The 1,074,597-nt window shown below is 37.7% G+C and overlaps 2 protein-coding genes across 2 annotated transcripts in view; both read left to right on the top strand.

Annotated features, from left to right (window-relative positions):
* Nucleotides 1-99,686: 99,686 nt before the first annotated feature.
* On the top strand, nucleotides 99,687-652,586 carry FRMPD4 (FERM and PDZ domain containing 4; the record flags this gene model as incomplete). Its single annotated transcript, XM_053707589.1, has 16 exons — nucleotides 99,687-99,799; nucleotides 291,067-291,227; nucleotides 313,353-313,455; nucleotides 476,308-476,353; nucleotides 496,404-496,508; nucleotides 509,068-509,175; nucleotides 515,262-515,393; nucleotides 516,156-516,275; nucleotides 531,260-531,396; nucleotides 547,401-547,527; nucleotides 555,451-555,540; nucleotides 557,785-557,967; nucleotides 569,460-569,598; nucleotides 569,788-570,849; nucleotides 571,118-572,371; nucleotides 651,238-652,586. Coding segments are annotated over 16 exons (5,229 nt in total), but the record flags the coding sequence as incomplete, so codon positions are not given.
* Nucleotides 652,587-1,039,413: 386,827 nt separating this feature from the next.
* PRPS2 (phosphoribosyl pyrophosphate synthetase 2) overlaps nucleotides 1,039,414-1,074,597 on the top strand; it is a 386,813-nt gene continuing 351,629 nt past the window's right edge. Inside the window, exon 1 of the mRNA XM_053707587.1 lies at nucleotides 1,039,414-1,039,747. Within this exon, the coding sequence (XP_053563562.1) occupies nucleotides 1,039,626-1,039,747 (122 nt within the window). The 5' untranslated portion in view covers nucleotides 1,039,414-1,039,625. The remainder of the gene's footprint in view (nucleotides 1,039,748-1,074,597) is intronic.

Raw genomic sequence — 1,074,597 nt, 5'->3', positions numbered from 1 at the left:
GGGGCGAATAGCTGTCCCATGTCTCTGGAGATAAAAGCTGTTCTGAAACAGAAAAACGTTATGACTCAAAAGATATTCAATTGCCCTTAATATGAAAATTTTAGTTGGGGATGTAAAATTAGTGTTCTGTTCCAAAAAATGTTCTATTGCTTCCATTCCCTTCTCATGTTGTATAGTAGTATACAGTGAGGAGACATTTGCTGTAATAAATCTATATGTGGATTTCCATTTTAGATTTTGAATTTTATTTAAAAGGGCAGTGGTATCCTGTATGTAACTTGGCAAATCCCTAACTGCGCTCCATAGAGGATGAGGATTCAGACACACCTGTATCAAGGCATTTTAAGGCACTACATAATGCAGATACATCTGCTCTCATCTTACAGGGGAAAGATTTTGTCCCACAATGGAGGAGAGGAGGTGATAGGGAGAAAACCCTTGATAAGAGGGACGTTATGTGGATGTTCAATTTACAGACCACACATCCTGAAGGCCTTAACATAAGAAGGGACTTAGACTTATTTATTAAATAATAAGTATCCTGTTTTTTGTTAAATTATTTCATGTTTAAGCATTTTCTAATTATAGGCATGTCTCTTGTCATGGGCTCATACTTGTAGCAAATATGTTTTATTTTCAACACTAATTTGCGTTGAATAGAGTCAATTTCTTTAATTATTCTTAATTTTAAATATTTTTTTTTATAAATAAATATAAATTATTATGTATCCACTTAATTTGTTGTTTTGGAGACTTAGTTTCTTGTCATAGGCTCTTTTTTTGCATATTACAGTACAAACTGTTTAAATAAGGATGCTACAATTTATTAGTCGAAATCAAATCTAAACAGGAGAAAGGGCCCTGATTATATATATACACAAACTTTTCCAACCAAGAGAAAATAACTATTAATTCTGTCTAAGAGATATTTTTCTAAAGGTATAGTAATATAACATCAAATATGAATTAATATGTTTATTTAAAACATCATTTTATGTATCTGAAATAAAAAAGGTTTCTTGTCATAGGCTCCCTTACTGAATGACAAAATACAAGTTAATAAAATTTGTGATATCACTTTAAGGATTTTAGAAATAAAAGGAGCACAGAACAGGTGCATCAATTAGCAGTGACCAAGTGCGTGAAGCACGAAACGTTTGCTGTTTTTTGCACCTGTTCTTTAACTTGTTTTTGCACTATTGTGCTTACCACTTTTTATTCATTTTTGTATGTTTTTAACTGGATTGGAATAAAGATTGAATTTTTTATACATTTTTGGGCTTGGAGCGCTTATTTTTCCCAACATTGGATGAACTGTCACTTTTTGTGTGTGTGCAGACGCACTGGGAACATTTGTTTGCCGCCCAAGGATAATATCTACATATCTACATTATATCCTACATATACCCTCACTCCATCAGTGCCTATTACAATTTCAGATTTATTACTACATACCCCAGGGGCGCTCCGTTGAGCAGGTTTGTTTGCATCTCAAAGTTATATCTCAGGTGTTAGAAAAAAAAGGCTTGCAAAGGACTTTAACATAGAGATACATACATACACATGTCTAAATATGTATATGTATGTGTACATGTATATATACAGTATATGCAATATTAATTTTTAATAAAGTGTTTAACTGTGTATTTACTGTAAATATGGGAATATGTTTTAAATATGTTTTAAATTGTAATTCCTATATCTATATATCTATAACTATATACATAATTATTTATATCTACAGGCATAGATATATATTTCACCAAACAAACGTCATATATATATAAAAATATGTAGTTAAAAATAACTAGAAAATATTTTGCTATGTGAAGAACATTGGAATGTAAAATATTAATATTTTGTCGGTTTAGCACAGTTGAGTAAACATGATTGGGTTTGCTCGATTTGTTGGGTGTTAGTTTTTTTCCCCCTTTTGTGCTCTATTGAAGTCTATGGGGTAGGTTTATCATAGTGCGAGCGGACATAATACGATGTAGCGTATCATGTCAGCTGCACATCGATAAATGACAGCAGCATACGCTGTCGGCATTTATCATTGTACCAGCAGTTCTTGTGAACTGCTTGTGCAATGCCACCCCCTGCAGATTTGCGGCCAATCAGCCGCTAGCAGGAGGTGTCAATCCCCCCGATTGTATTCGATTGGGTTGACTTCTGTCCATGGCCTCAGAGCAGGCGGACAAGTCATGGAGCAGAGGTCTTTAGACCGCTGCTTCATAACTTCTGTTTCTGGCGAGCCTGAAGGATCGCACAGAAACAGGGGCATCAATCTCCATACAGAGCTTGATAAGTTGGCCCCTATGGTTGCGATATTCCAAATTTTTGTGTGCGTCGAGTCAACACTTGTAATACGTGCCCTACCCAACAAAAAAGCTTACTTCTAGCTGAGTTAACGCATAAGAAGAAGTGATAAATAGTGCTCCACTTGTAATCTAGCCCTAATTTAGCTACTAATTTTTTTGGCTGGGCCTTAACTACATTACAGAAAATAAAAGCACATAAAATGCCCACAACATGTTTGTAGCAACTAACTAGCTTCCTCTCAGTAGTTTGTTACTGGTCCTGAGCCTACATAGGTATGCTTCTTAACAAAGGATACCAAGGGAACAAACTAAAAATGATAACAGAAGTAAACTGAAAAGAATCTTAAAATTGCATATCCTGAATCTGAAAGTTTAACATTGACTGTGATCAAATATCCAATATCCACACACACTTCACACATCTGTACCCTCCATCAGTGCAGATTATAGAAAGCAATTGTATGTGCTACATAAAATAGCTTTTAAATTCTTTTGGCTTTGGTAAATTAGCATTGCAACTCTTATCTTTGTAGTAACAACTTATACTATATTTTGTTTGATATAAAAATGTAATTTTTAATAAAAGAGAACTAAAGCCTAACATCATGGGTTGTTCTAATGCTGATATAACCAGAGCTCAGCAATAGAAGCTAAATTAGCCTTATCAAAAGAGAACCAGAAGGCTCAAATTTTAAAAATACAAATCTTCATGTACTTCACAGTTTATCCATTTACCACTTGTAAGGCTAAACACTGTAGGAATCAAAAAAGAAGTATGTCAAAGATGATTATGTCTTTCTTAACCCCTTAAGGACCAGCGACGTACCCTGTATGTCACTGGCCTTTTTTTGGGACTTGATTGTTTTATAGCGCGGTCTTGCCACCAGCGTTGAGACTGCTCTATTCAACAAAGCCTGCTGGAGGGAGTAGATTAATAGTGTGTTCTTGCTAGACTTGTGCTATTATGTCCTGAAAAAACCCTTAACGACCAGTGACATACAGAGTACATTGTGGTCATTAAGGGGTTAAAACTGTAGATCTATTTTTTTATCTGAACACTGGAACATGTTTCAAGTAATATGTTTCACGTATTATATTTGTATAATCAGAACATATACTTTGAAATACTTGAGGTCAATCTCGGGAAAAAATGATCTCCTGGTTTATTCTTCACAAGTTTCTTATTCCCTGTGATGAACATTTGCCCAGAAGGGAAGTTTACTGTTGATTAACATCTCCTTAACCAGAATATCATCCAATAGGAGCAGTGGGTTAACAGTTCACAATTTGCAGTAGTGCAGTGTCCAACACAGAGGAGCTCTATTGAACTATAAATGATTACTCTGTTGCTACACCTTACAATTGTACTACCCTTTAGGTTGCACTCAAAAATCGCAAGAAGTTACAACTCAGCCTTTTGTTATTCCTATGTCAATAAAATGCCTTTGCTATCTTAGATTGAAATAGTTTTTTTTATTATTGTTGTACAGTATTAACAATACATAGGTCATTTCGGTGGAAAAGACAGTAGACAAATTTCAAACAAATACAAGCCATTTAACAGTCTCTAATGGTCCACCGCTTCCTCCTTTTTAATAACTTCTGTTAGTCGCTCTTTACCATGTGTCATCAATCAAAGCTCCTATTGAAGCCAACAATTATTTATTAAATTTTCCGTATCTAAACATATGTAACAATCAACATATTTAACTAATGTAACCCCTATGCCAGTCAACTGCACAAATCACATTAATAAATTAACAATAAACATTTCTTAACAGATCATCGTACCTTATGAACCTTCAGAGCACACCTTCCAATCCCTCCCATCTTCTCCTATACTCACATCTTTGTCTCCCTCTGTCTCTTCTGTTATCTTATCCTTATACTTCTCATTTAGAATCCAATAGAACCAAACTTGGTTGAAGATTTCAACTGTATCCTGTATGTAAGCAGCTGTCTGACACATGTCAAACATGTTCCTAATCCTTCCAAGTATTTCCCCCCTCTCTGGCACTCCTAGTTTCCAGTGTTTTGCTATAGATGTGCGGGTCACTGTACATAATATTCTAATTAACTTATTTATTGGTGTGTTAAACCTCAAGTCATCAACATTCAATAATGCCTGCATAGGTGTCAATATAACTTGATCCTCTAGTATGGTGGTTAACATCCTAGACAGGTCGAGCCAAACCCTCTGAACATTTGGGCATTCCCACCACATATGAAAATATGTACCTAATTGTGTGCAACCTCTATAACACTGTGTGGTGCCTCCCTTGACCATATGCGCTGTTTTTAGAGGGGTCAAATACCAGTGAAAAGTTGTCTTTATATTGTTTTCCCTCAGATCCGCTCCCAATAAGCCTCTAGCTGAGTTTAAAAAAATCTGGTTCCATGTTGTTAAATCAAATGTTCTCTCTAAGTCTGCTTCCCATCGAAGAATGATAGGAGATTTTGTTGTTGTGTGTGATTCTTGGATGTATAAATATAAATGTGATACCGCACTTTTCTGTCTAAGCTCTGCGCTGCACAATCTCTCAAAGATGGTTGTGCCTTTGGTCTCTATTCCAAACCTGAGATATGATGTGACAGCCGAAGCTATCTGTAAATATAAAAACCAGGGAAGGTGTATCATTCCAAGTTTATCCTGGAGCTGTTGATACGTTTTAATTTTCTTGTTGACCAAGAAGTCTGCTATTCTATATAAATCTTTGTGTGCCCATTTATCTATGAGGCGACTAGATTCTTTGGAAACTATATATTTTATGGGTCTTATTAAAGAATTAGCCGGTAAAAATGCATATTTTTGTTGTATATTTCTAACTGTTTGATCGTCGTCTTGGTAATTAGATTCTCAAAGATCTTAGGTCTCTCATCAGTATTTTTACCCCATAGTATATCTCCTGGGTCATTGTAGCCCCCTACAAGTGCTTCTAATTTAGGCCATAGTATGTCCTCCTGTTTTCTCCCTAAGAGAGAGTTTTGGGCCAGCCTAGCTGCTGAATAATAGTCCTTCAGATTTGGGAGTCCCACTCCCCCCAACTGTCTATGTCTAGTGAGTGTGTCGTGAGGTATCCTTGCGTGTCGAGACCCTCTAAGATATTTATTAAGGTCTGTTTGGAGAGCTTTCAGGTCAGATTTATCTATGTTTATGGGTAGGGTACGAAATAAATACAGGAGTCTCGGGAGTACCGTCATCTTAATTGACGAGAGCCTCCCATACCAGGAGAAGTTATAACTCTTCCATTTCTGCAAATCAGCTCTAATCGACTTAAACATGGGTATATAGTTAGCTTTATATAGGTGAGAAGAGTGTGTCGTTAGCCTTATCCCCAAATATTTCAGATCATTTTTCACCCAGTCAAAATCAAAATTTGTTTCAATCAATTTGATAGTTTGCTTTGGTAAGTTTAATGGGAGTGCCTCGCATTTGTCTAGATTCAATTTGTATCCTGAAACGTCCGAAAATTGTTGTATGATGTCATATATGTTTGGGAGAGAAATGAGTGGTTTTGTTACTGTCAGCAGCACATTGTCCGCAAACAGTGCAATCTTGTGTTGGGATTGTTGTATTTGCATGCCAGTGATGATTGGGGAGTTTCTTATGTTTGCAGCTAATGGCTCAATGCAAAGCGCAAAAAGGAGGGGTGAGAGTGGGCAACCCTGTCTTGTGCCATTGAGAATTTTAAAAGTAGCAGATGGATGTCCTATTGCCCTGATATATGCTGATGGTGCTGAATATAAGCTTTTCATTGCTCTCATGAATGACCCCGTAAATCCCATCTTTATCAGCACCGTGTTCATGTATACCCAGTCCACTCTATCGAACGCCTTCTCCGCATCCAATGACAGGATCAGAGAAGGCGTCCGCTCGCGCTGTAAATAGTCTATAACCGTAATCATTCGTCTGATGTTGTCTGGAGCCTCCCTGTTTTTTACAAAGCCAACCTGATCTGGGTGTATGATAGAGGGTAAGATGTGTTTCAGGTGATTGGCAAGAATTTTGGTCAAGATTTTCATATCCTGGTTTATTAAAGATATGGGTCTATAATTTGAGCACAGCGAAGCATTTCTACCTTTTTTGGGAATTACAATTATCTTGGCTTGTAGGAGGTCAGCGGGTATAGGCTGGCCCTCCAATACATGGTTGGCAAATTTAACTATGTGGGGAGTCAATAACTGTTTAAAAAGCCTATAGTATTCCCCCGGGAATCCATCCGGTCCCGGGGCTTTGCCTGGTTTGAGCTCTTTTATGGCCAACACCACTTCAGCATGTGTAACAGCTGAGTTTAATTGGTCTTGATCTTCCTCAGTCAATTGTGGTAGCTTTGCAGAGTTCAAAAAACTCTCAAGAATAGTCTGTGTTTGGGTGCTGTCTTGGACTTTTCCCCATCATATAGCTTTTTATAGTAATCTGCAAAAGTGTTCACAATTTCTTGTGGGTGAGATGTGGTATTGCCTGATGTGCTCTGTATATGTGGAATGGACATTGACTGATACTCCTCTCTAATTTTTTTAGCTAAGTACCTATCAGGCTTATTTGCATAAATAAAATAATTAGCTTTAAGTCTCTGGGCTGCCCTAATTGAATTGTCGTTTAATAATGTTAGTAGATCTGCCTTCTTTTGGTTTAGGGAGTTCAATATAATTTGGGAGCCAGTCTGTTTATGTTCCTTTTCTAAAAGGTTAATTTCTTGTTGAAGCTGCAGATAGCGAGTGTTAGCCTGTTTTTTATAATTTGTTTTTTCTTTTATTAATAGTCCTCTGAAAACTGATTTGTGGGCTGCCCACACCGAGATAGGGTTTGCTGTGGAGTCTGTATTGATTCTCCAGTAGTCACTCATGTCTTTTAGTAATCTGTCTTTTGTGTTAGGGTGTTTCAGGCAGGTCGGGTCAAAAGTCCATGTTTTGGTTCTGTTTGGATCCATAAGGGATCCCAGGAGTAGCTGTGTAATAGAATGGTCCGACCAAACACAGGTATGTATGTGTGCCGCGCGTAATGTAGGTTGCAATATTTGACTTGTGAAAACATAATCAATTTTTGTGTAGCATTTATGCGCTGAGGAGTAGTAGGTTGTATCAGTAGTATCTCTGTATAATGTGACCCATGTATCTTGTAACCCATGTGGCCGGAGTAGCTCACCGACTTTTTTAGCTATGCTTTGTAGTCTCATTTTCTTTTTTGAAATGTTCCCTGTCGTCGCCCTCCCCAGTGCTACAAGGTCTATATTGAAATCCCCCGCCAATATGATTCTCGATCTGGACCAGTTGATGAGCAAATTAGTTATACATCTAAAGAATGGTTCTTGTTGCTCATTGGGTGCATAGATATTGCATAGGAGTACTTCAGTCCCCTGTATATTACCCCTCACCATTATATAGCGGCCCTCACTATCTTTCACTGTGTCCTTGTGTTCAAAACCCAAGGACGAGCGAATCAGTATAGAGACTCCCCTAGTTTTAGTGTTAGCGGTAGAATGAAAGTGCTGTGAATATTCTTTGGACCAATATTTGGGTATTTGTGTTTTCAGAAAGTGAGTCTTCTGTAAAAATAAAATATTTGCTCTAAGCTTTCTATATTGTATTAGTGCAGTCCTCCGTTTTATGTCTGAATTAAGGCCTCTCACATTATGTGAAATCAAGTTAACTCCAGGAAAGTGTAGTATTTCAGCCATAGCAATGTTTTAGTAAAGTAGTGCATACATTAGTATATAACCATCTCTTTTCATTATTTAAATAACCTGGAGTGTCAGATTCTGTGCTATTCTGTAGGTCTAATCTTACAGTCCCTGTATTTTTAACCTCGGTGTAGCTCCACAAAAAGATGTTAACTAAGATGCAGTTGACTCGGCACAAAACAAACCAATTAAATAACATAACAAAACCTACATATTCCTGTAAAAAAAACAGTAAAAACAACACAAAATATCCCTAATTTGCATTGGTATAACATATAATCAGTGATACCTTGTAGCTCATTGTAAGGTTCTGTTCTTACACTCCCCTTCTCTCTCCCTGTCACACCCACTACCAACTGATTCGCTGTCTTCCCTTTAAGTCAGGTGCTCACCTTGCACTCAGTGCTTAGTATTGTAGTTTCCACTACCTGACTGGATTACAAACCAATTGTCTCTATAAGCTGAAATTTGCCATTGAGGATTCTTTATTAACATTTTAAAACAACTACCTCTCTTACTGCCTAAAAGGACTTCCAACTTTAGGTGTTCATCTACTAGGAACGGTATTTGTAAAATTCAGAGATTACCAACAAACCGTTTCTCTCATTCACCTGCAGTCCTAAATTTCCAGCAGCAGATTTCACACAGGCTAATATCGCTGCAACCGCCTCCACGCTAGACTGACGTCACAGCCCAAACAGCTCCGGCGTTTGTAGTCAGCGTGTATCCGCACTGACTTCTCTGCAACTCCGCAGCATTTCTACAGCCTCAAAGGAAGAGAAGGTAGTAAAACTTTCTTACCGTATTTTTGCACCACTATTGACTGTTTCTCCTACTTTGTGTTCAGCCTTCAGTTAAAGGAAATTATTACAAAATAGCGCTTCTGTCATTTAACAACTCGCTTGACTTTAACTAATACCAGCATATATTAACCACGCTGCCAACTGTGTTACAACTACTTTTGATACATCTGCTGTTTGTGCATTCGCAACAAATATTACTCACTTCTGCTTGTGCTAATGGACTAAGCTATTTTCTGATTATATCTCTTTATGGTATTTATCAGTTATTTCATATATTCAATATAACACCGTTTCTATACCTGTATGAATTATTTCCTGAGCAACACCACAAGACTTTAAGAACTCTTTCCTTCAATAAAGAGTTTAGACAGTCTTGTGTTACAAACACTAAATTTGGCTTCAACACTGCAGTTGTGTTCCACAAATTTGATTTAATCCTTATATAATACTAAGCCTGAGAAAACTATGGAACCAGCAGATTTACGCCAGATTGTATATAATCTTACCCAAAAGGTTGATCAGCTCTCACAAGGCCTACATGAATTACAGGTTGAAAATACTGCTCTAAGGAATGTTATAAAAGACTCTATTGCTTTAAAGGGGAATCAGCATGACAACTCTATTGAACCTCAAGTTTCACTTCCTGACCTTTTCTCTGGGAATAGAAAAGCCTATAGGCAATTTAAAAATGCTTGTCAACTTCTTTTTTCTATGAGACCTAGAACATACCCCACTGACAGAGTTAAAGTTTTGACAACCATTTCTTTTCTCAGAGGTGATCCAAGAAACTGGGCGGATAAATTCATTGAAACCCAGGACCCAATTTTAGCCTCTCTTGACGATTTCTTCACTTCAATGGATGAAATGTATCTAGACACAGATATACAGCTTACTGCTGAGATGAGTTTAAGGAGTCTTAAGCAAGGGAAGAGACCTGTGGAGGAGTATATCACCGACTTCAAACAGTACTCCACAGACGCTCATTGGACCCCTGTTGCACTCCGAAACCAATTCCGTTTAGGATTATCAGAAACATTAAAAGATGAATTTGCCCGAATTGAGTTACCTCAGACCCTTGATACTTTCATGAAGATGGCTATTCAAATTGATCGCCGCTTACGCGAAAGAAAGGCTGAAAAATATTCCACTGACTTGAAACCTAAAACTTCTTTTCATGTCGCTACAACCACCTCTTCTTCAACATCTAAATCTCAAGCAGAACCTATGGAAATTGGGTTTTTTAGAGGTCCTTTGTCTTTTGAAGAAAAACAACGTAGACGTGTTAAAAACTTGTGCATGTACTGCGCTAGTTCCTCCCATACTGTCCAGGACTGTTCAATACTATTAAAAAATAAGAAAAGTAAGTCCAACAACTTATTTACTTCTCTTCATTCTCCATCGCAATCCACTTATTGTACTTTGTCTGTCTCCTTACAGCTACAACAAAGTCATCTGAAGATTGATGATGCTATTATCGATTCGGGGGCATCTGGGAATTATATTGACCAAGATTTCTGCTCTATGAAGAATATACCACTCATCAAGAAAAAGACTCCTATACCTATTAGAGTCATAGATGGGTCACTTATGTTTTCAGGTCCAATTACACATGAGACCATCCCTATTATAACTGTTATTTATGGACATACTGAAATGTTATCATTTGACGTTCTTCCCTCGCCCCATTTCCCTTTGGTTTTGGGTTTGAAGTGGTTACAACTTCATAACCCTGATATTATTTGGTCTCCTTTTCAAATAAAGTTTTCTTCAGATTATTGCAGAAATACATGTTTTCCTTGTCCTTTATTGATAAATTCAACTATTCACTCTGACAGTTTACCTCCTCAATATTTAGAGTTTCAAGATGTCTTCAGTAAGACCGAAGCAGAGAATTTACCACCACACAGGGTTTATGATTGCCCTATCGATCTTCAACCTGGAGCTAGGATACCCTTTGGTCATCTTTACCCATTAAGCAATCCTGAACTTGAACATCTCAAATTGTATCTTGAAGAGAACTTGAAAAAAGGCTTTATTAGGCCCTCCACTTCTCCAGCTGGAGCTGGTTTCTTCTTTGTGCGTAACAAAGATGCTAGTCTGAGGCCAATTATTGACTATCGTGAACTGAATAAGTGCACTATCAAAAACCGATACCCCCTGCCTTTGATTCCCGAAATGATTGAGAGGCTATCTGATGCTACTATATTCACCAAGCTTGACTTAAGAGGGGCGTATAATCTCATCCGAATAAAGGAGGGTCACGAATGGTTGACAGCATTTAGGACCAGGTACGGCTTATTTGAATATCTTGTAATGCCTTTCGGCCTTTGCAACGCCCCTGCCACCTTCCAACATTTTATAAATGATGTGTTTCGTGATCTCCTTGACGTATGTCTAGTTATTTATTTGGATGATATCCTCATATACTCAAGAACTATGGATGAACATGTCAAACACGTCCGACAGGTGCTTGCTCGTCTAAGAGCACATAAACTTTACGCTAAATTGGAAAAATGTAAATTCCACACAACAGAAGTTTCATTCTTGGGTTATGATATTTCACCATCCGGAATCCAAATGCAAAAGCAGAAAGTTGACACTGTTTTGAATTGGCCTGAACCTAAGTCCAGAAAAGAACTACAACGTTTCCTTGGTTTCGCCAATTACTACAGGAAATTTATTAAGGGTTTTTCTAAAATAGTAAAGCCTCTTACAATATTAACCGGTTCTTCCAGTTCTTTCTTATGGGGTTCTGATGCTAAACATGCATTCCAACACTTAAAGTCTAGGTTCACTTCTGCACCTATCCTCCAATTTCCTAATCCTTCTTATCAGTATACCCTAGAAGTAGACTCCTCGGATTATGCAATCGGAGCTGTACTTTCACAACAAAAATCTTTATCCGAACCACTTCATCCTATTTCTTACTTCTCCAAACTTATGTCACCTGCCGAACGTAATTACGCCATTGGAGATAAGGAATTACTGGCAATCCGACGATCTCTTGAACATTGGAGACACCTTCTAGAGGGCACAGTCTTACCAATTGTTATCTTCACAGATCATAAGAATCTACAATATTTACAATCTAACAAAACCCTTTCTGCTAGACAGGTTCGCTGGAGTTTATATTTTGATCGTTTTAACTTCACCATTATTTACAGACCAGCAAATAAAAATGCTAAAGCAGACGCCCTATCACGTCTTCCTATTCGTCCAACTGAGTCTCCCATCAGGAAAGATATTGTTTCTCCCCAATGTTTTATTGGTTTCACTTCTACTATATTATCTGAATTAAAAAACTTCTGTAAAAAAAAACCTATACCTCCTGAACCAAATCTTCTCAAGATTCATGGCCTGTATTTCCAAGGTGAGAAATTGTATGTACCTGATGGCTTAAGAACACAGATTATACAGAGCTGCCATGATACTCCTTTAGCTGGTCATCCTGGGCTTTTAAGGACTCTTGATCTGGTTAGTCGTACTTATTGGTGGCCTCAAATGAAATCAACTATAGCTGAATATATTACCACTTGCAGGGATTGTGTCACTTCTAAACCTGATCGGAGACCTCCTTTTGGATTACTTATGCCTCTACCAGTTTCCAACAAACCATGGCATCATATCTCAATGGATTTCATTGTTGAATTACCACCCTCAAAAAAACAAACCACTATACTTGTTGTCATTGATTTATTCACAAAGATGGCTCATTTCATACCGTTTCATAAGCTTCCTACTTCTTCAGAGACTGCTTTTTTGTTCATTGATCATATTGTAAAGTTACATGGCATTCCCTCTATATTAACAACTGACCGAGGGACACAATTCACCTCCAAATTCTGGCTTAAATTATGTGAGATCACTAAGATGGAACATCGTTTTACCACAGCCTACCATCCCCAGACTAATGGGCAATCTGAGAGGTTGAATCAATGGCTCGAACATTATCTTCGGTGTTACTGTTCTTATCATCAGGCTGATTGGATTAATTACCTCTCAATGGCAGAATTTGCTTACAATAACTCAATCAACAAAAGGGCTATCTCTGCTATGAGAGCAGGATAGTCCAAAAAGAATGCTTGTTTGCACTTGAATTAAATTATTTAGTTTAGTTCGGTCGGTTACTGGAACTTGAGACAAAAAAATATGCCCAATTTTAAAATATAACCTTTATTAGTTGATTTCATAAAAAAGACAGCATGAAGTATGTGTGTATGCTGCCCTTCGAAATGTTAAAAACACTCTCTCTGTTGCAATTATTTAATGCTTAGCCATCACAGTATCTAATATATAGGATACTTAGTAATTCAATTATAAGACCTTGGTAGTGTTACGGGTGTAAATAACGGTTAATCTTCCCTGTGGCTATATAGCCTTATATATGGCCAATCTATTAGATTACCACAAAAGGATATTGGTATTTTATATACCCAATACAATTGAATACTGAGGTCTTAGTAGGTAAATTTGCTCTCAAGTTATGACAAATTGAAATATGTGTATCACAACTCAGGAATTTGGATTATTTATTGCTTAAATCAAGGTTCTAGTAAGATGTGTCTAAACAAGAAAACTGAACCCACTACTCATGAGTTTAAGCTTCACATAACTGAATATTGATCTATGTATATATCACTTATTCATATGAGTTATCACTTAGTGGGTTACTGCAGTATACAACTAAAACTATGTTACTTAGTTGTCTTGTAATTCGGTCAAGTTTGTATTAGTTTCTATGTAATAATCCGTCTACAATTATGAGGGGGGTCACCAAGCATGTACTAGTTTTAATTGGCTATAGTCTGCATTTACTGATACTGTACGCTAACGTATTTAGTAATAGTCATTCAACATTATAATAAAATATGTAAAGTTCAACAAGCTCACAAAATCTGTGCCAAATATATACTTGTATTATTCTTAATTAATCAAGCTATTATTCCAGTGTGAAATATTGTATCTTGTCACACTGCCTGTGTTTAAGTTTTGCTGCAGCGTTACAGACTGTCAGCTTCTAGTAGCAAACCCAAAATATCTAGTATAATGCCATATACTAAGTACAAAGTATCAGATTTCAAGTATATTGCTATTCTCTCCCCCTCTGTAATATATATTTCGTGTTGCTGCCCAATTATTAGCTAGAAACTTAATAAATCTTATTTAAGCTGTTATACCAAAGTTAGCATTAAGCTCCAAAGACCTGAAAGTTACCCAATTATTTACGCTAAAGAGAGCACCAGGATGTACCTGCTTGTGACTATAAACAGCCACAAATTACTAAGTATGGTTTTTTAAGTAATAATTTTTAAGCTAAAGTAACATATATAGTTTTCCAACAGAGAGGCAATTAAAAAACGAGGACCCCTGACGCAGCGTTTCACTTAACGCATCCTCAGAGGGGTAACCCGGGCCGGCATACTTCCGGAAATATATAGGCTTCGTATGTCCCACCTTTCACCTCTGATAGGTTGGGGATTGCTATTTTCATTGGTAGAGCCTACGTCAATCACTGGATAGTTGACGTCATTTTCGTTACTACGGAGACAACGTGTAAACAACACGGTTGTTATGTTACATATGAATAACTACGGAATGTAAAGTAAAGCATGATAAAATTACTGAATAGTTTTTCACTTGCTTATATTTTAAGAATTTGTTACCTTGTATATTCATTTTTACAGGCGCACATAGTTGTAAATGCGAGGAGGAAATAAAAAATTATTTCCGTAAGGTTATAGGAATAATGTACAAATAAATTCCATATGTTTAAAATTTGACAATATACACAATATATGAAGTGGAATCATAAGTGTATTATGATGTGACATGGAAATAAGGTGAATGCTAACAAAGTGTTGAACCCGCTATTGTTGGATGAAAAGGAAAAAATATTTTAAATGAATATTCGCTCATGTGAAATAAATTGTAGTGGCAGGTTATGTGATTCAAGAGCCATCAAGACATTGGCTGAAAACAGTGTATGGTAAATAAATTGTGATGCTTAATAATGTGAAGAGGTGCTATAATATACGCATATGTTGAACATTATACTTTATAAACTAAAAAGGGATTGAGATGCTTAAAGTGAAGCTAAATAGAAACTTGTACTGCATAAAAAAAGGGGGAACAATTGCAAAAAGGGGGTGAGTGAAACTAGGAGAGTGATGAAGTGATATTATCTAGTCATTGTGAGCATTGTACTTATTACTTACAAGAAATTATAATGCTTAAAGTGGAACTATATTGACTCTACTTAAAAGAGGGAATGGGTGCAAGAGGGGTATGTGAAAGAAAATAAAAAAATGGTGAGGTTATAATTAGTTATATGATATTTGAATATGTGTTAAGTATATTATACCATAAATGTTTGACTATATGGTATGTAAATCTGTATTAAGTAATTTATTCCAAATATACATGATAGTTATTGTTATCATTAAGTCCATGGGGTTTGACACTATTCAGTAGGTGTATCCATTTACACTCCATTTTGAGTAGTGTTTGTTCTAAGTTGCCTCCTCTAATGCCTAAAGTTGCCTTTTGCAGTACTGAAAATTTCAGCAATGAATCATTGCTGTTGTGTTTATGATAGAAGTGCCTAGCAACACTAGTTATCTGTTTATCTTTCTCAATGTCTTTACGGGCGTTTCTAATATTTCTGCTATGTTCCATGATTCGTGTCCTTATTTGTCGTGTCGTCATTCCGACATAGAACAGCTTACATGGACACTGGAGGACATAGACAACACCTGTTGTAGTACAGGAGAAATGATCAGATAATATATGTTTGTTTGCATATTTATCATCAATGTCCTTAATTTTCCACACCTTGGGACATGTATTACACGTTCCACATGGGAACATCCCTTTCGATTGGCAGGCTCTTTTAGGCTTATGGATGTAGTGACTAGTGACCAGTGTGTCTTTAAGATTTTTTGGTCTTTTATATCCAATTGAGACTCTATCCCCGATCTGGGTTGCAAGTAGGGGATCATTTTTTAAGATATGCCAGTGGTCATTTATTATAGTTGTTATCTGTTTTATTTGAGGGTTGTATGTTGTAATTAGTCTTGGTTTATTGTCCTGCTTTTTCTGACGTGGTTGAAGGAGTTTTTGTCTATCTTGCTGTAAGGCCTGTATTCTGGCTTTTTTAATTGACCTTTTACTATAGCCTCTGTCTTGAAGCCTGTTGGAGAGTTTGGATGCTTCCTGTTTGAATACATTTAAATCAGAGCAATTCCTTCTCAACCTAGTAAATTCTCCTTTTGGGATGGCCTTAAGAGTACAGGGGGCATGGGCACTAGTATGATACAGCAGAGTGTTAGTGGCTGTTTTTTTTCGATATATAGTAGTGCTTACTCTTCCTTCTGGATCAACTTGTATTTGTAAGTCTAAGAAGTTGACCTGTTCTTGACTGTATTCATATGTGAGTTTAATGTTAAGTTTGTTATTATTTAAAACATTCATAAATTCACATAGTATTGATTCAGGGCCATCCCAAATAAACAGTATATCATCTATATACCGAATCCAACAAGGGATAAACTGTGTATATCTATCGTTGTCACTAGTGAAGACTGTTAGGTTCTCCCACCATCCTAGGAATAGGTTTGCGTACGTAGGTGCACAGGCTGTACCCATTGCGGTACCCTGTGTTTGTAAGAAAAAGCGATCTTTAAATGTAAAGTAATTGTGGTGTAGTACAAAATGTAATAATTCTTTAATAAACTGATTGTGTTCTTGATTGTCATTCACATTTGTGCTTAAGTAATAGGAAATTGCTTGTTCACCCAGATGATGTTTGATATTGGTGTACAATGATTCCACATCGGCTGTTATGATAAAGGAGTTAGGAGATAGTATCATGTTGTTTAATTTTTGCAATACCTCCATAGTGTCCTTAACATATGAAGGTAGTGTGTATAAATACTCTCTCAGTCGTTGGTCGATGTATTGACTCGGTTTTTCAGTGAGACTGCCGTTGCCTGACACTATGGGTCGGCCTGGTGGTTTGTGGATATTTTTATGTATCTTGGGGATCATGTAGAATGTGGCCGTAGTTGGATATTGTTGAGATAGAAATTGTTTCTCAGTATTGTTAATGATTTTATCCTTATAAGCCTTATCTATGATCTTATTGTATTTTTCACTGTACATATCAGTAGGATTGCCAAAAAGTTTTTTATAGCAGAGTTTATTATCCAGTTGTTTAGTGGCTTCTTCAAGATACATGTTCTTCTCCCATAGAACTATATTACCACCTTTATCAGATTGCTTTATGATGGTATCATGCCATGTGTGGATTTCTTTTAATGCTTTTTGTTCTTGTTTTGTAAGATTAGGGTTTATCTTGAGATCAGGCAATTTTTCTATTTTATCACAAACCATTTCATTGAACACTTGGATCTGTGGAGATAGATTGCCAGGAGGAATATACTTTGATTTATTTTTTATTTGTTTTCTCCAATCAGTTTCTGGGGTAGTGATTTCTGAATTGTCATTTAACAAGTCTTGTAAGTCTTGCAACGCTAATTGATCTGTCATAGTCCAATCATCTCCAAGTTCTTTTTTGGCATATAGTTTTTTCAACAGTAGCTTCCTAGTATATAGATTAATATCTTTAACAACTTCAAATTTGTTTAATTTATTTGTTGGACAAAAACTAAGACCTTTAGACAGGACAGAGATGTGGGTTTGATCTAGAACGTGGTCAGTTAAGTTTATTATTTTTAAGTGCCCATCCTGATCTTTGAGAATGGGCTTGGTTGTCTCCTTCTTGTCTCTCTTTGAGGGGTGGTTGATGGTTTGCGCTTGTTGGGTCTTGAATCTGGTACCCTGTTGCTGCCTGGTATTGTGCGCTGCCTGTCCGTTGTAATTCCTAAAAAAGAGGAGGGGCTAGTAGATGTTGAAGGAGCTGATGGGTCATTAGGGGTTAAGGCCTGTGTTTGTAACCTGGTGTATACCCTTGGCTGAATGTTCATTTCACTATTAATGCTTTCTATAGATGTGTCAGAGTCAGATATATCAGTTTCACTGTCGTTTTGTAATGTTGTATTTTGATACTGATTGTTATTTCTTGAGCGAGTGTTGTATCTTTTCTGCCATTTGTACACTCTTTTATTTAGATAATCTGTTTGATCTCTTTGATATTTCTGTTTTTTTGTTTGGATGAGTTCATTTTCCAATTTGTCCAGTTCAGATTGGTATTGAGTGTAGAGATTTGTGAATTTTTCTAAATTTTCAAAGTTTTTTAGATTATCATTGTAAGTTTTTATTTCTGCTTCTAAGGAAGCAACTTCATCTTCGTCTGCTTCTATTAGTATTTGTATTAGTGTGAATGAACAGGTTGTCAGTGCCTTTTCCCATCTTTCTATGTGTTCTGGTTTTTTTAAATCAAACCCAGGAAACATCTTTATACGTAATCCTCTAGGGATCATTTTATCTTGTAGGTATTTTTGAAAAAAATGTAAGTTCCACCATCTCTTTGTATGTTTGTATAGTGTTTTGTGTGACTGGCATAAAATGTCATTGATCTGATCCTCCCCTACATTTTGAGGTGGTTCATTTGATGTGTTGAAAATAGAATTAAGATCTTGCAATCTTTTTTGTTGTCTTAGAAGTAAGTCATTCTGTAAACTCATAGTGATAGTTCTCAGTAATAGGTTCTTAAGAAAACCTAGTATAAACACTAGGTATACGTACTAACGTGATAAGGAAAAGTTTGAACCTTTATTTGTGAGGTTTCAAAGAGTATTCTGCCTAAGTGTTTTGTTTCTTAACTTTTAATTTTTGCTTTCAGTAATGCAGTTTTAGATTAATATCTGAACACTTAGGAAGCAGTGCATAAGCATAGGGAAAACTTTATTTACAACAAAAGGGCTATCTCTGCTATGAGAGCAGGATAGTCCAAAAAGAATGCTTGTTTGCACTGGATAGTTGACGTCAACTATCCAGTGATTGACGTAGGCTCTACCAATGAAAATAGCAATCCCCAACCTATCAGAGGTGAAAGGTGGGACATACGAAGCCTATATATTTCCGGAAGTATGCCGGCCCGGGTTACCCCTCTGAGGATGCGTTAAGTGAAACGCTGCGTCAGGGGTCCTCGTTTTTTAATTGCCTCTCTGTTGGAAAACTATATATGTTACTTTAGCTTAAAAATTATTACTTAAAAAACCATACTTAGTAATTTGTGGCTGTTTATAGTCACAAGCAGGTACATCCTGGTGCTCTCTTTAGCGTAAATAATTGGGTAACTTTCAGGTCTTTGGAGCTTAATGCTAACTTTGGTATAACAGCTTAAATAAGATTTATTAAGTTTCTAGCTAATAATTGGGCAGCAACACGAAATATATATTACAGAGGGGGAGAGAATAGCAATATACTTGAAATCTGATACTTTGTACTTAGTATATGGCATTATACTAGATATTTTGGGTTTGCTACTAGAAGCTGACAGTCTGTAACGCTGCAGCAAAACTTAAACACAGGCAGTGTGACAAGATACAATATTTCACACTGGAATAATAGCTTGATTAATTAAGAATAATACAAGTATATATTTGGCACAGATTTTGTGAGCTTGTTGAACTTTACATATTTTATTATAATGTTGAATGACTATTACTAAATACGTTAGCGTACAGTATCAGTAAATGCAGACTATAGCCAATTAAAACTAGTACATGCTTGGTGACCCCCCTCATAATTGTAGACGGATTATTACATAGAAACTAATACAAACTTGACCGAATTACAAGACAACTAAGTAACATAGTTTTAGTTGTATACTGCAGTAACCCACTAAGTGATAACTCATATGAATAAGTGATATATACATAGATCAATATTCAGTTATGTGAAGCTTAAACTCATGAGTAGTGGGTTCAGTTTTCTTGTTTAGACACATCTTACTAGAACCTTGATTTAAGCAATAAATAATCCAAATTCCTGAGTTGTGATACACATATTTCAATTTGTCATAACTTGAGAGCAAATTTACCTACTAAGACCTCAGTATTCAATTGTATTGGGTATATAAAATACCAATATCCTTTTGTGGTAATCTAATAGATTGGCCATATATAAGGCTATATAGCCACAGGGAAGATTAACCGTTATTTACACCCGTAACACTACCAAGGTCTTATAATTGAATTACTAAGTATCCTATATATTAGATACTGTGATGGCTAAGCATTAAATAATTGCAACAGAGAGAGTGTTTTTAACATTTCGAAGGGCAGCATACACACATACTTCATGCTGTCTTTTTTATGAAATCAACTAATAAAGGTTATATTTTAAAATTGGGCATATTTTTTTGTCTCAAGTTCCAGTAACCGACCGAACTAAACTAAATAATTTAATTCAAGTGCAAACAAGCATTCTTTTTGGACTATCCTGCTCTCATAGCAGAGATAGCCCTTTTGTTGTAAATAAAGTTTTCCCTATGCTTATGCACTGCTTCCTAAGTGTTCAGATATTAATCTAAAACTGCATTACTGAAAGCAAAAATTAAAAGTTAAGAAACAAAACACTTAGGCAGAATACTCTTTGAAACCTCACAAATAAAGGTTCAAACTTTTCCTTATCACGTTAATAACTCAATCAACTCTTCTATCAAGATGACCCCCTTCTTTGCTAACTATGCATATCATCCTAAATTTTCTTTCTTACCTTCTACTTCATCAGATTCTCCCCTACTTGATGATTTGCACAATTCATTACAGGAGAACTTCAAAATCATTCATGAAAACATCCTTGAAGCTCAAAAGTCTCAAAAACACTTTTATGACCTCAGAAGACGTAAAGCTCCTGACTACAAAATTGGAGATTTGGTTTGGCTTTCTACAAAGAATTTGAAATTACAAATCCCTTCTAAGAAAATGGCCAGTCTGTTTATTGGACCTTTTCCTATACAGAAAGTCATTAATGCCAATGCTGTCAGACTAGAGCTTCCCAGCTCTCTAAGGATACATCCCACTTTTCACGTTTCCTTGTTGAAACCTTACGTCCGCACTAGGAATGACCAAGTCCTTCTACCTCCTTCAAATATAGCTTCAGATGGTAAAGAATACGAGGTTGAAACCATATTGGACTCTAGAATTTCCAAAGGTGTACTTCAGTATTTGGTGAGATGGAAAGATTATTCTGCAGAGGAAGATTCTTGGGAACCTCTTTCTAATATTAATTCTCCACGACTTCTGTCGTTGTTCCATCGTCGCCATCCTGACCGACCTCGACCTTTCGCTGTGGAACAGCTTCCTTGACGAGGGGGTTCTGTAAGGTTCTGTTCTTACACTCCCCTTCTCTCTCCCTGTCACACCCACTACCAACTGATTCGCTGTCTTCCCTTTAAGTCAGGTGCTCACCTTGCACTCAGTGCTTAGTATTGTAGTTTCCACTACCTGACTGGATTACAAACCAATTGTCTCTATAAGCTGAAATTTGCCATTGAGGATTCTTTATTAACATTTTAAAACAACTACCTCTCTTACTGCCTAAAAGGACTTCCAACTTAAGGTGTTCATCTACTAGGAACGGTATTTGTAAAATTCAGAGATTACCAACAAACCGTTTCTCTCATTCACCTGCAGTCCTAAATTTCCAGCAGCAGATTTCACACAGGCTAATATCGCTGCAACCGCCTCCACGCTAGACTGACGTCACAGCCCAAACAGCTCCGGCGTTTGTAGTCAGCGTGTATCCGCACTGACTTCTCTGCAACTCCGCAGCATTTCTACAGCCTCAAAGGAAGAGAAGGTAGTAAAACTTTCTTACCGTATTTTTGCACCACTATTGACTGTTTCTCCTACTTTGTGTTCAGCCTTCAGTTAAAGGAAATTATTACAAAATAGCGCTTCTGTCATTTAACAACTCGCTTGACTTTAACTAATACCAGCATATATTAACCACGCTGCCAACTGTGTTACAACTACTTTTGATACATCTGCTGTTTGTGCATTCGCAACAAATATTACTCACTTCTGCTTGTGCTAATGGACTAAGCTATTTTCTGATTATATCTCTTTATGGTATTTATCAGTTATTTCATATATTCAATATAACACCGTTTCTATACCTGTATGAATTATTTCCTGAGCAACACCACAAGACTTTAAGAACTCTTTCCTTCAATAAAGAGTTTAGACAGTCTTGTGTTACAAACACTAAATTTGGCTTCAACACTGCAGTTGTGTTCCACAAATTTGATTTAATCCTTATACTCATAATATTACCTTAGTTTACCATAGGTGGTAATGAGTGAAGAATAACGAAATTGAAGAGCAGTGTTAGGTTAACAAAATAATCTATGTATATAGAATATGTTCTAATGGTTTCAGCTCATTGTCTATGACAGTCTAAGTGTATTGCATATAGTTTCCAAAATACATCCCTGATAGTGTTTAGAAAAGAGTCTCACCAATCTCCCAAATTCGATCTGTTACCAGTAAAGTTCCAGTCAGATAAGGTATCATGTCTTGGATCGTTTATTATTCACTTTTATCCAACTGGATCTCTTGAGAGGATGTGTTAAGTTTTGTGTCCCTCTCTTCTCCCCGAGATCGGGGTCAGGCGGTATGTCTGGTGTTTCGATACCTAGGGTCCTACAAGCCCCAGGAATCTCCTGTATTGTCTTGATTGAAGTTATCTTACCATCTTTAAGTATGTTAAGGGCAAATGGAAAGCCCCAGCGATATGTGATCTGGCATTTTCTGAGCAATGAGGTTAATGGTCGAAGTTTGCTTCATCGCTGCAGTGTTTTCACACACAGATCCTGAAAAAATTGCACCACGTTCCCCTGGTATTTAAACGTAGGGTTCTTCCGAGATGCATTCAAGATTTTCTCTTTATCAAGAAACCTGAGGAATTTGATGATCACATCCCTTGGTGGCATATCTTTCTGCGGTCTGGCACTGAGTGCTCTGTGGGCCCTCTCGATATGGTATTCTGTGTCATCTGTAGCCACTGATATAGCTTTGAAGAGGCCTTGCAAATAAGACAAAAGGTCAGCTGGTCCAATCGATTCTGGTATACCCTTTATACGGAGATTCGACCTCCTAGTGCGATTCTCAATGTCCTCCATTTTGTCTTGGAGGTCATCTATTTGTTTTTGCCGGAGGGAGATTGTCTGCGACATGACAGCTACATTTTCCTCAATATCTTCCTTGTCATTTTCTAGGGCTTCCACCCTGTTTCCCATTTCAAGCATCTCATTTTTGATATCTGCTAGGCTGCTAGTCACTGTGGTATGAAGACTATCAATTTTATCCCAGAGTTTTTCAAAATTTGATGCAATGTCCTGCTTTGACACTAGCATGCTGAGGTCGGCTTTGGTTACCAGTGTTTGATCGTCTATAGGCTTGCTTTGTTCAGATTCTAAGTCAGAATCCTCTTCTGCCTCCATTGTGGTAGTTTCTAGCTGTTTATGAGCTGCATTGGATCTAAGAAATGTATCCATAGATGTAAGCTTATTGAGTTTGTCAGTTTTCTGAAACCTTCTGGTAGACATTGTGAACCAGGCCAGGAGTGCAGGTTGTCTCAATCGTTTCTGTGCAGATTGATTAATATATATATTTTTTGTACCCTCAGATATTCTTACCAAGAGACAGTGTCCCGCTTATTGTATCATGATTACATTTGTGGCTCAGTTCTTCTCAGTGGGGTTTATCATAACTGCCAGCGGTGTTACTGTTCAGGTTTTTCAATGATTGTTTACTTTCTGCTGATGTGTGTAGTTCCTGCAGCTTGCTTTATATATCATCACTACCATATCTGCACAGTCTGTAATCTTTTCATTGAGGTATTATAGCCATGGTTGTGTGCAAAATTAAAAATAGCAGTCTCAATGATCACCAAAGACTAAGCTTGCCAGCCTGAGAGATGTTTATGTGCGTATCTTGGCGCTCTTTCTGTAACCCTTCACCATTATTGTTTTGTGTCCCCCACTTGTGGTTTGTGTTCTCTGTAAACCCGGTTACCTCTTGTATGGGCTTTGCATCTTGGTATCATATCGATCGATGTAGTTGGAACCATTAACAGTCACTCCTGTTCTGCTCCGAGAGAGATTTTAGTTAGCTGCGCGTGGCCTCCAAGATGGCGTTCGCTGTATATATTCGTTCCGTGCAAGAGTTCTATCAGGCAGTTTTCTTCCCTTTTTCTTGGAGATTTTCCTCTCAGGACTGTAGCTGGGAACTGTGCCACCAACCGCAGTGCCTTCTTAGCCTCTTGGTATGTAGCTGTACGGCATTATCCACCTATTTTGCTGTATCACATACCGGAGCTCAGCTCTCACACATCCATCCGTGTGTGCTGCTAGGCTCCGCCCCTCCTGCCTTTGCTATCTTAAAGGGACAGTATACTATAAAATTGTTTTTCCCTTAATGTGTTTCCAATTACTTTTATTACCAGCTGCAGAATATAAAATGTATGAGAATTTGCTTTTTATGGTTTATTTGTGTTTATTATATGAATTAGCTGATGTTGTGTTTTGAAGCCACAACCTAATAAAATTGGTTGAGTTTTCAGGTATAATCAGATCTCATTACTTTATCACATTGTGTACTTATACCTGCTTCTTTATCTTATATCTGTCCATAAACCATTCACCAATACTTGTAGAGAACAATTGGAAATTACCATTGTATTACCTTATCTCTTCTATAACCCCCTGGGAGTGTAATTTCTTCTGTTTACTGTGTTTACTCAGCTTATCTATAGCTTGGCCTTTAAAATTGTGTTTCCCTTAATGTGTTTCCAATTACTTTTTTTACCAGCTCCAGAGTATAAAATGTATGAGAATTTGCTTTTTAAGGCTTATTTGTGTATATGAAGTAGCTGATTTTGTGTTTTGAAGCCACAACCTAATAAAATGGGTTGAGCTTGTAGATATAATCAGAGCTCATTTTTTTTATCACATTGTGTACTTATACCTGCTTCTTTATCTTATATCTGTCTGTAAACCAATCACCAATACTTGGAGAGAACAATGGAAAATTAACATTTTATGACCTTATCTATTCTATAACCCACTGGGAGTATAATTTATTCTACCGACTGTGTTTACACAGCTTGGCCTTGAGATCAAAAACTTTCAGAATAGGTGGGGAAACCACAGGCTAAATCAACTATTTCAAATGCCAATATAATGGTAATGGAAATACTTGAAAACTATTTAATACACTCCAGCAGATAAAGTGGATCATTTGGAACAAATTAAAGGGGAGAAAATGTTTGAGTAAACTGTCCCTTTAACTAGCAATACAAACAATTAACAGCAGACAGAAATTGGCAAATCAGTTGTGAGCTAGACGTACATCTTTTATGTTTAATAAAATTAGGCAATGCTTGAGTATTTACAATACTGTGGAACATTTTTCTAGAATTGCTGCTTAACCTGCTGTTCTTTGGCTTAACAACCTTATAAATCATTATTTGTCCTATTGCTTCCTGCTTGCCTACCTAAATGTCTATTTGTTGTCTATAATCCCATAGGTGATATTTCATCTGGAGTTAACATGTATATATATTTAATATGGCCTCATAAAATAAGTTTGATCACACTTTTTTTTCCCCATGCTTAGCAGCATACTAGTAACATATATAAAGGAAAAAAGATATCTCACAACAGCACTCTTAGTCCAATATTTTTACTAGGTAGACAGAGTTAACAACCTCAATAAGCTACCAACTGTGCAAAATTTATACAACACTAGATGTGGAATAATGCATACAAGCAGGTATGTACAGTCAAATACCTGTCAATATCACATAATAACAAAAGAAAAAAGAAAGTGGAAAATATAAAGGAAAAAACACACATTAAATTACAGCGTGATTTTGCAGCAAGCTCATAGTAAGCAGCACAAATTTGTAATACTTATCGTTGGCCAACGTAGCTGCTGTCCATGCAATGTAGGTGATAACCGGAAGCGGTTAACTGTGAGTATGCCCGCTTATTTGTAATCCAAGATGTGTGGTTTCTCAAGCCTGTAGCTCGACCACTTGTATAGTGTGAGATCCTGGTGATCCTGGAAGGAGCTCCTTAATACATGCTCACTGCCAAAGACCGGGTAAACCCAGTACACGCAAGCCGTGTCACAGACTAGAGTCGTGATCCTGACACTCTCTCCTTCTACCCCCTCCTCACTTCCTGCTTGAACGGAAACCGTCACACAAGTAAATCCTCCTGGAATGCTGCTTGAGCCGCTGTGTGTGTTCTTCTTAGAAGAGCTCAAAGTTAGACTGAGCATATGCCGACGTACGTTTCACCAGTAATTAGGCTTCATCCGGGCAACTGTATAGAGAAGTATAGTAGTGTCCTCTTTTAAGGCCATACTGTGTGCTACCGCCTCCTGAAACAAGGCCGGTGAATATTAATTAGCAGCATACTAGCATTGCATTTCTATAATACCAGGTATACTTACATTTTTTCATACAGATAATACTTCCATTATTGAATGATTTAATAAGAAATAGAAGTATATTTCCCATGTTTCTCTTCATATTTCCATGTTTCTCACTTCATATTTCCATGTTTCCCACTGTCAACAACTAAATGCCTAAATGCTTAATGTATATATTTTCAGAAGAAACACTTGCATATTGCCCAATAAATACTTATTTAAATCATATTCCACTATATTGCAATATATTCATACACATACTGTAGTTGCTTATCAGAAACCTCAGTATAGATAGCAGAACGCACTGTGATATATTCATAAAGATATTGAGAACAATCTTCCACAACTGTTTGCATGTTTTTTGATATCAGAAGATCAGATAGTTTTAGTATACAATTTGCAGTAAAGCTCTGTAGTACTTTATTATTATAGCTACACAAGCTGTCAGGTTTGATGTCTAATATATTGCATTGTTACCACAGGACTCAGCATTTCATGATAAGTAAAATAGGATAGGGCTCCTGTAAATAGTTTATGAGTAAGGAGATTGCTTGCAGGTTATCACCTATCTATCAAATAACATGTTGTTGTAAAGAAGTGCATGATACTATAATTTAGTCTAGACACTTGTTTAAAATAAAAACAATAACTATCAAATAAAGCACAAATGCAATGCTCTTTATGTGCACTTAATATACTTAAAAGCACATAGCATACAATAGATTATAATACATTAGAATAATACATTAGAATAAAAACAATTTCATACATGATACTACATTTTGAATTATGTTACACCTACTATTGTATATGAAGTCTAAAAACTAAAAACTCAATTAACACATACTCTATTCTTATTAAAATGTTAAATTACATCAATCAGCCTGAAGAGGAATACTAGATTAAATAATTTAAAGGGACATGAAAGTCAAAATTACATTTTCTTGTTTTAGATTTGCAATTTTAAGAACTATTAAGTTTACCCCTATCATCAGATTTACTTAATTCTCTTGGTATCCTTTGTTAAAAAGCATACCTAGCTCAGCAACAGCAATGCACTACTGGGAGCTAGCTGGTGATTGGTGGGTAGATTCATATTCAAGCAATAGTGCATTTTGTATGCACCTTTCATTATACTTTTTAGATGAAACATATTAATTTTTTTCTTAATAACACAGGGACTTTTATCTTTCTTTTTGCATTGCATGTGTGAAACACTTACAGATTCATAGACCAAACAAATATAACAAAGTAGAAAAAAATATTCAATTTTAATTTTATTAATGCTCTGTAAAACTACAGATTTTTTTTTTAACATATTTTAATTTAGTTTTTCATTATAATCATTGTTTTTTTATTTGCACATTTTTAATCTTTGCAGCTATAGTCAGTAATAAAGCAAGAGAGATCTTAATATGTGCTATTTATGGCAACTTTTTTGCAGGGAAAATAGGTAAACTGGGTTTGAGTTTACATTGCTGTTTTCAAGAAGTAATTTAGAATTTAGAAGAGTATGTAACTTTGCAAAAATACGGCGAGACTCGATCTTACCGCAAATCCCCTTACGTCAATTGCATATCCAATTTTTTTAATGGGATTTTCCTAACGCCGGTATTACGAGTCTTGGAAGAAGTGAGCGGTACAGCCTCTCCTGTCAAGACTCCTACCGCATTTAAAAGTCAGTAGTTAAGAGTTTTATGGGCTAACGCCGTAACATAAAACTCTTAACTAAAGTGATAAAAAGTACACTAACACCCATAAACTACTTATTAACCCCTAAACCGAGCCCCCCCCCCCCCACACACACACATCGCAAACACTTAAATAAAGTTTTTAACCCCTAATCTGCTGACCGGACATTGCCACCACTTAAATAAATATATTAACCCCTAAACTGCCGCACTCCTGCCTCGCAAACACTAGTTAAATTTTATTAACCCCTAATCTGCGGTCCCTAACATCGCCGACACTATATTACATTTATTAACCCCTAAACCTAAGTCTAACCCTAAGTCTAACCCCCCCTAACTTAAATATAATTTAAATAAAACTAAATAAAATTACTACAATTAACTAAATTATTCCTATTTAAAACTAAATACCTATAAAATAAACCCTAAGCTAGCTACAATATAACTAATAGTTACATTGTAGCTATCTTAGGGTTTATTTTTATTTTACAGGCAAGTTTGTATTTATTTTAACTAGGTACAATAGTTATTAAATAGTTATTAACTATTTAATAACTACCTAGCTAAAATAAATACAAAAGTACCTGTAAAATAAATCCTAACCTAAATTACAATTACACCTAACACTACACTATCATTAAATTAATTACCAAAATTAAAATAAATTACCTACAATTAAATAAAATAGACTAAAGTACGAAAGAAAAAAAAAACTAAATTACAGAAAAAAAAACAATTACAAGCATTTTAAACTAATTACACCTAATCTAATCCCCCTAATAAAATAAAAAAGCCCCCCAAAATAAAAAAAACTCCCTACCCTATACTAAATTACAAATAGCCCTTAAAAGGGCTTTTTGCGGGGCATTGCCTCAAAGTAATCAGCTCTTTTACCTGTAAAAAAAAAATACAATACCCCACCCAACATTGAAACCCACCACCCACACACCCAACCCTACTCTAAAACCCACCCAATCCCACCTTAATAAAACCTAACACTAACCCCTTGAAGATCACCCTACCTTGAGACGTCTTCACCCAGCCGGGCAGAAGAGGACCTCCAGAGGGGCAGAAGTCTTCATCCAGGCGGCATCTTCTATCTTCATCCATCCGGAGCGGAGTGGGTCCATCTTGAAGCCAGCCGACGCAGAGCATCCATCCAGACCGACGACTACACGATGAATGACGGTTCCTTTAAATGACGTCATCCAAGATGGCGTCCTTTGAATTCTGATTGGCTGATAGGATTCTATCAGCCAATCAGAATTAAGGTAGGAAAAATCCTATTGGCTGATGCAATCAGCAAATAGGATTGAAGTTCAATATTATCAGCCAATCAGAATTCAAGGGACGCCATCTTGGATGACGTCATTTAAAGGAACCGTCATTTGTTGTGTAGTCGTCGGTCTGGATGGATGGATGCTCCACGTCGGCTGGCTTCAAGATGGACCCGCTCCGCTCCAGATGGATGAAGATAGAAGATGCCGCCTGGATGAAGACTTCTGCCCCTCTGGAGGACCACTTGTGCCCGGCTGGGTGAAGACGTCTCACGGTAGGGTGATCTTCAAGGGGTTAGTGTTAGGTTTTATAAGGGGGGATTGGGTGGGTTTTAGAGTAGGGTTGGGTGTGTGGGTGGTGGGTTTTAATGTTGGAAGGGTATTGTATTTATTTTTTTTACAGGTAAAAGAGCTGATTACTTTGGGGCAATGCCCTGCAAAAAGCCCTTTTAAGGGCCATTTGTAATTTAGTATAGGGTAGGGAGTTTTTTTTTTATTTTGGGGGCTTTTTTATTTTATTAGGGGGATTAGATTAGGTGTAATTAGTTTAAAATTCTTGTAATTATTTTTTTTTTCTGTAAATTTTGTTTCCGTACTTTAATTTATTTTATTTAATTGTAGGCAATTGTAGGTAATTTATTTTAATTTAGGTAATTAATTTAATGATAGTGTAGTGTTAGGTGTAATTGTAATTTAGGTTAGGATTTATTTTACAGGTAAATGTGTCTTCATTTTAAGTAGGTAGTTATTAAATAGTTATCAACTATTTAATAACTATTGTACCTAGTTAAAATAAATACAAAGTAGCCTGTAAAATAAAAATAAACCCTAAGCTAGCTACAATGTAACTATTAGTTATATTTTAGCTAGCTTAGGGTTTATTTTATAGGTAAGTATTTAGTTTTAAATAGGAATCATTTATTTAATTGTAGTAATTTTATTTATAAATATTATATTTAAATTAGGGGGGTTAGACTTAGGGTTAGACTTAGGTTTAGGGGTTAATAACTTTATTATAGTGGTGGCGACGTTGGGGGCGGCAGATTAGGGGTTAATAAATATAATGTAGGTGTCGGCGATGTTGGGGGCAGCAGATTAGGGGTTCATAAGTATAATGTAGGTGGCGGTGGTGTACGGAGCAGCAGATTAGGGGTTAATAATATAATGCAGGTGGCGGCGGTGTCCGGAGCGGTAGATTTGGGGTTAATAAGTGTAAGATTAGGGGTGTTTAGACTTGGGTTTATGTTAGGGTGTTAGGTGTAGACATAAATTTGATTTCCCCATAGGAATCAATGGGGCTGCGTTAGAAGCTGAACGCTGCTTTTTTGCAGGTGTTAGTTTTTTTTCCAGCCAAATCAGCCCAATTGATTCCTATGGGGAAATTTTTCACAAGAAATTTAGCCAGTTTACCGCTACCGTAAGCAGCTCTGGTATTGAGGTGAGATGTGGAGCTAAATTCTGCTCTACGCTCACCTTTTTGCGGCTAACGCCGGGTTTAAAAGAACCTGTAATACCAGCGTTACTTTAGGGGAGCGGTGAACTGAAAATAAGCATTAGCAACGCACCCCTGTTACCACAAAACTCGTAATCTCGGTGATAGCATTTTATAAACCATTTAAAATTATATATATATATTCACATTCACGTTTACAGGACTTACTCACGTTTACTCCAGACTGGCCCCCATCTTGTGGAATTCCCTGCCTCGCTCCATAAGACTCTCCCCTAGTTTTTACAGCTTCAAGCACTCCCTAAAAACTCTACTATTCAGGGATGCATACAACCAACACTAACCTTCCCTAACGCCATTGCTTTCCCCTTGAACCCCTTAAAATGTAAGCCTATGGGCCCAGCTGTTTACAGATTGCTTCATAAGAGCCGACTACAACAGTGAGACTCTCGGCAGGGCCCTCTACCCACTTGACCCCTACAAAAGCTATCCTGTACACCGACTATGTTTACAGCGCTGCAGAATCTGTTGGTGCTCTACAAATACCTGATAATAATAATAATATATATATATATATTTATACACACACACACGCACATATATACAAACACACACACACACAAATATATTTAACAACACTCTTTCATTTATTTATTTATTTATTTATATGATTGCATTCAATGTGTGTGTTTTACGTGCTCAAAAGTTTTTACACATTTGGTAATATTAGTTGTAAAGGGCATTTTGACCCTTTATGCCTAGTAAAGGAATATGAAGACTCGAATTCACTGACAACCATGTACACGTCATATGTCTTTAATGGGCACAAAATAAACTGCATGCAAATTATCATTTCTCAGGCTCCAGTAGACCTCAATTGAAGTTGAAAAACAATTGTCTGCTGTAATTTGAGTGCCAAATGAAAATGTAAAGTGTCAGATGGTATTAATTATTTTTGCAGAGTGCATTGTGATTGGCCACTTAGCATGTATATCAGACTGTTAGTTGTATAATTACATCCAGACATTGGGCTATTTATTATCTGATATGACAGATGAACATACTTTTCTTTCGGTAAGTTCTCAATAGTGATTTATAGACTATTATTTAATGTATTATTCTTTTACATACTTAAGGGATGTGTATAGATAGTATTGGTCACATGAGAGTGACTAAAAATGATTATCAATCACACATGTGTGTTTTAGCTCTTTGTTGGAATGTTGCTCTTAATGATACTATTATGTCAGACGAACCAGACATAATTCAATGGCCAAGAAACAAGTTGCTTGTGTGTTTATCAATAAATCAGTGTTTTTAACACACATTGTGCCTTCTTTTTATACATAAACCAAAAAATAAAAAGGTGGCAGGAGCAGGATTTACTAAAACTGTATTTTCAGTCTAGATGGGAAATTATGAGATCACAAAATGTGCTTATAGCATTTGGGAGTGCTCCCCACTACTGTTCAATGTGGTGCTCTCTCTTTTATGAATGTTTTTCAATAAATGTAACTGTCCACTAGGAAATCTATCCAGACAACAGTGAACGTTAAGACTAATTGGCCTTAAAAGGATAGTAAAGTCAAAATTAAACTGGCATGATTCAGATAGGGCATGCCATTTTAAGACATTTTTAATTTCACTTAGATTTTCAAATGCACTTTGTTCTCTTGGTATTCACTGTTGAAAAATAATATGTACATATCTTAAACTAGTAGGAGATAGCTGGTGATTGGTGCCTGCACACATTTGTCTCATGATTGACTTACTTTATGTGTTCAGCTAGCTCTCAGCAGTGCAAAGTTGCTCCTTCAGCAAAGGATATGAAGGGATTGAAGAAGATTTGATAATAGAAAATTGTTTAAAATATGTTCTATCTGAATACTGAAAGGAAAAAAATGGGTTTTATGTCCCTTTAAATTGTCATGAGGTCTTTCTCTCTGGTGGTTTTTAGATACTTTGTGTGCACCCCCTTTCCTCCCATGTTCCCTTTGTCTAGTGCTGTGATGAAGTAGTTATCTTGTTTATATTTGAAATACATAATAGCATTTTTTTCCTACATTCTTTTAGAATTGCTGTGCCTTTAAGTGTATATTTTTCAGGAGCTGGAGTTAGAGGGACTGGCTATCTGAGCAAGAGTAGTGTTTCAATGTGTGTTCACTGATTTTGTACAGCATATGTATATATGCTCCCAAGAGAGTAATCATTTTTTCGATAATGTATATTACAAAATATTTTCTTTTTGTGCGGAGCTTAGCCACGCAGGCCGATGGCAGCATTCTGAGAGAGCTCCTGAGCCCCGTGGCACAAAAAATGTGTAATAATAGCATATAGGACCTCCATCACTACCAACACCCGCAATATAGGGGCAGAATAAAGACCATAATTGGCGACTTTGGCAATGTTGCACTGAGTTAGGGGGCCAAGAAGATACCGTATGGTCTGCAGCCTAGTCGGGACACTACGGAGCATAATAGCAGGTATACACTCCCTGCTTGGGACGGAGCTGTCGGCAAATTAGACCGCAACAGGCAGAGCACCCTCACGACAGGTCCTATTATCAGAAAATAGCAGACAACTAAGAACGCAGCCGCAAGGCTATAACGGAACAGACAGGTGCTGGGCAGCCTGGGGAATAAAATGTGGCCCACAGTAATAAGCTTGAATAGCACAGTGCAGAATGGTGTGCTACGAGCAGCGGACCAGGTCTGTGAAAATACTGTACTCACAAAACAGTGGTGATAAGCAGAGAAAGTAGCTATCAGCCACGTGGACAGCCTAGAAGTGGATAAATATCCATATAAACAACTGCTCAGATACATCCTGATAGCAAGGTACATTTAAGTCCTGATTAAGGTGGAATAATCAAGTCCTCAATTCTGAACCCCAAACCAGGGATAATATATTTTTCAAAATAATCTACCATTAACCCAGGGATATACAATTGTTTTTTTTTTATTTTATTTTTACAAGCAGGAAGATCAAGCCTACCTTAACATTGTATAAGATACCCTGCCCCCAGTAAAGCGATAAATCCTATTGGGCTTTTACTTGCAGAGTACCACACTGCACTATTGCCTGGTAACTTTCCCATTGATCCACCCAGCACAGGAAAAGGCAGTTATAATATATTTTCCTTCACAACCTCCCTGGGCAGGCACCACATTGACTGCTTTAATACCTTTAACACATTTTGGGAAGCCCAACAAGAAGCAGGTCAGGGGAGAGAAAGGCAATATTAGCAGAACAGTAGCCCACTATTTAAAGCCAAAGGAAATCCAGGGCCCCACACCCACAGGACAAACTACAAGTGACCAACAGATAACAATGGCGGAAGCCCATAATGCTGACACTCTACCTCCAAATTACGTAACCAAAGAGGACCTCAGTCACTTATCGTCTAAAGAGGACATAAAGGTAGTAATGCATGAAGTATGTACATTATACAAAGAGCTTCATAAAGATATATCCTCACTGAAAGACAGGATCACTGTGGTCGAGGGTGATCACACATCAACCTCCACTAACTTAACACAGCTTACCAACAAAGTGACCTCTCAAGATAGCATAATTCAGTCCCTAAACGACAAAATAGAGGATTTGGATAATCGTAGCCGCCGCAATGATTTGCGAGTAAGGGGTGTCCCTGAGTCGGTCTCCACCACTGCAATAGAGGGGTACCTCCAAAGCTTATTCAGAACCATCAAAGGGACTCCAAGCTCAGCGGACATTCCAATTGAAAGAGCGCACATGGCGCTGCGGCCCAGGCCACCTCCTAAAGCCCCGTCATGTGATATTATTCTCAAGCTGCTTAATTTTCAAGACAAAGAGGAGATCTTAAATAACTCCAGAGCTAAACAGACTCTTCAATATGCAGGCATTACAATACAAATTTTTAGTGACTTGAGCCCAGTGACTCTGCAGAAGCGCAGAGCATTATCACATATCACCTCTATACTGCAAGCCCACAAGATACCATACAGATGGGGTTTTTTCGGTGGCTATTATAGCCTCAAAGGACAATACGAATGTGATTTATCGCACAGAGGAAGAAATTCCGCAATTTTGCCGAGAACTTTCAATTGACGTACCACAGTCTCCAACTTTCTCAAACAACGACTCCCAGCTGAGACCGACATTGGAAGATTCAGAAAGGCCCACAAAGGGCATATCTTCATTCCCTCAGGTCGCTTGCTTACTTAATGACCACCAACAGAAGGTAAAGTAACTGAGAATGCTTATGGATGGTGAACTTGGGCTATTACCACCAAGTACATGCACACCCACCGGGACAACATTGAGACACTATTGTTATTGAGAGGGTCAGGTAAGGTCAACCAGAGGGTTGATGGACCATCTGAATACTTTGCAAGACCTGGAGGCTGACAGGTGATATTACATAGAACTAAGACTCAAGTCTTATTTTTTCTTTTTTTTTTATGTACCCAACACTGGCCCTATGGTTTTAAAGACTGCAGTGCTGAGTGCTTAGATAAAGACACTTTGACATAGGGCATCTTACCGGGTTATTAGAGTCATACACTGGACTGTTTTCTGGAATAACTCTGTAATATTTCAGATACCAGATCTGATACAACATTTAATCAAGACAGATATAGTATTAATAGAATATGTCTTGTTGTCCTTGGACTAGCGGGTTGGGTTTATGGTAATTAACAAATGGATGTCATGAACTGAACATTGATGTTAATGTTTAACCTGTTATAGTTTGAGTTGTTATATGCCTTCTGTTTCAATCCCTCCTCTCACTTTCCCATGTACCTATTTACAATGTCGCTATACACAAAAGTTGCGGAGTAAAATACTAACAAACCCAAATTCCCTATATGCTACACATAGAGAATAGGGTTCAACTCTACCTCTAAAAAAACTTCAAAACACAGATATATGACACACATGTGCTAAGGGGACACATCCCCACTGACACTTTTGTCTCTACTTCTTCTTCACCTGGTATACCACTGAGTATTTCTACTCTACCACTCCCATGGTATACTATACTCATTCCCCCCTTTCACTAATACAAAACTTTAGATAGCAACTGGATATTAGTACCCCTCCTACATCTTATTAACCTGAACATTGAACACAGGTAACGCCCCCATCCTTCCTACACCCTCACATCTCTGTGTTACCCAAACCAGGCAAACCAGCCAATAACCCAAGCAATTTTTGCCCAATCTCTTTATTGAATACGGATGTAAAAATTTTAGCAAAAACATTGGCCAATAGGCTAAATAAAATCCTCCCAAAACTAATATCCATTGACCAGGTGGGCTTCGTCTCTGGACGTGAGGCCAAAGACAACACCATTAGAATACAACACATTATCAATTTCGCTAAACATAACTTACTCCCCCTCTCACTCTTTTCAACAGACACCGAGAAGGCCTTTGATAGGGTGGATTGGCTCTATCTTAGGCAAGTAATGACCAAGATGAACTTTGGCGAACCATTTTTACGCATGGTCTTTTCGCTGTACTTCAATCCGAATACAAGGGTGAGGGTTAACGGCGTCCTATCTGATACATTTGTTATAACTAACGGAACCCGACAGGGATGCCCACTATCCCCTTTACTGTTTGACCTCTCATTCAAAGCCCTAGCCCAAAAAATACGTCTCAATGAAGGGATCACCGGAATAAAAACAGGCAATTTAGATAATAAATTCATCATGTATGCAGACAACATACTTTTTACACTATCCCACATTGACACCTCAATCCCAGAACTGTTAATGGAATTACAAAAATATGGCCAAGTTTCCAACTTTCATCTTAACCTATCAAAGTCAGAACTACTTAACATTTCATCTCCACCACAGCTCGTTAATCACCTAGTCACAAAATTCCATATTACAATAGCTACATCAAAACTCAAATAACTAGGTATCTATCTTACAGACAATACCAAGAATTTATTCTCATACAACTACGCTCACCTGAAAAATGAGATCTCCAGAGATCTTAACTCTTGGAACAACAAACCTTTATCATGGCTGGGCAGGATAGGAATTATTAACATGAATATTCTACCTGGCTTATTATACCTATTCCAGATCTTGCCCATCCCTACGCCTATAAAATTCATCCCACAATTACAATCACTTATAGATAGCTTCATAGGACGTGGAAAGAGAAACAGGGTGAGGAGACAGACTATGTGCCAGCCCAGGGGGAGGGGAAGACTGGGAGTCCCCAATCTGGCTCTCTTTAGGAAAGCTATTGCCTTGTAACAAATAATAGATTGGAGCCACAATTCAGATCAGTAGGCCTGGGTAAAGTTAGACAACTATATACTGAAAAGGGGCAATGTAGCGAGTTTGGCCTGGATGGAACCCAGAAAGTGACCAGACACAATATTTTACTACCCAACCATATCGGAAACCTTTAGGGAGTGGGACACGATTACAGCCACAAATCCTCAAATCTCTTCCATTTACTCACCACTACTTCCTATTAGAGAGAATCCGGATTTACCTATATGTAGCACACATACCCTTAACAGACCGAAGTCCAGTTTAAGAGATGGTATATTGCATTCTGTAATTGAACAAGGTAACATAATGACACTAGAGAAACTACAACTCTGGGATAAGACACTTTTTCCTAACTGGCTCTCCCGATCCCAACTCATACATTTTATTTTAACACACAAATCTAAATGACACCGCAAACAAACCCCCTTCGAAAAATTATGCACACAGTGGTCGCCACCTAGGCACACAGTTTCTCTCTTATACAAATCACTACTACTCACAGACGAACAAACGCTGCCAACATATGTATGGGCTTGGCACACAGAGACTAGCTTGACTTTGGAGCCAAAGGTGTGGAACAGGTCTTTTTAGCACACGATTAAGGCCTCATCATCTGCCACGATGCAAGAAGTACACTTTAAACTCATAAGTCGATGGTACCTGACCCCTGCCAGGCTACACAAAACTGCCCCACACATAACTGACAGATGCTGGAGAGGATGTGGATAAAGGGGCACTATGCACCACATCTGGTGGACATGTCCTATTCTCACAAACTACTGGAAAGCAGTATTTAATGCCATGTCTACAGTCCTTGACACTACCATAACGCTGAATTTCAACGCTCTCTTGTTCCTAGAAATATGTAAACTGCAGAGTGACATTAAAACCTCACTTCTCCTCATAATGATTAACAGCGCTAAAAAACTAATTCCTAGACGCTGGAAGACTAGCATTCCCCTTCACTACCAGAATGGCACACACAAACCTCTGACTTGCTGGGACTAGAACGCTTCCACTATTTAAAATCTGACAGGCTGGAGATCCACCAAGATATGCTGGATCTGTGGGGCGGTCTTAAATTCTAAACGAGATTTGTCTTGGTAATACCAGCTCAGGCATTACTCATACTATCTTCCCAAAATGTGTAGCACTCCTTTCCCCCCATTAATCCTTTCTAGATAACCCATTATGTCCAACCCTTCCTCCCCTCTCTATCTTCTGTTCCCCTCCCCCCCTTATTCAATGACATAAAGGAAGAGACTCAACTGGGACATATGACACACTGATACACCGCACTATCAATATGTATTTGCTTCCCTTTCTCCATATGTCAAATGCCTGTGTTGATAGAGCTATGATTTACATATGATTCTAGTTATTAAATAAGAAATGGGGTGCTGTCAATTGCTTAACCTGTATCATACAGTTGAATGTTATAACTGTATTTACATGATCCCACATGTCTTTTTTTCTTTATTTCTGTATGTTTGTGAAAATCAATAAAAACTGTTGTAAAAAAAATTAAAATAAATAAAAATGTTTTCTTTTCAAAACCTAAATGCACTGTTGCATACTTAAACTGATAAATCCTCTTAAAGGGATACTATACCCATTTTTTCATTTCATGATTCAGATAGAGCATGAGATTTTAAGCACCTTTCTAATTTACTACTATTATCAAATTTTCTTTGTTCTCATGCTATCTTGATTTGAAAAAACAGTACTGTAAGCTTTAGAGCTAGACCATTTTTTTGTTCAGCACATGGGTAGCACTTGCTGATTTGTGGCTAAATGTAGCAAACCAATCAGCAGCTCTACCAAGGTGCTGAACTAAAAAATGGGCTGGCTCCTAACCTTTTATTACTGCTTTTTCAAATCAAGATAACATGAGAACAAAAAAAAATTGATAATAGGAGTAAATTAGAAAGTTGCTTAAAATTGCATGCTCTATCTGAATCATGAAAGAAAAAATGAGGGGTTAGTATCCCTTTAATGATTACCTATTTGAAGTTTCTTTATATAGTTTATAAAACCTTTAAAATGTATGTGGTCTTTCATTTCAATTTGTTGGACATCCCAGTTCTCCTCTAAAACTCTGCTGATAATCTACCTATCTAGACTTCTTTTTTTACTAAATTGCTTTTCCTTTCAAGCAACTTTATGTAAGATATTACAGCATTTTCATGTAAAAATAAAAGGCAGTTGAATATTTGCTCTATACTTTAGTATTAATTCTCTCTAGACAGGCAAGATAATAATTTACATTCTTATTAAGTAGAATTCTTTCTTTACAATTCTTTAAGATAGGTCATTTTTAGAGCAAGCAATAACACACTGTGTACTAGTATTTGGCAGTTTTTTATTTACATTTCTATGTTTTTAACTTGTGTGGGATATATACTAGGCAAGTACTGTATTTCCTCTAACAGAAGAAAAATGGCACAGAACTCTTATAACTCAATGTATTTTTACCGGCAAAGTGTTACTATGGAAAGAATATATGTAGTATCTAAATATTTTGCTATTTTAAAAGAAATCTATTAATATTTTATTATGATGTATTATGATGTTAAATATACTTAGAAATCCTGCACCTTTTCAAGGGATTCGTGAAATATTCTGCTTTAAGGTTAAATTATATGATTGACAGTAAATGTTACTGCTGTAATGTAACCCTTGTATCTACTGGGAATAAAAAGATTTTTTAATGAAAAGCATTCAACGTTACAAAGCGCTACAATGTTTACATACCGCATAATAATTCCACATAAGAAACTATTCCACATACAAAAATTAAAGGGGTAATATTTTCTACTATTTATATGCTAAAGCCTAGTGTATAAACAGAAACAAATGCATAAGTCAATGTCCTGTGGATTTAAAAAAAAATTACATATCAAAAGCATTTGCCAGAACTTTGCAACTTAGAGCTACTAAATAGAGAAATATGGCTGCACTTCAGATTAATAATGTAAAAACAGAAATTAAAAAAAAAAAAAATAGCACACTAATATGAGAGTGTTTTTTCACATATTTGTGTGCTATTTTTCATTTAAATTTTTTTGTTACTAAACTTTATTTTTATTTTTTAAATCCAGTGTGCAACTGTCGTTTCTTATCAATTGAAATCCAGGCTGTAACCGGTATAATATGTAGGCTCTATAGAATTACATACGGCTAGATTACAAGTTTTGCGGTAACAGGGGTGCAGTGCTAACGAGCCTTTTTTTTAACGCTACCTTAAGACAACGCTGGTATTCCAGGTTTTTTTCAACTCGGCGTTAGCCACAAAAAAGTGAGCGTAGAGCAGAATTTAGCTCCACATCTCACTGTAATACCAGCGCTGTTTATGGTAGCGGTAAGCTGGCTAAATGTTCTCGTGCATGATTTCCCCATAGGACACCTGCAAAAAATCAGCGTTCAGCTCCTAACACAGCCCCATTGTTTACTATGGGGAAAGGAATTTTATGTCTACAACTAACACCCTAACATGAACCCCGAGCCTAAACACCCCTATAAATCAGCCAATAGATGGCAATCAGCCAATAGAATTGAGCTCGCATTCTATTGGCTGATTGGAACAGCCAATAGAATGCGAGCTCAGTCCTATTGGCTGATTGGATCAACCAATAGGATTGAACTTCAATCCTATTGGCTGATTGCATCAGCCAATAGGATTTTTCCTACCTTAATTCCGATTAGCTGATAGGATTCTATCAGCCAATCGAAATTGAAGGAAAGCCATCTTGGATGACGTCACTTAAAGGAACCTTCATTCTTCAGTCGCCGCCGGATGGAAGAGGATGCGCCGCGTCGGATGTCTTCAAGATGGACCCGCTCCGCTCCGGATGGAAGAAAATAGAAGATGCCGCCTGGATGAATACTTCTGCCGGTCTGGATGTCCTCTTCTGGCCAGATCGGATGAACACTTCTGCCCCTCTGGAGGTCCACTTGTGCCCGGCTGGGTGAAGACGGCTCAAGGTAGGGAGATCTTCAAGGGGGTAGTGTTAGGTTTTATTAAGGGGGGATTGGTGGGTTTTAGAGTAGTGTTGGGTGTGTGGGTGGTGGGTTTTAATGTTGGGGGGGTATTGTATATTTCTTTACAGGTAAAAGAGCTGATTTCTTTGTGACAATGCCCCGCAAAAGGCCCTTTTAAGGGCTATTTGTAATTTAGTATAGGATAGGGATTTTTTTTATTTTGGGGGGCATTTTTATTTTATGAGGGGGATTAGAGTAGGTGTAATTAGTTTAAAACTTTTGTAATTATTTTTTATTTTCTGTAATTTAGTGTTTGTTGTTTTTTGTACTTTATTTTATTTTATTTTATTGTATTTAATTGTAGGTAGTTTAGGTAATTAATTTTATTATAGTGTCGTGTTAGGTGTAATTGTAACTTAGGTTAGGTTTTATTTTACAGGTACTTTTGTATTTATTTTAGCTAGGTAGTTATTAAATAGTTAATAACTATTTAATAACTATTGTACCTAGTTAAAATAAATACAAAGTTGCCTGTAAAATAAAAATAAACCCTAAGATAGCTACAATGTATTAGTTATATTGTAGCTAGCTTAGGGTTTATTTTATAGGTAAGTATTTAGTTTTAAATAGGAATTATTTATTTAATTGTAGTAATTCTATTTCGTTTTAAGTAAATTATATTTAAGTGGGGGGGTTAGACTTAGGGTTAGACTAAGGTTTAGGGGTTAATACATTTAATATAGTAGCAGCGACGTTGGTGCGGCAGATAAGGGGTTAATAAATGTAGATAGGTGTTGGCGATGTTAGGGACAGCATATTAGGGGTTAATAAAATGTAGCTAGTGTTTGCGAGGTGGGAGTGCGGCGGTTTAAGGTTTAATATATTTATTAAAGTGGCGGCGATGTCCGGTCTGCAGATTAGGGGTTAAATAATTTATTAAAGTGTTTGAGATGTGCGGGGGGCCTCGGTTTAGGGGTTAATAGGTAGTTTATGGGTGTTAGTGTACTTTGTAGCACTTTAGTTAAGAGTTTTATGTTACGGCGTTAGCCCATAAAGCTCTTAACTACTGACTTTTAAATGCGGTATTAGTCTTGACAGGAGAGGGTGTACCACTCACTTCTTCCAAGACTCGTAATACCAGCGGGCGTTAAAAAGCAGCGTTGGGACCTCTCAACGCTGCTTTTTAAGGCTAACGCAAGACTCTTAATCTAGCCGATAGTGTTTGGAACATTTTTTACTTCCTTGATAACCTTTATCCCCAATTTAGCTATAAACGCATAACTGCGTTTTTTTTTTTGTTTTTTGTTTTTTAAAGACCAAATAAAATTCACAAAATGTTTTGATGAACCAACTCCTTAGAAAACAAAATAACAATAAAAACTTTCTAATTGGCTATTTCTGTTAGCAAACATTTCAGAATAATTGATCTAAAGATATGAAATTATATTAAATAAAATTGTTTTTTTATACATTATGTTAAAACCCAAATATTCTTAAAAACCTATTTGCCTAAACTCAGTTTCCACAAATATGTTTCTCTTACATTGTGTTAGCACAAGATTTCAAATTTGAATTGCAATTTTCTTCAGAGCTAATTGTCAGATATCATAGCTTTTTCATATGTCACATCTGTTAATCAAACTTTTATTCATGTAATTATAAAAGAAAGTGGAACAAAAGGTATAGAATTTTATCTTTGCTTACAGGCATATTTTAAAATATCACTGTGAAAAGTAAAATACTTTATATATCAACCATAAAAGTAATATGCTAAAAGCAGAAAAAAAATCCAGAAAATTAAATGTTCAGATGTGCATTAAAATAATGATATATTTATATGTACAGGAATTTTTAAAGGTCAGATGAAGCATAGATCATTTAGGTAGTTGCCATGCAAACTATGATACATAGGCATGCAAACAATATTTAAAATAAGAATAGTAGATATAAACTTTGTAGGTAATAATTTTAAATTTAGCTTTTATTTGTTAATTGAAATTGGAACAAATTTTTTTATTTTTTGCATAATCTTTAAATGTAATTATTAGAAGTAACAAACACTGCTGCATTGTGTCACTGGTGGATTCTATTTGAAGTTACTAAGGACCTGTCACCTGATGATCTAAGATCTTGAAAAAGGCTGAAACGCGTAGAAGGGTACTGCTCTAGTTTGCTAATTGGTAAGCCTTATTTCATCGTAGGGCTAATTTGTGATTTGCTATGTTGCATTATGTTTATTTTCTTTCCACAATTTTTTTTTCACTAAGATTTTATGGACGATACCATACACATCATTTTTTTCATTTTCATCCAATTTTTTATATTTTTTATATTTTTTCATTTTTTCTATTTCTTTGGGATATATATTGGGAATTCCATCTGGAAATCTCACGTCATAACGAGGGACAAATATTGTGCACACTGGCCCTTATTGCCAGTTTTGGGACACTTTAATGTTAGACTTTCATTATTATAATTGTTATATTTCATAATATCTTAACTGATAGAGTTCCCTGCTTTATTTGTTTTAGATAATACATTTTAATATGTTGCAATAGAATTAAGTTTCTATTTCTATTTTATATCTTTTTCCACTTAAGAATTTTTGGCACTCCCTCTATCTGAACTATTGCAAATTTTGGAAGTTTTTCAGAATTTTTTGTGAGCTTGTGGATTTATATGTGTAGGCACTGTAATTACTAACTATAACATATCTCTGAAAACCTTCTACTATAAGTTTCTTTGACATTCAGTAACTCACGTCTCAGTTTTGTGTGTGCTGATCATGGCATTAGTTTTGCCTTTATTTTGGAACTGTAATAGTTAATTAAATTGATAGTAAATAAATAGTTTTTTAATCTGCCTGTACAAGCTAGTGATATCCTGATTTAAACTGCTATAATATTTTTTTGTTTTGCTACATACTTTAATTAAAAGCATCCTTTTATTCTCCTATTGTGTTTTGATTCTCCCTCCTCCTTTTCCTTTTCTTTAGGGTAGTAACATATAGAGCTTTCCCAGCCCACTCCATATATTGCTGCCGGTAATTATTATTATTATCAGGTATTTATAAAGCTCCAGCAGATTACGCAGCACTATACAAGTAATAATAAAACATTACAGGGATGCATTACATACACAAACAAACAAGTACAGTATTTGGGTACATTACAGATTTAGGTGCAATAATTGAGTTATACAAAAGGAGAGGAATGCCCTGCCCTTGAGCACAATCAGTAGTAGTTCACTTTAAATACAAAGTGACCTGCGGGTAGAAAGGCTCTCAAGCTTACAATCTAAAGAAGAGGGAATGGACACAGAAGGTAATAGAGAAGGGAAGTAAGTCTGATATAAGGCAGTGTAAACTGAGAGTGAGTGAAGTGTGTGGCGAGCAAATGAGGGTTGGGAAAGTGTAACAGAATATGGTAAAGTGTCAGTGCAGAGGCTACGAGTGTAAAGTAGTGTCTCTAACATGGTTAATTAGTGACAGATGCACCTAATTGCTGTGTTAGAGGTGTTTATATATTAAGGTAAACAACATGGTGGGTGGTGGAGGGAGGATTGGAGGGCAAGTGCTTGCAGAGGAGTTGGGATACTGCTGTTGGTGTGTGAGTTTGAAAGTTGCTAGCAGAGGAGCTGGGCTACTGCTGTTAGTGTGTGAGCTTGAAAGTTGCTAGCAGAGGAGCTGGGATACTGCTGTTAGTGTGTGAGCTTGAAAGTTGCTAGCAGAGGAGCTGGGATACTGCTGTAAGTGTGTGAGCTTGAAAGTTGCTAGCAGAGGAGCTGAGACACTGCTGTTAGTGTGTGAGCTGTAAGAAAGAGAGTAATGTGCACTCCCAAGAGGATTCAAGTTAATGGTGAATCAGAACACAAGTGCCGATTCCCTGTTTACAGCTATGTTAAAGGGAGTTTCCTTTGTGTACCAGCAGTAAGCTTATTGGCGTTTAGAAAGTGCGCATACACTACTCTCACTGTGCAGTGCTACTAGGAAAACTATTGGATGAGCATATCAAAAGTCAGAGAATAAAATAAACTCTCACAAGGTGGGCTAGAGGGGGAAAATAAGTATGTGTTTAAATATGTAATTTACATAAGTCACGTTAAGAAAAAAAAAAAAAATCAATTGCTGTCAATCTTTTTCTTGAATACAATGTGTTGGACTATTGCTTTAATCTATGTGTCAGAAAACTCAAAAAGGGCAACAAATATAAGCATGATTAAGAGAAGAGGATGTACAATTAGTGTTATTTTCAGCACAGGAACAGTTAAAGGTTATAACTGAGGTCAATGGTTTCTTTCTGAACCAACACAAAATTCTGCATTAATTAATTCATTTTTGCAATGTTAGTTATAGAAGGTAGAAAACCAGTCTATGTGAAAGTAATCTATATGTTGGTGAAAGTAATTTGTAATGTGATGGCATTAAAAATGTAATTGCATCTGATTAGCATTAAATGTACAATTCCAACCTAAGAAAATCTTTTAATAAGCTAATCTTAGGTGAAAAAAAATCTTGGTTTAGAAATGGTTTAGATTTTTTTCTGCAGACAGTATAGCTTTGCTTAACAAAACACTTTTTGTTTTTTTACTCAAGGTGGTTAGCATGTTTCCCCCAAGCTGCCTATTAAATAGAGGCATTGTTGATTTATTGGTCTTGCAGAAGTTCTCCAGAAATTCCATTAAGGACCAACTAGATGCAATTTCTCAATAATTATTGCTTTTTTAGAAAGAATCATGCTACATTATCACTGAATTGTTTTATAAAGCTCTTATAATATTTTCACACTATTCAAAAATTGCTGTACTTATGGGATTGTGTTTCTTGTATGGGAGAGTAAATAATGCATGAAAGGGATACTGAACCCAAATTTTTTTATGATTCAGATAGAGCATGAAATGTTAAGAAACTTTCTAATTTACTCCTATTATCAATTTTTTTCATTCTCTATCTATCTTTATTTTAAAATTATGAATGCAAATCTTAGCAGCCAGCCCATTTTAGGTTCAGCACCATGGATAGCACTTGCTTATTGGTAGCTTACATTTATCCACCAATAAGTAAGGATAACTCAGGTTCTTAACCAAAAATGGGCCGGCTCCTGTGCATTCCTGCTTTTTAAATAAGATGGCAAGAGAACAAAGAAACATTGATAATAGGAGTAAATTAGAAAGTTGCTTAAAATTGCATGCTCTATCGGAATCAAAAACGAAAAAATGTGGGTTTAGTGTCCCTTTAAGCTGCTAAATCATTCCTAAATCAGAGGGGAAAAAAGATGCTGATTTTTTTTTACTAATTAATCGTCTTTTTAATTTATTTTTTATTTTAAAGTTATTTTTTCTTCATAGTTACATTCTATTCTATGTATCAAGCCCCTTATGCAGCCTTATGCAGCTGATTCCACGCAAGCCTTCAGTCTCGCCGGAAACAGGAGTTAAGAAGCAGCGGTCTTAAGACTGCTGCTCCTTAACTCGTCCGCCACCTCTGAGGCTGCGGGCAGCAATTAGCCCGATCAGAAACGATCAGGTTGATTGACACCCCTGCTAGCGGCCGATTGTCCGTGAATGTGCAAGGGGTGGCATTTCACTAGAAATGCTTGTGCAATGATAAATGCAGACAACATATGCTGTCTGCATTTATTGATGTGCAGCGGACATGTCTTTAAATTTCCTAAGGAAAATCAAACATTTATAGCACGTAAAGGAATGGCTATTCTCTGTGCAGTCAAAGAACAAGAACATAGTCCAGCAAACACTATATAGTAGGATGCACAAGCTGTAGCAGGGTACTGCACAAACCCTGAAGTAACATCCAAAATATCAAAAGAACAGCAGCACTCCAATTCAGTAATTAATTACCAATTTATTGCAGCATCAGCAAGAAAACCGCGGTTGTCTTGCTGATGCTGCAATAAATTGGTTATTATTTACTGGATTGGAGTGCTGCTATTCTTTTGATATTTTGGATATTCTCTGTGCAGGTCAGGCCATATGAGATTTTCACCATTTAGGGTCTGATGATCTAAAGCTCCCTGGGCTGGCGAGATTAATAAAGAATGCTCGCCAGTCCTTCTATTTCCTTGGTGGAATCATCTAAAGCCACTTTTCACCCTAAAAACAATATAAGGGACATATGGAAAGTGCACAATAACGTGTTTTTTAAACATCATACTAAACAAATAATTTAACCATTCACACAAAAATAAGCAGGGAAAAATTGTATTGTTAAGGTGCTTTAAAAATAGTAACACAATTCTTCACCAAAAATCGTTTTTTAGCAAAAACTTAAAATACGTATGAATATTACACAGGAATAAATCATATTAAATATGCAGATTGTAAATCATAATTTTAGTACACTGGATGTGCAAACATCCCTTAGAAATTCGTATTTATAAGTACAAAATACAAAGCGTAATTGTTTTTTTTTGTAAAATGAGTTGAACATGTGTGTTTCATGGGCTTATATGAAATTGTCCCCCTAATCCCAGCATAATTCTGTAAAGATTTTCGCACTACAGATCTCACAGTTTTTTTCTCACCTACTAAAAGGTGGCCAACTTTTCTTAAAACACTTCAAATACTTAATACCCTAAAAATCTTTAAAAGAAATTTTCAAAGTACAATGGTTAAAAAAAGTGCATCACGTTTAATACATAATAATATTTAATAATACAATGATTAAACCACTGGTGGGTAAAAGATCTATAAATATTCAAATAGCATACAATTGTTTAAAAAGTACATTTAAAAATTGGCAATTACATAGATTCTAATATTAGACTGCCCCTTAGTTTTGTAGTACCGGTAATAATTTGTAGTAATTTTTTTTAACCATTGTACTTTGAAAATTATTTTAAAGATTTTTATATGATCTTTGAATGAGATTGTGACTGATTTGGTGTAACAGCTTTTAGTACTCATTTTAACCATTTGAGATATTGGGATATATCTCATCAAAGAGCTTTTGCAATTCACCTGGGTATATTTTATTTGTTGTATATTTGTGCACCATGGCACAGGCAAGCTGGAACAGGAAAGGGTCTTCCTCAAACTGTTGCCTCAAAGGTTGAAGCACCCAATTGTCTAAAATGTCTGGTATCTTGAGGCAATAAGGTGACCTTTCACTGGAAGGGCATGGCCCAAACCCCAAATAACAGCCCCAAACCGTTATGCCTCCTCCACCAAACTTTGTAGTAAGCACTATTAATTCTGATAGGCATCATTCTCCTGGCATGTACTACACCTAGATTCTTTTGCCAGATAGTGAAGCATGATTCATAACTCCAAAGATCAGACTCGCTCTGTAAGTTTGCGTTGTCTACCACTTCATGGTTAGGCTGTTGCTATTCCTAGAGACTTCCCCTTCACAGTAATAACACAGTTAACTGGGGTAGATTTAGTAGGGCAGAAATGTCATGAACTGACTTGTGACAAAGGTGGCATTCTATGACAGTGTCATATTTAAAGTCACTGAGTTCTTAAGTAAAACTAATTGTACTATCAATGTTTGACTATGGAGATTTCATTGCTATGTGCTGGATTGTATGCTCCTTTTAGCAATGAATGTTGCGGAAACACCTGAACTCAATAATTAGTAGGGGGGTTTGTATATTGTTGGCCATATTATGTCTTAAGCCATCTTGCAGTAGTGTTTTCAACAATATTTATAGCAAGGTGTTTAAAGCAACATTGTTTATAGCAATGTGTTTATGTGTGTGTGTGTGTGCGCGTGTGTTTGTGTGCGCATATGTTTAACTGCCATCTCATGTTGGATGGTTCTCCATAATTTAAAATATATCTTAAAAAGGAAGATATCTTCATATATTTTTACCAAAGCTTACCCTATTACCACTTTTCATATCAAAGTCAGGGATACTGTAAAATACCCAGTAAACATAAAAAGATACATTCTTTACTTTGTCATTTCACTGTCCAAACTCTTATTCTGGCCCTTATCTTCTACTTTCTGTACTACAGTAACTACTTTTTAGTTGTCCTACATCTAATCATTCTGCCCTGCAAATGATCCTGCTTGAGTCATCCTCTTCTCTTTCAAATCTCTCCCATGTTTGCCTTCTGACAACCCTCTTCTGATGTCTTATTAAGTCACATAAACCAGATTAAAAGTAGAGCATTATTTAACGCTCTAATTGATAGTAAACTGTTTTTGCTTGGGCGCTAACCCGGCGCGCATAAAAATCTGAACATAGAATATCTTGCAATAACCTATTCCCTCATAGAAGCCAATAGAGCAAAAAAAGTGGGGAAAACTAACACCCTACTTGTGCGCAAACCTGATCACATTCTCAAGTGCGCTAACCCGATATATAAATACTGTAAGTATTTCACATTCCATTGTTCTTCACATAGAAGAATATGTTCTATTTATTCATAAATACACACACATATATATATATATATATATATATATATATATATATATATATATATATATATGAATAAGAATATAAATATATATATATATATATATATATATATATATACTGTATATCTCTGATGATATTTTGATAAAATATATATCTATACCTATACAACAACATTTAAAATTAGGGGAGGTAAAATGTGTTCCCACAGCTTATAAGCTTAGCTAGGGTTAGTGCAGTGATTCATAACCATCCTAAGACAGACTGTTTCGTGTTTATTGCCACTCATCACCTGGGAGAAGGTTTGAATCACTGCTGGGTGAAGTTGATTTCTGGGCAAAATACAACAACATTGAAAATTAGGGGGAGGTAAAAAGTGAGTTTAAAATCCTCCACTACGCACAAAATATTGAGAAAATAACTCATTGTGTAGTTCATTAACAAATCTAGACAGGCCAGAAGGCTTGTTTCCCACAGAAAACCTCTGAATTGAAGTACTTGACCTCAGACTTGAAGTAAAAAGGTGTGTCATTGTGAACATCATTTGCATATCTTACCCAGAATCCTTTGCTACATTGGAAACAATGTAATTCAGAGGTTTTCTGTGGGAAAAACAAGCCTTCTGGCCTGTCTAGATTTGTTAATGAACTACACAATGAGTTATTTTCTCTATATATCTATACATATATACATTATTATATATAGGTATATATATTATATATAGGTATAGATATATACATAGGAATATCTATTTAGAAATACTTAGAACATATTCCCCTTTGTGCAGAACATTGGAATGGGAAATCATTACAGTAAATACATAGCTAAAACTTTTATTAAATATACATTTTGCATAAATATAATTTTTCATGTTTTCATCTACTGAACTATCAAAGGGCTCCAATGTTCTTCTATATATGTCTATAATACATATGTATTTATGTGTTTATATGTGTATATATGTCTGTAAATACATATATATTGAGATATAAATAAATACATATGTACATATATATATAAATATATATCCATCTTTAGACATGTATATGTATATATGTCTATGTTAAAGCCCTTTGCCTGCTTTTTTTTGTAACACCTGAGACCTCATATCTTTGAGCCCTTATATCTTTTTTGTGCAATATTTTTTTATAGAATTTTATTATATGGTGTTATTATAATTGTAACTGTATTTGTTTGTTTTTCCTCTTTATATTTATAATCAAATGATTCTTTATATTTCATCTCACCTCTTAAGTTTTGCTCAGAAATGTCTCCTCTACGCCACTTGCCACAGAATAATTTAAAATTATTGTCCCTGTGATTCTGAAATATGCATATTTTGGTTGTTAAGTCCTTCTATAACAGCATTTAAATCACATCGGAAACTATTTTGTTTACAAAACTCAAATTGAAGTAGTTCTATTTGGCACTTAAACACAATAGAAGCCATAGAGATGCACTTACCTAGTCAACCTTAAGTGCCTAAATTGTGTCTGCCCCTTTTTATATGTATATACTTTATAATCCAAATAAATAATATTCACAGTCTGATAGCTGCCAAAGTAGTTGTTACTCTGCATTTTATTATAACACGAATTTAATAGTGAATGCCTATTCATGGTATTTATATCAAGCAATAAACTTCAACTTGTAGTATGATTCATCAATAGTAGAATAAATATAAATTAGAATAGATGAAGTTAAAATAGCTGGCTGTAAAAACTACCTGCTGCGATAGCCTTCTATTGCTCAGTAACTTATATTTAATTTTAAATATAAAAACTGGCACTGACGTTTTAGGTGATAAATGCATTGAAAATATCTTTCATCTTAATTGGCTTTGCCTTAATGCCAATGTTTTAGCTTGACTGTAAATCGAAAGCTTTTTTTTTTCTTGCATTCATAAACTGTGTGTTTGCATTATCCTCATTAGCAAAATTAATAAATAAAATAATGACAGCACCATAAACCTTAAAATAAATAAGATTGAGACCAAAATCACACCTAACATACGTCTAGATTACGAGTTTTGAGTTAGAAGCTATGCGGTGCTAACAAGCAGTTTTCTCTCACCGCTCACTTACATACAGCGCTGGTATTATGAGTTTTCAGAAACCCGTTGTTAAAAGGCAAGAAGTGAGCGTTGAGCAAAATTTTGCTCCAAATCTCACTCCAATACCAGCGCTGCTTAAGTCAGCGGTGAGCTGGTGTAACGTGCTCGTGCGCGATTTCCCCATAGGAATCATCGGGGAGAGCCAGCTGAAAAAAAGTCTAACACCTGCAAAAAAGCAGCGTAAAACTCAGTAACGCAGCCCCATTTGATTCCTATGGGGAAATAAAAGTTATGTTTACACCTAACACCCTAACATGAACCCGAGTCTAAACACCCCTAATTTTACACTTATTAACCCCTAATCTGCTGCCCTCGACATCGCCAACACCTACATTTATATTTAACCCCTAATCTGCCACTCCGGACACCGCCGCCACCTACATTTATTTATGAACCCCTAATCTGCTGCCCCCAACATCGCCGACACCTACATTATATTTATTAACCCCTAATCTGCCTTCCCCAATGTTGCCGCAACCTACCTACACTTTTTATCCCCTAATCTGATATCCCCAACGTCGCCGCCACTATATTAAATTTATTTACCCCTAAACATAAGTCTAACCCTAAACCTAGAACCCACTAACTTAAAATAATTTAAATAAATCTAAATAAATATTCCTATCATTAACTACATTATTCCTATTTAAAACTAAATACTTACTTATAAAATAAACCCTAAGCTAGCTACAATATAACTAATAGTTACATTGTAGCTATCTTAGGGTTTATTTTTATTTTACAGGCAAGTTTGTATTTATTTTAACTAGGTAGAATAGTTACTAAATAGCTATTAAATATTTAATAACTACCTGGCTAAAATAAATACAAAAGTACCTGTAAAATAAAACCTAACCTAAGTTACACTAACACCTAACACTACAATATATTAAATAAATTAACTAAATGTAATACAATTACCTAAATTAAATTAAATTAGCAAAACTACAAAAAAAGCAAACACTAAATTACAGAAAATAATAAACAAATTACAGATATTTAAATTATTTACACCTAATCTAATAGCCCTATTAAAATAAAAAAGGTCCCCCAAAATAAAAAAATACCCTAGTCTAAACTACCAATAGCCCTTAAAGGGCCTTTTTGCGGGGCAATGCCCCAAAATAATCAACTCTTTTACCTGTAACAAAAAAATACAAACACCCCCCCAACATTAAAACCCAACCCCCAAATAAAATACTATCTAAAAAAAACTAAGCTCCCCATTGCCCTGAAAAGGGCATTTGGATGGGCATTGCCCTTACAAGGGCAGTTAGCTCTTTTGCCGCCCAAACCCTAACCTAGAAATAAAACCCACCCAATACACCCTTAAAAAAACCTAACACTAACCCCCTGAAGATCGACTTACCGGGAGACATGTTCATCCAAGGGTCAAAGTCCTCAACGAAGTTGGGAGAAGTCTTCATCCAAGCCGGGCGACGTGGTCCTCCAGAAAGGCAGAAGTCTTCATCCAGATGGCATCTTCTATCTTCATCCATCCGGCGCGGACCGGGTCCATCTTCAAGACATCCGACGCGGAGCATCTTCTTCATCCGACGACTAAAGCTGAATGAAGTTACCTTTAAGTGATGTCATCCAAGATGGCGTCCCTTAGATTCCGATTGGCTGATAGAATTCTATCAGCCAATCGGAATTAAGGTAGAAAAATCCTATTGGCTGATGCAATCAGCCAATAGGATTGAAATTCAATCCTATTGGCTGATCCAATCAGCCAATAGGATTGAGCTCGCATTCTATTGGCTGTTCCAATTAGGGGGGTTGTTTGTAAAAAATTTTACAGGTAAAAGAGCTGATTACTTTGGGGCAATGCCCCGCAAAAGGCCCTTTTAAGGGCTATTGGTAGTTTAGTTTAGGCTAGGGTTTTTTTTTATTTTGGGGGGCTTTTTTATTTTAATAGGGCTATTAGATTAGGTGTAATTAGTTTAAATATCTGTAATTTGTTTATTATTTTCTGTAATTTAGTGGGGGTTTTTGTACTTTAGCTAATTTAATTTAATTTAGGTAATTGCATTTAATTTAGTTAATTTATTTAATAATTTTGTAGTGTTAGGTGTTAGTGTAACTTAGGTTAGGTTTTATTTTACAGTTTGTATTTATTTTAGCTAGGTAGGTATTAAATAGTTAATAGCTATTTAGTAACTATTCTACCTAGTTAAAATAAATACAAACTTGCCTATAAAATAAAAATAAACCCTAAGATAGCTACAATGTAACTATTAGTTATATTGTAGCTAGCTTAGGGTTTATTTTATAGGTAAGTATTTAGTTTTAAATAGGAATAATGTAGTTACTGATAGGAATATTTATTTAGATTTATTTACATTATATTTAAGTTAGTGGGTTTAGGGTTAGACTTAGGTTTAGGGGTTAATAACTTTTAAATAGTGGTGGCGACGTTGGGGGCGGCAGATTAGGGGTTAAAAAGTGTAGGTAGGTTGCGGTGACATTGGGGAAGGCAGATTAGGGGTTAATAAATATAATGTAGGTGTCTGCGATGTTAGGGGCAGCAGATTAGGGGTTCATAAATATAATGTAGGTGGCGGCGGTGTCCGGAGCGGCAGATTAGGGGTTAAAATTTTTATTATAGTATTTGCAATGCGGGAGGGCCTAGGTTTAGGGGTTAATAGGTAGTTTATGGGTGTTAGTGTACTTTTTAACGCTTTAGTTATGAGTTTTATGTTATGGCGTTGTACCATAAAACTCTTAACTACTGACTTTTAAATGCGTTAGGACTCTTGATGGGGTAGGGTGTACCGATCACTTTTTTGGCCTCCCAGGACAGACTCGTAATACCAGCGCTATGGAAGTCCCATAGAAAAAGACTTTACAAAGTTTACGTAGGTTTTTTTGCGGTAAGGCCAAAGAATTTTGCAGTGACCCTAAACCTTCAAGACTCATAATACCAAAGGTAGTGAAAAAGCAGCATTAGGACCTCTTAACGCTGCTTTTTTACCCTAACGCACAACTCGTAATCTAGCCTATAGACACTGTAAATAAACTCTAAAAAAATTCTAGCACATATATATCAGTATACCATCAATGTAAAAGACAAAAATAGCTTTATGTGAGATCATTTAAAACCTGTAACATGGTAAATATTGCAATAAATATACAACAATCCCCAAACCATTCATATGCACATAAAAAACACACATATCAAGAAACAAGTCAAGTGACAACATGTAGAAAGCACAGTTTTCTTATGCAGTCCCATATCCAGTATAAGGTGCCAACATATGTACTGTAAATCAGTCAAATTATAGTCTTGTGTTCAAACATATATAATGCTTCCATAAATAATGACCCTATCTATTTAACATTATACACATTATGATGAATCTTGATAAGATCAGATTCTATTGTTTACTAATAGTGATGTCGTGAATAGTTCGCCGGCGAATAGTTCCCGGTGAACACATGCGATGTTCGGTTCGCCCCTATTCTTTATCATTGAGTAAACTTTGACCCTGTACCTAACAGTCAGAAGACACATTACAGCCAATCATCAGCAGACCCTCCCACCTCCTGGACAGCATCCATTTTAGATTCATTTGGAAGCTGCATTCTTAGTGAGAGGAGGGACAGTGTAGCTGCTGCTGATTTAATAGGGAAATCGATAGCTAGGCTAGTGTATTCGGTGTCCACTACAGTCCTGAAGGACTCATCTGATCTCTGCTGTAAGGACAGCACCTCAAAAAAGCCCTTTTTAGGGCTAGAACATCAGTCTGCTTTTTTTTTTTTTTTTCCTGTGTAATCTAATTGCAGTTGCCTGCCTGCCAGCGTGTGTGTCAGGCACACAGCATATACTGTGCCCACTTGCCCAGTGCCACCACTCATATCTGGTGTAACAGTAGTGTACATTTAAAAAAAACAACACTTTTTTGACTGTGAAATAATAGCAGACAGCTGCCAGTACCCAAGATGGCCGCCAATAAGGCAGATGGGGAGGGTTAGAGAGCTGTTTTGGGGGGGATCAGGGAGGTTGGGGGCTAAGGTGGGATGCTACACCACAGCATATATAAATATGCTAAAAAAAAATTAAAAAATTAAAAACCTTTTATTTTAGTACTGGCAGACTTTCTGCCAGTACTTAAGTTGGTGGGGACAATTGTGGGGTGGGGGAGGGAAGGGAGCTGTTTGGGAAGGATCAGGGGGTCTGATGTGTCAGGTGGGAGGCTGATCTCTACACTAAAGCTAAAATTAACCCTGCAAGCTCCCTACAAACTACCTAATTAACCCCTTCACTGCTAGACATAATACAACGTGTGATGCGCAGCAGCATTTAGCGGCCTTCTAATTACAGAAAGCAACACCAAAGTCATATATGTTGGCTATTTCTGAACAAAGGGGATCCCAGAGAAGCATTACAACCTTTGTGCCATAATTGCACAAGCTGTTTGTAAATAATTTCAGTGAGAACCCTAAAATTGCGAAAAAATTTAATTTTTTTTTAAATTTGATCGCATTTGGGGGTGAAATGGTGGCATGAAATATACAAAATGGGCCTAGATCCTTACTTTGGGAGTGTCTACTACACTTAAGCTAAAATGAACTCTACAAGCTCCCTACATGCTCCCTAATTAACCCTTCACTGCTGGGCATAAAACACGTGTGGTGCGCAGTGGCATTTAGCAGCCTTCTAATTACCAAAAAGCAACGCCAAAGCCATATAAGTCTGCTATTTCTGAACAAAGGGGATCCCAGAGAAGCATTTACAACCATTTATGCCATAATTGCATAAGTTGTTTGTAAATAATTTCCTGTGAGAAACCTAAAGTTTTGAAAAAGTGAACAATTTTTTTTTTTATCGCATTTGGCGGTGAAATGGTGGTATTAAATATACCAAAAATGGGCCTAGATCAATACTTTGGGTTGTCTACTACACTACACTTAAGCTAAAATTAACTCTACAAGCTGCCTACATGCTCCCTAATTAACCCCTTCACTGCTGGGCATAAAACATGTGTGGTGCGCAGTGGCATTTAGCAGCCTTCTAATTACCAAAAAGCAACGCCAAAGCCATATAAGTCTGGTATAATGCATGTCTTGGCACACAGTGTTGGGGCAAGGGGTCCATCTTGACCATTGATACCTGGTCTGCAAAGCATGGTCAGGGCAGGTATAATCACCTACACTGCGCACTGTGAATCGGCGTAACCTTACACTACCTGATCGATACAACATCATACCGATGTTTTAAAGCACGTTATCCAAACAATTAAGGAATGTTAGGTGATTTATGCCCTTTATGGATTAAAACCAGACTCTGCATCAACTATGCTAATTTTCCATGGGAGTTTTTGCCATGGATCCCCCTCCGGCATGCCACAGTCCAGGTGTTAGTCCCTTGAAACATCTTTTCCATCACTATTGTGGCCAGAAAGAGTCCCTCGTGGGTTTTAAAATTCACCTGCCTATTGAAGTCTATGGCGGTTAGCCCCGGTTCGCCGGTTCGCAAACTTTTACGGAAGTTCACGTTCGCCGTTCGCGAACACCAAATTTTTATGTTCGCGACATCACTATTTACTAATTCTATATAGACGTTCTTAATATGGTACAAATTTATCACAAATCAAATTGTATAAATAACTTGTCCTCATATTCAATTTTTCTTCAAACTGGCCACAAATAAGTTAGCCTATGTCAGAACTACAGTTTCTACTTTGGGCCTGTATTTTCAATTAAGTCTTTCTAAAGTATTTGTTTTTTATTGTTCCTAAGAGGAAATACTCTACTTGTCAACTTAGAAATGATGCAATTATTGAAGAGGTAATACAATTTTGAATCATTGGGCATTTAATACATTGCACAGGGGTGTACTTACTTCTTGTTGTCCTACTCTCAATGCAACAAAAGTCAATACACCTTCATCACTGACACAACAATTTGGAAAAACTGTACAACAGTAATTTCTATGTTCTGTATGATTGAGCCCCTAGCAGCCCCCGTACATTAGAGATAGAAAGACATAAAAAATGCTGTTTCATGTAAAAATATCTCAAAAAGATCCCTAATTAATCTTCTTTCTTTCTGTTTACAAATCATTTCATAAAGAAAAAATATGCTCATCAAGAACAGACTGAATGGTGACAGACACCCCTGGCACTAAACCCTGCAACAGGAGGAAATGTGCCCCATGCCAACACATTAGTACTCAAACCAGACAGCACATCAAAAGCAAACAATCATAAAATAATTATATACCTGCAAATCCAGAAATGTAATATATCTAATTCAGTGCAAAAGTGCCCTCATATGAAATATATAGGTCAAACAAAACAAACCACTACACAAAAGGATGAATCATCATAGACGACTGCATACACCAACCAGATACAGGAACCCTAGTGGGTAAACACTTCTTTCAACCTTGACACCCTGTTAAGGATTGAAAAGTACTAATCTTAAAGGTAAATTTTAAATATAACTTTGATTGAAGGACATGGGAATTACAATATATCCAATATTTTTAACATCCAGGATTTCTGGCTTGAATCAAGACTCTGGCTTTATGACACACTATGGGGAGGTGCAAAACTATAAAATATCCAAGACATCCAATTACCTGGAAACTTTATTTTTATTTATTTATTTATTATTATTATTATTATTATTATTATTATTATTATTATTATTATTATTATTATTATATGTACAAGACAAATAAGCCTCTCCTTTTCAGACAGCTTTTATCTGAAGAAGAGACCTGTGAGGTCTTTAAAGCTTATGGAATAAAAAAACTTTATTTTGTCAGTCTCTTTAAAAAGTATCGCAATCTACTAAAGGAACATTAAAAAAATAAAAGACACTGCCCGGTTGATGGGGGATGCTGTACATGGACGTGCAATGTCCATGTTAAACAAAATACTGTTTATAATAATACTGAAGTATTATTGTATCCTATAAATATGATTTAATACTGCCCAATAAAGGTCTAATTAAGCGATCAAAAATTGTTATAGGCTGAAATATTAAAGGGACACTGAACCCAAATTTTTTCTTTCATGGTTCAGATAGAGCATGCAATTTTAAGCAACTTTCTAATTTACTCCTATTATAACATTTTATTCATTCTCTTGGAATCTTTATTTGAAATGCAAGAATGTAAGTTTAGATGCCGGCCCATTTCTGTTGAACAAACTGGGTTGTTCTTGCTGATTGGTGGATAAATTCACCCACAAAAAAGTGCTGTCCAGTGTACTAAACCAAAAATATAGCTTAGATGCCTTCTTTTTCAAATAAAGACAGCAAGAGAACTAAGAAAAATTGATGATAGGAGTAAATTAGAAAGTCGCTTAAAATTGCATGCTCTATCTGAATCACAAAAGAAAAAAAATTAGGTACAGTGTCCCTTTAACTCTGGTGTTCATGCAAAAGAGAGTCTTTATCTGCTTGCAACATTGTTGACACAACAGTACCAAGAACATTGCTGATGTAGACAAATTGAAACTGTTCCGATGTAGACAAATTGAAACCACGCGATTGTGCACACGATCGTGAGATTTCAATTATTGGATCGTGTTTGGGGGGCATCCGTACATCCCTAGGAACGCCCACCAGACTGCGATCAAATCCTGTAAGCACAGAAGGCTTCAGGACAGCCATTGGCTATGACGTTCTATTCCGTCATAACGGCTCTAAAGCCCAGTGTAATTATGACGGAATAGAATGGCATAACGGCATTAAAAGGTTAATAGCACTATCCATATAGCAACATTTATTCACTGGATAGCACAGGGTGCAATGTCATTGCTTATATTACAAATGCTGAGTTGTGTGGTGTTGTATTTATCTATCAATCCATCTTTCTTATAAATATGTGTATTTCTATAATATATGGACAGATGTTTAATAAAGGTTTTTATATATATATATATATATATATATATATACTGTATATACAGTATATATATGTGTGTGTTGAAAAGAGGCATATGTGATACATGAACATGTTTTTAAATTCTCTTTCATTCATGGCTAGTGATGTCGTGAACCTAAAATTTTGCGTTCGCAGGAACGGCGAACGCGAACTTCCGCAACTGTTCGCGAACAGGCGAACCGGGCGAAACCGCCATAGACTTCAATAGGCAGGCGAATTTTAAAAACCCACAGGGACTCTTTCTGGCCACAATAGTGATGGAAAAGTTGTTTCAAAGGGTACTAACACCTGGACTGTGGCATGCCGGAGGGGGGATCCATGGCAAAACTCCCATGGAAAATTACATAGTTGATACATAGTCTGGTTTTAATCCATAAAGGGCATAAATCACCTAACATTCCTAAATTGTTTGGAATAACGTGCTTTAAAACATCAGGTATGATGTTGTATCAATCAGGTAGTGTAAGGGCTACGCCCGCTTCACAGTGACAGACCAAACTCCCCGTTTAATGGGACAGTCTACACCAGAATTTTTTATTGTTTTAAAACATAGATAATCCCTTTATTATTATTAGTGTGAAGGAAACTGACTGCTATTATTTAACACAGTCAAAAAAGTGTTTTTTTTTTTTAAATCTACACTACTGTTACGCCAGATATGAGTTGCACTGGGGTGACACTGTGCCCTGGCAGGCAGGCACTGAAACGCACACGTGTGAAGGAAACTGACTGCTATTATTTAACACAGTCAAAAAAGTGTTGTTTTTTTTAAATCTACACTACTGCTACACCAGATATGAGTTGCACTGGGGTGACACTGTGCCCTGGCAGGCAGGCACTGAAACGCACACGTGTGAAGGAAACTGACTGCTATTATTTAACACAGTCAAAAAAGTGTTGTTTTTTTTTAAATCTACACTACTGTTACACCAGATATGAGTTGCACTGGGTGACACTTTGCCCTGGCAGGCAGGCACTGAAACGCACATGTGTGAAGGAAACTGACTGCTATTATTTAACCCAGTCAAAAAAGTGTTGTTGTTTTTTTTTAAATCTACACTACTGTTACACCAGATATGAGTTGAACTGGGGCGACACTGTGCCCTGGCAGGCAGGCCCTGAAACGCACACGTGTGAAGGAAAGTGACTGCTATTATTTAACACAGTCAAAAAAGTGTTGTTTTTTTTTTTAAATCTACACTACTGTTACACCAGATATGAGTTGAACTGGGGTGACACTGTGCCCTGGCAGGCAGGCACTGAAACGCACACGTGTGAAGGAAAGTGACTGCTATTATTTAACACAGTCAAAAAAGTGTTGTTTTTTTTAAATCTACACTACTGTTACACCAGATATGAGTTGCACTGGGGTGACACTGTGCCCTGGCAGGCAGGCACTGAAACGCACACGTGTGAAGGAAAGTGACTGCTATTATTTAACACAGTCAAAAAAAGTGTTGTTTTTTTTAAATCTACACTACTATTACACGAGATATGAGTGGTGGCACTGGGCAAGTGGGCACAGTATACGCTGTGAGCCTGACACACACGCTGGCAGGCAGGCAACTGCAATTAGATTACACGGGAAAAAAAAAAAAAAAAAAAAAGCAGACTGATGTTCTAGCCCTAAAAAGGGCTTTTTGGGGTGCTGTCCTTACAGCAGAGATCAGATGAGTCCTTCAGGACTGTAGTGGACACTGAATACACTAGCCTAGCTATCGATTTCACTATTAAATCAGCAGCAGCTACACTGTCCCTCCTCTCACTAAGAATGCAGCTTCCAAATGAATCTAAAATGGATGCTGTCCAGGAGATAGGAGGGTCTGGGAGGGAGGGTCTGCTGCTGATTGGCTGGAATGTGTCTTCTGACTGTGAGGTACAGGGTCAAAGTATTACTCAATGATGACGAATAGGGGGCGGATCGAACATCGCATATGTTCGCCCGCCGCGGCGAACGCGAACAATCTATGTTCGCCGGGAACTATTTGCCGGCGAACTATTTGCAAAATCACTATTCATGGCAACTACATAAACAACCTCCAGATACACCAGATATTACAGCCTGACTGTACACTGATTGATAGTGTTAGTATATTGCTCTGTGTTTTGCTTCTAATGAGCAGGTGATCTTTTTCAGCTATGTTGATAATGCATACAAATTCATCATATGATGGTTCAACACTGATCCCCACCAATTCTGCACATTGCGCACTCATTTCGTATCACAATTAAATTCCAGAGAAATGTATTGTCAAATCTGGATTAGTTTCAAAATACTGATCATAGTATTTGCAGAAAGTTTTGTGATGATATGTTTTTCTGACATATACAGTATTTTGCACTTATTTACTATATAAAAATATTTTATTTTATATTTCATTTGACTTTTTCATAGATTTGTTGTATAACCTCTTTTAGTAATATTTTTTTACATAGTTTTTTTAAGGCAGTCCCATTATTAAATATTTGTTTCCATCAAGCTGCAAAGTTTAGGGTATTTTGCATAAAAAATATGCATTTTTTAAAAGATCTTCTGTTGGTTCTTTAATTGGAATGGCTTAGTTTTCACCCATTAATCTCTTTGAATATTTAGAATTTTGCAGATTGCTTATTATGTATGAAGAATGAGGCCTCACTGAGTGACAACATTTATCCAAGCTTGCCATGGTGACCTCTACAGACTAAAGAAATGTTAGAAATATTAATTAGGAAAACAAGTAGATACTGGGGCATATTTATCAAGCTCTGTATGAAGCTTGATGCCCCGTGTTTTCTGGCAAGCCTTGAGGCTCGCCGGAAACACAAGTTATGAAGCAGCGGTCTAAAGACCACTGCTCCATAACCTGTCAGCCTGCTCTGAGGCGGTGGACAGACACTGCCAGAAATCGAATACGATCGGGTGGATTGACAACCCCTTGCTAGCGGCCGATTGGCCGTGAATATGCAGGGGGTGGCATTGCACCAACAGTTCACAAGAACTGCAGGTGCAATGATAAATGCCGAGAGTGTATGCTGTCTGCATTTATCGATGTGCAGCGGACAGGATCCGCAATATCAGATCATCTCCGCTCGCACAATGATAATTCAGCCCCACTGTCTCTATTAAATACATTTCACAACTAAAAAAGAAAATAGTTTTCAATACAAACAAAAAGTCATGAGTTCAAGAACAAAAAGGTTCTTTGCAGCAATGATGCACCAAGGTAGTAAGAAAATACACAACAACAAGGACTTGTATAGGATGCAAATATAGCAAAGGCTCCTAAACATCTGATCTCAAAAATCAACTATTTGCTGTAGAAAAAGGGGACTGGTTACAACAATGGTTAAAACAATGCTCAGTGTTGAAGACAACTGATATATGGTTCATAATTCTGGATAAGTCTTATTCTGAATATACCTGGCGTAATTCTCTAGCCAATTGTTATAAAAATAATCAAGGATAATAATTAAGTGTTAGAAGGGTCACTGTTCAGGGAATGCTGTGCAGTTAATGATATTCCAGTGTGATGTGTGCGTTAATTTACCTTTTCGTTTTTTTTTTACTAGTGATCTGCTATTCATAACTGAACATAAATATCTAAGATTTAAAAAAAAAAAAAATCTTAATGACATAGCATTTCAAATTTGATAAAGTGCAATTAAATGGGGGGTTGTCCGAGAAGTGGCCAAGATGGCTGCTTTTTTAGTGGCTGAACACTGGAGCTGATAAATCCTCTGTTCACCGCTCATCAGATATGCAATCCAAGCCTAATTCAAAGCAATTCTATTAAGCTTAAAACTTGATGTGCAGACTACTGTAACTTCAGCCAGGAAGAACTGAAAGGATGTGAGATGCAGCAGAGGCCATATAAAAGCTTAGAACTTCATCTACCCCCTCCCAACATTCCTGGTGATCCGGGATAAACAGCTGTCTATGCTGAGTTACCTTAATATTTGGAACTATACTTTAGTGTATATACTTATATAATAAATTTTCAATAACCTGATGCAAGAAAGAGGGTTACTAGAAGTGCAATCCTGGAGTTACAATCAGTGTACCGTCCAATGTAGTTATACAAATCATGAAGGCTACTACTCTTTTAGAAGAAATACATTTTCTTCTCAACTGATAGCAAGAGGCCTTCACAGTGTCCATTAAAAGCAGTGTTTAACCCCTCTTCCGATACTTCATCTCCAGAGGTTACCCTGAGTATCTCTTCCAGTGGAGCAACATGATTGCAGCAATGCCTTAGGGTCCCAGCACTCACCGACAAACTGTGCCTCCGGTTATTTAGTTACCATTGGAAGACAAATAGATGCAATTGGAGCTTTGACATTTTCAAGATATAATAAGCCAAGCGTTCCTCAACATAAATGAGATGGAGACTACTGATGTGAAGCGTAACATAGGAGACTTGAGGGGAACTTTGTGCAATGAGGAGGAGTGTTCTAACCTGTGGGTCATGGGGTACAGAGATCTCATCAATGCAGCTGGAGACACATTTACTAGGACATATCGATGGAGGCTGATGGCTATATTTTTTTGTTGATACCTGGAGTCAGTGTGTAAAGCTGCGTATGCACTTAGTTTATACAGGATACCAGTGGGACATTTATATATGTATTAGGTAAACTGGAGTGGGTTAGAGATACGGACTGGTTATAGTGCTGGGTGGTTTCTGAAACCCTACTTTAAATAACCACTAAACTTTGATTGCTCTTCTTAGCTGGTGTTTTATGAAGGATTCATTTTTCATTGCTTAGATTTGTGGACATTTGATCTGAACTTACACAGATTCCTGCATGCAATTGAAACCTTTGATTTTATTTGTCACTCTTTTTGTGTTAGTCATTTTTTTTTTCTTTAATGTACTTACCCTAAATAACCCTAGCTGTGACAAATTGTAGAATTCAATAACTATTGTGTGGGTGCAGTTTAGCAATAATGTATTACAGATAGAGCTAGAAGGAATTAACTTTTAAAGGGTCTGTTAATTAATGTTGTTTTGCTTAATTCACATTTTTCTAACTGCCTTCCACATGTTTGCAATCATTCTATATAAATCTGTTAACAGGCTCTCTTATTTCATAAAATGTTAAATTTTTAATGTCCAGATCAGCCCATTCTGTGTTATTTATACATTGAATTGACTGTAATAGTGACATACTAGAGTCTCAGGAGGTGACTACCTATATATATATATATATATATATATATATATATATAATCTAGTCACCAGTAATAGCCCACTTCCTAGTCTAACTCTGTGTATTTATACTACTATGCCATCTTGTGGACACACCCTAAGACATTTGATATCATCTTTTAGGAGCTAGTATTCCCTTTAGAGTCTTAAAGGAATAGTCTCGTCAAAATTCAACTTTCACGATTCAGATAAAACATGTAATTTTAAAGCAACTTTCTAATTTATTTCTATTATCCATTTTTCTTTGATATCTTGGTATCTTTTTTTAATGTAAGCTTAGGAGCCAGCCTATTTTTGGTTCAGCACCTTGGTAGTGCTAGCTGATTAGTGGCTACATTTGTACACCAATCAGAAAGTGCTACCAGGTGCTGAACCAAAAATGGTCTGGCTCCTATGCTTACATTCTTGCTTTTTCAAATAAAGATACCAATAGAACAAAAATTGATAATATGAGTAAATTAGAAAGCTGCTTAAAATATCCTGCTCTATCTGAATCAATTAAGTTTAATTTTGACTAGACTAATCCTTTAAGTCTAATATCCAAGTAACACAATTTGTTGATTGTTCACTGGTGTAATGCTCACCTCACCTTTATATTATGCTCTTTTGACACAAACATAGCCCTGTATATTATAGTCAAAGACGTCTGGGGCAGTCTTAATTGCCATTTAAAATTGATATTTATTTAGTGATATGAAGCATTTTTGTTTTAACTTGAGCTTTGACAGTTCATTTTTTGTAACAACCTCATACCTTTTGCAGTCTATATCCTTCGATTTTATTTGATTGCTCTCCCTTTATCTTAATGCTAGTGCGTAGGTACTGAGCTATTAGCTACATTATATAATTTGTGGGATATCAATATCCTGATATTGATAGATTTATTGGCCCATATTTATCAAGCGCCGTACGGAGCTTGAAGGGCCGTGTTTCTGGCAAGTCTTCAGACTCGCCAGAAACACAAGTTATGAAGCTGCTCTGAGCAGGCGGACAGGAATCGCCGGAAATCAACCCGATCGAATATGATCGGGTTGATTGACACCTCCCTGCTGGAGGCCGATTGGCCGCGAGTCAGCAGGGGGCGGCGTTGCACCAGCAGCTCTTGTGAGCTGCTGGTGCAATGTTAAATGTGGAGAACGTATTGTTCTCCGCATTTAGCGAGGTCTTGCGGACCTGATCATCACTGTCGGATCAGGTCCGCAAGACCTTTGATAAATTGGTACCATTGTATCTAGGTCCATGAGTGGTCCATTGTGTGTTGTTCCCCTGCAATTCCCTCTTATTACTAATATGATGTGGTTGGAGGTCCAGGAGAGGCCACTGGTTATAGTAAGGGATATATTTCCCATTTCTTTTAATATTCTATTACAGAGTTAATTTAAATGATAATAATAAAAGTGTGGTCTATTATATTCTATGCTATTTCATAGCATAGAATATAAGTGTTCATATATTTTGTTGTTTTGTTACTTGATACTATTTTCCAGGTTTGAAACAGACAGTGTACTTTCTATTGTATATACTTAGTGTAGAACATTTTAAACATTTTCTTTCATTTTTTTTATGATATGATTTTGTTTATATTATTTTATATTGACCTTTAAAAAAGTGAAATTTAAAGGGTATAAACTTTTCTTCAGGGTCTCAGATAGAGCGGGTAATTTTAAACAGATTTCTAATGTACTTCTATGATCAATGTTTCTTCATTCTCTTTGTATCTTTTGTTGAAAAGCAGGGATGTAATGCTTAGACGCCGGCCCATTTCTGGAACAGTTTTGCAAGAATGTTATCCATTTGCAAGAACGCTAAGTGATAGCACTATTTCCTGCCATTTAGTGCTCCAGACATCAACCTAGATGTTTCTTCAACAAAGAATATCATGGGAATTAAGTAAATTGATTATCACAAAATACAATTTTTGAGTTTCATATCCCTTTAAGTCAATTAATATTTAACTTTAAAGATTTTTGCAATTTATTAGCTTTTTGATGGAAGCAAATATGCATGTATTACTGAATTAGAAAAAGTCTTTTATGGATATAGCCCCTATTACATTTCTAGGTTTGTATATATTGATATTATTTTACACATATATGCTTACTAAAATAACACTTTTCAATTCTTTTCAATGAGGCAAAAACCTACTTCCACATGATTTAAAATAATTAATTTTAGCAGCTTGAATATTTTTCCAACTGTTCTGATAAATGAAAAAATATATATGTTTTAGGCTAAATGTGTTTTTCAAAATTGCTAAGTAACAAAAAAAGCATTTAGAACAAGCAAAAACAAAAGATTCTGATACAAAATAGTTACAAAAAAACTGCTCTTTTACTAATCAAATCGAGTAGTGTGTGACATATGGACATTACCAAAATAGATTTTCTCCTGGGGCTGTGGATGTCCATCATGACTTGTGTCGGTGGCATAAAGACACAGAAGTAACATTTTAGTGCTGCAATTTGTTTTTGTGGGGGAGGAACATTGTTCTGAATGTTCTGTCATATGCACAAAAGAATCAAGGGCAGTGGAGTTTTGCTCCAATTAAATAGATGCTTTTGTAAACTGTATGTGGCTTTATTGATAATTGGAATACATTGCATGCTTGCAGAAATTATATAATGAAAATGTATATTTGGTTACAATATTTTGAAATAAAAATAAAGCATGATGTAACATCAAAATGTTTGTACTTCTCCTTGTCATTGACAAATGCAGCTAATTAAAAAGATAAAGGAAACTATGATGAGAGTAGAAATCATGTTGGGATTTTGTTTTTCAATACTGTACCCTACTAAGGGCAGCATTCAGATGCATAATTATTGATAGATTCTTCCATTATCAGATGTGAAGATAATTTATTGAACAGAATGTCATATAATCGAAATATGATGCAGCTACATTATTCCTTCTTGGCAAGATAGGCACAACTTCTCTTGTGCTTTAATATTGAACAAACCTAGCTTTACAAGGCCAGAATACGCTGAAAACTGGGTGGATTGCCGTCTTCTAAAACAGACACATTTGTACATCCCTTTTCTCATTATTTTTTTGTTTGTTTGTCTACACTCTCTCTGGTAATCACCATGTGAGGTTTATATGAAATACCACTTTATCAGGTCAAATTTTAACTATAATAATAATTTTAACTCATGTTTTATATTTTGTTTAAAAAGGAAAATGCATAATTTGTATGGGCAACCCCAAAGAAACAGTAAAGATTACCAAAATCTAAAATTAGTTTCCACATAAAGGCAATCACTTACTATGGGTTAAAATGTAGTCCAAATAATCTGTAATTGTTGCTCTATACATGTCACAGCCAACCCTAATAAAAATTTGATGTAGGCAAAATGTAATATTACATATGTATATATAAAACAACAACTTTAATTATTTCTAAGAGAAAAGTTATAATTCTGACATTTGTGAGATTCCTTTCCAGCAATGAAAAGTAAAATACATCTTTTATCAAAGGTCATTCTCTCCATCTTGTGCATCACTAATTGCCTGAGGAAATACTGAATCTGCCAAAAATAATGCATAATTTAGATACGCCATTTAAAAATTTAGTTTACAGATTTCTTCAAGTGATAATATAAATAAGAGTACAGAACTACATTTAATGAAAGCAGTGTAAACCTATGGAAAATCATAGTAAAACATTAAAAAAAATTGATGGTTACCCATAAATTCAATTATCTGGCCACCAATTTGTGAGCTTTTTTATTTTTATGTTTTTATATTACACAGAGGGCTGTTCAGCCAAAGAGAAACTGAATTATCTACATTATTTAAGATAGTTGTTGCATGCTCCTGCACTTCTGCTAGTGAGGCAAATGTCTTTCTTTACCGTATTGTGGGAAGGTAGTAATAAGGGTTAATTGCAGTTGGAGAGGCTAGTGTCAGTCATTTGAAATGTTTAAAGGGACATTGAACACTTTGAGATTGTAATTAATATAAAATTATAAATTGTATATAATAAAACAACTCTGCAATATACTTTCATTATTTATTTTGTCCTCTTTGCCTGTAATTCCATTCTGAAATTGTGAGCTTTTCAGTTCCTGTTAAAAATGGAAGTGCAGAACACTGTTAAATCCAGCACAACCATTGGCTGCACACTCTAGTGACCTATTTATAACTGACCCTAATTGGCCACAGCAGAGAAGGTAACACAAGTTACCACATGGCAGCTCATAGACACTAAAACTTTACACTTATTTTGTCACTTTTTAACCAACTAATGAAACTTTAAAAAATACATCTACATGTTAGTCATGGACTAATCTTTTCTTTGAATGCATCATTCTATCTAGCATGTATTTAGTGTTTAATGTCACTTTAAGGTAATTGTTGTTAGGCATATTGGAGCTGCACCATTTTAGGTTATTTGTGGTGCACGGGGGGGGGGTAGCTTAAACTTTGATGGATCATTAACACATGATATGAGACAGGTCTTTTACTGTGAATATTATGTTTTGTTTAACAAAAAAAAGATTTTTATGATAGCTTAAATTAGTTGTTTAACTGAATTTAAGAGACACTTAAAAATTGTTTAGTGGAACCCTCAGTCACAGGATACTGTCTCTATTATCTTATAGTTGCTTCCACAGAAAATTATAGCAAGCCTATTTATTGTGCCTATCAGCTTCTTACAAAACCTTAGTATTGAACCCATTGACTAAGTAGGGTAGGAGGCAAATGTATGGTAAACAATACCTGTATCAATAGATGCTACAAGCAATAGAAGGTATAGAGATTGGGTAGTTGATGTTTCACTTGTCAGCTTCACAGGTGATCAGCTATCATATTATATAGGTTTAGTCTAATTAATAACAGAGTAACTGGAACAAAAAATATACAGCAATGTGATTCTTCATATTACATTCAGTCCAGAAAATTGCAAACAATGTAGCTTAATATCTATGTACTGCAAGTGGGGCTATGATACCCAGTGCCAGCCAACTAAGATTTGCCTCTTTATTTGAGCCAATTATTTTTTACTTACATTTCTTTATTTTGCTACAATTTTATTACATTTGGAATTTCATTACATACAGGAGATTGTAGAAGATATGTTTATTATTAAACGGATATTTACATGCATTAGTTAGGTTTTTTGACTATTTAACATTTGATTTTATAGTTTTTTTGGGTGGTTTTCTTATTTTAATTAAAGCCCATTCTCATTACTTTTTTTGTGGAAAAATGACCTAACAGCTGGATAATATAATATATTTAATACGCTTGTTGTAGATGACATGTTTAAATCTTTAGCAGATATCTAATTTTTGCAATTTTATTTTGATTATGCACTTGTTTGGTTGTCAACATTTCCTTTTGTTTGCTTGTTCTACACAGAGGTTGTGTTTTTCTATTTTGTGCAAATTCTTCTGTCCATTCAACGGTATTGTACATAATTCATAAGAAACCCTTAATAATAATAATAATAACAATAATAACAATAATAATAATAATAATAATAATAATAATAATACAAAATATTGATTATATTCTCACATTGAAAAAATTGCATTCCATGACACAATTGTTATTTTAGCATTTTGATTATATATATTTGTAAAAAATACATTTATTTTCTTTATAATAAGGCACCAGAGGCTGTTTTATTCAATTTTGATTTCAAATTCCATGTTAAACTGTAGAGCTTTATGAGCTATAAAGTAAGTCAAGCTTTTCATAGCTACTTCAAAATCAAAATTGTTTAAACCTTATTAATATATAGGTACAAACCCCTTTATTCAAACTGTTTAGGACTGGAAAAAGTTTGGATTTTGAAATATTTGTATATTTGCTTCAGTAAAATGGGGAGGGGATGGGACGAAGTGTAAACAACATCTTATGTCATGTAGGCAATATTTACATGTCATAATATAGCTTATACATGCATCCTAAGTGTATGTTTATATCATTTTTAATATTTTTGTATACATAGTTCTATATGAGAGGCAGCACAGTACTGTAATCAGAAAGGTAACATAGACCAGCATTTGCATTTTAGAACACAAAAACTAAACTTGTGACTTACTAGCGGGCTGCGGGGACAATGGGAGATTTTATTATTATTATTTTTTTAACTATTTAAAGAAAAAGTCTGGATTTCTGAATTTTCCCAGATTTGTTTCTGTACTAGAAATTAAATATAGGCTAATAATGTGGCAAATCACTTACAAATCATACATGTTAGCCAAATACATTTTTTTTATAAATAATTACTGAATCTTTGCCAAGAAAAAAAAACATTTTTTTTAAAAGCAACAATTCAAAATTCTAATATTAACATCGGTATGTTGTTTTTTATTGATTTTGGGAGCTAATATTCAAATATATTGATCTAATGTTACATTTAATATTTGTCATTACTCTTCCATTAACCCTTTTACTCTAGCAAGCAGTAAACAGATTGACTTCAGTTTTACTAATGTGAAACCATAATATACATATTTACTTTGGCTTCAATACCCAAATCCCTCTAAACAATCTTAGTATTCAGTACATTGTCTGTCTGCCTCCTTCAGACAATAATTCCCTTGCAGCCCTTTATCTTTCACATGTCTGGCAGTAACACAACCTTCGTATACTGTTCCATTTTAGTATCTTTCCTTCAAATCCTCTTCTGTACCTAAATCATGCAGTGTACAAAACTTTATTTTTGTATCTTCTGTATTCTTAGACATATATATATATATATATATATATATATATATATATATATATATATATATATATATATATATATATATATATATATATATACACTTTTATCCTTGAATGATTGACCTTGCATTGCATATGGAAACATACAAATTGTGATTTTTTTTTATCTGAATGTATTTCATGTTGAAATACATTTCTAACTGAAGTCTGAAGTGAAGTGCCATTGATATATTTAAAATATTCTGAAATATTAAATATTTGACAAGGAATTTGCCATACTAGCCACTTTTACCATATTGACTAACAATCTATAAAACTAAAACAATTTGGAACACCACTGACAATTATTCTTCAAAGTTTGAATGTTTTTTTAATGCCACAAATAGAATGCTAAATGGATGTTCTAATTATCTGTTTCATTGTCATCTAATTATTTTTTCCCCCTATCAACCTTAATTAGATATACTGATTTTACATAGCATGAACCTAATATTATTTTAGTATGCATATTCAGATAAATCATATTATGCCTAAAAAAGCGTAAATATGCATATCAGTTTGTATTACCAATGTCATTCAGAACACAGCAATTTTGACTTATTCTGAAAGGCTTCATTTCTAATTGAATAAGTGAAGAATAATGTATTGCACATTTTGAGACACATATTGTAATTTTCTTCTATGAAAAATGAAGATAATTCTTTCATCCATCTCTTTTGCTCTGTAACTCATATTGAAAAAAAAAGACAGACAGAACTGTTCTATTTCCATCACATGTAGGATTAATATGATGTTTTATTTCTGTGTATAGAATTGTATGTTACATGTTGTATTTGCATGGTACTCATTTTACTATTGTTAAAGTCACTGCAAAGTCAAAATTAAACTTTCATAATTCAGGTAGCAGATTAAGCTTTAAACAACTTTTTAATTTACTTTTATTATCCAATTTGCTTCAGTCTCTTGGTATCCATTGTTGAAAGGTATATCTAGGTGGGCCCAAGAGCAGGGAGCAACCTTCTGATATATATATATATATATATATATATATATATATATATATATATATATATATATGCAGCTCTTTCATCAAGGATCTAAAGAGAATAATAGAAGTAAATTGGAAAGCTGTTTAAAATTGTTTGCTCTTTCTGGAATCATAAAATAATTTTTTTGTTTTTCATAACGCTTTACATACACACAAAGGGCTCCATTTATCAAGCTGTTAGTTCAGCTTGGCGCCCTTATAGCACAGGCTTAAAGGGACAGTCTACTCCAGAATTGCTATTGTTTAAAAAAATAGCTAATCTCTTTATTACCCATTCCCCAGTTTCACATAACCAACACATTTATATTAATACACTTTTTTACCTATGTGATTACTGTGTATCTAAACCTCTGCAGACTGCCCCTTATCTCAGTTCTTTTGACAGACTTGCATTTTAGCTTATAAGTGCTGACTCATTAATAACTTAACAGGAGTGTGCACAATGCTTTGTATATGACACATAAACTTGCTGTGAAAAACTGACAAAATGTGTATAAGTGGCACCCTTCAAAGGCTTAGACATTAGCATATGAGCCTACCTATGTTAAACTTTCAACTAAGAATACCAAAGGAACAAATCGCATTTGATGATAAAAGAAAATTGGAAATTGGAAAGATGTCTGAAATTGCATGCCCTTTCTGAATCGTGAAAGTTGAATTTTTACTAAACTGTCCTTTTAATTATGCAAGCCTACAAACAATGTGTTATAAAGCTGTCGTAATAAAAGATGTTTGTTCCTAATCTCTCTAATACCAAGGGGTCGATCCGATAAAAATCGTCGCCCGCAAAAGCTGGCGAAGCCAATATTTGCGCGGGTTTGGTATCCTATATACGGCGTAACCTAGAAGTTACGCGCGTATATTTCTGCCGTCGCCAGTAGTTTTTTGGGCCATAGGCAGGTATACCAAACCCGCGCAGTTTGGTATCCAATATACAGCGTAAGGACTTACGTGGCGAAAATGGAGAAATCTTACTCCATTTTCACCTCGCCACAAAAAGCAGCCGTAAGAAGCCTTACGCTGACTATTGGAGCCCCGTAACTCTCTAAACTAGCTGCTAAATAAACCTAACACCTAACGCATGCGCAATGTCTATCTAACTGTCAACCGCGATCTGCTAAATAAAACCTAACCCCTAACGCATGCGCAATGTCTATCTACCTGTCAACCGCGATCCCGCCGCCGCAATCCCTAATAAAGTATTTAACCCCTAAACCGCCGCCATCTACATAAACTAACCCCCTACTGTGAGCCCCTAAAACCGCCACCATCTACCTGATCTATCCCCTAATCTGACCCCTTACACCGCCGCCAGTTATATTAATATTATTAACCCCTAATCTAATATCCATAAAGTAATAAACTCTATTACCAGCCCTTAAAAGGGCCTTTTGCGGGGCTTTGCCCCAAAGTTAACAGCTCTTTTGCCCTATAACCTGCCCTCCCTACACCGCCACACCTATATTAATGGTATTAACCCCTAATATAAGCCCCTTACACCGCCGCCATCTATATTAAAATTATTAACCCCTAATTTAATCTACCTACCCCGCCGCCAGCTATATTATCTATATTAACCCTAAGTATATTATAGTTAATATAGTTATTACATTATATATATTAACTATATTAACCCTAATTATATTAGGGTTAATATAGTTAATATAGTTACTATAGTATTTATATTAACTATATTAACTCTATCTAACCCTAACACCCCTAACTAAATTCTTATTAAATAAATCTAATTTATATTATAAACTAAAATATTCCTATTTAAATCTAAATACTTACCTATAAAATAAACCCTAAGATAGCTACAATATAATTAATAATTACATTGTAGCTATGTTAGGGTTTATATTTATTTTACAGGTAAATTGTTAATTATTTAAACTAGGTATAATAGCTATTAAATAGTTATTACCTATTTAATAGCTACCTAGTTAAAATAATTACCCAATTACCTGTAAAATAAATCCTAACCTAAGTTACAAATACACCTACACTATCAATAAATTAAATAAACTACAAATATCTATCTAAAAATACAATTAAATAAACTAAACTAAATTACAAAAAAACCAAACACTAAATTACAAAAATAAAAAAAAGATTACAAGATTTTTAAGCTAATTACACCTATTCTAAGCCCCCTAATAAAATAATAAAGCCCCCCCAAAATAAAAAAATTTCCCTACCCTATTCTAAATTAAAAAAAAGTTCAAAGCTCTTTTACCTTACCAGCCCTTAAAAGGGCCTTTTGTGGGGGCATGCCCCAAAGAAAACTGCTCTTTTGCCTGAAAAAAAAACACAATACCACCCCCCAACATTACAACCCACCACCCACATACCCCTAATCTAACCCAAACCCCCCTTAAATAAACCTAACACTACCCCCCTGAAGATCTCCCTACCTTGTATTCACCCCGCCGGGCAGAACTCTTCATCCGATCCGGGCGATGTCCAATCAAGCGGCAAAGAAGAATTCTTCATCCCGGTGATGTCTTTCTCCAAGCGGCAGCAAAGTCTTCTTCCATCGGGCAGCATCTTCCATCAAGCGGCATCTTCAATTTTCATTCTTCGCTCCTCCAACGTGGAGCATCCATCCCAGCCGACGACTGAACGACGAATGAGGTACCTTTAAATGACGTCATCCAAGATGGCGTCCGTCGAATTCCGATTGGCTGATAGGATTCTATCAGCCAATCGGAATTAAGGTAGAAAAATCTGATTGGCTGATTGAATCAGCCAATCAGATTCAAGTTCAATCTGATTGGCTGATTGGTTCAGCTAATCGGATTGAACTTGAATCTGATTGGCTGATTCAATCAGCCAATCAGATTTTTCTACCTTAATTCCGATTGGCTGATAGAATCCTATCAGCCAACCGGAATTCGACGGACACCATCTTGGATGACGTCATTTAAAGGTACCTCATTCATCGTTCAGTCGTCGGCCGGGATGGATGCTCCGCGTTGGAGGAGCGAAGAATGAAGATTGAAGATGCCGCTTGATGGAAGATGCTGCCCGATGGAAGAAGACTTTGCTGCCGCTTGGAGAAAGACATCACCGGGATGAAGAATTCTTCTTTGCCGCTTGATTGGACATCGCCCGGATCGGATGAAGAGTTCTGCCCGGCGGGGTGAATACAAGGTAGGGAGATCTTCAGGGGGGTAGTGTTAGGTTTATTTAAGGGGGGTTTGGGTTAGATTAGGGGTATGTGGGTGGTGGGTTGTAATGTTGGGGGGTGGTATTGTGGGTTTTTTTCAGGCAAAAGAGCAGTTTTCTTTGGGGCATGCCCCCACAAAAGGCCCTTTTAAGGGCTGGTAAGGTAAAAGAGCTTTGAACTTTTTTTTTAATTTAGAATAGGGAAGGGAATTTTTTTTATTTTGGGGGGCTTTATTATTTTATTAGGGGGCTTAGAATAGGTGTAATTAGCTTAAAAATCTTGTAATCTTTTTTTTATTTTTTGTAATTTAGTGTTGGGTTTTTTTTGTAATTTAGTTTAGTTTATTTAATTGTATTTTTAGATAGATATTTGTAGTTTATTTAATTTATTGATAGTGTAGGTGTATTTGTAACTTAGGTTAGGATTTATTTTACAGGTAATTGGGTAATCATTTTAAATAGGTAGCTATTAAATATTTCATAACTATTTAATAGCTATTATACCTAGTTAAAATAATTAACAATTTACCTGTAAAATAAATATAAACCCTAACACAGCTACAGTGTAATTATTAATTATATTGTAGCTATCTTAGGGTTTATTTTATAGGTAAGTATTTAGATTTAAATAGGAATATTTTAATTAATAATATTAATATTAGATTTATTTTAATAAGAGTTTAGTTAGGATGTTAGAGCTAGATAGGGTTATTATACTTAATATATATATATATATATATATATATATATATATATATATAATATAATAACGATATTAACTATATTAACCCTAATATAATTAGGGTTAATATAGTTAATATATATAATATAATAACTATATTAACTATATTAACCCAAATATAATTAGGGTTAATATAGTTAATATAGCTGGCGGCGGTGTAGGGGGATTAGATTAGGGGTTAATACATTTATTATAGGTGGCCGCGGTGTAGGGGGATGTAGTTTGTAGGCAAAAGAGCAGTTTACTTTGTGACAAAGCCCCGCCAAAAGCCCTTTTAAGGGCTGGCAAAAGAGCTGAATTCTTTGGGGCATGCCCCGCAAAAAGCCCTTTTAAGGGCTGGCAAAAGAGCTGTTACTTTGGGGCAATGCCACGCAAAAAGCCCTTTTCAGGGCTATTTGTAGGGTTAGACTTAGGTTTAGTGGTAGGGATAGTTTAGTATTTTAGGGGTTAAATAATTTAATATAGATGGCGGCGGGGTAGGGGGATTAGATTAGGGGTTAATAATTTTAAAATAAATAGCGGCGAGGTAGGGGCTCACTTTAGGGGGTAGGTAAGGTAGATGGCAGCGGTGTTAGGGGCTCACTTTAGGGGGTTATAGATTTAATATAGCTGGCGGCGGTTTAGGGGTTAACAACTTTATTAGGTAGCGGTGGGCTCCGGGAGCGGCGGTTTAGGGGTTAATACATATTTTATTGTTAGGCTAGTGAGGGGGGATAGCGGATAGAGGGTTAGACGTGTCGGGCTATGTTAGGGAGGCGTGTTAGACGTGTCGGGCTATGTTAGGGAGGCGTGTTAGACAGTGCGGGTGATTTAGACTTTAGTCAGATTTTGTAGGCGCCGGCAGTTTCTAACGTGGCGCAAGTCACTGGCGACGCCAGAAATTTGTACTTGCGCAGATTTCTGGACATCGCTGGTTTATCCGGCTTACGGCACGTTAGCATCTGCCGGCGCCGTATATGGGATAGCTCGAGTTGCGAGCTGAAACTGCGGGCGACGCAGGTTCCCTCGCTTGCGCCACAAACTACGATCTATATCGGATCGCGCCCCTAATACCTGGGGGAATTAAATCATCCAGAACTCATTTGTCCAGAATGATTGACAAGCCCTGCTTTTGCGCAATTTGTTACGCAAGAGTAGGGGGTGGAGCTGCATTTATCATTTCCTTGTGTAATAATAAATGGGGGCTACCCAATTGACCTAAAAATCATAGCTGGGAGCCTTGTATAGAGCCCAAAATGTTCACAAACCTATATGTAGTCATTGACAACGTTATTTCTGAATCTATGGCATTTGAAACAAGGACATATAATTTGTGCATAATAAATTGTTACATTTCTAGGTCTCTGTTGAGTAAAAGTTGCTAAAAATTGTGAGGGGCTTTGGATTCTTAAAGAAATACAATAAAGAAATGCCTGTTTATAATGTGATGTGTTTTAAAATGATGTTACCCTGAGTTATAAAGAAGTTAGCTTCTTTCTCCAATATGTAGGAAGTAAAATTGACAACTTTTTATTATTATAAGAATGATAAATATATAACCAATTTTGAATATTTTTAAAAAAATAATAATTATAAATTGATTGCGGGTGTTTACCAGGCACATGCAGTTGTTGTTTTTTTCCTACAGGAGGGCAACAAAATTAAATAATCCAAAAAAAATAATTGTCAGTGGCAACATATACAGCAGGAAAGAGTTGTTGTACACATGAGCTGCACATAATTTTTAACATGGTGGTTCATTGGTATCAAAAAGAGACACAAGTGTGTGCTTATGCTTAAATATTTTTTTTTTCATTTTGTTCCACTAACACAACTAGTGAACTGATTAAATTCTTTTTTCCAAAGTTATTCAACAGATCCAACAATTTATATTTATATGGGTTGAGGTTGAAGAGTCTGTGTATGTTATGTGTGTGTGTGTGTATTTCTATGTTTGTGTGTGTGTTTGTGTATGTATGTGTGTGTTTGTATTTGTGTATATGTGTCTGGGTTTGTGTATGTTATTTGTGTATGTATGTATGTTTGTGTGTTTCTTGAATGTGTCTGTGTGTGAATGCGTCTGTGTGTGTTTGCATGCATCTGTGTGTGCATGCATCTGTGTGTGTGTGTGCATGCGTCTATATGTGAATGTGTCTGTGTGTGTTTGCATGCATCTGTGTGTGTGCATGCGTCTGTGTGTGTGCATACATCTGTGTGTGTGCATGCATCTGTGTGTGTGCGTGTGTGCATGCGTCTCTGTGTGCGCATGCATCTGTGTGTGTGTGTGCATACGTCTGTGTGCATGTGTTCATGTGTGTGTGTGTGCATGCGCCTGTGTGTGCCTGCATGGCTATCTACATATATTTCTATAAAACCAGTCAAAATATTTTAAGATTAAATTTAAATTTCTTCCTTTCTGAGCACTTTCTGGAATTATTTTTGGATTAAAGTGATTCAATTAAATTCCTGCTCTGACTCATCATTAATTATATTCTTTACCTTGAGTATGTACTGTAACTCTTGCCAGAGATTACCTGTGTATAGGACATTGTTATATTGAAAAATGTGAACATTTAGTATTGCCTTTGATTGGCCATAGCAAAGAAAACAAAAATAACAAATGACATCAATTTTGATGTACTTTTGGCAATGTAATTGTTATTTGCTGATTTATGCTATGGAAAAAAATACTTTTAATGTTGCTGAAAGGTAGTTTGAATTTGCATGTATTGCTTATTACATTGTCTATGAGCCTTTCCTAAACATTGTTAGATTTGACTTAATTGATTGACTAAAAATCATGGCAAATAATGCAAAAGTATTAATGTGACTACATTATCATTATCTTTGCAGTATTCCTGCACCATGGATACTGTTACTGTGGTAAGATAACTACAGTGGCATTTCCATGGAAACATTTTTCCCTTGCCTGACATACTCAGTATTAAAATGTGGATGGGTACCAAAAAGTTTCATTGTTTACAGAAATCTTTATCAACTACAGTCCCCAAAAAGTCCTAAAAGGCATGATTTTAAGTATTTCCTTTATTAGGCTGTTTACTAGATCAGTCTTTGGGAAATCTTTGAACCCTTTAAAACAACAGCTAACATACCCTGTATGTCACTTGTAGTTTGCGGATTAAGAGGATAAATCTGGTCTCTTATGGGTCGTTAAGAACTGCATTTAGCTAACCCTGGTTTATTGTTAAAAGGACAGGAATCACGATTTTTTTTCTTTCATGATTTACATAGAACATGCAATTTTAAATAGCTTTCCAAATTACTTTTATTGTCTAATTTGCTTCATTCTCTTGATATCATTTGTTGAAATCATATCTTAATAGGCTCCATAGCTGCTGATTGGTGGCTGCACATACTGTAGATGCCTCTTGCGATTGGCTCACCAATGTGCATTGCTATTTCTTCAACTAAGGATATCTGAAGAATGAAGCAAATTAAATAGAAGACAATTGGAATGTTGTTATTATTATTATTTTATTATTATTTATTTATAAAGCGCCAACTGATTCCGCAGTGCTGTCCATGGGTAACCAAGATAAAAGGACAGTAAAATATGAGACACCAGACAAAATTTAACAAACAAATACAGGGGGAATTGGGAGCCCTGTTCCCGTTGGAACTTACAATCTAAATGGGTAGGAGGGTGAGAAACAGGAGGTGGAGACTGCAAAGGTGGGAATGATGTTAGTGTGGAGTTAGATGAGGGCAACTATTATGGCAAGTGGAATTCATTGGGGGAAGGTACTGAGAGGGGTGTGGGGGGTGACCGGGGGCGGAGATGGAAGGTTGCAGTCTTGTGGTGGGATGTTACTTTGGTTGTTTAAAAACGGTTGTTTAAAACAGTATTCTCAGAGGCTTAACTAGAAACCACAGGGCCCAGGTGCAAGGATCTAAGAAGGGCTCCCAACCCACCCCCCCCCAAAAAAAAAAAAATGTGAATTTGATACATATCTTTATTTATTTATTTTTTAACATTTAACACAAAAAAGTGTGAATGCCGGTTAGATGGCTGGCCTGACCCTATTCACCCCAGTATTTAATATAGTGACCACAGTAGTCTGTGACATGGTCCAGCCCCCCGTACTGTATATAATGGTACTGTATAGTGACACTGTTTACCCCCTGCCCCCCCCCCCATGCTGGACAAGGTCTGTAATCTGCTGGTTCCACAAACATACACACACACACACACACATACATGCATGCATAAATAAACACACAGTCACTGAAGAGATATATATATATATATACCTATGTATCCGATAGGCCCTATATATGTGCCTTATTACTATTACTGTATTACTGCATGCAATTATGGGGTTAAATATTTCTGCTAAACTATAAAATACAGTATATTATATTCATTTGTTACTGTAATTTCCCAATATCATAAGCTTCTGAATTTCCTGTGCACGTGTATTGCAACATAATTTGTTCTACTAACAACCACATTGCTACTAACATAGACAGGGGTGATGGGCATAAGAATTACTGCTGAATACATTATAAAGAAATGTCATACACCCATATATGGCAGAATCACTTCTCCTTTGTGTAAATCTGTGAAAAGTATAACTGTTTTGTCTTGCTGATAATAAAACCAGAATTGCCAAGCATCCATATTGTCTCTGTCTGTCATTTGGCGATTCTCCAGGATCCTGTCTTTGGAGATTGGTATATTAGCTCTCAGTCAGGGAGTCACTCCGGCCGGAGGAAAAATAGTTACCCCTACAGTCACATATATACATACACACATACACACACACACATAAACACCAATGGGTAAAACAGAAACACTAACCTCCGTAATCAGAGACAGAGACACTAGTGAAGCATCATGTCACACTCACATGATATCAGTGCAGGCAGCGGCAGGTCAACGTTTTTTATTTAAAAAAAAAAATGGAAAAAAAAGCAGGTTTTTTCTTTTCTGAAGCTGCCCCTCCCCTTTGGGGGCCCGGTCGCAGTTGCAACCTGGGTATTCTCTATCTAAATCATGAAAGAAAAATTTTGGGTTTCAATCCCCTTTAACATATATTTTGTGCATGCCCCACGCTCCATGGAGAAGATGAAAAGCAAATTCTAAAACATCTTATCATAATTCTTAAAATCAAACAGGGGATTTGGGCAACTTGCAGCATTTTGAAAACCTACTTTACATACTTAGCTTTTTGGCCTTCCTACAGAGCATGCAGCAAGCAAATTATTTTTACATAAAAGCAAGAGGTCTTTTTAAATGGACAAAGAACATCGTATAATCACAAGAAATGTCTGTTGTCTTGCTATGGAATAACAAGTCTAAACATTTTTTAATTGTGGATTGTGCCATTCAAAAACTTTACAATCTAGCTTGCAAGACAACAATATATACTATGAATGTGTCAGAAAGCAATGAATAACTTGCTTAATTAGTTGTTATGTGCAATGAATTATCTGGCTTCAGAGCCAACAATTGTCCTAAAGAAGGCTGTTGAGAGGACATTGTAAGAATTGTTCACATTGCAAATCTTCTCAGTCACATTTCATAGAATCTGTGGACAGTTCTGCCAGTCTGCCAAAAGCATTAAAGTACAACATAAGCTGCAAAATCAAAACTGCCTTACTAAACACTGGCCAAAAGAGAGAATTTGTTACCCAATGGAATTTAATATGCCATATGCTGCAGCAACACATCAATAAATAATGATTCAAAATGTTGAAACAAGGAGTTGACCCACTTAAGGACAAAAATCTCTACAACAAAGCTGACCATTTTGCAATAGCATTTGAGGAAACGACTTTAATGATAACAACCAATAATATATAACAATCTATATTTCAAAATAAAATGCGATCCAGGCTTTCCTTGAAGATCCATTTAAAAAAGCTGAATCTAGTTTTAAGGTCAACAACCTTTGTAATAGCAGTTTTCTAAGATAAGATGATTCATGACAAAACCATAAGCCAAAAATGGAAAAATTATTATAGAAAAAAAAATTGTTAAAGGAACAGTAAACAACTTGTGATTTGTATATAAAGGACCAGATTACAATTAGAGCAGTATTTAACGCTCCCGATCATGTGCAAACTCTGCTAAAAGTATCCTTTTTGCGTGCGTTAGGAAACACTCTTTTTACAAGTTAAAAGTATAAAAAATTAGAGCGCTAACCTGATGCGCGCAAAAAGCCAAAGTCAGGATATCATGTGAGTTAACGTATCCTCCCATAGAAGTCAATGGAGCAAAATAAACCTGATCGCATATTCTTAACCGGCATGAAATTATGAATATTTCAGATTCCAATGTTCTTCACATAGAAGCATATATTCAATGTATTCATAAATTCATATTTCTACACATACCTGATTTATAAATACTAAATACACAGAACATATTCTGCTGTGGACAGAACATTGGAATGTCAAATATTTATAGTAATTACACACTGTAACACTTTATTAAATATAAATATTGCATGAATATGCTTTTACATGTTTTCATCTACTCAAAGGGATACTAAACCCTATTTTATTTTTTTTCATGATTCAGATCATTTTAATTTTAAGAAACTTTATAATTTATTCCTATTATATATTTTTTTTGTTCTCTTGCTATATTTGAAAAAGCAGGAATCTAAGCTAAGGAGCCAGCCTATTTTTTGTTCAGAACCCTGGATAGAGCTTGCTGATTGGTGTCTACATTTAACCACCAATCAGCAAGCGCAACCCAGGTGCTGAACCAAAAATGGGCTGGCTCCTAAGCTTACATTCTTGTTTTTCAAATAAAGATAGAAAAAGAATTAATAAAAATTGATAATAGGAATAAATTAGAAAGTTGCTTAAAATTGCATGCTCTATCTGAATCATGAAATAAAAAAATTGGGTTTAGTATCGCTTTAACTGCAAAGGGCTCCAATGCACTTCTATATACTGTATGTCTATATATGTATACATATGTATTTATGTGTTTATATGTGTATAGATATCTCTGTAAATACATATATACACATATAAATACATAAATACATATGTACACACATATAAACATATGTATGTATCTCTATGTTAAAGCCCTTTGCCTGCCTCTTTTTTTTAACACCTGAGAAATCACATCTTTGAGCTGTTATAACTTTTTTGTGCAATTGTTTTTTAAAGGGAAAGTTTAATAAAAAATGTTTCTCCTTTAATTTGCTCCCAATGATCCACTTTACCTGCTGGAGTGTATTAAATTGTTTACAAGTATTTCCTCCACCCTTATTTCAGCATTTGAAATAGATGATTTAGCCTGTGGTATCTCCACCTATTCTGAAAGTTTCTGACCTTAGGTCCAAGCTATAGATGAGCTGTGTATACACAGCCAGCAGAAGAAATTACACTCCCAGTGGGATATAGAGATAAGGTAATACAATGTTAATTTGCCATTGTTCTCTCCAAGTATTGGTGATTGGTTTACGGACAGATACAAAATAAGAAGCATGTATATGTACACAATGTGATAAAGTAATTAAATCCGATTATACCTACAAGCGTAACCCATTTTATTAGGTTGTGGCTTCAAAACACCAAATCAACCAGAACTCTGAAGATGCTCTATCAATTGCGCTCATACGATTGTGTTTACTTTCAACTTTTTAATATGAGCGTTACAACCAACGTGCGCAAACAGACAAGATAAAACCCTCTTCGTTCGCGTGTAACTGTTAGCGCGCCACTTGTAATCTGGCCCAAAATGTTTAGTTATGTACAATAAAATAACTTTACAATATACTTTCATTATTCATTTTCCCCTGTAACTTAAATTGCACCCTGTTAACTTCTCAAGGCCAACGCTGCTATATGTCTGTTCCTAGTTGGCTTTATGAGATAACAACTTCTAAACAATGCACTATATACTAACATTATAGCCGGGGCTAGCAATGTTGTCTAACGACTAAAGCCCAGATTGGCTCCTCCAAATAAGGCAAATGGTTCGGTGGAGTTTGGCTTTTGATAAATAATTGCAATAAAAATTATGTTAATGTATTTCTAAAATGTTAAGACTTGGCTGATATGTTATATCATATAGCAGCACAACAGAATTGTCTTGTAATTACAAGGTATTTACTGCCCCTTTAAGATACATTTTTTACATTCTCAAACTAATCCATAACAATTTGAGTGATGTATGTGCTCACAAAAAAAGTACAAGAAAATAAAATTGTTCCAAAAAATTAAACTTTATATCACTCTTTATTGAGGACAATTACACTATGATAAAATAGACATGTGCCTTAATTTCATTACAAATTCATATTCTTACCACAAATACAGATATTCGTTTCATTTTCACAAACTAATTTAGAGACAATGAATATATACTAACAAAATGTGTTATAATTTGTTTCCTTTAAATTTACTTTAAAGGGACAGTCTAGGCCAAAATAAAAATTCATGATTCAGATAGAACATGTAATTTTAAACAATTTTCCAATTTACTTTTATCACCAATTTTGCTTTGTTCTCTTGGTATTCTTAGTTGAAAGCTTAACCTAGGAGGTTCATTTGCTAATTTCTTAGAACTTGAAGCCCACCTCTTTCAGATTGCATTTTAACAGTTTTTCACCACTAGAGGGTGTTAGTTCACGTATTTCATATAGATAACACTGTGCTTGTGCACGAGAAGCTATCTGGGAGCAGGCACTGATTGGTTAGACTGCAAGTCTGTCAAAAGAACTGAAAAAAGGGGCAGTTTGCAGAGGCTTAGATACAAGATAATCACAGAGGTTAAAAGTATATTATTATAACTGTGTTGGTTATGCAAAACTGGGAAATGGGTAATAAAGGGATTATCTATCTTTTAAAACAATAACAATTCTGGTGTAGACTGTCCCTTTAAAATGTAAAATACTTACCTTTAGCGTCCTCAGGAGTTATCCCGACCCTTCTTCACAACGCTTAGGGCTGTGCTAATAAGAGGCTTAAAACTGTGGATCTCAGAGCCTGCGCTAAATAGTATTTACATTAGTTTTATCGAAAATGAATGTAAATGTTACTGAATATTCATTATTCGTTTTTTCTGTAAACTAAATGAATACTGAATAGTGCAGCAAAAGAATATTCTTAAAAACTAAATGTTCAAAATAGCTGTTAGGAATAATTAGTTCAACACAAATTATTTGCTGCTGTACAACTCTAATAAACATAACATCGCAAATTAAAGGACAATAAGGACATTATAGACATGTCACAGACAGTGACATCAATCTCAACTGCATCTGTGAGGAAAAATGGAAGAAAATGCACAAAAATTCTACTGAACATCATGATCATGACCCAGCAATGAAAAATATAATTGTCCTACTGTACTAGCATTCATTACTAACACTGGACTAAAACACTGTGCACTAGCAAAAAACAACTTAAAAGAAACACTCCACTGAAATATAAACAGAATACAAGTTTGTAGTGATTGAATTGTGATAACAAGATCATAGGGCAATATCCCATCAGTTTGTGATTGGCTGAATTATATCACTAAACTTGCTTAATTTTATATAGAATTGAGTTATGAATGCTTATTTATGTACAGAGGCAAGTGGCACTTTGTGCCCATAAAAAAACAAGTTTACAATGTAATTTTGCATTCATTTATCACTGAATAAGAAACACTGAAGGTTTATAGGTCGTTCTGTAGACCACATTTTTGTAAGAAAGTAATTAATGGACATTTAGATTACATTTATAATACTTAATCCTCTGAGATGGAAAAAAAATGTCTTTGTCATTACTTAACAGAAAATAATTTATCACCAAAATTTATTTTGCTAATGTAGATTCATTCAATCATTGAGCATCTGAAAAATGCAGTTTTATAATATATAATATAAAACAGTTTCAAATGATATTAAACAGGGCTTAGAACATAAAGCTAAATATAAATATTTAATTATATCACTCTTAAATGATCTGTAAGCTCTCTCTAAGCTGTTGCATGCACAAATCATTTGATCCTATTTTAAACTTGATTTGTTTTTTTCACATACTAAAATATTATTGCAAAACTATGATAACAGGATATTCTACTTTAATCTTCTTCAAAATTGATATACATTTATTGAAGTGTAATAGAGTTTGTAGGTCTTAATAAACTGTTTGTAAAGAGATATGTTTTATGCTCAATAATATGCAAATTAGTAGTGAGATTAATTGTTTTTTTAAGAACACTCTACTAGGAAGCCACAATCAGATTAAAATAAAAGATAATACTTTTTTTTTCCTTTCTGTGAAAAAGCTGTCCAAGAAGCAGCCCTTGAACCAAATGCAGCCTTACAGAATGTTTTGTGGCTATGAGAACACAGACGAAAGGCCTAATGATCAAAAACTCGCTGCCATGGAAAGAAATGAAACAAAATCTTTGGGATTTTTTTAGGCCTTATATTGTAATTTAAGAGTTTTTCCTTTACATACAGAACCCTGTATATTGAGATAAACATCTCAAAATGTAAATTTTAAGTGACCTCACTGTACTGAGAAGACTTCATAGTTAATCTCACCTGAATGGGGAGCGTTAGACCACCAGGCCCTAAGAGCTCTCTTATAAAAAGGTCTCTGATTTTGTGGGATTATCAAAGAAATATTGCAATTACTATGAAGCCCCTGATGACATTTTCTAAATGCAGTTTTTACCTTGACAACAGTGTGTCTCGCAAAATATGTGGAGATAAATCTATTACAATATGGCTCACAAAAAAATCAGAATCTAAAAATAACAAGAAACAAATAAATTAAATACTTAAAAATAAAAAAGGCACAGTTAAAAGAGTCATGAGAGACACAAAATGTATAAAATTATTATTACCAGGGATAGGCAAGGTGTCCGTACATGGACACTGGTGTCTGTGACTAGCCCTTGCAGTGTCCGCCGCAACATTAGTATATATTTTCTTTCAGATTAAATAATAGGAATAAAAAAAAAATGTAGTGTGAATAAATTTAGTGACTTACTGAGTGAAATACTGGATGTGTATCTGCATCTGTATAATAACACCCAGCTCTATACAAAGGCACAGTAGTGACACTGGCACATGCGTATAGCCAAACAAGGGCTGGTTGTAGGGTCAGTGGTATCTGCATCAGTATAAGAACACCCAGCGCTATATAATGACACAGTAGTAACACTGGCACATGGGTATAGCCAGAGGAGGGCTGGTTATAGAATCAGTGGTATTTGCATCAGTATAATAACACCAAACACTATACAAAAGACACAGTAGTGACACTAGCTCATGGGTATAGCCAAACAAGGGCTGGTTATATGATCAGTGATATCTGCATCAGTATAATAACACCACACTATAAAATAATGTTTTTAATTTCAAATGTACCTTAGTGTCCTTCACGAAGTTCTGTACTTTGGAAAATGTCTGCCACAGCCTTTGTCTGTGCCTATCCCTGATTATTACACTGTTTGGAAAAGTCTATATTTGGATTTATTGCTTCAAAATTTGACAGACATTTAAATAGTTACAACAGAAGTAAACACCTAAAATGACTATAGTTTACATTTTAGTATTATGAAACTAAACAAGTTAATCAAAAGATATGACATGTCTTTGGACGCACAATACTGGCAAACTTTGTTCTCCCTACAGGCCAGGAAAAAAATATTTCTGGTTTAGTAACATGTTTCTAGCCAACAGTTATCTAATATATTTTAGCAACTAACAGTGACAGTCTTTAAAAATGCAACACACTCAGTATATAGGGAAAATCATAATTATTTAATGATTTCATACTCTATAAGCTTTATTTGCTAAATATTTCACATCTCTTTACTTTTATTTTAAATAAGAAATAAACTGTTTTGTATCACATATAATTTTTAATGTGAAGAGTACTGTGGAGAATTTATGTCTAGTTGCATAATTTGAATATATATATGCTTACTAATAGTTTTATTCAGTTCAGTATTTTTGAGATTTTATTTTAGAATATGAACAGTAAATTATGGATGAACTGAGTATAGTTTCTAGTACATTTAGGGCTATATTATAAATGGAGCACAAAATATTGCTTTTGCGAATACGATATTTGGGCTCCACTGAGTAATATCAGTGCACGCAAATGTGTGTTGGTATTACAAGTTATGTGGAATGCGAAGCACTTCCATAGGTTCCAATAGGAGCCTCATTCTCATGCCATCAGATATGGCATGAGAACCAACGCAGCGAAGGGGGTAAGTCGCACAGTGATGGGCAGCAGATTGTAAATATATATCTATATGAATACATACATATATATTTATGTGTTAATATGTGTATATACACATATTAACACATAAATATATATGTATATAAGCATATACTTATATATTTACAGGGAACACATAGTTCCCATAGACCGCTATGTAAAGGCACTTGTCAGTACAGTTTTTTTCTAACACCTCATACCCGCCAACTTTAACCCCTCATAACTCCTTTTTGGCATGCGATAAATTAGTGATCCACAGCGAGGAGATCATATTTTAAGGGGTAGCAAGCTTAGTATTGATTTAAAACATAACTTTTATTACAAATTTTAATTGTTAAAATACAATGTGTGAAATTAAAAACACAAATAAGATTCAAAGATGCATTATCAGAATGCTATTTCTGCACTGCAGGTGGTCAGGGGGTAACTATAGAAAGGTATCTACTCTAGTATAATTTGTCAGAACCAAGTAAATTTAGGATAAAGTGCTCATCAGCATAGGACCTTTCATAGTTGGAATATTGCGGTGTTAAAGAGTACCTATAGCCACTGAGAATCTCTATGTCTGTTGTTAAATAGTGGCACTCTAGTATAGATGGCAAGTATGTAAGCAATACTATATCAAACCAACTTGCCGATAAGATCTGATGTTAACCTATGTGGCGTAGATATTTACCAGCAAAAGGTTAATAAGTAAATGTAATTATTGGACAAAATTTTCCAATAGGTGTAAAATGATTAACAATAGGCGTGTCACCTGAAATAACGAGTAATGTGTGTAAAGCCTACAAAAAACATCAGACTGGTAAACAATGATTCATTTTAATTTAAATTATCCCACTATTACTATTAAGATAATTTTGTGAATCCACCTTTTATTAGTTTGATATTGGTACTCTGCCTTTATGATAGTGTTGTATAATATTCTGATTATCACAGTTAGGTGGTCCTAGCTGGGCGTTAAATTTAATTTCCGTTATTTAAATTGCTGTGTGCAGTTATGCAGCACAAACCTGTTGGGTCTAAATATTTTAATCAAAATATCTCATAGACATTACTGCAGAAATGTTGCACACACCACAAACAATCGAGTATGTATCGCTATTAGTTAATGTGCAGCATTATACACCAATGAAGTATTAAAGGGACATTCCACCCACATTTTTTCTTTTATGATTTAGCAAGAGAATGCAATTTTAAACATCTTTCTAATTTACTTATATTATCTAATTTGTTTTATTCTCTTGATATTCTTTGATGAAAAGCATATCTAGATATGCTCACTAGCTGCTGATTGGTTGCTGCACATAGAAGCCTTGTGTGATTGGCTCACCATGTGCATTGCTTTTTCTTCAACTAAGGATATTTAAAAAATGAAGCAAAATAAATAATGGAAGTAAATTGTAATGTTGTTTAAATTTCTATTCTCTATCTGAATCATGAAAGAAAGATTTTGGGTTTAGTGGCCCTTTAAGAGCTGATGAACTAAATAAATATGTCATAGCTTACTGAGGTATTGCTATTATATATCTTTCTCAATATTATCAGGTATCTAGGGGTTGATTCCAATTATATTTATATGGAAATTGAAATTGCATTAATACAGCCAAAGATCTTTATTAGTTAACTCTTAGACTCCCAGTGTGTCATACATGTTTTTGTTTAATTGTTACACCATAAATGCTGACACAAAAGAATAAGTATTGCACTTAGTTAACATGGAACACTATATACGCTCACAGCATGTCAAGAGAAGATGGAGTAAATAAATAAATCGGTCTGTACTTGTTCCGGTATTATTATTGTGCGTCTCTCATAGTATTGTCTATGGCTATGAATGCCTGCATGTATATAAGCAGGCACAGACCCGATAATTATTAAGGTTGTTTTGTATTCACACAATAAAAATATGGGTGTGATGAAATCCTTTATATACTTTTGCCCTAAGAGTCAGTTAGTTCCACCATTACATAGTTTAATACAACATAACTGCCTTAATTACTTTGGCTATGTAGTGACATATATTAGTATACAGTCCACTTTATGTTTATGGTTCCACCTTTAAATAGTTGGATGCAGCATAACTGCCATAATTGTATTTGTCTATTTAGTGAAATGTATTCACGTACAGGTTCACAGAGTGCTAGTTTTAAGGAGATATTTCTTAATAATTGTTGGCATCAAATCTTATTGCTAAATTTAAAAAGTTACGTTGTTGTACATTCAACAACCCTCCCATGACATGTTTTGCTGTGTAAGTTACGGCTTTCTCAAAAAAGGTTCCTTATGCCTGATATAGGTTGTAAATCATTATCTTACAGAAATATTTTACCTTCATTTTATTTCAATAAGAAAGCACGTGTCTTGACAGGAACTTGTTACAAATTAATATAAAGCAATCTGTGGTTCCCTTTAATGAATTCTAATAAGGACAAGTCATTCATTGCCCTTCTACCTCCTATATTTTTGTAAATTGTGTATTTTAGTGGATGAGCCAGTGTGTTACAACCCTTGCTGCTGTAATGTTTGTGGGATACTCCTCTATTAGACCGAACTCAGCCAGTAGTCTTGTTGTCCCGGCGACGACCCGGAATGATAGGGAATATCCCAGAGCAGAGAAAGTTAGTAAGATGAGGAATGCGGCACTCACCCCAGGCAGGACAGTCCACAGTGGCAACGGCACAGCAGTCCAAGGACAAACCTTTAGAAAGGTCAGGCAGGCAGGGTTTGGCAACAGCAAAGCAGTCCAAGGGCACACCACTAGAATGGTCAGGCAGGCAGGATTTGGCAACAGAAAAGCAGTCCAAGGGCACACCACTAGAATGGTCAGGCAGGCAGGATTTGGCAACAGTAAAGCAGTCCAAGGGCACACCACTAGAATGGTCAGTCAGGCAGGTAGGATTTGACAACAGTAAAACTGTCCAAGGGCACACCACTAGAATGGTCAGGCAGGCAGGATTTGGCAACAGTATATCAGTCCAGCAATTTAGGGGTTAAAGGCAGAGTAGTCAGGCAAGCAGAGTTCAGAAACAAAAAAGGCAATCAGAGAATAAACAATCTATCACACCCAGGAGCACACAAGGTAACACCTATACTTGGGCAGTGATAGATCGACAAGAAGGCATTTAAATAGGTGCAGGATTCGCTCCCAGGCATCAGGACCGGAATGAGAGAGAGAGGAGCGTGTGGCGATGACGTCAGCACCACACACCTCCGGACCCGACACAGCTCCTGGCAACGAGCATGGTAGGAGACGCCGCACCCTAGCAACGGCTAGAGCGGCGTGACAGATGCCATCCAAGAGGGTTAAATTATTTGGAATACTTATATACCCAGTTATATTAACCTAATTCATTTTACAACAAGAAATGCAAGTAATAAATGGTTATAGATGAAGTCAGATGAATCTTAACCAAGTCACTTAAAGAAAAAGAACATTTTTTGAAGTAGAATTGATTCAGAATAAATCGCACAGACAAAACATTTAAAATACAATAATTAAGATGCCTAGATAGCTTATAATGCATTTACTCTGTTTGTTACATAAGACAGCTATCTGTGAAGCACTGGTTAACTTATGAGATTCCAGCAGCTTTCCTGTTGCTAAGTAATACAATTTAAGGTTTCCAATTAAACCCTCTGAGAATGGAAATATTGTCTTTTCTAAATCTGTTCATGAGACACAGTGATAATTAAAGTGTAATAGTAAAACTACTGAGCAAAACAGAACAGCTCTCATAGAAGCTCAATCTAGCACAAATTTATTAAGGTATATTTGCATCAAGCTAAAGACAAAATCTAGCTATCTAATGATCTATTTGAATATATGAATGATATCAACCATCAGATAGGTGTTATTTTTTTCTTGCATTAAAGGGACATTAAACACTTTGAGATGATAATATAAAATGATAAATTGTATATAATAAAACAACTCTGCAATATACTTTCATTATTTATTTTGTCTCTTTGCCTGTAATTCCATTCTGAAATTGTGAGCTTTTCAGTTCCTGTTAGAAATGGAAGTGCAGAACACTGTTAAATCCAGCACAACCATTGGCTGCACACTCTATTGACCTATTTATAACTGACTCTAATTGGCCACAGCAGAGAAGGTAACACAAGTTACAACATGGCAGCTCCCAGTGACCCCTATATTATATTTATTAACTCCTAATCTGCCCCCCCCCCAACGTCGCCGCTACCTAACTACACTTATTAACCCCTAATCTGCTGACCGGACCTCGCCGCCACAATAATAAATGTATTAACCCCTAAACCTCCACACTCCCGCCTCAAAAACCCTATAATAAATAGTATTAACCCCTAATCTGCCCCCCAATGTTGCCGCTACCTACCTACAATTATTAACCCCTAATCTGCTGACCGGACCTCACCGCTACTATAATAAATGTATTAACCCCTAAAGCTAAGTCTAACCCTAACACTAACACCCCCTAAGTTAAATATAATTTTATTCTAACGAAATAAAATAATTCTTATTAAATAAATTATTCCTATTTAAAGCTAAATACTTACCTGTAAAATAAACCCCTAATATAGCTACAATATAAATAATAATTATATTGTAGCTATAATTATATTGTAGCTATTTTAGGATTTATATTTATTTTACAGGCAACTTTGTATTTATTTTTAAGCGACGTCGAGGGAGCAGCAGATTAGGGGTTAAAAAAAATATGCAGGGGTCAGCGATAGCGGGGGCGGCAGATTAGGGGTTAATAAGTGTAAGGCTAGGGGTGTTTAGACTCGGGGTACATGTTAGGGTGTTAGGTGCAGACTTAGGAAGTGTTTCCCCATAGGAAACAATGGGGCTGCGTTAGGAGCTGAACGCTGCTTTTTTGCAGGTGTTTTTTTTCAGCCCAAACTGCCCAATTGTTTCCTATGGGGGAATCGTGCACGAGTACGTTTTTGAAGCTGGCCGCGTCCGTAAGCACCGCTGGTATTTAGTGGCGGTAAATATGCCTGTACGCTCCCTTTTTGGAGCCTAACGCAGCCCTTCTGTGAACTCTAAATACCAGCGGTATTTAAAAGGTGCGGGGGAAAAAAAGCATGCGTAGCTAACGCACCCCTTTGGCCGCAGAACTCTAAATCTAGTCTTTTATACGGTAAAGCTGACATGACACAAATGCACAGCCAGTATTAATCTGCACTTCATTAATTGAAAACTCACGGTCATATAAGTCTTTGGTTGGATCTAACTGCACTTTTATTTTTGTCAGTCTCTTTTGGAAGCATTTGGTACCTCCTCCATCAGGCAACTAGTGCCCATAGTTGGTTTTCCCGTTTTTATGGCTTTTTATATGTTTGCTATGGTTTTCTATACTGAACATAGATCTGGCTTTTGTTGATTCCCATTAAATTTGGAACTTTAAAAGTACTAAAAAGCTTTAAGATACAGTTTGTGATGTCACTACATAAGTTGGATAAATGATACAATTGTAAATAGGTGCTTTGTAAGTTATGTCAGGCCAGACTCAAAAGAACAACAGCTTGAAACAATCACCTAGAAATAATGCTCATGCATTAATGTGGTTACCAAAATAATATGTTATTGTCTATGGGATTGATGGTTGACGGTTTAATAACTTTGAATAATAATTCATACCTATGCTTTGACATAAAATGAAACCCAAACAAAAGGTTAATAAATTTAGGTGCATGTATTGGGCATTATAATACTTATTTAAATTAGTTTTATCTTTGAAAGAGAGGGATCAATATTATTGTATGCCTATATTATAAATAAAAATTACATCATTAAGCTTATAATTTACAGGTAGGGTAATGAGCCTGTAAAGAAAATTGAAATGGAAAATTGAAATTGAAATGGAAATAAAATACAATAAAAAAGATACAATTGAAAGATTGAACAAAACTTGAATGGAAATAGACATATTAAGGTCCATTTATTAAGCTCTGGATGGAGCTTGAGGGCCCGTGTTTCTGGCGAGCCTGCAGGCTCGTCAGAAACACCAGTTATGAAGCAGACAGACATCGCCGCAATTTAACCCGATCGAGTACGATCGTTGATTGACACTCCCTTGCTGGGGGCTGATTGGCCGTGAATCTGCAGGGGGCGGCGTTGCACCAGCAGCTCACAAGAGCTGCTGGTGCAATGCTGAATACGGAGAGCGTATTGCTCTCTGCATTCAGCGAGGTCTCTTGGACCTGATCTGCACTGTTGGATCAGGTCCGACAGACCTTTGTTAAATAGGCCCCATTATGTATACTGAAAGTCAACTTTATTATTGCTTGAAAGAGCAAGAAATAAAAATAACATTCTACACTAAAAAGTCTGCTAAATGATTGTATTTTTGAATGCACCATAATATACAGTTACATTGCAAATAAACATTATAATCAAGCACCCACTAGTGTATACATAAATACTAGTGCTAGTGCAGAACTGTTTGAATCACTACAATATTTAATTGTATCCCTGGAATGTTATTTTGGTGTACAGATCTATGAACTGCTTTGTTGATTCCTTCCACTTACTGTTAAAGCCTTTAGAGTTGTTTTGTGATTTTTGGCTTTGAGATTCTTTGAACAGGTTTTGTGTGCTTTACTTACTTATGATATAGTTCAAAAAACCTACATTTCTCTATACTGAAGTAATGTGTCATCCAACAAAATTTAGATATCTAATTTATTGTCACGCCAATGCTCAGGTTGAGGAAATCTATTCATTTGTTACAATCTTTTTATATATTGATAATGTATAAATGTACTAAAATAGCCTAAACTTTGCAAAACAGTAACATCATTTGATTTTTTATCTAAATATTTATTTGCAATTTTAGCAGAAAATGTGAATAGTGTCTATAGCAATGTATCATTAGGATAGAAATGGAATCGTATAGACATAAATATTTAGTCATACATTCTTCTAGAGGCAATAATTATATAGATAGATGATAGATAGATGATAGATAGATAGATAGATAGATAGATAGATAAATAGATACATTATATATACATATCTATAGTTTTGAATAATGAAATGGCAGATTAATTCACCTAGGCCTAGATTTAGAGTTCGGCGGTAGCCGTCAAAACCAGCGTTAGAGGCTCCTAACGCTGGTTTTGGCCGCCCGCTGGTATTTGGAGTCAGTGATTAAAGGGTCTAACGCTCACTTTACAGCCGCGACTTTTCCATACCGCAGATCCCCCTACGCCATTTGCGTAGCCTATCTTTTCAATGGGATCTTTCTAACGCTGGTATTTAGAGTCGTTTCTGCAGTGAGCGTTAGAGCTCTAACGACAAGATTCCAGCCGCCTGAAAATAGCAGGAGTTAAGAGCTTTCTGGCTAACGCCGGTTCATAAAGCTCTTAACTACTGTACCCTAAACTACACTAACACCCATAAACTACCTATGTACCCCTAAACCGAGGTCCCCCCACATCGCCGCCACTCGATTAAAATTTTTAACCCCTAATCTGCCGACCGCCACCTACGTTATACTTATGTACCCCTAATCTGCTGCCCCTAACCCCGCCGACCCCTATATTATATTTATTAACCCCTAACTTGCCCCACACAACGTCGCCGCAAGCTACTTAAAATAATTAACCCCTAATCTTCCGACCGCAAATCGCCGCCACCTACGTTATCCCTATGTACCCCTAATCTTCTGCCCCTAACATCGCCGACCCCTATGTTATATTTATTAACCCCTAATCTGCCCCCCACAACGTCGCTGACACCTGCCTACACTTATTAACCCCTAATCTGCCGAGCGGACCTGAGCGCTACTATAATAAAGTTATTAACCCCTAATCCGCCTCACTAACCCTATCATAAATAGTATTAACCCCTAATCTGCCCTCCCTAACATCGCCGACACCTACCTTCAATTATTAACCCCTAATCTGCCGACCGGAGCTCACCGCTATTCTAATAAATGTATTAACCCCTAAAGCTAAGTCTAACCCTAACACTAACACCCCCCTAAGTTAAATATAATTTTTATCTAACGAAATAAATTAACTCTTATTAAATAAATGATTCCTATTTAAAGCTAAATACTTACCTGTAAAATAAATCCTAATATAGCTACAATATAAATTATAATTATATTATAGCTATTTTAGGATTAATATTTATTTTACAGGTAACTTTGTATTTATTTTAACCAGGTACAATAGCTATTAAATAGTTAAGAACTATTTAATAGTTACCTAGTTAAAATAATTACAAATTTACCTGTAAAATAAATCCTAACCTAAGTTATAATTAAACCTAACACTACCCTATCAATAAAATAATTAAATAAACTACCTACAATTACCTACAATTAACCTAACACTACACTATCAATAAATTAATTAAACACAATTGCTACAAATAAATACAATTAAATAAACTATCTAAAGTACAAAAAATAAAAAAGAACTAAGTTACAGAAAATAAAAAAATATTTACAAACATAAGAAAAATATTACAACAATTTTAAACTAATTACACCTACTCTAAGCCCCCTAATAAAATAACAAAGACCCCCAAAATAAAAAATTCCCTACCCTATTCTAAAATACAAAAATTACAAGCTCTTTTACCTTACCAGCCCTGAACAGGGCCCTTTGCGGGGCATGCCCCAAGAATTTCAGCTCTTTTGCCTGTAAAAAAAAACATACAATACCCCCCCCCCAACATTACAACCCACCACCCACATACCCCTAATCTAACCCAAACCCCCCTTAAATAAACCTAACACTAAGCCCCTGATGATCTTCCTACCTTGTCTTCACCATGCCAGGTTCACCGATCCGTCCTGGCTCCAAGATCTTCATCCAACCCAAGCGGGGGTTGGCGATCCATAATCCGGTGCTCCAAAGTCTTCCTCCTATCCGGCAAGAAGAGGACATCCGGACCGGCAAACATCTTCTCCAAGCGGCATCTTCTATGTTCTTCCATCCGATGACGACCGGCTCCATCTTGAAGACCTCCAGCGCGGATCCATCCTCTTCTTCCGACGACTAGTCGACGAATGACGGTTCCTTTAAGGGACGTCATCCAAGATGGCGTCCCTCGAATTCCGATTGGCTGATAGGATTCTATCAGCCAATCGGAATTAAGGTAGGAATTTTCTGATTGGCTGATGGAATCAGCCAATCAGAATCAAGTTCAATCCGATTGGCTGATCCAATCAGCCAATCAGATTGAGCTCGCATTCTATTGGCTGTTCCGATCAGCCAATACAATGCGAGCTCAATCTGATTGGCTGATTGGATCAGCCAATCGGATTGAACTTGATTCTGATTGGCTGATTCCATCAGCCAATCAGAAAATTCCTACCTTAATTCCGATTGGCTGATAGAATCCTATCAGCCAATCGGAATTCGAGGGACGCCATCTTGGATGACGTCCCTTAAAGGAACCGTCATTCGTCGTCTAGTCGTCGGAAGAAGAGGATGGATCCGCGCTGGAGGTCTTCAAGATGGAGCCGGTCGTCATCGGATGGAAGAACATAGAAGATGCCGCTTGGAGAAGATGTTTGCCGGTCCGGATGTCCTCTTCTTGCCGGATAGGAGGAAGACTTTGGAGCACCGGATTATGGATCGCCAACCCCCGCTTGGGTTGGATGAAGATCTTGGAGCCAGGACGGATCGGTGAACCTGGCATTGTGAAGACAAGGTAGGAAGATCATCAGGGGCTTAGTGTTAGGTTTATTTAAGGGGGGTTTGGGTTAGATTAGGGGTATGTGGGTGGTGGGTTGTAATGTTGGGGGGGGGGTATTGTATGTTTTCTTTTACAGGCAAAAGAGCTGAAATTCTTGGGGCATGCCCCGCAAAGGGCCCTGTTCAGGGCTGGTAAGGTAAAAGAGCTTGTAATTTTTGTATTTTAGAATAGGGTAGGGAATTTTTTATTTTGGGGGTCTTTGTTATTTTATTAGGGGGCTTAGAGTAGGTGTAATTAGTTTAAAATTGTTGTAATATTTTTCTTATGTTTGTAAATATTTTTTTATTTTCTGTAACTTAGTTCTTTTTTATTTTTTGTACTTTAGATAGTTTATTTAATTGTATTTATTTGTAGCAATTGTGTTTAATTAATTTATTGATAGTGTAGTGTTAGGTTAATTGTAGGTAATTGTAGGTAGTTTATTTAATTATTTTATTGATAGGGTAGTGTTAGGTTTAATTATAACTTAGGTTAGGATTTATTTTACAGGTAAATTTGTTATTATTTTAACTAGGTAACTATTAAATAGTTCTTAACTATTTAATAGCTATTGTACCTGGTTAAAATAAATACAAAGTTACCTGTAAAATAAATATTAATCCTAAAATAGCTATAATATAAATGTAATTTATATTGTAGCTATATTAGGATTTATTTTACAGGTAAGTATTTAGCTTTAAATAGGAATCATTTATTTAATAAGAGTTAATTTATTTCGTTAGATAAAAATTATTTTTAACTTAGGGGGGTGTTAGTGTTAGGGTTAGACTTAGCTTTAGGGGTTAATACATTTATTAGAATAGCGGTGAGCTCCGGTCGGCAGATTAGGGGTTAATAATTGAAGGTAGGTGTCGGCGATGTTAGGGAGGGCAGATTAGGGGTTAATACTATTTATGATAGGGTTAGTGAGGCGGATTAGGGGTTAATAACTTTATTATAGTAGCGCTCAGGTCCGGTCGGCAGATTAGGGGTTAATAAGTGTAGGTAGGTGTCGGCGATGTTGTGGGGGGCAGATTAGGGGTTAATAAATATAACATAGGGGTCGGCGATGTTAGGGCAGCAGATTAGGGGTACATAGGGATAACGTAGGTGGCGGCGGTTTACGGAGCGGCAGATTAGGGGTTAAAAGTGTAATGCAGGGGTCAGCGATAGCGGGGGCGGAAGATTAGGGGTTAATAAGTGTAAGGCTAGGGGTGTTTAGACTCGGGGTACATGTTAGAGTGTTAGGTGCAGACGTAGGAAGTGTTTTCCCATAGGAAACAATGGGGCTGCGTTAGGAGCTGAACGCTGCTTTTTTGCAGGTGTTAGGTTTTTTTTCAGCTCAAACAGCCCCATTGTTTCCTATGGGAGAATCGTGCACGAGCACGTTTTTGAGGCCGGCCGCGTCCGTAAGCAACTCTGGTATCGAGAGTTGTATTTGCGGTAAAAATGCTCTACGCTCCTTTTTTGGAGCCTAACGCAGCATTTGTTTGAACTCTCGATACCAGAGTTAAATTTATGGTGCGGCCAGAAAAAAACCCGCGGAGCGTTAACAGCCCTTTTACCGCCAAACTCCAAATCTAGCCGCTAGTGTATTATATCTACATTTATTGTATTTACATTTATTTGTCTATACTATATTTTCAATATTTAATTTTATCTTACAGTCATAGGACAAAAGCATCAGGGTGGCCTCCACAAACAGGAACCTGGAGTTTGCCCCAGGGACCACCTTATGGATGGGAGATGGCGACAAACAGAGATGGGAGAGACTTCTTCATCAGGTAAAAAATGAGATCTAATGACTTTTTCACACTATAGATACAAAGACAAAATCTCTGATCATTGAATCATAGGGCTGTTAAAAGACTATTGAAGTCAAAATTAATCTTTCACGATAAAGATAAACGGTATAATTTTATGAACAATCAAAAATATATTTCTGTTGTTAAATCCAGCACTTTGCTCTCCTTTGTTGAAAATAAGTTCCTTTCCACAAAGGCATATTGAGGTAGGCTCAAGAGCATGCACATCCCTAGAGCACTATAGGGAACCACTGTTTGCAACAATATTTGTAGTAATTTTATATATAGAGTGCATAAGACATGCTCACACTCCTGAGCCTACTTTAGTATGCTTTTATAGAAAGACTTTTCCACAAAATAAAGAGGTAATTTTATAATAGAAGAAAAATAAATAAATCACTGTACACCAGTGGTCTCAAAGTACCAGCCCCGGGGGCCATATGCGGCCCTGGAGATAGTTTAATCTGGTCCTCCCTTGTTTATCAGGTAAATCATTAATTGGGCAGGTAATTTTTAAGGTTCCAAGAGGTGTAACTAGTTGATGTTCTATTCAGGAACTCACATGCCCTGTTTGTATAAATGCCCTTGTTATGCTGTTATATAGTGCCAGTATGATAAAGTATACTTTAACTGGCATTCACAAGATATAGATGATTGTGTATGTCTATTGTGGGATACAAAACCCACATTGTGCTTCTACTTGGGTAAATGTCACTTCCAGTTCCTAGTATATCCAGTTCCAAAGCACTCACTCTGTTAAGCACCCCCCACAGGTGAAAAATAAGTTGACAGTGGCCCCCAGATGCATTAAGCTTGATACCCCTGCTGTACTCTATCTGAATAATAAAAGTATATATTTGAATTCCATGCCACTTTAAGAAAAGAGTACCCTATATAAATCATGAAGCACCTTATATAAGTCCCAAAGCAGAGAATAATATATTTAACCATGTGTATGGCATATGTGTATTTTATAAAAGTGCTATTGATAACCCATTAATTTAAGCATCTATAAATACGGAGAAGCTGTTATTGTTGCAATTATTTTTGAAAATGTATTTAAAATGGAAAGAACAGAGATTGATAGGAAACTATAGGCCTTGATTTTTCAGTCTTTTAGAGAAGCTTTTCTCATGGTTTCTGCATAGTGCTTTGGCTTAATAGTCTAGAGTGAGAAAGTTACTACTCTACTCGGTGTTAAATATAGGCAGAAATGGTATACTTCTTGCTCATTTTCTGCAGTGTATTTCTAGTTCATGACTAGTAGACATCTCTTTTAGAATCTGTTTTTATACTCAGATTTTGTAAACCAATACCATAACAACAGATTTTCTAATATTATACAACATAGACTTATTACATAGAAACGTTACATTGAAACTCCTAAACATTGGTATTCTAATTCTAAAGAAGAAAATTTCTTGCACTAGATTTTTATTTTCATGATTTTTATTGAAAATCCGTTTTAGCAATTTTTTGTATAGCATATCTGTTAACTATATTGATTATTTTGGCAATTAATCTCTAGTATGCTATTCATATTTGGACAAACACAGTAATTTTAAATGTTGATATAGAAAACATATGACACCTTTAAATAAGAAACATTCACATATGAAATATCAGCAAAATGCTTTTTTATGATTATTACACTCATAATAACACAATCTAAAAAAATTATTTAAACAAATATTGCACACAAAAGTCACAAAGATATCAGGTCTCAGGTTTTAGGGAAAAAAAGGCAGGCAAAGGGCTTTAACATTGAGATACATATATATGCATGTCTAAAGATGTATATGTATGTGTGTGTATACATATCAATACCTATATATAATCATGTAGATATATAGATATCAATATATTTTGTACCAAAAAAACATCAGATATATGTAGAAATATGTATTTATAAATAAATAAAACATATGCTGTTATGTGAAGAACATTGGGATGTGAAATAATAATATTTTTATGTCGGGTTAGCGCTAGGGATGGGCGAATGTTTCGCAACATTCGAAAAACGGCACAAATTTTAACACATTCGTTCGTTCGAATTGAATTTCGAATGTATACATAACATTCTAACATTCGATTTTCGACTGTTCGGTTTCGAAATTTATGATTACATTCGAAAATATTCTTTTCGAAAAATTCGAATTTAGATTGTAATAGTATTTCTAATGCTTTTTCTTTAAATGTAATATTCGAATTATGCAATATTCTATATAGAAACATTTCAGAATGATATATTTGTATCTATTGTGTATCAATTTACTAGATTCCCTCCCTACCACATGAACTAATGAACTTCTGAATAGTATTTGTTAAATAGAATGTTAAATTCGAAATTTCGAATGTGGACATTCGATATAATTATAAACATTCGAATTCGAAAGTGACATTCGAAAACTGTAAATAACATTCGATTATAGAATTTTTAAGAATATTCGTTCTTATCAACATTCGGATTTATAATTTGAATTTCGGTAATAACATTCGTTCTACATTCGAAATTCGAAAATTTACACATTCGCCCATCCCTAGTTAGCGCACATGAGAATATACGATTGGGTTCGCGTGAGAGTGTGGTGTTAGGTTTTTTCCCTACTTTCTTTTCTCCATTTACTTTTATGGGGAATATGTGAACTCACACGCAAAATTCTAACTTCAGCTTTTTACACTTGTCGGGTTAGCGCAAGAGCAATAACAGTTTACTTTCTAACACAGAAAAAAACATTTTTTCCACATACAGACAGGATCTTTTATACAAAATTAATGTAGTTAAAATGTATGTACTTTTTCTGTTCATGGAGATTTACAGATGTTTTCTTTTTTCCTTTCTTTCTTTATTCCAATTATATATTATTTGCCTTTTGAGCAGAAGTTCACCTTTTTTCTGATTTCTTTTTCTAACTGTATATGTGTTTCTGGATTAAGCTATATTGCAAAAAATATGTGGTTTTGATAATATATATTATGGGCCAGATTACAGGTAGTGGGCTAAATAGTTTTTCGCTCACACTCTTACACTGCTAAAAGCTACAGTTTAACACGGGAAAAGTTAGTGCGCAAGCAAAACCAGATGCACATTTAATTCAACACTTCGGACATCGCATTTTCTTCTCCCCATAGACTTCAATGGAGCATGCAAATAAAAAAATATAAAAATAACACTTATCGCTCGCACACTAACCCGACACTGCATTAGATCTACAGAGCTAAAGCCGAAGGGTTTATATTCCAGTGTTCTTCACATAGAGGAAAATGTTCTTTTTATTTTAAAATATTTATTTATATATATATATATATATATATATATATATATATATATATATATATATATATATATATGATTATTTTGTTAAATATTTATCTATACCTATATAAATATATACAGGTATAGAACTATATATATATATATATATACAGATATATTGAGAAATAAATATTTAGAAATACACATAACATTTTCTTCTAAATTAAGAACATTGGAATGTTAAATATTTAAATTACATGTTTTAAAGTATTTGATTAGAAAGGGCTCCAATGTACGTGTATATATACAGGAGCAAAGGATGCACTCTCAGGTCTTTTTCAATCCAAGTATACAATACTTTATTGTGTAACGTTTTCGGGGCTCTGGTCCCCTTCGTCAGCATACAATAGTGACAAACCAAACATCTTTTGTAGTGTGAGTGTTAAAACAAATTAAACCAACCTGTTTATCCCCAGTAGCGCCAAATTTTCCGTGTGTGGAACGCATACTGCGTTCCACTGTTAGAGCCAAAACCGGAAGTTCAATTGCGTCACTTCCGGTCTAAGCCGATATGTTAGAAATACATAATAAGTGCAATAAACAGACTTAACTCAGGTACCAACTACAAACATTGCAAATGTATCACAACATAAATATGTGGCTAACTCTGCTGATTGAACCCCACGCCATCAATTACAAATGGTTACCATAGAAACTAGTAACGTTTTGGAAGCGTAGGGGCCACAGGAAAAAATTTAAGTAAAAGCATCATTACTTATATTCAAATGCAAAGTGCACAAAACATAGTGTATCACAAAGTGACATAAAAAAGGTGACTCTAAACAAATTATACTCTGTATGGAATACAAAAGATAAGGGTTGTAGCCCAGAGACCAGTTCTTTTTATGCAGTTGTAAACTAGTCAACTAGATCACAAAGTGCCAGATCCCTTATGTATGTCCTATAACGGACCTATTGATACCTAACTATGTCATCAGGCTTTAACTTAAAACTAGTAAATGTTAACATGACAAACAAATGGAATTTTTAAAAAAATAACGGAAAGGCTATATCGTAACAGTATTATACTGTAAAATATCTGTGTAATAACAGGAGATCTATCCAAATGCCAGTGACCCATCTTATTTAAAAACCCCAAATGGTTAAATGAAATGGGATAACCTCAATTTCAGAACTGGATTTGTATTTAGATCTGCTGTCAGTAATCCATGTATCACTCTTAGATGAAAATGCTTGTACAAAAAATAAGCACAACGCTTATACATCCATACTCAGACAAAAGGTTTTTCAAATGAAGATTTTTCAAACTTTACATTCTTAGATGCTAACTTTTGCTGCCCTCAATGCGTTCCCATATTCATAATAACATCAACAGACCACTAAGGGCCATAGGTGTGAGTATAAGTACACACCCACAGTGTCCCAAATCATAAATGTCCTGGGGTTTGCCTTCTGGTGGCATAGAATACAAAAATACAAGAATACCTTCCGATAGTGTGAAGAAAGAGTGACAACCACCAGGAGGCCAGACTTCCACACAGGGAGAGGGATACCAGATGTTTCCAATCCTGTGTGCTGTGAGCATAATGTGAACGGACACCCACATAAGGGGGATATCTATACCCAATGCAAACACAGAGTCTCAGCTCCCCAGGGAGGCACTCCCAGTATGTATCACACTAATCAGACATATAAAAGACCCTTAAAGTCTGGGGTTGTATTCAAACCACCAGGATAAATGGTTCCCAACCGATAAATCCATTGTGCCTCACACTTAAGTAGTAGCTTGTTACGGTCACCACCTCTCTCCAAAACTGGAATGTGATCAATTAAAATGTATCGGATGGAGGAGATGAAGTGGCCTTTCTTGGCACAATGCCTCGCCACTGGTTGGTCCAAATCCCCGCGTTGTAAAGCAGTTCTAATTGTCAGTGATTGGCCATACGTTCCCGTAATGTTCCTGAGGTCAGAACACGGGCAGAATAATAGATATACTACGTGTGTAGTAGTACACAAAATGGAGTGTCTGATGGCAAAAACACGGTTTGTGTATGGGTGGTGGTATGTTTTGGTGTTAATTAAGCCGTTGCATGTTGTACACCCTAGGCAGCGGTAAGAACCTCTGATGTTGCTCCTTGTGCCTGTAGAATACGTTTGTTTTGGATCTGTTTTGATCAATAAGTCTTTGAGGTTGGTGACCCTCTTGTACCCTACCATTAGTTGTAGGTATATATATATATATATATATATATATATATATATATATATATATATATATATATATATAATGTGTATGTGTGTGTGAGTAAATGAATATATATATACATATATGTGTGTGTTTGTGTTTATATGTTTATGTATGTATATACATATTTAAACATATTCACATACACATGTGTATATATATATATATATATATATATATATATATATATATATATATATATATATATATATATACAGTATATATATATATATATGAAAAAATGCAAGGTGGATTTGCGCTCATATCACAAAAAACATCTGCCAAAATGTGAGGAATTTTCATCCATTACTGGATTTATAACAAATGTGTACTTTAATGCTGTGACATTTTGAAGCCAAGCCGCGCCTTCTTCAGACCAACCAAATCAAATGCAAAAACAAACAAAATCATATACCATCATAGACCCCACCCCAATACAGAAAATACCATAGTGATTGTATATACAAAAATAAGTGAATAAACATATAAAATGTGCACATAAATAATACAATAATGTGTACATCATGATTAATTGTGTATAATACAATCATATATACCTCCTATATATAAATGTGTTGTTTGATCAACTGTTGGATCTGATACTAGAGAGAGTTCAGCTACTAAAGGGACAGTCTAGTCTAAAATAAACTTTCATGATTCAGATAAAGAATGTAATTTTAAACAATTTACATTTATCACCAATTTTGCTTTGTTCTCTTAGAATTCTTAATTGAAAGCTAAACCTAGGAGGTTGAATGCTAATTTCTAAGCCCTTGAAGGTCGCCTCTTCTCTCAGGGTATTTTGGCAGTTTTTCACCACTAGAGGGTGTAAGTTCATGTGTGTCAAATAGGTAACACTGTGCTCACGCACGTTGAGTTTCTGTAAGCTATCTCTGATAAATGGCTAAAATGGATGTCTGTCAAAAGAACTGAAATAAGGGGGCAGTTTGCAGAGGCTTAGATACAAGGTAATCACAGAGGTAAAAAGTGTATTTATATAACTGTGTTGGTTATGCAAAGCTAGGGAATGGGTAATAAAGGGATATCTTTTTTCACAATACAAATTCTGGTGTAGACTGCCCCTTAAGTTTGGTTTCATTGATCTCTTAGCCCTAGCTCCTGCAATGCATCAGTTACACTAAGTTACATTTGAATCTCCATTTCTAAAAAATGTCTGCGTTTGCCACATTTGATTCAGAAGTTGTCTATAATTTTCAGTATAAAATGTAAAAGAAATATAGTAATAGGCAGATGAAAGTGGATGTGATTGTATCTTATAATTACTTACTTAAAGAATAATTCTACATCTACTGGACAAAACCTGTGTATATGATTTGATTCGAGTTCACTGGTTTATAATCTCAGCTGGTGCACCAGCTGACTAACCACTAGCAATGAATTATGTATAATTTGCTACATTTTCATATTATGATGAATGTGAAACAACTCTAAATGATAGGTATCCTTTATAATTTACCAACATTTTGTTGAATGGATTTTAATGTTTTCCTGCTATGAAAAATTCAAAAAGAAAACAAACAGCAATAAGAACCTTCTGTTTCTCTTTAGAGTGCATACATTTAAATATTAAAATGACAAGCACTGTAAATGTTCACTTGGTTGGAAACATTCCTATCTTTTTTTTTAATTCAAATTTGAAAGACTAAAGACAAAGATATTCAAATGAGTGCCTATAGCATTAGAAAGCCTTAGCTTTAGTGATAAACATGCAGAAGAGAATATTTTGTAATAGAGCAAATGTTAGAGGTTTTAATTGGGCTTATTTTTTAATTTCTGCATTGTTATTCTCAATTTTCATTATGTGTCTATTTTTTTAAATTGATGGTAAAACATTAAAATTTGACAAATCTAGAACATACTTGTCATAAGTGTTCTATGTTTTTTTCTGAATATCTTTCCCTAATAATTCAAATGAAAGGTGAGTAAACTGGTGTTGCTTATTTAAAGTGACATTAAACTCTTCTTTGTTTCTGTAAAAAAAATGTGCTTTTCCCACACTCCCTAGAGAGAAACAAAATTCTAATTCTGTAACCTAACTTTTCATGTTGAGGCAAATCAAATAGCTGGGTTTGGCAGTTTGCAGCATTTTGAAAACCTAGGTTACATGCTTTGCTTTTGGCCTATCTAGTGTCCTAAGCATGATTATTTACACAAAAACAAGAAGTGTTTAATGTCCTTTTGACAATTACCACTCAAGTCAAGTTGTTGCATTCAGTTCTTATGTTAATATTGAACTAAATATAAACAATACATGAAATCAGGCACCACAAAATGATTTTAAATCAAAAGTGGCTAATTATATTGAGAACAGTAAAAACTTGTAAACAAATAGCACAGCAAAGAGTAAAAAAAATGAAACATTTTAAATGAACAATGGTATATTACATTAATAAAAGTATAAGACCAAAAAATATACAGTGTGCATTTCATTTTTTCTACCTAAGGTTGTCAAGCTTCAGCATCAGTTAAAGAAAACCGTGTTATAATAAATTGTGAAATTACATGAGTTTAATGATTTTAAATGTGAATAGTCCAATTTCCATCTGTCAGTAAGGTGACAGGGTTAAAAATGCATTAATAGTGAAGTGTGAAGGTAGTTATAGAGATTCATTTCCTAGATATTTGATTATCTACCCCACTTGTAATTTGGATATTACAGATTACCATCATTCTTTAATGGTGTTTATTTCTATTGTCTAGAAAAAGCTGTGCAAAATCATTGTTCTCAATGGGGTTTTTTTTTTGTCTGTCTTAACAATCAACAGATTTAGGCAAATATACAAATACAAATATACAAAAACCTCTATGTAAGAAAGATTTTTATAAACTTTTTGCAGAACAGATCAGAAGCAAATTGTAAGCAGTCAATGAGAAAGAGGAACGTCATAAAAAATAAACAAATTATTGTATATGAATGCCTTGGGTCTTTGAATGTAGTTTGTTGACCAATAGTTTGTGAAATAAGCATACAACACTTTTTCAAATCCCAACTGATGTACCCGGTGATGTACAGTAGAAAAACAAATTTTTATATACATTCATTATTTAAAGGGACAGTTTACTGAAAAATGTTCTCCTTTTTAATTTGTTCCCAATGATCCACTTTACCTGCTGGAGTGTATTAAATTGTTTACAAGTATTTTCAGTACCCTTATATTGGCATTTGAAATAGTTTATTTAGCCTGTGGTATACCCACCCATCCTGAAAGTTTTTGACCTCAAGGCCAAGCTGTGTTAACACAGCCAGTAGAATAAATTACACTCCCAGTGGGTTATAGAAGAGATACGTTAATAAAATGTTAATTTTCCATTGCTCTCTATAAGTATCAGTGATTGGTTTATGGACAGACATAAGATAAAGAAACAGTTATATGTACACAATGTGATAAAGTAATGAGATCTGATTATACCTACAAGCTCAACCCATTTTATTAGGCTGTGGCTTCAAAACACAAAATCAGCTAATTCATATACACAAATAGGTCTTAAAAAGGCAAATCTCATACATTTTATACTCTGCAGCTGGTAAAAAAAAGTAATTAGAAACACACTAAGGGAAAAACAATTTTATAGTATACTGTCCCTTTAATTTGCTCCCTTTCCGGTAATTTTAGTCTGAAAATTGTGTTTTTTTCCAATTCCTATTAGATTTGGAAGGATGTACTCTAGGCATCAGAAACCTAACCCTGCTGCATACTACAAAATGATTGTTTGATCACTGTAGTAGTCCACTTATATTTCTTCCTTATTGGCAGAGGTGGTAAGATAAGAGGCTTTAACTTTTTCAGGACATTAAATGCCGGGCTTTAAAGACGTTGGGATGGCAAGGGTCATCCTAATGTGTGCGGCTCCCTGCTCCCTTCCTTGTTAAAACATCCCCAGGATGCCAATCAGCGCTGTTTGAGTGTCGTGATCACAGTGACGCTCGTGTTGTTTATGATTTGAAATTGGACTTCCATCCTGAAAGGGTTAAAAAGTCATATTTCTGGACTTTAAAACAATGCACATTTTGCTTGTTTTTAAGTGTAGTATTTTATTTCTGATGTATTAACATTAAAGTCTCCTAACTAGCTTAATAACATGTGAAATTAATCCTTTCCTATAATTTTAGTTTTTTATAATCTAAACACAATTTCAATCATAAATAAACAATCTAATTTTAATATTTTATTTGTGTGCATATTTTCAAATGGTATTCACTGTATGACCCAAGCATGAGTTGATTGAAAGTCAAGGAAAAAAAGAAAGAAAGAAAAATGTGGGAAACCAAGATATGCCATATAAAAATGATCAAAATCATTTTTCAAGAGCTCAGAGGTCTTGAAAAAAGCTTGAAGAAATATACTGGTGGTAAAGGTGTTTTTGACAGGCCGAAAAGGTTGTTTAGTCATTGTTTCATTGTAAAATATCTGACAAGTTAAATGAACACCTAGGCGTCCTGTATGGCTGATGAAATTATCAGGAAGAGCAGTCACCTGACCCACCTATCACTGGCCATATTTTGCTTGGGAGCTTCGAAGCTTCTATCTCTCGGACAAGATTTTACCTATGTATTTAACTGTTTTGCTGAGGTTCATCTAATAGGTATACAGGGTCAGTAGTGCAGCAAATGCATGCTCTAATTAATTAGGACATGTACTTTTTGTGTTGGAATTTCCCTTAAGCACATTAAATAGAAAAGCTATTTTTCTGAAGCACTGGAATGGCTTTAAATCTGATGATAGTGTACATCTCTTCAAACAGGATGGAAGGTTTATCCTTAATATTTATAAATATATTTACTATATTCAATATAGCTTTTATAACTTATTCTAATAAGGCTTGCTTTATTGTAAAGGGTTAATAAATGACAAGAGTGTTTTGCTTTCACCTTCTGCAGTATACAGTGTCTTACATTATACTTCCTTAGCTTTGTTTTCTTGATACAATGGGGCCGATTTATCAATGTCTGTCTGACATGATACACTGTAGCGTATCATGTCCGACAGAAATAGCTGAATGCCGACAGCATACGCTCTCTGCATTTAACATTGCACAAGCGGTTCACCAGAACTGCTTGTTCAATGCTGCCCCCTGCAGATACGCGGCCACTAGCAGGGGGTGTCAATCAGCCCGATCATATAGACTGGGCGGATTGCAGACCACAGCCTCAGAGGCAGCAGACCAGTTATGGTGCAGCGGTCTTAAAGGGACAGTAAACTTATAAAATAATGTTATATAATGCTGCACATAGCATAACATTAGCTTAGCGGTAGGTGGCAAAAACACAAGCATTGCGAGATATTTAAAATTAAACTTGGTTTATCAGCTCTCCGCTCCAGGATCTTCTGAGCGGGACTTGAATTTTAAAAGCGCTTCACAGGCGCACTGTCTAATCACAGAATGCCCGATCGAGCCATTGAAATTAATGTAGCTCACTTCCGCTCTGGCTTGGTAGCGGGAGCGAGCTACATTCATTTCAAAGGCTCAGTCGGGCGTGCTGTGATTAGACAGCGTGCCTGTGAATCGCTTTTAAAATTCAAGTCCCGCTCAGAAGATCCTGGAGCGGAGAGCTGATAAACCAAGTTTAATTTTAAATATCTCGCAATGCTTGTGTTTTTGCCACCTGCCGCTAAGATAATGTTATATAATGCTGCACTATGTGCAGCATTATATAACATTATTTTATAAGTTTACTGTCCCTTTAAGACTGCTATTTCCGGCAAGCCTGAAGCCTGAATTTTGGAGGAGAGGAGAAAAGGGAAAATGTACACACAGATTGTTCCACTGGCATCTGGTCTTAAATAGTCTGCATAATCTTAAGATAGATTCATTAGTCCAGGACAAAACTGTAAACATCTAGCAGAACTGATCATTTGAATACCTTTCCAAGAAAAAATGCTCTATTTGCATTAATTTGTCTGTTTTACATATAGAGAAGATATGTCTGTAGTGATTAAAAAATAACTCTTCACCTTTCTTTGACACTGGCAATTAGATTACATACACAAACCATAAAGGATTTTTGTTGAGATATACAAATTTACTACTTACTACTTGCGAATCTGTCTGCTTGCAGGGTTGGTAAATTTTCCTCTAGGTTTCTGCCTTGTAGCATTATATAAATCCTTCTATATGGCTAAACATTATCCTGCAATCTCCACTTGTGATATTTCACCACACAGCTAAAATGTATCATTTCACAAGATGATTCTTGTGCAATGTCATCCCCTGGTCTGGCGCAACCAATTGCGCTAGAGCAGGGTATGTCAATCTCCACAAAAGAGCAAATGTCAGGGTGATTGATCTCGCCACTTCTGAGGAGGGCGAAAAGGAAAAAAGAAACTGTTTCTATTTCTTAAATATGTGGCAGCAGGCTCACTGATGCGAACCTGTTTCACATTTACCCCTTAAAAGTATTTGCCTAGTAGTAGTAAACCATTTGTGCCCTTCTGTTAGTAACAAAATTATTTGCAATATTTTTTAAACATTGATTTTATACTCACAGTTGATTTATAATTATCCAAATAATAATTACAAGACATGTCTGTTGTGTTGCTGTAGAATTACATATAAGTCAAGATTTCTAAACAAATGACATCCTTTTTACTACAATAATTTTTCAATGGCCAGACTCTGCCCACCATTTGCATAATCTGGGCTTTAGCCCACAGAAAACAAGGCTAGCCACTCACATAAAGTGCATTGTTTTGCAGTTATTATCTGATTAATAAAGTTAGGGGCAGATATGTAGCAGAGTTAGTCTTGAGAAGTCAGCAGGATACATTACAAGTTCTGAGAATCAGTCATTGCATTTCAGAGCTAAATTACATGAAAGGGGCAAAATCTATACTATAATCGCGTTTGTAACGCGTCCGTCGCCATCACCAGTTGCCCACGCATCCTCAAAGGAATATTGGCTGCACGCACAGCCAAAAGAATCCACCTGAATGCAGCAAAACTGAGGTGGATTCTTTCACCACCCTGCCATTTTCGGAATCCACCTGGATGCAGCGTAGGCAAACACAAAGCCTTAAAAAAAAAACACTCAACCGCCAACCCCCCACATCGCAATAAACCTAATTAACCTATTAACTCCTAAACCGACAAACACCCACATCGCAATCAACCTAATTAACCTATTAACCTCTAAACTGCCAAATCCCCCACAACGCAAATAACTAATTTAAATACTAAGCCCCCTAACCTAGCACCCCCTAAATTAACCCCAATTACAACTAATTTACAATTAAAATTAAAAAAAACTAACATCCCCAAAATAAAAACACCACCTAATCTAAACTACCAATAACCCTTAAAAGGTCCTTTTGTACGGCTAAGCCGTACAACAGCTCTTTTACCGCTAAAAATACTAAGTCCCCCCAAAACAGTAAAAAAAAACACCCACCAAACCCCCAAGAATAAAAAAACAACACTAAAAAAATTGAAACTTTCCATTGCCCCTAATGGGGTATTTGTATGGGCATTGCCCTTAATTCAGCTCTTTTACTGCCCTTTAAAGGGCAATCAGCTCTTTTTCAAGCCCAAAAAAGCCCTAATCTAAAAAAAAATAATCAGCCAATAAATTAAAATAAAAAAGCCTAAACCTAAGCCCCAAATAGGTACTCACAGATCCTGAAGTCCGGCGGAGAAGGTCTTCTTCTAGGCGGCTCCATCATCTTCTATCTTCATCCGGAGCGAAGGCGGCGTGGAATGGAGGTGCGGAACATGCCTGCATCCTCAGCGGCGGTCCTCATTTCTATTGACTGAAATTTTGAAATCAGCCAATAGGGTGAGAGCTACTGAAATCTTACTGGCTGATTTGAACAGCCAATAGGATTTCAGTAGCTCTAATCCTATTGGATTGTGGTACCTTGCATTCAATCTTTAGTGTATGACGGATATTGGATGAAGAGGAACCTCCATGCTGCTGAGGATTGCCACTGCCGAGGACCCCCACCATTGAGAACCGCCGCTGATGATCCACGCATCAGGGCGGACTGCTCCTCACCTCTGCTCCACGTCACTGGTGAGGACCGCCGCTGAGGATCCACAGCTCTGCATCTCCACTCCACGCCGCCTTCGCTCCAAGTGAAGATAGAAGATGATGGAGCCGCCTGGAAGAAGACCTTTTCCGCCGGACTTCAGGAACGGGGAGTACCTATTGGGGCTTAGTGTTAGGATTTTTTTTTTTTTTTTTTTTTTTTTTTTTAAGATTAGATATTTAATGGGCTGGAATTGAGTCGATTGCCCTTTTAAGGGCAGTAAGCAAGCTGAATGCCCTTTTAAGAGCAATGCCCATATAAATGCCCCTTTAGTTGCAATGGGTAGTTTATTTATTTTTTTAGGTTTCTTTATTTTGGGGGGTTTGATGGGTGGGGATGTTTTATTGTTAGGGATAATTGGTAAATTGTTCAGGTAAAAGATCTGCTTAACTTAGGGCAATGCCCTACAAATGGTCTTTTAAGGGCTATTGGTAGTTTAGTATTAGATTAGGGGCTGTTCTTATTTTGGAGGGGGATTTTTTGTTTTTATAGGGGTACTAGTTTAGGTTTAAATTTTTCATTTTGGATAGCTTTGTTTATTTTTTTCTGTAATTTTACATGTTTTATTTTTTTGTAATTTTAGCTTTGGGGGTTGTAGTTGTTTTCTTAAATAGACTGCCCTCTGGGCAGGCTTATCGCCTAGTATATAATAACCGGGTTTGGTTGTGTGGGTGGTGGGTTTCACTGTTGGGGGGGTTGTTTGTATTTTTTATACAGGTAAAAGAGCTGATTTCTTTGGGGTAATGCCCCGCAAAAGGCCCTTTTAAGGGCTATTGGCAGTTTAGTTTTAGGCTAGGGTTTTTTTTTTATTTTGGGGGGGCTTTTTTTTGATAGGGCTATTAGATTAGGTGTAATTAGTTTAAATATTTGATAATATCTTTTTTTATTTTGTGTAATTTAGTGATTTTTTTTTTGTAATTTAGTTAATTGTATTTAATTAATGTAATTGATTTAATTGTAGTGTAATATTAGGTGTTAGTGTAAGACAGGTTAGGTTTTATTTTACATGTAAATTTGTATTTATTTTAACTAGGTAGTTAGTAAATAGTTAATAACTAGTTAAAATAAATATAAACTTAGCTGTGAAATAAAAATAAAACCTAAGATAGCTACAATATAACTATTAGTTATATTGTAGCGAGCTTAGGGTTTATTTTATAGGTAAGTATTTAAGTATTTAGTTTTAAATAGGAATTATTTAGGTATTAATTGTCATTTTTATTTAGATTTATTTTAATTATGTTAAAGTTAGTGGTGTTAGGGTTAGGGTTACTTTAGGGTTAGGCTTAGACTTAGGGTTAGGTTTAGGTGTTAATAACTTTAGTATAGTGGCGGCGACGTTGGGGGCAGCAGATTAGGGGTAGATAAGTGTAATATAGGTAGCGACAACATTGGGGGCAGCAGATTAGGGTTTAATAAGTGTAGGTGGGTGGTGGCGATGTCGGGGGTAGCAGATTAGGGGTTAATAAGTGTAATGTAGATATCGGCGATGTCGGGGGCAGCAGATTAGGGGTTAATAAGTGTAGTGTAGGTGTCGGCGATGTCGGGGGCAGCAGATTAGGGGTGTTTAGACTCGGGTTTATGTTAGGCTTTTAGGTGTAAACATAAATTTTCTTTCCCCTTAGGAATCAATGGAGCTGCGTTACGGAACTTTACAATCCTTTATTGCAGGTGTTAGGCTTTTTTTAGCCGGCTCTCCCAATTGATGTCTATGCGGGAATCCTGCATGAGCACGTAAAACCAGCTCAAAGCAGTGCTGGTATCTGTGTGCGGTATGGAGCTCAACGCTGCCATATTGCCTGCAAACGCCGGGTTTTTGCAAACCTGTAATAGCAGCGCTATTAAAGGTGAGCAGTGGAAATAACTTGCAAATTATTACCGAGCCACTCATAACACAAAATGGCCTCCAGTTATCAAGCCGTCAACCTCAAATACGCTGGAATTCCGCAGCATATTTGTGGCGAGACTGATTTTGTGACGTAAGCTTCGATCCGCCGGACTCAGTCCGACACAGATCGATTCTTACGTCACTCCAGATGTTCCAAATGCAATTTTGGCATAATCTGACTACTTTTGCCAGTTATCAAATGACTACCAGGTATGCTCTGCACTTTTCAGGCCCAGCGTACCTGGTTTTCAATCCGCCGCGGAGGATCCAATAGGAATCAATGGGAGTCTGACCATAGCAAAAGTTCATGTTCGTTGCTGCCCGACATCCCATTGATTCCTATGGGAAACGCCTGCACCTAACACCCTAACATGTACCCCGAGTCTAAACACCCCTAATCTGCCCTCCTACACCGCCGCTACCTATATTAAACATGCTAACCCCTAAACCGCCGCTCCCGGAGCCCACCGCCACTCTAATAAACTGATTAACCCCTAAACCGCTGCTCCCAGACCCCGCCGCCACCTATATTAAACTTATTAACCCCTAATCTGCCCCCCTACACCATTGCCACCTATAATACATTTATTAACCCCTATCCTGCCCACCTATACCGCCGCCATCTATATTAAACTAATTAACCCCTAAACATAAGTCTAACACTAACCCTAACACCCCCCTAACTTAAATATTATTTTAATAAATCTAAATAAAATTACTATTATTAACTAAATTAATCCTATTTAAAACTAAATACTTACCTATAAAATAAACCCTAATATAGCTACAATATAACTAATAATTATATTGTAACTATTTTAGAATTTATTTTTATTTTACAGGCAAATTTCAATTTATTTTAACTAGGCACAATAGCTATTAAATAGTTATTAACTATTTAATAGCTACCTAGTTAAAATAAAGACAAATTTACCTGTAAAATAAAAACCAACCTAAGTTACAATTACACCTAACACTACACTATAATTAAATAAATTATTCCTATTTAAAACTAAATACGTACCTGTAAAATAAACCCTAAGATAGCTACAATGTAATTAATAATTACATTGTAGCTATTTTAGGATTTATATTTATTTTACAGGTAACTTTGTATTTATTTTAACTAGGTAGAATAGTTATTAAATAGTTATTAACTATTTAATAACTACCTAGCTAAAAGAAATACAAAATTACCTGTAAAATAAATCCTAACCTAAGTTACAATTAAACCTAACACTACACTATCATTAAATAAATTAAATTAATTAACTACAAATACCTACAATTAAATAAACTAACTAAAGTACAAAAAATTAAAAAAACTAAGTTACAAAAAATAAAAAAATATTACGAGATTTTTAAGCTAATTACACCTAATCTAAGCCCCCTAATAAAATAACAAAGCCCCCCAAAATAAAAAAATGCCCTACCCTATTCTAAATTACGAAACTTAACAGCTCTATTACATTACCAGCCCTTAAAATGGCTTTTTGCGGGGCATGCCCCAAATTATTCAGCTCTTTTGCATGTTAAAAAAAATACAACCCCCCAACATTAAAACCCACCACCCACATACCCCTACTCTAACCCACCCAATCCCCCCTTAAAAAAACCTAACACTAACCCCCTGAAGATCATCCTACCTTTAGCCGTCTTCAGCCAGCCGACCACTGATGGAACAGAAGAGGACATCCGCAGTGGCCGAAGTCATCATCCAAGGGGCGCTGAAGAGGTCTTCCGTCCGATAGAAGTCTTCATCCATGCGGCGTTACCTGTAAAATAAATATAAATCCTAAAATAGCTACAATGTAATTATTAATTACATTGTAGCTATCTTAGGGTTTATTTTACAGGTAAGTATTTAGTTTTAAATAGGAATAATTTAGTTAATAACTATTTAAAAGCTATTGTGCCTAGTTAAAATAAATTGAAATTTGCCTGTAATATAAAAATAAATCCTAAAATAGCTACAATATAATTATTAGTAATATTGTAGCTATATTAGGGTTCATTTTATAGGTAAGTATTTAGTTTTAAATAGGAATAACTAATTTAATAAGAGTAATATTTATTTAGATTTATTTAATTAATATTTAAGTTAGGGGGGTGTTAGGGTAAGACTTAGGTTTAGGGGTTAATAATTTTATTATAGGTTGCGGCGGTATAGGGGGGCAGGATAGGGGTTAATAAATTTATTATAGGTGGCGACGGTGTAGGGAGGGCAGATTAGGGGTTAATAAATTTAATATAGGTGGTGGCGGAGTCCGGGAGCAGCGGTTTAGGGGTTAAACAATTTATTTAGTTGCGGCGGGGTATGGGATCGGCAGGATAGGGGTTTATAAATTTATTATAGGTGGCGGCGGTATAGGGGGGGCAGGATAGGGGTTAATAGGTATTATGTAGGTGGTGGCGGGGTCCGGGTGCGGCGGTTTAGGGGTTAATCAGTATATTAGAGTGGCATGGGCTTCCGGGAGCGGCGGTTTAGGGGTTAATACATTTATTATAGTTGCGGCGGGGTCTAGGAGCGGCGGTTTAGGGGTTAATAACTTTATTTAGTTGCGGGGGGCTCCGGGGGTGCCAATATAGGGGGTAGAACAGTGTAGTTTAGTGTGGGTGCTTAGTGACAGCTTATCAATAAAGCCGAAGAGCAACGAGATCGGATGAGTGATAACTATCACAGTCTGCTGCTCATCGCCCCGTATTTGGTGCGTGGCTTTTTGACAGCTTTTTTGATAACTTTGGCGAGCATATTCAGGTCCGCGGCGGCGATGTGAGGCGAGCTTAGGCGGGCGTATTGGGGCCGGCGAAGGCAGATAAGTAGACACGTTGATAACTAGAGGCCATAGTGTTTATTGCCCCTTTATAGGGATACTCAACCCAAATTTTTTTTTCATTTGCGATTCAGATACTGCATGCAATTTTAAGCAACTTTCTATTATCCTATTATCATGTTTTCTTCGTTCTCTTGCTATCTTTATTTGAATAGCAGGAATCTAAGCTTAGGTGCTGGCCTATTTTTGGTTGAGCACCTGTGTAGCTTAAAATTGCATGCTCTATCTGAGTCATTAAAGAAAAAATGTGGGTTTAATATACCATTAAGTGTGTTTTTACAGAACTCAAATAGTAAGTTGCACTGATGTGATATTAGCACAATGCATTTGTACCTGCTATGGGATAAAAATATTTGAAATAGAGCTACAATTAGCTATGTAAATTTCCCCATTTCCCTTCTTACAGTGTTTTTACAGTCTCAACAAGTAGGAAGATCAAATTGTACTGACATGATATTGGTTCCAATAAAAATTGTACTTGTCCCATGCTTTCTTAAAGGGATACTGAACCCATTTTTTACTTGCTACCAATCAGAGAGCGCTACCCATGTGCTGAACCAAAGAAAGCAAAATTGTTGATAAGAGTAAATTGGAAAGTTGTTTAAAATTACATGCCCTATTTGAAAAATGAAAGTTTTTTTTGGATTTGACTGTCCCTTTAAAATTGCATGCTGTGTCTGAATCATGAAAGAAAAAAGTTGGGTTCAGTATCCCTTTAAGAGGCCAAAAAGCAAATTCTCTACCCTGGGCAAACTGCAGCAAATTGCCTGAACCTGTGACATATTGAGCTCAATATACCAAGCTGCAATAGCAGCTTTGGAGCCCCAGCATTTCAGGCTCGTTTAGAGTATACTACTGCCCGTGAGACTGGGCGGACGAGAATGATGACAGTATACCTCATTTGTCTGTCTATTTTTAAATTGAGCCCACTAAACCGTGAGGAAGGGCGGACGACAATGATGACAGTATACCTCATTTGCCTGTCTGTTGTTAAATTGAGCCCACTAAATCTACAGGGAGTGCAGAATTATTAGGCAAATGAGTATTTTGACCACATCATCCTCTTTATGCATGTTGTCTTACTCCAAGCTGTATAGGCTCGAAAGTCTACTACCAATTAAGCATATTAGGTGATGTGCATCTCTGTAATGAGAAGGGGTGTGGTCTAATGACATCAACACCCTATATCAGGTGTGCATAATTATTAGGCAACTTCCTTTCCTTTGGCAAAATGGGTCAAAAGAAGGACTTGACAGGCTCAGAAAAGTCAAAAATAGTGAGATATCTTGCAGAGGGATGCAGCACTCTTAAAATTGCAAAGCTTCTGAAGCGTGATCATCGAACAATCAAGCGTTTCATTCAAAATAGTCAACAGGGTCGCAAGAAGCGTGTGGAAAAACCAAGGCGCAAAATAACTGCCCATGAACTGAGAAAAGTCAAGCGTGCAGCTGCCAAGATGCCACTTGCCACCAGTTTGGCCATATTTCAGAGTTGCAACATCACTGGAGTGCCCAAAAGTACAAGGTGTGCAATACTCAGAGACATGGCCAAGGTAAGAAAGGCTGAAAGACGACCACCACTGAACAAGACACACAAGCTGAAACGTCAAGACTGGGCCAAGAAATATCTCAAGACTGATTTTTCTAAGGTTTTATGGACTGATGAAAGGAGAGTGAGTCTTGATGGGCCAGATGGATGGGCCCGTGGCTGGAATGGTAAAGGGCAGAGAGCTCCAGTCCGACTCAGACGCCAGCAAGGTGGAGGTGGAGTACTGGTTTGGGCTGGTATCATCAAAGATGAGCTTGTGGGGCCTTTTCCGGTTGAGGATGGAGTCAAGTTCAACTCCCAGTCCTACTGCCAGTTTCTGGAAGACACCTTCTTCAAGCAGTGCTACAGGAAGAAGTCTGCATCCTTCAAGAAAAACATGATTTTCATGCAGGACAATGCTCCATCACACGCGTCCAAGTACTCCACAGCGTGGCTGGCAAGAAAGGGTATAAAAGAAGAAAATCTAATGACATGGCTTCTTTGTTCACCTGATCTGAACCCCATTGAGAACCTGTGGTCCATCATCAAATGTGAGATTTACAAGGAGGGAAAACAGTACACCTCTCTGAACAGTGTCTGGGAGGCTGTGGTTGCTGCTGCACGCAATGTTGATGGTGAACAGATCAAAACACTGACAGAATCCATGGATGGCAGGCTTTTGAGTGTCCTTGCAAAGAAAGGTGGCTATATTGGTCACTGATTTGTTTTTGTTTTGTTTTTGAATGTCAGAAATGTATATTTGTGAATGTTGAGATGTTATATTGGTTTCACTGGTAAAAATAAACAATTGAAATGGGTATATATTTGTTTTTTGTTAAGTTGCCTAATAATTATGCACAGTAATAGTCATCTGCACACACAGATATCCCCCTAAAATAGATATAACTAAAAACAAACTAAAATCTACTTCCAAAACTATTCAGCTTTGATATTAATGAGTTTTTTGGGTTCATTGAGAACATGGTTGTTGTTCAATAATAAAATTAATCCTCAAAAATACAACTTGCCTAATAATTCTGCACTCCCTGTATTGATTGCTGCCAATTAGGACAAACTCTAATTATTTGGTTATTTTTTTTTTTTGCTGTGGTCTAATAAATAACTATATAGTATATGAAATGTCCAAAACAAAAAGGATATGAGAAAAACACTAAAGTAAAAAAAACAATTTTAGTTTGTTGTGGTGTTAGGCATATATGCTCTTAAGGGGAACTCTTTCTATGCTGACGCGTTTTGCACATGCACACATGTGCTTCCTTGCAATAAATGAAGCTGGTGCGGGAAATCTATATCATACTTTACGTAGTTTCAGCCTCTGTACAACACTTGTTGCAATCTTATTTTTTACAACTTAAGCATGCAAAATAATCAATGTATTTTACAATGATGATTCATTTTCCTCAATACATTTATAGTAAATTCAGTTTTGAGGTTTATCCCATAAAATAGTTTGAAGACAAAACTGCAGAAATCCCTTATACACAATAGGTTACTAGCATTAGCTTGATAGTATTGATACTGCTTATGGAGAGAAAACATGCAACAATATGTTAAATTATTTGAAGTAAAGATACATTTGTGTATACAAATTTAGCAGTGTCACTTAAAGGGTCTATTATAGAAACTTTTAAACATAGAATTTGACAGTAGATAAGAACCAAAAAGGCCTATTAAGCCTACCCATATTATATGTTATGTTTTTCTTAGGATAGCCTTATGCATGTCCCAGACATTTTGAATTCCTTTACAGTCTTTGTGTTTCCCACCTCAAATAGAAGCTTACTCCATGAACCCACCACCGTTTCTGTAAAAAAATTATTCCTCACATTTCTCCCGAATCTGCTACCTTCAAACTTATGATTGTGACCCCTTGTTTTAGCATTTGTTTTTTGTGGATAATGCTTTCAGCTTCAACTTTATATATATTTGAAGCTTTCTATCATGTCACCTCTTTCCCTTTTCTCCTCTAAACTATACATATTTAGGTCATAGGGACTTTCTTTGTACGTTTTAGACTGTGTACCCTTTTAGTAGCCCTCCTTGGACGGTTTTTAGTTTATTTATATCTTTCTAAAGATATGGTATACAGAACTGTAAACAATATTCCAGATGAGGCCTAACTAATGATCTGTAAATTAGAATAAGAATCTTGCTATTTTTATGACTAATACCTCTCCCAATGCAACCAAGTATTCGACTACCCTTACTGGCGACATTGCTGCATTGTGTACCAAATTTTCAATCACCTGAAATAATAATTACCAAGTTCCATTCCTCTTTAGTTACAGTCAGTAATGAACCACTGAGACTATAATTGGCCTTTTGGTTTTTGGATCTAATATGCATCATTTTGCTCTTGGTAATATTACATTTCAGATCTCATTTATTTGCCCAGTCCTCCAGTTTTTTAATATCACTGTTCATTCGATCAACCTTTCCAGGAACTTAACTCTGTTATAATTTTTTGTATTGTCATCAAAGCAAACATTCCCGTGAAGCCCACTTCCAATATCACTGATGAACATGTTAAACTAAACAGGACCAAAAACTGATCTTTGGGGAACACCAATAGTAACTGATTCCTCATTTTAATGTACTCTATTAATTGAAACTATCTGCATTCTATCCTTAAAGGGACAGTCTATTCAAAATTAAACTTTTATGATTCAGACATGCAATTTTAAACAACTTTCCACTGATTGGCTAAACTGCATGTCCATCAAAAGCACTGAGATAAGGGGGCAGTCTGCAGAGGCTTAGATACAAGGTAATCACAGAGGTAAAACATATATTAATATAACTGTGTTGGTTATGCAAAACTGGTTTATGGGTAATAAAGGGATTATCTATCATTTTAAACAATAACAATTCTGGTGTAGACTGTCCCTTTAAGCCAGCATTCTAGCCACTTAACAATCTTATCATCTACTCAAAGGCAATACATTTTGTGAATAAGTTTGTTGTGTGGCACAGTGTCAAAGTCTAGATATACAACATCTACAGCTCCTCCATGGTCTATTAATTTAGTTACATGGTCAAATTAATTAGATGTCTCACATGATCTTCCAGCAATGAAACCATGCTGTCCTTTGTCTTCTAAGTGGTTTGTCTGAAGTTAAAGTGAATGTAAAGTCAAGATAACTGCTTAACATCATTTTAAAGATTGAACAAAATAAGACTAAGTTTAATTCATCGATTCCTATATAAATGAGTACTTCAGATTTCTAATACCTTATAATGATTAAATTTTTACCGCCGTTCCGTCGCCCGCAGTAATCTAATTTTTCATCATCGATGATGAATATTAAAGTTTCTAATCCACAATGCCCCCCCCCCCCCGGGTGCTCAGCCGCCTATACAAATATGCCCATGGATTACAGAGTGCATGCGCTATACAATTGGAATAATTGGATGCTAATTTCAGTAGATATGCGTGTTCATGAGCCGCACATGCTCTGTTTCAACCAGCATGATCCATGCCTGAAAGTAAGAGAAGAGACAGCTGCTATGAACCGTGAGCGGAAAGTGGTGCATGCTCATATTCATTCACTCGTGGGAGCACGCTTCAGAGCTACGTATAGAGCGGGTGGGACCGCTCTATACGTCACACATCAAAAAGAGGAAGTAGCAATTGGAAGGAGTTGGTCACAAAACTGTATGGATTATAAAACATGTATAAAATAATAATGGATCGTTTTTTTAAAACATATATCTTAGCGACTATGTTTATGGAGACACTATTCCAAAGCAGTTGACCATACATTCACTTTAAGACACAAGTCTTTCCTTTAAAAGAGTTCCCATTAATTTCCCTGCAATTAAAGTCAAATTGACTGGCATATAGTTAGCAGAATCTTCCCTACTACCCTTTTGATGAAGACGGACTACATTGGCAATTTTCCAGTCTTTTGGAACAACTCCTGTTTACAGTGACTGATTAAATAAATCAGCGAATGGAGTAGTTATCGTGGATCAAAGTTCTCTTAGAAACCTTGGTGAATATTATCTGTACCCACAGACTTATTTACTTTTATTTTATATAACCTCTTCCTCTGTAAAAAAGTACTACTCACTAATTCAATTCAAGTAACAACCCTTAATATAATCTCACTAATATCTTTACAATTGTTGTAAAGACTAAACAAAAGTAGTCATTTAGACAGTTTGCTATTTGTTTATCTCCATCCATTACTATATCATCAATCTTGAGTCTCACTATACCTCCAATACTTTTTCTCTTTTCCCTGATTCATCTAAAGAAGTTTTTGTCAAAATTTGTAAATGTATATTATGGGTGAAATAATTGGAATTTACTATTTCCATTTAGTCCAAAGAAGGTGTAAAGATGAAAATGGTATCACACACAGTATTTGCTTAGTGAATAAAATAAATAATAGTTTACTGGTAAAGTTTACTCATAGAATATCACAGTACCACATAAAATATGTAAAATCATTTAATGCAATTTTCCCACATAATAATAAAATATTCATTTGAAAAATAGTTGTAAGATGGGAGGAAATTAATCTTTTTAAAAACCACTTAGCAAATTAAATAATGAAACTCTACATATACCGTATTTATGTGAATAAGTTATAGAGGCAGTAATGGTATCCATCTATGTAATTAATATAAATAAATTAGAATAAAATGTTTACTTTGTACACTATAGATTTAGTAACCTCACTCTCCATAAATCAAAGTATACGTGTTTATTAACCCATTAGTATTTCTCATACCAGTTTGAATGATAGTTGCAATCGAGGTGCAACATTGCATTAGAAGTGTGAAACACTATTTTATTTTAGGTCTTTTCTAGAGATCAAGCTATGAATCAGGAACAATCACACTATAAAAAATAATAATAAATTAGAATGTAAAAAACCCTTTCTGTTTAATTACACAAGCTCAGAAATCTACAAGGTTACCTTTTCCCTAACTAACATGCAATGGTTATATCACATTAAACATAGTAACAAATTAATGTAATAATTAAATATCCTGCCAAACATTTACTAAACTGTATTTAACTTTGATATAGTACCTTATTTTCTAAAATCAGATAATTTGAAAATGCTAAATAAATTATATTAAACAAACACACAATAAATACATGTGATATTTATAGTATAGCACACAACACCTTAATTACAATACATTTGAAATTTCACCAAGACACACACTTTATATTATTTAGAGATGTGCATTAGTTTTGTTACAAATGCACCTTAGTAATAAAAAAATGAATATAATAACAAAATTTTAAGAAAACAAATATAATTACTGATAAAATGTTATTTGTTCCAGTCTGATTTATATGAACTTTGTGATTAGATGTGTTATAGGTTGTAAAAAGGATTATGGTTGGTTATAACTACACATGTAGTTATTAATACCTTTATAACTTAATTAACATAAATATTATGTTTTCAATTATTTAATTATCAAACTCTATCTATCTAAATACTATCTGAGATCTGTAAGAACATTCTAAGAGGGGGCATTGGGAAATTTTATATAGATACATTTAGCTCTCTTACAAGTAGCATCATATCAGTAAATTTAATCTTTCTATTTGAGAATCATAAAAAAATGCTTCAAAATGTTCAATACTATCAAAGCACCCTGTTACGGATGTAGTTTGGAGATTCCATTCAAGATTGGATCCATAAGACTTTTCTATGACGCTTCTACAGAGACAGTGGCAAAGAGGGATTGATCCATATGTGGATGTTTTTGATTGTGTGCTTTTAAAGATTTGAATCTTGTAAGTGCACCTTAAGCAGATGTGTATTTAATACATTTACACCACTTGAATCGTGGATGCATTTGAGTATTATGTTTTGTAAAATATATAATAACATTTTACTGTAACTATTTAACATTCCAAAATCATTTATATAGTGGAAAATGTTCTTTGTATTATAAATAGATATTCCTTTATACATTATATTTTTATATCGCTATACTTGTATATATTCATATCAATATATTGGTATAGATATATATTTTACATTAAGATTATTACATATATATATATATATATATATATATGTATGTATATATATATATATATATATATATATATATATATATATATATATATATATATATATATATATATATATATATATATATATACAGAATATATAATTTTTTAATTTTTTAATTGTATGTGAAGAACATTAGAATGTAAAATATGCGTAAAGGGTTATATCAGATGAAGAATTAGTTACCATAAAGCACATGATGTAAATATTAAATATTAAAAAATATTTTAATAATAATTTTAAATAATTGTGATAGAGCTAATGGGATTGATAATGGAATCTATGTTTCCCCACAAATAACACAATGTTCTTGATGGAATTGAAAATGTACTATATTAATTGTGTTTCATGGGCCGGCAATCCACTCCACAATTTGGCTATGGCAAAGAACTGCAGGTGAGGAACCCAGTTCAGGTTTTCCCTACAAGCTAAGGCTTTCTCACCTGCAGCTAATTAAGGTCAATTAACTCCTGTTAAATAGTGTGTGCTGAGGCTGTTAGTTAGAACCTGTATGTGAAAGACAGAGGATATAGAGTTATGCTGCTGTCTAGAGGTTCTAGTCCTATAAAGTTTGAAATCTGTTTTGTAATTTTGCAGTTGTGTGGAAAAGCTACACAACTTTAGTTAGAGAAACTTTATTCTGTTTAGTAAGCGCCATTGTGCAAGGATTTTTTTTTTGTTCTTTTGTTTATGTTAAAACTGTATTCCTGCAAATTGTCTGTGAATAAACAGGCCAAAGCTTTTACATCTAATCCAGTGTGTTTGAAGTGTTTCTATGCTGTGAAGACTGTGGGGCTGATTTATCAAGGGCTATATGGCCCCTGATGCCCCTATTTCTACACGAACCTTCAGGCTTGCCGGAAACAGCAGTTATGAAGCAGCGGTCTTAAAACCGCTGCTCCTCAACTGGTCCGCAGCCTCTGAGGCTACAGACATCAATCCGCCCGATCATGTACGAGCAGGTTGATTGACACCCCCTGCTAGTGGCCGATTGGCCGTGAATCTGCAGGGGGTGGCATTGCACAAGCAGTTCACTAGACCTGCTTGTGCAATATTAAATGCCGACAGCGTATCATGTCTGCCAGACTTTGATTAATCGGCCCCTGAGTGTGAAAGATGTTTCTGGGACAAAATACCCAAAGAGAGGGGTACATTTGTCACATATATATATATATATATATATATATATATATATATATATATATATATATATATATATATATTGTATATATATATATATATATATATTCTATTGATTTTTTATGATATTTTAGTCCATCTATAATAAATCTTTACTTTATTCATTTTTTTCAATACAGTGTATTTTATATTTAACAAATAAATAATGCACCTTAAGGCTTGCACGGAAAAAGATGCATTGGGATCGATTGACGCTTTGATCAATCGGCCCCAATGTGTCTAATTTTACAGATGCCAGTTTAAAAAGATTCCAAAATCTAAACTGGTCCAAAGCTACTTAGATTAAGGATGTTCTACCTGTATATGGATTTTTATAATACTATGTATATTCATTTTTGGGAAATTAATACATACCCTCCTAATTATACATTCAAAAGAATGAAAAATATTTTGCAATATTTAGCACCATTATTAATGGTGCATTATTTGAAATAATTTTGTAATTTCTTAAGTTTTGTAGCTTGCTGAATTAATACAATTATTATTATGAGTAATACTTATAGTAGTATTAATCATAATTATTATTATTATTACTATTACTGCTGAAAAGTTTTAAACAAATAAACCAAAGTATTTGGCAATAATTGCACTTCTTGTATAAAAATATGCATGGGTCTCACTGTTGTACTCTTTTCCCATAATATCTAAAATGCAGTTAGATTTATTTATATCAGTTTTTCGGATCTATTCCATCCACTCAACATGTTGTTTTGCTCGAGTCAACTTCTCTGCCCACATACAAACCCATCAAAACATCCTAAGACAGATTGGCTATTATAATTTATATGTAATGTTGATCTTATTTTTTCAGTTTGCATTTAAAAATACATTTGCTGGCATTATGTATGAGTTTTATGCCAGTATATTTCTCAGAAGCATGTGGGAAAAAACATTTTGAAGTTGGCTAAATTTCTTATGCGCCATTTGTATAATAGAATTTGTTTTCTACCTACCTATCACCTATCTATCTATCTATCTATCTATCTATCTATCTATCTATCTATCTATCTATCTATCTATCTATCTATCTATCTACAGTGGGTATTGAAAGAATCACCCCCCCCCTTGAAAATAATCGAATTTTGTTACTTTGTAGCCTGAAATAAAGACAGACACAGTTTTTGTTTATCCAATTGTAATTACTCAGTGCAACTTATAACATCCAAGTGAAAGAAAATAAAGACAATTCAAAAACAGAATCACTGAGTTGCAAAAAGGATCACCCCCTTGTGTCAATATTTTGTTGAACCACCTTTTGCTTTAAATACAGCCTTTAGTCAGTTGGGATATGTCTCTACTAACTTTACACATCTAGACTGTGCAATATTTGCCCACTCTTCTTTGCAGAACTGCTCCATTTCCATTACATTTGATGGTGACCGTTTGTGGACTGCAGTCTTCAAGTCATGCCACAGATATTCCATGGGGTTTAAGTCTGGGCTCTGACTAGGCCATGCAAGGGCATTCACCTTTTTCTCCTTCAACCACTGTGTGCTCATTTTGCTTTGTGCTTTGTGTCATTGTCATGTTGGAAGGTAAACCTTCTTACCATTGACAACTTCCTGGCAGAGGGCAGCAGATTTTCCTCAAGAATTTTATGGTATTTTGCCCCATCCATTATTCCTTCTATCCTGACAAGTGCTCCAGTGCCTGCTGCAGAGAAACACCCCCATGACAGGATATTATCACCTCCATGCTTTACTGTAGTTATGGTGTTATTTGGATGGTGAGCTGTATTAGATTTGCTCCAGACAATATTGTCTGCTTTGCCTGCACCCTGGCAGATGATTAATTAAGTGAGAGTGCACTTCCTAGCTGAATCTATATACATATATACGCATATACTGTATATATGTATACAGGCATACCTAATTTTATTGTGCTTCGCTTTATTGCGCTTCACAGATATTGCTCTTTTTACAAGTTGAAGGTTTGTGGCAACCCTGTGTCGAGCATAAACACAAATAAACATATATATATATATATATATATATATATATATATATATATATATATATATATATATATATATGTATATATATATATATATATATATGTATATATATATATATATATATATATATATATATACACATATAAACACATAGATACACATGAATACACATATATACACACCTACAGCAAAAAGATTATGACCCCCTGAAGGCTCAGATGATGATTAGCATTTCTTAGCAATAAAATATTTTTTTAATTAAGATATGTACATTGTTTTTTTTAGACATAATGCTATTGCACACTTATTGAGACTATAGACTTTAGTATAGTGTAAATATAACTTTTACAGTATATACACTGGGAAACTAAATAATTAGTGTTACTCACTTTATTGCTATATTCGCTTTATTGCGGTGGTCTGGAACCAAATCTGCAATATATCTGAGGTGAGGTACACCTGTATAAATGTATGAACACTATTTATTTTAAGAAATACTTAAAAGACCATTGTTCTTAACTTAGAAGAAAACTTTATTTTTATTTGTAAATAAACATAATAAATATATACACACACAGTATATATCAGGGATGTGCCATTTGTAATGAAAAATGTATAACAGAGCTAAATGAATATTCAAATAAGTGCATCAATGATATTTAAAGAAAACAAAAAAATACTGACAGCAGAAACTGGGATCTAAGCCTCCTATTAGTGCATCCCGGGGCTTTTAGAAGAAGGATCAGGGTTAGCGCAGCTCTAGTGTGCTAGAGGTGAGTATAATGCTACAGGTGAACTTTTTAAAATGTATTAAAGGAACATTTATTTAGTTTAACAAAAATGAATGTAAATGTTTAACGAATATTTAGTATCTGTTTTGTTTAACAAAACAAATACCAAATACTGCAGCCAACAAATATTCAGAAAAAACAAATTTCCCCCCAATATTCATTACAAAAGATTCAGATGAACCGAATTTTTCGCTGCTGCACAAGTCTAATATATATAGTAGTATAGTATATATAAAGTTTGAGCGAAAGCCATAACTGGGTTTTCTAGCACACCGTTTAGAAGTCTATGGGGAAAGGGAGTTAGTGCAGCCATTTTATCTGACCTCCAGATGATAGCGCGCCTGAGGTTTTCGCTCGATAACTTTTTACTTTCAATGTCCAATATGAGAGCAAGAATAGAAGCACTATTAATTTAAAGGGACATGAAACCCACATTTTTTTCTTTCCTGATTTACAGAGAGCATGCAATTTTAAATAACTTTCTAATTTACTTCTATTATCCAATTTGTTTTATTCTCTTGATATTCTTCGCTGAAAAGCATATCTAGATGTGCTAAGTAGCTGCTGATTGGTTGCTGCACTTAGACGTCTCGTGTGATTGGCTCACCCATGTGCATTGCTTTTTCTTCAACTAAGGATATCTAAAAAATGAAGCAAAATAAATAATAGAAGTAAATTGTAATGTTGTTTACATTTGTATTCTCTATCTGAATCATGAAAGAAAAATTTTGGGTTTAGTGTCCCTTTAACTTGAGGGTTGTTAACACTCAGTAGTGCTAATATTTTACATTCCACTTGTAATCTAGCCCACAATGTGATAAAGAACAATTAACAAAGAAATGCATCCCATGTAATTGAACAGCATTTGAAAAAAAATAATATTCTGCTCGTTTTATTAAATTGTAAAATAAATATTTTTTGTTAATCACTATAGTGAAGTTCTATAGAGTTTGAAAGCTAAAGTGTTTGCTTCAATGAACTATTAAATGTATGGGAAAACTGAAGTTGAGTCCCTCAGAATAGTGACAGTGCCTGAAAAATCTTGTGAACAGGCATGAGTGGAAGTGATTGTTACAGAATAGAGGAGTTCTGAGATGAGTATAGATGTGTATAGATGTGTTTTTTGCCTTTATTCACACGCTTGTTGGAATGATGTGTATTCTAAGGGATTCATAATATACAATTATACAAGGATCGATAATCCCCAAAGAGGTGTGCTTGTGTGCAACAATAACAGTTCAGACAGATCCAAAAGAGTCAGGCTGCACTACCAAAAAGATGATCCAGGGTGGACTCCTACAGACGATAAAGACAAAAAAGAGAGGCACCAAACATAGAGCAGTATCATATGGGATATGCAGAGGCACAACAGTTAGTCCTCCCCCAAGTTCACAAACTACTCACAGATGGAGTGGCACAGAGTGCCAATGGTAGCAGGCCGGGACTGTTATGGGTCACCCGACAGACACGCTGGAGCTGTTGACGTCACAGGGACTCTTCCAATTAGTGTGTCGGTTCCTCCAGAGCACCCGCAGCACAATCTTGTTAGAAAGTCGATGTAGATGGCTATATTAGTTGGCTGACTTCCAGCCGTGGTACAAAACAGAACAACGCCCGACCTCTGTGAGTAGTCTGTGAGTAGTTTGTGATCTTGGGGGGAGGGCTAACTGTTGTGCCTCTGCATATCCCATAAGATACTGCTTTATGTTTGGCGCCTCTCTTTTTTGTCTTTATAATATACAATTGTATGTCCCTGTCCAGATTCTGAAATTCCCACTGTACATAAATATAAAATGTCTTACCTATAGTAGCTCAACATTTTTTAACAATAAATAATAAGTGAATACATAGCAAGATGATCCTGTAAAGTCAATTTATTTAGAAAAAGCTAAGAATGAGATAATTCACACACTGCTGAGCTTGCATAGTCTAAAAATAACACTTTTTGAGTGCAGTGGAACAGTGAGGTGCTCTATATGAAGATAATGACATTCTTTACAGAAATGAAGTGATGCTTCAATAAGCCATATTCAATGTCACCCCTGAAACACAGCAAAAAAAATATTATCATACTATTGTAAACAATTTTGACGCATTGAATTCCGAATAGAATTGCAGTAAAAGCATACTCCTTAATCTTATTTTGTTTTAACACATTTATGTGTCCATTCATTGCCTCATATCTGCCCAAATTTTCTAACAAACATTGTGTAACAATAAGCCAGCTTTTACCCTTTTAGCTCCAAAAATGTCACCTTGTACATGAACCTGGTACCGATCTCAAACCCTAGCATCTCATTTTATATGCACTGTGGATGCACTAGCCTGTCAGTCAAGTACTTGCTGGGTACATATGCATCAATCTGAGGCCTTGTGGGCTACAGAGGCAAGCAAAAGGTGCCAGGGTTAGATATAAAAAAATGTATCTCAATAATAATTGGTAAAAATAAAGTTCTGTTAATAGTGCATCTAGCAGAGACCAAAGTTACCTCACAAACCAGTACTGACTATTATCTGAGTCTACAGACATGTTCACTTGTTTTTTATAGTAATGATAAAACGGGTCCCTTTATAAAAAGATGTTTTAACTACTATATCCTTCAGAGTAGCATCATTAAGTGCCAAACCCATTTGCCCACATTACAAAGACATACCTTAAAAAACTATGAAGTAAGTATTCTATTCTCCTCTAATAAGTTACCATTATTCTATTATTCCTGCTAATTGATAAATTGAGAAACAAGGTTTTGTTACCTTAATATTTTCACTGACTATGTATTGTGTATTCTGTCTTTACACTGGCATTTCTAATGAACTGTTTGGACTTAGATTTTTCATATTTCCTTTAACCTATATTTTTTTGTTTGAAGAATTTGCAACTTCTCTTAAAGAGACAGTCTACACCAGATTTTTTATTGTTTTAAAAGATAGATAATCCCTTTACTGCCCATTCCCTAGTTTTGCGCAACCAACACAGTTGTATAAATACACTTTTTACCTCTGTGATTACCTTGTATCTTAGCCTTTGCAAACTGCCCCTTATTTCAGTCCTTTTGACATCTATTTTAGCCAAACAGAGCTGGCGCACCTGAACTCCACATGCATAAGCACAGTGTTATCTATATGACACACATGAACTAACACCCTCTAGTGGTGAAAAACTGACAAAATGCCCTGAGAGAATAGGACTTAGAAATTATCATATGAACCTCCTAGGTTTAACTTTTAATTAAGAATACCAAAAGAACAAAGCAAAATTGGTAATAAAAGTAAATTGGAAAAATAATTAAAATGACATTCTCTATCTGAATCATGAAAGTTTATTTTGGACTAGACTGTCCCTTTAACAACCAGATTGGTTTCCTTTTTCTTTTACTTTATAACATTTCTAATATGGTGTGCTTTTTTCTTATTTTCCTATTTTGCACAATAATTTATGTAAGTTAAATCACTTTTCTTAATATACAGAACTTTTTCTTTTTTGTGTGTCAGCAGAAAGTATTAAAAGGTTACAATTAATACTTAGATGCATTGTGATTGAAAGGGGAGGGAATACATAGGGAGATCATATTTGGATTTGATGGCCAACATATCACTCACAACATTTTAATTGAAGTCTATTTTTTTATAAATAACCACAGAACAATACTAATTCATACCCCATTCTTTGCTCTGTTTTACTTAAAGGGATATGAAACCCCAGAAAAAATTTAAAACATTTTGCAATTTACTTCTATTATAAAATTTGAATCTTCCCATTGTATTCTTTGCTGAACGGATACCTAGGTAGGTGTCTGGAGCACTACTAAGCAGGAAATAGTGCTGCAATCTAGGGCTATTGCAAATGAATACCATTCTTGAAATACTGCTGCCATAACATACTTCAGGCACGCTGCATTCCTGATTTTCAAAAAAAAGATACAAAGGGGCCAATTTATCAATGTCTGGCGGACATTATACGCTGTATCGTATTATGTTCGCCAGACATCGCTGAATGCCAACTGCATATGCTATCGGCATTTAACATTGCACAAGCAGTTCTGGTGAACTGCTTGTGTAATGCCGCCCGTGCAGATTTGTGGCCAATCGGCCGCTAGCAGGGGGTGTCAATCAGCCCAATCGAATGCAATCGGGTGGATTGATATCCGCAGCCTAAGAGGCAGCAGACCAGTTAAGGAGAAGCAGTCTTAAGACCGCTACTTCTTAACTCCTGTTTCCGGCGAGCCTGAAGGCTCACGTGGAAACAGAAGCATTGGGGCCAATATGGACCTTGTTAAATCGGCCCCAAAGAGAACAAAGAAAATTTGAAAACAGAAGTAAATTAGAAATTAGTTTAAAATTGCATGCTCTATCTGAACCATGAATAAAATAGGTTTCATGTCTCTTTAAGTTCAAGAGTTTATTTTGCAGATCTTATTCAGTAAATAATTCTACTAAATAAGCAGAAGAAAAGAAAATATTTTTAATAGATTGAATGATTTGGCCATGTTTAAGAAAATATTTTAAGCATTATTATGGGTTAGATTATAAGTGGCACAAAAATGTTAGTGTATGCTCGATATTAAAATATCATACCCACACTAACTTGCAATTATATTACAAGTTTAAAGTAAACATGACTGCGCTAGTCCAAATTAAATTTGCACTTGTCAGGTTAGCGTGACTAAAGTCTTCAGGAAAAGGGTTAGGACTAAATTAAAGGGACACTCAGGTTAAATTAAATTTTCATGATTCAGATATATCATGTCATTTTAAACAACTTTCCAATTTACTTCCATTAAAAAAATGTGCACAGTCTTTTATATTTACAATTTTTGAGTCACCAGATCCTGCTGAGCATGTGCAAGAATTTGCAGACTATACGTATATGCATTTGTGATTGGCTGATTGCTATCACATGGTACAAGGGGAGTGGAAATATACATAACTTTGAAATTTGTTATAACAAAAATCTACAACTCATTTGACGTTCAGACTAAGTGCTATTGCATTGTCTTGTTGTCTTGCATTAAGGGACACCAAACACAGTATACATACATTCAAATAAAGTGTTACACTCAAATATACACTATCTAATATATATATATATATATATATATATATATATATATATATATATATATATATATATATATATATATATATATATATATATATATACAGTTGTGCTCATAAGTTTACATACTTTAGCAGAATTTATGATTTCTTGTCCATTTTTCAGAGAATATGAATAATAACACAAAAACTTTTCTTTCACTCATGGTTAGTGTTTGGCTGAAGCCATTTATTATCAATCAACTGTGTTTACTCTTTTTAAATCATAATGACAACAGAAACTACCCAAATGACTACTCCAAAGTTTACATACCCTGGTGATTTTGACACAAAGGGGTTTGAATGGCTATTAAAGGTAACCATTCTCACTTGTGATCTGTTTGCTTGTAATTAGTGTGTGTGTGTATAAAGGTCAATGAGTTTCTGGACTCCCGACAGACCCTTGCATCTTTCATCCAGTGCTGCACTGATGTTTCCGGATTCTGAGTCATGGGGAAAGAAAAAGAATTGTCAAAGGATATGTGGGAAAAAGGTAGTTGAACTGTATAAAGCAGGAAAGGGATATAAAAAGATATCCAAGGAATTGAGAATGCAAATCAGCAGTGTTCAAACTCTAATCAAGAAGTGGAAAATGAGGGGTTCTGTTTGATAATATACTGCATTCATCTTGCCATCAATTCTGACCAAATGTCCTGTGCCTTTGTAGCTCACACATCCCCATCCACCTCCATGTTTCACAGTAGGAATGGTGTACCTTTCATCATAGGCCTTGTTGACTCCTCTCCAAATGTAGTGTTTATGGTTGTGGCCAAAAAGCTCAATTTTGGTCTTTTTACTCCAAACTTCTTTGTGCCAGAAGGTTTAAGGCTTGTCTCTGTGCTGTTTGGTGTATTGTAAGCGGGATACTTTGTGGCATTTGCATAGTAATGGCTTTCTTCTGGCAACTCAACCACGCAGCCCATCTTTCTTCAAGTGCCTCCTTATGGTGCATCTTGAAACAGCCACACCACATGTCCTGTATTTCACCTGTTATTTGTGGGTTTGTCTTTGCTTCCCGAACAATTTTCCTGGCAGTTGTGGCTGAAATTTTAGTTGGTCTACCTGACCGTGGTTTGGTTTTAACAGAACCGCTCATTTTCCACTTCTTGATTTGCATTCTCAATTCCTTGGATATCTTTTTATATCCCTTTCCTTTTTTATACAGTTCAACTACCTTTTCCCACAGATCCTTTGAAAATTCTTTTGCTTTATTATTATTTAATATTTACATATCCCGCCTTAAGATAATTATTCATATGCGCTAATCTGACAGAACTACAGTGTGAAACCTCAATCGTGCTATGCCTCTTTTACATTCCAATGTTCCTCACATAGAATTTTTTTTTTATTTTAAAATATATATTTCTATAAATATCTGATAATTTTAATGTAAAATGTATGATATATATCTATACATATATATATATATATATATATATATATATATATATATATATATATATATATATATATATATATATATATATATATTTACAGGTATAGTTATAAACAGATATAAATAGGAAAATCAACTTAAACATAGAAAAAACATTTTCCCTACATAAAGAACATTGGACTGTAAAATATTTACAGTAAATATGCAATCTAGTCCTTAGTGTTTAATTGCTAAAATATAATATTTATGTATGAAGAGAGTGTGTTTCAAGTCCCTATAAATCCAAGAATTCAGTACTCAATAAATGCAATATTTTAGTTTTAACATTATGTATTTTTCATTGTGTTTTAATGGGCAAGATAATAAATATCTCTATGCGTAGAATGTACTGAACAATTAATTAAACAATAACATCTCTAGACTATATTGAGAGCAATGCAGTGTTGGTTCAAGAAATAACATTTTGGTCAATGAACAGCAAACTGGAGACTAAGTCAAGGGGAGTAAATGGATGTGGAGTTTTTGGTGTTTCATGAACAGAGCTGAGCAGTCCAGTGACATGGTTAGGTAGCTCAGGGGGGTTAGCATAGCTAAGCATGATTGGACAGTGGTAGGGAGGGGCAATTTTCATCTTCATCCCTCAGCCCAATGGGAACATAAGAAAATTATTTTGAAGCTTTTGTACTGCCATAAACCCCATAGAACCATAACTAAATGAGTGAGTTTGATGAAGCCTTAAGTATAAGCAATTCTGTAAATGGATCATAGTATGAAAAATAAAAAGTATAAGCAAACTTTTGGATATCTGCTTGTAATACAGCTTTCTTTCACCTAATTGTTACTTCTCATATATAGATTTGTGAGGATCAGCAACAACACAAGTTTTAAGTTTCACACTTGACTTTGTCTTTTATACATTTCCAATTAGATGTTCCTATATTTTTCAAGGTGAACTTTATTCTTTTCTTCCTTAAAGTGATTGGCAACGTTTAAGGAATCAGTGCCCGGTATCTAAAAATAATCTTAAAAACAGGGACACTAATTCCTTAAACTTTACAATTACGCTTCTTTATAAAATTATTTACCTTTGCTTTATTGAAAACAGACCACTGATCCTCCCCCCACATCTCCTACTGTACTGATTAGATTAATGACCAACCTGGCTTCCTCCAATCATTGTGTGCCCCATGAGATGAACGCCAAAGGGCAACACAACGATTTGAGGAAGTTGGATTCATCATCGATCAGCTCAGTACAGTAGAAGATACGGGCTCATGATCGCTAGTATGTTTTCCATAACGCAAAGGTAAGTATTTTTTAAAAAAAAGTCGTTGTAAAGTTTGATGAATTAAAGTGCCCCTGTTTTTAAGATTATTTTTAGATACAGCGCCCTAATTCCTTAAACTATACAATAACTTTAACTTGTTTTTCTGTAATGAGTTATGAAACCCAAAATTTTTCTTTGATGGTTCAGATACAGCAAGCAATTTTAAACAACTTTCTAATTTATTTCTATTATCAATTTTTCTTTGTTCTCTTGTTATCCTGTATTAAAAAGCAGGGAAATAAGCTTAAGAGCCTGCCCATATTTGCAGCACTATATGGCCGCAGTTTTGCAAGAATGTAATTCATTTGCAAGAGCATTAGATGACAGCACTATTTCCTGCTATGGAATGGTCCAGACACCTACCTAGTTATCTCTTCAATAAAGAATATCATGGAAATGAAAAAACATTGTATAATAGAAGTAAATTGGAAACTTTTTTTTAAAATGTTATGCTCTTAATCACAAAAGAAAATGTTTGGGTTTCATATCCCTATAATATGGTATCTATAAGGTTAACTATCCAATCAGATATATGGTCATGTTTATAGGATGTGAATTTCCCTCCTAATTAGAATGGAGGACTTTTTATACTGGTTATGTATTGGTCATGCAGTATAAGATATGTTTATGTATATTTTCAGTTCACTGTGATTATAAGATAGGAATAATGATTTTATTACACTCTAAAATGATGTTTTGATCTGAATTTAACTTTATTTCATGTAATGAATGCGCCTCTATTAATCACTATATTTAATTATATGTAAAATTAAAAAAAACATTTTAAAAACAAAATAACGGAGGATAAAACCTCAATTGACATTAAAAAGTTATTTTAAAAGGCTCTCTATTTATCCTCATTGTTCACTGTGGCATGTACTTAAATAAAAAAAAGGAAAATGAGAGCATTTATTAAATCAAGATTCAAGAAAATGTAATATTGAATTGCAATCACTTGCTGAGTCTTTTGAGTGAATACTAAGCAAAATGTGATGTAATATATCTTTTTTAAATAATAATAATTATTATTATTACTACTATTTTTATAATCACAATTCTCTCATTTATTGTTTATGTATCTTATTCACATCACTAAAACTTTGGATCATTATGTTAGGGTAAAATTTGCAAAAAGACAAATACAAAAATGAAGAAGGGGTAGAGGCCCTGCCCAATACATTGCAATCTGATGTAGGCCACCTTGTAAAAAATTGGCACAGTGCAAGTGGCTTTCTAGTTTACTACATTTTTTTTTTCAACCATTATACACAATTTGCTTCATGTTTTGAGACAATCTTGCAAGCATAGCAACTATCAGCTGAGGTAAAGGACTTAATGAATACACTGAGAGATTCAAGCAAACTTCAAACACTCCCAAGGAACCCTTTTATTCTGTTCACTTACTGACACTGCAAAAATCATTTTAAATGCAAGAAATAGTAATAAATGTTGTTGATTTAATCGTATATATTCCTAAGCTAATGGATATGCACAAAATACAACATGTGGAACATGACATAAATAAACAGGTCTTGCTCTTCTTGCTGTATATTTTGTAGCATTTGTCTTTTTGTTTGTTACAGAGAAATACAGGGAATATCGTTTAGTATTATAGCGATTGCATTCCAACACTAGAAAATATACATTATCCTTGCATATTTTAAGTGACCTTGTACTCTCAGATCTCTCTGTTAGTTATTTCAGGCTAAAAGAAATTTAATGAATCTTGGTCGTAGTGCTTTGTTAGATGTATAGAGGTTTTTAGAGATAAATTCTTTGTATAAATAGATACTGGAAAAACAATTAAAGAATTTAAAAAACAGACTCTCAGATGAAAATTGTATGAGACTTTTTTTGATACATGGTTTAACGTTTTAATAATATTTGCTTTACTAAAATACTTTATTACTTTATGTGTTAAATTAATTCAACATAAATTTAATTCCAAAGTAAAATTGTATCTGTTGTCTCCTAGTCTAGAAATAGAAGGCTGGACATGCTAATTGTGGGGTTATTAATATTGATTGTGCAGCACTTATGGAGCAAGTCATTTTAAATGGATAGGAAAATGCAGTTCAGAGCATAATACAAGGCACAAAAATGAAGCATGTTTAAGACTACCAAATGTTTAAGACTACTAACAGTTTAAAGGGACTTTATACACTAGATGTTTCTTTGTGTAAATGTTTTGTAAATGATCCATTTATATATCCTATACATTTTTTTTTTAAATGTATAGTTTTGCTTATTTTTAAATTACATTGCGCTAATTTTCAAACGCCTAACCAAGCCCCAAAGTTTAAGGAGAATACTGATGTATACCTACTCCAGCTTGCTCCTGTTTGTGTAAAGAGCCTTTTCATATGAAGAGGAAAGGAGGGGGGGAAATTGGTGTATACTGTTCCATTAAGTTATTGTTTTCTTATTGTGTGTTTCCCTTCATGCCAGAAAAATACTCCCTATCTGCCATTTGCACGCTCAATGTTAACATTGAAATATGATATGAATTAATTGAATATTTAAATGTACAAGATACAATGGGTGTTTATAAAAATGAAGAAAGATATTTTTAATGTTTTCAATATTGAAGCAATATAGGACATAAAAGCCTTCACCTACACAATTATCTTTTTGGGATAACTTCCCATTGGTCAATACTCACAGTGAGACATTATGGCTGGCAAAGGTCTATGATGTATAAGAGGCCTGTCTCATTTTAGCAACAAACTTTCATCTTCAGGAACCAACATAAAACAATATGGATAAAAGCTGACAGCCATATATTGTTTATATATTATTCCTGTTTAAATTACATTTTTTAATGTTGAACAACTTTGAAAAACAAAAGTAATTTGTAGCTATTACTAGTGACTACAAAACTGCCAAATTTCAATTAAATTGGTCATGACGTTTTTAAGTTATTAAATGTAGAAAAAAGTGCTGTTTTTCAGAAAAAAATCCATTGATTTATCATTTGGATATTTAGAAGGTACTACATTCGATGTGGTTGAGTGTATTTTCATGAAACTTATCATGCTGATAGCTTTTGTCTTAATCTAATGACCTTAGGTAATTTGTAGAAAATAAATTTCATAATTTTTAAGTTATTTCATTCAAATTATCTTTTATTTTGAAGCAGTGCAGGTTATAGGTCTCCACCTGATGCTCAGTAGGGTGTTCATCTTCAGTACTTTATCAATCTAGCTGCAGTGCAGGGGTCTGTCAGCAGGGGGAGCCTATTACTGTGTTCCCTTATCCAGGCTAATAATGGCCCCATTCTAAAGAAAAACAAAAAACAACAACTTTACAGCATGAAGAGAAATAGTTCAGACTTCACATGTGCAGAACTCACTTATTTAAGAAAAAATAACAGACTCTAGAAGTACCAGAGAGATGAGAGCTGCTTTCCATAGAAAATAATGAAGCTCTCTAGGCTACAGAATCTCACAAATGGGGAGTGAAGTAAACAGAGGAGTACTTGGCACTGATACACATTCTCAGTTTGCATCAAATACAAATTAAACTGTTTTCTTTACAGTTTAACTTCTAATTTCTGAAACTGACAGGCCTATTTCACATAGGCAAAATACAAAGTGTTGTGGAATTTATAAAGGCTACACATAAATTGTTATACAGAGAAGAATCCTAATTTGTTATATTTACATAGAAACATTGAAAGGGCAATTAGAATTTGCAAAATCACAATCCTAAATACACGGTTTTATGCAAAATCTAAATGCATTAAGCACAAAATAGAAAGAGTAAAGCATAAATAAATCAATGCAATGTTTTGTGATCCCAGGACATACTTGAAAACGAGAGAAATCTCAATGTATCCTTCCTGGTAAAATATTTTATAAATAAATAAATGTAATAAAACTTAAAGTATAAGAAATAAGGTCTAAAGTTAATTAAAATACATAGAATTACGTGTAAATGCATCAACACTTTCATTAAATTGGGTAGAGATGTTTCCTCACTGTATTCTGTGTCTGATTGAGCCTGCACAGACAGTGTTCTTGAGATCCCAGGTTGCTTCTAACCTGTGTCATTTGTTTAACATTTTTTTTTAGCTGTGCAAATATAGTTAAGATCTACGCATGCACAGTTGCACTTCAAAGCTGAATCTGATTCTAGTTACACGCACGGGAGCGTGCTCTCAGTAAGTTACATAGGGTGAACAGTGAGTCTCTGACTGGCTGAAAGAGCTGTCAGTCAAATCACAGAATAGGAAAATCTGTGACACAGGCTGAATTGAAGCAGGTAACAGAGCCTCAAAAACACTGTGTTTTATCGAAGATAAATTAGATTTGAAATAAAATAAGCACATTGATATGCTTAACATTACTAGAGGTTTCAATATATTAAAAGTTAGTGAGGTGAACTTACCATCACTTTAACGAAATCCCAAAGGCGTCTGGTCTCTGTAGCACTCCTGAAGTAGGATAGAAGCCTGTCTGTATATCTGTCACCTCTCTCGTTTGCGTTTGTCTCTTGTATATTCTCATTCAAATTTATAGTAAATCAGCTCCCAACAGATATTATTAAAAACAATTTGTAAATTGAATTTGTTTTTGTTTTATGCAGTTTTTTATACTATGAAATAGTAATTTTGTACCCTATTTGGTTTTGTTGAACTAAGAAATGAAATACTAATACTTCTTCCGAGCTCCCAACCATCATGGATATTGAGGAATCGTCATGGGTTGGAAGCTCTGCCTGCTGTGCTTCCAACAGTTTTCCCTATCCTGCTCACCAGAGTGAAAATAGGGACTACCCTGGCTCTGCTCATAGCTGGGTAACTTCAATATACCCTGATCATGAGCTCCACTCACAAAACACAGTTTGCCACTGCCCACAAGTACCCCCCCCCCCTCACTTCCCTGTCCTAGAAAACCTTCTGAAGTGGAAAGCCTACTACTAATAATAATAATAATAATAATAATAATAATAATAATAATAATAATAATAATAATAACAATAATAATAATAATAATAATAATAATAATAATAACAAAAAATCAGGAGTTATAAAAATCAAACAAAAAAAATAAACATATTAAAGAACAAATAAAATTGAGCAATGAGCAATACTGATTTTACCTTGAAGCAAACTAAAAAAAACAACCTTCAGTTTAAAATAGTGATACACATATTTCTTATGGCCAATCTTGACTTCCTTAGGGGTAGCTAAAATATTACCCTATTAAATCATCACATCCTCTAAAAGTCACACATATTGGGTTTACTGCTGCTTTTTTTGTATTTAAATATTGAATATTACATGTAAAATTACATGAAAATGGAAATAACATATACTTCTATTTAATAATAAAATGTTTTTTTAATATGGCTGATCAGTTCATTAGGCCTATTGTGGTTCAGTGTGACACTTAAGATGAAATGCTAGTTTGATTAATTATAAACCACTTACATTATCCTAAAGAGTTCCATATGGTTACTTCCTTAGTGGTATAATAGACATATATCACTCTACACACTTATATGTCTTGTAGTTAATTGAAAGGTTATAAGTTTGTCAATGCTTCATGGTCTAAGTTGGGATCGTTATCAGTAAGTGTGAAATACATTTTGTTTTATTGTGTTTCCCTATTTTTCTGCTAAACTGTATAAGGATGACCTCATTTGTAACACTCTTAGCAATACTGACCTGTCATACATTGATTCATGCATGAGGAATCACAATCATATTATCACAGATGTTTCAAAGCAGCGTAATAAATCAGACTTCATTACATACGGAATGCACTAGATGACTGCATACAGTTAGATAGCAGGATGATTGAATGTCACATTTTAAATTAAATTAATAAGATACTATTTTTGTCTGCCTGGAAAAAAATATTACATTGTTGTTTTTTTGAAAATCATCCCATCATCATACTGATGGCAAGATTACAAGTGGAGTGCTAAATATCAAATGCATGCCAGCGATATTAGCGATCTATTTTGTAATACCAGCGCATGATAATATGCGCTGGTATTACAAGTTAATTGCAATGCTAACGCGAACTTGCGTTCATATTGCTGGGAAGCATTGCACTCACAAGAGCACGCTCCCATAGGCCTCTATGTGAGCCTTGTTCTAATGCTGTCACGGACTGTATCAGAACCTCGTGCAGTGAAGGGGGTAAGTATCGCAGCAATGGGCAGCATTTTTAAATTTATATGTTTATGAATATATACATATATATTTATGTGTTAATATGGTTAATATGTGTATATGTAGATTTTTCAGTGCCATTTTTTTGCTAACACCTCACTCCCACCAACTTTAAAGCCCCAAAACTTCCTAGTGTAGGTTTTTTATAAAGCATTTGGGGCACTTTTAGAAAATTAACCAGCAATCTAATCTCTGGTTGAGAGCTAATTGCTACAGCAAGCTTACAGTAGCCCATTTGCGGGAGCGCAATAATTTAGCACAACACTTGTAATCTAGCCCTGTATGTTAGAATACTCAAGAAATTATAGAAATGTAAATAACAAGACACTAATTTAATTGGTGTAGAGGGTTTATTTGCCATTTGATCCTGCACCTAACAGATTTGGAAAACATATTAAAGTGAGAATGTAACTGGAGAGAAAGTTTTCTACTAATCCTCCGCTATTTTAAAGAACATTTTATGTAGCTTTGTTACTGAAGCTCACATGTTTTTATAAAGATACAATGGGAAAGACTATACTATTTTTTTAAACATCTAGTAAACACTAGAATTGCATATTTTTGAATAATATATAAAGATAGACATAAAAATATGTCCATATGTACTTACACACGTATCTCTTAAATAACATTTATACATTGCTTTTATGATTTTGTTAAGTTATTATTTCTAATTCAATATTGGATATAACTCTTAAAGGGATAGTAAAATCCAAATTAAACTTCCATGATTCAGATAGGGCACGCAATTTTAAACAACTTTCTAATTTACTTTTATCTTACAATTTGCTTTATTTTCTTGGTATTCTTAGTTGAAAACTAAACCTAGGTAGGCTCTTATGCTAATTTCTAAACCCTTGAAGGCTGCCTCTTATCTGAATCCATTTGACAGATTTTCACAGCTAGAGGGCGTTGGTTCATGTGTTTTATATAAATAATATTGCGCCCATGCACATGGAGATATTTAAGAGTCAACACTAATTGCCTTAGATACAAGGTAATTACAGAGGTAAACATTATATTTCTATAACAGTGTTGGTTATGCAAAACTGGGGAATGTTAAATAAAGAGATTATCTAGCTTTTTAAACAATAACATTTTTGGTGTTTACTATCCCTTTAAATAAAATCTTGTCAAATAATGTTTGGTTAACACACCTAAATGTTTTCAGTCAGGGAATCTGTCTGCCCACATTCACGGAGAGAGAGGCAGCATCCACTGGAAAAATGTAACATTGCACAAACAATCACTTGTGCAAAATGTGTGGGCAAGCCAGCACCACAAGTGTTCTGAAGCTGCATCCATAACTGGAGCCCTTAAAATACATAAATGGGAGAGCTGACAATAAGACCAAATAGCTACACACTAAGGCTAATCACCAACTTATTATATGTTTCAACATACACTGGTCCTAGCTTGTCCTGCATCTTTCTTTGGCCCTGATGATTGAAAGTGCAATGAGGCGGCAAAATATTTAAAAGGGATTGTGATAGGGGGAATCTTATCACTCATAATTACTGTGTAAACACTTATGTTTGAATTAGTCAGCAGTGAAGGAGTTAACTCTCTGGCATCACCACTCGTTAGTGCAACGACGTTCAGCCCACTTTTTTAGAATATATTGACAGACTAACAGATTGTGAGCCTGGTGAAGCCAAAAAAACGTAATTTTTTTGTCGTTCTGTCAATGTTTTAAATATAGGGGCCCTATATAATAGAATAAGACTTTCTGGCATTATAAACAATTCCTAGGACAATATAATGGACACCCGAGCTTGGGAGGAGAGGTTAAACCTTTCAGCAAATATGTGAGATTGTGGATAACCTTAAGAAACTAGAGATCTTGGAAGAATTTAAAATCGTGGAAGAAGCAGAATTTTTATAACATTTGATAAGAACTGAGAACTTTTCACTTTGCACTTTAAGAATTCTGACACTTAGATCTCACCTTTTTTGCCCTTTAATCCCTGGCACTGCAGTGTATCATTATCCCTTTTTGGGCACTGTGTGTTATTGTATGATTACTTTTTCTAGAGTTATTTCTGAATGTTGCTATTACTTCACTCTCACATCCGAGTACCTTCTAAATATCAGTCATGTTTTCTATATGCACTTAATTATTGACCTATTATAGTTTATATACAGTAAATTGTTCTGTTTACTGTTAACAGGGTTGTTTTTTTGCATTAATGTTTTTCTGCTCCTGAACCTACTTAAACATGCTTTTAAACAAAGGCTACCAAGAAAACAAAGTGCATTTCCATACAGGAATAAATTGAAAAGTCTTTTAAAATGAGATGCTCTATATGACCAATCATATATTGTGGCCTTTTAAGCACTTAAAGGGACACTGTAGCCAAATATTTATTTCATGATGCAGATAGAGCATGCAATTTTAATTAACTTTCTAATTTACTCTTATTATCAATTTTTCTTTGTTCTCTTGCTATCTTTATTTTAAAAGCAGGAATGTAAATCTTAGCAACCAGCCCATTTTAGGTTTAGCACCATGGATTATTATTATTATCGGTTATTTGTAGAGCGCCAACAGATTCCGCAGCGCTATATGGATAGCACTTGCTTATTGGAGGCTTACATTTACCCACCAATAAGCAAGAATAACCCAGGTTCTCAACCAAAAACGGGCCGGCTCCTATGCATCCCATTCCTGCTTTTTAAATAAAGATAGCAAGAGAAGAAATAAAAATTGATAATATTAGTAAATTAGAAAGATGCCTAAAATGGCATGCTCTATCTGAAACATGAAAGAAAAAATTGAGGTTAAGTGTCCCTTTAAGTTATCTTTTTTCATTAATTTAAAAACGTTTACGGTTTAATTTGCATAGTTTCTCTCCAAATAATTATAAATAAGAAATAAGATATTACTTATCCTACTGGCGCAATGAGGGTTTGAACCAAAACCCCTGATTTGGTTACTATTAAAAAATCATTAATGTTCAAAGTTTTTTAAAAAGTCACAAAATACAGGAAAAGAATAGTAATGCATATTTACAGACTACTAAACATGATTATCTCAATTAATATGTTTTCTTGATATTTTACACATGATCATAAATATTATAATAATTTAAATTTGGCACATTATATATTTGTAATTCAAAAACAAATCTACAAACTTCTTTTAAAAGATTATAGAAGCTCATACCTGTATGAAATTTCAAAGTAAACTGCTTAGTAGTTTCAGAAGTGCGTGTGACAAATTTTCTGATCACTCAGTAGTAAAAAATAAAATCTGTTATTTATTCAAGACTTACTGAACCAGTTCAAGTGCTGTTTCTGTATTGAGAAAAAAGATGCATGTTTGCAATATTTTTCCATTAGCAAAAATGCATGAGGGCCTGGACTACATCTTCTCAGAGTGTCAACAATGGCTTAAATGACACAAATCAGGTATTTACTAACACAATACACACCAATGCCATCTCTAATCACACATATCATTTGTGCATATGCCACTAAAGCACTAACACATTTTACTAGAAACATTTTTGCTAATGGAAGTATATTTAAAAAATGATTCCATTTAAAACTGAAATGCATTTAAGCACATTTCAATTTTGACCTTTCTGTCCGTTTAACCCTCAACTGCCAGAGATGAATATTGCACATTACACAGAAGCCACCATTAGCAGTGAAGGGTTTAAAGGGACAGTCTAGTCCAAATTAAACTTTATGATTCAGATAGGGCATGCAATTTTAAACAACTTTCCAATTTACTTTTATCATCAAATTTGCTTTGATCCCTTTGTGGTATTTTTGAAAAGCTAAGCCTAGCTAGGCTCAAACTGTTTTCTAATCCGCTGAAAACCGCCTCTTAGCTCAGTGCATTTTGAAAGTTTTTCCCAGTTAGACAGTACTAGTTCATGTGTGTCATATAGATAAATTTGTGCTCACTCCCGTGGAGTTATTTAGGCGTATGCACTGATTGGCTAAACTGCATGTCTGTCAAAAGCACTGAGATAAGGGGGCAATCTGCAGAGGCTTAGATACAAGGTAATCACAGGTAAAACATATATTAATATAACTTTGCTGGTTATGCAAAACTGGTGAATGGGTAACAAAGGGATTATCTATCTTTTTAAACAATAAAAATGCTGGTGTAGACTCTCCCTTTAATTTTGATAGATAAAAATATACAAGGAATGGATAGAACATCATTTACATTTTTTAGAGGCCAGATATTCCTTTTTACAGTGTATGGAGTAAGTTAATAAGCTACTGATTTTATTACATTCCTGGTACTTTAATATTATTCTGGCAGTTTGTTTAATATTTGTTTCCAATTATTATCATCTTTGGGTTACAGTTTCATTGAGAATATGAAATATAACATTTGTCATCTTATAGATTACATTTTCATGGGAGATGTTTATAGACTTTACATTGCTGAAATATAACAATTCATAGGGACAGACAAGTAGGGGAGCTAACTGATGAATGATTATTGTAGTCAGAGAGATAATTATACCCAGAATTCAGCTATCCAACAACCAAGCACAAAGCTTATAGATTAGATATTTTTAGAAGAAAAAAATGAATGAAGACATTTCAAATCAATTTAATTGAGATTCTTTACAAAAGTTTCTTGAATTCTTTTTTGATAATCACACAAAAATTCTAATTGAATAAATGATTTGCATGCTCAGTATTCAGTACATTGCATATTAAAGTTTAAAAATGAATAGATTTTCATTTTATGAGAAAGCTTGAGATCCAGATAAGTATCTCAAGAGAAATGGTACTTAATGGAACATTTTTGTGCTTTAAAAAAAAAAAAAAAAGCAATTTGTTATTCTTCCTTTTAATGATGTGTTTAGCCCTTGCAAAGGGCTGAAACAGACAGTTAAACCTGGGCACCAGGCATGTTCTGTGCAGCAATTGGTGGATAGGTATATATGCTGTTCCTATTGGTTCACTGTATCCTTACCAGGATCAGCACTGCATTGTGCATGGGTGCATACGTTTAGCTATGAGGTTATTAACACATATTAAAAAAGGAACATTCATTTAAAAATAACAATGATGATAATAATTGTAATAGTAATAATAATAATAATACTCTAATGAGTGTATTTTATTTTAAACTAGAATATGCAAAATCTGTTCAAATAAACACAAACTAACACAAAAACTGAATTATTTAAACAATATGAGTTTCATATCTGTTCTTCTATTTGGACGAGTATGATGGAAAAAAACACATAATTTATTTTAGTATTTTCCCCTTCATAATGATTAATCTGCCAAACTAAATTATATAACACTTTATGACATTTTGCCACATTAAAGAAAATGTATCCAAGAGAAGCATGTATTTTATGTCTCAGATTTTCTTTGAAAAATAATTTGTTTATAAGAAAAACAATCTCCTTGGAGAGTCACTGGCGGAATATTAATGTGATTCATGCTGATTACATCACTGGATTTTTAGAAGTACTAATGGTTATCTGAATAATAGAAAGACATATTTAACATTAATGGAAGTCATAATCTCATCAGTTTGATTTGTGAATTTTAAATTATATTGCTCTCAGCTCTACAAGAGACCCTATCAGTTCCATCTAAGCATCAGAATGGTAAAGTGACTCTTAAAGGGAAAAACAAGAGGGCTGATGAGTCAAAAACCCAGGTAGCTATTAAATAATCACTTTGGCAGCTGCCTGGCAGAAATATATGCATATGGGACATAACCACAGCAGTATAGGGCAAGTACTACTGACCCCAACCATCTCGGAAACTGTTGGATTGTCTGTCCACTTTCACACTTGCAATGTCTATAGCCAAAGTAAAGGTCCTGTTTTTTTAGGGACTGCCCAAGCACCATCCAGTACATTACCCTGACCAGCCATACCCATACATGACTACGACCATCCCTCCCATTGCAGCTCCATCCACAAAACACTGGTGGCTCACTACCAACAAATCATTTCACCTCCTTATCCATGAAAACCTCTGGGAAATGTTTCAGAGATATGATCTTATTTGTCTCCCCCAAATACCTAGAGGAACATTGAAAGGGAAGAACCCACCTATGTTCCATTAAAGATTCGAGCATGTGCCCACAGCCTGAGACCATAATAAGTATAGTGTACACGCATTCATTTCTTAAATTTTGTAAATTAATATAAAAATTCTTACAAGAAATATGTTTTAATAGTTTGTTTCTTTTCTTTAACTAATTATTCCATAAAAAATATAAAATTAATATTATGGTCTGGGACACTTAGCTCTGTAGACTGAGGTTAGCAATGAGCAGGGGGCGCATTTTAAAACGTAAATCTGTGTATAGCACCTTACAATCGCTTTGTATTTTGTACTTATGAATAATATAAATTAAAAGTAAATACAAATTTCAGTGTGTTTTTTGCACATCCAGTGAACTTAAACTATGATTTACGCTGTGCATATTTAATACAATTTATTTTTGTGTAATTTACATAAAAATTTAACATTTTTGATAAAATATGATTTTTGGTGAAGAATTTTGTTACGATTTTTGATGCAACTTAACAATACAATGTTGTCCTGTGTATTTTTGTGTGAATGGTTCGATTTTTTTTGTTTTGTAATGTATTTAAAATACAAGTTTTATTGGGCACTTTTGGAATGTATGAATCTCCTCCCCATACGAAAATGCAGTATATGGCCCTTAGCGAGATACCCTGTTTTTATGGTCATTCCACTAGGGAAATAGAAGTACTGGCGAGCATTCTTTAATAATCTCTCCAGCCTAGAGACCATTAGATCATTGGGCCCTATATATAAGCATTCTATGTGGTATTTCTAGTAATACTAATAGTATTTTAGTAATGTGTGTTATCTGCTGAGAAAATGTCATATAATTTTTGGAGATAAAAATAAAAAAACACACTGATGAACAAGTGAAAAGTCAGAAAAAATAGCTTCAGGTCATGTGTGAGAAATGTGTCAGTAGAGAAAGTATTAAATATATATATTATATTAAAATTCTCATCATCATCATATTTGTAAATTTTAATAATACATACAAATTATATCAAATGAGTAAAACAACTAAAACTGTATGAACAATATAAAACCCGTTACTTATTGTTTTCTTTTTCATTAATTTAAAAAGTAGTTTGTCAAAATTGAGTTTGTCTCTATAATTCCCATGTTGGTTTAATAAATACAGTTACGAGTAATTTTATTGCACCTTTATCGTGTTTTGTTAATATATATATTTCTTTGCAGGTATCTGAAGGTTATTACAAATTACTCAATGTATCTGAAAAGTTTTTTCTTTGTTAAATATCCCAGGTTCCTTTCAGTCATCTGTCTCTCTATCTCCTGAAGGACATATCACTGTCATAAATGGATAACATTTTATGGGTCTCTTTGGGAGTAGAATGTCTGAGAGTCTACTGAAATATAGATAGACATTGACCTCTGGCTCATGTCCATGAATATTCCTGCTAGCCTTTTAAAACATTCAGCAGGTCTAAACTCCGACAAGAATGTGTGCTAGTAAAATGTTTTTAAATCCTTTTTACTCATGTAAATGTGCAAGATTATTTTCTACATAATTATTTGTTTTTGGGCTTTTATTATTATACTTATCTATATCTACATTGTTGGATAAACATATATTGCATAGTGATAATTTGTTATAAGAATAGGAATATCCATTATCAATAAATCATATATATTTTTTTTTTTTAACCAAGAAGTAAACAATATATATAGTACATATCAATTTCTACAGTTTTTTAATTACAATTTTAATTATCACGGTGTCTGCTTATTTGTTAGTCAATAAATAAAGTTATGGGTCTAACACTGCTGTTGTGCTCAATTAAAAGGGACATGGAATCAATTTTTGCTTCACATGGGTAATTTAAAATGCATTACAGTTTTTGTATTTTGAAAAATGTATGTGCATGTGCTTACTAAAATGTCTTTTTGTAATTAACTTTGTTGACGTTTGCTCATGTTAAGTAACAGGGATGCAGGGTTTTCTTTAGTAACCAGTTTTCTACTATTAATTGGGTGTAAAAGTGATTGTAAACTTTCTCATTTTTAAAGTCAAATCCGGAAAGTTAGTGATATTTTAGATGGAATTTAATTGTAATGAAGATGCACTATAACTTACTTTTTAATATAGATATGAAATTCAAATACCCTGCGATACAAAACTCAATTTTTCTATGAGCTAAAGGTTTCAATTGTTCTCCAATCAAAAATGCCATTTGGGGAAAGCACTGATTAAACAAAATTTAAACCTTTAGCTCACAGAAAATTAACTTTGGAAGTGGGCAGCAACTTTAACCTTTTATTCATACAAACATTTTAAGTATATTTGAATGTTGCTCTTTCATATGCATTATAGAATTATTCAATAAAATCCCCCTTTAAAGGGGCATGAAACCTAAAATGTTTCTTCATGATTCAGATAGAAAATACAATTTTAAACAACATTCCAATTTACATCTGTTAGATAATTTGCTTCATTCTTTGTTGAAGAAATAGCAATGCACATGGATGAACCGTTCACACGAGGTATCTTTGTGCAGCCACATACAACATAGCAATAGCTGCTGAGCCTATTTAGACATGCTTTTCAACAAAGGATATAGAGAGAACAAAGCAAATTAGATCATGGAAGTCAATTGAAAGTTGTTTGAAATTACATGCTCTTTGGGTTTCATGTCCCTTTAAATAAAAACCCTATCACATTAAAATATTAGTTATTCCTATTTATTTATAAAATAAATAATTCATAGAAAACTTCAGTGGCAAGTAAAAACAAAATTGCATTTTTGTATAATAAGAAAAAGAAAACATTACATTTGAGGCAATTATAATATGCTGAAATTTGGAAGTTTATACAAAAACATACTAAATGTTAAAAAAAAATATGTTTTTAAACTTGTTTGATGCAGTAAGCTATATGTGGCAGGTTTACATGCTTATAAGTCAGAATCACATCATTTGTTCTTTGCAAATTTAGGGTGTGATGGCCAAATACTTGCCAGAGTGGAGAGAAATCACTCAAAATCTTTGGGAGCTTTTTTTTGGCATTATATGGTAACGTAGGTGTCTCCACTTCACACCCAGACATCTGCTTAGCTAGAAAAAAACTCTCCCAAGCTAAAATCTGCCTTTCTAGATGCTTTGAAAAGCCTTGTAGCGTTGGTAGGAGGAGAGTGTTAGATCATCAGACTTATAGTCCCTTTTCCTTTTCCTGGGGCTGCCTGTTGGGCAGTCATGATCCAAAGCATCAATTTAAGTAACTTTCCTTTTATAGTAACATAATGCATAAAATGTATTTTAGCATTATCAGAAATGTTAATTAAATTTAATAATAACTGGGCTAATTGATTTCATGGTATCTTATTACAGTTTATTTGATCTAATAGATATGCTTTCTTGCTTCATATTCTGTTTCAATTAAATGTAAAACATTTTGCTGGTAATATGAGCTAATACTATAATCACTGTTTATAAAAGTGTTATGGTGTTTAAAGTGTAAGAAATTTATATGAGAGTAGCAATGAAATAGTAAGTGAAGGCTTTTAAAGTGGTTTCTTTTTGGCTTTGAATAATATTAAAATGCATGATCATAACCGAGACGATTACAGCACAAAATATTGCAGAATAAAATGTATTTATTGGTTGAGTGCATAGCTGAAGTGAACTGTAAAATAGAGTTACCGGCTCCTTTACCATATTGTATTTGGTTTTAATATATGTGTCAAGAAAACAAAGATGAGATTTGTTTAGTTTGTTTTTTACAAGTAAAAAGGAGGGGTAAGCTTTAAGTACAGTATGTCATTTTTGTGTGAATTTGTATTTAACATTACTTCTAAAAATTATTGCATTGTCAGATTTCAGTCTTGGGGAAGTTATTGTCTTTATTTTGCTTTATTTACAGTGCACTAACAAATTACACAGTGCTGAGAAATGTAAGCACACATTTGGGGAACCATGTGTATCCTTCTAACTGTGGGGGGGGGGGCACCATTGGTGCAGCAGGTGCAGTGACACCAGGGACCAAGTGCTGGATGGGCCAGTCTTTACATAGTGCAGAATGTGTACAATCTTAATGCAGGGAAATCTTTTAAAGGTACAGGTTGCAGGTCCATCTTATCTATCTATCTATTGATCAATCAATCTATCAATCTATCTATCCTCAAAGTCATTATATAGAGCAGTATATATATATTTTTACTATTGCTTACTATTGAGTTATCTTTGGGGGGGCCCATAAAAATTGCACCAGGGCCCACTGTTGAGTAAGTCCGATACTGCTTCTAACCTGTGCTGTAACTTTGGAGTTTGTTGTTATCTGGTGATATTATTTGCTGAGGTTTTTAAAAATTGCACCTGTTGAAGTAACCAGTAGAGCATTTGAAAAAGATAGCAAAAAGAAAATGATCCTAGAACTGCATGCAATAACACTTGCAGAATATCACTTAGTACAGCGTATATCGAGGGGTTTGAGAATGTCAACTTGCCCTACCCTCTTTGCAGACTGCAAGGATTTTTGTGAGAAATTTGAAAGTATTTTAAACAAGTGCTCCTTTTATATTATTATGTGGACAGTGGAGTATGCCAAAAAGAAAGAAAGAAATATAAGGAAACAGACATAAGGAACAGCTGATTCAACACGTACCATTGGATGAATATAGTAAACTGGTGACTGAGGATGAAAAGTCTGTACAGGATTACAGAAAGCAATTAGAGAGCCGCAAAAGATCTAAGTTAATTTGTAATGAACATTATTATTCATCTGGGATGATCTATAGGTGGCTCCAGAAGACAATTTAACATGGCTTACCCAACACTAAAGGCAGAGATCAGAGAAGAAGGGGTAGGAAACGCCGTGCTCATGAAGATAATAGCGGCAATAGTGGATCAGAATCCTCGGCCAGTTTTTTAATTGAGGATTTGGACACAGAGTACATCGCACTGGGCGGGAGCATCACAAGAGGCGCTTACCATATGATGTCACAGCAGGAGCGACAGAGAGATTGACGGGCATGAGGATCTTACCACGGCTACTACTAACACTAACAGAGGTGACTGCCGATACGCCAGAAGACAACGCCAGGTACGATCAGGAATCTACAGCTGAGATGGAGATGATTGATGTGGGCACTCCAACTGGTAAGATTGACAGGGGACTTCCCAAAAATCCACAAGAGCATGGTAAATCCTCCTGGACGCCCCATTATAGTGGGCATTAATTCACTTAATGAACCCCTGTCAGATCTCATGGACACATATCTACAAACTTTAGTCAATAAATTACCCAGTTACATTAAAGACACTACTGACTTATTGTAAAAATTAAATAAAATTGAATGGAAACCAAGTTATAGGTTTCTGGTAGCTTCCCTATATACATCGATATCTCAAAAACAAGGTCTTAAAGCGATAGAATTTGTACTAGAAAATCAAAGTAACTATGATGAGAGTACTAAACAGTTTATTATGTATTCAATTGAATACTTACCAACACATAATTTTTTTATGTTCGAGGGGGGCTTCTATCTCCAGAGACGTGGAACCGCTATGGGGGCCAAGTTTGCCCCTTGTTACGCCAATCTCTTTATGGGATGGTGGGAGCGGTTCCACATCTTTGGAGATGGCAACCCCCTAAGAAACAACATTATTCTATACGCTAGGTTCATAGATGACCTGATTTTCATCATTGATAGTGATGAACAAAAACTGGAAAATTTCTGTGACTATTTCAATATGAACCAATGTGGCATTAAAGGGACACTGTACCCCAAAAAATTCTTTTGTGATTCAGATAGAGCATGCAATTTTAAGCAACTTTCTAATTTATTCCTATTATCAATTTTTCTTTGTTCTCTTGCTATCTTTATATGAAAAAGAAGGCATCTAAGCTTTTTTCTTGGTTCAGCACTCTGGACAGCAGTTTTTGATTGGTGGATGAATTTATCCACCAATCAGAAAGGACAACCTAGGTTGTTCACCAAAAATGGGCCGGCATCTAAACTTACATTCTTGCATTTCACATAAAGATACCAAGAGAATAAAGAACATTTGATAATAGGAGTAAATTAGAAAGTTGCTTAAAATTGCATGCTCTATCTGAATCAGGAAAGAACATTTTTGGGTACAGTGTCCCTTTAAGTTTATAGGAGAACAAAGTATAAATCAAATATGCTTTTTGGATATAATTATTTCAGTGAGTGATACATCAGGCTCAGTTGAAACAAACCTATATAGGAAACCGACATCAGGAAACACCATTCTTGAATTTAATTCAAGTCATCCGAGACATACAATATACGGTATACCTAAGGGACAATACATTCGAGCTAAACGAAATTGTTCTAAAGCTGAAGATTACAACAAACAAGCTGACATCATAACAGAAAGGCTAATAAATAGAGGCTATGATATCAATATCCTTAAAAAAGCACGCACTGAGGTTGATGCAATACTGAGAGAAACATTACTGATATACAAAGACAAACATAAGAGATATCACAACACCGCCATAAAGCGCAAGCCAAAATTTATTACAACATATAGCATGGAGTACATGGAAATTTGTAATATTATAAAACGTAATATTCCTATATTACACACAGATCCAGGACTAAAGGAGATTGTAAAAGAGGGCTGTGATTATATCTCTAGAAAAGGGAAAACGATTGGAAATCATGTGTCACCGTCAGACTTCAAAAAGGTCTGGTAATACTTGTTGGTTAAGACAACGAAAAGGTTTTTTTTAAATGCAGGGAAAAAATCTGCAAGACCTGTGATCATGTAATAGAGGGTGACACATTTGTTTCAACCTCTACAAATAAAATACATAAAATAAACTTCTACATTAACTGCAATACAACACATGTAGTTTACTTGTTAACCTGTAGGGGGTGCCAAAAGCAATATAAAGGAAAAACTAAAAGATCCCTCAAGGATAGGTTTCTAGCACATGTAAGATCCATTGAGGATCCTGACTCTTATACCCCCATTGCACAGCATTTCAGAAACAATTATAATTCTGATGCTAACTTATTATCTGTCCAAGCTATTGATCACGTCCCAAAGTGGAGGAGATGGGGAGATAGAGAGGAGACTCTAGATCTAAGAGAGGTTTTTTGTATTTTTACAGCAAATACCTCTATCCCCTATGGTCTAAATTTCAGGAGAGATATTGACCTATGTGTCTAAATTCACACTGACTTCTTTTTGTTTCTTTTTATTTTTTAGTTCATTCCCTTTAATAATTTATCAAATGGACATAAAGTTATAAGAAAGTAATTGTTATAAAGGGTAGTATTATGAAATATAACTTAGGTTATTATTAATAATTGACAGTGTGTAGCATTGTTGAGGGTAGTTGTTTCCACATACATAGTTATGTAATATACAACATAACTGTAATATAATGTACAAACAGAAAGTAGATATGAGAATAAATGAATAAAGGAATACATTTATTATATACAACGTCACATTTGTAACCTAGTTCATACTGAATTGCTTATTTGATTAATTTAGCAATAAGGACAAATATAATAGAGTATATGTACCTTTAAGAAAATCCCTATTTAAGGACAGAGGAGTCTGGGTATCCTGTAAGCAGTGAACAAGTGCTGTCCAAGCACGAAACATGTCTGCTGCAGGATCCCAGCAGTCCTTATTCACTGAGTAATAGTAGTTATAGCTGTGTCAGTGTGGAAACTCTGTACTACGCTATTGCCTGTTTTTATCTTTGATTACTTTTGGATTAATAAAGCTCCTTGACTTTTTATCCGGGAAGTGCCTGAGTCTTCTATGTTACTTTATATATATATATATATATATATATATATATATATATATATATATATATATATATATATATATATATATATATATATATATTATATATATGTGTGTGCGTGTATATATATATATATATATATATATGTGTGTGTGTGTATGTATGTGTTTGTGTGTATATAAATATGTGTGCATGAGTATGTGTAAATATGTATGTGGGTGTAAATCTGTATGTGTAATGTGTGAATGTATGTGAAAATATGTATGTGTGAGTATGTATGCATGTGTATTTGTGTGTAGGTACATTTTGTTACCTGCTATGTTGAACAGAGCCACCACTTTGGCACATTGTCATGCAGAAATATATATTACACATAGAACATTTTGTTAAGCGGCAGAGTATATCAGATTTCTTTTTTTTTTTTTGGGGGGGGGGGGCGGCAAAATGTGTCTTTGCCTGTGTAGCAAAAATCCTAGCACCGGCCCTGGATATAACATATTACCACACAGGCTGTTAACGTTGAAATAATCACAGAACAGTTTAAGGAGTCTTCGATTGAAAAGAATCCAATACGGCCTGTATTATATGTACTCCCAAAAATCTATAAGGATGAGAATTATCCACCTGCTCGCCCCATAGTAGCAGGGGTTAACTTTGTCTTCTCTACGATATCTATTTTCCTGAATAAGGTATTACAGCCCCACCTTACTTAATCATCCTCATATTTGAGGGATATCAAAGATTTCTTGGCTAAATTAAAAAATACCGGACATATTGGTGGTAAATGTTAGTTATACACATTAGATGTAACTAATTTTTACACCTCAATCAAACATACTAGTGGAATTACAGCAGTGACTAATATTCTTCAAACGGATAGTAATTATGGAGAGAAGGAAATACAATTTTTGGTTGACTTATTGTCTCTGATTCTCTACCAAAATTACTTTATGTTTCAAGACCAATTTTTCATGCAAAGACAAGGGACAGCCATGGGCTCCAATGTCACTATAACCTATGCCAATATCTTTATGGAAAGTGTCGAAGCAAAAATTTGTTTATCCACACAAGCTATTTCTTCGCTATGGCACTGCCTGGTGAAGATTCATCAACAATATTTTTGGCATATGGTTGGGCGACGTTGGAAGCCTATTGGAATGCGTACAAGACCTTAACTCAGCTGTTATTGACCTTAAGTTCACCCTTAACAGAGTGAGATAGGAGTTCAGTTCTTAGACACTTATGTATATATGGAAAATGGAATTTTAAAAACAGATTTACACATTAAAACCACTAACAAAAATAAGGTTTTACAATACAATAGCTCCCACTCAACTAATACACTAAGGGAAATACCAAGGAGTCAGTTTATGCAGGTTAAAAGAATTGTTACTAATGAAGATAAATGTAATCAAAGATTGAATGAAATGGCCTTAAGATTTATTGCAAGAGGATACCCTGAAAAAATGAATTAAGGAACAGTTACAATCTGTAAAAAGTGAAAACAAAATGGAAAGGATCATGATGGTATTATTCAGAAAGAAAAAAGCAAAAGGGATATTTGTAACCCAATGTAACAACTTTTGCCCTAAAATTACAAAAAATCTTAATAAATATTGGTACATTTTGAAAGAATGCAACCCTGATATTGAAAGTTTTCAGGAGAGGCCTATGACAGTGTCACGGATACCAGACGGCTAAGGCAATCCTCCACCCCACTACAACTTCACCCCTGTTGTTTCTCAATGGTTTTGAGCTCCTCAGAGCAACCACCATCTCTGGAGACTGTTTGTTTGCTTTGTTTTGGCTTCTTTTTGTGTTCAGAGAAGAGTTAGTTTATGACCAGGAAAACCCTCCTAGACTGGCCGGGCTCCTGGAACTCCCGGTCAGCCACCTCACAATGGACACCCGCCTAACCCCCCTCTCAGGCTGGCCAGGCTCCTGGAACTCCCAGTCGGGCACAGGACAGCAGAACACCCGCTAACTTTAACCCAGGTCGCTCCAGCAACCATGTGCCCCAGAGTTACGCTCTTTTGGGGATTAGTAGCCCCTGGGGAGTACAAGGTGTGGGGGAATTGCCGAAGGGGAGCTCCTTTGGGAACTGGGGGTTTTGGACACCCCTAACCCCATAATTTAGGTATTGAGATTATGTGGGGCTGTGGCTCCTATGGAGGTGCTGTGCTGTCTGGAGGGGCGGGAATGGCGGGAAAATTGTGGGATTGTCCTTTTTCTTATCAAGATAAGCTGTCTGTATAAAAGGAGTGTGTGTTTTCAATAAAATCATTTCCTCTTTAACCTGAAAGCTAGTGTGTCTAGTTATTTAGGTGAGCTCCAGCTAAAATCACTTTCCTGAGCTACATAGCAGCCTGTTTCAGGCAGAGGAAGGACACGCTGGAAGAGCTACCTAGTCTGGGTAGCTGGAGTCATCCACAGGGTGGGACCCTGAGTACTGGTGCTGTCAGGCATCAGAGGTGGCCACAGGCTTTGGTCACTTGCCAGCTACATAGCTGCAGTCAGCAGGGAGGAAGCAGGACCCCTTTTGGCGGAGCTACCCAGTCGGGGTAGCCGGGGGTATCCGTCACAGACAGCTTATAAGAAAAACAAAAGTCGACATGATGGTACATGCTGACATAGGTAGCAATAGATTAAGTAAACAGACAACAATTGGGCTAAATAAAAGTGGATGTTATCCATGCTTACATTGTAGTCATTGTAGCTCCATGATTAAAGGGGAACATTTTTTCCACACAATCACAGAGTTTTGCAGTAACAGGGGTGCGTTGCTATCGAGCATTTTTTTTTCAACGTTCCCTTAAGACAACGTGGGTACTACAGGCTTTTTTAAACCTGGCTTTTTTAAACCTGGCGTTAGCCGCAAAAAGGTGAGTTTAGAGCAAAATTTAGCTACACATCTCACCTCAAAACAGGTCAGGCAGGCGGCAGCTGCAGCAGAGAGACACGCACCACTCACAGCAGTCACAGCACTGAACACTGCGATAGAACAACAGGTGAGGTAGGTTGCGTTTTTGTTAAACAATAATTTGCTGGTCTGGCAAGCCTGGCAATGATCATTGATCTTATCTATGTATGTTAAATTAGGCTAGCAAGCCTACACAGCAGCTGCAGCAGGTGACTACAGGCGTTCGCAGAGGCTGCCTGACATTTTGGGGGGCTGCTGTGAGTGACAGTCAGAGACACCACCAGAGAGTGTGGTAACAGGTTGGATGAGCATCAATTCGGGGGAGGTGGGAGCCGTTGCAGAGTCTGATGAATTAAGCTGAATCTGATCATTTTTGTACAGAGTTAGTATAAATGATCATTACTAACTAAACAGATTGTTTAGTTAGTGATGATCATTTATACTTACAAAGCCTACAGTGTCAGTCTACAAGTACCGCGGCGCGCAGGGAACTGAGCGTGTTAGTGTCCATATGATGTCAGTCCTCCTGCCTGCTGTAAAACTGACATGCTGTGCTGAGCAGATGGCTACTAGCAACACTGCAGCTTTACCAGTGTTTGTAGCATGCCATCAGTTCAGGGCCAGGCTTCTCAAAAAATGTGCTGATGCTTTTCTTCCCTTGTTCAGTGCAGAGAGCTGTCAGTTACAGTGAGACAGCACAGTACTACCGGGTCCTAGCAGACAGGAGTGCCATGAGATAGCTCTTGAAGCTCAGTCCCTGCATCCAGCGTGAGTGTTTTTTCCCTGCCTAACACAGAGCTGTCTCAGATCTCTCCCATCTCCCATCCAGCTGAGTTTGAAATCGACATCTCTCTTGTTGACTCCTCCTCTTCACTCTGCCTATCCAGAAGATAGACACAAAATCTGGAGTAGAGCCTGGTAAGAATCACTTTGACACTTTCACATATAAGGGGATAGCAGGCTTTAATATGCACTATGCTTTTAATGTAGGTATTGCATTTTGCTTCTTTATTGGCTTGGGGAATGCCCCCTTTCCCCCCACACCCCTACCACCTGTTATCTACTGTGTGTTGCCTTTATTTATTATTTCTGTTTTGTGAAGTGAAGCAGCTGAACACTCCCAGATCCATATGCAGACACTAATGAGCTTTTCAAGCTGTGTCTCCTAGTTCTACATATAAGAGAGTTCTGTAGGTGCTATGTTGACTGTGATGAAAAGGGTTAACTAGAGGTGCTGTGTTTAAAGGTTTCACTTGAGAGTTATCCTTGTGGTGCTATGTATAAAGTAAAGTCCTAGAGGTGATATATAATAAAAGGATGTCTTTCAGATGCTGTGTGTGTATATATATATTTATATATATATATATATATATACACACTTATTTTGTATCATTATAACTTACTGTCTATATTAAAAAAATACCTGATAGGACTACATTCTATTTTTAAACAGTCATATTATTATTATACATATTCCTTAGTGTTTTGCTTCTGTATTTTCTTAAATGTAAAACTTGAAAGGGGTCAGAGTTGTTATACCTCTGCCACTAGGTTGTACTTGCCCCCCCAGACCAAACTTTTCCAGTCCCCCTATATATATATATATATATATATATATATATATATATATATATATATATATATATACTGTGTGTATGTATATATATATATATATATATATATATATATATATATATATATATATATATATATATATATATGTGTGTATGCTGTGTAGTATGTCTGCATGTACTGTATGTGAATACTGTGTAGTGTGTTGTGTGCCTGCATGTATGTGAATGCTGTGTAGCATGTGTGTTGTGTATGTTGTGTGGCTGCATGTATGTGCATAAGAAATAGTGAGCGGGGGGGGGGGGTAGTGGGCCTTTTTGCCCAAAAATGCCCGGGCCTTTTTTTGGTCCCAGTCCGGCCCTGACCATAAGATAGCTACAATATAACTAATACTTAAATTTGTATCTATCTTAGCGTTTATATTTATTTATACCTGTAAAATAAATCCTAACCTAAATTACAATTACACTTAACACTACACTATCATTAAATTAATTACCTAAACTAACTACAATTAAATACAATTAAATTAAATAAACTAAAGTACAAAAAACAAACAAACACTAAATTACAGAAAATAAAAAAATAATTACAAGAATTTTAAACTAATTACACATAATCTAATCCCCCTAATAAAATAAAAAAGCCAACCAAAATAATAAAATTCCCTACCCTATACTAAATTACAAATAGCCATTAAAAGGGCTTTTTGTGGGGCATTGCCCCAAAGTAATCAGCTCTTTTACCTGTAAAAAAAAAATACAATACCATACAATAACATTAAAACCCAACATCCACACACCCAACCCTACTCTAAAACCCACAGAATCCCCCCTTAATAAAACCTAACACTACCCCCTTGAACATCACCCTACCTTGAGCCGTCTTCACCCAGCCGGGCACAAGTGGTCCTCCAGAGGGGCAGAAGTCTTCATCCGATCTGGGCAGAAGAGGACCTCCAGACGAGCAGAAGTCTTCATCCAGGTGGCATCTTCTATCTTCATCCATCCGGAGCGGAGCGGGTCCATCTTGAAGCCAGCCGATGTGGAGCATCCTCTTCTTCTAACGACTCTCGAAGAATGAAGGTTCCTTTAAATGATGTCATCCAAGATGGCGTCCCTTGAATTCCGATTGGCTGATAGGTTTCTTTCAGCCAATCGGAATTAAGGTAGAAAGAATCCTATTGGCTGATCCAATCAGCCAATAGAATTGAGCTTGCATTCTATTGGCTGATTGGAACAGCCAATAGAATGCAAGCTCAATCCTATTGGCTGATTGGATCAGCCAATAGGATTGAATTTCAATCCTATTGGCTGATTGGATCAGCCAATAGGATTTTTTCTACCTTAATTCCGATTGGCTGATAGAATCCTATCAGCCAATCGGAATTCAATGAACACCATCTTGGATGATGTCATTTAAAGGAACCTTCATTCGTCGGGAGTCGTTGGAAGAAGAGGATGCTCCGCGTCGGCTGGCTTCAAGATGGACCCGATCCGCTCCGGATGGATGAAGATAGAAGATGCTGCCTGGACGAAGACTTCTGCTCTTCTGGAGGTCCTCTTCTGCCCGGATCGGATGAAGACTTCTGCCCCTCTGGAGGACCACTTGTGTCTGGCTGGGTGAAGAAGGCTCAAGGCAGAGTGATCTTCAAGGGGGTAGTGTTAGGTTTTATTAAGGGGGTATTAGGTGGGTTTTAAAATAGGGTTGGGTGTGTGGGTGGTGGGTTTTAATGTTGGGGGGTATTGTATTTTTTTTTACAGGTAAAAGAGCTGATTACTTTGGGGCAATGCCCTGCAAAAAGCCCTTTTAAGGGCTTTTTGTAATTTAGTATAGGGTAGGGAATTTTATTATTTTGGGGGGCTTTTTTATTTTATTAGGGGGATTATATTAGGTGCTATTAGTTTAAAATTCTTGTAATAATTTTTTATTTTCTGTAATTTAGTGTTTTTTTTTTTGTTTAATTTATTTAATTTAATTGTATTTAATTGTAGTTAGTTTAGGTAATTAATTTAATGATAGTGTAGTGTTAGGTGTAATTGTAATTTAGGTTAGGATTTATTTTACAGGTATATTTGTATTTATTTTAACTAGGAAGTTATTAAATAGTTAATAACTATTTAATAACTATTGTACCTAGTTAAAATAAATACAAAGTTGCCTGTAAAATAAATATAAACCCTAAGATAGATACAAATGTAAGTATTAGTTATATTGTAGCTATCGTATGGTTTATTTTACAGGTAAGTATTTAGTTTTAAATAGGAATAATTTATTTAATTGTAGTAATTTAATTTCATTTTATTTAAATTATATTTAAGTTAGGGGGTGTTAGACTTTAGTTTTTGACAGTTAGATACTGCTAGTTCATGTGTGTCATATAGATATCATTGTGCTCATTCCTCTGGCTAAGCACTGATTGACTATAATGCATGTCTGTCAAAATAGATAAGGGTCAGTCTGCAGAGGCTTAGATAAAAGGTAATCACATTATTTCAAAGCTGACAAGGTTGCTCCAATTTTTAATTTTTATATTTCACTTTTTTTTTTTTTTTGCTTATGTTAGAATGGACTATTTTATTGAGGGTGGTTTTTTTTTTTTTTTTTGCTGTAATTTTTTTGTTCTGTAAAGTTTTGAAGCTGTTTTCACGATGCCAGCATCCGTCACAGTTGAATTTCTACATGCCAAGAAAAGAACAGTTATGAGAAGGTAAATGTTGTTCATAATTGAGAGTCACGTGCAAGTCACAGATGTTGTAAGGGGCAAATACAAATCCCTTTGAATTACAATTTTTGAGTTGTAATGTTGTGACAAGTTTTTCAGCAAGATATTAGTTTCATAAACTAACCTTATTCAAAAACTTCTCCCCCACACTTGCACAATATCCTGCCCTGACTTTTCTACAACCCACTATAACAATAATCTCTCCTCTGCACTAGACACTCTTGCTTCTCCCCAACTATGCAAAACCACATGTTGTCTGTTCCAGCCCTGGCACTCTCGGCTAACACGCTACCTACAAAAATGCTCCCACACTGCTGAATGAAGCAACCTTCCAACACAAGCCTGCAATCTTCCATCTCCACCCCGGTCACAACCACTGCTACTCTGCATCTTCACCCCAACCACTAAGAATAACGTGTTTCCTTATAGTCTTCAACTCAACTCTCTACCTGCCCACTTGACCCCATCCCTTCACATCTAATACATTCACTGTCTTCCACGCTTATTCCAGCTCTTACTCAGATATTCAACCTATCCGTTTTCTACCGGTTCATTCCCATCTTTTTACATACATGCAAAGGTCACCATGATCCTCAAAAAACTCTCCCTCTACCCCAATTCTCCTGCAAACTACCGCCCATATCACTGCTTCCGCTAGTTTCAAAACTTGACCGTATAACCCACTTCCTATCCTCCAACTCCTTGCTTGGCCCTCTTAAATCTAGCTTCCATCCCCACCACTCAACTGAGACTGCTTTCACCAAGGTTACTAACAAACTTCTTTCTGCTAAAACCAACGGCCACTGCTCTATACATATCTTGCTTGATCTCTCTGCTGCCTTTGGCACTGTTGACCATCCCCTCCTTCTACAGACTCTAAGCTCTCTTGGTCTCTGTGACACTGTCCTCTCTTGGATCCACTCATCTCTCTAACAAGTCCTTTTCTATCTCATTTGCTGGAAACTCCTCCTCTTCACTTCCTCTGTCTGTTGGAGTACCTCAAGGCTCTGTCCTGGGTCCTCTATTCTTCTCTATTTATACTTCTTCACTGAATAAACTTATCAACAGCTATGGCTTCAAATATTACCTCTTTGCTGATGATACTCAGATCTTCTTCTCCACCCCTGCTCTCCCTCCTTCTGTCCATTCTCACATTAGTGACTGCTTATCCGGCATTTCTTCCTGGATGGCCTCTCACCACCTAAAAATTAACATGTCCAAGACTGAGCTCCTTCTAATCACCCCTCCAATTCTACTTTGTTTCTAACTTTTCTATCACTGTTGGTAGAATTACTTTCTCCCCATCACCCCAAGTCCGCTGCCTTGAAGTTACACTTGAATCTTAGGGGTAGATTTAACAAGTGCTGGGAGCACCATCTTAGACCATAGTAGACAATCAGTGTATAAATGAGGCCATGTCAGTGTTTCATAATATATAAAGAATATATGTTGTGTAATTCGGTTGCATATTAATTTATTTATTGATATTCATAAATTATTGATGCCTAACATTAACATATGTATATATAATACGTTCATTATTAGTTACCTTCAATAATGTATATATATAATACGTTCATTATTCATTATTAGTTACCTTCAAATAGTGGACAGACATGATTCGCTGCCGGCATTTAACATTGCACAAGCATTTCTGGTGCAATGCCGCCCCCTGCACATTCACAGCCAACTAGCAGGGGGTGTCAATCATCCCAATCCCATCAGATCGGGATGATTGCAGTCTGCCACCTAAATGGTGGCGAAGAAGTTAAGGAGCAGTATGACCGCTTCTTCTTTACTTCAGTTTCAGTCAATCCTGAAACTTAGGTGCGTATAAAGCAGCATCCGCTGCTTGTTAAATCTACACCTAATTCTGTCCTTCATACCCCACATCCAATTGCTTTCTTCATCCTGCCACAACCATCAACACAATGGCCTCTATTTATCAAGCTGTCAACCGCAAATATGCTGGAATTCTGCAGCGTATTTGTGGCGAGGCTGATTCGCTGTAGTTATAAAGCCCTACAGCCCGGCAAAAGTAGAATTTAGTGACGTAACATACGATCCGCCGGACTCAGTCCGACACAGATCGATGGTTACGTCACTACAGATAGTCCGAACGCAAGTTCGGCACAATCTGACTACTTTTGCTAGTTATCAAAGAGCTGGCAGGTACGCTCGCCACTATTCTGGGCCAGCGTACCTGGTTTTCAATCCGCCGCCCTGGAGGCGGGGGATCCCATAGGAATCAATGGGAGTCTGACAGCAGCGAGAGCTCATGTTCGCTAGTGCCCGATATCCCATTGATTTCTATGGGAAGTGTCTGCACCTAATACCCTAACATGTACCCCGAGTCTAAACACCCCTAATCTGCCTCCCCCCTACACCGCCGTCACCTACTTTATACTTATTAACCCCTAAACCGCCACTCCCAGACCCCGCTGCAACTAAATAAAATGTTTAACCCCTAAACCGCCGCTCCCGGACCCCGCCGCAACTATAATAAATATGAATCCCTAAACTGCCACTTCCGGACCCTGCCACCACCTACATTATACCTATTAACCCCTAATCTGCTGCCCCCTATACCGCCGCCACCTACATAAAGTTATTAACCCCTATCCTGCCGATCCCGGACCCCACAGCAAATAAATAAATTGTTTAACCCCTAAACTACTGCACCCGGAGCCCTCCGCCACCTACATTACATTTATTAACCCCTATCCTGCCCCCCTACACCGCCGCCACCTACAGTACATTGATTAACCCCTAATCTACCCCCCTACACCGCCTCCAATATATTAAATGAATTAACCCCAAAACCTAAGTCTACACCTAACCCTAACACCACCCTAACTTAAATATTATTTAAATTATTCTAAAGAAATATTCCTATAATTAAATAAATTAATCCTATTTAAAACTAAATACTTACCTATAAAATAAACCCTAAGATAGCTCCAATATAATTAATAATTACATTGTGGCTATTTTAGAGTTTATTTTTATTTTACAGGCAACTTTGTATTTATTTTAACTAGGTACAATAGCTATTAAATAGTTAATAACTAGTTAATAGCTACCTAGTTAAAATAATTACAAATTTACCTGTAAAATAAATCCTAACCTAAGTTACAAACCTAACACTACACTATCAATAAATTAATTAAATAAATTAACTACAATTATATAAATTAAAATGCAATTAAATAAACTAAACTATATTACAAAAACAAACACTAAATTACAAAAAAATATTACAAGAAGTTTAATCTAATTACACCTAATCTAAGACCACTAATAAAATAAAAAAGGCCCCCAAAATAATAAAATTCCCTATCCTAAACTAAATTACAAATAGCCCTTAAAAGGGCCTTTTCGGGGCATTGCCCCAAAGTAATCAGCTCTTTTACCAGCCCTTAAAAGGGCCTTTTGTGGGGCATTGCCCCAAAGTAATCAGCTCTTTTACCTGTAAAAAAAATAAATACAATACCCCCCCAACATTACAACCCACCACCCACACACTCCTACTCTAAAACCCACTCAATCCCCCCTTAAATAAACCTAACACTACCCTCTTGAATATCTCCCTACCTTGAGCCATCTTCACCCAGCCAGGCCGAACACTTCATCCGATCCGGGCACAAGTGGTCCTCCAGCCAGGCAGAAGTCTTCATCCGATCGGGGCAGAAGAGGTCCTCCATCCAGCAGAAGTCTTCATCTAAGCGGCATCTTCTATCTTCATCCTTCCAGCGATGATTGGCTCCATCTTGAAGACCTCAGGCGTGGAGCATCCTTCCAGCACGACGGACTAACGACGAATGACGGTTCCTTTAAATGACGTCATCCAAGATGACGTCCCTCGAATTCCGATTGGCTGATAGGATTCTATCAGCCAATCGGAATTAAGGTAGGAAAAATCCGATTGGCTGATGTAATCAGCCAATCGTATTGAAGTTCAATCCGATTGGCTGATTGGATCAGCCAATAGAATGCAACGTCAATTCTATTGGCTGATCAAACGAACACTAGATGTATCAGTTGTCTGTGTGATTCGATACTTGCTCTCTATCGACCGGCAAATCTGTAAAAGCCCAAGCCTCACCTTTGTTTTCTTAATGCAGACACATCACTCAACAAAAGCAACATAGGTGTGCTTTGCAAAGTTTATAGTTACTTGATTGTTGGCATCTTCACTTGCACACTTTACATGAGGTCCGTCGGGAGAGCACAAACAATTTTTGCAGCGTTGTAGCTAAGTTCGTCAACTCATGGCTGTGACGTCAGCAGTGACTCCTCATGATGCGTTTCGCCCTTCCCACTGAAGGATAATACCGGGGCCTCATCAGATGTTTACACTAGAGGCTTAGCTTACTCCTTTATTCAGTTTATTCTTCAAAGTCACGCCTCTAATCAACGGAGTGTTTAACTGTTACTCAAAGCTTGACTGCTTTGAATTATATCATGCAATGTGTATGATGGCTGGAACTGATTGCTTAATACTTATTTCACCAATTTTAAAACTGCAGTATCTGCTATTTAAATATATACACACATTTATTTACAAAATTAATTACAGCCTAGAAAACTAAATCTAAGCAACTTCATTTGATAAATGATGCTATGACATTTAATAAAATTGTATCAACTTGCTACACTTCCTAAATTAAAGTTAGATAGGGGTCTAACTGTCGCTATAATTTTTAAACGTTGAGAGCATAAATTCATTTTCTCTCTTTTTATCTTGATATTTCTTGTTTCTATCAACATCTATATTTTAGAACATTTTAAAACATTAAATCACCATTCCTTTTGTATTGTGTTATGGACTAATGTTATATATCCTATCACAAATTCAATGCATTTTTGATTAAAGGGATAGTAAGCTTCTCTTAAGGAAACATCCAAAAATTCAAGTTCAAACTATATTTCAACTAGAATCTTATTTTACTCCTCCATACTAAACATATGCACATAAGAAGTGAATTTAATATTACTTTCATCTATGTTCTATCGTTTGTTGAAAGATCAACATTCTGATATCTATAAAAAGCTAGATAATTCTACTTTTTCATTTAAACCCACAGGACTGAGAGTATTTAATCTATAGATCCATCTTAATTCATGTTGTAAGATGATCTTATCAAGGTTGCCTCCTCGCCTATTGATTTTTAACTGTTCTATGCCCATCACCTGTAATTTTCCATGGTCCGAATTGTGACAAGATTGAAAATGTCTAGCAACGGGACTGTCTTTTTCATTGTTTTTAATGTCATCTCTGTGCTCATGTATCCTGTTCTTTAGTTTTCTTGTTGTTTTACCAACATAGAACTTTGAACACAGGCAATTTAGTAAGTAGATCACATTTTTTTGAGGTACATGATATTCTATCTCTAACATAATTGACTTTTTTACTTGTTGGTGTACAAAAACTAGTCCCGCTCTTAACATATACACAGTAAACACAATGATCACAGGGTACAGACCCTACTTGATTACGTGCTGACACTAGCCAATTTGTAGTTGACCCTCTTTTGTATTCACTGTGTACCAGTCTGTCCCTCAAATTCGGTGCTCTTTTTGCAGTCAATAATGGATATTGAGATATACATCTTGTTAGGGATGCATCACTAGATAAGATATGCCAGTGTGTATTTAGAATAGTTCGTAGTTTATTCCAATGTGAGTTATATGGTGTTACCAACCTGACATAGCTTTCAGCCTCTGAGGCCTCTTTCCTGCCATACAGGAGGTAATTTCTAGCTGTGTGTCGGGCTCCAACCCATGCTTTCTTGACTTGTCTTTTTGAGTAACCCTTAGAGATGAACCTCTCAGCTATCTCTTTAGCTTGGTTCTCAAAAGACTCTGGAGATAAGCAGCATCTCTTTAATCTCAAGAATTGTCCAACTGGGACCCCTTTTTTCTGAGATTGCAGATGATGACTCTGAGCATGTAACAAGCTATTAGTAGCTGTTTTTTTGCAGTGAACTTCAGTATGTACTTTATTGCCAACTTTAGATATATTCAAATCCAAAAAGGTAGCAACATTCTTGCTTACATTAAATGTAAGAAATAAATTTAAATAATTTGTGTTCAATATATTAACAAACTCAGTGACTGATTGTTCATCGCCATTCCATAGGACGAATATATCGTCCACAAATTGTAGCTATAAAGCTACATGTTTCTCAATCCATGCAGATAAATCATTAAAGACTATCTTATTCTCCCAATATCCTAAGTGAAGGCACGCATAAGTGGGTGCACAAGTTGCGTGGGTGCACAAGTTGTACCCATAGCAGTACCCCGAAGTTGTCTGTATAGCTTGCCATCAAAGCAAAATATATTATTTTTGAGAATAAACTCCAAAAATGTAAGTACTAAAGTGGTATTTTCACTGTTCTCAATTCCTCTTAATTCCAAAAAATATTTTGCTGCACTAAGTCCTGTTGTGTGGGGAATAGAGGAATAAAGAGATTCCACATCCATAGTTACCAATAGCATGTCTGTATCAACAACGATTTTATCCAGCTTTTTCAAAACATCCCCTGTGTCACGAACATAAGATGTCAGTGACTCAAGGAAGGGACATAAAAAATAATCAACATATTTGCTTATGCTTTAAGTGGGACCTCCAATGCCCGATATGATCGGGCGTCCAGGTTTTTTTTTAAGATTCTTGTGCACCTTTGGGATGCAGTAAAAAGAAGATAGAACATATATTTATTATAGTGGCGGCAGGATCCGGGAGCAGCGGTTTAGGGGTTCATATATTTATTATAGTTGCGGAGGGGTACGGGAGCGGCGGTTTAGGGGGTAATAACTTTATTTAGGTGCAGTGTGCTCCCGAAGCGGCGGTTTAGGAGAACTGTATAGTATAGTGTGGGTGCTTAGTGACAGGCTAGCAAGAAAGCTGCGAAGAAGCCAATGAGCAGCGATATCGATGACTGTTAGTTAATAACAGTCCGCTGCTCATCGCACCGTACTTGGTGCACGGCTTCTTGACAGCTTTTTTGATAACTTTGGCGAACGTATTCAGGTCCGCTGTGGCGATGTTAGGCGAGCTTAGGTGAGCGTATTGGGGCCGTCGAATGCAGGTAAGTAGATGGCTTGATACATAGGGGCCAATATCTCCAAAATTCATACATTTCTGAGCGCTGACACTAGTAAGCAGCTAATCCACGCCCTAGAAATTTCCCAATTGCAATAACCTTCTCACTGGCCTTCCTCTCTTCCGCCTCTTCCCCCTTCAATCCATCCTAAATGCCTCTGCTATGCTAATCCACCATTCCTGATGCTCTGTATCTGCTGCACTTCTCAGCGAGTCCCTTGACTGGCTCCCGATTCACAGCAGAATTAAATTAAAAATGCTCACCCTGACCTACAAAGCCCTTACCAACACTGCCCCCCCACCTGTCCTCACTAATTAACAAATATTCTCCAGCCCGCGTCCTAAGATCCAACAATGACCTGCTCCTTACATCTTCTACCATCACCATCTCCTATGCTAGACAGCAGGACTTCTCTTGTGCGGCACCAACCCTCTGGAACGCACTTTCTCACGCTGTCAGACTTTCCCCAAGTCTGTCTGACTTTAAACGATCCCTAAAGACCTTTCTGTTCAGGGAACCCTATCACCAAACTAATTCCACTTGCCTAATAGTTGCTCTCATCTAACTTCGCACTACCATCATTCTCACCTATGCCGTCCCCACCCTACTACCCTTCTAGATTGTAAGTTCCCACAGGAATGGGGCCCTCATTATTCTCTTGTATTTGCTTGATACATTTTGTATCATTGTTGTACTTTATCTTTGTACCCATGGACAGCACTGAGGAATTTGTTGGCGCTTTATAAATAAATAATAATAATAATAATAAACAAATAGTATTAAACCTAAGTCATTGAGAGTATTTTTTTTTTTTTAAATTTGTAAACATATTGTTCTTTTGTATATTAGAAGTACACACAATTATGTCTTCACATAGGTCTTTATTAGGTAAAATGATGTGCTAGGTTCTGATGTCTATAAATGCTAACATAGCACAATGGAAATACTATAGCATTCAGTTTTCATAAGTAAAAACAAATGATCAAGTTTGTTACAAATATTTAAAATGTAAGGTGTCCAGCATTATGTTGCTACATTCAAAAATCATATGCATTTGAACATCATCTAATATTGAATGGAAAAGACATAAAAGACCAAAATAAATGATTCAGACAGAGCAAACATTTTAGCATTAAAGTATGTTAAATTAATGTTATATAAATTGACCCTTAAACTATAAGCATACATTTGAGAAATGCAGAAAGAAGGCATTTTTTCCCAACAAAGAATCTGTCCTTCAAAAATTAAAAACATCATACACTGCAACCAAAGAAATATTTGACTGCAACATCCTTTAAAATGGCGATATCTTTTTATATGAAAGTATTTAGAGTGAACCTGCACACTCTTTAACAGATAGCAATCATATAATAATAATGAATAATGCAATAGCTTACTTAATTGATAATAAATTAACTTCATTAAATGTTAGTTTGCTCTATGAAAGTATACATAAATGTAAAAATTCACTTTTGTGAGGAAAACAAACACAAATTAGGGTGGAAAATACCAGCTGGGAATGATATTTATCATTTTAAGTTTATTTCTGTAATGAGATACTTTAACCCCTTAATGACCGCAGCACTTTTCCATTTTCTGTCCGTTTGGGACCAAGGCTATTTTTACATTTTTGCGGTGTTTGTGTTTAGCTGTAATTTTCCTCTTACTCATTTACTGTACCCACACATATTATATACCGTTTTTCTCGCCATTAAATGGGCTTTCTAAAGATACCATTATTTTTATCATATCTTATAATTTACTCTAATTTTTTTTATAAAATATGAGGAAAAAATGGAAAAAAACACACTTTTTCTAACTTTGACCCCCAAAATCTGTTACACATCTACAACCACCAAAAAAATCCCATGCTAAATAGTTTCTAAATTTTGTTCTGAGTTTAGAAATACCCAATGTTTACATGTTCTTTGCTTTTTTTGCAAGTTATAGGTCCATAAATACAAGTAGCACTTTGCTATTTCCAAACCACTTTTTTTCAAAATTAGCGCTAGTTACATTGGGACACTGATATCTTTCAGGAATCCCTGAATATCCATTGACATGTATATATTTTTTTTTAGAAGACATCCCAAAGTATTGATCTAGGCCCATTTTGGTATATTTCATGCCACCATTTCACCGCCAAATGCGATCAAATAAAAAAAATTGTTCACTTTTTCACAAATTTTTTCACAAACTTTAGGTTTCTCACTGAAATTATTTACAAACAACTTGTGCAATTATGGCATAAATGGTTGTAAATTCTTCTCTGGGATCCCCTTTGTTCAGAAATAGCAGACATATATGGCTTTGGCGTTGCTTTTTGGTAATTAGAAGGCTGCTAAATGCCACTGCGCACCACACGTGTTTTATGCCCAGCAGTGAAGGGGTTAATTAGGGAGCATGTAGGGAGCTTGTATGGTTAATTTTAGCTTTAGTGTAGTATAGTAGACAACCCCAAGTATTGATCTAGGCCCATTTTGGTATATTTCATGCCACCATTTCACCACCATATGCGATCAAATTTAAAAAAACGTTAAATTTTTCACAATTTTAGGTTTCTCACTGAAATTATTTACAAACAGCTTATGCAATTATGGCACAAATGGTTGTAAATGCTTTTCTGGGATCCCCTTTGTTCAGAAATAGCAGACATATATGACTTTGGCGTTGCTTTTTGGTAATTAGAAGGCCGCTAAATGCTGCTGCGCATCACACGTATATTATGGCTAGCAGTGAAGGGGTTAATTAGGTAGTTTGTAGGGAGCTTGCAGGGTTAATTTTAGCTTTAGTGTAGAGATCAGCCTCCCACCTGACACATTAGACCCCCTGATCCCTCCCAAACAGCTCCCTTCCCTCCCCCACCCCACAATTGTCCCCGCCATCTTAAGTACTGGCAGAAAGTCTGCCAGTACTAAAATAAAAGGTTTTTTTAATTTGTTCTTTTTTTTTATAGCATATTTACATATGCTGCTTTGTAGAATCCCCCCTTAGCCCCCAACCTCCCTGATCCACCCCCAAAACAGCTCTCTTACCCTCCCCCTCTGCATTATTGGGGGCCATCTTGGGTACTGGCAGCTGTCTGCCAGTACCCAGTTTCAAGAAAAAAACGTTTTTTTTTAAAACAAAAATAGAAATTCTGTAGTGTAGATTCACCCCCCCTAACAGACAAACCCCAACACCTTAATTGATTAATAAATAAAAAAACTTTTATTCCCTTTTTTATGCTTTTTTTTTTTACTTTTTTCTGTAGTGTAGCGGTTCCCACCCGCTCCCTCCCCGTGCACGCGCCCGCCCCCGCCCTTCCGTGCACGCGCGCGCGTCAGTGCGCGCCCCCGATCGCCCACGCCCACGATCCCGCCCCTCCTGCTCGTCGCCAAGGCCATTGATGGCCACCACCCGCCTCCCACCAGCCTCCCACCCACCAACGCGGTAAGCCAACAATCTCCGGTGCAGAGAGGGCCACAGAGTGGCTCTCTCTGCACCGGATGGCTTAAAAATGTTATTGCAGGATGCCTCGATATCGAGGCATCACTGCAATAACCGGAAAGCAGCTGGAAGCGAGCAGGATCGCTTCCAGCTGCTTTCCAGACCGAGGACGTGCAGGGTACGTTCTCAGGCATTAACTGCCTTTTTTCTGAGGACGTACCCTGCACGTCCTCAGTCATTAAGGGGTTAAAACTGGGTGACATCTGCATGGCCGAGTTTAAAGTATGCATTTTATAGCTTAATGAATGACATCTATTATACAAATAAAATTATTTTAATTTCTTTCATTGTGGCTGGAAAATGTATTACTTTATTTCATCATGTGACCTACTAGACTTAGATATATCATTAGTGAAATTGTACATTGGGGAAACAAAGTGAAAACTGAATAATTTAATATTCACCAATTTATGTCAAGATTTAGCAGGATGGTGAACCCTTGCTTAAATTAATAGTTCCATATTGTATTCACTTTAGCTTCAAGAGCAAAAGTTCCCATATAACAGACTATATATATATATATGTCTTTACACGCTTAGGGAGCAATACAAAGTCTGTTCAGAGGGTCAGAAGTTCTGTTTATTGGAATATAATTGGCTGAACCGAATGTAATTTCCTGAAGTACCAGCAAAATCACTCATCAAGGAAAAAATACAATAGAATACAGAGGAAACTAAAGCTTTATTTTTTACAATATTATTTTCTAAAACAGATTGCGCTAAGAACTAAATTAGATAAAACCTGAGTTTATTTGTACGCATTTACAGTTTCTAGGTATATGAAAGTTACTTGTAAAATAGTAAATTTGATCACAAGAAATGCATTTATGAATTATATTATTAGCCACAGCTCTGAGGATTCACTAACCCGACAAACGTTAACTTAAACAGCACTCAAGCGTTTGCATTTACTTTTAACTTGTAATAGCAGCTCAATTTAACCTGTGCTTCCACTCATAATCTGGCCCATAATAAGCAATCACCTAGATTACGAGTTTTGGGTTCGTGTTTTAACGCTGAAAAAATGGTAATTTCAGCATTAAAACAGCACCGCAGCCATTACAAGTCTTGTCTGTATAGCTGTACCGAAAGTCTTTTAGCCTGTAACGCAACGTCAGTCCCGCACATGTAAAAATTACATTTTTTTATGGGACTTCCATAGCGCTGCCATTACGAGTTTTGCGTTGAGGCTAAAAAGCTTCCATTCCAGCCTATACCGTCAAGATCCGTTTCGCAATCTAAAAGCAGTAGTTATGAGTTTTACGCTACAAAACTGTAACATAAAACTCATAACTAAACTGCTACAAAGTACATTAAACACCCATAAACTACCAATTAATCCCTAAACCGAGGCCCTCCCGCATCACGAATACTTTATTAAAGTTATTAACCCCTAATCTGCCACTCCCGACATTGCCGCCACTAATAAAATGTATTAACCCCTATTCCGACACTCCCCAACATTGCCGCCACTATACTAAAGTTATTAACCCCTATACCGCTGCTTGTTAGAACCTGCAGTCGTAGGGGGTCGAAGGCTGGCGAAAGCCTTTGATAAATCAACCCCAATTGAATTGGTTTGTACCTGCTAATCCTCCCTAGCTGATAAGGGCAACTGCCTCTGCTTTATTGATTGAGACGCACATGACTCTGTAAGTGTGACAACTGTGAAAAGGAACTGTGTAAAAAAATTTTTTTTTTAAAAAAACAGTTGAGTACAATATCCCTTTAACATTATTTGTTAATATCACTATTAGCTTATTCAGTTTTATTCTTCCATGGTGTGTGATCTGTAAGGGAATCTTTGTCCAGTAAAAGCTCATCTAGAGTAAGCATTCCTGCCTTGATTTACTGAACATGACTTTACTATGCTCATTGCTTACATACTTTTTCAATAGGCTTTGATGGTGCAAATAGCTCATTTTTTTATACAAGATTTATCTTCACCATGGTTTAAATCATTACCCTTGTGTGATGCCTGGGTGGGGTTTTGTGCTTCACTCTTTCACTGTTATTGACAAAACTGGAGGTCCACACAAAAATGCAGTATAATAATAGCAATGTTTATTGTGCACAAACTACAATAATATTAATCAGTAATCAGTTTAGCTTCGGAATATTGCAGATATGACAGGTATATTCTCCAACTAGGAGTAAAGCTATATTGGATTTAGTGCTATCAAACAATACAGATATAATATAAAACATAGAAGTCAAAGAACATTTGGGTAACAGTGATCATAACATGGTCACATTTGAAATCTCTATTCATAAGCAGTGTCTTAAAGGTTTAACTAAGACTTTTAATTTTAAGAAAGCAAAATTCAACCATTCAAGGAGATCATTGATAAACATAAATTGGGACAAAGTATTATCTAATAAAAATACAGAGGATAAATGGATAACATTTAAAACTTTGTTAAAGGGACATTGAACTCAAAATTGTTCTTTCGTGATTCAGATAGAGCAGTGTTTTTCAACCAGTGTGCCGTGGCACACTAGTGTGCTGTGAGAGATCCTCAGGTGTGCCGCGGCAGATTGACAACAGTGCGGGGGTGTCCCTCTTTCAAATTTTGAAATATTGGGAGGAATGTGCCAGGCTCATCAGGCATCATTTATAACCATGACATTGACATTCATTCACAGACAATCATTATGATTGTTTGTAAAAGAATATCAATATGTCATGTATAGTTTGTAGGAGGCATGGCATGACAGCACAGTACAGTGTGTGTGTATATATATATATATATTTTTTTTTTTTTTGCATGTATATATATATATATATATGTGTGTTGGAAAAAGAGTTGAATAGGGTATGTTCTAATAGCACTTGCAGAAGATGTTCCTCATAAGCAAGTGGAGGGGAGAGAAACAAAAATGGGAATGTCCCCAGATGAGTGTTGAATAATTTGAGATCAAAATAAGTGATATTAAATGCTCACCTGTTAGATCACAGGGATCAGTGATCAGCGACGAGTAGATACTAGTGGTGTGTGTAGACACCAGACATGAACACCACATATGATGGAGACAGAAGTATATGCACCAAGAATATATATATATAAATTGTATGTGAATATATTTGAGATGGTGTGTATAGAGGTAATTATAAATATTCAGAACCGGGAGGCAAACAAATAGTTACCGTGGAAACGGAGGATACTTGTGGGAATCTCCTGTTCTTACCACACTGTATTTGTGGACAGAGGGTAAAAGTGAAGGAAGTTCCTATTTAATATGAGCTGATAACCAGGAACAAAATAAAAAATATATAGATATAAAAATGTATATGCATATATGATTCAAAAGGTAGGGAAAAATACATGAGTCCAAAAATAAAATATATTAAAAACAAATTTTATTATTATTGATATTAAAATAGAAATATAAAAATATAAAAATGGTGTTATACTGGTATAGTGGATGTGATACGAGAGACTGTTTACAAAAAGGGTAAAACCGTAAACGGTAAAGGTGTAAAAATATAATAAAAAATGTAAGTAGCCAAGTGGCACGACAAAATATATGGTTTTATATGCTCCACTCTGCAGATAGACTACTTTGAACTGCCGCGGCACAGCCAGGCTTCATGCTATTTAAAGGCAACCAGGATGCTAACAGATCCATTAGCCTCTGATGAAGTGAGCTGATACGCTCACGAAACGCGTAAGGCACGTGACGCACGTTCGTGACGTCACATCCGGAATTCCGATTTACCCGCTGAGGTTGTTCACAAGCTGCTCCGTGCAGCGATATTCCTCTCAGCTATTTTTGATTCTTTGGAAACCAGCAGCGCTACCACTGCACAGCACTATTCAAAACTAAGTAAATTGCCATCTGCACGCTCCCATATATTTTGTCGTGCCACTTTGCTACTTACATTTTTTATTATATTTTTACACCTTTACCGTTTACGGTTTTAACCTCTTTGTAAACATATCCACTATACCAGTATAACACCTTTTTTATATTTTTATATTTCTATTTTAATATCAATAATAATAAAATTTGTTTTTAATATATTTTATTTTTGGGCTCATGTATTTTTCCCTACCTTTTGAATCATATATGCATATACATTTTTATATCTATATATTTTTTATTTTGTTCCTGGTTATCAGCTCATATTAAATAGGAACTTCCTTCACTTTTACCCTCTGTCCACAAATACAGTGTGGTAAGAACAGGAGATTCCCACAAGTATCCTCCGTTTTCACGGTAACTATTTGTTTGCCTCCCGGTTCTGAATATTTATAATTACCTCTATACACACCATCTCAAATATATTCACATACAATTTATATATATATATTCTTGGTGCATATACTTCTGTCTCCATCATATGTGGTGTTCGTGCCTGGTGTCTACACACACCACTAGTATCTACTCGTCGCTGATCGCTGATCCCTGTGATCTAACAGGTGAGCATTTAATATCACTTATTTTGATCTCAAATTATTCAACACTCATCTGGGGACATTCCCATTTTTGTTTCTCTCCCCTCCACTTGCTTATGAGGAACATCTTCTGCAAGCGCTATTAGAACATACCTGTCAACTCTTTTCCCAATTTTAGTCTCACGAAGGAGGAATGAGACACCACTAATAGCAGCAGGCATTGGACATTTTCATAGAGCATTTTATTGCACAACAACTTCTGCTCAAAATTTTGGCGCAACTACCTACTACCCCCTCTCTTCATATATATATATATATATATATATATATATATATATATATATATATATATATATCCTGTATTAGGCTACAATGTGTAATTTTGTAAAATTTTGGGATGGTGGTGTGCTGCAGGATTTTTTAATGTAAAAAAGTGTGCCACGGCAAAAAGAATGTTGCAAATCACTGAGATAGAGCATGCAATTTTAAGCAACTTTCTAATTTACTCCTATTATCAAATTCTCTTGATTCTCTTGGTATCTTTATTTGAAATGCAAGAATGTAAGCTAGCCCATTTTTGGTGAACACACTGTGTTGTTCTTGCTGATTGGTGGATACATTCACCCACAAATAAACAAGTGCTTTCCATGGTTCTGAACCAAAAAAAATAGCTTAGATGCCTTCTTTTTCAAATAAAGAAATCAAGAGAACGAAGAAAAATTGATAATAGGAGTAAATTAGAAAGTTGCTTACATTTGCATGCTCTATCTGAATCATGAAAGAAAAAAATTGGGTTCAGTGTCCCTTTAAATAAATATACATATCAACAAATACCAAATGGTTATAAAAAATAAAAATAAAAAATCCAAGCCAATGTGGCTAAACCAATATGTGTTAAGAGAAATTAGGAAAAAAATGTAGGGCATTTAAATTAGTACATAGTAAATAGTACAGACTCAACACACCATATTTATAAGGACTGTAACAAAGCATGCAAAAAAGGAATCAAATTAGCCAAAATTGTAAATGAAAAATGAATTGCACAGGATTCTAATCTAACCCTAAAAGGTTATTTAAGTACATAAAATCTAAGAAGGACAATATAGGTACATTAAAATGCATAGAGGGTAGCATGGTTAACAGTGACAGGGAGAAGGCTGAGGTACTAAACTAGTTTTTTTTCCTTTAGTATACACAAGAGAGGAACAGAGATGATCCAGGAAGCTATAGACCAGTTAGTCTGACATCAATAGTGGGGAAGATATTTGAAGGGATTATAAGGGATTATATTGATGAGCACATTCAGTTAAACAAGATTATGAGTTCAAATCAGCATTGTTTTACGAGAAATAGATAATGTCAAACTAATCTAATTAGATTCTATGAGGAAGTAAGTAAAAGTATAGATAAAGGGGAATCAGTTGATGTGATATACTTAGATTTTGCAAAGGCATTTGATACAGTGCCACATGAGAGATTAATGCACACAATTAAGGGACTGGGAATAGCTGAAAATGTTAGCTCATGGATAAATAACTGGATAAAAGATAGGGAGCAACGAGTAGTAGTGAACGGATCATACTCAGTTTGGACAAAGGTAATCAGTGGAGTCCCCTAGGGATCAGTACTGGGTCCTGTTCTTTTTAATATCCTTATAAATGACTTGGAGCAAGGATTAAATAGCAGCATCTCTATTTTTGCAGATAAGTTAAGTAAGGTCATTAGTTCAGAGCAGGTTGAACTTTTGTTACAAAGTAATCTGCAAAAATTAGAAGTATGGGAAGGTAAATGGAAAATGAGATTTAATACAGGAAAATGCAAAGTTCTACATTTTGGAAGTAAAAATAAACAGGCAACGTATTATTTAAATGGGACAAGACTTAGCCAAACAGAGGAGGAAAGGGATTTGGGAGTAGTAAAACATAACAAGCTAAAGATTAGTGCCGAACGCAGGGCAGCCGCTACAAAGGCTAATAAGATACTAGCATGTATTAAAAGAGGCATTGATTCAAGGGAGGAAAGCATAATTCTGTCACTATATAAATCCCTGGTAAGACCTCACTTTGAGTATAGAGTTCAGTTCTGGGGATTGATAGCAAAAAAAAAAGATATTGCAGAACTAGAAAAAAGCTAAGAAAAGCTAATAAGGGGAATGGAGAATTTAAGTTAGAGGGAAGCTAGCCAAACTGGGTCTGTTTTCTTTAGAAAAAAGGCGCTTGAGAGGTGACATGATTACTTTATATCTATATATTCAAGGCCCATATACAGAGATCAAGAGAATAGAGAGACACACTCACTGAGACAGAACAATAGCTAGAAAAACTTCCGTGCTTGTCCACAAGGCCAGTGCCACTCAGGGTGCAGTCTCTTTTTGCACACTATGCCTTTTCACAGAGAAAAAATATCCTGTAGCATATCAGTCTGATCCTGCCCAATGACAGTCCAGCACCGAAATACCAGGCAATTCTTCTCTGAACAAGACAAACAACAAACCCCAGACGTACGTTTCGGCCTCTCTTGGGCCTCGTCAGTGAGGTGCAGTTGCATATCTCTAGGGCATGTGTGCAAGGAGTCCAACGTCTGGTTTCCCCCTTTTACTCTTAGGGAGACCTAAGAGTAATTTACATAAAATCAAGAGAATAGAGAGACGCACTCACTGAGACAGAACAATAGCTAGAAAAACTTCCGTGCTTGTCCACAAGGCCAGTGCCACTCAGGGTGCAGTCTCTTTTTGCACACTATGCCTTTTCACAGAGAAAAAATATCCTGTAGCATATCAGTCTGATCCTGCCCAATGACAGTCCAGCACCGAAATACCAGGCAATTCTTCTCTGAACAAGACAAACAACAAACCCCAGACGTACGTTTCGGCCTCTCTTGGGCCTCGTCAGTGAGGTGCAGTTGCATATCTCTAGGGCATGTGTGCAAGGAGTCCAACGTCTGGTTTCCCCCTTTTACTCTTAGGGAGACCTAAGAGTAATTTACATAAAATCAAGAGAATAGAGAGACGCACTCACTGAGACAGAACAATAGCTAGAAAAACTTCCGTGCTTGTCCACAAGGCCAGTGCCACTCAGGGTGCAGTCTCTTTTTGCACACTATGCCTTTTCACAGAGAAAAAATATCCTGTAGCATATCAGTCTGATCCTGCCCAATGACAGTCCAGCACCGAAATACCAGGCAATTCTTCTCTGAACAAGACAAACAACAAACCCCAGACGTACGTTTCGGCCTCTCTTGGGCCTCGTCAGTGAGGTGCAGTTGCATATCTCTAGGGCATGTGTGCAAGGAGTCCAACGTCTGGTTTCCCCCTTTTACTCTTAGGGAGACCTAAGAGTAATTTACATAAAATCAAGAGAATAGAGAGACGCACTCACTGAGACAGAACAATAGCTAGAAAAACTTCCGTGCTTGTCCACAAGGCCAGTGCCACTCAGGGTGCAGTCTCTTTTTGCACACTATGCCTTTTCACAGAGAAAAAATATCCTGTAGCATATCAGTCTGATCCTGCCCAATGACAGTCCAGCACCGAAATACCAGGCAATTCTTCTCTGAACAAGACAAACAACAAACCCCAGACGTACGTTTCGGCCTCTCTTGGGCCTCGTCAGTGAGGTGCAGTTGCATATCTCTAGGGCATGTGTGCAAGGAGTCCAACGTCTGGTTTCCCCCTTTTACTGTTAGGGAGACCTAAGAGTAATTTACATAAAATCAAGAGAATAGAGAGACGCACTCACTGAGACAGAACAATAGCTAGAAAAACTTCCGTGCTTGTCCACAAGGCCAGTGCCACTCAGGGTGCAGTCTCTTTTTGCACACTATGCCTTTTCACAGAGAAAAAATATCCTGTAGCATATCAGTCTGATCCTGCCCAATGACAGTCCAGCACCGAAATACCAGGCAATTCTTCTCTGAACAAGACAAACAACAAACCCCAGACGTACGTTTCGGCCTCTCTTGGGCCTCGTCAGTGAGGTGCAGTTGCATATCTCTAGGGCATGTGTGCAAGGAGTCCAACGTCTGGTTTCCCCCTTTTACTCTTAGGGAGACCTAAGAGTAATTTACATAAAATCAAGAGAATAGAGAGACGCACTCACTGAGACAGAACAATAGCTAGAAAAACTTCCGTGCTTGTCCACAAGGCCAGTGCCACTCAGGGTGCAGTCTCTTTTTGCACATTATGCCTATGCAGGATCAGACTGATATGCTACAGGATATTTTTTCTCTGTGAAGGGGCATAGTGTGCTAAAAGAGTATGCACCCTGAGTGACACACTATAATAAAATGAACAGGCACGGAAGTTTTTCCAGCTTTTGTTCTGTCTCAGCTGAGTGCATCTCTCTCTCTCTTTTTATTTTCCATATACAGAGATGGCAGAAGCTCTGTTTATTCCAAGAAAATTGTTTGTGACAAGAGGTACCAATTTAAGGTTTGAGGAAAGGAGATTTAATCTCCTGCAACTGATTTTTTTTTCACTGTAAGATCAATAAAATTGTGGAATTTATTACCAAAGGAGGTAGTGAATGCCAATAGCCTAGATACATTTAAAAATTGTTTGGATATATTTCTGTCTAGAAACAAAATTCATGGATATGATTGCTAGTATTAAATGGGTCACCTGTTAGTGGGATTATTTAAGCTTAACTGGAGCTTTTTGTAAGTATTTTAGATTTGTATACTATGTCACCAAATTCAGCCACAGGTATTCACCTTAATCCCTCAGTGAGAAAATAATCACCCTCTAGGATACCCAAATAGCTAAACTTCTCAATACAAAATTTGGAAGTGCAGTCAAGTAGCTGGAAACATGTAAAATCATATTTATGCAATATTCATATTTAATAAATTGTTTAACTTTGCTTGTACTGTAAATATTTCACATTTCAAAGTTCTTCACATAAGGGAATGTGTTCTAAGTATTTTTAAATAGATATTCATAAAACCAAAAAATATCACATATATATATATATATATATATATATATATATATATATATATATATATATATATATATATATATATATATACTGTATATATATATATATATATATATATACACTGTATTTATTAATAAATATAACATATTATTCTATGTGAAGAACATTAGAATGTAAAATATTTATATTTTAGGTTGGGTTAGTGCACTTGATTAAACAGCATTGGGTTTGCGTGCATAGGGTTTTTCACCACTTATTGCATTCCATCAAATACGTTAATGCAGTTGTGATATTCTATGTCCGGCTTTTTGTGCTCGACTCGTAATCTAGCCCATAGCAGTTTTTGAGTTTCCCTTACTGTGGTCTTTCCTCTTTCTTAGGATCAAGTGAAAGCTTCATAAAATTAATGACATCCATTTTTAGACTGTTAAAATACCAGGGTCTTTAGGCATGGGTAAATATAACTTCCCCTTCACAAAATCCACTGATGCTTTACACCATTTTTACTCTATGCTCTGGCTCAATCTGCCTAATGGATATCAGGCACACTGAGTGCACTATACTGCATTTAACCCAGTTGTGTGAGTAACATATGCAGAAGAATTTTAACTCATTTGTGCCAGTAACACACAAAATGTTGATTAGATCCATGTGTGCCATTAATCTAATGAGCAGTGATTTAACTGGTTTGTGCTAATAACACATATGCCAGTGATTGAATTGTTTTGTGTTAATACTACAGATAACTAATTAACCACCTTTATGCCAGTAACACACACATCAAATATCTTAGTAAATGGAGTACATTAATCAGAGGGGGCTGTTACTAGTGGTGTTCATCAGGGGTCAGTTTTGGGGCCTGTTTGGTTTAACATATTTATCTGTGATATCAGCAAAGGGCTAAAGGGGAAAGGTATGTCTGTTTGCAGATGATACAACAATTTGCAACAGAGTGGATGTTCCAGGGGGGGGTAGACAAACTGAGAAGTTATATACAACAATTGTAGGATTGGACAAATGACTAAGATCTAATGTTTAACACAGCAAAGTGTAAAATTATGCATTTAGGGAAGAAAAATACAAATGTTAATTACAGACTCAATGACACTTTACTGGCTGTTACAAATGAGGAACAGGACTTGGGAATTTTTATTTAAGATTATTTAAAACTTAGTAAACAATGTAGTACTGTAGTGAGTAAGGCCAGCAGAATGCTTAGATGTATTGGTAGAGGTATTTGCAGCAGAAATAGTAAGGTTCTTATGCCCATTTATAGATCATTAGGCCTCATCTTGAGTATTGTGTACAGTGCTGGAGGCCATATCTTCAGAAGGATATTAACAAACTTGAATCTGTGCAAAGGAGGGCTACCAAAATGGATAGGCTCAATGACCTAAATATATATAGCTTAGAGGAGAGGAGGGAAAGAGGTGATATGATAGCAACGTTCAAGTATGTTAAAGGGCTTAGTAAAACTGAGGCTGTGGGTATTGTACATAAAATTAAAAATTCAAGAACAAGGGGCCATGTTTTCAAGCTAAAGGGTAGTAGATTCAGAAGTAATTTGAGGAAGCACTTCTTTACAGAAAGAGTGATTGATTTATGGAATAAACTTCCTCAAGAGGTAGTAGCAACAAACACTGTGGGGGACTTTAAAAATACATGGGACAAGCATAAGGCTATCCTATGAACTAGATAAGTTTATACTTTTAGGTAATATCGGGCAGACTTGCTAGGCCTATGGCTCTTATCTGCGGTCAATATCTATGTTTCTATATAGAACGCATTTTACAACACTGGTTTATGTTTTAGTTACAAAAACCTATGTATTTATTTTTTTAAACAGCTGTTTTCTGTTGCAAGACTGACAGTTTGCATGCAGCAATGCATGAAGAACGACAGTGGAAGTATTGCATCACTGTGGTGGTTGATTCGCACTGATCAGATGTATTTGTGTCAAATCATATGATGTTTCTTAGTACTGGAGCTTTTAACACATGATGCTTTGCTGTAGGCGAAAAACTAAAGCTGACAGTTTTGTGCCATAAGAGTTCAAGGAAATGAGTTGCTTGGATGACAATAATAAGAAAAGCTAAATTTAAAGCATATGGATTTGAAAGACGGAGGTATAGACTCTTTCTGTGTAATAGCTCAATGTTTGATTTCGTTATGGTGGCGTAAGGAATAAGTGCAAATGCTGTCAAATGTTTTGCAAAAGGATTTGGAAATCTGTTTATCTGTTTCATTTTAGCCCTTCTTTGTTTTCCATTAATAAGGTAAGCAGTAAAGTTTTTATGCTGAATGCAATTAAAGTCATTGCTTTATTCTTTTTTAGTGTATTGAATTACCATTTGTTTAACATTTTAGAGGAAAGCTAACTGCACAAATTGAATAGCTTATTATCTCATTTGACTTCAAGAACACAGTTTTATTGAAAAGAGCGCAGAAATAGTAGTGACCTTCTGAACAGGCATATTGTGCCGGCACCAATAGATTAACTAATTTGTGGTTCTTGATCTTGTTCATTATTGAAGAGAGTAAAATGCACTATTGTTTCCAAGGTAAAATTTTGATTCAAACTTCAGAAGAATTAAAGAATAGTTAAGGATATTAAAGTAAAGCACTTTAAAAAGATCTAAGTAATACAATTTGCTTTATTACTACAATAGAAAAACAAAGAGAACAGCAAAATAAAACACACCCATGAACTCATACACATTGCCTGTATAAACTATTTTTTTTACATCATAATTATGGTAATGTAAATAAATGAAATAATTGTTATATGTTTTTTTTTTATTATTTATTTCTGGGGGGGTGGGGGGTGAGTAATGGTCTCTCAAATATTTTGAGCAATGTGCACAAAAATGTGCCCTGTGCAATTTTTGGCCAAGTGACTAAAATGTGTGCGCAAACTTGAAAATATTGTAAAGGTAATAATGTGCATACAGAAACACACACATAAAGCAACACACTAATTTTAATACATAAGTCAATTTGCTCTCTCTCTTCTTCTCTCTATATATTTCACTGTTCTTTTTCCTCTTTCTTCATTCTCCTTCTTTTCCCAATTTCCAATCAACCTCACCTCTCGCTCCCTCCTTTTTTTACCCCCTCCATTCTCCATTTTTTATTTCTACACACAGAAAGACTCACTCACACATTCACTCACATAAACACACAGACAGAAACACTGATTCACATTAACACACACAGACAGAAACACACAGACAGAAACACCTGCAATAACAGAGCATAAAGCAAAGTTTATGGTGGAAAATAATGTACGTTTACACCTAACACCCTAACATAAACCCTGAGTCTAAACACCCCTAATCTGCTGCCCCCAACATTGCCGCCACCGACATTACTGTTATTAACACCTACAGGCCCATTTATCAAGCTCCGTATGGAACTTGAAGGGCCGTGTTTCTGGCGAGTCTTCAGACTCGCCAGAAACACAAGTTATGAAGCAGCGGTCTAAAGACCGCTGCTTCATAACCCTGTCCGCCTGCTCTGAGCAGGCGGACAGGAACCGCCGGAAATCAACCCGATCGAATACGATCGGGTTGATTGACAGCTCCCTGCTGGCGGCCGATTGGCCGCGAGTCAGCAGGGGGCGGCGTTGCACCAGCAGCTCTTGTGAGCTGCTGGTGCAATGTTAAATGTGGAGAGCGTATTGCTCTCCGCATTTAGCGAGGTCTTGCGGACCTGATCCGCAGTGTCGGATCAGGTCCGCAAGCCCTTTGATAAATGGGCCCCTTAATCTGCTGCCCCCAACATCGTCACCACCTACATTGCTGTTATTAACCCCAATCTGCTGCCCCCAACATCGCCGCCACCTATATTACTGTTTTTAACCCCTAATCTGCTGCCCCCAACATCGCCGCCACCTACATTACTGTTATTAACCCCTAATCTGCTGCCCCCAACATCACCGCCACCTACATACACTTATTAACCCCAATCTGCTGTCCCTAATATCGCCGCAACCTACATTACTGTTACTAACCCCTAATCTGCCACCCCCAATCTTGTCGCCACCTAACTACACTTATTAACCCCTAATCTGCTGCCCCCAATGTCGCCGCCACTATACTAAAGTTATTTTTTTGGGGGCAGCAGATTAGGGGTTAATAATATTTAACTAGTGTTTGTGATGCAGGAGTGCAGCGGTTTAGGGGTTAATATGTTTATTATAGTGGTGGCGATGTCCGGAACGGCAGATTAGGGGTTAATAATTTCATTTTAGTGTTTGCAATGTGGGAGGGCCTCAGTTTTGGGGTTAATAGGTAGTTTTTGGGTGTTAGTGAATTTTGTAACACTTTAGTTATGAGTTTTATGGTACAGCTTTGTAATGTAAAACTCATAATTACTGACTTTCAGGTAGCAGTACAGATCTTGTAGTTATAGGCTGTACCACTCACTTTTTGGCCGGACAGGCAAACTCGTAATACCGGCGCTATGGAAGTCCCATTGAAAAAGGACTTTTTAAAAAGTGCGGTACTTACGTTGCGTGACGACCAAAAAGGTGTGCGGTACAGCTATACCTACAACACCTGTAATACCAGCGGTAGTGAAAAAGAGCCATAACGATGCTTTTTCACTCGTAACGCACAACTCGTAATCTAGCTGAGTATTAGCACAGAGGCACTAGCACTTCTCTCTCCATGCTAAGGCAGTATAGCGCCACAGACAGGTATTTGGGAGGTGTATGTGTGTAATACTGACTATATAAACTCTGAATACTAATGGATTCCAAACAATGAATTGAACTCCTTGACACCCATAAAGCTGAAACATTCAAAATAGCAGCTATATAACACCTATATATGGGTTAACACTAGGCTTTAAAAGCCCTCAGTGCTTATGCCTGATAAAAGGGCAGATTTTCAGTTTTCCAACACAGAAAAGATAAATTGTCTTTCACACTATTTCTGTGACAGAGCCCTTTATACCATCCTGATGGATCATGTTACACATTTTATTCTATATTCTCACAGTTTATGAGCCACTGTAAAAGTATTGTCACATTAATGAAGTCTAATGTCCACATCAGTCATTCACCTTTACACACGCATGACAAGATTTCCATCTATATTATCAATGCATGTAATCACTGAAATTAGAGCATTCATCTGACAATATAAATGCCAGTTATTTAGCAACCTATGGATTAATCCATTGTGCGGAATGTGCATTAGTTTAAATTCATGGGGAAGCAAGGGAGGTTAGATGTCTTCCAGGAGCTACTGCTTACAGGGATAAGAATCATATTTTGGGAATCGTTAAGAGAGCAAGAAACAAAAGTGAGTTAGATGTGATTGTTCATTTAGGAACAAATGATCTGGCTAGTAATGATGTCGCTCCTTTTCAGAAAGACTTTTGTGACCTAGGCAATCATTTAGAGCATTGGCTTAAAATGTATAATTTTGTACTATTTTAATTCTTTGTTAAAAGGATATGAAACCCATTTTTTTATTTTGTTATTCAGATAAAGTATATACTTTAAAACAACTTTCCATTTTGCTTCTAATGTCATATTTGCTTCATTTTGATAATACCCATTGTTGAAGAGCAGCAATGCCTTGATGGGAGTTAGCTGAACACATCAGGTGAGCCAATGACAAATTGAATTTATGTACAGCCACCAATAAGCAGCTAGTTCCCAGTAGTGGATGGCTGCTCCGTTGCCTACCTAGGTATGATCTTCAACAAATGATATCAATGGAGAACAACACAAATTAGATAATGGAAGTAAATTGTAAAATTGTTTCAAATTGCATGCTCTATTTGAATAATGACATTTTAATTTTTACTTTACGGTCTCTTTAAATACGTGGAGCAGGGAAAGAGCATTTGGTTTTATTGGCCATTATAGCTTAGTTTGGCAAGATACTAGGTTATATAAGAGAGATGGTTTGCATTTGGATGTTAAAGGAGCATAGTGCCCGGGAGAGGAGTTAAAATGCTTTATCAGAAGTAATTTAAACTAGTATTGGGGTAGCATTAAAGGGATACTCAAGTCAAAACTTTCATGATTCAGATAGAGCTGGTAATTTTAACCGTTAAACTTTCCAATTTACTTCTGTTAACAAAATGTGCACATTATTTTTATATTTGCACTTTTTGAGTCACCTGCTCCTACTGAGCATATATGTATATGCATTTGTGATTTGCTGATTGCTGTCACATGATACACACTGTCCGTTGGTCCGCTGTCATAAGATTGCTGCTCCTTAACTTCTCCACCACCTTTTAGATGGCGGACTGAAATCATCCCGATCCAATACAATATACCATTTTACAGATCGCTAGTTAGGCCCCATCTTGAGTATTTTGTGTGCAGTTCTCCAGAAGGATATAAACAAACTGGAATTTGTGCAAAGGAGGGCTACTAAAATGGTACATGGTCTAAAACATTAAACTTACCAGGAGAGGCTCAATGAGCTAAATAGGTATAGCTTAGAGGAGAGAAGGAAAATAGGTCACATGATTATAAATGTCAAGTATATTAGGCGGCTTAGTAAAGCTGACGATTTTTCATGATAAGAAAAATTCAAGAATAAGGGGTCATGATTTTGAAGTTAAAGGGTAGTAGATTCAGGAGTAATTTGCGGAAGCTCTTCTTTACAGAAAGGGTGATTGATTCATGGAGTAAGAGGTGGTAATGACAAACACTGTGGCGGACTTCAAGAATCCTTGGGACAAGCTTAAGGCTGTCCTATGAACTAGATTAATTAATACTTTTTGGAAATATTGGTCAGACTTGTTGGGCCTATGGTTCTTATCTGCTGTCAAAATCTAATAATAAGAATGCAACTCATGCAATGTATTGTGTGTGTGAGTGTAATATGATGTCATAGTGTGTGGCCCTTTGCACACCTGTGTCTTCCATCCTGTACCTGACTCCACGGGCCCTATAAAGGACTGTTCCTGATGATACATGTGGTATTTAAGAACAAGTCCAGTCATCAAGTTAAATGTTTTAAATACAAAATACCTGTATTAGTCTTAAAGTGCTGATTGATTTGATTAAAAATGTAAACTTGGTGACTGGACTCATTTATAATTTGCAATATTTATAAAGTGGCAACCCTAATCATGCCAAAAATCAGCTCCTCTAAGTAAAAAAAACATGCATAGTTCATCCCTAGGTACAGATTATAGGTTGCCGGACGATTTAAGCAGTGACAGATGTATGCGCACTTGACACTCCAGCATTTGCTCAGCAGCTAATGTGCACAATAATAATCATAGAACCCGTGATAACTCTTAATAGAAACATGTAAAATATGTAGACATGTGCGGTTCGTTTCGGCCGAATTTAGTTTTCGGACAAATTTTGTCCAATTCGGTGATTCGAATGTATCCGAATTTCTGAATCGGCAACATAACTAAAATCAGCCAATAGGAATGAGAACTGCTTAAATCCTATTGGCTGTTCAAATCAGCCAATAGGATTTAAGCAGCTCTAATTCCTATTGGTTGATTTTAATTTTTCAGCCAATAGGAATGCAACGGTACCCCAATATAAAAGGGGTACCTTGCATTGAATCCTCAGTGTGCGGCAGACGATCGCATGAAAAGGGCCTCCACGTCAGACCGATGGACCTCCACCTGGACCTCTGTCTGGACCTCCACCTGGACTTCCACCTCTGTGCATTGATCGCTCCGCCCCCGCAGGGATGAAGAAGATGCCGGTCCCCTGATGGATAAAGATGGAGTCACCTGGATGAAGATGCTTTGCCGCTGGGATGAAGATCTTTCACCGGACTGCAGTATCATTTAGTACTAATTTTGGGGTTAGTGTTAGTTTTTTTTTTGTTTTTTGGGGGTGTTTTTTTTTTTTTTAGAGTAGGGCTTTTAATGGGCCGAAAAAGAGCTTAATGCCCTTTTAAGGGCAGTAAAAGAGCTGAATGCCCCTTTAAGGGCAATGCCCATATAAATGCCCTTTTTAGGGCAATGGGTAGATTAGTTTTTTTTTAGTTAGGTTTTTTTTATTTTGTGGGTTTGAGGGGGTGGGGTTTATAATGTTAGGGGGTGTTTGTTTTAATTTTTTAGCAAAAGAGCTGTTTAACTTTAGGGCAATGCCCTACAAAAGGCCCTTTTAAGTGCTATTGGTAGTTTATTATAGATTAGGGATTTTTTATTTTGGGGTGTTTTTTTAAAATGGGGTATTAGAATAAGAATATTTTTTTTTTAAATATTTATTTTTAAATTCACAGGTGATACAAATAAAAGTGTTACAAAACATATAGCTTCAAACATGTTGTGTTATGTTCAATTCTATGTCCATGAAACACTAAATCAGTTCTTGATAATAAGTCTGTTCACTCTGAATTGTCCATTTTCAATAACAAAAAACAAAAAAGAAAGAAATAAGGAAACAAAAACTTAACAAAACAACACTAGATCTATATGCAAAGGAGTAAAAAGCTTAATATTTCACCAGTTCAGTTATGTGTCAAAATAGCATATATCTTGTGAGATTCATTGGGTTGGGAAGGGAGAAAAGGGATGGGAAGGAAGGGAATGGGGGGGGGGCGTGGAGGCGAGGTCATAACTCTTTTCAGGGTTTCTGTTAGTGAAATAAAATGAGATGGGGTACCTTCACATTATACTAGAATATTGTGGGAGACTTCGTAAATTGTGAAGCAACTCGTGTTGTGTGTCTTCCCATATGAATTTGATGTCATGAAAAAATGTTAGATTGTTGGATCTAAAATAACTATATTCTTCCATTACAAGGGTGTTTTCCATATGTTTGAGCCTTTTGTTAAAAGTGGGACATAATTGGGACTTCCAAGCCTTAGCGATCAATTCAATTGAATTAATCTGAGTCTTAGTTTACAATTGCATGTAGGTAAAATGTTAAGGAGTGCTGTCATCGGTTTTAAGTGAAATGTTCATTTCGGCCTATTAAGCTTGTTATAACATTTTGTATAGTTTCCCAGAAAGCTTTCAGTTTGGGGCAGTCCCACCAAATGTGCATTAATGTGCCTTTTTTTCCGCACCCCTCCAGCACATATCTGAGGAATTTGGGAAGATGCTGTTTAATCTGGTCGGGGTAAGATACCACCTTGTAAGGAGTTTGAAGTTGGTTTCTAGGAATTTGGTGGATGAGGAAGACCTCCTCATGTTATTTAAAATTGTGTGTCCACTCTGTATCCTTAAGTATCTTGCCCATGTCTCTGTGCTATCTATCTATGTATCACCCACACAATAAAGAAGCAGTGCTTACCCGTCTTCTTGCAGACAATGCCACACAGCGTTGTTTCGGCGTTTCTTCGGCGTGTACACACTCGTGCCCCCCCCTTCACCGCTGACGTCAGAATCCAGGAGCCATACAGGAGGAGTCTCCGCCCAGGACGTCCAACAAGCAGCAGTCAACACAAGAACAGTTAGTACGGCTGCACCGGATAAACAGACGAAAGATCTTCAAAGTATGGTAAAAAAAAGGATTTATTGGGCAAAAGCATAAAACCAAAAATATACTGACATAGTCACAAACAAGTTGAAAAAGACTCACTTCCGGACCGGAGTGAGTGGAAAGTAGCAAAAAAGAAACAGTATACACGTTTCGTGCGGGACTACCGCACTTGATCACTACATATCTAACATATCCTAATGCTACTCTTAAATAGCCACAAACAATCTAATTAGCACAGCTTCCTGTTAACTCTTAAGTGGCTAATGCTAAGACCTGACACACAAAAATTAATAAGCTATACCTTAATAGCAGAAATGTGATAAACATTCTAAACACAATTTTAAACACAATTTTAAACACAATTTTAAACACAATTTTATTTTAAAGAGGGTATTATTAGCTAGTCACATAAATGCAAGAGTGAAAACCACACAAGCATTTATGTTAAGGCAGAGACAATACTAGCGGATACTTCAAAGTTAACATAAATTAAATTAATTAGTTAAACAAATAAATTCACATCTGCTTCAATATTTAATCCCTCTGGTGATCTAGTTTGTAGATAAAAGATCCACTTCACTTCTTTCTTACATAGGGCATAATCCCTATCACCACCTCTTTTTGTCCAGGGTACATGATCAATAGCTTGAAAGAGAGCCAATGAGGAATCCCCATTATGCTCAAATTTAAAATGCGAAGCTACCGATGTGAACACATCAGGGTCATCAATGTCCCTGAGATGTTCAAGGGCCCTATCTTTGAGAGCCCTCTTTGTTTTTCCTGTATATTGTTTTTTGCACCCCCCACAGGTAAGGAGGTACACAACATGTGTGGACTTACAAGAAAGAGAAAACCTGATGTCATACTCTTTGTTGGTGACACTTGATTTAAAAGTGTTCCCTTCAATGACATAATTACACGTTTTACAAATTCTCGCCCTACATTTGTGGAACCCTATTCTCCTTCGAAGCCAGGTCCCAGATTTTTTTCTCTGGTAACATGGAAGGCGCAACCAAATTGCCAATGGTTTTGGCACGTCTGGAAACACATTGTACCCCATCTGAAATTACTTTACTGAGAATCGGGTCATTCTCAAGTATTGGGAGACATTCCCTAATGATATTACTAATATTTTTAAATTCCAAACTGAAAGGGGTACTGAAAATGACTTTATTAGACTGATCCCTCTTCTTTTGTTTTTTATGTTTTTTGTAGGTAAGTAAAGAATTACGGGGGATGTTATCAACCATTGTTTTAGTACTGTTTAGAAGTTTTTCTGAATAACCCCTAGCCATCAAACGTGTTTTAAGAATTTCACTTTGTTTTTGATATAGTGTCTCTTTAGAACAAATACGCTTTGTGCGTATATATTGGCCTTTGGGGATAGCTTTTAAAACATGTGGAGGATGACATGACCTAAAGTTGAGAATGGTGTTACCCCCAGTGGGTTTTCTATGAACGTCAGTAATTATTAGACCCTGATCTGGTTCAATCGATAATTCAATATCCAAAAAATTGATGTTGGACTCACTGTACGTCCCTACAAACTTCAAATTAAAATCATTAAGATTTAAATAATCGAAGAAGGAACAAATAGACTGTACATCTCCATCCCACACCAACAGGAGGTCATCGATATAACGACCAAAATATACAATTCTAGGCTTGAAGGGGTTACTATCTGCAAAGACGTGTAACAGTTCCCACCAACCCATATAAAGGTTGGCGTACGATGGGGCAAACTTTGCCCCCATCGCTGTTCCACGCCTCTGCAGATAGTAAGTACCCTCAAACAAAAAATAATTGTGTGTTAGCAAGAATTCGATTGTGATAGACAAAAAATGCTTAACATCTTCTGAATATTGTGATTGTTTGTCTAAAACACCAGAAATAGCTTCTAACCCCCTGCGGTGTGGAATGGAGGTGTACAGTGAAGCCACGTCAATAGTTACAAATTTATTTGTTTAACTAATTAATTTAATTTATGTTAACTTTGAAGTATCCGCTAGTATTGTCTCTGCCTTAACATAAATGCTTGTGTGGTTTTCACTCTTGCATTTATGTGACTAGCTAATAATACCCTCTTTAAAATAAAATTGTGTTTAAAATTGTGTTTAAAATTGTGTTTAGAATGTTTATCACATTTCTGCTATTAAGGTATAGCTTATTCATTTTTGTGTGTCAGGTCTTAACATTAGCCACTTAAGAGTTAACAGGAAGCTGTGCTAATTAGATTGTTTGTGGCTATTTAAGAGTAGCATTAGGATATGTTAGATATGTAGTGATCAAGTGCGGTAGTCCTGCACGATACGCGTATACTGTTTCTTTTTTGCTACTTTCCACTCACTCCGGTCCGGGAGTGAGTCTTTTTCCATTTGTTCGTGACTATGTCAGTATATTTTTGGTTTTATGCTTTTGCCCAATAAATCTTTTTTTTACCATACTTTGAAGATCTTTCGTCTGTTTATCCGGTGCAGCCGTACTAACTGTTCTTGTATCTATCTATTTAGTCTGGGTGGTTAGGATTTTGAGCTGTCATTAATATTTTTCTGGCCCAAGATAGGGTATGTTGAGCAGGGAGCTCCATAAAGCATATCCGTTTGAAAGGAGTTGGGTTTCTTGTTAGTGCCTCTCTATAGGGGTGTGTGTTAATGAAATAGTGTATCTGACTATATTTAAACCATTTTGAAAAGGCCCCTCCCAATACGTCTGTAAGGTCTTGTCTTTCTTTTAGTTTACCTTCTCTAAGCAATGTATAAATCGGTATTGTATATCCCATTTCCCATTTGTTTGGATTAATTAATTCAAGTTCAATACCCCCTTGGAGTTCAGTGTTAAAATATCCTTATACTTTCTCACAATAGTATCCCATAACTTAAAGAGATGTGAATGTGTGGGGTATGCTTTTATCCACGGCGGTCTAGTTTGTTTCGCTACCCAACACAAAGCACCAGGTAATGGAGTATGTAATAAGTGAGAATCCATTGGGATCCATGCTTTTGTGTCACTGTTTCTGTGCCAATCAATAATCCTTTGTAGACAGGTAGCTTGATAGTAGGTTTCTATGTTGGGTAATCCTAACCCACTTTCTCTGACTGGTACATAGTCAGTTTCTTTACTCTATGTTTTATGGTTCCCCACATGAATGAGTTTAATGTCTTTTGTGTTTGTAGAATGAAAGAGTGTGGTAGGGAGATTGGAGCTGCCTAATTGCGTATAAGAGTCTGGGGAGGATATTCATTTTCAAGATTTGTAATCTACCCCACCAGGAGAATGGCCAGTCTCTCCAGGACTGTAGATCCTTATTTCCTTATTGATCGTTTGGAGTAGATTAGTAAAATTTAAATCTAGAAGTGTTTTTGGATGCGGAGTAAGAAATATCCCGAGGTATTTTATCGCTTTAGGTTGATCTTTAAATGGGCAAGATTGTAAAAGGCATTGGAATTCCGCTTTTAGAAGGGAAATGTTTAATATTTAAGATTTTTGTTCGTTTATCAAAAAGTTGGAAAGGCTGCCAAATTGTGTCAGCTCCTTTAGTACTGCCGGTATTGAAGTTTTGGGGGAAGAAAGGGTGAAAAGGACATCATCGGCATATAAAGAGAGCTTGTATTCTAAAGGTCCTACATTTATTCCTAAGATTTGTGAGTTAGATCTAATTATTTGGGCTTATATCTCCATGCTGATAATAAATAAAATGGGAGAGGGGGAAGCCCTGTCTCGTGCCATTATGGATCGAGAAGGGTTTAGATAGCATACTATTAACTCAGACTTTCACTGTGTGCATTATATATAACTTTGGATTCTATGGATATTTTTTTCTTCTATTCCTACTCTTTTTAGGGTGGCAAATAAAAACTTCCAATTTAGTCGGTCAAATGCATTTTCGGCATTGGTTGAGATTATTACTTTGACGGATACCCCGGCTACCCCGACTGGGTAGCTCCGCCTAACGGGTCCTTCTTCCTCCCTGGTGACTCCAGCTATGTAGCCAAAGAAAATGATTCTAGCAGGAGCCCACCTAAATGACTAGACAAACTAGCATTCAGGTGAAGTAGAACTGCTTTATTTCACAGAAAACACAGCTTTTATACATTTCCAACAGAAAAGGGGGGAAGTTATAACAAATATTATACAATGAGACAAACATCAGACAATGGTTAGTTAAACAAGATTCTAGTCACAAAAGGACAATGGATGACTCACACAATAGCAGAAATACACATAACTGCAGGAGGTCTCAGCATTCTATTATCTAATCACAAAAGGACAATGGATGACTCATACAATAACAGAAAGGCACATAACAGCAGGAGGTCTCAGCATTTGATTGCTTTGTGTAATCTCCTGCTCTGTGTCTCACACCTAGACTGAATGTACAGACACATAACAGCAGGAGGTTGCAATAATCTTGAACATTCTGAGTCGTGGGGGGGGTTGGGACAGGCAATACTGAATAGGGCTGTCACCTTATACTCCAACCAAAAAAGGGGGATAAGAGTTCAACCCCTGCAGCCCAGTATCCATGACAGTGAGGTTGTAGGGGGGTGGGAGTTTAACCCTTGCAGCCCGGTATCCATGACAATTCTCAGTTTTAGTAAATTTTGGATGGTCTATTAACTGAAGTTTTCTAATTGTATTGTCTCTGGCTTCCCTATCAGGCACAAAGCCTGCTTGATCTGAATGGATGACTTGAGGTAAAATTCTATTGAGATGTTTGCTAATATTTAGGTGTAGATTTTCAAATCCGTATTTAACAAATTGATAGGCCTATAGTTGCTCTTGAGTTTAGGGGATTTACCTGGCTTGGGTATGACTGATACATGAGCTTCCAGACATTCAGGTGGGAGTTGGACAGTTTGATCTATTTGTGTATAGATTGCTAGAAGTTGTGGGACTAACCTGTCTCTATATAATTTATAATATTTGTTAGAGAAACCATCTGGGGCCGGGCTTTTGTTCAAAGGTAGATCATTTATAGCTTTTTGTATCTCTTGTGATGGGTTCCTCTAAGGCTTCCATATCACTTATTTATTTAATGTCTTGTCCTGGGAGATCATATAGTTCCCCATAATAATTCTTAAAGGATTTAGCTATTAATTTGGATTTTGAGGCTTCCTGTCCTTGAGAGTCTGTTATATTGAAAATATAGTTATTTAAAGAGTTGCGTTTCAATGCTCTAGTGAGCAAAGTTCTTGCTTTGTTGCCCCATGATGATTTTTGTTAAGGTAAAGAGCTTTTTTGCAAGCTTCTTTATGTAAATGTTCACTTAGAAGTTCTCTCGATTTACTTTTATCTTTCTGTAAGTTTTGTATGAATGTTTTATATTTTGCTGTTATTCTACGTTTGTGGATAGCCTTCTGTTTCAGCTGGATGCCCCTAATTACCGCTTTATGTGCCAGCCAAGTTATTGGGGCTTTGACTGAAGTGTTGGAATTTAGATGAAAATATTCTGAGATGGCATTTTGGATCTGTTCCTTATTAATGGGGTTATGTAACATTGATTTATCTAGTCTCCAGAAGAATGGGAGAAGGGGGGTTGAGGGCCATGCTAATTTAATTGATACCAAGGAGTGATCTGAACAAGATATTGTTGAAAAGTAGGAATCTGTTATCAGGGGTAAATTACTATGGTCTATAAACCAATAGTCAATGCCTGAATAAGAATGGGCAGGATTCGAGTAAAATTAATAATTGCATGTTGTGGGGTGTATTGTACGCCATATAGTCATAAGGGTGAGACTTCTTAGGGTGTTCGCAATTTAGTTTCTTGTGCTAGGTGAAGCTTAACTACGTCCTTGGGAGCAATTAAAGGTCGAGCACAGGGCTACATTGAGGTCTCCTCCTAATAATAAGGTTCCCTTCTTTACTTCTAACACTTTATTATATACTCTCTTCAAAAACTGTGCTTGACCTGTGTTCGGGGCATAAATGTTAGCAAATGTGACTAGTCTATTAAATAATAAACCCACTAAAATGAGAAATCTACCCTCTCTATCTACATGTTTTTCTAAAAGTTGAAATTGTGTGTGCCTATCTAGTAAAATGCCAACCCCTTTTTTTTTTTCTTTTTGGTGTGGGAGTGGAGAAAAGATGCGGAGAAGTAGGTTCTTTGTTAATAAGAAAATGGGTCTCCTGTATAAATATAATGTTAGCTCTCTCTTTCCGGAACCAATTTAGTGCAATTTAGCACTTAGTGGGGGAGTTTAATCCTTTAAAGTTTTGGGAGACCAGTATTAAATCTTTAATTGATGTACCCATTAGAGTGAATGTTGGTGTAACCGCTTACCCTTTGGGTCCATAAGTCATCGAAAGTGCATACCTTGTATGATTCTTTTATATTCTATCAAACCTGTTATTAACATAGGGTGTGTGGAAGCCTCGCCTCCATCCAGGAAGAAGTATGGGAAAGTGGGATAGGGAATCATAAGCATATATAATGACTTGTGAACCTTCAAATCACAATGAAGAGAGATAAACATATTAATGATCTGGATATAACATGTAAACCATTTAACAAACAAAATAACATAAGATAACCTAAACAAAAATGTCCCTCTAACTGTCTCCAATTTGGAGAGGTGGATCTTGAGCTTGATGTCTCAACCAAAAAGGGGTTAGATTGCACCTAGGGAGAAAAATACATTTTTTAGCATTGATCATTGATTGATATCTGAGTTTTCGAAACACCTGAGAACATCTGAGTCTAGCTTAATTAACAAAAACAGAGTTGTGACTCACCATCTAAGGAGAGAGTGAAAATTATACACAAGGCAATACCTTACACATTTTATAGTTAGCATTGGCGATAGCTTGATCGCTGAATTTTCAGACCACCTGAAAGCAGACAAACACTGCCCAATATACAACAACAGAGCTATGGCTCAACAAACCAGTATAAAAGGATAGTCCTGTTTTGAGGATTTTTCCTGAGGAGACCTGCAGAGGCAGCTCTCACTACCATAGTTTCTTATAAGGTGAAACTGTAAGTGGATCACTGTCTCGTTAAATCAGCCTTAGTCAAGATTGGTCGTTACAGTTTGCTTAGTAAGTGGAGTGTCTCTTGCTCTTTTCTTAGCTGCTTTTATCCAATGCAAGTGTTCGGGTCCTGGTTGACTGGCTGTCCCATATGGGTTCACATCTTTGGAAGTGTCCAAGGAGGGTAGTGATGGGGTGGGGATGACCAATAGGTGACAGAAATTTTCTAGGTCATCTGGGGAGCGGTAAGTCACCATCTTGTTATTCTTCATCACTTTCACACAGAAAGGGAATCCCCACCTGTAGTTAAGGCCTTGATCCCGTAGATGTTGAGTGAAAAATCTCACTTCTTTTCAGTTTTATAACGTGAGTAGACTGAGGTCTGCAAAAAATTGTAATTTGACATCATCAATTTTAAAGGATTGTTGTACCCTTGCCGCAGTCATGATCTTTTCCTTATCAGAGTATTTGTGGCTAGGCATGGGCCTCAATGCCCTATGAGCCCTATCAATGTCTATGTCTGGTAATTGTTGGTCATTCATTAGTTGTTTGAATATTTTTTTAATAAAAGGTTGGAGGTTGTCAGGTGATATGTGTTCAGAAATACCCCTTATGCGTAAGTTTTGTCTCCTGCCCCTCTTATCCAGATCTTACAGTTTTGATTGTAGAAATTCAATTTGAGACTCTTGGGTTTTGACTTTCCTTGTTAGTAAGTCATTGTTTGATGAGTATTTGTCAGTTTGCTCCTCTAAATATGATACCCTGCCTCCCAGCTCAGCTACATCCTTTTTAATCTCCGATATGCCTTTCCGCAGCATCTGAAAAAAGGCAGTGAGATCAGCTTTAGTTGGTAATTCTTTAAAGAACGTATTTGTCCTGCTGTTAGATGGTTGAGATGACTTAGTTCCTTTATCTGGCTTGAGAGACTTTCTAGTTGTCATGGTAAAGAGGGTTTTGCAGTATTATCTGGAAGAAAATAAAGTGCTGAAATAAAGTATCCATCAGATTTTTTATTATTCTGGGATGCAGTGATCTTGTTTATCCAGGGTCACAGCTCAACACTGCTATGCACAATGACCAGGTTATACACTGTCCCCAAAAAATACCCTTCACATGGGTCACAGGGATTTCCCTATATGATACAGACTTTAATATCCTTATTAAAGCCTGTATCATATAGTTAAAGTGCTTGTCTCATATAGATTTCAGTCCCCGCCTGGTGGGCTTTGCATTCAGATGTCTTCTTATTTATATATTTATTTATTTATTTTTATTTAGCTGTTTGTTGTTCTCCACCTCTTGCCTGTGATTGCAAAAGTTATGATGGTGGTTTTATAAAGCTGTTAGTTGTAAGAGCCTCTTTTAGTGGTTTAGACTCCTGTAGTATTTGACACTCTGTGGTGTTATTGTGCGATTTAGAAAGTCGCTTACCTCCTCAAGATGACAGCCCACTGAGATAAGGTAGATTCTTCAGTGTCAAGGTGTTTTCCCTGTGCCCATCTATGTGATTATTGCTCGTTGGTGATCCGACATCCACTCTTTGTGAAATGAGTTATGCCCTGGGCCTCTGCTGCATTAGGAAGCTACGCAGCACAGGGTTTCCCGGGCAGAGCAGCAGGGGTGCGATTAATTAAAGTGAAAATCCGCTTTATTTTAGCTCCATTCTCAGGTTGTTGCCGTTTTGAGGTCCTCATATGTTTAGGTGTACCATCCTCTGGTTCTAGTGGTTCTAATCCCTGTGAGACCAATATAAATCCCCTGTGGTGCAAGAATAGATACGGAGCATTAAGTGCAAGCGTCCATTTCAAGCTATGGTCAGCTACTCCCCCCTAGAATAGGAATAATTTTTATTATTTTGAATAATTTTGTTTGTTATTTAATGTAATGGAATTTTTTTATGTTTGGGGTGTTTTTTTCTTTTTCTCTTGTTAAGTGTATCCAGTCCACGGATCATTCATTACTTATGGGATATTCTCCTTCCCAACAGGAAGTTGCAAGAGGATCACCCACAGCAGAGCTGCTATATAGCTCCTCCCCTAACTGCCATATCCAGTCATTCTCTTGCAACCCTCAACAAAGATGGAGGTCGTAAGAGGAGAGTGGTGTTTTATACTTAGTTTATTTCTTCAATCAAAAGTTTGTTATTTTTAAATGGTACCGGAGTGTGCTGTTTATCTCAGGCAGTATTTAGAAGAAGAATCTGCCTGCATTTTCTATGATCTTAGCAGAAGTAACTAAGATCCATGGCTGTTCTCACATATTCTGAGGAGTGAGGTAACTTCAGAGAGGGAATGGCGTGCAGGTTTTCCTGCAATAAGGTATGTGCAGTTAATATTTTTCTAGGGATGGAATTTGCTAGAAAATGCTGCTTATACCGGATTAATGTAAGTAAAGCCTTAAATGCAGTGATAGCTACTGGTATCAGGCTTATTAATAGAGAGGCATACTCTTATAAAAATGTAATATAAAATGTTTGCTGGCATGTTAATAGTTTTTATATATGTTTGGTGACAAAACTTATTGGGGCCTAGTTTTTTCCACATGGCTGGTTTGATTTCTGCCTAGAGACAGTTTCCTGAAGCTTTCCACTGTTGCAATATGAGTGGGAAGGGCCTATTTTAGTGCTTTTCTGTGCAGATAAAAATACTGACAGAGACATTCAGCTTCCCTCTGCATGATACAGGACATCTCTGAAGGGCTCAAAAGGCTTCAAAGTTGTGTTTGAGGAGGGTAACAATCACAGTAGACTGTGGCAGTTGTTGTGACTGTGTTTAAAAAACGTTTTTGTCATTTATTATTCTGTTTTTGTTATTAAGGGGTTAATCATCCATTTGCAAGTGGGTGCAATGCTCTGCTGACTTGTTTTGAAATTTGTTTCTCTTAAAGGCACAGTAACGTTTTTTATATTGCTTGTTAACTTGCTTTAAAGTGTTTTCCAAGCTTGCTAGTCTCATTGCTAGTCTGTACAAACATGTCTGAAACAGAGGATACTTGTTCATTATGTTTAAAAGCCATGGTGGAGCCCCATAGGAGAATGTGTACTAAATGTATTGATTTCACCTTAAACAGTAAAGATCAGTCTTTATCTATAAAAGAATTTTCACCAGAGGGGTCTGTCGAGGGGAAAGTTATGCCGACTAACTCTCCCCACGTGTCGGACCCTTCGCCTCCCGCTCAAGGGACGCACGCTAATATGGCACCAAGTACATCAGGGACGCCCATAGCGATTACTTTGCAGGACATGGCTGCAATCATGAATAATACCCTGTCAGAGGTATTATCCAGATTACCTGAATTGAGAGGCAAGCGCGATAGCTCTGGGGTTAGACGAGATACAGAGCGCGTAGATGCTGTAAGAGCCATGTCTGATACTGCGTCACAATATGCAGAACCTGAGCACAGAGAGCTTCAGTCTGTGGGTGACGTCTCTGATTCGGGGAGACCTGATTCAGAGATTTCTAATTTTAAATTTAAGCTTGAGAACCTCCGTGTATTGCTTGGGGAGGTATTAGCTGCTCTGAATGACTGTGACACAATTGCAGAACCAGAGAAATTGTGTAGGCTGGATAAATACTATGCAGTGCCGGTGAGTACTGATGTTTTTCCAATACCTAAAAGGCTTACAGAAATTATTAGTAAGGAGTGGGATAGGCCCGGTGTGCCCTTTTCCCCACCTCCTATATTTAGAAAAATGTTTCCAATAGATGCCACTACACGGGACTTATGGCAGACTGTCCCTAAGGTGGAGGGAGCAGTTTCTACTAGCAAAGGGTACCACTATCCCGGTTGAGGACAGTTGTGCTTTTTCAGATCCAATGGATAAAAAATTAGAGGGTTACCTTAAGAAAATGTTTATTCAACAAGGTTTTAATTTACAGCCCCTTGCATGCATTGCGCCTGTCACTGCTGCCGTGGCATTCTGGTTTGAGGCCCTGGAAGAGGCCATCCATACAGCTCCATTGACTGAAATTGTTGACAAGCTTAGAACTCTTAAGCTAGCTAACTCATTTGTTTCTGATGCCATTGTTCATTTGACTAAACTAACGGCTAAGAATTCCGGATTCGCCATCCAGGCGCGTAGGGCGCTATGGCTCAAATCCTGGTCAGCTGATGTGACTTCAAAGTCTAAATTACTCAACATTCCTTTCAAGGGGCAGACCTTATTCGGGCCTGGTTTGAAAGAAATTATTGCTGACATTACTGGAGGTAAGGGTCATACCCTTCCTCAGGACAGGGCCAAATCAAAGGCCAAACAGTCTAATTTTCGTGCCTTTCGAACTTCCAAGGCAGGTGCAGCATCAACTTCCTCCGCTTCAAGACAAGAGGGAACTTTTGCTCAATCTAAGCAGGCCTGGAAACCTAACCAGTCCTGGAACAAAGGCAAGCAGGCCAGAAAGCCTGCTGCTGCCTCTAAGACAGCATGAAGGAACGGCCCCCTATCCGGCGACGGATCTAGTAGGGGGCAGACTTTTTCTCTTCGCCCAGGCGTGGGCAAAAGATGTTCAGGATCCCTGGGCGTTGGAGATCATATCTCAGGGATATCTTCTGGACTTCAAAGCTTCCCCTCCACAAGGGAGATTTCATCTTTCAAGGTTATCTGCAAATCAGATAAAGAAAGAGGCATTCCTACGCTGTGTGCAAGACCTCCTAGTAATGGGAGTGATCCATCCAGTTCCGCGGACGGAACAAGGACAGGGTTTTTATTCAAATCTGTTTGTGGTTCCCAAAAAAGAGGGAACCTTCAGACCAATTTTGGATCTAAAGATCTTAAACAAATTCCTCAGAGTTCCAAACTATTCGGACCATCCTACCCATGATCCAAGAGGGTCAGTACATGACCACAGTGGACTTAAAGGATGCCTACCTTCACATACCGATTCACAAAGATCATCATCGGTTCCTAAGGTTTGCCTTTCTAGACAGGCATTACCAATTTGTAGCTCTTCCCTTTGGGTTGGCTACAGCCCCGAGAATCTTTACGAAGGTTCTGGGCTCACTTCTGGCGGTTCTAAGACCACGAGGCATAGCGGTGGCTCCGTATCTAGATGACATCCTGATACAGGCGTCAAGCTTTCAAATTGCCAAGTCTCATACAGAGATAGTTCTGGTATTTCTGAGATCGCACGGGTGGAAAGTGAACGAGGAAAAGAGTTCTCTATCCCCACTCTCAAGAGTCTCCTTCTTAGGGACTCTTATAGATTCTGTAGAGATGAAAATTTACCTGACGGAGTCCAGGTTATCAAAGCTTCTAAATGCTTGCCGTATTCTTCAATCCATTCCGCTCCCTTCGGTGGCTCAGTGTATGGAGGTGATCGGCTTAATGGTAGCGGCAATGGACATAGTGCCATTTGCGCGCCTACATCTCAGACCGCTGCAATTATGCATGCTAAGTCAGTGGAATGGGGATTACACAGATTTGTCCCCTCTGCTAAATCTGGATCAAGAGACCAGAGATTCTCTTCTCTGGTGGTTGTCTTGGGTCCACCTGTCCGAGGGTATGACCTTTCGCAGGCCAGATTGGACAATTGTAACAACAGATGCCAGCCTTCTAGGTTGGGGTGCAGTCTGGAACTCCCTGAAGGCACAGGGATCGTGGACTCAGGAGGAGAAACTCCTTCCAATAAATATTCTGGAGTTAAGAGCAATATTCAATGCTCTTCTGGCTTGGCCTCAGTTAGCAACACCGAGGTTCATCAGATTTCAGTCGGACAATATCACGACTGTTGCTTACATCAACCATCAAGGGGGAACCAGGAGTTCCCTAGCAATGTTAGAAGTCTCAAAAATAATTCGCTGGGCAGAGACTCACTCTTGCCACCTGTCAGCAATCCATATCCCAGGCGTGGAGAACTGGGAGGCGGATTTTCTAAGTCGTAAGACTTTTCACCCGGGGGAGTGGGAACTCCATCCGGAGGTGTTTGCTCAGTTGATTCATCGTTGGGGCAAACCAGAGTTGGATCTCATGGCGTCTCGCCAGAACGCCAAGCTTCCTTGTTACGGATCCAGGTCCAGGGACCCAGAAGCGACGCTGATAGATGCTCTAGCAGCGCCTTGGTTCTTCAACCTGGCTTATGTGTTTCCACCGTTTCCTCTGCTCCCTCGACTGATTGCCAATATCAAACAGGAGAGAGCATCGGTGATTCTAATAGCGCCTGCGTGGCCACACAGGACCTGGTATGCAGACCTAGTGGACATGTCATCCTTTCCACCATGGACTCTGCCTCTAAGACAGGACCTTCTAATACAAGGTCCTTTCAATCATCCAAATCTAATTTCTCTGAGACTGACTGCATGGAGATTGAACGCTTGATTCTATCAAAGCGTGGCTTCTCCGAGTCAGTCATTGATACCTTAATAAAGGCACGAAAGCCTGTTACCAGGAAAATCTATCACAAGATATGGCGTACATATCTTTACTGGTGTGAATCCAAGAATTACTCATGGAGTAAGGTTAGGATTCCTAGGATATTGTCCTTTCTCCAAGAGGGTTTGGACAAAGGATTATCAGCTAGTTCCTTAAAGGGACAGATTTCTGCTCTGTCTATTCTTTTGCACAAGCGTCTGGCAGAAGTTCCAGACGTCAAGGCATTTTGTCAGGCTTTGGTTAGAATTAAGCCTGTGTTTAAACCTGTTGCTCCCCCATGGAGCTTAAACTTGGTTCTTAAAGTTCTTCAAGGAGTTCCGTTTGAACCCCTTCATTCCATTGATATTAAGCTTTTATCTTGGAAAGTTCTGTTTTTGATGGCTATTTCCTCGGCTCGGAGAGTCTCTGAGCTATCTGCCTTACAATGTGATTCTCCTTATCTGATTTTTCATGCAGATAAGGTAGTTCTGCGTACCAAACCTGGGTTTTTACCTAAGGTGGTTTCTAACAAGAATATCAATCAAGAGATTGTTGTTCCATCATTGTGTCCTAATCCTTCTTCAAAGAAGGAACGTCTTTTACATAATCTGGACATAGTCCGTGCCTTGAAGTTTTACTTACAAGCTACTAAAGATTTTCGTCAAACATCTTCCCTGTTTGTCGTTTATTCTGGACAGAGGAGAGGTCAAAAAGCTTCGGCAACCTCTCTTTCCTTTTAGCTTCGGAGTATTATACGCCTAGCCTATGAGACTGCTGGACAGCAGCCCCCTGAAAGGATTACAGCTCATTCTACTAGAGCTGTGGCTTCCACCTGGGCCTTTAAAAATGAGGCCTCTGTTGAACAGATTTGCAAGGCCGCGACTTGGTCTTCGCTTCACACTTTTTCAAAATTTTACAAATTTGATACTTTTGCTTCTTCAGAGGCTGTTTTTGGGAGAAAGGTTCTTCAGGCAGTGGTTCCTTCCGCTTAATCCCTACCTTGTCCCTCCCATCATCCGTGTACTTTAGCTTTGGTATTGGTATCCCATAAGTAATGGATGATCCGTGGACTGGATACACTACAAGAGAAATAAATTTATCAGGTAAGAATAAATTATGTTTTTTTCGATTAGGCTATTTTATTTTTAATGCACCGACAAAGAGCTGAATGCCCATTTAAGGGCAATGCCCATATAAATGTCCTTTTTGGGGCAATGGGTATATTAGGTTTATTTTTATTTTGTGGGTTTGGGGGGGGGTTGTAATGTTACGGGGCATTTGTTTTTATGTTTTTGCAAAACTGCTGTTAAAGGGACATTAAACACAATTTTTTTCTTTCATTAAAAAAGAACTATTAACTATTTAATAACTTCCTAGTTAAAATAAATACAAATATACCTAAACTAACTACAATTAAATACAATTAAATTAAATAAACTAAAGTACAAAAAAACAAACACTAAATTACAGAAAATAAAAAAATAATTACAAGAATTTTAAACTAATTACACCTAATCTAACCCCCCCTAATAAAATATAAAAGCCCTGGGCGTGTCCAAGCTACAGCCATGTTCAGACGCTATTTGCAATGGCTCCTAAGGAATGGTAAATAACTCATGGTCTATCGCACAATAACTTAGCCATCCTAGTTTGATATACTAACTGTCCGACTGTGGTAATCACTAGGTGTCGGATGATACTACTATTTCTGTGTTTTGACCTTTGGAAGACCCTTGCTGACTAGAGACGCACTCACAGGTCTGAATCATTTTTCTAACACCACCACCCCCGGTCTAATACCTGGCCGGGTGAATCTATCTTTTCGGGGTTTCATAATGGAGGAGCCTTTTGTATACTTAAATTACTGGAGGAGCTGGAGAGCAAAGTGGAAGGAAGTTTTATTGATCTTCAGTCAGCTATTAGGTCTGTAAGGGATCAAGATGGCGTCCGGCAGCTGATATGTTACAGCCGTGACATTCCGGAACAAACTAAGAACCTATTGCCTGAAACAGAATCTTTAATGTCGCTGGAGGAGAACTATGGTAGAGATCCGAGCTGTTTTACAGACACCAGTGCAGTGCGCAATACCGAATCCCAGTGTGTTCCTGCCCTAATGTCCTGCACCAAATTAGTTGTGAGGAAGAATTGGGGAATTTCCTTGTCTGACAGGCGAAGTCCACAGTACTCGATCCCCCCCATCCAGTATCCCTGCGAAGTAAAAAGCCTAACCCATCTGCATCTGAGCCCAAGTAAGGGAGGGCTGAAATGTAAGTCCCATGCAGCTAAGAGTCCTATAGACGTGGAGGTAATAGTTTTGATGACTGAACTTTCCCTTATGTATGCACCGGGTGTCACATTTGCAAACATTGAATTCAAGACTGGACTAGTACACTCTTGTAAACTGTGTTTCTCATCTGAAGGTACAGTCTCCTATAATTTGGCCAGATCATCTTTAGATCCGGAGTGGGCTAAAGGAACTTTGTAACTCACTTTACAGGACCTCTCTCCATATACCTGAGCCTAAGAGACTGCATGTACATTAGACCCTTTCTTATGTTTATCAATTTTGTGCTATAAGCTATTGTTTGTTTAGAATATAGTTAGTCATATAAAGTTGCTAGGCTTAGACACTATCTGACTATTTGAAGCTTGCTCTATTCGACACTGTCTTGACATTGATAGTTTATGTATGGGGATATAGATTTTACTGTATATTACTATTGAGGTGTAGCATTATGAGCTTTATATAAGCTAGTTTTAACTAGCTAACACCAGAATTTATATTATTCACTATACTGTAAATATTGCCTATACTACCCTTTTGTCATCTGCGTTTTAGAAGCTTAGTTCCCATGTACACTTTTATATCCAATATTTAAGCATAGATTGCTATGACGTAGTTAGGTTATGGCACACGGAATCTTTGTGAGAACCAAACTAAGGCGGTTTGTCCTAGATCATGCCTAAACTGCTTTGATGTGAACTGATATCGTACTAGACAGCTGATTTCTATACCATTACTTATACATAAGTAGTCTCTTACTCTAGTTATTTGCTAATGGGAGGCTTAGACTATTTAATACTGTCCTATTGCTATAAGATCTTAACCGATTGTAATAATAGATCATCATGATGCTACCTGGGTATAGTATAGGGACTCCATATGAAATCCTATTTGATGTTCCTAGCTTCAGAACTTGTTTAACCAGCCGGACTCTGAATGACTATTATACCTGAGGCCCATCCCCTATATTCCTGCATGAATGTGGATAGCTCCTTATTTTAGATACTAAGATTAGACTATATGCCACTGTCTAACCCACAGGAGATTATGTCAGAGAATACAGTTTTCATATCACCTAAGGGGCTGAGGTATTAGTATTATTTTGGTCAGACTTAATGATAGTTTGTTGTGATGCCGACAGGCTGTATTATACTGACTATCTGAATTCTCAAATAACTTCTTTTGTCAGTCATAATGCTATATTTGTCCATTTCATTAAGCCTCAAGTTGCAGATTTAGAACATTAGTATAAGTTCTAAACCCTTGAAGGCAATAAATCTGTCTGCTCTATTAGATGGTCTGATACAGTTATAGCATATGTTGATACTGGCCTATGTACCATATACATAGTGTCCCTAGGGAAATATAGTGCAGCCTGACCCATTTGATCCTTATAAGTTTCCAGTTTTAAGTTTTAGGGCTTCTTGGTTTGCTTTATAACCCCCCACTCTCCTTATCCTTATTCCCCTTCGGGTAGTAGGGCATTGCTAGACCTTTAAGTATTCTATATATTTGTGTATATTTGCGTGGCTCCTCCTCCACTAGCCTTCACTAAATTCCTACCTTAATTTAACTCTTAGCATTATCATACAATATGCTAGTTGCTATCCCTCAAGTTACTAATCCCTCGATAACTATTCCCTCTCCCCTTGTAGCGGTGCTTACCTGCTGATAACCTTTCCCTTCCCCTCTCTCATTCACTTTACAAAATTGTACAAGACTTTTAACCTTAATGGGTTGCGTAGATAGTTAGTATATATACTTATTTCACTTTGTAAAGGAGTGATCCTAACTACTTTCTTAGTCACTGTAAATAATTATTCCAGACCCTTAGTTATCTTCGTCATGAAACAATTATAAAATAAAATAAAAAAATAAATAAAAAAGCCCCCCAAAATAATAAAATTCCTTACCCTATACTAAATTACAAATAGCCCTTAAAAGGGCTTTTTGCGGGGCATTGCCCCAAAGTAATCAGCTCTTTTATCTGTAAAAAATCTTCATCCGATCCGGGCAGAAGATGACCTCCAGATGGGCAGAAGTCTTTATCTAGGCGGCATCTTCTATCTTCATCCATCCGGAGCGGAGCGGGTCCATCTTGAAGCCAGCCGATACAGAGCATCCTCTTCTTCCGACAACTCCCTGCGAATGAAGGTTCCTTTAAATGACGTCATCCAAGATGACGTGCCTTGAATTCCGATTGGCTGATAGGATTCTATCAGCCAATCTGTTAGGATTCAACTGATGAAAGACAGTTGTTTGGATCTGCAACTGCGAAACTGTTATAAAATGTCTCAGTGGAGCTGAGATTTATCTTATCAGGAAGACAACCAGCTAGCTCACAGTGAATTTTTGGTAAGATACAGTTGAGGTATATTCAGGTATGAACCTGGTTATGATCTCAGAAATAAATCAGAAGAATGTCTCTCTCTGGCCTAGATTTGGAGTTTTGTCGGTAACGACCCGAAAAACTAACGCCTGCTTTTTTCTGGACGCACCATAAAAATAACTCTGGTATCGAGAGTCCACATAAAGGCTGCGTTAGGCTCCAAAAAAGGAGCGTAGAGCACTTTTAACGCAGCTTCAACTCTCGATGCCAGAGTTGCTTACGGACGCGGCCAGCCTCAAAAACGTGCTCGTGCACGATTCCCCCATAGGAAACAATGGGGCTGTTTGAGCTGAAAAAAAAACCAAACACCTGCAAAAAAGCCGCGTTCAGCTCCTAACGCAGCCCCATTGTTTCCTATGGGGAAACACTTCCTACGTCTGCACCTAACACTCTAACATGTACCCCGAGTCTAAACACCCCTAACCTTACACTTATTAACCCCTATTCTGCCGCCCCCGCTATCGCTGACCCCTGCATATTATTATTAACCCCTAATCTGCCGCTCCATAAACCGCCACTACTTACATTATCCCTATGTACCCCTAATCTGCTGCCCTAACATCGCCGACCCCTATATTATATTTATTAACCCCTAATCTGCCCCCCACAACGTCGCCTCCACCTGCCTACACTTATTAACCCCTAATCTGCCGACCGGACCTGAGCGCTACTATAATAAAGTTATTAACCCCTAATCCGCCTCACTAACCCTATCATAAATAGTATTAACCCCTAATCTGCCCTCCCTAACATCGCCGACACCTAACTTCAATTATTAACCCCTAATCTGCCGACCGAATCTCGCCGCTATTCTAATAAATGTATTAACCCCTAAAGCTAAGTCTAACCCTAATACTAACACCCCCCTAAGTTAAATATAATTTAAATCTAACGAAATTAATTAACTCTTATTAAATAAATTATTCCTATTTAAAGCTAAATACTTACCTGTAAAATAAATCCTAATATAGCTACAATATAAATTATAATTATATTATAGCTATTTTAGGATTTATATTTATTTTACAGGTAACTTTGTATTTATTTTAACCAGGTACAATAGCTATTAAATAGTTAAGAACTATTTAATAGCTAAAATAGTTAAAATAATTACAAATTTACCTGTAAAAGAAATCCTAACCTAAGTTACAAATAAACCTAACACTAGACTATCAATAAATTAATTAAATAAAGTACCTACAATTACCTACAATTAACCTAACACTACACTATCAATAAATTAATTAAATACAATTGCTACAAATAAATACAATTAAATAAACTAGCTAAAGTACAAAAAATAAAAAAGAACTAAGTTACAAAAAATAAAAAAATATTTACAAACATAAAAAAAATATTACAACAATTTTAAACTAATTACACCTACTCTAAGCCCCCTAATAAAATAACAAAGACCCCCAAAATAAAAAAAATGCCCTACCCTATTCTAAATTTAAAAAGTTCAAAGCTCTTTTACCTTACCAGCCCTGAACAGGGCCCTTTGCGGGGCATGCCCCAAGAAATTCAGCTCTTTTGCCTGTAAAAAAAAACATACAATACCCCCCCCAACATTACAACCCACCACCCACATACCCCTAATCTAACCCAAACCCCCCTTAAATAAACCTAACACTAAGCCCCTGAAGATCATCCTACCTTGTCTTCACCATACCAGGTTCACCGATCGGTCCAGAAGAGCTCCTCCGATGTCCTGATCCAAGCCCAAGCGGGGGGCTGAAGAGGTCCATGATCCGGCTGAAGTCTTCATCCAAGCGGGCCAGAAGAGGTCTTCCATCCGATTGAAGTCTTCATCCAAGCGGCATCCATCCGGAGCGAAGCGGCAGCATCCTGAAGACCTCCACCGCGGAACATCCATCCTGGCCGACGACTGAATGACGAATGACGGTTCCTTTAAATGACGTCATCCAAGATGGCGTCCCTCGAATTCCGATTGGCTGATAGGATTCTATCAGCCAATCGGAATTAAGGTAGGAATATTCTGATTGGCTGATGGAATCAGCCAATCAGAATCAAGTTCAATCCGATTGGCTGATCCAATCAGCCAATCAGATTGAGCTTGCATTCTATTGGCTGATCGGAACAGCCAATAGAATGCGAGCTCAATCTGATTGGCTGATCGGATCAGCCAATCGGATTGAACTTGATTCTGATTGGCTGATTCCATCAGCCAATCAGAATATTCCTACCTTAATTGCGATTGGCTGATAGAATCCTATCAGCCAATCGGAATTCGAGTGACGCCATCTTGGATGACGTCATTTAAAGGAACCGTCATTCGTCGTTCAGTCGTCGGCCAGGATGGATGTTCCGCGGTGGAGGTCTTCAGGATGCTGCCGCTTCGCTCCGGATGGATGCCGCTTGGATGAAGACTTCAATCGGATGGAAGACCTCTTCTGGCCCGCTTGGATGAAGACTTCAGCCGGATCATGGACCTCTTCAGCCCCCCGCTTGGGCTTGGATCAGGACATCGGAGGAGCTCTTCTGGACCGATCGGTGAACCTGGTATGGTGAAGACAAGGTAGGATGATCTTCAGGGGATTAGTGTTAGGTTTATTTAAGGGGGGTTTGGGTTAGATTAGGGGTATGTGGGTGGTGGGTTGTAAATGTTGGGGGGGGTATTGTATGGTTTTTTTTACAGGCAAAAGAGCTGAATTTCTTGGGGCATGCCCCGCAAAGGGCCCTGTTCAGGGATAGTAAGGTAAAAGAGCTTTGAACTTTTTAAATTTAGAATAGGGTAGGGCATTTTTTTATTTTGAGGGGCTTTGTTATTTTATTAGGGGGCTTAGAGTAGGTGTAATTAGTTTAAAATTGTTGTAATATTTTTCTTATGTTTGTAAATATTTTTTTATTTTTTGTAACTTAGTTCTTTTTTATTTGTTGTACTTTAGCTAGTTTATTTAATTGTATTTATTTGTAGCAATTGTATTTAATTAATTTATTGATAGTGTAGTGTTAGGTTAATTGTAGGTAATTGTAGGTAGTTTATTTAATTAATTTATTGATAGTTTAGTGTTAGGTTTATTTGTAACTTAGGTTAGGATTTCTTTTACAGGTAAATTTGTAATTATTTTAACTATTTAATAGCTATTGTACCTGGTTAAAATAAATACAAAGTTACCTGTAAAATAAATATAAATCCTAAAATAGCTATAATATAATTATAATTTATATTGTAGCTATATTAGGATTTATTTTACAGGTAAGTATTTAGCTTTAAATAGGAATAATTTATTTAATAAGAGTTAATTAATTTCGTTAGATTTAAATTATATTTAACTTAGGGGGGTGTTAGTATTAGGGTTAGACTTAGCTTTAGGGGTTAATACATTTATTAGAATAGCGGCGAGATTCGGTCGGCAGATTAGGGGTTAATAATTGAAGTTAGGTGTCGGCGATGTTAGGGAGGGCAGATTAGGGGTTAATACTATTTATGATAGGGTTAGTGAGGCGGATTAGGGGTTAATAACTTTATTATAGTAGCGCTCAGGTCCGGTCGGCAGATTAGGGGTTAATAAGTGTAGGCAGGTGGAGGCGACGTTGTGGGGGGCAGATTAGGGGTTAATAAATATAATATAGGGGTCGGCGGTGTTAGGGGCAGCAAATTAGGGGTACATAAGGATAACGTAGGTGGCGGCGCTTTGCGGTCGGCAGATTAGGGGTTAATAAGTGTAGGCAGGTGGAGGCGACGTTGAGGGGGGCAAATTAGGGGTTAATAAATATAATATAGGGGTCGGCGGTGTTAGGGGCAGCAGATTAGGGGTACATAAGGATAACGTAGGTGGCGGTCGGCAGATTAGGGGTTAAAAAAGTTTTTTGGAGTGTCGGCGATGTGGGGGGACCTCAGTTTAGGGGTACATAGGTAGTTTATGGGTGTTAGTGTACTTTAGAGCACAGTAGTTAAGAGCTTTATAAACCGGCGTTAGCCCAGAAAGCTCTTAACTACTGACTTTTTTCCTGTGGCTGGAGTTTTGTCGTTAGATGTCTAACGCTCACTTCAGAAACGACTCTAAATACCGGAGTTAGAAAAATCCAATTGAAAAGATAGGATACGCAATTTATGTAAGGGGATCTGCGGTATGGAAAAGTCGCGGCTGGAAAGTGAGCGTTAGACCCTATTTTGAGTGACTCCAAATACCGGCGGTAGCCTAAAACCAGCGTTAGGTTCCTCTAACGCTGGTTTTCACGGCTAACGCCAAACTCTAAATCTAGGCCTCTATGAGGAAGATCTATATATATAATTAAGCAGGCAGTCCTGATTAACTGAACAGTGTCTCTTGTTATCATATACCAGGTGAGTAGCAACAGTGAAGCAATGCAATCAGGTAAGAGACAGAGCGGCTGTATGGAAACTGGAACTCAATTACAGGTTGTTATTCCTTAGAGCCTTTAATGTAATTAGTCAGCGGCAGACTTAGTTACAGTGACTGTGACAAACAAAAGTGCAGAGGTTTGGTATTGTAGCACAACTGTTTCCTTTGAGAGGAGATGATTGCTGCAGCTTGTGGGAGTCAGCATGAAGTGGGTATCAGTCTCCCAGTTTGTAAAGATCCTGTGCTGCAGGCAGTTTAATGATTGGAAAGTTGCCTATTGTTTAGGATGCTTGAAATATCTCAGTAGATAAAGGAGATTAGAACAGTAATTTGTAATCCAAAATAGCTTAGGATAAAGCAGAGAGAGAAACTATGTTACTCCTATAACACTCAATAACTAAGCACTTGTCTAAGGTTAGATGACAGGTGATATAGAGTAGGTAGGTTGGTCTAATTAATAAAGGTGGTATTGGAAGTTATTCACACAAGTCAGTTTAAGGTGGAATACCTGACACAATCGGAATTAAGGTAGGAAAAAATCCTATTGGCTGATCCAATCAGCCAATAGAATTGAGCTTGCATTCTATTGGCTGATTGGAACAGCCACTTTAGTTAAGAGTTTTATGTTACGGCGTTAGCCCATAAAACTCTTAACTACTGACTTTTAAATGTGGTAGGAGTCTTAACAGGAGAGGCTGTACCGCTCATTTCTTCCAAGACTTGTAATACCGGCGTTAGGCAAGTCCCATTGAAAAGATAGGATATGCAATTTACATAAGGGGATTTGTGGTAAACTCGAGTCACGGAAGAAAAGTGAGCGGTACACCTGCACCTGCCAGACTCGTAATACCAGCGGGCATTAAAAAGCAGCGTTGGGACCTCTCAACGCTGCTTTTTAAGGGTAACGCAAGACTCATAATCTCGCCGATAGTATGTTAGGTGCACACACAAACATAATTGAAAGGGAGCTCTATAAATTCAGACCTAAGAGAATTGATAACTTTTTTGGTAATGGCAGTGTTTTAATCTAAAAATTATAAATTAGACATTAATGTATATACTTTTGTTTATTGTTAACACTGTATCAATGTTATAAATAAAAAATGATTTAAAATATTTTTAACGCAATTTTTTCATTAACAGTTTTACAAAACACTTTATAATAACGCATGACAAAAACAAACCCTTATTTGTGGAATGTTTTTAGTGAAGAACTGCTAGGTAGTGATGGTGATACATTATTTTATAATGGACCTGATTGCAAATGGTGCACTAAATAAATTATTTTCTCACTCACAAAGGCTAGATTATGAATTGGGCTCATATTTGCGCTTCTGCAAATCTGTAACCTGCACTCAGTTTTGTTATATCCGTGCATGCTACTGATTTTGAGATTACGGGTTGGGAGCACAAATATGGCTCCCTTGCAATCGCATCCTCATGTTTAACATTGCGCACAATCGCAGATTATTTTTACCCCTAGACTTGAATGTAGTCCTTACATGCTGACAGTCTCACAGTAACAGCTTGCGTAACCCTGATTGCAACAACACAGCAATACATATTTATACAAATGTATACACATATATTTATGTGTTTATATGTGTATATATGTATGAATATACATATATACACATATAAATACATAAATATATATGTATACATTTGTATACATATATATTGAAAAATATATATCTATACTATAATTGCATTTGTAACGCGTCCGTTGCCAGTTGCGCACACATCCTCAAAGGAATGTTGGCTGGATGCAGCGTAGGCAAACGAAGCCTTAAATAAAAAACCATGCAACCGCCCGCACAAAACAACGAAAAAACATGTAACCACCCGCAACAAATAAAAAAACCTAATCTCCCGCACGAAGTATAACAAAAAAACTAACCTCCCGCACAAAGTATTAACAAATACAGAAACTGCCAACATCGCAAAATAATAAAGTAAATAACCCATAATTTGCATATAACATAATTAAAATATTAACCCCTAAACTGCCAACCCCCCATATCACATTAAACCTAATTAACCTATTAACCCCTAAACAGACAAACCCCAACATCGCAATAAACCTAATTAACCTATTATCTCTTAAACTGCCAACACCCCACATCGCAATAAACCTAATTTACCTATTAACTCCTAAACCGCCAAACCCCCACATCCCAATAAACCTAATTAACCTATTAACTCCTAAACCACCAACCCCCCACAACTCAAATAACTAATTTAATTACTAAGCCCCCTAACATAACACCCCCTAAATTAATTCCAGTACTAAATCATACTTAAATAAAACCTTACATTAAATTACAAAAAAAATAATCTTAAATTAGAAAAAATAAAAAACTCTAAAATTACAGAAAAAAATAAACAAACAAAATTATTAAAAAAAATAAAAAAATAATCCCTATGAAAATAAAAAAGCCCCCCCCCATAATTTAATACTAAACTAGCAATAGCCCTTAAAAGGGCCTTTTGTATGGCATTGCCCTAAGTTAAACCGCTCTTTTACTTTAAAAAATGAATAATTACCCCCTAACTGTAAATCCCCCACCCACCAAACCCACCAAATAAAAAAAACTAACATAAAAAAAAACCTTAACTACCCATTGTCCCTAAAGGCCTCCACGCTGCTGAGGATCGCTGCCGCTGAGAACCGCTGCTGAGGACCGCAGCTCAGAATCCACGCATTGGGGAAGACCGCTCTGCGCCGCCTTTGCTCTGGATGAAAATAGATGATGGAGCCGCCTGGAAGAAGACCTTCTCCGCCGGACTTCAGGAATGGTGAGTACCTATTTGGGGCTTAGTTTTAGGATTTTTTTTTTAAGATTAGGGATTTTATGGGCTGTAAAAGAGCTGATTGCCCTTTTAAGGGCAGTAAAAGAGCTGAACGCTCTTTTAATGACAATGCACATACAAATGCCCCTTTAGGGGCAATAGATAGCTTAGGTTTTTTGAGTGTTAGTTTTTTTTATTTTTTTAAGGGCTATTGGTAGTTTAGTATTAGATTAGGGGGTGTTTTTATTTTGGGGGGATATTTAATTTTTATAGGGGTATTAGTTTAGGTTTAAATTTTTAATTTTGGATAGCTTTGTTTATTTTTTTATTTGCTTATTTTTTTCTGTTATTTTACTTTTTTAATTTTTTTTAATCTTTATCTTGGGGGTTTGTACTTCTTAAACATAGACTGCCCTTTTGGCAGGCTTATCGCCTAGTATGTTAGTAAAGTTGTTCCAATGTTAAAGCAGTTTCAGCCCTTTTTTCTTTTCTAACACCTGACATCTCTTAACTTTGACCCCTTATAACTTGCAATATTATTATTAAATCATTTTTATTAGACAATGTTAATAAGTGTTACTGTACTGTACATTGTATTTTTATGACACTTTTTAGGTTTGCACTATGGTTAACACTCAAACCTGTCCACTCAATATTGCCATCAGCAATGTTAAGGAAGTTATGATTGCACATTCCACTTTTGTGCAAACCCGCACACTGCTCTTGCACAACCAATAGATTAAGTCTAGAGGCCGTCAATCATCCCAGTGGGATCAGCCTGTGGTAACAGACTAGGAAGCCCCTTTAACTTCAACGGCTCCAACAATACTTTTGCAGCTTCATAAATTAAGCCCACAAACATAACTCACACACATGGCTATAGCTATTAACCTACAGTTTACTTTCTATCTCAAAATAAAGGTTAAAATTTGGACTTACAAGGTTAAGGTAGAAATCAGAGTTGTAATACAGATTTCTATTGAGGAAGGATAGATAGACCTTATAGATCATAATTCCGATTACTTATGACTTCAAATATATTAACAAGAGTGTGAGATAAATCATTATATATACTTAACAATAAACAATTTTCTTGTTGCTCATATGAGAACCTTTTTTTGCTATAGCCTGGTACAAACCATTGATTAAAAAGTAGCATAACATTCCAACATGATTTCATAAAGTAGTAATAAAAGAGCTTATTTTCTTATGTGTGATTATAAGGAACTTAACACTTTATAATTAATATGATTATCAATATAAGGGGAGAATTCAAAAGTATCAAACCTTAAGTTTGTGTCTATGTGGCCAATAGAGTCAACATACTTATTTTGAATAAAGAGGTAATTCATCAATATATTACTAATTCTTGTATTATTATTTAATTTACATTTGAACCTACTGTACATGATTAAAGGGACATAATACTTATATGCTTGATGCAGTATAACTGTATAAAGCTGACAGGAAAATATCACCTGAGCATCTCTATGTAAAAAAGTAAGATATTTTACCTCACAATTTCCTCAGCTCAGCAGAGTAAGTACTGTGCAAAAAGTTATACTCAGCTGCAGGTAAAAAATAAAAATAAATGAACAGCAGCCAATCAGCATCAGCAGTGCTGAGGTCATGAACTCTTACTGTGATCTCATGAGATTTCACTTAGCTCTCATGAGATTTCATTGTAAACTTCCTTACACTGAATAGGGAAATAAAAAGAGGGTGCACGAAAGCTCGCTCCTTCTGCTGTCCCGGGACAGACATACTGATTTGTTGCTTAGAAGTCCTTTACAATGGGATGTGGCTACTGAGAAACTTTTGAGGTAAAATATCTTTCTTTTTTACATAGAGATGTTCAAGTGATATTTTCTTGTCAGCTTTTTACAGCTATACTGCATCACTTTCAAGTGTTTAAACATTTGGGTATTATGGCCCTTTAATGATATAGCCCATGGAGTCTAATTATACATATGCTAGGATTAGCAGGTAGGTACATGGAAAGTGAAAATAAAAATGATGGTATTTATAAAATAAACTTGAAAGTTAAGGATTAAAGGGATACTAAACCCATTTTTTTTTTCTTTCATGATTCAGATAGAGCATGCAATTTTAAGCATCTTTCTAATTTACTCCTATTATCAATTTTTCTTTGTTCTCTTGCTATCTTTATTTGAAAAAGAAGGCATCTAAGCTAAGGAGCCAGGCAATTTTGGGTTCAGAATACTGAACAGCACTTATTTATTGGTGCTGTCCAATCAGCAAGGACAACCCATGTTGTGAATCAAAAATGGGCTGGCATCTAAACTTACATTCTTGCTTTTCAAATAAAGATAGCACAAGAATGAAGAAAAAATGATAATAGGAGTAAATTAGAAAGTTGCTTAAAATTGCATGCTTTATCTGAATCATGAAAGAAAAAAATTTGGGTTCAGTGTCCCTTTAAGTAATAGAGTTATTTGAAGGTAACAGGAATAAAGAACGTATTACATAAACATATGTTCTTTATAAATTATGAAACATTGACATGGCCTCATTTATACACTGATTGTCTACTATGGTCTAAGGTGGTCTTGGTCATTTTATTTAACTCCACCCAAAAACTGTTTGGGTTTAGCTATTAGATCATGCAGGTCTCTGTAGTTTTTTAATGATTGATTAACATAAAAAGATGCAGATAACAATAATGTTTTATCATTTACCTTACCGAATAGATATATATTAAAAGGTTATCCTATGACTAAGCGCCACTAGGGGCGCAAAACACGTCAGGACAGCCTTCCTTTTACTCCTGCATATATATGGATCTTTTAACTTTTGCCTAATAACATTTTTAAATTCCCCCTCTGAGTGCTCAGACCATTGTTTTTTTATATATTAAAAGGTTGCTGCTGAGTATCTAAATAGTTTGTTGTTTTATTCCATGTCTCTAAGCTCTTTTAAATAGCTGAAGACAATAACCAAATACTATTATAGGACATAAAAGTGCAAAAATGAAATGCTCTAATTATGGGCGCCATGTACTAAGGTGTCAACATTTTCGCACAGACCATATCGAATTAACCCGCCGGCATTCGCACCATGCAGATAGAACTTTGTTACATGAATGTACTAAAAACCAAGCTGTAAAATTTTGCGTCTATTGTGTCTCGAAGACAATCGGATTATTGATAACTTTGAAGCTTCGTTCGGCATGAAAGAGCAAAGTCACTAAGCAGTCTGCAACCTAATTGGTTTAGTTCTTCACCCACGTGACCATCTAGCTGGCTGCTGACATGTATAAGAATGTGCATTTTCCCAGAAATCTTAGAATATTGTTTATTTACTTTGCGGTATTCACTTTGAGAAGATGGCTTGCTCCGGAGATTCAGCTACTTCTAAGAAGACTCGCAACCCTAATTTCTCTCATCAACAGAATGTTGTACTTGTTGATCTAGTACTCGAATATTATGACAATATTTATGGTAGTCGAGTCAACCAAACCCCTGATGCTCGTAAGAAGTTTATTTGGGAAGAAATTAGTGACGCTGTGAGTGCTCAAGGACCAACTAAAAAAAGATATCGACTCCTGCAAAAAAAGGTTCAACAATATCAATCGTAAAAGTGTCTCCATCTTCATTCAGTGATCCAAAAACCAATAATGAAACAATTGTAGTCTAGTCCTTTGACTTAAGTACTTCAACCTGGCGTCAGGTTGATACCACCTATAGTTTTCTATTGTATTCGCTACCTAAATGGTCGTGAAGCAAATCACGCAAAGTTACAGTGAAAGTTGGAGTCGGGCGGGTTACTTGTAACATTCATAATTTCCGATTAAAGAGAATTTATGTGCGATTGAACATATAGTAAGTGGAAAAAGGCTTAGGAACAATCAGTTGCGTAAAATTACGATAGCTGATGAAAAATAATGTTTTTTCTATTCGATCGCAGATTGGTAACTACGAGATGCAGATCGTGAGCGAATTTTGATGCGGAAATACAGACGAACGGTCACTTCGATGCTTAGTACATGGCGCCCTATGTGTTTAATCCATAAACATGTGGCATTGCACTACTGGGACCTAGTTAAATGCATCTGATAAGCCAAATGACAAAAAGCATATCTGTGTAGCCATCAACCACCAGCTAGCTTTCAGTAGCACATTGCTGATCCTGAGCCTATCTAGGTATTCTTTTCAACAAAGGATACCACAAGAACAAAGTAAAATTGATAATATATGTCAATTAAAAAGGCTCTTAAAACTGCATACCACCATGAAAATTTAATTTTGACTTTCATATCCCTTAAAGTGTCATATATTCAGAGCCAGTTGGGAAGAAACAGTAAAAATAAATAAATACATAATAATTTTTTTGTTGTTAGTTTGGGTAACATGATCTTATGTAAAAGCAAACACTAAATCAATCATTTTGATTTCTGAAGTGCAACAGTAAATGAGTCTCTTTATGCTATTTTGTTTGTTTGAGTTAGCTGCATTGCTCTCTTGAGGCTTTTCAAAGTGAATCTGTCAGTTTATAGCCGGGAAGATTTGCATGATTAGGATATTTGCTCATATTGACTATGCAAAAATATTACATCTTTTAGGGCTTTATGGCCTATGAAAGCCAAGGTGTCTTTCAGTACCAGATGGCGTCTTACAGCAAGAGAAAAAAAAATGCATCCCAACACAAAACCTGTTCTACTTTTTTATCACAGTATAAAGAGGATTCTGCACAAGTGTTTTGCATGTATTGTAATCAGAGGTTTAGGTAATAAAGTAGAATCTCCTAATAATAACTATTGTAAGGATGCACAAAATATAATGCAGCTTTGACCAGACAGTAAATCAGGGATAGGCACAGACAAAGGCTGTGACTGACATTTTCCAAAGTACAAATCTTAGTGAAGGACACCAAGGTACATTTGAAATTTAAAAAAAATATTTTATAGTGCTGGGTGTTATTATACTGATGCAGATACCACTGATCCTATAAACAGCCCTCCTCTGGCTATAGACGTGTGCCAGTGTCACTACTGTGTCATTATATAGTGCTGGGTGTTATTATACTGATGCAGATACCACTGATCCTATAACAAGTCCTCCTCTGGCTATACCCATGAGCCAGTGTCACTACTGTGTCATTATATAGTGCTGGGTGTTATTATACTGATGCAGATACCACTGATCCTATAACCTGCCCTCCTCTGGCTATACCCATGTGCCAGTGTTACTAATGTGTCTTTATATAGTGTTGGGTGTTATTATACTGATGCAGATACCACTGATTCTATAACCAGCCCTCCTCTGTCTATACCCATGTGCCACTGTCACTACTGTGTTATTATATAGTGCTGGGTGTTATTATACTGATGCAGATACCATTGATCCTATAACCAGCCCTCCTCTGGCTATACCCATGTGCCAGTGTTACTACTCTGTCATTATATAGTGCTGGGTGTTATTATACTGATGCATATACCACTGATTCTATAACCAGCCCTCCTCTGGCTATACCCATGTGCCAGTGTCACTACTGTGGGCTCCATGTACTAAGCAGTCAGCGAGCTACCCGCAACAAATCTCGCGTCAAAATTCGCAAACTGATATGTACAAAGCCGTCAATTATGTTAAAACTCGCATCTTTAAAATTGCGAGCGTACTTATCCGCCAAACCTCGCTACCGCTCCATTTTTCACTGTAATTAGACACATTTGACCACCAACTCGCCAAAAACGAATGTATTAAAAAATCTATTTGTCCGCTCGCTACAATTTCCGCTCCCACCTCGTTATTTTTGCCTCGCCACCTTTTAGGTGGCGGGCAAGGTACAAAACAATAGGAAAGTCAATCTAGACGCCAGTCTAGACATATATAAAAGGCAGTAATATCAGCATTGTACTTACAGCATAACTGGCGTCTAATTTGTCTCTCATTTCCATGTACATAAATTGCGCCCAATTTGTCGACTGTAATTAAAGAGTAATCTATTTAAATTTGTATTGTATAGTTGTCAATCTTTATAATTATTTTTATATTAATATTTATATATTATCAGAGCCAGATGAAGCCATATCCAAATTGTAAATAAATATTACAAAAATAACGCTCTGTTATCACTCTTCAAAAAATTTTGAACAATAATAAAGTTGTTTAGATAAGTTGAACTTTTATAGGAGCAAAATTCTATTCCCGCGACTACTATGATGTTCGTGACACCTTGCATGTCACGTGTTAATAATTGGCCAGACAATTCAACTGAAAGTTAAGTACATCAGCTTAGTCGCGGCGAGCGAGGCGTCAAATTTATCAACAATCCGCAACTGCTCGCGGCGGGCTAGACTTGTCTATTTATTGGGGGAATATTAGTACATAGCGACAGCGGACACCATTTCGCCCGCGGCGAGTAACGGCGAGTTTATCCGCGTCTACAATGACGGATGAATTGACTGCTTAGTACATGGAGCCCTGTGTCATTATATAGTGCTTGGTGTTGTTATACTGATGCAGATACCACAGTCCCTCTAACCAGCCCTTGTCTGGCTATACGCATGTGCCAGTGTCACTAATGTGTCTTTGTATAGAGCCGATTATTATTATACAGATGCAGATACACATCCAGTATTTCACTCAGGCTTTATTTATTCCATAACTTATCATCCAATATCACTAGCAGTCTCTTGACAAGCCACTAACTTTATTCACACTACATGTTTTTTTATTCCTATTATTTAATCAGAAAGAAAAATATACTAAGGATGTGGCGGACACTGCAAGGGCTAATCACAGACACCAGAGTCTGTGTAAGGACACCTTGCCTATCCCTACAGTAAATGCCTTTCTGGTTTTAAGATGCCCTTTGCTTGCACTAAGCTATTATTTCTATGTAAGACAAGCTATATATAGACACAACTATACAGTGCAGTACAACTGTAATGTAATAATTCTGTGAATTATAAAGTGTACAAGCAACCTTACTACAAGTTGTCTAGTTGAAATGTGTTTGTGTAGTATCTAAGAGGTGTAATTTAGGCTTATAAATTAGTGTTACCGATTAAAAAAATAGAAGTCATGGGAAATTTAAGTATTAAGTATTGATGAAGCAGATTCTTGATTTCATGTAGATTTGCTTATAAACCAAAACATTAAACGTAACTACAGATGCATAAAATAAATACATAGCTGATATTTCACATTTATATTTATATTTTGATTTGAGGTTAATATCCAAGTAATACATCTAGCAATTTGAAAGGAAGAACACAGAAAATGAAAATATCCTATTATCGGAAGGGTCAATATGCAATGTTGTAACATTTTGATGTGCAGTTTATTACCTTTCAGCTTTGTAACTTCCATGACAGCAATTAATACAATTATGTATTCATTGTTCAATCCTACAGCAATTATATAGCTATTCCAGTCCTCCGCATAAAGATTTCCTGTCTTATACTTGTTTGAAATCTTGATTCTACATTTAAACTGGAGATATCCACATCTCCTATACTATGCACAAGAGTCATACAATATGATTACCCACAAAATAATAAATACTGTATGTTATATTTGTAAAAAAATATTTTATATGTGCAACAGAAATGTATAATTTTTCCCAGGAGTCCTTGGTCTGGATTCCAATCCACTTGAATGACTATCCAGCATTTATCGGATAGCTTCTTGTGAGCTTTTGAATCTTGGTTCTTTCCAATCCATTTACTAACCTTACAACAATAACCTACTTAGCTTTTTTTCTAATAAATTTGGCCCAAATAAATACTTCTAGTGTGCTTTTACTAATGATACATTTCTGGTGCATCTCTAGTACAAGCGTAAATAAACCAGCATGCTTGTTTAAAGGGACAGTAAACCTAGCATTTTTCTTTAAATATTTCTAAATGCCACACGTAAATATAACAACCTAGCTGTATATCACCATTGCAAACATTGTAGATCTTTATTGAAATCTTAACGAAACTCACTTTCATGTTCTGAACTCTGGCCGCACAATGCCGGTAATGTATTATTATTTTTTAAGCTGCATCTTCCTAACCTATCCCCTATGAATCGACCAAGCAGCTCTTTAAAGTGTCAAGGGCGCACGTTTCTTGATTGAGAGGCTTGTTGGAGACATACTGGGCATGTGCAATATCAAGCTCCACAGGAATGCTAGCATTATGCTCTAGTGCAGGTATTGCGCATGCGCAGTTTAAATTTACGGCGAGAATCACTTGCCTGGAAATAGACTGTGAATGCGCAAAAAATGGGAGTTACTAGGGGCGTGATTAGCTCTTCCCATGGGATGGACTGTGAGCTTAGATTACACTCCCACTGCAGGATCGTCTCGATGGGCAGCGAGATTGCATTTATATAACAAACGTTTTGGATTATTTGAAATATATATAACTTTATTTTTACAAATGTGATTAAAATTATTTTTATCTGTTTGATTTAGATTTCAGTCTAACTATATGTGAGCCATAACACACCTTCATTTACTGACACTTTAATTAGAAATGGGAAATTTATTTATACTATGAAATTTGTACACACGTTGCGTGCACTCATTTGAGTGTTCACTTATGTAACTCTTTTACTGTATCCAAAGTATGTTTGATTTGCTTTACTATATTACATATACTAGTGAAGTAATCCTATATCACAAAACATAGCATTGTTTTTTACTTTCATTGTGCTTTGTTGCATAAAATAATATATCTTATTTTTTCTCTCATATTGCTACACTTATATTTTCTAAACTATGGATAGTACAGTTGAATTAAAAAGATACCACAGGGATATATTAAGGTTTGAAACAAGAAAAGCAATATACCAATAGTTTATTTATTTTAGCAATTTGGCCACAACTATTACATTTTCTTTTCTAAATAAAGATCCCACAAAGAAAAAAAACAAAAAAAAAACTTTAGTCTAAAAATGCTAAAGTTTATCTATACCTGTAAGCAATTTTCCTCCAAAAGGATTACACTTTTTAAAGGATAGTTTGTTAATATAACAATTAAGACAAAAGGGAGGATTTCTCAATTTTTTATTTGATGGTGATAAAATGGTAATTTTTTTTAGTTTGATTTGAACCAGGAAGTTTTGAGATACAATATTTATGGTATTTAGAGGAACCCTAGTAAAAAAGGATGATCATTCTGAAGTAATCGATGACTACAGACTAGTCATCAGAAGCCATCCTGAAGTATGCTCACAGGAAAAAATATTTAAACGAGATGAGTCATTCACTGGCTGCTCATGCATGCAAGTAATCAGTAAGGTAATCTGCTAATCGTTCTTAAGTCATCACCCAGATTTTTTTTTTATATGTATATTTATTTTATTGAGGACAACATATTAAATGCGTTTACATCACAGTATTCAATCATGTTAAATAGTCACATCATATGTGGTATTTTGACACATACTTATTGGAATCGTTTTTGTCCTCTTATTCTGTCAAGGTCACTCTTGGACCTATGGTATTTCAAAAGTTTGAGTATAGGGGGCCGATTTATCAAAGCTTCAACTGATAATGCACTGCAAGTCCTCATCAAATTAGACGCAAAGTTGATCTGCCATAGTTAACAAAACGTCAAGATTGTCAAATGTTGAAATGTGTGACATAATATACGCTTCCGCAATATCAATCCAACGCAGATCGATGCTTGCGTCATTCCAGATGTTTCAAATTTATCAAACATTCAACAGGTAAGCTTGCATCTATTTCGCTGCAGCATGCCTATCGTTCAAACCGCCACCCTTGAGGCCGCAAATACAATAGAAATCAACGGGAGTCTGAAAACACAGAAAGGTTATGTTTGAGAATGAAGCATATTACATAATAAAAGTACTTATGGATTATTTTACATCTTTGTCTCTCATTACAAAGCAAGGGGACAATATTATTGCTTCAAATTTGGTGCACTAGTATATATAGGGATACAAATTAAATACATTACATAATATAGCTAACTTCCTTTTTTGGATAAATCTATTTGCATTATGTTTGACGCATGTAATACAAGTCCCACTCTCCACTTCGCCCCTTATTTGACGCAACATTTTTCACACCAAATTTGACGCAAACTCCTAAACAACCCACAAACTAGTGAAGTTTTACACCACTTTTGATTGGGATATGCATAATCACATGATCTGATTGAAATATATATTTTATACTATTACTAACTAATCAAATTGCTTGATACTTGTGTCATTGATCACTCATCAGAATTTGTATGTGCCATTTGTTACATTGTGTATTATACTTTGAAAGTATTTATATGTGAAATTAGTATTAAAGTTAAACATCGATGATGACATTAGGACACACAGTGGAATATTCGAGTCAATGATTTTAAAAATCAAATGATGTTTCATTCAAGCGCTGATGAATCTGATTTAGCAGAAATAAAAATCACCTTATTACTGTCATGTTATTTTCAGTGTTCTTCTTCCTTCTCTTGAATTTCAGTTTCATTAAGAAATATCATGTTATATGCCAGCCCATTTTAAAACACCTGTGTAGGGGTGGTGTTTAATACTAGACTGCAATCAGGAGGGGTTACACAGGGGCCGAGAGAAAACTGGCCCAGCTCTTAAAATATCCATTGATTGCAAATAAATACATATCATACCCTGATTACATTTTATATTCACAATTATTCTTGCCCAGAATAATAATACATTTACACTATATACATATAGTGGTATAAATAAACACAGCTATATGAAAGACAACATTGTTTAGAACAAAAAAAACCATATGAAAATATGTTTGCAAAAGATTTCTGACATAACACACACATATATACAAGTATGTGCAAATATATATGTACAGATTCTAGCATTAATATTCATTTAAAAAAAAAAACATGAAATAGGCATATTATGATTTCTATATGCAAAACAGAATGAGAAGCAGTCTGCCAGGAACGAAAAGCAGCATCAATAGCTTGTTCTATGGCCCGGTTGCCACCTGGTAGTAGCTTCTTATGGTAGTAGCATATTCTTATGGTAGTAGAATATTATGATTTCTATAAATACACATACACATTCATTTATGTGAAAATATCATATATTAGTTTTTTGTATAACAAATTCATAGAAAATAACTATCTATGAGATACTATAGTTTGTTAATGTATAAATCTAGCTATTTCTTGGACATTAACAGATGGAAAATAAAAGATTAGCTTTAGAGAAATTTGCTTGTTCATGGACAGTAATGAAATGGTATAAAATAAAGTTGGAAAAAACTTAATATCCTCTACATCGATGATTCTTATTTAGCAACAGTCCGATGCTCATCACTCCGTACTTGGTGCGCATGTTTTTGACAGACTTTTTAATAAATTAGGGCGTCATAGGTAGATTCGTTTTAGTGGTTATAGGGTCATTGATGTTTGTCAGTGATTGGCAATTGGGCAATAATGTATTGTGAACAAGCTATCCTCCTTTTAAATTTACCAGCATAGGCATAGCCTTAAAATCTGTGGGAAAGGTGACCGTAAAATGGTGACTTTGTCCCTTCATCTGGTTAGAGTATCTTAAGTCTATGTCAGCATATGGTACCACTGCGAGGCTCGAGTCCCATATAGGATCGAGTGGCGTAGTGTGGATTTCTTCATACTTTGTACGATCCGGGGCGCCTTCCGGACTGACAATGTGAAGTAGGGACCATGATGTCTCTGAGGCTATGACCTCCTGGAGGTGCCCCTCAAGCCCCCAGGATGGTTGTCCCAGATCCAAATACTGACATGGACAATCTTGCAATTTCAGTGTGACCTTGCCTCAGTGGTATATTACGCAGGATCCCCCACTTACCAGTGTAGACGAGCATTTTAGCGGAGTCCATTCTTTTCAGCTGGTTACAATTTGGTATCAATGTAGGCTTCGTTAGAGATTGAAGGTTAAGGTATTCCCACATCGGAGGAAACGGTATTAAGGGATGTTATACTGCTTTAGTGTTGCTCCCACAGGCACTCTTTATTGTCTTGTAGATGGCGATCGGCTTTGACTGTGGAGATTTTGTTGCTGGCATGTTATGTGGCTGTGAGAAGTTACCAGTTACTGTTGCATAAAGCTGGTCGGTCTCAACAATCTTTAAAGCTGGGTCAGGCTTGTCAGTTATAGGCTTTTGTTTTCTTGCTTCTTCAGATTTGGTGTTTTCAAACCTATCTATAAGGAGTTGTAGATCGCGTTCTGATATCACCTTGTCTACAAGGTTTTGCAACATAATTTCCAGCTTGTCAAATTGCGAGTCCATTTTGTTAGGAAGATCGTTGACCCACGTGGCAAAATTTGAGTGCAACATTTTCCTCAATAGTATGGTTATGCCATGCAGATATTTGTACCAGCTCTAGCAAATGATAAATGTTGTAAGAGGTCTAGACTGTTATATCAGTTGCAGTATATAGTCAGTTCTGGTAGAATACCCCGGGTGACCGGGGGGGGGGGATGCTGCCTGCGAGATTACTGCCACTGCAGGCCTCAGTTGTCTTGTTCTGCCTCCGGGGTCATTAACACAGAAACGTGTTGAAGCTTATTTTGCAAATAAGTACAAATTCAATCATTTAGTTGATGTATGCTATGGTTTAAGAGTAATAATCGGCAGGTTATTACCATCTCTCCCGGAGCTTCAGAAAGGTGCAACCGCTCAGAGTCGCTGCTTGGACACGCCCCCTATCACCCAGAATTTTTAACCTTATCTGATGACTTTACAAGCCTCATGATTTCGGATGATGTGCAATTGACAGAAGTAGTTTGATGATCAAATGATTCCAGGATTGTCTCTAAAGTATTCATGTTTGTCTTATGAATGAAATGCATAAATAGTAATAGAGGCCTGCACTTTATTTTTATGCAGTTAAATAGTAAGATACTCTGAAATAAATACTTATTTTTATCAAGAGGCTTTTTTTTAAAATGAATGAATTAATTTATTTATTTAAATAGTATAGGTGTTGTGAACAATACAGAAGCACCCCTGCTATAGTACATTATAGTTCAGTAAATTAACTTCCTACCTGAACTTTAAGGACAAGTCTTGAGATAATTATTTTATTGTAAATACAACCCTATTATTATTATTTAATGATGATGATGATTATTATTATTATAGGTACCAGCATCAATATAATTATGTTGTTATCCTTTTTTGCTTCTCAGGTCACACTAATATCTGTTATTTTTTTATTTTAAAGCACACTTTCCGTTTGGCTTAAAATAAAGACATTATAGCCAGTGGCAAAAAGTTTGATAAGAAAAATATTTTACTAATCTGACTCTTGTTATTCTTATCATTGGTTCTAGCCAATGTATAAATAGTAGACGCCATTTATTTTTGAAAAATTATTTTGTGATGAAAAAACAAATGTTATGTCAGGCAAAAAGTGCATACAAATCTCTATCTATTTATCTATATATCTGTCTGTCTGTCCATCTATCTATCAGCTATCTGTCTAATATAATTTAATGTTGTGATATCTATATGAGGATGACTTCAAAAGTATACATATTTCCTTAGAAATTCTGGTGGATTCTTTCTCTTTTCTTTTGAAATATCCTGCATTTTCATTAAGGATACATTATGTTTATGTCATCTGTATTTTCCTGTAATGGATTGCATGAAGCTTTGTACATATTTCAAAACAGCAGGGAATTTTGTACCACGGAATTGTTTGCAAATGAATACCAGGGGAGAGACCTAGTAAGACAATTGTTGTTGCCATATGTTCTGTCTGACTGGTAAATCATTTCAGAATTTTTTTAAGCCTTTTATTTTACTGCTCCATGGATTATTTAGTACAGGTAGAAATGTATCACAGTGGCCTAACTGCAACAGGAGCCACTAGGTCTGAGAGTCAGCAGTAGAAAGGCCTCACAGAGGCCTGAATACAGTTATGTTTCTCCAACCTGCAAGCTATAGTTTCTGAAAAATAGACTGTAGGCAACTGGCACTATTAAAGTCCTTCTGTTAGAATAAAATTCAAATAGAATAGCTGAATTTTTAATGATTCATTTTTGTTTCTGTCTACTCACCTCTAATTTATTTTATCTAACACTTTAATTCTAACATATAACACTATTGACCAGAGTGACCATTTGCATGTTATACAGTTACAATAAAATAAAAAAATAAAAACAAAATACTTAGTTTAAAGTAAATACAGCTTTTGCTTTAATAAATGCTAATTTACATTATTTGTTTTTCTTTCTCATCAGGAAACAGCTACCAGGGTTAAAGCTGTCACTTCTTTGCAACATAAATAACCTCATAGTTCAGCTCAGAGGCATCTTGTAGGGCAAATAAACTTTTATGGCTCTAGGCCAGTGATAGCTATATGGGTCATTCCTGGGATTCTGTAATATTTTAGTCCTCCAGAGTTTTTAAAGTGGTGGTTCACCAAAATTAAATGTTAAAAGCTTTTTAAAAAACCTTGATATGTCTGTTATAATGAATAAATTATTGCATTCAAATAATTATTATAATAAATAATGTATTATTTCTATCTTATACCAAGCATTTTGTCAAGTCCATGAGGCACTTCACTGAATTTATATTTTATACTTTTTATAATTAATAAAATGTTCAATGCATCTATATTTTTTGGCAACAATGTAAGTATTTATTTGGGTTTCTTTCCTGTGGAAAAAAAATAATTTTAAAAATAAATGCAGGATATTTTATAAAAACCAGGCTATAAAGTTATGTCCCTCAGTCTGGACTCAACCCCATCACACCAACCATTCTCCACCCATAATAAGTTAAACTCCACCCATATGTGACATCATTGACCGGAAGTGACATCATTCGGTTCTCTTCTACAGTGTGGTTCCGAAGAAGGTAAGCAATATCATACTTTTATTAATATATTTGAGGCACTTTATAGACAGGGAGGGTATTGTCAAGCTTAACCACTCAACCCCATCACATAAAATTATGGTAAAAAATGATCACTTTTAACATTTTTCTTTTAATCAATAAATATATAAAATATAGTTATTTCATTGCTGCCATGCAGTCTTTCTTTTTTACACCTCATGAGGAGCAGTGGCCATTTTGAGCAAAAAAAACCACAACCCTGTCACACTAAACTCCATCACGTATGCCATTGTTTTGGGGTTTTAAACTTGTGACAAGGTTGAGTTATTAACCACATTTATAAATAAATAAATGTAAAACATATGAAATGGTCATGGTTTCAGTAAATATATACTTACTGAAATCATGACAACTCATATTTTTGTTATAAATAGAGTATTTGTTCTATATCAAACAGCAATACGCCTACTATCATGAGCTAAAAAAAAGACATGGCAATGGATGAGGCATTGATCCACATAGATTTTTCAGAGAACTATGTCTGTAAATATGCATCAGAGATCCAAGCTGTTCACTTCGGGGCCTCACACAAGCAGGCCACTCTATATACTTGGGTAATGCATGTAGGGCAACAGGAGCCCATGTGCTTCACCACAGTCTCCCCTTCCAAACACAAAGGCCCTTCTGCTACATGAAAATATCTTGATCCAGTGCTAGACTACCTTCAGGCTACTCATCCACAAGTTTCTCTCCTGCATTTTATTAGTGATAACCCTTGCATCAACAAACGTGGATTTAAAGCTGGCACATGGAACTATTTTGAGTCAATCCATGGGAAAGGGAACACTGATGGTGTGGGAGGAACATTAAAGAGAACAGCAGACATGTTGGTGGCTAAAGGCCATGACATCCAAGATGCAAAGCAGCTGTTTGAACTCCTCAGACAAACAAACACTTTAGTGGGGTGGAACAGTTTCTTGTGGAAGGTGCTTATGTTGAACGTGCAGTAGGGATGATGCACAAGCCTATAAAAGTGTAATGCTTGACACTGGTTGGTTGTGAGGAATGCAACTGCAGAACTACAATAATGCAGTAATGTAACTTTAAATGGTAAATGTATCACTTAGACTGAGAAACTAGTATTAGGGAAGTAGTATGATAGGTCTTAAGTGAATTGGAAAATTAAGTGGTGGAAAATTATGGAGATAAAGTCTCCTAATAAGTTTGTTTATACTGAGAGTGCAGGCTGATTGAGACTGTTTGTTAACAATATTCAGAGAGGGTTTGGTAGCCAGTGGCCGTATTCCAGACTACAGATGTACTGTCTGTGCAGACTGTTTGCATCAGTTGCTTGCAATCTTCTGAGAGGATTTGTTAGCCTGTGGCCGTAATCCTGACTCCTGGTAGGAGCCTTGGGGGGCAGAGTTGAAGCCCGGTGGAGAGAACGGCTTGTTTTAGTGATCAGAGTTTTCCTATGATTCGTTAAGGGGGTGGAGCTTAAATCCGGTGTTCACAGCAGGTTGAATTTGCGGTCTTTGATCAGGAATGGCACCAGAGGGGACTTTGAGTAGAAGAGCAAATTAACTCCTTCACGGAAGATTGTAAGTTTACCTCATTGGTGAGTGCAGCTCTCCATAGTTGTGTGAAACTGTCAGCTGTTTTACAGGTGAGGACGAAGTGCAGATTCACTGAAATCAAATGCGGCACTGTGAAACAGTTAGACTGGTAGTAACTGGATTATCTGTAGATTGTGCAGCATATCCCTCTGAGTTACTCTGCAGCTGCAGGAAGCTTGTTTAACAAGTCCGTTTAGGAGGTTATCCAGGCTTTGCAGTAAAGAATAATTTGGCAGCTAGGAGGTTAGTTACTCCATGAGAGTTCAGATAGATGACAGCTACAACAAAAGTTTAGATAGGTGAACGAATCACTGGTTGTAGCAGGTAGATTACTAGAAATGACAGAGCTCAGTGTTGCTGTTAGAGATCAGCTCTACTAACAAATTACCTGAATGTGGGTGTATACAAAATATATAGGCAGAGTGGGAAGGGCTTGAACGAGAGAGGATCCTGATAAAAAACAGTTCCCTCTTCAATGAGAATACACCAGGTCAAGAGGTCATCACCCTTGCTCCAGGTGAGCTGATATGTCATGATGTAAGCTGCTTTTGTTCAACAAAGAAAGACCTAAACTGTACATGTTTTAACACACAGCACTTCAGTTTTGGTCAGAACATCCCAATGCCTACATAACCAACAGACAACACACAACCCATGGAAGTGGAGAAATGGGGAAATCCAGATGTTCTTGGACAGTGGTGCATACTGAGATATGATGATGACCTGTACCCAGGCATCATCCTTGACACAGATGAAAGTGTTTAAGTCAAGTGTATGCATTGTGCTGGAACAAACAGATTTTTTTAGCTTTCTCGTGATGATATCCACTATTGCCAATTTGATAAAGTCCTTGAGATGATTCCAGCACTGCAGCATGTGACATTTAGCCATGTAGAGGTTCTGAAAGGGATTTGGGCCTGACCTGCTTATGTCAAGATAATGGATTAGATTTAGTGTCATACAGTTATTCTTTCAATTTATGAAAATGTGAATAAAGTAACCATTTTAAAATCTTTCACCTAGATTACGAGTTCTGCGTTAGCCTTAAAAAGCAGCGTTAAGGGGTCCTTACGCTGCTTTTTAACTCCTGCTGGTATTACGAGTCAGGCAGGAAAGGGTCTACCGCTCACTTTTCTTCCGCGACTTTTGGCTACCGCAAATCCCCTTACGTCAATTGCGTATCCTATCTTTTTAATGGGATTTGCCTAATGCTGGTATTACAAGTCTTGGAGAAAGTGAGCGGGAGAGCCTCTACCTCCAAGACTCCTACCACATTTAAAAGTCAGTAGTTAAGAGTTTTATGGGCTAACGCTGGAACATAAAGCTCTTAACTACAGTGCTACAAAGTACACTAACACCCATAAACTACCTATGAACCCCTAAACCGAGGCCCCCCACATCGCAAACACTATAATAACATTTTTTAACCCCTAATCTGCCGACCAGACATCGCCGCCACCTACATTATACCTATGAACCCCTAATCTGCTGCCCCTAACATCGCCGACACCTACATTATGTTTATTAACCCCTAATCTGCCACCCCCAACGTCGCTGCCACCTACCTACACTTATTAACCCCTAATCTGCCAACCGGACATCGCCGCCACTATAATAAATGTATTAACCCCTAAACCGCTGCAATCCCACCTCGCAAACACTATAATAAACTGTATTAACCCCTAATCTGCCCCCCCAACATCGCCGCCACCTACCTACAATTATTAACCCCTAATCTGCCGCCCCCAATATCGCCGCTACTATAATAAAGTTATTAACCCCTAAACCTAAATCTAACCCTAACACCCCCCTAAGTTAAATATAATTTAAATAAAACAAAATAAATTTACTAGAATTAAATAAATTATTCCTATTTAAAAATAAATACTTACCTATAAATAAACCATAAGATAGCTACAATATAACTAATAGTTACATTGTAGATATTTTAGGATTTATATTTAGTTTACAGGCAACTTTGTATTTATTTTATCTAGGTACAATAGCTATTAAATAGTTAATAACTATTTAATAGCTACCTAGTTAAAATAATTACAAAATTACCTGTAAAATAAATCAAAACCTAAGTTACAAATACACCTAACACTACACTATCAATAAAATAATTAAATAAATTAACTACAATGATCTAAACTAAAATAGAATTAAATTAACTAAACTATATTACAAAAAAAACAAACACTAAATTACAAAAAAAAAACAATATTACAAGAATTTTAATCTAATTACACCTAATCTAAGCCCCCTAATAAAATAGAAAAGCCCCCCAAAATAATAAAATTCCCTACCCTATACTAAATTACAAAAATAATCCGCTCTTTTACCAGCCCTTAAAGGGCTTTTTGCGGGACATTGCCCCAAAGTAATCAGCTCTTTTACCTGTAAAATAAAATACAAGACCCCCCTACATTACAACCCACCACCCACACACCCCTACTCTAAAACCCACCTGATCCCCCCTTAAAAAAACCTAACACTACCCCATTGAAGATCACCCTACCTGGAGCCGTGTTCACCCAGCCGGGCAGCGATGGGCCAGAAGTGGACATCCGGAGCGGCAGAAGTCTTCATCCGATCGGGGCAGAACAGGTCCTCCATCCAGCAGAAGTCTTCATCCATGCGGCATCTTCTATCTTCATCCATCCGACGCGGAGCTGGTCCATCTTCAAGACATCCGACGCGGAGCATCCTCTTCTTCTAATGATGAATCAAGTTTCCTTTAAATTACGTCATCCAAGATGGCGTCCCTCGAATTTCCGATTGGCTGATAGGATTCTATCAGCCAATCGGAAATTAAGGTAGGAAAAATCCGATTGGCTGATGTTCAATCCAATTGGCTGATTGGATCAGCCAATGGAATGCAAGGTCAATTCTATTGGCTGATCCATTCAATTCTATTGGCTTTTTTAATTTTATTAGGGGTCTTAGATTAGGTGTAATTAGATTAAAATTCTTGTAATATTTTTTTATTTTTTGTAATTTAGTGTTTGTTTGTTTTTGTAATATAGTTTAGTTAATTTAATTGTATTTTAGTTTAGATCATTGTAGCTAATTTATTTAATTATTTTATTGATAGTGTAGTGTTAGGTGTATTTGTAACTTAGGTTAGGATTTATTTTACAGGTAATTTTGTAATTATTTTAACTAGGTACCTATTAAATAGTTATTAACTATTTAATAGCTATTGTACCTAGTTAAAATAAATACAAAGTTGCCTGTAAAATAAATATAAATCCTAAAATAGCTACAATGTAACTATTAGTCATATTGTAGCTATCTTATGGTTTATTTTATAGGTAAGTATTTATTTCTCTTGTAAGGTGTATCCAGTCCACGGATCATCCATTACTTGTGGGATATTCTCATTCCCAACAGGAAGTTGCAAGAGGACACCCACAGCAGAGCTGTAATATAGCTCCTCCCCTAACTGTCATAGCCAGTCATTCTCTTGCAACTCTCAACAAGCTAGGATGTTGTAGGAGAGAGTGGTTAAATATAGTTAGTTTATTTTCTTCAATCAAAAGTTTGTTATTTTTAAATAGTACTGGAGTTGTGCTATTTTATCTCAGGCAGTAAATAGAAGAAGAATCTGCCTGAGGTTTCTATGATCTTAGCAGGTTGTAACTAAGATCCATTGCTATTCTCACATATGTCTGAGGGGATTACACAGATGAGGTAACTTCAGCGAGAGAATGGCGTGCAGTTTATTCTGCTATCAGGTATGTGCAGTTATAATTTTTTCTAGAGATGGAAAACACTAGAAAATGCTGCTGATACCGGATTAATGTAAGTTAAGCCTGAATACAGTGATTTAATAATGACTGGTATCATGCTTACTCCCAGGGGTAATACCCTTATGATATTGCAATATAAACGTTTGCTGGCATGTTTAATCGTTTTTATATATGCATTGGTGATAAAACTTTATTGGGGCCTAGTTTTTTTCCACATGGCTGGCTTAAATTTTGACTAGAAACAGTTTTACTGAGGCTTTCTACTGTTATAGTATAAAAGTTACAGTTGGTGCAGTTAAAAATACAAACTGTGACATCCAGCTTCCCTCAGGAGTCCCCTGTATGCTATAGGACATCTCTAAAGGGCTCAAAGGCTTTCCAAAGTCGTTTATTGGGGAAGGTAGGACCACAGCTTGCTGTGGCAGTTGGTTGTGACTGTTAAAAAAAAAAGTCTATTTCGTTTTTTTGATCCGTTTTTTGAACTAAGGGGTTAATCATCCATTTGCAAGTGGATGCAATGCTCTGCTAGCCTATTACATACACTGTAAAAATTTTGTTTGATTTACTGCATTTTTTCACTGTTTTTCAAATTCTGACAAAATTTGTTTCTCTTAAAGGCACAGTACCGTTTTTTATATTTGCTTGTTAACTTGATTTAAAGTGTTTTCCAAGCTTGCTAGTCTCATTGCTAGTCTGTATAAACATGTCTGACATAGAAGAAACTCCTTGTTCATTATGTTTAAAAGCCATGGTGGAACCCCCTCTTAGAATGTGTACCAAATGTACCGATTTCATTTTATGCAATAAAGATCATATTCTGTTTTTAAAAAAAATTATCACCAGAGGAATCTGACGAGGGGAAAGTTATGCCGACTAACTCTCCCCACGTGTCAGACCCTTTGACTCCCGCCCAAGGGACTCATGCTCAAATGGCTCCAAGTACATCTAGGGCGCCCATAGCGTTTACTTTACAAGACATGGCGGCAGTCATGGATAATACACTGTCAGCGGTATTAGCCAGACGACCTGAACTTAGAGGTTTGCAAGATAGCTCTGGGGTGAGACAAAATGCAGAGCATATTGACGCTTTAAGAATCATGTCTGATACTGCCTCACAATATGCAGAAGCTGAGGAAGGAGAGCTTCAGTCAGTGGGTGATGTTAATGACTCAGGAAAGATACCTGATTCTAATATTTCTACATTTAAATTTAAGCTTGAACACCTCCGCGTGTTACTTAGGGAGGTTTTAGTTGCTCTGAATGACTATGATACCATTGCAGTGCCAGAGAAATTTTGTAGACTGGATAAATGCTTTGCAGTGCCGGTGTGTACTGATGTTTTTCCAATACCTAAAAGGTTTACAGAAATTATTAATAAGGAATGGGATAGACCAGGTGTGCCGTTCTCTTCCCCTCCTATTTTTAGAAAAATGTTTTCCAATAGACGCCACCACACGGGACTTATGGCAGACAGTCCCTAAGGTGGAGGGAGCAGTTTCTACTCTAGCAAAGCGTACTACTATCCCTGTCGAGGACAGTTGTGCTTTTTTAGAGCCAATGGATAAAAAATTAGAAGGTTACCTTAAGAAAATATTTATTCAACAAGGTTTTATCCTACAGCCCATTGCATGCATTGCCCCTGTCACTGCTGCTGTGGCGTACTGGTTTGAGTCTCTGGAAGAGGCTTTACAGGTAGAGACTCCATTGGATGACATACTTGGCAAACTTAGAGCACTTAAGCTAGCCAATTATTTTATTTCTGATGCCATTGTTCATTTGAATAAACTAACGGCTAAGAATTCTGGTTTTGCTATACAGGCGCGCAGAGCGCTATGGCTTAAATCATGGTCAGCTGACGTGACTTTAAAATCTAAGCTACTTAACATTCCCTTCAAGGGGCAGACAGGTCCAAATCTAGGGCCAAACAGTCTAATTTTCGTGCCTTTCAAAACTTCAAGGCAGGTGCGGCATCAACTTCCTCTAATAATAAACAAGAGGGAACTTTTGCTCAATCAAAGACGGTCTGGAGACCAAACCAGACCTGGAAAAAAGGCAAGCAGGTCAAAAAGCCTGCTGCTGCCTCTAAGACAGCATGAAGGAACGACCCCCTATCCGGTCACGGATCTAGTAGGGGGCAGACTTTCACTCTTCGCCCAGGTGTGGGCAAGAGATGTTCAGGATCCCTGGGCGTTGGAAATTATATCCCAGGGATATCTTCTGGACTTCAAAGCTTCCCCCCCAAAAGGGAGATTTCACCTTTCACAATTATCTGCAAACCAGATAAAGAGTGATGCATTCTTACACTGTGTACGAGACCTCCTAGTTATGGGAGTGATCCATCCAGTTCCAAAGGAGAAACAGGAACAGGGTTTTTACTCAAATCTGTTTGTGGTTCCCAAAAAAGAGGGAACCTTCAGACCGATTTTGGATCTAAAGATCTTAAACAAATTCCGTCGTTCAAGATGGAAACTATTTGTACCATCCTACCACTGATCCAGGAGGGTCAATATATGACTACAGTGGATCTAAAGGATGCTTATCTTCACATTCCGATACACAAAGATCATCATCGGTTTCTCAGGTTTGCCTTTCAAGACAGGCATTACCAGTTGTAGCTCTTCCCTTTGGATTAGCTACAGCCCCAAGAATCTTTACAAAGGTTCTAGGGTCGCTTTTGGTGGTCCTAAGGCCGCGGGGCATAGCAGTAGCCCCTTATTTAGACGACATCCTGATACAGGCGTCAAACTTCCAAATTGCCAAGTCTCATACGGACGTAGTACTGGCATTTCTGAGGTCGCATGGGTGGAAAGTGAATGAGGAAAAGTGTTCTCTATCCACACTCACAAGAGTTTCCTTTCTAGGGACTCTGATAGATTCTGTAGAAATGAAAATTTACCTTGACGGAGTCCAGGTTATCAAAGCTTCTAAATTCCTGTCGGGTTCTTCATTCCATTCCGCGCCCTTTGGTGGCTCAGTGTATGGAAGTAATCGGCTTAATGGTAGCGGCAATGGACATAGTGCCGTTTGCATGCTTACATCTCAGACCGCTGCAACTATGCAGGCTCAGTCAGTGGAGCGGGGATTACACAGATTTGGCCCCTCAACTGAATCTGGACCAAGAGACCAGGGATCCTCTTCCCTGGTGGCTATCTCGGGTCCATCTGTCCAAAGGTATGACCTTCGCAGGCCAGATTGGACTATTGTAACAACAAATGCCAGCCTTCTAGGTTGGGGTGCAGTCTGGAACTCCCTGAAGGCTCAGGGATCGTGGACTCAGGAGGAGTCTCTCCTTCCAATAAATATTCTGGAACTAAGAGCGATATTCAAGGCTCTTCAGGTTTGGCCTCAGTTAGCAACTCTGAGGTACATCAGATTTCAGTCGGTCAACATCACGACTGTAGCTTACATCAACCATCGAGGGGGAACAAGAAGTTCCCTAGAGATGTTAGAAGTTTCAAAAATAATTCACTGGGCAGAGATTCACTCTTGCCACCTATCAGCTATCCATATCCCAGGTGTAGAGCACTGGGAGGCGGATTTTCTAAGTCGTCAGACTTTTCATCCGGGAGAGTGGGAACTCCATCCGGAGGTATTTGCACAACTGATTCTCCGTTGGGGCAAACCAGAACTGGATCTCATGGCTTCTCGCCAGAACGCCAAGCTTCCATGTTACGGATCCAGGTCCAGGGATCCCAAGGCGACACTGATAGATACTCTAGCAGCGCCCTGGTCTTTCAACCTGGCTTATGTGTTTCCACCGTTTCCTCTGCTCCCTCGACTGATTGCCAAGATCAAGCAGGAGAGAGCATCAGTGATTCTGATAGCACCTGCGTGGCCACGCAGGACCTGGTATGCAGATCTAGTGGACATGTCATCCTTTCCACCACGGTCTCTGCCTCTGAGACAGGACCTTCTACTTCAGGTTCCTTTCAACCATCCAAATCTAATTTCTCTGAGGCTGACTGACTGGAGATTGAATGCTTGATTTTATCAAAGCGTGGCTTCTCCGAGTCAGTTATTGATACCTTAATACAGGCACGAAAGCCTGTCACCAGGAAAATTTACCATAAGGTATGGCGTAGATATCTTTATTGCTGTGAATCCAAGGGTTACTCATGGAGTAAGGTCAGGATTCCTAGGATTTTATCTTGTCTCCAAGAAGGTTTGGAAAAAGGATTGTCAGCTAGTTTCTTAAAGGGACAGATTTTTGCTCTGTCTATTCTTTTGCACTAGCGTCTGGCAGATGTTCTAGACGTTCAGGCATTTTGTCAGGCTTTAGTTTGAATCAAGCCTGTGTTTAAACCTGTTGCTCCACCATGGAGCTTAAACTTGGTTCTTAAGGTTCTTCAAGGAGTTCCGTTTGAACCTCTTTATTCCATAGATATCAAACTTTTATCTTGGAAAGTTCTTTTTTTTTGGTAGCTATTTCCTCGGCTTTTAGAGTCTCTGAGCTATCTGCCTTACAATGTGTTTCTCCTTATCTGATTTTTCAAATGGATAAGGTAGTCCTGCGTACCAAACCTGGGTTCTTACCTAAGGTGGTATCTAACAAGAATATCAATCAAGAGATTGTGGTTCCATCCTTGTGTTACACAATCTGGACGTGGTCTGTGCTTTAAAGTTTTACTTACAAGCTACTAAAGATTTTTGTCAAACATCTGCTTTGTTTGTTGTCTACTCTGGACAGAGGAGAGGTCAAAAGGCTTTGGCAACCTCTTTTTCTTTTTGGCTAAGAAGCTTAATCCGCTTAGCCTATGAGACTGCTGGACAGCAGCCTCCTGAAAGGATTACAGCTCATTCCACTAGAGCTGTGGCTTCCACTTGGGCCTTTAAAAATGAGGCTTCTGTTGAACAGATTTGCAAGGCGGCGACTTGGTCTTCGCTTCATACTTTTTCAAAATTTTACAAATTTGATACTTTTGCTTCTTCGGAGGCTATATTTGGGAGAAAGGTTTTACAGGCAGTGGTTCCTTCCATTTAAGTTCCTGCCTTGTCCCTCCCTTCATCCGTGTACTTTAGCTTTGGTATTGGTATCCCACAAGTAATGGATGATCCGTGGACTGGATACACCTTACAAGAGAAAACACAATTTATGCTTACCTGATAAATTTATTTCTCTTGTGGTGTATCCAGTCCACGGCCCGCCCTGTCATTTTAAGGCAGGTAATTTTTAAATTTAATCTACAGTAACCACTACACCCTATGGTTCCTCCTTTCTCGGCTTGTTTTCGGTCGAATGACTGGCTATGACAGTTAGGGGAGGAGCTATATTACAGCTCTGCTGTGGGTGTCCTCTTGCAACTTCCTGTTGGGAATGAGAATATCCCACAAGTAATGGATGATCCGTGGACTGGATACACCACAAGAGAAATAAATTTATCAGGTAAGCATAAATTGTGTTTTTTAAATAGGAATAATTTATTTAATTATAGTAAATTTATTTTGTTTTATTTAAATTATATTTAATTTAGGGGGGTGTTAGGGTTAGACTTAGGTTTAGGGGTTAATAACTTTATTATAGTAACGGCGACGTTGGGGGCGGCAGATTAGGGGTTAATAATTTTAGGTAGGTGGTGGCGATGTTGGGGGGGCAGATTAGGGGTTAATACAATTTATTATAGTGTTTGCAAGGCGGGATTGCAGCGGGTTAGGGGTTAATACATTTATTATAGTGGCGGCGATGTCCGGTCGGCACATTAGGGGTTAATAAGTGTAGGTAGGTGGCAGCGACGTTTGGGGCGGCAGATTAGGGGTTAATAAATATAATATAGGTGTCGGCAATGTTGGGGGCAGCAGATTAGGGGTTCATAGGGATAATGTAGGTGGCGGCGGTGTCCGGAGCGGCAGATTAGGGGTTAATAGTATAATGCAGGTGTCAGCGATAGCGGGGGCGGCAGATTAGGGGTTAATAAGTGTAAGGTTAGGGGTATTTAGACTCTGTGTTCATGTTAGGGCGTTGTCATGTTTGAGGGATCTTTTAGTGAATTTACCTATGCCTATTGAGTGAGAGGTTCTGTTCAGTAATGTGCGTGGTAAAAATAAATTGTGTTTTAAATACTCTGTGCAGTTTGGTTAATAATCAGCTAGATTACGAGATTTGCGTTATGAGTGAAAAAGCTTCATAACACTGCTTTTTCACTACAGCTGTCCCGCACACTTTTTTGGCCGTCACGCAACGTAACTACCGCACCTTTCAAAAAGTCCTTTTTCAATGGGACTTCCAAAGTGCCGGTATTACGAGTTTGCCTGTCCAGCCAAAAAGTGAGCAATATAGCCTATAACTACAAGATCCGTACCGTTACCTGAAAGTCAGTAGTTATGAGTTTTACGTTTCAAAGCTGTACCATAAAACTCATAACTAAAGTGTTACAAAGTACACTAACACCCATAAACTACCTATTAACCCCTAAACCAAGGCCCTCCCGAATCGCAAACACTAAAATAAAATTATTAACCACTAATCTGCAGCTCCGGATATCACTGCCACTATAATAAACATATTAACCCCTAAACCGATGTACGCCCGCATCACAAACACTAGTTAAAAATTAATAACCCCTAATCTGCTGCCCCCAAAATCTCCGCCACCTAACTACACTTATTAACCCCTAATCTGCTGCCCTCAATGTCGCCGCAACTATACTAAAGTTATTAACCCCTAAACCTAACCCTAAGTCTAACCTTAACACACACTAACTTTAACATAATTAAATAATTCCAAATAAAAATTACAATTAATACCTAAATTATTCCTATTTAAAACTAAATAAATACTTACCTGTAAAATAAAACCTAAGCTAGCTACAATATAACTAATAGTTATATTGTATCTAGCTTATGTTTTATTTCACATGTAAGTTTGTATTTATTTTTACTAGGTAGATTAGTTATTAAATAGTTATTAACTATTTACTAACTACCTAGTTAAAATAAATGCAAATGTAGCCATAAAATAAAACCTAACCTGTCTTACATTACATTAATCAAATACAATTAACTGAATTACAAAAAAAATAAACACTAAATTACACAAAATAATTAAGAAATTATCAAATATTTAAACTAATTACACCTAATCTAATAGCCCTATCAAAATAAAAAAGCCCCCCCAAAATAATAAAACCCCTAGCCTACACTAAACTGCCAATAGCCCTTAAAAGGGCCTTTTGCGGGGCATTGTCCCAAAGAAATCAGCTCTTTTACCTGTAAAAAAAAATACAAACAACCCCCCAACAGTAAAACCCACCACCCACACAACTAACCCCCCAAATAATATCCTATCTAAATAAACCTAAGCTCCCCATTGCCCTGAAAAGGGCATTTGGATTGGAATTGCCCTTAAAAGGGCATTTAGCTCTTTTACATTGCCCAAACCCTAATCTAAAAATAAAACCTACACAATAAACCCTTAATAAAACCTAACACTAACCCCCGAAGATCCACTTACAGTTTTTGAAGACCGGACATCCATCCTCATCCAGCTAGGAGAAGTCTTAATCCAAGCGGCAAGAAGTCCTCAACGAAGCCGGGAGAAGTCTTCATCCAAGCAGCAAGAAGTCGTCCTCCAGGCGGGCAGAAGTCTTCATCCAGACGGCATCTTCTATCTTCATCCTTCCGACGTGGAGCAGCTCCATCTTCAAGACATCCGGGGCGGAGCATCGGAAGGCTGAAGATAGAAGATGCCGTCTGGATGAAGACTTCTGCCCACCTGGAGGATGACTTCTTGCCACTCAGATAAAGATTTCTTCCGGCTTCGTTGAGGACTTCTTGCCGCTTGGATGAAGACTTCTCCGGCTGGATGAGGATGGATGTCCAGTCTTCAAAAACTGTATGTCGATCTTCGGGGGTTAGTGTTAGGTTTTATTAAGGGTTTATTGGGTGGGTTTTATTTTTAGCTTAGGGTTTGGGCAATGTAATAAGGCTAAATGCCCTTTTAAGGGCAATGCCCATACAAATGCCCTTTTCAGGGCAATGGGGAGCTTAGGTTTATTTAGATAGGATAGGGCAAAAGGCCCTTTTAAGGGCTATTGGCAGTTTAGTTTAGACTAGGGATTTTTATTTTGGGGGGACTTTTTTTATTTTGATAGGGCTATTAGATTAGGAGTAAATCATTTTTATTTTTGATAATTTCTTTTTTTTATTTTGTGTAATTTAGTGTTTATTATTTTTTGTAATTTAGATAAATGTATTTTTTTAATTTAATTTTATTGTAATGTTAGGTGTTAGTGTGAGGCAGGCTAGGTTTTATTTTACAGGTAAAATTGTATTTATTTTAACTAGGTAATTAGTAAATAGTTAATAACTATTTACTAACTAGTCTACCTAGTTAAAATAAATACAAACTTAGCTGGGAAATAAAAATACAACCTAAGCTAGATACAATATAACTATTAGTTATATTGTAGTTAGCTTAGGGTTTATTTTACAGGTAAGTATTTAGTTTTAAATAGGAATTATTATTATTATTATGACTTAGGTTAGATTTAGGGTTATATTTAGGGGTTAATATATTTATTTAGTGTTAGTGATGTGGGAGGCCAGAGGTTTAGGGGTTAATAACTATAGTATAGTGGCGGTGGCGACATTGGGGGAGGCAGATTGGGGTTATTAAATTTATGTAGGTGACGGAGACATTGGGGTGGCAAATTCGGGGTTAATATCTGTAATGTATGTGGCGGCGATGTTAGGGGCAGCAGATTAGGGGTTAATAACTGTAATGTAGGTGGCGGCGATGTTAGGGGCAGCAGATTAGGGGTTAATAACATTATGTAGTTGGCGGTGATGTTAGGGGCAGCAGATTAGGGGTGTTTAGACTCTGGGTTTATGTTAGGATGTTAGGTTTAAACATAAATTTTCTTTCCCTATAGACTTTAATAGGGCTGCAATACAGAGCTTTACGCTCCGTTATTGCAGGTGTTAGGCTATTTCTATGGGAAAATCATGCACGAGCACGTCAAAGCAGCTCAAAACAGTACTGGTATTTGTGTGCGGCATGGAGCTCAACGCAGCCATATCGCCCGCAAATGCTGGGTTTTTGCAAACCTGTGATAGCAGCACTATTAAAGGTGAGCGGTGACAATAACTTGCAAGTTAGTAGCGAGCCACTCATAACGCAAAACTCGTAATCTTGCCGAAAGTTCATATTAATCAAAATATGACTAATGTCATTATTACATGGTTGCCTAAAGTGGAATACTGTGTTTTAGTTGAGTCTTGGGGGAAATTTCATAATAATTAAAATTTAAGGTGATGTCTGTGTCCCTTCAACCCTGTTACAGTCCTCAACCCTATTACACTATTCTCAGCCCCATCACATTAATAATTATTTTGGGGGGAAAATAGGGAAGGGAATTAGAAATGAAAGCATGTCTTGCTGAATACATCTGACATGTTAAGGGCTAGCACAATAAAGTTGTGATTTTAGTTAAACATCTAAATTGATTAAATGTTTTCAAAAATAAGGAGACCACAGGCACATAATTTGTTTATTTGAACTTTCATACATAAAAATGTGGATTATCATAAATGTTACATATGTAAGTATAAATTTGTTATGAGGGATACATGAGCAGTAGGTAGATGTTTGTTTTATAATAAGTTTTGTGTAAAATTATTTTTAAACCATTACAATTTTGTCCGTTACTAGGTTAAGAATAAAAGTTGTCCAGATCTGAAAAAAATGGAAAATAATAAAATAGCTGTATTGCCTGAGGTGCAAAAATTTGATTTGTTAAAAGTTTGATGTGTGCCTAATTATGTGGGATAGTTAGATATTTAATCAAATTAAGTTAAAAAAAAGAATTCCAAGTGAAAATATTACTGAATCCTAGGAATGACCCATATCATGTAAAGTTATACAGTTATGTATGCAGGATTATTGGCTGAGAATTTGAATAAGAAGGATCTTCTTGAAATATTTGGATTAATACCTAATAATTACAGTGCCTACCTATATATTAAGGCAGTGCTGTTAATACTTTCAGTCCCCTATATCATCAGTCTCCCATCAGTCTTGCAATAGTTGTCTTTGTGGTTTAATTTATTATTATTAAGTGAAATACATTCATAATTGTTTTTTTAAACAGACTAAAACATGTATTTTGTCTCACTTCTCCCAGAACCCTATCGTTACTGATGGGTAAATGATAAGTTTAAATATATATAGATGTCTGAGGTGGTAGATTCTTCCCCTTACTTACCCCTCCACTTGTTGCTTGAGTCTGTTAAAGGGACAGTCTACTCCAGAAGTTTTATTGTTTAAAAAGATAGATAATCCCTTTATTATTCATTCCCCAGTTTTGCATAACCAACATGTTTATATTAATATACCTTTTACCTCTGTGATTACCTCACCTGAAACAGAAATTATGAAGCAGCGGTCTACAGACCGCTGCTCAGTAACTTGTCCGCCTGCTCTGAGGCAGCGGACAGAAATCAACCCGATTGAATACGATCTGGTTGATTGACACCCCCTGCTAGTGGCCAATTGGCCGCCAATCTGCAGGAGGTGGTATTGCACAAGCAGTTCACAAGAACTGCTGATGCAGTGATAAATGCTGACAGCATATGCTGTCGGCATTTATCGATGTGCAGCAAATATGATACGCTACATAGTATCATGTCCGCTCGCACTTTGATAAATATACCCCCTTGTATCTAAACCTCTGCAGACTGCCCCCTTATTTCAGTTCTTTTGACAGACTTGTATTTTAGCAATCAGTGCTGACTTCTAGGTAACTCCACGGGCGTGAGCACAATGTTATCTACATGGCACACATGAACTAACACCATCTAGCTGTGGAAAAAACTGTCAAATGCATTCAGATAAGAGGCTGCCTGCAAGGGATTAGAAATTAGCAAATGAGCCTACCTAGGTTTAGCTTTTAACTAAGAATACTAAGGCCTAGATTTAGAGTTTGTCGTTAGCCGTGAAAACCAGCGTTAGAGGCTCCTAACGCTGGTTTTAGGCTACCGCCGGTATTTGGAGTCACTCAAAATAGGGTCTAACGCTCACTTTCCAGCCGCGACTTTTCCATACCGCAGATCCCCTTACGTCAATTGCGTATCCTATCTTTTCAATGGGATTTCTCTAACTCCGGTATTTAGAGTCGTTTCTGAAGTGAGCGTTAGACATCTAACGACAAAACTCCAGCCGCAGGAAAAAAGTCAGTAGTTAAGAGCTTTCTGGGCTAACGCCGGTTTATAAAGCTCTTAACTACTGTGCTCTAAAGTACACTAACACCCATAAACTACCTATGTACCCCTAAACCGAGGTCCCCCCACATCGCCGACACTCGAAAAAAAATGTTTAACCCCTAATCTGCCGACCGCCACCTACGTTATCCTTATGTACCCCTAATCTGCTGCCCCTAAGACCGCCGACCCCTGTATTATATTTATTAACCCCTAATCTGCCCCCCTCAACGTCGCCTCCACCTGCCTACACTTATTAACCCCTAATCTGCCGACCGCAAAGCGCCGCCACCTACGTTATCCTTACGTACCCCTAATCTGCTGCCCCTAACACCGCCAACCCCTATATTATATTTATTAACCCCTAATCTGCCCCCCACAACGTCGCCTCCACCTGCCTACACTTCTTAACCCCTAATCTGCCGACCGGACCTGAACGCTACTATAATAAAGTTATTAACCCCTAATCCGCCTCACTAACCCTATCATAAATAGTATTAACCCCTAATCTGCCCTCCCTAACATCGCCGACACCTAACTTCAATTATTAACCCCTAATCTGCCGACCGAATCTCGCCGCTATTCTAATAAATGTATTAAGCCCTAAAGCTAAGTCTAACCCTAATACTAACACACCCCTAAGTTAAATATAATTTAAATCTAACGAAATTAATTATCTCTTATTAAATAAATTATTCCTATTTAAAGCTAAATACTTACCTGTAAAATAAATCCTAATATAGCTACAATATATATTATAATTATATTATAGCTATTTTAGGATTAATATTTATTTTACAGGCAACTTTGTATTTATTTTAACCAGGTACAATAGCTATTAAATAGTTAAGAACTATTTAATAGCTAAAATAGTTAAAATAATTACAAATTTACCTGTAAAATAAATCCTAACCTAAGTTACAAATAAACCTAACACTACACTATCAATAAATAAATTAAATAAACTACCTACAATTACCTACAATTAACCTAACACTACACTATCAATAAATTAATTAAATACAATTGCTACAAAGAAATACAATTAAATAAACTAGCTAAAGTACAAAAAATAAAAAAGAACTAAGTTACAAAAAATAAAAAAATATTTACAAACATTAGAAATATATTACAACAATTTTAAACTAATTACACCTACTCTAAGCCCCCTAATAAAATAACAAAGCCCCCCAAAATAAAAAAATGCCCTACCCTATTCTAAATTACTAAAGTTCAAAGCTCTTTTACCTTACCAGCCCTGAACAGGGCCCTTTGCGGGGCATGCCCCAAGAAATTCAGCTCTTTTGCCTGTAAAAAAAACATACAATACCCCCCCAACATTACAACCCACCACCCACATACCCCTAATCTAACCCAAACCCCCCTTAAATAAACCTAACACTAAGCCCCTGAAGATCATCCTACCTTGTCTTCACCATACCAGGTTCACCGATGGGTCCAGAAGAGCGCCTCCGATGTCCTGATCCAAGCCCAAGCGGGGGGCTGAAGAGGTCCATGATCCGTCTTCCATGATCGGAACAGCCAATAGAATGCGAGCTCAATCTGATTGGCTGATCGGATCAGCCAATCGGATTGAACTTGATTCTGATTGGCTGTTTCCATCAGCCAATCAGAATATTCCTACTTTAATTCCGATTGGCTGATAGAATCCTATCAGCCAATCGGAATTCGAGAGACGCCATCTTGGATGACGTCATTTAAAGGAACCGCCATTCGTCGTTCAGTCGTCGGCCAGGATGGATGTTCCGCGGTGGAGGTCTTCAGGATGCTGCCGCTTCGCTCCGGATGGATGCCGCTTGGATGAAGACTTCAATCGGATGGAAGACCTCTTCTGGCCCACTTGGATGAAGACTTCAGCCGGATCATGGACCTCTTCAGCCCCCCGCTTGGGCTTGGATCAGGACATCGGAGGAGCTCTTCTGGACCGATCGGTGAACCTGGTATGGTGAAGACAAGGTAGGATGATCTTCAGGGGCTTAGTGTTAGGTTTATTTAAGGGGGGTTTGGGTTAGATTAGGGGTATGTGGGTGGTGGGTTGTAATGTTGGGGGGGGTATTGTATGTTTTTTTTACAGGCAAAAGAGCTGAATTTCTTGGGGCATGCCCCGCAAAGGGCCCTGTTCAGGGCTGGTAAGGTAAAAGAGCTTTGAACTTTAGTAATTTAGAATAGGGTAGGGCATTTTTTTATTTTGGGGGGCTTTGTTATTTTATTAGGGGGCTTAGAGTAGGTGTAATTAGTTTAAAATTGTTGTAATATATTTCTATTTGTAAATATTTTTTTATTTTTTGTAACTTAGTTCTTTTTTATTTTTTGTACTTTAGCTAGTTTATTTAATTGTATTTCTTTGTAGCAATTGTATTTAATTAATTTATTGATAGTGTAGTGTTAGGTTAATTGTAGGTAATTGTAGGTACTTTATTTAATTAATTTATTGATAGTCTAGTGTTAGGTTTATTTGTAACTTAGGTTAGGATTTCTTTTACAGGTAAATTTGTAATTATTTTAACTATTTTAGCTATTAAATAGTTCTTAACTATTTAATAGCTATTGTACCTGGTTAAAATAAATACAAAGTTACCTGTAAAATAAATATAAATCCTAAAATAGCTATAATATAATTATAATTTATATTGTAGCTATATTAGGATTTATTTTACAGGTAAGTATTTAGCTTTAAATAGGAATAATTTATTTAATAAGAGATAATTAATTTTGTTAGATTTAAATTATATTTAACTTAGGGGGGTGTTAGTATTAGGGTTAGACTTAGCTTTAGGGGTTAATACATTTATTAGAATAGCGGTGAGCTCCAGTCGGCAGATTAGGGGTTAATGTTTGAAGTTAGGTGTCGGCGATGTTAGGGAGGGCAGATTAGGGGTTAATACTATTTATGATAGGGTTAGTGAGGCGGATTAGGTGTTAATAACTTTATTATAGTAGCGCTCAGGTCCGGTCGGCAGATTTGGGGTTAATAAGTGTAGGCAGGTGGAGGCGACGTTGTGGGGGGCAGATTAGGGGTTAATAAATATAATATAGGGGTCGGCGGTGTTAGGGGCAGCAGATTAGGGGTACATAGGGATAATGTAAGTAGCGGCGGTTTACGGAGCGGCAGATTAGGGGTTAATAATAATATGCAGGGGTCAGCGATAGCGGGGGCGGCAGATTAGGGGTTTATAAGTGTAAGGTTAGGGGTGTTTAGACTCAGGGTACATGTTAGGGTGTTAGGTGCAGACGTAGGAAGGGTTACCGCATAGCAAACAATGGGGCTGCGTTAGGAGCTGAACGCGGCTTTTTTGCAGGTGTTTGTTTTTTTTTCAGCTCAAACAGCCCCATTGTTTCCTATGGGAGAATCGTGCACGAGCACGTTTTTGAGGCTGGCCGCGTCCGTAAGCAACTCTGGTATCGAGAGTTGAAGCTGCGTTAAAAATGCTCTACGCTCCTTTTTTGGAGCCTAACGCAGCCTTTATGTGGACTCTCGATACCAGAGTTATTTTTATGGTGCGGCCAGAAAAAAGCCGGCGTTAGTTTTTCGGGTCGTTACCGACAAAACTCCAAATCTAGGCCTAAGAGAACAAAGCAAATTTGATTATAAAAGTTATTTGGAAAGTTGTTTAAAATTGCATGCCCTTTCTGAATCAAAGCTTAATTTTGACTAGACTGTCACTTTAAGTTTCTTTCTATTTATTGTATGGTAGACTGAGCTGGAGCTCTCTTTCAGCACAAGTACATGTGCAAAGAAAGCATTGAACCCAGTACAGAATATTCACTACTGTTAGAGTGATGAGGTTCCTGCCTGTGATCTTACAGTTCTCCCAAAATACAGGCCCCACAATTATCCCTGGAACTCCGTCAGTTTGTTTATGGGCTGTGGCTAACTCTCAGATGGTTACCCTTGCCCAGTCTGGTCCAGCATTTCTTGTCAACTGTATTTTACTGTACCATCTGCATATCCAGATTGCCCAGTCTTGCTCTGAAATACACAATGGAAATTAAGTTATGTTTCTCTTGTTTGTGATAATTTCCCTTAATGTATTTCCAATACCAGCAGCATAGTATTCAAGGAACAGTTTACCCAAAAACTTTCTCTGCTTTAACTTGTTCCCAATGATCCATTTTACCTGCTGGAGTGCATTTAATTGTTTACAAATAAGACCTTAACCTTTGTATGGGCATTTTAAATAGCTGGTTTAGCCTGTAGTATCTCTACCTATACTGAAAGTCTATATACCTAGGTATAGGCTGTTGAGGAACTATGTACAAATAGCCAGCAGAAGAAATTATGCTCACAGTGGGAGGAGAAAGAGATAAAGCTCAAAAATTTTAATTTTCAATTGTTCTTTCTAAGTATTGTATAGAAAACGATAAGAAAGGGAAGCACTTGAGTGATAATTAAACGAGATCTGATCACACTGCAAGCTTAGCCTATTTTGATGGACTGAGGTTTCAAAGAGCAAATCCAGCAATTTATTTTGAAAAAAGAAGCATAAATGAGCAATTGCTCATACTTTTTATATGCTGCAGCTGGTATAACAGGTCATGGGGAACACATTCAGGGAAAAACTATTTTACAGTGAACTGCCCTGTTAGGGCTCCTTTTTAGGGCTAGATACACCTTATCACTAGTTAGTATGCTGAACTTCAGATGGTATAGGAAGGTTACGTAGAGGAGGCAATAGGGAACAGCTATTGAAACAAAAAGAGTCCCTTTGGATTCATAAGCTGTACGATATGGTACCCATAGGTCTAAATAGGGAGTTAGATTATACTGTGTTTCTTTAAATATGAAGATAGCTCCATGCAGCTCTAGTCTGATATAGGTATATTTTAACTTGTTTGCACTTTAGAATGATTCATTATAATTATTTTTGTTTTGATATATGTAAATAAATTGTTCTTCAGTTTTGATGCACTAGATTATAATGTCAGTCAGATGGCGCTATATTAATGTGAATTGTATGGTTATATGAAGGGTTAAGTTTTATATCTGGCACCAACCATAAATGGACAGTGCACACCTGTATAGCTTAAGCATGGTTAAGGGAATGGCTACCGAAACGTTGCTTATGTTTGTACTGAGAATAAACTTCTACATTTCTCAATAAGTTTTGGTGCTGTGGATCTTTACATTTGGATACTAGAGAGGATAGCAGTCTCCTCTGCCCCACTGGCATCAAATATTACAGGAATAAGGTGCTGTTTGTGAATTTGTTGGTGCCAGATATATAGTTTACATCACATAAATTGTAAATTGACACAGAAGGTCTTCATACACGCCTCCATATTGCAACATAATCAGTGGAAAGTTACAACGTTTGAGTCATAAGGCTGTTCATGTAAAAGATCTGGAAACTGTAATGCTCTGACCTTGTTATACAGATAAGACAGTATGTAGTGAGACCATGTTTATGCTAGCAGGTTCTTAGCTAAGCTTAGCAACAAGATAAAGATGTTGTTCTCTAATAGCAAATGTCAGGAGACTGCGTTTCACAGCATAACATCAGGTCAGTATTATTTCAAAATGTCTGAATAGATACAAAATAAAGGAGTAGAGACATGTTGGAACTAGGTTGGTTATACATTCTTGCATGTCCCTTTAAAGGGACACTCAAGTCAAAATTAAATTTCCATGATATAGATAGAGTTGCAAGCTTAAACAAAACCAATTTACTTCCATTATCAAAATGTGTTTATCCTTTTCATGCACAATTTCTGAGGCACTAGCTCTTACTGAACAAGTTTGAGAGTTTAGCGTATATACAGTATCCCACAAAAGTGAGTACACCCCTCACATTTTTGTAAATATTTTATTATATCTTTTCATGTGACAACATTGAAGAAATTACACTTTGCTACAATGTAAAGTAGTGAGTGTACAGCCTGTATAACAGTGTAAATTTGTTGTCCCCTCAAAATAACTCAGTACACAGCCATTGATGTCTAAACCGTTGGCAACAAAAGTGAGTACACCCCTAAGTGGAAATGTCCAAATTGGGTCCAATAAGCCATTTTCCCTCCCCGGTGTCATGTGACTCATTAGTGTTACAAGGTTGCAGGTGTGAATGGGAAGCAGGTGTGTTAAGTTTGTTGTTATCGCTCTCACACTCTCTCATACTGGTCACTGGAAGTTCAACATGGCACCTCATGGCAAAGAACTCTCTGAGGATCTGAAAAAAAGAATTGTTGCTCTACATAAAGATGGCCTAGGCTATAAGAAGTTTGCCAAGACCCTGGAACTGAGCTGCAGCAAGGTGGGCAAGACCATACAGCAGTTTCACAGGACAGGTTCCACTCAGAACAGGCCTCGCCATGATAGACCAAAGAAGTTGATTGCACATGCTCAGCGTCATTTCCAGAGGTTGTCTTTGGGAAATAGACGTATAAGCTGCCAGCATTACTGCAGAGGTTGAAAGGTGGGGGGTCAGCCTGTCAGTGCTTAGACCATACGCCGTACACTACATCAAATTGGTCTGCATTGCTGTCGTCCCAGAAGGAAGCCTCTTCTAAAGATGATGCACAAGAAAGCCCGCAAAAAAATTGCTGAAGACAAGCAGACTAAGGACATGGATTACTGGAACCATGTACTGTGGTCCGATGAGACCAAGATAAACAAATCTGGTTCATATGGTGTCAAGCGTGTGTGGCGGCAACTAGATCAGGAGTACAAAGACAAGTGTGTCTTACCTACAGTCAAGCATGGTGGTGGGAGTGTCATAGTCTGAGCCTGCATGAGTGCTGCCGGCACTGGGGAGCTACAGTTTATTGAGGCAACCATGAATGCCAACATGTACTGTGACATACTGAAGCAGAGCATGATCCCCTCCCTTTGGAAACTGGGCCACATGGCAGTATTCCAACATGATAATGACCCCAAACACACCTCCAAGACGACCACTGCCTTACTTAAGAAGCTGAGGGTAAAGATGATGGACTGGCCAAGCATGTCTCCAGACCTAAACCCTATTAAGCATCTGTGGAGCATCCTCAAATGGAAGGTGGGGGAGCGCAAGGTCTCTAACATCCACCAGCTCCGTGATGTCGCCATGGCGGAGTGGAAAAGGACTCCAGTGGAAACCTGTGAAGCTCTGGTGAACTCCATACCCAAGAGGGTTAAGGCAGTGCTGGAAAATAATGGTGGCCACACAAAATATTGACACTTTGAGCCCAATTTGGACATTTCCACTTAGGGGTATACTCACTTTTGTTGCCAAAGGTTTAGATATTAATGGCTGTGTGTTGAGTTATTTTGAGGGGACAGCAAATTTACACTGTTAAACAGGCTGTACACTCACTACTTTACATTGTAGCAAAGTGTAATTTCTTCAGTGTTGTCACATGAAAAGATATAATAAAATATTTACAAAAATGTGAGGGGTGTACTCACTTTTGTGGGATATTGTATATACTTATATGCATTTAGTGATTGGCTAATGGCTGTCACGTGATATAGGGGGCAAGCCAAATCAATTGAACTGAATATTGTCAAATAAAAAATCTACTATTTGTTTGAAATTCAAAGTAAGTGTTATCACATTGTCTTTTTATTATGCAGTTGTTGATTATGCAGTTTTACTGCATTCAATGGTCATTTAATGTATGAACAATTATTTATTTAGATTTATACCTTATCTTCAATAAATAACATGATTTCACCATTGCACACTTTTTTTATTGTTTAAATCTTACATGGTTCAGGTCTGATGACTTCATTTACAATGAAAATGGGACTTTTTACATATATCCTTTGTGCATATATACACATTTTATTTTTCAGTTTGTCACTATGTTATTTTGTGTATTAACAGGTTATCTCTATAGTATATTGCTTTTTTGTTTAGATTTATGTTTGGAATTTAAATAGATAGTTTTTGTTCATTAAACTCACCCATTGTTTTCAAGTTCATGGCTATTCAAATTGACTGAACCTGCAGAAAGAGCAGACCTAATTTCTATAGCTCTCTATATACACAAAGGACAGTACATAGGTGTTCTCACTACTCACTTGTTTTAAAGGTGGTGGTTTCAATGAACAAACCCAGCTACAGTATGTCACCTACAGGAATAGAGTAAAAGGAGCAATTTTCAATAATGCAACTCGTATACAATAAGTACATTGGCCCTTTTGGTGGTTCAGGCTAGTCAGTTGAATTTTTTATGAAAAGAAGATATGTGATCTCCCTTGTATATTTTCAGTAAATTCTATCCCTTTTTCTAAGCATTTATTTATTGGCATGTATAAATCTGTGTTTCTCATATGCAACTACAATTAAAAAGTGGTATGCAAATAGTGCCGCTCTCTAAACTAATAAAAGCATATATATACATATAATCTCCTTACACCAAATGTATTCTCGCTATTGCCCATTTTTGGCTTATTGGATTCAACACCTCTAGGCCCTTGAGAACTCCTCGAAAGGGCATTTTGGACATCTTTAATACTATTTCAAGACTATTTGCTAACAGTCTTATCTTGCACATATCTCAAACACTGAAATGGCCACAGGTGACATTCTAGAGGTTTATTAACATACATTGTAGGAATTTATTTAACCCCTTAATGACCGAGGACGTGCAGGGTACGTCCTCAAAAAAAAGGCAGTTAATGCCTGAGGACGTACCCTGCACGTCCTCGGTGTGGAAAGCAGCTGGAAGCGATCTTGCTCGCTTCCAGCTGCTTTCCGGTTATTGCAGTGATGCCTCGATATGGAGGCATCCTGCAATAACCTTACACGGCCATCCGATGCAGAGAGAGCCACTCTGTGGCCCTCTCTGCACCGGACATCGATGGCCGGTATCTTTGGTGGGTGGGAGCCGACTTGGGAGGCGGGTGGGCGGCCATCGGTGTTCCCTGTGTCGTCAAGGGGGGCGGGATCGGGGGCGGGCCGTTAGGGGGCGCGCACGGGCGCGCGCGCGTGCACGGAGGGTGGCGGGCGGGCGCGTGCACGGGGCGGGAGCGGGTGGGAACCGCTACACTATGGAAAAATTTTTTGGTAACAAATGGCCAAATCTTGTTTGTGCAAAAGCACAAAAAGAGATCATGGAGGGGTGGGGGGTTGGTTTTGTGTGGGGGGAAGCTACACTGCAGAAAAATTTAATAAAAACTAAAAAAAAACCATTTTTTCTGCTAAACTGGGTACTGGCAGACAGCTGCCAGTACCCAAAATGGCGCAGATTAAGTTAGAGTGGGAGGGTTATAGAGCTGTTTGGGGGGGATCAGTGAGGTTGGTGGCTAAGGGGGGGATAGTACACAGCAGCATATGTAAATATGCTTTTAAAAAAAAAAAAAAAAAAAAAACATAGCTTTTATTTTAGTACTGGCAGACTTTCTGCCAGTACTTAAGATGGCGGGGACAATTGTGGAGTGGGGGAGGGAAGAGAGCTGTTTGGGAGGGATCAGGGGGTCTGATGTTTCAGGTGGGAGGCTGAGCTCTACACTAAATGTGATATTAACCCTGCAAGCTCCCTACAAGCTACCTAATTAACCCCTTCACTGCTAGCCATAATACACGTGTGATGCGCAGCGGCATTTAGCGGCCTTCTAAATACCAAAAAGCAACGCCAAAGCCATATATGTCTGCTATTTCTGAACAAAGGGGATCCCAGAGAAGCATTTACAACCATTTGTGCCATAACTGCACAAGCTGTTTGTAAATGATTTCAGTGAGAAACCTAAAATTGTGAAAAATTTAACGTTTTTTTTTAATTTGATCGCATTTGGCGGTGAAATGGTGGCATGAAATATACCAAAATGGGCCTAGATCAATACTTGGGGTTGTCTACTACACTACACTAAAGCTAAAATTACCCCAAAAAGCTCCCTACATGCTCCCTAATTAACCCCTTCACTGCTGGGCATAATACACGTGTGGTGCGCAGTGGCATTTAGTGGCATTCTAATTACCAAAAAGCAACACCAAAGCCATATAAGTCTGCTATTTCTGAACAAAGGGGATCCCAGAGAAGAATTTACAACCATTTATGCCATAATTGCACAAGCTGTTTGTAAATAATTTCAGTGAGAAACCTAAAGTTTGTGAAAAAATTTGTGAAAAAGTGAACAATTTTTTTTGTTTTAACGCATTTGGCGGTGAAATGGTGGCATGAAATATACCAAAATGGGCCTAGATCAATACTTTGGGTTGTCTACTAAAAAAAAATATATACATGTCAATGGATATTCAGAGATTCCTGAAAGATATCAGGGTTCTAATGTAACTAGCGCTAATTTTGAAAAAAAGGGGTTTGGAAATAGCAAAGTGCTACTTGTATTTATGGCCCTATAACTTGCAAAAAAAGTAAAGAACATGTAAACATTGGGTATTTCTAAACTCAGGACAAAATTTAGAAACTATTTAGCATAGGTGTTTTTTGGTGGTTGTAGATATGTAACAGATTTTGGGGGTCAAAGTTAGAAAAAGTGTATTTTTTTTCAATTTTTCCTCATATTTTATAATTTTTTTTATAGTAAATTATAAGATATGATGAAAATAATGGTATCTTTAGAAAGTCCATTTAATGGCGAGAAAAACGGTATATAATATGTGTGGGTACAGTAAATGAGTAAGAGGAAAATTACAGCTAAACACAAACACTGCAAAAATGTAAAAATAGCCTTGGTCCCAAACGGACAGAAAATGGAAAAGTGCTGCGGTCATTAAGGGGTTAAGCTCCCTTCATTTCTACAGGGAACAGGGCACACATTTACATACGTAAAGCTTCATCTCTATATGTTTATGTGTTGACTACATGAAAATATGATCAGCTAAGGCCCAATATTTCTGTGAAAATCTGAACAATAACATATCAAACCCTAGAAAGTTTTGGAAAGTCATAAATAATTTACAAACTCCACCAATCCACTCCCAACCCTCCACTGTCAATGTGGACAACCAAACCCTGCAACTTCCCTTAGAAGTAGCAAATGCTTTTAACAATTATTTTCTCAAATGCTCCACCACCCTGATTGACAAACTAATAAATGACACACATCCTGAAACTACAAATGTGGATCAGGCTCCACTAAATCAGCAAAGACCCAATATACAGAAGTTCAATTTTAGTCCTGTACCCATCAATGTCATTAAGAAACACCTTAATAATCTAAAAATTTAAAACCAGTCTGGACCTGATCAAATCCCAGCAATGCTGTTGAAGCTCAGTACGCCGGCAATTGCTAAACCTGTCACAACCATAATTAATGAATCCTTGGTGTCTGGTTACATACCCAAACTTTGGAAGACTGCAAAAGTAGTGCCTATCCATAAAAGTGGGGAGATAACCTTTGGTTTTTAACTACCGTCCAATATCATGGCTCCCAGTATTGTCAAAAATCTTAGAAAAATGTGTCCATACGTATTACCAACAATCTAACTATCTGACCCCTGTTCAATCAGGTTTTCGCCCGAATCACTCCACTACAACTGCCCTCCTAAAAGTTTGCAACAACATCCAAATTGGCATGGAACAAGGAGACCTAACTGGAGCTATTTTCCTTGATTTTACAAAGGTCTTTGACACAGTAGACCATGACATTCTACTGCTCAAATTAAAAAACTCAGGTATTGTTGATTGTCCACTAATCTGGTTTTGATCATATGTATTGGATTGATCACAATAAGTCTCCATTTTTGACAGCGACTCCCTCCCTCTCCCAGTCACATGTGGTGTTACCCAAGGTTCCATTCTCAGCCCCCTACTATTCACATTATTTATAAGTGATCTGCCTAATGTCTGCAAATCCTCAACTGTACACATGTATGCAGATGACACAGTAATCTATGTAAACAAATCCGATCGGCCGCAGCTTGAAGCAGTGCTCAAAGACCAGTTCACAGAGGTAGAAAAGTGGATCTCAAAAAACAAACTCTTCCTAAACACTGAAAAAATTGTAAAATGATCTTTGGAACGGGACCTAAATTACACAAACTACAAAATTCCCATCTATGCATCAAAACAAAAATCAAAATGCACACTGATCGCAGTCCACTCTTTCAAATACTTTGGTATGTTGTTAGACTCCAATCTATCTTTTGGCCTCCACATAGGAAAACTTGCATCTAAACCTTATCCAAAACTAGGTGCCCTGTACAGAAACAAATCCTGCCTCAGCCCTACAGAAAAGGAAAAGATTGTACAGCAAATGCTGATGCCAATCATGGATTATGGGGATGTAGTATATGCACCTGCACCACAAACTCACCTTAATAAACATAATACATTGTAGAACTCGTTCTGACACTTTGTGCTACAATGTAATTATAGGATCCACCATTGTGACATGCTAAAAGAGCTAAACTGGCTGTCGCTGGAATCCAGACGCACCCTCCATCTTTCCAGCCTTGTGTTTTATTAAATTTTCATGATTCAGATACAGCATGTCATTTTAAACAACTTTCCAATTTACTTCCATTAAAAAAAATGTGCACAGTCTTATATTTACACTTTTTTGAGTCACCAGCTCCTACTGAGCATGTGCAAGAACTCAGACTATACATATATGCATTTGTGATTGGCTGATTGCTATCACATGGTACAGGGGGAGTGGAAATATACATAACTTTGAAATGTGTTAGAAAAGAATCTACTACTCATCTGAAATTCAGAGTAAATGCTATTGTATTGTCTTGTTATCTTGCATTTGTTGATTATGCAAATCTACTGTGTTTACTGGTCCTTTAAGAGCTTTTCTGGGAAGCTCCCACCCTACCTGAGCAGAATGCTCTCCCCGGCTATTCCCACCTCTTATAACCTCTGATCCAGTACCAGCACATTATTTAGCTTGCCTCAATACAAAAAGAAAGTGACTCGATCCTCCTTATCCTACAGAGCACCACAATTATGGAACAACCTCCCGCACACTTTCAAATCTTCCCCAAGCCTAATATCCTTTAAGAGATCCCTCTCTACATAAACATCTACATTCTCAAAACAGAATTCACCAGTCCTGGTTGATTATATATTTTCTACCTGTTCTATGTTAAATGTTGCATATATTGTATATTATTATTGTTTTTCTATTGTATTGTATCAATGCAATGTTTTGTGGACCCAGGATATACTTAAAATCGAGAGAAATCTCAATGTATCCTTCCTGGTAAAATATTTTATAAATAAATAATTGTATAAATAAATAAATTAATTAGGCGAACTGTAGGAAATGTCCGCTCAGAACACCATCATCTATAAATGACGTGATTTTATATTGAATTTTTTATATTTAATTGTAAGTCTCAGTCGCACAAAAGTGTGACTATGAGTTTCTATGTAAGACACATAATATATTTTTCTTTTTTTTTGACAGACCTTCATAAAAACTGTAGCTGCCTTGCTACTTTGTATCTGTACCCGTAAATGAGATCATACCTTTGTAAAAAAAATTCTTAAAGGGGATGCGCCTCCATGCACTATAATACCAAACTCACGAGAGAGTCTTTCAGAGTGCCTGCTCTTAAATTAGTGAACTTGTTAGAAAGCAAAAATAATTTTCAGGAGCAAATCACTAATATATTGTGATAAAGGCCTAAATGTTGTGTATGGCTGCATACAATCATGTCATCACTTGGCAAAGCTAAAGTCTTCATCTACAAAAAGATAGAGATCACCTATTTGTATAGAAACATTGAGCGAAATGTAAAGTACAGAGGAACAAATTAAAACAACCTATATTATTGTAAATGTAAGCAAAATGTATGGTTTATTGAAGTTCACTCCTTATAATAGCCTGAGATTCACTAACCTTATCTTCATTGTTTAAGAGAATCAGCGATTATTGGATTTCAGGCATTTGGCTGGTGACAATGTGCTTTTAATGAAAACATTTTGTGCTATATTATATTGTTTTATATTATATTATTCTACAATTAGATATTATGGGCCCCAAGTATTAACCGGCATGCAGACAAGCTTCTCAACTTGAGAAGTTGCCTGCACGCTTTGCTGCATACAGGCAGCGAATCTGTTTGTCCGTGGACCCATATGTATAGTTACACACTCCGATGAGTGTGTTATACCCACCACTTCTCTCGTGTGGCCAATTGAGTGAGATAAGGATCTGATAATCACTCCGAGTGAGCGAGTTTGGGTGCTTTCTCTTTGCAACCTAAGCGGTGGTGAAAGGGACAAGAAGCAGCGGTCTAATGACTGCTGCTTCTTACATTTGAGGGAAGCAGGCCTACATGTACGAACCTGCCCCACAAGGGGTCCGGATCAGCTTATGATGCTTCATATTTGGAGCCCTAGATTATGGTATATTATATTATATTGCTTTCATATATGTATAATTTAACTAAATGATAAGACACAGGTTTTAGGTGTAATACAAAAGCGAGCCATATTTCTATCTGAGCTTGTCATTTTCAGGATGTTTGCCGGTTTTGTAAGCTTTTAAGGAAAATAAAACGTTTTAGTTAACAGGACCTAAAGGCAATAAACCATTAGCATATAAATTGCAAATGTCTCCTGTAGTTTTCCCCAGATGTTTAATTTGATTTGCCATCTTGTTGAATGGTTCATTTGATTTCTGTGGTAGTTATTTTATTCATTTAATTAAAAATAAGAACTGTATCCTTGCATTTTCCTATCTTTAAAAATAAAACCTTCAATAATTATGGCTGCACATTAATTATGGCTGCACATTTTGGATCAGATTCCATTTTCAAATGTCTCTAAATTTGGATAAGATTAGCAAAGTTTCCTGAAATTTGACATATGGGTTCATGACTGCAACACTAAAGTGAATTTAAAATTAACAGGTCACAAAATTTGTAAGAATTTGTCCATTATCCAAACCTATCCTTATGAAGTCTTTCCTTGGACAATGTTTCCTCTCTAACTACCATTCTATCTCTACTCTATGTTATGTCTTTAGTCTTGTAAACAATGTATATAAAATCCTATCACATATTCCTATATAAAATGCTTTGACTGATCCTATGCAAGCTAGCTTTCATTCCCAACACTGCACAGAAACTGCAATAATCAAGATGACAAATGAAATGAGTCAATTTATAAGGGCATTTTTCCCTGCTAATCCCACTCAATATAGTTGATGATTTTAGCATAATTAAACAAGGTGTTGTAGCTGATTACATGCATCTTAAAAGTACATTTAATTTGAAATACTGTAGAAGAATTAACTCTTCCAATGTCCCTTTATGTGGTGCAGGGATTTACGTTATGGGACAAGATTACATATGCAACATCACCCGCAAAAACCAGCGACACCAGTTTTTATGCGGTTTTGGAATCACATATACATGCCACATATAAATGCACCCGTAAATAACCCGTTGCCCCCAATTTTTACTCCCATAAGCTAACATAAAACCGTGTTGCAAATTGGTATCACATATTCAGCGCCTATTGAACAGCCAATAGGATTTCAGTAGCTCTCATCCTATTGGCTGATTTGAATTCGAAGACTAAAATAAGCCAATAAGAATGCAAGGTACCCCATACTTAAACGCGTACCTTGAAAGAGGATCTCCACGCTCCATAGCTCCGCGGTTGCCGGTCTTCAATTCCGCCGTCGCCTGTCTTCAGTTCCGCAGTCACTGGTCTTCAGTTCCGTGCCGGCTTGTTCCTGGAAAAAGATAGAAGATATCGCCGTTTGGAAGAAGACTTTACCGCCGGACTTCAGGAACCTTTAGTACCTATCTGGGGGTTAGACAGGCTCTTTTTTTTTATTTTTTGGGGGATTTGTTTTGTTTTTCGTTTAGGGATTTAATGGGCCTTTGAAAAAGAGCAGAATGCCCATTTAAGAGCAATGCCCATACAAATGCCCCTTTAGGGGCAATGGGTAGTTTAGGATATTTTAGTGTTAGTTTTTTTTTTATTTTGGGGGTTTTGGTGGGTGGGGGATTTTACTGTTAGATGGGAAACTTGATATTTTTTAAGGTAAAAGAGCTTTTAAATTAGGGCAATGCCCTACAAAAGGCCATTAAGGGTTATGGGTAGTTTAGCATTAGATTAGGGGATGTTTTTATTTGGGTGGGGGTTTTTTATTTTCATAGGGATAAGGTTTAATTTTTTTATTTTTGATCATTTGGTTTATTATTTTATGTAATGTTAGAATTTTAATTTTTTTGTAATCTTAGATTAATTTAATTTTATCTTATTTTTTATAATAAGGTAATGCTAGTTTTTTTATTTTAATTGTTTGTAACTTAGTATTTTTTAATTTAGGTAATTGGGGTTAATTTAGGGGGTGTTAGGTTAGAGGGTTTAGTTATTTAATTAGTTATTTTCATTGTGGGTGTTTGGTGGTTTAGGGGTTAATAGTTTTATTAGGATTATTGGGTTGTGTGGGTTTGGCAGTTTAGGGGTTAATAATTTGATTAGGATTATTTAGTTGTGTGGGTTTGGCGCATTAGGGGTTAATAGATTTATAAGGTTTGTTGCAGTGTGGGTTAATAGCGGATTAGGGGTTAATAGTTTTAATAGGTACTTTGCAATGTGGGTTAATAGCAGATTAGGGGTTAATAGTTTTAATAGGGAATTTGTGATGTGGGTGAATGACGGATTAGGGGTTAATACATTTATTAGGTAGTTTGTGATGTTGGGATTTGCGAATTTAGGAGTTAATACTTTTATTAGGTAGATTGTGATGTAGGCGAATGGCGTATTAGGGGTTAATAGTTTAATTAGGCATATTGCATTGTGGGGGGTTGTCGGTTTAGGGGCTAATACTTTTATTATTAGTTCCGATGTGGGTTTGATGGCAGATATAGGGGTTTGACGTGTTGGGTTTATTTTTGGGAGGCAGGTTAGACTTTTACGGAAGATTTTACTTTTTTTTATTTTTTAAGCGCTGGCAGTTTCTAAAGTGCCGTTAAGGCACTGGCGACTCCAGAAATTTGTATTTACGCACATTTCTGGACATCGCTAGTTTATCCGACTTACGGCACTTTATGAACTGCCGGCAGGGTTTATGTATATCCTGATGTGCGAGGTGAAATTACGGGCAGCGCGGGTTTCAGCAGTTGCGCTGAGGCCTGCGCCGCATATGTTATCTAGACCATGAATTCCACAAACAGACAGGAAGCTAATTGTTTACCTGCAGATGTACTATGTCCCAAGAATTTCAAGGAGTGATAGATATAGATAGATAGATAGATAGATAGATAGATAGATAGATAGATAGATAGAGATATATAGATAGATCATGTAACTAACTTCTGCAGTGCATATTTATACAATCTACAGAATAGGTTCAAGTACACTTGTAAAAAATATTAAACCCGGGGACTTCCGGGCAGCGGCCATGTTCAGTCGAATAGCTGTGTGCTGCTACAGCTTTTCTTTGATAATCTTTAAAACTTACCTTCCAGCAATTCAATCCATGTAACTAACTACAAGCATTGCTTTATACTTTGGAAGCCACAACTTTTTATGCCTACAGGTATTAGAATCGCTGCTGGCATCAGCGCCTGGAGCCGTTATAAGATCTCGGCCCTTTACTATACCCCCCGGCGGGAAGCCCTCGGCCCTGCCGTTAGGATGCACTAAATGTGCTTTACTGAGAACTTATTTTATCTAATCTGCCTGAATACAGATCTATCTAAAAGACCATGAAGTGCGCTGTTGATATTTTAAAGGACCTGAAACATATGTTAATGGAACACCACGCTGCCTTTGAGTCTATTGTGTTTGCAGCATTCAAGCCTAAGGACAATTATGTACCGGTGTCGCATGTAGCCACCCACATTGAGCCTGTTCTACTGGGCATGCCGAATGATAACATACTGGGAGCTCATCGATCCATCCACACACAGAATAGCAGCGTGAGAGGAACGGAAATCAGCGCCATGTTGCCCGCATTAATAAATGGGAAAACAGCTGATGGACAGTTCGTAGCAGCTATGAATACTGCTGCTGTATCAAGGAATACACACAGAGATGTACCGAGCAGCCAGCAAAATTCTTCATCGAGCCACTCAGCTGAATTATGTGCACCCAAAGGATTCCCGATTGCACGCTATTTCCAAGATCACAGGGAGGCATGGCTACGAATGATCTTGCCTTTAAGTTTATCTCTCCCTAAGGTATTGTTGCGATTTCAACGGACAATAAGCATCGCATTGCTTGCTTTGGGGAACTATTTGCCCATATCACCGGCTGGAATAGGATAGACACAGATCACATTTTGTGGGACTTTCAAGCAGTTTGAGTATTTGTTTGTTTTTATCTCTTACTGATTCCCTATCGTGTTAGAGAACTTTGACTCAAGTTTAGTTCATACTGATTAAACATTTATCTGCCTCTTTCGTATTGTTTTAATATTATCCCATGGGGACATGCCTACATCTTGTATATAGCCCAACTTTTTTAATGTCAATGGCAACGAACTTCTGTGAATTTTGTTCTGCTTATGTTCTAGAGTACAGGTCAAATTTTGAGCCCTTCTATTATTCCTAGAGCTCCAGCTTAGCATTGTGCACGGATGCGTGTTTCCTGTGGCCGAGGCAGCACAGTGTCTATTTATTTTGAATAAGGAGCCAGTTGCTGGAGCTGTGAGAAATAGCCTTTATACTTTAATTAGTTTAAAGCGTGCACCTACAAGCTTTACCCCTTCTATAGATAACCCCTAAGGTGCATTACCGTGATACTGCCTGCTACTAACCCTGAGCTGTAGCATAAATGTACTACCTTGTAGAAAGCGATTCAGTCTCCTCTTTGCTGGTGGCAGATGAGTTTCTCATATCCTCAAATTGATATACATACTTAGTTGGGCTCCTTCAATGTTACCTATAACTCTTTTATATGGCTTTTTTAACTCTTGTAGTTAATTTTTCTATTATAAGTGCCCACTCATTTCATATTAAGTGCTAACAGAGCTCTCACTTTTTTTTGTTTGTTTTTTGTAGCTACATTTCAGGTAGAGTTTTATATAATTTCTTTAATTACATGTTGTAAATTATCTCTTTTGTTGACAGTCCTTAAGGTGTATCATCGTGATAATGAATGCAGCTAATCTTGTACTGTAGCATAATTGCAATAACCTGTGGAAAGCTATTTAACCTCTTCCTTGATGGTGGCAGATGAGTTTCTCATAACATAAATGTAATACACATATTTGGTTGGGCTCTTTAAATGCTACCTATGAATCTTTTAGAAACCTTTTGGCTCCTGTAGTTAATTTTCTTGTTATAAGCAATCACCCACTTCATATTAAACATTAACAGGTCTATTCCTTCTCTGTAACCACATTTCAGGCAGAGTTCTATATACAACTTCTCTAATAATACGTTGCAATGTTACCTTGTATAGTTGTTTAATATTATATTATAAAAAGGAGGTTTGTCAGGTGAGATCCATGAGTGATCTCCTATATTTCTTAGAGCCTTCTCTATATTTTGTGTTTTATATGGGGTCCAAAAGTGGCCCCTTGTGTTCAGTGTAAGGCTCAAAAATTGTATGGCATGTATATTGTATGTTATACTCTGATATTGTTTTACAACTTTTATTTATGTTGGTCTTAATAAGCTTGTATGCCTTCTTCCAAGCCTCAATAAAATAAAATAAAATAATAATAAAAAAAAAAATTAAACCCTGCCATTGAAACAGTAAACATACAGCACATGGCTTGCAAAGGCAGCTGTATTAATACTAAGCACCCCTATAGTGGAACTCTTCATTTATCTTTATTTAAAGTTACCTTTATTTAAATATTTATTTAACTGATTGAAAATGTGGTTTCTTAAGTTAACATGGTAATAGATGGGAGTTCATAGTTTAGCTTTGTGATATCTATAAATAATACAGTTGCAAAACATGTCTTTGTATAACTGATGATGACAGACAGACAGATAGGTAGATAGATATAAACTGACTTAAAGGGATACTAAACACTATCGCCTAGATTTAGAGTTCTGCGTTAGCCGTCAAAAGCGTTAAGGGGTCCTAAGGCTGCTTTTTACCGCCCGCTGGTATTTAGAGTCAGTCAGGAAAGGGTCTAACGCTCACTTTCCAGCCGCGACTTTTCCATACCGCAGATCCCCTTACGCCAATTGCGTATCCTATCTTTTCAATGGGATCTTCCTAACGCTCGTATTTAGAGTCTTGGCTGAAGTGAGCGATAGAGCCTCTACCGACAAGACTCCAGCCGCAGAAAAAAGTCAGTAGTTAAGAGCTTTATGGGCTAACGCCGGTTTATAAAGCTCTTAACTACTGTGCTCTAAAGTACACTAACACACATAAACTACCTATGTACCCCTAAACCGAGGCCCCCCCCACATCACCGCCACTCTAATAAAAATGTTTAACCCCTAATCTGCCGACCGCACACCGCCGCCACCTACATTATCCCTATGTACCCCTAATCTGCTGCCCCTAACATCGCCGACACCTACATAATATTTGTTAACCCCTAATCTGCCCCCCCCCATGTCGCCGCTACCTTACCTACACTTATTAACCCCTAATCTGCCGACCGGACCTCGCCGCCACTATAATAAATGTATTAACCCCTAAAGCTAAGTCTAACCCTAACACCCCCCTAAATTAAATATAATTTTTATCTAACGAAATAAATTATTTCTTATTAAAAAAATGAATCCTATTTAAAGCTAAATACTTACCTGTAAAATAAAACCTAATATAGCTACAATATAAATAATAATTAGATTATAGCTATTTTAGGATTTATATTTATTTTACAGGCAACTGTGTATTTATTTTAACTAGGTACAATAGCTATTAAATAGTTATTTACTATTTAATAGCTACCTAGTTAAAATAATTACAAAATTACCTGTAAAATAAATCCTAACCTAAGTTACAATTAAACCTAACACTACACTATCAATAAATTAATTAACTAAACTACCTACAATTACCTACAATTAAATCAACTAAACTAAATTACAAAAAAAAACACACTAAATTACAAAAAAAAAGATTACAAGAATTTTAAACTAATTACACCTACTCTAAGCCCCCTAAAAAAATAACAAAGCCCCCCAAAATAAAAAAATGCCCTACCCTATTCTAAAATAAAAAGTTAACAGCTCTATTACCTTACCAGCCCTTAAAAGGGCTTTTTGTGGGGCATGCCCCAAAGAAATCAGCTCTTTTGCCTGTAAAAAAAAACATACAATACCCCCCCAACATTACAACCTACCACCCACATAGCCCTAATCTAACCCACCCAAACCCCCTTAAAAAACCTAACACTAAGCCCCTGAAGATCTTCCTACCTTGTCTTCACAAAGCCGGGTACCATCTGATCCGTCCAGAAGAGGGTCCGAAGTCTACATCCTATCTGGTCAGAAGAGGTCCTCCAGAGGGTCCGAAGTCTTCATCCTATCCGGCCAGAAGAGGTCCTCCAGAGGGTCCGAAGTTTTCATCCAGGCGGCATCTTCTATCTTCTTCCATCCGGAGCGGAGCGGGTCCATCTTGAAGCAGCCGGCGCGCATCCATCCTCTTCTTCCGCCGTCCTAACATTGAATGAAGGTTCCTTTAAATGACGTTATCCAAGATGGCGTCCCTCGAATTCCGATTGGCTGATAGGATTCTATCAGCCAATCGGAATTAAGGTAGGAAAAATCTGATTGGCTGATTCAATCAGCCAATCAGATTCAAGTTCAATCGGATTGGCTGATCCAATCAGCCAATCAGATTGAGCTCGTATTCTATTGGCTGATCGGAACAGCCAATAGAATGCGAGCTCAATCTGATTGGCATTTTTTTATTTTGGGGGGCTTTGTTATTTTTTTTAGGGGGCTTAGAGTAGGTGTAATTAGTTTAAAATTCTTGTAATCTTTTTTTTTTGTAATTTAGTGTTTGTTTGTTTTTGTAATTTAGTTTAGTTGATTTAATTGTAGGTAATTGTAGTTAATTAATTTATTGATAGTGTAGGTTTAATTGTAACTTAGGTTAGGATTTATTTTACAGGTAATTTTGTAATTATTTTAACTAGGTAGCTATTAAATAGTAAATAACTATTTAATAGCTATTGTACCTAGTTAAAATAAATACAAAGTTGCCTGTAAAATAAATATAAATCCTAAAATAGCTACAATATAATTATTCATTATATTGTAGCTATATTAGGGTTTATTTTACAGGTAAGTATTTAGCTTTAAATAGGATTATTTTTTTTTAATAAGAAATCATTTATTTCGTTAGAATAAAATTATATTTAATTTAGGGGGGTGTTAGGGTTAGGGTGAGACTTAGCTTTAGGTGTTAATACATTTATTAGAGTAGCGGCAAGGTCCGGTCGGCAGATTTGGGGTTAATACTTGAAGTTAGGTGTCGCAGATGTTAGGGAGGGCAGATTAGGGGTTAATACTATTTATTATAGGGTTTGCGAGGCGGGAGTGCTGCGGTTTAGGGGTTAATACATTTATTATAGTGGCGGCAAGGTCCGGTCAGCAGATTAGGGGTTAATAAGTGTAGGTAAGGTAGCAGCCGATTAGGGGTTAATAAATATAATATAGGGGTCGGCGATGTTGTGGGCAGCAGATTAGGGGTTCATAGCTATAATGTAGGTTGCGGCGGTGTCCGGAGCGGCAGATTAGGGATTAATAATAAAATGCGGCGATAGTGGGGGCGGCAGATTAGGGGTTAATAAGTGTAAGGTTAGGGGTCTTTAGACTCGGGGTACATGTTAGAGTGTTAGGTGCAGACTTAGAAACTGTTTCCCCATAGGAAACAATGGGGCTGCGTTAGGAGCTGAACGCTGCTTTTTTGCAGGTGTTAGGTTTTCTTTCAGCCCAAACTGCCCCATTGTTTCCTATGGGGGAATCGTGCATGAGCACGTTTTTCCAGCTAGCCGCTACCATAAGCAATGCTGCTATTGAGAGTTGAAGTGGAGTTAAATATGCCTGTACGCTCCCTTTTTGGAGCCTAACACAGCCCTTCAGAGAACTCTCAATACCAGCGTTATTTAAAAGGTGCGGGGAAAAAAAAACACGCGTAGCTAACGCACCCCTTTGGTCGCAAAACTCTAAATCTAGGCGAATTTTTTTCCTTCATGATTCAGAGCATGCAATTTTAAGCAACTTTCTAATTTACTTCTATTAATTTTTCTTCGTTCTCTTGCTATATTTACTTAAAAAGCAGTAATGTAAAGCTGAGGAGCAAGCCCATTTTAGGTTTAGCACCCTGGATAGCGCTTTCTGATTGGTGGCTACATTTAGCAAACCAATAAGCAAGCGTAATCCAGGTTCTGAACCAAAAAATGATCCAGCTCCTAAACTTTACATTCCTGCTTTTTAAATAGAGATAGCAAGAGAACGAAGAAAAATTGATAATAGGAATACATTATAAAGTTGCTTACATTTGCATGCTCTATCTGAATCATGAAATTGGGTTTAGCATCCCCTTTAATAGAGAATAGATAGTTATGACTTACTACCTTACCACATACTTATGTAATTGTCATAGTATTCTTATTTATTCCAGTTTATTTAAATTTTCCAAATAACTGTAATAGTATAGTTCACAATGTCAGTTTTCTGTTTTGAACATATGCAACAGTATCCAGGCTTGTTGAAACCCCTGTTATGATTTGTATTGATTTGTTTGTGCTTCATCTACAGAAAGCAATTACATTCTGAGAAATGTGTACTAATATATAAATTTCCACAAGCAAACCAGAAATACATAAAACAACATATAGGTTTCTTAGCTGAAATGTATTGACGATTTCCATGTAGAGCTAAGTTGCAAGTGGATTAGTTTCCCCAGCAGAGTTTTGCTTAATTTCTCACATCAGAAAACCTTCATGTCTGACAGGCTTGTTAGCAAATGTAGAGAACATGTCAATTAATCAATGGACAAGAAATGACAAATTATTTACGCAAAGTGCATTTTTGCTATATATTTAAAATTAATATATTCTTAAATAGTTTGTTAAATACATTTTATGATATGTTTTGATATGCAGTATATTTTGCTTACTAGCTAACAGTTGAGTTGTATTGGTAACTCATATTAGGATATGATATAATCTATTTAAATGTTGTAAAAATCTATGATAATGAACTTTGGGGGGAGGGGATATAAGTTTCATGTAAATTACAACAAGGAAAAATAAAATGTGAAAATACTTTAAAACTATTCTTGTTGTTTTTACTACACTCAACATTTTATTGAAAACCTTAAAATTCTGAATTTAAATTTTCAGTGTATCAAAAGAAAACAAATATCAGTTGCACATAGATACATACATAGATAGAGCAACTGTGTTTTTAATTATTTTATCTGGACAGTACCTTCTGCTTTAGGATTTCTAAATATGCAGTTATTTTTTTATACTGAGGTAGTAAAGCTATAAACAGAACAACCTTATTTTAGCCGTTCTGAATAACATAATAATAAACTTTCATTTACGTAAAAACAAAATTATCTGCTTTCAACTCACAGTTCCCATACACAAGCAGAGATGGTTCAAGACCATCACATCCGAGGGTACACAATGTTGAAGACAAAACTAAATATCAAGGTTGTTGGAGGTACAGAGGTACAAAACTCCCCTTTTTCTACTTTTAATATGAATGAGTATCTAGAGCTGCCTCTGATTCCTAAACACTAAAATATATATGAATGAAAATACCCATAGGATTTATTAAACAATGGTTTAAGCAAATTTCACAAAATTGATTTAGCTATAAACAGCATCTGTGTTCCATAGCTTCTAGCTCTCATAGCCAAGTGGGCACACATTCAAAAATATGCCACAAATCTAAGACTGGTGTCCTGTTATTTCTTTGTATTGAGCATCATTATGCTGATAAAAGATATGTGTAGTTAAGGTAATACATAATGTTGTGGTGAGGAAAATGTTTTACTTCCAAAGATATTGGGACAGAAGCAGTGGAGAGAATTACATTGAAGTAAAGCTTGTTTATACTAACAGGGAAGCTGGATTATTTCTGCTTGAATTTTGATCAAAACGAAGTCCTTGCAGGAGGTGGAATTATGTACCAGTTCAAATCCCAAATCAGCTCAGCTTTAAAAAAAAAAAAAAAAAAAAAAGCAGTTTGATATATAAGGCCCTTATTAAGCAGAATAAACAAAATTCTGAAGATGTGCAAATCCTATTACCTTAACTTCTTGGTTACCAATACAAGCCGTAACATATTGTGTAGCAATGCATTGACATTTAATTGTTGTGTAGATTCCTATCCCATAAGCCTTTTCTTGTATAGGTGAAAAAAAATATATATCTTTTTTTTTAAGTTTCAAGAAACATGCACTAATCATTTTTTTCTATCATGTATACAAAATAGAAGTATTTAAACTTTAAAAATATTATTTTTTTAATAAAAAAAAAGGTTGATAAAAAGCTATTTAATGTTAAGGTGAAACAAACAGGAAGTGCATAGATTATGTGACCTGGAAATCTACTGCTCACACACTGACAGAAAAAAATATTGTTTATTCAGCATAGGGATAAATGTTTTTTTTAAAAGCAACGGTCTGTAATATGCTTGAAACATTCTATTTGATAGAAGAGACACAGTTTTTGAATACCATGTTCCTTTAAAGGGACATTAAACACTAAATAAATGTTAGATAGAATGATGCATTCAAAGAATAGATTAGTTTGACAAAATAAATTTAAAGTTTTAGTGTCTATAAAACGATGGAAGCTGCCATGTTGTAACTTAGGTTACCTTCCCTGCTGTAACCAATAAGGGACAGTTATAAATAGGTAACTAGAGTGTGCAGCCAATGGCCATGTGTAATCTAAAAGTGTTCTGCACTTCCATTTCTAACAGGAACTGAAAAGCTCACACTTCAGAATGGAATTACAGAAAAGGGGACAAAATAAATAATAGAAGTATATTGCAGAGGTTTTTAATTTATACAGTTTATCATTGTATATTACAATCTAAAACTGTTTAATGTCCCTTTAATGTATTTTATTTGTATTACTTCATATAATGTTTTTTGCTATATAATCCTACTTGAAAACATAATTTTTTAAACAAAATTTTCTATTGCTTTTTAAAATCCATTAGAAACATGTTTGTTTGAATTTGTTAAAGGCACATGTAACCCAAATGTTTGTCTCATGATTCAAATAGAGCATGCAATTTTAAGCAACTTTCCAATTGACGTCTATTAAAAAAATGTGCTCTGTTCTCTTTGTATCCTTTGTTGAAAGATCAGCAATGGACTACTGGGAGCTAGCTGAACCCATTGGAAAGCCAATGACAAGAGACAAGAGTATATGTGCAGCCACCAATAAGCAGTTAGCTCCCAGTAGTGCTTTGCTGCTTATGAGTCTACCTAGGTATGGTTTTCAATAAAGGATAGAAAGAGAGAGCAGCAAATTTGATAACAGAAGTACATTACAAGTTGTTTAAAATGACATGCTCTAACTGAATCATGAAAACAAAATTAGGTTTCAGATCACTTTAAGCTGCAAAAGGAAAAGTATGAGATACACCTAAAACATCTGATTTTCTTAAATAATTTTGGTGAAATATACTTGCAAAAATTGCACCCTTTTTGTTGGGTTTGAGTAAGTTTTTTGAGACCTACATTCAAAATATATATGGGCGATGTTACAGAAAAAATTATTGATTTAAAGTGCTGGTAAATTTCCGACTTTAAAACTTGCAATTAAAAATATATTAGTGTACGTGCAAAATCCTACATCTTCTGTTACTCTGGCCCCCCTTTCATTTCCTCTTTTGGCTGGTTAGTGACATAGAAAACGGTCCAACTCATTTTCTACATAGGCTTCTTAGGGCTGGAGTTCCAGATTGTCATATGACACACACACTGATTGGGTGTTCATTGAAATTGTCATAAAAAAAGAGTTCATCCCAGTGGGCTTGATTAACATTGTAATTCAAAAGGAATTATAATAACTTAAACCCCTTTCAAACCAATTACCACAACTGTTCTACCTGGTTTCTTCTTTTACAAATAACATTAATTTAAAGCCAAAAATAAAGTTTGTTTTTTACAACCTTATCATTAAGCAGATGGCTTACACTAAAATCTCACGGTACTGCAAGATAATGGATTTCTATTATATGCTTAACTGAGTAGGTTCATTCTAAACTATAATTTTATATTTTAGAAAAAAATATAGGAACAAAAAGAGCATTTCTACCATGGTTCTTTAAAGGTATAGTAAAGTAAAAACTAAGCTTTTATGATTCAGATAGAGCATGTCATTTTTAACAACTTTCAATTTTACTTCTATAATGTAATTAGCTTCATTCTCTTGGTGTGCTTTGTTGAAAATCAATGCACTACTGAGTTCTAGCTGCTGATTGGTGGCTGCACATATATGCTTTTTTGTCATTGGCTTGCCTGATGTGTTCAGCTAGCTGCCAATAGTGCCTTCCTGCTCCTTCAACAAAGAACACCAAGACAATGAAGCAAATTTATTAATAGAAGTAAATTGGAAAGTTCCTTACAATTGCATGCTCTATCGGAATCATGAAAGAAAATTTTAGCTTTCTTGTCCCTTAAAGTTTGCTTGAATTTTTAAATATTTAAATATTTAAACTTTAACTCCTTAAAACTGCTTAATGCATTTATGTTTTAAAAAATTAAAGAGGCTACATTTTATTTAATTAAAAAAGGAACCTTACACTTTGGGGGCAATTGGGGCACATTTCTAAAATTGAAATTGGTTAATTTGCGGAGCGCTAATTTCTACCACAAGCTTGCAGTAGCATTGAACAGCCACTTGTAATGGCTGGTTATTTATTGTGCGCCAATAATTTGCTCATTTACGGGCGCGCAATAAATTAGTGCTACACTTGTAATCTAGCCCTTAGTTTTTCATTAAAAATAAGAACTACATTATAACATAGATGATTGGTTAATAGTGCTAATAGCTTTAAAGAGTTTTATGAAATTGCCACATGAACTAAAGGAACTGAATATAGAGCGTTTGGGCAAACACAACAGTGCTGCATTATGTATTTATTTTAGCTAGTGATTGTTATTTCCTCTGGGTTTTGTGCAGAGGAAGAAAAGATGTTGGACGTCTCTGTGAAGGTTTCTGTGTTTTAATTAGTTTTAATCTATCTTTCTTTTACCATCCCAGACCATTTCTCCTAATTATGTCACCATGTGCTTTAACTTCAAGCTATGTTGCTTCTGGGAAAAATGCATTTAAGTAATTACCATTTTCTTATATTCAGAATGTTAAACATATACTTACAAGGCATGTGTGATTCAACAGATCAGTTAATAGTATAAAAACTGAGATAGGAAGAGTCTGAAACACAATTATAAAAAAAACCTAAACAAATATAATCATGTAAAAAATAGGTCATGTACAGTATATTACAGTCCAGTAGAACTCTATCCAAAAAATACCTATTTTTTTTCTTTTTATAATTGTAGAAATGTATTTAAGTTCTAAGTGGAACTAAATATTTTTTCTGTCAGTTTACGCTCATCTATACACTAATCTATTATTATTATCATTATTATTATCAGTTATTTGTAGAGTGCCAACAGATTCAGCAGCCATAACCTATCCTCTTAGTTTTGTTCATTTTCTTCACCCTCTAATTGTGCCTTTTTCTGTGGTGTACTTCCTATATTTTGTAAAAATTTCAACATTTTTAACCATCGTAGGAAGGGAATGGATGGTTTACTGTAAGAAATCCGGGTCAGGGTAATGCTACCTTAGCTAATCGAGTAAATAGAGGTGCGCCAAATGTAGTGATTAAATAACAAGATAAAATAAATTGTTACAAATTGATAATCAATTTCAACCAATACAAGTAAAAAATGCAATAACGCAATAACGCAATAAGTTAAGGATTGTGGCTCTGTATAAAATAAAAAAAAATCATCAATAATAAGTGAATGATTCGTGACTCTATATGAAATAACAAAATTGATCAAATCTCAAAAAAAGTTCAATAAGTATACAAAAAATTCATTAATCCAAAATCAATCCAAAAGTGTCCAAATTCCAAAGTGCCCAAATTTTATCAAAGTGTCAATCTTGAAGAAAATATTATGGAAAATACGTGAGAATTTACTTGAAAGTTTGCTTGAATATTTCTGTGTTTCTTATGAAAGACAATCTAACGGCGGGGCAGCTCGCTTCAAAAAATCAGAATCAGCACATCATTCTAGATAGGAACAAACAAAGAGGCGCCCAATAGTGTAATAACGTAATAACCAGTAGTGAAGCAGTATATGAGTACACCTATATACGCACAAAGCAGGTTGCACATCCAGTGCAATACTCAGCAGACCGAGGCTTCAGAGTCACTCGGCTGACTCAGTCTCCCCTAGGAGAGGCAACAGACCCAGCTGACAAGTGGTTTTCTCCAAAGTGTTTCCCGCACCAGTCCAAGAGAACCAGAATAATGAGGTCCAGATATCCAAGGATCATCAAGCAAGGTGTCGGTAAAAAATGTATTTATTAAAAACAATTTAAAACATCAAACAAGCACAGCAACGCGTTTCTCAGCGATAGTAACGTTTCATCAGGCTGTATCGCTCATACCTCACCTTGCACTATATAAACAGTCAGTATCCAATGAAAATTCCTGGAAATGACACACCCCTCTCCACCCCCAATCTATTGGTTTACTCATCTTATACTAGTGTCTAGCAACAGGCTATTGGTAGTATAGTTATCGGTCATAATCTTAAAAGGCCCATGGTTTATCACTATTATTGCCAGACAAGAGTAGAAGAAAAAAAATAGACCAATCATATATTAATAATTCATAGTACTGTGAATCAACCCGTCAATGTGGTACAACACAATTGTATAATTACAACACTAGTGTAATGAAATAAAAAACATATAAAGTATAAGATACATATGAAGTATATAGTACCAGTTGTAATATCTATAATGCTTAGAGATATCCAATGAGATATCCAATAATATATTACCAAATGCTAACGATGTATAAAGCAATATTGTTGACACTTCTATTGGGTCACTGAACCGACTCCCAGAAACACCCACCACCAATGACGTCAATAAAAGAATAAAGACATCCTAAACATGAAGATTTACCTCCCCCTATCTAGCAGGCTATTGTGATGGGGTTCTGGGGTCGGTAAGGGGAGCCAATCACACAAAAATGTGTCTACGACTAGATCATCCAACAACCAATGTCAAATTTATTACACATCATAATAACGAAAATTCGACATAACATAAAATAAAAAGTCTCCAATACAGACATTATGAATAGCATAAATACAAATATCCAATTGGGGAATTAGGATGTGTATTGGGCCAAATAATACACGTAAAACCCCATAGGATCAGACATCCATCCAACTTGGGCGCCAATGGGTGCATCTCTAAATTCATCTACGATCAGCAACAATTATATCACCAAAAATAAATAATCATAAAACAATCATAAATCATAAAGCAAGATCACACACAAATGAAAATTAAATAATAAGAATTTTAGAGTCAATAGATAAACAAACAGTTCCCTCAGGGTCTCATACATTTTACCTTACCTTAAGGCCTGAAGTATATAACTTCCATCTCAGGGACAAACATGCACCTGATAACTATGTCTTAGAGACTGGCAAAACCAAATCTTTGAAGAATGAGACACATCTGGCCTGTGGCTCCGGTGTGTCTCATTCTTCAAAGATTTGGTTTTGAAATTTCCGATATTATGATGTGTAATAAATTTGACATTGGTTGTTGGATGATCTAGTCGTAGACACATTTTTGTGGGATTGGCTCCCCTTACCGACCCCAGAACCCCATCGCAATAGCCTGCTAGATAGGTGGAGGTTAATCTTCACGTTTAGGATGTCTTTATTCTTTTATTGACGTCATTGGCGATGGGTGTGTCTGGGAGTCGGTTCAGTGACCCAATAGAATTGTCAACAATATTGTATTATACATCATTAGCATTTGGTAATATATTATTGGATATCTCATTGCATACAGTGGGGAAAAAAAGTATTTAGTCAGCCACCAATTGTGCAAGTTCTCCCACTTAAGAAGATGAGAGAGGTCTGTAATTTTTATCATAGGTATACCTCAACTATGAGAGACAAAATGTGGAAACAAATCACATTGTCTGATTTGGAAAGAATTTATTTGCAAATTATGGTGGAAAATAAGTATTTTGTCAATATCAAAAGTTCATCTCAATACTTTGTTATATATCCTTTGTTGGCAATGACAGAGGTCAAACATTTTCTGTAAGTCTTAACAAGGTTGTCACACACTGTTGCTGGTATGTTGGCCCATTCCTGAATGCAGATCTCCTCTAGAGCAGTGATGTTTTGGGGCTGTCGCTGGGCAACACAGACTTTCAACTCCCTCCAAAGGTTTTCTATGGGGTTGAGATCTGGAGACTGGCTAAGCCACTCCAGAACCTTGAAATGCTTCTTCTTTGTTGCCCGGCTGGTGTGTTTGGGATCATTGTCATGCTGAAAGACCCAGTCACGTTACATTTTCAATGCCCTTGCTGATGGAAGGAGGTTTGCACTCAAAATCTCACGATACATGGCCCCATTCATTCTTTCATGTACACAGATCAGTCATCCTGTTCCCTTTGCAGAGAAACAGCCCTAAAGCATGATGTTGCCACCCCCATGCTTCACAGTAAGTATGGTGTTCACTCTCCTCCAAACACGACAAGTTGTGTTTCTACCAAACAGTTCTACTTTGGTTTCATCTGACCATATGACATTCTCCCAATCCGCTTCTGAATCATCCAAATGCTCTCTAGCATACTTCAGACGGGCCCTGACATATACTGGCTTAAGCAGGGGGACACGTCTGGCACTGCAGGATCTGAGTCCCTGGCGGCGTAGTGTGTTACTGATGGTAGCCTTTGTTACGTTGGTCCCAGCTCTCTGCAGGTCATTCACTAGGTCCCCCCGTGTGGTTCTGGGATGTTTGCTCACCATTCTTGTGATCATTTTGACCCCACGGGGTGAGATCTTGCGTGGAGCCCCAGATTGAGGGAGATTATCAGTGGTCTTGTATTTCTTCCATTTTCTAATTATTGCTCCCACAGTTGATTTCTTCACACCAAGCTGCTTGCCTATTGCAGATTCAGTCTTCCCAGCCTGATGCAGGTCTACAATTTTGTTTCTGGTGTCCTTCGACAGCTCTTTGGTCTTCACCATAGTGGAGTTTGGAGTATGACTGTTTGAGGTTGTGGACAGGTGTCTTTTATACTGATAACAAGTTCAAACAGGTGCCATTAATACAAGTGAGTGGAGGACAGAGGAGTCTCTTAAAGAAGAAGATTCAGGTCTGTGAGAGTCAGAAATCTTGCTTGTTTGTAGGTGACCAAATACTTATTTTCCACCATAATCTGCAAATAAATTATTTCCAAATCAGACAATGTGATTGCCTGGATTTGTTTCCACATTTTGTCTCTCATAGTTGAGGTATACCTATCATGAAAATTACAGGCCTCTCTCATCTTCTTAAGTGGGAGAATTTGCACAATTGGTGGCTGACTAAATACTTTTTTGCCTCATTGCCATTTTGCCATTGTATCTCTAAGCATTACAGTGGCGTAGCGTGGGTTGTCAGCGCCCAGGGCAAGGCAAGTATTGCGCCCCCCCAACCCCATTTTAGATATGCTGCTTCTTCTTATATTTGGGACAAACCAAGCAAAGACCCAAGCCTAATAGAACACATAAAGCAAGGGACACTGTCTCCTCTCCCACAAAATGCTCCCTTAACCATCTTTACTGGATAACTAACAGTTATTGCTGATGCTACCCATATCCCCAAAATATGTACCTTGTCATAAGCAGCTGCTAATCAGTAGCGCCTTACAAACAAAGCCAAGAAAACAATATATTGGCAATACAAGAGGGATTGGGTGAAGCCTGCAAGCATTATGTGCTATCCCTCAGTGATTAAACCCTGTCTGCAGCTCTCCAGAGCTTGGCAAATATATACAATATTAAATTTTAAGATTTATTCTCGTTTTACACATGGGGGAAAGCTCCCCTTAACCCCCATCTGGTGGTGACATGTCCTGATCTGTAAAACTTCATGGTACAAATACTGCAGACCACAGGGTGCACCCACCCCCACATAGCAGCAACCCATATTGTATATGTGGTGCAATTGGTTTTTGGTAAGTCGTTAAAAAGAGGAAAAGGAGACACACAGGTTGGCAGCTGTTACATAAGGTTGTCCCTGCTGGGCAGACTGTCTTTTGGGTGCCAATGACATATAAAAGTGGGGTATATATTCTACCTTAATATATATAACAATTGTAAGTAATCAATATAAAAGGGGCATGGGACAGACAACCCAGCATTACATACATATATGGGGGGAGGGTGTATGGTATTTAGGGGGGTGCTGTTAAATTTATTTACTAACACAAATTATAGTTATTTTTTTTACTTTAAATGCAGTAAGGGTGGGTTTAATGTATATAAAAAAGGCAATGAGCACCCACACCCTAAAAATCGGTAACAGTCCACACCTCAGGAGTCCAGCAAGAAATAGATTCAAGATGGTGAATTCATAGGACTTCTATGATAGGAGACAAACACAGTGAAATGCCTGGTGAGCAGCACAATCCTGGTGCCAGACAGCACACAAATCCCTAAATCTACTTCTGCCCTGGGAAGATCATGAAGGGGAAAAATCAAATACAAGAAACAAGGTTTTATTTTTGTCAACTGTCACAAATACAATTTTTTTGTGCAAGGACAAGATGGCGTAAGTTGTAATCAGAATCCGGTCAAACATGAAAGTATGGTCTCTGATCACCCCACCATCCCACTAACTAGGTAACTGGGGTTAACAGAAAGGCGGAGCCCAGCCATGCTGCCACCAGTGCCACGGGTTTGAAAGAGATTTATTGCACTTTTTAAGGATTCCTCCCCCCCACCTCTGCTTAGAGATCCTTAAAAAGTGCCCCGGCAATGCATGGCATTCTGGCTCTGGGTCCTTTGTTGGAAGGGAACTTAATTGTTGGGTAATAATAGAACCGTAATTAAGCTGCATTTTGCATGTTGCTAGTATCAGGCAAAAACAGGGCTATAAGTAAGTCTGGTCCTGACACCTTACCTTAGTCGCGGCGCGCTAGACAATCTGACTCTGCTGCTCTTCTTCATCTTCTTCCCTCCTGACCTGCGCGCTGGGAATAGGACGGACGAAGTTACGTAGCAGGTAATGGTCCGGATAACACTTCAGTTCACACTTCACAGTAACTTCAAGTTCCTCAGTCTCTCGAGACATCAAAATCTGCGACCCGACAGAATGTGCGACCGTGACATCACCACATTCCTGACGGGTCGCAGAACAGAGTTGGGCACCTGTCAGAATTTTTAGCCTCCCTTCTTCTCTTTGCTAAGTTGAGGCTGGAAGCGCCCCTCAGAATTATGCGCCCGGGGCAACCGCCCCTGTGGCCCCCCCCCACGCTACGCCACTGGGAGGGTGTATAGTATTTAGGGGGGTGCTGTTAAATTTATTTACTAACACAAATTATAGTTATTTTTTTTACTTTAAATGCAGTAAGGGTGGGTTTAATGTATATAAAAAAGGCAATGAGCACCCACACCCTAAAAATCGGTAACAGTCCACACCTCAGGAGTCCAGCAAGAAATAGATTCAAGATGGTGAATTCATAGGACTTCTATGATAGGAGACAAACACAGTGAAATGCCTGGTGAGCAGCACAATCCTGGTGCCAGACAGCACACAAATCCCTAAATCTACTTCTGCCCTGGGAAGATCATGAAGGGGAAAAATCAAATACAAGAAACAAGGTTTTATTTTTGTCAACTGTCACAAATACAATTTTTTTGTGCAAGGACAAGATGGCGTAAGTTGTAATCAGAATCCGGTCAAACATGAAAGTATGGTCTCTGATCACCCCACCATCCCACTAACTAGGTAACTGAGGTTAACAGAAAGGCGGAGCCCAGCCATGCTGCCACCAGTGCCACGGGTTTGAAAGAGATTTATTGCACTTTTTAAGGATTTCTTCCCCCCACCTCTGCTTAGAGATCCTTAAAAAGTGCCCCGGCAATGCATGGCATTCTGGCTCTGGGTCCTTTGTTGGAAGGGAACTTAATTGTTGGGTAATAATAGAACCGTAATTAAGCTGCATTTTGCATGTTGCTAGTATCAGGCAAAAACAGGGCTATAAGTAAGTCTGGTCCTGACACCTTACCTTAGTCGCGGCGCGCTAGACAATCTGACTCTGCTGCTCTTCTTCATCTTCTTCCCTCCTGACCTGCGCGCTGGGAATAGGACGGACGAAGTTACGTAGCAGGTAATGGTCCGGATAACACTTCAGTTCACACTTCACAGTAACTTCAAGTTCCTCAGTCTCTCGAGACATCAAAATCTGCGACCCGACAGAATGTGCGACCGTGACATCACCACATTCCTGACGGGTCGCAGAACAGAGTTGGGCACCTGTCAGAATTTTTAGCCTCCCTTCTTCTCTTTGCTAAGTTGAGGCTGGAAGCGCCCCTCAGAATTATGCGCCCGGGGCAACCGCCCCTGTGGCCCCCCCCACGCTACGCCACTGAAGCATTATAGATATTAGGACTGGTACTATATACTTCATATGTGTCTTATACTTTATATGTTTTTTTATTTCATTACACTAGTATTGTAATTATACAATTGTGTTGTACCACATTGTCGGGTCGATTCACAGTACTATGAATTAATAATATATGACTGGCCTATTTTTTTTCTCTCTACTCTTGTCTGGCAATAATAGTGATAAACTACGGGCCCTTTAAGATTATGGCCGATAACTATATTACAAATAGACTGTTGCTAGACACTAATATAAGATGAGTAAACCAATAGATTGCGGGTGGAGAGGGGTGTATAATTTCCAGGGATTTTCATTGCATACTGACTGTTTATATAGTACAAGGTGAGGCATGAGTGATACAGCCTGATGAAACGGCTCTATCGCTGAGAAACGAGTTGCTGTGCTTGTTTGATGTTTTAAATTGTTTTTAATAAATACATTTTTTACCGACATCTTGCTTGATGATCCTTAGATATCTGGACCTCATTATTCTGGTTCTCTTGGACTGGTGCGGGAAACACTTTGGAGAAAAACGCTTCTCAGCTGGGTCTGTTGCCTCTTCTAGGGGAGACTGAATCAGCTGAGCGGCTCTGAAGCCTCGGTCTGCTGAGTATTGCACTGGATGTGCAACCTGCTTTGTGAGTATATAGGTGTACTCATATACTGCTTCACTACTGGTTATTACGTTATTACACTAATGGGCGCCTCTATGTTTGTTCCTATCTAGGATGATGTGCTAATGCTACCTTAGGTGGAGCTAGGTATGAATTTAGGCAGAGATGGCAGGAAGTGGGTAGTCCATGAGGCATGTGTAGACAGTCCTCAGCAAACCAGGACTTTTGAATGGTCCTGGGGACCTGTGAAAGGAACAGCGGGTAGAGCTTACTAACTGTGTTAATTTTACAAAATTTGAGATGGCTTGGATCTCTGTAGGGTAGTAGGGTCCTACTATATTTTGTTATTTTTTTTTGTTTAATTTGCATTGATATTGACCCATAATGTATCCCTACATAGAGGTGTACAAACTTGTTGCTTTTCAACTAAAACATATGACCAGTACTAATAATAATAATACAAAAACTATGCAGGTCCACTTGTTGGAACTGAATTTTATTATAGGAGATCATCTTAAAAGGACAGTCTATTCCAGAATGTTTATTGTTTAAAATAAAGATAGATAATTCCTTTATTATCCATTCCTCAGTTTTGCATAACCAACACGGTTATATTAATATACTTTTACCTCTGTGATTACCTTGTATCTAAGTCTCTGCAGACTGCCCCCTTATCTCATTTTTTTGACAGACTTGCGGTTTAGCCAGTCAGTGCCCTCTCATAAGTAACTCCACGGCGTGAACACAATGTCATCTATATGGCACACATGAGATAAAGCCCTCTAGCTGGGAAAAACTGTCAAATGCATTGAGATAAGGGTGGCCTTAAAGGGCTTAGATCTTAGCATATGAACCTACCTAGGTTGGCTTTCAACTAAGAATACCAAGAGAACAAAGCAATTTTGATGATAAAAGTGAATTGGAAAATTGTTTAACATTGCATGCCCTATCTAAATCCTGAAAGTTTAATTTAAAAAAAAACTGTCCCTTTATCCCCTTAACGACTGAGGACGTGCAGGGTACGTCCTCAAAAAAAAGGCAGTTAACGCCTGAGGACGTACCCTGCACGACCTCAGTGTGGAAAGCAGCTGGAAGCGATCCTGCTCGCTTCCAGCTGCTTTCCGGTTATTGCAGTGATGCCTCGATATGGAGTCATCCTGCAATAAACTTTTTAAGCCATCCGGTGCAGAGAGAGCCACTCTGTGGCCCTCTCTGCACCGGAGATCGGTGGCTTTCTGCGTTGGTGGGTGGGAGCCTGACCGGGAGGTGGGTGGCGGCCATCGATGGCCCTGGTGATGTGAAGGGGGGCGGGATCGTGGGCGGGGTTGGCTGGGGGCGCGCACGGGCGCGCGCACGTGCACGGGAGGGTGGGGGCGGGCGCATGCACAGGGAGGGAGCGGGTGGGAACCGCTACACTACAGAAAATTATGTAATAAATAATGTAAAATAAATGTCTAAAATGTTAAAAAAAAAAACGATCAGCAAGGTGGTGGGGGTTTGTCTGTGTGTGTGTGGGGGGGGGGAAGCTACGCTACAGAAAAAACAAAAAACAAAAAAAAGCACTTTTTATTGCAAACTGGGTACTGGCAGACAGCTGCCAGTACCCAAGATGGCCCCCAATAAGGCTGAGGGGAGGGTTAGAGAGCGGTTTTGGGGGGGATCAGGGAGGTTGGGGGCTAAGGGGGGGATCCTACACAGTAGCATATTTTTTTTTTTAAAACCCTTTTATTTTAGTACTGGCAGACTTTCTGCCAGTACTTAAGATGGCGGGGACAATTGTGGGGTGGGGGAGGGAAGGGAGCTGTTTGGGAGGGATCAGGGGGTGGGATGTGTCAGATGGGAGGCTGATCTCTACACTAAAGCTAAAATTAACCCTGCAAGCTCCCTACAAACTCCCTAATTAACCCCTTCACTGCTAGCTATAATACATGTGTGAGGCGCAGCAGAATTTAGCGGCCTTCTAATTACCAGAAAGCAACGCCAAAGTCATATATGTCTGCTATTTCTGAACAAAGGGGATCCCAGACAAGCATTTACAACCATTTGTGCCATAATTGCACAAGCTGTTTGTAAATGATTTCAGTGAGAAACCTAAAATTGTGAAAAATTTAACGTTTTTTTTAATTTGATCGCATTTGGCGGTGAAATGGTGGCATGAAATATACCAAAATGTGCCTAGATCAATACTTGGGGTTGTCTACTACACTACACTAAAGCTAAAATTAACCCTACAAGCTCCCTAAAAGCTCCCTAATTAACCCCTTAACTGCTGGGCATAATACACTTGTGGTGCGCAGTGGCATTTAGCGGCCTTCTAATTACCAAAAAGCAACGCCAAAGCCACATATGTCTGCTATTTCTGAACAAAGGGGATCCCAGAGAAAAATTTACAACCATTTATGCCATAATTGCACAAGTTGTTTGTAAATAATTTCAGTGAGAAACCGAAAGTTTGTGAAAAAATTTGTGAAAAAGTGAACGATTTTTTGTATTTGATCGCATTTGGCGGTGAAATGGTGGTATGAAATATACCAAAATTGGCCTAGATCAATACTTTGGGATGTCTACTAAAAAATATATATATATATATACATGGCAAGGGATATTCAGGGATTCCTGAAAGATATTAGTGTTCTAATGTAACTAGCGCTAATTTTGGAAAAAAATGGTTTGGAAATAGCAAAGTGCTATTTGTGTTTATGGCCCTATAACTTGCACAGAACATGTAAACATTGGGTATTTCTAAACTCAGGACAAAATTTAGAAACTATTTAGCATGGGTGTTTTTTGGTGGTTTTAGATATGTAACAGATTTTGGGGGTCAAAGTTAGAAAAAGTGTGTTTTTTTCCATTTTTCCTCATATTTTATCATTTTTTTTATAGTAAATTATAAGATATGATGAAAATAATGGTATCTTTAGAAAGTCCATTTAATGGCGAGAAAAACGGTATATAATATGTGTGGGTACAGTAAATGAGTAAGAAGAAAATTACAGCTAAACACAAACACCGCAAAAATGTAAAAATAGCCTTGGTCCCAAACGGACAGAAAATGGAAAAGTGCTGTGGTCATTAAGGGGTTAAAACAATATCATATTTTTCTATAGAGTTCATTTACTTTGTGCTTTATTTAAATATTTATATAGGGTGTTTTTTTTGGGGGGGTGTCTCAATTTGAATAAGGGTCATAATGGGGACAATAAAGTCCTAAATCACATTAATTAATTAATTAATTAATTAATTAATTAATTAATTAAAGAATTACTTAGGTACAGTATAAAATCATTTTAATTAAATCAATTATTTAATTAGATGAATGCTTAAAGACTCTAGACAAAATGTATGGTAAAATGCAAAATAAAAGGGTATATAGCAGATATCATAGAAATGGATAGTTTTATTCCAGTCTGTTAGCAATTTGCAGTAGAGGTTCAGAGAACTGAGGTTAAAAGCACATTTTATTAGTAGGAAAATACTAAATCAACTGCTTTAAAGGCAGTAAGATAGTTGAGCCTTGACTGTATACCAGGTCCATTGCAAACACAGCAAGACAGATACTAACAAGCAAAAGACAATTCTCTTCTCTTACTAAAAATACTGAGTATCCGTACTACAGACCAACAACAGTCTGTTGTTATAATATGAAAAATGTTATTGCCATGTATATCTAAGAACAAGGCTGGACCCCATCAATCTGTCAAGAATGTTGGTTTGCTTTGAATGCCGGGGTCTGTATAAAATGTAAATTCCTTACTGGTTATTGAGTACATACTACTGTTCGACCAATAAATGTTGTTTTTATCTTAAAGGGACAGACAAGTCAAAAGCAAAGTTTAATGATTCAAATAGAGCACACAATTTTAAACACTTTCCAATTCAAATGCATGATCTAAATATGCACCGTCTTTTTATATGCACACTTTCTGAGTCACCAGCTCCTACTGAGCATGTGCAAGATTTACAGGATATATGTATATACATTTTGTGGTTGGCTGATGGTTGTCACATGATGTGTTAGGAAGGAAAATGTACCTAACTGACATTTGTCAGAAAATAATCTACTACTCATTTGAAATTCAAACTAAGTGCTTTTATTTTGTCTTTTTACTATACATTTATTGATTCTGCAATTCTACTGTGTTAAGTGGTCCTTTAAGTTCCATCATGTGCCATGTGCATTAATGTTGACTAAACTGATGTTAGTGATCATTTATTTGCTTCTACCTGTGCTTTAAGGCTACACACAGTTATTTCCTTGAGAAACTATTGTACACATCAAGTGGAACTTTTATCTTTTTATTGATCCATATTGCATAACATATAAAACACTGTGTTCAATGTATTTGTTTACAGAACTATAAATATGCTAACATGTGTATCCTTATACAATTGTATCCTTGTAGCCTATATATAATGATATAATTATTATTTTTTTTAGTCACTTGACGCAAACAGCAGCATATGAGGATATACGGATTGATAGCTGCCAAATCAACCCTCCAACACCACGGAACGTGGAGATGAGGAGAGATCCTGTGCTGGGTTTTGGTTTTGTTGCTGGAAGTGAAAAACCTGTGGTTGTTCGTTCAGTAACACCAGGTAAACTTTAATATCCTTTAAACATTTTTGGTACAATTTGGTGCTATTTTTGCTATTTTGCTAAAAGTATAAATGCAAAACGCAAAGCCATATGTTAAATATACACACACAAGAGCAAATCATTATATTAATATACGTGCATACTTATACCTGCCTATATGCATGCATGTATGCACACACACATATTTGCACCCAAAAAAAAACACATGGCAGCATTGACACAAAAATATAAATACATATGTATACATTGAAAAAAAAAAAAATCCTTGGCTCTCCTGCTCTAACATAACTACTGTGGCCTCTCTGTCTTATGGCGCCTGCACTTCAGTCACACTTCCAGACTAGGAGACAGACAAAGAGGGGGAGTAGGAATTCTTCTGTCTCCATGATGTACCTTTGACTGCATTCCTACACCCCTACTCTTTCTTTCTCATCTTTTGAAGTTAACGCTTTCAGTCTCTTCTCCCCATGTAGCTCTCCGTGTTGCTGTTATCTATTGGCTCCCTGGCCCAGCATCAAAATTTCTAGACTACTTTGAAGCCTGGCTTCCACACTTACTCTCTTATAATGTCCATCTCTCATCTTAGGGGACTTCAGCATACCCGTTGACAATACTAACATGTCTTCTGCCTCTAAACTTCTATCTCTTACCATCTCTTTTTTCCTGTCCCAGTGGACAACAGTTCCAACCCACTGTGAATGCATCTTAATTGATCTGGTCTTCACCAATGTCTGTGATATTTCACCTTTCTTTATTACTCTACCTGCTGCATCCTTGCCAGCACCAAAAACTGGAAAAACTTACAGGAATTTAAATAAATTGGATTTTGCAGACTTTAATGCTCAACTGAATCCTCTACTCTCCAATATTTAATCCCTCTCTTGCCTAGACCTTGAGGCCTCACAGTATAATTTGGCACTAAAATCAAAGCTGCACTATGCAATGTTCACCGTACCTCATGCAGTTGACAGCAACCATGGCACACCAAACAGACCAATATCTTCCGCAATGTTCATGGACTGCTGATTTCCTGCATTATAAATGTATCCTCAAGTCATACAACTCTGTTCTCAGTCTGGCCAAACAAGTCTATTATTCCTTGTGTTAACTCATGCATCCAACCCCAGAAGGCTGTTCTAAACCTTTAACTCTCCATTTCTTATGCCTGCACCTCCACCCACTATCAAACTTACTGCTCAGATTATTGCTGATCACTTAAAAAAATCAACACAATTAGAAAAGGCATCTACCCCTCACACCTCTAAAAACCCATCCCCCTACCCACCCCCTTCTTTTAACAAAACTTTCTGCTACTTTCCTTCTGTAACAGAGGTAGAAGTCTCCATATTAGTATATTCAACTCATCTCACAACCACTTGACCCTATTCCTTCATGACTTCTTCCCTCTCTCTATGTTTCACTAAACCCTGCCCTAACTCATCTCTTTAACTAGTCTCTCACCGCTGGCACATTTCCTGATATATTCAAGCATGCATCAATCACACCAATCCTAAACCTAAAAAAGCCCTTGTTGACCCCTCCACCCCTTCTAACTATTGGCCAACACCCTTACTTCCCTTTTGCTTCCAAATTAATTGAACGACTGTTCTATAATCACCTAACTCAATTTCTCTCAACTAACTCCTTAATTGATCCACTACAATCTGGTATCTGTCCTAAACACTCAACAGAAACTGCTCTCAGTAAAGTAACAAATGATCTGTTATCAGCTTCTTATTAATTCTTCTAGACCTAGCTGCTGCTTGCAACACAGTTGACCATCCTCATCCTACATTAATTTGGCATCTAAGACACAGCCCTCTTCTGGTATGCTTTATATCTCTCAAACCGCTCATTTTTTAGTTTCCTTCAACAGCATATCCTCTGATCCTTAGCCTCTCTCTGCCTTGGGTCCTTTGCTTTTCTATCTCTATACATCCGCCCTTGGGAAACTTATATCCTCTTTTGGGATCCAGTACCACCATATACTGATGATACCCAAATCTATATTTTCTCTCCTATATTCAATATTAAAATTGTTTACTTTCTCAGTATTTCTATTCAACCAAAAAAAAAACACACAAAAAAAAACTATTTTTGATGTTCTATGGAGACATTTTAATTCCATAAAAATACTGGTCCAATTTTCTACTTTGTACAGTGAATAAAAGGCAATATTTGTAGTTGCCATGGAATGGCTAATGAAAGGTCTTGTTATGTGTCACTTAGCAGTTTCACAATACTGAAATATCTCTAGTATTTTAAGTCCTTAATGCTCAATTGTTGTGTTATGTTTGGAACCACTGCTCTGAGGAGTAAATATTACTTCTTCAAATTGCATTATTTGAATTATATTCTGAATTTTGAAAACAGTTCTATATTCCCCACAGATGAATATAAAGGGACAGTCAAGCCAAAAAAAACTTTCATGATTCAAATAGGTCATGTAATTTTAAACAACTATCCAGTTTACTTTTATCACCAATTTTGCATTTTTCTCTTGGTATTTTTAGTTTAAAGCTAAACCTAGGAGGTTCATATGCTAATTTCTTAGACCTTGAAGGCCGCCTCTAATCTAAATGAATTTTGACAGTTTTTCACCACTAGAGGGCGTTAGTTCATGTGTTTCATATAGTTAACATTGAGTTCATGCACGTGAATTTACAGAGGAGTGAGCACTGATTGGCTAAAATGCAAGTCTGTCAAAAAAACTGAAATAAGGGGGCAGTCTGCAGAGGCTTAGATACAAGGTAATCACAGAGGTAAAACGTGTATTATTATAACAGTGTTGGTTATGCAAAACTGGGGAATGGATAATTGAGGGATTATCTATCTTTTAAAACAACAAAAATTCTGGTGTTGACTGTCTATTTAAATTGTTTAATACAGTTCCATTTCATTTTCATTTTTAAATGCAGTTTTCTTTTCCCTAGGAAATAATATCAATTGAAAATATGTTTCTCGTTCTAGTCATTTCTCTATTTAATACAGTTCACAATTAATTGTAGAATAATTTCAATTTAGAAAAGTTTTTTATTTTACATTCACCATGACAAGAAAAAGTGAAGTCTATGCCAGTCAAAGTAGATAAAGGTCAATTCACATTCAGTCCCTCCCACCCCTCTTTGCCACTAATCTCTGACATACATTTCACTGTATGAACACAGCTTTTTCAAGCAGAATGAGCTGCCCTTCTTTCCAACATTTTATAGTCAGTTATTGTTCCTTATTGGTTGGCTAATCAAAGTCCATTAGCCAATAGAATCTGAGTCAGTGTGGGACTTCTATATATAAATAACAAATGCGATTTTTAAGAGCACATTATAAGTATATAAAAAAACGATGTATATACGACACTATGCTTAAAAACAGTAAGGATTACATAATTAATTCAAATATGGTTAATGACGATGTTTGAATTATTGAAACTCTATATAAAAGTAAGAGATACTAATAAATTCCTTTAAAAAAATTATAACAAATATATAATACTCCTCTGGATTTAATACTTTTCTTATGTCAAGTAAATTAGAAAAAAATCGTAATTACTTCTTTTTAGATACTTGCTTGTAATGCATTTATTGAGCAGCAGTGCGTTAAACAGATTTGGAAAAAAGTTGATGGTGTTTGTTATTATTTAAATATAAAAATACTGTAACTAATTACACAACAAAAATAATTGAGGACTTCATATATAATTATATAAATTCAGGTGCTGTATAAAAACTGTTACAGATTGTTTCTATTGCTTGATATCATACAATTTGGAACAATAAAAATGGTCAAGGATACAGACATAGCTATCAATAGAGAGCTTATCAACTAATGCATATCAGGCAAATAAAGCGCAACTGAAATAAGACGTGTGACATAAATGTGATAAAGTAATGAACGTGACAAGTGATAAAGTATACTTAAAATAAACTAAATGCTTATAAAAGTTCATATAAGGATATGTATGTTCTTCTACAATCTTCACGCTTCTATTTTCTTTTGGTCCTCATATGAAAAGAAAGAAAGAAATGCCACATAGCGTAATTCTGTAACCTTTTCAAATGTAGAATGCGTGTGTACAAGTGCTTACTCACATGGGATGGAGCTATAGCCAAGCTCAGGTTTATGCGCACACCCAATGTTATACTGTTGGGTAAACAGTTGCTTGAACCGGATATTTGAATAAAATGGATTTATTAAAATATAAGTATAAAAAGCGCCACAAGAGCTGCAGAGACCACCAAATACAATCGGATTGGCAATACAATCAAGTAATTGCTCAAATTGAGCTTATATACAATGCTAGAGACCGTGGTAAGGAGTGCAGAAACTTAACCACACAACCTCCCCCTTAAGAGTCCAGCATATGTTGCTCTCCTCACTGGTGTGCAGATTCTTGGAAGGACGCCAAAGAACAAGAAACAATGTATCCGACGTACGTTTCGCAAAAGAGCTTTTTCAAGGAAATAAAGCACAGATTCATTATTCAAGCATTTTTTATTCATTTTTAAAATTAGCGTATGACAGTACTTGTTTTATTACAATACTGTGCAATGATGATGTCAACTATACAATATTATATCAATTATAGATAAAGAAAAACAAGTCTGGTTGACCATGCAGAGTAAGTAAATGCCAAAACTGACCAGAGCTGAAAGTGTATAGAGGTGCAACACTTGACACACATATTGCCGCGGTGACTGAGGCAGCAGTCACCATACATTTTGACTTTTAATGAATTTCAGTATGTTGAAGACAAAGATAAGAGGTTTTTACTGTTAGTTTTATTTCAACTGTTTCCAATTATAAAAAAAAATGGCTTTTTTTCATTGTTGCTAATTAATTTTTTCTTCTATTCATAATATGTAACCTCTATAAGTGAAATCTTGAGACGTGGTATTCTGTTGCATACACTATATGTGTGTTATATAACTTGCTAAGAACATAAAGGTGATCTACTCCACATTTTTTCTACAATCAATGTGCATTCAGGAAAGTCACAAAACTTTCAGTCTTTTTGTTGTATTGGTCACTTAATTTATGGTCCCTTCTCATTACTTACATTCAATTTTCATTGAGCAGAGTCTTGCCCTGCTTCTGCAATATAGAAGTTTGTTGGAAACATACCAGATAGACAGATAGATTGATAGATAGATATAGATAGATAGATAGATAGATAGATAGATGCAGTCTAATTATAGTGTATTGAATACCCTTTCACTTTGATCAGATACTCAATATTGTGAAATGCAATGGCACTTTGCAAATGCATTATAAAAACAATGGCATTCTTGCTTTCTTCTTCATAATCCATAGGGGTCGATTTATGAAGCAGCGGATGCTGCTTCTGACCCACTCCGCTTCAGGTCCGCCTGAAGAGGAAGTTAAGATGCCAGGGTCGCCGTATGCATTTATTGATGTCCGTCTGCACTTTAGTAAATCGGCCTCATAATTTGAAATAATATAAGTATATATCTTCCACAATTAAAATGTCACACTTGTGTCCAGGATTAATCCCTGGTCTCCTATATTGTAGCTTTTCCGGTTTATCCTCAGAGCCACTAAAGGGCTCTAGCTTGGACCGATATTTGGAAACTTTCTGGCTCTCTGGGGTCAATTTATCAAGGGCCGAATGGCCCCTGATTGCCCTATTTCCATGCGAGCCTTCAGGCTTCCTGGAAAGAACAGTAATAAAGCAGCAGTCTTAAGACCGCTGCTTCTTAACTGGTCCACTGACTCTGAGGCTGTGGACATCAATCCGTCCGATCCTATATAATTGGGTTGATTGAAAACTCCTGCTACGAATCTGCAGGGGGGGCGATATTGCACAAGCAGTTCACCAGAACTGCTTGTGCAATGTTAAATGCTGACAGCGTATGCTGTCGGCATTCAGCGATGTCTGGCGGACATGCTACGCTACAGCGATGTCTGGCGATGTCTGGCGTACCATGTCCACCAGACATTGGTAAATCGGCCCCTCTGGCTTCACCTGCCTGGCAGCTGTAGTTGTATTTGTAAACATCATTGATTATTTAAGCCTTCCCTAGCCACTCCCTACCTTGACATTGAGACTACAAACATATAGCTAATATAGACTACTGCAATTAAAGCCTTACTGATTTTCTAGGCCTCCGTAAAGGTACAGTACACCTAATTGCAGTAGGGACAACAATTACTCTTTTAGACAAACACCTATCATGACAGGTGCAGGTAATTCTTTTTGAATTATGCCCTTAAAAATTAGTCTGAAATCAGAGAGGGACGTCCTTTGTACCCTGTTATTTTTATTTGTTTAACTGAACCTTTTGGAGAAATTGAGAAAGGATAAGCTGATAAAGAGTGTGGAAGAATTAGGAAAGAGAAACCAGATTCTATATAGTGACAGTGAGGTTTGGAAATGGGAAGTATTCTTTTGTAAACGTGGTTTGTATAGTGAGTTCTGCAACTTTGGTATATCTGTAAAAATCGTGTTATTTAGCAGTTTCACAGTTTGAAAACTATTAAAATCTTGTTTTAGAAAATTAGATACATTTTGGCCACTTTCTTTTTACTGAAATTACTACCCTTTAGTGTTTTTTAATTTAATTTTATTTTTAATAAAAAAATAAGGTTTTCTTAATGAATAAAAAATATTTGTAACATATTAAAAGTTTAAAAATCATAATTAATCAAATACCGAGTATAGCCATATACAAAAACACCAACACAGACTCCATCAACCCCTTTAACCCATTTGAGATTTCAGTAATCTGTATCCATTATCGGCGGTTCCTAGTGCTATTGTTGGGAAATTGAGATAAAATTTTGTGTGTATTAACAATCTTGTCTCTGTTTGGAAAGATTGTCATCACTTTGATAAAGAAAAAAAAACATAATGTTCATTCCAATATTTAGGAAAGATTAAATCAACACCATAACTGTAAAAAAATGCATCTACATATTATTCTACAACTTATCTTTGCATTATGTCTAGCATGTATTTACTGTTTTAAAATCCCTTTGGTGGCTTTTGTTAAATTAGTGCTCTTAAAGGATAGTGAAGATATACTGTATATATATATATATATACTCTGTGACTCAGTGTACTATAAACATCAAAACTATATGCAATTTTCTTGATATTATGTTAGTATCACTTATTGTCATGATCTCATAATCAGAATTAAACCTTATAAATTAACAAATTCTAAAGCTAATGAGGAGCTTACATTTTACAACATATCATGTATAAATAATAAAACTTTTTTTTTTAGATTGTACATTGCAATAACAAATTCATTGTTAAATGGAATGTTAAATTATTCTGACAATTAAAGGGACATAATACTCATATGCTAAATCACTTGAAACTGATGCAGTATAACTGTAAAAAGCTGACAGGAAAATATCACCTGAGTATCTCTATGTAAAAAAGGAAGATATTTTACCTCACAATTTCCTCAGCTCAGCAGAGTAAGTTCTGTGTAAAAAGTTATACTCGGCTGCTCCCAGCTGCAGGTAAAAAAATGAAGAAATGAACAGCAGCCAATCAGCATCAGCAGTGCTGAGGTCATGAACTCTTACTGTGATCTCATGAGATTTCACTTAACTCTCATGAGATATCATAGTAAGCTTCCTTTACCTGATTGGTGAAATAATATGAGAGTGCACGATGCTAGTCCCTTCAGATGTCCCAGGACAAACACACTAAAATGCTGCTTAGAAATCCTTTACAATGGGAGGTGGCTACTGAGGAACTTTTGAGGTAAAATATCTTTCTTTTTTACATAGAGATGTTCAGGTGATATTTTCTAATCAGCTTTTTACAGCTATGCTGCATCAATTTCAAGTGTTTAAACATTTGGGTATTATGGCCCTTTAAGTAGCTGGCTACTTCCTGTCTGTGTATAGACCGTGTATATTACATGGTCCTTGGCCTTAAATGGAGAATTGACACCTCTTGCTTTTGTGCAAAAAATATGCTCACCCCATTCTCATTCAAGAGGTTAAAAAGCAAAATCTGCAACCCAGGTTTCAAAAAGCTTGACTTTTTAACCCCTTAATGACCACAGCACTTTTCCATTTTCTGTCCATTTGGGACCAAGGCTATTTTTACATTTTTGCAGTGTTTGTGTTTAGCTTTAATTTTCCTCTTACTCTTTTACTGTACCCACACATATTATATACCGTTTTTCTCGCCATTAAATGGACTTTCTAAAGATACCATTATTTTCATCATATCTTATCATTTACTATAAAAGAAAATATAAAATATGAGGAAAAAATGGAAAAAAACACACTTTTTCTAACTTTGTCCCCCAAAATCTGTTACACATCTACAACCACCAAAAAAAACCCATGCTAAATAATTTCTAAATTTTGTCCAGAGTTTAGAAATGCCCAATGTTTGCACGTTCTTTGCTTTTTTTTGCAAGTTATAGGGCAATAAATATAAGTAGCACTTTGCTATTTCCAAACCACTTTTTTTCAAAATGAGCGCTAGTTACATTGGAACCCTGATATCTGTCAGGAATACCTGAATATCCCTTGACATGTATATATTTTTTTTTAGAAGACATCCCAAAGTATTGATCTAGGCCCATTTTGGTATATTTCATGCCACCATTTCACCGACAAATGCGATCAAATAAAAAAAATTGTTCACTTTTTCACAAATGTTTTCACAAACTTTAGGATTCTCACTGAAATTATTTACAAACAGCTTGTGCAATTATGGCATAAATGGTTGTAAATTTTTCTCTGGAATCCCCTTTGTTCAGAAATAGCAGACATATATGGCTTTGACGTTGCTTTTTGGTAATTAGAAGGCCGCTAAATGCCACTGCGCACCATGCATGTATTATGCACAGCAGGGAAGGGGTTAATAAGGGAGCATGTAGGGAGCTTTTTGGGGTAATTTTAGCTTTAGTGTAGTGTAGTAGACAACCCAAAGTATTGATCTACGCCCATTTTGGTATATTTCATGCCACCATTTCACCGCCAAATGCGATCAAATAAAGAAAAACGTTAAATTTTTCAAAATTTTAGATTTCTCACTGAAATCATTTACAAACATTTTGTGCAATTATGGCACAAATGGTTGTAAATGCTTCTCTGGGGTCTCCTTTGTTCAAAAATAGCAGACATATATGGATTTGGTGTTGCTTTTTGGTAATTAGAAGGCCGCTAAATGCCACTGCGCACAACACGTGAATTATGCCCAGCAATGAAGGGGTTAATTAGGTAGCTTGTATGGAGTTTGCAGGGTTAATTTTAGCTTTAGTGTAGAGATCAGCTTCCCACCTGACACATCAGACCCCCTGATCCCTCCCAAAGAGCTCTCTTTCCTCCCCCACCCCAAAAATTGTCCCCGCCATCTTAAGTACTGGCAGAAAGTCTGCCAGTACTAAAATAAAAGGTATCCTTTTTTTATATATAGCATATTTACATATGCTGCTGTGTAAGATTCCCCCCTTAGCCCCCAACCTCCCTGATCCCCCCCAATACAGCTCTCTAACCCTCCCCCTCTGCCTTATTGGGGGCCATCTTGGGTACTGGCAGCTGTCTGCCAGTACCCAGTTTGCATGTAAAAATGTCTATTTTTTTTTTTATTTTTATTTTTTCTGCTGTGTAGCTTCCCCCCCCCCCCAAGACTAATCCCCCACCCCCTCCCAGATCCCTTAGATCACTTTATTCAGGGATTTTATCCCTCCTTTCTCCCCATAATAAAAAAGCCCTTTCTGTAGTGTAAGTGGTTCCCACCCGCTCCCTCCCCGTGCACGCGCCCGCCCACCACCCCCCGTGCACGCGCGCGCGCCCGTGCGCGCCCCCGGCGATACCGCCCCCGATCCCGCCCCCCTCTTTTACCAAGAAGCCATCGATGGCCGCCCACCCACCTCCCACTTCAGCTCCCACCCACCAACGAATGCGGCCATCGATGTCCGGTGCAGAGAGGGCCACAGAGTGGCTCTCTCTGCACCGGAGGGGTAAAAAATGTTATTGCAGGATGCCTCAATATCGAGGCATCCTGCAATAACCGGAAAACAGCTGGAAGTGATCAGGATCGCTTCCAGCTGCTTTCCACACTGAGGACGTGCAGGGTACGTTCTCAGGCATTAACTGCCTTTTTTCTGAGGACGTACCCTGCACGTCCTCAGTCGTTAAGGGGTTAAACTATTTTTTTGCATCTCTAAGGAGTATGAAAAACAAAATTGGGTCAATTTCTAATCTTTTTGATTTTTATTAAATTTTTTCAATATCAATAAATGGAGAAAAACTTTTTTTTTTTTATTGTTAGGAAAGCAATCAGGTTTTTTTCTAGTTCAAAAACAGTCAATCAGGGTAACTGCCAAACGATTCTATTATCATTTTCCAAGCACTGTGAAGTACCTACAATAGCTGTCCATCACTGAAAACCAATATGGGTTAATAGAGAGTACCTGTGTGAGTTTTGCAACTGGATAGAGTAGTGTTTATGAAAAAACTTAAAGGGATAATAAACACACATTTTTTCTTTCATGATTCAGATACAGTGTGCAATTTTAAGCAACTTTCTAATTTATTCCTATTATACATTTTTCTTCCTTCTCTTGCTATCTTTATTTCAAAAGCAAGAATGTAAAGCTTAGTAGCCAGCCCATTTGTGGTTGAGCACCTAGGTTGCGCTTGCTGATTGGTGTCTAAATGTAGCCACCAATCAGCAAGCACTATCCAGGTTTCTGAACCAAAATGGACTGGTTCCTTAGCTTAGATTCCTGCTTTTTCAAATAAAAATAGCAAGAGGACAAAGAAAATGTAATAGGAGTAAATTAGAAAGTTGCTTAAAATTGCATGCTCTATCTGAATCACGAAAGAAAAAAATTGGGTTTAGTGTCCCTTTAATGTCATTTGTATATGAGCAGGAAGGGTATACTTGGCATGTTGTATCAATTATGTTTTTAAAACTTTTAGGGCTAGATTATGAGTGTAAACACGATTGCAAGGTCATGATGCTCCTTAAGCTCAAATTCATATTACAAGTGAAGCGCTTTAAAAATTACCGCAAATTAGTTTGCATGAACTCGCTGTAATTTAAGCTCTGCATATTTTCCTAGGGGGAGTGTAAAGCACTAAGTAGCACTTGTATTAAAAAGTTGAGAGTAATGCGATTGTGCAAGCGCAATCACATTTACCGATCAAACTTTTTACGCAAACTTAAAGTTCCATAAAGAGTTTGTCTAGGTGAAATAGTTACAATAAAAATGCTATTAGCCCTTAAACCGCCACCCCCCATCGCAAACAACCTAAATAAACTATTAACCCCTAAACCTTCAATCCCCACATCGCAAACTACCTAAATAAACTATTAACCACTAAACCGTTAGCCCCCCACATTGCAAACACTAAACTACACTATTAACCCATAAACCACCAGCCCTAAACAGAAAAGAAATAAACTATCATCTAAAAAACTCCACTTACCCCTCTAACATTACACCTCACAAAATGAAAAAAACCTATGTAAAAAAAAAAAACTAAATCACTAAGTGCCCTGAAAAGGGCATTTGGATAGGCATTTTTGCTGCCCAAAAAAAATAAAAACCATAATCTATAAAAAAAAAAAAACAACCCCAAAAAAAACCCCTAACACTAACCCCAAAGTTGGTACTCACCTATGATGATGGCGGCAGCGCATCATCTTCATCTCGGCAGCGCTCTATCTTCATCCATTTTCATCCCGGTGGTCCATCTTCTAACTTCATTCTGGTAGTGGTGGCTGTGACTGCGGCAGTGACGTTGATCCTCCTCTTTAGAACTTCAATATGGAGCTCCTTTACATGCGGTCTCCAGCTGCACACTGAATAGTGAATGTGAGGTACCCCTTTTATATTGGGGTACACATGCATTCCTATTGGCTGATTTGAATCTTCAAATTAAAATCAGTCAATAGAATGATAGATTTTTTTCTTTCCTGTCTAAATGTAGTAACCAATCAGTAAGCACTACCAAGGTTCTGAACCAAAAAAATGGGCAGGCTCCTAAGCTTACTTTCTTGGTTTTTCAAATAAAGAGTACAAAGAAAATTTGATATTAGGAGTAAATTAGAAAGTTGCTTAAAATTGAATCATGAAAGTTTAATTTTGACTAGACTATCCCTTTAATAGAATTAAATCTAAACATTTAAATACTCCAAAGGTTTATTTAACATTTAATTATTGTGCTAAATTATGTTAAAACAAATTAGCCAATATGCAGATTTGCTCACATTTAAAGTAGTAGATACAAATACAAATTGGATTGTGTTCTTTATACTTCTCTTTTCCTCTTATGGTTAATATTATAATGCAGAACATGACGATCAGTGGCATAGTTATAATTCTGCACTTCATTTAAGATGCCTTTTACTTGGTAAATATTTTCAGTAGAACTAGAGATATAAGGTTCCTATGTAGCATAATAAAATAACAATACTGGTTGGACAGGCAAAGTAATTAAAAACTGAGATATTTTATAATGCCATACTTATGAAATCTTAATATTCTATTAAGATTAGCCAGTGATTTTAATGTCACTTTTACTACATTACATAGATTGTAGGCGGCTTTAACGATTTTAAATGTAACTATTCAACACTGAATTTTCTCACCAGTCTTTTATGCTATTGTGACATTCATTTAAAACTCTTGAAATAATGGGAATTTATTATCAAAAAATAGAAAGCACTCCACAGAGAATAAGTACCAAGAATACAATTTAAATGACTCCACAGAACAGTTTTATTATGCCGTTGAACTTAATATAGGATTTTTACTTACAGCACTGAGCAATGTCACATTTATGTGAAAGTAGGGAATATGCCATGTGCCGTCCCCTCTACTTGGTGACTTCAGGTCAAGGACTTATTTGAAAAGATACTTGATTCCAAACATGACACTATGAGATAGGCAAGACTATCTACATCCAGTTACATTATTTTAATATATTAGTGTTCTAATCTTAAAGGGACATTCTGGTCAAAATTGAAATACACATAGTTGAAATATATCTTTGAATAGAAACATATTTCCAATATATGTATTGGCAAAATTGGTTCTAGTAAAAGTTATTACTGTTTTAGTGTTAGTATTTTGCTCTGCATGTGAAGCATAACTACATATTCTCAGTGCACCAGCATTTTAAATACTGCAGCTGCTCAGAGCACTAGTGGGACTTGTATCATGTCAGCAATTAAGAAATTGAGTCATTAGGCTCTCCTGGCAAGAGCATATTTAAATACACTTTTGAAACAGCTATAGCCTTTATTTGAAGCATTTTTTATAATACATGTACGTATATTACAAAAATGCTTCTTTTCAAAACTGGAATGAATCCAAGTGGATTTCAATTTTGGCTGGAATGTTCCTTTAAATCACTGACATACAGACATATTTTGGGATTATATATTTATCATATTTTTTATTGTAAAATATTTTTCAGACACTGCATATTTATGTTGATTTTTTGACTACTTTTTAAATGATCCACTAGAAATAAAGATTACAACTAGGCATGTACATTTGGCTTTCATTTATATAAAATAAAGGGACATTATACACCAAAATTATTATAGGCTATTTAAATGAAGCATTAAAGGAACAGTCTAGTCCAACATAAACTTTCATGATTCAGATAGAGAATGTAATTTTAAACAATTTTCCAATTTACTTTTATCAGCAATTTTGCTTTGTTCTCTTGGTATTCTTAGTTCAAAGCTAAACCTAGGAGGTTCATATGCTAATTTCTAAGCCCTTGAAGGCCGCCTCTTCTCTCAGGGCATTTTGACAGTTTTTCCCCACTAGAGGGTGTTAGTTCACGTTTATCATATAGATAACACTGTGCCCACGCACGTGGAGTTCCAGCGAGCAAGCTCCGATTGGCTAAAATGGATGTCTGTCAAAAGAACTGAAATAAGGGGGCAGTTTGCAGAGGCTTAGATACAGGGTAATCATAGAGGTAAATAGATAAAGAGGTAAATAGATAAAGTGTATTTATATAACTGTGTTGGTAATGCAAAACTAAGGAATGGGTAATAAAGGAATTATCTATCTTGTCAAACCATAAAAATTCTGGTGTAGACTGTCCCTTTAAGTGTAGATAAACTTTGCAATTGACATGTATTACCTATTTTGCCGTTAACTCTCCTCAAAATGGGAAAAACTATGCAGGGTGTTTCACTGAATATGTATACTTAAAGGGCCACTAAACCCCAATTTTTTCTTTCATGATTCAGATAGAGAATACAATTTTAAACAACATTCCAATTCACGTCCATTATCTAATTTGCTGCAATCTTTAGATATCCTTTGTTAAAGAAATAGCAATGCACATTGGTGAGCCAATCACATGAGGCATCTATGTGCAGCCACCAATCAGAAGCTACTGTGCCTATATAGATATGCTTTTTAGGAAAGAATATCAAGAGAATGAAGCAAATAAGATAATATAAGTAAATTAGAAAGTTGTTTAAAATGGTATTCTCTATCTGAATCATGAAAGAAAAAAAAAATGTGTTTAATTGTCCTTTAAGTATTATACTCTAATCACTGAGCTATTATTTTCCCCTCACTCCCTAACTGCCTACAGACAGGAAGTAACTAACTGACATGGCCAAATTCAGAGCCAAATTCCACTACATGCAGCGATATTAGGCCTTGTCTAATCAGAACTATATATACAATAGATATATATATAGTTACAATATCTCCTTAATTTCATCAGACTAGGTAATACTGCTTACTAACCAATGCTCAAATGAGAGGCAAGGACCAACTTCTGTATGTGTGATTGTATCTTGTAAAACAGTACTGCATATAACAATTTATATTGTTATTATCTTATTCAATTCCCTGTATGTATTGTATATACCCACAATGTTAACATCTTCCAAATAATTGGCTTGGCCCTAAAATGACTGCATTAATATGCTGCCAAAATCTCTGTTTTCTGTGTTAATTATACTAAAAGTCTCTCTTTGGTATGTGAATTGTGTCCCTGCATTCATCTGCTGCCAAACTCTCTGTTTTCTGTGTTAATTGTACTCAAAGTCTCTCTTTAGTATGTGAATTGTGTCCCTGCATTCATCTGCTGCCAAAATCTCTGTTTTCTGTGTTAATTGTACTCAAAATCTCTCTTTAGTATGTGAATTGTGTCCCTGCATTCATCTGCTGCCAAAATCTCTGTTTTCTGTGTTAATTGTACTCAAAGTCTCTCTTTAGTATGTGAATTGTGTCCCTGCGTTCATCTGCTTCCAAAATCTCTGTTATTTTTACTTATCTCACCCTGAATCAAACCTTCCCAATTGGCCTTTTGACTGTCTTTGATCATGTTATTACCTACTTTATTGGAATCAGCTGAATGCTGTGGTCTATACATTTAACACTGCTATGGAGATAGCAATGCAAGGGGTTAGCAAAGCAAGTTAGATAGCAATAGTGTAACATCATATGCTCACATCTCTTAAGTTAACATTTATAAGTGAGACATTAACAAATGGGCAATAGAATAGATTGAACTTGAATCTGATTGGCTGATTCAATCAGCCAATCAGATTTTTCTACCTTAATTCCGATTGGCTGATAGAATCCTATCAGCCAATCGGAATTCGGCGGACGCCATCTTGGATGACGTCATTTAAAGTAACCTCATTCGTCGGGAAGTCGTCGTGCCGGATGGATGCTCCGCGGCGGAGGAGCGAACAAAGAAGATTGAAGATGCCGATTTGCTTGAAGACATCGCCGATGGAAGAAGACTCTCTGCCGCTTGCTTCAAGACATCGCCCGGATGGAAGAAGACTTCACTGCCGCTTGCTGGAAGACATCGCCCGGATCGGATGAGGAGTTCTGCCCGGCGGGGTGAATACAAGGTAGGGAGATCTTCAGGGGGGGTAGTGTTAGGTTTATTTAAGGGGGGTTTAGGTTAGATTAGGGGTATGTGGGTGGTGGGTTGTAATGTTGGGGGGTGGTATTGTGTTTTTTTTTTGCAGGCAAAAGAGCAGTTTTCTTTGGGGCATGCCCCCACAAAAGGCCCTTTTAAGGGCTGGTAAGGTAAAAGAGCTTTGAACTTTTTTTTTATTTAGAATAGGGTAGGGAATTTTTTTTATTTTGGGGTTTATTATTTTATTAGGGGGCTTAGAATAGGTGTAATTAGCTTAAAAATCTTGTAATCTTTTTTTTATTTTTTGTAATTTAGTGGGGTTTTTTTTGTAATGTAGTTTAGTTTATTCAATTGTATTTTTAGATAGATATTTGTAGTTTATTTAATTTATTGATAGTGTAGGTGTATTTGTAACTTAGGTTAGGATTTATTTTACAGGTAATTGGGTAATTATTTTAACTAGGTAGCTATTAAATAGGTAATAACTATTTAATAGCTATTATACCTAGTTAAAATAATTAACAATTTACCTGTAAAATAAATATAAACCCTAACATAGCTATAATGTAATTATTAATTACATTGTAGCTATCTTAGGGTTTATTTTATAGGTAAGTATTTAGATTTAAATAGGAATATTTTAATTAATAATATTAATATTAGATTTATTTTAATTTTTAATAAGAGTTTAGTTAGGATGTTAGAGTTAGATAGGGTTATTATACTTAATATATATATAATATAATAACGATATTAACTATATGAACCCTAATATAATTAGGGTTAATATAGTTAATATAGCTGGCGGCGGTGTAGGGGGATTAGATTAGGGGTTAATACATTTATTATAGGTGGCCGCGGTGTAGGGGATGTAGATTGTAGGCAAAAGAGCAGTTTACTTTGTGACAAAGCCCCACCAAAAGCCCTTTTAAGGGCTGGCAAAAGAGCTGTTACTTTGGGGCATGCCCCGCAAAAAGCCCTTTTAAGGGCTGGCAAAAGAGCTGTTACTTTGGGGCAATGCCACGCAAAAAGCCCTTTTCAGGGCTATTTGTAGGATTAGACTTAGGTTTAGTGGTAGGGATAGTTTAGTATTTTAGGGGTTAAATAATTTAATATAGATGGCGGCGGGGTAGGGGGATTAGATTAGGGGTTAATAATTTTAAAATAGATAGCGGCAGGGTAGGGGCTCACTTTAGGGGGTAGGTAAGGTAGATGGCGGTGGTGTTAGGGGCTCACTTTAGGGGGTTATAGATTTAGTATAGCTGGCGGCGGTTTAGGGGTTAATAACTTTATTAGGTTGCGGCGGGCTCCGGGAGCGGCTGTTTAGTGGTTAATACATATTTTATTGTTAGGCTAGTGAGGGGGGATAGCGGATAGAGGGATAGACGTGTCGGGCTATGTTAGGGAGGCGTGTTAGACATGTCGGGCTATGTTAGGGAGGCGTGTTAGACAGTGCGGGTGATTTAGACTTTAGTCAGCTTTTGTAGGCGCCGGCAGTTTCTAACGTGCCGCAAGTCACTGGCGACGCCAGAAATTTGTACTTGCGCAGATTTCTGGACATCGCTGGTTTATCAGACTTACGGCACGTTAGCATCTGACGGCGACATATATGGGATAGCTCGAGTTGCGAGCTGAAACTGCGGGTGACGCGGGTTCCCTCGCTTGCGCCGCAAACTACGATCTATATCGGATTGCGCCCTATAGGAATCCTAATTTGGACACTCTGGACACTAAAGAGGACAATCACTTCTTAGAGGAAATTTATTTTATTATAATCACATTGTATATTACTGTGAACATTACTTATTTTTGTTTTATTTGTTTATCATTTACTTCTAAGGATAGCTGTATGGCAATTGTTTACTGTTTCTATTGTTTTTAACCATTGTTTTCATCTGTCTAGGGTACCCTATTAATAAATGTAATTTATGCATTTCTTTTGATATTGTAACACCTTTGTTAATTTTATATTATAGTATATTGTAGTATATATAGATACTTAAAGCCGTTTGGCGCTCCCTCCTATCATATACATCTATTTCTTTTCAGTTTTTAGTGATCTCTTTTTGGGAGCTTGTATCTTGCTAAATGTTGGCGCTCTATATATAATCAGTTCATCTTAATCTCATTCCTCTTGCATCTATAAACGCCACCCCCTTCACTTGTGCACTCTGGAACTCTCGCTCTGAAACAAGCTCACTTCTATCCATGATCTCTTTATCTCCCACTCTCTTAACCTTCTGGCTCTTACAGAAACCTGGCTCTCTGCTTCAGACACAGCATCCACTGCTGCACTGTCACATGGGGGTCTCCATTTCAGCCACACTCCTAGGTCTGGCAATAGACAAGGAAGTGGTGTTGGTATTTTACTTTCCTCTCATTGCACCTTTCAACAAATACAGCCCTTCTCTTCCCTCACATTTTCTTCATTTGAAGCACACATGATTCATTTATTTTCTCCCCCCTGTATACGTGTTGCAGTCACATACTGCCCCCTGGCTCCCCAACGCAATTTTTAGATCACTTTGCTGCCTGGCTTCCTTATTTTCTTTCCTCAGACACCCCTGCCCTCATTCTTGGTGACTTCAACATCCCTCTTGACAATCCCACTGCCTCCTCTGCAAAACAACTTCTTCAACTCACTTCCTCTTTCTGCCTGTCACAATGGACTGACTCTCCCACTCACAAAGATGGTCAATCCCTTGATCTGATTTTCAGCTATCGATGCACTATCTCAGATTTCACAAACTCCCCTTTTCCTCTTTCTGACCATCATCTCCTAACTTGCAACATGACTTCCCTCCCTACAACCCTCCCCTTCCTCTACCCCTTACACCAAACTTCACTGAAGCACTAAGTCATTAGATCAGCAACATCTTGCTAGCTCTATTGAACCTCTCCTCACTTCCATCACCTGCTTTTCCTGCCCTGACCAATCTATCTGCCTCTATAACTCCACCCTTACATTGGTCATTGACACTCTGGCGCCTCCTACCATAGCTTAGAAACCACACTCTCATCCTCAGTCTTGGCATACTCCTCTAACACGGTATCTACGCAGATGTTCCCATACTGCTGAGTGACACAGGAGGAAATCTCGGAATTCAGCTGACTTTCCTCACTACAAGTTCATCCTGAACTCCTACCATTCTGCCCTTAATCTTTATAAGCAACAATACTTCTCTAATCTCATCTTTACTCTTTCCTCTAACCTCTGTTTTCCACTTTCAATACTCTTCTCTGCCCACCCCCACCTCCTAATACAACTTCTCTCTCAGCTCAAGAATTTTCCAGCCACTTCAATAACAAAATTGACTCCATCAGAAATGAAATCACCTCTCAACTTACTTCTCCCACCCTCTCAAAAGTTCACAATCATTCAAAACCCAATTACCCTTAAATTTAGCTCTTTTGCCCCTGTTATCGAGGAAGACATTTCTGCCCTTATACTGTTCTCCCACCTCACTACCTGTCCCCTCTACCCTATCCCCTCACTGCTACTCCTATCCCTCTCTTCTACCCTCACCCCCATACTCACACACATTTTCAACCTCTCCCTCGGCATTGGTATATTTTCCTCATCTCTAAAACATGCACTGGTCCCACCTATCCTCCAAAAACCTTCCCTCAATCCAACCTCCCCATCCAAATACTGTCCTATTTCCCTACTCCCTCTTGCCTCAAAGCTCCTTGAAAAGCTAGTATATGCATGTCTATCCCCTTTCCTTATACTATACTCTCTTCTTGACCCACTGCAATCTGGATTTCGTCCCCATCACTCCACAGAGACAGAAATTGTTAATGTTACCAATGACCTACTTACAGCAAAAATCCAAAGGCCACTTCTCTCTGCTTACCCTCCTTGATCTGTCTGCAGCCTTTGACACTGTTGACCACCCTCTTTTGCTCCAAACCCTCCAATCCTTCGGCATCTGCGACACAGCTTTCTTGTGGTTCTCTTCCTATCTATCTAACCGTACCTTTAGTATAGCCTTCTCTGGAGCATCCTCTGCCCCGTTACCTCTTTCTGTTGGTGTACCTCAAGGCTCTGTCCTCAGTTCCCTTCTCTTTTCAATCTATACATCATCATTAGGTTCCTTAATAAAGTCCCAATGGGTTTCAATATCATTTGTATGCTGACAACACCCAAATCTACCTTTCTGCACCAGACCTACCTCCTTCCTTACTAACCCGTGTCACTAACTGTCTTTCTCAAATCTTATCTTGGATGTCCTCTCACTACCTTAAGATAAATCTCTCCAAAACTGAACTACTTATTTTTCTCCCTTCTTCCAAAATCTCCACCCCCCCCCATTTTCTATAACTGTTGATAATTCCATCATTACCCCTACCCCGCATGCCTGATGTCTTGGGGTCACACTTGACTCAGACCTTTCCTTCACGCCTCACATTCAGTTCTTGGCTAAAGTCTGCCACTTCCACCTTAAAAACATCTCTAAAATTAGACATTTCCTTACACAAGACACAACTAAGATTTTAATTCAGTCTGTCATCCTTTCCCATCTCAACTACTGCAACTCCATCCTCTCTGGTCTATCTAGCTGCTACCTAGCTCCTTTAGAATCCATAATGAATGCCTCTGCTAGGCTCATCTTCCTTACACGTCACTCTTCATCTGCTGCACCTCTCTGCCAATCCCTTCACTGGCTTCCTCTTGGCTCCAGGATTAAACACAAAATCCTCATGCTGACATATAAAGCCCTCAACTGCACTGCTCCACACTAAATTTCAGACCTTGCCTCCAGATACTCTCCCTCCCGTCCCCTTCGCTCTGCTCACAATATCCTACTCTCCTCCTCTCTTGTTACTTCCTCACATTCCTGTTTACAGGACTTCTCCAGACTGGCCCCCATCCTGTGGAACTCCCTGCCTCGCTCCACAAGACTCTCCCCTAGTTTTAACAGCATCAATCGCTCCCTAAAGACTCTACTATTCAGGGATGCATACAACCAACACTAACCTTTCTTAACTCCTATCGCTTTCCCCTTGAACCCCTTAGAATGTAAGTCTATGAGCCCAGCTGTTTGTAGATCGCCTTCATAAGAGCCGACTACAAAAGTGCAACTCTCGGCAGTGCCCTCTACCCATTTTATCCCTATAAATGTTATCCTGTATACCAACTATGTTTATAATGCTGCAGAATCTGTATGCGCTCTACAAATACCTGTTAATAATAATAATAAAAATAATAAAATTATGCATAAGCCAGACCTTAATTAATAATGTTACTGTTGCATATTTTAACAACAAATTGGCAATAATTACATCTAAATTCAATGTAAGTTCAGAGCTTAAACATCTTTAAAAATTAAACAACTTTTAAAATCAATATAACATTTTTTAAAGGTTAGTTACTAAGAATGGCATCAAAGCATATGTATCTACTCCAGAATTGTTCTTGTTTAAAAAGATAGATATTCCCTTTACTACTCATTCCCCAGTTTTGCATAACCAACACAGTTATATTAATAGACGTTTTACCTGTGTGATTACATTGTATCTACATCTCTGCAGACTGCCCCCTTATTTCAGTTCTTTTGACAGACCTCCATTTTAGTGACTCATAAATAGCTCCATGGGAGTGAGCACTTTGTTATTTCTCTATGGCACACATGAACTAGCTATGAAAAACTGTCAAAATGCACTGAGATAAGAGGTGGCCTTCAAGGGCACATAAATTAGCATATCAATAAAGAATATTAGCTTTCAATAAAGAATACCAAGAGAACAAAGCAAATTTCATGATAAAAGTAAATGGGAAAGTTGTTTAAAATTGCATGCCCTATCTGAATCATGAAAGTTTCATTTTGACTAGACTGTTTCTTTAAATTCAAATGTTTTTTGCTTATGCCAAAAAACATTAGAATATCATATCTTTAAAGTTTCATATCTCCAAAACTAAAAGCACATCTTTTGTTTTATAGAATAAAACTAAGGATAATTCAGACTACATCAGTTATCATGGTATTTAATGTAATAGGTTTGGATGCAGCTTTCTCTAAAACATTCTCTCCATTAATGATTTCAGTGATTTGAATGACAAGATAATCTTCCAAATATCAGCTAAATTAATATATAAAAAGATAATATAATAAATGTGGCCTCATTTGGAAGATGTTTTTTATTATATCATTGTAGTATTTAATAGCTTTGTTAAAATATTTAGAAAAAAAAAAATCATTTTAACATGCATATTGCAATATCCTTCTAACTTTGGCTTTGCTATCCTCTGTCTGCAGGTGGACCATCTGAAGGAAAATTATTCCCTGGAGATCAAATAATTATGATAAATGATGAACCAGTCAGCAGTGCTCCAAGGGAGCGAGTGATTGACCTTGTCAGGTACGTGATATGTTTCCTCTTTTTATTCATTGAGGCAGAAAAAAGTGTTAAGCCTTTGTCAACCACTGATGAAACATTTTATGGCTACAGAAAACTCTGTTTTCTTCCACATTTATTTACTTGCTGAAAATACAAAGCATAAAGATATGGGTTATTCAGTGCAGATATTATTACGCCTATTTCAGTTTTGTAATAGTGATAATGTGTAGTTATGTTTTTAACCGACCACATAAAAAAGTAAAATCAAAATGCACTCAACCACAAATATGATGCACTTGTGAAATACTTGATAAGTACATGGATAAAGTATATACTAATTTCCTAAAATAATATGTTTAATATAAACGTAGCTTTATGGTCCCATGGTTGTCACCATATTTCATTTTTTATTTCTATTTTATATATAGGTACAGTGTACTGTAAATTGTTCGATCCCTTAATGTGTTTAAAATGATCAATTTTACCTGCTGGACTGTATACAATTGTTTACAAATATATCCTTTACCTTTGTCTTTTGAAATATTTGATTTTGCTTGTTGAATTCCTGCATGTACTAAAAAGTTCAATACTGCAGTAATGGCCCAAGAAAGGCTATGTAAACGAGATACAGCAGAATATATCACATGCATATACGTCAGCTACCTATAGGAAAAAAAAAACTTTACTTCATTCTGATTTGATTGACTTTAGTATTTATAACGTAAAATGTATTTAAGAAACAGTCCTGTAACAATTGATGTATACCAAATCTATTCCCCTCTATTCCAACTCATTAGATTTTAGTCATGGCAAAACTTTGTATTCAGTTCCAGACTTTGTTGTTTTCTTTTCCATGAGATTTTCTGTGAGATTACAATACATTAGACTTTTAGAAAAGAGACATTTGTTTTTAAAATAAATACAAATATGGTAAATTATTTGTTAATACTGGTTCAAAACAATATAATGAAAACATTGACAATGTAGTAAAATAATTTGGTAATACAGTATAGTTTAAAAAAATCTGTTCATTAAAATGCCATTAAACCCAACAAATTTCCTTCATGATTCAGATAGAGAATACAATTTTAAGCAACATTCCAATTTACTGCTATTACCTAATTTGCCACAATCTTTAGATATCCTTTGTTAAAGAAATATCAATGCACATTGGTGAGCCAATCACATGAGGCATCTATGTACAGCCACCTATCAGAAGCTACTGAGCCTATCTAGATATGCTTTTCAGGAAAGAATATCAAGAGAATGAAGCAAATTAGATAATAGAAGTAAATTAAAAAGTTGTTTAAAATGGTATTCTCTATCTGAATCATGAAAGAAAAAATGTGGGTTTAATGTCCCTTTAAGTGTTTTTCAGTATCCCTGTGAAAAAAATTTTAATTTAGAATGTGATTGCTTATTTGAAATATTAAAATAATATCATAAACTGTATGGGGCCGATTTATCAAATGCCAGGGGGACATGATTCGCTGTTGGCATTTATCATTACACAAACATTTCTGGTGAAATGCTTGTGCAGTGCCGCCCCCTGCACATTAGTGGCCAATCAGCTGCTAGCAGGGGGATTCAATCATCCCAATCGTATCTGATCTGGATGATTGCAGTCCACAACCTTTTAGTTAATTAGCAGAGGTCTTATGACCACTGCTTCTTAACTTATGCTTCTAGCAAGCCGGAAACATCGCAGGTAGAAAGCAGCATCCGCTGCTTAATAAATCTACCCATATGAATTGATACCATTATATATAGCATCATATCTTTCTATCAGCTAGTGCAATTTTTTATCTAGATATTGTCATACTGTGTTACAATAATTGGATCTATAGAAAAGTTCTTAAAGGGACAGTCAACACCAGAATTTTTGTTGTTTAAAAGGAAAGATAATCCCTTTATTACCCATTCCCCAGTTTTGCATAACCAACACTGTTATAGAAATACAATTTTTACCTCTTTAATTACCTTGTATCTATGCCTCTACAAACTGCCCCCTTATTTCAGTTCTTTTGACAGACTTGCATTTTAGCCAATTAGTGCTCACTCCAGGGTAACTTTACATGCATGAGCTTAATGTTATCTATATGAAACACATGAACTAATGCCCTCTAGTGGTCAAAATGCATTCAGATTAGAAAATCTACTTGAAAATGTTTATTGTTTGAAAAGATAGATAATCCCTTTATTATCCATTCCCCAGTTCCATAACCAACACTTTTATTTTAACCCCTTAACCCAAAAATGGAGTAGCTCTTTGTCATGCAATATGAAACCCTTCGTACCACATAACATAAATCTTCATTGCAGTTTCAGGAAGCTCCAGTAGTCTTGGCTGTCAAGTAACAGCCAAAAGCTGCTATTCCTGAGTTGCAGGCATCTGTCTTAATATGATAATGGAGCACAATTACAGATTAATTGCATATATACAGATGAACTTTTTTACAAATATGGATTTATTCAATACCAGAGATCTTCTACTTTCAGACACACAAAAATCAATAGATTCAGAATCATCCGCTAAATTGAATCTATTTAAATCATTGTCTGAATTAGAAGAAATACTGATAAAAGAAATAAAACAAAAACTAGAACTTAATTTTATGAACAGATATATTGAACTGAATATGGTACCTAGAGGACTTAGATTGAAGAAGAATTGCACATTTGAATTAGAAGATGATCATGCCAAAGAGTGGTAAAGTATTTTAGAAAAACATCTTCTGACCTAATGAAAGTAATAATAAAAGCGAGAACTAGATCACTAGGACAGTTAGCAGAAAAAGTTGAGAAATTTAAAGAGATATTAAAACCATACACTGAAGATAACCTATTTAAACCAAAACAGACAGAAATCATAAAAAATATGAAAGAACTAAGTGAGAATATAAATAAAGACAAATTAAATAAAATGGAAAGAGATGAGGATGATTACAAACACATCAATTTAAGTTGTAAAATGATAGAAACTATACGACGGATTCACACAACGCATTAGAAAGAAATGGAATAAGTGAACCCTCTCACTTGTAATATGAAACACACCCGAGAGAGGAACATTATGATAACACAAATAATTCACATCTTCTTTTTAAAAAAGAAAACAAAAAGACACAACAAACTGAATGGAAAAATCCAAACAGCCACTTTAGAAACCATAATCAGAAATATCAAACACAAAATGAGAGAGATAGGACTCCAATCAGAGACAGGAGACCATATAATAGAAATTATAATAAAAATTATGATTATAATTATGATTACAATAGAAATAATCATTATTACAACATAGATAGACAAAATGAAAATTGGAGAAATAGAAGATTTGAAAGAGATGATAATTATCATAATTATCAAGACTTTCATCCTAATCATCATAATCAGTATAATAATCCCCCAAATGACTACACAAATAGACATAATAATACTGAAACTCATAATAGAGGATGGTTTAGGGACACCAGAAGATTTCAAAATAAGAATAAATACTTGGTAAACAACTCACCAAGATTTAATAAAGAAGTCTAAGTAAAAAACAGATTTGAACCACTGACACACTTGGATAACACAAAAGATAAGGATTTTTTAGGGTTAGGTCACGATAAACAAGATACATCAAAATGACTACATTCAGAGAATCAAAAACGAAAACAAAGGTTAGAGGGTGCAGAGTAAGAGGAAGAAAAAGACCACAAGCGTTCAGTAGTAAATAATGAAATAAAAAATGCAAATAGTTACAATGTTATCTTTAACCTGAGCAATAAGGAATTAAATGAGGAGCAAAAGGGAGTTTTGAATAAAGGCCTCACGTTTGCCCCTACTTGTAGAATGAATACATTCGATACATTAATAAATGTTAACCAATTTGTAAGAAAACTGGCTCTAAAAAGATATTTCCAAAAGACTCCAATAGAGAAACAAATTCCATGAGATAATACATCCATTAAGAAAGATTTTGTACACACTATATTAAAACCAAAATCACATTTCACATGTCCAAAAATGTGTACTAAGCAAGAAAATAAGTCAAAATTTGACTAAAAGAGAAAAAGATATTTTAAGCGAACTTAAGGCTGATACATCAATTACTATCAAACACGTAGATAAGGGTGGAGGCATCGTCCTCTTAAATACTGATGACTATATTATAGAAGCCAACAGACTACTAATGGATAAAGATACGTACAAAAAACTGAGTAAAGATCAGGTGAAATCCCAAATAATAAATTTCTCAAAAATAATAGCAAATGCTCAATCTATGGGTATTATTAATAATGATGAATATAAATTTATTAATATTGTACACCCTAGGACCCCAATTTTCTACTATTTACCCAAAATCCATAAGAGTCTGACTACACCTCCAGGCTGTCCCATAATATCAGGCATAGGTTCATTAACTTATTAACTAATTAACTTAACAATATGTGGACCAATTTTTGCAATGTTATGTCCAAACTCTACCTTCGTACCTAAAAGACAGATTTTCTAAATTCCTTGGAGAATATTAAATGGAATACTAAATTCATCACTATATACAAATATAAATCATCAATTAGGCTTGAAAGCAGTTAAACATTTTTTGGATAACAATTATAAGATGAGTAAATAACAGATTACATTCATTTTAGACTGTATCTCATTTATCCTCCACAATAATTATTTTGATATTAATGGTGAATTATTTTTGCAGTTATTTCTGAAAGAGAGGAGAAGAGAGCAGACTCAAGTGTAGAGTAGTAATCCTTTAATACGTGCGCGCGCACAAAAAGTGGCAACTCACAAGATAAATAAATAAAAACAGCATAGAACACAATGTGTTATGGTTATAGATAACTTATCCTACAAAACACCGGCTCAGCAAGCAGCTCCAGATACACTCCCACACTCTTGGACTGATGTCAAGGATACCCGGTCCGGGTTAGTAGCAATATTTTCAAAGTCCGTTTGGGTTCCGTAGATTCTATGTGCTGATATAGTGAAGCAGGCTGTAATGGCCCAGAGGAATTGGAAAAAGACACAAACTGTAAATTAGTACATTGATCCTCGGCACACAAACCGATAGATTCCCAACTGCAGAGCGGGATCTACGGCGGCCTCACAGGATTAGAAAAAGGGGCGGTTCTCTACGCGTTTTATTCCGACACAACGGGACTTTCTCAAGAGTAATTATTCAAGGTACTGCAGTGCTCTCTATAAATGATGTGAAAACACACACTCCCACTTGTCGGACCAATCCTTTAAGAGATACAAGCTTGATACAATCATAGGGAGTATGGCGTAACCTTGAAATCGTTTAAAATGGGAAATGTATATTACATAAAATCAATAGAATATTCCACTTAAAATGAATATGTTGAATACATGAATCATATACATATGTAAATAGTTAAAATACATAAAATACAATAATTAATAAAACCAATCAATAAAAAAAACCATAATATATACTGCCACATATTTATAAAACATTAAAATATTTTTTTTTTCTTATTAAATATTAACCAATACATTTCATAAAAAAAGCCTGTATATCTAATTAGATATACAGGCTTTTTTATGAAATGTATTGGTTAATATTTAATAATAAAAAATATATATATTTTAATTGCTGCCATACTCCCTATGATTGTATCAAACGTGTATCTCTTAAAGGACAGATTTCATTGGACCGACAAGTGGGAGTGTGTGTTTTCACATCATTTATAGAAAGCACCTTGAATAATTACTCTTGAGAAAGTCCCGCTGTGTCGGGACGAAACGCATAGAGACCCACCCCTTTTTCTGATCCTGTGAGGCCGCCGTAGATCCCGGTCTGCAGTTGGGAATCTATCGGTTTGTGTGCCGAGGATCAACGTACTAATTTACCGTTTGTGTCTTTTTCCAATTCCGCTGGGCCATTACAGCCTGCTTCACTATATCAGCACACAGAATCTACGGAACCCAAACGGACTTTGAAAATATCGCTACTAACCGGGACCGGGTATCCTTGACATCAGCCCAGGAGTGTGGGAGTGTATCTGGAGCTGCTTGCTGAGCCGGTGTTTTGTGGGATAAGTTACATCTATAACCATAACACATTGTGTTCTATGCTGTTTTTATTTATTTATCTTGTGAGTTGACACTTTTTGTGTGTGTGCACGTATTAAAGGATTACTCCTCTACACTTCAGTCTGCGCTCTTCTCCTCTCTTTCAGAATTTTTTCGCTACAGGGTCTGTGGAATCACCTTTATAAGAGGAGCTGTCGGACTTTCCTTATGGATATATATACATATTATATATATATATTTGTCTGTGAATATCGGATTACATAGGATCTGTTTTTGTTTTTAGAGTATATTTCCATTTATTGTATATATATTGGGGGATTTGTATTTGTTACAATATATTATATTAATATATATCAAGAGACATCAATATATACATTATATATGTTCTATATCAATATCTCACATTAACATATAGATTCAGGATTAGCGCTACTTGGTGTATTTATTTACACTGTTTCTGTGTTTATATTGTCTTTTTGCAATTAAAAGGTATGGCTATGGGCACAAGGTTTGCGCCCAGCTATGCGAATATTTTCATGGGATTATTTGAAGATGAAAACATTATCAATTCCCCATGGGACGCAAACCTTGTGCTCTATAGACGCTACATCAATGACATCTTCCTAATTTTGAATGACGATGTAGAATTGTTAGAATTATTTCTTGAGGATATAAATAATAACACCTGGGGCCTAGATTTCACCCATGAACAAAGTAGAGAAAGTATAAGTTTTTTAAATGTAAAACTTGAAATAGTTAACAATGAAATTATAACTTTTTTTAAACATGTTGATGCAAATAATTATATACACTGGGAAAGCTGCCACCTCGAAAGATGGGTGGAAAATATCCCCAAGGGTCAATTCCTCAGAATTAGTAAAATTTGCACTCAATTTAGTGACTATGAGAAACAGGCAGAAATTCTAGAAAGGGAATTTAAAGACAGAGGTTATAAAATGGAAAAAGTACAAGAAACTATGCAAATAACACTGATAGGGCTGATCTACTCAAATATAAGAACAAACGATCAACAAATTATACCAAAGACATACAGAAAATGGGCCAGCTTTTATCACTAACTATAGCGAAGATCACAAGCTGGTAAAGAGAATCTTGAAAAAACACTGGCACATCATACTGAAAGATCCACTTCTAAGTGACCAGATAGGCGATTACCCTAGGACTATATTTAAAAAGGCTAGAAACCTTAAATCTATTCTTGCACCAAGTCAATTTAAAACAAATAAACAGAAAGATAGAGACCTAAGAGGTAACACAATAAAAGGTTTCTTCCCCTGCCATGATTGCAAGGCCTGCAAACACAGCAATAGAACAAAAACAGTTAAGGCAACAAAAAGTACATACGAACATACTATTAGGCAAAATATTAGATGTCAGGATAAAAATGTGATTTACATTACACAATGTTTGTGCAATTTGCAGTACCTAGGCGAAACCAGCCGCACATTAAGAGAAAGGATAAGAGAACATCTTTGGAATATTACATGGGGTAAGAAGAAACATCTTCTATCAAAACACGTTTAAGAAGTACATAATCAGAAATCAGATAGTTTCAAATTATGGGGAAATAAGAAACTCAAAAAAAATAGAGGTGAAATCCTAGAAAAAGACCTTCTACTTAGAGAGACTAAATTATGTTTTAAATTCAACACATTAACACCGATAGCTCTTAATGCCCAATTAGAGCTCAATCCTTTTATTTAATATTCTTTGCTTTTTTCTAAAATAATAACTGTTATCCTATTAATAACGTATGTGATGTAAGATTTGTGAGGTCATTTAGTAGATCCACAAAAAAAACCTTCACAATGTATTATCTAAAGATATATATATATATATATATATATATATATATATATATATATATATATATATATATATATATATATATATATATATATATATATATATATATATATATATCCACTATCGTATATTCGAAATGTGCCTTTAACTTTTACATTTTTGGTTCTATAAGAATATGTGAATATATTGATCACCTCTGTATATTCGGTACACATCAATAGATCATGAGAAACTTATAATACGATTTGTACAATCATATTTAGATATGAGTTCATTATCGAAATCCAATATTTGAATATAGTTTACATGATCTAACACATAAATTTGCCCTTAAAGATATCAAACCAGATAGGACGCAGCAATAATTATTTTTTATGTTTTATCTTTTAATTCTGTCAGATATAATGTAGGGTATGTTTGTAAACTAAACCTATTTTATCATAAAAGATCTGATAGGAAATTTGCATTATTTTCTGCACAATTGTGTCTAAATAAGAGTTTACTATTGAACTGCTAAACCAAAATACAAACCTCCAATGGACACCACCCATCATTAACTCCCCCTCAAGGGATTCAAATCAGATGAAAGGGGAAGACTCATGAGATGTATAAAGGATTCTGTCATCAGACCAAACAGACATGCAACTTGATAAAGGCATTGTACTAATGCCGAAATGCGTAGAAGCAGTTTTACCCTCTTTGGTTTTATTTTGCAGTTGTTTTACTCCTCTTGTGAAGTGCACTTCACTTTTTACTTTGCCAAACTCTGTGATACAATTGGTTCTGTGTACAGCTACAGCTTGCTAAGAACCCAAAGGACGGCTGCAGATTAGAAAAGACTGACACTCATTGACCCGTTGCCCGGATAGGCCAGCCGGCTGAACGCGTAAGCAAGTCACATGACCAAGACACCTCAACACGCCAGCTAAACAGATCTGCCAGATGAGAGGGAGATCGGTCGTAAGGAAAAGAAGGAGCGACAAAAAAATCCCCAGACGTTCACTTGATCATTCTTAAGCGGCTAGTCGTGTGTGAAGACGGAGCATATTCCACTTAAGCCGAAGCTGTGCCAAACCTGATGTCGGGTAGGAGTACTGTCTATACTTTTGTCATTATCAAACATACGGAACTTTGTATCGGAACTCTGTATCAGTGTTCAGGTTCTTTTTTTGGAGTCTATATTTTTGATACTTTTGTGCCAAAATTCATGTGTCACTATTTAATTTTTTCTGACACGGTGTTCATTATTTATTTATTAATCATTTATCTATTATTTTGAGTGCTGTGGCCACAGCTGATTTTATTCATTGTTGTCCATCTTGAATTTGGTCTAGTAAAATATTTATATATCACATTATACTTTATTATTATTTTCAAATTATTATTTTAGTTGAGCATTTGGTTAGGATCTATATATCTAACTTCCGACTTCATCTCATAGTAATTTTGTGTACCATAGATTTGGTATAGTATTATTCATGTACTATATTTAGATTAGTAAATCCTACAATATCTTATAACTGGTTTTGCCTCTAGAAAACCTTAGCTTCTTTAGCGCTTCCCAATACATTTTCCTTATCCCATATGAAGGCAGTTACCAGCCTTTAATGCTATATACACTGCAAGCCATAAATATGCTCTCAGTTACATGGACTCCTGTTCAGAATCTCTTAAATCCTTCCTACCCAAGCACCAACTTGCCCCTTCAGTACTTTAAGCATTGATTACAATTGAGTTCTTAAGTAAAGAGTTGGAAAATGTTTGCCCTGGTTTTTTTGCCTAGGGAAAGTGCCACAGATCTGGTGGCCATATTATTCCATGCATATTTAACAAATGTTTGTCCATTTTTTAATGGAGCTGTGAATATTTAAGCGTTGATTTTCCTTATAAAATAGCTGTTCTCTTAAGAATAAAGTTCCCTATTAAATGCAGTTCATACAACCAAATATTAGAGTACAATAGTATACTTCCATTTGCTTGTAGCCTGAGGCAGAAAACATTTCTTTTATAGTTACAGACAAAAGCTACTCATTTCATCACAGCCTTGTTTTCTCTGGTGGACTCTAAAAAAATCAATGTGGTAGGTATGCTGCTGACTTGCTATACACTTTAATAAATAAAAATAGTATTTGTTTGAGAATATTACAAATCTGATTTGCTGAAACTGTAGCTTGGAGTTCCAACATGAATTTTTAATGTTTTAATATATGAGAAAGGAATATTTCTACTGTTACCAAAAATAGAATAATAAAAACAACACAAGCCGCAAATGAACAAGGTGCTAGAGTAGATGTAAAACATCAAGAAACAATCAACTTCATTATTCTGTTTTTCAAAGAATTTAATCAAAATATTTATTGCTTAGTTTTTTACAAAATGAAATACACCTTAAACTGATTCATAAAGAGAACAACCAAAGCAAAGCTGACTTCATAGATTACTTTTGATGTCATGTTTCAATCTTGTCAAGTCTTTTTATTAAAATCTGTCTCTTTCCTGCCTCCATTTAAGATCAAGCAGCTGACTCTATTTTATAACAACAGACCAGCAAACATGGGCCAATGAGCACAGAGAAGCCAGCTTCTTTTGAGTCATAAATGGTTTTGTGCGAGGTAGAAAAATGAAAATAAATAAAAATGAAAATAAATAAAAATAAATAAATTATACGAAAATAAATAGATTTTAAAAAATTCATGAATTAAACTCCTGCTCATTTTTATAAGTCTATGCAATGCCGTGAGGCTGTACTTTTAAGTTGACCTTTACTTTAAATTACAAAAAATACAAAACTCAAAAATTACAGAAAAAAATAAACAAAATTATCAAAAATTAAAAAATTAAACCTTATGCCTATGAAAATAAAAAAGCCCCCCAACATAAAAACACCTCCTAATCTAAACTAAACTAAACTAAACTACCAATAGCCCTTAAAGCCGTTCCAGCCCATTAAATCCCTAATCTTAAAAATAAAAAAAAATCCTAAAACTAAGCACCAAATAGGTATTCACCATTCCTGAAGTCCGGCGGAGAAGGTCTTCTTCCAGGCGGCTCCATCATCTTCAATCTTCATCCGTAACAAAGGCAGCACAGAGCGAAGGTGCGAAGCTGGCTTCCCCTGAAGCGTGGATCCTCAGCGGCGGTCCTCAATGGTGGCGGTCCTCGGCGGTCATCGGTGGCATGGAGGCTCCACTTCATGCGATCGTCTATCACACACTGAAGATTGAATGCAAGGTACCCCATATTTATTGGGGTGCCTTGCATTCCTATTGGCTACATTTTTTAAATCAGCCAATAGGATGAGAACTACTGAAATCGTATTGGCTGATTTGAACAGCCTATAGGATTTCAGTAGCTGACTAAAAAGAAACTTCACAGGAGTGAGCACAATGGGCTAGATTACAAGTGGAGCTCTAAATATCGCTTACTAGGAAGAATTTCGCTCCCGAAAGTGCACTTACATAGGCTTCTATGGGATCCTCGTTCTGATGCCTTTACAGCATCAGAAACTCACGCATCAAAGGGGGTAAGGGGTGCAGCTATGGGCAGCATTTTAAAATATATATGTACATGATTTTATATATATATATATTTATGTGATAATATGTGTATATACACATATTAACATATAAATATATATGTATATGGGGGCGGAGTTATCCAGCAACCTAGCCGGACGTGCCTGCTCATAGCTCCGTCTAAAAAACTCACAAATATAGCTTTAAAATACAGCTTTTTGCCACCAAAGCCGCCCATAGCTGGTGGGACACAGGGTAACATAGCCAGGAATACCCCAGAACTCTTAAATCAATAAAACGTGAGCAGAGACTTGGAGGATACGGTCATTTTAGAACCCGAGGACAAGGGATGGTAACACCCTCCCCACCATATCCTCACCTCATAGCTTTATGGAGTATTAAGAAACACCATCATCTGCCCCCTTGTGGGCATGACACCCAGCAGACCTGTGGAGGTACGGAGAGGAGGAGCGCTGGAGCTAGAACAGCTATCTTCGTCCACGTGGGCAGGCAGCAGAGCGGACACCAGTTAACGCAGCTTACCGGAACCTGTGCCGATGGTGTAGGAAGCTTAGTCAGACAGAGATGGTCACACAGCTGGATCCTAAGGTAGGAGTGGAGTGGGGTGACGGATCCTTTGCTGCCTCTGATTTTGGCACAAATCACCATTGATCCCGGCGCATAAGTGAGCGCTCCGCCTACCTCAACAAGCGCTTCGGCGCTGGGCCTCTGCTATGGGCCCACCACAAGGCCGCTCAGCCCTGCATAGTCAGAAGAGCTAAGTTTTGGTATTAGGCAAGACTAAAAGGGATCGGTGCCCCTAATAACTTGCTGGACCCAGCAGATCCCCTGTTGCAATCCACACACACGCTTGGGCAGCAGAGAGAGGGGAGGGCCAAAAGACTGGTATTCCAAGTGATGGCACCTAATCATTGTTTGGGCTCCCCTCAGCACAGCAGCATATAGGGAATCCCCACAACTGATTAAAAGGGGCATAAATGGCAATAAGGGTCTGAGCAAGCCACCAACTTCTAGCTCTGCATGAGTGTCTAGGGCCCGTGTCAGCCAGCTTGGGGGACCACATTTGAGAAGAGGGTGTGGGTTTCTCCTGGTAAATCAATACACAGAGGCCAGGGGAGACAATAAAAAAAGGAAAACCATCATAATTGTCTTGCACTCACTATCTATATCCTGTGTCCCTTCCAAGCAGTGCCCAGAGGTGTTGCCAGGTGCTAGGCCACCCCTATTGCTTATCTCTAAATACACCTGGAGACCACTAAGTACCTACTTTGAACCAGCTATGACCTGCATGGACACGTCCCCTTGAGAGAGTCCTTTTTACATGCTTCTTGCAGAGATGCCCTTTTTTCTCTAGGTACCCTGACTCACCTCATAATGTGAGTTACACCTAAAGGTCTGAACCCCGCCAGTCCAACAACATATCACAACATACTTGGACCAGACAAGATTGCTCCAATAATAAAGCTTCTACTATAAAATTATCATGTCGCATGCATTCAAGAGAAAACAGAAGTCCTACACCGGCCCTAAGTGGAAAGTAGCGGATCACTTCCACCACTCTGACAGAACAGCCGACACGGGCTCAGATGAGGAGGACTCAGATGTTTGAAATCTGTCAGATGCCCATATCAGCACCACCTTGTCACAACAGGTGTCCCATCTTCCATAAGCTTACAGCATGTCCAACAACATGATGGACTCAAATTGCTACAAGCTTCTCGTCATGAATCCCTTTCAAAGAAATTTGACAGATTGGATGCTGACTTGAAAAGAGATATTGGTATGATTGGAGAGCACACAGATGTGTTAGAACGTAAACAAGAAGACCTAATGATAGACCATACTAATCTCCTAAGTTATTCACAGAACTTAGCGGGCCAACTGTCAGACCTGGTGATGAAGCTGGCCGACCTGGAGGATAGGTTGCACCGCAACAATATCCGGATAAAAGGGGTCCCGGAAACAGTTCTACCCCAAGATCTTGACCACTACTTGCAAGACCTCTTCCGGTCTATTCTAGGCCCTGCCCTAAAGGAAGAAGCCCTCATAGATAGAGTCCATCAGGCACTGAGACCACGATCTGCTGATGAAGGGAAGCCGAGAGATGTCATCGCCCAGGTCCACTACTATACCTTTCGTAAAAAGCTGCTCAGAGCCTTGGCTAAAGATAAGGTTTTGCCAGATAAGTTCGCTGATCTTCAAATCTACCCAGACCTCTCACCTCATACGCTGCAATTGTGTAGACACTACCAACCATTTACGAGAATAATGAGGGACAAGGGTCTGAAGTACAGATAGGAGTTCCCAGTGAGGCTCTTTATTACAAGAGAAAGGCAGCAATATGTAGCCTCCACGCCCGAGCAAGCAAGGGAACTGCTACAGAAATGGGATTATTTGCCCAGAGATGCAGATGACAGCTCCACAAGTTGCACTGCACCCTGTGACCTGCGAGCATCAGCACCAGAGTGGAGATCCTTATCGCAGAGGCCTACTTCTGCAACAAAGAAAGTACCGGTACCAGTGGGCCTTAACCCGGCTCAAACAGAATAGAGACTCTGACTGAACTCTTATTGTATTTCCATCCAGAGGTTAAAGAGTTAGCCATAGTGAACATCTCTGGAAACCCTAACAGCCCAAATGATCGAGGATGGGTGAGAACTTTTATTAAAAAAATAATAATAATAAAAAAAAATGTGTAATGCCTGATATGTCTAAATACTAGATAGGGGCTTAGTTAACTTGATATAGAATAACGAATCACTTCCAGATGTCTTTATTTTAGTATATTTCTATTTAATAGATGTATATTTAGTGACAGTTATTTGCTAGTGATGCGCTGGGAGTTAGCTGACTTCCCCCCTCCTCTCCACTGGCGACACATAGAGGGTACGTTAAGACCTAACATAGCCTGGACTTTCCATGCTTTAGCAGGAGGGATGGGGGGGAGATAACAATCAGCAAGCTTGATATACCCTGACATAGTGCTATAAAGTACTCAGCGCCCCTGAAGATTAGGGGATAACTCTAGTATCTAGAACTGTATGAGTGAAATGTTTACTAATTATTTCTACTTGAATTAAAAGTGAATTAAATGATGTTTTCTTAACAACATTTTTCCTATTGTATTAGGTGATTTTAGAGAGTTGGTTGGCTCCCCCCCCACACTCATAACCGGTGACCAGTAAAAAGCAGCTTGCGTCATAATGTGTTCCGGACTCCCAATGCAACGCTTGTGGGGATGGGGGGGAGTCTGAGGTCAACCAACTTAGTTCTCATCAGCTTATCGTTGCCGCGACTATTATCAAGCTGATTTAATATGCCAAGGAGGGATTGTTGAGTAATATCTCTATTTATGTTAGCAATCTTGTCTACTGTTTATTTTTTTTGTTGAACTGTTATTATGTTAAAGTATGCTACATTCATATTTTATGTGACTGGTGGGAGGTAAGGCATTTGCTAACCTCCCCCCCAACTAGTTAGTTGTGTTCTCCTGGGTCAATCCCTGTGAGATTACTCAATGTGAAAGTGTGAATTTATAACTTTTATTTAGCCTCTAAGACTCCTGTGACACTCTTCTGCAATGACAAGTAGGTCCGCTGTCCTTCGCACCAACTTAACTTTAGAAGACAGACTGCTCCTGAACAGTCCTTAATAAGCCCTTCCCCCTTCCCTCCCTCTCACCTCGAGACATGGCTCCAATTAGAATAACAACCCTTAATACTCAAGGACTGAACTCCCCCACAAAGTGTAGCCTCCTATCAAGGTTCCTCCTGACCCACAAAATTCACTTGATGTTCCTTCAGGAAACACATTGGACAGGGGGTTCCCGGTTTTTCAAGAGCTCCTCATACTATCCAGTCTGTGAAATGGCCTCAAATCTGGAGGAAAAGAAAAGAGGGGTAGCCATAGTAATTAGTAGAGATTTAAAATATGCAGTGGAATATATTGAAAAAGATGAGGAAGGCCGCTTTCTCATAATTGTATGTACACTGAACGATGTTCTATTTACACTAGTTACCGTCTACACCCCCAACACCCAACAACTACCTTTTCTGTGCAAACTCCTAAGACGCATTGACCAACTTAAAAGGGGGCATTTAATAATTGGGGGAGACTTTAACTTAGTATGGGACCCGATGCTTGACAAACAATATGCTTCAAAACCACAAACTGACAGGAACATATTCTCTACCTCTAATGCCTTTTGCAAGCTAATATTCCAGCACAACCTATACGATGTGTGGAGATGCTTATCCTCAATGAAGAGGGATTTCACACATTACTCTAAGGCCCATAACTCCTACTTACAAATAGATTACTTGCTATGTGACCCATGGATGCTAGACAGCTTCAGTGACTCCAACATCAAGACATGCATCTGGTCAGAACATGATATGATCTGTACTGACCTCTCCCTACTGCAGTCACTGACCACTCAACCCTCTTGGAAGCTCTCTGAGCAGTGTATGTCAGAAACTAAAATCCCTGAACTTGTAGAGACCATACAAGAATTTCTGGAACACAACGATATAGGGAACGCGAGCATAGACATAGTCTGGGCGGCCCTTAAGGCATACCTTAGAGGGTACTTCATAAAAAAAAGCATAATCTCGTAAAACGGCGAGATCTTTTTTAGCTAAACTGTATGGAGAGCTCTGCACACTTGAGACAACAAATAAGATGAACCCTAGGCCACTAATAGCCCAACAGTTAGGACTAATCAGGGAGGAAATCTCTAGACGCGAAATCCTGAGAGTGCACCTCCATAAGCTGCGACAAACATATTACTATAAGGGTAACAGCGGATAAGTTACTTGCGAACAAGCTTCGCAAACACATGCAGCAACAGCAGATCGCCTTAATTAAAACACCTAGCGGTAAGGTCCACTCACCAAAAGAGATAGATGAAGCAGAATACTACACTTCCCTGTACAATTTGGAAGACTCAGAGGAAACTACTAAAGCAAGCCCCGATGCTATTCAGGAGTTTTTGGAGGGACTTGATTTGCCCACCCTGTCCCCTAAAGCTAGAACTGAACTTGAGGGCTCATTTACATTAGAATATATTAAAACTGCGATCGGAAACCTTACACCCCATAAAGCCCCGGGACCAGATGGGTTCACAGTTACCTTTTGTTAGAGCCTAGTCTCAATCATTTCCCTGGTTTTATGTAGCTGACAGGGGACACTTTATCCCTGAGTATCTTGAGGCAAACATTATCACCATACCCAAAGGAGGGAAAGACCCATCGCTTTGTTCAAGCTACAGGCCAATCTCTCTCATAAACGTAGATGCTAAGATCTATGCAAAAGTCTTGGCTGCCAGTTTAGGGAGACATTTACCGTCGATTATTCACCTAGATCAAGTGGAATTTATCTTAGGTAGACAAGGGTCTGACAATACTCGCCGCCTCTTGAATATATTTACGGAAGTGGCTGGACATCTAGGAGTTTCCTTATCCCATATGAAATCCATAACTATACAGGAAAATTATGATGTACTCCTGAAGGAGATTAAATCAACGCTTAGCACCAAGAGATATGATGAAATATCTTGGCTGGGTAGAGTGGCTGCCCTCAAAATGATGATCCTTCCCAAGCTCACTTACCTATTTAGATGTATCCCAATACCGATCCCGGCAACTTTGATCCACAAATTCCAGGCATTATTCAATGCATATGTTTGGAACAACAAAAGGCCCCGGGTTGCAGCACATATTATCCAGTCCCCTATAGAGAAAGGGGGGATAGGGCTACTGAGCGTGAAACTATATTATGAGGCTGCGATGATAACCCATGTGACCACGTGGGGACCTGATCTACCGCCCACTAAATGGAGGGACTTGGTGCAGGGGTCTCTTCCGGCATATATCGGGTTGGCGGACCTGCTCTGGCTTCCCCCATCAACAATCTAAAGTGCACATAGCTAATGATAAAGTGAGAGGCTGCCAAGTAATCTGGTTCAAGTTAAGACATAATAAATTCAATGCTCCCCACCCCTCCCCCATGCACTCTATCAATGGACTACTTCAGGGACTGCCAGACATGCACATCCATACATACAGACTGACATAACCTGCCTCAAAGAATTCTACTCTAACAACCAACTACGCCCCCCCTCTCAGACATGCTCACCCTCCCTGCACTAACCCCTAAATTTCAGTTTGACTTGACGCGACTAAGAACCTTGATGAAATCATGGGGCTTCCTGAACAACAGTCTCCATACTTTTACCTCCTGGGAGACGAGATGGGCAACTAACTTACAGCTCTACAAACCACTTTCTACACATTATAGATGCCTCATAGAGGGATTAAAGGGACATGCCACCCACATTTTTTCTTTTATGATTTAGAAAGAGAATGCAATTTTAAACATCTTTCTAATTTACTTATATTATCTAATTTGTTTTATTCTCTTGATATTCTTTGATGAAAAGCATATCTAGATATGCTCACTAGCTGCTGATTGGTTGCTGAACATAGAAGCATCGTGTGATTGGCTCACCATGTGCATTGGTTTTTCTTCAACTAAGGATATTTTAAAAATGAAGCAAAATAAATAATGGAAGTAAATTGTAATGTTGTTTAAATTTCTATTCTCTATCTGAATCATGAAAGAAAGATTTTAGGTTTTGTGGCCCTTTAATTCCTCTCAAAATGGTTCACATGGATGCTTGGGAGAAAGAGCTGCAGTTAGCATTTTCACCAGAAGACTGGACTGACGCGATTAGTCACACTAAAAAAAAACTTCATTGTGTCACGCTGTACGAACTATATTTCAAGATCATAACCAGGTGGCATTTGTCACCCACAAAACTGCAGAAACTTTTTCCCGATCATTCTCCTATGTACTGGAGGGGATGCAGAGAACTGGGAACCCCCCTGCATACCTGGTGGTCCTGTCCAAAACTAGATGGATATTGGTCCAAAGTGGGATCAATCTGTAAAGATTTAGGCCTCCTGGAGAAGTTGACCCCAGCTTTGGGGGTGCTTCACCTGGGAATAGGGAAATCCCCCAAACCCAAGCAGAGTCTTTTACTGTATGTTATCACCTCAGCTAAATTGCTAATCGCAAGGAACTGGAAAAAGGTTCATACCCCCAACAGCCTAGGTGTAATAGACTGTGTGAACTATATCAAATCCATGGAAGACTATGTCTTCAGAGTACGACGGCAAATAAACGACTTTTGCCTTATATAGGAACCTTGGGAGTCCCTTATGGCTAGTAGAAGAACATGAGCTAATGAGTATATTCAATCTGATGAACTGCGGATTTATAGGGATCCCTCTGTCTTTTTCCCCCCATTGCCCCCCACCCCAAGTCTGACCCTCAATACCCCCTTGCCCTCCCCCTCCTCTCAAACCTGGTGCGAAGGACAAGTGAAGTGACATATTGATTGAGTAAATACCTTAAAGTTGAGGGAAGCCTTAAGCTTCCCCCAAGCAAAGTCATGAAGGCCTGCCTAGCAGGAGTAACTTGGAAGGCTATGTTACTGTAATTAAGGCTGTATTTTCAAATGTTTTTCCTATTTAAGGGGGGGGGGGGGGAAGCCTCTGTAAAAACGAGGTAGCAAGATTTGTTATGCTTCTCTTTACTGTTTTCTTCTTCATATATTGTCTATTTATGTTTACATGGAACAAGTATAACAGAATGTATAAGCTGTATTGTGCAATGCTGACCTCAATAAAAACTTAAAATAAAAAATATTAATATATGTATATAAGCATATATATATATATATATATATATATATATATATATATATATATATATATATATATATATATATATATATATATATATATATTTTTACATTGTGGTCCATGGGAACACATAGTTCACATAGATCGCAATAGAAAGGCACTTTTCAGTGCCGTTTTATTTTCTAACACCCCACTCCCACCAACCTTAAAGCTCCAAAACTGTCTAGTGCAGTTGTTTTTAATTTAAAAAAAATGCTACTTGGTTAATTATTGCGCTCCCGCAAACAGGCACATTTGACCATTTGCGGGAGAGCAATAATTTAGAGCTCCATTTGTAATCTAGCCCAATGAACTAGCACTTTCTACCTGCGAAAAACTGTCAACATGCATAAGAGATAAGAGTCGGCCTTTAACGGCTTAGAAATTAGTTTGATTCTACCTCGCTTTAGCTTTCAATAAAGCATACCAAGAGAACAAAGCATATTTTATAGTAAAAGTAAATCGGAAAGTTATATCTGAATCATAAAAGTTTAATTTTGACTTGACTGTCCCTTTAAAAAATGTTTTAATTAATTTAATAATTTAATGTATCTTTATTTGGTGACCTACATAACTCCTATGTCTTTCTCTTTAGAGGTGACCACAGGTAAGGAGTGTAGGTATTAAACCTAACTTTTATAGTGTAACTTACCATAGCAACAAACATGTTATGGCACGATTTTGAGAAATTCGCTGTCAGATGTAAGTGATAACACAACGTTTAACTTACACCTACACGAAAAGACCAACTGCACATATTGCGCTAAATATTTCAATGGACACCCAGTACTAAAATATAGCCGTAAACTACTTTTAGCTGTCGACTAAATTACAACGCCATTTTTGACGACTCAATGGAAACGACCCTCATTTAAAGAGCACAAGGAAATCTTATTTCAAGACCAGAGAATCATTATATTCTAGAACTTCTTTTCTGATTCTAGCAGTGCGGAATCTGTTGGTGCTCTACTAATAACCGATAATAATAATAATTTATGTAGCAGCAGAAGTGAAAAAACATATTCCGATACATTTTAAACATATATACTATAAACCACCCATAAATTAATTGTATTCAAATCATCAAGCTCCGTCAGCCAGTTAGTAATTGTATCTATAAACTAAATATACATTGAACATAACTCTTCTTTCTATGCTGCTTCTCATAGGATAGTATTCTGTTTTTGCTGCTTATTAAAAGCCAGATTACAAGTGGAGCTGTTTTTAACACTCCTGCTCATGCGCTAATTCTGCAAGAAGTAAGCTATTTGCACGCATTGGGAAGCACTCGTATTACAAGCTGAAAGTAAAAGGTTTTCGCTTACATGCTAACCTGATGCACACAAAAAGCCGAAGTTAGAATATCATCATTGCGTTAACGTATCCCCCTAAAGAAGTCAATGGAGCAAAAAAGTGGGAAAAAACTTAACACCCTAGTCACATGTAAACCCAATTGCATATTCTCAATTGCACTAACTCAACATGAAAATCTTAATATTTTACATTGCAATGTCTTCACATAGCAGAATATGTTCTATTTATTAATAAATACATATTTCTGCATATGTCTGATGGTATTTTGGTACAATATATCTATACCTATATATAAATGATTATACAGTGGGGCAAAAAAGTATTTAGTCAGCCACCAATTGTGCAAGTTCTCCCACTTAAGAAGATGAGAGAGGCCTGCAATTTTCATCATAGGTATACCTCAACTATGAGAGACAAAATGTGGAAAGAAATCCAGACAATCACATTGTCTGATTTGGAAATAATTTATTTGCAAATTATGTTGGAAAATAAGTATTTGGTCAATATCAAAAGTTCATCTCAATACTTTGTTATATATCCTTTGTTGGCAATGACAGAGGTCAAACGTTTTCTGTCTTCACAAGGTTGTCACACACTGTTGCTGGTATGTTGGCCCATTCCTGCATGCAGATCTCCTCTAGAGCAGTGATGTTTTGGGGCTGTCGCTGGGCAACACAAACTTTCAACTCCCTCCAAAGGTTTTCTATAGGGTTGAGATCTGGAGACTGGCTAGGCCACTCCAGGACCTTGAAATGCTTCTTACGAAGACACTCCTTCGTTGCCCGGGTGGTGTGTTTGGGATCATTGTCATGCTGAAAGACCCAGCCATGTTTCATCTTCAATGCCCTTGCTGATGGAAGGAGGTTTGCACTCAAAATCTCACGATACATGGTCCCATTCATTATTTCATGTACATGGATAAGTCATCCTGTACCCTTTGCAGAGAAACAGCCCCAAAGCATGATGTTGCCACCCCCATGCTTCACAGTAGGTATGGTGTTCTTTGGTTGCAACTCAGCATTCTCTCTCCTCCAAACACGAGTTGTGTTTCTACCAAACAGTTCTATTTTGGTTTCATCTGACCATATGACATTCTCCCAATCTGCTTCTGGATCATCCAAATGCTCTCTAGCATACTTCAGATGGGCCCAGATATGTACTGGCTTAATCAGGGGGACACGTCTGGCACTGCAGGATCTGAGTCCCTGGCGGCGTAGTGTGTTACTGATGGTAGCCTTTGTTACGTTGGTCCCAGCTCTCTGCAGGTCATTCACTAGGTCCCCCCGTGTGGTTCTAGGGTGTTTGCTCACTGTTCTTGTGATCATTTTGACCCCACGGGGTGAGATCTTGCGTGGAGCCCCAAATCAAGGGAGATTATCAGTGGTCTTGTATGTCTTCCATTTCCTAATTATTGCTCCCACAGTTGATTTCTTCACAGCAAGCTGCTTGCCTATTGCAGATTCAGTCTTCCCAGCCTGATGCATGTCTACAATTTTGTTTCTGGTGTCCTTCGACAGCTCTTTGGTCTTCACCATAGTCGAGTTTGGAGTGTGACTGTTTGAGGTTGTGTGCAGGTGTCTTTTATACTGATAACAAGTTCAAACAGGTGCCATTTATACAGGTAATGAGTGGAGTACAGATGAGCCTCTTAAAGAAGAAGATACAGGTCTGTTAGAGCCAGAAATCTTGCTTGTTTGTAGGTGACCAAATACTTGTTTTCCACCATAATATGCAAATAAATTATTTCCAAATCAGACAATGTGATTGTCTGGATTTGTTTCCACATTTTGTCTCTCATAGTTGAGGTATACCTATGATGAAAATTGCAGGCCTCTCTCATCTTCTTAAGTGGGAGAACTTGCACAATTGGTGGCTGACTAAATACTTTTTTGCCCCACTGTATATAGGTATAGATATATACAGATTTATATAGGAATATATATTTAAAAATACCTTGAACATAATCTGCTATGTGCAGAACATTGGAATGTTAAATATTTACAGGTAATACACAAACACTTTATTAAATATGAATATTGCATAAATATGATTTTACATGTGTTCATCTATTTGACTGCAAAGGTTTCCAATACACACACACATATATATATATATATATATATATATATATATATATATATATATATATATATATATATATATATATATATATATGCATTTATGTGTTTATATATGTATATATGTCTGTAAAAACAAATATACACATATAAATACATAAATACATATGTACACACATATAAACGTATATATATATATATATATATATATATATATATATATATATATATATATATATATATATATATATACAGTATATAGACTCGCCGGGAAACAGCAGTTATAAAGCAACGGTCTCAAGACCGCTGCTCCTTAACTGGTCCGCCGCCTCTGAGCGGCAGACAGCAATCAACCCGATCATATACGATCGGGTTGATTGACACCCCCTGTTAGCGGCTGATTGGCCACAAATCTGCAGGGGGCAGCATTGCACAAGCAGTTCGCTAGAACTGCTTGTGCAATGCTGAATGCGAACAGCGTATGCTGTCGGCATTCAGCGATGTTTGTTGGACATGATACGATACAGCGTATCATGTCGGACAGACATTGATAAATCGTTAATCTGTTCAAGACGCCAACACAGTGTATCTAAAGGGCCTACACAGTGTATCTAAAAAGGTACAAAAACATAATAAATTGAGGGGCACTCAGTCCAACAAAAGAAAATCAAATGTGGGCATAATATAAACATTTTTCTTTATTTTGATCATTTAAGCCTGCTATAACTATTTTACAACTCACCAGCTGCCGGTGTTATGGTCTCATCACTCCCTGAGTCCTCCATGTACTCCCACCACTTATTTTGCTCCATCCAACACTACCTAGAGAGAGTTCTCATATGGAACCCATTCTCACAATGACTTCTCTTCCCACTCTCACTAGGGGATGGGTGTGCACTCTGCCTGCTATTCCTGCAGCCCAGTGCATAATATACCGTATTTTTCGCTCCATAAGACGCACCTGACCATAAGACGCACCTAGTTTTTAGAGGAGGAAAACAAGAAAAAGAAATATTCTGAAGAGAGCTTGTGTGTGATTGAGAGTGTGTGATGAGTATGTGTGTGTGTGTGAGAGAGAGCTTGTGTGTGATTGAGAGTGTGTGATAAAAGTATATGTGTGTGTGTTAGTGTGTGTGTGAGAGAGCTTGTGTGTGATTGAGAGTGTGTGATATGCCCCATGTAAAAACTAACATTTATGGCACCCTCATCCTTTCCAAATTGGGGTCCAGTTGATTACATTATATATAAAAAAAAACAGAAGAAAAATACCAAAGCCTGTTTTTTCTTTTTTAAAACATTTTATATGGATGGTATTTCTTGTCAAATGTATACATACAGGAAATACTAAATCAGTACCACAATACATTCAGACATTGCCAGTATATACTACTAATGTGTACTGAATATTTTGATAAGCACTTTCAAAAAGTTTGAATAAACTGAGCTACTAACACAGCCCTAAAATAAAAGATAAACTAAGCACTCAGGTCACAGAGGTTACGGTTTACAGCTCAGCAAAGACTGATAACATAAATGACAGAGGTGGAAACTAAGAAGTATGCAGAAAATAAATACCGGTATATGCTCCTTTGGTTTTTCTTTAGTACATATATTACCCACAATTAGACAGCTTGACCTGACCTGTGCATTCCTTAAGTAAGCAGCCTTTATTCTTATTGCCAGAGAATAACATTATACTCACCCTGCACAACGTCGTTCCCGCTCACACATTTCACAAGCAGCACTGTCTGCAGCACATGATGGATCACATGACCAAAATAACGTCAGAAAGCTAAAGGGGTCGGGGAGACACTTTCTCTACATAGGACTTCTCATAAACAAATTCAAATACCCACTGATAAGCAAGCTGCTGCATGTGCCACTTTCTCTTGTAAATGGTCTTTTAGCTCCGGCAGTGCTTTCACTCACCAAGCTGTGCGCTCTTCAGAATGAAATGTTCAGCTGCACTTCTAAAAAAACTGCTGTGCGTAATAAAAAGATGTAACCATTGTACATATAAATAAAATGAATCACTGTGGGTGGTGCTAAGGGAACCTCCGAAGTCTCAGAGTCAGTGGGCGGAGCCAAAGGTAATCGGCAGTCCACACATTCGCTCCATAAGACGCACAGACATTTCCCCTTACTTTTGAGGGGGGAAAAAGTGCGTCTTATGGAGCGAAAAATACGGTAACTAAAACATTTTACTTTAGCCTCATGCAACAATCATGCTAATTACATGATAGATGCTGAATGCAAAAATAATTTGTTTTGCCCAGTCAGAGGACCCCTCTTATCTGTGGACTCCCGGGCAAGGATTGCCACCACTCATGTTAACTTATTTTCCTTAAATTAATCAGTAATAAGATAAATAGCTTTTCATAAAACTTCTAGGTGAGCTGCATATTCAACTGAATCTTCTTGGTAGCTGCTCTATACTTTGCATAGCAAAACTAAAGTCACAGTATGTGTGTTGTGTGCGAGGGGACTTGCTGTCTCATAGGCAACTGCAATCCTACCTTGAGGGAGTGTTGCAAGCACTGAGGGATATTTACGGTCAGGGCCAGCCTGGCCACCAAAGAAAAGCCACTTCTTGGTGTAACCATTGTGTGATGGTGCCTGAGGAGGGCAGTACTACAGCAACCCGCTCCGGCCCACTGGGTATTTGCCCTTTATGCACGATGCTCAATCCGGGCCTGAGTGAAATGTCTACTTTTGGGGTCTTAGCAGTCACATTTTGATGGTTGCAAGGTCATGGAGGATTTATGTTAAGCTTAGTTTATGAATTATTCCCTTATGTGCCCTGTTTAACCTAACCATAATATAGCACTGCACTGTTGCCAACATTCTAAATTATTTGCCATTTCAAAGGCCCATAAAGCCCATTTTGATGTGTGTCATTAAAATGGTAAACATGCACATATGCAAATATTATTATGAAATCTTCAGTTTCCTTTTTATCAGAGAATGTGCATGAGCAAAATAATTTGTATTCTATTTGTAAGTGTAATATCTCCAGTTATGTAAACAAAAATGACATTTTAAAACAAACCTAAGGCAAGCAATCTGCCTTTTTCTCCATACCAGATTTTTGAAAAATTGATTTAATAGATTTTATTGTAGGTCTGAACAGAATTTCTTATCCTAAATTATTATAAATGTATGTGTACATTTTTAAGGCATATAAATCTCTCATCCACTTGAGCACAATTTGGAACACATGGAAAATGATAGCTGTAAAATCTTTCAGTAGTGGTTGCTATACAGATGAAGACACATTTTAATCAATTTAGATAATGTAAGATGCATTATATTATTCACATCATGTTGTCAGGAGCCCTGACCCAACACTGAGTCTCTGACCGCTCTCCTGGCTGCCGTTGCGGTGAAGACAGTGATCATCTCGGCGTCCTAAGTGGAGAGACGCCAAGACCAGTCTGTTAGCAGCAGCAGCTGCAATTCTCTAGGTGTAGGCGGCCGCAAGCTGCCTAGATTTAAAGGGCCAGTAACTGATTATTGGAACTCCCACCTGAAAGGCACTGGTGTGGGAGTTCCTATAAAAGGCTACTCAGTGCTTCACTCTGCACTGAGTTATTGCCTTGGAAGGTGCTTTCCTGGTTCCTGCTTCTCTGCTTTATTCAAAGACCCCTGTTGTATGCTTCTACTACTGTTGAGACCAAAGACCTCTGCTGACATACTTGGGTATGCTATACTACCACTGGGACCTAAGACCCCTGCTGTAATACTGATGTATGCTTCTGCTACTGCTGAGACCAAAGACCTCTGTTGACATACTTGGGTATGCTATACTGCCGCTGAGACCAAAGACCCCTGTTGTAATACTGATGTATGCTTCTGCTGAGACCACAGACCTCTGCTGACAAACTTGGGTATGCTATACTACCGCTGGGACCAAAGACCCCTTTTGTAATACTGATGTATGCTTCTGCTTCTGCTGAGACCAAAGACCTCTGCTGACAAAGGCCTCGCTTCCATTGAGTCGTAATTCAGTTTGCGTGCACTCGCAAACCGTTAAATATGCTGTCGAAAGCAATAGCGTTTAACGACTGTTTCCAATGGCGCGTTATACCTCAATATCGGCTGCCGGACTTCGGCTGCCGAAAAGATTTTCGCGTCCCATAGAAAGTAATAGAAGCCGTTAATCGATAAATTATACCAGGTTTCCATTGAAAGCGCTAACCGTTAATACACTGTCGGAGGCTGTCGATACATTGAGAAATATTACCCCCAGCTCAACTAGGTGTAAAGGAGGAAAAAAGAGCTTTTTTAGGCCTGTTTCTCATTGAAATAGCAAATCACAAAACAATTATGAGTGTTTCAATGTACAAATAACATTATATATGCTACATTTATTGGTCCTATGTATAGGAATATTTGCACCCATGTTGTCATAGAAATTTCAATATGTATGTGCATATAAAAATATATGCAAGCACCACAATTATGGAACGACCTCCCGCACACTTTCAAACCTTCCCCATGCCTAATATCCTTTAAGAGATCCCTCTCTACATATCTCAAAACAGAATGCACCTGTCATTGTTGATTATATATTTCCTACCGGTTCTATGTTAAATTTTTGTGCATATATGGTGTATTATTATATTTTTTTATTTTATTGTACCCATTGTATCAATGCAATGTTTTGTGGACCCAGGACATACTTGAAAACCATAGAAATCTCAATGTATCTTTCCTGGTAAAATATTATAAAAATAAATAAAATATCTACCTATTCAAAATGAAACCTTTGCCCAGGGATGCTATATATAATCTCAATACATATAGAAAAATAATTCAAACGAAATAAGTTGTTTATCATGAAGATGATTTTTATTATTACAGATTTACCCTCATTCAAATGTAATTTTCAATGTGAAAATCATATTTATTCAATACAAAACGATGACACATTAAAGTTATAATGTGTCATAGTACTAATATTTATAAAATATATGTAATGTCATGTCTGCTAAAGCAGATAATACATTTGCAATATTTAGACTATTAACCAAAATACATAAGTGCTTAATATTACATACTTCAAGAGATATGAAGTATTGTCTTTAACATGGAGTTATTGAAACATTTTAAAAGTGCATTGTGCATTGGTCCCAGGGAGAGTCTGTGTCTGTTCATATGATGTCAATTAAAATGTATTAATCACCTCTATATCATGGCAATCACATATATGTTGTATATACATCAGTGCATAAATATCCTAAAGATACATTTATCTAATTATTCTAAATATTGAATAATAATCTTGACAAAAAGGAGTGCATTAGTCATGATAGGTATTAGTCATGATAGGTATATATTTCAGATATTACATTCCACATAGGACTATAAGAATGAATGCAAGGTATTTGGCCATATCAACAGGAAGGAGTATTTACTTTTCAACTCTTCTATAACTGTATAACCCTTATTAGCTTCATCTGAAGGAGCAAACAACATATGCTTGTGGAATATAAATCATAACATTTACACATGTCACGTTGACTTATGTTAGATAGCATATACTGTATAAATTTCAGACACGTATCCCCAAGTATTCTTAAACGGCATAATATGATATCCTCAATAAAAGGACACATAAATTTATCAACAATGTACACCTGCATATTAATTGACATCATGTGAAATAAAAATGAATAAAGCTGTTCATTTTTAGCAGATAAACAGCTATTAGAATAATATTAAAGGGACATTCTAGTGAAAATGTAAATGCACATAGATGAATTACATCTTTGAATAGAAACATATTTACAATATACATGTATTAGCAAAAATGCTTCTATTAAAAGTTATAACTGTTTTAGTGGTAACATTTTTCTATGCAAGTGCATGTGAAGCATAACTAGATATTCTCAGTTCACCAGCATTTTAAGTCCTGCAGCTGTTTAGAGCACCAGTGGGGGTTGTATTACATCAGCAATTAACAAATTGAGTCATTACCAGATGGTACAAGCACCTTAGGCTCTCTGAGCAAGTGTTGTATTTAAAATGCTGGTGCACGCTACATACTTAGATACAGATTTGAAACAGCTATAGCTTTTATTAGAAGCATTTTTGCTAATACATTTATACTACAAAAATGCTTCTATTCAAATCTGAAACGTATCCATGTGTATTCCAATTTTGGCTGGAATATCCCTTTAAGATATATGTTCAAATTTGGATTAGAAAAATGGATGCATATTTATGAGATGAAAATCGCACTTAAAAAAGTGCTTTAGTGCAAAAATTAGATATGATATATCTTGGGTTTAAAAAAAAGAATATTAATTAATTCTTGCGGCGGGATTTTGCCTTTGGAGGAGAGGTACTTAGGGGGGCAGTGTGGCGTCTTGTGCGACGCCCACCAGCTGAATGTGAGGCTAATAACCGCGATTCAGGGTCCTGCAGGGAGATGACAGAGGATGCAAGGGAGGATGGAGTTTGGGGCCTATCCGCGAGCCTCTCCACTGCCTCTGCCAGGCGGACGAGTGAGGCATTATGGATGTCCATTTGGCTCTGTATCCTTCTCAAATCCTGCTGCTGCTGGAGCCTGGACAGCCTAAGCTCTCTATGTATGAGCCTCAGTAGATCATCCTGCTGGGACTGTGCCGGACCCTGTTGTACATTTGGTGTCTCAGGAACTAATAATTGGCTGGTTCCAGGGCTGTCTCTCCGTATTGGTGACTGTGAGGTTGTCTGTGATGGCACTGTTGGCAATACATTGGTGGGTGCAGTGGGTGGTGGTGTGGATTCCTGTTGTGCCATAGGAGTGGGAGGCATATAGTACAGATGATGCAGATCTGTATGCTGCTGTGGTGGGTGCATCATCTGCTGCTGAGGATAATGATGTCGTGGTGGGTGCATCATCTGTTGCTGAGGAGGATGTTGTGGTGGGTGCATCATCTGCTGCTGAGGAGGATGTTGTGGTGGGTGCATCATCTGCTGCTGAGGAGGATGTTGTGGGGGGTGCATCATCTGCTGCGGTGGGTGCAGCTGTGGGGGCTGTGCCATTTGTTGCTGCGAAGTATGCATGAACTGCCATTGTTGAGGAGGATGAGTCTGCTGGGGTTCAGAACCCAAAACATGAAATGTTGTCTCCGAAGTAGATGGAGAAGGGCATGATACATCCTCCACCTCATATGCCCTAGGCTGCTGCATATCATCTTCTAAGAGGCTGATATAGGAGGTAGTGTCACCATAGATATCCTCATCCTCCTCAGTGAATGTAGGAACATCCTGCTGTGGTGTTGGTGCAGCTTCATACTCCTCCTGTTCGGAACCTACAAATAAATATACGGTATGTTTACATTATCTATCTAATAGAATATATTACTTTGTAGCATAACAATACAGACTATTATATTCCATATTTATGTGTATATATGTACACACACACACATACACACACACACACACACAGATGGGGGTGGAGGTGAGCGCCAAAAAAGGCTGAGGTAGGGAATGGGGACACCTGTTAGACTGATAGAGCGGTGTCCACAATGTAGGTTCTCTTGTTGACGTTGGTGGAATCGATGTACAAATAGTATAATAACTATAAATTAGTTGTAAACTTTAAGAATGTATATCAATGTTTAATCCACACAAAAATGTTAAAATATCTCAGATCTACTTAAAAACATACACAGTCCTAAAAATAGAAATAAAAATAACAATCATATAAAATCATGGATCCATGTTACAATAAAATAAATGCAAAAAATGTGAATGCACAATAAAAACCTTTTTGCAATAATTGATCTTATAGACCAAGTATCCTAATTAGGCCACGTGTCCTAATTGGAGTAGTTTATTTAGAAACAGTCCAGATGGTGGTAAATGTTCTTATGGTTATATTTGTCCAATTAAATCACAATATGGCAAAAAAAAAAAAAAATTAGTGTCTCTGTCCGTGACCAATTCTGAAATAATTCCAAAGCAGTGTGTGTCCTGTGCCTGAAATGGTGAGAAAATGGAAAATCCAAAAATGTGTGATCACTTAATGTGAAAAAAATGTAGAAAAAATGTAGAAAAAATGTAGAAAAAATGTGTAACCTTGCAAAAAATGTGAGAATCCTCCAGTTTATGTGGCAAAAAGTGAGTATTCAAGGTGATTAAATAAGTGTCCAATGTGATATAGTGATTTCTGTGCAATGAAGTTGTAGCTCAGTATGATCCAATCAAAAACCAAATAACATTGTGCAAAAACCTGTAAAGAAAACAAACAATACTATAATATATACAAACTGTTAAGTGGGTATATCAGTATTATGCTTACTCAAATCAGTCGACGCGTTTCGGCCATGTACTCCTGGCCTTTATCAAGACTAACATTGTGAGTAAGCTGAGAGAATTTATAGGAGCTGTTGCTAATGTTTGGGCGCCAAAAAGCTAGTAGGCCACGCCCCCTTCCGGTTAGGTGCATTGTGGGTATGGGCAAAAGTTTAGTTTTAAAATGTACTCTTAAAAGATCAAAATATTAATTTATGAGTCTTAACTATTATTGTGTTCTTGGGGCCATTTCAATTTGGGCTATTTGCTTTGTCTATGTGCCCTTAGTTGGCATCCTAAGTATGATAAATTTGTATTCCACCTACACTTCCGGTTTCGCTAGTGTTTGTCATGTTTACTTCCGGTTTTTCTAATGTTGGCTCATATCCTGTGGGTTAGTGATGCTATCATACTTCGATAGCTATCTATTTAGGTATTGACCTAACTCCCTTTGTATATCATATGGCGACTACTTTATCTTTTAGCTAAAGCTGCCTTTACTTTCATTCTTTCTCTTTATTACCTCTGTTCGGCACATATTTATACTTCCGGTTAGCGCATATTAGCACTTCCGGTTTCGCTATGTCATAGCACTTCCGGTTTCTGTTGTTTTCCGGTATCGTGATTGTCTAATACTTCCGGTTTCGATAGGTTACACTACCACACAGAGACTAATGTGAGAATAAATCTAAGCTGCCTATTAATAAGTGCTGGATATATGGCGGTATGTTTGGGTACATGAGTGAATATTGTGATGTAACCAAATCCAAGTACCTATGGTATAGTTTGTGTTACCATACTCAGACTCGAGTAAATTAGTAAAACAATTTTAAATTATTTAAAATAATTTAAAATAAAATAATATAAGATAATTAAAATATTAAAATAATCTAAATAATCCAAAATACAGTTCACCAAAAATACAATAAAAATACAACCGGGTTACATGGAATAAGATAAAATAAAATGAAATCAGGATAACACTGATACTAATAGAATGCCATATGGAACTGGCTATACAATGAATACCTCCTAAAATCAGAGTGACAGTAGTACAAATAACTGCTCAAGCTCATATTTCAACAGAATGCCAAATCAAAAATGGTTTCAAATTGCTTAAAATATGTTCAAACTTCTTAAAATACCCCAAACTTTTCTAAAAGCTTTTAGAATATTTTTAAAATACAAAATCCCAGAATTATTATAATCCTCATTGTATTAGTATTTAAAATTAATATTATAATTAAAACTTTAAACATAACATGATTGTAAAACCAGATAGGACCATATAATGTAGACACTAGATGGGGCCAATGTGTGGGATGCTTCAATAATGGGAGAGGACTGGGAAGACAGTGGAGGTCTCTTTTCTATTACGCACATAGGTAAGTAAACCCGTCTTATAGAAGGGAATCCATGCTATCAGTATACCTACACTTGTCAGGTGGAAAAGACCTGATAGGATCTATGTTTCTGGGTGAGGTGGATAGAAGTGAGCTGTGATTTGATGGAGCATAGGTGACTCTATTAATCAATGATTAAACTCTATTTTGTGAGGCTGAATAAGTGCGAGAGGTCTTCCCTATTATTCAGACCCTTTGGGTACAAACTGTTCAGTGAGAAAATCCATTTGGACTCGTGTAAGAGTAATTTTTCTTCGTGGTTACCCCCTCTCCAATTTTTTCTCACTATTTCTATTCCACAGAATTTCATATCTCTGATGTTTCCTCCATGTTTTATTGTAAAGTGTTTGTATAGTGCTGTATCTATTCTTTTTTTCTCTATACATAGTATGTGCTCCCTCATTCTGTCTTTCAATTGTCTGGAAGTTTGTCCTACATATTGTAATTTGCATGGACATTCAATAAGATATATGACATTATGGTCTCCACATCTTATTAGATCGTTGATCATAAATTTTTCCTTCATATGTGCAGATGAGAATGAGGTTGTTTTCCAGCCATTTCTGCACGCTTTACAATTCGGGAAAACTGGAAAACAACCTCATTCTCATCTGCACATATGAAGGAAAAATTTATGATCAACGATCTAATAAGATGTGGAGACCATAATGTCATATATCTTATTGAATGTCCATGCAAATTACAATATGTAGGACAAACTTCCAGACAATTGAAAGACAGAATGAGGGAGCACATACTATGTATAGAGAAAAAAAGAATAGATACAGCACTATACAAACACTTTACAATAAAACATGGAGGAAACATCAGAGATATGAAATTCTGTGGAATAGAAATAGTGAGAAAAAATTGGAGAGGGGGTAACCACGAACAAAAATTACTCTTACACGAGTCCAAATGGATTTTCTCACTGAACAGTTTGTACCCAAAGGGTCTGAATAATAGGGAAGACCTCTCGCACTTATTCAGCCTCACAAAATAGAGTTTAATCATTGATTAATAGAGTCACCTATGCTCCATCAAATCACAGCTCACTTCTATCCACCTCACCCAGAAACATAGATCCTATCAGGTCTTTTCCACCTGACAAGTGTAGGTATACTGATAGCATGGATTCCCTTCTATAAGACGGGTTTACTTACCTATGTGCGTAATAGAAAAGAGACCTCCACTGTCTTCCCAGTCCTCTCCCATTATTGAAGCATCCCACACATTGGCCCCATCTAGTGTCTACATTATATGGTCCTATCTGGTTTTACAATCATGTTATGTTTAAAGTTTTAATTATAATATTAATTTTAAATACTAATACAATGAGGATTATAATAATTCTGGGATTTTGTATTTTAAAAATATTCTAAAAGCTTTTAGAAAAGTTTGGGGTATTTTAAGAAGTTTGAACATATTTTAAGCAATTTGAAACCATTTTTGATTTGGCATTCTGTTGAAATATGAGCTTGAGCAGTTATTTGTACTACTGTCACTCTGATTTTAGGAGGTATTCATTGTATAGCCAGTTCCATATGGCATTCTATTAGTATCAGTGTTATCCTGATTTCATTTTATTTTATCTTATTCCATGTAACCCGGTTGTATTTTTATTGTATTTTTGGTGAACTGTATTTTGGATTATTTAGATTATTTTAATATTTTAATTATCTTATATTATTTTATTTTAAATTATTTTAAATAATTTAAAATTGTTTTACTAATTTACTCGAGTCTGAGTATGGTAACACAAACTATACCATAGGTACTTGGATTTGGTTACATCACAATATTCACTCATGTACCCAAACATACCGCCATATATCCAGCACTTATTAATAGGCAGCTTAGATTTATTCTCACATTAGTCTCTGTGTGGTAGTGTAACCTATCGAAACCGGAAGTATTAGACAATCACGATACCGGAAAACAACAGAAACCGGAAGTGCTATGACATAGCGAAACCGGAAGTGCTAATATGCGCTAACCGGAAGTATAAATATGTGCCGAACAGAGGTAATAAAGAGAAAGAATGAAAGTAAAGGCAGCTTTAGCTAAAAGATAAAGTAGTCGCCATATGATATACAAAGGGAGTTAGGTCAATACCTAAATAGATAGCTATCGAAGTATGATAGCATCACTAACCCACAGGATATGAGCCAACATTAGAAAAACCGGAAGTAAACATGACAAACACTAGCGAAACCGGAAGTGTAGGTGGAATACAAATTTATCATACTTAGGATGCCAACTAAGGGCACATAGACAAAGCAAATAGCCCAAATTGAAATGGCCCCAAGAACACAATAATAGTTAAGACTCATAAATTAATATTTTGATCTTTTAAGAGTACATTTTAAAACTAAACTTTTGCCCATACCCACAATGCACCTAACCGGAAGGGGGCGTGGCCTACTAGCTTTTTGGCGCCCAAACATTAGCAACAGCTCCTATAAATTCTCTCAGCTTACTCACAATGTTAGTCTTGATAAAGGCCAGGAGTACATGGCCGAAACGCGTCGACTGATTTGAGTAAGCATAATACTGATATACCCACTTAACAGTTTGTATATATTATAGTATTGTTTGTTTTCTTTACAGGTTTTTGCACAATGTTATTTGGTTTTTGATTGGATCATACTGAGCTACAACTTCATTGCACAGAAATCACTATATCACATTGGACACTTTTTTAATCACCTTGAATACTCACTTTTTGCCACATAAACTGGAGGATTCTCACATTTTTTGCAAGGTTACACATTTTTTCTACATTTTTTCTACATTTTTTCTACATTTTTTTCACATTAAGTGATCACACATTTTTGGATTTTCCATTTTCTCACCATTTCAGGCACAGGACACACACTGCTTTGGAATTATTTCAGAATTGGTCACGGACAGAGACACTAATTTTTTTTTGCCATATTGTGATTTAATTGGACAAATATAACCATAAGAACATTTACCACCATCTGGACTGTTTCTAAATAAACTACTCCAATTAGGACACGTGGCCTAATTAGGATACTTGGTCTATAAGATCAATTATTGCAAAAAGGTTTTTATTGTGCATTCCCATTTTTTGCATTTATTTTATTGTAACATGGATCCATGATTTTATATGATTGTTATTTTTATTTCTATTTTTAGGACTGTGTATGTTTTTAAGTAGATCTGAGATATTTTAACATTTTTGTGTGGATTAAACATTGATATACATTCTTAAAGTTTACAACTAATTTATAGTTATTATACTATTTGTACATCGATTCCACCAACGTCAACAAGAGAACCTACATTGTGGACACCGCTCTATCAGTCTAACAGGTGTCCCCATTCCCTACCTCAGCCTTTTTTGGCGCTCACCTCCACCCCCATCTATTTTCTACTTTCATATTGGGTACACTAGGGACCCGCTGAGGAGAGCCAGAGGTATTTCATATCCCCTTTCCCTTCTGTTATCTGCGCAGGATATACACTTTTATCGTTTCACACACACACACACAGACACACACATACACACACACATACACATACACACACATACACACACACACACACACATACACACACACATACACCTACACATACACATACACACACATACACACACACACACACACACATACATACATATAGTGTGTTTGGGATAAAATCAAAGCATATATGACCATAACTGAGGAATCTTTATAGACTGTGTCTTAAAGGAACATTGTTAAAGGGACACTGTACCCAAATATTTTCTTTTGTTCAGATAGAGCATGCAATTTTATTCAACTTTCGGATTTACTCCTATTTTCAAATGTTCTTTATTCTCTTGGTATCTTTATTTGAAATGCAAGAATGTAAGTTTAGATGGTGGCCCATTTTTGGTGAACAACCTAGGTTGTCCTTGCTGATTGGTGGATAAATGCATCCACCAATCAAAAACTGCTGTCCAGAGTTCTGAACCTAGAAAAAAAGCTTACATGTCTTATTTTTCATGTAAAGATAGCAAGAGAATGAAGAGAAATTCATAATAGGAGTAAATTAGAAAGTTGCTTAAAATTGCATGCTGTATCTGAATCACAAAATAAATATTTTGGGTACAGTGTCCCTTTAAGGACAATGACACATGATTTATATGAAATGCTTAATATTCTTGGATATTATATTATCAATATTCTTGCTTGTCGGAGCAGATATACAATACAGAGTGCTTGCTGAACATATTAAATACAACTATGTAAATTTAGATTCATAGCTAAACACAGATGGGTATTTATGATATACAACATATATACATCACATATATGGTTATATTTAATATTGAATATTCACCTTCATACACCTCTTCAGGTGGCACAGAGGTGTCCATTGTCCCCTTACATCCGTAAACAGATTCATCAGAGATGACATTGGACAGCATCTCCTCCCATGACCTTAGGTGTATTCTCTTGCTAGGACCACCACCTGTCCCACGTGCATATTTGGCCTGCTGTGCCAGCTTAGCTTTGGTTTCCCTCCTGCAGTCATGATAGCGGTGTTTAATGCTGGCAGTAGAACGATTACGTCCTAAGCAGCTGACTGCCACTCGAATCTCCTCCCACAGCTTATTCCGGACAGCCGGCCTCAGGTTAGGGTTCTCCAGCTGAGCTGCCCTCTCCAAGTATGCCTCAACAAGAGCCTCCTTTTCCTCCTCAGAGTACCTCTCCTCTCTTAGCCTGCCCTTCACACCTGAAGGGCCAGCAGACACAGACTCTCCCTCCTGTGACTGGGGACCAGCCCTCTCTACCTCCTCTGTCCCTGCAGGCTGTGACAGGCTACCACCAGCCCCACCCCCAGTTGCCACAGTCTGCCCCACTTTCCCTTTTCTTTTTGTGCCTAGCTGAGGCTGACTCCTCCTCACTCCTCCCACCTCCATTCCTCTTCCACCCTCTCTCCTTCCCTCCTCTGCCAGGGTTTGAGGAAGGACAAATCCTCCACCCAAACCTCGGCCCCTATTCCTGCCCATACTACTCCCTACTTCCCCCCTCCCTCTATCCACCCTCACCACTGCCCTCCCCCTAGCCACCCCCTTCCCAACTCCACTAGGCCTATCCATCCCTTTCTCCTTCCTCCCTAACTCTAACCTAACACTAAAGTCCCTAGCTTACCTAACTACACTAATTCACCTAACTAAACCCTAAATTAAATAGCCCCAAAACTAACTACCTAACCTATCTAGACCCTAACTATCTCTATTCTATATCCCTCAAAATAAAAATAAAATGTGGGGGTGAAAATAAACAAAGGGATGTAAATGAAAAAGGAAAAACTAAGGAGGATTAGAACAAAATTATAGAAAAATAATAAGGGATGCAAATGAAGAAAGGGGTGAGCTATATAGTCAAATGAAACAAAAAATATGGGATGTTAAAAAAAAAAAAATAGGATGGGCAAAATGTATATATAAAAAAACAAGTTATATAGTGAGGAAGGGAAGGGTAGTCAAAGGGGGGATGGGAAGTGGAATAAGGGGATTAATGAAAGGAGTAATAAAGGAAGATGGGGATATGGGGGTTAATGAAAAAAAAAATGTGAATGTGTTTGTATCAAATAAAAGTGTGTATGTGTGTGTGTGTGTATTTGTGTGTATAAACTAATGTGTGTTAATTAACTAATGTATGGATGTGTGTGTGTGTTCCTAATATTATATGAGGCCTACAATAAGAATATATGAAAATCAAATATCAAAATCTCCACTAACTCTCAAACAACTCTCAAAAACCCAAAACTCCTACCAACGCAACTAGCTCCCGTGTCTTTCTCTCTAGAGGCGATCACAGGTAAAGAGCGCAGGCGCAAACCGTTATTCTTATAGACAGAGGTCGGGTTACCATGGCAATGCACTTGTTATGGCGCGCTTTTCGACAAATCCGACATCGGTTGGCAACGCAAACTTACGTACGGCCGAAAAGAGCGACTGCGCGCAACACGCTAATCTTTTCAATGGAAACCTGGTACTAAAATGGAGCCGTTAATTACTTTTAGCTGTCGTCCGCTTCGGTAGCTTACGGCTCCATTTTTAACGACTCAATGGAAGCGAGGCCATACTTGGGTATGCTTATACTGCAGCTGAGACCAAAGATCCTTGTTATATGCTTATTCTACAACTATCTTGTGCCTATTCTCATATGCTATCTTATTCCTGGACATTTCACAAAATATCTTACTAACAGTACTCGCAGAGTTCTGTGCTTGTTGAGAGACTTGTACCTACTTTTAACTAATATTCAATAAAGAATTGAACACAAGGATACTGTAATAGCACTCTACAGACTCTATGTGTACTTCTTATAGGAGAACTGTTTGGTCAATTAATTTAAAATATCATTCTTTATTAGAACAAATTTAAAAATGGGTATGATTAAAACTAAAGTGTTAGCAGCAAATGAATAGTAGTTTAATATCTGACTACTTAGGGGTCGGGCTGAGAATTTAATTATTGTCAGCACTGGGAAGGTGTATTGGTGTTCACAGGTTGGATAACATAGTAATAGGGATTACCTATCCAAGACTGATATTAACATGATAACTGTATAGAATTGCACTGAGAAAATGATGTTTGCAATTCCCTAAGTGCTCAGGAGCTCAGATAGTATCAATAACACCTATAGGTTCTAATAATGGGGTAAATCATTCTCTATTGTCGTTTGTGAAACAATATCAGTTATAAATCGATATCTATTGCATATGCTAACTGATGATAACTAGCCTATGAACTAATAATGCACTAGGATGAAACTGGTAGATCCGTAATCACTGGCTAAATATATGGTAAGAGAACTGGATACTAGGAATTACCCAACCTAATTAATATAGATATGACAACTGATATATATTATTTATTAGTGGTATCAGTAGTACACTGAAAAAGTTATTGATGCAAACTCCCTTTATTATAAGAAGCTCCAGTAATACCAGTGTCAAATTTGGAAATTCTCAATATTAGGATAAAATGTTCTCTAGTATAATTTGTTGAATAACATTAAATATATATTGATATGAAATAAGGATATTGATTGGTAATAGCTAACCATAGATACAATAGTGCACTAAAATGAACCTGATAGATCCACCATTACTTGGCTAGTATTATATATATCAGTATGTTTGGTGTAAACTTGATTTATTAGCGTGTTGGTCCAATTTTATTCTAAGTCTCAAAGTATCTTGGAACTTATGGTACTTAAGACAATACCAATTATTTAAATAATTCAACCACCACTCCAAAGGTGAATTTATCAAATTGTATCCTCTTTACAATTCAGGTATGGAGCTTATTGATAGTAGGTAAATCTAATGATTATGCTTAATAGCTTGCCCCAGTCTCATTGCTCTCGTAAAGACACTTGATATAAATAGCTGAGTCAAAAACACACGCTTAGATATTTAAATTAAATCTAATGTGTGCAAGTAAAGGAACCAACTAATGTTATAAGGCACTTGTATTGTAAGTATTACAGTATTTGTCTTCTTGTTGGTCCTGTAGAGCAACAATAGCAAATTTCAGCGTGTGTTTGGGGAGCTGACAGCTGTTAGCATAATAGAGACTGTGTAGGCTCATACATAAATACTAAAAACAGCTCAGTACAATTACAACCCAAGAAGGCACCAACGCTAATTACAACTAGAGGTCTATTATTAGGCCTAGGCACAGCTCCCGTTCACCCAGTTCATTGCAGCTAACAAGTTTATTTAAAAAGGTTTAGTATAGAGCTCCCATCTCCCATATATATTCATATATATATATATATATATATATATATATATATATATATATATATATATATATGAAAAAGAAGAGGTGAAGAAGCGCACAAGAAGGCACCCCTACTGAAGCCTGTAGGAACAGATGCTTGGAAAAATAAGATGCAAATAAACCACTCACGTGATTCAACCTCAATTGGTATGAGGTATCAATAGGGCCTGTGTTATAGCTGTTGTCTCCTTAAAAGATCCTTTTCTAGTTGTTGTCTCCTTGGAAATTCCTTTTATGGTTTCCAGTGAATGTCCCTGTACTCCTGGCTGTGTCGAAATCGTCTCTGAAGTGTCAGGATAAATGAGTGGAACTGATTCCACTACAGAACTCAGGGGCCAGGCAGAATAAGGGGAGTGCAAATATATGTATTTAAACAAAATATTTATTAGTGCCGTTATAAACAAGTGAAGACATACATAACATAAAATAAAAAGCCACACACATTCAGTGGCTAGTAAAATGCAGCTGTAACAGGTATGGCAACAGTCTAACAGTGAGAACTGTCATCCAACCGTTATATCGCTGCTAAGTGTAAAAGTATATAGATACAATTGCAAACCCTCTCCCAGCTAGATACCAGCTTACCCCCGATCACACAACCAGGTGTGTGATACGGAGAGCTAGAGTGTATCAGCGTCTAGGAGAAGCGGGTGCTACGTGTGGCGGGGGGCGGAGCCTTACGCGTTTCGCAACGCTATTGGTTGCTTCGTCAGAGGTAGGGGCCGCCCCCCTCCCATTCTGTCTTTAATAGCGTTGTTAGGCTCAATTGGTCCATAACAAGGAGCTGCCGTCGCCATATTTGTTAAGGGCATCTCAGTGTATGTATTACATACACGGATGCGCTTAAAATGTAAAAGTATTAATTTCAGATTTAAACCTGAAAAAAGAGTCATGTTTAGTTGTATCAAACTAAAATTAATGCATTAATTAGTGCATATGAGGAGCAAGTTCTAGCAGGTCTGTGACTATGTACTTAACCTATTTTATTATTAATTAAGCTCGAATATATATATATATATATACACATATATACACATATATACACATATATATACACACACACACACACAAGGAATGCTGCTAGATCTATGTCCCTATTTAGCCCATTTGGTTCAAGAGTATTTAATGAAAATATCCAAAAAGTTTCTCTTTTTCTCAGTTCTAGTAGTCTACTGCCACCTCTCTTGTTGGTATTAATTTGTTCTATTGCTTTAATGTAGAAATCATTTTTGTTTTTATTGTGTTTTTGGCTGAAGTGTTGGATCAAGAGATTATTTAATGTGCCCGCTTCAATATTTTTCATGTGTTCCAAACATCTGGTTTTAAGATTTCTTTTAGTGCGTCCTATGTACCTCAGAGGGTTGTCACAGGTACACTCCAACATGTAGACTACATAGTCAGATTTGCAATTTAGTAGTTTCTTTATTGGAAATTTTTCTACATTTTCTGTTTTAATAGCAAATTTATTAAATTGTTTCGAGTGGTGTGTGTGTTCGCAGCAAACACAATTCTTTCTAAAACACTTATGAAAGCCTTGTAACACAGAGGTGGTTAAATTATTTTTTTCACTCGTAGATTTTTTATTTTTGCTTCTGATAACACTGGGTGCAAGCTGTGACTTTAGATTTTGTTTTTTTCTGTAGATGACATCTGGGTTATTTCCAATTACATCTTTTAACAGCGGATCTTTTTGTAATATCCCCCAATGTTTGTTTAAGATGTGTTTAATTTTCCAGTGGCCATCATTGAATGTGGTGACAAATTTGACTCTGCTTTTACTTTTAGTTCTTGTATTAGCAGAAGTTTTTATATTATGAATTAGGGATTGTCTGTCCAGAGTTTTAGCTCTTTCGTATGCCTTATCAACAATTTTGTCTGGATATTTCTTTTCCTTAAACTTTTGTTTCAAAATTTTTGCTTCCTTCTCAAAGGTCTCAGTCTCTGTACAGTTTCTTTTTAACCGCTGAAATTGACCATAAGGTATGTTCTCTATCCACTTAGGATGGTGAGTGCTTCTCGCATCCAGATAGCCATTGGTATCTGTTGATTTGCGAAACAGACTGCTCTTTACAGTACCATCCAAAGTGGACAGAGTAACATCCAAAAAGTCAATTTGATGTTCATTAATGGTTTCTGTAAATTTCAGATTCATGTGATAATTGTTAAGTTGTTCCAGAAAGTCTTTCCAATCACATACATCACCATCCCATACTATTAGGATATCATCTATAAATCTCTGCCATAGTTTGATCTGACCATATTTATATCCTATATCTTCATAGATCATATCATTTTCAAAGGCTCCCATATAAAGGTTGGCAAAGTTTGGCGCAAATTTTGTGCCCATTGCCGTGCCAGTCTTTTGTAAGTAGAAGTTTTCTTCAAAGAGGAAATAATTGTTTTCTAGAACAAACTTTATGGAGTCTAGAACAAATTTCTTTTGGTCATTAGCCATTTGATCTGCCTTTTCAAGAAAATACTTGGTGGCGAGTATACCCTGTTCGTGGGGGATCGAGGTATACAGGGCTGTTACGTCTAAGGTCGCCCATTTATAGGAAGATTTCCATTCGAAATCTCCAATTGTCTGTAACAGGTGTGGAGTATCTCTGAGGTATGACCTTAGCTGTACTACCATGGGTTTGAGGAATATATCTACATATTCCGAGAGTCTAGAAGTAAGGGAATCGATACCCGAGATTATAGGTCTACCCGGGGGCTTGTCTAGGTTTTTGTGAATCTTGGGTAGATAATAATATATAGCTATTTTAGGTTCTTGATTAGCTAGATATCTCCATTCTCTTATATCTAGAACTTTTTCTCTAAGACCACAATTTATATGTTCCATATAATTTGCTAATAGAAAATTTGTAGGGTCATTTTTCTCTAGACACCTGTAGGTTACCGGGTCTGAGAGTTGTCTATAGGTTTCATCTAGATAGTCCTTTCTGTTTAGAAGGACTATTCCACCATCTCTGTCTGCCTCCCTTATTATAATTTCTTCATTGTCAACTAGTGTTTTTAGAACCTCTTTTTCTGTTATACTTAGATTATATTTTTTAACTTTATAATCTTTACATAGAGCGGAACATTCCTGAATTATCATGTCTTTAAATTGTGTTATATGTTCTCCTTGTGATTGGACAGGGAAAAAGATCGATTTAGGCCTCAGACCACTATTTATTATTTTTGCCTCTTCCAAATTGATATTTGTTTCATTATCAAAACTACTGTTAGAGGTATTTCCCATTGTGTTTGGCTGAGTATAATTTTCGTTTTCGAGGTCCATTAGGGCTTCAAGAGTATCTTTATCCGATTGTGTAAGAACTTTTGATTCCCTATTTTTCTTATATTTTTCATAATGTCTTATTAACGTTACTTTTCTTATGAATTTATTTACATCTACAAAAAGTTCAAAAGGATTGGGTTTTTTTAGTAGGTGCAAAGGAAAGGCCTCTTTTTAAGAGTTCCATTTCTTTTAGATTTAGATTTTGTGTAGATAGATTAAATATTTTAATCGTATCATTACTATCATCTTTTATAATGGTCTCATTTCTCTTCTTCTTTTTAGATTGTATAATTCTTCCTGCTCTGCATCCTCTTCGTTTTCTAGATGTCTTTTTCCCTTTCTTGAATCGCTGGAGAAGTCTGTTTGTCTCCACTCTAGATTTGTGTGCGAGGGTCCTGCTCTTTCTATGATAGTAATGATACGATTAAAATATTTAATCTATCTACACACAATCTAAATCTAAAAGAAATGGAACTCTTAAAAAGAGGCCTTTCCTTTGCACCTACTAAAAAAACCCAATCCTTTTGAACTTTTTGTAGATGTAAATAAATTCATAAGAAAAGTAACGTTAATAAGACATTATGAAAAAGATAAGAAAAATAGGGAATCAAATGTTCTTACACAATCGGATAAAGATACTCTAGAAGCCCTAATGGACCTCGAAAACGAAAATTATACTCAGCCAAACACAATGGGAAATACCTCTAACAGTAGTTTTGATAATGAAACAAATATCAATTTGGAAGAGGCAAAAATAATAAACAGTGGTCTGAGGCCTAAATCGATCTTTTTCCCTGTCCAATCACAAGGAAAACATATAACACAATTTAAAGACATGATAATTCAGGAATGTTCCGCTCTATGTAAAGATTATAAAGTTAAAAAATATAATCTAAGTATAACAGAAAAAGAGGTTCTAAAAACACTAGTTGACAATGAAGAAATTATAATAAGGGAGGCAGACAAAGGTGGTGGAATAGTCCTTCTAAACAGAAAGGACTATCTAGATGAAACCTATAGACAACTCTCAGACCCGGTAACCTACAGGTGTCTAGAGAAAAATGACCCTACAAATTTTCTATTAGCAAATTATATGGAACATATAAATTGTGGTCTTAGAGAAAAAGTTCTAGATATAAGAGAATGGAAATATCTAGCTAATCAAGAACCTAAAATAGCTATATATTATTATCTACCCAAGATTCACAAAAACCTAGACAAGCCCCCGGGTAGACCTATAATCTCGGGTATCGATTCCCTTACTTCTAGACTCTCGGAATATGTAGATATATTCCTCAAACCCATGGTAGTACAGCTAAGGTCATACCTCAGAGATACTCCACACCTGTTACAGACAATTGGAGATTTCGAATGGAAATCTTCCTATAAATGGGCGACCTTAGACGTAACAGCCCTGTATACCTCGATCCCCCACGAACAGGGTATACTCGCCACCAAGTATTTTCTTGAAAAGGCAGATCAAATGGCTAATGACCAAAAGAAATTTGTTCTAGACTCCATAAAGTTTGTTCTAGAAAACAATTATTTCCTCTTTGAAGAAAACTTCTACTTACAAAAGACTGGCACGGCAATGGGCACAAAATTTGCGCCAAACTTTGCCAACCTTTATATGGGAGACTTTGAAAATGATATGATCTATGAAGATATAGGATATAAATATGGTCAGATCAAACTATGGCAGAGATTTATAGATGATATCCTAATAGTATGGGATGGTGATGTATGTCATTGGAAAGACTTTGTGGAACAACTTAACAATAATCACATGAATCTGAAATTTACAGAAACCATTAATGAACATCAAATTGACTTTTTGGATTTCAATATTCCCTGTGTTTTCTGAATGTTTAGCAAGGAAATCTCTTTCAAATTTCTTTTTCTTTTTTAATTTCAAATCTCTTTCCAATTTGTTCATTCTTTCCCTAATTTCACTATCTAATTTATCATAGTAAGGGTCTCCTTTGAAGGGTAAAATTTGGGATTCTAGTTTTTTTAGTTCTGTTGTTACTCTTTCTAGATTAGCTTCTCTAAATTTAATAATAATTTTCATTAATATATCAAAATATATGCCAAAATTCAAATTGGACATAGGACCTGAGTTAGAGTTAGAATTATCCCCAGCAGCAGACATATTAAACAGTATCAACACTCCTCAATGAGTGGTATTGTACAGTAAGAAAAATAGGAACAAAAAAGGGGGATAATCTGCGCTTAGGAATATTGTAGCTGGACTTTCAACAATGTACCAGGACAAAAGATATATACCCAAATAATAAGTGTAGGTACCAGGGATAGGCACGAACCAAGGCTGTGGCGGACATTTTCCAAAGTAAAGACCTTAGTGAAGGACACCAAGATACATTTCAAATTAAAAACATACTTATATAGTGCTGAATGTTATTATACTGATACAGATACCACTGATCCTATAACCAGTCCTCCTCTGGCTATACCCATGTGCCAGTGTCACTTCTGTGTCTTTGTATTGTGCTGGGTCTTATTATACAGATGCAGATACACATCCAGTATTTCACTGAGACTTTATTTTTTTTCCATAACTTAAAACCCAATATCGTCAGCAGTCTCTTGACAAGCCACTAACTTTATTCACACAACATATTCTCCCTTTCGTATTATTTAATCAGAAAGAAAAGGTATACTAAGGTTGTGAATAACAACCTTAGTATATCTTTTCTTTCTAATTAAATACTACTTATAATAAACCTCAGGTGCTGGTTAAAGGGCTTTACCTTTGCATATAAAGCTCCAGGGACACAGTGGCAGCTTGCTTCTTGAATCTTCCCTCTCTCTCTCAGTCTCACTCAGAGTCATTTTCCCGGTACTAAGCGGCATCACATGGGTGTGGCCCCAACCCTGCGAAAAGTGGCGCTGTGTGTGTCAAGGAGAAGTCAGGACTAGCATTCATCTGTCTTATTCCTCCCTTACTGCAGCAAAATGGGTGGCGGACACTGCAAGAGCCACTCACGGACACCAGTGTCCGTGTACGGACACCTTGCCTATCCCTGGTAGGTACAGCTGTATGTAATTTCAAATACAGAATATCAGTGTATAATTGTCTGTGTGTGCACTGCACAATATATATATTAGTTAATGAACAATTAAACACAGTCCTGAATTACTCACATAGATGGTGTATATATATATGTATACAATAGTATCACTAAGATACATGCATAGTCCAGCTAGCCGATAGTAATTAGAATTGGCTATAGATAATATAGTCAGTTATGGACTTATATGTAAACAGTTCCCTTGTGCCAATAAATCTTTGCTGCTTCGTCTGGTGGTGAGGAGTATCCTCTTTGGGCAAGGGGATTCTCCCCGTGGATTTCTGAAAAAGAAGAGGTGAAGAAGCGCACAAGAAGGCACCCCTAGTGAAGCCTGTAGGAACAGATGCTTGGAAAAATAAGATGCAAATAAACCACTCACGTGATTCAACCTCAATTGGTATGAGGTATCAATAGGGCCTGTGTTATAGCTGTTGTCTCCTTAAAAGATCCTTTTCTAATTGTTGTCTCCTTGGAAATTCCTTTTCTGGTTTCCAGTGAATGTCCCTGTACTCCTGGCTGTGTCGAAATCGTCTCTGAAGTGTCAGGATAAATGAGTGGAACTGATTCCACTACAGAACTCAGGGGCCAGGCAGAATAAGGGGAGTGCAAATATATGTATTTAAACAAAATATTTATTAGTGCCGTTATAAACAAGTGAAGACATACATAACATAAAATAAAAAGCCACACACATTCAGTGGCTAGTAAAATGCAGCTGTAACAGGTATGGCAACAGTCTAACAGTGAGAACTGTCATCCAACCGTTATATCGCTGCTAAGTGTAAAAGTATATAGATACAATTGCAAACCCTCTCCCAGCTAGTTACCAGCTTACCCCCGATCACACAACCAGGTGTGTGATACGGAGAGCTAGAGTGTATCAGCGTCTAGGAGAAGCGGGTGCTACGTGTGGCGTATGTTATGTATGTCTTCACTTGTTTATAACGGCACTAATAAATATTTTGTTTAAATACATATATTTGAACTCCCCTTATTCTGCCTGGCCCCTGAGTTCTGTAGTGGTTTATTTGCATCTTATTTTTCCAAGCATCTGTTCCTACAGGCTTCACTAGGGGTGCCTTCTTGTGCGCTTCTTCACCTCTTCTTTTTCAGAAATCCACGGGGAGAATCCCCTTGCCCAAAGAGGATACTCCTCACCACCAGACGAAGCAGCAAAGATTTATTGGCACAAGGGAACTGTTTACATATAAGTCCATAACTGACTATATTATCTACAGCCAATTCTAATTACTATCGGCTAGCTGGACTATGCATGTATCTTAGTGATACTATTGTATACATATATATATACACTATCTATGTGAGTAATTCAGGACTGTGTTTAATTGTTCATTAACTAATATATATATTGTGCAGTGCACACACAGACAATTATACACTGATATTCTGTATTTGAAATTACATACAGCTGTACCTACACTTATTATTTGGGTATATATCTTTTGTCCTGGTACATTGTTGAAAGTCCAGCTACAATATTCCTAAGCGCAGATTATCCCCCTTTTTTGTTCCTATTTTTCTTACTGTACAATACCACTCATTGAGGAGTGTTGATACTGTTTAATATGTCTGCTGCTGGGGATAATTCTAACTCTAACTCAGGTCCTATGTCCAATTTGAATTTTGGCATATATTTTGATCCAAATTTAAAGAAAAGAACCCTTTCTACAGATATACAGATTATAGAAGGAAATGATGGGCAAGTAACTCTAACTAATCCTAGAGAACTTTTCAGACAAGTTGAAAAACTTAGCAAGATACAAATTAAGAACTGGTGTGATATTATTGGGTTAGAGACATATTTAAAAGCAGGAATTATACCCAAAGGTTTAACACTAACAAAAACACCTATATTTAATAGTACGGATATTGAGTTATTGTCCGAATGGGAATCCACTCTAGAAGAAAGCTCCACGAAGTTAATGAAAATTATTATTAAATTTAGAGAAGCTAATCTAGAAAGAGTAACAACAGAACTAAAAAAACTAGAATCCCAAATTTTACCCTTCAAAGGAGACCCTTACTATGATAAATTAGATAGTGAAATTAGGGAAAGAATGAACAAATTGGAAAGAGATTTGAAATTTAAAAAGAAAAAGAAATTTGAAAGAGATTTCCTTGCTAAACATTCAGAAAATACAGGGAATATTGGAATAGAAACCGATATACCCAACACTCCTGTTACTCCAGGAATTAGCAACAGTCACACTAACAACAGTGATAACTATGCAAACACTCTTCTGAATAAAGGGGGTCCAAAAGAGAGGAGATATTCCTCATCTACCACTCCAAATATTAGATTTCAATTTCCTAATAAACACAAGAATAAGAATAAAAACATCAACAAACCAAATGATAATAAAAGTAATTATCATATCACTAATAAACAGGATACTCCTAAAGGAAAATACTATAATCACACCTATAGAGAACCTAACCCCTACGAGCAGATTAAACCTAACAATCACCAAGCCCCAAGAGGTAGATTTATGAGGGGCAGTAGAGGGAAAAATCATGGTAATAGGGGTAATTATACAAAACAGCCTGAGAGAAGCTATGTGTATAAAGATTTTAGAGATAATAGAAATACAACTAACGAAACATGGAATCTAGGAGAAAACTCATATGATAGAAACACACAACAGACAAGGGATTTTCACGACAGACACCTCAGGGACGAACCCAGAATACAATATGGGGAAAGAATAGAAAGAGCAGGACCCTCGCACACAAATCTAGAGTGGAGACAAACAGACTTCTCCAGCGATTCAAGAAAGGGAAAAAGACATCTAGAAAACTAAGAGGATGCAGAGCAGGATGAATTATACAATCTAAAAAGAAGAAGAGAAATGAGACCATTATAAAAGATGATAGTAATGATACGATTAAAATATTTAATCTATCTACACACAATCTAAATCTAAAAGAAATGGAACTCTTAAAAAGAGGCCTTTCCTTTGCACCTACTAAAAAAAACCAATCCTTTTGAACTTTTTGTAGATGTAAATAAATTCATAAGAAAAGTAACGTTAATAAGACATTATCAGGCCCATTTATCAAAGGGCTTGCGGACCTGATCCGACACTGCAGATCAGGTCCGCAAGACCTCGCTAAATGCGGAGAGCAATATGCTCTCCGCATTTAACATTGCACCAGCAGCTCACAAGAGCTGCTGGTGCAACGCCGCCCCCTGCTGACTCGCGGCCAATCGGCCGCCAGCAGGGAGCTGTCAATCAACCCGATCGTATTCGATCGGGTTGATGTCCGGCGATTCCTGTCCGCCTGTTCAGAGCAGGCGGACAGGGTTATGGAGCAGCGGTCTTTAGACCGCTGCTTCATAAGTTGTGTTTCTGGCGAGTCTGAAGACTCGCCAGAAACACGGCCCTTCAAGCTCCGTACGGAGCTTGATAAATGGGCCTGTATGAAAAAGATAAGAAAATAGGGAATCAAATGTTCTCACACAATCGGATAAAGATACTCTAGAAGCCCTAATGGACCTCGAAAACGAAAATTATACTCAGCCAAACACAATGGGAAATACCTCTAACAGTAGTTTTGATAATGAAACAAATATCAATTTGGAAGAGGCAAAAATAATAAACAGTGGTCTGAGGCCTAAATCGATCTTTTTCCCTGTCCAATCACAAGGAAAACATATAACACTATTTAAAGACATGATAATTCAGGAATGTTCCGCTCTATGTAAAGATTATAAAGTTAAAAAATATAATCTAAGTATAACAGAAAAAGAGGTTCTAAAAACACTAGTTGACAATGAAGAAATTATAATAAGGGAGGCAGACAAAGGTGGTGGAATAGTCCTTCTAAACAGAAAGGACTATCTAGATGAAACCTATAGACAAGTCTCAGACCCAGTAACCTACAGGTGTCTAGAGAAAAATGACCCTACAAATTTTCTATTAGCAAATTATATGGAACATATAAATTGTGGTCTTAGAGAAAAAGTTCTAGATATAAGAGAATGGAAATATCTAGCTAATCAAGAACCTAAAATAGCTATATATGGGGGGCGGAGCCAGCCGCCAAAGCAACAAGACGTGCTTCACTGAGCTCCTGATGGCAGAACTTTAAAATATATATTTCTGGCATTATACAAACCAAAATAACCGACATCTTGATCTTGGTATAACACTAAGACATGGTTTCTATTTTCTGGAGTACAGAGGAAAACGTGATGGTCATTTGACAGACACAAAGACCCCTCAATCAGCTAAAACCGTGGCTGGGACTGCGACACTAGAACCAGATACTCATTAGACGGACTAACCCACTCTCCGGCTTCCCACCTAGCTGGGTAACAGTATCTCTCCGATATCCTCAAAATGGAGGAGTGTTCAGTATACCTTATCTCTCTGCTGCAGGGACTAAGTGGTAAAGCCGATAGACATTATCAAAGATTACGGTCTGTCATTTCAAATATGCGTACCCAAGATGGCGTCTTCCCCTCAACCTCCCATGATGCTCGTGTAATAATCAAGATAGAAGACTCCTCGCCTGATCTGCATTTTCAACAACGCACACAAGCAGGGCAACCCAGACGAGTCTCAACGAGCATTCCACACGAGAAAGTGAGCTATGACCCGACGCAGTCACATTATGACGACCTGTCCTATATGGGGGATGCAATACCGGAGCCAAAGGGAACCTCCATGACCGCTACCAGGCACCACCTCCGGATCTTTTTCTCTCCCCACCTACGCTCCCAAATAGTGCTAACATCTCAAGCTGACAGTCTCGATGAGAACATGACATACCTCTTGGCACTGCCTTCATTAAAATTACCGAACATGAGAGCAGTGGAGTATGTAGGGGATCCTTTTGCAGATCCGGATGAACCTTTACCATGCAAGCAGCCTAGCCCCTCCGTCCTTACAAGGGAGCAGCTGAGCCTTCTGGAAGGCCCCCCTGATCCTAAGATGGTGAGATTTGCCTTGAGTGTCCTCGCTGTCTCATGGGCAGGCTCTCCTCTATTGCAGCACTTGTTAGAAGAGACTACCGTCTACCGTATGACAGACATTTCCCAGGTGTTCTGTCCCAGTGGAGTGGGATAGAGACATGAAAGATTCCCACAGCTAAAGTAGCTAAAGTAGCAGAATAAGACTACAACTTAAAATACCCTTAACTTGCAAAGCTATTGCAGTTTACTACCTCTCTGCACTGTTCTATTCCCTACAGACTAACATTGATAGTGTCTTGTTTTCAATGTTTACTAAGCTGTTAGTTCATTCTAGATTTAAAAACCTCAATGTTTTATCTGTTGATTTGGCGCTACATTAACGTTGCATAGGAGACTAGTTAGGTAGATGCAGCTTAGCCACAGTATATCTTACCTCACATAACTTTAACCCTTATAATTAATGCAGCGTTTTTCAGTGAATGGATTGTAGCAGCATCGATGGTACTAGGGTTGTGGATGTGTAATAGGTACTGAGACATTTGGGATCAGAGTTTTAGTGGTTATATATGCACAAATAATAATCCAGCGCTTTAGACATACACTAATATTTGGTACCTATTTAGGATTACCATTGCTCACAGTCTCCCTCCAACTCCACACCTCCCCTGTATACTATAGTATCCGTCTCCTCTATGTTTAGGTATTTGAACAATCTTACCTGATAAAATATCTAGATTGTGGTTAAGCTCCTCGTTATATTAAGCCCTATTAAATACTAGAGCAACGAGAGGGACAGGTAAGCTAATCATCTATGTCTCAAACTATTTAAAATGTTTCTGTACCTATCATATTTTACCCGTTACGCCTACCTTTATTCACAGTCATGTATAGATAATGTTAGTTGAAGGGTTTCTTAAAATTATTATTATCTCAGACCCGTGTCATATACCACAGTCCCTAGGTATTTAACCCCTTTGTCTTGGGCCTCCTATATTGGTATGACTAGGCACTATGTTATTCTACTTAAATGTTTGGCCCCTGTGCAACTCATACACCAGTTTATGCAGCTGTGAATATGTTATAAATTACCCGCCCTTGATATCCTATATGTCTTATGTCCATCTATCATATTACCTCTATTATAAGATATTGGCCCTGGATGTTATAGTGCTCTCTATGAGCATTTAACCCTTATAATCTACGAATTACCTAACCTTTCCCCAAGGTACTAGAAAGTGGGTAGAGTTAACTTGCATTCTATTCTTCACTTGAGTGTATTCATTGTCTATGGGACTTATTGGCAGGGCGTTGCAGTGTTGCAGTGTTACTCTTTTCTAGTGACAAGCCTGTTATATTAAATATCTGATCATTATATCTAAGAGTGACAGTTCTCTTGCTCAGAGGTTCAAAGGCTAAGCTAAGATATAGATATAGTTTTTTTTTTTTTTTTTTTTTTTTCATTAGCCTGCAAAGCTGTGTATATGTTTAGGCGTCAATGGGTACACTTAATGTATTTAACATTCTATGCTCCTTTATTATATTTATGTTCCTAGGATGTGGCATTGCTTATGTTGAGCTTTATACTAATACTAAATTTCTTGTCTCTGGTGGGCCCCTCCCCTCCCTTTCCTGCCGGTACTGGTTGCTTGCGGGTCATACCCCTATGCCTTTCTCCCACATCGCCTATAGCTGGTAATTTCCTAGGAGAGGGGCTCACCGGGAAATCTCTTATGTCCCATATATACTAATGTCCCCCTCCCCACTAAATAATGCTGGGAATTACCCCTACTCATTTTATAGAGAGTCAATCCGTAATCTTGGTCATGGCGCCGTTGTATCATGTGTTTAATTCTACTCTAGTCTTCATATCCCGTGTGCTAAGATTCATTTTGGTATATAAAGCATTGTCTCCAGGTCATAATGAGACTAATGAAAGCACACCATTTTATCCCTTTAATTAAGTATTCTAATTTATACTCTGTCTAGATATTTTCAGGAGTTTACTTGGCAGTTAAAACTAAAGCTCACATAGGGTCCTGATCACAGTTAATTCAAGATTGACATCCTGACTGGCTCCGCCCTCCACTCCCCCCCCCTATTATATTTCGAGCGGCTCTTGCCCGCTGCATCCCTCCCCCCCCTTTTTAAACTATAAAGCTAATCCCTCCCTGGCCCTAATTGTATCTGAGTGGACGCTTCAATTTCCCTACTATATGGCCCAGAGAGGACTATTTTTGTTGTATTGTTATTACTTTCATCATAAAACTGAAGTCTTATTGTAATCTGCCCAAATTCTATAATATTACGTGTGCTGTTTGGATACATTATACTCTTACTGTATGGTTTTGTTTCTAACACTTATCCAATAATATTGTAATTGCACTTCTCTGTAAATGCTTTGGGGCATAACCTTGGTTGTATCTGTTTATGACTTCAATAAAAAATATTTAAATCATAAAAAAAAAATAGCTATATATTATTATCTACCCAAGATTCACAAAAACCTAGACAGGCCCCCGGGTAGACCTATAATCTCGGGTATCGATTCCCTTACTTCTAGACTCTCGGAATATGTAGATATATTCCTCAAACCCATGGTAGTACAGTTAAGGCCATACCTCAGAGATACTCCACACCTGTTACAGACAATTGGAGATTTCGAATTGAAATCTTCCTATAAATGGGCGACCTTAGACGTAACAGCCCTGTATACCTCGATCCCCCACGAACAGGGTATACTTGCCACCAAGTATTTTCTTGAAAAGGCAGATCAAATGGCTAATGACCAAAAGAAATTTGTTCTAGACTCCATAAAGTTTGTTCTAGAAAACAATTAATTGCTCTTTGAAGAAAACTTCTACTTACAAAAGACTGGCACGGCAATGGGCACAAAATTTGCGCCAAACTTTGCCAACCTTTATATGGGAGCCTTTGAAAATGATATGATCTATGAAGATATAGGATATAAATATGGTCAGATCAAACTATGGCAGAGATTTATAGATGATATTCTAATAGTATGGGATGGTGATGTATGTGATTGGAAAGACTTTGTGGAACAACTTAACAATAATCACATGAATCTGAAATTTACAGAAACCATTAATGAACATCAAATTGACTTTTTGGATGTTACTCTGTCCACTTTGGATGGTACTGTAAAGAGCAGTCTGTTTCGCAAATCAACAGATACCAATGGCTATCTGGATGCGAGAAGCGCTCACCATCCTAAGTGGATAGAGAACATACCTTATGGTCAATTTCAGCGGTTAAAAAGAAACTGTACAGAGACTGAGACCTTTGAGAAGGAAGCAAAAATTTTGAAACAAAAGTTTAAGGAAAAGAAATATCCAGACAAAATTGTTGATAAGGCATACGAAAGAGCTAAAACTCTGGACAGACAATCCCTAATTCATAATATAAAAACTTCTACTAATACAAGAACTAAAAGTAAAAGCAGAGTCAAATTTGTCACCACATTCAATGATGGCCACTGGAAAATTAAACACATCTTAAACAAACATTGGGGGATATTACAAAAAGATCCGCTGTTTAAAGATGTAATTGGAAATAACCCAGATGTCATCTACAGAAAAAAACAAAATCTAAAGTCACAGCTTGCACCCAGTGTTATCAGAAGCAAAAATAAAAAATCTACGAGCGAAAAAAATAATTTAACCACCTCTGTGTTACAAGGCTTTCATAAGTGTTTTAGAAAGAATTGTGTTTGCTGCGAACACACACACCACTCGAAACAATTTAATAAATTTGCTATTAAAACAGAAAATGTAGAAAAATTTCCAATAAAGAAACTACTAAATTGCAAATCTGACTATGTAGTCTACATGTTGGAGTGTAACTGTGACAACCCTCTGAGGTACATAGGACGCACTAAAAGAAATCTTAAAACCAGATGTTTGGAACACATGAAAAATATTGAAGCGGGCACATTAAATACTCCCTTGATCCAACACTTCAGCCAAAAACACAATAAAAACAAAAATGATTTCTACATTAAAGCAATAGAACAAATTAATACCAACAAGAGAGGTGGCAGTAGACTACTAGAACTGAGAAAAAGAGAAACTTTTTTGGATATTTTCATTAAATACTCTTGAACCAAATGGGCTAAATAGGGACATAGATCTAGCAGCATTCCTTTGAATCACAAACAGATATAACTTATACTGACAATGTGTGTGTGTGTGTATATATATGTGTATATATGTGTATATATGTGTATATACATATATATATATATTCGAGCTTAATTAATAATAAAATAGGTTAAGTACATAGTCACAGACCTGCTAGAACTTGCTCCTCATATGCACTAAACCTAATAATGTTTTTTGGTAACCCCTGCAAATACGAGTGAGAAACACAGATGTATCATTTCTTCACTCCTGGTATTTTATCACTAGTAATACATCTTTTGCCTCATTATTGTAAGAAAGAAGTACTGGGATTCTATGAGTACATTCATCAGAATTTATGCTCTGTATTATACAGATTAACCACAACTATTGCGGTTAGAGCCCATTATTGTAAATGATGGTATAGGTCTTATTTGCTGTATGTATAAAAGCTTTTGTATGTCTAAATTGAATGAAAATCGAATACGCTATATACAGAGAGTAAGGACTATATACACAATGACATAATAAATGTATACCTAATTGGATGATAACGTTGGACAGATAGGCTATAGAATGAGTTACATGCATTTTATACTGTGCCAAATGTTTCCTTAACTTTCAATACTAAATGTGCATTTATATGTTGCCCTAATTTATATGTTGCCCTAATTTATTTTATTTTATTTCATTTATTTTATGTACATTTATGGATGACTATTTTTAACATTTTATCTTGGATTAATTTTAGTTTGATACAACTAAACATGGCTCTTTTTTCAGGTTTAAATCTGAAATTAATACTTTTACATTTTAAGCGCATCCATGTATGTAATACATACACTGAGATGCCCTTAACAAATATGGCGACGGCAGCTCCTTGTTACGGACCAATTGAGCCTAACAACGCCATTAAAGACAGAATGGGAGGGGGGCGGCCCCTACCTCTAACGAAGCAACCAATAGCGTTGCGAAACGCGTAAGGCTCCGCCCCCCGCCACACGTAGCACCCGCTTCTCCTAGATGCTGATACACTCTAGCTCTCCGTATCACACACCTGGTTGTGTGATCGGGGGTAAGCTGGTATCTAGCTGGGAGAGGGTTTGCAATTGTATCTATATACTTTTACACTTAGCAGCGATATAACGGTTGGATGACAGTTCTCACTGTTAGACTGTTGCCATACCTGTTACAGCTGCATTTTACTAGCCACTGAATGTGTGTGGCTTTTTATTTTATGTTATGTATGTCTTCACTTGTTTATAACGGCACTAATAAATATTTTGTTTAAATACATATATTTGCACTCCCCTTATTCTGCCTGGCCCCTGAGTTCTGTAGTGGAATCAGTTCCACTCATTTATCCTGACACTTCAGAGACGATTTCGACATAGCCAGGAGTACAGGGACATTCACTGGAAACCAGAAAAGGAATTTCCAAGGAGACAACAATTAGAAAAGGATCTTTTAAGGAGACAACAGCTATAACACAGGCCCTATTGATACCTCATACCAATTGAGGTTGAATCACGTGAGTGGTTTATTTGCATCTAATTTTTCCAAGCATCTGTTCCTACAGGCTTCACTAGGGGTGCCTTCTTGTGCGCTTCTTCACCTCTTCTTTTTCAGAAATCCACGGGGAGAATCCCCTTGCCCAAAGAGGATACTCCTCACCACCAGACGAAGCAGCAAAGATTTATTGGCACAAGGGAACTGTTTACATATAAGTCCATAACTGACTATATTATCTACAGCCAATTCTAATTACTATTGGCTAGCTGGACTATGCATGTATCTTAGTGATACTATTGTATACATATATATATACACTATGTGAGTAATTCAGGACTGTGTTTAATTGTTCATTAACTAATATATATATTGTGCAGTGCACACACAGACAATTATACACTGATATTCTGTATTTGAAATTACATACAGCTGTACCTACACTTATTATTTGGGTATATATCTTTTGTCCTGGTACATTGTTGAAAGTCCAGCTACAATATTCCTAAGCGCAGATTATCCCCCCCTTTTTGTTCATATATATATATATATATATATATATATATATATATATATATATGTGTGTGTACATATGTATTTATGTGTGTATATTTGTCTGTAATCTTTGTGCCCTTATAACTTTTTTGTGCAATTTTTAAAAAAATATTATTTAAAATATTTTTATTAGATAGGGCTATTATAAGTGTAACTGTATTTTTTATGTGTTTTGTGACACTTTTTGGTTTCGCGAAACAGTTAACCAGAGCTCTAAGGACACACTATCCTGATGCACATTAAATTTAATTCCGCTCAAGCGATTGCATTCACTTTCAACTTGTAGTACGAGCGTTACACACGTCACGCACAAACAGCCGCGATAAACTCGGTATCGCTCATGCGTAACTGTTAGCGCGCCACTCGTAATCTGGCCCTAAGAATTTAAAGAGACATAAGGTTTAAAAAGTATATTATGCATGTAAAAGAGCAACAATGTCTCTTTAACATCATACATTTTATACTTTTTTATTCGCTCAATTATTAAATTTAGCTGAAAAAAAGACAAGACAATAAAGTAAGTAAATTTGACACTTGGGGGTAGATTTATCAATGTGCGGACAGACATGATCCGCTGTAGCGTATCATGTCCACTGCACATCGATAAATGCCGACAGCATACATTGTTGGCATTTATCATTGAACAAGCATTTCTAGGGAAATGCTTGTGCAATGCAGCCCCCTGCACATTTGTGGCCAATTGGCCACTAGCAGGGGGTGTTAATCAACCAGATCATATCTGATCAGGCTGATTGTTGTCCGCCGCCTCAGAGATGGCGGACGAGTTAAGGAACAGCGGTCTAAAGAGCCTGAAAGTATGGGGGTAGTTAGCAGCATCCACTGCTTGATAAATCTACCCCTTGTAATCACTGCCCTTTATATAGTAAAAAAACATATCCCTTTGAACTATTATCCTTGAAGATCTAATTTTTGTGTTATTATATAGATTTCATTCATTAAAAGAGAGGTATCTAAATCTGGTGAATTGGATCTGCAGGCTAATGTAAGAACTGGAAAGGTTTATCTCACTAGAAAGTTTTTAATTGTTAAGTATTTAAACATGAAGTCTGACATTTGTGAAATAAATAAGAAGTCATAATATTTTGATATGCAGCCTTTGGTTGGTAATTTGTTGATGGACACGAGGACAGCTGGAATAGCAGTTTATCTTCATTCATTTATACATACTTATCATAGGAACAGCTGCTGCAACTCCTTAAAGCGTTTATAGTAAAAAAAAAAAAAAAGACAGCTTGTTTCCAAACATTTTATTTGCATATGTAATTTCTGGTTACCCATTACTGATGAAGACTGAATTAAAATGAAAGCCAATTATATTTTATATAGTATACTTAAAAATGCAGTGAGATATATACAAATCATAACCTTACAGTTATAAAATAATATCCATGAGTTAAAGCACTTGAACGTGATGCAGCATAACTGTAAAGAAGCTGACAAGAAAATATCACCTGAACATCTCTATGTAAAAAAGGAAGATATTTTGCCTCAAAATTTCCTCAGTAGCCACTCTCCTTGTAAAGGGATTTTTAACCAGCAGATCTGACAAATTTCAAACATAGTTCAATTTGAATTCCCCCTGCATTAGCCATGTGACAGCCATCAGCCAATAGCAAAATGCATATATGTGTATACTGGGAATTCTTGAACATGCTCAGTATCAGCTGGTGCCTCTGAAAGTGTGCATATAACAAGATTGTGCACATTTTTTATCATGAAAGTAAATTAGAAAGCTGTTTACAATTATGTGCTCGATCTGAATCATGAAAGTTTAGTTTCCACTGAAAGTTAAATCTCATTTTTAAACGATGATACTTTTGCATAAATTAACTATGATTATCTTAATTTATGTAATGAATTAAAAGAAAATAAACTACAGTCACACATATTAGGCAGGCATCAAAACTGAATTAATCATTTGTCATGTTTTACTTTTGCTTTAGCTCTAAATCTCTTGCTTCTATAATTTGTAGAGGTGAAACTGGGAGCACCTGGCACTGTGCCAGTAGGGGTGTGGTCAGGGGCCGTGGTCATGGGGGCGTGGCAATTGCTGACCGGAACTAATTTAAAAAAAAACTCACAAATGCATCATTGAATCTCTTTAAAAATAGGCTCTGACTGGAATAGAAGGTATCAATAAGTGGCACTAGATCATTCAGTTATATGAAAGTAGTTAGGGTTGAAAAAGTCAGAAGTTAAAGCAGAAACTGCTCAGAGATGGTGAGGATATGGCTATGCAAATTAGTATTTCTATAGGGAGTGCAGAATTATTAGGCAAATGAGTATTTTGACCACATCATCCTCTTTATGCATGTTGTCTTACTCCAAGCTGTATAGGCTCGAAAGTCTACTACCAATTAAGCATATTAGGTGATGTGCATCTCTGTAATGAGAAGGGGTTTGGTCTAATGACATCAACACCCTATATCAGGTGTGCATAATTATTAGGCAACTTCCTTTCCTTTGGCAAAATGGGTCAAAAGAAGGACTTGACAGGCTCAGAAAAGTAAAAAATAGTGAGATATCTTGCAGAGGGATGCAGCACTCTTAAAATTGCAAAGCTTCTGAAGCTTGATCATCGAACAATCAAGCGTTTCATTCAAAATAGTCAACAGGGTCGCAAGAAGCGTGTGGAAAAACCAAGGCGCAAAATAACTGCCCATGAACTGAGAAAAGTCAAGCGTGCAGCTGCCAAGATGCAACTTGCCACCAGTTTGGCCATATTTCAGAGCTGCAACATCACTGGAGTGCCCAAAAGCACAAGGTGTGCAATACTCAGAGACATGGCCAAGGTACACCTTCTTCAAGCAGTGGTACAGGAAGAAGTCTGCATCCTTCAAGAAAAGCATGATTTTCATGCAGGACAATGCTCCATCACACGCGTCCAAGTACTCCACAGCGTGGCTGGCAAGAAAGGGTATAAAAGAAGAACATCTAATGACATGGCCTCCTTGTTCACCTGATCTGAAACCCATTGAGAACCTGTGGTCCATCATCAAATGTGAGATTTACAAGGAGGGAAAACAGTACACCTCTCTGAATTGTGCCTGGGAGGCTGTGGTTGCTGCTGCACGCAATGTTGATGGTGAACAGATCAAAACACTGACAGAATCCATGGATGGCAGGCTTTTGAGTGTCCTTGCAAAGAAAGGTGGCTATATTGGTCACTGATTTGTTTTTGTTTTGTTTTTGAATGTCAGAAATGTATATTTGTGAATGTTGAGATGTTATATTGGTTTCACTGGTAAAAATAAATAATTGAAATGGGTATACATTTGTTTTTTGTTAAGTTGTCTAATAATTATGCACAGTAATAGTCACCTGCACACACAGATATCCCCCTAAAATAGCTAAAAACTAAAAACTACTTCCAAAAATATTCAGCTTTGATATTAATGAGTTTTTTGGGTTCATTGAGAACATGGTTGTTGTTCAATAATAAAATTAATCCTCAAAAATACAACTTGCCTAATAATTCTGCACTCCCTGTACATATATAGTGAAATTATTTTATATTGAACAATAAACATGTTGACATCTGTGTTCACAGTGTTAATTATCATTAGGATGACCAATGCAACAGCATGGTGCACATAAGGAGACATATAAAGGCCCTGCAATTGTACAGGGATGGAGGTAGGTACTGTAATATGGAAGCATTAAACTGCTGGTCTGTGTTCATGAACAGATTTTAGTAATAAAAATGAATGAACAGTCAGTAGTTGAAGAGCAGGGGCAGAATGCTCATTGATGGGAGGCTACTGCTTGACCAGTCTGGGGCATAACTAAATAAACCCTAGGCCTCATAGCAAAATATAGAAACCAAGCTCATCCTTTACACCCTTCCCTTTTATTTTTCCCCCATATAAAAAGAGTAGTCATTTGAACTGTTGCACTTGAATGCTTCATTTGGGGGGACAACAACAGCTATTTTTTTAAATCTCTACTAAAGCTCTCTGCATCTGCTGTATAATAGAAAGAGAAGAGACCAAATAAATATGTCTAATCCTGCTTTCTAGAGCTTTGGGAGGGCTAAAAACTACATTCCTTGCATCCTAATCAATAAGTCTATAGTAACTATGTCATTTGTGTTTAATGGTTGTGGTTGGGATGTCAGTGCTTGTCTAGTGATGGGAGGTTAGAGTAAAAGCAGTCGGTAGTGAACTATAACTATTCATGTAGTATTCATGACCCAAACAGTGAAAAGATTTCACAATTTATTGATGGGAGTTGGAGACTGTACCAGTAAAATAAGAGAGACTAGTTTTAGGAAAATAAGTGACGTAATTGTTGCTCCCATAACTAAATACCAGTACTGGATAATACTACACCAAGATCCCAGTTGGTTGCATTTATTATTGCTTACATTTAAAAAATATTCTTATAGTCTATTTTAAAAAACAAGGATATAGAAGGGTACCTTTCATTAATTCACCAGGGATGAAGAATAAGGGGGATAAGTACTTTGTCTAAAACAAGTAAATATACCACTTGACTGGATAATTAACCATTATGAACATGTTCCTTGATTTAATTACACTGTCTTAAAATATTGAGGGCTACATTTACACAAGTAGGAAGTTGTTTAAAAGTTTGGTATAGCAATTGCCTGTGAATTATACCAGAAAACATTTAGATGTGTTTAACAGAATATATTTTTGCCAATAATAAGCATTTAATTCACTGAGCAGATTTCCTGTGTATCATCCTGTGTTATAGCATCCATAGTATTATCAATTAGCTATTCAATCAGGTCCTATCTTGTCATAAGATGCCCATACATAATTTTATGCATTGCCAAAGAGTACGAATTTGGTAATTACATTTCAAGGTTGGTGTCTACTTTACTGCTGTGCAAAAATTAGGCCCCGGCTACCACAACAACTTTTGGTTATCTATACTACAATGCAAACTCTTTGGCTAGTTTTCTACAACTAAATGCATTACATTGATCTAGTTTAAGAATTGAATTTCAAATTAAATGATGCAGACAACAACCTTAGGCTCCATTATCTTTTGGGGTCCCTTTTCTGGCTAGGCACGTGATACAACATCATAATGCATTATGTGTACTGTAAACATCTGCCAGTCCAACTAAAAAAATATTCTTAATGACTTTTAGGCATTTGGTCAGAAGATGTACAAAATATTATTTAGTTTTAATTGTGAGGGTGCATTTTAGTGGTGTCATAATTAGCACAAGTGCTTTTGAATGTTCAAGAGAACATTGTTGTACAATATATCTTTTACCTAAACTGTTTGTTAAGACATTCTGAGGATCTCTTGCTGAAAAAATATGTCACATACTTCAATAACACCTGGAGAAAAATCAATTGGATTTCCTATTGTACGGGTTTCAATCAGCTTATTTCTATTTTGTTTGTTTGTTTGTTTTTTGTTGCTTTTTTTTTTTTTTTTTTTACTTTTTACTTATTACTATTAAAGCAAAGGAAATGTTGCTGAAGCTGACATTAAAAATAATTGGCATAGCAAGTATCATAATGTTTAGACTTGAAATTATATTAAAAACTGAGGATTTGTTTTCTAGATTATTTGCAATTGTGGAGTCACACCGTGATCTTAACCTTTTATGGCTTTATATTCTGAATTAAATATATACATTTAATTAATGCAACATTTATGAATTGTGCATTTTAATTTATCCAGTGATTAATGTCCCTTTATTGCGGACCATTTCCCAACTCTCATAAGGTCAATTTAGCTGAGTGCATGAACACTATTCTGGTTGCTTAGTTACAGATTTTGCATTCCAAAAAATGTAAAATGTATGTCAATTTCAGCATGCCAACAAAAATAGCTATATTAAAAAATAAAGATATTTTTATACACATTAGGCTAGATTACAAGTGGAGCATTATTTAGTGCTCCCGCTCAAGTGCTATTATTTTTTTGTAAAATATATATCTATACCTAATATATATATATATATATATATATATATATATATATATGACTATCTATTTAAAAATAGATAGAACATGTTCCCCTATGTGAAATATTTACAGTACACACACAGTAAAACAAATTAATAAATATTAAAATGTATAATTAATTTTCTTTCTTTTTTTTAAGGTAATTGGAAGAGCTTCAAAGTATATATACATATGAATATATGTGTATACATGTGCTTATTTGTGTTTATATGTGTATATATGTATGGATATACATATATACACATATGTACACATATATAGAAATGTATATATACATACATACATACACATGCATATGTATGTATACATTTGACATGTTACATCATAGCCGGAGGACTTAATTATAGCTGACATTATTACTTTCCGAGTAGACCTTATGTGTTTTTTTGCCTGTGTGTTTCTGGAAACTTTGGAGGACAATAGAAACTTCTGTATGATGTGCACACTATGGGCTAGATTACAAGTGCAGCACAAATGTTGGCTTATTGCTCGTATTACGAGTTGAAAGTAAACGTGATTGCTTGAGGACAATCGTGATTTACGCTAGAATATGTGATCGGGTTTGCACAAGACTGGGATGTTTTTTTCCTTTAACTTCTATGGGAGAATACGAGAATGCACAAGTGGTATTATGAGTTTAGCTTAGTATAGTTTTGCGCTCATTGGTATAGCATAAGACTGAAAACAGTTTACTTTCAACTCATAATATGAGCGCAACCCAACAAGCTCGGAAAGCATACTTCTAGCGCAGTTAATGCTCAAGCGGGAGCGTTAACTAGTGCTCCACTTGTAATCTGGCTCTCTATAAATTTGTCATTTTTAGCAGGCAAGGTTACCAATAAATATAATAAATCTTTAGGGCTCTTCTGAGTTGGCTTCTCCTAAAAAGCGAGTCCTTCTTTCATCTTCAATCAGACAAAGTCACAGCGATGGCATATATAAATCACCAAATTCAAAATAAAGACTTCTTCATAATTTGAATTTATTTAGGGCTTTACAATTTTACCTGTAGGAATTTTAGACAATTCTCTAATTTGTTCATTCATTTATCGGATCCATGTACAGGCCAGAGTGCCTAAGCTGTTACTTTAGTTTCTTGGCTAAAACTCCTGATTCACAAGGCTTATTTGGAGGCGGGAAAGTATCCCCCAAAGCGCATTGCAGCCCATTCTATTAGATTAGTTTCCTCTTCCTGAGCATTTAAAAATTATGCTTCTGTAGAAAAAATTTGCAAGGCAGCAACATGGTCATCCCTACATACTTTTACTAAATTCTGCCATTTTAAGTTTTTGCTTCTTCTGAAGTCATCCAGGCAGCAGTGTCTGGCAAATTGGTGCCTACCTTTTAAAAAAAAATGTTTATCCCACCCAAAATTACTTGTGGACTCCACTGCTTGGGTATTAGTTTCCATGTGTAATGGATTGCGGCCTCTCACTACCTTATGAAAGAAAATACAATTTATGCTAAACTAATACATTTCTTTCTTTCATGGTGGTGAGAGTCCACGAACACCACTCAATTTTATTAATATTTTAAAAGAAAATCTTTTTGAACTTCTATTTTTCCATGCTTTGTCCTTTCCTACCTCTTTTGCTGTTTCTCGTTGCTTGGCTATATGTCAGTCTGGCATAACAGTGAGGTGGGAGGAATGAAGTGCTCTTGGAAGTTTTGGGAATCTTGCCTCCTCCTAGTGACTAGGAGTTGAATTCCATGAGTAATGGATCGTGGACTCTCAACACCCCAAAAGAAACAAATTTATCAGATAAGCATAAATTTTGATTTTTTAAGTTAATAAGGTATATTGAAGTCCATTTTTAAAGGGACAGTCTACTTAAAATTTTTTATTGTTTAAGAAGATAGATACCACCTTTATTACCCACTCCCCAGTTTTGCATAAGCAACACTTCTGTGATTAACTTGTTTCTAAGCCTCTGCAGACTTTCCCCTTATCTCAGTTCTTTTGACAGACTTGCATTTTAGCCAATCAGTGCTGCTTCATAGATAACTACATGGGAGTGAGCACAGTGTTATCTATATGGCACAAATGAACTGTTTAACTGTGGAAAAACTCTCAAAATGCACTGAGATAAGGCTTAAAAATCAGTTTGAGTCTACCTAGGTTTAGCTTTCAATAAAGAATACCAAGGGGTAGATTTATCAAAGCTTCAACCGATAATACGCTGGAATCCTGTGTCAAATTCGTTGCAAGATTGATCCGCCGTAGTTAGCAAAGCGTCAAGATCATCAAATGTTGAAATGTGTGACGTAATATACGCTCCCGCGATATCAATCTGATGAAGATGCTCGCGACAATTCCGATGCAGCATACCTATCGTTCAAACTGCCACCCTTGAGGCCACAAATGCCATAGAAATCAATGGGAGTCTAAAAAAACAGAAAGGTTATGTTCGACGCTGCAAGATAATTAAGCATATTAGATAATAAAAGTAAATTAGAAACTTTATTAAACTTGTATACTCTTTCTAAATCAAACAATATTATTGCTCCAAATTTGGTGCAAAGTATTACTCCAAATTTGGTGCACTAGTAGATATAGGGATAAAATTTAAATAAATATATTACTACTTAAAAAAATTGCTTCAAACTTGGTGCGAAATATTGCTCCAAACTTGGTGCACTAGTAGATATAGAGATAAAAATTAAATACATAACATAATATAGCTAACTTCCTTTTTTTTTTTTATATATATAAATCTATATGCACCATGTTTAAGTCCCACTCACCACTTCGCACCAAATGTGACGCAACACTTTTCGCACCAAATTTGACGCAATACTCCTGAACAACCCACAAACTAGTGACATTTTCCACCACTTTTGATGCATAATAACATGATTTATGACATTTGATTTAAATTTACATTTTCTAACATCACTAATGAATACAATTTCTCGATACTTCTGTCATTGATCACTCATCAGAACTTATAAGCGCAATTTGTTACATTGTGTATTATACTTTGAAAGTATGTATATGTGAAATTAGTATTAAAGTTAAACATTGATGATGACATTAGGACACACAGTATAATATTTTAGACAATGATTTTAAAATTTGAATTATGTTTCATTCAATATAATCTTAAACTGATAGCTCAAAGGGATAGTTTACCTAACATTAAATTGTCATGATTGAGATACAGCAGAAATTAAAATCACCTCTTTAATGTCATGCTATTTTCAGTGTTTTTCTTCCTTCTCTTGAATTTAATTTTCATGAAGAAATGTCATCTTATATGCCAGCCCATTTTATAACACCTGTGTAGGGGTGGTGTTTAAAACTAGACTGCAATCAGGAGGGGTTACATAGGCACAGAGAGAAAACTGGCCCAGCTCTTACAATATCCATTGATTGCAAATAAATACATATGATACCCTGATTACGTTATATTCGCAATTATTCCTGCTCAGAACAATAATAAATTTACACTATATACATATAGTGGTATTAATAAACACAGAGATATGAAAGACAACATTGTTTAGAACAAAAAAGGAATTTAGGGACGTGTAAATATGTTTGCAAAAGATTTCTGACATATACACGTATACTGTATATATATATATATATATATATATATATATATATATATATATATACACACAAGTATGTGCAAAGATATATGTACAAATTCTAGCATTAATAATGATTTTAAAAAACAAAAAAACATGAGATAGGCATATCATGATTTCTAGAAATACAAATACACATTAATTTATGTGGACATATCATATATCAGTTATTTGTATAACAAATACATAGAAAAATACTTTCTAAGATATATTATTGTTTGTTCAGGTATAAATCTAGCTATTTCTTGGACATTAACAAATGAAAAATAAAAGATTAGCTTTAGAGAAATGTGCTTGTTCATGGACAATAATGAAATGGTATAAATAAAGTTGGAAAAAAACAGAATATCCACAACATCAATGACTCTTATTTATCAACAGTACGTTGCTCATCTCCCCGTACTTGATGTGTGTTTTTTTGACAGACTTTTTAGTAAATAAGGCCGTCGTATGTAGATTTGCGGTAGCGATGTCTGGCGAGCGTATTGACTCCAGCAAATGCGTCGAGATTGACGCAATAATAAATAGGCCCCCAAGAGAGCACCACAAATCTGATGATAAGGGTTCATTTGAAAGTTGTTGCATGCCTTATGGAAAATTGCATGCCTTATCTGAATCCTGAAAGTTTAATTTTAACTTGACTGTCCCTTTAATTATGCATTGTATTGTAAATAAATTAGCAAAATGTACAGGGTTTGTTCCTTCAGCACAACCCATAAATACATCCAAGAAAAATATTTTTCTCTTGTTAAGTGTATCCAGTCCACGGATCATCCATTACTTATGGAATATATTCTCCTTCCCAACAGGAAGCTGCAAGAGTCCACCCACAGCAAAGCTGCTATATAGCTCCTCCCCTAACTGCCATATTCAGTCATTCTCTTGCAAGCCTCAACATAGATAGGAGGTCGTGAGAGTCTGTGGTGCTTTCTACTTAGTTTATTCTTCAATCAAAAGTTTGTTATTTTTAAATGGCACCGGAGTGTGCTGTTTATCTCAGGCAGTATTTGGAAGAAGAATCTGCCTGCGTTTTTCTATGATCTTAGCAGACGTAACTAAGATCCATTTGCTGTTCTCACACATTCTGAGGAGTGAGGTACTTCAGAGGGGGAATAGCGTGCAGGTTTTCCTGCAGATAAGGTATGTGCAGTAAAATATTTTTCTAGGAATGGAATTGACTAAGAAAATACTGCTGATACCGAAGTAATGTAAGTAAAGCCTTAAATGCAGCGATAGCGACTGGTATCAGGCTTATTAATAGAGATACATACTCTTATAAAAATGTGTTTTAAAACGTTTGCTGGCATGTTTAATCGTTTTTTAACGTACATTGGTGATAACACTGTAATGTTGGTATAGCCTTAAATGCAGTAAAAGCGACTGGTATCAGGCTTAATAATAGAGATACATACTCTTGTAAAAATGTGTTTTAAAACGTTTGCTGGCATGTTTAATCGTTTTTTAACATATGTTTGGTGATAAAACTTATTGGGGCCTAAGTTTTTTCCACATGGCTGGCTTAAATTTTGCATAGAAACAGTTAACTGAAGCTTCCCACTGTTGGCTGTGGCAGTTTGTTGTGTCTGTTTTTAAAAACGTCTATGTCGTTTTTTTTATCTGTTTTTTGCATTAAGGGGTTAATCATCCATTTGCAAGTGGGTGCAATGCTCTGTTACCTTATTACATGTACTCTAAAAATTTCGTTTGTTTTACTGCCTTTTTTTCACTGTTTTTCAAATTTTGACAAAATTTGTTTCTCTTAAAGGCACAGTAACGTTTTATATATTTGCTTGTTAACTTGATTTAAAGTGTTTTCCAAGCTTACTAGTCTCATTATTAGTCTGTTCTAACATGTCTAACATAGAGGAAGCTCTGTGTTCATTATGTTTTAAAGCCATGGTGGAACCCCATCTTAGAATGTGTACCAGATGTACCGATTTCATGTTAAACAGATCATTTTTTGTCTTTAAAAACATTATCACCAGAGGATTCTGTCGTGGGGGTAGTTATGCCGACTAACTCTCCCCACGTGTCAGACCTTTTGACTCCCGCTTTAGGGACTCACGCTCAAATGGCGCCAAGTACATCAAGGGCACCCATAGCGTTTCTTTTACCAGGGGATTCTGTCGAGGGGAAAGTTATGCCGACTAACTCTCCCCACGTGTCAGACCCTTCGACTCCCGCTTCAGGGACTCACGCTCAAATGGCGCCAAGTACATCAAGGGCGCCCATAGCGTTTATTTTACAAGACATGGCAAAGGTGGTGAATAATATTCTGGCAGCAGTATTAGTCAGACTACCTGAAATTAAAGGAAAGCAGTTAGCTCTGGGGGTAGATACAGAGCATACAGACGCTTTAAGAACCATGTATGATACTACCTCACAATATGCTTAGTCTGTGGGTGATTATTTTTTTTTGACTCAGGGAAGATGATTTAACCTGATTCTGATATTTCTACATTTAAAATTTATGCTTGAGAACCTCCACTTGTTGCTCAGGGAGGCTTTGGCTGCTCTGAATGAATGTGTACAATCGCAGGGCCAGAGAAATTGTGTAGACTGGATAAATAATATGCAGTGCCGGTGTGTACTGATGTTTTTCCAATACCTAAAGAGGTTTACTAAAAATATTTTAATAAGGAATGGGATAGACCAGGTGTGCCGTTCTCTTCCCCTCCTATTTTTTAGAAGAATGTTTTCTAATAGTTACCACCACACGGGACTTCTGGCAGACAGTTCCTAAGGTGGAGAGAAGAGTTTCTACTCTAGCTAAGCGTACCACTACCTCTGACGAGGACAGTTGTGCTTTTTAGATCCAATGGATAAAAAATGTTTATTCAACAGGGTTTTATCCTGCAGCCCCTTGCATACATTGCTTCTGTCACTGCTGCTGCAGCGTTCTGGGTTGAGTCTCTTGATGAGGCTTTACAGTTAAGCGACTCCATTGGATGAATATATTTGACAAGCTTATGCTAGCCAATTCCTTTGTTTTCTGATGCCTTGTTCATTTGACTAGACTAACGGCTAAGAATTCTGTTTTTTACTATACTGGCGCGCAGAGCGCTATGGCTTATATCATGGTCAGCTGTCGTGACTTTAATAAATAAGCTACTTAACTTCCCTTCAAGGGGCAGACCCTATTCGGGCCTGGTTTGAAGGAGATTATTGCTTATATCACTGGAGGAAAAGGTCATGCCCTTCCTCAGGATAGGTCCAAATCAAGGGCAAAAAAAAAAAAAAAGTCTAATTTTCGTGCCTTTTAAAAACTTCAGGGCAGGTGTGGCATCCTCTTCCTCTAAGGCAAAACAAGAGGGAATTTTTGCTCAGTCCAAGGCGGTCTGGAGACAATCGGACCTGGAACAAAGATAAGCAGGCCAAGGAGCCTGCTGCTGCCTCTAAGGCAGCATGAAGGAACGGACCCCTATCCGGTAACGGATCCTATAGGGGGCAGACTTTCATTCTTCGCCCAGGCGTGGGCAAGAGATGCCCAGGATCCCTAGGCATTGGAATTTATATCCCAGAGATATCTTCTGGATTTCAAAGATTCCCCCCCCCAAAAAAAGGGGAGATTTCGCCTTTCACAATTATCTGCAAACCAGATAAAGAAGGAGGCATTCTTACATTGTGTACGAGATCCATCCAGTTCCAAGAGAGGAACAGGGACAGAGTTTTTACTCAAATCTGTTTGTGGTTCCCAAGGAGAGGGAACCTTCAGACCTATTTTGGATCTAAAGATCTTAAACAAATTCCTCAGAATTCCGTCATTTAAGATGGAAACTATTCGTACCATCTTAACTATGATCCAGGAGAGTCAATAGAGGACTACAATGGATTTGAAGGATGCTTATCCTCACATTGTGATGCATAAAGATCACCATCGTTTTTCAAGTTTGCCTTTCTAGACAGGCATTACCAGTTTGTAGCTCTTTCCTTTGGGATATCTACAGCCCCAAGAATCTTTATGGAGGTTCTGGGGTCGATTTGGCGGTCCTTAGACCGCGGGGCATAGAAGTGGCCCCTTATTTAGACGACATCCTGATACAGGCGTCAAACATCCAAATTGCCCAGTCTCATACGGACGTAGTACTGGCATTTCTGAGATCACATGGGTGGAAAGTGAACAAGGAAAGAGTTCTCTATCCCCAATCTCAAGGGTTTCCCTCCTAGGGACTCTGATAGATTCTGTAGAAATGAAATTTTACCTGACGGAGTCCAGGTTGTCAAAGTTTCTAAATTTCTGCCGTGTTTTTTCATCCCATCCGCGCCCTTCAGTGGCTCAGTACATGAATGAAATCGGCTTAATGGTAGCGGCAAGGGACATAGTACCGTTTGCACGTCTACATTTCAGACCGCTGCAACTATGCATGCTCAGTCAGAGGAACGGGGATTACACAGATTTGTCCCCCTGTTAAACCTGGACCAAGAGACCAGAGATTCTCTTCTCTGGTGACTATGTCGGGTCCATCTGTCCAAGGGTATGACCTTCCGCAGGTCAGATGGGACAATTGTTACAATAGATGCCAGCCTTTTAGGTTGGGATGCAGTCTGGAACTCCCTGAAGGCTCAGGGATAGTGGACTTAGGAGGAGATCCTCCCTCTAATAAATATTCTGGAACTGGGAGTGATATTCCATGCTCTTCAGACTTGGCCTCAGTTAGCAACTCTGAGGTACATCATACTCAGTCGGACAATATACACGACTGTGGCTTACATCAGCCATCAAGGGGGAACAGAAGTTCCCTAGCGATGTTAGAAGTCTTACAATAATTCACTGGACAGAGACTCACTCTTGTCTATCAGCTATCCATATCCCAGGTGTTGAGAACTGGGAGGTGGATTTTCTAAGTCGTCAGACTTTTCTTCCGGGGGAGTGGGATTTCCTCCGGAGGTCAAGACCAAGCAGGAGAGGGCTTTGGTGTTTTTGACAGCGCCTGCGTAGCCACGCAGGACCTGGTATGCAGATCTGGTGGACATGTCATCCTTTCCATCACGGTCTCTGCTTCTGAGACAGGTCCCTCTACCTCAGGGTCCTTTCAACCATCTAAATAGAATCAATCTGAGATGGACTGCCTGGAGACTGAACGCTTGATGTTATCAAAGCATGGCTTCTCCGAGTCAGTCATTGATACCTTAATACAGACATGAAAGCCTGTCTCTAGGAAAATTGAACATAGATATGGTGTAAATATCTGATTGTTATGAATCCAAGGGTTACTCATGGAGTAAAGTCTGGATTCCCAGGATATTATCTTTTCTCCAAGATGTTTTTGAGAAAAGGATTGTCAGCTAATTCCTTAAAAGGGGACAGATTTTTACTCTGTCTATTTTTTTGCACAAGCGTCTGGCAGGTATTCTAGACGTTCAGGCATTTGGTCAGGCTTTGGTTAGATCCAAGCCTGTGTTTAAAACTGTTGCTCCACCATGGAGCTTAAACCTGATTCTTAAGGTTCTTCAAGAAGTTCCGTTTGAACCTTTTTTGTTCCATAGATATCAATCTTTATCTTGGAAAGTTCCTTTTGGGTAGCTAATTCCTCGACTCGTAGAGTCTCCAAGTTATCTGTGTTACAATGTGATTCTCCTTATCTGGTCCTTCGTACGGATAAGGTAGTCCTGCGTACCAACCTGGGTTTTTTCCTAAGGTGGTATCTAACAAGTACATCACTCAAGAGATAGTTGTTCCATGCTTGTATCCTAATCCTTCCTCAAAGAAGGAACGTCTATTACACAATATTGGACGTGGTTTGTGCTTTAAAGTTTTACTTACAAGCTACTACAGTTTTCATCAAACGTTCACCTTGTTTGTTGTCTATTCTGGACAGAGGAGAGGTCAAAAGACTTCAGCAGCCTCTCTGTCTTTTTGGTTAAAAAGCATAATTCATTTAGCTTATGAGACTGCTGGACAACAGCCTCCTGAAGGGATTACAGCTCATTCTACTAGAGCTGTGGTTTTCACTTGGGCCTTTTTTAAATGTGGCTTCTGTTGAACAGATTTACAAGACGGAGTCTTGGTCTGCGCTTCATACTTTTCAAATTTAACAAATTTGATACCTTGCTTCTTCGGAGGCTATTTTTGGGAGAAAGGGTTTTTTACAGGCAGTGGTAACTCCCGTTTAAGTACCTGCCTTGTCCCTCCCATCATCCGTGTACTTTAGCTTTGGTATTGGTATTCCATAAGTAATGGATGATCCGTGGACTGGATACACTTAACAAGAGAAAACATAATTTATGCTTACCTGATAAATTTATTTCTCTTGTAGTGTATCCAGTCCACGGCCCGCCCTGTCACTTTAAGGCAGGTAATTTTTTTCATTTGAACTACAGTCACCACTGCACCCTATGGTTTTTCCTTTCTCTGCATGTTTTCGGTCGAATGACTGAATATGGCAGTTAGGGGAGGAGCTATATAGCAGCTTTGCTGTGGGTGGACTCTTGCAGCTTCCTGTTGGGAAGGAGAATATATTCCATAAGTAATGGATGATCCGTGGACTGGATACACTACAAGAGAAATAAATTTATCAGGTAAGCATAAATTATGTTTTTTAGTTTGTTCATCATAACTCTCTTGCTGGGGCCAAATAGGGCCAGATATAAATAAGCTTATGCGCTGCCATTATGCAATCATTGTGTAGCATGTTACAAGGTAAGGGGGACTGCAACAGTATGTATTCCAGCCTCTCTCAGAATGAGTAATAAAAGCTCAGTTTGCAAGGGTAAATAGTGTGAGAAGAGGACACAATAATATTGAATGTATACTGCATATTGTTTAATTATTAGGCTTAAAGTGACATAAAACAAAATGTTTCTTTCATGATTCAGATAGAATATACAATTTTAAACAACTTTTGAATTTACTTCTATTTTACATTTTCTTCATTATCTTATCCTTTGTTTCAGGAGCAGCAATGCACTACTGTGAACTAGCTGAACACATCAGGTGAGCCAATGACAACAGGCATATAACTGCAGCCACCAATCACCAGCTACCTCCTAGTAGTACGTTGCTGCTCCAGAGCCTACCTAGGTATACTTTAACAAAGCATACCAAGAGAATGAAGCAAATTAGATAACAGAAGTAAATTAGAAAAATGTAATAATCTGTCTGAATCATGAAAGAAACATTTTGGGATTTTTATCTCTTTAATAAAATTTTGTATGGGGGTCTGTGTTTCATGCCCCTTTAAAGGGACAGTCTACAATAGAATTGTTATTGTTTTAAAAGATAGATAATCCCTTTATTACCCATTCCCCAGTTTTGCAGAACCATCACAGTTATATTAATATACTTATTAACAATCAGCTAGATTACGAGTTTTGTGGAAAGAGCGGTGCAGTACTAACTTGCAAGTTATTGTCACCGCTCACTTACCTACAGCACTGGTATTACAGGTTTACAAAAACCCGGCGGCAAGAAGTGAGCGTAGAGCAAAATTGAGCTCCATACCGCACTCCAATACCAGCGCTGCTGAAAGATGCAGTGAGCTGGTTTTACGTGCTTGTGCACGATTTCCCTATAGACATCAATGGGGAGAGCTGGCTTAAAAAAAGCCTAACACCTGCAAAAAAGCAGCGTAAAGCTCCGTAGCGCAGCCCCATTGATTCCTATGGGAAACAAAATGTATGTTTACACCTAACACCCTAACATGAACCCCGAGTCTAAACACCCCTAATCTTACACTTATTAACCCCTAATCTGCCTCCCCCGCCATCGCAGACACCTACATTATACTTATTAACCCCTAATCTGCCGCTCTGGACATCGCTGCCACTATAAAAAACATATTAACCCCTAAACTGTCGCACTCCCGCATCGCAAACACTAGTTAAATATTATTAACCCCGAATCTGCCACCCCTAACATCGCCACCACCTACCTTAATTTATTAACCCCTAATCTGCCGCCCCCAACGTCGCCACCACTATACTAAATTTATTAATCCCTAAACCTAAGTCTAACCCTTACCCTAACACCCCCTAATTTAAATATAATTAAAATAAATCTAAATAAAAATTGCTATCATTACCTAAATAATTCCTATTTAAAACTAAATACTTACCTATAAAATAAACACTTAGGCCTAGATTTAGAGTTTGGCGGTAGCCGTGAAAACCAGCGTTAGAGGCTCCTAACGCTGGTTTTAGGCTACCGCCGGTATTTGGAGTCAGTCAGGAAAGGGTCAAACGCTCACTTTTCAGCCGCGACTTTTCCATACCGCAGATCCCCTTACGTCAATTGCGTATCCTATCTTTTCAATGGGTTCTTTCTAACTCCGGTATTTAGAGTCGTGTCTGAAGTGAGCGTTAGAATTCTAACGACAAAACTCCAGCCGCAGAAAAAAGTCAGTAGTTAAGAGCTTTCTGGGCTAACGCTGGTTTATAAAGCTCTTAACTAGTGTGCTCTAAAGTACACTAACACCCATAAACTACCTATGTACCCCCTAAACCAAGGTCCCCCCACATCGCCGCCACTCGATTGTTTTAACCCCTAATCTGCCGACCGCCACCTACGTTATACTTATGTACCCCTAATCTGCTGCCCCTAACACCGCCGACCCCTATATTTATTAACCCCTAACCTGCCCCCCACAACGTCGCCGCCAGCTACCTACAATAATTAACCCCTAATCTGCCGACCGCAAAGAGCCGCCACCTACATTATAGCTATGTACCCCTAATTTGCTGCCCCTAACACCGCCGACCCCTATATTATATTTATTAACCCCTAATCTGCCCCCCTCAATGTCGCCTACACTTATTAACCCCAAATCTGCCGAGCGGATCTCACCGCTACTATAATAAAGTTATTAACCCCTAATCCGCCTCACTCCCGCCTCAATAACCCTATAATAAATAGTATTAACCCCTAATCTGCCCTCCCTAACATCGCCGACACCTAACTTCAATTATTAACCCCTAATCTGCCGACTGAATCTCGCCGCTATTCTAATAAATGGATTAACCCCTAAAGCTAAGTCTAACCCTAACACTAAATGTAATTTAAATCTAACGAAATTAATTATTTCTTATTAAATAAATTATTCCTATTTAAAGCTAAATACTTACCTGTAAAATAAACCCTAATATAGCTACAATATAAATTATAATTATATTATAGCTATTTTAGGATTTATATTTATTTTACAGGTAACTTTGTATTTATTTTAACCAGGTACAATAGCTATTAAATAGTTAAGAACTATTTAATAGCTAAAATAGTTAAAATAATTACAAAATGACCTGTAAAATAAATCCTAACCTAAGTTGCAATTAAACCTAACACTACACTATCAATAAATTAATTAAATAAAATACCTACAATTACCTACAATTAAACCTAACACTACACTATCAATAAATTAATTAAATACAATATCTACAAATAAATACAATTAAATAAACTAACTAAAGTACAAAAAAATAAAGAACTAAGTTACAAAAAATAAAAAAATATTTACAAACATCAGAAAAATATTACAACAATTTTAAACTAATTACACCTACTCTAAGCCCCTTAATAAAATAACAAAGACCCCCAAAATAAAAAAATGCCCTACCCTATTCTAAATTACTAAAGTTCAAAGCTCTTTTACCTTACCCTTTGAGGGGCATGCCCCAAAGAATTCAGCTCTTTTGCCTGTAAAAAAAACATACAATACCCCCCCCAACATTACAACCCACCACCCACATACCCCTAATCTAACCCAAACCCCCCTTAAATAAACCTAACACTAAGCCCCTGAAGATCTTCCTACCTTGTCTTCATCATGCCAGGTATCACCGATCGTTCCAGGCTCCGAAATCTTCATCTAAGCCCAAGCGGGGGCTAGACATCCATCATCCGACGGCTGAAGAAGTCCAGAAGAGGCTCCAAAGTCTTCATCCTATCCGGGAAGAAGAGTAGATCCGGACCGGCAACCATCTTCTTCCAAGCGGCATCTTCTATCTTCATCCGATGAGGACCGGCTCCATCTTGAAGACCTCCACCGTGGACCCATCTTCTTCTTCCGACGACTTCCCGACGAATGACGGTTCCTTTAAGGGACGTCATCCAAGATGGCGTCCCTTGAATTCCGATTGGCTGATAGGATTCTATCAGCCAATCGGAATTAAGGTAGGAAAATTCTGATTGGCTGATGGAATCAGCCAATCAGAATAAAGTTCAATCCGATTGGCTGATCCGATCAGCCAATCGGATTGAACTTGATTCTGATTGGCTGATTCCATCAGCCAATCAGAATTTTCCTACCTTAATTTCCGATTGGCTGATAGAATCCTATCAGCCAATCGGAATTCGAGGGACGCCATCTTGGATGACGTCCCTTAAAGGAACCGTCATTCGTCGGGAAGTCGTCGGAGAAGAAGGATGGATCCGCGATGGAGGTCTTCAAGATGGAGCCGGTCCTCATCGGATGAAGATAGAAGATGCCGCTTGGAAGAAGATGGTTGCCGGTCCGGATCTACTCTTCTTCCCGGATAGGATGAAGACTTTGGACCCTCTTCTGGACTTCTTCAGCCGTCGGATGATGGATGTCTAGCCCCCGCTTGGGCTTGGATGAACATTTCGGAGCCTGGAACGATCGGTGATACCTGGCATGGTGAAGACAAGGTAGGAAGATCTTCAGGGGCTTAGTGTTAGGTTTATTTAAGGGGGGTTTGGGTTAGATTAGGGGTATGTGGGTGGTGGGTTGTAATGTTGGGGGGGGTATTGTATGTTTTTTTTTACAGGCAAAAGAGCTGAATTCTTTGGGGCATGCCCCGCAAAGGGCCCTATTCAGGGCTGGTAAGGTAAAAGAGCTTTGAATTTTTGTAATTTACAATAGGGTAGGGCATTTTTTTATTTTGGGGGTCTTTATTATTTTATTAGGGGGCTTAGAGTAGGTGTAATTAGTTTAAAATTGTTGTAATATTTTTCTAATGTTTGTAAATATTTTTTTTATTTTTTGTAACTTAGTTCTTTTTTATTTTTTGTACTTTAGTTAGTTTATTTAATTGTATTTATTTGTAGATATTGTATTTAATTAATTTATTGATAGTGTAGTGTTAGGTTTAATTGTAGGTAATTGTAGGTATTGTATTTAATTAATTTATTGATAGTGTAGTGTTAGGTTTAATTGTAACTTAGGTTAGGATTTATTTTACAGGTCATTTTGTAATTATTTTAACTATTTTAGCTATTAAATAGTTATTAGGTATTGTACCTGGTTAAAATAAATACAAAGTTGCCTGTAAAATAAATATAAATCCTAAAATAGCTATAATATAAAACATAATTTATTTAAGAACTTACCTGATAAATTCATTTCTTTCATATTAGCAAGAGTCCATGAGCTAGTGACGTATGGGATATACATTCCTACCAGGAGGGGCAAAGTTTCCCAAACCTCAAAATGCCTATAAATACACCCCTCACCACACCCACAAATCAGTTTAACGAATAGCCAAGAAGTGGGGTGATAAGAAAAAAGTGCGAAAGCATAAAAAACAAGGAATTGGAATAATTGTGCTTTATACAAAAAAATCATAACCACCACAAAAAAGGGTGGGCCTCATGGACTCTTGCTAATATGAAAGAAATGAATTTATCAGGTAAGTTCTTACATAAATTATGTTTTCTTTCATGTAATTAGCAAGAGTCCATGAGCTAGTGACGTATGGGATAATGACTACCCAAGATGTGGATCTTCCACGCAAGAGTCACTAGAGAGGGAGGGATAAAATAAAGACACCCAATTCCGATGAAAAATAATCCACACCCAAAATAAAGTTTAAATCTTATAATGAAGAAAACTGAAATTATAAGCAGAAGAATCAAACTGAAACAGCTGCCTGAAGTATTTTTCTACCAAAAACTGCTTCAGAAGAAGAATACACATCAAAATGGTAGAATTTAGTAAAAAGTATGCAAAGAAGACCAAGTTGCTGCTTTGCAAATCTGATCAATCGAAGCTTCATTCCTAAACGCCCAGGAAGTAGAAACTGACCTAGTAGAATGAGCTGTAATCCTTTGAGGCGGAGATTTTCCCGACTCGACATAAGCATGATGAATTAAAGATTTCAACCAAGATGCCAAAGAAATGGCAGAGGCCTTCTGACCTTTCCTAGAACCGGAAAAGATAACAAATAGACTAGAAGTCTTTCGGAAATTCTTAGTAGCTTCAACATAATATTTCAAAGCTCTAACTACATCCAAAGAATGCAATGATCTCTCCTTAGAATTCTTAGGATTAGGACATAATGAAGGAACCACAAGTTCTCTACTAATGTTGTTAGAATTCACAACCTTAGTAAAAATTTAAAAGAAGTTCGCAACACCGCCTTATCCTGATGGAAAATCAGAAAAGGAGATTCACAAGAAAGAGCAGATAATTCAGAAACTCTTCTAGCAGAAGAGATGGCCAAAAGAAAACAAAACTTTCCAAGAAAGTAATTTAATGTCCAGTAAATGCATAGGTTCAAACGGAAGAGCTTGAAGAGCCCCCAGAACCGAATTCAAACTCCAAGGAGGAGAAATTGACTTAATAACAGGTTTTATACGAACCAAAGCTTGTACAAAACAATGAATATCAGGAAGAATAGCAATCCTTCTGTGAAAAAGAACAGAAAGAGCAGAGATTTGTCCTTTCAAGGAACTTGCAGACAAACCTTTATCCAAACCATCCTGAAGAAACTGAAAAATTCTCGGAATTCTAAAAGAATGCCAGGAAAAATGATGAGAAAGACACCAAGAAATGTAAGTCTTCCAGACTCGATAATATATCTTCCTAGATACAGATCTACGAGCCTGTAACATAGTATTAATCACAGAGTCAGAGAAACCTCTTTGACTAAGAATCAATCGTTCAATCTCCCTACCTTTAAATTTAAGGATTTGAGATCCTGATGGTAAAAAAAGGACCTTGTGGCAGAAGGTCTGATCTTAACGGAAGAGTCCACGGTTGGCAAGAAGCCATGCGGACAAGATCCGTATACCAAAACCTGTGAGACCATGCTGGAGCCACCAGCAGAAAAAACGAGCATTCCTTCAGAAACTTGGAGATTACTCTTGGAAGAAGAACTAGAGGCGGAAAGATATAGGCAGGATGATACTTCCAAGGAAGTGACAATGCATCCACTGCTTCCGCCTGAGGATCCCTGGATCTGGACAGATACCTGGGAAGTTTCTTGTTTAGATGAGAAGCCATCAGATCTATTTCTGGAAGTCCCCACATTTGAACAATCTGAAGAAACACCTCTGGGTGAAGCGACCACTCGCCCGGATGTAACGTTTGGCGACTGAGATAATCCGCTTTCCAATTGTCAATACCTGGGATATGAACCGCAGAGATTAGACAGGAGCTGGATTCCGCCCATACCAGTATTCGAGATACTTCTTTCATAGCCAGAGGACTGTGAGTCCCTCCTTGATGATTGATATATGCCACAGTTGTGACATTGTCTGTCTGAAAACAAATGAATGATTCTCTCTTTAGAAGAGGCCATGACTGAAGAGCTTCTGAAAATTGCACGGAGTTCCAAAATATTGATTGGTAATCTCACCTCCTGAGATTTCCCAAACCCCTTGTGCTGTCAGAAACCCCCATACAGCTCCCCAACCTGTCAGACTTGCATCTGTTGAGATCACAGTCCAGGTTGGAAGAAAAAAAGAAGCCCCCTGAACTAAACGATGGTGGTCTGTACCACGTCAGAGGGTGTCGAACAATCAGTTTTAAAGATATTAAATGAGATATCTTTGTATAATCCCGGCACCACAGGTTCAGCATACAGAACTGAAGAGGTCGCATGTGAAAATGAGCAAAGGGGAACACGTCCAATGCAGCAGTCATAAGAACCTAGAATTTCCATGCATAAGGCTACCGAAGGGAATGATTGAGACTGAAGGTTTCGATAAGTTGAAACCAATTTCAGACGTCTCCTGTCCAACAGAGTCATGGACACTGAATCTATCCGGAAATCTAAAAAAGGTTACTCTTGTCTGAGGAATCAACAAACTTTTTGGTTAATTGACCCTCCAACCATGTTCTTGAAGAAACAACACTCATAAAAAGCTGGAAAAGATCTTTCCATTGAAAATGAGCAAAGGGAATTGAATCCAATGCTGTTAAAACTTCTATGCATATATAGCAACTGAAGGAAATAATAGAGACTAAAGGTACCAACAGACGGAACCCAATACAAATTGTCCCTTGTCTGATAGAGACAAAGATAGTGACATAAACCATCTGGAAACCTAAGCAAAAGGTGACCCTTGTGTGAGGAATCAAGAGCTTTTGAAAAAAGATCCTCTAACTATGTCCTGAAGAGCAAGTGAAACATATGAGAATCCGCATCCTCAGGAAATAATCTGAATGAAAACAGAAAAATGAAGAATACACATTTATTGTATCTAAAGAAAACAAATAATGCTGTCAATGACCACAAAAAGGCAGAATAGTTTGAATAAAACTCCAAAACCCAGTTCCTAGAAAAGGAACTGGAATAAAACCCCAGAAGATTCCAGGTCTGAGCAGCGCTTGAACCCCATGGGTACCCAGCCATGCCTCAACAGTATCCAAAATATATAGGACAGAAACACACTGAAAGAAAGTGTTAGCCTTACTGGAATAAAATCAAAGAAATTTGGACAAAATAGAACCAAATATATTTCAAAGAAGTCTTAACCTGCCACTTACTAGCCAAGCTGGAATACAGCACGTGCATCGCAACATTAGGGAGCTAATTTCGAACCCCAATTAAAAACATGTTACTTGTGAAAGAACTCAGGATTCGTTCCTTAATAAGAACAACCAAACTAGTATAAGCTTAAAGTTTTAGTCTTAGAACTCAATCTTGAAGCCCATAGTAACAGTTAAGAATTGAATCCAATTATAATTGATTATCTTAGAACAAAAGAAATATGGATTTTCTTTTTTTTTTTTTTTTTTTTTTAAATCACAGAATTCTTCTAGCTAAAATAGCTAAAGACATAGATTAACCCTCATTTGCGAATATATTCAATAAAATGAAGACACAAATGAAATCATTAGCATGATAGTCCAGTTTAAAGGACCAGTCAAAACAGAGGACTTGCAAAATGCAAAACAACAAGACAAATGCAACGGCACCTAGTCTAGTAAATGTTGTCCCTTAACAATGCTAAAATAAATCATGATCTGATACTTGATCTTAAAGTAAACAGAAAAAAATGAAGCAATTGCAATATCACAGGACCAAGAAAAAGTACCTGAAACTAAATAATTTTCCAAAAATAAGATACAACTATATAAAGGAAAATAAATACTATTTTGCTTTAAAAACAATAGCATAATTAGTAGGAGTAGAGATAGCTCCAATAAATTGGAGAACCCTCCAAATTGAATTTAACTGCTGACAAAGAATATAGTTTAAAAATAAAAGAAAATTCTCAGCCTATTCCATTCACTAGTATGGGGAATTGGAAAGAAAACCTCTGAAATCACAGAAGAAATAAAAAGGCAGAAATAGTGTCAGCTAGTCTTAAAGAAATAGTTACCTTAATATCCAAAATAATCAACACCTCTTCAACAAAGAACAAATGTACTTTAATAATAAAAAAATTATATAAAAAAGTAGATTTGTTAGTGTCAATATCTGATGAAGAGAATTTCTGAAAGAGAAAAAAACATCATCAGAGAAGGATAAATCAGTATGTTGTTGGTCATTTGAAACTTCAATAATTAAAAAAGAAGTGAAAAAGACCTAAAAATCGTATTAGAAGGCATTAAGTCAGACATAGGGCGCCATGTACTAAGGCGTCAATTTTTTCGCACAGACCGTATCGAAATAACCCGCCGGCATTCGCACCATGCGGATGGCACTTCATTACATGAATGTACTAAAAACCAAGCCGTAAAATTTCGCGTCTATTGTGTGTCGAAGACAATCGGATTATTGATAACTTTGAAGCTTCGTTCGGCGCGAAAGAGCAAAGTTAAGAAGCAGTCTGCGACCTGATTGGTTTAGTTCTTTACCCACGTGACGATCTAGGTGTCATAATCGCCAGACAAGCGGCAACGTCTGGCTGCTGACATGTATAAGAATGTGCATTTTCCCAGAAATCTTAGAATATTGTTTATTTACTTTTCGGTATTCACTTTGACAAGACAGCTTGGAATCTCTGGATAATCTCTCGATCAGAAATGCTTTCCAAACCCATACGTGGAAGGAAAACTCTAGGGACTCTAATTCTTCTACCTCTCCTTCTTTGCAAGTTGTCAACCGGTGCCTGTATAGCCCTTCTTCCTCGTAATTGAATTAATCAGAAAAGAAACATGTGTAAAAGTGTCTCCATCTTCATTCAGTGATCCAAAAACCAATAATGCTACAATAGTAGTCTAGTCCTTTCACTTAAGTACTTCTACCTGGCGTCAGGTTGATACCCCCTATAGTTTTCTATTGTATTTACTACCTAAATGGTCGCGAAGCAAATCACGCGAAGTTACAGTGAAAGTTGGAGCGGGCGGATTAGTTGTAACATTCATAATTTCCGATTACAGCGAATTTACGTGCGATCGAACATGTAGTAAGTGGAAAAAGGCTTCGGAACGATGAGTTGAGTAAAATTACGATCGCTGATGAAAATAGTGGTTTTTCGAGCAGATCGCAGATTGGTACATACGAGAAGCAGATCGTGATCGAATTTTGACGCGGAAATACAGACGGACGGTCACTTCGAAGCTTAGTACATGGCGCCCATAGCCTTAATCAGAAAAAATATTTCTTATAAATCTTCTAAACATTTCTTGCACTTAAGAATGGAAATGTATAAAGCATAAATACTAATGGAATCTGCATGTAAAAGTATATCATAATAACTTATTACAAACCATAGCTAAAGATAAACATTTATAACATTTAAAATAAATGAACTTAGCTTTGGTAGAACTGAAACTCAGTTAAGCATTTTTCCAGAAGTGGCTTCTGACTCAGGGACAAACGGAGACATCTTGCAATATGTAATAGAAAAAACAACATATAAAACAAAATTGATCAAATTCCTTAAATGACAGTTTCAGGAAAGGGAAAAAATGCCAGTGAACAAGCTTCTAGCAACCAGAAGCAATAAATAATGAGACTTAAATAATGTGGAGACAATAGTGACACCCATATTTTTTAGCGCCAAAAAAGACGCCCACATTATTTGGCGCCTAAATGCTTTTGGCGCCAAAAATGACGCCACATCCGGAACGCCGACACTTTTGGCGCAAAAAAACGTCAAAAAAATGACGCAACTTCCGGCGACACGTATGACGCCGGAAACAGAAAAAAAATTTGCGCCAAAAAAGTCTGCGCCAAGAATGACGCAATAAAATGAAGCATTTTCAGCCCCCGCGAGCCTAATAGCCCACAGGGAAAAAGTCAAATTTTAAGGTAAGAAAAAAATTGATTAATTCATATGCATTATCCCAAATATGAAACTGACTGTCTGAAATAAGGAACGTTGAACATCCTGAGTCAAGGCAAATAAATGTTAGAACACATATATTTAGAACTTTATATAAAAGTGCCCAACCATAGCTTAGAGTGTCACAGAAAATAAGACTTACTTACCTCAGGACACTCATCTACAAGTAGTAGAAAGCCAAACCAGTACTGAAACGAGAATCAGTAGAGGTAATGGTATATATAAGAGTATATCGTCGATCTGAAAAGGGAGGTAAGAGATGAATCTCTACGACCGATAACAGAGAACCTATGAAATAGACCCCGTAGAAGGAGATCATTGAATTCAAATAGGCAATACTCTCCTCACATCCCTCTGACATTCACTGCATGCTGAGAGGAAAACCGGGCTCCAACCTGCTGTGGAGCGCATATCAACGTAGAATCTAGCACAAACTTACTTCACCACCTCCATAGGAGGCAAAGTTTGTAAAAGAGATGACTGCGTTCTGTATAGAAACAAAAAAAGAAGAGGCGCTCTGGTGCAGATGATCCTTGGCTACAAATGATTCTAAACTAACAGTTCAGAGTAATACTCACAAAGATGTTTGCACATGCAGTGCAATAACAGGTGAGCCGAAGCTTCAGAGCCGCTCGGCTGACTCGCTAGAGGGTGAAATCAGCTGTTCACTGGGTAATCACTTCACCAACGATGTGGGGAAAAAAGATACCTATGACATAAAATATAGATACCGCCCTTGGTGCAGATTATCCCAGGCACAGAATGCACATACAACAGATGTCGAGAAGTTATACTCACAAACGGAGTTGCACAAGCAGTGCAATATCAGGCGTGCCGAATCTTAAAGAGCCGTTCGGCTGACTCCCTGAGGCCTGTACAGCTGCTCCTGGATCGTTGGAGGAGTGGTGGAAAATAAAGGTGGATATGCCGATAGAGGTTGATCCAAGCAAGGGATCAATAAGGCAAATAGAACAATTCACCAGCAAGGTAGACAAAATAAAAGTATTTATTAAAAATATAAAAATTACTTAGCAACGCGTTTCTCGGCTAACATGCCGTTTCATCAGGCTACATAATTCTAAGAGCTACCTTGCTGACTTAAAAGGACTGACAGGACCAATCAAAACCCTGAAAATTCACACACCTCCCTTGCTCAGGTGTACTATCTGATTACAGGGTGTCGCCCTGAGATACATAGCACTTTTGTTAAAAATGAATACAATTTATACAAACTTCAAAAAAATCTTTCTATATATACAAGGGCAATTTAACATGAATCGATAGCAAGTTTTAATCTCAATAATTGTAACAATAATATTTAGATATTTCAGTCTTACAAACAATATAACAATATAAAAGAAATATGATATAATAATCAGATATTTATAAATATAATAGATGAATTCTCAGTAATAAATTTATAATAAACATATAAATCATATAATAACAAATTATAAATAAATACAAGAATAAATACTAAAAAAATATATAATTACTAAAAATATATATAAAGCCATATAATCAATCATATTACTACATCTAATGGTCGGATTAGAACTCACGACCTAGTGGCTGGGAAACCATCAACCCAGCCACTAGGCTATAAGCGGGCTTCTGATGCAAGTGTTCATAGTGTACTGAATGTATCTTGACAATGCTGTGACTGGTGCAAGTGGTGCATTATACAAAATAAACGTGTGTGTGAAAAAAGGTGTATAAATGTGATGTACTTGTGCCTAACAGATAGTGGTATTTACCTTTATAGTGATGTACATATAAGGAAAGCAATGATGTACCATTATGTGATGGATTGCTATGTGTGGCCATAGCAGATATGTGTGACATGTTGGTTAACATACTAGTGTGATGGCTAAAAATAAAATAAGAATTGACTAAAAGCCAATATTGGAAGGGGATACTAGTAATTATTATAGTGCTAATATGTTAATAATTTGCTAAAAAGATATTATGAATGATTATTAAGAATACTTGATGTATTCATATGACATATTTACTATGTTAATGTATTCTTAATGTGACAGTATTAAGCCACTATATATAATGTGATATATATTAGTATTAAACATTGACTAGATTGGATCTCCCGACCTCATAGTATAAATATCTAACAAGCTAACCGCTAGGCCATGACTGCCTGTGTGCAAAGAGTGGTCAAATAGTTAAAATACTAATGTGGTGCCTAAATATAAATATTGACTGATAGCCAATATCAAAGTGCTAATGTATTAAAAGATTTTTAACTAAAAAGATATTGTGGGTGAATATTAAGAATGCTCCGTTTACTCGTGTGACATGTTTGATATGCTAAATATATTCCTGATATAGCAAAATTGTGCATCTATATTGTTAATTTAAAAGATAAAAAATTAAAAAAAAAAAAAAAATATATAAATAAAATTTAGTATAAATTAATACTAATAAACAATAATGGCCAGATTTGAACTCCTGACCTAATAATATAAAGACTATCAACCTAACCACTAGGCCACAACTGCATGTGTACCAAGATTGGTCGAATTTTCTTATAATCAGCTGTATATGGTCTATTAAGATTATTCATATGCTAATTCAATACTATATTATTACATAAGATAGGGGTAATTTTGATAGGCAGAGAGAGATTATATAACAGCTTTATACTTTTAGTTAATAAATATAATCTAGAGGGCTGCCAAATCTACATTAATCTAAAAGGCTGCCAGATCTACATTAAGGTTAAGTCCTAATGGGTGTAAAGTTTTTAGTTTATGAATCCAAAAAGTCTCTCTCTGCCTAAGCCTCAAAAATCTATTATATGTATGGGATGGTATAATTTCTTCTATGGGTATTATAGTGTAACAATTGGGGTTCCCTTTGTGATTTTTATGGCAGTGTTTAATAACACTGTGTGATTTCTTGTTTTTTAAAAACACTACAATAATGCTCTGACCACCTATGGCTCAATCGTCTAATAGTTCGGCCGATATATTGAATCCCACAAACACAAGAGATAAGATAAACTACATATTTTGAAGCACAAGTCATTCTACTTTTGATCTTGTAAGTTTTTTTGTCTACAAAGGATTGAAACACATGAGTACCATGTCCTATGTGATCACACATTTTACATCTGGATGCTCTACATTTGTATATTCCTCTGCCCTTTATTTGGGAATTCAAATTTCTTCTATTCTTAGATTTATGATTTTCTTGTTTGGCCTTGTGTTTTACTACTTTACTAGGTGCCAAAATATTTTTAAGATCTGCCCAAAATCCACAAGGATACTGTCAACCCTCCGGGCAGACCAATAATAGCGGGCATAGGTAGTCTCACTGAGAATGTATCAGCTTATATAGATTACTTCCTTCAAAAGTATGTAATTAACTTGGAATCATATATTAGAGATTCTATGGATCTATTGGATAAATTAAGATGTATACCGATCACTAATGACTATATATGGATTACTTGTGACGTGGAGGCTTTATACTCCAATATTCCTCATGATTTGGGTGTGAACGCTATATCAGCTTATTTAGAAGAAGACCAATATATCCCCCCATTACAAAAACAATTTATATTACAACTTATATTATTTGTTTTACAGCACAATTATTTTTTATTTTTAGATGAATATTATTTGCAGATAAAAGGAACCGCCATGGGCACCAGGTTCGCCCCGAGTTTCGCTAATCTATATATGGGGAGCTTTGAAAATAGTTACATCTACCAATCGGAATTTGGGGCGAACCTGGTGTTCTATGGTAGGTTCATAGACGATTTAATTTTCATTTGGAATGGCACTCAAGATAGAGCTTTAGAATTTGTAGACCACCTGAACCTCAATAACAGAGGATTGAAATTTACTAGTTGTATACATAAGGAGAGTGTGGTTTTCTTAGATTTATCCCTGCGTTTTAATAATTTGGGTGGAATAGATAGTTCAACCCATTTCAAAACTGTTGATAGCAACAGCTATCTAGATTTTAGAAGTAATCACCACTATCCTTGGAAAAAGAATGTCCCATACGGACAATTTAAACGGATAAGGCGCAATTGTAGCCTAATATCGGATTATGATAAGCAGAGTACGACGCTCAAAGAGAGATTCATGGAAAAGCATTATCCAACAGACCTTATTAATTCTAGTTATCAAAGAGCTAGAAATGAAAATAGAGAGACATACTTTAACAAAAACCATAATATCCAACGGGGAGATGATAAACCTATTGAAATAAGATTTATTACACAGTATAACTGTAATTATAAACATATAAGTGAAATTTTCCAAAAACATTGGAGAATCCTGAAAAGAGACCCTATTTTAAAGGATCTAATTGGAGATACTCCCTCCATTGTGTATAGAAAGGCCCCAAATCTTAAAAATATTTTGGCACCTAGTAAAGTAGTAAAACACAAGGCCAAACAAGAAAATCATAAATCTAAGAATAGAAGAAATTTGAATTCCCAAATAAAGGGCAGAGGAATATACAAATGTAGAGCATCCAGATGTAAAATGTGTGATCACATAGGACATGGTACTCATGTGTTTCAATCCTTTGTAGACAAAAAAACTTACAAGATCAAAAGTAGAATGACTTGTGCTTCAAAATATGTAGTTTATCTTATCTCTTGTGTTTGTGGGATTCAATATATCGGCCGAACTATTAGACGATTGAGCCATAGGTGGTCAGAGCATTATTGTAGTGTTTTAAAAAACAAGAAATCACACAGTGTTATTAAACACTGCCATAAAAATCACAAAGGGAACCCCAATTGTTACACTATAATACCCATAGAAGAAATTATACCATCCCATACATATAATAGATTTTTGAGGCTTAGGCAGAGAGAGACTTTTTGGATTCATAAACTAAAAACTTTACACCCATTAGGACTTAACCTTAATGTAGATCTGGCAGCCTTTTAGATTAATGTAGATTTGGCAGCCCTCTAGATTATATTTATTAACTAAAAGTATAAAGCTGTTATATAATCTCTCTCTGCCTATCAAAATTACCCCTATCTTATGTAATAATATAGTATTGAATTAGCATATGAATAATCTTAATAGACCATATACAGCTGATTATAAGAAAATTCGACCAATCTTGCTACACATGCAGTTGTGGCCTAGTGGTTAGGTTGATAGTCTTTATATTATTAGGTCAGGAGTTCAAATCTGGCCATTATTGTTTATTAGTATTAATTTATACTAAATTTTATTTATATATTTTTTTTTTTTTTTTAATTTTTTATCTTTTAAATTAACAATATAGATGCACAATTTTGCTATATCAGGAATATATTTAGCATATCAAACATGTCACACGAGTAAACGGAGCATTCTTAATATTCACCCACAATATCTTTTTAGTTAAAAATCTTTTAATACATTAGCACTTTGATATTGGCTATCAGTCAATATTTATATTTAGGCACCACATTAGTATTTTAACTATTTGACCACTCTTTGCACACAGGCAGTCATGGCCTAGCGGTTAGCTTGTTAGATATTTATACTATGAGGTCGGGAGATCCAATCTAGTCAATGTTTAATACTAATATATATCACATTATATATAGTGGCTTAATACTGTCACATTAAGAATACATTAACATAGTAAATATGTCATATGAATACATCAAGTATTCTTAATAATCATTCATAATATCTTTTTAGCAAATTATTAACATATTAGCACTATAATAATTACTAGTATCCCCTTCCAATATTGGCTTTTAGTCAATTCTTATTTTATTTTTAGCCATCACACTAGTATGTTAACCAACATGTCACACATATCTGCTATGGCCACACATAGCAATCCATCACATAATGGTACATCATTGCTTTCCTTATATGTACATCACTATAAAGGTAAATACCACTATCTGTTAGGCACAAGTACATCACATTTATACACCTTTTTTCACACACACGTTTATTTTGTATAATGCACCACTTGCACCAGTCACAGCATTGTCAAGATACATTCAGTACACTATGAACACTTGCATCAGAAGCCCGCTTATAGCCTAGTGGCTGGGTTGATGGTTTCCCAGCCACTAGGTCGTGAGTTCTAATCCGACCATTAGATGTAGTAATATGATTGATTATATGGCTTTATATATATTTTTAGTAATTATATATTTTTTTAGTATTTATTCTTGTATTTATTTATAATTTGTTATTATATGATTTATATGTTTATTATAAATTTATTACTGAGAATTCATCTATTATATTTATAAATATCTGATTATTATATCATATTTCTTTTATATTGTTATATTGTTTGTAAGACTGAAATATCTAAATATTATTGTTACAATTATTGAGATTAAAACTTGCTATCGATTCATGTTAAATTGCCCTTGTATATATAGAAAGATTTTTTTGAAGTTTGTATAAATTGTATTCATTTTTAACAAAAGTGCTATGTATCTCAGGGCGACACCCTGTAATCAGATAGTACACCTGAGCAAGGGAGGTGTGTGAATTTTCAGGGTTTTGATTGGTCCTGTCAGTCCTTTTAAGTCAGCAAGGTAGCTCTTAGAATTATGTAGCCTGATGAAACGGCATGTTAGCCGAGAAACGCGTTGCTAAGTAATTTTTATATTTTTAATAAATACTTTTATTTTGTCTACCTTGCTGGTGAATTGTTCTATTTGCCTTATTGATCCCTTGCTTGGATCAACCTCTATCGGCATATCCACCTTTATTTTCCACCACTCCTCCAACGATCCAGGAGCAGCTGTACAGGCCTCAGGGAGTCAGCCGAACGGCTCTTTAAGATTCGGCACGCCTGATATTGCACTGCTTGTGCAACTCCGTTTGTGAGTATAACTTCTCGACATCTGTTGTATGTGCATTCTGTGCCTGGGATAATCTGCACCAAGGGCGGTATCTATATTTTATGTCATAGGTATCTTTTTTCCCCACATCGTTGGTGAAGTGATTACCCAGTGAACAGCTGATTTCACCCTCTAGCGAGTCAGCCGAGCGGCTCTGAAGCTTCGGCTCACCTGTTATTGCACTGCATGTGCAAACATCTTTGTGAGTATTACTCTGAACTGTTAGTTTAGAATCATTTGTAGCCAAGGATCATCTGCACCAGAGCGCCTCTTCTTTTTTTGTTTCTATACAGAACGCAGTCATCTCTTTTTCAACATCTTTGGAGAGAGCAGCTATCGTTTGGGACATCATTTCCAGATTGGACATCACTCTATATTGGGACTTTCACTTGCATCTATGGATGTATATTTCCTAACCATATGACTGTGGTGACTATTGTTATGTATTTGTATTTATAATTATACAGTTCATATTGTTTATTTTTTGTAAGATATAAAACTTAGGATCTATCCATATTATCACTTTTTTGAAATAGCATAAATTAGGCGCACCTTATTTCTGGACACACTACTTAGATATAGTAGAGCCCCATTGTTTTTGTTAAAGTTTGTAAAACTGATTTGTGGGTGTGGTGAGGGGTGTATTTATAGGCATTTTGAGGTTTGGGAAACTTTGCCCCTCCTGGTAGGAATGTATATCCCATACGTCACTAGCTCATAGACTCTTGCTAATTACATGAAAGAAATATAATTTATATTGTAGCTATATTAGGATTTATTTTACAGGTAAGTATTTAGCTTTAAATAGGAATAATTTATTTAATAAGAGTTAATTAATTTTGTTAGATTTAAATTATATTTAACTTAGGGGGGTGTTAGGGTTAGACTTAGCTTTAGGGGTTAATACATTTATTAGAATAGCGGTGAGCTCCAGTCGGCAGATTAGGGGTTAATGTTTGAAGTTAGGTGTCGGCGATGTTTGGGAGGGCAGATTAGGGGTTAATACTATTTATTATAGGGTTAGTGAGGCGGATTAGGGGTTAATAACTTTATTATAATAGCGGTGCAGTCCGGTCGGCAGATTAGGGGTTAATAAGTGTAGGCAGGTGGAGGCGACGTTGTGGGGGGCAGATTAGGGGTTAATAAATATAATATAGGGGTCGGCGATGTTAGGGCAGCAGATTAGGGGTACATAGGGATAATGTAAGTAGCGGCGGTTTACGGAGCGGCAGATTAGGGGTTAATAATAATATGCAGGGGTCAGCGATAGCGGGGGCGGCAGATTAGGGGTTAATAAGTGTAAGGTTAGGGGTGTTTAGACTCGGGGTACATGTTAGAGTGTTAGGTGCAGACGTAGGAAGTGTTTCCCCATAGCAAACAATGGGGCTGCGTTAGGAGCTGAACGCGGCTTTTTTGCAGGTGTTAGGGTTTTTTTCAGCTCAAACAGCCCCATTGTTTTCTATGGGGGAATCGTGCACGAGCACGTTTTTGAAGCTGGCCGCTTCCGTAAGCAACTCTGGTATCGAGAGTTGCAGTGGCGGTAAATATGCTCTACGCAATTGAAAAAGAGCTAAATGCCCTTTTAAGGGTAATGCCCATTGAAATGCCCTTTTCAGGGCAATGGGGAGCTTAGTTTTTTTAGTTAGAATTTTATTTGTGAGTGTTGGTTGTGTGGGTGGTGGGTTTTACTGTTAGGAGGGTGTTTGTATTTTTTTTACAGGGAAAAGAGCTGATTTCTTTGGGGCAATGCCCCGCAAAAGGCCCTTTTAAGGGCTATTGGTAGTTTTGTTTAGGCTAGGGTTTTTTTTATTTTGGGGGGGCTTTTTTATTTTGATAGGGCTATTAGATTAGGTGTAATTAGTTTAAATATCTGATTATGTATTTTTTTATTTTGTGTAATTTAGTGTTGTTTTTTTTGTAACTTAGGTAATTGTATTCAATTTAGGTAATTTATTTAATTGTAGGTGTTAGTGTAAGACAGGTTAGGTTACAGGTAAATTTGTATTTATTTTAGCTAGGTAGTTAGTAAATAGTCAATAACTATTTACTAACTAGTCTACCTAGTTAAAATAAATACAAACTTGCCTGTGAAATAAAAATAAACCATAAGCTAGATACAATGTAACTATTAGTTATATTGTAGCTAGCTTAGGGTTTATTTTATAGGTAAGTATTTAGTTTTAAATAGGAATTATTTAGGTAATGATAGCAATTTTTATTTAGATTTATTTTAATTATATTTAAGTTAGGGGTTGTTAGGGTTAGGGTTAGACATACGGTAGGTTTAGGGGTTAATAAATTTAGTATAGTGGCGGCGACGTTGGGGGTGGCAGATTAGGGGTTAATAAATGAAGGTAGGTGGCGGCGATGTTAGGGGCGGCAGATTCGGGGTTAATAATATTGAACTAGTGTTTGCGATGCAGGAGTGCGGCGGTTTAGGGTTAATATGTTTATTATAGTGGTGGTGATGTCGGGAGCGGCAGATTAGGGGTTAATAATTTTATTTTAGTGTTTGTGATGCGGGAGGGCCTCGGTTCAGGGGTTAATAGGTAGTTTATGGGTGTTAGTGTACTTTTTAACACTTTAGTTATGATTTTTATGCTACAGCTTTGTAGCACAAAACTCATTACTACTGACTTTAGATTGTGTTACGAATGTTGCGTGATAGGCTGTACTGCTCACTTTTTGGCCTCCCAGAAAAAGCTTGTAATATTGGCGCTATGGAAGTCCCATTGAAAAAAGACTTTACACAAATTGCTTAAGTTAATTTGCGTTAAGGCCAAAAAAGTGTGCGGTGCCCCTAAACCTGCAAGACTCGTAATACCAGCGGTAGTGAAAAAGCAGCGTTATGAGCCTTAACGCTGCTTTTTCACTCATACCGCAAAACTCATAATCTAGCCATCTGTGATCACCTTGTATCTAAGCATCTTCTAACAGCCCCCTGATCACATGACTTTTTATTTATTATCAATTGACTTGCATTTTAGCCAATTAGTGCTGTGTTGTTCTGACTCTTAAATAATTCCACGAGTGTGAGCACAATGTTTTCAGTATGGCCCACATGAACTAGCAGTCTCCTGTTGTGAAAAGCAAATAAAAAAGTATGAGATAAGAGGTTGTCTGTACAGGCTTACAAACAGGCAGAAATTTAGAGGTTTAAATTTTATAAAGTATATTAATACAACAATGTTGGTTGTGCAAAGCTGCGGAATGGGTAGTAAAGGCATATCTAACATTTTAAACAATAACAATTTTAGTGTAGATTGTCCCTTTATTTCTGGATAAATCTCCTTTCATTTTCTTTAAATGCATGATTTGTGTAAGAGATGGGCATGTCAGTTACAGCATACAGTCAGTTTTTTTTGTTCTCTGAAAAAGTGAGGAAAGTGAACGGTAGTCTGATTTATATGCAAATGGGTGATTTAAACTGGCATGTCAATATTTTAAGTACATCAAGCTCTGTAAAACCCAGCAAACCGTTTACAATGTGCTTAATTCATGTACAAAGCTATAAAAATGAAAAAATCAGCAGGATCATAGATGAGGGGAAGAAATTTACCATCTGCTCAAATACCACACGGGGTAATATCATCAAGTGGTCTGCTGCTAAGCAAAGCATAGACTAGTTATTCATGTATTAGTCACAATGTTCTCCATGATTCTATTAATAAGTCTCAAACCATTCCTTGTTAAACTAGAAAAAAATCAATCTTGAAGTATGAGATATGACTTGTGATTTCTGTCACTGTTCCTCTTGCTTGTTTCCTAGGCTCATGCTTGAAAATGTAATCATCGATTATTTGCTAATGTATCTACAAAGCATGTCATGTTCATTAGTTCTTTTAAGGTCCTGACAGTTGTATTCATTTTTTCCCATCAAATTTATTGTGATTACTTACAGGTTTTCAGTCATGGCAAAACCAGTATGAAGCTGTCTTCTCTGTCTTTCTAGCTTAAAGGGACATTTAACTTAAAGGACCAGTCAGCCCTGTAGATTTGCATAATCAACAAATGCATGATAAGAAGACAATGCAATAGCACTTAGTCTGAACTTCAAATGAGTAGTAGATTTTTGTTAAATAAATTGCAAAGTTATGTCTATTTCCACTCCCCCTGTATCATGTGACAGCCATCAGCCAATCACAAATGCATATACGTATATGCTGTGAATTCTTGCACATGCTCAGTAGGAGTTGGTGACTCAAAAAGTGTAAATATAAAAAGACTGTGCACATTTTGTTAATGGAAGTAAATTAGAAAGTTGCTTAAAATTGCATGCTGTATCTGAATCATGAAGTTTAATTTTGACTTGAGTGTCCCTTTAAATTGTAATTCCCCCAATTTCAGTAAAGGCATCTTCATAGCCGGGCTTTGAAATGGGATCCCACCTTTGTGACCACAAATATGAAAACAATTCACAACAGTGCAGTTTCCAGTTTTTGTAGCTGCATTATTTAAATCCTGACTACGAGGGCGCAATCCAATTTGAAAGCCCGGTCACAAAGGCTCAATCCCATTGGCACAAAATTTTTGTGGCTATATTATTACAATTTGCAATTTGCAATTACACTTGCATATTTTACAGGGTGAGAACTTTTAAAATATTGTTTTAAAACATGAACCAAGTTATGCCCACTTGCTTCTAATAAAAACCCATAGTGCTCTTCTTGGTTTCAGTATATCTTGCCAAACAGGAAAACAGTGCTTTTTTAATCAATAATAGAAAATAATGGAGAAATCAAAACAATGCTTTTAAAATATCAAGTGTCAATAAAATCACTGAGTAAACATGCCTAGTATACCCATCATTCCTTTATACAAATGGCATTCACATGTTAACCAGTGATCAGGATGGATTTGAATTACAATTACAGATTAATCTCACACATGTAAATTAAAATTTTCTTTAGAAACTGTTTAAATTAGTTAATTCAAAAGAACTGTATGTTAACCATAAGAGGTGTGAAGGGGTCATTGTATGTGTCAGTTTCAGATGAATTCCCAATTTCACAACCCAAAAGCCGTTTTCTGCAATATTTCTGTTGCACAGCTGTGGGCTTTTTGCAGCCAATCCATTTTGGATTCTGATCACCTAAAAAACCTGCTTCCATAGGCCTAGATTTGGAGTTCGGCGGTAGCCGTCAAAACCAGCGTTAGAGGCTCCTAACGCTGGTTTTGGCCGCCCGCTGGTATTTGGAGTCAGTGATTAAAGGGTCTAACGCTCACTTTTCAGCCGCGACTTTTCCATACCGCAGATCCCCCTACGCCATTTGCATAGCCTATATTTTCAATGGGATCTTTCTAACGCCGGTATTTAGAGTCGTTTCTGAAGTGAGCGTTAGAGCTCTAACGACAAAATTCCAGCCGCCTGAAAATAGCAGGAGTTAAGAGCTTTCTGGCTAACGCCGGTTCATAAAGCTCTTAACTACTGTACCCTAAAGTACACTAACACCCATAAACTACCTATGTACCCCTAAACCGAGCTCCCCCCATATCGCCGCCACTCGATTAAAATTTTTAACCCCTAATCTGCCGACCGCCACCTACGTTATACTTATGTACCCCTAATCTGCTGCCCCTAACCCCGCCGACCCCTGTATTATATTTATTAACCCCTAACCTGCCCCCCACAACATCGCCGCCAGCTACTTAAAATAATTAACCCCTAATCTTCCGACCGCAAAGCGCCGCCACCTACGTTATCCCTATGTACCCCTAATCTGCTACCCCTAACACCGCCGACCCCTATATTATATTTATTAACCCCTAATCTGCCCCCCACAACGTCGCCGACACCTGCCTACACTTATTAACCCCTAATCTGCCGAGCGGACCTCACCGCTACTATAATAAAGTTATTAACCCCTAATCCGCCTCACTAACCCTATCATAAATAGTATTAACCCCTAATCTGCCCTCCCTAACATCGCCGACACCTACCTTCAATTATTAACCCCTAATCTTCCGATCGGAGCTCACCGCTATTCTAATAAATGGATTAACCCCTAAAGCTAAGTCTAACACTAACACTAACACCCCCCTAACTTAAATATAATTTACATCTAACGAAATAAATTAACTCTTATTAAATAACTTATTCCTATTTAAAGCTAAATACTTACCTGTAAAGTAAATCCTAATATAGCTACAATATAAATTATAATTATATTATAGCTATTTTAGGATTAATATTTATTTTACAGGCAACTTTGTAATTATTTTAACCAGGTACAATAGCTATTAAATAGTTAAGAACTATTTAATAGTTACCTAGTTAAAATAATAACAAATTTACCTGTAAAATAAATCCTAACCTAAGATATAATTAAACCTAACACTACCCTATCAATAAAATAATTAAATAAACTACCTACAATTACCTACAATTAACCTAACACTACACTATCAATAAATTAATTAAACACAATTCCTATAAATAAATACAATTAAATAAACTAGCTAAAGTACAAAAAATAAAAAAGAACTAAGTTACAGAAAATAAAAAAATATTTACAAACATAAGAAAAATATTACAACAATTTTAAACTAATTACACCTACTCTAAGCCCAATAATAAAATAACAAAGCCCCCCAAAATAAAAAATTCCCTACCCTATTCTAAATTAAAAAAGTTACAAGCTCTTTTACCTTACCAGCCCTGAACAGGGCCCTTTGCGGGGCATGCCCCAAGAAGTTCAGCTCTTTTGCCTGTAAAAAAAAACATACAACACCCCCCCCCCAACATTACAACCCACCACCCACATACCCCTAATCTAACCCAAACCCCCCTTAAATAAACCTAACACTAATCCCCTGAAGATCTTCCTACCTTGTCTTCACCATCCAGGTATCACCGATCCGTCCTGGCTCCAAGATCTTCATCCAACCCAAGCGGGGGTTGGCGATCCATAATCCGGTGCTGAAGAGGTCCAGAAGAGGCTCCAAAGTCTTCCTCCTATCCGGCAAGAAGAGGACATCCGGACCGGCAAACATCTTCTCCAAGCGGCATCTTCGATCTTCTTCCATCCGGAGCGAAGCGGCAGGATCCTGAAGACCTCCAGCGCGGAACATCCATCCGGACCGACGACTGAACGACGAATGACTGTTCCTTTAAGGGACGTCATCCAAGATGGCGTCCCTCGAATTCCGATTGGCTGATAGGATTCTATCAGCCAATCGGAATTAAGGTAGGAATTTTCTGATTGGCTGATGGAATCAGCCAATCAGAATCTAGTTCAATCCGATTGGCCGATCCAATCAGCCAATCAGATTGAGCTCGCATTCTATTGGCTGATCGGAACAGCCAATAGAATGCGAGCTCAATCTGATTGGCTGATTGGATCAGCAAATCGGATTGAACTTGATTCTGATTGGCTGATTCCATCAGCCAATCAGAAAATTCCTACCTTAATTCCGATTGGCTGATAGAATCCTATCAGCCAATCGGAATTCGAGGGACGCCATCTTGGATGACGTCCCTTAAAGGAACAGTCATTCGTCGTTCAGTCGTCGGTCCGGATGGATGTTCCGCGCTGGAGGTCTTCAGGATCCTGCCGCTTCGCTCCGGATGGAAGAAGATCGAAGATGCCGCTTGGAGAAGATGTTTGCCGGTCCGGATGTCCTCTTCTTGCCGGATAGGAGGAAGACTTTGGAGCCTCTTCTGGACCTCTTCAGCACCGGATTATGGATCGCCAACCCCCGCTTGGGTTGGATGAAGATCTTGGAGCCAGGACGGATCGGTGATACCTGGATGGTGAAGACAAGGTAGGAAGATCTTCAGGGGATTAGTGTTAGGTTTATTTAAGGGGGGTTTGGGTTAGATTAGGGGTATGTGGGTGGTGGGTTGTAATGTTGGGGGGGGGGGGTATTGTATGTTTTTTTTTACAGGCAAAAGAGCTGAACTTCTTGGGGCATGCCCCGCAAAGGGCCCTGTTCAGGGCTGGTAAGGTAAAAGCTTGTAACTTATTTAATTTAGAATAGGGTAGGGAATTTTTTATTTTGGGGGTCTTTGTTATTTTATTAGGGGGCTTAGAGTAGGTGTAATTAGTTTAAAATTGTTGTAATATTTTTCTTATGTTTGTAAATATTTTTTTATTTTCTGTAACTTAGTTCTTTTTTATTTTTTGTACTTTAGCTAGTTTATTTAATTGTATTTATTTGTAGGAATTGTGTTTAATTAATTTATTGATAGTGTAGTGTTAGGTTAATTGTAGGTAATTGTAGGTAGTTTATTTAATTATTTTATTGATAGGGTAGTGTTAGGTTTAATTATATCTTAGGTTAGGATTTATTTTACAGGTAAATTTGTTATTATTTTAACTAGGTAACTATTAAATAGTTCTTAACTATTTAATAGCTATTGTACCTGGTTAAAATAAATACCAAGTTGCCTGTAAAATAAATATTAATCCTAAAATAGCTATAATATAATTATAATTTATATTGTAGCTATATTAGGATTTATTTTACAGGTAAGTATTTAGCTTTAAATAGGAATCATTTATTTAATAAGAGTTAATTTATTTCGTTAGATAAAAATTATATTTAACTTAGGGGGGTGTTAGGGTTAGACTTAGCTTTAGGGGTTAATCCATTTATTAGAATAGCGGTGAGCTCCGATCGGAAGATTAGGGGTTAATAATTGAAGGTAGGTGTCGGCGATGTTAGGGAGGGCAGATTAGGGGTTAATACTATTTATGATAGGGTTAGTGAGGCGGGTTAGGGGTTAATAACTTTATTATAGTAGCGGTGCGGTCCGCTCGGCAGATTAGGGGTTAATAAGTGTAGGCAGGTGTCGGCGACGTTGAGGGGGGCAGATTAGGGGTTAATAAATATAATATAGGGGTCGGTGATGTTAGGGCAGCAGATTAGGGGTACATAGGGATAACGTAGGTTGCGGCGGTTTACGGAGCGGCAGATTAGGGGTTAAAAAAAATATGCAGGGGTCAGCGATAGCGGGGTCGGCAGATTAGGGGTTAATAAGTGTAAGGTTAGGGGTGTTTAGACTCGGGGTACATGTTAGAGTGTTAGGTGCAGACGTAGGAAGTGTTTCCCCATAGGAAACAATGGGGCTGCGTTAGGAGCTGAACGCTGCTTTTTTGCAGGTGTTAGGTTTTTTTTCAGCTCAAACAGCACCATTGTTTCCTATGGGGGAATCGTGCACGAGCACGTTTTTGAGGCTGGCCGCGTCCGTAAGCAACTCTGGTATCGAGAGTTGCATTTGCGGTAAAAATGCTCTACGCTCCTTTTTTGGAGCCTAACGCAGCATTTGATTAAACTCTCGATACCAGAGTTAATTTTATGGTGCGGCCAGAAAAAAGCCCGCGGAGCGTTAACAGCCCTTTTACCGCCGAACTCCAAATCTAGGCCATAGATATTAATGATATAGCTTAGGGAGAATGGGGGGATTTTTGGCATTTAAGCCAAGTGTAGAATTATACACTCAGAGAATAGAATAAATTAGATTTATTCTATCCATAGATATTAAACCTGAAAGAAAGTTCTCTGGAGCTGCTATCTGAAAGACTGTGATCAACATGTTGGTTGGTTAACACACACACACATATATATATATATATATATATATATATATATATATATATATACAGTATATACAGTAGTGAAGAAAAGGGATGCACTCGCCAGGATTTTCAAAGTTACCATTTAATGTAACGTTTCGGGGTGTTACCCCCTTCGTCAGAAAAACAAGCAATCCTCGTGGGGTTTTCCCATTGTTTTCATTGTTTTGTTAACCAGTTCTGTGCAATGTCCTGCATGCCTTCTGCTCTATGGTTCTTTCATGCATATGTGGGATTTGGTGTTCACTATATAGTTTCTGTGTTTATATGATTAGATAGTCACGCACAGTGGTGGTCTACATCTGTTGTATGCTAATTGTGGGAATAGCATCACAGGTGATGACCTGAAACTGTATCACTTAGGGTAGTTTAAAACATTTGGTTTGTAACAGGTTGTGGATTGTTATTTTGTATTGTCTGATGAAGGGGGTAACACCCCAAAACGTTACATTAAATGGTAACTTTGAAAATCCTGGCGAGTGCATCCCTTTTCTTCACTACTATCAATACTATGGAAGCACCCTGGGTGGATGAAATGTTAACCGTGAGTGCTGGCCTGCCTGCTGTTTATATATATATATATATATATATATATATATATATATATATATATATATATATATATATATATATACATATATATATATATATATATATATATATATATATATATATTTATATATATATATATTTATATATATATAGTTGTGGTCATAAGTTTACATAACATCACAGAATTTATGATTTCTTGGCCATTGTTCAGAGAATATGAATGATAACACAAAAACTTTTCTTTCACTCATGGTTAGTGTTTGGCTGAAGCCATTTATTATCAATTAACTGTGTTTACTCTTTTTAAATCATAATGACAACAGAAACTACCCAAATTATTAAACTACTTAACTAGTCTCTAGCACAGATTACATACATCCATATTGCGTAAGGAAGGAGAGGCTATGTGCCGTTCAGTTCCCCTCCCTTTGCGCAACCCAGTGGCGCTTATGCTTATGTCTCTAGTTGTTGGCCCATATATTGCTCCCAATAGAGGCTGCGCTATAAGCAACTGCTGCCTCATGATCCCAGCCTCAGTCAGCCATCAGCAGCCGCGTGACGTCATCAAGGAGGTCTAGGCATTGGGAGGCGCAGAGTGAGAGCACGGCACGCAGTCATGTGTGTGTTGAACCATTGAGGTCGACTGGTCCTCATGAGGACTCTGAGCCCTGGTTTCAGCCCTTAGCCATGTGCCCGCCATTGGATCTTGGTGGTTACCGGAATACCGGCAACGTACAGCACCAGGCAGCTGAGCTTGCTGGTTAGGTAGGTCAGGGTGGGTCAGCAGGTGACAGTGCCTGCCTGCCCGGATTCCAGGACCAGGTGGAATAATTAGAATACTCAGTAAAGTTTAAACTCCAATTTTTTAATTTTTGTTAATTTGCAGATTTATATATACTCTCTTGCCCCCCCCCCCCCCCGAGCTGGTACATGCATATTCAAGTATTCAATGCTAGAATATGCAAGCACCAGTGGGAGGGGGGGGCGGCGAGGACAAGAGGGTATATATAAATCTGCAAATGAACGATAATTTGAGTTTAAACTTAAGTCATATAAAACGATAGGCATGTTGTCCTAAACTTGCAGTGATTGCTAATAAAGTTTTAAAGCATGAAATAACTTAATAAAATAGATTCCTGGAGCATGCAACTTTAAAATTAGTAGATGGATGGACAAGTCAAGTGTTGAACATTATCCCTTAACCTAGCCCAGATATGCCTTAGGAATAGAATTAGTTGATTTGTTAAGTTTTTACATATTTCAAACTATTTACTTGATCTCAGCAACAAGCAAAACTACATATTTATCTTCCTATTGGCAGGACCAGTGGAATCTATGTATCCTTTATTGGAACTATTCTTTCCAATAAGGCCTCAGTTGCTCAGAATATGGTTGTGACAAGCACATAAGCCCAGCTATTATGTTCCACTTCCTTCCTTTACCCCAACATGGAATATGGATGAGTATGACCTTAGTAAGTTAATCATTCTCAAGTAGATCAATCCAAAACTAGTCTTCCTTTCAAACACATTGCTAGTTCTAAGCACTGTTCATTTTGTGATTGCCTTTCTACTAATAGGTTTTTGGGGGTTTCTGCCTGGAACATTGCACCGCACCCAATATGTTATCCATAGTATTAAATTCAGCTGAGTGATTAGAATTCTATTCAATACATTTTCAGTATCAACCAAGAAACACCATTGGATGTTCCCAGAAGTACTTACTGTTCCTCCTGAACTTTACCAGGCAGTGGCACAATTGTCTTTAAATCGGAAAGTGCACATTTTGTATGGTTTTATGGTACTGTATATTACAACTTGTGTTTTTCTTCCTGGTTGTAATGCTGTACAGACTCAGAGAGGTCAAATGAAGAATCTTTCATGATCACAAGAATATCATGAAATACTATAGTATTGAAGCATTTGTTTAACACTTGGTGGCCTCAACTATATCAGGTTTTTCATCTATTTTTTATCTGTTCTTGCTAATGCATTAGCTATGTTGTCACTGGGAACTAAATATACATAACAGCAGCTATGGTCACATTGCATATACTCATGCCTGGCCATACATTATGTACACATTATTCACTCTTCTTACAGTAAAATGTTTTGGTTATTATTTTTTTAATGTATTTCCTGCATTCTTTAAAGGTACAGTCTACTAAGAATTGTTATCATTTAAAAAGATAGATATTCCATTTCCCAGTTTTGCATAACCAACCAACACGGTTATAGTAATACACTTTTTGCCTCTGTGATTACCTTGTATCTAATCCTCTGCAGACTGCCTCCTTATCTCAGTTATATTAATACAACTTTGCCCCCTTATCTCAGTTCTTTTGACAGACTTGTATTTTAGCCAATCAGTGCTGCCTCATAAATAACTCCACAGGAGTGAGCAAAATGTTATTTATATGCACACATGAACTAGTGCTGTCTTGCTGTTAAAACTGTCAAAATGCACCTAGATACGAGGCAGCCTTCAAGGTCTTGGAAATTAGCATATGAGCCTATCTAGGTTTAGCTTTCAACAAAGAATACCAAGAGAAAAAAGCAGATTTGATGATAAAAGAAAATTGGAAAGTTGCTTAAGATTACATGCCCTATCTGAATCATGAAAGTTTAATTTTGACTAGACTGTCTCTTTAGGTACAGGTACAGTGGGGCAAAAAAAGTATTTAGTCAGCCACCAATTGTGCAAGTTCTCCCACTTATGAAGATGAGAGAGGCCTGTAATTTTCATCATAGGTATACCTCAACTATGAGAGACAAAATTTGCAAACAAATCCAGACAATCACATTGTCTGATTTGGAAAGAATTTATTTGCATATTATGGTGGAAAATAAGTATTTGGTCTCCTACAAACAAGCAAGATTTCTGGCTCTAACAGACCTGTATCTTCTTCTTTAAGAGGCTCATCTGTCCTCCACTCATTACCTGTATTAATGGCACCTGTTTGAACTTGTTATCAGTATAAAAGACACCTGCCCACAACCTCAAACAGTCACACTCCAAACTCGACTATGGTGAAGACCAAAGAGCTGTCGAAGGACACCAGAAACAAAATTGTAGACCTGCACCAGGCTGGGAAGACTGAATCTGCAATAGGCAAGCAGATTGCTGTGAAGAAATCAACTGTGGGAGCAATAATTAGAAAATGGAAGACATACAAGACCACTGATAATCTCCCTTGATTTGGGGCTCCACGCAAGATCTCACCCCGTGGGGTCAAAATGGTCACAAGAACAGTGAGCAAACATCCCAGAACCACACGGGGGGACCTAGTGAATGACCTGCAGAGAGCTGGGACCAACGTAACAAAGGCTACCATAAGTAACACACTATGCCTCCAGGGACTCAGATCCTGCAGTGCCAGACGTGTCCCCCTGCTTAAGCCAGTACATGTCCGGGCCCATCTGAAGTATGCTAGAGAGCATTTGGATGATCCAGAAGCAGATTGGGAGAATGTCATATGGTCAGATGAAACCAAAATAGAACTGTTTAGTAGAAACACAACTCATTGTGTTTGGAGGAGAGAGAATGCTGAGTTGCAACCAAAGAACACCATACCTACTGTGAAGCATGGGGGTGGCAACATCATGCTTTGGGGCTGTTTCTCTGCAAAGGGAACAGGATGACTTATCCGTGTACATGAAAGAATGAATGGGGCCATGTATTGTGAGATTTTGAGTGCAAACCTCCTTCCATCAGCAAGGGCATTGAAAAGGAAACATGGCTGGGTCTTTCAGCATGACAATGATCCCAAACACACCGCCCGGGCAACGAAGGAGTGGCTTCGTAAGAAGCATTTCAAGGTCCTGGAGTGGCCTAGCCAGTCTCCAGATCTCAACCCTATAGAAAACCTTTGGAGGGAGTTGAAAGTTTGTGTTGCCCAGCGACAGCCCCGAAACATCACTGTTCTAGAGGAGATCTGCATGCAGGAATGGGCCAACATACCAGCAACAGTGTGTGACAACCTTGTGAAGACTTACAGAAAACGTTTGACCTCTGTCATTGCCAACAAAGGATATATAACAAAGTATTGAGATGAACTTTTGATATTGACCAAATACTTATTTTCCACCATAATTTGCAAATAAATTCTTTCCAAATCAGACAATGTGATTGTCTGGATTTGTTTCCACATTTTGTCTCTCATAGTTGAGGTATACCTATGATGAAAATTGCAGGCCTCTCTCATCTTCTTAAGTGGGAGAACTTGCACAATTGGTGGCTGACTAAATACTTTTTTGCCCCACTGTATAAATTCAGCTTTTACAATAATAAAAAAAATTGTATGAGAGTGTGTGTGCATATGTATGAGAGTGTGTGTGCATCTGTATGAGGGTGTGTGTGCATCTGTATGAGAGTGTGTGTGTGCATCTGTATGAGTGTGTGTGTGCATCTGTATGAGAGTGTGTGTGCATCTGTATGAGAGTGTGTGAGCATCCGGCTTTTCCTTCTCCAAATAAGGCAAATGGTGTGTGAAGTTTGACTACTGGAGAATAGCTGCTGTAAAAAGGATGCTAATTTGTTTTAAAAATTAAAGAGCATTGAACACAACATTTTTCTTTCATGTTTCAGATAAAACATACAATATTAAAGACTTTTACATTTTACTTCTGTTATCTAATTTGCTTTTTCCTTTAAGTATCCTTTGAAAAGCATACCTAGCTAGGCTAAGGAGCAGCAATGCACTACTGGGAGCAGCTGGTGATTGGTGGTTACACATATATGCCTCTTGTCATTGGCTCATTTAATATGTTCATTTAGCACCCAGTTGTGCATTGCTGCATATCCTTCTAGGGTAATAAGAGAATGAAGCAAATTTATTATTAGCAATAAATTGGACCTGCAGCCTGCCAATTTTATCGTAAATTTAAGATGCCTCTGTCAGGTTCATATATGTGTTTCTCGGGTGTATCATACCCAATGCCTCACCAGCCTCTGACCTCACCGCACGTCACTGCCGCACACTTTAGAAACTTCCCCAAGCCTAATATCCTTGAAGAGATCCGTCTCTGCATATTTCAAAACAGAATGCACCTGTCATGGTTGATTATATATTTCCTACCTGTTCTATGTTAAATTTTGCATATATTATGCATTAATATTGTTTTTGTATTTTATTGTACCCTATATGTTTTATTGTACCCTATATGTTTTATGGACCCAGGACATACTTGAAAACGAGAGAAATCTCAATGTATCCTTCCTGGTAAAATATGTTATAAATAAATAAATATATAAGTGTACTGGAGCCCTTTGCAGTTAAGTAGATGAAAACATGTAAAATCATATTTATGCAACACTCATATTTCATAAAGTGTTAAAACTGTGTATTTACTTTAAATATTTCACATTCCAATGTTCTGCAGATAGGGCAATATGTTCTAAATATTTTTAAATATATATTCCTATATATATATCTGCACATCTCTATAACTATATATAATCATGTATATATATATATATATATATATATATATATATATATATATACTGTATAGGTATAAGTATATATATTTGCAAAATAACATCAGATATACTGTATATATAAATATGTATTTATGAATACATAGAACATATTCTTCTATGTGAAGAAGATTGGAATGTGAAATATTCATATTTTCACGTCGGCTTAGCACAGAATATACGATTGCGTTTGCATGTGAGTAGGGTGTTTATTTTCCTTTTTTGCTCCAATGACTTCTATGGGGAAATAGGCTATTGCCAGCAATTTTCCATGTTCGGCTTTTTACACTCATTGGGTTAGAGCACAAGTGAAAAACAGTTTACTTTCATCCTGTAATATGAGCGCAACCAACGTACACAAAATGCTTAATTCTAGCGCAGTTAATGCGTGTGTGGGAGCGTTAAATAGCACTCCACTTGTAATCTGGCCCAATGTATTTTAAATCCCTTTAAGTAGGAGTAGAAATAACCTTATATATGTCAAATTATTAGTTATTATTTTAAAATGCCCAAATCAAACATAAACATCAAATCTGCAGTGCTTACATGGGAAATATATATTTTAGTTTTTTATGTGTCTATTCAGGTTGGACATAATATAATATTAAATTTCACCATATTGATAACTTTATACTATAAATGTTACCAAGAGCCTATTTTAGAAAATAGATGCTTTTTAAACTATTCTTCCTCCTTAATTTTTTTATTATTTCAAACAAAGTTATGCCATTTGTTTGCTACCTATATTAAAATGTATAATATATTTGCATAGCCATAGATTGTTTTTTTATAAAACACATGGATTAATATGAAAGGTAAAAAGTGTATTTTTGTTGAATTGTAACTTCTTTATATCAATTTTGTCCAAGACTGTAACTATGAACTATCTGCAGAATTGTAGTCAAGAGGTCACAGCAAAAACTATTTGACCTTCGAGTGGAAGATTATAGTTGTTCATCACTTGTGACCCTGTGGACTCTTCAAAGCATCTAAAATAACAACCTAAAAATTGGAAAATAAGATAAGAAACAGTTTTTACTTCTGTTCACATGAAACACAAAAATAATTTGATTTCTCAGGGGATATAGCTATGTTGCAATGATTTTCTTCAACAAGCAGAGGGACATTTTAACTAGAATAATATTTAACATGGTTAATGCTCCGTCCGTATTCATGTACCAATTCAATTTTTTACATATTGGTAATTGCAAAAAAATATATATATTTAGTTTTCTTTTACTACTTTTCCCATAATATATTTTGCATTATTAATTATTTGTATAATTTAGAATTTCTTTCAATATAAATTAAAATGTTATATCCTTTTCCTTGACAATTTATTTAAAGGGATAGAAAGGTCAAAACTGAAATGCGTGTGGGTACATTTAAATGTTAACATATTTTAATGTTCAATAGAAGCATTTTTTGCAATATATTTCTCTTAGCGAAAATCACTTGGAAGGCTTCATGTGCTATGACTGCCCTGTGCGCCAGTATTGAAGCACCACACCTTCTCAGAGAGTCAGCAGTGGTTTGTATGACACAAATTAAATCTTCACTGATGCAACACACACGACCACCGCCAACATTATGAGCAAGTATGGTGTTTGAATCCTGATGCTCTACTCATGTGTGATATATGTGCGTAAACCACTGATACAGTAATAACTTTTACTATAAGCATTTTTGCTAATAGAAATATATTGCACCCATGCACAAATCAATTTTGGCCTTTATATCAATTTAAGCCATCAAAGGGACATTGTAATGTAAAATTGTATCCTCTTCAATATTTCCCAAATGATCAATTTTTACCTGCTGTAGTATATTATATATTGTACAAACAGCTAATTTGCCTTTTTTTATTTGAAATAGTTGCTTTTCTTTGTTGAAATCTTACTAGAATGGCATTTTCATTAATGCTGTATTAGATTTAGAAAATCTATATAAAAAATAAGCAGATGAAGAAATGATCCTCCCAGTGGAGGTGGGAGAGAGAAAGAGCCCAGCCCAATGTAAAGGGTGTTCCTGCAGCAATGTTGAATACAATAAACTCTTATCAGCTGCTTTCTTGAGTACTTTTTCCTTTTTATATACATATATATATTTTTTTTTTTTCTCAAAGCTTATAATCTATTCCTATAGAGTGGCAAGGTAAAATGGTTTACATGTTCAGATATATATAGAAAAAATAAAACCAAAATATCTTATTTGTATCCCACCATGTGCTGTGGTAGCTGCATGATTTATCCTTTAGACATATAAAATAAATGGTACTTATATGGAAACTATTGAAGATCTTTTGAAGGTAATTTGGTCTCACAGTGAGTCTGAATGAATACCAAAGATAATTTTTACAGAATATATAGATAAAGAAATGCAACTGCATAAATAATGAATGGTTTAACAATAGTTAACTGTGGTTATTCTAGCAAGCCCATTTGATTCAGTAATTAGTAAGTTGAAGCTGCCTTATACTACCCATGTACTGGTGAGAAAAGCTTGTCCATCAAAATTCAATACTAAGAGAAGTAGAATTGTGCTAGAGAAAAAACATAAAAAGACACACTGCCATGTACCATGCTATGAGAGGCACAAAGTAACATTGCCCATGCATCAAAATGCCTTATCCCTTCAGATCATTACAATGGTGGCATCATCAAGCTTTTCATCAGCCGTGACTGAGCATCTTGTTCAATGTTATGAATGGATGGAACAAAATCTCATTCCTTCTTACTAGCATGTTCTAAAGAGCAAATTTACATACAAAACCAAAATGTTATAGACAACAAAAGGAACATTTATTTTTAGGAGCTTTTAGCCCATTTGGGTCCTTAGGTATTTTTATTAAATGTCAACATTTATTCTGTCTGATGGTAGAGGATCCTAATCACTGAGAAATATTTTCATCATTATAGGAAATCTGTTTATATTATCTAAGGACAACATTCCAAGGAAAAGTATATGATATTGTATAGTAAATAATTCAATGTAGTCCCTTATCTGTACCCTATTATGCTCTAAAGCAGGGGTATCAAACTCATTGTATCTGGGGGGCCACTAGCCAAGTGTTCATCCCCTATGGGGGCCACTTGAACAGAGAGAATGCTTTGGAACTGGATATACTAGGAACTGGAAATGTGACATTTACCCAAGTAGTAGTGCATGGCAGGAGCTGTAGTCCACAATAGACACAGAGTATGTTTATCTTCTTAGAGCCAAGTGAAGTGATCATTCTGGAGCTGAATGAAAAGTGACCAAGCAGTGCATAATGGGAGTCTTCACTGGACAATGCAATGTTTCACTTTATTATTATTTCGTGTTTGTCTATTTAGAACATTAGCTTATTACACCTCAAATTAATAATTTACCTAATAAGCAAGGGAGGGCCAGATTACACTATCTTGAGGACTGCATTTGGCCCCAGGGCCTGTACTTTGAGACCACTGCTCTAGAGCCTGGTTACATCTACTTATTCAAATGACAGTTAAAAAAATGTGAGCTATTTAGATTATCTTAACCTATTGAAATAACCATTTTATAAAGTAAAGTTAAATGATAACTTGTGATGGAAAATCATGTAAAACCTGTAGATAAGTAATTTAATGTTTACAGCAAAATACTGTAAAGTATAATTCATTCAAATGTTAAGTCAATTTTACTCAACTATTGGGGCACTTTGGTAATATAGCAGTGCTTAGTATGAATCACAACATTTGAGGTGTACTTAAACATCTCTCACTAACTGCTGTAAGTTAGGCTACTATAAAAACACACAACAGAAGCATTAATTTTAAAAATGGATACTGTTGTGATGCATAATGTTCTGGAAAATGACAGTGACAAAGCCAGTGGGATGTACTGTGTCACTGTAACAGACTTAGGGTCCCATGTACTAAGCAGTCAATGGGCTGTCCGTGTGTTTTTTCTCATCAATATATGCACATGGATAGAAAATCGTATGTACAAAGTAGTCAACTATGCCAAAACCTGCAATTTAAAACTTGCGAGCGAACTTCTCCGCAACTCCTCGATCCCACACTTTGCTGAAAAAGGCATTGTTCGACACCAAACTCGCAATAGCCCAAAGTTACTAATAAATCAATTTATCCGCTTGATACTTATTTTGCGTCAACCTCATGGATTTTGCCTTGGCCCCTTTTAGGCGATGATCATAGTACAAAACAGTACAAGAAAGACACCTATCACTAGCCATATAAAGGTTCAACCTATCTATTTAGCAAACAGACACACATAATGCTTTGCAGGATTGTTAGGAGTATAGCTATTAAAGCAGAGTTAAGCAAATCCTGGATTTAGATAAGCTTGAACAACAAACCTCACTTTCAGGTCTATGAATGCGGCAGTGTGCTAAGCCAAAACAAGTTTGACCATTCAAACCTATGTGTGTTTTATCACATTATTGTCGATGGATTTTTTCCTTTTCAATGGAATAAAGTATTTTTGGATGTTTTAAAGTTTGCTGCATTTAGATACCTTATTTTCTTTACCTTTGAACCTATCTATTTACTTACATTATTGATTGAGTCAGCCATGGAGACACTGCTTTATTTGTTTATTATCCATATGATGCAAATCAAGGGTAGAAGGCAGAATCGAGAAGCAGATGTAGACAATCCATTAGGATGAAGGAGAATGCATGTATTCCTTCCATGGTTTGGTCTAATACGACAAACAAGTAAATAGTCATAAGAATCAAGAATAATATCAATTAGAACCACGTTCTGCTGGTGAGAAAAATGTGAGTTCTTTGATTTTGTAGGTTGTGATTCAGATCCAGAAGAAGGCATCATGGTGAAGTATAGGTTTCAATAAATCATGCAGCTACCAAAGTTTATCAACAATTTGGATATAAATATAAAATCAGCATAAAAGTTATAATTTTATATGAGCTGACTTCTATTCCCAAGAATATTATGATGTCTGGGACACCTTGCATGTCACGTGGCAATTATTGGCCTTACAATTCTCCAGACAGATTAGTACATTAGATTAATAGCAGAAAGAGAGGCATTAAAGTTATCATTCATCCACCAATGTTCGCGGTAGTTTAGACACAACATTTTCTGAGGTGTTTTTTAGTACATAAGGGTAGCAGACTTCATTTCTCTTACTGCAAGTTAAAGCAAGAATATCCACATCTTAAATGGCAAGGAAATTGACGGTTTATTATATGGAGCCCATAAATGTGTTTGTTCCAGCCATAAGAGCTAGGCCAAAGAGATGCAGAATGAGAGGGGTGCAGCCAGTAGCAGTGGGTGGGCTAACGTAACAGAGAGGTTTTTATAAGGTTTATAAACTGTCTAGATAACACACTGTAGTGAACACTCTCTCTCTTTGTTTTCATGTTACTAGATTTTTAATTTTTACTGCTTTGTTTTGTATAAATTATTAAGGTCTGATTAACATTTTACTTATTTGTAATTGTATAAACTCAGCTGACTATTTTCAATTTAGTTCATATGATATAAAAATATATGTGCATTTGGTTTATTAATACATTTAGAGAGAATTAGTTATTTGCTGTAAGTATTCTTTATAGAGATGTTAAACACTAATTAAATCATTGATAAAATGATGTATTCATAGAAGATATTAGCCTGAGAATACTATATACATGTATTTTTTTTACATTACATTAGTTTTTTAAATATTAAAAAAATAAAGATAATATTCTAATGTCCATAAAGCAGTGGGCTCCTCCTTATTGTAACTTAGGTTTCTTTTTTTACTAAGGCCAATTAAGGACAGTTATAAATGGCTTAATAGATTGTGTAACCAATGGCTGTGTGGATTACAACTGTGTCTTTACTTCCACTTTTAACTGGAATGTGCGAGGCCCATAATATTCAGAATTAAATTACAGAAAAAAGTAAAAAATAAATAATGAAAGTATTTTGCAAAGTTGTTTTACTACGTGCAATTAAACAGTTGATATTAATAGCTCAAAGCTCTTAATGTCCCTTTAATTTTTGGAGGCATATTTGGATTTGGACTTTTAAAAGACTCAAGAAGAATTCTGGAGGCCATTTAGGAGCATTGTTATTGAGAATATATTATTCAATATATTATATAATTTATTGTGTATACTTTTCTCTTTACTTAAATACTACATTATTTAGTTGCACTTATTTGTAATATTTTTGTCACCTATAGTAAAGTTGCAATGAACATGGGTTTTAAGTAAATATATACTTACTCCAGGACCAAGCTAGTGAGAAATAGCATAGTATCTATTTTACATTATGCTTTTCCACACATGATATGATAACTTATAATGCACTCACCTTTTAGAAATGTTTAAATACTCATTATACAGAAATACTGTATGTAACTGAGGTACATTTGCTCATTCAAAGGGTGTCTCTTACAATGGACTTGAATGACATAGAAATTGTATTTTTACAAATGTAAGAAATGAGAGCCTATGTTTGTCAAGGTAAAGACATCTTATCTACAATGAAGTGCTATCATTAAGTACACCATGCATCAGATACTTTTCCATGCCGGATGGAACAGTCTGTATAACCAAATGATTTATATTTAATAACCAGTAGCTATACTTTCGGACGTTTGTTCAATGCAAAGCTATAATTGAAACATCAAGTATAACAGTAAGCATAATGATATCATGACTCAAATAGAACTACATCAATATATTAGAAACAAACATTCATATTAACAACACACAACTATTGAAGATAATATTAGTGACCCTCCTAATATACAGCTGACATAAAATGTTAAAATATGTTAAATGCACTTATAATGGGCTAGATCTGGCCTGTAGTTAGTAAAAAATGTGAGTGTGTTGTGTTTCATTATTGGATACATTGAGTATGAACATCTGATTTTTTTTTATAGGTAACACTATTACATCCTCTTAAATGGCTGGTGGCTGAGTCAGACCTCTGTGTATGTCAAAGGATTGTCAAGAAAAAATCATTATTGAAGGAAATCAATTTCTTTATTAGTGATATAACTTATCTGCACTCTGTTAAATCACATAATTAATTCTCTACTTGGGACTTTCTAAAGAATTATAGAAGTATAGAGCCTGCTGGTGAACAGGCAGACAGATCGTTGATAGATATTTGATAGATAGATAGATAGATAGATAGATAGATAGATAGATAGATAGATAGATAGATAGATAGATAGATAGATAGATAGATAGGACCCCATTTATGAAAGCTCAGACAGACCAGTTGCCCACATTTACCATTGTACAAGCATATCTGACTAGGAGGATTTAACTCTGAGGTGGCTGTGAGTGGTTAAAGGGATTCTAAACCCAATTTTTTCTTTCATGATTCAGATAGAACATGTAATTTTAAGCAACTTTAGAATGTACTCCTATTTTCAATGTTTCTTTGTTCTCTTGCTATCTTTATTTAAAAAGCTAAGGAGCTGGCCCATTTTTTATTCAGCACACTGGATAGCGCTTGATGATTGGTGAGTACATTTAGCCACCAATCAGCAAGTGCAACCAAGTTGCTGAACCAAAAATGGGCCGGCTCCCGATCTTAGATTCCTGCTTTTTCAAATAAAGATATCAAGAGAATGAAGAAAAATTGATAATAGGAGTAAATTAGAAAGTTGATAAAATAACATGCTCTATCTGAATCATGAAAGAAAACTTTTGGGTTTATTATTCCTTTAAGTAGTGCGAACCTACACCACTGGGGCTCCAAAGCTGTATCTGCAGCTTTATAAATGGAGCCCATAGATAGATAGTTTATATGATTTTGGCTGTGTGGAAAAACAATTCCTGTCTGTGTTAAAATTGTTTGAAATGCATTTACCAAATTGATATATGAGTTCTATAAACTTTTGGCATGTACGTCTAAGAGTATAATACACTTAGAAAATTATAAAATTTAATAGTCTACTATAATTAGCAACAAACCTAAGCGTATGTATAATTAATTCAAACTGCACTATGCAGGTTTTATAATTTCACCTTAAATATGTTCCTGGGAATTCATTTAGCGTGTGCATGCATTATGAAAAAAATGTGCTATTTCTAAATATTACACAATTTTTGCAGGTAATTAGCATACTGTCTTTTTTTTACTATGTTTGAATGTTTTAAGGAGGATTTTATCCATAAATTATCGTTGTTAGGATAGAGCCTTTAACTGAATCTTCCCCCTAAACACAGAATTACAGAAATTATTTTTTAAATCCCTTTTATTAATATATGATGCATAAAGTTGAATGAATCCCCTCACATTAAATTATAAAAAAAAATTATATTAAAAAGGTAACAGAACAATATAAAAAATTAGGCACTGCACTAACTATGGGGTTGATCACAATCATGCTTTTGCTTCCAGGAAATGACAATTTCTGAGCATCAGACAGTATTTTCAGTGTGTTTTTCCAATGATCACAATCTTAAAGTGTACCACTAATACCCTTTAAGCTTTTAATTGTTACCTCCCAAAAATATCACACAATCATTATCTGCATTGTTACTTTCCTGACTTACAAACCCAACAATCAAATGCATGATATAAAGAACAAACTAAATTACAATTTGGAAGGTTGAATGGTCACATCACAGGGCCTGTATGTTGATTTATCTATTTTTATTTGTGTGTAGTTAGGCTTAAAGGTGAGGTGATATGTGTGTAGGTCTTTTTATCAGATTTGAATAGGGTCATTATAAGTATAGTGGGCTTTTGTGTTTGTTGTTTTACAGATTTTGTTATTTGTATTAATGTAAAAGTGCTTATTATTAATGTTTTACCTTAAATTAATTTAGCAGGAATCATTTCCATCTGTTTGGTGATGCTGTTCTCTAATGTCATCCAATATGGCCGGGGGGATATCAGTGTATTTTTTGCAAGTGCAAAAGCACTGTTCTATTCTCATACTTTTTGGGGTACTCATTAATATTTTGGAAAGTGTTGTTTGGGGGTTTATCAAGTCTTTTAGCTGTGGAATGCAACACGTGAAAATGGCGCGGAAAATGTGTAATTAAAAGGATATGACACAGTGCTCTTTTAGTAAAAAAGAATATGTTAAATCAAAGTAAACCTAAAAATAAACAGATTGTGTTAAAACAACAAAAAACAACTTCCTTGTTTTCTTGTAAAATGAGAAACCAGCTCCGCTAAGTACTTTTCTATTTTTACTTTTGTTTGTTCTTTACCACATCTTCTGATCAGCACTTCAATGTAATAAGGTGCACACAAATAATCCCAAAAAAGAGGGTATTATTTTAGGTGGCACCAAAACACTAAGAAGAAAGTAATATTTATATATATATATATATATATATATATATATATATATATATATACAGGTGGCCCTCGTTTTACAACGGTTCAATTTACACCGTTTCAGAATAACAACCTTTTTTTCCAGTCATGTGACTGCTATTGAAAAGCATTGAGAAGCAGTGCATTTATTAAAATAGCCAGTAGGTGGAGCTGTCCGCTTGTGTTGCAGCAAAGCCAAGCAATCTGAAATTAATCAGTTTAACCAGACCTGAACTATCGAGCAGATTTCATAGGAACAAGATCTTTCTGTCTATAAATCAGTCCAGATTGGAATGCATAGAAAGAACTGTTTGCAGAAAAACGCAAGTGAAGTCTGTGTTGTGTGATTAGTTTATTAGGTTTATAATGCTGTTTAGCAAATGTTTTTGTTCATTTAACTTAGTTTAATTATATATTCTGTGTTGTGTGATTATTTTATTAGGTTTCTAATGCTGTTTAGCATTTAAAGTCTTCATTTCAAAGCTTTAAAAATAATGTATTAGGTGTTACTTATGACAATTTTGAGAGGGGCCTGGAACCTATCTCCCTCACTCCCATTGACTTACATTATAAACTGGGTTTCAATTTACAACAGTTTCGATTTACAACCATTCCTTCTGGAACCTAACCCCGGCGTAAACTGAGGGCTACCTGTATATATATATATAATGTAGATACACTAATAGCCTCAACTCACAAGTGTAGACTGGTGCTAATAAGACAGACTGCACTCACAGTCCCCAGCTATCTGCACTCTGGTCTCCAAAACATCATCAATTCTAGAAAACATGACGTACAAAGGGGCACCACATACCATAATCTTGTCTTTATTCAGATAACTGCACAAATATTGTCTACTCACACGTATGTTGGCACCAAGGATGAAATGGTGCAAATAAAGCAGGCTGGCACTCAACGTCAAGAGTTAAAAAAATATTCACACAAATCTTCATCATGTGTCAGCCAAAAAAAATACTTTTTTTTTTTTTTTTTCAAGTACTTTATCATGATCATTTCATCCTTTGTGCCAACATACTTGTGAGTTGACTATATTTGTGCAGTTATATTTATCTGTATAAAGACAATATGACGCTATGTGGCGCTAGAGTGTAGTTAGCTGTGAGGGCAGGCTGTCTTATTATCACCAGTCTACTCTTTGGTGATACTGTTAGTGTATCTACATTAATTTGTAACAATACAAGATTACACTTTGTGGAGCCCCTTTGGTTTCAATGATTTCAACGTAATGACCACCACTGTAAATAATGTTAGCATGAATCAGAAAATCTGAATATTAAAAAAATGGACAATTATTTTCAGTAGTAGCATATTCGTAGAATTTCCTTTTGGAAGATTTTGTATTTTTACATAATTATTTTTTGCTTCTTTATCATCCTGTCATATAATGTTTGCATCAAAAGTCCTCTTTGATAGAAACGGATTGTAGTTACTGCATGCATCTTCTAGCGAGCACTTAGAAAAAAAGCTCTACCTTTGCCTTAATGTACGGACCACATCCCTTGTGGGGCTGTGACATGAAATAATGGACACTGCACAAATTAAGTTAAACAAAGAAATGATAAATAATACATATTGTAATAACTCACCACTTAATGCTTATTATTACAACAATGAGTATTGAGTGTTTAAGAGCTGATAATGAAAACAAAATGCTGCAGATAAATAATAAAATGACTGTGATAGTATTCACTAGAGGTGTGTACGGGCCAAAAATTTGGTTCGGCCGAATCTTTCATTACAAATATTCAAAACATTTTGTATTTTGAATATTTGTTGCTTGTGCTATTCGGTTGTTCGATTTGTTTTACACAAACAAATAATGACCATTCGTGGAACATTTACATTCTCCTTTAGTGCAGGCCCTTGAAACCACCGTGCTAAGTCTATGAAGAAGAGCACAGGATTAGTGCGGCTCTCCAGCACTGTCAGGGTACAGGTGAATGACATATATATATAGGGGACACAGTTATTATAAGCGAAATAGCTACCCTTTCTTCTCCACATGCAAAATACTCATTTTGTATTCTGAGGTGAAATTGGACCTGTTGAGAAATATTGGAAGCTGAATATCGATTTGGTTATTTTTTGTGAAGTATAAGAGGTTGCTAAATATAGGTAATATTTAAAACAAACATCCATTGTTGCTGTAGTTAGCAGATTTAAAGGAATAATTTGTATTTTAACCTTGTATTTCATAGCCTGTGTATTTTAAAACTAATCCTTAGTGCTAAGTAATTTATCTTTGCAAATATATATATATTTTAGAATTGGTCTTAACTTTAAGTAACTAAGAATTTATTTCAGTTTAGATAAATTGGCATAGGAGTTTGGTTGTTGGCACAAATAATATATATAATTTCTGATGTTTTAAATTGGAATTATATAAAATAAATTGTGGCTATATAGCTGATTGTACTGCTTGAATGTTAGTGGCTCAGATTCTGATATCTTATTGTGGTATTCTAAATGCAACTCTGATTTGAGAGACTATTGTGAATAAGGCAACTTTTATGATCTTTGCATATCATATTATAATAGTTTAAACATGTAAAGTATTGATTCATATCTGGTTTCCTACAAATATATTTCAATGTGTCTATAAATTTTAACTAATATAAAGAATTTAGAAATTTACATTAATTTTATTGTCTTGGTACATGCATTTTATTGGGGTTTTATTTTAAAAAATAATTATTAAATAGATTGTTTTATAACCTGGCCATATACTGGCATATTATTTGGAGGCACTTTGCTATAGATATTATTAATATTTATCACATTGATATAATGTATTTGTAGTAAATAGGGATTATTATTGAAGAAAAGAGAAAAATATTAAAATATATATATTTTTTTTAAATATTGATTTTCATATTTCAAAATTAATATTCATATTTTTGAAAATATTTTTTTTCTCTCTTATTGGCCAACATTGTATTAGCGTTTTAATTTAACTAAATACTAAGCCAATATAATAATGTCTATATCCAGAGGTGAATCTTTAGAATATGTACATAGCGTTGAAATTTGTTGCCCGACAATACCCCTTACTCAAGGCAATATTCTTAAGATGGACATTATAGGCCACATTAAAGAGAGGTTTAATATTGCGGGTGAATTAAGTGATTATATGGATATGATTCAAATTAAGGCTAAAAATATTGCTATTGATGATGAAAGGTGGAATGAAAAAAGAGAATTATTCCAAGAATTATTAAAAATTATTCAATGCAAAATTCTCAAAAAAACGTGACGAACTAATACTAAAATCTTGGCCCCTTGTTATATGCATTGTTGACAAAATGTCGCTTTACCTCATAGAAAAGGAATTGCAAATACAGGTGCTAGAAAATAGCATTCGCTCTTCACGCAAATGCGAAGAGAATTTAAATATAGCCGAACATAAAATTGATGAGTTTGCCCAAGGCATAGCCACTTTAGATAAACATAACTTAAATTTACTATAAAAAATACAAGAGTTAAATAAACAGCTCGCACAAAGCCAGAGAGAATTAAGTGATTTAAAAAAGGTCATATCGCCATAATGAAAACCCCTCTATTAGCAGTGAGAATAATGCAGATAATTCTAACTCTCTTAGAGAATGCATCAGGGATGAAATGCAGAAATTTAGGGAAGAATGTAGACTAAGGACCCCTGTTGAGTCCAAAGTCAATTTCCCAAATAGACAGTCACCTCATGATATAAATTCAGGGAGCTGCTATAACTCAGCTGATGAGGGGGGGGCTCTAGTAGTGAGTCAGAGGACGGAGCCAGATACCCAAATAGCCCACATAATAATAATGTATGTAGGGGGTCTCCCCATAGTAAAAGGGAAAATAGGGAACACTACAACCCCAAAGATAAGGCTCCTAGGAAATCCCAAGATACTTCTAATAAGGTATATGACACCCCTAAAATAATTACTTTCTTAAAGGATACAGTACCTAAGTTCTCCAACAAAGGGACAAATTCTATAACTGACCACTTAGAGACCTTTGAAAATGCTTTATCCATTATGAATATTAAAAGTGAGCAGTCAAAAATTGACTTTCTGCCCTGGGTATTTGAAGGTAAATATCACAAATTCTTTGTTTCACTAAAGGATATGAATATTAATTCCTGGAATGAGACAAAACGAAAGTGCAGAAAAGAATTCAGGCAATATCGCACTAAAACTGTAGCGAAAATAGCCGTTTTGGTTTAAAATGTAGTGCAAACCAAAGCCCTATAGAATTCCTTTCTGTACTGAAATATGCATATAGTATGGCTGAAGATTATCCCATATTTGAATGCCTAGAATTTGTGAATGTACTTTTTCGAAGCATTGCCCGCGCACATCAATCATTAATTTAGCTAGAGATTTTGATGAGCACTGCTCATTAGACTGGCTGATCAAAGAGAGTACAAAGATATACTCTATTCAGCAGTCTGGTGAACAGGGGGCTAAAAGGGAATAAAACCCAGTCCCAAAATTGTGGCAGAAACAATGGTGTCACCTAGCCCCCTCAATTTGGAGTCTAAAAAGAAGACCTATGCGGAGGTGGCCCGAGAAAACAGGCCATCCCCAAAAAGTTTTAACTCTGCCCCTCCCCCAACACAGGCTGAGGCACAGAGAGACTATACCCAAAATGGGGGGCATACCCAGGTAAAGAATTATTCCCAAAGAGAAGAATACCCACAAGATAATAAGTATCCCTGCAAAGGTAGATACAATAAGTGGCGAAAATACTCTCAGGGTAACCAGACACCCCAAGTAAATAGTGCTCTGCAAGATACTAATGCTGAACAAGTTGAACCCCAAAGACAACCACATCAAAATAGGAGAAATAGCTATGATTCTGGGGGATCCCAAAGATCTAGGAATCAATACCCTGGGACATCAAAAAATCGGTCCATGGGTAATGATAGCTTGTCCATTCAAGTGGGCCAACTCAACACACAAGTTAGTCAATTATGTACACTATGTACCAATATGAGTCAAGCTTTTATGGCCCAGCAACCTAACAATCCTTTTTTTAGGGGTACAACCAGTGGACAGCAGTGGGCCACAGGCACTGTCATAAATACTGCAGTATCACCTGAAAGGGAGGGCAGAGATATACAAAATAAAATGATAAATGTCAAAAATGGTACTAATCATGTTCTCTCCCCACAGACCGGAAACAGACAATTTAGCTGTGATGACAAGGAACCTCAGTCTGGAAAATATAACCAATCTCTTCCTTTGCAGCATTCTCTTAACCTTATTTCCACAGATGCAATACACAAGAACCCAATCAGCCCTATTATAGAGGACATGAGTAGTAAGAACAAAGTTTCTTCTGCATCAGGTAACACGGCGGATTCAGGTAACACGTGGAGAAGCCCACAAGTGTGTAATCATGCCAATTTCATGTGTGAAATGGTAGAAACTGCAGGGAGATATGTATTAGCTGAGCTGCAGGATTCAGTCTCCAACCCTATAATGGGATTAATTGATACTGGATCTCAGGCAACTATTTTATCCCACAGGTACTACACAGCTAAATGAGCTAACACCTCACAAAACTAAAATTAAAGGATTTGATGGTTCTCTAATAGCAGTTGGGGGTGACTCTCTAAAAGTCTTCGGTACTGCATGGTTAAAATTTAAACTGGGGAACAGGGTCATAAGACACCCTGTCATTATAGTGGATCTGCCAACTGATCGTTTAATTATTGGTAGTGATCTCCTGAAGCGATTAAGCACCATAATTGATTGCATAAATAATGTAATTTGGTCACAAGTTAAAAGGCCTATTAATTATGAGAAAGCCGGTATATCTCGCACCCGACATAACTGTCATGTGGCGGAAGAGAAGCCAGATGCTGTGGAGATTAATTTCAGGAATAACTCTGTACCTGAAATCACTATTTTACAAATAGATGATCAGACTCCTTTAAGTGGCTCTGATGGTAATACTTTTAAAATTTCGCCTGGAAAGATAGCGAATATTTCCTTATACGGCGATGTATTAACCATATCTCTCCACAAGCAGGATCATAAAATCCCTAAGGGGGTAGGCCACACTTAATACCTCACAGGAATTGAGAGAGTTAAAGAGGATCTATTTATCCCTATACAAGTGCATGACCTTGGGAAAACCAAATATGCAAAATTGAACTTAAAACGTGAAGCTAGCTATATAAGCGAAGGCTTGTTAGCACAGATAGCTGAACCTAAAGTGATTAAATATCTTTCTCCCCAATACCACTGTGTCAACGGCCTGGATGATAGGTTTGAAAGCTATAACATCACAGCTAAGTGTTTATTATCTATATCTATAGGTAATAAATCAGCGAAGCACCTGTTTTTAGTTTTAAATACTCCCCAAATATACGTTGCCAATTATCTCTTACATAGATATGCCATACAAATAGATCTGATTAATGCTTGCCTCTGGAGCAGGTTAAAGGGGACCCTGAAGTATTTCAGGATAAAAATGCAACCCTGAAATCAAACCAGCAATTGCCATATGCTGTGAATATGCAGGCGTCTAACAATGTTATAATTCCTGCTGGGACTGATAAATTCCTTTTACCCTTACAGGTAAAGAGAGGTCAGAAATTAAAAACTTCTGAAACACTAATTTGCCTCTCCCATAGAATAAAAAATCTGGGTATCACAATGACCTATACTCCTTTGGTAAATATTGGAACTATTCCAATATATGTTATTGTGTATAACATGACCCCACAGGATATAACCTTATCCAAGGGAACTACCATAGGATATGCGCTGGAATCAAGTTATTACACTTTTGGATTCCAGAATAATGTAATTGAGCTAATACCTGAAGGATACTTAACTGAAGAACAATTAATAGAACAATCCTTTGTGTCTATGCCAGAGGGACTATTTACAATTCAGTCTATTTATCCCTTCAGCTCAGAGGAAGTCATCTGTAAAATTGAAGAATAGTGATGTTGCGAACATAAAAATTTGGGTTCGCGAACGGCGAACTTCCAAAAAAGTTCGCAAACGGGCGAACCAGGCGAACCGCCATAGACTTCAATAGGCAGGCGAATTTTAAAACCCACAGGGATTCTTTCTGGCCACAATAGTGATGGAAAAGTTGTTTCAAGGGGACCATGCCGGAGGGGGATCCATGGCAAAACTCCCATGGAAAATTACATAGTTGATGCAGAGTCTGGTTTTAATCCATAAAGGGCATAAATCACCTAACATTCCTAAATTGTTTGGAATGACGTGCTTTAAAACATCAGGTATGATGTTGTATCGATCAGGTAGTGTAAGGGTTACGCCTGCTTCACAGTGACAGACGCGCGCATGTGCACGGGAGGAGGCGGGTGTGTGCACGGGGAGGGAGCGGGTGGGAACCGCTACACTACAGAAAAAATGTTTTTATAAGTGGGAGAAAGGGGTGCAAAATATTTAGTACTTGGAAATCTAAGTGATCTGGGAGCGGGTGGGGATTGGTCTTGGGGGGGGGGAAGCTACACTACAGAAAAATGAAGTAAAAATAAAAAAAAAACATTTTATTTGCAAACTGGGTACTGGCAGACAGCTGCCAGTACCCAATATGGCCCCCAATAAGGCAAAGGGGGAGGGTTAGGAAGCTGTTTTGGGGGGATCAGGGAGGTTGGGGGCTAAGGGGGGATCCTACACAACAGCATATATAAATATGCTAAAAAAAATACATATTAAAAAAAAACATACCTTTTATTTTAGTACTGGCAGACTTTCTGCCAGTACTTAAGATGGTGGGGACAATTGTGGGGTGGGGGAGGGAAGAGAGCTCTTTGGGAGGGATCAGGGGGTCTGATGTGTCAGGTGGGAAGCTGATCTCTACACTAAAGCTAAAATTAACCCTGCAAGCTCCCTACAAGCTACCTAATTAACCCCTTCACTGCTGGGCATAATTCATGTGTTGTGCGCAGTTGCATTTAGTGGCCTTCTAACTACCAAAAAGCAACGCCAAAGCCATATATGTCTGCTATTTCTGAACAAAGGGGATGCCAGAGAAGCATTTACAACCATTTCTGCCATAATTGCACAAGCTGTTTGTAAATAATTTCAGTGAGAAACCTAAAGTTTGTGAAAAAGTTGACTATTTTTTTTAATTTGATCGCGTTTGGCGGTGAAATGGGGTTGTCTATTACACTACACTAAAGCTAAAATTAACCCTACAAGCTCCCTCATTAACCCCTGCACTGCTGAGCATAATACACATGTGGTGCGCAGCGGCATTTAGCGGCCTTCTAATTACCAAAAAGCAATGCCAAAGCCATATATGTCTGCTATTTCTGAAAAAAGGGATCCCAGAGAAGCATTTACAACCATTTGTGCCATAATTGCACAAAATCTTTGTAAATGATTTCAGTGAGAAACCTAAAATTTTGAAAAATGTAACGTTCTTTTTTATTTGATCGCATTTGGCGGTGAAATGGTGGCATGAAATATACCAAGATGGGCCTAGATCAATACTTTGGGTTGTCTACTACACTACACTAAAGCTAAAATTACCCCAAAAAGCTCCCTACATGCTCCCTAATTAACCCCTTCACTGCTGGACATAATACACGTGTGGTGCGCAGTGGCATTTAGCGGCCTTCTAATTATCAAAAAGCAACATCAAAGCCATATATGTCTGCTATTTCTGAACAAAGGGGATCCCAGAGAAAAATGTACAACCATTTATGCCATAATTGCACAAGCTATTTGTAAATAATTTCAGTGAGAAACCTAAAGTTTGTGAAAAATTTGTGAAAAAGTGAACAATTTTTTTTATTTGATCGCATTTGGTGGTGAAATGGTGGCATGAAATAGACCAAAATGGGCCTAGATCAATACTTTGGGATGTCTTCTAAAAAAATATATATACATGTCAATGGCTATTCAGGGATTCCTGACAGATATCAGCGTTCCAATGTAACTAGCGCTAATTTTGGGAAAAAAATGGTTTGGTAATAGCAAAGTGCTACTTGTATGTATGGCCCTATAACTTGCAAAAAAAGCAAAGAACATGTAAACATTGGGTATTTCTAAACTCAGGACAAAATTTAGAAACTATTTTGCATGGGTGTTTTTTGGTGGTTGTAGATGAGTAACAGAATTTGGGGGTCAAAGTTTTTTTCCATTTGTTCTAAATTACAGCTAAACACAAACACCGCAGAAATGTAAAAATAGCCCTGGTCCCAATTGGACAGAAAATGGAAAAGTGCTGTGGTCATTAAGGGGTTAATGTACACTACTGTTACACCAGATATGAGTTGCACTGGTGTGACACTGGAGGAAACTGACTGCTATTATTTCACAGTCAAAAAAGTGTTGTTTTTTTTAAATGTACACTACTGTTACAACAGATATGAGTGGTGGCACTGGGCAAGTGGGCACAGTATACGCTGTGAGCCTGACACACACGCTGGCAGGCAGGCAACTGCAATTAGATTACACAGGGAAAAAAAAGCAGACTGATGTTCTAGCCCTAAAAGGGCTTTTTTGGGTGCTGTCCTTACAGATGAGTCCTTCAGGACTGTAGTGGACACTGAATACACTAGCCTAGCTATTGATTTCCCTATTAAATCAGCAGCAGCTACACTGTCCCTCCTCTCACTAAGAATGCAGCTTCCAAATGAATCTAAAATGGATGCTGTCCAGGAGGTAGGAGGGTCTGGGAGGGAGGGTCTGCTGCTGATTGGCTGGAATGTGTCTGCTGACTGTGAGGTACAGGGTCAAAGTTTTACTCAATGATGATGGATAGGGGGCGGATCGAACATTGCATATGTTCGCCCGCAGTGGCGAACGCGAACATGCTATGTTCGCCAGGAACTATTCGCCGCCAAACTATTCATGACATCACTATTGAAGAAGCCTCCCTGGAGTTTGATCAGCCGATCAAACAGCAAGAATACCCCAATACCCAGAGTAGTGGGGGCAATGTAAGTTATAATCAAGGGGACCTCACCTCTAGATTGGAAGAAGCCTATGAAATAGGACAGCCTGAAAGCTTTCCAGGATTTCAGCAAATAGTCGAAGAGCAAATATCTTAAGCTAATGGCTGTTCCAGTGATGATGAACGCCTACGGGAACTCCTGATGGAGTACAAGGATAATTTTGCTAGGGATTCTTATGACTGTGGGATTACAGACTTGTACATTGCAAGAATACAAACAGATCCCAATGCACCACCTGTGTTTGTTAAACAATACAGACTTCCTTTAGCCTCATATGATTCTCTTGCAGAAATCATAAGGAACCTGGAAGAAAGAGGCATTATCAGACAGGTGCACAGCTCTTATAACAATCCTATTCTAGGTGTTCTTAAGCCCAATGGACAATGGCGTTTGTGTGCTGATTTAAGACAGCTAAACAAACGAGTGTACATGTATGACTGGCCTGTGCCATATATTGACGAGTACCTAGCTATAATAAATTCTAAAAACCCAACTTACTTAAAAGAATTGAGATCATTCCTGGGTATGATGAATTATTCTCGCAAATTCATTGATAATTATGCAGAATTAGCTAAACCATTACTACTTCTTCTAAAGAAGGATGTTAAATGGTACTTGAGTGAGAAAACTCACTCAAGCACCTTGCTTAGCGTACCCCGAAGGTGGTAAACCTTTCTTTTTAGAGACAGATTACACAGATATAAGCATGAGTGCTGTTTTATACCAAAAGCATGATAATATAAGCAAAGTCATTGCTTATTCGAGCAAAACTCTATCCCCAGTAGAAATAAAATTTAGTGATTGGGAAAAAGCCCTCTTATCTACTGTATGGTCTCCACAAACTTTCCGCAGCTATATACAGGGCAAGAAAATTACTGTAGAAACGGCCAACCAGCCTTTTCTATATCTGCAAAGCAAGAGAATAAGAGATGGGAATTTGTCTAATAGCCACATAACAGCTTGGACTCTTTCCTTACAAGGCTGGCCTTTAGAAATTCACTACAAGCAGAATAAAAAGAATCCAGTCACACAGGAGCTTGCTGAGCTCCACGACTGTACTGCTAAGGATCCTGGGGAAGAATTATCAGAAGATGATTTCCTGGAGGAACAATTGCCTTAAAAAAAAATGTACAATGAGGATCATTGTCAAACATTACCTTGGATATATGTTGATGGTTGCTCTTACCATTCCAGTATTGATAATGAGCGCAGACTAGTCACTTGCATTGGTATAACTTGGGCAAATGGATTCCCAAATATATCTATAGGTTTCAACATTGGAACAAGATCCAGTCAAGTTGCAGAACTCACTGCTGTTCTAAAAACCATTGAAATGGCTACTGAACAAAATATTCATGAATTTGTGATCATTACTGACTCAAATTACGTGCATGACAGTTTTGTTGAATACCTGCCAAGTTGGAAAAGGAATAGCATGCAGAAAAGTAACAACAAACCAGTCAAGCGTGGCAAGTTGTTATGCGAGACTGATAATCTGGTGGTATCCAATGATTTAACCATACACTGGAAAAAGACAAAGGGTCATTCCAGGGTTCTAGGTCCTGGTAAGGAAGGTAATGATCTTGCGGATTCATTAACCAAACAAGGAGCCATAACTGGAGAATTACTTAATATCGACCACTTAATGGGTTCAATTCAGGTAGAATCCATTACCAGAAACCAGGATAAACAGAGTAAGCCTAACCTGGTACAATGGAGTCAGAATTCTCCTAGTGAGGACCTGACCACTAGTCAAAAAGAAGACCCCATTGTAGGCATCTTTTACAAACACATAGAAGATCCTGAAAGCAACCCAATCTCAAAAATGATTGTATTGGAAAGGAAGATCTTAGAATCTTAATGAAGTCCAGATCACAATTCAAGTTACAGGATGGTTTGTTAACTAGAACTTCCAAAACTGGCATCCAGCAATGAGTGGTACCTACAAAGTTCAGAGGTCTAATGCTTCAACATGCCCATGATGCTCCCACATCTGGCCATCATGGCGCCAAATTAACGTATGAAATATTGCGCGATTACGCCTTTTGGCCACACATGTTGAAAGATGTTCAAACTTACTGTCAAGGTTGTCTAATCTGTCGACAGTTCCAACCCACTGCGCCAACGCATAGAGCGCCATTGCAGAAAAGGGGGATAGTAATGCCATGGTCAGATATACAAATTGATTTTATTGGTCCAGTAACAAGGTCATCAAGAGGTAACAAATACTACTTCACTAAATGGGTAGAGTGCATCAGTGCACCTAACAATAGTGCTGAAACATGTGCAGCATTGCTTATCAACCACGTGTTTTCCAGATTTGGTTTACCCTAGCGAAGTGATGAGCAAAATGTGTAAAATACTAGGGGTTAAAAGAAAGCTCCATATTGCATATAGAGCTGCCTCAAGTGGTAGTGTAGAGTGTTACAACCAGTCTATTGTGAAAATCCTCAAGAAGTTTGTGAGTGAAATGGGTAAAGACTGGGATGTGAAACTACCTCTAGTCCTAATGGCATTAAGAGCAACTCCAAGTAGTGCTACCAAGATGTCACCTTTTGAACTGATGACTGGTAGAAGAATGGTTCTACCTCAGCATCTACTGTACCGTATATCAGACCAGAACTTGATAAACGCTGCCAATACACATCAATATGTGGAAAACCTAAGAAAGCACCTGCAATATGCCTTTGCATTTGCTCAAAGAAACTTGAAAAAGGCCGCAACTGCCACTAAAACCTATTATGATCTCAAAACGTCCATAAAACAATATGAAATAAATGATAATGTTTATCTTTATATCTTTGGAAGAGATCAGGTTAAGGAGAAGAAATTTCTTCCATCATGGAAGGGTCCTTTTGTCATCACTTACAAAATATCTCCATTTGCCTATAAAATTAGGATACCCAGAAATGATACTTTTATGGATAAGTGGGTCCACATTAATCAGTTGTGAGCTTGCCATTCTAGATCCCAACTACAAGTCATAGAAGGAGAATGAAGTGTCATAACCCCAAATGCACTAAAGAAATATTATAGTTTAAAGATGCCTAGCAAATGAGCATAGGGGATCAAAATAACGGACTCTCTTCATAGAAGACTGTCTATAATGCATACTGTCAACATACTCACCAAATACCACTGACTTCAAGCCAATTCAAATGCATGTGTCCTACATCTATTTAAAATTGGAAAGGGCAATTATGTCAGGGTACAGGTAAATGATATATATATATATATATATATATATATATATATATATATAGAGAGAGAGAGAGAGTAGAATAGAAAACAGCACTCTCTGGACTTAAATTCAAACAGATAGTTTAATAGGTAACGTTTCAGGGAATGCTCCCCTTCATCAGACCAACAACATACAAGTGAAGCCAACATTTAAACATACATAGACCCCTCCCCCTTGTGAAAAACCGCCAAAAATGGTTGTCATAGCAACCAGACATACAGTGTATAGTAAATACAAAAAGTCAAACAATATATACATCACTGAACCCCAAAACTAAATAATCCTTATAGCTGGGCAGTTATAAACAGAGTTATAATAAAGCTAAACACATGCCTTCTCAAAGCCAATATTACTATAAGGAACATAAGATAAACCATGGAGCATACCTGAGAAACAGGCTGTGTGGGCCTATTTAGTGCAGCACAATAAGTAAATATTCATAGAGAATTGGCAGCACTATACAGAGTAATAGGGTAATCGAGAAATGTATTACAAAACAGTGCATCCAACCCCATATCACTATTATCAAAAATAATTCAGGCTCAATAAGCATAATTTGTTATACAACATTTGTACAAAAAGTTAGAAGAATAGATCATTGCAGTGTTCTCTGTCTAAAGTACCTTCAGGGATCCTATATAACGCGTATAACGGATGCCATAGCAATCAAAATAAAATGTATACACAATCCTAACAGCTATAAATCTCCATATGTGCAAATACTAAGTAGCGATAGTGGAGATTGCCATACCTAATCACAACAGTAGCAAAGCTGAGGCATCGCTTGAGGCAGAGTTGTAAGCCAGCCACTACAGAATGTTACAGTCTGCACCGTATCCCTCACAATTAAAGACAAGCAGGGTGATAATAGCAACGTTTCAAGACCTCTGTCCCGAAAGAAAGGGACAGAGGTCCCGAAACATTGCTGTTTTCACCCTGCTTGTCTTTATAATAAAAGTAGAATGGAAAGGTGTATCCTGCGCAAAAAACAGAGAGGGAAGGGGATAGGGGATACTCCTCTAGCTCTCCTCTGTGGGTACCCTAGTGGACCCTGCAATTTAACAGTAGATAGGGGGTAGAGGGGAGTGCCAAAATAGGCTGAGGAAGGGGACTGGGGGGACTATGAATCTACAATACTGAAATACAATAATAAAAGTATTAAAAACCTAAAATTTATTAACAGTAGTGTTAAAATATATAAATGAGGTCCTCACAAAAAAAAAATTAATAAAAGGCAATCCATGGATCCATGTTACAATAGTCAACAATAAAAAACAGTAGAAAAGCACATAAAAACAAAGGATGAAAGAGTGGCCTGCAGTGCCGACCCTATAAGATGAATGGATGTTAGTATGCTCAGTTTGCACAGTGAGTAGTCCTGAGGTAACTAATAGTTCATATATGTCCAAACACGTTGTAGAAAATGTTGAAAAATTTTGAAAAAAGTTGAAAAAATCCAAAGCAATAGTGAATGTTCAGTGTCCTATCCTGTGTCCAAAAAATGTGAATAATCAGTGTCCTATCCTGTGTCCAAAAAAATATAAAATATGTGATGAAAAAAAGTGATGAATAAGATGATATGTAGTGATACAAAAATTCCAAAATAGTGATGAACTGTTCCAAAAAGCTTGAACAACTTTAAAAACTTAAAAAACTGTGGAAAACATATTTGATTGTTGAGTGTCTATCAATCCAAAACCATAAAGTGGTTACAGTGCAATAGAAAAGTGGTTGGATGTAAAACATACAAAAATACGAATATAAAAACCTGAAAAAAAGAACAAACAATACTATAACATATACAAACTGTTAAGTGCATATATCAGTATTTGGCTTACTCAAATCAGTCTACGCGTTTCGGCCTTCTACTCCTGGCCTTTATCAAGACTGGTGTTATGAGCAAGCTTTACAGAATTTATAATAAATGTGGCTGATGTTTGGGCGCCAAAAACGTATAGGCCACGCCCCTTTCCTGTTGAAATGTATTGTGGGTATGGGCAAGAGTTCCACTGACCATATATCATCAAAAAAAATGTTTTGATACTTACATCTATTAAAATGTTCTGTCTGTATTCCCTGAGACTGTTCATATAACCTACTTTACCAAACTGTTTATAAATAATCTATGATTGGTTAGTAGGCTTTCTTTACTTTACATATGTGTATTTGTTTCCGTTTATATTTTATTTGTTTACTTCCGGTTTTTATTCTCTTTTCTATTTTCCATTTTCTCAAACTCTTCCAATTTAAATTTATTGACATCAGATAAATTCTTTACTGCTGTGTAAGGATAAGGCAATCATACCTATGTAATTCCTATTATTTAGTCTTGTTTGTCTACGGATATTTAACTGACTTTGTTTACTCTTTTGTATTCCGGTTTCGCTATTTTAGCTTCCGGTTTCGCTATTCCAACTTCCGGTTTCGGAGCTTACAGGTGGGAGTGTTTACTAGATGCTTTTGTTTATCTTTCTGACTTCCGGTTTCGCTATTTTAGCTTCCGGTTTCACTATTTCAACTTCCGGTTTCGGAGCATACAGATGGGAGTGTTTACTAGATGTTTTTGTTTACCTTTCTGACTTCCGGTATCGCTATTTCTAGCGCTTCCTTAGTTCCCTACTTTGTGTTGTACTAAATACACTGCTTGCTACCATTTTGAGTATGGATTCTGAGTCCCGGGCTAAATATGTTAATACAAAGATGACAGTAAAAACAGTGCGGAAATAGTGCCAATTTTAAAAGACACTTATATACCACCCTTAACAAATAAAATACACTTAACAAATGAACCTAGCCATAATCACTGGGTCTTGATTAGTAACAATATTGGTCTAAGAATACATTTTGAAATCATGATAAAGATCATAATAAAAAATCTCAATATAAAATCCTCACTATAAAATTCCAGTTTAAGATCATAGTCTATTGAAAATAAAAGTATTTTAAAATAGTCCATTTAAAAATACAGTTTTAAATCACAATGTATAAAATCACATTGGAGATCACCCTACAAGACCATAAAATACAAAATATACAAAATATATAAAAAATATAATAAATATATTAAAATTGTTTCAAAATATTTTTAAAAGACACATTATGAAAAACACAGTATGAAACATGATCGTATATACACTGTTTTATTTGATAAAACCTGAGAGAGCAGGTGACATCACCTCAAATGATAAGGGAAATGATGACGATGGGGAGATTGTGATTAAATGCTGGACTTCTACTAATAACTTAAGAATGGAGGATAGAATGTCTGTAGAAATGTATCTAGAGCGCCAAAGAGAGAAACTTGATGTGCTGTATAGGTTATCTTATCAGACAAAATAATGATAATACATGCAAAAATTGATAGAATGGGAGCTTAATCATTGGAGTGGGTACCCAATGATCAAAGTGAGATATGGGAAGGAATGCAACTTGTATATCACTATTGGCTACTAAATGTGCCTTATTTCGTAAGATTAAATAGATGAGAGAGGTCTTCTTTGTTATTTAAGCCCTTAGGATAAAGACAGTTTAGGGAAAAAATCCATTTTGATTCTTGTAAAAGTAATTTATGTTCATGATTCCCTCCTCTCCAATTTTTTCTCACTATTTCTATTCCGCAGAATTTCATATCCCTGATATTTCCTCCATGTTTTGTGGTAAAGTGTTTGTATAGTGCTGTTTCTATGCTCTTTTTCTCTATACATAGTATGTGCTCTCTCATTCTATCTTTCAATTGTCTGGAAGTTTGTCCTATGTACTGTAATTTACATGGACATTCAATGAGGTATATAACATTCTGATCACCACATCTTATCAAGTTATTAATCATAAATTTTTCTTTAGTATGTGCAGATGAGAATGAAGTTGTTTTCCAGCCATTTTTGCACGCTTTACAGTTCGGACATGGAAAGAAGCCTTTTATTCTCTTGTTACATTGATCCACCACAGCACCTATTTTCTGTTTGCGGACACTCGGAGCCAGTCTGTTCTTTAAATTACTTGTCTTTCTGTAAACTAATTTTGGATGTGGCATTAATTTTTCTCCCAAGATGTCATCGTCCTTCAAAAGTCTCCAGTGCTTTCTAAAGATTCTTTCTAAAATATGTTTATTCTCACAGTATTCTGTGATAAAAGGAACATTAATGATGTCATCTGATAATGCTGTCTTCTCTCTAGTTTTATATTTTAAGAGGGTTTTTCTATCAGTGGCCTTAACTTCTTAAATTTTTTCTTCTAATAGTGTCTCATTATATCCTCTCTCTATAAATCTTTGTTTTAACACCTGTGTTTGTTCTTCCCACTTTATTGGATCCGAACAATTCTTTTTTATTCTCAATAGTTGACCCTTGGGAATATTCTCCTTCCAGATTTAGTGATGGCAGCTTTCATTGTGAATGTAATTGTTGCAATCAACCTCCTTAAAGAAGGTCGAAGTTTCAAATTTTCCATTTCTTGTTTCTATTTTAAGGTCCAGAAAATGTATAGACTTTTTGTTACATTCATAGGTGAATCTCAGGTTCTTCGTATTCCTATTCATGACTTCGATGGTATAATGTAAGTCCTCTGCAGAGCCTTTCCAAATCAGGAAAATGTCATCAATGTATCTTACATAGAGGATCAGGTCCGCGCTAGCCGGGCAGGACTCCCAAAAAATTTGCTCCCACTGCCCCATATAAAGATTAGCGTAGCTAGGCGCGAACCTGGTCCCCATTGCTGTCCCACACTGTTGGTGGTAAAACTTCTTGTCATGGTTAAAATAATTATGGGTTAAAATGTAATGTATACTATTTAAAACAAAAGTGCATTGTGCTTCAGGGATACATGGGTCTTTTGAAAGAAAAAACTTTACAGCTTCAATACCTCCTTCATGCGGTATACTTGTATAGAGCGAAACTACATCACAGGTTGCCATGATGAAAGACTCTTCCCATTTAAGGTTTTCAAATATTGTCAAAATTTGTGTAGAATCCCTCAAATAGGATGGAAGGTTCGTAACCTGTTTTTGAAGGATTTTGTCTACATATTCTGACAAGTTACTTGATATTGACCCAATTCCCGATATAATCGGTCTCCCTGGGGGCTTTGTTACCGACTTATGTATCTTCGGGAGTTTAAAACACTGGAGTTATAGGGTATTTCACCATTAAATAATTGTATTCTTTCTGGTTAAGTATCCCCAGTGTTTTAGCTTTTGTGGTCAAATCCTCCAAATCCTTTGTAAATTTAACTATTGGGTCGCTGAGTAACTTCTTGTATGTTTTTGAATCACTTAAAATTCTATTGCACTCTTCCATCACCACGATTGCTCCGCCTTTATCGGCGGGTTTAATAATTAGATTATAATCTTTTTCAAGTCTTCTAATAGTATTCATCTGAGATCTGGATAGATTGTGTTTCACCTTCTTGAGTTTATTCTGACTTAATTCTCTGATGTCATTACATACATTTGTCTCAAAGGTTTCAATCGCACACCCTTTATTTCCCACCGGGTAAAAGGTGGATTTCGGTCTCAGATCTGTATGTAAAAATTGATTGTTATTGGTTGGGGCAATATAGTTGCGTTCAATTGGACGATTTCAGGAAATACCGTTTGAGTGTTAGTTTCCTCACAAATTTCTTCGTACTAATAAACGCCTGGAATTTATTCAGGCAATTAGTAGGCGCAAAGCTTAGACCATGAGACAAGATGGATTCTTCTTGTATGGTTAGTTCTCTCGAACTTAGATTGTATATACCATTAGTCACCTTTTTTGTGACTATTGGGTCAGTCTGCGATGTGTGAGGAACCTCTTTACGTGTGCACTCTTCGTGCTGCAACTCCTTTCGCTTTATTTTCTTTGTTTTTATACCGCTTCTTTTTCCTCTACGGGTCTTCTTTTTTGTTGGGTAGCATTTTCCTGGTCCTCCGAATCTGTGTTTTTCCTCTTTCTCTGTGTTTTTTCTTTTACTCTTGGTGGTAAGGGGTTTCCCCCTAAAAAAGATGAATCTGAGGTAGAGGCTGGGTTGTTAGTTACTTCTGTAGTATAGGTCACTTTATCATGTCTTTCTTGTAGTTTTGAACCTTTGTTGTAGTTCCTTTGTGGTGTTAAATCTTGCACCCTTGATTTTCTTCTTTCTTTGTCATGATATTGGTCTCTTTGTTCGACGTTCTCATAATGTCCTCCTTTTCTGTTCGTACTATAGTCAGTACTTCTATGTCGATAGTTATGGCGAAAGTAGCCTCTAGGTTCTCTTTGGTCAGAATCTCTTCTCCTGTAGTCAAACACATCATCTCTATCTTCCAGGTGAGGAAACCTTCTGTCTTCTCCATACCTCGTTTGGAATCTGGGTCTATCAGATTCTCTATCTTCATATTGGTAATCCTTCACTTGATATGGTGTATGTGGGTGTCTTTTGTAGTGATACGGTCGGTTATCGGGGTTCCAATAATGGTTGAAGTTACGTTGATTCTCGTGATTTTGATAATGCCTGTTGTTATTTCTCCTCTGGTAAGTGTGGTTACGGCCGTATGTGTTCTGATGATAATTACATTCATTATATTGTCGAATCGGCCTGTCCCATACTTCACGATTACGGTAATGAAATTGTGCATTATACGAGTCTTTCCTTCTCTTGTATTGGTTCGACTCTTGATGTTTATTATAGTTGTTTGATTGTTTCCTACCGTGTCTTACTACATTCCATCCATCTCCTGTTTCTTTATCCGAGATGCTTACAGCTTTCTGTAGAGTGGTTTCTCCATGTTTTTCACTCTGGGATGATGTGTCTAACTGGACTTCAGTGGGGTCGGTTCTTTTAATGTTCTCCAATTCTCTATTTAGTTTTTTCATTTTCTTTGCAATGATATCTTCCCTCACTTTAGTGACCTTCTTGAACATTAAATTCTTTCTTTCTGTAATTTCTTTTTCTTCTACCTCTGTGACCTCAATATTATTTAGCATTGTTTCGTCATCTTTAATGTCTAAGTCTAATTTGGTTAGGAGGGAACTCCTATAATCAATAATGAGTTTAATCAAATTCCTAGACGCCTCCAAGAGTATGTTTATCCATTTGTCTACATATAATGGATCTGATATTGGGAAAGCACAATCTTTATGTATGTTCAGACCTCGGGGGATGAGGTCTAGTTCTAAGCATTTTTTCAAAAACGAAATCTCTGCCTTATATTTTACTTCGGAGACTAAAGATTTCTCTAAATTTCTAAATAACGAAGTAATATCTAATCTGTCTGGATCTATATCAGATGAATTGTCCATGTCAGTATGGATATCTAGACTTATTTCTCTCCTTAATATATGTAGATCTTCCATAATGTACTATAGTCTAAGTGGTGTGGAGTCTGTTTTTGCTGCTGGGTGTACTAACTAGGAAAAGAAATAATAGAATGGAAAGGTGTATCCTGCGCAAAAAACAGAGAGGGAAGGGGACAGGGGATACTCCTCTAGCTCTCCTCTGTGGGTACCCTAGTGGACCCGGCAATTTAACAGTAGATAGGGGGTAGAGGGGAGCGCCAAAATAGGCTGAGGAAGGGGACTGGGGGGACTATGAATCTACAATACTGAAATACAATAATAAAAGTATTAAAAACCTAAAATTTATTAACAGTAGTGTTAAAATATATAAATGAGGTCCTCACAAAGAAAAAATTAATAAAAGGCAATCCATGGATCCATGTTACAATAGTCAACAATAAAAAACAGTAGAAAAGCACATAAAAACAAAGGATGAAAGAGTGGCCTGCAGTGCCGACCCTATAAGATGAATGGATGTTAGTATGCTCAGATTGCACAGTGCTGAGGTAACTAATTGTTCATATATGTCCAAACACGTTGTAGAAAATGTTGAAAAATGTTGAAAAAAGTTGAAAAAATCCAAAGCAATAGTGAATGTTCAGTGTCCTATCCTGTGTCCAAAAAATGTGAATAATCAGTGTCCTATCCTGTGTCCAAAAAAATATAAAATATGTGATGAAAAAAAGTGATGAATAAGATGATATGTAGTGATACAAAAATTCCAAAATAGTGATGAACTGTTCCAAAAAGCTTGAACAACTTTAAAAACTTAAAAAACTGTGGAAAACATATTTGATTGTTGAGTGTCTATCAATCCAAAACCATAAAGTGGTTACAGTGCAATAGAAAAGTGGTTGGATGTAAAACATACAAAAATATGAATATAAAAACCTGAAAAAAAGAACAAACAATACTATAACATATACAAACTGTTAAGTGCATATATCAGTATTTGGCTTACTCAAATCAGTCGACGCGTTTCGGCCTTCTACTCCTGGCCTTTATCAAGACTGGTGTTATGAGCAAGCTTTACAGAATTTATAATAAATGTGGCTGATGTTTGGGCGCCAAAAACATATAGGCCACGCCCCTTTCCTGCTGAAATGTATTGTGGGTATGGGCAAGAGTTCCACTGACCATATATCATCAAAAAAATTTTTTTGATACTTACATCTATTAAAATGTTCTGTCTGTATTCCCTGAGACTGTTCATATAACCTACTTTACCAAACTGTTTATAAATAATCTATGATTGGTTAGTAGGCTTTCTTTACTTTACATTGGTGTGTTGGGTTAATAAACTATGCGCTGTGGGGGTAAAAGCTAGGGAGTCTCGAAGAAGTAATCTCACAAACTTCAAAGTGGGGGTAAAATCTGGATTGGATGAGACTCTTAAGCGCTTGTGCTTAATTACCCAATAAGGAAAGATAGTCTTACTATGTAGTTGGATTCAATGAGATCTATTTATTTTTAGAATTATAAATACATACAATAAAATTTAAAACAATAGAAATTGATTCTTAAAACAAATCTAACTGGTTGGCCAACCATACAGTGTGAATAAAATGATATAATATGTTTTCCAATCCCTGTTACTTAGTGTGTTATACAAACATATCTGTATATTTGAATTTTTGAATTTTGGTTTAATTGCAGATATTTTTTATGGATTTGATATAGTGGACTTGTGAAGAAGTATGGTATCCACAAAGAATATTCGCAATATTAATTCTTAATTACCATATTTACCATATTCGTTTGTTTAAAGCTAAACATACATAATTAAAATAGCGTCAATGGTATCAACAATATAATTAAAATAGCGTCAATGGTATCAACAATAGTAACAAATAATAAAAGTGAAACAAAAATAAAGTGATACAGTAAAAATCGTATAAGTTATGAAAGATAAAGTCTTTCTGCCGTGATCGTTAGAGTAATTGTTAATTGCTTTTTGTTAAAAGCGCTGTTGTTAAGTCCTCCGTGGGGATAGTATGTGCGGGCGTGCTGCAACACGTTTTTATCTAATTGCTATATATATTGCGATTATAAGTCACTGTTAAGTAGTTTTGGTTATCTGTCCTTCACATTAACTTCCTTAGTTGGTGTAGGTATAATAAATCTTACCCGTTGTTTCTTTTGGGATACTTTGTTTCTGGTCTAGTTTCTTTTTGTACCCAATTCAATCTTTACTGTGATGAATGTGGATCGGAAGCCGGGATAGCCGCTGCCGGTGTTGTAGTGGTTTCAGTATGTCGAGTTGGTTTGTCTCTGCGATTACACACACTTGAAGAAGTAGATGCTGGGGTATTGTGGTAGTGTGCTTTAACCGTTAATCCTTTTGTCAGATGGCTGGGCTTTTTGCCTGGTTCAGGTTTTCAAAACCTCTTGAATTGTTGCGAATGTGTTCTGTTTAGATCCGTACTCTATTTGTTTCAGAGTATCCGATCTGCAGGTGTCCACAGGTTTCTTTAGGCCCAATTATTAGGTAAGTAACAACTGAAATACCTTACCTAATAATTGGGCCTAAAGAAACCTGTGGACACCTGCAGATCGGATACTCTGAAACAAATAGAGTACGGATCTAAACAGAACACATTCGCAACAATTCAAGAGGTTTTGAAAACCTGAACCAGGCAAAAAGCCCAGCCATCTGACAAAAGGATTAACGGTTAAAGCACACTACCACAATACCCCAGCATCTACTTCTTCAAGTGTGTGTAATCGCAGAGACAAACCAACTCGACATACTGAAACCACTACAACACCGGCAGCGGCTATCCCGGCTTCCGATCCACATTCATCACAGTAAAGATTGAATTGGGTACAAAAAGAAACTAGACCAGAAACAAAGTATCCCAAAAGAAACAACGGGTAAGATTTATTATACCTACACCAACTAAGGAAGTTAATGTGAAGGACAGATAACCAAAACTACTTAACAGTGACTTATAATCGCAATATATATAGCAATTAGATAAAAACGTGTTGCAGCACGCCCGCACATACTATCCCCACGGAGGACTTAACAACAGCGCTTTTAACAAAAAGCAATTAACAATTACTCTAACGATCACGGCAGAAAGACTTTATCTTTCATAACTTATACGATTTTTACTGTATCACTTTATTTTTGTTTCACTTTTATTATTTGTTACTATTGTTGATACCATTGACGCTATTTTAATTATATTGTTGATACCATTGACGCTATTTTAATTATGTATGTTTAGCTTTAAACAAACGAATATGGTAAATATGGTAATTAAGAATTAATATTGCGAATATTCTTTGTGGATACCATACTTCTTCACAAGTCCACTATATCAAATCCATAAAAAATATCTGCAATTAAACCAAAATTCAAAAATTCAAATATACAGATATGTTTGTATAACACACTAAGTAACAGGGATTGGAAAACATATTATATCATTTTATTCACACTGTATGGTTGGCCAACCAGTTAGATTTGTTTTAAGAATCAATTTCTATTGTTTTAAATTTTATTGTATGTATTTATAATTCTAAAAATAAATAGATCTCATTGAATCCAACTACATAGTAAGACTATCTTTCCTTATTGGGTAATTAAGCACAAGCGCTTAAGAGTCTCATCCAATCCAGATTTCTTTACTTTACATATGTGTATTTGTTTCCGTTTATATTTTATTTGTTTACTTCCGGTTTTTATTCTCTTTTCTATTTTCCATTTTCTCAAACTCTTCCAATTCTTTACTGCTGTGTAAGGATAAGGCAATCATACCTATGTAATTCCTATTATTTAGTCTTGTTTGTCTACGGATATTTAACTGACTTTGTTTACTCTTTTGTATTCCGGTTTCGCTATTTTAGCTTCCGGTTTCGCTATTCCAACTTCCGGTTTCGGAGCTTACAGGTGGGATTATTAGATTATTTATAAACAGTTTGGTAAAGTAGGTTATATGAACAGTCTCAGGGAATACAGACAGAACATTTTAATAGATGTAAGTATCAAAAAAAAATTTTTTTGATGATATATGGTCAGTGGAACTCTTGCCCATACCCACAATACATTTCAACAGGAAAGGGGCGTGGCCTATACATTTTTGGCGCCCAAACATCAGCCACATTTATTATAAATTCTGTAAAGCTTGCTCATAACACCAGTCTTGATAAAGGCCAGGAGTAGAAGGCCGAAACGCGTCGACTGATTTGAGTAAGCCAAATACTGATATATGCACTTAACAGTTTGTATATGTTATAGTATTGTTTGTTCTTTTTTTCAGGTTTTTATATTCGTATTTTTGTATGTTTTACATCCAACCACTTTTCTATTGCACTATAACCACTTTATGGTTTTGGATTGATAGACACTCAACAATCAAATATGTTTTCTACAGTTTTTTAAGTTTTTAAAGTTGTTCAAGCTTTTTGGAACAGTTCATCACTATTTTTGTATCACTACATATCATCTTATTCATCACTTTTTTTCATCACATATTTTATATTTTTTGGACACAGGATAGGACACTGATTATTCACATTTTTTTGACACAGGATAGGACACTGAACATTCACTATTGCTTTGGATTTTTTCAACTTTTTTCAACTTTTTTCAACATTTTTCAACATTTTCTACAACGTGTTTGGACATATATGAACTATTAGTTACCTCAGGACTACTCACTGTGCAATCTGAGCATACTAACATCCATTCATCTTATAGGGTCGGCACTGCAGGCCACTCTTTCATCCTTTGTTTTTATGTGCTTTTCTACTGTTTTTTATTGTTGACTATTGTAACATGGATCCATGGATTGCCTTTTATTAATTTTTTTTTTTGTGAGGACCTCATTTATATATTTTAACACTACTGTTAATAAATTTTAGGTTTTTAATACTTTTATTATTTTATTTCAGTATTGTAGATTCATAGTCCCCCCAGTCCCCTTCCTCAGCCTATTTTGGCGCTCCCCTCTACCCCCTATCTACTTTATAATAAAAGTATTATGCTGTCACTCCTTGCTGTTTTTTTAATTATCTTTAATAAAATGCCTTGTTTAAGATGATAATACTATAGGAATGAGTGAGGCTATTATTTTATGTGAGTGTCTATTGTTTTATGTGAGTGGCTATTGTTTTATGTGAGTGGCTATTTGGAATGTTTTTACTCACTTTGAGCAGGATTCACCAATGCTCAGTTTAGTAGGTGTTATTAATGTGCACAGACAAATCACAACTATTTCTGTACCTATTGAGCAAAGTAATATGTTTAAGGTGAACAGTTACAATAGAAGACCTCATTTTCAGAAGCTTTAAATATGTACATTGGTTCATCATATTAGTATTCTAGTTTATGCACATGCATTTAATATTTCCTCACTGTATTTCCGAGAACTAAACTGTTCATAAAATCGATTTATGAAAAGGAAATTGTATAGCATGTTTCAAATACTGAATACAACTGAAAACCTCAAAGGGTCTGAACAATTGTCTTCAACTGAACATTTGCTTTCTGCTACAGCTGAAAAATAGCTTGTCAATATATTGAATTCAGTTTGAAATTTTTTCATTTTAAATAGTGCTCCATTCTGTGTATGATGTCACTAACATTTAACCCTCAATCCTTAAATAACTGACCAGGGAAACGTGGATGCAGACACTGTATAATATTAAAAAAGGTTGGGGTGGTCAAACTTTTAAGCACGATATCGCTAGCGCAACCTTTATTTATTATTATTATTATTATTATTATTATTATTCTTTATTTATAAAGCGCCAACAGATTTCTGCAGCGCTGCCCATGGGTACAAGGATAACAGTACAGTGGAGAAACAATACGATAAGACACAAAATTTTACAGACAAATACAGGGGGAGTTGAGGGCCCTGTTCCCGTGGGAACTTACAATTTATTTATGCTAGAATTCTTACCGCGATCTCAGACCTGTGGTTAGCTGTTTTCCGAAATTAAAACGTTGCACAAAACACTTCAAAAATACATTACAAAGTACAGTTACACTCATAATAACACTGTCTAATAAAAATAATTCCCAAAATATATTGCATTAAAAAGTTATAAAGGCTCAAAGATATGAGATCTCGGGTGTTAGAAAAAAAAAGCAGCCAAAGTGCTTTAACATTGAGATACATACATATATATATATATATATCTAAAGATGTATATGTATATATATATATATATATATATATATATATATATATATATATATATATATATATATATATATATATATATATATATATATATATACCCTGTATATATATATATATATACATACTGTATGTATTAATGTATTATTATGTGTATATATGGATTTACAGACATACATACACATATAAATACATTAATATTTATGTATATATATTTTGCATGTCGGGTATGCACATATTACATTATGTGATAATTTTTGCGCATATTACAGTATGTGATCATGTTTGTGCATATTACAGTATGCAATCGGGTATGCGCATATTACAGTATGTGATCATTTTTGCGCATATTACAGTATGCGATAATGTTTGCACATATTACAGTATGCGTTCGGGTATGAGAATATTACAGTATGTGATCATTTTTGCGCATATTACAGTATGCAATCATGTTTACGCATATTACAGTATGCAAGCGGGTATGCGCATATTACATAAAAACATGTTAAAGAACATTGGAATATCAACTATTCATATTTTCATGTTGGGTTAGAGCTATTGCGAATTTGTTATGGTGTTTGCACGAGAGAGTGGGTTTTTTTCAACTTTTTTTTCCCCAATAACTTCTATGGGGAATGCAAAAACGTGATCAAGATTTTCGAATTTCAACTTTTAGCGTGATTTGGGTTACCGCTAGCGAAAAATATGTTTTTTTGCAACTTGTAATATGAGAGAATCCCGACTAGCGCAAAAACCTTAACTCTAGCGGAGTTTTAACACCACTTGTAATTTAGCCCTAGGTATTTTTGTTTAGAAATATATTGGACTATAAAATCTGAGACAGACTGCTCAGTAGATTATTTGTTGTTGGTACCTTTTCAATTTTCTATAAAAATATGTTGGAAAAAAAGCAGAAAATGCAACAATTTAAAATGTTGATGGCGATTATTATGATTTAACATTGATTATTTAGCACTAAGTACTAGTTTCAGTGTGTTTACGATACAATAATAAGGACTTTGGGGCCAATTTATCATGGCCCGAATGGGGCCATATACACCTGTTTCTGAGCGAGCCTTCAAGCTCGCCAGAAACAGGAGTTAAGAAGCAGCGGTCTTAAGATCACTGCTCCTTAACTCGTCCGCCTGCTCTGAGGCAGTGGACAGCAATCCGCCCAATCACATACCATAAGGTTGATTGACACCCCCTGCTATCAGCCGATTGGCCGCAAATGTGCAGGGGGCAGCATTGCACTGTGCAATGATAAATGCCGACAGCGTATGCTGTCGGCATTTATCGATGTGCGGCAGACATGATCGCTACAGCGGATCATGTCCGTTCGCACTTTCATAAATCGGCCCTTATGTGTTTACATAGATAAATAAGATAAATAATAAATATTAATAAATAAGATCATGAGGTCTGCAAGCTCAGCCAATTTGATTTGTAGTTTCAATTGGCAGATGTAGCTATTTCACATAAAAAAGAAAACATAAACGGATAATTATCATACATTTTAACTCTGCAGCTGGTATAGCAAGTTACTGGAAATCAGTTTAATTTCAACCTTCAGAGTTAGAGAACCAACTTAAAGGCAATGGGACAAGTAAAATCTGCTTGTTTTGCTTTCTGGTCAATTCAGAAAAAAAAGATTTCAAACATTTAATGATGTTTTGTATATATAAAAAAGTCAATTTAACTGTAGAAAATTTGGGGCTAGATCGCTCCCACTCGAATGTTAACATCGCTAGCCGGAGGCTTTGCACTCACATTACAAGTTGAAAGTAAAAAGTTTGTGAAAACCCAACGTCCGCAAACAGTTGAACTTGGAATACCGCAAAAGAGTTAACGTATTCTCCAATAGACTTCTATAGAGTGGGAAACTTGAAAAAACACTAACTCCAATACTCGCGTGCGTTTATTCAAGTGCGCTAAAAAACTCAACATGAAATATGAATATCTCCCATTCTAATGTTCTTTACATAGAAGAATATGTTCTACCCCAGATGTAATCGTCCCAGACATATACAAAACACGGAAGCGGACTAAATTCTCATATATATGTATATATATGTATATATATGTATAGATGTATAAAGAATAGTTACAGTACATTCATAGTAAACACATTATAAAATATGACAAAAAATACTTTTTCTTATTTATATATTTTCTTATATATTATATATATATTTTATATATATATATATATATATATACACAGTGTATATAAATATATACTGTATTGTACATATATACAAATAAAAACATAAATACACATATATGCACATACTGTATATACATATGATACAAATACATACACATATTTAGACATGCATATTGTATTTAGATATGTATATAGTATATATATATATATATATATATATATATATATATATATATATATATATATATATATATTAGTGTAAAACTTTATTTTGAGGTATTTATGTTGTATTTGGTGCAACTTTTTATTTATCCTTAACCCTTCATGCAAGGTTTTCAGTCACGCTAACCTTATGAGAACAAATTTAGTTTGCACTTGTGTGGTCGCATTTACTTTCAACTTGTAATATGCACACAAGTTGCAATATAGTGCCCGTGCTAACGATAGCGCACAACTTTTTATCTAGCTCAGAATACTTTAGGGATTTCTAGAAGCCACTGAATTGCAAGAATTACATACAGCATTTATCTTGGCCTTTGATTACTGTTTCTCAGACTTATAATTATTGAATTGTTAAAGAGCAATTCAACAAACATAAAAAGTCACCAACTGTTTTTAATAAACTTTGCTACTCTGGATGTTGCACTTTAAAAGTCTAAGCTGAAGTTAGTGTTTGAGACCAGTCTGGTTTAGTATAGCATATCCTAAAATAGAGTGCTAGATTACAAGTAGAGAGCTAAATTATTGCGCTCCCAATTCACTTGTAATACCAGCGCACATAATCGTGCACTGGTATAACAAAGTGAAGCGGAAATATCGATTGCTTGCATATCTAATACTTAAAGTGATGGTAAATCCTGGGATTTTTTAAATACTAGAATTTACTAGTGCTACAAATAAAAGGGACTTTCAGTCAAGAAGTATAAAATACTTCATGCTGAGAGATCCTTTATTTGCTTGCAGCATATGCGGTGCTGAGTGCTTCAGGCTGCCCATGGGAGAATGTTTTTTTGTGATGTTAGCCAATAGTGTGCTAGCCATATAGCATAATGCCAACTGGGCCGCATGGTTATTGGTTAATGGGGGAAACTTCACATCATTTAAAAAATAGTGTTTTGCTGTGGGAGACCTGAGGTGCTGAGCACGCCATACACTGCAGACAAATAAAGAAACTTTCTTAATGACGTATTTAATACTTCATGACTGTAAGTCCCCTTTATTTGTGGCACTGGTAAATACTAGCATTTCAAAATCACTTTAATTAATACAATTTTATTAAGACATACCATGATCACATTTGTATAAGCTTATTATTTGCTAAATATAGACACAGTACAGTATATGTATGTATGTATATATATATATATATATATATATATATATATTAAATGCCCATAAATGTTGAAGTCAAAAGAACAGATGCCCTAAAGCATGCTGTGTGTGTTTAGTATTCCCGTGAAATATAACAGAACCTTTTTGGAGAGTAGCTAATTGATGGTACAACATCATTAAACAAAGTTTAACAGAGTTATACCCAACACTGGTAAAGAAAAAATATTTTAAAGCAAATATAGATCAAAATATGCTACAAAAAAAAATGTTCCTTTTTATTTTTGAAAAGTGCTCATCTGCAGCTATAGGGCGTGATCAAATATACGGCGCTGGTTTCGGAGCAAGTGTGGGAACCTGTGCCGTCCGTAATTTCACCTCACACATCGGGGTATTACATATACTGTGCCATTAGATGCTAAACTGGCGTAAGTAGGACAAACTGGCGATCTTCCGAAATGTGCGCAAATACACATTTTAGTCATCGCAAGTAACTTACGCAAGTAACTTGATGCAAATTAGGCTAACACTCGTAAAAATGAACCCCGACTTCATATAAAAATGCGACACGTAATTACGCTATTCAAAATTCATATATAAACCCATGCGCAGCAGGCATTTTCATCAGTGTGTTTGGATGGTTCATTGAGCTACAGCACACTACAGAGGAGTGGAGGATTAGTCAGAGTAGAGAGAGAGGCGCAAACAGAGGAGTTAGTTAGGTCGCATTGTTGGTTGTTTAAGCTTGTACACTTACACATATTTTTACATATTGCACACATATTGCATACATACATATACAAAATACACAATACTTTTTTTTTCTAACACCTTACACATTTTATTTGAATTTTACAATGTGATAGGTTGAGTATTTGGTTGTGATTGTATGTGATTGAACTGGGAGTGAGTGTGAGTGTGTGTAGTGTGATTTAGTGTGACGATGGCAGGGAGAGGTAGGGCAGAGGGGAGGAGGGGAGAGGAGTGGCAAGGAGAGGAGTATTGTAGAGGACAGGAGGAGCAGTGGGGTCCCCGTCAAGTGGAGTGGGGAGAGGGCCAGAGACCAGGCACATCAAGAAGAGGGACAGAGGATGCACATGGGGACAGAAGGGGGGAGGAGGGAGAGGATAGGGAGGAACCCACACCAGGGACATCACAGGGAGCAAGCCAGGTGTACATGGAGGATGAGAGGCTGAGATGTCCAAACTTCTCATTTGATGAAAATGTTGCCCTAGTCCAGGCCATCATGGACAATAACAGTGCCCTCATGGGGCAGGAGAAGGGCAAAGGCAGTGCTAAAAGGTGAAAAACGGCATGGTTGGTGGTAGAGGATACCGTCAACAGTGTGGCCCCACAGAGGAGGACTGTTGAGGGCCTTAAAAAGTGGTGGAATGACTGCAAGAGGCGGGTGAAAGAAAAGATGGGGCAGGAAGCTATGCACCAGAGGGGAACAGGCGGTTGTCCATCCCTGGACATAGAATATAACACCTGGCAGGAGATGATACGCAGGTCCCTGAGTATCACAGCATTCCGTGGACTTCCAGGGGCTTTTGAATCAGGGGCTGCAACCACAGAACGTCATGCTGGTGAGTAACATCCCACACACCAGTATTATATGTATTTGAGATATAACATCCTTTAATATCACACATTCATGTACACAATGAGGAGCATGGTATTTGGCCTACTAACAAAAACATCTAAAATTATATTTGACATTAATGCTACTTAACACAATGCAATTCATGATATGAGGTGGAATAGTGCAATACTAACATGTCTCAGAGTAACACAGGCCACAAGCCACATGTAGAGTCTTCAGTAAATGGACACTATAGCCATCACAATACTTTTAGCTCAATAAAGCAGGTTCTGTGCCTACATCAGGCTAAAGTAAATTGTGTGACCATAGTGTCACTTAAAGAACACATTTTTTCCATCATTGACATGAACACATAACTATTGTATGAAACACATACCTGTATACTGCGCATATTAAAATCCCTCATAGCACAAATCACAATGTGCACATGCATGTTATAGAGTTTGACATGAGAATCAGTAAAGGCTCTAGCATGTATCAATGTACATTGTATGCCCACATGGACATATATCTGACTGTACTAATCCCTCTCATAATTTGATTCCTCCACAGAACCTCCTCTCACAAGGATACAAACAGGCATGCTGCCACCACCACCACCACCACCACCTCCAGTCACAGGCATGCAGCCACCACCACCACCACCAGTCACAGGCATGCAGCCACCACCACCACCACCAGTCTTCAGGCAACCACATGAACAGTATGCTCCCAGGCATGAGCAGGGTTGGGTTGCTTCAGTTGAGGACCCGGGAGTGATGCCACCATCATTGCCATATGACCCCTGGCAAGATTCCTGGCCAGATGAATATTCTTCTTTTGGCTTTGAGGGGGAGCCAAGACAGCCAAAAAGGGTCCATGTATTTACCCCCCCCCCCCAACACAATCTCAGGGCAGTCATGGCTTTTACCCACAGACTATGTCACAAGAAGTGCCAACTGGACAGGCTGAGTGGTCACACACTGGTCATCAGTGGGACTATCAATCCACCCTGAGAGCTCCACCATCCTCATCACTTGGGAGAGCTCCACCATCCTCATCACTTGGGAGAGCTCCACCATCTGCAGATGAAAATATAGCTGAAAGTACTCAAGCACCAGCAGATGCAGCTGAACCTGTCCCAACAGAACCAGCAGATGCAGCTGAACCTGTCCCAACAGAACCAGCAGATGCAGCTGAACCTGTCCCAACAGAACCAGCAGATGCAGCTGAACCTGTCCCAAAAGAACCAGCAGATGCAGCTGAACCTGTCCCACCAGAACCAGCAGATTCAGCTGAACTTGCACCTCAAGCAACTAGAAGCCCTGCTGCTCAAGAGCCTGTGGATGCATTGTATTCTCCCCTGGGTGAGGAATACATTGCACTCCAGAGGACACTCATAACAAGCTCTGAGAGCAGACAAAGAGGCCAAGAGAGGTTCCATAGGAGCCAAGAGAGGTTCTTCAGGAGCCAAGAGAGGTTACACAAATGTAGCATAGAGCTGCAGAGGGACATGGCAGCATCATTAAGTGGAAGTGTTCAAAACCAGTCACAGATTATGTGAATTCTGTCTGATATGCAGATGCAGATGGACAATAGATGGCGAGAAAAAAATCAACTCTTGGGTGTGTTGGTTGAGCACTTTACACACTAGCAGGACACTGCCTCCAGCCTATCATCTGTGGCCAGCACACCAGCAGAAACATCAGAATCTTCTCAAACCAGGAGAACAAGGCAATCCACTACAGTCACCTCAGCTCCCTCATCTAAGAAGCCAAAAAAGAAATACATATTCTTATAGTTCACCATAAATCTTGTCCTCTGTTATTTACCATATAATTGTCATCCACATCCATGTGAGGGGTGTTTTATTACACTAATATTGTTAAAACATATAATAAGACCTGTGTGGAAATGGCAAAAAAAAAGGTAATATTATCCTGTTTATGACATATTCTTGTACTATAACTCACATCCACAATAGTTGTTTATGAAGGGTACATATAGTAATATTCACTTCTAAGATGTAAATCAATGTATCTCACATCCAATATAAATTGACACATTGGTATATATAGTAGTGATGTTACTGATAGGGTGGGCATTATCAGGTGTTTTAAGTCTGCAGGTGAGACCTGAGAGGTTGTGGTGTCTGTGATTGGTTTGACACAATTGCAAAGAGGCAGCCTTCAAGAAGGTCTTAGAAATTATCATATGAGCCATCCTAGGTTTTGCTTTCAACTAAGAATACCAAGAGAACAAAGCAAGTGTTATAATTAAATCTGAAAGTAGTTTGAAATAGCATGCCCTATTTAAAAGAAGAAGGTTTTCTTTGGACTTGACTATCCCTTTATATATTTTGGCATCAGTGCCAAGATGTGTTAGCATTAGAATAAATTACACTCCAGTGGGTTCTAAGGAGATGAAGGTAATACAATTTAAAGTAAATAAGCAAGTATATGTCCACAATGTGATAAAGTACCTACAAGCTCAATCCATTTGATTATGTTGTGGCTTCAAACTATTTCAAATACACAAATAGACCTTAAAAAAACAATATCATAGTATACTGTCCCTTTAACCTTGAGATGGCGCTTAAATGTATTTGTTTGTTAAGGCTTCCAGGGAGTTACGTTGCTTTTTTAGTCAGTGCAAGGGTTGCTGCGCTTGCAATATGTGGCGAGATGAGAATGGAGTAGATTTTCAGAATTCTGCGCACGTAAGTCCTTACGCTGCATATTTGATACCAAATTGCGCGTCTGTTCTATGTTAGTCAATGGCTAAAAAAAATAGGTCCGAAGGGTAAAATATACGCGCGTAACTTGTATGCTACGCCGTATATGTAATACCAAAATCACGTAAAATCTGGCAACGGAGCATTTTGCGGCCGACGCTGCATATGTAATGGAGGCCATACTGTATGTATAGCTGATGTAGCTATTGGAGTTTATGTTTTAGTATATTTTTAAGTAATAATATCCACCGACTTTTGTAAAGCAAATATGTTTTCCTTTTATATTTCACTTCATGTGGTCGTAATAATCATCATTGAGTTAAAAGTCTTGTGTTCCATACTTTTTTACCTTAATGAAAGACATTTAAGTGTGAAAGAAGATTTACTTAGCTTAGTTACTTTAAGCCAGCAGAATATTCTGATCTTATATTTTCCACAATGTTAAAGATATTGTACGAATGTTTCATACTGATTATTTGGTTCAAAAGAGATGCACAATACATTAGTAAACCTCTCTGTCAAAGTCAGTGAAAGATTTGCATAATCCTGAACTGTGACAATTTCCAAAATGTTTATGATGTCAAAGCTTAAAATCAAATGTATTTAAACTGTATGTGTTATAACAGGAGATCAAATAGAATTGAATACTGCTATAAACAACTAACTGTGGTAAACAATAAAATTTAATACACATTTTTACACAAATCATTTTTTTTTTCAAGGAGATATTGGCAACCAGCGTCCATGATAACAAAAACATTATTTCATAGGCTGTTTAATATCCATTCGAAAACTTGATAGAAAATTATCATACATTATATTATTTCTCCTACGGGTGATATAATTTGACTGTCAGTGGCCACCATATTAATCAGAATATGCTATGTGAAAACTTAAAGAGACAGTAAAGTCATAATTATACATTCATGATTTAGACAGAGCATAACATTTTAAACAACTTTCCAATTTACTTCTATTGTTTAATTTGTTTACATCTCTTGTTATCCTTTGCTGAACGTTTTATCTAGGTAAGCTCAGGAGCAGCAAAGAACCTAGGTTCTAGCTGCGGATTGGTGGCTGCATATATATACCAATTGTTATTGGCTCGCCCATGTGTAAATAATTAAACAAATTTGATAATAGAAGTAAACTAGAAAGTTGTTTAAAATAGTTTTTTCTACCTAAATAATTAAATAAAACTTTTGTGTTTCATGCCCCTTTAAGTCACCCGTATGTAAAAAATTAAGAAATATGATTTTCTCCGAATTTTCAATAGGGTTTTGCATAATTATGTGGGAATAAAATATATATATGACAAGCTAGAGTCAAACACGGGTGTCATCACAACCTTGTCAATATATTTGGTCGTTATTGCATTTTGAACTTGGATATTGTCAGCATAGATTTTGAGTGATCACATAAAAGTTGCTGGTGCAGATAAAAGGCCAGTTTTCTACAGATAACTACATGAAAACATATTTTCCATTGTTAAGTTCTTGATATCAGTATTAAAAAATGAAATGCAAGCAGAAATTACAAACACAATGGCCATTTTGTAGGTTTATATATAACAGAGTTATTTTGATTGATACCATTTTACAGTGTGTAATGTTATTAATAAGTAACGTGTGAAATTAACATCTTGTGTTCTAAACCCATACAGCGAGATTACGAGTTTTGGGGTAACAGGGGTGCGGTGCTAACGAGCAGTTTCAGCTCACCGCTCACCTACAGACAACGCTGGTATTACGTTTTTTTTTCAACCCGGCGTTAGCCTCTAAAAAGTGAGCAATGAGCAAAATTTAGCTCCACATCTCACTGTAATACCAGCGCTGCTTACGGTAGCGGTGAGCTGGCTAAACGTGCTCGTGCATGATTTCCCCATATGAATCAAATGGGCTGATTCGGCTGAAAAAAAACCTAACACATGCAAAAAAGCAGCGTTCAGCTCCTAATGCAGCCCCATTGATTCCTATGGGGAAAGTAAAGTTATGTCTACACCTAACACCCTAACATGAACCCCGAGTCTAAACACCCCTAATCTTACACTTATTAACCCTTAATCTGCCGCCCCCGAGATCGCCAACACCTGCATTATACTTATGAACCCCTAATCTGCTGCCCACAACATCGCCAAACCCTACGTTATATTTATTAACCCCTAATCTGCCGCCCCAACGTTGCCACCACCTACCTACACTTATTAACCCCTAATCTGCCACCCCCAACGTCACCGCCACTATAATAAATATATTTACCCCTAAACCTAAGCCTAACCCTAACCCCCCCTAATTTAAATATAATTTAAAATAATCTAAATAAAATTACTACAATTAAATTAATTATTCCGATTTAAAACTAAATACTAAATACATATAAAATAAACCCTAAGCTAGCTACAATATAACTAACAGTTACATTGTAGCTAGCTTAGGGTTTATTTTTATTTTACAGGCAACTTTGTATTTATTTTAACTAGGTACAATAGTTATTAAATAGTTATTAACTATTTAATAACTACCTAGTTAAAATAAGTACAAATTTACCTGTAAAATAAACCCTAACCTAAGTTACAATTACACCAAACACTACACTATAATTAAATTAATTACCTAAACTAACTACAATTAAATACAATTAAATTAAATAAACTAAAGTATTAAAAAAAGAACACTAAAATACAAAAAATAATAAAATAATTACAAGAATTTTAAACTAATTACACCTAATCTAATCCCCCTAATAAAATAAAAAAGCCCCCCAAAATAAAAAAAGCTCTACCCTACACTAAATTAAAAGGGCCATTTGCGGGGCATTGCCCCAAAGTAATCAGCTTTTTTACCTGTAAAAAAAAATACAATACCCCCCCCCCAACATTACAACCTACCACCCACACACCCAACCCTACTCTAAAACCCACCCAATCCCCCCTTAATAAAACCTAACACTACCCCCTTGAAGATCACTCTACCTTGTGACGTCTTCACCCAACCGGCAGAAGTGGTCCTCCAGAGGGGCAGAAGTTTTCATCCGATCCGGGCAGAAGAGGACCTCCAGACGGGCAGAAGTCTTAAAAATGTAACTAGTGTTTGCGAGGCGGGAGTGCTGCGGTTTAGGGGTTAATATATTTATTAAAGTGGCGGCGAGTGTCCGGTTGGCAGATTAGGGGTTAAAAAATGTATTTAAGTGTTTGCGATGTGGGGGGGGGGGTTTGGTTTAGGGGTTAATAGCTAGTTTATGGGTTTTAGTGTACTTTTTAGCACTTTAGTTAAGAGTTTTATGTTACGGCGTTAGCCCATAAAACTCTTAACTACTGACTTTTAAATGCGGTAGGAGTCTTGACAGGAGAGGGTGTACCACTCACTTCTTTCAAGACTCATAATATCGGTGCTAGGAAAATCCCATTGAAAAGACAGGATACTCAATTGATGTAAGGGAATACGCGGTGTGCTCAAGTCACGGAAGAAAAGTGAGCGGGACACCTGTACCTGCCAGACTCATATTTCCAGTGTTAAGAAAAAAGCAGCATTGGGACCTCTCAACGCTGCTTTTTAAGGCTAACGCAAGACTCGTAATCTAGCCGTTAGTGTTTAAACAGAGGCGTTATGGGTATAGTGGACATGTGTGTTGGATGGTTTGTTAATATTAATACAACTATAAAAGTGCAGATTAATCCTATTTTTATTCTTAATTGATTGAGTAGAAAGCATTTTTTTACTCACGATTCTGGCTTTGAATCAAGAACTGTGCAGTAAATGAATAACTCGCAGGAGAGAGTAGCTGCAACTTCTTATATCTACATAGCAGGATTTTAAAAAGTCACACACTGTACATTGTCAAAGCACATAAAATTGCAAGATTTGCACCATTGAAACAAAGGAGCTTCTTCAATCTTTTCAAAAGTTTACATTCTTGGGGGCCGATTTATCAAGCTTCTTTATAGAGCTTGATGCCTCTGTTTCTATGCAAGCCTTCAGGCTCGCCAGAAACAGAAGTTATGAAGCAGCGGACTAAAGACCTCTGCTCTGTAACTTGTCCGCCTGCTCTGAGGCCGCGAAAAGAAATCAACCCGATCGAATACGATCGTGTTGATTGACACCCCCTGCTAGCAGCCGATTGGCTGCGAAACCGCAGGGCGCGGCATTGCACAAGCAGTTCACAAGAAATGCTGGTGCAATGATAAATGCCAACAGCGTATCCTATCATGTCAGCTCGTACTATATTAAATATACCCCTTGGTGTACAAAGAGGTGTTACTGGGCAGGATAGTGTAATTAGTTATTTGAGGGGGAAAAGAAGCATTTTTAAGAATTTTTTTTTTTTTCATGCATTTTTGGTCTTCCTTTTGGGGGAAAAATCTGTACTGTTTATTTGCAATGCTAAAAAACAACACAAAATGCCAAAGAATAAGATATTTGCAATGTAAAAAAAAGAAGTACATTTCTCAATACAAGTGATTAAATTACACTACAAAAATGTGACTAGTGACTAAAAAATAAGTCTATGTAGTTGTGTAATTACAGGGACATGAAACCCATACTTTCTCTTGTGTGGGTCAGATAGAGCATACAGTTTTAAACAACTTTTGAATTTACTTATTTTATTTTATTTGCTTCTTGGTATCTTTTGTTGAAAAGTAAACCGAGGTAGACTCAGTTGCTGGGAGCTAGCTGCTTATTGGTAGCTGCACATATATGCCTCTTGTAATTGGATAACCAATGTGTTCAGCTAGTTCCCAGTACTGCATTGATGCTCCTTTAAGAAAGCATTGCAAGAGAATGAAGCAAAAATGATAATAGAGGTAAATTGGAAAGTTGTTTACAAATGTATGCTCTGTCTGAATCATGAAAGAACAATTCTGAGTTTTATGTTTCTTTAATCCTTTTCACTAAACAAAAATAACTTTTTTTAGAAATACTTATATTATCATTTTATTAAAGCATTTGTATATATGACGTCTGTGCTCTGGATTTTTTAAAAAAAATAATTTGTATTATGGTTTACATAAAAATAACAATGCAAAATTACAGAATCCAGAACTAATAGTATTAGGGCCTTTTCTTCCCTGAAATACACTGAGTCTCCAAAGCCGGACAGATAGCTCAGCATACTAAGGCTCTGTGGCTGAGCTCTGTAGCAATCCAAGGGTTGCAGGTTCCATCCCCAGCGAGATCCTCTAAGCCTTTCATCCTTCCAAGGTTGATAAAATGAGCAGCGCCTTGAGACCCTTACGGGTGATTAGCTGCGCTTTACAAGTACCCAATACATACATATTTAATTTAATACGTCTCTGTTCAAGCAGCAAGGATAGTTGTTGTTGTTACAATCACTCCGGTACATGTATCAAACTATTTGCTAAAGAAATCTTAACTCAAGAGAAATGTTTGGATGATGATTCTGTTATTAATATGAGTAATTCCAAGTTTTTCATGTTCAATTCCATTTCTGCTCCTTGAAATAAACAGATGTTTGCATTTGTGCCAGTTATCAAGCAGAGATCAGTTAAATATGTCAAGTTCAGAAAGTTAAATAAAATAAAATGATAGAATTAGTGAAAGAAAATCAAGTTTGTGAAAGAAAGAACTGGTTGTCTGTGGGCTTCCCCTATATTAAGGTATGTGTTCAGTGTGTTAGTTTCTAGATTGTGTTTGTTTTGTATCCTCAATTTATCTTTCCAAACAATCCATTCCTCTCAAATGTTAATGTATTATGCTCTATTGTCTATTAGAGTAGAAGTGACATCAGCTATCTGGTGATAATAGTTGATTTTGTTCAAGATCATGTCGAAATGTGATATTTCAGTTTTCCAAAATGTTGCAATATTAGTTTTAACTGCTGTACAGATTATGCCCACTAATGTTAGTGATGTTTTAGATATGTGAACTGTAGTAGTGCAAGTTCCATAGTGAGTGGATTTGTTTATTGAATATTTCCCTTAACAGTTTAGAAGTTGTATCTCAAATTCACTTAACTTTTGAGCATGACCAGCACATATGGGTATATAATCCTTCTTCTTTACATCTTCTATAGCAATATTTATGTGAGTTATTTTCCATATCTGGTTGCTTATTCTTAAACCTACTGGGATGTAAATACCACCTATATGTTGCTGTAATATACATTTTTTTTTCTTAGGTTTGCACTATTGGTGAAGGACAAGCTCCTTCTAAGCAGTTCAGCCCATTCCATATTCTCTTTGTAAAATGTCCTTCTTCTTTCCATTTATGTATGGATTTCAGTTTGTCTGGTGTATGCCTTGAATAAAAGCTGTTATATAATTCTGCTACTGCTCCTTTCATTCTGTTAGAAGATAGGCATAGTGTCTCAAATGTGGGTTTAATCTGTGTCTGCTTTTTCTTATTTCATTAGCCCTTGAAATTAATTGTAAGTAATGGAACCAGGAGTTTTAAAGAAAAGGAGGAGTATCCTAATACTGTTCAAAAGTGAGGATTTTGGGTGCTTGATATGTCTGCAAAACGATAAAGGCCTTTGTTAGGTCATATGCTATTAACTGTGTTCCTAATTTCAGGTGACAGGGTGATTAAGGGTGTGGCTGGCGTGATCCTTGATAACAAATTCAATTTCACTGTCAGGGTATCCGATAGTATGAATGTGTATCCGATTGTGATATAGGTCATCCAATTTCGTAACCTATCTTTTTCAAGGTCCAAAGTAGTTTATATATTGGGGAGAGTCCGTGCTTTGGATTTTAATAACTTTTTGTGTATAAGAAATCAATGGCAATTAAGGATTTTTTTTTCCATAATTTTTTATTTTTATTTTTTACAATTAAAATTACACATTTAAAATCAATTCACATAAAAACAAGGCTTTTTGTCACTCAGGGTTGCTTGACTGCTAAACTATAGCAATTCAAAGGTGATCAGAGCAACACTCCACCATACGCAATCTCTCCAATGCCGGTTGACTTTAAAGGGACAGTATACACCAATTTTCATATAACTGCATGTAATAGACACTGCTCTAGAGAATAATAGGCACAGATACTGATCTAATCCAGTATAAAACCTTTTAAAAACTGACTCATAAAATCCGAGTTTAGCACTGTTAATGAGGTGAGGCAGGGACAACCAGTGAAAGGGACTGAGAAAGCAGGAAGAGCAGACCCTTCCCCACCTCCCCTGCACATTAGAAGCAGGATTCTGTAGACTTGGGTCTACATCTGATACTTTGGGGCTTGGTTAGGAATCTGAAAATCAGCACAATGTTATAAAAAATAAGCAAAATTATACATTGTTAAAAAAAACACTCCCAGATGGGCTATATAAACGGGTCATCAACAAAGCATTTATGCAAAAAAAACATTTTGGAAGGTGAGATCCTGAATTGCCACAGAAGTAATTTTTACAAAAAGTGCTTAAAATCCATTGATGATTTTAGAGGGGATATCTATCAAGCCGTCAACTTTGTAGAATTCAACTGCACCAATACGCTTGCCTAACATCGCGGCCACGGACCTGAATACTATCTCCATATTTATAAAAAAAGCCGTCAAAAAGCCACGCACCAAGTACGGGGCGATGAGCATCGGACTGTTGTTAACTAACAGTCATCGATCTTGCGTCTATTCAACGTTTTACCAACTTTATTTATACCTTGTCACTAAACTCCGCCACTATACTAAAATGTTTAACCCCTATCCCGCCGCTCCCGGACCCCACCGCCACCTAAATAAATGTATTAACCCCTATCCCGCCGCTCCCGGACCCCGCCGCCACCTAAATAAATGTATTAACCCCTATCCCGCCGCTCCTGGACCCTGCCGCCACCTAAATAAATGTATTAACACCTATCCCGCCACTCTTGGACCCCGCCGCCACCTAAATAAATGTATTAACCCCTATCCCGCCGCTTCCGGACCCCGCCGCAACCTAAATAAAGTTAATAACCCCTATCCCACCGCTCCCGGACCCCGTCGCCACATAAATAAATGTATTAACCCCTATCCCACCGCTCCTGGACCCCGCCGCCACCTAAATAAAGTTATTAACCCTTATACTGCCGCTTCTGGACCCTACCTCCACCTAAATAAATGTATTAACCCCTATCCTGCCGCTCCCGGACCCCGCCGCAACCTAAATAAACTTATTAACCCCTATCCCGCCACTCCCCGCCACCGCCGCCACTAAATAAATGTATTAACCCTAAACCTCTGACCTCCCACATCACTACCACTAACTAAACCTATTAACCCCTAAACCGCCAGCCCCCCACATCGCCACAAACTAAATTAAGCTATTAACCTCTAAACCTAACAAGCTGCTAACTTTAAATTAAAATTACAACATCCCTATCTTAAAATAATTTTAAACTTACCTGTAGAATTAAAATAAACTATTATTAAACTATTAATTAACCTACCCTAACTATTATACTACACTTAAATTAAACTACCAATTAAATTAACTAAATTACAATATAAAAAAAAAACCTAAACCTACTCAAATTATTTAAATATACTATTTAACGTTATTAAAAATGACTAAATTACACACAAAAATAAACGCTAAGTTGCAAAAAATTAAAAACACCCCCCAACAGTAAAACCCACCACCCCCACAACCAACCCCCGCAAATAAAAACCCTATCTTAAATAATGTAAGCTCCCCATTGCCCTGAAAAGGGCATTTGTATGGGAATTGCCCTTAAAAGGGCATTTAGCTTTTTTACTGCCCAGACCCTACTCTTAAAATAAAACTCAACCAAAAAACCCTTAAATAAACCTAACACTAACCCCCGACGATCCACTTACAGTTATTGAAGTCCCGCTTGAAGGATCCATCTAGCCGGTAAGAAGTCTTCATTGGGGCGGCAAGAAGTCTTCATCCAGGCGGCCTCTTCCATCTTCATCTAGTCGGCAAAGTCTTCATCCAGACGACATCTTCTATCTTCATCCATCCGGCGTGGAGCGAGTCCATCCTGAAGACATCAGGCACGGAGCTGCTCTTCAATACGGTCGCCGCTGTAAACTGGAACTTGAATGCAAGTTACATCATCCAAGATGGCGTACCTTGCATTCCTATAGGCTGAAAGCTTTCATTCAGCCAATAGGATTAGAGCTGCTAAAATCCTATTGGCTGTTCCAATCAGTTAATAGGATTTGAGCAGCTCTTATCCTATTATCTGTTCCAATCAGCCAATATGATGAGTGCTCAATCCTATTGGCTGATTGGAACAGCCAATAGGATTTTAGCAGCTCTAATCCTGTTGGCTGATAGGAACCTTTTAGCCAATAGGAATGCAAGGGGCGCCATCTTGGATGACGTCACTTGCATTCAAGTTCCAGTTTACAGCGGCGACTGTATTGAAAAGGTTCTCCGCACCGGATGTCTTCAGGATAGACCCGCTCTGCGCCAGATGGATGAAGATAGAAGATGCCATCTGGATGAAGACTTCGCCGGCTGGATGAAGATGGAAGAAGCTGCCCGGATGAAGACTTTTTGCCACCCAGATGAAGACTTCTTGATGGCTGGATGGATCCTTCAAGCAGGACTTCAATAACTGTAAGTGAATCGTCGGGGGTTAGTGTTAGGTTTATTAAAGGGTTTTTTGGGTGGGTTTTATTTTTAGAGTAGGGTTTGGGCAGTAAAAGAACTAAATGCCTTTTTAAGTGCAATGCCCATGCAAATGCCCTTTTCAGGGCAATGGGAGCTTAGGTTATTTTAGATAGGGTTTTTATTTGGGGGGGGGGTTGGTTGTGGGGGGTGTTTGTATTTTTTTTTTACAGGTAAAAGAGCTGATTTCTTTGGGGCAATGTCCAACAAAAGGCCCTTTTAAGGGCCATTGGTAGGTTATTGTAGGCTAGGTTTTTTTTTATTTTGGGGGGGCTTTTTTATTTTGATAGGACTATTAGATTAGGTGTAATTCTTTTTTATTTTTGATAATGTGGTTTGTTTGTTTTTCGTAATTTAGTGTTTTTTATTTTTTGTAACTTAGCGTTTATTTTTTTGGATAATTTAGCAATTTTTAATAAGGTTAAATAGTAAATTTAAATAATTTGAGTAGGGTTAGGATTTTTTAATATGTAATTTAGTTAATTTAATTGGTAGTTTAATTTAAGTGTAGTATAATAGGTTAGGTGAATTAATAGTTTAAAAATAGTTTATTTAAATTCTACAGGTTTCCGGCGATGTCTGTCCGCCTGCTCAGAGCAGGCGGGCAGGTTATGGAGCAGTGGTCTTTGTGACCACTGCTTCATAACTGCTGTTTCTGGTGAGCCTGCAGGCTCGCCAGAAACACGGGCATCAAGCTCCATTCGAAGCTTGATAGATAGGCCCCAGGAGTGAAATGTAAATGTTGATGAATTAAAGTGCCCCTGTTTTTAATCAAATTTTTAAAAACCAAGCACTTTAGCATCAAAATTTACATTCACTTTAATGATTTTCTACATTAAATTACCTTCCATGGCCATTTTTGTAGCTAAATCAATTAAAGGGCCATGATACCCAAATGTTGAAACACTTGAAAGTGATGCAGCATAGCTATAAAAAGCTGACTAGAAAATATCACCTGAGCATCTCTATGTAAAAAAGAAAGATATTTTACCTCAAAAATTCCTCAGTAGCCACATCCCATTGTTAAGGACTTCTAAGCAGCAAATCAGTATGTCTGTCCCGGGACAGGCAAAGGAGCGAGCTTTGTGCACTCTCATCTTATTTCCCTATTCAGTTTAAGGAAGTTTACTATGAAATATCATGAGAGTTAAGTGAAATCTCATGAGATCACAATAAAAGAGTTCATGACCTCAGCACTGTTGATGCTGATTGGCTGCTGTTCATTTCTTCATTTATTTATTTTTTACCTGCAGCTGAGCAGCAGCTGAAGTATAACTTTTTACACAGAACTTACTCTGGTGAGCTGAGGAAATTGAGAAGTAAAATATCTTCCTTTTTTACATAGAGATGCTCAGGTGATATTTTCCTGTCATCTTTTTACAGTTATACTGCATCAGATTCAAGGGATTTAGCATACAAGTATTATGTCCCTTTAATACATTTTCCCTAAATTATTGGAATCAACCTCTTCGCTTGGAATAATTTACCAAATTAAACTTGCTTTTTTATGGGAACAATACTGAAATTTTCTGACCAGCATTTGAATTTATAAGGGATGCATTTTTTATTTTTTCTTACAAAAATGTGCCATAAATGAAGAGAAATATTCAACTTTTTAAATGTGTTGTATCTCTATAAACATCTGCAGAAATTTTAATGTGGGGCCTGGGGGTTGAAAATAAATGTCCCAAACATAGTAGTATAAGTGAATATATATGCAGTAGCAGAGAGTTGAGCAACAGAATATTTAAAAAATTGTGTCTTTGGCATCAAAAGAGTGTTTATGCTTACATACAAGGCTCCATGTACTAAGCAGCCTATGCTGCGTTTGAGCCCTTGTGGAGCAGGTTCCCACATGTGAGCTTCACGCAATCTAAGAAGCAGCAGTCATCAGACCACTGCTTATTACACTCTCCGCCACCTCTGAGGTAGTGGATTGAAATCACCCTGAAACATTTGCTCCGGGTGATTGACAAGCCCTTCCCTTGCATGATTGGTCGTGCAAACGAAGGGGGTTGAATTGCACACTCAAGCAAGTGTAATGGTACATGCAAACAGCAGATGTTCAGGGTCCACTGCCCATTTGATGTAAAGCCATGCAGAAAGGTTCTCACGCTGAGAACCTTGTGCGCATGACACTTAGTTCATGAGACCCGTAACGTGCATAATTTTTAAAGGGAAGCATTTTTCCCCACTTGCTTCCCCATATGTCTATTTCTATAAAGGATCTACATAACTGCTTTGCCATATTTGACACCAGATATGGTTTAAAAATATATTATGGTTTGTAATGCTACATTTTGTAAAACTTTTTGACACCAAAATTGTTCTATATATCTATATACTCTCTATCTATCTATCTATCTATCTATCTATCTATCTATCTATCATAAAGTGAGTATTAATATAACTTTTAAATATTTTGCTTATTTTAGCACGATACTCAGTTGTTGTTTTTTATTTTATTGGATTGTTTTATCAACTTAAAAATATTCAAACAGTAATTGATTATATTTGTTTCATTCTTTCAGAAGCTGTAAAGAATCTATTATCCTTACCGTTGTGCAACCATACCCTGTAAGTATAATGGTTTTACCTTTTTGGCATGACATAATCTGAATTCATAATTGTTTTATGATGTGTTGATGATTATGTTGAAATGATATGGAGCTATTTACAAAAATAAATACAAATTTGAATAAAACTATATATTTTTTGTATATTTAGTAATACAAATCAAAATCATAATCATGTAGAATAGTTTGCAATGTATTTGTTAATATAAATATTTGCTTGGACAGAAACCTTTTTGAACCAGTGTGTCATAAACTTATAAGGACTTGACAAAACATAATGAATATCTGGTCTTGTAATATAAAAATGTTGTCAAAGATCTAAAACAAATAGTAGCTATTGAATTTTATGGTGCTATATAAATAAATGATAACTATAATAATAACAAATGTATCAAACATGTAAAGGTAATCCATCCAATATTCTTGTTGTTTTTTATAGCAAATTGGGCTCACGTGCAATGGGCTTAATTTAACAAGCAGTGAAAGCTGCTTTAGAGACACTGCTTCTTTACCTTTTTACCCCATGTGAAGTAGTAGAGTTAAAATATCCCATACTCATTTGTTCAGGGTGATTGACAGACCCTGCTCTTGTGTCATTGGTTGTGAAAGAGCATGGGGCAGAGTTACACATAAACAGGTCCCATTGTTGAGAAGCTTGTCTGTCTGTGATTTAAAGGGACGCTGTACACCAATTTTCATAAAACTGCAGGTAATATACACTACTATAAAGAAGAATATGTACATATACTGTTCTAAAAATCCAGTATAAAACTTTTCAAAAACATACCTAGAAGGTCCCAGTTTAGCACTGTTGATGAGGTTAGGCTGGGACACCCAATGAAAGGGTATTGGAAAGCAGAAAGAGCAGAATTCAAAATTGTTTTATGATGTGTTGATGATTATGTTGAAATCATATGGAGCTATTTACAAATTCCCTGCATATGAAAAGAAACAAACAACAGCAGAAGGAATATGTAATAATTGCGTCTACATCTGATATTTGGAGCTTGTTTAGGAGTCTATGTTATTAACAAATAAGCAATACTATACATTGTTAAACACTCACAGATGGGCTATATAAATGGATCAACCACAAAAAAATGTATGCAAAGAAAAATCTAGTGTACAATGTCCCTAAAATAAATGGGACCCAATGTGTTAAATGCCTCTGGGAATATTGTCAGGTTTTTAAAAGACTATGCAGTGTGCCACAACAGTTTGTTTATTCCTATTTAGTGGTCATAAAATAAAACCAATTAATAAAACCAATTCTTATTACCAGTACTATCAGGTTTGGTTTTCTTTTTAGCTTTATAATCATAACTTCTTCAGCTTTAATCCAGCTCTGAGATAAATAGCATAATATAATAACCCACTGGCACAAGCAGCATCACCTTCTGCGTAACCTTCGATTTATTAATTAAAACAGAGTATACAATAAAAGCAATGTATACAAATGAAAACACTGTTACAATTAAAACAGGGCTCTATCGTCACTCCAGGCTATAGCACAAACAAGAGGGATCATATGGACCTAGGTAGACATGTAACATTACACCTCCATATGAGTGTTCTACTCCGTGTCCCTTCTTAATTGCAGGTGTGCCGCCTCACCCTTCTTGGTGACCAGCCCCAATAACTAACTAACAGATATGAATTTTACTTAAGAGCAATCTCAAGAGAAATCTCACACAAAATGTGATTTCAACAGGAAAAAAATAAAAGTTTTCTAATGGATTTGAACACTGGTGGTGAGGGGTTTAAATGGGTATTATATGACAAGTTGATGCAGTGTTGATGGAAAATAAAAAACTGAAAATTATCTTTGTGCATTCTGTGGTTATCTCAGTTGCTCTGTACTGAAATCTCTCATGCAGCTTCCAAAGTAAAAGCAGAGTCTACCTCTCTCTACCATTTTCCACCCACTGCCCCTCCATGAATCCACCCTCTCCTTTCATTCTCCACTCACAGTATACATCTAGCAAATGTTTGGAAGTATTTAAACAACATGTTACCAACTTGTTAATAAACACACGCATCAGACGAGAACAGAGAAATGAATTAAAGGGACAGTCTAGGCCAAAATAAACTTTCATGATTCAGATAGAGCATGTAATTTGAAACAATTTTCCAATTTACTTTTATCACCAATTTTGCTTTGTTCTCTTGGTATTCTTAGTTGAAAGCTTAACCTAGGAGGTTCATATGCTAATTTCTTAGACCTTGAAGCCCACCTCTTTCAGATTGCATTTTAACAGTTTTTCACCACTCGAGGGTGTTAGTTCACGTATTTCCTATAGATAACACTGTGCTCATGCACGAGAAGTTATCTGGGAGCAGGCACTGATTGGCTAGACTGCAAGTCTGTCAAAAGAACTGAAAAAAGGGGCAGTTTGCAGAGGCTTAGATACAAGATAATCACAGAGGTTAAAAGTATATTATTATAACTGTGTTGGTTATGCAAAACTGGGAAATGGGTAATAAAAGGATTATCTATCTTTTAAAACAATAAAAATTCTGGTGAAGAATGTCCCTTTAAGACTTAAGTGCCCCTGTTTCTAAAGACCGCTGCTCCATAACTTGTCCGCTGCCTCTGAGGCTGTGGTCTTCAATCCGCCCAATCGTATACAATCAGGCTGATTGACACCCCCTGCTAGCGGCCGATTGGCCACGAATCTGCAGGGGGCAGCATTGCACAAGCAGTTCACCAGAACTGCTTGTGCAATGATAAATGCCGAAAGCATAAGCTGTCCGCTCGCACTTTGGTAAATTGGCCCCTATGAAGGCAATATTTAAAATTGTGATACTATGTACATCTATATGAAACAATTTAATATAATTAAGAATCACATAACAGTATTGTATAAGATAGTTTAAGGATATTTTAATAACGTAACTAAAAATAAATCAGCAAAATGCATAATAGAATTACTTCATTTGAAGATGTTTCCTAATTAATTTGAGACATATATCAGTAATTTGTGGTTGAATTATTGTACTCTTTGAAATGTATCAAGGATCTTCATAATATATTTATAAATTATGTAGAATGCAGTGATAGGGGTAAATTGAATGCATAATTCTCCTAGTGCTTTTTTAAATCTCATATCTAGGCACTCAACACTCTTGCACATCACATGCAAATATTTAATGATGCTTTATAAACCTCTTCAATACTAATAAACCACTGAGAGCTGGATTCAACAAAATGAGCTATTACATAAAACTTTATTGAGACTCTCAAAATGAAAAACATGTTTACTGCTTTAGAATAGCTTGAAATTACTTATCAGCCACTTCCATCCATTTAAAAGACAAATTTCTATATACCTTTGAATGTATTTAGCATACCTTAATGCTTGCAATAATTTGGAATCTTAACTGTTAGGATTAACATGAGGTTAGCAAAAATAGATTTAGTAAAAATCTTTCTAACAGCAAGACATTTTCTTTCTTTTTCAATTCTTTATTTAACTATCATGTACCATACAAATTATTACATTTCACAAGACAAGAAAAGAAAAAATCTTTATTTATACATGCAGAGAACAAAAAACAAAATAACAAATTATATACCTATTGGGTATATGTGGCCTAAATAGCAAATTGAAATTACATCAAGCAAATGAGGCAACAAAACCCATAAATAAAAGGCTTTATCATCTGTATTAAAATATTTTTTCTACAGTCATAATATATTTCCCATGTTTTCACTTTCACTTTAGATGTCTCTTGTCTATTAGCCAAGGCATAATATAACATCATCAATTGTTGAAGGACCTGATGACTTAAAGGGCCACTAAACCCAAAATCTTTCTTTCATGATTCAGATAGAGAATATAAATTTAAACAACATTACAATTTACTTCCATAATTTATTTTGCTTCATTTTTTAAATATCCTTATTTGAAGAAAAAGCAATGCACATGGTGAGCCAATCACATGATGCTTCTATGTGCAGCAACCAATCAGCAGCTAGTGAGCATATCTAAATATGCTTTTAATCAAAGAATATCAAGAGAATAAAACAAATTAGATAATATAAGTAAATTAGAAAGATGTTTAAAATTGCATTCTCTTTCGAAATCATAAAAGAAAAAATGTGGCTGGAATGTCCCTTTAAACTATTTATAGAGGACACTAAGAATACCCAAAGATGTAATAAAAGCTAGCAAAATAAAAGTTGTCAAAAACAATTTAAAATGTTAACAACTTGAATCTCAATTTAGAAAAATACATTGCCTCATTTCCAAAATAATATTTTTGTTAACATTTTATTTTGTAAACTAGTTTTTTGTGGCAGTACCAGAAGAGGTGTAAAGATAAGGGTTTTCTTTAAAATACTTTATACATCTATGATTACGTTGTTTATTATTTTTTTCAATTATTTAGAGGGTTAAATAATCATTATGTAGTATTCATATTTGGGATTCTCTCAAGGCAAATGGCAAAGTCCCTTTTTCATTACCCTATACTTTTCAGTATGAGTCAATTGGGCCTATTTATTAAGGTGCAAGCCAACATGGTCCGATATAGCGGATCATGTCTGCTGCATATCGATAAATGCCAACAGCATAGGCTATCGGCATTTATCATTGCACAAGCAGTTTTTGTAAACTGCTTGTGCAATGTTGCCCCCTGCAGATTTGTGGCCAGTCAACCGCTAGCAGGGGGTGTCAATCAACCCTGATCGTATAGGATCGGGCGGATTGATGTCCACGGCCTCAGTGCAGGTGGACAAGTTATGAAACAGCGGTCTATAGACATCTGCTTCATAACTACTGTTTCCGGCGAGCTTGATAATTCGGCCCCAATATCTACATTGAAATCTAACACCATTTTCTTTAAAGGGACAGACTACTTTAAAATGTTTATTGTTAAAAAATATAATCACTTTATTACCCATTCCCCAGCTTTGCATAACCAACACACTTATATTAATATACTTTTACCTCTGTTATTACCTTGAATCTAAGCCTCTGCAGACTGCCTTTTATCTCAGTGCAATTAACAGACTTGCATTTTAGCCAATCCATGCTGACTCATAAATAACTTGACAGGAGTGAGCACAATATTATCTATATGAACTAGTACTGTCTAACTGTAAAAAAATGTCATAATGCACTGAGATAAGAGGCAGTTCAGTGGCTTAGAAATTAGCATATGATCCTACCTCGGCTTAGCTTTCAAAAAAGAATACTAAGATAAAAAAGCAAATATGATGATAAAAGTAAATTGGAAAGTTGTTTAAAATTGCATGCCCTATCTGAATCATGAATTTTAATTTTGACTAGGCTGTCCCGTTAACCAAAATATTTGTGTTCAGTATGTCCCATTAATGTTCTTAAAAATGTGTTATATGGTATAAATCTGCTTTAAATCCATAACAACATGCCCTATCTGAATCATGAAAGTTTATTTTTTACTGGACTGTCCTTTTAAAGGGATATGAAAGACATGATTAAACTTTCATGGTGCAGACAGAGCACGCAATGTAAAAGAATCTTTTTAATTTACTCTGTTAAAAACCATACCTAGGTAGATTCAGGAGCAGTGGTGCACTGCTGAAGTCAGTTGATGATTGTAGACTCATATGTCTCCTGTCATTAGATCACCAGATGTATTCAGCTAGGTACCAGTAATGCATAGCTGCCCTGGAACCAACTTGAACTTTGTGGTTAAAAACATATTAGGCATAAATATATGCAAGCAATTGTTTGCACTTATTATGCCCCTTTAATGTTGTTGAAACTGATGTGCCTAAAAACCTTTATTAATCAAATGTACTGAGCATTGTAATATTGAATTATCATGGTTAAAGTTGCAGACTTACAATGCTGTTGAGTGTTATTTTGTTTAAAGTAGAATTTTTTTAGTATTTTACACAGTTCCTTTCAATTTTCAGTTTTGAGTCTGTTTAAACAATTGAGAGTTGATTGGTCCATAAAAAAGATGCTCAGACAGATTTCTCCCCATGTCCCATGGCTCATTATAGCAGAACACAGCAATTGGCCTATTAACTGATTTTCAATAGAGTTTCTCACTTGTTAGCTACAAAATGTTTCTGATAATCTGTCTATCTGTGACAATATTTTTTCTTCAGTGGCAGCTAAGGTTTTCCCATTGTCCAGGACCATTTATATCACTGTACTCTCAGAAACTATTTGACATTGTAAAATAATATTCTAGATTTTGCAATATAGAAGGATTTATATTTAGCATTTAATTCTTTACTAAATTCCAACAGCAAGAAAAAAAAATACACAAAAAAAGTACAAACAAAAATCAATATCACGCAACAAAAAGACTACAATAAGATATCTTCCTCTTTTGTTTGATTTGCACCTTTTCTAAGGAAAATAAAAACTTCAGAAATTCATAAATTGAATAACCCAAGCAGGAACCAATGAATTTTAGGCATGAACAAAATTATGTGTTACAGTTTTAACCCGATCAGATATAAATAACAATAGGATATCAGTACAGGTATTTGTGGAAGAAGCAAGTTCTATGGCTCCTTTGAGTCTGAGTTGCTCTGGTTCCCTTGTCACTAAAGAACATTTGTAACAGAAAAAAAGAATCTGTCTTGGAGGGGAGACTAAAAAAGAATCTGTCTTGGAGGGGAGACTAAAAAAGAATCTGTCTTGGAGGGGAGACTAAAAAAGAATCTGTCTTGGAGGGGAGAATAAAAAAGAATCTGTCTTGGAGGGGAGACTAAAAAAGAATCTGTCTTGGAGGGGAGACAAAAAAGAATCTGTCTTGGAGGGGAGACTAAAAAAGAATCTGTCTTGGAGGGGAGACTAAAAAAGAATCTGTCTTGGAGGGGAGAATAAAAAAGAATCTGTCTTGGAGGGGAGACTAAAAAAGAATCTGTCTTGGAGGAGAGACTAAAAAAGAATCTGTCTTGGAGGAGAGACTAAAAAAGAATCTGTCTTGGAGGAGAGACTTGATAAGCTGCACAGTCAGAAACTGGAATTCAGATTCTTAGAAATCTGTAGAACAATGACTCACATTTGATGAGAATCGGTGTATGGTGGTTGAGTCTCCAAACAAAGAAATTGTAGAATATGGAGGAGAAGACTGAGAGATTGTTAAGGTCTAGTTATGGTAGTGATAGGAGAAGCTCTGGCTCTTTTAGTTCAGGACCTGGCGATAAGAGATCCCTGTTGCGTTTTGTAGAAGAAATGAGTTTGACAATAAACAGATTGGAATTTTCACTAACATATGGTGAAGTATCAGTAGTGTTTTAGACACTAGGATTTACAGTTTGATTTATATACAAAGGAAACAGATAGGAGTATTTAATAGCTTTCATTCAAGAACATTTGTAGAATTACCCCCTCTAAGTTAGTGTGGGTTTAAAGAATAGGGAGTGATTAATCTTGCCTGAATAAAGGGCAATTTGACATGGTTAAAGGAACAAAAATGTATACATAGGGGTTACCCACAACAATTAATAAGGAAATATTTGGATAATCTGGATTTAAAACTGGCTAAACATGAGACGGCCAATATCAGTACAACCCATATAGTGATAGCATTGCTAATATCTTAAAGGGACATTATAAACTAGATTTTTCTTTGCATAAATGTTTTGTAGATTATCCATTTATATAGCCCATACATTTTTTTTTATTTGTTTTTTAAAATGGATAGTTTTGCTTATTTTTAAATAACATTGCTCTGATTTTCAGACTCCTAACCAAGCCCCAAAGTTTTAGGAGAATACCAACGTATACCTACTCCAGTTTGCTTCTGTTTGTGTAAAGGGTCTTTTCATATGCAAAGGAAGGAGGAGGGGGAGTGTCTAATAATTCCCACTTGCAGTGGGTGTTCCAGTAATCTTTTAAACAGAGCTAAACTGGAAGCTTCTAAGTAAGTTTTTAAACTGTTTTATACTGGATTTTTATATCAGTATATGTGCATATTATTCTTTATAGCAATGTCTATTACATGCAGTTGTATGAAAATTGGTGTATACTGTCCCTTTAAAAAAAACTTTGGCACACATCCTGAGGGAATGAGATGAAAAAATAGATGTATTCAAAAATCATAATTTCATAGAGAAAGGGAACAAAATTAGTCAGTTAATATGGCATGTTATTAATCATATACAACGACAGAGGAGTGGAGGTAAATTTACTGAAACAAAGGCAGATGTACTGTAGACATGAACACTGTGATACTAAAGAAGTTATAGGTACAGTATGCTGAACTTTCTATTTTTCTGTAAATACATCTAAAAATGTGTATAAAGGCATGAATAGGTTTTTTCAAGTATATATATATATATATATATATATATATATATATATATATATATATGTATATACCCTTGAGGAAAATTAAAGATACATACATTGGTAATATGTAATAGTTGCTTAAAAGTATAAAAAAATTGGGTTTCATATCCCTTTAATATAAAAGGAATGTTGTATTTTTAAACGAGTGGGGGGGAATTGTAAATGATTAAAGGGAAGCAAACAGTATAGACATCTTCAGAATTATTAAGGGCAATTGAGCCCAAAACATTGCTATACTTATCTATGTGGCTATGATTTAATAATGGAGTTATTTTAAGTAACAGGGGCCGCGAACATAGCTCAGGACCTAGTGGGAATGACACTCTCTGAGACTGGGTGGCCTGGTGTTGTAAGACAGGAATTGACATTGGGCAGTGAGTAAAATGTTTGGCTGGGGAATTAATGCCTGAATCTCCCTGCCTTGTAAAAAAAAGGGCTGAAAAACATGCCTTATAGAAAATGGAACACGATCCATGGAGTTAAAGACAGAGGCATAGCTTTTACCTGCTTGATAAAGGAACCTTACCCAGACATGGCCTATCCCTACTACCTCCTTGTCAAAAATATATCCACATTAGGATCAAAAACAGAGGTGAGGGCATTATACATTCAGTTTACTGTAATCCTGAACAGCCACTGCTGGAGGAATAGGATTGAGTGAGCTGAAGTGTTTACTCAAAAGAGAAAGGGTGATTAATGTGCTTATGTTTAAATAAAGTGAACCTATTATAATCGAAAATTTATTTTGGTTGAAAATGACCAATTATGATAGAAAAGTGTCCCAGCAAAGACTCATAATCAGGGGCGAAACTACAGGGGGTGCAGAGGATCGCAGGTGCGACTGGGCCCCTGAGGGTGGGGGCCCAGCTTTAAAAAAAAAAAAAAAAAAAAAAATTTATATATTTTTTTTTTAAATAAAAAACTTGAACCTACCACTGCCTGCACTGATATCATGTGAGTGTGACATGACTACAGGGGTTAGTGTTTCTGTTTTACCCATTGGTGTTTATGTGTGTGTGTATGGTGTGTATGTATGTGACTGTGTGTGTATTTATGCATGTATGTATGTGTGTTTGTGTATGTTTGTGGAACCAGCAAATTAGAGACCGTGTTACTACAGCATGGGGGGGCAGGGGGTAAACAGTGTCACTATACAGTACCACTATATACAGCATGGGGGGTGGACCATGTCACTGACTACTGTGGTCACTTTATAAAGTACTGGGCGGGTAGGGTCAGGCCAGCCATCTCACCGGCAGATTACAGACTGTGTCACTAACTTACTATATACAGTACTGGGGGGTTAAATAGTGTCACTATATATATACAGTAATAGGGGGCAGACCATCTCACAGACTGTGGGCACAGGGTACCTCCTTTTGCAGACATGTAATCTGATTCACATTTTTATCTGTGTTAAATGAAAAAAAAAAAAAGTATTAAATTCACTTTTTTTTGGAGGGGGGAGGGGTGGTGGGGGGGGGCCCTTCTTAGATTCTTGCACCTGGGCCCTGTGGTTTCTAGTTACGCCTCTGCTCATAATGAAGGATTTGACTCCGTAGAAGAGTTAGGCTAACTGTGTCAATATTTGTAAGAACAGGAGTTTCTTTTGCCCCTTTTAGGCTCTACAAAAGATTTTATGTTCTCTAAGAAAACAATAAAAATGATAAATTCATTTCTTTCATATTAGCAAGAGTCCATGAGCTAGTGACGTATGGGATATACATTCCTACCAGGAGGGGCAAAGTTTCCCAAACCTCAAAATGCCTATAAATACACCCCTCACCACACCCACAAATCAGTTTAACGCATAGCCAAGAAGTGGGGTGATAAGAAAAAAGTGCGAAAGCATAAAAAATAAGGAATTGGAATAATTGTGCTTTATACAAAAAAATCATAACCACCACAAAAAGGGTGGGCCTCATGGACTCTTGCTAATATGAAAGAAATGAATTTATCAGGTAAGTTCTTACATAAATTTTGTTTTCTTTCATGTAATTAGCAAGAGTCCATGAGCTAGTGACGTATGGGATAATGACTACCCAAGATGTGGATCTTCCACGCAAGAGTCACTAGAGAGGGAGGGATAAAATAAAGACAGCCAATTCCGCTGAAAATAATCCACACCCAAAATAAAGTTTAAATCTTATAATGAAAAAAACTGAAATTATAAGCAGAAGAATCAAACTGAAACAGCTGCCTGAAGTACTTTTCTACCAAAAACTGCTTCAGAAGAAGTAAACACATCAAAATGGTAGAATTTAGTAAAAGTATGCAAAGAAGACCAAGTTGCTGCTTTACAAATCTGATCAACCGAAGCTTCATTCCTAAACGCCCAGGAAGTAGAAACTGACCTAGTAGAATGAGCTGTAATCCTTTGAGGTGGAGTTTTACCCGACTCGACATAAGCATGATGAATTAAAGATTTCAACCAAGATGCCAAAGAAATGTCAGAGGCCTTCTGACCTTTCCTAGAACCGGAAAAGATAACAAATAGACTAGAAGTCTTTCGGAAATTCTTAGAAGCTTCAACATAATATTTCAAAGCTCTAACTACATCCAAAGAATGCAATGATCTCTCCTTAGAATTCTTAGGATTAGGACATAATGAAGGAACCATAATTTCTCTACTAATGTTGTTAGAATTCACAACCTTAGGTAAAAATTTAAAAGAAGTTCGCAACACCGCCTTATCCTGATGAAAAATCAGAAAAGGAGATTCACAAGAAAGAGCAGATAATTCAGAAACTCTTCTAGCAGAAGAGATGGCCAAAAGAAACAAAACTTTCCAAGAAAGTAATTTAATGTCCAATGAATGCATAGGTTCAAACGGAGGAGCTTGAAGAGCCCCCAGAACCAAATTCAAACTCCAAGGAGGAGAAATTGACTTAATGACAGGTTTTATAAGAACCAAAGCTTGTACAAAACAATGAATATCAGGAAGATTAGCAATCTTTCTGTGAAAAAGAACAGAAAGAGCAGAGATTTGTCCTTTCAAGGAACTTGCAGACAAACCTTTATCCAAACCATCCTGAAGAAACTGTAAAATTCTCGGAATTCTAAAAGAATGCCAGGAAAAATAATGAGAAAGACACCAAGAAATGTAAGTCTTCCAGACTCGATAATATATCTTCCTAGATACAGATTTACAAGCCTGTAACATAGTATTAATCACAGAGTCAGAGAAACCTCTTTGACTAAGAATCAAGCGTTCAATCTCCATACCTTTAAATTTAAGGATTTGAGATCCTGATGGAAAAAAGGACCTTGCGACAGAAGGTCTGGTCTTAACGGAAGAGTCCACGGTTGGCAAGAAGCCATCCGGACAAGATCCGTATACCAAAACCTGTGGGGCCATGCTGGAGCCACCAGCAGAACAAACAAGCATTCCTTCAGAATCTTGGAGATTACTCTTGGAAGAAGAACTAGAGGCGGAAAGATATAGGCAGGATGATACTTCCAAGGAAGTGACAATGCATCCACTGCTTCTGTTTGAGGATCCCTGGATCTGGACAGATACCTGGGAAGTTTCTTGTTTAGATGAGAAGCCATCAGATCTATTTCTGGAAGTCCCCACATTTGAACAATCTGAAGAAATACTTCTGGGTGAAGAGACCATTCGCCCGGATGTAACGTTTGGCGACTGAGATAATCCGCTTCCCAATTGTCTATACCTGGGATATGAACCACAGAAACTAGACAGGAGCTGGATTCTGCCCATACCAGTATTCGAGATACTTCTTTCATAGCCAGAGGACTGTGAGTCCCTCCTTGATGATTGATGTATGCCACAGTTGTGACATTGTCTGTCTGAAAACAAATGAACGATTCTCTCTTTAGAAGAGGCCATGACTGAAGAGCTCTGAAAATTGCACGGAGTTCCAAAATATTGATTGGTAATCTCACCTCCTGCGTTTCCCAATCCCCTTGTGCTGTCAGAGACCCCCAAACAGCTCTCCAACCTGTCAGACTTGCATCTGTTGAAATTACAGTCCAGGTCGGAAGAACAAAAGAAGCCCCCTGAACTAAACGATGGTGATCTGTCCACCACGTCAGAGAGTGTCGTACAATTGGTTTTAAAGATATTAATTGAGATATCTTTGTGTAATCCCTGCACCACTGGTTCAGCATACAGAGCTGAAGAGGTCGCATGTGAAAACGAGCAAAGGGGATCGCGTCCGATGCAGCAGTCATAAGACCTAGAGTTTCCATGCATAAGGCTACCGAAGGGAATGATTGTGATTGAAGGTTTCGACAAGCTGAGATCAATTTTAGACGTCTCTTGTCTGTCAGAGACAGAGTCATGGACACTGAATCTATCTGGAAACCTAAAAAGGTTACCCTTGTCTGAGGAATCAATTAACTTTTCGGTAAATTGATCCTCCAACCATGATCTTGAAGAAACAACACAAGTCGATTTGTATGAGATTCTGCTAAATGTGAAGACTGAGCAAGTACCAAGATATCGTCCAAATAAGGAAATACCACAATACCCTGTTCTCTGATTACAGACAGAAGGGCACCGAGAACCTTTGTAAAAATTCTTGGAGCTGTTGCTAGGCCAAACGGCAGAGCCACAAGCTGGTAATGCTTGTCTAGGAAAGAGAATCTCAGAAACTGATAGTGATCTGGATGAATCGGAATATGCAGATATGCATCCTGTAAATCTATTGTGGACATATAATGCCCTTGCTGAACAAAAGGCAGGATAGTCCTTATAGTTACCATTTTGAATGTTGGTATCCTTACATAACGATTCAATATTTTTAGATCCAGAACTGGTCTGAAGGAATTCTCCTTCTTTGGTACAATGAAGAGATTTGAATAAAACCCCAGCCCCTGTTCCAGAACTGGAACTGGCATAATTACTCCAGCCAACTCTAGATCTGAAACACATTTCAGAAATGCTTGAGCCTTCGCTGGATTTACTGGGACACGGGAAAGAAAAAATCTCTTTGCAGGAGGCTTTATCTTGAAGCCAATTCTGTACCCTTCTGAAACAATGTTTTGAATCCAAAGATTGTGAATTGAATTGATCCAAATTTCTTTGAAAAATCGTAATCTGCCCCCTACCAGCTGGGCTGGAATGAGGGCCGCACCTTCATGTGGACTTGGGAGCTGGCTTTGGTTTTCTAAAAGGCTTGGATTTATTCCAGACTGGAGATGGTTTCCAAACTGATACCGCTCCTGTGGGTGAAGGATCAGGCTTTTGTTCCTTATTGTGACGAAAGGAACAAGAAACGATTATTAGACCTAAATTTACCTTTAGATTTTTTATCCTGTGGTAAAAAAGTTCCTTTCCCTCCAGTAACAGTTGAGATAATAGAATCCAACTGAGAACCTATTAATTTATTACCCTGGAAAGAAAGGGAAAGCAAAGTTGACTTAGAAGACACATCAGCATTCCAAGTTTTAAGCCATAAAGCTCTTCTAGCTAAAATAGCTAGAGACATATACCTGACATCAACTCTAATGATATCAAAGATGGCATCATAAATAAAGTTATTAGCATGTTGAAGAAGATTAACAATGCTATGAGAATTATGATCTGTTACTTGTTGCGCTAAAGCTTCTAACCAAAAAGTTGAAGCTGCAGCAACATCCGCTAAAGATATAGCAGGTCAAGAAGATTACCTGAACATAAGTAAGCTTTTCTTAGAAAGGATTCAATTTTCCTATCTAAAGGATCCTTAAAGGAAGTACTATCTGCCATAGGAATAGTAGTACGTTTAGCAAGAGTAGAGACAGCCCCATCAACTTTAGGGATTTTGTCCCAAAATTCTAATCTGTCAGATGGCACAGGATATAATTGCTTAAAACGTTTAGAAGGAGTAAATTAATTACCCAAATTATTCCATTCCCTGGAGATTACTTCAGAAATAGCATCAGGGACAGGAAAAACTTCTGGAATAACTACAGGAGATTTAAAAACCTTATTTAAACGTTTAGATTTAGTATCAAGAGGACCAGACTCCTCTATTTCTAATGCAATTAAGACTTCTTTAAGTAAAGAACGAATAAATTCCATTTTGAATAAATATGAAGATTATCAGCATCAACCTCTGAGACAGAATCCTCTGAACCAGAGGAACCATTATCAGAATCAGAATGATGATGTTCATTTAAAAATTCATCTGAAAAATTAGAAGTTTTAAAAGACCTTTTACGTTTACTAGAAGGAGGAATAACAGACATAGCCTTCTTAATGGATTTAGAAACAAAATCTCTTATGTTAACAGGAACACTCTGAGTATTAGATGTTGACGGAACAGCAACAGGTAATGTAACATTATTAAAGGAAATATTATCTGCATTAACAAGTTTGTCATGACATTCATTACAAACAACAGCTGGAGGAACAGATACCACAAGTTTACAGCAGATACACTTAACTTTGGTAGATCCAGCACCAGGCAGCGTTTTTCCAGAAGTATCTTCTGACTCAGTGTCAATCTGGGACATCTTGCAATATGTAATAGAAAAAACAACATATAAAGCAAAATTGATCAAATTCCTTAAATGACAGTTTCAGGAATGGGAAAAAATGCCAGTGAACAAGCTTCTAGCAACCAGAAGCAATAAATAATGAGACTTAAATAATGTGGAGACAATAGTGACGCCCATATTTTTTAGCGCCAAAAAAGACGCCCACATTATTTGGCGCCTAAATGCTTTTGGCGGCAAAAATGACGCCACATCCGGCGACACGTATGACGCCGGAAACAGAAAAAAAAATTTGCGCCAAAAAAGTCCGCTCCAAGAATGACGCAATAAAATAAAGCATTTTCAGCCCCCGCGAGCCTAACAGCCCACAGGGAAAAAAGTCAAATTTTAAGGTAAGAAAAAAATTGATTTATTCATATGCATTATCCCAAATATGAAACTGACTATCTGAAATAAGGAACGTTGAACATCCTGAGTCAAGGCAAATAAATGTTTGAATACATATATTTAGAACTTTATATAAAAATGCCCAACCATAGCTTAGAGTGTCACAGAAAATAAGACTTACTTACCCCAGGACACTCATCTACATGTAGTAGAAAGCCAAACCAGTACTGAAACGAGAATCAGTAGAGGTAATGGTATATATAAGAGTATATCGTCGATCTGAAATGGGAGGTAAGAGATGAATCTCTACGACCGATAACAGAGAACCTATGAAATAGACCCCGTAGAAGGAGATCATTGAATTCAAATAGGCAATACTCTCCTCACATCCCTCTGACATTCACTGCACGCTGAGAGGAAAACCGGGCTCCAACCTGCTGCGGAGCGCATATCAACGTAGAATCTATCACAAACTTACTTCACCACCTCCATAGGAGGCAAAGTTTGTAAAACTGATTTGTGGGTGTGGTGATGGGTGTATTTATAGGCATTTTGAGGTTTGGGAAACTTTGCCCCTCCTGGTAGGAATGTATATCCCATACGTCACTAGCTCATGGACTCTTGCTAATTACATGAAATAAATTTTATTTTATTTAGAAGAAGGGAATTCTAAAGAAAATTATTAGTAGGGAATGAATAAAAATGCCATTTACATGTTCATGGCTGAGGTACAGATTCTGAATCAGAAGCCTCAGAGGTGCTAGCAGTAGCATGTTTATCTTGAGAACTTTGGCCAGTTGCTATTTCAATAGAGGTGCTGACAAACTTAAATAATCTCTCTTTTCTAGAAGCATTGGGGCCAGCCATAATGACAGTCTATATAATATATTAACAACATAACAATATAATACCAACACTATAGTGGTAACTCTTAATAGTTGGTATGAAAAAGAGGGTAGTCACAGCACCCTAATAAAAGGCTTAGTGCTGCAGTTCCATACACAGGAGTGTTATGAATATTATCATTATTATTTGTATTATTATTATTTCAGTAGTGTACCTGCAAAGTGTATTATGTGTTTAGACACAATAAATATTATGGAACCTCTATATCATTCTGACAATGTAACTCATTATATATATAATAGCGGTTACCAACTTTGCAGGGGCAATGTGTGCAATTTAATAGCACTCTGAATTATATCATTTGCAAAGGATAATATATATAAAACCTGAATCCTTTTAGTTCTGATTTGTCTATTAATTAAACTGAGACCAGATCAATAAGCAAACTTAGTTTATTAAAAGAATTATTAGAAATAATAAGCAATATTTGAATAAAGCAAATCAATAAGCATACGTCATTAAAGGATTTAATGATTATCAGGTTAAAACTAATGAAAACAATGACTAAATTATTTTACTTGCAGTAGCTTGCATGTATAATAGAGAAACAGAAAATGTTGTTATTTAAAGTCTCAGCATAGCTGGCAAGAATCAGGTAAACTAATAATCCTGGAAGACCATAAGAAAATGATATTAATACAAGAGTCCTGATTGACCCAGTGTTATTGTCAACAGAAAAGACCAGGTTAACAGGAATTACCAAACAAAATATTTGTGACTATAAAGGGCAAACCAGAATTGATTAACTCACCTGATTCAATAATACAATTTTCAATATAAATGTAAAGAGCATAAATCATATTATTAAAACTGTTTCATATAGGTTTCTTTCATACTTATCAACATTGTGGGATCCTTCACTGGGGTTCAGTGTAAATAGAGCCTCTTAGGTTACCCCTGGACCCTCTCTTACCATTATCCTGACTTGTCTATCTGGTCAGCTTAGCCTCCCATCTCCTCTGGATAGGGTGTGGTCATCATGCATGCTCAGTGTGGCCCCTTGTGCCGTCTGCTTGTGTTCCCCTGTCCCTTTTGTGGGTGAGTGTGTATTTTATGGAAAGTGCTTAACTCCACCCCAACTGATAAGGTTAGGTTCACATAATTGATTGGCTAACACTAATTACAGATTAATTAACATTTTTGTTAATAAGCTAAGATTTATCAGTTAGAATATTTTTCCCTCGGAAGATGGCACTCGTCACTAAGCTATAACAGACAAATATGCATTTTGTAAATATATTCTGAAAAACAAGTCAGTGGCCCATATTTATCAAGGTCTGGCGGACCTGGTCCGACACTGCGGATCAGGTCCGTCAGACCTCGCTGAATACGGCAAGCAATACGCTCGCCGTATTCAGCATTGCACCAGCAGCTCACAAGAGCTGCTGGTGCAACGCCGCCCCCTGCAGACTCACGGCCAATCGGTCGCCAGCACGGGATGTCAATCAACCCGATCGTACTCGATTGGGTTGATTTCCGGTGATGTCTGTCCGCCTGCTCAGAGCAGGCGGACAGGTTATGGAGCAGTGGTCTTTGTAACCACTGCTTCATAACTGCTGTTTCTGGGGAGCCTCTATTTGACCATTAACCAAGGTTGAACCCCACTAATGTTTATAGAAAAAGAGACTTACTGGAACCATGTATGACAAACATGGGGATATTTGTGGATATTTATACCAGTAATATAATGATAGGAATCGTGCAGTTATGTCAGGGACCTTGAATATCATAGTAACTAAACATAAATTATTTTGATAAAGTACAAAAACTTCACAGTAAGCAATTATATACTGACAAGCAGCACTAGCTAATAGCTACATATTAATACTGAAAAATAATATATATGTGTATGTGTACCTGAATATATAAGTAAATACACATGATCAATTGTACCCCTATATTATATAGTACAGACATATGTGATTAATATGCAATATCAAAATGGTGAATTATACTGGACAATTGTCCTGACAGGAGTGCTAGAAATTAGAATTCAATTTGCTACAGAATTGTAAGGAAATGATAGCAAAACACAAATTTTACTTAGGAGCGCTCAAAGCTTAAGGTAAAGATGACTAAGATTTTCTTTAGCACTATTCAGTGCAGACTTCACAAACGTTATCACAGATTTTTAGCTATACCGGTTTATAGTATTAAGACCTGGATTAGTCTTCGATAAAGTCCCAATACAATTCTGTATTATGCAGAAGGTACTTAGCAAAAGTACAAGTAACAATAATAAAGGTTAATCTGGCTGCATTTAGCAAAACAACATCAACGTGTTTCTCCCTACATGAGGGCTTTTTCTTGAAAGAGAAACGCCAAAAAGCCCTCACGTAGGGAGAAACGCGTTGATGTTGTTTTGCTAAATGCAGCCAGATTAACCTTTATTATTGTTACTTGTACTTTTGCTAAGTACCTTCTGCCTAATACAGAATTTTATTGGGACTTTATCGAAGACTAATCCAGGTCTTAATACTATAAACCAGTATAGTTAAAAACCTGTGATAAGGTTTGTAAAGTCCACACTGAATAGTGCTAAAGAAAATCTTAAGTTCAGGCAGAATTTCATCAGGGACACTTCTAAGGATTTTCCAGTATCCAGCGTGCAACTGCCTTAAGAGCGGATAACTTTCTCTCCTAAACTGAGAGCAGACAAGTGGATCAGCTAAAGTGTTCAAATGTGACACCATCCAATAGGATCAGAGCAACTTGACAGATCTGATGCACGTGACCTAACGGATAGAGGCGCAAGATACACAGAGGTCATAACGGCTAGTAAGTCTGATTCTGTTCCTGTGTTTACTATACACTCCAATAGCCAGGTACTGTGTTATTTATTTTAGCATTTGAATATTTCTACGCAACCCACTAATATGTGGTCTGGATTATAACTACTTTCTGGAACTGTATTACTATTCATCTGGAAACATGTGGCAATTATTTATCACTTTGTTTTTACTATCGGAGACGTCCGATCGATATTTTTTATCGAATCTGTTGCTACTTTTATTATATTTATGTATACTGCCTTGGTATTCTCTGTTAGGTTGTAATACATTTTTAATTACCCATTTTGGCTATTTTTAGAATCATGTATTCTGAAGTCCGGCGAGGAAGGTCTTCTTCCAGGCGGTTCCTATTTGGGGCTTAGTCTTAAACTTTATTTTTTATTTTTTTGAGAATGTAAAGGGCAGTAAAAGAGCGGAATGCCCCTTTAAGGGCAATGCCCATACAAATGCCCCTTTAGGGGCAGTGGGCAGTTTAGGTTTTTTTTAGTGTTAGGTTTTTTTTATTTTGGGGGGTATGGTGGGTGGGGGGTTTACTGTTAGGGGGTAATTGGTCATTTGTTTTGGTAAAAGAGCTGTTTAATTTAGGGCAATGCTCTACAACAGCCCTTTAAGGGCTATTGGTAGTTTAGTATTAGATTAGGGGTGTTTTAATATCTGGGGGGATTTTTTATAGGGTTATTAGTTTAGGTTTACATTTTTTATTTTGGATAGCTTTGTTTATTTTTTTCTGTAATTTGACATTTTTTTATTTTGTGTAATTTTAGCTTTGGGGATTGTAGTTTATTTTTTAAATAGACTGCTCTCTGGGCAGGCTTATCGCCTAGTATTTTATAAAGGAAAGATGAAATCATGTAAATAATATCACTATCTCTACTGCTGGGAAAGCAGCAAAGCAAAGAGGAAGATGATTCAGGGCAGTCTTCCTTTGTAACAAGATTGTTGACTGGCTCATCTTTGTAACTTTTTTTTTTGCTTTGCTGCTATTGGGATTCACTAAAGAAATGAAAGGAGACTATGCAGCCTCCTGCTCTGCAATATAATTATTATGTTCAGGAAATGATTTCTAAAACAACTATAATAGTAATAAATCAATCAATCAATATACTAGTGTGTTAAAGATAAGCATATTTTACTTTTTTATCAGCTTAATAAATATGATTTACTTTTGTAGTTCATTATCCTCATTTCTTTTTGTTTGTTTTTTCCTGCTTTTTTATAGTCTCCTAAATCAGCATTTATTAGTGCTGCAAAAAAAGCAAGGTTGAAGTCCAACCCGGTGAAGGTTCGATTCTCAGAAGAAGTGATTATCAATGGCCAGGTTTCCGTAAGTAAAAAAAAAAAGTGTTTGTACAGAATTAGAAAATTCATAAATGTTATGGTTAATTTATTTATAATTATAAATATATCCATTTGCATAGTCAGAGGACAAAGCCGTATTCTATAATATGGCCGTCAGGGTTACTAGGTACACTCACACATATACTTGCAAATACAAACAGCCAAAAAATGAAGGATAGGACGTTATTAAAATTATATATGAAGGTACATTATCTGGAACGCAATATGTCTTTTCCTCAGCCTCAGAGAAGGATTCATTTGCCTATCTGCATTGTTTTAGTATGGCATGATATTTGACAATAAATGGTTATGAAAGATTATTACTAAATGTTATTTTCTTTTAATAAATCAATGTCTTTTTACAACATTATGACACTTTGATGTTAAACTTACAGTTTTCCCTGTTTGAAATATAGCAGGCTATAGAGGACAGTAATGATGCATTAATAATGTCATTGGCAGTGATCCTTATCCATCATTGGTTAACTGCCTCATCCTGTCACAAGTCATTTCAGCTTTGACACCTTTAGCAATGCTAGAAGATATTATGCCCCCGTGAATCAGTCATATTAAATGAATAGGAGTATGGGCCTTCAACCACTTTAGTACCAAGAAGATTAGGCCTTTTTGTATCCCATGAGGCCAGTAATATGTTTAACATTTTGCTGTAAAACTTTTTTTAGAATTTTATAGATTTGCTGTGACATATATATATATATATATATATATATATATATATATATATATATATATATATATATATATATATATATATACTAGTAAACTACACTAGTATATTTATTTATATTTAATATACTGTATGCAAAAAATATATTATCATAAGTATTTTTAAACTGCACATACATATGTATGCATACACACACATATATAGATATATATACATACACACATAGAAATATACACATATACTGTATATATATAGATACACATTTAAACCCTTCCCAGTCAAACACTGTGCCACATACCATATCCCTTTAAAAGACTTTTTAAACATTAATTTCCATAATAAACTTATATTTTCCATTTAATATGTATATGTGTGTAATACTTTATTTTAATATGTTTTAAATGTGTTTTATTACACTTTTATTCTAGCCCTAAAACGTCACTTCAGGTCTCAAGTTGACAAACTATTTTAGTGCTGTTATGTTTTGCACAACACATAACTCACACTTTTTAATATGAGGGATGTTTAGCAAGGCCATGTTATCGACTGAAAGTATAGGGTGTGCTAAAGAGATGTTGGCCGCACTTAGCATTCTCTGATCATTCATTTATACCACTGACTTGTAATACCAGATTGTGCGCTAGTCTGAGGGAGGGCCTGCAATATTGACAGCAAACCTTGAGCTATCAATAGAGCGCCACTTGTAATCTGGCCCAGAATAGCCTGCCCCATATAAAATGTGTATTCTCTAAAAGAGCAAACCAAAAACAACAAGATTAACTACAGAAAAGTGTAAGCTTTCAAATGTTTGCTGAAATGTCTTACACTGGATTCTTATAAAAATATATAGGACAGTTAAAGCAAAATGAAACTTTTATGATTCAGATAGATCATGCACTTTTAAATAATAAGTATATATATATATATATATATATATATATATTTATTTTTTTTTGAGAAACAGCACCATACAACCTGAGGCACGAGATCTGTAGTTTGCCAGCTACAAGTTGCCTTGTATACAATAATAGAATTCAGCCTGAAATAGAACTATGCAAAATCCTTTATTGGTCCGAAAACATGGGTTTAAAAGACAACGTTTCGGGTTACTACTTAACCCTTAGTCATGTCACTAGAAACACATATGCACAGGTTCTATTTATACACTGTTTGAGGGCAAAGTTTTGATTTCTTCCAATACCATGACTCCATCTGGTTCTCAGAAAGTATTATTACATCTAATAAATACATATTATCTTAAAAGGAAGTTTAAATTTCCCTATATCAACAGCAATGTCAGTCTATATGTTTAAAAATTACATTAGATCAGATGAATTAAGGCACTGTATTTATACCAAAAGACAGAAAAGGGGGGGGGGGTAAAAATAAATTTACAAACATTATGTTCAATCAAAATCCCTATTAAGACCTTTCGGATGCAATGTATCTAATTTATAACTCCAAAACATCCCCCTCTTTTAATTTGAAGATTAAGAATTATTATCTAGGTAGTAAATATATTTTATTTACTATGGATGTGGCTAGTCTCCACACCTCTAGTAAGCACACTAGTGGTGTCTCAGCTGTTCAAAATACTTTGAGAACAGATGGACCATATACAGAGGAACAGATACAATTCTTCCTGGATTTGGTAAAGATAATTCTATACCACAACTATATTTTATTCTTGGATGCCTTTTATTTGCAGAAACAGGGAAACAGCCTCCAATGTCACCCCTACATATGCCATTTTTTTATGAACACCTTTGAGGAATACTTTGTGTATTCCCATCCCCTTTTTATCCTCTATGGTGCCTTCTGGTGGTGCCTTCTGGTGGAGGTTCATAGATTATATTTTTGGCATATAGCTTGGCAATGTTGGCAGCCTATTGCAATTTGTTAAAGATCTTAATAATTCAGTTAATGGGTTGAAAATCACTGTCACATATAGTGAACATAGTGTTCATTTTTTGGATACTTTAGTCTACAAAGAAAATGGAGAACTTAAATCAGATTTATTTGTGAAACCCACTGATAAAAATAACTTATTCAAATATGGTAGTTGCCATACACAGAGTATTTTTAAGGCACTTCCAAGAAGTCAGTTTAAAAGAATTAAAATAATAGTTGTAGATGAAAAAGGTGCAAAAAACTATTACAACTAATGGCTGATAAATTTGGAGAGAGTACTCGGAACAATTAGTCTAGGCAGAAATGGAGAAAGTATTAAAAGAGAGAGAGGCACATAATAAATCAGATAAAACCAGACAGGGGGACAGATTAAAATGTATCTCCATTTAAAAGATAATGCAAATCCAGGATGGGGTGTTTCCCCTGTCTTGCATGTAGAAACTGTAATTCAATGAGTAAAGGTGATGTATTTTATCATACAATGTTGGGCAACAAATTCAGAATTAAAGACCATCTAACATGCAGGTCGAGTTTTGCAGTGTATTTAATGAAATGCCCATGGGGATTGGTCTAAATAGGTGAGATGACCAGAGAGATAAGAGAAAGGATTAACAAGCCCTAATAAATCTAATATTAGGTATAGGAATAAAGTTGCACCTGTGTCCTTACACTTCCTGACAATGGGACATAGTATAAGTCAACTAAGGTTACAAGTAAAAGAAAGGGTTAACAAATCAAGGAGGAGGGGCAAAGAAAATCTCTTAAAAAGAGGGAGATGTTTTGGATTTATAAATTAGATACTTTGCCTCCTAAAGGTCTTAATAGGGATTTTGATTGGACATTATTTTTGTAAATTTACTTTTCTTTTTCTCCCCTCTTCCATTTCTTTCTTTTGGTATATAATACAGTGCCTTAATTCATCTGATCTAATGTAATTTTTAAACATATAGACTGATATAATACTGTGCCATAGTGAAATGAACATGTCCTTTCAAGAGAATGATATGTAATTATTAGATGTAATAATACTTTTTGAGCACCAGATGGAGTCATGTTATTGGAGGAATCAAAACAGTGAAACTGAGGGCTACCTGTATAAAAAAAATCTGTGTATATGTGTTTTTAATGACATGACTAAGGGTTAAGTGGTAACCCAAAACATTGTTTAAACCCATGTTGTGGGACCAATAAAGGATTTTGCATGTTTCTACTTCAGGCTGGGATCTATTATTGTACACATGCACTGTTAAATATCTTTCCAATTTACTTAAATTATCCAAATGATTAATATCAGTGTATTCTTAAATATATATATAGAGAAGAATTGCCAAACACTATGCAATGTAGTCAATTTAGAAAAGAAAATCACCTTAATACATCATAAATAATATAAAATGCCCACAAATCTCTAAGGCAATACAAATGTTCGGTATCTAAATATTATAAAACCATGCAGTTAATTATAGAATACCTGTTAAGTGACTTCAGTAAGAAAAGTAATGACAGTCAGAACAGAGCCTCATCTGTTCAAGACTTTTCTTTGGTTTATCTGAGTCATAACAACATCTAGATGCTGTTAATTTGTGAATCACACAACTGTTATAAAATCTACTGTGTTTTGATAGGAAGCAAAGTCTTGCAGACTATTAGCCTTTGTTCTACTGACGCTTAAAGGAAGAGAAAACTCCTACGGACTTTCAGCAGCAGCAGAGGAGAAATGTATCCATAAAATAAATGGAAAATGTTTAACCCTTTTACAGTGTTAGTGGTTGCTCAAAAACAGAACAATAAAATCATTAGATTACAGTTATTAAAATGTTTACTTCTAAATGTTCAGTCTATTACATTTGAAACCTGTGATACAAGAAAAATTACTAAACACTATCATTACTGCAAATATTAAACAGATTTTTATTAATGATCGTGTTTCCATTTGTCACAATCTATGTATCCACTGTTTTGGCCATATTTGCTGCTCAAGACATTGGGGCTGAATGATCATGCTGTGAATGTAGCAGTTTCTGCGTGAGCCTTCAGGCTCGCCGGAAACAAAGATTAAGAAGCAACGGTCATAAGACTGTTGCTCGTTAACTCATCCCCCACCTCTGAGGTGGCGGGTAGCAATCATCCCAATCAGATACGATCGGAATAATTGACACCCCCTGCTAGCTGCCGATTGGCTGTGAATGTGCAGGGGGTGGCATTGCACAAGCATTTCACATAAAGTGCTAGTGCAATGATAAATGCCAAAAGCGTATGTTGTCGGCATTTATCGATGACGGGCGAGCGGATCATGCCCGCCCGACACTTGATAAATCAGCCCATATATCCTCTATTTTAAAGACTGCTATCCGCAAAGCTATCAACTAATTACCTAAGATACAGAATGTGACTAAAACATACATAAATTATCACCTAGATTACAAGTTTTGCGCTAAACAAATAGTTGCAATATTTCACCCTCCATAGTGCTGCCATTACGAGTTACTGAAAAGCCTCCTTGTGCGTGCGATATGGTGGAGTTAGGCTCCATACCGCACAAAATCCAAGGGCTGCTTTGACGTGCTTGTGCACACTTTCCCCCATAGACATCAATGGGGAGAGAGTGTTAGAAAAAAACACTTGAAGTGCAGAATGAAAATTCTCTGTAACGCAACACCATTGATGTCTATGGGGGAAAAAAAGTTAAGTTTAAAACTACATCCCTAACATAAACCCCAAGTCTAAACACCCCTAATATGCCGCTCCCGACATCGGCGACACTAATAAAAGTTATTAACCCTTATTCCGCCGCTTCCTGACATCACTCCCCTATAATAAAGTTATTAACCCTTATTCCGCCACTCCTGAAACTATAATAAAGTTATTAACCCTTAAACCTCCGGCCTTCCACATCTCCGCAACTAAATAAACATATTAACCCCTAAACCTCCGGCCTCCCACATCTCCACAACTAAATAAACCTATTAACACCTAAACCTCCGGTCTCCCACATCTCCGCCACTAAATAAACCTATTAACCCCTAAACCGCCGGCCCCCCACATCGCAAAAAAAAACTAAATAAACCTATTAACCGCTAAACCGCGGGCCCCCCACATCGCAAAAAACTAAGTTAAACTATTAACCCCTAAACCTAATACCCTCTAACTTTAAATTAAAATATAACTGTATTTAAATAAATAAAAACTTACCTGTGAAATAGAAATAAACATAACATTAAACTATAAATGAACCTAACCTCACTATTCTAATAAAATAAAAAATACTACCAATTAAAAAATCTAAATTTCAAATTAAAAAAAAAAACTAACACTACGAGAAAAATTAAAAAATAAAAAATTACAAAAAATAATAAACGAAATTATCAAAAATAAAAACAATTACACCTAATCTAATAGCCCTATAAAAATAAAAAGTCCCCCCAAAACAAAAACACCTCCTAGCCTATAATAAACTACCAATAGCCCTTAAAAAGGCCTTTTGTAGGGCATTGCCCTAAGTTAAATAGCTGTTACCTGTAAAAAAAATACAAAGTCCCCCCAACAGTAAAACCCACCACCCAACCAACCCCCAAAATAAAAAAAACCTAACTCTAAAAAAAAAACTAAGCTACCCAGTGCCCCTAAAGGGCATTTAGCTATTTTTCAAAAGCCCAAACCCTAATCTGAAAAAAAAAAAAAAAAAAAAAAAAAAACCCTAACACTAACCCCAGAATATCTACTCACGGTTGCTGAAGTCCAGACATCCAGGTGGCGAGAAGTCTTCATTCAGGCGACGACATCTTCATCCATCTAGGGTGCGTCTACTATCTTCATCCCGGCGGCGCAGAGCGGCAAAGACATCCAGCACGGAGCATCCTCTTCATACAGTCCCCGCCGTACACTGAAGCTTCAATGCAAGGTAGCCGTTTCAAAATGGCTTACCTTGCATTCCTATTGGCTGATTTGTTTCTTCAAATTCAAATCAGCCCATAGAATGAGAGCTTCTAAAATCCTATTGGCTGTTCAAAACAGCCAATAGGATGAGAGCCACTGAAATACTATTGGCTGATTTGAACAGCCAATAGGATTTTAGAAGCTCTCATCCTATTGGCTGATTTGAATTTTAAGAATCAAATCAGCCAATAGGAATGCAAGGTACGCCATTTTGAAAAGGCTACCTTGCATTGAAGCTTCAGTGTATGGCCGTATGAAGAAGACACTCCGGGCTGGATGTCTTCGCCCGCTCCACGCCGCCTGGATGTAGATAGAAGATGCCCCCACGATGGATGAAGATGTCACCGCTTGGATGAAGACTTCTAACTGCCTGGATGTCCGGACTTCAGCAACCGTGAGTAGATATTCTGGGGCTAATTTTAGGTATTTATTTTATTTTTTGGGGTTGTTTTTTTGCCTTAAGTTAAACAGCTCTTTTACCTGTAAAAAAATACAAAGTCCCCCCCAACAGTAAAACCCACCACCCAACCAACCCCCCAAAATAAAAAAACCTAACTCTAAAAAAACCCTAAGCTACCTATTGCCCCTAAAGGGTCATTTGTATGGGCATTGCCCTTAAAAGGGCATTCAACTCTTTTTCATAGCCCTTAAAAGGGCATTTAGCTCTTTTTCAAAAGCCCAAACCCTAATCTAAAAAAACACCCCCAAAAATATAAATATACCTAACACTAACCCCAGAATATCTACTCAAGGTTCCTGAAGTCCAGACATCCAGGCGGCGAGAAGTCTTCATCCAGGTGACAACATCTTCATCTATCGCGGAGGTGTCTTCTATCTTCATCCCGGCCGCGCAGAGCAGCAAAGACATCTAGCGTGGAGCGTCCTCTTCATACGGTCCCCGCCGTACACTGAAGCTTCAATGCAAGGTAGCCGTTTCAAAATGGCTTACCTTGCATTACTATTGGCTGATTTGATTCTTCAAATTCACATCAGCCAATAGAATGAGAGCTTCTAAAATCCTATTGGCTGTTCAAAACAGCCAATAGGATGAGAGCTACTGAAATCCTATTGGCTAACTTAAAGTTAGGGGGTGTTAGGTTTAGGGGCTAATAGGTTTATTTAGTGGCAGAGATGTGGGAGGCTGGAGGTTTAGGGGTTAATAGGTTTATTTAGTTGCGGAGATGTGGAAGAGCGACGGAATAGGGGTTAATAGCTTTATTTTAGTGTTGGCGATGTAGGGGAGCGGCGGAATATGGGTTAATAAATTTATTATAGTGGTGGTGATGCCGGGGAGCGATGGAATAGGGGTTAATAATCTTTATTAGTATTGGCGATGTCGGGAGCGGCAGATTAGAGGGTTAATAAATTTATTTAATAATCGCGATGGGCAGCAGATTGTGGGTTCATAGGTTTAACATAGTGTCCGTGATGTGGGAGGGTGGCGGTTTAGGGGTTAATAGGTAGTTTATGGGTGTTAGTGTACTTTAGTTATGAGTTTTGTGAAACATTTTTGTGGAGCAAAACTCATAACTACTGCTGTCAGATGGTGGTATGGATCGTGTCAGTATAGGCTGTAAGGCAAGCTTTTTAGCCTCACCGCACAACCTGTAAAACCAGTGCTATGAAAATCCCATGAAAAAACATATTTTTTTTAGTGTGAAATGGACATTGCATTACAGGCTAAAATTCTTGCGGTATAGCAATAACGACACGACTCACAATAGCTGCGTTGCTGCCATTACACTGAAATTGACATTTTTTCAGCGTTAAAAGCCGTAACACAAAACTTGTAATCTACCTGTACGTAACTTGTTTGATGAATACTTATATCCTCCTCTATTTATACTTAATTCCTACAATCTGTTCTCGACCAAGACATGTTCAATTTGTAAAAGTCTTTCCCTTCTCCCCTTTAGCTCATTCTTATTCTTTGTGGTCAAGTCGGCCTTTCATGTTATTTTTTCTCTGTCTCTTCCTTGGTTTTTCTGTCATATATAAATTGAGCTATAATCCACTGTTGGTAGTAAAAAAGCAAGAGAAAAAGATAAATCTGGTCTCTTAAAAGGCCAAGATTTCACCCCACCCCCATAGGCAGTAAGATCTATTTTCCTTTGCAGTTTATATTTACCAAAAAATGCTTCTGCTGCACCTGTTGTTTTAAGCTGCTCAACATAGCATTGTTCCATTCCATGCCCAAAATAGTTCTTTGAAATTGCTAACAAAGGAATGCCAAAAAAAAAAACTTATATTAGCATTTTATTTTTTAAGACAATGCCCTAAAACTGATACAGCTATGAGGTTTGGTTTTATTTGGCTTTAAATGGTTTGACAGACGACCAGATAATTATATGTGACATTCTTATAATTGCATTTTTGTGAGTGCCAGTCATTATTTTAATATAATATCCAATTTAATTTTTCAACAAAAAAACAAAAATTTAATGTAAAGTGTGATTTATATGTTGACGCTCTATTGTCATGGAGAATCGACTATGCATGCATAATTGTTAAAATAATAAAATGCCATATTTATTGCCAGCAATTTGTCATAATACGCAGTAATAATAACGGTATTGTGAAACTAAAAAGTTTATGGTATAGCTCTTCCACAATTTTAAAAAAAAATATTTTCTATGGTAAATAATTATATGTTTTTTATTGCAATCTGAATTTAACAATCTCTGCATGGTTATACAAACATATCAGCCATTTATAAGTATGGGACATAGACACAGTAAACTAATAAAGAATTAATAATATTTACCTATACTAACACTAGATGTCTAGAACTGTGCCTGTGTGAAGGTGAAAGCACATTTATGCCACTTATGCTTTTTGAATTATAAAAAAGCAGTCCATGCAGGGGTATTGTAGAAGGAAATAATTTGCATAAAATATAACAAAAATTCTTAAAATATCTGGTTCCATTTTTTTCCTTTTATACATTAGCCAATGTTATTTAACAATAAAAAAATCACCATCACCTCTGTTAGAGATAATATCATATCTTGAAAACTTAAAGGGACATGCTACCCATATGATATTCATATAAATCATTTAAAAATGAAGCAAAACTCTAAAAAGCTGAAAAGAAAAGAAAACATCACATGATCATCTCTTTGTATAAAAAGGAAGATTATTTCACCTCAAAATTTCTTCAGTTCACCAGAGTAAGTGCTCTGTTATCCAAAGCTACTTACTGCTATCTGCATTGTGAATAAAACAACAACCAGATACAGTATATATATATATATATATATATATATATATATATATATATATATATACAGTACAGATTTGAGAGTTATGAAGTAGAATTAATTAGTAGTTGCAACCCTGTTGTTGATCAGTCATATCTCAATTTAACCAAGAATTTATTTTTAATTCATGACTTGTAAGCTCTAATGAAAACAGGATATTGGGGGAGAAGAACTAATATATATATATATATATATATATATATATATATATATATATATATATATATATATATATATATATATATAAATGAGACTTAAAGGGACATAATACTCATATGCTAAATCACTTGAAACTGATGCAGTATAACTGTAAAAAGCTGACAGGAAAATATCACCTGAGCATCTCTATGTAAAAAATGAAGATATTTTACCTCACAACTTCCTCAGCTCAGCAGAGTAAGTTCTGTGTAAAAAGTTATACTTCAGCTATTGCTCAGCTGCAGGTAAAAAAAAAATAATGAAGAAATGAACTGCAGCCAATCAGCAGTGCTGAGGTCATGAACTCTTTTACTGTGATCTCATAAGATTTCACTTAACTCTCATGAGATTTCATAGTAAACTTCCTGAAACTGAATAGGGAAATAAGATGAGTGTGCACGTAAGCTCACTCCCTTAGCTGTCCAGGGACAGACATACTGATTTTCTGCTTTAGAAGTCCTTTACAATGGGATGTGGCTACTGAGGAATTTTTGAGGTAAAATATCTTTCTTTTTTACATAGAGCTGTTCAGGTGATATTTTCTAGTCAGCTTTTTACAGCTATGCTGCATCACTTTCAAGTGTTTCAACATTTGGGTATCATGGCCCTTTAACAGAAGATTGCCAATAATTGTAGTTTCTCAGGTCATTCCAGTGATCATGGATAAGACAGCTATTTTTTTTAGGCAAATTTCTACAATATTTTTTTTTTTGCATGATGCAAAGTCCAGCTATTGCTTCCTCTGAGAACTCGATTCATTTACAGTTTCATACATTTTCATAGTATAGACTTTTCATGAGCTAATCTAACAGTACAGTTTTACCTAGGCGATAAAATTATTGATCAGCAATCTTAAATAAAATGTTAAGTACATATTTCATAATCAATCGTTAGTGAAATATTGAGCTATTAGTTTATAAGTAGTCTCAATGTCTTTTTAAATTATAAGATATAAAAATTAAATAAATCAATATTATAAATACAGAGAGATAATAATACTGTATTCCGACTAAAACAAGCATTTCAGTTACTATTATAGATAGAACTAGAAAGAATATGGCTAAAATAAAAGGAATACTAAACCCAAATTGTTTTCTTTCATGATTCAGATAGAGCATGCCATTTTAGGCAGCTTTCTAATTTACTCCTATTATACATTTTTCTTCTTTTTCTTGCTATCTTTATTTAATAAGCAGGAATGTAAAGCTTAGGTGCCAGACCATTTTTCAGCACCCTGGATAGTGCTTGCTTATTGGGGGCTACATTTAGCCACCAATAAGCAAGAGTAACCCAGGCTCTGAACCAAAAATGGGCTGGCTCCTAAGCTTTACATTCTTTCTTTTTAAATAAAGATAGCATGAGAATGAAGAAAAAATTGATATTTTTAAGCAACTTTCTAATTTACTCCTATTATCAAATTGTCTTCATTCTCTTGGTATCTTTATATGAAATGCAAGAATGTAAGTTTAGATTTTTGGTGAACAACCTGGGTTGTTCTTTCTGCTTGGTGAATAAATTCATCTACCAATAAACAAGTGCTTTCCATGGTCTGAACCAAAAAAATAGCTTAGATGCCTTCTTTTTCAAATAAAGAAAGCAAGTGAACGAAGAAAAATTGATAATAGGAGTAAATTAGAAAGTTGCTTAAAATTGCATGCTCTATCTGAATCACGAAAGAAAAAATTTGGGTTCAGTGTCCCTTTAAGTAGATGAAAACATGAAAAAACATATTTATGCAATATTCATATTTATTTTGTTATACTGTGAATTTACTGTAAATATTTCACATTGCTTTGTTCTGCACATAGCAGAATATGATCTATGTATAATTTAGTAGATATTCCAATTTATATGTATCTGTATATATCTATAGCTATATATAATTATATATTTATATATATATATATATATATATATATATATATATATATATATATATATATATATATATATATTGTACAAGAAAACATAATATATATATATATATATATATAGAACAAATGTTGTTATGTGAAGAACATTAGAATCTAAAATATTCATATTTTCATGTCAGGTTAGCGCACTTGAGAATATACGATCGTGTATGCGCGCAAGTAGAGTGTTAGGTTTTTTTCCCACTTTTTTTGCTCTATTTACTTCTATGGGGGACTAAGTGAACGCACATCAATATTCTGGCTTCCATTTTTCCAATCATCAGGTTAGCGTGTTAACGAAAACAGTTTACTTTCAACTCATAATACGAGCACAACCTGAGACACGCAAAAAGCTTACTTCTAGCACAGTTAACGCTTTAGCAGGAGTGTTAATTTAGCGTTCCACTTCATCTGGCCAACAGTATCTATGGTATAGCTATTGCAAATAAAAATGTAAAAAAAATCCATAGGTTTTATATTTTTCCCATTTTTAGACGGTGTGATTCTTTCTTGCGCTTAGCATGTTTGCATTCATTTGACAAAGTAAACTGTATATGAATTAAGTAAACAACACTCATATCTAAACATGATTGAAACTACTAAAAGACTAGCAAATATCATTTCATATTTCTTGTGTAGGAAACAGTCAAAGACAACGCTCTTCTTTTCATGCCAAATGTCCTAAAGGTTTACTTAGAAAATGGACAAACCAAATCATTTCGTTTTGACAGTGGTACTTCCATAAAGGTAGGTGCAACCTTTCTATATAAATATGTTTTTTTTTTTTTACAAAATATGTTAAATCTGCCCAGTATCTTTCTAATCCTACAATCATAAAGCACAGTCAGTCACACAGTTACTTTAAATGATATGTAAATGTATTAGAAGTGAACCATGACAACATTAATATCAAATTGTACTCATTAGTTAAAGCCAAGGACCGCAGTAATGCAAAAATACAACTGACCCGAGCAAGCAATTCATGTTAGACTATGAAATAACAGCACTCACATATACACTGCAGTGTAAAAAGATATATTGCAGTAAAAAGTTAAGGCAACTGTCTCTTTAATCACTGCAAATAAAACCTGGAAGATAGCTCAGTAATAACATCTGACTAAGGGCTTAGTGTATTACATTTATCAGCTGTTTTGGTTTTATTTGCAACAAGTAAACTGTACTCTATGATCCCTTTTAGTGTACCACGTAAAGATGTCATTATTAGAGTAATATATGTCTTTTCAATACTAAAGTTTTTTCTACTTCAATTGAATTTGTTTAGAAAATTATGATCCATGACGCAAAACTGGAAACAGTTCCTGAATATATAATTGTCTATACCATGCAACTACTTTATTTCAACAAATATGTCTGATTTTTTTAAAAAATAAGTTCAACAATATTAGGATATTAGTCTATTGTTAAAATGATGCTGTCTAAAAAGATTCAGTAAAATATGGGCCCTGTGCTGAAATATGAATTAGCAATGGATGATGACAAGAAAGAAAAGTGCAAGGAGAGCGGATGCTAGGGAAACTGTTACATTGCATTAAGTGTTTCATGTTCCCATACCCCTTTGGCTACAGAAACGGAAAACAAATGTATCAAACACTTAGGGCCAGCTCACTCAAGCGCAACCCTCCTGCTTGCATTTTGTACATTTAAATTAAAAATAGTTTTTTATTTGTTTTGTGCCTCACTATAATTTTGTGAGTGATTTACATTTCCCAACAGAGCCTAATGTCTGGTAAAGTCAAAATAACGACTACTTCCCCTGTCTCACAAACACCTAAACCACCAGACCTCCATCATTTTTAGCCACTAAACTGCCACAACCCAACTGCTGTAAAATGGATGACTTAAGGGGACAGTAAAGACCAAATTTAATTGTAATGAAAGAACATGCAGTTTGAAACAACTTTCCAGTTCATTTTTATTCTCTTGGTATCCTTTGTGGAAGAGTAAAGTTAGGCAGGTTGATAGGGGCTTAGGGGTGTGCACGTGTCTATAGCCATTTATAACATTGATAAAAAAAAAGATAACTACAGCCTTGCGCACACTCCTGAGCTTACCTAAGATTACTCTTTAACAAATGATACAAAGAGAACTGAGCAAAATTAATCATAGAAGTAAATTAGAAAGTTGTTTAAAATGTCATGCTCTATCCAATCCCTTTGTGGAGTAGGTCCGCTACTGGTACTGTTCCTTTCACTTTGCCACAGTTAAGGTGGTGGAGAGGTTAAGAAGCAGTGGGTTTGCTCAAGCAAGCCTACACCACAAGGGTTTCAAAGTTAAATCCACAGTTAGACAAATGATGCCCATATTGTCCCTTTATATGGATCATAATACTGTATAGAACTCATGGGAACATCGCTTTATAAAATGACCTTAGGCTCATGGTTCCTCAATATGTTACGTAGAAAGTCAGTGTTATCCAGCAATCACGCCAATGGTGTAAGCTCCAGGGAGTAACTACCAACCTCTCCTGTATCAATGAAAGAAATAAAGGATTGAAGCTCACCAATATGCCAAAAAGTAATTCACTTTATTGTAGAGACAGGCAGGGTCCAAATACCACGACGTTTCGGAGCAGTGTGCCACATGATTAAGGGGCACACTGCTCCGAAACGTTGTGGTATTTGGACCCTGCCTGTCTCTACAATAAAGTGAATTACTTTTTGGCATATTGGTGAGCTTCAATCCTTTATTTCTTTCCTCAATATGTTACCCCAGTGCTTTTATTAGCCTTTGACTTGCTCCATTTGCTACACACATAGAACTTGACTTCTATACCTCGCACATTCCTGTGTTTTATGCAAGCCTACTGCTTATTGATCTCTGTGTATATATAGGTTGGTGCCACTTAGTTTACTGCAAATTTAAAGTTGATATATATATATATATATTTATATACGTATATATATATATTAAAGATTTTGGTTTTAATTAAAAGATACATCTGCTCAAAGCAACAGTAGCAATAATATAACAGTATTGCAACACATCCTGGAATGAGATGAATTAGTTAAACAGGCCGTATAAAATACAAAGCAGCATAAATAAAGCATTGTGTCCTTGGAAATCAGTTACACATGCCCTTTTGTGTTGCGCAGTAATTAGAATTTCCACTGTAAGTAGATTATTCAGCAATATCCTTCTATCATGGGGAATCACATTTCTGATCAACTTTCTACCCCAGGATTTGTACTTGTATAAGGCATTAAAGTATTCTGATCCTCAGCAGTTCTCTCGTCCTCATTAAGGAGACCAATGAGATCCTAAGCTGAGCTGTTGCAGCCAGCAATGTTTAATTGACACATTAATCTACCTAATCCACATGTGTCTATCTACTCTTCCAGTATTTATTTCACTGAATTCAACAACTCCCTATTAACAATCCTTACCATCTGTTTATACAATCAACATAAATAAATCTATGTGAGACAGATGAAAACATGATATCCAGGCATTGGTTCTGATTATAAGTAAAACCTATAGCAGATTGGATTTGGATTTGTCTCTTGAAGCTTACAGGGACTTGTTGCTTACATTTTGCTGACATTATATGACAGAGCAGTTAAACATGTTGAATTTTTTATTTTATTTTTTTGCAAGAAAAAAGGTTAAAAAAGCAGTTTAAATTAAATTATTAAATTTAAAGTGAAACTAAAAGGAAGTACATGATTGTCTAGAACTGAGTACTCAAATGTAGCTGCTCACTGACTAATATAGATAATGCCCACAGAAAAAGTTGTTCAGTGCAGGAACATCCACTAAAAAGTTCTGTAATAGATATTACAATTTTATTTCTCATATGGAACAGAGACAATTGTATCATGTTGCTTTAAGTGGTCGTAGAAAAAAATAAAATACTTCTGCTACTTGTATTGCCTGTTCTTTGGGATAGCTGATTATTATACCTGTAGCATAGAGTTCCACTTACTAAGTATTGTAAGCTGCTTTGGAGCCCTTGAGGGGCAGGTTCGCTCATGCTGCTTCTTACAATCTCTGTCATCTCTTGGTTGGCATAGAGAAATCACCATGAACATGCTCATTTAAGGTGATTGACAGGCCCTTCTCTCACACAATTGGTCGCGTAAGAGAAGGGGCGGCATTACACACTCCCTTGAGTGTGTAATGATACATATGGGCAGCGGAAAAACAGGGTCCGCTGCCGGTACGCTGCAGAGCCACATGGACAAGTTCTCAAATTGAAAACCTTGTCCACGCGCTGTTTAGTACATTTGGCACATATTGTGTATTTGTTGTATCCATTGCATTTTCAAATTTAAAGGGACATTAACTAATAAATGTTCTCATGCATTTAAGAGCAACAGTTGAACATTTTTGCAAGAAAGAAGGTATTATAAGGCTGATACTAAATCTAGAATATACAAAAAGGGGTTATAATAGTCTACACACTAATATGTGGCTGCCGTTCCCAGAACTACCACTAGACTCCTCAGTAGGTAGTGTAAACGTTAGAGAATGGATTTATGGGAGGCGCTCTAGGGGTTAATGTGCAATCTTCTCAAAAATGTCAATAATAGGATAAAAAATATATTAAGTAGATTATTCAGCATTTATTTCACAATACACATTTATAAACAAATTATAAGGCTGATACTAAATCTAACAGACAAGTAGCTGATAAGAGTTCATTGCATTCAATGCTGCCACATTAATACCCTTTCAAAACGGGTTGGTGTCTCTTTTTATCTCCTGAATTCAACTTGGCGGATTGATTTCCGCTGCTATCTCTTGTTTAAAACAAATACTGCAGTGTTGCAATTTTCAGTACAAGTGTTGGTTTCAAGAGACAAAATCAGCTATTCCAAATAACAAAATAAATGTAAAGGAAGTTTTGTAAACAATTAATACACTCCAACAGGTAAAATGGGTAATTGGAAACACATTATAGGTGAGATTTTACATACAATATCCCTTTAAACATCAGTCTCTCCCTTTCCGAACAGGGTCATGCCTCAACAAACTCAAAATATAAAAAAGAAAAAAGTTTGAGTAAACTAATATATTTTGAAATAATATACCATGACAAATTATCAAGCATATCTTTAAGATTCAAAATAGAAAAATATAACTTTAACACACATATAATCAAACATACAATAAGCAATTATAGAGCAATAATAGTGAAAGAAAACGTTTGCTGAGCAACTACAACCAGACTATTTGCTTTTATTAAAGTAACTGATAAAATATATTGCAGTCTAGCCCTACTCTCTCCTATTAGCTTCTTTTTTCTCTTTTATTTGCATAACCCCCTCAACTATATCTATTTCTTATTTGTCTACAAATACTCTAACTATCCTTCCCAGTGGTCACAAGCATTCCTCTATGTCAGTAGTTAAAGGGTCATAATACCCAAATGTTTAAGCACTTGAAAGTGATGCATTATAGCTGTAAAAAGCTGACTAGAAAATATCACCTGAACATCTCTATGTAAAAAAGAAAGATATTTTACCTCAGTAGCCACATCCCATTGTAAAGGACTTCTAAGCAGCAAATCTGTATGTCTGTCCATGGACGGCTAAGGGAGTGAGCTTACGTGCACTCTCATCTTATTTCCCTATTTAGTGTAAGGAAGTTTACAATGAAATCTCATGAGAGTTAAGTGAAATCTCATGAGATCACAGTAAAAGAGTCCATGACCTCAGCACTGTTGATGCTGATTGGCTGCTGTTAATTTCTTCATTTTTTATTTTTTTTTACCTGCAGCTGAATTATAACTTTTTACACACAACTTACTCTGCTGAGATGAGGAAATTGTGAGGTAAAATATCTTCCTTTTTTACATAGAGATGATATTTTCCTGTCAGCTTTTTACAGTTATACTGCATCACTTTCAAGTGATTTAACATATGAGTATTATGTCCCTTTAAAATGACATTAAACAGTAAGTATATTTTATAAGCACACTACTAAGATTATTCCCCACCTCCCCATATAAACATGGGCTCACCAATGAAAATATAAATACAATTAGCCCTAAATCAACATAGCAAAATAAAACGTTTAGGTAAATATATATATATATGGAATTGATCAAGAGAGAGCACTCACCGTGTTGTAAAGTCCAAATTTATTTAAGCATATGTAAACGTTTTTGGGGAGTAACCCCGTCCTCAGACAAGTGACAAAACAAACAGTGTATATCTTACCAGTGCTACTATTTATGGGATGAAGTCTGAACGCCGATAGTGCTCGTCTGTATATACTTTCCTCTTTTGAAACCAAGGGGTAAAAAAAGATTGCTTAAAATGTATGTCAGGCCTCACTCACCTCCATTAGCATTTAGCACACACATAAAGTGTAACAGCAGGAGTCGGACTTGACCCTTGCCCTGCATAAGCATGTTTTATTCATCTCCAGAAAACATCAAAAGCTAAAGTGACAACTATTACAGACGGCATCTCTGCCTACTCTGCCCTCCTACTCCTTCTCCCTATAGAGGCCATTCCCAATACTGGCTTATAGCATGCCCATGTTTAATAAATATATACAGATGGCTCATGCAAGTATGCATAAAATGTGCCCCCCCCACACCTTCCATAAATCTGCCACCCTAGGCATGGGCCTTGTTGGCCTAGGCCATGATAATACGCTCCTGAATTGCATAATTTACAGGTTACAGAATCAGCTTTTTAGCCTCTCAAGCAAGCTTGGGACAAGCACAATTATACACAAAATGAGGTGTGTTTTTTTTTTAACTGGGACAATTAAGAATTGATTAAGTCTACAACAAAAAACCTTTGACTAATGCAAAGAATAATGTAATCTAATAACCTTTTAAATGTATTATCTCCTTAAAGGATGTTATATTAACACTCCAAGAAAAGCTTTCTATAAAGTGCATTGAACACTTTTCTTTGATGCTGGAGCAACGTACAGAAGGAACTGGAACTAAACTCCTTTTGCTGCACGAACAGGAGACGCTAACTCAGGTGTTGTTTCATTTAATTTATTTAATGCTTTAAAATGACCTTAATATTTTTTTGCAGTTAACCCCTATACTTTAAAATATTCATGTCTAGAAGTAAGAAAATATACACAAGTTATACTGTCAGGGTTGTTCCAGAAATGTTAGTAATAGTTTATCTAATTAATTTCCATTTTCATAATTTTGTCCAGTCTCAAGTTAACTGATAAGTGGAAGAATAAACATAAGAAAAAAATATATATTTATTCTTTACTATATTTATGATTTTTTCAATATTTTGATTCATAAATATATTTAGCATTTATATTACACAATTAAAAGAAACCTTGGGTTATATATATAGGTAATCTACAATATACTAATACTTTTAATTAACTTAAAGGTACTGACAAAAATGCTTCTAATAAGACCTATCATTGTTTCAGTGATAGCTTTTACCGTGCATAGGTGCATGTATAGAATAGGTACATATGCTTTGTTTATTCTCATTGAAAGGGTGTGCCAGCAGTGGTGTGCATCACTGGGCTTTAGAGCATATGTAAATAGGCTATATTTTTCACATGCTCTTGTGCAGAGTAAAATTCTGGGATATCTTTTAGTAGAAACATTTTTAAAATGCATGTGTATTGTAAAAATGCTTTTATTCAAAACCGAAATGCATCCATGTGCTTTTCCATTTTGACCACCACATCCCTATAAGCTTAGTGTTATGTATTTTTCAAATGTAACCTCTTTTTTATAAACAATTTATTTTGAATTGTTTTAGGTGACACAAAAACCGAGCTCTCACATGATGAGATGTATGTTCAGGATAAGCTTTGTTCCAAAAGATCCAGTTGACTTACTCCGGAGGGACCCAGTGGCCTTTGAATACTTATATGTACAGGTATTTGCTTTTATACAATATATATGCAATTCACATAGACTATCTTCAATTTCAAGCAAATAACAAAACATTTTTTAACATTGGTCCCCCAGAAGGCACAATATATTGGCAAGAAAAGAAAATGAATAAGATACATTGCTTTGAAATTAGAAGATATATGAAAAATAATTAAATAATATAAATGCTTTACAAAAAGTATAGTAGATTTATGGAACAACTTACCATTTGTGTTCTAATTCTAAGAACCTAATGGTAATGTTGATATAAACAACAATTTGTCATTAATAATGTTATAAGATATCAGACCAGGGTCAAATGAAAAAAAAAATTATGGCTAGATCACAAGTGGAGCGCTAAATATCGCTTATGTGCAAGGGATATTAGCGCTCCACATTGTAATACCAGCGCATGATAATGCGTGCTGCTATAACACGTCAATCACAATGCGAGAAGCATTGCCCTTGCGAGATTGTACTTCCATACGGCTAGATTTAGAGTTTTGTCGGTAACGACCCGCGTAGCTAAAGCTGGCTTTTTTCTGGCCGCACCTTTTAAATAACTCTGGTATTGAGAGTTCACAGAATGGCTGCGTTAGGCTCCAAAAAAGGAGCATAGAGCATATTTAACGCAACTTCAACTCTCGATACCAGAGTTGCTTACGGACGCGGCCAGCTTCAAAAACGTGCTTGTGCACGATTCCCCCATAGAAAACAATGGGGCTGTTTGAGCTGAAAAAAAACCTAACACCTGCAAAAAAGCCGCGTTCAGCTCCTAACGCAGCCCCATTGTTTGCTATGGGGAAACACTTCCTACGTCTGCACCTAACACTCTAACATGTACCCCGAGGGCGCCATGTACTAAGGCGTCAATTTTTTCGCACAGACCATATCGAAATAACCCGCCGGCATTCACACCATGCGGATGGCACTTCGTTACATGAATGTACTAAAAACCAAGCCGTAAAATTTTGCGTCTATTGTGTGTCGAAGACAATCGGATTATTGATAACTTTGAAGCTTCGTTCGGCGCGAAAGAGCAAAGTTAAGAAGCAGTCTGCGACCTGATTGGTTTAGTTCTTTACCCACGTGACGATCTAGGTGTCATAATCGCATGGGCATTCCGGCCATTCTACAAAAATTAGACTTCACAGATTGCCACTCTTCTGGAGTCGCTGGAAGGCACACGTACCTTGGAAAGACGACCATCAAAGCATCAATAACTTTGGTTAGGTGCCTCGAAAAAGCAGACTGGCTGATGCCAATTATAACGCTAGACACAGCTTGGAATGAACTGGTGGCAAAAAAGTGTAAGGCTGCCAACAGTTTTAATAGTCCGGGTATGGCTTGTGAACGCGCTGTCATTGGTTCAAGGTATTCTGCTATTTCATTGTAAAGTTGCATAATAGCTTCTCTGTCCAAACGGAATCTCTGGATAATCTCTCGTTCAGCAATGCTTTCCAAACCCATACGTGGAAGGAAAACTCTAGGGACTCTAATTCTTCTACCTCTCCTTCTTTGCAAGTTGTCAACCGGTGCCTGTATAGCCCTTCTTCCTCGTAATTGAATTAATCGGAAAAGAAACATGTGTAAAAGTGTCTCCATCTTCATTCACTGATCCAAAAACCAATAATGCTACAATAGTAGTCTAGTCCTTTCACTTAAGTACTTCTACCTGGCGTCAGGTTGATACCCCCTATAGTTTTCTATTGTATTCGCTACCTAAATGGTCGCGAAGCAAATCACGCGAAGTTACAGTGAAAGTTGGAGCGGGCGGATTAGTTGTAACATTCATAATTTCCGATTACAGCGAATTTACGTGCGATCGAACATGTAGTAAGTGGAAAAAGGCTTCGGAACGATGAGTTGAGTAAAATTACAATCGCTGATGAAAATAGTGGTTTTTCGAGCAGATCGCAGATTGGTACATACGAGAAGCAGATCGTGAGCGAATTTTGACGCGGAAATACAGACGGACGGTCACTTCGAAGCTTAGTACATGGCGCCCCGAGTCTAAACACCCCTAACCTTACACTTATTAACCCCTAATCTGCCGCCCCCGCTATCGCTGACCCCTGCATATTTTTTTAAACCCCTAATCTGCCGCTCCGTAAACCGCCGCTACTTACATTATCCCTATGTACCCCTAATCTGCTGCCCCTAACACCGCCGACCCCTATATTATATTTATTGACCCCTAATCTGTCCCCCACAACATCGCCTCCACCTGCCTACACTTATTAACCCCTAATCTGCCGAGCGGACCGCACCGCTATTATAATAAAGTTATTAACCCCTAATCCGCCTCACTCCCGCCTCAATAACCCTATAATAAATAGCATTAACCCCTAATCTGCCCTCCCTAACATCGCCGACACCTAACTTCAAACATTAACCCCTAATCTGCCGACTGGAGCTCACCGCTATTCTAATAGTCTAACCCTAACACTAACACCCCCCTAAGTTAAATATAATTTAAATCTAACGAAATTAATTAACTCTTATTAAATAAATGATTCCTATTTAAAGCTAAATACTTACCTGTAAAATAAATCCTAATATAGCTATAATATAAATTATAATTATATTATAGCTATTTTAGGATTTATATTTATTTTACAGGTAACTTTGTATTTATTTTAACCAGGTACAATAGCTATTAAATAGTTAAGAACTATTTAATAGCTAAAATAGTTAAAATAATTACAAAATTACCTGTAAAATAAATCCTAACCTAAGTTACAATTAAACCTAACACAACACTATCAATAAATTAATTAAATAAACTACCTACAATTATCTACAATTAAACCTAACACTACACTATGAATAAATTAATTAAATACAATACCTACAATTATCTACAATTAAACCTAACACTACACTATCAATAAATTATTTAAATAAAATATCTACAAATAACTACAATGAAATAAACTAACTAAAGTACAAAAATAAAAAAGAACTAAGTTACAAAAAATAAAAAAATATTTACAAACATGGAGTTTTGTCGTTAGATTTCTACCGCTCACTTCAGCCACGACTCTAAATACGACTCTAAATACGACTCTAAATACCGGAGTTAGAAAGATCCCATTGAAAAGATAGGATACGCAATTGACATAAGGGGATCTGCGGTATGGAAAAGTCGCGGTTGAAAAAATACCGGCGGTAGCCTAAAACCAGCGTTAGGAGCCTCTAACGCTGGTTTTCACGGCTACCGCTAAACTCTAAATCTAGGCCATAGGCTCCTAGCACAGTGAAGGGGGTAAGTAGCGCAGCGATGGGCAGCATTTTTAAATATATATGTATATATATATATATGTATATATATATATATATACAGTGTATTTATGTGTTAAAATGTGTATATACACATATTAATACATAAATATATATGTATATGAGTATATATTTACATTGCAGTCTAGGGGGACACACAGTTCCCATAGACCGCAATGTAAAGGCCCTTTTAGTGCTGTTTTTTTCATTAATCAGATATCTAATCTATGCTAATCGCTACAGCAAGCTCGCGGTAGCAATAACCAGCCACTTGTAATGGCTGATTAATTATCTCGCTCCTGCAAATAGTCAAATTTTGTACAATAAATTAGCACTTCACTTCTAATCTAGCCTATAATGTGCATGCTTGGGTAATTTTGGTTTAGTAATTGCAATCTATTTGAATACTGATATATCAATCGCAATCCTTAGAAATGTTTATCTAATGATTTTTCTACAACATTTGCCATTAAAAGTATTGTGATCAACCTCGTAGTTTGTAAATTGCCATAGTTACATGTACAATAATTTAAGGTCATCTAAATTTGTTTGTATGGTTAATGAATGAATATGGGTGTGCTTATGACATTATCACATGATTTACATAGACCTTCATGAAAGGAAATTAAGATAGCCATCGTATCATCATATAATTTCAAATTAGTTAGATGAATTTTAGCTGTGTAGTTCAAATTTAGAATGAAAGTGACAAACAGGCTGTAGATGTATAAAAAAATAACCATTAAAGTTTTTCTTTCACAACACTTCTTTTGCACACATTACACTTACATAAAGACAGCACACATACACACAAAGCGTATGACTGCTGTTGGGGTAAAGGGGAGTGAAAAGAGGAGAGAGTGAATGATAGAGAGGGAGTTAGAAAAAGAGACTGGCAAAGTTAAAGGGGAGACAAAGGGTAAAGTAATAGGAAGTGTGAAAGAAGGGGAGACAGAAGAGAAGAGAGAGGACAATGACAGCAAAAGGTTGCTGAGAGGGGATGGTAGGAGAGAAAGCAAGGTAAGCACAAATAAAGAAAAAGGTCGGACTTAAAAAATAAATATAGATTCTCACAATGAAGAATACTGGACCGATATTGAGCCTTAACTAGAGCAGTTACAGGGTTCAAATAATATCAGTAAATTTCCTAACAAATATGGAGGCCCCCAAATTACTGATAACAATATATATAGAAGGTCACACAGAGAGAAGCACACTCACAGGAACGAACAACTGGCTCAATACTATTGTTAGCCTGTTCTATGCCGATTTACCACCTAGGTGCAACTTCTTTTAGCCCAGTAATGCTTTTTACCGAGTAGAACTTTCCTGTAGTATATCAGTCTGATCCCGCCTATTACAAACTGTCCAGCGCTGAAATACCAGGAAACAATACTCTGAGCAAGGAAAACAGCAACCCCAGACGATCGTTTCGGCCTTCATTGAGCCTCGTCAGTGAGGTGTTATAGAAGGTGTTATAAAGTACACTTAAATTTTATTGACATCTGGGATGAAAACTAATGCAAGTTATTGTCAGTTAAAAAAAAAAAAAACGGACACTGTCTTTGTCAACTTTAGATAGCAAATCCACTGTTATTTTATAGTCAAGTATGCTAAGAAATCAGGGGTAGATGTCCAATTTGGACAATCTTTAATCAGTGGAAATACTGAGAAACTAAATATTTTAAAAGAGGCATAGAATGTTCAGGGGTTGTTGATATGGAGGATTCCCCATACTTCAGGGAAGCTGGTAAGTAGATAATATTAAGACAATTAAGTACAAACGATTCCCTTATATTTAAATCTTCTTTTCACAGGTGCCTGTTGTTTTTTTACTTTGCAGATAAAATAACTTGTACTCAAACCATACAGTCTGGAATAAAGTCCAACTAAACTAAATACATCCAGCAAATGTACTACTTGAAAATCATCACAAAATCATTGTGCTGAAAAGTCAGGGGAAGAAAATCATCGGCTCTATTTAAGAAGCTGCAAATGCTGCTTTGGAGCGCCTTCGAGGTCAAGCTCTCGTGAGCCTGTAACTGATAGTTAAGAAGCAGCAGTCATCAGACTTAGATATCAGCTCTGAGCTGGTAGTTTGCAATATAATTTTTGTTTAAACTTATTGAGTATATCTTAATATTATGTTTTACACATGTACCGTATGTGTATATTCACTTCTGAAGATTAAAAAAATATAAAAACAGTATATAGCAAAATTAGAACAGTGTCTATAAACAATTAAAGTTAAAAAGGAAATTATACCATACAACACTGTGCACTATAATGTAATGGGATACTATTCAAAAGGTGATCTTCTTCGTACTTCAAAGAAAATGTATAGAAACCTTCATAGTGTTAAACAATATGAGAATATCCCTTTAAGCACAATAGGAAAACTACTCACATGATTTTGAGCTACTGTAGCTCTTAGTGATGCGCTCAGTACAAATGGATAAAAGACTGTCGCCTAGATTACGAGTCTTGCGTTAGCCTTAAAAAGCAGTATTGAGGGGTCCCAACGCTGCTTTTTAACGCCCGCTGGTATTACGAGTCTGGCAGGTACAGGTGTACCGCTCACTTTTTTTCCACAATTTTCACATACCGCAAATCCCCTTACGTCAATTGCGTATCCTATCTTTTCAATGGGATTTTCCTAACGCCGGTATTACGATTGCTTGAAAAGTGAGCGGTACACCCTCTCCTGTCAAGACTCCTACTGCATTTAAAAGTCAGTAGTAAAGAGTTTTATGGGTTAACGCCGTAACATAAAACTATTAACTAAAGTGCTAAAAAGTACACTAACACCCATAAACTACCTATTAACCCCTAAACCGAGCCCCCCCTCCAAATCGCAAACACTTAACTAAAGTTTTTAACCCCTAATCTGCCGACTGGACATCGCCGCCACTTAAATAAATGTATTAACCCCTAAACCGCCACACTCCCGCCTCACAAACACTAGTTAAATATTATTAACCCCTAATCTGCCGTCCCTAACATCACCGACTCTTACCTACATTTATTAACCCCTAATCTGCCACTCCCAACTTTGCCGCCACTATACTAAATGTATTAACCCCTACACCAAAGTCTAACCCTAACCCTAACACCCCCTAACTTAAATATAATTTAAATAAAATGAAATAAAATTACTACAATTAAATAAATTAATCCTATTTAAAACGAAATACTTACCTATAAAATAAACCCTAAGCTAGCTACAATATAACTAATAGTTACATTGTAGCTATCTCAGGGTTTATTTTTATTTTACAGGCAACTTTGTATTTATTTTAACTAGGTACAATAGTTATTAAATAGTTATTAACTATTTAATAACTACCTAGCTAAAATAAGTGCAAATTTACCTGTAAAATAAACCCTAACCTAAGTTACAATTACACTTAACTCTACACTATAATTAAATTAATTACCTAAACTAACTACAATTAAATACAATTAAATACAATAAACAAAGTTACGAAAAAAAACCTCTAAATTACAGAAAATAAAAAACAAAATACAAATTTTTAAACTAATTACACCTAATCTAATCCCCCTAATAAAATAAAAAAAGCCCCCCCAAAAAATAAAATTCCCTACCCTATACTAAATTACAAATAGCCCTTAAAAGGGCCTTTTGCGGGGCATTGCCCCAAAGTAATCAGCTCTTTTACCTGTAAAAAAAAATACAATACCCCCCGGAACATTAAAACCCACCACCCACACACCCAACCCTACTCTAAAACCCACCCAATCCCCCCTTAATAAAACCTAACACTAACCCCTTGAAGATCACCTTACCTTGAGATGTCTTCACCCAGCCGGGCCGAAGTCCTCCAAGAAGCCAGGCACAAGTGATCCTCCAGATGGCCAGAAGGCTAGATTACGATTTGTGGTAAGAGCTGCTCGGTGCTAACTTGCAAGTTATTGCCACCTCTCACCTCCCTACAGCGCTGCTATTATAAGTTTACAAAATCCTGGCGTTAGAAGGCAATAAGTGAGCATTGAGCAAAATTTAGCTTCATACCTCACTCCAATACCAGCGCCGCAGTGAGCTGGTTTTACGTGCTCATGCATAATTTCCCCACAGACATCAATGGGGAGAGCCAGTTGGAAAAAAAGCCTAACACCTGCAATAATGGAGCGTAAAGCTCCGTAACACAGCCCCATTGATTCCTATGGGAAAACAAAAGCTATGTTTACACCTAACACCCTAACATGAACCCCAAGTCTAAACACCCCTAATCTGCTGCCACTGACATCGCCGACACCTACATTATACTTATTAACCCCTAATCTGCTGCCACCGCTGCCACCTACCTACACTTATTAATCCCTAATCTGCCGCCCCCAATGTCGTCGCCACCTACATTAAAGTTATTAACCCCTAATCTGCCACCCCCAACGTTGCTGCCACTATACTAAAGTTATAAACCCCTAAACCTAACCCTAACACCCCCTACTTTAATATAATTAAAATAAATCTAATAAAAAATTCCTATCATTAACTAAATAATTCCTATTTAAAACTAAATACTTACCTGTAAAATAAACCCTAAGATACCTACAATATAACTGATAGTTACATTGTAGCTAGCTTAGGTTTTATTTTTATTTCACAGGCAAGTTTGTATTTATTTTAACTGGGTAGACTAGTTATTAAATAGTTATTAACTATTTACTAACTATCTAGCTAAAATAAATACAAATTTACCTGTAAAATAAAACCTAACCTGTCTTACACTAACACCTAACCTTACACTACAATTAAATCAATTACATTAATTAAATACAATTAACTAAATTACAAAAACAAACAAACACTATATTACACAAAATAAAAAAAGAAATGATCAAATATTTAAACTAATTACACCTAATCTAATAGCCCTATCAAAATAAAAAAAGCCCCCCCCCCCCAAAAAACAAACAAAAAAAAAACGTAGCCTACAATAGACTACCAATAGCCCTTAAAAGGGCCTTTTGCGGGGCATTGCCCCAAAGAAATCAGCTCTTTTACCTGTAAAAAAAAATACAAACAACCCCCCAACAGTAAAACCCACCACCCACACAACCAAACCCCCCAAATAAAATCCTAACTAAAAAACTAAAAAGCTCCCCATTGCCCTGAAAAGTGCATTTGGATGGGCATTGCCCTTAAAAGGGCAGTGTTTGTTTTTTTTGTAATTTAGTTAATTGGATTTAATTAATGTAATTTATTTAATTGTAGTGTAAGGTTAGGTGTTAGTGTAACTCAGGTTAGGTTTTATTTTACAGGTAAATTTATATTCATTTTAGTTAGGTAGCTAGTAAATAGTTAATAACTATTTACTAACTAGTCTACCTAGTTAAAATAAATACAAACTTAGCTGTAAAAAAAAAAAAAAACCTAAGATAGATACAATGTAACTATTAGTTATATTGTAGCTAGCTTATGGTTTATTTTATAGGTAAGTATTTAGTTTTAAATAGGAATTATTTAGTTAATGATAGGAATTTTTTATTATATTTATTTTAATTATATTAAAGTTAGTGGGTGTTAGGGTTAGATTTAGGATTAGGTTTAGGGGTTTATAACTTTAGTATAGTGGCGGCGATGTTGGGGGCGGCAGATTAGGGGTTAATAATATTTAACTAGTGTTTGCAGTGCGGGAGTACGGCGGTTTAGGGATTAATATGTTTATTATAATGGCGGCGATGTCCGGAGTGGCAGATTAGGGGTTAATAATTTTATTATAGTGTTTGCGATGCGGGAGGGCCTCGGCTTAGGGGTTAATAGGTAGTTTATGGGTGTTAGTGTACTTTTTAGCACTTTAGATATGAGTTTTATGTTACGGTGTTGTAGCATAAAACCCATAACTACTGACTTTCAGTTTACGGTATGGATCTTGTAGTTATGGGCTGTACCGCTCACTTTTTGGCCTCCCAGGCAAACTCGTAATACCGGAGCTGTGGAAGTCCCATTGAAAAAGGACTTTTTGGGGGGCGTGGCTAAGAAGAGACCATGATCGGTCGCTTTTCATGAAGCTCCTGGGTCTATTTACACAATTAGATCAACAAAATAGGTGGCACAAGTTAATGCTGTTCTGACTAATAGTGGTATAAATGTGTATCAGGTTGCCTGTGTGTCTGATAATATTCTCACCATACATAGGTGGTGTGTAAAATTAAAAGGTAAATGCTGTCTCTCCAAGACAATAAAGCTTCCAGATTCAAATTCTATAATACAAATATATATATTTATTAAATAAAAGTTTCTAATATATGAAATAAAAAAAATTACGATTTATTCACATGTAGTGATCAGTTGACAATTTTTTAAAACAATGTATAAAATAAGGTAATACAATATTAAAAACACCGGTGTTTTTTTATACACAAAAAACTATAAAAACTCAAATTGAGATAATATAAGCAAGCAGGTATACTCAGAAGATAAAACCAAAACTTAAACAGAGAGGACTCATATACCTCTAAGCATATGACTAGCAAAAGACATATGTAAATGCATAAATGAGTATATGAACCTGTGTCCGGTATCCGTTAAATCAGCGTGTACATATGTAATTCACAGATATTTAAGGGTTAAGCAAATCTTATACAGTTCCTTATTGCTTAATGTTCTGGCAAACATGTGGTGACTATCCTTCCGTAAAAAATATATTGAAGCAAATGTATATTGAAACGAGTGTGGCAAAATGTAGCCAATACTATGTAGCTGATGTGTTAGTTTTTAGATTTCAGCGTCTCTGTTATTAAACCAGAGGTGGGTTACATACGGTTTCTTGCTGGGTGTGGGGATTCCTTCCTTCAAACAGTGCACTGTTGACGTCTTCCTTCTGCTGTGCAGAAAAAGCCGGTGGGATACTAAGTCCCTTAGCCTCCGTTTACCAGCGGTGTTGGTGGTTGTACCCTTGAATTTGTTGTTTACCCAGTAGCGGGCCTTGATGTTAGTTTCGTGAGCTCCGGTCACAACTTGCTTTTGTCTTTGTGGGTATATAACCCAGACTCGGTCTTTATTTTCACCGGTCTCCTCGCTGTTATCACAGCCTCTTGAGAAAGGCAGAACGCCGAAACGCGTAGAAACCTGATCACTTGAAAGAAACCTGATCACTTGAAATTAAGAAGTGAGCCAAAACAAGTCAGCTCCAGAGGAGAACTTTGTCGGCTGTGATAACAGCGAGGAGACCGGTGAAAATAAAGACCGAGTCTGGGTTATATACCCACAAAGACAAAAGCAAGTTGTGACCGGAGCTCACGAAACTAACATCAAGGCCCGCTACTGGGTAAACAACAAATTCAAGGGAACAACCACCAACACCGCTGGTAAATGGAGGCTAAGGGACTTAGTACTCCACCGGCTTTTTCTGCACAGCAGAAGGAAGACGTCAACAGTGCACTGTTTGAAGGAAGGAATCCCCACACCCAGCAAGAAACCGTATGTAACCCACCTCTGGTTTAATAACAGAGACGCTGAAATCTAAAACCTAACACATCAGCTACATAGTATTGGCTACATTTTGCCACACTCGTTTCAATATACATTTGCTTCAATATATTTTTTACGGAAGGATAGTCACCACATGTTTGCCAGAACATTAAGCAATAAGGAACTGTATAAGATTTGCTTAACCCTTAAATATCTGTGAATTACATATGTACACGCTGATTTAACGGATACCGGACACAAGTTCATATACTCATTTATGCATTTACATATGTCTTTTGCTAGTCATATGCTTAGAGGTATATGAGTCCTCTCTGTTTAAGTTTTGGTTTTATCTTCTGAGTATACCTGCTTGCTTATATTATCTCAATTTGAGTTTTTATAGTTTTTTGTGTATAAAAAAACACCGGTGTTTTTAATATTGTATTACCTTATTTTATCCATTGTTTTAAAAAATTGTCAACTGATCACTACATGTGAATAAATCGTCATTTTTTTTATTTCATTTATTAGAAACTTTTATTTAATAAATATATATATTTGCATTATAGAATTTGAATCTGGAAGCTTTATTGTCTTGGAGAGACAGCATTTACCTTTTAATTTTACACACCACCTATGTATGGTGAGAATATTATCAGACACACAGGTAACCTGATACACATTTATACCACTATTAGTCAGAACAGCATTAACTTGCGCCACCTATTTTGTTGATCTAATTGTACACAAAACCGTTGGGATAAGTTTTTTAAGGTGAGCATAGTTCTGCCCACTGAATAGGCAATCACTATCATATATTATTCTATTTACACAATTTTCAAGTTTTACAAGATTTAAAGCTCCTGATCTATTTGTAAACTACAGCAACCTACCACTACTTCTTTTGAGATACTAAGCTGAGCCGAGATGGGCTTATAGCAACACCCAGGAACTGAACAAGCCAGCAATAATTTTCGGCCGCCATCCGCACTTGGCTCTGCACGATCTCCGTCAGCCTAATCAAGTTTGTTGATCTCGCATTTGTATTCCAAGTATATGAGAGGCTGGTGCCCTCTCTCCGAGGCATCTACTTGACCAGCTTTCACAACTTGGACTCCTACTCCCCGTGCCGAGTCGAATGAGGAGGCGGCCTGCAATTTTCCTATCTAACCCCCCCCCCCCCGGTTTTCCGGGTATTATGGGCCAATCTAACTACTGTTTTACAGGATGGAGGATTTCCGACTAGCTATAGAAACATTGCTCCTTGATCTGGGTCGGCAGATAGACACAGAGTTTGCTGAGCTCAAAGATTGCATCCTAGAGGCCCGTACAAAGTATGGCGCCCGACACCCATGCGTGATGTCTCCTAGTACTGACCCAGCTGAACTTCACCTCTTAGCAGCGCAGACCTTAATTGACCGACCAGCTGTGAAGGCAATAACACCAGATGACAACACGGCAGTAATCAGTGTGCACAGCTCTGAGACACCTACTCCAGCTTACCCATTTCGCCCCTCTACCACCTCACAGGAATCCCGAAGAGCGAGTGTCATTTTGCCCCCAGATATAGCGCAACCGACTCACTCCCAACTGCCCTTCCTCACTTCAGCCCTAATCGGGACAATAACATCCTCCCTCTCATTTCCGTTGTCCTGGTCGGGAGATGCGGCCGGCTCCCGGGCGGGGCATCCGGAACTGTTGCAGTTATACACTACCCCAGAGTTTCCATACGAGAAGGAAGGAACCCTAACAGCTCTCTCTCTAGCCCGGTTCATGGCAGAGTCATCCCGGGTACTTCTAGTGGATATTAGCACTGTTATTAGCAAAGAGCAAGACTTATATCACAGTGACTCAATCCAGACTCGCTCTGGCGTAGGTTAAACCTGGAGAAATTTTAACAATGCACAATTTGTTTAAAACAAGATGTGAATCTCTGGACGCGGATAAGTTTGTTTATATAATAATAGGTGTTATTTGTTGATTGGTTATAGAATTAGCATATATCAGCTGTGCGGTGGGCTAATAGTTTGCTACTTTAAATGAATATGTAATTTGTTATTAGAGGTCTTTCTGTGGGAAAGTCTTTTGCACAGATTGTTTGCAGAGTTAATTGTTTTGCTTATAGGCATATTTATACTCTGATTAAGTCCATTAACGATCTGCCTGGATCCCTTCACACTTATATCATATTTCTCTCTTATGCCACATCATCAGGTATAATATATAGAGGTACCTTTGGCTACTTGGATTCTATGGGAGCTATTGTGGTAAGATGTCACATGGTCTACACTACAAGTAAAGGTTTTTCATACACTGGCCTTAAGACATTAGAGATACTAGAAACAGGTTCCATATACACAATCTTAGGCCCTACGCTCCTTATCTCTCTTATGACCCTTATAGCTAATATTAGCTAGGTCTGAACTTGATTTTGAGTTATGAATAGTATGAAAGTATAATATGTTACCCATATAGAGATCTGTAAGTCTGTATTATGGTTTGGGCAATGTTTCTCCCTAAGAGTTGCTATACTTCTGCTCCTATATGAAACTCCTCTTGCTTAGAACTATGTTTGACCTCATATATTCTCCCATAATTGTCAGACCCCACCATCTAATTGAGAACTACCATAGTCCAATGCTTAACCTGAGGTGTCTTGAGTGGGTACCTACCTGTTCTGATTTAACTCCCAGTAGTAATTCCCAGTAGTCTATGCACCATGTCACTTTTCACATTTCTTAAACTAAGGGTCCCCCTCCTTGCTGGCCAATTCATGACAACTTTGTTAATACCCACCGCTAGAATTATTTTCTCATTGCACCTTGTTCCTTACTAAAATTGCCATGTCTTTAGTATTATTCTTTTGTAGTGTGAATAGTATATAAGCAACCTAGAGGTACAAGATACCTATTTATTGTAATTTGTTGTGATATTGTTAGTTTTAAGGGTTCTAAGAATTGTTACTTATGTTTTAATTCTGTTCTATATAATGCAAAACCCCACAGACAGGTCCCACCTCTTTTAAGAGATATACTAGTCTATCCACTTCCCTCTTCCATTACCTTCCCTTCTAAGCTCGCCCACTGACAACCTAATTAGCCATGGTCATCAATGCACATGTATCCTTTGTTATGGATCCCTACTGGAAAATACTCCATCCTATCTCTGAAGTATAAGTTTATAAAGGTCCAATTTCCCTCCTTATTGTCTTACTGAGCGGCTCTTGTCTGCTGATTTCCCCCTCCCACCTACCAATATTTAGGCCCATGGAGTGGCCATTCCAAAAGTCAACTTCCTCATTATAGTTTGAATCAGTTTTCAAAGGTCCAAAAGTGACCTCTAATGTCAAAGAGGAATCATTTGTAGACATAATATAAAATAGAGGTTTAAATTGCTAACTCATAATAATCTGAGATGCTTTGTGTTTATTAGTAACTAACTGTAAGTTTTATTATCTGTTGTATTTATGTTATTCATGATGTCCCATCAGGTGATGTATAATGCACATAACCTCAATAAAAAATTATTTGAAAGAAAAAGGACTTTTTGAAAGCTGCGGTAGTTACGTTGCATTCTGGCCAAAAAAGTGTGCGGTGCAGCTAAACCTGCAAGACTCCGTAATACCAGTGGTAGTGAAAAAAAGCCTTAACGCTGCTTTTTCACTCATACCGCAAAACTTATAATCTAGCCGCAAGTTTTTATTCTTGTTGAAATGGTTTACATTTTGAAAACCCAGGGATACTCATGCATAACATTTCTGACAGGTCTTCTGTATATATTTTCTGGTAGGAAAATGCATAACAAGATTGTTTAATTCCAATATTTGTCTACATTTCATGTTAATTCACATATTTGTTATTTCCATTTGCAAACAAAATACAAAATGATTATGTCTTCTTGATAGACCATAAAGGCAGATCCCAAAATAGTTTTGTTTGCAAGTTACAAAAACCTTAACAGTGGCTGATGATTATACATAAAATATTGTTTCTATTCTACGTTAAATTCTATTTCTTTTACTCGCTTCTTATTAAACAATTGTTCAACATGAAATATAACTATTTAGTTTTTTCATAAACTATTTCATCATTTTCCTTGACACAAGTATAATGAAGTTCTTTCATAGCTGAAAGGTATTGTAAACATTGTGAAAATGTTTGCTCATAAAAATATGATGCAGTAAATTGACTAGAGAACATGTATATTTATGCTTTTTTGCCTGCCTTTGCTTTTCTGTGAGTCTAATGCGCCACCTAATGGTTTCTTTACAGAGTTGCAATGATGTTGTGCAAGAGAGATTTGGACCAGAGTTGAAATATGACATTGCACTGAGGCTAGCAGCACTACAGATGTATATTGCAACAATCACTACTAAGCAAACACAGAAAATTTCTATGAAATATATTGAGTAAGTATATTTGTATGTTTATTATTATTATTATTATTATTATTATTAAAACATGAATGATGTTATTTCAAATAATAAATATTTTCCCATTTTACAACAAGGGAATATATTTTTTAGATTTTTACATGAAATACACAGGATTTGCTGACTCTTAGGGGTAGATTTATTATATGCCGGGCGGACTTGATTCGCTTTAGCATACGCTGTCGACATTTAACATTGCACAAGCATTTCTTGTGAAATACTTGTGCAGTGCCGCCCCCTGCACATTTGCGGCCAGAAATGTGGCGGACAAGTTAAGGAGCAGCGGTGTTAAAACCGCAGCTTCTTAACTTCAGTTTCCGGCAAGCTGGAAACTTTGAGCAGAGACAGCAGCATACGCTGCTTGTTAAATCTGGCCCATAGAGCCATAAGGTTTTGATCTTGATGATGTGATAAGGTTGATGTGATATTTACATAATTACAGTATATTTTAGAAAACAAACTGAGCCTTTTCTCTTAAATCTGACAATCATTTTTTTTAATAATCCATTGATCAATTTGATTAATCATTTAAACAATATAGCATGCAATACATATTAGTTAACTATCGCCTAGATTAAGAGATTTACGCTAAGCAGTATGCGAAAATAACGCCAAAAATTGCGTTATTTCACTCTTCCTAGCGCTGCCATTACGAGTTACTGAAAAGCCTCCTTGTGCTGTGCAGTATGATGCGTTAAGCTCTATACCGCACAAAATCCAAGGGCTGAGTTTACGTGCTTGTGCACACTTTCTAACATAGACATCAATAGGGAGAAAGCGTTAGAAAAAAAAATAACACCTGAAGAGCAGAATGGCAATCGCCATATTGCAACCCCATTGATGTCTATGGGGAAAAGAAAGTTACATTTAAACCTAAAACCCTAACATAAACCCCTAGTCTAAACACCCCTAATCCGCTGTTCCCGACATCGGCCACCCTAAATAAAGCTATTAACCTCTAATCCGCCGCTCCCCAACATTGCCACCACTAAATAAAGTTATTAACCCCAATCCACCGCTCCCCAACATCTCTGCCTCTAAATAAAGTTATTAACCCCTAATCTGCTGCTCCCAGACATCACTGATACTTAAATAAAGCTATTAACCCCTACCCCGCCGCCCCATTGAAAAACATTAAATTAAACTATTAACCCCTAAACCTAACAACCCCCCTAACTTTAAATTAACAATACAATATAACTGTCTTAAAATAAATAAAAACATTAGAAATTAAAATAAAATAAGTTTAAACTATAAATTAACCTAACATTACTATTCTAATAAAATAAAAAAAATACCAATTAAAAAATCTTAAATTACAAAAAATAATAAACACTAAATTATGAAAAATAAAAAACACTAAGATTACAAAAAATAATAAACGAAATGATCAAAAATAGAAACAATTACACCTAATCTAATAGCCCTATAAAAAAGCCCCCCAAAATAAAAAGACCCCCTAGCCTACAATAACCTACCAATAGCCCTTAAAAGGGCCTTTTGTAGAGATTTGCCATAAGTTAAACAGCTCTTTTACCTGTAAAAAAAATACAAAGTTCCCCCAACAGTAAAACCCACCACCCAACCAACCCCCCAAAATAAAAAAACCTAACTCTAAAAAAAAACTAAGCTAACCATTGCCCCTAAAGGGGCATTTTTATGGGCATTGCCCTTAAAAGGGCATTCAGCTCATTTTCACTGCCCTTAAAAGGGTATTCAGCTTTTTTACAATTTGCCCAAAGCCCTAATCTTAAAAATAAACCACCCCAAAAAATAAAAAAATTACCTAACACTAACTCCATAAAATCTACTCACGGTTCATGAAGTCCGGACATCCATCTCCATCCAGGCAGCGAGAAGTCTTCATCCAGGTGGCGACATCTTTATCCATCACGGGGGCGTTTTCTATCTTCATCCCGGCAACAAGGAGCGGAGCCATCCTGGACCAGCGATGACATCCTGCGTGGAGCGTTCTCTTCATACGGTCACCGCCATACACTGAAGTTGAATGCAAGGTACCTGTTTCAAAATTGCGTACCTTGCATTCCTATTGGCTGATTTGATTGATTTTATATGCTGTTCAAAACAGTCAATAGGATGGGAGCTACTTAAATCATATTGGCTGATTTGAACAGCCAATAGGATTTCAGTAGCTCTCATCCTATTGGCTGTTTTGGGGTGGGGTTTTTTTCAGGTTAGGGCTTTGGGCAAATTGTAAAAGAACTAAATGCCCTTTTAAGGGCAATGAAAAAGAGTTGAATGCCCTTTTAAGGGCAATGCCCATACAAATGCCCCTTTAGGGTCAATGGGTAGCTTAGGTTTTTGTTAGAGTTAGCTTTTTTATTTTGGGGGGTTAGTTGGGTGGTGGGTTTTACTGCTGGGGGACTTTGTATTTTTTTACAGGTAAAAGAGCTGTTTAACTTAGGGCAATGTCCTACAAAAGGCCCCTTTAAGGGCTATTGGTAGTTTATTGTAGGCTAGGGGGTGTTTTTATTTTGGGGGGCTTTTTTATTTTTATAGGGCTATTAAATTAGGTGTAATTGTTTTTATTTTTGATAATTTCGTTTATTATTTTTTGTGATCTTAGTGTTTTCTATTTTTCGTATTTTTAGTGTTTTTTTTTTGTAATGTTAGATTTTTTTAAATTTTTTGTAGGATTAGTTTTTTTTTAAAATTTGTAATTTAGGATTTTTAATTGCTAGTTTTTCTTTATTAGAATAGTAATGTTAGATTAATTTATAGTTTAATGTTAGGTTTATTTTTATTTCACAGGTAAGTTTTTATTTATTTAAATATTGTTATATTGTAATTTTAATTTAAAGTTAGGGGGGTGTTAGGTTTAGGGGTCAATAGTTTAATTTAGTGTTTAGCGATGTGGGAGGCCGGAGGTTTAGAGGTTAATAGGTTTATTTAGTGGCGGCGATGTGGGAGGCCGGAGGTTTAGGGGTTAATAACTTTATTATAGTGTCGGCGATGACGGGGAGCGGTGGTTTAGGGGTTAATATATTTACATAGTGTTGGCGATATGTGTGGGCAGCAGATTAGGTGTTAATAAATGTAATAGTCACAATGGGGGTGGGCGGCAGATTAGGGGTTAATAAGGTTTAAATAGTGTTTGCGATGTGGGGGGGGCGGTGGTTTAGGGGTTAATAGGTAGTTTATGGGTGTTAGTGCACTTTGTAACAGTTTAGTTATGAGTTTTGTGAAACATTTTTGTTTCACAAAATCCATAACTACTGCTCTCAGATGGCGGTATGGGTTGTGTTGGTATAGGCTGTAACGCAAGCATTTTAGCCTGAACACACAACCTGTTATACCGGCGCTATGGAAATCCCATACCGCCGCGAATTGTAATACGCGTTCCCGGCCATTCCATGCGCAATGGCTAATTTTATAGCTGTACCTGTAACGCAAAACTCATAATCTAGCTGTATGTTAATGATTACAGCTTTAACATATTTATTTTTTCGGTGTACTCAATTATGTGCAATTGTATATCATTGCGTGCAAAAACTCTTATGTGTTGAAGGCACTCAGGAAAAATTGACTAGAAATGGGAAAAACAAAAGCATTTTTAAAAAATTAACATAAATAAAGGAAATTGTAAACAATTTGCAATGTGTGGACAGATGAACAGAGGTAGATAAAGGCACAAATTGAAATCTCAGTTTGGGAGGAAAGGATTTACCTGCTAAGATAAATATGCCACACAAATAACAGAGATCATTTAACGGTTCACTCTTTTTTACTAGGTAGATATTGTAAAACAATATGTTTATAACTCCTTCTTACAATTGTATTCCTTCTTAAAAGACATCTGGACCACTAACAGATTTTTTTTGTTTGTTTCTTGTTATATCTGGGAGAACTAAATAAAAAACATGGATTCAAACAATATGAAACTTCATCACTTTGCTAAACTATGCCTTATGCACCAACTACTGAGGTTTCAACATCTAAAATAAATCAGTTTTGCATACCAAAATAGCACAGGATGGATAATAACCCCCCTCCCCACTACAAGCTCCACTGATCATTTCACTTGACAGGTCATGGCTCCTATATGAGATATCACTTTGTATAATTCTAAATTAAACTCATAAAATTCTAGGGAGCACTGATATAATTTAAGTCTAAGGCTTCATGGAAAATAAGTGATTCGCTTTGGAGTTGAAATGGAAGAGGCTGACACATTAAGGAATGTTTATTAAGGGACAAAACCAGGGGATGATTTACCTCTGAAAGGAATTGCTACTGATAATAGGTTAGTTGACCCTTCACAAGGTTGATGGGAATGGAAAGTCTCAGCTAGAGACTTGTTGAAAAAGTTTGTAAACCCTATGTAGCGTAAAAAGTGACAACATAAAATAGCATAATCTACCATAATAAATCTAATATGGAAAATCAGTGGTATACAGTGGACAGGATACTAAGGAATACTAAATGAAATGTGATCCACATCATCTAGATTTTTTTTAAATTATGACAGAATGAATATAGACAGGTCAATTGACAACCGATATAAGGTCCATATAAGCAATTATTAGCTGGCCTACTTAAAGGACAACTAAACACAGTATAATAGCATAACCAGTAAATACATATTAAGTAGACAAGGCGAAAGCACATAGTTTGAATTTCAAATCAGTAGTAGATTTTATTCTGACAAATGTAGAAGCTAATTACATTTTCCTTCCTAATGTATTATGTGGCTGCCATCAGCCAATAACAACCTGCATATATGTATATTCTGTGAATCTTGCACATGCTCAGTAGGAGCTGGTGCCTCAGAAAGTGTGAATATTATGCACATTTAAATAATGGAAGTGAATTGGAAAGTTGTTTAAATTTGTGTGTTCTATCTGAATCATGAAAGTTTAATTTTGACTTAACTGTCCCTTTAACAAAAGGACTGTACAAAGGACAAGAGGTCATTGAGACTTGAAGAGCAGAAATGTAACCTGCAGCAGTAGAAGGGGTTCTTTACAGTAAGAACAATAAGCATATGGAATTATCTGCCTAATGAGGTTGTTTTGCAAATAAACCAGCTCACAGATAGTGCAGGCTACAGTGGGTCACTGCCACTAAAATACAGCAAAAAATACTAGGAAATATAATACACAAGTGTGGCTTCCCACTATTATATTTTTTTGAGTTTATTCTAGAAAATTCATTAGATGCTTTAAAAATAGGTCTAGATTGGGTTTTTAGGGGGCAAAGCAGCATTTACAAAGAAATATCAGTAAGTATTGACACTATAGTAGCTTGTTGAACCAAGGAGAACAATAAACCATTTAAATGTGGGTCCTTTTGCCTTCTTTTGGATCAACAATAGTAACAGGAATGTGTGAAAGGTTGAACTTGATGGATTTATTCTTTTTTTTTTTCAACCTATATTGCTATTAATTGATCACTCTAAACTTGATCTAATTATGGAATTCTTATAAGAAGAAACAAAAATAAACTATATTGGATTCTATTCTGAAAGAACTACCATTGAAAAGGTAAGGTTAAGCCTTTTTCTTGTAATCACAGGGAAACTGCAGCAGTAGCACCAGAGTTTTACATTAAAATCCAGTTCTCCTTAATAATTAAAGTGTGGTGGCACTGTGGCTGCATCTGCATAAGTATATGAACAGATTTATCTTCTTTTGCTTTGTTGGAGTTCTAGAGGTCATGCTTATAGCCACAATAGAATACAATTACAGTGTCATCAGTTTAGAAAGGATTTAAATATGAAGTTTTAATAAAATGTGGATGATAAGACAGAAGTGGTTGGTGAGTTCATCAGCATTTCTTGCTCATTTAATGCATTTCCAGTAGATGCAGTCCTTCATGTCATCAAAGCCCTCTTACCAACCATCAAAGTATAACATACATAAAAAACAACAATTGGATGCGCCTACTCGTGATGATAATCTTTAGATATCTATCAACAAACCCTCAAATCTTATAAAAATGATTAGTGATAGTGTTCCAACTACTTGTTAGAAATATACATAAAAACAGTGCAATAGTGATATGCAATGTGTAAATAAATACAAAGTGTAAAACGTGATGATTAACTCCTTAATGACCACAATGTACCCTGTATGTCACTAGTCGTTAAGGGTTTTTTCAGGACATAATAGCACAAGTCTAGCAAGAACACGCTATTAATGCACTCCCTCCAGCAGGCTTTGTGGAATAGAGCAGTCTCAACGCTGGTGGCAAGACCGTGCTATAAAACAATCAAGTCCCAAAAAAAGGCCAGCGACATACAGGGTACGTCGCTGGTCCTTAAGGGGTTAAATATAGAGTCACTTATCCCAGATCATGTGATAGCCAGTCCCAGGCACGATCGTGATGACCCTCAGTTGTAATGGGTATGCAATTCATAACCTATCCCAGGCACAAAGATCAAATCCCAACATTCAATGTAGGAGGAGGGTCGTGGTCAGCTGCTTCTTCAATAAATTAGTTGGTATAAAGTCTGCAGTATCAAAATAAAACAAAAGAAGGCGCCACCATAGTGCAGATCAGTAATATCAAAAACAACCCGCACTCGACTATTTTGTACTTACAAGATGTAAGGCACTTGATAAGTGCTACAAATGCCTTCTGAGCTATTATAGTCGCTCAGCAAACTATTCCTCGTACTCGCCAGACTCCTCTGTATCCTGTGAACAGCTCTCACTGTGTTCTTTTTGGTTCAGTACCACAGGTGGGTCTCAGAGTAGGGATAATAAACTGTTCACATTAACAGTATATATACAACGGTCACAATGGTTAGTGTAAAATAATCTACAATTCTGTGAAAGGCTGTTATAAGTAAAAAGACTTTATTCAAAAGTAATAAACCACAACATTTCATGGTCTACAACAACCGTTTCATCAGGTGCATTACATGTTTAAAATTGCCACAGATTTAAATACACTGCTCAGCGTCCTCAGAGCTGCACTGCACCTGCGCGAAGACTTTCCATTCTTTTCATAGAGTCTAGTCCTGATTTGTTAAACACTGACCAATCACTGTTTCCCATTTCGTTCACACCTCCAGTAAAGGTAAATATAAAATAAACTCGGCTACAATCATCATCTATGTGTAACAATGTATATTATTTATAATCAGTACAGGACTACTGATTACCAAGTAGATTATATCCAAGTGGATAGTGCCGGAAATCTGTTTAAAAATCTTCGCAGAAGTGCAGCGCAACCCCTTACACTCTGTTCACATATATGATAATACAAATACCACTCAATGTGACCTGATCTAGTAAAAACTACTCTTAGTCCTCCCAGATCAAACTATAGAAGATATATTATATCAAAAATGGATTTTCATAAAATTCTTGCTCGAATGTTCAAAAATATACTATTAACCATACTGTACTAATCATGATCGGGTTAGTTCCAATACTATTCTATCATAATACCGCAACAATATCACTGTAACTCTACGATGGTATATATAATTCCAATATTATATTTATCTTAAACAACATATAATATATTATATACCTACACAAATAAACATAATGATTATGCTGGTTTTTGCCAAATAGACCCATAACAGCTACATTTAATCATTACAACCCTATTATTTGCCCCTCTCTTAAAGATAATTCCCTAATAGAAAATTAAATTAATCATGTCTATGATGGTAATTCTATAACTACACAACCTCAAACTCTTATTCAATATATATCCCCTATCCAAAAGAGCCAAATAGTGATATTGAACGTACAACTATACTTTACAGTAGGGATCTCTAATCTACCACTACTGTTAGACAGTCACCATAACACTAGATCTTCCAGATACTCATAGCATGTATCCCTCATTCCAAACGTCCAGTTAAAGCTACTGTAGTTAAAATGTATAACATATATATACTGTATAAATAAAATCAATCACTAATGATTAAAAGCTGCCATATCTATATTTTCATTTAGCCCAAAGGGGTTCAATGTTTTCATTCTCCATATGCAGTATGTTTCTCTTTGTCTAAGGTGAAGGAATCTATTTCTGTCCCATTTAGGAATCACTTGTTCTAATGGATAAATACTAAAAATATCCACTTCTCCAATATGACATTTATTCCCATGTCTAGGTATACTATGATTTTTCACTTTATTTTTAAGGTTCCTCATATGTTCCCCCCCATCTTTTTTTGAGGTGTCTAGAGGTCCTTCCGATATACTGAAGCCCACATTTACACTCAAGAAGGTATACAATGAAAGAAGAATCACAAGTAAAGTGTGTATCAATCTCAAATTTTTCCTTTGTGGCAAAGGAGGTCACTATTACTTTTTCTCCTAATGTAAATTCACATAGGCCACATAGTGCTCTTTTGCATCTATGAAAATCAGGTTTCCCCAAAAACTTTTTGTTGATATTTTTATCAACAAAACCATCAAAGTAACCCATTTACCAATGAATCTAATACTTTAATCTAGTATGTTTGATGCAGTCTACATTTTGAATGTGAATCAATTACAAATGACACAGGCAAATTAAGTTATTATTAGAGTAAACAACAAGAAATAGACTGTGTATAACACTTGGTTAAAGAGACATAAGCATGTTTTGCAAAGCACAGTACTGCCTTATAGATTAGAACAGAAGCATTTGATCAATTTAAAAATGGTTGTGTGAAAATGTATTACATGCCCTCCAAGCATGTGCAAGTATCTGAATTTCCATAAACTTACCTGTGTATGCTAAGGGAGCTATGTGTAAACAAGAACATTATCTCAGAAAGTATGATTAGTTTAGTAAAGGAAAGTGTATTGCAAATTAGCAAAAGTCATTTTTATTATATTTGAAACACACTGGTACTGCCATTTTGATAATGGAGGGTATTTTTATTAATTTATTATACTCCCAAACTTCCCCGTATAGAACAACAACTGCAATGCTCTAACTTAAATAAGCCCTACTGAGAATGAATTCACCATTAACATACCATGGGTCAGATTATGAGTGGAGAGCTATTTAGCGCTTTCACTATAGCGCTAATTACGCTAGAAGTAAACTTTTTGGGCGCATTGGGTTTGCGCTGCTATTACGAGTTAAAAGTAAAATGTTATTGCACTCGCGCTAACCTGACGCACGCAAAAAGCAGAACTTACAATATCGCACGCGCGATAACCTATTCCCTCATGGAAATCAACAAAGCAAAAAAAGGGGAAAAAACTAACACCCCACTCTCGTGCAAACCCGATTGCATATTCTCATGTGCGCTAACCCAACATGGAAATATGAATGTTTCCCATTCCAATGTTCTTCACATAGCAGAATATGTTTTATTTATTCATAAATACATATTTATACATATATCTGATGGTATTTTGGTACAATATATATCTATATATACTGTATATATACAGTATCTCACAAAAGTGAGTACACCCCTCACATTTTTGTAAATATTTTATTATATCTTTTCATGTGACAACACTGAAGAAATGACACTTTGCTACAATGTAAAGTAGTGAGTGTACAGCCTGTATAACAGTGTCAATTTGCTGTCCCCTCAAAATAACTCAACTCACAGCCATTAATATCTAAACCATTGGCAACAAAAGTGAGTACACCCCTAAGTCGAAATGTCCAAATTGGGCCCAATTAGCCATTTTCCCTCCCCGGTGTCATGTGACTCATTAGTGTTACAAGGTCTTAGGTGTGAATGGGGAGCAGGTGTGTTAAATTTGGTGTTATCGCTCTCACACTCTCTCATACTGGTGACTGGAAGTTCAACATGGCACCTCATGGCAAAGAACTTTCTGAGGATCTGAAAAAAGAATTGTTGCTCTACATAAAGATGGCCTAGGCTATAAGAAGACCCTAAGACCCTAAAACTGATCTGCAGCATGGTGGGCAAGACCATACAGCAGTTTCACAGGACAGGTTCCACTCAGAACAGGCCTCACCATTGTCGACCAAAGAAGTTGAGTGCACATGCTCAGCGTCATACCCAGAGGCTGACTTTGGGAAATAGACATATGAGTGCTGCCAGCATTGCTGTAGAATTTGAAGGGGTGGGTGGTCAGCCTGTCAGTGCTCAGACCATACGTCGCACACTGCATCAAATTGGTCTGCATGGCTGTCGTCCCAGAAGGAAACCTCTTCTAAAGATGATGCACAAGAAAGCTCGCAAACAGCTTGCTGAAGACAAGCAAACTAAGGACATGGATTATATATAAAAATGCCTTTTGTTTTAGTACTGGCAGACTTTCTGCCAGTACTTAAGATGGCGGCCACAATTGTGAGGTGGGGGAGGGCAGAAACCTATTTGAGGGGGGTCCGGGAGGGATCAGGGGTGGAATGTGTCAGGTGGGAGGCTGATATGTACACTAAAGCTAAAATTAACCCTACAAGCTACCTATTAAGCCCTTTACTGCTGGGCAAAAAAACAAGTGTGGTGCGCAGCGGCAATTAGCTGCCTTCTAATTACCAAAAATCAATGCCAAAGCCATATATGTCTGCTATTTCTGAACAAAGGGGATCCCAGAGAAGCATTTACAACCATGTGTGCCATAATTGCACAAGCTGTTTGTAAATAACTTCAGTGAGAAACCTAAAGTTTGTGAAAAAAATTTTTTATTTGATCGCATTTGGCAGTAAAATGGTGGCATGAAATATACCAAAATGGGCCTAGATTAATACTTTGGGTAGTCTACTACACTACATTAAAGCTAAAATTAACCCTACAAGCTACCTAATTAACCCCTTCACTGCTGGGCATAATACAAGTGTGGTGTGCAGTGGCATTTAGCAGCCTTCTAATTACCAAAAAGTAATGCCAAAGCCATAAATGTCTGCTATTTCTGAACAAAGGGGATCCCAGAAATTTTTTTACAACCATTTGTGCCATAATAGCACAAGCTGTTTGGAAATAATTTAAGTGAGAAACCTAAAGTTTGTGAAAATTTATTGAAAAAGTTTTTTTTCTTTATTTGATTGCATTTGGCGGTGAAATTGTGGCATGAAATATACCAAAATGGACCTAGATCTATACTTTGGGTTGTCCACAAAAAAAAAAATCCATGTCAAGGGATATTTAGGGATTCCTGACAGATATCAGTGTTACAATGTAAATATAGCTAATTTTGAAAAAAAAAAAAAATTTGGAAAAAGCAAAGTGCTACTTGTACTTATTGCCATATAACTTGCAAAAAAGCAAAGAACACGTAAACATTGGGTATGTCTAAACTCAGGACAGAATCTAGAAAATATTTAGAAAAAGTGTGTTTTTTTCCATGTTTTCATCATTATATGATGAAAATAATGGTATCTTTAGAAAGTCCATTTAATGGCGAGAAAAACGGTATATAATAATATGTGTTGGTGCAGTAAATGAGTAAGAGGAAAATTACAGCTAAACACAAACACTGGAGAAATGTAAAAATAGCCCTGGTCCTTAAAGGGACAGTCAAGTCCAAAAAAAACTTTCATGTTTTAAATAGGGCATACAATTTTAAACAACTTTTCAATTTACTTTTATCACCAATTTTGCTTTGTTCTCTTGGTATTCTTAGATGAAAGCTAAAACTAGGAGGTTCATATGCTAATTTCTTAGACCTTGAAGGCCGCCTCTAATCTAAATGCATTTTGCACTAGTGGGCATTAGTTCACGTGTTTCATATAGAAAACATTTAGCTCATAAACGTGAATTTACCATGCAGACAGCTCTGATTGGCTAAAATGCAAGTCTGTCAAAAGAACTGAAATAAGGGGGCAGTCTGCTAAGGCTTAGATACAAGGTAATTACAGAGGTTAAACATGTATAATTATAACTGTGTTGGTTATGCAAAAATGGGGAATTGGTAATTAAGGGATTATCTATCTTTTAAAACAACAAATGTTCTGGTGTTGACTGTCCCTTTAAGGGTAAGAAATTGAAAAATGGTCTGGTCCATAAGAGTATATATATATATCCTATTAAAAATACATAAAACATGTGCAGAATATTGGAATGTGACATATGTACAGTAAATGGGGTAAATACACCCCCTCCACCACTCTCAGTATCTTCCCCCTAACCACTGAGAATGAAGTGAGTTCCTTAATGTCTTCCTCACACCTCACTACCTGCCCACTTGACCCTATCCCTTCACATCTAATACCTTCTCTGTCTTCTACCCTTATAGGGAAGGTTAGAGTTTAGGAGTGTTGGCGCAACTGAATGCTTATACCCCTATATTTTAAAATTAACGAAAGAAGTTGTGTGGATAGAAAAAAAAAAATGTCTTCAAATATTACACTGAACTTAATTTTTGGAATAATATTTTATTGGCCCAAAGAAAATTATAACAGATAATTAAAAAATATAAATAAATATATGTACCACAACCTATATATGGTCTTGACAGGTATTTGATTTACTGATTTTTAGATATCTTGTCCTGGTGTGTTATTGTAGAGAAAATAGTGGTCTTATATTCAGATAGTGTATAAACTTAAAGTATAAGACTCATCTAAGTATTGTACCTAGTACATTGAAACACCTAGTGCAATAGCCTAAAAAAGTCAAATATACAATTATGGGTATTCAATAATAAAAGGAATAAAGGAAATATTTAGCACATTTGAAACGCTGTGTTACCATGTATATAACAGATTGTTTACAAAATAAAATAATGCAAATGCAAGTATCTGCAAAACATAGATTGCAGAAATATCAATCTAAAAATATGTTTTCTTTCTAGTAGTCGGCCGACAGGTATATAAAATCTATATCATCAACAAAAATATATAATCAACAAAAAATATATATATTTACAAAAGTAATGCCAGAGTTTGGTTAAAATACCACCGGTGGTTTTAAATGTAAAATTGTGTCTTGTTTTGGATAGCCTTAGACCGTTTGTATCAAATTGTACACATTCTTAGGTGAGCTGTACTCCTTTTATTAAACTCGTGTTGCAAAGTCCTTGATGTGACTTCCTATAGTAGTTCACATATGTCGGAGTGAGATCCGTGTGATACTGAGGTGTTTGCCAGAGCTCTACGGTCTACAGAGGTGGTGCAGTAAGGAGCGGTTTTACTTACTGTGCTCTTAGCCGATTCTGGAGCCCGGTTGAAGTAGTTCCGCTCAGCTGATCCTTCTTGCAAGACGTGGATTCTCTGATGGATTTGGGAAGCTATGTGTCCACCTTTAGTTTGGTGTAATCCTTTAGCGGTCTGGTGTTTGAAAAGTAATTCCGGAGGAAAAAACCAATGTGTTTCAACTGCTTAATGTTTAGTCTTAAAGCACTTGCAGTGGAAGCGGGTGAGCTCAAACTTAGGCTTATAGCGGGTAGTTCCTTTAGCCACAGTAAGGTTGGTTCTTTAACACAGAAAAGTTAGAAATAGTCACAGTAGTTTGCTACTTTTCTGTGTTAAAGAACCAACCTTACTGTGGCTAAAGGAACTACCCGCTGTAAGCCTAAGTTTGAGCTCACCCGCTTCCACTGCAAGCGCTTTAAGACTAAATATAAGGCAGTTGAAACACATCGGTTATTTCCTCCGGAATTACTTTTCAAACACCAGACCGCTAAAGGATTACACCAAACTAAAGGTGGACACATAGCTTCCCAAATCCATCAGAGAATCCACGTCTTGCAAGAAGGACCAGCTGAGCGGAACTACTTCAACCGGGCTCCAGAATCGGCTAAGAGCACAGTAAGTAAAACCGCTCCTTACTGCACCACCTCTGTAGACCGTAGAGCTCTGGCAAACACCTCAGTATCACACGGATCTCACTCCGACATATGTGAACTACTATAGGAAGTCACATCAAGGACTTTGCAACACGAGTTTAATAAAAGGAGTACAGCTCACCTAAGAATATGTACAATTTGATACAAACTGTCTAAGACTATCCAAAACAAGACACAATTTTACATTTAAAACCACCGGTGGTATTTTAACCAAACTCTGGCATTACTTTTGTAAATATATAAAAAGAAAACATATTTTTAGATCAATATTTCTGCAATCTATGTTTTGCAGATACTTGCATTTGCATTATTTTATTTTGTAAACAATCTGTTATATACATGGTAACACAGCGTTTCAAATGTGCTAAATATTTCCTTTATTCCCTTTATTATTGAATACCCATAATTGTATAGTTGACTTTTTTAGGCTATTGCACTAGGTGTTTCAATGTACTAGGTACAATACTTAGATGAGTCTTATACTTTAAGTTTATACACTATCTGAATATAAGACCACTCTTTTCTCTACAATAACACACCAGGACAAGATATCTAAAAATCAGTAAATCAAATACCTGCCAAGACCATATATAGGTTGTGGTACATATATTTATTTATATTTTTTAATTATCTGTTATAATTTTCTTTGGGCCAATAAAATATTATTTCAAAAATTAAGTTCAGTGTAATATTTGAAGAATTTTTTTTTTCTATCCACTCAACTTCTTTCGTTAATTTTAAAATATAGGGGTATAAGCATTCAGTTGCGCCAACACTCCTAAACTCTAACCTTTCCTATACACCAAAGCAAGATATTTTTGGGGAAAATATCCTAGGAGCCAAGGCTTACCCTAAAAGGCAGCGCAAAAAAGTTTTATACTTCACCTACCCAGACCTTCCACCCTTACCCCAGCTCTTACCCACATATTCAACCGATCCCTTACTACTGGTTCATTTCCATCATCCTTTAAACATGCAAAGGTCACCCCCATCCTCAAAAAAACCCTCCCTTTACCCCAATTCTCCTGCAAACTATCGCCCCATATCACTGCTTCCGCTAGCTTCAAAAGTCCTGGAAAAACTAGTTTTCGATAGTCTAACCCACTTCCTATCCTCCAACTCATTGATTGACCCCATGCAATCTGGCTTCCGTCCCCAACACTCAACTGAGACTGCCCTCACCAAGGTTACTAACAATCTTCTTTCTGCTAAAAACAATGGCCACTACTCTATACTTATCTTACTTGACCTGTCTGCTGCCTTTGACACTGTTGACCATCCCCTCCTCCTACGGACTCTCAGCTCCCTTGGGCTCTGTGACATTGCCCTCTCCTGGAGCCACTCTTATCTCTCTAATAGATCCTTTTCTGTCTCATTTGATTGCGAAAACCCGATATCGCTTGCATGCAAACGTTTGTGCTCCACTCGTAAGCTGTCCCAATATATCTAGCTTTCTCTTTTCCTCATGTAAAATACATTTATTTTTTGTTAAAACAAACTAATGTTCTCAGTGTGCTGAATAACAACAACAATAATATTATTAATAATGATAATAATAATTATAATATATATAATTATTATTTTCTATGCCTTTGAGGTATGTTGCTGTCTGTCAACAGAGACATAGGGGTAGATTTATTAGGAAGCAGATGCTGATTTCTACCCCCGTAGTTTCTGGTTTGCCAGAAACATAAGTTAAGAAGCAGCGGTCATAAGACCGCTGCTACTTAACTTGTCCGCCACCTTTTTGGTGGACTGCAATCAACCCGATCAGATACGATCAGGATGATTGACACTCCCTGCTAGCAGCCAATTGGCAGCAAATGTGCAGGGGGTGGCATTGCACAAGCATTTCACAAGAAATGCTTGTGCAATGTTAAATGTCGACAGCGTATGCTGCCAGCATTTAGCGATGGCAGGCTGACATGATTTGCTACAGCGGATCATGTCTGCCTGGCATATGATCAATTGACCCCATTGAAGCTATCCCACAGATAAATGTATGCACAAGTATGCACTTTTTTAGTTTGAAAAAATCAAATTAAAAACATTACTATGATTGCATGCAGTAAAAAAAAAGAATTTTACCATGTTTAAATAGTGTTCTTTACTATGCGTATATATTTATTTCTCTAAAAACATGTTCCCTACTTGTCTGATTCTAAGTAAAAATGTAAACACATGTATATTGGTCTACTTTTTCTAGTCATTTACCTCACCACTGCTACTGTTTGCACTTTTTAAAATCAACACAGCCATGAGGAATAAACAAATGTGTTTATTTTGTTTCAGAAAAGAATGGGGATTAGAGACTTTCCTTCCTTCTGCCGTGCTGCAAAGCATGAAAGAAAAGAATATTAAAAAAGCACTTTCACACCTTGTCAAAGCTAATCAAACCCTAGTTCCTCCAGGAAAAAAGGTAACGTTTTTACATTAAAATATCCACTTATAAGTAAAATGTAATATACCACATTTTAATAAAAAATATTTAAATTAATAATTTGAAAAACATTCTGGTTTGTTTTTCTTAGCATTCAGCCTAAGGTTACTACAGCTGCTACTATGGTGTATCGTGGTTAATTTTATGTGCTGTCAGACAAGTAAAGTGGCATCAGCAATGTCAGCTGTGCATCAGTGTGACATCATTACTAGGGGTTCAAAATCTTTTTAACCTCTTGAATGCAAGAGAGGGCTAAATTGTTTTCCAAGACCAACCCTAATCTTATCCTAGCACAATCTCAGGCACCAACCACAACTATGTTCCAAGTCCCTGCCTTAACTCTGTCTAAGTTATCCTTACGCTAATCATAACTTTAGCCCTAACCCAAATCACAGTCTTAAAGGGACATGAAACCCATTTTTTTTACATGATTCAGATAGAGAATACAATTTTAAACAACATTGCAATTTACATCTATTATTTAATTTTCTTCATTCTTCAGATATCCTTTGTTAAAGAAATAGAAATGCACATGGATGGGCCAATTACACGAGGCATCTATGTGCAGCCACCAGTCAGCAGCTACTGAGCTTATGCTTTTCAACAAACAATATCAAGAGAATGAAGCAAATTAGATAAAATAAGTAAATTGAAAAGTTGTTTAAAATTGTATGTTCTTTCTAAATAATGAAATAAACTATTTGGGTTCCATGTCCCTTTAATCCTAGACCTAACCTTAACTTTAGCCATTTTTTTAATTATAACAATAACCCTAGTCCTAACCTAAGCATTTGTCCTGAACCTACTCTTATTTTCTCCAAATCAGAGACTAAGCCATCATTTTAGCGAATGCTCTATACTTTGTTATGGCCAACTTGATAACAACAGGGGGCCCCAGGTCACTATTTAAGAAACCTTAAGGACAGCATATAAAGGTATGATTATTTAACACACACATAATTATACACTTCCTATAAGTGTTCAGTGGCAGGGCACCCTCTATCTGCTATTCTCCTCTTTAGAAGGCTTTTTTGAGTTTTGGTAACTGAAAACCAATTTTTTTATTTCTGATTCTTCTAGGGGACACAAAAGCTATGGCACACATTTGTAGGTTTTCTTTTTTTCCTGAGGTAGCAAAGACAAGTTGGCCATCCCTGTTCTTTACATCTGTTGGGCTATTCTGGAATTGGTTTTAACTCTCATTGTAATATCTCAATGTAATCTCACCCCCTTTGCTCTAATTTAAGCTACTCCTCCCCCTATACATTATAGCCAGGAATGTTCAACTTGCTTGTCTCTTCTTTTACAGCCTGCAGAGAAACTACTTCACATACTGGCCTCTAGTTATAAACGTGTCTACTTACCTGCCATCGCCGGCCCCAATACGCCCGCCTAAGCTCGCCTACCATCGCCACCGCGGACCTGAATACGCTCGCCAAAGTTATCAATAAAGCTGTCAAAAAGCCACGCACCAAGTACGGGACGATGAGCAGCGGACTGTGATAGTTATCACTCATCCGATCTCGCTGCTCTTCGGCTTTTTCCCAGCTTTATTGCTAGCCTGTCACTAAGCACCCACACTAAACTACACTGTTCTACCCCCTATACCGGCGCCCCCGGAGCCCCCCGCAACTAAATAAAGTTATTAACACCTAAACCACCGCTCCTAGACCCCGCCGCAACTATAATAAATGTATTAACCCCTAAACCGCCGCTCCCGGACCCCGCCGCCACCTACATTATACCTAGTAACCCCTATCCTGCCCCCCCTATACCGCTGCCACCTATAATAAATTTATTAACCCCTATTCTGCCGATCCTGGACCCCGCCGCAACTAAATAAATTGTTTAACCCCTAAACCGCCGCTCCCGGACCCCGCCGCCACCTGTATTAAACTTATTAACCCCTAATCTGCCCCCCCTATACCGTCGCCACCTATAATAAAATTATTAACCCCTAAACCTAAGTCTAACACTAACACCCCCCTAACTTAAATATTAATTAAATACATCTAAATATTATAACTCTTATTAACTAAATTAATCCTATTTAAAACTAAATACTTACCTTTAAAATAAACCCTAATATAGCTACAATATAAATAATAATTATATTGTAGCTATCTTAGGATTTATTTTTATTTTACAGGCAAATTTCAATTTATTTTAACTAGGTACAATAGCTATTAAATAGTTATTAACTATTTAATAGCTACCTAGTTAAAATAAAGACAAATTTACCTGTAAAATAAATCCTAACCTAAGTTACAATTACACCTAACACTACACTATCATTAACTAAATTATTCCTATTTCAAACTAAATACTTAACTGTAAAATAAACCCTAAGATAGCTACAATGTAATTAATAATTACATTGTAGCTATTTTAGGATTTATATTTATTTTACAGGTAACTTTGTATTTATTTTAGCTAGTTAGAATAGTTATTAAATAGTTATTAACTATTTAATAACTACCTAGCTAAAAGAAATACAAAATTACCTGTAAAATAAATCCTAACCTAAGTTACAATTAAACCTAACACTACACTATCATTAAATTAATTAAATAAATTAGCTACAAATAACTACAATTAAATACAATGAAATAAACTAACTAAAGTAGAAAAAATAAAAAACTAAGTTACAAAAAATAAAATACAAGTTACAAACATTTAAAAAATATTACAACAATTTTAAGCTACTTACACCTAATCTAAACCCCCTAATAAAATAACAATGCCCCCAAAATAAAAAAAAAATGCCCTACCCTATTCTAAATAACGAAAGTTAACAGCTCTATTACCTTACCAGCCCTTAAAAGGGCCTTTTAAGGGGCATGCCCCAAAGTATTCAGCTCTTTTGCCTGTAAAAAAAAAATACAACCCCCCCCAACATTAAAACCCACCACCCACACACCCCTACTCTAACCCAAACCCCCCTTAAATAAACCTTACACTACCCCCCTTAAGATCATCCTACCTTTAGCCGTCTTCAGCCAGCCGACCACCGATGGAACAGAAGAGGACATCTGCAAAGGCCGAAGTCATCATCCAAGGGGCGCTGAAGAAGTCTTCCATCCGATTGAAGTCATCATCCAAGGGGCGCTGAAGAAGTCTTCCATCTGATTGAAGTCATCATCCAAGGGGCGCTGAAGAGGTCTTCCATCTGATTGAAGTCTTCATCCAGGCGGCGTCTTCAATCTTCATCCATCCGGAGCGGAGCCATCTTCAAACAAGCCGACGCGGAGCCATCTTCTTCCATCGATGACTTCCCGACGAATGACGGTTCCTTTAAGTGACGTCATCCAAGATGGCGTCCCTCAAATTCTGATTGGCTGATAGGATTCTATCAGCCAATCGGAACTAAGGTAGGAAAAATCTGATTGGCTGATTGAATCAGCCAATCAGATTGAAGTTCAATCCAATTGGCGGATCCAATCAGCCATTCAGATTGAGCTCGCATTCTATTGGCCAGCCAATAGAATGCGAGCTCAATCCGATTGGCTGATTGGATCAAGATGGCTCCGCGTCGGCTCGTCTGAAGATGGCTCCGTTCCGGATGGATGAAGATTGAAGACGCCGCCTGGATGAAGACTTCAATCGGATGGAAGACCTCTTCAGCGCCCCTTGGATGATGACTTCAATCGGATGGAAGACTTCTTCAATGCCCATTGGATGATGACTTGGGCCACTGCGGATGTCCTCTTCTGTTCCATCGGTGGTCGGCTGGCTGAAGACGGTTGTATTTTTTTTTACAGGCAAAAGAGCTGAATACTTTGGGGCATGCCCCGCAAAAAGCCCTTTTAAGGGCTGGTAAGGTAAGAGAGCTGTTAACTTTCGTAATTTAGAATAGGGTAGGGCATTTTTTTTATTTTGGGGCACTTTGTTATTTTATTAGGGGGCTTAGATTAGGTGTAAGTAGCTTAAAATTGTTGTAATATTTTTTAAATGTTTGTAACTTTTATTTTTTTTATTTTTTGTAACTTAGTTTTTTTATTTTTTGTACTTTAGTTAGTTTATTTCATTGTATTTAATTGTAGTTATTTGTAGCTATTATTAATTACATTGCAGCTATCTTATTCATTTAGTTGCGGCGGTGTAGGGGGGGACAGATTAGGGGTGTTTAGACTCGGGGTACATGTTAGGGTGTTAGGTGCAGACATCTCCCATAGGAATCAATGGGATGTCGGGCAGCAGTGAACATGAACAAATCAGCCTTGCCACAAATACGCTGCGGAATTCCAGCGTATTTGCGGTTGACGGCTTGATAACTAGGGGCCACTGACTCTTTTCCAATCTTCATTTTCTCACTCACCACTCAATTTCTTTCCTTAGTTTTCCCTATGTAATCACTCATTCTCAGATTTATTTCCCTTCTCCCTTACCTTCTGTGTCCATTCCCTCCCCTTTTGATTGTAAGCCTGAGAGCCACACTACCTGTAGGCAGCTTTGTATGTAAGTGAACTACTACTGATTGAGCTCATGGGCAGGGCATTTATATCCTTATGTACAACTTAGGTAACTCAATTATTGCACCTGTTAGTGTATGTAATTCATCCCTCTACTGTTTTGAACATTTTTGTAGCACCAAGTAATTTGTTTTAAAAAAACGATGATAATAATAATAATAAAAGAAAGCTCTTATTGCTTTGTTTTCATTATTCCCCTTTTTAGCTTATTTTAGTGTTAGTGTAGGGTTTTATATTTTGGAGTGTTTTTTTTTTAACCCCTTAGCGACCGTGGACGTGCCAGGCACGTCGTACAAAAAAGGGTCGATGACAACCAAGGACGTGCCTGGCCTGGCCCTCTCTGAATCAGCCAGCGATGGTGCCAATCGTTGTGGCGTTGTAGGGATATGAGGGAGGCGGGTGGGCGGCCCATCGCTGTAACAGAGTTCCATTTCCGGGACTGCACAGCAGAGGGTGGGAGCATGCGCGAGCGAGGGGGGCAGCTACACTAAAATTTTGCAAACTACACTACTACTCTAAAATTTTGCAAACTGGGTACTGGCAGACAGAGAGCTGTTTGGCAAGGATCAGGGAGGTTGGGGGCTAAGCAGGATTCTACACTGCAGAATATATATTTAAAAAAGCCTTTTATTTTAGTACTGGCAGACTTTCTGCCAGTACTTAAGATGGTGGTTACAATTGTGGGGTAGGGGAGAGAAGAGAGCTGTTTGAGAGGGGTCAGGGAGGGATCAGGGGGTGGGATGTGTCAGGTGGGAGGCTGATCTCTACACTAAAGCTAACATTAACCATACAAGCTACCTAATTAACCCCTTCACTGCTGGGCATAATACAAGTGTGGTGCGCAGCAGCATTTAGCGGCCTAATTACCAAAAAGCAATGCTAAAGCCATGTATGTCTACTATTTATGAACAAAGAGCATCCCAGAGAAGCATTTACAACCATTTGTGCCATGATTGCACAAGCTGTTTGTAAAAAATTTCAGTGAGAAACCTAAAGTTTGTGAAAAAGTTTTTTTAATTTGATCGCTTTTGGCGGTGAAATGGTGGCATGAAATACACCATAAGGGGCCTAGTTCAATACTTTGGGTTGTCTACTAAAAAAATATATATACATGTTAAGGGTTATTCAGGGATTCCTGACATATATCAGTGTTACAATGTAATTATCGCTAATTTTGAAAAAAAAAATGGTTTGGAAATAGCAAAGTGCTACTTGTACTTATTGCCCTATAACTTGCAAAAAAGCAAATAACATGTAAACATTGGGTATTTCTAAACTCAGAACAGAACAAAATTTAGAAACTATTTAGCATGGGTGTTTTTTGGTGGTTGTAGATGTGTAACAGAGTTTGAGGGTCAAAGTTAGAATAAGTGTGTTTTTTTCAATTTTTTCATCATATTTTATAATTTGTTTATATAGTAAATTATAAAATATGATGAAAATAATGGTATCTTTAGAAAGTCTATTTAATGGCGAGAAAAACTATATACAATATGTGTGGGTACAGTAAATGAGTAAGAGGAAAATTACAGCTAAACACAGAAATGTAAAAATAGCCCTGGTCCTTAACGGTAAGAAAATTGAAAAATGGTCTGGTCACTAAAGGGTTAAGTGCGGCTATAGTTTTAGAAAAGGCATAACTTTTTTTATTTTTGGTATTGTTTTAGTTTTTTTTAGTAATAGTAGTTTTTTTATTTTCTGTAATGTTAGGGTTTTTTTATGTAATGTTAGGTGTTTTTTTATGCAATGTTAGTTTTTTTGAATGTAATGTTAGTTTTTTTTTGTAATTTAGGGGGTGCTAGGTTAGGGGTGTTAGGGGGTGTTAGTTTGTTAGGGGGTTTAGAGGTTGTTGGGTACTTTGTGATGGGGGTTGTGGCGGTTCAGGAGTTAATAGTGTAGAGGGGTACTTTGCAAGGTGGAGGTGTGGGGATTTAGGGTTTAATAGTGCAGAGGAGTACTTTATAATGTGTGGATGGAGGTTTAGGGGTTAATAGGGTAGAGGGGTACTTTGCAATGCGGAGTGTGGTGGTTTAGGGGTTAATAGTGTAACGCATACTTTAAAATGTGGGGGTATAGGGGTTTAGGCATTAATAGTGTAGCGGGTATTCTAACATGTGGGGGTGTGGCAGTTTAGGGTTTAATAGTGTAGTTGAGTTCAATTAGAAACCATTAGTGCATTGCTGCTCCTTCAACAAATGATACCAAGAGAATGAAACAGATTAGATAATAGAAGTAAATTACAAAGTTGTTTAAACTTGTATTCTCTATCTGAATCATGAAAGAAAAAAATTGGATTTCATGGGGCATATTTATCAAGCTCTGATTTAAGCTTGATGCCCCGTGTTTCTGGCGAGCCTGCAGGCTCCCCAGAAACAGCAGTTATGAAGCAGCGGTCACAAAGACCGCTGCTCTATAACCTGTCCGCCTGCTCTGAGCAGGCGGACAGACATCGCCGGAAATCAACCCGATCGAATACGATCGGGTTGATTGACACCCCCCTGCTGGCGGCCGATTGGCTGCAAGTGTGCAGGGGTCAGCATTGCACCAGCAGCTCTTGTGAGCTGCTGGTGCAATGATGAATATGGCGAGCGTATTGCTCGCTGTATTCAGCGAGGTCTGGCGGACCTGATCCGCAGTGTCAGATCAGGTCTGCCAGACCTTGATAAATATGCCCCCATGTCCCTTTAAGTCGCTTACATCATCCTTATCACATTTAGACTCACCAGGTCTTTATAGCTGCCAGTGGACACCGGGTCACTATACCCCTGCTCTCCAGAACCTATCAAACCTCCCATACTCATGGGATCAGCTCTTTTGCAGAACCAGATAATCGATCACAGAGTCATACCGGTTAATCAAGTTTCCTTTCACCACATATTTTCTCTTTTTTTGCATGCAAATTCACTGGACATATGCTGATTATACTGGGCATATGTAGGATGGGCTCTGGTAGTAACAACCACACTACTGCTAGCTGATAGCGTGGTAAATTGAACTACAGCTATACATGTGTCACCCTTTGCTTATTATGAATATTTTTCAATATCTTATATTTAATATATAACCCACCTTAAGATAACTAATTCATCATGTGCGCTAAGCAGACACCACATTAGAGCTAAAGCACGTTACTCCTGTTTTACATTCCAATGTTCTTCAAAAAGCGCAGCCGCTATTCCCAAGGTCCTGAAGTTAGCGCTCACGAGCAAAAACTTTTACTTTCAACTTGTTATACGCATATAACCCGCACACGCATAAAGATTACTTCTAGAGCTGTATATGCTTAAGCGGAAGTGCTAAATACCGCACCACTTGTGATCCATGACAAAATGTATACAACTCAAAAATAATGGAACTGCTTAATAGCAAAATAGAAAGTAAAAATAGTGAATTTCCTTTTTTTTTTTTTTTTTTTTTTTTTTCTTTCTAGCTTTCTGCTCTACAAGCCAAGGTGCACTATCTCAAATTTCTTACTGATCTACGTTTATATGGAGGTCGAGTATTTAAAGCAAAACTGATTGTAAGTATATTTGATGTCAATGTAACAAAACAATTTGCACAGGTGTTCTTTAAAATTTAAGAAATCAGAAAAGTCTCTGAAAATCAAAATAGAGACAAAAGTCTCAAGACATCACTAACGTTGTAAATAAGTTATAGAAACATTAGAATAGTAAGATGCATACATTGGTAAAAAGGAGCATATTCCCCTACAACTAAAGAACTGACAAAAAGCAATCAGCTTACAATTTTCATTGAGCCGTTTGCCCAGGTATACAAAGAGATGTAAACATGAGTAACACAGCACGCACAGGGAAGTCATGGGATACTTAACTGTTTGATTCACTGATTATTTAACGATTATATGTAGGCACTGGCATTAGGCAGCTTCATTAGCTGCTGAATACGGAAGTAGGTGGCTCTTTTCCTTGCTGGATATTTGCTTGGGAAAATCATCACATTAAGATCTGGTTTTCCACAGATCTAAGTGTTGTGATCTTTCACAAACATAAATCAGGCCCCGAAAAGAGGCCACATCAATTAGAGGCCGCCTAATTACGCATTTTGCATCTAACAAGGCTGTTGAATGCCCATGTCTATTTATATGCTTTTTCAAGATCAGTATACTGGTTAACTATTCCTATGATTAAGCAAACAATAGTTTAATAAAATGTAATAGGGTATTATTATTATATTTAATAATTTATTTGTAAGAGCCTATAGGACTAGCATATAATTATTTTATGTATATGCTATAATAATAATGCATAGTGTACTGTCATACTAATAGTATCTGACATTTGGTTACCCTGCTTGCCGTGGGATGTTATCATGTAGGCTTCCATTGAGTATCAGCTTTGTTGGGTAATGGAAAGCAGAGCGATGAAAGCATAGTTTGCTTCTGCTTGCCTTCTTCAGGTAAAAAACACACTAGACTGTGGGCACGAGGTGTGCACATGCTTCAATATAATTCGCTTTTATTATGACTATTTGCATTAATATATTCATACTGTACTATTAATACTCATCTTTGTATTTTTTGTTTCCCTGTTGTACTAGTAACATTTCACATCAATTGAATGTATCAGTTATTTCTAAGGATTGATTTTTTTTCTTTCAGAAGTTAGTAGATGCATTATTTTTTCATTATAATGTTTATTTTTCTCTTGTGCTGCCAAGTCAATGAGAAAAAATGAACAAAAAAATGTATACCCATCAAATGACAATAATGTAAAAATATTAGAATGTCTGGAAACACTATCAACATTTCCACAGTCATAAAGAAATAATAAAAAAAAATATATACTGCAGATGGTTCCTTTAGAATATTACAATTCAACAGACAGCCCAATTTCCAAATCAGATCTCTAGCTAAAAAGGCCAACATGAAAATGAGCCAAAATTTTCAAAAGTTATCTTAAAAACTTTTGCGGCACATTTATGAAAAGCACCAAACACATCCAACAAACAAAAAGTTAATGGAGCCAGATTGCAACTACCAGAACATTTTAATTTTAATATTTCCTGAAATTGATATAAAAGACTTTAGAAATGTTATCTGAGGGAGTAAATATACCAATAAATTATAGTATCTCCTGTGAATTTACATATTATAGCAATTTGTTATAAGCCCTTGTCCGGAATGTACACAAAAAACATTCCTTAAGCAGATTTTTATTATATGAATAACATAATATGTGATCTGCCTTACATGGAGATATTCCTTGTATGGTTTTTAAAGTATTGCAATATAATTATACACAAACACACACACATATATATGTTGTTGTTCACATCTAATATATGTTTTAGTAAGATTTATATCAATTAAAAAGCAAACAAAAGAAAATTGTGATTCATATTTCTCAAACTGAAGAGAGACTGGAGTTGAAGGGTCATGAAGAATTGTGTGATTTAGAAATAAACTGACACTTCCCTGAGAAGGTTTTTTTAATATATATATATATATATATATATATTAGATTTAGGGGTGACCACAGTTTAACAAGTACACAATAAGTAAACTTTTACCATTATATGAAATTAAACAAAAGATTACATAGCATGAAAGTCTATTTAAATTTGTAATCTAAAACATTAGCATATATTTCGTTGAATTTTAAATTAGAAGCATATGAATTAATTTGCAAATGTTTTCCCAATATAGAAATTATTCATTGAAGATTTTATAAATTTTGAACTCCCGATCTAGATACATAATGTAATAAATGTAAATATAAATAATTAACTTTTGTTCTTTTTATAGCAGGGAGAAAAGCAATCAGATGTAACTTTACTAGTTGGGCCACGATATGGCATCAGCCATGTAATTAACACAAAAACAAACCTTGTTGCTTTGCTTGCCGACTTTAGCCATGTTAATAGGATTGAGATGTTTACAGAAGATGAAATAACTGTCAGAGTTGAGCTCCATGTTTTAGATGTAAAAGTAAGTGTTTGTGTTTGTCTGCTAAATGTTTATATCTTTTTCCTGTATATAAATTTTTAATAAAAGATTCAGATTTTTTTTTTTATAACATGGAAATCATTTTTAATATATATATATATATATATATATATATATATATATATATATATATATATATATATATATATATATATATATATATATATATATATAAAAACACGGGTTAAGAAAAACTAAATTTATGTTTACCTGATAAAAAAAAATTATTTCCGGATATGGTGAGTCCACGACATCCTCAATTACTGTTGGGCATATCACTCCTGGCCAGCAGGAGGAGACAAAGAGCACTACAGCTAAGCTGTTAAGTATCATTCCCCTTCCCACAAACCCCAGTCATTCGACGGAAGATAAATGGAGAAAAAGGAGTAACACAGGGTGTAGAGGTGCCTGAGGTTTAGTAAAAAAAAACTGTCTTAAAATAAAGGGCGGGGCCGTGGACTCAGCATATCCGGAAAGAAAGAAATTTATCAGGTAAGCATAAAATGTGTTTTCTTTCCTAAGATATGGTGAGTCCTTGGCGTCCTCAATTACTGTTGGGAACCAATACCCACGCTAGAGGACACAGAGGACTAGGGAGGGACAAGACAGGTAGACCTAAATAGAAGGCACCACCACTTCAAGAACCTGTCTCCCAAAAGAAGCCGCAGCCGAGGGAAAAGTATAAAATTTGGAAAATTTAGAAAAAGTATGCAGAGAAGACCAAGTTGCAGCCTTGCAAATCTGTTCCACAGAAGCTTCATTTTTGAAAGCCCAAGAAGAAGAGACAACCCTAGTGGAATGAGCTGTAATTCTCTAAGGAGGCTGCTGACTAGCAGTTTAATAAGCCAAACGTATTATATTTCTCAACCAGAGAGAAAGAGAAGTAGCAGTAGCTTTCTGACCTTTTTTTGTTTCCCAGAGAAACAAACGAACAAGGAAGAAGACTGGAGAAAACCCTTAGTCATCTGTAGGTAGAAATTTAAAGCACGCACAACATCCAAATTGTGCAACAAATGTTCCTTTTGAGAAGAAGGATTAGGACATAGAGAAGGAACAACAATTTCCTGATTAATATTTCTATTCAAAACAACTTTAGGAAGGAAACCAAACTTAGTACAAAGAACCGCCCTATCAGAATGAAAAATAAGATAAGGCGGATCATACTGCAAAGCCGAGAGCTCAGAGATTCTCCTAGCAGAAGAAATAGCAATAAGAAACAACACCTTCCAAGATAACAACTTAATATCTATGGAATGCATCGGCTCAAACGGAGCCCGCTGCCAAACTTTAAGAACAAGGTTAAGACTCCAAGGAGGAGTAAAAGACTTAAACACAGGCCTGATTCTGATCAAAACCTGACAAAAAGACTGCATATCTGGCACGCCTGCTAGACGCTTATGAAGCAAAATAGATAATGCAGAAATCTGACCCTTCAGAGAACTGACTGACAAACCCTTCTCCAGACCTTCCTGGAGAAAGGACAAAATCCTAGGAATCCTGACGTTACTCCAATAGTAGCCCTTGGATTCACATCAACAAAGATATTTACACCATATCTTATGGTAAATCTTTATAGTCACAGGCTTGTGAGCTTGAACCAAAGTCTCAATGACCGACTCAGAGAAAATACGCTTAGGCAGAACTAAGCGTTCAATCTCCAAGCAGTCAGCTTCAGAGAAATGAGATTTGGATGAAGAAAGGGTCCTTGAATTAGAAGGTCCTTCCTCAGAGGCAGTCTTCAAGGTGGGATAGACGACATCTCCACTAAGTACGCATACCAGATCTGCGAGGCCACGTAGGGGCTATTAGAATCACTGATGCTCTCTCTTGTTTGAAATGAGCAATGACTAGTGGAAGGAGAGCAAGAGGAGGAAACAGGTATGCCAGCCTGAATTCCCAAGGAACCACCAGAGCATCTATCAGAATGGCCTGTGGATCCCTTGACCTTGAACTGTACCTTGGAAATGTGGCATTTTGCTGAGACGCCATCAGATCCAGTTCTGGCACCCCCCCATCTGAGGGTTAAACTGGAGAACACCTCTGGATGGAGTTCCCACTCCCCGGGATGAAAAGTCTGTCTGCTCAGAAAATCAGCTTCCCAGTTGTCCACTCCAGGAATGAGGATGGAAGATAGGCAATAATTGTGAGCTTCTGCCCACTTAATAATCTGAGCCACCTCCTTCATGGCTAAGAAACGCTCAGTTCCTCCTTGGTGATTGATGTAAGCCACTGAGGTTATGTTGCCTGACTAAAACCTGATAAAACGGGCTAAGGACATATGAGGCCAAGCCCTCAGTGCATTGTGAATCGCTCTCAACTCTAAGATGTTTATGGGGAGAGCAGACTCCTCTTGAGGTCAGAGTCCCTGTGCCTCTAACTAATTCCAAACTGCTCCCCAGCCCAGCAGACTGGCATCCGTGGTCACAATCACCCAGGAGGGTCTCCGAAAGCATGTGACCTGAGACAGATATTACTAAGAAAGCCACCAAGGGAGGGAATCTCTTGTCGCCCAATCTAGATTTATCCTCTGAGACAGAACCACATGGTCCATTCCATTGACTGAGCATGCATAACTGCAATGCTCTCAAATGGAATTGAGCAAAAAGGAATGATGTCCATGGAAGCAACCATCAGACCAATTACCTCCATACATTGAGCTACTGATGGTCGAACAGTAGACTGGAGAGAGAGGCAAGATGAAAGAATTTTGGATTTTCTGACCTCTGTCAGAAATATTTTCATCAAAAGGGAATCTATTATAGTTCCTAAGAAAACTACTCTTGTAGCTGGAACAAGGGAACTCTTTCCCAGATTCAGTTTCCAACTGTGGGAATGTAGAAAAGACAACAAAATCTTTGTATGAGAGTTTGCTTGTTGAAAAGATGGCGCCTAAACCAAGATGTCACCCAGGTATGGCAACACTGCAATACCCCAAGCCCTGACCACTGCCAAGAGAGCCCCCAGGACCTTTGAGAAAATTATGGGAGCTGTGGCAAGGCCAAATGAAAGAGCTACAAACTGAAAGTGTTTGTCTAGAAAAGCACATCTCAGAAACTTGTGATGATCCCTGTGAATGGGTACATGAAGGTACGCATCCTTTAGGTCTATGGTCGTCATGTCTCCATCTTGAAAGACATTTCAAATCCAGAATAGGTCGAAAAGTTCCCTCTTTTTTTTGGGAACTATGAACAGATTGGAAAAGAAACCTAGAACCTGTTCCTGAATTGGACCTGGAACATTCACTCCCAGGGAGGAAAGATCCTGAATACATTTCAAGAACGCCTCTCTCTTTATCTGGTCTACAGATAATCTTGAGAGGTGGAACCTGCCCCTGGGACGAAAGGTCTTGAATTCTAATCTGTAACCCTGAGATACTATGTCCACAGCCCAGGGATCTGGGACATCTCGAACTTATGCTTGGGATAAAAGAGAAAGTCTGCCCCCACTTGATCCACTCCCGGATCGGGGGCAAACCCTTCATGCTGATTTAGAGTCAGCTGCGGGTTTCTTTGGTTGCTTCCCCTTGTTCCAAGACTGACGGGGCTTCCAAGAAGGCTTGGACTGTTCCTGCTTGGCAGAGGAAGGGGAAGACTTACCCCTGAAGCTACGAAAGGAACGAAAATTACTCTGACTTCCTTTCGTTCTATTCTTCCTATCTTGTGGTAGAAAAGATCCTTTTCCCCTCATAATATCAGAAATAATTTCTGCTAAACCAGGAACAAACATTCGGCTAGATTACAAGTTGTGCGTTAGGGTAAAAAAGCAGCGTTAAGAGGTCCTAATGCTGCTTTTTTGTAAAGTCTTTTTTCTATGGGACTTCCATAGCGCTAATATTAGGAGTCTGTCCTGGGAGGCCAAAAAGTGAGCGGTACACTGTACCCTGTCAAGAGTCCTAACACATTTAAAAGTCAATAGTTAAGAGTTTTATGGTACAACGCTGTAACATAAAACTCATAACTAAAGTGCTAAAAAGTACACTAACACCCATAAACTACCTATTAACCCCTAAACTGAGGCCCTCCCGCATCGCAAACAGTATAATAAATTTTTTAACCCCTAATCTGCCGCTCCAGACACCGCCGCCACCTACATTATATGCATTAACCCCTAATCTGTTGCCCCAACATCGCTGACACCTACATACTATTTATTAACCCCTAATCTGCCACCCCCAATGTCGCCGCAACCTACCTACATTTATTAACCCCTAATCTGCCGCCCCCAACGTCAGCCAATAGGATTGAGCTTGCATTCTATTGGCTGTTCCAATCAGCCAATAGAATGCGAGCTCAATCCTATTGGCTGATTGGATCAGCCAATAGGATTGAACTTCAATCCTATTGGCTGAATGCATCAGCCAATAGGATTTTTTCTACCTTAATTCCGATTGGCTGCTTTAGTCGTCGGATGAAGAGGATGCACCGCGTCGGATGTCTTGAAGATGGACCCACTCCGCGCGGGATGGATGAAGATAGAAGATGCCGTCTGGATGAAGACTTCTGCCAGTTTGGAGGACAACTTCGCCCGGCTTGGATGAAGACTTCTCCTGCCTTCATTGAGGACTTCGGCCTGGCTTGGATGAAGACTTCTCCCGGTAAGTCGATCTTCAGGGGGTTAGTGTTAGGTTTTTTTAAGGGTGTTTTGGGTGGGTTTTATTTTTAGGTTAGGGTTTGGGCGGCAAAAGAGCTAACTGCCCTTTTAAGGGCAATGCCCATCCAAATGCCCTTTTCAGGGCAATGGGGAGCTTAGGTTTTTTAGATAGTATTTTATTTGGGGGGTTGGTTGTGTGGGTGGTGGGTTTTACTGTTGGGGGGTTGTTTGTATTTTTTTTACAGGTAAAAGAGCTGATTACTTTGGGGCAATGCCCCACAAAAGGCCCTTTTAAGGGCTATTGGTAGTTTAGTTTAGGCTAGGGCTTTTTTATTTGGGGGGGGGGCTTTTCTTATTTTAATAGTCCTATTAGATTAGGTGTAATTAGAGGTGTAATTAGTTTAAATATCTGTAATTTGTTTATTATTTTCCGTAATTTAGTGTTTGTTTTTTTTTGTACTTTAGCTAATTTTATTTAATTTAGGTAATTGTATTTAATTTAGTTAATTTATTTAATTATAATGTAGTGTTAGGTGTTATTGTAACTTAGGTTAGGTTTTATTTTACAGGTACATTTGTATTTATTTTAGCTAGGTAGTTATTAAATAGTTAACTATTCTACCTAGTTATAATAAATACAAACTTGCCTGTAAAATAAAAATAAACCTTAAGATAGCTACAATGTAACTATTAGTTATATTGTAGCTATCTTAGGGTTTATTTTACAGGTAAGTATTTAGTTTTAAATAGTAATAATTTAGTTAATGATAGTAATATTTATTTAGATTTAGTGTAATTATATTTAAGTTAGGGTGTGTTAGGGTTAGACTTAGGTTTAGGGGGTTAATAACTTTAATATAGTGGCAGCGACGTTGGGGGCAGCAGATTAGGGGTTAATAAATGTAGGTAGGTTGCGGCGACATTGGGGGCGGCAGATTAGGGGTTAATAAATATAATGTAGGTGTCGGCAATGTTGGGGGCAGCAGATTAGGGGTTCATAAGTATAATGTAGGTGGTGGAGGTGTCCGGAGCGGCATATTAAGGGTTAATAATATAATGTAGGTGTCTGCGATGTCGAGGGCGGCAGATTAGGGGTTAATAAGTGTAAGATTAGGGGTGTTTAGACTCGGGTTCATGTTAGGGTGTAGACATAAATTTTATTTCCCCATAGGAATCAATGGGGCTGAGTTGGGGCTGCGAGTTTTACTCTGCTTTTTTGCAGGTGTTAGACTTTTTCTCAGCCGGCTCTCCCCGTTGATTCCTATGGGGAAATCGTGCATGAGCACGTACGACCAGCTCACCGCTGACTTAAGCAGTGCTGGTATTGGAGTGCGGTAATAAGCAAAATTTTGCTCAACGCTCACTTATTGACTTTTAACGACGGGTTTCTGAAAACTCGTAATACCAGCGCTGCAGGTAAGTGAGCGGTGAGTGAAAACTGCTTGTTAGCACCGCACAGCCTCTAACGCAAAACTCGTAATCTAGGCCATTGTCTTCCCCTTGTAAGGGAGTGCAAAAAAGCTTGACCTTAGAGGAGACATCTGCTGACCAAGATTTCAGCCACAGAGCTCTGCAGCCTAGTACAGCGAAACCAGATGACTTGGCTCCCAGTATAATCACCTGCAAGATAGCATCACAAATAAAGGAATTAGCCATTTTAAGAGCTTTAATTCTGTCTTGGATCTCATCCAAAGGAGTCTCTACCTGTAGATAATCAGACAAGGCATCAAACCAGTAGGATGCATCACTTGTCACAGAGGCAATACATACTGCAGGTTGCCATAGGAGACCTTGATGAACATAAATTCTCTTTAAATAAACCTCCAGCTTCGTATCCATAGGATCTTCAAAAGAGCAGCTATCCTCAATAGGAATAGTAGTTCTCTTAGACAGTAGTAGAAATAGCCCCCTCTACCTTAGGAACTGAGTGCCATGGTTCCATTATGGAGTCAGTGACTGGAAACATCTTTTTAAAAATAGGAGACAGGGAAAAAGAAACCCCTAGCTAATCCCACTCCTGTGTGATAATATCCACAGCATGGTCTGGAACCAGAAAAACCTTCTTAGAGGAAGGAACCTCAAAGTAATTATTAAGTTTACTATCTTTCTTAGGATGGACAACAACAGGGGTGTCTGAGTTGTCCAACGTAGCCAAAACCTCCTTTAACAAAACACGAAGGTGTTCAAGCTTAAATCTGAAGGAAACTCCTTCAGCTTCAGACGAAGGAATTGCACTATCTGAATCTGAGATTTCACCCTCAGAAAGTCCTGACAAATCTTCCTCATCAGATTTAAGAGGAAGAGCCATCAGAGAAACTCTACTGGAATCAGAAACTCTGCTATCTGACTCCCTAAGTTTTCTCTTGCGTTTTCCCTTTAACCTAGGAAAGAAGCTAATGCTGCCGATACCTCTGAGGATACTTGAGCGGCAATCTCTGCCTTCAAATATACTCTAATAGTAGGTATAGAAGAACCGCAGGGCACTGCATGTGACGCTGTTGAGGCTTGGGACGTTACAGGAGAAGGCTGTGGTAATACCTGAACAGCATCATCCTGAGAGACATTGGGCTCAGCAATAAAAATATTTTCTTTACACTGTAAAGTCTTCTTAACACACGAGAAACAGAATTGCATAGGTGAAGCAATCTGAGCTTCTAAGCACAAAAGACAAGCATTCATCAGAGCCGGGTCTTGCTCCGTATCAGACATAATCCCAGCAAACTCACTTTGTCTAATTAATACAAAACACCAATTTTTGCAAGGGCACACTCCTTACGAACTTAGGTATATCCCCTCAGAAAAACACTGAAAAATTTGACCGATCGACTAAGCGCTCAAATGACCCAAAACTCAGGAAACCCCACACCTCAGTCTTTAGCTGAGGCGCCTACCTGCCACCAAAAAATCTGAATCAGTCTCCGAGGAGGATCGCAGTTCCTGGCAGCCGACACTGCTCTGTAAACTGAGCGAAGAAACATCACATGATTTGCCTAAAAACTACTGCGCCACAGAAAGGCGCGGAAATCCACTTCCTGAGTCTTCAGACTCTCCAGAAACAGCAGTTATGAAGCAGTGGTCACAAAGACCGCTGCTCCATAACCTGTCCGCCTGCTCTGAGCAGGCGGACACACATCGCCACAATACAATCCGATCAAGTACGATCGGGTTGATTGACACCCCCCTGCTGGCGGCCCATTGGCCGCGAGTCTGAAGGGGGCGGCGTTGCACCAGCAGCTCTTGTGAGCTGCTGGTGCAATGCTGAATACGTTGAGTGTGTTGCTCGCCGTATTCAGCGAGGTCTGGCGGACCTGATCCGCAGTGTCGGATCAGGTCCACCAGACCTTGATAAATATGCCCCATAGTCTCCCCACCTGGAAGAAAAAGGCACTTACCTGCCAATCCGCTGTCCGGCATGTAGACAGCTCCCTAGGTATGCAAGGACACAGTTCCTCACAGGGACCTGTAGAAAAGAAGGAACAAAGCAACCTACTCTGATCCTATATACAAGGGTAGCACCATCTTAGAAAAAAACAGTAAGGCCCACGTTACATGTTCCTAACTGCTTGAAAGCCATCACTACTCTTACTAAAGAGATTAACCTGGAATACGACTAAACCCAAAAACTTGCTTGTGGCGAAATCTAATTTCATCAGACACCAAAATCTTCACCTCCTCCATGTACGAAGGCAAAGATAATGACTGGGGTTTGTGGCAAGGGGAGTGATACTTAACAGCTTAGCTTTGGAGCTCTTTGCCTCCTTCTGCTAGCCAGGAGTGATATTCCCAACAGTAATTGAGGACGCCATTGACTCACCATATCTTAGGAAAGAAATATATACATGCACACACACACACAAACACGCATACACACACATATATATATATATATATATATATATATATATATATATAATTTTATGCCGCACTACAGTCCATTAAACAAAAGGTAAACATCACTCATTTAAAAACAATTCTCATCATGAGTAACGTTGCACGGTGGTGAAGTATAAATTGGATAAAAAACTGAAAAGAGCAAGTAAGACACTATATATATATATATATATATATATATATATATATATATATATATATATATATAAATAAATACATTAAATATATATATATATATGTGTGTGTGTGTGTATTTTTATATATATAAATATATATATTCATATATATATATATATATATATATATATATATATACAGTATATATATAAATATATATATATATATATATATATATATACTATATATATATATAAATATATATATATATATATATATATATATATATATACTGTGTGTACATATATATATATATATATATATATATATATACACATACAACCCCATAATGTATTTTGTATTTTCTTTTTAAACTGAAATCAGTATTTGGCAATGACACATTGCGCTCTTGTAATGAAATTATTGGAGTGACATTTTGAAGTCTTATGAATTAACCCCTTAACGACTGAGGACGTGCAGGGTACGTCCTCAGAAAAAAGGCAGTTAATGCCTGAGAACGTACCCTGCACGTCCTCAGTGTGGAAAGCAGCTGGAAGCGATCCTGCTCGCTTCCAGCTGCTTTCCGGTTATTGCAGTGATGCCTCGATATGGAGGCATCCTGCAATAACGTTTTTAAGTCATCCGGTGCAGAGAGAGCCACTCTGTGGCCCTCTCTGCACCGGAGATCGGTGGCTACCTGCGTTGGTGGGTGGGAGCCGGACCGGGAGGCGGGTGGCGGCCATCGATGGCCATGTGGATGTGAAGGGGGGCGGGATCGTGGGCGGGGGTGGCTGGGGGCGCGCACGGGCGCGCGCACGTGCACGGGAGGGTGGGGGCGGGCGCGTGCACGGGGAGGGAGCGGGTGGGAACCGCTACACTACAGAAAATGGGAAATAAAAAATATATCAAAAATAAAATTTTAAACAATAAGCAAGGTGGTGGGGGTTAGTCTGTGGGGGGTGGGGGAAGCTACACTACAGAAAAAAAACAAAAAAAACAAAAAAAAAGCATTTTTTATTGTAAACTGGGTACTGGCAGACAGCTGCCAGTACCCAAGATGGCCCCCAATAAGGCAGAGGGGAGGGTTAGAGAGCGGTTTTGGGGGGGATCAGGGAGGTTGGGGGCTAAGGGGGGGATCCTACACAGTAGCATATGTAAATATGCTAAAAAAAAAAATCATTTTTTTTTAAAAACCCTTTTATTTTAGTACTGGCAGACTTTCTGCCAGTACTTAAGATGGCGGGGACAATTGTGGGGTGGGGGAGGGAAGGGAGCTGTTTGGGAGGGATCAGGGGGTGGGATGTGTCAGATGGGAGGCTGATCTCTACACTAAAGCTAAAATTAACCCTGCAAGCTCACTACAAACTCCCTAATTAACCCTTTCACTGCTAGCCATAATACACGTGTGAGGCGCAACAGGATTTAGTGGCCTTCTAATTACCAGAAAGCAACGCCAAAGTCATATATGTCTGCTATTTCTGAACAAAGGGGATCCCAGACAAGCATTTACAACCATTTGTGCCATAATTGCATAAGCTGTTTGTAAATGATTTCAGTGAGAAACCTAAAATTGTGAAAAATTTTACGTTTTTTTTAATTTGATCGCATTTGGCGGTGAAATGGTGGCATGAAATATACCAAAATGTGCCTAGATCAATACTTGGGGTTGTCTACTACACTACACTAAAGCTAAAATTAACCCTACAAGCTCCCTAAAAGCTCCCTAATTAACCCCTTAACTGCTGGGCATGATACACTTGTAGTGCGCAGTGGCATTTAGCGGCCTTCTAATTACCAAAAAGCAACGCCAAAGCCATATATGTGTGCTATTTCTGAACAAAGGGGATCCCAGAGAAGAATTTACAACCATTTATGCCATAATTGCACAAGCTGTTTGTAAATGATTTCAGTGAGAAACCTAAAGTTTGTGAAAAAATTTGTGAAAAAGTGAACAATTTTTTGTATTTGATCGCATTTGGCGGTGAAATGGTGGTATGAAATATACCAAAATTGGCCTAGATCAATACTTTGGGATGTCTACAAAAAAAAAATATATACATGTCAAGGGATATTCAGGGATTCCTGAAAGATATCAGTGTTCTAATGTAACTAGCGCTAATTTTGGAAAAAAATGGTTTGGAAATAGCAAAGTGCTACTTATATTTATGGCCCTATAACTTGCAAAAAAAGCAAAGAACATGTAAACATTGGGTATTTCTAAACTCAGGACAAAATTTAGAAACTATTTAGCATGGGTGTTTTTTGGTGGTTTTAGATATGTAACAGATTTTGGGGGTCAAAGTTAGAAAAAGTGTGTTTTTTTCCATTTTTCCTCATATTTTATCATTTTTTTATAGTAAATTATAAGATATGATGAAAATAATGGTATCTTTAGAAAGTCCATTTAATGGCGAGAAAAACGGTATATAATATGTGTGGGTACAGTAAATGAGTAAGAAGAAAATTACAGCTAAACACAAACACCGCAAAAATGTAAAAATAGCCTTGGTCCCAAACGGACAGAAAATGGAAAAGTGCTCTGGTCACTAAGGGGTTAAATATGATTGTTGTACTTCTCTATGCAAACAGAAATTAGATTAAATTGTGGAATTAAATAAATTGCCACTGGATTCTATAGAGCTATGAGTTACTCCACTATAAAGTTATTTGGCATCATGGTACATGCAATCATCTGTCAAGCAGCAGCTTACAAATTTCTTGATAAACCCCTTTTAATAATTTACTTTTCTCATATTTATTACTTATTGTAGTCAGTTAAGCTTCTAATGCATTACATTTCAAATTGAAAACATTAATAAATAAATTACACATAAACCTTCTGTGCCTACCTTTACTATCATTTATTTCTTTTTCAGCCTATAACTTTACTTATGGAATCATCAGATGCTATGAATCTAGCCTGTTTAACAGCGGGATATTATCGGCTACTAGTGGATTCAAGACGTTCAATTTTTAATGTGTCTAACAACAAGAATACAGCAAGCAGAGAAATTGGTACAATATTCATGATTCACTTTTTAGAAAGATATAGTATTATGCTATAGTAAATAAAATACCTATAAAAAGCACCAGAGGATGTAGGATACCAATATATATTGTGTAATGTTTTATTTGTTTCTTGTTAGCAAAATTAATAACTAAATGTTATCTGTCACTAATGTACTATTTTGACTTTTGTCAAAGGAAATGAAATCCGAGGGAAGCATGGATATCATGAATATGACTGGAATTACTTACCAAAATCAACTATCTATGCTTTTGAGGAAAATCAAGATGCTCAACAAATATTTACAGACTTGAAACAGAGAAATTCAGATGGTATAGATAGTTCTTTATGTCTCAAAGACCATCAACATTTATATATAGAGACAACATTTAATTCAGGAGAACTTGATCAGCAGCTAACCAAACAATGTGCTCACATAGATTTAGAGAATAGTCTAAATGTGAGCCAGCCATCATTATTGTCAATCTCAGGATTGGAACAAAATAAGGCAGCCCAAGACTCACCTAGGAGTGCAAAAGTGTCTTTTATATTTGGAGACCACAACTTGGATACAATAAATCCTCAGACACTAGGCTATGAAAGACTGATGGATGAGAGCCCGGAAATGTTGGACAAAGAAAATGTAATTTACTTAAATAATGCCAACGATATAAAAGACATAGATCTTTCATCGGATACTGATAGTATCCACTTTGCTGCTAATGCTGTTTATGCAAATATATCTGATGTTAAAATTTTTGGTAACACAGAAGGATTAGAAGAACCTTTGTTACATGATATATGTTATTCTGAAACTACAGATTATGTTGAGGATGAAGATGAAGCCAGCTGTGAGGAGGACATCATGGTCCCAGAAGAAAGTGGAGCAGATATTCTCAGCATTTCAGGATCAAATGATGATATTATTGACCTGACATCACTTCCACCCCCTGAAGGAGATGATAATGAAGATGATTTTTTGTTGCATTCCTTAAATATGGCTATTGCTGCTCCTCCACCTGGATTTAGAGATAGTTCTGATGAAGAGGACTGCCCCAATCAGTCTGCATCATACAGTGATAAAAGTGGAACAGTTATTGGTATGAAAAATGATGATATCCCTGTATCTCTAATTGATGCAGTCCCAACAAACACAAATGAAAAGAGTGATACAATCCTGGAAGAGGTGGTTACAGCAGATCTCAACACACTGCAAGATTTGTCTATCTCAGAAGAAAGCCATACGGATGATAACTCAGGTTCTTTCACCATTGTTACTTTTATCCATTAAGTTTTCTACCATTTCATCCCTATGAATCATCGTATTTTTTGTGTTTTGTTTTACCATACATCATGTATAACCCATCCATCAATTTATGTTTTGGACATACTTTTATGGGGGTTTTATATAAAAAAAATGTTATCAAACCATTCAGTAGCTGTTAGCATGAAAGGGTTATAATTAAATTGGAGTAGTGCAATAAAGTTCAATTTTAATTAATATGCTCCTCTTTTTGTGGTATACAGGTGTAACTATACTGAGAGCTTATAGCCCTGAATCATCCTCTGATTCTGGTAATGAAACTAATTCTTCTGAAATGACAGAAAGTTCAGAACTAGCAACCGCACAAAAACAATCAGAACATCTTGCGCGTGCAATTTTGCCTATTGGTGAAGGATTTACATCCATGATAGAAGAACAGACTGAGTTTTCAACTATAAGAAATCAAACAGAAAGTATCTCTGTAAAATCCACATCTTCCTTAATGAACCGACAAGCTGCAGAAATACAATCAAAAGCCGTGCCTTCAAAACCAATCATTCACTCAGATAACATTGAAATGGAACCAGAGACTATGGAGACAAAATCTGTTACAGAGTATTTTAATAAGATGCACATGGGGTCATTAGTTTATTCATGTAAAAGGAAAAATAAATTATCTGATGCGGAAATAAAAACCCATTTTGATGTAAATGTTGCAATCAAGAAACAGGGAAGTAAACGACCAGATGATGGCGATTCCACAGCAAAATTTGAAACACATTCTGCGAAAGACTGTCAATTTCTATCCAATTATAATTTAGAAAGAACTGCTTTTCGTAAAGACAATCAAAGGTGGTATAATACTGTTGACAAAGGGGCAGTTGAAAAACTATCATCAGATGGAGCACATGTTAAGACGTTGCCAAGACTTTCTGGTGCTGGTAAAATTGAAGCTGATACCAAGGAAGTTGTAAATTCTGAAGCTATATTTTCAGTGAAAGATGATTTATTTATCTCTAATGCAAATTTTATTTCTTCTGCTTCCAAAGAAAATGTTGGCACTGAAAATATTGATGTTGCTGTGGAAAATATGTGTAAGCTTGAGTCTGATCCAAGTATTACTAGAATTTGTGAGTACCACATGACCAAAATCATGCCATCTTTTCAAAGTGAAGGACAATTTTCCCTTCAAAGTTCTCAATGTTCTTCCTTGGATGCAGGATGTAGCACTGGCAGCAGTTCATGTGCAACCCCTGTTGAGTCTCCTTTGTGTACCTCGGATGTTAAACATATTCTGACTGATGCATCAGTAAAAAGTGGAGGCTATAATGCTCAAGATGAAAGACCTTCCATGCTTCCAAATCATGGAACATCAAATACAGAACTGCAACAACAAACTGAATCTGCTTGCCACAGAATAATTGTTCCTGGTATGCACACAACCATGAATGCAGAACCATTGTTTGGTACTTTGAGAGATGGATGCCACAGAATTTCAAAAATTAAAGAAACCACAGGTACATCACTATGTGATTTAAGATGTGTGCACCATAGTTGGGTCTTATTTCTAAAACATTCTTAAAATTGTATAGTGGAAGGTTGTTTTAAAAAGTCATAGCATACTGTATTCAATACATGCTAGAATATATGATGTTGTGGAATATACTTGAAAAGGGAAGGGATAATGTTAAAAATACTCTTGATGAAATCACACTGTGTAACTTGAGTTAAATATTAAGGGCCAGATTACAAGTGGTGCACTAACAGTTATGCATAAGTAAAAAGGGGTTTATCATGGGTGTTGGCACACATAAGGTTTAGTGCTCGTATTGCAAGTTAAAAGTGAATGCAAATGTTTAAGCACAATCATGATTTACACTCGAATGATTACCGCGCCCTCAGAGCTCTGGCTAACTGTTTTGTGAAACAAAAAAGTTGAACAAAACACATCAAAACTACATTATAAAGTACAGTTATAGTATGTACTTACTGTAAATATGTCACATGCCAATGTTCTGCACACAGCAGTATATATTCTATGTATTTTTAATATATATATATATATATATATATATATATATATATATATATATATATATATATATGTATATATCCATACCTATATATAATCATACATATATATACAGTAGGTATAGATATATATATATATATTTACAAAATGCCATATATATATATATATATATATATATATATATATATATAGATATATGTATTTAAGAATAAATAGAACATATTCTGCTATGTGAACATTAGAATTTGAAATATTCGTATTTTAATGTCGGGATAGCACACTTGAGAATATGCAAACAGATTTACACGCAAGTAGGGTGTTAGGTGTTTTTTTCACTTTTTTTGCACCATTGACTTAAAAGTTATGCTTTTTGTGCGCATTGGGTTAGTGCACGAGCAAAAGCGGTTTACTTTAAACATGTAATACGAGCACTACCCAACGCATGCATAAAGCTTACTTCTAGCAGAGTTAGCGTGCAAACTGGAGACATAAAAACTACTCGACTTGTAATCTGGTCCAAAGTGATTAGTTGTATCCCAAATTACATTTTTTTATGCTACTATTGCAGGCAACTATATTGTCTTTAACATATAGAGCTAATTTTCAGTACTTATAACAAATAGTCATAGACAATGTTCTTAGAAGATGAATTTTAGATTTTTACATTTTTATGGTTAATATTTTGCTATAGCTCATTACCTGGTATCATTGCAATAATGTATAAATGTTTTTATACACATAGAAAAGGCACAGATGGTTTGTTAAAGATAAAGCTTAATCTGTTGCCTGGTAGTTCATATGTATGTGTTCCCAAAAACAATAACTATATAACTGTAATATAAAACCAACAAACTAACATAGATCTATACCATGACTTAAGATTTATCTGTTCAACAAAGCATTTACATATTCAGTGTGCATAAGGAAAATGCTTAAATGTGTTAGAGTATTTTATACAATTCTGTATATATCTTCTGCAAATGGGTTGAAAGCTACTGGGTCCTTGCTGAACACTCTCAGTAAAAAGTAAGTGAGAACTTTTTACTGCGAATGTTAAACCTGTTAAAAAATTAAAAGGAATTGTTTTTAGTGAGGAGGATGATATCCACAGCCTTGGCACACTACTATAGCCAGAATTATAATTAAATTATTATAGCCCCTGTTTTTTCCTGGGCCCTGGGGAATAGGGATTGGAAATGGCAACGCACGCAAAATGCAGCTTAGCTTCTACCGTTACCCACGTGACGTCGCAGGGCCAGCCGGCCAACCAGCCAGCCAAGTTCCAAAGGACCCAGAGTCACTCTGAGCCAGCCAGCATGCCAGAGTGTGAGAGTGATCTATGCTGCTTTAAAGTGAAAGCTGGTTATTTTATTTAAAATTCATTTTTAACCTGGGTAAAATAAAACATACAAGATGTATGTTTTACCCAGGTTAAAAATGAATTTAAAAAAAAAATAATAACTGGCTTTCACTTTAAAGCAGCATAGATCACTCTCACACTCTGGCATGCTGGCTCAGATGTATTTTAAAAATGAAATCCCATGTTTAAATATTAAACCATAAAAAATGTAATTGTTAAGTTATATAATGTACTTACTTAATGTATATAATAAAGTAATGGCTGCCTGTTCTAATGACTATCCTTGCTGAACACATTTGGTGAGCCAAGGATAAGTAACATATGTTTGTAGCCACTAGTCGACAGCAAGCTCACAGTAGTGTGATGCTACTCCTGAGCCTAAGTATGATTTTCAACAAAGGATACCAAGATAATAAAGTAAATTTAGTAATAAAAGTAAATTAAAAAGTCTCGGAACATTTCATGCTCTTTCTTAATAATGCAAATTTTATTTTGACTGTCATGCTCCTTTAAGGAGCCAATTAATAGTTCAAAAACTCAAATTTGGCTTATACAAGATGGTGATAGGTAGTGGACCCTGTACAAGTTGACTTATGTAGAAATAATTGCCATAATCCAAATTTAGATTTTCTTTGATAAATGATATTTTAGATAGAGCAGTGAAACATTTTGTGTACATTATTGCTTATTAAGAACACAAAAATAGGTCTGTAGTAAAACATTGGCAATGTTTAAAAATTCCTTTTCAAAATTATTATTTGTGTGTGTGTGTGTAGGGTGCTAATATCAGAAAATAAGAAAGGGTTCCATTATAATCAATTGGATAAATAAATAAATCCAGTCAGTACATCACAAACATATGTTGTAGTGGTCACTTCTTAGTGTAACAACAACGTGCTCAAACCTTTTGTTTCCCTAGTCTCACCATTTCACGTGCCTTAGCTCCATTTATCTACCCTCATGCATATTCCGATTATCAGGAATATGATAAACAAACAATATGGGGCATCCCACATACTAAATAACTAACAATGGTCCCACTTAGGGTTGTGTTGCTTTCTGTCTTCCCTCTTTCTGACTTTTGACACAGTGGTAACCAGGCGGGCTAACAGGCGTCTTTAGTAGTGTTAAGGGAGAAGTTTATACCCAATTTTCACTCTGGACTCTACTCAATTGGTCCAAAATATGAAACTATAAATACAAAAAATGAGGAGCACCAAAGCCTTGTATGTATTGAATAAAACTTCACTTTTTGGATGTTCATCTAAAAAAATACAAAGTGGTGTGGTATATGGCAGTTATATCAAATACCACTGTATCAGCTGACACGTTGCGACTTTTGCCATACTCATAACTATATAGTATAATTACAACCAAACCCATCTTTTAAAAGCCCCATTGCTCTCATTGGTTAAACCCAAATTATGTTATAGATACAAATCCAGGTTGAATCTCCAGAATTCTTAAGGTGCTATAACATTTCAATCCTCCCCCCCTCTTTATATTGTACTTTTTCATTTGTAGCACAGTTTCCATCATTGGCAAGTAGAAGCATTCATGTATATTTACATTTAAATAATAGAAATAAGAAAACATTGTGAGAGTCAAAATTACATTATAATAACTAAAGAGCAAAAGCTCTAAAAATCACCCCTCAAGGGTAATGGTGAAGACCCTAAAAACAGAAATAGAAAGAGAGGAGGTATATGAGCTTTTTACCTCCACAGTTAGGGAATTCAGCACTCTTTTAGATACAATTAATCAAACAATTATGTGACACGGATAACTCAGGTGCAAGCTTCAAACAATTTTTTTTATTACCGAATGTATAGGGAGAGCTACCACACATTAAAAGTAAACATGTCTAAAGTAGAAACAGTCCACGTATATAAACATGAGCATATCTTCGTGCACAAGAAAAAATTCATGGCCAGGAAAAAAAATAGAAGTGTACACTTTGGCATCTACTTATCAAGCCATCAACTTACTTGCATTCGACGGCACCAATACGCTCGCCTAAGATCAACTAACTTCGCTCTCCAAAGTTATCAAAAAAGCTGTCAAAAAGCCGCGCACCAAGTACGGTGCGATGAGCAGCGGACTGTTGTTAACTGACAGTCATCGATCTCGCTGCTCTTCAGGTTTTTCCCAGCTTTATTGGTATACTGTCACCAAACACCCACACTATACTACACTGTTTTACCCCTATCCCGCTGCTCACTGACCCTGCCGCAACTAAATAAAGTTATTAACCCCTAAACTGCCGCTCCTGGAGCCCACCGCCACTCTAATAAACGTATTAACCCCTATCCTGACGCTCCCGGAGCCCACCGCCACTCTAATAAACGTATTAACCCCTATCCTGCCACTCCCGGAGCCAACCGCCACTGTAATAAACGTATTAACCCCTATCCTGCCACTCCCGGAGCCCACTACCACCTACATTATGTTATTAACCCCTAATCTGCCGCCCCCTACACTGCCGCCACCGACATTATACTTATTAACCCCTAATCTGTCGCCCCTAATGTCGCCGCCACTATATTAAATTCATTAACCCCTAAACCTAAGTCTAACCCTAACACCCCTAACTTAAATATAATTAAAATAAATCTAAATAAAACCTACTATTAATAACTAAATTATTCCTATTCAAAACTAAATACTTACCTGTAAAATAAACCCTAAGCTAGCTACAATATAACTAATAGTTACATTGTAGCTAGCTTAGGGTTTATTTTTATTTTACAGGCAAGTTTGTATTTATTTTAACTAGGTAGAATAGTTACTAAATAGTTATTAACTATTTACTAACTACCTAGCTAAAATAAATACAAAAGTACCTGTAAAATAAAACCTAACCTAAGTTACAATAACACCTAACACTACACTATAATTAAATTAATTAACTAAATTAACAACAATTACCTAAATTAAATTAAATTAGCTAAAGTACAAAACCCCCCCACTAAATTACAGAAAATAATAAACAAATGACAGAAATTTAAACTAATTACACCTAATCTAATAGCCCTATCAAAATAAAAATAAGCCCCCCAAAAATAATAAAAACCCCTAGCCTAAAGTAAACTACCAATAGCCCTTAAAAGGGTCTTTTGCGGGGCATTGCTCCAAAGTAATCAGCTCTTTTACCTGTAAAAAATAATACAAACAACCCCCCCAACAGTAAAACCCACCACCCACATAAACAACCCCCTAAAAAAAATACTAACTAAAAAAACCTAAACTCTCTATTGCCCTAAAAAGGGCATTTGGATGGGGATTGCCCTTAAAAGGGCAGTTATCTGTTTTGCGGCCCAAAGCCCTAACCTAAAAATAAAACCCACCCAATACACCCTTAAAAAACCCTAACACTAACCCCCTGAAGTTCGACTTGCTGTTCTGAAGACCGGACATCCATCTTCAAGGAAGCGGCAGAAGTCTTCATCCAACCGGGCCAAAGTCCTCAACAAAGCCGGGAGAAGTCTTCATCCAAGCCGGGCGAAGTGGTCCTCCAGACGGGCAGAAGTCTTCATCCAGATGGTTTCTTCTATCTTCATCCATCCGACGTGGAGCGACTCCATCTTCAAGACATCCGACGCGGAGCATCCTCTTCCTTCCGCCGACTACCGAATTCTATCAGCCAATAGGAATTAAGGTAGAAAAAATCCTATTGGCTGTTACAATCAGCCAATAGGATTGAGCTTGCATTCTATTGAAAGCTCAATCCTATTGGCTGATTGCAACAGTCAATAGGATTTTTTCTACCTTAATTCCGATTGGCTGATAGAATTCTATCAGCCAATTGGAATCTAAGGGATGCCATCTTGGATGACGTCATTTAAAGGAACCTTCATTCGTTGGTAGTCATCGGAAGAAAGAGGATGCTCCGCGTCAGATGTCTTGAAGATGGAGCCGCTCCGCGCCGGATGGATGAAGATAGAAGATGTCGTCTGGATGAAGACTTCTGCGGGCTTGGATGAAGACTTCGACCGCTTCATTGAGGACTTCTCCCGACTTCTTGGAGGATGGATGTCGGATCTTCAAAACTGTAAGTAAATCTTCTGGGGTTAGTGTTAGGATTTTTTAAGGGTTTATTGGGTGGGTTTTAGTTTTAGATTAGGACTTGGGCTGCAATAGAGTTAAATGCCCTTTTAAGGGCAATGCCCATCCAAATGCCCTTTTCAGGGCAATGGGGAGCTTAGGTTTTTTTAGTTAGGGTTTTAATTGGGGGGTTGGTTGTGTGGTGGGTTTTACTGTTGGGGGGTTGTTTGTATTTTTTTTTACAGGTAAAAGAGCTGATTACTTTGGGGCAATGCCCTGCAAAAGGCCCTTTTAAGGGCCATTTGTAGTTTATTGTAGGCTAGGGTTTTTTTTATTTTGGGGGGGCTTTTTTATTTTCATAGAGCCCTTAGATTAGGTGTAATTAGTTTAAAGCTTTGATCATTTTTTTTTATTTTTGTAACTTTGTGTTTATTTTTTTGTGTAACATAGTGTTTGTTATTTTTTGTAACTTAGTTTTTTGTAACTTTGTAATTTTTAAGTGTAGAATTAAATAATTTGAGTAGGGTTAGGTGTTTAAATATATAATATAGTTAATTTAATTTGTAGTTTAATGTAATTTTAGTATAAAAGTTAGGTAAGATTAATTATTCATTTAATATAGTTTAATGTAATTTTAGAATAACGGTTAGGTTAGATTAATTATTAAAAAGAGAAACAAAGAGGCAGCACACTTGGAACAAGTGTGCTGCCTCTTTGTTTCTTTTTTTGCATCTTTGGAATGATTCATCCGGCTATATGGCATGCACCTCATTTATTCAGCTGATTACAGAGGATACATTTCTTTCAATTTGTTTCCATTACCGATCGAGTTCGTGGGTGTCCTGGAGGTTTCTTTGGAGCCGTGCTGCACCTCCTTCTTTAGATTAATTATTAATTTAATATTGTTTAATGTCATTTTAGTATAACAGTTAGGTTAGATTAATTATTAATTTAATATAGTTTAATGTTATTTTATTCTAATAGTTAGAATAGGTTAATTATTAGTTTAATATAGTTTAATTTAAATCTAAAGGTAAGTTTAAATTTATTATAAGATAGGGATGAGTTAATATTTAATGTACAGTTAGCGGGTTGTTAAGGTTAGGGATTAATAGGTTAATTTTGTTTATGGCGATGTGAGGGGCTGGCAGTTTAGGGGTTAATATGTTTATTTAGTTGCAGTGGGCTCCGGGAGCCGCGGGATAGGGGTTAATACTTTTATGTAGGTGGCGGCGGTGTCGGGGCGGGAGATTGGAGGTTAATAAGTATAATGTAGGTGGCGGCGGTGTAGGGGGCGGCAGATTAGGGGTGTTTAGACTCAGGGTACATGTTAGGGTGTTAGGTGTAAACATAACTTTCATTCTACTATAGGAATCAATAGGATATCGGACAGCAGCGAACATAAGTTTCAGACTCCCATTGATTCCTATGGCATCCGCTGCCTCCAGGGCGGCAGATTGAAAACCAGGTACGCTGGGCTGGAATAGTGCCGAGCATACCTGGTAGATATTTGTTAACTAGCAAAAGTAGTCAGATAGTGCCGAATTTGCATTCGGAACATCTGTAATGACATAAGCATCGATCTGTGTCGGACTGAGACCGGCGTATCGTATGTTACGTCACAAAATTCTACTTTTGCCAGTCTATAGGCTTTGATAACTAAGGCGAATCAAACTTGCCACAATTACGCTGTGGAATTCCAGCATATTTGCGGTTGACTGCTTGATAAGTAGATGCCTTTAAGTGTTTGTTATTCAGCATAAAACATCAAGGTCCCAGCTGACACGGCAGGACAGAACGGAGAGGGAATGCTTCACTTACTTCCTTTTCCACACATTACCTCACACATCCCCAGTCACCTTACTGTAAGACTTTAGGGAATGGGCAGTGGCATCAAGGGAACCAAGCAATCGTTAGACCTCAGACTCTTTCCCTGCCGCTCCACACTCGCAGTTCAGCTTCAGTATGTCAAGAGCTGACACATCTCCCACTGTGATGTCACTCCAGGCAAAGGCTGTTACAAGTAGCCAAGCCGGTTTAGGTAACACATGTCAAAAGATTAACACTTTATCCAAACTGTATCCAAACAGTTCATATGCATCATATGCACGCACAGGCAATCACTGTAAAGTTGTCAAAGTGAGTAGCGCCTCCCAGGGCAACAGATAGCTTGCCAACATATACAGTATGTTTCACTCCCTCACTCTTTGCTTCATGGGGCTTCGTTAGGGCTGGCACTTAAATAATACCGCCGCTGGGATGAAGATCTTTCACTGGTCTTCAGCAACTGTGAGTACCGATTTTGGGGTTAGTGTTAGGTATTTTTATTTTTTTGGGGGGTGTTTTTTTTTTAGATTAGGGCTTTTTTATGTTTTAAATCTTTTATTGAGGTTTTGCGCATGACAATAACAAAGAATAAATTTCATATGACAAATATAGTAAAGTTTTCATAAAATACAGTACAATAGCACATGTTGACAGTAAACTAAGTAACAGAGTATGAACATTAGAAACCTCCATTTTTAATTATTATAAGCATTTATGAATGGCTAATGAGCTGGCCACTTATGGACCCTTTTATACAGTAAGTACTGGTGTGGGAAGTTAGCCATGTCGGGGACCTTTGTTAGATCCCATGTCATGTATAAGTTATGAGAATTAAATCCTGTTTGAAATAGTAGAGTATAAGTTGATATTGTAAATAGTATATGAATATGCATATTAGATTACAGCGGGTAAGCACCGCTTGCGTAGATAATCAGTGAACAAAAAACGCTTTTAGGATGAGGGAGAAGGAGGGAGGGGCGGAGGGGAGAGTACTAAAAGCGAAAGGAGCAACCAAACAGCAAACCATCACAATGAGAGAGCGCATCTCTTAGACTGTAGTAACACAGAAGATGAGGGATTGGTGGGAGCTATAAGTGTGATATAAGTTTTGAGAGAAAAGCAGATAGGTGAGAATCTTGGTCGTATGTCACCATATGTAAGTGTAGTAACTTAAGAATGAAACAGGCTATGTGAGATACTGGGTTGTGGAGGTGTAACTTTACACCGACTATAGAATGTAACTATATGAAATCCTGAAGATGATATATACCCCACATATATGACACTTAACACATTAACTCAGTGATGTAGAATTGTTATGCACTAAACAGTAAATAACTCTAAATAGCTATATATCTGCATACATGGAGGAGCAAACAGTGTAGAGCCATGAGCAACTATGGCAACAAAAACAGGAACATAAGCTTCCCAGGGCTGAGCCCTACCAAAGAGATTGCAACAGTTACCTGTTATCTCTAAAAAGAAAAAGAAACAGAAGCGCACCAGGGCATGATTCAAGTGAAGGTTTATTTATCAAACACACACACACAACTGCTTATGTTGCACTTACAAGATAAAAACAATTTATGAGCCTGTAGATATAAAAAGGTCTTCAGTTGGTGGCGGCATCTTCTTCTAGCTAACTAACCCCTACTTATTGACGGACAAGGCCCCTCCGATGTCTGCAGCGTGGCACAGGGGTTGCGCACGCTCATTGGCACAGTGAGAGAGATTTTGTTATGTAGAGCTCTTCGGCCTGCAGCTCTTTAAAAGGGGGGGAGAGGAACCCCTAAGCCGGCACTTAGTGGGCGACACCTCTCCCTGTGTTCGGGCCGTCACTCTGCTCACACTGCGCCCGCTCCCAGGGCCTTGCCCGACCGCCAGCTAGGGCACAATTTCACCAACCCAGTAAGGCATCCTCTCCAAACGAATCGTCCAACACGTATGAGAGAGGTGGATGACTAAATTACAACCTCGGGCTTATGGGGCTGGTTCAACTAAACCTACCCCCGCCGAGGACTGACTTACCCTTAACCTAACTTGCCGCCACATACCTTCACCCCGGGAGGGGCGGGGGGGGAAAGTTCTCCTCGAAGTCTGGAGGCAGGAAGAGGCCGAATCCACTGGAACAGGACCCTATAAAGGCAAGAGGTACACCCTCCCACACATTTGCAACATTGTAGCATACACACACTTCTAGAATCCTCCAGACTTCAAGTCAGCTATCCCTTAATTTTGCTACAGGCCCACTAGAGGGCCCTCCACTTCCATAAGGGATAAACCTCCTATTACGTCCTACGTTTTCAATAAAAACACAACACAACTACTTTGGGGAAAAGACCGGTCACGGTCGCGTTTATTAAACAAATTGAATTCTGCCTAATCTAGCCAATAATTAGGCAGCTAAAATCAACCTATCCCTGAACTTGTAGCAAGTTCATTCCAGTTGGTGGCGGCATCTTCTTCTAGCTAACTAACCCCTACTTATTGACGGACAAGGCCCCTCCGATGTCTGCAGCGTGGCACAGGGGTTGCGCACGCTCATTGGCACAGTGAGAGAGATTTTGTTATGTAGAGCTCTTCGGCCTGCAGCTCTTTAAAAGGGGGGGAGAGGAACCCCTAAGCCGGCACTTAGTGGGCGACACCTCTCCCTGTGTTCGGGCCGTCACTCTGCTCACACTGCGCCCGCTCCCAGGGCCTTGCCCGCCCGCCACAAAAGACGCCTCTTGCCGCCACACTTAACCAACATAGCCCTTAAATAAAAGTATAACAATATAACATAAAACCAAATTCAACTTTTTTTTTTTTTTTTTTTTTTTATATATAAATAACGCTGTGTTAACAACGGTCGGATGCCAACCATAGCACAGAACTTTGAAACTAACTAATGCCCTAATAAATGTTCATTTTAAACAACCGATGCGATGGCTGTCTTAAGGTTAGCCAGGAAAATGTCCAACCCGACGTCCGCCAGGTGAACCCCATCCGGTCGGTAAAGGGCCTTCTTGTCGGCCGTAATAGTGTCATGCCTAATGACGAAACCTCCCACGGCCGTGACCTCTCCCCACTTCCCTATTAACTTTCTTGCGGACATTGTACGCTGCCCTCTGTGTCACAATGTGACGCCAACGCAGCCGTGCAACCACGTTAGACCAACCTATCCGCACATCCTGAAGCCATGTGCACACCCACTTAATGTCCGCAACCATAATCCGTATTAAATCCAACACGGGAATGGATCCCAAGTCATTTCCGCCCAGATGCACAACAATCACTTGAGGCTTTCCCCACCTATGTGCATCCTGTAACAGAGCGGGAAGCTCCCTCCAATTAAGACCCCTGCGCCCGAGCCAGCGAATGTTAGCCCTGGATGCTGCCAATCCTAGCTGCTGCCCTCCCGGGGAATGATGCGCCCTGATAGCCGCCCAGTGGATAAAGGAGTGCCCAATAATCCACACGCGCACCGGGTGTTTCCTGTACCTATAACAACATGGATGGGGACAATGAAATGGTGACAAACCACTGGCAATACCCCTTTCTCACCCCCCCCACTCCCCACCAAGTCGGGAAGGAATCAAGAGGTTACACACCTTACAGACCCTCATCACTAAGCATGCAATGGGCGAATATAGCCCCTATATCGCTCAGACTTCCAACGCCCCATTTTCTTAATGACCGCCTGCGACGACCCCAAGGCCGCAGCACTAGTCGCTGCCCCGATGCGGAATGAATGCGGCGCAATCTTAGATGGATCCAATCCCGCTGCCGCTGCCACTTTGGCAAGCACTTTGCGGAACTGGAAAGCTGAAAGTGAACTACCGTCCTCGTGCACGAGAAACTGTAGTCCTCCGACCGGCCGTACATGGCAATAATCCGCCACGCTCGATACCGGGCAGCACTCTGTGTATTCGTGTCTGGCTAAAGGCAACCAGGCCCCTTTCCCAGCCTGATCAGTTTTGGATCTGGGAATGAGCAAGAGCACGCAATCGTCCGTGGTCCTTACGTGCCCCACTTTAATACCGCCTACCTCCCCTCTTGTGGAGGAGGCGACCACTTCGCCTATCCTCAGCGCCCCCGCAAATGCCAGCGCGAAAGCAGCCCGAAACAAGACCGCCTCGTAGGCTGAACTGCACACTGCCCCCAGATTTACCACCAACGAGCGCAATCTTTCCGTCGTGATTGGCTCCTCCGATCCTTTGCGGGTGGGGCCAACCGGCCCCATCCCTTCAAGATCTGCCTTACTAGAAAAGTACCTGTATAATCCCTGAAACCTAAGGCTTTATTGAAAAAGGACAATGCCGCTAACCTGCTCAAAGCTGACAATCTGGACATACCCTCAAGCTTCAAGCACGCAAGCCATTCTAGAACGTGTACCTGAGACGCCTGACACAACAAGAAGCCCTTCTGCAAGCTGAAACGCTCCCATGCCCTCCAATGCGCCGAATACGCAGCCCACGTCTTAGGAGCCAGCGATGCCCTGATCATGGGGAGGATGGACTCCCAACCCCCGCCAGCTGCCAAAGGAAAAGAGGGCACGTTAGACCCTCAGCTGCCGCCCTCGGGGCTACCCTTCTAAACTGATCCCATTGAAATCTGGAAAGGGCATCTGCTATCACATTGCTCACCCCTGGGACGTGCCGTGCTGTGAAGCGAACATTAAGCTGCAAACACCGCAAGACGAGGTGCCGTAGGTAGGTCACCACCACGGTGAGGTTGCTGACAACCTGTTTATGGCGTATACCACGCTCATATTGTCTGACCAGAAGATTACTGACCGATTTGACAGCCTCTCTCCCCATAGTTCTATTGCTACCACAATAGGGAAGAGTTCTAGCATCGTAAGGTTACGCGTGAGACCCGCGGCAGCCCAGCCCTCTGGCCATGGCTCCGCACTCCAGTCTCCGTCTAAATAGGCTCCATAGCCAAACCCGCCCGCGGCATCCGTGAACAGATGCAAGGCTTGATTGGAAATGGGCCCGTCTCTCCAAAGGCAGACCCCGTTAAAATGAACAAGGAACCTCTCCCAAACTCTCAGGTCGTCCCTCATCTCCTCTGTCACCCGACGCTTGTGGCTAAGCGTCCGAGGCCCCTTCAATTGAGCTTCTAACCTGCGGTTGAAGACCCTCCCCATGGGGATCGCCCTCCCCGCAAAGTTAAGCAATCCCAGAAGGGATTGCAGCTCAGTAATGGAGATATGCTCCGCGCGACATGCTGATTGAACCGTCCCAAGTAGGCGGTCGACTTTATCTTTTGGGAGCCGGCATAGGGAGGCAACAGTGTCGATCTCTATGCCTAGGAACGTAAGGCAGGTACATGGTCCCTGCGTTTTTTCGTGCGCGAGCGGCACTCCAAACTCTGCTGTAATATCCCGCATCACCCGCATCAATGCCGCACATTCGTCAGTATCTGGACCCCCTACCAGCAGGAAATCATCCAGGTAGTGAGCCACGGCCCCGCCCCCAGACGCCCTCTGCACTACCCAGTGCAGGAAGGAGCTGAAGCATTCAAAAAGGGCACATGACAAGGAGCCCCCATGGGCAAACACCTGTCAACAAAAAATTCACCCTCGAACTTCATCCCCATCAGCCGGAATGAGGAAGGATGAAGTGGGAGCAAGCGGAAGGCGGACTCAATGTCCAGCTTGGCCATCAAGGCCCCGCGACCCCGAGAGCGAACCACCTCCAGTGCCTCGTCAAAGGACTGATAATGCACAGAACTGAGGTCCGGATCTATCGCATCGTTCACTGACGCCCCCTTGGGATAAGACAAGTGGTGAATGAGCCTGTACTTCCCCTTCTCCCGCTTGGGAACTACCCCCAGTGGAGAGACTACTAGATCCGCGATTGGTCGTTCCCGAAATGGGCCGACCACCCTCCCCAGCCTCAGTTCCTTATCCAGCTTCTCCCTCACTACGTGCGGGAACTCATAAGCTGACTTTAGGTTACGGTGGACGGAGGACCCAGTTACTTGCGATGTAATCGGTATCCTAAACCCCACCCTCAATCCCGACGACAGGACTGCCGCTGCCTCGCCGTCAGGATACAGCGCCAGCCACGGCGCCATCCTCTCGTACCTAAGTGGAGTTGGGGCCCTTGCCCCCAGGTCCCCCTCTACTAATCGGGGAGGGTGCACCAGCTCCCCTTCTATTCGCGCATTCTGCCCCCGGGTGGGGTCCGCTGCAAAACTTGCAGATGTGCCGAAAGGAGCAATTTGCTCCCCTGTCACACTGCTTGTCCTGGAATTTCCAGCACTCCCTCCCCCCCCTCTTCGGGCGCGGAAAGGACCGCTGCGTCCAGGCTTCGCCGCCCCGGTTGGCGAGGTAGACCTCTCGCGCCCCAACTTAGACCACAGGTGCATATCTTGCGTCCCGAAGTGTAAGATGTGGTTACCCACCATTTTCTTGCGAAACGCCACATCGTAGTCCCGCCAAGCACCTTCCCTGAACCTTTTGTAAATATCACCAATAGTGTCTTGATATTTAAAAAGGTTATGCCCCTGAGTCGGCCACCTATCAACATAGCAGGACGCCAACACCCTATATCCAGCCTGCCATTCCTCATAAGTTTCCTGGCGCCTAACTTTCTTGGGGCCCGAGCCCTCGGCCGCCCTCTCCTTGGCTCTACAGGCTTCCGGAGTGAGTTCGTAGATATTCACATATCTACCCTCTTGGATCTTTTTAATCACTTTAGCCTTCAAATGGCCGTAAAGTGAGTGGACTAGGCATGGGTAGGAATCCCCATGCACCGCCACTTTTCTTGATGCCACCTGCCCCGCCGGCGCAACTCCCGCTTGCGCTAAGGAATTGTTCTCCACGACGCCCTGCGTGCCTGCCTTCGCCTGCACCTGCGCTGCCACTAATTTTTTAATCATTCTAAACATTTGTTGTTGGCCCTTTCCCACTAAACCCAGCCCTGCCTCGCTATCAGAACCTGAGTCACTAGAGGAAGACCCCATGTTAGTGTGTGTAATATCAGTGATTGTGCACTCACCAGCTTGAGACAGCTGCTGCGACACTCCTTCCGATGGCTGTGGTTGTCCGCCTTCTGAAATGCTAGCAAGTCCCACAGCTCCTCCATTTGCCATGCAATGGCCGCTTGTACCAGCCTCCATTCTGCGTTCAGCACCTGATGACACCTGAGGAGACAAAACAGACTGGGGAGTACTCTGAGTGACGAAGAGGGCCCCAGATGGGGCCGCACCCTCCTTTTCGACACCCCTAGCCCTCTCTTGCACCCCAAGTGCTGCAGCCACCGCCCTTCTAATCAAATCCTCCTGAACACCCAATGCCTGACTAACGCATTCTCTCACCTCGCGCTGTACCTCAGCAGCGATCTGCGCACTGTCCACACGTGCATTCACACCCCTCAACTGGCCCTGCCTAGAAGCATCTACATTACCTATAGTACCTGACCTAAGAGTCACATTTTCATTGCCTTGTCTATTAGCTATCTGCTCCCTCTGCTGCTCAGGGGCCTGTTGCGGACGTACCGCTTCTTGAAAGTAGGGGGCATCATTTGCACTTAAACTTTGTCCCTGCAAACTCTCACACTTTGCTCCTGACTCTGTGGCTGATCTCTCATGATAAGATCCCTGTTCATACCGGCAACAGCACCATTCGAGCCACTACCCCTCAGCACCACAACCTCCGCTTCTATTGGAGGTATAACCTGCTGCCTGTGACCCATGGGGTCCCCATCTGCCGTGATGGCGTCATCTGCGCCTCTAACACATGAGTCTCTCACCTGCCGCCTATGCTCCTCGCCTGCAGCCACACTCACCACCTGCCCGGTACCCGCCCCCCCGCCCCTGCGGCCGTCGTCGCCACCCGGAGTCTCCCCAACTTACTAGGGGCTGCTCCGGAAGGCTCCTCCGGCTGGTCAGCAGGGCGGCGTTGTGTGCGCGTGCGACCGCGCTCCTCCCCAGAAGAAGATCCGTCAGAGGGGGAGGAGACGCGACGCACGTTACGTGCGGGGGCGTGGCCACGCCCCACGCTGCTAGAAGGCCTCAAGCCCGCCCGGCCGCGGCAGCCACCGGCAATAACCCCAGACCCCCGGCACCATCCAGGCCCTGCACTATGCCGCCCGACCCCCGGCCAGAGGCCAGAGACTGGGCACGTGCGCTGGAACATAGATGGCAAAAAGTTCCTGATCGTCTGTCTCGGTCAGTACAAGGCGTCTGGACTGCCCTTTTGTACTACCGTGATGACTGTCCACACTGCAAGACCAGAAGATATGTCCTTTACTCCTCAACGCGTTTCCCCCGAACCTCGGTCGGGCTTTATCAAGAGGTCATTGAATACTGTCAGTTTTAGCGCTCTTCGGTTTTAAAAATGTTCATATTGGTTAAACACACCCCTCTTTTCCGGGGCCTGCCGTGGGTGTGTCACAGTTTGCAAATTCAATTGGTGCAAAGTCCGTGATAGAAAAAAAGAAACAATAGTAAATATTTCATTTATAAAGTGTTCCGTTTTAGAACACACTAACATAATCCTGTTAAAAAACGTCCCATCGCTATTTTATATGTCATAGATTGAAACATTTAGAGTAAGAGAGAAAAAGAAGAAAAGACATGGTATATTGAAAATACATTCCCTTGGTTTAGCAGTCATGATTGTATTTCATTTTCTTAAGAATGATAAAACTTTTTCATATGTAAATAATTTACCATAATGTAAATATATATAAAACATACAGATTGTCCCAAAACATACATATAAATAAAAATCGCTTACATGGCTATATCCCAATACCCATACATTGAACCATCTTAAAATATCCTATCTCATGACTTCAACAATAAATACTCCCTATATTACACACATCCATAAAGTTCCGACAGTAATACAATTCTAAAACTAATAAAATCCATATGGATTAATGAATATATATTTGAATACTAAAAAGTGAATAGTGATTAAAAATATATGATAAATTAAAAAATTAAAAGTAACATATTGATTAATATATTACCTTAAAATTATCCCTTAGGTTTCCACATTAGGCCATTATTTTAATTATTATTTATTGATCTACTAAACAAAATTTATTCTTAAAGTATCCTTTAACGACTACATATATGCAGCTATATCTATATCGATATTCAACCCTAATGGTTGTAAAGTCTTCAACTTATAGATCCATTTAGTTTCTAATCTTCTCAAATCGAGTAGTCTATTTGGTTTACTTGGTGGGACCCAGTCTATCACCTGTACTTTTAAACACTTTGGATAACTACCATGATGTTCAAGAAAATGTTTAGGTACACTGTGTCAGCAACTTCTCTTTAATATTATAAATGTGCTCATTTATTCTGCGTCTTATTTTCCTTTTGGTGCGGCCTACATACAATAGGCCACACCCACAGTGCAATAAATAAACTACATAAGTACAATCACAATTTTTTCTACCTGTAATATTAAAGGTTTCTGTTAATTCTGAATTAGAAAAAGTAGGTGATTTATCTACGTGTGCACACATGTTGCATCTTGCTTTGCCAAATTTAAATGTGCCTTGCCAGTTGGCCAACCAATTTTCGGTGGTAGAAATATTGACACCTCTCTGTTGTTTGATCTCTCTTAGTTTACTAGGGGCCAATATATTCTTGAGGCTTTTACCTTTCTTGTATGTAAACACTGGTTTCTCATTTATTCTAGTTTTCAATATGGGATCAGTTACTAAGAGGGGCCAATGTTTCTGTACTATTTTTTCTAATTTTTTAGACCCCTCATTGTAGGTAGTGATAAACCTAATGGGTTTCTTATTAGCTGAAAGGGTTGTCATTAAATCATTATGTACTTTAGTGCCAATGGGTTGATCACTGATATCATCTTTTTTATCAAATAATGAATTTTTTTCCTTTGTAAGAGCTTTGTTTTTAGCTTGATTAATAACTTCCATGCTATACCCCTTTTCTATAAATGTATTCGTAAGAATATCGGCTTCTGTTGTAAAATCCTCTAAATGAGTACAGTTCCTTCTCAAACGAAGGAACTGACTATATGGAACATTTGAATCCAGCTTCTCTTGTGTGCACTCTTGGCTTGAATGAAGCTACCTGTTATCTCTATAGAATATAATTTAGTCTGTAGTTGTCACAAACAGAGATCATGTAAAGGGTAGCTATGACGCAAACAATTCTTGCAGCCTTGACTTACCAAAACTAAACAAAATTGATTTATCAGCATAAATTACTATAGTTGAGTATAATTAATGACTGCAAATGAATATAATCTTGGACTTCAGGTTACTGCAAATGCTATGCTTGCATTGTAAAGAGAGTGGTCCAGATTACATGCTAGTGTATATATGTTACTGCAGTCTAATGCATCACTCACAGTCAAGGCTACGTGGGTGTTGTTGTCTAATAAAATTTGGATATTTGTCAGCATAATGTCATAAATGGTCCCTTCCCTAACAATGGTATAGAGAGTGAATGGAACAGGTTCAGATGTCAGTTAACTAAGACTAGCTTTCATAAAAGCCCATAATACCCCACCACCCTCTTTAACATAAAATCAGACTTCCCAGACAGGAACTATGGCAAACAAGACAGTGTCATATAGTCCAAGCTTCAAGTATGCAAGTGGCTAAAGTAGAGAACTAGTCATATTCCTGTAGTAGTGTAGAGGTTGGATGTCAAGTATAGTGAGCATTCATAACACAATGAGTCGGACAAGTTCTACAGCTATTTACATCAGTTTGAATAACTATAAGAAAATATGAAATAATACTGACTGTTAACAACATCTGATATATAGGGATCACATCACATCACCCTAATTGGAGCCACTTTGCACAATTTAATGCTCAACTAAAATTAAGTGGGTTACTCTATCTATCTATCTATTGGGTTCTTGTAAAGCGTGGCTATTCACCCTTAAGGGTCTCAAGGCGCTGAGGGTTGCAGTTCAGTTGAAGAGTCAGGTCTTGAGGTCCTTTCTGAACTTAGTTAGGGCGGTAGCTTGTCTGAGGTGCAGCGGGAGGGTGTTCCAAGTCGTGGCTGCCAGGTGAGAGAAGGATCGGCCTTCCGCTGTGGTTTTCCTGATGCGGGGTATGACTGCGAGGGCTTGGTCGGCCGATCAAAGTTGTCTGGCAGGGGTGTAGAAGGTAACGCGGTGGTTCAAGTATTCGGTACCGATGTTGTGGAGGGCCTTGAATGTGTGGGTGAGAAACTTGAGGATTATTCTTTTGTTGATGGGGAGCCAGTGCAGGTCCCGCAGGTGTTTGGTGATGTGGCATTGATGAGGGATGTTGAGGATTAGTCTGTCCGAGGCATTCTGGATGCGCTGTAGTCTCTTTTGGAACTTGATGGTGGAGCCAGCGTAGAGTGCGTTACCATAGTCCAGTCGGCTGCTGATGAGAGCATGAGTGACAGTCTTCCTGGTCTCGGTTGGGATCCATTTGAATATCTTTCGCAGCAGGTGAAGTGTGTGGAAGCATGCAGAAGAGACGGCGTTGATTTGCCGGTCCATGGAGAGCGATGAGTCCAGGATGACGCCTAGATTTCGTGCATGGTCGGTGGGGGGTGTGAGGGTCTCCAAGGGCTGTGGGCCACCAGGAGTTATTCCAAGCGGATGTGGTGGGACCGAGGAGCAGGACTTCGGTCTTGTCTGCATTCAGCTTTAGGCAGTTGTAGCTCATCCAGGTGGTGACTGCTGTCAGCCCTTCGTGGACATTTCTCTTGGCAGTGGTGGGGTCACTGGTGAGTGAGATGATTAGCTGCATTTCGTTGGCATAGGAGACGATGTTGAGGTCGTGTCGTCGGGCGATTGCGGCGAGAGGGGCCATGTAGATGATGAATAGGGTGGGGCTCAGCGAAGAGCCTTGGGGTACACCGCAGATGATTTCTGTGGGCTTGGAGGTGAAGGGTGGGAGTCTAAATTTCTGGGTTCTGCCAGTGAGGAAGGAGGTGATCCATTCCAGGGCTTTGTCGTGTATGCCGGCATCGTGTAGTCGGTTGGGGAGGGTGAGGTAGGAGACAGTGTCGAATGCTGCTGAGAGGTCTAGGAGAATGAGGGCGGTGGTCTCTCCTCGGTCGAGTAGGGCGAGGATGTCGTCTGTGGTAGCAAGGAGGGCGGTCTCGGTGCTGTGGTTGCTCCTGAAACCGGATTGAGAGGGGTCCAGGGTGTGGTTACATATACAAGGTGGGTATAAATGCTAACTGTTAAAACAAATAGCAAGATACATATCTCCCTATGGTGTAAGGCGGCTTTCAGTAAACCTCCCTAAATAATATCTGGCAAACAAGAACATTGGTAAAGTATATATAACGCTATAGTCTATTATCTAACTTTATGTAGGATATAGGTTGAAAAATAATAAATCATTGCCTATAAGAAAACTGACTAACTACTGGGCAAGTAATAAACAATATGTAAACATGTTAGGTGTGAAAATGGTTGGAGAATTAGTAGCGCTACAACAGTTCTGGAATGCTATAGGCTAAAAATAAATAGTAATTCTTATAGTGTTAATTCTGATTGACCTGCATGGTATACGAATAGTGTTGAACTTAATACAATCCATCACCTGGAGATAAACTCTGGTACAGAATGGAACTAGTCTATCATACTGAAATAAAACATTAAGGGAACTTTAGAACTATAGTTAGCTAAATGAGAAAATGGTTCAGTATATAACACGGTTTTCCTATGTATATTAAGGAGGTAAACCTTTCTTTTACCCAATACCACAAACTAGGAAACTGGATACGAGTTTAGATTCTGTAACCTCGACACAGTAACAAATCAGCTTACCCAGTAAAACTAATGTCCCATGTCTTTTAGACCATTGTGGTCCCAAGTCCGGATTGCCTTGCTGGGGGTCTCGATGTTCTCTCCATGCCAATGGCAGCTGGCTGTCGTTGCCCTCAATGCCAACATCCACACACCTTGCATCATGAGACCGGCCTCAGCAACCTGCATATCAGGAAGGTAGAGTTCCATGTTAGGGCTGCGTTGCTGCGTGGCAATTCTGCCGCTACTTGCAGAGTAGATGCTACTTGGTTCCTGCATAGATAGTGCGGAGTTCAGTACCATTGCACTCTCTGTGAAGAGAGCTGTTTGCATATTCCGTGTCTGCAGCGAATTGTCTCCTCTCTCCGCCATCTTGATTGCAGCGTCATGACCTAGAGCGCATAGTTCTCTAACAATAAGCGTGAGTTCAATAAAATTATTTTGCATCTGCAGTGCCATCCTGGAGAGCAGCGCCCGAATCTCCTCCATGTTCATCGTAAACAATCCAAAACCATTTAGTGGGTATGTAGTATCAGGCTTCGGTCGGGGTGGTAATAAGTCGGCTGTAATGGCAGCAGGACTGCGTGTCTCACCACCTAAAGCACAAAGGCTCTCTTCATTTGAAGCCGCATCAAATTGAACAAACTACAATCTTCTACTTAGAATGTTCTTTTAATTGGGGATTAGTTGTTGGGAATCGATATGCTAAGTTAGCTTGTTTCTCTGCTAGAAATAAAAAAATATATTAGGCCATAAGCTAGGAGCTCGGAGGATATGCATCTGGCTCCCTCAGCAGTTGGCTCTGCCCTCCCTAGGGCTTTTTTTTAATGGGCCAAAAAAGAGCTGAATGCCCTTATAAGGCCAGTAAAATAGCTGAATGTCCTTTTAAGGACAATGCCCATACAAATTCCCCTTTCAGGGCAATGGGTAGATAAGTTTTTTTTTTAGTTAGGTTTTTTTATTTTGTGGGTTTGGGAGGGGTGGGGGTTTGTAATGTTAGGGGGTGTTGTAATTTTGTTAGCAAAAGAGCTGTTAATTTTAGGGCAAGGCCCTACAAAAGGCATTTTTAAGGGCCCTTGATAGTTTATTATAGATTATTTTTTTTATTTTGGGGTGTTTTTTGTTTGTTTGTTTTTAAACAGGGTATAAGAATAGGAATAATTTTTATTGTTTTGGATAATTTATTTTGTTATATTTTGTAATGGTAGTTTTTTTATTTTTTTGTAATTCTAGTGTTTATTATTTTTTGTAATTGTAGTTTTAATTTTTTAGTAATATTAGGTTTTTTATTTTTAGTAATGCTAGGTTTTATTAGTGTAAGCTTAGGTTTTATTTTTATTTCACAGGTAAGTTTGTATTTATTTTAATTAGGTAGTTAGTAAACAGTTATATTGTAGCTAGCTTAAGTTTTATTTTTATTTCACAGGTAAGTTGGTATTTATTTTTAAATAGGTAGTTAGTTAATAATTGTAACTTTAATTTAGGTCTATTTTAATTATGTTAAAGTTAGGGGGGTGTTAAGTTTAGGGGTTAATATAGTTTAATTTAGGTTGTTGTGATATGGGGGCGGGGTTAATAGGTTTAGTTAGTGTTGGTGATGTGGGGGGCAGTGGTTTAGGGGTTAATAGGTTTATTTCATGTTTTAGTTAGTGTTAGCGATGTGAGTGTGCGGTTTTTACAGGTTAATAGGTTTAGTTAGTGTTGGAGATGTTTAGGAACAGCATTTTAGGGGTTAATAGGTTTATTTAGTGTTTTAGTTAGTGTCAGCGATGTCGGAGAACTGCGGTTTATGGGTTAATAGGTTTAGTTAGTGTTGGCGATGTTTGGGAACGGCGGTTTAGGGGTAAATAGGTTTTATTTAGTGTCGGCGATGTCGGGGAACTGTGGTTTAGGAGTTAATAGGTTTAGTTAGTGTCGGCGATGTCAGGGAACTGCGGTTTAGGAGTTAATAGGTTTAGTTAGTGTCAGCGATGTCAAGGAACGGCGGTTTAGGGGATAATAGCTTTATTTAGTTAGTGTCGGCTATATCGGGGAACTGTTTCGATTAGAACAATGAAAAATCCAGAATATGAATAAAGAATGGATCTGACATTTCGGAAACTGATTTATTCATTTTCTGATTTTTTCTGGATTTTAGCTGTGGTGCCGATTCAGAAATTCTGATTCATTCGAATCTCCCAATCGGCCAAAATTCGGCCGTAACGAATTGCACATGTCTAGTTTTTATTTATCTCTAAACAAATACTTTCAAAGCTTGGTATTTAGCTGATTTTTTTCTGTAAAAGAATTAGCGGTCTTATGCAATAAAAGACAAGATAAACAAATGTGTTTTTATGTGTATTACACATTATGATAACATTACATTTAAAAACATGCATTTATATAAACTGGGTCCTGGCAGAGAGCTGATAGTACCTAAGATGTCTGACACTAGAGGGAGGAGGGTTAGAGGGCTGTGTGGGAGGGATAAGGGAGCTGGAAGGGTAAGGGAATCCTATACTGCTGAAAATAAAATTTAAAAAAAATATTTATTTTTTTTAAAAAAGCACTAAAACTTCACATTGGCAGACTGTCTGCCAGTAACTAAGATTGTGGTGACCAGTGAGAGGTATGGGAGGGAAACGAGCTGTTTAGGAGAGATCACCTTACAAGCTACCTGATTAATCCCTTAACTGCCAGGAATTTCAGAAGCATAGTGTGCAGCTGCAATTAGGGACTTTTTATTACCAAAAAGCAATGGCAAAGCCATGCATGTCTGTTATTTCTGAAGAAAGGGTATCCCATTTAAGCTTTTACATCCATTTGTGTTATGACTGTGCAAACGGAATGTAAAATAATTTAAGTGAGAAAAAGTTAACAATTTTTTTAATATGATTGCATTTTGCAGCAAAATTGTGGCATCAAATATACCAAAATGGGCCTAGAGCAATACCATGGGTTGTATGGCACTAAAAAATATATATTTAGTTTTGATAGGTTAAAAAAAAAAAAGGCTCTATTTCGGTTTAAATGGAGTGATGGAAAAAATGCTAAAAATTCTCTGGTCTTTTGGGCAAGTTTTTGTCTTAAATGTCCATTAATGGATCCATGAAATAATCATTTAACGTGATAACTTTAATGTGTTTGATCCATGACACAATACAACTCAGTAGTGACACAGTAAAGAAACAATTGACAGCAGATAGCGAGCAGAGAAGAGGCATAGCACTAGTTATGCTCTGATGCCACATACATCCCAGTCACAATCATATACGATGACTAATGTAACCTTCAGTTTGCAGCTGTTACTCTCTGTGCACTCAACTATGTAATAATGTGTTATACTTCAACCTGACAATATAATACAAATTTATCTGCATATATTAAAGAAATATACTTGAACTAGGGAATACAATGCAACTATATGGAAGGGACAAGTAAAAAAAAATAAAGTTTCACTGTTCAGATAGAACATGTAATTTTAACTTTTCAATTTACTTAATTATCAAATTTCCTTAATTTTCTTGGTAACCATTGTGAAAAGCATATCTAGATAGTCTCAGGTGCAACAATGCTTTGCAGCCGCATATACACTCCTCTTGTAATTGGCACACCAGATATGTTCAACTGGTATCCATTCAAAGGAGCAGCAGCTCAAAGGAGTGACATAAATTCTGTATCAAAAAAAATATAACCTACACAAAATGAAAAACACATAAAAAAAAAAATATAAGCATATTTAAAATGAAGGATCATTTCTAAGGAGGGGGTTTAGGGGTCATGAAGTCTTAAAAGAGCAGGGGATAGGGTAGGGATGTGGTTAGGGGGTCAGGTTGTCTTAAAGAGATAGGAAATAAGATAGCCTTACAAGGGCTGTATGTAGTCTTAAAGGGGCAGGGAGTTGGGGCTCATTGTCTACATGGGTAGGGGTATATAGTTTCAAAGAGACAGGAGTTATGGGTAGATAGTCTTAACAGGCATAGGAGTAGATTTTTTTTAAAAGCGTAGATGGAGATAGTCTTAAGGGGTAGGAGGAATAGTCTTCAATGGGTAGGAAAGATAGTCTTAAATGGATAAGGGGAGATAGTCTTAATGGGAAATGAGATGGGGGAGGGTGTTCTTAAAAGGGTCAGGTAGTCTTAAATGAGCAGGAGGGTTAAGGGTTCTGCTAGACTTAAAGGGGTAGCGGGTCAAATAGTTTTATGCAGGATGAGGTAGAAGATAGATAGGGGAAATAAACATAAAGTTGCAGCAGAAATAATCTTAAAGGAAATGGGGTACATTCTCTTAAAGGGACCGGAAGTTGAGTGGTTGATGTATGCAATGGGGCAGAGGATATATAGCCTTAATAAGAGGCAAGAGTTAGGGGTTAGATAGTCTAAAATGGTGTATGTGGAAATTGTTTTAAAGGCATAGGGAAAGACAGTCTTAAAGGGGCAGAGGAAACAGTCTTAAAGGGCTGGCTATGTAGACTTAAAGGGGCAGGGGATCAGGTAGTCTTAAAGGGCAAGAGTAGGGGCAGAAAGTCAGTTAGTCCTCAAGGGGCTGAGTGTTTAAGGGGTCAGGTTGTCTTCAAGGAACACATGATAGGTAATCTTCAATGGCATGGTTTGAGGGGTAGATAGTCTTATAGGGGCACGTGTTCTAAAAGAGATAGGGGTATATAGTCTTAAAGGGGCAGGGGAATATATTCATAAAAAGGTAAGGGAAAATAGTCTTAAATGTGTAGGAGGAAGTAGTTTTAAAGGGGCAGGGGATCAGCAAACTATAAGGGGGAGATAGTCTTCAGCTGTAACCCTCTGATACCAGTCACAAAAAAAAGGAATTTTAATTGCCCTTAATATCAGTAAAACAGAGAACAGAAACAGTAATTTTCCTGTCCTGTAAAATTGATTACTTCTAACCTCTATCCCTTTTAAGTTTACTTAACTATCTGTTCTTTTAAGGCTACTTGATCACCAGCCCCTTTAAGACAACCCAATCCCTTAACCACCTGTCCCATTAAGACTACCCCACCCATTTGCACCTAAACCCCTTCCTGTTTAAGACTATCTACCCCCTGTTACTTTAAGGCTATATAGCCTCTATCAACTTTGGAGTAGAACTCCCAATACTCCCTTCCCTTTAATACTACCTGTCACCTGCCCTTTTAATATTGTTTGCCCCTTCCTCTATAAACCTATTGTCCCTTGTCCTTTTAAAAATATTCCCTGACACTTTAAGACTTACTAACACCTTAACACCCTTCTTGCTAAAGGAGCATAAAACCCATGATTCAAATACACCACACAATTTTAAACATATTTCAAATTTACTTCTATTGTCTAATTTGTTTTGTTCTTTTGATACCCTTTGTTGAAAAGCATACATAGGTAGAATGAGGAGCAGCAATGCACTATTGGGAGTCAGCTGCTAATTGCTGGGTGCACATATATGTCTTTTGTCATTGGCTTGGATTATTCACAAACACCCAATAAAATCAAGCATATCAAAGAAAATCCAGGGGACGTGGCATTGCTACATTTTACAAAGTTACACACACCTTAACCATTACATAGACCATATGTATCGCTAACTACAAGGCAGATTTATACAAAACAAATTATATAATTGTAGCTGTATGTGTAATTTATTAAAGCAGTCACCCCGGTTATAATTACTATATGGATATAACAATCACCATTGTTAAAGGGGCATTATACACTTAATTTTTCTTTGCATAAATGTTTTGTAGATGATCCATTTATATAGCCCATACAGTTGGTTTTTTCTTTTGTTTTTTTATAGTTTTTCTTATTTTTAAATAACATTGCGCCGATTTTCAGACTCCTAACCAAGCCCCAAAATTTTAGGAGAATACTGATATATATTACTCCAGCTTGCTCCTGTTGGTGTAAAGAGTCTTTTCATATGCAGAGGAAGGGGGAGGGGGGAAGGGTCTGAATATTTCGCAGTGTCAGTGGGTGTTCTATCTAATCCTTTTAACATAGCTAAACTGGGAGCTTCTAAGTAAGTTTTTAAACTATTTTATACTGGATTTTTACATCAGTATCTGTGCATATTATTCTTTATAGTTGTGTCTATGACATGCAGTTAAATAAAAATTGGTGTATACTGTGCCTTTAAAAATAAATATACTTAATTTAATGCACCAAGTTAAATTATACAAATATAACTTACCTGTGAAATTAATAAATCCTAGCTTAAACTATAAATAAACCTAACATTACTATTAAAAAAATTAAATATATCAAAAAATAAAAATAAATAAATTACAAAATAAAAAAATCCTAAATATACGAAAAAAATGAATAAAAAACCTAACATTACAAAAAATAGCATTTTTGGATAAACAAATTTATCCAAAATAAAAATGTAAACCTAATCTAATACTTTTATAAAAACAAAAAAGCCACCCCAAAATAAAAACACCCCTAATCTAACACTAAACTACCAATAGCCCTTAAAATGGCCTTTTGTAGGGCATTGCCCCAAGTTTAACAGCTCTTTTACTTAAAAAAAATACAAATTACCCCCTAACAGTACAACCCCCACCCACCCAACCCCCCAGAATAAAAAGGACCTAACTATGAAAAAAACCTAAGCTGCCCATTGCCCCTAAAGGGTATTTGTATGGGCAATCAGCTCTTTAGTGACAATTAATAAACAAAAAAAGCCTTAATCTAAAAAAAAAAAAAAAACACCCAAAAAAAAAACCCTAACGCTAACCACGAAAAAGGGAACTCACCATTCCTGAAGTCCGGCGGTAAAGGTTTTCTTCTAGGCGGCTCCATCTTCAATCTTCATCATGGTGGCGTGGAGCCATCTTGCATCTTTATTCAGGGTTGCAGAGCTGATGCGGCGCAGAGCAGTGCAGGATCGGCGACGGCGCTGACATCCGATGTGGAGCCTCATCTTCATGCGATTGTCAGCCGCAAACTGAAGATTGAATGCAAGGTACCCCTTTTATATTGGGGTACCTTACATTCCTATTGGCTGAAAAATTCAATCAGCCAATAGGAATGCAAGGTACCCCAATATAAAAGGGGTACCTTGCATTCAATCTTCAGAATGCGGCGGACGATTGCATTAAGAGGACCCTCCACGTCGGATGTATGTGCCGCTACCGTTCCTGTTCCGATACGCCTCTGCGCCACAGGGATGAAGATGGAAGATGGTGCCGCCCTGGAAGAAGATTTTCGCCGTCTGGATGAAGGTAGATGTCTGAACTTCAGGAACGGTGAGTACATTTTTTGGGGTTAGTGTTAGTATTTTTTAATGGACAGCAAAAGAGCTGACTGCCCTTTTAAGGGCAATGTCCATACAAATGCCCCTTTAGGAGTAGATTAGATTTATTAAGCGTTAGGTCTTTTTTATTAATTTTTTTAGGTTTTTTTTTAGTTTTTTAATTTTGTAATTTATGTTTTTTATTTTTTGTGTATATATTTTTTTTAAATAGTAATGTTAGTTTTATTTATAGTTTAAGCTTAGGTTTAATTTATTTCACAGGTAGGTTTTTATTTATTTTAAGGAATTTTACTGAAACTTTAATTTAAAGTTAGTGGGTGTTAGGTTTAGGGTATAATAGTTTAATTTAGTTTGTCACAATGTGGGGGGTCGGCGGTTTAGGGGTTAATAGGTTTATTTTAGTAGTAGCAATGTAGGGGGTTGAGGGTTTAGGTTAGGGGTTAATAGTTTAATTTAGTTTGTAGCTGTCACGCTGCTCCTCTGCTCTGCTTTGGCCGTTGCCATGGACACAGGCACTCCTCCTATTGCTAGGGATACAGCAGTGTAACTGCAGCACGGTGATGACATCATCACCACCCACCCTGTCTTCCCTATGTAAAGACCTCAGTCTCTCTCACCTGTGCCCAAGTATAGGTGTTACCTCTTGTGCTCCTGGGTGCTGTATACCTAAATGCTGAATTGCTGTATTGATTCTCTGTTGCTGAACTCTGCCTGTTTTGACAACTCTGCTTGCCTTAACCCCTGAATTGCTGGACTGCTTAACTGTTGATGAACTCTGCCTGTTTTGACTACTCTGTTTGCCTTAACCTCTGCATTGCTGGATTGCTTAACTGTTGATGAACTCTGCCTTTCAGACCATTCTATTGGTTTACCCCTGAACTGTTATACTGCTGGATATCCTTTTGTTGCTGACTCCTGCCTGTTCCCAGTCCTTTTATTGGTTTACCCCTGACCTGCCTTACTGCTGGATTACCTTCCTGTTGCCGCTGAGTACTGCCCTGCCTGCTGTGAGTACTGCTTACCTCATTTTACAAACTCTCTCTCTGCTCTGGGATATTTCCTATCATTCCACTTGACGCCGGGATAAGAAGACTACTGGCCAAGTTTGGTCTGATAGTGGAATATTCCATGAGAATTACATTATAATTGGGCCATGGACCCAAATGAGGTAGCTAATGCAGTTACTCGTCAGGGTCTGACGCTAGGAACATATGCCGCACAATTGCAGAGTGTGGATTCAAAACTACAGGCTATAACCGCTTTGCTCTCCTCACTGGTTGCTGAAAAAAATGCTGCTCCTGTTCTTACACAGCCAGTACCTGCTGTTAGTGCCGAAGCTCTTTCCCCTGCTCCTGGAAGTATACCCCAGATACCATTGACTGACAAGTATGATGGTATTACCGACGGTAGGGGTTTCCTGAATCAGTGCAGGCTGCACTTTCGCTATTACCCCCACACCTTCCAGTCTCATCAGTCAAAGGTCACTTTTATTATTTACTTACTGAAAGACAAGGCCCTAGCCTGGGTCTTTCCTCTTCTAGAACAGAGAGCTCAACTCCTGAACAATGCTGATGCCTTCATTTCTGCATTATCTTCTGTATTCGGGACCTCCGGCCACGCTGCTGCTGCAGAGTACTCACTCTTGGATCTCTGCCAGAGTAATAGAACTGTGGCACAATACGCCATCGAGTTTTGCACTTTGGCACTCGAGACCAGTTGGGATGGCAGTGTTCTCAAGTCGGCCTTTAGGAGAGGTTTGCATGAACGCATCAAGGACGAGCTTGCCTATTGTGATGTCCCTACTTCCCTGGATGAATTTATAGCACTTTGTATTACTCTGGACTCTTTCAGGAGAGACAAGCTGAAAGAGACAGAACTCATAGAATACTTCCTTCCCATCCTCCTACTCGTCCGGTCTCTTCAGTTACCTCAGTAGAGGAACCCATGGATCTCTCCTCCCTCAAACCCACAGAACCTGAAAGACAGAGAAGGAGATTGAGACTGTGTTTCTACTGTGGTTCTAACTCACACCAGCAAAAAACTGTGCTATCCTGCCGGGAAAAACCAATAGGTAGAGGATAAAACTGGGGTACCTCTAAGCGTGGTCACTACTAAATCCCTTCAATCTTCTCAAATCCTGGTACCTGTTACCCTCTCCTTTCTTCAGAATTCTGTCCACACTCAGGCCTTTATTGATTCAGGGGCAGCTGGAAATTTTTTGGATCACCGTTTCATGATTCAGGCAGGATTACCTCTTCTGCAGAAAAAGCAATGTCTCAAGATAACTGCTCTGGATAACACTCCCCTTGGATCAGGTTTAATCCATTTTGAATCAGCACCCCTAACCTAGACTGTGGAAGTCTTTCATATTGAACAGTTGAAGTTCAATGTCATTCATTCTCCAGCACAACCAGTAACCCTTGGTCTTCCTTTGCTCCGTATATACAAGATATTTAAACTAATTACAATTAATCTAATAGCCCTATCAAAATAAAAAAGGCCCCCTCCCCTGTCAGGGTGCCAGGAATCAGACAAGAAGTGCAAAAATAATCACACCTTTATTAATAGCAAAAAATAATAAAAAGTCCACAAGTCAAATAACAAGCCAGGAGTCAAAACCAGAGCTGGTAGTCAGACGAGCCGAGTCAGCAGCCAAAGCGAATAGTCAGACAAGCCGGAATCAGCAAAGGAAAGGAAAACAGCAAAGTCAGGAAAAAGCCAGGGATCAGGAACCAGGAAGGACGTCAGGCAGCAAGGTAATACACATGAACTCTAACAAACAGGTCTGAGACAACGCAAAGGCAAAGCATACTGAACAGAGGCCCTTTATTTTGAGACTGCATCCTGTCTCACACGGATGATGCATACCAGTCTGGCCATAAAAGGAAGTGCAGGAAATGAGCAGCATCCCCCACAATGCACTATAGTCAGGAAGAGAGGTGAGTAAAATGGCTGCCAGCAGCACATGGCAAACAAAACAGGAAAAAAAACCTGAAACCCCCAAAATAAAACAAAAAAAACCTAGCCTAAACTAAACTACCAATAGCCCTTAAAAGGGCCTTTTGCGGGGCATTGCCCCAAAGAAATCAGCTCTTTTACCTGTAAAAAAAAATACAAAAAAGCCCCCAACAGTAAAACCCACCACCCACACACCCAACCTCCCAAATAAAACTCTAACTAAAAAAACCTAAGCTCCCCATTGCCCTGAAAAGGGCATTTGGATGTGCATTTCCCTTAAAAGGGCCTTTAGCTCTTTTGCAGCCCAAAGCCCTAACCTAAAAATAAAACCCACCAACAAACCCTTAAAAAAAAACTAACTCTAACCCCCGAAGATCAACTTACAGTTTTAGATTAGGTGTAATTAGTTTAAATATCTTGTAATTTGTTTTTTATTTTGTGTAATTTAGTGTTTGTTTGTTTTTTGTAATTTAGGTAATTGTATTTAATTTAGTTAATTATATTTAATTTAGGTAATTTATTTAATTGTAGTGTAAGGTTTGGTGTTAGTGTAAGACAGGTTAGGTTTTATTTTACAGGTAAATTTGTATTTATTTTAGCTAGGTAGTTAGTAAATAGTTAATAACTATATAGTAACTATTCTACCTAGTTAAAATAAATACAAACTTGCCTCTAAAATAGAAATAAACCCTAAGCTAGATACAATGTAACTATTAGTTATATTGTAGCTATCTTAGGTTTTATTTTACAGGTAAGTATTTATTTTTAAATATGAATTATTTAGTTATTAATAGTAGGTTTTCTTTAGATTTATTTTAATTATATTTAAGTTAGTTGGTGTTAGGGTTAGACTTAGGTTTAAGGGTTAATAACTTTAGTATAGTGGTGTTTAGGGGTTAATAAATGTTGTAGATGGCGGTGATGTTAGGGGCTGCAGATTAGGGGTTAATAATATTTAACTAATGTTTGTGATGCGGGAGTGTGGCGGTTTAGGGGTTAATATGTTTATTATAATGGCGGCGATGTCCGGAGCGGCAGATTATGGGGTTAATAAGTATAATGAAGGTGTCGGCGATGTCGGGGGCGGCAGATTAGGGGTAAATAAGTATAAGATTAGGGGTTTTTAGACTCGGGGTTCATGTTAGGGTGTTAGGTGTAAGCATAAATTTTGTTTCCCCATAGGAATCAATGGGGCTGCGTTACTGAGCTTTATGCTGCTTTATTGCAGGTGTTAGACTTTTTTTTAGCCGGCTCTCCCCATTGATGTCAATGGGAAAATCGTGCACAAGCACGTTACACCAGCTCACCGCTGACTTAAGTAGCGCTGGTATTGGAGTGCGGTATGGAGCACAAGTTTGCTCTATGCTCACTTCTTGTCTTTTAACGCCGGGTTTATAAAAACCTGTAATACCAGCGCTGTAGGAAAGTGAGCGGTGACAATAACTTAATAACAATAATCTAGCCGTTTCTTTCTTTGTTTTTTTCCTTTAATGGGGCAGTCTAGTCAAAATTAAACTTTCATGATTCAGATAGGGCATGTAATTCTAAACAACTTTCTATTTTACTTTTATTATTAAATTTGCTTTGTTCTTTTGGTATTCTTAGTTGAAAGCTAAACCTAGGTAGGCTCATATACTTATTTCTAAGCCCTTGATTGTGGTTGCACACATATGCCTATTGTCATTTGTTTACCAGATGTATCTAGCTATCTCACATTATATTCTTTAACAAAGGATGGCAAAAAACAAAGCTCATTTGATCATAGAAATAGATTAAGAAATTGTTTAAAGTGACATGTTCTGTCTGAATTACACTAAATGCTAAATTATATTAAATCATTAAAAGTACCTATAATATATAAGTACCTGTGTCATAGCCCATCATAATTTAACCATGACCACTGCTCTTAAACCTAACCACTGTTGTCCAAAGCACTGATCTATAATTCTCTTTAGCTGCATAATATTGTTTTATTGGCTATCCATTAGCAAATAGATACTCTAAAAGCCAATCCAGAACCATCAGTGCATGTGGCTTAGTGAAGTAGTGTCTTTGGCACTTTTTAAAGTAATTAAGAGGATTTTAGTGTTAGTAAAACAAGGTTTATGCTAACCTGATAAATCTGGTGGGAATATCACTCCTGGCCAGCAGGAGGAGGCAAAGAGCACCACAGCAAAGCTGTTAAGTGTCACTCCCCTACCCATAAACCCCAGTCATTCGACCAAAGGGAAATGGAACAAAGGAATAAAACAAAGGTGTAGAGGTACCTAACTTTTAGTAAATAAATAACTGTCTTAAAATTAAAGGGTGGGGTCATGGACTCTCCGTATCCGGAAAGAAATAGATTTATCAGGTAAGCATACATCTTGTTTTCTTTCCTAAGATATGGAGAGTCCACAACATCATCAATTACTAGTAAGAACCAATACCCAAGTTAGAGGACACAGATGACTAGGGAGGGATAGCAAGACAGGCAGACCTAAACAGAAGGCACCACTGCTTGAAGAACATTTCTCCCTAAAGAAGCCTCGGCTGAGGCAAAATTATCAAATTTGGAAAATTTGGAAAAAGTATGCAAAGAGGACCAAGTTGCAGCCTTGCAAATCTGTTCCACAGAAGCTTCATTTTTGAAAGCCCAAGAAGAGGAGATAGCCCTCGTGGAATGATCTGTAATTCTCCAAGGAGGCTGCTGACCAGCAGTCTCATAAGCAAAACGAATAATACTTTTCAACCAGAGAGAAAGAGAAGTAGCTTTCTGACCCTTACGCTTTCCAGAGAAATAAACAAACAGGGCAGAAGACTGGCGAAAATACTTAGTTGCCTGTAGATAACATTTTAAAGCACGCACGACATCCAAGTTGTGCAACAAACATTCCTAATTAGAAGAAGAATTAGGACATAGAGAAGGAACAACAATTTCCTGATTAATATTTCTATCCGAAACTATTTTCGGAAGAAAACTTAACGTAGTAGGAAGAACTACCTTATCAGCATCAAAGATAAAATAATGCGAATCACACTGCAAAGCCGAGAGTTCCGAGACTCTCCAAGCAGAAGGGATAGCAATAAGAAACAAAACCTTCCAAGATAGCAACTTAATATCTATGGAATGCATTGGCTCAACTAAAGCCTGCTGCACAACTATAAGAAAAAGGTAAAGGCTCCAAGGAGAAGCAACAGGTTTAAACACAGGCCTGATTCTGACCGGGGCCTGACAAAAAGACTGAACTTCTGTCACATATGCCAGACGCTTGTGCAACAAAATAGATAATAAAGAAATCTGACCCTTCAGAGAACTGACTGACAATCCCTTCTCCAGACATTCCTGGAGAAAAGACAAAATCCTAAGAATCCTGACCCTACTCCAAGAATAGCCCTTGGATTCACCCCAATAAAGGTATTTACACCATACCTTTTGGTATTTCTAATAACAGGCTTGCAAGCCTGAATCATGGTCTCAATGAACGACTCAGAAAAAACACACTTACAGAACTAAGCATTCAATCTCCAAGCAGTCAGCTTCAGAGAAGCGAGATTTGGATGAAGGAATGGACCCTGAGTTAGAAGGTCCTTCCTCAGAGGCAACCTCCAAGGTGGAAGAGATGACATCTTAACTAGGTCTGCATACCAGATTCTGCGAGGCCACGCAGGAGCTATTAGAATTACCAATGCTCTCTCCTGTTTGAAATGAGCAATGACTCGTGGAAGAAGAGCAAACAGAGGAAACAGATATGCCAGACTGAAATCCCAAGGAACCGCCAGAGCATCTATCAGGATGGCCTGTGGATCTCTTGACCTTGAACCATACCTTGGAAGCTTAGCGTTCTGCCGAGACACCATCAGATCCAACTTTGACACCCCCCATTTGAGGGTTAACCTGAGAACACCTCCAGATGGAGAGCCCACTCCCCGGGATGAAATATCTGTCTTCTCAGGAAGTCCACCCCTGGAATGTGGATGGCAGATAGACAGCAATTGTGAGCTTCTGCCCACAGAACAATCCGAGCCAACTCTGAGTTCCTTCCTGATGGTTGATGTAAGCCACTGAAGTGACATTTTCTGACTGGAACCTGGACAACTGAGGCCAAGCCATCAGAACATTGTAAATTGCTCTCAACTCCAAGATATTTATGGGGATAGCAGACTCCTCCTGAGTCCATAGACCCTGCGCCTTTAATAAGTCCCAGACAGATCCCCAGCCCAGCAGGCTGGCATCCGTGGTCACAATCACCCAGGAAGGCCTCTGGAAGCATGTGTCCTGAGACAGATGCTCCCGAGAAAGCCACCAAGGGAGAGAGTCTCTTGTTGCCTGATCTAGATCTATCCTCTGAGACAGATCTGAATGGTCCCCATTCCATTGTCTGAGCATGCATAACTGTAGAGCTCTCAAATGGAATCGAGCAAATGTCCATTTAAGCGACCATCAGACCAATTACCTCCATACATTGAGTCACTGATGGCCAAACAGAAGACTGTAGAGAGGCAAGAGGAAAGAATTTTGGATTTTCTGACCTCTGTCAGATAGATAATAGGGAATCTATTATGGTCCCTAAGAAAACTACCCTTGTAGCTGGAACAAGGAAACTTTTCCAGATTCACTTTCCATCCGTGGGAAAGTAGAAAAGACAACAAGATCTCTGTATGAGAGTTTGCTTGTTGAAAAGATGGCACTGAACCAAGATGTCATCCAGGTAGGGTGCCACAGCAATTCACTGAGACCTCATCACTGCCAAGAGAGCCCCCAAAACCTTAAAAAAAATTCTTGGAGCTGTGGCAAGGGCAAAACGGAAGAGCCACAAACTGAAAGTGTTTGTCTAGAAATGCGAATCTCAGGAACGTGTGATGATCCCTGTGGATGGGAACATGAAGATATGGATCCTTCAAGTCTATGGTTGTCATAAACTGACCCTCTTGGACCAAGGGAAGAATGGAACAAATGGTTTCCATTTTGAAGGACGGCACCCAGAGAAACTTGTTGAGACACTTTGGGGCCTATCTATCAAGCTCCGAATGGAGCTTGAGGGCCAGTGTTTCTGGCGAGTCTTCAGACTCTCCAGAAACACCAATTATGAAGCAGCGGTCTAAAGACCACTGCTCCATAACCCTGTCCGCCTGCTCTGATGAGGCGGACAGGAATCACCGGAATTCAACCCGATCGAGTACGCTCAGGTTGATTAACACCCCTTGCTGGTGGCCCACTGGCCGTGAGTCTGCAGGGGGCGGCGTTGAAACAGCAGCTCTTGTGAGCTGCTGGTGCAATGCTGAATATGGAGAGCGTATTGCTCTCTGCATTCAGCTATGTCTGTCAGACCTGATCCGCACTGTCGGATCAGGTCCGACAGACCTTTGATAATTCGGCCTCTTAAGGTCTAGAATAGGACAAAAAGTTCCCTCCTTTTTGGCAACCATGAACAGATTTAAATAGAATCCTAGACCCTGTTCCCTTACAGGAACTGTAACTATCACTACCAGGGAAGAAATATCCCAGACACAATTTAAGAATGCCTTTCTTTTTATCTGGTTTACAGATAATCTTGAGAGGTGGAACCTGCCCTTGGGATGAAAAGTTTTGAATTCTATTTTGTAACCCTGAGATACTATGTCCACAGCCCATGGATCTTGAAGCTTGATAAAACAGAGAAAGTCTGCCCAGGCCTCCACTTGATCCGAGTCCAGATCGGGGGCAAACCCTCATGCTGATTAAGACTCAGCTGTGAGTTTCTTAGATTGCTTCCCCTTATTCCAATACTGATTGGGTTTCCAAGAAGACTTAGACTGTTCCTGCTTGGAAGAGGGAGAGGAAGACTTTCCTTTGAAGTTACAAAAGTTACAAAAATTATTTTGATGTCCATTAGGTCTATTCTTCTTGTCTTGTGGTAGAAAAGACCATTTCCCAGCAGTAATGTCAGAAATTATTTCTGCCAGACCAGGTCCAAACAAGATCTTACCCTTGTAAGGAAACACCAGAAGATTAGTCTTAGAGGTAATGTCCGCTGACCAACATTTTAGTCACTATGCTCTGCAAGTTAGCACAGTAAAGACAGGTATTTTGGCTCCCAGTTTAATAACTTGCATGGTAGCATAAATTCCAAGATCAGATGGGATTGGGTGCATTCAGAGTAGTGTGGAGGTAAGCCTTGACACAGTGGCAATGCAAACTGCAGGTCTTCTTCAAATATGCCTCCAGCTTCTTGTCTATTGGATCCTTAAAAAAGCAGCTATCCTCAATAGGAATAGTAGTTCTCTTAGCCAAAGTAAAAATGGCCCCATCTACTTTAGGCACCGTGCGCCATGAATCTCAAGCATAGTTTCCTTCTACTTTTTGTCAATAATAATCTTTATTATTTGCATAAAAAGGAAACATCTTTTTAAAGACAGGAGACGGGGGAAAAGATATCCCCAGCTTCTCCCATTCCTGTGCAATAATCTCCGTTGCACGGTCTGGAACAGGAAAAACTTCCACAGAGGAAGGAGCATTGTAGTACTTATTAAGTTTACTAGATTTCTTAGGGTTGACAACGACAGGCATATCCGAGTTGTCCAAAGTAGCCAAAACCTCTTTTAACAATACACAAAGGTGTTCAAGATTAAATCTGAAGGTTATCAGAAGAAGGAATTATACTGTCTGAGTCTGAGATTTCACCCTCAGAGGCTACCGACATATCTTCCTCATCAGATTTATGAGGGAGGGCAACCTGAGTAGCAGTGGGAAGAACAGCAACCTTGATATCTGAATCTCTAATTTTCCTCTCTAATCTGCATAGGAAAAAGCAGATAATGCTGCAGATACTGCAGAAAATAACTGAGCAGCAAATTCTGCTGGCACATAAACTCCTCCAGGAGGCTGAGAGGAACTGCAGGGCACTGTATGTGACGCCATAGCGACTTGGGACATTTGAGGAGAAAGCTGTGGCATTGCCTGAACAGCATCATCCTGAGAGACATTAGACTCATTTGAGATAAAAAAATGTCTTTACATTCTAAAGTTTTATTTAGGCATGAGGTACAGAATTGCATAGGCACCATAATCTGGTTCTCAAAACAGAGCAGGCATTTGCCCAAAGGAAAAGCCTCCTGTTCCATGACCAAGGGGCCTATCTATCAAGCCGTCAACTTTGTTGCATTCAACGGCACCAATTCCCTCACCTAACATCGCCTAACATTGCGGCCGCGGATCTCAGTCATCGATCTCGCTGCTAATCGGCTTTTTACCAACTTTGTTTATACCCTGTCACTAAACGACGCCACTATACTAAAATGTTTAACCCCTATCCAACCGCTGCCAGACCCCACCGCAACTAAATAAAAGTATTAACCCCTATCCCGCCACTCCCGGACCCCACCACAACTAAATACAAGTATTAACCCCTATTCCGCCGCTCCCAGACCCCACCTTAACTAAATAACAGTATTAACCCCTAAACCCCTGGCCTCCATCATCACTACCACTAACTAAACCTATTAACCCCTAAACCGCCAGTCCCCCACATCGCCATAAACTAAATTAAGCTGTTAACCCCTAAACCTAACAAACCGCTAACTTTACATTAAGTTTACAACATCCCGATCTTATAATAAATTAAAACTTACCTGTAGAATTAAAATAAGCTAATACTAAACTATTAATTAACCTACCCAAACTATTATACTAAAATTACATTAAACTATGAATTAAATTAACTATATTACATATTAAAAAAAACCTAACCCTACTCAAATTATTTAAATCTACAATAAGAAATTGCTGTTACCAAACAAAAATAAAACTAAGTTACAAAAAAAACAAACACTAAGTTACAAAAACAAACAAACCACAGTATCAAAAATAAAAACAAATTACACCTAACCTAATAGCCCTAATAAAATAAAAAAGCCCCCCAAAGTAAAAAAAAAAAACCCTAGCCTACAATAAACTACCAATGGCCCTTAAAGGGACTTTTGCTGGGCATTGGCCCAAAGAAATCAGCTCTTTTACCTGTAAAGAAAAGGGCATTTGTATGGGCATTGCCCTTAAAATGGCATTTAGCTCTTTTACTGCCCAGACCCTACTCTAAAAATAAAACCCATCCCAAAAATCTTAAATAAACCTAACACTAACCTCCGACGATCCACTTACAGTTCTTGAAGTTCCACTTGAAGGATCCATCCAGCCGGCACAAAGTCTTCATCCATCTGGCGTGGAGCGGGTCCATCCTGAAGACATCCGGTGCGGAGCGGGTCCATCCTGAAGACATCCGACGAAGAGCTCCTCTTCAATACAGTCTCCAAGATGGCGAACATTGCATTCCTATTGGCTGAAAGGTTCCAATCAGCCAACAGGATGAGAGCCTCTAGAATCCTATTGGCTTTTCCAATCAGGAAACAGGATTTGAGCAGCTCTCATCCTATTGGCTGTTCAAATCAGCCAATAGGATTTGTGCAGCTCTCATCCTATTGGCTGTTCCAATCATATTGGCTGATTGGGACAGCCAATAGGATAAGAGCTGCTCAAATCCTATTGGCTGTTTGGAACAGCCAATAGGATTTTAGGAGCTCTCATCCTATTGGCTGATTGGAACCTTTCAGCCAATAGGAATGCAAGGGACACCATCTTGGATGACGTCACTTGCATTCAAGATCCAGTTTACGGATTTACGGTATTGAAGAGGAGCTCCTTGTCGGATTTCTTCAGGATGGACCCGCTCCGTGCCGCATGGATGAAGACTTTGCTAGCTGGATGAAGATGGAAGAGGCCGCCCGCATTAAGACTTCTTGCCGGCTGGATGGATCCTTTAAGCGGAACTTCAAAAACTGTAAGTGGATCGTCGGGGGTTAGTGTTATGTTTATTTAAGGGTTTTTTGGGTGGGTTTTATTTTTAGAGTAGGGTCTGAGCAGAAAAAGTGCTAAATGCCCTGGGCAATGCCCATACAAATGCCCTTTTCAGGGCAATGGGGAGCTTAGGTTTTTTAGATAGGGTTTTTATTTGGGGGGGTTGCTTGTGTGGTTGGTGGGTTTTACTGCTGGGGGGTGTTTGTATTTTTCTTTACAGGTAAAATAGCTGATTTATTTGGGGCAATGCCCCGCAAAAGGCCCTTTTAAGGGCCATTGGTAGTTTATTGTAGGCTAGGGGGGGTATTTTGGGGGGGCTTTTTTATTTTGATAGGGCTATTAAATTAGGTGTAATTCGTTTTTATTTTTGATACTGTGTTTTTTTTGTAACTTAGTGTTTGTTTGTTTTTGTAACTTTTTTTTTGGTAGCTTAGGCCTAGATTTGGAGTTTGGCGGTAAAAGGGCTGTTAACGCTCCGCGGGCTTTTTTCTGGCCGCACCATAAATTTAACTCTGGTATCGAGAGTTCAAACAAATGCTGCGTTAGGCTCCAAAAAAGGATCGTAGAGCATTTTTTCCGCAAATGCAACTCTCGATACCAGAGTTGCTTACGGACGCGGCCAGCCTCAAAAACGTGCTCGTGCACGATTCTCCCATAGGAAACAATGGGGCTGTTTGAGCTGAAAAAAAACCTAACACCTGCAAAAAAGCAGCGTTCAGCTCCTAACGCAGCCCCATTGTTTCCTATGGGGAAACACTTCCTACGTCTGCACCTAACACTCTAACATGTACCCCGAGTCTAAACACCCCTAACCTTACACTTATTAACCCCTATTCTGCCGCCCCCGCTATCGCTGACCCCTGCATATTTTTTTTAACCCCTAATCTGCCGCTCCGTAAACCGCCGCAACCTACGTTATCCCTATGTACCCCTAATCTGCTGCCCTAACATCGCCGACCCCTATATTATATTTATTAACCCCTAATCTGCCCCCCTCAACGTCGCCGACACCTGCCTACACTTATTAACCCCTAATCTGCCGAACGGACCGCACCGCTACTATAATAAAGTTATTAACCCCTAACCCGCCTCACTAACCCTATCATAAATAGTATTAAACCCTAATCTGCCCTCCCTAACATCGCCGACACCTACCTTCAATTATTAACCCCTAATCTGCCGAGCGGACCTCACCGCTATTCTAATAAATGTATTAACCCCTAAAGCTAAGTCTAACCCTAACACTAACACCCCCCTAACTTAAATATAATTTACATCTAACGAAATAAATTAACTCTTATTAAATAAATGATTCCTATTTAAAGCTAAATACTTACCTGTAAAATAAACCCTAATATAGCTACAATATAAATTATAATTATATTATAGCTATTTTAGGATTAATATTTATTTTACAGGCAACTTTGTAATTATTTTAACCAGGTACAATAGCTATTAAATAGTTAAGAACTATTTAATAGTTACCTAGTTAAAATAATAACAAATTTACCTGTAAAATAAATCCTAACCTAAGATATAATTAAACCTAACACTACCCTATCAATAAAATAATTAAATAAACTACCTACAATTACCTACAATTAACCTAACACTACACTATCAATAAATTAATTAAACACAATTCCTACAAATAAATACAATTAAATAAACTAGCTAAAGTACAAAAAATAAAAAAGAACTAAGTTACAAAAAATAAAAAAATATTTACAAACATAAGAAAAATATTACAACAATTTTAAACTAATTACACCTACTCTAAGCCCCCTAATAAAATAACAAAGCCCCCCAAAATAAAAAATTCCCTACCCTATTCTAAATTAAAAAAGTTACAAGCTCTTTTACCTTACCAGCCCTGAACAGGGCCCTTTGCGGGGCATGCCCCAAGAATTTCAGCTCTTTTGCCTGTAAAAGAATAAATACAATACCCCCCCCCAACATTACAACCCACCACCCACATACCCCTAATCTAACACAAACCCCCCTTAAATAAACCTAACACTAAGCCCCTGAAGATCTTCCTACCTTGTCTTCACCATCCAGGTTCACCGATCCGTCCTGAAGAGCTCCTCCGATGTCCTGATCCAAGCCCAAGCGGGGGGCTGAAGAGGTCCATGATCTGGTCAAAGTCTTCATCCAAGCGGGGCAGAAGAGGATCTTCCATCCGATTGAAGTCATCATCCAGGCGGCATTTTCTATGGTCTTCCATCCGGAGCGAAGCGGCAGGATCCTGAAGACCTCCAGCGCGGAACATCCATCTGGACCGACGACTGAACGACGAATGACTGTTCCTTTAAGGGACGTCATCCAAGATGGCGTCCCTCGAATTCCAATTGGCTGATAGGATTCTATCAGCAAATCGGAATTAAGGTAGGAATTTTCAGATTGGCTGATGGAATCAGCCAATCAGAATCTAGTTCAATCCGATTGGCTGATCCAATCAGCCAATCAGATTGAGCTCGCATTCTATTGGCTGATCGGAACAGCCAATAGAATGCGAGCTCAATCTGATTGGCTGATTGGATCAGCCAATCGGATTGAACTTGATTCTGATTGGCTGATTCCATCAGCCAATCTGAAAATTCCTACCTTAATTCCGATTGGCTGATAGAATCCTATCAGCCAATCGGAATTCGAGGGACGCCATCTTGGATGATGTCCCTTAAAGGAACAGTCATTTGTCGTTCAGTCGTCGGTCCGGATGGATGTTCCGCGCTGGAGGTCTTCAGGATCCTGCCGCTTCGCTCCGGATGGAAGACCATAGAAGATGCCGCCTGGATGATGACTTCAATCGGATGGAAGATCCTCTTCTGCCCCGCTTGGATGAAGACTTTGACCGGATCATGGACCTCTTCAGCCCCCCGCTTGGGCTTGGATCAGGACATCGGAGGAGCTCTTTAGGACGGATCGGTGAACCTGGATGGTGAAGACAAGGTAGGAAGATCTTCAGGGGCTTAGTGTTAGGTTTATTTAAGGGGGGTTTGTGTTAGATTAGGGGTATGTGGGTGGTGGGTTGTAATGTTGGGGGGGGGGTATTGTATTTATTCTTTTACAGGCAAAAGAGCTGAAATTCTTGGGGCATGCCCCGCAAAGGGCCCTGTTCAGGGCTGGTAAGGTAAAAGAGCTTGTAACTTTTTTAATTTAGAATAGGGTAGGGAATTTTTTATTTTGGGGGGCTTTGTTGTTTTATTAGGGGGCTTAGAGTAGGTGTAATTAGTTTAAAATTGTTGTAATATTTTTCTTATGTTTGTAAATATTTTTTTATTTTTTGTAACTTAGTTCTTTTTTATTTTTTGTACTTTAGCTAGTTTATTTAATTGTATTTATTTGTAGGAATTGTGTTTAATTAATTTATTGATAGTGTAGTGTTAGGTTAATTGTAGGTAATTGTAGGTAGTTTATTTAATTATTTTATTGATAGGGTAGTGTTAGGTTTAATTATATCTTAGGTTAGGATTTATTTTACAGGTAAATTTGTTATTATTTTAACTAGGTAACTATTAAATAGTTCTTAACTATTTAATAGCTATTGTACCTGGTTAAAATAATTACAAAGTTGCCTGTAAAATAAATATTAATCCTAAAATAGCTATAATATAATTATAATTTATATTGTAGCTATATTAGGATTTATTTTACAGGTAAGTATTTAGCTTTAAATAGGAATCATTTATTTAATAAGAGTTAATTTATTTCGTTAGATGTAAATTATATTTAAGTTAGGGGGGTGTTAGTGTTAGGGTTAGACTTAGCTTTAGGGGTTAATCCATTTATTATAGTAGCGGTGAGCTCCGGTCGTCAGATTAGGGGTTAATAATTGAAGTTAGGTGTCGGCGATGTTAGGGAGGGCAGATTAGGGGTTAATACTATTTATGATAGGGTAAGTGAGGCGGGTTAGGGGTTAATAACTTTATTATAGTAGCGCTCAGGTCCGCTCGGCAGATTAGGGGTTAATAAGTGTAGGCAGGTGTCGGCGATGTTGAGGGGGGCAGATTAGGGGTTAATAAATATAATATAGGGGTCGGCGGTGTTAGGGGCAGCAGATTAGGGGTACATAGGGATAACGTAGGTGGCGGCGCTTTGCGGTCGGAAGATTAGGGGTTAATTATTTTAAGTAGCTGGCGGCGACGTTGTGGGGGGCAGGTTAGGGGTTAATAAATGTAATATAGGGGTCGGCGGGGTTAGGGGCAGCAGATTAGGGGTACATAAGTATAATGTAGGTGGCGGTCGGCAGATTAGGGGTTAAAAATTTTAATCGAGTGGCGGCGATGTGGGGGGACCTCGGTTTAGGGGTACATAGGTAGTTTATGGGTGTTAGTGTACTTTAGAGTACAGTAGTTAAGAGCTTTATGAACCGGCGTTAGCCAGAAAGCTCTTAACTCCTGCTATTTTCAGGCGGCTGGAGTTTTGTCGTTAGAGCTCTAACGCTCACTTCAGAAACGACTCTAAATACCGGCGTTAGAAAGATCCCATTGAAAAGATAGGATACGCAAATGGCGTAGGGGGATCTGCGGTATGGAAAAGTCGCGGCTGAAAAGTGAGCGTTAGACCCTTTAATCACTGACTCCAAATACCAGCGGGCGGCCAAAACCAGCGTTAGGAGCCTCTAACGCTGGTTTTGACGGCTACCGCCGAACTCCAAATCTAGGCCTTAGTAATTTCTTATTGTAGATTTAAATAATTTGAGTAGGGTTAGGATTTTTTAATATGTAATATAGTTAATTTAGTTGGTAGTTTAATGTAATTTTAGTATAATAGTTAGGGTAGGTTATTTAATAGTTTAATATAGTTTCATTTTATTTTACAGGTAAGTTTTAATTTATTATAAGATAGGGATGTTGTAATTTTAATGTAAAGTTAGTGGGTTGTTAGGTTTAGGGGTTAATAGCTTAATTTAGTTTATGGCAATGTGGGGGGCTGGTGATTTAGGGGTTAATAGGTTTAGTTAGTAGTAGTGATGTGGGAGGCCAGGGGTTTAGGGGTTAATACTTTTATTTAGTTGTGGTGGGGTCTGGGAGCGGCGGAATAGGGGTTAATACATTAATTTAGTTGCGGTGGGGTCCTGGGAGCAGTGGAATAGGGGTTAATATATTTATTTAGTTGTGGTGGGGTCCGGGAGTGGTGGAATAGGGGTTAATAACTTTATTTAGTTGTGGTGGGGTCCGGGAGAGGCAGAATAGGGGTTAATAACATTATGTAGGTGGCGGCGATGTCGGGCGGCAGATTAGGAGTCTTTAGACTCGGGGTATATGTTAGGGTGCTAGGTGTAAACTTTACTTGCTTTCTACCATAGAAATCAATGGGATATCTGGCAGCATCGAACATAAGCCTTCGGTGCTTTCAGACTCCGATTGATTTCTATGGCATCCGCAGCCTCCAGTGTGGTGGATTGAAAACCAGGTCCGACAGACCTTTGATAATTCGGCCTCTTAAGGTCTAGAATAGGACAAAAAGTTCCCTCCTTTTTGGCAACCATGAACAGATTTAAATAGAATCCTAGACCCTGTTCCCTTACAGGAACTGTAACTATCACTACCAGGGAAGAAATATCCCAGACACAATTTAAGAATGCCTTTCTTTTTATCTGGTTTACAGATAATCTTGAGAGGTGGAACCTGCCCTTGGGATGAAAAGTTTTGAATTCTATTTTGTAACCCTGAGATACTATATCCACAGCCCATGGATCTTGAAGCTTGATAAAACAGAGAAAGTCTGCCCAGGCCTCCACTTGATCCGAGTCCAGATCGGGGGCAAACCCTCATGCTGATTAAGACTCAGCTGTGAGTTTCTTAGATTGCTTCCCCTTATTCCAATACTGATTGGGTTTCCAAGAAGACTTAGACTGTTCCTGCTTGGAAGAGGGAGAGGAAGACTTTCCTTTGAAGTTACAAAAGTTACAAAAATTATTTTGATGTCCCTTCGGTCTATTCTTCTTGTCTTGTGGTAGAAAAGACCATTTCCCAGCAGTAATGTCAGAAATTATTTCTGCCAGACCAGGTCCAAACAAGATCTTACCCTTGTAAGGAAACACCAGAAGATTAGTCTTAGAGGTAATGTCCGCTGACCAACATTTTAGTCACTATGCTCTGCAAGTTAGCACAGTGAAGACAGGTATTTTGGCTCCCAGTTTAATAACTTGCATGGTAGCATAAATTCCAAGATCAGATGGGATTGGGTGCATTCAGAGTAGTGTGGAGGTAAGCCTTGACACAGTGGCAATGCAAACTGCAGGTCTTCTTCAAATATGCCTCAAGCTTCTTGTCTATTGGATCCTTAAAAAAGCAGCTATCCTCAATAGGAATAGTAGTTCTCTTAGCCAAAGTAAAAATGGCCCCATCTACTTTAGGCACCGTGCGCCATGAATCTCAAGCATAGTTTCCTTCTACTTTTTGTCAATAATAATCTTTATTATTTGCATAAAAAGGAAACATCTTTTTAAAGACAGGAGACGGGGGAAAAGATATCCCCAACTTCTCCCATTCCTGTGCAATAATCTCTGTTGCACGGTCTGGAACAGGAAAAACTTCCACAGAGGAAGGAGCATTGTAGTACTTATTAAGTTTACTAGATTTCTTAGGGTTGACAACGACAGGCGTATCCAAGTTGTCCAAAGTAGCCAAAACCTCTTTTAACAATACACAAAGGTGTTCAAGATTAAATCTGAAGGTTATCAGAAGAAGGAATTATACTGTCTGAGTCTGAGATTTCACCCTCAGAGGCTACCGACATATCTTCCTCATCAGATTTATGAGGGAGGGCAACCTGAGTAGCAGTGGGAAGAACAGCAACCTTGTTATCTGAATCTCTAATTTTCCTCTTGCGTTTTCTTTTTAGCATAGGAAAAAGCAGATAATGCTGCAGATACTGCAGAAAATAACTGAGCAGCAAATTCTGCTGGCACATAAACTCCTCCAGGAGGCTGAGAGGAACTGCAGGGCACTGTATGTGACGCCATAGCGACTTGGGATATTTGAGGAGAAAGCTGTGGCATTGCCTGAACAGCATCATCCTGAGAGACATTAGACTCATTTGAGATAAAAAAATGTCTTTACATTCTAAAGTTTTATTTAGGCATGAGGTACAGAATTGCATAGGCACCACAATCTGGTTCTCAAAACAGAGCAGGCATTTGCCCAAAGGAAAAGCCTCCTGTTCCATGACCAAGGGGCCTATCTATCAAGCCGTCAACTTTGTTGCATTCAACGGCACCAATTCCCTCACCTAACATCGCCTAACATTGCGGCCGCGGATCTCAGTCATCGATCTCGCTGCTAATCGGCTTTTTACCAACTTTGTTTATACCCTGTCACTAAACGACGCCACTATACTAAAATGTTTAACCCCTATCCAACCGCTGCCAGACCCCACCGCAACTAAATAAAAGTATTAACCCCTATCCCGCCACTCCCGGACCCCACCACAACTAAATACAAGTATTAACCCCTATTCCGCCGCTCCCGGACCCCACCTTAACTAAATAACAGTATTAACTCCTAAACCCCTGGCCTCCATCATCACTACCACTAACTAAACTTATTAACCCCTAAACCGCCAGTCCCCCACATCGCCATAAACTAAATTAAGCTGTTAACCCCTAAACCTAACAACCCGCTAACTTTACATTAAGTTTACAACATCCCTATCTTATAATAAATTAAAACTTACCTGTAGAATTAAAATAAGCTAATACTAAACTATTAATTAACCTACCCAAACTATTATACTAAAATTACATTAAACTATGAATTAAATTAACTATATTACATATTAAGAAAAACCTAACCCTACTCAAATTATTTAAATCTACAATAAGAAATTGCTAAGTTACCAAACAAAAATAAAACTAAGTTACAAAAAAACAAACACTAAGTTACAAGAACAAACAAACCACAGTATCAAAAATAAAAACAAATTACACCTAACCTAATAGCCCTAACAAAATAAAAAAGCCCCCCAAAGTAAAAAAAAAACCCTAGCCTACAATAAACTACCAATGGCCCTTAAAGGGACTTTTGCTGGGCATTGCCCCAAAGAAATCAGCTCTTTTACCTGTAAAAAAAAGGGCATTTGTATGGGCATTGCCCTTAAAATGGCATTTAGCTCTTTTACTGCCCAGACCCTACTCTAAAAATAAAACCCATCCTAAAAATCTTAAATAAACCTAACACTAACCTCCGACGATCCACTTACAGTTCTTGAAGTTCCACTTGAAGGATCCATCCAGCCGGCACAAAGTCTTCATCCATCTGGCGTGGAGCGGGTCCATCCTGAAGACATCCGGTGCGGAGCGGGTCCATCCTGAAGACATCCGACGAAGAGCTCCTCTTCAATACAGTCTCCAAGATGGCGACCATTGCATTCCTATTGGCTGAAAGGTTCCAATCAGCCAACAGGATGAGAGCCGCTAGAATCCTATTGGCTTTTCCAATCAGGAAATAGGATTTGAGCAGCTCTCATCCTATTGGTTGTTCCAATCATATTGGCTGATTGGGACAGCCAATAGGATAAGAGCTGCTCAAATCCTATTGGCTGATTGGAACAGCCAATATGATTTTAGGAGCTCTCATCCTATTGGCTGATTGGAACCTTTCAGCCAATAGGAATGCAAGGGACACCATCTTGGATGACGTCACTTGCATTCAAGATCCAGTTTACGGATTTACGGTATTGAAGAGGAGCTCCTCGTCGGATTTCTTCAGGATGGACCCGCTCCGTGCCGCATGGATGAAGACTTTGCCAGCTGGATGAAGATGGAAGAGGCCGCCCGCATTAAGACTTCTTGCCGGCTGGATGGATCCTTTAAGCGGAACTTCAAAAACTGTAAGTGGATCGTCGGGGGTTAGTGTTATGTTTATTTAAGGGTTTTTTGGGTGGGTTTTATTTTTAGAGTAGGGTCTGGGCAGAAAAAGTGCTAAATGCCCTGGGCAATGCCCATACAAATGCCCTTTTCAGGGCAATGGGGAGCTTAGGTTTTTTAGATAGGGTTTTTATTTGGGGGGGGTGGTTGTGTGGTTGGTGGGTTTTACTGCTGGGGGGTGTTTGTATTTTTCTTTACAGGTAAAATAGCTGATTTATTTGGGGCAATGCCCCGCAAAAGGCCCTTTTAAGGGCCATTGGTAGTTTATTGTAGGCTAGGGGGGGTATTTTGGGGGGGCTTTTTTATTTTGATAGGGCTATTAAATTAGGTGTAATTCGTTTTTATTTTTGATACTGTGTTTTTTTTGTAACTTAGTGTTTGTTTGTTTTTGTAACTTTTTTTTTGGTAATTTAGTAATTTCTTATTGTAGATTTAAATAATTTGAGTAGGGTTAGGATTTTTTAATATGTAATATAGTTAATTTAGTTGGTATTTTAATGTAATTTTAGTATAATAGTTAGGGTAGGTTAATTAATAGTTTAATATAGTTTCATTATATTTTACAGGTAAGTTTTAATGTATTATAAGATAGGGATGTTGTAATTTTAATGTAAAGTTAGTGGGTTGTTAGGTTTAGGGGTTAATAGCTTAATTTAGTTTATGGCAATGTGGGGGGCTGGTGATTTAGGGGTTAATAGGTTTAGTTAGTAGTAGTGATGTGGGAGGCCAGGGGTTTAGGGGTTAATACTTTTATTTAGTTGTGGTGGGGTCTGGGAGCGGCGGAATAGGGGTTAATACATTAATTTAGTTGCGGTGGGGTCCCGGGAGCAGTGGAATAGGGGTTAATATATTTATTTAGTTGTGGTGGGGTCCGGGAGTGGTGGAATAGGGGTTAATAACTTTATTTAGTTCTGGTGGGGTCCGGGAGAGGCAGAATTGGGGTTAATAACATTATGTAGGTGGCAGCGATGTCATGATATGTTAGGGTGTTAGGTGTAAACTTTACTTGCTTTCTACCATAGAAATCAATGAGATATCTGGCAGCATCAAACATAAGCCTTCGGTGCTTTCAGACTCCGATTGATTTCTATGGCATCCGCAGCCTCCAGTGTGGTGGATTGAAAACCAGGTACGCTGGGCCGAAATTTGATAAATGGGAAAAGGTGTCAAATAGAGCCGAATGTGTATTCGGAACATCTGTAATGATGTAAGCATCCATCTGTGTCGGATTGAGACCGGCGGATCGTATGTTACGTGACAAATATCAACTTTTGCCGGTCTGTAGGCTTTGATAACTAGGTTGGATCAGGCTTGCAACAATTACGCTGCGGAATTCTGGCGTATTTGCGGTTGACGGCCTGATAAATATCCCCCTTAGAGGCCAATTTATGAAAGTGCGGACAGACATGATCCACTGTAGCGATCATGCACAGTCTTAAGACCTCTGCTTCTTAACTCCTGTTTCCAGTGGGCCTGAAATATATCTGACTTTTATATTTTTGTTCTAGTTCAAAGATCCAAAACAATACATCTAAGATACACATGGTTGTGTCCCCTTTTTTTTAAATATGTGGGCATTTGAAAATCAATATTATTTTACTTTTTTGTGCTGAAGGTTACCTGCTAATTTTAAAGGTTAATAAATACTCCAGCTTTCCTACTATTATTGTACTAAAATGAAATAACTAATTATATATATATACATACAGTTGTATTCAAAAGTTTAGGCACCCCTGACAGTTTACATGATTTTCATTTATAAATAATTGGGTGATTGGATAAGCAATTTTATTGGATTAACAGAAAATGCGCAATATGCATCAAAGCAAAATTAGACAGGTGCATACATTTGGGCACCCTTGTCATTTTGTTGATTTTAATACATGTAACTACCTAGCACTGATTAATTGGAACACACAATTGGTTTGGTGAGCCCATTAAGCCTTGAACTTCATAGACAGGTGCATCCAATCATGAGAAAAGGTATTTAAGGTGGCCAATTGCAAGTTGTTGTTCTCTTTGACTCTCCTCTGAAGAGTGGCAACATGGGGGCTTCAAAACAACTCTCAAATTACCTGAAATAAAGATTCTTCAACATTATGGTTTAGGGGAAGGCTACAAAAAACTATCACAGAGATTTAAGCTGTTAGTGTCCACTGTGAGGAACATAGTGCGGAAATAGAAGACCACAGGCACAGTTCTTGTTAAGGCCAGAAGTGGCAGGCCAAGTACAATATCAGAGAGGCAAAGGCAAAGGATGGTGAGAACAGTCAAAAACAGCCGACAGACCACCTCCAACGACCTACAACATCATCTTGCTGCAGATGATGTCATTGTGCATCTTTCAACAATTCAGTGCACTTTGCACAAGGAGAAGCTGTATGGGAGAGTGATGCGGAAGAAGCCTTTTCTGCACACACACCACAAACAGAGTTCCTTGAGGTATGCAAACGCACATTTGGTCAAGCCAGCTTCATTTTGGAAGAAGGTGCTGTGGACTGATGAAACAAAGGTTGCGTTATTTGGTCATAACAAGGGGCGTTATGCATGGCGGCAAAAGAACACAGCTTTCCAAGACAAACACTTGCTACCCACAGTAAAATTCGGTGGATGTTCCATCATGCTGTGGGGCTATGGGGCCAGTGCCAGGACTGGGAATTTTGTTAAAGTTGAGGGTCACATGGATTCCACTCAATATCAGCAGATACTTGAGAATAATGTTGGGGAATCAGTCCGAAAGTTGAAGTTACGCCAGGGCTGGATATTTCAACAAGACAACCACCAAAACACTGCTCAAAATCTACTCTGGCATTTATGCAAAGGAACAAGTACAATATTCTGGAATGGCCTTCCCAGTCCCCAGACCTGAATATCATTGAAAATCTGTGGGGTGATTTGAAGCGGGCTGTCCATGCTCGGCAACCATCAAACCTAACTGAACTGGAGATGTTTTGCAAAAAGAAATGGTCCAAAATACCTTCATCCAGAATCCAGACACTCATTACAGGCTATAGGAAGCATCTAGAGGCTGTTATTTCTGCTAAAGGAGGCTCTACTAAATATTGATTCAATATTTCTGTTTGGGTGCCCAAATTTATGCACCTGTCTGATTTCATTTTCATGCATATTGCACATTTTCTGCTAATCCAATAAACCTCATTTCACTACTGAAATATTACTGTGCAGCAAAAAAGAGCAGAGAGAGAAGGGCGCCTCCTAGTGTAGCCAATTTTTATAAAAGAAATAATGCAAGTGAAAACATACTCACAGTATGAAAAGGCAAAGGTAATGCCCAGGTAAACGGTCTGGGAACTTCACAGTGTCCCAGCAAACTGTGCACCAAACTGAGGGCTGCTCCTCCCAAACGCAGAAGATGTGTCTGTAGTCTGTAAATTTAGAAAGAAAACAAGAGGGCGAAATATTACTGTGCCCTTCAGTTATTTGATGGATCATAAGAAATTGCTGATCCAAACACCCAATTATTTATAAATGAAAATCATGGAATTTGTCAGGGGTGCCTAAACTTTTGCATACGATTGTATGTATATATATATATATATATATATATATATATATATATACATACTGTAATATATTTAAATCTAGCCAGCTTAATTGCAACAAATAAACGAAAAGTGGTCCCTTTAAGCCTCCTATAATGTAATACTTTGCGTGGTATAATGTTTGCTGACAGTTTATACTTAATTTTAAACTAACATTTTCTAGTTATCTTTTATATTTAGTACTAAACATAATCCCAAATACTGTCATTGTGTATCTTAATATATTATTTACATTCTACACTATACAAAAACATGCACAAGCACTGAACACTGAGGTACACCAATAGTGACACTCTTTTCATTTAAAACACATTTTATTAATTAATTTATTTTCTACAACTGTGGCAAATGCTTTACCAAAATGTAGATAAGCCACAGCTGTCCCGAATTCAGTTACATATTCAAAGAAACTACATTAGTCTGACATGATCCTTCTGCAGAGAAACTCTGTTGTTTAATCATGTAAGTTGTTTAACTTTACCTATAAAAATGTTTCCATTCATGTCACCACTACTGATAACTCAATAATGCCAATAACACTTCATCCTCTGTAAAAAAGACAAATGCTTACCACATTACCATTTGAGTTATCCTATGCCTTGTTTTGTTAGCTAAAGAACATTTTGTTACCATTTACTGTATTGTCTTTTTTTCCACAAAAGCAACTGCTGCTTGATTAATCTACCCCCTAGTCTTATATGTGTTGCATTCATCATATTTTCTATCCTCCTTTGACTTAGATGCCTATATTTTTCTAAGTTTCCCATTTGCTTTACAATATTTAGCAGTGTACAGCTGTATCTAAAATTTAAACCTAGCTCCTTTGAATGACAACACACTAAGGCCTAGATTTAGAGTTCGGCGGTAGCCGTCAAAACCAGCGTTAGAGGCTCCTAACGCTGGTTTTGGCCGCCCGCTGGTATTTGGAGTCAGTGATTAAAGGGTCTAACGCTCACTTTACAGCCGCGACTTTTCCATACCGCAGATCCCCCTACGCCATTTGCGTAGCCTATCTTTTCAATGGGATCTTTCTAACGCTGGTATTTAGAGTCGTTTCTGCAGTGAGCGTTAGAGCTCTAACGACAAGATTCCAGCCGCCTGAAAAAAGCAGGAGTTAAGAGCTTTCTGGCTAACGCCGGTTTATAAAGCTCTTAACTACTGTACCCTAAAGTACACTAACACCCATAAACTACCTATGTACCCCTAAACCGAGGTCCCCCCACATCGCCGCCACTCGATTAAAATTTTTAACCCCTAATCTGCCGACCGCCACCTACGTTATACTTATGTACCCCTAATCTGCTGCCCCTAACCCCGCCGACCCCTATATTATATTTATTAACCCCTAACTTGCCCCCCACAACGTCGCCGCAAGCTACTTAAAATAATTAACCCCTAATCTTCCGACCGCAAATCGCCGCCACCTACGTTATCCCTATGTACCCCTAATCTGCTGCCCCTAACATCGCCGACCCCTATGTTATATTTATTAACCCCTAATCTGCCCCCCACAACGTCGCCGACACCTACCTACACTTATTAACCCCTAATCTGCCGAGCGGACCTGAGCGCTACTATAATAAAGTTATTAACCCCTAATCCGCCTCACTAACCCTATCATAAATAGTATTAACCCCTAATCTGCCCTCCCTAACATCGCCGACACCTACCTTCAATTATTAACCCCTAATCTGCCGACCGGAGCTCACCGCTATTCTAATAAATGTATTAACCCCTAAAGCTAAGTCTAACCCTAACACTAACACCCCCCTAAGTTAAATATAATTTTTATCTAACGAAATAAATTAACTCTTATTAAATAAATGATTCCTATTTAAAGCTAAATACTTACCTGTAAAATAAATCCTAATATAGCTACAATATAAATTACATTTATATTATAGCTATTTTAGGATTAATATTTATTTTACAGGTAACTTTGTATTTATTTTAACCAGGTACAATAGCTATTAAATAGTTAAGAACTATTTAATAGTTACCTAGTTAAAATAATTACAAATTTACCTGTAAAATAAATCCTAACCTAAGATATAATTAAACCTAACACTACCCTATCAATAAAATAATTAAATAAACTACCTACAATTACCTACAATTAACCTAACACTACACTATCAATAAATTAATTAAACACAATTGCTACAAATAAATACAATTAAATAAACTATCTAAAGTACAAAAAATAAAAAAGAACTAAGTTACAGAAAATAAAAAAATATTTACAAACATAAGAAAAATATTACAACAATTTTAAACTAATTACACCTACTCTAAGCCCCCTAATAAAATAACAAAGACCCCCAAAATAAAAAATTCCCTACCCTATTCTAAAATACAAAAATTACAAGCTCTTTTACCTTACCAGCCCTGAACAGGGCCCTTTGCGGGGCATGCCCCAAGAATTTCAGCTCTTTTGCCTGTAAAAAAAAACATACAATACCCCCCCCCCAACATTACAACCCACCACCCACATAGCCCTAATCTAACCCAAACCCCCTTAAATAAACCTAACACTAATCCCCTGAAGATCTTCCTACCTTGTCTTCACCATCCAGGTATCACCGATCCGTCCTGGCTCCAAGATCTTCATCCAACCCAAGCGGGGGTTGGCGATCCATAATCCGGTGCTCCAAAGTCTTCCTCCTATCCGGCAAGAAGAGGACATCCGGACCGGCAAAAATCTTCTCCAAGCGGCATCTTCTATGTTCTTCCATCCGATGACGACCGGCTCCATCTTGAAGACCTCCAGCGCGGATCCATCCTCTTCTTCCGACGACTAGACGACGAATGACGGTTCCTTTAAGGGACGTCATCCAAGATGGCGTCCCTCGAATTCCGATTGGATGATAGGATTCTATCAGCCAATCGGAATTAAGGTAGGAATTTTCTGATTGGCTGATGGAATCAGCCAATCAGAATCAAGTTCAATCCGATTGGCTGATCCAATCAGCCAATCAGATTGAGCTCGCATTCTATTGGCTGTTCCGATCAGCCAATAGAATGCGAGCTCAATCTGATTGGCTGATTGGATCAGCCAATCGGATTGAACTTGATTCTGATTGGCTGATTCCATCAGCCAATCAGAATATTCCTACCTTAATTCCGATTGGCTGATAGAATCCTATCAGCCAATCGGAATTCGAGGGACGCCATCTTGGATGACGTCCCTTAAAGGAACCGTCATTCGTCGTCTAGTCGTCGGAAGAAGAGGATGGATCCGCGCTGGAGGTCTTCAAGATGGAGCCGGTCGTCATCGGATGGAAGAACATAGAAGATGCCGCTTGGAGAAGATGTTTGCCGGTCCGGATGTCCTCTTCTTGCCGGATAGGAGGAAGACTTTGGAGCACCGGATTATGGATCGCCAACCCCCGCTTGGGTTGGATGAAGATCTTGGAGCCAGGACGGATCGGTGATACCTGGATGGTGAAGACAAGGTAGGAAGATCTTCAGGGGATTAGTGTTAGGTTTATTTAAGGGGGTTTGGGTTAGATTAGGGCTATGTGGGTGGTGGGTTGTAATGTTGGGGGGGGGTATTGTATGTTTTTTTTTACAGGCAAAAGAGCTGAAATTCTTGGGGCATGCCCCGCAAAGGGCCCTGTTCAGGGCTGGTAAGGTAAAAGAGCTTGTAATTTTTGTATTTTAGAATAGGGTAGGGAATTTTTTATTTTGGGGGTCTTTGTTATTTTATTAGGGGGCTTAGAGTAGGTGTAATTAGTTTAAAATTGTTGTAATATTTTTCTTATGTTTGTAAATATTTTTTTATTTTCTGTAACTTAGTTCTTTTTTATTTTTTGTACTTTAGATAGTTTATTTAATTGTATTTATTTGTAGCAATTGTGTTTAATTAATTTATTGATAGTGTAGTGTTAGGTTAATTGTAGGTAATTGTAGGTAGTTTATTTAATTATTTTATTGATAGGGTAGTGTTAGGTTTAATTATATCTTAGGTTAGGATTTATTTTACAGGTAAATTTGTAATTATTTTAACTAGGTAACTATTAAATAGTTCTTAACTATTTAATAGCTATTGTACCTGGTTAAAATAAATACAAAGTTACCTGTAAAATAAATATTAATCCTAAAATAGCTATAATATAAATGTAATTTATATTGTAGCTATATTAGGATTTATTTTACAGGTAAGTATTTAGCTTTAAATAGGAATCATTTATTTAATAAGAGTTAATTTATTTCGTTAGATAAAAATTATATTTAACTTAGGGGGGTGTTAGTGTTAGGGTTAGACTTAGCTTTAGGGGTTAATACATTTATTAGAATAGCGGTGAGCTCCGGTCGGCAGATTAGGGGTTAATAATTGAAGGTAGGTGTCGGCGATGTTAGGGAGGGCAGATTAGGGGTTAATACTATTTATGATAGGGTTAGTGAGGCGGATTAGGGGTTAATAACTTTATTATAGTAGCGCTCAGGTCCGCTCGGCAGATTAGGGGTTAATAAGTGTAGGTAGGTGTCGGCGACGTTGTGGGGGGGCAGATTAGGGGTTAATAAATATAACATAGGGGTCGGCGATGTTAGGGCAGCAGATTAGGGGTACATAGGGATAACGTAGGTGGCGGCGGTTTACGGAGCGGCAGATTAGGGGTTAAAAGTGTAATGCAGGGGTCAGCGATAGCGGGGGGCGGCAGATTAGGGGTTAATAAGTGTAAGGCTAGGGGTGTTTAGACTCGGGGTACATGTTAGAGTGTTAGGTGCAGACGTAGGAAGTGTTTCCCCATAGGAAACAATGGGGCTGCGTTAGGAGCTGAACGCTGCTTTTTTGCAGGTGTTAGGTTTTTTTTCAGCTCAAACAGCCCCATTGTTTCCTATGGGAGAATCGTGCACGAGCACGTTTTTGAGGCCGGCCGCGTCCGTAAGCAACTCTGGTATCGAGAGTTGCATTTGCGCTAAATATGCTCTACGCTCCTTTTTTGGAGCCTAACGCAGCATTTGTTTGAACTCTCGATACCAGAGTTAAATTTATGGTGCGGCCAGAAAAAAACCCGCGGAGCGTTAACAGCCCTTTTACCGCCAAACTCCAAATCTAGCCGTAAAGCAGGCTCTCTATATATACATATTATTTACATTCTTGCATACACTACTCCCATATAGAGCTCATGAAAGCACAGTTGAGGGAGTGAGGAAGCACGGGAAATGTCAGAGGAGGATATGAAAATATGGAGAAGAGATAAACTTTAACAAAAAAATGCCAAGAGCAAAAAAAGAGACAAATAATAGAACTAAATTGCAAAGCTTTATCTGAAAATCTAAAGTTTAAAATGAAGGTCCATTTTGATGAATTAGTACCCGGTTTTTAATAAACCTATTAAAAACAAGGGCACTTTAATTCATCAAAATTGACATTTCACTGTTTTCTTCAAAAACTTACCTTTTAATCCTGGCAGCCTCTCCAGCACTTCCTCCGCCCGTCGCAAGCCGTCTTCGCGAGTCCAAAATGACGAATCCGGCTTCCTCCAATCACAGCGTTGCATCAGGCCAAGATTCCCCCAGGGGGAAGCTGTGATTGGAGTAAGCCTGATTCGTCATTTCTGACGTCTGCAGAGGCTTTCGACGGCCGGAGGAATCGCTGGAGCGGCATTCAGGATTAAAAGGTAAGTGTTAGAAGAAAACAGTGAAATGTCAATTTTGATGAATTAAAATGCCTTTGTTTTAAATAGGTTTATTAAAAAACCGGCACTAATTCATCAAAATGGACCTTCACTTTAATTTTTGATTTTTGTGTTTCGTTAATCAACGTGTGCCCTTTTAGAGAAATGATAAGTTCTTCTTATAAATAAAACAAAACACTATCTAGTGTACTTGCAGCATGCTAATACTGGAAAACTTTTTTTTTTTTTTTTAATATGTCCTTATTACGTTTATTTTATTCCATATAAAATGAAGGTTAGACACCTGTTACTTTCTATTAATAGATTTTCACTTGTAAAATACTTTTACTAAACTTAAACATTAATTACAATATTTATTAATCAAGCAGTGACAGATTAGCATAGCTTTTATTATGTTTAGTTTATGTGCACACGTCTCCCAGTAAAACTGAAACAATTAATATGCTTTGCAATTAATTATATATTCTGATTGTATTAATTTTAATAGGCTGTAGTTATCAAGTTTAGATCTGATAGTGTAGTGTGTATAAAGTATATATAACCTGCTTAGAGGAGCTATATTTTTGTATGGCTGCCATTTAAAATAAGGGTGTCAAAGGTCATTTACCTCAAGTTTACAATCAAAAATAAAACTGCAAGTTTTCTCATCCATCCATGATTGCTTCTTTGGAAGAATAACTAATTGCATCTTACAGATTTTGAGAGTATTAAGTACTGAAAATAAGTTCAGTAGGAGTGATATCTTAAATGGCAAAAATTCAAGACCTCTTAAGATTTTCCCTATGGTATGTTAGTAAAAGTGTTGAAGAGTTGCCATTTTGAAGAAAAAAAAATAGAAGGGTTTTTGCACCTAATTTATAAAGGGAAGACACATTTAAATAGCAAAAGGCTAATTAAAATAAGTAGCTTTCATTAGACAAGAACTGTGTGTTAAGCTCTTTAATTAGTCTTCAACTATGCAGCAGTCATGATGGGTAATGATGCTTATGAGCAAAATTACTTCTGCGTTATTAAACAATTTGCTGTGATTCTGGCTTGACTTATATCTTCTGTAAGTGGAAAGTAGCCCACGGGTCTATTTTTATTATTGCTGCCTCTGATTACATTCTTGATTTTTGCCATTTTGTGATCTTCCTATTGAAGCAAATTGAATCTCTAGCGATTTCTGTAGACTTGGTAATTTCTGTGCTAAATTTGAAACTGCAGTGATCATTAGATTTACATTTTGCACTTATTAGCCTATGCAAATACATATTTTAAAATAAGGTATGTTATCAATATTTAATGATTATTGATTAGCATATCTGACATCCGTAATAAATAACTATTACACATACATATTGCTAAGTATAATTAAGATTTTTACATATTAGGATATATTGTATCACATAGTGCATATTCCAAAAAGTAATATGCCCAAATTCTCTTTAGATTAAAGGGACAAGTCTACTCCAGAGTTTTTATTGTTTAAAAAGATAAGCCTATGCAGACTGTCCCCTTATTTTATGATATATGTAAATGATGATAAATGCAAATTGGAAATTTGTTTAAAATTGCATGCCCTATCTGAATCATGAAAGTTTAATTTTGACTAGTCTGTCCCTTTAAATATAGAACAGTATCCATGCAAAACAATAACAGGAACACCAGTGTTCTTACTGCTAGATATTATTCTTTCTGAAGTTTCCCCATCAATCTGTCTTTACCAAATAAGAGATGAAATGACATCCAGTGTCACATTTTAATATTCTTCCTATTCCACTGGATAACATATGTTCAAGTATGCCAATAAATAAAAACAAACCATAGTCCAATGTGAGCTTAACAGAAATTTAGAGGGTTATCTAAGGGAAATGATCTTTTACATATTATTAAGGCCCATCAGTGTGTTCCTGCCATGCTTTTTTATATAATCGGTTCACTAAAAAAGGTTCTATCCAAAGAAATAGTATCCAGAAAGCCAGTAAAAAATAAAGTCAAGCTAAAACATTTGGTAAATATAAATGGTTGTTATGCCGTTTCTCATGTGTGAGGATTTTTACACTATTTCAAAATTGTGTAGGTATCTTTATCATCAATTTAAATGACTTACTAATACTGTAATCTATGATAGTACTGTCACTACATCCAGATACTTAGATACTATAGTTTCTACACATAAAAATGTTATTTTCATCTGCTCTTCTCTTTTAAGAAATATTTGTAGAGTAAAAAACCTCTTTCATTTTCTATACATATTTCCATTTGTAGGTTGCTTTTCAAAACTGATTAGTGAACTTAGGGCCAGATTATAAATTGAGTGGTACTGATAAAAGTAAACTTGTAACGTGAGCGAGTACTACAAGGTGAAAGTAAAAATTTAACGCAAGATTGAAACCCGACATGCACTAACTGTAGGACTTCAGATATCACAACCGCGTTAACCTCTTCTCCCAATAGACTTCAATGAAGAGCGCAACTTAAAAAAAATCACCCAACACCACATTAGGCCTACAGCACTAATTGAAATTGAGTAATAAATATTTTACATTCCGATGTTCTTCACAGATGAAATGTTCTTTTTATTTATATATGTGTATATATATATATATATATATATATATGCATTATATATACACACACACATATATAGATAGATAGATAGATAGATAGATAAATATAGAAATAAATATGAAATACAAAGAAAATTTTCTTCTGAGTGAAGAACATTGGAATGTAAAATATTTACAGTAAATATATTAATATTCAATAAAAAATGTTTCCTGTTTTTAGGTATTTAAGTGGAAAGGGCTCCAAAGTATATACATATGTATATATGTGTATACATGTGTATATATGTGTTTATATGTGTACATATTTATACACATAATCACATAAATACACATGTAGTGACATATACATATGGATGTATACATACACATATTTAGACATGTATATGTATGTAAATATATGTTATAGCCCTTTCCATTTAAGCACCTTGTCATACTATATACCTTTTAACCCTTATAACTTTTTATATTAATATTTCTATGCATATTTTTATCAGATAGTGTATATATGAGTTTAGCACTTTATTTTAATGTATTTATGTTGTGCTCAGTGCAACTTTTTATTTAGCCCTAACCCTTTATGCGAGTCGGGCTAACCTGAGAAGCGCAAAATTAGTTTGTGCAGTCGCATTTTTTTCAACTTGTAATGTGAGAGCAAGTTAACGCTAACGATAGTGCACCACCTGTAATCCTGTATTCAACGAGGAATCAAAAACAGAAGTGTCATATGTGTCTATTCACTAAGGTGCTGATTATAGTTTTAACCCCTTAACAACCACAACATACCCTGTTTGTCACTGGTCGTTTAGGATTTTTCAGCCCATAATAGCGTGGGTCTCGCCCTCCTGTGTCGGGGTATAGATATAGCTCCTAGACACCTTCTACCTATAGCTCTGAACAGAAGCTACCTAGCTAGCCTATATATAAAAGACTGATATATGAGATGGGTTCAAAGCGCCTCGATTGGGCAAGGTATGACGTGTTAGCAACTGATATGTGGCTGGATAATCCTTGAATATGTTTAACCGAGTTAGTGAAATTAGGTTAAAATTGACATTTATTACATGTATATAAAGGTACAATAAAACAAAAAATGTGGATCCACACTAACAAATACTTTTAAAACCAAAACAATTAAAACTCCTTAAAATTGTAATGTGTGAGGTGTTGGCTCACATTCCTAGTGAGATGGGTATGAGGGTGTGTATCTGACAACGCCCAACTACCACCCACTTGTGAGAGGAATTGTTCTGATGGGTGTCAGAAACCTCCACAATGAGTGAATCAGCTTGTATTTGATTGTTCTGTGGTCACGGTTGACACATCTAATGATACTAAATTTGAGTTGCTCAAATATAATGGGTGACAAACCTATCTAAATGAACACCCTAATGTTGATGTCTTGTGCTATATAAATGACGTGTGAATCTGGTGTGCTGGTGTCTTAGAATGGTTGATAATTTGTGGCAAAATCCACAAAGGTAGTGATAGTGTGCGGGGGTCAATTCAAATATCAAAATGGCAATTCTAAATCAAAAAGTCAATTAAAAATCATAAAGTTATTGATCCTGGTGTTAATGGAGAAAAAATAATGGAGAAAGCCTGCATCTTCTCTGATTATAATCACATGATTTCAAAGGATATCACAATAGGATTCAAATTGGATTATAAAGAGATAGGATCAATAAAAGATCTTCACAGCAGACCTCTCACCACCAGGAAAACAAGTATGGTATTTTCATTTTTCAACTTTTGCTTCATTGTGCTTTTTATTTCACTTTTTGCCTTATTTTTCAATTTTTCAACTTTTTCTTATTGTTGTAGTTTTTTGCACCATTTTTTCACCACATTTTTTCTCCATCAAACTTTATGATTTCGAATTGACTTTTTGATTTAGAATTGCCATTTCTCTTGTAAGGTGTATCCAGTCCACAGGTTCATCCATTACTTGTGGGATATTCTCCTTTCCAACAGGAAGCTGCAAGAGGACACCCACAGCAGAGCTGTCTATATAGCTCCTCCCCTAACTGCCACTCCCAGTCATTCTCTTGCAATTCTCAACAAGATAGGAAGTATCAAGAGATATGTGGTGATTTAGTGTAGTTTTTACCTTCAATCAAGAGTTTGTTATTTTTAAACGGTACCAGCATCGTACTGTTTTACTCGCAGGAAGAAATTAGAAAAAGAATCTGCCTGGAGGTTGATGATCTTAGCGGTTTGTAACTAAGGTCCATTGCTGTTCTCACACATAACTGAAGAGTATGGGAAAGACTTCAGTTGGGGGAACGGTTTGCAGATTACCTGCCTTGAGGTATGTTCAGTATATTTATTTCTAGAGAGATGATAAGATCTAGAAAATGCTGAAAGAGCCTTGTACAGGGAGTGCAGAATTATTAGGCAAATGAGTATTTTGACCACATCATCCTCTTTATGCATGTTGTCTTACTCCAAGCTGTATAGGCTCGAAAGCCTACTACCAATAAAGCATATTAGGTGATGTGCATCTCTGTAATGAAAAGGGGTGTGGTCTAATGACATCAACACCCTATATCAGGTGTGCATAATTATTAGGCAACTTCCTTTCCTTTGGCAAAATGGGTCAAAAGAAGGACTTGACAGGCTCAGAAAAGTAAAAAATAGTGAGATATCTTGCAGAGGGATGCAGCACTCTTAAAATTGCAAAGCTTCTGAAGCGTGATCATCGAACAATCAAGCGTTTCATTCAAAATAGTCAACAGGGTCGCAAGAAGCGTGTGGAAAAACCAAGGCGCAAAATAACTGCCCATGAACTGAGAAAAGTCAAGCGTGCAGCTGCCAAGATGCCACTTGCCACCAGTTTGGCCATATTTCAGAGCTGCAACATCACTGGAGTGCCCAAAAGCACAAGGTGTGCAATACTCAGAGACATGGCCAAGGTAAGAAAGGCTGCAAGACGACCACCACTGAACAAGACACACAAGCTGAAACGTCAAGACTGGGCCAAGAAATATCTCTAGACTGATTTTTCTAAGGTTTTATGGACTGATGAAATGAGAGTGAGTCTTGATGGGCCAGATGGATGGGCCCGTGGCTGGATTGGTAAAGGGCAGAGAGCTCCAGTCCGACTCAGACGCCAGCAAGGTGGAGGTGGAGTACTGGTTTGGGCTGGTATCATCAAAGATGAGCTTGTGGGGCCTTTTCGGGTTGAGGATGGAGTCAAGCTCAATTCCCAGTCCTACTGCCAGTTTCTGGAAGACACCTTCTTCAAGCAGTGGTACAGGAAGAAGTCTGCATCCTTCAAGAAAAACATGATTTTCATGCAGGACAATGCTCCATCACATGCGTCCAAGTACTCCATAGCGTGGCTGGCAAGAAAGGGTATAAAAGAAGAAAATCTAATGACATGGCCTCCTTGTTCACCTGATCTGAACCCCATTGAGAACCTGTGGTCCATCATCAAATGTGAGATTTACAAGGAGGGAAAACAGTACACCTCTCTGAACAGTGCCTGGGAGGCTGTGGTTGCTGCTGCACGCAATGTTGATGGTGAACAGATCAAAACACTGACAGAATCCATGGATGGCAGGCTTTTGAGTGTCCTTGCAAAGAAAGGTGGCTATATTGGTCACTGATTTGTTTTTGTTTTGTTTTTGAATGTCAGAAATGTATATTTGTGAATGTTGAGATGTTATATTGGTTTCACTGATAAAAATAAATAATTGAAATGGGTATATATTTGTTTTTTGTTAAGTTGCCTAATAATTATGCACAGTAATAGTCACCTGCACACACAGATATCCCCCTAAAATAGCTATAACTAAAAACAAACTAAAAACTACTTCCAAAACTATTCAGCTTTGATATTAATGAGTTTTTTGGGTTCATTGAGAACATGGTTGTTGTTCAATAATAAAATTAATCCTCAAAAATACAACTTGCCTAATAATTCTGCACTCCCTGTATAATTGAGGTAAGCCTGATGCAGTGATTTAACAATGACTGGGATCATGCTTACAAAAAAGGGTAATATTCATGTTAATACTCATATTTCTTAGTGACAAAACGTTTACATGTTATATAGAAAAAAACGTTTTTTCTCTGAGGGTGATAAATCGTTTATTGGGTCCTAGTTTCCACATGGCTAGTCAGATACTCCTAGTAGTATTTTCTTAAGGCCCTCTGACATCGAGTGCATGGTGGGAGGGGCCTATTTTCGCTCTCTAGATGCACAGTTTTTATTCAGACTGAGACATCCAGCTTCCCTAAAGGAGTCCTCTAGCATTTGAGGACCACTATAGAGGGCTTATTTCTTCCCTAAATCGTATTTGAGGGCAGGTAGGAGCCACAGCAGAGCTGTGGCAAGGTGTTTAACTGTTTCTTAACGTTTTTTAACGTTTTTCAAATCCGGTTTAGGGCCTAAAGGGTTAATCATCCATTTGCAAGTGGGTGCAATGCTGCTTTAGTCCCTTATACACACTGTAAAAATTTCGAAGAGTTTACTACTTTTTAACATTGTTTGCAGTTTATGTGATAGTTTTTTTCTCTTAAAGGCACAATACCGTTTTTGTTTAATTGCTGTTTCACATTTATTAAAGTGTTTTCCAAGCTTGCTGGTCTCATTACTAGTCTGTTAAACATGTCTGACATAGAGGAAACTCCTTGTTCAATATGTTTAGAAGCCATTGTGGAACCCCCTCTTAGAATGTGTACCAAATGTACTGAAATTTCTATAAATTATAAAGACCATATTATGGCATTTAAAGATTTATCACCAGAGGTTTCTCAGACTGAAAAAAGGGAGGTTATGCCATCTAGCTCTCCCCACGTGTCAGAACCTATAACTCCCGCTCAAGTGACGCCAAGTACATCTAGCGCGTCCAATGCGTTTACCTTAGAAGACATGGCGGCAGTTATGACTAATACCCTCACAGAGGTATTGTCCAAACTGCTAGGGTTACAGGGAAAGCGAGACAGCTCTGGGGCTAGAACAAATACAGAGCTTTCTGACGCTTTAGTAGCTATGTCCGATATACCCTCACAATGCTCCGAAGCCGTGGCAAGGGAGTTGCTATCTGAGGGTGAGATTTCAGATTCAGGGAAGACGTTACTTCAGTCCGATTCTGAAATGACAGCCTTTAAATTTAAGCTTGAACACCTCCGCTTATTGCTCAGGGAGGTTTTAGTGACTCTGGATGACTGTGACCCCATTGTAGTTCCAGAGAAATTGTGTAAAATGGACAAATACTTTGCAGTGCCTGTTTACACTGATGTCTTTCCAGTCCCTAAGAGGTTTTCGGAAATTATTACTAAGGAATGGGATAGACCAGGTGTTCCGTTCTCTCCCCCTCCTGCTTTTAAAAAGATGTTTCCCATAGGTGTCGCTATACGGGACTCGTGGCAGACAGTCCCTAAGGTGGAGGGTGCTGTTTCTACCCTAGCTAAGCGTACAACTATCCCCGTCAAGGACAGTTGTGCTTTCTTAGAGCCTATGGATAAAAAATTGGAGGGTCTACTTAAGAAAATTTTTATCCATCAAGGTTTTATTTTCCAGCCTCTTGCATGCATTGCCCCAGTTACTGCTGCAGCGGCTTTTTGGTTTGAGTCTATTGAGGAGGCTCTACAGGTGGAGATGATATTTTAGACAGGATTAAAGCTCTCAAGTTAGCTAATTCCTTTATTTCTGACGCCTTTTATCATCTGACCAAACTAACAGCTAAGAATTGAGGTTTTGCCATTCTGGCGCGCAGGGCACTATGGCTTAAGTCCTGGTCAGCAGACATTACTTCAAAGTCTAAGCTTCTTAACATCCCCTTCAAAGGACAGACCCTTTTCGGGCCGGGCCTGAAGGAGATCATTTCTGATATTACTGGAGGAAAAGGTCACGCCCTTCCTCAGGATAGGTCCAATAAATTAAGGACCAAACAGAATATTTTTCGTTCATTTTGAAACTTCAAAAGTGGCGCAGCTTTAGCTTCCTCTAATGCAAAACAAGAGGGAAATTTCACCCAGTCCAAACCAGTCTGGAGACCGAACCAGGCTTGGAACAAGGGGAAGCAGGCCAAAAAACCTGCTGCCGCCTCTAAGTCAGCATGAAGGAGTAGCCCCCGATCCGGGACCGGATCTAGTAGGGGGCAGACTTTCTCTCTTCGCCCAAGCTTGGGCAAGAGATGTCCAGGATCCCTGGGCATTAGAGATTGTTTCCCAGGGGATCTTCTGGACTTCAAAGCTTCATCTCCAAAGGGGAGATTTCATCTCTCACAATTATCTGTAAACCAGATAAAGAGAGAGGCATTCTATTCAAATCTGTTTATAGTTCCCAAAAAAGAGGGAACTTTCAGACCAATCTTGGATCTCAAGATCCTAAACAAATTTCTCAGGGTTCCATCCTTCAAGATGGAGACTATCCGAACCATCCTCCCTATGATCCAGGAGGGTCAATAAATGACTACTGTGGACTTAAAGGATGCTTATCTCCACATTCCGATTCACAGAAATCATCATCAGTTCCTCAGGTTCGCCTTTTTAGACAGGCATTACCAGTTGGTGGCTCTTCCCTTCGGGTTAGCCATGGCACCAAGAATCTTTACAAAGGTTCTAGGGTCCCTACTGGCAGTTCTAAGGCCACGGGGCATAGCGGTGGCTCCTTACCTAGACGACATTCTGATACAGGCGTCGACTTTTCAAATTGCCAAGTCCCATATGGACATTGTTCTGGCCTTTCTGAGGTCTCACGGGTGGAAGGTGAACAAAGAAAAGAGTTCTCTCTCCCCTTTCACAAGAGTTTCCTTCCTAGGAACACTGATAGATTCAGTAGAAATTAAAAAATTTCTGACAGAGGTCAGGTTATCAAAGCTTCTAACTTCCTGCCGTGCTCTTCATTCCACTTCTCAGCCATCAGTGGCTCAGTGTATGGAAGTAATTGGCCTAATGGTAGTGGCAATGGACATAGTTCCATGTGCCCGCCTACATCTCAGACCACTGCAACTTTGCATGCTCAATCAGTGGAATGGGGACTACACAGATTTGTTCCCTCTGCTAAATCTGGATCAATGCTCTTCAGGCTTGGCCTCAACTAGCTGCGGTCAGGTTCATCAGATTTCAGTCGGACAATATCACGACTGTAGCCTATATCAACTATCAGGGGGGAACAAGAAGCCCCCTGGCAATGTTGGAGGTTTCAAAGATAATTCTATGGGCAGAGATTCACTCTTGCTATCTCTCAGCTATCCATATCCCAGGAGTAGAGAACTGGGAGGCAGATTTTCTAAGTCGGTAGACTTTTCATCCGGGGGAGTGGGAGCTCCATCCGGAGGTATTTGCCCAGCTGATTCAACTATGCGGCAAACCAGAACTGGATCTGATGGTGTCTCGTCAGAATGCCAAGCTTCCTTGTTATGGGTCCAGGTCAAGGGATCCCCAGGCAGCGCTGATAGATGCTCTAGCAGTGCCCTGGTCCTTCAGCCTGGCTTATGTGTTCCCACCATTTCCTCTCCTCCCTCGTTTGATTGCCAAGATCAAGCAGGAGAGAGCTTCGGTGATTTTGATAGCACCTGCGTGGCCACGCAGGACTTGGTATGCAGATCTGGTGGACATGTCATCCCTTCCACCATGGACTCTGCCACTGAGGCAGGACCTTCTACTCCAAGGTCCATTCAAGCATCCAAATCTAATTTCCCTGCGGCTGACTGCTTGGAGATTGAACGCTTGATTTTATCAAAACGTAATTTCTCTGAGTCGGTCATTGATGCCTTAATTCAGACTCGAAAGCCTGTCACCAGGAATATCTATCATAAGATATGGTGTAAATATCTTCATTGGTGTGAATCCAAGGGTTACTCATGGAGTAAAGTCAGGATTCCTAGGATATTATCCTTTCTCCAAGAAGGATTGGAGAAGGGATTGTCAGCTAGTTCCTTAAAGGGACAGATTTCTGCTCTGTCTATTCTTCTGCACAAGCGTCTGGCAGATGTTCTAGACGTTCAGGCGTTTTGTCAGGCTTTAGTTAGAATCAAGCCTGTGTTTAAACCTGTTGCTCCGCCATGGAGTTTAAATTTAGTTCTTAAAGTTCTTCAAGGGGTTCCGTTTGAACCTCTGCATTCCATAGATATCAAGCTTTTATCTTGGAAAGTTCTGTTTTTGGTAGCTATCTCTTCGGCTCAAAGAGTTTCAGAGTTATCTGCCTTACAGTGTGATTCCCCTTATCTGATCTTCCATGCAGATAAGGTAGTTTTGCGTACCAAACCTGGGTTTCTTCCTAAGGTGGTATCTAATAAGAATATCAATCAGGAGATTATTGTTCCGTCGCTGTGTCCTAATCCTTCTTCAAAGAAGGAACGTCTATTACACAATCTTGACGTGGTTTGTGCTTTAAAGTTTTATTTACAAGCTACTAAGGATTTTCGTCAAACATCTGCATTGTTTTTTGTCTACTCTGGACAGAGGAGAGGCCTAAAAGCTTTGGCATCTTCTCTTTCTTTTTGGCTGAGAAGCATAATCCGTTTAGCTTATGAGACTGCTGGCCAGCAGCCTCCTGAAAGAATTGCAGCTCATTCCACTAGAGCGGTAGCTTCCACATGGGCTTTTAAAAATGAGGCCTCTGTTGAACAGATTTGTAAGGCGGTGACTTGGTCTTCACTTCATACTTTTTCTAAATTCTACAAATTTGATACTTTTGCTTCCTCGGAGGCTATTTTTGGGAGAAAGGTCTTGCAGGCAGTGGTGCCTTCTGTTTAAGTTCCTGCCTTGTCCCTCCCTTCATCCGTGTCCTAAAGCTTTGGTATTGGTATCCCACAAGTAATGGATGAACCCGTGGACTGGATACACCTTACAAGAGAAAACAAAATTTATGCTTACCTGATAAATTTCTTTCTCTTGTGGTGTATCCAGTCCACGGCCCGCCCTGTCACTTTAAGGCAGGTGTTTTTTATTTTTAAACTACAGTCACCACTGAACCCTATAGTTTCTCCTTTTTTCTTGCTTGTCTTCGGTCAATGACTGGGAGTAGCAGTTAGGGGATGAGCTATATAGACAGCTCTGCTGTGGGTGTCCTCTTGCAACTTCCTGTTGGGAAGGAGAATATCCCACAAGTAATGGATGAACCCGTGGACTGGATACACCACAAGAGAAAGAAATTTATCAGGTAAGCATAAATTTTGTTTTTGATATTTAAATTGACCCACGCACAGTATCACTACCTTTGTGGATTTTGCCACAAATTATCAACCATTCTAAGACCAGCACACTAGATTCACACGTCATTTATATAGCACAAGACATCAACATTAGGGTGTTCATTTAGATAGGTTTGTCACCCATTATATTTGAGCAGCTCATATTTAGCATCATTAGATGTGTCAGCCGTGACCACAGAACAATCAAATACAAGCTGATTCACTCACTGTGGAGGTTTCTGACACCCATCAGAACAATTCCTCTCACAAGTGGGAGGTAGTTGGGCGTTGTCAGATAAACACCCTCAAACCCATCTCACTAGGAATGTGAGCCAACACCTCACACATTACAATTTTAAGGAGTTTTAATAGTTTTGGTTTTAAAAGTATTTGTTAGTGTGGATCCACATTTTTGTTTTATTGTACCTTTATATACATGTAATAAATGTCAATATTAACCTAATTTCACTAACTCGGTTAAACATATTTAAGGATTATCCAGCCACATATCAGTTGCTAACACGTCATACCTTGCCCAATCGAGGTGCTTTGAACCCACCGCATATATCTCGCCCTCCTGTGGCAAGACCCCAATATTATGACTTCCCTCCTCCTGCAGCGAAACCACACAAAAACAAGTCCCATTGAAAGACCAACAATGTACAATGTATATGGATGGTTGTTAAGGGGTTAATAAAATATAAGATGTAATTTCTATTTATAATTACTATAACCATTTAAATACAAAGGATTTCATATAAGTGATAGCAATTTTTTGAGGGGAGTGAAACCCTTGAACTCTGGACATATATTAGTCTTTTTAATAAATGAACAATTTTTTTCTTTCTTTATTTGAATAGTTAAAAAAAAAATGTTTTCAATTTAATCTTATTTTTAAATTTACTTTTTTAAGTGTATATCTAGGTAAGCTTAGTAGCATGCATGAGTCTGGAGCAGACTATGACAACAGTCTTGTAAGGATATTAAATGAATAAATAAGAGAGTAGTCACAGCTAAAAAGTAGATGCTGTGAAAAAGAATGACAAGGCAGCACTCAAATTGCATAAATAACAAGTGGTTTATTAGGTAAACCTACACATGTCAAAAACAAAATTCCCAAAACCCTTAATTACAATAAAAGGAGTGACTATTGAACCCAGGCCTGGTTAGTACTTTATCTGACACACTACCGTAAAACTGTGGTTATTACAAGTGATTGTTCGAAGTATATAGCATATCTTAAACTATGCGCTGTTACAAACAAACAATGTGTGAAAGATAAACTGTTGCAACATAATTCAAAAGAGACACAGATTAACAAATGTCCATTTTAACAGAGCACTTAGTGTGAATCACATGCTCTGTAAATGAAATGTGTTACAAAGAAGCAGTTCCAGCGTTACTGATTGGAAAACCAACTGTTATAGATTTACTGAGCAAACAGTCTCACCACATTCGCGGTACAAAGTTCCAGTATTCGCTCCAACACTAGCTTGTATAATTACCACTTGATCACTCCAAGCTTTGCATATTTCTCATGCCGGATCCTGGTAATTCTCCAAACAAAGCGATTTGTGTTAAGGCTCCATTACGGTTTTAATGCCTCCTTGTATTTACAAAACCGGAACTTCCATTCAAGACTGCTGCATGCTTGTCAGTTGTTAGAACCACATCATAGTAACTCTGTATGCTTTGGACCAGCTGCCAGGGACTTAGCACTCCACTTCAAACAGTTGCCGCTTCACAAAAACGTCAGGCATGACGCGTTTCGCCCCTCCCCTTAGTGGGCTGACTTTAGGGCTTCATTGGATGCTTATCTGTGGTGATAACACCCCTTTTATAGCTCAATAGCTAATTTAAATATTTAATTGATGACAGTTTTAGCACCATATTGCAACCTCATATTCAAAGATAAACAAAAACTTTTAATTGCACAAACATCATATTTGTTAAATAATTACATGTTATGCAACATATATTTGGGTTTTTCTTTTTCATTCTGGGATGGCAAAATCAGAACTACACAATTTATCTACCATTGCAATTTTTACATCTCAAAACTTTTAATTATCTTTTAGGCTAGACTAATGACTATTATATACACAACTGAAATAATGTAAGTATAGAGATACCAAAGGCTCTTTAGCATTTGTCCCCTACTAGGGAAAAGTTCTACAGAAAGCATGAGAAATCTATTTTTTCATTAAGGCCATTTGGAGCCAGAGTATTTAGTCGATAAATCCATCGGGATTCATTCCTTAATAGCATATTATCAACATCACCACCACGGCGGTGCTGTTTTATGTGCTGAATGCCAGTTACTTTCATAATAGTAAAATCAGAATTATGATATAATTCAAAGTGTCTGGCCACTGGGCTATCCTGCTCTTTGTTCTTAATGTCATCCCTATGCTCTCTGACTCGATCTTTCAGATCACGCTTAGTTTTCCCTATGTAAAATAGGGGGCATGAGCAATGCAAGAGGTAAATGACACCTGTAGTGTTGCAGGTTATCCACTCTTTTATATTGTATTGTCTACCTGTTAAAGTTTCAAATTTACATGTTTTTTGTATAAACCTGCAATACACACAATGCCCACAAGGGCTACAGCCTTGCCATTTGCCTCTTGTGCTTAACCAATTGGTTTTCGGTTCTCTTGTGTATTCACTTCTAACAAGCTTATCCTTAAGACTATCAGCTCTACGTGCTGTCAACAAAGGGAAGTCTCCTACATAGTCTTTCAGTTCAGTGTCAATAGTCAACATGTGCCAATATTTATTCATTATGTCTCTAAGTTTGCCCCAATGTGCGTTGTACTTAGTTATGAGGCATACCTTATCACCATTCCTTTTAACTGCATTATGTTTATAGAGCAGATCATTTCTTATGCAATTCCTAGCCCTTGTCCAGGCCCTTTTAACCTGTTTCTTAGAATATCCTCTTTCAAGGAACCTAGACAACATGTCTTTGGCCTGTGATTCAAACTCCTCTAAGTCGGAACAATTCCTTCTCAACCGAAGGAATTGGCCAACTGGAATGCCAGTTTTTAGGCATTCAGGATGGTGGCTAGTAGCATGTAAAAGGCTATTAGTGGCCGTTGATTTACGATGGACCCTAGTGGTTAGATGTCTACCTTCTTTCCTAATTGATAGATCTAAGAAAGTTGCTTCATCTTTACTCATTTCACATGTAAGAAAGATGTTGTACCCATTGTCAGTGTTCAAAATACTCAAGAAATTTTCTAACAACTCTTTGCTGCCCCGCCACAGGAGTAGAATATCATCCACATAGCGGAGCCAGAGTGCCACATGTGCCTCCACTAGGTATTCAAAACACGAAAAAACCTCTCGTGCCTCCCATAAGCCTAGATGTAAACAGGCATATGTGGGGGCACATGTGGCACCCATGGCCGTGCCTTGGAGCTGTCTATAATATCTTCCATCAAATTGGAATATATTATTGTTCAATATGAGTTGTAACAAAGAGATTACAAAATCAGTATGTTTTTGAAAATCATGCCCTCTTTGTTCAAGAAAATATCTGGTTGCTCTGATTCCGACATTATGGGGGATCGAGGAGTATAACGACTCGACATCAAGGGTCACTAACCATGTGTCTTCATCAACGTCAATGCCATCTAATTTCCTAAGGACATCCGAAGTATCCTGGACATAGGAGGGCAATGAACTCAGGAAGGGTCTCATAAAGTAGTCTATATATCTACTCGCTCCTTCCATAGGCCCCCCTATGCCCGAGATAATTGGTCGTCCGTGCGGTTTGCTCATGCTTTTGTGCAGCTTAGGGATGCAGTAAAAGGTTGGCACAATTGGAAACTTTTTGAACATGAATGCATGTTCTTTAGTTGTTATTAGCCCCTCTCTCAAAGCATCATTGAGAATAAACAAAAGCTCATTACAAGATGTGTCAAATGCAGTTCTGTTTGTCAATTCATACTGCATAGTATTAGATAATTGCCTCTGGATTTCTGTCACATAGTCATGATCATTCATGACCACCAAATTACCACCCTTGTCGGATGATTTAAAAATGAGTCCCTTACTATTGAGTAATTCTTTGAGAGACCTTCTCTCATCTAAACTCAAATTATCCTGAACAACTTCACATCCTTGTAGATCCCCAATCTCTCTTTCAACGCATCTTACAAAGTTTTGAATCTCTGGAGCTGTTGAGAGTGGGGGCATGTATTTTGAAGTCGGTCTAAAATTGGATTTTTTAGGGTGTTGAGTAATATCAACATCCTCATTTTGCTCCTCTAAGAGTGACAGTAAATCATCCAGGGCAGGTTTGTCACTTCTGTCCAGAGGCACATCCGGACCCATTTTTCTATTCATCACTTTTTTAAGTACCAACTTCCTGGCAAATAAATTAAGATCTTTTATGAATTCAAATTTATCCAGATGTGCCGATGGACAGAACGACAAACCTTTACTTAGCAGTGACATTTGTGTGAGGGAAAGGGGAACGGAAGATAAGTTCACAACCCTGAGGGTGTCAACACCCCCAGACCTATGTGAGCCAAGAATAGAGGTTATACCCTCTGATTCCTGGTTAACATCCGTGTACCTCTGTTGTTCTTGTACCTCCCACCACCTCTTCTCCTGTTTGAAGAGCGTCCACCTCCCTCTCTTTCTCCTGCCCCCCCCTCCTTGTTTTCCGCCTAAAGGGGGCAGGTCTGAAGAAGAGCCCACCACAATTTCATTTTGCTCATTGTCTGAGTTGTCAGTCCCTGAGTCATATGAAAACCTGCTGTTATTACTGTTTCTGTAGATATAGATCTTGTTTTTCCTTTCATCATCCTGATCTCTCATTAATTTTTTCCTCTTTCTGAATTTCACTTCATTTTGTAATTTATCTAGATTCCTTTGAATCTCTTTATTTAGTTTTTCAAAAGCTGGATCTACAGAAAAAATATTTACAGCTATATATGCCTTTTCTACTTCAATCTTACTTTCTTATAACTTCATTTTATCCTCTGATATCATTAATTCCATCAGTTCAATTGTACATTTAGTTAGAATTGCATTCCATTTTGCAACAAATTCATTATCAGCATTTGGTCCTCTTAAACTAATGCCAGGGTCCAGTTTAATCCTTAGACCTCTTGGTATTAGTTTTTCTCTAACATAGTTCTCAAGGCTAGCAATCTCCCATTTAAGTTTCAATTCTTTAATAGCTTTAGCTTTATATAGTTTAAATGCTGTGAACACATCTTCACTTTTTTCATCAATGTTTTGCTCATCAATGATAATTGTGGCTTTAAAAGCTTCACTCACATCACTTTGCCATCTTTCATCAGTAATTTTAAATGCCATTTTGTCACCCCAGAATGAAAAAACAACAGCGTTCTTGACAATATGGAGGATACCAAATAATAAATAAACTCCACTCGGTTCGTAATCAAAGATAGGTGCTCAACTGAAACAGCATTAAATCAGCTGCATATGTCCAAATTACTAATTATTAAAATGTGTGCACGCTATCTAGATCACAAACAAAAACAATTTTGGTGCTAGCAGTCATAACGAAATATTAAATGAATAAATAAGAGAGTAGTCACAGCTAAAAAGTAGATGCTGTGAAAAAGAATGACAAGGCAGCACTCAAATTGCATAAATAACAAGTGGTTTATTAGGTAAACCTACACATGTCAAAAACAAAATTCCCAAAACCCTTAATTACAATAAAAGGAGTGACTATTGAACCCAGGCCTGGTTAGTACTTTATCTGACACACTACCGTAAAACTGCGGTTATTACAAGTGATTGTTCTAAGTATATAGCATATCTTAAACTATGCGCTGTTACAAACAAACAATGTGTGAAAGATAAACTGTTGCAACATAATTCAAAAGAGACACAGATTAACAAATGTCCGTTTTAACAGAGCACTTAGTGTGAATCACACGCTCTATAAATGAAATGTGTTACAAAGAAGCAGTTCCAGGGTTACTGATTGGAAAACCAACTGTTATAGATTTACTGAGCAAACAGTCTCACCACATTCGCGGTACAAAGTTCCAGTATTCGCTCCAACACTAGCTTGTATAATTACCACTTGATCACTCCAAGCTTTGCATATTTCAAATTCATTAAGTATAAAATGGTCTTGAAAACCTGTTGAAAAGTATCAGGAAAATGGATTGTGATCATAAGAGAGCATAGGGATGACATTAAGAACAAAGAGCAGGATAGCCCAGTGGCCAGACACTTTGAATTATATCATAATTCTGATTTTACTATTATGAAAGTAACTGGCATTCAGCACATAAAACAGCACCGCCGTGGTGGTGATGTTGATAATATGCTATTAAGGAATGAATCCCGATGGATTTATCGACTAAATACTCTGGCTCCAAATGGCCTTAATGAAAAAATAGATTTCTCATGCTTTCTGTAGAACTTTTCCCTAGTAGGGGACAAATGCTAAAGAGCCTTTGGTATCTCTATACTTACATTATTTCAGTTGTGTATATAATAGTCATTAGTCTAGCCTAAAAGATAATTAAAAGTTTTGAGATGTAAAAATTGCAATGGTAGATAAATTGTGTAGTTCTGATTTTGCCATCCCAGAATGAAAAAGAAAAACCCAAATATATGTTGCATAACATGTAATTATTTAACAAATATGATGTTTGTGCAATTAAAAGTTTTTGTTTATCTTTGAATATGAGGTTGCAATATGGTGCTAAAACTGTCATCAATTAAATATTTAAATTAGCTATTGAGCTATAAAAGGGGTGTTATCACCACAGATAAGCATCCGATGAAGCCCTAAAGTCAGCCCACTAAGGGGAGGGGCGAAACGCGTCATGCCTGACGTTTTTGTGAAGCGACAACTGTTTGAAGTGGAGTGCTAAGTCCCTGGCAGCTGGTCCAAAGCATACAGAGTTACTATGATGTGGTTCTAACAACTGACAAGCATGCAGCAGTCTTGAATGGAAGTTCCGGTTTTGTAAATACAAGGAGGCATTAAAACCGTAATGGAGCCTTAACACAAATCGCTTTGTTTGGAGAATTACCAGGATCCGGCATGAGAAATATGCAAAGCTTGGAGTGATCAAGTGGTAATTATACAAGCTAGTGTTGGAGCGAATACTGGAACTTTGTACCGCGAATGTGGTGAGACTGTTTGCTCAGTAAATCTATAACAGTTGGTTTTCCAATCAGTAATGCTGGAACTGCTTCTTTGTTACACATTTCATTTACAGAGCGTGTGATTCACACTAAGTGCTCTGTTAAAACGGACATTTGTTAATCTGTGTCTCTTTTGAATTATGTTGCAACAGTTTATCTTTCACACATTGTTTGTTTGTAACAGCGCATAGTTTAAGATATGCTATATACTTCGAACAATCACTTGTAATAACCGCAGTTTTACGGTAGTGTGTCAGATAAAGTACTAACCAGGCCTGGGTTCAATAGTCACTCCTTTTATTGTAATTAAGGGTTTTGGGAATTTTGTTTTTGACATGTGTAGGTTTACCTAATAAACCACTTGTTATTTATGCAATTTGAGTGCTGCCTTGTCATTCTTTTTCACAGCATCTACTTTTTAGCTGTGACTACTCTCTTATTTATTCATTTAATATTTCGTTATGACTGCTAGCACCAAAATTGTTTTTGTTTGTGATCTAGATAGAGTGCACACATTTTAATAATTAGTAGTCTTGTAAGGATACCTTTAACAGTGTTATATATAGCTGCTCAAGAGTGCATAGCATACCATACAAGTGCACACTCCTGAGCCTAACTGTCTACTTTCAAAAAAGGATACAAAGAAACCAGGATACCAAAGAAAAAGTAAGGTATCAAAGGTGATTTTTTTTTTATCAGTGGCTTGTTGGCCAGAAAGGGAGCTTTTCGTATCAACATGATGAGAACATGTTTTCATTTTTCGAGAAAGCCCTTTACTTATCATGGAGCCAAAATTTTCTTATGATCACAATCCATTTTCCTGATACTTTTCAACAGGTTTTCAAGATCATTTTATACTTAATGAATTTGAAACCTAAAGGCACTTAATAAGGTTCCAAACTGGCCTTTTTGACATCTTTAAAAAAATATTATATGACAATTTGGAATGATTGACTCATGTTGCACATGTGCAAGACACAATGAAATGGCCACAGATGACATTTTAGCAGTGTATTTTTATAAATGGGCTAGATTACTTACTAGTGTATAGTCCGTCTGTAGTAAGCAGGACACAAAGTTGCAAACAGTGGCTAAAAAAAGTCTACACGCACTTATTAAATTGCAGGTTTTTTAAATATAAAGACATAAATAACAACACTGTATACGTCAGTCTTTTTCCACTTGTAATGTGATCTTGTAACAAACAAATAGTAAAGAGTAAATAACAAATAGTTCTTTATTAGGAACATTTTAAATAGACATACGTATTCATCTATTACATGTTGCACTATCACAAGCGAAATCCGGCTATGAAAATTGTCGGATACAGCTTGTAGCCACCATCTGTGGCATTCAGATCAGCCCAAAATAGACAAACGCACATGTCTAATTTTAAATAAATAAAATACAACTCCCTGATTGCATAAGTCTTAATTGGGCCTCTAGCTGTGTACACAGCTAACCAATCACATCCTAAATCACGCCTGGAGCATACACCTGCCATCAGTAAAAGTGATTCTGATTAAACTCAGTCAGCTGTTGCTTTAGCATTTGCTTGAATACTTGGGGTTGCATCCTACTGGGAGAGCCATGGTCCGCAAATTGTGAGAGCTAATTGCTGAAAAGTACCAATCTCTTTTATTCTGCAAATGTATGGGATATGGGGTAGGGTGGCCAGACAAAACCCCTTTTTTTAAAAAAAAAGAAGAATCCATGCCTGTCTTAAAGAGACAGTCTAATCAAAAATAAATTTCATGATTCAGATAGGGCATGTAATTTTAAACAACTTTCCAATTTACTTTTATCATCAATTTTGCTAATCTTGTTATCTTAGTTGAAAGCTAATTTCTTAGCCCTTGAACGCTGCCTCTTATCTGAATGCATTTTGACAGTTTTTAACAACTAGAGGGCATTAGTTCCTCTGTGTCATATAGATAGCATTGTGCTCATGTCCATGGAGTTAACTAGGAGTCAGCACTGATTAGCTAAAATGCAAGTCTGTCAAAAGAACTGAAATAAGGGGGCAGTCTGCAGAGATGTAGATACTAGGTAATCAGAGAGGTAAGAAGTGTATTAATATAACTGTTGGTTATGCAAAACTGGGGAATGGGTGAATGGGTAATAAAGGGATTATCTATCTTTTTAAACAATAAAAAATATGGTGTAGACTGTCCCTTTAAATATATCTACTGCATATATATATATATATATATATATATATATATATATATATATTTTTTTTTATTATTTTTATTTTTTACTTTGGTGGTTTTGAATGGATTCAGACTTAGACAATGTGCAAACAATGTTAGATTTTACATTACATTATTTTCCTTGCCCTTTGTCAGATAATATGCATAATTCAATAAATTACCATTAAATTGTTATTATTTAATAAATAAATGTTTCTAAAATGCTTAACAAATATCTCTGTTTTTCCTACTACCCCTAGTGTAGCTTTCACAGAACCTGCAAAAGATAGAAGAGGAGGTGGCATGCCTGCAGCTATTTTAAAACATCCTAAAGGTGACACTCTATCAGCATCCGACATTTGCTCCGAGTCAAATGTGCCAATTCAAAATCAAGACTCTAATCATTTTCACCAAGGGAACCAGGCATGTGACAAAGAGTTGGCTCCACACTCAAATGACAGTATAGGAGGAAGTCTAAGAATGCCCCATAGCAGTAAGACACTGAGACGCAGCAGCAGTGTCATAACCAGGTCCCCACATATGGAGTCAGGAGACAAGAAAATTGCTTCAATAAGTTTGAGTCTAGAAGGTACAGAACCAGGACTGCCCAGATCAGAAAAGAGAATTGAACTACCATTGGGTAAAAAGCTATCAAAAAGCTGTTCCCACAGTTCTATATGTGAAAGTAAAGAAAGCAGAAGGGTTTCTGCTGCTGGTTCTATGCAAAAGGTACAGAAACAATCTAGATCATTGCCTTTGTTGAAGCTGGATGCAAGTAATTGGAGATGTAGGGGCCCGTTTAGTTCCTGCTTTCATAACAGGGCAAATAATGCAGATGAAGAAGATGATGATTGTGAAGAGGCTGAAAATGGAAATAATAATGAAATGAAGCAAATACAATGTGTGTATTTACCACAAACACCAGCTAATATGCAAAAAGAAGGAGATGCACTTTTATCAGTAGAATGTGGGACTAAAGTAATAGAATCACCAACGGCCACTATTAGAATTGCCACAAAATATTCTGAGAATGAAACCATGGTTGGGCATATTGAACCTACTTTTTATGACATGGAGTTTGAGGAAAAAATTGCAAGAATAAATGCACTAAAAGAAAATGTTTATGCAATACCTGATGGATACCATGCTGCTCAAAAAGATGCTAATGAGCTACTCTGCCTGATTAGGTCAAATGTTGGAAAGGGGGAAGATGCAAGTCTGGAAATGTATGACTTTGAGCTCTCTCAATACAAACAACGTTTGTCTATTGAATCAAGGCAGTTAGGAAGTGCCTGTAAAAAAATGGCCGGTGCTGACAAAGGCCCAGAGGAAATGCTGTTAGCTATGACTTCTAGCTTTCAAATTCTCTGTTGTTTAACGGAAGCCTGCATGCAATTAGTTAAAGCTATGAACTCTGAAACACAACAACATGAAATTATAGCTAAAATAGATGAGGTGGTACTGAACTATATCAGTTTGCTGAGAGCAGCGGAAACAACATCAATGAAGGTATTCAGTGATCCCAGTGTAAGGCTTCTAGCTCGACATTCAAGTACTATGGCTGCCATTGTAAGCACACTAACTCGTTCTCTTAAAATGCTTTTAAACAAGTAAACAAATTCACTCCCTTAATTTTCCTTTAAAAGCCATACATAAACTTTTATGTTACATATATGTATAGTTCAATGTAAATTTCTTCCATTACTTTTCATAGCACCTTTTATTATTTTGAAAGCAATGGAAAGTGAGAAATAACAGTAGCTGGCATTGGCAATATACTGGAACATGGTATATTTCTGCCTAATGAGCCACTGTTATTTCCATGCATTGTTCACAGGCATATACTATTAAATTTTAAATGCAAGTGCATCTTCCTCTTTTCCTCCCTTACTGAGTCACATTAGAAATAGGAAATGGAAACATAATGTACATAGGCAGTATTTAATATTTTAAATTATAATTTTTAAGCACTGAAAATATGTTTCAATTTCAAGAGGGTATTATGATTTACTAGAGAATATATATATATATATATATAATAAAATAACTTTTTTTGTTCATGCTGTGTGATTTGTCAAATTGTTAAGTCATAATCTTTTTCTCAGAAAATATATATTGAAACAAAAAACAACAGCATACATTAAGAATGTACAATTACAAATATAAATAAAAGAGCTACAATAGATACCGGCATTAAAAAAGACCACTAGAGAATGTAGGAATATACTGTAGGAGATAGATAGATAGATAGATAGATAGATAGATAGATAGATTGATAGATAGATGTTTGATTGATCTTTAGCTATCTATATGCGTATATGTGTGTATAAAATGTAATATAGAGTATTTATATATATATAATTTAGACCGATAGACTCACAAGAAAATTAAATCCATTGATTTGTATAGACAGAAAATTCCAAGAAACCGCTTTCATGGTGTTCTCAGTCAGAAAACAATTTTTGAGACAGTTTTTTTTTGTATTATCTTTTTTATATCTAATTGAATTATGTTCATATTGATTTGTGTTTGCAATTTATGGACATTATACCATTTATTAACACAATGATAGGAAAGGGTTAATTGCTGACAAGTCATGAACTTGAAACTTTAGCGTACTACAATCAGACACACAATACTGTGATCAGTCATGGTTTCTTGTTCCCATTGACTGCTTATTTTCTGCTGATGTGTTGGAATGAGATAAGGTTGAAGGGTTTATCCACATTTAACCAATCCAAGGGATCGATCACAATCTAGGAGTGGATTTGTTTTCTGTGGTTTTATGCCTGAAAAGGGCACTTTTCATTTTGACTACATCAGAATAGCACTTTTGGCTATTTTCAACAGTTGCAATTGCATTTTTAGCTCCCAGATAAAAGCCCTATTTTTAACATAGAGCAAAAAATCGCTTGGTCTTGGCTTTCAAGACCATTTTAAACTTTATAAATTCAACACCTAAAGGCACTTCATAAAATCCCAAAATGGCCTTTAGAATGTATTGCAAAGCAATTTGGAATCATTGTATTATGTTGCACATGTGCACATAAATGAAATGGCCACAGGAGACATTTTGAGGTGTATTTGTAAACATAATATCAGTTCATTAAAACTGTATTCATCTCCATTGTATAGTCCTTCTGCAGTGGCCAGGACACACATTTACATTTGTATATGTTACATACACAAAGAGAAGCACACCTTCAGGAACGAACACCAGCTCAATAACTTGTTAGCTTGTTCAATTCACCACCTGGGGGCAGCTGTGTTTAGCCCAGTAATGCTTTTCACATTTAAGAATGTTCCAAAGTATATCAGTCTGATCCCGCCTAACAGTCAAGGTCCATCCAGCTCCGAAATACCAGGCAATCCCTCTCTGAATAATGGACATGGCAACCGCAGCTGATCGATTCAGCCTTCATTGGGCCTTATCAGTGAGATGCAGTCATATTCCTCTAAGAACATTGGGCAAAGGAATCAAATCTGGTTTCCCCTTTTCCCTTAGGGAGACTAAATACATACAGAAAAAAGCACACTCTCAGGAACGAACACCAGCTCAATAACTTGTTAGCTTGTTCTATTGTGATTTACCACATGGGTGCATCTCCTTTTAGCCCAATAATGCTTTTCACAGAGAAAAACTTTCCCGAAGTATTTCAATCTAATCTCTCCTGACAAGGTCAGTCCAGCCTCGAAATACCAGGCAATCCCTATCCGAACAAGGAACACAGTGACCCCAGGCAATCGCTTTGGCATTCATTGGACCAATTTCCTCTGTGAAAAAAACATTTGGGCTTAAAGCTACTCATGGGTGGTAACCGGGCCTTAGAACAATCCACTGAGCTGTTGTTCATTCCTGGCATATAGCTTCTCTTTCTGTTTGTATTTGTATTATGATCCTGGGCAAAGCCTCCCTAAGGGTGATGATTAAACTAGACATGCACTACTTGCCCAGTGTATTTAGAGGGATATGGCTGCACCTCACTGATGAGGCCCAAGCTGAAATGATTGTCTGGGGTTGCCAATTCCCTTGTGTAGAAGAGAATAGCCTGGTATTTTGGGACTAGACTGATCTTGCTATGCAGGATCAGACTGATATACTTCAGCAAAGTTTTCATCTTTGAAAAGCATAATTGGGCTACAAGAAGATACTCTCAGATGGTAACCAGGCCATAGAACAAGCCACCAATATTTTGTTCATGTAAATGTAGCCACCATTCAGCAAGCACTACCCAGGGTCCTGAATAAAAATGGGCCAGCTCCTAAACTTACAATCCTGCTTTTCAAACAAAAATACCAAGAGAATGAAGAAAAATTATCCCAATAACAAGTACTTAACAGACAAAATATGTTTTCAGGAACTTTTCTGTTGATTACAGATCCACAGTTTTAGGCTTTTTAGCTGTCTGATACATTTTGAATTGTGATTACTCTAAAAATGCACTAAGTTTGCCAAAAAAAAAACTCAGGAGCAGATAGTCGATAAGATTGTGATTGACCCCAAATTGTCCATTGATGTATTTCAAACAGATGCACTAAAAAATGATTGGAATCCTGTTGTTTTATAAAAATACAGATTTTGGGAACAGCAATTTCAGGCAACAAACTGTAAAACATTTAAATTTAACTGATGGTGGCATATAGTAGAAATTCAGATAAACTGCTTTGTTTGTCTAGCAATATTCTAAAAAATGGAAACTTAATTACACTTAATTCATAATTAATGTGGAATTACATCCCTAATATCTCTCAAAATATATTCAATATTAAAAAATACAAATATTTATTTAGAGGTAAGTTATTACATGTTTTATTTTTAAGTGAGGCTTGACAACTAAACAAAGTGTTATAAATGTTGTTAATGTAAACAGTTTTCTGCATAAATAAATCTCAGCAGAGAAGACCGATTTGGACCAATTACAGACAAGAGGAGAAAGCTATTCCCCATTGTAACACGTCAGCTGCATGAATGATTTAAGTGAAAGGATACTCGTGTTCCAGGTGTTCCAAAGTGTTTAGATCGCTTTCACCATTATTTTATATACAATTTAATATCTTTATGTCTGAACTAGCAGCCAAAGTAATACTTGAATAACGTATTTTCTAGAACACTTTGGGATAATTGATTATGAACTTTTCTACAATTATTGATTTGTAAATGTTCCTATCCTTTCCTTCTGTTGTTTGTTCCTAGCATTAAAGGGACACTAAACCCAAAAAAATATTTAATGATTCAGATAGAGCATGCAATTTTAAGCAACTTTCTAATTTACTCCTATTATCAAATTTTCTTTGCTCTCTTGCTGCCCATTTTTGGTTGAGAACCTGGGTTATGCTTGCTTATTGGTTTGCTAACTGTATGCACCAATAAGCAAGCGCTATCCATGGTGCTGAGCCTAAAATGAGCTGGCTCCTAAGCTTTAAATTCCTGCTTTTAAATAAAGATAGCAAAAGAACGAATAAAAATTGATAGTAGGAGTAAATTAGAAAGTTTCTTAAAATTGCATGCTCTATCTGAATCCTTAAAGAAATAATTTGGGATTAGTATCCCTTTAAGGGGACAAAGTAAGGACCACATTCAATACCTTTTTGGGTAATGCTGAAATCTTTTAAAGGTATACTTTTTTAGAAGTTGTTTGTATCAAATTACCCATAAGTTCTGATTTATTTCTTTATAATTCTGATATTTTCTTTAGTAGCCTCATTGTTTGTTTTATATATTTTTACATATACCACAGTGCAACTTGATGAAAGTTATATTTTCATATTGGCTTTCAGTGTAGATTAATAACATGCAAACACCTATAGACTTGTTTTCAGTACTGAAACTTTAAGAAGAAAGAGTATGTTCAATATCTGTATGATAATAAATCACATAGGTGCACACATTAAAAAGAATGATACTAGTTTTGCAAGCTTTATATTTGTTTCTATGTTTAGAAGATAAATATGGGGTTCTGTAAAAGAAAACCCCATATGCTAGAAAAAAATACTACTTTTTAAATGCAGCTTATAGTATATTAAACAGATATAGCCAGCTGTTTTTACTCAATGCAATTGGGTAATTACACAAGGTTTTAAAGCTAACTTCCTTTGGACTATATATCAGAATTTATGTACATCATATCTGTGCGCAAGGAATTCAATATCTGGTGCAACCACAGTCAAGTTAAATTTAGATAGCTTCACCATAAGTATATGGGTACATTACACTTTAAAATGATATATATTTTTCTTTAAGCATCTTCAGATGGATATCATGACATCATGGCAAAAATAAATGGCAGAGAAAAACAATTTATAAAGAAAGTATTTGGAAGTAATTTGTTAATGTGATATTCTCAAAATGTGAGTTGACCTAATTGGTAACATATATCTGAATAAAGTAATTATTTTACTGTTATTTTTCACTAAAGGAAGACATTCCCCTAAACCATAACTAAGAGTGATATTCATAAACAAATGCATAACAAAGCTGGGCTATTAAGCTACAACAAACCCAATATCTACAGTATTTAATATTAGCTACTGATATCACAAATAGAGGCCTATGTATCAAAGGTCTTGCGGAACTGATCCGACAGTGCGGATCAAGTCCCCAAGACCTCACTGAATGTGGAGAGCAATACGCTCTCCGTATTCAGCATTGCACCAGCAGCTCACAAGATCCCCCAATCGGCCGCCAGCAGGGAGGTGTCAATCAACCCGATCATACTCCATCGGGTTGAATTGTGGCTATTCCTGTCCGCCTGCTCAGAGCAAGCGGAAAGGGTTAAGGAGCAGCAGTCTTTAGAGTCTGAAGACTCGCCAGAAACACGGGCCCTCAAGCTCCATATGAAGCTTGATAAATGGGCCTCATAATAATATCAATCTGAGTATCAGCATTTAACTCTGCTTTGCTTGTTGCTATCTTAAATGTCTAGAAGGAGACAAAGAAACAGTGTAGGAACACATTATGATTTTCTTGTGTTTTCTCATGAATTTACTGTGTCTCTTTTCTCAAGCTACTTCTTACGATATTTCACCAAAACCAACACTTAACCCCTTAAGGACCAAGGCCATTTTTCTATTTCTTACCCTTAAGTTCCAGGGCTATTTTTACATTTCTGCGGTGTTTGTGTTTAGCTGTGATTTTCCTCTTATTCATTTACTGTACCCATACACATTATATACCGTTTTTCTCACAATTAAATGGACTTTCTTAAGATACCATTATTTTTATCATATCTTATTATTTACTATAAAAAATGTATAAAATATAATGAAAAAATGAAAAAAAAACTTTTTCTAACTTTGACCCCCAAAATCTGTTACACATCTACAACCACCAAAAACACCCATGCTAAATAGTTTCTAATTTTTTTCCTGAGTTTAGAAATACCAAATGTTTACATATTCTTTTTTTGCAAGTTATAGGACAATAAATAAAAGCCTTTTTTAAGCATTTTTCTAAAATAAATAAATAGTTTCTGCAGTGTAGGTTCCCCCCTAACCCCCCAACCTCTACAATCCCCCCAAACAGCTCTCTTAACGCCCCTCTTCTTTTTTGTGGCCATTTTAGGTACTGGTCTGGCAGCTGCCTGCCAGTACACAATTTCTTAACAAATTTGCTTTTTTTATTTATTTTTTTATTTTTCCCCATTTTTCCGTAGTGTAGCTGCCCCCCTCAATATCCTCCCCCCTCCTCCTCCCAGATCTCATTCCCAACAACATTTCCCCTCTCCCTCCTCCCTCTCTCTCTCCCACCGATCGGATGGTCGCCTCCATGTGCACGTGCGCTCCTGCCCCCCCTCACGAGCTCCCGCCCCCCTTCCCGGAACAGTAGCCATAGTCATCCCCGGAACTTGTCCAGCGATGGGCCGCCCACCCGCCTCCCTGCAGCTGTTCCCACCAAACATCAGCACCATCGCTGGCCGATGCAGAGTGGCCCTGTCTGCATCGGTGTGCCAAAAAAGGTATTGCAGTGATGCCTCAATATCGAGGCATCACGGCAATACCTTGAAAGCGGCTGGAAACGGTTAACGTGTGTCGTTAAGGGGTTAAAGGGACATGAATGACAATTTTTTTCTTTCATGATTTAGATAGGACATCCAGTTATAAACAACTTTCCAATTTATTTGTATTATCAAATTTGCTTCATATTCATGGTATCCTTTGTTGAAGGAGTATCAATGCACTCCTGGGAGCTAGCTCAAGACATTGGGTGAGCCAATGACAAGAGGCATACATATATGTTTTTTAACAAGGATGCTAAAAGAACTAAGCTACAATTACACCTAACACTACACTATCATTAACTAAATTATTCCTATTTAAAACTAAATACTTACCTGTAAAATAAACCCTAAGATAGCTACAATGTAATTAATAATTACATTGTAGCTATTTTAGGATTTATATTTATTTTACAGGTAACTTTGTATTTATTTTAGCTAGTTAGAATAGTTATTAAATAGTTATTAACTATTTAATAACTACCTAGCTAAAAGAAATACAAAATTACCTGTAAAATAAATCCTAACCTAAGTTACAATTAAACCTAACACTACACTATCATTAAATTAATTAAATAAATTAGCTACAAATAGCTACAATTAGCTAAAATAAATACAAAGTTACCTGTAAAATAAATATAAATCCTAAAATAGCTACAATGTAATTATTAATTACATTGTAGCTATCTTATGGTTTATTTTACAGTTAAGTATTTAGTTTTAAATAGGAATAATTTAGTTAATGATAGTGTAGTGTTAGGTGTAATTGTAACTTAGTTTAGGATTTATTTTACAGGTAAATTTGTCTTTATTTTAACTAGGTAGCTATTAAATAGTTAATAACTATTTAATAGCTATTGTACCTAGTTAAAATAAATTGAAATTTGCCTGTAAAATAAAAATAAATCCTAAGATAGCTACAATATATTTATTAGTTATATTGTAGCTATATTAGGGTTTATTTTATAGGTAAGTATTTAGTTTTAAATAGGATTAAATTAGTTAATAAGAATAATATTTATTTAGATGTATTTAATTAATATTTAAGTTAGGGGGATGTTAGGGTTAGGGTTAGACTTAGGTTTAGGGGTTAATAATTTTAATTTAGTGGTGGCGGTGTAGGGGGGGCAGGATAGGGGTTAATACATTTATTATAGGTGGCGACGGTGTAGGGGGGGCAGATTAGGGGTTAGTAAGTTTAATATAGGTGGCAGCGGGGTTCGGGAGTGGCGGTTTAGGGGTTAAACAATTTATTTAGTTGCGGCGGGGTCTGGGATCGGCAGGATAGGGGTTAAAAAATGTATTATAGGTGGCGGCGGTATAGGGGGGGCAGGATAGGGGTTACTAGGTATAATCTAGGTGGCGGTGGGCTCCGGGGGCGGCGGTTTAGGGGTTAATACATTTATTATAGTTGCGGCGGGGTCTAGCAGCGGCGGTTTAGGGGTTAATACATTTATTATAGTTGTGGCGGGGTCTAGGAGTGACGGTTTAGGGGATAATACATTTATTATAGTTGTGGCGGGGTCTAGGAGCGGCGGTTTAGGGGTTAATACATTTATTATAGTTGCGGCGGGGTCTAGGAGCGGCGGTTTAGGGGTTAATAAATTTATTTAGTTGCGGGGGGCTCCAGGGGCGCCGGTATAGGGGGTAGAACAGTGTAGTTTAGTGTGGGTGCTTAGTGACAGCTTATCAATAAAGCTGTAGAAAAGCCGAAGAGCAGCGAGATCGGATGAGTGATAACTAAAACAGTCCGCTGCTCATCGCCCCGTAATTGGTGCACGGCTTTTTGACAGCTTTTTTGATAACTTTGTCAAGATTATTCAGGTCCACGGCGGCGATGGTAGGCGAGCTTAGGCGGGCGTATTGGGCCGGCAAAGGCAGGTAAGTAGGCACGTTGATAACTAGGCCTCTCTGTCTCAATCATACATTTTTAATTTTGACTTTATTGTCCCTTTAATTTGCAATTTAAGCATATGCTCTTTCCTTTCTCCAGATGCTCCGCAAACCTTCTGACAGCAACATTTACCTAAAACATTTTCAAATTCTCTTCAACATTTTTAAACAATATTAGAATCCTTTCTTGGCTTGACTTTGCTTCAACTCAATATAGGAAAATATACACTAGGCTTCTTGTTTTTGCTTTCTGCCTATTACACTACACTATAACTGTGATGACAAAGTTCCACACAATCTAATCACTGCCAAAGCAATAGGCTACTTCTGTATACTTCTCTTAATTGATCTCTCAGTTGATTTTGGCAAGCCCTCTTTTTGTCTTAACTTATTTGACCTTTTTGATACAACCTTCTCCTGATTTAAGTCATATCTCTCATACTTTTCTGGTGCTTCTTTTAAAAGTTGCCTCTCTGTGCTAGGGTACTTTACGCCTAATTTATGAGGCTTCTACTTGAATCCATTTTTACAACCATATCCTCAACTTGTGCCATATCTCATTTTAGCAACTGATTTCTACTCCTAGATGACTTCCCATTGGTTCAAAATAAACATTTCAAAGACAGAGCTAAAATTGGTGCACCTTATACAAAGCCATTGCTTAATATTTTTTTTATTGTCCACAGATAAATGTTTTCCAATCCTAAAGTTTACTGTCCTTGAGTCGTATTAGGCTCACATAAGGCCTTGTGGTCAAAAATTCTCTGACATGGAGAGAAATCTCACAGCATTATGTAGCGTAATTTATGTGTCCCTCCTTCATATCCCAAACCCTATATAGCTAGATAAATTGTACTCATGCTACAATCTGCATTCCTAAATTTATTTGAGGAACCTAGTAATACTGATGACACTTCTTAGATGATCTCTACTTTAGATCACTGGGCTCAGAATCAATAAAATTGGGTGAGGTTGATTAAAATAAACCTTTCTGAAGCTGCCGCCATGTCCAGACATGTTTTTCCGCAGCTCCGTCTACAACTTGAACAATCTAATAATTATCTTCAACTCCCAAGATCTAAATCTACTTATTATCTCTAAATATCTTCTATAGAGAAGATTTGGAGTCAGATGATACCACTTTTATTGAGTTCACAAACCCAGAAGATCCTAATTGACGTAGATTGCAGGTGTCGGCCTTTGTCACCTGTTCACAACCTCCCCCCCTCCCCTGTTAGATACTTATCCAGGTAAAGCGGTTTTAATCTGCTGAACTTAACATCATTTTGGAGAAACTCTTATGTGGCTGAGGGGACAACAGTACTAGCAGCAAAACACCGGGAGACCACTAGATCATACCAAACTACAATGGAAGTTGAAGTCATAGCCCTTCTAAAACTACTCTCCAATAAGATGGAGAGCCATCTTACTTCCCTCGTGGCGCATCTGAGAGGGATAACACTAGGGAAGAAGACACAACTCATAGTTCAGACCTGAGCCCATCAACTTCACCAGATAAGATTGTGGAAGACAAGAACCGGGATCCTGTTTGCAGTCCAAATAAGGCTAATTATTCAGACATATAATGTAGAGACATCGGAAAGATACCACAAAATCCTGTACTACCATACACCTTGCTCTATGCATGCTCAAGCTACAGCACATCAACTGGCGCTGTTGAGTTGACACAAGGCCCCCTGGAGATGCGGCTGATCGAGAGGGGATTCTGGTCATATTTGACTCGAAGCGCTTTGAGGATCCATTGCTGAGAATTGCAGATATCTGGTCTATGAATGGTTCATCAGTGACCCCATATGTCTTTTCATCAACTGAAGAATATTACCTCTTGAACCGTCAGCACCTCGGGAGAAAGATCATTTAGAATAAACACCTCTTTCCCTACTCCCAAAAAGCTGTCGGATTAAAAAAAAACAGTACAGTAACCTACAGTGAGTGGGAATCACACTTCCAGTATACTGAGGACTAACTTCTGCTACACTTCACACCATAGACGTTTGACAACACTACAATTGTTATCTCAGTCTCTAATGATAACCCTGTGGTTTGATATACTATATTTTGACATATGTGTTGTTTAGTATTGGCGCTCAATGTTTGTAGAGATCTCTATACCCATATTACTCATACCTTCAATTATTATGACTTCCCATAAAGTTCACTTTTCTTTAGTAATGTGTAGGTAACTTCATTAAATATTCTAGCAGGCTGAGACCTATTACAGCAACTTATTACACAAATTTTCGCTTTTACAGATATTTAATTCCCCAAACAATAAAGTTTTATAGTATTTAGAGGTTAGTCAGATTTCCTGTTATATTAGTAGCTCATATGATAACACTGTGGTTTGTAACCTACGACTCTGTTATATATATATATATATATATATATACACACACATATATATATACATACGTATATATAAATATATAATATATATATACACACACACACACACATATATATATATATATATATATATATTTATATATATATATATATATATATATATATATACAGTTTAGCATATGTACTAAATGTCTATGGAGCTTGATACCCACTATCTGCTTATAACCTCACTTTATGTTTGATAGGTATGATGCACATGCTACTGGGGGAATATTTAATTGTCTATATCATAGACCTATTTAGAGGTTAGCCAGATCTCCTGTTATATCAGTAGCTCATAAAATAACACTGTTGTATGTGATCTAAGACTCCGATATACTGTATATATACAATTAACCATATGTACTAAATGTTATGTGCTTATAGCCTCATATAATGTTAGCTATGTATGTTGCACATGACACTGGGGGCATATTTTGTTGTTTGTATCTGTCAGTTTGTCATAATAGGATCCATACAGCAGTTTCATATAAAAATTTCACCTACTGAAGTTACCTGACTACCCAAAGAATAGAATATAATGGAACTGACTTACCACTAACTATTCTATCTATACCATAGATAATATTGCTTGTCTTCGCCCAAAATCTTAATAACTATAACAATAGACCGATGCAAGTCTATTCCCTCCTCCTATTGTAACTGTCCCATATTCAAGGGTCACTAGACATAGCATCTTAAGTAGAAATACCATCCCAGTGCAAGGGCCTGATGAATTCCATACCCTCTTCCACATAGGTAGATTAGCTGGAAGAGGTTTATTTATTGCCCACTGTCAGCTCCACCTAGATCTATGGGACCTAGGTACACATACAATGTATAGAGCCCCTCTCAAGCTATATAGGTTTCCTCCTTAGCTACTAATTACTACACCTCATCTAAGTCATTATACTTAGTTGTTGCTCTTCATGTCTATACATATTTCAGTTGCTAGATATATAACTTCTTCGTGTTCAATATTTATATTGTTTCAGTTGATCATTTTTCAATTTTTACTCTAACGTCCAAGAGTGGCCATGACAAAGGCTAACTTCCCTCGTTCTTAAATCACTAAGGTTAGATGGGTCCAAGAGTGACTCTATAAATATATGTCCACATATGCCTGAGACTCTTATAACAGAGACGGTTCATATAACTATTCCTACTTATGCATTTTGCTCACTAGACAGACCTTCCTCCCTCAAACAGTTATGACTTAGATTATATTAGGCATTCACCCTATTTTCAATAATTTAGGTATTGTATATTATAATGATTTGACAATGATGTGTATAACTATAATTTATGTGTCTTATTGTTATCGATTCCATACATGTCTCTTATGATACTTACATGTACTCTGATACTGTGTTATCATTGACAATGGACATATCATGTATGTTCTATGTTATATTTGCTTAAAACCTCAATAATTAAAAAAACAAACAAAAAAACCTTTCTATTGGCTTTTAAAAGTGAAAATATGGGCAGTTTTTGTTGTTTTATTTAAATATATCATGTTTAAATATTAAATAAACTAGTGCCTGGTAAAGTCTAAATAGGGTCTGGAGGAAAATGAAAAATTTATGTAAAAGGTGAAGGGTAAAAGTTTCTAGGAATCACACCTTGTAAAACCTTTGAATCTCACAGCTACCAGTGAAGAGAGGTGTGGGTTATATCAACTGTAGCCAATTATCAAGATACTAATTAATAATATTGTTGTGTATCATGTTCATCACAATGTATTTATCATGGACTTCTATTTATACAGCTCTCTTCTCTTCTAATTAAGTATGCCAGACTGTTCCACCTAATAAACCAATAAGTTACTCGAGTCTATCAGTTCATACTGAATTTCCATCTTCATCCAAACAAATATCAAAAGCCCTTATAATAGATTATTTTATGGCTGGGAGTTATTGTCCTGCCAATGGAAAAGGTAATCATAGACAGAACCTGTCCACATGCCTTCGGGATCTCAAGAGTAGCATCAGCAGCTGTGCAACCCCACCACTGCACTTGCACAACCAATTGCTCTATAGAAGGGCTCTTCAGTATTTCAGGGCCTTAATTTGTGGTTTGTAGGGAAAAATGCTCATTTTGATAAAGTCACGTTTAAGATTTCCGATTTTTGGTAATTTACGGAAAATGTTTAAAATGTTACAAATTCTCTAAACCCTGCCATCATCTCTGGTATCAATGACTCAGGAGCAGTCAGGAACTTTTATTAATTGGCCCCAATAGAAACTCCTGATATCCCAGTGTTTTGTCTAATTTGAGCCACCAAAATCTCCATGCTAAAATTATATATCAGGGGTGAAAATGGACATCCCTTGTTCCATTCCTAATTTTAAAGCTGTCCAAGAGTACACCAATGCAGTAAAACACTAATATGGAATGTTTAAAGTGGCCATTTATAAAGGTAGACATTAGGAATGGGGTAAAACTATTTTTTTAGGTGTATATGTTTAGAGTACCCAGTAGAGGGCCTCCCAAGGCGGTTAATTTGAAAAGAATAAAAACAGCTGGACCCGGATCACAGAAATAACCCAGAAGACTATTTAAAATCTAACAAGGTCCACATCCTGGTTTTCCCAAAAGGGTACAGGTTAGATCTAAGCTTAAACCAAGTGATTCTCCATTAGGCCTCCCAATGGTGAATCCTACTATAAAGTAAGAGCAGGGGAAATTGTTATGGCAAATCTGGTATAAATATTGGAACACTGGATCAGTAATAGCCCTTTAATTGGCATCTACATATGTGCACATAATTATAATTAAAATAAACATTAAAACAATAAACCATATTACATAAGGCAGGGTGTTATGTAAAAGAATACAGGGGCAGAGCCAACTGCCAGAGTGGCAAGCCCTTTTTTACTATGAGTTACTACTTATAGTTTATTGAAATACTTATTTGTGTAGTAAAAGGGTTCCTAATTTGATTATATTAGAGACTTCCTCTACAAGACTCCTTCAAGATCTCTTATGTTGTGATTGGTTTTCCCTACGCTTGCTATGATACCTGTTTGAGCCTTTCCAGGTTAAGAGACCACCATTCTAGCAAGCTTATAAATAAAGCAGATTACAACTGATATCCTTTACAGCTGGGATACAAAGCAAGCAGAGTTGCGGAAAGCACTTGGTAATAGTGGCGGCAAAAAAGATTTACAGGGAGAACTTGTTCAAGAGGATACGCATTTTTTCCACAACCTACTAAATTGGCGGATTGAACCATCATCATGATCTGAGTACGTGCCCAGTACGACCCAAGGCTCCTATCAAAAGGTATATCTTTGCTATATTACACATTGAAGTGAAGTTTAGATTGACTGTCAAATGCCGCTAGGTGCTTAGGGGCTCATTCCACTAGTTATCCTCCCCCCTGGTGTCCTGTATATTTTCAAAGTTACAGATAAGATGTGGTAACAAGTATTCACTTAAAAATAGCTCTGTCAGGCTGCTCCTCTGCTCTGCTGTGGCCATTGCCATGGACACAGGCACTCCTCCTGTTGCTAGGGATACAGCAGTGTAACTGCAGCATGGTGATGACATCATCACCGCCCCCCTGTCTTCCCTATGTAAAGGCCTCAGCCTCTTTCACCTGTGCCCAAGTATAGGTGTTACTTCTTGTGCTCCTGGGTGCTGTATATCTGTTTGCTGAATTGCTGTATTGGTTCTGTTGCTGAACTGAATGTTTTGACTACTCTGCTTGCCTTAACCCCTAAATTGCTGGACTGCTTAACTGTTGATGAACTCTGCCTATTTGACTACACTGCTAGCCTTAAACTCTGCACTGCTGGATTGCTTAACAGTTGATGAACTCTGTCTGTTTGACTATGCTGCTTGCCTTAACCGCTGAATTGCAGGATTGCTTTGCCATTGATGAACTCTGCCTGTTTTGACTACTCTGCTTGCCTTAACCCCTTAATTGCTGGACTGCTTTTCTGTTTATTAACTCTGCCTGTTCTGACTACTCTGCTTGCCTTAACCTCTGCATTGCTGTATTGCTTAACTGTTGATTAACTCTGCCTGTCTGACCATTCTATTGGATGACCACTGAACTGTTATACTGCTGGATATCCTTTTGTTGCTGACTCCTGCCTGTTCCCGGTCCTTCTATTGGTTTACCCCTGAACTGCCATACTGCTGGATTACCTTCCTGTTGCCGCTGAGTACTGCCCTGCCTACTGTGAGTACTGCTTACCTCATTTTACAAACTCTCTCTCTCTGCTCTCGGATATTTCCTATCATTCCACTTGACGCCGGGATAAGAAGACTACTGGCCAAGTTTAGACTGATAGTGGAATATCCCACAAGTATTACAAGCTCAGCATCTGACAATAAGGGCCAGTGAACAATAATATACCTAATATAAAGACTGTGATTATGACATATAACACACTTACAGCTAGATTACGAGTTTTCAGCGATATAGGGAAATTAATGACCGCCACAAAAGCGGCGTTATTTCACCTCCCTATAGCGCTGCTATTACAAGTTTACAAAAAGCAGGCTTGTACGGGCGATATGATGGCATTGAGCTCCATCCCGACCCAAATACAATCGCTGCTTTGACGTGCTTGTGCACGATTTCCCAATAGACATCAATGGGGAGAGCCGGCAAAAAAGAAGCCTAACAACTGCGATCATGGAAACAAAAAAGTTATGTTTAAACCTAACAGCCTAACATAAAAACCACGTCTAAACACCCCCTAATCTGCCGCCCCAGACATAGCCGCCACCTACATAATGTTATTAACACCTAATCTGCTGCCCTTAACATTGCCGCCACCTAAATAAAACTATTAACCCCTAATCTGCCACTCTCGATATCGCCTCCACCTACAAACAGTTATAAACCCCTAATCTGTTGCCCCTAACATCGCTGCCACCTAAATACATTTATTAACTCCTAATCTGCCGCCCTTAACATCACTGCCACCTACATTACAGTTATTTACCCCTAATCATTAACACTAAATAAATATATTAACCCCTAAACCTAACCCGAAAGTAACCCTAACCCCAAGCATAACCCTAACGTAAACCCTAAGCCTATCCCTAACACCCCCTAACTTAAATATAATTAAAATAAATCTAAATATACCTTACAATTATTACCTAAATAATTCCTATTTAAAACTAAATACATACTTAAATGCATACTTACCTGTAAAATAAAACCTAAGCTAGCTACAATATAACTAATAGTTATATTGTAGCTATCTTAAGTTTTATTTTTATTTCACAGCCAAGTTTGTATTTATTTTAACTAGGTAGACTAGTTAGTAAATAGTTATTAACTATTTAATAACTACCTAGTTAAAATAAATACAAAGTTACCTGTAAAATAAAACCTAACCTGCCTTACACTAAAAACTAACATTACAATAAAATAAAATAAATTCAATTATTAAAATACAATTTTCTAACTTACAAAAAAAATAAACACTAAATTACAAAAATAAAAACGAATTACTCCTTATCTAATAGCCCTATCAAAATAAAAAAGCCCCCCAAAATAAAAATAAAAACCCTAGCCTACACTAAACTGTCAATGCCCCTTAAAAGGACCTTTTGTTGGGCATTACCCCAAATAAATCAGCTCTTTTACCTGTAAAAAAAAATACAAACACCCTCCAACAGTAAAACCCACCACCCAACCAACCAACTCCCCCAAATATAAACCTAACTAAATAAACCTAAGCTAACCATTGCCCTGAAAAGGGCATTTGGATGGGCATTGCCCTTACATTGGACAAACCCTAAGCTAAAAAAAACATAACACTAACCCCTGACGATCCACTTAAGTCCTCATCCAAGTGGAAAGAAGTCTTCATCCAGGAGGCCTCTTCGATCTTCATCCATCCGGCGAAGTCCTCATCCAAACGAGAAGAAGTCTTCATCCAGACGGCATCTTCTATCTTCATCCATCCGGCACGGAGCGGGTCCATCTTCAAGACATCCGGCGCGGAGCATCCTCTTCTTACGGTTGTCTCTGGAAAATAAAGGTTCCCTTTAAGTGACGTCATCCAAGATGGCGTCCCTTACATTTCTATTGGCTGAAAGATTTCTATCAGCCAATAGGAATTAAAGGGGAAAAAATCCTATTGGTTGTTGCAATCAGCCAATAGGATTGAGCGTTCATCCTATTGGCTGATTGAAACAGCCAATAGAATGAGAGCTCAATCCTATTGGCTGATTGGATCAGCCAATAGGATGAAAGCTCAATCCTATTGGCTGATTGCAACAGCCAATAGGATTTTTCCGGACCTATGTCAAAGGGAAGATGCAACATCTGTAGAAATAGGCAGCTCTTCTCTTCTACTGATGACAAGTTGGGGAGAAAGGATGCTAAAGAGCAAGTTACTATTACATACGACCCAAATTTGTGACCCATCTGGCGGTCATATCCTTTCCTCCTTAGGTGAAAACAACATATACGCAAGTGATGAGATGTTCTCATACATCAAAACTCAAAGCAATTAAAGCTGACTGCAACTACAACTCTTACAGGCAGAGAGGACTCTGATAACGAGTGCATGTTCTTCTTCTCAGACACACTGATGGTGAAGTATCCTACTGATCCAAATTTTGACTTTGTTTAACCACAGCTCTAATCTTAAATATAACTCTCGCTGTGCTTTGAAGATGGGTGTGCGTTAAAAGCACAATTTATATACTGTATGTCTCTGACCCAGAGATTTTCATATCACTCTCAGTGGGTCTTCTCAACTGTTGTAAGATATTAAAGACTTATGGACATTTTATTATTGTTAATAATTCTAGACAAGTTGTTTATTATTTGTTTACTATGAGTGGATATTATCCTGTAAGTGTTTATAGTCATATCTAATTCACACCTAGGTCCCTCACTCTCCATCCTTTATTTGCATGTTACAAATCTCTTAGGATTCTACCTACTGTCACTAGCTCTATATAAAGCTAAATATTCATGTTAGAACCTACTGATATTATTGTCACCCAGTTGTTTGATAGCTATTGAATTTTATATATAAATATATATATATATATACAAAACACGGAAGGGGACTGCACTCTCATACCGGACTGGGTACACATCCCATGACCCTGCAACATGCTCAGCCCTGGGTGCTCACGGGCATTCAGAGGAAGCTGTGCTGTCTCCAGAGTCACAGGCAACTAACCCCAGACAGGTCTGGGTGCAAGAACCATAGGGAAAATTACAAAACAAATTAATACAACACACAGAGAAAGTCCAGCACTCACTTACAAGCTCTCAGATTTAAAAGCAAAAAATGGAAAAGTTAGTTACCGCATTTGGCCAAATGGGACAAGCCCAGGTACCACATCAAGGTCCTTTCCAATACCATTGCAGGGTCATGGGATGTGTACCCGGTTCGGTATGAGAGTGCAGTCCCCTTCCGTGTTTTGTATATGTCTAGGGTGATTACATAAGCCTGTGCACCCTTCCCTTGTTCCCAGTTTGTTTGGATTTGACCGATTGCATTGTGTGGCTGTTTTAGGGTCCCAGGTATTGGAAAGGACCTTTATGTGGTACCTGGGCTTGTCCCATCTGGCCACATGCGGTAACTAACCTTCCCATTTTTGCTTTTAAAGATAGATAATCCCTTTATTACCCATTTCCCAGTTTTGCATAACCGACACAGTTATATTAATATACCTTTTACCTCTGTGATTATCTTGTATCTAAGCCTCTGCAGACTGCCCCCTTATCTCAGTTATTTTTACAGACTTGCATTTTAACCAATCAGTGCTGACTCATAAATAACTCCACGGGAGTAAACACAGTGTTATCTATATGACACACATGAACTAGCACTTTCTAGCTGAAAACTGTCAAAAAGCACTGAGATAAGATGCGACCTTCAAGGGCTTAGAAATTAGCTTTCAACAAAGAATACCAGGAGTACAAAGCGAATGTGATGATAAAAGTAAATTCTGAATCATGAAAGTTTAATTTTGACTAGACTGTCCCTTTAAGCCCAGTCAGTGAACATTGCAAATTAGTGAGCCTCATATTTCAGTGACAGATTATGAATATAATTTATAAGTAACCACAGAAATTTGCTATGATGAGGACATCTAAACAGGCTGTTCTTATTATATTTAAAAGCAGCCTGTTTAGATGTTCAATTTGTGTCTGTCTGACATGTTTTTTTTATCTCTTGCACTAGACATAGTTATATCAGCAAATGATTGTCAAGGTTAAATTTCTGCACACAATGGGCTAGATTACAAGTGAGGCGCAATCGGTTTTGCGCTATCGCAATCACCTTTTCGCAAGCCATATTCAATGCGCTGATATTACAAGTTGAGCTAAATCGTGATTTTGCTAGCTCAATCGCCTTTTACACCCTAACCTAACGCCCCCTAACTTAACCCAAAATGTAATACCCAAAAATTACAAAATAGATCCTACCATAAAAAAATAACTGTAAAAATAAATAAAACCTTATCTTACCTTTAAAAAAACCCTAACATTACAAAAAATAAAATAAAAATAACATTACAGGAAATAAAAAAAACATAACATTACAAAAAAAAAAAAATGAATCCTTTTATAGGGCATTGCACTAAAGTGATATGCTCTTTAGTGAAAAGCCCCACTAACCTCTTTAACATTACACCTCTCACCACCCAAAATAAAAAACCCTAAATTACAAAGTTCCCTGAAAAGGGCATTTGGATGGGCATTCAACTCTTTTGCTGCCCAAAAAAAAACCTAATCTATTAAAAAAAAAAAAACACCCCAAAAATTTTTTACAAAATTATGATGGCGGTGCCGCTCAATCTTAATCCCGGTGGTCCATCTTCTAACTTGAACCCAGTGGTGGTGGCGATGACGGCGGTGGCCACGTCTGTCCTCCACTTCAGAACTCCTTTTCATGTGGTCTCCAGCCGCACACTGTATAGTGAATGCGAGGTACCCCTTTTATATGGGGGTACCATTGCATTCCTATTGGCTGATGAGAAGATGGACCCCAGGGATGTTAGTTTTTTATTAAATGTAAGATTAGGTTTTTATTTAAATTTACAGGTATTTTTTTATTTTAAGGTAATTAGCAATTTTTGTAGTAAATTTAGTGGTATTTTAATTTAGGTTAAGTTAGGGGGTGTAAGGTTAGGGGTTTAGATGTTAGTTTATTACTTTGCGTTGTGGGTGGGTGGCTGTTTAGGGGTTAATAGTTTATTTAGGTTGACAATGAGGTTGAGCAGAAACATTGATGCTGATGTAGTACTTCATGAGGGTTACCCCTTGTGTGAATAAAATAAAATGAGGCTCATCAGTATTCTCTCATTCTAAATATGGCACAACGAAAGTAATGCATCTGATTATATCTGATTAACTGATCTGGGAAACGTAAGATACTCTTGTAAATTCCCCCTATTTCAAGTATTAATGGCAGTGATAGAAAAGTAAAGCAATGAACAAGGTAGCACTTTAAAACATCCTATTTAAGTCCATTAAAATGTTCCAGCAATAAAAAAAGCTCAAAGAGATGGTACATTAGTGCCATCTGGTGTATTTTGCCTAGTCAAACATGACTGCTCACTAACAAAGAACACCATGTGCAACTTCTGTGCACCGGAAGTGACGTAACAGGAAATTTACCTCACAATTTCCTCAGTTCACAAGAGTAAGTGCTGTGTAAACAGTTATACTTCAGTTACTGCTCATCTGCAGGTAAAAAAAAAACCCATGAAAAAATGAAGAGCAGCCAATCGGCAGGGCTGAGAGTATGAAATGTTTTACTGTGATCTCATGAGATTTCACTTAACCCTCATGAGATTTCATAGTAGAAGAATAAATGAACAGCAGCCAATCGGCAGGGCTGAGAGTATGAAATGTTTTACTGTGATCTCATAAGATTTCACTTAACCCTCATGAGATTTCATAGTAAACTTCCTTAAACTGAATAGGGAAATAACATGTGTGCATGAAGCTTGCTCCCTTGCAGGTCCTAGGAGAGACATACTGATTTGCTGCTTAAAGTCCTTTACAATGGGGTGTGAATACTTAGGACATTTTGAAGTAAAATATATTTATTTTTTACATAGAGATGCTCAGGTGATATTTTCTAGTCAGCGTTTTACAGCTATGCTGCATCACGTTCATGAGCTTTAAACCTTAGGGGTTAAACTGTTTTAGACATATATTTGTCAAATCTCTATGAAATTGCAATTATTGTAATAATCACATACAATGTAGTACAGAGATGTCAAGCTTATAAAAATGATCAAGCTTACTCCAGTTGGGGTTTACTGCAGCATGTGGAAGACGTACTGCACAATACATGGTATTCTTTGGTAGTAAGCAATCTATAAAAAAGCTATATGCGACACATGGCAGATGGTGGTAGTATAGTTAGTTGTAGTAGGTGGCGCAAAACAAGTTGCTATTCCCAATGTGTCTTACTGTAAATATGTGTGATAATATGTGGGCTCAATATATGTTAATGTTTTGATGAGTCCTAATTTTATATTCTCTTTTGGAAAAAATGGATGTCGAAACTATTTAAGAAATAAATATGATCCTTTATTTGATTATGGTAAATTTACCCAATAGTAGTGATGCTAAAAGTACAGTTAAACAAAAATTATTACAATTCCTTCAAAGTTTAAAAAATGACACCGGTGTCTCTATGTATAAAAATGTACATAATATATAAAAAATAAATTAAATTAAAATAATAACGTTGAAATCTTATAATTTATACAGTTTTGGGTTTATCACAAGTTGTAATTTCTAACAGAATGTTTGTAGATACAATTTTATAGTGGATAAAACAATAGTTGCTGTATAGTTCATATAGGATACTTTGTTTCAAGTTCAGCTATGCAATTGAGATCTTATCTTAGGCAACTATATATCAAATGTAGAGGTATGTTGGTGCGATTTTTATCACACTATAATATAAGTATACAAATTAGTACCTTGAAGTGTATCTGTTTGATATCACTTTTGTGAGATAATTGCGGTTAAATAAACGCCGCTATGCCAGTGTTTTGATTAAGTTTCAAGATCAAGCTGGTGGCAGTTCTATATGAGCTGCTGGCGGTTAAATAAATGCCGCTTTGGTTTCCTCTTATTAGGTGGGCTTATCTGTTTGCTGCGAGAAAATTCACTTTTATATAAGTGTTTGGGTAGTTGTCGTGGCCGCTCAGTTACCTTATCCTTTGTCGGTCAGTGACCAATCGCGCTCTTAAGGGTTTCTTGGTGGGATCTTCGTTGCGGTTAAGTGCTAACCGTTTGCTGATGTTTTTTAAGTATCTCCGGTTTTTCTATTCTGTGGCTAGTTTTTAGTTGGTTTATGCTGTTTTTTTATGATGGCGGGATTATTTCTCTGCATTTTTGTGGGGGTTTTAAATAAAAATAAATGATTGCTGCCGGAAAATTATATGCCTCAGTGTAGTGAAGTGAACTGTGCTTGGTGTTTTTTTTTACTTTTTTCCGTTATTGAAAAAAAAAGAGAAAAATGCTTTTTTTGTATAAAAAATTTAAGTTTTTTTGAAGTATTAAGGTAGGAAATGGTTAAAAAAAGGAAACCTTTTTTAAAATAGTATAACTATAAAAAAAAAACTATAGCAAAACAAATGAAAATTCCAGCACCTGGGATCAGGAAGGTGTGCAAGCTCCAAGGGTACTGCACAATACCCAAATAGATAAAAGTCACAAAAAAGAAGCAACACCACCAAGTTGTCTTCAACAGATTTATTCGTGCAAACTGCACAGTATCCAAGCCAGACCAGCAAACAGCAACGTTTCGGACATGCATGATTAAGGACTAAGTCCAAAACGTTGCTGTTTGCTGGTCTGGCTTGGATACTGTGCAGTTTGCATGAATAAATCTGTTGAAGACAACTTGGTGGTGCTGCTTATTTTTTGTGACTTTTATATAAAAAAAAAACAGTCCAGCTTCAGAACAAACAGACTCAGTAAACAACTAGTTAGTATCTATGAAAAAGTGCAATAAATCTCAGCAATGCAAAAAAAGGGTTAATACATTTTTAAAATTAAAGTGGGCATGTGAGTGTAAAAATGGTTGTTGGTTGACACAATACCTTGGTGTTACTGACACAGCAAGAGTAAAACCCCATTGCTCTAATTCAACCAATGACAAGAATGTATGGTATGGAGATGTGTGGACACAGTAAAATGGTTGATGCAATACCATGGTATTACTGACACTGCAAGAGTAAAACCACAAGTGGATAAACGGATAGTTGAATCATTGGTCACTCCCGGGATACAGCCATTCGCCTCTTAAATTGGCTTCCAAAATAAAAATCGAATTCTTAAAGTGAATGAAAAGTTTGACAAATGTGTGCCCGGTTTTTAAAAATCCTATTGAAAACAGGGGCACTTTCATACATCAAACTTTACATTTCCCTTGTTTTGTTAAAATACTTACCTTTTATTCTTGAAAGCAGCTCCAACGCTTCCCGTGTCCGTCGCAAGTCTCTTCATATGTCAAAAATGAAGAATCCGGCTTCCTCCGATCATGGTTTGGCCTCAGGCAAGGTTTTATACCTTAGACATTACAGAAAACTTAACCCATTCTTAATAGACTTTTTTGACCTAGCCGACTTCTCTTCTCAGTGACAATACCTCCTGCAGCACTGAAGGTCCTTTCTGACAGGACACTTGAAGCGGGGCAGGCCAGAAGTTCTATAGAAAATTGGGATAGCTCAGGCCACAGGTCAAGCCTGCACACCCAGTAGTCAAGGGGTTCATCGCTCCTCAGAGTGTCGAGATCTGCAGTTAAGGCGAGATAGTCTGCTACCTGTCGGTCGAGTCATTCTCTGAGGGTGGACCCCGAAGGGCTGTGGCGATGCATAGGAGTTAAAAAGCTCTGCATGTTCTCCATCAACAACACGTCTGTTAAGCGTCCTGTCCTTGCCGGCGTGGTGGTGGGAGTTGGAGGATTACTTTCACCTCTTCACCTGTTAGATTCCCGTTGTGCTGTGACATCACCCTTATACGCTGTGTAAAGCATACTTTTTAATTTATTTTGGAACTGCTGCATCCTTTCCGACTTGCGGGAATTTGGTAACATTTCAGGCACTTTATGCTTATACCGGGGGTCTAGTAGCATGGACACCCAGTACAGGTCGTTTTCCTTCAGTCTTTTTATACAAGGGTCACTCAACAGGCACGACAGCATGAAAGACCCCATTTGCACAAGTTTGGATGCCGAGCTACTCATGTCCCGTTCCTCGTTCTCAGTGATCTCACTGAAGGTATGTTCTTCCCCCCAGCCACGTACAACACCACGGGTACCAGATAGGTGACAACGAGCACCCTGGGATGCCTGTTGTGGTTGGTCTTCCTCCTCCTCAAAGCCACATTCCTCCTCTGACTCCTCTTCCTCACAATCCTCTTCCAGCGTTGCCGCTGGTCCAGCAAGCGATGCTGATAAGGCTGTTTCTGGTGGTGATGGTGACCACAACTCTTCCTCTTCACGCTCATCTATGGCCTGATCCAGCACTCTTCGCAGGGCACGCTCCAGGAAGAAAACAAATGGTATGATGTCGCTGATAGTGCCTTCGGTGCGACTGACTAGGTTTGTCACCTCCTCAAAAGGACGCATGAGCCTACAGGCATTGCGCATGAGCGTCCAGTAACTTGGCAAAAAAATCCCCAGCTCCGCAGAGGCTCTCCTAGCACCCCGGTAATACAAATACTCGTTAACAGCTTTTTTTTGTTGGAGCAGGCGGTCGAACATTAGGAGTGTTGAATTCCAACGTATCGGGCTGTCGCAAATCAAGCGCCTCACTGGCATGTTGTTTCGCCGCTGGATATCTGCAAAATTCGCCATGGCCGTGTAGGAACGCCTGAAATGGCCACACACCTTCCTGGCCTGCTTCAGGATGTCCTGTAAGCCTGGGTACTTATGTCACGTTGTCAGAAACCACTTTGCCAATCTCCAGCTGGTGCGGAGTCAGCCACTGATCCACCTGTGCGTTCAGGGCGGACAGGAGTGCTGTTCCAGTGTGGCTCTCTGATTTCAGGCAAGTCAACCCCAGTTTACCCAATGCACAGTGTAGGTGATATACCTGCCCTCACCATGCTTTGCAGACCAGCTATCAGTGGTCAGATGGACCCTTGCCCCAACACTGTGTGCCAGACATGCCATTACTTCCTTTCGCACAATCGAGTACAGGTTGGGGATTGCCTTTTGTGCAAAGAAATTTCGGCCGGGTACCTTCCACTGCGGTGTCCCAATAGCTACAAATTTTTTGAACGCCTCAGACTCCACCAGCTTGTATGGTAAAAGCTGGCGGGCTAAGAGTTCAGACAAGCCAGCTGTCAGACGCCGGGCAAGGGGGTGACTTTGGGACATTGGCTTCTTACGCTCAAACATGTCCTTGACAGACACCTGACTGTGGGCAGATGAGCATTAACTGCTACGGAAGAGAGACGGAGTGGCGGATGGTTGAGAGGGGGCAAGGAGGACAGCAGTGGTTGACGTGGCTGAAGATGCTGGACCAGGAGGAGGATGGCGGCTTTGAGTTTGTGTGCTGCTTCTACTCATGTGTTCATCCCATCGGCGTTTGTGATGTGAGATCATGTGCGTTCGCAAAGCAGTTGTACCTAGGTGGGTGTTGGACTTCCCACGACTCAGTTTCTTTTGGCACAGGTTGCAAATGGCATCACTGTTGTCAGAGGCAGACACACACAAAAATGCCACACTGCTGAGCTCTGCGATGACGGCATTCTGGTGGTGGCAACAGCATGTGTTGATTGGCGTGCTGTCTGGCTGACCCTGGGTGCCGATGCATGCTGTCTGACTGTGTCACTAGCTCCTTGAAACGACCTCCCCCTGCTTCCAACTCGTCTCCTCCTCCTCCTCCTCCTCTCTGTCTCCCCATCTGAACTTTCCCCCTCTTCTTCTTCTCTTCTAGCAGGCACCCACGTGACATCCACGGACGCATCATCATCAACCGCTTCACTTGTATCTGACAAATCAACAAAGGAAGCAGCAGTGGTTACAACATCATCAACATTATCACACCGTACGTCCATGTCTGTAATGCTGCCTGACTGAGACATATGACTGTTATCTACATCCTCTGTCAATGATGGTTGCGCATCACTCATTTCTTCCAACTGATGAGTGTCAATAACTCCTCTGACAGATCAAGTGAAGCGACTGTGGTGCTAGTGTTGGTGGTGGCGGCAGGCGGGCGAGTGGTCACTTGAGAGGTGCCCTAAGCTAAGCTTCAGGTGGATGGTGAGTCAAGGTTCCGAGCGGAAGCTGTAGAAGATTGGTTGTCCTGTGTTAGCCAGTCAACTTGGTCCTCCTCAGAAATTTTCGCGTTCATGGCCTCTGCCAGTCATTTTTTTTTTAAATGTACACTTACACTACCATTAAACAAAATATGAGTGGTGTCACTGGACAAGTTGGCACAGTATACGCTGTGAGCCTGACACAAAAAAGCAGACATGTTTCACAATCCAAAAAGTTTATTTTTTTTAAATGTACACTTACACTACTATTAAACAAGATATCAGTGGTGGCACTGGGCAAGTGGGCACAGTATACGCTGTGAGCCTGACACAAAAAAGCAGACTGTTGTTTCACAGTCAAAAAAGTTTATTTTTTAAATATTTGCACTACTGTTACAACAGATATGTGTGGTGGCACTAGTTGACAAGTGGGCCTGACACACACGCTGGCAGGCAGGCAACTGCAATTAGATTACACTAGCAGACTGATGTTTCACAGTCAAAAAAGTTTTTTTAAAAAATATTTACACTACTGTTACAACAAATATAAGTGGTGGCACTAGTTGGCAAATGGGCCTGGCACACACGCTGGCAGGCAGGCAACTGCAATTAGATTACACTAGCAGACTGATGTTTCACAGTCAAAAAAGTTTTTTTTTAAAATATTTACACTACTGTTACAACAAATATGAGTGGTGGCACTAGTTGGCAAGTGGGCCTGGCACACACGCTGGCAGGCAGGCAACTGCAATTAGATTACACTAGCAGACTTATGTTTCACAGTCAAAAAAGTTTTTTTAAAAAGTATTTACACTACTGCTATAACAAATATGAGTGGTGGCACTAGTTGGCAAGTGGGCCTGGCACACACGCTGGTAGGCAGGCAACTGCAATTAGATTACACTAGCAGACTGATGTTTAACAGTCAAAAAAGTTTTTTTTTAAATATTTACACTACTGTTACAACAAATATGAGTGGTGGCACTAGTTGGCAAGTGGGCCTGGCACACACACTGGCAGGCAGGCAACTGCAATTAGATTACACTAGCAGACTGATGTTTCACAGTCAAAAAAGTTGTTTTTTTTTAAATATTTACACTACTGTTACAACAAATATGAGTGGTGGCACTAGTTGGCAAATGGGCCTGGCACACACGCTGGCAGGCAGGCAACTGCAATAAGATTACACTAGCAGACTGATGTTTCACATTCAAAAAAGATTTTTTAAAAAATATTTACACTAATGTTACAACAAATATGAGTGGTGGCACTAGTTGGCAAGTGGGCCTGGCACACACGCTGGCAGGCAGGCAACTGCAATTAGATTACACTAGCAGACTGATGTTTCACAGTCAAAAAGGTTTTTTAAAAAAATATTTACACTACTGTTACAACAAATATGAGTGGTGGCACTAGTTGGCAAGTGGGCCTGGCGCACACGCTGGCAGGCAGGCAACTGAATTAGATTACACTAGCAGACTGATGTTTCACAGTCAAAAAAGTTTTTTTTTAAATATTTACACTACTGCTATAACAAATATGAGTGGTGGCACTAGTTGGCAAGTGGGCCTGGCACACACGCTGGCAGGCAGGCAACTGCAATTAGATTACACTAGCAGACTGATGTTTCACAGTCAAAAAAGTTTTTTTTTAAAGTATTTACACTACTGCTATAACAAATATGAGTGGTGGCACTAGTTGGCAAGTGGGCCTGGCACGCACGCTGGCAGGCAGGCAACTGCAATTAGATTACACTAGCAGACTGATGTTTCACAGTCAAAAAAGTTTTTTTAAAAAGTATTTACACTACTGTTACAACAAATATGAGTGGTGGCACTAGTTGGCAAATGGGCGTGGCACGCACACTGGCAGGCAGGCAACTGTAATTAGATTACACTAGCAGACTGATGTTTCACAGTCAAAAAGTTTTTTTTTTTAAATATTTACACTACTGTAAAAACAAATATGAGTGGTGGCACTAGATGGCAAGTGGGCCTGGCACACACGCTGGCAGGCAGGCAGGCAACTGCAATTAGATTACACTAGCAGACTGATGTTTCACAGTCAAAAAGGTTTTTTTTTAAAATATTTACACTACTGTTACAACAAATATGAGTGGTGGCACTAGTTGGCAAATGGGCCTGGCACACACGCTGGCAGGCAGGCAACTGCAATTAGATTACACTAGCAGACTGATGTTTCACAGTCAAAAAAGTTTTTTTAAAAAATATTTACACTAATGTTACAACAAATATGAGTGGTGGCAAGTGGGCCTGGCACACACGCTGGCAGGCAGTCAACTGCAAGTAGATTACACTAGCAGACTGATGTTTCACAGTCAAAAAGGTTTTTTTAAAAAATATTTACACTACTGTTACAACAAATATGAGTGGTGGCACTAGTTGGCAAGTGGTTCTGGCACACACGCTGGCAGGCAGGCAACTGCAATTAGATTACACTAGCAGACTGATGTTTCACAGTCAAAAAGTTTTTTTAAAAATATTTACACTACTGCTATAACAAATATGAGTGGTGGCACTAGTTGGCAAGTGGGCCTGGCACACACGCTGGCAGGCAGGCAGGCAACTGCAATTAGATTACACTAGCAGACTGATGTTTCACAGTCAAAAATTTTTTTAAAAAAAAATATTTACACTACTGTTACAACAAATATGAGTGTTGGCACTAGTTGGCAAGTGGGCCTGGCACACACGCTGGCAGGCAGGCAACTGCAATTAGATTACACTAGCAGACTGATGTTTCACAGTCAAAAAAGTTTTTTTTAAAATATTTACACTACTGTTACAACAAATATGAGTGGTGGCACTAGTTGGCAAATGGGCCTGGCACGCACACTGGCAGGCAGGCAACTGCAATTAGATTACACTAGGAGACTGATGTTTCACAGTCAAAAAGTTTTTTTTTTTAATATTTACACTACTGTAACAACAAATATGAGTGGTGGCACTAGATGGCAAGTGGGCCTGGCACACACGCTGGCAGGCAGGCAACTGCAATTAGATTACACTAGGAGACTGATGTTTCACAGTCAAAAAAGTTTTTTTAAAAAATATTTACACTACTGTTATAACAAATATGAGTGGTGGCACTAGTTGGCAAGTGGGCCTAGCACACCAGCTGTCAGGCAGGACACTGCAATTAGATTACACCAGCAGACTGATGTTTCACAGTCAAAAAAGTTTTTTTTTAAATATTTACACTACTGTTACAACAAATATGAGTGCTGGCACTAGTTGGCAAGTGGGGCTGGCACACACACTGGCAGGCAGGCAACTGCAATTAGATTACACTAGCAGACTGATGTTTCACAGTCAAAAAAGGTTTTTTTAAAATATTTACACTACTGTTACAACAAATATGAGTGGTGGCACTAGTTGGCAAGTGGGCCTGGCACACACGCTGGCAGGCATGCAGGCAACTGCAATTAGATTACACTAGCAGACTGATGTTTCACAGTCAAAAAAGTTTTTTTTAAATATTTACACTACTGCTATAACAAATATGATTGGTGGCACTAGTTGGCAAGTGGACCTGGCACACACGCTGGCAGGCAGGCAACTGCAATTAGATTACACTAGCAGACTGATGTTTCACAGTCAAAAAAGTTTTTTTTTAAATATTTACACTACTGTTACAACAAATATGAGTGGTGGCACTAGTTGGCAAGTGGGCCTGGCACACACGCTGGCAGGCAGGCAACTGCAATTAGATTACACTAGCAGACTGATGTTTAACAGTCAAAAAAGTTTTTTTTAAAAAATATTTACACTACTGTTACAACAAATATGAGTGGTGGCACTAGTTGGCAAAAGGGCCTGGCACACACGCTGGCTGGCAGGCAACTGGAATTATATTACACTAGCAGACTGATGTTTCACAGTCAAAAAAGTTTTTTTTTTTTAAATATTTACACTACTGTTACAACAGATATGAGTGGTGGCACTAGTTGGCAAGTGGGCCTGGCACACACGCTGGCAGGCAGGCAACTGCAATTAGATTACACTAGCAGACTGATGTTTCACAGTCAAAAAAGTTTTTTTAAAAAATATTTACACTACTGTTACAACAAATATGAGTGGTGGCACTAGTTGGCAAGTGGGCCTGGCACACACGCTGGCAGGCAGGCAACTGCAATTAGATTACACTAGCAGACTGATGTTTCACAGTCAAAAAAGTTTTTTGAAAAATATTTACACTACTGTTATAACAAATATGAGTGGTGGCACTAGTTGGCAAGTGGGGCTGGCACACACACTGGCAGGCAGGCAACTGCAATTAGATTACACTAGCAGACTGATGTTTCACAGGCAAAAAAGTTTTTAAAAAAATATTTACATTACTGTTACAACAAATATGAGTGGTGGCACTTAGCAAGTGGGCATGGCACACACGCTGGCAGGCAGGCAACTGCAATTAGATTACACTAGCAGACTGATGTTTCACAGTCAAAAAAGTTTTTTTTAAAAATATTTACACTACTGTTACAACAAATATGAGTGGTGGCACTAGTTGACAAGTGGGCCTGGCACACACGCTGGCAGGCAGACAACTGCAATTAGAATACACTAGCAGACTGATGTTTCACAGTTAAAAAAGTTTTTTTTAAAAATATTTACACTACTGTTACAACAGATGTGAGTGGTGGCACTTAGCAAGTGGGCCTGGCACACACGCTGGCAGGCAGGCAACTGCAATTAGATTACACTAGCAGACTGATGTTTCACAGTCAAAAAAGTTTTTTGAAAAATATTTACACTACTGTTACAACAGATATGAGTGGTGGCACTGCAGGCAGGCAACTGCAATTAGATTATACTAGCAGACTGATGTTTCACAGTCAAAATTACACAGACTGTAGTGGACACTGAATACACTAGCCTAGCTATCAATTTCCCTAAAAAATCAGCAGCAGCTACACTGTCCCTCCTCTCACTAACAATGCAGGATCAGAATAAATCTAAAATGGCTGCTGCCCAGGAGCTGGGAGGGTCTGGGAGGGAGTGTCTGCTGCTTATTGGCTGTAATGTGTCTGCAGACTGTGAGATACAGGGTCAAAGTTTACTCAATGATGATGAATAGGGGGCGGATTGAACATCGCATATGTTCGCCCGCCGCTGCGAACGCGAACAAGCTATGTTCGCTGGGAACTATTCGCCAGCGAACAATTCGCGACATCACTAATGGGGATACCAAAATCCTGAATAATGTAATTGAGGCTGAAACTTTTTGTAGCTCAGTCGGTTTGGAATGAATTTATTTCTAAACCCACGAAATGGAAACTTTGACATAATGATCTGTAGTAACATTCTTATTCAATTTTGTTGCTGCACAACCCCTTTCCCTCCCCCCCCCTTTTTTCTCCACTTAACCTTTCTTTCACTTTACTTGATTTTTTTTAATGGAAACTGAACCACTTAGATTTTTATCCTGGAATGTGGGAGGCATAACCTCCCCGATGAAGAGAAAGATGGTCATTAGACAACTTGGCCGCTATAAGCTGTAGAGTCATCTAAGCTAAAAATTAAGTGGGTTGGGGAGGTTATTGCCGCTCCATATGATGGCAGGAAGAGAGGTGTGGCAATTCTCCTTAACAAGCATATAAACTACAAGATAGAGGCTTGTGAAATAGACCCTGAAGGTCGTTATCTAATTTTAGGGATAATACTTAGTAAAACTCGGTTTATCTTGTGTAATATATGTGCCTTAAATTTGGTTTATTTTAAAATTTGGAATGATTTGACAGTTAAACTGTTGAAATATATTGACCAAAATATAATAATTGCAGGGGATATGAATACAATAGCCATGTTAAATCTTGATAGATTAAGTCCAAAAATATAGATTAGGAGAGACAGGAATCTGTGTATATTACATAAATTTTGTTTGCAACTCTGTCTTCAGGACATATGGTGTGTCCACTACCCAGATTTGAGAGCCTATACGTGTATTTCAAAAGGACACCAATCACTTTCTAGATTGGATATGTTTTTGATATCAGATGCACTTTCTGGATTGGATCTGGAAACTGATATCAAAGATATCACAATCTCAGATCATGCCATTATCTCATTAGAATTCAGGTCTAGCGTACTCCAACCCTGTTATCTAAATAGTTTCTTTTTCCATAAATATCTGTTGAACAATGTAAAATTTCAAATTTGGCTTATAAACAAATGGAGAGGATTCTATCATTTTAATTCTGCATACCTAGAAAAGGTTGAAACTTTTTGGTACACTGTGAAGGCAGTACTACGGGGCGATATTAGAGCGTACTTTTGCCAACTGAAGAAAACAATTAGCCTTAAGGAAACACAATTTTCTAATAACGTTAAAAATATTTATAACGCATACGTAGCTAATCAAACTAAGGCATTATGGTCGAAATACGCTAACGCTAAAACAGTAAGAGATATCTTTTTAAAACAAAAATCAGCCCAAGATGATCTAAGACAAAGAGTGTTATATGGGGGTCACGAAGGTAGATCGGCAAAATATTTAGCTAAGATTACTAAGGTTACAAGTAGGAATGTTATTACCTCTATCATAAGCGGCAAAGATAGATTCACAAATAATTTGGATATTAAAAAGGTTTTCTTTAAGTTTTTCCAAGATCTTTACAAAGCTGACACTCTATCGCTGGACAAGAAAGATACATTTTGGGGTAACATATCATTACCTAAACTTCCCTCAGATATCATGCAAGAGTTAAATAGCCCAATTTCCCTACAAGAAATTCTAGATGGGATTCAAGTAGCTAAATTAAATAAAGCACCTGGACCTGATTCTCGACCGTCCGAATTTTATAGAATTCTGCAGGAGCAAATTGCTCCTATACTTCCTAAACTATTTAATTGTTATTATGCTAATAATGGCAAGTGTTCACCTTACTTTGCAGCTTCTAATATTACACTTATTCTTAAAAAAATAAAGAGCCTGAATCACCGGCCTCCTATATACCAATTTCATTATTGAATTGTGATTACAAACTCCTTACCTCCATTATGACCAATAGGCTTAAACCTCATCTAAACAAAAAAATTAATGAGAACCAGGCAGGCTTTATGGTAGGTAGAAATCCTGTAAAAAACATGCGCAAAGTAATGTTAACACTAGATTTTTTTTGCAATAAATTTAAATATGCTAAAAGTAAAAGTACAATTGACTTGGCTATATTAACATTAGATGCTGAGAAAGCATTCAATTATATTAGTTGGGATCACCTTTTTTCCACTCTGGAACAATTTGATTTTACAGGTCAGTTAAATAATTGCATTTGACTGATATACAGTAACCCAACATCTGCGATTATTGTTAATGGTTCAATCGCTGATCGCCTAAGCCTACAAAGGGGTACCAGACAAGGTTGCCCAATTTCCCCGCTGCTTTTTAACCTTTAACTGGAACCTCTTGCGATTCTTCTTCGCCAAAATTTAAATGGTATTCAAATAGGTGGACAAAGATTTGTACTATCATTGTATGCAGACGATTTTCTTTTATACCTGTAATCTTGGAGTGAGCCTCCCAAAATTGTTAGCTGATATTCAACTTTTCGGAGCTATCTCAGGTTACAAGATTAATTTATCTAAATCTGAACTTCTATCTCTTTATAAGTCAGATCAGAATAAAATTACTCATCCGTTTAGAGAGACATCCCAAATTAGTTACTTAGGAATAATTTTAAGTAATAACCCCCAAGATTGGTATAAGTTACATTTCCCAAAAGTCTTTAAAGACTGTAAAAAAAATTAGAGGACTGGATGCATCTGCCCATCTCTCTATCAGCCAGGGTCATGCTAGTTAAGGCTATCTTATTTCCTAAAATATTATATTCACTCCAAAATATCCCTCTATTTGTATATAAATCAGATATCCTTTCATTTAATAAACTTTGCACCAGGTTCATTTGGAAAGGTGCTAAAACGGGGATAGCAATAAGGCGCTTAATGAATCCAAGATCAGCAGCAGGTCTGACCTTTCCCAATCTAAGACATTATAACCTAGCAACCTTAACTAAAATAGCGTTAGATTGGATTACCAAAAGAGAACAGGTCTCTTTTTTACAATGTGAATCTAATTTAATAGCCCCTTTTGAACTGAAAGCAATTATACACTGCCCACTGATTAATCTACCATCCAATGTCATCAATTTAGTAATAGTTTTGGCCTGGCAAGAATAATGTCTAGAATGTCATATATCTCCATATGTATCTGAATTTTTATCGATTAGAGGGAATCCTAACTTTCTACCAGGTTACTCTAATATAATCTTTAGAGAATGGGAAAATAAAAGTCTAAAATCGATTAAACAATTTTTAAGATTTGATTTGTATGTGGAATCCTTCTCTAATATTCACCTTAAATTTGATCTACCCCAGAAAGATTTCTATGCATACCTGCAGTTACGCCACTATATTGTTGAAGCAAAATTACAATTTAAATTGGTCTTTGGGTAATTTAGCCTCCAAAATTAAATTATATTGAAATGGTATTTATACCATCTCTCTGTTATATGCTGTGCTGAATGCTCTCTCCATACATGATCAGTTAGAATACCTGCAAAGTAAATGGTGACAGTATTTCCCAAACATTACTATACAAGATATATTACATAGCTTCAAAGTATTAGAGAGTACATGGGGTTTGACAACATGGCAGGAGGCTCACTTAAAACTAATATTTGATATATGACACCACAGAAAATGCCAATATCGCAGATATCTTTCATTGCTTTTGGGCATGCCCAAAAATTGCCCAATTTTGGGGCGAAAATTGGTTACTGGATGAACACAGTACTGCAATTAGATTTTGCTATGGCCCCAATAAATGTGTTTTTCTTGGCTAAATATTTGGTTCGTCATATGAATTACAGTTTAATTAACATAATGGTTTTTATTGCTCGTAATCTTAAGGTCATGGAGATCATATAAAGCTCCCAATTTTGTAGAATTTAAAAATGCTCTTATCACCCAAAATACATTAGAGCAATCTTTGCTTCAAGATTCAAGTAGCTCCCAACTAGAGAACTACTTTATAAAGTGGATAGAGGTTATTAAAACTATGTCAATTATTGCACAAAGACAACTAGTTAAGCCTTTGTTACACTCAGAGTATGTACAACAAAATATATGCTGAACATCTCCACAGTAGTTGGTTGGGATAGACAAGATTGTTAGGATTAAGGTCCACTGTACAACATTGGTCGATCATAGTAGAATTGAGATATCAGGTTTACCTGGTTCCAGTTCCCCTTCTTTCTTTATTTTTCTTCTTTCTTTCCCCCTTTCTTCTCTCCTTCTCTTGATCATTTATGGGAATCAGATTTATAAATAACACTTAATTATATGAATAATTAATTGCTGATTTTATTCTAATATGTTGATATATTTCGAGTGTTACATATAAGAAATAATATGACATATACTATTTTTATTATTATGTAATCTTCTGTTTAAATTTAAATCATATAAACGTATTATCAACTGTTATTATGCTGAAATACCTAGGTATTGTACATAGGATCTAACATGATCTGTAATTTGTAACTTTTTGACAATTCTGCATTCTTATTTTTCTTTTGCTCATATTTTGAGAATTTTTATGTTAAGACTTTTGCAGATATATTAAAAAGTATTTATAAAAAAAAACAAAAAAAAAAACAAGGCATTTTCCTCCATACAACTGCCGCTCACTGGCTATTTTCTCTTTTTTAGACCATTCTCTGTAAACTCTAGATATTGTTGTGCGTACAAATCCCAGTAGATCAGCAGTTTTTGAAATACTCAGATCAGCCAGTCTGGCACTAACAACCATGCCACGTTCAAAGTCACTTAAATCCCCTTTCTTCTCCATTCTGATGCTCGGTTTGAACTTCAGCAAGTCGTCTTTACCACGTCTAGAAGCCTAAGGGGCATATTTATCAAGCTCCGTATGGAGCTTGATGCCCCGTGTTTCTGGCAAGCCTGCAGGGTCGCCAGAAACAGCAGTTATGAAGCAGCGGTCACAAAGACCGCTGCTTCATAACCTGTCTGCCTGCTCTGAGCAGGCGGACAGACATCGCCGGAAATCAACCTGATCGAGTACGATCGGGTTGATTGACACCCCCCTGCTGTTGGCCGCGAGTCTGCAGGGGGCGGCGTTGCACCAGCAGCTCTTGTGAGCTGCTGGTGCAATGCTGAATACGGCGAGCGTATTGCTTGCCGTATTCAGCGAGGTCTGGCGGACCTGATCCGCACTGTCAGATCAGGTCCGCCAGACTTTCATAAATAGGGGCCTAAATGCATTGAGTTGCTGCCATGTGGTTGTCTGATTAGCAATTTGTGTTACCAAGTAATTGAACAGGTGTACCTAATAAAGTGGCCGGTGAGTGTATATTCTACCAAAAAAAAAATCAGACATATATAGAAATATGTATTTATGAATAAATAGAACAAATTATTCTATGTAAAGAAAATTGGAATGTGAAACATTTGTTTGTTTTTTCCTCTTTTCATTTTATACTGACTACAACGGGGGAATACGTTAACCCAGCCACAATATTGTAACGCAGACTTTTTACTTGCCTTGCATTAGCGCACAAGTGAAAACTTTAACTTTCAACTTGTAATACCTGCAGTATTCGACACACGCATAAAACACAAGGGGGAGTGATAATAAGTGCTTTACTCGTAATCTAGGCCTAAGTAATACCTGCAGTATTCGACACACACATAAAACACGAGGGGGGGCAATAATAAGTGCTTTACTCGTAATCTAGCCCTAAGTAAGCAATGCTATGTTTGTATTACATGGACTAATCCCATGAAAGGAAGTGTAAAATTTCAATCACTTTTATTTACTTTAATGGATTATAGTAGATACTTTCCTTTTAATCTGATTAATGAATTGATTATCCAGAAAAATAAGGTTACAATTAAATAAGAATAATTTTGTAATTAAAACTCCCAAGATTTAATCTCCCTGTAAAATGTTCACTTAGGAAAATATAACAACTTTGCAGTATGAACTCATTATTTATTTTGCCTTCTCTTGCTCTCAGCTTCCTACACAGTGACTGGTTTGCTCACAGTACACACTCATTCACATCTCCTCCTAATTAGTCAGAGCAAAGGAGCACAGGAACCTGCATTCAACCTGACTTTTTACACCTTCATGCTCGGGGGTTGTGTTTAAAATCAGAACAAAGTTTGAAAAATAAATTGCAGGACCGTCAATGTGATAATGTGATTTTAAGGCTTGGATAGGATCATGGGGGACAGCCTATGATGCAAGGCTGGGATTGGATCATGGGGGACAGCCTATGATGCAAGGCTGGGATTGGATAATGGGGGACAGCCTATGATGCAAGGCTGAGATTGGATCATGGGGGACTGCCTATGATGCAAGGCTGGGATTGGATCATGGGGGACTGCCTATAATGCAAGGCTGGGATTGGATCATGGGGGACTGCATATGATGCAAGGCTGGGGTCGGATCATGGAGGACAGCTTATAATGCAAGGCTGGGATTGGATCATGGGGGACTGCCTATAATGCAAGGCTGGGATTGGATCATGGGGGACAGCCTATGATGCAAGGCTGGGATTGGATCATGTGGGACTGCTTATGATGCAAGGCACGCCCCCCAGTCTGATTATCCTTTTATTTAAAGTAGGAGGCTGCAGGACACCGAATAACATAGGATGTTCCATGCTGTCTTAAGTGCATTAAGTAGTTAAGGAACTGCTCTTGATTGATTGTAGTTAAAGGGACACTAAACCCAAATATTTTCTTTCATGGTTCAAGTAGAAAATACAATTTTTAACAGCATTCCATTTTACTTACTAATTTGCTTCATTCTTTAGATATCCGTTGTTGAAGAAATAGCAATGCACATCGTGAGCCAATCACATGAGGCATCTATGTGCAGCTACTGAGCCTATCTAGATATGCTTTTCAGCAAAGTATATCAAGAGAATGAAGCAAATTATATAATAGAAGTAAATTAAAAAGTTGTTTAAAATTACATGCTCTTTCTAAACCATGAAAGAAAAAAATTGGGTTTTATGTCCCTTTAATCTAAGAGCCAAACACCCTTTTTTGGTTCATTTAGCCACCAATCAGCAAGCACTACCCAGGTGCTCAACCAAAAATGGGCCAGCTCCTAAGCTTACAGTCCTTTTTAAATAAAGATACCAAGAGAACGAAGGCAAATTGATAATAGAAGTAAATTAGAAAGTTGCTTAAAATTGCTGCTCTATCTAAAACATGAAAGAAAAAATGTGGGTTTCATATCCCTTTAACATGGTTTAAGATTTTATAGCAGTGGCTAAAAAAAACAAGTCCAGTTTTGGTTCCTATGATACCTAGCAGATGCAGCTTGTGTTTTATGTTCACTAAGCATTCCAGGAATGTACGTAAGACAGTTTGTATTGGGTACTTTGTTTTTACATTAATCTCTTTAATGTGAGACAGAGTTTGTATAGTTTAATAGACATATATATCAAAGTCTTTAATTGCTACATAAAGAGGAACATTATCCAAATTAAAATTGATTATTTTTTTTAAACATTAACAAATAGATCTTCCCTAGTTAGACTACACCTTTTTCATAAACATCCTTAATGTTGTGTTTCATATAGATCAGAGAATGGTAGATTTTTTTTTTCAAAGTCTTTCTTATAGCTGTTGGCTGTCGAAAGTCTGCATCTTTGCACTGGGAGCCAAAGTTTGGAGCTCAGCTATTCTTGCAGCCTGAAACAGACCAGTGATGTCTTCTTTGTGACAGCTTTATTGCGTGCTTTAGTTTAGAGTCAGGGGCGTATTAAGGCATAGGCCAACGAGGCCGGTGCCTAAGGCAGCAGATTTTTAAAGGGCAGCAGATTTTTTAGTCCCTAGGGCCACTCTACTGAACTCAGGGCTGGGTGACTAAATCAACCAATTACAAATTACTTAAATGGCTGGCCGGGCTATTGCTATCCTATGGGATTGTATGTGGGTGCGCATGACGTGGTGACAGTGGAGGCGGAGCACACTTGCGCAGCCTGGCCTGGACTGAGAGGGAATGCGGTATTCTTCTTGGCTCCACCGCGTGATTGAGACTCACACAGACTACGCAGTGCAGTGTGCACTACAACGTGACCACTGTGAAACAGCATATGCCTTTCTCCCTTCAATACATCTTCATTAGGCATTAAATTACATATTTATACAAGCAAATATTTTGCTTAAATAACTGTCAATCACCAAAGAAGATGTTTAAGGTTGAACAACTACCTACTGACAAACTATCATACAGTGAAGGATATTTTTTTCTGATAGAAACACTTTAATCATCTGACTTGCAAAATAATGTCTTAATATATATATATATATATATATATATATATATATATATATATATATATATACACATATATATATGTGTGTGTGTGTGTGTGACCAGAGTGAATGCAAGCCCTGGTGAACATCTACTTAAAAAGACATTTTTTTTTAAAAAGATTTTTACACCCTGCCCCCAAAATATTATGTCTAAAAAAAGGCCTTAAACTTGGGGTGGGGGGCAGCAGAATTTTGAGTGCCTAGGGCAGCACAAAACCTAAATACGCCCCTGTTTAGAGTGAATGATACAGAGAGGTAGTTTTATGTTTTGTAGTGGCTGTATTTCTATATTATCATGCGTGGCATTTTGTATATATGTTAGGTAACTTTTAAACTGTGTATGAAAACTGCAAACATGTTAACCTTTTCTATAAAATGCACAATACAGCTGTGAAACAACCTGGCAACATCACTGATCTTTGAATGTTCATCACTTAGGTCAACGAGTATAAGAATACATGAACGCCAAGATGACGCTGTCCAGTATTAAAATGCAGATCTTCACCAACATGCACCTGTAAAGGGTTAAAATAAGAGGATGGATTGTCTGAGATCTATAGGCCCTGATGAAACACAATAGCACAATAGGCTCTGAAGAAACACAACTGCTGTGTCCAGCAGTTTAATGTCCCTTTAAATGCAATGATTTAATTAGATAGCTCAGCATGCTAAGGCACTGTGGCTGAGCTCTATAGCAACCCAAGGGTTGCAGGTTCGATCCCCGGCAAGGTCCACTTAACCTTTCATCGTTCCGAGGTAGATAAAATGAGAAGCGCCTTGAGACCCTTACGGGTGAATAGCCGCGCTTTACAAGTACCAATACATACATACATAATTAAAAAAACTGCAAATACAATTATATGTATAATACAGCATTTATTAAACTACATCAGAACATAACATTTATTAAGCATTTACGGTCTGCTACATCTATTAAAAACATTTTCGTATTAAGGTTAGGGGGCCCATTTATCAAGCTCCGGATGGAGCTTGAAGCCCTGTGTTTCTGGCGAGCCTAAAGACCGCTGCTCCATAACCTGTCCGTCTGCTCTGAGCAGGCGGACAGACATTGCCGCAATTCAACCTGATTGAGTACGATTGGGTTGATGAACACTCCCCTGCTCGCGGCCGATTGGCCGCGAATCTGCAGGCAGCGGCGTTGCACCAGCAGCTCACAAGAGCTCCTGATGCAATGCTGAATACGGAGAGCGTATGGCTCTCCGCATTCAGCGAGGTCTGTCGGACCTGATCTGCACTGTCGGATCAGGTCCGACAGACCTTTGTTAAATAGGCCGCTTAGTGTCTTATGAGTCTATTCATTAGTGTATCAAAATAACATCAGTTTTAAATATCTGTAAAAGAACAGTGTTTATAAATAATTGAGGGCATGATCATAAAAGCATTAGTCATGTCTTTATTTTCTGTAAGTGCAATTTATTTTGCTCTGCAAACATATAGGTTGGCATAAAATAGTAATATTTGAGAAACAGCCTTGTAATTTATTAATTACTGCTTATCTAATGTTGATATATTTTTACGAATAAAATAATCGCTATACATTTAGTGCACATATACATCACATAGATGCATGAAAGTGACATAAAACATTAAATAAATGTTAGATACGATGATGTATTTGAAGCAATGATTAGTACGAAAATAATACAAAAATGCATTTTGTTAATTCATATTAGTTGTAAATATTGAAAAAGTAAGTGTAAAGTTTCAGTGTCCATGAAGCAATGGGTGCCATCATGTTGTAACCTAGGCTTCACTTTCTGATGAGGTCAATCGGGGACAGTGACTAGAGTGTGCAACCAATGACTGTGTCTAATATAGCACTGTTCAGTTTGATGTCTGCATTCCAATTTTTAAAAGAAGGCCTACAATCAGCGATAGGCACGTACCAAGACTGTGGTGGACATTTTCCAAAGTACAGACCTTAGTGAAGGACACTGAGGTATATTTCAAATTAAAAGAGAAAAACAGTTAGAGACCAGCGCAAATATGACCTGATACAGACACTTATATTCAAGGAAGATTCCCAATATAACCTCCAACCAAAAATGACAAAGAATAAAGAAAGATATAAGTACGCAAAATTAATGCTGAAGTAAACAGGGAAAAAGGGGGGGATATCAGTTATTTGATTGTTAAAAAACCAGACTCGAAAAAAAAATATATCCAAAAAATAGAGCTAAAATAGCTCTAATTTCACTTCAAAGGCTAGTTATGTTTTCACACTTTTGGGGTGATGTTTTCACTTTAAAACATTTATATGAAATATGTGATTAAAACCATGAAATAAAACACATGTGAGTGAAAGTTTTAAAATCACAATTTATAATTCTCAAAAAACACAGATTAAAAAAACAGATATTCCTAACAAATAATTCAATATATATCTCTAATGTTTATTATTTAAAATCAGATCTACTATGGACCGGTCCTCATTACTAAACCTATTACACAAAAAAAATTATAAAGGCAATTAAAAAGTAGTAATTTGATACAAATGATCAGACAAATATACTAAAATAAAAAGTTGCTATTTGATATAGATGGAAACTCTGTAGACAGGCTCCCGAAATTGTATCCAAAATTGAAAATCCTTCACAAGCTTTCCATGAAACAGAGTATGCAATGGCGGTCTTCTGATTTCTCCCAATTTGTTTGGAATGGCGTCTAAGTGGAAGACAGAAATATCCACTTGAGATAGATGTTTAGAATAATTCAAACAAACAAATATCGGTACTTACACATTAGTACCGAAAAATCAGCGCCGCGCCCGACTCTCCTCAGGAAAGGGATCCCGTTGTGTGCTGATTCTTACACAGGCTCCTCTCACAGCCTCGGTCGACAGCCGACTAAACGGAATAACCCAGGGAGATGGTCAGAAAGGCGCCAAAGGAAACACCTGTAGAGGTGAACAGAAACCTGCAAAATAATTCTTTAAGTCCCTAATTCAACTGGTGACCAGTAAGTCATGAAAGGTACAAAACAGCTCATGTTGTTTTGTTTTTTCGAGTCTGGTTTTTTAACAATCAAATAACTGATATCCCCCCTTTTTCCCTGTTTACTTCAGCATTAATTTTGCGCACTTATATCTTTCTTTATTCATATTTCAAATTAAAGACATCAAAAAACACTCTCTTTACCGGGTAGTGGATGCATCGTGGAAAAAACATCTAGCAGAAGTGGTAGAGACAGTGAAGGTGTTTAAACATGCATGGGATAGGCATAAGGCTATGCTAGATCAGTCAGTCTCTCTCTCTCTCTCTCTCTCTCTCTCTCACACACACACTTGATTGCACACTCGGTATCACACACACCCTCACAGCCTGACACCCACACCCCCTTACACACTATCACACACATACCTTCATAGTCTCTCTCTCTCACACACACACACACACTTGATTGCATACTCGGTACCTCACAGTCTGACACCCACACCCCCTTAAACGCTATCACACACATAACTTCATAGTCTCACACACACACACACACTTAATTGCACACTTGGTATCACACACACACCCTCACAGTCTGACACCCACACCCCCTTACACACTATCACACACATACCTTCATAGTCTCTCTCACACACACACTATCACACACATACCTTCATAGTCTCTCTCACACACACACACACTATCACACACATACCTTCATAGTCTCTCTCACACACACACACTATCACACACATACCTTCTTAGTCTCTCTCTCACAGACACACACACACACACACAAACACACACATTTGATTACACACTATTGATTGCACACTATCACCCACACACACACCCTCACAGTCTCATACACACACACACTCTTACACATACCTTTAGTCACACACATACAGTTTTGCAGTCTCACACTGTCACACACACACCCTCACAGTCTCATACACACACACACACACACACACACACACTCTTACACATACCTTTAGTCACAAACATACATTTTTGCAGTCTCACACTGTCACACACACACCCTCACAGTCTCATACACACACACACTCTTACACATACCTTTAGTCACACACATACACTTTTGCAGTCTCACACTGTCACACATATACTCTCACAGTCTCACACTCTGTCACACTCTTTTGCACACTGTCACACACACTGTCTCACAGCCTCAACCTTTCATACACACTCTTGCACACTATCACACACACTCACAGTCTCACACTGTGTCCTCCCTCCACACCGCAAAATGGTTGGCGGACACTGCAAGGGCTCGTCACAGACACCAGTGTCCGTGTATGGACACCTTGCCTATCCCTGCCTACAATTGTCTGAATTAAATTACAAGAAAAAAGGAACAACATAAATAATGAAAGTATATTGCAAAGATTGTTTATTACATACAACTAAGAGCCAGATTATGAGTGGAGCGCAGACGTTTACAGGTAAGTGATATCGGGTTTTCGTGATCGTTTGCGAGCAGGTTAAATTGAGCTGGTATTACAAGTTGAAAGTAAACGCAATCACTTGAGCGCAATTCAAGTTAACACCAGTCGGGTTAGCGTGCCCTCAGAGTTCTGGTTAACTGTTTCGCAAATCAAAAAAGTGTCACAAAACGCTTCAAAAATACATTACAAAGTACGTTACACTCATTATAGCAACATCTAATAAAAATTATTTATAAAAAATACTGAACACAAAAGTTTTATGTGCTCAAAGATATGAGGTCTCAGGTGTTAGAAAAAAAGGCAGGCAAAGGGCTTTACCATTGAGATACATACATATACTTCTCTAAAGATGGATATGTATGCATTTATATATGTCTGTATATGTGTACATATGTATTTATATGTGTATATATGTATTTACAGACATACATACAAATATAAACACATAAATACATATGAATACATATACAGACAAATATATAAGTGCATTGGAGCCCTTTTCAGTTAAGTAGATAAAAAATGTTAAAGCATATTTATGCAATATTCATATCTAATAAAGTGTTATAATTTGTATATACTGTAAATATTTCACATTCCAATGTTCTTAACATTTTATTTTATTATTATTATTATTATACTTTATTTATGAAGCGCCAACATATTCCGCAGCACTGTCCATGGATACAATTCATTTAAATAAAACAATACAAGACTTGTAAGAGACAGGACAAAATTTACACATACAGGAGGGATTGAGGGCCCTATTCCCGTGGGAACTTACAATCTAGAAGGGTAGGAGGTTGAGAAACAGGAGGTGAGGACTGCAAGATTGGGAAAGATGTTAATACAGAGTTAGATGAGGGAAATGTTAGGTAAGTGAAATTAATTTGTTATTGAGTTGGGTGGTAGGCTTCCCTGAACAGAAAAGTCTTCAGGGAACATTTAAAGGAAGACAGATTAGGGCAAAGTCTGACAGCACAGGGGAGAGTATTCCAGAGGGTAGGTGCTGCACGACAGAAGTCCTGCAGTCTAGCATGAGAGGAGGTGATAGTTGTGGATGCAAGGAGCAGGTCATTGTTGGATCTTAGTGGAAGGGCTGGAGTATACTTGTGTATTAGAGAGGATAGGTAGAGGGGAGTGGCGTTGGTGAGAGCTTTGTATGTAAGGGTGAGAATTTTTAATTTAATTCTGCTGTGAATGGGGAGCCAATGAAGAGACTCGCAGAGAGGTGCAGCAGATACAGATCGACGGGAAAGGTGGATCAGCCTGGTAGAGGCATTTATGATGGATTGAAAGGGGGAGAGGTGGGAAAGAGGAAGGCCAGCGAGTAGGTTATTGCAGTAGTCAAGTCGGGAGATAACAAGGGAGTGGATTATTTGCTTTGTGGTGTCAGCGCTCAGAAAAGGGCGAATTTTGGAAATATTGCGTAGATGGTTGCGGCAGTATGTAGAAAGCAATTGGATATGGGGGACAAAGGATAGATTTGACTCAAGTGTGACTCTGAGGCAGCGGACTTGGGGCAATGGGGAAATGGTGATGCCGTCAACAGGGATAGAGAAGTCAGATGTTGGCGTAGAGCTTGAGGGGGGATAAGAAGGAGCTTAGTCTTGGACATGTTAATCTTTAGGTGGTGAGAGGCCATCCAGGAAGAAATACCAGATAAGCAGTCGCTGACATGAGAAAGGACAGAGGGAGAGAGAGCAGGGGTGGAGAGGTAGATCTGGGTGTCATCAGCATAGAGGTGATATTTGAAGCCATAATTGTTGATAAGTTTACCCAGCGAAGAAGTATAGATGGAGAAGAGTAGAGGACCCAGAACAGATCCTTGAGGTACTCCAACAGATAGAGGCATAGGAGAGGAGGAGTCGCCAGCAAATGACACAGAAAAAGACCTGTGAGAAAGATAGGAGTGAATCCAGGAAAGAGCTGTGTCACAGAGGCCAAAAGAGCTAAGGGTCTGTAGGAGGAGGGGGTGGTCAACTGTGTCGAAGGCAGCTGAGAGGTTGAGTAAGATGAGTATAGAGTAGTGGCCAATATTTTTTACAGAGAGAAGATCGTTTGTAACTTTGGTAATGGCAGCCACAGTTGAGTGTTTTAGGCGGAATCCGGATTGCAGTGGGTCAAGCAAGGAGTTGGCAGGTTAGGCGATTGTAAACTAGTTTTTCAAGGAGTTTTGATGTTAGTGGAAGCAGTGATATGGGGCGGTAGCTTTCAGGAGAATTAGGGTCGAGGGAGGGTTTTTTGAGTATGGAAGTGACTTTTGAGTGTTTGAAAGAAGATGGGAATGAGCCGGTAAAGAGAGATAGGTTGAAGATGTGGATAGGAGCAGGAGTGAGGGTGGAAGATAGGGAGGGTATTAGATGGGAAGGGATAGGGTCGAGTGGGCAGGTAGTGAGGCGTGTGGAAGATAGTAAGGAAGAAACTTCATTCTCAGTGGCTGGATGGAAGATAGAGAGGGTGGCAGAGCGAGTAATTGGGCCTGTTGTTGGAATATTGCAGGTTGGTGTTGGGATGTTGCTTCGGATAGTATGTGTTTTGTTTAAAAAGTAGTCTGCCAGGGCTTGAGCACTAAAGACAGACGGGGGTGGGGGAGCAGGCGGGTAAAGGAGAGAGTTAAAGGTGGAAAAGAGTTGTTTAGGGTTTGAGAAAAGAGTAGATATGAGAGAAGAGAAGTAGGTTTTCTTGGCTAAGTGAAGGGCAGAAGTGTATGAACGAAGAATAAACTTATAGTGTATGAAATCAGGTTCAGAGTGAGTTTTCCTCCAGACACACTCAGCAGTACGAGAGCATTTTTGCAGATAGCGTGTTTGCTGAGCATGCCAGGGCTGTGACTGACTGCGTGGTGTTTTGTGCAGCTGGGGAGGGGCAAGTGTGTCTAGTGCAGAGGAGAGGGTTTTGTTATAGTGGGCTGTAGCAAGATCAGGGCAGGTTGTAGTGAAAGTGTAAGGGAGGAGATTTTGAATGATTTTTTAAAATTGGAGTGGGTAACATAGCAGAATATGTTCTAAGTATTTGTAAATAGATATTCCTATACATATATCTGTATATATCTATACCTATGTATAATCATCTATATACAGTATATAGTTATAGATATACGTATATTGTTAAACATTACCATTATATATATATAGAAATATATTTTATGAACAAATTCGTGCAGAACATTGGAATGTAAAATTTTCATGTTATGTTGAGTTAGCATACATGAGAAAATGCGATTGGGATTGCGCGCGATTAGGGTGTTTTTTCCACATTTTCTTTTCTCCATTGATTTCTATAGGGGAATAGATTATCGCACGCACAATATTGTAAATTCAGCTTTTTGCACGCGTCGGATTTGCACGATAACTTTTTACTTTCAACTCGTAATATTAAAAAAAAAGTTTACTTCTAGTGCAATTAGCGCTCTAGCAAAAGTGCTAAATAGCACTCCACTAGTAATCTTGCCCTAAATGTGTTTTATTAAACTAAGCATTCCTTCTGGCCATGAGAACCTAATCAGTGTAGTGTTTTTTACAAAAGTGATGGTAAACTCTCCCTGTTCAAATCAGCCAATAGAATTTAAGCAGCTCTCATCCTATTGACTGATTTGAATTTTTCAGCCAATAGGAATACAACGGTAGCCCAATATAAAAGGGGTACCTTGCATTCAATCCTCAGTGTGCGGCGACGATCGTACAAAGAGTATCCTCCACGCTGGATGGCTCCGTGGTTCCTGGTCCTATTCCACGGTCACCTCTGTTCCACGCCGCATTCGTCCTGGATGAAGATAGAAGAGGTCCCTGCGCTGGATGAAGATATCACCGCCTGGAAGAAGATCTTCTCCTCCAGACTTCAGGAACAGTGAGTAGGTTAGACTTAGGGTTTTTTTTAGATGGGTGGTTTATTATGGGCTTTTTTATTTTAATGGGCAGTAAAAGCTAAATGTCCCTTTAAGGGCAATGCCCATACAAATTCCCCTTTAAGGGCAATGGGTAGCTTAGTTTTTTTATTTTGGGGGGTTGGTTAGGTGGGGCGGTTTTACTGTTAAGGGGGACTTTTTATGTAAAAGAGCTGTTTAACTTAGGGCAATGCCCTAAAGCACATTATACAGTTGAAAAAGGCAATATTACTGTCAGTGTGCACAGCTTCTGTCACAGGATGTGAGAATACCTGAGCTCCAAGATGGCAGCCCTAGTACAAAGAGGCGGAGCTTCAGTATCTTGCACTTTTAAGCTATTAAAACAGGAGAAGGGATTTGAAAAGTGCTAGAGGTTCATGTTAATGGTGGAGTGGCTTGAGGAGAAGTTGTAGAGCAACAATAGTCTCTTGGTTGGGGAGAATAGCATTACAAGAAGACATAATAGACCAGGTGGGATATATATTGTGAATTCACACTGGACTAAGCTTCCAATCGAGGTGTAGACCTATTTCAGGTGATGCCCAGAGTCAGGGGATAATATAATGTAAATTATATAAGGGTGAGGTTAGCGATTACTCCAACATATGTGAGAGAGGTGCATAAAAAATAAATAGCAAACAAATCCAAACCTGTCTCTCATATTTGTACTTTCTTTAGAAGTATGAAACACAGAGGAGCATTAAAACAACTAAAAAACAAATAAGAAAACAAAAAAGACACGAAGAGTAAAGGAAGAAGGATTAGTACACATGTGAGGGGAATCATAAGAGGGCATAAAAATATATAATATCCAAGAAGCATTGACCTAAGAATGTGCGCCAAATAAAATAAAAAAAATGAAATAGCAACATAAGGATTAACAAACAAACAAAGGGTACTGCTATGTGCATGCTCCTGATACCATGACTTGCTCATTTAAAGTAAGCACCATTTGCATTTAAAAAAGTAAAAAAACATTAAAACAAGTTAGAGGAGTGTAGGTACATATGGATAAGTCCACAACCATGAATGTATGTGTGACCTCATTGTTTCAAATGCTGGATTAGACAATGTATCTTTCCAGTTGGGGGACAACAACAGGCCCTTCTACATACTAAGCAGCTCATAAGTTATGTGGGGAGATGTTACTACTTTTATTCACAGGTTTTGCTAAGACTGTGGGGTTGATTAAAATCTTTTAGAAAAGTCTACAATAATCCCCCATATACTTAAATGAAGACATTTGTAGAAAAAACATTAGATTAAGTTTTCTCAAAATTTTGAGGGGGAACCGCATGGGGAGGAGCTAGCAGCAACCTGAACGCTAGCACTCTGCTCTACTGAGAAGGGCAATATCGATCACCCCCCACCTGTGCTTATCCTTTGCCAGAGAGAATATATCTGGTCTGGATGCTTTTTTGCAGACGCCGGCTCCTCAATTGCAGACTGACTCAGGCACAGAGTCACGACAACAGGCGGCGTTCCTGCACATATCTACCTTGTTTCAAGACATACAAGAAGCTCCATGGAAACTGCTCAAGATCACGGCCAGGAAAGGAGGGGAGACAGGGTTGCTGTCTTTGAGGCGGAGATCACGGAGGTGTTCGAGATCGGCGGCCTCTCTACTTACCGCGACTGGTAATCTCCCTCTCCAGAAGAGCCAAGGTCTGATAGGACAACAGGTTACCCCAGACAATACCGCATGCTGGAGGCGTGTATCTGCCCAACCACAAACTGGAACAGCTGAAGATCACAGTCAGGCTTGGCGGTGTGAGGACGCTGGAGCCGAGCTGGTACGACGGCACTCTGCTGCAGGAAGTGCCATATGAGGGAGGCGTGTATCGGTGAACCCGAGAACCGGAACAGCTGGGGATCACAGTGAGACCTGGAGGAGAGTGGACGCTCGAGCAGAGCTGGTATCAGGGGCAAGGTCTCCGCTGCCACGGATTGGTAAGATCTCCTATCTACTTAATCTAAGCTGGGGGTTACGCCAATAACTGCCGCTCACTATACATTTGGCTTTTAAATATTCCCCTCAAAAACTGTTGCAAAAGCTGGATACAGCGAGGCTAAAGGGGCTTACTTTACTTAAAAGCTAAGGACAAACAATACCCCTCATATTGCAGTAATAAATCCTTTTTTTCCAATAACAAAGTACCCAGGTGTGGGTGGAAGCAGTATCCCCATACACATTTGATCAACTAGGACTGTCTTATAGAGGTTCTTGGGGACAGTCGCTTTACTCGGACATACCAGAGAAAAACTCTCCTGATCTAAAATCTGGCAAGATCAAAGAGGCTTTCTTGAAGCAAGAAAGGGACTGTCGAAAGTAATAAAAGACTATTTGACACCCACACTTGGGTTTGCTTGATTATACAATTGAGCTTGTGGGTCCAATGTGTTTATAAGATGGCATATAATTAAGAGATAAGGGCTTTAGAAGGTATTGGCACCTACAAGTTTTGAAGGTACTGCATAATTTGGCAGAACTAGATCTGGGTAATAGATAAAACTTAACTTTTAACTTGCTGAATAAGCTATTGGTTAGATTGTTTAAATGCTAGGATTTGTATAAAAGGACCATAAGAATCAATATCCTGCGTAGAAAGTGCTCTGTTAGATAACTAGATAACCAATTGTTTCTCTTGCTCAATTTGTTTGATAAGCTTGTTCAACTGTAGGAGGAAGTCTTTCCTCTAAGTGTGTTGTATCCCTTATATCCTTTGCCTATCAGGGGCTCAGGTTAAAAGCTCTTCTTTGGTTAAAATCCCTACATAGGGAAAAGGAGATTTGCAAGGTAGCAAAGGCTGGTTAAAAGGTTGAAGTAATTGGTTCTGAGTATGTTAACCCTTTAATTGCATTGCACTGTATGCTTCTCCTCTTCATTCTATAGAGATTAAGATTTTCTAGGCAGAGTGACTATTTTGTTTATTTTTTTTTGGAATTAGAAGATTGAGATCAACATAATCTCTGGAGGTGGTATGCATATGTTCACCTGTTTTTTTCTTTTTTACACTTTCTGAGGGGCTCATTATTGCGCTCCCAGAATCTGTTGAAAACCTAGAAGGTACTGTTCTCACAATTTTTTTTCACTAGATGTAAGTATAGACTAAGTGTCTACAACACTATATTTGTTTTTCTGTTTTGAATACACAATTTTGTATTTGTTTTTTAAAAAAAAAAGAAAAAAAAGATAGGTCTTTCTTGAACAGCACACACATTTCAAGTTTGACCCCAACAAGATTAGCCTGCTAGACTTGTGGTAGGTTTTGTAACACATATACACTGTTTTCTTAGTGGTTCTATCCTAATCGGATATAGATTTAAATTCACTTAAAGGGACCCAAAGACTAAAATAAATTGACACATCTTGATTGTATCTTTAGCAGGGTCTGGCGCAATTTTTGTCACCCACTTACTTAATACATGGAAAGATTTATTTCACACACTAAATCCACCTCACCTAGCATGCCACCCAAATCAAGAGACAAAAAGCTCAAACCAAATGAGAGTAGCTCAGAGATATATAATCAGAATGATATAGGGGCGAGTGGTCCAGATAACTCTCTACTAATTCAACAGATCTCAGAATTAGTTATGCCACAATTTGAAGCTTTAAAGTTAGAAATGGTAACTGTCACAAATGAAATAAAACAGTTTTAAACTTGTATGAATGAAGTAGAGTCTAGAGTATCAGATGTAGAAGATAGACTAGCAACACAAGACCAGATGGTCAATGCACATGATATTAAACTTTCTGTGTTACAAGCTAAAATCAAGGAATTAGAGGATAGAGTGAGGCGCAACAACCTGAGGGTTGTGGGGCTGCCGCAAACTGCAGAGTACCATGATTTGATAAATTTTGCAGCCACGCAGCTCCCAAAACTAGTAGGTAGCAATGTAGAGAACGTAAGGTTAAAGATTGAGAGAGCACATAGACTAGGCCAACCCAGAAGGAATCTAGAGGGACAGTCAAGACCTAGAGTTGTTATTATCAAATTCTTGAATTACCAAGATAAATTCCACATTCTCAGACTATATCGTAAGAACAACAACATTATGATAGGACCTAACAAAATTTTATTATTCCAGGATTTTTCGCTGGAGACCCAGAGTAAGCATAGGGAAATGGCCCCATTCTGTTCCCAATTGATTAAAGCCAATCAAAAGGCAAGATTAGTATACCCTGCGAAGGTGATATTGGAGAAAGATGGTGAATCTCACAGCTTTACAAAGCTTGATGAGATCAAGACATTCTGTCAGAGTATAGAATTATAATTAAGGTATTTTAACTAGGAGAATGAGCCCCAAAAGGGAACTAAATGGCGGTTTTAGATGTGATGGAGATAAACACGATTAAGTCAGCTGGTTATTTGAGTAGGAACCTAACTATAAAGAATCTAGAAGGGTGGAAAGGTGGAGAGGAGGGATCATGTGTGGTGAGGGAAGGGGGGGATTCTTTTAAATCTCCTTCTTCTTTTTTTTTCTTTCTTTTTCTTGGTTAATATACTCTTAGTAATTTTTTTTTCTTCTTCCCCCACCCCCCAGTAGCCTAAATGGTTAAGCTAAAATTATTATCTTGGAATATTGGAGGGATCTCATCCCCACGTAAAAGGAAGTTGGCTATTAGACATCTTGGACTCCAAAATCCCGATATAGTCTTTGTCCAGGAGACCCATCTTAGACCTAAGGAGGCTATTAAACTTAAAAGTAAATGGGTGGGGGAGGTACTGTTCACCCCATATGACAAATCTAAGAGAGGTTTAGCAATATTAATACGTAAGCAATTGGACTATAAAATTATAACTGCAGAAAATGACTTGAATGGGAGGTATCAAATTTTGGAGATGGAAGTAAATGGTGTTATCTTCATTTTCTGGAATGTATATGGTCCCAATGGGATAGATAAAAGTTTTTGGGAAGAATTAAGACTGAAACTGTTTTTGCATTCCGGGAAAAATGTGATAGTTGTCGGTGATTTCAATCTGGCTTTTTCTCAGGTTTTTAGACAGATCAAAGACAAGGAGTGTGCCAAGGAAAGCTAGGGGAGCAGATATTCTTCAAAGGTTTACTAAGAGTTTGTTATTACAAGATATATGGCGGGTACAGAACCCAGATCGTTGGGAGTATACATGTGCCTCTTGGGCACATGCCTCTTTCTCAAGGATCGATTACTTTTTAATTACAAAGCATATGCTGAAAATGAAAATGCGGGCTGACATCCATGATATTGTGATTTCCGATCACGCTATTATCTCTCTAGAGTTAGGTTTAAGCGATAAAGCATTTGCAGCAAACAAGTTTTTTCCCCCCAATATCTTTATAATAATCCCCATTTTAAAAAATGGATTCAAAAGAGATGGTATCAATATATGGTTGATAACCAAGATTACTTAGACAGGCCAGAAATTTTCTGGGAAACTGCGAAAGCAGTTTTCAGAGGGGAAATCAAGGCGTATACAGTAAGAATGAGGGCGATTTGGAGGACAAGGGAGGAGCAATTAGCAAATACTATAAGCAACAATTTCAGGAGATACCTCATTGATCCTTCGCCTGAGCAATGGCATAAATATAAAGATAGCAAAGCTTTGTATGATCTTTTTTTGAAACAACACTCTGTATCAGAGGACTTAAAGCTGAAGGCCCTATATACCGGGGTGCATGGTGTTTCAGCTAAATATTTAGCAAGGATTGTCAAGATTAGACAGCATAAGAACTATATCTCAGCAGTCAAATTTAGAAATACTAGAGTAACCAATCCCTCAGCAATAAGAGCAGCCTTTTTTCAGACCTATCAAGAATTATACGCGGAGAAGCAGATCAATTCCCTCTCGAAACAACAGTTTTGGCAAGGGTTAACCTTGCCCCAAATTAAGAAAGAGGACCTTCAAGAATTGAATAAGCCTTTTACTGTCGAAGAAATCGCGAATGCCATCCAGAAGCTGAAGTTAGGGAAAGCCCCTGGGCCAGATTCCCTGCCGGCAGAGTTTTATAAACTACTCCTCGATCAGATCCCGTCGGCGCTAGTCAACTTATTTAACGATTATTGTATCGGGAATAAACCCCAATCTTCTTTGTTTGCGGCTTCTAATATAGTCTTAATCCCTAAGAAAGGCAAAGATCTAGAGCTAACTTCATCATATAGGCCCATTTCACTCTTGAACCAGGACTATAAGATCTTGACATATATTCTGGCTAGTAGACTGAAAACTCCTCTAGGAGACTTGGTACACCCAGACCAGACGGGCTTTATGACGGGCAGGAATCCCATTAAAAATCTTAGGAAAGTACAACTGGTCCTAGATTTCTTTTGGAACAAGGTAGAAAGACAAAGGGCCTCCCCTAAACCGGATCTCGCCATACTCACAATCGACGCCAAAAAGGCGTTCGATTCTATTATCTGGGATCACTTGCTAACAGTACTAGGAAAATTTGGTATAACTGGTTCCTTCCAACACTTTATCACACAACTATATAAGAACCCGATATCTACGATTATAGTGAATGGAGAACTGACTGAGAAGATTATACTTGGGCGGGGTACCCACCAGGGGTGCCCCTTATCCCCATTCCTTTTTAATCTATCTCTTGAACCGTTTGCAATTCTTTTAAGGCAAGAACTGCAGTGTATCCAGTTGGGAGGTCATAAGCTGGTTCTTTCTCTGTTTGCAGATGACCTTTTGCTTTTTCTTAGTAACTCAAGGATAGCTATCCCTCGGTTATTGGAATTATGCAATCTTTTCAGTTCCTTCTCAGGGTATAAAATTAACTACGAAAAATCAGAGATTATGTGGATACGTAAACCCCTAGGTCCCTGCATCCATCCATTTCTAGAATCCACAGATTACGTACCTAGGAATCATGTTAAGTAGGGACCCCAATAGATGGTACGAGCTCAACTTTAAACAGTGTAACAAGGGCCTGGTTCTGAAATTGCAGAACTGGGGCAACCTCCCTCTTTCTCTCACTGCTCGTATTATGCTAATTAAAGTGGTGCTTTTTCCCAAACTTTTATACTTTTTGCAGAATCTCCCGCTCCTGTTGTATAAGAAAGATTTAGTTACTCTTAATAGGGCATTTAATCAGTTTATATGGCAAGGTAAGAAACCACAGATTTCACTATTCAAATTAAAACTCCCTAAAGCATTCGGAGGTATGGCTTGTCCCAATCTGAAACTTTATAATTATGCTGCAGTAGCAAAATTTGCTCTAGACTGGATCACTGAAAAGGGCCTGATCTCGTTTTATGAGATGGAGTCTACATTGATAAAACCGTTTAGTCTGAAGGCGATCCTCCATCACACGGCAAGTAAACTTCCAGACCAATTATACCAGATGTTTACTTTTAAGTACATTGTACAAGCATGGCAGAAAATATGCAAGGAACTGGGAGTAGATTTTAGGAAATCAGAATTTCTACCTTTAATCGGTAACCCGAGTTTCCCAATAGCTTGTAAACCTTTGGTATTTGAGTTATGGGCTGAACGAGGAGTGAACTATGTAATTCAGATATGTGAAGGTGATAATTTGAGACTCTGATCGTTCGAGAACATCGCTCACCAGTTTTATCTTCCGAGGTCCAGTTTCTTTGCATATTTGCAAATCAGGCACTGGGTGGAGAAATTGAGACTAGATACAGGGGTGGGGATAGATAAAGCAAACACCTGAAACACATAATTACACAATATCGTGATGGGGTGAACTCTATCTCCCAATTATATCATGCTATTATGAGATCTTGGGGCCAGAATAACCTTGTAGATATTTCAACAAAATGGGCAAAAGAAAAGCTGAGAGTAGAGAGTGAGATTATAACACAGAGCATTTCTCTGGTAGCCAGGGCAACTTATATGCACACCTGGAAAGAATAGGAATTGTCCTAAGTGTAGCAAGGAATGTACAGATTATATACATTGTTTTTGGGCTTGTCCCAAAATATCCCAATTTTGGCAGAAGGTTAATTTTTGGGCCTCCAAGATAATGGGGACAAAGGTTAAATTGACGTTATACCAGGTATTGTTCCTATGTAAATATACTATTGCCCTCCCTAATAACAGACTTATCAATTTATTTATTCTGACGGCGCGTAATCTAATTTTAAGGAACTGGAGAAACCACAAAACACTCAAATTCACAGATTTTTTGAAAGAAGTCCAGTACCAAATGGTGCTGGAGCAGTGTAATACAAGATCTATTAATTCAAAACAAGTTTCTAGATTCTTTAGCAAATGGAAGATCTATATTATTTCACTCCCTATGGAGTTGCAAAAACAGGCGGTGCTACACTAGAAATACTCTCCCTGGCTACAACACCAAATAGAACATGGTTTGCTCCCTAGATTATGGCTGTGTAATCAATAGAGGAGTGGTGGTGGGGGGGGGGGTGGCTTGTTTTTTTTTTGTTTTTTTCTTCTTTTCCCCCCTTCTCCCTCCTATTTGATCCTGATGTCCATTAGTTCTTTAGTAGAGGTTCGTGACAATTGAACTTGTATAAGGAACAATGGGAATTCCGTACTTGTCTATAACGAGGGAGTTGTAGAAGAGAAGTAACTATTAGACATATTTTCCTGACATAGTCAGCAGGAGCTAGTGTTTAGCTTTTGAAACTCTCCCAAGTTAATCCATACCCTCAAAAATCTTAATGATACATACTAAGGAGGTTGAAGAATCTAGTGGTCTAGGGACCAGTCTATCCAGTCTGAATAGTAGATTGTATGTACTGATTATGGCAATAAGCTTAGAATTAGGAGAGGAGGATCCATTCTTTATTAGCATTTATGCAACCAAAGATATTTGTCTTTTTTTTTCTTTTTTTCTTCCTTTAAATTTATTATTTGCTTTGGATATAGATGAAACGGAATCTGAAAACAATTATGAATCCAGGATTATTGTTAATTTTATTTGATATGTAACAATGGAAATTTGAGATGTAATAGAATTGTACTGTATAGGAGCTGTGTCTCCTAACATTGTTGGTGTAATTTATCTTTATCAATAAAAGAAAAAAATTAAAAAAAAAAAAAAAGATTAAGTTTTCTAAGGAGTATGATCAACCCCTGTGTTTGTTTAATAAACAAATTTTAATTAATAGGCAATTATAGTGTTAAAATGACATGCTGTAATCTGTTAGAGCATGTCATTTTAACACTAGTGGCGCAGTAATGCTAAGTGACTAACCCCCATAAAGGGGTTAATCAGATATTGGAAGTCCCGCTCAGGACCCACAGAAAACTGCAGGTCCTGAGCGGAAACTGCTGCTGATCCAATCAGCATCACTAGTTGCACAGCTGAGTCATGCAACTATAACTGCTAATTGGATCAGTGGCAGTTGCCTCTTGGGACCTGCAGTATTTTGCGGATTGCAATTGGGACTTCACGCATGTATTTAACACCTTTGCAGAGGTTAAACACATTACATTACTGCATCAGGGGTGTTAAAATTACATTCTCTAACAGATAACAGCATATAATTTAAACACTATAATGGCCTTTTAAGCAGTGTTTGCTTATTAAAAAAACAAAAACAAAAAAACAGAGGTTGATCACAATCCTTTAGAAAAGTTTATCTAATGATTTTTCTACAAACTTCACCATTTTAGTCTATGGGGATTTTTGTAGACTTTTTAAAAAAAAATATTGTAACCAATCCCACAGTTTAAGTAATACACAAAACCCGTGAAAAAAAGTAGTAATGGTGCCCTCACATAAATTATGAGCGCCTTAATTTGTAGGAGAGCCTGTTGTTGTCCCCCCAACAATATGCATTTCCCAAGAAGAATACAAAAAAAATGTACTCTTTTTTTTATAATAAGCTTGACTAATTGTAACTAGTACTTCCTAAATACTGTAGATACATTTTCTTTACAGCTACCGAGCACCATCTAGTGGGCAAAAACTAGAAGACATGTTTTACACCCTAGTTTTTATAACATACTCATCACAAGCTAAAGGTGGCTACTTTAAATGCTGTAGATATGTAATCACATATGACAATTACTTATTTAAGTTACCATGACAAAACATGTGGTTACTTCTTCTTAATATTGAAGGTCTAAATCACCTGAGATGAGAAGTATAGCCCTTTTTGGTTGGCCAAATTGAGACATCATCGCTATAAAAAAAATATATATTAATAAATGACAATACTTGTTATTATTTTTCCAACTTAGCAAAAAATGACAGTCTTTATACTTGCATAGAAAACCATACCTTAAACCATTGATATGCCTTAACAAAGACAGAAGAGACCGGTGGACCTTTGATATAAAAGACCGTGACTTACAGGATACTAAGTAAGGCGTTTTTAAAATCTATTATTAATAGGATACTAGATATTAAAGGAGACTTACCAGAAAGAGATTTCAAATTTTCCCACAGCCCTAAGTTGGATTTATTGACAACCTGTACATCATTAGCTAAAGGCTTTGCTTAAAAAGTTACATATACAGTTAAGCCTTAAAGAATAATCTTATTGTAAATTACAAATGTTTTTAAATGTTAAAAGGACACAAGTCAACATTAAACTTTCTTGAATCAGAAATAGCACACAATTTTAAGAATTTTTCAGATTTACTTCCATTATCAAATTTTGCACAATCTTTTTATGCTGTCATGCTCCATTCCTGTACCTTTAATTAGTAGGCTGGCCCACTCTTTGACCTTTGCTTTATAAGGACCTCCTCTTCCTTATATAGTTGCTCAAATAATTTGCTAAATTGAAGCATATTGAGTTCTACGGAATCGCTATCACTCTGCCTGCTGTAATTTACTTTGAAAACTTGATTTGGGCTAACTTCTCTTTCCAAGTTTAGTGAGGAATCTCTCCTTTATTCCGGTGTTCTATTGAGAACTCCAATTCATCAAAAACTCCAATCTGACGTCACTTCTGGTGATTCCATACATCTGATTGGTTCGAGTCTCAGTGAGTTACAGGATTCACAACCAATCAATTGGGCACTGTAATCGCCTATCTTCACTATCTATTTTGCCACCGCCTGGGGGGGTTCAAGGGGGCAAAGGTATCCTATACTAAATTACAAAAGTAATCAGCTCTTTTACCAGCCCTTAAAAGGGCTTTTTGCGGGGCATTGCCCCAAAGTAATCAGCTCTTTTACCTGTAAAATAAAATACAAGACCCCCCAACATTACAACCCACACACCTCTACTCTAAAACCCACCCAATCCCCCCTTAAAAAAAACTAACACTACCCTATTGAAGATCACCCTACCTTGAGCCGTGTTCACCAAGCCGGGCACCGATTGGCCAGAAGAGGACATCCGGAGTGGCAGAAGTCTTCATCCAATCGGGGCAGAAGAGGTCCTCCATCCAGCAAAAGTCTTCATCCAAGCGTTATCTTCTATCTTCATCCATTCGGCGCGGAGCGGGTCCATCTTCAAAACATCAGACGCAGAGCATCCTCTTCTTCCTGATGACTAACGACGAATGAAGGTTCCTTTAAATGACGTCATCCAAGATGGCGTCCCTCAAATTCTGATTGGCTGATAGGATTCTATCAGCCAATCGGAATTAAGCTAGGAAAAATCCGCATTCTATTGGCTGACCTCGCATTCTATTGGCTGATCCAATCAGCCAATCGGAACTTCAATTCCGATTGGCTGATAGAATCAGCCAATCAGAATTCGAGGGACACCATCTTGGATGACGTAATTTAAAGGAACATTCATTTGTTGTTAGTCGTGGGGAAGAAGAGGATGCTCCGCATCCGATGTCTTGAAGATGGACCCGCTCCGCGCCGGATGGATGAAGATAGAAGATGCCGCTTGGATGAAGACTTTTGCTGGATGGAGGACCTCTTCTGCCCCAATCGGATGAAGACTTCTGCCGCTCCGGATGTCCTCTTCTGGCCCATCGGTGCCCGGCTGGGTGAACACGACTCAAGGTAGGGTGATCTTCAATGGGGTAGTGTTAGTTTTTTTTAAGGGGGGATCGGGTGGGTTTTAGAGTAGGGGTGTGTGGGTGGTGGGTTGTAATGTTGGGGGGGTCTTGTATTTTATTTTACAGGTAAAAGAGCTGATTACTTTGGGGCAATGCCGAGCAAAAAGCCCTTTTAAGGGCTGGTAAAAGAGCTGATTACTTTTGTAATTTAGTATAGGGTAGGGAATTTTATTATTTTGGGGGGCTTTTTTATTTTATTAGGGGGCTTAGATTAGGTGTAATTAGATTAAAATTCTTGTAATATTTTTTATTTTTGTTTATTTTATTTTTGTATTTAGTGTTTGTTTTTCTTGTAATATAGTTTAGTTTATTTAATTGTATTTTATTTTAGAAAATTGTATTTAATTTATTTAATTAATTTATTGATAGTGTAGTGTTATGTGTATTTGTAACTTAGGTTAGGATTTATTTTACAGGTAATTTTGTAATTATTTTAACTAGGTAGCTATTAAATAGTTATTAACTATTTAATAGCTATTGTACCTAGTTAAAATAAATACAAAGTTGCCTGTAAAATAAATATAAATCCTAAAATAGCTACAATGTAACTATTAGTTATATTGTATCTATCTTATGGTTTATTTTATAGGTAAGTATTTAGTTTTAAATAGGAATAATTTATTTTATTATAGTAAATTTATTTTGTTTTATTTAAATTATATTTAACTTAGGGGGGTGTTAGGGTTAGGGTTAGACTTAGGTTTAGGGGTTAATAACTTTATTATAGTAGCAACGACGTTGGGGGCAGGAGATTAGGGGTTAATAATTGTAGGTAGGTTGCGGCGATGTTAGGGAGGGCAGATTAGGGGTTAATAAAATGTATTATAGTGTTTGCAAGGCGGGAGTGCGGCGGTTTAGGGGTTAATATATTTATTATAGTGGCGGCGATGTCCAGTCGGCAGATTAGGGGTTAATAAGTGTAGGTAGGTAGCGGAGACGTTGGGGGGCAGATTAGGGGTTAATAAATATAATATAGGTGTCGGCGATGTTAGGGACAGCAGATTAGGGGTTCATAGCTATAATGTAGGTGGCAGCGGTGTCCGGTCGGCAGATTAGGGGTTAAATCATTTTATTATAGTGTTTGCGATGTGGGGGGGGGCTCGGTTTAGGGGTTCATAGGTAGTTTATGGGTGTTAGTGTACTTTTTAGCACTTTAGTTAAGAGCTTTATGTTCTGGCGTTAGCCCATAAAACTCTTAACTACTGACTTTTAAATGTGGTAGGAGTCTTGGAGGTGGGGGCTGTACCGCTCACTTTCTCCAAGACTCGTAATACCAGCGTTAGGCAAATCCCATTAAAAAGATAGGATACGCAATTGACGTAAGGGGATTTGCGGTAGCCTCGAGTCGCGGAAGAAAACTGAGCGGTAGACCTGTACCTGCAAAACTTGTAATACCAGCGTTAGATAAAAAGCAGCGTTGGGACCTCTCAATGTTGCTTTTTAAGGCTAATGCAAAACTCGTAATCTAGGCGTATGTTTGTTATTTTTCACAATGTAATGTTTGTTATTTTTTGTAATTTAGTATTTTTTATTTTTTGTAATTAGATAGTTTGTAATTTTTATAGTAGTGTTAGGATTTTTTAATGTGTGTTTTAGTTTTATTTGGTAGTTAGTTTAATATTAGTTAAATAGTTATATTAGTTTAATTGTTAGTTTAACCTTAGCTTTTTTTAATTTGACAGGTAAGTTTTAACTTAATTTAAGATAGGGAAATTGTAATTTTAATATAAAGTTAGAGGGAGCGTTAGGTTTAGGGGTTACTAGTTTAAATTAGTTTATTGCGATGCGGGGGGCTTGCGGTTTAGGGGTTAATAGTTTAATTTAGTATATTTTGTTGTGGGGGGCTTGCGGTTTAGGGGTTAATAGGTTTATTATAGTGGCGGCGGTGGTAGGGATTAATAACTTTAGTATATTGGGGGCGATGTGGGTGGACGGCAGATTAGGGGTTAATAATATTTAAATAGTGTTTGTGATGCGGGAGGGCGGCGGTTTAGGGGTTAATAACTTTATTATAGTGGTGACAATGTTGGGGCGCGGAGGAATAGGGGTTAATACATTTTATTAGTGGCGGAGATGTCGGGAGCAGCAGATTAGGGGTTAATAACTTAAAAATAGTGTTTGCGATGCGTGAAGGCGGAGGTTTTGGGGTTAATAGGTAGTTTATGGGTGTTTAGTGTACTTTGTAACACTTTAGTTATAAATTTTATGTAAAAGTTTTGTTTTTGCGTAAAACTCATAACTACTGCTTTTAGATGGCGGTATGGATCTTGTCGTTATAGGGTGTAACGCTAGCTTTTTAGCCTCACAGCAAAACTTGTAATAGCTGCTCTATGGAAGTCCAATGAAAAAACATCATTTTTATGTGTGCAGGACTGACATTACGTTACAGGCTAAAAGGCTTGCGGTACAGCTATACCGACAAGACTTGAAATGCTGCGGTGCTATTTTAATGCTGAAATTACCATTTTTTGAGCGTTAAAACAGGAAAGCAAAACTTGTAATCTAGGTGTGAGTGTATTGTGGATTTTGAGCAAACTCCCCTGCATACAGCTGGAGAGATAAGTTAGTGAATCCTGAGGGTGTAAAATGCTTTGAGCATATCATGAGAATTGTGAAAGAAATTAAGATAGACCCTGGGAACTCCCCTTCTCTCCCCCCTATTTCTTAAATTGTCAGTCTTATTTTACATACAACAGATACAAAGTGAAATGTAATTTTTAAAAGATACACATACATATACAAAGTTAAAGTTACACAAAAACTGTCAAAGCATAATTAGAATTTGTAAAATCACAATACTAAATACGCTGCTGTATACAACAATTCCAAATGCATTAAAATACAAAATAGAAAGTGCAAACCTTAAATGCAATAAAACTTAAAGGATACAAACTGAAGTCTAAAGTAACATAAAATACAAATCACAAAGTGTAAATGTAAACTCCCACATCATGAAGTGTTATATTTTACTCAGCTTGTATAACAAAAGCTACCTTTTTAAAATCTCATGAAGGATATCGCAATGCTGAAGGATCATTTTAGATAATCTCATCTGAGAAAAGAGAGCTTTAAAACATCAGGCCCTATATATAAATATGTACTGCACATGGTATGCACTAATTTTTCTCTTCCTGGGAATATGTTGAAACTCCACTTTCACCTTTACCTACATGGGGTAGTATATTTACACAAGATATTGAATCCATTCAATGGCACATCATCCAATTAAGTTAATTACCCAGAATGCTAGGGCCCTCAACTCTTCCGATAAATGATCAGTAACACTAAACAGGTTTTGTAAATACCATGGTGTCATTGTGTTTATTCATGAGACACATTTCTCACAGACCTCTGGGGTAGGAATACTGCTTTCACTTAATACTGTACATAAAGAAGCTGATAGAGAGTGAAGATTTTACTTTTAGTACGACTGTTATATAATAGGCCAATAACAATGGTAAACAAGCATGCCTCTAATTAAAGGCAAGCTACCTTCTTTTGCAGGGTAATTCAAAAGATTTTGGAAGTACTGAAAGGTTCCCTCATGCTAGCTGGCAATATCAATATAGAAATAGAATCTCTAATGGAAAGCTCTCTAGGGAGAAGCTTGGCTATATACAGAACACTTAAGCTCATATTGGAACATCTTCACAATCTTTCACTAATCGAGATATTGTGCACCCTACCCAACAAATATACTTTTTATTTCCACCCTTGCAAAAATTATTCGAGGACTACATCTTCACTGACCAACATAGCATATTTTGTGGTATAACCATTCTATGGTAAGTGTGTATATCAAATAGGTGGATACTCATTTGACTTAATTTATATGGAAATTAGATGAGGCTCTTTTGCATAATCCACAAGTATCTTCAACGTATTGCCAAACTGTTGCAGGATTTTTTTCACCATAATTAAATGCAATTGAAGCCCCAAATAGTTTGGGGGTTCATAAATCAGTAATTGAAGGTTGACTGATAAAACAAAGAGGCATTTTCAAACATAAGCTACGAGACACAGAAAAGCAGCATAAATATAACTAATTAGATACTTATTTAACATCTTATATCCAGCAAGCTAGACAAGATTACAATACATTACTCCAAAAGAAGCTCAAACGAAGGCCCTATATCTAAAAAAAACTTTATTTTGTTGATGGTCATAAATGGGAACCTTTGTTAGCTAGGAAACTGAGAACTAAATCCGAAATTACTTTCATCAGCAGGAACAAAGGTGCATGATAACTAGGGAATAGTGGAAACTTTTAGGCACTATTATGAGGTCCTGTATAATCCCACCAATGGAACCCCCGACCATAGACATAGTTGGAAACCAATATATTGGATTGTAAGATGGTCGGTATTTGTTTACTTTAAAACAAGCAGAATACGAAATAGAGCGGGCAATGTATATTTGAAATACAAAGTATTTTCAATATTCGGAATGAAAGATTCTGCTGAACCGAAAAAGTTTGCCCATGCACATGTCTACTGCCCTGCCAAAACCTGGAAAAGTGCCAACGGACCCAAGAAATTACCATTCTGTTTCCTTGCTTAAAGGTACATGAAACCCCAAAATTTTCTTTCATGATTCAGATAGAGCATTCCATTTTTAATTTACTTTTTTTATTATTATTATTTAGTTCTCTTGTTTTCTTTTGTTGAAAGCATGGATGTAAGCTCAAGAGCGAGCACGTGTCTGGAGCCCTGTATGACAGCAGGTTTGATAGAATGTTATCCATTTCTAAGAGCACTAGATGGTAGCACAATTACCTTCTATGTAATACTCTAGGCACCTACCTAGGTATCTCTTCAATAAAGAAGTAAATTGGATTTTTCTTTTAGAAATGTATGCTCTGTCTAAATCACAAAAGAAAATGCTGGAGTTTCATATTCCTTTAAAGGAGTACTAAAGTCAAAATTAAACTTTCATGATTCAGATAAAGAATGCAAATTTAAACAACTTTCCAATTCAATTAACTTCTGTTGACAAATTGTGCACAGTCTTTTTATATACACTCTTTCTGAGGCACCAGCTCCTACTGATTATTTTAAAGAATGGAGTCTCCCATATCAAAAGAGGAGTCACTTGTCCCTCCAGCACAAACAGGTTACATTGCACTTTGGATGCTCTACGAGATTTTTAGGTTATTACCATTTTTCAGTGATCACCTTAATTTTACAGGCACAAGAAACCACTTAAAAGTGGCGCGCTATTTAGTACTTTCGTTCGTGTAAACTTTTAACATGGGCAGGTTTGCGTGCGTGTTACAATTTGAAAACAAAATGTTTGCGTGCGAATGAAACCCAATGCACGCTAACTTCAGGACTTCCGATATCATGGCCACTTTAACTTCTTTTCCCCATAGACTTATCTCTTGTTAGCTAACCCTACACTGCGTTAGACCTACAGTGCTAAACCCAAAGGTAGTTATGCATATTTTACATTCCAATGTTCTTCACATAGAAGATAATGTTTTTATATATATATATATATATATATATATATATATATATATATATATATACAGGTATATATATGTGTATATATGTGTATATATATATATATATATACAGTATGTATATAAAATTATTTTATATATATATGTACACAGAATATATATATATATATATATATATATATATATATATATATATATTCAATGTCCATAGGGCACTGCACGCACTTTTTAAGTTTAAAGCTGCCCGGGGTGCATTCAATCAAATTGCATACAAATTCCAGAAAATAGGAGCGCACTCGCCGGGTCTTAAACAAGTAATAAAATTTATTTAAACAACGTGACGTTTCGGGGTGGTTAGCCCCGTCCTCAGACCATTACAACAACTCAAATGAGCAGCAAACATTTATACATTACCCTCCACCATCACCACGTACTACGGGAAGTGCCGCCGGCGTCCTGCAGAGCTCAATGCGCAGGTCCACCGGTTGCCATAGCAACCCGGATATACAGCTCTGAAATTGAATAAAAAGATTTTATAAAACACAGCGAATCCCTGCCATATAAATACTTATATTGTTTATCATACTATAAGAGTATTTAGTAATCTCTGTATGGCTAACTTTTAGTGTTTTTAATATACGCCACCATGTAAACATGTACCCGGTTGTCAAGGCAACCGTTGTAATGGCAAACAACCCAACGTAACCTCAAATCATCAATGTGTACAATAGCAATGCTTAATAGCCTAGTAGAATCGTATATGAGCTATTGATGTAGCTAATTGTGACAGTTCTATAGCAAACTCCCCATATATAGCAATTCCCTTAAGCAATAAACCTTTAATGTGGTACTATATTAGGGCTAAGACAATAGTAAAGTGTCACTAAAACTTTAACTATAACCTTGGCTTATAGCCAAAGACATGATTATAACTAGGTCATCTTACAAGAAACAATGCCAATCCAATTGTGTATTTAACCCCTTGGGGGATAGGGTCCCCAAGTTGTAAATCCACCTGGACTCTTTTTGCAATAAATGATTGGCTCTATCACCACCCCTACTGAGTTTAGGTACGTGATCAATGATCACATACCTCAAATCACTAACAGTATGGCCACTCATTGCAAAATGCCTGGCAACTGGCTGCTCAGATTCTTTCTCTCGAATTGCCAATCTAATGGCAGAGCGATGGTTGGCCATACGTATGCGGAGGGTGTCTACCGTCTTACCCACATAAAAGAGGCCACATGGGCAATGTAAGAGATAGATAATATACTCAGTGGTACACGTTACTCTATATTTAATTGTGTACTTTCTGTTAGTATGGGGATGTGTAAATGTCTTGGTATTACTCATGCCACTACACGTAGTGCAACCAAGGCACCTATAACAGCCCACTTTTGATGATTGAAGCCAAAGTAGTCTTCTTATAACTGTCCACCGGATCAACTTTAACTAGGGAGTCCCTTAGTGATCTTGCTCGTCTGTAGGTCACTCTTGGTGGTTCCATGGTAGTGAATGGCAATGTTGGATCACTCGTCACTATATCCCATCGATCTCTCACAACTCCAGGTATTCCCTTTTTGTCTGCAGTGTATGTAGTTAAATAGGTCAAACGATTCTTCGTCTCCAGGGCTTTTCTTGTACATAGGGCCTCATCTTGCTTCATATCCCAGAATTTTGCAAGGTGTTGATCAATGTGGGCTTGTCGGTACCCTCTTTGTAGAAATCTTTCTTTCATCTCTAGTAGTTGTTCTTTGGCCTTATTGGGATCACTATTGTTGCGAACTACCCTTTTAAATTGTGATATCGGTAGCGCTCGCTTAAGGCCAGCTGGGTGGCAGCTTGAAGCTTGTAATAATGAGTTTCTATCTGTGGTCTTTCGGAAGAGGGTAGTACCCAACCCGTCCCCCTGGACTGCAATGCGTAAATCCAGGAAGTCCACTGAGGTTTGATTATGCTCCATTTTAAATTGGAGATTTGGTAGAACCTGGTTCAATTGTTGGAACCATTCAGAAAGTTCATTTTCTGTGCCTTCCCAGATCAAGAACAGATCGTCAATATAACGCCGAAAAAAATCGTATCCTAGTATCCTGGAATAGTTCTGTTTGATGTTGTTCGAACTCAGCCATGTATAAGTTGGCGTACGATGGGGCCACACTTGACCCCATCGCCGTCCCAAGCAGTTGCAAGAAATACCTGTTCTCAAAACGAAAGTAGTTCATTTTAAGACAAAATTCCAACAGTTCCAATAGCCAATCCATATTAGGACCTACATAAGGATATCTATACAGATGATTATGTATAGCCTCTATACCTTGTTGGTGTGGTATCACTGTATAGAGGCTCACCACATCAAGCGTAACTAGGTACTCAGTTCCCTTCAATCCTCTAATGTCCTTTAGTTCCTTAATTAAGGAAATAGAGTCCAATAAGAATGATGGCATATTATGGACGATGGGTTGCAGAATAGAATCTAAATATTCTGCAATTGGCTGTAGTAAGGATCCGATTGCTGACACTATTGGTCTCCCAGGTGGTCGAGTAGCGTGTTTATGCACCTTGGGTAGTGTATAAAACACTGGTGTCCTCGGGAACTGTACTGTAAGGTAGGTCAGCAGTTTATCATCAATCTGTCCGCCTGTTAGGGCATTGTGTAGTGATGCATCCACTTGTTTTTTAAACGTCCAAATTGGATCCCCAGGTAGCTGTCTATAGGTATTTTTATCCTGAAGTTGGGACATAATTTCCTGTTGATAATATGTATAATCCAGGAGTACTACCGCCCCACCCTTATCTGCTTCACGGAAGATGATGGAGTGATTTGACTTCAAATCCTGTAAGGCTTTCCTTTCTATCTTCGTCAGATTGTTTCTGCAGACATCTTGCGCCGCTATGCATCCTTTACTTACTTGGTCTGCTAATAGGCGGCTGTAGGTTTTTATACTCGGGTTAGAGCTGTGCGGATCATATTTACCTTTAGGCCGAAACCTAGGTATTTCTGAAGTATTGGTACCAAAATGTTCCCGTAGTCGGAGCGTGCGTTCAAATTTTTGTATATCCAAATATGTTGTAAAAGGATCATTGAGTTCAGTGGGGATGAAGGACAAACCCTTATTCAACACCTGTGCCTCCATTAGTGTTAATACATGTGAACTTAGATTTAGGACTATGTCCTCTTTTAAAATCGTCGTTGTCTGGGGGGTCTTCCTCTTCCTCTTGATCCCCCCCCCCTCCTGATATGTGGTCTGTGCCCCTCATGTTTTTTGAGCGAGTAGTGACACCTTGGCTGTTGTGAATTAACTCAATATTAGGTGCACTTGCCCCATCTGATTCAGAACTGTTGCCAGATGAATCTACTGTTGTTAGATTTCTGGGTTTATAATATCTTGGTCTCCTAATCCGTATCTCATTCATACCTCTTCTTTCTTCTGGGCTCAGTAGCCAGCGGTATACCCTCTTCTCTTTGTAATCTGATGTAACTATGTCCCATTTCTTGTTCTTAAAAGTGGTTAGTTCATGTTGGTATTGTTGTAGTTGGTTTTCTAATTTGCTTAGCCAATCATTATCTTTATCAGATTCCAGAATTGCCCTATTGGTCTCTTCAAATTTGGCCACTTCTGTTTTTGCTGTCTCCATGAGTGCCCTGACTTCCTCTATTACTAAGAGGATCAAGTCCAATGAGCATTTATTTAATATGCTGCACCATTTGGCACAAAAGGCAGTGTTGTTTCTCCCTATAGTGGGTACATTTTTAACCCTGAATCCTCTGGGTATGTACATCTTGCGATGATATTCTGAAAGGAAACTCCCATGTAGAGAGAGGTCAGTGCATTTCTTTTTCAATTTAAGCCATTTAGTATAAAGATGTTCAGTTGAGACTTTTAAATCTCTTGCTGGCAATGCTGCGAATCTGATGCGATCTGCATCATCTTGTGTGTAATTGAACACAGTAGCCCCAGGGATATCATCCTCTGTGTCTTCCATAGTAATTGGCATTACTTGTTCCATATCTGTATATCCGGTAATTAACCCCACAGTCTTTAGTGCACACACCAGTGTAAGTGAAAAAATGATGGTCTAGAGTCTGATATAGAATCAAAAGTAAGGGTGCAATAGTGCCAACAAATTATTATTATTCAATGACCATAGGGCACTGCACGCACTTTTTAAGTTTAAAGCTGCCCGGGGGTGCATTCAATCAAATTGCATACAAATTCCAGAAAATAGGAGCGCACTCGCCGGGTCTTAAACAAGTAATAAAATTTATTTAAACAACGTGACGTTTCGGGGTGGTTAACCCCGTCCTCAGACCATTACAACAACTCAAATGAGCAGCAAACATTTATACATTACCCTCCACCATCACCACGTACTACCGGAAGTGCCGCCGGCGTCCTGCAGAGCTCAATGTGCAGGTCCGCCGGTTGCCATAGCAACCCAGATATACAGCTCTGAAATTGAATAAAAAGATTTTATAAAACACAGCGAATCCCTGCCATATAAATACTTATATTGTTTATCATACTATAAGAGTATTTAGTAATCTCTGTATGGCTAACTTTTAGTGTTTTTAATATACGCCACCATGTAAACATGTACCCGGTTGTCAAGGCAACCGTTGTAATGGCAAACAACCCAACGTAACCTCAAATCATCAATGTGTACAATAGCAATGCTTAATAGCCTAGTAGAATCGTATATGAGCTATTGATGTAGCTAATTGTGACAGTTCTATAGCTACATTTGGATGGGCAGAGAGTGCTACACAGCATTTCTTTCCTGGGAAAATATCCCAATTTTTCTGCAAGATAAATGAACATGTGTATACACATACAGTATATGCATATATATATATATATATATATATATATACACATACATACTGTATATCCATTATAGCCCTTTCCATTCAAATACCCTCTCATATACCATATACCTTTTAACCCTTATATAAATATTTTATTAACTAGTCCTAAAGCCCGTGTACACGGCCCATTTTTTGCAGTACAGTGGTTCCACCCCTTGCTCTCTCTCTATCCCCCCTCTCTTTTGCTCTCTCTGCCCCCTCTCTTTTGCTCTCTCTCCCCCCCTCTTCTGCTCTCTCGCCCACCTCTCTCTCTTTTGCTCTCTCTCCATCTCTTTTGCTCTCTCTCACCCCCTCTCTCTATTTTGCTCTCTCCCCCCTCTCTTTTCCTCCCTCTCTTTTGTGCTCTCCTCCCTCTCTTTTGCTCTCTCTCTCTCTCTCTCCCCCTCTCTTTTGTAGTCTCTCTCCCTCCCCCTCTCTTTTGCTCTCTCTCCCCCTCTCTTTTGCTGTCTCTAACATCTCTTTTACTCTCTTTATCCCCCCTCTTTTGCTCTCCCCCCTTTCTTTTGGTGTCTCTCTCCCCCTCTTTTGCTCTCGCTCCCCCTCTCTTTTGCTCTCTCTATCCTCCCTCTTTTGCTTTCTCTCTCCCCCCTTTCTTTTGCTCTATCTCTCCCCCTTTTTTTTGCTCTATCTCTCCCCTCTCTTTTGTTCTCTCTAACCCCCCTCTTATACTCTCTCTCTCCCCCTTTCTTTTGCTCTCTCTCCCCTCTCTTTTGCTCTCTCTCTCCCCCCTCTCTTTTGCTCTCTCTCCCCCCTCTCGTTTGTTCTCTCTATCCCCACTCTTTTGCTCTCTCTCTATCCCCCTTCTTTTGCTCTCTCTCTCTATCCCCCCTCTCTTATGCACTCTCTATCCCCCCTCTTTTGCTCTCTCTCTCCCCCTTTTCTTTTGCTCGCATTCTCCCCTCTCTTTTGCTGTCTCTCTCCCCTCTCTTTTGCTCTCTCTTTCTCCCCTCTCTGTCCCCCTCTCTTTTGCTCTCTCTTTCTCCCCCCTGTTTTGCTCTCTCTCTCTATCCCCCCTCTCTTATGCACTTTCTATCCCCCCTCTTTTCCTCTCTCTCTCTCCCCTTTCTTTTGCTCGCTTTCTCCCCTCTCTTTTGCTGTCTCTCTCCCCTCTCTTTTGCTCTCTCTTTCTCCCCTCTCTTTTGCTGTCTCTCTCCCCCTCTCTTTTGCTGTCTTTCTCCCCCTCTCTTTTGCTCTTTTTCTCACCTCTCTTTTGCTCTCTCTCCCCCCCTCTCTTATGCTCTCTCTTTCCCCCTCTTTTGCTCTCTCTCTCCCCTCTCTTTTGCTCTCTCTCTCCCCCTCTCTTCCTCCTCTCTTTTGCTCTATTCCCCCCTCTCTTTTTCTCACCTCTCTTTTGCTCTCTCTCTCTCCCCACTCTCTTATGCTCTCACCTGCCCCCGCCCGCGTCAACCCCGGCAAACCCTGTTCTCGTGGTGGATACAGCTGATGCAGAGAGATGCTTCTAACTGATTCTCATACGCCACTAACTACTCACGCGCCACTGTAAGGGTCCAGGTCTGGTGCCAGCTGTCAATGTTACTCACGCACTGCTGCCTAAATTACGGAGCCAGATGTGAATGTAAGCTGATCCTTACGCGCCACTGTAAGGTCCAGGTCTGGTGCCAGCTGTCAAATCTAACTCACGTGCCACTAACTACTCACGTGCTGCTGCCTAAATTATGGAGGTGGGAGGTGTGAATGTAAGGCCAGGTGTGGTGCCAGCTGTCAATCTAAGGCCAGGTGTGTTTGTCCTACTGCGCATGACAGCTTCAGACAAACACACTTGGTCTTTTATAGTATTGGATATTTATATGATAATTTTTAGTAATATATATATGAGTGTAAAACTTTATTTTAATGTTTTAATGTTGTGTTTGGTGCAATTTTTTTTAAAATCTTACACTTTACACTACAGGGTAGATTTACTAAAGGTCGAGCGGACATGATTCGCTGTAGCGAATCATGTCCACTCGACCTCACTAAATGACCTCGCTAGTGAAATGCTTGTGCAATGCTCCCCACTGCTCACTGGTATCCACTCGGGCGCTAGCAGGGGATGTCAATTATCCCAATCGGATCGGGATGATTTCAGTCCACCACCTAAAAGGAGGAGTTAAGGTCTTAGGACCACTGTTTCTTAACATCCATTTCAGGTGTCATGCCACTCCGTCTAGGTGGTGGCTCGGCACTCTCCTTCTACGGCCGTTGCTATGGTTGCGGCGGTTGTTGTGGCATGCAACGATGACGTCATCACCGCACGCCGGGTCTTGCCTCTGATGCCGCTCACCTGTCTGCTATCCTTGGTGTGAACCTGCACCTATGTAAGTTCCTCCTCACTTCCTATACCTTTCCCAAGTATAGGTTGTCTTTTGCTCCTGGGTGCTTCATTTGTATTGCTTTATTTACTGACCTGCTGGATTGCCTTATTGTTGCTGAACTCTGCCTGTCTCTGACCACTCTACTGATTAACCACGGAATTGCTGGGTTGCCTTATTGTTGCTGAACTCTGCCTGTCTCTGACCACTCTACTGATTAACCCCTGAACTGCTGGATTGCCTTATTGTTGCTGAACTCTGCCTGTCTCTGTTCACTCTACTGATTAACCCCTGACATGCTAGATTACCTTATTGTTGCTGAACGCTGCCTTTCTCTGACCACTCTACTGATTAACCCCTGAATTGCGGGATTGCCTTATTGTTGCTGAACTCTGCCTGTCTCTGACCACTCTACTGATTAACCGCTGAACTGCTGGATTGCCTTACTGTTGCCGAACTTTGCTTCTCTCTGACCACTCTCCTGTTTAACCCCTGAACTGCTGATTCCTTGGATTGCCTACCTGTTGCCAGACTTTGCTTTATTCACCACTCTCTGCATTACCCTTTGGTCCCCTTAAGGATTGGACTCTCTTCCTGGTGCCTTCCTTGTCCTGTCTGGGAACACTTCCCTGTTTTTCTCATCTCTACTGTGAGTATTGGATTTTATCCTCATTTGTTATTTCTTCTTTTGTTCTGGGATATTTCCTTATCTTGCCACTTCATGCTGAGATAAGAAGACTACTTGCCAGGATTGGTCTGATAGGGAAATATCTGATGAGCATTACAGTAGGAAGCAGCATCCGCTGCTTATTAAATCTACCCCTAGGTCTCCCCTTGCACAAACAAGTGCTAAATTATTTTGCACTCGAGTGAGCATGCCACTTGTTATCAAGCCCTTTATTTTCAATTTGTTTGTTTTGTTTATATTTTTTGCTACGCGGAGTGAGTTTATATAGGGGTAGGATCATGAATAAATTGTCAAAATGGGGGGGACCTTCTGGGCAGCGGCCATGATCAGTCGCATAGCGGCATGCTGCTTCAGCTTTTCACTGATAACTACAAAATTTTACCCTCTAGCAGACTGATCCACTTAACATTCTATTAGAACTATCTTGTACCAAAGGAAAACATCTAGGGAATTGCTGCTGGCATGGGCGCCTGGAACCACTTTAAGATCTCGGCCTTTACTATACCCTCCGGCAGGGCATTCTGGCCCTGTCGTTATGCAGCACTCAATGTGCTTGGGCTAACTTCTCTAATACTATTATATACCGTTTTACTTTGCAAGCCTACCTTCCACTTGTCGCAACATGGAGACTTCTATGTATATCTTAGAAGAGCTATGCTGCTTACTTAAACCTCACAGCGATGCCTTCGAAGAAAAGCTAAATTAAGCATTTATTTTAGAGAAAAGTTTGCTTTCCAACAACCCATTCAGTCTGAGCTGATCCTAGTGAAGCATGAAAATTGTGACTACTTGGGGTTCCATCGCTTACTACCCGCTACCGGAGATTCTCAGAGAGACTGAAAACCTGTTCTCACGCAGCTCGAGATGTTGGGACCAAACAGCTAGATGGTGATATACAGAGCCGCACGATATGGCTGAAAGCTGGTGACATTAACAAAACTAACGGTTTGAAACCCTGGCGCTCGCTATTTACTCTTAATAGATTGCTGAGGGATTCAAAAAGTGCTTTCATGGAGACTGAAGTTTTGGATGACAGAGCCGAACAGCTAAACAGTAGATTGATGGATTGTATTGCCCAGTCAAGGGCTTGTGAAGACATTACCTTGGTGAGCCAACTAACTTTTGCATTGCAGCAGAGGGACATGGAGCAAATACTCGTGAGTACTCCAGCAGGCGACTTTACCTGGAACACTGCATGCAAACAGCCGAAAGAAATGCATTTCTCATGAGTATATTTGCTACCTATCATTCTTTCCTACACAGTATCACTGCATCCAAAGTGGGACCCTGGAGGTCTGACTCAGGTCGCTTTCAGCGATTGTGACAAAAAACTGCAATGATATGGACTGCTCTGTAATATTGCAAGAGTTCTTATTGTTTCTATAAGGATGTCAAGCTCAGTAACATAGTAGAATCTTCTCATATAGGTATTAAACCCCATAGTCCTTATGCTCTGTATTTCATGTATGTAACCACTGTAGTTTTAGTTTAGCATTGTGTATATCTGCAATGTACATATAAACACTTAAGGACCACCTGTCTATTATTTACAGGTCCCTTGCACTATCCATGACCCATTTATTGCTTACCAATGTCTACTGTGGCATGTCCATATCTTAAATGTTCTATTTATACACACCCTTACTGCTTTTTATAGAAAGCATATACAGCCACCTCTTCATTTATACCCTAGAATACATTATAGCCTTTAAGTGCCACTTATACCTCTAGTGCTTTAGCGTACCATTTTAAGGTTGTGCCTTGCTGCCAGCAGCCGGCACGGCATGACACTTATCGTCTTACTACTTTAATTTTCATCAGTCTCTTAAAAAGTCCCAGTTTCAGCGGATATTGACACTGGAGCTATAGATATAGTTCTATACTCTTACAAAATCAATCTTTTGTTCATATAGATTACTCACTTCCATTTTCTGCATGTTTTGGGTATGATTCTTGTCACTGTTTAGTCTTTGGCTGATATTCTGTTGTAATGTATCTATTGGATTTTAGTAAGAGACCGAATACCCTCTTCTTAATATGTTGTAGTTGGATCTCTCTTCACTATATACAGTATATGTAACCCATACTTGGTTTGGCTATGGAGATTCCTCCTTTGTGGCAGTTCTTTTTGCCTTACCTATAACTATCTCTTAATTATCAACCCTTACATCATATGAAGCTATAATCTCCAACTTTTAAAGTAGCTCCACCTTATAATCAGCATTTAAATGTTCTATTCCAATTACTTTGCAGGCAGAGTCCTACCTATAATTTTTTAACTCTATACTACCCTGTTAAATTATTATATGCTAAATAATTTTTCTCTCCTGCCTTGAATTAATATCTAGGTTAGGTCCAAAAGTGGCCTAATGAGTTATAAGAGAGATGTCTCAGGTTCATTTGTTATGCATGATATAAAGCATTATAAAAATGAGGTTTATCATTTGAGATCCACAAGTGGTCTCCTAAGTTTGAAATTACCTTATTTTGCTTAAATATTTTCTTTTACGTTTGAAGGTCCAAGAGTAGTGATGTCGCGAATTGTTCGCCGGCGAATAGTTCCCGGCGAACATAGCATGTTCGCGATCGCCACGGCGGGCGAACATATGCGATGTTCGATCTGCCCCCTATTTGTCATCATTGAGTAATACTTTGACCCTGTACCTCACAGTCAGCAGGCACATTCCAGCCAATCAGCAGCAGACCCTCCCTCCCAGACCCTCCTACCTCCTGGACAGCATCCATTTTAGATTCATTCGGAAGCTGCATTGTTAGTGAGAGGAGGGACAGTGTAGCTGCTGCAGATTTAGTAGGGAAATCTATAGCTAGGCTAGTGTATTCAGTGTCCACTACAGTCCTGAAGGACTCATCTGATCTCTGCTGTAAGGACAGCACCCCAAAAATTCCTTTTTAGGGCTGATTTTTTTTTCCCCTGTGTAATCTAATTGCAGTTGCCTGCCTGCCAGCGTGTGTGTCAGGCTCACAGCGTATACTGTGCCCATTTGCCCAGTGCCACCACTCATATCTGGTGTAACAGTAGTGTAAATTTAATTAAAAAAAAAACTTTTTTGACTGTGAAACATCAGTCTGCTTGTGTAATCTAATTGCAGTTGCCTGCCTGCCAGCGTGTGTGCCAGGCTCACAGCGTATACTGTGCCCACTTGCCCAGAGCCACCACTCATATCTGGTGTAACAGTAGTGTAAATTAAAAAAAAAAAAAACTTTTTTGACTGTGAAACATCAGTCTGCTTGTGTAATCTAATTGCAAATGCCTGCCTGCCAGCGTGTGTGTCAGGCTCACAGCGTATACTGTGCCCACTTGCCCAGTGCCACCACTCATATCTGGTGTAACAGTAGTGTAAATTTAAAAAAAAAAACTTATTTGACTGTGAAACATCAGTCTGCTTGTGTAATCTAATTGCAGTTGCCTGCCTGCCTGCCAGCGTGTGTGTCAGGCTCACAGCGTATACTGTGCCCACTTGCCCAGTGCCACCACTCATATCTGGTGTAACAGTAGTGTAAATTAAAAAAAAAAAAACTTTTTTGACTGTGAAACATCAGTCTGCTTGTGTAATCTAATTGCAAATGCCTGCCTGCCTGCCAGCGTGTGTGTCAGGCTCACAGCGTATACTGTGCCCACTTGCCCAGTGCCACCACTCATATCTGGTGTAACAGTAGTGTAAATTTAAAAAAAAAAAAACTTATTTGACTGTGAAACATCAGTCTGCTTGTGTAATCTAATTGCAGTTGCCTGCCTGCCTGCCTGCCAGCGTGTGTGTCAGGCTCACAGCGTATACTGTGCCCACTTGCCCAGTACCACCACTCATATCTGGTGTAACAGTAGTGTAAATTTTAAAAAAAAAACTTTTTTGACTGTGAAACATCAGTCTGCTTGTGTAATCTAATTGCAGCTGCCTACCTGCCAGCGTGTGTGTCAGGCTCACAGCGTATACTGTGCCCACTTGCCCAGTACCACCACTCATATCTGGTGTAACAGTAGTGTAAATTTTAAAAAAAAAACTTTTTTGACTGTGAAACATCAGTCTGCTTGTGTAATCTAATTGCAGCTGCCTACCTGCCAGCGTGTGTGTCAGGCTCACAGCGTATACTGTGCCCACTTGCCCAGTGCCATCACTCATATCTTGTTTAATAGTAGTGTACATTTACAAAAAAAATTTTTTTTGACTGTGAAACATCAGTCTGCTTTTTTGTGTCAGGCTCACAGCGTATACTGTGTCCACTTGCCCAGTGCCACCACTCATATCTTGTTTAATAGTAGTGTAAGTGTACATTTAAAAAAAAATATGAAGCTATAATCTCCAACTTTTAACGTAGCTCCACCTTATAATCAGCATTTAAATGTTCTATTCCAATTACTTTGCAGGCAGAGTCCTACCTATAATCTTTTAACGCTATACTACCCTGTTAAATTATTATATGCTAAATAATTTTTCTCTCCTGCCTTGAATTAATATCTAGGTTAGGTCCAAAAGTGGCCTAATGAGTTATAAGAGAGATGTCTCAGGTTCATTTGTTATGCATGATATAAAGCATTATAAAAATGAGGTTTATCATTTGAGATCCACAAGTGGTCTCCTAAGTTTGAAATTACCTTATTTTGCTTAAATATTTTCTTTTACATTTGAAGGTCCAAGAGTATTGATGTCGTAAATTGTTCGCCGGCGAATAGTTCCCGGCGAACAAAGCATGTTCGCGATCGCCAAGGCGGGCGAACATATGCGATGTTCGATCTGCCCCCTATTCGTCATCATTGAGTAATACTTTGACCCTGTACCTCACAGTCAGCAGGCACATTCCAGCCAATCAGCAGCAGACCCTCCCTCCAAGACCCTCCTGGACAGCATCCATTTTAGATTCATTCGGAAGCTGCATTGTTAGTGAGAGGAGGGACGGTGTAGCTGCTGCTGATTTAGTAGGGAAATCTATAGCTAGGCTAGTGTATTCAGTGTCCACTACAGTCCTGAAGGACTCATCTGATCTCTGCTGTAAGGACAGCACCCCAAAAATTCCTTTTTAGGGCTGCTTTTTTTCCCTGTGTAATCTAATTGCAGAAAATTTTTTGACTGTGAAACATCAGTCTGCTTTTTTGTGTCAGGCTCACAGCGTATACTGTGCCCATTTGCCCAGTGCCACCACTCATATCTAGTGTAACAGTAGTGTAAATTTAATTAAAAAAAACTTTTTTGACTGTGAAACATCAGTCTGCTTGTGTAATCTAATTGCAGTTGCCTGCCTGCCAGCGTGTGTGCCAGGCTCACAGCGTATACTGTGCCCACTTGCCCAGTGCCACCACTCATATCTGGTGTACCAGTAGTGTAAATTTAAAAAAAATAAACTTTTTTGACTGTGAAACATCAGTCTGCTTGTGTAATCTAATTGCAGTTGCCTGCCTGCCATCGTGTGTGTCAGGCTCACAGCGTATACTGTGCCCACTTGCCCAGTGCCACCACTCATATCTGGTGTAACAGTAGTGTAAATTTAAAAAAAAAAAACTTTTTTGACTGTGAAACATCAGTCTGCTTGTGTAATCTAATTGCAGTTTCCTGCCTGCCTGCCAGCGTGTGTGTCAGGCTCACAGCGTATACTGTGCCCACTTGCCCAGTGCCACCACTCATATCTGGTGTAACAGTAGTGTAAATTTTAAAAAAAAAACTTTTTTGACTGTGAAACATCAGTCTGCTTGTGTAATTGCAGTTGCCTTCCTGCCAGCGTGTGTGTCAGGCTCACAGCGTATACTGTGCCCACTTGCCCAGTGCCACCACTCATATCTGGTGTAACAGTAGTGTAAATTTAAAAAAAAAAAAAAACTTTTTTGACTGTGAAACATCAGTCTGCTTGTTTAATCTAATTGCAGTTGCCTGCCTGCCAGCGTGTGTGTCAGGCTCACAGCGTATACTGTGCCCACTTGCCCAGTACCACCACTCATATCTGGTGTAACAGTAGTGTAAATTTAAAAAAAAAAAAAAAACTTTTTTGACTGTGAAACATCAGTCTGCTTGTGAAATCTAATTGCAGCTGCCTACCTGCCAGCGTGTGTGTCAGACTCACAGCGTATACTGTGCCCACTTGCCCAGTGCCACCACTCATATCTTGTTTAATAGTAGTGTAAATGTACATTAAAAAAAAAAAAAAACTTTTTGGACTGTGAAACATCAGTCTGCTTTTTTGTGTCAGGCTCACAGCGTATACTGTGCCCACTTGCCCAGTGCCACCACTCATATCTTGTTTAATAGTAGTGTAAGTGTACATTTAAAAAAAAAAAACTTTTATGACTATGAAACATCAGTCTGCTTTTTTGTGTCAGGCTCACAGCGTATACTGTGCCCACTTGCCCAGTGGCACCACTCATATCTTGTTTAATAGTAGTGTAAGTGTACATTAAAAAAAAAAAAAAATTGAATGTGAAACATCAGTCTGCTTTTTTGTGTCAGGCTCACAGCGTATATTGTGCCCACTTGCCCAGTGCCACCACTCATATCTTGTTTAATAGTAGTGTAAGTGTACATTTTTAAAAAAAAAAACTTTTTGGACTGTTAAACATCAGTCTGCTTTTTTGTGTCAGGCTCACAGCGTATACTGTGCCCACTTGCCCAGTGCCACCACTCATATCTTGTTTAATAGTAGTGTAAGTGTACATTTAAAAAAAAACTTTTTGGACTGTGAAACATCAGTCTGCTTTTTTAATGTCAGGCTCACAGCGTATACTGTGCCCACTTGCCCAGTGCCACCACTCATATCTTGTTTAATAGTAGTGTAAGTGTACATTTAAATAAAAAAAAACTTTTTTGACTGTGAAACATCAGTCTGCTTGTGAAATCTAATTGCAGCTGCCTACCTGCCAGCGTGTGTGTCAGACTCACAGCGTATACTGTGCCCACTTGCCCAGTGCCACCACTCATATCTTGTTTAATAGTAGTGTATGTGTACATTTAAAAAAAAAAATCTTTTTTGACTGTGAAACATCAGTCTGCTTTTTTGTGTCAGGCTCACAGCGTATACTGTGCCCACTTGCCCAGTGCCACCACTCATATCTTGTTTAATAGTAGTGTAAGTGTACATTTAAAAAAAAAAAAACTTTTTTGACTGTGAAACATCAGTCTGCTTTTTTTGTGCCAGGCTCACAGTGTATACTGTGCCCACTTGCCCAGTGCCACCACTCATATCTTGTTTAATAGTAGTGTAAGTGTACATTTAAAAAAAAAACTTTTTTGACTGTGAAACATCAGTCTGCTTTTTGTCTCAGGCTCACAGCATATACTGTGCCCACTTGCCCAGTGGCACCACTCATATCTTGTTTAATAGTAGTGTAAATGTACATTAAAAAAAAAAAAAACTTTTTGGACTGTGAAACATCAGTCTGCTTTTTTGTGTCAGGCTCACAGCGTATACTGTGCCCACTTGCCCAGTGCCACCACTCATATCTTGTTTAATAGTAGTGTAAGTGTACATTTAAAAAAAAAAAACTTTTATGACTGTGAAACATCAGTCTGCTTTTTTGTGTCAGGCTCACAGCGTATACTGTGCCCACTTGCCCAGTGGCACCACTCATATCTTGTTTAATAGTAGTGTAAGTGTACATTAAAAAAAAAAAATTTGAATGTGAAACATCAGTCTGCTTTTTTGTGTCAGGCTCACAGCGTATATTGTGCCCACTTGCCCAGTGCCACCACTCATATCTTGTTTAATAGTAGTGTAAGTGTACATTTAAAAAAAAAAAAACTTTTTGGACTGTTAAACATCAGTCTGCTTTTTTGTGTCAGGCTCACAGCGTATACTGTGCCTACTTGCCCAGTGCCACCACTCATATCTTGTTTAATAGTAGTGTAAGTGTACATTTAAAAAAAAAAAAAAACTTTTTGGACTGTGAAACATCAGTCTGCTTTTTTGTGTCAGGCTCACAGCGTATACTGTGCCCACTTGCCCAGTGGCAACACTCATATCTTGTTTAATAGTAGTGTAAGTGTACATTTAAAAAAAAATGACAGGCAGAGGCAGGCCACCCCGCAGGTGCCGTTGTGGTCATGGTGCTGTGATTCCCTTTGGCCCTAGAATAATGCCCAGTGTTCAGAGGCCACGTACCATGAACTCGAAAAGTTCTGAGGACATAGTTGACAGGCTAACACAGGACACCCAATCTTCTACAGCTTACGCTCTTTGACGAACCATCCTCCTCCAGCTTAGCTTTGGGCACCTCTCAAGTTACCACTTGCCCGCCTGCCGCCACCACCAACACTAGCACCACAGCCACTTCACTTGATCTGTCAGAGGAGTTATTTACACATCAGTTTGAAGAAATGAGTGACGCGCAACCATCATTGACAGAGAATGTAGATAACAGTGATATGTCTCAGTCAGGCAGCATTACAGGCATGGACGTACGGTGTGATGATGATGATGTTGTACCCGCTGCTACTTCCTTTGTTGAGTTGTCAGATACAAGTGAAGTGGTTGATGATGACGATGCATCCGTGGATGTCACGTGGGTGCCCGCTAGAAGAGAAGAAGAACAGGGGGAAAGTTCAGATGGGGAGACAGAGAGGAGGAGGAGACGAGTTGGAAGCAGGGGGAGGTCATCGCAAGGAGCTAGTGGCACAGTCAGACAGCATGCATCGGCACCCGGGGTCAGCCAGACAGCACGCCAATCAACGCATGCTGTTGCCACCACCAGAATGCCGTCATCGCAGAGCTCAGCAGTGTGGCATTTTTTTTGTGTGTCTGCCTCTGACAACAGCGATGCCATTTGCAACCTGTGCCAAAAGAAACGGAGTCGTGGGAAGTCCAACAAGCAGCACACAAACTCAAAGCCGCCATCCTCCTCCTGGTCCAGCATCTTCAGCCATGTCAACCACTGCTGTCCTCCTTGCCCCCTCTCAACCATCCGCCACTCCGTCTCTCGCCTTGAGCAGTTCCTGCTCGTCAGCCCACAGTCAGGTGTCTGTCAAGGACATGTTTGAGCGTAAGAAGCCAATGTCACAAAGTCACCCCCTTGCCCGGCGTCTGACAGCTGGCTTGTCTGAACTCTTAGCCCGCCAGCTTTTACCATACAAGCTGGTGGAGTCTGAGGCGTTCAAAAAATTTGTAGCTATTGGGAAACCGCAGTGGAAGATACCCGGCTGAAATTTCTTTGCACAAAAGGCAATCCCCAACCTGTACTCCATTGTGCAAAAGGAAGTAATGGCATGTCTGGCACACAGTGTTGGGGCAAGGGTCCATCTGACCACTGATAGCTGGTCTGCAAAGCATGGTCAAGGCAGGTATATCACCTACACTGCGCATTGGGTAAACCTGCTGACGGCTGCCAATCATGGAATGCGTGGCTCTGCAGAGGAGTTGGTGACACCGCCACGAATTGCAGGCAGGCCTGCTGCCACCTCCTCTACTCCTCCTACTCCATCCTCTTCCATAACCTCCTCTGCTGAGTCCTCTTCTGCTGCTGCGTCTTGCTCCACATCAACGGCACCCCCCCAGCTCCCCAGGTACTATTTCACATACCGGATACGGCAGTGTCACGCCGTCTTGGGGTTGACTTGCCTGAAAGCAGAGAGTCACACGGACCAGCACTCCTGTCCACCCTGAATGCACTGGTGGATCAGTGGCTGACTCCACCTCGCCTGTTATGTATGGTGCCAGTAAGCACCAGGAGTCTACCCTCAGGGTCCTTATAACTGCTTGTAAGCTGGAAGGGTACCCCTGCGCTGAAGATAATCCCAACTCCATTCTTTTTTTTTTGCAGCCGAGGCAAAGTAAGCTAGAGGGTATTGTCGGCTAGACCATTTTGGTTCATGCGTTACCTCAAAATGTGTTTGCTGGATGAAAACGAAGTCCCCACCCATTCTATGTAGATCTCTCAATGCTATAGCGCTTGGAAGGGCTATTAAGTCCTTTTGCATTGATCGTTATAAGTTCAAGCGGAAGCGGCTTACGCCTAGCAGCCTGACTCGCCATGATCTCCTAGGAGAAGTTATGTGAGGGGAGCGCAGGAAGGAAGTCCTCAGGGGAGGGAAGGGGTGGGTGAGGAGGGAGAGAAAAGAGGGGGGAGAGGGGGAGAGAGAGAAAAAAAAAGGGGAGGGGAGAGAAATTGAGAAGAAAAAGAGAAGGAAGATAGATCAGGGAAAGCAATAAAAGAGTAAGAATGAAAAATCTTGCCTAGCAAGACTAAAAGAGAGAAGAATGAGTATTGTTTACTATGAACTGTGCAACGTATTAAAGAGCAACAAAAACAATTAAGAACAGCTCTATCGTTAAGAAATACTAAGACTACTACAAAAAATCAGGGGTAGTTGTCCCCGTGTGTATCGCATGGTAACATAAACATTTGATATGATTTGTAGAAACCTTACTGAACCTTTGTTTCAACTTAAATTCGTTAGCGCAATCTCCCTATGGTATACAAATTTAAATTGTTGGAGTGTAAGCTCTAAACAAATAGACCACCATCTAGTCGTGCGCCTAGTTGAGTTCTGGATAGTCCCTTGTAGTAATTTTGTGAAATTGTGGGGTGGTTTTGGGTTGTAAAAACCCTATGAGTATTCTGTGATTATTCTAATTACGATTAATGTAGAAAGCAAGGGGGAGGGGGGCACTCAGGGGGCTATTCATAGAGTGCAGTTTAACCCAATGATACGCACTTGCCCTGGGTGTCTAGAAAGGGCCAATTCAAGCATAGTATTAAAAGGGCCCACACTAGGGGGTTCGCAAGTTTGCTTCATCATCCTGTATTGTAAGCTCAGGAAAAGCTAGTGATCTAAAGCTACTCCGTTGTACGCTATAAAGTCCCCTGCCCCCTGTAGGTGTGGGTGCTAATGCAACAAAGCAATATCAGAGAGACTAGGGGCAATGACAGATATCATGAGTGTACTAGTGAAATCAGGTGAACAGAAAGCATATAGGGCCACCATGACAATAAGATAAGTACATCAATCAAAATAAGGTGGTGTGGGCTATGATCAAGTAATAAATACATCAAACAGACATTTTAAACAATGAAAACATTTTGTGATATATAAGACCTGAGAGCTCAGTAGAGGTGCAATGGGGTTCCGTCCTAGACACCAGTCCAGTAAATGTCCAGATCCATTCAGCTCCAACATAAGCAACCTAGAGAAGGGAGAGAGCAGAAACAACATATGAAAATAAACAACAAGCTCTGAGCTTCTGAGTCTGCATCAGCCACGGTGCTGCTGGGCCACTTCGTGCTCATTGCCAGCAGGGGCCCTGCGGGGTAAATCCTCATGGCGTGGAAGTTCAAGTTCCAGGCCCAGGGCCTGGCTGAAACCAGGAAGATCTTCAGGACATCTGAGGGTGTGAGAAACATTATTTTTTGTAGCGATCAAGCAGGTAGGGAATCCCCATCTGTATGTGATGTTTTTCTCTTTCAACGCTGAGGTAATGTGTCTCATGTCTCTCCGCTTTTGCAGTGTTGTAGGACACAAGTCTGAAAACACTTGGACCTCAGTGCCTCTAAAGGTAATTGGGTGCTTTGCCCTTGCTAATTTAAGCACTTCTTCCTTGTCCCGGAATGATAAAAATTTGATTATTATATCCCTAGGGGGAGCCCTGTTGGGTGGCTCTATGTGCCCGCTCTATTTGTATGTCCTGTGCTGCAGCGTTGTTTTTCAGATACCTGATGAAGTCTTGAATGTAGGGCTGTAGTGCTGGGGGGTCGACCATCTCTGGTATGCCCCGTAGGCGCAGGTTACTCCTCCTGCTCTGGTTTTCTAGATCCTCTATACGGTCCATGAGAGAATGAACCGTTCCCTCTTGCGCTTGCAAAAGGCTAGCTTGATGCTGCACATCTGAGTTAAGTGACTCCTGCTTCTCCTCTATTTGTATGACACGATGGTTTAAGGATCCTATGTCCCTTTTAAGCTCCCCGAACATACTTTTGAAATCCTGCATAGCATTTTTAATGTCCTCCTTGGAGGATAAATGAGTAATGTCATCCTTTGTAAGATAACTGTGAGAGTTCATAGTAGATCTGTGCTCGTGGATATGGACAGCTGGTGAGGGACGTGTTGTGTCTTGAGCTGACTTGGTAGATGACTGAGCAGGGTCAGCAGGTATAAGATAATTCTCCATTATAGAGGGCTGTAAGGTCTTAGGAGGTTTAGAGTTCCTTTTGCTAGTCATTGCGATTATGAGGCCTAGATTTTCAAAAGGCCAAAAAGCCCTGCTTTGTAAACCAGATGAGGTAGGCTTGGCAGGTGTAAGCTTAGTCATGTGGTTAATGGGAGTTAGGCTGCAGTAGTGTGGCTGCAGGATGTCTGCAGGATGCCCGTGTGTCTGCAAGGCTAAGGGAAATGTTTTTTAGGGTTCTTATAGGGCCTATCCGCTTCTTTTCCAGAATGTGCTTTAATGGGCCCCAATATATATTTGTCTGTCCGTTTGGGGGCAGGTGATTCCTCCGTTACCAGAGTTATAGTGCCAAGTTGTAATAACTCCCCCAAATTTAGTAAGTGTTCCCCCAGGACAAGGCCGGTGCACTGTTAAGGCCCGTGATTAGTTAGTGATGTGTGGGCCAACGGCCGGACTCACCCTCAGGGCACAGCTGCTCTCAGCACAGAACCGCGAGGACTCCTCGTCCGCAAATAGCCAATTTTCCCCTGCACACAGCACAAGTGTTGATCGCAGAGAGAAGAGGGCCTCACATGTACCCGGTGCCAGGATTATGCACACCAGTATCCGCGGTGGGCCACGTGGTCGCAGCTCTATTACCGCTGATGAAGAACATGGCTCGGCACAGCCGTCAAGGCTCAGGGAGTGTTTCAAGGAGCTTGGAGAGGTATGTGACCAGCCGTGCAGCCCTCCGTTTACCTCTGATGAGTGTGCACCTGGGCTCCGTGCAGTTAGGTGCTTTGTGGCTAAGTCCGGCGCTCAATCTGCGTGGCGCACAGTTGCAGGACAGCCAAGTGAGGGAAAGCGCTCTGTTGTAGTAGGTGTCCGTTAGGTGAGGAAGCCCGTGACACCCAAGGCTCAAAGGAGCAGGACCAGAGCTTGTCGTAGCCTGAATGATTGGCGGTTCAGCTAGTTTATAGGCGATAACACACAAGGGACTACGGAGCTCTGTTAGTTAGCAGCCATCTCTGATCGTGGCTAGACTCCGCCCCCGAAGAGTTGACTTTTTTAAAGCAAGAGCTTTTCTCTTTTTACCCCACAAAAAACTTAAGCACACCTGGTTGAGAAAATGAACATCCTTTCACATAATTAATAAAGGTAGACTCTGCAAAAGATATAAAATCTTAGGCAAGATAATAATTTTAATTAAGTTCATTCTGCCAGACAGAGAAATAGGGAATTTTGCCCAATTCAGTAGATTGTTTTTAATATTAGTCAATAATTGTGGATAGTTTAATAAATACCATTTTTCAGGATTTCTGCCCAATTTAATACCAAGATATGTAATATAATAATGTACTTCCCTGAAGGGAATTTTCCTAATACTTTCCTTGTTTTTATACAGCCATAAGATTTCAGACTTACTAGAATTGACTTTAGAGCTGAAATTTTCCAGGATCTGCATTAAAATAGGTAAATTTCTCTGAGAATCTCTGATAAATAGTAATAAGTCATCTGCATAGAGGGCTAGGGTAGCCTTCTCTTGACAAATACTAATACCATCGAACTCTTTCATCAATATAGAGGGCAACCCTGCCTAGTCCCCTTTTGGAGGCTGATATAATTGGTTGGATTTCCATTCACTAGTATAGTAGTTTTAGGGTTGTTATAAATCAGTTGTATAAACCATAAAAAAGAACCATTGTACCCAAACTCCTCTAAAGTGGTGAATAAATGGTCACAGGAGATAGTGTCAAATGCTTTTTCCGCATCTATCGCTAAAATTGCGATATCTGAGTTAATGTTTGCTTTCTTTTGAATCTTTCGCCAATAATACTCAATAATTATTTGTAGCTTCCTTAAATTGCTTGTAGAATTTCTACCTGCCATAAAGCCAGATTGATCTTTATCTAAGAGTCAATCTGCTCTGGATCTTTATCTTTCTTTAAAATTAAGGAAACCAAAAAAAAAAAAAGAGTTAAAGCAGTTAGAGTTCATAATCCCTTTATTTAAATAATTCTGGAACTTCTGGAGATTCTGGAGATTCTAAAGAAGGAATAATATCATCATTCAGGATTTTGTACATTTCTATTGGTATCTGGTCAGGTCCTGGGGCCTTATTAATCAATGCATTCTTAATAGCCTTGCAAATTTCTTACCTATTAACAGGTGTATTGATCTTGTTCAAATTCTCCAAAGAGATGCGTGGGGTTTGGATTTTATCCCAGAAATCGTGTTTATTAATGAAATCAATTGTGGTAGCAGAAAAAGTTTGTCGAAAATAATAAATTAATTATGTGTGTGCTTATATCTTGACTATTTTGGCATTTGTTGTCATCTATTTTGAGTACTTCAATTATGTTTTTTCTTTATTTAGATTTAACTAAATTGGCAAGATATTTATCAGCCTCCCCCCCATGTCTATAAAATAATGCCCTAGTTTTTAATTCTTCAAGTTTAATTTTTTGATTTAAGAAAATCTCCCTTTCTTTTTTACAAGACAAATATTTCACCCAATGTTTTTTGATAGGGTTACTAATATAAGAGTTAAGGCTGTTGCGCAATTGGTTAGCTAGTTGTATGTGTCTAGCTTGAGTCTTCTGTTTGTGTTTAACTAAATATGCCTTTATTTCTCCTCTGATTACAGCTTTAAATGTTTTCCATAAGATTTCTGGTTTATCCATGTATGTTAAATTAAAATAAATAAATTCCTTCCATTTCTCTTTCATCTAGTTCTTAAAGTGAGGACTGGATGAAAGAAAGTGTGGATAAAAAAAACCTCCCCAGATTTTTCCTACTAAAGTCTCTTAATGGTGGGTCTAATGTAAAAATCGGATGGTCAGACAAAAATATCTCTTTGATATCTGTTTCAGTCCCCATGCCCAAAAATTTCTCATTTTTAAAGAACATATCAATCCTGGGCATTGTTTGAAATGATTTAGATTCACATGAAACCATGCGAGAGTCAGGATTCTATAATCTCCAAATGTCTTTTAGTCCCATATTGGAACATAGTTTTCTAAGAATTTTAGTTTCTTGTTTGCTATTTTGAGTCAGTGAGGATTTCAGCCTATCCAGGGGGGGGGGGGGGGGGTACATTACTAGGTTAAAATCGCCTACAAGGATTAGGTTTTTATTGCTGAATTGAAGAAGTTTTATTTGTAATTTGTCCCAGAAAGCTTTTATCCACTTTATTAGGCCCCTACACATTACAGATAATTAATTAAAATCCTTCAATTTTTATATGCAGAATAATATACCTTTAATCCTCATCTAATTTTTGGAAGATGATCTCATATTTGTCAGGTTAGGAAATGTCCAGAAGAAGACCCAAATGCTAGGGCGAACTTAAACAACACCCTTGCACTCTGAGTTTAATCCAGGACGTGACCCCCCGACAACCTCCAAAAAACAAAGTACTCACGATATGGAGCAGGGTTAGCCTGTGCCAAAGTAATTCATGATATCAGCCAGATAGATTTCTGAATAAGGAACTGGTTTCAGGAAATGTCTTCCACAGTATCAGGAGAGCAGGGATAGTCCACTTATACTCAGACAGAAGAAGGGTAAAACAGGAAACAGTTAATAATGCAGGAGTAGGTCATTTTTTATCAGGCAGTCTGAAGGTTAACATTGTGTAGACAGTCTTTGCAGAGTATGCAACAGGTAATCAGGCAGTTTGAGGGTTAATACTGAGTAGACAGTCTTTGCAGAGTATGCAACAGGTAATCAGGCAGTTTGAGAGTTAACACTGTGTAGACAGTCTTTGCAGAGTATGCAACACGTAATCAGGCAGTTTGAGGGTAAACACTGTGTAGTCAGAACTTGTAGAATTAACAACATGTAATCAGGTAGTTTGAAGGTTAACACTGTTGTCAGAACTTGCAGAGATAGCAACAGGTAAGCTGGTAGTTTGAAGGTTAACACAGATTAATCAGTACTTGTTGAGATTGGCAACAGGATATCAAGCAGTTTGAAGGTTTACACTGAATAATTGTATTTGCAGAGTTTGGAAACAGGTAAACATGCAGATTGAAGGTTTCACAGAAATAACAGTATTTGAATAGTTTGGCAGTACACAGAGTAGTCTGAATATGCAGGGTTTGCAGCAGGTAAACAGGAAGTTTGAAAGTTTCACAAAACAAACAGTACTTGCATTGTTTGGAGACAGGTAATCAGGAGGTTGAAGGTTAATCCAGCATAGTAAATCCTTGAAGAGATTGGCAACAGAAAAGCAGCAGTTAGAGAGATTCCTCAGCGAAATCCTATCAGAAGCCACAAAGTTAACAAACAAACTGGCACTGGAGAAACAGGAAGCCAAGAATAAAAAGCCTGGTTGTGACATCATCAGGAAGGGGTGGCTCATACACCTGTCAATCAAGCACACAGAGAGGACTGCAGAGCTTCCCAGCAGCTGAGCGTGACAATATTGTAGGTTTTTATTAATTAAGACTGCTACACCATTTTTTCTATTTTTGCATGGGCTAGCTATTACATCTCCAACCCATCCAGTCTTAAGTTTCTCTATCTCTTGTATCTTTAAATGGGTTTTCTGAAGCAGAGCAATGTCTAAGTTGAACTTTCTTTTGCTTGTTTAAGTTGGGTACTCTGTGCATCTAGTAATTGTTCATGTTTGTAAATGGTATCTTCTAAATCAGAGATTATTTTTTCCGCTTCATTTAATCTGGTATTAAATTGCTTGACTTCTTCTGAAAGTACAGAGAAATCTTGCCTAAGCTGGTCAAACTGCGGAAACATCAGGTCTGCTATTTGTTTCACTATGCCTTGGGAGTCAATATTGTTAAGACTTGTATTGGAAACATCTAAAAGCCCTTCAGAGCTATTATCCAGGGTACTCTTAGCTTTTCTATATTTAGATTTCCCTGGTATGATGGTGGGTCTATTTTTAGTGGAAGTGACAAATTTTTCCATAAGTCTAAAAAAAAGGGAAAAAAACAACGTGATCATAAAAAGAAAAAAAACCAATAAAGTGTGAGAGAGTGTAATTTGTTACGCTGATAGTTAATATGTTTGAGAACCTTATAAGGTGTTAAGTGTATGGGTACCTTATAGATACCTCTTTTGTATTTTTTTTCTTCTTGAAGATACAATGTTAAGTGAAACAGTATTTTGTGAGTTTAAGAAAAATGAAAATTAGTGCTCATTTAAATATTAGACCCATTTGTCTCATTAATAATACAAAATCTTCAGTTTTAAAGCCAGCCTGTAGATAATACAGAATCTAAGATTTAAAATATATCTTATCTAAAGTCTATCAATCAGTAGTAGGTTGTATATCAGTAGATACATGCAACATTATAAATTTACTTCTTCATGAATATTCTAAACAATCTTATGCTTTACAAATATGTCATACAATTTTATGTTATTTCCAACTTGGATTATATACAGAGATCTCAGCTCTAGACAAGCAGATAATATTCCTTTAGAGTTAGAAGACAAATATCAAAACAAGAGGAAACAACTGTTTTGCCTAAGGCAGCTTTCGTAGCTATGTCAGCCCAGATTATAAGGTCATAGTAAGGGTCAAGTTTTGATTTTCCAATCTAGGGAAATCCTTAGAGAAGCATACAAGAATAACTTTATACTCATCAATTAGAAACGGAGCGAGCCCCCTAGGCCACCTTCCCCTTATGGGAGACCACCTTAATTTGAAATATAAAGGTCCAGCAGTGGTGAGAAATGCTCAGTATAGTTTCATCAGCAGGATTAAGGGTTACAATAAACTCTAATTATAATGTCCTGGAGAGACAAGGAAGGAACTTTGGGATATAACATCTTCCTTTAAGAGACTTTTGCCTTTGTATATAGTTGAAAGTTCCAGCACAATAGAAGAAGATGCTAGTTTTTTTATTAAGCAATACACCTGCTGTTCCCAGGGATAATCTTGTGTGCCTTTAATAAAGCCACAGGTGATCTCGTAAATAATTATTATTCCCACTGATACTGCACTTCAGGCTTCTGGCTGTTAAATCGCCTTTCCTGGCCTCTAATGTAAATAGCTTTTATAAATTCAGTTTTGCAGATTATTTTCAGTAGATATATTCAATATAGTTAAAACAACCTCTAAACAGAAAAGGTCTCGCTTCTGTAACCATAGAAGCAGCACTAGCAGTTAATCTATGTCCATCCAATGGAGAGGAAAAAAGGGATACAGGAAATAAAATCCCCTTAGAATACTTCTGTTGAATTTGATTACAAAGTTCCACAATCTCACTGGTTTTCTAGCCAAATGCTGTAATGTGATACCTTTTAACTGGGCACCATATAGCTTGACACTGTCCGAATAAAGCCTCTCAGGCTGATATCTTCACCCTGTACTCTTACCCACAGGCCTCTAGCCAATATAAATAACAAAATTTATGCTTACCTGATAAATTTATTTATTTGTTGACACTGTGAATTCACGGAATCATCAGTTACTGTTGGGGAATATCACTCCTGGCCAGCAGGAGGAGGCAAAGAGCACCACAGCAAAGCTGATAAACATCACTTCCCTTCACACAAACCCCAGTTATTCGACTGAAGGAAAGGAGAGAAAGGAAATAACACAAGGTGCAGAGGTGCCTGAGGTTTACATAACAAAAACTGTCTAAAAAACAGAGTGGGCCGTGGACTCACCGTGTCAAGAAAGAAAGAAATTTATCAGGTAAGCATGCATTTTGTTTTCTTTCTAATGACATGGTGAGTCCACAGAATCATCAATTACTGTTGGGAATCAATACCTAAGCTAGAGGACACAGATGATTAGGAAGGAACAAGACAGGTAACCTAAACAGAAGGCACCACTGCTTGAAGAACCTTTCTCCTAAAGAAAACCTCAGCTGAGGCAAAAGTATCAGTTGAAAAGAGGATAGAAAAAATGAACAAGGAAGACAAAATCACAGCCTTGCAAATTTGTTCCACAGAGGCCTCATTCTGGAAAGTCCAAGAAGAAGAAACATCCCTAGTGGAATGAGCTGTGCTTCTTTCATATGTAATACAAACAATAATACTAAACCAGAGATAAAGAAAAGTGGCAGAAGCTTTCTGACCTTTACGTTTACTATAAAGGCAAACCAACAATACAGAAGACTGAAGAAATCTTTCATAGCCAGTAGATAGACTTTAAGAACCCGCACAATGGCAAGGTTGTGTAACAAGCATTCCTTCTGAGAAGAATAACTAGGACAGAGAGAAGGAGCACAATTTCATGAATAAAATTCCTGTCCGAAACAACTTATGAAGGAAAACTTACTTAGTACAAAACAACCTGTAAGATAAGATAAAGGAAACACACAGCAGAGTTGAATATTTCAATACCGTCTGAGCAGAAGCAAAAGCAAAATCTTCCAAGATAACACTTATATATTTATGGAATGCCTTGGCTCCAACGGATCCGCTGTAAGACTTAAAAACCAAGTTAAGACTCCAATGGAGTAACCGACGTAAACAAAGGCCTGAAAATGACCATGGCCTGACCAAAAGGTTGTTTAACTAGAAGAACGCTAGGCGCTTATTTAGCAAAATAGACAATGCAGCAACTGACCCCTCAGGATACTTGCTGACAAAATCCGTTCTTCAGACCATCCTGGAGAAAGGACAAAAGTCAAGGAATCCTGACTCTACTCCAAGAATAATCCTTGGATTCTCATCCAAAAGATATCTATGCCATATCTTATGAAAATCCTTCTAGAAACAGGCTTGTGAGTCTGAATCATGGTCTCAAATGATCTATTTGAAAAACCACGCACAGACAGAACTATACGATCAGACTCCAAATAGTCAGCTTCAGAGAAGCGAAATTTCGGATGAAAGAAAGAACCCTAATCAGAGGTAGCCTTCAAGCTGGAAGAGACAACAACTCTTCTAGGTCTGCATGCCAAATCCTGCGAGGTCTCGCAGGGCTATTAGAATCACTGACACTCCCTACTGTAAGATACAAGCAATGACTCATGGAAAGAGAGCAAACAGATGAAGCAGGTAAGCCAGCCTAAATCCCAAGTGACCACCAGAGCATCTATCAGGGCGGAACCTTGACTTAGAACCCTTAGAAGCTTGGCATATAGCTGAGACGCCATCAGATCCAACTTCAGCATCCCCCATCTGAGGGTTAAGCTGGAAATTACCTCTGGAAGGAGTTCCCACTCCCCGGAATGAATTAACTGTCAGATTATGACAGCCATCAATAGGGAGCTTCCGCCCACTGAACCATCCCAGTCACCTCCTACATGGCTAAGGAACTCCGAGTTCCCTCCTAGTGATAAATAAAACCCATTGAGGAGATATCGTCCAACTGAAACCAAGCCAAGGATGACTGAGACCATCCATCAAAACAGTTTAAATCTCTCTTAACTCCAAAATGATAAGGAGGAAAGCAAACACTGTAAGTTCATGAATCCTGTGCCAAAACGCAGTACTGTACTGTTTCCCAACACTGCAGGTTGGCGTCCGCGGTTACATCACCCAAGAATGTCTCCAGAAGCACGTGTCCTGAGATGGATACTCTTGAAAAACCCACTATGAGAGGAAGTCTCTTGTCGACTGATATAGATCTATCTAAATGTATTCCATTTTAGGGAAAATACAAAAGGGAATGAAGCCCTAAGAAAACATCAGACCAATTTCACTGAAAAATTAAGGGGAATTAAACTGCAGCTTAATCCAAACTCCCAACCTTCAGGTTGCAAATTGGCTAATCAACCGGACCAATATAGCTTGCTGTTGTCCGGACAGAAGACTGCAGAGAAGGTAAAAGGAAAAATATCCTTGATATCTGACCTCTGGAAGAATCTTTTCCGAGATTGAGAATCTAATAAGATCCCCAAATAAAAACATCCTTGTAGATGGAACAAGGGAACTCTTTACCAGACTCATTTCCCATCCAAGGGAAAATAGATTGGACAAGATCCAGTGATCTTTTTTTTCTCAAAGGAAGGATGACACCTGAACCATATGCAGATCAGAAAAAACATCCTTGTAATACCCCAAGACCTAAAAGTCTTTCTAGGAAGACAAACTCAGAAACCTGAGAAGATCCAGATTATGGGAACATCCTTTAGGCCTATGATCGTTTGAAAAGGACCTTCTTGGACTGTAGGAAAACTAATACTCCTTAAAGGACATAACCTGATAAAACTCGAGAAGAATTCTTAGATCCCGTTCCCAGACTGGAACCGGAACTATAACTCTCCGAGAGGAAGGTCCTGAACCCAGTTCCAGGATCTCTCATCCTACCAGAACTGTAGATACTCAAGAAGGAGAAATCTGCCCCTGGAAGGAATCTTAGAATGGACGGCAGAAAGAGGAAAAGGAAAACCTTCCTTAGACTTACTCTCTTGGTGAGAAGAAAAAGTCAACCCCTCTTTCACCTGAAAGTCAGGGGATAATTCTGCCAGACCAAGTCCAAACAAGAACTCATCCTTGAAAGAAAATGCCAGAAGCGAGGATTTTGGAGGATAATCAACCTGCAGCCTAGGCTGCCCCCACCCAGAAAGGTTTCTCAGCTGAACATATTTCAACTCTTAATAACCGGCGGCTAGCACAACAAGTCCAATAAGACAAGGCACTGCTTTAAACCTCCAGTTTCTGATCCAAAAGAAATGAAACAGTCACTCTCCATAGGGATCGATGATCTCAGAGCCAAAGAAACACTCCCATCTACCTAGGGCACCGTGCATTTTAATAGAGCCAGCGACAGGAAAATTTCCCAAAAGAAGGGAGAAAGGAATAAATGTATCAATAGCTTATCATCCAGGTACTAACCAGGCCCGACCCTGCTTAGCTTCCGAAGTCAGGCGCATTCAGGAAGGTGTGGCCGAAAGGCTCCAAAGCACGAAAGATCAGGGAGGTATTCTGCTTGACAAGGAGATCAGAACCCCTGGCTCTGTGCTTACTACTGTCTTGATTGTGGAGGCCCAGACAGTTCTCTAGAAACCCTTCCAAATAGGAAGGAACATCAGGCAAAAAATAAATTTCCCACATTCTCAAAGCTTGACAACGACAAAAGTATCGTAGTCACCCAGGCAGCCAAAACCTCATTTACCTGTACCTGAGGTATGAAAGCATACAGCTTAAGGGAATCCCTTCAGCATCAAATAAAGGAATTATACTGTGCTTTACCCACAGAACTACTGGTGAAATCTCCCTCCTGCTTAGGATAGAGATAGCCAGCGTAGACGACTGGAGGAACAGAAACCTTACTATCTGACCTTGAACATTTCCTCTTGCGTTTTCCTTGAAGAAAAAGAAAAGTAGATAAAGCTGTAGATACCACAAAGGATACCTAAGCTGAAAATCTACCGGCAAATACACTCCTCCAGGAGGATTAAGGAACCACAGGGCACTGCATGTGACGCCGTATAGGCTTGGGAGGAAGGAAAGCTGTGGCATAGCTGAAACTGCATCATCCTAGGAGACATACGACTCAGAGGGCTTGATATATAGTTCTCATAAAAAAAATAATATAAGTTTCCATGAAATGCAGAGGAGCCTAGAAAAAAACAATCTGAACTTGAGAATAAAATTTTTAATTAAAAGGGGGAGATACATATACACTGTACATTAAGAAATTATGTACATTAAGTAACACTGTAGATTAAGTAACACTGTACATTAACATTCAGTACCTTAAGTTAAACTGTACATTTAGGGGCCCATTTATCAAGCTCCAGATGGAGCTTGAGGGCCCGTGCAGGCTCGCCAGAAACACCAGTTATGAACCAGCAGTCTAAAGACCATTGCTCCATAACCTATATGCCTGCTCTGAGCAGGCGGACAGACATAGCCGCAATTCAACCCGATCGAGTATGATCGGGTTGATTGACACCCCCCCTGCTGGCGGCCGATTGATGGTGAATCTGCAGGGGATGGCGTTGCACCAGCAGCTCACAAGGTAAGGACTAATAAGGAGGCGGGGACATGAGAGCGGCATGTAGAAGAAACGCAGATAGTTTAACATCGCGCATCCTCCAGCCGCAATTGAAAACAACATGTTGTATAGGAGTCAGCAGTAAAACTGGCAGTAATACCAACACAAAGTTCAAGGTAACCCAGTAAGGAAACCGCTCCCTCTCTTGTTGCTTCTATCTCCAGAAACACCAAACAGTCTCAAGAAATGGAGAGACATATCAAATTACCCCTATAGGAAGACGCTGCCAGAAAATGCGCGCTCCTAATAGCCACCGCTAAAACCTGTATTAGCAAATTTAGCGTAGTGGAATGATGAAGCTGAATAATATATGAGTTTAAAGAAAACAAACCCTCTTTCAATAAATAAAGAGATAATTCTCTAAGTCTTCATCACATGTACAAACAGTGCCTGCCTCTGCCAGAAATATACTACATAAGGATCTTTGTGTCCCATATTAAAGTGCAGCTTTAACCCAGACAGGATTCTTCATTTCAAATTAACCCCATAAGTGCCAGCCTCCTAGCCCCAGAAGACAAAATGCACTTACCTGCACATCCAGCTGTCCGGCAGGAGGACAGCTCACTTGGCATGAGAGGATGCCATACCTCACAGAGACCTGTGAAAGAAAAGAAAGACAGAGTAAACCTACTCAGACTTTTTATACCAGGGCAGCAACATGTTAGGAAAATGCAGCAAGGTCCACCTAGCAATTTCCTAACTGCTTTAAAGCCACCACTGCCCTACTGAAGAGACTAACATGGAGTATGGCTAGACCCCCTCTTGATAGGAAAGATCAGAGCAAACCTAGTCTGCTTTCAAAATAATAAACACTTGATTGAAGAAAAATAATCAGACACCAACAAACTTCACCTCCTCCTTGCATCGCAGGCAAAGAGAATGAAAGGGAAAAGGGAAGTGATGTTTATCGGCTTTTCTGTGGGGCTCTTTGCCTCCTCCTGCTGGCCAGGAGTAATATTCCCCAACAGTAATTGATGATTCAGTGGACTCACCATGTCATTAGAAAGAAATTCCTTGTATATGCTATCACTGGCCTCTAGTGGGGAGCCACAGACTGGGGCACCCAAGTTATGTGACTTATGTGTCTTACCGGATATCGAGCCAAGACAAGATGACTGTTTGCTGGGGTACCACGGATGCACTGTAGCAGGATCTCAGGATCACAGGCCTTATACTCACCCTTGCTTCCTATCCTCTGTGTTCCACAGCTTTAGCGGTTGCTCAAATCCAGACGGTTTTCTTTGTAGCCTATTTGGGCCCCGATGACAAGCCCTAGGATCGTCTTTAGGGTTCTGGATGTAGCCGTTAAACCATGACTCGGCATGCTTCCCCTGCAAGGGATAGTATTCCGGGCGGTATAGCACACCAAGGAATTGCTGAGCCAGCAGTAAGAAGTTCTCTCACAGAGCACCCTCTGCACATGTCCTCCGTGCAGCTCTGCCTCTTCCGGATAGCTCAGACCAGTTCTGCCACCCAGGCTGATCTTCCTTACATGTCGCTCTTCTTCTGCTGTGCCTCTCTGCCAAACCCTTCACTGGCTTCCTATAGCCTCCAGAATTAAACACAAAAGTCTGACTCTGACATTCAAGGCTCTCAAAAGTACTGCTCTCCTTATATCTCAGACTTTGTCTTCCCTCTTCCCACAACCTCCTCCTCGCCTCCTCACATTCTAGTCTCCAGACTGGCCCCTATTTCGTGGAACTCTCTGCCTTGCTCCACAAGACTCTCCTCTATGTTTGAAAGTTTCAAGCACTCTTTACAGACTCTACTGTTCAGGGATGCATACAATTTATGCTAACCTTTTCTAACCTCATTTCCTCTCCTCCTTTATTATCCCCTTGAACTACCTTAACATATGCCTACATGAGTGCTGATTTACAACAGTGCAAATCGTGGCAGGGTTATTAACCCACTTGTTCCCTGTAAATGTTACCTTGCATATTATACCTCTGCTTATAGTGTTGCAGAATCTGTTGGTGCTCTACAAATAACTAATTATAATAATAATAATAATTATAATGATATTAACATATTACCAGTATCATTACTGCCTTACAATATCCCCTGCATCAGTGAAATTTTACTGCTACATCTCTATTACTATAATGAATCATAACCAGTGGCCAAAATTATCCCTAACTAAAACCCACATATAATACAAACAGTATCATCCCCACACCCAGTATTCTACCCCACTCTCCCTGTCACCCCTACCTTATAATCCCCCACAATATTCATTATCTACCCCTACATGATTATTCTCACCGCAATAATTCCCTCATATGGCCAATTTAACTGCAGTTTATAGCCATCTCTTACATGATCCCACCTACTGCAATAATCTTTTCACTATAAAAATCCTCCAAACACCTATGTTTAACTTATTATCACAATCATTTTGCCTCTGATATTATTTCCTATATATATCATATAATTCATTTAATTTGTTTTTAAAAATATATCATTTTACCAAAATGCAACAATATAGCTTGTACCAGTAAAACTGCATAAGCAGGTTTAACAATTTAGTAATATCAACATTTATTATACTAAAATATACTATTCTAAAATTTGTACTTAAAATCTTTCAAGGCAGCACTATTAGAACACTTATAAGGATTACATAATAACAGAACCTAAATACATACCACATGCAGCAACAGAAATACACGCTACCTACTTTAAACAGGCAAGTCTTGGATAGAGAGGGATCTATCTAGTTTTCAGAAATGGAGTGTAGAAATCTAGAGTGTATTTGTATGGCACTTGATCTCATACAAAAAACAGCCTTTTACTAGCCCTGTGCCTATAGTTCCTTGTATGCACAATACCCTAAAAAAACACTACCAAAAAATATCCTTAGGTTTTTTTTAGGACAAAAGAGGGTTTTTTTTTTTTTTTAGGATAGGGCTTTTTTTTTAACTTTTTTTTTTTTTTTTTTACTTTTTTGGGGATATGATTTTTTTCTAGAACAGGGCATTTTTTTTTCAGGGCAAAAGAGCTATAGTCATTTTAGGGCAATCCCCTACAAAATCCCCCTATCAGAGCAAATTTTTTGCCAAGTAAAAGAGCTAAATCACTTTAGGGCAATGCTCTAAAAAAGTTTTTAGTGTTAGTATATGTTTTTCTTAAGTGGTCTTTAGTTTTAGGATAGAAGTTAATGTTTTTTGGGGGTGTTTTTGGTAGTGGGTTTTGTTTTATTTTGGGGTTTTTTTGGTAATGTGTTTGGTTTTTCATGTAATGTTATTTTTTTTATTCATTAGTAACTTAGGGGGTGTTAGGTTAGGGGTCTGAGGAGTTAAGGTGCTAGGAAGTTAATTAGTGTACGGATACCCTCAGTATTAGTGGTTTATAGGGTTAATAGGTTAAGGGGTGTTTGCGAGGGTATTGTTGGTTTAGGGGTTAATAGGTTAGAGGGTGTTTGCATGGGGGGGTTGTGGCAGGTCAGGGAGTTAAAAAGTTAGGGGTGGTTAGGTTAATAGGTTATGGAAGATATATACAAAGTTTAAATAATATGCCCTTTCTTGTATAATGCGTATTAATATAAGTATTGCATAGATTTGAAACATCTTTTTTTGCATGCTCTTTTTATTATTTAAAAAAGATGTTTAAAATCAATACAATACTTCAATTAATTTGCATTATAAAAGAAAATGCATATAATTTAAACATTGTATATAAATGTATCAATATAGCTCCTATAGATATAATAGGGAACAGTTTTTTTGTGTTAATTAGTCTGGTATAGTGAAGACCTGATGTAGGTGTTGGTGTTCTGTGGGAGTTAGCTGGGCGTTCCAGGGGAGTAACCTTCATTTTAATTGGGATACAATACCAGTAGTGCAATATATTCCAAAGGCTGCCCTACAGGTTAGGTACAGTGTTTCAGCCATATTTGTCATGCCACCTTTTCAGTTGTGAGATTTTCCAAAATTTTTTTTTTTGCAGAACCACAATACCTATTATTTTATATGGGAGACACATCGCCACTAGTCAGCACTTTGTATTATAAGAGTATTTTCAAATGAAACCTCTACAGAGGAAATGTCCAAAAATCCATCTATGGATAAAGAATATTACCCAGATGACTATTTGTCCGAGGAGTCAGACCACGAACACTCTAATGATGTTATACCTATACAAGAGAACCCAGAGATTACAGATAATGCTATTTTAGACCCCTGGGGCAACCCATGTTTGATCTGGATAATTTGAGGCACCCTAGGTCCTCTGAATGGTCCCCTGCCCCACATATTACAACATTTCTACAATACTGGATATGCAAACCCCTGTCTAATTCGGCCAGGAATAAACTACGGGCTGAATGCCCCCGTCCTATCCTCCCAGACAAAGAAGCCCATACCCCAGAGTTTGACCCTAATATAGTCACTTTCTTGACCAGAAGTGGTAGAGACCCTAGAAGGGTCATTGACAAATCACTAAAGTCTACCCAGAATAAACTCCTGGACCTAGTAAGAACGCTGACTCAAATACTTCAATTAGCGGACAACGCTATTCTATCCTCTCAGTTACTAGATCCCATACAAATAAGAGAGTGGGCACAAAGGACAATATGTCTTTGGGGAAATACAAATGTGTCTCTATCCATAGAACGCTGCAGGGCGGCTTTATCTCGCCTCGACCCTAAATTGGCAGAAATGGCCTGCTCAGAAGGAGGCTCTGCAGCAAAAGGGCTGATATTCGGTGAATTATTTATTAGGGAACTTAGCCGTTATGTTTCGGCTTTCACGACTCTTGACAGGGCCCAATCTAATTTAAGAAGGGTCCTATATGCCCAACAAGGTGTTTTTGCCAGGGCTGGCAGTTTCAGGAGCCGCTTGTCCAGCCGTGCTAACTTCAGAGGTTCCTTCAGGCAAACATACACAGCGCCTCAGATCAGACTGCTATTCCCCACCAAAGGTAGAAACTTCAGAAACAGAGGTGCCCCTCGACAGCTGTAAATGCCCCCAGCAGGGTCTGAACCAGGTGAGCACTTTACCCCTTATTGTTTTCAAAAAAAAGTTAGGGGGCAGACTTGCCCATTATATTTCAACATGGTCAGCAGTTACATCAGACCCATGGGTACTTCAGACAGTACTGGGTTTCCATCTGGAAGTTGTCCAATTCCCATCCCAACCCTATCCACCAAACCCTATCCCATTTCCACCACAAATGCAGTGTCTGATAGATTCAGAACTAAACCAGTTATGGCAAAAGGGTGCCATAGAGTAATCCCAGTCTCAGGGGTTCCTCAGCAACATGTTTACAGTCAAAAAGAAAGATGGGGGTGCCCATCTGGTTATAAACTTGAAGAAACTCAATCGATTTCTGATATACAGACATTTCAAGATGGAGGGAATCCATCTCTTCAGAGAGATTCTCCAATTGAACGATTGACCTAAAGGATGCTTATCTAACAGTCCCAATGTATGAGTCATTTCGCCACTATGTTCCAATCCTATGGCAGGGTCAAACTAGGCCATTCACCTGCCTTCCTTAGGCCTCAGTTTGGCACCCTGGTGCTTCACAAAGATCATGAGACAGGTTGCAGCCTTCCTCAGATCCAGAGGAATTTGCCTGATCAAATATCTAGACGATATTCTCATTCTAGCCCAGAACAAATCCATTCTGCAACACATAACAACCACAGCCACTCTCCTACAAAATCTAGGTTTTGCAATAAACTTAGAAAAGCCTTATACCTCTCCTTCCCAGTCCATGGAATTTCTGGGGTTTTCAGTGGATTCTTTATGGGCTTCCCTAGCTCTCCCACAAACCAAGTTACAAATCATTTGCAAAGAACTCAGTTCTACCCTAAAGAAATCACACATTTCTCTTCATCTTCTGGCCAGAATCATAGGTCATCTTTTAGCCTCAATTCAGGATATTTTCCCTGGCCCGCTTTATTACAGAGCCATACAGAGACTCAAACACTCTCATCTCGCTCTAAATCCCTCTTATTCACAATCCATTGCCCTGACCCAAAAGGTCAAACAAGAAATGTCATGGTGGCTTCACAACATGGAATCATGGAATGGCAGGGCTATTTTCGGGTCCCTATCAGACTTTAAAATAGAATCCGATGCCAGCCTTATAGGCTGGGGAGCATCTTGCAATTTCCAGTCCACAGGAGGGAAATGGACTCTGGAAGAATCCTCCCTCCATATCAATTGTTTGGAGCTCATTGCAGGTTCTTTTGCAATACGTTCCTTTGCAAATTCTTTGACAAATTGTTGTGTCCTTCTCCGCATGGACAACATATTAGCAATTCAATACATCAACCGCCTAGGTGGCACCAGATCACAGACCCTGTCCTCCTTGGCAAAACAATTTTACCAATTCTGCTTCGATCACAGAATATCAGTGATAGCGGAATACATACCAGGCCAGTCCAACATCGTAGTGGATTGGTTTTCTCGCCATTGGAGAGACGTGAGTGACTGGAACTTGCTCAAATCTATATTTCTCCATATTCAATCCCTCAGGGGCCCTTTATCCCTGGACCTTTTCGCCTCCAGAACCAACACTTAACTCCCAGCCTATTTAAGTTGGCTCCCAGATCCAGGGGCAATACCCTCGAACGCCTTCCTCCAAACCTGGCCTCCCAAAGGGAGTTATGCCTTTCCCCCCATTTCCATGATTCCCAGGGTAATTCTCCACACATGGACATTATGAATTCAATTGATCCTGATCACTCCTCATTGGCCATCCCAAGCTTGGTTTCCAGACCTACTAGAACTCTCAGTTTCCCCCCCCCCCTGGCCCTTCCTATCTGGCAGGACCTTCTCACAGACTCACGTGGATCTCTTCACCCCCTAATTCTAAGCAACAGCCTCCAATTGCTGGCCTGGATTATTTCCGGGGTTCCTGTGACTCCTCCAGCCTTTCGGTCCCAGCTTGAGAGCTCCTACGGCAATCTTGGGCCCCAGGAAAAAGAAGATCTTACCTGGCAGCCTGGTCAGTATGGCTACGCTGGTGTATGGCAGAACATTCTGATCCCTATTCTGCCCCTGTTACTCTGATAGCAAACTTTCTTGCTCATTTCACTCTATTAATGTCTACAGATCAGCTATCTCGGATGCTCACTATCCGGTAGAAGGCTTCCCCGTGGGTAAGCACCACCTCATTTGCCACATTATGAGGGGAATATTCAACTTTCTCTTAAACAGTTATCAGCTAAATTGGCTGTTCTCCTTTGTCTACTTTCTTTTCACAGAGTCTCAGATGTACAGGCTCTGGACAGAGATGATTTTCTCTTTTCCCCTGAAGGGGTTCTTTTTTCCATTCATAGATGCACCAAAACCTTTTCATCTGAGATTTCCAATCCATACTTGGAGGAGGAGCCTCAATTGGGCGTAGCGGCATGTCTCAAAGAGTACATATCTCGAACAGCTCCTATGGCTACCTCAGGCAATGGTCCTCTCTTGATCTCTTATGTTCATCCTTTCAAACCAGTCTCAGCTCCCACTATAGCAAGATGAGTCAAATGGATCATGTCTTTGATTCTGGTCCTGTCGTCTTTCGGGGCTCATTCACTAAGGGGAGCATCAGCTTCTAGAGCTTTCCTTTTACGCTGCTCTCTCCAGGACCTTCTGACAGCCGCCGATTGGTCATCAGACTCTGTATTTCAAAAGTTTTATTTTAAACCTATATCTCAAACAGCTCTGACTCTATAAGACATATAGCTTTAAAAAAGCAAAATAGGAGCCTCCTGTCTTGCAATAAAATGAGGATTATGTTAGCCTTGGTGACACAATAGTCACAATTTTATTAAAGGCAGGAGGCAAGTAATTTGCCCCCCTTTGGTTTTCTCATCTCATAATTTTTTTTATTATTATTATTTTCTTGACTTTAACTTATTGTCTTGTTTGCTTTATTCATTCATTATGACCAGAATATTATGTAGTGTTTTCTCATTTCATTTTCAGTGTAACCTGTCTCTCTTCATGAGGTTTAAATACAAATTCGTATCGGATTCCTGAATCCTATCGTCAGCACTGGTCCTGCTCAGCTGTGCCGTTAAGTGTTCTGTTTGGATCATCATCAGTTCTAGATGTCGTTTGGATCCAGTAAAGAAAGAGGAAGTGGAAGGGGACTGGCTGATATTTATAAATACTATAATTTATGTGCCCCCATTGATTGAGGGGCTTTTACTTTGTAGTAAGAAGTTAATACAGCGCCAACAAGAGGCCAAGGGATAAATATACTCACAGAGAGATGAAAGAAGATTATTTATTGAACCATGTTAAAAAGCATCAGTAATAAAAGACTATATATAAAAAATGTAAAAAGCACATATAAATAAAATTACAAATACCTTACAAATATCTTACAGAAGCGGCTCAAAGGGCCAAAGCTGATAATTACAATAAAAACAGAGGTAATAACAGGTGATCAGTGTGAGTGGTACACCAGAATAAGAGTGTATACTAATAAAACAGAATTAGCCTAAGTACAACTATAACAAGTGCATCAAGCAAAAAACTAATAAACAATAGTACAAACAATAGTGTTCAAAAATAGTGTTTCAAAAATAGTGTTCCAAAAAATAGAAAAATGCACTGCAGTGCAAAAAAAGGGGGGGGTAGCAAAATAATTGTATAGATACGATCAAATAGTGAGTGAGTGCAAATGGATATAAAAATGCTAGCTACTTAATCCAGTGAGGTTAAGATATAATTAAATAAAATACACAATATGCAATAACATAAAAAATAAAATATAATCCAAAAAAATGTGTTCAAAAAGTTGATCAACAAATGTTAGTGAAGAACAAAAATAAGTCAATCAAAACTAAAACATGGAAAAAATGGGTGATGAAAAGCAAGGTGAAAGTGAGGAAATTGATTCCTTCCAATGTTAGTTACTTTAACAGATCCAAATTCCTGAGTGTGGTAGCTGAAGTAGCTGATTGGATCCTAGCACCTGTCAGCTGCTCCTATGGTATCCTAAAAAGTGTCCCTGTAAAAAAAGAAATTCACAACATAGTGTATCCAATATGAGAATGAAGTAAAGATTAAAGTAATGCTACTTCATTCTCATATTGGATACACTATGGCCTCGCTTCCATTGAGTCGTTAAAAATGGAGCCGTAAGCTACCGAAGCGGACGACAGCTAAAAGTAATTTACGGCTCCATTTTAGTACCAGGTTTCCATTGAAAAGATTAGCGTGTTGCGCGCAGTCGCTCTTTTCGGCCGTACGTAAGTTTGCGTTGCCAACCGATGTCGGATTTGTCGAAAAGCGCGCCATAACAAGTGCATTGCCATGGTAACCCGACCTCTGTCTATAAGAATAACGGTTTGCGCCTGCGCTCTTTACCTGTGATCGCCTCTAGAGAGAAAGACACGGGAGCTAGTTGCGTTGGTAGGAGTTTTGGGTTTTTGAGAGTTGTTTGAGAGTTAGTGGAGAGTTTGATATTTTATTTTCATATATTCTTATTGTAGGCCTCATATAATATTAGGAACACACACACACATCCATACATTAGTTAATTAACACACATTAGTTTATACACACAAATACACACACACACACATACACACTTTTATTTGATACAAACACATTCACATTTTTTTTTTTCATTAACCCCCATATCCCCATCTTCCTTTATTACTCCTTTCATTAATCCCCTTATTCCACTTCCCATCCCCCCTTTGACTACCCTTCCCTTCCTCACTATATAACTTGTTTTTTTATATATACATTTTGCCCATCCTATTTTTTTTTTTTTAACATCCCATATTTTTTGTTTCATTTGACTATATAGCTCACCCCTTTCTTAATTTGCATCCCTTATTATTTTTCTATAATTTTGTTCTAATCCTCCTTAGTTTTTCCTTTTTCATTTACATCCCTTGGTTTATTTTCACCCCCACATTTTATTTTTATTTTGAGGGATATAGAATAGAGATAGTTAGGGTCTAGATAGGTTAGGTAGTTAGTTTTGGGGCTATTTAATTTAGGGTTTAGTTAGGTGAATTAGTGTAGTTAGGTAAGCTAGGGACTTTAGTGTTAGGTTAGAGTTAGGGAGGAAGGAGAAAGGGATGGATAGGCCTAGTGGAGTTGGGAAGGGGGTGGCTAGGGGGAGGGCAGTGGTGAGGGTGGATAGAGGGAGGGGGAGGGGGGAAGTAGGGAGTAGTATGGGCAGGAATAGGGGCCGAGGTTTGGGTGGAGGATTTGTCCTTCCTCAAACCCTGGCAGAGGAGGGAAGGAGAGAGGGTGGAAGAGGAATGGAGGTGGGAGGAGTGAGGAGGAGTCAGCCTCAGCTAGGCACAAAAAGAAAAGGGAAAGTGGGGCAGACTGTGGCAACTGGGGGTGGGGCTGGTGGTAGCCTGTCACAGCCTGCAGGGACAGAGGAGGTAGAGAGGGCTGGTCCCCAGTCACAGGAGGGAGAGTCTGTGTCTGCTGGCCCTTACTCTGAGGAGGAGAAGGAGGCTCTTGTTGAGGCCTACTTGGAGAGGGCAGCTCAGCTGGAGAACCCTAACCTGAGGCCGGCTGTCCGGAATAAGCTGTGGGAGGAGATTCGAGTGGCAGTCAGCTGCTTAGGACGTAATCGTTCTACTGCCAGCATTAAACACCGCTATCATGACTGCAGGAGGGAAACCAAAGCTAAGCTGGCACAGCAGGCCAAATATGCACGTGGGACAGGTGGTGGTCCTAGCAAGAGAATACACCTAAGGTCATGGGAGGAGATGATGGCCAATGTCATCTCAGATGAATCTGTCCTAGGATGTAAGGGGACAATGGACACATCAGTGCCAGCTGAAGAGGTCCATGAAGGTGAATATTAAATATCATATGTAATAAATGTTTTATTTCTAACAAATATATGTTAACATCAGAAATATATATCGGCTTTGTTTTTTAAAATATAAATGTAATCATACACATGTGTAATACAGAATATAGAATGTTCATATATTATATATGTTTAGTAATCAATTGTGTTCAAGCATCAGTGGAAAACATACCTAGGTAGGATTAGTACAAGTAATGTTTTACATGGTTCAAAGTCTAATTTGCACAGTAACGTAAAGTGATAGTAAACCCAATGTTTTTATTTCATGATTCAGATAGAGCAGCAATTTTAAGCAACTCTCTAATGTACTACTATTATCAATATTTCTTTGTTCTCTTGGTATCTTTATTTGAAAAAGTAGGAATGTAAGCTATGGAGACTTTGCATTTTTGGTTCAGTACCCTGGCTAGCGCTCGTGATTGGTGGCTACATTTAGCCACCCAATAAGCAACAGCAACCCAGGTTCTGAAACAAAAATTGTCTGGCTCTTAAGCTTTACATTCTTGCTTCTCAAATAAAGATACCAAGAGAAGGAAGAAAATATGATAATAGGAGTAAAATAAAAAAAGTTGACTAAATTTGCATGCTCTGTCTGAATCATGAAAGTTTAATTTGTACTTCATTGCCCCTTTAATGGCATCTTAACATAGTTGTAGTGGATATATTCATCCTGATTTCTGGAGTGGCTATCTGCTCAAACAAGCAAGGGTATAGATTTAAATTCTTTCTATCTATATCATATATACGGACTATGTGTAATACAAAGAGTCGCTTGGAGGCACAATCTTTAAATATACACCTCTGGTTAAATATGTTTAAGTTCATACAGAAATAATATATATATAAATATATATACATATATATATATATATATATATATATATATATATATATATATATATATATATATATAAAACTATATCTATATCTATAAATTTGATTTTCAAATGTTAGATGTTTCATCAGATTAATTTATAATTACAATTTATTTTACAGAATTGGAACATGAGTATGAGTCCTCAACAAGACCGGAGGCCAGTGATGTTCCGGAATTCAGTGAGGAGGAGGAGGGGGATGTTATTGAAGCTGGATACTCCTACCTCAGCATACTTGAAGGAGATGAGCAACAGCCACTGGCCTATGAGGTTGAAAATGTTCCTGGCCCATCCCCATATTCATCTGGGAGGACATATCATCAGATGCAGCCTCCACCACCACAGCATTATCAGATGCATCCTCCACCACAGCATTATCAGATGCATCCTCCACCACAGCATTATCAGATGCATCCTCCACCACCACAGCATCAGCAGATGCATCCTTCATCACAGCATTATCAGATGCATCCTCCACCACAGCATTATCAGATGCATCCTCCACCACCACAGCATCAGCAGATGCCTCCTTCATCACCACAGCATCAGCAGATGCCTCCTTCATCACCACAGCATCAGCAGATGCCTCCTTCATCACCACAGTATCAACAGATGCATCCTCCACCGCAGCATATGTACTATATGCCACCTCAACAACAGATTCAGCACCCTCCCATGGCACAACAAATGCCGCGACCACTACCACCACAACAACAATCACCACCACCCCCCACCAATGTCTGTCCTCAATTGGATATTGAGCCACCCACACAGTCCCCAAGACTGAGTGACGACAACCTCACACAGAGCCAGGAATATGTGCCGGAGACACCTATACAGCCACAAGTGCCCCCCATGGAATCCAATATCCCCGCACAGTCCCAGCAGGATGCTCTACTGAGGCTCATTCACAGGGAGCTTAGACTTACTAGGCTCCAGCAGCAGCATGATTTCAGGAGGCTACAGAGCCAGATGGACATACATAATGCCGCACTCGTCCGCCTGGCAGAGGCAGTGGAGAGGCTTGCAGATAGGCCGCAAACTCCCTCCTCACTCGCATCCTCTGTTATCTCCCTGCAGGACCCTGAATCGCATGTTTTAGCCTCCCAGTCAGCTGGTGTGCGTCGCCCAAGACGCCACACTTCCATCCCAAGTACCTCTCCTCCAAAGGCCAAATCCCGCCGCAAGCATTAATAAGTATTTTTCTTTTTAAATTATTTACAGATATATAATATCTAATTTTTTTGTTTGAAGCACTTTTTTAAGTGTGATTTCCATCTCATAAATATGCATATATTTTTCTAATCCAAATTAGAAAATATATTTCAAAATTGTTTTAATAGCTGTTTATTTTCAAAACATTAACAGCTTTATTCATTTTTATTTCACATGATGTCAATTAATATGCAGGTGTACATTGTTGATAAATGTATGTGTCCTTTTATTGAGGATATTATGCCGTTTAAGAATACTTGGGGATACGTGTCTGAAATTTATACAGTATATGCTATCTAACATTGGTCAACGTGACATGTGTAAATGTTATGATTTATATTCCACAAGCATATGTTGTTTGCTCCTTCAGATGAAGCTAATAAGGCTTATACAGTTATAGAAGAGTTGAAAAGTAAATATTCCTTCCTGTTGATATGGCCAAACACCTTGCATTCATTCTAGTCCTATGTGGAATGTAATATCTGAAATATATACCTATCATGACTAATACCTATCATGACTAATGCACTCCTTTTTGTCAAGATTATTATTCAATATTTAGAATAATTAGATAAATGTATCTTTATGATATTTAAGCAATGATGTATACACAACATATATGTGATTGCCATGATATAGAGGTGATTAATACATTTTAATTGACATCATATGAACAGACACAGACTCTCCCTGGGACCAATGCACAATGCACTTTTAAATTGTTTCAATAATTCCATGTTAAAGACAATACTTCATATCTCTTGAAGTATGTAATATTAAGCACGTATGTATTTTGGTTAATAGTCTAAATATTGCAAATGTATTATCTGCTTTAGCAGACATGACATTACATATATTTTATAAATATTAGTACTATGACACATTATAACTTTAATGTGTTATCGTTTTGTATTGAATAAATATGATTTTCAAATTGAAAATTACATTTGAATGAGGGTAAATCTGTAATAATAAAACTCATCTTCATTATAAACAACTTATTTCCTTTGAATTATTTTTCTATATGTATTGAGATTATATATAGCATCCCTGGGCAAAGGTTTCATTTTGAATAGGTAGATATTTTATTTATTTTTATAATATTTTACCAGGAAAGATACATTGAGATTTCTATAGTTTTCAAGTATGTCCTGGGTACACAAAACATTGCATTGATACAATGGGTACAATAAAATAAAAAAAAAATAATAATACATATGCCCAAAAATTTAACATAGAACAGGTAGGAAATATATAATCAACAATGACAGGTGCATTCTGTTTTGAGATATGTAGAGAGGGATCTCTTAAAGAATATTAGGCATGGGGAAGGTTTGAAAGTGTGCGGGAGGTCGCTCCATAATTGTGGTGCTTGCATATATTTTTATATGTACATACATATTGATATTTCTATGACAACATGGGTGCAAATATTCCTATACATAGGACCAATAAATGTAGCATATATAATGTTATTTGTACATTGAAACACTCATAATTTCTTTGGGATTTGCAATTTCAATGAGAAACATGCCTCAAAAAAGCTCTTTTTCCTCCTTTACACCTAGTTGAGCTGGGGGTAATATGTCTCAATGTATCGACAGCCTCCGACAGTGTATTAACGGTTAGCGCTTTCAATGGAAACCTGGTATAATTTATCGATTAACGGCTTCTATTACTTTCTATGGGACGCGAAAATCTTTTCGGCAGCCGAAGTCCGGCAGCCGATATTGAGGTATAACGCGCCATTGGAAACAGTCGTTAAACGCTATTGCTTTCGACAGCATATTTAACGGTTTGCAAGTGCACGCAAACTGAATTACGACTCAATGGAAGCGAGGCCTAAGTTGTGAATTTCTTTTTTTACAGGGACACTTTTTAGGATACCATAGGAGCAGCTGACAGGTGCTAGGATCCAATCAGCTACTTCAGCTACCACACTCAGGAATTTGGATCTGTTAAAGTAACTAACATTGGAAGGAATCAATTTCCTCACTTTCACCTTGCTTTTCATCACCCATTTTTTCCATTTTTTAGTTTTGATTGACTTATTTTTGTTCTTCACTAACATTTGTTGATCAACTTTTTGAACACATTTTTTTTTTTTGGATTATATTTTATTTTTTATGTTATTGCATATTGTGTATTTTATTTTTTATGTTATTGCATATTGTGTATTTTATTTAATTATATCTTAACCTCACTGGATTAAGTAGCTAGCATTTTTATATCCATTTGCACTCATTCACTATTTGATCGTATCTATACAATTATTTTGCTACCCCCCTTTTTTTTGCACTGCAGTGCATTTTTCTATTTTTTGGAACACTATTTTTGAAACACTATTTTTGAACACTATTGTTTGTACTATTGTTTATTAGTTTTTTGCTTGATGCACTTGTTATAGTTGTACTTAGGCTAATTCTGTTTTATTAGTATACACTCTTATTCTGGTGTACCACTCACACTGATCACCTGTTATTACCTCTGTTTTTATTGTAATTATCAGCTTTGGCCCTTTGAGCCGCTTCTGTAAGATATTCCTGTATTTGTAATTTTATTTATATGTGCTTTTTACATTTTTTATATATAGTCTTTTATTACTGATGCTTTTTAACATGGTTCAATAAATAATCTTCTTTCATCTCTCTGTGAGTATATTTATCCCTTGGCCTCTTGTTGGCGCTGTATTCACTTCTTACTACTTGTGCATATTTTTTGGAGGTTGGTTAGGATCTCTGTTTGGATACAGCTTGGGGATTACCTTAGCGCTTGTACACTACCCCTTTTTCACTATTGACGGGCTTTTACTTTGTTTCAATGTTTTTATGTCTTTACTGCTGGAGATTTCAAGTAAAGGAAGTAAAGTAAAATACTCGCCTCCTGTCTTTAATAAAATTGTGACTATTGTGTCACAAAGGCTAACATAATCCTCATTACTAACAATAAAACATTTGTGTCCAAAGGTCAAAATTATAATGCGCATGGGTGCATTTCAATTTGAAATATAAGCATTTTGCATTATACTTCCATTAGCAAAAATGCTTCTAGTAAAAGTTATCACTGTTTTTCGTCTGCATACGCGCATATGCTGTGAGGGCCTGTGTCCCAGAATCCAAACACTACACCTTCTCAGAGAGTCAGCACTGGCTTGTATGACACAAACTATGGGGCATATTTAACAATGTGCGAGCGGACATGATACGAAGTAACGTATCATGTCCGCTGCACATCGATAAATGCCAACAGCATTGTTAACTGCTGGTGCAATGCCGCCCCCTGCAGATTAGCGGCCTTTCAGTCGCTAGCAGGGGTGTCAATCAACCCGATCGTATTCAATCGGGTTGATTTCTGTCCGCCGCCTCAGAGCAGGCGGACAAGTTATGGAGCAGCAGTCTTTAGACCACTGCTTCATAACTTCTGTTTCTGGCGAGCCTGAAGACTCGCCGGCAACAAGGGGCATCAAGCCCCATACAGAGCTTGATAAATATGCCCCTATGTCTTCAGAAGCAATAGACATCAACGCCAGCTCTCTGAGAAGGTGTGGTGTTTGAATAGTGGTGCGTGGGCCCTCTCAGGATATGTGCATATGCTGCAGAAAAACAGTAATAACTTTTACTAGAACCATTTTTGCATCACTGCAATATTCATCAGGATTATCAGATCCTGCAAACTGTACTAAAAAAGGAATTACTTTTAATACATATAAAAATATTTTTTTGTATTCAGATCTTTAGCAGTACAGTGCTTAATTACTGTTATGTGTTTTGTATGCATACAAATTACTTTCCCTTCAAGTTTAGACCTGTTAGAAGTGTCATCTAGTGATCTAGTCTATTATTTATGCATTTTATTTTGTATTGTTTACTAAATAGCTATCTGTTCTCACATTAGTCTCAGAATTTGAAGGCTTTTATAAATGTTTTGTCTACACAACTTGGAAGGTTTTTAGGTTTTTTTATGTTGAATTTAAACAAGATACACAATACATATACAAAAACATTTTATGCGTATATGAACTATTCATTTTGTAATATTTAATCAAATTAATCTTTGTGGGGAAAAAAGAAAATTAGCAGATTATGTTGCTGCCTATGTTTTCATCAAGCTTGCCATGAGCAATATTCAACAGCAATTTACCATTGCTAGTACATATACTGTAATAGATAAGAACCAAGTTACACAGTAAAAACTGAGTGGACTAAGATTTTCACTTCATAAATGTAAATTTGGAAGTGTTATTAGGTTTGCCAGAAACTTAACTTTTGTCATCCAGTTTGAGTCCTGATTTTGGAATTTGATTGATAGAGTACAAGGAAGTAGGTGTGACCTTCAGGCAAATATGGCATATAATTGACAAGTGCTGTTGCTATGAGGTCATATCTGAAGTCTGATCATGACTCCAGTTACATCTTTATCTAAATCACCTATTGGCTGTCCAGTATTTTTGTAAAAGGTAGCTGGCAACCATAAGTGTAATACAACATGTGTTGTGTACATTTTATTTACTCTTGTTCGGTTTTCTTTCTGTCAGTTTGATTCAAAGACACAGCATGGCCTGCCCTGCAAGTCCAGGTACTAGAAAAGTAGGTTAATATTTTGGTCAACTAGACCTGTGCCTATAGGAGCAGGATTTGGGAGAGAAGCACATTTTCTAGGGGAAGTGCTATGGCATGAGGCCTTTACACTCCTGTGCTCTTCAATATTTATTTTATTAAGTTTATGACAAATTATCAATTCCTGAATATCTGTTGCCTAGAATGGTTACATAACTTGTTCATGCATCAGAGCCTTATAGCTCTGAGAAATATATGGGCCAATTACACACACATGTACACATAAACACAAAAAGCATACATATATACACATTTTGCACCCTGTAATAATCCATACTTGGTAAATATTAAATTACAGGGAGGCTGTCTCTGAGAATTGTCCCTGATATTGTGAAGCAAGTGAAGCAAACTGTGGCTCTCACATAGGATCCAATTGTCAAAAACTCAATGGCATGGGGAGAAATCATCAGCTTATTTTACTGAACATGATATTGTAGAGATCATCAGCTTATTTTACTGAACATGATATTGTAGAGATCATCAGCTTATTTTACTGAACATGATATTGTAGAGATCATCAGCTTATTTTACTGAACATGATATTGTAGAGATCATCAGCTTATTTTACTGAACATGATATTGTAGAGATCATCAGCTTATTTTACTGAATATTATATTGTAAAGTAAGTATCTCTCCTTTACATAAAGCATTTTAGTAAACTACTCTTAATGAGATACACAGTTACTAAGGTAAAAATTACCTTTAAAACAATCCTTGAGGGGCCTCGTAATACTGACCCAGGAGCTTTAAAGAATTGAGCCCTTTAAGTGAATGAGTAAGTGTGGATACTCCTTATGTTTTTAAAGAGTTAGACTCTTGGGATCTCTCTTGGGAGATATACAGGAAGAACCTGTAAATGTTGATACATTGTTTGAATCTCTCTCGTTAAAGGCATAGAAAGGTCAACATTAAAATCAGCATGAATGCATTTCAGTTTTAAATAATAGTGTTTTTGCATCTTACTTCCTTTAGCGAAAATACTTAAAGAAGTTATTACTGTTTTAGTGGCATATGCACATACTAGTCCTAAAGTCCTTGCACACAGGCCATTTCTTGCAGTACAGCGGTCCCACCCCTTGCTTTCTCTCTCCACCTCTCTTTTGCTCTCTCTCCCCCCTCTCTTTTGCTTTGTCTCCCCCCCTCTCTTTTGCTCTCACTCTCTCCCCCTCACTTCTGCTCTCTCTCTCTCTTTTGCTCTCTCTCTCTCCCTCCCCCTTCTCTTTTACTCTCTCTCCCCCCTCTCTTTTGCTCTCCCTCCCCCTGTCTTTTGCTCTCTTTCCCCCTCATTTTGCTTTCTCTCTCTCTCTCTCCCTCTATGTTGCTCTCACTCTCCCCCCCCTCTTTTGCTCTGTCTCTCTCCCTCTCTTTTGCTCTCTCTCCACCCCTCTCTTTTGCTCTCTCTCTTTCTCCCCCTCTCTTTTGCTCTATCTCTCTCTCTCTCTCTCCCCATCTCTTTTGCTCTCTCTCTCCCCCTCTCTTTTGCTCTCTCTCTCTCCCCCTCTCTTTTGCTCTCTCTCCCCCTCCCATTTGCTCTCTCTCTCCCCCTCTATTTTGCTCTCCCTCCTCTATTTTACTCTCTCTCCCCCTCTCTCTTGTGCTCTCTCTCTCCCCCTCTCTTTTGCTCTTTTTCTTTCCCATCTCTCTTTTGCTCTTTCTCTCTCTCCCCCTGTCTTTTGCTCTCTCTCCCCCTGTCTTTTGCTCATCATAACTGTGGAGAGCTAAATGGTATATGCACCAACTGTGATGCACTACATTTACCAAAAGAGCAGTCATCAGACAAACTATTCATTCAATGCTGCAGCAAATAAAAAGTAATTATTGAACCTATTAAAGTAATTCCTTTATTACAAAGCCTAATGACAGGAACTCATAAACATTAAAAAAAACTTTCACAAAAGCATTAGCTCTTTAATAATTCTTTAGCATTTGCTTCAATCGGGGCCAATATTGCTCCTCTTCCTGGTTATGGGCCTTACTGCTTTAGCATTAAAGGGATAGTAAACCCCCAAATTTTCTTTTATGATTCAGATAGAACATACAATTTTAAATAACTTTCAAATTGAATTCTATTATTAAATGTTCTTCATTCTCTTGTTATCCATTGCTGAAGGGACAGCATTGCACTACTGACAGGAAGCTGAAAATATCTATTTAGCCAATCAGAAGAGACAAATGTGTGCAGGCACCAATTAGCAGCAGCTCCCACTAATGTATGATATGTGCGTATTCATTTTTTAACAAGGGATACTAAGATAACGAAGCACATTTGAAAATAGAAGTGAATTTAAAAGTGTCTTTAAATGACAAGCTCTATCTGAATCATGCAAGTTTAATTTTGACTTTCCTATCCCTTTAATGGACACATTTTTTCACAGAACTGGATCACTTCATCCTTCCAATGATGATAACAGAAAGTTTGCACAACTATATATTCTTGATCCTCATGATGCCTTATGATTAATGAAAATGCAAATTGCAACCCTGAACTAATGAACTAATGACCGAGTTGAGTTCTTTTTAGGGCTTTAAACAATCCTTTTGTGAAGCATGCAAAATGTTGTATGAAGTAGAACAGGAATGCTTAGAAGATGCATCTTGAAATCGCGTTACACCTGCAACTGTGATGATGGCAATAGTACAAGATTGTAAAAACGTTCAGCGTAGATACAATGCTCCTCAGTGTAATGAGGTAGCTATTATTTTTCAAAATGCAGATGGTGAACCTCTACTTGAGCAAGATGTTATTATTCATTGTCAAAGTCCTAATAATGAAAAAATAATTAAAGGATAAGCATTGTAGATCCAAATTTAGAGCCAATGTTGTATCCACTTCTTTTCCCTTTTGGGGACCAAAGTTGGTCACCTAAAATGAAACTTAAAGGGACACTAAACTCAAAAAAAATTATTTCATGATTCAAGTAGAGAATATAATTTTAAACAACATTCCAATTTACTTCTATTATCTAATTTGCTTCATTCTTTAGATATCCTTTGTTGAAGAAATAGCAATCACATGGCTGAGCCAATCACATGAGGAATCTATGTGCAGAAACCAATCAGCAGCTACTAATCTTATCCAGCAATGCTTTTCAGCAAAGTATATCAAGAGAATGAAGCAAATTAGATAATAGAAGTAAATTAGAAAGTTGTTAAAATTGCATGTTCTTTCTATATCATAAAAGAAAAAAATTGAGTTTCATGTCCCTTTAATTACAACCCTACTACTGTAAGAAATATAAGAACTCAATTCTTAGCAAAGCCAAGAGACAGGGTCTCACAAATGTAATTTTATGGGTACATGCTTTCCGTTCGGCATGAGTTTAACCCATTTCTGAGTGCTGGCAAATTGACCCAGCAGTACTTTGTAAATGCATACGTTAAGACAGAGGGTAATCGTTTAAACTATGTTAGACAAAATCAGTCAAAATTGAGGGTTGAAAAGTATACAGGTCTCATGGACCATCTTCAAAGTGAAGCTGCAGAACAGGGCTTACTTCCAGGCAAAGCAGTTATAATTTCATCTACCGTCCAAGGTAGTCCAAGAAACATGGTACAGAATTACAAAGATGCCATGACTATTGTTAGAAAGTATGGTAAGCCTGATTTTTTCATAACCATAACATGTAACCCAAAATGTGCAACCACTCATACTTGTTGGTTTAATATTATTTAAAGGAAAAAAAAATTACATTAGTTTGCTAATTGCAAGTTTAATCTAATTTTATTTTCCATCAGGCCTGTGTGCCAGGCCCACCGCAAGCATATACTGTGATTAATTGCTCTGTGCAACCACTCATACCTGTTGGTTTAACATTATTTAAAAAAAATAAAAACATTTTTTACATTAGTTTACTAATTGCAAGTTTAATCTAATTTTATTTTCCATCAGGCCTGTGTGCCAGGCCTACAGCAAGCATATACTGTTATTAATTGCTCTGTGCAACCACTCATATCTGGTGGTTGGTTTAACATTATTTTAAATTAAAATAAAAAAAACTTTTACATTAGTTTGCAAATTGCAAGTTTAATCTAATTTCATTTACCATCAGGCCTGTGTGCCAGGCCAACAGCAAGCATATACTGTGATTAATTGCTCTGTGCAACCACTCATACCTGTTGGTTTAACATTATTTAAAAAAAAAAATAATAATAATTTTACATTAGTTTGCTAATTGCAAGTTTAATCTAATTTCATTTTCCATCAGGCCTGTGTGCCAGGCCCACCGCAAGCATATACTGTGATTAATTGCTCTGTGCAACCACTCATATCTGGTGGTTTAAAATTATTTTAAATTAAAATAAAAAAACTTTTACATTAGTTTGCTAATTGCAAGTTTAATCTAATTTCATTTTCCATCAGGCCTGTGTGCCAGGCCCACAGTAAGCATATACTGTGATTAATTCCTCTGTGCCACCACTCATATCTTCTTGTTTAATAGTAGTGTAAGTGTACATTAAAAAAAAATAAACTTTTTGGATTGTGAAACATCAGTCTGCTTTTTTGTTTCCTGCTCACAGCGTATACTGTGCCCACTTGCCCAGTGCCACCACTCATAATTTGTTTAATAGTATTGTAAGTGTACATTTAAAAAAAAAATGACAGGCAGAGGCAGGCCACCCCGCAGGTGCCGTCATGGTCATGGTGCTTTGATTCCTTTAGACCCTACAAATATGCACATTGTTCAGACGCCGGGTGCCAGGGGGGACGCAAAAAGTTCTGAGGGGGACCTAGTTGAATGGCTAACACAGGACACCCAATCTTCTACAGCTTCCGCTCCTAGTCCTCCTAACCTTGACGCACCATCTACATCCAGCTGTGCTTTGGGCACCTCTCAAGTGACCAGTGCCACTCGCCCGCCTGTCGCCACCACCAACACTAGCACAACAGCCGCTTCACTTGATCTGTCACAGGAGTTATTGACACATCAGTTGGAAGAAATGAGTGATGCGCAACCATCATTGACAGAGGATGTAGATAACAGTGATATGTCTCAGTCAGGCAGCATTACAGACATGGAGGTACGGTGTGATGATGATGATGATGATGTTGTACCCGCTGCTGCTTCCTTTCTTGATGTGTCAGATACAAGTGAAGCGGTTGATGATGATGTGTCGGTGGATGTCACGTGGGTGCCTGCTAGAAGAGAAGAAGAAGAGGGGGAAAGTTCAGATGGGGAGACAGAGAGGAGGAGGAGGAGACGAGTTGGAAGCAGGGAGAGGTTGTCTCAAGGAGCTAGTGGCACAGTCAGACAGCATGCATCGGCACCCAGGGTCAGCCAGACAGCACGCCGACGACCATCAACGCATGCTGTTGCCACCACCAGAATGCCGTCATCGCAGAGCTCAGCAGTGTGGCATTTTTTTGTGTGTCTGCCTCTGACAACAGTGATGCCATTTGCAACCTGTGCCAAAAGAAACTGAGTCGTGGGAAGTCCAACACCCACCTAGGTACAACTGCTTTGCGAAGGCACATGGTCTCACATCACAAACGCCGATGGGAAGAACACATGAGTAGAAGCAGCACACAAACTCAAAGCCGCCCTCCTCCTCCTGCTCCAGCATCTTCAGCCATGTCAACCACTGCTGTCCTCCTTGCCCCCTCTCAACCATCCTCCACTGAGTCTCTCTTACGTAGCAGTTCCTGGTCATCTGCCCACAGTCAGGTGTCTGTCAAGGACATGTTTGAGCGTAAGAAGCCAATTTCTCAAAGTCACCCCCTTGCCCGGCGTCTGACAGCTGGCTTGTCTGAACTCTTAGCCCACCAGCTTTTACCATACAAGCTGGTGGAGTCTGATGCTTTCAAAAAATTTGTATCTATTGGGACACCGCAGTGGAAGGTACCTGGCAGAAATTTCTTTTCACAAAAGGCAATCCCAAACCTGTACTCTATTGTGCGAAAGGAAGTAATGGCATGTCTGGCACACAGCGTTGGGGCAAGGGTCCATATGACCATGGATAGCTGGTCTGCAAAGCATGGTCAGGGCAGGTATATCACCTACACTGCGCATTGGGTAAACCTGCTGACGTCTGACAAGCATGGAATGCGTGGCTCTGCAGAAGAGTTGGTGACACCGCCACGACTTGCAGGCAGGCCTGCTGCTACCTTCTCTAGTCCTCCTACTCCATCCTCTTCCATAACCTCTTCCTCGGCTGAGTCCTCTTCTGCTTCTGCGTCTTGCTCCACATCAATGGCACCCCCCAGCTCCCCAGGTACTATTCAACATCCCGGATACGGCAGTGTCACGCCGTCTTGGGGTTGACTTGCCTGAAAGCGGAGAGTCACACCGCACCAGCACTCCTGACCGCCCTGAACGCACAGGTGGATCAGTAGCTGACTCCACACCAACTGGAGATTGGCAAGGTTGTTTCTGACAATGGAAGTAATTTGGTGGCGGCATTGAAATTGGGCAAGTTGACACATGTGCCGTGCATGGCACATGTGTGTAATCTGATTGTACAATGCTTTGTGCATAAGTACCCAGGCTTACAGGACGTCCTGAAGCAGGCCAGGAAGGTGTGTGGCCATTTCAGGCATTCCTACACGGCCATGGCGCACTTGTCCGATATCCAGCATCGAAACAACCTGCCAGTGAGGCGCTTGATTTGCGACAGCTCGACACGTTGGAATTCAACACTCCTAATGTTCGACCGCCTGCTCCAACAAGATGAAAAAGCTGTTAATGAGTATTTGTATGACCGGGGTGCTAGGACAGCCTCTGGGGAGCTGGGGATTTTTTTGCCAAATTACTGGATGCTCATGCGCAATGCTATAGGACTGCTACAGCCAAGCCTATCTTCTCTGCAAACTGTGTCTGCCTCTGCCTTTTTTGCCTGTCAGTTCTGGATTTCACAGAGCGGTGACGTCACACGCCATCCTGCTTCACACAGCAGCAACACACAGTTCAGCTGCACTGTCTCCCAGACTGCCAGGACTTGCAAGTTCCTAATTCCTGCGGACCCTCTAATAATTTCTCAAGTAAGACCTGCTCTTAACATTCACTCTCCTGTGACTCAAATCAAATATGAGCATACCAGACTCTTGTTTTTCATATATATCTGCAATTGCTAAATCTATCTGAGCCAACTTTAACTAGCTATCTTAAAATACTCACTAAAGTTAGTTACTTATTATTTTGCCTTTTGCCTGATCTTTTTTTATTGCCTGTACTACTGAAATTCCAAAGTAGTTTGTAATTATATTTTTCTATGTATCCATACTGGGGTTTCTATGTGTTACACTGCTGCAATTGTTTAGTGTTTACTCACAGGTGGCAGCTGTAGTGTAATCACCATTAACCCCTGCTAATAACTGAACTATGATGTCTGGGACTATCTTTTACTCTGATAGTAATTAATGATAATTCCCAGTATTCTTTGAACAACACACATACTATTTTAAGTTTATTCCTTTTAACTCAGCAGTTGAGGTTCTTGAAAATAAATTCCTTGCCTTACAGGATACGGCAAGACTTAAATCCTGACAGAATACTAAGCCTGAAAAATAAGCATGGACCCAGCTGAGTTAACTGCACACATGCAAACCCTTAGTCATAGGGTAGATTTACTCACTGATGGGTTAAATACCCTAAAGGCAGAAAATGATCATTTAAAAGCTTATATAAAAAATATTGTAGAAACAAAAATTCATGCTATAGAACCACAAGTCAGTCTCCCTGAATTATTTAAAGGTGATAGAACACAATTCAGAGATTTTAGAAATGCATGTTTTCTTTTGTTTACCCTAAAACTACAGACATATCCCACAGATAGAGTAAAGATTCTAACAACCATATCTTTTCTTAGAGGTGAGCCCAGGAGCTGGGCAAACAGTTTTTTTGAAACAAATGATAACATACTCAATTCATTAGATGCTTTCTTTACCGCCTTAGCCCAGTTGTATGATGATCCTTATAAACAAATGACTGCCGAAAATGCTATGAGGTCATTGAAGCAAAAGAAAAGATATGTAGAGGAGTATATCACTGAATTTAAGAAATGGGCAAAAGATAGCCAATGGAATAACCTTTCTCTAAGGAATCAATTCTGACTAGGCTTGTCTGATGGTATTAAAGATGAGTTATCTCGAGTTGACCTTCCCCCCACCTTAGAAGAATTAATAAATCTCAGTATCACTATTGATAGACGCCTTAGGGAAAGGCAACAGGAAAGGACTTACCAGGACACCACTCAAAAACGTCATACCCACACCCCTGCACACATACCACCAATAAAGCCCCCCACTGAGCCTATGGACATTGGGTTTGCGAAAGGACCGCTTACAGCACAGGAGAAACTAAGACGCCGCAGTCAAAATCTCTGCATGTATTGTGCAGCAGAGGACCATGGGGTTAAGGACTGTCCTGCACTTCAGCGACAGAACCGCGGTAAGACAATGTCACATACTGAATGTTTAGGTAGTTATACCTCTGCTACAATCTACCATAAATTCCCACTTCTTTTACAGTGGGACCAATGTCGCCTCAACGCCAGTGGGATCATTGATTCAGGAGCAACTGCAAACTATATTGATGTACAATATACTAAGGATAATAAAATACCTTTGGTGAAAAAGCAGACTCCTGTGTATTTGCGAGTTATTGATGGTAATAATATGGCCTCAGGCCCCGTAATGTATGAAACTGTACCTTTACTTGTAGTGACACAAGACCATCATAGGGAATTTCAAACCTTTGATGTCATTTCATCCCCCATTGTACCCATCATTCTAGGGTTAAACTGGCTATCACTACACAACCCCAGTATAGTCTGGTCACCATTCTCCATTTGTTTTAACTCTCACTACTGTAAGACAACTTGTTTCCCACCACTCATACTGCATACTATAGAGAAACCTTTAGAATTAGACATACCTCAGGAATATGCTGACTTCAATGACGTTTTTAGTAAAAAAGAGTCCGAAAAACTTCCTCCACATAGGAAGTATGACTGTCCTATTGAGCTCCTCCCAGGATCAGATATCCCTTATGGACACATCTTTCCATTGTCAAAACCTGAACTAGACCACTTGAAAACATACCTTGATGATAACCTAAGGAAAGGCTTTATCCGTCCTTCTACATCCCCAGCAGGTGCGGGGATGTTCTTTGTAAAAAACAAAGACGGATCTTTACGCCCGATAATCGATTATAGACAACTAAATAAAAGGACAGTAAAGAATCGTTATCCTCTCCCACTAATTCCGGAGCTTATTGAGAGACTACAGGGAGCTAAATTCTTTACCAAGCTTGACCTTAGAGGAGCCTATAATTTAATTCGAGTAAGATCTGGAGACGAATGGCTGACGGCGTTACGCACCCGTTACGGGTTGTTTGAATACACCGTCATGCCATTCGGACTCTGTAATGCTCCCGCGACATTCCAGTATTTGATAAATGATATCTTTAAGGATATCCTGGATGTCTATCTTGTTATTTACTTGGATGACATATTAATTTATTCCAAGACCCTACCTGAACATATATCACATGTCAGACAAGTCCTTAGCAGATTGAGAAGCAACTCCTTGGCTGAGAAGTGCATCTTCAACTCCAATAGCATAACTTTCCTTGGTTATTGCATCAGTGCTTCGGGCATTAGCATGGAGGATAACAAGATAGATGCTGTTAGGAATTGGCCTACCCCTGAATGTAAAAAAGACATTCAAAGATTCATGGGGTTTGCCAATTTCTACCGGAAATTCATCAAAAATTTCGCCTCCTTATCAAGACCATTAACAAACCTCACTAAAGCAAATGTTCCATTTCGTTGGACCCCAGATAGTCAAAAGACTTTTGAATTGTTTAAAGCACAGTTTACCTCTGCACCTATTCTTAGCATACCAGATCCTGAACTACAATATATATTAGAGGTCGATGCCTCAGATTATGCTGTGGGCGCCATTCTATCACAGAGACTCTCTCTCAAGAAACCGTTACATCCAGTTGCCTTCTACTCTCGTATCATGACTCCATCTGAAATACATTACCCCATTGGAGATAAAGAGCTGTTGGCAATCAAGGTCTCCCTTGAACATTGGCGACACTTGTTGGAAGGTACCATTCTGCCTATCATTATTTTCACGGATCACCGAAACCTTCAGTTCCTCCATTCCACCAAGACTCTCACCGCACGACAAGTAAGGTGGAATTTATATTTTTCCAGGTTCAATTTTCTTATCACATACAGACCCTCCTCACGGAATGGCAAGGCTGATGCCTTATCAAGACAATACAAGAAACCACCAAACCTACTTAGTAAGGATACTGTCATTCCAACAGAAAAGTTCATTGCCTTTTCATTTGATTCCACATCATTCCTTAAGGAAGAACAAGAGAAAGATATTACTAAACCACTAACTGTTATGCAACGGGGCTCAGATGGTTTACATTATCATCAAGACAAGTTATATATTCCCCCATCCACCAGGCAGATGGTTTTACACGCTATACATGACGCACCTCTAGCAGGGCATACGGGCCTTCGTAAAACACAAGATTTAGCTAATAGATCTTTCTGGTGGCCAACAATGCATAAGGATATCTCAGATTATATCTCTTCCTGTGGAGTTTGTACCTTATCTAAAAGAAGCAAATGGCCTCACTATGGATTACTTATGCCTGTAGCAACACCAAGTAGACCTTGGGAAGAAATCGCCTTGGATTATATAGTTGATTTACCACGCTCAGGAACTGATACCACAATCCTTGTTGTGGTAGACTTGTTCAGTAAGATGTGTCATTTTATACCATATCGGAAGTTACCCACTGCTGCAGAAACCTTACAATTACTGCTCACTCATGTTTTTAAACATCATGGATTACCTAAGACTATTCTAACAGATCGGGGAACCCAATTCACGAGTAAGTTTTGGCTGGAATTCTGCAAGGCTTTTCAAATAGAGAAAAGATTGTCTACAGCTTACCACCCTCAGACAAATGGGCAGACCGAGAGATGCAACCAATGGTTGGAGCAGTTTCTCAGAGGATTCTGTTGTGATCAGCAACATCAATGGTCATCTTTTCTTCCTTACGCAGAGTTTACTTATAAGAACACAGTACACTCTACTACCAAGCTCACTCCGTTTTTTGTTAATTATGGATTCCATCCCACCTTCCATCTTCTACCTGACAACTACTCTTCATCTCCATCTGTCACACAGATTACTAATGACATTGCAACTAATTTCTCATCTGTCCGCTCTGCTATTGATGATGCTAAGCAAATACACAAGCTACATTATGACAAGAGGAAAACTCCTGCACCAAAGTATTCCGTTGGAGATCTAGTTTGGCTCTCCACGAAACATCTGAAGTTAACCACTCCTTCTAAGAAATTGTCGGTCCTCTACGTTGGGCCGTATCCAATAGATCGTATCATAAATGAGAACGCTATGAGATTACGGTTACCACCTACGATACGTGTACACCCTACCTTCCACGTTTCCTTACTGAAACCGTATCGAGCCCTTAGATCACCTCCTGACCAAGTTCCACTTACTCCAGTAACTGTGGACCCTGATACGGAATACGAGGTCCAAGACATATTGGACTCGAGACAGATGAGAGGTACTCTTCAATACCTTGTCAGGTGGAAGGGGTATTCTCCTGACGAAGATTCCTGGGAACCCGCAACTAACATTTCTGCTCCCCGGTTGATCTCTAGGTTCCATCAGCGGAATCCTGATCGCCCGCATCCATGAGCCGCAGAGCTGCTCCTTGAGGGGGGTGTCATGTCATGTCCCTTTAAATATGGGAGTGTCTATCCTGCTTCAGCCCTATATAACTCCTTACCACACTCTCCTAGTTGCTTAGTATTGGAGTCTTCTGCTATAGGACTGCTACAGCCAAGCCTATCTTCTCTGCAAACTGTGTCTGCCTCTGTCTTTTTTGCCTGTCAGTTCCGGATTTCACAGAGCGGTGACGTCACACGCTATCCTGCTTCACACAGCAGCAACACACAGTTCAGCTGCACTGTCTCCCAGACTGCCAGGACTTGCAAGTTCCTAATTCCTGCGGACCCTCTAATAATTTCTCAAGTAAGACCTGCTCTTAACATTCACTCTCCTGTGACTCAAATCAAATATGAGCATACCAGACTCTTGTTTATCATATATATCTGCAATTGCTAAATCTATCTGAGCCAACTTTAACTAGCTATCTTAAAATACTCACTAAAGTTAGTTACTTATTATTTTGCCTTTTGCCTGATCTTTTTTTATTGCCTGTACTACTGAAATTCCAAACTAGTTTGTAATTATATTTTTCTATGTATCCATACTGGGGTTTCTATGTGTTACACTGCTGCAATTGTTTAGTGTTTACTCACAGGTGGAAGCTGTAGTGTAATCACCATTAACCCCTGCTAATAACTGAACTATGATGTCTGGGACTATCTTTTACTCTGATAGTAATTAATGATAATTCCCAGTATTCTTTGAACAACACACATACTATTTTAAGTTTATTCCTTTTAACTCAGCAGTTGAGGTTCTTGAAAATAAATTCCTTGCCTTACAGGATACGGCAAGACTTAAATCCTGACAGGTGATGTCACAGCACAACGGGAATATAACAGGAGAAGAGATGAAAGTAATCCTCCTCCTCCCACGACCACGGCGGCAAGGACAGGATGCTTTCCTGACGTCTTGTTGATGGAGTACATGCGGACCTTTTTAACTCCTATGCATCGCCAGAGCCTTTCGGGATCCAGCCTCAGAGAAAGACTCAACCGACAGGTAGCAGACTACCTAGCATTAACTCGACACTCTGAGGAGCGATGGACCCCTTAACTACTGGGTGTGCAGGCTTGACCTGTGGCCTGAGCTATCCCAATTTGCAATTGAACTTCTGGCCTGCCCTGCTTCAAGTGTCCTGTCCGAAAGGACCTTCAGTGCTGCAGGAGGTTTTGTCACTGAGAAGAGAAATCGCCTAGGTCAAAAAAGTCTTGACTATCTCACCTTTATTAAAATGAATGAGGGATGGATCCCGAAGGGACTGACATTGGGCAATACATTTGAGTAAAAAAGGCCTGATGATGAGATGAGCTGCCTTGGGCTACAAATGGTACACACGCTGGCTTTTTTTTTCTTATAATGCAGGATGACTTGCGTGACTTATCCGCCAACAACTAGTGTTCAAGCCGCAAGGTTTTAGGGCACTTTCTAACTGTTTTACAAACATCAATTTTTCTGGCCGCTGCTGCAGCAGCGGCTGCAACAATACCATTTTTTTCAGGCATTTGTACATGCCTAATTTTTCTGGACTCTGCTGCTGCACTGTGGCTACAAAACTCAAAGCAAAAAAAAAGGCACATAACAGTGATTAAACTGTTAAGAATAGTACTACTTAACACACCACTCATATCTGGTGGCACAGTAGATTGCACGTGCAGTGCCCCAAATTTGAAGTAGGAGGACCGACCAAGCATCTTTTTCCATCTCTTGGTTCCTCTAAATTATCTCTGGGTTCCATCTATGCCATACCTGTACTCTATTGTGCAAAAGGATGCCATATGTGGTGTTTCATGCAGTTGTGCCTGTTGAGGGTCGTGGCCCATCGTATAAAAAGGTTGAAGGAGAACGACCTGTACTGGGTGTCCAAGCACATTTTTTGTTCAATATTCCCGGTTCCTCTAAATTATCTCCAGGTTCCTCAAATCAATGCCATACCTGTACTCGATTGTGCAAAAGGATGGCATATGTGGTGTTTCATGCTGTTGTGCCTGTTGAGGGTCGTGGGCCATCTTATAAAAAGGCTGAAGGAGAACGACCTGTACTGGGTGTCCAAGCACGTTTTTTGTTCAATATTCCCGGTTCCTCTAAATTATCTCTGGGTTCCTCAAATCAATGCCATACCTGTACTCGATTGTGCAAAAGGATGGCATATGTGGTGTTTCATGCTGTTGTGCCTGTTGAGGGTCGTGGACCATCTTATAAAAAGGCTGAAGGAGAACGACCTGTACTGGGTGTCCAAGCACGTTTTTTGTTCAATATTCCCTGTTCCTCTAAATTATCTCTGGGTTCCTCAAATCAATGCCATAGCTATACTCGATTGTGCAAAAGGATGGCATATGTGGTGTTTCATGCTGTTGTGCCTGTTGAGGGTCATTTGCCAGCTTATAAAAAGGCTGAAGGAGAACGACCTGTACTGGGTGTCCAAGCACGTTTTTTGTTCAATATTCCCAGTTCCTCTAAATTATCTCCAGGTTCCTCAAATCAATGCCATACCTGTACTCGATTGTGCAAAAGGGTGGCATATGTGGTGTTTCATGCTGTTGTGCCTGTTGATGGTCATGGCCCATCGTATAAAAAGGCTGAAGGAGAACGACCTGTACTGGGTGTCCAAGCACGTTTTTTGATCAATATTCCAGGTTCCTCTAAATTATCTCCGGGTTCCTCAAATCAATGCCATACCTGTACCCGATTGTGCAAAAGGGTGGCATATGTGGTGTTTCATGCTGTTGTGCCTGTTGATGGTCGTGGCCCATCGTATAAAAAGGCTGAAGGAGAACGACCTGTACTGGGTGTCCAAGCACGTTTTTTGTTCAATATTCCCTGTTCCTCTAAATTATCTCCGGGTTCCTCAAATCAATGCCATAGCTATACTCGATTGTGCAAAAGGATGGCATATGTGGTGTTTCATGCTGTTGTGCCTGTTGAGGGTCGTTTGCCAGCTTATAAAAAGGCTGAAGGAGAACGACCTGTACTGGGTGTCCAAGCACGTTTTTTGTTCAATATTCCCAGTTCCTCTAAATTATCTCCAGGTTCCTCAAATTAATGCCATACCTGTACTCGATTGTGCAAAAGGGTGGCATATGTGGTGTTTCATGCTGTTGTGCCTGTTGATGGTCATGGCCCATCGTATAAAAAGGCTGAAGGAGAACGACCTGTACTGGGTGTCCAAGCACGTTTTTTGATCAATATTCCAGGTTCCTCTAAATTATCTCCGGGTTCCTCAAATCAATGCCATACCTGTACCCGATTGTGCAAAAGGGTGGCATATGTGGTGTTTCATGCTGTTGTGCCTGTTGATGGTCGTGGCCCATCGTATAAAAAGGCTGAAGGAGAATGACCTGTACCGGGTGTCGAAGCACGTTTTTTGATCAATATTCCCGGTTCCTCTAAATTATCTCCGGGTTCCTCAAATCAATGCCATACCTGTACTCGATTGTGCAAAAGGGTGGCATATGTGTTGTTTCATGCTGTTGTGCCTGTTGAGGGTTGTGGCCCATCGTATAAAAAGGCTGAAGGAGAACGACCAGTACAGGGTGTCCAAGCACGTTTTTTGATCAATATTCCAGGTTCCTCTAAATTATCTCCGAGTTCCTCAACTCAATGCCATATCTGTAATCCATTGTGCAAAAGGATGGCATAAGTGGTGTTTCCTGCTGTTGTTTCTGTTGAGGGTCCGGGACCCTCGTCTAAAAAGGCTGAAGGAGAACAAAGTGTACTGGTTGTCCAAGCATCTTTTTCCATCTCCCGGTTCCTAAAAATTATCTCCGGGTTTCTAAAATGGATGCCATACCTGTACTCTATTGTGCAAAAGGATGGCATATGTGGTGTTTCCTGCTGTTGTTTCTGTTGAGGGTCCTGGACCATCTTATAAAAAGGCTGAAGGAGAATGACCTGTACTGTACTGGGTGTCCAAGCATGGTTTTTTGTTCAATTTCCCGGTTCCTAAAAATTATCTTCGGGTTTCTAAAAACAATGCCATACCTGTACTCTATTGTTCTAAAGGATGGCATATGTGCTCTTTCCTGCTGTTGTTTCTGTTGAAGGTCCTGGAGCCTCTTATAAAAAGGCTGAAGGAGAACGAAGTGTACTGGGTGTCCAATCATTTTTTTTTGCTCAATTTCCCGGTTCCTAAAAATTATCTCCGGATTTCAAAATCAATGCCGTACCTGTACTCTATTGTTCAAAAGGATGGCATATGTTCTCTTTCCTGCTGTTGTTTCTGTTGAGGGTCCTGGACCCTCTTATAAAAAGGCTGAAGGAGAACGACATGTACTGGGTGTCCAATCATTTTTTTTTGTTCAATTTCCCAGTTCCTAAAAATTATCTCCGGGTTTCTAAAATCAATGCCGTACCTGTACGCTATTTTTCAAAAGGATGGCATATGTCCTCTTTCCTGCTGTTTTTTCTGTTGAGGGTCCTGGACCCTCTTATAAAAAGGCTGAAGGAGAACAACGTGTACTGGGTGTCAAATCATTTTTTTTGTTCAATTTCCCGGTTCCTAAAAATTATCTCCGGGTTTCTAAAATCAATGCCATACCTGTACTCTATTGTTCAAAAGGATGGTATATGTGGTGTTTCCTGCTGTTGTTTCTGTTGAGGGTCCTGGACCCTCTTATAAAAAGGCTGAAGGAGAACTAAGTGTACTGGGTGTCCAATCATTTTTTTTGTTCAATTTCCCGGTTCCTAAAAATTATCTCCGGGTTTCTAAAATCAATGCCGTACCTGTACTCTATTGTTCAAAAGGATGGCATATGTCCTCTTTCCTGCTGTTGTTTCTGTTGAGGGTCCTGGACCCTCTTATAAAAAGGCTGAAGGAGAACAACGTGTACTGGGTGTCCAATCATTTTTTTTGTTCAATTTCCCGGGTCCTAAAAATTATCTCTGGGTTTCTAAAATCAATGCCATACCTGTACTCTATTGTTCTAAAGGATGGCATATGTGGTGTATCCTGCTGTTGTTTCTGTTGAGGGTCCGGGACCCTTGTCTAAAAAGGCTGAAGGAGAACAAAGTGTACTGGTTGTCCAAGCATCTTTTTCCATCTCCCGGTTCCTAACAATTATCTCCGGGTTTCTAAAATGGATGCCATACCTGTACTCTATTGTGCAAAAGGATGGCATATGTTCTCTTTCCTGCTGTTGTTTCTGTTGAGGGTCCTGGACCCTCTTATAAAAAAGCTGAAGGAGAATGAAGTGTACTGGGTGTCCAATCATTTTTTTTGTTCAATTTAGCGGTTCCTAAAAATTAACTCCGGGTTTCTAAAATCAATGCCATACCTGTACTCTATTGTTCAAAAGGATGGCATATGTGCTCTTTCCTGCTGTTGTTTCTGTTGAGGGACCTGGACCCTGTTATAAAAAGGCTGAAGGAGAACGACCTGTACTGTACTGGGTGTCCAATCATTTTTTTTGTTGAATTTCCCGGTTCCTAAAAATTATCTCTGTGTTCCTAAAATCAATGCCATACCTGTACTCTATTGTTCAAAAGGATGGCATATGTGCTATTTCCTGCTGTTGTTTCTGTTGAGGGTCCGGGACCCTCTTATAAAAAGGCTGAAGGAGAACGAAGTGTACTGGGTGTCCAATCATGTTTCTTTTTAAATTTCCCGGTTCCTAAAAATTATCTCTGTGTTCCTAAAATCGATGTCATACCTGTTCAAAAGGATGGCATAGGTGGTGTTTCCTGCTGTTGTGTCTGTGGAGGGTCCTGGACCCTCGTCTACAAAGGTGGAAGGAGAACGAACTGTACTGGGTGTCCAAGCATGTTTTTTGTTCAATATTCCTGGTTCCTCTAAATTACCTCTGGGTTCCGAAAATCAATGCCATACCTGTACTGCCTTGCTGCTCCTTTTAGGCAGGCCAGCTCTTTGCATACATGCCCACAGACTCTGTAACGGATGCCTCTTTTAGGGAGAGGTGCAGCCATAATGCAGGGTCAGAACCTCTGTCTGACCGCACGTCTTGTTGTTATATTTTGGTGAGGGTAATCATGATGGCCATGTAGACCTCCCCCGAGAGGTGGCAGTAACAGGGATGAAAGTGCTAAGAATAGTACTACTTTACACAACTGAGTTAGCCATGGGTCCCAGTCCAAGACCGCATGTCTTGTTGTTTTGTTTGGTGCAGCTAATCATGCAGGCCATATAGACCTCCCACTATTAGGGGTTGTAACAGGTATTAAACTAATAAGAACAGTACTACTTAACACAACCTAGTTAACATGGGTCCCAGACCGCATGTTTTGTTGTTGTACTTTGTTAGGCTAATCATGATGGCCATGTAGATCTCCCCCGAGAGGTGGCAGTAACAGGGATGAAAGTGCTAAGAATAATACTACTTTACACAACCAAGTTAGCCATGGGTCCCAGTCCAAGAACGCATGTCTTGTTGTTTTGTTTGGCGCGGCTAATCATGCAGGCCATATAGACCTCCCACCATTAGGGGTTGTAACAGGTATTAAACTAATAAGAACAGTACTACTTAACACAACCTAGTTAACATGGGTCCCAGACCGCATGTTTTGTTGTTGTACTTTGTTAGGCTAATCATGATGGCCATGTAGACCTCCCCCGAGAGGTGGCAGTAACAGGGATGAAAGTGCTAAGAATAGTACTACTTTACACAACCAAGCCATGGGTCCCAGTCCAAGAACGCATGTCTTGTTGTTTTATTTGGTGCAACTAATCATGCAGGCCATATAGACCTCCCACCATTAGGGGTTGTAACAGGTATTAAGCTAATAAGAACAGTACTACCGAAATAAACCTACTTACCATGGTTTCAAGAGCCCAGGTTTTATTGTTGTACTTTGTTAGGCTAATCATGATAGCCATGTAGACCTCCCCCGAGAGGTCTGGAAGTAACAGGGATGAAAGTGCTAAGAATAGTACTACTTTACACAACCGAGTTAGCCATGGGTCCCAGTCCAAGACCGCATATCTTGTTGTTTTGTTTGGTGCGGCTAATCATGCAGGCCATATAGACCTCCCACCATTAGGGGCTGTAACAGGTATTAAACTAATAAGAACAGTACTACTTAACACAACCTAGTTACCATGGGTCCCAGACCGCATGTTTTATTATTATATTTTGTAAGGGTAATCATGCAGGCCATATAGACCTCCCCCGATAGGGTGAGTAACAGGTATTAAAATGCTAAGAACAGTACTACTTAACACAATCTTACCATGGGTCCCAGAGCATATGTTTTATTATTATATTTTGTAAGGGTAATCATGCAGGCCATATAGACCTCCCCCGATAGGGTGATTAACGTGTATTAAAATGCTAAGAACAGTACTACTTAACACAACCTTACCATGGGTCCCAGGGCATATGTTTTATTATTATATTTTGTAAGGGTAATCATGCAGGCCATATAGACCTCCCCCGATAGGGTGAGTAACAGGTATTAAAATGCTAAAAACAGTACTACTTAACAGAACCTTACCATGGGTCCTAGAGCAAATGTTTTATTATTATATTTTGTAAGGGTAATCATGCAGGCCATATAGACCTCCCCCGATAGGGTGAGCAACAGGTATTAAAATGCTAAGAACAGTACTACTTAACACAACCTTACCATGGGTCCCAGTGCAAATGTTTTATTATTATATTTTGTAAGGGTAATCATGCAGGCCATATAGACCTCCCCCGATAGGGTGAGTAACGGGTATTAAAATGCTAAGAACAGTACTACTTAACACAACCTTACCCTGGGTCCCAGAGCATGTTTTATTATTATATTTTGTAAGGGTAATCATGCAGGCCATATAGACCTCCCCCGATTGGGTGATTAACATGTATTAAAATGCTAAGAACAGTACTACTTAACACAACCTTACCATGGGTCCCAGAGCATATGTTTTATTATTATATTTTGTAAGGGTAATCATGCAGGCCATATAGACCTCCCCCGATAGGATGAGTAACAGGTATTAAAATGCTAAAAACAGTAGTACTTAACACAACCTTACCATGGGTCCCAGAGCATATGTTTTATTATTATATTTTGTAAGGGTAATCATGCAGGCCATATAGACCTCCCCCGATAGGGTGAGTAACAGGTATTAAAATGCTAAGAACAGTACTACTTAACACAACCTTACCATGGGTCCCAGAGCATATGTTTTATTATTGTACTTTGTTAGGCTAATCATGATGGCCATGTAGACCTCCCCCGAGAGGTCTGGAAGTAACAGGGATGAAAGTGCTAAGAATAGTACTACTTTACATAACCGAGTTAGCCATGGGTCCCAGTCCAAGACCGCATGTCTTGTTGTTTTGTTTGGTGCGGCTAATCATGCAGGCCATATAGACCTCCCACCATTAGGGGTTGTAACAGGTATTAAACTAATAAGAACAGTACTACTTAACACAACCAAGTTACCATGGGTCCCAGACCGCATGTTTTATTATTATATTTTGTAAGGGTAATCATGCAGGCCATATAGACCTCCCCCGATAGGGTGATTAACGGGTATTAAAATGCTAAGAACAGTACTACTTAACACAACCTTACCATGGGTCCTAGAGCATATGTTTTATTATTATATTTTGTAAGGGTAATCATGCAGGCCATATAGACCTCCCCCGATAGGGTGAGTAACAGGTATTAAAATACTAAGAACAGTACTACTTAACACAACCTTACCATGGGTCCCAGAGCAAATGTTTTATTATTATATTTTGTAAGGGTAATCATGCAGGCCATATAGACCTCCCCCGATAGGGTGATTAACAGGTATTAAAATGCTAAGAACAGTACTACTTAACACAACCTTACCATGGGTCCCAGAGCATATGTTTTATTATTATATTTTGTAAGGGTAATCATGCAGGCCATATAGACCTCCCCCGATAGGGTGAGTAACAGGTATTAAAATGCTAAAAACAGTACTACTTAACACAACCTTACCATGGGTCCCAGAGCATATGTTTTATTATTATATTTTGTAAGGGTAATCATGCAGGCCATATAGACCTCCCCCGATAGGGTGAGTAACAGGTATTAAAATGCTAAGAACAGTACTACTTAACACAACCTTACCATGGGTCCCAGAGCATATGTTTTATTATTGTACTTTGTTAGGCTAATCATGATGGCCATGTAGACCTCCCCCGAGAGGTCTGGAAGTAACAGGGATGAAAGTGCTAAGAATAGTACTACTTTACACAACCGAGTTAGCCATGGATCCCAGTCCAAGACCACATGTCTTGTTGTTTTGTTTGGTGCGGCTAATCATGCAGGCCATATAGACCTCCCACCATTAGGGGTTGTAACAGGTATTAAACTAATAAGAACAGTACTACTTAACACAACCTAGTTACTATGGGTCCCAGAACGCATGTTTTAGGGTGAGTAACAGGTATTAAAATGCTAAGAACAGTACTACTTAACACAACCTTACCATGGGTCCCAGGGCAAATGTTTTATTATTATATTTTGTAAGGGTAATCATGCAGGCCATATAGACCTCCCCCGATAGGGTGAGTAACAGGTATTAAAATGCTAAGAACAGTACTACTTAACACAACCTTACCATGGGTCCCAGAGCAAATGTTTTATTATTATATTTTGTAAGGGTAATCATGCAGGCCATATAGACCTCCCCCGATAGGGTGAGTAACAGGTATTAAAATGCTAAGAACAGTACTACTTAACACAATCTTACCATGGGTCCCAGAGCATATGTTTTATTATTATATTTTGTAAGGGTAATCATGCAGGCCATATAGACCTCCCCCGATAGGGTGATTAACGGGTATTAAAATGCTAAGAACAGTACTACTTAACACAACCTTACCATGGGTCCCAGAGCATATGTTTTATTATTATATTTTGTAAGGGTAATCATGCAGGCCAAGTAAAACAAAGGATTACCCTATCGGTAGAATATGCAACTCTTTATGCGTGATAATCCCCAGTAATCACACCAATGATATAAAATGTACAGAAATTAAGAGTGCGCTCAGGAGAACTCTACCATAATATTAGTAAAAGTGTATTGTGAAGTACATAAATAAAATCTCTTTGGAAAAACTATTGCGAGTAAATATTTTTAAATTTATTTTCCACTAAAAATAAAACATATAAACACATAGATATATTAAAGGTGCACCTTTTAAAATCACACAATATAATAACAAAATTTAATTAAAATGTATAAGATTCAGCGTGTTACTTTATATTTGCGTATTGCTTTTTGTATCCAAACTTTGCAACAATCTTTGCAACAATCTTGAACTGGATAGGCAAGTCTTTGCAATTTATCAAATAATTTCCAGATGTTAAATGTCTCATATAATGATTTGGCAATGAGGGTAAAGCAATGCCCTTGTAGATAGTTTTACTCACCGGAATCCGAAAGTTATAGCATACACTTTTTCTCTTTCTCTGACCCAATGTCTTTCTTTACACTTTCTTTCTTACGATGGGTAATCGGCGTTCTGTTAGCCGTTAGCTGTCAGGCCGGATTCTGACGCGTCTGTTTACACGTGCTAGGCTCATCCGCCAATCACTGGGTCAGATTACCGGTGAGTTGTATATTCAAAAGAAGCGGCAAGATGTTCCCTGCAAAGTGTCTGTAATTGCTCCAAAAACCACCAATGCAGATTACTGTGACACCTTTGCTTCCTGGGATCCTGCCAATAATCCAAACTTGTACCCACTTTGTTTCCTTCGATATAGTCGATATTTTCTTTTTGGGAAGTCCACGTTTAGCTGGCCAGCTTGCGTAGGTACAGGTCATCTACGCGTTTCAGCAAAAATGCTTTTTTCAAGATGTACCTGTGGACTTCCCATCATGCCTTTATACATGTTTGTTTTGAGTTGCAAAGCTTCTATTGGATGCTTGATATCGGAAATGTTAATTTGGAAAAGTTCATTTAGCACGCTTAAACCTCCTATATTTATAGGTTACTCTTTATACAGAAAAAAGAACATTTAATACAATGAATATTTAATAAGCAACTGTGGTTATAATTCTAACATATAGCAATTCCAATTTTTTTAAAAAATAAAACGCACAGCACATTTCATTTGTGGATTATATATATATACACAATTTAGTCTAATAACCTACTTCAACAATTATCTACCTAAACCTAAAATACATATTATAAGAACTTATTTAGTACACTTAGTTTCTAGGGGGAAAAAAATAAACTTTTTATATATATCGATTTATTTGTGTATACAGGTGTCAATTTATATTGTATACATTAGTATTTGCACATTTTAAAATTCTTTAGACATTTAAAGCAGATCTAGTCTATAATCAACATTTAAAATATTTAAAACATTTAAAACATTAAAAATATTAAAAATATTAAAAATATTAAAAATGTTAAAAGATGAGAAAACAAATAGTTATATAAATTCTAAAATACATCTTAGTGTGAAAAACTGATAGTAATATATAAAATTCAATGTTATTTATTAGATAAAATCAGATGAAATTTTATTATTTTATTATAAACTAGATAAAAGGGTTGAGGTCCAATTCAGCATTTAACCTTAAGGGTGTAAGAGTTTTAAATTTGAAAATTAGCTCAGCTTCAGTTTTTAAAAGTTTCTTATTAAGATCTCCACCTCTCCAATCTTGTGTGACTTTTCTTAGACCCCAATATTTTAGTCCCTTGGGATTTTCATTATGGACTTCCTTAAAATGTTTGGAGAGTAGGTGACCTTCTACTCCATTTTCAATATTGAGAAGGTGTTCCCTAATTCTGTCTCCCAACATGCGAGAGGTCTCCCCTAAATATTGCATTTTACACGGACATTCTATCAGGTAGACTACATTCTTATCACAGCACCTAATTAAGTCTTTAATTTTATATTCTTTTTGTGTCACTGTAGATGTTACACTGGTCTTTTTACAACTAAATTTACAGGCTTTACATGATATGCAAGGGAAGTAACCTTCTAATTTGTCCCCTTTTAAATCAATATCCATACTTTTTGTTTTTCTTGGTTTGAAAGTGCTAGGTGCTAAAATTGATTTCAAATTTCTCGCTTTTTTAAAAATGACTCTTGGTTTATCAGTAAGAGATTCTCCTAAAAAAGGGTCTCTCTGTAACAAATGCCAATGTTTATTCAGGACACCTCTTAATTTATTATGGTCAATATTAAAATCAGTTATAAAAGGTATATCTAGTATACCCTCTATAGTTTTTTTAGGGTGTTTACCTATTAAAAGTTCATTTTGTGTTTTTTCTTGCGCTTTTAATTTGGCTGTTTTAATTAGGTTTGAATTATAGCCTCTCTTTTTAAATTTCTCTTCTAGAATTGTGGATTGTTGAGAAAAATCTTCTAATTCACTACAGTTTTTTCTAATTCTCAAGAATTGGTTTTTAGGTATATTTTCAAGCCACTTTTTATAGTGGCAACGGTTATTGTGAATAAAATTATTTGAATCCACTTCTTTAAAATGTGTTTTAGTGGTGATCTTATTGTTAGCGATTATTACATCTATATCCAAAAAAATTATTTTTGTTTTACTTTTTTCATAGGTTAAATCTATACCAAATTTATTATTTTTAAAATCCTCTATAAAAATGTCTAAAAGTTCTTCATCCCCTTTCCAAATAATTATAATATCATCTATCAATCATGCAGGCCATATAGACCTCCCCCGATAGGATGAGTAACAGGTATTAAAATGCTAAGAACAGTACTACTTAACACAACCTTACCATGGGTCCCAGAGCAAATGTTTTATTATTATATTTTGTAAGGGTAATCATGCAGGCCATATAGACCTCCCCCGATAGGGTGAGTAACAGGTATTAAAATGCTAAGAACAGTACTACTTAACACAACCTTACCATGGGTCCCAGAGCAAATGTTTTATTATTATATTTTGTAAGGGTAATCATGCAGGCCATATAGACCTCCCCCGATAGGGTGAGTAACAGGTATTAAAATGCTAAGAACAGTACTACTTAACACAACCTTACCATGGGTCCCAGAGCAAATGTTTTATTATTATATTTTGTAAGGGTAATCATGCAGGCCATATAGACCTCCCCCGATAGGGTGAGTAACACGTATTAAAATGCTAAGAACAGTACTACTTAACACAACCTTACCATGGGTCCCAGAGCAAATGTTTTATTATTATATTTTGTAAGGGTAATCATGCAGGCCATATAGACCTCCCCCGATAGGGTGAGTAACAGGTATTAAAATGCTAAGAACAGTACTACTTAACACAACCTTATCCTGGGTCCCAGAGCATGTTTTATTATTATATTTTGTAAGGGTAATCATGCAGGCCATATAGACCTCCCCCGATAGGGTGATTAACAGGTATTAAAATGCTAAGAACAGTACTACTTAACACAACCTTACCATGGGTCCCAGAGCATATGTTTTATTATTGTACTTTGTTAGGCTAATCATGATGGCCATGTAGACCTCCCCCGAGAGGTCTGGAAGTAACAGGGATGAAAGTGCTAAGAATAGTACTACTTTACACAACCGAGTTAGCCATGGGTCCCAGTCCAAGACCGCATGTCTTGTTGTTTTGTTTGGTGCGGCTAATCATGCAGGCCATATAGACCTCCCACCATTAGGGGTTGTAACAGGTATTAAACTAATAAGAACAGTACTACTTAACACAACCAAGTTACCATGGGTCCCAGACCGCATGTTTTATTATTATATTTTGTAAGGGTAATCATGCAGGCCATATAGACCTCCCCCGATAGGGTGATTAACGGGTATTAAAATGCTAAGAACAGTACTACTTAACACAACCTTACCATGGGTCCCAGAGCATATGTTTTATTATTATATTTTGTAAGGGTAATCATGCAGGCCATATAGACCTCCCCCGATAGGGTGAGTAACAGGTATTAAAATGCTAAGAACAGTACTACTTAACACAACCTTACCATGGGTCCCAGAGCAAATGTTTTATTATTATATTTTGTAAGGGTAATCATGCAGGCCATATAGACCTCCCCCGATAGGGTGAGTAACAGGTATTAAAATGCTAAGAACAGTACTACTTAACACAACCTTACCATGGGTCCCAGAGCAAATGTTTTATTATTATATTTTGTAAGGGTAATCATGCAGGCCATATAGACCTCCCCCGATAGGGTGAGTAACAGGTATTAAAATGCTAAGAACAGTACTACTTAACACAACCTTACCCTGGGTCCCAGAGCATGTTTTATTATTATATTTTGTAAGGGTAATCATGCAGGCCATATAGACCTCCCCCGATAGGGTGATTAACAGGTATTAAAATGCTAAGAACAGTACTACTTAACACAACCTTACCATGGGTCCCAGAGCATATGTTTTATTATTATATTTTGTAAGGGTAATCATGCAGGCCATATAGACCTCCCCCGATAGGGTGAGTAACAGGTATTAAAATGCTAAAAACAGTACTACTTAACACAACCTTACCATGGGTCCCAGAGCATATGTTTTATTATTATATTTTGTAAGGGTAATCATGCAGGCCATATAGACCTCCCCCGATAGGGTGAGTAACAGGTATTAAAATGCTAAGAACAGTACTACTTAACACAACCTTACCATGGGTCCCAGAGCATATGTTTTATTATTGTACTTTGTTAGGCTAATCATGATGGCCATGTAGACCTCCCCCGAGAGGTCTGGAAGTAACAGGGATGAAAGTGCTAAGAATAGTACTACTTTACACAACCGAGTTAGCCATGGGTCCCAGTCCAAGACCACATGTCTTGTTGTTTTGTTTGGTGCGGCTAATCATGCAGGCCATATAGACCTCCCACCATTAGGGGTTGTAACAGGTATTAAACTAATAAGAACAGTACTACTTAACACAACCTAGTTACTATGGGTCCCAGAACGCATGTTTTAGGGTGAGTAACAGGTATTAAAATGCTAAGAACAGTACTACTTAACACAACCTTACCATGGGTCCCAGAGCAAATGTTTTATTATTATATTTTGTAAGGGTAATCATGCAGGCCATATAGACCTCCCCCGATAGGGTGAGTAACAGGTATTAAAATGCTAAGAACAGTACTACTTAACACAACCTTACCATGGGTCCCAGAGCAAATGTTTTATTATTATATTTTGTAAGGGTAATCATGCAGGCCATATAGACCTCCCCCGATAGGGTGAGTAACAGGTATTAAAATGCTAAGAACAGTACTACTTAACACAACCTTACCATGGGTCCCAGAGCAAATGTTTTATTATTATATTTTGTAAGGGTAATCATGCAGGCCATATAGACCTCCCCCGATAGGGTGAGTAACAGGTATTAAAATGCTAAGAACAGTACTACTTAACACAACCTTACCATGGGTCCCAGAGCAAATGTTTTATTATTATATTTTGTAAGGGTAATCATGCAGGCCATATAGACCTCCCCCGATAGGGTGAGTAACAGGTATTAAAATGCTAAGAACAGTACTACTTAACACAATCTTACCATGGGTCCCAGAGCATATGTTTTATTATTATATTTTGTAAGGGTAACCATGCAGGCCATATAGACCTCCCCCGATAGGGTGATTAACGGGTATTAAAATGCTAAGAACAGTACTACTTAACACAACCTTACCATGGGTCCCAGAGCATATGTTTTATTATTATATTTTGTAAGGGTAATCATGCAGGCCAAGTAAAACAAAGGATTACCCTATCGGTAGAATATGCAACTCTTTATGCGTGATAATCCCCAGTAATCACACCAATGATATAAAATGTACAGAAATTAAGAGTGCGCTCAGGAGAGCTCTACCATAATATTAGTAAAAGTGTATTGTGAAGTACATAAATAAAATCTCTTTGGAAAAACTATTGCGAGTAAATATTTTTAAATTTATTTTCCACTAAAAATAAAACATATAAACACATATATATATTAAAGGTGCACCTTTTAAAATCACACAATATAATAACAAAATTTAATTAAAATGTATAAGATTCAGCGTGTTACTTTATATTTGCGTATTGCTTTTTGTATCCAAACTTTGCAACAATCTTTGCAACAATCTTGAACTGGATAGGCAAGTCTTTGCAATTTATCAAATAATTTCCAGATGTTAAATGTCTCATATAATGATTTGGCAATGAGGGTAAAGCAATGCCCTTGTAGATAGTTTTACTCACCGGAATCCGAAAGTTATAGCATACACTTTTTCTCTTTCTCTGACCCAATGTCTTTCTTTACACTTTCTTTCTTACGATGGGTAATCGGCGTTCTGTTAGCCGTTAGCTGTCAGGCCGGATTCTGACGCGTCTGTTTACACGTGCTAGGCTCATCCGCCAATCACTGGGTCAGATTACCGGTGAGTTGTATATTCAAAAGAAGCGGCAAGATGTTCCCTGCAAAGTGTCTGTAATTGCTCCAAAAACCACCAATGCAGATTACTGTGACACCTTTGCTTCCTGGGATCCTGCCAATAATCCAAACTTGTACCCACTTTGTTTCCTTCGATATAGTCGATATTTTCTTTTTGGGAAGTCCACGTTTAGCTGGCCAGCTTGCGTAGGTACAGGTCATCTACGCGTTTCAGCAAAAATGCTTTTTTCAAGATGTACCTGTGGACTTCCCATCATGCCTTTATACATGTTTGTTTTGAGTTGCAAAGCTTCTATTGGATGCTTGATATCGGAAATGTTAATTTGGAAAAGTTCATTTAGCACGCTTAAACCTCCTATATTTATAGGTTACTCTTTATACAGAAAAAAGAACATTTAATACAATGAATATTTAATAAGCAACTGTGGTTATAATTCTAACATATAGCAATTCCAATTTTTTTAAAAAATAAAACGCACAGCACATTTCATTTGTGGATTATATATATATATACACAATTTAGTCTAATAACCTACTTCAACAATTATCTACCTAAACCTAAAATACATATTATAAGAACTTATTTAGTACACTTAGTTTCTAGGGGGAAAAAAATAAACTTTTTATATATATCGATTTATTTGTGTATACAGGTGTCAATTTATATTGTATACATTAGTATTTGCACATTTTAAAATTCTTTAGACATTTAAAGCAGATCTAGTCTATAATCAACATTTAAAATATTTAAAACATTTAAAACATTAAAAATATTAAAAATATTAAAAATATTAAAAATGTTAAAAGATGAGAAAACAAATAGTTATATAAATTCTAAAATACATCTTAGTGTGAAAAACTGATAGTAATATATAAAATTCAATGTTATTTATTAGATAAAATCAGATGAAATTTTATTATTTTATTATAAACTAGATAAAAGGGTTGAGGTCCAATTCAGCATTTAACCTTAAGGGTGTAAGAGTTTTAAATTTGAAAATTAGCTCAGCTTCAGTTTTTAAAAGTTTCTTATTAAGATCTCCACCTCTCCAATCTTGTGTGACTTTTCTTAGACCCCAATATTTTAGTCCCTTGGGATTTTCATTATGGACTTCCTTAAAATGTTTGGAGAGTAGGTGACCTTCTACTCCATTTTCAATATTGAGAAGGTGTTCCCTAATTCTGTCTCCCAACATGCGAGAGGTCTCCCCTAAATATTGCATTTTACACGGACATTCTATCAGGTAGACTACATTCTTATCACAGCACCTAATTAAGTCTTTAATTTTATATTCTTTTTGTGTCACTGTAGATGTTACACTGGTCTTTTTACAACTAAATTTACAGGCTTTACATGATATGCAAGGGAAGTAACCTTCTAATTTGTCCCCTTTTAAATCAATATCCATACTTTTTGTTTTTCTTGGTTTGAAAGTGCTAGGTGCTAAAATTGATTTCAAATTTCTCGCTTTTTTAAAAATGACTCTTGGTTTATCAGTAAGAGATTCTCCTAAAAAAGGGTCTCTCTGTAACAAATGCCAATGTTTATTCAGGACACCTCTTAATTTATTATGGTCAATATTAAAATCAGTTATAAAAGGTATATCTAGTATACCCTCTATAGTTTTTTTAGGGTGTTTACCTATTAAAAGTTCATTTTGTGTTTTTTCTTGCGCTTTTAATTTGGCTGTTTTAATTAGGTTTGAATTATAGCCTCTCTTTTTAAATTTCTCTTCTAGAATTGTGGATTGTTGAGAAAAATCTTCTAATTCACTACAGTTTTTTCTAATTCTCAAGAATTGGTTTTTAGGTATATTTTCAAGCCACTTTTTATAGTGGCAACGGTTATTGTGAATAAAATTATTTGAATCCACTTCTTTAAAATGTGTTTTAGTGGTGATCTTATTGTTAGCGATTATTACATCTATATCCAAAAAAATTATTTTTGTTTTACTTTTTTCATAGGTTAAATCTATACCAAATTTATTATTTTTAAAATCCTCTATAAAAATGTCTAAAAGTTCTTCATCCCCTTTCCAAATAATTATAATATCATCTATCAATCATGCAGGCCATATAGACCTCCCCCGATAGGATGAGTAACAGGTATTAAAATGCTAAGAACAGTACGACTTAACACAACCTTACCATGGGTCCCAGAGCAAATGTTTTATTATTATATTTTGTAAGGGTAATCATGCAGGCCATATAGACCTCCCCCGATAGGGTGAGTAACAGGTATTAAAATGCTAAGAACAGTACTACTTAACACAACCTTACCATGGGTCCCAGAGCAAATGTTTTATTATTATATTTTGTAAGGGTAATCATGCAGGCCATATAGACCTCCCCCGATAGGGTGAGTAACAGGTATTAAAATGCTAAGAACAGTACTACTTAACACAACCTTACCATGGGTCCCAGAGCATGTTTTATTATTATATTTTGTAAGGGTAATCATGCAGGCCATATAGACCTCCCCCGATAGGGTGATTAACAGGTATTAAAATGCTAAGAACAGTACTACTTAACACAACCTTACCATGGGTCCCAGAGCATATGTTTTATTATTATATTTTGTAAGGGTAATCATGCAGGCCATATAGACCTCCCCCGATAGGGTGAGTAACAGGTATTAAAATGCTAAAAACAGGGGGCAAGCTGGGCGCCTGAGCGGTCGCACATAAATAGAGCTCTGCTCATATAATGTAAATGGCCATATTTTAGATCGCTCAGAAATGCCCAAAATCTTACGAAGTGGTAGCTAAGATCAATGAGACGCATATTGGAGGATGTGAGGGTTAAGAGAGGAGCTGAAAGGACACAGAGCTATCTGGTAATGTTTGCAGCTCTTGCACTGTATACCGGAGGAGCGGCCATCTTGAAATACAAAACATGGCAAGTTTTGGTAGCTTTCTGGAGACCCTGCGCTGTATCCTTGCGGAGCACCATACTGCTCTTGAAGGACTTCTGACCAATGCTTTCAAACACGAGGTTTCCTGTGCCTCTCAGAAGTGTACACGTCTTGGATCTGCTTCAGCTGAAGGTGTGCATACTTGTACTACGGGTCTCATATGCCTAAACATTACTCCAGCTAACTGTGTGAGGGACCCAGTCCCTGTTATTCCGGAGCCGGTATTTGAAAATAAAACTGCTGCAACTGTGAGCATGGCCCAGCATGACAGCAATTACATGAGGCTCAGGGAAACCAGCACAACCATAATTAACCCAGCTCTCAAATCAAGCTCAACAGCCAAGACACAGGACCACAAAAAGACTTCAGATAATGTGCGTGTCAGACGCCGGAAAGAAATCTGGCTGCAATTTTTGTTGCCTTTGCTGATCCCAACCATCCCCTCCTATGCAGATCTATTTATTGACTGGTCAACCTTTCAGTGGGATCCTGGAGGACTATAACAGCAAACTGAGGATTATTCTCTGAGACCGCAACTTTATTTTGCCCCCTATATCAGCCAACTGAATGATAAGACATGGCAGACCACCTTGCTCATATACCCACTACCAGCTCCTCCTCTATCTTAAGGTGGCTTGGAATGGAGATGATATATGATATATGGGTTCTCTTGAAAAGTATGGTCACAAGAAGAAGCGATACAGATAAAGATGGATAAGACGGTTATTTGTTTATTTTTATATTTTGCAGCCTACATAAAGATGTCACATACACTGAACAATACATATACCCAAAGTGACTTGCATTAAGGTTTATGTTCTTACTGTTAAACATGGTGTAAAGTGAGCAAAGTTTTAATATTTAAGTGGCAGATATGTTTTAACACTGGGAACTCGTTACGATAGCAGCAATGTTAGATGCATTAGTTCCCTAGCCAGTACAGGATAGTCATTTTGTGCTAGGTTGTTCTTTTATAAATAAGGATATTTGTTATAGAATGTACCTAAATATATCCAAAGGTTTGTTTTTAGATTCTACACTTTCCAAATGTATATTGCACTGCTTAATTGGTAGATGTGTTATCTGTATCTGTTTTGCGTGTTAAATTTACAATACAATTTCCTGTTAGCTGCAATGGCCATTTACAGCCACTAGAGGGGAGTCAAAGCTCAGCTACAACCTGAACTATACGGCAAACTTATGTGATATAACTTCCTCTGTCAACTGTTCCTATTTTTCTCGAGACTCTCTGTCTTGGGATTTGTCCCCAATAGGCATATTTAATAAACAGAGACTTAGGGCATCATTGGAAACTTTAGACATACTCCCTAGAAATCTGGAACTGGCATCTATTTATTATTGATAGCTTTGATATTTACATCCTACATGGAGAGTGTCCATCACTCTGCCTAGAATGCCCCAGTTATAGAAATGTAAAGGAGTTTAAGACAAGGCTTGCCACCTCAATCTTTTTGTCCCCAATATGCCACTGGAGTAACTGTATTTACCTATCTGTGCTCCCTAAATGGCTTGTTGCTGTTTATGGTATACTAACTTGTACACTTACTGTTGTTTAAAGACCATAAACTTTACCACATTTCCCTCTTCTTTAATCATAGATACCTGCTAGCAGATTAGATACACCATTGCTGGGTATAGGGCCCATACCCAGTAGGTGAGATACAAACATGAGAAAAGAAGGAATATAATTTTTTCTCTCTTTAAAACAATTTATCTGCATCTATATTAAAATTATTAGTGTCGAAACAGGTATGGTAATATAATATATCTTCAGGCTGTCTCTATGCCGGGATACTTGCTTTACCCACTTGCCAGTGTTATATTTAGCATGTAACCAGATATGCACATAAATAGCACTAAATGCTCCTGTCTCATCTCTAATTTAAGCCAAGCTATTAGCTTCTTATATTTTAATTTGTAGTCAATACATTCAGCAATGGTATATTTATAACACTCAATCTCACTTCACTTATTTCACACATCAAACTAAGCCATTTTGTGTAAAGTGCTGGCCTATTCATAGAAAAGTGTTCCTTCATAAACTGTGCAATCTACTTTTTGTTAAGCATTGCGAGGGTACCCAGAGAGGCCATTTCCACTTTTACTACTGAGACTGTTGGGACTCATTCATTTACAGTAGAGGTGTTGCCTGCGGCCGGGGCAGCTCCTTAAATATACAAAATGTTCAACAGCTCAGTGGTTCTATAGCATATGCCTTTCTTGGTCCTCTTCCCTTAATGATCACTAGGTACTTATTCCAAGGCCCTTTTACACATTTCCAAGGTCCCAGCCCCCACTTAGCAAGCTTGATTATTCTGAGCTTTTGAGGTGAGGCTTAGTCTTCACTATTTTTAGCAAGATGTGGTTGTCAGTGCTGTGTAGTGACCTATAATCTTCTTTACCTTTCATGGGTGCGGGCTGGTCCTGCTTGACTACTATTATTTAGTAGTCTGTGGTTCACTACATGGGGATTGAGCTTCATGCACCATGTAAGTTTTATATGATTCAAAACCAAGCAACATTGAACCAGGCATACCACTAGCTGAACATGTACCCTGTTTACTCTCACTTTTTTATTACATCTATTTAACTGCCTTCCACCAGTCCATACTGAATCTCTTAACTCTTAGCTTCCAGACTGTGTATTCTACTTCCCATATTATATTGGGCTTTTTATTTAGTTAAGGGTTACCTCTCCTACCTATAGTTGATACTCCTGCATTTTACTAATCTCCTATACTAGAACTTGTATTCCCAACATTTGACTTACCACCTCCCCCCCCCCCCCATAATGTGCCTCCCAATTTGGGAGAAATGACTACGCGGCTCACCTTGTTTATGCCGCAACTTAATCATTGATTTAGCCCTTATTACACTTATTCCACAAATGATGAATGTGATTCGCTTCAATTCCCTTGTTATCACATTTCCAATTCTAAAATATCCCTTGTTGTCACATAATGCAATAATAAACAAAAAACCTGAGGTCCAAATTATGAGATCCATAAGTGGTCTCTCCTTGTTTTTTAGTTAGCCCTCTATTAACAATATCACTCCATTGAGAATGAGGTCCGAGAGAGGCCTCCTGTATACCTGAGAGGGCTTCAATTGTTATTGGCACGTTTAATTGGTTTTTTTTTCCTATGGGTGTTTTCTTTGCTTTTCTGCAGCAACTGTTTATTTTTTAAGTTTGATATCCTATAGACAACAGGCATCGCTTACTATATGTAAACTTTTATTTGGTAATTGATATCATGATGTTCGTTATCATAAGCATTACTAGAGACTAATCTACCTCAAGCTTTTTGTTATAGCAGACTCTGTTCAATGCATATGCCTTTCTCAATATGTAACCTATATTATTTACTCTGTCATAAGTCTATTTGGAATGTAATCACCCAATGTTGTAATACTTTCTTTGTATGCCAAAATCTCGACCTCAATAAAAATATTAAAAAAAAAAAAAAAAAAAAAATGCTAAAAACAGTACTACTTAACACAACCTTACCATGGGTCCCAGAGCATATGTTTTATTATTGTACTTTGTTCGGCTAATCATGATGGCCATGTAGACCTCCCCCGAGAGGTCTGGAAGTAACAGGGATGAAAGTGCTAAGAATAGTACTACTTTACACAACCGAGTTAGCCATGGGTCCCAGTCCAAGACCGCATGTCTTGTTGTTTTGTTTGGTGCGGCTAATCATGCAGGCCATATAGACCTCCCACCACTAGGGGTTGTAACAGGTATTAAACTAATAAGAACAGTACTACTTAACACAACCTAGTTACCATGGGTCCCAGACCGCATGTTTTATTATTATATTTTGTAAGGGTAATCATGCAGGCCATATAGACCTCCCCCGATAGGGTGAGTAACAGGTATTAAAATGCTAAGAACAGTACTACTTAACACAATCTTACCATGGGTCCCAGAGCATATGTTTTATTATTATATTTTGTAAGGGTAATCATGCAGGCCATATAGACCTCCCCCAATAGGGTGATTAACGGGTATTAAAATGCTAAGAACAGTACTACTTAACACAACCTTACCATGGGTCCCAGAGCATATGTTTTATTATTATATTTTGTAAGGGTAATCATGCAGGCCATATAGACCTCCCCCGATAGGGTGAGTAACAGGTATTAAAATGCTAAGAACAGTACTACTTAACACAACCTTACCATGGGTCCCAGAGCAAATGTTTTATTATTATATTTTGTAAGGGTAATCATGCAGGCCATATAGACCTCCCCCGATAGGGTGAGTAACACGTATTAAAATGCTAAGAACAGTACTACTTAACACAACCTTACCATGGGTCCCAGAGCAAATGTTTTATTATTATATTTTGTAAGGGTAATCATGCAGGCCATATAGACCTCCCCCGATAGGGTGAGTAACAGGTATTAAAATGCTAAGAACAGCACTACTTAACACAACCTTACCCTGGGTCCCAGAGCATGTTTTATTATTATATTTTGTAAGGGTAATCATGCAGGCCATATAGACCTCCCCCGATAGGGTGATTAACAGGTATTAAAATGCTAAGAACAGTACTACTTAACACAACCTTACCATGGGTCCCAGAGCATATGTTTTATTATTGTACTTTGTTAGGCTAATCATGATGGCCATGTAGACCTCCCCCGAGAGGTCTGGAAGTAACAGGAATGAAAGTGCTAAGAATAGTACTTCTTTACACAACCGAGTTAGCCATGGGTCCCAGTCCAAGACCGCATGTCTTGTTGTTTTGTTTGGTGCTGCTAATCATGCAGGCCATATAGACCTCCCACCATTAGGGGTTGTAACAGGTATTAAACTAATAAGAACAGTACTACTTAACACAACCTAGTTACCATGGGTCCCAGACCGCATGTTTTATTATTATATTTTGTAAGGGTAATCATGCAGGCCATATAGACCTCCCCCGATAGGGTGAGTAACAGGTATTAAAATGCTAAGAACAGTACTACTTAACACAATCTTACCATGGGTCCCAGAGCATATGTTTTATTATTATATTTTGTAAGGGTAATCATGCAGGCCATATAGACCTCCCCCGATAGGGTGATTAATGGGTATTAAAATGCTAAGAACAGTACTACTTAACACAACCTTACCATGGGTCCCAGAGCATATGTTTTATTATTATATTTTGTAAGGGTAATCATGCAGGCCATATAGACCTCCCCCGATAGGGTGAGTAACAGGTATTAAAATGCTAATAACAGTACTACTTAACACAACCTTACCATGGGTCCCAGAGCAAATGTTTTATTATTATATTTTGTAAGGGTAATCATGCAGGCCATATAGACCTCCCCCGATAGGGTGAGTAACAGGTATTAAAATGCTAAGAACAGTACTACTTAACACAACCTTACCATGGGTCCCAGAGCAAATGTTTTATTATTATATTTTGTAAGGGTAATCATGCAGGCCATATAGACCTCCCCCGATAGGGTGAGTAACAGGTATTAAAATGCTAAGAACAGTACTACTTAACACAACCTTACCATGGGTCCCAGAGCATGTTTTATTATTATATTTTGTAAGGGTAATCATGCAGGCCATATAGACCTCCCCCGACAGGGTGATTAACAGGTATTAAAATGCTAAGAACAGTACTACTTAACACAACCTTACCATGGGTCCCAGAGCATATGTTTTATTATTATATTTTGTAAGGGTAATCATGCAGGCCATATAGACCTCCCCCGATAGGGTGAGTAACAGGTATTAAAATGCTAAGAACAGTACTACTTAACACAACCTTACCATGGGTCCCAGAGCATATGTTTTATTATTATATTTTGCAAGGGTAATCATGCAGGCCATATAGACCTCCCCCGATAGGGTGAGTAACAGGTATTAAAATGCTAAGAACAGTACTACTTAACACAACCTTACCATGGGTCCCAGAGCATATGTTTTATTATTATATTTTGTAAGGGTAATCATGCAGGCCATATAGACCTCCCCCGATAGGGTGAGTAACAGGTATTAAAATGCTAAGAACAGTACTACTTAACACAATCTTACCATGGGTCCCAGAGCATATGTTTTATTATTATATTTTGTAAGGGTAATCATGCAGGCCATATAGACCTCCCCCGATAGGGTGATTAACGGGTATTAAAATGCTAAGAACAGTACTACTTAACACAACCTTACCATGGGTCCCAGAGCATATGTTTTATTATTATATTTTGTAAGGGTAATCATGCAGGCCATATAGACCTCCCCCGATAGGGTGAGTAACAGGTATTAAAATGCTAAGAACAGTACTACTTAACACAATTTTACCATGGGTCCCAGAGCATATGTTTTATTATTATATTTTGTAAGGGTAATCATGCAGGCCATATAGACCTCCCCCGATAGGGTGATTAACAGGTATTAAAATGCTAAGAACAGTACTACTTAACACAACCTTACCATGGGTCCCAGAGCATATGTTTTATTATTATATTTTGCAAGGGTAATCATGCAGGCCATATAGACCTCCCCCGATAGGGTGAGTAACAGGTATTAAAATGCTAAGAACAGTACTACTTAACACAACCTTACCATGGGTCCCAGAGCATATGTTTTATTATTATATTTTGTAAGGGTAATCATGCAGGCCATATAGACCTCCCCCGATAGGGTGAGTAACAGGTATTAAAATGCTAAGAACAGTACTACTTAACACAATCTTACCATGGGTCCCAGAGCATATGTTTTATTATTATATTTTGTAAGGGTAATCATGCAGGCCATATAGACCTCCCCCGATAGGGTGATTAACAGGTATTAAAATGCTAAGAACAGTACTACTTAACACAACCTTACCATGGGTCCCAGAGCATATGTTTTATTATTATATTTTGTAAGGGTAATCATGCAGGCCATATAGACCTCCCCCGATAGGGTGAGTAACAGGTATTAAAATGCTAAGAACAGTACTACTTAACACAATTTTACCATGGGTCCCAGAGCATATGTTTTATTATTATATTTTGTAAGGGTAATCATGCAGGCCATATAGACCTCCCCCGATAGGGTGATTAACAGGTATTAAAATGCTAAGAACAGTACTACTTAACACAACCTTACCATGGGTCCCAGAGCATATGTTTTATTATTATATTTTGTAAGGGTAATCATGCAGGCCATATAGACCTCCCCCGATAGGGTGAGTAACAGGTATTAAAATGCTAAGAACAGTACTACTTAACACAACCTTACCATGGGTCCCAGAGCAAATGTTTTATTATTATATTTTGTAAGGGTAATCATGCAGGCCATATAGACCTCCCCCGATAGGGTGAGTAACAGGTATTAAAATGCTAAGAACAGTACTACTTAACACAACCTTACCATGGGTCCCAGAGCATGTTTTATTATTATATTTTGTAAGGGTAATCATGCAGGCCATATAGACCTCCCCCGATAGGGTGAGTAACAGGTATTAAAATGCTAAGAACAGTACTACTTAACACAACCTTACCATGGGTCCCAGAGCACGTTTTATTATTATATTTTGTAAGGGTAATCATGCAGGCCATATAGACCTCCCCCGATAGGGTGAGTAACAGGTATTAAAATGCTAAAAACAGTACTACTTAACACAACCTTACCATGGGTCCCAGAGCATATGTTTTATTATTATATTTTGTAAGGGTAATCATGCAGGCCATATAGACCTCCCCCGATAGGGTGAGTAACAGGTATTAAAATGCTAAGAACAGTACTACTTAACACAACCTTACCATGGGTCCCAGAGCATATGTTTTATTATTATATTTTGTAAGGGTAATCATGCAGGCCATATAGACCTCCCCCGATAGGGTGATTAACGGGTATTAAAATGCTAAGAACAGTACTACTTAACACAACCTTACCATGGGTCCCAGAGCATATGTTTTATTATTATATTTTGTAAGGGTAATCATGCAGGCCATATAGACCTCCCCCGATAGGGTGAGTAACAGGTATTAAAATGCTAAGAACAGTACTACTTAACACAATTTTACCATGGGTCCCAGAGCATATGTTTTATTATTATATTTTGTAAGGGTAATCATGCAGGCCATATAGACCTCCCCCGATAGGGTGATTAACAGGTATTAAAATGCTAAGAACAGTACTACTTAACACAACCTTACCATGGGTCCCAGAGCATATGTTTTATTATTATATTTTGTAAGGGTAATCATGCAGGCCATATAGACCTCCCCCGATAGGGTGAGTAACAGGTATTAAAATGCTAAGAACAGTACTACTTAACACAACCTTACTATGGGTCCCAGAGCAAATGTTTTATTATTATATTTTGTAAGGGTAATCATGCAGGCCATATAGACCTCCCCCGATAGGGTGAGTAACAGGTATTAAAATGCTAAGAACAGTACTACTTAACACAACCTTACCATGGGTCCCAGAGCATGTTTTATTATTATATTTTGTAAGGGTAATCATGCAGGCCATATAGACCTCCCCCGATAGGGTGAGTAACAGGTATTAAAATGCTAAGAACAGTACTACTTAACACAACCTTACCATGGGTCCCAGAGCATGTTTTATTATTATATTTTGTAAGGGTAATCATGCAGGCCATATAGACCTCCCCCGATAGGGTGAGTAACAGGTATTAAAATGCTAAAAACAGTACTACTTAACACAACCTTACCATGGGTCCCAGAGCATATGTTTTATTATTATATTTTGTAAGGGTAATCATGCAGGCCATATAGACCTCCCCCGATAGGGTGAGTAACAGGTATTAAAATGCTAAGAACAGTACTACTTAACACAACCTTACCATGGGTCCCAGAGCATATGTTTTATTATTATATTTTGTAAGGGTAATCATGCAGGCCATATAGACCTCCCCCGATAGGGGGAGTAACTGGGATTAAAGTGCTAAGAATAGTACTACTTAACACAACCTAGTTACCATGGGTCCTAGACCGCATGTTTTGTTATTATACTTTGTCAGGGTAATCATGCAGGCCATATAGACCTCCCCCGATAGGGGGAGTAACAGAAATTAAAGTGCTAAGAATAGTATTACTTAACACAACCTAGTTACCATGGGTCCCAGACCGCATGTTTAATTATTATACTTTGTCAGGGTAATTATATATCTAACAAATCTATCTATTTATCTTCTATCGATTCTATCTAACTATCAATCTATGTATATCTATCTATCCTATCTATCTATCTTGTGTCCGGACTGTTTTGAGACAGCCACTTGTGTTTTTGACAAATTTGAAGTAGGAGGACAGACCAATCACAGGGATTAAACTGCTAAGAATAGTAATACTTAAGAAAACCTAGTTATACCAGTACCACCATGGGTCCCAGACCGCATGTTTTGTTTTTATACTTTATCAGGGTAATCATGCAGGCCATATACACCTCCCTTGATAGGGGGAGTAACAGGGATTAAAGTGCTAAGAATAGTACAACTTAACACAACCTAGTTAACAGTGGTTCCCAGACCACATGTCTTGTTGTTATATTTTGTCAGGATAATCAGGCAGGCCATATAGACCTCCCCCGATAGGGGGAGTAACAGGGATTAAAGTGCTAAGAATAGTACTACTTAACACAACCTAGTTACCATGGGTCCCAGACCGCATGTTTTGTTATTATACTTTGTCAGGGTAATCATGCAGGCCATATAGACCTCCACCGAAAGGGGGAGTAAGAGGGATTAAACTGCTAAGAAAAGTACTACTTAACACAACCTAGTTACCATGGGTGCCAGACCGCGTGTCTTGTTGTTATACTTTGTTATGGTAATCATGCAGGCCATATAGACCTCCCCCGATAGGAGGAGTTACAGGGATGAAAGTGCTAAGAATAGTACTACTTAACACAACCTAGTTACCATGGGTCCCAGACCGCATGTTTAATTATTATACTTTGTCAGGGTAATTATATATCTATCAAATCTATCTATTTATCTTCTATCAATTCTATCTAACTATCAATCTATGTATATCTATCTATCAAATCTATCTATCTCGTGTCCAGACTGTTTTGAGACAGCAACTTGTGTTTTTGACAAATTTGAAGTAGGAGGACAGACCAATCATCTTCTTCCATCTCCCTGTTCCAAAAAAGCAGGCCATATAGACCTCCCCCGATAGGGGGAGTAACAGGTAGTAGTAAACTGCTAAGAATAGTACTACTTAACACACCACGGGTCCCAGACCGCATGTCTTATTGTTATACTCTGTCAGGGAAATTATATATCTTTCAAATCTATCTATTTATCTATCAAATCTATCTAACTATCAATCGTATCTATCAAATGTATATTGCATCTATTGATCGATGTAATTCGTATCTATAAAATGTATAGTGCATCTTTTGATTGATGTAATTCGTATCTATCAAATGTATATTGCAACTTTGGATCGATAACATTCGTATCTATCAAATGGATATTGCATCTATTGATCTATGTAATTCATATCTATCAAATGTATATTGCATCTATTGATCTATGTAATTTGTATCGATCATATGTATATTGCATCGATTGAGCTATGTAATCTATGTATCTATCTATCAAATCTATCTATCTCGTGGTTGTGCAAATGGACTGTTTGCGGTTGTTTGCGGTGCGTTACACTTGGAGTTTGGTCTGTCACTGTAAAGCGGCCTAACCCTTACACTACCTGATTGATACAACATCATAACTGATGTTTTAAAGCACGTTATTGCAAACAATTTATTAATGTTAGGTGATTTAGGCCCTTTATGGGTTAAAAGCAGACTCTGCATCAACTATGTAATTTTCCATGGGAGTTTTGACATGGATCCCCCTCCAGCATGCCACAGTCCAGGTGTTAGTCCCCTTGAAACAACTTTTCATCACTATTGTGGCCAGAAAGAGTCCTTGTGGGTTTTAAAGTTTGCCTGCCTATTGAAGTCAATGGCGAAATTTTTAAGTTTGCAACATCACTAGTGCTAATATAGCAATTAAAGAACATGAAACGCTTCTTCATAATGAGACAACTTCCTTTATGGATTCTCAAAATGTCAGTGCTCCAGAAGCAGCATGGCGGCTTTTTGGTTTCCATATGCACCATCAATTGTATACCATTGTGCGATTACAAGTTCACCTTCCTGGAGAAAAAACTGTATATTTTATTGAAGATAATATTGAAACTGCAGTAGAAAATTCACAATCAAGAGACGCAACTTTGACTGCTTGGTTTAAGTTAAACCAAGAAGATTTGTCAGCTCATGCATTTCTGTATACAGATATTTGTCAGCATTTTGTTTTCATCAAAAGACAACAAAATGGAAAAAGAGAACAAAATCTAGCAAATAACACCATTGGCCACATGTACTCTGTATACTTTACTATAGATGTTGAGAGATTTTGATTAAGATGACTTTTCCTCTATGTTAAAGGAGCAACTTCTTTTGAAGATATTCGAACAGTTGATGGAGTTCAATGTTACACTTTCAAAGAAGTAGCTCAAAAACGCTGTCTTTTGTAGATGATCAATCATGGGACTTATCTCTGCATGAAGCTGCAAGTGAAATGATGCCTCAACTGCTTAGAGAGCTTTTTGCTGATATTTGTTCTTTAGCGTCTCCACCAAATGCTAAAGAGCTTTTTGAAAAATACAAAGAGAAACTCGTTGAAGACTTTTCAAGACACACTGGTCACACACCAGATTGTGTTTAAATTATAAACTTAGAAATATTCAGGATATCTTGATTGTTAAAGGCCAAAATTGTCAGGATTTTGGTTTACCGAATCCTCTAAACAATTTACCAGAAAATCCCTGGGACCTCTATGATGCTGTTTTTGAAAGTTATACTGGAGTCCAAATGAAGGCATTTTTTAATGATCTTCAAAGAAAGTTTTGAAGAAATCATTGCTGCATCAGAAAATGACACTTTACCACAAAGGTGTTATTTTCTTGATGGTCCTGGTGGTAGTGGTAAAACCTACCTATACAAGACTTTGTTGAGGACAGTTAGAGGAAACAATGAGGTAGCATTAACAGTTGCTTCAACAGGGATTGCGGCAAATTTGCTTGTTTAAGTTGCCAGTTTGCAGTTTAAGTTGCCAGTTCCTTTGTTGGACACTTCAACCTCTTCCATGAGGCAAACCTCTAATGATGCACAAATGATTCATACTGCAAAGATTATTATTTGGGATGAATCTGCCATGTCTTTAAGTGATGCACTCAGATGCGTCAACAAACTCCTTCAAGAGCTGATGAATAGCAACAAACCTTTTGGAGGAAAAACAATTCTGCTTGGAGGTGATTTTAGACAAACTCTCCAGTTGTTTCACATGGAAGTAGATCAGCTATAGTTGAAGCCAGCATAAAATTCTATCTAAATAGTAACAAGGGTAGAACCCCCAATAGGGGGCGCTACAGCCTAAAAAGTATGCAATACCATATGTACATATATATATATATATATATATATATATATATATGTATGTGTGTAATCTCAGCACAGTGAAGATCTGGCAGAGCCAATATTGGATCAGTATCCACACATATATATATACACATAGGAGTGTACACACGACCGTAAAATTAATGTCTAATGCAGATCACCATATGCAGGGTATTAGATGGCACAACAGTATCAATACACAATTAAATACCAGAGTCCAACATAGAAGATGGAGTCAGACTCCAACAATGGTCAAATATATTCCAAGGTGTATCAGTTCTGTACAATTCCAGGCTGCACTCAATCTTCACCCTCCAAAGGTCAGACAATCTAGAAAAAACAAGGAAAGAGGCACCGTATGTGTAAATCTGCAACAACCAGTTCCAAAGATAGAGCAAGTGCAGGGTACTCACAATATGGGAAGGCACTCAGATGTGCCTGTAGATGCAGGCTGGTATTTGCAGCAAACCAGCTGTCTGTACAGGGCACTTTAGAGTCCAAGGATGGAGATCTGTGTGTCTCAGCAGGCTGGGAATTAGGAACCCAGCAGTGTAGCGCACAGGGGCTAGGTGCAAACAAAAGCACACAACTGTGTGAATCTGTAAGATTACAATGATTAATCTAACACCTGTGCAGGGTACTCACATTTGGTAGCGGCACTCAAATGTGCCAGTGGAGGCAGGCTGGTTTTCACAGCAAACCAGCTGGCTGTAAAGGATGTATAACAGGATATTCCACAGCAGACAGGAACAACAGGTAGCTCAGCAGACAGGAACAACAGGTAGCTCAGAGTATATAATAATCAGCGGCAATGAGGATATATAAATTTAAAAGATGTTTTAATAGTAATGATAAAAACAATCATAAAATATATATATATATATATATATCACTCATGCAACATAAGTAAAAAACTTGCAACGCGTTTCTCGGTATACACCGTTTCATCAGGCATGTAATATGTTCTGAATACACATCTTAAATAAGCCTGAGCTACCTGTACACTGCCCCACCCAAAAAACAATAAAAACCAATCACAATGGCCCTTTGTTTAATTGCTCTTTAGTTGGAGCACCTGAACACTTCTCATAGGTTCCCCTTCTGTATGCCACAATTAGCAATTAAATTGGTTAATAACATGCCCCTGTGGGAAAAATATAATAGATAAATTAAAAATATATATATACACACACACCCCCCAATGGGAAAGATTTTAAAAGCATCTAAAGTCTTATTATGGATACACAGTTAACTAACTGCACATATCTAGATAAATGTACCAATATTCCAACTAGTGTTTAACACACTTTCCTAACTTGAATAAAGCACCCTGCTGCTATATTTGCTATACGAGCACTTGTACGGCTTAAGTTTTCATACACTCCCATATATATTTTTGTAACCGGATTATTCTATTATATACCAGGTATAGAAACAAAATCCTTCCACATCTAGTACACTGAATTTTACCTTGAAATTGTTTTATAGACACTTTTTCAGAATGATCGAGTAAAGTGTGGGATATTCGCTAACCATATAGCGTCTGACGTGTGATCCGGTGATAGGCTCACTTGCCCCCGACATCTGGCCAATCAATGGCCTCGAAAGTCTTACGCCCCTATAATCACACACATTTGGCGTTTACAGATTCCCAGCTATAATTAGAAAAAGTCCAACACATTTCCCCACATCAGCGGAGCACAGCGCACCCACATCAAGCTCAAAGTCTGTTGCCGCCATCACATACACCAGTCCACAGAAGCCCATAGATCTCCACCCCCACAACACATCCGCAACTGGCCACTCCTCCTCCTCTCCTCGTAACAAACCAAAATTAGACAACTAGCGTCTAAATCGCTGTGATTGGTCCGATAACCGTCCCTATTCCAACCAGAAAAATACCCACAGCAATCGTCCCTATCTCAATCCACCAATTAATAACAGTTGTGCTGACCCGAAGTATATACTATGTTCCTAACCGAAACGAATGCAGTTAGTACACTTAGATAGTATACAGTCACGGCACATATGTATATCTACCCAATCCCTAACATCCACAGTGCAGTACTTTATGACTGCTGCTCCATTATATTGAATTCAACTGATAAGCTCATATTCTTTACAGTTGCCGGAAGAATAACTACCATTTATAATCATGACTATATTGTGCCAATGTTGAAAACATAATTACCCCATTCCACATAAAACGATTTGTCATAATAATACCAAGTGCTCGTATAGCAAATATAGCAGCAGGGTGCTTTATTCAAGTTAGGAAAGTGTGTTAAACACTAGTTGGAATATTGGTACATTTATCTAGATATGCGCAGTTAGTTAACTGTGTATCCATAATAAGACTTTAGATGCTTTTAAAATCTTTCCCATTGGGGGGTGTGTGTGTATATATATATTTAATTTATCTATTATATTTTTCCCACAGGGGCATGTTATTAACCAATTTAATTGCTAATTGTGGCATACAGAAGGGGAACCTATGAGAAGTGTTCAGGTGCTCCAACTAAAGAGCAATTAAACAAAGGGCCATTGTGATTGGTTTTTTATTGGTTTTTGGGTGGGGCAGAGTACAGGTAGCTCAGGCTTATTTAAGATGTGTATTCAGAACATATTACATGCCTGATGAAACGGTGTATACCGAGAAACGCGTTGCATGTTTTTTACTTATGATGCATGAGTGATATATATATATATTTTATGATTGTTTTTATCATTACTATTAAAACATCTTTTAAATTTATATATCCTCATTGCTGCTGATTATTATATACTCTGAGCTACCTGTTGTCCCTGTCTGCTGAGCTACCTGTTGTTCCTGTCTGCTGTGGAATATCCTGTTATACATCCTTTACAGCCAGCTGGTTTGCTGTGAAAACCAGCCTGCCTCCACTGGCACATTTGAGCTACCAAATGTGAGTACCCTGCACAGGTGTTAGATTAATCATTGTAATCTTACAGATTCACACAGTTGTGTGCTTTTGTTTGCACCTAGCCCCTGTGCGCTACACTGCTGGATTCCTAATTCACAGCCTGCTGAGACACACAGATCTCCATCCTTGGACTCTAAAGTGCCCTGTACAGACAGCTGGTTTGCTGCAAATACCAGCCTGCATCTACAGGCACATCTGAGTGCCTTCCCATATTGTGAGTACCCTGCACTTGCTCTATCTTTGGAACTGGTTGTTGCAGATTCACACATACGGCGCCTCTTTCCTTGTTTTTTCTAGATTGTCTGACCTTTGGAGGGTGAAGATTGAGTGCGGCCTGGAATTGTACAGAACTGATACACCTTGGAATATATTTGACCATTGTTGGAGTCTGACTCCATCTTCTATTTTAGACTCTGGTATTTAATTGTGTATTGATACTGTTGTGCCATCTAATACCCTGCATATGGTGATCTGCATTAGACATTAATTTTACGGTTGTGTGTACACTCCTATGTGTATATATATATGTGTGGATACTGATCCAATATTGGCTCTGCCAGATCTTCACTGTGCTGAGATTACACACATACACATATATATATATATGTACATATGGTATTGCATACTTTTTAGGCTGTAGTCGCCCCCTATTGGGTGTTCTACCCTTGTTACTATTGTGCTTAGTCTTATCCATATTTCATGGTGGTTTTATAGGGGTGCAGCTAATTATTAGTACCTATATTGCGATATAACAATAACCTCTTTTTTTTTTCCCTCAGTATGTTATCCTCTACTGAAAGAGCTCAGAGGAGACTTAGCCACAATTTGAATGTGAATAATGACAACACTACAGACAATAGTGACCCACTAACATTAGTCAGTATTGAGAATCTGTTTTCAAAACTTGAAGATTTACTAAAAATAGAAAACAGACACTGGTGGGATTTAGACTGCCTTAAAAAGTACAAAGAGAAGAAACAAATACCCAGAGGTCTTAGATTGTTCAAAAATGATCATGAAATGATTCAAAAATGATCCTGAGCTACTCTCTAAGTGGTTTTCCACCTTGGATGAATGTGCCTTTAAACTGATATATCTACTTATAGCCCACAGACAAAAACTGGTAGATGAAACTGGGGTTGAAATTGACTCGGTCCAAAAAGAACTGGAAGGGTTTAAGGAACATCCTGATTATGCGAGATTGAACACACTGACTATTAAAGGGATGGATGATTTCACTACTGAAATCATAGAGAATAAAAATAAAAAAATAAAACGTGATGACGATGACTATAGTAAGGGGAAGTACATACGTACAATAGGAATAAACCACAGATCAGTCCTGAATGGACAGTGGTCAAGAATTCGAGAACTAATAATAATAATAATAATAAAAAATCTAATAATTATAACAACAATAATGGAGGTAACAGGAATTCTAGGCAATATTATGGTCCCAGACAAAACTATTGGAGTCACAATAACCATCATTCCCATAGAGTTTATGAGGGCCAAGATCTAGATAATAGGCCCCATAATAATCATAATGGGAATATGCGGACTCCTAGATGTGATACAAACCATTATGGGAATTCATGGAATTACCAAGCACAGAATGAGAGATCACAACATAGTGATAGAGACTATAGGAGAAATCTGTCCCATCAAGACTCTGATAATCCTAACTATATCCCTATACACAACAGATACCAACCGCTAGGTCAGATTGAAGACAATTGTACTATACCTAGAGAGAGTTCAAATAGAGAGAATTTACCATCTACCTCTGGTGGGGGTTTTTTAGAGACCCCCCAGTTGGCCCCTCTTTGGAGGAGATCAACAACACAAGCATCAAATCAAAAAAAGAGACCATACCCAAACGGGGAAAACGAGGCAGAGGGAAAACCCACAAAAAAGCACAATTACAAAAACTGAAAAGTGGGATCTTCAATCTGTCCTCACATGCTCTCACAGACGATGAAGTCAGAATCCTAGGGAGGGGACTATCTTATTGTCCCCCAAGCACACATAATCTATTCAACCTATTTGTGGATTTGAATAGGTTTACACGAAATCTGTCACTTCAAAGGTACTTTGCGTTAAAAATGATGAAAAATCGCAATGTATCGGGTATGCCCATTATTCTTGATACACAAAGAGAAAGAGAGTCAGTTAATCTTCTTTATTGTAATCCGAGTCAAATCACTGAAATGCTTTTTGAAGAATTTATGCACACTCCCCTCCATCCCCCATCCTCTTGATCTCCCCCTAAAGAGGAGGTATCTTACATTGACCTGTTTCAACAGCTTGTTTTAGAAGATTGGGAAAGAATTCCTAATCATATTCCTAAAAATAAAAAAATCTGGCCTAATGAGGCAAGAGCATTACGCCTAACCTGACGATTAATGACAGCTTGGTGATTCGCCAGGCTGACAAGGGGGGTGGGATTGTCCTGCAAGATTTATGTGACTACCTCAAGGAGGCCAAGCGCATCCTTTGGGATCAAGAATATTACAGGAAACTAACATCTGATCCTACCTTAGAATTTACCAAGAAATTAGGCAAGATATTGGAATTCGGACACATTACAGGCATTCTAAACAAAAAAGAAAAAAAATACCTAATGCCAGATCATCCTGATATACCTTTTTATTACCATCTTCCCAAACTGCATAAGGATGATAAAGTTCCTCCGGGGAGACCAATTATTGCTGGCATCAACAGTTTGACGGATAAGCTGTCAGAATATGTAGATTTTTTTCTTCAGAGGTATGTCTGCAATCTGCCGTCCTACATTAAGGACACCAAAGATCTGCTGGATAAATTATCACAGATTAAACGGAACCAGAACACTAACACCTTATGGGTGTCTTGCGATGTTGGATCTTTATATTCCAATATTGCGCACGAAATAGGTCTCTTCACTACTAGTCTCTATCTGGAGGGAGATATTTATATGCCCAAGACGCAAAAAGAATACCTACTCACACTAATCGATTTTATTTTACATCATAATTATTTTCAGTTTCAGGATGAATTTTATTTGCAGATTAAAGGTACGGCCATGGGCACCAGATTTGCCCCCAGTTTTGCTAATCTTTTTATGGGTCATTTTGAAAAGTTATACATCTATGATTCAAACTGGTGGGGCAATATGGTGTTCTATGGCCGATACATAGACGATCTTTTGTTAATTTTTGAGGGTACTACAGATGAGGCAAAAAAATTTGTATCACATCTCAACAATAATAACATGGGTATTGGGTTCACTTCCAATATTCAGCATTCAACGATAGAGTTCTTAGATTTAAGTCTTTCTTGGGATACAGATGGCAATGTATTTACTGCAACTTTTTTTAAACAAGTCGATTGTAACAATTTTCTACATTTTGGCAGCAATCATCTATTAAACTGGAAGAAAAATATACCTTTTAGCCAGTTTTACAGAATAAGACGCAACTGCTCCTCCATAGATAAGTATGATGAGCAATCAGAGACATTAAAATCAAGATTTATAGAAAAAGGCTATCCATTACAGTTAGTTAACAACAGCTACAACAGGGCCAGGAAACTCAATCGTACAAAACTACTTGTATCAACAAAAATTGAGGAAGCGGAAAACAATGAGGATCCCTATAAAGAGATCCCTCTTTTTGTGACTCAGTACAATTCCAATTATAAAGCTATAGGGAAAACTTTAGAAAAACATTGGTCCCTACTCATGAGAGACCCTATTCTGAAAAAAACATTACCCACAAGACCAAAAATTGTATATCGAAGGGCTTCTACTCTAAAACAAAGACTAGCACCCAGTAAAGTAGTTATGCTGTCTAAAGGTGAAAGACAGAGGATTGCTAATAAGAATTCAGAATCTGTAGCTACACAACACCCAATGAAAGGCAGTTTTAGATGTGGGAAGACACGCTGCTATATGTGTGATTATATCACTCATAAAGCATCTAGTGTGAAATCAAATACCACGGGAGAACAATATCCAATAACCTCTAGAATTTCCTGCGACTCTTCATATGTAATATATGTACTTACTTGCGAATGTGGGCTGCAATATATTGGGAGAACCTGTAGAAAAATAAGAATTAGGTGGAGTGAACACCTTAGAAACATAAAGAATAAATATTTAAAACACAGTGTACCCAGGCATGTTTGTCAGGAACATATTGCAGGGAAATGTAATATCAAAATCACCCCATTAGAAAGTATTCCATCTAGCCGTTCATACAATAGGTTCTCACGACTTAGACAAAGAGAGACCTATTGGATATATAAATTTAAAACTTTATTTCCATTAGGTCTTAATGAAAGATACTGCTAGTTTCCTGTGAGAGCCATACTCCTGTGAGAGGGCCACTTATGTATTACATGATTATCTGTGGAGGATGTCTTAGCTTATATCAGGTTAGGATTGACCAATCATATTGGTATTGGGAATTGTTATTGGGAATCATGATGTTATGACCACTTTGGGGGTGACATGGTTGATCCAACACATATTTCTGTAAACTGGAGTTTAATTGACTGTTGCCATCTGTCCACTTCTCTATATATTTAAATATATTTGAGCTAACTCATTATATGGTGAGTTTAGTATAATTATTATTTATAACTATTATATGGGCCACATGGCACATTGCCAATTTAGTATAAATTATTATTATGGATACACATAGTTATATCACTATTAGAATATTCATTAGGATTGTATATTAATATTAGGAGTGTATATCATTATTGAATACATCAATATAGCACAGTTATCACTTATTCTTTTTGTTTATATTTATTTATTTTGGATTAGCATTGGTTTTATGACCATCTTAGTGTTATTTTGTATTCCAACCAGGAACAGGGTTGACATTTACTATTATATAGAGTCCATCACTTTGGCTCATTATGGGCAATCTATTAGGGTACCACTGGTGTAGTATTTGTTGCACAGTAGTAATTATGGGTAAAAGTTATTATTTTTATAGATTTACATTTATTTTTGGGTATAGTAGTTTGGTAATTAGAGTGACTATGGTTATCACACTCTTGTCTATATAATTTTAGTATATATGATACATAGGGTCAAAACATTTTCTGGCATCTTGTTTCAATATTTTTGATACAAGATACTATAGATTTTTGGTATTATTATGACAAATCGTTTTATGTGGAATGGGGTAATTATGTTTTCAACATTGTCACAATATAGTCATGATTATAAATGGTAGTTATTCTTCCGGCAACTGTAAAGAATATGAGCTTATCAGTTGAATTCAAAATAATGGAGCAGCAGTCATAAAGTACTGCACTGTGGATGTTAGGGATTGGGTAGATATACATATGTGCCGTGACTGTATACTATCTAAGTGTACTAACTGCATTCGTTTCGGTTAGGAACATAGTATATACTACAGGTCAGCACCACTGTTATTAATTGGTGGATTGAGATAGGGACGATTGCTGTGGGTATTTTTCTGGTAGGAATAGGGACGGTCATCGGACCAATCACAGGGATTTAGACGCTAGTTGTCTAATTTTGGTTTGTTACGAGGAGAGGAGGAGGAGTGGCCAGTTGCGGATGTGTTGTGGGGGTGGAGATCTATGAGCTTCAGTGGACTGGTGTATGTGATGGCGGCGACAGACTTTGAGCATGATGTGGGTGCGCTGTGCGCCGCTGATGTGGGGAAATGTGTTGGACTTTTTCTAATTATAGCTGGGAATCTGTAAACGCCAAATGTGTGTGATTATAGGGGCGTAAGACTTTCGAGGCCATTGATTGGCCGGATGTCGGGGGCAAGTGAGCCTATCACCGGATCACACGTCAGACGCTATATGGTTAGCAAATATCCCACACTTTACTCGATCATTCTGACAAAGTGTCTATAAAACAATTTCAAGGTAAGATTCAGTGTACTAGATGTGGAAGGATTTTGTTTCTATACCTGGCATATAATAGAATAATCCGGTTACAAAAATATATATGGGAGTGTATGAAAACTTAAGCTGTACAAGTGCTTGTATAGCAAATATAGCAGCAGGGTGCTTTATTCAAGTTAGGAAAGTGTGTTAAACACTAGTTGGAATATTGGTACATTTATCTAGATATGTGCAGTTAGTTAACTGTGTATCCATAATAAGACTTTAGATGCTTTTAAAATCTTTCCCATTGGGGTGTGTGTGTGTGTGTGTATATATTTTTAATTTATCTATTATATTTTTCCCACAGGGGCATGTTATTAACCAATTTAATTGCTAATTGTGGCATACAGAAGGGGAACCTATGAGAAGTGTTCAGGTGCTCCAACTAAAGAGCAATTAAACAAAGGGCCATTGTGATTGGTTTTTATTGTTTTTTGGGTGGGGCAGTGTACAGGTAGCTCAGGCTTATTTAAGATGTGTATTCAGAACATATTACATGCCTGATGAAACGGTGTATACGAGAAATGCGTTGCATGTTTTTTACTTATGATGCATGAGTGATATATATATATTTTATGATTGTTTTTATCATTACTATTAAAACATCTTTTAAATTTATATATCCTCATTGCCGCTAATTATTATATACTCTGAGCTACCTGTTGTTCCTGTCTGCTAAGCTACCTGTTGTTCCTGTCTGCTGTGGAATATCCTGTTATACATCCTTTACAGCCAGCTGGTTTGCTGTGAAAACCAGCCTGCCTCCACTGGCACATTTGAGTGCCGCTACCAAATGTGAGTACCCTGCACAGGTGTTAGATTAATCATTGTAATCTTACAGATTCACACAGTTGTGTGCTTTTGTTTGCACCTAGCCCCTGTGTGCTACACTGCTGGATTCCTAATTCACAGCCTGCTGAGACACACAGATCTCCATCCTTGGACTCTAAAGTGCCCTGTACAGCCAGTTGGTTTGCTGCAAATACCAGCCTGCATCTACAGGCACATCTGAGTGCCTTCCCATATTGTGAGTACCCTGCACTTGCTCTATCTTTGGAACTGGTTGTTGCAGATTCACACATACGGCGCCTCTTTCCTTGTTTTTCTATAAAATTCAATCTACTCTGGTATAAGTTTAAGCTTTTAAAGTTGACAAATAATGTAAGATATGTTGATCCTGAGTTTAGATTTTGGGGTCTAAAGCTTGGAGATGGAATACTCACAAATGAGCATGGCTTTCATGAAGATATCTTTGAAATTCCATCTCAAATGATCTTCAAAAATTCCATTGTAAAGAAGATTTTTGGTGAACATTTAAAAGATTCTGATGCTTTTAAGTTTGCCAAAATGGTTTTTAAATGAATTGGCTCCTTTTAGAATGCCAGTTCATAAACTCAATCTCAAAATTGGCAGTATTATTATGCTGTTGCATAACCTTAATACTAAGAGATGTCTCTGTAATGGCACCAGATTGGTTGTGAAAGCTTTGGGGCAAATTTTAATCATTGCTCAAGTACTAACAGGTACCGCTGAAGGGCAATTTTTTTTTTTTTTTCCTCGAAAAGACATAGCCCCAAGTAATACAGAACTTCCTTTTATATTATGAAGAAGATAATTTCCTGTTAAATTGGCATTCGCTAAGACTATTAACAAGTCTCAAGGTCAAACTTTGGATAGAGTTGGCATCTATTTGCCTGAACCTGTTTTCAGTAAGGTTAAGAGTTATATAACTGTCTTAATCAGATACTATGGGAAACTGGCTCACCTTAAAACAGATATCCCTAAAAAGTTTAGATAAATTTATGACTAATAGGTGGCGCATAAACTGCTGTTCCCAAGATGGCAATTTAAATATATGAATAAAAAAGTAAAATATTAAAAGTAAAAATTCAGGTGAAAACCAAGAAAAAAAATTCCAATTTGTTATCCAAATAAGTGTATTCTTATATCATATATATATATATATATATATATATATATATATATATATATATATATATATATATACTAATTTGATGATGCTAAATACCTTAAATAACACACATATATATGTCAAATCAATTTGTTTATTGCTGTATTTTTTATTAAATACCCCTGGTATTAATCAATTAAAAATAAAATAAAAATAAAAATAGAAATATGTGTTCTATTTACACAATCAAATATGATGCAGATAATAATATAAAGCAGACAGAAGTTAAAAATATTTAAAAAATAGACACCGGTGTCTTACTGATACTTAATATCTTAAAAACCAATAAACTTATACTTTAAACAATGTGTCACTCTCTAAACAATGTCTAATTTTCTAACAATGTATCATTTAGATAATCAGGCTTGTGTTTGAAATAACCGCCTGCTATAATCCGATCTTTGCCGCAAAGTTTTCACAACCAGGGCTATTTAATAAAAAATACAGCAATAAACATCGATTTGACATATATATGTGTTTTATTTAAGGTATTTAGCATCATCAAATTAGTATATATATTTATATATATATATATATATATATATATATATATATATATATATATATATATATATATATATATATATATATAAGATATAAGAATACAATTATTTGGATTACGTATTGGAAAAATTTTTCTTGGTTTTTACCTGAATTTTTACTTTTAATGTTTTACTTTTTTATTCATATATTTAAATTGTCATCTTGGGAACAGCAGTTTATGCACCACCTATTAATCATAAATGAACCTGTTTTCAGCCATGGTCAGCTATATGTAGCTTTCTCTTGAGTGAAAAGCTCTGCTGATGTTAAAGTTAAAGTCATAGATGGGCGAGAACCAGGCTGCTTATTAACAGGAAGTAGTGGTCTACAAAGAAATATACTCAAAGTAGGCATAATTAGAAGAACAGCAATTTTGGATATATTTAGGACAGCAGTTCGTCTATAACTAAAATTGAATTTAAACTACCTGTATCCTAATTATATATATAAAATATTTTATATATATTTTGGAAAGTAGTCCTTTCAAATAGAGTGTTGCTACACCTGTTGTTTAAATAAATATATAAAAGCAGACTGACCAAATAGGGTGTTGCTATACCAGTAGCTTAATTATATATATAAAATATTTTGGATATATTTAGGACAGCAGTCCATCTAAATAGGGTATTGCTACACCTATAACTAAAAGGGAATTAAAAGTTCTGTTTAAAGGTTCATTTAAATTAAGCTTTATTTAATTTATAAGATTCAATTTAAATAAGATTTATTTTATTTATTAACTAGGTGGTAAGCCTGCCAAGAGGGCAGTCTATTTTTTTAAAATTGTGGTTTGCAGAAGCGTTTGAAGGGAATTTAAAGTAAATATTGCACGTTGTCCCCAAGCCTGTACCGCTAAAAGGCAAAATGTATTTATTCCTCAAATAGACTTAGCCCCAAGTAATACAGAACTTCCTTTTATATTAAGAAGAAGAAGACAATTTCCTGTGTTAAATTGGCATTCACTATGACTATTAACAAGTCTCAAGGTCAAACTTTGGATAGAGTTGGTATCTATTTGCCTGTACCTGTTTTCAGCCATGGTCAGCTATATGTAGCTTTCTCTCGAGTGAAAAGCTCTAGTGATGTTAAAGTGAAAGTAATAGATGGACAAGAACAAGGCTACTTATTAACAGGAAGTGATGCATGTTTCAGGTAAGGCTTACACTGTGTATCCCTAAACAAATATAAATAAAAATAACCTTTATCTAAGCATTTAATCTAAACCAGCCACCAATCATATGCAATCCCATAGTTTTGGTATTTAGCATTGTGGGTTTTGGGAAAACAAACGTTTATTGTCACTTAATTGGTGGATGGTTTAAATAAGGAGTATTTACATTTATTTTGCAATAAACTTTGCCTAATGAAGGTCAGAAGAATGACCTGAGACATTGCCATTTGGTTTTTCTGTCTGTAATAACAATGTTTTGTTTTTAAAGAATGCCTCGCCTCTTTTTTAAAATTATTTTATAGTAATACTAAGCGTACATGTAGGGTCTAATATATATTTTTCTTTAAGTGTGTCCTGGAAAATTGAATATTGAAATGAAACCAAACACAGGCTGAATATATTTTCTCCTACAAAGGTCTTTAGACCGTTGCTTCATAACTTGTGTTTCTGGTGAGCCTGAAGGCTCGCCATAAACACGGCCCTTCAAGCTCCATACGGAACTTGATAAATGGGCCCCTAGAATATTTCTTATAATTATTGATCAATATTTGTTTTTAAATGGGAACATAAAAATATTTTCTAAAATTTGGGTTGTTAAATCAAAAATATATTTAAATAATTCTGAATTCAGTGACAGATGCATTATAGCCAACTTGCTGCTTTTATACCCACTTTCACATGTGACTAATGAGATAATAATGGCCATAGTATGCAATGCCCAAAATCAATAATTGTGAAAATCAACTGATTAAATGCATTCTTGGGCACATATAAGTATATTAAACAATACAAAATAAGTGCACACTTAAACAATGAAAAACAAAACAACCAAACTAACAGAGTATAATATTGCACACAAAATAAACGTTTGTTTAAGACCAATTGCCTGTGGTCAAGTTTTGCTGTGGCACTCTATTTCTAATGCTAGTATACTTGGGGCTAGATTATAAGTGGAGCACTATTTATCTCTCTTGCTCGCCCGTAAACTCCGATAGAAGTAAGATTATTGCGCACAAGCACTAACCCGACACACGCAAAAAAGCCAAACTTAGAATATTGCAACTGCGTTAACATATTCCCCCGTAGACTTTCAAAGGAGCATGAAAAGTGCAAACAACTAACACCCTAAAAGTTACACAAACCCTTCCTTGCTTTCTCAAGTGCGCTGACCCGACATGAAATATTAATATTTCACATTCCAATGTTCTTCACATAGAAAAATATGTTAAATTTATCCTTAACTACATATTTGTATATATATTTGATGCTTTTTTCAGTAAATTTTAAATATATATATATATATATATATATACACACAGGTATATATAGGGATATCTATTTAAAAATACTTAGAGCATATTCCCCTATGTGGAGAACATTGGAATGCGAAATATTTACCGTAAATACACAGTTAAACACTTCATTTAATATGAATATTGCATAAATATGTATCAGGGAACCAAGAATCAGACAAAGAAATGAAATGCTAAATTAATCACACCTTTATTAAAAAATAACAAAAAATAATAAAGAGTCCAAAGCCAAATGACAAGCCAGGAGTCAAAGCCAGATCTGGAAGTCAGACGAGCCGGGTCAGGAGCCAAAGGGGCTATATGTTTTATTTTGTGGACAGTATTATACACTATTAGTTTGATCATATAAGAATATAACTGCCAAAATATGTGTGCATGAGCATAACAATAATGAAATGACCTACTTTTCCAAGTCTGCTCATGTGTGGAATTTTTGGGCAAGGTTGAGTCTTGCATCTATTAAACAGGATTAGCAATAACAATACAATAGCTGGACACTAAATCAATAATTATATTTCACTCTTAAAGGGTCAGTAAACACCTTGTAATTTTAAGACATTTCTGTTGTCTTGCATTAGAAAAACATATCAGCCAAGTCTAAATATTTTTAAAACAAACTAACATCTTGTTCTCCAACAGCCAAACTCAACCCTCGATTTGTCTTATTTTGAGCAGCCAATCTGAGCTTGAGCCTGCAGGCAACAAAGCTAGTCACAGTCATTCAGTCAGTATAAAGTAAATTGTTTTGCAGTTCCTATTAGTTAAAGGGACAGTCTACTCCAAAAATGTTATTGTTTAAAAAGATAGATAATGGGGCCCATTTATCAAGCTCCAAATGGAGCTTGTGGGCCTGTGTTTCTGGCGAGTCTTCAGACTCGCCAGAAACACCAGTTATGAAGCAGCAGTCTAAAGACCGCTGCTCCATAACCCTGTCCGCCTGCTCTGATGAGGCGGACAGGAATCGCTGGAAATCAACCCGATCGAGTACGATCGGGTTGACTGACACCCCTCTGCTGGCAGCCCATTGGCAGCGAGTCTGCTGGGGGCGGCGTTGCACCAGCAGCTCTTGTGAGCTGCTGGTGCAATGCTGAATACGGAGAGCGTATTGCTCTCCGCATTCAGCTAGGTCTTGCGGACCTGATCCGCACTGTTGGATCAGGTCCGCAAGACCTTTGATAAATTGGCCCCATTGCCTTTATTAACCATTCCCCAGTTTTGCATAATCAACATTGTTATATTAATACACTTTTTACCTCTATGATTACCTTGTATCTAAACCTTTTCTGACAGCCCCATGATCACATGACTTTGTATTTATTATCTATTGACTTGCATTTTATCACATTAGTACAGTGTCTGCCACAACCCATGGGCATTAGCACAATGTTATCTATGATTAACATGAACTAGCACTCCCCTGTTGTGAAAAGCTAATAAAAAGCATGTGATAAGAGGCTGGCTTTAGTGGCTTAGAATTAGGCAGAAATTTAGAGGTTTAAAGGTTATAAAGTTTATTAATATAATAATGTTGGTTGTGCAAAAATGGGGAATGGGTAGTGTTATCTTTTTCAAACAATAACAATTCTGGTGTAGACTGTCTCTTTAACCCTTTGAGTGCTAATGACGGCTCTGAGCCGTCACAGAGTTTCCCACTCTGGTGCTAATGACGGCTCAGAGCCGTAACTAGCACTCTCCCACCTTGAGGGAGATCTGGGGGCTCCCATCCGCTCCTACCCCAGCGATCGTGCATGTAGAGTGACAGGCATCACCGGGGCTTCCAGTTTTGCATGGTGACGTCACACGCAATAACGTAATGACGTCACCGTGCAACTTTATTTATACTTAACAATGTTAAGTATAGGAGCAGGGGGCATGCTGCTTAGAAGCCTGTATCTCAGGCATCTAAGCAGCTACAGACCCCCAAGACCCACCATTGGAAAGGTAATCACCTAACCTTTCCAACAGTGTAAGCCTTAAAAAAGTTATAAAAACAATTGTTCAAAAAAACAAAAAAAACAAACATTAAAAAATCTTAGCACCCAGGTGGGAAAGTGCTTAGCACTCAAAGGGTTAAAGCCATGTATGAATATGTAGCAGTGTTAGTCTTAACGTGTTAGCAGGGTGCATTTCCCACTTTGACAATTAGAAAATCTACAAATTTCAGAGCTAAATTAAATGAAAATGTGACAAAATAAACAATATTATATTGCAAAGTTGCTTTATTATGTATAACTAAACATTGTATATTAGAATCTCAAGGTATTTACTGTCCCTTTAATGTGATAATATGTTATTTTAATAAATAGGTTTAGACTCCTTTATATAATAAATCAAAATGTCCTCCAGCAGGGATCACCTTGCTAGCAAACAATAAACGCATAACTAAAAGCATCATGTGCAGGGTCAAAATATATATGCCAATGTAAGTCAATGTCCAACAAAGGAAATACAGGAAATATAAGAAGCCGTATAAAAAATGATGAGCTGGAGGAATCCCAGAGATAGAAGAGATAGAAGATGTTAGATGAACTGACTAATGGTGAGAGGAAGAATTATAGTGACCAAGGCTCTCTGTTCCACTGTAATGTCAGGACTAATATAAAGTATAAAAATCTGCATCACCACTGCCGTGGCTTTGTGAGTGATGGCAATAGGGACTAGGAACTCTGACACAAACAGATGGCTCATGCCTCATCAGGCACTCATTGATAGCACAAGGGACATACAGGCTTTGATTGCCAGGCATGATCATACTACTGCTTAGAGATGGGCCAGAATGGAACTAATGGATGTCCACCCAAAACTCTGTGGTAGTCGGATCCTCCCCCCACCCCACAATCTGTTTAACTAAAAATACCTGGATCCTGCTTGTTCCACATCTCTCACTATAAAATCAAAACAGACATATGTCTAATTAACACAAGCTCACCAAGATCCAAGTCTATCTAACACAAACACCTCTAGACCATGTTGGCTTCAAGTCTTTTCCCCACTAAAAAATGTCTTCTTTGATCTAATTTTTTTCACACAAAAATATACAGTCTGCTGGATCCATGCATAATCTATTCAAATGTACCTGGAATCAAGTCTTTTTCCAAAAAGACATTCAAAGTGTGGTAGATCCAAGTCTTTTTTCACAAACTACACTATCTCTAGTTAATGAAAGTCTTTTTCATTCATAAATGCTAAGATCTTGTTCAGACCTTCTCTAATAAGCACAAAACAGTAGATCCATGTTTTTGTTGTTGTTGTTGAACGCATTTAGATCTTGCTGATCTAAATTAATTAATAATTAATAATAAAAAATATCCACTTCTTAGATCCATTATTTTTACATATACACAATTCTGGATCAATGTCTTTATCCCCAACACATCAAGACTCTGACATGTCCTGGAGGATCCAAGTCTTTATTACACAAAACACTTGGATACTGTAGGATTCATGTTTTAATTACCAATACATAAACAAATGTATATCTTTATTATACATTCACATCTAGGGGTCGATATATGAAGCAGCGGATGCTGTTTCCGACCCTCATCACTTCCGGTCCACCTGACGAGGAAGTTAAGAAGCAGTGGTCATAAGACCGCTGCTCCTTAATTCGTCCGCCGCCTCTGAGGTGGCAGACAGCAATCAGCCTGATCGGATACGATCGGGATGATTGACACCCCCTGCTAGAGGCTGATTGGCCGTGAATGTGCAGGGGGCAGTATTGCACAAGAAATGCTTGTGCAATTATAAATGCAGACATCGTATGTTGTCAGCAATTATCGATGTGCGGAGGACATGATCCGCTACAGCACATTAGTAAATCGGCCCCCTAGACTTTGCCAGAACCAAAGTTTTGCACGCACAAGCCGGGTTTTTCAAAACTTGTAATGGCTGCACTATAGGGGGTTAAATAACAAATCTAACAAATGAATGAACAAATCAGCAAGCAATTATTCGTCCTTGAGCTGTTTATTCAGTTGTTTGTGTTTTGGACGACTTGTTGAATTTGTAGTTTTCAGACACTGAATGCACATCTCTAGTAAAAATGCTTCTATTCAGAATTTAATTGTATTAATGTGCAATTCATTTTTGCCTGGAATGCTCGTAATGCAAGAATCTGTTTGAAAAATAAAAAAGCCCAGCAAGATCCATCAGATCTGACTTTGACCAAGCTTTCTATGAAAAGGTTATTCTCTAGACAGATCTACCTTAGAAACATTTTTCCAAGAGACTGACTGTTTAAAGTAATGCTATCAGAAGTTGCTATACAGAATAATATGTAAACTAAAGGGTGTTTGCCCCACTGTCCTTTAATCTTGTCTCATTTGCAACACAATTCTCCATACTGCTGGTAAATTCCTGTTTACATGTTCTGCAAATAAAATGAAAAATGATTGCCCCCCCTAGTATTAAAAAGAGGTTGGACACTTATTTTACCTCTACAATACAAATTAAAATATATCCTGCAGGTGGTATTTTGTCCTATTTTCATCACACAAAAACACACACAACGTGTTAAATCAGCAAAGCTCTATTTGCAAACATATAGATTATTTCTGACACAGCTAGGTGACTGTGACAACTCACCATTAGTTTAGTCAACTTAATTAGCAGTATTAGGGCACAGCTATTCTATAATGAGAGGTGATCCATTTAAAGCTGTTTTTCCTAACCGTTGGCACTGATCAGCTATTCTGAGACAGCCAAGGGTGCATTCTGAGCTAAGGTTTTAGGAGTCTAACAATACAAGGAGAACTAAAAAACACAGACAATTTAAAAACAAATGTTTTGTCTTTCTATTGATCTTGAGTTACAAGGTACTGATATTAGTTATTAACTGGCCATTAAGAAACCGGGTCAGAAGTTTTATTTCTTCTAGATTTCTAGTATACAAATAAAGTATTGATGACACTGTACTATTTACTGCACACAATGGCCAGTGCTACCAGTCTTTGTTCTACATAGTCACTATTATTTATAAGTTCAAAAAAATGCTGCAGTCTGTGAATTACCAGTTATCTAAGGTAAAAGACCTGGGGACATAGCAAAGAAAGGCAGGACATTGGACACAATTACTGCCTATGTCCTACAAATGACTTTGCTGCCAAGTAAACATTCACAGTCCTGGATATATAATTTTATATTTTTAATCACTGATTAAATTGTTTGTGAGAAAAGTAACATCTTGTAGTCAAACTTTTAACCAGATAATGGTTTTTAATACTGAGAGATTATGATGATTGCATACATACATAGTTACATACATATATAAAACAAAATTAATACATAAAACAAACTCTGTTGTTTGAATTATATTGTCATTTTTTTAGAGATTCATTATGAAAATTTGTTCTGACTAACAGTCATCAGGTTCTATTCAAATTTGTACAAGAACAATTCCAGCAAGAAAGCTGGACAGGATACTAACCAGAAAGCACTCTGCCCTCGTACTTCTGGGCTTAGTGTATATAGGTTTTAAAATATATCAACTTTATTAGTTTATTTAAAAAGGGTAACACACAATAAAACAGTTGCAGCAAGTAAAAGTGGATTTCAACCAAATGAGGTAGATATAGTAGAAATTTGTGATTTCTTATTTAGAATTAATATTCAGGTATTATCTACAGCATACAGGGGATTCGTGGTAAACCTTAACAATGAAAGGTATGATTATGATCTACTGTGGGCTAATATCCCTGAAAAATTCTACCAAGGAGGCACCTGCTCCGGGATTCCGTGAATGAGTTTATACCACTGGTCAATGTACAGTTAAATATTACATATTGTAGTATGTAAGTTATATATGATACCTTATACAATGCATGAGCTTTGCACTTATATATAAATGTTAATGAATTGTTAGTGTGCTCTTAGGTCACGCTTGAAGGATATTCTCCACAGACTAAAGGTATATAATAGCTATCATTTGTACAACCTACTATGAAATATAAAGTGAAACGTTATTTATAAATGGTAACACAAACTTTACCATGAATTCAGAGCATGGAGTTACTGTGTACCTAAACAATAGCAACTAACTTTGTATCGTCAATGGATAATAAAGTTGCATGTCATTCACCTTGTGTTTGATTTCTACATAGCTTCCACTAGAGTATAATATTCTTAGTATTTATATCATTGTATATTAGAGTATTACACAGATTAGTGTTATAACTGGATATAATACTTTGTGCGCTACATATAGGCCTCTAGTTATCAAGCCGTCAACCTCAAATACGCTGGAATTCCGCAGCGTATTTGTGGCGAGGCTGATTCGCCTTAGTTATCAAAGGCTAGAGACTGGCAAAAGTAGAATTTTGTGACGTAAGCTTCAATCCGCCGGACTCAGTCCGACACAGATCGATTCTTACGTCACTCCAGATGTGCCGAACGCAAGTTCAGCACAATCTGACTACTTTTGAAAGTTATCAAATTCCTAGCAGGTACGCTTGGCACTTTTCCGGCCCAGCGTACCTGGTTTTAAATCCGCCGCCCTGGAGGCGGCGGATCCCATAGGAATCAATGGGAGTCTGACCATAGTGAAAATTCATGTTCGCTGCTGCCCGATATCCCATTGATTCCTATGGGAGATGTCTGCACCTAACACCCTAACATGTACCCCGAGTCTAAACACCCCTAATCTGTCCCCCCTACACCGCCGCAACGAATAAAGTTATTACCCCCTAAACCGCCACTCCCGGAGCCCACCGCCACTGTATTAATCTTATTAACCCCTAAACTGCCGCTCCCGGACCCCGCCGCCACCTAAATAATACCTATTAAACCCTATCCTGCCCCCCTATACCGCCGCCACGTATAATAAATGTATTAACCCCTATCCTGTGAATCCCTACCCCGCCGCAACTAAACAAATTGTTTAACCCCTAAACCGCCGCTCCCGGACCCCGTCGCCACCTATATTAAACTTATTAACCCCTAATCTGCCCCCCCTACACCGTCGCCACCTATAATAAATTTATTAACCCCTATCCTGCCCCCCCTATACCGCCGCCATCTATATTAAACTAATTAACCCCTAAACCTAAGTCTAACACTAACCCTAACACCCCCCTAACTTAAATATTATTTTAATAAATCTAAATAAAAATTACTCTTATAAACTAAATTAATCCTATTTAAAACTAAATACCTATAAAATAAACCCTAATATAGCTACAATATAACTAATAATTATATTGTAGCTATTTTAGGATTTATATTTATTTTACAGGCAAATTTAAATTTATTTTAACTAGGTACAATAGCTATTAAATAGTTATTAACTATTTAATAGCTACCTAGATAAAATAAAAACAAATTTGCCTGTAAAATAAAAACTAACCTAAGTTACAATTACACCTAACACTACACTATCATTAAATAAATTATTCCTATTTAAAACTAAATACTTACCTGTAAAATAAACCCTAAGATAGCTACAATGTAATTAATAATTAGAATTCGAATATTACATTTATTAAACACATTTGTAGACTAGAAATACTATCCTTGCTCTGTTTGAGGAAGGGGAGTGTGTCCCCGAAACTTCACGCTTGATAATAAACTTTTGATGAAAAGACCAGTGAGTGCCTTCCTTCACCTTGTATACTTACCTGCTGGCACCCTGGCACTATAGGACTTTGAAAGTGAGAGTGCTCTTTATACAGCATATAAATATATATATACATACATATATATATATATATATATATATATATATATATATATATATATATATATATACAGTATCTCACAAAAGTGAGTACACCCTCACATTTTTGTAAATATTTTATTATATCTTTTCATGTGACAACACTGAATAAATGACACTTTGCTACAATGTAAAGTAGTGAGTGTACAGCCTGTATAACAGTGTACATTTGCTGTCCCCTCAAAATATCTCAACACACAGCAATTCATTTCTAAACTGTTGGCAACAAAAGTGAGTACATCCCTAAGTGGAAATGTCCAAATTGAGCCAAATTAGCCATTTTCCCTCCCCGGTGTCATGTGACTCGTTAGGGTTATAAGGTCTCAGGTGTGAATGGGGAGCAGGTGTGTGTTATCGTTCTCACACTCTCTCATATTGGTCACTGGAAGTTTAACATGGCACCTCATGGCAAAGAACTCTCTGAGGATCTGAAAAAAAGAATTGTTGTTCTACACAAAGATGGCCTAGGCTATAAGAAGATAGCTAAGACCCTGAAACTGAGCTGCAGTACGGTGAGCAAGACCAGATTGGGTTGATTTCTGTCCGCCGCCTCAGAGCAGGTGGAAAAGTTATGGAGCAGCGGTCTTTAGACCGCTGCTTCATAACTTCTGTTATGAGCTTGATAAATATGCCCCACAGAGTTGATAAATAGACCTTAAAGGTACATAATCAAGAAAGATAACTTGAATACATTGCATGAGACAGTGACAAGCAGCTAGCTGACAGTAGTGCATTGCTTCTGAGCCTAACTATGCAGGCTTTTCAACAATGGATAACAAGAGAACAAAGCAATTTAGATAAGATAAGTCAATTGGAAAATTGTTAAAAAATGCATGTTATGGGGCGGAGCTTGGCAGCAGCTAAGATGGCTGCATAACTCCACAGCTCCGTCAATCTGCACCACTAAATCTACAAAATTTGCCTGATCGCCGAAATTTTATTGCACCTGAAGCTGATAATAACTATGCTAAACACTATGCTATTGCAGAGCTAACCCTCTGCCATCTTTTGGTGCCGCACGGAGGTAAATAATAGGCACGTCCTTCTCAGACACGCTGCTTCCCTGGAATCCCTTACGCGGCATACCGCTGTTCACATCAGATAAGCAGACCAGCCGGGTGAGTACTAATACCTTTCCAAGCGGTCACCGCACATAGTTTTCCCCTACAGTGATATAGCCTCAGCTGGCACTGAGACCGGCATCAGACTCCTCTCCCTGCCGCATCTTGTGAGACTTTGAGCATTATCTTCCCTCAGACAGCGCACCAGGGTGAGGTGCTGGGACTGCTGGTGCGGTGGGGGTCGGTTCCCCTGATACATCAGGACACAACACAGAGCCCTGTGATTCGCATGATACCCTAACACCGCTATTAGGGTTAAATGCACTTACCTACTGTCACAACCTTCCGGCAACACTGCTGAACCCCCAATCTTTCAATAAAGCAACCCTTATATCAAAGAAGGGAGGTGGGAAAAGCAGAAAATAGGTGCATACAGGCTCCTAAAATAAGGGAGGGTACAGGAAAGAGAGAAAGGAGAGAAAAGAAGCTGGAGAGTGGAGAGAGGTGGGAGAGCTTAGATATAAGGGACAATTTTGCAGCAGCAAGAGAGGAAAGAATTCATCTTTGGATCCAACCTCTGTAGCAATATAAGAAACTCATTTCCGGGTGAGATTTTGTGGTACAGGATCACACTTAAAGGGACTGTCTCCTGCTCTATCGGTGCAACAGAGGTAGCTCAGAGAAGAGAGGTTTATTATACTGTTACCTACAGAACCGCTGTTCGCCATGAATCCCAAACGTGCAGCAAAACTCAACAAGTTATCTAAGTTGACGGGTCCAAAAGACAGCCTGGTAGATAATTTCTTCTCCCCCACAGCTTCAAAAACTGTGGCGTCTAAAGAAATTGTAGTTTCACCACAGAAGAAGTTGCTCACCCCACAGAGACCAACAGCTGACACAGAGGAAAGTACTCCTGTACCCAATACAATTCTATCTACACTGGCGTCCAAACAGGATATTGCAGATATCATTCGTTCTTGCATCCGCGAGGAAATTGCCGAGATAAAGCAAGACCTCCACTCGGTGGGCGGCAGGGTGGAGGCACTAGAAGAATTCACAGACCAACTACAAGTAGAAATTAACGAGACCCAGGACACAACGAACCACCATACAGAGATTATCGCTGACCTTTATGACAAGATCGAGGACTTGGAAAACCGTAGTCGCCGGAAGAACCTAAGGATTCGTGGTGTGCCAGAAGCATTATTACCTAAAGACTTCCCACTCTATCTCCCAGCCCTGTTCACCCACCTCAGGAATACCTCACCTACCACGGATATACCATGGGTTAGAGCCCATAGGGCCCTCCGACCAAAGCCCCCAGACACGGCGCCCCCCAGAGACATGAAGTTTAAAGAGTTCCGTGAGAAAGAGGAGCTCTTGAACCTCTCCCGGAAAAACCAGCCTGTGAAGTTTCCGGGGGTAGTCCTCCAATTTTATCAAGATCTGTCGCAGAGGACTTTGCAGAGGAGAAGGGATTTGTCTTGCCTGACCGCACTCCTTCACCAGAAAAAGATCCTTTACAGGTGGGGGTTCCCATTTCACCTCTATGTTCTGCATGGTAACAGGAAATTAATATGCAAAACGCAAGATGACATTAGCAATTTTTGTGCTGCACTGGAAATAGATCCCCCAGCGGGGTTCTCAGCAGAAGACTCTGTGGAACCCCCCAGGAAGAGAAAATCGGCTAGGCCAGAGCAGGAAAGCTGGCATCGAGTGTCCTCCAAAGCCAAGAACACTCAGTTAACGACACTTGCCTCCTCCCCAAATTAAGGTCCTTCGCGGGAGGACTTCTCTACAAGTGGGACTTTCTCTTTATATTCTCTACTAGAGACTCAGACAGACTGTACTGATTTTTCAAGTTGGATGTTTGGCCGGGTGAAGCGGTTAAGTATGGCCAAGTTTACATATGTTTTGTTTAATGGTTATGTCTGTTTTTTTCTTTTCTTGCCCTCTCTATATATGCAATTTATTGTTTGTTCTTCCATATGCAAAAAGTGTACTGTTACTATATAATATATAACATTTATCGCGCACTTCCTCTGGTTTCCGGGGTGGGTCTCCCCCCACAACGGAGGTTAGACGAATTAGCGGCTAGGCAATAGTTAGATTTCAAACTGATAAGCTATGAAGTGGTTGCGGATTGATTCCTTCCCCCTCATACAAGGTTTTTTGTCATATGATCTTTTCATTGTTAAGATACTTTGTACTTACGTGTAATTTCTGCTATTTGCAAAAATTTACCCTAATGATTTTAATGTTTATGCTGCGCAGCGGAGGCACGGATATGCAGGATTGTTCTGTCCTTATTTTTTCAGATTCAGGCTACCAGAAAGTTAGGGGTCGACATATATCTAGATATTTCTATACTTTTATCACCATCACCTCCCAATGACTACAAACAATAATAGAACCATAACACTGCTCAGTCAGAACGCCAGGGGTCTTAACTCAGCCCACAAATGCTCTCTAGCCATGCGAGACCTCCGCAGGAAGGGAGGCGATATAAATTTTTTACAGGAGACTCACTTTTTAAAGAGCAAAGAACCAGGGTACTTTGGGGGATACTACACACAATGTTTCCATAGCTCCTACGACCATAAACGTAATGGCGTCAGTATCCTCTTGAGCAAACACCTACCCTTCGCCCCCATACAAACATACACAGACTCCGAAGGCAGATTTTTATGTGTCACAGGCTTACTGTACGGCTCCCCTGTAACCTTGGTCAGTATGTACTCTCCAAACTCTAGACAGCTCCCTTTCATAAGAAAATGCTTTGCTCAAATATTAGACCATGGGATTGGTGCCATTTATATAGGAGGTGACTTTAATATTCCTTTGCAACCGAACCTTGACACCACAAACCCCCGACCTTCAATCTCAAAGCACACAACCAAGAATCTGTGGCGGACAATGCTAGAGCAGACATTGTTTGATGTCTGGAGATTTAAAACCCCGGGGAAGAGGGATTATACCTTCTTCTCATCTCCACATCGCTCTTATAGTAGAATTGATTATCACATAACAAATCAGAATGGCTTAGCCTATGTCCTCTCTTCCCGACTCTCCCACACTGTCTGGTCAGACCACTCTGCAGTCCTCACACAGCTTCAGTGGCCCTCAGTCCCTAAATCCACCTTCTCCTGGAGGTTGGACGACAGCTTACTTAACTTTCCCGACTTTAAAGATAAGATAGAAAAACTTCTCCCCGAGTACTTCCAGTTTAACTCCTTACCAGAGACAGACCCCCGGATCGTGTGGGAAGCTCACAAATGTTTTATTAGAGGGGAATTCATAAAATACAAAGCCCATATAAGACAGAAAGCGCGTTCACTATATAAAACCTCTACCGAACTGCTATCTAAACTAGAATATGAGCATAAATGTGCTCCCACTTCCCCACAGATTCTTGCAGACTTAGAAAAGGCAAGAAAGACAGTACACGACCAACTGTTGCAGGAGGCAAATGTCTTAGCATTAAAAACTAAGCAGAAATTTCACTTTGAGAGCAATCGAGCTGGTAAACTTCTGGCCCGCTCCCTCAAACTGAAAAAGTTAAAATCCTTCATACACGAGGTTCGCACCCCTACACAACAAAAAGTAAACACCACGCCCGAGATTCTCACTCAATTTCGGAAGTACTACTCCGAATTATATAATTTACCAAAGCCCTCTTCGCCCAGTGACAGATTAAGCACCATAAAAGCATATCTACTAAACACGCCCCTCCCCCAACTCACTACCATGCAGGTGGAGGAACTAGAAGCCCCTTTCTCAACAATGGAATTATTGGCTGCACTTAAACAGCTCCCCATGGGCAAAAGCCCGGGCCCGGACGGCTTAACCGTCGCATATTATAAGAAATTCGCACCAACTCTCCTCCCTCAGTTATGCACCTTATTCAACGCCACAGATACTGACCACCCCTTCCTTCCCACCATGCTTGAAGCTCACATCGCTGTTATCCCCAAGCCTGGTAAACCTCCTGACACCCCATCCAACTTCCGTCCTATATCACTATTAAACGTTGATGTAAAACTATATGCGAAATTGATAGCCATCAGAATCAATAAGTTCCTACCGCTCCTAATACATCTCAACCAAGTTGGTTTTGTGCCAATACGCTTAAGGTTCTTAACCTGATAGAATACTCACAAACTCACAGCATACCCTCTATCTTTCTAGCAATAGACGGCGAAAAGGCCTTTGATAGGCTGGACTGGCTATTCTTGAAGTCCACCTTGGAAAGGTTTGGTATGGGGGAGGTCCTGATAGGGAGGATATTTGCCCTCTATAACATTCCGAAAGCCCGTATCAAACTGAATGATACCTTGTCGGATCCCCTTCCCATAATGAATGGCACGAGGCAGGGTTGTCCCCTTTCTCCCCTACTTTTTATCCTTGCAATGGAAGTGTTAGCAGCCAGGGTCCGAGAGGATGTTAACATACATGGTATCCAAATTGCAGACACACAATACAAAACTACCCTTTATGCCGACGATGTGCTCTTCTCATTTACCTCCCCTATACAATCTCTTAATGCACTAATGCCGGTCATCAAACAATACAGCAATCTATCAAATTTTAAAATTAACATGTCCAAATCCGAATTCCTCGGAGTAGGGATCACCGGGCAAACGGCTCACCAGATTGTTACACAATTTCACTTCACACAGAAACAAGATTCCATAAAATACCTAGGGATACAACTCTCGCTTTCTAGGGATTCCCTACTCCAAATGAATTTCCAGAGCTTACTTAAAACTATTAGGTCGGATTTGCTGACATGGCGGAGTAAAAGTCTCTCATGGCTAGGTAGGATTCAGGCTTTCAAAATGAGCATTCTACCCCATTTTCTCTACCTATTTCAAACAGTTCCCATACAACTACCCCTTCAATATATAAGAGCTGCACAGGCACTTTTGAATGATTTCACATGGGCACACAAGCATCCTAGAATGTCTAAGTCCATAATTTATAGAAATAGAGACAGAGGGGGCCTGGGAGTGCCTAACCTTCTATACTATCACCAAGCAGCACAACTGACCAGAATAGTTGACTGGTGCAAAAATATAAAAGATAAGGAATGGGTGAAGCTTGAGCATGATTTAGAGGGCACTAAAAGCCTGGGGGCGCTCTGCTGGATCTCAAGACATCACAGAAATAGATCTCCGCTTTCCCTTACCTTAGTGTCAGACACGCTCTCAACATGGGATAACCTAGCTAACCATCAGAGGGGGATTTCATCAATCCCCTCCCCACTGACTCCCTTACTTCATAATGATGACTTCCCACCATTGAAACACAGTTGGATAGGGGATCCCTATATGATTTCAACTGGCCTCCCTTGTTGTCAGGTTATAGAGAGTGGAACTATATTATCTAAAACTGCGATAGCTGATAAGGGTATACCTTACTTTGTTAGATGGCTGGAGTACCTCCAACTCTCCCACTTCCTCTCAAGTCATAAAAACAAGCCCAACCTTGTTCACAGTTTAACCCCTTTCGAGGCACTCTGCTGGTCTCCACAAGTGTCAAAGGGCACACTCTCTGCAATGTATAAAATTTTACTCGCAAATCATTCTAAAACTCTCCCGTCCTACACTAAGGCATGGGAAGCGTAGTCGGGTGTGTCTGTCCCGCCAAAAACTTGGGATGTCATATTCCAGCAGATGGGTAAGGCACCCTCATCAATGAGCATCACAGAAACAAATATGAAACTGTTAGGGAGGTGGTACTTATACCCTAGTAGGCTGGCTAAGATTTATCCACAAGCTGACCCTCTTTGCTGGAGAGGCTGTAAACATCCCGGTACTCTAGGTCATATCTGGTGGGATTGCCCTCAGCTCCAACCGTTTTGGAAAGCCGTACATTGGGAGATTCAAAAAGTTCTCTCACAATCTATTCCCATGGACCCCTGGACGATGTTATTTAACAAACCACCCAGGATCAAATGTAAATATAAAACTGTTTTGCTATACATTATGCTCAGCAGCGCTAAACAATTAATTCCCAGATTATGGAAACAGTGTGTTACTCCCTCTATGCCCGAGTGGAGACGCAACGTCACGCATCTTTTAACCCTAGAAAAATTCCACTATCTTAAAACCAACAGACTAGATTTTTACTGCTCTATGTTGTTTTATTGGGAGACTTATACCCTTTCAGATGCTGAGCCACTACCCCAACCCTCTGACCCAACAACAGCACCAACCCTGACGTAAGCTCAAAAGTTATATAAGACCAAACGGGCGGTGGGGGGCGGGGGGGCTCCTCGGATCCTATCCACTATAGCACCTAGGCCTGAGACGTGGGAGCTACGGGAACGGGGATAGCTATTGAGAGAGGGATATACTATATATTGTAATCTACAAGAAGACTTGCTAGTTGGTGAGGAGGAACACACGAATAAACTTGAACACAAACCAAGGCGCAAAGCCACCCCTGACAGTGATAATGGTAGTGATATTTGTTTTACATAACGTACAAAAGCTTTCCTGGAGAGACTTTCCTGTAAAGACTGTTGTTCAATAATCGATCCAATCTTTTCTTACTTGGTGAGAGCCTCTCGCTGCGCAGCAATATTTAATGTTTTATGATTGAAGTTTGCTGTTTCCCTTTTTCTTTTCCTTTTATTTTTTATTATTTACTGTTATCTCGTTTAATTGAAAAACACCAACAGACTTTTGGACTCATTGAAACTCAATGGTGTACTGCATCAAGGCTTGCTGACTTGAACGTAGGAGACTGCGGTAAAGAGTCCCTCATCTTATTTTGTAATTGTCTTTTTTTTTGCTTATGTAACTTGCTGCAAGCCGGTCTGTTATTACGGCTCATGTTAACCTTGTACACCTTTCTTTGGATCTGAAATAAAGCTTGTTGGAAAAAAAAAAAAAAAAAAAATGCATGTTATCTCTAAATCATGAAAGTTTAATTTTAACTGTACTATCCCTTTAATGCTATTTCTTCCTGCAAATCTATGTACACAGAATCAATCCATACTACGTTTCAAGAAGCTCACTGAACAGCAGATTGTTTGGAGTGAAATAGATCTGCAGAAGGACCTAAGTGTGAGGAGGGGGGGGGGACAAGCATTAAAAATGAAAAAATAATCTTATTGTTTTAGTTAAAGGGACAGAAAAACCCACAATTTTCTTTCAAGATTTGGATAGAACATACCTTTTTAAACAACTTTCCAATTTGCTTTCATTATCAAATTTGCTTTGTTCTCTTGTAATCCTTTGCTGAAGGAACAGCATTGCAGCAAGATGAACACATCTAGACAAATATGTGCAGGCACCAATTAGCAGCAACAAGGGATACCAAGAGAACAAAGCACATTTGAAAAGAGAAGTGAATTTAAGTGTCTTAAAATTACATGCTCTATTGGAATCATAAAATTTAAATTTTGACTTTTTTTTATCCCTTTAACTAAAACTATTTCAATTGTAATTTTTAATGCAATCATTATTTTCTCCTTCCAATACTTCCAAGTACTGTTGAATGTTAATCAAATATGAATGTTTAACCAATTAAACTGGAGATAGTTCAATGCCAAATAAGTTCATTCATTTCAGTGATCTATCTATGCATATCTATTCTAATGATATATAACCAAATCAGTAATGGTCTGATATAACTGGAAAAAATAATCTGAAGACGTATTATTCTAAAAATGAAAACAATGATTTAAATCTATTCAAATCGGTCTTATCATGATTTAAATCAATTTCATTTAAATAAAATCCACCCTGACATATACATATGCATACATATCAAAACACGAACACTCTCATAATTTTGGTATAATAAATTAACAATTGTGTTTATTGATGTTTTGGGGGATATACAAATACCCTTCTTCAAAACAAACATAAGTGACCAATTCCAACAAGTGTATGTGTTTCGCCCCAATCATATGTTTCAAACAAACAATATTAAAAATGCACAGACCTGCATTCCATACTTTGGCCTCTCGTTATCAAGGTCTGTCGGACCTGATCCGACAGTGCGGATCAGGTCCGACAGACCTCGCTGAATACGGCGAGCAATACGCTCGCCGTATTCAGCATTGCACCAGCAGCTCACAAGAGCTGCTGGTGCAACGCCACCCCCTGCAGACTCGCAGGGGGGTGTCAATCAACCTGATCGTACTCGATCGGGTTGATTTGCGGCGATGTCTGTCTGCCTGCTCAGAGCAGGCAGACAGGTTATGGAGCAGCGGTCTTTGTGAGCGATGCTTCATAACTGCTGTTTCTGGCGAGCCTGCAGGCTCGCCAGAAACACGGGGCATCAAGCTCCATTCCGAGCTTGATACATATGCCCCTTTGTGCTTGATCTAAAGTGGCCAAATGAAGTCACATCAGGTATTGGTGCTAAAAAAACAAAAGCATAACTCTCTATAAAAACATGTCATATAATGCTAATGTTCAAAATATAAAGCGTCACCATGGTAACCATTATATAAAACATTCTTTTCTTTCATGTAATTAGCAAGAGTCCATGAGCTAGTGACGTATGGGATATACATTCCTACCAGGAGGGGCAAAGTTTCCCAAACCTCAAAATGCCTATAAATACACCCCTCACCACACCCACAATTCAGTTTTACAAACTTTGCCTCCTATGGAGGTGGTGAAGTAAGTTTGTGCTAGATTCTACGTTGATATGCGCTCCGCAGCAAGTTGGAGCCCGGTTTTCCTCTCAGCGTGCAGTGAATGTCAGAGGGATGTGAGGAGAGTATTGCCTATTTTGAATACAGTGATCTCCTTCTACGGGGTCTATTTCATAGGTTCTCTGTTATCGGTCGTAGAGATTCATCTCTTACCTCCCTTTTCTGATCGACGATATACTCTTATTTATATACCATTACCTCTGCTGATTTTCGTTTCAGTACTGGTTTGGCTTTCTACAAACATGTAGATGAGTGTCCTGGGGTAAGTAAATCTTATTTTCTGTGACACTCTAAGCTATGGTTGGGCACTTTGTTTATAAAGTTCTAAATATATGTATTCAAACATTTATTTGCCTTGACTCAGGATGTTCAACATTCCTTATTTTCAGACAGTCAGTTTCATATTTGGGATAATGCATTTGAATCAATCATTTTTTCTTACCTTAAAAAATTTGACTCTTTTTTCCCTGTGGGCTGTTAGGCTCGCGGGGGCTGAAAATGCTTCATTTTATTGCGTCATTCTTGGCGCAGACTTTTTTGACGCAAAAAATCTTTTCTGTTTCCGGCGTCATACGTGTCGCCGGAAGTTGCGTCATTTTTTACGTCCTTTTGCGCCAAAAATGTCGGCGTTCCGGATGTGGCGTCATTTTTGGCGCCAAAAAGCATTTAGGCGCCAAATAATGTGGGCGTCTTATTTGGCGCTAAAAAATATGGGCGTCGCTTTTGTCTCCACATTATTTCAGTCTCATTTTTTCTTTGCTTCTGGTTGCTAGAAGCTTGTTTATTGGCATTTTTTCCCATTCCTGAAACAGTCATTTAAGGAATTTGATCAATTTTGCTTTATATGTTGTTTTTTCTCTTACATATTGCAAGATGTCTCACGTTGCATCCGAGTCAGAAGATACTTCAGGAAAATCGCTGTCTAGTGCTGGAACTACCAAAGCTAAGTGTATCTGCTGTAAACTTTTGGTAGCTGTTCCTCCGGCTGTTGTTTGTATTAATTGTCATGACAAACTTGTTAATGCAGATAATATTTCCTTTAGTAATGTACCATTGCCTGTTGCAGTTCCTTCAACATCTAAGGTGCAGAATGTTCCTGATAACATAAGAGATTTTGTTTCTGAATCCATCAAGAAGGCTATGTCTGTTATTTCTCCTTCTAGTAAACATAAAAAATCTTTTAAAACTTCTCTCTCTACAGATGAATTTTTAAATGAACATCATCATTCTGATTCTGATGACTCTTCTGGTTCAGAGGATTCTGTCTCAGAGATTGATGCTGATAAATCTTCATATTTATTTAAAATGGAATTTATTCGTTCTTTACTTAAAGAAGTACTAATTGCTTTAGAAATAGAGGATTCTGGTCCTCTTGATACTAATTCTAAACGTTTAGATAAGGTCTTTAAATCTCCTGTGGTTATTCCAGAAGTTTTTCCTGTTCCTAATGCTATTTCTGAAGTAATTTCCAGAGAATGGGATAAATTGGGTAATTAATTTACTCCTTCTAAACGTTTTAAGCAATTATATCCTGCGCCGTCTGACAGATTAGAATTTTGGGACAAGATCCCTAAGGTTGATGGGGCTATTTCTACCCTTGCTAAACGTACTACTATTCCTACGTCAGATGGTACTTCGTTTAAGGATCCTTTAGATAGGAAAATTGAATCCTTTCTAAGAAAAGCTTATCTGTGTTCAGGTAATCTTCTTAGACCTGCTATATCATTGGCTGATGTTGCTGCAGCTTCAACTTTTTGGTTGGAAACTTTAGCGCAACAAGTAACAGATCATGATTCTCATAATATTATTATTCTTCTTCAACATGCTAATAATTTTATCTGTGATGCCATTTTTGATGTTATCAGAGTTGATGTCAGGTTTATGTCTCTAGCTATTTTAGCTAGAAGAGCTTAATGGCTTAAAACTTGGAATGCTGATATGGCTTCTAAATCAACTCTACTTTCCATTTCTTTCCAGGGTAACAAATTATTTGGTTCTCAGTTGGATTCTATTATCTCAACTGTTACTGGTGGGAAAGGAACTTTTTTACCACAGGATAGAAAATCTAAGGGTAAAAACAGGGCTAATAATCGTTTTCGTTCCTTTCGTTTCAACAAAGAACAAAAGCCTGATCCTTCATCCTCAGGAGCAGTTTCAGTTTGGAAACCATCTCCAGTCTGGAATAAATCCAAGCCTTCTAGAAAGGCAAAGCCAGCTTCTAAGTCCACATGAAGGTGCGGCCCTCATTCCAGCTCAGCTGGTAGGGGGCAGGTTACATTTTTTAAAAGAAATTTGGATCAATTCTGTTCACAATCTTTGGATTCAGAACATTGTTTCAGAAGGGTACAGAATTGGTTTCAAGATGAGACCTCCTGCAAAGAGATTTTTTCTTTCCCGTGTCCCAGTAAATCCAGTGAAAGCTCAAGCATTTCTGAAATTGTGTTTCAGATCTAGAGTTGGCTGGAGTAATTATGCCAGTTCCAGTTCTGGAACAGGGGATGGGGTTTTATTCAAATCTCTTCATTGTACCAAAGAAGGAGAATTCCTTCAGACCAGTTCTGGATCTAAAAATATTGAATCGTTATGTAAGGATACCAACGTTCAAAATGGTAACTGTAAGGACTATCTTGCCTTTTGTTCAGCAAGGGCATTTTATGTCCACAATAGATTTACAGGATGCATATCTGCATATTCCGATTCATCCAGATCATTATCAGTTCCTGAGATTCTCTTTTCTGGACAAGCATTACCAGTTTGTGGCTCTGCCGTTTGGCCTAGCTACAGCTCCAAGAATTTTTACAAAGGTTCTCGGTGCCCTTCTGTCTGTAATCAGAGAACAGGGTATTGTGGTATTTCCTTATTTGGACGATATCTTGGTACTTGCTCAGTCTTTACATTTAGCAGAATCTCATACGAATCGACTTGTGTTGTTTCTTCAAGATCATGGTTGGAGGATCAATTCACCAAAAAGTTCATTGATTCCTCAGACAAGGGTAACCTTTCTGGGTTTCCAGATAGATTCAGTGTCCATGACTCTGTCTTTAACAGACAAGAGACGTCTAAAATTGATTTCAGCTTGTCGAAACCTTCAGTCACAATCATTCCCTTTGGTAGCCTTATGCATGGAAATTCTAGGTCTTATGACTGCTGTATCGGACGCGATCCCCTTTGCTCGTTTTCACATGCGACCTCTTCAGCTCTGTATGCTGAATCAATGGTGCAAGGATTACACAAAGATATCTCAATTAATATCTTTAAAACCGATTGTACGACACTCTCTAACGTGGTGGACAGATCACCATCGTTTAATTCAGAGGGCTTCTTTTGTGCTTCCGACCTGGACTGTAATTTCAACAGATGCAAGTCTCACAGGTTGGGGAGCTGTGTGGGGATCTCTGACGGCACAAGGAGTTTGGGAATCTCAGGAGGTGAGATTACCGATCAATATTTTGGAACTCCGTGCAATTTTCAGAGCTCTTCAGTCTTGGCCTCTTCTAAAGAGAGAATCGTTCATTTGTTTTCAGACAGACAATGTCACAACTGTGGCATACATCAATCATCAAGGAGGGACTCACAGTCCTCTGGCTATGAAAGAAGTATCTCGAATTTTGGTTTGGGCAGAATCCAGCTCCTGTCTAATCTCTGCGGTTCATATCCCAGGTATAGACAATTGGGAAGCGGATTATCTCAGTCACCAAACGTTGCATCCGGGCGAATGGTCTCTTCACCCAGAGGTATTTCTTCAGATTGTTCAAATGTGGGAGCTTCCAGGGATAGATCTGATGGCGTCTCATCTAAACAAGAAACTTCCCAGGTATCTGTCCAGATCCCGGGATCCTCAGGCGGAAGCAGTGGATGCATTATCACTTCCTTGGAAGTATCATCCTGCCTATATCTTTCCGCCTCTAGTTCTTCTTCCAAGAGTAATCTCCAAGATTCTGAAGGAATGCTCGTTTGTTCTGCTGGTAGCTCCGGCATGGCCTCACAGGTTTTGGTATGCGGATCTTGTCCGGATGGCCTCTTGCCATCCGTGGACTCTTCTGCTACGACCAGACCTTCTGTCGCAAGGTCCTTTTTTCCATCAGGATCTCAAATCCTTAAATTTAAAGGTATGGAGATTGAACGCTTGATTCTTGGTCAAAGAGGTTTCTCTGACTCTGTGATTTATACTATGTTACAGGCTCGTAAATCTGTATCCAGAGAGATATATTATAGAGTCTGGAAGACTTATATTTCTTGGTGTCTTTCTCATCATTTTTCTTGGCATTCTTTTAGAATTCTGAGAATTTTACAGTTTCTTCAGGATGGTTTAGATAAAGGTTTATCCGCAAGTTCTTTGAAAGGACAAATCTCTGCTCTTTCTGTTCTTTTTCACAGAAAGATTGCTAATCTTCCTGATATTCATTGTTTTGTACAAGCTTTGGTTCGTATAAAACCTGTCATTAAGTCAATTTCTCCTCCTTGGAGTTTGAATTTGGTTCTGGGGGCTCTTCAAGCTCCTCCGTTTGAACCTATGCATTCTTTGGACATTAAATTACTTTCTTGGAAAGTTTTGTTCCTTTTGGCGATCTCTTCTGCCAGAAGAGTCTCTGAATTATCTGCTCTTTCTTGTGAGTCTCCTTTTCTGATTTTTCATCAGGATAAGGCGGTGTTGCGAACTTCTTTTGAATTTTTACCTAAAGTTGTGAATTCCAACAACATTAGTGGAGAAATTGTGGTTCCTTCATTATGTCCTATTCCTAAGAATTCTAAAGAGAAATCGTTGCATTCTTTGGATGTTGTTAGAGCTTTAAAATATTATGTTGAAGCTACTAAGTCTTTCCGAAAGACTTCTAGTTTATTTGTTATCTTTTCCGGTTCTAGAAAAGGCCAGAAAGCTTCTGCCATTTCTTTGGCATCTTGGTTGAAATCTTTAATTCATCTTGCCTATGTTGAGTCGGGTAAAACTCCGCCTCAAAGGATTACAGCTCATTCTACTAGGTCAGTTTCTACTTCCTGGGCGTTTAGGAATGAAGCTTCGATTGATCAGATTTGCAAAGCAGCAACTTGGTCCTCTTTGCATACTTTTACTAAATTCTACCATTTTGATGTATTTTCTTCTTCTGAAGCAGTTTTTGGTAGAAAAGTACTTCAGGCAGCGGTTTCAGTTTGAATCTTCTGCTTATGTTTTTCATTAAACTTTATTTTGGGTGTGGATTATTTTCAGCAGGAATTGGCTGTCTTTATTTTATCCCTCCCTCTCTAGTGACTCTTGCGTGGAAAGATCCACATCTTGGGTAATCATTATCCCATACGTCACTAGCTCATGGACTCTTGCTAATTACATGAAAGAAAACATAATTTATGTATGAACTTACCTGATAAATTCATTTCTTTCATATTAGCAAGAGTCCATGAGGCCCGCCCTTTTTTGTGGTGGTTATGATTTTTTTGTATAAAGCACAATTATTCCAATTCCTTATTTTATATGCTTTCGCACTTTTTTCTTATCACCCCACTTCTTGGCTATTCGTTAAACTGAATTGTGGGTGTGGTGAGGGGTGTATTTATAGGCATTTTGAGGTTTGGGAAACTTTGCCCCTCCTGGTAGGAATGTATATCCCATACGTCACTAGCTCATGGACTCTTGCTAATATGAAAGAAATGAATTTATCAGGTAAGTTCTTACATAAATTATGTTGTTCCTTCAGTGTGATTAATCAAAAGATAAATTACAGTATACTTACGGTTATGGTAAGGATAACCCCTCAAAATAAACAGATCATATTGGAAATGTCATTCGAAAATAGCTCCTATTAATGAATTTAATCTGTTCATTATCAGACAGCTATAATTTAGTACTTACAGTAAAAGATGAAGGAATCCAAAAACAAAGATCACACAGTGCTGCGCACATACGCGTTTCATGTTGGGGCTTAGCATAAAACGTGTATGCATGCAGAACCCAGTGTCCCTTGTTTTTGGATCTGTCACTCTCTAGCTTTAAATTAAGTTTGTGGAACACAACTGCTAAGTATGTTTTCATACCACTTTAAATAATATGTATATGAATATGGGTTTTATAAGTAGAAATTTTGAGATAGGAATTTATAGAAATATAAACCTACAAAGTAAATGCCTGCTGAAATAATATACATCAAGGGTTGAATAAAGCAAATATAACTTAAACTGTAATGCACAAAATATATTGGTAATATATACACCAGAGGTAAGTATAAGTATAGTGATATCCCGAACTGTTCGCCCGCGAACGGTTCACGGCGAACATAGGTTGTTCGCGTTCGCGGCTGTGGGCGAACACATGCGATGTTCGATCCGCCCCTATGTGTCATCATTGAGGAAACTTTGACCCTGTATGTCACAGCCTTCTGACACATTAGAGCTAATCAACATCAGACACTCCTTCACAGACCCTCCCATCTTCTTGGCAGCAGCCATTTTAGAGTCATAACGACCTTGCTTTGGTAGTGAGAGGATGTGTTGTTTTTGTGCTGCTGACATTATAGGGAAATACATAGCTAGGCTTGTGTATTTAGCGTCCACTACAGTCCAGAAGGACTCATCTCATCTCTGCTGCAAGGACAGCACCCCAAAAAGCCCTTTTTAGGGCTATAATTCGAGCCGTTTTTTTTTTTCCGTATTTTTATTAGCATTTGCCTGGCTTTCAGCCTGTGTGTAAGGCTCACAGCATATGCTGTTGCTGTGATTACTGCCACCACTGATATCTGCCTAACAACATTAGTTTAAATTTAACCAACAAAAATTTCAAATTATTTTGCTAGTGTAATTTATTTTCATTTTCTATCAGGCCTGTGTCACACAGCATATACTCTGGTTCATTGCTCTGTGCCAGCCACCAGTGGTCATATCCGCTTATAACATTATTTTAAATTTTAAAAAAAACCTTTAAATCATTTTGCTAGTGTAATCTAATTACATTTTCTAACAGGCCTGTGTCTGTCAGGCTCACACAGCATATACTTAATTTTTTCTCAGTCTTTTGGTTAATTGCTCTGTGCCAGGCAGCCACCACTCATATCTGCTTCACCTTATTTTAAATTTAAAAAAAAAACTTTTAAATTTTTTTGTTAGTGTAATCTAATATCATTTTCTATCAGGCCTGTGTGTTTTGCTGACTTACAGAGCATACTGTGTTTAATTGCTGCCCTCCCTAGTCTATGAGCCACGACTCATATGTGTTTAACTTTTTTTTAAATAAAAAAAACCAAAAAAAACTTTAAATCATTTTTCTAGTGTAATCTATCAGGCGTGTGTGTATCTGACTTACACAGCCTACTGTTTTTAATAGCTGCCCTTCCAAGGCTATCAGACAGCCACGACTCATATGTGCTTAACCTTTTTCTTTAAATTCCCCAAAAAAAACTTTAAATCATTATGCTAGTGTAAACTAATTTTATTTTCTATTAGGCCTGTGTTTAACTGTCTATCTGACTTACAGAGCATACTGTTGTTAATTGCTGCCCTACGTAGCAGCCAGCCAGTGCCACCACTCATATGTGCACTGCTTAACATTATTTTAATATTAAAATATAAACTTTTAAATTATTTTGCTAGTGTAATCTAACTTAATTTTCTATCAGGCCTGTGTTGTTCTCACTTACACAGCATACTGTGTTAAATTGCTGCCCTACCTACCAGCCACGACTCATATCTGCCAGCCTGTGCGCCAGGCCCAACTAGCCAATTAGTGCCACCAATCATAGTTGTTGTAACAGTAGTGTTAATCTTTAAAATTACAAATTGTTTGATTGTGATTCATCAGTTTGCTCGTGCCATTGAATTGCACTTTCCTCCTGCCTGCCATCCTGTGTGCCAGGCCCAACTAGCCAATTAGTGGCACCAATCATATTTCTTGTAACAGTATCTAAAAAAATTTAAATCCTAATTTTTTTGACTGCAAATCTTCAGTCTCCTAGTGCCATTGAATTGCATTTTCCTCCTGCCTGCCAGCCTGTGTGCCAGGCCCAACTAGCAAATTAGTGCCACCAATCATAGTTGTTGTAACAGTATTGTTAATATTTAAAATTAAACATTGTTCGATTGTGAATCATCATTTTGTTTGTGCCATTGAATTGCACTTTCCTCCTGCCTGCCAGCCTGTGTGCCAGGCCCAATTAGCCAATTAGTGCCACCAATCATAGTTGTTGTAACAGTATTGTTAATATTTAAAATTAAACATTGTTCAATTGTGATTTATCAGTTAGCTTGTGCCATTGAATTGCATTTTCCTCCTGCCAATTTGGGAATGTTAGGTGATTTAGGCCCTTTATGGGTTAAAAGCAGACTCTGCATAAACTATGTAATTTTCCATGGGAGTTTTGCCAGGGATCCCCTTCCAGCATGCCACAGTCCCGGTGTTAGTCCACTTGAAATAACTTTTCCATCACTATTGTGGCCTTTGTAGGTTTTAAAGTTTGCCTGCCTATTGAATTCAATGGCGGTTCGCGCGGTTCGCGAACAATACCGGAAGTTCGAGTCCGCGACATCACTATATAAGTATTGACTGAGTTGTAATATTGCCCCAAGAGGTAGTCAGTGGTATTGCAGGAACAAGCGTACACAGTGCTAACTGTGAAACAGATAATTACAGAAGAGAGATGCAGCTGCTAAGCAATTAGGATGCAAACAGACATAAACAAGTAATGTCTTTAGTATTCTCAAAATAAATGGTTACGATGAGATGCGGTAGTAATGACAATAATAAACTTGAACAAGTAATACCTTTTGTGTAAGTAGTTACCAGAAGTTGCAGTAGGTACACAGATGAACAGCTGACAAGCTGTGAGCACAAGCATGAGAGTGAAACACAATCCAAAAGTGAATTAGTAACAATGTTACCTTGAGAGTTGAACAAACACTGTAGTAAACAGGTAGTACTTACACAAAGATACTTCCAGCATTTGAATGGCATCCGAAGTTTGAGATGAGTAGATACATAGGCAGAGAGACACAGGAAGATCCGTAGTCTGAGTAGATAGTGAATCAATAATCAAGCAACATAGAATGGTGCTGATGCAATTTATTGGAAAAGGAGGTGGTATGCAAAAACGTAAGGTGAATCAAGATTAAAGAGCCAGAGGTATAGTGGAAGTTAAAGGGGCAGAGGGAATTATATGACAGGATCCCTCAGTTTCATCAGTTGCATTAAACGTAAGAGAGGTGTTGCTTTTCTTTTTAATAACAATTTTAAATATAATATTTTATCTCAAGAATTATACACAGATGGGAGATTACTGATAACTGAGATAGATGAGTGGCTCAGTATGGATTTTGTGAAACATTTATGGTTGAAATATCTTGGATGTGAAGTTTTGGGATAATTTATATATTAAGGTCTTATGGTTTATAGTTAGAATTTATTTATAGCTGGAGATTTCAACATGACTCTACATCCTGATCTATATAGGTTGCGTGTTGGAGATGTTCCATTTAAGAAAAGAGTCAAAATCTTTTATAGACTTTTGTTATGAGTTAAAAGTTCGAGACATTTGGCATATTCAGCATCCAGATTTAAAATCCTTTACATGTGAATCTAAAACTCATACATTTCTATAATTGACTTATTTCTAATTACAGATTCCATACTTAGGCCTAGATTCTATTGAGGTGGTAAAGTTTCCAAACTCTACCACCCTTAGTCCGGATGTTAATACATCAATAGATATTGTTATCTCCTACTATGCGATTATTTTATTAGAGATCAAATTTAGCTAACATCCAAGAAATAATACAGGTACATTCTTTTTTTTACCAAGATATTTGTTACATAGTATACATTTTAAAAATTGGTTGATTGGGAAGTGGAAAGAATTTTATGCTTACGATAAAGCATATATTTTTAAAATTGAAATCTTCTGGGAGGCCACTAAGGGGCATATTTATCAATCTCTGTATGGAGCTTGATGCCCCTGTTTCAGTGCGAGCCTTCAGGCTTACCGGAAACAGAAGTTATGAAGACTGCTGCTCCATAACTTGTCCGCCTGCTCTGAGGCCATGGACAGAAATCAACCCGTTCGAGTTGATTGAAACCCCCTGCTAGTGGCCGATTGGCCGCAAATCTGCAGGGGCGGCATTGCACAAGCAGTTCACAGGAACTGCTGGTGCAATGATAAATAAAATAAAAAGGCTTTATGGGACAGGGTATCTCTCTCAAAGATTTCCTTGGAGGATCTGCACCAATTGAATCAAAATATATATTCAGGAGAGATCTTAGCTGCTATTAATCACAGAAAAGGAAATAAGGCTCCTGGGCGAGATCCAATTCCTGCAGAATTTTCTAAGATCATATCTACCTTTATGAAATTATTTATTGCTCCCACTCTTACACTGTGTTTGACTTTGTTTTTTTGTGTGCATAGGGTACCACACATATTACAATTTGAAAGTAAAAGGTTTTTGCTTGCGAACTAACCAGATGCATGCAAAAAGCTAAAATTAGAATATCGCAACAATGTTAACATATTCTCCCATAGACTTCAAAGAAGCATGAAAAGTGGAGGAAAAAACACCCAACAAGTCGCCCAAACACGATCACATTTTCTCAAGTGTTTTTTGGGACAATACATATCTATACCTATATAATTATGATTATATATAGGTATAAACAGATATATATAGGAATATCTATTTATAAATACTTAGAACATATTCCCCTATGTAAAGAACATTGGAATGTGAAATATTTACACTAAAAACACAGTAAACAATTTCATTAAATATAAATATTGCATAAATACACACATATAAATGTTGCAGAAAGACTTAATAAATGTTTGGGTACACTTATAGACAATGATCAGTCAGGTTTTTTTTCACTGCCAGGAATCCTGTAAGGAATATACGTACAATTTAGCTTACATTAGACTATTATTGGAATAAGGTAGAATCTAGCAAATCCCACCAGAAAGTTGATTTAGCATTACTTACAGTATATGCTGAGAAGGTGGCTTAACATCTAAATTAGTACTTTCCAAAAGGGACAAGACAAGGCTGACCCCTTTCACCGCTAATTTTAAATTTAGCTACATAGTCTTTGGCAGTCTTACTAAAACAAGAGTTAAAGGGGATTAAAGGAGACTAGAAAGAGTGTTCCATGTATTTTGAATATAATTAATAATTATAAAATATATAAAATCAATCAGGAGAAATCAGAAGTTTTATGAATCTAAAAAAAAAATTTATACTTTAAGCAATCATCCCTTCAAGGTTGTGGATTAGATTAAATATCTGGGTATAATCAGCAGGAGCGATCTGCACTTAGTTCTATGGCGCGGTCGGGCCAGGCTGTGACTATACAGCTGGCCCGATGCGCTGTTTGAAAAAAACAGACCCGCTCAGAAGATCACAGATAGCAGGTCTGTAAAACAGCAGTTATTTTTTAAAATTCAAAGGGGAAATGATGTTTTATAAAGATTGCGCTAATATAATGTTATATAATTCTGCACTATGTGCAGAATTATATAACATTATTTTTATGGTTTACTGTCCCTTTAATTAAGACTTTTGATGCGTTATCTTTGGAATGTTCTCTACAGTTAGGCATTTTATTCTGATTTGATCGAGAAACAGGGGTCTAATTGGGAGCTGAGAGAGCCAGAGAAACACATCCAATTATGGGCAAGATTATAAATTGAGTGGTATTTAACGCTCTCGCTTGCAGCGCTAACTCTGCTAGAAGTAATGTTTTTGCACGCGTCGGGTATCGCTCGTATTACAAGTTGAAAGTAAAAATTTTCGCTTGCGTGCAATCCTAATGCACGCAATAAACCCCTTTTCGCTCGTGTGTAACTGTTAGTGCAGCACTCATAATCTGGACCTATATGGGGCAGAAATCCACTCTATTTCGGTCTGGTTCAAATTACTCATGCTTAAACAAGGACAATAACATTTCCAACTTATGCCTCAAAAATGGCAAAAGGTATTGAATGATTTAGAAGTAAAGAACATTAAACAAAGTATAATCTTGGTTGAAAGCTCTACCACTTCTCTAGCCTGAAGAGAGTTGCATATAAGATTAATTAATAATTCTTATATCTCTCCTATTCTTTTGTCTAAGTGGAATAATGAATGCTCTGGTAAATATTTTTAATGTTCCTTCCTTTATTCATTGTTTTGGTCTTGTCCTAAAGTTGCCAGAATGTGGAGTGAATTTCTGGTTAAATAGGTATTTGAGGAATAAAGTGTGCCTTTAACTGAGACATATTACTTTTCTCTATAATGAGAAAGACACTGGTAGGAACAGCCGGTTAATTAATACAGGAATTTTAGTTGGACGTAATTTAATTCTGAAATATTGGAAATCTTCACATTGCCCTAGTATTACTGAATTTACTAAAATGATGCAGCTACAAGTGATTTTGGAGCAATATGGTGTATCATTATTTATTATTACTTAATAGGCAGTTGAATTTATTATTATTTCAATAAAAGGAGGTCATTAAATCCCGACCGATGTCTGCTAACTGCTAAAATTGTGTCTTCTTTTCATTAATCGATTTTCTTCTACACTGCCATTCAAAAGGGTGTTTTCTCTCCCAGTAGTTCAATGAACCCTTTTGAACTATTATGTAGTATTTAGATAGTACTTCTGAGAAGAGGCAAAAGGGTTTGAGTAAAGGGGAGTCAATTATTATTTTTGTAATGGAAGAATTGTGACTACTTAAATCTACAGAATATCTGTAGCATGTTGAAAGTTTTGTGATAAAATATTGTGGCCCAGATAACAAGTTGTGCGGTATGGCTATACCGCTTGCAAAATGGTCTTTGCGTGTGGAATGGTCACCTACTTGATATTACAAGTCGTGCAGTATGACTTTACTGCGATCGTTATGGCCTATACAGCAAAGATCCATTCCGCATTCAAAGACCTGTAGTTATGTGTTTTGCAAAACCAAAAAGTTTCACAAAACACATCAAAAATATTTTACAAAGTACACTAACACCCATAAACTACACTATTAACCCCTAAACCGCCACCCCCCCTGCATCACAACTAATAAATAAACCTATTAACCCCTAAACCACCATCTGCACACATACCCAACACTAAATAAAGCTATTAGCCCTTAAACTGACATTCACCCACATCACCAACACTAAATAAAGCGATTTACCCCTAAATTGCCATCACCCCACATGGCAACTACCTAAATTAAATTATCAACCCCTAAACCTAACACCCCCTAACTTTAACAAAATTAAAATACACCTAAATTAAAGTTACATTATACTAACTACCTTAAAATAGTTAAAAACTTACCTGTGAAAAAATAAAACCTAAGCTTAAACTAAATAAAGCCTAATAATAATAGTAATAATAAAAAAATAAAAAACCTAACATTACTGAAAATAATAAAACCTAGCATAACCAAAACAAATTAAAAAACAAATTTACAAAAATAAACACTAAAATTACAAAAAATAACATACAAAATTATCCAAAATAATAAAATATATTCCTATTCTAGTACCCCCGTTAAAAAAAAAACACCCCAAAATAGAAAAAACTCCTAATCTATAAATAAAGTACCAATAGCCCTTAAAATTGCCTTTTGTAGGGCATTGCCTTAAAGTTAACAGTTCTTTTGCAAAGAAAATAAAGAAATTACCCCATCACATTACAACCCGCCACCCCCCAAAAAAATAAATAAATAAACCTAATCTACCCATTGGCCCGAAAAGGGCTTTGTATGGGCATTGCCCTTAAAAGGGCAATAAGTTATTTTTCAGCACATTTAAAAAAGCCCTAATCTAAAAAAAAAAAAACACCCCAAATATAAAAAAACAAACACTAACCCCAAAACTGGTACTCACCAATAATGAAGGCCGGCAAAATACCTTCAACCCATCTTCATCCATCACGGGACCATCTTCTTCAACCTTCATCCAGGCCGTGATCCATCTTGTATCTTCATCTCGGTGTCGACGGCAAAGTCCTCCGTCAATGTCATCTGCAACGTCGGTACTTCTCTACAGAGCATCGACACGGAGCTCCTCTTCATGTGGTCCCTAGCCACATAATGAAGATCTAATGCAAGGTACCCCTTTTATATGTGGTTACCCCTGAATTCCTATTGGCTGACAAATTCAAATCAGCCAATAGAATGTAAGCAGCTTTCATCCTATTGGCTGATTTGAATTTGTCAGTCAATAGGAAGGCAAGGGTACCCATATATAAAAGGGCCTTCATCAATGGTGAGTACCAATTTTGGGGTTAGTGTTAGTTTTTTTTTTATTTAAGGTGGGTATTTTTTTTAGATTAGGCCTTTTTTTATTTTTAATGGGCTGAAAAAGAGCTGATTGCCCTTTTAAGGGCAATGCCTATACAAATGCCCTTTTCAGGGCAATGGGTAGATTAGTTTTTTTTTTAGTTAATTTTTTTTTAATTTTGGGGGGGTTGGAAGTTGTAATGTTAGGGGGTAATTTCTTTATTTTTTTGCAAAAAAGCTGTTAACTTTAGGGCAATGCCATGCAAAAGGCCCTTTTAAGGGCTATTGGTAGTTTATTTATAGATTAGGGACAAGATAACATATGCAGCATCGCCCGCAAAAGTCGGTGTCGGCTGTTTTTAGATGGATGTTGCGATCACATACTGTATACGGCGCCACATAATAATTTGTCACGTATATTTTACCCATTGGCCGCTGTTTTTACTCCCATAAACTAACATAGAACCGGCGTTGCAAGTCACTATCACATATTCAGCACAAAAACTTACGCAGCGAAAATGGAGAAATTTTACTCTATTATCAATAGTGATGCCCCGAACTGTTCGCCCGCGAACGGTTCACAGCGAACATAGGTTGTTCGCGTTCGCGTTTGTGGGCGAACACATGGCGATGTTCGATCCGCCCCTATGTGTCATCATTGTGGAAACTTTGACCCTTTATGTCACAGCCGCCTGACACATTATAGCCAATCAACATCAGACACTCCCTCACAGACACTCCCAGCTACTTGGAATCCGCCATTTTAGACTCATAACGACCTTGCTTTTTTAATGAGAGGACATGTGTTTTTGCTCCTGACATTAATAGGAAAAACATAGCTAGGCTAGTGTATTTACAGTCCAGAAGGACTCCACTCATCTCTTCTGCAAGCACAGCACCCCAAAAAGCCCTTTATAGGGCTATATTTCGTGCCGTTTTTTTTTTTTTTTTTTATTTTTTTTATTAGCATTTGCTGTGTGTTTAAGGCTCACAGCATATGCTGTGACTACTGCCACCACTGATATCTCCCTAACAACATTAGTTTAAATTTAACTAACCCAAAAATATAATTATTTTTCTAGTGTAATTTTTTTTCATTTTCTATCAGGCCAGTGTCACACAGCATATACTCTGGTTCATTGCTCTGTGCCAGCCAGCAGCCAGCAGTGTTAATATCCGTTTATAACATTATGTTTAATTTAAAAAAAAAACACAAAAAAATATTTTTCTAGTGTAATCTAATTACATTTACTATCATGCCTGTGTCTGTCAGGCTCACTCAGCATTAATATACCTCTTTTTTTTTCAGTCTTTTGGTTAATTGGTCTGTGCCAGGCAGCCACCCAGCACTCATATCTATTTTTCTTTCACCTTAATTTTAATATATAAAAAAAAAAGTTTAAATTTGTTTGCTAGTGTAATCTAATATAATTTTCTATCCGGCCTGTGTGTTTTGCTGACATAGAGAGCCTACTGTGTTTACTTGCTGCCCTCCCTAGTCTATGAGCCACGACTCATATGTGTTTAACCTTTTTTTAATGCCCCCCCAAAAAAATAATTTCAATCATTTTTCTAGTGTAATCTAATAGTATTTTCTATCAGGCGTGTGTGTATCCGACATACAGAGCCTACTGTTTTTAATAGCTGCCCTTCCAAGGCTATCAGCCACGACTCATATGTATGTGCTTAACCTTTTTCTTAAAATTTCCAAAAAAAAGTCTTTAAATTATTATGCTAGTGTAATCTAATTGTATTTTCTATCAGGCCTGTGTCTAACTGTCTATCTGACTTACACAGCATACTGTTGTTATAATTGCTGCCCTACGTAGCAGCCAGCCAGTGCGACCACTCATAGAGTCATATGTGCATTGCACTTCTTAACATAATTTTAATATTAAAATCTAAAATTTTAAAATATTTTGCTAGTGTAATGTAACTTAATTTTCTATCAGTCCTGTGTTTTTGTCACTTACACAGCATACTGTGTTAAATTGCTGCCCTACCTACCATCCACGACTCATATCTGCCAGCCTGTCTGCCAGGCCCAAGTAGCCAATTAGTGGCACCAATCACAATTCTTGTAACAGTAATAAAAAAAAAAAAAAAACATAATTTTTTGGACTGCAAATATTCAGTCTCCTAGGGCCATTGAATTTCATTTACCTCCTGCCTGCCACTGCCAACCTTTTGTGCCAGGCCGTCTAGCCAACTATTTACACCAATCATAATTGTTGTCACAGTCAGACAGTATAGTTATTAATTTAAATAAAAAAAATTTTTAGTGTTGATCTTAATCCTCAGTTTGCTCGTGCCTTTGAATTGCACTTTTCTACAGCCTTCCAAGCCTGTGTGCCAGGCCTACTTAAAAAATATTTACACCAATCATATTTGTTGTGACAGTATTCTAATAATTAAAAATTAAAATTTTTGGTAATAGTTGCTGTGATTTGAATCCTCAGTTTGCTGGTGCCATTGAATAGCACTTTCCTCCTGCCTTGCAGCCTGCTGTGAGCCAGGCCCACCTAGCCAATTGTTGTCAGCAATCATATTTCTGTTAACAGTATTGCAAAAATTGTCAATCATCACTGTTTAGACTGTCAGTAATCAGTCTCCTAGTTTCCTTGAATTGCATCTCCCTCCTGCCTGCCATCCTTTTGTGCCAGGCCGTCTTGCCAACTATTTACACCAATCCAAATTTTTGGTCACAGTATAGTTACTAATTAAAATTAAAAAAATCTTTATTGTTGATGATCTTAATCCTCAGTTTGCTTGTGCCTTTGAATTTCACTTTTCATGCAGGCTGAAAACATTCAGTGTCGTATCAGCTATTAAACTAATAAGAACAGTACTACCAAAATACAGCCAATGAAGGGCCTTAGGAAGACTGAGCCAAGGTTGGATTGTAGTATTTGGTTAGGCTAATCATGATGGCCATGTAGACCACCACCACCGAGAGTCCTGGAAGTAACAGGGATGATGAGATGAAAGTGCTAAGAATAGTACTACTTGAAACAACAGAGTTAGCCATGGGTGTTAATCCAAGACCGCTTGGATTTATTTTTGTATTGGGTGCAGCTAATCATGCAGGCCATATACAGCTGACAACATTCGGTGTTGTATCAGCTATAAAAATAATAAGAACTGTACTATCAAAATACAGACAATGAAGGGCCTATGAAGACTGAGCAAAGGTTGGATTGTAGTATTTTGTTCGGCTAATCATGATGGCCATGTAGACCGCCCGTAACAGGGATGAAAGTGCTAAGAATAGTACTAATTGAAACAACAGAGTTAGCCATGGGTGTTAGTCTAAGACCACTCGGCTTTTTTTTGGGTTTGGGTGCAGCTAATCATGAAGGCAAGATAGACCTGCCACCATTTGGTGTTGTAACAGGTATGAAAATGCAAAGAACAGTACTACTTAACACAACCTACTTACCATGGGTCCCAGAGCATATGTTTGGTTGTTATATTTTGTAAGGGTAATCATGCAGGCCATATAGACCTCCACCGATAGGGTGAGTATGAGTAACAGCTATTAAAATGCGAAGGACATTACTAATTAACACAACATAGTTACCATGGGTTGCAGACCAAGAGCAGATGTCTTATTATTATATTTTGTATGGGTAATCATCCAGGCCGTATAGACCTCACCAAATAGGGGGAGTTACAGAGATTAAGGTGCTAAGAATGGTAGTACTTAAAACACAACCTCGTTAAAATAGGTAGCAGACCACATGTCTTATTATTATAATTTTTCAGGGTAATCTGGCAGGCCATATAGAACTCCCCCGATAGGGGGGGGGGACAGGGATTAAAGTGCTAAGAAAAGTACTAATTGACACAAGCTAGTTGGGTCCAAGAACGCATGTTTGATTATTAGAATTTATTAGGGTAATTATATATCTAACAAATCTATCTATTTCTCTTCTATCGATTCTATCTAACTATCAATCTATGTATATCTATCTATCCTATCTATCACTATCAATCTATCTTCTGTCCGGGATGTTTTGAGACAGCCACTTTGGGAATATTAGTTGATTTAGACCCATTATGGCTTAAAAGCAGACTCTGCATCAACTATGTAATTTTCCATGGGAGTTTTGCCAGGGATCCCCCTCCAGCATGCAACAGTCCAGGTGTTAGTACCCTTGAAACAACTTTTCCATCACTATTGTGGCCAGAAAGAGTCCTTGTAGGTTTTAAAGTTTGCCTGCCTATTGAATTCAATGGTGGTTTGCGCGGTTCGCGCGTTCGCGAACAATACCAGAAGTTCGAGTCCGCGGTTCGCGAACCGAAAATTTTAGGTTCGCGACATCACTAATTATCAACTCGCCACACATAGGCAGGCGCAGTAAGCCTTGCGCTGAGTATATGAGTATCCTAACTCCCTGGAAGTTTTAACAAACACCTAACGCATGCACAATATGTACCTCTCAACCGCCATCCCCCCACTGCAATAACTAATAAATGTATTAACCCTTAATCTGCCAACCCCCACATCGCAAAATATCTAATATAGTTATTAACCCCTCATCCGCCACCCATCCAAAACGCGAATTACTCTATTAACCCCTAAACCGCCAACCCCCACAATGCAATCTACCTAATTAACACCTAATCTGCCATCCCCACAACACAATTTACCTATTAACACTATTAACCCCTAAACCGCCAACCCACCACAACGCAATCTACCTAATTAACCTATTAACCCCTAAACCCCATCCTCCTACAATGCAAAGTATTAATCTAATCACTAAGCCCCCTAACCTAACACCCCATAAGTTAACCCGTTACATAAAATAAAAAGACTATCTTACTAACAAATTAATTAAAAATTACCAAAATAATAAAATCCTAACTTAAAATTAAAATAAAAAATCCTAACATTACATTAAAAAAATCCTAAAATTAAATTAAATTAAAAAAATCTAATATTCATTAGTTCATTAGAACTGATAGTGCAATGATAAATGCCGAGAGTGTATGCTATCGGCATTTATCGATGTGCAGCGGACATGATCCGCAATATCGGATCATGTCCGCTCGCACAATAATAAATAGGCCCCTAAGTCTGGTGAAGGACTAAGTAGTCCCTTTATTTAGAGTTTGTATATTTAAGGGGATAGGGGGATGGGAGGAAGGGGAACGGGTAACTATTTTTACGTAGATTAATTCCGGTCACAGTCAGATGAAACTATGTCAGTCAGTGGTTGAGACGTTGGGTTTCCATGCCATGTCATATTTATCTTTCTAGTCAGCCCAAACTAATTTATAGATATCTGAGTTATCTAATTTATAGAGATTGTCTTTCTCCAATATATATATATATATATATATATATACTGTATATGAAATACAACTAAAGAAGAAAGGATTGAACATATATCTAAGTCAATCAAAGCGGGACACAGGCTGCACAAAGTTAATCAAAAGCTTTTATTACCATAAAGCTCAAACCGTTTAAACAGGCCGTCTACCCTCCACCCTATTCCTAATAATGTGCAACTAAAACCTAGTTAATTACATAAATATTAGAACAGGCCGGCCGGCTTGCAAGTCAAATTGCAACAATAACAATATTTATCAGCTATGATGTTTGAGACCGTAAAATTATGAACATTTCCTCATATGTTAACTTTCATATAGTCCATATTATTTTTCACGGGGCCCCAAAATTTCAGTTGTACTAATTATTAAGGAAAATTCAAAAGTCCAGGCACATTAGTGTCAAAAACATCTCAATAGAATAATTTTTCAGCATGAATCGAGGTGGATCTTTAGACTAAATACATTAAGCCCAATAGGCTTAAATGAAAAAATAGAGTATGCATGTTTCCTGTAGCGTAGAATGTCCCTTGATGCATAAAACCCCTTTAAGTGTATATCGATAAGATATGTAAATAGTCATGCTGACACAAGGATAAGATACGTTAACAAACATGTTGATACAAAACGTGCTACACGCCAACTATTGTTATTATTATAGGTGCAAAGATGTTTGTTTTTTGGAGAAAGTTCTAAATGAATAGTGTTCTGAGTTGCAAAAAGAATGCCGTTTTGACAATTTATAGCCCATTGTATATGATTTTAATTATAAATGGGTTAGGTTTAAACAACATAAATGTTGACAAATCCGATTTTCTAATGTGAAGCTGCAAGATAATTCGGTACATACAAAAGCCATGATGTGGTAGTTGTAAATAGTGTATATAGTAATGATCAGTTCCTACATTGTGCAACTTGATACCGTGTTAAAAAACATGTGTCTAAAAATCAGCTGTTATGCAAGCATATGCTGTCTAAGGGGTGGACCTTTGAGCCAATGGTAGTATAAAGTTGATACACACCCCTCAACCAATACATCTGATGAGGCCCCGACACTCAGCCCTATGTGGGAGGGGAGAAACGCGTCATGAATGACTGAGCATGCAAAGGAGGTAAACAGCTGAGAACTAGCCAGCGAAATTTGAATCCGAATAGCAACGCTGAAGCGTACATGGCGGTAAGCAAGCGAAGAGGCCAGAAACAAACAAAGAACTTTTCAGACTGATCCGACTGGAAAGCAGGTACAGCTGAATTTAACTCTTGATAAGTCTTGGAAGTCTTGCGGGTGACAGCCTGGTCTGTCTAGCCATGGTACATTGCGCATTGTCTATTTAAGAGATTTGAGTTGATTATGGAGTCATATGCACGGAATGATATAATACAGCAGTAATGATGTTGCCATATTGTACAGATATCTAAAGGAATCACACAGACCAGAGCGTGTTTTTGACACTAATGTGCCTGGACTTTTGAATTTTCTTTAATAATTAGTACAACTGAAATTTTGGGGCCCCGTGAAAAATAATATGGACTATATGAAAGTTAACATATGAGGAAATGTTCATAATTTTACGATCTCAAACATCATAGCTGATAAATATTGTTATTGTTACAATTTGACTTGCAAGCCGGCCGGCCTGTTCTAATATTTATGTAATTAACTAGGTTTTAGTTGCACATTCTTAGGAATAGGGTGGAGGGTAGAGGGCCTGTTTAAACTGTTTGAGCTTTATGGTAATAAAAGCTTTTGATTAACTTTGTGCAGCCTGTGTCCCGCTTTGATTGACTTAGATATATGTTCAATCCTTTCTTCTTTAGTTGTATTTCATATAAATTGGGACAGCTAGCACATTTTAAAAGCCATGGAATCTTGAGTTAATTGTGCACCATCACACATTTATATCTTTTGCTATATATATATATATATATATATATATATATATATATATATATATATATATATACAGGTATATATATATATATATATATATATATATATATTTATATATATATATATATATATATATATATATATATATATACCATATTACTAAGAATTCTAGACCATTTTGGAGTGGTTTCATTCTTTCATGAGTTAGCTATGGCGTTTTTAACAGTCGTAAAGAGGTTATGCCTATGTTGGAAAGGGTGAGAAAGCATGTCCATCCACATCCTCGCCAACAGTTAGGAGAGGCGTTATGGAACATTCTGGTTAATCTAGTGGGAACATAGTACCAGTGTGCTAAATTTTTATAGTAGGTCTCATACAGGGTTATACAATGGATTTGCTTTTTTGGTTAGTTCTAGTGAGGTACCCCTTTTATATTGGGGCACCTTGCATTCCTTTTGGCTGAATTTTTTAAATCAGCCAATAGGATGAGAGCTACTGAAATCCTATTGGCTGATTTATGAATGAAGATGGAGCCGCCTGGAAGAAGACCTTCACCGCCGGACTTCAGGAATGTCGGGGTTAGTGTTAGTTTTTTAAAAAAAAATTGTGGGTGTTTTATTTAGATTAGGGACTTTATTTTTATTTTTAAAGGGCATTAAAGAGCTGATTGCCCTTATTATGGGCAATGTCCATACAAATCCCTCTTTAGGGGCAATGGGTAGCTCAGGTTTTTTTTTTTTTAGGGTAGGTCTTTTTTATTTGGGGGGATTAGGTTTAAAAAAATGTATTTTGAATAATTTTGTTTATTTTTTTCTGTAATTTTAGACTTATTTTTATAATAGATTTTTTTAAATTTAATTTAATCTTAGTTTTTTTTGTCTTTTTTTATGTAATAGGATTTTTATTTTTATTTTAAATTAGGGTTTTATTATTTTGGTAATTTTTAATAAATTTATTAGTAAGATAGGCTTTTTTATTTTATATAATTGGGGTTAATTTAGGGGTGTTAGGATAGGGGGCTTAGTGATTAGATTAATACTTTGCGTTGTGATGGGATGACGGTTTAGGGGTTAGTAGTGTTAATAGGTAAATTGCATTGTGGGGGTTGGTTGGTTAGGGGTTAATAGTGTTAATAGGTAAATTGCATTGTGGGGGTTGGTGGGTTAGGGGTTAATAGTGTAATTAGATACTTTGCAATGTGGGGGGATGGCGGATTAGGGATTAACACATTTATTAGGTACTTTGTGATGTGGGAAATGGAAGATTAGGGGTTAATACATTTATTAGGTAGTTTGCGTTGTGGGGGGATGGTGGATTAGGGGTTAATACATTTATTAGGTACTTTGCAATGTGGGGGAAGGCAAATGAGGGGTTAATCAGTTTCACCTAAATTACAAGTTTTGCGCTATAGAGGGTGCAAAATGAACGCAACAAAAGTTGCATTATTTCACCCTCCATAGCGCTGCCCATTTTTGAAAATCCACCTTGTGGGTGCGATATGGTTGCGTCAAGCTCCATACAGCACAAAATACAAGCACTGCTTTGACGTGCTCATTCATGCTTTCCCCATAGACATCAATGGGGAGAAGGTGTTGGAAAAAACACCTGCGATCGCGGAATGAAAAGCTCCTTAACGCAGCCCCATTGATGTCTATGGGGTAAATTTTTTTACGTTTAAACCTGACACCCTAACATAAACCCATAGTCTAAACACCCCTAATCTGCCGCCCCTGACATCGCCGACACCTACATAATGTTATTAACCCCTAATCTGACGCTCCCGATATTGCAGCCACTGAAATAAATATATTAACCCCTAATCTGCTGCTCCCAATATCGCCACCACTATATAAAGTTATTAACCCCTATTCCCTGCACCCCAACATCGCCCACACTACAATAAAGATATTAACCCCTATTCCGCTGCTCCCCGACATCGCTGCCACTAAATAAAGTTATTAACCCCTAAACCTCTGGCCTCCCACATCACTGTCATTAAATTAAACTATATTAACCCCTAAACCTAACCGCAACCCTAAACCCGAACACCCCCTAACTTTAACAAAATAGATCTAAATTAAAGTTACAATTATTAACTAAATAATACCTATTTAAAACTAAATACAAACTTACCTGTGAAATAAAAATAAAACCTAAGCTAGCTACAATATAACTGATAGTTTTTCATTTCACAGGTAAGTTTTATTTTAACTAGGTAGACTAGTTAGTAAATAGTTATTAACTATTTACTAATTACCTAGTTAAAATAAATACAAACTTACCTGTGAAATAAAACCTAAGCTGCCTTACACTAAAACATAACATTACAAAAAAAAACAACTAACATTTCAAAAATAAAAAAAAATACCATTACAAAAAAAAAAAAACACTACAATTACAAAAAATAAAAAACTACCATTACAAAAAATAACAAACAAAATTATCCAAAGCAATAAAAATTATTCCTATTCTAATACCCTGTTTAAAACAAAAAACAAATAACACATCTATAATAAACTACCAAGGGCCCTTAAAAGGGCCTTTTGTAGGGCATTGCCCTAAAGAAATCAGCTATTTTTCTAAACTAGAAAAACAAACACCCCCTAACAGTATACAAACCCCCATCCCCCAAACTCACAAAATAAAAATAAAGTTAAACCTAATCTACCCATTGCCCTGAAAAGGACATTTGTATGTGCATTGTCCTTAAAAGGGAATTCAGCTCTAGGGATGGGCGAATGTGTTTATATTCGAATTCGAATATTAGAACAAATGTTATTGTAGAAATTCGATTTACATAATAGAATGTTGATAAGAACGAATATTCTTAAAAATTCAATTTTCGAATGTTATTTACAGTTTTTAAATGTCACATTCGAATTCGAATGTGACTTTCGAATTCGAATATTACATTTATAAAACACAATTGTAGACTAGAAATACTATCGGAATTAAGGTAGGAAAAATCTGATTGGCTGATGGAATCAGCCAATCAGATTCAAGTTCAATCCGATTGGCTGATCGGAACAGCCAATAGAATGCAAGCTCAATCTGATTGGCTGATTAAATCAGCCAATCAGAATTTTCCTACCTTAATTCCGATTGGCTGATAGAATCCTATCAGCCAATAGGAATTCGAGGGACGCCATCTTGGATGACGTCCCTTAAAGGAACCTTCATTCTGTGTTAGGACGTCGGAAGAAGAGGATGGATCCGTGCTGGAGGTCTTGAAGATGGAGCCGCTCGTCGTCGGATGGATGAAGATGGTTGCCGGTCCGGATCTCCTCTTCTGCCCGGATAGGATGAAGACTTTGGAGCCTCTTCTGGACTTCTTCTTGCCGCTTGATAGAAGACTTCAGCCGGATGATGGATCTCTTCAGCCCCCGCTTGGGCTTGGATGAAGATTTTGGAGCCTCTTCTGGACCGATCGGTGATAACCGGCATGGTGAAGATAAGGTAGGAAGATCTTCAGGGGCTTAGTGTTAGGTTTATTTAAGGGGGGTTTGGGTTAGATTAGGGGTTTGTGGGTGGTGGGTTGTAATGTTGGGGGGGTATTGTATGTTTTTTTTTACAGGCAAAAAAGCAGAATTCTTTGGGGCATGCCCCGCAAAAAGCCCCTTTAAGGGCTGGTAAGGTAAAAGAGCTTTACAATTTTAATTTTAGAATAGGGTAGGGCATTTTTTTTTTATTTTGGGGCCTTTGTTATTTTATTAGGGGGCTTAGAGTAGGTGTAATTAGCTTAAAATTGTTGTAATATTTTTATTATGTTTGTAATTTATTTTTTTATTTTTTGTAACTTAGCTTTTTTTATTTTTTGTACTTTAGTTAGTTTATTTAATTGTATTTATTTGTAGGTATTTGTAGGTATTTTATTTAATTAATTTATTGATAGTGTACTGTTAGGTTTAATTGTAACTTAGGTTAGGATATATTTTACAGGTAATTTTGTAATTATTTTAACTAGGTAGCTATTAAATAGTAAATAACTATTTAATAGCTATTGTACCAGGTTAAAATAAATACAAAGTTGCCTGTAAAATAAATATTAATCCTAAAATAGCTACAATATAATTATTCGTTATATTGCAGCTAAATTAGGGTTTATTTTACAGGTAAGTATTTAGATTTAAATAGGAATAATTTATTTAATAAGAGTTAATTTATTTCGTTAGATTTAAATTATATTTAATTTAGGGGGGTGTTAGGGTTAGGGTTAGACTTAGCTTTAGGGGTTAATACATTTATTAGAGTAGCGGTGAGGTCCGGTCGGCAGATTAGGGGTTAATACTTGAAGTTAGGTGTCGGTGATGTTAGGGAGGGCAGATTAGGGGTTAATACTATTTATTATAGGGTTATTGAGGCGGATTAGGGGTTAATAACTTTATTATAGTAGCAGTGAGGTCCGGTCGGCAGATTAGGGGTTAATAATTGTAGGTAGGTGGCGGCAACGTTGGGGACGGCAGATTAGAGGTTAATAAATATAGTATAGGGGTCGGCGGTGTTAGGGGCAGCAGATTAGGGGTACATAGGGATAATGTAGGTGGTGGCGGTGTGCGGTCGGCAGATTAGGGTTTAAAAAAAATTATTAGAGTGGCGGCAATGTGGGGGGACCTCGGTTTAGGGGTACATAGGTAGTTTATGGGTGTTAGTGTACTTTAGAGCACAGTAGTTAAGAGCTTTATGAACCGGCGTTAGCCCAGAAAGCTCTTAACTCCTGACTTTTCTCTGCAGCTGGAGTTTTGTCGTTAGAGTTCTAACGCTCACTTCAGCCAAGACTCTAAATACCAGCGTTAGAAAGATCCCATTGAAAAGATAGGATACGCAAATGGCGTAGGGGGATCAGCGGTATGGAAAAGTTGCAGCTGCAAAGTGAGCGTTAGACCCTTTCCTGACTGACTCTAAATACCAGCGGTAGCCCAAAACCAGCATTAGGAGCCTCTAACGCTGGTTTTGACGGCTAACGGCGATAATTAGGTAAGAGGTTTGGCAGACCTGTGCCTAATGGTGGTCTGGGTCTCAGAATTTCTGTTAGGCCATTGGGCAAAGGTAAGTTTGAATATGTGAGCTAAAGGGGAGTAAGTTAAGTACTCATGCGTGACCTCAGATAACTCTTAAGTGACAACATTTCTTTTCTTTTCATGGGGTGTAAAGTGATGTGGACGTATAGTTGAGCTTAGTAGAGGGTAAGATATGTACCCGTAGGTGAGCTCTCTTCTTCATGTGGTTTGGTTGCTAGGTGTGCGGGGGCGTTGATTCCAAGCTGGGGCAGATGCGTTAAGTGGTTCCGAGGTGTCTTCCTGAGTGTTGTTTGGTTTCTGAGGTAGGTTAAGTTCCAGAGTGTGGAGGAGTTTCATGCCTTGTTCAGGAGTGGAGATTGCGTAAGATCTGTCTTGGTGTTGCAGAAAGATTTTCACAGGGAATCCCCATCTGTACTTGATGTTATGTTGGCGTAAGACTTGTGTGAACTGTTAAAAGGATCTTCTCCTCGCCAAAGTGTGCTGAGACAGATCTGGGAAGATCTGCAGGTTTTGGTATGGGTCTTTCAATGACTTGTTTGCAAAAGAGGCTCTGAGCAGTTTTTCTTGGGTTGTAAAGTAATGTAGCCTCAGAATAACGTCTCTAGGGGTATCTGATGAAGAGTTCCGTGGTCGCATAGCTCTGTGGGCTCTGTTAACCAATAGTTCTTGTGGCTGAAGTGTGTCCAGAATCTCTTTGAATAGCCCTTGTAGATAGTCTGGTAAGTCAGTTGAGGTGACCGATTCCGGTATTTCCCTGATTCTCAAGTTATTACGGCGTGTCCTGTCTTCGAGATCTGCTAGTTTGCCTTTAAGGTCTGTGATTTGCAGCGTCAAGTTTTGGGAGTAGTCAAGGAGATAGGAGTGGTCTAGAGAAAGATCTTTGTGTTTCTTTTCCAGATTTTCAGTGCGTTTACTTACTGCAGACATATCTCGTTTAAGTTCAGCTACAGATTGTCTAAGTTCCTGACGGAAGGAATTTTAGTGCGTATCCATTTTGTCAGAGAGGGCCTGAATTGCATCTAGGAATGTTGACTGTGAGAGGGTGGAGCCTTCCCTGCGAGGATTATCTGACGTAGGTAGTCTAATAAGTTAAGTTGTAGAGTCTCTGGAGTCATCCTCTGAGTTTTCTACATCTGAAGCAAGTTTGCTGTGGAAATAATCTGTCAGAGTTCTCTTAGGGGTTTTTTGGGATTTTTGTTTTCTCCTCATCACATTTGCCATATTGAACCAGAGGTTTAGAGGACATGCAGCCCAATCTGAGTAGGTGAAATAGTGAGGACCCTAATGTTGTTGTCATCTGGAGGGTATATGATCTCGCACCCCAAGTGGAGTGCCTTTAGCCTTGCATTATATTTCAATCTTGGCTCAGCTAGAATATAGGGTTAAACATTTATAACGTAGTGCTTACGTGCGACCCCCTCCCAGGGGAGTGCCCCCTATTGGGCGAAGTGGGGAAAAGGGAGTTGGGTATGACCCGCTGTCACGGAGAGCAGCGGGAAAGTGGGGGAGGGTGTCTGAGCCTGGTAGATTTTTATCTCTACCTAATGATTTCGGAGGGGGTAGATCTCTCTCTTATTTCCTCCATTCTCTCCTTAGTTAGTATAACATGCAGTGAAAAGAGATCAATTTGGGAAGTTTCTTATCTTAGCTGCACCTCTAGTAGCGTGAGGGAAGGTGTTGGAGGGTGAGATATTAAGAATCTTATGGACCAGGGTACTCACTGAATCTTAGAGTCTCCAGCTAAGTACAAACTTTAATATTGGTGATAGGAGTAATCAGTGTGGTGTCTACGTGGCTGGGAGGGCTGTTGTATGATACTAATAAAAATAAACATACCAGAGCATGTGATAGAAAGTGTCCATGTCTATCAGTATTTTCAGATTTTCAGCCCTGCTAAGGAGTTAAAGTGCCTTCATCCCCGAGCCTCTTTTATTATAGGTGCAGGTGTTTTTGCAATTGTCCTGCAGTTTGTGTGATGCACCCTATGTTATGTTTGGGGTTTATAATGAAGGATGGCGCATTAGTGTCACTATCAAAGTATTCCTGACAGTTATAGGTCTTATTGTCCCCTGCATGCACCTTTTTCTATGGGGTGCGTACATAGTAGAGTTTTTGCGGGCCGTTCTGGCCACGTGGGAATGTTAAATGCGTGTTTGAATCCCTGGGCAGGCTTCTGACAATTGGGGAGCTAATAATAAGCAGGAAGACTCACCCGTTGTGTACCGGTCATGAGAGAACTGCAGCCTCAGGTCGCGCAGCAAGAGGGTCCCTGTGATGTCTGAGAGATGAGGCCCAAAGATGGTGGACTTTCGCACCAAGACACACCCGATGATGCGTCCGGCCTCGGCGATCCACTCTGCAAAGGTGACGGATGACTGGCTGTAAAAGGTTGGTGAGTCAGAGAGGTCTCAATCTTTTTTTTTTTTTTAAATATTTTTAATGATTCCAGCAGAAAGTGAGAAACAAAATAAACATATGTCAGAATACATTTCAAAATAATAGCCCCAGCAGGCCTTCATACATGGATTAGTACATTTGAAAAGGCAAAGTAAATGGTTCACAGTACAATAGTTCAAACAAAATAATTACTAGTATCTGACATTCATAACATCACTGGAGTTTTTTTGTTTTTTTTTAAATACTAACCAAACAATCAAAAAGAGAAAGAAAGAGAAAAAAAAAAAAAAAAAAGAACCCACAATAAAAAAAATGAAGATATATCTTTCTTTTCTTATCCCTCCTCCTCCGCCACCCAACATCATTATACGTAACCATCGATCTTAATATTTAATGTCTTGTCACTAACTGCCTACCCATTCCCCTTCTCTCCCCTTCCCTTTCTCTCCAGCATAATCCTTAAATCCTATCTCATGTAGTAATCTCCCGGTAACCCGATACCCATAATGGTGGAAACAATCCTAATATAACCAATTCTAAGAAAGCTATCGTATTTAAAAAAGGCTGTAAAATACGCCTTTGAACCTGGAGCGGATAAGATATAATTAGCGGAAACCAATCCATAAGGAAAACTCTGATTCTACTGTCCGTCAAGGATTTAGTGTGAAAGGATTCAAATAAAATTTGAAACTGAATTTCTTTAAGAAACTCTGAAACCCTGGGGGCTATATGGTCTTTCCAGCCCTTAACAATTAACTGTCTTGCAGTTAAAATAATAGTATTTAGTATTTTTATCACACATTTAGGGCGCAAATCAGCATTGGTTAAAAAAAATATCTCCTCAGCAGCTATCGGATTCATATCTTTATAGTGTTTACTATACCAATATCTTATCTTTTGCCAGAATTGTTGAATCTTAGGACAGGACCAGAATATATGAAAAATATCAGCCCTATCCAAAGAGCACCGTGAGCAGACATACTTTTGGGTGGGAAAAAATCTAGCCATCTTAGCGGGAGAAAGATAGTAATTATTGAGTAGTTTTAAATGCGTTTCTTTCCATGATATAGAGATTTGTAATTTTACTAACTCTCGGAAGCTGTACTCTATCCTATTCTCGTCCAATTGTGGGAAGTATCTCTTCCAAAAAGTATATAATTTATCCAAATTGAGTTCCCCCTGTTTAGCCAGGAGAATATCATAAATCAGGGATATAGAGGAGCGACCCAAAGAAAATTGACGGATTATATTCTTAATATCCAACCAATCCACAAACACCTCAGTATTCCACTTTTGCGAAAATATATAATGACGTAGCTGAAAATACGCAAATAAATTTGAATGGGGTAAATTAAACTTATGAAATAATAGTTCTGAGGAAATTAACTGATTAGAATCAAATAACTGATAAACATATATCAGACCTGCCTCCGCCCACAATCTAAACACCCTCTGGTTTAAACACGAAATAAATTCGGGATTACCTGTTATCGGGAGAAATTCAGAGAATAATGGAGAAATTTTTAATACTCGGCAGATTTTATGCCAGGCTATAATAACGTTTTTGAAAGAGATCAATTTATTAAGATTCGAAGGCAATTTTTTTACCGGACAGTGAAGAATAGCTTTTAGAGAGAAGGGAGAAATCAAAAAAGTTTCCAGATCTACTGAAACAAATTTGTCTATCCCTGTAATCCAATCAAAGGCCAATTTGACTAGACAGGACCAATTATATAACCTAAAATCTGGGAGTGCAAGCCCTGCCTGAGAACGTTTCTGCATTAACTTGTTCAAACTAATCCTAGGCTTTTTATTGCCCCATATAAATTTAGATTGCCAGGATTGTACATCCCTAATATCTTTATTAGTCATTAGTAACGGAAGATTCTGAAGAAGATATAAAACTCTGGGGAAAATAATAGTTTTAATCAAATTAACTCTTGCAGACAATGATATTGGCAAAGAGGACCAGTTTTCTAGGTCATATTTAATTTTCGACAAGACTGGGGGGAAATTTAATTTGTACCAATTTGCTGGATTTCTGTGAAGAATAATCCCTAAATACTGAAAGGACTCAACTACTTTAAAAGGATGCTCTCCCCAATAGAAACCGTTCTTATGTATCCAAAGAAGTTCACTCTTATCAAAATTGATTTTATATCCTGAAAAGGAGGAGAAAGCCTTAAATAATTGTAGCACTATAGGAATATAATGTTGAGCCTTATCCAAAAATATTAACAGATCATCGGCATACAAAAGTGTTTTTAGTCTAGTGTGACCCAGTGGGATTCCTGGTAACCTATCCCGTAACAAAATGGCAAATGGTTCCAATGCCAAGTTAAAAAGCAAGGGGGATAGGGGGCACCCTTGCCTAGTTCCTCTTTTGAGTGATATGTATGGGGAAGAGAGACCGTTGATGCAGAGATAGGAAATCGGATTTTTATATAAATTTTTAACAAATTCAAGAAACTGATTCCTAAATCCGAAATGCTCAAGAGCCGTAAACAGGTAATTCCAATTCACTGCATCAAAGGCTTTCTCAGCGTCTACAGTCAAAATAGCTGCTTCCCTGATCTTCTTAAATTCCTCCTTTTTAGGATCTAAATTCCAAGCATAGTCCAGAAAAGTGGTAACTTTACGGATATTCTTAAGGGAGTTCCTGCCCTTCATAAATCCAGTTTGATCAGGATGTATGATCCCATCTAATGATTTAGCCAGTCTTGTCGAAACAATAGCCGTCAGCAATTTGTAATCAGCATTAAGTACAGATATAGGTCTATATGACCCAGGATCCTCCGGATCCTTACCTTTCTTTAGAATCAGAGATATGCGTGCAGCAGAAAAATAATTAGACATTAACTTACCGGAGGAAAAATAATAATTAAACAAATTAACTAACGATAACTTGATTTCTTCCTTTAATATTTTATAAAACTCTACCGGAATCGCGTCTGGTCCGGGAGATTTATTAATATTAGCTGATTGTATAGCCTCCAAAACTTCCTCCTCTGAAATAGGTCTATTAAGATCTAGCAGATTCTCTTCCGTAACACCCGGAAGTTTCACACCGGTCCAAAAATTTGCTGCATTATCCAAATTTACCTCTGATTCTGAGTACAACTTTTCAAATACCTTAAAGAAAACTTGACTAATATCCTCTGTATTAGAATACTTCACATTATTAAATTTAATAGCCGAGATTAAATTCTTATTTTTCCTAACTTTTACTGTGCTAGCCAGAAATTTGGCAGAGTTCCCATAGTGGCCTCTAAATTGATAATTTAACTTTAATTCTTCTTCTTGGGACCTTTGTTTTAAATAGATGTCTCTTTCCCTTTTTAATTTACAGTATCTATCCCAGTTATCCTTTGTCTTGTCATTATAGAATTTCCCGAGCGCATTTCTGACTTGAGCAGCTAATTGTAATTCCTGCTCCAAAGTTTTCTTCCTCCATGTAGCTAGATAGAGTTTAATTTCCCCCCTCAAGACAGCTTTTGCTGCTTCCCAAAAGACCTCTGGTTTACTAAATTGCCCGACATTAAAGGTAACATAATCCTTACACTTTTGTTTTAACCAATTGCCAAACCTCGGGCTGTCAGCCAGATACCGCGGGAAGACGAAAGATGTATTGGGCATGTTAGGGGGGGAGCTAGCCATCAATGTGAGAGAGATTACTGCATGGTCAGAAATAGCAATATCATAGATATTAGCTTCAGATCTGCAAAGAGCAAGTGACTTAGAAATTAAAAAAAGATCAATTCTAGAAAGTGTCATATGGGATTTGGACTCACAGGTGAAACTACGTTGTTCCGGATTTTTAAATCTCCATATATCAATTAATCTTAGTTCGTGACAGAAAAGTTTAAAATATTTTGCCAATTTGGCGTTTTCACGTAAGTTTTTTAGTGATAATCTATCCAAAATAGGGCACAATGTCATATTGAAATCTCCCCCTAAAATTAAATTAGCTGCTGAAAATAAAAATAGTAAAATCTTACAGTTTACAGTTGTAGGTAAGTCTGGATATCCAAAGTGTGACTGTAGCTGGTGGAAGTCCGGGTCTCTATGGTGCAGCCAGTCCCCACTTCTTTGCCGCTGGTGTCCGGTGTCAGTTTGCTATTCCGGAGCGGAGCCCCGACCCTCTGCAAAGCAATACTGATGTTATCACTGGGTTTCTTACCGCGACACTGGAGTAGTGAAGTCAGACTTGTGTGCTCTGGCTGCGACAGCCTGATGGTGCGGTGAGGTCTATGCCGCCCAAGTTATTCTCTGTATTATGTGGATGTGAGTGAAAATCTCCTCTTCCACGGTCACTTCCCTGCTTCTAGTACAATATCCCAGTAAGTAGAGGTTAATTTGACATCGACCTAGTATGTAGTCAAAAGTTTTTAGTAGAAAATATGAGGAGCTCTTAAGAGAAGCGTCTCCTCAGTTTGATGGTTAGCTCCACCCCCCATGATTTGTATTTTAATTATTACAATAAACTCTTTGTTCTCTTTTTATTATGTTCTGTAATTATTATTAATTTGTATTATTTGTTTTTGTTTATTTTGTGACTAGAGGCTCTAGCGCGTATTGAGCAGACCATGCTGAGTAACAATCAGTTGCTGGGAAGAATGCATTAAACCAATGCGTATCCAGCTGCGGCTTCATCGCTTGACTCTAGAACGAATAATGCTTTAGAGGCATTGCATGAAGCCGCAGCTGGAGATGCACAGGACGGTGAAGGTGATGCTGATGCCCCATAAGTGGAAGATCCGGAGATGGCCCGAGGGAGAACATCCACATGTTGTTATTTGTTTTTTAAATCTGTTGCCATTTGGCCTATTTTGTGTTTATTGTTGTGCTTGTTGCACTATTTCATCTTGTCAGATTTTAATTAAGGGGCCATGTTGGCCTTTGTTCTGCCTTTGTCAACGCCCTCCAAGGACTGTGATGCATTATGTCACCTTGTCAGATGGCTCCAATGGGGCTGTGTTGGCCTCTGTTTTGCCTTGTCAACTCCCTCCAAGGACTGTGATGCACTATTTCACCTTGTCAGATGGCTCCAATGGGGCTGTGTTGGCCTTTGTTTTGCCTTGTCAACTCCCTCCAAGGACTGTGATGCACTATTTCACCTTGTCAGATGGCTCCAATGGGGCTGTGTTGGCCTTTGTGTTACCTTGTCAACTCCCTCCAAGGACTGTGATGCACTATGTCACCTTGTCAGATGGCTCCATTGGGGCTGTGTTGGCCTTTGTGTTGCCTTGTCAACTCCCTCCAAGGACTGTGATGCGCTATGTCACCTTGTCAGATGGCTCCAATGGGGCTGTGTTGGCCTTTGTTTTGCCTTGTCAACTCCCTCCAAGGACTGTGATGCACTATGTCACCTTGTCAGATGGCTCCAATGGGGCTGTGTTGGCCTTTGTTTTGCCTTGTCAACTCCCTCCAAGGACTGTGATGCACTGTCACCTTATACAAAAAAGAAGGTAGTCCAGTGTAGCCTTAGAAAATGAAATCACCATTATTAAACGTAATAAAAATGTAATGGAGACATCAAGGAGGGAGCCTCAAAAAGTAGCCAGCAGAAAATCTGACCGGTTTCAGTCACAAAGACCGTAGTCATAGACACAAATTAATACACATGTTCACTTACTTTTAAAAGGGTAAAAACATAGTGATTGGATAAGAACATTGGCTACATAATTGACAACAGATTTAAAGGGGACAAGGTCAATGTTAGAAGATTAATAATTTAAGCTAAACTAAGATAGATATTATATATAAAGTGCAAACATGAAGTAGTGAAACATCAAATACAGAATAACAATACACAGTATATAGTATTTCATGGGTCACGTAAGAGCATTGATTCACAATAGAAATAGACAGTAAATGTAATGAAAATAGAGAATGAACCCATATGGCAAGATGGTATTTAGAAAATATAGTCTATATGAACCTATGCTCTAGAGTCACATGACGCTATATATTGATACAAGCATAAAAAGTGGAACTACTAATAGAAAATAACAGTGCACCATACATTGTACTTGCTTAATCATCTAAGAGCATTAATTCTAAATAGAAATAACAATGAATATTGTAGAAATCCTATAGCACCTATATTAATGAGTAACCTATAGATGATCTCAACTATGTAGCAAAACGGCAAACAGCCTTGAAATAAATATAGTATGACAGGGATGAGGAGGGGATAAACCCAGATTACTAGGGGGATTTTAAAGAAATATAGCCTATATGAACCTGTATTCTAGAATAACATAAAACTAACATAAAACTATATATTGATACCCATAAATAAATGGACCTAAACTATCTCCCTCAGCATAATACCCTAACATAGTAGCTATTTGATTTAATTGCTCAGGAACGCAAATATATAAACAGGACATTCTAGAGAACATCTTTAGGCAATAGGTCTCTTGTCTGCACAATGTGGACAGTCTGTCTCCTCCTCTAGAAGTTTTAGGGATCTGTTTGATCGCCTGCCACTTGAAACTTGTCACATCTTGGTCATGAATATCCAGAAAATGTCTAGACAATGCTGAGCATGGCCTTTCACCTGATACATAGGATAGATGTTCCCTTACTCTAGTTCCCACTTCTCTTGTTGTTCTACCTACATAGGATTTTGAAAACTTGGAACACTCAATAAGATAGATAATGTATATAATCTTGCAGTTTACACATCCCTTGGTGTCAAAACTTTCCCCTGTGTGCCGGGACACAAAGGACCTGCCGGTCTGGATGTGGTCACATGAGGTACATGAATATCTACCACATCTATAAGTCCCATCATGGCATAACCATGAACTAGGTGGTGAAGGTTCTCTAAGCAAACTAGGCGAGAGTATATTACCCAGCGAAACAGCCCATTTAGCTACAAACATACAGCCACCTTCTATTCCCTCTCTCAATTTTCTATCCCCCATCAGTATTGGGAGATTCTTCCCAATGATGTTACATATCTCATCATACTGATTGGAGAAGGAAGTAATGAACTTTGGTTTATTATTTCTCAGGGAAGGTTCAAACTTGCTGCTTTTAGTACAAGTTAGAAGAGTTGTCCTGTTCATTTTATTCGGGCCTCGTCTACCATCCCTTTAGGATAACCCCTCTCTCTGAGTCTTTTATTCAAGTCTCTGCTCTCTTCAAGAAACACACCCTGCTGGGTACAATTGCGACGCACCCTCATAAATTGACCCTTAGCAATTCCACCAAAAACATGTTTAGGGTGATTGCTTTTAGCATGCAAAAAACTGTTGCCTGCAATTGGTTTCCTAAAAAGTGAAGAGACAACTCTATTCTCTTGGGATATACCCTTGAAGGTAATATCCAAAAAAGAGATGGCATTTCTGCTCCACTCGAAGGTGAATTGAATGCTAACATCATTAACATTGAGGCCTTCCACAACTCTTTCAGCCATCACTGAATCTGCTGACCATATCAAAAGCAGGTCATCAATCTAGCAAACATATCTAACGATATGACCAGTGGAAAGGGTGCCACTATCATCCACCACCCCATGAAGAGGTTAGCATAGGAGGGGGCAAATGTTGCCCCCATAGTGGTCCCATGTCTCTGGAGGTAGTAGCGGCCTTGAAACATGAAAAAATTGTGTTCCAGAAGAAACTTAACTGAATGTACAATAAATTACTTCATTTCGGCTGAACGATCAGTATAGAGGTCCAAATAGAACTCTACAGCCCTTAAACCATATGTGTGAGGGATAGAGGAGTACAGTTAAACAACATCAATTGTTAACCAACTGTACTCCTCTTTCCAGATTACATCTTCCATCCCACATATGGCCTGAGTAGTGTCCCTTATATAACTCAGTAGCCTCAGAACCAAAGGCTGCAGGAAATGGTCCACCCACTTTGATAATGGTTCCAATAGGGACCCAATCCCCGCAACAATGGGTCTGCCTTTAACATTGCTAGTACTCTTATGCACCTTAGGGAGGTGGTGGAAAATGAGAACAACTGGATTCTTTACTAACTAATAATTAGCTGTAACATAATCCATTAGTCCATCCTCCACCGCCTCATCAACTAGGTGACTCAATTCATCATAGAACCTGGATGTAGGATCCCCAGGCAATAGGGCATAGGTCTTAAAGTAATCCAGCTGCCGGCAAGCCTCAGCCTCATAGTGATCCTTGTCCATGATAATGACGCTGCGACCCTTGTCCGATTGCTTGATGACAATATTATCGTTATTCTGTAAACTAGCCAAGGCTAATTTTTTTTTTTACAGTTAAATTATGTGGCCCAGCTGTCGTAGTCATGGACAATTTGGTTAGGTCCTCCACGACTGTTTGGTGAAATACCTCAAGAGATTTACCCCTAACATGAATAGGACAAAAGGCAGATTTAGACTTAAGTTTAGAAATTTTAGTTGAAGGGTAATCACTTTCATCCCTCCCTTCATGTAGTAAACTCTCAAGAGATATCAAGGCACATGTGTCAGCAAAATCTAAATTATTTTGAGTATCACTATCACAGGATAATTGTCCTATGTCACCATGACCAAGATTAGACCCTGAGTCAGAAAAGTACTTATAAACAGTGAGATCACGAATCAGTTTGTTCATATCAATTATGGTCTGGAAAAGATCAAAGCTTCTTGATAGAACAAAACCTAGACCATAATTGAGTACTTTACGTTCAACCTCTGTTAGATGGTACCTGGATATGTTTATTACCATATCTACTGATATTTGCTTTGTTTTTTGTTTTTTGTCGCTCTCAGCGGATATCTTTGTTGGACAAAATTTCCTATCTGGGGATTTGGGGTGACCATAACTTGCTTCCCCCCTCGAATTGATCCTGAGCCCCGTGAAAAACCTGTGACTTAGGTGTTTGTGATGCTATAGGACCAGATTTAACAGACTATTAGTTGAATGTTGACAGCACATGTATTCCAATTTCACTTACATCTTATTGTAATAGTATAACAAAAGAAATCACTGTGTGTAATGTACATATTTTAGATGATTAATATATTTCTATTATTATTGATTATCTTTAATTATCCAACGATATATTGCTATAGGTAGGCTGACCATATTTCCGCTTGAATAAGTGACACATATGATAAATATATATGTCATTATTCTTATTCCAAAAAAATATTTAAACAGCTCTGAAAACATCCCTGACATATGTATTTCTCATGTGTCCCTTTTTAAAGTGTAAAGATGGTCACCAAAGCTAGAGGTAACATATAATGTATAACCAATCCACATTTTCATAATGTATCTCGTAGCATTCTTTCTCAGTTAAAGGGACATGAAACCCAATAATGTATTTTATCATTTAGGTATAACATACTATTTTAAACAAATGTAAAATTTACTTCAATTCTCAAATTTGATTCAGTCTATTGGTAAAAAATTTTTAAGGAGCAGCAGTGCACTACTGCTTTCTAACTGAACACATAGGTGAACCAATGACAATCGGTATATATATGCAGCCACCAATCAGCAGTTAGAATTTAGGTTATTTTATGCTCTTGAGATTACCTTGAAACACATTTCATCAAAAGATAACAAGAGAAAGAAGCAAATTTAATTATCAGTAAATTTGAAAGGTAGTTAAAATTGCAATCACTTACCTAATCGTGCAACATAAAATGTGGGTTTCATGTCCATTTAAACACTGCTGCTTCCTAAATAGTTCTGAATCCTCATATTCTAATGAAATATATACTCATTACCAACAATGTAGTATATTTCATATATCACAGTATTACATTATCATAGCGTGACATTATGTGAAGTTGTGCATTACATGAAACAAACACGCTTCATAGATAACAATATAGCACATACTAGTTTTTAAAATATAAATATGTTTCTAACAATATAGCACATACTAGTTTTTAAAATATAAATACGTTTCTAATTGACATGCAAAGCTGTAAAATGCGTCCGTTGATTGGATGACGTTTTTACGTGATCTCTGATGCGCCATGTTGCTTAAGACGTCACATGCAAAGCTGTAAAATGCGTCCTTTGATTGGATGGCGTTTTACACGATTTCGGATGCACCATGTTGCTTAAGACATCATATGCAAAGCTGTAAAATCCGTCCTTTGATTGGATGACATTTTTACGCATTCTTGGATGCGCCATGTTGCTTAAGACGTCCCATGCAAAGCTGTAAAATCCGTCCTTTGATTGGATGACATTTTTACGTGATCTCAGATGCGCCATGTTGCTTAAGATGTCACATGCAAAGCTGTAAAATCCGTCCTTTGATTGGATGACGTTTTTACGCGATCTCGGATGTGCCATGTTACTTAAGATGTCACATGCAAAGCTGTAAAATTCGTCCTTTGATTGGATAATGTTTTTACACGATCTCAGATGTGCCATGTTGCTTAAGACGTCACATGCAAAGCAGTAAAATCCATCCTTTGATTGGATGACGTTTTTACGCAATCTAGGATGCGCCATGTTGCTTAAGACATCACATGCAAAGCTGTAAAATCCGTCCTTTGATTGGATGATGTTTTTACACGATCTCAGATGTGCCATGTTGCTTAAGATGTCACATGCAAAGCTGTAAAATCCGTCCTTTGATTGGATGACGTTTTTACACGATCTCTGATGCGCCATGTTGCTTAAGACGTCACATGCCAAGGTGTTAAAGTCGTCTGATTGGATTACGTTCTCCTGCAATATTTGCATTTCCACGTAACCCATGTTTGCGAATGAGAACACAAGTTTAAGACCATGACTTTCTTGGATTATGGATTGTGTCAATCATGTACATTCTTGAACCATAGCTGATAAAGAACACAAAAATATCTTTTGATGGCTGTCTCATTGACGAAATGAATAAAGGCAATATGTTTTTTCATGCAGAATAAATTTTGAGGCAAGTCTATGAATATACTCCATTTTGTTTAATATGTTTGTCAACGATATTTTCAATTTACAAAATAATTAATGTGTTGTGTTGAATTTTCTACATATATAATTCCTAAAGATGTACTTTTGTATTTGGATAAAATAATCAATATGACCTTTATCATATGATAAATATATGAGATGTCTACTTATTATAGATGTTATGTCCTGATATTTTTTCTTAATGTATACATGTATCATGTCATGTATGGCTTCCACATTGTTGATCTTTAAATATAGTCCTGTGAGCATATATTTCTAATGTAACTCTTAGAAGAACATGAAACCAGAATTTTTTATTTTTTTTTCACATACATTTTTAACCCGGTGTGCAATTATCTTCTATTCTCAAATGTGCTTCAGTCTCTTGGTATAATGTGTTGAATGAGCATCAATACACTACTATATTTTAAGTAAACACATGGGTGAGTCAATGACAATCGATAGGTATATGCAGCCACCAATCAGCAGAGCAATCCTAGATAAATCTTTCTGCAAAGGATAACAATATAACGAGTCAAAGAATGTGAGTTAGTGTGAATGTTGTTTAAAATGTTAGACTCTCTCAAAATCATGTAAGCGAATGTTCTGCTTTCATACACCTTCTAAATGAAATGTCTTTCTTAAAAAATTCAAACACTATAATGTATGTTTAAAAAAATATACTTTATTTAACACGTCGTGAGAAATATGGCATACAGGCTTAGTATCCTATTCAAATATTTTCTTGTTTTAACAAGTATGCGTAGATATACCAACAAGCCCTAAGGATTAGTATATGTTAGCATATGTTATTGTTTAAAGGGACAGTCAAGTCAAGCAAAACATTAATGATTTAATATGAAAAAATTCAATTTTCTTTATATTTCTCTTAAACTTTTATCCCCAATTTATCTTTGTTCTCTTAGTAGAAATCTAAACCTAGGAGGTTCATCTGCTCATTTATTAGACCTTAAAGAGTGCATCTAATCTGAATGTATTTTGACCACTAGAGGGCATTAGTTAATGTGTTTCATATATAAAACATTGAGCTCATGTAGTATAGTTACCCTGGAGTGATCAGTGATTGGCTGAAATGCAGGTCTGTCAAAAGAACAGAAATAAGTGGTCATTTTTCAGAGGCATAGATACAAGGTTAATCACAGAAGAAAACTTGTATTTCTATAACAGTCTTGTTATTCAAAACTTGATAATGCCTATGAAAGGGTTTTCTTTGTAACCAACAATAATTCATGTTATGACTGTCCCTTTAAGCTGTGTTGTTGGCATCAAAACAGTGATATGTATAATTGTAATGGTCATTTTGTTTGAGATTAGGAGAACAGTTTGGACATCACATCGCAAAAAACAATCAATGTAATTAACAAAGACAGCATGTGATGATTAGTGATGTCGTGAACTGTTCGCCGGAGAACAGTTCACCGCGAACATAGCTTGTTCGCGTTCGCCGCTGCGGGCGAACATATGCGATGTTCGATCCGCCCCCTATGTGTCATCATTGAGGAAACTTTGACCCTGTATGTCACAGCCTTCTGACACATTTGAGCCAATCAGCAGCAGACACTCCCTCACAGACCCTCCCAGCTCTTTGGCAGCAGCCATTTTAGACTCATTAAGATCTTGCTTTCTTAGTGAGAGGAGCTTTTAGTGTTGCTGCTGCTGACATAATAGGGAAATAGATAGCTAGGCTAGTGTATTTAGTGTCCACTACAGTCCTGAAGGACTCATCTCATCTCTGCTGCAAGGACAGCACCCCAAAAAACCCTTTTTAGGGCTATAACTTCAGTCGTTTTTTGTTTTTTTTTCTTTGTATTTTTATTTGCATTTGCCTGGCTTTCAGCCTGTGTGTGAGGCTCACAGCATATACTGTGATTAGTGCCACCACTGATATCTGCTTAACATTAGTTTAAATTTAACCAACAAAAATTTGAAATTATTTTGCTAGTGTAATTTATTTTCATTTTCTATAAGCCCTGTGTCTCTCAGGCTCACACAGCATATACTGTGGTTCATAGCTCTGTGCCAACCACCACTCATATCTGCTTAACATTATTTTAAATTAAAAAAAAAAAAACTTTTAAATCATTTTGCTAGTGTAATCTAATTTCATTTTCTATCAGGCCTGTGTGTTTCTGACTTACAGAGCATACTGTGGTTAATTGCTGCCAAACCTAGCAGCCACGACTCATATGTGCTTAACATTTTTTTAAATTTTAAAAAAAAACCTTTAAATCATTTTGCTAGTGTAATCTAATTTTATTTTCTATCAGGCCTGTGTGTTTGTGACTTACAGAGCATACTGTGGTTAATTGTTGCCCTACCTAGCAGCCAGCCACCACTCATATCTGCTTAACATTATTTTAAATTTAAAATAAAAACTTTTAAATCATTTTGCTAGTGTAATCTAATTTCATTTTCTATCAGGCCTGTGTGTTTCTGACTTACACAGCAAGCATACTGTGGTTAATTGCTGCCCTACCTAGCAGCCACGACTCATATCTGCTTAACATTATTTTAAATTTTTCAAAAAAAACGTTTAAATCATTTTACTAGTGTAATCTAATTTCATTTTCTATCAGGCCTGTGTGTTTCTGGCTTACTCAGCATACTGTGGTTAATTGCTGTCCTAGCAGCAGCCAGCCACCACTCATATCTGCTTAACATAATTTTAAAGTTAAAAAAAACCTTTTAAATCATTTTGCTAGTGTAATCTAATTTCATTTTCTATCAGGCCTGTGTGTTTCTGACTTACAGAGCATACTGTGGTTAATTGCTGCCCTACCTAGCAGCCACGACTCATATTTGCTTAACATTTTTTAAATTTAAAAAAAAACCTTTAAATCATTTTGCTAGTGTAATCTAATTTTATTTTCTATCAGGCCTGTGTGTTTCTGACTTACAGAGCATACTGTGGTTAATTGCTGCCCTACCCAGCCAGCCACCACTCATATCTGCTTAACATTATATTAAATTTAAAATAAAAACTTTTAAATCATTTTGCTAGTGTAATCTAATTTCATTTTCTATCAGGCCTGTGTGTTTCTGACTTACACAGCAAGCATACTGTGGTTAATTGCTGCCCTACCTAGCAGCCACGACTCATATCTGCTTAACATTATTTAAATTTTTTCATAAAAAACGTTTAAATCATTTTGCTAGTGTAATCTAATTTCATTTTCTATCAGGCCTGTGTGTTTCTGGCTTACTCAGCATACTGTGGTTAATTGCTGTCCTAGCAGCAGCCAGCCACCAGTCATATCTGCTTAACATTATTTTAAAGTTAAAAAAAAAACTTTTAAATAATTTTGCTAGTGTAATCTAATTTCATTTTCTTTCAGGCCTGTGTGTTTCTGACTTACAGAGCATACTGTGGTTAATTGCTGCCCTACCTAGCAGCCAGACACCACTCATATCTGCTTAACATTATTTTAAATTTAAAATAAAAACTTTTAAATCATTTTGCTAGTGTAATCTACTTTCATTTTCTATCAGGCCTGTGTGTTTCTGACTTACACAGCAAGCATACTGTGGTTAATTGCTGCCCTACCTAGCAGCCACGACTCATATCTGCTTAACATTATTTTAAATTTTTCAAAAAAAACGTTTAAATCATTTTGCTAGTGTAATCTAATTTCATTTTCTATCAGTCCTGTGTGTTTCTGGCTTACTCAGCATACTGTGGTTAATTGTTGCCCTAGCAGCCACGACTCATATCTGCTTTACATTATTTTAAATTTAAATTTTTTTTTTAAATCATTTGCTAGTGTAATTTTCCATCAGGCCTGTGTGTTTCCTGCCCACATCATATAGTGTGACACTGATTAATAGCTCTTTTTTCCACCACTTATTTCTGGTGTAACAACATTAGTGTAATTTTTTTTTAAAAAATTTTTTTTTACATCAGTCCTCTTCTAGTGTTATTTAATTTTAGTTGCCAGGCCAGCCTGGCTGCCATTAGTGCCAGCCTGTGTGTCTGGCTGCCAGCATATACTGTGCCTACTTCCATCCTCAGTGCCAGTCCACCACTCCTATCTGGTGTAACATTATTTTAAATTTTGTTAAAAAAAAACTTTTACATCAGTCTTCTAGTGTTATTTAATTTTAGTTTACAGGCCAGCCTGCCACCACTAGTGCCAGCCTGTGTGTCAGGCTGCCAGCACATACTGTGCCTAGTTCTATCCTGAGTGCCATTGCTCCTATCTGTTGTAACATTTTTGTAACTTTTTTAAAAACAAACTGTTACATCAGTCTGCTATTGTTATTTAATTGCAGTTGCCTGTCTGCCAGAGTGTGTGCCAGGCCCACTTTCAAACTAGTGCCACAAATCATATATGTTATAACAGTAGTGTAAATATTTAAAATAAAATCTTTTTTGACTGTGAATCATCAGCCTGCTAGTGCAATTGAATTGCAGTTGCCTGCCTGCCAGCGTATGTGCCAGGCCCACTTGCCAACTAGTGCCACCAATCATATTTGTTATAACAGTAGTTTAAATATTAAAAATAATATTTTTTTGACTGTGAAAGATCAGTCTGCTAGTGTAATCTGCCAACTATTGCCACCAATCATATTTGTTATAACAGTATTGTAAATATTTAAAATAAATAATTTTTTGCCTGTGAATCATCAGTCTGCTAGTGCCATTGAATTGCAGTTGCCTGCCTGCCAGCGTGTGTGCCAGGCCACTTGCCAACTAGTTACACCAATCATATTTGTTCTAACAGTATTGTAAATATTTAAAATAAAAAATTCTTAGATTGTGAATCATCAGTCTGCTAGTGCCATTGAATTGCAGTTTCCTGCCTGCCAGCGTGTGTGCCAGGCCCACTAGCCAACTAGTGCCACCAATCATATTTGTTGTAACAGTATTGAAAATATTTTAAATCATAACTTTTTTGACTGTGAATCATCAGTCTCCTAGTGCCATTGAATTGCAGTTGCCTGCCTGCCAGCGTGTGTGCCAGTCCCACTTGCCAAATAGTGCCACCAATCATATTTGTTATAACAGTAGTTTAAATATTAAAAATAATAATTTTTTGACTGTGAAAGATCAGTCTGCTAGTGTAATCTAATTGCAGTTGCCTGCCTGCCAGCGTGTGTGCCAGGCCCACTTGCTGCCAACTATTGCCACCTATCATATTTGTTATAACAGTATTGTAAATATTTAAAATAAATAATTTTTTGCCTGTGAATCATCAGTCTGCTAGTGCCATTGAATTGCAGTTGCCTGCCTGCCAGCGTGTGTGCCAGGCCACTTGCCAACTAGTTACACAAATCATATTTGTTCTAACAGTATTGTAAATATTTAAAATAAAAAATTCTTAGATTGTGAATCATCAGTCTGCTAGTGCCATTGAATTGCAGTTTCCTGCCTGCCAGCGTGTGTGCCAGACCCACTAGCCAACTAGTGCCACCAATCATATTTGTTGTAACAGTATTGAAAATATTTTAAATCATAACTTTTTTGACTGTGAATCATCAGTCTCCTAGTGCCATTGAATTGCAGTTGCCTGTCTGCCAGCGTGTGTGCCAGGCCCACTTGACAACTAGTTACACCAATCATATTAGTTCTAACAGTATTGTAAATATTTAAAATAAAAAATTCTTAGATTGTGAATCATCAGTCTGCTAGTGCCATTGAATTGCAGTTTCCTGCCTGCCAGCGTGTGTGCCAGACCCACTAGCCAACTAGTGCCACCAATCATATTTGTTGTAACAGTATTGAAAATATTTTAAATCATAACTTTTTTGACTGTGAATCATCAGTCTCCTAGTGCCATTGAATTGCAGTTGCCTGTCTGCCAGCGTGTGTGCCAGGCCCACTTGACAACTAGTTACACCAATCATATTAGTTCTAACAGTATTGTAAATATTTAATATAAAATATTCTTAGACTGTGAATCATCAGTCTGCTAGTGCCATTGAATTGCAGTTTCCTGCCTGCCAGCTTGTGTGCCAGGCCCACTAGCCAACTAGTGCCACCAATCATATTTGTTGTAACAGTATTGAAAATATTTTAAATCATAACTTTTTTGACTGTGAATCATTAGTCTCCTAGTGCCATTGAATTGCAGTTGCCTGCCTGCCAGCGTGTGTGCCAGGCCCACTTGCCAACTAGTTACACCAATCATATTAGTTCTAACAGTATTGTAAATACGTCCAGCTGTGCTTTGGGCACCTCTCAAGTGACCAGTGCCATTCGCCCGCCTGTCACCACCACCAACACTAGCACCACAGCCGCTTCACTTGATCTGTCACAGGAGTTATTGACACATCAGTTGGAAGAAATGAGTGATGCGCAACCATCATTGACAGAGGATGTAGATAACAGTGATATGTCTCAGTCAGGCAGCATTACAGACATGGAGGTACGGTGTGATAATGATGATGATGATGTTGTACCCGCTGCTTCCTTTCTTGATGTGTCAGATACAAGTGAAGCGGTTGATGATGATGTGTCGGTGGATGTCACGTGGGTGCCTGCTAGAAGAGAAGAAGAAGAGGGCGAAAGTTCAGATGGCGAGACAGAGAGGAGGAGGAGGAGACGAGTTGGAAGCAGGGGGAAGTCGTCGCAAGGAGCTAGTGGCACAGTCAGACAGCATACATCGGCACCTGGGGTCAGCCAGACAGCACGCCGACGACCATCAACGCATGCTGTTGCCACCACCAGAATGCCGTCATCGCAGAGCTCAGCAGTGTGGCATTTTTTTTGTGTGTCTGCCTCTGACAACAGTGATGCCATTTGCAACCTGTGCCAAAAGAAACTGAGTCGTGGGAAGTCCAACACCCACCTAGGTACAACTGCTTTGCGAAGGCACATGGTCTCACATCACAAACGCTGATGGGAAGAACACATGAGTAGAAGCAGCACACAAACTCAAAGCCACCCTCCTCCACCTGCTCCAGCATCTTCAGCCACGTCAACCACTGCTGTCCTCCTTGCCCCCTCTCAACCATCCTCCACTGAGTCTCTCTTACGTAGCAGTTCCTGGTCATCTGCCCACAGTCAGGTGTCTGTCAAGGACATGTTTGAGCGTAAGAAGCCAATTTCTCAAAGTCACCCCCTTGTCTGACAGCTGGCTTGTCTGAACTCTTAGCCCGCCAGCTTTTACCATACAAGCTGGTGGAGTCTGATGCTTTCAAAAAATTTGTATCTATTGGGACACCGCAGTGGAAGGTACCTGGCAGAAATTTCTTTTCACAAAAGGCAATCCCAAACCTGTACTCTATTGTGCGAAAGGAAGTAATGGCATGTCTGACAAACAGCATTGGGGCAAGGGTCCATATGACCACGGATAGCTGGTCTGCAAAGCATGGTCAGGGCAGGTATATCACCTACACTGCGCATTGGGTAAACCTGCTGACGTCTGACAAGCATGGAATGCGTGGCTCTGCAGAAGAGTTGGAGACACCGCCACGACTTGCAGGCAGGCCTGCTGCTACCTCCTCTACTCCTCCTACTCCATCCTCTTCCATAACCTCTTCCTCAGCTGAGTCCTCTTCTGCTTCTGCGTCTTGCTCCACATCAATGGCACCCCCCCAGCTCCCCAGGTACTATTCAACATCCCGGATATGGCAGTGTCACGCCGTTTTGGGGTTGACTTGCCTGAAAGCAGAGAGTCACACTGCACCAGCACTCCTGACTGCCCTGAACGCACAGGTGGATCAGTGGCTGACTCCGCACCAACTGGAGATTGGCAAGGTTGTTTCTGACAATGGAAGTAATTTGGTGGCAGCATTGAAATTGGGCAAGTTGACACATGTGCCGTGCATGGCACATGTGTGTAATCTGATTGTACAACGCTTTGTGCATAAGTACCCAGGCTTACAGGACGTCCTGAAGCAGGCCAGGAAGGTGTGTGGCCATTTTAGGCGTTCCTACACGGCCATGGCGCACTTGTCCGATATCCAGCGTCGAAACAACCTTCCAGTGAGGCGCTTGATTTGCGACAGCCTGACACGTTGGAATTCAACACTCCTAATGTTCGACCACCTGCTACAACAAGAAAAAGCTGTTAATGGTTATTTGTTTGACCGGGGTGCTAGGACAGCCTCTGGGGAGCTGGGGATTTTTTTGCCAAATTACTGGACGCTCATGCGCAATGCCTGTAGGCTCATGCGTCCTTTTGAGGAGGTGACAAACCTTGTCAGTCGCACCGAAGGCACCATCAGCGACATCATACCATTTGTTTTCTTCCTGGAGCGTGCCCTGCGAAGAGTGATGGATCAGGCCGTAGATGAGCGTGAAGAGGAAGAGGAAGAGTTGTGGTGTCCATCACCACCAGAAACAGCCTTATCAGCATCGCTTGCTGCAACTGCGGCAACGCAGGAAGAGGATTGTGAGGAAGAGGAGTCAGAGGAGGAATGTGGCTTTGAGGAGGAGGAGGAAGACCAAAGGGATCCCAGGGTGATCGTTGTTGTCACCTCTCTGGTAACCGTGGTGTTGTACGTGGCTGGGGGGAAGAAGATACCCTCAGTGAGGATGAGGAATGGGACATGATTAGCTCGGCATCCAACCTTGTGCAAATGGGGTCTTTCATGCTGTCGTGCCTGTTGAGGGACCCTCGTATAAAAAAGCTGAAGGAGAACAACCTGTACTGGGTGTCCACGCTACTAGAACCCCGGTATAAGCATAAAGTGCCTGAAATGTTACCAAATTCCCGCAAGTCGGAAAGAATGGAGCATTTTAAAAATAAATTAAAAACTATGCTTTACACAGCGCATAAGGGTGATGTCACAGCACAACGGGAATCTAACAGGGGAAGAGATGAAAGTAATCCTCCTCCTCCTCCCATGACCACGGCGGCAAGGACAGGACGCTTTCCTGATGTGTTGTTGATGGAGGACATGCGGACCTTTTTAACTCCTATGCATCGCCAGAGCCTTTCGGGATCCAGCCTCAGAGAAAGACTCAACCGACAGGTAGCAGACTACCTAGCATTAACTGCGGATCTCGACACTCTGATGAGCGATGGACCCCTTGACTACTGGGTGTGCAGGCTTGACCTGTGGCCTGAGCTATCCCAATTTGCAATTGAACTTCTGGCCTGCCCCGTTTCAAGTGTCCTATCCGAAAGGACCTTCAGTGCAGCAGGAGGTTTTGTCACTAAGAAGAGAAGTCGCCTAGGTCAAAAAAGTCTTTACTATCTCACCTTTATTAAAATGAATGAGGGATGGATCCTGAAGGGACTGACATTGGGCGATACTTTTGAGTAAAAAAGGCCTGATGATGAGATAAGCTGCCTTGGGCTACAGATGGTACACACGCTGGCTTTTTTTTTCTTATAATGCAGGATGACTTGCGTGACTTATCCGCCAACAACTAGTGTTCAAGCCGCAAGGTTTTAGGGCACTTTCTAACTGTTTTATAAACATCAAATTTTCTGGCCACTGCTACAGCAGCGGCTGCCAAAATACCGAATTTTTCAGGAATTTGTACATGCCTAATTTTTCTGGACTCTGCTGCTGCACTGTGGCTACAAAACTCAAAGCAAAAAATGCACATAACAGTGATTAAACTGTTAAGAATAGTACTACTTAACACACCACTCATATCTGATGGCACAGTAGATTGCACGTGCAGTGCCCCAAATTTGAAGTAGGAGGACCGACCAAGCATCTTTTTCAATCTCTTGGTTCCTCTAAATTATCTCCGGGTTCTATCTATGCCATACCTGTACTCTATTGTGCAAAAGGATGCCATATGTGGTGTTTCATGCTGTTGTGCCTGTTGAGGGTCGTGGCCCATCGTATAAAAAGGCTGAAGGAGAACGACCTGTACTGGGTGTCCAAGCACATTTTTTGTTCAATATTCCCGGTTCCTCTAAATTATCTCTGGGTTCCTCAAATCAATGCCATACCTGTACTCGATTGTGCAAAAGGATGGCATATGTGGTGTTTCATGCTGTTGTGCCTGTTGAGGGTCGTGGGCCATCTTATAAAAAGGCTGAAGGTGAACGACCTGTACTGGGTGTCCAAGCACGTTTTTTGTTCAATATTACCGGTTCCTCTAAATTATCTCCGGGTTCCTCAAATCAATGCCATACCTGTACTCGATTGTGCAAAAGGATGGCATATGTGGTGTTTCATGCTGTTGTGCCTGTTGAGGGTCGTGGGCCATCTTATAAAAAGGCTGAAGGAGAACGACCTGTACTGGGTGTCCAAGCATGTTTTTTGTTCAATATTCCCGGTTCCTCTAAATTATCTCCGGGTTCCTCAAATCAATGCCATACCTGTACTCGATTGTGCAAAAGGTTGGCATATGTGGTGTTTCATGCTGTTGTGCCTGTTGAGGGTTGTGGCCCATCGTATAAAAAGGCTGAAGGAGAACGACCAGTACTGGGTGTCCAAGCAAGGTTTTTGATCAATATTCCAGGTTCCTCTAAATTATCTCCGGGTTCCTCAAATCAATGCCATATCTGTAATCTATGAGAAGAAAAAACAGAAGCGCCACATGGCCCAATATTGTTTGTTCAGAGTTGAATAAATCTTAAGGTGATGAGTAAACTCACATTTAGTAGAGCACCTCAATTAGTGCTAGATATACGGTCTGGGATCTATAGGGTCACCCAGAAGACCAACCTCCTGCACAGGAACTGATGTCTAAATAGGCGAGAGGAAGACACAGGTGCCAATATGGCCTAGTATTGCTGATGCAAAGGTTTCAATACAAGCAAAGAGAGGAATAATACTCACAAAGTGTGAAGCACCTCTTGTGGTGCTATAGAGGCATGAAGGGGTCAATTCAGTCACCCAACAGACTTCTAGCCAGAGATACAAATGGATCCAAAGGTACAAAGGATCCCACAGCTGGTCCAGATAAACGAATATTCCTCCAGAGAGGGATAAAAGATATATGTCCCAAAGAAAAATGCAGCAAGTGTTCAAAATATTAAAAGTTGATTTTAATAAAAATTATAAAATAATAACAGGCAACGCGTTTCTCAGCAGATAGCTGTTTCATCAGGCTTCATAAAATGTTTACTGAACACTTGCTAGATATACCCTAAACCTAAACTGGTTGATATTAAACAGGTGATGGTGGGAGGGATCCACTTAATCAGTAATCTGGTCTTAACCAATCGGTTGTTGCCATATAGGTCCCACATTAAAAACATCAACATATACATAGACAGTTTATAATATAATATACACTGCATAAAACAGATTTCATACATTCCTAATTGTCCTACAGTTTGTTTGATCAAACATATTTGGAAGTACTTCAAGACAACTTTTAGGAATTATTATACCTTATTTTTGAGAGTGATAATAATGAGGCACACATTAAAGTATAAACCTTATATCAACTTATAACCAGTGGGGGAGGCAGTGATTAGTAGTAATTTTAATGTATATATTTTTCTTATTAGTGTCACATTTGATATTGATCTAAACTTATGATAGTCATACCTTGTTATGATTGGGATGTTGTCTGATGACAAATTAGTTTCAGATGATATGCATGATGAGAGCGGACAGAGCACAGCAACTCCAATACTAATGAATGTTAAGTTATTTTAAAGACATAAATAATTGTCTCAGTCAGCTGTTAAGTGGTAGTTTCTAGTTTAGTTGTAATTTGAATACGCCGCTGACTAAGTCGGCGTCTACAGGCGCTCAATGCGCATGACGAGCCAAAGTCGGATGTGGCCCAATCGCTGCATGCTAGAAACACCATTATTCATTACCGGGTATAGTAACCAATTTAGACAAATCAAGCAAATAATCCACAAACATTGGCCCATTATTTGTAACGACCCATATCTTAAGGAATATATTTCCAGAAAACCGAGGGTAGTATTTAGAAGGGCACCCACACTCAAGAATAAACTAGCCCCCAGCAAAGTGGTGAGGGATAAGGTGGGCGTTCACAACCACAACATAGGAACCAATAGGACCTTTTTGGGCAATTTTTTACCAAGACATGGAATATTTAAATGCCTTAAATCGAGGTGTAACATGTGTAAAGTCGTGCGAAGTGGAACAAACACTTTTTCTTCCAATCAAACAGGAGAACAATTCAAAATCACAAAGAGGATGTCATGTGAGTCCACCTACGTTGTCTATCTGGTCAGTTGTATGTGTGGGGTCCAATACGTAGGACGTACCGGACGCACCATCAAAAAACGATGGGGCGAACACACTTACAACATCAAAAGGAAATTTTTGAAACATAGCCTCTCCAGGCATTGTGCTTATGCACACAAAGGTAGTGCTAAAACACTTTCCATACTCCCTATAGAACAAATTTCCAGAAACAGCCATAATGCTATGCTCACTCTACGACGTAGAGAGACTTACTGGATCCACAAATTACACACATTGGCCCCTGAAGGCCTTAATGAATGTGTGGATTTGGCAGCATTTGATTTATGAATAAAAGTCCATCTTTCTAGATATAAGAACTGGCTACACTCTTTGAAATTGACAAATTTGTCCTCCGACCATATATACATCTCTAACCTTCTTGCGCATATATGGTTATGCGGGTAGGTGTGTGTGCATATATTATAGGTGCACACATTCACAAACCTGTGGACGCAATAAATCCACAAATCCTATGAATCCACCAGATATTTGTTGCTATAGGCCCTGTTTGATTTATATAACTAGCCACTTATCATCATGTGTCCACATATTTTGTGGACACCTAGTCTTACTAGATAATCCCTTGAGAGATCGTCATTGGGTTTATCACTCTGATCACTCATCTGATAGAATAATACCACTATCTAGTTAGTATAATGGCCTTTGATGTGTGGCCTGTGTTGTGAAGATTATGTCACACTAGAGATGTCCTTTATAGATTGGAGAGATATTCCCCAATCTTACATAAGTTGTTCATAGATTGAACAATTATAGCAATCCATCACAATTAGATATTAGAGACAATATTATTCAACCTATTATAGATTAGTGTACTATTTTGATTGGATTTGATGATATAGAGATTGCTATCACGTCTGTCACTTGAATTTCTGATATACAGTTTTGACCATTTATGGATATCTCTTAATATTTTCTTATCTTGAAGTGGTATATTGCATGTTTTCCATTTAGATGTACTCAATAAATATATATTTGGGATTAGATCTAATGGTAGTTCTATATGACCATTATGCACATTATACACGTTTTAGTTATCATTGGTATGTATATTGAAAAACAATATATTACCCTATGTACTTTACCGGATCCAAATATTTTATGTCTCTTTATATATCCGGGACATTAGTGGCCCTCTTGAAACCACACTGACTATCCTATGGGAGTGCTCACCAGTCATAAACACTGTTTTTTATCTGATATATCTCCTATTAGTGTCAGTAATCACTGTAGCTGTAGTATTCACTGTAGATCTATGCCTCAACGTTGTAATCTATATGACAGTAATGCTTATTTTCCTATCAGATAAATTTAGTGTTCGCCTAGAGAACGTTCTCTCTTTATTGGCCCTTCATTGGCGCAACACAAGTTCTCTCTATACTAGATAATTCTAGTGGTCACTCTAGTCAATCCCCACATTTCGACCCCTCACGAGTACAATGATGTTTTTATTTATTAAAGATTAAAAAGATGCACCGTGGTTATAATATATCTCACGCCCCTTATCATCATACACCTATCAGCCAGTGCCACATATTTGTATTAGGATCGCTATTATATGATCCTCATTAGACACACTCACTGTAGCCGGGCATGCGCATTTAGCGCATTGGGGCCGGGCATGCGCACTCAGCACAGAGGAGGAATGTGGTTAAGGTTAACGCCTATGATCGAGCGCATGCAGCGATTGGGCCACATCCGACTTTGGCTCGTCATGCGCATTGAGCGCCTGTAGACGCCGACTTAGTCAGCGGCGTATTCAAATTACAACTAAACTAGAAACTACCACTTAACAGCTGACTGAGACAATTATTTATGTCTTTAAAATAACTTAACATTCATTAGTATTGGAGTTGCTGTGCTCTGTCCGCTCTCATCATGCATATCATCTGAAACTAATTTGTCATCAGACAACATCCCAATCATAACAAGGTATGACTATCATAAGTTTAGATCAATATCAAATGTGACACTAATAAGAAAAATATATACATTAAAATTACTACTAATCACTGCCTCCCCCACTGGTTATAAGTTGATATAAGGTTTATACTTTAATGTGTGCCTCATTATTATCACTCTCAAAAATAAGGTATAATAATTCCTAAAAGTTGTCTTGAAGTACTTCCAAATATGTTTGATCAAACAAACTGTAGGACAATTAGGAATGTATGAAATCTGTTTTATGCAGTGTATATTATATTATAAACTGTCTATGTATATGTTGATGTTTTTAATGTGGGACCTATATGGCAACAACCGATTGGTTAAGACCAGATTACTGATTAAGTGGATCCCTCCCACCATCACCTGTTTAATATCAACCAGTTTAGGTTTAGGGTATATCTAGCAAGTGTTCAGTAAACATTTTATGAAGCCTGATGAAACAGCTATCTGCTGAGAAACGCGTTGCCTGTTATTATTTTATAATTTTTATTAAAATCAACTTTTAATATTTTGAACACTTGCTGCATTTTTCTTTGGGACATATATCTTTTATCCCTCTCTGGAGGAATATTCGTTTATCTGGACCAGCTGTGGGATCCTTTGCACCTTTGGATCCATTTGTATCTCTGGCTAGAAGTCTGTTGGGTGACTGAATTGACCCCTTCATGCCTCTATAGCACCACAAGAGGTGCTTCACACTTTGTGAGTATTATTCCTCTCTTTGCTTGTATTGAAACCTTTGCATCAGCAATACTAGGCCATATTGGCACCTGTGTCTTCCTCTCGCCTATTTAGACATCAGTTCCTGTGCAGGAGGTTGGTCTTCTGGGTGACCCTATAGATCCCAGACCGTATATCTAGCACTAATTGAGGTGCTCTACTAAATGTGAGTTTACTCATCACCTTAAGATTTATTCAACTCTGAACAAACAATATTGGGCCATGTGGCGCTTCTGTTTTTTCTTCTCATAGATTGCCGCTCCTGGATCCTGGCCTGGATCATCACAGATAGCTGCCTCCCATCCCAATAGAGACTTTTCACTTTATTACCATTGTGTTTGTATGATTGTATAATATTTGTTTCACTTTGTATTACATTGTCACTAATTTTTTATGCATAATATTGCACATTTTTTATTATTTACAACCCTTTATTCGCATTGATATTGGTATACACAGTATATTATATTGATATCCCACTAGTATACTTAGATTTGTTAGCACTATATTTATAACACAGGTACTTAATATATAGACATATAAATATAGATTTATTTGGTTACATTCCCTCTCTTACACTTAGGGCGCCCCCTATCTATCTCTTTTTATATCTGTAATCTATTGTGCAAAAGGATGGCATATGTGGTGTTTCATGCTGTTGTTTCTGTTGAGGGTCCGGGACCCTCGTCTAAAAAGGCTGAAGGAGAACAAAGTGTACTGGTTGTCCAAGCATCTTTTTCCATCTCCCAATTCCTAAAAATTATCTCCGGGTTTCTAAAATGGATGCCATACCTGTACTCTATTGTGCAAAAGGATGGCATATGTGGTGTTTTCTGCTGTTGTTTCTGTTGAGGGTCCTGGACCCTCTTATAAAAAGGCTGAAGGAGAACGACCTGTACTGTACTGGGTGTCCAAGCATGGATTTTGTTCAATTTCCCGGTTCCTAAAGATTATCTCCGGGTCTCTATAAACAATGCCATACCTGTACTCTATTGTTCTAAAGGATGGCATATGTGCTCTTTCCTGCTGTTGTTTCTGTTGAGGGTCCTGGAGCTTCTTATAAAAAGGCTGAAGGAGAACGAAGTGTACTGGGTGTCCACTAATTTTTTTTGTTCAATTTCCCAGTTCCTAAAAATTATCTCCAGGTTTCTAAAATCAATGCCGTACCTGTACTCTATTGTTCAAAAGGATGGCATATGTCCTCTTTCCTGCTGTTGTTTCTGTTGAGGGTCCTGGACCCTCTTATAAAAAGGCTGAAGGAGAACGACGTGTACTGGGTGTCCAATCATTTTTTTTGTTCAATTTCCCGGTTCCTAAAAATGATCTCCGGGTTCCTAAAATTGATGCCATACCTGTACTGGATTATTCAAAAGGATGGCATATGTGGTGTTTCCTGCTGTTGTTTCTGTTGAGGGTCCTGGACCCTCTTATAAAAAGGCTGAAGGAGAACGAAGTGTACTGGGTGTCCACTCATTTTTTTTGTTCAATTTCCCGGATCCTAAAAATTATCTCCGGCTTTCTAAAATCAATGCCGTACCTGTACTCTATTGTTCAAAAGGATGCCATATGGGGGGGCGGAGCCAACTGCCAAGCTAGCTGGACGCATAAAGTAAGAGCTCCGGTTCTTAATGCTAAATTTGGGGGATAATTGAAAATATTTTAAAATACTTATTGCACCCAAGGTGCCTGAAGACGACCCCTACGGAACTTTGCTGGAAACTAAGCATAGATCTCTATTTAGAAGTGAGTAAGTGACCTTCTATTTCAATCACATTTTCTGAACCTGCCACGAGGACATAGAGCTCAACTACGACTCCTAGAAGTCTCGTGGGGGTCTGCAGTTCAAACGATACTTATATGCCTATTGTTTATGAACCTGACTACATCTACAAAAATGGCTCTGTCATCTATAATAGACCCGCATTCTACAGTAGTGTCCCTACTAAAAAAACTGGCATGGCAGATGGATGAGAACTGTGCCGAAATTGCAATGCTGCTACATTCAGCTACTTACGATATACCAAACCAGCCCATAGCAACTGATGAGGATCGGGCTGGGCCAGCGCAGACATCTGCAGTGAAACCCGCTTCATCTACTTTTGAAGTAATCAATGGAGACTGTCTGCTTGATGAGACTAAGCAGTATGTGGTGACCCTTTTGAGCTGGCTAACAGCAGAGGACTCCTGGACCTAAAACGCCAAAGGGATCGCTCCAGCAATACCTTGAGTGATGCTGCCAATCCCTCTCTACCTACCGTGTGTTCCGATACTGCACCGCAATTATATAGAAAGAAAGGGGTAAATCTTACCAGCCTCGGAGCATTACCGATGCCTTGTGTAGGCCCACCTAGGTTGGCAGTTAGAGTCCCGGCGCTGAATCCTGACACGATGGTGACACCGGATGTCCTTACATCCAAGAGAGGCTCCTTCTCACTCGCATTGAGGCCCACTCGGCACAGAGAATCTTTACGCGGGCCATCGCAACCGTCTGGAGGTGCATTGAAGTTTAGGTCGGGAGTGGGCTAAATTACTCCCGCATGAGCTTTACGGCTCAAAATGCTAAAAGCATTATCCATTTCTATTTTGAGATCCGGTGTGAGGGTATTGCTATCTCTTAACTGTACCTTAGGTGGTGAGTAGTAGGTGCCCAACGGCTCTCCATTCTACTATGCAATTGCTGTCCCACAGACTATAAGTTTGGAGTCTAGAGACTTACTTTGGATTATTAAAATGTTTAACCTGTTTATGCCAATTTTAGTTTAGCAGTCCGTATTTACTTATACAATATTATCTAGTTATTTACATTCAAGAGACTTTTTTTTCTTATGGAACTCTTTCAGCATCGGACAATACTATACAGTGGGTCATCATTTTCCTACAGATATATCTTACTTTTCAGGGGAAAAATATGATAAATAGATATGAGATGGGTGTTTTATTAATGTTGTTTTTCACGAGTTAAATAGCTGCAACAGTCTCAATTATAATTATGAAAGCATGACATAGTTCTACACGCACTTGCAGACATACAAGACTTTACTCTCAACTCCATTTCTCCGTTATAGTACCCAGCTAATACAATTGGGTTTATAGACTTAGGTTTATAGCTATTACAGTTTTGTATTATTGAGCCATTAGAATATGTGAACTGGCCAGTGTTGGAATCTTGGGCTAACCCCTTAAGTTTGACATTGCTCTGCACTGTCCTATTCCCTACAAGTTAACATTAATAGCGACCTGTTTTAAATGTTTACTATGCTGTTAGTTCAGCAGCAGCAGAGACTTGTTGCTTACTATCAGGATCTGGGTCACATATTAATACTTAACAGTCTGACACCACAGACTGAGCTAGCACTTTAGTTATAATGTTCTGTAATACAAGGTTCTTAGTCACTACTTTAAACACCTGACTAGTTGCCCCTTTTTGTTTACATCCTAAATGTTTTCCTCTTTAGATATGTTTGAGGTGCTGTCTGAGAAAGTTAATTGTTCTATAATTATATGTTTTACTTAGATATGTAGAAAATATGTCTCCCCATGCTATTTTTCTCTGCCCATGCAATAATTGTGGGAATTGCCTAGTATATGATGTACATGACAGGACGCCAGAAAAAATTTCCATTGGCTCTCTCACTCTAGACCAAATATTACCAAATGTGGTCTAACTAATACTTATATGTGGCAATATATTACTACCTTCTTTTTTATAGTGGAAAGGAGATATCTAGATACTATCTAGCTGATATTTTACTGCCTAGTTCACTACGTACTTTTTATTTAGAGATGTGTACAGTTATAAGTTTTCTTATGTGTTCTGTTTATTCATCTCAATTCCTGCCTGTGTGCACGTTAAACACTTTAAGGTTCCCATATATTTACTCAGTTGAGATCTAGTATTATGCATGTCATAGACAGAGCCTCTATATCTTCTATACACCATGTATTTCTGCCTAGCTGAATATTTATATCTATGACGTGTCAGGAGCTATGTTTTAGAGTTCTAAAGTTTATTTCATACTAGCACAATATACTATACATCCTAATTCATACTGTGTAATGAGATTGCTGAACAGGTATACTTTAGGTTCATATAGATTTTTTATGTTTCTGACACTGAGATCTGTTATTTATGTTCACCTTATGCTTGTTATCTATGTTTTGGATACTATTAGAAATATTAACATTTCACCTTAAATAGGGGAACTCTTTCTACATAATCTACAAATGCTCCTTGCTAATAATGTCATACCTCCTATGCAAAATTATTATTAGTGGTACAGATTTTTTGTTTCAGCTGAGCTCCTCTCCTCCCTTTCCCGCAGGTACTTGATGCCTGCGGGTCATATCCCTATCCCTTTCTCCCACATCGCCTATAGCTGGCACTTCCCCAGGAGAGGAGCTCATTCAGAAGTCCTCTATATCCCTTACATCTTAATATCCCCCCTCTCGCATAGTTTGGTCAATAACTACCCTCATTCAATCTATAAACAACAGTTCAACTGGTACCACAGAGTACCCAGAGCAGTTCCTTATTACAAAATATATTTATATGTTTTCATATCACCTACTGTAACATATGATGTTGCGACTTCTTATAAGGTCATCGACACTTTATTTCTGCACTAGTGTTATAGGAACTTTATTTCTGATACCTCCGCTCCCCCCCTTTTTTTCCCCTTTCTTCCATGCTCCGAGCGGTGCTCACCCGCTGACTTCCTTCCTACTTCCCCCCATCTATCATAAAGCCCAAAAGCGGCTATCCTTCAGACTAATATACCGATTCATTTATCATAACTAAAAGGGTCCATGAGTGGCCTACTAATTAGTCTGTCAAATGAAGATCAAAAAATTGTAAAATAGAGGTTTGGTTAGCCTCGCTCTCCTATATATGTGCACTGTCTTGCAATTGTTTTTGTTCTATATATATCGACATGTTTACTGTTGGCAATATGAGGCGATGTATGTTTTTTTTTCTTTTGTATGTATTATAAAACCCCAATAAAAAATTATAAAAAAAAAAAAAAAAGGATGCCATATGTCCTCTTTCCTGCTGTTGTTTCTGTTGAGGGTCCTGGACCCTCTTATAAAAAGGCTGAAGGAGAACGAAGTGTACTGGGTGTCCAATAATTTTTTTTGTTAAATTTCCTGGTTCCTAAAAATTATATCTGGGTTTCTAAAATCAATGCCGTACCTGTACTCTATTGTTCAAAAGGATGGCATATGTCCTCTTTCCTGCTGTTGTTTCTGTTGAGGGTCCTGGAGCCTCTTATAAAAAGACTGAAGGAGAACGACATGTACTGGGTGGACAATCATTTTTTTTGTTAAATTTCCTGGTCCCTAAAAATTATCTCCGGATTTCTAAAATCAATGCCATACCTGTACTCTATTATTCAAAAGGATGGCATATGTGCTCTGTCCTGCTGTTGTTTCTGTAGAGGGTCCTGGAGCCTCTTATAAAAAGGCTGAAGGAGAACGAACTGTACTGGGTGTCCAATCATTTTTTTTGTTCAATTTCCTGGTTCCTAAAAATTATATCCGGGTTTCTAAAATCAATGCCGTACCTGCACTCTATTGTTCAAAAGGATGGCATATGTCCTCTTTCCTGCTGTTGTTTCTGTTGAGGGTCCTGGAGCCTCTTATGAAAAGGCTGAAGGAGAATGAAGTGTACTGGGTGTCCAATCATTTTTTTTGTTCAATTTCCCGGTTCCTAAAAATTATCTCCGGGTTTCTAAAATCAATGCCATACCTGTACTCTATTGTTCAAAAGGATGGCATATGTGCTCTTTCCTGCTGTTGTTTCTGTTGAGGGTCCTGGACCCTCTTATAAAAAGGCTGAAGGAGAACGAAGTGTGCTGGGTGTCCAATCATTTTTTTTGTTCAATTTCCCGGTTCCTAAAAATCATCTCCGGGTTTCTAAAATCAATGCCATACCTGTACTCTATTGTTCTAAAGGATGGCATATGTGCTCTTTCCTGCTGTTGTTTCTGTTGAGGGTCCTGGACCCTCTTATAAAAAGGCTGAAGGAGAACGAAGTGTACTGGGTGTCCAATCATTTTTTTTGTTCAATTTCCCAGTTCCTAAAAATTATCTCCGGGTTTCTAAAATCAATGCCATACCTGTAGTCTATTGTTCAAAAGTATGGCATATGTTCTCTTTCCTACTGTTGTTTCTGTTGAGGGTCCTGGACCTTCTTATAAAAAGGCTGAAGGAGAACGAAGTGTACTGGGTGTCCAATCATTTTTTTTGTTCAATTTCCCGGTTCCTAAAAATTATCTCTGGGTTTCTAAAATCAATGCCATACCTGTACTCTATTGTTCAAAAGGATGGCATATGTGCTCTTTCCTGCTGTTGTTTCTGTTGAGGATCCTGGACTCTCTTATAAAAAGGCTGAAGGAGAACGAAGTGTACTGGGTGTCCAATATTTTTTTTTGTTCAATTTCTCGGTTCCTAAAAATTATCTCCGGGTTTCTAAAATCAATGCCATACCTGTACTCTATTGTTCAAAAGGATGGCATATGTGCTCTTTCCTGCTGTTGTTTCTGTTGAGGGTCCTGGACCCTCTTATAAAAAGGCTGAAGGAGAACGAAGTGTACTGGGTGTCCAATCATTTTTTTTTATCAATTTCCCAGTTCCTACAAATTATCTCCGGGTTTCTAAAATCAATGCCATACCTGTACTCTATTGTTCAAAAGGATGGCATATGTGCTCTTTCCTGCTGTTTTTTCTGTTGAGGGTCCTGGACCCTCTTATAAAAAGGCCGAAGGAGAACGACCTCTACTGTACTGGGTGTCCAAGCATGGTTTTTTGTTCAATTTCCCGGTTCCTAAAAATTATCTCTGTGTTCCTAAAATCAATGCCATACCTGTACTCTATTGTTCAAAAGGATGGCATATGTGCTCTTTCCTGCTGTTGTTTCTGTTGATGGTCCGGGACTCTCTTATAAAAAGGCTGAAGGAGAACGACGTGTACTGGGTGTCCAATCATCTTTCTTTTTAAATTTCCCAGTTCCTAAAAATTATCTCTGTGTTCCTAAAATCGATGCCATACCTGTACTCTATTGTTCAAAAGGATGGCATAGGTGGTGTTTCCTGCTGTTGTGTCTGTGGAGGGCCCTGGACCCTCGTCTACAAAGGTGGAAGGAGAACGACCTGTACTGGGTGTCCAAGCACGTTTTTTGTTCAATATTCCCGGTTCCTCTAAATTATCTCCAGGTTCCGCAAATCAATGCCATACCTGTACTCCATTGTGCAAAAGGATGGCATATGTGGTGTTTCATGCTGTTGTGGCTGTTGAGGGTCGTGGGCCATCGTATAAAACGACTTAAGGAGAACGACCTGTACTGCCTTGCTGCTCCTTTTAGGCAGGCCAGCTCTTTGCATACATGCCCACAGACTCTGTAATGGATGCCTCTTTTAGGGAGAGGTGCAGCCATAATGCAGGGTCAGAACCTCTGTCTGCAACTGGTATACTTGATTGTGCAAAAGGAAGTAACCTTACCATGGTTCCCTGACCGCACGTCTTGTTGTTATATTTTGGTGAGGGTAATCATGATGGCCATGTAGACCTCCCCCGAGAGGTCTGGAAGTAACAGGTATGAAAGTGCTAAGAATAGTACTACTTTACACAACCGAGTTAGCCATGGGTCCCAGTCCAAGACCGCATGTCTTGTTGTTTTGTTTGGTGCGGCTAATCATGCAGGCTATATAGACCTCCCACCATTAGGTGTTGTAACAGGTATTAAACTAATAAGAACAGCACTACTTAACACAACCTAGTTACCATGGGTCCCAGACCGCATGTTTTTTTATTATATTTTGTAAGGGTAATCATGCAGGCCATATAGACCTCCCCCGATAGGGTGAATAACAGGTATTAAAATGCTAAGAACAGTACTACTTAACACAACCTTATCATGGGTCCCAGAGCATATGTTTTATTATTATATTTTGTAAGGGTAATCATGCAGGCCATATAGACCTCCCCCGATAGGGGGAGTAACAGGTATTAAAATGCTAAGAACAGTACAACTTAACACAACCTTACCATGGGTCCCAGAGCATATGTTTTATTATTATATTTTGTAAGGGTAATCATGCAGGCCATATAGACCTCCCCCGATAGGGTGAGTACAAGGTATTAAAATGCTAAGAACAGTACTACTTAACACAACCTTACCATGGGTCCCAGAGCATATGTTTTATTATTATATTTTGTAAGGGTAATCATGCAGGCCATATAGACCTCCCCCGATAGGGGGAGTAACAGGGATTAAAGTGCTAAGAATAGTACAACTTAACACAACCTAGTTAACAGTGGTTCCCAGATTGCATGTCTTGTTGTTATATTTTGCCAGGATAATCAGGCACACCATATAGACCTCCCCCGATAGGGAGAGTAACAGGGATTAAAGTGCTAAGAATAGTACTACTTAACACAACCTAGTTACCATGGGTCCAACACCGTGTGTTTTGTTATTATACTTTGTCAGGGTAATCATGCAGGTCATATAAACCTCCCTTGATAGGGGGAGTAACAGGGATTAAAGTTCTAAGAATAGTACTACTTAACACAACCTAGTTACCATGGGTCCCACACCGCATGTTTTGTTGTTATACTTTGTCAGGGTAATCATGCATGCCATATAGACCTCCACCGAAAGGGGGAGTAAGAGGGATTAAACTGCTAAGAAACGTTTTACTTAACACAACCTAGTTACAATGGGTCCCAGACCACGTGTCTTGTTGTTATACTTTGTCATGGTAATCATGCAGGCCATATAGACCTCCCCCGATAGGAGGAGTTACAGGGATGAAAGTGCTAAGAATAGCACTACTTAACACAACCTAGTTACCATGGGTCCCAGACCGCATGTTTAATTATTATACTTTGTCAGGGTAATTATATATCTATCAAATCTATCTATTTATCTTCTATCGATTCTATCTAACTATCAATCTATGTATATCTATCTATCAAATCTATCTATCTCGTGTCCGGACTGTTTTGAGACAGCCACTTGTGTTTTTGACAGATTTGAAGTAGGAGGACAGACCAATCATCTTCTTCCATCTCCCTGTTCCAAAAATGCAGGCCATATAGACCTCCCCCGATAGGGGGAGTAACAGGTAGTAGTAAACTGCTAAGAATAGTACTACTTAAAACACCACGGGTCCCAGACCGCATGTCTTATTGTTATACTCTGTCAGGGAAATTATATATCTTTCAAATCTATCTATTTATTTATCAAATCTATCTAACTATCAAACATATCTATCAAATGTATATTGCATCTATTGATCGATGTAATTCGTATCTATAGAATGTATATTGCAACTTTTGATTGATGTAATTCGTATCTATCAAATGTATATTGCATCTTTGGATCGATAACATTCGTATCTATCAAATGGATATTGCATCTATTGATCTATGTAATTCGTATCTATCAAATGTATATTGCATCTATTGATCTATATAAGGAAAAAGGAGACAATGGCACTACTCAATTTATTTGTATGTATTGGACGTTCCCCTATAAATTCATAAAGTGATGAGTATACTTAGTATCAGTATACTCCAATATTGTTAGTCTAATAGGGGTTGGTGCTTGTACCTACTGGCAAACTTTTACAGAGAATCAGTGAGAGACTGACAAAAGGGTACAAATGTAGCACTCTTGGAACGTACTAATATAACAAAAAAGAAATGTACGGATTAAAATATAACTTTTACTAGATCATGTTAAAAACAGGGGATTTATAAACATATTAAAAAATCAAATTTGGGTCCATTACCAAAAAGCCAGATAGTGTCACTGCTGGCTAATAGAGACAAACACCTTAGTTAGGTTGATGTAGAGTCTCTTAGTAAAAAGATGACAAGGTTATCCCTTTAAATATTACTCATGCGGTAGTAATAATAGTACCTAATTGTGGTAGGTCTAAATAAGAGATATATATGAAGGTAGAAAGGAAGGTATTGGGTATACAGTGTCTCACTTGTAATGGGGGATATTGGGATAAATACTTGGGATAAACTGTTTGTGTAAATTAAATAAATCTCCACCCAAAGATATGTATTTTTCTCCACAGTGGTTTAGTTGGCTTATTTACAAAACTCTAGCCTTATAATACCAAGGTTGGTAAGCTATGAGTTATATTATGATACCATGTTATGTCATTTACAATAAATTGGTACCTTTATATCTCCCATTTTTAAGATAGAATACCTCTAAAATTGGGTTAATTCCTTAGGGTGTCCTTTATAAGTTTTTAATCTGTTAAGCCTATTGATTTTACAACAAATACACCCAAATGCCAAATGGCACCGTGTTTATAGGTGTGTTTGACTATCTTAAATGACCCTGGTAGACAAGGATTAAAGACACTATTGAAAATGTGCTTAGTAACCATGTACTGCCGTGGAGTGTGAAGAATAAATTCCTCTGTTATACCTTAATGTTACCGTTATTAATATCAGGATTGGGAGTAGCCCAATACCCTTATAGATGAATTGTACTGCAATACCCACAATGCTATAAGGAGTAAGAAAGCCTGATAGACTCCTTATTTTTACCTATTAATACCGTAATTAATTGTACTTGGGTTCCATTTAATATTGTTATAGGGAGTCAGTTAATAAACTCCTTTGTTTGGTTACCTTTAAATACCATTTGTAAATATCACTGGTAAATATCTAGGTTAGGATAGACCAGACCCTTATATAAATGTTACCTTGTAGGTACCTCTAGTAATAATATAGATTAGGGTAAGCCTAACCCTTTTAGCGATGTTACCTTGTAAATATCTCTAGTAATAAATAGATTAGGATAAGCCTAACCCAATACCTATATTACCTATGAGTGATCAAAGTATAGTGGTCCAGCTAGTGTAGCTAGATCAGCTTAAACTAAAGACCGCTAATGCGGCAACTAAATTTTTTAGACCAAATTACGTTGTCATTTTAAATAAAGGTAGTGGATCAACAAATTATTTTAAAAACAACAAACAGGGAAGAACGGGGGGACGCCACTGACGCGTTTCGCCGTGGTGGCTGTATCAAAGGGCAGTCTCACTCTGTCTTCGTGAGATTTAAATACCCTTGAGTGTTGGCGGATTGGCTGTTGGAGAAGGCCTTGGTTGTATCAGCCAATTTGATTGGTCAAAAGAATAGGTGTGTAGCGAAAATGCATTTTGATTGGTCCATTTGCCGTAATCATTTATTTGTGTTTATATTAAGAATATGGTTATCTGCTTATGTTTAGCAATATTGTTTTTCTAGCTGAATGGCCCTATTATGCCTAATATAAAATAATACACGCAGTATCATTCATTTGTTTATATATGATTATTAATCGGTTACGTCATTCGTCATCATAGCCTTTCTATTATTGGGTGCCGCATCTGTCAGTCATGGTGACTCAAATTGCGAAGAGAGAGATGAGTAGTAATTGGCCTAAGGGAGCTCTCAATCTTACGTACATGTCGAGTTGTTCAGACCTACGTCATCTTCACTATGTGGCTCCACTATCTAACTCTCATACTCTGCTATTGGGTTACGGACCTGTCCATCATTATGTCATTCGGGACCCGCTGTATATTCTTATTTCTACATCTTATTTGGTAGCTATGATGAATGGATAACCGTGATTAGTTTTAGATTTTATACACTACATATAGATATATTATGTACATCACATATATATTTGAACATTCTACTTGAAACTGAATCACAATATGAATAGTTTCTAATATCCGTCATCTGATCTTATTTGGATCATACTGTGAATTTATTCATCATCTAATTCTATTAAATCCCACCCTATTTGATATTTGGAAACCATACCTACTAATAATTGTTGTGTTCTGATAACTGAAATAAAATTGGTGATGACGTGAAAAATGAATAAAAATAAAATAAAATTAACTTTAAAATTAAATTGAATTGAATACATTAATGTGAGATTAGATGTGTTGTTTGTGTTTGTTATCAGTGACTTGTGTATTGTGGTATACGAGTGATAATGAGTGAGGTGGTTTTAAATGAATGTTAGATAATGCAAATGAGTGCTGCAATAAATACTAGGTGATAGGTTATGAAAAAATTGGTGAATGGTATAATTTAGTGTAATTGAGTGAAATTGGAAAGAAAAAACCTTTTTGGAGTGACAGTGATGTGAGGTAGATGTGAGGTGTGAGATTTTGAAAATGTTGGGAGAGTGTGTGACATCCAAATGTTGACTAAATAATGGTCAATGGATGAAACAATTTTGAAAGAAATTACATAAAGTGCTAAACATATTGTGAATGTGTGTGTCACATAAGGTGCTAAATATATTGTGACCATATGTATAAATTAAATTATGGTCAGTGAAAAAAAGCAATATTGAATAAAATTGCATAAAGTGCTAAAAACTTAGTAATGCTTAATATTTAAATTGTAGAAATAAAATACACACATAAAGTATATGTGTATTATAGGGGTGTATATGTGATTCCATAAGGTAATATTCCCACATGAAACCATAAAATCAACATTAGATGAAGTTTTTGATGACTACAATTGACGTTCTGAGATAGTTCAATCTATTAGGTATGGTACATTCATATGTACAGTATTATAGTTTAATCCAATAAGATGTTAACTAAGAATGACATTATATAGTTCTATGCATTTCTCTTATTTAGGCAAAAATACATAATAATTATTATTCTCATTAAGACCATATGGATTAACAGAATTAAGCAAATAAATCCATTTGCATTCTGCCTGTAGTAATGCATCTTCTAAGTCTCCACCTCTAATGCCTAATGATATTTTTTCTAGGGCGAAGAAAGATAGAAATTCTGTATTCGAATCATGTTTATGCAGGAAATGTTTTGCTATCTGTGTGATTTTTTTGCCTTTTTTCAGGTCCGATTTAGCATTCCTTATATTACACATATGTTCGCCCACCCTCTTTTTGAGCAGGCGTGAGGTCATACCTACATAGTTTAATTTACAGCTGCATTGTAATACATATACTACACTCGCAGTGGTACATGTAATGTGTTGTTTGATGTAATGTGTTTTTCCGAATCTGTCTTTGATTTGTTCAATCTGAAAGGTATTTGGACAATACGTGCAATTTCAGCATGGATAGTTGCCAGGATATGAAATTTTAGCCTTCTTTCTTACAAAGTGACTTTGGACTAGTCTGTCCTTTAAATTCCTAGACCTCCGATAACAGATAGATATTCTATATCCAAGACTCTCACTCAAATCTGGATCATTTTGAAGAATATACCACGATTTTTGTATAATGTGTGTTACGTCCTTGATTTGTGAGTTAAATGTGGTTATTAATCTTGTGTACCAAGATATAAATGAATAAATAAAGCAAATTGCTACAGCTATGAGTTCCAAAGATGTAAAAACAATTTATTGGCAATTTAAATAATGGTCAAAATCAATTCAAAATAAAAATTCAATAATTTACTGCATTAAAACACCGTTGTCTATTGTAAAACCAAACTAGCATATAAGACTAGCCAACTACACAGAACAATCCTTAAAAATGAGTGACAATAATAAATCAAGCAATGCACATACAGTTAGAAATAAAAATGGTTAAAATTAGAAGGTGCAATTGGAGGAATTATTTAAGCAATACTTAAGGACTCATATACTTCGAGACTCGGCGGTCTGTATATCTATTCTGCAAATACGTATTTATGTTGCAGAAGGGATGTAATACATCTTATTATTTAAACCAATTCCTAGAGTCTGATGTGGTGGATGATGTGATCAGAACGCTGTCAAAAATTACTATAAAAAAAGGGGGTAGTTCATTTTCAAATGTACTTTCAAATTTTAGCGGTTATTTTAAATTAAATCAACAGCTGCTGCCAGTTCTCCTTCAGTTCACCACTTTGGTAAGCCCTCTGACAGTTCTCTCTTACCCGGTGTTCCGGTATGGGAGGTGGTAAGCTTCGGCCACTCGCCTGTGATACTGCAATGTACTACTGTGATAATATTGTTTCTATTTTCTTCTAAGTGTGCACACTTACATTTGGTCTTTACTCCTACAGGCTGCTCAGCGATGCAAGCTTTCACTGGTGCTGGCTTAACGGTCCTGGGAGCCAAATCAATCCGTGTCTCTTTCAAACAAACTGGGTCCTGGTGTGGTTTCTACGCGTTTCAGCTCTCCAGGGAGCCTTTGTCAAGATAACCTCCACCAGCTGTGCTACCTCTTTTATAGGGTTTTCCTTATTAACTCTTTCTTGGTTTTTTTCATAGGCCATCTGATGTTAGTATCCAGTTCAATGATCACATAATTCATCATCCATTCATTAGAAGTTTTCTAACAGACTGGCTTTCTAAAAACACTGTTAGCAATCGATTAATTCAATCAGTTGGTTATACTATATTCTCTTTTAATCTAGTGTTTTTGTTTTCACATAGCAATTCGCTTTATAAAACATCTATATCCAATGGTTGACCTCTTTAGCAATATAAGTTTATTTCTATAATAGGTTATAAGTTAATCTCGTCGAATAAAAAATAAAAATATTTTTTTTTTATATTTAATAGTCATAAAAAGTTTTGACCAGATTCAAACTAGGGACCTTGGACTTTGGAGCCCAAATACTTAAAGGGACACTGTACCCAAATTTTTTCTTTTGTAATTCAGAAAGAGCATGCAATTTTAAGCAACTTTCTAATTTACTCCTATTATCAATTTTTCTTTGTTCTCTTGCTATCATTATTTGAAAAAGAGGGCATCTAAGCTTTTTTTTGGTTTCAGTACTCTGGACAGCACTTTTTTATTGGTGGATGAATTTATCCACCAATCAGCAAGGACAACCCAGGTTGTTCACCAAAAATGGGCCGGCATCTAAACTTACATTCTTGCATTTCAAATAAAGATACCAAGAGAATGAAGAAAATTTGATGATAGGAGTAAATTAGAAAGTTGCTTAAAATTTCATGCTCAATCTGAATCATGAAAGAAATTTTTTGGGTACAGTGTCCCTTTAACCATTCAGCTATAACGGCTCATTCCTTGTTGGCTAGACATAAGGTAATCAAATCTCTCATCTAATCCTCACCTAATAAAAAATTTAGTTATGTTTTTCCTCACTGGATTCGAAGCCTTGGACCTATCCTATCTGAGGTGGACACCTTATCCACTAAGCTAGCTGTGTTGTTAATATAACTTGTCTAGATAGTAAACTTATTATATAATTTCTTTTTTGTCAATTTTGAACATTTATCTCTCCTTACTCTCTATAAAGGAAATAATTTCCGTGTCTTGTCCTAATTGATACATCTCAGATGGTGTATTACCTGAAATTACCTGAAATCTGAGTCCTTAAGTATTGCTTAAATAATTCCTCCAATTGCACCTTCTAATTTTAACCATTTTTATTTCTAACTGTATGTGCATTGCTTGATTTATTATTGTCACTCATTTTTAAGGATTGTTCTGTGTAGTTGGCTAGTCTTATATGCTAGTTTGGTTTTAGAATAGACACTGGTGTTTTAATGCAGTAAATTATTGAATTTTTATTTTTAATTGATTTTGACCATTATTTATATTGCCAATAAATTGTTTTTACATCTTTGGAACTCATAGCTGTAGCAATTTGCTTTATTTATTCATCTATATCTTGGTACACATTTTTTATTAACCAGATAGCCTTGATTTGGCGCCACCTCCCCCCACTTTGTATTTTGGACATCCCGAATCGATTGCATATGTGGTGAAAAGTGCAATCAGGAGGTTGGCTAATCTGTAATTTACCTATCTACAGCCTACACACACTTTGCCTTTCACTTGGTTATTAATCTTGTTTTGTTATCCATTCTCTTAGGTCTAGGAAATAAGAGATCTTGTCTAGGAGTATGTAACGCTCTATATTTAGTTTTTTTCAGGCTTCTGTTACTGTACCCTCTTGCTTTCATTCTGGTTTCCAATTCTTTTGCTCTTATTTTAAATATTGAGTCTGAGGAACAATTTCTAAGTGTTCTTAAAATTTCACATATTGGCAAAGATCTGAGGGTACTTTTAGTGTGAGCACTGCTGTGGTGTAAAATAGAATTTGTTGCAGTTTGTTTACGAAAAATATCAGTTGTTAGATTGCCATTCTCATCTTTGGTTATTTTTAAATCCAGAAAATTTACCTCCACTTGACTGCATTCATATGTTAACTTGACATTGATGTTATTATTATTAAGTATAATCTTCAGGAACTCATCCAACTCTGGTTTGGACCCTTCCCAGATGAAGAGGATGTCGTCAATGTAGCGAATCCAAAGTGGTATTTGTTCCATATAGATAGCATTGGCATCTGAAAAAACTGTCTCCTTCTCCCACCATCCTAAATATAAATTAGCATATGTGGGTGCACATGCTGTGCCCATGGCGGTTCCACGTGTTTGTAAGTAATAGTGGTCATTGAATACAAAAAAATTATGATTTAATATGAATTTGACTAATTTGAGAATGAAGATATTATGTTTGTGAGATTCAGTGGAGTCTAGATAATGGAAATGCTTTACTGCCTTTACACTCAAGTCATGCTGAATGCTCGTGTACAGAGACTCAACATCTGCTATAATTAGCCATGTTTCTCTGGCTACTTGAATCCCTTCCAATCGCTGAAGTACCTCTGTTGTGTCTCTGACATATGAGGGTAATTCTTCTACAAAACATCTCAGTCTTTTGTCCACATATATACTGGCTTTTTCAGTTAAACATCCTTTGCATGACACAATGGGTCGGCCTGGCGGATTTGTTATATTTTTATGTATTTTGGGAATTAGATATAGTGTTGAGATTCTTGGATTTTTGACTTGTAGAAATTTGAATTCTTTATTATTAATAGTATGATTCTCCTTAGCTATTTCGATCATAGTATCATACTGTCTTTTATATGTTGCTGATGGATTGAATATTAGTTTTTTATAGCAGTTAACATCATTCAGTTGTTTATTTGTCTCACATAGATATAGTTCAACCGGCCAAATAACAATGTTTCCACCTTTGTCAGATCCTTTGATCAGTACATCATCCCAACCTTCAATTTCTCTCAGTGCCTGTTGTTCTTGTAATGAAATATTAGTACCTATGTTATTAACAGTGAGTGAATTAATCTCATTACATACTATTTGGTTGAAAGTTTGTATATTATGAAATTGAGAAATGTTTGGTATGTATTGTGATTTGTTTTTAATTAGATCACGCCACTTTTGATTAGTTTCCAGGTCATCACTTTCTTTTAAAAGTTCTTCCAAGTCTTGTAGACTTTGTAATTCTTCTCTAGACCATTCTGTATTATCAGTATTATTTTTCATGCTATGGATCTTTTTGAGCATCAATTTTCTGACAAATAAATTAATGTCTTTTGTTAGTAGAAATTTGTCTAGTTTGTTGTTGGGACAGAACGATAATCCCTTGACTAATACAGAGGAGTTATGTTCCGATAGAATATGGTCAGAGATTGATTATATTTAATTGTTCAGTCTGATATGGGAGAATGGGCTCACTGTTCTCTTCCTCTGTTTGGCACCCCTGGTTTCCCTTCTGTGGTGTTCTTGGGGTTTCCGTTTTGCCCTTGTTTTTACCTCTCCCTCTCCTGGTGTGTCTGTTTCTGATCCTGAACTGTGACCTAAAAAAAAGACTGAGTGCGTGGTGGGATACTTGTACTTGAGGTTGGGGCTGTATTGTTTGAGTTATCAGAGTTTCGTGCTTCCGATTCCTCACCATCTGTATCAGATATATCAGTTTGTATGATGTTACTGGATGTTTTGTTATTCTTAAAAAAACCTTTTTGTCTCCATCTATATACCTTTTGATTGGCAAAGTCAGTTTTATCTCTGTATAGTTTTTGACCTTTGGTTTTAGTTATCTCCTCCTCCAATTTATCGAGTTCTTTTTGATATTGTTGGTATAATTTCTGGAAATCTTCCAGGTGTTAAAAATTCTGTTAATTTTGATTTATAATCATCAATCTCTATTTGGAACCTTGCTACCTCAGATTTGTCGTGCTTGACTAGAATGGACATCAGTTTTGTGAGCACTCTGTTAGTGCTTCTTCCCATTCAGTGGTTAAATTTTTATCTTTGAATTGGAAAGCCGGAAATAGCTGGACACGTAGTCCCCGTGGAATTAAGTTGTTAGTAATATAACGTTAAAAAAAATGATGATTTCACCATACTTTCGATTGTTTGTATAGTGATTTGTGTAATTCCTTTAATATGCTGTTCATATCTGGTGTGTCATTACAATTTCCCATTGGTGTATTGAATACTGCATTTAGATCTTTCATTCTCTTTTGCTGTCTATGATCTATGTAATTTGTATCGATCATATGTATATTGCATCAATTGAGCTATGTAATTTGTATCGATCATATGTATAGTGCATCGATTGAGCTATGTAATCTATGTATCTATCTATCAAATCTATCTCGTGGTTGTGCAAATGGACTGTTTGCGGTTGTTTGCGGTGCGTTACACTTGGAGTTTGGTCTGTCACTGTGAAGCGGGTGTAACCCTTACACTACCTGATCGATACGACTTCATAACTGATGTTTTAAAGCATGTTATTGCAAACAATTTATTAATGTTAGATGATTTAGGCCCTTTATGGGTTAAAAGCAGACTCTGCATCAACTATGTAACTTTCCATGGGAGTTTTGACATGGATCCCCCTCCAGCATGCCACAGTCCAGGTGTTAGTCCCCTTGAAACAACTTTTCCATCACTATTGTGGCCAGAAAGAGTCCTTGTGGGTTTTAAAGTTTGCCTGCCTATTGAAGTCAATGGCGGTTCGCGCGGTTCGCCGGTTCGCAAACAATAGCGGAAGTTCGAGTCCGCCATTCGCGAACCGAAATTTTTAAGTTCGCGACATCACTAGTGATGATGTGGTCTCCACACACTTGTAAAACACACTCTGCAAACAATATGCCTCCATGGACCCGGTCCCATAGAAACCTATTAAATACAGAGTGTGCTCCACAAGTGTAAGAAGACCACATCATCACATACCTATCCTTTACACATTAAATAAATAAAAATATATACAATATTACTTCCTTTTCCTTTCCCTCTTTCCATGAGACGGAGGCTCTGGGGGGGGCAACTGCCCCCTCCGATGAGTTCTCATAGGAGATGTTTGGGGGAGAGGGGGAGGAGGAGTACTGTGAGTGGTTAAGGGATCACCAGGCTGAGGAGGAGATTGAGGCAGAGGAGAAGGTAGAGGAGGCCCAGGAGCAGATGGTCCAGGAGCAGATGGTGTATTTGGCACATCCCGGAGGACCTGCAACATATTCTTAAGAGTATTCAAAATATCTCTTTGTCCTTCGCAAATATCATTCAGTACTCCTGTCAGGTACACTCTGTATTCCCTACACACACAATAGCAAGGGCACTATAAAGTCAAGCTCCTCAATGGTCTATATTACTTAAGATACTTTGTCTGTCAGTATCAATATACTATCTAATCGTGAGGAGTGGTGCTAGCATTTGATGCAAAATTTTTTGAACAATGGGATTAGATTCCCCAGAGAGAAATGCTTAGTAGCACTCTTTGCCCAGACGGATTTGAGAGGCAAGATAACTTTGTTTTAAAATGTAACTTTTATTAAGTTATTTAAAAGATGGGTGAACACAAACATTTAAAATCATTCTATCATATGTAGCTGTGATCATTAAACTGTGAGACCTGGAAATATAATCTGGCCTTTATAGCGTGAAATAATTATTGGTACTCACTAGTTTACGTCTACCAGTCTGAATTGTATGGGGTGGTAAAGACCAAATAAATTGTATGTATATAAAAAATGGTATTTGTCAAAGTGTGATAAAATTAGATTCGATTACCCAATAGTACAATCAGGGTGAAAATAGATTGATTCACAATAATTCTCCCTATTTCCAAGGGAGGTTAGAGTATTTGTGAGTTCACAACAATAGTAATATTATTGTTTGTCAAGAGGTAAAAATAGTTGTCAGCATATGCTAATTATGTTGTGTAACATATTGTGGTTTAACTAGTTCTGGTTGAATTTAGCTCACTGTGATATAAATACCGCAGTGTTACTGCAGTTATCAATCCCTCACTGCCCTTTGCAAGTATGCTGCTTGGCTTTATAGTTGTTAAGTTTTATATAGTATTGGCCTAAATAGGCTACTTTGTGCAATATATTGGCACTTCTTATAAAAAGTCAATCTAATTGGGCCAATGAAACAGTTCTTGCTTTTTGTGAAAACATATCAATGTCAGTCTGCTTCCCCTATGCTGCCCATGGGATTGAAATTATGACAGTGTTATATATTCTGTCTGTATGTTATTACACTATTGCACAATGACTAATATTTGTTGTATTCGGTTCAACAAAACCACAATTGTTTGCCCACACTACCTGAGTTTAAATATAATGTATGGTTAATTTGTGCTGGGCATCAAAATGGTATTGTAATAGTATTGTCTACTTTGACTGTATGTTACTAGATTGTTACACAGTGAATAATTTTTATTACCTTGAGTTTGACAAAAATGCAATTATTTTGCTCACACCTCTGAGTCTGCATATATTGATTTCGGTATAACGATACTGTAATTATTGTACTTACTGGGTGTAAATATTTGTACAAATGTGGTGATTGTTTTTGGTATCTGTTGTATGCATATACCAATTGATGATACTTGTGATTTTTGATAAAAAATCCCTTATTTTATGCAATCTTTCTTTGGTGCTTGTTGTATATTATCTATATCGGCATTTATATACTGTGCACTTAATTATTAAGCTAACGTTATATTAAAAATCATGTACTTAGTATATTATATTGGTATCAACATGTAATAGATACTATGATAACGTTATGTTGACACTGCTAATATCTTGATAGTTGCTTATACGTATTTTAGTTGTACGTTTTGGCATTCTATATTGCCCGATATATGGATGTATCTTAATTAGTGATGAGTTCTTTATTGCAAGTAAGAACTTTTTAAGATAACATTGCTATATTCAAACTCGTGTCTTTGGTGTATTGAATCACTATCAATTGATAATAGGTGCTATTGCAACCTTGTTGTAACACTGTTACTCTCTTTGTGCTTACTAGTACATATTTTAGTTGTGGTTTTTTTTGTACTTTGTGCTTACTAGTACATATTTTAGTTGTGGGTTTTTTTGTGCTCTATATTTCCCAATATGTTGGGTATATCTTAGTTAATACTTGTGCTCCAAATAGACCTTTATAAAGTATGTTTCAACTTGTAAACTGTATATTGAATACTTCTATTGACACGTGACCTGTGTTTCGTTTTATCTCGTAAATTACTGGACAAGGTGACAGTCAGTTTTTTAGTTGATATTCCAAACTGAGAATTTCTAATGGTCTTGAATCACTATTCTTACACATATATAATGTTATTATCACTATCAAAGTACGCAAGTGCACATAAATTTTCAGATGTTCTTTGTATGTTGCAAGTTGCTATATATGAGCTGCATACAGCAGGTCTCTAATGGTTTCGTTTGCGATTAAAGCGTACACGCATTAATATGTAACATCTGTTAGCGTTTGTTCATTCCTATTGTATACATATGTCTGTTATCGCTCAGTTGTTTTATATGAGTTACGTGCGGAAGGTCTCTAGTAGTTTAATTTACTGTGGAAGATACCTGCTTACGTTAATTCATTCACACTGTATAAATATGTCAATTTCCACTCTTATCTATATTTACCATTCACATACACACTTTGGGGTTGATTGCTATATTGTGATAAATATAACCGCTATATATATAAAGGTTTCACAAAAAGTCTCCTTATAAACTATCAGTTTATATCAATCGTTGCCTGATATTCTAAAGTGGTTATGGTGTCAATGCTCCACTAAATCAGTGGTACCACCCCCAATCCTAAAGACTGGCTTGCAATTCAAAATATAATTTTATAATAATTTTTTAACAGCTATGATAGATTAAGGTTAAAATAACAACTAATTGGACCCCATTGTCCCACACAACCACCCTGATGCGTTTCGCCTGTTTTAGGCTTTATCAAGCCTAAAACAGTTTTGGAGAGATTTATAATACTGATTGTAGACTTGTGATCCTTGTGTGCTAATTTAATGTATATACCGTAAGTGTCTGCCTTTGTGGGGTGGGTACTGTGTCCTCTATGTTCATATGCCATTGTCTTTCCCCAGCTCCTTTGGGTTATTATAGGTCACTATCACTTATTAGTAATATAGGCTTAGACAGCCTGTTCATGTAAAATGTCAATGCTCACTGCATTATTGTTGATACTATGATGTTTGGCGTTTTTTTGTTCTAATTAGGGGGTGGGGTTATGTATTGTTTGCTTATACAGTATATGTACTTCACTTTGTATCACTTGTTGTCGGAGGAAGGGGATACATTATCCCTGAAACGTCATGGTCACATCACAGTAAAGATTTATTAAAAAGTTCCAGTGAGTGCAAGTTTTTTCCTTTACTAATATATATATAGGTACACATGCTGCCCTGAAACAGATCCATCACTCCCTTATTTTTATTTTTTACTATATTAAAAATCATTATTTTTTTTAGGCTAATAATTTATTTTGTATAGGCACTCATTTGATATATCTAAGGAAAAACATGCATTGTACAGTGTATACTACCATTATACATATTTAGGATAAATTTAATTTTTTATCTATTTTCTGAATGATCAATATAATCAACACTTCCAAGATTAATATATACTCTCTATATTGATTGTGTACTACATCTTCTACCATACAGTACTCCTCGTTTAAATGTCCTTTTCAAAATTTCAATTATATCCATTTTCACTGCACTTACTCAGGGTGACAACGTGAGAAACGGATACTGGACTTTCAGTGTACAATGACTTTGATACCCCTTAGTTAAAAAATAGTTTATCAAAGTATTTTACGTGTACCCATAGTAGTAATTATGACATTTGCCATATTTTCTCCAAAATTTGTATTTAATAATTTTTTTCAAATAATGTAAAAATGACATATCAAATGTAGATGTCTTTCACATTCCAAACTTGTACATTGATTAATGTACATAACTTCCTGTTCTGAACCTACTGATCAATCAATGATTCATCTTTTTATTGATCTTTTTATTGATAATGTGTATTTATTTTTTTAAATTAAACATATATATCTCTATATATGTGTATATATATATATATATATATATATATATATATATATTTAATAAAAAATTGATTTGCTCAAAATTTCTTTATTTTAACAATTGAAATTTATATATCTTTTCTTTTTCTAATAATATATTCTAGACAATGGCATCCAATTATCCTGATTCTGTAAGAAATTTGATGGACATGGATGCTGACGAGGTGTCAAGATTGGTAAGTTTGAAAAACTATTGCACTTAGTTTAGTAATGTATATATAATATTATTCTAAAGCCTATGAATTGTTAGACATTGCAATAATTTTTTATATAATGAAAGTAACATCAATTTTGATATAAGTTAATGTATTCATGTTGGTAGTAGTATCTATTTAGATACAATAGAATCGTTAATTACAACGGGAGAAACAACAGCCAATACTCAATACTTTTCGAACTTGACCTGTCTGCTGCCTTTGAATTAAAAGCTAAGTATGGTGCTCAGTTGTGACTCCTAGCTCCTTTGCTAATCAATCCTTACCTAAGATTGATGATAAATGTAGAACAAAGTACAGAAATATATAAGTAAAGGAGCGCTAATTAGCTCAGCAGTCAGGGAAGAAAAAAATATTTAAAAAAACTCCTTATAGTAAAATAAATAGTATTTATTCAAACATTCATATTAAATGCAATATAAGTGTTTTAAACTCAGGGACGTCGGGGGGGTGTCCAAACCGCGATCAGAGATGGTTGCATTTCTCCTAAGCTCCTTCTGAGTTCTCAATAAGCCGTTGATTATTTGGGACATTCTACAGGACAATCTTATATTCTCTAACTACATGGAGCAGCACTATATATTCAGGAAGGCTGGTCTGTATTTTTGAAGTTGGAGCCGGAATTGGACAAGAAGCTTAGACCGGCGGCTCACATGTAAGCAGCGTCCCCCCCTCGAGAGATCGAGGGTTACCTGGTCGCAGCTAGACACAGTTAAATAGTAATAAAGATCTGTGCCCCACTGCCAGCTAAACTGGAAAGCTCTTACAGCCAGGACTTACCCTGACACTACCGACTCCTACTATACATAGCTGCGCCAAGACTTTCTGTCTCTAAAATGGCCGACGGAGAGGAGGCTGACTACCTGGACATATTCGACAATGTGCATTGGCGCAGGATTGAAGAGCTTTGCTTGCGCCTCATAGCTAATGCACCGCAGGACGCCCTGACATCATGCTGTCCCACTAAGACTCTCTTATTCACAGACGAGCCCAGACAGCAAGAGGAAAGGCGAGACGACATTGCCATTTTGCCTAAGGACCACAAGCACAATGCAGCAGGTACAGAGTCGCAAGTTGTTGCCTGTGAGGGGACAGCATTTGCGCTCCTAGCACCACCGGGTCTGTATACTACAGTAGGTGAACCTCGGCAGATAGCAGAACACGGTTCTGATGTTGCGGCTCTGTGGGGCTTGGGGGGGGGCCCTGGAAGCTAAGACTTTAGGACACTCACATTTTGAGAATGCCGATTCACCCAAGAGCCCAGATAACTGCAGTTTCTTACCGGTGCTTATGGGGCTACCCACTGAATATCTATATTTCTCGAGTAGCACCAGCACTCTGAACTTTATTGCCCTGTTGAGACTCTCACTGTCCTGGGTCCTTTACATAAAAGGCGCACCACAAGACTGTCTGATCCCCTCCATAGTCCACACATTTCGGCAACTAAGACATGGGGATAAAGGAACTTAGGATTCAAAATATTGAAGTCACACAGCAGCTAAATTTGCATTACTTTGAGAACTTGTTGCTCTTCTCTTTAGGTTTTAAATGTTAGCTTGTTGGTTAAAGTTTTTGTAGTCTGTATATTGTATTCTTTATTGTATATTGTCTGGTGGCAGGTTGTCTTCTGATTGTTGGCTATTATTTTGAGCTAGTGCACTCCAATGCAGGTATATACTAACCCAGATATAAGGTAAATACTGAAGGATTCTACACCAAGGTGTGGAGTTGGGACCTACTCTTTTGCTAAAAGAATATTAGATACCTTGCTGTACTCAAAACTGTAGCCACATTTACTTTCCTGTAAGGGTTAACACTACTGTCTGTTTATTTACTAGAGTGGAGAGTATAGCACTTATGTACTAGTTTAAACAACATACTAAAGAATCATAGAGCAATCTGTTATTTCCACTGTATATTAAGATGCCATCACTTAGTTAGGATGACAAGTTTAGATTCCTCTAATTTTATATTAGATATGATTAATTGATGCATCCTTTGAGGAGTATAGGTTAATGTCTCTGGACCTTGTGGCTTGCGGCCGGAGCTGCTGGGAAGGAGACAAGCCTGTTACCACACGAGGAATGCAGCTCTTTACCTGGATGCTTATAATTGCTATTTCCAGGGAATCATATACTTATATTATATTAAGCATGTAGTGAAGCAAAAGATTTTACAGCTTATCCCTTATGTTTTGTCTTGTTAATGTTGAGATGGCTCAATTATCCGAAAGTGCTATTTATTGAACTTAATTTTTGCAACCTGTTGCCCCATACTGTCAAGCTTTAGAGAGCTAGGCGTTATAGCTATATTACGTATATCCACCAATGTTGTCATACTAACTTTCCACTAGTAAATGTCCATCATGTGTGAAGAGTAAGATATAATGAAGCTGTGTCTGGCTGCAGCCCATGCATTGATATCTCCCAACCCAGCATCTAACTCACTTTTTAGAACAATGCATTTCTGTTTATTTGGGGTTTTTTTGTTTTTCTTTAAAAGTAAAAAAGAGGTCCTCCATTTGGGGTCCAAAAGTGGCCCCTGCACATCCATGGTTACCTGCTACATACTATGCTTCCGCAACTTAATGTGGTCCAAGAGTGTCCGCTTAGCATATCCAGTGGGTATATATTCTAAGTGGCACATATTGTTTATATTGAAAGTGTAGTCTGTCATTTAGTTATACAGTACTCTTAACTGACTTGTTTTCATAACCTATTCTGTTACAACTTGTGTTTTCATATGATGTATTGCCAACTACTGTTTGTTTGCCTTGCAAGGATCCTCAATAAAAAATTTGTAAAAAAAAAAAAAATCAGGGACGTCTCCCTAAAAATCACAATAATGTACTGATCTATAAATTCTTATATAATACTCTGTATAAAGTATCAAGGTTGCGCACAAGCTATAGAGTGATATACAAATACTAAAATGTTACAATGTATGCAACATGTACGCCAGAGAACTTAAACATAATAAGTACCATATTGTAAATACTATCGGCTAGATTACGAGTTTTTCATTTTGAGCTGTGCCGTGCTAACGAGCAGTTTATGCTCACCCCTCACTTACAGACAGCGCTAGTATTATGGGTTTTTACAACCCAGACAAGAAGTGAGCGTTGAGCAAAATTTTACCGCACACCAATACCAGTGCTGCTTATTTTCCCCATAGGAATCAACGGGGAGAGCCGGCTGAAAAAAAGTCTAACACCTGCAAAAAAGCAGCGGAAAGCCCCTTAACGCAGCCCCATTGATTCCTATGGGGAAATACATTTTATGTCTATACCTAACACCCTAACATGAACCCCGAGTCTAAACACCCCTAATCTTACACTTATTAACCCCTAATCTGCCGCCCCTGCTGACACCTACATTATATTATTAACCCCTAATCTGCCGCTCCGGACACCGCTGTCACCTACATTATACTTATGAACCCCTAATCTGCTGCCCCCAACATCACCAACACCTCCATTATATTTATTAACCCCTAATCTGCCTTCCCCAATGTCGCCGCAACCTACCTACACTTCTTAACCCCTAATCTGCCGCCCCCAACGTCATCGCCACTATAATAAACATATTAACACCTAAACCGCCGCACTCCCGCATCACAAACATTAGTTAAAGATTATTAACGCCTAATCTGCCGTCCCTAACATCGCCGCCACCTACCTACATTTAGGGTGCTAATACAAGAATATAAATGAAAGAATATACTGAAGGACATCCAGTTTTCACCATTAAGATTATTTAACCAAGTGGGGATTGCCTACAATAGTGCCATTGCAAAACCTTTTTCTGCACAAAAAAGTATGTTACCTATTGGCATTTGGCCAATTCTAGGTTGACTTTGCCAAAGTAGACTATTATGTCCCTCTTCATATTCACCATTCACTATCAGCAAAGTGCCTACAGTACGCTTTTCTATATTGAACATTGGTGCATTACAATTTGTCAATGATCTGCAGGGTATTAATCGCAATAGTTTGTCTAAGCAGGATTCGAAAACAAGATTTTTTTTTTCTAATTACTAAATCTTTCAGACTGAAATCCTCAATTTTTGAAAATTCTTCTTCAGATTCAACAATTGATTCCGATATGAATAAAGAATCATAAGGATCTTCATGTGCACTCTGAATATTAGAGATTTAACTATCTTCAATATTTGTTTGTTCTTTGAATCTAGATGGCGAAACGTTTAACAGTTGAATGTTTTCAAATTGAACAGTTTGGGTACCAATTGTTTTATAATTGACTGAAGAATGTGAAGTCAAACATGATTCGTATAACATAGGTTGATTAATGGAAGTACCCAAAGAATTGATTATCCCTGGACTGTGTATTGTCTGTAACGCAACATCACCCATAGTCCATGTGTATTGATCTTTTGATTCAATCAAGTCATCAGAAGAAGTGTTTTTATTTTTCTGTCCAAAAGTTTTTGCTGTTTGAGTCTTAGCTGATAATGTGTAATGAAAACAGTTGAAATCGGTTGATTGATCAACAGTTTTTTTTATTCAGTATTAGTAGCATTATTGATCATTGCAGGTTTTCGACATTGAGTACAAACATAATTCCATGTTGTTGTTGATTTTGGTCTGTGAAAAACTATTGCTGATTCACATTGCTGTACTACACCTAGTACTTGAGTATCTTCTGGATCGTTCAATCTTCTTTTTCTTGAAAGAGCAACCACGTTTGATAGTGTTTTAGAATAGTCATCGTTTGATGTTCCTTGTTGTGTAATACTAATGCTTGACGTTGAAGGTGTTGCTGATGATGCAGAAATAAGGTAAAATATTGTTGGAACAGCCGAATCTTTAAGATATTTGCGTACTCCATGGGTGTAGTAGGAATCAGGAGTGAAATGTAACAAACAAATCCTGAACCTATTGGTTTCATAAACTATTTTTACCATATCATCCAAATTATTTTCAAACTGCTTTGTATTTTGAAGCCATAATCAAATGCGTTCCTCATTTTTCGGGAACACGTGTAATTACACTGCAGGATTAGGTTTACCCTTTTGTGTGGTGCACGGGCATCCTTGAACTATGCTGTTCGGCATTTTATTTATCTCCAATATCTGTAATAATTAATTTTTTTTAGATAAAATTTTAAAATGATATATGCTTTTAATCGAAAATATTACAGATTTTTTTATTTTTTTATTTTATATTTTTTATTGAGGTAATATAGCATACAGGAAAAGTACATTACATAAGAATATCATGGCAACATATCCATATGACATACATCAGATTATAAGTATCATGTACAACAGGTATGCCTTTAGAATATTATAATCCGCTTAAGTCTAATCCATAAAGGATAATGCGTAGCCATGAGTAATACCTCATTTTACATAGTTACATTTTCAACAGACAGTGAACATGAATTACATCAGAACTTTATACCTTAAGCCTATAATCGATATCTGGTGCTTGATATATGCAGGCTTATCCCTGTCTATGATCAGTTCCACAACCTGTTATCTTAGAAGGAATGACACATACCAAAGAGAATTAGCTAAGAGTCTACCTGAGTGTCACCTGGAGTGCATTACCTCCTCGAGCCTTAGCTGGGACGAGGTACGTTAATGTAACTTTATGAGTTGATTATATCCAGGTGAGAATATACCCTTGTTTGGTTGTAGGTAAAGTTAAGTTCTTCAGAGCGACAGGGCGTCTGAGGGTAGGAAAGGGGAAAAAAAAAAAAGGAGGGGGGGGAGAGAGGGAGGTCGATGGGAGGAACCAAGAACTGGCCCTCGCCCACAGAAGCAGACAGTCTTTCTTATGTTGTCCTTGGCATACCCTCACAGGGGGTTGGTGCACCCCAATTAGTTTCTATTTCCTCCGGTTTCCCAGAGTGTCCAAACTTGTCCATGTAATCCTACTTTGCCCATGGATCTCAAAGAGAATTCCTCCATAGAGCGGATATATTCAATAATACTGTGTATCATATTGAGCGAGACCTGTGATTTCCCCAACCAGCATCTTGCAATTGCTAATTTCGCAGCAAGAAGGATAACCACACACAGTATCCTCTCAGGTTGGGGCCAGCTTCCCCAGTCCTAGGTGAAATAGTGCTATGTCTGGTGTCAGTCTGTGCAGTAAGCCTAGTTGGTCCAACAGTGTCGCCACCTGCACCCATATCCCCTGTATCTTTCTACAGCTCCACCAGATATGGAAATGAGAACCCCTGTGGCCACATCCCCTCCAGCATCTATCTGAAGCCTTTGGGAACATCTTGTGTAAGCTGTCTGGTACCCTATGCCAGTGCAAGACTAGTTTAATATATAGCTCATACAGTGTGACACAATGTATTGCTGTTCTAGTGTGTTGAACAGCCTGTTGCCACTCCAGTTCCGTATGCTCCTTTCTCATATCTCTCTCCCATTCCACAATGCGGAATGTTTTCGTGAATCCCTCTGAGTCTAAAAGGAGTTGGTAGTGTATTGTCATGGCCTTCCGGAGGGGTGCACCCATGAGCCACCTTTTTTCCCATTGGGTCATTTCTCTAGGTTTGTCCTTTTGAAACTTCCAGGAGATCATCATAGAGATGAGCCTGAAATATTCAAAGTGGAACTTTTTGGGAACATCTATATTTGACAAGTCCAGAGCTTGGGTTGCCAAACCCTGCGGTGTGTAAAGGTCCCGGACATGTTTAACGCCCCAACTAGACCACATCTGCGGGTGTGACTCCGGCAAACAGGACAGTAGTGCTTTAACTGAGTGCACAGGAGATGGATGTGGAGCAACTCGAGCCAAGCCACGAAGTTCCCTCCAGATTTTAATGCCAGCTTTAATAATAGGGTTGTCAATTCCTGTATGCTGGGGGACCCATATAAGGTCAAATGTAAAGAGTGTGCCCAGGCGAAGGCTAAGGTAAAAGCAATACAAAGGTAAGGTAAAAAAGCTAAGCTGAGGTTAAAATTGTAATTGCATAAAAGATATTTTAATACAAAATAAAATCAAATTTAAATTACAATTGCATGGATCCACGCTAAATTAACATAAAAACATAGTATATAACAGTCAATAAAAGTAGACCAAGCTGGTGAGGTATGCTTGTACTATAGGTGCTGTGTACAACAACACTTGTGGATTATTCCAGAAAATGAATCAACCGTGACTCAAAAATGTCCTAAAAAATGTGTAAAAGTTTAAAAATATAAAAAACCAACTCTAAAAATCCAACTCAAAAAAGAGACTCCAAATATCCGATCTGAGTGAGATGTAAGGTGAAATAATTATAGTGTCTAAAAAATAATGTCTAGAAAAATAGCAAAGCTGTAACTGTGTTCCAAACTGCAACTGTGTATCAGACTGCAAACAACCAAAACAAAAATAACAAGTGAAAAAGTGTCAATCCTGAGAAGCGGTTTGGTGTGAAAATTTAATCCGGGATAAGGTGGTTTTAGTGCGTGTCTCTTGGTTCCCAGATGCTCCTAGAGGCTCTGGCCTCAATGTGGGTTAGGTGATGTGAAGAAAAGGGTGAAAAAAGGGAAAAACAAACAACTTGCTGCAAAAACGAATTTGCTACAAAAAACCTGTGGGAAAAGGATAAAATGCAATGTGTAAAACAATCACAAATACAATCTCCTATTGAAATAAGGCTTACCAGGTCAACGCGTTTCGGCCCTCTCTGGGCCTTTATCAAGACTGGTATTTAGAAGGATTTGGTAGCCTTTTATAGCAGTTGGTAACATATTACCGGAAATGGTCAGATTTAGCCGTTTCCGGTTTGAGATTATATTCTAATCCTAAATATGGATATAATCAAGCTTTTGAGCGTAATGGCTAAACAGCCTTGTGTGATACTGATAACTTAATGGCTCAAACAAGGCTTTCAAAAACCTTTATCTGTGTGTTTTTAGAAGCCTCCGTGTATCATTTACAATTGAAAGCGATACCGCTTGACGTCACTTCCGGTGGGTATTACTGCGGCTCAGATTCAAAGCTGCGTAATGATCTATTTGTAAATGTGTTTAAATTTTATCCATGTGGAGATCTATTACCGATCTTGCTTTGTAACATATGTGATATATATATTTTGACCACTTTGTCATAATAAAACTATTTTGCTTTTCGATTTGAGATAATAAAACTATTTTGCTTTCCAATTTTTTGTCTAATATGAGAAACCTCATTGGTCGTGACGTCGTGCCTTAGTATTGTCACTGCGCCTGGGCAAAAGACTGTCTCCCAAAACAGCCATCAGCAAAAGAAATGTAAAATAATAACTAAAACCAAATATTGTGGCAAAATGTAAAGAATGTAAAGGGTGGATGCCGTGACCAGGCTCATTCTGTGGGACATATTCTTTATCCGTTACTGAACATCACTTGGGCTGTAGTCGTAATAGGAAGTTTTTCTTACGATATTAATAGCTATTATACTAAGATGAAGTTGGTGGATGATAGAGATGATCTTACTTGAATGTGAGGGCGAATGGAAAGAAAAAGATTTCCTTAATTTGAAAGGAGATTTTGTTTTTTACTTGCTAGAACTTGTCTGGTTTGCACTTAACGGTTTGCACTTAAAGGAAGCCGTTCTTAATGTATAAAGTATAGATTTTCATCTGTCTATTAGGCTAAGTGCTCTTTTATTTACGATCTGGTGAGGTAGAACTGTCATTTAGGGTTTATCATAGAGAGTATTTATTCGCGCAATTTGCTACTCATGTCTGAATAAAAGCATTCGTAATGTTCTTAAAAAGGTTTTTATACGGATTACTGACTTATCCCCCAATGTGGATCTAATCCTACTTTAGAATAGAATTGTGCTGATATTGGATATTGGAATAGATCTGAAAAATAGTTAAGACAATGCCCTGTCTATAACCATGGGTCCTGATTAGAGGACTAGTAGAAAATAATCTACTGTCTGTGTGAGAGGACCAGTACCGGTTCTTACACTATCTATGACCTAAAGTCTAAAATGCATTCATATGTGAGTAAAATGTTTTATATACTGGGAATTTAAAGGGTAAGATGGTATATGAAGGATAAAATGGTATATATGGTATATACAAAACAGACCACTGAAAGAGTTTAACTATTAGTCAAAAATGATTCGACAGGAGTATGTTATAGAGTTTTGTCTATAATTGGGTATTGAAAAGGAAAACACAGTTTGTCTATAATTGGGCATTAAGGAGGAAGACACAGTATGTTCTAAAATAGAAGTGCAATTAGGCATAAGTATTTTCACTTCAGAAAAAGGAGGATCCTATATACTACTAACTTGTTTTTAGGAGGGACTCTATATTAGAGATAGGTATTACTAAATTCTACATACAACAGGAATGTGGGATGGTTTCCTGTTAACCTGCCCCCAAATGATCCTTGGTGGTTACATCCAACATATTTGGGCAGGGATGTTAAAAAAGGGGATTGGTATTTTCACAATCATACACAATCATGATCAGTTTATGAGACTATGGTCTTATAATCTACGAGGTTGTAACGTCTGTTAGCCCTAGAGAAAGGAAGAGTGTGGTAGAGATGATGGCTTGTATGTCTTTAAGGCCGAAGGTGAAAATCATACCTTCTGATGGTGTAGAAGCAGGAATTAAGACCTCTGATAGGGTCTAAATTAAGACATATATTCTAATTCATATGAAGACTGGTACTTGGAGGAGAGAGATACACAATCATGATCAGGTCAAATTGTATAAGTGGGACAGATCTTCTTTATTATTCAGTCCTCTTGGATGGAGGCAGTCTAGATTGAATATCCACTTTGATTCGGCGGTGAGTAGTTTTTTTGTGTAATTGCCGCCTCTCCAATCTTTTCTGATCTTCTGAATGCCTATAAACGTTAGATCTCTTATGTTGCCCTTATGTTTGGTCGAAAAGTGTCTGTACAGGGCTGTGTCCATATTTAATTTTTCAATTAATAACAAGTGTTCGCGTATCCTATCTTTCAGGACCCTTGACGTCTGGCCCACGTACTGAAGACCACACGAACACTGTAACATGTAGATCACTCCACTATCTTGGCATCTGATCAGCTCATTCACTTTATATTCTTCTTTTGTGTTAGAACTACAGAATTTTGTGGGTTTTTTTGCCGCATTTACACGCTTTACATGACGGGCAGGGGAAGAAACCTTTCACTTCTTTTCCATATGTATCCACAATGCCATGCTTTTTCTTTTTTTCTATACTGGGGGCCAGTTTGCTTCATAGATTTTTAGTCTTCCGGTACACAAACTTTGGTTTTGACGGTAGTTTGTCACCTATTAGGTCGTCATCTTTCAGAAGTGACCAATGTTTCTGGAATATTTTTTCAATGATACCCTTGTTCTCGCTGTATTCTGTGATCATAACCACATTGAGACTGTCTTCCTCTATTGGGTGCACTTTCTTTTTATATTTCAGAAGTTTCGTTCTTTCGATCTTGTCGACCTCTTGGATCTTCTGGTCCAGCATATTTTCGTCGTATCCCCTCTCCAGGAGCTTGGTTTTAATGATTTTCGCCTGCTCTTCCCATTTTTCTTCTGAGGAACAGTTTTTCTTTATCCTCAATAACTGTCCCTTGGGGATGTTGTTTTTCCAGTTTTTGTGGTGGCAACTCATACTATGTATGTAATTGTTACTATCCACACTTTTAAAATGTGTGGATGTCTCGATCTTACCATCTCTAACTTCAATTTTTAAATCTAGAAAAACAAGTTTAGTAGTACTCCATGTGTAGGTGAATTTTAAGTTATCTGTGCTTCTATTCATGACGTCAATGGTGTAATTCAAATCTTCTTGGGTACCTTTCCAGATGATAATGATATCATCTATATAGCGGCAATATAGGACCAGGTCCGCGCCTGCTGGGCAAGATTCCCAAAAAATGTTTTCCCACTTGCCCATATACAGATTCGCATAACTAGGCGCGAACCTGGTCCCCATTGCTGTGCCGCAGGTCTGCTGGCTGTTTTGGGAGACAGTCTTTTGCCCAGGCGCAGCGACAATACTAAGGCACGACGTCACGACCAATGAGGTTTCTCATATTAGACAAAAAATCGGAAAGCAAAATAGTTTTATTATCTCAAATCGAAAAGCAAAATAGTTTTATTATGACAAAGCGGTCAAAATATATATATCACATATGTTACAAAGCAAGATCGGTAATAGATCTCCACATGGATAAAATTTAAACACATTTACAAATAGATCATTACGCAGCTTTGAATCTGAGCCGCAGTAATACCCACCGGAAGTGACGTCAAGCGGTATCGCTTTCAATTGTAAATGATACACGGAGGCTTCTAAAAACACACAGATAAAGGTTTTTGAAAGCCTTGTTTGAGCCAATAAGTTATCAGTATCACACAAGGCTGTTTAGCCATTACGCTCAAAAGCTTGATTATATCCATATTTAGGATTAGAATATAATCTCAAACCGGAAACGGCTAAATCTGACCATTTCCGGTAATATGTTACCAACTGCTATAAAAGGCTACCAAATCCTTCTAAATACCAGTCTTGATAAAGGCCCAGAGAGGGCCGAAACGCGTTGACCTGGTAAGCCTTATTTCAATAGGAGATTGTATTTGTGATTGTTTTACACATTGCATTTTATCCTTTTCCCACAGGTTTTTTGTAGCAAATTTGTTTTTGCAGCAAGTTGTTTGTTTTTCCCTTTTTTCACCCTTTTCTTCACATCACCTAACCCACATTGAGGCCAGAGCCTCTAGGAGCATCTGGGAACCAAGAGACAAGCACTAAAACCACCTTATCCCGGATTAAATTTTCACACCAAACCGCTTCTCAGGATTGACACTTTTTCACTTGTTATTTTTGTTTTGGTTGTTTGCAGTCTGATACACAGTTGCAGTTTGGAACAGAGTTACAGCTTTGCTATTTTTCTAGACATTATTTTTTAGACACTATAATTATTTCACCTTACATCTCACTCAGATCGGATATTTGGAGTCTCTTTTTTGAGTTGGATTTTTAGAGTTGGTTTTTTATATTTTTAAACTTTTACACATTTTTTAGGACATTTTTGAGTCATGGTTGATTCATTTTCTGGAATAATCCACAAGTGTCGTTATACACAGCACCTATTGTACAAGCATACCTCACCAGCTTGGTCTACTTTTATTGACTGTTATATACTATGTTTTTATGTTAATTTAGAGTGGATCCATGCAATTGTAATTTAAATTTGATTTTATTTTGTATTAAAATATCTTTTATGCAATTACAATTTTAACCTCAGCTTAGCTTTTTTACCTTACCTTTGTATTGCTTTTACCTTAGCCTTCGTATTGCTGGCGCCTGGGCACACTCTTTACATTTGATTCTCACAAGGTGATAGCTAGGTATCACCGCCACAGGCATATAAGGTACAGTTGGCGCTGGGATACACTCTTATTTTATCTGACCCATATAAGGTCTTCAAGTGATAAGCCCGAGGGGAGCACAGCCTGTTCAAGCTGTCCCCATCTGGTGTCCTCAGACGGGGCCCCCCATGCTGTCATATGCGAGAGCATGGCCGCCTTATAATATTTACAGATGTTGGGAGCCGCCAACCCTCCATGCAGAACAGGCCTTTGTAGCTGCTGCATACATATCCGTGAGCGCTTACCCTGCCAGATAAACCTGTTTATCACCGACTGGAAGCGGCTGAGGGTAAAATTTGGGACTATTAATGGTATACATCGAAAGAGGTACGTGACCTTGGGTAGGAGCGACATCTTTACCGATTGGATTCTTCCAATCCATGATATTTAGCCCATTTTGCAGTGAGAATTTCATATTCTTTTAGCAGAGGATCATAATTTGCCCGAATTACCATTTTCGGGTCTGGGGAAAGGATAATCCCTAAATGTTTCAACTCGGTTGTGGACCAAGAAAATGGGTAGGTCTCCTTAAGCCAGGTGAACTGTGCCGAGAGGAGGTTCAACGCCAAGGCCTCCGTCTTTGTGTAGTTGAGCCTATAGTATGACATCACGCCAAACTTCCGCAGACATTCAAAAACCGCCGGTAGTGAGGTCTCAGGTTCTGTGACGAACAGAGTGAGATCATCAGCAAACAAAGCGAGCTTCTGCATAGTGTCATGAATTAGCAGCCCCTGCACTTCGTTTGCTTGTCTAATCATGGTTGCGAAAGGCTCTATTGACAATACGAAGAGTAGAGGGGACAGCGGGCAGCCTTGTCTAGTTCCATTTCAAATCTCAAAAGAACCAGAGCAGAACCCTTTTCCTCTAATTCTGGCTGAAGGGCCGGAGTACAGTGCCATAATGGCCCTGACAAGATGAGCCGAAAACCCGAAGGCCCTCAGGACCTCCTACATGTAATCCCACTGCACCCTGTCAAAGGCTTTTTCTGCGTCCAATGACAGGGCAACAAGTGGGAGCCCGAGATTTGGATTCAGTAAGGATACCCAGCAGGCGGCGCGTATTGTCCGAGCCCTGACGGCCTCGAACAAATCCCACCTGATCTAGATGGATCAAAGTGGGGAGTATTCTGCCCAGCCTATTGGCCAGGATTTTTGAGTATAGTTTGATGTCCACATTTATCAGGGATATGGGCCGATAGCTTTCGCATCTGCTTGGGTCCTTGCCTGGTTTTGGTATGGTCACAATTTCAGCCTCTAGGTATTCCCTAGGGAAGTACCCAGTTTGGAGAACTGAGTTGAATACGGATACTAAGATGGGACCAACTTCAGCCAAGAGTTTTTTATAGAATATAGAGGAAAAGCCGTCCGGTCCCGGGGCCTTATGCAATTTTAATCCCTTTATTGCCTCTATCACTTCAGTGATAGTGATAGGAGCTGATAGGGGTTTCTCAGCATCTTCAGGGACCTTAGGTAAATTCAGACCTTGCAAAAAGCTTGCTATATCTTCTCTTGGGAGAGTTTGTCTCTGCTCCGAAGAGGATATCTGGTAAAGTCTGCTGTAGTACTCAACAAAGGCTTCGCCTATAGCCTTAGGTGAATAGCACCTCCCCTCCCCTGTTTGGATGTAAGCTATTCTATTAAGTAATGTTTTTTGACGGAGTTTATTCACCAATAAGCGATCTGCCTTGTTGCCACTGTGGTAAAATTTAAGCTTCAAATATTGGAGATTTCTCTGAGTTTGCTCCAATTCCACATTGTGGATTTGCGCCTTTACATTTTGCCACATAGCTACTTCCACGGAGGAGGCGCTGATCTCAGCCCTCTCCCTAAGCGCCCCCAGTTTGCTATAAAGCTGTGCCAGGGACTCCTTTCTCTGCTTCCTATTTTGAGATTCCTTTTTTATGAGGAGCCCTCTCAAGTAAGCTTTCAGAGCCAGCCAGACTATGGGCACCGAAGTTTCCCCAGAGTTATTAATCCTCAGGAAGTCTATGGTCTCTCTGGACCATTCGGGCATGGCAACGTCTTGAAATAGGTGATCGGGCATACGCCATCTCCTGGGTCCCTCCAAGGCGCCTCTCGCGTCTAAGGTAACCTTCACCGCATCATGGTCGGACCATGTGCATGGCACTATGACCGAACTCCGTGCCTTCTGCAAGGCCCAAGGATCGCAGAAGAAATAGTCCAGTCTGGAGAAAGATGAGTGAGGAGCTGAGTAAAAAGTATGGTCACAGGAGTCAGGGTGCAAAGCCCTCCAGACATCGTAGAGGTCGTTCTGGGCAGTCAGTTCCTTAAATTTTTGGGAAATGAAATCCCTATTCCTGTCTCCTATCTGTTTAGTATTCCCCCTCCTGTCTTTCTTGGGGTCCCAAATCATATTGAAGTCCCCTGCCAGGAGGATGTGGCCCTGTTTCACCTTATCTACCCTCCGGAGGAGCCTCCTCAGGAAACTAGCCTGATTGGTGTTAGGTGCGTATATAGCCACCAGCGTATACAAAACACAGTCCAGGCAACACACACAGATCACATACCTCCCTGCCGCATCACAGTCTATGTAAATAGGCTCATAAGCCACTTGCTCCCCTATCAGTACCGTCACCCCCTTTGCTTTCTTATGAAATGTAGAAGAGATACTAAGTGGGTAGTGTAGCTGTTTAAATCTGGCGGCTGTATCTTCCATCCAGTGGGTCTCCTGTAGGAGAGCTATATCAATGCGGTGACTTTTCAGAGTAATAAACTCTGTTTAGTCGGAGAGTTAAGGCCCCTGGTGTTCAAAGTGCAAAGTCTCATGTCTTACAGCTACAAGGGAAGCACCAGTATGGGGAGAGAAAAAAAAAATGGGTGAAAGATGAAAGTTTTAGTGGGGTAGGCCTATGTAAGAGGAATTATAGAAGCTAAAACCCTCCAGGCCAAACATCCCACCGCCCCAAGATGGCAGAGAGCTCCCAACTCTGGCGAGTAAATGCGGAGGGCTCTAGGGTCCCCTAACCGCAGATGAATGTTATTGTGGTGAGTTGGGAAATAATGGGGTAAGGTGCTGTGTCATGGAGTGGACTGAATATAGTGGGGTGGGGTAAAATGGGACAAGAGCAGAAGAGATGAGGTGATAAAGGTGAAACGGGGGAAGGTGGGGCGTGGTGGGGTATAATGAGATGGAATGAGATGAAATGAAATGGCAGATGAAATGGAAGAGGGGCGGAGCCAGCAACAGACCCACAGACCCCCCCCAAACCTGTAATTTGACAGATAAATGTAATAAGACAACATCAATAAGAAATATAAACATATATAGAAAACAGTGACCTAATATAACCTTTATAGGCCCTAAATAACTTCAACCTCTTAATCTGATTTGTCAGACTAACCACTATTGCTTATGAGACATGAGAACATTCAATGATACAATTTACATTTAACTTCTACACGTCTACCTATATTTTCTGTGTAGGTGAGACCCTTAAATGTGTCCCCAGAAGGACCTAAAAATGGCCATTTGTGTGAAAACCTTGTGATAGACATTAGGTAAGGTTAGAAGAATTGGCTTCAGGCCCCAAATATCTCTGGAGCCCCAAAGACCCCTTAGGGCGTGCAGGCAATCTTATCAAGAGGAGGTTCCATTAGGGGAATGAGAGTAGATCAGGCCTATAAGAGCAGTGGGTCGGTCCCAGGGCTATGGGCTTCCTGGATTCCATTCCTGGGCGTTCGCCCTCAGTTCTGGCCTCCGTCTGTGCGGGCGGGCTGGCCCGTTATGGTCCATAGGGGGCCTCCTCGGGGAAGCTGGCAGCTGCCATGTCCTGATGAGCTCCTGTCCTTGTTGGGGAGTCAGGATGATATGTTGAGCTCCATCTTTAGTGGCTATCAATTTGGTTGGGAATCCCCACCTGTATCGGATCTGGTTGCTTCTTAGAACTTTAGTGACCTCTGCGAAGCTTCTCCTTTGAGCCAAGGTGTAGGAAGACAAATCTGGGAACAGCGAGACCTCTCTGAATTGCCCATTAAGTTGCGGTGAGCGCAGCATTGCTCTCATCAATTTATCTTTGTATGAATAGTAATGTAAACGGGCTATAGTGTCTCTAGGTTTACCAGGAGGGAGGTTTCTAGGTCTCGCCGTCCGATGAATTTGGTCTATTCTATTTATACCTCCAGCAGCGGGCCCAAGGATAGACTGGAAAAGGCTGTGAGCATATTCTTCCAGATCTTGCGGGAGAAATGACTCAGGGATTCCTCTAAGTCTCACGTTATTTTGCCAGGATCTGTCTTCCAAATCTGCCACTTTCGCCTCTAAGGAAGACACTTGATCTGTCAGGCTTTGCGTCTGGCCCACCCAATTAGCATGGTCCACCATAAGGTCTTCCTGTTTCCTTTCAATGGTGTCAGTTCTCTGGAGGAGGAAATATCACGTCTCAGATCCTCAAACGATCTCTCCAGTTTGTCAAACCGTCTAGTGAGGGTCTGGTTTTGGTTAACGAACATGCGCTGGATGGACTCCAGCGGTAAGGTCGGGGCGTCCCCCTTGCTTCTGCCTGGAGTATTGGAGGAAGAGAACCTACTCTCAGTGTGGTCTTCTGGGGTGTCTGAGGTGATAGAATTGTCGTCTTCCGATCTGACGGATCCCTCTCATCCCCGTGGGTGGAAATGGTCTATCACAGTTTTCTTAGGCCCGAAGCTGCCTTTTTGTTTTTTCTTAGCTTGTTGTGACATGTTGGCTGGGACCGTCACTGCGAATATAGCCACTGCAATGTTTAATAATTAGATGTTATCTTCTTAGAATATGTGGGAAGGGGGGGGCACATAGGGCCCTTCTTAAACTGACATATTATAAACGGACTCACTAAGGCCTAGATTTGGAGTTCGGCGGTAGCCGTCAAAACCAGCGTTAGAGGCTCCTAACGCTGGTTTTGGCCGCCCGCTGGTATTTGGAGTCAGTGATTAAAGGGTCTAACGCTCACTTTTCAGCCGCGACTTTTCCATACCGCAGATCCCCCTACGCCATTTGCGTAGCCTATATTTTCAATGGGATCTTTCTAACGCTGGTATTTAGAGTCGTTTCTGAAGTGAGTGTTAGAGCTCTAACGACAAGATTCCAGCCGCCTGAAAATAGCAGGAGTTAAGAGCTTTCTGGCTAACGCCGGTTTATAAAGCTCTTAACTACTGTACCCTAAAGTACACTAACACCCATAAACTACCTATGTACCCCTAAACCGAGGTCCCCCCACACCGCCGCCACTCGATTAAAATTTTTAACCCCTAATCTGCCGACCGCCACCTACGTTATACTTATGTACCCCTAATCTGCTGCTCCTAACCCCGCCGACCCCTGTATTACATTTATTAACCCCTAACTTGCCCCCCACAACGTCGCCGCCAGCTACTTAAAATAATTAACCCCTAATCTTCCGACCGCAAATCGCCTCCACCTACGTTATCCCTATGTACCCCTAATCTGCTGCCCTAACATCGCTGACCCCTATATTATATTTATTAACCCCTAATCTGCCCCCCTCAACGTCGCCGACACCTGCCTACACTTATTAACCCCTAATCTGCCGAGCGGACCTGAGCGCTACTATAATAAATGTATTAACCCCTAATCCGCCTCACTAACCCTATCATAAATAGTATTAACCCCTAATCTGCCCTCCCTAACATCGCCGACACCTAACTTCAATTATTAACCCCTAATCTGCCGACCGGAGCTCACCGCTATTCTAATAAATGTATTAACCCCTAAAGCTAAGTCTAACCCTAACACTAACACCCCCCTAAGTTAAATATAATTTTTATCTAACGAAATAAATTAACTCTTATTAAATAAATTATTCCTATTTAAAGCTAAATACTTACCTGTAAAATAAATCCTAATATAGCTACAATATAAATTATAATTATATTATAGCTATTTTAGGATTAATATTTATTTTACAGGCAACTTTGTAATTATTTTAACCAGGTACAATAGCTATTAAATAGTTAAGAACTATTTAATAGTTACCTAGTTAAAATAATAACAAATTTACCTGTAAAATAAATCCTAACCTAAGATATAATTAAACCTAACACTACCCTATCAATAAAATAATTAAATAAACTACCTACAATTACCTACAATTAACCTAACACTACACTATCAATAAATTAATTAAACACAATTCCTACAAATAAATACAATTAAATAAACTAGCTAAAGTACAAAAAATAAAAAAGAACTAAGTTACAGAAAATAAAAAAATATTTACAAACATAAGAAAAATATTACAACAATTTTAAACTAATTACACCTACTCTAAGCCCCCTAATAAAATAACAAAGCCCCCCAAAATAAAAAATTCCCTACCCTATTCTAAATTAAAAAAGTTACAAGCTCTTTTACCTTACCAGCCCTGAACAGGGCCCTTTGCGGGGCATGCCCCAAGAATTTCAGCTCTTTTGCCTGTAAAAAAAAAACATACAATACCCCCCCCCCCCAACATTACAACCCACCACCCACATACCCCTAATCTAACCCAAACCCCCCTTAAATAAACCTAACACTAAGCCCCTGAAGATCTTCCTACCTTGTCTTCACCATCCAGGTATCACCGATCCGTCCTGGCTCCAAGATCTTCATCCAACCCAAGCGGGGGTTGGCGATCCATAATCTGGTCCAGAAGAGGCTCCAAAGTCTTCCTCCTATCAGGCAAGAAGAGGACATCCGGACCGGCAAACATCTTCTCCAAGCGGCATCTTCGATCTTCTTCCATCCGGAGCGAAGCGGCAGGATCCTGAAGACCTCCAGCGCGGAACATCCATCCGGACCGACGACTGAACGACGAATGACTGTTCCTTTAAGGGACGTCATCCAAGATGGCGTCCCTCGAATTCCGATTGGCTGATAGGATTCTATCAGCCAATCGGAATTAAGGTAGGAATTTTCTGATTGGCTGATGGAATCAGCCAATCAGAATCTAGTTCAATCCGATTGGCCGATCCAATCAGCCAATCAGATTGAGCTCGCATTCTATTGGCTGATCGGAACAGCCAATAGAATGCGAGCTCAATCTGATTGGCTGATTGGATCAGCCAATCGGATTGAACTTGATTCTGATTGGCTGATTCCATCAGCCAATCAGAAAATTCCTACCTTAATTCTGATTGGCTGATAGAATCCTATCAGCCAATCGGAATTTGAGGGACGCCATCTTGGATGACGTCCCTTAAAGGAACAGTCATTCGTCGTTCAGTCGTCGGTCCGGATGGATGTTCCGCGCTGGAGGTCTTCAGGATCCTGCCGCTTCGCTCTGGATGGAAGAAGATCGAAGATGCCGCTTGGAGAAGATGTTTGCCGGTCCGGATGTCCTCTTCTTGCCGGATAGGAGGAAGACTTTGGAGCCTCTTCTGGACCGGATTATGGATCGCCAACCCCCGCTTGGGTTGGATGAAGATCTTGGAGCCAGGACGGATCGGTGATACCTGGATGGTGAAGACAAGGTAGGAAGATCTTCAGGGGCTTAGTGTTAGGTTTATTTAAGGGGGGTTTGGGTTAGATTAGGGGTATGTGGGTGGTGGGTTGTAATGTTGGGGGGGGTATTGTATGTTTTTTTTTACAGGCAAAAGAGCTGAAATTCTTGGGGCATGCCCCGCAAAGGGCCCTGTTCAGGGCTGGTAAGGTAAAAGAGCTTGTAACTTTTTTAATTTAGAATAGGGTAGGGAATTTTTTATTTTGGGGGGCTTTGTTATTTTATTAGGGGGCTTAGAGTAGGTGTAATTAGTTTAAAATTGTTGTAATATTTTTCTTATGTTTGTAAATATTTTTTTATTTTCTGTAACTTAGTTCTTTTTTATTTTTTGTACTTTAGCTAGTTTATTTAATTGTATTTATTTGTAGGAATTGTGTTTAATTAATTTATTGATAGTGTAGTGTTAGGTTAATTGTAGGTAATTGTAGGTAGTTTATTTAATTAATTTATTGATAGGGTAGTGTTAGGTTTAATTATAACTTAGGTTAGGATTTATTTTACAGGTAAATTTGTTATTATTTTAACTAGGTAACTATTAAATAGTTCTTAACTATTTAATAGCTATTGTACCTGGTTAAAATAATTACAAAGTTGCCTGTAAAATAAATATTAATCCTAAAATAGCTATAATATAATTATAATTTATATTGTAGCTATATTAGGATTTATTTTACAGGTAAGTATTTAGCTTTAAATAGGAATAAGTTATTTAATAAGAGTTAATTTATTTCGTTAGATAAATATTATATTTAACTTAGGGGGGTGTTAGTGTTAGGGTTAGACTTAGCTTTAGGGGTTAATCCATTTATTAGAATAGCGGTGAGCTCCGATCGGAAGATTAGGGGTTAATAATTGAAGTTAGGTGTCGGCGATGTTAGGGAGGGCAGATTAGGGGTTAATACTATTTATGATAGGGTTAGTGAGGCGGATTAGGGGTTAATAACTTTATTATAGTAGCGCTCAGGTCCGCTCGGCAGATTAGGGGTTAATAAGTATAGGCAGGTGTCGGCGACGTTGTGGGGGGCAGGTTAGGGGTTAATAAATATAATATAGGGGTCGGCGGTGTTAGGGGTAGCAGATTAGGGGTACATAGGGATAACGTAGGTGGCGGCGGTTTACGGAGCGGCAGATTAGGGGTTTAAAAAAATATGCAGGGGTCAGCGATAGCGGGGGCGGCAGATTAGGGGTTAATAAGTGTAAGGCTAGGGGTGTTTAGACTCGGGGTACATGTTAGAGTGTTAGGTGCAGACGTAGGAAGTGTTTCCCCATAGCAAACAATGGGGCTGCGTTAGGAGCTGAACGCTGCTTTTTTGCAGGTGTTAGGTTTTTTTTCAGCTCAAACAGCCCCATTGTTTCCTATGGGGGAATCGTGCACGAGCACGTTTTTGAGGCCGGCCGTGTCCGTAAGCAACTCTGGTATCGAGAGTTGCTTTTGCGGTAAAAATGCTCTACGCTCCTTTTTTGGAGCCTAACGCAGCATTTGTTTGAACTCTCGATACCAGAGTTAATTTTATGGTGCGGCCAGAAAAAAGCCTGCGGAGCGTTAACAGCCCTTTTACCGCCGAACTCCAAATCTAGGCCTTAGGGAACACAGGAATGTGCACACTAAATATTGGTCCCCCATAAAAGGGTGTGGACACCCCTATCTGTAAGAGGCCAAAAGGAAAAAACAACAACAGTGGATTTATGCAATTTTTAACTTGAGATTAAGCCACCTTAATTGTGAAACCTGTATGTTGCCCTCTCCCAGGGGAGTTGTCACCATAGGATGATGTAGGGAAAAGGGAGAGGGATATGACCCGTCAGCGATAGCCTGACGGGAAAGGGGGGGAGAGAGCACACCTAACACCTGAAGAGAAAGTGTGTATTATATATGCAGCGTGTCTCAATTTAAATCAGTAATACCTACAATAAAGTGACATAAACCTAAAACCTACAATGTGGAATACAGCCGATTAAGACAGCACAGAATTACAGTAATATAAGTAACATAAATTGGCATTCAAGGCAGTATTTGTTTTTAGGGCAAATATATATGCTGTTATGTCACAGACCCTGCAGAGAGAGACAAGGGTTATCAGGCAGGCACTTTTTCAATAAAAAGAAAAATAATAAGAGCAAAAGAGAGAGAGAGAAAAAAAAATGACACTCCACTTTGGGCTCAGGGCTCAAAGGAAAATTATGCTGACGCAGCAGCTTTAGACACTGAGTCTCCAAACTTGCAGGTAATGCTTCAAAGTCTCTGTGTGGGTTACTGTCCCCCCAGAGAAACTGCCCCAGTGATGAGCTGTGAGGATACCCAGTAGGCACAGATAATAAAGGGCAAGTGTCTCAAGGGCCTTACTTGGAGTATTGTAGCAGTTAGGGGTAAGGAGAAAAATAAGTTATGCAGGATCACAGGTACCCCTTAATTTAGATGTTTTGTTCACTGGTAGCTATGCTAACTGCGCTGGGGTAAGCAATGAACTCAGCCAGTTACTTAGTTAGGTGTATATGCAAGTCTCTGAGCCGTGGACTGATCAATATGTCTTTTTAAATATAAAAGTCTTACCCATCCACGTGGAGCTCCCTGAGTTAGAATGGACCTGCAGGTGACTCAATGTAGCCTCCCCAAATCAGCAAGGCTTCCGTTCTCTCACCTCTGCTCCTACCAACAGATGGAACCTTAGCAGAAAGGTTCCGGTAAAGCCGTGTCACAGAGCCCTCTAAAACAAGCAGCCGCAATAAAGGCCGCAGTGCAGGCCGAAAATGGCAGTTTTTCGCGCCCTTTGCGCCTTTTACCGCCTTCACCTGTAGCCAGCCTATGCCTCTGTATTGTTGGAGAGGAGGCAATCTCTCGTTGATCCGCAGCCCCCAGATGATGTGGTCACCTCCTACCTCTGTCCAGGCCGGATCCCGTGCAGCTGCACAACTTTGCCGGACTTCTGGTCTCCTCAGCACCGCTCACCTGCTTACACGAGTCCCGGCGGCAGGGTCTTCTGTGGGAAGGGGGTAAGTGTTCTAAGCCCGCAACCACTGTCAGCTGGCAGGCAGATGCTCCGGAGCGGATCCCCGGCCCTCCGGAGCAGAATGTCAGGTGGTGTCACCTGGGGAGTGAGATCAGGAGTAGCGGGGCAGGTCCTCAGGTGCCTGGATCAATTCAGTGGGCATTGCAGTCCGGTAGAACTCCGGAGACCCCCTTCTCCACCACAGGTCTCTATCAAAGTGGGAGAATCAGCCTCCGGAGCGGAGCCCCGACCCTCCGGAAAGCAATTCCCCCTGCTGTGGAATCCGCAGTTGCTCCGGCCAAGCTGGTACAAAAAGGGCTGAGTAAAAAGCCTCTTCTGAACTTGGAATAGCTTTCCCCTATTGCACCCAGGTTATAGTGTATTATACAGGGAAGAGGTGCAATACTTTTTGCTGCTATGCGTAGGTTTTAACTCCACTTTTAGCACTTGTTGAGACAGAGCCCCAAGCACACACATCCTATCTCCTTAGCGGCTGGCTCCGCCCCCCAATATTACTGATTTTAATAGAAAAATAAATGTATATCTGAAATAAATGAATGTATATATCTATATGTATATAATTATATATATGTATGTAAAAAAATATAAATCTATATTTGTCTATATTTATCTCTCTCTCTCTCTCTCTCTCTCTCTCTCTCTCTCTCTATATATATATATATATATATATATATAGATAGATAGATATATAAAGTTAAAATATATATATATATATTTATATAAGTATATATATATATATATTTGTATATTAAAATACATATATAAATATAAATGTATACATTTTGTGGCAAAAAAGAGAAGAAGAATATTGCTCACCTTTTTAGACCTCAAACTTGTGAGGTATGTTTGAAGCGTGGAGGGGATATAATCCCTATCTGTGCTAAAGTTGCTCACTTCTGGGTGTTCTGTTGGAGTATGGTATTTCTTTCTCCCAGTAGCTTAAGTGTCTAGTCCGCTTCTCCTCTGTGGAGTATGGTAAACTTTTCTTGTGTTTGAATGGGGTAAGTTTCTTTCTTGTCACAAATTCAGTGCTTTTTCTTTGCAGATTATGGGAGATATTCTCTTTTTGTTTGGTTTGGGTCAGCTTCTCCTTTATGGAGTATGGTAAATGTATTCTTTAAGGTTTGTAACAGTTGCCTTTGCTGCCTATGGCCTAGATTTGGAGTTTGGCGGTAGATGGGCTGTTAACGCTACGCAGGCTTTTTTCTGGCCGCACCATAAATTTAACTCTGGTATCGAGAGTTCAAACAAATGCTGCGTTAGGCTCCAAAAAAGGAGCGTAGAGCATTTTTACCGCAAATGCAACTCTCGATACCAGAGTTGCTTACGGAAGCGGCCAGCCTCAAAAACGTGCTCGTGCACGATATCCCCATAGGAAACAATGGGGCTGTTTGAGCTGAAAAAAAACCTAACACCTGCAAAAAAGCAGAGTTCAGCTCCTAACGCAGCCCCATTGTTTCCTATGGGGAAACACTTCCTACGTCTGCACCTAACACTCTAACATGTACCCCGAGTCTAAACACCCCTAACCTTACACTTATTAACCCCTAATCTGCCGCCCCCGCTATCGCTGACCCCTGCATATTTTTTTTAACCCCTATTCTGCCGCTCCGTAAACCGCCGCAACCTACGTTATCCCTATGTACCCCTAATCTGCTGCCCTAACATCGCCGACCCCTATATTATATTTATTAACCCCTAATCTGCCCCCCACAACGTCGCCGACACCTGCCTACACTTATTAACCCCTAATCTGCCGAGCGGACCTGAGCGCTACTATAATAAAGTTATTAACCCCTAATCCGCCTCACTAACCCTATCATAAATAGTATTAACCCCTAATCTGCCCTCCCTAACATCGCCGACACCTAACTTCAATTATTAACCCCTAATCTGACGACCGGAGCTCACCGCTACTATAATAAATGGATTAAACCCTAAAGCTAAGTCTAACCCTAACACCCCCCTAAGTTAAATATAATTTAAATCTAACGAAATAAATTAACTCTTATTAAATAAATTATTCCTATTTAAAGCTAAACACTTACCTGTAAAATACATCCTAATATAGCTACAATATAAATTATAATTATATTATAGCTATTTTAGGATTTATATTTATTTTACAGGCAACTTGGTAATTATTTTAACCAGGTACAATAGCTATTTAATAGTTACCTAGTTAAAATAATAACAAATTTACCTGTAAAATAAATCCTAACCTAAGATATAATTAAACCTAACACTACCCTATCAATAAATTAATTAAATAAACTACCTACAATTAACCTAACACTACACTATCAATAAATTAATTAAACACAATTCCTACAAATAAATACAATTAAATAAACTAGCTAAAGTACAAAAAATAAAAAAGAACTAAGTTACAAAAAATAAAAAAATATTTACAAACATAAGAAAAATATTACAACAATTTTAAACTAATTACACCTACTCTAAGCCCCCTAATAAAATAACAAAGACCCACAAAATAAAAAATTCCCTACCCTATTCTAAATTAAAAAAGGTAAAAGCTCTTTTACCTTACCAGCCCTGAACAGGGCCCTTTGCGGGGCATGCCCCAAGAATTTCAGCTCTTTTGCCTGTAAAAAAAAACATACAATACCCCCCCCCCCAACATTACAACCCACCACCCACATACCCCTAATCTAACCCAAACCCCCCTTAAATAAACCTAACACTAAGCCCCTGAAGATCTTCCTACCTTGTCTTCACCATCCAGGTTCACCGATCCGTCCTGAAGAGCTCCTCCGATGTCCTGATCCGAGCCCAAGCGGGGGGCTGAAGAGGTCCATGATCCGGTCAAAGTCTTCATCCAAGCGGGGCAGAAGAGGATCTTCCATCCGATTGAAGTCTTCATCCAGGCGGCATCTTCTATGGTCTTCTATCCGGAGCAAAGCGGCAGGATCCTGAAGACCTCCAGCGCGGAACATCCATCCGGCCCGACGACTGACTGTTCCTTTAAGGGACGTCATCCAAGATGGCGTCACTCGAATTCCGATTGGCTGATAGGATTCTATCAGCCAATCGGAATTAAGGTAGGAATTTTCTGATTGGCTGATGGAATCAGCCAATCAGAATCAAGTTCAATCCGATTGGCTGATCCAATCAGATTGAGCTCGCATTCTATTGGCTGTTCCGATCAGCCAATAGAATGCGAGCTCAATCTGATAGGCTGATTGGATCAGCCAATCGGATTGAACTTGATTCTGATTGGCTGATTCCATCAGCCAATCAGAAAATTCCTACCTTAATTCCGATTGGCTGATAGAATCCTATCAGCCAATCAGAATTCGAGTGACGCCATCTTGGATGACGTCCCTTAAAGGAACAGTCATTCGTCGTTCAGTCGTCAGGCCGGATGGATGTTCCGCGCTGGAGGTCTTCAGGATCCTGCCGCTTCGCTCCGGATAGAAGACCATAGAAGATGCCGCCTGGATGAAGACTTCAATCGGATGGAAGATCCTCTTCTGCCCCGCTTGGATGAAGACTTTGACCGGATCATGGACCTCTTCAGCCCCCCGCTTGGGCTCGGATCAGGACATCGGAGGAGCTCTTCAGGACGGATCGGTGAACCTGGATGGTGAAGACAAGGTAGGAAGATCTTCAGGGGCTTAGTGTTAGGTTTATTTAGGGGGGGTTTGGGTTAGATTAGGGGTATGTGGGTGGTGGGTTGTAATGTTGGGGGGGGGTATTGTATGTTTTTTTTTACAGGCAAAAGAGCTGAAATTCTTGGGGCATGCCCCGCAAAGGGCCCTGTTCAGGGCTGGTAAGGTAAAAGAGCTTTTACCTTTTATAATTTAGAATAGGGTAGGGAATTTTTTATTTTGGGGGGCTTTGTTATTTTATTAGGGGGCTTAGAGTAGGTGTAATTAGTTTAAAATTGTTGTAATATTTTTCTTATGTTTGTAAATATTTTTTTATTTTTTGTAACTTAGTTCTTTTTTTATTTTTTGTACTTTAGCTAGTTTATTTAATTGTATTTATTTGTAGGAATTGTGTTTAATTAATTTATTGATAGTGTAGTGTTAGGTTAATTGTAGGTAATTGTAGGTAGTTTATTTAATTAATTTATTGATAGGGTAGTATTAGGTTTAATTATATCTTAGGTTAGGATTTATTTTACAGGTAAATTTGTTATTATTTTAACTAGGTAACTATTAAATAGCTATTGTACCTGGTTAAAATAATTACCAAGTTGCCTGTAAAATAAATATAAATCCTAAAATAGCTATAATATAATTATAATTTATATTGTAGCTATATTAGGATGTATTTTACAGGTAAGTATTTAGCTTTAAATAGGAATAATTTATTTAATAAGAGTTAATTTATTTCGTTAGATTTAAATTATATTTAATTTAGGGGGGTGTTAGTGTTAGGGTTAGACTTAGCTTTAGGGGTTAATCCATTTATTATAGTAGCGATGAGCTCCGGTCGGCAGATTAGGGGTTAATAATTGAAGTTAGGTGTCGGCGATGTTAGGGAGGGCAGATTAGGGGTTAATACTATTTATTATAGGGTTAGTGAGGCGGATTAGGGGTTAATAACTTTATTATAGTAGCGCTCAGGTCCGCTCGGCAGATTAGGGGTTAATAAGTGTAGGCAGGTGTTGGCGACGTTGAGGGGGGCAGATTAGGGGTTAATAAATATAATATAGGGGTCAGCGATGTTAGGGCAGCAGATTAGGGGTACATAGGGATAACGTAGGTGGCGGCGCTTTGCGGTCGGAAGATTAGGGGTTAATTATTTTAAGTAGCTGGCGGCGACGTTGTGGGGGGCAGGTTAGGGGTTAATAAATGTAATACAGGGGTCGGCGGGGTTAGGGGCAGCAGATTAGGGGTACATAAGTATAACGTAGGTGGCGGTCGGCAGATTAGGGGTTAAAAAATTTTAATCGAGTGTCGGCGATGTGGGGGGAGCTCGGTTTAGGGGTACATAGGTAGTTTATGGGTGTTAGTGTACTTTAGGGTACAGTAGTTAAGAGCTTTATGAACCGGCGTTAGCCCAGAAAGCTCTTAACTACTGCTATTTTCCTGCGGCTGGAGTTTTGTCGTTAGAGCTCTAACGCTCACTTCAGAAACGACTCTAAATACCGGCGTTAGGAAGATCCCATTGAAAAGATAGGATACGCAATTGACGTAAGGGGATCTGCGGTATGGAAAAGTCGCGGCTGAAAAGTGAGCGTTAGACCCTTTAATCACTGACTCCAAATACCAGCGGGCGGACAAAACCAGCGTTAGGAGCCTCTAACGCTGGTTTTCCCGGCTAACGCCAAACTCCAAATCTAGGCCTATATATCTTGTTAATCTAAACCTAAATTTTAGCATTGTATCAATAGAGGAGCTTTGTATGAAGTTGTGAGAAGATCAAACATGATGGTAGTGTGAATTTCTATAGGGATATTTAGGGCTCCATTTATCATTGCAATTCTCCTACATTTACGCCTATAAATACGCCGGCGTAAATTCACTCCTATGTATTAAAACAAAATACGACCAAAAAAACTGATTTTCGACCGAAAAATCCGACCACTCTATTCTATCTCGCCAAGGCGCACATGTGCGCCGATTGAAGCTTAAAACAGCGCTTTTTCGGTCGTATTTTCATCAAATCGACTAACAGATCGCCAAATTTCATATTTATCACTATTTTGCGCCATGGGAGAACCTAATATTCTCCTACAATTACGCCCTCCAAAGTTCTCCATATCCACTGAGGAGAACATTTCATTTACTTCATTTTTTGTGAGAGAGAAGATGGAATATTTTCTGCTGTTGGCTGCTATTTCTTGGGCAAGGGGCCGTGAAAATCGTCTTGCTGATGGTAATATGCCCATACGGAGACGCCAAAGAGTGCCTAGAGTTTTTTTACCCCGGTGTGGACTACAGGCATTGTCTGATAAGGAGATAAAGCAAAGATTTCGTATAAATATGGAGAGTATTATAAATCTTTACTCTCTGATCCAAAATGACATAGACCCTAGGACAAGAAGAACAAGGGCGATACCTGGACTTTTAAAATTATTAGCAGTTTTGCATTTCTTGTCAACTGGTTCATTTCAGGCAGTCTCTAGTGCTGTGGTGGGCATTAGCCAGCCTTCATTTTGCAGGCATCTAAGAATTGTTTTAAAAGCAGTTTTGAAACATCTGAAGAAGTTTATTTTTGTACCCAGGAATGTGCAAGAATGGCACACAGTTAAGGCATCTTTTTATCAAGTAGCTGGTATGCCTAATGTTCTTGGTGCAATTGATTGCACCCACATAGCTTTAAGACCACCAGCTTTAAGGGAGGAGCAATACAGGAATAGAAAAAGCTTCCATTCACTGAATGTTCAGGCTGTTTGTGATGCCAACCTAAAAATTTGGGCTGTCCGTTCAGGATTTCCAGGTTCCTGCCACGATTACCATATCCTCAAACAATCAGCATTATTTATATTGTTTGAACGTGGAGACATGCCCCATGGTTGGCTATTGGGTGAGTTTAACTTTATATTTTTTGGTGTTATTGTTTTTATGTTTAATTTTGGTTTTCAACTTTGAAGGACATAGATTTGTAGTTAGATGTATATACACTTTAGACCTTTTTTTTTTGTGAAAATTAATTTTATGATCTTTTCATTTATGTAATTATTTATTTCATTAATTTCTGTATTGCTAAAAGTGCATATAGATTGTTATTCCAATGTAATAATTCTTTTAATTTTTTTATTTGTAGGTGACAGTGGTTATCCGTGTAGGCCTTGGCTTCTGACACCAGTACTATTGCCCCATACACGTGCAGAGATCAAATTCAACGAGTCACACCGTAGTACAAGAAGTGCTATCGAGAGAACCTTCGGTATGTTGAAGATGAGATTTCGTGTGTTGGACAGGTCAGGGGGAGACTTGCAATACTCACCAGAGAAATGCAATGACATTATTTTAGTATGCTGCATGTTACATAATATTGCAATATCTCAAGGTAACCAAGATGATTTGTGTCTTGAGGATCAACCAGATGACATCTATGTCCCCCAACACATATTAAACAGGCACACTACTAGGGCCGGTGTTCAAAACCGTATGGAAATTATTGAGAGATATTTTTCATGTAAGTTATTTTTTTTTTTTTGTGGGGGGGGGGCAAAGAATTAGTATTATATTTCTGGATTTCTAATTATCTTTTAACATTGTATTACAGAAACCACGGATAACACAGGAGTTGTTTGAAAATTGGACAATAATAATCCTCACTACTGTTATATAATCAGACAGATGAAAAAAAAAGTTGTGTTTATTTGTTAATAAAACAATTTAGTTTTTATTCTTTTAATAACATTTTTTTGAACAAACAGCCTTAATTCTTTTTTGTATTTTAAATAACATTTTTATTGTAATAACAAATACTTGAACACTTTGGAAGCATGTAACATTTTTAAAAAAATAACTTAAACTGTAACCAAATTCTAGTGTTTAACTTTTCAACATGAAAACTATTTGAACATTAAAGTGCAAAAACAAGAAATATTAATAATTAATTATTGAGTAGGAAATCTTCGATTCAAAATTTCTAATTTCTTTTTGGAATAATCCCTCTTAAATTCTGAATCAGCTTTTAAAATTGCATTTCTTTCTTCTTGTAATCTGATCAGTTCTTTAAAAAATGCACTTTGCTCATTCCTGAACCCCAATGCCATGTCTGTGAGGTTTTGTATATCATTTCCCCTGCCTGTGACATCTTCTGGGTTTATCAGTTGTTCTGGTCTTTCATCTTCCTCAGAGTCATTGACCATGATATTCTGAGGAGTTTCTAGATTTGGTGGTGTTGGTCCCTCTGATGTGTGTCCCTCAATCTGAGTCTCATCCTCATCTTCTGGACATACAGAATCCTCAACCAGAGGTTCCAAATTGATTTCAACCTGATCTTCTGTATGACATGGAAAATATGTATTATTAATAGGTTACATTCATAAAAAAACAAAAAATTAACATGACAATTAGAAGACAACCTACCCTCGAATAATAATATAGAATTGTCCTGCATGGATTGTAGTAATGCACGAACACCTACAACAACATAAAAATAATATTAGAATATCAACAGCATCGATTTATACAATCAAAATATACATTAGCCCACAAGTTATCATCAGTGCTCATCTGGTTGTTAATTGTTATTAAAATATATAACAACTATTGGTTGTTTTTTACAAATCACTTACTCTCCCCTTCTTCTCTTTGTACTGTGGATGTGGAGGGTTCTTGGTCTTGTGAGGTGAATTCATTTTCCAAAGGTTGATCCTCTTGTGCATCAATCTCCTCTTCCTGACGTCCCTCATCTTCTTGCTCTAAATAATATAAATATACTTGTATTAAATTTGAATAATTATAGATAAAAACACAATTTCAAATATTTAGATAGATTTAGATAGACAATAGATAGTTATAAAACTGACTAGATTACTTTTATTATAGTTCATGCCTCCATTTTCTCCATAATCCTTATTTTCCAAATAAAAATGTAAACTAATCACAATTTTAAGATCCAATAGCAGAAATCTACAAAATTAAAGAGATAGTGAGCATATCTACATATACTTTCCATAAAGGAATATCTATTGAATCGAAATAATTACATAATAGATTTCAATCATAAAGATATATAATTTTTTATTCTCTTTTTTTAAATCATGAACAACAAAATTTGGGTGTCGTTTACATTTAACTTACCTCTAAAATCCATAGGCCTAGATTTGGAGTTCGGCGGTAGAAGGGCTGTTAACGCTCCGCGGGTTTTTTTCTGGCCGCACCATAAATTTAACTCTGGTATCGAGAGTTCAAACAAATGCTGCGTTAGGCTCCAAAAAAGGAGCGTAGAGCATTTTTACCGCAAATGCAACTCTCGATACCAGAGTTGCTTACGGACGCGGCCAGCCTCAAAAACGTGCTCGTGCACGATTCCCCCATAGGAAACAATGGGGCTGTTTGAGCTGAAAAAAAACCTAACACCTGCAAAAAAGCAGCGTTCAGCTCCTAACGCAGCCCCATTGTTTCCTATGGGGAAACACTTCCTACGTCTGCACCTAACACTCTAACATGTACCCCGAGTCTAAATACCCCTAACCTTACACTTATTAACCCCTATTCTGCCGCCCCCGCTATCGCTGACCCCTGCATATTATTATTAACCCCTAATCTTCCGCTCCGTAAACCGCCGCAACCTACGTTATCCCTATGTACCCCTAATCTGCTGCCCTAACATCGCCGACCCTATATTATATTTATTAACCCCTAATCTGCCCCCCTCAACGTCGCCGACACCTGCCTACACTTATTAACCCCTAATCTGCCGAGCGGACCTGAGCGCTACTATAATAAAGTTATTAACCCCTAATCCGCCTCACTAACCCTATCATAAATAGTATTAACCCCTAATCTGCCCTCCCTAACATCGCCGACACCTACCTTCAATTATTAACCCCTAATCTGCCGAGCGGACCTCACCGCTATTCTAATAAATGTATTAACCCCTAAAGCTAAGTCTAACCCTAACACTAACACCCCCCTAACTTAAATATAATTTACATCTAACGAAATAAATTAACTCTTATTAAATAACTTATTCCTATTTAAAGCTAAATACTTACCTGTAAAATAAATCCTAATATAGCTACAATATAAATTATAATTATATTATAGCTATTTTAGGATTAATATTTATTTTACAGGTAACTTGGTAATTATTTTAACCAGGTACAATAGCTATTAAATAGTTAAGAACTATTTAATAGTTACCTAGTTAAAATAATAACAAATTTACCTGTAAAATAAATCCTAACCTAAGATATAATTAAACCTAACACTACCCTATCAATACATTAATTAAATAAACTACCTACAATTAACCTAACACTACACTATCAATAAATTAATTAAACACAATTCCTACAAATAAATGCAATTAAATAAACTAGCTAAAGTACAAAAAATAAAAAAGAACTAAGTTACAAAAAATAAAAAAATATTTACAAATATAAGAAAAATATTACAACAATTTTAAACTAATTACACCTACTCTAAGCCCCCTAATAAAATAACAAAGACCCCCAAAATAAAAAATTCCCTACCCTATTCTAAATTAAAAAAGTTACAAGCTCTTTTACCTTACCAGCCCTGAACAGGGCCCTTTGCGGGGCATGCCCCAAGAATTTCAGCTCTTTTGCCTGTAAAAAAAAACATACAATACCCCCCCCCAACATTACAACCCACCACCCACATACCCCTAATCTAACCCAAACCCCCCTTAAAGAAACCTAACACTAAGCCCCTGAAGATCTTCCTACCTTGTCTTCACCATCCAGGTATCACCGATCCATCCTGGCTCCAACATCTTCATCCAACCCAAGCGGGGGTTGGCGATCCATCATCCGGTGGCTGAAGAGGTCCAGAAGAGGCTCCAAAGTCTTCCTCCTATCCGGCAAGAAGAGGACATCCGGACCGGCAAACATCTTCTCCAAGCGGCATCTTCGATCTTCTTCCATCCGGTGCGGAGCGGGTCCATCTTGAAGCAGGCGACGCGGATCCATCCTCTTCTTCCGTTGTCTCCCGACGAATGACGGTTCCTTTAAGGGACGTCATCCAAGATGGCGTCCCTCGAATTCCGATTGGCTGATAGGATTCTATCAGCCAATCGGAATTAAGGTAGGAATTTTCTGATTGGCTGATGGAATCAGCCAATCAGAATCAAGTTCAATCCGATTGGCTGATCCAATCAGCCAATCAGATTGAGCTCGCATTCTATTGGCTGTTACGATCAGCCAATAGAATGCGAGCTCAATCTGATTGGCTGATTGGATCAGCCAATCGGATTGAACTTGATTCTGATTGGCTGATTCCATCAGCCAATCAGAAAATTCCTACCTTAATTCCGATTGGCTGATAGAATCCTATCAGCCAATCGGAATTTGAGTGACGCCATCTTGGATGACGTCCCTTAAAGGAACCGTCATTAGTCGGGAGACAACGGAAGAAGAGGATGGATCCGCGTCGCCTGCTTCAAGATGGACCCGCTCCGCACCGGATGGAAGAAGATCAAAGATGCCGCTTGGAGAAGATGTTTGCCGGTCCGGATGTCCTCTTCTTGCCGGATAGGAGGAAGACTTTGGAGCCTCTTCTGGACCTCTTCAGCCACCGGATGATGGATCGCCAACCCCCGCTTGGGTTGGATGAAGATGTTGGAGCCAGGACAGATCGGTGAACCTGGTATGGTGAAGACAAGGTAGGATGATCTTCAGGGGCTTAGTGTTAGGTTTCTTTAAGGGGGGTTTGGGTTAGATTAGGGGTATGTGGGTGGTGGGTTGTAATGTTGGGGGGGGGGTATTGTATGTTTTTTTTTACAGGCAAAAGAGCTGAAATTCTTGGGGCATGCCCCGCAAAGGGCCCTGTTCAGGGCTGGTAAGGTAAAAGAGCTTGTAACTTTTTTAATTTAGAATAGGGTAGGGAATTTTTTATTTTGGGGGGCTTTGTTATTTTATTAGGGGGCTTAGAGTAGGTGTAATTAGTTTAAAATTGTTGTAATATTTTTCTTATGTTTGTAAATATTTTTTTATTTTTTGTAACTTAGTTCTTTTTTATTTTTTGTACTTTAGCTAGTTTATTTAATTGTATTTATTTGTAGGAATTGTGTTTAATTAATTTATTGATAGTGTAGTGTTAGGTTAATTGTAGGTAATTGTAGGTAGTTTATTTAATTAATTTATTGATAGGGTAGTGTTAGGTTTAATTATATCTTAGGTTAGGATTTATTTTACAGGTAAATTTGTTATTATTTTAACTAGGTAACTATTAAATAGTTCTTAACTATTTAATAGCTATTGTACCTGGTTAAAATAATTACAAAGTTGCCTGTAAAATAAATATTAATCCTAAAATAGCTATAATATAATTATAATTTATATTGTAGCTATATTAGGATTTATTTTACAGGTAAGTATTTAGCTTTAAATAGGAATCATTTATTTAATAAGAGTTAATTTATTTCGTTAGATGTAAATTATATTTAAGTTAGGGGGGTGTTAGTGTTAGGGTTAGACTTAACTTTAGGGGTTAATCCATTTATTATAGTAGCGATGAGCTCCGGTCGTCAGATTAGGGGTTAATAATTGAAGTTAGGTGTCGGCGATGTTAGGGAGGGCAGATTAGGGGTTAATACTATATATGATAGGGTTAGTGAGACGGGTTAGGGGTTAATAACTTTATTATAGTAGCGGTGCGGTCCGCTCGGCAGATTAGGGGTTAATAAGTGTAGGCAGGTGGAGGCGACGTTGAGGGGGGCAGATTAGGGGTTAATAAATATAATATAGGGGTCGGCGGTGTTAGGGGCAGCAGATTAGGGGTACATAGGGATAACGTAGGTGGCGGCGCTTTGCGGTCGGCAGATTAGGGGTTAATTATTTTAAGTAGCTGGCGGCGACGTTGTGGGGGGCAGGTTAGGGGTTAATAAATGTAATACAGGGGTCGGCGGTGTTAGGGGCAGCAGATTAGGGGTACATAGGGATAACGTAGGTGGCGGCGCTTTGCGGTCGGCAGATTAGGGGTTAATTATTTTAAGTAGCTGGCGGCGACGTTGTGGGGGGCAGGTTAGGGGTTAATAAATGTAATACAGGGGTCGGCGGGGTTAGGGGCAGCAGATTAGGGGTACATAAGTATAACGTAGGTGGCGGTCTTCAGATTAGGGGTTAAAATATTTTAATCGAGTGGCGGCGATGTGGGGGGAGCTCGGTTTAGGGGTACATAGGTAGTTTATGGGTGTTAGTGTACTTTAGGGTACAGTAGTTAAGAGCTTTATGAACCGGCGTTAGCAAGAAAGCTCTTAACTCCTGCTATTTTCAGGCGGCTGGAGTTTTGTCGTTAGAGCTCTACCGCTCACTTCAGAAACGACTCTAAATACCGGCGTTAGGAAGATCCCATTGAAAAGATAGGATACGCAAATGGCGTAGGGGGATCTGCGGTATGGAAAAGTCGCGGCTGAAAAGTGAGCGTTAGACCCTTTAATCACTGACTCCAAATACCAGCGGGCGGCCAAAACCAGCGTTAGGAGCCTCTAACGCTGGTTTTCACGGCTACCGCCGAACTCCAAATCTAGGCCATAGTGTCTGCTGGGACATCCAGGCCAACCACAACGGCATCACCCATCCTTGCATAAAGCATCTGTTCAAAGTCCGTTAATTCGGCCCTATATCCAGGGCCTCCACCGGTTCCTTTGGCAGATTGCTTTTCCCTGCAAACCTTTTTCTTTATGTTTTTTCTAATATCAGTTACTCTCTTCCGACAAGCCCGCACATCCTTAGGAAAACTTCCTTCAGCTGAAACAGATCTACTGATTTGTGTCCAAATTGTTCTCTTTCTCTGTGGGTTTACAGTTCTGGCTTGGTACCCAATGATTTCATCGTAGTGTTCGATAACAGATTCGACCAAAATACAATTTTGCAGATGAGTGAACATGATACTTCTCCCGCTTTTGGTCTTTCCAGCTTGGGCAGATGCCATTGTAAAAATGAGATACAAAAGAGCGCACAAAATAACTAAAGTTTTGATACAAACTAAATAAAGTTTTCTTTTATAACGGTTTCCAAAAAAGTATCTAAATGTAGTTGATGAAAAGGGGCGTATACTGTATGATGTTCTGGAAAGATCACTATGTCGCAGTTTATTTTTCATATGGAATACCTGGATTTCCATTTTTGTTTTTAATAACAATTTTACATGTAAATAAAGATAATTTGGTTATGAATAACAATATTAAATTTAAATATCATTACATTGTTATATGTATCTTTACTTTTATTTCACCTTATCAACGGATACATGTAACATTTGTTAATGTTGCCAAAAAAATAGTGCTGTTGTGGCGCAGTTCTATACAATGTTTCATTGTTATTATAATGGATAAAAAAAAACATCATGTTGTATACTAAAATACGAATTTTGATAATATTTGCCAAAATATGTATCCAATTGAGTGCTATTTGTAAAAATAGGTATTAGCTTACAAAATTGTGCATTTAAAAAAACAAAATTAGTCCCGTCAGTGAGTAGAGATTGAATAATATTTAGAAAATGCCACGATCCAAGAAGTTCTCTATTGGAGAATTATTGATTATTTCTTATACTATGGATAAATATTTTCCAAAAAAAAGGAAAGGGATTTTCACTTTGGACCAGGACACAAGAAACCGAATTCTCTGTGAAATGGTGCGAAGAGTAAGGAGAGTCTCTGGGCAAAAATGAACGAGGAAACAATGTCTGAAAAGATATAACGACTTGTACCGGAGGCAATCTAAAATGCGCACTTTGATAAAGAGTTATCTTAAAAAATGTAAGCAATATAGATATAAATATAGTTTAATTATATAATCTTGGGGGGGCGGAGCTGACTGCCGTGCAGAGCAGACACACTATTGCAGAGCTCCTCTGTTGAATCGTCTAACTAAGCTTTTATTTTGCTTTCAAAAGTTTTCCTTTTACCCTGAATTGTTCCGGTACACTGCTGGAGGTAACTCTGTACAAATAGTGGGTTACTACGCTCAAATTTTCAACTTTATTTTGCGGACAGACCGGAGCTCTCGGTCTCACAGTGAAGACCGCACGCCTATAGCTGCCTGGCCTTCCCAGCTCAAGCACACTACACACCCATCACTCCGGAGGGTCGGGGATCCGCTCCGGAGTCTATACTACCATCAAAAGGTGTGCGGTGTGCTACGAGGCGCCAAGTACAGACTTGTGGAGATACTTCAAAGGACCGGTTCTGAGTCTCATCTCCGGATCAGAGTGAGTCACATTTCACACTACTCTATGCCCAGCACTCACATGATATAAAGCTCTTTAGCTCACCAGTTGCGCCAGTAGCCCTAATAGTGCCTTAGTGACATTTATACAGCCACAACAGGTTACAACGATTTTGGCGCGAATCGCCATTTCTCTTGCTATTTTATGCTGCGCAACTGAATGTAACACAGCGTGGAGCAGTCCCCACGCTGTGATTCTGGAAATATATCCACTCTGGGGCCAGTATAATTGACTGTAACATATATAACAAGCAATCCCCTTCTAACTGGTGGACTATAATAAAGGAGTTCTTATAATAATCCCAGCAGCATAAGATAATATTGTGACCATCAGACTGTGCACTTCACAAGGATATCTTTACTTAACGTTAATCACATTACATAGGAGTGGTGCTATTTCGTGTACATTTGGATTTCCCACTGTGTATGTAGACTGTTCACTTTCAGTGCTTAATTTTGTACCACAACTACAGATATTTATGGTGACAAAGAAGATAACACACAGCAATAACTCCTTTATCTATAATTCTGATAGATACTACACTGTGGCACACATGATTTGCTAATTGCACCTCCTAGGGGGGAGAGAGTTCACAGCCCCAGGGCCCTGGTATATCCCTATCACACTTGCCCTCATTTTATTATAAGTGATACAAGCGACTGGCTTGTGCCTTTTAACCTATATCAATGGCACAGCCTAATAAAAGAAAACCTAAGCTAGCTGCAGCCCCTAAAAGGACGGTGGCAGACCATTTCAGCCCTATCTCACCGTCCACTCATGAGGACTCACAGGACAGCTCAACCTCTCCTACATCTATGTCGGATACAGTGACCACCACCCTACGGGCCTTGCAGGATGCGGCCCCAGCAACTGTGACACCCACATTTATTTTAACATCTCTACAATCCTTGCTTGAGGCACATCATTCCTCCTTTCAGACCCAAATCACTGCTTCACTAACAGACCTGAGACGAGATTTAAACTCTGCTTCAGAGCGACTAGATACAGTGGAAAGGAAACAGGAAGATATGGCGGTGGATCAAGCTAACGTTCTTGCCTATGCCCAAAGCCTTGCAGAGCAACTTACTATGCTAGAAAACAAGATGGCGGATGTTGAAGATCGTTCCCGCCGCAACAATCTACGTCTCAGAGGCATTCCCGAAAATGTGGCCCCAGGTGACTTGGTCACTTTTCTATCTGAATTTTTTGGCCATCTTGCACCACCTTCTACTCCAAATGAGGGACTTATTGACAGAGCTCATAGAGCCCTACGTCCTCGCAGTTTAGCGTCAGACAAGCCAAGAGATGTTATTGTGCGGCTGCACTTCTACACATACAAAGAGCGGCTGGTTAGGGCTTCCCTGGCGAAGCCTCTTCTTTCGGATCAATTTAAAGACATTAATATCTTTGCGGATTTGTCTTTTCATACCCTGCAACAGCGGAAACACTTTGGAGAATTTACTAAATTTTTAAGGGCTCACAATATCAAGTATAGATGGGGACACCCAACTAGACTTTTTGTACTAAAGGACAATCACCAACATATTGTCACCACACTGGAACAGAGCCAACATCTCCTGAAAATATGGAACCCTGAGCTATCACAACAGCCCCCAGCTCAAAGTTCGTTAGATCCGTCAGTCCCACAATGGGACCCACTTCCACAAAGACATATCAGCTCCTCTGCTACCTTAAATCAAGCTCAAGAAGAAGAAGATGGCTGACCTAAAGATGGTAAAGTGGGTAATGTGTCTATGCCCATTTTCCCTTTAACATTATACTGAGACTGTAAGCCTTTTTGCTTTCTTATATTCTGGCTCTAAAAGTATTATATAAAATGGTTAGTGTGAATTTTCCCTTTTTATGTATACCTTTTTTTTTTTTTTTTTTTTTTTTGTTGTAATTTTTCGTTTGGTTTATATTACTTTATTATGCTACGTACATCTGTTTGTTTATTCTAAGCTTAGATCCTGCTTTATCAAGTATAAGTGTCTTGTCTTATGACATTTCTAATTCACCAAGGACCGATGTTCTATCAACTTTATTCTATGCTATAGACTCTAAGAAGGGAAAGAAGGTAAGGTATTTAAAACATAATAATTCAATATTGTACCCACACATAGTTATGCTCTTCACGTTGGCTATATGTTACTTTTCCACTTGTATGCCATTTTTAGAGCTTGTATACATGGCTAGATCTATAACTATATTGTAAAGGGTCAGTAACAGGGTGACTTTTCTCTTCAGAGAATAGAATACTGAGCTCATTGTAGACCAACAATAGATACCCTCTCCGACTCCTACATTCACCCCTAGTACTGAAATTTTAGGCCTCTGATACACCGCTTATTAGACGTGTACACTAGATAACCACTAGACGTGGAGCACCATACTTGCGCTGGTTGAGGTATAGCTTTAGAAAAAAGGAGACTCGTACTACATAATAGGAGCAATATATCAGTTTTATAACTATACTATAGTTGACATATATAGCCCTGGCCTATTAGATTGTAGTGTGCTTACACAACCTAAGGGATGGCTCTACCATTATTATTTCAGGTATACTGACGCAGCATTGCCATTTCCAATAGGAAAAAGAGAATAAGAATAGAAAAAGAAAATCTAGTGTTTATATAACTATGTTAAGTTGACTTTGTTTATGCTAAGCTACCTAAATGATAGGTGATTACCCTTCAATACTATGTTGGGGTATGGTTCTATTATTCAGCTTAAATGGTGCGTCTGTTCAAGTTATTGTTGTGTATTGATATGTTGCAACCATTGATACTAAATGTACTGTCTATATTGATGACTGATGTGGGATCATATCGTTATGCCATATGGAAATATCACCCATATCGCTTGTCTTTACACTATGTCATGTCTTTATTCTTCAATCTGAGAAGTAACCTTTTTTCTTAACAATGCTCTGGAGCTGTCCTTCAGCTACCCTTGCCAATTTTATAGCCCACACAGATAGCTCCATTTACTTATACTATGTGATGTAATCCCTGAGGAATCTCAAGGCTATTTACTACTATGCTAAAGTATAATCTTTTTTATTTCCAGGAGTTTAAATGTTGGTTTGGTTTTACCTATTATTGTTATATTGACATTCTGTAACCAGTTAACTCAGTCACACTATTCATTTAATCAATATACTATGTTCTTCCCATGTTATATTATTTGAATGTGATATCTCTGTGATATACAAACATGCTGAGATGAAACATTACCCAATATATACCTGTATTTCTAATCCTTACTATAGCACACTTCTACACTTTTTTTTTTTTTTCTTTTTCTCTTCCCTCCCTTCCCTTCTTCTATGTTTGTCTCTCCCAGGCCCGGGGATTCTGTTCTCTCTCCCTCCCCCCCTTCTATTTGCTCTCACATATTAGTTAGTCGACAACAACTTCTGCTCTCTGGTACTTGTTACCGTCCACCCCCATTTAAAGTACTCTGAATTGATTTTCAGAGGCTACATACGCGGTCTATCTTAAATACATACCGCATCTGTCTATCTCCACTGTATTGACTACATCATTGGTTTTGGAGATCGTGCTGAGTTTTTTTTTTTTTTTTTTTCTTCTCCTCTCTTCTCCTCCTTCCTCCTTCCCTCCTCCCCGCCCCCTCTCCCTTCCCTTCTCACTTCCTAATCCCTCCCTCCCAGTAACCTTTCCCAATACATCGCTACTTCTAAAACAGTAGGCGAGATTTTAGGGGAACCATGCCATATAATTGTGTGACCCACAACGTCAGGGGACTTAATTTCCCGACCAAACGCAGTATATTCCTTAGATCTCTGGCTCAGTCCAGAGCTCATCTTGTCTTTATTCAGGAAACCCACTGGGTGAAAGGTGTGAAAATACCTATTCAATCTAAACTATTCCCGGTGATTGAGGCCGCCAGTTTCTCCCAGAAATCTAGAGGGACGGCCATTCTCATTCACAAAGATATCTCCTACGAGAATGTCCTAGTTGAATCGGATCCTCAGGGTAGATATCTGATTCTTATCTGTAAATTGGATGGGGTCACTTACACACTTGCTTCTTATTATGGTCCTAATAAACAACACATCCGATCAGTACGTAAATTCCTTCAGAAATTGGAATCTATACGTCAAGGTCTCCTACTATTAGCTGGAGACTTCAACATTGTTTGGGACACTCACCTAGATCGTAAATCTGAGGCGACTCGTAGGGTCAATAAGTCTGATACTGAACTCTCCCACAAGTTTCGGAATTTGATATATCAATTTAACCTATTTGATGTCTGGCGCGCTCTCAATGCTTCAGCCCGAGATTACACCTATTTTTCGTCTGTCCACCGTTCATACTCACGTATTGATTTTTTCTTTTGTGATCCAGGTCTCTTAGATAGTATAACCCGTTCCTGGATCCCTCAATGCCCATGGTCGGACCACGACCCGGTCCATATTACCTTGCGTTCCCTGGTGGAGCTTCAACGACCTCCAACATGGCGACTATCCTCTCATTTATTTTCCTCTCCAGAGACGGAGGCTTCCATTTTGAAAGACCTCACAGAGTTTCTGCTCTTAAATGATACCCATGAAGTGAATGATTTCACTTTATGGGCCGCTTTGAAGGCGTATATCCGGGGGTCTTTTATAAGAATTGCCGCTGCGCTGAAGAAACGTAAAGGGGAAACCCTTGCAAAACTTTCAGTGAACCTCCGTAACGTGTCGAACGAGCACAAAACCAACCCCACAGTACAGCTCTCTGAGGAATTGGCGGACCTTAAAAGGCAGATAGTCGAGTTGGAAAACGAGAGATCGGCGTAGAGACTCCTGAGATTAAAAGAGGTATATTACCATAAGGGGAACAAGGCCGATAGGTTACTTGCTAATAAGTTGAGACAGAGGACAGCAGCGGCACGTATCCCCATGCTAAAGGTGAGGGGACAAACCGTCACTAAACCTAAAGATATTGGCAAAGCCTTTGCAACTTATTATGCCTCCCTTTATAACCTGAAACAAGAAAGTGGACTCCAGCCCCCAACCCAAGATATCATTGACTCCTTCCTTGCCACCCTAGACCTCCCTAGGGTTCCCCAAGACAAGGAAGATTTTCTACAAAGGCCCATCTCTGCGATAGAAATTAAGACAGCAATTAAATCCCTCAAAGCTTTTAAGTCACCGGGACCGGATGGCTTCTCAGATCTATTCTATAAAAAATTCCAGACAAAACTGATCCCCATTCTAGTGCGCTTCTTTACATTGGCGAGCTCTCAGGGTTCCTTCCCGACTGAATTCCTACAGGCTGTGATTATCACTCTCCCGAAACAGGGGAAAGACTTAACTCTATGCGAAAGTTACAGGCCTATCTCATTATTAAACCTGGACGTCAAGCTATATGCCAAAATATTGGCTTCACGCCTGAATGCTCTTTTACCCATACTAATCGATCCTGACCAGGTGGGTTTCGTGATGGAACGTCAGGGACCCGACAATACCAGAAGGCTTTTAAATGTCTACTTTGAGGCTCATGGAATGAGTCTGCCCTGTGTCACCCTGTCGTTGGACACTGAGAAAGCCTTCGACAGGGTGGACTGGGGGTATATGTTTGCTGTGTTACGAAGGTTTGGACTTCCGGAGTCTTTTATCAAATCTATAACAGCGTTATATTCTAACCCATCGGCAATGATTAAAGGACTTGGATTCTGCTCAGAGCCATTTACAATCACCAATGGTACGAGACAGGGGTGTCCCTTGTCTCCCCTTGTCTTTGTCCTCGTTATGGAACCGTTGGCTGAAGCTATTCGATCATGCTCCCAGATTAGAGGGGTTGAGGTCCATCATACCGAACAGAAAATTGCACTGTTCGCAGATGATGTGACGGTCCTTACATCTGACCCTCTTGCTTCACTGCCTCATTTGTTCTCTTTACTGGAGAGATTCACTCTGGTCAGCTTTTATAAACTCAATGTTCTTAAAACGGAGGCGTATGCCATGAATATCCCGGAGGATTCCCTTGCTATCCTCCGAAAGCAGTATAAATTTCTATGGTCGACGCTATATATTAAACACTTGGGTGTCTATCTATCTCATCTTATACCAACCATAATTGAGCTTAATTTCTCACCATTGTTAAAGGCCATTGAAAAATCTACAGAAACATGGAATGTCCCCTCGCTATCTTGGCTGGGGCGAATAGCCGCGTTTAAAATGAGCCTCCTCCCCAAACTGACGTACCTTTTTCGCTCTCTGACAATCCCAATCCCCAGATCTATAATTCATAAACTCCAACAGCACTGCAATAAGTTTATTTGGCGTAATAAGGCCCCTAGAACTGCTACCCATATCCTACAACAGCCAATACTGGCGGGAGGGGCAGCGGCCCCCAGTATACTGAGATACCATGAAGCCGCAAGATTATCCCAAGTGACCCAATGGGGCTCAACTTTAGAAAGTAAATGGGCTGCTATTGAACAGGCATCGATTCCAGAAGGATACACTCTGAGAGATCTCATTTGGATCCCCAAGCATACTAGGCCACCGTCTCTTTCTACTAACTTCATCATAAAGTCAAACCTGAAGTTTTGGGACAAAATTCATAATCTGCCTGGTATCGCCCCGCATCCATCACCAATTCACTCCCTTAGAGGATTATTACTGTCACTATTTGATATGCATCCAAACATTTGGGCTAACATGGGCCTGGTTAAGATTGCGGACCTCTATGTTGATGATAAACTGCCCACTCTCCACGTCTTCCTTCGAGAGTTTAATCCACCCCCAATCTTGCATTTCGAATTTTGGAGGCTGTGCAGTTTCCTCAGATCCTGGGGCTTTGCCAATGACCCATTGAGACCCAAAACTAAATGGGAGGCGAGATGGGTTTCAACACTTCCACCTAAGAGATTACTGTCTCTATCATATTTAGATATCTTAAACCCCCCGTTTTTTTCTAAATCTCCTCCAATAAGGCAATGGGAATCCTCTTTGGCTCTCACCCATGACCCACAGGTGTGGAGAAATGCAACCCTACTAACCAGGAAAGCCATACATTGCACAACTCTATATGAGTTGTTCCTCAAAGTTCTTTTACAATGGCATATGACTCCTATCCGCCTGTTTAAGATATCATCTGTCAACTCTCCTAAATGCTGGAGAGACTGTGAGGCGTTGGGGACACCTCAACACATCTGGTGGTCCTGCCCGCAGGTCCAGCCCCTTTGGCAGCAAGCCACCGAGTACTGTAACTCTAGGAGTGTTCAAGTATCGCTATCCCCAAGCATGGGTTTATTCCATATACTACCCACGCATCTGACAATGCCACAAAAGTTGTTCTGTATCTACCTATTCCTTGCCATAAAATTGGCAATAGCTCGTAAGTGGCTGCAGCGAACCCCTCCCACCTGGGATCAGGTGGTAGACATACTACGGTATGTGAGGACTATGGAATCCTATGTTTCTCACATACATGGATCGGAGAACCTCCAGATCATGATCTGGTCATATGGTCCGGAATAATTTCTGCTTACACACCTCACCCTCCCTTTGCCTCTGTATGAATACTCAGGTTATACCCCACATCCCCTATCTACTTCCCCTATTCCTACTCCCTTCCTTAACATGAAACCCTCTATCCCGCCCTATCCCTAGAAATTTTTTTTTTTTTTTTTTGCTTTCTTCCTTTCTTTCAAGGCTCAGCACGGTCTTGAAAAGATCAGTTTAGTATCCTACTCCTATACTCACAATGGATACATTATGGTGTTGGTAATGACAGCTCTCTCATGGTCTCACACACTATGTACCTAATGCTATCATACCCAGACTAAGGGACAGTAAATTGTCTTTTTGTATAAGATAGATTGTGATGATCCCTCTCAGATGATCCAGAGGAGACTAGATTAGCCATGGACACTGGTTTACATTGTTTTGCATATCCCTCTGGAAAGTATTTATAAAGAAAAAAATGTAAAAATGTAATACATAGAAATTGTGACATTATGCATTGATGTTATTTGTAAAATCTACCATTGTTGATGTTATTGCATTTCTTTGAATAAAAACCATTTAAAAAATAAATAAATTATATAATCTTAAGTTTTAAAAATGTATAGTTTTTAATTGGAATAGTTTCAATAAGATAAACAAGTTAAACAATAATAAGATTAAAAGATTACCATTGACTGCAGATAAAGTGTGAATGAATCAAGTTTTTATAGGATTTTCAGACAAAGTTTTTGTGTGTTTGGATTTTTAAGAATATATTTTCAAAAATTTTGTATGTTATATTATTTAATAGTCAAAAGAAGAAGAGCTCCAAGGTACCTTCTTCCCATTGATACCAATTCTAGTTCTGAAGGGGAATCAGACCCATTGCCCACAGTTTTTATGGATAAAGATAGGACTCAAGACACAGGTATAAAAAATGTAACTGTAATTTCGAGAAAAAAATAATAATTCTAAGCCAGGTATTAAACTAAATTTATCTTTTAACTTTTTTTATAATGCTATAGATAATAGCACTCCAAATAATAATCCAATGGATGAGCAAGGAGAAGAAGATATGGATAACATTGCAGGTAATTTAAAAAAAAATTATTTGACATTTCTTTAACATATATATTTTATATAAATATAAATTTATTTTTAATAATAATTTTAGGACATGTAGAGCCTACAGAGTCAGAAATTGAGGATACTATGCATAGTTGGCAAGATGAAGAACATTTGGAACAAGAGGACGAGGAGGGCCATGAAGAAGATGAGGTTCATCCAGGAACATCAGGTGATTTTTTTTTATTTTTTTTTAGTGGTGATATATATATTCTACAAACATTATATTTATATATATATATATATATATATATTATATATATATATATATAAAACAATAGATATGTATGCATATATATATATATATACACATATATATATATATATATATATATATATATATATATATATATATTGTATAAATCTTTACTCTCTAATCCAAAATGACATAGACCCTAGGACAAGAAGAACAAGGGCGATACCTGGACTTTTAAAATTATTAGCAGTTTTGCATTTCTTGTCAACTGGTTCATTTCAGGCAGTCTCTAGTGCTGTGGTGGGCATTAGCCAGCCTTCATTTTGCAGGCATCTAAGAATTGTTTTAAAAACAGAATTTATGCTTACCTGATAAATTACTTTCTCCAACGGTGTGTCCGGTCCACGGTGTCATCCATTACTTGTGGGATATTCTCCTCCCCCACAGGGAAAGGCAAGGAGAGCACACAGCAAGAGCTGTCCATATAGTCCCTCCCAGGCTCCGCCCCCCCAGTCATTCGACCGACGGTTAGGAGAAAAAAAGGAGAAACTATAGTGTGCCGTGGTGACTGTAGTGTATAGAGAAAGAAATTCTTCAAACCTGATTAAAAAACCAGGGCGGGCCGTGGACCGGACACACCGTTGGAGAAAGTAATTTATCAGGTAAGCATAAATTCTGTTTTCTCCAACATTGGTGTGTCCGGTCCACGGTGTCATCCATTACTTGTGGGAACCAATACCAAAGCTTTAGGACACGGATGAAGGGAGGGAGCAAATCAGGTTACCTAAACAGAAGGCACCACGGCTTGCAAAACCTTTCTCCCAAAAATAGCCTCCAAAGAAGCAAAAGTATCAAATTTGTAGAATTTGGACAAAGTGTGCAGAGAAGACCAGGTCGCTGCCTTACATATCTGATCAACAGAAGCCTCGTTCTTGAAGGCCCATGTGGAAGCCACAGCCCTAGTAGAGTGAGCTGTGATTCGTTCAGGAGGCTGCCGTCCGGCAGTCTCGTAAGCCAATCGTATGATGCTTTTCAGCCAAAAGGAAAGTGTCATATTTCTGTGAATGGCCTTGTTCTTTGAGTATCCTTTGTTTCCTTTTGCTCTTGCACCTATATCGACACAACCACTTCCTATAAATAATGAACTCACCCTTATCTAATTGCTTGGTATTTGTGCCGCTTACTCTGAGCAACTGCACTCAAGCTCCAAGACAGTCTCTGATTTGGAATCTTTCTGAACTACGGCTTCCAGCATCTACCGTGTGACGTCACACGCCACCGGAAGTGCACTCGACATCGTCTCTCTGCTTAACTGTTAGCCGCATCTAGCTGCAGACAACTTTGCTACTTTGAACTGGACTTTACTCCACTAAGCAAACTTCATCCTTACCGGTAAGCGACCATACAAACTGATACTTAGGAGTCATACCGGACCTCATCTGAAATAATAATTGTAATTATGAGAATCATTCAAACATATGTTTTTCAATCTGTTGTTACTGGATACTAGATGAGACAAATTACCTACTGTTGTTATTTATTAGTTAAATACTTATACACAAAGCAATCTCTCCTAGCCTAGTAAGGAATTCTACAAAGCTGGCATATTAACTATTTTTCTTGCAAGAACTAGGGCTTTATGTTATCCTCAACATTCACTCAATTATTGGTTACGCTGCTTTTACCCTGTGCAAAGAAGTAATATTCTCCCATCTCAGAAGTAAAACAGCATTACCGCATATTATCTGAAAGGGGATTGTAGAGACACCACAATTACCACATTCCTATTCACCTATGTGGAAGTGCTCTCCATCACCCATCCAACACATAATAATTTAACCTGCAGCTGTGGTCCTTATCTACCTTTATCTTCTTTTTTTTCTCAAATTAGGGGATTAATCATTACACTAAATTCAAGCCTTGAATATGGACCCAGCAGGATTAATCAGCCATGTGGAGGCACTCACACTGACTGTAGAAAATTTAACAAAAGGAATGACTGCCTTACAAACTGAGAACACCTCTCTTAAACAGTACATTAATGACAAAATTGACTTTGACTATGTACACTAATACTAAGCTCTTCAGAGATGAACAAATGAAAGATGCCACCCTACCTAAATCTGTCCTGAACCAATATCCCGATGGATTATATCATCATCATGACAAGGTTTACGTACCCCCTGTCCTTAGGGAACAAGTCTTGAACACGCTTCATGATTCACTACTTGGTGGGCATCCAGGCATCAACAAGACTCAAGAACTTCTATCCCGTTTCTTCTGGTGGCCTAAACTTTCATCAGATACAGCAAATTATGTAAAGACTTGTAAGGTTTGTGCTGTCTCAAAATCCTCTAGGACCTCAGCTACAGGGAAATTGTTACCTCTACCCACTCCGGAACGTCCTTGGTCAGATATTGCCATTGATTTCATCGTCGATCTACCAATTTCTAGTAAACAGAACACTATTCTAGTAGTTGTGGATCTATTTAGTAAAATGGCTCATTTTATACCCTACCATAAACTACCTACTACACTTGAGACCGTCACTCTGCTCCTCTCTCATGTCTTCAAACTACATGGACTTCCAACGACCATTACTTCTGATAGAGGGACTCAATTCACCAGCAGACTATGGAAAGAATTATGCCGCACTCTCCGTATCACCAGCCGCCTCAGTACTTCATTTCACCCACAGACCAATGGTCAAACAGAAAGGACTAATCAATGGATTGAGCAATACCTGCGCTGTTTCATTTCAGCTCGACAGGATAATTGGGTAGACCTCCTACCTCCTGCTGAATTTGCTTTCAACAACACCTACCACAGTTCCACCAAAGCTTCACCATTTTTTATCAACTATGGATTCCATCCCACTTTTCATTGGCAGAATTCTAACCAAAACACCTGTCCAGTGGTGAATGAACTGGTAAACACGATTTCGGATGCTTTTTCATTAACAACTGAAAATATAAAGCTTGCCAAAGAAACATACAAACGCCACTATGATAAAAGACATACACCATCCCCAGGATATCGGATCGGTGATTACGTTTGGCTTTCTACTCGTAACCTTCGTCTACCTTTCCCTTCCAGGAAGCTTTCTTCTACTTATATAGGTCCATTTCCCATTGCTAGAATAGTGAATGAGAAAGCTGTCACCTTGACCTTACCAGCCCAGATGAAAACTCATCCTACCTTCCATGTTTCTCTCCTCAAACCCTATCGTACTCTCCGTCACCATTCTATGCAGGATCCTCATCTACCTTCGTTACCTCTGCCTCCGGACGAATATGAGGTCCACAGTATCCTTGACTCTCGCCTCCTCAGAGGCTCTCTACAGTATTTGATACATTGGAAGGGTTACCCCGACTCGGAGGATTCTTGGGAACCAGCTGCTAACCTCTCAGCTCCTCGACTCCTTGCCCAATTTCATAGCCGTCATCCTGACCGTCCTGCTCCTGATCCCCGGAGTTGATCATTTGGGGGGGGATCCTGTCATATTTCTGTGAATGGCCTTGTTCTTTGAGTATCCTTTGTTTCCTTTTGCTCTTGCACCTATATCGACACAACCACTTCCTATAAATAATGAACTCACCCTTATCTAATTGCTTGGTATTTGTGCCGCTTACTCTGAGCAACTGCACTCAAGCTCCAAGACAGTCTCTGATTTGGAATCTTTCTGAACTACGGCTTCCAGCATCTACCGTGTGACGTCACACGCCACCGGAAGTGCACTCGACATCGTCTCTCTGCTTAACTGTTAGCCGCATCTAGCTGCAGACAACTTTGCTACTTTGAACTGGACTTTACTCCACTAAGCAAACTTCATCCTTACCGGTAAGCGACCATACAAACTGATACTTAGGAGTCATACTGGACCTCATCTGAAATAATAATTGTAATTATGAGAATCATTCAAACATATGTTTTTCAATCTGTTGTTACTGGATACTAGATGAGACAAATTACCTACTGTTGTTATTTATTAGTTAAATACTTATACACAAAGCAATCTCTCCTAGCCTAGTAAGGAATTCTACAAAGCTGGCATATTAACTATTTTTCTTGCAAGAACTAGGGCTTTATGTTATCCTCAACATTCACTCAATTATTGGTTACGCTGCTTTTACCCTGTGCAAAGAAGTAATATTCTCCCATCTCAGAAGTAAAACAGCATTACCGCATATTATCTGAAAGGGGATTGTAGAGACACCACAATTACCACATTCCTATTCACCTATGTGGAAGTGCTCTCCATCACCCATCCAACACATAATAATTTAACCTGCAGCTGTGGTCCTTATCTACCTTTATCTTCTTTTTTTTCTCAAATTAGGGGATTAATCATTACAGAAAGAGAGGTAGCAGTAGCTTTTTTGACCTGTCCTCTTGCCAGAATAAATTACAAACAGAGAAGACGTTTGTCTGAAATCCTTTCTTGCTTCTAAATAGAACTTTAAAGCACGGACTACATCTAAATTGTGTAACAAGCGTTCCTTCTTTGAAACTGGATTCGGACACAAAGAAGGCACAACTATTTCCTGGTTAATATTCTTGTTGGAAACAACCTTTGGAAGGAAACCAGGTTTAGTACGCAAAACAACCTTATCTGAATGGAACACCAGATAGGGCGGATTACACTGCAGAGCAGATAATTCAGAAACTCTTCTAGCAGAAGAATAGCAACCAAAAACAGAACTTTCCAAGATAACAACTTGATATCTATGGAATGTAAGGGTTCAAACGGAACCCCTTGAAGAACTGAAACAACCAAATTTAGACTCCAGGGAGGAGTCAAGGGTCTGTAAACAGGCTTGATCCTGACCAAAGCCTGAACAAAAGCTTGAACATCTGGCACAGCTGCCAGTCGTTTGTGTAACAAGACAGATAAAGCAGAAATCTGTCCTTTTAGAGAACTCGCTGATAATCCCTTATCCAAACCTTCTAGGAGAAAGGAAAGGATCCTAGGAATTTTAATCTTACTCCATGAGAATCCCTTGGATTCACACCAACAGATATATCTTTTCCATATTTTATGGTAATCTTTCTAGTCACAGGTTTTCTGGCTTGTACCAGAGTATCTATCACAGAATCCGAAAACCCACGCTTAGACAAAATCAAGCGTTCAATTTCCAAGCAGTCAGCTGGAGAGAAACTAGATTTGGATGTTCGAATGGACCTTGTACTAGAAGATCCTGTCTCAAAGGTAGCTTCCATGGTGGAGCCGATGACATATTCACCAGGTCTGCATACCAAGTCCTGCGTGGCCACGCAGGAGCTATCAAAATCACCGAGGCCTTCTCCTGTTTGATCCTGGCTACCAGCCTGGGAATGAGAAGGAACGGTGTAAACGCATAAGCTAGGTTGAAAGTCCAAGGCGCCACTAATGCATCCACTAGAGTCGCCTTGGGATCCCTGGATCTGGACCCGTAGCAAGGAACCTTGAAGTTCTGATGAGACGCCATCAGATCCATGTCTGGAATGCCCCATAATTGGGTCAACTGGGCAAACACCTCCGGGTGGAGTTCCCACTCCCCCGGATGAAAGGTCTGACGACTCAGATAATCCGCCTCCCAGTTTTCCACTCCTGGGATGTGGATCGCAGACAGGTGGTAGGAGTGATCCTCCGCCCATTTGATGATCTTGGTCACCTCTCTCATCGCCAGGGAACTCCTTGTTCCCCCCTGATGGTTGAAGTAAGCAACAGTCATCATGTTGTCTGATTGGAATCTTATGAATCTGGCCTTTGCTAGTTGAGGCCAAGCCCGGAGAGCATTGAATATCGCTCTCAGTTCCAGGATGTTTATCGGGAGAAGAGACTCTTCCCGAGACCATAGACCCTGAGCTTTCAGGGAATCCCAGACCGCGCCCCAGCCTAATAGACTGGCGTCGGTTGTGACAATGACCCACTCTGGTCTGCGGAAGCTCATTCCCTGGGACAGGTGATCCTGAGTCTCTGGTCTTCTGATCTACTTGAATCACTGGAGACAAGTCTGTATAGTCCCCATTCCACTGTTTCAGCATGCACAGTTGTAATGGTCTTAGATGAATTCGCGCAAAAGGAACTATGTCCATTGCTGCAACCATCAACCCTACTACTTCCATGCACTGAGCTATGGAAGGCCGTAGAACAGAGTGAAGAACTTGACAAGCGTTTAGAAGCTTTGACTCTCTGACATCTGTCAGGAAAATCTTCATTTCTAAAGAATCTATTATTGTTCCCAAGAAAGGGACTCTTGTTGACGGAGACGGGGAACTTTTTTCTATGTTCACCTACCACCCGTGAGATCTGAGAAAGGCTAGAACAATGTCTGTGTGAGCCTTTGTCTTTGAAAGAGACGACGCTTGAATTAAGATGTCGTCCAAGTAAGGTGCCACTGCAATGCCCCTGGGTCTTAGAACCGCTAGAAGGGACCCGAGCACCTTTGTGAAAATCCTTGGAGCAGTGGCTAGTCCGAATGGGAGAGCCACAATAGGTAATGTTTGTCCAGAAAGGCGAACCTTAGGAACTGATGATGATCTTTGTGGATAGGAATATGCAGATACGCATCCTTTAGATCCACGGTAGTCATAAATTGACCCTCCTGGATTGTAGGTAAAATCATTCGAATAGTTTCCATTTTGAACGATGGCACTCTGAGAAATTTGTTTAGAATTTTTAAATCCAGAATTGGTCTGAAAGTTCCCTCTTTTTTTGGGAACTACAAACAGATTTGAGTAAAACCCCTGACCTTGTTCCACAGTTGGAACTGGGAGTATCACTCCCATCTTTAACAGGTCTTCTACACAATGTAAGAATGCCTGTCTCTTTACTTGGTTTGAAGATAAGTGAGACATGTGGAACCTTCCCCTTGGGGGTAGTTCCTTGAATTCTAGAAGATAACCCTGAGAGACTATTTCTAGTGCCCAGGGATCCTGAACATCTCTTGCCCAAGCCTGAGCAAAGAGAGAGAGTCTGCCCCCTACTAGATCCGGTTCTGGATCGGGGGCTACCTCTTCATGATGTCTTGGTAGCAGCAGCAGGTTTCTTGGCCTGTTTACCCTTGTTCCAGCCTTGCATTGATTTCCAAGCTGGTTTAGTCTGGGAAGCGTTACCCTCTTGTCTAGAGGCTGCCGAGTTGGAAGCCGGTCCGTTCCTGAAATTGCGAAAGGAACGAAAATTGGACTTATTCTTAGCCTTGAAAGGTTTATCTTGTGGGAGGGCATGGCGCTTTCCCCCAGTGATGACTGAAATAATCTCTTTCAATTCTGGCCCAAAAGGGGTCTTACCTTTGAAAGGGGTATTAAGCAATTTTGTCTTGGAAGATACATCCGCCGACCAAGACTTTAGCCAGAGCGCTCTGCGCGCCACAATTGTAAACCCTGAATTTTTTGCCGCTAACCTCGCTAACTGCAAAGCGGCGTCTAAAATAAAGGAATTAGCTAACTTAAGTGCGTAAATTCTGTCCATGACTTCCTCATACGGAGTCTCCCTACTGAGCGACTTTTCCAGTTCCTCGAACCAGAACCACACCTCTGTAGTGACAGGAATAATGCACGAAATAGGTTGAAGGAGGTAACCTTGCTGTACAAAAATCTTTTTAAGCAAACCCTCCAATTTTTTATCCATAGGATCTTTGAAAGCACAATTGTCCTCAATAGGAATGGTCGTGCGCTTGGCTAGCGTAGAAAACTCCCCCTCGACCTTAGGGACTGTTTGCCATGTGTCCTTCCTGGGGTCGACCATAGGGAACAATTTCTTAAATATAGGAGGAGGGACAAAAGGTATGCCTGGCTTCTCCCACTCCTTATTCACTATGTCCGCCACCCGTTTAGGTATCGGAAAAGCATCAGGGTGCACCGGGACCTCAAGGAACTGTCCATCTTGCACAATTTTTCTGGGTTGACCAGATTGTCACAATCATCCAGAGTAGATAGCACCTCCTTAAGTAATGCGCGGAGATGCTCTAATTTAAATTTAAATATCACAACATCAGGTTCTGCCTGCTGAGAAATTCTTCCTGAATCAGAAATTTCCCCATCTGACAAACCCTCCCTCACTGCCACTTCAGATTGGTGTGAGGGTATGACAGAAAAATTATCATCAGCGCCCTCCTGCTCTACAGTGTTTAAAACAGAGCAATCGCGCTTTCTCTGAAATGCTGGCATTTTGGATAAAATATTAGCTATGGAGTTATCCATTACTGCCGTCAATTACTGCATAGTAACAAGCATTGGCGCGCTAGAAGTACTAGGGGTCGCCTGCGCGGGCATAACTGGTATAGACACAGAAGGAGATGATGTAGAACCATGTCTACTTCCTTCATCTGAGGAATCATCCTGGGCAACTTTACAATTTGTGACAGTTCTGTCCTTACTTTGTTTGGACGCAATGACACAATTATCACACTATATTTGAAGGGGGAACCACATTGGCTACCATACATACAGAACATGATCTATCTGAAGGTACAGACATGTTAAACAGGCTTAAACTGGTTAATAAAGCACAAAAACCGTTTTAAAACAAAACCGTTACTGTCTCTTTAAATGTTAAACAGGGCACACTTTATTACTGAATATGTGAAAAACTATGAAGGAATTATCCAATCTTTACCAAATTTTCACCACAGTGTCTTAATACATTCAAAGTATTGCGCCCCAATTTTCAAGCTGTTAACCCTTAAAATGTGGAAACCGGAGCCATTTTTAATTTTAACCCCCTTACAGTCCCAGCCACAGCCTTTGCTGCAACTTCCCCAATCCCAGGGGGGTATATGATACCAAATGAAGCCTTCTAGGAACGTTTTTAGTGGATTCCAGACCCTCACACATGCAGCTGCATGTACTGAAATTAACTGCACAGTAATGGCGCGAAAATGAGGCTCTGCCTACTACAGAGAAAGGCCCTTCCTGACTGGGAAGGTGTCTTAACAAGTGCCTGGTGCTAAAAACGTTCCCCAATGTTATAAAGTGTGAAATACAACTTCAAACTGCATATAATACTTAAATAAAGCAATCGATTTAGCCCCTAAAAGTGTCTACCAGTTTATAGCCCATAATAAGCCCTTTATTCTGTTTGAGACTAAGAAAATGGCTTACCGATACCCATGAGGGGAAAATGACAGCCTTCCAGCATTACACAGTCTTGTTAGAAATATGGCTAGTCATACCTTGAGCAGAAAAGTCTGCAAACTGTTCCCCCCAACTGAAGTTATCTCATCTCAACAGTCCTATGTAACTGCTGCTAAAATCATAATCCTCTCACAAACAGAAATCTTCATCTCTTTCTGTTTCAGAGTAAATAGTACATACCAGCACTATTTTAAAATAACAAACTCTTGATAGAAGAATAAAAAACTACAACTAAACACCACAAACTCCTCACCATCCCCGAGGAGATGCTACTTGTTCAGAGCGGCAAGGAGAATGACTGGGGGGGCGGAGCCTGGGAGGGACTATATGGACAGCTCTTGCTGTGTGCTCTCCTTGCCTTTCCCTGTGGGGGAAGAGAATATCCCACAAGTAATGGATGACACCGTGGACCGGACACACCAATGTTGGAGAAAGCAGTTTTGAAACATCTGAAGAAGTTTATTTTTGTACCCAGGAATGTGCAAGAATGGCACACAGTTAAGGCATATTTTTATCAAGTAGCTGGTATGCCTAATGTTCTTGGTGCAATTGATTGCACCCACATAGCTTTAAGACCACCAGCTTTAAGGGAGGAGCAATACAGGAATAGAAAAAGCTTCCATTCACTGAATGTTCAGGCTGTTTGTGATGCCAACCTAAAAATGTGGGCTGTGCGTTCAGGATTTCCAGGTTCCTGCCACGATTACCATATCCTCAAACAATCAGCATTATTTACATTGTTTGAACGTGGAGACATGCCCCATGGTTGGCTATTGGGTGAGTTTAACTTTATATTTTTTGGTGTTATTGTTTTTATGTTTAATTTTGGTTTTCAACTTTGAAGGACATAGATTTGTAGTTAGATGTATATACACTTTAGACCTTTTTTTTTGTGAAAATTAATTTTATGATCTTTTCATTTATGTTATTATTTATTTCATTAATTTCTGTATTGCTAAAAGTGCATATAGATTGTTATTCCAATGTAATAATTATTTTAATTTTTTTATTTGTAGGTGACAGTGGTTATCCGTGTAGGCCTTGGCTTCTGACACCAGTACCATCGCCCCATACACGTGCAGAGATCAAATTCAACGAGTCACACCGTAGTACAAGAAGTGCTATCGAGAGAACCTTCGGTGTGTTGAAGATGAGATTTCGTGTGTTGGACGGGTCAGGGGGAGACTTGCAATACTCACCAGAGAAGTGCAATGACATTATTTTAGTATGCTGCATGTTACATAATATTGCAATATCTCAAGGTAACCAAGATGATTTGTGTCTTGAGGATCAACCAGATGACATCTATGTCCCCCAACACATATTAAACAGGCACACTACTAGGGCCGGTGTTCAAAACCGTATGGAAATTATTGAGAGATATTTTTCATGTGTTATTTTTTTTTTTTTGTGGGGGAGGGGCAAAGAATTAGTATTATATTTCTGGATTTCTAATTATTTTTTAACATTGTATTACAGAAACCACGGATAACACAGGAGTTGTTTGAAAATTGGACAATAATAATCCTCACTACTGTTATATAATCAGACAGATGAAAAAAAAAGTTGTGTTTATTTGTAAATAAAACAATTTAGTTTTTATTCTTTTAATAAAATTTTTTTGAACAAACAGCCTTAATTCTTTTTTGTATTTTAAATAACATTTTTATTGTAATAACAAATACTTGAACACTTTGGAAGCATGTAACATTTTTTAAAAAATAACTTAAACTGTAACCAAATTCTAGTGTTTAACTTTTCAACATGAAAACAATTTGAACATTAAAGTGCAAAAACAAGAAATATTAATAATTAATTATTGAGTAGGAAATCTTCGATTCAAAATTTCTAATTTCTTTTTGGAATAATCCCTCTTAAATTCTGAATCAGCTTTTAAAATTGCATTTCTTTCTTCTTGTAATCTGATCAGTTCTTTAAAAAATGCACTTTGCTCATTCCTGAACCCCAATGCCATGTCTGTGAGGTTTTGTATATCATTTCCCCTGCCTGTGACATCTTCTGGGTTTATCAATTGTTCTGGTCTTTCATCTTCCTCAGAGTCATTGACCATGATATTCTGAGGAGTTTCTAGATTTGGTGGTGTTGGTCCCTCTGATGTGTGTCCCTCAATCTGAATCTCATCCTCATCTTCTGGACATACAGAATCCTCAACCAGAGGTTCCAAATTGATTTCAACCTGATCTTCTGTATGACATGGAAAATATGTATTATTAATAGGTTACATTCATAAAAAAACAAAAAATTAACATGACAATTAGAAGACAACCTACCCTCGAATAATAATATAGAATTGTCCTGCATGGATTGTAGTAATGCACAAACACCTACAACAACATAAAAATAATATTAGAATACCAACAGCATCGATTTATACAATCAAAATATACATTAGCCTACAAGTTATCATCAGTGCTCATCTGGTTGTTAATTGTTATTAAAATATATAACAACTATTGGTTGTTTTTTACAAATCACTTACTCTCCCCTTCTTCTCTTTGTACTGTGGATGTGGAGGGTTCTTGGTCTTGTGAGGTGAATTCATTTTCCAAAGGTTGATCCTCTTGTGCATCAATCTCCTCTTCCTGACGTCCCTCATCTTCTTGCTCTAAATAATATAAATATACTTGTATTAAATTTGAATAATTATAGATAAAAACACAATTTCAAATATTTAGATAGATTTAGATAGACAATAGATAGTTATAAAACTGACTAGATTACTTTTATTATAGTTCATGCCTCCATTTTCTCCATAATCCTTATTTTCCAAATAAAAATGTAAACTAATCACAATTTTAAGATCCAATAGCAGAAATCTACAAAATTAAAGAGATAGTGAGCATATCTACATATACTTTCCATAAAGGAATATCTATTGAATCGAAATAATTACATAATAGATTTCAATCATAAAGATATATAATTTTTCATTCTCTTTTTTTAAATCATGAACAACAAAATTTGGGTGTCATTTACATTTAACTTACCTCTAAAATCCATAGTGTCTGCTGGGACATCCAGGCCAACCACAACGGCATCACCCATCCTTGCATAAAGCATCTGTTCAAAGTCCGTTAATTCGGCCCTATATCCAGGGCCTCCACCGGTTCCTTTGGCAGATTGCTTTTCCCTGCAAACCTTTTTCTTTATGTTTTTTCTAATATCAGTTACTCTCTTCCGACAAGTCCGCACATCCTTAGGAAAACTTCCTTCAGCTGAAACAGATCTACTGATTTGTGTCCAAATTGTTCTCTTTCTCTGTGGGTTTACAGTTCTGGCTTGGTACCCAATGATTTCATCGTAGTGTTCGATAACAGATTCGACCAAAATACAATTTTGCCAATGAGTGAACATGATACTTCTCCCGCTTTTGGTATTTCCAGCTTGGGTAAATGCCATTGTAAAAATGAGATACAAAAGAGCGCACAAAATAACTAAAGTTTTGATACAAACTAAATAAAGTTTTCTTTTATAACGGTTTCCAAAAAAGTATCTAAATGTAGTTGATGAAAAGGGGGCGTATACTGTATGATATTCTGGAAAGATCACTATGTCGCAGTTTATTTTTCATATGAAATACCTGGATTTCCATTTTTGTTTTTAATAACAATTTTACATGTAAATAAAGATAATTTGGTTATGAATAACAATATTAAATTTAAATATCATTACATTGTTATAAGTATCTTTACTTTTATTTCACCTTATCAACGGATACATGTAACATTTGTTAATGTTGCCAAAAAAATAGTGCTGTTGTGGCGCAGTTCTATACAATGTTTCATTGTTATTATAATGGATAAAAAAATATCATGTTGTATACTAAAATACGAATTTTGATAATATTTGCCAAAATATGTATCCAATTGAGTGCTATTTGTAAAAATAGGTATTAGCTTACAAAATTGCGCATTTAAAAAAACAAAATTAGTCCCGTCAGTGAGTAGAGATTGAATAATATTTAGAAAATGCCACAATCCAAGAAGTTCTCTATTGGAGAATTATTGATTATTTCTTATACTATGGATAAATATTTTCCATAAAAAAGGAAAGGAATTTTCACTTTGGACCAGGACACAAGAAACCGAATTCTCTGTGAAATGGTGCGAAGAGTAAGGAGAGTCTCTGGGCAAAAACGAACGAGGAAACAATGTCTGAAAAGATATAACGACTTGTACCGGAGGCAATCTAAAATGCGCACTTTGATAAAGAGTTATCTTAAAAAATGTAAGCAATATAGATATAAATATAGTTTAATTATATAATCTTAAGTTTTAAAAATGTATAGTTTTTAATTGGAATAGTTTCAATAAGATAAACAAGTTAAACAATAATAGGATTAAAAGATTACCATTGACTGCAGATAAAGTGTGAATGAATCAAGTTTTTATAGGATTTTCAGACAAAGGTTTTGTGTGTTTGGATTTTTAAGAATATATTTTCAAAAATGTTGTATTTTATATTATTTAATAGTCAAAAGAAGAAGAGCTCCAAGGTACCTTCTTCCCATTGATACCAATTCTAGTTCTGAAGGGGAATCAGACCCATTGCCCACAGTTTTTATGGATAAAGATAGACTCAAGACACAGGTATAAAAAATGTAACTGTAATTTCGAGAAAAAAATAATAATTCTAAGCCAGGTATTAAACTAAATTTATCTTTTAACTTTTTTTATAATGCTATAGATAATAGCACTCCAAATAATAATCCAATGGATGAGCAAGGAGAAGAAGATATGGATAACATTGCAGGTAATTTAAAAAAAAATTATTTGACATTTCTTTAACATATATATTTTATATAAATATAAATTTATTTTTAATAATAATTTTAGGACATGTAGAGCCTACAGAGTCAGAAATTGATGATACTATGCATAGTTGGCAAGATGAAGAACATTTGGAACAAGAGGACGAGGAGGGCCATGAAGAAGATGAGGTTCATCCAGGAACATCAGGTAATTTTTTTTTTATTTTTTTTAGTGGTGATATATATATTCTACAAACATTATATTTATATCTATATATATATATATATATATATATATATATATAAAACAATAGATATGTATGCATATATATATATACACATATATATATATCAATTTTATTAATATGTGTATATATTTTTTTAAATACACAAATATAGTTTAATGTGTTTATGTGATTATGTGTTTATATATATATATTTATATATATATATATATATATATATATAAAAACACAAACACACATAGTTTTTTATATATATCAATATATATATATATATATATATATATATATATATATATATATATATATATATATAGATATAGATATAGATATAGATATATTAATATATATATATCGACAGATAGATATATGTATATAGATCAAAAAAGACAGATATAAATATAGAAATAAAATTAATTGAAAGATAACATAGATAGAGAGAAAAATATAGTGTAAGATAGATATATTTTAAAGTTACATTATCAATACATTGTAATCAAAATTTTGTTTTTTGAAGAAACTCAACAAAATATAAGAAACTTAGAGGTGCACGATGAAGACTCTCAGTCACCTCAATATTATAACTGGGGTAAGTGTTATAGCATTTATGAATAAATATATGTTATTGCTGTTGGTAATTCCATTGACAGATATTTTTTTTTACTCTCATGTCTATAAATGCTATTCAAAAGAATCAAAATATATGTTTAATATAAATATATATATTTTTTATTTTTTAGTTCCGGATGATGAAAAAATTGTAATAAGCAAAAAAGAGCTCTTTGAAGTCCTGCTTAAAGCTGAAACTGGACTGATAAGCAGTTACTCAGCAGTCAGGAAAATGAGGCTGAAATATGAAAAAATTTAACTTTTTCATTTATGTGTTATTAAAAAATTTATGAATGTGCTAGAAACATTTTTTTTTATTTTATTTTATATACAGAATAAATGCATATATTATTTAACAAATATAAACAATTGTCGTTAATGTGTAATATATTGAAACATCTTATCAATGAAAGGGTAAGATTAGGTCAATGTAAGACGTTAATTTGAAAAGAATAGTAGTGAAATGTCTAGAGGGGTTGTGTAAAGTAGGTAGAGAAAAACAAATTAGTTGGTAAAGATAAAAGACGTGTTGAAAATCAAAAGGAATAATAGTTAAAGGTCTGCATGGGGTGTCTAAAATAGCTAAACAAAAAACAAAAAAACAAGACTTTGTAAGACATGTGTTAAAATAACGTAGAATAATAGTAAAAGGTCTGTATGGGGTGTCTAAAGTAGATAAACCAAAAAATAAGGAATTTATATTATGTAAGACATGTGTTAAAATAACGTGGAATAATAGTAAGGGCTCCATTTATCATGATAAATGGAGGCCTAAAAGGTCTGTATGGGGTGTGTAATGTAGAGAAACCAAAACACATGACTTTGTAATAAGTAAGACATGTGTTAAAAATAACGTTGAATAGTAGAAAAACGTCTGCATGCGGTGTGTTAAGTAGCTAAACCAAAAAAAATGACTTTGTAATATGTAAGCCATCTGTTAAAAATAACGTGGAATAGTAGTAAAAGGTTGTGGTTTGTAAAAAAAACACAAAAAGAATAATAATATAGAAATTTGTTCAATTCATATTACAAATATAAATGTTTTAACCAATTATATAACATTAATAAAAAGAATGGCTATTAGAATCCAGTAATAAAAAAGGAAAATACCAAAAATATGCGCTTTTTTACGATGATGGAATGGTAAATATAGTCGAGATTTATCATTAACACGCCGCATCTCGACTTTGGAAAACAGCGGTATAATACGACCAGTTTTTTGATAAATATTGGCGCACAAGTGCGCCTCACAGAGGGCGAGCTGCGGAGAACTTCTTGGAGAACTGAAAGTCGGATTTCTCCAAACAATGATAAATGGAGCCCTTAGAGATATAGATATTAGAAGTCTAGTTTTTAAATTATCTGTTAGAGTGCTAATTTTTAAATCTGATCCTTGATGCAAGATTAAACCCGTGAAGGGATTACTATTGCGGTGGAGCAGTGTAAGAGCAATTAACATTTATGAGTCATTGTTTATGGATTGTAAATGATACAGGAAAATTTATCGATAAAGTAGAGGATGGATTTGCATTATATGTTTTTTTAAAAGGATTAGAGAGTTGACATAACAAATGTATATATATTTTTTTTAAAAATAGGGGGGGATAAAGAATACATGAACATGGGGAGAATTGATAAATAAAATTAAAAAATGTAAAATACAGCGCTGTCTTAAAAACTATCTTAAATAATTACAAAAATAAAATAAAGGGTTATTAAATTATTTTAATTTTTTATTCAAATTTGTGAAATTATTGGGAAATGTATTTTAAATATAAAATAAGACATGGAAGAGTTATTAACTTCCACTACTCTCTATATTATCCATAGTTCCATAATATCTGTATTGTGCACACTCCAATACTCTCTATATTTTGCAGACTACCATAATCTCGATATTGTACATAATAACTAAATCTATATATTTGGAAGATTCACATACTGTTTATATTATGCTGATCCAGATACTATATATATTGTAGAGACTAAAATAATATCTAAATCGTTTAGATTCCCATACTCTCTATCTTGTATAGAATCCCTTCATTTCTATATAGTGCATACTCACATACTGTATATTTTGTGCATACTCCAACTCTAAATTGTGTATAATTTAAAACTATATATATTGAGGCCTATTTAAGAAAGGTCTTGCGGACCTGATCCGACAGTGTGGATCAGGTCCGCAAGACCTCGCTGAATGCAGAGAACAATATGCTCTCCGTATTCAGCATTGCACCAGCAGCTCACTACGCCGCCCCCTACAGATTCAGCACGGAGGTGTCAATCAACCCGATCGTACTCGATAGGGGTGAATTGCAGCGATGTCTGTCCGCCTGCTCAGAGCAGGCGGACAGGGTTATGGAGCAGCGGTCTTTATTTCGCTGCTCCATAACTTGTGTTTCTGGCGAGTCTGAAGACTCGCCAGAAACACGGGCTGTCAAGCTCCGTCCGGAGCTTGATAGATAGGCCCCAATGTGTTGATTTACATTATCTCTACATTGTGCAAAATAAAAAAATACTATATTGTGCAGACTCACATACTTTATAGTTTTCATAATCAAAAAATTAATATTGTGCATACTCCCATACTCTATATTGTGCAGGCTCCCAATAGTCTATATTGTGCACACTTCCACTTCACTTCTTCTTCTATTTTTGCCACACCACACATCAGTGCTTTCATACTGCACCATAATTTGCTCTTCTGTTTTTCTCTTTCCTGCCTTCTATGAGCGCTAACATCTGGACCCTACATCACACAACTCAATCTTCACATTCCATTTGATGATAGCGGAATACTCAGATATAGGGGCCTATCTATCAAACTCTGGAAGGCAGGCTCGCCAGAAATAGAAGTTATGAAGCAGCGATCTAAAGACCGCTGCTCCATAACCCTGTCCGCCTGCTCTGAGCAGGCGGACACACATCGGCAAAAATCAAATCGATCGAGTACGATCAGGTTGATTGACACCTCCCTGCTGGCGGCCGATTGGCCACAAATCTGTAGGGGGGGCGTTGCATGAGCAGCTCCCAAGAGCTGCTGGTGCAATGCTGAATACGGAGAGCATATTGTTTTCCACATTCAGCGAGATCTGGTGGACCTGATCCTCCAGACCGTTGATAAATATCCCCCATAGCTGTCATTGAAATACACCAGGAGGAACTTTTTATGGCACAATAAACAATCACTATATACACAGCGCAAGTTAAAATACTCTTTCATCTTATATATATATATATATATATATATATGTACATATGTAAATAGTTATAATGAATTATATATATGTATATATATATATATATACATATATATATTGATCTGTAAATATATATATATATATATATATATATATATATATATATACTCTAATTTAAAAGGACAAGTGAGTTTGTCCAAAGCTGTCATGCGCAGTAGAGACTGCATGATGACCAACACACCAGGACTTCAGCAAAATGACCAGGCAGGGCAGACCAGGCATGAAGGGGGCTTTGACGCCCGTTACGAGGCAAATACGGATGTGAATGGGGCTGGGCCGGGCATGAGCGGACGTAGCTGTCTGCGTTAGAGATTGCACACGAGGGGGGAGATAGAGAGAGCAAAGAGGGCCGGGGAAGATATAGAAAGATCAAAAGAGAAGGGTTAGAGAGAGATTGATCCAAAAAAAAGAGAGGCCGGAGAGATATAGCAAAAGAGAGGGGGGAGAGAGAGCGAAAGAGAGGTGGGAGAGAGGGTGAAAGAGAGGGGTTAGAGAGAGAAAGATAAAAAAGAGAGGGGGAGAGAGAGAGCAAAAGATATGGGGGATAAGAGAGAGCAAAAGAGAGGGTTGAGAGTGAGAAAAGAGAGGGAAGAGAGAGAGCAAGAGAGGGAGGAGAGAGAGCAAAAGAGAAGGGTTAGAGAGATAGATAAAAAAAAAGAGAGGGGGAGAGAAAGAGCAAAAGAGAGGGAGGAGAGAGAGAGAACAATAGAGGGGGAGAGAGAGAACAAAAGAGAGGGTGGTAGAGAGAGAGCAAAAGAGAGGAAGAGAGAGAACAAAAGAGAGGGGTGAGAGAGCGCAAATGAGAGGGGGAGAGAGAGAGCAAAAGAGAGGGGGGAGGGAAAGAGTATTAGAGAGGGAGGAGAGAGAGCAAAAGAGAGGGGTTAGAGAGAGAGAGAGAGAGATAAAAAAAGAGTGGGGAGAGAAAGAGCAAAAGAGAGCCTGGGGGCAAAGTGTAATACCGTATGTTACCCAAAAACAATCACCCTTTCTGAGCCCTCTTATATTCAGCTTGGTCCAAGTATATATATTGCAAGCAGCGGTTTGGGGGTTATTAGACAAGGGGTTTATGTTAGGGTGTTAGGTTGTTTGATAACTTTCTTTTCTCTATAGACTTCAATGGGGAATGTGAAAATGTAATGGAAATTTCCCTATTGCAGGTGTTAGGTTTTTTTCCCAACATTTTTTATACATTGATCTCAATGGGGGAATATGTGCGTGTGGTAATGGATGCGCAATGGAAATAGCGGTACGGCCACATTACGTGCGGTGTGTTCGCAACGGATTTACAGCACAATTTATAATCCGGGCCTGTGTGTTTACTGTGAATTTATTGACCCAAGGTGCTCTCTTATATTCTACATGTTGTAATAGAAACAGCATTAATGTTAGTTTTTTTCTTTAATTTTATACTGTACCTGGGATTATATTTATGTGCAGTATATGCTTACTATGATTTGTATTTTTTGCGATACTGTCACTCACTTTATTGTTGTTGTATGGTCAAGAATCCTTTGCTGATAATTTTTTTTATATAACTATTTATGGTTGTTTTTTTTTTACCTTTTTTTCCAATAAAAAGATATAAAAAAAAAAGAAGAGAAAGTAGTTCCATTACTCTGGTAATTAATGTATCTTCCTTGGAAGGACTAATATTGATATTGTATCACAAATGATATTTAATCACAAGTTTTATTGTTATCATGTGACTTAGAATGGAATCCTTTACTAATGGGGACCTGAAATACAATTATCCTTTTTTAAAAGCTTATTATTATGTATAACATTAACAAATTTGGTATATTCATATTGGCAATCGATGCTAAATTTTAAAGTGAATCTGTTAAACAGCATGAAATTGTGAAAAAGGGCTGTTTTTGTGACTTTGTATAATGGTTTGGGTTGTTTTGTAGTTACATACAGGAAATAACTTAACGGTTTAACTTTGGTATGCAGATAGATTTCAGTGCCTGGTATGTGCTTTTTTGTTCTACCAAGAAGCAATTACTTTTTTTATTTTATTTTTATTTCAAAAGCTTATAACTTTAGACTGGAATAACACGTTTTAATAAAATCTTATAAATCTTCAGTTTCTTATTCACTACAAAATTGGAAATTATGAAGAGATCCAATTAAAGGGACATACAATTGCAAAATAAATATTTTACTGCAAATGAGTTAAACACATAATTAAAGGGACACTGAACCCAAATTTTTTTCTTGTGTGATTCAGATACAGCATGCAATTTTAAGCAACTTTCTAATTTACTCCTATTATCACATTTTCTTCATTCTCTTGGTATCTTTATTTGAAATGCAATAATGTAAGTTTAGATGCTGGCCCATTTTTGGTGAACAACCTGGGTTGTTCTTGCTGATTGGTGGATAAATTCATCCACTAATAAGCAAGTGCTGTCCAGAGTTCGCAACCAAAAAAATAGCTTAGATGCTTTTTTTTTTCAAATAAAGATAACAAGAGAATGAAAAAAAGGAGTAAATTAGAAAGTTGCTTAAAATTGCATGCTCTATATGAATCACAAAAGAAAAAAATTTGGGTTCAGTGTCCCTTTAAAGTTAAGTTAAGCGTTAAGAGAACATAGAACAATGTGAACCATAAAAGTTTAATTTTAACTTTCATATCCTGTTAAGAGGTTTTCGTGCTCAGGGGCAATTATAATTAATTTGAAAAACCTTTTAGCACATATTTTTACATAATATATATATATATATATATATATATATATATATATATACACAGGGAGTGCAGAATTATTAGGCAAATGAGTATTTTGACCACATCATCCTCTTTATGCATGTTGTCTTACTCCAAGCTGTATAGGCTCGAAAGCCTACTACCAATTAAGCATATTAGGTGATGTGCATCTCTGTAATGAGAAGGGGTGTGGTCTAATGACATCAACACCCTATATCAGGTGTGCATAATTATTAGGCAACTTCCTTTCCTTTGGCAAAATGGGTCAAAAGAAGGACTTGACAGGCTCAGAAAAGTCAAAAATAGTGAGATATCTTGCAGAGGGATGCAGCACTCTTAAAATTGCAAAGCTTCTGAAGCGTGATCATCGAACAATCAAGCGTTTCATTCAAAATAGTCAACAGGGTAGCAAGAAGCGTGTGGAAAAACCAAGGCGCAAAATAACTGCCCATGAACTGAGAAAAGTCAAGCGTGCAGCTGCCAAGATGCCACTTGCCACCAGTTTGGCCATATTTCAGAGCTGCAACATCACTGGAGTGCCCAAAAGCACAAGGTGTGCAATACTCAGAGACATGGCCAAGGTAACAAAGGCTGAAAGACGACCACCACTGAACAAGACACACAAGCTGAAACGTCAAGACTGGGCCAAGAAATATTTCAAGACTGATTTTTATAAAGTTTTATGGACTGATGAAATGAGAGTGAGTCTTGATGGGCCAGATGGATGGGCCCGTGGCTGGATTGGTAAAGGGCAGAGAGCTGCAGTCCGACTCAGACGCCAGCAAGGTGGAGGTGGAGTACTGGTTTGGGCTGGTATCATCAAAGATGAGCTTGTGGGGCCTTTTCGGGTTGAGGATGGAGTCAAGCTCAACTCCCAGTCCTACTGCCAGTTTCTGGAAGACACCTTCTTCAAGCAGTGGTACAGGAAGAAGTCTGCATCCTTCAAGAAAAACATGATTTTCATGCAGGACAATGCTCCATCACACGCGTCCAAGTACTCCACAGCGTGGCTGGCAAGAAAGGGTATAAAAGAAGAAAATCTAATGACATGGCCTCCTTGTTCACCTGATCTGAACCCCATTGAGAACCTGTGGTCCATCATCAAATGTGAGATTTACAAGGAGGGAAAACAGTACACCTCTCTGAACAGTGTCTGGGAGGCTGTGGTTGCTGCTGCACGCAATGTTGATGGTGAACAGATCAAAACACTGACAGAATCCATGGATGGCAGGCTTTTGAGTGTCCTTGCAAAGAAAGGTGGCTATATTGGTCACTGATTTGTTTTTGCTTTGTTTTTGAATGTCAGAAATGTATATTTGTGAATGTTGAGATGTTATATTGGTTTCACTGGTAAAAATAAATAATTAAAATGGGTATATATTTGTTTTTTGTTAAGTTGCCTAATAATTATGCACAGTAATAGTCACCTGCACACACAGATATCCCCCTAAAATAGCTATAACTAAAAACAAACTAAAAACTACTTCCAAAACTATTCAGCTTTGATATTAATGAGTTTTTTGGGTTCATTGAGAACATGGTTGTTGTTCAATAATAAAATTAATCCTCAAAAATACAACTTGCCTAATAATTCTGCACTCCTTGTATATATATATATATATATATATATATATATATATATATATATATATAGTATACAGTATATATATATTGTTTTGTGTTATGTTCATAATATATCATTGTTCTACCTAAAGGGATAGTGGTAAGGCTGCAATTACATCAATGATAGATTCCAAGGGGAAATGGGGTCAGTTTATAAAACATATATACAGTACTGTGCAAAAGTCTTAGGCTTCCATTAGATTTGTTGTTTTAGCAAAGTTTTAATGACTATCCATATTTATTTTCCGGTCTCTTTATTAACATACAAACAGGAAATATGTACACAAAATATAAAAAAAACTAAATTTTCAGAACAAAATGGCTTCTTCAGGCAAATTCAGTATTTAGTGTGACCTCCCTTGGCACTAAGCACATCTTGAACTCATTTTGGGAGACTGTCTTGAAGTTTTCTGAAGTAATCTTCTGGAATAGTATACCAGGCTTCTTTCAGCACCTCCCAGAGTTCTTCTTCAGATTTAGGTTGTCTTTTATTTATTTATTTGTCCAGGTGATCCCATACTGCCTCTATAATATTCAGGTCTGCACTCTGTGGAGGCCAGCTCATGACTGTCAGTGTTTTATCAGCTGTTTTTATCTCCAAATATGATTTCACTGCATTAGCAGTGTGCGTGGGATCTTTATCATGCTGAAAAATAAAAATCAATCCCAATCAGGCACTTTCCAGAAGGAATGGCATGATGAATTAAAACCGGTCTTTACTTTTCAGCATTCATGATCTCATCAATTCAAACAATATTTCCAACCTCACTGGCAGAAATGCAGCCCCAAACCAGGAGACACCCTCCCCCATGTTTCACTGAAGGATGCATGCACTCATTCTGCCATCTCTCTCCAACTCTTCTTGTCACATATTTTTGAAGATTGGACCCAACAATGTCAAACTTGGATTTGTCACTCCATAATACTCTTTTCCACTGATCTTCATTTCAGTCTTTGTGAGCTTTAACATATCTTAGCCTTTTCACCCTGTGCCCCTTCCAAAAATGTGGTTTCTTGGCTGCTACCCTTCCACAAAGACCATTCCTGATCAAGCTTCTTCGGACTGTAGAAGGGTCAACTTGCCATCCTGATGAAGCTGCCAGATGCTGAACCAGGTCCTTGCTGGACTTCTTCCAGTCTCTCAAAGAAGAAATTCTGAGAAACTTTTCATCAGATTTTGAAAGTTTTATGGGCCATCAAGTCCTTTTTTTGTCCTTGACCTCTCCTGATTCTTCAAATTTCTTTATAACAGCTTGAATGCTACATCTTGAGTATCCCTTTGAGAGTGGCCTTGCTGATGCAAAAGAATGATTTTATGTCTGTCAAATTCTGTGATCTTTGGTAGATTGAATGGAATGATGTGTTTAAAAGTTGGTATTATTAGCAAGCATCAAAAGAATTAAACTCATAACACATGTGTATGTAATGCTCAAGCATGTCTTGCACAAACCTGGGGTAATAGACATTTTCACAGCAATCATTTTGACAGGAAATAGTAGGACAAATACAGGTGTCAGCAATGGCATTAATAAGGGTTCCATTCCATTTAGGTTTACGAGAGCTAGGTTCCTGCTATTGCTCAATTGTAAGGGGAGGTCACACTAAATACTTACCACTTTAGCCTATAGAAGCTTTATTTTTTAATACTGCATACAAATATCCTGTATTTTCTGGTTGTATTCTAATAAAGAGACTGAGAAATAATTATATATGGTCACTATACCATTGCCAAAACAACAAATCTAATGGTGGCGTAATACTTTTGAAAAGATATATCTATATATAAAACAACATAAAGTGTGAGGGACAGTCAATATAAATGAGAAAATACTGAAAGAACAAAATTTATTAATTTTCTTATGGTGCAGACCCTATGTAAAAAATATTATCAAAGACTATTAGAAAAGAAATGGAACATCTTAATAAATGAACAATGCAAAAAGATAGGGAATCAAGTACTCTTTTAGATAATTAACATCAGTATTTATTTATCTTATATACATGGGCTAAAGCTCAGATCGATTTTAGGATACTCTGTGCTATAAAAGCAAAGCAATTGTCACTGAAATATTTCAAGACAAAACCACATTGCAATATACAAGAAGTCACGTGACTGTAAAATGTTACCCTGTGAAAATATGCAACCATGTGTATAAAAATAGAAACATAGTATACATAATTCATAAAATGTACACCTTACACAGTGTGTCGCTCACACTATACCCCAGCTGCACACAGAACCCCTGAAAATTACAGGGGCTATTTCTGGGCAGGTTAGATATAGGGATCTAAGTATGGCGATATACCTTAAGATGTTAAACAATATCAAGGCTCAACAAGTTGCTGACAGCATGTGTAACTTAATAACCATAACATTGCATAGGTTAGTTCCAGTAAATCACAGTTCCAATACTATGAATAGTTCAGTCTCTAGACAACTAGGTCTAGCAAATTCGACCCTCCACTATGCGGTATTGCCAGACACCAACCAGATAGAGCATTAAAGCATCAATGCCAATTCATATGCAGTTGTTTTTGTGTGAAACCAATCACTTATCTGAATACGTGGTAAGCAAAACTGTAATCCATTTGCGCAATTCAGATGAGATAGTCTGTGCGGTATAGCAGCAACAGCCTATTGAGCCACCAACAGAAACGCCAAACTCGTGTGGCGCATGAGAACAGTGAACTTCCTCATACGGGTATGTCACATGCTCCTACTGTCCAATGCCTACGATCGTTTCACCCCAAACATCATGTGCAAGACGGGGCTTCCTCAGGGCTATTGGATCTATGCCCTACTGTTGGAGCTTATATTTTAAACAGCTCTGCCCATAATTGACAAAAATTGCCTTAATACAAAAGATACAATAGTACATATATATATATATATATATATATATATATATATATATATATATATATATATATATATATACAATGTGTTACAAATATTTAAAATAATTGCGAAACAGGTGAAAAACCAGAGTTCCTTTAGCGACATGAAGTGCAGATAAATTCATTTTAGTCATTTAGAACTATTTAGCGAGATGCAATACAGATATTTTCATTCTAAACATTTGAAACTTTAATCACCTGAACTATGAAATAGAGCACATTACATATATAAGGAGAGCTGGAGAACACAATAGCTTATAAAGGACCCTATATTTAAATATCTACTCTAATCTAAACCTTTACACTAAAAGGAACTCTTAATGGGATAAGCACTGAAAAATTAAACAGAACATAAATGACTTTTAAATTCAAATAAAACTGGCCATATCTAATTTCTCATTGAGGCCTATGGGTGAAAGGGTATTAAGGGTATAAATCCATTTGCATTCTTTCTGAAGGAGACATTTGTCATTGTCTCCTCCTCTACCATGCAAAAGGCCTTTATCAATGCCCGTGAATTTCAAACAACTTGGATTGCTATTGTGCTTTATTTGATAGTGAACATAGTGAACAGCCAATTTGTACCGTCACCATCCAAAGGGAATTGGATGAAAAAACATATACCTAATGGTAATTTTCCTTGTGGTAAATGTGTGACTTGTGAGTTTATGAAAAAAACAAAAGTGTTTTCTTGTAATTCTGATAAAGAATGCTCGTGTCCCAGGTTTTAGGTACGTAAAACTAAGAGGCTTTTTAAAGATCGCATTAAAGAACATCGAGATGATATCAAGGGCGAGATTCAAACGAGTAGTGTAGCCAAGCACTATCAAATAAAGCACAACAGCAATCCAAGTTTGAAATTCACAGGCATTGATAAAGGCCTTAATACTCTTTCACCCATAGGCATCAATGAGAAATTAGATATGGCCAGTTTTATTTGAATTTGAATTTAACCCCTTAATGACCACAGCACTTTTCCATTTTCTGTCCGTTTGGGACCAAGGCTATTTTTACATTTTTGCGGTATTTGAGTTTAGCTGTAATTTTCCTCTTACTTATTTACTGTACCCACACATATTATATATCGTTTTTCTCGCCATTAAATGGACTTTCTAAAGATACCATTATTTTCATCATATCTTATAATTTACTATAATTTTTTTTATAAAATATGAGGAAAAAAATGGTAAAAACACACTTTTTCTAACATTGATCCCCAAAATCTGTTACACATCTACAACCACCAAAAAACTCCCATGCTAAATAGTTTCTAAATTTTGTCCTGAGTTTAGAAATACCCAATGTTTACATGTTCTTTGCTTTTTTTGCAAGTTATAGGGCCATAAATACAAGTAGCACTTTGCTATTTCCAAACCACTTTTTTTCAAAATTAGCGCTAGTTACATTGGAACACTGATATCTGTCAGGAATACCTGAATATCCTTTGACATGTATATATTTTTTTTTAGAAGACATCCCAAAGTATTGATCTAGGCCCATTTTGGTATATTTCATGCCACCATTTCACCGCCAAATGCCATCAAATAAAAAAAAATCGTTCACTTTTTCACAAATTTTTTCACAAACTTTAGGTTTCTCACTGAAATTATTTACAAACAATTTGTGCAATTATGGCATAAATGGTTGTAAATGCTTCTCTGGGATCCCCTTTGTTCAGAAATAGCAGACATATATCGCTTTGGCGTTGCTTTTTGGTAATTAGAAGGCCGCTAAATGCCACTGTGCACCACACGTGTATTATGCCCAGCAGTGAAGGGGTTAATTAGGGAGCATGTAGGGAGCTTGTAGGGTTAATTTTAGCTTTAGTGTAGTGCAGTAGACAACCCCAAGTATTGATCTAGGCACATTTTGGTATATTTCATGCCACCATTTCACCGCAAAATGCGATCAAATTGAAAAAAACGCTAAATTTTTCACAATTTTATGTTTCTCACTGAAATTATTTACAAACAGCTTGTGCAATTATGGCACACATGGTTGTAAATGCTTCTCTAGGATCCCCTTTGTTCAGAAATAGCAGACATATATGACTTTGGCGTTGCTTTTTGGTAATTAGAAGGCCGCTAAATGCTGCTGCGCATCACACGTGTATTATGGCTAGCAGTGAAGGGGTTAATTAGGTAGCTTATATGGAGCTTGCAGGGTTAATTTTAGCTTTAGTGTAGAGATCAGCCTCCCACCTGACACATCACACCCCCTGATCCCTCCCAAACAGCTCTCTTCCCTCCCCCACCCCACAATTGTCCCCGCCATCTTAAGTACTGGCAGAAAGTCTGCCAGTACTAAAATAAAAAAAAAAAATTGTTTTGTTTAAAAAAAAAAAAAAATCTGCTGTGTAGGACCCCCCCCCTTAGCCTTAACCTCCCTGATCCCCCCCAAACAGCTCTCTACCCCCCTCCTCTGCCTTATTGTGCACCATATTGGGTACTAGCAGCTGTCTGCCAGTACCCAGTTTGAAATCAAATGTTTATTTTAAGTTTTTCTGTAGTGTAGCTTACCCCCCTTAACACCCAACCCCCCACCCTCTCCCAGATCATTAATATTTTTTATTCCCACCCTCTCTCCCACTGAGTCCCACCTTGTGCTTCTTCCACTTTAACTTTTGGCCAGACAGTTTCACACGTGCACACGCACGTGCACGCTGCCGTGCACGTGCACGCTCACCCACACGCGATCCCGCCCCCCTCCTCTACTGATGGCTGCCTTCTCACCTCCCTGGACACGCTCCCACCCACCAACGATCATAGCCACCAATAGCCGATGCAGAGAGGGCCACAGAGTGGCTCTCTCTGCATCGGACTGCTTAAAAAAGTTATTGCAGGATGCCTCTATATCGAGGCATCACTGCAATAACATGAAAGCAGCTGGAAGCGATCAGGATCACTTCCACTGCTTTCAAAGACCAACGACGTACAGGGTACGTCCTTGGTCGTTAAGGACATTTTTTTGGAGGACGTACCCTGCACGTCGTTGGTCATTAAGGGGTTAAAAGTCATTTATGTTCTGTTTAATTTTTCAGTGCTTATCCCTTTAAAGGGACATTAAACACTTTGAGATGGTAATATAAAATGATAAATTGTATATATAAAACAACTCTGCAATATACTTTCATTATTTATTTTGTCCTCATTGCCTGTAATTCCATTCTGAAATTGTGAGCTTTTCAGTTCCTGTTAGAAATGGAAGTGCAGAACACTGTTAAATCCAGCACAACCATTAGCTGCACACTCTAGTGACCTATGTATAACTATCCCTAATTGGCCACAGCAGAGAAGGTAACACAAGTTACAACATGGCAGCTCCCAGTGTTTTATAGACACTAAAACTTTACACTTATTTTGTCACTTTTTAAACAACTAATGAAACTTTAAAAAATACATCTACATGTTAGTCATGGACTAATCTTTTCTTTGAATGCATCATTCTATCTAGCATGTATTTAGTGTTTAATGTCCCTTTAAGAGTTGCTTCTAGTGTTAAGGTTTAGATTAGAGTAGATATTTAACTATAGGGTCCTTTATAAGCTATTGTGTTCTCCAGCTCTCCTTATATATGTAATGTGCTCTATTTCATAGTTCGGGTGATTAAAGTTTCAAATGTTTAGAATGAAAATATCTGCATTTTATGTCGCTAAATAGTTCTAAATGTCTAAAATGAATTTATCTGCACTTCATGTCGCTAAAGGAACTCTGGTTTTTCACCTGTTTCGCAATTATTTTAAATATTTGTAACACATTGTACATATATGTACTATTGTATCTTTTGTATTAAGGCATTTTTTGTCAATTATGGGTGGAGCTGTTTAAAATATAAGCTCCAACAGTAGGGCATAGATCCAATAGCCCTGAGGAAGCCCCGTCTTGCACAGGACGTTAGGGGTGAAACGATCGTAGGCATTGGACAGTAGGAGCACGTGACATACCCGTATGAGGAAGTTCGCTGTTCTCATGTGTCACATGAGTTTGGCGTTTCTGTTGGTGGCTCAAAAGGCTGTTGCTGGTGTACCGCACGGACTATCTCATCTGAATTGCGCAAATGGATTACAGTTTTGCTTACCACGTATTCAGATAAGTGATTGGTTTCACACAAAAACAACTGCATATGAATTGGCATTGATGCTTTAATGCTCTATCTGGTTGGTCTCTGGCAATACCGCATAGTGGAGGGTCGAATTTGCTAGACCTAGTTGTCTAGAGACTGAACTATTCATAGTATTGGAACTGTGATTTACTGGAACTAACCTATGCAATGTTGTGGCTATTAAGTTACACATGCTGTCAGCAACTTGTTGAGCCTTGATATTGTTTAACATCTTAAGGTATATCGCCATACTTAGATCCCTATATCTAACCTGCCCAGAAATAGCCCTTGTAATTTTCAGGGGCTCTGTGTGCAGCTGGGGTGTAGTGTGAGCGATGCACTGTGTAAGGTGTACATTTTATGAATTATGTATACTATCGGCTAGATTACGAGTTTGGCGTTATGCGTGAAAAAGCCTCCTAACGCTGCTTTTTCACTATCGCTGGTATTACGAGTTTACGTAACGCCACAAAAATAACCATCTCCGCTCAAATCATTAATGTAAACCCGGACCCAGTAGTTAATCATATACCGCTAACAAAAACATCCACGAATTACTCCAAAAACATTACACAAAGTACACTTACACTCATACAAACACTACACAATATTTATTTTTAAGATTTTCCATTTTCATGTCAAAATAGAACGGATCAAAGTTACGAGATCTCGGGTGTTTGAAAAAAAAAGGCACACAAAACCATTTTCCATTCACTTACATAGACAGACGAGAACATACACTCATATAGCTACATGTAACTACAAATATTATCACATACATACACTAATCGATACATACAAACAATATACAGCACATTACCTACACAAAACAGATTTTTATTAGGAAATAAACACAATTTAGCTACTTTTTCACACCAGAACATGACGCCACTCACTTTACGCTCAAAACAAGTGTTGGATTTTATTTCTCAACAAATTTTTCTCCTCGATTGACTTCTATGGGGAAGATGTGCTTGTGCACGCGACAGGCAGATTTACCTAACGCACGCAAAATGCGTAGACAAGAAAACTCGTAATACCAGCGTTACAATTGTGAAACTAACTCATTCTTTCTTGCGTTAGTCCTGCTATGACAAATAGATCAAGAAATGACTATTTTCCTATGGAGTTATGGCTTTTACTTGTGTGAACATCACTACAACATCACATTTGTAAAGGAAATTAAATTACATCAACTACAAATCACCATCACCAATCCGAAATCTTTTAGAAAAATTGAAAAATGACATCTTATTTAAACGGACAGAAAAATAATTGTCACATTTCATTATTCACAAACAGTAGACAATTGGAAACACGTCTCATTTACCTCTATTATAGCATTTCATTCATTCAACTCATATGCTTGCAGGAACAGCATATCTACATAGGCTTAACACTTGATCATTAATGGATGCACATACATGACTTTTGTCATTCACTCATACATGTGCATTGATATTCTGGGGGGAAAACACATATAAACAATGAACACATTTAGATCATACAACTACATTGGAAGGTTGCTTAACATTAGATTCTCTCTATGAATCATGAAACATAAAATATGGATTTACTGTCCCTTTTACATCACAATTCACTCAGAATATACCATTAGGAATTACGTACAATAAGAAATTAGCATTAGAACAGATTACAGCTGTCACTTTTTGGGAAGGAACAACAATGTTATACTGCTTTATATAAGTCAGCATATGTGGACGTAGATGTACATAACACGCATCACACAACAGCAAAGCATACATTTATATTTTTAATCAGCACACAAGAAGAATGTAGTAAAATACAACAACAGAATGAAGATTTGCTAACTAGACAGGCAGATTGCTAATATTATGACGTCATTATAAGCTTCAACCATACAGATTACAGTTTTTGGACTGTACCGCCCCTTTAAGAAGTTTCTCACTCAATACTACATATACGTAAACAAGAGTTTGGAAGATCTTCACAATATTATAGATGTCAGCAGTTACTTTATCATTTGGAAACAATATTGCAGCAACATTGATCGATCAGATTCTATGCCATGTTTGTGCACACATTATACACAAGTATGCACTTTCATTCATGTTAGCCTGGACGTGTGCTTTTTACTATAAGATCGCGTTTAATAAGTATTTATTATGCATATGAACAAACATTACGAAGATGCACTGTATATGTTATATTTTACACTTTCACATTGCAATTCATTGGGGCTAAACAACATTTCAGCAAACACCTAAAAAAACGCCCACTTAGAAAGCATTCACGCTGCTCACATACAATCAAGTGTATACAATCAGCAATTATTACGAACACGCTACCTTTGGACATATTGCACTATAAATCCCCCAAACAACATGGCCAAAGCGTCCTTTGTGATCGACATTGTATCAAATCGCTTTTGTGTTTTTGCATACCTTGTTACTCCTTGTGTGTTTGCTCTGCTGTTTGGCTTTGTGCTGTTTAGCTTGGCAAATATGGATAATCCTCAGTTAGTTGATGCTGGTGCTGTTGCACGAGTGGTGTTCAATAGAATCAGGCAGGCTCGGCGTCTCCAAGAGAGACATAGGGCTCGTCTTGTTAGAGGTCCTCCTGTTCACAGGGTGAGGCCCACCTTGGATAACATGAGCGACTTCAAGGTTTATGACAAGTATAGGCTCAACTGCGAACAGCTCATTAGCCTTTACAATGTTCTTAAACCTCATATGGAGCCACGTAGACGTATGCGGACTGCAATCCCTGGTATGATCAAGATGCTAAGTTGCATACACATCCTGGCCTCCGGAAGTTTTCAATCCAGAGAGGGGTACATGCATGGGTTGTCTCAGGGTACCTTCACTGTGGTTTTTGACAACTTTCTGGACGCCATGGTATGAGTCAGTAAGCATTACATAGGATTCCCTCAAAATGATGGTGATTGGAGGCACCTGAAGAGGGAATTCTTTGCAATAGCTCGAATGCCCAATGTCTTGGGAGCAATAGATTGCACCCACATTGCGCTGCGTGCTCCAGAAGATGACTTGCCTTTCCAAAATCGAAAACACTTCCATAGTCTCAATGTGCAGTTTGCTTGCGACGCACGGATGCAAATTATGCAGGTGTGTGTGAATTTTGGCGGGGCTTGTCATGATGCCCGCATCCTCAGACAGCCGTCCCTGTGGCGGCAGTTTGAGGGCAGAGAGTTTCCCCCTGGGTGGCTCGTTGGTGAGTACTTGTGCACAACATGGTTAAATAGTTAGACAATTGCCACTGTAGTCTTAAAAAAACTGTTGTGTTTGTGTAATGTGCAGCTCTAGGATGCAATTTAACCATTTCTTTCTCTTTTAGCAAATGCCTGCTTTATGCGAAATACGCATATGTAGCATGTCCTAGCTTAAATGGGCAGATAGAGAATGCGCTTTATTCATGTCATTGTCTCTTTCCTCAAATGTCTATTTTTAGTTCCAAACAGATATGTAGCATGTCTTAGCTTAAATGGTCAGCTCTAGGATGCAATTTAACCATTTCTTTCTTTTATCAAATGTCTGCATTATGCGAAATATGCATATGTAGCATGTCCTAGCTTAAATGGGCAGATAGAGAATGCGCTTTAACCATGTCATTGTCTCTTTCCGCAAATGTCTAGTTTTAGCTCCAAAACAGATATGTAGCATGTCTTAGCTTAAATGATAAGCTCTAAGATGCAATGTAACCATTTCTTTCTCTTTTAGCAAATGTCTCGTTTATGTGAAATACACATATGTAGCATGTCCTAGCTTAATTTGGCAGATAGAGAATGCGATTTAAACATATAATTTTTTTTATGAAAACGTTTATATTAGGGGATTTTTCGTGTACACAAATGAATTGTATTTTAATATAATAATTTTAACGAAATTTTTAATTGTCATGTTGTTATGTTACTTATTTATAGGTGATTCATGTTACATGAGCTGGCCTTGGCTCATTACACCTATACGTAACCCCACGGACGTGGCCCAGGAGCGCTACAAGCGGACTAGGGCTGTAGTGGAGTAGATGTTTGGGCTCCTCAAAATGAGACTAAGATGCCTGGACAGGTCTGGAGGAGCCCTCCAATACAGCCCTAGTAAGGTGGCGAAGATCGTTATAGCCTGCAGCGTCCTGCATAACATTGCACAGCAGGCTGGGATGCTGCAGGCCGTCCAGGCGCCCCGAGACCTCCTTCAAGATGAGGAGGATGAACCTGTTCTAAAAGGGCCATTCCAGGATGAGGGGCTCAATGTCATATCAAACATCATCAACCGCCACTTCAGACGGTAAATACTAGAAGTTATATAAGAGCATTGCGAATATGTGTGAATTTTAGGGAAATGAGAAGTAGAGAATTGTGCAAACATGTTAGGATTGTTCATCAAATGATTATAAAATAAAAAATGTATTATTATTATAGGTAATTCATACATCAGATGATTCTGGCATTGGGTTCTGTAATGACTTCGTCATTTGGTTTTCAAAGACAACATCAGCTGGTAAGTATAAACAATGTATGGACTGTGGCTGGCAGGAATTTTGCACAATCAGCCATCATATGGCATACATTTTGAAAAGTAGTATTTAGTTTACACATTACTAGATTTTTGGATACTCAGAAAGGGATACTCTAGCAAGACTATATGCTTCCAAATCATATTAAAAGTTATACATCAGAGGTTAGGTCTGCACAATGTATGACTCATCTTCACACTTGATTGATAGAACATAACACAAGATGCTGCACACTCTTAGTAAGCTAGTGATATAAATGTTTCAGAAATGGGGGGATGCAGAACTAAGTCACACACTTCTATTAATTATTTGATTAATACTTTTTCTGCCATTAGGTGAAAGTGAAGAATTCAAGACTGAAAGTGAAGAATCCCAGACTGAAAGTAAAGAATCCCAGACTGAAAGTGATGAATATCAATGTGATCATGTCTGGCATTGTCTTTCAAATGTGCTGACCTTGAAAACCATACAAAGACACATTCACATGGTAAGTGGCAACAATTTTATGGAACAAGACTGTGGATGCATCCTATTGGAGACACTTAGATTTATTTTATTTTTTAGATGGTATTTCACAATCCTCTATCTTGAAAATGATGAATAAGACACCTAATGAAGATAAACTGTTATTTTGAAGATAATTGCCTTTCAAAGACCATACATCCAGGTTAGTTTTAGTGATGTTGCGAATAGTTCGCCGGCGAATAGTTCCCGGCGAACATAGCATGTTCTCGTTCGCCTCGGCGGGTGAACATATGCAATGTTCGATCCGCCCCCTATTCGTCATCATTGAGTAAACTTTGACCCTGTACCTCACAGTCAGAATACACATTACAGCCAATCAGCAGCAGGCCCTCCCTCCCAGACCCTCCCACCTCCTGGACAGCATCCATTTTAGATTCATTTGGAAGCTGCATTCTTAGTGAGAGGAGGGACAGTGTAGCTGCTGCTGATTTAATAGGGAAATCGATAGCTAGGCTAGTGTATTCAGTGTCCACTACAGTCCTGAAGGACTCATCTGATCTCTGCTGTAAGAGGGCTAGAACATCAGTCTGCTTTTTTTTTTTTCCTGTGTAATCTAATTGCAGTTGCCTGCCTGCCAGCGTGTGTGTCAAGCTCACAGCGTATACTGTGCCCACTTGCCCAGTGCCACCACTCATATCTGGTGTAACAGTAGTGTACATTTAAAAAAAAACAACACTTTTTTGACTGTGAAATAATAGCAGGCAGCTGCCAGTACCCAAGATGTCCGCCAATAAGGCAGATGGGGAGGGTTAGAGAGCTGTTTTGGGGGGGGATCAGGGAGGTTGGGGGCTAAGGGGGGATGCTACATCACAGCATATGTAAATATGCTAAAAAAAAAAAAAAAAAAATTAAAAAAACCTTTTATTTTAGTACTGGCAGACTTTCTGCCAGTACTTAAGATGGCGGGGACAATTGTGGGGTGGAGGATCGAAGGGAGCTGTTTGGGAGGGATCAGGGGGTCTGATGTGTCAGGTGGGAGGCTGATCTTTACACTAAAGCTAAAATTAACCCTGCAAGCTCCCTACAAACTACCTAATTAACCCCTTCACTGCTAGCCATAATATACGTGTGATGCGCAGCAGCATTTAGGGGCCTTCTAATTACCAGATAGCAACGCCAAAGTCATATATGTCTGCTATTTTTGAACAAAGGGGATCCCAGAGAAGCATTTACAACCATTTGTGCCATAATTGCACAAGCTGTTTGTAAATAATTTCAGTGAGAAACCTAAAATTGCGAAAAAATTTAATTTTTTTTGAAATTTGATCGTATTTCGCGGTGAAATGGTGGCATTAAATATACCAAAATGGGCCTAGATCAATACTTTGGGTTGTCTACTACACTACACTTAAGCTAAAATTAACTCTACAAGCTCCCTACATGCTCCCTAATTAACCCCTTCACAGCTGGGCATAAAACACGTGTGGTGCGCAGTGGCATTTAGCAGCCTCCTAATTACCAAAAAGCAACTCCAAAGCCATATAAGTCTGCTATTTCTGAACAAAGGGGATCCCAGAGAAGCATTTACAACCATTTATGCCATAATTGCATAAGTTGTTTGTAAATAATTTCTGTGAGAAACCTAAAGTTTGTGAAAAAGTGAACAATTTTTTTTATTTGATCGCATTTGGCGGTGAAACGGTGGCATTAAATATACCAAAATGGGCCTAGATCAATACTTTGGGTTGTCTACTACACTACACTTAAGCTAAAATTAACTCTACAAGCTGCCTACATGCTCCCTAATTAACCCCTTCACTGCTGGGCATAGAAACGTGTGGTGCACAGTGGCATTTAGCAGCCTTCTAATTACCAAAAAGCAATGCCAAAGCCATATAAGTCTGCTATAATGGCATGTCTGGCACACAGTGTTGGGGCAAGGGTCCATCTGACCACTGATACCTGGTCTGCAAAGCATGGTCAGGGCAGGTATATCACCTACACTGCGCACTGTGAAGCGGGCGTAACCCTTACACTACCTGATCAATACAACATCATACCTGATATTTTAAAGCACATTATTCCAAACAATTTAGGAATGTTAGGTGATTTATGCCCTTTATGGATTAAAACCAGACTCTGCATCAACTATGTAATTTTCCATGGGAGTTTTGCCATGGATCCCCCTCCGGCATGCCACAGTCCAGGTGTTAGTGCCCTTGAAACAACTTTTCCATCACTATTGTGGCCAGAAAGAGTCCCTGTGGGTTTTAAAATTCGCCTGCCTATTGAAGTCTATGGCGGTTTGCCCGTTCGCAAACTTTTGCGGAAGTTCGCGTCCGCCGTTCGCGAACCCAATTTTTTAGGTTTGCGACATCACTAGTTAGTTTGCACAATGCATGCTATTTAAGAATCACAGGAGGAAGAATGTTAAAAGAATTAGGAATATATACATGTCCTACATTAGAATATGTTTATTTTAGATACAATACCCCTATTTTGTGCTAGAGAGGACTCAGATTCTGACCAATCAGACAAAGGGAAACATTTTATAGTTGATATAGAGGTATATTATTTGAAGGGACATGAAATATTACATTCAATTATGTTCCTCATACAATCCAATATAAAAAATAATTTTAAAATGTGATATGCATTATTTTGTCTAATTTTAAATACTAATGTTTAATTATAATATTGATTAGACAATATAATGGTATTCATTTAAAATTATGGATAGATATAGATTTCAAGTATGAACCTGTTTTTAATATCAAGACAAAAAATACATGTTAGAGCATAGACACAAGATGATTTAACAATTATTAGATTTAAGGAATATTTTAAGACGTGTTCATTAAATAACCTAAATGACTAATGTTTTTAATATTTATTTTCTTTCTTTTTCAGAGTTTCATCTGTGATGAATTTCCTTTTTCGTTTTTTTTTTGTCAATAAATTTATTTTCATACCATATATTTTTCTATTTAATTTTATAAAATACATATTCTTTGAGACATATCTCTATCACAGTAAGATAAGAAGAAATATATCCATCTAATATTCTAACATGTAAACAAAATATTAGTCCCATGACTGTTAAAGTAATCTATTTGACAAGCACATGCCTGATATCAAATATACTAATTTTGGTTAATGTATTGAATGTAAATTATCATCACAGCTTATTCAGATAATGTTAAAGTCAAGTATCTTACAAAATTTAATTTGGAGTTAAATACATCTATGCTTCTATTGTGTGATTCATAGATGTTAAAATCATAAAATGTTTATGACGAGGATATGTAGTCTAAATTATACAGAACAACTTTGTTCATTTCACTTTTAAGAAATGAAAGTGTTTGACTTACATTAAAGGGACAGTAAACCATAATTTTTTTTTATATATAATTCTGCACATAGTGCAGAATTATATAACATTATAATAGCGCAAACATTGTAAAACCAAATTTCCCCATTGAATTTAAAAAATAACTGCTGTTTTACAGACCCCGCTCTCTGTGATCTTCTGAGCGGGTCTGTTTTTTTCAAACAGCGCATCGGGCCAGCTGTATAGTCACAGCCCGGCCCAACCGCGCCATAGCACTAAGTGCAGCTCGCTCCTGCTGTCTGACAGAGCAGGAGCGAGCTGCACTTAGTGCTATGGCGCGGTCGGGCCGGGCTGTGACTATACAGCTGGCCCGATGCGCTGTTTGAAAAAAACAGACCCGCTCAGAAAATCACAGAGAGCAGGTCTGTAAAACAGCAGTTATTTTTTAAATTCAAAGAGGAAATTTGGTTTTACAATGTTTGCGCTATTATAATGTTATATAATTCTGCACTATGTGCAGAATTATATAACATTTTTTATGGTTTACTGGCACTTTAAAGTGACAGTGTAGTTGAATGTTAGATTTACATTCTAATCTCTGTAATCTTCCTTAGGTATCCAAAAACATTCTTACACTAAATATAGGTTATTCAGCTTTAATTATTTTTTAGGTAATATGTTCTAAATTATCTGTAAATAAAAAGTAAGTTAATTTCACATTATAACAAGCTAGTTATTGTATGCCATATTGATTACTTTTCAGCTCTAGTAGAGTCATTTGAAGGGTCAGTTAACTATAGATATATCCAAAGATAATTTCTAGCAATTATACTCCTTACCTGTTGGATAGATATCACATATCTATAGGTATTTTCACCCCCCTTTAGTTTATTTCTATAATGTTAACTCCACATATTCCTAATGGTTTTGTCCTTAAAGGGACATTCCAACAAAATTTAATTTAGTGATTCAGAGAGATAATACATATCATCTTTTAAAACAGCATTTAAATTTACTTCTATTATCTAATTATATTCAGTCTTTAGATATCCTTTGTTAAAGAAATAGAAATGCACATGGGTTAGACAATGACACAAGGCATCTATGTGCAACCACCAATCAGCAGAAACAGAGCCTATCTAGATATGATTTTCAGGCAAGAATATCAAGCGAAAAAAGCTAATGAGATAATCGAACTAAATATGACGTTCTTTTAACATTGTATTATCCATCTAAATCAGTAAAGAACATATAGCTTAATGTCCCTTTAAGGTAAAGCTGTATAAATACAGCCATTTGAAGATATTTCATTCACAGTGGGGCAAACAATACAGAAGGTAATACAAATATGCTTTATTCTGTTATACTAAGTTTGAGAAAGGGAGGTGCATAGGTTTATGATCAGCAAAGCATTACTGGGAAATATCTACTTATTTGTGGGTGGCCAACGATGCATATTTACAATGTTTAGACAGATGTATTTAGATAAAGTTAAAGATTGCATATTAGCTCATTAAAGGGACGGTAATTCTAAAGCGTTTCTTTCTGGATTCCTAAATAAAATATTATTTTAAACATTAAAATTTAATTCTATCATCGATTTTAATTCATTCTTTTGATATTATTTCCTTTACAACCAAATCTAGATAAGCTCAGTAGCTGAAGATTGGTGGATGCACAGAGATGCCTTGTGTGATTGGCTCAACCATGTGCATTTCAATTTCTTCTGTTAAGGATATCTAAAGAATATTCTAAATTGATAGTTACATTTTAAATTATAAAAAATGTATTCTCTCTCCAGATCATTTTAAGAAAATATTTGAGTGTAATGTCCCTTTAAAAATAAAGACGCCATTGCACAATAACATATGTGAGCAGTTTAGACAAATACAAGCTCAAGGTTTATTTACTAATAATGAAAAAGCGTGAATATTAAAATTTATAAACAGATTATCCAAGTTCCGGCCATTATAACTAGAAATTATGCATTTTTGAAATATAGCGTGGGAAACGTATCTTGCAACACCAGATTCGCATTTTTAAAAATTCATATCACATATCACATAATCGATGTGCATTATAAATACATTTAATATAGCAATGTCAATACTTCACAATAAGTCACGAAAAAAAAAATTTAAACAAAAAATACATACAATGTTTACTTTTTATTAATAAAAATTATTGGTATTAAAGAACCTGATCGATATTAAACATCAAAATGTGTAAAACATTTACTAATGTGACTGGATTATATTTGCAAAAAAACAAATGTAGACTTAATATATTAATATTTAATGGATCACGTATATTACATCTGCGTCACACATATCCGCATAACAGTCCCATGAATTACAAATAAGTCTACATGAAAAATGTAGTAACAGCACCCCCAGGAGGTATGTGTATGGAAGTTACTAAGATATGAAATATTAAGGAACGGACAATCAGAGTTCATCACACAAACATAACTTGAGTCAGTATGGTCTCACAGACATGATAACAAAATGTCAATATTTTATCCAATCAGATGTACAAATACCATGTCCCATGGTGCATCTCATGTTTACTTCACCATATAAAAGTCCATTACACGTTGCCTTTTTTGTCAGTTCTCTAATGCCTGCAGGCAGTTATATATATTATTATTATATATTTATTATAAAACCTAGCAGGCATGACGTCTCCCAGGCTCACCAAGCCGGAGAATGCAGCACTGGTCAACGCCGTCGAGGACTTCTATCCACAGCTGTTTGGGAACAAGAAGAAGTCGATGAAGCAGAGCATTAAGAGCATCTGGGTGTCTATCACCAATGATGTTAATTTGGTGTGTGGCATCCAGAGGACCACGGATCAAATCATGCGGAGGCTCTGGGATATGAGGTTGCGTCTAAGTAAGAAAGTCAACCTCATAAGGGAGTGGGTACAAGCCCGTTGGAGGGAGGGAAAGAAAGTTCCACCCCCATGGAAACTGTACCTGCTAACTTATGAGGTGACTTTATGCGACCTCCTCAATCTCCGGGTCCCCAGCAGATTTAGATCCTCTCGCTCCTCTGCTTCTTCTTCTTCCCTCCCAGCTGCTGGATCTGAAAGTCCTGACCCGGAGGCCAGTGCAGCTGCTTCTCCGTCCGGTGGCCTGGGAGATGAAAGTCGAGAGGCTGAACCAGGTAAATATCAGACTTCATATTATGTATTAATATTTGAGTATATGTTTAAGCAATGTGTATATAGTCATATATTCAACCTATATAGATCTCACAACACACGCTACATATGTTTAGATATGAATGATGTTTCTTGCGCTCTACAGAATATCCGTCACAGAGCGAAAATGGTATTGGGCATCCGTGAAATCCCTATCATCCGCCATTTCATACATTGGCTATCGAATCATACCCCAGTTCTAAATATTAATTGTTATCATTAAATATTAACAAATATACGATTGGAATCTCGTAATACACCCAATTGAAAATATATTTGAAGTCTTTAGAAATGATACTCATTACACTACTATATCCAAATTAATTCAGAATCACGGATGCACAATTCCGCTTTGAATCATTGCGCAATGATCACGAAAGATAGAATTGTGCACACATGTGAACATGTATTTGCTGTAACAGTGGCATTGCTTGAGACATGTTGGTCAAATCACGGATGTGTAATTCCGCTTTGAATCATTGCGCAATGATCACAAAAGATAGAATTGCGCACACACGTGAACATGTGTTTGCTGTAACAGTGGCATAACTTTAGACTTGTAGTTAAAATGTATACGTTAATTAGTATATATGTGAAGAATACAGTATCCTTATTTACAATATTCTACATTATAAAAAGTATACTAGCAAGATCAAGCAAAAAATTGAAGAATCGCGATCAATTGATGACAATGCAAGAAGACACAAAATGACTTAAAGCCACAGTCAACAACATAAAAGAGAGAAAATAACAATACATGATCTCTTTATTTATACATTAATTTAGTAAACAATGAACTCACGTGAATACAAATATCATTTTAGTTTGTCAATTAGAATATAAAAATCTGATTGTTCGTGTCCATGGCCTGATTTGTATTAATGATATCCAATCCTGATTGAATATTTTACAGATATGGATGTTGTTGCTGGAACCTCAAGCCCGTGTTCGTCACAGCATGGTATGTCTCAGTTTAATTTACCTTTGTCTTACAAACTTGGACATAACATTACATAATCAATTCACATTGATCTATATTCATAGGGATACTCTAAGTCTCTTTTCTTGTTATTTTCAAAGAATCACGAATCAGAGTTGGGATTCCATTGTAATCCAAATCTCAATTTATGAGTATTTGAAGACATTCCTTTGATTCTTGATATCTTTATTTTAATGTAATCTTAGGGTCATGCCCATTTTATATTCTGCCCCTGGGTAGTGTTTTACATTTTTTGTCTACATTTAGACAACATCAACACATTTTAACATATGTGCAGATTAGAGAAATATACTTCTCGTATGCTTTGATAATTTATTATTATCATTAAAGGGACATGAAAACCAACATTTAACTTTTATGATTTAGACACAACATGTGATTTTCAAAAACATTATAATTTTCTTCTATTATCTACCTTGCTTCAGTCTATTGTTATCCTTAGTTGAAAATCATATCTTTGTAGGCTCATGATCAGCAATGCATTACTGGGAGTAACCTGCTGATTGTTTGATGCACAAAATTGCCTATTTTCATTTGTTCAAGACATGTCTTCAGATAACAGTAGTGCATAGTTGCACCTCAACAAAACTTTCAAAGACAAACTAGAAAACAAAAAGTATATTTGAAATTTTGTAAAAATCACATGCTGGATTAGAATCATGCAAATTAATACAATTACACATTTGGAGTTTCATGTCCCTTTAAGAGCAAAGGATAATTAAAGAATCCTGATGATTACATATTAAATTACATATTTGATTGTAATTGCATGCTCCTTCCCATTCATTACATCAACATATGGACTAGACAATTCATTAACAGCGACATTGTCAAATAAAGATATTTTAATATTTAATATTAAAGGGACACTGAACACTAATTTTCTCTTTTACTCCTATAATCAAATTTTCTTCATTCTCTTGGTATTTTTATTTGAAATGCAAGAATGTAAGTTTAGATGCTGGTCCATTTTTGGGGAACAACCTGGGTTGTTCTTGCTGATTGGTGTATACATTCACCGATTAATAAACAAGTGCTTTTCATGGTTCTGAAACAAAATATTTATTAGCTGCCTTATTTTTCAAAGATAGCAAGCAAGAGAACGCGGACAAATTGATAATAGGAGTAAATTAGAAATATGCTTAAAAATGCATGCTCTATGTGAATCACAAAATTAAAGATTTGGGTTCAGTGTCCCTTTAATAATAAATATCTTCATTAATCCTTACACTGTTTGGATGAACCAATATTGATATCTATATCATATATTCCCTCTTGGACTTCCTTTATATATGTAAGCATACTCTAACAGCATGATGACATATTTTTACAAATATCTTCTGTTTTGCATTGTGATAAATATGTGTTGTGTCCTAAAACAGATTACTGTACATTGCACAAATGGATCAATGTGCCACATGGCTTAGGTTCGATTTGTCACCAGTTGTTATTCCAAGTGTTGTGTGTATTTTTTTATAAACATGGATCAATACTTATATTTATATATGCCATAGAATCATTTGTGAAGAAATGGCTGTCTAATATAGTAAGAAATCAAACATATGTGAAAGACATCATTTTCTTTACAATCACCTTGATTAACTCATAAATTTATGGTTCATATTAGTGCTCTATTCTTCACATTTCTAAGTATATTATTTGTTAGATTCTCGACCAATGTGGTTTAGTGATGTCCAAACTTTGTTCACTAATATATTTTAATATCATTAATAGATGTTGTTGTGGCAAGCATAGATGGATCCAGCAGCAATGGTGACCTGCCTTTGCAGGCTTCTGGTAAGTCCATTGACTCATTCATATGTCATTGAAGGTGTATTTTTACTAAATATTATGATCATGATTCTGATGAAGCATTCCATTTGAATCAAACATACAATTTATTCCTCTGATTATATATATTTGTAAAAAAATTAAGATTAAGAACTCAAAGCTTCTTAGTCTACACCTTTGTGCTTCAGAACATGGCTAGCATATGTTTCTTTTTAGTATAAATTTAGACAACAATCATCAAGTGATACACACATGAGAACTCTTATGTTCCATGTACTCAGCTTTTAATAACATTTTAAAAATACAGACACTAAAATGTAATTATTACTCATCGATAATTACAAATCTAATTTCATTTGTATGCTCCATCAAAATGATGTGATTCCTAAATTTTGATCAGTATCTCTTTAATGCAACATTGATGTGTGTCCTTGAGCAACAGTAACATGTGTTAGAATATCGGATTTTAACGTGTACACAACATGTTATGTTTTACAGAGATTGATCTAACATGTGAGATGGAGGAGGAAGTGGCTCCCTTGGAGTCTGATGGTATGTCAAATATATCGAACATGTATTATTGTTTATAAATCATTCTCTTGAAGAAAAAGAAAGTCTACAGCTTTGTCCCTTTAAAATATATTATTCCATTATTTTTCAAATACACTACTGCCCCCCATTTTATATCATGCAGTATGAACATATGTTTGTATTTTTATTAAATATATGTATGATTTGTCATTAATGACATCATGATGTCACATGCATATTCCATGCCAAACCACAATAATCAGCTTCTAATTGTCCAGACAGTCATTGCTATTCATCTGAGTGCCTAGATGCAGACCATATCTTTATGTCATCATTGTTTATAAATTGTAAACCACTTCTAAGTATACATAAAACATAATCATGTTTAAAATCCTTGTTTTAATTTCATGATGTATGAGATGTAAATATATTTAAAATATATTTATGTGTAGACTGTCCATTTCAATCCAACAAACATTAATATTCCACAAAATTAAAGCATGCATTGATGAATGTGTCTATTAATATTGGTATGACATACATTTAATCCTAATGTAAAAGAGAGATTCACAACATTAATCTGAAATTTGAATCAGATAGAGAATATTATATTATTAATCGATAATATGAATGGTAGTATCTACTGTGTATATATTCTGAAGAGTAATTGATTGAAGCATCAAGCTTAAAATGAGACCATTAAAGATTACAAAGGCAATCACCAAAATATATATGTAAATCATTGTTTACATGGTTTAAAACGCTAGGTGGAGTGGCCATTTCAATTTCATAATATCACACACTCCCATATTATTCAATGTTTGAATATTCTGAGGTCAATCCACGGGCATGTGTCTAAAAGAACTCTATTAAATTTCAATCTCAAATGCATACATGCATATCGATAAATTATACAAAAGATAAATATATTATCATTTCATAAATATTACCACATAATGTTGCCTTTGATAAATATGATTTGTAATCGATTCCTGAAATGTTACATGAAAAATAACAGTGAACATTCTGAGTTTAAAGGATCTATTAAATCTTCTAAATAATTATATTTGATTCAAATCAATAAATAGTTTAAAACATAGTCATTATTGTGACTTTGTATCAATATTTTATGATAACAATAATCCAGACTTTAACTAATGTCTAATCTTTATTTCTTTCAAGATAATAATATTTATTGATATCATATCTGTCTATTTTTTCTATATTTCAGATGGACCTTCCACTTCTGGGCCTCAGCCTCCTGCCCCTCCCCAGTCAGAAGCCCCTCCTGTCCCTCCCAAAAAACTCCCCTTTTCCCCCCCTCGCCACTCTCCCCGTATTGCCGCCCGTACAGCTCCCCCACCTGCCCAGCCTCCAACTCACCAAGCCCCTAACTCCGCAGCTGTACGGGCTGTCCCATCCCTCCCCCCCTCCCCTCCCTGTCCAGACTTTTACCCCAGTCCCCACCTTCATTGTCCTGGGTGTCAGATTATCCTTCCCAGCCACAGATGTAAGTATCATTACAAATCCACATTATAACATACTTTCTTTAAGGGACATTATAGTGATATAATTAGACATAAATTGATAATTTACATCAATATTTTTTAAAAATATTTTCTTTATTTCATTAATCTAAATGTTTTCGATCTTCAGTTTTGAGAAATCAACATCCACATTTTCGAATATAGAAATGATATTGCTTAGATGTTGTATATGTATTCTGTATATATGACAATATTTTGTATTTGTTATCACTGCCCTTTTCACAGTGTGTCATAAACCAAAGACATATTTTGTTCAAGATTGAGAGGGTTTTGATTTGTGTTAACATTTTAAAGGGACAGTATACTATAAAATAGTTTTTCCCTTAATGTATTTACAATTATTTTTTGTACCAGCTGCAGAGTTTAAAATGTATGCAATTTGCTTGTTAAGGCTTCTTTGTGTATATTAATTAGCTGATTTTGATTTTTGAAGACACAACCTAATCTAGTGGTTTTAAATTGTAGGTATTATCAGATGTCATTAATTTATCCCATTTAGAAAATATACATGCTTCTTTATCTCATATCACTCCATATACCAATCACCAATACTTGGATAGAACAATTGTAAATTAACTTTTTCTTACCTTATCTCTTATATAACCCACTGGGAGTGTAATTTCTTCTGCTTGCTGTGTTTACACAGCTTGGCCTCGAGGCCAAAATATTTAAGGATAGGTGTGGATACCACAGGCTAAATAAACTATTTTAGATGCCAATATAAGGACAATGGAAATACTGATAAACAATTTAATACACTCCAGCAGGTAAAGTGGATCATTGTGAACCAATTAAAGGGGAGAATATTTTTGAGTAAACTGTTCCTTTAATAGTTTATCTATGAAGAACATATTTAATGTGTAAATATTCTATATAGAATATTTACTTATAATATTGATTTTTCTTTTTATTATTACAATGTCTCTTTGTTCTTTTTTTATGTGCTTGAATGAACAATAAATTTATTTTTGTTTAGGTTTTGACTCAGCATGGTTAACGCTAGAGGCTCTAGCACGTTTAGAATAGACCTTGCTGAGGAACAGTCTGTTGCTGGGAAGGATGCACGACACCATGCATAACCAGTTGCAGATGCAGCGCTTGACTCTAGAGCGCGTTCTGCGTCTAGAGTCAATGCATAAATCCGCAGCTGGTAATGCACAGGACGATGAGGGTGATGCTGATGCCCAATAAGTGGAGGATCCGGAGATGCTCCGAGGGTGCAGATACGAATCTTCCGTCCACATGTTAGTTTGTTTGTTTGTATTTATTGTTGCCATTTGGCCTTTTTGGTTTTTTTAGTTGTGCCTGTTACACTCTTTCACCTTGTCAGATGGCTCCAATGGGGCTGTGTTGGACCTTGTCAACTCCCTCCAAGGACTGTGATACACTATGGCACCTTGTCAGATGACTCCAATGGGGCTGTGTTGGCCCTTGTCAACTCCCTCCAAGGACTGTGATGCACTCTTTCACCTTGTCAGATGGCTCCAATGGGGCTGTGTTGGTCCTTGTCAATTCCCTCCAAGGACTGTGATGCACTCTTTCACCTTGTCAGATGGCTCCAATGGGGCTGTGTTGGCCCTTGTCAACTCCCTCCAAGGACTGTGATGCACTCTTTCACCTTGCCAGATGGCTCCAATGGGGCTGTTTTGGCCCTTGTCAACTCCCTCCAAGGACTGTGATACACTATGGCACCTTGTCAGATGGCTCCAATGGGGCTGTGTTGGCCCTTGTCAACTCCCTCCAAGGACTGTGATACACTATGGCACCTTGTCAGATGGCTCCAATGGGGCTGTGTTGGCCCTTGTCAACTTCCTCCAAGGAATGTGATGCACTCTTTCACCTTGTCAGATGGCTCCAATGGGGCTGTGTTGGCCCTTGTCAACTACCTCCAAGGATTGTGATGCACTCTTTCACCTTGTCAGATGGCTCCAATGGGGCTGTTTTGGCCCTTGTCAACTCCCTCCAAGGACTGTGATACACTATGGCACCTTGTCAGATGGCTCCAATGGGGATGTGTTGGCCCTTGTCAACTCCCTCCAAGGACTGTGATGCATTCTTTCACCTTGTCAGATGGCTCCAGTGGGGCTGTGGTGAACCTTGTCAACTCCCTCTAAGGACTGTGATACACTATGGCACCTTGTCAGATGGCTCCAATGGGGCTGTGTTGGCCCTTGTCAACTCCCTCCAAGGACTGTGATACACTATGGCACCTTGTCAGATGGCTCCAATGGGGCTGTGTTGGCCCTTGTCAACTTCCTCCAAGGAATGTGATGCACTCTTTCACCTTGTCAGATGGCTCCAATGGGGCTGTGTTGGCCCTTGTCAACTACCTCCAAGGATTGTGATACACTATAGCACCTTGTCAGATGGCTCCAATGGGGCTGTGTTGGCCCTTGTCAACTCCCTCCAATGACTGATTTATTAATATTACTTTTTGTAATGTTATCTTATTTCTTTATGTTTTCTGATATAATAATAAAATAAATGTCATTAATATATTATTTGTCCTCTTTATTCATGTCATTTATTAAAATCTATATTTTATGTGGTTAATCCTTAAAGGAAGTCAATTAGGCTAATTCTGTTTTATTAGTATACACTCTTATTCTAGTGTACCACTCACACTGATCACCTGTTATTACCTCTGGTTTTATTGTAATTATCAGCTTTGGCCCTTTGAGCCGCTTCTGTAAGATATTCCTGTATTTGTAATTTTATTTATATGTGCTTTTTACATTTTTTATATATAGTCTTTTATTACTGATGCTTTTCAACATGGTTCATTAAATAATCTTCTTTTATCTCTCTGTGAGTATATTTATCCCTTGGCCTCTTGTTGGCGCTGTATTCACTTCTTACTACTTGTTAATCCTTAAAGGGACATGAAACCAAAAAGTGGTCTTTCCTGATTCATATACATAAAATACAATTGTCAATAAATGTAATATTTACATCTCAAATTTAATTAGCTTAATTTTCTTGATATACTTTTCAGAAAGGTTTCTCTCTGTGAATCCCGAACTTAATTGTTTATATTTCATGTCCCTTTAAGTGATGCTGACCACAATTCTTAAGGAATGTATATTCATTTCTAATGTATTTTTGTCCTTTTTACATCAACATAGACATAGAATATTTTTAAAAAAGACTATTTTTTGAATGTTGACAGCACATGTATTCCAATTTCACTTATATCTTATTAGTAGTCTAACAAAAGCAATAACTGTGTGTAATGTGCATATTTTAGCTGATTAATATCTTTCTCTTATTATTATTTCTGTTTAATGATCCAACGTTATATTGCTATAGGTAGGCTGACCATATTTCAACTTGAATAAGTGACACATCTGATAAATACATGTGTCATTATTCTTATTCCAAATAAATCTTTAAACATATCTGAAAACATCCCTGACATATGTATTTCTCATGTGTCCCTTTTTAAAGCGTAAAGGTGGAACACCATAGCTATAGGTAACATATAATGTCTAACCAATCCCTATTTTCATAATGTATCTCGTAGCATTATGTCTGATTTAAAGGGACATGAAACACAATCTATTTTCTCAGTTATGTATAACATACTATTTTTTATGAATTTTCTTTGCATAAATTCACAAATTTGCTTCAGTCTCTTTGTATCATTTGTTTAAGGAGCAGCAGGGCACTACTGTTTTCGAAATAAACACATAGGTGAACCAATGACAATTGGTATATATATATGTAGCCAACAATCAGCATTTAGAACATCATATTTTTCTGCTCTTGAGATTACCTCTAAACACGTCATCAAAAGATTAAACTTAAATTTGAAAATGAAGTTCAAATTGCAATGTCGTACATAATCGTGTAACATAAAATGCTTGCTAAATAGTTAATAATCCTCCGATTCTAATGAAATGTATCCTTATTACCAACAATGGATTCTATTTCATATATCACAGTATTACATTATCTAGCGTGACATTCATAGCTAACAATATAGCACATACTAGTTTTTAAAATATAAATACGTTTCTTATTGACATACAAAGCTGTAAAATGAGTCCTTGGATTGGATGCCGTTTTTACGTGATCTCGGATGCGCCTTTGATTGGCTCACGTTGTTACGCGATCTCGAATGCACCATGTTGCTTAACACGTCACATGCCATGCTGTAAAATGAGTCCTTGTATTGGCTGACGTTTTAAAGCGATCTCGGATGAGCCTTTGATTGGATGACATTTTTATGCGATCTCGGATGCGCCATGTTGCTTAAGACATCACATGCCAAGGTGTTAAATCCGTCTGATTTGCTTACGTAGTCCCGCAATATTTGATTTTGCACGTAACAAGTTTAAAACCATGGCGAGTATGGATTGTGTCAATCATGTACATTGTTGAACCATAGCTGATAAAGAACACAAAAATCTCTTTTGATGGCTGTCTCGTTGAAGAAACGAATGAAGGCAATATGTTTTCATGCATAATATATTTTGAGGCAAGTGCAAATCCATGAATATACTCCATCTTGTTTAATATGCTTGTCAACAATATTTTCATGTTTATAAATAATTACTGTGTTGTGTTGAATTTTCTACATATCTAATTCCTAAAGATGCGCTATTGTATTTGAATCAAGTAATCAATATGCATTGACCTTTATCATATGCTAAATATATGAGATGCCTACTTATTCTAGATGTTATGTTGTGTTATTTTCTCTTAAAGGGACATTATACCCTCATTTTTTATTAGCATATATGTTTTGTAGATGATCTATTTATATAGTTTGTAATTTTTTTTAAATGTATAGTTTTGCTTATGTTTAAATACCATTGCTGTGATTTTCTGACTCATAACCAAGCCTCAAAGTTTGATGTGAGTACCATCAGCTACCTTCTCCAGCTTGCTCCTGTTTGTGTAAAGGGTCTTTTCATATGCAAAAGAAGGGGGAGTGGGGATTGTCTTATTTCCAGCTTACTTTTCAACATAGCTAAACTGAGAGTTTCTAAGTAAGTCTTTTAACCGTTTTATCATGGATTTTTATATCAGTATCTGGGCATCTTGTTTTTTATAGTAGTGTCTATTACATGCACTTCTATGAAAATGAGTGTATACTGTCCCTTTAATGTAAATGCTCAGTATTGTGTCATGTATGACTTCCACATTGTTAATCTCCAAATATATTACTGTGAGCATATATTTCTAATGTAACTCTTAAAAGGGCATGAAACCAGATTCCTTCTAAATGAAAAGTCTTTCTTAAATAATTCAAACAAAAATGTATCTTTAAGAAAATAGACTTTATTTAACACGTCAATAGAAATATGGCATACAGGCTTAGTATCCTATTCAAATGTTTTCTTGTTTGAACAAGTACATGTTTATATACCAACAATCCCTAAGGATTAGTATGTGTTAGCATATGTTCTTGTTTAAAGGGACAGTCAAGTCAAGCAAAACAGTAATGATTTTAATCTCCAGAAATGCAATTTTTATAAAATATTTATATTTTTTAATACATTCTTTTATTGAAATACAAGCAATACAAACATAACAAATATTCAGACAAAAAAAGAAAAAAAATAAGCCATGCAAGGCTATCATATAACCCTTATTATACTATAATGGCGAGAAACATTTGTTCAAAAACAAAAATATCCGTAGATTAATTATTTTAAATAACAGTTAATTTCTTTCCTAATTGTTTCAATCCGCCTATGTACATGCTCCTCTCTTAATTACAGTTGGATACATTCTAATAGATTTTAACAAAAATCAGGCATAGGAGCAAGCCATTAGACAACCCTTATTATAACATATATGCGAGAAGCCATTGTTAAAGAACAAAATGTGCATAAATACAATTTTCCATTCAGTGGGTAATTAATTACTTTCCTATTTATTCCAGTCACCTTACATTCAAAATACTCCCTGATTGAGATTGGATATAACAAACAAAAAACAAAAAGAAGAAAAAAAAAGGACCAAAAAATTTGCGCCCCTCCATTCCTCCACCCCCTCCGGCCATTATTGGTCCATTGAACATATTAGTCACAATTAGGAAATGAATTTCTTGCAATTGCGTTAGTCAAAGTTTCTGATTCTCTGAAAGGGTATATTAGCCGTACTTGTTCCGCCTCAGAAAATGCCTGAATAAAATTCTTCCATTTACCAAGGAAACATTTGATCTGTGTTTCAGAATTGACTGCTGTATCAAATTGTTCCACTATCGATTGCCCCTTAATTTTTATAAAATATATCTCAAATGTTTATCACCAATTTATCTTATTTCTCTTGGTATTCTTAGTTGATAGTTAAACCTAGGAGGTTCATCTGCTCATTTCTTAGACCTTGAAGAGTGCATCTAATCTGAATGCATTTTGACCACTAGAGGGCATTATTTTTTGTGTTTCATATAGAAAACGTTGAGCTCATGCAGTATAGTTACCATGGATTGATCAGTGATTGGCTGAAATGGCGGTCTGTCAAAAGAAGTGAAATAAGTGGTCATTTTTCAGAGGCATAGATACAAGGTTAATCACATTAGTAAAGTGTGTATTTCTCTAAGTCTGGTTTTTCAAAACTTGATAATTTGTAATAAAGTGTTTTCTTTGTAAAAAAACAATAATTAATGTTATGACTGTCCCTTTTAGCTGTGTTGTTGGCATCAAAACAGTGATATGCCATCATGTATAATTGCAATGGTCATTTTGTGGGAGATTAGGGAAACAGTTTGGACATCACATCATAGAAACCAATCAATGTAATCAACAAGGATAGGTATGTGATGATGTGGTCTCCACACACTTGTAAAACACACTCTGCAAACAATCTGCCTCCATGGACCCGGTCCCATGGAAGCAGATTATATACAGAGTGTGCTCCACAAGTGTAAGAAGACCACATCATCACATACCTATCCATTACACATTAAATAAATAAAAATATATAAAGAAAAGTTACTTCCTCTTCCTTCCCCTCTTCCCACGAGACTGAGGCCCTGGGGGGGCAACTGCCCCCTCCGACGAGTTCTCATCGAAGATGTTTGTGGAAGAGGGGAAGGAGGAGTACTGGGATTACCCAGCTGAGGAAGAGATTGAGGAGATGGAGGAGGGCCAGGAGCAGATGGTCCAGCAGCAGATGGCCCAGGATCAGATGGCCCAGCAGCAGATGATCCAGCAGCAGGTGGCCCAACAGCAGTTGGCCCAGCAGCAGATGGTGCGTTATGTGCCTCCCGGAGGACCTGCAAGATCTCTCTTTGGTCTTCGATAAGCTGTCTTTGGTCTTGGATAAGCTGTCTTTTTTCTTGTCGAATCTTATTAATTGCTTCCATCAGCTGGATTCTGCTTTCCGCATTTTCCATCCGGGGAGGCAAGCATCTCTTCAAGAAAATCTCTTAATATCTGCAGCTCTGCTATCTCCTCCTGAGAAGCTGCTGGTGAACGGAGGGCTGCTGGTGCAGGAGGGGCTGCTGGTGCAGTGGGGGCTTCTTCAGAGGATGAGGATAGAGGGATGTCTTCCATGTCTCCCCGAGGTGGCGAGTCATCTCCACCACTCTCATACCTGGGTAAAGGAGGAGCCTGTGGGTGCTGTGATGCCTCCTCCCCGGGCTCAGACTCTGTATATTGTAAAAAGAAAGAAATTGAGATATTAGCACAGTTCCAAATAAAGATGTAAATGTTTTTGCTTACAATAGAATTACAAATGCATCCTCATTAATCCACTTTCAAATACAACAATCAATACGATTTCCGCATTTTCCAAACCGTGTTTCTGATATCTATATGGTCAATCTGAATGTGTTTTTGCGTTTGTTTTCAGTCTGTTTAAATGCACACCTAACCTGTAGACTAGATACTAATGTGGTGGCTTTTTGTGAAATGCAACTTTCGCAAGGTAATTGTGAATGCGTTTATGTAATGTCTAAAAAAGAGTAATTGCATTAATCATATCCTTAAATACATTCTTTATTTTTGATGTAAAGAGATTATTAAATGAGTTTACCGGAAGATGAGAGTGGCAGGTTCCCGGTATCAACTCCTCTGATACCGACTATGGCCACCTCGGAGATGCTGGGATGCAACATTTGCTCCCATCAGGAATATTCCATGATCATTTCAGGACTGCCACCGGTCCCTGTTAGATATTGGTTCTCCCTCGAAAGCTTTCATTTGAGTTCCATTTTGCAGTCCCGGTAGCGATGCTTTATAGACTCGTCATCCCTGTTCTGGACCCCCACTGCATTAACGGCATCCCTGATCTCCAGCCATAGCTTCCTCTTCTCCCTAGGGATGGCCTTCTGAGCCAGCAGCCTCCTAGCCCTCTCCATATAAGCCTCTATGAGGGCCTCCTTCTCCTCCATGGTATATCTCGCCTCCCTAGTCAGCTTGGCTTTCCCCTGTGATGTGAGCCTCTGTTTCCTGGACTGTGAAGCTCTACGCTGCCCACCACTGGGCCCAGCCACTTGTTCATCTTGAACAAAGTGGCCGGGTCCACCCACCGCTTCCCCCCCTTCCTGTCCTGTTGCTCTTCCTCTCCTTCTCCCTCTCTCCTGCCTAACCTCCTCTACAAGCTCCTCTCTAAACTCCTGCCTGATGAGCTCTAATAGCTGCGGGCTAATCTGCCCCCTATCCCCCCTCCCGACATACTCAAACAAAAAGAGAATGTGCCCAAATGAAAGGGGGTCAAAACAAATAACAAAATGAAAAAAAAAAAAGTGCTCAAAGTGTGAAAGGGATATAAATAAAAGAGGGTAAGGAGTATTAAACAGACAAAAATGTAGAAAAAGACTAAAATGAGGATATGTAAACAAAATCTAACTATGAGATGGGTATGGGCTTACAGGGAATGGGGTATGGGCTTAAAGGGAATGGTTTATGGGCTTACAGGGAATAGGGTATGGGCTTAAAGGGAATAGGGAATGGGGTATGGAGTGTAGTATGAGAGGGGATGGGGTATGGAGTGTATGTAGTGTTATTGATAAGTGTATGTATGTATTGAATGTGTTTGCGTGTAAATGTGTTACGTATACAGAAAAACCACTCGCACACTCACCCAAACAAACTCTCGCTCACTACCGCTCTCTCACTATCTCACACTACCACTAACTCACTATCTCACACTACCACTAACTATCTCACACTACCACTAACTAACTCACACTCACTATCTCACACCACCACTAACACACTATCTCACACTACCACTAACTAACTCACTATCTCACACTACCACTAACTAACTCACTCACTAACTAACACTAAATCTCATAATACCAGTAACTCGCTAAATCTCTCTAATTTCACATAATCCTCCAGCAACACAGTCAAAGAAGCCATGCTTGTAGCATGCTTATATACCCTAGGTAAATGTTTAATGATGTACCGGTTTGCAAGGTAAAGTATGTTCAGGTGTGCTTTGTTAGTAATTAGTATGTGTGCAATGTGTATTAGTTGTGTGAATTTGCGCATGCTCATATTGAGTTAGTATTTGTGGAATGTGTATAATGTGATGATGTCATAGTGATCATTTTGCATAACATTGTCGAAAAATATTATCTGTAAATGTAAATACATATTTGTGATGGTGTCGTATTTGTGAAGTGGTGTAAATGTTTCTTTGTACTAATGTTCCATAATCTTGAATGCAAATGTTTTGTTTGTGTATGAGTGTGCAATTCTTTTTCGTGCTGTTTTGTTCCGTGTTTCAAGATCGTAAGGTATTTATGTATTCCTCGTTTAGTGTAAATGTTGTTTATTCTTTTTCTTTTCCAATTGTGACTGTGTAATGCGTATGTGCTATGTTGCGTGATTGTTGTTTGTACATTTGATGTGGTTTTTTTGTTGTTGTGCATTATGTGGTATACATAATATGACAGAGCAGTGTGTATTTCTCGCGAGATAGAGTGTTAGCTGAAAAATGCGTAATTCTTTCATTTATTATTGATCTCTATGGGAGAATGTTTAACGCTGCTGTGATTATGCTTCTTAAATAAATGCGGTATTCGTGTTACTGCGACGCGTTACGAGGTTGTTTTGAGACTAGTAATACCGACGTTAAGAAAAGAGCACAGAGGAAATAAAGTACACGTAATTAACGCACCCCTCCTAACGCACAACTCGTAATCTAGCCGTATGTTTCTATTTTTTGTCAAGGTATTTGAAATATTATTAAATAATATATGCAGGTATGCTGTTATTATTTAATAGGTCTGTGGATGTGTACATCAAATAATTCATTTAACTTCTAAAAGCTGCAAATGAACACTGGATAAAAACCAACCCTCTCTCTCATCAAATGGATTGTTTGTAGAACAAACAAATGTTTTCAAGTAACCTTAGAAAAAACATTTGCTCTAATTAAATTAAAAAAATCACTTAAAGGAATTTGTAAAAGTGATTTTGAGAAAGAACAGAGTTTATAACTTGAGATAGGATAAAAACCATTGAGCCATTTCCAAACATCCCTTTCTTTATTAACAGAACATCTGAGAGCCAGATTGTCAGATACATAACCCCATACAGTGAATGGGGACGAGATGTCTGGAATCTCTCTTTGAGGCCTGATGAGATTTGTAGGGAAAGAAGAAATTATTGTATCACCTATGTGCGAATTATCTCCTATGGAGTTCCCATGTACAGAGAACAGACAGATTGGCATTTAAAGTCTCTGTGTAACAAAGAAAATAAGAATATATTCAGACAACATAAAAATAAATACATTGTGCAAAAGGAATGAGGCCAGTTTTTCATGTGTGTTGAAATAATTCAAATAACCCATATATGTATATATATTGAGCCGGGACATATTATATTAAAGGGGTAATTGCTGTATTGAATATATATATATATGAAAAATAAATTCAAATCTGTAATAGATTGAATGGAAATTGTAATAATCCCATGTTTGAAATATATATATACAGTTGCAAGAAAAAGTATGTGAACCCTTTGGAATGATATGGATTTCTGCACACATTGGTCATAAAATGTGATCTGATCATCATCTAAGTCACAACAATAGACAATCACAGTCTGCTTAAACTAATAACACACAAAGAATGAAATGTTGCCATGTTTTTATTGAACACACCATGTAAACATTAACAGTGCAGGTGGAAAAACTATGTGAACCCTTGGATTTAATAACTGGTTAAACCTCCTTTGGCAGCAATAACTTCAACCAAACGTTTCCTGTAGTTGCAGATCAGACGTGCACAACGGTGAGGAGTAATTCTTGACCATTCCTCTTTACAGAACTGTTTCAGTTCAGCAATATTCTTGGGATGTCTGGTGTGAATCGCTTTCATGAGGTCATGGCACAGCATCTCAATTGGGTTGAGGTCAGGACTCTGACTGGGCCACTTAAGAAGGCGTTTTTTCTTCTGTTTAAGCCATTCTGTTGTTGATTTACTTCTATGCTTTGGGTTATTGTCCTGTTGCAACACCCATCTTCTGTTGAGCTTCAGGTGGTAGACAGATGGCCTTAAGTTCTCCTGCAAAATATCTTGATAAACTTGGGAATTCATTTTTCCTTCGATGATAGCAATCCGTCCAGGCCCTGACGCAGCAAAGCAGCCCCAAACCATGATGCCCCCACCGCCATACTTCACAGTTGGGATGAGGTTTTGATGCTGGTGTGCTGTGCCTCTTTTTCGCCACACATAGGCTTCTAGTTATCAAGGTCTGTCGGACCTGATCCGACAGTGCGGATCAGGTCCGACAGACCTTGCTGAATACGGCGAGCAATACGCTCGCCGTATTCATCATTGCACCAGCAGCTCACAAGAGCTGCTGGTGTAACGCCGCCCTCTGCAGACTCGCGGCCAATAGGTCACCAGCAGGGGGGTGTCAATCAACCTGATCGTACTCGATCAGGTTGATTTCTGGCGATGTCTGTCCGCCTGCTCAGGGCAGGCGGACAGGTTATGGAGCAGCGGTCTTTGTGACCGCTGCTTCATAACTGCTGTTTCTGGCGAGCCTGTAGGCTCGACAGAAACACGGGGCATCAAGCTCCATTCAGAGCTTGATACAGATGCCCCATTGTGTTGTGTGTTTCTTCCAAACAACTCAACTTTGGTTTCATCTGTCCACAGAATATTTTGCCAGTACTGCTGTGGAACATCCAGGTGCTCTTGTGCAAACTGTAAACGTGCAGCAATGTTTTGTTTGGACAGCAGTGGCTTCCTCTGTGGTATCCTCCCATGAAATCCATTCTTTTTTAGTGTTTTACGTATTGTAGATTCGCTAACAGGGATGTTAGCATTTGCCAGTGACTTTTGTAAGTCTTTAGCTGACACTCTAGGATTCTTCTTCACCTCATTGAGCAGTCAGCGCTGTGCTCTTGTAGTCATCTTTACAGGACGGCCACTTCTAGGGAGAGTAGCAGCAGTGCTGAACTTTCTCCATTTATAGACAATTTGACTTACTGTGGACTGATGAACAGCAAGGCTTTTGGAGATACTTTTATAACCCTTTCCAGCTTTATGCAAGTCAACAATTCTTAATCGTAGGTCTTCTGAGAGCTCTTTTGTGTGAGGCATCATTCACATCAGGCAATGCTTCTTGTGAAAAGCAAACCCAGAACTGGTGTGTGTTTTTTATAGGGCAAGGCAGCTGTAACCAACACCTCCAATCTCATCTCATTGATTGGACTCCAGTTGGCTGACATCTCACTCCAATTAGCTCTTGGAGATGTCATTAGTCTAGGGGTTCACATACTTTTTCCACCTGCACTGTGAATGTTTACATGGTGTGTTCAATAAAAACATGGCAACATTTCATTCTTTGTGTGTTATTAGTTTAAGCAGACTGTGATTGTCTATTGTTGTGACTTAGATGATGATCAGATCACATGTTATGACCAATTTGTGCAGAAATCCATATCATTCCAAAGGGTTCACATACTTTTTCTTGCAACTGTATATATATATATATATAGGTCAGTTTTTCCAAATACACACTCAGCCTTAGTGTTTAGGAGGTATCCGGAAAGAAGCAGGCAACACAGGATTGTCAATCAAAGAAAATAAGGCTTTTATTCCAATCGTAGGAAAAAACAGCAGGGCCTTAACCCATAACGTTTCGGTCTACACCTAGACCTTTATCAAATGGAGCCCTGCTGTTTTTTCCTACGATTGGAATAAAAGCCTTATTTTCTTTGATTGACAATCCTGTGTTGCCTGCTTCTTTCCGGATACCTCCTAAACACTAAGGCTGAGTGTGTATTTGGAAAAACTGACCTACATGCAATACTCCTATTTGCAGTGCACCGGGTGGTTGCTACATTAGTGTGTGCCATTTTTTTTGCATATATATATATATATATATATATATATATATATATATATATATATAAAAAAAACATATGTGTTTCTGTTTTTCCAGATGGAGCTAAAAGATGATAAATACAAGATACTGCATAGAAATGAATGTATATATATATATATATATATATATATATATATATATATATATATATATATATTTTAAAGCATAAAATGTCTTAGCATCTGTGTTTTTAAGAATATTTGTGGACCTAAAAAGAAATTATTAATAACACTTATTTGTATTTCAGATGGACCATAGACAAGATTCATGCATGCAGAAATTGTTAGAAATGTAAAGCATGCTGTAATTGTATGAATATATATATAGCAGATGTATAAATGCCATTAATTTCAGAATAATTAGCAGTATAAATTATTTTAATATAATATAATGTTAAAGACATATGATGTTTCATATCAAAATAATCAGAAAAATGATATGATATTACCCCATCTATAATTAATATTGTGAGTGATTGATGCAGGAAGTTATGGTCTAATGAATAACCATTCCATAGAAATATTGAATTGTTAAAAATGTTGGATAGTAAATGTATTGCTGTGTTGTTGTCTGCTGCCATCCGAAGGCCAGAATCCAGTATGACAGTCAAAGGACTTAACTGTTAAAAGATGCATTTCCATAGAGACAATATATACTGAACCAATGGGGAGCGTTCTCCAAAAGTATCCAATGAGAAGGGACAAGCACGTGGGCGTGAACGAAAAAAAGGTCATCAATGATTAGATAAAAGGAATAGCAATGCAAACAAGGAGACAGTTTTTTTGTGACTTGCTGGAGACTAGTGATTTGATATTTGGCGGCCATACTTGGGAACACATCTCACTAAGCAAGGAGCTGAAAACTTACCTTGATATGCGATAACTTTCCTTCTTAGAATTGGTTTTAATTATAAGTAAATAAGAATTTGTTCCAGTTTAAATAAAGACATTTAAGTAACTGTTCACATTAAGAATATAGGTATTTTAGTGTCCTAATTAGAATTGTATTAGAATCAATTACAGCTGAGTGTATATATATATATATATATATATATATATATATATTGTCCTATTGTTTACTAAGCACTGTTAAAAATTGTATCAGTCTAAATGTTCAGTGGTTTTATACTTTAATCTCATTGTGTTAATTGAATGAAAGGCTGCTGTAAGTAAGGCTAATTTTAAGGGTAGACTTTTATGAAATTTGCATAGCATATTTGAATAGTTTTTAAACACGTATACTATTGACTCATATTCTGATTCTTACAAATATATATATTTCAATATGTTCATAGATATTTACTAAGAATAAAGAATTCAGGTGTTTATATTAATTTTATTGTATTAGTATATGCATATTTGATTGTGGGTTTAGTTTAAAGAAAGAATGTTAAATTCAGTTATAACCCTGCCATATTGTCATGATCCGGTGTACATGCGCTCAGGAAACAGACCCTCGGGGCAGTTGTAGGGATTTGAAGACACCGACCCCTGACCTGGGGAAGAGTATCCTGGACGTGAATAGATGATATTCTGTGATTCATATTTGCTAGAAGTTATTGTAGAAGAAATGGAGAGTGCAACATTTGTATACAATATATTCTGGCTTCACTGTGACTTATAGTTAGTTAATAGAAGTAGCTGCAGGATTCAATGAGAGAAAAATATAGCAATGTGGAATGTTCAGACTTCAGAGTAAACTGGTAGAAGATTGACACTTAGATGCAAACTAAGGTTTGTTGCAGGTTCACAGTACATAATATTATATAAAGCTGTATGTCAGAGTTAAGCACAGCTGCACAGGTATTTAGACAAGCTGCAAGTTTAGGCATTAATTACTGTTTGTGCATATATATGCAAACTTGGTTTGTTGCAGGTTCACAGTACATAATATTATAAAGAGCTGTATGTCAGTAATTAGCAGAGCAGCACAGGTGAAAGTTAAGTTTCAAGTCTCAGGCATTAATTATTGTTTCATCAAACTAGGTTTGTTGCAGGTTATTTCAGCAATGACAACTAGAAGCACAGAAATAGTTAAAAGTTCTGAGTAAGATGATGTTATTGTAATTAGAGTGATGGTAAGCAAAAGCATAGTTGATTTATAATAAAGTTCAGAGATTGTTAAGTAGCTGTGTCCAGGAAACAGAATGGAGATATTTTTGATACTTGCAGTTTGATGATATTTAGCATAGGTAATATAAAATGCTGTATCTTGGAATAGTTGGTAAGTTCAAGCAGAAAACTGACACAAGCCGCTGTTCAGGATCACACTTCAATGTTAATGCAAAGCACATTAGACCTGAGAAGGCTTAAAAAGAGGCTGAGGTAAACAGGTGCATGAATGATTAATCAGGCAAGCAAGCAAGCTGAATGTGAATACTGCCCAAATGCAGCAGTCAGAGAAGGAAGTCTTAAAGGGATAGTGACATTAGGCTGAGATATGTTACAGATCGCCCTCCTTAAAGGCGACCTCCGGGCGCCCAACACAATCCAAAAGGAGAGGGAACAAAAATGATATGGAGAACCGGTAGTAGGTGTATGGAGGTAGTGAGTCCAATCGGAAATCAAGAAAGGAGGGTTGGAGATCTCTTGAAAAAGTTGAATGACGAAGTAAAGGCCATGTAATTCAGGTATCAAAAGATCTTGAAAATGATGAGAGCAAAACTTGAAGTCAACTTTTTTGTAGTCATAGTGAGAATGCATGAACGCCACATACAATGAGGTTCCTACCACAGAATCATCCTGAGGGTAGATAGGCGTATGTTCTTCATGATAGATGAGCATGTACATAGCCATTGAAATGGCAGCCAGTCCTAGAGATATGAATAGGCTTTCCTCAGCTTCAGAAATAGAGATGAAGCATTCTGGATTGATAACCAGATTAACCACCTTGGGGTAAGATGTAAGGTGCATCCACTACCACTGCGGATCCCTTTTTTAGGCATTAACATTCTGTCATGATCCGGTGTACATGCGCTCAGGAAACAGACCCTCGGGGCAGTGGTAGGGATTTGAAGACACCGACCCCTGACCCGGGGAAGAGTATCCTGGACGTGGATAGATGATATTCTGTGATTCATATTTGCTAGAAGTTATTGTAGAAGAAATGGAGAGTGCAACATTTGTATACAATATATTCTGGCTTCACTGTGACTTATAGTTAGTTAATAGAAGTAGCTGCAGGATTCAATGAGAGAAAAATATAGCAATGTGGAATGTTCAGACTTCAGAGTAAACTGGTAGAAGATTGACACTTAGATGCAAACTAAGGTTTGTTGCAGGTTCACAGTACATAATATTATATAAAGCTGTATGTCAGAGTTAAGCACAGCTGCACAGGTATTTAGACAAGCTGCAAGTTTAGGCATTAATTACTGTTTGTGCATATATATGCAAACTTGGTTTGTTGCAGGTTCACAGTACATAATATTATAAAGAGCTGTATGTCAGTAATTAGCAGAGCAGCACAGGTGAAAGTTAAGTTTCAAGTCTCAGGCATTAATTACTGTTTGATCAAACTAGGTTTGTTGCAGGTTATTTCAGCAATGACAACTAGAAGCACAGAAATAGTTATAAAGTTCTGAGTAAGATGATGTTATTGTAATTAGAGTGATGGTTAGCATAGGTTATAGAAAATGCTGTATCTTGGAATAGTTGGTAAGTTCAAGCAGAAAACTGACACAAGCCTCTGTTCAGGATCACACTTCAATGTTAATGCAAAGCACATTAGACCTGAGAAGGCTTAAAAAGAGGCTGAGGTAAACAGGTGCATGAATGATTAATCAGGCAAGCAAGCAAGCTGAATGTGAATACTTCCCAAATGCAGCAGTCAGAGAAGGAAGCCTTAAAGGGATAGTGACATTAGGCTGAGATATGTTACACATATACTCACATATTATTTGGAGAGTACTGCTAAGATTCTTATAAATATACTGACATTTTATACACATGGTTGCATTTTTTCACAGGGTAACATTTTACACGTGACTTCTTGTATATTGCAATGTGGTTTTGTCTTGAAAAATTTCAGTGACAATTGCTTTGCTTTTATAGCACAGAGTATCCTAAAATCGATCTGAGCTTTACCCCATGTATATAAGATAAATAAATACTGATGTTAATTATCTAAAAGAGTGCTTGATTCCCTATATTTTTGCATGGTTCATTTAAAAAGATGTTCCATTTATTTTCTAATAGTCTTTGATAATATATGCAAACGTTTAGGCACTCCTGAAAATTTCCATGATTTTCATTTATAAATAATTGGGTGTTTGGATCAGCAATTTCATTTTGATCTATCAAATAACTGAAGGACACAGTAATATTTCAGTAGTGAAATGAGGTTTGTTGGATTAACAGAAAATGTGCAATATGCATCCAAACGAAATTAGACAGGTGCATAAATTTGGGCACCCTTGTCATTTTGTTGATTTGAATACCTGTAACTACCTAGCATTGATTAATTGTAACACACAATTGATTTGGTGAGCCCATTAAGCCTTGAACTTCATAGACAGGTGCATCCAATCATGAGAAAAGGTATTTAAGATGGCCAATAGCAAGTTGTTGTTCTCTTTGACTCACCTCTGAAAAGTGGCAACATGGGGGCCTCAAAACAAATCTCAAATGACCTGAAAACAAAGATTGTTCAACATTATGGTTTAGGAGAAGGCTACAAAAAGCTATTGCAGAGATTTAAGCTGTCAGTGTCCACTGTGAGTAAAATAGTGAGGAAATGGAAGACCACAGGCACAGCTCTTGTTAAGGCCAGAAGTGGCAGGCCAAGTAAAATATTGGAGAGGCAAAGGATGGTGAGAACGGTCAAAAACAGCCCATAGACCACCTCCAAAGACCTACAACATCATCTTGCTGCAGATAGTGTCACTGTGCATCGTTCAACAATTAAGCGCACTTTGCACAAGGAGAAGCTGAATGGGAGAGTAATGCGGAAGAAGCCTTTTCTGCACACACGCCACAAACAGAGACACTTGAGGTATGCAAACGCACATTTTGACAAGCCAGCTTCATTTTGGAAGAAGGTGATGTGGATTGATGAAACAAAGATTGAGTTATTTGGTCATAACAAGGGGCGTTATACATGGCGGCAAAAGAACACAGCGTTCCAAGACAAACACTTGCTACCCACAGTAACATTTGGTGGATGTTCCATCATGCTGTGGGGCTGTGTGGCCAGTGCCGGTACTGGGAATCTTGTTAAAGTTGAGGGTCACGTGGATTCCACTCAATATCAGCAGATACTTGTGAATAATGTTGAGGAATCAGTCACAAAGTTGAAGTTACGCTGGGGCTGGATATTTCAACAAGACAACGACCCAAAACACCGCTCAAAATCTCTATATATATTTTTTAATATATATATATAAATAGAACTAGACAAATGGGGATGATGTACCAGAAGTTCTGGACGAGGGGTGTCGGAACAACTTTGGGATGTCACAAAAGAGAAAGCGTTGTGTAAAATTAAGAAGTCTGGAGAGGACACTAGACTAACCTTTGTGACCACCTACACCCCTGATTGGTGGCAAGTACTAAACATTTTAAAACAGAATTGGCATATCTTAACAACTGATAACACACTACCTTTTTATGACAGCATGTGCCTGAGAGTGGGCAATAGAAAAAGTAAATCACTAAGAGACTTTTTGATGAAACCTGATAACAGACCGAGTCATGAGAAGACCTGGCTTGGGTCACCTAAATATGGGTGTTACTGAGACAGCGGATGCACAATGTGCAATGGATCAACACAAAAACAATACTTTGTCCACCCCTGAAAAAATAAGAAGTATACTATCATACACAGGGTAACATGCACGACTAGATTGAAATCTATATATGACATTGCAGTTGTGGCAAATATTACATTGGTAAGATGAATGATGACTTATGGACATGTATGGCAAATAACCAGGCTGCTATACGTGCGCCCTGGCATCAGGACAATCAGAACAGCCTGTTGTGAGGCATTTCCTACAGGCTAAACATGCAGTCTCAGAGTTACGGTATATGATCATAGACCATATTCTTCCCTTGAATAAGGAAGGGGACCGAGCTAAAATGCTGCTTCAAAGATAATCAAAGTGGATATACATTCTTAACACTCTGATACCAAAAGGACTGAATACACATCTAGATTTACAGTGTTTTATTTAAATGCTTAAATATGAGGTTTAGTGATAGATGAAGAATATTGTTTAATGGTGTAGTCTCTATAGTACAGAACTAGGACTGATTAATAGGGAATATTATGATAATTTTTAATTAGCCTTAGGTTATTTGCCATTTAGAAAGATATAGAATTCTAGTATAGTAAATATGTATAATGGTAGGTGATGTATCAACAGTACAGCTATCTTAGCATTTAGACACTAGCAATATTGTATATCACAGACTGATGAAAGTAGTATGGCAATAAACCAAGTAACTGGCTGATCCGTACTCTATGATTCTGTATTTTCTTGTGCTTTTTTAGATTTGGCCAGTCCAGGGTTCTGTAGCATTGAGAGAACAATGTACAGTTGTGCCTTTGTGACGCTGACGGAGGTTTGATTTGGCAGTCACTTTTCACTATGGGTGAACCACCCTAAAACGCCACTATTTAAGTATTAAAGTGTAACAAGAAGTCATTACGGAGAGTGCCTTTATGGATATTTTTAATTATTGTATATTATATATGTATATACATGTGCATGAGCGAAAGATTTGTTTCAGATTTTTTAAAACATTTAGTTTGGCCGAATTTCATCAATGCAGGCATTCTGTTTCGGAAAAATATTGGATTTGGAACCATTATTTCCCATGGGAACAACTAATATAGACAATTAATACTATTAAAAATGTTACATTATAGGATTCAAATAAGATAACCTATTTTTCAATCTTAAAAGAAGAAAAACTCCAGTATGACTAAAATCCAGCATTTAGTGCCTGGCTGGCTGTCCCTAACATCGGTCATTAGTAATACTATAGCAGGATTGGACAGGGGACGATGGACAAATGAATGGTAAGACCCCTGTACATCATTAAAATAAAAGGAGCTTATTAACCAAAATATATGGAGAGCTCCATAAGACTGTCTCCAACCTTGTATAGCTTCAGACGCTCCTTGAAATCCCACCTATTCAGAAAGGCTTACCATCTCTCCTCCATCCCTCATCCGAACCAAGCTAATGCATGATATGCCTGACTCACTGCTGCAACTACAACCGATGTAACAGGCTACCCCAACATTTTGTCTCTGCACCCTAAACCTGCTAAACCTGTGGACTGTGAGCTCTCCGGAGCAGGACCCTCTTCCTCCTGTTCTAGATTTGTTTAGTTTTGTTATGTTTTGTATTTTATCATAAATCCTTGTCATTGTATACCCCTATCATTGTACCCAGCGCTATGGAATTTGGTGGCGCTATACAAATAAATGATAATAATAATAATATCTCTCCCCCCCCCCCCATTCCTGCACCATTTTTTGGAGCAAAACAGCATTGCAATAATTTTTTTTGTCAGTTCCGTCCAATAATGTATTCAGTTGTTCATATATAAAACTACTTGACAAATCAGCCTAATTTAGATGAACCTGGAATGCACATCTCTTGTAAATACCTTTGCTTTGTACCAATCTTTAAGAGACAGTATACACCAATTTTCATATAACTGCATGTAATAGACACTACTATAAAGAAGAATATGCACAGTGACCACACATCTAGGCATTACTAAATGAATACATTAAATAAATAATACACAGACACAAAACTTGGGTGAAAAAGGCCGCAGCCCGCATTTATTAAAATTAAATGAAGATCAAAACTTTATTCAAATACACAAATTTCATTTAAAGGTGCTTGCCCTAAACAAAAGGACATGCCTTCCACTGGCTCTCAGCCAGGCATGCCCCCCAGCTAAAATCTCTCCCCATATCTGAGGAGGTACCCACAATAATATTCCACTTTTTAGGCTAGCACCCCGCAACAGCTGCGACAACCACTTACCACATCAAAAAGGGGGAGGGAGGGAGGGACGCTTCTTTCCAGGTCTTCTCCACACGATGACGAACTGAAAGTGAGCAACGGCTCACATAGACCCGCCCATCCGCGCCTCGAGTGAGGTCACTGGCCCCTCCTCTCACAGGCGCTCGACGGGGCCGCATTGACCACACATCTAGGCATTACTAAATGAATACATTAAATAAATAATACACAGACACAAAACTTGGGTGAAAAAGGCCGCAGCCCGCATTTATTAAAATTAAATGAAGATCAAAACTTTATTCAAATACACAAATTTCATTTAAAGGTGCTTGCCCTAAACAAAAGGACATGCCTTCCACTGGCTCTCAGCCAGGCATGCCCCCCAGCTAAAATCTCTCCCCATATCTGAGGAGGTACCCACAATAATATTCCACTTTTTAGGCTAGCACCCCGCCACTGCACGAATTACAATCGTGCACCAACCCACAGGGCTAAGGCCTTTTTCACACCTTCGCTTAAATTAAAATTAAACAAATGAAGCCCAATCTCATTAAGGTGAACACCATCTTTTAAAAAGAAACACCTGCCCGTTTCACCTTCAAACTCAACATGCCGAATTGCACAGCCACCCCATTTTGCAATGAAACTAGAAATAGTTCTATTAACTTTCTTTCTGGAGCAGTCCAATTTCCTAAAATCCCATGCTGACCTCCAACAAAGTCTGCATTCTATATCAGACCAAACCACTGTGATATTAGGAAATAATTCCTTTAGTCTAATGATGTCCCATTTAATCATATCTATCAACTTTTTCTGGGACATAAAACCCAGATCATTGCCACCCGCATGAATGACAATAATATCGGGAGGGTGGAAAAGCCTAGCCCAACTAATAACGTGACCCATCAATTGATCCCACCTCAAACCCCTAATGCCAAACCATTTAATAAAAACATTCTCAAATGAACAACAAAGTTGGGACCCCGCAACTTTACATGAAGCAGCTTTCCTCGCCCAATAAATATAGGAGTGCCCAACGATCCAACAATGCGGGGGACCTGCTGAAACAGAAAACTATCACACTAAATCTGGCCTAATATATAACTTGAAACAACCAGACTTCCACCGACCAATCCTTTTCACCACACTTTCATTCAAACCCAAATTACTCGCATCCGTAGCTGCCCCAATCCTAAACGAGTGGCAACCAAATTCCCTACTATCAACTCCAATCTCCACTAACGCTTTTTTTAACACTGCTTCAAACTGAAAACGAGATAAAGACGATCCGTCCTCATGGATTAACAAAGACCTACCCTTTAAACCATTCCTCAGATACAAAAATTCCTGAACTGCCGTAACTGGGCAGCACACCCCACCAATCTGCTTCAGGCTAACCCAACAACCCTTACCCTCTTGATCAGTTTTTGATTTCTTTAACCATAACAAAATCTCATTCGAATTAAACACAATATCATTCAGATCAAAACCACCTAAACTCCAACGATTCGCTGAAACCAATTCAGATACCCTAAAAGCACCAAAATATGCTAATAAAAAGGCTACTTTAAATAATGATACTTCGAAACCAGAAAAACAAACTTTATGTAAAACTAAAACCACTCTTTTTAATAATGAAAAATTTAAAGGCCGCCTCTTATCTAAGACCACCTTCTTCCTTAACAGGCCTCTCACTGCCATACGAATACAAAAATTTTTTGATAAATCCTCCCAACCTAACAATTTAAACAGGAAGGATAAAGCCGACATGTTACGCTTTATCAGAGATTTAGAACATTTTTTAACACCCCATACCTCAATCCAATCCAAAAGCAAACTCACTTCATCCACAAGCTTATCATTCTCCACAAGCTTATTAAGCCATTGAACCCAAACAGACAAATATGCACCCCAAGTTCTAGGAGCTAAAGCTCCCCTCACCATATTCAAAACTCTAGAAAATTCAGGTACCACATTTCCTCCGGGCACGTAGCCCCCACAGTGTCTGCATCCGGAACTGCTTCTCGAAACCTCCGCCACTGAAAACGAGAAAGAGCATCAGCCCCAATATTCTCCTTTCCAGGAACATGAACAGCTCTAAAGTACACATTATGTTTCAAGCATTCGAAAACAAACATTCTGATCAAACCAATAACAGGCTTTGAACTAGAAGATAAGCGGTTGATGGCAAAAACCACGCCCATGTTATCAGAATGAAATGACACTTTTTTGTTTTCAAAATCACGGCCCCAAATCTTCAAAGCAACCACTAAAGGGAATAGCTCCAAAAAGACCAGGTTTTTAGTCAAGCCGGATGCCGCCCAAACCCCGGGCCAAGCACCAGCACACCATTTATTGCCAAACAAAGCTCCAAAACCATGTGCACCCGAAGCATCAGTAAATAAATGCAATTCGCTGTTCGTCAATTCAACGGACTGAATCAAGGAAATACCATTGAAGTCCTTTAAAAAGGCTTTCCAAACACGCAAGTCCTCCTTAACCTGAGCAGACAAACGTATCCTAAAATGAGGAACCTTAACTCCTACTGTTGATAAAGACAACCTCCTACAAAAAATCCTACCTACCGGGATAATTTTGCAAGCAAAATTTAACTTACCAACTAAAGATTGAATCTCCCTCAAAGAAAGCTTCTTTCTCCTAAGAGCAAAATCAACAGAAATTAACAAGTCCTTAACCTTGTCCTCGGGAAGCCTGCACTCCATCAAAACAGTATCAATACAGATACCCAGAAAACAAATAACCGAAGAAGGCCCTTCGGTTTTCTCAGATGCAATAGGGATACCAAATTCCCCAGCCATAGCCAAAAAAGAATCCATAATGACCTGACACGAATTCTGTCCGGCCGGACCCACAAAGAGAAAATCATCCAAATAATGGATAACTGATGACAAACCAGAAATCTGTTTTACCACCCACTCCAAAAAACAACTAAATTTTTCAAATAAGGAGCAAGATATGGAACAACCCATAGGTAAACACAAGTCCACATAATAAGAACCGTCCACAAAGCATCCCAATAAATGATGGCACGATGGGTGAACCGGCAACAACCTAAAAGCAGATTCAATATCGACTTTTGCCAACAATGCGCCAGCACCAGCCTCCCTTACCAGAAACAAAGCTTTATCGAAAGAAGCATATCTGACCATAGAAAGCTCAGGATCGATACCATCGTTCACCGAAAAACCTTTCGGAAAGGATAAATGATGAATAAGCCTAAATTGATTCGGCACCTTTTTTGGAACAACCCCCAGGGGGGACACCCTTAGATTATCAAAAGGAGGGGAAGCAAATGGACCTACCATTCTACCCAAAGAAATTTCTTTCCGAATTTTTTTTAACACCACCTCAGGGAAATCCTCAGCAGACTTAAGATTACCAGAAAAAACAGACTCAATCCCTTTAACAAACGGAATACGGAAGCCATCACCAAAACCCTTAAACAGAATTTCCGCATCAGAAGCCATACCCCTTCTCCTACCGTACAACCTTAACCACGGCTCCATCTTTTCTACTTTCACCGGAGTCTTGGCTTTGAATGACACTATCTGCCTTCGATGAAGATTTTGCCCTCTTGAAGCATTTAGCACTGGAATGAATTCCTCCACAAAAGGAACATTCGTGCTTGTACTTGCAAGCCGCTCCGAACTTACACACCCCTTCATTGAACTGAAAACAGAGGCCTTTCCTAAAGGCCACTGCAGATGAAGCTGGCGAGGCAGAGCTCGAGACCCCCCCCGAAACACGAAAGGGCTGAACCGATCTCAACGGAGTCATAAGCTCCAACCAAATGCCCATATCCCTATCATCCCAAAGCATTTCGGGCCGAACCGCCAAACGCTGACGGAACTGCTCGTCATACTTCCACCAAGCCAGACCACCATAAGTACGACAAGCACTAGCTATTTCATCCAAGTAACAGAAAAGAGAAGAACACAATTCAGGGTTCTTCTCACCTATAACGCTAGCTAAAATACAGAATGCTCTAGACCAGTTAGACAAAGTTTTAGGAATCTTCCTAAACTTTCTTCTCCGTTCATCATCCTCCTTCTTACCCAACTCACCTTTAATATCCTCCTTGCTGTCAAAACTTTGATCCACAGGAAGAAGAGAAAAAATTTCTACAAACTCACGTCTCCAGATCTTTTCCTTAATATCTTTAGAGAGATGAATACCCAAAGGGCCAACTGAACACAAGCAAGGACGCCTCAATGCTTGATCAGACACTCTAACCTGATTAATCACCGAAGGAGCACCAGATGGTACAGAAGCCGTCTGATCCAATAAGCTTCCACTAGGAGTCACATTTTGCGCAACCCAAGCACCAACAGGGCCCGAGGGAACACTGACAATAGCCTGAGAACTATTAACAACACTAACATTAGACTGAGAACTACACTCCAACTTAGAGACTAAGTCCTTCAAACCTCTCAATAAAACCTCACACCTGTCATCAGACACACTCGCATTCAGCACCTGCAACTCACTATTACTCACACCTGTATTACATGAAGGTCTGGATAACCCTCTGGATGTACCTGTCTCCTTCCTTGTATCCAGGCGTAAAGATTCATTTCCATGCCTCTGAACCCCTCTATCTCTGTGACTTCTCCTATCCGGAGATCTAGATCTCCTATGCCTCACTCTTTCCCTTGACTGACTGTCTAGCGTAGCCCAGACAGACGTTTCTGAATCCTGATTCCTTCTGACAGTAAAAGGCGACCGGGATCTTACCCGACGCCGTGCAACTGGAATCCTGGACCTTCTCTCCTGATTCCTGCCTTCTCCTGCATTAACCTGTGACCGAGAGGATGCGTAATCCCTATTATCTACAATACTACCTCTAGCATAATCATTAACATCCCTTTCACCCCTTACAAAACTATGTCTATCCCTGTTTACGCTACCCTCAGCTAAAGGAGAATTCCTGCCCAATGGACTACTAATGAACTCCCCGGCATTATCTGGAACTAATGTCTTAATTAACTGATTTAAAACCCCAAAACCCCTTACCTGCTCCGTTGTAACTGGTCCTGAACAAGATGGTAGCTGCTCCTCCTCATCGCCAAAGTCGCTATATTGCTCCTCAATCCATAACGAGTCACCTTCATCATGGCCACTCCGACTAGCTCCTTCAGACTGACCAGCATTGCAGCATCTATCCTGTAAAACAGCTGGGGAAAAAGACACATTACCCTGCCTAACGGCAGCCCCCCTTAACTCTTTAATACCCTGATTGATTCCACTATCCCCACTACTGTTAAATTGACTACCCTCCCTATTGACATAACCCTGCTGAAACCCTACACTTAAACTAGCATCCTGTGCCACAGTGTGAACATGTCCAGCTTCCTCAGTGCAGTGCTTCGTCTTCCTTACAGCTTTTCTACCAGACCCTTTAGTGCTGGGGTCTTGAAAATTTAGCTCACGCCTAACTGCAGTAGCTACAGGCCTAACTGTATCCTTCACCGGCCTACTTAAATTCCTAACTTCAGGCCTAGGGCCCGTTACAATCCAGTTCCCTGTGTGCCCTGTCACTAATGCATTGGCACCCTCATTGAGGGCCGTAGTATCCTGTGCCTGTGCTCCGCTAGGCCCAGAGGCCGTAATACCCCTCCGGGAAGATGCACCCTCAAGGCCAGTAATGGCCGTTACCTGTTCCCGAAAAGGCGCCAAATTCAAACATGACTCGTTTTCTGAGTCTTCCTCACAGGCCCCCATTGCCGCTTCATTTTCGGCTTGATAACCAGGATATATCCCCACTTCGCCTGTAAAAGAAATAATATTACCTTCTCCAAGCTCCGACACCGGCAACCGTGACTCCTCCGGAACGCTGGCGACATCATTCTTGCTCCGACGTTTCTTCACAGCTCCCGACTTGCTTGCGACAGAGCCGGCCTGCACCGCCCGTTGTTCGAAAACACCTCCGTCTGATGAAGTCCTCACCGCTCTCCTTCTTCTGCTCCCGGAATCCTGCCTCTTCGTTCCCGATGGACTCAACCTCTCAGGCGGGCGGGACCTCCTAACAGGCCTAGGAGCTCCGCCACCCGCCGTCGCCGCTCCTCCGGACCCGATGACCTCTTCAGGGACGAGTCTTCGCTGTATCCAGTCGACGCCCTTCGTCTTCAGCAGCTCTTCTACTGTTCCAAGGATTGATTGTAGATCCGCCATCGAAGAAACAGCAACCGGAACGCTTCTCTGAGGTAAGTGCAGGAACGCTTCTTTCCAGGTCTTCTCCACACGATGACGAACTGAAAGTGAGCAACGGCTCACATAGACCCGCCCATCCGCGCCTCGAGTGAGGTCACTGGCCCCTCCTCTCACAGGCGCTCGACGGGGCCGCATATACCGATATAAACATCCAGTATAAAACCTTTTGAAAACTTAGAAGCTCCCAGTTTAGCACTGTTAATAAGGTTAGGCTGGGACACCCAGTTTAAGGGGCTGAGAAAGCAGGAAGAGCAGACCCCTCCCTGCATATGAAAAGACTCATTACAAACAGGAGCTAGCAGGAGTCTGTAGACCTGGGTTTACATCTGATACTTTGTGGATTGGGACTGGGTAGGAGTCTGAAAAAAATAAGCAAATCATCTACAAAACATTTAAGCAAAATTGTGTACAGAGTCCCTTAAAAGCAGTTACTATACAGCTGTGTTAGTCAAATCTCAAGTGAGCATGGAACATTTCTTCATGACTGCAGGCGGGTATTAATGAGTGCGGCTGTATCCTAAGTGGACATTGCATTATTAGAAGTGCATTTATATAACCTGCTGTTTTTTTCCTCCCTTGGGGTAATAACTGAGTACTGAGATTATGATAGATGATCACAGATGAGGAGAGGGCTGCTATAGGCTGAAGCCATGAAGTGGGGCCAGTACACCCCCGGGACGCCTATGATACACATAATAATAATGAAAAGTGTAAAGAACATCCACAAAATGGCTGATTTATTTTGTGAACATTATCTAAAAATATAAACAACATGCCCTCCGTTGAAAAGACTGCACGTGCAGACCGTAAATAGGGCTCTGCTGCGCCGCAGGTAGCTAAGCTAACACAATACACACTGCGAGTGGCCAGGGACTGAAGAAGGGAGGAGACTAGACAGGAGGGGCTGTCTCTGTAACAGGACACAGCCATCACTTCCTTCTCCAGCCTGTTTGCTACTCCTCCTCCTGCTGCTTTCACGCAGCCACATGACACATATCTCTGCATCCTGAAGCAGAAGGGAAGAAAGAATCCCCATACGAAATTAAACGTAGTCATTAACACGCATTTTTTTTGCGTTTTCTTTCTTCCCTTTTGCCTTTCACAGGGTACATTTCATTCACTCGGTTTCCCACCCCAGCCGTACTTAAACTCACCATGCCTAATATTGTGCTGTTCAGTGGCAGCTCTCATCAAGATCTCTCCCAGAAAGTGGCTGACAGACTAGGATTGGAGCTGGGAAAAGTGGTCACCAAAAAGTTCAGTAATCAGGAGACCAGGTGAGTGCATGTAAGAGAGGGAGGGATGTGTGTTGTTAACTGGCAAAACATAATATGCTCTGCACATGACAACAAACTCACAGGAACCGCACGCTCCGGCCATAGCTCACATGTGAATCTGCATAACCTTGCCTGTTGCTGCATGCATAGGGACAGATTGTTCTTGCAATAAGTCACATTGCTCTTTATATTTAGTTACGAATAAGAGCATATGGTGTAAAATGTATTGAGATAAACTTTAACCCCATTGTTGTCAGATAAACCCTGTACTTATTTCTGGTTTAAAGGGAATTTAAGCTTTGTACTTGGGGGGGATACTTTAAAAAAATAATATATATATATGTATGTTTAGCCCTGTATGGTGTCAGACAGTCTATAATAAGAGATGATAATGTTAGTTTAAAACGGGTCACTAAACTGAACTTATGAACCTTGCACATAGTTTGTTCACCTTCAGGTGCACGTATGTTAATTACATACTGTATTTCATAGACTTTCCGCTTTACATGCTTAGAAATATTGATCTAGTTGTTCTATGTCATTGTAGTAAACTGTACTGTATTCTGTTTATTAATTTGCTACATTGAAACATATCCATTGTTTGTCGTGCAGTAATTTGTTTATTTTCCCTTTGGTAATTATTGATTCTTGATTGTTATCCAATGTTTAATTTAATCCCTCATAATGAGTCAGAGCGCTCTCATCTTCTTTGGATGTTGTAGAATTACATTGTTACCTGATGCAATTACATTAATATTGGTTAGTTTGTAATGTGTCTATATTGATTTGCAAATCCCGGGGACCATAGAGTGCTACAACCAGGCATGTTTGTGTGATGTAAAGGTACATATAGGCACATCCAATGGTCTATCTAACCCTGTTTACAGGTAAACTGACAAATTGCTGCTGGCACCACTGGCTTGTTTGTAATCTAAACTGCAGAGAAGATCTATCATATCTTATATCATATCTATCATATCTTGAGATATATATATATATATATATATATATATATATATATATATATATATATATATATAAACGTGTGTGTAAATAATAAACATTCAATTTATTAAACCGTAATGATCACTTGTTTAAACTGACCAATTTTTTTTTCTTTTTTTTTTTTTTTTTCTTTGAATCATGCTTTATGGTATTGTTCTCACAGGAAATGAAGTGTAAAATCACCAGTAGAACAGTAAGCAAGCTTATCTTATGGTTTTCTGTGAGTGGTCAGATGGAGCCTATATATATATATATATATATTCAGAAAAGAGCACTCTCACCTTAATAGCAACTGCCAGGGTGCCAACGGCTAAGTATATCAAGTAGAAGAAGACACTCTCTGGTCTTCTCAAGTGTACTTTATTTGAAAAAGCGTGATGTTTCGGGGACACACTCCTCTCCCTGCCTGAGGAAGGGGAGTCCCCCCGAAAATGTCACACTTTTTCAAATAAAGTACACTAGAAAAGACCAGAGTGTGTCTTCTTCTACTTGATAGAGAGATAGTGTGTGTGTATATCCTATCTATCTATCTATCTATCTATCTATCTATCTATCTATCTATCTATCTATCTATTTTTTATTTTTTTTTGTGTGGTGTGCATGACAGCTAGAGCTGAACCCTTTGCATCTGTCTAAGGGAGATTACTGGGGTTGTGATTATGTAAGAATTTTAGTCTATTGGCTATGTAAATATTTGCCACCCTATTTAACCAACAGTGCTTTAATTTTGGGGACAAATAAAAAAAGAGGAAGACAAAACCATCAGTTACATCAGCATAGGCAAAAATAAATCCCTTCCTACTCCCAATAAAAAGCAGGATTTTTGTCTTGTATGTACTATGAACCTTTTGACAGATACCCATGGATGATGATTATCGCTACATTGTTTATTGAATGCATTTTTAAAAGCTATGTTTTAATACTGTAATAAACATTTCGGTTGTCACAGCAAAATTTGTCATTGTATATTATGAAATATGCTTATTGTTTAAGGAAGACTTTATATTATTTTCTGAAGATACAAAGTTTGCTAAAACACTCACAAATAAATATTTGATTACAAATTTTCTGGTATTTATTAGCTACAGACAACATTGTCATATGTTTTGTTGCAGAATCACAAGACTTGGTTTTTAATATGTATCATAATTTCAATTTCCTGGGAAGTCATCTGTTAATTAAATGCCTTTTCCCATTCATAGTGTAATGACACCATGCTAACAATTTTGCTTTTGTGCAAGTTAAAGTGATGGTAAACTTTCCCCTTTGTATAAATAAATTCAAAATGTTGGCAATATTTTAGATGTAGTTTAGTTCATAAGTTGTAATTAAAAAGCATTATATAACTTTTTAAAATCGCAATGACATTCAAATACCCAGCGCTCCGGCCTCCCACTTTTAAAGTCATGTTTTTTTGTGAGCCGAATGAAACTATTATTCAGAAACTAAACTTGCTTTTTAAAACCTTTATTTTTTGTTACAAATGGAATAACAAGGTCTACATATGTTAAAGGGACAGTCTACACAATTAATTTTTATTGTTTAAAAACATAGATAATCCCTTTTTATTACCCATTCCCTAGTTTTTCACAACCAACACAGTTATATAAATACACTTTTTACCTCTGATTACCTTGTATCTAAGCCTCTGCAAACTACCCTCTTATTTCAGTTCTTTTGACAGACATCCGTTTTAGCCTATCAGAGCTGGCTTACTGGAACTCCATGTGCATGAGCACAGTGTTATCTATATGACACACATGAACTAACGCCCTCTAGTGGTGAAAAAACTGTCAAAATGTCCTGAGAGAAGAGGTGGCCTTCAAGGGCTTAGAAATTGGCATATGAACCTCCTAGGTTTAGCTTTCAACTAAAAATACCAAGAGAACAAAGCAAAATTGGTGATAAAAGTAAATTGAAGAATTGTTTAAAATTACATTCTTTATCTGAATCCTGAAAGTTTATTTTGGACTAGGCTGTCCCTTTTAAGAACATTTCAGCTATACATGAGAACAGGTAACCAACCCCCTTTCACTCAAAAGCAACAAAAAAAAGCAAGAAACTATCAACAGTTTTTTTTTTTTTTTTGCAAATAAAAAGGTAAATAAATGGCATTATTTGTGAAAGTAGGATATGGTAATTGTGTGTGTGTGGGGGGGGGGGTGTAAGGACCACCTCAATATTTAAGCTCAATAGCAAAGTTTAACTTTAAAAAAAAAAAAAATTGAGTATGGGATAAAGACACAACATATACATACAATTTAATCTATCTCATTTTCTGTTTTGTTTTCTCATGGACTTATAAAAACTTAAAGTGAAGGTGAACTGATGAATGAAAGTCCGTTTTTTTAAAAAATACTATTAAAAACAGGGGCACTTTCATTCATCAAAGTTTAGAAGGTAGCCGTTTTTGATTAAAAACTTACCTTTGGTGGTTTTTTTTTCTTTTTAACAGCCAGAGCAGCTTCCCCCATCCGGAGATCCTCTCTTCACACGTCATGAATGACTAATCCAGCTTCCTCCAATCACAGCATGGCCTTAGGCAATGACTACCCTGGGGGGAAAGCCGTGATTGAAGGAAGTTGGATTAGTCATTGATGACGTGTGAAGAGAAGATCTCCGGGTGGGGGAAGCTGCTCTGGCTGTGAAAAAAACAAAGGTACGTTTTTAATCAAAAACGGCTGATTTGTAAACTTTGATGAATGAAAGTTCCCCTGTTTTTAATAGTATTTTAAAAGAACAGGCTTTCATTCATCAGTTTACCTTCACTTTAAGGTTTGAAACATGCCTACAACTACTGAAGAAAGTAAAGTGAAAGATTTTATTAAGAGGTTGATCTTGATCAGGTGTCATTTTATCTATACATGAAGCTATTGTGTATTTTTGTGAGGCCAGTGGTTTGCAACACTTCCTTACTTAAAGGGACAGTATACACTCATTTTCATTTAACTGCATGTAATAGACACTTCTATAAAGAATAATATGCACAGATACTGGTGTAAAAATCCAGTATAAAACTGTTTAAAAACTTACTTAGAAGCTCCCAGTTTAGCTCTGTTAAAAAGGTAGCTGGAACACAGACTGCAAGTGGGGGAAAAAGCAGACCCCCCCCCCTTCCTTTGCATATAAAAAGGTTCTTTACACAAACAGGAGCAAGCTGGAGTAGGTATCTGTGGGTATTCTCAAATCTTTGGGGCTTGGTTAGGAGTCTGAAAATGTTGTTTAAAAATAAGCAAAACTATACATTTAACCCCCCCCCCAAAAAAAAAAAACAAAAAAACAATGGGCTATATGAATGGTTCATCTACAAAACATTTTCGCAAATAAAAATCTATTGTATAATGTCCCTTTAAAGATGCTGCTAGTGAAGAAACGCGTTGTAATGATACAGAAGCAGCAGAAAGAGAGTGTGTCTGGGATGAGAACTTTGGAGGGAAAAGCTACTTGCACTTTTATTATGACCCTCATCACTTAATTCCATAAAGTATTTGTATGCAAGGATGTGTTTTGTCATCCTTGTAGCATTTGGAAAACCATTTCTTCTCATAGTATTTTCAAATTGCAGCTTTGCTCTCAGCAGCAATTGCACTATGAGAGGAGGAACAAAAAGCAATTTAGTGCAAATATTATAGATAAACATTATGTTGTGATGGGTAGAACATTAAAGTGTCAGTAAATTTTGTAGAACGCCGCTACTGAGCGGGTCTGGTCTTTTCAGAAGCGCATCGAGGCACGCTGTCTAGTCACAGCCGGCCTAATCGCGCCATTAAACTCATTGTAGCTACAAATTTCTACTTTGGCATTAAAAATCTTTGAAGTATAAAGTTGGCACTAAATTAATGTTATATAGTTCTGCACTATGTGCAGAATTATATAACATTATTGTTTAGGGTTACTGCCCCTTTAATAGGAATCATTTAGATAAAGATTATAGAGATATATTTGTCAGACAAATTTAAACTGTTACCTGCCAATTAAGGCCTGAGAGGACAGAAACTATCTACTGTACACCAACAATCGCCCACTGCAGTAGGTACAAGATGGTGCCCACAAACAAACTAAATGAACGCCATTCCCCTGCAGTGCCCCCTAGAGGCAGAAATGCTTATTTCTCTTATTTGAGAATTGCATTGAGAAGTACAGTGTACTTCAATTGTATTCCAGGATTTGCTTGTCTTCAGCTGAGAGAACTGGCAATGATTTGATACTTTACATAAAGTCTCAGAAGCTTTTCAATAAGGTCTTTGTGTTATATAGTTTGACTACTATGTCATATACATATTATTTATCATTGTAAAAGAACATATATTTCACACTACATTTTTTTTATTTTTTTATTAATTTTTTCCAGAAAAAAACAAAAAAGGCTTGGGGGGTGAAAAAGCAGTTTTTCCCAAATTTTCCCAGGCCTTCCCATCTCTAGCTCCACCCCCAGAAATACCAACTTTTTAATTTACATAAAAAAAATAAATTTAAAAAAATAATAATAATCAAAAATCTCATGTTTCAGATAACGTCATAAATGATCAAATTTGCTTTGTTCTGTTACTATCCTTTGTTGAAGACTAAACCTAGGCTGGCTGAAAGCAATGTCTATGGCAACAGTGTTTGTAACTATGTATAACATTGCTATAAACAATGTAGCAAACACTGGTGCCTGATGGCTAAAGATATGTGCACTCTCCTCGGCTCACCTTGAATTGCTATTTAACAAAAGATGTGAAGAGAACTAAGTAAAATTGAAAATATAAGTAAATTAGAAAGGTGTTTAAATGCCATACTATAGCAAGCCAGTTTAAGTTTAACCCCTTAAGGACACGGCCATTTTTCAATTTCTTTCCCTTAAGGACCAGGGCTATTTTTACATTTCTGTGGTGTTTGTGTTTAGCTGTAATTTTCCTCTTACTCATTTACTGTACCCACACATATTATATACCGTTTTTCTCGCCATTAAATGGACTTTCTAAAGATACCATTATTTTCATCATATCTTATAATTTACTATAAAAAAAATTATAAAATATGAGGAAAAATGGAAAAAAACACACTTTTTCTAACTTTGACCCCCAAAATCTGTTACACATCTACAACCACCAAAAAACACCCATGCTAAATAGTTTCTAAATTTTGTCCTGAGTTTAGAAATACCCAATATTTAGATGTTCTTTGCGTTTTTCGCAAGTTATAGGGCAATAAGTACAAGTAGCACTTTGCTATTTCCAAACCACTTTTTTTCAAAATTAGCGCTAGTTACATTGGGACACTGATATTTTTCAGGAATCCCTGAATATCCCTTGACATGTATATATATTTTTTTAGAAGACATCCCAAAGTAATGATCTAGGCTCATTTTGGTATATTTCATGCCACCATTTCACCGCCAAATGAGATCAAATAAAGAAAAAATTCACTTTTTCATAATTTTTTTCACAAACCTTAGGTTTCTCACTGAAATTATTTGCAAACAACTTGTGCAATTATGGCATAAATGGTTGTAAATGCTTCTCTGGGATCCCCTTTGTTCATAAATAGCAGACATATATGGCTTTGGCATTGCTTTTTGGTAATTAGAAGGCCGCTAAATGCCACTGCGCACCACACATATATTATGCCCAGCAGTGAAGGGGTTAATTAGGGAGCATGTAGGGAGCTTCTAGGGTTAATTTTAGCTTTAGTGTAGTGTAGTAGACAACCCCAAGTATTGATCTAGGCCCATCTTGGTATATTTCATGCCACCATGTCACCGCCAAATGCGATCAAATAAAAAAAAAAAAGCTAAATTTTTTACATTTTTAGGTTTCTCACTGAAATTTATTTACAAACAACTTGTGCAATTATGGCATAAATGGTTGTAAATGCTTCTCTGGGATCCCCTTTGTTCAGAAATAGCAGACCTATATGGCTTTTGTGTTGCTTTTTGGTAATTAGAAGGCTGTTAAATGCTGCTGCGCATCACACGTGTATTATGCCCAGCAGTGCAGGGGTTAATTAGATAGCTTGCAGGGTTAATTTTAGCTTTAGTGTAGAGATCAGCCTCCCACCTGAGATCCCACCCCCTGATCCCTCCCAAACATCTCTCTTCCCTCCCCCACCCCACAATTGTCCCCGCCATCTTAAGTACTGGCAGAAACTCTGCCAGTACTAAAATAAAAGGCTTTTTTTTATTTTTATGATTTTTTTTTTTTTTTTTTTTAAATATCTGTTTCGCTGTGATGGACCCCCCCCTTAGCCCCTAACATCTCTGATCCCCCGCAAACAGCTCTATAACACTTGCCCACATCCTATTTGCTGCCATCTTGGGTACTGGCAGCTGTCTGCCAGTACCCAATTTGCCTCCAAAAAATGTTTATTTTTTTTATTTTTTTGCATGTAATAAAATGTTTTCTGTAGTGTAGCTGCCCCCTCTAATACCCTCCTCCCTCTCCCCCTCCCAGATCCTTTTGAAAATGATTTCCCCCCCTCCCTCTCCCATTCATAAATTCATTGGTGGCAGTGGCTGTTACGCGATCGCGCGCACATATGCGCACGCGCGCTCCCTGCAGGCCCCCGCACGCTCCCGGCACCCGGCGTGCACATTCAGGAACCGGATGCCGGGTAGCGATGGGCCGCCCACCCGCCTCCCTGCAGCTGCTCCCACCCACCAACGATCGGGCCCATCGCTACCGGTGCAGAGAGGGCCACAGAGTGGCTCTCTCTGCATCGGTTTTGGAAAAAAGGTATTGCAGTGATGCCTCAATGTCGAGGCATCACAGCAATACCTTGAAAGCGGCTGGAAGCGATCAGGATCGCTTCCAGCCGCTTTAAACCCTGATGTCGTACAGGGTACGTCGCTGGTCTTTAAAGACCAGGTTGTGTGCGACGTACCCTGTACCACATGTCGTTAAGGGGTTAATTTGGACTTTAATGTCCCTTTAGGTAGTATATATCATCTAAATTACAGATGAGAAGAGGGAGCACCAAATGGGCTAAAGTATCTACATATACTATAATATCAAGGTTGAAAATATAATTAAAAATACATTTATTACAAATTGACATAATAGGGTACCCTATAAACAATTCAGAATAGCAAATAAAAACAATTAACAATTGGTTAGGAGTAAGTTAATGCCTCAAAATAAGTGTCCTCAAATTTGTGAGGAAAGAACAAATAACTGATTGTAAATGAGTGTCCAAAATTAAAAAATAAAAATGTGTGTATATATATATATATATATATATATATATATATATATATATATATATATATATATATATATATATATATATAAAATGAACAAGCGGTGTCAGTAAATGATATTACTCAGCAAACTCAGCCACTTCTCTGTACAGAATAGCATGACATAACCTAGGTAGGTGAGACTTACTTCTGATCATGAACACTGCCCTCAGGTAAGCCGCACTAAGACCTGATCACCCTCCGTATTTATATATATATATGTGTGTGTGTGTATATATATATATATATATATATATATATATATATATATATATATATATATATATATATATATATATATATATATATATATATATATATATATATATATATATATATATATATATATATTAGTGTATACACACACACACTATGTATGTAGTAAGAAAGAAGTGTTTGGGAAGTGTAGTTGATACTAAAAGTAAAAACTTAACTGGAGGCGCTAAAAAGTTTCTTTGTATTAAAGGGCAAAGCTGCTGGAGTGAGTCTGAATAGTGTTTAGATATTACCCTCTAATATCTTCACACAAAGTGATAGTATGTCCAGCGCTAAACCCTGACTAGCAAAAATAATGATCTAGTAATTGATAATATTAATAATATAATGATCTAGTAAATAATAATAATATTATAACATAACACTCAAAAACAATGTTGTGTTGCGCAAAGGTACACACTTCTACCTCTATAAGATGTAATTCACACGAGTACAAATAGCATCTAGAATAATTAGGAGCCGGACATCAAAAGTAGCTTAAAATAAATGTGCACCCGATATACAATTATTGCTTGCTTAGAATTAATACACGCTATTAGTGAATATTTGCACTTGAGCAGAGTGCTGCAATTGGTACAGATGCACTCTTATTATACTGCGATGTATTGATAAACTTACAACACATTTGACATCAGAGAGATAGTTAACACACTCATTCCATGTAGCGTATACAGAATGTTTATATGTTTAGAGCCTTATACAATATATGCGTTCTGTAGAATCAATGTAACCGCACTGAACAAGGTAGATTACTGATACACAGTTATAGGTGAACAGTCCGTGTATAGACACAACAAATATTAAAACGGTGATTAAAATACTGATATATGTCCGTGTTAGAATAAAGCAGTATGAAGAGTTTCACAAATATGTAAATGCAGCCGTGAGTCTTAACAATCCGTATCCTATTACTGTCTAACGATCTACTTGCATTCCAAACCCTCAATCGTATGAGGTAAGGAGTGGGTGATGATGTACAGTTATGGCTGGAAACGTCTTCCCCAGGCAGGTGTAGGTCCGCTTGTTAGTGAATAACAGGAGTTCTTTTCTCTCCGTCCGTTTGCTTATGGCGGTAGTTTTTCTCTCTCCTCCTCTCTCCCGTGTGTGGTATTATAATAAGGACGAGAAGAAACTGTACATAGTATAACTCAGTTTAATAAGTACCAAATTTATTAAACATAAAACCAAGGTACTCGCAAGTGAATCCTCAATCAATATGAGGTACCTTGGTTTTATGTTTAATAAATTTGGTACTTTTTAAACTGAGTTATACTTTGTGCGGTTTCTTCTCGTCCTTATTATAATACCACACACGGGAGAGAGGAGGAGAGAGGAAAAACTACCGCCATAAGCAGACGGACGGAGAGAAAAGAACTCCTGTTATTCACTAACAAGCGGACCTATACCTGCCTGGGGAAGACGTTTCCAGCCATAACTGTACATAATCACCCACTCCTTACCTCATACGATTGAGGGTTTGGAATGTAAGTAGATCGTTAGACAGTAATAGGATACGGATCGTTAAGACTCACGGCTGCATTTACATATTTGTGAAACTCTTCATACTGCTTTATTCTAACACGGACATATATCAGTATTTTAATCACCGTTTTTAATATTTGTTGTGTCTATACACGGACTGTTCACCTATAACTGTGTATCAGTAATCTACCTTGTTCAGTGCGGTTACATTGATTCTACAGAACGCATATATTGTATAAGGCTCTAAACATATAAACATTCTGTATACGCTACATGGAATGAGTGTGTTAACTATCTCTCTGATGTCAAATGTGTTGTAAGTTTATCAATACATCACAGTATAATAAGAGTGCATCTGTACTAATTGCAGCACTCTGCTCAAGTGCAAATATTCACTAATAGCGTGTATTAATTCTAAGCAAGCAATAATTGTATATCGGGTGCACATTTATTTTAAGCTACTTTTGATGTCCGGCTCCTAATTATTCTAGATGCTATTTGTACTCGTGTGAATTACATTCATGGACAATAGTGACCTTTCGGGTGATGAGTCCCTTCCGGCGGCGATATGCCATCATTGCCGGTTTAGAATATGGTGTTCTGGGAAGTGTAGTTTTTTATTTAAGGGACTAAAAATATTTATTTTGGGTTATATAATGTGAAAATTAGTGTGGTAATTAGTGCAAAAATTATTAGTGTGCTTGCGTCTTAAACAGTATTAATGACAATTGTACCTCTGATATCATAGGAAAAAATAATTATAAAAAAATAACATAAAAAAAAATTACACATAACGTTAACCATTTACAAGGAATTGAATAATTCAAAGTGTTACAATGTACTCAAAAGATAAAGCTCGGTAATATATTGTAGAGATTCTTAAGATCTTCTACAATAAATTCAGTATAAAAAAACCTACACATATTTCATATACTCATATAAACATACTATATTAAAAAACATTTGTATAAAAGCAGAGTCTTATATAGATAACAAATTATTTTATAAAAAAAACACTTTATAAAAAACGATTTATAAAACCATTTTGTAAAAGCATGTATAAAATATATTTATAATATTTATAGGAATATTTATAAAATAGGAGGGAATGGAAATTGTAAAATGCTGAATCATAAAACTACTAAATCATAAAAGATAAATGATTAGTTAAAAAGATGGAAGACTTCAATATCGGCATTAAGGCCCTGTGGTATATACAATCTATATAAAAAAGCCATTTGGCTTCAGCTTGTAACAATCTTTTGCCATATATCTTTTTAGTCCCCTAAATTAAAAACTACACTTCCCAGAATACCATATTCTAAACTGGCAATGATGGCATATCGCCGCCGGAAGTGACATATGATCCATAAAACCGGAAGCGGCGTAGTATCTCTAACAGAAGTTTTACTATTCCGTGAATGAAAGCGATCCAATAATCCGGATCTCTATATATCTTTATATATTTAACGACAATTTGATTTTGGTTAATATGCAGTATGAGGCTATGTCTGGGACATAAATTCCAAAGAAGAAATGGTCTAATGGTCTCTCTGAATAAGACCGATACCGGAAGTGATCTAATAACGATATCAGGAGTCACCAATTTGACTAAGGTCAATAATCCGAATTAATGATACATATAAGGGCATTTTTGAGGCGGGAAAAAGTCTTTATTATGATTGGCCATCACAGGCTATTTAAGTCTTAGTAACACTAGCAGTTGACATCTTAAAGGGACAGTATACTGTAAAATAGTTTTTCCCTTAATGTGTTTACAATTGCTTTTTATACCAACTGCAGAGTAAAAAATGTATGAAAATTAGCTTTTTAAGGTTTATTTGTGTATATTAAAGCTCTGATTTTGTGTTTTGAAGCCACAGCCTAATAAAATAGGTTGAGCTTGTAGGTATAATCAGATCTCATTACTGTATCACATTGTGCACATATACCTGCTTCTTTATCTTATATCTGTCCTTGAAACAATCACCAATACTTTGAGAGAACAATGGAAAATCAACATTTTATTACCTTATCTCTGCTTTATCACACTGGGAGTGTAATTTCTTCTGCTGGCTATGTTTACAAAGCTTATCTATAGCTGGTACGCACGGCCACAAACTTTCAGAATAGGTGGGGATACCACATGCTAAATTAGCAATTTCAAATGCCAATATAAGGGTAAAGGAGCTACTTGTAAACAATTTAATACACTCCAGCAGGTAAAGTGGATCATTGGGAACAAATTAAAGGGGAGAAAATTTTTGAGTAAACTGTCCCTTTAAGTAAGGCCCAGGGTGGGGCTAAAATTGCGTCAATATAGACAGTCACTGCTAGAGTCTGTAAATAGGGTAAGCCTATTCCTAATAGTCTTTATATTATTTCATCAATATTGCACTATGTAAACTTTGTTTTTACAGGTATCGATCACATTAGATTCTTGGTTCATCATTTTAATTTTTTTTTTTTTTACTATTTTTCACTTTTTTTTTTTTTTTTTTGATTTTCAAATGTCTTTATTGAAAATTATTGTTTAACAATGGTATAAAGAAAGTTTACAGCATATGTTACTGTATAAAATATTATGCAAGGCACAACAGTATAAGTAATATTATACTATATTAGGTATTACGCCATAGACGATTCAGTTACATTGATAATTGTCCTTCAATGAGGCCATTTTGTTCAGTGACCTATCAAATCCTTGGATCAAAATAGTGCATACAGTTTGTTGTACCTGTTTAAAGGGACAGTCAAGTATAAATTAAACTTTCATTATTCAGATAGGACTTTTACTTTTAATCAACTTTCCAATTTACTTTTATCATCAAATGAGCTTTTTTCTCTTGGTATTATTAGTTTAAACTAAACATAGGTAGACTCATATGCTGATTTCTAATCCTTTGAGGGCTGCCTCTTATCACAGGCTTTTTAAATCTCTTTTCAACACAAAGAGACAAAGTACACGTGGGCCATATAGATAACACTGTGTTCAGGCACAGAGGGTTATTTAAGATCTAGCACAAAACAATGATAAATTTCAGACAATAGATAATAACAGTCACAGTCATGTGATCAGGGGGCTGGAAGAAGGTTCCTAGATACCAGGTAATCACAGAGGTAAAAAGTATATTAATATAACTGTGTTGGTTAAAGGTTTTGCAAAACTGGGGAATGGGTAATAAAGGGATTATCTATCTTTTAAAACAATAAAAGTTCTATGGTAGACTGTCCCTTTAAGTATTTGATAAATGGTAATATAAACTGTTTTATTTTTTTTGTTTTATTACATACATTAGGGGGAAAAAATAAAGACAAACGAGAGGGGTAAGGGGGAAGGACCAGGATTATGTTACGATTGCAAGTGAAGTAAAAAAGTTATTCCAAAATGAGATGTGGGGTGTAAGCGAGGGGTTGGGTATAGGGAGGGGAGGGGGTGGGGGTATTTTTCAATATTTTTTTTTTTTTTTTTTTTTTTTTTTTTTTTTTCTTTCATATTCTTGGGATCACTGTATATCACTTGATTAGGATTCACCACACTAGGATTCCTTATTTGGACACATTGGACACTTATAGAGAACACCATTACCTACTTTTTCTATTTTCCAAACAATGTGCACTCCTGAATCTGTCCAACGGCCTTGGGTGCTGCTCACCAGTAGATAAAGTGCCCAAAAGAAGAGCACTCCAAAGTACTTTACAACTCCTTCGGAGTGACACTCATTTACAATCCGTTATTTCCTCACAAATTTGAGGACACTTATTTTGAGGAATTAACTTACTCCTAACCAATTGTTTTTATTTGCTATTCTGAATTGTTTACAGGGTATTATTATATGTGACTTTGTAATAAATGGATTTTTAATTATATTTTCAACATTGGTATTATAGTATACAGTATGTAGATACTTTAGCCCTTTTGGCGCTCCCTCTTATCTATATTGTTTTTTGAGCTTTTAGGGATCTCATTTTGGGAGCTTGTATCTTGTAATGTTGGCGCTGTATATAATCTAACTTTATCTAAATTACATACAATTCTAATTTTTTTTTTTTTATCTTTAATGCATCAATTTGCAGCAACTCTGCTATGTCCCTCAATTGGAGCAGAAATGTTAGAAAGGAAGCACGATTAACGATGTTCTGTTCAATGTATCTTGTGGTCAACAGGCTACTGTCTCTTGAACATTAAATACGTATGGTTAAAGTGTCAGTAAACCTAAAAAATAATGTTATATAATTCTGCACGTAGTGCAGCATTATATAACATTATTTTAGTGTTATCGTTATTAACCCTTTTATTCCCTTTGAATTTTTTAAAAATATGCCAGTTTTTCAGACCTGCTCTCTGTACTCTGCTGAGCGGGTCTGTTTTTTTTTTACACAGCGCATCGGGCCAGCTGTATAGTCACAGCCCGGCCCGACCGCGCCATAACACTAAGTGCAGCTCGCTCCTGCTCTGTCTGACAGCAGGAGCGAGCTGCACTTAGTTTTATGGCGCGGTCGGGCCAGGCGGTGACTATACAGCTGGCCCGATGCTCTGTGTAAAAAATGTTTTTTTTTTAAAAATTCAAAGGGAATAAAAAGGGTTTATAACGATAGTGCAGAATTATATAACATTTTTTAGGTTTACTGTGCCTTTAACAATATCTTTAGCATTGCTGCAATTATTTTTTGCTCTACAAGACCATGAGGTTTTATAACAAATATCATTGCTGCTCTCATATTTGACATCATCTGACATATCACGTGACATAAAACACCATTAGATCACGAAAATGTCTTGGGTGAGTGTGTAGTTTGCAGTTAACTGGCTTTGAACATTTTAAGCGTGAGAATATATTTAGGTACAAACTTGTATTGTATCTACAAATGGCCTTGTCTTGGTTTTTAACCACTTCCCGCCATTTAGGATGTTCCACGCCATCCTACCTGTGCTGGGCTTTAGCGCTGTTAAGACGACATGGAACGTCCTAGCCGTTCTGCTGTACTGAAACTATAACGCCTTCCTAACTGGGATCGCGGGCTAGAGGGCGTGCCTAGCATCATAGGCACTTCCACCTGACCCGATCGCATGATTTCAATTTCTTATTTGTCTACATCGGATGTAACCTATAACTACCATCAGGAAGGGGTTACATAACCTTCCTTTTTTGTTATCATTTAGTTTAAAAAAAAAACCAAAATACATAGGATGTTCTAGTGCAAAACCAGCTACACTATGTTATAACACCTTTTAATTTTTTTTTTATTATTTAATTTTTAATATGTTGAATTCATTGGGAATTGTTACAGTGCAGGGTACAGCTATAATGATTACATTTTCTCTTAATATTTTGTTATATACGTTTTGAGATTCTGTTTGATCTGCTCTGGATCTAGGGAATGATCCTAGTTCTGTATACTAAATTTATAGATCTATTTACAATACAGATGGGATAACCCCTTAAGGACCAGGCCATTTTTCAATTTCCCTTAAAGGGACACTGGACCCACATTTTTCTTTGAGTCGGAGCATGACATTTTAAGCAACTTTCTAATTTACTCCTATTAATTGTTCTTTGTTCTCTTGCTATCTTTATTTTAAAAGCAGGAATGTAAAATATTAGCAGCCAGCCCATTTTAGGTTCAGCACCATGGATAGCGCTTGCTTATTGGATGTGTACATCTACCCACCAATAAGCAAGCATAACCCAGGTTCTCAATCAAAAATGGGCCGGCTCCAATACATCACATTCCTGCTTTTTAAATAAAGATAGCAAGAGAACAAAGAAAAATTGATAATGGAAGTAAATTAGAAAGTTGCTTAAAATGTCATGCTCTATCTGAATCAGGAAATTAAAAAAAATTGGCTTCAGTGTCCCTTTAAGGACCAGGGCTATTTTTAAATTTCTGTGGTGTTTGTGTTTAGCTGTAATTTTCCTCTTACTCATTTACTGTACCAACACAACATATATCGTTTTTCTCGCCATTAAATGGACTTTCTAAAGATACCATTATTTTCATCATATCTTATATTTTACTATAATTTTTTTTTAATAAAATATCATGGAAAAAATGTAAAAAAAGTTTCTACTTTTGACCCCCCAAAATCTGTTACTCATCTACAACCAACAAAAAACACCCATGCTAAATAGTCCTGAGTTTAGAAATACCCAATGTTTACTTTGCTTTGCTGTTTATGCAAGTTATAGGGCAATAAATAAAAGTAGCACTTTCCTATTTCCAAACAATTTTTTTTTCAAAATTAGCTATAGTTACATTGTAGCACTGATACCTGTCAGGAATCCCTGAATAACCCTTCACATGTGTGTGTATATATAAAATGTTCACTTTTTCACAATTTTAGGTTTCTCACTGAAATGATTTACAAACAGCTTGTGCAATTATGGCAAAAATGGTTGTAAGTGCTTCTCTGGGATCAGAAATATCCCATAAATAGCAGTCATATATGGCTTTGGCGTTGCTTTTTGTTATGCCGCTAAATGTTGCTGCGCACCACATGTGTATTATACCCAGCTTGTAGTGTTAATTTTTAGTTTTAGTGTAGTAGACAACCCAAAGTATTGATATAGGCCCATTTTGGTATATTTCATGCCACTATTTCACCGCCAAATGCGATCAAATAATAAAAAAAAAAAATTGTTCACTTTTTCACAATTTTAGGTTTCTCACTCAAAATTATTTATTTACAAACAGTTAGTGCAATCATGGCACAAATGGGTGTAAATGCTTCTCTGGGATCCCCTTTGTGCCGAAATAGTATTTGACATTGCTTTTTGGTAATTAGAAGGCTGCTAAATGCCGCTGCGCACAACACTTGTATTATGCCCAGCAAAGAAGGTTTTAATTTTTTAATTTAGGTAGCTTGTAGGGTTAATTTTAGCTTTAGTGTAGAGATCAGCCTCCCACCTGACACATCGCTCCCTGACAACCTCAAACAGCTCTTTTCCCTCCCCCACCTCACAGTTGTCATCGCCATCTTAAGTACTGGCAGATAGTCTGCCAGTACTAAAACAAAAGGCTTATTTTATATATAAAAAATATTTTATATATATATATATATATATATATATATATATATATATATATATATATATATATATATATATATATATATATATATATATATATATATATATATATATAATTTTTTTATTTTGCAGTGATGAATCCCCCCCTCCCCCCATACAGCTCTCTAACCCTTCCCCTCCTCTACCTATCTTCCACCATCTTGGGCACTACCCATTTTGACATAATACATTTTTTTTTATTTTTGCTAAATAATTTCCATCTAAAGGGGAGGAGAGTCCACGGCTTCATTCATTACTTTTGGAAAATAAGAACATGGCCACCAGGAGGAGGCAAAGTCACCCCAGCCAAAGGCTTAAATACCTCCCCCACTCCCCTCATCCCCCAGTCATTCTTTGCCTTTCGTCACAGGATGGCAGAGAAGTGCCGAAGATTAGGAGTAGTCTCTTATGGAGGGTAGTACTCTTCAGAATTGGACTGGAGTTTTAAGTAGTCCTGTCAGCCTCTCAGTGAGAGCATGGATGAAAGTCAGAGTCCGGAGATGCAGGGAGAGTCTTTCTGCCAAAACCATCCAAACTCATATTAACAGCTCCCCAAGCAATCACTGCATGTTTCTCTCACTCAAGTCTATGTCAGGAGTGATGCTTCTACCTGTCACACTTGGAGGGCTGTGTTCCTGTTCCACGGCATTGATTCTGGTAAGATTGTTTCATTTTTTATACATAATGATTACACAGAAGACAGGCTCACAGTGTGGCGCCTTTTATCTTATGGAATGAAGGTTTAATATTCCTAGTGTGGGGATTATTGAACAGGGGGGGTTTATACATAATGTTTGTATTTTCTCCAACATAGGTGTGTCCGGTCCACGGCGTCATCCTTACTTGTGGGATATTCTCTTCCCCAACAGGAAATGGCAAAGAGCCCAGCAAAGCTGGTCACATGATCCCTCCTAGGCTCCGCCTTCCCCAGTCATTCTCTTTGCCGTTGCACAGGCAACATCTCCACGGAGATGGCTTAGAGTTTTTTGGTGTTTAAATGTAGTTTTATTCTTCAATCAAGAGTTTGTTATTTTAAAATAGTGCTGGTATGTACTATTTACTCTGAAACAGAAAATAGATGAAGATTTCTGTTTGTAAGAGGAAGATGATTTTAGCAACCGTTACTAAAATCGATGGCTGTTTCCACACAGGACTGTTGAGATGAAGTAACTTCAGTTGGGGGAAACAGTGTGCAGACTTTGCTGCTTGAAGTATGACACATTTCTAACAAGACTTGGTAATGCTGGAAGCTGTCATTTTCCCTATGGGATCCGGTAAGCCATTTTATTATTAAGAATAAAGGGCTTCACAAGGGCTTTAAAGACTGGTAGACATTTTTCTGGGCTAAAACGATTACTTTATAAGCAGTTTTAATAGTTTATAGCTTTGAGGAGTTATTTTAATCTTGGGAATTATGTTAAAAAAACGGCAGGCACTGTATTGGACACCTTTTTCACTGGGGGCCTTTTCTAATCATAGGCAGAGCCTCATTTTCGCGCCATTAATGCGCAGTTGTTTTTGGGAAGCAAGGCATGCAGATGCATGTGTGAGGAGCTCAGATACATAGAAAAAGCTTTCTGAAGGCGTCATTTGGTATCGTATTCCTCTCTGGGCTTGGTTGGGTCTCAGCAAAGCAGATACCAGGGACTGTATAGGGGTTAAATGTAAAAACGGCTCCGGTTCCGTTATTTTAAGGGTTAAAGCTTTCAAATTTGGTGTGCAATACTTTTAAGGCTTTAAGACACTGTGGTGAAATTTTGGTGAATTTTGAACAATTCCTTCATACTTTTTCACATATTCAGTAATAAAGTGTGTTCAGTTTAAAATTTAAAGTGACAGTAACGGTTTTATTTTAAAACGTTTTTTGTACTTTGTTATCAAGTTTATGCCTGTTTAACATGTCTGAACTATCAGATAGACTATGTTCTGTATGTGAGGAAGCCAAGGTTCCTTCTCATTTAAATAGATGTGATGTATGTGACAAACAATTTAGAGAAAATGATGCCCAAGATGATTCCTCAAGTGAGGGGAGTAAGCATGGTACTGCATCATCCCCTCCTGTGTCTACGCCAGTCTTGCCCACACAGGAGGCCCCTAGTACATCTAGTGCGCCAATACTACTTACTATGCAACAATTAACGGCTGTAATGGATAATTCTATTAAAAACATTTTAGCCAAAATGCCCACTTATCAGCGAAAGCGCGACTGCTCTGTTTTAGATACTGAAGAGTATGAGGACGCTGATGATAATGGTTCTGACATGCCCTTACACCAGTCTGAAGGGGCCAGGGAGGTTTTGTCTGAGGGAGAAATTTCAGATTCAGGTAAAATTTCTCAACAAGCTGAACCTGATGTTATTACATTCAAATTTAAATTGGAACATCTCCGCGCTCTGCTTAAGGAGGTGTTATCTACTCTGGATGATTGTGACAATTTGGTCATTCCAGAGAAATTATGTAAGATGGACAAGTTCCTAGAGGTCCCGGTGCCCCCCGAAGCTTTTCCTATACCCAAGCGGGTGGCGGACATTGTAAACAAAGAATGGGAAAGGCCCGGCATTCCTTTTGTCCCTCCCCCTATATTTAAGAAATTGTTTCCTATGGTCGACCCCAGAAAGGACTTATGGCAGACAGTCCCCAGGTCGAGGGGGCGGTTTCTACTTTAAACAAACGCACTACTATCCCTATAGAAGATAGTTGTGCTTTCAAAGATCCTATGGATAAAAAATTAGAGGGTTTGCTTAAAAAGATGTTTGTTCAGCAAGGTTACCTTCTACAACCAATTTCATGCATTGTTCCTGTCACTACAGCAGCGTGTTTCTGGTTCGATGAACTAGAAAAGTCGCTCGATAAAGAATCTTCTTATGAGGAGATTATGGACAGAGTTCACGCTCTTAAATTGGCTAACTCTTTTACTTTAGACGCCACTTTGCAATTAGCTAGATTAGCGGCGAAAAATTCAGGGTTTGCTATTGTGGCGCGCAGAGCGCTTTGGCTAAAGTCTTGGTCAGCGGATGCGTCCTCCAAGAACAAATTGCTTAACATACCTTTCAAGGGGAAAACGCTGTTTGGCCCTGACTTGAAAGAGATTATTTCAGATATCACTGGGGGAAAGGGCCACGCCCTTCCTCAGGATAGGTCTTTTAAGGCTAAGAATAAACCAAATTTTCGTCCCTTTCGCAGAAACGGACCAGCCTCAAGTTCTACATCCTCTAAGCAAGAGGGTAATACTTCTCAAACCAAGCCAGCCTGGAGGCCAATGCAAGGCTGGAACAAAGGTAAGCAGGCCAAGAAACCTGCCACTGCTACCAAGACAGCATGAGATGTTGGCCCCCGATCCGGGACCGGATCTGGTGGGGGGCAGACTTTCTCTCTTCGCTCAGGCTTGGGCAAGAGATGTTCTGGATCCTTGGGCGCTAGAAATAGTCTCCCAAGGTTATCTTCTGGAATTCAAGGAGCTACCCCCAAGGGGAAGGTTCCACAGGTCTCAATTGTCTTCAGACCACATAAAAAGACAGGCATTCTTACATTGTGTAGAAGACCTGTTAAAAATGGGAGTGATTCATCCGGTTCCATTAGGAGAACAAGGGATGTGATTCTACTCCAATCTGTTCATAGTTCCCAAAAAAGAGGGAACATTCAGACCAATCTTAGATCTCAAGATCCTAAACAAATTTCTCAGGGTTCCATCGTTCAAAATGGAAACCATTCGGACAATTCTTCCTACCATCCAGGAAGGTCAATTCATGACCACGGTGGATTTAAAGGATGCGTATCTACATATTCCTATCCACAAGGAACATGATCGGTTCCTAAGGTTCGCCTTTCTGGACAAGCATTACCAGTTTGTGGCACTTCCATTCGGATTAGCCACTGCTCCAAGAATTTTCACCAAGGTACTAGGGTCCCTTCTAGCGGTGCTAAGACCAAGGGGCATTGCAGTAGTACCTTACTTGGACGACATACTGATTCAAGCGTCGTCTCTGCCTCAAGCAAAGGCTCATACGGACATTGTCCTGGCCTTTCTCAGATCTCACGGGTGGAAAGTGAACGTAGAAAAAAGTTCTCTATCCCCGTCAACAAGAGTTCCCTTCTTGGGAACAATAATAGACTCCTTAGAAATGAAGATTTTTCTGACAGAGGCCAGAAAATCAAAACTTCTAAGCTCTTGTCAAGTACTTCATTCTGTTCTTCTTCCTTACATAGCGCAGTGCATGGAAGTAATAGGTTTGATGGTCGCGGCAATGGACATAGTTCCTTTTGCGCGAATTCATCTAAGACCATTACAACTGTGCATGCTCAGTCAGTGGAATGGGGATTATACAGACTTGTCTCCGACGATACAAGTAGATCAGAGGACCAGAGATTCACTCCGTTGGTGGCTGACCCTGGACAACCTGTCACAAGCGATGAGCTTCCGCAGACCAGAGTGGGTCATTGTCACGACCGACGCCAGTCTGGTGGGCTGGGGCGCGGTCTGGGAACCCCTGAAAGCTCAGGGTCTTTGGTCTCGGGAAGAATCTCTTCTCCCGATAAATATTCTGGAACTGAGAGCGATATTCAATGCTCTCAAGGCTTGGCCTCAGCTAGCAAAGGCCAAATTCATAAGGTTTCAATCAGACAACATGACGACTGTTGCGTATATCAACCATCAGGGGGGAACAAGAAGTTCCCTGGCGATGGAAGAAGTGACCAAAATAATTCTATGGGCGGAGAATCACTCCTGCCACTTGTCTGCAATTCACATCCCAGGAGTGGAAAATTGGGAAGCGGATTTTCTGAGTCGTCAGACATTTCATCCGGGGGAGTGGGAACTCCATCCGGAAATCTTTGCCCAAATAATTCAATTGTGGGGCATTCCAGACATGGATCTGATGGCGTCTCGTCAGAACTTCAAGGTTCCTTGCTACGGGTCCAGATCCAGGGATCCCAAGGCGACTCTAGTGGATGCACTAGTAGCACCTTGGACCTTCAACCTAGCTTATGTGTTCCCACCGTTTCCTCTCATTCCCAGGCTGGTAGCCAGGATCAAACAGGAGAGGGTATCGGTGATCTTGATAGCTCCTGCGTGGCCACGCAGGACTTGGTATGCAGACCTGGTGAATATGTCATCGGCTCCACCATGGAAGCTACCTTTGAGACAGGACCTTCTTGTTCAGGGTCCGTTCGAACATCCGAATCTGGCCTCACTCCAACTGACTGCTTGGAGATTGAACGCTTGATTTTATCAAAGCGAGGGTTCTCAGATTCTGTCATTGATACTCTTGTTCAGGCTAGAAAGCCTGTAACTAGAAAAATCTACCATAAAATATGGAAAAAATATATCTGTTGGTGTGAATCTAAAGGATTCCCATGGAACAAGATAAAAATTCCTAAGATTCTATCCTTTCTTCAAGAAGGTTTGGAGAAAGGATTATCTGCAAGTTCTTTGAAGGGACAGATTTCTGCTTTATCTGTTTTACTTCACAAAAAGCTGGCGGCTGTGCCAGATGTTCAAGCTTTTGTTCAGGCTCTGGTTAGAATCAAGCCTGTTTACAAACCTTTGACTCCTCCTTGGAGTCTCAATTTAGTTCTTTCAGTTCTTCAGGGGGTTCCGTTTGAACCCCTACATTGCGTTGATATCAAGTTATTATCTTGGAAAGTTTTGTTTTTGGTTGCAATTTCTTCTGCAAGAAGAGTTTCAGAGTTATCTGCTCTGCAGTGTTCTCCTCCTTATCTGGTGTTCCATGCAGATAAGGTGGTTTTGCGTACTAAACCTGGTTTTCTTCCGAAAGTTGTTTCTAACAAAAATATTAACCAGGAGATAGTCGTGCCTTCTTTGTGTCCGAATCCAGTTTCAAAGAAGGAACGTTTGTTACACAATTTGGACGTAGTTCGTGCTCTAAAATTCTATTTAGAGGCTACAAAGGATTTCAGACAAACATCTTCCTTGTTTGTTGTTTATTCTGGTAAAAGGAGAGGTCAAAAAGCAACTTCTACCTCTCTCTCTTTTTGGCTTAAAAGCATCATCCGATTGGCTTATGAGACTGCCGGACGGCAGCCTCCTGAAAGAATCACAGCTCACTCCACTAGGGCCGTGGCTTCCACATGGGCCTTCAAGAACGAGGCTTCTGTTGATCAGATATGTAAGGCAGCGACTTGGTCTTCACTGCACACTTTTACCAAATTTTACAAATTTGATACTTTTGCTTCTTCTGAGGCTATTTTTGGGAGAAAGGTTTTGCAAGCCGTGGTGCCTTCCATCTAGGTGACCTGATTTGCTCCCTCCCATCATCCGTGTCCTAAAGCTTTGGTATTGGTTCCCACAAGTAAGGATGACGCCGTGGACCGGACACACCTATGTTGGAGAAAACAGAATTTATGCTTACCTGATAAATTACTTTCTCCAACGGTGTGTCCGGTCCACGGCCCGCCCTGGTTTTTAATCAGGTCTGATGAATTATTTTCTCTAACTACAGTCACCACGGTATCGTATGATTTCTCCTATGTATATTCCTCCTTTACGTCGGTCGAATGACTGGGGAAGGCGGAGCCTAGGAGGGATCATGTGACCAGCTTTGCTGGGCTCTTTGCCATTTCCTGTTGGGGAAGAGAATATCCCACAAGTAAGGATGACGCCGTGGACCGGACACACCGTTGGAGAAAGTAATTTATCAGGTAAGCATAAATTCTGTTATTTCTGCGTTATGTGCAAGATGGTCTCTGGCAATGGTGGTGAGTGCCCCGGCCATTGGAGTATAAAGGTGCCTGTTTTTTAAGCTAGTCTAGTCCATAATAAAAGCGCAAGCTATGGAGGACTCTGACGTGTTAGAGGGTACTCCCTCTTTAGCAAAGTCTCATTCCTGTGTGTATTGTGAGGAGGCTCTTGTAGATCAGCCTGCTCAACTGTGTTCCACATGCCTTGATGATAAAGTTGTGACATCTAAAACTAAAGGGATGTCTAGTACTACTGAGCCCGTCCAAGGAGGTGCGTTCCCTGCTTTAATCTCAGAGTGCACATACAGTGCTCCAGGGTCCAACCATTACTCCCACGGGAGAGATTAGTTGGCCGTCAGATTTCGCTGATTAACTGCAAACGGCGGTATTGAAAGTGATCCATGCCTTACCACGTTCTGCTAAGCCTAGGGCATATCATGGCTTCCCGGCCCAGGGGTTGTCTACGCCTATGGAAATATCAGAGGCGTTATATGATGACGAGGCCCACTCCGACTTTTGGGGGAGGCTCCTTCTGGGTCGGAGTCTGTGTCATCTCATCCTCTGGCTGCGAAAGGAACCTGACTTTAGGATTAGGATGGATAATTAGCCCTTTTTGCTGAAGCAAGTGCTTGCTTCTCTGGAGGTTCTGGAACCAAAGCTTCCGGAGCAGCCTTCGCCTCAGACCTTCCCGGTTCTGGTAAAGATGGCTAATATTATTAAGAATGAATGGGAGTGATTATGTTCTTATTTCTCCCCTTCTTCCTTTAAGAAACTGTTCCCTGTTCCGGACTCTCAGCTCGAGCTGTGGGGGACTGTCCCTAAGGTGGATTGTGCTATCTCTACGCTCGCGAAGTGGATGACTTTCTCTCGAGGATAGTTCGTCGTTTAAAGAGAACATAAAAAGTTGGAAAACATGTTAAAGGGCCACTGTAAGTAAATATTTTCTATGCCTGTTACTAAATAACTACCCCAAATACGCTTTTTATCAATAGCATTTCATTAACATATCTCTACCGTATGTCAGAAATCTTGTCTGCAAATTTAATTGTTTTCCAAACCCACTCCGTGGGTATCCTTTGCTCTGTACCAATCCGTTTACAATACCTAGGTTTCAAAATGGCGCTTTAAACACAAAGTTATTGGTTTAAGTATTTTGAACATGCAGTGCTGAAAATAGTGGGCAGGATAACGTGACATCATCGGAGAATAAAAGATATAACTTTTAGAACGTTATGAAACTTCGTTTTGGAGAAAATATAGGTCAGTAGGTTTTAATTAATGTTTATTAACTTTAATATGTTAGTTGTTTCTGTTAAAAATTATAACAGAAAGTAATCCTTTAATTACAATGTTTCAACATACAGGGTTTGATTTTCAACCGGCAGCTGTTGTAGCCACAGTTGCCGGAGCGGCGACATATTGGTGTGAAACCCTGTGTGATATGGTCGAGAGGGAGACTTCCATCGACGAGATACAGGATAAGATTAAGGACTTGAAGGTCGCCAATTCTTTAATTTGTGACGCCAATATTCAAATAATTTGCCTGAACGCAAAGGTTTCAGAATTTTCCGTTTTAGCTCGCAGGTCTCTGTGGCTAAAGTCTTGATCTGCGGATATGACCTCTAAGTCGAGGCTGTTGTCCCTGCCTTTTCAAGGAAAGATTATGTTCAGTCCAGGATTGGATTCGATCATATCCACGGTTACGGAAGGCAAGGGAGCTTTCCTACCGCAGGATAAGGAGAAGCTTAAAGAATCTACTTTTCATCCCTTTCGCACAGATAAGGCCCAGCACAAGCAGCCCATCGCAAAAGTGGATAAGTTCAAGAGAACTTGGAAATCTGCTCAGTCTTGGAACAAGTCCAAACAGAACAAGAACCCCGCCAAGACTAAATCGGCATGAAGGGGCGGCCCCCGACCGGTCTCCGGACCAAGTAGGGGACAGATTGTCTCTCTTCAAATCCTGGTTGCAGGATTTTCAGGACCCTTGGGTTCTGGAGGCTGTTGCCTAGGGTTACAGGATAGGGTTCAGGTCTCATTCGCCCAGGGGCAGATTCCTCATGTCAAACCTGTCTTCAAGACCGGAAAAGAGAGAAGCCTTCCTAGATTTTGTGAGGGATCTCTCCTCTCTAGGTGTTATCGTACCAGTACCCCGAGCAGAAAGGGGTCTATGGTACTATTCAAATCTCTTTGTGGTTTCAAAGGAGGAGGGCACATTCCGCCCAATTCTGTACCTAAAGTGTTTAAACAAGTTTCTGGCTGTTCCATCGTTAAAATTGAAATGATCAGATCTTTTCTGCCCCTGGTTCAAGAGGGACAGTTCATGACAACTATAGACTTGAAGGATGCTTACCTTGATGTTCCAATTCACAGGGGCCACTTCAAGTTCCTAGGATTTGCGTTTCTGGACCAATACTTCCAGTTTGTGGCCCTTCCCTTCGGCCTGGCGACAGCCCAAGAGTCTTCATGAAGGTCCTTGAGGTGCTTTGTGCAGTGGCCAGATCCATGGGCATTGCTGTGGCACCATATTTGGACGACATCCTAGTCCAGGCGCCGTTCAGCCTTGCAGAGGATCATTCAAGGGCTCTTTTATTACTTCAATCTCACGGTTGAAAAGAGTTTGCTGGTTCCAAGCAACAGGGTGGATACCTGGGCACTATAATAGACTCTGTCTATTAAAATATTTCTCACAGATCTACGCAGGAAGATTATGTCCACCTGTTTTGCCCTTCAGTCTTACTCAAGCCCTTCGGTGGCTTAGTGTATGGAGATGATCGGGCTCATGGTTTCCAGCATAGATGTCATCCCCTTCTCCAGGTTCCATCTCAGACCTCTTCAATTGTGCATGTTGAAACAGTGGAACGGTGATCATTCAGATTTATCACAGTGGATATCCATGGATGCTCTGACCAGGGACTCCCTATCTTGGTGGATCTGTCCGGAGCATCCTTCCTGAGACTGTCCTGGGAGATTTTGACCACGAACGCGAGACTGGCAGGATGGGGAGCTGTTTAGGGTGCCAGATTGGCACAAGCAAAACGGACTATGGAGGAGTCTCTCCTTCCGATAAATATTCCTGAACTTCGAGCAATCTACAATGCTCTGAGGGCGTGGCCTCCTCTGGGGTCATTCAGCTTCGTCAGATTCTAGACCGACTTTTCCTCGGTGGCTTACATCAACCACCAGGGGGGAATGAGGAGTTTCCTTAGCAATGAGGGAGGTGTCTTGGATTTTCGAGTGGTGGAGTCCCACAGCTGTTTGCTCTCAGCAATCCACATTCCAGGTGTGGACAACTGGGAAGTGGACTTTCTCTGCAGGCAATCCTTCCATCCGGGGGAATGGTCTCTTCACCCCTAAGTGTTTGCAGAGATTTTTCTCAGATGGGGAACGCTGGAAATAGATCTCATGGCATCCAGACTCAATTACAGGCTACCCCGATACAGGTCGAGGGATCCCCAGGCCGAGCTGATAGATGCCTTAGTGGTGCCTTGCTTACATTTTTCCTCCATTACCACTTCTACCTTGTGTAGTGGCATGAATCAAGCAGGAGCAAGCTTCAACCATCCTGATTGCTCCTTCATGGCCACGGAGGACGTGGTTTGCGGATCTGGTGGGGATGTCATCCTCTCCGCCATGGAGGCTACCCTGTCGCAGGGATCGGCTGGAACAGGGTCCCTTTCAACATCAAAATCTCGTTTCTCTGAGGCTGACTGTGTAGGGATTGAACACTTAGTCTTAGCCAAGAGAGTTTTTTTCTGAAAGTGTGATTGACACTCTAGTTCAGGCAAGGAAGCCAGTCACTCGTCGCATCTACCATAAGGTGTGGAGGAGTGACTTGTCCTGGTGTGAGAAACACGGATACCCTTGGCACAAGGTGAAGGTATCCAGGATTCTGTCTTTTTTCTCCAAGAGGGTTTGGAGAAGGGTCTTGCCGCCAGTTACTTTAAAAGGACAGATTTCTGCTTTATCAGTCTTGTTGCACAGGGGACTCTCTGATCTTCCTGACATTCAATCTTTTGTTCAGGCTCTGTCTAGAATCGGACCTGTTTTTAGGCAGTCTGCTCCCCCATGGAACTTAAACTTGGTCCTTAAGGTATTGCAAAGGGTTCTGTTTGAGCCTATTCATTCTATTGATATTAAGATTCTGTCCTGGAAGGTTCTGTTTCTGTGGCCATTGCATCGGCACGCAGAGTATCTGAACTGGCTGCCTTGCAATTCAAGCCTCCTTATCTGGTCTTTCATGCGGATAAGGCTGTTCTTCCCAAGGTGGTGTTCGGGCCTTAAAGTTCTATCTTCAGGCTACGAAGGATTTCAGACAATCTACATCTCTTTGTGGTGTATTCCGGGAAGCACAAGGGGCTGAGGGCCTCTTCTACTTCTTTGTCTTTTTGGTTGAGGAGCTTGATTCGCTTGGCCTATGAGACAGCAGGACATAAGCCTCCTCAGAGGATCACGGCTCATTCAACTAGAGCTGTGGCTTCGTCTTGGGCCTTCAAGAATGAGGCCTTTATGGAGCAGATTTGTAAGGCGGCTACCTGGTCCATACACACTTTTACAAAGTTTTACAAATTCAATATTTTTTGCTTCTGCGGAAGCTGTTTTTGGGAGAGAGGTTTTACAGGTTGTGGTGCCCTCAGATTAGGGTCTGCCTTTTTACCCTCCCGGTTTTTTTCAGTGTCCTCTAAAGCCTGGTATATGTTAACCAAAAGTAATGAATAAAGCCATGGACTCTCCTCCCCTTTTAGATGGAGAACATAAATTATGCTTACCTGATAATTTAATTTCCATCGTGGGGAGCAGAATCCACTGCTCACGCCCGTAACTCCAGTGGACGAACCTAAATTTAATTTCTTTTGCATGATGTACCGAGTCCACGGATTCAGCCTAACTTGTGGGATATTGTCCTTCCTGACAGGAAGTAGCAAAGAGAGCACCACAGCAGAGCTTTCTATATAGCTCCCCCCTTAACTCCACCCCCAGTCATTCTCTTTGCTGGCTCTAAGCAGGAAAAGTAAAGAGAAGAGGTGTTAAACTGTTAGTTTTATTTTATCTTCAATCAAGTGTTTGTTATTTTTAAATGGTACCGGTGTGTACTATTTACTCTCAGGCAGGACATACATAGATGAAGATTTCTGCCTGGAGGATAATGATCTTAGCATTTGTAACTAAGGTCCACTGCTGTTCCCACAGAAGCTGAGGAGTACAGGAAAACTTCAGTGTGAGGAACAGTTTCTTGCTATACAGCAATGAGGTATGTTCAGTCATATTTTCTGCAGAGACTGTGTTAACTCAGAAAGGCTGACAGTGTCCCCATTAGGGGAAGGGTAAGCAGTAATTCTAGTGTTATCAGAGGTTTTTACTAGCATGCATAAAGGGTTAATTTTTTGTGGGCACTCAGTTTGTTATGTGAATTTGGGATAAACATTTTTGTGTCTGGGAGTAACGTTTTCTGTTTTATGGGACATTTGCTTGAGGGTTCTTTGGGGTTGTTTATAACCCACATGGCTTTCAGGCAGGCTTTGTTAGTTTTGTGTAGGCCCCAGCAACATCGAGTGAGGTGGGCGGGGCCTACATTTACAAGCAGCAAGCAACTTGTCCTGAGAGTCTTCTGAGGGACTAATTGAAGCTTTAAACCCCATATTATCGCTTCCTAAGGGCAGGTAGGGCCACAGCAGAGCTGTGGCAAGGTGCTGATAGGGGTTTTAACCGGTTTTAGACATTTTTCAATCCGTTTTTTTCATTTGGGGGTTTATTGCTTATTAACTTGTTTATTGCTTATTAGGCTTAGTGGGTACACTGTTAAAATTTCAGAAAAATGTAAGCAATTTTAACCTGTTTTGCAGTTTGTGTATGCCTTTTTTTTCTCTTAAAGGCACAGTACCGTTTTTGCAAATTGTGTTTTTTTCATTAAATAAAGTGTTTTCAAAGCTTGCTTGCTTTATTACTAGTCTCTTAAACATGTCTGACACTGAGGAAACTCATTGTTCAATTTGTTTAGAAGCCATTGTGGAACCCCCTCTTAGAATGTGTCCCACTTGTACTGATATGTCTATAAATTGCAAACAGCATATTTTGACTTATGAAAGTTTGGCATTAGATGATTCTCAGACAGAAGGAAATCGGGTTTTGCCATCTAGTTCTCCCCAAGTGTCACAACCAGTAACGCCTGCACAAGCGACGCCAAGTACTTCTAGTGCGTCTAATTCTTTCACCTTGCAAGATATGGCTTCAGTTATGAATACTACCCTCACAGAGGTTTTATCTAAGCTGCCTGGGTTGCAAGGGAAGCGCAGTAGCTCTGGGTTAAGAACAAATGCTGAGCCTTCTGACGCTTTAGTAGCAGTATCCGATATTCCCTCACAATGTTCTGAAGTAGGGATAAGGGATTTGCTGTCTGAGGGAGAGATTTCTGATTCAGGAAAGATGTTCTCTCAGACAGATTCAGATATGACGGCATTTAAATTTAAGCTAGAGCACCTCCACTTATTGCTCAGGTAGGTTTTAGCTACTCTGGATGATTGTGACCCTATTGTAGTTCCAGAGAATTTGTGTAAAATGGACAAATATTTAGAGGTTCCTGTTTACACTGTGTTTCCGGTCCCTAAGAGGATTTCGGACATTGTTACTAAGGAGTGGGATAAACCAGGTATTCCGTTCTCTCCCCTCCTGTTTTTAAGAAAATGTTTCCCATTTCTGACACCATAAAGGACTCATGGCAGACGGTCCCTAAGGTGGAAGGAGCTATTTCTACCCTGGCTAAGCGTACAACTATACCTATTGAAGACAGTTGTGCTTTCATTGATCCTATGGATAAAAAAATTAGAGGGTCTCCTAAAGAAAATTTTTGTTCATCAAGGTTTTCTTCTTCCACCTATAGCATGCATTGTTCCTGTAACCACTGCAGCTGCCTTTTGGTTTGAGGCTCTAGAAGAGGCTCTTCAGATGGAGACCCAACTAGATGATATTTTGGACAGAATTAAGGCTCTTAAGTTGGCTAATTCTTTTATTACAGACGCCGCTTTTTATCTTACTAAATTAGCGGCTAAGAATTCAGGTTTTGCCATTTTAGAGCGTTATGGCTTAAGTCCTGGTCAGCTGATGTGTCATCTAAATCTAAGCTTTTGTCCATCCCTTTCAAAGGTAAGACATTACTGGAGGGAAGGGTCATACCCTCCCTCAGGATAAGTCGAACAAGACAAGGACCAAACAAAATAATTTTCGTTCCTTTCGAAACTTCAAGAGTGGTCCCTTTACCTCTTCCCCTGCTGCAAAGCAAGAGGGGAACTTTGCTCAATCCAAGCCAACCTGGAGACCTAATCAGGCTTGGAACAAGGGTAAACAGGCCAAAAAGCCTGCTGCTGCCACTAAGTCAGCATGAAGGGGTAGCCCCCGATCCGGGACCGGATCTAGTAGGGGGCAGACTCTCTCTCTTTGCTCAGGCCTGGGCAATAGACGTTCAGGATTCCTGGGCAGTAGAAATTGTAACCCAGGGATACCTTCTAGATTTCAAGGATTCCCTTCCAAGGGGGAGGTTCCATCTTTCTCTATTGTCTGTAAACCCAACAAAAAGAGAGGCGTTCTTACGCTGTGTAGAAGACCTTTTTACCATAGGAGTGATCTGCCCAGTTCCAAAAGCAGAACAGGGGCAGGGGTTCTACTCCAATCGGTTTATAGTTCCCAAAAAGGAGGGAACCTTCAGACCAATTCTGGATCTCAAGATCCTAAACCAATTCCTAAGAGTTCCATCTTTCAAGATAGAGACCATTCGGACTATCTTACCATTGATCAAGGAGGGTCAATATATGACCACCATGGACTTAAAGGATGCGTATCTGCACATTCCTATCCACAAAGATCATCACCAGTTCCTCAGGTTCGCCTTTCTGGACAAGCATTATCAGTTTTGTGGCTTTTCCTTTCAGCTTGGCCACGGCGCCGCAAATCTTCACGAAGGTGCTAGGGTCCCTTCTGGCGGTTCTAAGGCCACGGGGCATAGCAGTGGTGCCTTATCTAGTCGACATTCTAATTCAAGCGTCATCCTTCCAACTAGCCAAGTCTCACACGGACTTAGTGTTGGCCTTTCTAAGGTCTCACAGGTGGAAAGTGAACGTAAAAGAGTTCTTTTCCCCCCTCACAAGAGTTTCATTTCTAGGGACTCTGATAGACTCGGTGGACATGAAAATATTTCTGACGGAGGTCAGGAAATCATAGATTTTGTCCACCTGCCGGGCTCTTCATTCCATTCCTCGGCCGTCAGTGGCTCAGTGTATGGAGGTAATCGGACTAATGGTAGCGGCAATGGACATAGTTCAGTTTGCTCGCTTGCATCTCAGACCGCTGCAACTATGCATGCTCAATCAGTGGAATGGGGATTATGTGGATTTCTCCTCAGATAAATCTGGATCAAGAGACCAGAGACTCTCTTCTTTGGTGGTTGTCACAGGATCATCTGTCCCAGGGAATGTGTTTCTGCAGGCCAGAATGGGTTATAGTGACGACACAGACGCCAGTCTTCTGGGGTGCAGTCTGGAATTCCCTGAAAGCTCAGGGTTTGTGGACTCGGGAGGAGACTCTCCTACCGATAAATATTCTGGAATTAAGAGCGATATTCAATGCTCTCCAGGCATGGCCTCAGCTGGCTTCGGCCAGATTCATCAGGTTTCAGTCGGACAACATCACGACTGTGGCTTATATCGATCATAAGGGCGGAACAAAGAGTTCCTTAGCGATGATAGAGGTCTCAAGGATAATCCAATGGGCAGAGGCTCACTCTTGCCATCTGTCAGCGATCTATATCCCAGGTGTAGAGAACTGGGAGGCAGATTTTCTAAGTCGTCAGACTTTTCATCCGGGGGAGTGGGAACTCCATCCGGAGGTGTTTGCTCAGCTGGTTCGGCTATGGAGCACACCAGAGTTGGATTTGATGGCGTCTCGTCAGAACGCCAAACTTCCTCGTTACGGCTCCAGGTCAAGGGATCCTCAGGCTTACTGATAGATGTTCTAGTAGTACCCTGGTTGTTCAACCTGGCTTATGTGTTTCCACCTTTCCCTCTCCTTCCACGTCTGATTGCCAGAATCAAACAGGAGAGAGCATCAGTGATTTTGATAGCGCCTGCGTGGCCACGCAAGACTTGGTATGCAGACCTGGTGGACATGTCATCCCTTCCACCATGGTCTCTGCCATTGACACAGGACCTTCTGATTCAAGGTCCATTCAAGCATCCAAATCTAATTTCTCTGCAACTGACTGCTTGGAGATTGAACCTTGATTCTATCAAAGCGGGGTTTCTCTGAGTCAGTCATAAATACCTTGATTCAGGCTCGAAAGCCTGTTACCAGGAAAATTTATCATAAGATATGGCATAAATATCTTTTTTGGTGCGAATCCAAAGGCTTCTCCTGGAGTAAAATCAGGATTCCTAGGATTTTGTCTTGTCTCCAAGAGGGATTGGAGAGAGTATTATCAGCTAGTTCCCTAAAGGGACAGATATCTGCTCTGTCTATTTAGTTGCACAAGCGTCTGGCAGATGTTCTAGACGTTCGTGCTTTTTGTCAGGCTTAAGTTAGAATTAAGCCCGTGTTTAAACCTATTGCTCCGCCATGGAGTCTAAATTTAGTTCTTAGAGTTCTTCAGGGGGTTCCGTTTGAACCCATGCATTCCATAGATATTAAGCTTTTAACTTTGAAAGTTTTTTGTTCCTAGTTGCTATATCTTCAGCTCAAAGAGTCTCTGAACTATCTGCATTACAATGTGACTCTCCTTATCTTGTGTTCCATGCTGATAAGGTGGTTTTGCGTACCAAGCCTGGGTTCCTACCTAAGGTTGTTAATAACAGGGATATCAATCAAGAAATTGTTGTTCCTTCTGTGTCCTAATCCTTCTTGTAAGAAGGAACGTCTGTTGCACAAATTGGACTTGGATCGTGCTTTGAAATTTTATTTGCAGGCAACCAAAGATTTTCGTCAAACATCTTCTTTGTTTGTCGTCTATTCTGGAAAGCGTAGGGGTCAAAAGACTACGGCAACTTCTCTTTCCTTTTGGCTGAAAAGCATCAGCAGTCTCATAAGCCAAACGGATGGACAGCAGCCTCCTGAAAGGATTACAGCTTATTCTACTAGAGCGGTAGCTTCCACATGGGCTTTTAAAAATGATGCTTCTGTTGAACAGATTTGTCGTCGCTTCATACCTTTTCAAAATTTTATAAATTTGATACTTTTGCTTCTTCGGAGGCTATTTTTGGGAGGTTTTGCAAGTAGTGGTGCCTTCCGTTTAGGTTCCTGTCTTGTCCCTCCCTTCATCCGTGTCCTAAAGCTTTGGTATTGGTATCCCACAAGTTAGGATGAATCCGTGGACTCGGTACATCATGCAAAAGAAAACAAAATTAATGCTTACCTGATACATTTCTTTCTTTTGCGATGTACCAAGTCCACGGCCCGCCCTGTCCAAGACATACAGGGAGTTCAGAATTATTAGGCAAATGAGTATTTTGACCACATCATCCTCTTTATGCATGTTGTCTTACTCCAAGCTGTATAGGCTCGAAAGCCTACTACCAATTAAGCATATTAGGTGATGTGCATTTCTGTAATGAAAAGGGGTGTGGTCTAATGACATCAACACCCTATATCAGGTGTGCATAATTATTAGGCAACTTCCTTTCCTTTGGCAAAATGGGTCAAAAGAAGGACTTAACAGGCTCAGAAAAGTAAAAAATAGTGAGATATCTTGCAGAGGGATGCAGCACTCTTAAAATTGCAAAGCTTCTGAAGCGTGATCATCGAACAATCAAGCGTTGCATTCAAAATAGTCAACAGGGTCGCAAGAAGCGTGTGGAAAAACCAAGGCGCAAAATAACTGCCAATGAACTGAGAAAAGTCAAGCGTGCAGCTGCCAAGATGCCACTTGCCATCAGTTTGGCCATATTTCAGAGCTGCAACATCACTGGAGTGCCCAAAAGCACAAGGTGTGCAATACTCAAAGACATGGCCAAGGTAAGAAAGGCTGAAAGACGACCACCACTGAACAAGACACACAAGCTGAAACGTCAAGACTGGGCCAAGAAATATCTCAAGACTGATTTTTCTAAGGTTTTATGGACTGATAA

Source organism: Bombina bombina, chromosome 3 (genome assembly GCF_027579735.1).
Source record: "Bombina bombina isolate aBomBom1 chromosome 3, aBomBom1.pri, whole genome shotgun sequence".
Classification (NCBI taxonomy): domain Eukaryota; kingdom Metazoa; phylum Chordata; class Amphibia; order Anura; family Bombinatoridae; genus Bombina; species Bombina bombina.
Note: the sequence above shows the minus strand (reverse complement) of the source record. Positions and strands in the feature narration are given on the sequence as shown.